Source organism: Acinonyx jubatus, chromosome D2, assembly GCF_027475565.1.
Source record: "Acinonyx jubatus isolate Ajub_Pintada_27869175 chromosome D2, VMU_Ajub_asm_v1.0, whole genome shotgun sequence".
Taxonomy (NCBI): Eukaryota; Metazoa; Chordata; class Mammalia; order Carnivora; family Felidae; genus Acinonyx; species Acinonyx jubatus.
Window position 1 is genome coordinate 70,176,505 of NC_069393.1, and position 1,153,433 is coordinate 71,329,937.

Below are 1,153,433 nucleotides of genomic sequence, written 5' to 3' on the forward strand. Positions count from 1 at the left end.
TTTCTATGGGCAGGAATTATTTGCATCATTGTCAATTTCACACAACAAACAGAATTGTAAAATAGCTCAAAGACAATGAGAGGTACCGCTAACCCAGAGACTAGGCTAGACAAGACGCCCCGGATTTTTTTTCTCATTTCAAAGTCTTGCATGGTTTTTTTTCCTCATAAGGGAGTATCAGTGAATCTGTGTGGCAGGAAGTGAGACTGGAAAGATAGATGAGCCAAGTTTTAGGGGGGTATTAAAAATCATGCAAGGTATGGACTTTATCCCACAGGTAAGTCTCAAATCATTAATAGAGTGGATGAGCTTGTCCTGTATAGCTTGTTCTCATTCAAATGCTCAGGCCTGGCTCCTAAAGGGTCTGATACACTAGGTTTCAGGTGGGGCCTGCTAATCTGCAATTGTATAAAAAGCAACCCAGGTGATTCTAATGCACTTTGGGAAGCATCCATGGAACTAGGAGAGAGTCATCGAAGGCTTTTAAGCAGGGTAGATCCCTGGAGACATCTGTGTTGGAGCAGAGGGAAGTTGGTTAGAAAGGAGAGAAGCTCAGTGGTTTTAAAAGACTGCACGCACTAGCAAGAACAATCACATTTGAGAGAAGTTGATGGCCCCGGAATGTACGAGGCATGTGGCATGTTTTAAATATGAGAGGGGCCTGAACTACTTCAGTGTCAAGGGGATGAGAGGAGGGGGAAGAAATAAGATTTTCACTGTAGCCAGAGAACTCTGCCTCCTCCCAAATTCAGATCCAATGCTGCACCTGTGGCTGTGATTCCAGCCTCTTCCTGGGCCTACAGGGGCTGGCCTGGGCTCCTGATAAATAGGGAAGACTTGCCCCCAAGTCAAGTCTGGACTTTGGAATGCTCTGGATGTTATTCATGCTTTCTAATGACAACAGAGATCTGAACCATAAAAAGAATTCAAGTTCCTCAACTCATAAAGCCGCTCATCATTTGGAAGGGGTAAAGCACTGTCACTATTTTCAGTCATCCGTGAAATGAACATTCTGGGGAGATACAGTAAGTTGATGCACCACCCTTGAGCAGGGCAAAATGAATGTTCACCAGGAATATTTGGTATTTTAAGAGGATGGCAAAGGGAAGAATAGTGGGAGTGGGATAAAAACTTAAATAGATTTCCCCCACTCATCTATTGCAATAGAAGATAATTAAATTATAATGTTAATTGAGTAAGCGCTCACGGGTCCCTTATTATTTGAAAATGAATTGCCTCCTAACTGTTCATGTACAAATATAATACATTGAACTGAAGCTATTTTAATAAAACATCAATTTTCAGAAGCTATAAGAGGTTCTCCCAGGTCAGATTTGATAAGCTATGAAGAATAAATGCCAACTCATATTTTTCTATGGTAAGGGGAAATGAAGAGAACTGAGTGATTCGAACCAATAGTTTAATTTTAGACAATAGTGTGACTCCTTCCCTCCTGTCCTTTTACCTAGGCTGTTACCAAGTAACCGGGCTGGTTGGCTTGAGTTTCACTGTTGGGTGCTTACCCTTTCCCTGACCCTCTGTGCAGACACTTTTCGTCTGTTAAATGAAAAAGTGGTTGTATAACTGGGACTATCCTGAGCTGGGATTCCCAGGGCCTAGGTTCTGATTGTCTCTTTACTGCTAAGTCTGTGGATGACCTTCAGCAAGACACCTAAGGTCTGTGGAGAACTGGTGGCTTATCATCTCAAAGATAGGGTGATAATCCCGTCTCTATCTTGAGCCCACACTGAGAAAAAGATGACATGACTGCCGTTATTTGAGAGCCTTATGGAAAGATGTCTTATAAATATTATAATTAATGTTATCATTAAGTATTGCTTTGCTGCAGATCTTCCAAGTATGAAGATCAGTGGAGTAAGAAGTCAGTTTTCCCTGACGCAAAATGGAAATTTGAAAATGCAACAATCTTATATTTTGCCATATAGGATTCCAGCGGTTCTGCAATACAGGTGTCATTTTTTTCTTACATGGACTATTGACAAATTTTGACTTAATTTTTTGTATTTTTAGGATGGTCCAGAACCTTAGTAATAAACCCCCATGGAAGATTTCTAAAATATTTTCATACAACAGTTTTCATGAGCATTAAATTTTCTAGCGGTGCCTGGGTGGCTCAGTCAGTTAAGCGTCTGACTTCAGCTCAGGTCATGATTTCACAGTTCGTGGGTTTGAGCCCCGCGTTGGGCTCTGTGCTGAGCCTGGAGCCTGCTTTGGATTCCGTGTCTCCCTCTCTCTCTGTCCCTCCCCCACTCACACTCACACTCTCTCTTCTCTCTCTCTCTCTCTCTCTCAAAAATAAGTATTAAATTAAAAAAAATTTTTTCTATGTAATCAGTCTATACAAAAGCTCAGAACCACTACATGTTTCTCTATTGATTTGGAGAAAATATATGCTAATTATTATAAATGAGAACATTATTATATGTAATAATATTTAAATATATACACAGTATCATCCTTCGGCTAGTTTAGAGGTTAGAAGAAACTATTGCAATGGATGGCAGTGGACAGAAGACAGGAGTAGGAGTCAGGACACCTGGGTTCCTTGGAAGCACTTAATCGGCTCACGGAACAGCTTAGGGCTATTCCAACAGCAGTCCAGCCTGGTATCATGGGTACCTTCCCAGGGAGCTTGCTAGAAATACAAATTCTTGGGTCTGACCCTAAACCTACTGAATCAGAATCCCTGAGTATGGGCCATGAGATCTGCAGGCTCTCATGGGATTCTGATGTGCAGTAGAGTTCAAGAAGTACCGTGTAGTTGGTGCTGACTTAGACTTACTAGAGATGCGACCTTGAATAAGTTCCATAATTTCGCTGAGCTCAATTTTCTCATATTTAAAATCTGCCCACTGATGTCTCCATTATAGGTTTGCTTGGAGGATTAAATAAGATGTTGATGTCCGGTCTGAGGCTGACATTCGATAAAATCGTAGTTTCCTTGTTTCTCTGCTCCTCCATATGCCGGCTGGTTAAGTGTGAGCAAGTGATTAAGCTGTTCTCCATGTAGTTTCTTCGTTTGTAAAATGAGGGAAATATCCGCTCTGCTCCGTTCACAAAGTGGTAGCAAAAACCAGTTGAAATTACGTGTGTGACAGCTCTTTGTACACTATGAAAGGATTAGACACATCGGAGAGATGAATGGTCCTGGGTTGCCATCCAGGGAGGGTGATCTGTTCACCCAAACTAGTCCATACAGGTTGGTCTCCCAGCCTTTTTCTGGAGCCAGCCTGTACCAGCTCATGAAGGCCAATGGTTAAGCCTTCGGGAACTTTGTAAATTGGTTGTTAAAAACAGCCCTTATTTAAAATTAATGTATATAAATAAACTTACAACATTATTAAATAAACTAAAAACAAAGGTAATAGTGATTCCACACTCTTCCTTTCATAGTTATTTTGCTGTCTCTACCTTGAGATTATTCACACTTCTTGCATACGTATGGCAAAAATACTTTTAAATTCTGTGCTGTCTCCTCAACGCCACATAGACTGACATTGGGCCAATAGCTCGAAATCACTCATGGTGGACGTGTATTTACACCATGGAGACGGCCCAATGCTACAAGTCCAGGCTTTCTCTTCTTTTTTCTTTTTTCCTTTTTCTGGAGAGCCATCTGTCAAAAATTTACCAACACACCACTGGTCTTACCTTTGTTAATTTACAAGTTCAAGTTTTGACTCCAGACTTAGAAACAGATTTGTCAGCATGTCAATAGAACCATTTCTCTGGGAAGAACTCTTATTACCCAGGCTTACAGACTGTGTACACACACACACACACACACACACACACACACACAATCAGAATATTCATTTATTAATTTATAGCAAGGAGAATTGCCACATACCCCAGGGACATACCCCAGGGAGGGCAAGAGGAGCTCGTTATGCATTTTGAATGTTTAATGACATTAGGCCAAGATGACACAGAACATCCTTCTCCACAACTGGGACACTGGCTGCCTTAAGGGCGGGACAAGCTGAGTCCTTGGCAGGGTCATCCTCTCCTTTGGACCTTACGTGGGCACTGCCCACTTTGCCCAGAGCCTCTCCTTCCTTGGCATGATGAACTTGCCCTTTCTTAACACAGGCAGTGCCTCCACTCAGGTTACCGTATGCATCAGGATCATTTGGACGTGTCTTGAAAATGCAGATACGGAGACCTTCCCTACATCCGCTAAGTCAGATTCTCAGCCAGTGGGGCACAGGAGTCTGTATTTTCACCGAGCTACTGGCGATTTCTGTACACACTGCAAGTGTGACAACCACTCCTTGAAGTTTCTTTGCACGTCTCCACTCAACACATAAAAAAATACTAATTTCTGGGGGCGCCTGGGTGACTCAGTCGCTTAAGCGGCCGACTTCGGCTCAAGTCGTGATTTCGCGGTCCGTGAGTTCGAGCCCCGCGTGGGGCTCTGTGCTGACAGCTTAGAGCCTGGAGCCTGTTTCAGATTCTGTGTCTCCCTCTCTCTGACCCTTCCCCGTTCATGCTCTGTCTCTCTCTCTCTCTCTCTGTCTCAAAAATAAATAAACGTTAAAAAAAATTAAAAAAAAATACTAATTTCTGAATTTAACTCCCAAGACACTTGTAGCTTTACGTTGCCGGGGGCACCACATGGTAGTCCCCTATGCCACTCATACCACGATAGTCATGGGAGATACTGCACCAGACAGTGTGGCTATACTGGTAGAAATTCAGTCCCATTGAGGAAAAAGTTCCAATCCTGACTTTCGGGCCAGTAGCCACCCCTTCAGTCCCTTCCATTAAGGGCCTTCCCATTATTATTACCTTTGGTGACAGAGTCAGAGGTGCAGGAATGGAATTTGCCTTATGCGAAATCTAAATACACACATAGATGGAGGTGCATGGGTTTTGCTATTATCTCTAAGAAGCAAAAGAAATAAATTTTTGTGAGTAGCACATTATCAGAGAGCATCATTCTAGCTCTGTGGTTCTTAACCACTGAATGTGACTCCAGGCAACAGAGGCAATGTTTGGAAACATTTCTGACGGTCACAACTGGGGATGGGGGTGGAAGGGCCGTGCTACCGGCATCCAGTAGGTGGAGGCCAGGGATGCTGTTAAACATCTTACAAAGTGCGGGACAGTCCCCAACCACAAAGAATTCTCCAGGCCTGGATGCCGATAGTTCCGAAGTTGAGAAATCTTGCTCATGTTTCCTTTTCTCTTTTACATTCTGGTCGGTTGCTGTCCCTTCAGCTTTAGGATTCATCCAACAGCTTCGTGTCCCAGCAGTTTCTGGAGAATTCTTAAAGGACTGAGTCATTTTAATGTCACAAGAAAAGAATCAATTCACATGAAAGGATGGGTCATTTTGTTTAATGATGTTTTGCCTTTCACCTAGCAGAAGCTCGATACATATTTTTTTAATTAAATGGATGAATAAGTTAAAACATTACTTTTACATGTGTTTTGATAAATAACAGGAAGATGGCTTCATATACATATATAACTTGTTCTTATACTTGTCTTGAGTGGATCATCAAATGCAGGCTACATGCTTTTTTTCCCTTTGAATGGATCCAATAATAATGCTCTTTAAAAAAGAAAGCAAAGTGGCTGTTATTTGCTGAGAGTGTAATACTCATAAAAGCCAGCCCTGAATCCAACCCCCCAGATCTATTTAAGGAATTCAAAGAATGTCAGAAAAGCATGTGGCTTCAAGGTTAACATGTAAAATTCACAGAAACTTGAAAAATCACTATGACTAAAAAGAAAAGTATGAGCACTCTGTATGCCTTTAAATTAGAATGATAGCCAAAGCTAGTTAATTATAAAAGCAGCCAATTTCACAAGTTTTTAAATTTGCCTCATGCCCCATCTAATACTTAATCAATAATCCTTAAAGAGAAATAATGAAGAAGGGGGAGCTGTGATCCAGATTTGCTTGATTGTACACACCCAAGTCAAACACTGCATTTTCTGTCTGCAACTTGGGCGCTTCCATAGTTTACTAGGCACGAAGAAATGCAAAGAGAGGACGATGTATAACCCCAGACTGGATTTAGTTACGGAGCATGACGACAGCAGTGAGTCGTCAGGGAAATAGAAAAAGAAGGTAAAAGAAGCAGATAGCAAAAGATAAAGGATCCTCATCATTGTCATACCATAAAATCGTGGACGCCTGGAATTTTACAACTGATATGACTAGAAATTTAAAAATCCAATTTTTTTTTTTTTTTTTAGTTTTCATCTGGGAAAACAGATGGCCAGAGAGGCTAAATAATTTGTTCAAGAACACAGAGCACAGACCACCCTAGAATATAAACTCGTTAGCAGAGCATACAAAGCCTTTGATCCGAGTCAGAATTAACTAGTATTTTCCAGGGTCTCATTTCTGTCTCTGCTTAGCATATTTGCCAGTTTGACTAGTTTGGGAGTTGTTTAAACATCTATCCCTTCTACTGTACCGTAGTCTTCTCATTCCTCTTCATTTTACAATGCCTTGGACTCAATAAATGTTGGTTAAATCAAACTGAGTGGAGCCCGGATTTGCTCATCACAGTCTGGTGCGCCAGGAACCAGGATAGTATGTGATTTGTCTTCCCTTTTTGTTTGTTTTTTGCTCATGTGCCTTTTCCATGTATAGAAATTCCACAAATGTTATTAAAGTCTGATACAGTGCTATATCTGGACTCTTGTGATTACATTTCTTAAATAAATCTTGGTAATCTTTACACATCAAGTTGTTTTGAATTTTATTTTATTGTTTTTAATTAATTATTTTATTTTTTAAATAATCGCTACACCCAACGTGGGGCTTGAACTCACGACCCCAAAATCGAGAGTTGGATGCTCCACCGACTGAGACAGCCAAGCACCCCTGTTTTGAATTTTAAAATACAACTGGGTGAGGTTTAGGGGTTTATAAGACACCCAAATGTTTATTTGTCAATTTTTAATTTTTCTTTTATTCTTTTTTAATAACTTTTTTCTTATTACAATTATAATTCCTGTCCATTATGGAAACCTTAGAAAATAGTAGCTAAATAAAGAAATAAAATAAAAATCACCCATAATTGTACCATACATTTTGTTAAGCCCTAGATGAAGGCTACGAATACAATGTAGCATTAAAGGTTAAAATCTGGAGAGGCATAATTGACTTAAGAAATTATCTAGGCTGGACATTTCTTGCTGGGGTAATTTTGCAGATGACATTATTGAGAGAACAAGTGAGTAGCCAATCTCACACAGCTAGGAAGGGGCTTAGGAGGATATTGGAAACAAGATTTCTAGTTTCCAAGGATATTCAAGGGGGAAGTGCTAAAAATTTAACAATGTCCCTCTGGACGGACATTTATTCTATTACTACAATAAGCCACATGGTAAGTCATAAGGGGCATTTCCTACTTCTAATCTGTCTCTACTGTATTTAGAATCTGATAATGCCACTATTAGAATTCATCTCTTTAAGAATAAAAGGAACCAAGGAATTAAAGAGAGGGTTGCAATAATCCATTAATTATATCCGTTAAGCTTCAGTTACAGCTAATAAGGAATATCACATGACCACGGATGTGTGCTTGTTCTGAACAATAAAGAACATGAAGAAAGATACGATTCAGGACTGAAACGTCCTTCAGCACTATGTAGGTAGTGGTGATGAAAGTCATTAAAAGAAAAATTGATTGAGGTATTTTAGTAAACAAAAGAACTCACTGCTTACCCATCAGGAAGTGTATTGTTAAGATAGTGCTGTTCAGCCTCTTGGAAGAAAATGTTTCTTCATGCTTCTCTCTTTAGCCTAATTCTTATCCTGTCACATTTCAGGAAAAAAAAAAAAAAGACAAGATTGAAAATGATGGCCCTATTTTATTTGCTTCAAAAGAAACAGGCTGTTGCATTGTGCTTGGAACAGTTTACTCTTGGCCTTGACGTAAGTGTGAAAGGAAGACCATGTAATTGACTAGGCTGTCTCTGGGGAGGCGGCAAATACAGTGTTAAGAAGATGAACAGGCATGAACACAATGGCTATTTGATAAAAGTAAATAATTTCTGCAGCTAATGTGTTCTCAACATATTTTCTTTGATACTGATTTGCTTAACAGGACAATAACAGAAACATAAGTAGCTGTGGGCATTGCCTTTCTGATATGTTTCTTTCCATTCTTGAATTTATAATCACTCACGTTTGTATTACCTTTGGGTTACACTGAGAATCTGTAACTTTTATGAAAATCTGGGGCCTCTAATGCCTGACACATATCTTCATTCTCTGAAATCTGAGGATTGGACTAGAACATTCTTGTGAACGTTGATAGAAGATGTTAAAAGAGGAGTTTTGTTGATTGAAGACAATAAGTATACCTGATTTCAAATGAATGACAGGCCACCATACAGGATTTAAAAAAGAGGTGTGGGGAGGGTTTGGGGAGAGGTGGGGAAAATCAGGTTTACAGTTCTGAGGTAATTCACCCTTGATAAGAATATGCGAGGGTGGAAGTTGGAAATCACGAAGAACATTTTTGGAGAGGGGTGTTGGTTTGCTATGAATCAATCCTGCGCCTCCCCTGATGGAGATAGGCTCGGGGAGGACTGCCTTTTCCTTTACACATAGTTGGCCAGGGTCCTCAGGAAAACCACTTCCAGAGCCCATAGTTGGAAAACTGTTGCCTGGGGGGCATCATCCTCTAGACTCTGACTCTCAGCAAACGGGGGAGAGACAGTTTGGCTGGCTGCTTTGATGGTGGAGTCAGGTTGCCTGCACAATGTTGCTTTAGGTCTTGCCTGAGAGGTGCCCCTGGAAGAAATCAGAGAAAACGGAGGTCGCTTCAGTGCTGAAGGAAGTGTAAGCAACCAGTTGGGAACCTGGATTCATTCTCCTCGTGAGGAGAAGGCCATGGGAGAGATTCCCAGTGATGGGCAGTGGGGGAGTCTCTATCAATGACAACCCTCCACCCCATAGACACACAACAGCAGTCAGCTTTAAACACATGCCGAGTTTTAGAAAACTTAGATACTAAATCCCTCCAGGATATCTGGCAAGTAAGAACTTTCCTGCTCCCCTTACCTCTTCCTTCTTGTCCTCTAGCTCTGGGGACGGCCAGATGGGCTAGAGAGGAGAAAAAACCTTGGGTGGGAAACAAGTCCAGAAGCTTCCCCTCCTTCTGCAACGGCAGGTTCTCCCTTGCCACAGGCCCGAGCTAGGGGAGGAAAGGAAGTGTTCCTTTTAAATTGAAATATAGTGTTATTTCATTTGAAAGCACTTATATATTGGGACTGGATATCTAATTATTAAACTGCTAGGACCATGTTTTGTAGCTTGAGGTGATAATTCTTTTTTTTATTAAAAAATGTTTTTAATGTTTATTTATTTTTGAGAGAGAGAGAGAGACACAGAGCATGAGTGGGTGATGGTCAGAGAGAGAGGGAGACACAGAATCCAAAGAGGCTTCAGGCTCCCAGCTGTCAGCACAGAGCCCGTTATGGGGCTCGAACCCACAAACCGTGAGATCATGACCTGAGCAAAGTCAGGTGCTTAACTGACTGAGCCACCCAAGTGCCCCGAGAATTCTTTTCATTACTAAGAGCATCCAGAAAAGACAGGGGCTTGCCTGAGTGTTCATGCAGTGACAGCGGAACAATGAGGTCCTAGAGCAGATTTTAAAAGGGTAGCCAGAGCCTTTGTGGACTTGTTTAATGCAGTGGTTCCATATGCAGGCTTGTGCACCATAGCTTGTACAGAGGGGTGAAAAAAAGGCTGTCTTACACTTTTTCCATTCCTCTTTAGAGAGGAGAGCTCAGCAAGCATAAAAGCCCAATTCAAAACCCACTGGGTATATTTGCATATTCAAGTCTAAGACACATCGTGTAAGCACTGAATTATGGCATTCATTATTTCAAATGACAAGCTGTGGGGTTTTTTTCCTTCTAATTTAACAAATTAATTTTCCTTGGAACCTTTTGGTTTGGATTTTAAGATTTTAAGCTTTCATCATGAAAAGATGACAGCCTTGAAGATTAGAGTGTGTGGTTCTTCTCAAGATGTTCTCAGCCCTGCCAAAGATTCTGTGCATACTCAGGCTTCCTTCCTCTTCCATAACCTGTGTTTCTTGATATTCTCCTTACATTCTGAAATTTTTTTTTGAAGAAAAAAAAATCTGTGGCTGAAGGACATTTCAAAGAATAGAGGATACAGTTTTAAATCAAAGGAAGTTTCATGATATTACTTCAGTAGCTCATTTGACTTATGGTGCATCCTTTTCTCATGAAAGTGTTAAATAACTCTGTATGATAAGGTTGGCAATCTTTCTGCAAAATTCGGGGCTCTTTTCTCCTGCCCTGCAGAATGTGTATTTCAAAATATGAACATCAGCAGTCAGAAAATGGTATATTATATACATGTACACAATACATGTATATAATATATATGTGCATATATTTTTTTAACTTCTTTTTCAAGGTCCTCAAAAACCTGTACCTAACTATGAATAGTTTCTCTCCTCAGTAGTTTTTGCTCTCAGAAACTTTGAAATTTCTTTGCATGACACCAGGACCAATGCCTTATTATTATTGTTGTTGTTACTATCATTATATAGAGATGAAAGGGGGTTGCCATATCCCCAACCAGGCATATGAAATTCTAAAGCCCCCTAGTTTTTACTTTGTTTTGCAAAGAAGCCATTCTTTTTAAGAAAAGTAATTTGTTATTCACAGTTTCCTTGTCCTCGTATTATCAAGGGAAAAATTGTAGATTTAAAGAAAGCTCTAGGCAATGTTTTTATCCCTGAATCTTTGGGGAGTTATAAAAACAAACATATTACCAAACCTACAAGAGAAACAATTGTGAAGTCATTACATTTAAGCATAAGCAAAATTTCCTCTTGGATCATTAAGTTATAGAAGAATATAGAGATTACATTTTGAGATTCCGATAAAGCTAGGTAACTCATAAGTCCAACAACTAAAATTTTACAATTCAGGAATATTGACAACAGTTGAGTATAATAGACTTTGCACATTCCAAATTTAAGGCTTCCTTCACTGGGCTAATAGAGGTACTGCCACAGTAGGTATTTAAGGAGAGAATAAATAGAACGAGTCAACAATTTAAAACTAAAATGTGTTTTTTATTCATTCTCATTCACATAAAAATTTTATTATTTTTTTATTTTTTTTTATGTTTATTTATTTATTTTTGAGAAAGAGAGAGAGACAGAGCACCAGCGGTGGAGGAGCTGAGAAAGAGGGAGACACAGAATTGGAGGCAGGCTCCAAGCTCTGAGCTGTCAGCACAGAGCCCAATGCGGGGCCCAAACTCACGAACCATGAGATCATGACCTGAGCCAAAGTTGGACGCTCAACCAACTGAACCACCCGAGCTCCCCTCACATACAAGTTTTAAATCATCATAAGAGGTTTAAAAGAAGGAGGGGGCAGAAAATCACCTACTTCCGTTCTCCCTATCTCCTTCACATCTGTGCCTTTTCCTCGCATCAAGACCCCCCACAAGAGGGAAGTCTAGGCAGCTCAGTACTAATCAGACCAAAGCCACTGACCCTCCTGCTGCCTCACCTTCAGCTTGTTCTCAGCCCTTGACTCTTGGCTTTGTTTCTGGTTCAAGTGCTATGACCTGATTCGGTTTCTCAGGGTGAATGGCTAATGTTCCTCCTTCCCTCTCAGATGGTTTAGCCCTATGGTGGGTCTAGATCAGACAGAAAACACAGCCAGTCACAAGGACCTTGGTAAATTTCCTTCTGATCTTTTTCCAACATTTTTTTCCTTTGTAGTTACCACAGTACATCTACTCATGTATTTAAATCTCCTGTCTTTTTCTTTAAAACTACATTGTAAACATTTTATATCATCTCTGTAGTTATATTTTTAAGATAATAGAACACTCTCCAATTGGTACATAATAATTTATTTGGCCATTCTGCCATAATAGAAGACATCTGTTGTTCTTCCAGCTCAGCATCAGTCTTTCCTTTCAGGAAATGCCACTCCCCCTTAGTAAGGGATCTGGATGAGACTGCTGATCACAGTGTTTGCACTTTGCATTTTGTCTCACTAAGGGATAAGCAGATGACTCAAGCCAGGCCAGTCAGACATGACTTCCATAACCTCTGCTTAAGACAGAGTCCTAAGCATGGCATCACCCCACTCAAAGTTTGGTTGATAAGCAGAAAGTGACTGATGCTGGCTCATTCAAATACAGTACCCCCAAGAAACACTGTCCATGAGACCATTCCACTAAGATTCCTGGAGTTATCCTGGTTCCCATCTTTCCTGATGCTATTAATTTGAGGAACTACCCAATCTTTCCAGTGTTCTCTTTTGATGGAGCCAGAATTGCATCTGTTTTTTTGCAACCAAGGAACTCTAAATGATAGACTTGTTGCTAGACATTTTGGTTATTTTTACCATTCTGGATATTTCTGTGATAAACATCTTTGTGTGTGTGTGCTCATGTGTGTATAATGGGGTTTTGTATATTTTAAATAATTTCCCAGAAGTGTAATTACTTAGTCAAAGATATGAACATTTTTCTGATTCTTAATATAAATTGCTCAAATGTTTTTAAGAGGATTATGTGAATTTACATTTTATATATTACAGAAAGCATTACTAAAAACCTGCTTCTCCGTTCAGAAGGACCTTGTAATAGATGATATGTTGAAAGTACTTGATATAGGAACAGAGTGCTTTAACTTTGAAATAACTTCATTTTAACTTTAAAATAATTTCACTGGTTGTTCATAAGATCTTATGGAGTTATGGACAAATAGTCATTTAGAGGTTAATTTATACCAAACCTAGGCTAGTCAACAGATTGTGTGTTCAGTTGTCTTAAATCGGTAATAAAAAGCTGACTTTCACTGAATATTTAATATACACTTTGCTAGTGGCTTTGCATTATTCCACGAAATCCTCAAAATGACCCTACTCTTATCTCTATCTTGTAGGTAAGGAAAAGAAGACTTTGAGAACTTGATTAACTTCCCCAGAGGCTGTACTGGGGCTAGGACCCAAATCCATGTGGCCCTTAACCCTATGTTATAAAACTGCATCTAGCCATCTGTTCCTATAGAACTTGGGGTCAGAAAGTCAAGTTGGACTCCTGACCCCACCACATAGTAAGTGGATACCCTTGGAAAATCCACTCAACTTGCTTGAAAATTAGTTTTCTAAACTATAAAACTAAAATAATAATACCTACTCTACCTACCTCATAGGACTTTATGAAACACATAGAGATAATGTGAGAACATGCCATACAAATGCAAAGTATTAGCATGATGACTTAGAGTAGTGAACCCTATGGATAAATATCTCTGATCTCTGTTTAGAGGTCATAAAGAATACTGGGGCTTTGGGATACCCATTCCTCTCTTTCTGCCTGAGTTCTAGAGCATTTGAGATACACACCCAAGCCCAACAGATGAGGATGAAACGTCAGCTGGATTGGGGGTGTGATTTAAGTGTGTGGCCACAATGGGCTTCCTAATACTTCATGACTGAATCAGGAGATAGATTTACTCACCCCTCGCCATCTGAGCTGGACCCTTCACATCTCTCCCATAGAGCAAACTCTTAGTGGCTAGCAGTGGAGGAGAAGGTTGGCTGAAGACAGGCTACTCCAAAACGCAAGCATGAATGGCACTGAGCCCACACGGTCAGGTCCTCCTTCCTAAGTAAATAATCATATCGTTTGTCCTAGAAAAGGTAGTGAGGTGGTGTGACGAAAAGAGGGCAAGACCCCCAAGGTTTACTCTCCTGGGAATCTTTACGGGGGTATGGAAATATGAGGTTTGGGAGAATAAGGTTTCCCTGAGTAGTGAAGAATCTTTATTGGTAATAGGAAAACAAAGACCATGGGGAGTTGTTCCTCAATTCTATCTGCCTCCCACGTGGCTGAGCTGAAGGGAGCCATCTGTGGCTGCTACATACAATTTTGTCAACTTTGTAATTCCACACCCACTCCTTAATTTATCACCATGTGGCCATAAGACTCCCTTCATATTATTCATTTAAAAAATAAAATGTGTTTCCTCTTCTATAAAATACAATTCATTGTCAGCACTCTTGCACTGTTTGCTGTCTGATGTAACCCTTTCCTACCACTTTGACCACTTGGTCACTGTGTCTCTGGGGCGTTCCTTCCAGGTCCTAGTGTGTGCCAGCCTCATTTGGGCAGAAGCCCCATAGAAGGGCATTAGGAGAAAAGAGCTAATTGGAATTTTGTGATTAGCTGTCATGGATGCCTGGTCCTGTCAATAGTGTTCAATAAAGCCATGAGGCCAAACATTTCCTTCTGCATACTGATTGCTGAGTCGGATTTCTCTGTGCAGAAGCACTTTCCAGACAGTTGATTTTATAAATTTAGTCTTGGTTCTTAAGTGGTTAAAGTCCAAGTCTGGAGAATCGTTAGTTATGGCTGAGATTCTGCTATGATATTTTTGCTCTTCATATACACAAATCTTCCCCAGTTTCTCAGATCCCTGAATCTTATATCTGATCAACTGTCTCTTTCCAGTCTCCAAGAGTGATAAGTATATATTCTATCCGGTTTAGAGGATAGGCCTTTTAAACGTCTTTCTCCTTGTCGCCTTTTCCTTCTTACTGCCTCCCTGTTGGTCCAGGCCCTTATCCCTCATCTACACCATTATGATGACCATGAAGGAGGTTTCCTGGGGCTTTGCTAGTTCCTGTCTTTTCAGAGGTCTGTGGGTCAGCTCTTTCTTCAGTCCTGTGAATTGCCCTTTCACTATATTCCTATTTTGGCTTGAGTTGGCCAAAGTCTCCTTGTAACTGGAGGACTAATAAAACACCAGCTTGCTACGATCTGCCTTGCTTCCGAACTTCTCCAGCTTTTCCTGTCTAATCTACCTACTGATTTTTAGTAGCTCTTTCCTTTTATTGGGTAATTGTTATTTGTGTGTATGTCTTGTCTCCCCAAATGGAATCTAGTCTTCTTAAGGGTATTGGACCATGTTATCTCCACTTATTGATGCCATACACTACCTAGTGGTGCCTTTCACAATGGAAGTCCACAATAGAGATTGATTGGGTGATTACTCCATTGTCTTCTTCTTTACCTCCAGCTACTTCCCAGTCACATCAAATGTCTCCACGGGGGTACCATAGAAAGCATTTTGCTTTACCTGCAGCTATGGTTCTATCCCCACAGCAACTATAAGAGGACCCAGGGAGACAAATGCAATCCTGTCCTGGTATCACATCCTCGGCCTTCTGATGGCCTATGGCAAAGAGCAGAGTGTATGTGGAGGGAGGGTTATTGCTTGATCAGCTCCTTTCCCTGAGTACCCACTCCACACTTTCTATGGGGACTAAGTCCCTATAGTAAAGGAGTAAAGGGGTCAGATTAGATAAAAACCATTATTTTATTAAATAATACCGGTATAAATATAGAGTATTCTGGTGGGTATTCATGATAAGCACATCTTTCTTTGTAGGAGAGAAAACAAAGAAGAGTAAAAACTAGATTGTCATGTATGTTATTCAGAATTCTTTGACTGCAAACCAACCAGAGTCAAAAAGGAAAATACACTGGCTTATGAAACCTTATCACAAATATGGCAGGGTAGGTGGACCCTCAGGAACAAGGGAATGGGATACTAGAATTAATCCAGTCTGAGTTGACTGCCTGCCTCAGAGGTCTTATTAGAGGAAGGGGTGTGTGTTAGGGTGGGGGGAGGGCCGAGCAGGTAAAGATAAGACCACCAACCATTTAAAAAATGGTTTCCTTTGATGTCTTTCTAAATTTTGCAAATGCTTTCAAGCAGTGGGGAAAAGAACATGGAGACTATACAAGTGAGTGCTATGCTTGTATCATGAGCCTGGTGCTTACCTTGAACAGCTCACTCACTGGGTGTACCTGAGGCTACAGATGCCCTGTGAAAAGCTTCTACAAGGTTGTTCTCAAGCTGGTCTCCTCATGTGGTTCCGTTCCTTCCCTGTTCCTTCATTCCAGTGATCTCCCTCCTTTCCTGACCCCTGTGACTGATGGCTTTTTTTACATGGACAACCTAACTTTGCTTTTGTTTTCATTCTGGAGGACAAAGTCTTCAGATTATCCTAAACCTGATCAACTGTAGCCACTGGGCCAATATTCCCCTCCTCCAAACGGGCCATTTTCCTGGTGCCCTGTCGCCCTAGCTTGGGTCAAACACTCCTAGAAACGAAAAGGTATGGTTCACAATAGACATTCTAGAAATAGATTGTTTTTGACATGTTGTAAAATTTATTCACACCTTGGAACTAAAGCGTTTTCCCACTGAAACCAATACCAGCCAGGCCGCCCCTGGAATGTAAGGAGGTCCAAATATGGGATGTTCTAGAGAGCTGTATTTGGGGCACTTAATGTATTCTCCAGAAGGTTTGCTTAGGGCACAGCACTGAAATTAACACCACTAGGTCTATCATGTCCATGGAGTTGATCTCATGGAATGCAGCCTCAGAAGTGAAGCCAGCTCTTTTGTGTGGCCAGCCTTCCTTCCCTCAGAAGTCAGCTGTGTTTTCTGCTGATTCTCCCCAGGAAAGGCTGTGTCTGACAGTCCCAGAAAGCATCTACTGCTGGAGCCCCAAAGCTTGTGATAGAGGATGAGAAAGAAATTAGAAAGCTGAGCTCTTCAGATAAACCTTGCTTTTTACAAGGCCCCTAATTATTTTGAATCCACTGATAATTTGTACAATTTTCCTATAAGTCATTCACACACAATTCCCTCTCATGCAACACTTGGCTTTGTTAATACATATCTATTAAGGAGAGCTGTGCTTCTCAAGTGCAAATGCTTTGTATGTGTTATGGCTCTTGGCTTACATTTGAAGGGATATTGAGTACTATGATACCAAGATCTTTTATCTACATATGTAAAGAATTCACTGGATTGGCTGAAATAAACTCATCTGTCAGTTTCTATACACACTTGTTAACAGAGAAGTCATTAGCTAAGGAACAAAAAAAATACAATCCATGCAATTAAAAAAACAGACTGACTTTGCCCAATATAAAAATAAGACAAAAGACAGTATTTCTTCAATCAGGTCTCAAGAGTCTATTATAAAATGTTTTTTTTTCTCTATGGTGAGTGCTGTCTTGACTCAAGTGGGCAGTGATGACTTCTTTGGCCTTTTGTGTCTACGTAGAATGGTGGCATGGCCATAAAAATCTCACCTGGCACAGATCCTGAGAGAAAGGCACAAGCTTGCTCTTAAAAGCAATCTAGATTGTGTTTTAGTCTTTCAGTGAATGAAAGGGAATAAAAAACAATCCCTCTGTTAGAACACCTCTTCCATTTGGGGGGAAGTCATTCTGCCAGGGTTCGATCTAGTAGTTACATTTTCCAGTTCATTTAAAGCTGTCCAAGGCCCCAACACTGCTAATTTTTCTCTCATTTGTGATCAGTTTCAGCTCGGGGAATTACATATTCAACTTCTTGCCCTTCAGGCAATGCTCAGCCTTACTGCACAGATGTTCTAGGAAAGGAACTTAGATTTTTGCAGGGTCTATATCCTTCCTGACATTACTCAAGTCCATTCAATTGTTAATTGTGTCCACAGATTCTGGGAAACAGGCATGAGGAAGGTGTGTGTCCTCCATTCTCTGTGCAGGAGAAAAAAACATGTGTGGCAAGACTGACCTGAGAAAGGCATATTAACACTCGATGACAGTCAGGACTTCTCTAGGTCATTCCTTTTAAGAACAACTACACACATGTGCACACATTCACACAATATTACTACAAAACAACTGTGATTGCACTTTACATACTGAAGCGCCTATTTCCCTAGACTGGTTTTATCCAACATCCTCTCTAGACAGTGAATGCAGAAGACTTAGGTTAGAAAAGTGCATTAGCTTTTGATTAAAGGTTGGATGAGGGCCAGTTAAATTTTTAAATCCGAATGAGCTTGCTGACTCAGGCTCCTAAGCAGCATAATGGACAGACAGTCCTCAAAGCTTTCATTAAAAGGGTTTCTGGTAACTGATGTCTAGAGAAATGAGTTGAAATATAATTCACTGAACTACTCAGCTTTCATCTAAAACAGAATATGTAATCTCTGAGAATTCAACTGGTCTCTTGAAATTTTCAGGTAAAATTAAATTTAAAGAGCTAGAGCTTAAATATTTTGAAGAAAGGAAACCTCCAGTAGCTTTGTGACTAAATCATTTTATCCTTTTGAATCCTGTATTTAGTTCTGTTTATTGCATTTAAGTGCAGCTGGAGTCACCAATCTGCTGATAATGAAGTCTGGAATGGTTTGTGGGAGGTTCTCAGGATGTATCAGAGACTGATTTGATTTGAATTTTATTTTTAATTTTGGGTCTTCTCTGAACTCCGCCTTCTCATTTTTGTCTTTTTTCTCCTTGGTGTTAAGAACATATTGTGTCTTTGCAGAAATCTCCCCAGGAAGCCTGGCTACAAAAAGGCCAAGGAAACTACTCTGACCTTGGAGGCAGTCTCATCAGTACTAATGACTCTCAACCTTTAGGCTGTAGCCTCAGATGTGTCCACCCTCCTTTCGCAATAACCCCAGAGATGAAGGTGCTCTCTCTCCTGTTTCTTGTGGAAGGATGTAAATTATATTAATTTATATGTAAATTATAAATTTTAGCTTCCTTTCCTAGTCCAGTAATGTTCAATGTATGAGATTATATCAGTACTTCTGGAAGGGGTAGCAACAGTGGCTACTTTACAAAATGGGTGACTTTTTTGCAGTCAGCTCTGGGTTGAATGTTTCTTATGCAACTTGTCTGCCCAATAAAGTTGTGAGCTCCTTAAGGCAGCACCTCTTTTACTCCTGCCCAATCTCCCCAGCCACTCCTATGCCACAAAATTCCAGCAATCAGTTGCCAAGCCATTTAAATTATTTTTTTTGACATGTATAATAGACACCTTTTAGAGTGTCTGCCCAGTTCCCAAAGACCACTGTCCTCTCTTGAAATCAGCTCTAGCAGCCATATTTGTATGATACAACTCTTTCAGAGGTAGTAGCTAATTGGAACAGTGATAGACAATTGCTACTACTGGGCCAATCAAATTCTCTCTCTTTATCTTCTTCTCTCAGTCTCTCTGGAATTTCAAATTGAGATTCAGAAACAGCCATTTTAGTCTCTGCGTGTGGCTAGAACTGTAACATATGAATTCAGGCTGTAGGGAGGCAATATTCTACCAAGTGGAGAGAGACGCAGAGGCAGCCAGCCTGCACAGAGAGAATGGAATAGCAGAGGGAAGCAGACATGAATTTAGAGAAACCTGACACCTTTCTGGTTAGATTCCAGTCAGTTCAGAGACCCAGATGCATTCCTGTCCAGGAGCATTATGATCTTCTTTTGTAAATCTATAATAAATCCCTTCCTGCCCTTTTGCATGTTAGCTTAAGGTCTTTTGCTCTTGAAACCAAAAGGGTTCTAAGTGATATAAATGGCTGTCATACAGAAAGTAAACTGGTGGTTTCCAAAGGCTGTGGGGAGGGGGAAATGGGGAGTTGTTTAATGGGTATAGTTTCTGTTTTTCAAGTTGAAAAAGTTCTGGAGATTGGCTGTACACCAATGTGAATGTTTTTAACACTACTAAACTATATGCTTAAAAATGCTTAAGATGGTAAATTTATGTGGTATGTGTTTTACCACAATTTTAAAAAGAAACAGTTAGAAAAGTGTCTGTTACAGTCAACTTCCTATAGGTTCCATTGCCCTATTCAGGTTCCATTGCCCCAAGTGTAGACAGTTGTGGTTACCAAACTGGTCTTCCTACTTCCATTCCCTTGGAAATTGGTCCCCAGCAATCTACTCAGCATACATGGAGCCACTCATACTCCTAAAACAGCTCTCAACTTGTACCTTTCTCCAGCGTAAAAACCTTCATGCTACTCACTGAATTCAGGATTAAGTTCCACTCCCCAGCCTGGTGTGCAAAACCTCATAAACCTTTCCAACCTTCCGATTTACTGGTTCCCAAAGGGAAGAAGACCCTAGCCCGGTTGTTCCACCTCCCCAGAACAGTACTGACTCATGCTATCTCTCCCACCTTAGATACCTTCATTCTGCTCACCACATATCATCTCTCTTTCAAAGCCCAGTTCTAGGTCCACTCCTCCCATGGAACATTTCCTGACCACTCTAGTTCTCTAGGGATATTTATTGTTTGAATCACACATGTTGACATTTAAATATACACAGTTTCCTATGCATCTATTTGTTATTTTGCTAGTTTACAAATTTCTTGATGACAGGGACTGGGTCTTATATTCTTTATTTTTTTCATTTCCTAAATTGCCTACCAAGATGCTGTATTCTGAGTAGGCTGTTAATAATGCTTGTTGAATGAAATCAGAAACAAGGGGATGTTGCCTCATCAGCTCGCGTTTTCAGGACAAACATTTGCAAAGAAGTAGCAGAAGCATATATTGAATATTTAGTATTTGCCAGATACCATGCCAAATGTTTTACATGGACTATATAAGTCATTTAATCACCCCAACGACCACATTAAATAGATGTGATTATTTAAAAAAATTTTAAGTTTATTTATTTATTTTGAGAGACAGAGCAAGCAGAGAAGGGGCAGAGAGAGAGGGAGAGCAAGGTCCCAAGCAGGCTTTGCACTGTCAGCGTGGTGCCCAGTGCAGGGCTCAAACTCCTGGCTGTGAGATCATGACCTGAGCTGAAACCAAGAGATGGAGGCTTAACCGACTGAGCCACCAGGTGTCCCTAAATAAATATGATTCTTATCCTCATTTCACAGATGTGGAAATGCAGGCACATACAGTGAAATAACTGGCCCAAGATCATACCTACAGTGGGAGGCAGAGTCCTAATTCTGAGCTAAATCTATGTTCTTTCTACTATATCACCACACGTTCCATATTCTTTTGTTACTGCTAGTTTTCTTGTCTGGTTTTCCTGTGAATTATAATTTCCCCAAAGGCAGGAATCTTGTAATATGGGTAGAGGCTCACTAAATGTCTATTAAAGAAAGGAAAGACAAGCTGCCTTTCTGTCTCACAAAGGACGGAAAGGAAAAAAGAGAGGGAGGGAGGGAGGAAGGGAGGGAGAGAGTGTGAGAGGGAGGAAGGGAGGAATGGGGTAAAAGAAACTTTTGGGTAGAGCTTGTCCTGCTCCTAAGCTTGGCAAGGTTCAATCTTGTAAGGGTCTTGGCTAGAAAACACTGGCTTAACTTTCTGAACCACATTCCCAATGTCATTGATCCCTTTCCTCTGGGGAATTATTCAGCCATGTGTTCACTGTGTGGATGATAGTTTATGATGAATATTCTCTTGCTCTGGTCTCTTCTGGCCAGGGTTCCTTGGCTTCCAGCCTGTTCCTTGCTTGTTTTGAACAGATAGTACATACCCTTTTTTTCTGTCCAGTAAATGCTGAACTCTGGCCTCTCTTAGGCATTAGGTCTCTAAATAAAAAGAAAATATGGGGCTCCTTGCCCAGCTCTGCCTCTTCTGTACCCCTGACTGGTTATGCTACAGAATATTGGGTGGTCACATAGGTTTAAGGATGGGTAGGCAGATAATCCCTAACTATAGTTACTGAAATTGTACTATTGGGGATTATTATTTTTTGTTGTTGTTAAGAGTCTCCTCCTTTTCCTTTCCCACTGCCCTTTCAACATTCCAGTTTCCTTACCTATAAAATCAATATTTAGAGTTGTTGTAAGTATTAAATGAGTTAACACACATATGTGCTTAGCACAGTACCCAACACAATGGATAGTAGTTATTGTTGTAATTATTAGCAGTAGTAGTAATAGCATTAAGATGCTTGATAATGTGGGAAAAGTAGCACATTAAGCCAGGATTAGTCATGAACTATCTCAAGGGAATTAGTTTACTAGCATTTTTGTGCTACTTCCCAAAAGAATGGTTCACTGAGATGAGAAACTTGTAGAGATAACTCCCTGCAGATTTGGATTCTGGAAATGAGGAATGCTGTGTATTCAGGTGCTGTGTGAGAAGATAAGAAGGAACTGGGGCAAGGCACAGTAGCGTTTAGTGAAAACTCTTTGGTTTGCAAGGAACAGAAAGCTAACTTAGACTAGTTTAAGCCATAAGATAACTTTTCAGAAGGGTACCGGGGAACTGCAGAGACCAGGAAGCAGGGTCGACCCTCTCACTCCTAATTTGCCTGAATTCTACAAGACCTTATTCTCTCTTTCTACAAACAAACTTTCTCTCCATGGTAGTGATAATAACCAACATTATCTCTTAAGTCTCCTCTTTGCAGCTCTGTGACCAAATACGCAAAGCTTCTTCCCCTCCAGCTTCAAATTTTAAACAGAATCCCAGGGCAGAACTTGTATTGGCTATACCTGAGTTACATGTCTACTCCTGGTCTTCTCACCAAGAAATTCAGAACTAGGATTGGTCTCTGCACAAGACTCACAGGAATGGAGCAAAGTAGAAACTAGTCAAACAGAAAACAGCAGATGTCCACTGATATTATAGTATATGGATCTGGGAAAGCAGACATCCTGAGACTAGATGGCCTGAACATTTTCTGTCAGGCAGATGAAACCCCACATTCTTCTAGCTAAAATTTTTCCGTTCTCTTTGTGAGGAGTTTCCATGGAAAGGCTGGCTCCATGGGACAGAAAGGAAGGAAACAACTCATGCTGTTTCTCACTGGGGCTCATCCTTATTGCCACTTGATTTGGGTCCTTCCCACAACTCACACATTAGTCTATATTCTCGTGGCTTCAGGGCTTTTTCTTTTTCCTTTACATGCTGCTCATATTCTTTTCCCTAAAAGCTACTCTATTAAGAGGGAGATTAGCCAAATGGGCTGGTTTGATTATGTGCTGATTTAACTCATCATCACAGACCTGGAAAAGAAAATGTCAGACACACTTTAATAGCTCAGGATATAAAACAAGGAGCACAAAGCAAACTGCAGGCTTTCTCGTAACTGGAACTGTAATCCTACCAGAGCAGGCAAGGAAAGAACAGAGTGAATAGTATTAAACATCAATTGTGGCAACTTCCAATTTTTGTTTGAGAAGACCATGACAGTGGGGGATGGAAGGGGATGACATGAAATCTTCAGAACAGTGTATATATATTTAGGGCTAAGGTTAAATAATGAGAAAAAAACAAATGGAGTACAATTTCATTGACTATCTGATTAAGCCAAGCACAAACTGTATCTGTAACGGTGCTCTTAATTTGGAAATATTGGACATTGTTCTTCCTTATTTGGCAAGGGCCTGACCGAGATGAAGTGAAACAATCATGCTTTGGCAGTTTACAAAGCACTTTCCTATAAAATATGCTGTTTTAATTCTCCCAACCAGGTTGGGGGGGGAGTAATGTCATTCCCATTTCACAGGTTGGGAAACTTGGGTTAGAGCCCAGAAACTTGGCTGATGAGTTTGAAAAGTTGAGCATCAGTAGTTTTAAAATTTAGTGCACAGAAGTACCAAGAGCTTCTAAAATGCACGTTCCTGTTCTCTACAGCCAGGATCTAGTTGAGTCAGTTTGGGGAAGGGCCCAGGAGAGTGAATTTCTGTCATGGACAGTAGGTGATTTTGAAGTATGCATACTTATGAAACACTATCCTTGGTGCTACTCAGGCAGCTGTGTGAGAAACTAAAGCACACAAAACGTATGACCAAGTCATTTAACCTTTCTGAGCCTTGGTTTCTTCATGTGAAAAATAGGTGAGGATGATGAAAATAGCTAGGTGCTGTGCTGAGTGATTTATATAGGCTACGTCAATTAATCCTTTCTATAACCCTAGGAGCTTAGTGCTATCGTTGTTTCCATATTACAGGATTCAAACACAAACTATTTCTACCCTCTCCTTTGTGCGATGGCCAGGAAGGACAGAAGCAATGGGATGTACGTCGCACACATTCCTAATGTTGAACATTAGGCAGCATCTATTATAACTAACTATTAAGACTGTCAAAACCAACAATACAGCCACAATACAGCTAAGATGCAAGGGCTGAACCACATCCTCTCCAAGGCTCCTTCCAGTTCCACCATGCGTGATTTCAGCATATCGAGTTTTCTCTATTTAAAAGGGTTCCTACAAAGAATGTAACGTAACTGAACTATAATGAGTGATCCGATTTTTCCTTGAAATCAAAATTTGTTGAAATTTTTTAAAGAGTGAGCCTATACAAAGACTAGACAGAAATAGACTAAAATGAGAAGAACCATTATGCTTTGATAGTATGGTTATGGATGGTTTTTTAAAAATTTTATGTAAATCCAAGTTAGTTAACGTGTAGTATAATAATGAGTTCAGGAGTTGAATTTAGTGATTCATCAATTACATATAACACCCAGTGCTCAACCCAACAAGTGCCCTCCTTAAAGCCCATCACCCATTTAGCCCATTCCCCCACTCAACACCCCTCCAGCAACCCTCAGTTTGTTCTCTGTACTTAAGAGTCTTTTATGGTTTGCCTCCTTCTCTGTTTTTATTTTGTCTTTCCCTCCCTTCACCTATGTTCATCTGTTTTGTTTCTTAAATCCCAAATATGAGTGAAATCATATGATATTTGTTTTTCTTTGACCTAGTTAGCATAATACATTCTAGTTCCATATATGTTGTTGCAAATGGTAAGATTTAATTCTTTTTGATTGTCAAGTAAAGGATACAAAATGTGATTCAAAGGGGCACATGACCCAATGTTTATAGCAGTATTCTCAATAGCCAAATTAGACAAAGAGCCCAAGTGTCTACTGACTGATGAATGGATAACGAAAATATTATATATAATGTGTTTATATATATATATACATACATATATATATATATATAATGGAATATTACTTGGTGATGGGTGATTTTTTAAAAAAAATTTTAACAGTTTCCTTTTATATATGTTAATATAGCTTCTATAACAAATGAAACTTCGGAAGAAAAGCAGTATATCAATTTGTCTTATACTGCCAATTTATTGTATATTTCTTAAATGTATTTTTTATCACAATCAGCAACTGAAAGTTCTCTATTAAAAAGAAAAGTATCTGGCAGCAACAAAGGAAGATTTCACAGCTGATGGACCTAAACCTTGTTTATATGCTCATTAGCCTTGGCTTATCTCAAAATATTACAGGAAGTGAAATATGATCCAGTATGTATCTCCTGAACAGTGCCATGTTGCTTAAATAGAAAGCTCTTGGAACAATCTGTATCATCACTGAAGTGCTTCATTCAGTTCTTGGGCATGAAGTGTAATCTTCCGTTCCTGCCCCATATCACTGAACACTGCTTCCAACTTCATTGTGAAGGCAACTGCTGAAGCCTAATGCTGTACTTTTTACATCGGACATAAAGCATAAACACTTAAAGTTATGAACCTAAGTTTACTTTGCTTCAGAAATGAGAGTTGTTGGTGAAACAGGAAATCCCATCCACCCTGTAACCTTACCTGCAAGTATAAAAAAATAATCTGTATTTCATTTAATGCACTCTTCAGAAAAAGTTAAGGTGTTATATGTATTTTCATTTGCTCATTAATTATCCTTTAGGTTTAACAGAGGGAGTTGTAAATTCATATTTTGAGTTCAGAGAACAGAGTCACTGTAGCAGTGAGGGAAATCGTCCATGTCTCAATGTCATCAATGACAATTGGTGTGCTCTAGAGAGGGTCTGAAGATGAGGCAGCACGGTAGAGTGGGTAACGGCATGGACCCTGACACCAGACCACATGGATTCAAATCCTCATCCTGGCTCTTCTCTCTGTGTGACCTTAAGCAAGTTAAAGTAAACTTTCTGAGCCACTGATTCCTCATCTTTAAAATAGAGATAGTGTAAATAATCTACTGGGCTGTCAAAATAAAATGCTTCTGCACAGTGAAGGAAACAATCAACAAAACTAAAAGGCGACGTGCAGAATGGGAGAAGATATTTGCAAATGACATATCTGATAAAGGGTTAATATCCAAAATAGATAAAGAACTTACAGAACTCAACACTCAAAAAGCATATAGTCCAGTTAAAAAATGGGCAGAAGACATGAATAGACATTTTTCCAAAGAAGACATTCTGATGGTCAACAGACACATGAGAAGATGCTCAACATCACTCATCATCAGGGAAATACAAATCAAAACCACAACGAGATGTCACCTCATACCTTTCAGAATGGCTAACAACTCAAGAAACAATAGATGTTGTCAAGGATATGGAGAAAGGGGAACTCTCTTGCACTGTTGGTCGGAATGCAAACTGGGACAGCCACTCTGGAAAACGGTATGGAGGTTCCTCAAAAAGTTAAAAATAGAACTACTCTATGACCCACCAATTGCACTACTAGATATTTACCCAATAAATACAAAAATACTAATTCGAAGGGATACATACACCCCTATGTTTATAGCAGCATTGCCAGCAATAACCAAATTATGGAAAGAGCTCAATGTCCATCAACTGATGAATGGATAAAGAAGATGTTTATACACACACACACACACACACACACACACACTGCATATTACTCAGCCATAAAAAAGAATAAAATCTTGCCATTTGCAATGAGGTGTGGATAGATCTAGAGTATTAGAGTATTATGCTAAGTGAATTTAGTCAGAGAAAAACAAATACAATGTGATTTCACTTATAGGTGGAATCTAAAAAATAAAACAAATGAGCAAAGGGAAAAGAGAGCAAGGAAAACCAAGAAACTGACTCTTAACTATAGAGAACAAACTGATAGTGACCAGAGGGGAAGTGGATCAGGCTATGGATTAAATAGGTGATGGGCATTAGATAGAGCACTTGTTGTGATGAGCCCTGGGTGTTGTATGTAAGTGTTGAATTACTAAATTGTATACCTGAAACTAATATTACACTATATGCTAACTAACTGGAATTTAAATAAACACTTAGGGGCGCCTGGGTGGCTCAGTCAGTTGAGCATCTGACTTTGGTTTCAGCTCAGATCACGATCTCACAGTTTGTGAGTTTGAATCCTGCATCAGGCTCTGCCCAGACAGTACAGAGCCTGCTTGGAATTCTCTCTTCCTCTCTCTCTGCCCCTCCCTTGCTCTCTCTCTCTCTCTTCTCTCTCTCAAAAAATTGTCTCTCTCTCTCTCCCTCTTCCCCTCTCCCCTGCTCGCATGTGCTCTCTCTCTCTCTCTAAAACAAACACACACACGTTTAAAAAAAGAATCATACAAGGGGAAATAAAAGAGATCATAATAATGCCTACCTTATAGAGAATCATTGTGATTATTCAATGAACCGATATTTGTAGAAGAATATTAATGAATTGGCTTTGTTAGAACAGTGCCTGGTCCGTATTAAACACTAAGTGTGTGTTAAATAAATAAATGTTACAAAGAGCAGAATAGCCTTTCTGCATACAGCAATGCTGGAAACAGGAAAAAAAATGCCCACTTTCATAAAACTTCTCTTTAAAGAGAAAAAAGAAGCAAAATAAAATTATATGGTGTACATATAAAGGAAAAACAAAATGGAGAAGCATGGGGTGGAGCAGGTATTTAAGTTATAAATATGTTGATCATTGAAGGTTCCATTGAATAGGTGGTATTTGAGCCAAGTCTTTAAGGGGGTGTGGAAGTAAGCCATGTGGGTGTGCAGGGTAAGGGTAAGCCTGGAGCTGAGGCAACTGGGAGTGCAAAGGCCCTGGAAGCCCTGAGAAAGGAGCAAGGTAAGTAGAGCAGACCACACAGGGAAGAGGTGGCAGAAGAGGTGACGGGAGGCACTGATCACTTAGAGTCTCACTGACTATGGTAAGGGCTTCAGTTTTTATTGTGAGTGACATGGACAGTCACCAAAGGTGTTTGAGTGGGGGAATGACACAATCACTGTGTTTAGAATACACTGCAGAGGAACAAAGGTACAATAGGAAGACTGTAAGAAGCTATTACAACAATGCAGGAGAGAGAGGATGGTGGTTTACACTTGGATGTCACCAGCAGAGGAGATAAGAAGTGCATTATGGGTGTGTCTGGCTGGTTCACTGCTATATCCCCTATTCCTAGGTATAAAGCTTGGCACTGAGTAGGGACTCAAATAGTTCTTGAGTCAATAAATGAGAGATGAATTTGTGCAAATTCTCTGAAGCTTGGTTTTCTCATCTCTAAAATGTAGGTAGGGGGAGGGAGATACTAAGAGTATCTACCTCTGAGGTATATTGTAGGGATTACATGAGAGAATTCCCATAAAGTGCTGAGGACAGTCACGGAAACGTAAGATAATGCTAAGACGTGTTCAGGAAGCACATAAATATAAAACATTTTGGGTAAGAGTTTATCTTTGGAGAGAGGGAGGAGGGTAGACTTTCACTCTTTACATGCAGAACTTAAAGGAAAGAAAAGAGTATCAGGAGTCATTTTTTGCACTTTTTCTGTGTTTTGAAATTTTCTCTAAGGAACATGTGCAATGTTTCTGTAATGAACGTGAAGGCAGAAATTAAAGGGTAAGATCCCTCAGAATTTCAGGATTTTATAAGGCATCAGAAATGTGAGACTTTTTCCCTACTCCTTCTGCCTGGCCCATTTCTCTGACTCCTTGAATGTGGGTATTATGCTTATCGTCTTCCCCTCCTGGTCTCTTTTAGGTTCAGAGTAAAGTGAGTAAGCTTTTGAGGCTATTACAAAACAAGAAGAACAACAACAACCTAGCTCATCCCCAAGGTTTGGAGCCTCTCATTCTTTCAAAAGAATAAACACATCTAGGGGTGCCTGGGTGGCTCAGTTGGTTAAGCATCAGACTTTGGCTCAGGTCATGATCTCACAGTTTGTGAGTTCAAGCCCCACCTCAGGCTCTGTGCTGACAGGTCAGAGCCCGGAGCCTGCTTCAGACGCTGTGTTTCCCTCTCTCTGTCTCTCCCCCACTCACACTTTCTCTTTCTCTCTCTCTCTCTCAAAATTAAAGATTAAAAAAAAATAAAAAAAAATAAACACATCTATTTAGTGGTTAAGAGCCCCTTGAGCTGAAACCATTCATCGGAGAAACTACACTCCATCTGTCTGAGGTATAAGTTATCACTAAATAAATGGGGCTCCTTGTTGGGATTTACAAATTGTTCTGATAATTTTTAGGTGGGGGCACCAAAATGTGAAAGTCAGGTGTGCAGTTGGAGGCAGAGGGAGGGGTAGAGGTCAGCAGGAGATTTGGTTGTTAAGGCTAACCTTAGGGTCACCTCAAGAAATTGCTAGGCTAGGATGAGCTCTAAGAGGCAAGCCCTTTAGCATGGCTTCTCCTGGGCAACACTGAGAGGGCCTCTCTCTTCAACTGCTCTTTGCTCTTGCTCTGATGGTCCTCAGCACTTCCTTCCTGTTTGCCTTTCTGGTACTGGGCTGCTTTTTCCTAAGGTTTACTACCTGCTCACCTTTAGGTGTGCTTGCTAAGGTCAAGAAGCCAGTTGTCCTCAACCCTGGATGTACATTAGGAAGCTCCTGGGGAACTTGAAAAAATGGTGCATGGGCCGTATTCAAGACCTGTTAACTTTGAATCTCTTCCTGGTGAATCCTGGGCATTACTTCCCCCCCCCACCCCTTAAGTTTCCAGGTGATTCTAATGTGCAGTCAGAGCTGCAAACCACCCTGAGAATTAAAGCTCAAGGAGTGGCTCTTTCCAGGGAGAATTTACTTTTCTTGGAAATCTCGGAGACCAGGAAACTCTTAATACCCAAAGGGATATAATAACACTATTCACAGTAACCAACAGTAATAGTAATAATGTTAACATTAATAGCTATTATTCATTGAGCTTTAAATTTTAATTTAGTTCTCAACAGCTCGATGAGACAGTTACTACTATTATTAATATGCCCATCTTAGAGACGAGCAAATCAAGGCACCAATAATTTGCCAAGCAAGCTAGTGCTCAAGCTGGTATTCAAGCATAGGCCATCTAGCATACAGCCCACAGTCTTCACGGCCACACACTATGCCCATTTGCAGTGTTGAAATCATGGAGGTGATGGTATTGCAGACACACTGCTGGCATTCTACCTCCTCCTTGTTAGGTTAATCCATTCATATTCCAGAGGACGACACTTTAAAAGCAGGATATGGCTAATATATGCAACTTCTCTGATATAATTTGAACTAACCAAGAGACTCCATCCCATTTTTAAAGCAATGTAAATTATTAACCAGCCTTCTGTGATTCCTTTTGGAATCTAATTCATGATATAAATCCATGCCATCAGTTAGTATCATAAGTTTTCTATAAATTGCTTATCAATCAGTATGTGATGTAAGATAGAACGGTAAGACTTTTTCTCCAAAGAATGGTCTTTCTGTTTGTGACAAATTATTCTTGGCAATATAATTAGCCGGTTGGGTTATTGAAACAGATGGGAAATGTTTCTTCCAAAATTTTAGAACTGAAATGATTCTTATTCTGTCTTGTGATAAATGCCAATTAAAATAGTTTTCCCTTCACAGGAAAAATTAAGAAAAAAATAGTTTAAGGAAATATCAGCCCTGATTGCCAGGGGAAATTTGTTTCTGCGGTAAAACAAGCAAAACAAATCAAATCCCTTAAAATTAGGAACAGACTGTCTTCTGAAGTGAAATTCACATCTGGAGATTTTTATAAAATTTATTGGAAAAGTTCCGGTTATCTCTATTTTTAACATAACAAAAAGATTCTTGTTTGTTGAATTTGATCTAAAATGTCACCTTTAGGCAAGTCCTGACACAGCTTCTACATGGCTGGACGATGTTCTCTGTGTGGACAAAGAAGCAGAGATCTTAGATACTGAGGCCAAAATGGACTATCAATCAGCTAGATACTCAAATATTCTTTCTAAATTATATCGAATGCCCCTCACTAGCGGTGTGACCAAGAAGCAAAGAGCTGAAGGTAAGTAGCAAAATTAAAGAATCACTGGTAAGCACACTGTGTTTATTAATACCCTAAAATGCATGGACTTAAGTTGCATTTAAAGAATGCTACTTATACTAGGCATTTTTGGCAAACATGTTTTTATATGGCATAAAAAATTAGAACTATTAGGTAGAATGTATTGAAAAGGACCCTGGCAAGACTAAATACTCACCTGTGTAAAATCAAATTGCAAAAAATTGAAATATTCTTTCTTTTTTTATTATTTTAGAGAGAGAGAGAGAGAGTGCAAGTGGGGGAGAGTGGCAGAGAGAGAGAAAGGGGGAGAGAGAGAGAGAGAGAGAGAGAGAGAGAGAGAGAGAGAAGGAGGAAGAGAAAGAGAATCCTAAGTAGGTTCCATGCTATCAATGCAGAGCCCAATGGGATCTTGAACTGGATCAAGAGTCAGATGCTCAACTGACTGAGCAACCCAGGCAATCCTTGAAATAGTCTTTCTTTCTTTAAAAAAAATTTTCAATGGTTATTTATTTTTGAAAGGGGGGAGGGGCAGAGAGAGAGGGAGACAGAGGATCCAAAGCGGGCTCTGCACTGACCGCAGAGAGCCTGATGCAGGGCTTGAACTCAGGAAACATGAGATCATGACCTGAGCTGAAGTCGGAGGCTTAATGACTGAGCTACCCAGGTGCCCCTTGAAATATTCTTTCTAAGCTCAAGACATCATTTGCTCATCCAGGAGTTTCCACGCAAAACTCTGACATTTTAGAAATCCATGAAAAGGAATAAAAATCTGTTATGCCACAAGTAAACTACCTTTTTTCTCTTCATCATATATTCTTATCATTTCCCTTTGTCACGGTTGCCATTTATGGTTTTTTCCTTCCTCATAATTTCAACCTTCTCATAAATTGGGTTCTACCTTTTTGGCTACTTTGCTCTTCAGTCATCTCACAATCTCAAATTTTCAACTTTAGTTCCTGCTCTTGATTGCTTAATTCTTTCTATATTTCCTAATTCAAATTCCCAAAAGTGAGAATTTGAATGCCCCAGCACATCCCTGTTTGATTAGAGCTTTTGTGCCAAGTCACCTTGTATATCTGTGGTGAGCCTAAGGATTGGCTGTCCCCAGGTTGGCATGTGCCTCTGTGCTAATTATCTGTGGCAGAGGGGAGCAGAATCATGTGCACAAAACATTGCTGCCTAAGTAGGCTTTATCAGTGGAGGATATAGAGAGGGTAATTTTCCTCAGAAGGAGTTAAGGGCTTATCTCTCATAATTATCTAGTGTGGATGGAAAAGGAGAGTGGATTATTTAAAATCCACAATCATGGAAATGTGTAAGCACCTAGACATTTTACTTAACCATATAGATGAACATACCAAAGGGAGAAATTTACCTTGAGATTCTATGATTCTAATGCATCGCAGAAAGAAATAATTTAAACAATGTATTTATAGGTATTGAGTTAGGTCTAACCCTTTGGAAAATATGTAGACACCATCGCAAATAGTTCAAAGAATACAGCTTAAAGAGCAGTGACAACTGACAATAAGAAACTATCCTGGATAAAAAGGTTTGTAGAAAATATTGTGATAAATTTATGTTCTTTTTGTTTTACAAAGTGCACATTCTAATTTTGAGTGGCCTGTTCCATTTATCTTCTTCATCTAAAAAATGACTGAGCTGGATAAGAAATAATTTAGACAAAGTCAGCTAAAATAATTACAGCCAGTGTAGTAAGCTAAACCCAGGGGTGAATGACTTTTTAGTTGGGGAAAAAATAACAGAAATCTGATAAGAGCTATAAAATAATAAAGGTTAAAGAGAAAGATAATTGAACGTTTTAATTTATATTTTCTAATAATTCAGGACTGAGAGGACACTTGATAGAATGAAAAAGCTGAAAAAATTTAAACTAATGAGTCTTTTTTTTTAACCTAACGATTAACTTTAGAAACTTAATCATGGGATAATTGCTACAGAGAGTTTAAGATGATTCAGAAAGATTAGGCATTCATATGAATGAGGCTAGCGGTTACAGCAACAGAGTTAGAATAAAAATAATGAACACTAGGAAGTCCTGAGGCTTTAGGGCATACACTGATCATAAGCTGGAGGAAATGTTCCCACCTGATATAACACTGTAGACCCGCTGGGACTGTTGGGCATCTACAAGCCTTGCGAGCAGGTAAAGGGTTGGCACTGACTTCTTTGGTGGTTTCCCTTGAGTTACTGCACCCTCAAAGGCATCAATACCAACACAATATTGCTGCTTTGCTGTTTATTCGTACATATTTTTGGTGTCTGGCTAGCTCAGAATCACCCATATTTTTTTCCCTTTTAATGAGGTTGATTTTTTTTTTATTTTGAGTGATCATTTCCAGTTTCACCCTTTCCAATCTTTCTCTAATAAGTATTTCATTTTGACTAGTCTGCATGTTTAAAAGACGATCAGTTGAGCCAAGCATCTGTCAGTAATGATGTTAATTTTTATGCAGAAGAGACTTGTGGTAATCTCAGAGATAGACATTTCCTTCAGCATCCTCTTAGCCATTAAAAATTGTTGGGACTGTTGCTCATGATTCCTGCCAGACGGGAGTTTGGGGAGGGTGTTTCCGAGGGAAGACCTGACTTTTTATTCTAATTCTACCCTTAAATTTATTCACTGTATAGTCAGAGATGCTAAAATCCCAGTGTAGTCCAATCTCCGCTTGCAAGCTGTCCACCATGATTGACTTGAGGTACATGTCGAATCTTTCATCCTACAGCTACTCTAAAATCCCACCATCAGTTTTAATTTCTTTGTGTTTGTTCCCTTGTTGGCCTTCTTTGAAAAATATAAACATTTTCTCCATGGACATTATACTCTACTATAATCATTAAAGAGCATTAGGACTTCTCAGATTCATTTTCCTTTAAACAGGCCAGGTAGTAGTCAAAGAATGTTCATATTATGTGTGTGCTGTGTGTGCTTTGGTTAGGGGGAAGAGGTTGATGGGGATGGCAATGGAGGTGATATATCTTTATTTATTTATTTAAAGATGTTTTTTGTAATGTTATTCATTTTTTAAAATTTTTTTAACGTTTATTTATTTTTGAGACAGAGAGAGACAGAGCATGAACGGGGGAGGGGCAGAGAGAGAGGGAGACGCAGAATCCAAAGCAGGCTCCAGGCTCCGAGCCGTCAGCCCAGAGCCCAACGCGGGGCTCGAACTCACCGACCGCGAGATCGTGACCTGAGTTGAAGTCGGATGCTGAATCGACTGAGCCACCCAGGCGCCCCTGTAATGTTATTCATTTTTGAAAGCGAGAGAGAGAGAGAAAGACAGAGTGCAAGAGGGGGAGGGGCAGAGAGAGAGAGAGGGAGACAAAGAATCCAAAGCAGGCTCCAGGCTCTGAGCTGTCAGCCCAGAGCCAGACGTGGGGCCTGAACCCACAAACCGTGAGATCATGACCTGGGCCGAAGTTGGATGCTTAACCAACTGAGCCACCCAGGCTCCCCAAAGGTGATATATCATTATGCTTTTCTTATATTCCTTATCTATCAAAACTATTCTCAGGAAATAGATACAAAGTCATTCATGTTAAGGTGTTAATGACTGGTACAAATTAAATGTGTTAGCCCTTCTCAGGTATTTGCAATATAACAAGTGGCCCCAAATCCTTAAGTTAAAGGACAAATCCTCTGAGCTGGAGTTCCAAGTTTTATTCAGAGCGCGAGGGTTGTGTATTTCATTCTCTTGGGTTTCCAGTGGTTGCTGCGGTCACCCCACACATTGGTCACTTACCTCATCATGCCTAAGGCAATGGGCCGTGAAGTTGTTGCCACCTGACCAACTGGTAACGGGCATCAAGGTGCAGAGGAATTACTAAGCTTGCTCTGTGGCTCCTACTTGGTCCTAGCATCACATGACCCTACTTGGTCCTACAGCAGTGTTCTTCAGGAACAGGTACCATCGAATAGAAGCAGGTACCGTCAAGTAGAGCTTCACAGTTTGAAAAATAACTTTAACATTTACCTCATATGGAATTATAATTCTTCCCCCAACATTGGGAGGGGGGCAATTCTTGCTATTTTACAAAAGAAGGAACCGAGGGTGAGTGAGGCATATATTGTTCAGTTGTGGAGACTGGGTCTCCTGGCTCTGTGTCCTGTTCTGCTGGGACTGTCTTGTACTACCTTCCTAAACAAAAAGACTGTGTCCAGTGAGAAAGAACATGGCCATAAAGTATTTTAAAAAATGTCTGCTATCAAGTGGTTTAGATAATTTAATAAACAAAACTCTTGAACATGCTTTCTAGTTGTGGATATAACATTTTTGCTGTTTACTGAAGAACCAGCTTTCCTAGAAAAACATATGTCCTCTTCATATGCAGAAAGACTTTCAGACTACATTCTAATTTAAGAAATGGAAAACTTGGGGGTCTTGCTTAAAATCAGTGATGTTCATGTTGACTTTTTTTCATTTCATTTAAAATTTCACATCAGCTTCGCAGAGGGACATGGGAGAGGGACTTACAATAAGAAGAATCGTAAGGCTGGTTTTAATTTACTTGTGTACATTTTCAAAATGACTGTGCCTGGAGTCTTCCCAGACTGATGTTTTTAATAAGTAGAATGTCATGTTATCGGGATTTGTGGGGCCTGGCTATCATTTGTCAGATACTTTTCTTTTTTTATATGTGTGCTGTTGTGCAATTCTTTGTCTCTGAGCTCTATTCAGGAAGCCCTCGCTGCATCCTGGTGGCCTCGTCTCTCCTGATCAGACGGTTCATAATTCTCTTTCATGCTCTTTTCCTTGTAAACATAAACATATTTTCCTGTGTCAGGACCCCAAGCAGCTTTCTAAAAAGCTAGTATGTTATTCTTATGAATTGTTTATTTTGCTTGGGAGCTTTTGTTTTTTGAGTACTTCCTGTTTTTCTTACTGTGACTTACTTTTTCTTCAAACAGAGGGAACATGAAACAAACCTTTACTTCACTGAAGGTTTAGAAAATTCTATCTGGTTTATCTATCTGTGGGCGATGCCTTAGGAGTGTGATTATAGCAGCTGTATTTTTTCACAACTAGAAGAATCCTTTCTGCTACTCACAATCACATGTACTTCTCTATGTTCAATGACACTTTTTTTGGGTACATGACCCCATTTAAAGTTGGTTTGTTTGGATGTACGATGCATGCTACAGCATAGTACAGTGATTACTAATATTAGAGTCATCTTGAGACAGTAGACTTATCTATTGGGGAAAAATCATGACTTCTGAAAATAAGAGTGTGATATTTTCTTTTTTGTTACCTGATTCAAATTGGACTTCTGTTCATTTTTATTGACGGAACTGTATTTTAAAAAGAGTTTTGTTCTCTCTTCTCATGAAGGAAAGTGACAGCCAATGATTTCCTTGGTATAGAGTAGAGAAAAGGTCCCTGATCTTTTTATCTTCTAGATCCTCTCATTCCTTTCAATGATACCCCAGTGAGGAGAGGATAGGGAGCCTAGTCGGTGTCTTGCAACAGGTTGGAGAGTTCCAAACGTAGGCATCCCTTCATGACACAGGTTGCCATGCCTTCAGTCATGGGCCATGCCTTTCTTTCCTTTGTTTTCTTCTTTCTTACATTCTCCTCCCATTCAGTACATCAAATTCTTACATTTCCATTTTCAAGAGGAATTTTGCTCCTGGCTTGGCTTGTCTAATGGCATTTTTTTTAAACTATGCCTATTTCCTTTTTAGCTTTTTTCTCCATACTCAGGCAGGAACTTTATTCAGCCAGCTAACGGATATTAATTGATAATTTTTATATTGCAGACTCCGAGCTTTCAATGTATACCTTTAGCTCTGCTAGTAAACTTTCATTTGGTCCAAGTTTTGGGTCCAGGGTTTATTTTTTGGCTGTCTGTCCTTTGTTTGGGTTAGATTTGCTTCTGCTGTCACTAACTTGTGTGATGTTGGGCAAGTCACTTTACAGAGCTTTGGAAGACCTTCCTGGAGCTAAGCGTGGATGATAAATTAACTTCTATATGTCTCCTATTAGCCTGAACTATGGGGTATAGGACAAATAAAACTAGGAAAATGCACTGCATTTCAGAAGAGCTCGGGTTTTAGACTCAGCTCTACCACTGTGTGAGTTTGGATAAGACACTTCAATTTTCTGGATACCTGCATCTCATTTGTAAAATGGACTAGATCCATCTTCAAAATAATAAGGCTTTCTAATACTCTGCCTGTTTCTTTGTGTTTTTGTATTTGTGTGTTGTAGCAGCCTAAATCTCTTTCAATAATCCTTTCTCTCACATGGAATTAGAATTAATTCTGTTTCTAAGAGTAATTTTTGATGAACATTAAATATGAAAATTTGTATAGTGCTTTGCCATTTATCATGTCCTTTCATAGTTTCTTTTCAGACCCTCATCTGCACTCTGAAATGGACACTGATGGGTACTTAGATTTTCCCATGTTATAGGTGGGGAAACTGAGGCATATAGGTTAATGGGTAATGCAGGAGTAATCAGTATATAGGAGGCAGAATTAGAAATGAAACCCAGGTTCTTGTCTTAGGCCATATGCTATCTTTGAGATTTTTTATGAACCCACATTTCAACTTATTATTTTTTTAGAAGTAAATTTTAATTTTCAAAGAGTACTAAAAGCCTTTTAATAAAATGTTTCATCTCTTGCCCCTGTTCCTTATGTCCTAAGACAAAGCAGCGTTCACTCATCAGTGTAGTATACTTACACTACTATTTCTAGATTTATTAATTTTGGACATGGAATTATTTCTTATTAAGTCATTAAGGATTTAGCCCCACCCATTTTTACCCTTCTCCCACCTTTTTAATATAGACATATTATACATTCTTGGCAAATCAATAGTGTTTATATGACTATGTAAATATTATTTACTGATAAACTATCTTGTACAGGTTTCCTTTTTTTGCTTAGTTGACAATTGCTTCATTTTGTTCATTTACTTGGTTTTCTGTGTGCTTATTCCATTTTTCTCCCCAATACTCCAAGATCCATCACATATTACTAGTGTTTTTTCCAAAAGCTCAAACAATTCCGAGCAGTCACATCTATTACTTTCCTAGATACCTCCCTCCCCAGCCCTCTGTTCCAGGTTGGACTGGTTGCTCTGTTGGCTTGGAGCACAGCTGCCATTCATTCCAGGATGACTCCTTACAATTCTCTTATGTTCAGTCTCTTCTCCCTTTACACCATTCTCCAGGAGTTTTCTAAAGAAGGGTACCCTACAAGATATATTTTACAAGGCTCTGCATGTCTGAAAATGTCTTCATCCTTATACTTGATCTATATAGTTTGGCTGGGTATAGAATTCTAGGTTGACAGTAATTTCCCTTCTATCTCTACTTACTTTTAGCATCTAGTTTTGCTGTTGAGAATTTCAATGCTATTCTTACTTTCAATCCATTGCCTTTGCCTTTTCTTTCCTTTTTTTCCATTTGTGAGTCTTTTAAATTCAATGTTTTAGGCTACAGTGGGTTTTTCATACGGAGGTTAAGTTCAGTTCTGGGAAATCTTATGTTGAAGAAGTTGATACAAACAAATTTTATCTTGGGGGCGCCTGGGTGGCTCAGTGGTTAAGCATCCAACTTTGGCTCAGCTCATGATCTCATGGTTTGTGAGTTTGAGCCCCGTGTCAGGTTCTGTGCTGACAGCTCAGAGCCTGGAGCCTGCTTCAGGTTCTGTCTCCCTCTCTCTCTGCCCCTCCCCCATTCACACTCTGTCTCTCTCTCCTTCAAAAATAAATAAACATCAAAAAAATTAAAAAAACACAATTTTATCTTCTACAAGGAGTTGTGCATCAATGTACTATCACATTAATAAATGTACAGTATTATAAATTCCTAATTAAAGATAGTGTCTGTTGAGCATAATCATTAATGAATCCCCTTTTCCCTTAGTTTTTTCCTCCTTGATAAGAAGAGAAACTTTGTCTTTTTATTCTAATTTCTAGGAGATTTCCTAGACTTTATTTTCCAAGATTTTTATTGCATTTTAATTTTTTTGAATTTTTTGTTCTGGAATGTCCTTCTGCTTATTAAAGAGGATCCAGTTCTGATTTTATGATTGCATAAATCTTCCCTTATCATTTGACTGTGTTCCTTTAATTTCCTTTTCTGTTTGTTTTGGTTTCTATCTTTTATGTCTAATGAATTCTTACTGTCTGTATTTAAGAGAGAGCCATGAAAAATTGACTCTTCATTGGCTGGGGACCATTTGGTTTAGAGATCCCAAATTAAAGTATATTTTCTCTAGGACTATTCAATTTCTGCAGATAAATATCTTTCAATTTTCTGCCTGGGGGTTATTCAATTGTTCTGAGAACAGGTAGGAAAAGGTGGTAGGGAAATCCACTATTCATTGTACAGATTTCACCTAATCTCTCCATTTTCATCTGTGTACCTCACTCTCTCCTTCCATTATGGCTGGTGCTCTAAGTCTAGATCCTCTGAGATTCACTTTCTTAAGAGATTTAACTTCCTGTCAGGGTTGGTCTGGGAATGTCTTTGGCAGCTTGGGGTGAGGAAGGGGACCATGGGTCCCTATATTGTCCTCAACTATTCTCTGTGTTGTTATCCTTGAGCCCCACCTTGACCTTCCATAGTACTTCTTATCTATGAGTCCTGGGCTCTCCAGGCTTATTTTTATTTTTATTTTATTTTTGTTATTTATCTCAGTAAGTATAAATATTATAGTTATCACTTCTCCATTCCCTTTCCTCTTTCCAATGCATGACATTTCCAAATGCATCGACATGTCAACTAATTGGTTCTTCTCTCATTTTCTCTGTTATTGAGTTTATACCTTTAAAATTCTTTAAAAAACTTTTTTTCTTGTCAAGTTGGTAGAGTTTGGAGCAGAGATAAATCCACATACTTAGTCTACTATGTTTAACAGGAAGTCCTAGCCCATATTTTTATTGAATTAAATTTCATGAAAGGCAAATTTGTGCAACTGACTACTGGCATTAAACTTTTTTGGGGGCAATAAGTCTGAATATTTAGGATGAAATTTGGAGTATGTTCATTTTATTTCCTAGTTAAAAAAATGTATCAGCCCAGCATTGTCAATTTAGATTCTTTGGAATTATTTCCTTGGATTTACTTATAACAATATGTTTGAAATGTGTTAAGTAGAAAAAATTGGCAGGATCAGAGTGTATGTGTGTGTTTGCAAGTGTGACAGCAAAAGAAACTGACAGAATCCAAGAAAAAAAGCCGAGTGTTAGATTTTGGTGGGGATGAGGGTGGGTTTGTGGCACATAGTCACGCAAATATTTTTAATACCATCAATACTTTTTTAGTGAGTACCTGAAGTTGATTTTTCCTTTACTGTCTAGGGCCACAGACCACGCATGCTTTATCAGTGTCTTAAAAATACTGTTCCAATGACATTAAGGGTCCCTTTGAGCAAATGCACTTCTGCCTCTTGAGGCTAGGCTATCTTGATGTAGCTCTCATTATCTTGGCTGCCTTCAGAAGCCTCGTATGGGCCAAACGGTGAACAATAGAGATCATTCTTTCGTCAAGCAACCCAGAAGGGGCTGCTTTGGTTCATTAGTCCAAATAGGATCTTTCACTTTTTGAGTCGCAATCAAAAGATCAGTGGAACTGTCATTTCTCTTGTTCTTAAAAAATCGTTTGAATTTCTTTCAGTTTAGCAGTGTGAAGTCTTAGCTTTTTGCCCATCACCTTATGGTACCATTGTTAAATAGTATGAATGGAAATGACACACATTCCCCAAATATCTAAAGGTCCTGGCATAAGGTTAATTGTGGAGAAAACAAATATATTTTTCTTATCTTTTCCCTTGGAGAAATTGTAATAGATAATTCCAATCTTAACAGTTTCATCCTACTTCAGTAAAACTGATTTTCCCTCCACTACCTCTTTGGAGGAAATTTTCACCTTTCTGCTGGATTTATGACTGCTATTACCAATACCATGAATTATTATAGTGTCGGATAGCACTACTAGGATGCTGACTCTACCCTTTTAGAAAAAAGATGTAACATCATGTTGGAATTTTAAAATTTCTTGATCACAGAAGACACTGAAACATTAGTCTAGATTCTAGGCAAGCTTTATCACTGACTTTTTGTGTGACTGTTGTAAATCATTTAAGTATTCTGTGTCTGTTATTTGTAAAATATGTGACCCTCCCCTGTATAAGGAACTCCTAATCTACTGAGCCTAACAGATAACAGATAAGCTTGTCCAGGGGTAGACCTCATGGTTTATTCATCTTTGTTTTCTCTTCCTTAAATTCATAGTAGTTACTCAGTAAATGTTGACAAAAACAGCATGAAAGGAAAAAAAAAAAGGATATAGGGCAAGTGGTGATCCTGTGAGATCCTTGTGACAGTAATTTTATATAGATTTAGTATATTCAGCTTGATTCTAAAGGCAAAGTTGAGAGGAAGCCTGTGGGGCTGAAGGTTCTTCAGTGTTAACATGAGGTACTGAGATGATTACAGTGGTTACAAGATTAAAAGATACATATTTTTAATGGGCAAATCCTTTGCTCGAATATAGGCCACAGTCAGTATGTGGCTGAGCAGTGATGTCTCTTGTTAAAGGGGCTCTCCAGTGTACCTTTTCAATTACCTTCGCACTCACTGACTGTTTTAAAAACTTGGCCACCTTCCACATTTCTGAAAGCTACTCTACATTAGCTGTGAGAAAGACGTGGCTCCCTTTAAACTTTGGCTGGCATCAGAGAAGAATGGAGAAGGCAGCAGAGATTGTTCATATATGGCCACTACTAGAAAGAGTTCTGGATTTTACAGTCATGGAATTTAAAAGGTGTGATCCAGACGATATCCTCCTTTCAAATTTTTTTTTTTTTTCCAGAATGTTCTACCCCCTTCTGCCTTCATTTCAAGTAGTCTCTAAGGAGCATCCTGATATAGAAAAGATGTGAAAGGAAGAAGGGGCTGTCCTCGTTTTCAGGTTTGAGGATGACATTTCTAGTACTGATATTATGGGGGAATTGTGATTTGTCTGTTGCATTAATGAAAGTCATGGTTTTCCTTTTTTCCTTTAAGAGAGTCACCTTTTTCTGGACCTTCGTTTTCCCTTCTTAAGTCACTGCTGAGGCACTTGTAAACCAAGCCAACACTTGCATTTTATTCACCAAAGTAGAACAAAGCATTTGCTAATAGAAATAGCCCGGTAAACTAGTGGAAAAAAGACACAGGACTGATGGAAATCAGAGGCCTTGCATTTCAAGCTCCATTCATTACTTACCCCCAACCTGCCATTGACAAATCTTTCAACCTTTCTGAGTCTCTCTATCCTCATCCGCAAAATGGGGTTAATGGAGGATTTCCTCTGCGCAGTGGGGATAAAAGATTAAAAGAGATGATGTGGGTACATTACGCCCGAAATAAACATGAGTTGAATTTTAACAATATGACTGTGTGGTTCCAAACTAAAACTTTTTCTCCTTTTGCTGTCAGAAATGCCTTTGGTAGATTTCAAATTCTTTTTCATACTGTCTACTCTTCGTTGGTGGGAATCCCTTTTCATTGCTTGTAACTCGAGTATACATGGCTGCAATTTTGAGTTCGGCTTCCTTTCTCAAGGGTTTGAAATAGGCTGTTTAGAGAAGGCACGAAAGTACAAAGCAAAAATTTCAGCATATGCTATCAAATCTTGGAAAGTCACCTAAACGAGGAAAGACGGTCGCTGAGAGAGGAAAACGGCTCTTTTCTGGGCATCATCTCTTCCCTTCTGAAGGTGGGGGGGGAAGCCCCGATGTTGCAATATTTTTCAAGGCACAGTATTGTCCCAGATGGAGGAGGAAACACTGACAAGCAGAAAAGGAGATACCTGGGGTTCCGAGGCAGCACGGGGCAGGGGTGGCGCGCCCAGGGCTCAGAGCCTCGCCGCTCTTTGTTGGGGGCGGGGGAGTCACCGTGTCCGTGGAAGAAATGGCTCCCCCTCTGAGAAGTCCCTCCGCGGCAGCGGCTCCGCGACCCTCGCCGGCCCCTAGCCCCCGCCCCTCCCAGTTCCTGCGGACCCCACAGCGCGTGGGACTGCGGTGCCTTTAAGCCTTCTGCCTGCTGCACATGCTCAGCTCTTTGTGTGTTGTTGGGAGTTTTTCTAAGAAAAAAAGAAGAAATAGGCAGGAGGATGGGGGCGGAGGAAGGGGAAACGCGGGGGGAAGAGCGCTGCACTTTTGCAGCTGTAGCCGGCCGACGGGAAGGGCTTCTTTTTGCTGAAGCTGCGAAGCCGGCCGAGCTGCTTTTTCGTTCCTGGGGCTCAGGGCGCGCGTGGCGTGAGTGGGGCCGGGTCCCCCCACCGTCCCCCCAGTGCACGGAGGGGAAGGGCACCGCGGGCACGCGGGCCGCACCTGGGGGGCCAGTCTCCCCGCAGCTCGCGGGCCGCGCCGGGTGGGCGCGCGCGGGGGAGTCTCCGGTCCCTGTCAGGGCGGGGCGAGACCACGGCTCTGGGTCCGTGGGGGGGGGGGAGCGTGGGCACGCGCGAGCGGGGGCGGGCGGTCCAACGCACCGCGGGCTCCAGTCGCAGCCCCGGTGGCCGGCTGACGGCACGGGGGGAGAAGATGGCTGCTGGGGGGCCGCCGGCCGCCGGCCCGGCGGTGCGGCGCTGAGCCCCGCTGCCCGGATCCCCCTCCCGCGTTGGGCGCGCCCACCTCGGGGCTCCCGCGGGCCCCCGCCCTACCGGGCGCGCGGGGCTGGAGCCGAGGCAGTTGGCGCGAGCCGCGGGCGAGGCGGGGCCGCGCGCGGGGTCCCCTCCCCCTCCCGCAGGTCCCCTCCGGAGCGCTCCTCGCCGCCCGCGCCGCCCGCTCTCCGCCTCCGGCCCGGCCCGGGGCGCCGCGGCAGTGGGCTTGGCTCGCCGAGGACAAGGTCAGGAGACCGAGAGGCGATGCTCCAGTGCGACTGGAGGGAGCCGAACGGAGGCTGGGATCTGTCCCTCCTGACCGGGGAGCGGGACTGGGGCAGGCGCCGGTGAGGGGGAGGAGGAGAAGCGGCGGCGGCGGCGGCGCGGTTTTCTCCGGCCGGATTTCCTCTCCTGGAGCATCGCTGTCCGCGCCCGCGAGCGCAGCCCCGCCGGGCAGGGGCCCCGGGGAAGATGGAGCCGGGGGGCCGGGCCCGCATTGGCCCCCCGCAGCCGGCGGCCCCGGGGCTGTGGAGGGCTCGGCCGGCGGGCGGCGGCGGCGGCGGCGGTGGCGCCTCCTCCTGGCTGCTGGACGGGAACAGCTGGCTGCTGTGCTATGGCTTCCTCTACCTGGCCCTCTACGCGCAGGTGTCCCAGTCCAAGCCGTGCGAGAGGACCGGCTCCTGCTTCTCGGGCCGCTGTGTCAACTCCACCTGCCTCTGCGACCCGGGCTGGGTGGGGGACCAGTGCCAGCACTGCCAGGGCAGGTTCAAGTAAGTGCCTTCGCCGGACTCCGCATCTCAGCCCTGCCCCGCACCGGTCGCGCCCCCTCCCATCCTTCGCCCCCCTCCCCCGTGTTCTCAGGCGGCCTCGGGTCCCCCGGCTGGGCGCCACCCGCGGCACGCGCCGCGAGCGGGGTCCTCGCCTCCCTCTGCAGCCCTGGAGCCCCCGGGGCGCTGGGCTCCGCGCGGAGCCCCGACCTCTGGGCACTCGAAGCTCTCTCCGTGGTCCAGATGTCCGCAGCGACTTCTGGTCCCCTGCTCATCAGCATTTCCGTACTCAGTTATGGTGCCAAACACCCATTTTGTTAGGTCACTAGTTTTTAATGGAAAAATGTGCAAGTAACTCCTGAAATACTTGGACGATGCAAAACAATCAATCAATGCAGAAATGTAAAGGTTAAAAGTTATGGTCTACCAGTACGTCCCTCTACTCCCATCCTACTGCTCTCTCTAGAGGTAGCCGTTGATAACATTTTAGTTTATTTAGTGATAAAGAGTTTATGATGGGGTTACTCTGTGCCAAACACTGTTAAGCGCCTGACGTGGATTATCTCGTTCGTTCCTCACAACAACTCTGTGAGTTGCTAGAATTATTATGCCGGATTCACAGAGATAACTGGAGGCAACGGGTTTAAGTAATTTGCCCAGGATTGCACAGTGGTAAGGGCCGAATTATGATTCCGAATCAGCTAGTTTAACTCTAGAATGTTTACTTATAGCCAATATATTATGTTGAATTTGCTAGGACAGGTTTAATTGAGAATACAAGAGTGACTTTGGGTTACATAAAATGGTGAAATATCTGGACTCTTTAATATAGGGAAGGTAGTGGATTTTTCCAACTGTTTGTTTCACTATCAGCTGCCGTGTGAGAGCATCATCGTCTTTTTTCCTGAAGCTCAAGGCCCTAAGGAGTTTGCGTTACAATAGTAAAGACACATTCCCCCTATTGGTGGATAAATTTTACGTTCCTGCCTGATAGGGAAAGAAATGGGTGAGTGCGGGGGAGTAGCAAGATACTTGAGGCCATTAGGGTAGCCACCTGACAATCTGCAGGTAACAGTCATTAAGTAAGGCAACTTCTTAGAGGTTACTGTGAAGTTTGCTGGCTGTTTTGTGACTCTGCAATAACACTGGGTAGATTACTGATATTTATTGTCAGGATGATAGCAAAATCTAAGTGAAATGTCTCCGTCTGTAAGGCAGAGCTAGGAATATTGTCCACCTTATTAATGTGTTACAGGAAAATGCCCTGGGAGTTTTGTTTTATTTTATTTTATTAGGAAAATGTCCTGGGAGTTTTAAATATAGCATATTTTCCTTTTTTTTTTTTTAACTGTTGCTAGTTAAAACAGTGTTCCTTAAAGCTCTTGTGAAACTATTTTTTTTTAAAGGACACTTTACTTTTAGGTAGATCCTATTATTTAAATTTACAGCAGGCTTTTGGAAGTGAAATCTCAAAATGAAGCTTTATGACGTTCATTTGTGGCAATAGGTTGAAATGTTTTCTCACTTCTTACTTTCACAAATTAGTATAATAGTATAGTTTTGTTTGGTACTTTATTGATTGGGAAGAGGTGCTAATTAAAAGTTTTAAAAAGTGTTTCAAGATAAGGAAAGATGTCTTATTGAATTGTGCTTGTTCATAGTGTTTTTTTTTTTTTTTAACTTAAGTGTTTTTAAACTTGGGCTATGACAATTCAGCCAGCCTTTTTATCAACCAAGAATCTTGAACATATAAACTGGCAGCCAAAAATGAAAAAAGCTGCATCAATTTTTTACATCTTTCTATTAATAGATAGGAAGATTGCTTGATTCATATGTGATTTAGGGATTTTGGCCTTTGTGTGGGTGGATTTGCTCCATTTACCTAAAGAGGACAAAGATTGCTGTAGTGCTGAGAAGCTTCTGTATACATTTTATAGTAGTGGAACTTGTTAATCAGCTAGGTCCGTAGCCTGTAACCTTGCTAGTAGATGTTGTCCCAGTTAGTAGGCAAGGTCACAGATCAAGTTAAACCAGCTTAAATAACATGGGGAGATGATGTTCATAAACATAATATGTTAGTGAGTAAGGAATAGTTTCTTTAATACAGTTAATTAACAAACCCTGAACTAATCATTGAATATAAATAAATTCTTTGGAAGTCGTTATATGATTCATTGTACTGTATTGGTAAGTACTTTTTCATTTCTCTGTGGAATGCAAGCTATTAATTAGATAAATAAAATGGCACTACTCTGTGTTTTATGTATACTCTTAGGGGTAAAACGTGGTAGTTAATGTTAAAGGGAAGAATCAATTTAGAAGACGGGAATTCTTCCTGGTAGAGTATATGCTAAGCTAAGAAAGGTTTGTTTGAAGTTTGGTGGCTTATTTTATTCAGCATTTGAAGTAATAATGTAGTGGGAAAGACTTTAACTGGAAATTCTCACTTCATTAATTATCTTGAAAATCTTTTACTAAACTGAAGGATAGCAACCTAGAAAACATATCAAAAATGATCAATCTTGGTAAGCAGGTGTCAAAATTAATTGGCTGGTTTCATGATAACTTAGGTGTTTTTTTTTTTTTTTTTTTCCTACTGTAGGGATTTTACTGAGAATGAGAGTATTCCTCAAATGGTTCTTTAGAATGAAAGATTAATGTTGGGGGAGGGGGCGGAGTGCAGAAGGAAATGTATCAAAAGTGGTACTTTAGTTCTTTAAGCATTGATTGTAGTCTTTTATCTGTTTCCATTTGAATAGAATAAAACACATAGAATTACAAGCGATTTCTCACAGAGGTATAATGAAATGAATACTGATCTTTGACTAAAGCTAGGCTGAAATGTTTAGGACTGAGAATCAGGACCGTGCCAATTTGAAACATAAGGATATGATACATGCTAATTTGAGTAATAGTTACTTGAGTAGCTTAGTAGAACATTAGTTCAGAAAACAATTTGCTGCAAACTTTACCAAAATGAATGGCATTCTCTTTTAGAAACCAGTTCTTTAGAATTATTTCTGTAGAATAGTTGAGATTTATATTTATATAAATTTATATTTTGTGATCAGATTTGGACATTTTCTTGTTAATGTGACTTAGGGGCCTATGACTTCTAATTTCTATATAAAACCTAAATTAATGCTCTGAGATTGGAAAATATTTCATTATATTAACAATTTCTAAATGTAAATTTATTAAAACACATTTATTGGGTATTTTTCTAAAATCTATTACATCTTATATGTTTAATGTGTACATACTTATAGAAAATTTTTATTTCTTTTGAGAAAGGGAGGGAGACAGAGTGAGCGAGGGGAAGGGACAGAGAGAGAGGGAGAGGGAGAGGGAGAGAGAGAGAGAGAGAGAGAGAGAGAGAATCCCAAGCAGGCTCTGTGCTGTCAGTGCAGAGCCCGACATGGGGCTCGATCTCACGAATTGTGAGATCATTACCTGAGTCGAAATCAAGATTTGGATGCTTAATTGACTGAGCCACCCAGGTGGCCACTGTACATAGATTTTTTTTTTAAACTCTTAGGTTAGTCAAATGTGGATACTGAAATTCTCATATTTATAATAGAAGTATTCTATTTCTGGTGACAGCAAAATGAAGATATACTGTTAAGAATTTCTTTGCTGTTATGAACAGAAAGGGGCAGGGTTAATTATGTAAATATGTTTTCTTAACTACTTTTAAACACATATTTGGAATCTTTTTTATTAATAGTAGAGAAACTGTCAGTAACACTGAAGGTGTACCCAATACTCTCTGACCTCTTTCTCCCTCCTTCTTTCCTTTCCTTCCTTCCTTTAATTTTTTAATGCTTTCATCCATAAGTTTTTTTTAAGTTTTTATTTAAGTTGCAGTTAGTTACCATACAGTGTAATAATAGTTTCAGGTATACAATATAGTGATTCAACACTTCATACAACACCCAGTGCACATTGCAGTAAGTCTACTCCTTAATTCCCAGCCCAACCCCCCTTCCTTTCTGGTAACAGTCTTCTTTATTTTAAACTAAGATTATAATATGTAATTTATATACATGGGTTCTTTATATTATTAAAACATACAGTTACACAGTATAAATTTAAAACAGTCTAAATAGAATATTTCTAAGATCCTAAATTGATAAAGTAAGTTATTTGTAGTAGCATGGTTTTCAAGACCACCTGTCTGCAGATTTGACTCTGCTCCTGTTTTTTTTTTTTTTCTTTTTCTTTTTCTTTTTCTTTCTTTCTGTACTTGTCTTTATTCTCTTTCCTGTCTGGTCTTTGGTTGGCTGATTACTAGACATCTTTCAAATCTTAGCTTACACTAGTACCTAGTGTACTTGTCAAACTGTGCCCCCTTATTATACACTCTTACAGCAGTCTTTTTCCTTTTTATTACTTTCAAAAGGAATTATTTAATTGGAATTATAAGTTTTTTCATTATTTTTAAGACCTTTATTGAGGTATAGTTGACATGCAATAAATTATAAAATTTAAAAAGTTTTGTCTCTGAAACTATCACCATAATCATAATCATAAAAATATCCATCACACCCAAAAGTTCCATGTGCCCCTTCATAATCCTTCCCTCTCCTTCCTGCTGCTTCTCCCTATCCCTAGGCAATTACTGAGCTGCTTTCTGTCACTGTAGACTTGTTGGATTTTTTAGAATTTTATATAAGTGAAATTATACATTGTGTATTATTCCCTTTTGTCTGGCTTCATTCACACACCTTATTTATTTTGAGATTCATTAATGGTGTATCAGAAGTTTATTCCTTTTAATTGCTGAGTAGTATTCCGATGTATGGATATACCACAATTTGTTTTTCACCCACAGAAGGGCATGTAGGTTGTTTCTAGTTTTTGGCTATTCTGTATAAAGTTGGTATAATCTTTTATGCAGAAGTCTTTATACAGACATATGCTTTCATTTGTCTTGGGTAAACACTGAAGAATGGAATGACTGGTTCACGTAGCAGATACATGTTTACCTTTTCAACAAACTGACAAACTGTTTTCCAGAGTGGTTCTATTATTTACATTCCCACCATCAGTGTAGGAATCTTCTATTTAATTCACATTCTCACCAACACTTGGTGTGGTCAGTCTTTTAAATTTTGGCAGTTCTAATTTGTATGTAGTGATATGTCATTGTGGTTTAATTTGCATTTTTCTAATGACTAATGGTGTTAAGCATCTTGTCATATGCTTACTTGCCATCTGTATATCTTCTTTGGAGAGGTGTCTGTTCAAAACTTGCACATTTAAAAACATTCTTATTACTGATTTTTATGAGTTTTTTACACATTCTGGATATTAGTTCCATATCAGATATATCATTTGCAAATGTTTTTTTCTTGGCTGGGGCTTGTCTTTTTATTCTCTGAACAGAGAATTTGTTTTCAAAGAACACAAGTGTTAACCATTTTTTAAAAAAATGTTAACTTATTTGTTTTTGAGTGGGGAGAGAGGGAGAGGGAGAGAGAAAAAGAGAGAGAAAACACAAGTGGGGGAGGAGAGACACAATCTGAAGCAGGCTCCAGGCTCTGAGCTGTTAGTGCAGAGCCTGATGAGGGGCTCAAACCCACGAGCCATGAGATCATGACCTGAGCCAAAGTCAGACGCTTAACTGACTGAGCCACCCAGGTGCCCCAAAGAACACAAGCTTTAAATTTGATGAATTCATTTCTTTCTTTTAGGCGTTACATTTTTGGTGTTATATCTACGAGACCTTTGCCTAGCTTATAATTCCTCTTGAATTTTTTTCTAGAATTTTAGACTTTACATTTAGTTTTAGACTTTACATTTAGTTTTATAGTTTGAGTTAATTTCTGCATATGGTGAGAGGTGGGGATCTCAATTCTTTCTTTCTTAGTTTTTTTACATATAGAAATTCAGTTGTTCCGGGACCATTTTAAGAAGACTATCCTTTCTCTGATAAGTAGCTTTATATCTTTGCCAAAACCAGTTGTTCATATATTTGTGTGTTTATTTGTGGATTCTACTCTGTTCCATTGATCTCTTTGTCTGTTTGTATGTCAAGACAATAATATCTTGGTTATTGTAGCTTTATAAGTCTTGAACTCAGCAAATATTAAATCCTTCAATTTTGCCCTTTTTTCAATTATTTTGGCTATTCCAGGTTCTTTTAATTTCCTTATGAATTTCAGAATCATCTTGCCAATTTCTTCAAAAAAGTCTGCAGAGATTTTACTTGGGATTGTGTTGAAGTTATAGACCAGTTTGGGGGGACAATTGACCTCTTATTAATATTTTTTCTGACTCATGAACATGGTATATCTCTCCTTTTATTTAGGTCTTCTTTAATCTCTCAGCAAAATTTAAAAATTTTTACTGAACAGTTCTTACAACACTTGTCAGTTTTTCCCTAAATATTTCACATTTTTGGATGCTGTTATAAACTATATATTTTTACTTTTAATTTCTGATTGTTGCTATTGTATGGAAATACAACTGGTTTTTTTTAAGTTAATCTTGTGTCTTTCATTCTTACTAAGCTCATTGGTTGTAGTAGATTTCTATAGATTCCTTATGATATTTTGAATAGATGATTATGTTCTTTGCAAACAAAGATACCTTTACTCCTTCGTTTGCAATCTGGATGCCTTTTATTTTCTTGCCTTATTTCACTGCCTAGAATCTCCATTGCAGTGATCTATACATGTGGTGTCAGGGGTCAACTGTATGTCATTCCTGATTTAGGGGGACAATATTTAATCTGTAACCATTAATATGATGTTATCTGTAAATTTTTTGTAGATCTCTTTCATTGCATTGAGGATGCTTTTTTCTGTTCCTAGTTTGCTGAGAGTTTTTATTGGGATGGATATTGGATTGTGTTGAATACTTTTTCTGCATCTATTGAGGTGATCATATCATTTTTCTATTTGTTGATATTATGAATTATATTGCTTTCATTTGATGTTGCCTTCATTTGATATAACATATATAACTACAGGTTCAATTTAAGTAATGTATGTATATATATGACTGTATAACTAGAATTTGTTAAGATTTATTTTCCAGAATATTGTCCATCATGGTAAACATTCCTTGTGCATGTGAAAAGAATGTGTATGATGGGTGGAACGTTCTATACATTTCAGGAGATTGAGTTGATTCACAGTTTTGTTCAAGTTTTCTGAAACCTTTGATTTTCTGCCTATTTCTATCAGTTATTGTGAGAGTGGTATTAAAATCTTCAGTTATAATTTTGCATTTATCTTTTTTACCCCTGTAGTCTTATCTGTTTTGCCTCATGTATTTTGAAGCTCTGTTATTAAGTGCATAGAATTCCTTTTGATAAATTGACCCCTTTTTCATTATGAGATGACTGTTGAAAAGATGATCCTTTTTTCATTGATGTCTTTGTACCTTTGTTAAAAATCAATTGGGTATCTCTATGTCTGTATCTGTTTCTTGACTATGTTCTGTTCCTTTGATCCATGTGTATGTGTCTGTCCTTTTGAGAGTCTCTCTCTTTTTTTGACTATTGTTGCTTTACAGTAATTCTTGAAATTAGATAGTGAGAGTCCTATAACTTTTTATTTTTGAAAACTCATCTAGCTTTTTCAGTTATTTGCTTTTCCACATATTAGAATCAGTTTGTCAATTCAAAAAAAAAATCCTACTGAGTGGGATTTTGTTGACTTGGGATCATTTTGGGAAGAACTGACATCTAAACAATACTGACTTCTCCAGTCCACCAACATGATATATTTCTTCATTTATTTAGGTGTTCATTTATTTCTTGCATCACTGTTTTGTAGTTATTAGGTATAGATCCTACATGTATTTTGTTAGATTTATACCCAAATAGTTTGTGTTCTTTGAAGCTATTGTAATTGATGTTATTTCTTTCAGTTTGTTTCCATTTGATCATTTTTATTATGTGGGAATACAATTGAGTTTTTAAAATTTTATTTAAATTCAAGTTAGTTAACATACAGTATAATATTGGTTTCAGCAGTAGGACCCAGTGATTCATCACTTACATTTAACACCTATTGTTTATCCCAACAAGTGCCCTCCTTAATGCCCATCACCCATTTAGCCATCCCCCCACTCAACATCCCTCCAGCAACCCTCAGTTTGTTTCTCTGTATCTAAGGGTCTCTTATGGTTTGCCTCCCTCTCTGTTTTTATCTTATTTTTCCTTCTCTTCCCCTATGTTTATCTGTGTTTCTTAAATTACACATATGAGTGAAATCATATGATAGTTGTCTTTCTCTGCCTGACTTATTTCACTTAGCATAATACACTCTAGTTCGATCCATGTTGTTGCAAATGGCAGGATTTCATTCTTTTTGATTGCCGAGTAGTATTCCATAGTGTATGTGTACACACACATATATACATACATACATACATACCATATCTTCTTTATTCATTCATCGATTGATGGACATTGGGCATTTTCTATAATTTGGCTGTTTTGTAAATATTTATTTATTTTTTGAGAGAGAGAAAGAGAGGCAGAGGCAGAGAGAGAGAGAGGGAGACAGAGGATCTGAAGTGGGCAAAGTACTGACAGCAGAGAGCCTGATGCCGGGCTTGAACTCATGAACTGAGATCATGACCTGAGCCCAAGTTGGACGCTTAACTGACTGAGCCACCCAGGTGTCCCAATTTGGCTATTGTTGATAGCACTGGTATAAACATTGGGGTTCATGTGCCCCTTTGAATTAGCATTTTTCTATCCTTTGTGTAAATATCTAGTAGTGCAATTGCTAGTCCTTAGTGTATTTCTATTTTTAATTTTTTGAGAAATCACCATACTGTTTTCCGGAGTGGCTGCACCAGTTTGCATTCCCACCAACAGTACAAAAGGACTCCTTTTTCTCTGCATCCTTGCCAACACCTGTTTTTTCCTGAATTGTTAATTTTAGCCGTTCTGACAGGTGTGAGGTGGTATCTCATTGTGGTTTTGATTTGTCTGTCTCTGATGATGAATGATGTTGACTTTGTATCCTGCAATGTTGCTAAACCCACTTAGTTTTAGTAGCTTTTCTTATATAGATTCCTTGGAATTTTCTACATAGACAATTAGGTTATCTGTGCATGGAGACCATTTTACTTCTTCCTTTATAATTATATAAATATAATTTATGGGATAAACCCCACTTGGTCACAATATATTGTAATTTTTGTATATTGGTGTATTTGATTTGCTGTTTTGTTGAGGATTTTTGCTTCTGTATTCTCAAAAGATACTACTTTGTAATTTTCTTTAATGGCTTTTCTTATGATAATGGTAGCCCTATAAAATGAATTAGAAATTGCCCCCTCTTCTGTTTTCTGGAAGAATTTATGTAGGACTGGTATTACTTTTTTCTCAAATGTTGGTAAAATTCATCAGTGATGCCAGCTGGACCTGAGATTTTCTGTGGAAAGGCTTGCAACTATGATTTCAATTTTTTAAAAAGTTTATTTATTGATTTTTGAGAGAGAGAGAAGGGGGGAGGGACAGAGAGGGAGAGAGAATCCCAAGAAGGTTCAGCACTATCAGTCCAGAGCCTGTCTTCGGGCTTGAATTCGGGAACTGTCAGATCATGACCCGAGATGAAATCAAGAGTCGGATGCTTAACCGACTGAGCCACCCAGGCACCCCTGAATTGAGATTTTAAAATAGATGTAGGGACATTCATTTTATTGATTTCTTTTTGAATGAGTTTTAGTAGGTTGTCTTAGATTGACCATTTCATCTAAGTTTTCAAATTTGTGGGCTTAAAATTGTGTATAATACTCCCTTATTATCCTTTTAGAGTCTGTGGAGTCTTTAGTAATATTTCTTCTATTTCTGATACTGGTAGTTTACATTTTCTTTGTTCTTGCTTAGTCTGTCTTTATAATTATTGATGTTAATGATCTTTTCAAAGAATATGTTTGGTTTCATTGATTTCCACTATTTTTTTCTTTTGTTGTTTACAGTTTCATTGAATGCTGCTTCCTTTGGTTTTAATTTGCTTTTCTTATTCTAATTTCCTAAGATGAAAAGCTTAGATTGTTAATTTGAAAGGTTTTTTCCCTTTCTAATAAAAGCATTTTAATGCTATATGTGTTCTTCTAAGCACTGCTTTAGCTGCGTCTCACATATTGTTATGTAGTGCTTTCGTTTTTATTCAGTTCAATATATTTTCCAGTTTTCCTTTAGACATCTTTTTTGGCTTATGTGAGCAATGTTTTAAATTTTCAGATATTTGAGGATTTATCAAAGGTTTTTCTGTTATTTATTTCTAGTTAAATTCCATTATGTTCAAAGAACATACCTTGTATGATATCAGTCCTTATAAATTTGTTAAGACTTGTGTCTGGAAAAAATATGGTGTATTGTGGTGAATATTAATATGTGCAGTTGAAAATAATTCTCTTGAGTGGAATGTTATAGAAATGTCAGTTGGGTCAAGTTGGTTGTTGATATTGTTTAGACATGTATATCCTTCCTAGATATTCTGTCTGGTTCTGTTGGTCACTGAAAGAAGACTGTTGAAGTCTCCAACTGTAATTATGGATCTGTTTCCTTTCACCTCTGTTAGTTTTGTTTTTGTTTTGAAGCTTTTTTGGTGGGTGCATATACAATTAGAACTGCTATGTTTTTTTGGTGAACTGATCCATTCATCATAGTATCATTTCCTGCCTCTTTGGTAATTGTTTCTGCTTTGAAGTCTACTTTGATATTAATAGCCCCTCTATTTTATATAAATATATATATAATATATATATATATATTTCAATCCAATCAAATAATCACTTTTTATGTCTTTGTATTGTTTTCCAGTGGTTATGCTAGTATGCTAGTGACTACAATATGCATACCTACCTTTTTGTAATCTATTCAGAGTTAGAATTATTTTACGTCAGGTAAAATTAAGTTTTAGAACCATGTTTGTCCACTTATCCATCCCCACTCACCTTTGCTATAATTGTCATATATATCAAATGTGCTTGTATGGCAAACCTCATTAGATAAAATTGTAAATTTTGCTTTCAGCAATATACATATTATAAAGAACTTGAGGGGAAATGTTGTCCTTTATATTTTCTTGGATATCTGCTCACTCTTTTGCTTTTTGCTTATCTCTAGATAGAAATTTCCTCTTAGGGTCATTTTCCTTTAGTATGAACCTCTTTTCTTTTCTTTTCTTTTCTTTTCTTTTCTTTTCTCTTTTTCTTTTTTCTTGTTTGTATTTCTTTTCAAACATGACTGTTGCTTATGTATTTTCTTAAAAATTTTTTTGGCCTAAAATAATACCTTTATATTGACCTCTTTTGTGAGGGATGTTTTTGCAGGTATAGAATTCTAGGTGGTCAGTTCTTTCCTTTCAGCATTTTATTTTTTATTTATTTTAAAGATTTTTTATTTTTAAGTAATGTCTACAGCTAACATGGGGCTCAAACTCACCACCCTGAGATCAAGAGTTGCACGCTCTACTGACTGAGCCAGCCAAGTGCCCCTCTTTAAATACGTTGCTCAATTCTTTTCTGGCCTTCCATGTTTTCTGGTGGGAAGTCTGCAGTGGTTCTAATTGCTTTTGTTTTATATATAATGTCATTTTTCTCTAGCTGCTTTCAAGATTTTTCTACATTTTTTAAGTAGTTCAGATTATGATGTATCTCAATGTAGCTTTCTTTAAATTTACTGTGGGCAGGGTTTGTTCAGCTTCTTAAATTTATATTTATGTGTTTCACCAAAATGGGATTTTAAAAAATTATTTTTTTAACATATTTTTTCAGTAATCTTGTTTCTTTTTCTGGGACCTCAGTGACACCAATGTTAGGTTTTTGATTTAGCTCCACAGTTTGTTGAGGTTCTGATTTTTTTTTAAACTTTTCTCTTTTTTCAGATTGTATTATTTCTTTTGAACTATTATTAACTTCACTGACTGTTGCTTCTCTCATCTCCATTTTGCTTTTGAACCCATCCAGTCACTTTTAAAAATTTAAGATGTATTTTTCAGTCTTAGCATTTCCATTTTGTTCTTTTTTATGATTTATATTTCCCCGTTGAGAATTTTTCTCTTTTCATTTTATTTTAGTGTCCTTACTTTTGCCTTGTGGAGTCTAGTTATAATAGTTAATGTCTGTCTGATGATGCAAATGTTTGCATCGTCTCAGGATTGACATCCATTATCTTTTCCCTTGAGAATTGTTTACATTTTCCTAGTTCTTTGCATGCTCAGTGATTTTTGGATTTATTCTTGGCATCGTGAATATTATGCTGTATAGGTTATGGATCTTGTTATGTTCTGGGGAATGTTGATTTATTGATCTATTTACTTGTTAATTTTATTAAGCCATAGGGTTCTAATAGCTAATTCTTTGTCATGCATTCTGAGGGCAGTCGTTCTAATCTCAGTTCTGTTTTCAAAGCTTTTGGATCTGAATGTACACATGGCATTCATGGATTAGTCTGAGACTTGTGTAGTGTTTTAAGTTTTAATTCAGTTCTGAGAAACTTTAGTAAGCTGCTGTTGGGTCTGTTCCTCATATGAGCTGCTCAGATTAAGCCTGAATCTTGTGTGGGTTCATACACAGAATTAGGGTATTTCTGTCTTCAGCTTTCTCTTCCTTGTGACAGCTTCCATACTCTGGTTTGCAGGGGCACCACCCAGTCATTCTTGCTGGAAAGACAGTTTATTAAAAAAAATTTTTTTTTATATTTATTTATTTTTGAGAGACAGAACACAAGTGGGGGGTGGGGGATGGTGGGCAGAGAGAGACACACACACAGAATTGGAAGCAGGCTCCAGGCTCTGAGCTATCAGCACAGAGCCCGACGTGGGGCTCAGACTCACAAACTGTGAGATCATGACCTGAGCCAAAGTCGGATACCCAATCGACTGAGCCACCCAGGTGCCGCAAAGACAGTTTTTCCCGTAAGTCCATCTGTACACGTATGTGATGCTGCCATTCTCAAGCTTTGTCATCCTTTTCATCTCTATGGCCATTGTTATAGTTAAATCCTGAATTTTTCTCTACTGGGTTGTTACAGTAGCTCTTTAACTGATCTCTTTGCTTCTGATTTTTCCCTTGCTAATCTCTTCTTTATTGCTGCAGAGTTTGCTTTATAGAACACAAATTTGGTCATATCTCTTTTTTGAGAGCTAAAGTATTTAAAACAGTGACTCTGAGGTTTCTGATGAGGAATCTGTTGTCATTCAAATGGTTGTTCTGCAGCTAATGTGTAATTTTCCTTTGGCTTTCTTTTTTCCTCTTCAGTTTTCAGAAATTTGATTATGATGTGTATGGGTATCAAATTTCTTAAGTTTATCTTGTTATTTGCTCTGCTTCTTGCTCTGTATCTTTATATATTTTTCAGGATTTGTAAAATTTTTGTTATCATTTCTTCAAGTATTTTTTTTCATTTCCACACTCTTTCTTCTTTCCTGTGACGCCAAAGAAACAGATGTTACATCTTTTCTTATTGACTTCTTGGTCACTGAAGTTCTGTTCAGACTGTTTCCTTTGTGTTCAGGTTGGATAACTTTTATTTATCTATACGTTCCCTGATTGTTTCCTCTATCCTCTTCATTCTGTTGTTGGGCCCATCTTGTGAGTTGGTATAGAAAGTTTCATTTATTATATTTTCTTTTTCTAAAAATTTATTTATTTATTTTGAGAGAACATGCACAAGCAGGGGAAGGGCAAGGAGAGAGAGACAGAATCCCAAGCAGGCTTTGTGCCATCAGTGCAGAGCCAAATGCAGGGCTTGATCTTAGGAACTGTGAGATCATGACCTGAGCTGAAATCGAGAGTTGGACACTTAACTGACTGAGTCACCCAGGGGCTGCACCCCCCCCACCCCCGCCCCCAACGATTACATTTTCCATTTCATTCTTTATGTCTTCTGTTTCTTTGCTTGAGACTTTTATTTTTATATTTGTTTTGAAAGTGTCTGCAGCTGCCTGTGCCATTTTTCTGATACCTGCTTTAAGATTCTTCACAGACAATTTTCAGCATCTTTGCCATATCAGTGATGGTACCTCTGATCATCTTTTTTTCAAATGAGTTGAGATTTTCTTGTTTCTTGGTATGGCAAGTAAGTGTGGATTATATCCTGGATATTTTGAGTATTGTGCATGAGATTCTGCATACACTAAATGTTCTGTTGTAGGAGGCCGTCAACTTATTTTGGTTCAGCATACATGACCTTCACTTTTTATTATTTATAAAACAATTATTGAGTTGTAATTTATATGCCATACTATTCATATTTTTAAATGATTCATTTGTTTTTAGGATATTTGGAGAGTGATGCAACCATTACCATTATCTAATTTTAGAACTTTTTTATATCACCCCTTAAAGAAACTCCATTTTCATCAGCACTCACTCCATATTTCCCCTTCCTGCCAACTCCACTAATCTGGATAGCCACTAATTTACTTTCTGTCTCTGTGAACTTGCCTACTGTGGACATGTTGTATAAATGGAATCAATGTAGTGATTCCAGTCTTTTGTCACGGGCTTTTTTCACTTAGCATGTTTTGAAGTTTCATTCATGTAGCATGTGTCCATTTTTTTTTATTGCTGAATAATACTCCATTGTATTGACATTCTACATTTTGTTAATCCAGTCATCAGTTGTTGGACATTTGAGTTGTTTCTACCTTTTGACCATTATGAATAATGCTGCCATGAATTTTTTGTACCAAATTTTTGTGTGGACATGTGTTTTTATTTCTCTTGAGTATGTACCTAGGAGTGTGATGATCCATTTTTGTGCTGAGATTTGAATGCCAGTTTAGTTTCCAGAGCCTTGGTTGTACTATTCTGTTCTGCCTTACTCATCTGCTGCCATTCCGAGATACGGATGATATTCCATACCATGGTTAAATTCTAAAAGTTTTTGTTTTGTTGATTCAGATGTGTTTCATGTATGGGCTGCCTGAGGGTGTACCCAGGACTTCATACAGAAGATTTGAAAGATCTCCTTTTTCACCATCTTCATCTTTGTAATCTGTTTCTGTTTTCTAGTTAGGAGGGTGGGGGGTGCTGACTCTGCCAGCATTTGCTTAGTGCAGGGCGGGGATGGTCCAAACTCCAGTGATGAGGTGCAGGGGTGCTGCCTCTTTGCTGGTATTGGTTTAGTGCAGGGCAGGTCTCACTGAAGGGACCCCACCTCCGCTTTCTCTCCCAGTGGGGAGGGGAAGGTACTTACTATTTTTATAGGTAAAATATAAGTGTGTTTTTTTAAAAAAAGCACTGTGTAAATTAGAAACATTCAAGTTGATTCTCTGTGTCCATAAAAAACCAGAACATTTAAGAGCATTTTCCATGTCTTGATATGTTAAGTTTAATGTCAGGCTTCATTTGGACCTTTTGACAATATAATTATGCTAATAATGAATTTTTTCAAGAGAATTCAATTTATTGTTTTATTTCATATAAGAATAATATTGACAGCAATTAAACTGGCATTTCAAGCTTAAATTATGAGTTTAGGGGAAAAGTACTATAATGTGATGGAAAACCTTTATATATATGTATATATGTATACGTGTGTGTGTGTGTGTGTGTGTGTGTGTGTTATGGCTGATGAAAATCCTGTGAGGTACTGCTGTTCTCATTTTACAGTGGGAACAGAGAATGAAAGACCTGAAGTAATTATGTATGCAAAGTCTGATAGCTACTAAGTGACAGGTGAATTGCCAAATCATGTCTGTCTGGCTCTTTATCCATATCAAGTCATCTTTTACAATTCAGTAAGTTTCTCCTTAATTGTAAACTCATGATCTTCTGAATTTCTGGGTAGCATAGCGGTTACCTAAGATCATGAGTGGTACCAAACTGATAATGTGTTTGAGACCTATTTCTGCCAGTGTGCCATGAAATTTACATGGATTTGTCTTGCTGCTTTACTGAACACTTGATAAATTTTATGTCATTGCATTTTTAAAACAATTTTGGGAAATAAGTAGTATTGTTATAACTGTTTTACACACAAGGAAACTGAGGCTTAGGGAGGTTGAGTTACATACTCTTTACAGGACCAAGTTGAGATTCTTGTAGCTTTTCTAAAGTTTTGCCTGTTTCTTTCAGTTTCTCAGTCATGTCTTTTTCCTTTTTCAGTGAAAAGAGAATGTTATACATAGTTCTTAACTTGTTCTTTACAAAGTTAATATGAATGGGTGTGTTTTATAGTAGACAGGGATGCCAAAAAAAAAGTCTAAGCTTATCAAACGGTTCTCTATGATGTAATAATATTTTGTCTCCAAGCTTGTTGATTATTTGAATGTGTATAGTAATAGGAGCTTTTGATGTCTGGTTCTCAGATGGGCTGTGAGTGGTTGGTGAATCCTCAGATTTTTATACAAAATATTATTTATATGAATTTTTGTAGTCAGGGTGTGGTTAGCTTTTACAAGACTCTCAAAAGTGATCTCAGATCTCAAAATGGTAAGAATCACTATTATAGGAAAGAAACTCAAATAATGCTGTATATGTACAATTTAAAAAGTATTTTTTTCAACTTGTGGAATGATCTCAAAAGCAGTTTTTAAATTTATTTTTTACAATAACTTAGGAAGATTATAGAAGGATAAAAAATTCTTCCTACTTTTAATTGCTCATATCTAAGTATTTACATGTATATCACATGTAGACACATATAGACACTATGTTCATGTATGTTTATATACATATATACACCTGACCTATTTCTGTAGATATATATCAGAGTGCTGGAGAGCGCTGTCTTCTTCCCCGCTCTATGTGTGTTTTATCACTTTACACATTTCTTTGCTATTTGTGTATTGTCTGTCCTCTTTCTGTAATCATGTCCGCTATGGAAGTTACTAGCCACATATAGCCATTAGTTAAAATTAAATTTTAAAGGTTCAGTTCCTTTGTTGCACTGACTATATTTCAAGTGCTCGATAGCCACATGTGCTGAGTGGCTACCATGTTGAATGGTAAATATGTAGAATTTTTCTATCATTGCAGGAAGTCCTGCTGGACAGCGTTGTCCTGGAATGTAAGGTCCAGAAGGGCAGAGACAGAATTTTCCCTGTGTTTTTTTCACTTTTTATATTAACAGCTTTATCAAGATATAACTTATATACTACAAACTTTGCCAGTTTAAAGTACATGATTTAATGGTTTTTAAACTATACTTACAGTTGTGAAACTATGATAGTAATTTTAGAACATTTTATTATTCCATAAAATAAACCTGTACCCAAGAGCAGTCACTCCCCATTCTCTTCCCCACTCCCTAGCACTAGATCACCACTAATCTACTTTCTAGGAACCTTTTCAGTTCACTGTTTTATCCCCCATGCCAAGAATATTGCCACATTCAATAAATAGTTTTGAATCAGTGAATGACTATGTGTATATATTTTTCTTCAGTCCACTTGGGGAGAAAGTCAAACGATGTAAATAAATTTTTATCTGTGACTTAAAAAAATAATTTCCTGGGTGTCTTATGTAGTCAGGATTAAATCAAACTAATCTTAAACTTTGGATGTATAAAAATTAACTTTCATAATGAGGTTTCTGAGGTATTTAACCATCCTGAGTTATGAAAGCAGTTATGTTTCCAAAAATTTAATAATATAGGAAGTTTGGTAGGCATAATTTTAAGATGACCTTTGCCCCCTGGTGTTACTGTCACGATTTATGTTATATGGCAAAAGGGAGATTATTTGAGTAGTTTTAATCAAGTCACATGAACCCCTTAAAAGCAGTTTTCTCAGGTTGCTGGTAGGAGGGGAAGTCAAAGATTGGAGGCACAAGGACGATTTGACATACTCTTCTGGTTGGAAGATGGAGGGGACCATGTCTAAATGACTGGAGAGGAGTCTCTAGGAGCTAAGAGTACCCTCTGGCCAATAGTTGTCAAGGAAATGGGAATCTCAGCCCTATAACCTCAAGGAACTGAATTCTGTCAACAAGCCGAATGCATTTAGAAGTGGATTCTTCTCAAAAGCTTCCAGATAAGAGCCCAGCTCAGCTAGTATTCATCTGAGTCAACAGGGGCTTCTGACCTGTGAAGTAATAAATGGATGTTTTTGAGGTTTCTAAGTTTGTGGTAATTTGTTAACACAGCAATTAAAAAAAATTCAGGAACATATTTAGCAACAAATCATTGAAAAAGGTATTCTGGTTGAGTTTTAGTTAATCATAGTATTCAGTTAACCAGAAAATTAAATTGATTCCTTAAGTATGGTGGTCTATTGAGTTTTATTATTTTTAACAACAATAATAATGCAGGTTGATTCATACTTTGTGTACTTCCCTTTCCTCCTTGTCTTTGGTCTGCCATGAATGATGGGAATTAACACTCTGAATGGTTGACATAAGTACTAATTAATATTTGGATCCTTGAAAAGAAGATGCTGTGAAATTTTAGCTGTCTGATCCACTTGGCTCTATTTGACCTACACGATTCTATTCATACCATTCATTTCATTCTGAAATACTACTTGAGCCAATAGTAAGATAATACTATTTTACCTTTACCTCAACCATATGCTACCTAAAAGTGAATAGGAAAAATATAGACAGCTTAAGATTTCAGAATAATTAGTAGACGTGAAGTCAGTTTAGCCAGAAGGGGAAGAGGTTGTCCTTATTATAGATAGTAGATGAATCTGAAAAGAATAATACTATGTGGAAGAGACTATGACTAAAAAATGCTTGCACTGTATACTCATCTCAGTGACTTAAGGCAGTGCTGAGGAAAAATGCATTGATGAGCTAGAATTCTCATATTTGGGAATATAATTATTAAAATTTTAGGGTTCAGAATTTGTTGAGAGATAGGCTGAAAAGTCAGATAGATAATGGTTAAAATATCAGCTTTATCAGTGCAGATATGGAGAACATGAATTTCATGTATGGCCATAATGGATTATCTAATAGTTCACTTCAAAATTAAATTTACCCACAGGCAGAGTTCAGCAACTGAGGGTCCATGTTTCTGGGCAAGACCCTTATATTGCTTGGAAGAAAGTAGGCATAATGCACCCTCTCAGCCTGGAGTTGACTCAGCCTTTCATACTCAGTTTTTTCTCCTTACTTTTCCAGTCGGAAGCCACGTCTTCTCCACTGAGGAGGAAGGAAGGAGTGAGGTGTGGGCAGAGAGGCCAGGAGTTTCACTCTAATTAAAATCCCTCCGTATGGAAACATGAGGAGTGAATAATACATTCTCTCTCTTACAATCAGTAGAAAATAAATGAGTACTACTGAATCAGATCTTTTCAAAAATGAAGTATCTTGCCTGGTAACTTAATTTCTTGTTCTCATTGGTGTAGCTTCCGTGCTCAGTATGCATGAAGTCAACTTGACATTAGCCATATTTAACATGGCCAGAAATCTTGAAGTAAATGCCTAATTATAGTATTTGGCCCACAGATGTTTAAGTATTTGAATGAAAGACTTTTGAGTACCCAGAATGGCTTCTGTCAATTCCAGTACAACTTATCTACAGATGAGTATTGACACACAATAGCTAAAAGGTTAAAACACTGAAAGCTATTTTGATGTGGTCTTAGTAAGATTCATCTTACTAAAGGCACTGTTTTGCCTTGGCAACTATTTGAATCCTGGTTGAGACTGGGAAAGATTTGCAATGGGAATAGTTATTTTGAAGGATCATAGTAAAAGGTTTATTTGCTGGAGGAGACATGGTGATGGTCTTAACAGTGGCATTCTACCAGAAGTCAATTATTTTTCACCTCAAATCATGCAGAGAGTGTATTATGGGTAGTTCTGTCCTATCAGATGTGAGAGCTAAGCACATCTAAGATATACTGTTTGTTATCACTGAGGCCAGTCTGTAGAAAAATTTTAGTTAGTGCGTGCTGATGCCAGTCAACTATTATAGTTGGCTTGGTTAGTGCACTTCTATGGTGGAATACTTATGTGGCCAGAATACGGTTTATTCAAATCAGCGTTCTCTAAAGTGGGGTGGTCTCTAAGACGACTTACTGGAGTGTGGGAAGAAAATATTAGGACTTCTCATAGTGTTATTTTTAATTTTGAGTTTTAAAATTTATACTTTATAGTACACGATATTGTAAATAGTACATGTTTATTTAAATGTAAACATACATATATTTGAGTTATGTAATAAAAATTTTTATTGACAAGGGAGCATGTAATTAAAGTGTGAAGACTACTGCTCTAGCAGATGAGGTCACCTGCCTTTTTATTAGGAGTCAGGTGGATGGAGAATACAGACTTAAGAGTGGAGGGCCGCACAGTGCACTGGTGAGGAAACTACAACACATACAAGCTCAGCTGTGTAATACAATAATGTATCACCATGCGGAAAGGAAAAGAGCTAATACCAATGAATATAACCTAGAAGTACTCTTTATTTTGTTTAAAACATTGTTTTTCAATTCTTTTTTTTATGTTTATTTATTTTGAGAGAGAATGTGCACGAGTGGGGCAGGGGCAGAGAGAGAAGGTGTGAATGAGCAGGAGTGGGGGTGGAGAGGGGCAGAGGGACAGAGAGAGAATGTGCCAAGCAGGCTCTGTGCTGTCAGCACAGAGCCCAATGTGGGGCTCAATCTCACAAACCGTGAGATTAAAATCCACCAGGAGCCCACTCTTCATTTTGTTTAAAAAGGAATTAATAAACTGTTAAACAGTATTTTAACTAAAAACATTGTTTTATAAAAAACTTCCAGGGGTGCCTGGGTGGCTCAGTTAAGTGTTGGACTCTTGATTTCGCCTCAAGTCATGATCTCACAGTTTGTGGGATCGGGCCCCATGTTAGGCTCTGTGCTGTGATAGTGTGGAGCCTGCTTGGGATTCTCTCTCTCCCTCTCTCTCTCTGCTCCTCCCACACTCACTCATGCTCTCTCTGTCTCAAAATAAACAAACACAGAAATATAAAAAAAACTAAAAAAGGATGGCTTGCAAAGGTGACTCTGCATATAGACTCCCCAAGTGTATTTGACTATTCCTTATTCCTTTAGTGGTTGTTGCCAGCACTAAAACCATTTTTTTTAATTAAACAGGATTTATTGTCTCAGAGACTTTGCAGTATTACAACTACTGAATTTCTCTTATTTTTATAACGTTTTGATCAAATTTTGTATTCACAGCCAGGATAGAGGACAATAATTCCAATTGATTCAATTTTAGTTTTGTTTAATGTTTGTTGGTGCTGGCTTTCCTGCACTCAGTAGTGGGCATTCCTGTATTTTAAATAGCACAGCATGTTTATTTGATCAGGGACTCTAGATTGGGCAGTTGTAGCTAGATGAGACATTTGAAGGCATATGGGCATGTGACAGGCATCTAGACCGCTATTGGCAATCTTTTTTCTGTCAAAGGCCAGATAATAGATATTTTAGGCTTTGCAGGCTAGATGGTTTCTGTTGCCGCTACTCAACCCTGCTCTTGCAACATGTTAGCAGTCTTAGACATATGTGAGCAAATGGGTGTAGCTGAACTCCAGTAAATCTTCACTTACACAGGCAATAGGCCAGTAGTGTGTGGAGCTCTCATCTAGATTAACATGTCAGTATGGTACTCAGTTCAAGAAGAGTCATGCCACAAAGTTTTAAAAAATAAGTTAGTTGTTTGAAACTTAGAATGTATTGTAGAAACATTAGAAATAGCAAGTTCAGTGTCTGTTTCCATGGGGACAGTTTCTGCTAACCTCTGTGAATGGCCATACTTTATTTCTTTGCATGCTTGGTAATTTTTTATTATTGTAATGTGATAATTCTGGAAATCAGAGTCTTCTCTTTCAGGGTTTGTTTTTTCTTTTGCTTATGTGGGTTGTAGTTAGGGATTTTTCTAAACTACTTCTGTAATGACTGTATTCTTTGTTGGGTATGCTTTCTAAAGATTTTGTTCTTTTAGTTTGTGGTCATCTAGTGACAAAGATTTCCCTGAATGCATGAAGCCAAAGGCAAAATAAATAACTCTCCTAGTCTTTGCAGATTAACTCTTGTGGGGTATTCCTCCAGTGCTTAGCTCCATTGTTTATGCCTCTGCCTTAGCCTTCATTTCCTTCTGGCTTTCAGTCTAAAAAGTAGCCAGAGGTGATAATGTAGAGTCTTCTTAGGTCTTTTTTGAGCATGTAGTTTTCCCTGGGGATGCATGTGGCTTCCCAGATTCCCGTTTAGGCCCACATACTGGATAGTTTTTCAACATCCTAATTGTTCAAAGAATCTCTCTCCAGATTTTCCTTCCAGGCTCTTTGTAGATCTGTTGTTTGCTTCCTCTGTAAACTTTTGCCTAATGCAGCAGGGGTTGTCATATTTGCCTTTCAGTGTTTTTGAGGATTGCCTTCTGTATAGCTGTCTTTTTGTTTTTGTTTGTTTGTTTTGCTCTGAAAGGGTTTCATGCTAGGCATGGGATGATTTTCATACTGTATCAGCAAATGATTTTGTGAATTAAATGCAAAAATGTTAGGTAAACTTAGCTGCTCAAGGGAAAAATGCAATTAAATTTATACTTTCTCTCCTTGAACCAATCATAGTAACTGTTAAGTCTATCCTCTCTATTGTTATACCACTGTCATCTGGATCACCCTGTGCAGTCTCAGCATCAGACATTCCCCACTGATTCACTGAATGACTTTCAGCTCTCCAACATAGCAATGCTGTTTCATGAGCCTCCAAATTTTTACACATGCTTCTGTTGGCAGTACTGTTAAATTTATTCTTACTATATAGTGCTAGATTAAATTTGGTCATATTTTGTTTGGGTTTTTTGCATGAAGGATATTTGTAATTTTAATTTCTTCTTCTGTTGGTTTTGTCAAGTTGTACTATTTAAGGAATTATTCCTTTCATCTAAAATGTTAAATGTATTGGTAGGAGTTGTTCTTAACGTCTTATCTATTTAGTAGCATCAGTAGTGATGTTTGTCTTTTCCTTTTTGATCATGTAATTCATATTTTTTTCTTGGTAACTTTTGCTAGGGGGTTATTAATTTTATTAGCCTTCATGAAGCCAGCTTTTAGTTATGTTAATTTTCTTTATTATATGACTTTTCTATTTAAGAGATTTCTGTTATTATTCTCCTCTTCATATTTCCTTTTCTTTTCTCTTTTCTTTTCTTTTCTTTTTTGTTCTTTCTTTCTCCCTCCCTCTTCCCTTCCCTTCCCTCCCCCTCCCCTCCCCTCCCCTCCCCTCCCCTCTCCTTTCCTTTCCTTTCCTTTCCTTTCCTTTCCTTTCCTTTCCTTTCCTTTCCTTTCCTTTCCTTTCCTTTCCTTTCCTTGTTTATTTATCTTTGAAGGAGAGAGAGAGCCAGAACATGAGCTGGGAGGGGCAGAGAGAGAGAGGGAGACACAGAATCCAAAGTGGGCTCCAGGCTCTGAGCTGTGAGCACAGAGCCTGACTCGGGGCTCAAACTCACAAGCAGTGAGATTATGACCTGAGCCCAAGTTGGACACTTAACCAACTGAGCCGTACTTCATACTTTCTTTTGGTTTAATTTACTGTTCTTTTTCTAGCTTCTTGAGCTGTGTAACCTTGGATAATTGATTTTCAGTTTTCTAATATGCACATCAAGAGCTAAAATTTCTCTCTAAATGCTGGCTTAGCTTCATCTCATAAAATTTGATATGTTGTGGTTTTAATATTATTCACTTAAAAATATTTTCTAATTGTCTTGTTGACTGAGAGGCCTGTTACTTAATTTGCAACTATTTGGGGATTTTAAATTTATCTTTTTTTTGTGTGGTCACTCTATGGGACTGCTGCTAATTTCATGGTTTTTGGATGCGTGATTACTGTAGCCAGTTGTTATTGATTAAATTGATTTAATTCAATTCTGGTGTTACTTATTGGCATGGCTTAAGAACAAGTGGTCATACAAAGAAGGTGAGAATTTATTTTTCTTACTGTCAACTCTGGCTTCGGAAGGATTTTTGCAGGCTCAAGGTTCTCATGCGCATCTACCCATATGACACCTTCCTAGGTCTTAGGGTTTTACTTCCTCTTAGGGGCACTCTCCTAACACTGGAGTTTTGCCATGGCAGCGAATTAGACTTTTTCTGTAATTCTGCTCGTCTCACAATCTGATCCTGGGCCTGCTTTTCAGCTTGATCTTCTTTCTGGCTTCAGGAGTAGAAATTGCCTTTAAATATGAGAGTCTCCTGGCTTTTACACTCTACCTAAAGCTGGATTGGTGGATGATGAACTGAGCCTTACCTGATGCTGGGAAAACTGTTCATTGCCAGGTGTCTCACTAGAGGCACTCTGCTGCAATTGACTTCCTTTCGCACATCAGTGACCTTTTATAGCAATCATCTAATGCCACAGTCCTTGTGATTACCCTTGCTACTGTACTTCTCAAATATTAGAGCTGTTGCATTAGCCTGTTGTCAGTGCATAACCTTCCACTGAACAAGTGGAAGTCTTAGTCATTGTGATGCTGTAGCTTGCCAGGAGTTGTTGCTACTCTGTCTACCATCTGCCCAGTGAGTGATCCAACCCCAGAATCCGGTCCCGAAGATCTGCTTCCTGGTGGTAACTGTTAGTTTGGTCACCCTCCCCTCCGCCACCCTGAAGCAGAAGTATCTGCTTTTACACTGAGAATCAAGCACATGTAGTATACTTGGGAGATGCAGGGGTGTTGACAGAGTAGTATAGAGGAGAAAAGTAGCCAGTTAGAAGTATGTTACCAAGTCAGCTACCACAGTGGGTGACTAGCATTTAATCCCACAAGGAAGTACTGGGGGAGGGGGGAATGTCCTTCAGTATTATCCCAACAAAGAGGTAAGGAAGCTTGGGGGTACCCTTGCCAAATCATTCATTGGCTAGGGGCTACCCCTCGGAGGATGCTGATTTATAGATAGGCACTTTCAGCTCAGCATATGCAGAGGAAGTGTGGGTTCCAGCAGCCAGAGGGGAGCCTCCAGCAAAGATGCAGGTGCTCATCTGAGGAAGTTAGGTTGGAATGTGTGGAAATAGTGAGGGGGTCTGAGAGGATATGGGGGTAGCACAGACACTGTCAGCTACTTCATAAGGTGTGTCTGTTTTCAACTATGCAACATAATACCAACTGACTTTGTGAAATTGTAATTTATTCCCTTGACAACTCTTTTTTTTCCACATCTTTGCCAATATTTGGTATTATTCTTTTTAATTTCGGCCATTTTGTTGTGTGCATAGTGGTGTGATACTGGGATTTTATTTTGCCTATTCTTGATTATTTTGGGTCTAAATATTATTTTGGTTGATTGGTTTGGGTTTAATCAGAAAAGAGAATCACAGGGGCGCCTGGGTGGCCCAGTCGGTTAAGCGTCGGACTTCAGCCAGGTCATGATCTCGCGGTCCGTGAGTTCGAGCCCCGCGTCGGGCTCTGGGCTGATGGCTCAGAGCCTGGAGCCTGTTTCTGATTCTGTGTCTCCCTCTGTCTCTGCCCCTCCCCCGTTCATTCTCTGTCTCTCTCTGTCCCAAAAATAAATAAACGTTGAAAAAAAAAAAAAGGAAAAGAGAATCACAGTAATTTTAACAGGAGAAGTTTAATGAAAAGAATATTTGACTGTAATAGGGATTGGAATAATGAGAGATTGGCTAGTAAGAAGTAATGGGAATTCCAAAGAATGTAGAAATAGTGGATAAAAGGAGCAGCCACTACTATTCTTATGGTTGATAAGGAACACTTAAGAGCACCCCAACTCCTGGCCTGAGATCCAGACCTTGTTGGGAGGGCATGGCTGTGGCTCACTGAATGGTGCAGTTGCTGTAATGCTGCCCTGGTAGAAATTACTTGTTATCTGCCCTTGGGAATTTGCTATGTTTATCTTATTGGAAGATGGGGTGTGCTGTTTATGGGGCAGTGTCTCACTGAAGGCACTCTGCTGCAGAATTGTCTGAGGGGAGGTGCTGGGAGAGGCTGTTGGTGGCTGGGTTGCTGGCCATTGCATACTATAGGAGCCTAGTTCTGGAGAAACCAAGCTGCAGGAGCTTGGTGAGGAAGTACATTGGAACCACCAAGCAAAACTCTTTCCTCCTGCGATCTCTCTAGTGCACTCTGTTGACAAAGTATGCCAACTTAACATCATGCCATCTGACAAAGAAAAGATATTTAAAGGACCCAGATCCATTTTCACATAGGCAGTGTGGATTTTGAGGTGAGAGGCAATGGATAATTGAACAGTCTACCCTTTGATTATTCATCTTCTTTATCCTTCCTTCTAAACATTGGGGCGCCTGGGTGGATCAGTCAGTTGAGCGTCCGACTTGGGCTCAGGTCAGGATCTCGCAGTTTGTGAGTTCGAGCCCTGCATCGGGCTCTGCTGACAGCTCAGAGCCTGGAGCCTGTTTCAGATTCTGTGTCTCCCTTTCTCTACCCCTCCCCCGCTCATGCTCTGTCTTTCTCTGTCCCTCAAAAATGAATAAACGTTAAAAAAATTTTTTTAAGCATATATGAATTCTCCAACAACCAAGCAACACTGTATTTCTAAGAAGATACACGTCTTCAACTGAAGTTCTCACCCTTTGTTCCAAATGAGGAAATACACAGTTCCAAGAACCATTGTATCTATGATCTATGATTGGTTGTATTAATTACTCTTCATATCTGGTCATAGTCATACTGAATATGCCATTATCTAAAGTCTAAATTGTCAAGTTAGCTTACAACTTGTATGTAAAATAAACATGGGAAGGAGAGAAGATCTGCACATGACAAGCAAATAGAAACTATGTAAAGCTGTTATGATCTTTGTTTCTATGATTTGTTACAAGATGATAATTGATATTTGTGGTTTTGTTCTTCCAGTCCTTATTTTTGTTTCCCCTGCTCTCACCTAGAATCTCAACATGTTGGGAGTTTCACCTGGTGGAATGACACAAAGCCAGTGGGTTGAATTCTCAGTCGTCCTGCTGTAGTTTAGATATTTTTTCTGGGCCTGTCTTGTAGATCTCTCACCCTGTTTTAGCTGTGTTTGAATGTGCTGTAAACCTGTGCATCAGAATTACTTTTTATAGTTTTCAATTAACTGCCAAAGTTTTAAATCTTGTCCTTTTGTCTTTTTGAATTTGGTAAAGCATATTTGTTTTATAGGACACATCTGATCATCTCTGTAATTGAAATATCTTCGGGTCTCTTCCTGTTGTCTGTTGGTTCTTATTTTGCTGTCTTGCGTCTTCATATGTCGTATTATCTTTAATCATGCTGGACATTTTATTTGAAAAATTATTGGAAGGAATAATGTGAGGCCTAGAATAATGTTACCTTTCTTTGGAGAGTAATTTTGTATCTTCTGTTAGGAGCTTTGACATACTGGCAGTTCCAGTATCACCTGAAGCCAATTGTAAGTCTTGGGGTTTTCTAACACCCAGTTGACTCATAGCTAGGCTGCAGTCCATGTTGTGGCTGGTTTATTTCTGATACACTCTTACCCTAGTAACAGGTCATTGTGTCTCAATTCCAAGTGCCATATTGTTTGAGCCTCTACCTTTTGTGAGCCTTTGCCTTCAATTTTATCTCCCTCGCTGTATCAGGCTGCCAAAAGCACTCAACATCCTGATGCTGTCTTCTTGATAGACAAGTCTCTCCAGAGCAAAAACAGCTCTGAATGCTTGCCTCCTTTTAAAGAATTTGCAACTTTTGGGTCTTGGGTTGGTAGATGCTACCATTTTGCTACTTATAAGACGCTTTTAAGATTTTAAAATTATTCCTTAGCTTTTTAAAGCTGTTTACAATACAGGGTTTGTCTGAATTACCTTATCTGGTATTGTTGAAAGTGAAAAATTAGGACAAGTTTTTTAACCTGTTCTTTAAATTGCGCCTCAGTTTTCTCATCTGTAGTATGGGATTAATAATTACAACCTCATAAGGTTTTTGAGATTTTTAAATGAGGTAGCACATTAGGCACTTACAGTAGATCCTGACACATGGAAACGTGTCAATAAATGGCTCAATTTATTATTACATTAATTTGAGAATATTGGAATTTGTTCTTGAAAACCTTTTCCAAGTATAAAATAGCCCCTTTATTACCTAAAGTAATTTGCAGGGATTATGAAAGACTTACAAATAACATTCTTTTTTGACTGACATTTCTGTCAACCATGATTTAGGTAAATGAAGCTTTTTGTTTTTGTTTTTGTTTTTTCCCCTAGTGTATTTGAGACTTTATACTATAAGGAAAATTTAATTTATCTAAAACTAGATAATGACCCTGAGATCTATGTGCATATGTGTATATTATGTGTGATATATGTGTTTATATATGTGATATATAAAGACTGATAAGCCCTTGTGTGTATATGTATATGTTTGTATATATAAATATATAAAGGCTAAATGGGAAGATATCTTAATTATTTAAAATATGGTCTTTTGTGGGTGAAACAATTGGATTGGAGCTAAGGAGGTACCAATGAAGTAGAACTGAGATCTTGTTTTAAATATTTTTAAATTCTGAAAACTGAAATTTTTCTTAAAAAAATTAAAAAAAGATTTTTAGACAGAGTATGAATTGGGGAAAGAGGCAGAGGCAGAGAAGGACAGAGGGAGAGAGAGTGAGAATCTTAGGCAGGCTCCATGCTTGGTGTGGAGCCCAACATGGGTCTCCATCCCACAACCCTGGGACCATGACTTGAGCTGAAATCAAGAGTTGGGACACTCAGCCCACTGAGCCACCCAGGCGCCCCGAAAATGGACATGTTTCTAATGGTCTTTTTCTTTTTTATGTTTTAAATAGAGGATAATTATAAATAGAAGATAGTTACATCAGCAGTCCTGGTACGTGGGAAACAAATTCAGTGACAGATGGTAGCTATTCTTATGGTGAACATAGCACAGTGTATAGACTTTTTAAATCACTGATTTGTACACCTGAAACTAGTATAATATTGTGTGTTTACTTAGATTAGAATAGATAAATAAATAAGTAACTTACGTGAGAATGAGTGAGAACTACAAAAACAAAAGTCAAAAGCAAATACAGCTAACAGTGGGACTCTGAAGCTGGTGTGTACAAAACACAATTGCTCTGGTTCATTGAACTGCATCTTTTAAAGTGTGTTTGACCTTCCAAGGTCTTTTGCCTCCACCTTATTTGTGTACAGATGCAATTTAACTTCATCTATTTTGCATCCAGATTAAACCCATCAGCACAATATTCAGTCTTGCAGTGTGTGTGTTTTTTAAAAAAATATTTATTTTGGAGAGAGAGAATCTGAGTGGGGTGGGGCAGAGAGGGGGACAGAGGATCTGAAGCGGGCTCTGTGCTGACAGCAGAGAGGCTCATGTGGGGCTTGAACTCACAAACCGTGAGATCATGACCTGAGCTGAAGTTGGACATTTAAGTGACAAGCCACCCAGGCTCAGGTGTGTTTTTACTGTGTAAAATAAAACCAAGTATGTCAAGGTTTAAAGAAATACAAAATAAATTCTTTCAAGATGTAGAGAGATGTATAGCAATTTGGAAATTTTCCTAATTTGTAAATATTTTTTCCCTGTTAGAAAATGCTACATCCTGTTTCTTTGATTTGATGTCTTTTTAATTTTCTTATGCTACTATATGTCTTAAAGTTACTTTAAGGTACTTGTTTTCATGATTTTGTTTTCTAGGTTAACCGAACCTTCTGGATATTTAACAGATGGTCCAATTAACTATAAATATAAAACTAAATGTACATGGCTAATTGAAGGCTAGTAAGTATATAATTTGAATTAATTTATTTTATTCTTAAATGATAAAGAAGGTGATCATATAAATGTTAAAGCATTATCTTATAGTGTAATTTTGTAGTTCTATAATTCGTGCGATTGCTTATAGTTTATTCAGTCATTCATGATATTTTTAAATGAGATTTACAACTTTTAGATATCACATTTAATATAAATTATAGTACCCCTTTACTTGTGATAGTAGTTTGTTACATATATTTTATTTTTGAGTTATGTTAGTGTGGCAGTAAATTGAGTAGGCATTTTGGCTTGCTTTAAACATCTTACGGAGTTTGAAGATGCCATAGAAAGTATAAAAATATTCCATGCTGAATTATGCCATTGGTTCATACTAGTCAGCATTTCAGTTATAAAATAGTTATACATATGTTTTAAATAGAAGATTAAAAAAAAGAACATTTTGTAGGAGAGAGTTAATTATCCTTTTATAGTATTTTTCAGTAATTGGGCTTGAGATTGAATTGATCTATTTAAACATACTGTGAATAGATCATAAATGAATTGATAGAAGTTATTTTTGAACCATTTTATGATTTGGAAAATGTTTTTTTGGGGGGAGGGTTACTTAGAAAGTGTTTAGAACTTAAAAGTTATTCTCTGTGCATCTATGCTCTCATTTTGTTTGTGTTTTACTTGTTTGTTTTTTGTTTCTTAAGTAAGCCCAGTGCTGGGCTTGAACTCATTACCCCAAACTCAAGGGTCACATGCTCTACTAACTGAGCCAGACAGGCACCCCCCCCCCCACCCTTCTCTTTTCATTTTGTTCATTTGTTAATAGTATATCAAGACCTTTTGATTAAAATTTCAAGACCATATTGGTTGGGGCCTTTAGTTAATAAGGACTGTGTAGAAATGAGTCGCTACTTTTTGAGTGTTGAATTTTAGAAATCAACTTTATTTAACTGTAATTTGCATACAATAAAATGTATATTAAGTATACAGTTCAATAAAGTTTCAATCATGTAATCTATGTAATGTCCACTTTAATCAAGACATAGAACATTTACTGCTGACTAAATTTTCAGAAAATGGTGATTTATATATATAGCCTATTAATAGATTTTGAAGTTGTGTGTCATTTTTGCTATTTATTTATTTATTTATAATCTCTACACCCCACATGGGGCTCGAACTCATGACCCTGAGATCAAGAGTCACATGCTCTTTTGACTGAGCCAGCCAGGTGGCCCTCATTTTTACAATTTAGATATGACTCTTTATCAGTCTTTTTTGACACTGGTGACTTAAGAATGCATAGAAAATTTTCTGTAAATAGGTTTTCTTATACAGTATTCTGTTAAAAATTTTTTCGGACTGTGCTTTGAATATTGCATATTAATTTAAACATATTTTAATAATTTTTTTTCAGTCCAAATGCAGTGTTAAGATTAAGATTCAATCATTTTGCAACAGAATGTAGCTGGGATCATATGTATGTTTACGATGGAGATTCAATATATGCACCTTTGATAGCTGTTCTTAGGTGAGTAATTCTGTTTAATTGATGAGCCTATAGTTGTAGAAAAGTAACTAAAATTTTTGAATTTTAAATATACCGCTCTGTGCTTTAAAAAGTCCAGCAGAGATATTGATTGCTAAATTTCAAAGGTGATTATAATACAGTGTTGCATACTGTGTCAACTTAGATGTATATAACAGTATAAATGCTGATTTAGGAAAGATCAATAAGTACTCTCAGAAATTCTTGTTAAGTATCCTTTATTCTCCTACATATAGTTTATTCTTTTAAAGCAGTTTGAATATGTTTTCAGAACTACCTGTTGTAGAGATTAATGTGAGTTCTAGTTAACAAAGAAATAATAGACAAATGTATATATTTTTTATAGTTGTCTATTTATTATAGTGAAATGAGAAATTTTCAATTCTGTACAGAAGGTCAAATTATACTTTATGGAATGTTTTAGTAAAAAGTGTGTTTCTTTCATTTCTCAAAATTTGGGAATTAAAAAAAAATTTTTTTTAATGTTTATTTTTGGGACAGAGAGAGACAGAGCTTGAGCAGGAAAGGGGCAGAGAGAGAGAGGGAGACACAGAATGTGAAGCAGGCTCCAGGCTCTGAGCTGTCAGCACAGAGCCCGATGCGGGGCTTGGACTCACGGACTGTGAGATCATGACCTGAGCCGAAGTCGGATGCTTAACCGACTGAGCCACCCAGGAGCCCCAAAATTTGGGAATTTTGATTGTTCCAAAATATTTATTGTTAGGTAGTCAGACTTAATTTTAAAGTTACAGCATTTTCAATATCAATTTAAAAGTCTTTTCTATGTATGTATGTACGAATTATTCTAAAATGATTTATGAATAGGAGAAAATATATTAGGCACAGGAAAAATTAGGATCATGTAATGTTGCTTTTGTGTGTAATTTAACTAACATGATTGTTGACCACAATTGCTGATTATGTTATTCCTTGTATTAGTTATTTCCATAGTATTGCTTACATGATCTGTCATTTGAAAAATTTTAAATAAATTATACAAGCTTATTGTTCCCTTCAAATTTTTAAAAATTTTATTTTTACTATTTATGTTGCAAATATTCTGTTTACTAGGAATGTGAACTATTATTTTTTGCATAGACATGTAAGGACTTGTATTTCTGAATGAATATTTCACAGTGACGCTTTAGGGTCTTAGATACAGTCTGTAATACTGCTTTTGCTCCAAACGCTTTCAGAATTTAATTTTTCAGTTGTTTGAAAGTTATTTAAAGGGTTGCCATAAGTAGCCCTTTTGTCCAAGGACAATACATAGAAAATGGAGTTCAGAGAAAGAGATACCATATGTTTTCACTCATATGTGGATCTTGAGAAACTTAACAGAAGACCATGGGGGAAGGGAAGGGGGGAAAAACGTTACAAACAGAGAAGGAGAGAGGCAAACCATAAGAAACTCTTAAATACCGAGAACAAACCGAGGGTTGATGGGCGCTAGGGGAGAGGGGAAAGTGGGTATTGAGGAGGGCACTTGTTGGGATGAGCACTGCGTGTTGAATGGAAGCCAATTTGACCATAAATTATATTAAAAAAACAAAACAAAACAACCATTCATTTGATACACAGTTTCTCCAATAAAGAGAAAGAGATACATAAAAAAAGAAAATGGAGTAGTCATGTGAGTAATTCTATTGTAGGATAATTTATTGTAACAATTAGATAAGATTCTGGGTTAATACATTAATTTTTATCAATTTAGGTTTTAGTCAGCTATCATTTTTATGTCGTTGTAGACTGACCATCATTTAGATGTGTGCCTTTCCGTTTGTTTTCCTAGTAGTTATAATGACTTTGCGTTAATTGACAGTGATCCATTAACACTCTTACCAATGTTTTTTTGATACTAAAGGAAACTTTTGTAAGGTAGTTAGCAGGTTGGGATTTACTCTATGACTTTGAAGATGGAGCCATTGACTTTTCATTGGCAAGTGTTCCTATTGGCTATCTTGAAGGAGATTGAAAGATGTTGCAAGATGTTTATTGAGTATCCACTTGATGCTAATCAATGTACTAGGCAGTTTAAATGTCATCAAATTCTCACAAGGATCTGTGGAAGAGGTACTAATATCCCCATTTTATAGTTGAGAAAATTGAGACTCAGAGAAGTTGTTTTACTTCTAATAGGTGGTGGAGCCAGGATTAGAACATGACCATCTCCTGACCTAAAAGCCTGTAACACAGAGTCTAAGTGTTTGAATTATTTTAATTTTATAAGTATATATTATTCAATAAACATTTGATAACTTAATTCCAGAGACTATCATAAGCCTGGGGGATATAGTAAGGATTAAGATTAGGCTATTGCAGTGACTTCACATACCAGGTACCTGGAGTTGGGCCAGACTTCATAGATTGAGTGCATAGCCCTTCATAGAACTGTCCTTAGTTGAGATACCAGCTGCAGGTCCCCAGGTCATGCGCACTTCTGACCAGCTGGCTACAGATTTAAGGGTGCCCATCACTTCTTCAGGTTCAATAATTCAGTAGAATGACTCACAGAACTCAGGAAAACACTGTATCTATTATAGTTTTATGATAAAGGATAAAAATCAGGACCAGCCGAATGAAGAGATGTATTGAATGAGGTCTGAGAGGATCATAAACACAACTTTGTCTTTGGGATATGTTCCCTTCCCATCACTATCCAGGAAGATCACCTGAGCTACAGGTATCCAGAGTTTTTGTTGGGGTTTCATTATGCAGGCACGATTGATTGAATCATTGGCCACAGGGTCGAACTGTGTCTCTAGTCCCCTTCCTCTCTCTGGAAGTTTGATTTATTGTGGCTCAAGGCCCCAACACTTTAATTGCATGGTTAGTCTTTATGGTGTGGCCAGCTCCCATCCTGAGTCACTCATTAGCATAAATGAGTAGAGTTTCCCATGCATAACAGAACTGAACTGCTCCTATCACTTGGGAAATTCCAAGGATTGGGAGGCTACATCAGTACACAGCAGTTAGGCACTGGTGGTGGCATGCACACAGATTTTTTTTTTTTTTTTTACCGACACAAAGAGCATTATACATTCATAACATTATACATTCATAACAAAGGTTATGAAAAGAGTGCTGTATGATTTTAGAAGAAGTAATTAATTCTTCATGGTGAATTTCATCATGAGTACAAGAATGGCAGGCAAAGTATGGGGGTATGATAGGACGTTCTTGGTAGAGAAAAACATGTACAAAGGCATAGACTTATTAAAGAGCATTGTATTTTGGGCTAATATAAGTAGTTATGAGTAATTTGATCATAGGAAATGAGAAGGGATTGGTAGGAGCCAGATTACCCAATGAACAGTAATTGGTACATCTACTGAATGCTTATCATGTGCCAGGCAGTATGCAAGAGTTCTTTGTATATATTTACTCATTTAATCCTCATAATAACCCTTTAGTAAGGGATTATTATTGCCATGGAGTTTATAAGTTCTCCATTTATAAATGCGGAATTGAGGCACAAAGAGATTCACTGAGTGCCTCAAAGTTGCCTGGCTAGTAAGTAATATAGTCAGAATATAAACTCAGGTTTTATAATCCCTTAATCACTGTAGTGCTTTTTTGTATACCACACTAAGGAAACTGCACTTTATTCTATAGGCAAGACTTTTTAGAATGTGGAGAGTGGATTGTAATAGAGAAGTGTTATTTTTTATTGTGCACTGGATGTCATGTTTGTAAAATATGTAGTAATAATTTGGGGCCTAGAAAGATAATATATTCCTGTAGAGTGTGCATGGGAACACTGGCAGGCCCTGGAGGGCCTATCTTTTACTAGTTCACTTTTACTCATAGTCTTTGGGGCCCCAGGTCAGAGCGAGGACCATGGGTTCCACTTTTTGTTTTCTTATTTGTCTAAAGCAACCCAGTTTTTTAGCCATTCAAACCTCATCTCTGACTTTGAAATCAGCAAATGCCCTTAAGGAGAAATGGCCCCGATAACTGGGCTCACCATCTTCTTAGTTCTCCAGTACCTTCAAACATATTTTTGTTTGTATGTTGTCATTTTTCTAGATGACTTCAGTGAGAGGGTTAGTTGGTCCAAATTGCCTGATGTGTCATGCACGATGTGGAAACCCTCTTTTTTACAGTTTATTTTTAAAAATAAAGACTTTATATAAAGTACCTTTATTCTTTAAATAATTCTTTTTTTAAAAAAAAGGACTTATAAATAAGTAACCAAGTAAACAATTCTGTTCCTTGTTTCAGAGAGATTAATTATATCTGTTAATATTATTTCTAGTAATGTACTCACTTTGATGTAATCTCACTATATTGAAAAATATATGTAAGACTGGTATTATAGAATTTGAAATCTTTTGACAGTCTTTTATTTTTTTTTAATTAAAAAAAATTTTTTTTAACGTTTATTTATTTTTGAGACAGAGAGAGACAGAGCATGAATGGGGGAGGGTCAGAGAGAGGGAGACACAGAATCTGAAACAGGCACCAGGCTCTGAGCTGTCAGCACAGAGTCCGACGCGGGGCTCGAACTCACAGACCGTGAGATCATGACCTGAGCCGAAGTCGGCCGCTTAACTGACTGAGCCACCCAGGCGCCCCTTGACAGTCTTTTAAAAAGGTTTTGTTTCTTCATAAACACTAGTTAGTAGATGCAGTAATAATTAGAAAAGCATTAAGATTTGATTACTTTTTGTTTGCTTGGAGAGTATATAAAATAAATTATTTGACTATTCTATATCACTTTGTTCTGTCAAATATGATTTGAATGAGTAGTTCAGGTCCTGGGTGATGCATACACATAAATTTAACAGTGCCTAAAAGAATGGGCTTTTTCGAGTAGTGTTACTTGTTGTTAGTAGCTTCTTTTCTCATATTGCATGTTTTCACAGATTTAAGAGGGTAGGTAGCATGGTGTAAGTAAATGAAGATATGTAATTTTTCCTCTTCAACGAGGAGATTTAAAAAGGGAAAAGTACCAATTACTACCTGTTTACTAACTCAGAACTCTTACACATTTATATCTGCTGCACCACCCCCCTCCCCTGCCTCCACTGTTTTCTTTTGTGTGCATATGAGCTTAAGTGTCTTTTGGAATATTAATATAATTTGATAAGTATGCAAATTTTGAAAAAATATAAATAGTGTATATTTTTAGATGACCTAAAATACCTAGATTAGTATACTGGAAGTATACAAGTTTAATGAGAATGTCATTGTAATCACTTAGCTAGTGTGGAGTGTTCCTTCTGGCTTCATCAGAATTTGCAACCAGAGGGAAAAGGCAGAGGCGAATTAAGTGAAGGTTTATACATGAGTTAAGAGACCACCCTCTAGTACTGTAACAGTTGGATGGACAGCAGGATAAAAGGGAGCAATGGGCCATTGCCGTCCAAATGGTGTGAAGGAAGAAAAGGAGTATGATGGTATGAAAGCAATGTTCATTCACTGGCAGCAGTAGGAGGGCTAAATGGGTGAAAAATGGATAGCACCTTGTTTTCGACTTAACCCTTCTTCTAGTTGCTTATCCTGTTACAGATATTTAGTGGTGATAACAAGAATATTTTTGAGTAAGTTTTATGTGGTTAGTAGCCCTATGTATATTAATATATACAACGTTCAATTTTGCTCTCTTACAGTGGTTTGATAGTCCCTGAAATCAGGGGAAATGAAACTGTGCCTGAAGTCATTACAACATCTGGCTATGCACTGTTACATTTTTTTAGTGATGCTGCATATAATCTAACTGGTTTCAACATTTTTTATTCGTAAGTATTTTTAAAAAAATTTCATATCATAATGGTTGTTATAATTCAACTTCCAAGAATTTATTGTGTTTATATGAATTTATTATGTCTTCTATATGAGGAGCAGGCTAGTATGTTAAATTTCAGAATTGCGAGATCTCTTCCTAAGTGACATAAAATCTTAATATGCCTCAAAGTACTGTCTCAGCTCATATTAGGATAATTTCTGAGTCTCAGGACATTACAGTGGTAAGTTTGGTTGACAGTTATTTATGAAATTTAAAATTGTTGGTAAATGATTAGGTAAACAACTACAAACAAGTGTAACTTTACCTGTAGCAGTAGGTATGTGGGATTAGAGGGAGTCTTCATCCATGTCTGTGCTTGAAGGAATTTTACTGCTAATTCGAAGATGGGTTTGTAAACTAAGTTTGTGTAGCCCTTCTGCTTTCCAGGGCTGTACTGGATACTTTATGTACATTATGTTTTTTGATTCTCTTTACAACAATTCCACGAAATGGGTATTTTCGCCATTTTATGTGTGAGGAAATTGAGGCTTAAGATAAGGTAAGTGGATAATACCACTGTCTCATCATTTAAATAGAAAAGTAATTTGTATTAAGAATCTATTATGTGGCTGACACTTCATAAGTTTTTACATCTGGAAGTCCCAGGGGTGAAGTGAAGGAGCCAGAGATGCTTCTAGATGCTTTCACAGGAATGGCCATAGGGGAACTTCATAGACTTTTTAACCCCTTTTCTTCAGGAATGTAGAATATAGCCAGAGAATTTTCCACCATGAATAAGATACTCTAAATGTCTTCAGAATGTTAAAATTTAAAATCAGCAAGTTGTTGCAGGATTCATTTGTCTCAAGTATGTATGCAAGGAAGAATAAATATAGACGAGGATATAATTGGTTAAAGGGCTTGAAAATAAAATTTTATTAACATCCTTTTTTTTTATGACAGTGTATAGGTGATAGCATGCTATTTAAATATTATTATATAACCAGGTTATATCTTGGCTTTTCATGTAGTTTCAGGTATTCCTGAATTTAATTTTTTCTGTAAAATTGTATATTCAAAACATTTCAGTACTTTATAAAACATTGCGCTTGGAACTGTATAGATTCTGCAAATGTTGAGTATGTAGTCCTTGGAAGTTTGGAGTCTTAGTAGCAAAGTAAACTCATTGAATTAATTAATGCAAATTGCAAATAAATATTTAAATTTTCAAAAAATGTTTATTATTTATTTTTTGAGAGAGAGAGAGAGAGAGTGAGAGTGAGTGCATGCTAGTAGGGAGGGGCAGAGAGAGGGGGAGGCACAGAATCCGAAGCAGGCTTCAGGCTCTGAGAGCTGTCAGCACAGAGGCTGATGGAGGGCTTGAACTCATGAATTGTGAGATCATGACCTGAGCTGGTCGGATGCTTAACCGACTGAGCCACTCAGGCGCCCCAATTGCAAAGAAATATGAACTGAATTGCATTAAGGATAAAAGGGTACAGAGTAAAGAACTGAAGTCACATGGTGAAATTGTGTTCAATAGAGCATTAAAGAGAGTAATAGAGCATAATTGCATTAAATAGAAAAAGTTTACAAAGTATCAACCAAAATTATTTTTAAATTACCTTGAATTTGAATGTATATGCATTATATTTTACAGAATCAATTCTTGTCCTAACAATTGCTCTGGTCACGGGAAGTGTACCACTAGTGTCTCTGTTCCGAGTCAAGTGTACTGTGAATGCGACAAATACTGGAAGGGTGAAGCCTGTGACATTCCTTACTGTAAAGCCAACTGCGGCAGTCCGGATCATGGTTACTGTGACCTAACGGGAGAAAAGCTGTGTGTCTGCAATGATAGCTGGCAAGGTAAGCATGTGTGGTGTGATGGCTTTTGAAACATTGACTCACGTATCTATCTAATAAGGTGAAAAGAGATTTTACATTTGTTTGTTTTGCTGTAGTTGGCACACCCAGATCTCACGTATTTATTTTTAGAATTGTCAAATGAGCGATCAACTTCTTAGTGAGTTTGTTTCTTCACAAGTAGCATTGGTAAAGATTTTATCTACACCCTGTTTTGAGAATCAAATGAAGTTATACATGGCGAGCTTTTTAAATTGTGGGTGTGTGATCAGTACCATCTTCCGTAATTTTTTGTTGAATCCGGAAAGATTTGGTGACCTGACTGCATATAATGTGTGGGCATTCAAATTTGACTTCTGATGGGTAAACACAGTGTACTGCAAACCTGTGCATCTTGCCTGGTATTACGGCTTAGCCTATTTGTTAGGAAAGACTGACCTCTTGTGGCTGTTTTTCTAAAAGAACGATATTTTTAAAAAGTGTTTAAAAGAAGATGAAGGGTTTCAACTGCTTATTGTAAAAGTAAGATTCCTGGGGGAAGAATTTCTAAATAGTTTTTATAAATAGCTATGATTAGATACTAATTTTAGACTACATTGAAGTGTTTTAGCTTACTTAAATATTGGGGTATAAAATCATAAATTTTGTCCTTGTGAAATTAAAAGAAGAGATACGTCCAGTTTTCCATACATTGACCTGTCCAGAGCTTACTTTGTACTAATTGTATTTACTTTGTTCCAGCATATTAATCCTGTTGATTGAGATAACTTTGACTCAAATAAGTAATCCAGTCACGGGATCATGTGTTGTTACAGCCCGGTGTAGCAGCAATTCCTGTCAGATCTAAGTGAAAAGCCGAAGAGAACGTGCTCCTTATATAGTTGTATTCATCAGTATTTAGATGAATTTTTAAAAAAATGTTACTGAGTATTCTGAGTCCTCATTTAGAGGAATTCTTATTAAATCATGCCCATCTTAAACCTATGTTATCTCATTAAAAACATTACTCTGGCACAAAATACCAGTGATTTCTTATTGAATTGAATTTGATTATTGTGACAGATACAGATTTCTCTCTGTCCTGTAATCATGGAGCATGTACTTTATTAAATGGCTCTTTTAATAATCTGTGATCTTTCTTGTCCTAAAAATTGTCTTGGTACACCATTTTTTAAAAATGTTAATATTGAAAGTAAAATAATGTACATTTCTGTGGAGAGAATGGTACATCAGGAATATATTTAAATTAAGGCCTGAGAAATATAGAATAAGAATAGCTTAGACACATAGGATTTGTCACAGTGACCTTCAACTGCTGTCAGTCTCCATCTCCTTTCAACAGTTTTGAAAGCAAAAGAGGAATGCCTTTGTGCACTATTCTGGGGGTGTGTAATATCTGGTTCAAATGTTATCTTTTACTTTTCTGGCTTTTGTTGCCATTTCGCATATTATTATTCTTGTCAGTAGTGCCTCAAGTCAAAAAACATCCCTGCCTCTTAACATATGTCTGTGAGCAAATGAAATGGGGTAGCATATACTGGGCATTTTCACTTTTAAAGCAAAGTTATAATATGAATAGTGTATGTGTGTATATACACATACACACATATGTTTTTATATGTGCCTTTTTTTATAATTACAAAATGTTGTGCAGAAATCAGATACATTTTTATACCACTATCCTTAATAGTTAATGAATCAATCTCTGAACTGATGTCAATGTTTTGAGGGTAGAGTGCTTAGTGAAAGTGATACTGTGCTTTTTTTTTTCTTTTTTCTAAATTTTTTAAATTTATTTTTGAGACAGAGACAGAGCATGAGTGGGGGAGCAAAGAGAGTAGGAGACACAGAATCCAAAACAGGCCCCAGGCTACAGCCTGTCAGCACAGAGCCCGACGCAGGGCTCGAACTCACAGACTATGAGATCATGACCTGAGCTGAAGTCGGACGCCCAACCAACTGAGCCACCCAACGGCCCCGATATTGGCCTTTTTTCAAGACAGATGATGTGCAGATTGGTTCCTTTGAGTTTCAGACCTGATCCTTGATTCTGTATTTAAGGAAGCATAGCTTAAAGTATCTGCAATTAATACCAGAAACTGTTTGGGGAAAAGTATTGTTTCTATTTCAGATCTATAGAAAGGGGAGGAATCGTTGAGGAGAAAATGAGAGAGAGATTTGTTTCTAGGACTCTGGGTAATGATCAAAGAATGTGAAATTTAAAAATGAGAGCTGAGGAGGCAATCCGTGAGATTCAAACTCTTGGCAGTTTTTTTGTAATTTGTAGTTGGAATTCTTTGGGTTAAAAATAAGATTATCGCTACCCCCATTTTATCCTTTTATGTTGGTTAATTTTACTATTCGGTTCTGTACTAGTATACAAAAAAAAAAAAATGTTGGTTTAGAAACAGATTTTATAAAGAGGAAAAATGCAGAGGGAAAGCCCAGCGTATGTCAAGTCTTTGATTCCCTCCCTAACATTTCGTTAGTGCTTATCCCACTTGGTCTTCATGGCTCCTTATTTTCTAACTTAGTTTTTTATGTGCACCTCCTAAGGCTTTTCTGCTGAGCTGTCACCATACTTTTCCTTCCCTTAACTTTCTCTTCTTTCTTTCTTAATCATCTGCTATAATCTTTTTACTTTTTGAGGAATTTTTCCAAATAGAGTCTTTTTTTTTTAAATTTTTTAACATATTTATTTATTATTGAGAGACAGAGTGACACAGAGTATGAGCAGGGGAGGGGTAGAGAGAGGGGAGACACAGAATCTGAAGCAGGCTCCAGGCTCTGAGCTGTCAGCACAGAGCCCGACACAGGGCTCGAACTCATGAACTGTGAGATCATGACCTGAGCTGAAGTTGGTCGCCTAACCAACTGAGCCATCCAGGTGCCCCTACACAGAGTCTGTTTTAACAGTAGATGGCGCTGTCAGTGTCAACTGCCCCCCCCCCCACCCCCTTTTCTGTAGAAGGCACTTCTAAAAACCAAAAGCTCAAATAATGAAGAATATAGAAAATGCTAGGTAGCATGTTGAAGAGCACACAAGTTTGTGGTGTATTGCATAATTTTGTCATAATATATGGTTGTCAAAGGTGATATGTACATATTAAATAGATTACTTAAGGGGTAGGGGCCTCTGAGGGCTCACCTGCTTTTGTGACGATTTTCACTTAATACAATGTATGTTTAAGTCTTACTAAGTCACAGTAGAGGAAAAGGCAACTTTAAAAAGCAGTTTTCTTTTAAGATGGTTTCCAAACATTGGGACAGATGAGGAATTTTTAAGACATCAAAATCATGATACAACAAATTGAGTGTATGTTCATATGTGGAGAATGCAGTAGAACGTTAATTTTCAAGGCAGTCTCCAAGGTGTGGTGTTCCTGAGCCCCCCCCCTCCCCAGTCCATCAACTCCCTCATTAGAGTGGCTCCAGATTTCTCTCTTTTCCGTAAATTAAACAAAATCTGGATCACTGGAAGTCTTTGATTGTAAGCAGAAACAGTTCTGGCTTACTCCAGCAGAAAAGGCAGTTACTGGAAAGTTATGGCAGAGACCAAGTCTCCCAGAATTCATTCTTCCATTCTTTTTAGTAATGGAATTCACCAAGTTTTTAGCTCAGCCCATGGTCTTCCAGCTACCACATTTCTCAGCCTTCCTTGCAGCTAGTATGGCTGTTGTACTAAGTTCAGGTCAGTAGGACGGAAGTGGAAGTGTGTGTGGAACTTTTAGATTATTGAGGTCTTTTCAAACGGTGGTAGGTGGCAATGAGTTTGGTAACCAGCATTACTTGCCCATTTGCCTCTGGAGTATTTCGTGAGGGAGAAATTAACTTTCAGCTTATTTTATTTTATTTTTAAAATTTCTTTTAATGTTTATTTTTGAGAGACAGAGAGACAGACAGACAGACAGAGCGTGAGCAGGGGAGGGTCAGAGAGAAAGGGAGATACAGAATCTGAAGCAGACTCCAGGCTCTGAGCTGTCAGCACAGAACCCGATGCAGGGCCTGAACCCACAAACCGTGAGATCATGACCTGAGCCGAAGGTGGATGCGTAACTGAACGAGTCACCCAGGTGCCCGTAACTTTCAGCTTATTTAAGCAACTTATTTTTGGTTTTCCTATTCTGTGCCCTAACTAATACACATGGATACTGAATAGGTCTGAAAAAGGATGAAAGGCTAGAAAAACCTTGGTTGGAAAGAGGTAGATACAGCAGAATGCTAGGTGGGTAGGTTCACAGCTACCTGAAAGTTGAAGCCGCAGGAAAGTTTAAGATATTGCTGTCGCTCCACTGAACCCTGGGATACCACCACTGGCATACTTACTGTGGACACTACATGCTTCAGGCATGGATAGAAAGAATTCTAAATTGTTCTCACATCTTTGTATCACTTGTGAAGATTTCAAGTCCTGTTTATTAGCATCTGTTTGGCTAATGCCGGGTCTTACTCATACCTTGGCTACCTGGAGATACATAAATAGAGAATTTAACTTTTCTGATTTGTGTAGTGTGAAGGGATCCTGTGTCTGAACAAAATTCACACAATGAAACATTTCCCCAAACAGGAAGGGGGGGGTTGAAATGATTGGAGTCTCTCAAACAAATAAAAAGTCCAAGTAAAATGTTTTTAAGTGTAGATTGTTGCCATAGGTGACAAGGAGTGTGCTAAGTTGTTCTTTTATGTGTGTTCAGAAAAGCTTTGCAACGTGGAATAGATGGTGGGAGTAGACAGGTTAAAAAGATAAACCCGCAGGCTTTAGCATCTTTTTTTCCTAATACACTACGCAAGACATTTTTCCCCCTGTTTTATAGAGATGAAAAATAGGTCACCATCTTTGTATATAAGACCATTACTTAACCATTTAAAAGTTGTTCCCAGGGTGCCTGGGTGGCTCAGTCGGTTGAGTGTTCAGCTTCGCTCAGGTCATGATCTCATGGTTTGTGAGTTTGAGCCCCACATTGGGCTCTCTGCTATCAGTAGGAGCCCGCTTCAGATCCTCTGTCCCCACCCTGCACTCTATGTCCCTCCCTCTCCCCTGCACCCCTGCACACTCTCTCTGAAAAATAAATAAGCATTAAAAAAAACAACTGGGGTGCTTGGATGGCTCAGTTGGTTAAGCGTCTGACTTCAGCTCAGGTCATGATCTTGTGGTTTGTGGGTTCGAGCCCTGTGTCAGGTTCTGTGCTGACAGCTCAGAACCTGGAGCCTGCTTCAGATTCTGTGCCTCCCTCTCTCTCTGCTTCTCCCCAGCTCATGCTCTGTTGCCTCTCAAAAATAAATGTTTTTTTTTAACGTTTATTTATTTTTGAGACAGAGAGAGACAGAGCATGAACGGGGGAGGGTCAGAGAGAGGGAGATGCAGAATCTGAAACAGGCTCCAGGCTCTGAGCTGTCAGCACAGAGCCCGACGCGGGGCTCGAACTCACGGACTGGACTGCGATATCATGACCTGAGCCGAAGTTGGCTGCTTAATCGACTGAGCCACCCAGGCGCCCCTCAAAAATAAATAAACGTAAAAAAAAAATAAAAAAAATTGTTCCTGTGATGTTCCTTTCCTATTCCACAATGTCCTCCTTAATCCTATTGTTCCAGCCTTTTAAATGTTTTTTAGGATATTCTTTATGTTTCAATATTCTTTTTCAGTTCAGTTCAGACATAGTTCTAATGTAAGGATTGGAGTTTGTTGTTTTAAGCCTTTAAATTTTTGATTAAAAGATAATATCTAAATATATAAATCATGTAATTTGATAGTTTTTTATAATGCCTCTGATTCTTTATTTAAAGTCATACTCTATTTGGACTTCTTTCAGTTTCTTTCATGCTTCTTTGTCCCTTAGTATTTCAAGGCCTTTCTTATTTTAGAACTTCATGCTGGAACACCTCACCCCATTAACCTTCTAAGACCAGGTCCGATACTCCTGTTATATGTTTTCATAGAACTCTACCTTTTTAATTTATAGTATTTATCTCATTTATGTTTGTGTGATGTTTTGATTTTCTTTCCTATTGGAGTGTAAGTTCCATGAAGTGGAAAATGATTATGTTTAGATCACCTTTGCGTGTCCCCCAGTACATATTATAGAGCTTGACATGTAGTAGGCGTTCAAGTTTTTTGTTGTTGGCTGAATGAATGAATTAGAAATGTATTAGTTTGCTAGTTTAATGATATGTGGACATTCAAGTATGAATGTTTTAGAAGACTAGTACTACAATAAGTTATGTAATTTACTTGATTTATAAAAAGTAATTTTAAATATTAACAACAACTGAATTTGAGCATGTGGTTCTTGGATTCTATTTACTGCAATCCTTTGGCTTTAGATTTTAACATTTGCCAGTAGGTGGCGGTATTGACTACCAGAACATACACTTAAACTACATGGCTTTGTTCAACTTGTAAAAATTTGATAATTTTGTTTTAGAAAAATATAAAATATTTTAAACTCATGAACATTTTATTGTGGAGTTTTTTTTCTGGGTTAGTCATGTAACATACTAGGATATGCTCAGTTACTTTAGGATAGTATATGAGTAATATGAGAGTATAGGTTGCACCTTGAAGAAATTCACAGGACAGCTTACATTTGCCTTTAAATTTAATAATAATAAACATGATCTCTCTACTTTATTTAACTTTAGTGATAGTGTACTAGATTAAATTCTTTTAGTTCATTCTTCCCACTTGCAAAATCAACAGATTCTATTTTTTGCAAGTCAATAAAAGCAAAGGTAGCACTGAGAATGTATATATAACAAGATTTATTAACTAATTCATTTATGTAACAAATTTTTTTTGAGCTTCTAAGTGCTAGGCACTATTCTATGTCTTAAGGATACGTCGTGGAACAAAGAAGACAAGGATCCTTGTGGAGCTGACATTTCAAGCTAGGAGAGACAGATCACAGAGTGATCCAGAGTGGCTGCACCAGCTTGCATTCCCACCAACCATGCAAAAGAGATCCTCTTTCTCCGCATCCTCGCCAACATCTGTTGTTGCCTGAGTTGTTAATGTTAGCCATTCTGACAGGTGTAAGGTGGTATCTCATTGTGGTTTTGATTTGTATTTCCCTGATGATGAGTGATGTTGAGCATTTTTTCATGTGTCGGTTGGCCATCTGAATGTCTTCTTCGGAGAAGTGTCTATTCATGTCTTTTGCCCATTTCTTCACTGGATTATTTGTTTTTTTGGGTGTTGAGTTTGATAAGTTCTTTATAGATTTTGGATACTAACCCTTTATCTGATATGTTGTTTGCAAATATCTTCTCCCATTCTGTGAGTTGCCTTTTAGTTTTGCTGATTGTTTCCTTTGCTGTGCAGAAGCTTTTTATTTTGATGAGGTCCCAGTTGAGTAAGAAGTTGCTGCAGGCAAGATCAAAGAGGTTTTTGCCTGCCTGCTTTCTCCTCGAGGATTTTGATGGCTCTTGTCTTACATTTAGGTCTTTCATACATTTTGAGTTTATTTTTGTGTGCGGTGTAAGAAAGTGGTCCAGGTTCATTCTTCTGCATGTCGCTGTCCAGTTTTCCCAGCACCACTTGCTGAAGAGACTGTCTTCATTCCATTGGATATTCTTTCCTGCTTTGTCAAAGATTAGTTGGCCATACACTTGTGGGTCCATTTCTAGGTTCTCTGTTCTGTTCCATTGATCTGAGTGTCTGTTTCTGTGCCAGTCCTCCAGCTTTGGTTTTCTTTTTCAAGATTGCTCTGGCTGTTCGGGGTCTTTTCTGGTTCCATACAAATTTTAGGATTATTTGTTCTAGCTCTGTGAAGAATGTTGGTGTTATTTTGATAGGGGTCTCATTGAATACGTAGATTGCTTTGGGTAGTATCGACATTTTAACAATATTTGTTCTTCCTATCCAAGAGCATGGGATCTTTTTCCATTTTTTTGTGTCTTTTTCAATTTCTTTCATAAGCTTTCTATAGTTTTCAGCATGTAGATTTTTCACCTCTTTGGTTAGATTTATTCCTAGGTATTTTGTGTTTTTTGGTATAACTGTAAATGGGATTGATTCCTTGATTTCTCTTTTTGACGCTTCATTGTTGGTGTATAGGAATGCAACTGATTTCTGTGCGTTGATTTTATATCCTGCAACTTTGCTGAATTCACGAATCAGTTCTAGCAGTTTTTTGGTGGAATCTTTTGGGTTTTCCATATAGAGTATCGTGTCATCTGTGAAGAGTGAAAGTTTGACCTCCTCCTGGCCGATTTGGATGCCTTTTATTTTTTTGTGTTTTCTGATTGCAGAGGCTAAGACTTCCAATACTGTGTAGAATAACAGTGGCGAGAGTGGATATCCCTGTCTTGTTCCTGACCTTAGGGGGAAAGCTTTCAGTTTTTCCCCATTGAGGATGATATTAGCGTTGGGTTGTTCATACATGGCTTTTATGATCTCAAGGTATGCTCCTTCTATCCCTACTTTCTTGAGGGTTTTTATCAAGAAAGGATGCTGTATTTTGTCAGATGCTTTCTCTGCATCTGTTGAGACGATCCTATCGTTCTTGTCCTTTCTTTTATTGATGTGTTCAATCACATTAATTGTTTTGCGGATATTGAACCAGACCTGCCTCCCAGGTATAAATCCCACTTGGTCGTGGTGAATAATTTTTTTAATGTATTGTTGGATCCGGTTGGCTAATATCTTGTTGAGGATTTTTGCATCCATGTTCATCAGGGAAATTGGTCTGTAGTTCTTTTTAGTGGGGTCTCTGGTTTTGGAATGGGAATTACAATTTAAAGTAGAGTGGTCAGGTTAGGCTTTACTGAGAAGGTCACATTTGAGCAAAGACTTGATAAAAATGAGGGAATTAGCTACATAGATATTTAGAAGAACATTCCAGTCAGAGGGAGTAGTCAGTACAAAGGCGCTAAGTTTCTAACTTAACATGCTCATTGGGTTTGAGGACCAGCAAAAAGGCCGGTGTGCCTGGAATTGAATTACTGAGGGAGAGATCAGTCAGATATGAGCTTAGAGAAATTACAGAACAAAGGGAGATGACTTGGGGATATGGAGCTCAGGGGTTGTTGGAGTGATGGAGATATGTGAAGAACGGAGCCAGATCAGCTATGTCTTAGCGTTGAGAGGCATTGTAAGGATTTTGACTTTTACCTTAAGTGAAATGGGGAGCCAGCCACTGAAGAATTTTGAGCAGAAGATTGATATAACATGACTTGTAATTGAGAATAGACTGGAAGCAGAGTACCAGTTAATAGGTTACTATTATAGTTATAATATAGATGAGAGGTGATAGTACTGGGGGCAGGCAGTGGAGGGGATAAGAATGGCATGAGCACTGAATGTAATTTTAAAGCAGGGTTAATAAGATTTGCTGATGAATTGGATATGGGAGGGGGTAAAAGAATGAAAAGAGTCAGAGTGACTTTAAAATTTTTTTTGACCGTAGAGTAAGGTGGAGTTGTCATCAACTGATATGAAGAAGATTTTAGGAGGAAAATTAGTTTGATTTTGTATGTGGAGTTTGAGGTGTCTTTTAGGCATCTATGGGAAGATGTTGAAGAGGCAGTTGGCGTTTGGGGAGGAGGTCTGTACTGTAGCTATAAATTTGGGGCTTAAAATAGTAAATTGGAAACTACTGATGATACTTAAAGCCATGAAATCAGATGAGATCACCAGGAAGATGAGTATGAAAGAGAATAGAACAGACTGAGCTATGAGTCACAACACAGTTCATGGGATATTCTGTGCTAAACATATAGGTTTCTTCCTTATAGAAGTTTACCTGATGTTGAAAAACTTACATCCACTTATGTTATTGTCTGTGACTTAGACAAGTAGAATAAACAAGTCCTGTTTTCAGTGCTAGCTAATTCTGTATTAGTCATTTTCAACTGCTCAGAACCAAAGTCTGTAAAACTTTGTTTTAGGCCTTCCACAACTCAAAATAATAAATAAGTTGGAAACTACTGTTCTTTGTTTTTTTAATTTTAATTTTTATTTATTTATTCATTTTTAAATATAACTTATTGTCAAGTTGGCTAATATACAGTGTATACAGTGTGCTCTTGGTTTTGGGGGTAGATTCCCGTGATTCATTGCTTACATACAACACCCCATGCTCATCCCAGTAAGTGCCCTCCTCAATGCACATCTCCCATTTTCCCCTCTCCCCCGCCCCACCCCTCACTGTTCTTTGTTAACAGGACGGTTCCTTTCTATATTATAATAGCATCATTGACCTAAATTGTGAGAACCAGACATTCTTGGAACCACAGTAATGTAATGATTACCACTCACACGATTAATTGTCCTACAAAATTAAAATATTGTCAGAACAGCTGTAGACATTTAAAATGCCCTAAAATTCATGCCTGGCCTTTGGAGATTGGTTTTATGGGTCTAGAAAATGTTTAGAATACTTTGTGTACTGAAACAAAATCAGATTTTTCAGTGATGTTGGAAGATTGGACTCTTGCACTGTTGTTATCTTGTTTTGCCTTTTGTTGGAGAAACTTCAGATTCAGTACACATACTAAGTCATAAAATTATTTCTGGAATGATGACAGTAAGTTACATACACCTCTCTTAAAATCTCCCTTCTCAGCATATTTTCCCTTTTCTATTAGCAATCCAATTTCTTTTTGAGAAATTGCCTTTCATTTAGTGAGAGTAGTCTTCATGGGATGATAAATCCGGATACCTGCCTATTCTAAACTTGATTTTTTAGCTTCATTTTGAAATTTTCTGAATTTCTCCAGTAATTCCCATTTTCCTCAAGCTAGCCAACACTAGTTTCTTTGGCTTATAACTAAAGAAATCTAGTTGATATACTACACTAGAGATACTTTTAAAGGGCATTATATATGTTTGTATACAATATTTCTATTATTAGCTTTATTTAAAATGCCAAAAGTGGTATTTGCAATATAGTTATTGATAGAAATTTGGCTTAATCTGCATTTGATATAGTTCAAAGTTAGCAGCATTTATTTAATGTTTTTAATTGAGAACTGAAAAAAGAAAAGAAATGTAATTTGGCCCTTTAAATATGTATCGCCTTAATGGTAAAATGTTTTTTTCATGATGGCCTAGATTAAATATGAATTAAAAGTATGAGCTATAAGTATATCAAGAAGAAGCCCAAAACTCTAGAGCAAGACTACTTTTTCCCCTGAAAATCCCTTACTTTATGACTTTTTGGTTTCCTTTCTGGACTTAAATGATATAGAGAATCTCTACTCAAAGTAATTCTTGTTTTTAGAAATCAAAGAGTGCTATTAAGTTATTAATCAGTAGGGAACAACTCATCTCCCTCCTTACCGGGGGAAGTAAATTTTACCGTTATGTTTTTCTTTCTGAATCTTTGTACATAATAATTACAGGTTTTCTAGTAATGTCAAAAATAGTATATAATTCTGTTCATAAATTTGGGTGATCTTTGGGGAGTTGCTGTTTCATGCACCTGAAGACTTTAAAATTTTATCTTTCTTTGTGGAAACAAAGTTATTTTATAAAATTCGTTTGTGTAAAACAAATACATATTTTTTGTATTGGTTTCCACTATAAAATCAGAGATAGATTCCTTTAGAAAAAGTTTTCCAGTGCAAAATAATTCAAATACTTTGGGAAGGAAGAAAGAATATAATTTGGTAGTATGGAATACTTCGGAAAAACTTTAAAAACCTTGTAGTTCTTTATTTTAGGTTTTGTTTTTGTGATTATTTCTCTGTTTGATTTACTTGGGATTATAGGGACTTTTCACTTGTAATTTTCCTTTTTTTTGACACATATATTTATAGTATCTAATAACACTAGGCTTCATTAACTTGATTTGCCTGAATTATACTTGTTTTCTTAATAGAATGAGGGGATTGACTTAATAAGAATAGGATTGCTATTAGGATGCTTCTAGTGTACTATTGAATATCAAGTATAATCTCTCTTTATCTTCTCAGAAACCCAGGCTCTTTCAGGTATAGTCTCCCTGGTTAAACTGAAGCTTGAAGAAGTTAAGTAACTTGTCCAGGGTTTCATACCTAATAAGTTGGAAAGCTAAGTTTTACTTCATACCTCATGCTTTTTTTTAATCTTTAATATTTTCAGTTTATTTTGAGAGAGAGAGCAGGGGAGTGGCAAAGAGAAAGGGAGTGGGAGAGAATCCCATACAGGCACTGACAATGTGGAGCTTGATATGAGGCTTGAACCCATGAATTGTGAGATTGATGACCTAAGCCGAAACCGAGAGTTGGATGCTTACTTAACCCACTGAGCCACCCAGGTGCCCCATAGCTCATGCTTTTAATCTTTTTTTTTTTTTTTTTTAGCTCTTAGGTTATTTTGATTCATTCATTCAGTAAATGTATACTGAGGCCAGTCATATAGGGGTTGTAGGCCATGTTAGGGACTTTTTATTTTATTTGAAGTATGATGGGAAATCATTGAAGAATTTTGAGTAGGAAAATGATAGAAGTGGATTTATATTTTAATCATTCTGGTTGTGCTGTGGAGAGTTGAATGTGTAGGAAGGGAACCAGAATGGAAATAAGGAGGCCGATTTGGAGGCTGCTGTTCCAAATAGTCCAGGTGAGTACACAGGGGCTCGGACTAGGACGGTAGTTGTAAATGAAGGAATTGGTGGTTGGTCTGTAGGCGGAGTGACAGGATTTAAAGACATTGATAACTGGTGAGGTGTACAGACACTTAAACACCAGCCAGTCAAAATGGTATTGCTTTTGGGCCTGAAGCAAGATCCTGGATGAGCCATGCTGTGCCAAGCATCATTCCTTTAGTTGTTAAGTAGAGAAGTGTTGATCATCTCAGCACAGGGGCTAGGGGAACGCGAAGGGAAGGCTGGGTACTTGAGGCAGCATCTACTTAGATTGAAACATCTCCATATTATACTAATGGGAAAGGCTGTACACCTGCACACCTGGTGAAGTCAGTCCAGGATTTGTCAATGGATGGATATGGAGCGTGGGGAGAAGAGAGGACTCAAGAATAGCTCCATGGTGTTTGCCCTGAGCAGGGCGGTAAGTGGGAGTGCCGTTTACTAAGATGGTAAAACGCTGGTGAAGGAGCCGATTTGAGAGGGAAGAATGAATTTTGGACATGTTAAGTTTGAGAGGATTATTAGACATCCAAGTGAAGATGTCATGGAGGGAGTTTGCCTTAGAGTCTGGGATTCAAGAGGAAATTGTGGGGCTGGAGATACACATTTGGGAGGGATCAGAGTATAATTCTACCCCCTATGATTACAGAATAGCCTTTCCCCCTCAAAAATCTCTCAGCAGCCTGCTACCGATGCCTAAAGTTACAGCATTAGAAATTCATTTATGCTCTATGGATTATTAGATGACATATAACCTGGAGGAGTGGTAGCATATGAAATCTTTATAAAATCCCTACTGTAATGTGAATTAGTTTATAACTTTCTTTTCAAGACAGCTGAGATGTGTTTACCTCGAGGAGATTCCCATAGTGATAGAGACGGGTTAGGCAGGGAGAGTTGGTGCAGTGAGGTTGCATCAGGGATCACATTGGGAAGTGGTAGATAGAGAATTTTTTATGGATGTATTTTTATAAAAAAGGGAGTCTTGGAGGGCCTTAAATTGTAAATATCACCATTAGATTTTTAATGGACGGTGAAGCCGTTTGTGTGTCTAAAGTTATTTGTTATTTGTGTTTCTTCATAGTTATTTGTGTTTTAAATTAGTATTCATTTTATAAATTTACATTTTAAATCGTTTTACTGTCGAATGCAGAAAGCTACAAATTAAGACATCTAACTTTCCTTAAACTTTTAAGCCATATTCATAAATCTCATTCTATTTATAAGCTTACTTACTCATTTAGATCAAAATAATCAATAGAATTTGGCTATGGGCCATTACTTCCAATAATTGCTAGAAGTTACATAAGACATGGTAGTAACAAAGATAGGAAGAATTTTGACTGCTATTTTGTGTAGAAAATCAGATATTTTAGATAACTGAGTAAAATTAAAAGCTCTTTTCTGTATTAAATAAATAAATAAATAAATAAATAAATAAATAAATAAATAAAGTTATTGGTATTAGTTTCATGTACCTGCTGTAACAAATTACCATAAACCTCATGTCCTAAAATAATGCACATTTATTAATCTCCTGCCGTTCTGAGGGAAGAAGCCTGGAATCAGTTTCACTGGGCTAAAGTCTCTGCGTTGACAGGGTCACATACCTCCTAGAGGCTCTAAGAAAAAGTCTGTATCCTTGACTTTTCCAGCTCCCTTCCTCCATCTTCAGAGCTCGCAGCACAGCATCTGGCTTCAGTGGTCACATTGCTCTCTTCTTCTGTATTCAGAGCTTCTGTCTTGTAAGGACACTTGTGATTATATTTAGAGCCTGCTTAGATAATCCAGGACAAACTGCCTAGCTCAAGATTCCTAATTTAATCATATCTTCCAAGTCCCTTTTGCCAGATAAGGGAACATTCCAGTGGTTCCAGTGATTAGGACCTCGATATCTTTAGGGGCCATTAGTCAGCTTGCCACAAACCTGCTCTGAAATTTTTTGCTTTAGTGCAGTTTTCATAAACATATGACTGCTTTAAATATATTCCTGACTCTCTTAAGAATTTTACCTGCTGTTATTCTTTATCAGACCCTTTGCCAAGTAATACCTGGGTATTATTTGCTGCTCCCAACTCTGTGCCTTTAGGTGGTAGAGACTGTTTTTAAGTTTTTATTTAGAAAGAATTTCAAATTCATGGAAAAGTTGCAAGAATAAGAATCATACAAAAAAGCGTCCAAGTGCCCTTTTCCCAAATTCATCTATTGTTAACATTTTACCCTATTTGCTTTATTATTTCTGACTTACATGATTTTTAAAAAATTATGTTTCCTTTTTGAGAAAACAAGATATAAAAATTCATACCAGTGGATACATTATTGATATATAATGTCCATATGATCTCATTAGAGACTGGCAACCTTTTCTGCAGTTTTTAGCTTTGCAGGCCACATGATCTGTGTTGTAAGTACTCAACTTTACTAGTGCAAAAGCCGTCATAGATGACACTTAAATGGATGAGCATGCTATGTTCTTTTTTTTTTTTTTTCTAAGTTCATTTATTTTCTTGAGAGAGAGAGAGTGGGTGGGGGAGGGACAGAGAGAGAAGGAAAGAGAATCTCAAACAGGCTGTGTGCTGTCAGTGTGGAGCCTGATGCCGGGCTTATACACACGGACCCAGACGGTGTGAGAACATGACCTGAGCCGCTATCAAGAGTTGGTCACCCAACCAGCTGAGCCATGCAGGAGCCCTGAGCATGATATGTTCTAATAAAACTTTATTTTCAAAAACAGTATGGGGCTGGATTTTGCTCACAGGTTGTTGTTTGCCAACCTGAATTAAATGAATTCTAAGTGATTTAGAATTGGACTTAAAAAATGTTTTTGACGGCAGTGTGTTCCTTAAATTTCTTGAATTACCAAGGAATAGTTCATGGTCTTTGCACTCAGAAATAGTAATGTTTTCTGTATCTCATTAAAAGATTATGTCATTATCAAAGAGATAATCTAGACTGCTACTTAGTTTCTACCTGAAAAATACACTCCTAGCACGTGAGCATTGAAAAGTACTTTGAAGATGAGGGGCGCTGGAGTGGCTCAGTTGGTTAAGCTTCTAATTCTTGGTTTGGGCTCAGGTCATGATCTCACAGTTCATGAGTTTGAGCCCTGCATGGGGCTCTGCACTGACAGTGTGGAGTCTGCTTGGGATTCTTTCTCTTTCCCTCTCTCTGTTTCTGCCCCTCTCATGCGTTCTCTCTTTCTCAAAATAAATAAATAAAAACAAAAACCAAAATCTTAAAAAATGAAAAGGGCTTTAAAGATGAATAAATGAATGCATGGGGTGAGTGCACAAATAGGAAACTGTATAGGCTAATGTTTCTCAAATCAGGTTCTGTTTGGAAGTTTAAAAAATTTGTGGTTCAAGATAACCTAAAACTTTTTGGTATTAACAAATTTAAGGCAAGAGATTGATCTCATAAGTGAGTAAAAATGTCACTTGATTGCAGTGTCAGCATTCCTGTGGACTACTGATTGGGACCAAGTAGTATCACTTATTATAGGCTAAAAAGAATATCGCTGAAGGGTTTTGATGCTTTTGTGACCATGATAAAATGCCATATTGTATGAACTTAAGATTTATAAAAGGTAAAGGAAAAAAAGTGATGGGAGAGTTATGTCAAAATAATACAGGTATGCTAAAGTTATGTTAAAAAGGTACTGTAATAGGGGCGCCTGGGTGGCGTCAGTTGAGTGTCTGACTTCAGCTCAGGTCATGATCTCATGGTTCATGAGTTTGAACCCCATGTCGTGCTCTCCGCTGTCAGTACAGTCTGTTTCAGAGGACCCTCTGTCTCCCATCTCTCTGTATCTCCCCCGCTTGTGCTCTCTGAAAAGTAAATAAACATTTTTAAAAAAAAGGTGCTATAATTATATCATTTTCAACTTGGGACCGATGATTTACTTTGAGCAAAACAGTGTCACCCATTTTATTAGGTAGACATAAGTTTTATCGGTTTTATAAATTTTTTTTGTATATAATTTATAAATTTTTGTTGGTTTTATATTTACAAAAGAACTTCAAATAGAGTTTATATCTAGTTTTGTTTGAGTGTATTTTAGTTTTATTAGAATTAAAATGATTTATGAGCTCCTCTAAGTTTGGTGAAAATATATTTCCTTTAGGAGAATTCCTTCCATTACTTAAGTTTGGGAAACCTGATCTAGGCTAGTCTACATTTTACAGATGAGGAAATTAAGACTCATGAGTAATATCATGAATATGGATAGGTAAAGGCAGTATTTTCAACTTAAAGTATTTAATTTACCCTGCACTTATTAATAGTTTTTATTTTACTATGCATAATATTTTTTTCTGTTTGAGGACATTAAGTCTCCCTGATACAAATTTTGGTTGTTCTTAATAAAAATACAAAGATAATATAATTTTTATTTTTATATTTGTCTAATGGTTTACACATTATAAATGCTTTCATTTCTACAGTCTTTTAAACAATTAGATATGTGTAATAACCTTTAGGGAATAGACTATTATTTCTGTTTCATCTTTATAGATGAAGGATTGATGACAGGAGAGGTAAACAGACCTGTCCAAGGTCACACTTGCAGTCAGTGACCAAACTGGGATTTGAGTACATTGTTTTGCAGTCTAATATTCTACTAGCAAAAATAAAGTAAATATGAGATTTTATAGTATTTAAATCATTCTTTTAGGCTATGGTATGTATGTCTGGTATGTGAATTTTTTTCACCTGTAGGCATTACATTTGCTCTTAGAATTTTTCCTGTAACTTATATTTCAGACCATTTGTCATGCACATTATATTTATCAGTATCATGAGCATTGATTTCTTAAATTCTCTTAATCCATATATTTTGTTTCTATAATCTAAGGTCTTTGTTTAATGCATTGTGTTTGATTTTTTTTAATAGGTCCTGATTGTTCTTTGAATGTTCCTTCTACTGAATCTTACTGGATTCTACCAAATGTTAAACCCTTCAGTCCTTCTGTAGGTCGGGCTTCCCATAAAGCAGTTTTATATGGGAAATTTATGTGGGTGATTGGTGGATATACTTTTAACTACAGTTCTTTTCAAATGGTCCTGAAGTAAGTTTTTTTTTCAAATGTTCATAATCTGTTTTTTTTTTAAGCCAGTTCTTTTTGGTAATAAGGCCTATCCTAAATATTTTATTGCTGTCCAAATTTATAAGTGGTTATGTTAGTGCTAGTATCTGTTTGTTACATGGGACTGATTTGAGGATATATGAACTCAATATATCCATAGTTAATTATTTGCCATTGTGCATATAGTTAATTATTTGTATTGAAATTTCATGACCTCTCTAGAGAGTCCTTTTAACAAATTCTGAGTATGAAAATATTAACTTCAAATAAGTAGGGGACCATGCCTGTATTAGATATTATGAATCCTGCCACCTTTTATTTTTTGAGAATGAAGTGTAATTGCTTGTATAAAAATGCTTTCAGTGTGTTCTGTAAATTTTAATTTACCTGAACTTTTACTTTGCATTTACCTTAGAAGCTTTTGGGAAAAACAGTGCCAGTATTATAAAGTATATCATTCATTTACTGTTGGCTCAATAGAGATTATCCTCTGCATGATTAGATGATATGAGGAATCATATGATGGCAGGTTTATCTGATTTTTTTCAGCTGGTGATTATATTTTATTGACCATCTATTAATAGAATAAAAGAGGAAATAGAATAATTTGATTATCAATGTTTTCAAGGGTGATACTTGTAATAGTTATAACTGGTACAACTTGGGCATCAACCAGTCAATCAAACTGACCTTGGACAGTATAGCATAGTAGTGTGTACCCAGTTGGGTTGCCAGATTCAGCAGAGAAATATACAGGACACCTAGTTAAACTTGAATTTCAGATAAACAATGAATAATTTGTTATTATATGTAGGCCCTTTGCAATATGCATTATATATATAATTTTTAAAATATGTATTTTTGTTTTTGTCCCAAATATTGCATGAGTCATACTAAAAAATTGTTGGTTGCTTATCTGAAATTCAGATTTAACTGAGCATCCTATATTTTATCTGGCAGCCCTAGGCACTGAAAATATTAACCTTGTTAATTTGGGGGTTATAAAAAAGTCTGAGTTTAGGAGGACACTGCTTTAAAACTATGATTGACTATGATTGAAATTAAAGTATAACATAAAGTAAATTCTGGAGAGAAAAGAAAGGGAGAGTTATAGGTAAATATTTAAGTGAAGAATTAGAATTATGTATCACAATGTATGAAGGATAAAATATTATAGAAAGAATTGAAGGAGAGTTGGTGGGATTAAATGAGTTGTTAAGATATGCAAAGAACCTGAAGAAATAGTAAGATTTAAATGTGGAAATGAGTAAATTAACTATGATTAATGAATATAAAAAGCCTATGAAAATAAAGTAAAACTTTGAATTAAATTGTGATATTTGCAAAGGAGAGTTGTGAACACAGAGTATAATTGTCAAGGAAACATGGGAATCTTAAGAGTTTGTGTTCTGTACAAGTTTAATAGCATATTTAAAGTTAGGTGATGAATATTACTTTATACTCTCCTAAACTTACATATTTCCCATTTGAATCAGATAGTTTAACTTTTTATTTTGTCTGTAACCTGGCTCTTTTGCTTACAGTGTTTAGTTTTGTACTAAGCTGTGACGTGTTAGATTAGAAGTGACCTTATCACTGTTTTCATAAGTTTGAGAATATTTTTATTATTCTGAATGTAGTTCAATTGTAGGTAAGGATTTTTCCCCACTTATAAAAAAGTAGGGGAGTAGGTAGGTAAGTTTTTGAAGTGATAATGTCAGTCGTAAGTAGGTAGGTAAGTTTTTAGAAGTGATAATGTCAGTCGTAAGTCGATTTATCTCCTGTAGAATTTAATTGAGATATAGATGTTACATTTTAAGATGAAATTGTTCAGTAATATAAAAGTTCTATATTAGTGTATTAAATTAGAATATATACATTTTATAGAATGTATATACATTGACATTTGTGAGAATTGACATGTATTTATGGGCATAGCAAACTTCTTTTTAATATTTACTCTTTGCTTGATACTTGGGATAAATCAGTGGACGTAATAAATGTCCTTATCTTTATGGAGTTAGTGAGGAATGACAAGCAATTAGAAAAAATATATAATTACCATAATAGGTAAGTACACTGTAAGTAAATTATATGTATGCACATATATAGAGATGGCAAGATAAATAGGATAAGCAAATCACGAGTGCCTAAGAGGAGAGAGTTATAAATGTAGTTGTCAAGGTAGGCATCACGGGAAAGGTGATAATTGAACAGACTTGAAGGAGGTTAGGCATTGTCAGTGCAGTTGTCTGGAGGCAGGGAAAGAGCCAGACAAAAGCCTTAATGTGGGAGCTACTTAGTTCAAGCAGCAGCAAGGAGGCCCATTTGGCTTTCACCAAGTGCATGAGAGGGAAGCATGAAATTACAGGGATAATGGAGGGGGGGGAGAGATTATGTAGGGTATTGTAGATCTTTTGGGGAGTCATGGGAATGTATGAGCATGCTTTGACTTATATTTAAGAGTCCCTGTGTCTAGTCATGAATATACTGGGATTGGGAGGAAGAGTAGGAACGGAGCTTGAGTTAGGATGAAATCATTAAGGGAATGAATTTTAGGTGGAGAAGAGGACCAAGAACTGAGCCTGAGGCACCATATCACTAGGAGGTCAGGGGAAAAGAGGAGAAACCATCAGAGGAGACTGAAACGAGTGGCCAGTGAGGTAGGAAAACCAATGGTGTGATGTCTTTGAAGACAGTAGATGAAGAGGAAGGTTTGATTAACAGTGTCAAATGCTAATGATTAACTGGGTCCAGGAAAATGGAAGACTGAGAAGTGGGCAGGGATTTGGCATGAGGAAGTTGATTTTAACAAAAACGGTTTTGCTGGAGCAGTGTTTTTAAAAGCTTGATTGGAGTTAGTTGAAGGGAGAGTAGAGAGAGGTGTAGGGAGGGACAAGGAAGAAATGGGGCAGTAAAGAAATGGAGTGGTAGCCTGACAGGGCAGTCTTTCTCTTTTCTCTTTTCAAGAGAAAAGTCTTCTTTTATAAGTGGGGAAAAGTAACACCATGTTTTTATATTGATGGGAATTATCTAGTAAGACCAGAAAGTGGTGATACAGGAAAGAGATGGGAGAACTACTAGAGTGTTGTGGGATCTAGTGCCCCAGAAACACAAATTTACTTTGTTGATAGCAGGTACCGGCCGACTGCCAAGTAGGGGCCTAGGACCTAGATGCTAACAATGGTTTTTGCATTTGTGAGGAGCTATAGAAAAGAAAGGAAGACGAATGTAGTGGGGTACACAAAGCCTAAAATATTTACCATCTGGCCCTTCATCTAAATAGTTTGCTGAGCCCGAATTTATGGTAACTTAGTGGAAAACAAGTGTGTTGGGTGCAGATATGGTAGGTAGGTGGATGTAGGTAGGAGTCTGTGGAAGGTTATGTTCTGATCGATTTCCTCATTCATGCCATACACATGTGTTATATAACTCCAAGGTAGGATATAAGTTAAACAGAGTCCTGAAGACAATTTTTGGTTGACTTTATTTATTTATTTATTTTTTTTTTGTGAAGGGAGCTCCCTTAACCTTTTCTGATGAGTTGAAGGAAGACAGAGAAGAGGGGAAATAATAATTGACAGGGAGCTTCTTAAACATTGTTCTAGTCACTTCTTAGCTGGGTGCTTTGTTTTTTACATTTTGGCAAATTGAGGAAATAGTGTAAAGCATGATGATGACAACTGGAGTTCTGTTAGATAAGCATTTAAGATTCATAGTTTGGAACGTCTCTTTTCAAATCTATATTTTTAGACCAGTAGCATAAATAATTAATTTTCTTTTTGTATCCTGTAATCCAATAAGTACCTTATTTTTAGAGAAGCTTCTATCTTACTAGATTCATTATATTTCAAAAAGTGATCTGTGAACAAGTTATTTTTGGCATAGAAATAATACTTCTTAATTAATTTATATAATGCTAAGCTTAGAGTGTGTAAAAGAATAAAAATGAATAAAGCAAATGGCCGTTGTATATATGGAGAGAATTTTCTTTTATTTTCAAAAGAAAAAGCTGGCTTTAAAAACAAATTAAAAATGCAGAGTAGCTCACTTATTGTTTAGGCTAATCAGTTGGTTGAAACTGTTAAAGGTAACTGAACAAATTAATTCCAGTAATAAATAGCTTAGTCAAGTTAATGTATACTACACATTTAGGTGATTGAATTCTAATTTACCATATGTATATCTTGAATGAGTCTTTATTAAAAATTTCTAATATGGTACATGAAATTGTAAGTTTATTAGTTATAATTGTTTTTGAATTTAATGAATACTTGAATATAAGTGAGAAAAACATTTGCAAATTAAAAAACCAGAAATGAATCTTAGCTTATAAAATAATTTTCTTTTTTCACTTTTAGTTACAATTTAGAAAGTAGTATATGGAATGTAGGAAGTCTGTCAAGGGGTCCTCTCCAGAGATATGGACACTCTCTTGCTTTACATCAGGTAAGGATCCTGCTTTTTAAATTCTAATCATTCTTTTTTTTTGTTTTGTTTTTAGAGTTCACCTTAGAGAAAAAATTACTAAATCTCAACGTTTATTTCAAATACTTAATGAGAACAATAGATCGTGGATCACAGTAACTTGCAATGTCTCAAACTCATATAGTAATTTTAGTAAAAAAATAGATTTTAGTACAATTCTTTATTAAACATGAGAATAAATGAAGGTTGAGTTTTTGTATGTTGCTTTATACCTAGTCATCATGTTAATCACTTTTTAAAAATTGTAGTAAAGTACACATAATATAAAATTTACCATTTTAGCCATTTAAAAATGCTTCGGTGGTATTAAGTACATTCAAATTGTTGTACAGTCATTATCACCATTATTTCCAGACCTTTTTTCATCTTGCAAAACTGATACTATAATACTCATTAAATAGTTACTCCCCATCTCCTTCTTCCCCAGCCCTTGGCAACCACTGTTCTATCTTTTGTCTTTGTGAATTTGACTATTCTAGGTACCTCAGGTAAGTGGAATCATACAGTGTTTGTCTTTTGACTGGCTTATTTCACTTAGCATAATGTCCTCAAGGTTCATCCATGTAGTATTTGTTAGAATATCCTTCTTTTTTAAGCCTAAATAATATTCCATTGCATGGATATACCACATTTTGTTTATCCATTCATCCATTGATAGACCCTTAGGTTGCTTTCACCTTTTTCCCTCTTGTGAACAGTGCTGCTGTGAACATGGATGTATAACTGTCTGTTTAAGTTCCTGCTTTAAATTCTTTTGGTAGATAGCCAGAAGAGGAGTTGCTGAACTATAGTATAATTGTATTTTAAATTTTTTGAGGAAATTGCCATATTGTTTTCCATAGCAGCTTCATGACTTTACATTTTCACCAGCAGTGCACAGGATTCTAATTCCTCCACATCCTTGTCACACTTGTTATTTGTTTTGTTTTGTTTTTTTGACAGTAGTCATCAAAGTGTGAAGTGTTGCTGTAGGTGTTCTTTATATATTCTAGATATCAACTCCTTCCTCAGAACAATGATTTGCAAATATTTTCTCCCATTCTGTGGGCAGTCTTTTCATTTTGTTGGTGTGTTCTTTGATACACAAAAGTTTTTAATTTTAGCATAGTTCAATTAATTTAGCATAGTTCAGTTTCAATCTGTTTCTTTTGTTCTCTGGGCTTTTGGTGTCATATCCAAGAAATCATTGTCAAATCCAATGTCAGGAAGACTTTTCCCTATGTTATCTTTTAAGAGTTTCTAAAGTTTTAGTTTTTATATTTAGGTCTTTAATCGATTTTGAGTTGTTTGTAGCGTTAGGTAAGAGTTCACTTTCATTCTTTTATATGTAAATATTCTGTTTTCCCAGCTCCATTTGTTAAAAAGACTGACTATCTTTTCCTCACTGAATGGTCTTGGCACCTACCTTTGTTGAGAATCATTTCATCATATGTGCAAGGGTGTATTTTTGGCCTCTCTATTCTTTTGATTTGTGTCTGTGTTTTTGCCAATGTTACACTATTTTAACTACTGTAGTTTTGTAGTAAGTTTTGAAATGAGGAAGTATGAGACCTCCACGTTTGGTCTTGTTTTGCATGTTTGTTTTGCTTCTTCAAGGTCACTTAAGATTCTGTATGAATTTTTCGATTATTCTATTTCTCCAAAAATGTCATTGAGATTTTGATAGGGATTGCATCGTACTCAGTTATTTTATGTATTCGTGTAATTCATGAATTTAGTATGATTAAAATGATAGGCTACTTAACTGGTTTTTGTTTTGAACAAAAAAAAGATTCATGTATTTTGTGGTGTGTGACTAGGACTTTCAAATGAGAACTGACCTATTTTCTGTGCTTAGTTAAGGAAATTTACAGAAGCAATGTAAAGAATAAACTGCTACTCTTTTTTTTTTTTTTTTTGCATGTGCATGTTTTAAAGATAAAATAAGGGGGCTCCTGGGTGGCGCAGTCGGTTAAGCGTCCAACTTCAGCCAGGTCACGATCTCGTGGCCCGTGGGTTCGAGCCCCGCGTCAGGCTCTGGGCTGATGGCTCAGAGCCTGGAGCCTGTTTCCAATTCTGTGTCTCCCTCTCTCTCTGCCCCTCCCCCGTTCATGCTCTGTCTCTCTCTGTCCCAAAAATAAATAAACGTTGAAAAAAATTTTTTTTAAAGATAAAATAAAAACTAAGTGTATATATATGTGTGTAATATAAATGCTTTTTTCTTTTAATTTTGGTTTTTAATTTTAGTTTTTGATTTATTTCATATTTTTGGTAACAGCTTTTGAGATATAACTGATATACCATACAGTTTGCTCATCTAAAGTATATAGTTGAATGGTTTTTAGTCTATTCAGAGTTACCCAGCAATCTTTTGCAGATATGCATAAAATTGCAAAGTTGTATCTTCTGTTTTAGAACATTTTCATTACCTTACAAAGAAACTTGTAATCTTTAGCTATCACCCCAAACCTCCTCATCTTCCCAGCTTTAAGCAATCATGAATTTACTTCCTGTCTCTATAAGTTTGTGTGTTCTGCACATTGCGTATAAATGAAATTGTATACTATATGGTTTATGACAAGCATGTTGTAGCACATATCCATATTTCATTTTTATGGCTAAATAATATTCTGTTTTATGAATATACTACATTTGGGTTTTTCATTTATCAATTGATGGGCATTTGGGTTGTTTTCACCTTTTGTGGCTGTTATGATAATGCTGCTGTGAATAGTCATGGATAAGTTTTTGTGTGGACATATGCTTGTATTTCTCTTGGGTATATACATAGGCTTGGGAGTTGCTGGGCCAAATAATAACTCTCTATTTAATTTTTTGAGGAATGCCAAACTGTTTTCCAACGTGGCTGTATCATTTTACGTTTCTACTAGCCATATATAAAGGTTCCAGTTATTCTACATCCGTGCTATAACACTGGTGATTTGATACCATTTTGATCATGGCCATCCTCGTCATTGTGAAGTGGTGTCTCGTTTTGTTTTGATTTCTGTTTCTCTGTTGACTAATGATGTGGGTCATCTTTTCGTGTGCTTATTGCCTATTTGTGTGGTCTGTGGAGAAATGTATATTCAGGTCCTTTGCCCATTTTTAATTGGGTTATTTGTCTTTTTATTATTGAGAAGTGAGAGTTATTTATATATTCTAGGTACAAGTTCCTTATCAGATACATCATTTGCAGATATTTTTCCTTTGTGAGCAGTGTCTTTTGAAACCTAAAAGTTTTTTAATTTCAATGAAATCCAATTTATTATTGTTTTTCTTTGGTTGCTTGTGTTTTGTTGTTATATTTAAGAATCCATTTACCAAATCCAAGGTTATGAAGATTTACCTCATGTTTCTTTCAAGAGTTTTATGGTTTGGCGCTTACATTTATGTCTTTTTTTTTTTTTTTTGATCCATTTTGAGTTAGGTTTTGTACATGGTATGCAGTAAGGGTTCAAGTTTGCTTTTTTTCATGTTGACTATTTCTCTTTATACCATTTGTTGAAAAGGCTATTCTTTCTCCCTGAATGGTATTGGCCCTCTTGCCAAGCATCACTTGACTTTAGATGTATGGATTTATTTCTGGACTCTCATTTCTATTGACTTATATGCCTGACTTTATGCCTGTAGCATACTGTCTTGATTACTTTTCCTTCATAGTAAGTTTTGAAATCAAAAAGTGTGAGTCCTCCAATTATATTCTTTAAAAAAGTTTTTTTTAACGTTTATTCATTTTTTGGGAGAGAGTGCAAGTAGGGGAGGAGTAGAGAGAGAGAGGGAGAGACAGGATCAGAGAGAGAGGGAGATGCTGACAGCTCAGAGCCTGGTGCGGGGCTTGAACCCACTAGCTGTGAGATCATGACCTGAGCTGAAGTCAGACGCTTAACCGAGGCACCCCTTTTTTTTTTTAAGATTGTTTGGATATTTTGGGTTCTTTGCAATTGCATGTGACTTTTGGAATCAACTTGTCAGTTTCTACAAAGAAGCCCTCCAGGATTTCGGTAAAGATTGCACTGAATGTGTAGATTGCCATCTTAACAACATTAAGTTTTTAATCTATGAACATGAGATATCTTTCCATTCATTTAGATCTTTAAAGATTATTTTCAACAATGCTTTGTAGCTTTCAGAGTTTAAATTTGTTTTTTTTTTTCTTTAAAAAAAATTTTTTTTTAATGTTTATTTTCTGAGACAGAGAGAGACAGAGCATGCGTTGGGTAGGGACAGAGAGAGAGGGAGACACAGAATCAGAAGCAGGCTCCAGGCTCCGAGCTGGCAGCACAGAGCCCGACACGGGGCTCAAACTCACGGACCGTGAGATTATGACCTGAGCCGAAGTCGGTCACTCAACCAACTGAGCTACCCAGGCGCCCCTCAGAGTTTAAATTTGTAATTTCTTTTAAGGTGCCTGCCTGGCTCAGTCAGTGGAGTGTGTGACTCTTGATCTTCGGGTTGTGAGTTCGAGCCCCACACTGGGTATAGAGATTACTTCAAGATAAAATCTGTAAAAATAAGTTTGTAATTTCTTTTGTTAAATTTATTTCTAAGTATTTTCTTTTTGATGCTTTTGTAAATGGAATTGTTTACATAGTTTCGGTTCTGGATTGTTCATTTTTTAAAAATGTTTATGATTTATTTACTAAGACAAATTTTTATCAATCACAATTTTTAAAAAAATATTTTTAATGTTTTTTTATTTTTTTTTTATATTTTATTTTTGAGAGAGAGACAGAACATGAGTGGGGGGAGGGGGAACACAGAGAGAGGGAGGCACAGAAACTGAAGCAGGCTCCAGGCTCTGAGCTGTCAGCACAGAGCCCAACCAGGGCTTGAACTTGTAAACCGTGACATAATGACCTGAGCTGAAGTTGGTTGCTTAACCGACCGAGCCACCCAGGCGCCCCTAGATTGTTCATTTAAAGTGTATATAAATATAATAGATTTTTTTGTACGTTGATTTTGTATTCTGCAGTGTTACTGAATTCATTTATTAGCTCTAATATTTTTTCTAATTATTATTTTTTATTTCTTAGGATTGTCTGTATACAAGTTCATATAATGTATGAACAGAAATATTTTACTTCTTTTCCAATGTGGATGCCTGTGTTCATTTTTTTTGTTTCTTTGCTTTGGCTAAAACCTCCACTGCAGTGGTGAATATAAGTGGCAAATTGGGCATCTTTGCCTTGTTCCTGACCTTAGTGGGAAAGCATCAGTCTTTCACCATTAAGTATTAATATTAGCTGTGTGTTTTTCTTAGATGCTCTTTATTAGGTTGATGAAATTCCTTTATGTTCCTAGGTTATGGAAATAGTAATGTTGTATATCATTTGTGTATCACTCATTTCAATCATAGGTGGTTGAATTTATTTGTGTAATTTATAAGTGCTATAAAGTATCTGTCCATAGCCATGAGAAGTAACAATAATGGGCTCCACATAGTGGACCTACCAGATCATAGTGTGATCTTCCTTTTTGGGCAGTACTTGATGAAAACAGTGAATGACAATAGCACAAAGCAATACACATAGATGGTAACATTTGAAGAACTAGGGACTCAACAACTAAGATAATTATACATGGTTAATTTAACTATATAATATAGCTGTTTTAAATAAAGTATCTTAAGGTAACTTTTTGAAAACATGGGTTTTTTTCCCCCTTCTTCTTGTAAGTAAAAGCATTGTCCCTTCTTCTTGTAAATAAAAACATTGATTCTCATTTGACTTTTTATAAGTAAGAACTGTACTTTATACGTGTTGTGAGTTAGGATTACTAAAGTTTAAGTTGAGCCTTTATTTTTAATTAATACATATTGCTGAGGTATGACTATTTTGTTTATTAATACATGTTTTTTTAATTTACAGGAAAACATCTTTATGTATGGAGGCAGAATTGAAACAAATGATGGCAATGTCACAGATGAATTATGGGTTTTTAACATACATAGTCAGTCATGGAGTACAAAAACCCCTACTGTTCTTGGACATGGTCAGCAGTACGCTGTGGAGGGACATTCAGCTCACATTATGGAGCTGGATAGTAGAGATGTTGTCATGATCGTAATATTTGGATATTCTGCAATATATGGTTATACAAGCAGCATACAGGAATACCATATCTGTGAGTTACTTTGAAAATGCAACTATATACTTTTCTTTATTAGTTGGCAATATTTCTATCTTTAATAAAATCTTCATATGAATTTAGCCAAATAGTGAGTTATTTGAAATCAGAATTATTAGCTAAGATTGAAAACTTTTTAATATAAACCTTTTCATTTTGTGTTATCTTTGGTTTTTTAATATTTATCTTCTTAGCCGAAAGTGGAGAAATGTTACATACCAGTCACACATTTTTCGAGAATTGAGAATATTTATAAATATGAGAAGTTCCAACAGATGGTGCTATTTCTTTGGATTTTACTTATGAGTAAGAACTAAAACTAACCTAGTCTCTTTACTATTCAGTCCATGATTTCAGGATTTTTATTTTTCAGAGTTCTGTTTCTAATCTTACTGCAATATCTCTATCTGTGTATTATTCTTTTAAAGTAAGCTTCCCGAGGATAATCTGTTGGCTTTTATAAGAGATCATTATCTGGTAGGTGAAGGTGACTGAAGTGATCTACATATGACTTTTTGTACTCTCCTTTGTTTTTCTGGTACTTTGTTATTTTTTTGAATTCTCTATGACATTTTCAAACACTTACAAGATTAAAAAAATTGCCTACAAATACTTTTTGATCCCTGTTTGAAGAACATATTCCATTTCTAGCTCTGGTCAGTATTATGAACTCAAGTTTTTGGCTCTTTTGTCTGTAGACAACTATATCCAACTATTTAGTGTCCTTGTGTAATGTTAATGAGAAATCTCACTTGCAGATCAACAAGAGAGCCCTTAATGTGCTCAGAAGAAGCCTCCCTTTGCAAATACTCTTGTCTCTCCCCTGCAGTCCTTTCTCAGGTGATCTGTTTATATGTCCCCCACTGCAGTTGGGTGGAGAATGATTATGTATCCTTCTTACTCCTTGGTGCCATTTTACTCTCTTTAAACTCCTCCTCTTCTAAACCACTCAGCTTCGCATCAGACTGTGCCACCTGTTACTTCTTCTTCACTCTCTGTTCACTCCTCAGATCAGTGTGTTGTATTCCTCAAAAAATACAGCTTGTGGCTCATTATCATTATGTCGTGCATACATTAGCCAAATACTTTTCTTTTTATTTAAAAATTTTTTAATGTTTTTATTTATTTTTGAGAGGAGAGAGAGAGAGAGCGCGCGGGAGAGGGGCAGAGGGGAGACACAGAATCTGAAGCAGGCTCCAATGCAGGGCTCGAACTAATGAACTGTGAGATCATGACCTGAGCCGAAGTGGAATGCTTAACTGACTGAGCCACTCAGGCGCCCCAGCCAAATATTTTTCTGATTTCAGTATCCACTTACATACTTCTAATACTTAGACTCTCAGTTTTAAAAATAATTTTTTAATTAATTAATTAAAAAAATTTTTTTTAGTTTATTTATTTATTTTGAGAGAGAGAGACAGAGCACACAAGTAGGGGAGGGGCAGAAAGAGATGGAGAGAGACAGAGAATTCCTAGCAGGTTCCACACTGTCAGCTCAGAGCCCGATGCGGGGCTCGAACTGATGAACTGTGAGATCATGACCTGAGCCAAAGTCAAGAGCCGGATGCTTATTGAGCCAAATGAGCCTCCTAGGTGCCCCTGTCAACTTTTTTTTTTTTTTTAAATCTGTCTTTCAGAAATCTTGTTTTCCATCCTGGTTGAGTTGCACTCTCCTTTGTACTCTTGACCTATACCTCAGTGAATCCCATAATTTCCATTTTAGATATCTTACTCTAAAATGCCACTGGTCTTTCCAGCTTACTCCTTCTAGTACCCAAAGTCTGACAATTCTCCAGCCTTAATAGAGCCTTTAGTCCATCAAACCTATCAGATTTTCACTATCACCCTCTTACCTGTACTTCTAACCTTCCCCAGCTTTAAGTTCATAATCACCAGTCTCTCCTCTAACTCTCCAAGTTGACTATGTCATGCATTTTCCTCTCTTCAAACTTCCAGCCACTCCCTTCTCCATGATTAGCCTCAGCTGATGACTTTACTTCTTATTTTACTGTGAAAATAGAAATCTAAAGAGAATGTCTGCTGATGGGAACATTTTGGAGTGTAATGGTTAATAAGCAATGCTGCATTGAATAAACTGCTGTGTAACACATTATTGCCATAACAGCTCATGGTGGCATTGAAACGGATGTGCTATCATTGCATTTTTTAGAGGAGCCTAAGAGTTGTTTAAGCAAGAGTTACAAATTTTCTATGTAGAAAGCTTGTTTTTGTTTTTGATTTTGTTATTAACTTTTGGTTTCATTATGGTATTCAGGGAATGTTGTTAAGTATTGTTTCTACTTTTTGTAATTTATTGAGATTTTTTTTTTTTGTGGGCTAGTTTTCAAATTTTATAGGCACTTGAAAAGGAGGTAAATCTTATAATATTAAGGTATGGCATTTGATATATCTATATCTGTATCTAATCTGTATCATTTATATGTTTGGAACTTAGATTCCTTCCTTCCTTTTTTTTTGTACTTTATCTGTCATGCTCTGAAAATTGAATTAAAGTCTAAAAATGTTAGTTTATTTTTGCCTATTTCTCCTTGTATGTTCTGGAATTTATGCTTTATGAAAGTTGCAAGTTGTATCTTGTAATATTATAAATCGCTTGTTTACTGTTTTTGACTTGGTTTCTACCTTGTGTGATATTAATTTCATGGCTCTTGTTTTTTGCGGGAAGGGCTTTAGCCTTTTCCTGGTAAACTTTTGCCCTCCCTTTCATTCTTGTTAACCTTTCAGAACCACTTTGTTTTAAATGTATCTCTTGTGTACGAGAAAAAGTTGGATTTTGCTTTGTGATTCCATCTGGTTTTTGTACATTTTGTGTCACTCTGTTGTCTTCTTGTTTTTAGTTATGGCCCTTTTTATGTTTAGGAAGAGTCAAGGCAATTTTTGGTGGGAAGGAGCGCGGTAATTTTTGAGGTCTGCCACCAGTAGGCTTCGTCCACACCCTGTGTTTCTCTTCTGCATGCGTGTGACCTCTTCTGTGTGACTCTCTTGGTTTCACTTGCTGTTTGCATATTCACACCTGATTTGTAGTTTTCTTTCTTTCATTCATAGTTTCTCTGGATTTTTAATTTTCTTTTTCTTTCACTTTCATGTTTTCCTTATTTTTTTATACGCCTTCTCTGAGGATAATGGGAAGTTTCAGAATTAAACTATCACTGTACTTCTACTTGATCCAGAGGTTTTGCTTTTTAAAGTTTTAAAAAATGAGTCTGAAGTTAACCAGTACTTTTACCCTTTGATCAACCTCCAGTTTACAGGCTACTGTTTTCCACTGTTTTAATTCATCTTGTTTTGTTTTAAATACATTTGACCTTATTATCGGTATTTTATACTAGGGTCTTAGTCTTTTCTGTAAAGGGCCAGATAGTAAATATTTTAGGCTTGTGGGCCATATGGTCTTTATCACAACTAGGCAATTCTGTTAAAGCATGAAAGCAGCCACAGACAATACATACACAAAGGAGCACGGCTTTGTTCCAGATTGGGCTCCCTTGGGTCTTAGATTGCCCACCCCTGCTCTAGAGAGAATGTGTGCTTCTGGGGACCTATTGACCTTGGTCCAAATTAAATTAAAATTTTGGCATGCATTTTTTTGGGGACCTTATGTGTAGGGTGAATTCATGCCCAGAGTGACACGATGTCTAGTTTTGGACCAAAAGTGTCCAAGGGAAGCTGTTTTTATTTTTCACATAGAATCAAGGCTGAAATAGACATTTTCTGGCTGCCTCTGCAGAGCAGATTAAAAAAAAAAACACTTTCTTGGGGCGCCTGGGTGGCTCAGTCAAGTTAAGTGTCCGACTTCGGCTCAAGTCATGATCTCATGGTTTGCGGGTTTGAGCCCTGTGTTGGGCTCTGTGCTGACAGCTCAGAGCCTGGACCTTGCTTTGGATTCTATGTCTCCCTCTCTCTCCTCCTCCCCCACTCACACTCTGCCTCTCTATCTCAAAAATAAATAAGAACATTTAAAAAAATCCCACTTTTTTAAATTAATTTTTTTAATTAAAAACTTTTTTTTTTAGTTTATTTATTTTGAGAGAGATAGAGACAGAGCACACAAGTAGGGGAGGGACAGAAAGAGAGAGAGAATTCCTACAGGTTCTGCACCGTCAGCTCAGAGCCCGATGCGGGGCTCGAACTCATGAACTGTGAGATCATGACCTGAGCCAAAGTCAAGAGCTGGATGCTTAATGAGCCAAATGAGCCTCCTGGGTGCCCCTGCCAACTTTTTTTTAAATCTCTCTTTCAGAGATCTGAAAGATCTCTTTTCATTGAGGATATAACCCTGATTTTATGTAGAAGCTCTGATTCGGTAATTACCTGGGCTTACCTTTAGTATCAGCCATTAAAACCAAATTTCTTGATTACCCAGTTGGTACATGTCTTCTGTACTCTGCCTTCCTACTGAGTATACTTTGCAGTTCATAGAAGACATTATTTTTTTCATACTTCCCTTTATTTAACGATAAATTCATTCAGCTATGAGACATAGTGGTGATTATACTTTCCAGGGAGATAAGTAAGAAGGCACGTCAGATTTATTCTAATCTTCTGTGTGTGGTAAATGTTGATGTAGGTTGTTAATGGATAAATTCATTGGCTGGTAGGTTTTTGTTTTCATTTGGAAGAGTTTGATAAAAAATGTCACTTGTAGTTTTGGTAAAATTTTAACTATTAGGGTTCTTTTGGCTTAGTCTATAACAAAAATACTATTTATAAGTAAATTTTTCCACAGGGTACTTTTGGTTTGATTTTTGTTTTATTAATTGCATTACCTGTCAGGCACACTTATAAATATAGTATAAGATGGATATGGGAGGAATACATGATTTATGAGTATTATAAGAATAATAGATGAATTATGAGCAGTTCTGTGAATTAAGTACAAAGTAAAACTCATCAACTTTTCTGTAAAAATAATAACAATAAAATTAATGTATTACTTTACCCTATGCATTTTGAATTCATTGCTTATTGAAAGTATGTGGCACCAAAAAATAATCTAAGTACTTTCACTTTGAAAAGTACTTACAAATAAATGAATATAAAAACAATGGGTAAATTTAGTTTAAAGATGTTAGAATAATTGTTCTATATATCATAGAAAAGTGCTACTTTAGGGAGTGATACTGTATTAAAGTATGGCTGCTTTGAACATAAGTAATGGGATAATTCATCATCTTAGTTACAAGTGAATACTTATTTCCACAGAGAGAATTTTTATTTTTAGTTTTGCTTTTTTCAGATCTTAGTGGGAATTACTACTACTGTGTTGTCAGTTTAGGCTCTGTTTTCCCGACTGATTTTAATGGCATCAGGTACCCAAATGTAGGTTGGATTTTCTCTGACTCTCCTTACAAATTTAAAGCTTCTAGAAAACCAAGGAAAAAAAATATTTTTGTGTTAAAGATGGGACTATCTCTTTAACCAGCATTGTGGTGAGGGTAACTGAAAACAAAGCTGACATTAAGCAGAGTAATTACCAAAAAGAGGGTATTTTGCTAGGAAAAAATTTGCTCAGAAATATACTGTCTTTAAATTAAAAAAATTTTTAATGTTTATTTTTGAGAGAGAGAGAGAGAGACAGAGACAGAGACAGAATGTGAGTGGGGGAGGGGCAGAGAGCGAGGGAGACACAGAATCCGAAGCAGGCTTCAGGCTCCGAGCTGTCAGCACAGAGCCCGATGTGGGGCTTAAACTCACGAACCACGACATCATGGCCTGAGCTGAAGTTGGACGCTTAACTGACTGAGCCACCTAGGTGCCCCTAAATTTTTTTTTAATTTATTTATTTTTGAGAGGGGCAGAGAGAGAGAGAAAGACACAGAATCTGAAGGAGGCTCCAGGCTCTGAGCTGTCAGCACAGAACCTGATGCAGGGCTCAAACCTACGAACTGTGAGATCATGATCTGAGATGAAGTTGGATGCTTAACTGACCGAGTTATCCAGGTGCCCCTGAAATATACTTTTAAGCATTTTAATCTCATCTTTATGTAGAAATTTTAAAAACAGAAAAAACTCCCAGTTAACATACTTCAGAATGACCCTTATTCAACTTTTAATAATATTGCAAATGATTGCAACATATTTCTGGTTTTGTGCTTAGTACTGTGACTCTTCTTTGAGAGTTTTGTAATATAATTTAGAACAAAGAGACCATTTACTTAATTTATCTTTAATTATCTGAATTGGATCGTTCTAGATTAGCATTAAAAAATCTAAGATACTAGAGAATATTTTTAAACTGCTGAGACTGTAGGTATTATCACTGCTGTTTTAAGACTTTTTTAGAGTTTTGAGCTAAGGAACACCTCTAGACATTGGGTTGATGTTGTAGTTTATAGGAGCAGATTTTGTTTCTACTTGGTTTCAGACATATGCAATAATGCATATCAACAAGTGATGAATCAGGTATTTTCCCTTACCTCTGCTTGAACTTATTTCGAGCAGGATGATGCAGACAATAAAAAGTAAATACTACAGGCATGGATGCTTATGATGTGTTTGAAGATAGTAAGTTTTATAAAAATAGAGCAGGATCAGGGGATTGAGGATACTGAGGGTGGGAGGTGGTTACAAAATAGGAAGGCCAGGGTAGATCTCACTGAAAACATGAGTTTTAAGCAAAGAATTGAAGGAAGTGAAGGATTTTGCTATGTGGATATCTGAGGGAAGAGTGTTCTCTGGAAGCAGGAGCCGCTAGTGTAAAGGCAAGAACATGCAGAGCATGTCTAAGGGACAGTAAAGAGACTGGAGAAGAGAGTATAGAAAGTGAAAATGAACAGAGGAGGTTAGAGAAGTAATTAGGAAGCAAGATCTTTGGGTTTTTGCCTTGCCTTTGTTTTTTTCTTGAGTTAAATGGAGAGACATTGCAAGATTTTGAGCAGAGCAATGACATATTTTTACATGCATCATTTTGTCTTGCATCATTTTGTCTGTGTTGGAAATAAACTCTAGGGAGGAAAGACAGAAGCAAGGAGGCCAGTGAGGGAGTTGTTACAGTAATGTGAGCAGTGAGGTGGCTTAGATCAGGGTGGTAGTATTGGAGATGATGAGAATTAGTCAATTTGATCTATATGTTTTAAAAGTAGAAATAATAGTATTTGCTGAGGGTTTGGATGTAAAGTCTGAGATCAAAGAGAGGAAAGAGACAAGGATGATTCCAATGTTTTTGGTCTGAGCAGCTGGAAGGATGAATGCCATAATGAATGTAGAAGATGGTGAAGCAGGTTTGAGGTGAAGGTGGTTTGAAGGTCAGGAGTTTAGTTTGGATATGTTATATATAAGTGAGATATCCATTAGACATTAAAGTAGACTACAGAGAGATCTGGGCTGGAGATGTGAAGTTGGGAACTCGTAGAATGTAGATGGTATTTAAAGGCACGAGACTGGATCACATCACTAAGGAAATGGATATAGATAGAAAGAAGAAAAGGATTGGGCCCTACGGTGTTCCATAAGAAGGAGAAGAAAATGAGCAAGGAAAAATGGTGTTGTGAACTAGAAGCCAAAAAGATTATTAAAGAAAAGTAATCAACCTTGCCAAATGTTACTCTGCTGATGGCTCAAGGAAAATGATTTCTAAGGATTGGCCATTAACTTTAGTACTGTGCAGGTGATAGGTGATTTTGCCAAGAACACTTTTTATGCAGTGAGGGGAGGGTAGTAAAAGCCTGACTGGATTGGATTTAGGAGGGAGGGAGAGTGGAACTGGAAACAATAGGCGAAGTCAACTCTTTCAAGGAAATTTACTTGTAAAGGGGAGCAAAGAAGTTAGCAGGAAGGCAGGAAATACAGGATCTTTTTAAACTTGGGTTTTCCCAGAAGCAGACTGTTAAACAAGGATTCAGGTGAAAGAGTTTTATTTGGGAAAACGCAAGTAACACTGTTTGAGGAGTTGAGAAGTAATGCCAGCATGAGAAGGTGTCCATGAAAGTGTCCACTGATAAAGCCAAAAACCACAGGAGTGATGGAGTTTTCAAATTAACACTTTATCTTTGAAATTTCCTTCTTTAACTTTTAAACTTCTTGTTAGTTGATGAGTCCTGTGGTTTGTGTCTCCAAAAACAATCCACCCTTTAGCTGAAGATACGTTTCACTCAGGGTGGTGTCTTTTATATGAAAATTGTGCATAGATGTATAACAACAGAATACTTGAGAAAATAGCTTATGTGGGCCACACACAAATAGATCTGGCAGAAAATTTTCCATGAGGACGCCCTGGAGCACAGCTTCTAAAAGTGATGTTGAGCTGTCAGGAGTGACAGTGACAGTAACCAACAAGCTTTATGCACAGAATTATTGGAAAAGTCAGGAAAATGCGTAATGAAGAGATTGGCTTGCAGTAAATGCTCCCTAGACTTTTAAGTAACAATGTGAAGGTGGCCTTTATATATGTATAATGGTGAAAAGACTCTTATTCCACAGCTATATTCACTGCATTTTTCATTTTTTGGAAGTGGTTTAATTTTTCTCTAAATTCCTCTCTTTGTTTATAAATGAATGTGACATATATACTGCTTTATATTTGTACTTACATGCTTCTGAGAAGTTAATTTTAGAGCAGGAATCCTGCCGTACGCCTCTCTTTATGTGTCCTTTCCAGTACAGTGCCAGGTATTAAGTGCTTGGTAAGTATTTGGATGAATGAATAGGGTTTTGAACACATATTCTTTAAAAGTTGTATCTATGTATTTCCTTACTGTTATTTAAAGTCTATTAGCCAAGTTTAAGAAAATTTTTTTTAATGTTTTTATTTATTTTTGAGACAGAGACAGAGCATGAGCAGGGGAGGGGCAGAGAGAGAGGGCGACACAGAATCCGAAGGAGGCTCCAGGGTTTCAGGTGGCAGCACAGAGCCCAACATGGGGCTCGAACTCATGAACTGTGAGATCGTGACCTGAGCTGAAGTCGGACGCTTAGCCAACCAAGCCACCCAGGTGCCCCAGTAAGAGGATATTTATTAAAAAACATAACCATTTCTTATAGTCCTTCAAGTTTTCACATTATAATCATATTCCTTAAAAAATTACTGAATTTTTAAAAAGTTTTCTGCTTCTCCACTATTCCAAAATCTAGAATTTCTTTTTATGGATTTGTTCTTAAAAATAGCTTTTTATACATGCATACTTATATTGCATATTGTTTTGCTTCCTTGGTTTAGAGTTTTATAAAAAGGAAATCATATTTTGGGGTGCCTGGGTGGCTCAGTCGGTTGGGCGTCCGACCTCGGCTCAGGTCATGATCTCACAATCTGTGGGTTTGAGCCCCGCGTCCGGCTCTGTGCTGGAGCTTGGAGCCTGCTATGGATTCTGTGTCTCCCTCTCTCTCTGTCCCTCCCCAGCTTGTGCTCTGTCTCTGCCTCTCAAAAGTAAATAAACAAACATTAAAAAAAAATGAAAAAAAGAGAGTCCTTATTTCTTTAAAAAAAAAAAGGAAATAATATTTATACAGTTTTCTGAGGCTTTCTTCTATTTCATTCACCACTGTATTACCAAGATTCATCTATGTAGTTGCGTATTACTGTACTTAATGCCTTTGCATTACTGTATTTCATTATATGACTCTATCATCATTCCTTTATCCATTCTCCTGTTTATGAGCTTTTGGGTTGGGTATCTGGTTAAATTCATCCACAGCAACAATTTTGAGACACCTTGATAAAAATACCATATTTTAAAAGATAAATTCTCAGGATTTTCAGGCAGAAAGATAAAATATCTTACAAGGATAAGAGATTAGCTTAGTATTAGATTTTTCAAAAGCAACATACAAATCAAGGCAACCAAGGAGCAAATTTTTCAAGAAAGTCAAGGAAATAAGTGTAGGGTAAGGGTTTTATATCTTGCCAAACTGTCCTTCAAGTGTGAAGGTTATAGAAAAAACTGTTTGAACATGGAAAAACTCAGGTGATTCTGTGTATATGTGCCCTTACCTGAGAAATGTAGTAGAGTAGAAATGTGCAGACTTTTTTGTAAAGGTATATAGATTGTAAACAATTTAGGCTTTGTATGCCACACAATCCCTGTTGTCGCTACTCCATTCTGCTATTGAAGCTGTACGCATGCAGTGGTGTAACATACATAAATGAATGAGTGTGGCTGTATTCCAATAAAACTTGATTTACAGAAACAGTTGTTGAGCTGGATTTAGCCTGTGGACTGTAATTTGTCAACCCCTCTCCTAGAGAATAAGCTTCATCTAACAAAGAGATGAATGGGAACACTTCAGGTAAAAGACTGGTGGAGAAAGTTTCATGTATTTAATTTTAGAGCTAAGACTGAAACACCAGTAGGGGTGTCAGGCGACAACTAATATGCAGATATTATGTCTTCCTTCCAACGAGAAAGAATGCAACTAAAAATGGGAGGAGGGTGAGACAAAAGGGAAAGCAGAGAAAGAACCTAGACTCCTATAAGAGTCAAAGGATGCTGTTTAACTTGGTCTGCATTTAGGTTGATTGGTCCCAATTTTGTTTTTTTGGGCAGACCCAACATTCTGTGAAGACTGTTATTTCGTAAATGCCATTCTTTTTTAGAAGTCTTCGGGAGAACAAAGAGAACATTTACTTACTTAAAAAATATAGAATAAAATATTCTGTGTGCAATTACCAGATGGATATATTGCATGCTTTTACAAATCTAAGATATACTATAGGATCTTAGTGTTTATTTTTATTACGTTTTGAAACACTTTGCTGTTTCATCATCCTAGAAATTAATTGCTCATCAGTTATTACCAACCATGCTAAAAAAAACTAATAAGAAAACAAGTTGCTTGGAAGGGAGATGCTAGGATGAAATGTATGGTCACTTTCAGCTTTCTTATTGCAGTGCCCAGTGTGTTTTATTACATATAAAGAAGGCATAAAAGAAAACTGGAGGCACCATCATTGGATCCTGCTCTTAGCTTTTATTGAACACAATAATTGGATTCAATGAGATAGCAGGGTTGTGATCCTAATGTCAGAGGAAGTAGAATTCAGGCCATCAAAATATTATATGAGTCAAGAATACCTTATATTAAAAACCACAATTCAACATGAAGATATAATATGTAATAGAAGAATATCTATGTGCCCAATAGCCCAGCAGCCAGCTATTTAAAACAGAAACTACAGGCAATGCAAAGAGAAGTAGATAGCACCAATGTCTTTACAAAACAGTTCAAACATTACTTTTTATGACAAGACAGAAAGTAAGACAAGGTAAAAAAAAAATCTAAACAACGTAATCAGTAAAGCGGTGTTAAGATTATATGTCAAAAAACAGCCTGATTATGGACGATGTTATCTTCTCAAGTGCTTTTGGAAAACTCACAAAAAACGAGTTGATCATATATTAGGATGAAAAGAAAATGAGTAGATTCCCAAAAGTGGGAATATTAAATAAAACCTTTCTAATGGTTGAAAGGGGAGATATAAGCTTTAGTTACAAAATTGCTGAAAAATAATGGCAGTAAAATCAATACATATTGGAGTCTATGAGATAAATTTATACAGTTATCAGAGGAATATTTATAGCATTAAACAACTCTATTAATATGAATGAAAATAGGTGAACCACAGTCCCAACTCAAAAAGCAGAAAATAGAACAAACTACACACACACACACACACACACGTACAAGGAAGCAAATAATAAAAATAAAATCAGAAATTATTGATGTAAGAACAGAAAGACAATAAACCAATTTAATACATTATAATTCTATTTTTAAAAATAATTAAATAAACCACTAGGGAGAAACTGCAAATATACAAAATAAGAAATGACAAGGGGAAAATGATATTGGTAAAGATTTTTTTTTAAGTTTATTTATTTATTTTGGGAGAGAGAGCAGGGAGGGGGCAGACAGAGAGTGGATTCCAAGCTGGGTCCGCACTGTCAACACAGAGCCTGACACAGGGCTGGAGCTCAGGAACTGCAAGATAATGACATGAGCCCAAATCAAGAGTTGGGTACTTAACGGACCTCTGAGCCACCTTAGTGCCCCAAGAGGAAATGAAAAAAAAAAAGAGGACTACTTTTTACATCTATGCAAATAAATTTGAAAATTTAGAAGAAATGGATAATTTCTTAGAAAATAACAGTTTTCTAAAATTGAACCCAGTAGAGATAGAAAGTTTATATAGATGAATTTCCATAGGAAAAAAATAGAGAAATCAACAGGCCTAGATGATGTTATAGGTTAAGTTTAGCAGTGCTCATAAATTGTTTTAGGCACTAGAAAAGGAAGGATTGTTGTAGAAAGGAAATTTAACATCGCCACTTAACCTGATACAGTTATCTTAGAAATAGAAGATTATAGACCTATATGACGCAGAATGAATTAAAATGCTTTCTCTTAGATATCACTACAAAAATCTTAAAATGAATGAACTTCATTGCACACCAAGAAAATAATATACCATAATCGAGTGGAATATATAATTAGGATTCCAAGGATGATTCACTTTCGAGAAATGCATTAATAAAATTCACAATGTAGGTCTAGTGACCATGCTAAACAATCCCATTCCTAATTAAAACCCATGACAAATTGAAGTGGATGTTTGAACACAATAAATGTTATCTATTTCAATCCCAAAGCCAGCATCTGATATGGAGAAAAAGGAATTTGTGTTAAGGTCCAGACCAAAACAAGGGTGCGCAAAATCTTCATAACTATTGAACATTTTTCTGGAGGTAGTAGAAGAAACAATTAGAGGAATAGGAATTTGATGAGGAGAACTTTATTTGCAGGTGATAATAGAATTCCTGAAAAACCTTACACAGTAATAGGACTAACTGAAATAATAAAACAATGAAAGAATTCAGCAAGGTAACAGGTTATAAAATTAATATGCAAAAATCAATATCCTTCATGTATGCTATACACAATAGGCAATTAGAAGACCTACGGAAGAGAAAATACATTTGGAATAGCTAAAATGAAGCTAAATCACTTAGGTATATATTTTTTTTTGACAAGAAATGTTCAACTTTCTTTAGAGAAAACTATAAACCATGCTTGAAAGTCACTAATGTAGGAACAAACCCCCACCTATTTATCTAACAAAAATGCATACCAATTCCATTTCAAGGAATTCATGCTTCAGTTATATCTCCAGAAATGCAAAAATACATTTAAAAAAATTGGTATGGACAAAGTTATTCCTTGTGACATTATTTGGAAACTCCTTCAGTGCAAACATAACAGAGTGGCGTATAAAGAAAGCATGGTGCATCCACGTTTGTGGTATACTATGCAGTTGCAGAAAAGAATGAAGAACTCTTTGAAATCATATGGAGTGATTTATTTACAGGATATGTTAAGTGACCAAGTGCAAAAAAGTGTATATCACATGCTACTTTTTGTGGAGAAATGTAGGGGAAATCAGAAAATATCCTTTATCTCTTTATTTTGAGAGAGAGAGCGCAAGTGGGGAGAGAGGGGGAGAGAGAATCCCAAGCAGTCTCCGTGCTGCCAGCCCAGAGCCAGATGTGGGGCTCTAACTCATGAAACTGTGAGATCATGACCTGAACTGAAAGCAAGATTCGGACACTTAACCGACTGAGCCACCCAGGCGCCTCCAGAAAATATTTTTATGCCTGCCTATATGAGCAGAAATGAACACTGGAAGGATAAACTAGAACACAGTGATGTTGGTTACCTACAGAAGATGGGGGAGAGTGGTGTGGGAAGGGTAGGAAATGAAAGTATCCTTCTCAGTAGTTTTGATTTTTACAAGCATATTGATTATCTGCTTAAAAAAATCAACAAGGAAGAAAACTCCAGAACAATGCAAACTGAAAACTCAACCATGTTTCAGATGAATAACACAATCACACTGAAAGCAGGAGAGCAGAACTAATCCATGTGCCTTTTTAACACAGCATCTGGTTATGCGTCCTCATTATTTGGGAAGAAGTGCAAGCAGATTTTTTAGGTTTGTTCTTTGAAGGTTTGGGTGAAGCAGTTCTACATTATTTTCGGTGTATTGCCAGATTGAAAAAAAATGAGAAAATGTGAGCCAAAGTTCTCAAGGTAGAAAGCAGGAGGTACAAATGTGAAATGGAGAAGGCAAGGAATAATCCTGCCTGGTGGATTGGAATTGGAGGTATCAGTGAGAGCTTGTGATGAGGTAGGTAGACAGACAGACAAACGGGCAGGCAGGCTCACAGTTCCAGATGTAGGTTCTTCTGAAAGGGCCTCGAAGCCAAGACACCCCCGTGGTAGTGAGCACAATGATCATTCATATTCTCAGATCCAGTTTCTAATAACATTACCAAGAAGAGAAAGCAGGGCTCCTTGGAGAAATGGCTCTTTCTAGGGTTGTGGCAGGAAAAAAAAAGATGAACTTGGTATATCTTATCAAATTAAGGAAATCAAATTAAGGAAGTGCTCATGAAAATGATAGGTCCTGTCAAAAGAACATAGGAATCAGCTTGAAGGGGTTTGGTAAAATCTGGGATACTTTGAGCATCAAAATAATTTAGGAAAGTAGTAAATTATAAACTTGAAACAATAGGAATTTGTGAACTTATACAGATAATGGACAGACCAACGGACAGAGGAGGGGGCGAAATCTGTTTCTTACACAGAATGCTGACTGGCATTGCTGGAATTGAAAAATCATCATTTTGCGTAACTGTAGTAAAAATTGGTTTGGGAAAGAATCCTCAATAGATGTTAAGTCTGTGGGGGTAGGGACAGATTTTTGATGAGATATGCATGATATTAAAGTGTCTTTCCCACAGATTGTTTATAGGTTACAGGAAAGAATAGTACTTTGAGTGATCAAAATTCACATCACAAACCATGGGAAATCGCACATTGTGTCCCTCTGGATATGATAGCTGCTGAGAGCAGCATCACTTATAGTAAGGCTTGGCAAACTTCATATGTGCAGGTTCAGACAGTAAATATTTTGGGCTTTGTAGATTATACAGTCTCTGTTTCATCCACTCAGTTCTGCCAGTGAAATTTGAAAGCAAGCCATAGATAATGTGTAAATGAATAAATATGCCGGTGTACCAAAAATATTTATTTACAAATATGAGCCGCTAGCTATTATTTGGTCTATGGGTCACAGGTTTCCTACCGAGGACTGCAAACCTGAGTCTAATCATTAAGCAGTATCATACAAACCTCAAATGAGGAACTTTGTCTTTAAAAAGGGGAAGAGTTTTATTCTTCAAAAATGTCGATGTCTCAAGAGACAAAGGCTGAAAAATTGTTCCAGAGTAAAGGAGGCTTAAGAAACATGGCAACTGGGGTGCCTGGGTGTCTCAGTCAGTTGAGTGTTCAATTCTGGTTTCAGCTCAGGTCATGATCCCAGGGTCACAGAATCAAATCCCGCAGCAGGCTCCACGCTGGGTGTGAAGCCTGCTTTGGATTCTCTCTCCTTCTGCCCCTCTCTCCTGCCACTCACATACATGCACTCTCTCTCTCTCTCTCTCTAAAAAAAAAAAAAAAAACAGAAACATGACAACTGAATATGGTAGGTGACTTCTGACTGTATCTTTGTGTAGGATGAAAAAATGCTATGAAGGGCATTATTGGCTCAATTTACAAACTGAAATATTTATGTGTATTAAAGCATTCTATAAATGTTGAATTTCTTGATATTAATAGCTGTAATATGGTTATGTAAAAAGAAAGTCTTTGTTATTAAAATATACACCAAAATATATAGGGGTAAGAGGAATGATGTATACAGTTATTGTGCTTGTGTGTGCCCGAATGCATGTGTGTGTGTGTGTGTGTGTGTGTGTGTGTGTGTGTGTGTGTGTGTGTAGAGAGGGAGGGAGAAGGAGAATAATAAAATGGAACAAAGCATTAACAATTAATGAATCTGAGAAATGGGTATATGAGAAATCTTTGACTACTCTTGGAACTTGTTTGTACCCTTGAAATTATTTCCAAATAAAATGCTAAAAATAGGCTACAAGGAGTGGATGTGTATTTTTTCATATTTGTTTATATAGGGTATGTATTTGAAGTGATAATTACAAAGAGTTCCTCTGAACTTCCTCTGGCAGTGAAGGAAACGTCAGTTTGTCCTTTCTGCTATGCTTAGAATTATGGCTTTTAGGGAATCTGTAAATCTCAGAGGGGACTTATGTGGATGGTTTTACTAACTTGGACCATAAAGCTATTCTGGGTTAGTCCTGAGGGAAATTTATTTCACTTTAGGTTAGCAATACCTCATAAACTTTCTAAGAATCTCAATGTGAATCTCAAGGTTAGTATAATATTAATGTTTTGCTTTAGTATTTTTCATGCTTTTAGAATTGGGAAGGTGTAGTTGGGAAGCCATTATTAATGCCATTTTATCTTAACTTTTTTCCTTTTGATTTAAAAACCAAGAGATAGTTTTTTTTTCTCTGTAAGGATAGTGATATGTTACTTTCTCTTCAGCTCTTAACATCACGTGTTTTTCAAAATTTGGTCGTGTAAATTGGATATTGCTTTTCAGCACACTAGTGTCTGAAAATACAGATCTATAGAACAGATGTATCAGGTGGTAGAAATTAGGGATTTTTAATAGAGGAAATCTCTCCTTTAAAAATAATTCAATCATAGGAATCATAAAATGTGTACTTTTACTGTCTTAAATTAGGTTTGGCATTTGATACGGAATTTCATTTGTGAAGAACTTTTCAGGACTAATTAGATAAAGTGAAATAGTTTCAATGTAATAAGTAAAATATTGCTTTAATAAATTGCTTTGTCTGTATGACAGAGGCTGCTGTTCAGATTATATATATATTTTCATGTTTTCTAAATGTTTCAGAATATATCACAATAAAAAGACTCAGTTTTGGTAAGTGAAATTATTACATCATATGTTTTTAAAACTGTTTAAAAGCTATATGAATATTCTGTATCTTAAAATATGCATTGGTTACATTAAAAAATTTCACTACATGTGTATTCAAGACTCAGGAAATTCAGGTCTTTTTCTGTTTAACGTTCTTTCACTGATGGAGATCTTGGTCCCTTACAAGGCAGCCACTGTATTGTATATTTTTTAAAAATTCTATTTATATTTAGAAGACATATGCACATCTTATAAATTTGTACTTGATTTTTCATGACTGTATAGAACTGTACAGGTGCAAATTACTCATGCTTCCACATATTGGCCCTGCAGATGTTTTGAGATATCTTACTTTCCACTTACCTTCTATTCTTCAGACAAGCATCTCTACTTCCTTCGGTCTTCCCTGAAGGTGAACAGGGTTTCCATTCATATCTTTTGTTAATGCCTTAAATGAACACAGATATTAATGATTTAAAGACTATTTTGTAGTAATGAGAATAGCGGCTAACGTTTTCTGAGGCTGTACTCTGTGCTAGGTGGTGGTGGTAACTACTTTACACATGTTAACTCAAAGTGAACATGTAAATATAAACTATTCTTTTCAAGTTCTATAAGTAAGGGAACTGAGGCACAGAGGTCTCACACAAGTGGCCAGTGCACACCCAGCTAGTAAAAGGGGAGATTGGATTATATAATTATAAAATACACAGTATCTTAGTTGACCTTTTGTTATCTTCAGCACTCTCTCTGGACAAATTACACTTTGTAATAACCTATTCAGAGTTAATAGAGCTAACAGAGCATGGTGTCTTATCTAATGTGAGACTATTACTTCCCCTAGATATATTTTATTTTATACTGATATTACTGTGATGACTTAACAGCCTAAAGAAAACAAACTTTTACTTAGTTCATTATTTTTTTGTTTTTTGTTTTTTATACAATTACTGTGAAGGGAGGTATACTCCATCCTATACTTGTTAATTTAATGGTGGTAACTCTGTGAAGGGCCTGACAATTTATTATTAAAAGAGTTTCAGCCCATCATTACTATTGATTCATGATTCTGGTATCTAAAGACTTAACTTATCTTGTCCTTTGATTGGGTCAGTGGTCATTTAATATTAAAGTACAACTTCTTTGCCTTCATGCTAGAAATTTACAAAAAATGTGGAAGAGTAAACCATTGGCAATTAAAAAAAAAGATGGAGACTGTGCAGATTAAAAGAGATTTAATAGACATATCAGACAACTGCAGTGTATGGATCTCATTTGGATCCTGCTTCCAAACAAACTTAAACAAAGCTTATAAAATAAGTAGGAATTTGAACACTGACTGGAAATTTCCTCATGTTAGACAATTACTAATTATCTGGTTTTGTTTTTATTTTTTTGAGAATTGCAGTGCAGACCTCTAGGGTTTTAGAGTAAAGCTGTATGTAATCTCTTCTACAGATAACTTTTTGAGAAACCGTTTCTGTTTTGCTGGATTTGCTGCCTGGTGTATAATTTTGTTTCTATTATCTGGAAGACTTTCAGTTGTTACTACTTTTCCCAAAAATGTTTGGTAGAAATTGGTGAAGTCATCTGGGTCTGGAGTTTTCTTTGTGGCAAGGTTTTATGTATTTATTTTTATTATTTTTTTCTTTTGAATATATGAAGTTTATTGTCAAATTGGTTTCCATACAACACCCAGTGCTCATCCCAAACGGTGACCTCCTCAATACCCATCACCCACCCTCCCCTCCCTCCCACCCCCCATCAACCCTCAGTTTGTTCTCAGTTTTTAAGAGTCTCTTATGCTTTGGCTCTCTTCCACTCTAACCTCCCCCCTTTTTTTTTCCTTCCCCTCCCCCATGGGTTTCTGTTAGGTTTCTCAGGATCCACATAAGAGTGAAACCATATGGTATCTGTCTTTCTCTGTATGGCTTATTTCACTTAGCATAACACTCTCCAGTTCCATCCATGTTGCTACAAAGGGCCATATTTCATTCTTTCTCATTGCCACGTAGTACTCCATTGTGTATATAAACCACAATTTCTTTATCCATTCATCAGTTGATGGACATTTAGGCTCTTTCCATAATTTGGCTATTGTTGAGAGTGCTGCTATAAACATTGGGGTACAAGTGCCTCTATGCATCAGTACTCCTGTATCCCTTGGATAAATTCCTAGCAGTGCTATTGCTGGGTCATAGGGTAGGTCTATTTTTAATTTTTTGAGGAACCTCCACACTGTTTTCCAGAGTGGCTGCACCAATTTGCATTCCCACCAACAGTGCAAGAGGGTTCCCGTTTCTCCACATCCTCTCCAGCATCTATAGTCTCCTGATTTGTTCATTTTGGCCACTCTGACTGGCATGAGGTGATATCTGAGTGTGGTTTTGATTTGTATTTCCCTGATGAGGAGTGACGTTGAGCATCTTTTTATGTGCCTGTTGGCCATCTGGGTGTCTTCTTTAGAGAAGTGTCTATTCATGTTTTCTGCCCATTTCTTCACTGGGTTATTTGTTTTTCGGGTGTGGAGTTTGGTGAGCTCTTTATAGATTTTGGATACTAGCCCTTTGTCCGATATATCATTTGCAAATATCTTTTCCCATTCCGTTGGTTGCCTTTTAGTATTGTTGGTTGTTTCCTTTGCTGTGCAGAAGCTTTTTATCTTCATAAGGTCCCAGTAGTTCATTTTTGCTTTTAATTCCCTTGTGGCCATGTTTTAAAACAAGATATTCAATTAATCTAATAGTTATAAATCTACTCAGGTTTTTTTCTCTCTTCTTGTCAGAATTAGCATTTGATTATTGTCTCAGAATTTGTCTATTTTATCTAAATCTTCAAGTGTATTGACCTAAAGTTCTTCATAATATGCTGTTAGTGAAGTTTAGAATATTTTATAGCTATGCCTCCTTTAAATTACTAATATTGGCTTATTTCAGCCTTCTTTCTTTTTGTCTTGAGCAGATTCTGCAGAGGATAATGAATCTTAATACTTTTCAAAGTACCAGCTTTTGAGGTTAATGATTTGTTTTGCATATTCATTCAGTTCTTATTTTTTTATGATTTCCTTTTAATATATTTTGATTTGTTAAGCTTTTTCCCTTTCTTTATATTGATGTGTATAATTCATTGTCTTTCAGGTTTTCCTTTTTTAAAGTTGTTTTTTTTAAAAATATATGCATTTCTTCTTTATAGTGTCTTTTAAAAAGCAGAGATTTTAAATTTGGATAAAATATAATTGTCAATTTTTTATGGTTTGTGGTTTTTGTGTTCTAGCTAATAGATCTTTGTCAAGGTCACAAAGGTTTTTCTCTTGCACTTTCTATTAGCTGTTTATAGTTTTGGCTCTTATCCTCAGATCTTTCATCTGTTTGAATTAATTTTCATATATGATATGAAGTAAGGACTGAGTGTTTTTTTTTTTAATATACTAATTCTCTAATAACATCTGTTGAAAAGATTTTCCTTTCTCCATTGAATTACCTTGGTTAATGTCATTTGTATATATGTTTTAATTTTGGACTCTTTTTTGATCCAGTGATGTACATTATATTTACTCCACAAAGACACTTTATTGATTATGGTAGATTTATAAATCAGGCAGTATAAATCCTCTGTCCTTTTTTCTATTTTCAAAAAGTTTGGTCTATTCTATGTACTCTACATTACCATTATAAAATTTAGAATCGGCTTGTCAATTTCTTTTAAAAAAAGATTGTAGGGATTTTAATTGAGGTTGAGTTATATATAGAGGGGAAAATTGAGTCTAACAGTATTGATTCTTCTAAGTCATGGACACAGTGTATTTCAGTATTATTTAGGTCTTTAACATTTTCAGCAATGTATTATGATTTTCAGCATGTTGCGCACAGTTTGCTAAATTTATATGTAAGTATTTAATATTTTTATGTTATTGTAAATGGCATTTTGCAGGTATTTGTGTAGTGTAGTGATTATCATGTTTGCCTGTAAATGGCATTTAAAACTTCAACTTATAATTGTTGATTGCTAGCATATAGAAAAGCAATTGATTTTTCATATTGAACTGGTATTTTGCAACTTTGCTTAACACATTTATTAATCCTGGTAGCTTTTTTTATTATCTGCATAGAGAATCATGTGTTAAAATCATGCTAGTAAATTCTTCCTTTTCAACTTGTATACCTTTTACTTATTTTCTTTGTATTTTTTCAGTGGCAGTACCTCTGGTACAGTGCTGAGTAGGAGTAGTGGAAGCAGATAATCCTGCCTTTTTTCCTATTTTAGGAGGGAAAGTTCCAGTCTTTTAATTATTATGTTAGTGGTATGCTTTCTAGATGCTTCTTATCAGGTCAGGGAAATCTAGTTTGCCGAGTCTATTTCATCGATGATGTTAAATTTTGTCAAATAATTTTTCTGCATCTGTTGGGAAGATCATTTGTCCTTTTATTATATATTTTTTTATTTCTTAATATAGTGAATAACACTGACTTTCAGATGTTAAACAACTATTGCATTTGTGGGCAAACCCTATTGGTCATAATATATTATCCTTTTCATATATTGCTAGAATTGATTTGCTAAAAATATTAAGGATTTTTATGTTTATGCTCATCAAAGATATTGGACTAGTTTTCTGTTTTTATAATGTCTTTGTCTGATTTTGCAGTCTGCGTAATGATAGTGATTTGGGGAGTGTTTCCTTCCATTCTATTTTCTATAATAAGAGTTTGTGTAGAATTGGTATTATTTCTTTCTCAAATGTTTGATGGAACTCACCAGTGAAACTGTCTGGCTCATGAGCCTTCTTTGTCAGAAAGATTTTGACTATAACATTTATTTTCTTTAATAAATGTTAGAGATACTCAAGTTACCCATTTCTTTGTGAATGAGCCTTGGTAGTTTATTTTGGAAGTTTGTCCATATCATTGAGATGGTAAATTTGTTGGCATAAAGTCATTAATTTATATTCTTATTATTCTTTTTAATATTTGTAAACTGTGTAGTGATATCTTTCTTATATCTGATATGAATAATTTGTGTCTTCTCTTGTCAGGTTGACTAAAGATTAATAAGTTAAACAACTTTATTGATCTTTTCAAAGAAGTAGCTTTTCTTTCCTGTTTTCTATTTTTATTGATTACTGCTTTATTTTTATATTTCTTTTCTTATTTGGGTTTTATTCCCTCTGTTTTACTACCTTTTTAAGGTGGAAGATTAGAGCATTGAATTGATAAAGACCTTTTTTCTTCCTTTTAAATATATGTGTTTATTGCTATAAATTTCTTTTTTATCCAACAGTTTCAAACTTTAATATACGTAAGAATCACTTGGATGGTTGTTACAATAGATTGCTCTCTCCTAACCCCTGATTTTCTTATTCATTATGTGGGGATTGGTGCCAGCAAACTTCCATTTTTAAAAGGTTTCTAGGTAATTCCATTTGCTGTTGTCAAGGAACCACCCATGAGAAGGATTGACTGCTTAAGCAGTATCCTGCATATTTTCAAAAGTATTCTTGTTTCCACTTAATTCAAAGTGCTTTCTGATTTTTTTGTGTGATTTTTTTCTTTGGCTTCTCTTTGGGTTGATTAGTAGTATTTAGTTTAATCCAAACACATGAAGATTTTTCAGGTATATTTCTTGTCATTATTTTTTGTTTAATATAGTTCTTGTCAGAGACTGTATGTTTTGCTATTAACATTTTTGTGAGTCTTATCTTCTGGCTGAGAATATGGTCCGTCTTGGTGAATGTTCAGTGTCAATTAAAAAGGATGTGTGTGTATTTTGCTGCAGTGGTCGGGGTGTTCTATAAATGCCAGTTTTGTGATGGTGGGTGGAGTTGTTCCAGTCTTAGTAATTTTCCTTAGTTACTGAAAGACTAATGTAGAAATCTCCATTTATGATTGTGGATTTAACTATTTAATTTTTTAGTTCTATCAGTTTTTGCTTCATACATTTAAATGTTTTGTTATTGGTCATCATTTTTACAATTATAATTTTTAGACCCCTGTAATGCATTATCTGCCTTCATTCCAAGTTGTCTTCTGTTAACAGCTTCTTTTAACATTTTTTTTTAGAGCGGGCCTGCTGGATATGGATTATCCTGGTTTTTCTATATCTGAGAATCTCTGTATTTCACAGTCATCCCTGAAAGATAGTTTTGCCTGTCATAGAATTCTGAGTTACAGTTATTTGTCAGCACTTTAGAAAGTGTTGGGCTCTTCTTTCTGGCCTCCGTCATTTTTTAGGGTAAAAATCACAGTTGTTTGAACTTGTTTTTCTTTAACCTCTTCTGAGGTGTTTTGTTTATCTTCAGTTTTCAGCAGCCTAATTGTGATGTGTTTAGGTGTGGGTTTCTTTCAATTTTGTTTGTGATTTGTTCAACTTCTTGAATCTGTAGGACTATCAATTTGTTAACTGTACATTTTTTGTTTTATTTTTGTTGGGATTGATCTATAGTACATGTCTTTAGCTTATCAGATTCTACCTTTAATATTCTTCCACTTCATATTTAGTGTTAGAACCTCAGGATTTCCTGCATTTCTCCTCTTTTCCTTTGTGCTAATATTATATCTCATATATTATGAACAGCATAGTAAATTGTGCTTTTTGTTTTGTAAGTATCATTTTAGGGAGACAAGAAATGAGAAATTATGTCTTGTATTTATCTACGTATCCAGCTTTCCTACACTCTACGTTCATCTATGTAAATCCAGATTCTGTCTGGTATTAGCTGTTATTGTCATCCAGCTTAAAGAATTTCCTTTGTCATATCATGGGCAAGTCTGTGGTGTTACACTTCTGCTTTTTTTTTTTTTTTTTTGTCTGAGAAAGTTTTGTTTCAGTTTCATTTTTGGAAAATATTTTGTTGGGTAGAGAATTCTACTTTGATAGTTATTTTTGGTTTTGGTAGAGAATTCTAGATTGACAGGCTTTTTTTTCCTTCTTAGTTTAAAAATCTGCAACTTGATTGTCTCCTGACTTAACATTCTTTCTGATAAGAGGTCAGTTGTAATTCTTATTTTTGTTCCTTAGCTTGTTCATCTTTATTACTTCATGCCAGTCCTTGGTGTAGGTTTCTTTCTTTCTTTCTTTCTTTCTTTCTTTCTTTCTTTCTTTCTTTCTTTCTTTCTTTCTTTCTTTCTCTCTGTTTGTATTTCATTAATGTTCTTGGTTTTGTGGATTTATGGGTTTAATTGAATTTGAGAAATTATTTATTTAAATTTTATTTCTGTCCAACCACCACCTACCACGTTTCTGGAACTCTTATTGCACTTAGATTTGACTTCTTTAATATTTTCAGAAGGTCCCTGATAGTCCATTCATTGTTTTTTAGGGTGTTTTGTTTGTTCATGTTATTTCATTTTGGATAGCTCTTGTTTCTGTATCTTAAGTTCACTGTTCTTTTCTCCTAACGCGTCAAATCTTGTGTTAATTCTACTCAATGTATTTTTCATTCAGATATTATCTTTTCCATTTTCAGGAGTTCTGTTTGAGTCTTTTTTTATCTACCATTTCTTTCTTACCATGTTCATGTTTTCTGTAACATTACTGAACATATTTGAATGTATTTACAATGGCTTTTAAAACATTCGTTTCTGCTGATTTTATCTTCTGTGCTATTTCTGGGTCACCTTCTATTGACTGATTTTTCTTCTCGTTGTGGGTCATATTTTCTTTGCCCTGTATGCTTGTTAATTTTAAAATGTATTCTTGGGGCGCCTGGGTGGCTCAGTCGGTTAAGCGTCCGACTTCAGCTCAGGTCACGATCTCGAGGTCTGTGAGTTCGAGCCCCGCGTCAGGCTCTGGGCTGACAGCTCGGAGCCTGGAGCCTGCTTCCGATTCTGTGTCTCCCTGTCTCTCTGCCCCTCCCCCGTTCATGCTCTGTCTCTCTCTGTCTCAAAAATAAATAAACGTTAAAAAAAAAATTAAAAAATTGTATTCCAAACATGGTATATTTTTATCACGTTGGCTGCTGGATTTTGTTGTGGCTTTAAAGAATGTTGGATTTTGTACTGACATGCAGTTATCTGGTATAGTATAGGCATTTTGGGGGATTGCTTCTGAGGTTTGTTAGGACCCAGAGCAACTTTGAGTTTATGACTAACTTATTCCAGTATTACAGCCCTTTTTGTACTCTACGTAATGCCTCCTGTTGTGTGAGGTCTTTCTTCTGTCTGCTAACACAACTGTTCCCAGCCCTGTGTGAGAACCCAAGAGTTATTCAGCCTGCTAGTCTTTTGTTGTTGTTGTTGTTCTTTACATGGGCTTTAAGTAGTTTTCTTTTATGCATATGCAGATCAGTACTCAATTTAGGATTTGAGGGAATCTTTCTGCAGATTTCTTCAGCCTTCTCTATGTGTAGCTACCTCACCTACAAATTCATTTTTGCTTCTGGCATTTATAGTATTATTAGGAGTTATTTCATTTATTCACATACCTGTTTTCATCATTATCTTTTCTCTTTAATGAACTACTCTTTATAAATTGGGAATATGGTGGAGCACATTACTAAGTTAAAAGCAAAATTCATGCATATACAAATAATAACATACAAATGATAAGAAAATACTTTTTCTGAGATGACCAGTATTTTTACTTGGAATGTTTACTAAGAAAAATTCGTTCCCTGAGTATGTGCACATTTCCAAATGCAAAAATAATACGAATATAATGAAAATGTGAATCATAGTTAATTTTACATTTCGAGTACAAGAAAAAATTATTTCCTTAATTTTTCATTTGAAACTACCATACCACCTGTAGGTTTCTTAATTGAATTGCTAGTGACCAAACCTTGAGAAAAACTGCTGTAATATTTAGAATACAGATTTTGGTGTTAGACCTGTATCATAGGTGTTACACTATTAATTTTTTTAAAAATTTATTTTATGTTTATTCATTTTTGAGACAGAAACAGAGCATGAGTGGGAGAGGGGCAGAGAGAGAGGGGGAGATACAGGATCTGAAGTAGGCTCCAGGCTCCGAGCTGTCAGCACAGAGCCTGACATGGGGCTCGAACCCAATAACTGCAAGATCATGACCTGAGCCAAAGTCAGACGCTTAACCAACTGAACCACCCAGGCGCTCCACACTTTTAATTTTTTAAAAAAGTGTTTAACAAGTAGTTGAGTGAAATACTGTATTTCATGATGAACTTCCCGTTACTCATAAGGGGAATAAAAATTTTTTAATTAAACTTTTTATTTTGAGATCACTGTAGATTCACATACACTTATAAGAAATAAGAGTGATCCAATGTACCCTTCATTGAGTTTTCCAAAGTGGGAACATTTTAAAAAATGTATTACAATATTGCAAACTGAATATTGACACTGATACAATTCACTGATCTTATTCCAGATTTCCCATTTCATTTGTATTTATTTGTGTGTGCCTGTGTGGGTATGGGTTTAGTTCTGTGCAGTCTTGTTGCACATTGTTTCACGTATCCACCACTGCAGTCAAGGTGTAGAATAGCTATATCACACAAGACTCCTTCACATTGCGCTTTTAATTTTATTTTTTATTTTATGTAGAGAGCGCGTATGAGCAGAGGAGGTTGGGGGAGAGGGAGAGAGAAAGAATCCCAGGCAGGCTCCATATTCAGCTAGGAGGGGCTCAGTGCCAGGACCCTGGGATCATGACCTGAGCCAAAATTGAGAGTGGGTCACTCGGCTGAGTCACCCAAGTGCCTCTCACATTGCCCTTTTAAGCCATACCCACAACTCTTCCACCCCCACTCCCTTCCCATCTCTAATCCTTGATAATCACTCATCTGTCCTCCATTTCTATAATTACGTTACTTCTAGGATTTTATGTAAATGGATCATTTACATTTAAGGTAATTTTAATACATTAGTGCCTCGGTCTGTGTTATTGTTTATTTTCTCTCTGCTGTTTCTTATGCCTCTGTTTCTCTTGTTTCTAATGGATTACTTGAAAAATTTTTAGAATTCCATCTTGATTTATAGTATTCTGTTTTTTGAAGTTAATTTATGTATTTTGAGACAGAGCGAGTGAGCAAGCATGAGTGGGGGAGGGGCAGAGAGAGAGAGAGGGAGAGAGAGAATCTCAAGCAGGCTCTGTGTTGTTAGCATAGAGCCTGACGCAGGGTTCCATCCCACGAACCATGAGATCATGACCTGAGCCGAGATCAAGAGTCGGAAGCTTAACCAACTGAGCCACCCAGGTGCCCCCTTGATTTACTTATAGTATTCTTGAATGTATTTCTTTGTGTAGTTTTCTTAGGGGTTGATCTGGGTGTTAAACAACGCATATGTAACTTATCAGAGTCTAGTACCAGTATCAACATTTTACTACTTCACTTGACGTGTGGAAACCTTGTTTGCTTTCACATCCCCTTACCTTCTCCACTTTTAAGCATCATTGCCTTTCATATTAGATGATGTTATATTTTTTTTCCTTTATCAGGCATGATTTATAAACCTTGTAGAGGAGAAGCATAGTCTGTTGTGTGTAATCATATTTCTGCTCTATTTTTCTTTCCTGATGCTCTGACATTCCTTCTTTTATTATTTCATTCCTGTTTAAAAAATTTTCCTTTAACCATCCTTTAAGGAGAGGGCCACATTTCAACAATTTTTAGTTTTCTTTCTTTTCATAGAGTATTTTTTTTCCATTTAATTCCTGAAGGATAATTTTGCTGGAATAGAATTCATGCCTGACAGTTCTTATTTTTCAGCATTTGAAAAATGTGCTGCTCCCTTCAGGCCTTTATAGTTTCAGATGAAAAATCCAGAGTTATTCTCATTGATGTACCCCTGTAAGTAATGTGTCATTTCTCTCTGGCTGCTTTCAAGATCTTTTTTTCTTCATCTTTAGTTTTTATAAGTTTTCTTATGATGTGCCGTGGTGTGGGTTTCTTGTATTTATTTGGACTTCTCTAAGGTTCTTGAATCTGTACGTTCGTGTCTTGTACAAAATTTAGATGATTTTGGTTATTGTTTCTTTAAATACTCTTTCAGTTATGTTCTCTTTTCCTCTTTTGGGATTCCAGTGATGTGAATGTTGAATCAATTGTTATTGTTCCAAAAATGTTTCTGAGATTTTGTTAACTTTTTTTCAGTCTATTTTCTCTTTTATTCAGATTTGTTTCATTGATTTGTCCTCAAATTTACGGGATCCCCTGTCTTCTGTTAGCTCCACTTTAATATTGAGCCTGTACATAGCGTTTCTGTTTGTTACTGCATTTTTCTCTTTTTCCTTTAAGGTTCTTTCTTTCTTTCTTTCTTTCTTTCTTTCTTTCTTTCTTTCTTTTCTTTCTGTTCTTTCTTTCTGCTGAGATTTGTTGTTTGTTTCAAAAGAACATGTATTGCTTGTTGGAATGTTTTATCATAGCTGCTTAAAAATTCTTGTCAAGTAATTTCAATATCTCAGTGTTACTGTCACTTGTTTTTTTTTTTTTTCATTAAAGTTGTGATTTTATTGGTCCTCAGTATGACAAGTGATTTTTTTTTTATTACTGTATCCTGGATATTCTGCTATTATATTGGGAGTCTTTGGGTCCCATTTAAATCTTCTTTCTGTTTTAGCAGGCAGTCTCTCTGTTTAGGTTTATCCTTCCGGTCTTGTGGGATCTCCCTTTCCAGTCTCGATCTGGTGGGGAAAAGGAACTCTTGCTCTGTTTGCTTATTTTAAACAGTGTTTGCTGGGTCCCTCTTGCTGTTGCTGCTAGGGTCGTCTAGGATTGTCCATAGGACCTCGGTTTTGAGGAGGAATAAGCCTACCTGAGTCACCTTTTTATTGCTAGGTTGGGGAATTGAGAAATGTGGGGCCTGCATAGCCTTCTTCTGTTGACAGGTGAGGAGACACTTGTCTTCTAGTCCTGGAGTCCCTAACCAGTCTACCTTTACACTTTTCAGATTTCTCCTTTGGTTGTCTTGTGCACTGTTTCTGCTTGTTGTACTTAGTGGGGTGTGGTACTTAGTTTTTCTAACTCTAAAATTCCTCAGCTGTAAAGAAGAGAAAGCAATAATAAACCTTCCAAAGGGTTATTATTACATGAAATAATGAGGTACTTCTTGAGACAGAGTATGTGTTTTATTAGATAACGATGCTCCAGTTGATTGCAGGGTTGTTTATTGCATTATTGTTTCTAGGAACAAATTGAAACCCAAATGAGTCATAGTGTAGAGTTATTTAAATAAGTTATGTATCATTAATAGAGTGGAATTTAACTGTTGAAAAATAATAAATGGGTCATAGAAGAATTGCGCCAGTTGCTTTAAGTGAAAAAATAGTTGAAAAAATAGTTGTAAAGTAGCATGATTTTTTTGGTACAAGTATTTATAGGTCTGTATACACATATTTGTAATTTAAATGTGTTTTGTATGTGTGTGATAAAATATTTAGAATTACAGTCTGAAAGTGGTCTGAACATAACAAATTGTGAAAAATATCTCTAGATAGGCTGGGAGAGAAGGTCATATTCACTTTTACATTAAAGACCTCTATTTCTACATTATTTTTTGGTAAGAAGAATGTTTATCTTTATTAAAAAGAGAATGAATAAAAATATGGAAGCCTTCAATTGGACTATAGGAGTAGAGCTTTAATAGTGGTTAAAGAGTATTTTTCAAGTTATTTTTGATAAGTTATTATTAATGTCATATTTTTGAAATTACCTCCAAAATGTAATACTCATTAGTTACAAATATATTCTGATTTTTTTACGTGTTTTGTTTTATCAGTTAAAATTGGCTTAGTGACTCCTTTTTGATATTTCTATATTTTATGACCATTGAAGTATCACTTTCTTCACTACCTTAGAATTATATAAAAGTGAATGATTTTTAAGATCATCTTTATTTTATATTACTTGATTTGAGTATTTTCAGTTGAGCTGTCTACAGTGCCAAAGTTACAAAAAAATTTTTTAAATGTTTATTTACTTTTGAGAGAGAGAGAGAGAGAGTTAGAATGTGAGTCAGGGAGGGGCAGAGAGAAGGAGTCACAGAATCCAAAGGAGGCTCCAAGCTCTGACTGTCAGCACAGAGCCGGATGTGGGGCTCGAACGCGTGAACTCCAAGATCATGACCTGAGCTGAAGTCGGAAGCTTATCCGACAGAGCCACTCAGGCACCCCTACAATGCCAAAGTTTAGATGGCCAGTTAGAGGGAAGATAGAAGTGTGGTCTGGGTGAATACCTAAGGACCAATGACAGATTTCTATATAGTTGCTCTTTATAATCTAACATTATCTAAGGCCAAGGATCTGTGTTTTGTTTATCTGCATATTCTTAAAAGCATGCCTTGCATGTATGATTGATGCTTGCATCAGTGAATTTGCAGTTAGAAATAAGTGCCTTTCAGATATAGCAAACAGAATGGGATTTAATACGGTGAGTTAATTACAAGAGTATTAGAGACACCAAAGGGAGGGGGATCATCCAAAATCTGGAAGCTGCTACATACCTACCACATTTGTCACTAAGCTACTCTAGGCGTCACTGCTGCCCTTGAGCAGGAACTACCCCTGCTGCTATGGCTATAAAGTCACCACTGCTGTTATCCTCTGTAGTCATCTGCCTGTTCCTGTTGCTACGGATGAAGGCAGAAAGTCTTTGTTATTTTTGCCTTCTAATCTCTCACCAGTACGCCCCTTGGTGGAACCTATCAGTTAATACAGCTATCAAGGATGTCTTGGAAATTTATTGTTTAGGTTTTCATCAGCAATACAGAAGAGTCTGTAGAAGGGAGGGTGGGGCTCATAACCAAGACATGGTGGACCATCACATAGCTAAAAATCGTTTAAGGGTGGGGATCATATCTTTTTAAATTTTTGTTACATCAGTGACTAATTCAGAGCTTGTCACATAGTAGGCTTTCATAAACTGTTAGTCTTTTTCTCAGGGTTATTTACAAATACAGAAATAAATGTGCGAATAGTTTTCCTTTTTCTATTGTACATCCAAAAATTTGGCATTTTCAATATTTCAGTTTCTTCTACAGAAAGACCAGCCTTACTCAACTTTGATCTCTAGTGCTTAACATAGTAACTAGCATATGTTTAATAATTGTTTTTGGAGTAAATGGATATTTGGTTATATTTAATTTACATATAAAAATGTGGTATTAGAATTTACTTGGTAGTTTGGTGATATAGTAGTTATATTTTTAAATGCTCCTTGAAGTTCATGATTTACCTTCATTCTCTTACAGCATCAAACACGTGGCTTGTCCCAGAAACTAAAGGAGCTATTGTTCAAGGTGGATATGGCCATACCAGTGTGTATGATGAAATAACAAAATCCATTTATGTTCACGGAGGCTATAAAGCATTACCAGGCAATAAATATGGATTGGTGGATGATCTTTATAAGTATGAAGTTAACACTAAGACTTGGTGAGTAGATTGGGTAAAAGTATGGTGAGAAACTTTGTCACTGTTACATTTTATATTTGTATAGTAGTAGCGTTTATTAAATATTTTCAGGGAAGCATTCTTGTTCTTTTTCCCTGTTTATTTCAACTAATGAAATTCTCTTGTATAGCAAAGGTATGAAATAACACATTTTCTATGTAGTCATTATCACTGTAAACGATTGACTTTAAAATGTTTCCTGATTACATAGATATGCTAATTCTGTATGTATTACTTACAAGGACTGATATGTTCAATTCAGATGAGCAAGTTTGCTTACCAGTGTAACGCTGAGCTTTGATATCTGCCCTGTGATTTTTTTTCTTCTTTGCATTCATATTTTAATGTCATTTGCAAATTTTAAAAGCATTTCTTCAGTTTCATCATCTAATTTCCTATGACATGCAGAGCTTGTGCATTTAGGTAGATTGTTGTTGTTATAAACAGTGTTACATTGTACATCTTATACTGGTTTTATTATGCAGATATGCAAGAGTTTCTGTAGGGGGTGTGTGTGTGTGTGTGTGTGTGTATAGATAGTTAAAAGTGAAATTGTTGAATCTGAGCATATTTACAGCAACTTTACCAAATGTTGCCTAATTGCACTCCAAGTCACTGTGTTAATGGATACTTTCACCAGCTAGGTGTGAATGTACCTGTTTCTTCATATCACCACCAACATTTGGTAATTGTGAGATGATTTTTCTTTTACACATGCAATGGATGTGAATGCTATCTCATGGATACTTATTGTGCATACCCAGATTACTACAGTGACTAAGCATCTTTATGTGTTCATTTGCCACTTGAGTTTCCTGTTTAGTCTATTGTCTATTTATAACCATAATGTTCTATTTATGTTGGAAATACTGTTCATTAATTTTTCAGTTATTATTTTTTCTATGTATATGAGTTTTAAAATAGAATTTTTGGGGTGCCAGGGTGGCTCAGTCGGGTTGAGCATCCGACTTTGGCTCCGGTCATGATCTCATGGTTCCTGAGTCTGAGCCCCGCATCTGTGCTGACAGCTGGGAGCCTGCAGCCTACTTTGGGTTCTGTGTCTCCCTCGCTCTCTGCCCCTCCCCCAGGCTCTGTTTCTCTCTCAGTGATAAATAAACATGAAAAAAAAATAGGACTTTTGTTGTTTTCAAATATTTACCTTTGTAAAACCTGGGAGATGACTCTGTTGTTTTTAGACACTACACATTCATTTAAACTTTCATCGTGAAATTACATATGTATTTGAATGAAATATAATTTTTCACCAAATTTTGACTTGTTTTCTACCCCCTTCACTTTCAAACATATATTCTAATTTTTTTCTTTTGAAAAAGAAAGGTGGAATTAAAAAAAAAAAAGGTAAGACTTCTTTTGGATTATTTTATTAATTTTTATTATTTTTTGTCTAATCAATACATTGTTATTCTTTATATTTTTATGAATAATAAAACGAATAAATCACTTTTTTCTTTTATATAAGTTATACATTGCATTTTACTTTCTATTTTAACATTTCCAACTTTTCCTCTTTGTATTTTTGCTCTGATAGCAAGAGGAATTGTGATTTAGTGATTAAGGCATTATCAATCTGCTTAACATATTTTTGCATATGTTCCAGCTACTGTATCATACCAAACAGGAAAAGATAACTGCTTCTGCAGAAAGAGGCATCATAATTTACAGTAATAATAAAGGCTATAGCAATGTTCAGCAAAGCATATTAATAGATGTAAATAGAAAAGTGAGCCATGGGTATTCTTTGAATGAAGTCAAATGAGTGTTACTTGTTGCTCACCACTCAAATGGAGTTTGCTCAGATTTTTACATGTTTCCCTTCCTGAAAATTTCCATAATGAACTTCTACATGGAAGAATGTAATTATCAATCTTGGCAATATTAGTATATGCACAAATAACATTGAGTACCTTTAAGAGAATTTACTAAAATAATTTGTAAATGATTTTCAACACCTTATTATAAATATATTGTAGATACACACAATACTTTAATGTTTTACTTTTATTCATTGTTTTTAAAAAATATTGGTGAGCGCTAAAATATTTTTCTGTTATTCTTAATGTTTTTAGCATTCTTAAAGTTTTGATACTTGTTAGATTAATTTTAAATTTGCCCTCATATATTGATTAAAGTATATATCAGGTTTATTTGTCAATTATATATCTAAAACATTTTTTAAATTATATCATTGATGAATAAGCCTGATACATACTTTAGTATATATATGTGAGAGCAAATATGTGCATTGTACAGATTGATTTTAAGTTTTTATCACCCAGAACTGGTGTCATATTTTAGTGGATATGGTTTAGTAGATAGGCTGCTTTGTTGAAGTGATGGTAAATGTGTGTTTGGAGTTCTTTTTCATTGGTGAAATGGATTATTTTGGAATATTATTTCCACTGAGAAAAATTAGGAATTACATCTTTTTAGGCATCTGAGAATTATCAAGGCAGTGAGAATTTGTGGGTCAACATCTATGTCAAGGGAGGTAAGACTGGGATTTTGTGCATCTATTGTCTCTTTAGAAAGCTGTCTAAGAAATTGAGCAGAGCTTTTGCCAATTAATATGGAGGACCAAAATTGGATTTCCAAATGTGCTAAGGAAGATGGGCTCTACTATATACTTAAAGACTTGGTTTAGTCCCTGAAATTCTAAACCTGCTAGAGTGGATAAGTCCACTTTAAATCATTAGATTATGGTGACCTGTCTAGAGACTAAGTAACTGACAGAACAAAAGTAAATCCTCTCTTGAGGAAGATAATATTGTATAGAGCCTCGAATTATTTCTTAAAACAACATGCAATATCTGACAAAATAAAAAAAAATGATAAGGTTTAGAAAAAGACAAGATATGAAACAGCCATTAGTATCATAGCTAGAGGATAATGCTATTTTCAGACAGAAACTTTAAAATAAAAGGTAGAAAACATTAGGAGACAAGTAGAAACTTTTACTAAAGAATCACATGGGGTTTATAGAAATGAATAATGTATATATTTTTTTGTTTGTTTTTATTTTTTAGAATAATATAATTAATAATATAATATAATATAATAATTATTATAATAATATAATAATAATTAAATGAATGAAGAATTCCTTAGATGGGTTTGACAACAGCTTAGATACAGCTGAGGAGGGAATTAATGAAATGGAAGATAGGTTGGGAAGAAATACCCATATTAAGGAAGGAAATTTAAGGGACCTGTAGAAATGATCTAACATGTATGTAATTGGAGTCAAGAGAAAGAAAAAGAGAAAATAATGTATAGCACTATTTAAAGTCTTAATGACTGAGAATTTTCAAAAGTGATAAAGAACATCAAGCCACAAATAGAAAACATTCTATGAGTACTAAGGGGAATAGCTACAAAGAAATTTATATTTAGAAATATCACGGTAAAACTGATGAAAATCCAAATATAAAGAGAAAAATTTAAAAGCAAAGGGGAAAAAAACTCATATTCTCTTTAAAGGAACAATATTAAGACTGACAACTGATTTCTTAACTCAAAAAATGAAATCTAGAAGACACAGTGTCTTCAAATTGCTGAAAGAAGATCATCATCAGCCTAAAATTTTGCACCCAGTAAAATTTCCTTGAAAAATGAAAGCAAAATAAGGATATTTTCAGAAAAACAAGAATCAAAAGAACTTGACAGTATTTTTCTGCAATAAAGGAAATACTAAATAAAGGAAATGATATTGAAGTAGAAGAAAAATGATCCCAGATACTAGAAGGAATAGAGAAATTAAGAGTAAATTGAAGTGGTTATTCATTAAATTAAACTATAATCAAAATAGAGGCTTAAATGGATATAAAAACTTAAATGCATGATAATAACAAAACATAAGTGAGGGAGAAGGGTAAGTGGTGTTCAAAGTATTGAGGTTTTTGTAATAAGTGGGAATGGATAAAAGAACTAATTTATAGTAGACAATAACTAAAGATTTATATTGTAATCATTAGGTAACAAAAATAAAAGTAAAACTTCATATTTAACAAACTAATAGAAGGGAAAATGAGAATACTAGTTACTGCATTTGGAAGAAGATAAAAGAATGGAAAAAAACAAAGTACAGTTGAGACACATACAAAGGAAGTAAGAGGATGATGTATTTAACTCTATATATTATACTAAATGCAAGTCAGTAATTACACTAAGTGTAAGGAAATAAATATTGCAAATTATACTAAATGTGAGAGACTAAATATTTCAACCAGAAGGTAAGGATTTTTGGACTTGGTATAAAACAAAACCTAGCCCACGCTGCATAGAAAAGATACAAAGTATACAAATATTTAGAAAAATTGCAAGTAAAAGAATGGAAAAAAGACACACAAGTGGTAAACAAAAGAAAGTTGGTGTAGCTTTATTAATATCAGACAGATAAGAATTTAAATCAGGCATTTACCTGGAAGATATAACAGTGAATTGTATGTACTTTATAATACTGTGTTAAATAAAGCAAAATTTGACAGAATAAAAGGGACAAGTCATACTGAGATATTTTTAATGCCTTTACCTTGGTAACTCAGCATAAGGAGACAAAAAACAAAAACACAAAAAACAGTAAAGATATATATGATTTCAACAGCTGAATGAATAAATTTGTGTTCTTTGATATTTGAGAGCATATTATCTTATGACTGCAGAATATACAGTGTTTTTCAAGTACATATGGAACATTTTCCAAAATATACCATATGGCGGGTTTTAATGTAAGTCTCGACAAATTAAAAAAAATTCAGACCCTACAAAGTAATTGAAATGAACACAAAAGTTACTAAGAAACCCCTAATAAATTTATTAAAACTAATTGGTTAAAGAAACTATACTAAAAATTAGAAAATATTTTATACTGAATGATGACAGATCAAAATGTGTATGGTGTCACCAAGAGGGACATTTATAACTTTAAATGCATTTATTAGAAAATATTTTTTAAAAGCCTGAAAATCAGTGTTGTAAACATAATCTTGAGAAATTGCAAAAGGACAGATTAATCCCAAAAGAAGGATAAAGTAAATAAAGATAGGAAAAAGAAGAGAATACGAGATAAGAATATAAATTAATGAAATAGAAAAGAAACGTGATGAAGATGATCTGTATAGCTAAAAAAGTTAACAAAGTTGGTTATTTGAAAACAGTAACTTAAAAGCAGTACAATTTATGTTACCATAAGAGCGTTAACACCTACAGAATAAATGCAATGAAATGTATTCAGGAACTTTACACAAAAATTTTAAAACCTTATTGTGAGAAATAAATAAGACTTAAATAAATAAAGGATATATTATAATTGATTGAAAAATCGAATATTGTAGATATGTCTGTTTTCTCAAATTGATATGTAAATTTAATGTAATCCCAAACAAAATTACAGCCATATATATATATATATTTAGAAATAGACCTGCATATTCTAAAATTTATCTGAAAATGCAAACAACCAACCATAGCTGAAACAAACTAAGAAGGACAGAGCTAGAAGACTTCTCTACCAAATCTCTTGATTTTGAAGCTATAGTATTTAAATGTTGTTGCAAAGATAAAGAAGTAGACCAATGTGGCAAGTAGGAATTCCACAGGCAGACCTACACATTTATGGACATTTAATTTATAAGAAAGTTCAACTACAGAGATGTTTTTATGATAAATTACTGTGGGCCAATAAGATATACAATTGAAAAATGAGTAACAGGCCCTACTTTATAGCAGACACAAAAATCAGTTTGACATCAGTGGTAGATTTAAATATGGAAGGTGAGATGATAAGGATTATAGAAGATGACATGGGCAAATATCTTTATATCATTGACAAAAAAGACTTTTAAGATACAATTAGATACTGTTAGTAAATGAGAAATGATAAACTGAACTATATACATCTAAAAATATCTAAAAATAAGGTGAAAAGGCAGGTTGCATTGGGGGAGGTATTTGCAACACATAAAGCCAAACAAAAAGGACTGGCTCCTTGAAAGAGAAATCAGAGAAGTAGATAAGTACTAAGAATCAATAAAATGTCAGATAATAGGAAATGTGTAAGAGTCTTGAATGGGTACTTCACGAAAATGGATATTCAAATGGCCAAAATACATATTTTGTTCAACCTTATTAGTCACTAGAACAATTCAAGACAACATTGAAGTACTACCACATATCCGCTTAAGTGGCTGAAATTTATAAAACTGCTAATATCAAGTGTGTCGAAACTGGTAGAGGCACTAACTTTTGACAGCTTATGCTAAATTTCAATACACTCACACTCATGTATAGAATGTATGAATCTGTTGAAATAGTTATTCTAGTTATATATCCGACAAATGCATATGTGTTTGCACTGTAGTCATATAGGATACTCATGACAGCATTATTTGTAATAATCAATAATCGGAAACGAGTGAACTGTCATCATTTCCAATGGAGAAGATATATTCTTACAATGGAATGCTATGCAATAATGAAAATGAAAGAATCATCTCTGTGCATCCATACAGTTGTATCTCACCAAAATAATGTTGACCAAAAGAAGTCAGAATCAAAAGAATATGATATGTTTCCATTTAAGTGAAGTTTAGCACCAGGAAATACTAATCTATGGTTTTAGAAGTTATGATAGGGATTGTCTTGTCTAGGCTAAGCAGAATGGAGTAGTGATTGGGATAAGCAACAGGGAAGCTTCTAAAGTGGTTACACGTATGTGTTCACTTTGTGATAAGTCATTGAACTATATCCTTACAATTTGTGTAATATAATATGTATGATATATATATTTTGTGCTTAATAAAAGTTTATTTAAAAAACAGAAATCTGTGATTTGACCTCACAGGTTTACTATTACAATCTAGTGGTTTATGATAATTTGTAATAATGAAAGAAGGGTGAGTTTTAATGTATAGTCACCAAAATACATTATTTGCCATTGTTAGAAAAGGATTGAGACATAAAAGTTCAGAGACACCCAAGGCCATTGCTGCTACCAACCTACTTCAGGACTAGTTGAATCTTTTTTTTTTTTTTTTTTTTTTACATTTAAAGGATAAGAGAAGAAGCATCTTGTATTTATAGGAATTCCCATTTCTCAAAAAAGACTCCTTTTATAGTGTTAGGGTATTTTATTAATTGGTATTATCATTTAAGAGATTTCAACTTTGCTGTCATGATTTTGGGTACTAGAGCCCTTGTGGTCTTGATTTCTTAGCCTTGTTAAATAAGAGATCTCATAACATTCTTTGCACTTACATGTTTGTAGAGCTTACAGTAGGAGGTTTTTTTGTGATAGCGGAAGCCTCAGATTTTCTTGACTTTTATTTAGGTGCTTTCCTCTACTGCTGTGTTCTTTTAACCTGTGAAAAGGCACAATAAGTTTTAACACATAGGAACATATTAAACATTATCATTTACAATTTATAGTTGTAACAATCCACTAAGTAATTTTTTTTCAAGTGAAGGAAAACAGATTTCAGTTATACTTCTAGAAAAATTATAAAGTTAAGTAGTGAGTCTAATGATAATGCTTCTGTGGTACTATGTTAATTCTGTACTTTAAAAAATCTTTGAAATTACATTTACTTAAAATGTGTTTTTATAATGATGCTACATCTGGTTACATAAAATGAGTTCTTTTAGCTTCTTAAATTTGATATAATGGGAGTTATTTTTACATTGAAGTATTCAAAGCTATTTTATTAAATTATTGAGCTTTTGTGATTTGTCTAAAATTTTAGCCATCAGAAATTTTGGAAAGTGATGCAGGACAATTTTGTAAATACGTTGTTAGTTAACACATGTTAGTAACTACCGACAAACATGATATTCATGGTCTTCATCCTGGCTTATTTCTCTGCATGATGAGTGTCTGAAATCTTTGCAACAAAAATTGTTGACTCTGTATCAAATACTGTGTTGGGAATAATTTTAAGATGGAAGACAGATATTTTAAAATTTTATGGTTCGTGAATATGTGGGAAGTGATGGAAACACACAGATGTGTAAAGAAGTAATAGAGCAGATTTATTGAAATGAACAAAATATGTAGGCAAAAAAGATTATTGTTTTTATAAACATCATGATATGTTATGGGATCTGGAATTTTGGAAAATATGGTTAAAATCTCATATGGATAATTTGAAGAACACTTATCTCTATAGCTCTACTTTTTAAGGTAATTTTGGGATGTGTAGTACTTATCTTTTTCCTAGTGCTCTTTGAAAAACTGGGAAAGACTGCATATGGACAAAAGACTATTGGAAAGCATTCACAGATAGTTTTAGAACAATGATGAAGTAAACATCTTGTCTACCTGAGCTAAGACGACACTCCCAGAAGACCTCATGTGTGTCACCATGATAACATTCCTTTCATTATCCCTGAAAGCAATAACCATTATTCATAATATTGTGTTAATTGTTTCCTTGCTTTCCACTGTGTTTTTTTAAAAATATGTGTTGGCAAGCAAACCATTCATTTGGTTTGTCTGTTTTTGAATTTTGCATCTATTGTTAAGCATTGTATGCTTTCCTCAGACACCTTTTAAAAAATCAAATATGTTGGATATGTATTTTAATTGGGGGGAGTACAGAATAATAATAATGGAAATAAAATGTATTTAAATGGTAATAAGTGCTATGGAGGAAACAGAAAGCATGATGAAAGAGGATAAGGAGTTTTAGGTTGCTGAATTTAAATAGGGTAGTAAGAGAAGACATCATGAAGACCGTATGTGAGTACAGACCTGAAAGAGGTTAGGGAGGGAACCATGCCAGAATCTGAGGAACAAGTTGAAAGCTAGTTTAAAAACCCTGAAATGGGTATATGCTTATCATTTGGAATAGCTGGACTGGGTAATTTTAGAATGGGTCGGGTGAAGTGATGATGACCTTCAAGTGGTAATTGGGAACACTGAATAATTTAAGAATAATCTAAGAAATAGGTGATAGCATCTGGGATGAAGGAGGCTAGTTTTGAGGGCTGGTTGGATTCTGAATATATTTTCAAGGTAGAGCCAAGAGAGATTGGATAGACAAAGGGATTGGAAATAGAGTGGAAGAGAGAACAAGTGAAAGATGAATTACGCTTTTGGCCTCAACCTGCAAGCATGGAGTTGTCATTAATGGAGATGATGAATTTTGGAGGAGGAGTAGGTTTGGTGTAGAGGAAGATTAAAAGCGCAGTGCTAGATATGTGTAGATCCTTTTTATATTTTCTGTTCTGTGGATGGCATTTGGAATATACCAAGTTTTGGTATTATGAACAATTATATATGTTCTTATTTAGTCTTCTCTTGTTTCATATATAGGTTTCTGTGAGCTAATTCCTTAGTATTATAAATGCTTGGTCATAGGCAGTATCATATTCGATTTTACCCAACTATACTCCAACATAATTTTACTAATTTATATTCCCACTAGTCGTGAAAGGAAATATCTAGTCCTCTACAGTCTCTCCAAAATTTGGTGTTGTTTGATTTTTTTTTCTAAAATTTATTTTTAACATTTATTTATTTTTGAGAGACAGAGAGCACGAGTGGGGGTGGGGCAGAGAGAGAGGGAGACACAGAATCCCAAGCAGGCTCCAGGCTCTGAGGCAAGCTCCAGGCCGTCAGCACAGAGCCCGACGCGGGGCTCGAACCCACGAACCGTGATATCATGACCTGAGCTGAAGTCAGACGCTCAACCGACTGAGCCACCCAGGCGCCCCGGTGTTGTTTGATTTTTAAAATAAACTTGGTCAATATGATGGGTATGGCATGATGTCCCCACTTAGTTTTAATTTGCATTTCCCTAATTACTAATAAGGTGGAACATCTTTTCATGTTTATTGTCCATATACTCTTCTGCCCATTTTTTCATTTTAGTTGTTTTGTGTATCCTTCTTCTTGCTATCAATCCTTTGTTAGCTGTATACTTTGCAAACCTGTTCTCTCCCAGATGGTGGATTTTCATTCTGCTCTTTTTATGATGTTGTTTGATGAATAGAACTTTTAATTTTAATATGGAAATGATTAATCTTTTATGGGTTGTATTTTGTGTCTTGCACAAATGCTTTCCTACTTCAATTTTTCTGTATTTCCTACCAACATTTTGTAGTTTTGCCTCTCATATTTAGTTTCTAATCCAACTGGGTAGCGATCCATTTTTAAAAAATATGGATATTCAGTTGTCCCAGAAATGAAAAGTCCATTCCTTTAATGGTCTGTAATAGTAATAACTTTTTTATAGAATTATTGTTAGGTGTTTGATATTTTTTATACTTTTTTTAGATGATATCTCTGTTAGTTTTCTAAGGCTGGCATAACAAATTACCACAAATTTGATGGCTAACAACAACAGAAATTTATCCTCTCACAATTCTATAGGCTAGAAGTCTGAAATCAAGGTGCCAGCTGGGCCACACTTCCTCCAAAGATTCTGAGGAAGAATCCTTTCTTGCCTTTTCCAGAATCTGGTAACTATGGGAGATCTTAAGTGTTCTTTAGTGGTAACTGCTCTCATCAGTCTAATTTCTGTCTCTGTCTTCACATTACCTTCTTCCTGTGTGTGTGTGTGTATGTGTTTTCACATGGCCTTCTTATAAGGACATCAATCATTGGATTTAGGGCCCCCTCTAATCTTGTGAGACCTCATTTTACTTAGATAATTACATCTACAAAGACCCCATTTTCAAATAAGTTCTCATTCCGAGGTTCAATGTGGACATGAATTTTGAGGGGGCGCTATTCAACCAGGACATTATCTCTTCATTTCTTTTTGGGCTGATATATGGAGATGCAGTTTTTTTATATTACTTTTATGTCTAACAACTTGCTGTATTTTAATAACATATATAGATTTTTTTAGTTTTTTATAATGACCAGGTCATATACAAATAATGGTAGTTTTGTTTCTTCCTTTCTGGGTCTTACAGCTTTTTATTTTTCTTACCTTATCATTTCAGCAGCAACCTCTAGTTCAGTGTTGAATAGAAATTAACAAGCATCCAATATTAGTTCTGAGCTTTGATGAAATACTTTCGGTGTTTCTCAGTAAGAATGATGTTCACTGTGGGTTTTGTAGACATTTTTAAGAAAGATCCCTTTTTTTCTGGTTTGCTAAGGGTTTATTTTGTCATGAATGAATGGATATTTATCAAAGGTATTTTTTGGGATGATTATCTGATTTTTCTGCTAAATAATTTACTGTGGGAAGTTATTTTAATTATGTTATTATTAACCTTAAATTAACCCCAAATTTGGGTTAAATCTCATTTAGTCAAAATGTGTTACTTGTTTTTTGGTTTGCTAATATGTTGATAAATATTTTTTTATTGATGTTAATATGTGAGATTTGCATGTGGTTTTCTTGAATATTCTTGTCAGCTCTTTGTGGTAAGGTTATGTGGGGCTCGTAAAATGATTTGAGTAGTGTTCCTTTTAATACTTTGAAACAGTATTTATAAGGCTGGAACTATTTTTTCCTTAATATTTTATGGTAATAATCTGTAAGTCAAGTGTTCAAAAACAATTTTGTGTGTATAATTTTAACTACAAAATTCAGTATATGTAATGATTATAAACCTATTTAGATGGTATTTTTATTCTTGAATAAGTTTTTATTCTTGAATATGTTTCGATGAGGTATATTTTCAGAAATTAATCCAAGAAATCAGTGTCTTCAGTTATTTTGTTATAATGGTGTTCATTATGTTCTCTTAGACTCTCTAATATCAGCAGCATCTGTAATTATGTTTCTTTTAATTATTTTTAACCACTGTCTACAACTATCTACCTATCCATCTATTTATCTATCATTTATTATTTTTTCTTAACTAAGAGTGAGTTGCTGACATGATGCATCTTTAAACCTAAATATTTTTATATGTATTTACTGAAAAACAAGGACATTCCTTGAAAAACAAGGAAATAAAATTAATGGAATTTACTAATCTAACTTGTAGATTTTATTTAACATTTCTAATTGACCTATTATCTTTTATTAAAAGATAGCACTTTGTTATTGCTGAATTTGCTTTCTTAATAAATTTTGCATTTATGTTCATATGTGAAATTGTCTGTGGTTTTCCCTTCTTATACTGTCCTTTTTAGATTTTGATGTTCTTTTTTGCCAGGTTTGGGTATCCTTTCCTGACTTAGGATCATATCCAATATCCAACACAGAGTTTAGTTTGTAATGCCTTTGTAGTCTTTTTAAATCTGGGACAATTTCAGTCTTTATTTTGAAGAATGTACCCAATTTGGGATGATTCCTTAGGATTAGTTTCAGGCACCAAAATGTGTCATTCTAAGGTTTTCTTTGAAAAATAATTTTTATTGAGATATAATTTGTATACCATAAAATTTTCCATTTTAACCATTTTAAAAATGTACAATTAAGGGTTTTTGGTGTATTCATGTTTTGCAACCATCATTACTAATACCAGAGTATTTCTGTCATCTCAGAAGAAATCACATACCTCCCTAAACACTCTCTTTTCATCTCTTAGAAACCATTGATCTGCTTTCTGTCTCTAGATTTGCCTATTTGTGATATTCATATAAAGGTAATATACAATATGTGGCTTTTTGTGTCTGGTTTATTTTACTTTGCATAATGTTTTCAGAGTTCCTCCATGCTGTGATATGTTTGAATACTGCACTCTTTTGTATAGCTGAATAATATTTCATTGCATGAATATAGCACATATTGTTTATCCACTCATGAGTTGATGTACATTTGGGTTGTTTTCACTTTAGGATATCATGAATGAGGCTGCTATGAACATTCCTGTAAAGGGTAATTTTATATATTGGTTAAAGTGGTTAAAATGGTTCCAGTTTTCTCAACTGTAAAGACACAGTTTTTCCTTTGTAAATTAATAAACACCTGTGGAGAGATACTTTTAGATTATGTAAGTATTCTGTTTTTTATTAAAAACTTTTACCTAATAATTTTAGCATCCACTGAACATTCATGTGTGAAAGTTATTACTATCATGGTTACTGAATGGTGATATCTTGTTTTATTATTCCTTCTAAATTCCCCCTGATTTTTTCTTCACCTAAAGAATTGTATGAATTGACCAATTTTTATTTTATCCAATGTTTTATAATCTATTGCTCTTCTTCTCTATTTTGTTGCTCAAACTGTCCCAGATTTGGGCCGTATGAGCTTCTTTTAGTGTGGCTACTGTCCCCATTTAGACATGTCCCCATTGTTCTTTGTGCACTCATCCACTTTCTGGCACACATGCAAAAAAATTCCATGCAAATCTTGTTAATTCCTTGCTGGAATAAGTAATTTCCTCAGGGAATCCACATTTTTTAGTGAAGAATATTGTTTAGAAACCAACATTAGGGCACTGGCTTGTTTATTGCTTTTTCATGTATTTACAGATCATCTCAGAAGATAGAGCCAGGAAATATGCAAATGTGCATATTTGTATCTATTTATAGAAATATGTGTACATCTGTATCTCTATGCATCTGTCTGTCTAAACTGCATAATGATGCTATACAACATCACATTATTCTTGCTTTCCTCTCTTTCATATATGTAGAGCCCTTCTGACAATGAGAAACCTAGATCAAAAGATAACTCTGATTTCTTTCATTGGAATTTTAATTTTTCTCATATAGCTCTTGCATATATCTTGTTAGATTTATACCTATTTTATTTTGTTGGTGCTAAGATGAATAATGTGTGTCTTTAATATCAAGTATTCATTGTTCATTGCTGATATATAAGAAAGTAATGGATTTTGATTTGTTAACTTTGTACCCTCAACCTTGCTATACCAGGAATTTTCTTGTTGATTCTTTGGGATTTTCTACATAGATAATTACATCACCAGTGAGCAGACTGTCTTATTTGTTTCCATTTTGTATATCTTTAATTACCTTTTCTTATCTTATTGCATTGGCTAGAACTTTCAGTGCAGTGTTGAATAGGGGAGGTTTTGTCTTGTTACTTTTCTTAGAAGGAAAGAACCTAGTTTCTCACCATTAAGAATGATTTTTTTTTGTAGATGTTCGCTATCAAGATGAGGAAGTTCCCCTCTATTCTTAGTTTGCTGAGAGTTTTTATCATGAATCAATGTTGGATTTCGTCAAATTATTTTTCTGTATCTGTTGATATGAACAAAGGATTATTATTCTTTATCCTACTGTTGGGATAGATTACATCACTTGACCTTCAGATATTTAATCATCCTTGCATATGTGGATAAATCCTATCTGCTTAATCATTACATTAAAACTATTTTCAGCTTAAGTTTCTCTCTGGTAGCTGAATATTTTTTCCTTGATCCATGTATTTCCTTTATTATTTACTATATAGTATTTATTTTGTAAAAAGCAATGATAGATCACTAGTTTTTAAAAGGAAAATATGCTCTATTTGTTTAAAACATTCAACTTTAAAGTCCTCTATATTTGACAGTGGTATAATTTTAAATCTATAGATGTCTTTTGTAACCAGAAAGGCTTAGGAGAGAATCGGAGTCAAAATTTCTAGGTGAAGCCATCTTTGGTAACTTATTACAAAACCCCAATATTTTCTTCTAATATAGCCTTAGTGAGATGTAATTCATATACCATAAAATCCACCCATTTAAAGTAAACAGTTCAATGGTTTGGGGGCACCTGGGTGGCTCAGTCAGTTGAGTGTCTGACTTATGATTTCGGCTTAGGTCATGATTTCCTGGGATTGAGCCCCATATTGGGCTCTGCACTGGCAGTGCAGAGCCTGCTTGGGATTCTCTCTCTCCTCTCTGGTCCTCACCCTGCTCATGCTCTCTCTCTCTCTCCCTCTCTCAAATTAAATAAATAAACATAAAAAAATAAAGTATACAATTCAGTGGCTTTTAGTGTATTCACTGAGTTGAACAATCGTCACAATTTTAGAACCATTTTATACCTGCAAAAGGAAACCCTATATGTATTATCAGTGACTCCTCATTTCCTCTCAAAATCACAGCTTTAGGTAAGCGCTATTCTTCTTTCTGTTTCTATAAATTTGTCTTCTGGGCCTATAAATGAGATGACACAAAATGTGTGTGTGAGTTTTTTTTTTTTATAATGGACTTCTTTAAGCATAAGAAAAAGCATGATCTCAAGGTTTATTCATAAGGTAACATGAATCAGTATTTAATTCCTTTTCTCTGTCAAAATATTTTCCATTGTATGGATATACCACATTTTATTTATGTATATATATCAGCTGTTGGAAATTTGGGTTGTTTCTGCTTTTTAGCTATTGTTAATAATACTTCTGTGAACCTTTGTGTACAAGTTTTTGTGGAGAGGTTTTTCATTTCTCTTGGGTATATATCTAGGAGTGGATTTGTGAGCTCTATAGTTACTCTATGTTTAAACTTTTGAGGAACTGCCAGACTGTTTTCCAAAGTGGGTGCACCGTTTTACATTCCCATCAGAAGTGTATGAGGATTCCAGTTTCTCCTCATCCTTGTCAACACTTGTTATTGTCAAGCATTTTGATTACTGCTACTCTTGTGGGTAGTAGTATCTCATAGTTTTGATTTGTGTTGCTATAATAGCTATTCATATTGAGCATCTTTTCATGTGCTCATTGGCTATTTACATTTCTCTCTTGGAGAAATGACTATTAGGATCCTTTCCCATTACTTACTTTGTGTTAGGAAGTCTTTATATTTTCTACATGTAAGTCCTTTATTAAATATGTGAATTGAAAATATTTCTCCCATTATGTGTGTTATTTTTCACTTAGTTTACAGTGTCCTTTGAAACTCAAAAATTTTTTAATTTTCATGACATCCAGTTTATTGTGTATTTTGTCACTTACACTTTTGGTGTCATGTCTAAGAATCTGTTCTCTAACCCAACTCCAGGAATAATTACTTCTGTGTTTTCTTCTAAGAGTTTTATATTTGAGTTCTTACATTTAGGCCTTTTATCCATTCTGAGTTAATTATTGTCTGTATTGTGAGAGAGGAGCTTTTTTTTTCTCCTTGTAGATGTCCACTTGTCCCAGCACTATTTGAAAGAGTATTCTTTCCTTATTTGAATTTCCTTTTCTTTCAATTGGCTATTATGGTTCCTTGAATTTCCATATGAATTTTAAGACCAGTCTGTCAATTTTAAACAAAACAAAACAAACTCCAGCTGGGATTTTTATAGGGAGTGAGATGAATTTGTAGACCAGTTTGGAGAGTATGGCTATCTTAACAATATATTTTTTTTCCAATTCATGAAAACAGGCTATCCTTCCATTTATTTAGGCCATCTTTAATTTCCTTCCTCAACATTTTTTAATTTTTATTTATTTATATTTTAATTTTATTTATTTTTTAAAATTTACATCCAAATTAGTTAGCATATAGTGAAACATTGATTTCAGGGGATTCCTTAATGCCCCTTACCCATTTAGCCCATCCCCCCTCCCACAACTCCTCTAGTAACCCTCAGTGTTCTTCATATTTATGAGTCTCTTCTGTTTTGTCCCCCTCCCTGTTTTTATATTACTTTTGCTCCCCTTACCTTATGTTCATTTGTTTTGTCTCTTAAAGTCTTACGTGAGTGAAGTCACATGACTTTTGTCTTTCTCTAATTTCACTTAGCATAATACCCTTCAGTTCTATCCACATAGTTGCAAATGGCAAGGTTTCATTCTTTTTGATTGCCGAGTAATACTCATTGTTGGAGTATATATACTCCATTGTATATATATACCACCTCTTCTTTATCCATTCATCCATCGATGGACATTTGGGCTCTTCCCATACTTGGGCTATTCTGGATAGTGCTGCTATAAACATGGGGGTGCATGTGTCCCTTCGAAACAGCACACCTGTATCCCGTAGATAAATGCCTAGTAGTGCAATTGGTGGGTTGTCGGGTGGTTCTATTTTTAGTTTTTTGAGGAACCTCCATACTGTTTTCCAGAGTGGCTGCACCAGCTTGCATTGCCACCAACAATGCAAAAGAGATCCTCTTTCCCTGTATCCTCGCCAACATCTGTTGTTGCCTGAGTTGTTAATGTTAGCCATTCTGAAAGGTGTAAGGTTGTATCTCATTGTGGTTTTGATTTGTATTTCCCTGATGATGAGTCATGTTGAGCATTTTTTCATGTGTTGGTTGGCCATCTGGATGTCTTCCTTGGAGAAGTGTCTATTCATGTCTTTTGCCCATTTCTTCACTGGATTCTTTGTTTTTTGGGTGTTGAGTTTGATAAGTTCTTTATAGATTTTGGATACTGACCCTTTATCTGATATGTTGTTTGCAAATATCTTCTGCCATTCTGTCGGTTGCCTTTTAGTTTTGCTGATTGTTTCCTTTGCTGTGCAGAAGCTTTTTATTTTGATGAGGTCCCAGTAGTTCATTTTTGCTTTTGTTTCTCTTGCCTCTGCAGATGTGTTGAGTAAGAAGTTGTTGCAGGCAAGATCAAAGAGGTTTTTGGTTTTTAGTTTTTACAGTATAGGTGTTATACTTTGTTAAATTTATTCCTAAATATTTTATTCTTTTGATACCATGGTAAATTGAGTTTTGATTATTTTTATTTTACAATTTTTCATTCCTAGTGTGCAGAAATTCAATTGAGTTTTGTATATTTTTCCTTTACCCTAAAAATTTGTTAAACTCATTTATTATTTCTAACAATTTTTTGTGGATTCATTAAAACTTCTGTATACAAGATCATGTCATCTGCAACTAGCAAGAGCTTTACTTCTTCCTTTCTAGTTTGGATACCTTTTATTTCACTTTCTTGCCTATTTCCCTTTCTATAATGTGTAGTGGAATGTTGAATAGAATTGGCAAGAACAGACGTCTTTGTCTTGTTCCTGATCTCAGGGGGAAAATTTTAGCCTTTAACCATTAAGTATTATGTCAGCTGCTCTTACTTTTTTTTTTTTAAATAGATATCATTTATATTAGATTTCTATGGTTGCTATAACAAATTAGCACACACACATACACACACGTGCACACACACACACACACACACACACACACACACACACACACGTATTCTTTCACGGATCTGGAGGCCAGAAAGTGTGAACAGAAGCATGCGCCCTCAAGAGTTGCTAGGGAAATTCCTTTCCTCTTTCAGTTTTTGGTAGCTGTCAGTATTTCTGGAGTTGTGGAGGAATTGTTCCATTGTCTGCCTCCAAGTTGTATTACCTCCTCCTCTTTTTTTGTGTGTCTTTTATAAGGACACGTCATTGGATTAAGGTTAGCTGCATAATCTGGAATGATCTCCTCTGCTCAAGATGCTTTATTTAATACATTTGCAAAGACACTTTCTCCAAATAAGGTAACATTCATACGTTCTAAGGATTAAAACATGGATATATCTTTTGGGGTGGAATACCATTTGGCCTTTATCAGGTTGAGGAATTTCCCTTCTATCCCTGTTTTGTTGACTGCTGTTATCATGCATGGCTGTTAGATTTTGTAAATAACTTCTCCTGTATCTTTTGAGATTATCATTTAGTTTTTTTTCTGTATTCTACTAATATTGTGTGTTACATTGATTTTCAGATGTCAAGCCAATTATGCACTCTTGGGATAATCTCCACTTGGTCATGGTGTATAATTCTTTTTATATGTTACTGGTTTTGATTTGCTAGTATTTTATTTAGGATTTTTGTGTCTCTTTTCTAAAAGAATATTAGTCTGTAGTTTTCTTGTGATATTGTTGGTTTAGGTATAAGATTCCTACTTTCTCATAGAATGAGATGAGTAGTGTACCATCCTATTTTATATTTTTGAAAAATTTATGAACAGTTCACATTATTCTTCTTTAAATACTTGCTAGAATTCACCAGTGAAGCCATCAAGCCTTCCCCCACCTTTTTTTTTCAAATTTCCTTGGTCTCTTTATTTGTTACAGGTCTATTCAGATTTTCTGATTCTTATCTCAGTTTGGGTAGTTTGTATCTTCCTAGGACTTTGTTTATTTCATATTGTTGTTTGTATGTAGTTGTTTAGTATTGGATTATAGGCTGACTTATTTTCTGTCAGAATGATATGTGCCTTCTTAATGTCTTGATTTTAATAATTTGAGTTTTTCTCTTTTTATTCTTGTTTAGTATACCTAAGAGTTTGTCAATTTTTTGATCTTTTAAAAGAAAAAACTTTTCGCTTCATTGATTCTCTCTATTGTGTTTCCAGTCTACATTATATTCTTTCCTGTTCCAATCTTTATTTGTTTTTTTAATTCTTTTTTGCTATGGGCTTTTGGTTTGCCCTTTTATCCAGTCTCTTAGGGTATAAGTTTAACTATTGAATTCTCATTTTTTCTTTAAATACATGTGTCTACAAATATAGATTTCCCTCCAAAGTATTGCTTTTGGTGTCTTCTATGTTTGTCTTGTCTTCATTTTCATTCATCTCAAAGTATTTTCTAATATGCTTATGATTTTTTCTTTGACCCACGTATTATTTTGGAGTGTTTCATTTCCACATATTTATGATTTTTCTCAAATAACTTTCTTTTTGTTTTAATTATTTTAATTCCATTATAGTTAACATACAGTGTAATTTTAGTTTCAGGTGTACAATACAGTGATTCAAAACTTACATACATCACCCGCTGCTCATCACAAGTGCACCCCTTCATCCCCATCACCTATTTCACTCATCCCCCCATCCATCTCCCCTCTGGTTTGTTTATTCTCTGTATGTTCTCAGTTTGTTCTCTATAGTTAATAGTCTGTTTCTTGGGGCACCTTGGTGGCTCAGTTGGTTAGGTGTCCAACTCTTGGTTTGGGCTTGGGTCATGATCTCCTAGTTTGTGAGGTTGAGCCCACGTTGGGGCTGCAGTTAGCAGCACGAAGCCTGGTTGGGATTGTCTCTCTCCTCTCTCTCTGCCTCTTCCCTGCTTTCACATTCTCTCTTTCAAAATGGACAAATAAACATTAAAAAGAATGAGTCTTTCTTGGTTTGTTTCTCTTTTTTTCCTTTGCTTGTTTTTTTTTTTTTTAATGTTTTAAGTGTTTATTTTTGAGAGAAAGAGAGAGAGAGAGAGAGAGAGAGAGAGAGAGAGAGAGAGAGAATAAGGGAGGGGCAGAGAGAGAGGGAGACACAGACGCCGAAGCAGGCTTCAGGCTCTGAGCTATCAGCACAGAGTCAGACGCACTCACGAACCGTGAGGTCATGTCAGCTGAAGTCGGATGCTCAACTGACTGAGCCACCCAGGTGCCCTGCTTGTTTTGTTTCTTAAGTTCCACATATGAGTGAAATCATATGGTATTTTCCTTTCTCTGACTGACTTATTTCACTTAGCATTATACTTTCAAGCTCCATCCATGTCATTGCAAATGGCAAGATTTCATTCTTTTCTATGGCTGAATAATAGTCCATCATATGCACACACGCGCACATGCACGCACGCATGCACACAACTACACCCCACATCTTCTTTATTCGTTCTTCAGTTAATGGACACTTGTGCTACTTCCATAATTTGGTCATTGTGTCTCAAATAACTTTCTATTACTTATTTTTAATTTCATGCCATTGTAGTCAGAGGGCATACCTTGTATATTAATCTTTTTAAATTTATTGAGGTTTATTTTATGACCTAGTATATAGTCTGTCTTAGAGAATGTTACATGTGTACTTGCAAAAACTGTGTATATTGGTGGTGTTGGCTGTGGTGTTCCTCATATGTCTGTAAGGTTCGTACTAGGCAGATGTATTTCCTTGTTTATCATATAGTTCAATTCATTTTTGAAAGTTAGTATTGAAGGTTGCTACTGTTATTATTGACTTACCTGTTTCTTCTATTATGTCCATTTTGCCCCATTTTGGGGGTGTTCTGTTGTAAAGTCATATGTGTTCATAATTGCTAGAACTTTGTGATGGAATGGTCTTTTTATCACTATGAAATATTGCTATTGAAGTCTAGGAATGTTTTTGTTTTAATGTCTGTTTTGTTTGATGTTATAGCTACTACAGCTTTCTTATGTTTATTGTCTGCATAGAATATTTTTCTATCCTTTTTCTTTCAATATATTTGTACATTTCAATCTAAAGTGTGTCTCTTGGAGAGCATATAGTTGGTTCCTGTTTTTTTTTTTTAATTCTGTCTCACAATCTCTGACTTTTATTTGTATATTTTAATAGCTTCAATTTAATGTTATTTTTGATATATTTGAATTATCTGCCATTTTACTCTTTCTTAAATATCTCATTTGTTATTGTAGATAATAATGCTTTTTGTTACTCTTTTTTATTGCTCTTCCTATTAAATATTTTCTAGTGTAACATTTTAATTCTTTAATGGTTTTTAAAATAATTATTTTAGTTACTTGTTTAGTGTTGGTTTAGGGCTTATCATATATATCTTATCAGCATATACTTCAGACTTCTACTAACTCAACTGCAGGGAAATATAAAAATGTTTCTCTTTTAGAACTCTATTCTCTTTTTTGTCTTTTTTTTGTGGTATGATAACTATATATATGTGTATATGTATATATATATAATCTATATATGTTACAAACTCAACAATATATTGTTATTGTACTAATTTTATATACTTTTGTATCTCAAGGAGATAGAGTATAAGGAAGAGCAAGTATATATTTCTTATGTAAACTTGCTATGAAATACTTTTTTGTGTTTCTTTTTCATTTGTTCTTGTTGATTTATATTACTATTTGGCATCATTTTCTTCAACAGAGTTTTGCTTCCCTCTGTCACTTTGCTGTTATTGTCAGATATATTACATTTCTATATGTTTTAGGTCCAGCAATGCACTTGTATATGTGTTGTTTTATAACGATTGTTTTTCCTTTCTAGCACTCTGGATTGATATACCTGATCCAAAACTGAACAACTTCCTTTAGTATATTGTAAGGAGGATTTTCTCCCCAAAAATGTGTTAATTTTTGTTCATCTTGTAATGTCTTCATTCTGTTCATTTTTGAGAGGTAATTTTATAAATATAAGATTCTTGGTTGACATTGTTCTCCAGATTTCTTGAGGTATAATTGGCAGATAAAAATCATGTACTGTGTATATGTGATGTTTAGATATATATACACGTGAAATGATTATCATAGTCAAGCTAATTAACATACCATCATCTTACATAGTTCCTGTTTTTTGTGTGTATGGTAAGAATGCTTACAATGCACTGTCTTAGCAAATTTCAAGCATACAATATAGTCTTATTAACTATAGTAACCATGCTGTATATTAGATCTTCGGAGCTTATTTATCTTGCATAACTGAAATATTGAATGCTTTGACCTATATCTTGACCCTCCCTGCCCCCCCCCCCCCCCCCCGGGTCCCCCAGCTCTTGTAAACCACCAGTCTACTCTGCTTTTTTGAACTTGACTTCTTTTTAGATTCCACATATAGGTGAGATCATGCAGTATTTGTCTTTATTTCACCTGGCATAATACTCTCCAGATTCAGGGGCACCTGGGTGGCTCAGTTGGTTAAGTGTCTCATTTCAGCTCAGGTCATGATCCTGTGGTTTGAGAATTCAAGCCTCACATCAGGATCTCTGCTGTCTCTGCAGAACCTACTTTGAAACCACTGTCTCCTTTCTCTCTGCCCTCTCCTGCTCCTATTCTCTATCTCTCTCAAAAAATAAATAAACATTAAAAAGTATTCTCCAGATTCATCCATGTTGTTGTAAATGGCAGGATTTCCTGCTTTTAAAAGGCTGAATATATGTATATATTTTCATTGCTGAATAACATTATGTATGTGTGTGTGTGTATATACATATATATATACATATATATACATATATATACATATATATATACATATATATATGTATATATATATGTATATACACACACACACACACTACATTTTCTTCATTTACTTACTGGTAGACACTTAGGTTATTTCCATATCTTGGCTACTATGAATAATGCTTCAGTGACCATGAGAATGCAGCTATATCTTTGAGATACTGATTTCATTTCCTTTGGACATACACCCTGAAGTGGGAATTCTGGATTATATGGTAGCTCTTGGTAGTTCTGGTTTTAACTGTTTGAGGAAGCTCTATACGTTTTCCAGTTGATTATTTCAATTTACTTTCCCACCTTTTACTCCACAGCCTCAGCAACAATTATTTCTTATCTTTTGATTGTAGCCATTCTAATAGGTGTGAAGTGATATCTCATTTTGGCTTTATTTGCATTTCCATGATGATTAGGGATGTTGAGCACTTTTTCATTTATGTGATGGCAGTCTGTGTATCTTCTTTGGAAAAACATCTATTCAACATCATTTGTCTATTGTTTAATTGGATTGTTCTTTTTTTTTTTCTGTTGAGTTATATGAGTTTTCATATATTTTGGATATTATATTTTCTCCGTTCTGCAAAACCAAGCCCAGTGTTGAGGGCCTCCCATTTTTTTCCCCTTGGGCAGTGCTTGAAGTGTTCAGGGTTATGCATCTTCTTCCCGTGCAACAGGGTTGAGCCAGCTGTGTGTACTCATGAGCCATCTGCAGAAGCTCAAGTGTGCCACGTGGGGGAGGGAATTATGGATCGCTGGGGACATGTCTGTGCTATTTGAGGTATGTTTGCAGGTGATGTATCATAAGAAGTTCATGGATGGGCCTCTTGGTAGAGTTCATGAGGTGATTAGTAGAAACCTTAGCTCTTTGCTGAGTCTTGTGCCCTAGTCACTGTGAGTGCCCTTTTTCTTCCTCTGCCAGTGCTCTCATAGTTCTGGATGGGGTGAGAAAGAAGTGGTCTTGTTGGACATAATCCCACTTGGCTGTGGCAGCTAGACACATACTATGCTGTCATAGCCCCTGTGGGAGTAATTGTAAGTTGAAGGGGTTTCTCTTGGGAGTGCTGTTTTTGCCTTGAGGTGGGGGGGGGGTGATGTGGTAATGTGAAACTGTTCTTACTCTCTTTCGTCCTCCTATTCTTGGAAGTTTTGCTCTAAGTGGTCTTGAGACTTCTCTCTGGACTTCTGGGCTCCCACAAAGGTGCTCTTGTCTCTACATGAGCTGATAAAAATCTGTTTTTGTGGGAGGATGAGGTCAGAAAACTCTTATTCCATCATACTACGTAGGTCCTGTTTTTTCACATTTTTTTCATTCAGCACGCTGCATATGTTTGCATATGTTATCGTTTCCAATCCCAGGTTGGCTGTATGTCCGGTTGGGTTTCTCTTGTGTGCAAAAGCATCATCTTCCTCTTGCTGCTTTTATGATTTTCTCTTTCTTTGTGGTCTTCAGCATTTTTACTGTTTTATGTCTGAGTTGGTTCTTTCTGTGTTTTTTTTCCTACTTGGATTTCATTGAGTGTTTTGGATGTGTATGTTGGTGTTTTTCATCAAATTTAGGAAGTTGTCAGACATTATTTCTGAAAAATTTTTACCACTCTCTCCTCTGCATTAGTGTTCTCAGTAAATGCATGCTGTGGCCATTAATGGCACTCCACATTTCTTACAGGCCCTTCATTTTCATCTCTGTTCTTCAGATTGCTGAATCTCTTTTTCCTGCTTTCTACCTCAGTGATTTTTTTTCTTCTGCTTGCTGAAATTTACTATTTACCTCTCCCATAAATTTAAAAATTTTAATTATTACACTTTTTAACTTTTTGGTGATTTCTGTATCTTTGTTGTTTTATATTTGATAAGGCATTGCCATGTTTTCCCTTACTTCTTTAAATCTTGATGTCTTTAAGACTGAACATACTTGTAATAGCTGCTTTGAAGACCTTTTGCTTTATCGGACTTCTGGGGCCTCAAAAGCAATTCTGTTGCCTGATTTTTCTGTGTGTATAGGTTACTCTTTCTTATTTCATCGCATGTTATAATTTCTCCTGAAAGCTGAACATTTTACATAATATAGCAACTCTGGGTCCTGATTTTTCTCCTTTTCTGGAACTGTTGTTTGTTTAGTGACTTTGCTGAACTGTTTCAGTGAAGTCTTTTTCTTCCTCCAGTGGATCCTCTGATGCTGCTCCTCCCAGGAGGCAGCCTGGGGTGCCCCAAATCACCCCTGGGTGATGGCAGTTTTAGCAGGGTTCTCTTGGACTTTTCCTTCTGACCTCTCTGGTGAGCTGAGTGTATTACACCCACCTGCTAGTCACCACTAACTGTTGACTGATTGCTGTAGTATTCTCAACAATGCTCTGGGGCATTAATTGCTTCATAGTCTGTTTGAATTCAGTGTCCATCCCTTTTCAGGGGCAGTCTTTATGAGGCCAGTCTTAGGGATTCTGACCCTCTTAGGGCTCTTTTCAGCTGTCTTTTTCCCTGCTTCTCTCTGGGGAACTTCTGTCTGTTCTATGTTTGGCTGTCTCAGTTGCTTACGTCCAAAACCTCCGTTGTTTTTTTGAGTGCCCTTTAGGCTCGGAGTTTCCCCGCTTTTGTTATAAATAAACTCAGTTCCCTTGGGAGAGCTGTGGCACTCTTTTTCTTAGTCTGCCTCTCCCTGGTGTGGGGCAGGGTGAGACTCAGTGCCAGTACTTTCGAATTGTAGGTGGGTCAGTGGCTTGTCCTTTCTGGAGTGATAACACTGTGTTATGTGCAGGGCACTGGATGGGGATGGTGGCCTTTGCTCTTCTCAGCTTTCATGTAACTTCTGCCCTGTGACTGATGTGGGGTAAAGAGTTACTGGCCCTCTTAGCCTCCTAGGCCTGATGTATAGCTTGCACTAACGAATGAGGGCTAGGAAGAGGATGAGCATTCAGACCTCTCCTGCTTTCTCCTTGAATGGAGTTTCTACCACCAGAGCTGGGGGCCATGAGCAGTATTGTCTGCCTGCTGTTCCTGGTTAGATATCCATGGCCTGGAGAAGAGCTCTCTCTGTTATTATCTTTACCCACCTGGGGTTCAACTTATTTATCGTTGAACTGCAGAGGGAGGGTGCAGACACAGGGAAGGATGACAGCAGATAACGGGTCAAATATCATGGACTGCTGCCGTTCTTACTGAAATTTAGTAGATACTGAAATTGAGTAAATATTTATTGGCTGTAGGGTGCCTGGCTCACCCAATGGAAGAGCATGCAGCTCGATCTCAGGGTTGTGAGTTCAAGCGCCATGTTGGGTATACAGATTGCCTAATAAATAAACTAAAAAAAAATTTTGTTTTGCTTTTTGCTAAATTTTTCTGAGAACTTAAATGTCGTTTTTGTAACTTTTGCCAATTATAGTTCTTTTCCGATACAGTTTGTGGAACTTCTCATATTGCCATTCTGGAAGTCAGCTCCATATTCTTTAGCCATTAATTGCCATAGGTTTTTGAGATATATATAGTATTTATACCTTACTTACTATACTATATGTACTAGGTTTACATTCTGATTCTTTTTTAGTACTAGTGCTTTTTATTTTAGAAAACTTACAAAGTATTGACTCATATGTCATGCAGCTTTATTATACAGCGATACATTAAAGTGAAATATAATTGTGAGCATATGTTTATAGTACTTTCTCTTAGTTAATTTTTCCTTGAACATTTATATTAATTTAATGTTTCTAAAAATACACGTGATTTACACAACAATATGGATATATCTCAAAAACAATCTTGAGCAAAGGAATGTACACACAAATGAGTACTAGGTATATGATTTTACTTTATAAAGTACAAAGAAAAAAATACAAATATAACAGACAATCCTAAAATTTGTGTGGAGCCACAAAAGAATCAGAATAGTGGTAATATTCTTTTAAAAATATATCTCAGTAGTGTTTACTTAGTTGTGTTCATCTTGTGAAAATTCATTGAATTTTAGACTTATGTGCACTTTTATGCATGTTATATTTAAGAACTTAGATAATATATTATGAGATCCATATGAATTATTAGTTTTAACTGAATACAATTGAGAGTAAATTTACTATATTCAACATTCTGTTTACTTTGGTATTTAAAATTGGTGGTACTTCGGTCCTCTAGTTTTAAGGACACTTGTTTCCTACATTTATAAATGAAATAAAAGTTCATAATATACATTATTATAAAATCATGAACAATTATGTTTAATATTGTTGTTTCCTCAAAGCATTTTAAGATACTGTGCATCTCAAAATACTTCAAAAATGTTGAAATTTAGAGGCCATTTATGAGTTATTAAAAAATAAAGCATGTTATTTTCACAATTCTAAGGAAAATTCTATATGCAAGTTAGACCCTTTATATAATATATATAATCAGGGAGGTCTTTTTATCCTGTGTAATACATTTTTAAATTTTATCCTGTAGGACTATTTTGAAAGAAAGTGGGTTTGCCAGATATCTTCATTCAGCTGTTCTTATCAATGGAGCTATGCTTATTTTTGGAGGAAATACCCATAATGACACTTCCTTGAGTAACGGTGCAAAATGTTTTTCTGCCGATTTCCTGGCATATGACATAGGTATGTATCTGTTAGGATTGTACATAGTAGGAAATATCAGCAATTTGTCATGTAGAGATTCTCAAATAATATTAATCAACAGCATGTGTATATGTCATTTTAGAGATAAATTCAGAGATAAATTCCAGGAGAACAGACATTCTAGGTTTGAATGTCCTTTTTGAAGGCTTTTGTGTAATGTATCCCTATGTGAGCAATTTATCAGTCTGTTGAGTTTGATTGTTGCCATATTAGGTTTGATAATAGGTAGATAATGGAGCACTATCAAGTTATATAAATTACAAATAGTAGGAATGCAAGCATTTTAGAGTTAGTGGGTATGAGCAAAGATGCATTTAAATCAAACACACCAGATATAGTTACTTGGTGTAGGAAGACGATAGAAGTATAGACACAATAGAGCTAAAGAAGTAAGATCTGGGGACAAGATGGAAACCCAGAACATACCTAGGAATGAAAGTACAGTATCTAAATAAGAATCTTTTCCAGAGAACCAGAAATACAGTGCATTTTTACAGTTCACTTGATTTTAATTATGCTATCTGTAGTCCTATCAATTTCTAAATATTAAATGAATGTATTTTTTGAAATACTAAATTTAGCTACCCAGTAGACTATTATAGTGAAAACATTTCTTTTCTATGTATCATTTTATAGATAAAGCCTAGTTGATGTTTAAAATATGTTTAGCAGTAGTTCAGAGCTCTTTTAATTGGTGGTGTAATGTAATAAACCAATTTTAAGCTATTAAGAAACATTCTGATGAATTAAGAGACCAAAGAATAACACATTTTATAGATTTAAGAGGTTTCTTTTGCTCTTGAAGATCATAAAGACATAGTCTACTTTGAAAAATTATTTCAAGTGGTGGCATATAAAGAAGTTATACCTATTAATATGAGATTTGATTTTATACTATGCATTTGGAAGGATATTCCTACTGATAAAAATAAACATGCTTTTTAACTCTAAACTATGTGTGTATCTTTCTGTGATTAATTATTAAAAAGAATCCACTGCCTTTAGGATTTTTAGATTCTAAATAATTAAATATTTACCTTTTTGGACTAATAATTTGAAGTGATGATTTATGATCAAAATTGGATCGTCTTGGCTTTTAGAAGGCTTGTAAATCAGTGCTGAGATCCCGAAAAATGGATTAAATGACGTAGTGAATCTAGGCTCCTTATTATGATCTGTCATTGCCAGGCTGGGACCGTCCACATATTGTTTCGGCTGTGGTGATGAGACAGCAAGCTTATTTCCTTGGAAGTAGATGGTTTGTTTCCCTTTTACGAATAAAAATCCTAGAAAAGTGTAGAGTTTTGTTGTTATTGTTAAAATCTATGAATTGACATTTTGAAACTTTCAAGAAGATTCTTTAGGGAATTTCCACCTAATGTCTCTACTTTAATGAAGAAATTAATGTTGAGCTATTTTGTAGCTGACGTATTGAGAAATTATTTTTATTTCTTCCATATTGTTCAAGATTATTATATTTTAGATTTTATGTATCAAAACAGCTTACCTAGGTGAAAAACATTAGAGGTGTTAGTTTCAGAGAGGCGGGAGAGACAAAGGGAGAGAGGGGGAGAGAGAGAGAGAGAGAGAGAGGGAAAGAGATCAGATTATCATTATTCTAATTATTTGTTAAGTGTTTCTAAGAATTAGATACTATGCTAAGGGCTTTGCACACAACATCTTAACCTCTCTAGTAACTTTGTAACAAGGTGTTAATATACTGGTTTCCAGAATATTAAGCAGATGAGAGAAAAGGGAATTTGCCCAAAGCCATGCAGGCAGCAAGTGGTACGTATAGCTTTTGTAACTTGCTGTAGTCTTACCGCTTGACTACCACATGATGCTGTTTTTTTTTTGTTTTTTTTTTTTTTTGTTTTTGGTCCATTGTATGCTCTTAATTTTGGCAACAAATTATCAGACACCTATGTTTAATAATGTTGCTTAATGCTGTAGAATGATAGAAGCAGATATCAGTTTCATTTTTCAAGCAAATTGTTCAAATGGAAGGAAGAACAACATTTTAAACAGTATTATATTTTAACATAACAGTAACAATTAACAAAGCATTAACAACATTAACAACAAAAATGTAAAGCAACCATATAATTCAACATAGGACAAAAGTATTTTGTTTTATCTCATTTGATTATTTTTGTGCAGTTCCCAGTAAAGTTCTCCCCCCAAATCTGTTATTATTCTCTTGGCTTTGTGGCATCAAAGCCTGAAATATTTTCCTGGAAAAAATATTTTTTTTATATTTCAGAAAATGTATTCCAGAACAATTGTTTTTCCTTATAGAGTATATTTTTTTTGTGAAAATAAAATACAACCATTGTGTAATGAACCAACTGGAAAATAGATGTGTTTTGAAAAAAAGTCATGTTCCTAAATTTTCTCTTTAGCATATTACCCTTGGACTTTTATGTCATATTTACCTGGAATGCCTTGAGGAGCTGATTGATTGCTTTGTATTTTGTGATGTTTAAATAGATAGGAATATTTGTGCCATTTAATTTTTCATTGCTCCAAAAAGTACTATTTCAATCTTACTGCCATAGTAATTTTTATAAAGTGAATATTGTTCATCTTTGAGGATATAACCTTGCCTTTACAGTTCTCGTTATATTATAGACGATAGATATGGAAGGCACATGACACTAACTCTTTAAGATGGCTGTACCTTGGCATCCCCTTTGAAGACTGTAGGGAAAAAAAACCCTAGATCTCTATAATCAGGTTCTCTTAGATCAGGCACTGGGCATCTATATTTTAAAAATAAGTAACCCAAGTGCAACTGGGAATAGACCCAGGGCTGGTGAATGGGACTGAATTAATTATAACATGTAGAATGATAATATTACCTAATGTTCTAGTCTGTAAATGTAGCTTGAAGTCAGATAACTTTGTTTTTTAAGTTATTGTTAGTGGTATTATTATTGCTTTCAGAAAGCCACCATGACACCTTATTCAAGATAAAAATGATCTTTGTGGTAAAGATAACCTTCTGCTAAAGATGTAATAGAAAAACATGCCTCATGTTTATCTCATGTTACTAGACATTTATACTTTGAAACTCTTTGGCTGTACAAACTCCACATTATCCTACTAGTTAGTCTTCTAGGGTCAGTAGGAAAAAGGCATCAGGTTGTTTGTTAGTTTGTTTTTCACATCTGTAAAGTATCAGTAGGTGGTTTGACTGGGGATTTCAACACTTGTAAGTGGGAGATTGTCATGAATTGAAACATACCTTGAAATCGAACTGGATTTTGAGATAATATTTCAGAATCATCATATGAATAGCTATTACAAGAGTTTTTGGTAGGCCTAACATATAATTGTGATGCTTTTAATTACAAATGGTAGTTGTTATTCTTCAATAAGAAAATTTACCCAGCGGTTAAGAAAATGTATAGAATTCTGAAACAAGATGAAGGACAACTCAGAGATACACTGATCATATTTTTTTCTCAAAAAGATAGTAGAAACATAAAAATGTGATTTCCTAGGTTAGATTACTTAAGAATAGGAGAGGGAGTAGGATTTCTATTAGAAATATATATTGCAGAAAGCAGATATACCGAAACTGAAGCTGAAACTTTAAATCAGATTAAAATAATAAGAGTTTTCAAAATTTTATTTTATTTTTTTAAGTAAGCTCTACATCCAGTGTGTGGCTTGAACTCACAACCCTGAGATCAGGAGTCATGTGCTCTACTGAGTGAGCCAGCCAGGTGCTCCAATAATAAGAGTTTTAAAAATAATTTTTTTGAGCGTGGCAGTTTCACTTATGATGTTAATTTCTTTGTACATAATTATTTAAAAACAAACTCAGTAAACAAAACTGAAAAGTAATTTCATATTTGCAGAAGTAATATTTTAATTGGTAATGTGTGAAAATGTATATAGTTAACCACATAGTTAAAGCACACTAAAGTTATAATTCACTGTACACTTAAAAATCACTTGACTAGTTTACACAGCATAGCATGCATATTTTTGTACACCCCTGTAGAGTGTGTGTGCGTGTGTATGTGAGTGTACAATGGGTATAATTTTATAAGTCCTATAATTTCATTAAAAATCATACTTAAATTAAAACATCTATTAAAAATTTTTTTAAACATTTATTCATCTTTGAGAGAGCGTGAGTGGTGTAGGAGCAGAGAGAGAGGGAGACACAGAATCTGAAGCAGGCTCCAGGCTCTGAGCTGTCAGCACAGAGCCCGACACAGGGCTCGAACTCACCAACCGTGAGATCATGACCTGAGCTGAAGTCGGACGCTTAACCGACTGAGCCACCCAGGCGCCCCTCTAATTATTTAATTTTTTGAACACTTCAGCAAAACGATAAAAATTCCAACTTGCTTGCTCTTTATGTTTAAAGCTATTTTCATTTTCTGGAAGTTATTTTATTCATATCTTTGTTAATCAACATCTCTCTATGGCATTTGTTAAGTTCTTAGGGCTCTTCTTGGTGAAAGCAGCATGCTTTGCCTGGCCACCTGAAAGAACTCTCTTTGTCCATCAGAAAACCTCTTAGAATTATTCACACATTTTTTTCACTGAATTTAGCCAACTACTGTATTTAACTTTACTGTATTTTTTGCTCAAGGGGTTCTTTTTCTTTGTATAATTTACTATTACATAGAGGAAATAGTAGCTTCTTCTTTTTAAGAAAGAGTCCAGTAAGTAAAGGAAGAAGTGACTTCATTTTGAGAAAAGGGAGAATATTTGTCAAATGTTTCCTATGGTGCTTGGCATTTAACAAATGCTTTATAATATAATGCTGATAACACCTAATAACATCTGTGTAGTATCTATTACTGTGTTCATTGATAGAGAAGAAACTAATTTAGCATGTTTAAACCCAAACTCGCATAGGTCATAAGATTGTATATGCAGAATTTGAACCCAAGCCTAAGCTCAGATTTCTTTTGAATCTACCCTATAATTTGGTACTGACTTTTTCCCTGATTTAACAAGAAAAAAATCTGAATGATCTTTAATTGGGAAAAAGGCAAATAATATTTGTTAATGTAGCAAGACACTCAGAATTAGTTTTATTAGGAGATTTAGAGCTAATCAGATTTGTAAAGTCTATTTGAATTTTATTGTGCCTCCCCTCTCCAACAAATTAATCAGAAAGTAGCAACCTCTGGATAGAAAATCAAGGAGAAAGAAAGGAATAATGAACAATAAATCTCCATTTCTCTTACCAGATCTACTAGCATTCTGAGAGATTGTTTTAAATGCAAAAATTGCTGAATAAAGATTCTTGTAATAAATATAAAGTTGAAGAGAAGTTTTCAAATGCCTTAACAAAATCCCAGGGGAAGAAAGGCAGGGGAAAGCAGTCATGAATATAGAATCAAAATTTAAAAGAAATTGTTAGCAAATAGAACTCAACAGTGTTTCAAAAGTGTATTAAATTATGACCAAGTAGTAGTTATTCTAGGAATTCATGTATGATTCATTATCAAGGAATCTATAAATATCATTTATTACATCAAGACTATTTATGGAAGCCAACAGGAAATATCAATGTATATTAAAACCATAAAATCAATTAAGATTGAGAGTCAAATAGTGATACGCACTTTTCCTGACAGAGAATAAGAAACTAAATACATGGTTATTGAGTGAATGTCAGGGGACGAAATCCTGAGTGAAACTGTGGGTATGAATTAGATAACCTAGGAAAAGTGTGCACCTTTTACATTAAGAGGAGTTTTGGGGCGCCTGGGTGGCACAGTCGGTTAAGCGTCCGACTTCAGCCAGGTCACGATTTCGCGGCCGTGAGTTCGAGACCCGCGTCGGGCTCTGGGCTGATGGCTCAGAGGCTGGAGCCTGTTTCCGATTCTGTGTCTCCCTCTCTCTCTCTGCCCCTCCCCCGTTCATGCTCTGTCTCTCTCTCTGTCCCAAAAATAAATAAACGTTGAAAAAAAAAAATTAAAAAAAAAAAAAAAAAAGAGGAGTTTTGACCTAATGGGGGAAAAACCCAGTGAAGCACCATCGTTTAAGGGGCAGGTGGGAAAACATTTTTGGCACTATTTTCTATTATAATTTTTCTACAATATTTTCTATTATAAAAGTATACAAACCATTAATAGAAGTTTTACCCCCTATCCATTTAGTTTTGAGTCTTCTATACACAATCTGTGTGTTCTTTTTAGTAATATGAATACTGACTTTTCAACTGGCATTTCAAGTGGATTATTAAAAGAATCTTTAAGATGTGTTCTTAAAGTATTACAGATACATATTTTCTTGAAAAGCATGAATATATATAGGAGAATTAGCTAATGAATATTCATTTTCCACCTGTAATATATTATGCATCATTGATAAAATAAACCAGTCTCTGAATTTCAGCATAAGTTCTTAATGTAAGTATGTGGCCTCTCATAGGTAGATAATTCCAGTAGTACAGTGTGCTGACTGCTGAAATGCGGGTTTGAGAGACTGATAACTCTAATTTCTTGATCTTCTGTGTATTGAGTATATAGTTTGTAAATAAATACTTAGTACCTTGCAGTATAAGTTTTTTTATATCTATATTCTAGAGAGTATATTTTACTTTGGTTGTTAGTCCTGTATGGCTTCTCTGTTGGCATGGAATAGTATTTCTGTCAGTTTTCATGATGTCAGTAGCCATGTGGGTTTTGCTTTCATTTGTGTAGACTTGAACTGTTTATAAAGTGATAATGACCTGAGTGCCCTGGAAAAACAATGTCTTGGTAAGACATAACAGTTATAGATTGTAGTCAGATTAACAACATAACAGACTTTTCGGTGTAAGAATGGGAATAGAGTACATGTAAACAAATTATATTAAACATTGAGCTTTAAGGCATTTGAGAACTTCTACATCTTACAAGAAAACTAATATGTGTTTTATTGTGAATCCTGATCAAGAATGTGAAAAATCAGCAACAGAATTCATACAGCTGAACATTCTGTTTTGTAGTTATTGAGGAAGCTGGAAGGGATAAGTAGAGGGTCTGTTTGTAACAACTGCTTCTATCTGTTTCTTTTCTCATTCTCTTGACAAGTCCTGGCGTGTTGGGCAAGCATCAGCAAACATGAAGATGTCTATAAGTGCGAAAGTTGCTTACCTCAACAAGCTTTTCATAAGCTTGAAAGTTAAATTCGGTTATTCCTACATGGTTTTATGAATTAAAACGACTTGCCAGCAATTTTAAGAAACGGCAGAGGAAACCTCACATTTATTGTATTGTATCAGTCAGTATAGGTTAGGTTATACTGTGGCAACAAACAGTCCTGTCAGTTTGGGTTCTCTGGAAAGCACATTCGGAGACTGAGTTTAGTGTTCAGGGTGCTTATTAGTTCATTGAGATGAACAGCTGTGAAAAGGAGGAGGCTGAAGCAGGATTAGACAGAAGGAAAAGTCAAGCAGACTTTAAGGGAAGGCCACATCCAATCCCAGGGGAACTCTGGAGTTGAAATGTCCATCAGAGTTGTCCTTTGTTAGGACTTTTCATCACAGTTCATTCTTTGAGCTACTCAGTTTACTTTCAAATATATTTGCCAATATATATTTCATTCCTTGAGCTCCTCTACCATTTCAGTGACCCATTCTTAACAGGGAAACTTAGATTATTGCTTTGGCTTTTGCAGCTGGTCTCAGGGCTGCAATTGATACTCGTCATGTCCCCCTCCAGTATTCTTTCTAAATATCCCTTATCCTCAGTTGGAATCTCTTCTGATCTCTGTGTCTTGACCCGGACCCTTACCCTTGGGTATTTGAGTCCTTGATCATCATATATCTTCTACTGTGGGTATTGAACTTGCCCATTTACCATCACCCTTGGTGAGAGGATACCACAAAACACCTAAGTGGATCACCTGTGTATGAAACCTATTCCCCTGCCCTCATTTTGTAACCTCGGTCCTACTTCCCTTTGACAATCAAAGCCAATTATCCTTGCCAATAGGATGACTCCTTTTTTGCCTGCTTTCTGGTCCCTTGACACAAGGACCCTGAAATACCAAAGTGGCACTATAGCTTGTAGTTCAATGGGATATTGCTGTGGCCCCTGCCAGAGTATTTCTCCTTTGGGGAATAAAATCTCTAATCCTGCAGAGTCCAGATTTCCAGAATAAGAAGCACAAGCTACTCAACTGTATCACTGAAAGTGAGGCCACTAGGAGTGGCTTTCACTCTTTGGGTTCCTGGACCTGTGTATTCTTCCTACTGGGGACAGAGGACCATTTAAAGTTGCTTAATTCCAAGGTTTATCCTGCATCCTGGTGCTTCAATTGTGCCTATCCAAAAACCCATCACATTGTGTTGTATGACCATGTATCACATGGTTATGACCTCATTCCTGTATTTTGTTTGATAACATAGGATCCCATGCTGCTTGATCAAACACTTCATAATTTTCAGGTTAAGACCATGTGGTTGGGAAAGCAAAGTGATACTCAGAATATTTATCTCTTCTTGTCATAATGAATTGTTGGTTCAACTAGGGTGGAAGGGTCCCAATGTAGTCAACTTGTTGCTAAGTATATATATAGTTGGTGTTCTTGGGGAATGGTTTTATCTAGAGCCCAGAGTTGATATCTTGCTGTCAGGATGGATATTTGCCAGTAATGTCTGCAAGATCAGCTTTGTTTAGAGAAGCCCAGGCAATTGCCTTTCTACATGACCTCCCATCTTTCTGCCATGGCTAGTGTATTCATGCTAGTATGCTAGCACTGAGGTGTTCTGTAACGGAGACTAACTGATGTTAGCTGTATTAGTTGTTTGTCTATTGTTTATTGTCTCTTCCATGTTAGATGCTCTCTGATGCCTTTAATTGATGTCACAGAGTTCTTTACATTTTGTGCTCATTCAAATATATCCATGCTCATGTTCACTCCAGAGCCTCCTTCTTTCTGATCTTTTGATATTTTTTTCTGGGCTGCTGACCTGTCAGCTAGGCCACTGTTTACTGCTTTTGGGCCATTTCTCTTTGGATACGGTGTGGATGAACACACTGCCTCAAAGGCCTGCCCACTTGGGAGGTTTTTTCCTTTTTCACTGTTTTTCAAGGTCACTCCGAAGTGAGGCTGTCTATGTGATGTCTACTTTTGACTTGTGTTCACATATCAGGCTGAAATATTTGCATTTTTCTCCTCTTGGTATCTGGGCATAGAGGATTCTTCATATGACCACGGTTGTAAGATAACAGGTGTTGGTGTAACACTTGTAGGTAAAATGGGGTCTGAGCTACCGGTTCATGCACATTGTTTGTGCATCGTGATTTTGCTCATGCTTGATCTTGGGTGCCACTTCCATTTTTATGTTCTTACTATTCTTGGTAAAAGAGCCAGCTCATGATATGAAACTCTGAACACATGGTCACTTGATAACCCATGTCACCGACTCCATCTCTACCAGGGCCAAATAATGTGGCAGAAATGAGTATAAATTTTTCCACCATGGATGGCATGGCCTTTGACATGTGTATGGGGTCTGCATTGGGATTTGCTCCCTGGAACTTTCTGTATTTTCATGTGCTACTTTTTCCAACAGTGCCACCACCAATAGCCATAATTGTATTGGATCATGCAACCTTAACTTCAGGGCTGTGTACCTGTGTAGGTGAACTTATAGCAGAGCTGTTCCCTACCCTAGCATGTACTCACAGCTGGCAGCCTTTCATGTTGTTCAGTATGTGGGTTGGAGTAGTATTTCCAGGACTGAAATACGCTACCTTCAGAATCCAAAGAGACCTACCAGATGGTTTGTTTTCTGCCTTTCTCGGGAGTTGCAAGATGTAGTAATTGGTCTTTCAGTTCAGATGAGCTGTCTTAGAATGTTCTTGACCACTGGATCCCTAAATATTTTACTAATATGAAATCTGAATCTTTATAGATTTTATCTCCCACCCCTTGAAGCATATATGTCTTAACAAGGCCTCCATTGTCTGAGTCATTCCTACTCATCTGGCACAGTTAGAATGATGTCATTAAGGTAGTGGAACAATGTAACGTTCTGCAAGATGTCCAATAGGACCAAATGTATTCTGACCGTGTTATGACAAAAGGAGGGAGACTGATCCTGAGGCAAAATTGTGAATGTATACTATTTTCTATTCCATATAAAAGCAAACTGTTTTTAATCCTTTTTTTGATAGTGTTAGCAAAGAACACATTTGCTAAAAATGGCCATTTTGCAAAGAGATGCATTTTGCATAGTGCCTGCAATTTGGGCTACGACTTACTAGTAGGCTCTTGTCATCTCCCAGGCTTTGTTTAGTTTGTGGAGCCTAGACTGGTGATTTGAATGGAGATTTGATGGGGTCCATTATCCCTGCATTCTTTAGATTCTTCAGGGTAATACTAATTCCTGCCACCCACACTCCCTGGAATGTAACATTACTTTAAGATATATTATCCAGGGGGTAGTTGTTTCAGAAGTTTCCACTTGATCTTTTCCACTGTGATAATCAAGGACCCAATGTCAGTGTTGTGCCGTTTGCCAGAAACATGCAGGGCATGACCACTGCATAGGTCTGCAGATGTAGTGACTCATTTTGAACAGGACCTTGGCCAGGATATCATTAATTATCTCATTGCCATATATCCCTATTATAAAGAGAGGCCCTGATGACATTTTATATCTATGGGTGTCAGTGCTAACTCAGACCTGTGTCCAAAAGTACTTGAAATGTTTGTGTTGCCTTTCCCCCTAGGTTAAGTTTACTCAAAGAAATGACCATGGGTGCCTTTGATGAAGAAATAGGGGAATTATTACCATGAACACTTGCCGTGGTATCATAGGGTTGTTCCTTTTAGGTACCAGGATTTTAAATATATCAAATCTGGAGTTCAAAAATAGCTCAACTCCAGAAACTTAGCAATAAGTTGTGACATTTTATTGCAGCATCTACCATGAGCCTCCTGATCATCCATCCTTGATTTCTTCTGTTGATATAAGTTAGGTAGTAGTGTCCTACTGTCCTACTGTCTGGCTGCCTATTTTGCTTCTAGGGATGCTGCATTCTATTAAATATCTTCCTAATTTTCAATAAGTTAGTCTTGACCGACACTCCCAACTTTGCTGCTTACTACAAATATTGCCCTCTACTTGGATTGGATTTTGATGGTTAAGTGTCACCGGTTGGGCTCTATTGTCTCCATCAGTGAGTTCATTTCTGTTGCGGTTTCTCCTACCATCAGCTTTGGCCTGTGGAGAAGAGCCAGCACATTCTTACTGATTCTAGTGTCCCTTTCTCCATTCCATTCTTCATGGCTTTGGCAAATGGCATACCTGCTGTCTCTTTCCATAAATATAATGACTTGGTAGATTTTCTGGCATGACTTAGTATATGGACTAAGAATGCCCACGTTTATGGACTTTTTATCCCTTGCCTTTACTCGTTTCTATGGCAGTTCTAGCATTTTGATTTTACTTAGCAAGGGCTGTATTTTTTCATGTCTCTAGGAATCTTCTTTTTCTTTTTTAGCTTTTTTGAGATATAATTGGCAAATAAAATTGTAATATATACAACGTGTATGCTGTAATGATTTGGTATACATATACATTTGAAAGGATTCCTCCTATGTAGTTTTTTTTTTAATTTCACATTTTGTTTATTTTTTAAAAATGAGTTCTTGTTTTTTTCCCCAAACTCTGAATTTATATTTATATTATATTTATATATTTATTTTTATATATAATTTATTGTCAAATTGGTTTCCATACAGCACTCAGTGCTTATCCCAGCAGGAGCCCTCCTCAATGCCAATCCTCCTATATAGTTTAATTAGTGCATCCAGAAGCTCACAGATTTTTTTCTTTTCTTTTTATTTTTTTAATTTGGCATACTTTCTAGAGTAAGTTTTATTCTTTCAGCAAATTTCAGTTATGTAATACTGTGCTATCAACTATAGTAACCATGTTATACATCAAATCCTCATACTTGGTTCATTTTATAACTGAAAATTTATATCCTATTACCAGCCTCTCCTCATTTCTCCTATCCCCCAGTCCTTGGCACCTTGGCAGACACTTTTTAACTCTGTTTTCATGAGCTTGACTTTTTTTTTTTTTTTAGATTCCACATGTAAAGAAAAATACCATGTAGTATTTGTCTTTCTCTATCTGGCTTATTTCATTTAGCACAATTTCAGGGCAGAATTTCTTTCTTATGGCAGAATAGTATTCCATTTTGTATAGAATACACATTTTGTATGTGTATACACACATATGCAAATATATATATATACATAAATATATATGTATATACACACACACATATATATATATATATACACACACAGACACACACACATATATACACACACATACATAAATGTATAGATATGCCACATCTTCTTTATCCATTCATGAATACTTTTATTGTTTCCATACTTGGCTACTGTGAATAATGCTGCAGTGAACATGGGAGTGCAGGTATCTCTTTGAGATCCTGTTTTTTCTTTGGATATATTCATAAGTGGATTCCTGGATCATATGGTAGTTTTATTTTTAATATTTTAAGGAACTTCCTGTTTGAGGAACAGTGGCAGTACAAATTAACATCCCCACCAACAATGCACAGGGTCTCCTTTTCTTCATGTTCTTATCAACATGTGATATCTTTAGTCTTTTTGGTGACAGCCATTCTAACATGTGTGACATGATAGCTTATTGCGGTTCTGATTTGCTTTTCCCTGATAATCAGTGATATTGGGCACCTTTTCATGTACTTGTTGGCCATTTGAATGTCTTCTTTGGAAAAATATCTGTTGAGTTACTCTGTCCGTTTTTTAAATCAGGTTTCTTTTTGCTACTGAGTTCTGTGAATTCTTTGTATATTTTTGTATGTTAACACCTTATCAGATATATGATAAGATATATGGTCAGATATATAATAATTCTGTAGGTTGCCTTTCAAGGGTTATTTTAATGGTAAGCTCACACCATCTCCTAGGGTCCTTGTTAAGTCATAAATCCTGCATCTTGGGAGAGTGCTTTTAAATCAGTAAACTCTCCCTAATCCAATATAAGGTCCTGGCCTCTTTGATCGATCTCCACTTATTACCTAGTAGTATGTGTATTTCCCCAACTTCGGCCAATATTTGCTGTCTAGGTCTTACAGATACTTTGGGGCATAGTCCCTTTCTTTCCATAGCAGTTGCAGCATGTACTTGGCTGAATTATGCTAAGCCAATATTATTGGCTCAGTGACCAATAGGGAAGGTGTGAACAGATTCTGAGCTGGAGCACACTTCTTGCTGGAGAGAAGCCTGCGTTGTGTTCAAGCAAGGCTGAGTACTATCTATGAACGTAGGGTAGAGTGGACCACATTTGAAGTCTCAGATGTTCAGGAAATTAAAATTTGGGTAGATTCTCAGGAGTGTCAATTCAGATGTCCCCATCCCATGAGTCAGGGCCTTATTCTTTTCCTAGCAGGGCCTTGACTTTGAAATTAAACCTTCTTTAATTTGCAGACCTTCTATATTTGGCAGCCTCTATAAATGGTATATAGTACTAAGGAGGCCCTCTGGCTTTCCCAGCCTTTTGTGATCTCTTTCTAGAGCTCAGCAGGGCTAAGCAGTAGACATGCAATTTTAGTGTATTAGTAGTTAACTGTTTTCAAACATCTAATACTTCACACTTGCTAGAGTATTCTTTTCTTTGGCATACCTTCCTTATTTACCACTGGTATGGTAAATTATGGTATGGCCATCTTGTGCCAACGGCTTTTTGTGTTACACGTATCACCGGTGATGGGTTTTTCATTGGTAGCCTGGTAGTATGTGATTTAGCTCATAAACTCCATTTTATTTTCTGCTTTTCTTACATCACTCCAGGTACCAACTATCATAGTTTGGGTTCTCTGGGAAGCAGACTCTGAGATAGAGTTTAGTATTCATGATGTTCATTGAGAGAACCCTTAAGATCAATGCCTTTGGAAGAGGTAGGGGGAGAAGGCAGGATTTGACAAAGGGTAAAGTTGAGTTTTGATGCTAGACAGATAACCTTAGTCAACCACACAAGGATCTTTGGAAGTAAAATTGTTGGTCGTAGTTGTTGTATGTTGGGATGAAGTGACAGGACCTTTTAAAGACCCACGTTGATCATCAATTGCATGTGGGTCGTCCTTGAATTGATGAGGTCTTGAGTGAAGTGGCCCAAAGGTAGCTAAGGCAATTGCTGAAGTAGCTTGCAGCTGACGACTGTTCACTGACAGCAGTCCCAGCAACACAGATAAGAGTTCCTTCCTTGAATGATCTAGATATCTCATATCCATGCCCGCCATAGATCTGTAACTTTCAGAAGATTAAGACCAATGAAAGTTAATTTTTCACTCATGATACGTGGCTAGTGTTGGTTGGCAGGAGAGATTAGCTTATTGTCATCACTTAGGGATCCAGGATGAAACTGGTTTGTCTTTCATTCGTAATTCAGTGGTTCCATCCAGAAATAAAAGTGTCACTTTAACTTGCATTTTGTTGGCTAAGGCAAGTCATATTATCACATCCAACTTCTAGGAAATGTGGGACTTTAATTTTACAATGGGCCTGAAGGAAGAGTACTGGATTTGTTAAATAACACCAATGTATATAACTTTTGGTATAATTGAAAGTGATGTCTTGCAGATAGTAATAAGTAAAGCCTTCACCTTTTACTACCATATATGTTAAAAGGCAACAAACTTCTCCAAGTAGAATTTTGTTTCATTATTATTAGTCTGATTTAATTATTCTCATGTATAATTAAAATATTAATACTGTACTGTATTGGTTCTCTTCTGCAGGGACTTGTGTACTTTAAAACTATTGTTTTATTTTTCTTTAATGAAAGTAATGTTTATATTAAAAAGGATATTTTGATGATGTAGTGAGGCAGTATAATGCAGTAATTAAGATCTGGTTTTGAATACTGACTTTGCCTTTTAATGACTTTAAGGAAGTTACCAAATCTACAGACTGTTTCTTTATGACATGGTGACAAAAATATTTACTCCTAAGAGTTGTTTTCAGAATTAAATATTACATAGCGTTGATAAGCATTTAGCATATTATTTTTATTAAGTAAAAGGTCCTGACAATTTATTGTATGAAATTTTACCCATTTAAAAACACTATAAAGGTTTTATGTATTCTTCAGTGAATTTTATATAATGTTATCATAGTCACTTTTAAAAACAGTTAACTATTAGAAACAACTATGTGCTTTTCTTTTCTTTGGAGGGGGCTCCCTTGGCACTCTTTATATATGTCTGTTAATACTTATCATGTCCTATTGTTATTCTTTGAGGGCAGGAATTCAGTCTTATTCAGTTTTATATCCATATATATATATTTATATATATATTTATTTATATTATGATATATTTATTATTTATATTATAAATAAATATACATTATAAATATAATCTATTTATTATATCTATTTATTATTAATGTATTTATATTATTATATATTTATTTATATATTATTTATATTATTTATATATATTTGTTGTTGTGTTATTGGGTCTTCATTACATCTAAGTTGGATTACTTAAACTAGTGATGATCCTTTTTCCTCAGTCTTATCTAAATCTATTAACCCAAATTTTACATATTTTTTCTATTCTTAGTTAAGAGCATTTGATGAATTCTTCGTCTTCCTTCCTTTAGATTGAAATACCCAAGTTAATTAATCTTTTACTCTTGGTTCTTTTTTTCAAGATACACTCTTATGAAAAAAATATGGTTTAGAGAACAGTCAGAACAACTCCCTAATCTTTAGCATGGTTAGTATATTGAGATGTTCACTTTTTAAATATGCAAGCAAGTATTACCTTAATAAGAAGAAATTCAATGGGTAAAACTGGAAGCCACATGCTTTTGAGTTTTGAACCTTGCCCATTTATGTGATTTGATCAGTAGATATGTGGTCCGGTCAGTTAAATCGCACTGTTTCATAGTCTTGGACAAGCTCTCAGTACTCTTTCCATTTCTTTGGGATTGGCGTTGGAGTTGTTTATCTCTCATATGCTATGTCTTTTTTTTTTTTTTTTTTTTTTTTTTTTTTTTTAGTTTTCAGTGTTTTTGAAAATGGGGTATGCTTGTGGGCCTGAAACAAAGTTTGATTAAAAACCTATACGGTGTGCCTGGGTGGCTCAACTGGTTGAGCATCTTACTTTGCCTCCTAACGATCTTGAGGTTGGGGGGTTCGATCCCTTTTTCATATATGAAAGTTGTTAAGAGAGTAAATCTTAAGAGTTCTTAAGGAAAGAAAATACCTTTTTTTTGGTATCTATGTGAGATGATAGATGTTTAATAAACTAACTGTTTAATCATTTCACTCTGTCTCTCTCTCTATATACACATATGTCAAGTCATTAAGTTGTACACTGTAAACTTAGTGTTGTGTATCAGTTATATGTCAATAAACAAACAAAAAGTATTCCAGCAGTCAACAATATGTCTTGGCCAAGCACAAAATTTCCAAACAGTTTTGTTTTGCTTCACTCTTAAATTTGGAAGGGCAGTGAGTTATCATTTAGACATTTGCAAAAAGCTGTTAAATCTGATGAAAATACCAAACAAATAGGTATTTTCAAAATACCTATATAGGTATTTACAAAAAAGTAAATCAAAGGAAATTGATACAATACTGGAAGGAGAAGATGTTACGTTTATGAAGTAAAAATGTGACTTTTAAAAATAGATCATTCAGAAAACAAAAAATGGACTTTTGAAATTAAAATTAGTCTAACAAATTTACAGATTTTAAGATAAAATGGAGAGTGCTCCAAAAGTATTATGAACAAAGGACAGATGTAAGATAGGATAAAAGATAAAAAATTTAAATGATTATTCCAGAAAACTTGCCGTCTGATTAATTGGGGGTGGCAAAAATAAAAAACAGAAAATTTTAGATGAGAAGGAAATTATCAAATGAATAATTCAAGAAAAATATCCAAGCTCCAAGTCCATGAGTTTTCAGAATGAAAGATTTCATGAAGCCCCAGAACAGACTGACAGCAAAACCCATCATAAAAAGTGGAGATTGAAAGAAGATCCTAAAAGCTTATATACAGAGAAAAGAAATAGTCCTAAAAAGTTGTGGGATTCAGTGGTATAGGGTGTTACAAAAGCAAAACCAGAAGCCTGATGATAGGAGAATAATACCTTCAATATCTGAAAATGCTTTCCAAGTTAGAGTTCCAAGCACAATCAAATAATCATATAAGTATTACAGTGGAATAAAATCACTTTCAGAATTATAGCACCTCAAAAATTTATTTCCGATGTACACTTTCTCTGGAAGCTATAGAATGATGTCTCCTATTGATGAATTTGATTAAACAAACATAAAAATTGACAAAAATTCAAATTCAAGAAATAGAGTTAATAGAGAGGAAATGTGCAGAGAATCATTAGGATAATGCAGCAGCCCTGTAGATAAGTTTGAATTGGAGAAGAAAGATGGAGTTTTAGTAGGGATGTCTTCAAAAAGTAAATGAAACTGCTAGATAGCTTGCTGTATTAGGAAATATTGCAAAAAGGTATACACATCTAGGAAAGAGTTGAGGATGAATTAGCAGCAGATATGTAGAAACCTAAGCCAAAAAAATAATTTGCAGGGAAAATAAAAGGTTGTTTAAGAATAAAATGTAATTATAATATGCTGCATGGCTCATCTGTGCATAATATGTAATAAATCCTGAATATTGGTCTAAATAAAATTGTAAGTATGCGAGGAGGATGGAGGGAGTGGGATGTATGTATGTATTTGTCTGCATAAGAGTTAAATCTTCATCTTTCTAAGAAGAAAGTCAGTTTATCTGAAATTAAGAACCAAGTATGCCATTTAGAATAAGAAGATAAATATAAAAACGTATTGTCTAGTTTTTTATTTAGAATTCAAAGTACTTACCTCTGTGATTCAGGAGTAGACATTGGGAAGATATGAGCATGAGAGTTTTTGTGATAAACCTTGTGGGATTATTTGACGTTATCGTTTGCATATTCATATCTTTGGTTAAAAACAAGCAAAATAAGAACATAATACAGCAGTACAGAAACTAGGTAAGTCACAAATTAGTGGGTCAGGCGTAAATGTTAAAATAATGGTTCTGGGAAGATTGGTATATGTTAATACATAGAAAGATCTGGGAAATATGATATGTGGGAAAGATTAAACTAGATCCCTGGAATATATTTGAAAATAAATTCCAAATGGATTGAAGATCAAAATGGTAAAAGAGAAACTGTGCATCCAACCTTTAGAAGAAAATTGGAGATTATCTGTAAAATCTTGAGTTAAGAATAAAAAGAATAAATCATGAAGAAATGGTAAATTTGACCTAGTTTATATATACACTTTTGTAAAATCAGACTCCATAAACTACATGGAAAGGCGAATCACAGCCAGAGGAGAGTATATATTAGTGCATATAATCAACAAAGGATTTATATTTAGAACATTTAATAAAGAATTGTTAAAATTATTTAAAAAACAAAAATCTTGGAGCACCTGAGCTGGTTCAGTTGGAAGAGCATGCATCTCTTGATCTTGGGGTTATAAGCTCGAGCCCCATGCTGGGTATAGAGATTATTTAAAAATAAAATATTTATTAAAAAACCCAGAACAAAACTCAAATAGAAAAATGGGCAAAGGCTTGAACAGTGATTTTATAGAAGAGTGAAAACAAATGACCTATTAATGTGAAAGAAAAGATGCTCCATCTCACCAGTAACTAGAAAAAAAATGAAACCATCATCTGATTAGTAAAAATTTAAAAGTCTGAGAGAGATACATAACGGAAAAAATGTGATAAGAAGAGTCACCATGCACTGGTGGTGTGAATTTGAGTCAGTGCACCTACTTTGGGGAGTAAATTGGCAAAACCTAGTAAAATTGCACTTGTATCTTTGTTTAAACTTAGTAATTTTCCTTTTAGAAGTCTACCTGGAGAAACTCTCAAAACGTGCAAAAGAAAACACGTGTAACAGTGAGCCAAAACCAACATGACTTGTGGTAGGAAAAAATCTGAAAAAGAAAAAGTCTATATGACCTTTAAAAGGACAAATGTGTTTTGGTATAATCATAATATGGAATGCCATAGCATGGTTAAAATGAAGAAGAAGAAGGAGGAGGAAGGAGGGAGGGATGGAGAGGCAGAAAGGGAGGGAGACACAGAATCTGAAGCAGGCTCCAGGCTCTGAGGTGTCAGCGCAGAGCCCCCACAGGGGGCTTGAACTCACAACCACGAGATCATGACCTGAGCCAAAGTCAGATGCTTAACCAACTGAGCCACATAGGCGCCCCTACTTATCCTTTAGATATAGGTAAGCTCAGATTGTTGGGTCACTTTATTTTCTACACTCCAGATGCTTCCAAATGATCTTAAAGATTCTTCTTTGAAGATTTTTGTTACAAACTAGTATCTGGCAGTCTTTCTCTCTGATCTGACTCTTTTTTGTTTCATTTCTTTGAAGCATATTCAGGTTTCTAATTCTGTTGTTGGAATTCTACAAATAATACAATTTGTAAATCACTTGCTGTGTGTGTATGTGTGTCTGTGCATGTGCGCGCGAGTGTTGGGGTTGGGTGGAATTATTGAAATCTATCTGTCCTAACTTATTAGCTGTCTCTAACATTTCCATCTCTTTCTTTCTGAAAGCCTGTGCATTTTACAGGTCACCCTTTCTTTCCAAATGGGAGCAATCTTTCAGAATTTGCTACAAGTACACTTTTAAATATCAAGTATTTGTAGACATAATTTATAGAAAATCAGAGGTAATCAACTGGGCCTTAAGCAAATTGCTTAACTTTTCCTAGATCGAATTTTTCATTTCCAACTTATAATACTTGCTCAGTCAACTTCACTGGATTCTTATAAAGATAATTTTAAATTATGTACATGAATGCACTTTGGAAGTTTTATAGTACTATACACATGTAAGCATCCTTCTTAAATGAACATGTAAAATTGGCAGAATATTAATCCTATATATGGGCCTCTTTAATAGTATTTCCCAAAATGTGATATCGGGAGCATTGGCTCTTGGGAATATTAATGTGAAAAGTATTACATGAAAAGTGCTTCTGTGGATATAATATTGGGAAAACACTGTGTTAGGTATAGTTAGACATCTCTATGTCTACTTTGTCTTTTGAGAGTATATAATAGGCAGATGTATTTTGTGAACTATAGACAGATTATACAAACTAAAGAATACCCTCTTTTGTGGGGAGGATTTATGTTCTTTGGAATAGACTTTGGGACATACAATTCAAGATGTAGGTTATTGCTCTTAGTCTTCTAGTTTCATTTTCTAAACTTTGATTTTGTTTTTTCTAACTTCTTTGATCTTAATTAGTAGTAACATTAAAATAAAACCAAATTATTCTTTTAATCCTAGTGTTATAGACATAATTACATAAATAGGAAAACAATTTATTACAACTTTAACTTTTACAACTAACTGTATTTTATTTTCTTGTTCCAAAAAGGCTTCTACGCTACCTAAAAATAAAATTTGTTTTTAAAAGCTTTTTACATGTATGTACTTTTATTAAATATCAATGTCTGCCTTTAGATATGTCATGTCTAAGAAGATGAAATCTAAAACACTGTCCCGAGAATGTCACTGAAAACGGAATCACTTAACATCTCAAAAGCTATGTTAGCTTGAGGCTAGGTTATATTGAAATAATACACAGTTTTCTTTAACCATTTTCCCATATTTTTTATATAGCTCATGAATTATTTAGGTTTTTTTCCTATTTTTTGCAACAGAAGTTACTTTATTTTACATAAAATGAACACTATTATTTTGAAATATCAGATGGTTGAAATGATTTAAATATTTTCTTTTGATGATTCTGTTTTTAGGCATTTCACTGAATATTATATATTTCATTTAATTTTGTAATAGGCATGCATATACAATTTGATTTAGTAATTTAACTTTCTAATAGGTTTATTTAGTATTGACAGTTCATGTAATTTACTATATGAACCTCGGTTTGCTTAATGAAGATATGTCTTTGGAATTATCCTCCAATGTAAAGTTAACCTCATTCTTTCCTTTCAGTTTTGCTGTTCTCATACACTTAAATTTATTTGTGGGAATTTTATGTAGAAGTTATTTTTACTTAAGGAATGATGTTAGTTGAGTTATGATACTAAATTGTAGGTCATGGCAAATTAATGAAAGGCTTCCTAATTGTAATTATTGTGTCTTTAGTTTGGCCAATGATTATTTTATAGTATTTGTCTTAATTTATTGTTTTATTTCATTTTTTTTTTTGCCATTCTCTTTTTTTCTAGCTTGTGATGAATGGAAAATATTACCGAAACCAAATCTTCATAGAGATGTCAACAGATTTGGACACTCTGCAGTTGTCATTAATGGGTAAAAGGCATATATTTATCAGTCATACTATCCACATATTCTGTTACTATTTAAAAGGAACTATTATTTGTACTTAATGGCATTAGGTCTCCCTAGTCTATCATGGAATACATTTTGGTTTGTTAACCATATCCTTTATTCTTTTGTGTTCAAATATATTTAAGGGAAAGGGGAGCGAAGAAAGAGTGCTGAGATAAAACTTCAGATACTTTTAAAAAAATCCATCCTGCCCTCTTTCCTTTTAGTAGAGATCAGACAATGAATGACTCCTTTTAAAAAGATCAAACTAAAATGGCAGAAAGGATAGCCCCATATTTCTAACAAGGAGAGCAAGGAAAGGGTGAAGAATTAGGTTCTCATTTTAGTTCTGTCATTAAATGCATGGCTTTTGACAAGGAAAGGGAGAAGAATTAGATTCTCATTTTAGTTCTGTCATTAAATGCATGATTTTTGACAAGTCCCTTTACCTCTCTGGGATTTACTATCTTTATATCCCTTGAGATTTGGGATGGGACGAGCATTAAGTTACTTTCTTCCTTTAGGTTAGTATTATTTTTCTATTTCTATAGCAAAATTTGGTAATGTGGCAGGAAACTATGCCAGCTCATTCATTAGCTTAAAATTTGTAATTCATAATGACATTCTCGTAAGTTCATTTTATCACCACCTTACTCTAATTTTGTAAAACTTCTTCAATATGATACTAAAAGCAGGTAGAAGTTAACCACAATCAAACTCTGTAATTGGTATCAGTTAGCTTTCAGAATAGTAACAAATGAAATTCAGAGTTTACACATAACACCCCACCCTTCTTTGTTGAAATATTGTGTTATATTGACTTTTATTTTACTTTCTAAGTAATAAAAGATACTACTGAAGTATTTTCTGATCTTTTTCCATTTATTATGTTAATAATATTGAAATTAAATTAATTGAAGTTAAAATTATGCTCTTTTGAAGGCATGTCAAACTTCTTTGTCACTGGTAGTTGAATTAATTTAATAATTGTCTGGATTTTCCTTTCCAAATTAAAATTTTGAATATCTTTTTGATTATTTTACTCTTGGTCCTACTATTTTATAAGAGGATGGTAAAACACTGTAAGAAAGACTCTGTACCTAATATCTAAATTCATTGTCAGTATTCAAAAATTATAATTGTAGATAGCAGTTCTAAAGCGTATCTTATCCATGTATAGCACTTTCTATTTCTAAAAAAATTGCTTCCATGATGAAATGCAAAATGTATACTTAAATTTATTTTTGAAACTAATTCATTAGAGTTTTCTTTAATATTCTGTTTTTTTAATAGGTCCATGTATATATTTGGAGGATTTTCTAGTGTACTCCTTAATGATATCCTTGTTTACAAGCCTCCAAACTGCAAGGCTTTCAGAGATGAAGAACTTTGTAAGAATGCTGGTCCAGGAATAAAATGTATTTGGAATAAAAATCACTGTGAATCTTGGGAATCTGGGAATACTAATAATATCCTTAGAGCAAAATGCCCTCCTAAAACAGGTAAAGTTTTTTTTTTTTTCCCTCCCCTCTGGCATAAAGCTTCTTTACTTGGCTAGAAGTTGTAATGCATTTTGCTTATAAGCATTACTTATAACTTAAAATGGAGAGGGGGTTGTAAACATAAGAGACTCTTAAATATAGAGAACAACCAGATGGGCTAAATGGGTAAGGGGCATTAAGGAATCTACTCCTGAAATCATTTTTGCACTATATGCTAACTTGGATGTAAATTTAAAAAAATAAAATAAATTATAAAAACAAACAAAAAAAAGATAATTTCTATTTCCAAAAAAAGTACCTATAGCTTTTAGAAATTAAAAATTCATAATCCTTTAATTAAGAATTTTCATGTTTGAATGTATCAGTGCTTAATAATTTAATTTTTTTATTAGCCCTTTTTAGATTTCTCTTTTTAATTCTATATGTATTATTACACATATAAAATTTTATGAGTAACCTGGTCATATATATGTATGTACTATTTAAATATAAGTAAAAAATGTTTTAAAGTATACTCTTTCTGGGGCACTTGGCTGGCTCAGTCAAACGTCCAACTTTGGCTCAGGTCATGATCTCACAGTCGGTGAGCTCGAGCCCCGGGTCAGGCTCTGTGCTGACAGCTCAGAGCCTGGAGCCTGCTTTGGATTCTGTGTCTCCTTCTCTCTCTGCCGCTCCCCCACTCATGCTCTGTCTCTGTCTTTCAAAGATGAATAAATATTAAAAAAAGTGGCAACCTCCTTCATGAATTGTTTCAGTGGGATAAACATTTCCCTTCCCTTTGCCCACCTGGACTTCCTTTACATTGCTGCCTTAACACAGCTCTCAGGCTAGTGTTGGAGTTAGTTACATAGGTGCCCATCTTCCCCACCATGCTTCTTGTCGAGTTCATGTGCCTTAAAATGCTGAAAACTGGGGTGCCTGGGTAGCTCCAACCAGTTAAGCATCTGGCTCTTGACCTTGGCTCAGGTCATGATCTCGCAGTTGTGAGTTCGAGCCCCGTGTCTGGCTCTGTGCTGACAGCTCAGAGCTTGGAGCCTACTTCAGATTCTGTGTCTCCATTTCTCTCTGACCCTCCCCTGCTCATGATCTGTCTCTCTCTCTTTCTCTCTCTCTCAAAAATAAATAAACGTTAAAAAATAAATAAAGTATACTCTAAGAAATATTGTGTTATTGGGGTGCGTAGGTAGCTCAGTCAGTTAAGCGCCGACTTCAGCTCAGGTCATGATCTCATAGTTTCTGGGTTCAAGCCCTGTGTCGGGCTCTGTGTTGACAGCTCAGAGCCTGGAGCCTGCTTCAGATTCCGTGTCTCCCTCTCTCTCTGCCCCTCCTCCTCTTACGCTCTGTCTCAAAAAATGAACAAACATTTAAAAAAAAATTAAAATACTGTGTTTCTAAGAAATAAAGTGAAATAATTTATTCTGTATTTGGTAGTTTTTTTCTTCTTTAATATTGCCAAGCCAAGCACAGATCTCAAAGATTTTCTAGAATTTTGATGACTAATGTTTTAGTTTAATACTTTTTATAAACTATTGAATAAATAAATAAAATGCAAAACATTACTAGTAAATATTTATGAATAAATGATTTGGATAAAAATTGTCCAGTTTTCTTCAGATGGGTGGGGTTTTATGCATTTTTTCATGGTATAATTAGCAATGTATTTTCTAATACATTAGAAAGTTTTGTTAGTCTGTGATAACTCAGATGTCTCTAAATATCTTTATGAAGAATGATAAACAATGTGTATTTATTATAATGTTTCTTTTAAATGTTAGTAATGCTTTTTTCTAGTAAAATACCTGTAAGTCTTTTTCCTCCTCCATAATGGATAAATTTTAAATGGCTGTAGGATCTTGGTGGATTGAATAATTAAAATGACAGTGGCAGGTATCTCAAAACTTGTAAATACAATTAAACTACAAAGTTACCTTCATGTTGAAGAAGTTATTTTGATGGTGATGGCCATATTTATGTTGTAAAAAGTCTTAGTGATTCTTAAACATTAAAAATGTGTGAATTGAGAAGTGTGACATTTCCTTTCTCATCCTGATGTGTTTGTCTCCCATTTGCGTCGCAGCTGCTCCTGATGACAGATGTTACAGATACGCGGATTGTGCCAGCTGCACTGCCAATACAAACGGGTGCCAGTGGTGTGACGAGAAGAAGTGTATTTCAGCAAACAGTAACTGCAGTGTGGTTAGTATTTATGGGTAAATGGTGATGTAGCTAACATGGCTGCTTTCTAATCATTTCTTACCATTTCTAATTTCTAATCATTAGCCTACCATTTGGTACCGAAAGCACTTTGCACATCAACACACTTAGGAAGTGTGTAGGGAATCACTGCTGTGCTGTGTTGTAAATTGACTCTAGTTTCTTGCTAAAATTTGTCAGATTCTGTTTTGATTTCATGAACTTTTACTTCCTCCTATGTCTTTTAAAAATAAACTATAGGGGCACCTGTGTGGCTCAGTCGGTGAAGCGTCCGACTTCAGCTCAGGTCATGATCATGGTTTGTGGGTTTGAGCCCCGTGTTGGGCTCTCTGCTGTTAGCACAGAGCCCGCCTCAGATCTTTGTTTCCATCTCTCTCTGCCCCCTCTCCCCCCGCAAAATAAATAAAAATTAAAAAAAGGATGTAATTATAAATGTAGTCTTCTGTGTTGATCGACGTAGGATTATATAGGTAATAAGTATAAAAATAAGTATATGAGTGTAAAAATTATTTCCATAGGTTTCTTGTCATACATGCACGTGCACAAGAGTGGTGTGGTCTGATGTTTTGTTTACATGCTTTGTGTTTAAGTTTAACCTGAGGTTGACAAGGGTAGTTGCCTTTTATCTGTCTTTAGGTCAGTGGTCCTCAACCAGAGGCAGTTTGTGCCTTAAGCGATATTTGGCAATGTGTGTAGACATTTTTGGTTGTCACAAGTGGCATCTAATAGAGTCAAGGGTTGATGTTAACATTCTGTAATGCATGAACTCTCCCACCGAAAACAATTATCTGGCTCAAAGTGTCAATAGTGATGAGTTTGAGAAACCGTACTTTGGTAGACAACTGGAAAAAATTATAAAATTAACGTTTTTGGTAGATGAAAATGGATTAAAAGCAGCAAAAATTAACCTTTTAAGGGGGTAGATTCAAAATGTCCCAAGTTTTGAAGAAGACGGCAACAAATTGAAAGAAAAATTTTAAAAAGTATTAACAAGTATAAGATTAAGGGATTAAAAACTGTGTGTAGTAGGACTAAAGATTCTCTTACTGGGCTACAGCTAAAATAACTATATAATGTGCTTACAAATTTTCAACTAAATATAACATACTTCTTTTTCTGAATTTTTATTAATCACCAAAAGTATTGACCTGTTTTTTAAGATAGCATGCAGACGTAAAAGGTAAAGAAAAGGGAGTTTGAAAACTAAGTGAGAAATTTTTATTGTATCATCAAAAAATTTTCCTCAGTATATAGTCATATTTCAAAATATTTGTTTTATGATTCTATTCTAAAATAACATTCAAAAATTAAAATGGAGGAAACTTTTCAATTACTGACTTACCTGACTGAAACCTTTTTTTCATACATATTGTGTTGGTATATACTTACCAGGAATATAAGTTGCTTTGATAACAGATATACTTCAATTTTATTTGAGTTTTAATGTTAGTGTGGTATGACTCTGCTTTGAAAATTTGAATTATTTTTTTATATTTGTATTAATATTCATCTAATGGGGGTTATTTTAGTGAGTAATGTGGATATAGGAGTTAAGTAAAATAAAGTATGGGAATAAGGGAATAAAATGGAGAATGTTATTAAATAAAAATTGCAAGTATATTGTGTTTCAAGCTTTGTTGGACAGCCCTGGGTTTAGACATTGTGTTTAGACATTTACGCTAAATGAAAATACATGATCTCAAAAATTGTGTTATGCAAATTGCTATCAAGTAGTCTTTTCATAAAGTGACCTTTTAGTTTATATTTTATTTTTTAGAATGCTATGTTAATAAGGAAAGCACTGGGTGTGATAGTATAAGTGAGCAGATGGTACTCGCTTGTAATTTAGACTTTGATGTAATGTCTTTTAGACGGTTTTATAAAGACGTCTGGTGATTAAGCTAAACCAAATGCTAATGGTTACAGAAAGGTCTGTGAGATTTTAGTGTAATGATGTCCATTGATACCCTATTTCATTATTTAGTCGTATTTACTTCATCTTGCATAGTTTGTGCACTAACAGCTCAAATATCCTGATTGTTTATCTGGTTTGTTAGGCCAAAAAATACCAGCCATGTTTCAGAATAACAGTCAGCTTTCTTTCATCATTGATTAAATTGGTCCTGTGTGTGATTTCATCTATTATATTGGTTCAGTGTCAGCAAATGAATATACTGTTTGTAATGAAGAGCAGTACAGTTATTTGGAAGGTGACTGTAATGATGCCATTGTTAGTCTGAAGACTGGCATGAAATAGTTATTCTTCCTTTTATTCAGTTCCGTCATTCTGTCATTTTTATAGGTTATTCTATTTACCAGATGATTCAAGTAATTAATTTTCTTTTCAATTAGCTGAAAAATGTTTCAGACTATAATTATCATATAGAATAGTGCTAAGATTTATATTCCATATGAAAACAAAGCTACGAATTAGAAAAAGTAACAATAAAAAGTATATATGTTCTGAATGAAAATGTGGTGGTTAAATAATTTGAGATTTGAAAAAAATATGGGCACCTGGGTGGCTCAGTCAGTTGAGTATTGGACTTCACTTTGGGTCATGATCTCCTGGTTCGTGAGTTAGAGCCCCACATTGGCCTTGCTGCCCTGGGTGCCGGATCCCACTTCAGATCCTCTGTCTCCCTCTCTCTCTGCCCCTCCTCCACTCAGACTCTCTCAAAAATAAATAAAAACATTAAAAACATAAAAAATATCTTCTCTGATTTTCTTAGGACGAATAAAGCTGAACATTAATTACTATTTAGTTACTTTTTATCTGTTACCTTATGTGTAATTTGCTCTACAGAAATTAACACCTCTGGAATGGAGGTGACTGCAATGTATTTTACATGGGAAATGACCCTAATTTATAAATAAATGTTTGGTGGGTGACATTTAAATTGTCTAAGATGATAAAAGTTGCTTCAACCATTTTTAAAGTTTATTTGAGAGACAGAGACAGAGAGAGAGAGAGAGACAGAGAGAGACAGAGAGAGACAGAGAGAGACAGAGAGAGAGAGAGAGAGAGAGAGAGAGAGAGAGAGAGAGAGAGAAAGAGAATGAGAATGAGCTGGGGAGAGGCAGAGAGAGAGGGAGAGAGAATCCCAAGCAGGCTCTGTGCTGTCAGTACAGAGCCTAGTACAGGGCTGGATCTCATGAACCTATGAGATCATGACCTGAGCCAAAAGCAAAAGAGGCTGACCTTTAACACACTACACCACCCAGGCACCCTGCTTTAACCATTTTTATATGTGGGATAGTTATAAGTAAATTTTAACTGTTAACTTTATTGACTGAAAAGAAATATTTAGCTCTGTTACATTAGAAAGCTTGAGGTGAGTATTTGTGTGTGTGTGTGTGTGTGTGTGTGTGTGTGTGTGTGTGTATGTATGTATGAAGATTGAAGTGGAGCACAGATGCAGCATTAAAGTCCTTTGTGGTTTTTCTCAAGAGTCATGGAAAGAATTGAGCCAAAAATTTTTATCATATTAACACTATCATATGAAGTATCTGAACCTGTTGTGTGTAGGGAACTACCTGCAGAGTTCCTATGTTGCCCATTTTTTTCTTTTTTGACCTTTAATCTTTAATCTCTTCATACTGGAATTTAGTCGACATATGATTACCCTGTATAGTAGGATTGATCAAAGTGTAACTTCAGCTTCTTTGCGGTCACCATAAAAGAAACATGACAGATACAGGAGAAATGTCAGTTGACCAAAATTATTATTTAGTGTCTGTGAGAGTAACATTAGTTTGAGTTATTGAGAAAATAATTTATGTTTATCATCTCTTCAATTTTTACTACTTATCATTTCTACTTATTGCATGATAGTTTTATTACAACTAGAATTTTGTTCCATGTGATCATTAAGAAAAATGACTCTGCATTGACCTTATTTATTGAATTGGAAGCTTGTTATCAGATTTAATAGAGTAGGTTTTCATTTGATGGTTTTTGTTTCAGATTGTGGAAATTGTAAATTATTTCCAATAAGCATATATTCTAGTTCCAGCAGTTATAGTTTAAAGAAATGAGTAAGAGAGATTCTGATTCAGTAGAATTGGATTTGGGGTTAGAAATCTGAACTTAAAATTTTTATTTTTTTAATGTTTATTTATTTTTGAGAGAGACAGAGCATGAGCAGGGGAGGGGCAGAGAGCGAGGGAGACAGAATCCAAAGCAGGCTCCAGGCTCTGAGCTGTCAGCACAGAGCCCGACGCGGGGCTCAAACTCACAGACTGCGAGATCATGACCTGAGCCGAAGCCAGACGCTCAACCCACTGAGCCACCCAGGCACCCCAGAAATCTGAACTTTAAAATTCACGTGGTGATTTATATATACATTGACATTTAAAAATCATTGCTATACAGAGGTAAAAAATAACATGCTTTATCTCTTCACTTTCTAGTCCGTGAAAAACTATACCAAATGTCATGTGAGAAATGAGCAGATTTGTAACAAACTTACCAGCTGTAAAAGCTGTTCGCTCAACTTGAATTGCCAGTGGGATCAGCGACAGCAAGAATGCCAGGCTTTACCAGGTAAAGATTTCAGTTCGGTAAATGAATTTTATAGCCTACAGATGAATACCATTATAGTAAAGAGCATTTACTAAGACATTCCAGTTTCAAATAAATGATAATATTGGAGTAATAATAGCATTGTTTCCATAAAAATAATTTGTGTGTTTCCTTCCAGTTCTTTTAAGATGTTCATGATTTCTCTATTTATTATAATACTATTGACTTGATCAGAATCTTTTTTTAATTTTAAAAAATTCTGTCTTTAAAATATAGAAAATAATAAGCACTCAGGCTAATATCCAGATTTTAATAAATGTTAACATTTGATCTATTTGATTTGCTTCTTATCTTTGAAATTCTGGGAACTATTTTTACTACTTTTTATTATAAATTATAACATTTATAATAAGTTTTATATGATTTAATGAGAATCTAAGTTATGTAAACCAGAGCAAAGTCCATTAAAAAAGCAATTTTAATTTATTTTTTACATGTATCATTCTTCCTAGTAAACCCTGAGTACTCTTCCTTTTAAATATAAAAGATAAAATTAGAAAATCAGAAAGTAATATAGATACTTAAACCAGTTCCATCTTCTTGTTATACAGGTAAGTGAGACATACATTGTTTAAGGACTTGTTCAAAGTTGCAGGGTTTGTAAATGGCAGATGTAACTATTAACTGGGTGTTTTATTTCAGTTCAGTGTTTTGCTTTTCTGTATTCCATGGTTTTTGATTGTTTTGTTATATTTTTCAGAGAAAAATTTCTAACTTACGTAATTCTAAAACGTCCTTGAAAATTCCATCATAGGATTTATGTCATGCTTGGAAGTTCATGTAATAAAAGAAAAAATAGATTGCCTTCAAAAGTACCATTAAGATTCTAGAATGTTTATGTAAATTTTAGGTTTTGTTTATATACTGACATTTAAAGTTTTTAAACAGGATACATGCATGTGTGTGTTCACTTTGAAAAAATTAGAGAATATTAATGAACTGCCAGGTTTTGAGAAGCAATAGTGAGGTGATACAAAACTTGAAAGTAACATTGATATCTGAGTGTTAAATGCTAAAATCAACATGTAGATCAGTAAAAATACTTAAAATGTTGTTTTAAAAATCTTGGACACAAGGGGCAACTGGGTGACTTAGTCAGTTAAGTGTCTGACTCTTGATTTTGGTCAGGTCATAATCACGGTTTGTGAGTTCAAGCCCCATCTTGGTCTCTGTGCTGACAACACAGATAAATGTATATGTTTAAAGGAATATTGCTTTAAGAAGAAGAGAATTTGATTGCCAGTGGAAGTTTGGAAAAATAAGTGGTTATCTATACATTGCCCAGGAAAGAATTTTGATTTGGTATAAGGGCTCCACTTGGCCAGGCTATTTCTGTGGAGAATAATAAATACCATACAACAAATACAATATAAAATGCATTATAAACTAATTTCCTGTGTTCTACATTCATATTTACTAAGCAACCAACTAGGTATAGTTTGTTTTTCCCTATGCTGGTCTCAAGGAAGTGAATGCTGTAAATAGAGGACGCTGTCTATACTGTTGCACTTTAAAAAAATTTTTTTTAAACGTTTATTTATTCTTGAGAGACAGAGACAGGGATGAGTGGGGGTAGGGCAGACAGAGAGAGTACACAGAATTTGCAGCAGGCTCCAGGCTCTGAGCTGTCAGCACAGAGCCCGATGTGGGGCTTGAACTCGACTGTGAGATCATGACCTGAGCCAAAGTCGGACATTTAACTGACTGAGCCGCCCAGGCGCCCCCTGTTGCACTTTTCTAGGAACATTTGTGAATTGCATTTTTTCATTGATCTCATATAAACTCGGAAATTTGCATTTATCTCACTAAACGCTTTTTAAAAATTTACTGCTTCTCATTTAACTCTGAAGCTGAGTTGATGCTCAATACTATAAAAGCCTAAACCATAAAAACATTTGGGTCAGCCCTATACTTTAGTTTAGTCTCAAAGACACATGTATTTGTGTCCATTTGTATGATTTTTCACCTAGGTATTTGTCACAAAAGGAGACATGCAAAAGAAATTTAAATCCTTCCTTGATTCAGTAAGGTAAAAAAAAAAAAAAAAGCCATAACTGAACAAAGCTTTTGCACTGCTTCCTTGAAGTAATTAGGTACTTTGGATTCCAGAAGACAAGGTAGATTGCTATAGGTGTAGCCTGAAAAAGAAAATAAAAGTATTATAAACAATCTTATTAAATGACAGTTATAGTTTATTGAGAGATTAATGTGTTCTAGGTACTGTTCATGGTACCCAATTCAGTAAGACAGCAGTTATTAAAGAACAGGAGGCCCCTGTTTATGGACTCTTTGAGAGGGTCCATGAGGTCAAAACTAGTAATACTAAAATATTTGCTTTTTAAATTCTCATTCTGTCATGGGTTTACTCTGGAGTTTTCTAAAGGCATGATTCTAATAGATTGGAGAAGTAGATATGAGAATACAATTGTCTTGTATTAAACCAATATTAAAGAGATTTGCAAAAATATATAGCAGCTACACTATTTTTAATTTTTGTTTGTTTTGGATACTGTAATTCTTGTAAAATAAAATACACTATTTATTTTAAGTTGAAATGATTATCTCCCAATATTTTATTATGAAAATCTTCAAACATATAGAAAACTGGAAAGAATGGTAGAGAGGACACTGACCCATTACCCTTACCCTAGATTCTACAATGAACATTTTGCTCTGCTCTATCCCTGCTCTGTCTATCCATCCCTCTATTCATTCATCAGGCCATCTTAATTTTTTTCATGCCATTGTCCTAAACTGTCGGCTGCTGTCCCTCAGGGAGAGAATTTGATGATACGTGTCCTTTGGGCCTGTATATAGCATAAAGGCAAAAACACCCCAAGAGATGGAAGACTATGTTTGTAATGCATTTTTAAATTCCAATTTTAGGTGAATAGATAAATATATTTTTAAATGGTCAGTTTTAATTTTTAATATGATCAAAGCCAATAGATAAAAAATCCCTACAGAAAAGATCTGTGAGGTCGTCAATAATTTTTAAGAAAAAAAAGGGGGGGTCTTGAGACCAAATGTTTGAGAATTGCAGCTTTAGAACAATTCCATAAAATTTGTACTAATCCATCTAAAGCTGAAAGGGCGGAAGGCACTGATATATGTAATATGGTATGGAAACTAAAATGTAGTCAAATTTTATAGATCAGTGTTTTAATGAAGCACTTCAGTCTTAATTAGTTATGCTAGAGCATAACTTTATAATGTGTTTATAAATATGGTTTAGACAATAGGCACTCTTTTAAGTTCAACTTGTATTATAAGGATCAACCACTATTATTGAATAGTGTGTTTAAATGTTAGAAAGACCTGCATACCTGTTTAAAAAAATAAACATCGAAAAACAAAGATTATGGGACGCCTGGGTGGCTCAGTCAGTTAAGCATCTGACTTCAGCTCGGGTCACAATCTTGCGGTTTGAGTTCGAGCCCCGTGTCTGGCTCTGTGCCGACAGCTCAGAGCATGGAGTCTGCTTCGGATTCTGTGTCTCCCTCTTTCTCTGCCCCTTGCTTGCTCACATTCTGTCTCTCTCTCTCAAAAATAAATAAACATTAAAAATAAATAAATAAAAAGCAAAGATTATAGCTTCTTTATTAAACATAAATGATACTTCTCTCTCCACACTTATAATTAAAGAATCAAAGAACCCAACTTATATTAAAATAGTATACTTGAACTCTGGAAATTAGATTTGGAAAAGAGGAATAACTTTGAATTTGCTTGTTATATGCTGGTTTTTTTTCTTTAAAGTGATCTTATATAATGTAAGCTGGACCCGGGGATGTAAATACAGTAGTGATTTTACTAGTTAACATACTGTATGCCAGTACACTACAAAACCCTGCAAACAGTCGACACATTTTAACAGATATTATAGAGCTATAGCTTATATTGTGCTTAAGAGTTAAAGAAAAAAATTAGGATCTTCTGTTCTTCTTTTCCACCGAACTGTTAGATAAGTTTTGTTTTTTAAATTATATTGATATATTTAAAATTTTTATCATTAAAAGTTGTTTAAACAAAGATAGAAATTGTATTTAGAATTCTAAAATAACTGAAAAATATAAATGCTTTTTGATAATCTAAAAATAAGATATAATTTTTTTTGACTAGCTCATCTTTGTGGAGAAGGATGGAATCATATTGGTGATGCTTGTCTTAGAATCAATTCCAGTAGAGAAAGCTATGACAATGCAAAACTTTATTGCTATAATCTTAGTGGAAATCTTGCTTCATTAACAACCTCAAAAGAAGTAGAATTTGTTCTGGATGAAATACAGAAGTATACACAACAGGTAATAACTCTTGTTTATATTATGGAAATATGCAGAAAGTCCTATACTTACTAGCAATGGTTCATTCTTTTTGCTTCTAAATAAATTATTTTTACTAAATCTTGGAAGTAAAAGTGGAACTGACTGCAAAAATCAATTAGCAGTGGACTTATTCTGTATATGTATTTGGGAATAAAGTTTTCTAAATTACACATCTTGGTTTTACACAGTAAACCACTGCATTTCTTACCAAGAAGTCATTTCATATGAATAAATATACTTAAAATACATGTGCATAAAATTTAAGAATTTGTTTTGAAGTGTAATTACTTCATAATTTGAGATGTCCCTTATAATTAAAACACTAGACCCAACACATTGGTTATATGTATTTTTCTGTGAATGTGTATGTGTGTTGTGAGTTGGGTTTTTGAATTATGCGATTTTCTAGGTGTAGATTTGCTTGAAATAATGTAATAAAGGTTAGCAGGACAAAAACCAGTTTGTAAAGTATGTGGAAGATATTGGAACATACAACACTTAGAAACAGTTTCAATATTTCAGGGAGTTTTATGGAAGATATTTCTGTAAAAAATTGAGTGTTTCTTTGAAAATTGTATCAAGATATTATTTTATAAGACATTTCTAATAGGAATTTACAGTATTTATTTTCTATTCTTGGGATATTAAAATATAGTCAACTCTTAAGAGTAGATTAAGGAGATTTGGAAATAATTTACTAAATCTAGTTATGAGACACTTTATTTAGTTCATGTGCTTAATTGAAATATACTAATATAAACTGTCATAGCATCATAGAAGCTTTCTGCATTTTGTTTCAAAAATAAAATTAGAACTCAAAAGAGATCAAGTAAGTGATAAGACTAAAAATAATATATACCTTAAATCTGAAACTTGTATTAGTTTTGGCCTACTGTTGAGGATAAGTATATACACACATATATATACACACCCTATGGTAAATAATGCACAAAGTGGCATGATTTCTATACAAATAATGGATGTATGTCTCTAATACATCTGTTACTCATGAACGTGTGAAACTGTATTACACCAGATTTCAACAACTTTATTTTGACCTTCAATTATGGCTTTTATTTGGACAAATACTCTATTGATACTCCAGAACTCCACTCCATATAGGACAGAGGAGACAATTTTGGCTTGAAATTATTTTAGAGCAAATGTTACCAATTACTTGCCATAGAAATACATAATGTTTTCTTGGTATAGCTGATTTTAAAGAAGCATTGAGGACAGTATTATCAAAGTGATGTAGAGCATGGAATTGGATGTACTGCTTATCTTTAAAACTTAGTAGCAAGTTAATCTCTCCAGCCCTGTAACAGGGGTAATAATCATAGCTACTTTGCATGTTTATTATGAAAAAGAAGTGAGATAATGCATGTAAAGAGTATAAATTTTATTGAGTGTTTACAGTAATTATCATTATTGTTTGCATTTTAAGGGTTGTTATTTTGGTATCACTGTTTGGACTGCTGCTGTTACTACTATTTCTAGAAATCATTATTTAGAATTCGTAGGTATCTAAATGAATTTATTTGATGAATAGTTAATACTTATATTAATTGTGGAAAAGGATGTGCCCCAGAGTATTTTAATTTTTCCATGGTGAATGACAGATTCTCCTTGCCACCCTGGCCCCACCGCCCTGGATAGTTGTATTAGGACCTTTAATCTCTTCAGATCATTCCTGATTTATGATGAAGAATGGGTAACTGATTTTATTTTTACTCAGAGGAATATATATCTGGTGTTTAAAGCATGATATAAGAACAGTTTTCATAAATGTTACAAAAAATTAAGGGGACTTAAGGACACTCACTTTTGAAATTTTTTTATGGACATCACTTCACTGTTACTGCCTACATTTTTGGTGATATCAGAATGTATACTTCTTATGAGTATCAATACCAGATGATTTAACTTATTAATGTGAGTTTCTAATTGTTGAGCCAAAGCCCTGCTCTCGCTTTAATAAAATGGTTAAATTAATTATATCACTGGTTTTTATAAATATTCAAAATTTTGAAATGGATATCACAGTATATTTGTTAGCTGTCATTTATCATATGCTTGATATTAATAGAATAAAGAAAAAACTTACCAAATTTGTATGCAGATTGATATGTGAAATCATTTTTGTGTGAATTGTAGCTGTTTTTCTGTGAAGAATGGGCCAGTATTCATTCATTTAGTACATGTTTTTTGAGCACCTTCAATGTACTTGGCAATCTACGGCTTGCTGAGGATAGAAATTAAAACACCATCACTGTTCTCAAAGATTTTACTGGTGAGGAAGACAAACACAATTATACTGTATTGTGATAATTATAATGATAGTTGCACATGGGATATATGAAGAAAGAGAGTGTATATCTAATTAGTGATGAGGTGTTAAGGAGTTTCCTAGAGTAATGCCCTAGCTAACTTCTGGAGGATGTTGAGTTGGCCAGCACATGAAGATATTTCTAAGGAGGCAAGAGAAACACCTATGTTTTTTTTTTCTTTTCTTTGTCTTAAGAGCTACCAGCCTAATGTCCTGAAGGTAAGATGTATGTGGTTTCGTGTAAGAGAGACACCAATTAGTTAAAAAAAAATATTTTAGAAAAATGTGAAAAGGTATATGTGTAATTGTTTTTTAATTGTATGGAGCATATAACATAAATTAAGATCTGTTATATTCTTGTGATGCCAGGGGCTTTATTTCTTTAATCACAAAATTGGGGGACAATTACAAATAACGTTTGGAAATTAGTTCTGTATTGTGTCGCTTATAAAGAGCTTATTAGTGGTAGATCCACAGTCTTTGAGTTTTAGAAAGTCCTAGTATTCCGCATTAGAGCTCTGTTGCTTTTTTTCCTTGTTTAAAATGTAATATTTTTAGTTTTTACACTACAATCTTGAAATGTGCAAGTTCAGAAGTTGCGCATTTCAAGGTTTCTTGTGTTCCTCAATTTTCTTGCTTGTTGCTATAAATCATAAAGATTGTACTAACAGTTACTTTGGCTGTGTGGTGAACATATATTTGAGAGTTTGTGGACTAGTGTGCTCTAGAATAGAAGAAGGTTTTGTTTCATTAGAAAGCTGAGCTTTAGCAGCGTTGCAAAGGTAGAAGCTTCTGCAAGTTGACATTCCATTAAGCATACCTTTATGTAAAATGAGTTATATCCTGAGTCATTCCACTTGTATACACTTAGATAACCCTCCCTTGGCAAATAAAGACAGACAAATTCAGGCAATTTAAAGAAATATTCTGGGTCAAATAATCATTTATTTATCGGAAATGGCTAATGAAATGTTGCAGTGATTTATGATGTGCTCTAGTAAATTTTCATAATGTTATAATTTGTCTTCTATTTTCAACTGCCTGTCCAGTTCATTTACTGGGTAATAGTTACTTTCAATGTTTTATCAACGGCTTCATTTTTCTGTTTCTTTCCTCTTCCTCTCAGATTCTTATCATGATGAGTTAGGGAGTAATATTTTACTTTAAATGACTTGTCTTTCCTACAGATAGTTGGAAATGTAGACAGAGTCGCTGTAACGTGAAGTACAATCATTAATCTGAAATATCTATGCTGGATTGACTCCTGCTGTTATTATCAAGAACTGTAAAAATGTCATAGCTTTTTTGTTATCAAAATATCTTTCAGAATAATGTGTGAAATCTATGGTGATCGCAAGACAAAGTAGCATGTGTATTTTTATAATTGGAAACACTTATTAAACACTATCTCTGTCTCAGCAATTGGATGGTGGAAAATAACCATACCTGTTCTGGTGAACTTTGGTTAACAAAATTTATTGGCTACCTACTATGTGTGGAGTACTCTACTAGGTGGTATGAGATCGACTGTCATAATGAATATGCATAGGATATTTTAATTGTATCTGAGAAATAATTTGTTGAGTATTTACTATGTGAAATTTATTATGTTTATACACTTTGAAAGTTTCTAGGTCTGTAGCTATCTTTATAAGTTCTCAAGGACCATTTATACAGCATATTTAGAGTAAACACGAGAGATATCTATATATTTATATCTATCTATATCTATATATCTACATCTTATTTGTATATTGTTAAACACTCAAATGCAGATACATATTTTTATCTACCCTGACAGTCCACAGTGTAAAAAGGATGATGTGGAGTTTTGAAGTCACCTCATACTGTAATATAATATTATTAACTTAGTAACTTAGAAAATAAATATATTATGTATATTAAGGTATAAGTGTTTAGGAATAATGTCAGCAAGATGACAGAATGGAAATTCCCAGCACTTGTTCCTCCATAGAACATTGGTTGGAACCATTCATATACAAAAATACCTTTACAAGAACTAGGGAATCTAGGTAAGAGATTCTAGCACCTGGGAGAAGCACAGAAATCAGAAAGGACAGTTTCACATTACCTTCATCATCCCGCCCCCAAGCCTATGCAGGGCAGTGAAACATGGTGAGAGATAACTTCTGCAAAGGGGAAGGAGAGTGAAGTGAGCACATGACTTTGCTGCTGACCCTAGCTCCAAGTCTGCTGTAGTGAACCTCAGTGCCTGGTTGGTTCCTACTGACCCATAACTTCATCTAAAATTACATGAAAGTCCTGATGTACCAGTAGAATCTAAGTCAGGAGAGAGGCGTTATTCTTCTGAGTTCTTTTGTGAACATGTTATGAAGTTTCCACTCACCTCTACATATAGTTTGTTAGTTTTGTTTCCTGTTTTCTCACTGTGCATGTAATGGCAACTTCGCTTTAGATTCTTACCTCCATGACTGATTAAATTGGCAACAGTAGGAGCAGTAATGGCAGCAGTAGCAGTAACAGCAGTAGCTGCAGCAGTATGTTAACTTTGTAGTGATCTTGCCTTATCAGGTAGGTATTTATATCAGACACATATTTTTTCATTTTGTAGAAGAGGAAACTGAGGTTCACAATGGCTAAATAATTGGCCCCAGTCATGTAGCTTGAGCACAAAATCTATGTTTTAAAAATGGGGTTCTTTCTATATCATTCTCCAAAATGTGCTGGAATTGTTAATTACCCCTGGTCATTAGAAAAGCAGTTCTGTATGTTTTTAGATGTAATTTTTAATGATGATGAACCATCATTGCTGAGGAAAATGGTGGCATTTTTATATGCAACTTGTTTTTTAATGTTCTTTTTGTTGTTGTTTACAGAAAGTATCACCTTGGGTAGGCTTGCGCAAGATCAATATATCCTACTGGGGATGGGAAGACATGTCTCCTTTTACAAATACAACATTACAGTGGCTTCCTGGTGAACCAAATGATTCTGGGTTCTGTGCCTATCTAGAAAAGGCTGCAGTGGCAGGCCTAAAAGCTAATCCTTGTACATCTATGGCAGATGGCCTTGTTTGTGAAAAGCCTGTTGGTAAGTGGTAAACTAATATTTCTTTAAAAATATTATGTTTCTAACTCCTCTTCCATGTGTGATAGCCTAGAGGCCTGAAGTAACTTTCACCATCTTTAATTTTTTTTAATGTTTACTTATTTTTGAGAAGGGGAGGGGTAGAGAGAGGGAGACAGAGGATCTGAGCCTAAAGTGGGGCTCGTACTTATGAACTGTGAGATCATGACCTGTGAGCCCAGTTGGACACTTAATCGACTGAGCCAGCCAGGTGCCCCTCACCATCTTTTTATGATGTTGATTTCCTGATTTTTCGGTAAATTTTATCTTGATCCACATTCCCCATATAGTGTTAGTGACCTCAGCATTAACTGGTGGAAATAACAAAATTTTATTATTTAATTATTTTATATAATTTTTATTTCTTGGTTGAAATAGGGAGATTATGAATTTATGGTTATAGTTACTTGCAGTCTGGTAAGAATCTATTATAATTTTGTTTATGTCTATTATAATAATAGTGTTTGGAAGAAAGTTTTGTTTTTAAGAATAACAACTATTTCAAATTATTTTCATCTTACAGATCTATTTCATTTGGCAAGTAAAAAGGAACTTTTCTGTTTTATGGGTTTTTTTTTTTTTTGCATTATATGTCATTTTGTGTTGATTGACCTTTAATTTTTTTTATATTGGCTATGGAATTCAAACTCCAAACCTGTACTAATTGTGTTATAAGTTTTTATTTGGTTTATTAGCCAGTATAAAATGCTAGAAGTGTACATTATTTTTTTCTTATTTTAATTGCAGTTAGTTAACGTGCAGTGTTACATTAGTTTCAAATGTACAATATAGTGATTCAGTAGTTCCATACATCACCCTGTGCTCATCACAAGTGCGCTCCTTAATCCCCATCACCTATTGAACCCATCCCCCACCCCCATTTCCTCTGGTAACCATCCATTTGTTCTCTATAATTAAAGACTGTTTTTTGATTTGCATCTCTCTCTCTCTTTCTCCCTTTGCTTATTTGTTTTGTTTCTTAAATTCTACATCTGAGTGAAATCATATGTTATTTGTCATGGAATGGATTTTTGTTAAGTGAGAAAGGAATATTGCTTTCTCTTTTTAAATATTTTTATTGTGTAAAATTTACATAACATAAAATTTACCATTTTTACCATTTTTAAATGTAGAGTTCAGTGTTGGTAAGTGCCTCAGTTAACACCAAGCATCTCCAGAACTTTCTCATCTTCCCAAACTCCATATCTATTAAAAAATACCTCTCTGTACCTCCCTCCCTCAGCCCCTGACAACCACCTTCTGTTTTCTGTTTCTATGAGTTTGACTAATCTAGGTATCTCATATAAGTGGAATCATAAAGTGTATGAACTTTTATGGCTAGCTTACGTTCCTTAGCATAATGTCTTCAAGGTTCATCCATATTGTAGCATATGTTAGAATTTCATTCCATTTTCAGGGCGAATAATTATCCATTACATGTACATACAGATTTTGTTTATTCATTCACCTGTCAGCATAAACTTGAGTTGCTTTTACTTTTGCTGTTGTGAGTACTGATGCTGTGGACATGGGTGTGCACATATCTTTTCCAGTTCCAGTTTCACATCTTTTGGGCGTATAGCCAGAAGTGGAATTGCTATATCATATGGTAATTCTGTGCTTAATTTTTTGAGGAATTGCCATACCATTTGTCATAAAAGTTGTATCATTTTAACATTCCCACCAGCGATGTACAGGCTTCTAGTTCCTTCACATTCTTGGTAATATTAAAAAAATATTGATCGTGATAGGTATATTATATTTCATGTAAAGATTTTATAGTATATTGTTTTATTTTAATTGTTTGTTTATATCAGAGACATGTTCACTGACAGGGCATTTGTTTTGATAAGATATGAAATGTTTATGGAAAAAATTGTAACAAGAAAGTAAGTAATGATAGTGTATGTTGTGTTTAGCCAAAGCTAGAAGACCAGGTCATGTGCTACATTTCTGTTTATAAGGTTTTAAATTATACAATTTTATGTACTTAATAAAGGATTGAAATTTCCCGAAGAACTACAGTGTTCAAATTCGATAATAAATTTACGAAGTAGATGAGATGACGTCTCATCTTTATTTTCATTCACCTTATCATGTATTTTTGGCTATAATTTTTATCCCACACTTGGCTTACTTGAAACATTCCCTAAACAGCAAAACAAATGAAACCCATCTACTTGTGTTAAAATACAGTTAACAAATAAACTAATTATATTTGCTGATTTATTCCAGTTAGTCCAAATCAAAATGCAAGGCCATGCAAAAAGCCGTGTTCTCTAAGGACGTCCTGCTCCAACTGTACAAGCAATGGCATGGAGTGTATGTGGTGCAGTAGCACGAGACGATGTGTTGACTCCAATGCTTATATCATTTCTTTCCCATACGGACAGTGTCTGGAGTGGCAAACTGCCACCTGCTCTCGTAAGTATTTATCCAGAGTGACTTTTTCATTTAAAGGCATCATAAATTGAACATTTGAAGAAGTTTTCGAAAGATGCGAAAAAAGTGTTACAGTTAACTGTTTTCAAACCTATTGGTGGTCTAAACCCCACACTTAAGTTATACTGTCATTTTGAAATCTGCTAATTATTTTATCCTATATATTTACATTTTGCCTTGTTTGTGGTCTCCCTAACTCTGAGTCTGTGTTGCAGATAGCGTAACACTTCTCGGAAGTTCTTGCTACTTCAAGGATCACATACTGCTTTGTTGTGCTTCTGTAGTGTCCGTTAATCTAGTACAGTTCCCATGGCTTACACGACTGTGATAGTTTTAAAGAATCTATAGCAGTTGTTTTGTAAGTGGCCCAACTTGGATTTGTGTAATTCTTTTCTCGTGATAAGATTTAAGTTAAGCATTTTTTGGCGAGAATATCAAGCATACTACGAGGGGTAGTACATCTACTATAAATGAAGGATGCAGTCTTGGCATCACATGGAAAGTCATGTCAGCAGGGCAGTGCTGGACTTGTTGTAGGTTTACTTCAGGAGAAGATCTTGCCCCTTGCTGGTCTCATGTTTTGTAAGGACTGTAGGGGGAGGATGCACTTGACTGAATGTATGATATGGGTACTGTGTGGTTATGAGCGGCCTTTCTTGCAAAGACAAAATTTCATCAGGATGCTGCTGCCAAGGGGATTGCACAACATTACTGATAGCACTTGGTGTCCTTCTAGGCATCTGAGGTCACATGCAACTTTTGTTTTTTTGTTTGTTTGTGTTTTTTTTTGGCTTGGGAAGATGTAGAAGCTACTGGTCTCAGCTCTTTGCTAGCAAAAAATATGGTTTATCTTTCCACAGTCTACCTCTGAAACTGGAGCTCATCAAAAAATGCCTTTCCAACAGGGACATGAATTGATTAGTCTGTTCAGATTTGTAATAAGAAGATAGGAAGGATTATTTTTACTTCCATTGCTCCCACCTGCTTTTCAATGTTGAATCATTCATTCATGCCCTACTAATTGGGGTCTGTACCTCCTGTGACTGATCCAGACTTTATAATTTTTTTCGAGAATAATATGCTCTGCAGGTGCCCACGAGTCCCCATTCCACAACCACAGTTAGTTGCAGAATCACCTTAAACAAGTTGGAGTTCAAGTGTATATTCATCCGGAAATCCTTTATTTAAAAAAATCAATGAATGTAAGAGCTGGTTCTTTGAAAGAATTAACCAAATTGATAAACCCCTAGCCAGACTTCTCAGAAAGAAAAGAGGAGGGACCCAAATAGATAAAATCACAAATGAAAGAGGAGAGATCAAAATCAACACCACAGAAATATAAACAGTTATAAGCAAATATTACGAAAAATTACATGCCAACAAACTGGGAAATTTGGAAGAAATGGATAAATTCCTAGAAACACACAGTACTAAAACTGAAACAGGAAAAATAGAAAACTGGAACAGACCCATAACCAGCAAAGAAATTGCATCAGTAATCAAAAATCTCCCAATAAACAAGGGTCATGGACCAGATGGCTTCAGAGGGAAAGTCTAGCAAACATTTAAAGGGGAGTTAATACCTATTCTTCTCAAACTGTTCCAAAACATAGAAATAGAAGGAAGACTTCCAAACTCATTCTACGAAGCCAACATTACCTTGATTCCAAACCAGACAAAGATCTCACTACAAAGAATTAAAGGCCAATATCCCTGATGAATATTGATGCAAAATTCTCAACAAGCTATTAGCAAATCAAATTCAACAGTACCTTAAAAGAATTATTCACCATGATCAAGTGAAATTCATTCTTAGGCTGCACAGGTGGTTCAATATTCACAAATAAATCAACATGACACATCACATTAATAAAAGAAAGGTTAAGAACCATATGATCCTCTCAATAGATGCAGAAAAAGCCTTTGATAACGTATAGCATCTAATTTTGATAAAAATCCTCAACAAAGTAGGGAGAGGTAGAATATACCTCAACATCATAAAGGCCATATATGAATTATAATATTCTCAGTGGGGAAAAACTGAGAGCCTTTCCCTATGGTCAGGAACAAGACAAGGATGTCCACTCTCACCGTTACTATTTAACATAGTACTGGAAGTCTTAGCCTTGGAAATTAGACAACAAAAAGAAATAAAGGCATCCAAATTGGCCAAGAAGAAGTCCGACTTTCACTATTTGCAGAGGACATGATGCTGTATGTAGAAAACCCAAAAGATTGCACCCAAATATGGCTAAAACTAATAAGTGAATCCAGCAGTCGCAGGATATAAAATCAAAATGCAAAAATCTGTTGCATTTGTGTATACTAATAATGAAGCAGCAGAAAAAGAAATCAAGGAATCAGTTCCATTTGTAATTGTACCAAAAACAATAAGATACCTAGGAATAAACCTAACTAAGGAGGAAAAAGACCTATACTCTGAAAAGTATAGAACACTTATGGAAGAAATTGAGAGGGTACTAAGAAATCGAAAAGCATTCCATGCTCACGGACTAGAAGAACAGACATTGTTAAAATGTCTGTACTACCCAAAGCAATCTACACATTTAATCCAGTCCCTATCAAAATACCAACGGCATTTTCCACAGAGCTAGAGTAAACAGTCTTAAAATATGTACACTACATAAAAGACTACAAAAGACCCCAAATAGCCAAAGTAGTCCTGAAAAAAAAAAAAAAAGAAAACTAGAGGGATCATGAATCTGGATTTCAAGCTGTGTTACAAAGCTGTAGTCATGAACACAATGTGGTATTGGCACAAAAATAGACACATAGAGGGGCTCCTGGGTGGCTCAGTCGGTTAAGCATCTGACTTCATCTCAGGTCATGATCTTGCATTTTGTGGGTTCAAGCCCTGTGTCGGGCTCTGTGCTGACAGCTCAGTGCCTGGAGCCTGTTTCAGATTCTGTCTCTGCCCCTCCCCTGCTCATGCTCTGTCTCTCTCTCTCTCTCAAAAACAAAATAAACATTAAAAAATTAAAAAAAAGGCACATAGATCAATGGAACAGAATAGAAAACCCAGAGATGGACCCACAACGTTATGGTTAACTAATCTTCAACAAAGCAGGAAAGAATATCCAATGGAAAAAAGATCTTCTCTTCAACAAATTGTGTTGGAAAAACTGGACCACTCTCTTACACTATTCACAAAGATAAATTCAATATGGATGAAAGACTTAAATGTGAGACAGGAAGCCATAAAAATCCTAGATGAGAACACAGGCAGAAACCTCTTTGACCATGATTGGAGCAACTTCTTACTTAGACATGTCACTGAAGGCAAGGGAAACAAAAGACATGAGCTATTGGGACTTCATCAAGATAAGAAGCTTCTACACAGCAAAGGAAACAATAAAACTAAAAGGCAGCCTAGAGAATGGTAGAAGATATTTGCAAATGACATATCTGATAATTTAGGATTAGTACTCCAAATCTATAAAGAACTTCTTAAACTCAACATCCAAAAAACAAATAACTCAGTTAAGAAATGGGCAGAAGACATGAAGAGACACTTTTCCAAAGAAGACGGCCAACAGACACATGGCCAACATCCAGATGGTCAACAGACACATGAAAAGATGCTCAACATCACTCATCGTTAGAGAAATACAAATCAAAACCACAGATACCACCTCACACCTGGTAGAATGGCTAAAATTAGCAATACAAAAAACAACAGGTGTTGGCAAGGATGCAGAGAAAGGAGAGTTCTCCTGCACTGTAGTTGGGAATGCAAACTGGTATACCTATTCTGGAGAACAGTATGGAGGTTCCTCAAAAAAACTAAGAATAGGACTTCCCTATGGTCCAGCAATTGTACTCTTAGGTATTTACCCAAAGGATACAAAAATACAGATTCAAAGGGGGTACATGCAACCCAATGTTTACAGCAGCATTATCAACAATAGCCAAGTTATGGAGAGTTCCCAAATGTCCACTGACTATGAATGGATAAAGAAGTTTGTGTGTGTGTGTGTGTGTGTGTGTGTGTGTGTGTGTGTATGTATATTCCTGTGTGTGTGTGTGTGTGTGTGTATAATATATATATATATACACACACACACACACACACACACACACACACACACACAGGAATATTACTCAGTAATCAAGAAGAATGAAATCTTGCCATTTGCAATGATGTAGATGGGGCTAGAATGTATTATGCTAAGCGAAATAAGTCAGTCAGAGAAAGACAAATAGCATATGATTTCATTCATATGTGGAATTTAATAAACAAATGAATATATGGGAAGGGGGTGGAGAGAAGAGAGGGAAACAAACCACGAGGGCCTCTTAATTATAGAGAACAAACTATGGGTTGAAGGAGGGAGGTGAGTGGGAGATGGATTAGATGGGTGAGAGGTACCAAGGAGTGCACTTGTGGTGATGAGCATTGGGTGTTGTACGAAAGCGGTAAATCACTGAATTTTACTCCTGAAACCAATACTGCATCGTATGCTAACTAATATTTAAATTAAAAAAAAGGAAAAAATCTAAGTTGTCTTCTTTGCTCACAAATCTTTCTTGTATTCCATATCTTCTTTCTCATTTATTTACCTTTTGGAGAACAGTCTTCAGTAATTCTTTCCAAATAAATTTATGGCTAGTAATGTTTTTGAGTTTTTTCATGTCTAAAGTGTATTTTTTATGTTCATGTGAATGATAAAGTGGCTGGATATGTAGTTCTAAGTAATTCTTTCCTTAGACCTTGTAGCATTTGGTGTTGTGAGTGAGAATTCTCATGTGAATTTGATTTTCATTAATTTTTGGAGCCTCTTTTTAAAGAAATTCTTTGAGAAATATAAGATTTTAAGATTTTTTCCTCTTTATCCTTGGCATTCCAAATTTTACAACTCATTTCAATTCAGTTTTCCATTAATTGAGTTGGATTTTAAAAATAGATTCCCATTGGCTCTTTGAATCTGATGAGTACTTTCTTTATGTGCTAAAAATGGTTTTTAATCATTAGATTGTTTTTTTTCCTATTTACTCTTTTTAGAAATCTTAAAACAGTTGTTGGAATTTCTAGATAAATCTCAGTATGTCTTAAATTCACTTGTTTTCTCCATCTCTTTGTTTGTTATGATTCAGATTCTTCTTCCTGGTTTTTTCTTTGGGGATTTGTATTTATTTAAAGTAATGCTTTTGAGAACCTTGTAGTTCTGCTATAAAAACTGTAACTGCATTTTTTGAGAAGGTAAATAGAACATGATTAACTACTTAAACACAGGTAATGAATTGCACCTCACCACTGATGAACTTGATTACAATAACTGCTGTTGGTAGGGTTGTCCGCTAGGGGTGTTAGATCAGTTGTCAAGTTCTGCTTTTATATCTTTTGTTTTTGACTCTTTGTTTTCTTGATTTTGATTTGTTGAGAATTTTATTTTCAACTTTTTGTACTTGTTCTTGAGCAGTCTAGCCTGCTGGAATTTTCTTTTCCTTGGGTCTTGTCTTTCACTGTTGGGTCTGTTGTCAGCCTTGCCTTCCCTTTGGCCATCCGAAACCCATTTGTGCAGCTGATGTCCAGTAACAGTTATGTTTGTTCCACAGCCCTGTAAATTATATGCCCTTTATTCATGTGGGAAGAAGGGCATTGTACTTTGCTTCAAGGAGACCCTGTATCTTTTGGACGTTGTAGTAATCTACTCCTTGTGAGAAACAAACTCCTTCTCTATCATGTCTTTCTTTTCCCTGGTTTTAACCAGCAGACATTTAATGAGCAATGAGGAAATGCCAGGAAATAAAATAGAGATTGGGAATACAGATCCTTGCTCAAAATCTGAGTGCTAAAAGTAGCTGAGTGTTACTGTTTTGCAAATATGTCAGCTTATGGGCAATGTTTTTGTCATATTTTTACATTTAACTTTATATCTTTTTAGTATTATATGTAATGGATTTATATTATTGTTTTTTAGTACATTTGTCTAGTCCTTCACTAAACATTTAACAGTAGTAAAAGCATTCTTATAGTTATAAATAAAACTATATTAGAAATGGTATAAATTTTATGTTGCTCTCAGAAATTTGTTTCAGTGGTATTTGAGGTTTCCTAGTAAATGGAACTTGAAGGAAACTGTTCTTTGCTAATGAGAAACAAATATGGGTTTTATAATATTCCCTAGTGTTTTTCAGTTATAATATTGTCATATTATTACTTAAAATTCACAATTTGAAGAAAGAAATATGTGTCTTCAGACACATTTTGCCTAATGTTTTCTGAGAAAGCTTTGTTAATAACTGCAATTATTAATAATTTATATGTTTCTCTTAAAATATTTGTTATTCTATTTGTGAAAATGAACTTCAAGGAGATTATTTAAAGCAATAATAGAGATTTAGTTCTTAATATGTAAATGTTCAAATAAAATGTAATTAAATTGATACAGTGAAAATGGAATAATAGGAAACATGAGAATATAGTACACATCTGACAAATCTGTATTTCTTTCAGTATTTGGCAGGTTTATATACATGTTCAATTTAAACATTTTTTTTTTCATGGAAGTTAGGGAAAGTAATCTTTTAAAAATTGATTACAATTTATTTTTTAGATCAGTTTTAGGTTCACAGAAATTTTGAGAGGAAGATCTAGAGAGTTCCCATATGTCCTCTGCCCCCACATGTGCTTAATTCCCCCACTGACAACATCCCCCACCAGAGCGGTACATTTGCTACAGGTGATGAGCCTACATTGGCACATCACTGTTGCTCAAAGTCCAGAGTTTACATTAGGCTCCATTCTTGGTGTGCTACAGTCTGTGGGGTTTGACAGTTGTATAATGGCATGTATCCATCACTATAGTATCATATACAGCAGTTTCACTGCCTAAAAATCTTCTGAGCTCTGCCTAGTCATCCTTCTGTCTACCCAAACACCTGGAAATCACTAATATTTTACTGTCCCCATAGTTTTGCCTTTTCCAGAATGTCATATGGTTGGAATCATACAGTATGTAGCTTCTCAGATTAGTTTCTTTCACTTAGTAATATGCATTTAAATTTCCTTCTTGTCTTTTCATGGCTTGATAGCTTATTGACTAGTATTCATTGTCTGGTTGTACCACAGTTTGTCTACTCACTACTAAAAGAAATCTTTGTTGCTTTTGGAAAGTTTTGACAATTGTGAACAAAGCTGCAATAAAGATCCATGTGCAGGTTTTTATGTGGACATAAATTTTCAGTTCATTTGGGTAAATATCGGAAAAGTGTTATTGCTGAACTGTATGTTAAAATGTTTAGTTTTGTAAGAAACCATCAAACTGACTTTCAAAGGGGTTGTATTTTGCATTCCCACCAGCAATGGATGTTTCTGTTCCTTTGCATTCTACATATTTACCAGCATTTGGTGTTGTCAGTGTTTTGGATTTTGGCCATTCTAATAGGTATGCAGTGGTATCTCGTTGTTTTAGTTTGCATTTCTCTTGACATATGATGTGGAGCATTTTTTCATTCTTGCCTCTGTATCTTTGGTGAGGTGTCTGTTTAGGTCTTTTGTCCATTTTCACCTTGGGTTGTTTATTTTCTTATTATTGAGTTTTAAGAGTTCTTTGTGTATTTTAGATAACAGTCCTTTATTAGATGTGTCTTTTCTAAATATTTTCTTACAGTGTATAGCTTGTACTTTCATTCTCTTGACAATATCTTTGCAAAGCAGAAATTTTAAATTTGAGTTTAAATTTTAATGGAGTCTAGTTTATCAATTTTTTTTCATGGATTGTGCCTTTGGTGTCATAACTAAAATATCACCAAACTCAAGGTCATCTTGATCTTGTATATTATTTCTGGGAGGTTTATAGTTTTGCTTACAATGCTCATCTGTTCTTGCATAGTGGATACTTTATCCATTAGAACCTTTAGCATATTAATCATAGTTGTTTTAAATTCCTGGCCTGATAATTCCAATATTCCTGCCATTTCTGATCTGATGCTTGTTCTGTCTTCTCACATTTTTGTTTTAATGTTTATTTTTGAGAAAGAGAGCATGAGCAGGGTAGGGGCAGAGAGAGAGGGAGACACAGAATCCAAAGCAGACTCCAGGCTCCGAGCTGTCGGCACAGAATCCTATGTGGGGCTCGAACCCATAGTTGTGAGATCATGACTTGAGTCGAAGTCGGACGTTTAACTGACTAAGTCATGAAGACACCCCTTCACATTGTTTTTTTGTCTTTTGGTGTGCTTGTAATTTTTTTCTTGATAGCCAGATATGATTTATGGGTAGAAGAAACTGCTGTAAATGGATAGGTTTTTAGCATTGCAGTTGTAGAGTATGGAAGGAGCAGAAGTGTTCTATATATGATTAGGTCTTAGTTTTCTTGTGAAATTGTGCCTCATATTGTGGACTTCATCAGTGCATCTCAGTTTTTTCCCCTTTCTCAGGTGGCACATGATGGTCAGAGGGAGCTGTATTTGTGTATCTCTTTTCCCACGTGCAAGGCCAGAGCAGGCTAGAGTTGGATATTTCTCTTTAACAGGTCAGTTAGGCCCTGATAAAAACCTCAGTAGTTTAGGCTCTGTTACATAGTTTTTCCTGGCCTTGTTAAGAAGAACAGAAAACGCTGGCATATTTCAAAATATCTTCGCCTGCTGGAAGCAGAAGAAGGTTTTTCTTTGATGTTCACTGAGAGCTCTTGGAGGTAAAACTCACAGAAGTGTGTGAATGCCCCATGACTGGGTCTTTCTGGGAATTTTAACTCTCAGAGTTGCCCACAGTGAGCTTTCGTAGTTCCTTCCCCTGGCACTGTTCCCGTAGAAGTTTCAAATTTGGTATATTACAATTCTCTGTATCCTCCTCTCTGTCTCTCCAATTTTCCGCAGTGATTTTCCCTGTGACCTCCTCTGACAGATCTAAGACGAGTTGTTGACTTTTCATTTTGTGCTGCTTTTTACTTTTTGTTTGGATGGAGTGGTAACTTCTGAATCCATGACATGCAGGATCAGAAACCAGAAGTCTCCAGTAATCATCTGATGGCATAATTTCTTACAGATTGATTTTTAAAATTCTTACACATTTCAAAAACCATATTGAATGTTTTACAACTTAATTTTTCAAAAAGCCCAAAATAAATAAAATAAAAATGATTGGGGCGCCTGGGTGGCGCAGTCGGTTAAGCGTCCAACTTCAGCCAGGTCACGATCTCGCGGTCCATGAGTTCGAGCCCCGCGTCAGGCTCTGGGCTGATGGCTCGGAGCCTGGAGCCTGTTTCCGATTCTGTGTCTCCCTCTCTCTCTGCCCCTCCCCCGTTCATGCTCTGTCTCTCTCTGTCCCAAAAATAAATAAAAATGTTGAAAAAAAATAAAAAAAAAATAAAAATGATTGCTCTAATTACTTGTAGTTTACACGCAGTCTCGCTACTATTCATAACTTAGAAAAATAGCATAGCCTACAAAATCTTTCCTGTATTATTGTCTAAAAAACATTAGTTTTTGTCAGTATTTGAATCATTATTAAATACTAGAGATGGATTTTCCTGTTAATCTTTCAGCAATGCCCGTTGCTTTGTTGTACTCTTGAGTAAAAGGAAAACCGACATTACCTTATGCACTAGTTTCATATGTAAAATAAAATCTAACAGAATAAAATGTTGCTCTGAGCATGACATTTTGTAACCTGTTATTAAAGCCTAAAATCAAATAAATAAACGGAATTAGAAGATTACTAGTTTGTCAATCAGCCAGTACAAGAAACTGAGCCTTCTTTCATCTAAGATTTCCCCAGCTGTTTGGAAAGCATTAACAGGAATGTTGTATTTGAGAATAGTTTAGATTTACTTTGTGTGTAATGCTTCTTCAAGCCATTTTGTTGGTTATATACCCTTAAAAAGAGAGTCCTAAAATAAAATTTACTTTCCATAGACCATAAATATAAAACTAGATTTATTCTGGGTGAAACCTAGTAGAGATCTACTTCAAATCATCACATGATAGTAAATAATTGGAATGTCAAGATAACATACCCAATTTTATATTTTTCATTATTTCCTATTGGTTTTGTAGCAACTTTATATAAGACAATTAGAAACCAGAAGACAATGAGAATAACCCAGTCAACAATACTGTGGGGTAGCTACAATTATATATATAAGAGAAATATTTCAACGCATGAAAGCTAAAGGGGTATGGTACTATATGAAATGTTCAGTTATCTAAGGATCTTTAAGTGATGTACCATTTAGCATTGTGTGTTGCCGAAAAAAATGTAAATTTTAAAAGGAAGCATGTTCATGCTAATGGATTATTTGTTTACAAAAATAACATTATCCAGTTGTAGTCAATGGTTCAGTGTTCTTCCTTTTTAAATTATTATTAAAGAAATAGAGGAGACAGTACTTATTTTCCAATCTGAAATGCTCAGCATGCCAAAAATTCTTAATAACAAATCATATTATAATTGATGAATTCTTTAACCAATATTCTATTATCCCTACGCAGTTCACTGTATTGAGTTCCTGATGTTCACTGAGAAGCTTGTGCCTTTCTTGTTTGCAGCAATCTGAGGAACATTTTTCGTTTCCAGTAATAACAAAACACTGAGTGGAAATTAAGTTATTACCACCTTAACAATGGAATTTGGTTTACGAGAAATTACCACTTCCCCCCTCTAGTTTTTTTCTAGCATGTGGCTAGAAGAAACATCATTCATGATGTCTTGTACCTCTGTCACCGTCGTCTATAGGTAAATAATTCCCAGGACAAAGAATGCCTTTTCTAGCAAAATGTCAATAAAAGTAATGAAAGAAAGTCTCAGCCCAATATAGGATACTCTGTGAATTAAAATTTTAAAACATCACATAGTAGCTATGGTATATATAATGGCAAACTATAATATGTTCATCCTTGGAAAAGATATCACAATATTCATAACATTGCTGAATATTATAGATTATTCATAATTTAAACAAAAAGTTTGAGCTTCAGCTCAACTTTTGAATCTTGGAGGGATATTCTGCAGCCCTGAAAATCAGTAAAGCCTTTGCTTGTTGCCTGGCTGAGGTAGGGATCTGGTGGCCATGTTCCCATCCAGTTTGACTCTTTAGGTGAGATTGATTAGGTAAATGCTAGTATCTTGGACCCTTGGGAAGAACATCGTCAGTGAAAGGCAGTGCAAATGGGGCTCAGCTATCTCAGGGAATGGGCAGGCAGCCTTTGCACTGGACAGGCACAGGCAGATGCAGAGTTTTTCCTTGAAGGCCTTTACTAGGCACAACAAGAACAGCTAACATGGCTCTACATCACAGACAATGGCAAATGTGGTCTGTAGGCCCCTGGATCCGCTTTGAGGCAAAGTTCTCAGGAATCTTGAAGTGCTGACTTCATTTTTCTCCATGTCATGGTTACCACACACCCTTTTTCACCTATTTGTTCATTTATCTCCTCTTTGTTCATGATGTATGTTTTATTTGCTTTAAGTAACTGCTGACTCTTTGGTATTATTACAAAAAGTGTTTACATTAGCTACAGACAACTTTTTATATTCTTTATTTCAGATCATACTTATTTTTCCATTAGCTTAAAATTCTATTTGAATATAAAGTCATACAACATATTTGTTAATGTTCCTGTCATGCAGCTCAAAATTGTTCCGGATTGAGAACCTGTGGGCATTGTTTGGAGCAGCCTGGATGTGGCTGGTGCAATGATCCTAGTAACACAGGAAGAGGACACTGTATTGAAGGATCTTCGCGAGGACCAATGAAGCTTGTTGGAATGCACAGTAGTGAGATGGTTCTTGATTCCAGTCTTTGTCCTAAAGAAAAGAACTATGAGTGGTCCTTTATCCAGTGTCCAGGTAATAAAAATGTGATCAGTATAATTTCAGTTTGGAAACCAAGAATGATTTTGTCTTTCTTATAATAAATACTTAGAAAAACATAATGGGACTCAAATTTCACCGATAAAAAAATATTCTTCCCTATATCCATCGCTGTTGTGTAGATGGCATTCTACACACTATGTTTGGCACAATATATTTGGCTTCATATGAAAACTGGACTCATGCCCGTTTTCTACCTTGTGGTATATAGTCTTTTATTGTTCATAGTTTTACGGTATGTTAGAATTCAGAGGCAACTCAGAAGATCCAGGCAAACTTTGTGCTAAGTGTGAGAATGTTTTAAATAACATTTGTGATGGAATCAGCTGGCCTCATTATGAATACCATACGATTTTGAAAGTTAATAGTTTTCAGGTTTTTTTCCATAGGAAGTCTCTTATGCTAAATAAAAACAACCTTCTTGAAAGATTACTTATTCAATATATTTTTATTGAGTGCCTACTATGTTCCAAGGGGCATTTTAAGTGCTAGAGACACAATTATTAACAAATTAGACTAAAATTATTCCATTCACAGAGCCTAGTTGAAATTAATAAAATTAATTCTATACATATGCATATATGAGGTTAAGTGCTGTTAAATAAATAAAATGCTATTAACTAAAGTAAGGAAGGGGAATAAGGCTTGCAATTTAAGAAGGTGGTGAGAGAAGAGCTCACTGAGAAGTAACAATAAATACTTCATATAGATGAGAGAATGAGTCATAGGGATATCTGGGGAAAGTGTCTTAGAACAGGTGACATCGTAACACAAGGATAAGAGAAATAGTTTATTTGGGAAGTGAACCTAGGAAGCACAGTTGAGGGAAGGGAGAGTTTTAAAGAAGGGAGAAAAACCAATAATACTAATAATACTAATAATGCCAATAATTACTAATCCGGATACTATACTCGGAAATTTGGACTCACACCCACTAGGGACCTACAAGGACCATGTAGAATGCTCCTCAGAGTTAACCTGCTGAGGGACTGGAAGGTGGTGCACTTATCTGTGGCTTCTCATCCTTCATTGGTTGGGTGATGCCTTTGGAGGTACTGTGCTTCGGAGCTGTGCCAACAGTCTGGTTACTAGCTTGCCCTGGCTAGTGAAAAGTAGAGATATTGCAGAACTTGCTTTAGGTGAGTCACCGACAGTGTGCTGTACTGAAACCAGATGGACTGAGGGAATGTGGTGCAGAGTGCAACAATACCTGCTGCATAAACTTTGAAATATATGAAAAGCAAAAAAGAACAAATATTGGTTTGTAAAACAACATGATTAAATCTTAAATGCTTTTTGCTTAGTGAAAGAAACCAGACCCAAAGGCTACAAGTTGTGTAATTTCATTTATAAAATGATCTGGAACAGGCAGAACTGTGGGGATGGAAAACAGATCAGTTATTTGCCAGAAGTAGTAAAGGTAAGGATTAATTTCAAGGGGGCCTCAAAGTGGAGTTTTTGTATTATAGAACTCTTCTTTCTGACACTGTGTAGGTTGATACATGAATCCATGCATTTGTCAAAACCCATGTTTTACACCACAAAGAGTGAACTTTCCTGAATGCAAATTAAAAAGAAAAGTCACCTAGAATGTCAGGAGACCCTAGGGTGTAAAGTAAAATTGTGACAAGTAAATTTAACTATATTACAAAAGCCATAACATCATCAAAAATAGGAAAAAAAAAGGGCTGACCTAAGTAACTTTGGAAAACAGTGTTTTGACTTAATACCATAAAGCTAAAGAAAAAAAAAACTGTACATAAAATTGTAATCTGATTAGTAAATTTGCTTATCATGTGGTATAGGTTAACAATTCTAACAATACTTTATGTGTTTACTAGGTTTGGAAAATAAATTGTATTTTAATGTAAGCCAAGTTTTCCACTGTCAGAAAAAGAAATTAAAAATAAGCAAGGAGTGAAGACTACAAAGAACCCTGTGGTATTGGATTAGGGTCTGAGCTAACAGCATGAATTCATGTTTATTTTAATATATACACAAAGAGGTACATATATACACACACACAAAGAGGTAAATATAGATATATGTGTGTATACATAGTTTAGGGTATTACATGTATTTTCTAGTTCTGTTTGTCAAGACGGTCTAGAAGCCATGACATCCCAGAAGCAAAAACACATATAGTGCCTATATCTTGGTTTTTAAATACTGTTTTCCAGTAAGAGACTCTTAAAAACTGAGAACAAACTGAGGGTTGATGGGTGGTGGGAGGGTGGGGAGGGTGGGTGGTGGGTATTGAGGAGGGCACCTGTTGGGATGAGCACTGGGTGTTGTATGGAAACCAATTTGACAGTAAATTTCATAATAAAAAAATTAAAAAAACCCTGAATATAAATAAATAAATACTGTTTTCCAATGAGAGGAACCAGGGCTCTATGGAGAAATGGTTAATTCTAGGGCCTGGATTGGGAGAATACATGATGATCCTGGAGCATTGTTTGGTGCCCCAAAGTAAGAAAGAGCTTAAAAAAAAAAAGAAGAGGGGATCACGATCATGCCAAAGAGACACAGTACCAACCTAAAAGAATTCTCAGGGGAATGAAGTTTGAACAAAAAGTAATGATTGTGTTGGGTTACAACTCAACAGAATAATATCCATGAATCTAAACTGATGTAAATTGATTTAATAAGTAATAAATGGGTGAAAATGAACACAATTCCTTACAGAAGAATTATAAATAATAAATGTAGAAGGAGTGAGAAAAATTTTAAAAAAATCACTATTAGAAACCCACAGTAATACCAGCTGTAAGATAATCCACTTATGTTGAAATTTGGGAGTAAAACGATACGGAGAAACAGGGTATTTGTGTAGCTTTAAAGCTTTGGTAATCACTTCTCGTTTTGTTTTTTTTTTTCATAGTGTTTCACGTTTTTATTTAAATTGTAGTTAGCTAACATACAGGGTAATATTTGTTTCAGGAACAGAATTTAATGATTCATCCCCTACACACAAGAACAGTGTTCATTCTAACAAGTGCCCTCTCTAATGCCCATTCAGCCACCCACCACCCTCCATCAAACCTCAGTTTGTTCTCTATCTTTAAGTGTCTCTTATGGTTTGCCTCCCTCTATGTTTTTATCTTATTTTATTTTTTCTTCCCTTCCCCTTCTATTTTGTTTCTTAAATTCCACATATGAGTGAAATCATGATCTTTGTCTTTCTCTGATTGACTTATTTCACTTAGCATAATACACTCTAGCTCCATCCATGTCATTGCAAATGGCAAGATTTCATTCTTTTTGGTGCCTGAGTGATATTCTATTGTGAGTGTGTGTGTGTATTACATCTTTATCCATTCATCAGTCAGTGGACATTTGGGCTCTTTCCATAGTTAGGCTATTGTTGATAGTGCTGTTATAAATATCTGGGTACATGTGCCCCTTTGAATCAATATTTTTGTTTCCTTTGGATAAATACTTAGTAGTACAGTTGCTGGGTCACAAGGTAGTTCTATTTTTAACTTTTTGAGGAACATCCATACTGTTTTCCAGAGAGGCTGCATCAGTTTGCATTCCCAAAAACAGTATAAGAGGGTTCCCCTTTCTCCTCATCCTTGCCAACATCTGTTGTTTCTGGCATTGTTAATTTTAGCCATTCTGACAGGGATGAGGTGGTATTTCATTGTGATTTTGATTTGTATTTCTCTGATGACGAGTGATTTGAGCATTTTTGCATGTGTCTATTAGCCATCTGTATGTCTTCTTTGGAAAAGTATCTATTCATGTCCTCTGCCCATTTCTTCACTGGATTATTTGTTTCTTGGGTGTTGAGTTTGTAAGTTCTTTATAGATTTTGGATACTAATCCTTTATCTGATATATCATTTGAAAGTTTCTTTACCCCTTCCATTGGTTGCCTTTTAGTTTTGTTTATTGTTTCCTTCTCTGTAAAGAACCTTTTTTATCTTGAAATCCCAGTAGTTTGCCTTTGCTTTTGTTTTCCTTGTCTCTGGAAACATGTCTAGTAAGAAGTTGCTATGGCTGTCTAGTACTGTGTTAAATAACGCTGAGAGTTGACATCCCCGTCTTGTTCCTGACCTTAGAGGAAAAGCTCTCAGTTTCTCCTCATTCAGCATATTAGCTATGGGACTTTAATATATGGTCTTTAATGATATTGAGGTATGTACCCTCGATCCCTACTTTGTTGAGGATTTTTGTCAAAATTGGAAAGTGTACTTTGTCAAATGCTTTTCCTGCATTTATTGAAAGGATCATATGGTTCTGATCCTTTCTTTTATTATGTGGTGTATCACATTAGTTGATTTATGAATATTGAACCATCCCTGCAGCACAGGCATAAAATCCTATTTGATTGTAGTGAATAATTCTTTTAATGTACTGTTGGATTTGATTTGCTAGTATGTTGTTGAGAATTTTTGCATCCATGTTTATCAGGTCTATTGGCCTGTAATTCTCCTTTTTAGTGGGGTCTTTGTCTGGTTTTGGAATCAAGATAGTGCTGGCCTCGAGAATGAGTTGGGAAGTTTCCTTCCATTGCTATTATTTGGAACAGTTTGTTAAGAATAGGTATTAACTCTTCTGTAAATGTTTGGTAAAATTCGCCTAGGAAGACATCTGGCCCTGGACTTTTGTTTGTTGGGAGATTTTTGATTATTCAGTTTGTTTGCTGATTATTGGTCTGTTCCAGTTTTGGTAGTTTATATGTTGTTTCTAGGAATTTATCCATTTCTTCAAGATTACCCAATTTATTACCGTATAATTTTTCATAAATTACCTTATGTGTTTATATTTCTGTGGTTTTGGTTTTGATCTCTCCTCTCATTCGTGATTTTATCTATTTGGGTTCTTTCTCTTTTCTTTTTGATAAGTCTGGCTAGAGGTTTGCCAATTTCATTAATTCTTTCAAAGAACCAACTTGTACTTTCATTGATCTGTTTTTTTTTGTTTTGTTTTTATTTTGTTTCTATCTCATTTATTCTATATCTTTATTATTTTCTGTGTCTTTATTGTTTCCCTTCTTCTGCTGGCTTTAGGCTTCATTTGCTGTTCTCTTTATAGCTCCTTTAGGTGTAAAGTTAGGTTGTATAGTTGAGATTTTTCTTTTTGAAGTAGTCCTGTATCCTATATACTTCCCTCTTATGGCTGCCTTTGCTGCATCCCAAAGGTTTTGAACCATCGTGTTTTCATTTGTTTCCATTTCTTAAAAGATTTCTTCTATAATTTCCTGGTTAACCCATTCGTTCTTTAGTATGATGTTCTTTAACCTCCATTTATTTGAGGGCTTTCCAATTTTTTTTTTTTTTTTTTTTTTGTGGTTGACTTCAAGTTTCATAGCGTTGTGGTGTAAAAATATGCATGGTATGATCTCAGTCTTTTTGTATTTTTTGAGGCCTGATTTGTGACCCAGTATGTGATCTGTTCTGGACAGGGTCCCATGTGCACTCAAAAAATGCATATTCTGCTGCTTTAGGATGAGATGTCCTGAATATATCTGTTAAGTCCATCTGGTCCAGGGTGTCATTGAAAGCCATTGTTTCCTTGTTGATTTTCTGCTTAGATAATGTCCTTTGCTGTTTGTGTGGTGTTAAAGCCCCCCCCCCCCTTTTATTGTATTATTATCAATGAATTTCTTAATGTTTTTTATTAATTTATATATTTGGGTGCTATCAAGTTGGGGGTATATATATTTACAATTATTAGGTCTTCTTGTTGGATAGATCCTTTATTATTATATAGTGCCCTTTTTCATCTCTTGTTACAGTCTTTGGTTTGAAATCTAGATAGTCATATAAATATGGCTATAATTTCTTAACTACTTCTGTGGAAATTATTATGTTAAACTGGCATCTATGAGAATTCTCTATACTGTCTAGATCATTAAAATTCTTTGCATAATATGATAAGTGTGTAGAAACTCATAAATAATTTGTTGTCCTACCAAAGTGAAATTGACTTAGAGCTAAATAACAGGAGTATAAATAGGAATTTCTATATATTTAGAAATTAAGGAATCTGTTCTAATAACCCATGGGTCCTAGATAACATAATAAAAATTAAAAAAATATTTTGGATTGAGTGATAATTAAAATGATGTAATATATTAAAATTCTGTGCCATGCAGCTGAAGCAGTGCTTACCAAGAAATTGGTAGTTTTAAATGCTCACATCACAAAAGATGAAAGGCTGAATACTGTGATGTAAGTATCCATATCAAAGGTTAAAGCCAAATTAAAGCCAAATAAAATAGATGGAGTGAAATTAAAAAATAAAGGCTGGAATGGAATAAATAATAAAGATAAAAGTTGCCCTTTCCTTAAGGTCATCCCTCTGCAGAGTTTCTCCTTAACTTGCTGTGGGTAGCATTTGGACTTTGTCTAGTGTATGGTGAGTTTTAACTAGGTGTGCTTTGGTCTGCTTGTTAAAAGGGCCCTGATCTTATGTCCACCAGAGCTGAAGCATTGTAGCACTGTATGGTCAGTACACTTGGTGCATGTGGGAGAGTTTTGGTCTTGGCCAGGGCCCTGATGCTCTGAGTCTCAGGCACACTTGCCCTTTAGTAAAGAAGCACCTGCAGAGCATGGTGGGGCGGGCTAAGTGTAAGCGGCTCAGCCCTCCACTGAGGGTGCTGTGCAGCTCACTGACATCTGTTCTTGCTAATGGGCAGGGGAGAAGAAAGGCACCAGCCCTCTCTCTCATACCTGGATAGAGGAGTTTGCGCCTGCTGCTGTCTGGGAATCCCTCACAGAAGAGGAAAGAATCTCCCCTCCTGTGCCCCAGGCTTTTGTCAGATCCCTGCCTTCACCCTGTCTGCGTCCCACCTGTTTGCTCGCCTGGCCACACAGTGCACCTGTGTTTTATCTCAGGCACGCCAGCTGAGTTTCAAAACTCCACACTTTAGGGATCCAGCACAGTGCCGACTCGGGCTGATCCTGGGGGAGGGTTTGTCCCAGATGGGAGTTGCATGAATGCACAGGAGCTTGGAGTTTAGAGTAAGGTACAGCAAAGATCAAGCATCCAGTTTAGCTGCCCTCAGCAAGCATCTCTGCCCCTATGGTAAAGAAGAGAATAGTGCAGTGGGAGCCTGCTGACTCTCTTGTTTCCCCAGAGGTAGTGCCACCTCTCCCAGTTGAACTCCAGTAAGAGGAACTGTGTCTCCCAATGTGGCCCAGGGAATCCTCAGATCATGCTGTCTGCTCCTGGGCCTCTCCCCTCCTTCTCCATGGGAATACTGCTGCGCCTGCAGGGCTCCACACCAGCCATGGTGCAGTCTTCTAAAACTTCAGTCTTTGAGCTCTGCTGGTTGTAAAAACTCACAATAATCATCCCCTCTCATTTTCCCAGTCAGTGCTTTTTGGGAAGTGTTCTTGTGATCCTCTGTGCACTGTGCGTTCTCTCTCTCTCTCTCTCTCTCTCTCTTTCTCTTTCCCCTTTCTCTGTGATCTGGACTACTTCCCTTCCACAGCACCCATGACTCTGTTCTCCCCAAAGTCACATGTCTATACCTCGTACCTTCCACAATGTGACCTCCTCTCTCCCTCTCCTGGCTGTCTGGTTTGTTCTCTCAGTCTTTAGATCGATTTCTTGGGTGTTCAGAGTGATTTAATGTTTATCTAGCTGTATTTGAGGGACGAAGCAAGCATAGGGTTCTACAAACTACTCTGCCATGGTAATCCCTTCTTAAGTGTGCCATGGTAGTCACTTCTTAAACAGGATACAGGACTCAAAAGATTAACCAAAGAGGGAAATAAGATAAATTGTACTGTATTAAGAAATTCCATTCATAATAAAACCTTTAGAAATTGAGGAATGGAAGCCTCTGAATTGAAGTTATTTATAAGTCTAATTATCTAATAAAACCTCTTATCTCAAATTGAGATTTATTATAAATCAGTAACAAAAAGAAACAGTACAAACAAAAAATGGGCAAGATAGTTGAACATCACAAAAGAGGATATTTAAAACACCAATAAACAATGGGAAAGGTGTTTAACCTTTTTGGTCTTGAGGGGAATGCAAATGAAAACCACAAAATGATACCACTAATTATCCACCAGAATGTATAAAATAAAAAATATATATAATTTTAATTGTTAACAATGATATAGAACAAATGGAAATCTTATATACTGCTTTTTGAAAGTCTAAATGGCATAACACTTGGAAAACACTTTGGAAATATCTGTCAAAGCTGAATAAATGCATTCCCAATGAATCAAGGATTCTGTGTGTAGGCCAGTGGCTGGTAAACTATAGTTTACCAAATTTACCAAAGTTTACCAAAGTTTACCAAATACTGCCAAATTTAGCCTGTGGCTTGTTTCTACATAGCCTGTGAACAAGAATGATTTCACCTTTATAAAAGGTTGAAAAAGAGAAGGAGACTGAGGAAGAGGAAGTAAGTAAGTAATGAAGGAATGTAGGAAGGGAAGAAACAAAAGAAAGAAGGGATGAATCTCTGCCAGAGTCTATATGTGCCCACACTGTCTAAAATACTATTTGGTCCTTTACAGAAAATGTTTGCTGACCCCTGGTTTAGGCTCAGTAGCCCAATATAAAGTAAATGTTCACTTGCAAGACACTCATAGGAATGTTCACACAGCATAGTTTTAATAGTTCCAACCTGGAACTCATCCAAATGTTCATCAGCAGCTGTATGAATAAAGAAATTGATATGATGCACAATAGAGCATACAGCATGAGAATGATTTACGTGTAATCACATGGGACACTATGGCGGCTCTCACATATATGGTGTGGCGAGAAAGAAGCCAGACACAAAACAAGACACTCTATCTTAGTTTATGTAACATTCAAAAAGAGGCAAAGTTATTTTATGAGAGATCAGGGAAGTGGTTACTTTTGGGGACAGCAGCGAGTGACTTGAAGGAGGCACTAAGGAATTATTTTATTTCTAGAAAATTTTCTTGGATTATAGTTTTAAATATTCTCCATTTTTTAAGGTTATTTATGTATTTTGAGAGAGGAAGAGAGCACATATGAGCGTGTGAATAGGGGAGGGGCAGAGAGAGAAGAAGGGAGAGAATCCCAAACAGCCTCTGTGCTCAGTTCAGATCCCAACTGTGGGCCTTATCCCAAGACTGTGAGATCATGACCTAAGCTAAAATCAAGAGTTCGCTGCCCATCTGACTGAGCCATGCAGGTGTCCAGTTCTTCATTTTTGACCCTCTTAATTTCTCTCTCAATCACCTTTTCACTTTCTTGGTTGTTTTCTGACTTGCTCTAATGCCTCTTTAAATTGTCAAGAGAGTCTGTTTTCCCTTGGGCATCTTATAATTCAGTGCCTACTTCTGAGTTTGTTTGTTTTTATTCTTTTCCTTAGTTGAATCAACTCTTATTTCATTTCTTCCTTCTTTATGCCCATGTCAATTCTTCATTGAATTTCTGATTTAAGGTAGTTTTTGCTACTCTTCAAATAAATGCTGGTTTGACTATATTTATTCTGTTTGGAGAGCTGTCATGGTTTCCTGCTTCCTGGTTATATTTTTCAGGAGAATTTTCAGTAGTTAATGTATGTTGGATCTGGTTTTCTGATTCTTGTTTTGTTTTCTGTGTTTTTAATAATAACTGCGTAGATTCATTAATATTTTCTTCATTTTTCTGGCATTGGCATAGTTTATAAGATTTCTAGTTTTATGGAGCTCTCTTCTGTTAGAAAAGCAAAGTTTTGGTGGCCAAGATAAGAATTGTATGTCCTGAATTTGTGGCCTTTTTTGTCTTGAAAGAAGTTAACTTTTCCACTTTATTTATCCCTTAACCACCTGGTTGCCAAAAGACACATCTTTTATTTACTACCCTTTTTCTCCCCGAAGTTATACTCAAGACTCCTACTTCAAATTATCCCTGCTTTTTAAGTACTTTTTTTTTTTAAGATTTTTTTCTTTTAAGTAATCTCTACACACAATGTGGGGCTTTAACCTATATCTCTTAGATCAAGAGTTGCACATTCTACCAACTGAGCGAGCCAAGTGTCCCTGGGTCCTTTTCTATGTATGGTGCTCATTTAGAGTGACACTGTCTTGGTATTTTCATACTTAGGATAGACTTAATCTTTCCAAGGGAGATTTTATATCAACTTTAAACTTGTTTCAAGCTTCCATCTTCTCTCTTCTTTTTTATCTTGGTGAGTACTTTCTCACCACAAAATCTTGCAATGGGATGGGAGCATGTGAGATTGCTTCCACGGATTTTTTTTTCTATTGTCAGATTATGATGAAGGTGTAGTTTTTGGATTTTTTTTTTCTCTGCTTGTACTTTTTTTTTTTTTCCGAAGGATGTATTAGGAGGCGTAGACTTAGGCAGCCTTCATTGTTTTCATTTACCAAAAGTTCTACATTGTTTCTTCATGGTGGATAAAATGGAATTTTATACACAGAATTTTCTAATGATTTTGCAATTTTATAGAAATGCATTTTTTTTTTGGTGCTATGTTACCCCTGTACTATGTGACCTTGGTGACTTCTTTTGTTCATTCTGGTACTCTTCATATAGATTCTTTAGGATTTTCTTTGAGTCGCTTTTTAATAAACACAGTATTCTTTTTTTCCTTTCCAAATCATGCATATTATTTTTGTTCTTTCCTTATTGCACTGTCTAGGCCCTACAGTGCACCATGGGATTGAATTAGTGAGAGTGGACAGTTGTCTCAATTGCAGTGTACTTAGCCTTTAAGTATAATGTTAGCTATTGACATTTTATAAATGTCTTTACCAGATTGAGAAGCTTCCCTTCTATTCCTAGTTATTTGAGGTTTTCTTTCTTTCTTTCTCTTTCCTTCCTTCCTTCCTTCCTTCCTTCCTTCCTTCCTTCCTTCCTTCCTTCATCATGAACTGATGTGGGGGCACCTGGGTGGTTCAGTCGGTTGAGCGTCCGACTTCAGTTCAGGTCATGACCTCATGGTCTGTGAGTTCGAGCCCTGCATTGGGCTCTGTGCTGACAGCTCAGAGCCTGGAGCCTGCTTCGGATTCTGTGTGTGTCTCTTTCTCTTCCCCCTTCCCTGCTCGTGCTCTGTCTCTCTCTCTCTCCCTCTCTCTCTCTCTCTCAAAAATAAGTAAACATTAAAAAAATTAAAAAAAATAAATCATGAAGTGATGTGTAATTCTTCCAAAGGCATGCATCTGTGAGATGATCATATAATTATTTTTTGTTTTAGTTGTTAATATCATTGATCATACTGATTGAGTTTCAAATGCCAAGCCAATCTTGCATTTTTGGGATAAACTCCACTTATGGTGTGTTATCCTTTTACTATATTGCTGGGTTCAATTTGTTTAAATTTTGTTAAGCATTTTTTCATTAATATTGATGACGATATTTGCCTGTAGTTTTCGTAGTGTCTGGTTTGGTATCAGTCTCGAGAGTTGAGAAATACTTTTTCCTCTTCTCTTTTCTGGAAGAGTTTATGTAGAACTGACTGGCATTATTTCTTAAATATTTGGTGGACATCTGGGCCTGGAGTTTTCTTTGGGAGAGGAATTTTAACTACAAATTCATTTTTTTTAGTAGGTATGAGGCTTTTCAGGTTCAGTAACTTTTCTTGAGTGTGTTTAGTAGTCTGTCTTTCAAGGAATTTATTCATTTCATTTAAGATGTTATTGACAGAAAGATGTTCATATAATTGTTATTATCCTTTTACTCTAGAGGATCTTTAATGATAGCCTCTTTAATTCTAAATATTGATAATTTGTGTTTTCTCTCTTGATCAGTCTGTCTTGAGGTTTGTCAGTTTTCATTGATCCTACAAATAGCTTTTTGTTATTTTGATTTTCCTCTGTTGTCCATTTAAGAATTCATTAATTTCTGGTCTTCCTTAATTTTTCCTTCTTTTTGCATACTCATAGTTTATGTTGCTTTTCTTCCAGTTATATAAAGTTGAAGCTTAAATAATTGAGTTGATGTTTTTTCCCTAATACAAGCATTTGATGTTATAAAATTTTCTCTAAAAACTAGTTTTGAGTAGTGTTTTTGTGATACTTTATTTTCATATTTTTACTTTATGTATGTATATTTACAGTATGTTTCTTATGGACAACACATTGTTAGGCTCTATATTTTTAGTGCAATTTGATAGTTTCTGCTGTTAAATTACTGTGTTTGGACCCTTGAAATTAAATGTTTTTATCTTAAATTTCCATCTGGTTACTTGTTTTTTCTATTCCCATCTGTTCTTAGGTTCTATTTACCTCTTTTCTGCCTCCCTTTGAATTAATTGAACATATTTTATGCTTTGTTTTATTTATTGGTCTGTTGACTAGATTATCTTCTTTTTATGTTTGCTCTAGGTTTTCTATTAATCTTTAACTTGTCACAGTATTCATTTGAATGATACTCTACTTCTCAGTAGTGTAAGAGCCTTATCACTTTTAAATATGTTATAAGCTACATAGTATACTACTGTGACTTTTTCATTAAGTGTCAAGTTGTTTTTTAAATATGGTTTTAAAATAAAAAAGAAACTTTATCATCAAGCAGAAATGGAGTAACAGTGAGTAGGGTGACCAGCAGTTCTGATATGTATCCAGGACTGATGGCTTTCCTAAGATATGGGACTTTCAGTACTAATCCCAGGACAGTCCTTAGCAAAGTGGGAAGATTAGTTACTCTAAAGATGACTCAATTTAACTGCCCCCACCTGAAACAATTAAGAAATGGGACAAAATGGATGAAGAACACTTATGAAGATACTGGACAAGCAGCAAAAGCCAGTGATCCCTCAGAGAGAAAACACATCAGGTGAGCCCCACTTATCCTTGGTTAGTGCCTGAAGAAAGTTTGCATGAAGCAGTGCAGTCAGGGGACACAGGTAGAGTTTGGTGGTTACCGTGAGTTGGAGAAATGGGGCTGGGCATGTGGGGAGGGAAGGCCACGGTGGCTAGATTTCCTGGGAAGAGAACCAAAGAAGAGAGACCTGCAGAGAGAGAGAGAAAGAGAGAGAGAGAGAGGGAGGGAGAACCGTGGAAAACTGCAGAAGGATACTCCCTGAATATCAAGCTAAAAAATAAGTGCGACACTGTAGAAAACTACTTGAGTCTGCAGAAAGAATTACTTGAATGGAATAGTCACCAAATCGCACACAGGGCAGGGAATTGCTTGGGCATTAATCACTGGGCATCAGGTAGAGTACTTAGAAGGATTTTGCTTAACTTAATATGGCAAGATTAGCACAAGACTAAATCTTGCTATGGTCTTGTGTAACATAGCCAGGAGGATCAAACTGTTTTCAATTAACTTAGCCAAATTCCAGAACAAAGCTGAAGAATATTTTAGGAATACAAAAAGTTTCCAGCACCCAAAATGTAATACTTAAAATTCACAATGTCAGGCTTCCAATATGCATGTATGCAGAGAATCAGGAGAACCTTGACTCACAATGAGGAAGAAAAATCACTCAATTGAAACCAACATAGAAGTTAAATATATGCTAAGAGTAGACAAGGATATTGAAACAATGATTATAAAGATATTTCATATATTAAAAACTAAAATTTTTAAAGTTTGTTTATTTGAGAGAGAGAGAGAGAGAGAGAGAGAGAGAGAGAGAGGAGAGAGAGAGATTGCACATGAGCAGGGGAGGGGCAGAGAGAGAGGAGAGGGAGAATTCCAAGCAGGCCTTGCACATTCCAGTGCAGAGCCTGATGCAGGGCACAAACCCACAAAATGTGAGTTCGTGACCTGTGCCGAAAGCAAAGTCAGATGCATAATCAAATGAGCCACCCAAGCACTTCTAAAAACTGAAATTTTGTGCATGTTAGAGTCACAGAAAACAAAAACAAAAACGTAGAATTTATAGAGATAGAAAATACTGAGATGAAAAATGAATGCGATTGATACCAGATTAGATGTGTGAAAGTTAAGATTGGTATATGCAAAGACAAGCAAGAGGAAGTACCCAAAATGAAGCACAGAAGGAAGAATAACTGAAATAAAATGAACAGCACATCAATGAGCCCTGGATCAAGAGGCCTAATATTGTTGTCATATTAGGCCCAATAATTGGATCCTCTGAAGGAGGGGAGAGAGAGAGGGCTTAGAAAAATCACAAGAAATAATGGCCATAATTTTTCCAAATTTGATAAAAACTAAATCCAAAGAGGCAAGGATGTCAATAAATGTTAAACACAGAAAATGTGGGTAAATCTATGCCAATAACCATAATAATAAAACTGCCTAAAACCAGTGATAAAAAGATTAAAGCAGCCCAGAGAAATGTGATTCAGTATGGACAGAGGAAAGGAACAAAGTTAAGTCTGATATCATATTTTTCATCAGAAGAACAAACAAACAAAAAACAGTGGAGCAAGAGAAGTGGAACGTCTTTAAAATAGCAAAAGAAAAAACTTAGAATTGTTTACTTACTGATAATATCTTTCAAAAATGAGGGTAAAATAAAAATTATTTCAAAATTACAAAAATTATAAGAATTTATTACCAGTGAACTTGGTGTATAAGAAATGTTAAATCAAGTCCTTCAGCCAGAAGGATAACTTCCAGATATAAGTCTGATTTACACAAAGGAATCAGGAACAAAGGATGTGGTAATAATATGGGTAAAGACTTTTTTTTCTTAAAATTTCCATATCTAAAAAAGGCAACTAAAATTTTAAGGCAAAAATGACAACAGTGTATTAAGAGTTTAATTTTTATGTAGAAGAAAATTATGACTGTAATAGCTTAAAGGCCAATGGAAGAATAATGGACGTATCCTGTTGTAGAATTTTTATACGATATGTGAAGTGGTATATTGCTTGAATATAGACCGTGATAATTTGTAGATGTATATTCGAAACCCTCAAACAACTACTAAAATGACACAGAGAATCATAGCCAGTAAGCCAAGAAAGTAGATGAAATAATCCAAAAGAAAGCAAAACAAGGAAAAAGAGCTATGCATAATAGGTAGGACAAATAGTTAACTAATGGCAAAATGATAGATTTAACCTCAGTCATTCCAGTAATCATGCTAAATATAAATGATCCAATTACTTCAATAAAAAGGCTAGGATTTTCATATTAGCTAAAAAAGCAAGACCCAACTATATGCTATGTTGTTTCACTTTGTATTTAAAATACAAAGACACAGTTATTTTAAAAGTTAAAGAGTGGAAATAGAAATAGTATGCTAACACAAATCAAGAGAAAGCTGAGTTGGCTACAATACCAGAAAAATAGGTTAAAAACATTTTTTTTATGTTTTTATTCTGTTTTTGAGAGAGAAAGGCAGAGCGCGAGCTGGGAAGGGGCAGAGAGAGAGAGAGAGAGAGAGAGAGAGAGAGAGAGAGACAGAATCTGAAGCAGGCTCTAGGCTCTGAGCTGTCAGCCCAGAGCCTGATGGGGGACCTGAACTCTTAGACGGTGAGATCATGACCTGAGCCGAAGTTGGAGACTTAACTGACTGAGCCACCCAGGCACCCTGGAGACAAATAGATTTTAAAGCAAAAAATATTACCTAGAATAAGGATCACTTCATCAAGATAAAAAGTTGAATTCATCAAGAGGACATAACATTCCTAAACATTTCCACCTAATAACAGACTTTCAAATAGATGAAAGTTCAGCAATGTATGACAAGGCTCTTCTTTTAATTTTCAGATACTGTAGGTTACCACTCTTTACTTTGACAGAAGCAGCTGCCACACTCTCAGTTCTTTTTTCTCTCATTGCATTTTTTTGGGAGAGTGTATTAGTTTTGTATTGCAGCATAACAAATTACCACAAACATAGATAGAGGCTTAAACAATATCCTGTTGTAGCTCACACTTCTATATGTCAGGTGCTGGACATGGCCTGGCTGGCTTCTCTGCTTGAGGTCTCGAAGGCTGAAATCAAGGTGTGGGTCAGGCTGAGTCTTTTTTTGGAAGCCATAGAGAAGAATTTGCTTCCAACCTCATTCAGGTTCTTCTTGAAATTCAGTTCCTTGCAGTTGTATAACTAACGTGCCAGTTTTTTCAGTGGCTAGTAACCACTTCAGCTTCTAATGAATGCTCACATTCTTTCCCACATGTCCCCCTCCCTTTCCCAAACTAGCAATGTAGAGTCTCACAAGCTCAAATGGTATCTCTCACTTTGAATCTCTTCAAGTAGAGGCCAATTCCTTTTAAGGGATCTTCTGATTGGGATTATCCAGGATGATTTTCCTTCCTTGAAGTCACCTGTGCCATGTAACATAACCTAATCAGATTAAATTCATGACTGTTCCATCATATATACAGGTCTCTACCACACTCAAGAGGGAGCCATTAGTGTGATTAAATACTGGGTTCTGTAACCTAGCTTCACTGACACCTAAGATTATCCAGCATACCATACAGTTTATCCATTTAAAGAGTATAACTCAGTGGTTTTTTAGTATATTCACAGAGTTACTCAGTCATCACCACAAATCAATTTAAAAGGAATTTTGTCATCTTCAAAAGAAACCTTATTACTTATTAGCAGTCACTGACTGTTAAACCCCATCTACTCTTGTCAATTGTAAGCAACCACTACTCTTTATATCTCTTTGAATTTGCCTATTCTGGACAGTTTAAATAAATTGAGCCATACAGTTGTAGTCTTTTGTGACTGGTTTCTTTCCCATTCCATAATGTGAAATGTTTTGAAGGTTTATCCATGTTGCAGCTTGTAGCGGTACTTTATTTCTTTGTATTACCACATAATATTTGGTAAGTTTTTGTTTAATTATCACTTGATGGACATTTGTGTGTTTACAATTAGGGGATTTTTGAGTAATGCTTCTATGAATATTAATGTAAAAATTTATGTGTGAACCTATTTTCATTACTTTGGGAATGGAATATCTTTACTAGATTCAACTACTTTGGGTTGAACAGTGACTACAACTAACCTTTTGAGGAACTTCCAGACTGTTTTGAAGCTGCTGCATTATTTTACATTCCCACAACAGTGGATGAGGAATTCCATTTACTCCATATCTTTGCCAACACTGGTTATTTCATGTCATTTTAATTATGATGATCCTGGTGTGTGTGAAGTGGTATCTCATTGCAGTTTTGATATGCAGTTACTTAGTGTGATATGCTCTTGAACATCTTTTCATGTGCCTATTGGCCACTTCTGTTTCTTCTTCTGAGAAATGTCTATAGTATTCTCTGCTCATTGTTTAATTGGGCTATTTATCTTTTTATTATTGAACTGTAAGAGTTCTTTATATACCGTGAATACAAGTCCCTTATCAAAGATTGATTTGCAGATATATTTTCTACTCTGTGAGTTGTCCTTTCATTTCCTTGAGAGTGTCCTTTGTTGTACAAATATTTTAAATTTTGATGATGTACTCTCTATTTTGTTTCTTTTTTTTGCCTTTGGTGTCATATCTGGGAAACCATGCATTATATAATATCTCAAAGGTTTTCTTCTAAGAATTTAATAGTTTTAGTTATTACATTTAGGTTTTTGACCCACTTTGAGTTAATTTTTGTGTGTGGTATGAGATAGGAGATAGGGATCCAACTTAATTCTTTAGCATGTGTCTATCCAGGGGTCCCAGCACCAATTGTTGAAATATTTTTTTTCATTGAATTTATTTTTTATTTTGCATATTTTATTTTCCATATTTTAAAATTGTGTTTGTCATTTTTATATTTTCCATTTCTCTCCTTTTTTATGTTCATTTTTCCTCTATATTCTTGAGCACGTAAAGCATACTTTTAATAGCTGTTCTAAAAATCATTCTCTGTTCATTCTATGGTGTGCGATGTTTTCTTGTTTGTTTGTTGTATTAATTTTTTTTTCTGACTATGGAACAGATGTCTCAGCTTGGTAATTTTTTGTGGTATTCTAGACACTGAATTTTTACAGTTTTATTATTTGATTTTGTTGTATTTCTTTTAGTGTGTTATACTTTATTCTGGCATGCAGTTATGTTATTTAAGATCTGTACGATCAGTTCAAAAATTGTCTTTAAGGTATTTGTAAGGTCCTGTATATAGCAACCCTAAGTTCAGTGTTAATTTATTTCCACTACTAAGTGCCTTTCTGTGATCTCTGTAGAGTGCTCTTTGTATCATAAGGTCTCTCCACTCTAACTGTTTGGAATACAAACTATTCCAGTCCTACATGAACTACTGGCATTATTTGACTTATTGTTTTCTGGTTATTCTTTCTCTAGCTTCATGGAATTTCACACTCTGTGTTCAGTCATGATTCAGGCAAAAATTTAAGAAACCCCTCAGCAGATTGATGTGTGTAGCTCTCTTTTCTCTCATATTTTGTCACCCAAATTCTTACATGGCCTCCCCAAAGTTTGACCTCTGTTTTCTCCACCAAATGAGCTCTCTGGGCTTTGTTTGCATTTGCTTCCCTGGGCTGCATGCTTAAATCTGCCTCCAGGTGTCAAGCCAGGGGAGTCATAGACTCATAGGCTCAGATGCCATTCCTGAGCTGCCTGTTATTTGAAAGTAGTTGTTTCATATATTGTTTCATTTTCTTGTTGTTTACAACTGGAGGTCAATTCCTAGAATGGTTAATGCTTCATGGGCAGAAGTGGAAGTCTTCTATCTGTCTGTTTTTATTTACAATAATGAATCTCTGATAAACAACATATAGGTCTTGCTCTTTTGTTTTTTTAAAAATGTAGACTGAAGATCTCTGCGTTTTATCAGAGTATTTAGTCCATTTATATTTAATATAATACTGGTATAATTGAGTTTAAGTCTTACCATCATGGTATTTGTTTTTAAAATTTCCTTTATTTTTTCTTCTGTTGTTCTTCCCTTTGCCTTTTTTTGGATTAATTGAGTGTTTTTAAAGTCCACTTTTATCACTTTTATTGGATTTTTAGCAATACTTCTTTTGTGTTTTTTTTAGTGACTGCTGTAGTGATTGTAATAGTCATCTTTATCTTATCACAGTCTACCTTGAATCAATATTATACTACTTCATGTATAAGGTAAGAATATTACAATAGTGTAATTCCATTTGCTCTTTTCCTGTCCTTTGTGTAATTATTGTCATATATTTTACTTCTATGTATGTTATTAACCACACAATACATTATTTTTGGCTTTAAACAGATGATTTTCTTATAAAGAAATCATGATAAGAAAAAAATTCTTTTACTTACCCATGTAGTGTTCATTTTCTCTCATCTTTTTTTCCTATAGATCTGACTTGACTTCTGCTATAATATTTCTTTAGCTTGATGAACTTTATTTAACATTTATAAATACTATGTTTCTCAATTGTGGCTATAAAATATGTTGGTTTTCATATGCCTGAAAACGTTTTTATTGTGTAATTGCATGTCTTTATATATGAAGGATATTTTTATTGGAAATAACATTCTAAGTTGACAGAATTTTTTTTCAATAATTTGAAAGTGTATTTTCCTTTTCTTCTGGCTTCCACTGTTTCTCTTAAGAATTCCTCTATTAGTCTTATTGTTTCCCTTTTGAAAACAGTATGTTTTTCCCCCCTGTCTCTGGCTTTGTAAAATAGACTTTTTTTCTTGGTTTTTGAATGTCAGTAATTTTAATATGATGTATCTAAGTATCAATTTTATTTTTCATTGTGATTGTGAATTATATGGGTTACTTATTCCTAGCTTGATTTTTTTCCATCGTTTTTGTAAAGTTTTCAGCCATTATCTCTTCAAATATTGCCACCTGTCCCATTGTGTCACTCTGTCTTCTATTTCCAGGAGTTTGCTTTACTTATGTTAGGCTTTTTCACTTCGTCCATAATTTTTCTTAATGTGTTCTCTGTATTTTATATTCTTGTGTCTCCTTTGACTTGTGTTTCAATTCACTAATTCTTTGTTTAGATGTTTCCATTTTTCTGTTCAGCTTATGTTTTAATTTTTTATTATTATTTAACATAATACCCCAAGCTCACAGTATTAAATAAAATTAAACCATTTTATTCACGGTTTTGCATCTTATTTTCTTGTTGAATTCTGCTAGGCGGTTCTTCTGTCAGTCTCTTCTGTGTGTTGTGTGTCTGCGTGTTTGTGTATGTGTGTGTATGTGTGTGTGTTTAATGTGACTGCACTTATCTGACCACCTGATTTGTTTTGGATGTTTTCAAAATGTTTCCCTCACATCGCTAGGAGTCTGATCTGGCTGGTTGGTCTAGGGGTCATGAGCTATGAATGACTTTCTCTGCTGTCCTGTCATCTTCCAGTTTTGTAGACTGCTTCTGTACGTGGTATTCTTAGAATTCTAAGAAGGAGAGTGCAGAATTTGTATGTCTCTTGAGGCCTAAGCTTAGAATTTGTATACCATCACTTCTACATTCTGTTGTTTTAAGGAAGTCTTGATGCCAATGCATGATCAAAGGTTGGGAAAAATCCCACTTTTTTGATAAGAGCAAGGATAAAGTAATGTGATGAAGTTTGCACATACAAACATGAGAAGAATTTATGTCAGTTATTTTTCATCTCATCTAATTAGTTCTGCTTTTAAGTAGATTTGTTTCTTTAAAAATTTTTTTAAACATTTATTTATTTTTGAGAGACAGAGGGAGACAAAGCATGAGCAGGGGAGGTGGGGGGAGATACCGAGGGAGATACAGAATCTGAAGCAGGCTGCAGGCTCTGAGCTGTTTGTTAGCACAGAGCCTGATGCAGGGCTTGAACTCATGAACTGTGAGACCATGACCTGAGCTGAAGTCAGATGCTTAGCCAGCTGAACCACTCAGGCGCCCCTGTATGTTTGTTTGTTTGTTTCTTAAAATATAACTCATATGGCATAAAATCCTTCATGTTAAATGGTTTGTAGTATAATCAGTAGGTGTGTATCTATTATCATCATATAGTTCCAGAATAATTTACCCCAAAACAAAACCCCATCCCCTTTAATAGTTTCTTCCTATTCTTCCTTCCCCTAGCACCCAAAAGCCACTAATACACTTTATTTCTCTATGAATTTGTCTATTCTGGATACTTAAATGCAGCCATACAATCCTTGGGCATTTGAGACTGGCTTCTCTGACTTAGCATGGTTTTAAGGTTCATTCATATGGTAGCATATATTGTTAGTCCTTTGCTTCTATTTATGGCTGAATAATACTCAGTTATGCATACCACACGTTTGTACATTCATCAGTTGATGGATCTTTGGCTTATTTCCAATCTTCTGCTGTTATGAATAATGCTGATGTGAATATTTTCATATAGGCATGTTTTAATTTTTTTTGGTATATATGTGGGAGTGGAATGTTTAGTCATATGATAAATCTGTATTTAAACTTGAGGAACTGCCAGGCTATTTTCTAGAGATACTGCACCAGATTTTTACATTACCACCAGCAATATTTGTGGGTTCTAATTATTTTATCCTCACCAACACTGGTTTTTGTCCATTATTTTGATTATTACTATCCTAGTGGATATTAAGTGTTAGCTCATTGTGTTTTTTTTAAGTTTATTTATTTTTTGATAGAGATAGAGTGTGAGTGTGGCAAGAGCAGAGAGAGAAGATCCCAAGCAGTCTTGGCACTGTCACTGCAGAGCCCAATGCAGGGCTCGAACTCAGAACCATGAGATCATGACCTGAGCTGAAATCAAGAGTCTGACAACTTGACCAACCAAGCCCCTCATTGTGGGTTTGTTTTGCATTTCCCTTATGACTAATGATGCTCTTTTCATTTGCTCATTAGCATTCATTTATCTTCTTTGGAAACTATCTACCCAAATACTTTGCCCATTTTAATTTTTTTTAATATGAAATTTATTGTCAAATTAGTTTCCCTACAGCACCCAGTGCTCATTCCAACAGGTGCCCTCCTCAATGCCCATCACCCACTTTCCCCTCCCTTCCACCCCCCATCAACCCTCAGTTTATTATCAGTTTTTAAGAGTCTATTATGGTTTGCCTCCTTCCCTGTCTGTAACTTTTCCCCCTTCCCCTCCCCCATGGTCTTCTGTTAAGTTTCTTAGGATCCACATAAGAGTGAAAACATATGGTTTTTGTCTTTCTTTGTATGACTTATTTCATTTAGCATAACACTCTCCACTGCCATCCACATTGCTACAAAAGGCCATGTTTCATTCTTTCTCATTGCCAAGTAGTATTCCATTGTGTATATAAACCACAATTTCTTTATCCATTCATCAGTTGATGGACATTTAGGCTCTTTACATACTTGGGCTATTGTTGAAAGCATTGCTATAAACATTGGGGTACAAGTGCCCCTATGCATCAGCACTCCTGTATCCCTTGGGTAAATTCCTAGCAGTGTTATTGCTGGGTCATATGGTAGATCTATTTTTAATTTTTTGAGGAACCTCCACACTGTTTTCCAGAGTGGCTGCACCAGTTTGCATTCCCACCAACAGTGCAAGAGGGTTTCTCCATTTCTCCACATCGTCTCCAGGACCTATAGTCTCCTGATTTGTTCATTTTAGCCACTCTGACTGGCATGAGGTGATATCTTAAATAATAGTATTTTTAGAGTTATTTATATGTTCAGGGTTATTGGAGATATGATTCTTAAATATTTTCTCCTATTCTGTAGAATGTCTCTTCACTTAAATTTTTTTAAAAAAATATTTATTTATTTTTGAAGGAGGGAGAGACAGAGCATGAATGGGGGAAGCATAGAGAGAGAGGGAGACATAGAATCCGAAGGGGCTCCAGACTCTGAACTGTCAGCACAGAGCCAAATGTGGGGCTCTAACTCATGAACTGTGAGATCATGACCTGAGCTGAAGCCAGAAACTTAACGGACTGAGCCACCCAGGCGCCCCTGTCTCTTCACTTTCTTGATGGTGTTTTTTAAGGGAGAAAGCTTTCTTATTTTGATGATATCCAATATATCTGCTTTTTTTCTATTGGTTACTCCTGCTTTTGGTCTCATATGTAAAGAAGTCTTGTCTAATTCAAAATCATGAAGATTGACACATATTTTCTTATAACATTTTTATCATTTTAGTTCTTACACTCAGATCGTTGATCCATTTGAGTTAATTTAAAAAAAATATTTATTTATTTATTTTGAGAGAGAGAGCGAGTGAGCACAAGCGGGAGAGGGACAGAGATTGAGGGAGAAAGAAAATCCCAAGCAGGCTCTGTACCATCAGCACAGAGCCTGATGCAGTGTTTGATCTCATGTACCGTGAGATCATGAACTGAGCTGAAATTGACAATCAGACGCTTAACAGACTGAGCCACCCAGGTGCCCCTAGAGTTAATTTTTATATATGTTATGAGGTACAAGTCCAAATTTTATCTTTTGCATGTTGGTATCAAGTTATCCCAACATCATTGGTTGAAAAGACTGTTCTTTCTCCATTTAATGGTCTTGTCACCCTTGTTGAAAATCAGTAAATTATAGATGTATGGGATTGTTTGTGGACCTAACTCTATTTTATTTATTGCTGTGTCTCTCCTTATGCTAATACTACACTGGTTTGATTGCTGTAACTCTGTAGTACGTCTTGAAATTGGGAAGAGTAAGCAGTCCTCTAACTTGGTTCTTTTTTTTTCCCCAAGATCATTTTGGCTAGTTGGTATTTGTTGTAACTCCTACAAATTTTAGGATCTTCATGTCTCTTCCTATAAAAAAATGTGTTTGGAATTTGATAGATGCTGCATTTAGTTTGTAAATCAATTGGATGATTTGCTATCTTAATATTAAGCCTAATAATCTGTGAATAGAAGTCTTTCCATTAATTTCTTTCAACAATGTTTTATAGTTTTCAAAGTACAAGTCCTCTATTTTTGTATTTAAGTATACTCCTAAGTACTTTATTCTTCCTAGTGCTATTGTCAGTAGAATTTTTTTCTTAATTTTATTTTTGGTTTGTTCATTATAAGTGTATAAAAATACAATGAAGCTGATTTCCCTATAATTGATCTTTTATTCTACAATATTGCTGAATTTGTTTATTAGCTCAAATATTTTTTGTGTGGATCCCTCTTAGTTTGCTATATGTAAGATCATGTCACCTGCAAATTGAGTTAGTTGTAAACATTTTCTTAAAATCTAAATGCCTTTTGTTTCTTTTTCTGCTTAATTGCCCTTTCCAGAACCTCCAGGACAATGTTGAATAGAAGTGACAAGAGAGGGCATTTGTGTCTTGTTCCTGATCTTAAAAGGAAAGCTTTCAGTCTTTCACCATTAAATATGATGTTAGCTGTGTACGTTTCATATATGTTCTTTACAGTTTGACACAATTCCTTTCTTTTCCTAGTTTGTTGAGTATTTTCCATGTATTGAGATGATCATGTTGGTTTTTTTCTCCTCTTTCTCCATTAGTATGGTGTATACTTGATTGTTTCCTAGTTGTTCAAACAAACAGGTTTATCCCAATCCTGGGATAAGTTCTGTTTTGTCATGATAAATAATACTTTTTATATGCTAGTGGACTCATTTTGCTACTGTGTCTTAAGGATTTTACACCTATAAACATAAGTGCTGTTGGACTGTCATCTTTTTTGTGATGACTTTGGTCTTTGTATTGGGTTAGTAGTGGTCTCATAGAAACAGGACGTTTTTTCTTTGCTTCTCTATTGTGGAAATATTCTTGAATAATTAGTATTAATTATTCTTTAACCATTTGGTAGAATTCACGAGTGAAGCCAGCTGATCGTGAGCTATATTTTGCTGGTACTTTGTTGATTGCTGACTTATTTGTTTGTTTGTTTGTTTTTACTGGAGTGTAGTTGACATAAAATGTTACAGTAGCTTCAGGTGCACAGTATAGTGACTCAACAACTCTGTACGTTATGCTGTGTTTCCCAGGAGTGTAGCTGCCATTGGCTGTCATACAGCACCATTGAATGTATTCTCTATGCTGCACCTTTTATCCTTGTGACTTATTCATTCTGTGACTACAAGCCTGTACCTCACTCATTCTCTTCATTGTTAGAGTTTATGCATATTTTCTACTTCTTCTTAAGTCAGTCTTGTTGTTAGTATCATTCCAAAAAGTTGTCCATTTTATCTAGGTTTTCTAATTGATTGGCATACAGTTGTTTATAATGTTCCCTTATAATTCTTCTTTCCTACCATTTGTCAGTTGTATCACCACTTCCTTCCTGATTTTCTTTTTTTTTAAGTTTATTCATTTATTTTAGGAGAGAGACAGGGAGAGAGAGGGAGAGAGAACATGTATTTAACTGTGAGTGAGTGGAGGAGGAGCAGAGAGAGAGGGTGCGAGAATCCCAAGCAGGCTCCATGCTGTCAGTACAATGGCACAGCTCAATACCACGAACCATGATCATGACCTGAGCCAAAAGTCAGATGCTCAACTGACTGAGCCACCCCGCACCCCTTAAAGGTTTTTCTTTTATTTTTTCTTTTTTGAAAAAGTTTAGCATTCTTTTTTTTAAAGTTTATTATTTTTGTGAGCTGGGGGAGGGCCAGAAAGAGGGAGACACAGAATGCAAAGCAGGCTCCAGGCTCTGAGCTGTCAGCACAGAGCCTGTTGAAAGGCTCGAACCCACGAACTGCAAAATCATGACCCATGGTTCAGTTTCGCTCTCTTCCTTGAGGATGCGAGATTGTATCACCTGGCCATGCTGGGTTTTCAAACCCATGCCTCCTTATTCTTGCTTGTCTATTCTATGTATAGTGAAATTCAGTTGCTACCTCAAAATTCTTTCTTTGGATCTTGTTTGAATCTCAGCTTTATTTCTAGCATCTGATAATCCCTTTTGGTTTAAGATAGGATATGTGTTAAAAAATGTTTCAGTAAATTTTAGCCTTGATTTTCTGTGTATATATCTTTTGAATTTTATTGAGAATGTCAAGCAGATATTTTAAATGTTGTACATCTGTTTTATAGCACATATTTTTCAAAACTATGTACTTTATTTGCATATCAAATGCTGAGTTTTCCATAATGTTTTATTTTCATTTTTTTTGTGTGTGTTTGCTTATCAATAGATACAGAACCATCTGGGTTTGTTTTAAAATTTAGACAAAACAGTGTGGATAGCTTCTCTTTAGTTTTATTCATGTTCCACAAGCAGGTTGTTATTAGAACCTTTCAAGTAACAATGTATCCTGGAAGAACTGTTAGATGTAAGCTTATATTACTCACTGTTCCAGCACCCTGATGCTAGTGGGAATAAAACATAATCATAGGCTTATTGTGTATCCTTTTCTTGTCTATGTTTGATACAGCCATTGTGCCTGGATTCTGCTTTCTGTAACATGCTTTCTCTTTTGCCATTACTACTGTGCTAGTAGTATAAGCTGTAACAATGACCATTCCTTCCCCGTCCCCTCTCTTGGAAATTTTGCCAGCAGTTAGGTCTAAATTGAATCAGCTTTCTATGGGGGGGGGGGGAGTGTATTCATTACCTAAAACATTAGATTTTCCTGTATCACACTTTCTACCAGCTGTATGGCATCATGCCACTAATATGCTTCATGATTGCCCCAGAACTGCCTTCTGAAATGCTCATTTTCAGGAAGGGACAGTGAGTAGCATTACACCAGGGGTCCCCTTTTAATTTCCAGAGGTATTGTAGTTTACTACTTCCTGGTTTTATTTGTGTCATTGTCACAATACCCAAATTCCTGTCATTGCTGTCAAGTTTCCTTATTATATTAGTGGTAATCTGAAGGGAGGATGTTAGATGTGATTGCTGAATTTAAACATCTTATTCAGAAGTTAAAGCATTTGTTTTTCTCATGAAAAAATGCAGCCAGGAGATTCATAAAATACTTATAGTAACCCATTTCTCATTTTAACTTTTTTAGGTAATGCTTTGCATGTAGTAGGCACTCAATAAATTTTGTTTTTACCTGAGTGAATTAATTTGTAGTGTCACATAATAAACTTTCTATGAAACAACTTATCTTTTAAAACAAATGTTAAAAGTTAAAATTCTTAACATTGTTTCTTATTATAGAAGTAATAGGAATTTATTATAGAAAATTGATGATGCAGAAAAATCTTATTAAATTAAAATAACCACAATTAATTTTTCCATAGGCATATTTATACATTTTAAAACAAAATTTTGAGCATTCTAAACATAATGTTTTGCGTTTTGATTGCACTTAAATTATCATGAACTTTTTTTTCTAAATTTCCTTGTCATTGTTTCATGATGTAATAGAAAATGTGAAAACTTATCCTTTCCTCAATTTTATAAAGAGGATGATGATTATTTAGCCTTTTCCCATGATGACTTTGTGTTATTTCTATCCTGTGTTATAGTAGAGTTATGCTTCTGAAAATTTCTGTAAGGTATAGGTATTTGGTTTTCACTGTTTTTGCCAGTGCATTTCTTTATCCTTTGAGGTTAACACTTATTGATAACCTTATGCTAGTCTCAGGATTTCCCTCTCACTTTCAAATTTTCTACACACAAGAGGTGGTATTTAATGTCTGGTCTTTTGATTCATACTTCCTGATTGTGTGTTTGTTTCTGGCATTAATTATCTGCGTGACTTTGGGTAGTTGCTTTACCCAGGCTTGCTTATCTTAGAAATGGTCCTCTGATGTAGTACTTTCCACATAGAATCGTTGTGAGGATTAAATGATGTAATTCATGTAAACCACCTGGTATACTATGTGGCAATGGGGTGGTATTTATATATTTTAAAACAGATCTAGTATGTGCACTGACCAACTAGAATAGATGCTAGCCACAAACAATGGGTTGACTGAACATTGGCTTCCCTGGTCAAAGTAAAGGAAACCTCAAATAAATGTTATCTTAGTTGTAATAATGATGAAGATGATTATGAGGGTGGCAGTGATGATGGTGTTTGGGCAAGCAGTTACCAAACCAAGTCATTATGCCCCAAATAAGCACCAAAGGTGTGAGCTTTCATATATGAACTTGATCTCTCATCTGAAATTTTTGGATTCTGTTGTAAAATTAATATCAAAACCTATTAAATTTTATATTATGAAGACATAAAAAGTCAGGCTTTAAATGTGATTCTTTTTAGTTCACAAATAGAATTTTTATTAAGCCTTGAAGCTTTTCTTATCCAAAGAAGAGAAACATTTGTGTATATTAATTTAAAAGTGCTATTTTTTGATAATTCTACACGTATTTTTTTCAAGTAAGGACGTGTATAGTCTCAAAGTTTTCTGTATTTATTGATCCTTTGTTGTTATGTGTAAATATAATAAGATGCATTTTTAATATTCTTTATCAAAGCTATATTATTCAGTCTTATGCTTATATAACTTAATACACATAATACATGAATCTTTAAGGAATAGTTAAAAAGTATTCTTTTTGGCTATAACTTTTATGTTTTACTCTATTGCTTGCCCCAACATATTATAGAGCATTAGACAAAATTTTAACACGGAATTTACTGTATAAATTGTCCTGCTTTAATATTTGAGCCACATATGTTATACGTGATAAAAATAAAACTTGGGAAATGTCCTTTGGACTTTGCTATCACTCAAATTTGTAAAATAAATTCTTTGTCTTGATAGCTATTATACTTGCTATTGTTATGCAGATATTTGTAATATTTTTACTCTTTTCTTTAGCTTGCCAGTGTAATGGACATAGCACTTGCGTCAATAATAACGTGTGTGAACAGTGTAAAAATCTCACCACAGGAAACCAGTGTCAAGATTGCATGCCAGGTTATTACGGAGATCCGACTAATGGAGGACAGTGCACAGGTAAGTAGTTTTTCCCTTACCTGTGTATTTGTACTACAGAAATGAAAGTTGAGAAAGATGAACCTCTTGTGGAACATACTATCTTATTGTGGAAAATACATTTTATTAAGGAAAATTTTTCCCATGAAGCTTAAATATTTTTGGAAAGTAGTATTTATTCATTAGAGACGATGTGAGCTATAACAGTTTTGTGGTATACTTACTTTAAAAAGTCTTTTTCTTATTTCAAAATGAATACATGTTTATTATAGGAAATTGAGCAAATGCAGATACATTAAAAATCACCTATAATCTCACTGTTCACAAATAATCACTGCTGATTGTTTTCTATATCTATTTTTATTTTTTAAATATTTATTTATGTTTGGGAGAGAGAAAGAGAGAGAGACAGAGACAGAGTGTGAGCGGGGGAGGGGCAAAGAGAGAGGGAGACACAGAATCCGAAGCAGGCTCCAGGCTCTGAGCTGTCAGCACAGAGCCCAATGTAGGGCTCGAACTCAAGAACCACAAGATTGTGACCGGAGCCGAAGTCGGATGCTTAACCAACTGAGTCACCCAGGCGTCCCTGGTTGTTTTTTAATAATAGTAAATTATTGTATTGACTTTAGAAATAAGAAACAATTAAAGGTTTTGTGTATGCCTTACATCAGGTAAGATTTTTGTGTTTGCAGTCAATCCTGGGCTGAAATCCCTCTCTGCCACTGTTTACATGTCTGGCCGTGGCCACTTAACCTTAGTGCCTCCTTTTTTTCGTATGCAAAAGGCAGATGATAAAGATCGAATGAGATCACATGTAATAGAGGTCATGTAATAAGAATTGAGGCACACTAAAGGAGCATTTTAAGTGCTATTCTCATCACATTTTTTTTTGTTTACTAAACTCTACTTTTCTCTATCTTCCCCTCTATCCTGCTGCTTTTTCCTCTTATTTTGCAGAGAATTAAAAAAATTTTTAATGTTTATTTTTGAGAGTGAGAGAGAGACAGCAAGAAGGGGAGGGGCAGAGAGAGAAGGAGACACAGAATTCCAAGCAGGCTCTAGGCTCTGAGCTGTCACATGGAGCCCAATGTGGGGCTCGAACCCATGAGCCATGAGATCATGACCTGAGCCTAAGTTGGACGCTCAACTGACTGAGCCACCCAGGCACCCCATGCCAGAGAATTTTTAAGTGTTCTTTTAAGTTTCCTTTTAAATTATAATTTTATAGTAATCCTTTTTTTATTAAAATATGAGTGGAGGAGGGGCAGAGACGGAGAGGGAGACACAGAATCTGAAACAGACTCCAGGCTCTGAGCTGTCACCACAGAGCTCAAACTCGGGAATGGTGAGATCATGACCTGAGCCAAAGTTGGATGCTCAACCGACTGAGCCACCCAGGTGCCCCCATAGTAATCCTTTTTTATATCTGGATTGGTCCTTGTCCCTTACATTTTTAATCCGTTATTTCTAATGGAGACTGCCCATAAAGCACCCACAGAAAAGCCTCCATTATTGGCTGTGGAAAGATGAAGACTCTTCTAGAAGTTTTAATACTGCTTGCATATTGCGAATAATGCTGCTGTGAACCTTATTGCCGAGTCTTTGTTGAATACTGGTTTTCAATTCTTTTGTGTATAAACTAGGAGAGGAATTGTGGGGTCACGTGGTAATTCTATGTTTAACTTTTTGTAAAAGTGCCAAATTGTTCAAGTTGTTTTCCATAGTGGCTGCATCATTCTGTATTTTCACCAGAAATGTCAAAGATTCCAATTTCTCAACATCCATGCCAACACTTGTTATTTTCCATATTTAAAAATTTGATCCTTCTAGTAGGTATGAAATGATATCCCTTTATAGTTTTGGTTTGCATTTCCTTAATGACTAGTGATGTTAACTATCTTTTCATGTGGTTGATAGTCATTGTAGATTTTCTCTGGAAAATTTCTATTCAGGTCCTTTGCCCATTTAAGAACAATTTATTTTTTAAATTGTGGTAAAATATACATAACATAAAATTTACCATTTTACCATTTTTGTGTTTGTAGCACAGAGGCAATAAGTGCATTTATATTGTTTTAAGATAGTCATTACCATCCAACTCCAGAACTTTTTTCATCTTGCAAAATGGAAACTCTATAATTATTAAATAATAATTCTCCATTACCCTCACGCCAGCTTTTGGCACCATTTTACTTTTTGTCACTATGAATTTGAGTGCCGTAGGTAGTTTGAAATACGTGGCATCCACAGTATTCCATGCTGTAGCATGTGTCACAATATCCTTTCTCCTCAAGGCCTAATGATACTCTGTTGTGTGCATACATGCATTTTGTTTATCCCTTCATCCATTGATGGACCCCTGAGTTGCTTCCACCCTTTGGTATTGTGATGAATGCTGGGATGAACATAGGTGTACAAATACTTGTTCAAAATCCTGTGTCTTTTCATGTGCTTATAGGCCATTTCTGTAGCTTTGAAGAAATGTCTGTTCAAGTCCTTTGCCCTTTTTTATTTTGGTTGTTTGATGTTGTCATTGAATTATAAAGGTTTTTTGTATATTCTAGATAATGAAGCCCTTATCAGATACATGATTTGCAAATATGTTCTTCCATTCAGCGGGTTGTCTTTGTACTTTCTTTATACTGTCCTCTGGAACACAAAAGTTTTCAATTTTGATGAAGTCCAGTTTATATATTTATTTTTTTGTTGCTTGTGTTTTGGGTGCATTTCTAAGAATTCATTGGCCCATGCAATGTCATGAGGATTACCAAAGTATTAGTTTTTTGCCAACATAGGCAAAAGGAACATTTGAATAACTGTATTAGCTACAAAATATTTTAAATTAGAATGGCAAGTTTTATCACTCCAGTAGGCCTAAGTGCTTTTACAAGTATGTTCCCCTTTGGGGATGGTACTTCTGTGCTAGGTTTAAGACTAAGTTCAGTTATTCTGTGTTAATTTTCGTTACTGACATTACACATCTGGCAAGCTGAGGCACAATGCAGTGGAAAATTAAAGGGAATGAAAGATAAATGCCTATCTTATTCACTATTGCACATTCTTTGATAGTTTATGAAGCTGTAAATAATTCCTTATAGTTTCCTTGTTTCTTAAAGTTGGCAAGATAATATTTTGCTGTCTGTGACTTCTCTATGGTGATGTAATATATGAAAGTCATTTTTATTTTTTAGGGCCACATTAGCTATCAAACTAAATCAACAATATGTCACATCTGGTGAATTATTTTTAATGCAGCCATGGCTAAAATCAATTTATAAAAAAATGGGAAGTGTAAATTTATTGCTATTTCTCTATTCACCTTATTGAAAAAGTTCATTTTTCATTAGTAGATGCATTTATTAAAATTCAAAGTTCTGATGACATTAAGAGAAAGAAGGAAGTAGGTTTATGTTTGAATGGTAAGGCTTTAGAAGTACTGCAGATTCAGATATTATTTTTTAAATTCAGTCTACTAAAGTCAATTTAACATTGTTGCCAATATTATATAAATGTACTTTTAGATTTTCCTCAGATTGCTCTTAACCTGTGGCACATTTATAGCTATTCTTTTATTATAATTAACTCTTCAAAGTGGTTTTATTAATACTGGTCAGAATGGCCAACATTAACAACACGAGAAACGACAGGTGTTGGTGAGGATGTGGATGAAGGGGAACCCTCTTGCACTGCTGACGGGAATGCAAACTGGTGCAGCCACTCTGGAGAACAGCATGGAGTTGCCTCAAAAAGTTAAAAATAGAACTACACTACAATCCAGCAATTACACTACTAGGTATTTACCCAGAGGATACAAAAATACTGATTCAAAGGGACACATGCACCCTGATGTTTACAGAAGCATTATCAACAATAGTGAAGGTAGGGAAAGAACCCAAATGTCCATTGACTGATGAGTGGATAAAGAAGACGTGGTGTGTATGCACAATGGAATATTACTCAGTCATCAAAATAATGAAATCTTGGAAGACCTGGATGGCTCAGCTGGTTAAATGTCCGACTTCGGCTCAGGTCATGATCTTGGGATTCGTGAGTTTGAGCCCCGCGTCGGGCTCTGTGCTGACAGCTCAGAGCCTGGAGCCTGCTTTGGATTCTGTGTCTCCCTTTCTCTCTGCCCCTTCCTCCCTCGTTCTCTCTCTCAAAAATAAATAAACATTAAAAAATTTCAAAAAAAGGATGAAATCTTGCCATTTGTCACAACATAGATGGAGCTAGAGAGAGCTATGATAAGTGAGACAAATCAGAGAAAGACAAATACCATATGATTTCACTCATATGTGAAATTTAAGAAATGGAACAGATGTACATAGGGATAAAAAAGGAAATAGAGAGGCAGACCATAATAAAGACTCTTAACTATAGAGAACAAACTGAGGGTTACTGGAGCGGAGCTGGGTGGGAGATGGGCTAAATGGGTGATGGGTATTAGGGAGGGCATTTGTTGGGATGAGCACTCGGTATCATATGTAAGTGATGAATCACTTTATTCTACTTCTGAAAGTACTATTACTTTCTATGTTAACTATGTTAACTAAATGGAAATTAAATAAAAGCTTGAAATAAACCAAAACACTTTAAAAATGGTTTATTAAAATTACTTTGTTTCTCATCGATGTCCAGGAAGATTCTCTGATGCAAATTTGCTCTAGGGCTGCCTGCCATTTACTTCCATCCTTCTTTCTTTCCTTTCATCTATGTATGTTTGTATGTGTGTATGTGTGTGTGATCTATCTATCATTTATCTATCATCTATCAGTCTTTGTAACTATGGAAGTGTGTAATATTGTAAAGAGCTTGGGCCTTGGAATCCGACTACTTGGGTCCATATCCAGGCAATGCCACTGTATCTTGGATAATTATTTAACCTTTTATTGTCTCAGTTTCTTCACCTAAAAATAGTGTGACTAATTTAATTTATTGTGAAGATTAAATGAGATACTTTACATAGGAAATAATATGTGTTTCTGGCAAATGTTAACTCTAGAATGCTACTATTGCAATTATTACTATTATTTTTATTATTACAGTTGATAACACCAGTAGGCTTAAGTATGTTGAGAAGAATGTATAATTTAGACTTTTGGAACAGTATTATTTTTGTCATATAATCTCCAATCTGACTCATAAATTTTAGTAAATGAAAATAAGTGAATGCTTCATTGAATAGGATGGCTTAGTATACTACAATGGCTCAACACTTAACACACTGAATTACTTTCCAATGAGGGATTACCCCTGAATTCACATACTATTATTGAGTACTTAACTATATGCAAAACCCTGTGTGAGGACTTAAATTTCTATACATCGTGTGGGTGCTATAATAGTGTTATGAGGAGTTTGAATGATAGAAACAGGGAGAAAAAGACTAATTCTGTCGGAAGGACCTGGGTAGGCCCTTTGGAGCTGAGTTCAGTTTATAAATTTCAGTGTTACGTGTTTTATCATTAGTTGCATGCTTTCATTGTACCTTGTTCTCAATGTGAGACAACTGGACTATAATGCTGTCAATCCCTAAAATGTTTTAAAATATTTATCTGTACTTGTTTTGAGTATTCATAAAAAGATGTATTATAAGAACAAAAAATCCTCTCCAAATCATGAAATGTAAGCATTTTAAAAGTTGCAGTCATGTATGATCAAGAGTTTTCTTCATCTAGGTTTTACTGTTTTTGGTTAATTTTTTGCAGGATGTTTAATGGAATTAGTTGGTATTATCAATAAGATTATTTATCATTGCATTCATAATTGGTTTTGGCAAAGTCTAATATTTATTAAATTATGTCTTTTAGTTCATTTGTTGTTCTTTTCATAGGCTTTTGAATAATAAACACTGCTGATTTATTTTTATTCCTACATATGTTTTTATTTTTAATGTGATAAAGAAACTCTTATTATTTTCCAATTTTGGAAAAAAAAAGAGTTCTGTCAACATAGTGACAGTTCTGTTTTTACCTTTGTTTCTTATGAATACAACTTCTGTTTTTCTTTGTGGTAGATTGTGGATATCTGCCCATAACTGACTCTTACAGAAGTATCTAATATTTCAAAAAATACACTGGACTATGACACAACTATCCTCTGAGCCTAGAGGGTAGTAAAAAGGAATATGAATGAACTCTTCTTTCTCTTGAGTATGATGGGAGATTTTTAAATTTCAAACCCTTCTCACATATTACAGGTGTTTATAGGAGCTGAAAGTTTATAACCAAATGAACTTGAGCGTTTCTTGAAATAAGTGTAAGAAGTTTAATACTCTCAAACTGGAAACATTGACCTGAATAATCTAAAACTGCAGATAATTGAAAATTGCTTGACATGTAAATTTTATTTCTGTTAATTATTTTGACACAAAAAAGTCAAAACTTTGTATTTTCTTAGTATACATGATTATAAAGGCCAACCTGAGACTTAAATATCCCAAAGACAGGTCATTAAATGAATAATTATATAATTAGATATAGATATTTAGTATACGGTATAGGTATGAGGTTTTACTTTGATTACATATTTTCTTCAGTGGGGCACCTGGCTGGCTCAGTCAGTTGGGTATCTGACTTCAGCTCAGGTCATGATCTCACAGTTTGTGAGTTCAAGCCCCGTGTCGGGCTCTGTGCTGACAGCTCGGAGCCTGGAGCCTGCTTCAGATTCTGTGTCTCCCTCTTTCTGCCCCTTACCGCCTCACACTCTTTCTCTGTCTCAAAAATAAACATTAAAAAATTTTTTAATATTTTCTTCAGAATAACGTTTTTTAGATAACTTTAAACACATTAAAAAAAACAAGAAAGGCTTTTAAAACTATGCAGAGCTACCTGTTTAAATTGAATGATTAAAAAGAACCTTTATTTCATAGCTTCTACAGTATTTTAGCTAGTTTGTCTTCTTTCTCTACTAATTATTTTGAAATGTTTTGTTTTTCTGGTCAAAGTTTTCCTCTAACTTCAGATACTCATAACTCTTTTATCTACTTCATCATCTTTTATCTACTTCATCATTCTGAGCTCTTTTTATCTATCCTCATAAAAGGAATCAAAAGGGCAAGAACTGAGTACATGAAAAGTAGTTAGACCCGACATTAAGTCAGGTAATTTCAGAATGACCTTGATTGTGGGTAGTAGAAGGTGCAGCTTACTACTTCCTTCTGTTAGATGCCTTTTCTTTAAAGTTTATTTACTTGAGAGAGGGAGGGAAGGGGGGGGAGAGAGAGAGAGAGAGAGAGAATGAGAATGAAAGAGAACACATGACTGTGTGTGCTACTGTATGAACAGGTGCAGGGCAGAGGAGGGGCAGAGAGAGAGAATCCCAAGCAGGCTCTGTGCTGTCAGCACAGAGCCAGACATGAAGCTGAATCTCATGAGTCATGAGATCATGACCTGGGCCGAAGTCAAGAATCACATATTCAACAGACTGAGCCACCCAGGTGCCCCAGATGCCTTTTCAAATAGATGTCTGTGGGCTGAGCCTCATGAAACTGCTGGAGACATAGTCACTGAACTTTTGAGTGTTGAGGAACTTTTGCTTGGCTTACTTTTGTACCTTTATTAAACTTACCCCCTTTCCTCAAGATCTCCTTTCCTATTTTTTATTTGCACAAACTTCTCCTTTCCACCTATCCTAACTTAAACTTAATCTTCATGTCAGCTTCTGGCATTTGGTAGTGTTATTTAAGGTTCTAGGCCTGATGATATAGAATATTTCCACCTCTAGTTACATGTTTTTAGCAATGAAGTGTGTCACTTGCATGCTTTCTTTTCATTAACATGAATGTATCACTAATGTATCACTAATGTATCACTAATGTATCATTAATGTGTCACTAATGTATCTCATGGAATTTTAAAAACTACTGAATGATTTTAAATTTACAAGTACAACACGTATCTATTTGCGACTAGGTAGAAGCCATTATTTTATTTAAAGTGTATAATATTTCTCTTTAATTTCATGCGATGTAATCCTTAGCCCCCTTATCAAGCATGAGGTTTTGTGTTATGAGGATCTGGTACCCTTTGGTTGTTTAAAAAGTGATGTTAGATATTATAATTTAATTTAACAGTAAAAATGGCCCTTATACTATCATACAAATGTTAAGGAATTCTTACTTGCTTCAAATGGCAGGCCTAGGGTGAACACTAAAAGGTAGATTTAAAATGGAGCGTATTCCTCCTATTCTAAAACGCCAACCATTTATTTAGCATACTCTAGAAAATTAGAGGTTACTCTAAGAAACTCTAAGCATGTATTTGGTTTTATTCTGATTTTTATGGATGTGTTAAAAAGCAAAATTACACTAAATGCCAATTTGGATACATACTTTTTCATTGCTCAGATAATGCACAAACACTAGTTAGTGGTGGTGGACAAGTTAATTATATATTAGAAATGCCTAGAACAGGTGTAGGAAGGCATCAGCATAAGTATTTTCTGTAAGTATTTCATAACCATATTAAAATCCTTCTAATATATTATTAACAAGGCACACCTTTTCTCTCAAGGTCCATTTTTATATACCATAGAATATGGATGCAAATATTTGCTTTTCTCTTAATTGCAAATAATTTTATCTATACCTTTTATCTTGCTTTTTCTCTGCAGGCTCATCTACTGATTTTATAAGAATAATAATCTGTATTTTTAGGATTTAAAGAAGTATATAAACATTTTATTGTGTATTTATTTTAATAAACAATTTTAATGTGTTTTTTGGTTTCCTGTCAAACGTTCTGTACAAGGCCACTACTGTTCATATTAATTCATTCAACAAACTGAATTCAGTGACTTTGTTATTTAAAACTCTTCTCCCTTCATCCCCATCTTACTTGTTGATAATACCCATTAGGCCCACACGATTCCTCTCTTCTTTTGCTGTTGGATGTTACAGGTTAGCTGAAATGGAATAACTTCTCATTAAATGTTTGCTGAATGAATGAATGAATGAATGAATGAATGAATACCCTCTCTACAATTTCTATACCCTCCATACAATGTCTCCATTTGTAATCTACCTTTATATTTCCTTTATAAGAAGGGAAGCAAAGACATAATTTTCGTCCTAAGAACATTCAGTAATTTTATTACCATTTCATAAATCTTTCATTGCATGTAAAGTGAGAAATAAATTAAAAACTACTTAGTAAGACTTATAATGCCTTTTATGCTGTGCCCTAAAATAATTTTTCTTGTTTCACATTCTATCTTGTTTCTCATATTCCCTCACATCTTTACTTCTCTTTTTCTGTATTTCCACATTTTAGTTAATGACACCAAAATTTTCTTTGTCAGTTAAACTCCAAGCATTACGTTAAAAGTATATAATAGTTAATACAATAAATGTATTAATAAATTATAATGTATAATAATCTATTAATAAATATATAATAATAGTCCATAATATATATAAATAATAGTTAATAGTTTATTTATGCCAGAAATATTGCTAGGAACTTTGCCTAAATTTTTATGTTTCATCCTAAGCATTTTATAAAGTATATACTATTATATTCATTTTTCAGGTGAGTAGACCAAGAATATAGGCCTAAGTACCATGTTAAAGGTTATGCCTACAGGTGCTAGAACCAGAATTCAAATGTGAACTACCTCATTCTTCTACTCCAAACCTGTATGCTCTCATATCTTTTTGAATCTTAGCTATAATCAGTGGTCAAGTCTTATCCGTTTCAAAGCCACAGCAATATCCAGTTGTGTCTGTATTTTAGCCTAGGCGATTCTAATAGTCTCCCAACAGATCAGCCTCTCTTTCTTTTAATTATTCTTTTCTTATTTATTTATTTATTTATTTGAGAGAGAGAGAGAGAGAGCAGGGGAGGGGCAGAGAGAAAGGGGGAGAGAGAATCACGAGCAGGCTTTGTGCTGTCAGGCCAGAGCCCCAAGCAGGGCTCAAACCCAGGAATCCTGAGATCACGACCTGAGCTAAAATCAAGAGTTGGATGTTTAGCTGACTGAGCCACTCAGGTGCCCCTCTTTTGATTATTCTTTTATTTTATGGCCAGGACATTCATAATATTGTACCTTTTTACCTCAGGCCCAGCCACTCGTTCCTTCAAACCCAGCTCTTTACTCATTTGAGCTACGTTTACTTCCTTGGACATTGCTGTACCTCTGAACTCCCTCAGTAATTTTCCAGGTCTCATCTCTGGAAATTTCAGCCTGAAAATGTTTTGTAATATTTCTCCTAGCTTCAGGCAGTGTTGGTACCTCCATGGTGATAGGCATCAGTGTTTTTGTAAGTCATTGTTTACTTGTTTTTCTAAGTAGTATGCAGACTTGAGAAAAGTTTGTCTTATTTGTTTTTAATTTTTTATATTATGTTTGTATCCTCATTCCATAGGTGGTAGTACTGTGCTTGGTTTATAGTTAGCATTTTGTTATATGAGTGTTACTAGGAAAATACAATATTTGTGTTTTCTGTTTTACTCATTTGCACATAATCTATAAGAAAAATAATTCAAATTTCCTAGCTAAGTAACTTTCTAGTTTCAACCAATATTTTCATTAGAGCAAGAGGTAGAAAAGTAGCTTACTGTTATTTGCAAGCTGATTTTTCTTTAAAAAAAAAAAAAAGAAAGAAAGCTATAGAGATGCCTGGGTGGCTCAGTTGGTTAAGCGTCTGACTTCATCTCAGATCATGATCTTGCAGTCCGTGAGTTCGAGCCCTGCGTTGGGCTCTGTGCTGACAGCTCAGAGCTTGGAGCCTGCTTTAGAGTCTGTCTGTCTGTCTGTCTGTCTGTCTCTCTCTCTCTCCCTCTCTCTGTGCCTCCCCCACTCACACTCTGTCTCTCTCTCAAAAATAAATAAACTTAAAAAAAAAAGAAACCTCTTTTGTTTTTCATTAATAGAGGGAACAGTGAAGCAATTTTGGTTCCACATGTATATTTTATTTTGCTGGGAATGAAGATTGGTTTTAATAATTTTAGATGATGTTTTATTCTTTACTCATAACTTATTGAGCAGTAAGTCAATATTTTATATATAAGTTTTTTTGTTAAGTACTGAAAAAAGAAGTTATATAAAGTTTACATAAGGAAGAAAGTGCAGTTTATATAATTTTCTTCTATTTCTAATTTTTCTAGAAAAGATAAATAGAATCTTTGTGTTTCACTTTTCAAACTTACCGACCACATTTGTCATCACTGATGCATTAATTTTCGGGTCATTTTAACAGAATGTATTGTCCTATAAATGTTGGCAGCTAACTTCCAAATATCTATTTCACTTTATCATCTAATTTGTATTTTAAAAGTATATTTTTCATATTCTTCTATCTGTCAACAGCTAGTTCTTTCATTCAGTAAAAGAGAGCATTTGGGTATATTATCGGTAATAGAAGACATTTGGGGAATTATCCACAGAGGAAGAGTTTTTTTTCTTGAAATGGTAAGGTCTAGTGTTTTCTTGAGAAATGAAATTGCTTATTTCACATATTGCTAACAGCATCCCTTCTCAAAATGGAAACAAAACAAAACAAAAAACCCTTAATAACTTGTAGAGAAACAAGAACACCTCAAAGTTATTAAACATAATGTTGTTATTTACCTACAGGTCAAAAGCATAAGCCTGTATTTTATTTTTGGGAGGTGTATAAATGTTTAATCTTTTCAAAATTGAAAAGGTCTATTTAACTTTTTTTGTTTTGACATAATTTAATACAAAAGTTGCAAGTAAATACACAGTCTCTTCCTTCTTCTTGGTGTCTCAGTTAATCATTGAAGACTTGATAGGCCTTTATCCCTTAAATACTTTAGTGATATTTTCTAAAAACTAGAAATTCTGTAACCTTATAGTTACAGAAATCAGGAAATGAACATTGGTGCGTATTGTTATTAAATGTAGACGTTACTTAGATTCCACCATTTGTCCCAGCATTGTTCTTTTTTTTTTAATTTTTTTTAACGTTTATTTATTTTTGAGACAGAGAGAGACAGAGCATGAACAGGGGAGGGCCAGAGAGAGAGGGAGGCACAGAATCTGAAACAGGCTCCAGGCTCTGAGCTGTCAGCACAGAGTCCGACGCGGGGCTCGAACTCACAGACCGTGAGATCATGACCTGAGCCGAAGTCGGACGCGTAACCGACTGAGCCACCCAGGTGCCCCCAGAATTGTTCTTTAGAGAAAAAGAAAATCCAAGATTACTGGTTGTATTCATTTATATGTCTCTTTACACTTCTTGAATCTGGAACATTTTTTGAGCCTTTCTTTTTATCTAGTGATGTTGACATTGTTTAGGAATACAGCCTAGTAGTGTGTGTGTATATAGAATGTGCTACAGTATGGCTTTGTTTGGCATGTCTTTATGATTATATTCTGATTACACACTTTGGGCAGGAATACCACTGAAGTTATGCTAAATTGTTTTCACCATATCATGAGCCACATGCTATCATCGTTCCGTTAATGGTAATGTTCAGTATGAACGTTTGGATAAAGTGTTGTCTGCTAGATTTATGTACTGTAAAGTTACCTTTTTATCCTGTCATGAAAAAGCTATCTTTTGGGAGATACTTTGAGACTGTGAGTATTGTATTAGTTCTTAAACTTTCACCTACTAGTTTTATGATTTTTACCAAATGATTTTCTCATTCATCAGTTTTCTGTACTGATTATTTGGCTTGATTTTATAGTGAAAAGCTTTCTCTTCTTTAGTTTGTATATCTTATCTATGTATCTATCTATGATCTATCTATCTTTTTGTATCATTATCTATTTTTCATATATCTATCAGTGAACACTTTATCATTCTTTGAGCATTTTCTTGTGTTTTAGGTACTGTCTTGTAATATTCCTGCCCTGACTGGCAACTGGCATTTCTTAAGCTGCCCTGTTTCTGTTAGTGGGCTCTTTGCTACAAAGACATCTTTATTTCTGGATCATCTCAACAGACAGAACTGGAGAATAAATATCTGTGTACATACGTGCATATATGTGTGTCTACCCATAGACATATATATATTCTTATACATAACTACACACACTGGTACACATTTTTACCTCTATTTGTATTTTATATTAAAATCCATGAGTTTACACTAATACCTAATTTTCTGTCCCTTACTACAGGGTTCATTCTATTCTTCCTACTTTCCAAATTTTTAATCCAACTTTCATTATCCACAGCATATATTTTTTAATTTCTTCAGTCTTAGAATGTACAGAAGGTATTTCCAGAGTTGTGACCCATACCTCTGTGAAAAGGAAGAATATTAATTGGAGGTTAGCATTTATTTATTTATTTATTTTGTCTCCAGTGTGAGGACATATAATCTCTAACTGTGTTTAAAAATTACTTGTGTTTGGGGCACCTGGGTGGCTCAGGCTATTGAGTGTCCGACTTCAACTCAGGTCATAATATCACAGTTTGTGGGTTTGAGCCTTGAAGCGGCTCACTACTGTCAGTGTGGAGCCTTGCTTCAGATCCTCTGTCCCTTCTTTTTCTGCCCCTCCCCTGCATTGTGTGCTCTCTGTCACAAAAACAAGTAAATGTTAAAGAAAAAAGTACTTGTGTTCATTCTTTTTCCCTCCTTCAGTGTGGTTGTTAATCATCTGAGTAAGGGTCATTCATTTATATCTGTGTTTAGTTAGCTTTAGGGCCACCTGGACCCCATCAGTATCATTGATGTTATTTTCTTTTTTGAGTATGTGAAACATTTACATGGTCCCCAAAGTCAGGAATGTACAAAAAGTCATTTTCCTCCCTACCTCCTCTCCCCCCCGCCCAATTCTTTCCATGACATTCTTATTCAGGCCTTGTAAGCAACCTGTCTCAAACCATTCTCTGGTTTATCCTCCCTATGTTTTTTAAATTAAATATGCAGAAACATGCACATTTTCTTATTTTTTTACACAAAGGGTAACATGTCTATTGTACTTTTTTTGTCATATAATAACATAATTTGGAAGTCATTCCATGTTACTTACAGAGATCTTCCTCATTCTTTTTATAGCTACCTAGTACTGCATTTTGAGAATATACCACAGTTTATTCAACTGTTCTCCTAACTCTGAATATTTAGGCGAATTCCAATAATTTCAAATGTCAGTAATGGTAGCGGAAACTTTTGTGTGCATAGATATTTCTGTACTATAAGAGGTGTTTCATCAGGATAAATTCCTCAAAAGGAGCATGCTAAGTTAGATAAAAACATACACAGTATTCCTAGCAATGATTGTACTAGTCTGCATTCCCACTAGCAGTGTATAAGAGTACCTATGTCCACATAGATTTGTGAACAGAATATATTTTTATACTTTTCAACTTTTGTCTGATAGGTGAAAATTAGTAAATCATTAGTAAATCAGTGTTTTAATTTTTAGTTCTCTTATGGGTGAAGTTAAACTTCTCTTTATGTATCTAAGGACCATTTTTATATTTTATGTTAATTGTCTGTGTATTTGTTCAATTCTCTTTGGGGATATTTTCATATTTTTTCCTCAATTTGACAAGAGTTCTTTACTTATTAGGAATATTATCTATCTGTTGAATAATTTTCTCTAAGTTGGTCTGTCTTTTGACCTTGCTTATGGTGATTATTATTTATTTTGCCATGCTGAAGTCTTTATATTTTAATGTCATCAAAATTATCACTTATTTTATTTTAATGTTTTTTTGAATGTTTATTTTAGAGAGAGAGAGAGAGAACCCAAGTGGGGAAGGGGCACAGAGAGAGAGGGAGACACAGCATCTGAAGCAAGCTCCAGGCTCCAAGCTGTCAGCACAGAGCCTGACATGGGGCTCAAACCCATAAACCTTGAGATCATGACCTGAGCTGAAGTTGGATGCTGAACCGACTGAGCCACCCAGGTGCCCCAAAATTATCACTCTTAGAATTAGAGTTAGAAAACTTTTTTTTTTACATCCTAGTTATCTAAGTTACTTGTATATTCTTGGCTTACTTGTATAGTTTTACTTTTTTACATTTAGGTCACTGATGCTTTTGGAGTTTAATTTTGTGTATGGTGTGAAGTATGGATCTAAGGTTACCTTTTTTGGGGGGTGCCTGGGGTGGCTCAGTCAGTTAAGCTACCGACTCTTGATTTCAGCTCAGGTCATAATCTCACGGTTTGTCCCGTGAGGCTCCATGTCGACAGTGCGGAGCCTGCTTGGGGTTTTCTCTCCCTGGGTCTCTGCCTTTCCCCTGCTTGTGCTCTCTCTCTCTCAAAATTAATAAATAAATTTTAAAAATTAAAAAATATAATGTAACCTTTTTCTATCCATTGTCCCAGTGACATTTATTTTAAAAAATTCATTTTGATCCATGATTTAATATAGACACTTTTTATATACTAAAGTTTCATATGTATTTGGTTCTATTTATGGATTTTCTATTGTACTCTGCTGAGCTGTTTCTCCATTGATGTGCCATTATCTCAGTGTTTTAATTATAGAGAGCTTATAAATGTTTTAATGTCTAGTAGGCTGGTTTTTTTTAAGCTTTTTTAGTGTTTCCCTGGCTATTCTTGCATGTTTATTTTTTATATGATTATTGTTATCAATTAATTCCCATCAAAATGTGGTATTTTTATTGAGATGTAAGATTCATGAATTAATTCAAACAGAACTGACATCTTTGTGATGTTGGTTGCTTTTTTTTTCAAGAGCAACATTTTTTTTTTATTTATTCACAACTACTTTTATGCCTACAATGGATTTTGCATATATTTTTTAAAAATTTATTCCCAAATATTTTATCTTCTTCATTCCAATTATAAACTAATTTTCTATCTGTTACCTGTTTTTTATTATTAGAAGGTTATTGGTTTCAGTATGTTATTTAATTATGTTACTTTACTGGATTGTTTAATGTTTTAGTTTGTGTTACTACTGCTTCTCTGGGATTGATTCCCAGGCATACTACTGTATCATTTCCAGGTGGAGATAGTTTAACTTTTTCTTTCTAGTTCTTAAGTATCAATTAATTTTTCTTGTATAATTACACTGGCTAATATCTCCAGTACAATATTAGTAGTAAAAGAGTTACTGGGTAGTCTTGCTTTGTTCCTGTTCTTAGCAGAAAAAAATGCTTCCATTGTTTCCTTATTACGCAAGATATTGATTATTTTTGTATATAATGTCTGTAGATGTATATAGTTATCTAAGAAGTATCATCTCATTCCTGTTTTCTTTAATATTTTATCAGGAATGAACATTTATTTTTGTCAGAATTTTTAGCGTCTAGAGTGACAATATTTTTTTCTCTTTAGATTTTTTAATATGTATATTAATGAATCTGCAAATGATGAGTCAACCTTGTAAAACTAATAGTTTTAGTGTGTATGATTGTGACGGTTGGTTTGTGTGTGTAAAATATGTGTGGTCAGTTTCAGCTTTAAACACTTTTTATTTCTATTACATTTTATTTTATTTTAATTTAAGTGCAGTTATCTTACAGTATTAAATCAGTTTCAAGTGTACAGTATAGTGTAGTGATTTAAGCTTTTGAACTTTAAAAAGTACATTGTAAATCAATTTGAAATTAACAACATATGTGGTCAGTAGGCTACATGTTGTCTATATGTACATAAATTCATCACATGCAAACATATATTTTCTGATAAGAGGTTTAAGGAATCCCAGAATATAATTCTTAACTTCACTACTTACTAGATGTATAAGCATGGCTATGTTTTTGTTTGTTTGCTTGTTTTGTTTTTTCTTTGAAGCCGTTCCTATGTCAAATGTGTATAATAACATGAATGGTGAAAGATTAAATAGGTAATATGTGTGAAAGTACCTCAGAAATAGTATAGTCATGTATAGATACAAAATATTGGTATTGTTATTAACCTACTTCATGTTTTATATTTATAACATAATGAATACTTAATGTTTTTTCAGATTATGTGATTCATCAATTAATAAGTATTCAAAGCATCTTTTAAAGTAACTTCATTGAAAACAATACAGATTCAAAAAGATATATTTTAAAAAAAATTTTGATCACTTTTGAGAGAGAGACAGTGTGAGTAAGAGAGGGGCAGAGAGAGAGAGAGAGAGGGAGAATCCCAAGTAGGCTCCGCACTGTCAGTACAGAGCCTGACGCGGGGCTCGAACCCATGAAACCATGAAATCTTGACCTGAGCCGAAACCAAGAGTCAGACACTTAACTGACTAAGCCGTGCAGGCACCCCCCAAAAGAGATGTTTTTAAAAAATTCAGTCAATTTGAACTTAAGAATTTGAACTTGAGGCAAGTAGTGATTTTTGGTGGTAGGACAATGAGGGAACAAAACTGGTATTTCTTTTGATATTGGTGTTTGCTTTGTGAATGTGTTCTAATGTTTTATTCTTGCCTCATTTGTAGCCCATTTGTTCATTTTTTAGTTGAATAAAAACTAGATTAAATAAATAAAATATAAGAAATCAATTACAAAGGGTTTAAATACTTTAAGCAGTCATTAGCAATGGTCAAGAAATATAGCCGGCTAGAGTAAGAAAATAAAGTATGACTCAATTTCTTTTATCAAGGAAAATGAAACAAGACTAAAGTTACTCTTTTATAAAACTAAACACAGGGTATTGAGAATGCAATTCCAGAAGAGTTGAGTTAAAATTCATTTTGGTGAAAAATTTTAATTGTTTTAAATAGGAGAGGGTTCTCTTCTATTAGGAAAACAAAACCAAGTGGTTTTAAATGTGGTTTCGGGAAAACTGACAAATTATGTGAGTCCAGACTGTATAGATTAGGGATTGGCTTTTTTTTTCTGTCTCTAAAGTGTTAAATAGTAAATTTTGTTTTTGTAGACCAGATACGGTTGCTGCTGTTGTTGCCTCCTCCTTCCCCTCCTCCTTCCCTCCTTTATTGCCACCTTCACCTCCTTCTCTTCATAATCTTTTAAAAATGTAAAACACAGTCTTAGCTTAGGGCCCATACAGAATTGGAAATGGGCCTCAGGGATACAGTTAGAATAGATGTTAGCATTTCTCTTTCCATTTTTGAAAATGTTAGCTTTGGAATATAAAATAAAAATCTTACAGCCTGGCACTTTATGACTTTCCAATCTATAACTGAAATCCTTGATACAGTGCCATTTGCCTGAAGGTTCCAGTTACTTAGTTCTAGATTCTTGTTTCCCATCCAATTACAGTTCTAGAGCAATGCCTTACACCCAAGATTATTTAGTAAATATTGGATCTAGGACTAAATAACTGAGTTTTACTACTTTTTATTTAGGCAAGTACAGATGTCAAATATCCTAACTAAACAAAGTCATTTCTGTAAGTTAGATGGTCTGTTTTTAATTATGAGATCTATCTAGGGGCACCTGCGTGGCTCAGTCGGTTAAGTGTCCGACTTCGGCTCCGGTCATGATCTTGCAGTCCATGAGTTCAAGCCCTGCGTCGGGCTCTGTGCTGACAGCTCAGAGCCTAGAGCCTGCTTCGGATTCTGTGTCTCTCTCGCTGTCTGCCCCTTCCCTGCTCATGCTCTGTCTCTCTCTCAAAAATAAATAAACATAAAAAAAACTTAAAAAATGAGACCTTTCATTATTTCAGTAAAAAAAAAAAATCACACTGATCACACTGTCTCAACAACAGGTACATGGCAAAGTTGTAATTCTTGCATTTTTAGTGAGAAAATCAGATTGCTAAGGTTATTATTGGTATCAGCATTTCATGTTTATATCAAAAAGAAACCACTATATTCTGTTTTCCCTTTTCATACATAAGTTTGTTGTTGTAAATAAAAATGTAAGTTTGAAGAATAGAGCTTTAGGTTAGCTATTTGAACATTTGCCTTTGCCAGAATTCTTACCACTTTAAAATATAATATATAGCATATCTACTAAAAATCAAGTATAATATGCTGGAAGTATACAAAGGATATTAAATGGGCATTATTTCCAAACTTCCATAAATTATTACTATAGGTATTCCACAGATAGTAACGATAGAACCATGAAAGTTACTTAGGCACATGAACTGACTTTGCAACAAGTACTGCCAATGACTGCTTTTTGGTTTCATATTTCAAAGTATATTCCTCATGTACAACTTGTTGGAATAACCCATATCACATCTTTTTTTTCTATTCTTATTGTTCAGTTTTGCTTATAAGTTGATATTTCAGCTTTATACTGTAGAGGAAGAGAAATAACATGTGACCGCATAATGTCCCTCTAGTGTATGTCTAGGCTATAAAATCATCATCATATAAAATTTGCCAAACAAAAGGCCACCGTATGATGGTTTCATAGGTGCTTATTCAGCATAAAAAGATAACCTCAAACGCTGACAACAGAATAATTTCAACAGTGTCATGAAGTATAAATCTTAAAAAATTGAATTTAGAATACATTTGTGCCATTTTAGCCTGAAGTACAGAACCATAAGGGAATTCTCTCAAAATGAGCTTACATTAAAAGGTACTTTAACACAATTTTTTTTTTTTTGGTCTCAGGAATTATTAAAGCTACTATACAATGATAATTCTTTTAAGAAACTCTGCAAACATAACTCTTATCCAGTTCTGCCATAAAGGGTAAATAAAAGGTTTATCTGAGTTTTAAAATATTAATGTGTATCATTATTTTTAGTAAAGTTCTGAATATAAAACAATATGAAACTCTGCAAGTTAATACTAAGATATCATGGTACGTTCATTTACTATTTCTGAAGTTAGATGTAATCAATACATCTTAGGGACCCATTATTGCTTGTTGATAGTTTTCTTTATTCCTTGCAATACTACCCATTGTCATTCATTTTTTTGTAATTCTCACATGTTGTGTTTCCATAGTTAATTCTACAAACTTAAAGGAAAATTATGCTCATTTATTTAAATATTCTTTAAGAGGAAGCAATCATGGTTTTCTGTGGAAATCTCTTCTAGCAAAAAACAGACAAACAACAAAACAAAAACAACCCCAAGTTCTTAAAAATCTACCTAGTACCAAAACTAGGGTAGGGTTGGGTGTATTTACTTTATATTAATCATGAAAGCAGATAATCTTAAGCAATTAGAAAGGTGCATAGTGTTCTAGAATATTTTATACTTTGATCAAAACCAGTGACTCATTAACTGATTTGTATATGTATATCTGAATCAGGAAAAGACCACATTGTTTCATTTTCATCAAGAGAGTGATGTAACTAGATGGAGGTGTGTAGGAACAGTGTAGTTCTCATCGAAAGTCTTTGAAAGGGCTAGTGACTTGGTTGGCCTTGTCTCTTTAGACTATATTTTAGGATTGGCAATGAGTTGTAGCCCAGGTAGAAAGATCAGATATGGGATTGTATTGGTGTCAGTAAGAGAAGGTGAATGACAATACTATACTACCAATTAGTGGCTATCACAATGAAAAGGAGGGATTAGATACAAGAGGGATTGTGCATGCAGAAACTAGAACCTACCAATCAATTGGATGTTAGGCACAATTAAATATGAAGTTGGTGTTCCAAATAATGGGAATGCTACTCTTTAATAAGGAATGCAGAGTAAGATGAAATGAGTTCACCTGAGCCAAATTGTGTAACTATTACACCATGGAATGTTTCAGTTAATATTCTGGAATACTAAAACTGACAATGATCTGAGAAGCTTATTTAGATGGTTTGGGGGCAATAAACAGGCATGCTTTTTTGACATGGTATAGAACTATTTTTATTATATCATTGGCAGTGATAATAACAGTAGAAGTAATAGCTGCATATATTAGGTGCTTGATTTGTGTTAGATATTTAAAAACACATGTGGATCCTGAAAAACTTAACAGAAGACCATGGGGGGAGGGGAAGGAAAAAAAAAAGTCAGAGAGGGAGGGAGCCAAACCATAAGAGACTCTTAAAAACTGAGAATAAACTGAGGGTTGATGGGGGATGGGAAGGAGGGGATGGTGGGTGATGGGTATTAAGGAGGGCTCTTGTTGGGATGAGCACTGGGTGTTCTATGGAAATCAATTTGACAATAAATTTCATATTAAAAAAATAAACACATGATCTCATTTAATTTTCACATCCCTACTAAGAGCTAAGTATTTTTATTTATTTATTTACTTATTGTTTCAATTTTTTATTACAAATTCTAGTTAGTTAACATATAGTATACTGTATAATATATAGTAGAATTTAGTGATCCATCACTTACATATAACATCCAATTAAGAACTAAGTATTACTGTCATTTTTTTTGCAGATGAAGCAACTGAAGCATAGAGAAGTTAAATAAATTGCCCAAGGTCACATAGCTGGTGATTATAGATGTACATTTTAATGCCAAGCTGTTTGACTCCAAAACTCTTGTACTCTTTGAAATTCATTTCATCAAATAGATGTAGCAAATCAGAAGTGGAAAGGAACCCAAAGAAGAATACAATAATATGTGTATCCATACTAAACTTAAGGATGCCCCCAAAACTTTAAAGAGTTTCACAAAATTTTTAAATAAGTGAATTTACTTGCCTTTAGTTAAAGATAACTTATGTGGTAACCCTAGTTTTTGGGTGGCAGGGAGAAAATACACAGTATAAAAATAAGATAAAAATAATACCCGGAAATGTGATACAAGTTTTTGATGGAGAATATTAAGTGTTATTTTTGTTTTGACTTACAGCTTGTACATGCAGTGGCCATGCCAACATTTGTCATATGCACACAGGAAAATGTTTCTGCACAACTAAAGGAATAAAAGGTGATCAGTGTCAATTGTAAGTAAAAATGAATTTTTAAAACTTTTGTGGATTGAATTTCTGCTGTAAACTAATTGTTTAGGTTTTCTCTTTTAAGTTTAGTGTTATACTAGTTAAGCAGCCAATATTATTGTAAACTAAGTTCAGTTGCATTTTATCAATTCTCATGAAAAATTAAGCTTTAAAATTTTTTTAATGTTTTTTTTTTTTGAGAGACACAGAGTGTGAACAGGGGAGGGGCAGAAAGAGAGGGAGACATGGAATCCGAAGCAGGCTCCAGGCTCTGAGCTGTCTGCACAGAGCCTGATGCGGGGCTGGAACTCACAAGCTGTGAGATCATGACCTGGGATGAAGTCAGATGCTCAACTAACTGAACGACCCAGGCACCCCCAAAATTAAGCCTTTTAAGATGGCCGTTTTGTAGAGCCTTTAAAATAGAACCCATAGAATATGTTTGCCTTTGGTATCTTTCTTTTTTTTTTTTTTAACATTTATTTATTTTTGAGAGACAGAGTGTGAGTGGGGGAGGAGCAGAGAGAGAGGGAGACAGAATCTGAAGCAGGTTCCAGACTCTGAGCTGTCAGTACAGAGCCTGACGTTGGGCTCAAACTCATGGACTGTGAGATCATGACCAGAGCTGAAGTTGGACGCTTAACTGACGAGCCACCCAGCTGCCTCTGTCTTTAGTATCTTTCTAAAAAAAAAAGAAATACTCTTAAATTTTTGGAAAACACATATATCAAAGTTGAATTTTATTTTTATAATTTTCCTCCATATCTTATTAAATAAATAACTCCAATCAAATGTTTTTTGCCTTTCTTTTGAATCTGTCATTGTTAATTAAAATTGTAGTCATTTAAGACTTTCAAGTTGTTCTTATACTTTTCTTCTTTTTCCGTTTTACTAGACATGAACCCACTCTTGTTACTCTGCTTTTAGTAGTTTTATGAATGCTTTTTGTCTTTTTATAATATAGTTGTTAGTGCTCATTTCAGCAGTACATATATTATAATTTAGTTGTTATTCTCAAGATTTATTCTCCCCTTGCCCAAAATTAACCCTAAAAAGCAGCTGTTTGATGTTATTTAAACATTCTCTTTTTCTTATTTAAATATATAATATAATATTAAAATAATTTTTATGGTTCTGAATTGTATATACTTACTTATATTAGATATAAATGTATTTGACACAAATCATAAACTCTAATAAGTATAGAATTATGAAAAAACTAATAAAAGATTTTCTAAAACTTTTATATCCAAAGACCTGTTAACCATGGAAAATGATCATTTTGTTTGTTTTTATTTAAAACAAATATGCTATTTGCTGTAGAATTATTTTAAACATTTCACGGTAGATGATCATGTCTTTGACTAGGCATTTGGGTATCATAGGTTTTTAAGTTCAGAGAAGGTGAGCACAACCATATTTTATTCCTTCTCCACAGTCTGTTAAAAAGGAGGTGAAAGTATAAGATCTTAGGGAAATTCCTATTAAGGAAGGCTGTTTTGGTCTCAGTACCATTGGAAATTAAGTCAGAGTTCTGTGTTCTAATATAGCAGATACTTCTAATATTTTGCTGAATATTAGTGTTCATAAGCAGGCCACCTTCTTGGTCTGTGCATTTGCACAGGGCTTCATGCTTAGAAGGGCATCATGCTTGGGTTAATGCATTGCTTTCACCATCTTGAAATTCTTAATAAAATTTTAACAAGAGCCTTATATTTTTATTTTGCATTGCTTCTTGTTTCACTCTCCCCCTCCATGAAACATATATCAGGTTCTGGTCATAAACAATAAATATTTTATTTTTGTTCTGAGATTCCAGTATTCCATCAATTAAAACTGACAATTTAAATTTGTACTGTAGTTTTGTATAAATGGTACAATCATTTATAATAATTATCTCTTATGTGATGTGGTACTGTAGTAAGATACTTTTGTTTCCAGATTAGAGAGAGCAGTGTTTTAATTCATGGAACTCATGGGATTAGAAGCTTAGAAATACAGAGTTACAGGGTTTGGCATACGTATGAAATAGTAAAACAATAAATTATATAGTTCTGAATGATGAAAGTACATTTTGCCCTAGTTATTATTTATGATTTTTATAAGCAGGGAAAAATTGGAATGTTAATTAGTATAGTATTTTTTAGATGGTCTTTGTAGATAGAATTATATTCATTATTTTTTCTTCATTTTATTTATTTGGCTTTGGAGTGTGGGGCAATGAAAATAGGATCATCATTCTTAAAGCAGTTATTTTCTACAGTGTGCATATATTGAAAATGAGACTCTTGTTAGGAAGCAAAGCTAGCCATTCAAATCACTAAATAATTATTAAATGAGTGCTTGTACTATTAATGAAGATGAATAACACAGTTTTTGCTTAAAGTAGCCCTTAAAGTTTCGGGCTAACAATGGAGACACTAGCCAAAATATAATGTACTAATTTATTGTATTAGTGATTTGAAGTGCTTGTGAACCTCTCCCTCTTCACAGGATAATTTCTTTTTGGCTCTAAGTATGTAGTTGGACTTCACATCTTCTTGTGTATTTTTCATAACCTCCTCAAACTGAAATTGGTTCTTTTGCTATGTGCTAATTTGTTCCTTGCATTATCTGTGTACTTGCCTGTATCCTTTGCTAGAATGACATTCTTTGGGGACCATATCATCAGTACCACAATGTAAGGGTTCAGTAAGCTTATTTAATGGAATGGAATGAAGAAAGTGTTGAAGGAGTACTGAAAAGGGAGGGATTAATTCACCCTGGAGGGATTAGGTAAGTTTGAGAAGAGGATACTTGAGCTGAAACTTGAAGGAGGAGGTAGAATGTTCTGGGTATAGAACACAGTGAACAGAAGGGGAAACTACATCAGTAAAGCAAAGAAAGAAGTGAAAATGGAAGTGATTATAGCACTTCCGATTTTTGCGTAAGGACATAGAGAGCTGGAAATAGTACCCATCAGTCCCACCTTTACAGTGAAAGAAAAAAAGAGCTGGGCAAACTGAAAATCCATGAGCTTGCTGGAAATCATTGGAGAACTGAGATCACAGGGTAACCAAATGGCCAAAAAAGTAGAGAGAAACAGGAGCTTTCAGGGAGAGAGGGGACTGGAACGCTGGGTTACCTGGAGTGAAACCAACTGGAAGCTTAGGAGAGCTGAGCTGAGCTGAGGTAGTTGATAAATGGCTGTTCAGGTTTGCACTGTTGGAGAGCAAGCTCCTGCGGCCACAGGAATTGATAGGGGTCCAAACCCTTTTTAGAGTATCCCCTCTCCCCCAGTGAAGCCCACCAGTTGCTAAAGGAACAAAATGGAGAAAATTTTAAGAATGCATTTCCTGTGGTGTAAGCTGGGGGAAAGGGAGTGGCAGACACAGTTGCCAGGGCTACAGTAATGAGGTCAAAACACTCATTTAAAGGGTCACGGCATTATTTATCTTGACAGTTCTCATTCTGGCTCTGACCTAAAAAACAGTTTGGAACTGAGAATGGTAACTTATAACATGAGTATAATGGAGATATGAACTATAAGATAAATATGTAATGAGTGAGGTGGTATTCTCTATGAAAATTGTGTACTTTTGAGGAGCAACATGCAGACTTCAAAGAAAACACAACATTATTTTTGAAAAATTTCTCAGTTTTACATGTGAAGGTAACACGTATTTCATTCTGTGAAATACAACTTGATACTGTGAAATTCTCACTTTTCAATGCAATAGTGTAAAGAAGTCAGTAGTAAACTTGTTTTATTTCTTCAGCCTTCTAAAAATCCCTTGTGAAAGAAATTGGTGTTCTTCAGTGGGAAATAATATTCCTTAATAAAATAAAAATAAGTGAAAGAAGTTTTGATTAAATGTTGTAGCAGATACTTATGATGTATCTTGCCACCTCCCTTGGCTGTCATGGTTTCATCAAAGCTATAGTGGACAGTTTCCTGTACTTTTCCGGTATTCCACTAAAGTATGAGAGTCTTTGTTCCTCTTTTAGTTCCAAAGCTACTCATTTCTGCCCAGTGCAACCAGGAAGGGTAAGGCAGTTTATGCCGATACATGTCATCCTCAACCAGTGAGGGGAGAGAGTTTGTTCTACATTTCCCACTATGTCACCAATGCTTCCTCAGATAACTGGCCAACACCCATATCCAAGCTCTTATCTTCAGCATCTGCTACTGAGGTAATTCCAACTAAGGCAGTTGCTCTGGAAGTGGCTCCTGGCAACAGACCTTCAGCATGGGATGTTGTAGTTGAGTGACTTACCAGATGGCAATAAGCACTGTAATGCTAATAATGCTAAGTGGGATAGTGGTTATCCTATTGTGCTATAATATAATTATTGAGAATATTAACTGTGTTTGATAGGATAAGGTATAGGTTGAAGAAGTGTGAGTTTGTGCAGAAACTTTAACACCAGGAAGTTATGGGGGGGATAGCTAACTATGATTGTGGACTTGGCTGGCTCTTGTCAACTGCCATAAAGCCTTAAAGAAGAAGCCTTCCGGGGCGCCTGGGTGGTGCAGTCGGTTGAGCGTCCGACTTCAGCCAGGTCACGATCTCGTGGTCCGTGAGTTCGAGCCCCGCATCGGGCTCTGGGCTGATGGCTCAGAGCCTGGAGCCTGTTTCCGATTCTGTGTCTCCCTGTCTCTCTGCCCCTCCCCTGTTCATGCTCTGTCTCTCTCTGTCCCAAAAATAAATAAAAAAAAAAAAAACAAAAAACAAAAAACAAAAAATGTTGAAGAAGCCTTCCATCAACTCAGGGCATACTGCGAACATCAGAAGGCCTTCATGACGACATTTAAAGACCCTTACCTTCTACACGTAGAGAACAGAGTATGTTGAAACTTATGCCCAGGATTTAATTATAAGGTTGGCTGGCTCTAAATGAAACTGAAAGGTCAACTGTGACAGTTCATCCATGCCAGTCACTGCCTGATGACAAGGAGTGGGAGTTTCAGGTGTACATCAGGGACACTTATAAGTATGACCTCAGAACCCTGAATCCTAGATTCATTCCCTTGAAGACTCCTGGCTAGAAGTCATCCTCTGTCATTTGTTAGAGTAGGGTAGCTTCCCTCTCCCTGGAAACAATGCAAAGATTTCACCTGACCTGATATTTATGCTTTATAAAAAGTTGTTTGACCTCCTCCAGAGTGCACCCTGCCTCCACTTATTGTCTCCAAATCAGGAAGAAGTGTCAAATCTCAAAGTAGCATGACTGGGAAGACACATTCTCTGCTGTAGATAGGTAAGAGATATTACTGAAAAAGTTGCAGAGCCTGAGAAATATGCAGAGGCAGGAATCAGCAGTGCATATATGAATAAGTGTGGACCTGGAGGGTATTGGACCAAGGGGCATGAAATATAAGATGGGAGAAGGGAGAATTTACTGATGTGCTCCTATGATTCAGGATTTCATGTCTTCTTGATATACCAGTAGTTGCTGATGGCTCTTTAAAATGTGGGCATGCTGATTGCCTCTAGACCATAGGTTGGGGGATGCTAGAACTATCTTGAAGAAATTTTGAGTATTGGAGTCAGAAAACTCAGTAAGTTGGATGCATTGGAATACATAAATTACATATATCAGATAGCCCATTAATGGATTTTATTTTCTTGGAGGTCGTCCAGAACACTTCCTTCATGAAGACAATAAAGAGTAAGGGAAGCTCTGGAGTCTGTGAAACTCAGTGGTAGCTGTTCTCTGTAGGCCATAGTAGAAAATAGAAAATGTTTCCAGGCAGCTGGGCTCCCTAGTGTCAGTGGGTATGTCAGGAATCCAGAATAGTAAAGGCCAGGTGGTTGCACCTTTCCTTAAATGTAGATATAATTACCTTAACAGTTAACAAGACCAAGAGGCCAACAGGGCATGTTGGTTGGCAGGAATTTGTGGTATTGCCCAAGTGAGTTCTGACGGATGAGCTAAATTGACAGCCAACTAGATTATTGTTTGACTTACATTAACAGAAGGAAACCAAACAAACCATGAACCAATAAGCAGAAAGTTGATGTCAGCTGTTCAATGGAAAATTGTGATTCTTCACCCTTTTTTTATGATTCAGATCTGAATCTCTGGTTCCCAGCACCCATCAAATAAAGTTGAGAAAGCACCCATACCATCTCATCAATATACACAATAAATATTCCTCCAGTTTCTCCAATGGGACCTCAAGCCATTCAGTAGATTATTGGTCACTGGAAAAGGGAATACAGATACTTCTGAAGGGCTTTTGAATAAGGTATTTGAACTCATAGTGATTGCCAACATATCATTAATTTATTCACTTAAAAATCTTTTCAGTATTGTTACTATGTATCTTACGAAGTCATGTTAATATATCCGAAGACACCATTGACAAATTTCATCTTAACTACATGCGAAGAAAAAAAACAAACAAAAAACACATTTCTGGACTGACCCTAAATTAGACTTCTAATCTACTTCCAATTACCAGGAAATATCTAAATTCTAACAAGTCAATAAAGTGTTCTTAAGTCTTGTACACAGTAAATGTGAAGCTCAGAGTATTTTGGCTGGGCAAAGGAAAACAATTTATTAGGTCAATGATTCTCAATGGTAATGAAATAATATTCTTCAGAAGGTTATGGATTTTCATAATTAATTATCTTGAAAATTAGGGAGTGCTCCTGGCATTTAGAGATGAAGAGTCACAGGTCCTTTGTTAAAGTGGAAACTTATGGAGACTAGGTTAAAAATGGAATTTTGGTATAAATCTGTTTAATTGATTATATTAGGTCTGCAGACTCTGATCATTTTCCCTGTCCCTAGTGCATAATTGGATGGATATATGTAGCCTCTTGTGGACCCCTCGTATTAGCTTTCTGACCTGTGGAAAAAGAGCCATTAAATTAGACACGGCCATGTGGAGGAAGTCCCTGAAACTCCTTTCATCCACTCTGGTCCCAATGAAGATGCTAAATCAGAAATTAGAGATCTCATGCTAAAACATGAAAGGAAATAATGAGGAAGTATTATATTTCAAATAGGAGCTGGATCTTTGAGTGGTTAAAATATCGACAAAATTATGATGAAATGTCATAGGAAATGTATTTTCTGTCTTGAAACACCACCGCATGTTAAGGCATACATTCAGTTTTTGATATTTTAAAAGAGTTTGGAAACCAGATCATTTCATAGATAATAGGAAATACATGATAGGATGGAAATAGATACAGTAATATAAGAGCCAGAATTGGATTGCAGGCATCTGGGAACATTTTAAGCGCTGAAAAATAATTTACAACTCATGGGTAAATAATTTTAATATGTAATTTCTACCACAAAGATTTTGTATTGTAGTTCTACAGATTTTTAAGAATATATATATATATATATATGATATAAATAATATAATTTCAATAACTTTGTTAATGAATTACAGGGCTGTTGATAAGTTGATACTAGTAATGTGTAGTTGTTAGTCTATTAAAAGGAGTCTCAGATACTCTGTAGACACATGGTGTGCTCAGAGATGCGTGTTGTGGTTGCCATATACAGCATAGCTATTGGTGATGAAGTTTTCTGAACTCATGAACACATTTTTGTTAAATTCTGATCAGAATCGTATAGCATGGGTTTTCAACTTACGCGGTAGTTGCATTTCTAGAAGATTCAGTGTATGTTGTAAACATGCAAAAGCTACTCTGAGTTTATATGTAAAATGGACTTAAGTTCTAGGCTCAGATAATTATGAACAAAAACTTGTTCATTTGCCATGTTGTTCAAAAGGTATGTGGGATTTGGATCAATTATATTTTGTTGTTTTATGGAGTTGCCTTGTACATTCAGTATGTCTACTATCCTTGGCATCCCTTTTGGCCCTTTTAGTAAGTTCCATTAGAATCCATAATTATGGAGATAAATAATTGCTACCCTTACATTTACCTCCATTGAGAACCACTTACCTAATCAATTTGTGTTTTTCTTTAGCCAAAGAACTTTTGTTGTTTCATTTATTGCACATAAGATCTTAGAGCAATTTGCTGACTTCTGGAGAAAATTATATATATTAGTACTGTTATTATATAATTATACATATGATAGTGCTGTTAAATGTTGTGTTGTTAGAGTAATCAAAATTGATGCGTTGATCCAGAATCATATTTTACTTTTTATCCACAATAAACTGAAGATTAAATTTCTCAAAGACATTTGGAATTATAATTATCTGAGATAATGACACTATTACTAAACAAAATCTTTTAATTTAGTAAATTAATTAATAAATGAATATCTTTTTTCCTTATAGTCTTTTCTCTTTGCTGATTATAGCTTTTTCATAGCAACTTATGTTAGGCTGATGACACTGGTTCTCAAAATTAATGTGAAAAAGAAATCTTCAGGAATATGGTGATTTACATTCTAGGCTGAGGACCAAAAATTTGCTTTATTGCAAGTATTATAGGTGACTGTGAAAGAGTAGTCCTTGATGCACTTTGACATATATGGCGTTAGGAGGATAGCCTTCCTGAGTACTTTTTTCCTCCCTAGTTTACCTTTAGGCCAGGAATATCTAAGATTATTAACCATTTTTCCATTTTGTTTCTGTTTCATTATATCTGGTCCTTTTCTTTTCTTTTCTTTTCTTTTCTTTGCTTTGCTTTGCTTTGCTTTGCTTTCTTTTTTTTTTTTTTTAATGGGAGGGAGGCAGAGGATAATGCCAATGCCTTTTCCATTTTAGGAAGATCACAAACTTGTACCTTCTATTCTAAACTAATTTCTAGCTCAAAGCAGGGGCTTTAAAAACAAATATAAATGAATATAACTTAGGACTTTTGTTTTCTCCAATTTCTCTTGTCATTTTTAAAAGTCTTCTATATTGGGAATGGGGAAATATAATACCTGTTTCATCACTGTGCCCTAATATACATTAAGGAATCATTTGCTTTACAACCTACCTTTTTGTAGTGTGTTGCACTGTATCTAATTTGCATATGGTTACCAGCTTCATAAACACAAGTGGATAAACATCTGATGAATATAATCTTCAAATACAAACACTAAATATCATTAAATTTTTCTCACTCATTTTTGCCCACTGTAGTCACAACTACTGATAGGGCTAATGGTTTATTTGTGCTGATGAACCAAGCAGCCTTGATATCTAAGATGTAAGATATTTGAGGAACACCTATGCTTGCTTTATTTCAAAAACATTTATTTGAGTGAGAGACCGTAAGGGCATAAATCTCAGAATATCAGTTGAGAAAGCAGGTTACCAATTCAGTTTAAGCTTGCCCAATGTGAAGACAGATTTGGTATTATTCACCTCCCAGCTCCCCAGGAAGGTGCTCTCCTGGTAAAAAGTCCAACTTGAGTAAAAACAACTCTATGTCATGAAAATGTTTGAGTTCTTCTGGAGTTTGTCTTCTTGAATTTAAAACTTCTGGTTTTTAGGGACATACTTTCAAATCTATTATCTTTGCCATTAAGTCCTTTCTAAGCCCCCAGAACTGTACTAGATAGAATTTCATTTAGTTGTCAATCTAAACACAACTAGGTTCTGTTTCCTAGTTACTATTGGTTAGGCTGGAGGTCATGTAATTGGGTTCTGACCAATAAACATTTGACCAGTGTCCATTACTCCAAGTCTCGCCCCTAAGAAGCTCTTGTGTCATGCATCCTCTTTTCCCTGTCCAGTAGTTCAGTGGAGAGAGGAAGACGAGAACCCTAACGATGGCAGAGTGCAGGAATAGTGCTGGTCCTGGAAGACTCCCTGCAGCCAGACATCTTCCTCAACTGCACCCCTTCTACACTGGATTGTGCCTTAAGCTACAATCAGAGTTTTATTGTGTAAAATTACTGAGATTTTAAGGTAGTTTTTTATAGGAGTAAGCATACCCTTCCATGAGTAATTACTATTCCCTTGGCATCTTGCTTGGCATCCTTAATTACAGCACTTTCAATTGAATTACCTTAAATGACCTATTCATTAAGTGTGACTTGTGGTATTAGTTTAGTGAATTGTCTGTGAGGTGTTTGGGTTAATTTGCTTATCCCTGTTCATCTCTTAAAGCTTTTGTACACTCTTCCATCCCTTTTATAGGAGTTATTCTCATTGAAGTCTGTCTCTTAGAAGACTTCAGCATAGTCCTTGATCTCGAGTTTGATTATTGCATTGACATAAGGCATAGAAAAGTTAAGTGGTTTTAATTCTAGATGGTCAGAATAGGGCTCAATACATACAGTATTGTTGGGATGTTGGTATAAAAGAAGTGTGCAGTAGGAGCAGAGTATCAAATTAAGGTGTAGGATATACTAATTATAAATTGGAAACAATTACAAAAAGAAACAAACAAATACCAAAGAAAGAAAATATACTATAAACTTTCAATTTATTTTGGTCAGTCTTCTATATTTATTATTAAAAATTATCTCAAAATATCAGAGAATGAAATGAATACCTTCTAGTATGTTTCAACTTAACCTTCTATGAAGAAATTAATTACAGTAAATTTCCACATTTTAATGTGGAGAATATATCTGGTGTATATGTAGATGTTTTATCAAAATATGGATGCATTTCAAATGCATGTATGCTTTAAGATGAAGAATTACTGCTAGGAATGCCTTGGTGGCTCAGTTGGTTAAGCATCCAACCCTTGATTTTGGCTCAGGTCATGATTTCTCATGGTTCTTGAGATTGAGCCCTGTGTAGGGCTTTGCACTGACAGTGTGGAGCCTGCTTGGGATTCTCTCTCCCTCTCTCTCTCTTTCTCTGCCCCTCCCCTGCTCTCTCTCTTTCTCTTTTGCTCTCAAAATAAATAAATAAATACATATTTAAAAAAATGATGAATTGCTGCTCTACACTCCTATGTCCGTTCGATTCATTTCTGGTGGCCCCAGTCTAGCATTCTTACTTCTAGGAAAAAAGATAGATGATTGAAAATATGTCAGTGTAGTCTCTATCTCAGATAATTATCTTTCTGTCTTGCTTTGACGTTTGTAGGTGCAAATATAATATCTGTTAATTTATTTAAATGTTTTTACTCTTCATTGCTGTCATTGCTGTCATTGTCATTGCAGTTAACATATATTGAACTGTCTCTGGGCTAGGTACTTGTATTTAATTCTTCCAATAATTCTGTAAAGTAGATAGTATTATTATCCCAATTTTACTATTAAGGACACAGAAACTCACAGAAGTTAGTTTGTCCAAAGTCACAATTTAATCCGTGTTAGAATAGAATTTCCATCTAGGTTTTATAACTAAAAAGCCAGTGCTCTTTACCTGTTGTATACACATCTTTTTTTTTTTTATTAAGGATAATTGGCAAATGAGATTTGAGACACTATTTCTGGATTGAAAAAAAAATTATTTCTTCTATTGAGAATTTGTTGGAAAATGTATAAAAAGTATTTGTGAGCTATACATTATTCTACCTTTTAAATTCCAATTTTAATGTAAAGTATGTAGTAGTTAATTAAACTTGTTCTTCAGATAACAAAAATTATTAATACTGTTTTTCTTTTAGGAAAAGAATTACATAATATAGAGATTGTTTTTATTCTGAAGAAACTTGTACTCTAGTACTAAGTTTCAGATTAATCACTCTTCAGTTTATATATTTTTAATGTGAAATAGTTTCTTTAAAAAAATTGTTTTAAATGTGTATGTATTTTTGAGAGAGCGAGAGCGAGAGAGCGAGCATGAGTGGGGTAGGGATAGAGAGAGGGGGAGACAAAGAATCCAAAGCAGGGATATGGGGCTCGAACTCACAGATCGTGAGATCATGACCTAAGCTGAAGTGGGACACTTAACCCACTGAGCCACCCAGATGCCCCGACGTGAAATGCTTTCTAATTTATCAGTAATTTTTATTTTATTTTGATCCAGTAATTATTTTTAGTTTTTTTTCTTAATTTTAAAGACATTGAATTTATATTTTTTAAAAAATCTTTTCATTGACTTGTAAATCTGGATTTTTTTTTTTTTTCAACGTTTATTTATTTTTGGAATAGAGAGAGACAGAGCATGAACGGGGGAGGGGCAGAGAGAGAGGGAGACACAGAATCGGAAACAGGCTCCAGGCTCTGAGCCATCAGCCCAGAGCCTGATGCGGGGCTCGAACTCCCGGACCGCGAGATCGGGACCTGGCTGAAGTCAGACGCTTAACCGACTGCACCACCCAGGCGCCCCATAAATCTGGATTTTTTTTTAATGGACTTTAGTTTTTAGAGCAGTTTTGGTTCCCAAAATATTGAACAGAAAGTGTAAACATTTCCTATATACCCATTACCTCATACATGCATAGCTTTCTCCATTATCAATACTTGTCACCAGAGTGGTACATTTGATATAATTTATGAACCTACATTAACACATTAAAACCCAAAGTCCAGAGTTTACATACATTAGGGTTCACTCTTGGTCTTGCACATTCTGTGGACTTTGGCAAATGTGGACTTGCATCCACTACTATAGTATCAAACAGAGTAGTTTCACTGCCCTAAAAATTCCCTGTGCCTCTCTCTCTTATTCATCTCTTTCCCCTAACTCCTGGCATACACTGATCTTTTTACCGTCTCCATAGTTTTGTCTTTTACAGAATGTTATGCAGATGGAATCATACAGTCTGTAACCTTTCAGATTGGCTTCTTTCACTTGGTGTGATATGCATTTAAGTTTCTTCCATGTCTTTTGATGGCATGGTAACTCTTGTCTTTTCAGCACTGAATAATATTTCTTTAAATGTACCACACTATTTGTCCACTCAATCTACTGAAGGATATCTTAATTGCCTCCAAATTTTGGAAATTATGAGTAAAGTCTCTGTAAACATTCATGTGCACTTTTGTCTGGACATAAGTTCTCAGCTTCTTTGGGTCACTATCAAGGAGAACCATGGCTGGATTCTATGCTGTCAGTATGTTAAGTTTGTAAGAAGCTGCCAAAATGTCTCTGAAAGTGGCAGTGCCATTTTACATTTCCATCAGCAATGACTGAGGGTTCCTGTTGCTCCACATCGTCATACCCGTGAGCATCTGTGACTGTCAGTGTTCTGGATTTTGCCCATTCTAACTGGCGTGTAGTGGTATCTCGTGTTAGTTTGAATTTCCCTGATTACATATGATGTGCAGAATGTTTTTGTATGCTTATTTGCTATATCTTATTTGGATATCATTTTTTGGTGAGGTATATTTGGCCCGTTTTTTAATTAGGTTGTTTTCTTATTGTTGAGTTTTAACAGTTCTTCATATATTTTGGATAACAATACTCTATCAGATATATCTTTTGCAAATATTTTCTTCAATGTCTGCATCCATGTCTTGTTTTGTGTCATGTCTTTCACTCAACACGTTTTGATAGTCATCCAGGTTGTTGCATCCATGTAGCGGTAATTTGATCCATTTCAATGTGGTAGAGTATTTTGTTGCATTATTATACCACACTTTATTTACTCATTCTCTTATCTCTTCTTTGATAATATGGTTTTTGTTTTGTTTTGTTTTGTTTTGTTTTTAACCATTAAAACTAATACACTTAGGGGGCACCTGGGTGGCTCAGTCGGTTAAGCAATCAACTCTTGATTTCAGCTCAGGATATGATCTCACCTTTCGTGAGTTTGAGCCCCACATCGGAGCCTCTGTCTGTCTGTCTGTCTGTCTCTCTTTGTCTGCCCCTCCCTTGTTCTCTCTCTCTCTCAAAAAATAAATAAATAAACCTTAAAAAACCCCCAAAACCTCTAATGCACTTAGTATCCTCATATATATCTCCTGGTTCACAACTGCATACAATTTTGTTGTATGCAAATTCAGAGGATTTTAGAGGATTTTTCAATTTTAGAGAATTAACTCTTTTGTAAAATTGTTTCATCAAATTATACTCCTTCTAGGGCTGTATAAGTTTTCTTAATGTCTACACTTTTGACAGTACTTGATATTATAAGACATTTTAGTTTTTAGGATTCTGTTGTGGCAGTCTGAATTTGGATTTTCGTAAGAACTAAAAAGGTTCTTTAGTTCTCAAAGATTTATGTGTTTAATCTTTAAAATATTTTATGTATAATCACCAATTGAATTTTCTCTTTTATGAAATTGTGGTCTTTCAAATTTCTTGTGATTTTTGTTTTTCTACTGGATTCTTTTTCTTAATAATTTGTAATAATATTTTATACATTCTGGATGCATGTCTTTTGTTGGTGATATGTGTGGCAAATACCACTTTATGGTTTGGATTTTCACACTGTTTTTTTATGTCTTTTATGAAGAGAAGTTCTTAATTTTAATATAATCTGAAACATCAATCTTCTCCATTTTGTCAGTGATTTGGGGGAGTACTATTTAAAACTTCCTTGTCTTCTCCATTATTAGGTAATATCCCTGAGGTGGTCAGTTGGCCCTAGATTTTTCTATGTGGAAAGGTTTTAATTATTTCTTTAAAATATGATATAATCTATTCATTTTTAAAAGAATGTAACCTATTCAGATTTCTGAATTCTTCTTATGTCTAATTTATTCTTTGGTTTCTAAAAATATTCCCTTTTTATCAGTCTCACTATGATATAATTAATTCTTCATATCTATATCTATATCTATATTATATTTCATTTATCATTTCAGTAGTTTTAGAAAGTTCAACCAGAACTCTTAAATCTTGCTTCTTCTCTCTTTTCTACCTTCTGTTTTTGGAGTCTAGTAACACCATATCTTTTATGTCTCTTTCATGTTTTTCCTCTGTCTCCTGACCTGTTTTTCAGTTCACTTTTCTCTTTTCTACTGTGTCTAATTTGCTGTTAATCTTATCCATTCAGCTCTTAATTTTGGTTATTGCATTTTCATTTTATAGTTCCCACTTTTTCAGACTAAATTCTTAAAACTATCTATTATAGTTTCTAATTGTCTTTTATAGTTTCCATTTTTTTCTGCAAATTTCTAATCTTTTCTGTTATCTCTTCCACTATAATAAAGATAATTATTTTAAGACCTGTGTCTTTTCCCTGATAACATCTCAATTTCCATATCTTTGTGTCATCGTCATTTGTTTTTGGTAGCTCCTCTTCTTATTTTCTTAGCTGTTTCAGTGCCTGGTTATTTTAAATTTTGTCCTTGATGCCATATTTGCAGAATCTAATCATAGATTGAGAACTTGGATGAAATCTTTTCCCATGAGAATTTAATTCTGCTATGTGCATGAGGGCAGTAGAACCTTAATTATTTTCAGAGATAAGGTTGATTCAAGGTAGATCTGCAGTCTCTGGAAGGCCTTACATTGCTCAAATTCCTAAGGTTACTCTTTGGGATTAGCTCAACAGCCTTTGGTGGGTCTAGACTCTGACTTCTTTTCCTATGAAATACTGTCCCCATCCATAATCAGGGACAAAATACTGTCACCAAATGATCCTGGGATTCTATTCTTCTCTGTATCCAGGCCTGGCAAGTTTTCACTCTTTTTCTTTCCAATGTTTTAGACATTAAGAAGTAAAATCTACCTTTTGTAGTTATCTTCAACTTACCTGATTCTGTTTATCATTATTGGCCTCTGAAATACATAAACAGCCTTATAACTTTAGAAACTATAACTTTAGAACCTGTACTATTTAAGGATTTACCCTAACTCTATTTCTGATTTTTTTAAAGATAAATTGTCTTAGAGATATGTTATTAATGTTGATACTATGATACTCCCTTATATCATATTTTTGTTCATATTTATGTCATTTTATCGATTTTTTAGAGGAAAAACAAAACAAAAGCAAGTGTGTTTTATCTTATGTGTACTTTTTATAATTTCTCATGAAAATGCAAATTTAGTCTCAGATTCCCAGCTGTTTTAAATCATCTGTTGTGATATTTCAGAATTGTGGCAATTAGATGTTCCCCTTCTGTGTTTTTAGTTCCTGAGTAGAAAGAGAATATCTCTTTGGTGAGATGTATATGTATGTGTATTTAAGTATTTAAATCAATAGGGACAAAATGAAATGTTATATTTTACACTTAGAAATGTGGAATTATTTTATATTTTGTTTTTTAAAAAGGCTATATTTATAATATTGTGTGATAATTCACGAAATGATAGCCAATATTTAGGTGACATGTAGTGACAATATTTGCCCTTTCAAAGTCCTAATAAAGATTTCAGCCTGAAACTGTTTTCTTAAAAGGTCTTGCCGTTTGCTTAGTTTGCTTACTGGGAATAGAGGATGATTATCCCTTTGCTTCAGACACAGAATACTTTGAAGTTATGTTTTTAATTAAACCGTTCAGAATACTTCTGAAGGCTTTGAATATTTGTGTCTAATCTTTATACAGAAAGATTCTGACTTTTAAAAATATTACTCAGCCTACATATTAGAAATATTAATATAATTTATATAGTGCAATGTAATATGTTTAAGAATTATTATTTATATCTATACTTTTCCTTTCACATTCATTTTACCTCCTATAATCTGAATTAGAACTTGATCAAATCATTTAATTTCTCTATATATTATGTGAAGTAGATTAGTACATTTTCATATCTCAAATATATTGAAACACTTTGTAGTAATAAATTTTATGTGTAAGATGACTGTCAATGATCTCTGCCTTCTGGTAGTCAAACTATTATTTAATCCCTTTTCCTTGAGTATGGACAGGATCTGTGACTTCTAAACCAGAAAATATGGCAAGGGTAAGGGTATATCACGTCGATAATTATGGTGGGTCACTTCTATGCATATGCTTTAAGTCTGTGTCCTACCAGAAGTTTTTCTCTAGAGAGTTTCTCCCTTCTTGGCTGGCTTTGAAGAAGTAAGTGCAGTTGAAGGCATCATCTAGGAGCTGTAGGGCCATAGCCACTGGTCTCCACCCAATAATAAGCAAGAAACCAAGGCCTTTAGTTCTATAGCCACAAAGAAATAAATTCTGCCAACCGCCTGAGGAAGCTTAGAAGCAAGCCCAAGCCCACTCAAACTTCTGATGAGAACCCAACCCTAGCAAGCAAACCCTAGCAAACCCCAGCTATACAGTGAACCCCAGCTCCCTACAATTTAGTCTCAGAATCAGAGAGCCCAACTATGCTCTATGTTCAGACTCCTGACCCACAGAAAATGTGAAATAATAAATATGTGCTGATTAAAGTAAAGTTTTGTGATTTGCTACTTAGCAATAGATAACTAGTGCAAATGTAAACAATTGTGCTTTTATGTAATGTACTTGAATTATATATTTGTGTATTAAATATATAATACACACATTACGCACTTTTAGTGTTTTCAAACTATGAAGGGCATCTCAATCTTTGAGATGAGAAAAGACACTTTCTTGAAGGAGTAAAATAATTTCAACAATGCAAATTACGACTTTCCTGAAAAAAAGATGGTGTTATGTAACACAATGGTTTGTTACAGAATAAAACATAGTTTAAAACATTTTTCTTAATCTGATTATTTCACATTCATAGATATAAAATTTTAGGAAGAAAAAATTTAGAATTTTCTTTGTAATATTTCCCTCTCTTTTTGTTGAAACCAAGAGCACACTTTACACACTGTATGTTGGCCAGTTTGACAGTAAATTATATTAAAAAAATAATTGTGAGGTACTCCATTCTGATTTTTTAATTACATTTATGTATGAGGTCTGCAATGCAGTAGATAGATTATGATAATCTTGATTCTTAATCACATTATTATACAAGTTACATGAAAATCTATAATGGCTGTGCCAAACATTTTAATGTATCAGCTGATTATATTTACAAGAGATTCATATCAATGGTTATACCAACTGATTTTGATATGCGGGAAATGAGATGGGAAGATCATCATTTGCATAGCTCAGCATTGGGTATAAGTGATACATTTATACATACATTTATACATTTATACATGTATACATTTATATATTTATTTGAGATTTTATTCATTTCATCCCTTATAATGAATATATTTTTCCATGAGTGTTGATTGTACTATTAGAATGCAGAATCTTGGATTTTGATTAGAGATATGACAAGTAGACCTGAATTTTTTTCTTTTTCTTTCCTTTGTCTTTTTTTGAGTGAGTTAGACATGAGACAGATTCGTCTTATAGGATATGACATACTTTTAAGGAAAAATGGTTTATTCATGCCTGGTCTCGTCTTTACTATGATGATTACAAACAAATCTCATACTTCCTCTACACTTACCAGTCTGCTTCTACAATTCTATTAGCAAGAGCTCTTCCTTTTCCACCAATTATTTATCTATTTATTATTGGCATGAACTTATGAGTTCCTGTTTTCCCCAGTGGTTTATAATTCATTGTTATACCTAATTATTTAGCATTCATATTGTTCCAGATTTGGCCAGTGGGAGCTACTTCAAGCTCACTTGTGTTTTTGTGACACATACCCATCATCATTTTGTGAATTCTTCCTTACTTTCTGTTATAAGAAGATGTTCCAGGCTCATCTTATACCTGTTCTGCCTTGGATCAGCCATTTAAAAAATATTTTTGTAGAGCTCTCAGTGCTAGATATGCTCTTTGCTACTGAGGTGCCTTAACGTAGTGACCTGTTCAATGAACAGAACTGGGAAATAGTAATTTATTTATATATACAAATAAATACACATAAACATATACATGTGTACATGTGCATGCACACACACACACATGTATATACTTTAGAAAGCATTACTTCATACCCAAGCTTCCAATTCCAGTACATCCCTCCAGTGTTCTTTTGGACCTTCTCCAGTTTCATAATCGTATGTCTCCTCCATTAGTGAAAACAGTGGCTTCCAATGACATTAACACATTCCTTATTTGCTCAATTCTATAATTCAAGAAATACTTTCAGTATTGATTTGTCTATATCACTTTATTAAGCAAACCTGAATAGATTTAAAAGTTTGAATTTTCCACCTTACTCTGCCCAGGATTGAGAATATATAGTCAGATACTGTGTTAACAAGTTATTTGGAATGGTCTCTTTTCTTTCTTCTTTGTTTTCTGTTCCTCCACACCTCTCTCCTCCTATTTTCCTCCTTCCCCTCCTCCTTTTCCCTTCAGGATGGTTATGTAGTATTCACTTGAAATTTATTAGGTTCATTTCTTTTGGTTTACTTTCTGTTTTAGGTGGTTGTTGTTTTTTTCCGCCTTCCCATTCTTATTGTTTTAATATATATATTTTGGAATATGTTGAACATTGACATTCTTTCAAAAGAGAAAAGTATTTAAAAATAAAGAGATTAGTTCCCATTTCCTTTTTTCTCCTCTGGTAAACAACTTCATTGTTTTCCAGTTTATGCTCCCTATGATACACATATATATATTTCATGTATGTATATCTGTGTGTATACACACACACACACACACACAGGCATAGACATTAATTCTTTTCCTTCTTACACAAAAGGGGACCTACTGTAGATATGTATCTGTATTAGATCATTAAAATCTTCATCATTTTTTTGTTTGGTTTTGTTTACAGATGTATAGTGTTCCATTGGGTTTATGTACTGTGGTTTCTTTAACAAATCTTGTGCACAAGGATGTTTAGATAATTTCCAATATTTTGTGATTATAAATGATGTAGTGAATAAACTTTTGGCCATATATTTTCATATTTCTGGATGTTTACTTCCAAAGTTCCTATAAGTGGGATTTCTGGGTTGAAGAATAAATACTCATGTAGATTTGTTAGGTATTGCTAACTTCTCTTCCATAGGGATTTATTCATTTTGTATTCCCAGCAGGTCATAAGTGTAAGGGAGCACAGTTGGCCCAGTCTCCTAAGCAGAGCATATGGTTATGCTTTTGAAATTTTGACAATCTGATTGAGGAGAAATGGCATCTTGTTCTAGCTTTAGCTCATATTTCCCTGATTATAAGTGAAGTTGAACATCTTTTCATACAGTTAAGAACCATTTTTATAGCACTTTTTGTGAGTTGCCAATTTATGTATGTTGCCAGTTTTTCTATGGAGTTGTTAGTTCTTCCCTTTTTTAAAGAGGTTTTTTTTTTTTTATAAATTAGGGATTTTAGGCCTTTTATGTCACATATGTTGTCAGTATTTTCTCCCAATTTATTACATCTTTTGATTTACTAATGGCATTTATTTTTACCACACCTTTCAGTATACGTATGTTACCATGCAGTCTTGTCTTCTAATATGTTTAAAGTTTATTTTATATGCTCAGATGTCTGATCCATTTAGAGTTTTTTTTTTATGGGTAGGGTGTGAGGATTGAATCTGATTTTATATTTTTCCAAATGGCTATCCAGTTATCTGAATACCATTTATTAAAAAGAGCTTACCCCAATAATTTAAAATACCACTTTTATCATATACTAGATTTTTAGTATATGACAGTTGAGCCTATTTCTGAATTTCTATTTTGTACCTTTGGTCTTTCTACTGGTGCAGTGATACTACACTATTTGAATTGTACAGACCTTGAATATATTTTAGTATCTTTGAAGTCTAGTTTCCCTAAAAGCTCTTTATTTATTTTCTTTTTTTCTTTTTTTATTGTTTTAAAATTTAATTCCAGGATAGTTAACATACAGTGTTATATTCGTTTCAGGTACATGATGCAGCGATTCAACCATTCTATATATTACTCAGTGCTCATTATGATAAATTTGCTCTTTACTCCCCATCACTTATTTCACCCATCCCCCCACTCACTTACCCTCTGGTAACCATCAGTTTGTTCTCTATAGTTGAAGAGTCTATTTCTTGGTTTCGTTCTATCTCTCTCTCTCTCTCTTTCTCTCTCTTATTTTCCTTTGCTTTTTTTTTTTTTTTTTAATTCCACTTATGGGTGAATTATATGGTATTTGTCTTTTTCTGACTGATTTATCTCACTTAGCATTATACTCTCTAGGCATCCATGTTGTTGAAAATGGCAAGATTTAATTCTTTATGGCTGAATAATATTCTATTGTATATACCATATTTTTATCCATTCATCTATCAATGATTACTTGGGCTATTATATATTTACTTATGCATGTGAACATTAAGATCAATTTTTCTGGCTCCTTTAAAGCTTATTGGAATTTTTATTAGATAAAATTGAACATTATCTTTCAAATTAACTGCCATTCTGATGATGTTGAGATGTCCCTATGAAAATTAAAGAATGTGTTTGCATGTATTTGTGCCTGCTTTTGTGTTTTGCAGACTGAGTTTTATGCCAAAAGTTCCATTATGTTTCCTTTGGAACTATTGGTTTCCTTAGTTATTTGTAGCCATTTGTAGTTTTTTTAAATGACAGCTGAAATCAAACTTTCAAAAATTGTTGTTTAAATTCAACTCATAATTACACATTTCAAAAATACTTTTAATACGATCAAAATTCAGTACTTATTAATATAAAGAATGTAAGACAATATGTGATTCTACTTTGCTTTTTTGAGTTTGAAAACTTAAAAGAGAATATAATTCTTATATTAGATACCTTCAAGAACTCTATAAAGCCTCTCAGCTTAATTTTTAATGAGGTGGTGCTAATTCCTTATTTACGTTAAAACTCTTCATTTGAGAAAATGAAAGCTAGCAAAAATCACTTCCTAAAGAAGAGCATGTAATTTCATTCTCCTGAGAAAATTTATGGTTTGGAGAAAATAAAATTTTAACCATTCCTTTATAAAAATTATATTATGTTGAAGGTTAAATAATTTGAATAATAGTATTATCGAAAAAATAAAAACCATAAACTTCCATATGGGAAGATAGGTTTGTATCTGGAGCTCTTAAAGTCAACATATAGATCAATTAAAAAGTACCTGAAATCCTTACATTTGTTAAAGTTAGTTATTTTAGATTGCTGTGGTACTTTGAAAGCCATCTATTTAAACAAATGAGATGCAGAGGGAATATCATGCCTAGCAATGCAGACACTATTATATTGAATAAATTCCTGTTCTGAACGTAGTATTGAGAACATTTGCAGCAAGTCAAATTTATTTTTTTGTCACAGACAAAAGAATTATAACAGTATTGTAAATCAATCCTTTAGTATATGTATATACTGGGTACAAAGTGATGGAATTTATGGAGGTGAGCCTAAAGGAAGGAACAAGAGTATAGAAATAGTAGAGAACCTGAAGTGCTTAACCCAGCAACAATGAGTGTGATCCTTTTCTTGCTAGAAAACTACTATATATCACACATTTTGAAATTGCTTTTGGGGAAGTCAAAGGAAACCTAACCCCCAAACTTTCTTTGTTTCACAGAGAATAAAGTGAGTGGTATATAGGACTATTATATTTCTACTTTAATTTTGTAGTCAGTGTAAATAAAGATTTACTCTTTTACTCAGTTCTATGTATAAATAAAAAAACTAGTGACACATGGGTGAAAAATGCATTCAGAATGTAACTTGATTATTTAGCTTATTATTCTCAATTGTTGGCCTTTCATTAATTAAAAAGTATGTATTAAAATTATTCCTCTGCTCTGATTAACTATTAAAACTAAAGACATTTTTTGGGGGTGCCTGGGTGGCTCAGTCAGTTAAAAATCCTACTCTTGATTTTGACTCAGGTCACGATCTGGTTCCTGAGATCGAGCCCCTGCATCTGGCTTTGCGCTGACAGTGTGGATGTGGCTCGGGATTCTTTCTCCCTCTCTCTGCCCTTTACTGCACTTATGTGTGTGCACTCTCTCTCTCAAAAATAAACATTAAAAAAAAGAACTAAAGATATTTTGAAAATATCTTTCTCATCTTTTAAACTTTTATATATACTTTAAATATTAAGTCACTGATTTCAGTTAGCCTGGTGTATATACCATTTTATAATAATTTATTTTGGAGGGTGTTTCAAGAAGAAACACTATATAAAATCAAGGTGTATCTCTGTTAGGCACTAACTGTCATTTTTACTGAATTCTAGAAACAGGGATATAAAAATGTGAACTTCAGAAATTTTGAAAATACTTATAATCTTCCCCCACTGCTGTAATTAACCATAATTGTGAAGAATTTAAATTAGAATTCATGATTCAGAATGCTCTTATGTTCTTCCATTTTTTGTAATATGTTTACGTAAGTTCAGAGTTTGAGCTTCTTAATTTAGGGTTGGATGATTTAGAAAAAAAACCTTTTCTTTGATACACAATTGAGGAGATCTGTTCTAAAATACAGATTCATTATGTAGAAATTGGGGGAAAATATATTAATTTCCAAGAATACCAAAAGTAAGAAAATGGTGTAGATTTATGAATTTCCACAATTTTCTTCCTTTACCTAAAATTGTCACCATATCTTTATCAAGACTTTCAGTTTCTTCTCATTATTAAGGAAGATTACATATCCCCAAACTCTAGTCTTAACCCATCTGCCTTGTGTGACATTCCCTTTTCTCATCTTGCATGGGTATTTATTTGTCTTCACTGTTTCTTCTCTTGACTCATGCTCAAATATTGGCTTTCTACATTATTTACTGTGAAGATTTGTTGTTAAAACTTCGATTAATAGAATAGTTTTTAAAAATGTTTTAATGTGGAGTTTAATTACTTTCTTGCTGGAAGAAAGATACAGAGCTTTTGAATTTTGTGGATCAGTAGTAAATGAGTTTATTGTTCCTACAGGTGTGATTCTGAAAATCGCTATGTTGGTAATCCACTTAGAGGCACATGTTATTGTAAGTATCTGTATTTTTTTTCATTTTTAAATAATTTATAAAATTAGTTTTAGGTGATTTTGCAGATAACAAAATTCACCTTGCGTTCCGATGTTGTCATTAATATGTTACCATTTCTGTTTCTTAAATATAGTACAACTCCTTATATATTGCTAGGAAAGGCAGTCTTTTTGCCTTTGTGTTTGGTGCATTTTTTTCTACATTTCTATCTAGCAATAGATCTTATTCTGAAAATGGAAACAAACATAGGACTTGAGTAAACTGAGCTGGATTTAATGTAATCTTTTCAATTTGATTAAATTTTGAACAAATAGAATTTTGTGATAGATTTTTTTAGGGGGCGTTTTTGGTCATCACTAAAAAGCTGTGCTGATTTTTTGCTAAATGATACTATCACTGGGTAGTGATTACGTGGTGGATGTATGTTTAACTTTTTAAGTAGAAAGCAAAGAGTTTTTCAAATGATTGTACCTTTTTGCATTTCCACCGGCAGTGTAAGAATTTCATTTCAGTTCTTCAAATCTTTCAATATTTCATATAGTTAGTCTTTTTAGTTTTAGTCGTTCCAACAGGTGTGCAAGAGTATCTAATTCTCATTTTATTTACATTTCTTTAATGAGTGATGATATTAAGCATTTATTCATATGATTATTTGCCTTATGTATATTTTATTTGGTGAAGTGTGTTTAAATCTGTTGTCCTCTTTTAAAAATCGGATTGTTATATCATTGAGTTTTCAGAGTACTTTATGTATTCCAGATGCAAATATTTTATTTGATATATGATTTACAAATTATTTTTTTTAGTTTGTGCCTTGTTTTTTCACTCTATTAGAAGTGTTTTTTTTTTGAAGAGAAGTTTTTATTTTTTTTTGAAGATGATTTTTAATTATGATAAACTTCAATTTATCAGTTTGTTCTTTTGAGAAATCTTAGCTTGACCTAAGATCACAAAGATTTTCTCCTTTTTCTTCTAGAAGTTTTGTATTTTTATGTTTTCTACTTAAGATACAGTCTATTTTGAGTTAATATTTGTATATATATCAAGAGATGGATTTTTTTTCTTCATGTGGATATCTAAATGTTCTAGCACTGTTTCTTTAAAGACTTTATTTTAACCAATTAATTGCTTTTGCAATTTTGGTTTTGTTTAAACTTTGTTTAAAATCAGTTGCCCATATATGTGGATAAGACGTTAAAGACTATTTCTGGAATCTCTATTGTGTTCTGTTAATTAATTTGCCTGCTTTTGTGCCAAAATAGTACTGTTACAACTACTGTAGTTTCGTAATAAGTCTTGAAATTATGTATCATTTATTTTCCGACTTCATCCTTCTATTTCAAACCTATTTCAGACTTGACTCCATTTCTTTTGTGGTTACATGTGAATTTTAGAATCTGCTTGGTAAATTTTGCCAAAATACATACTAGAATTTGGATTGAGATTGTGTTTGGCTTATAGATCAGTTTGGGGAGAATCCATTCTTAACTATAGTGAATCTTCTGACCCATGAACCTAGTATATCTCTTTTTTAAACTTAACTATTTTTTAATTTATTCTCAGCAATATTTGTTATTTTTCACTGAGCAGATCTGTCATGGTTTTTGTCAGATTTATCCCTACATATTTTATACTTGCTGCTGTATAATTTATAATGCTGCTGTAAATAATGTTTTTTTTAAAATGTGATTTTTAATTGTGTCTGATGTATACAACTACAATTGATTTTTGTGGTGATTTTTATCCTTCACCTTTGCTAAACTTCCCTGTTAGTTCTAGAGCCTTTCTGGTAGATTCCATTATATTTTTGATGCAGACTGTAATGTGCTTTGTAATTAATAGAATTTGATTTCTTCTTTTTCTTTCTGGCTATGTTTAATTAATTATTTAAAAAATTTTTTTTTTATTTTTTGCATTATTGCATTGACTATTATGTCTGGTACCATGTGACAAGATGTGATGAACATGGGAATATTCTAGTTGTGTTGTTGATTTCAGAGAGAAAAGATTCAGTCTTTCACTATTAAGTATGATGGAGGTTTTTCCTAGATGCCTTTATCAGCTAGAGGAAGTTCTCTTCTAGTCCTGCTCTGCTGAGGACTATTGTTAGGAATGGGTGTTTTGTTTATGTCATATATTTTTTCTGCATCAATTGAGATGATCACAAGGTATTTGTATTTTACTTAAAAATATACATTTTTTAATATTTTATTATTTACTTTTTGAGAGAAAGAGAGACAGAGCATGAGCAGGAGAGGGGCAGAGAGAGAGAGGGAGACATAGAATCCGAAGCAGGCTCCAGGCTCTGAGCTGTCAGCACAGAGCCTGATGTGGGGCTCGAACCCACAAACTGCGAGATCATGACCTGAGCTGAAGCTGGATGCTTAACCGACTGAGCCACTCAGTCGCCCCTTGTATTTTACTTTGTTAATATAGCAGTTTTAGTTTGTAAAAGGAATAAATGCTACAACATGTAGATATACCATTTTTTTTTTGTTGTTTATCAGTAGATGGGCATTGGGATTGTGTCTAGCCTTTGAGTGTTCTGAAAAATGTTGATATAATTCACACAGTCTTTGTGTAGATATGTAATTTTATTATCCTTGGGTAGATTCCTATAAGTGAAATTGCTGGGTCATGTGATAAACTTATGTTTGACTTTTTAAGTAACTGCCAAATTATTTTACAGTATGGCTATACAATTTTAACTTCCCGAAATTTATAAATGCTTCAGTGATTCCATATCCTCAACACTTAATACTGTTTTTTTGATTATAGCTATTGTAGAGTATATGTAGTAGTATCTTGTGTCTTTAATTTGTATTTCTCTTACGACTGATAATGTTGAGCTCCATTTCCTGTGTCCTTGTCTTGAACATGTTTTGTTAGATGTGTAAAATACTAAATTTCCTAATAATTTTGTTGCCATTTAAATAGTATCTTTTAAAATTACATTTTCAGGACATCTGGGTGGCTCAGACAGTTAAGTGTCCAACTCTTGATTTCGGCTCAGGTCATGATCTTGCTTTTCGTGAGTTTGAGCCCAGCATTGGGCTCTGCACTGACAGTACAGAGCCTGCTTGGATTCCCTCTCTTCCCCTCCCATTCTCTCTCTCTCTCTCCCTTTCTCAAAATAAATAAATAAACTTAAATAAAATTACATTGTTTACTTATATTTGATATATAAACATTAAATTCATTTTAATACACTAATCTAATATTCATAAACTTTAATGAACTCGTTATTAGTTCTTATTGTTTACAGATTTGTTTGGTTTTTAATGCAGTTAATTATATTATATGCAAATAAAGACAGTTTTATTCCCTCTATCAAGATTTCTTCAGAGTTTTTTGATTACTGACTCAATTTCTTTGCTAGTAATCACTCTATTCAAATTTTCTATTTCTTCTTGATTCAGTTTTGGAAGGTTATATGTTTCTAGGAATGTATTTCTTCCAGGTTGTCCAATTTATTGGCTATAATTTTTCATAATATTCTGTTATAATCCTTTGTATTTCTGTGGTATTGGTTGTTATTTCTCCTCTTTCTCTTTTCTGATTTTATTTATGTGCCTTGATGAGTCTGCTAAAGGTTTATTAATTTTGTTTACCTTTTCAAAGAACCAGCTCCTGATTTTTCATTGATATTTTCTGTTGTTTAGCTTTTTAAAATTTATTTCTGCTCTAATCATTTCATTTCCTTCCTTCTGGTTTAGTTTTGTTTGTTCTTCTTTTTCTAGCAAAGTTAGGTTGCTTAGTTGAGTTTTTTTTTTTTCTTGAAGTTAGCCTGTATTACTATAAACTTCCCTATTAGAACAGCTTTTGCTGTATCCCAAGGTTTTGGATCATTGTATTTTCATTTTTATTTGTCTCTTTGTATTTTTTATTTCCTATTTGACTTCTTGGTTGATCCATTTATTGTTTAGTTGAATGTTGTTTAGCCTCCATGTATTTCTTTTCTATTCAGATTTTTTTCTTGTGATTAATTTCTAGTCTCATACCCTTGTGTTTGGAAAGATGCATGATGTGATTTCAATATTTTTTGATTTATTGACACTTGTTTTGTGGTCTAATATGTGATCTATTCTGGATAATATTCCATGTACACTTGAAAACAATGTGTACTTTTTTTGTTTTTGTTTTTGTTTTGTTTTGGATGGAGTGTTCTGAATATATCTATTAGGTCTTTATGGTTCAATCAATCATTCAAAGCCACTGTTACTGATTTTCTGTCTTGATGACCCATCCATTGGTGTGAGTAGGGTGTTAAAATCCCCCCACTATTATTGTGTTACTATTAATTTCTTCCTTTATTTCTGTTAATATTTGCTTTATGTATTTAAGTGCTCCCATGTTGGGTGTGTAGATATTTACAATTGGTATATCCTCTTTTTGGATTGTTCTCTCTATGAGTATGTAGTGTCCTTCTCTCTTGTTCTTAGAGTTTCTCTAAGAAAAGCTAAAGGAGTTCATCCCCTCTAAACCATCCTTACAAGAAATATTAAAGGATATTCTTCAAGTGGAAGGAAAAGGTCATAATCTAGAGTAAGATTATGAAAGAAAATTTTACAGGTAAATATAAACCTATAATAAATGTAGTAGATCAATCACTTAGGAAACCAATATGGATATTAAAGCACAGGAACTGAAAAATCAATTATATTTACAAAAACCAGTCAAGGGATTCACGAAAGAAAAAGATGTAAAGTATGATACCATATACATAAAATGTGGGGAGGGTAGTAAAAATTTAGTGTTTTTAGAATAGGTTCAAACTTAAGCAACCATCAACTTAATATAGACTGCTGTATGCATAAGATGTTACATGTGAACTTAATGGTAACCACAAGTCAAAACCTATAATAGATACACAGAAAGTAAAGGGAAAGGAATCCAAGCATAACACTAAAGAAAACTTTAAACCATAGGGAAGAGAGTAAGACAAGAGGTGAACAGAGAAGAAGACAAAAACAATCATAAAACAAGTAACAAATGGGCAATAAGTACATACTTATTAATAATTACTTTAAATGGAAATGGACTAAATGCTCCAGTCAAGACATAGGGTGACTAAATGGATAAAAAAGAAAGGCCCATCTTTATGTTGCTTACAAGATACTTAACTCAGACCTAAAGACACATAAAAATTGAATGTGAAGGGGTGGAAAAACATTTCCTATGAAAATGTAAGCAAAAGAAAGCTCTGCTGACAATACTTATATCTTTAAAGTTTTTTTTAACCCCTTACTGGGACACTGGGACACTTGTGATCTCTAAGTGCTGAGTCAAAATGATGTTAGTAGACAGGACCATCAAGTAGAGAGTTTGAAATAATTTATGGAACATTTCCTTTAGCAAGTTAAAAAAAGTTATCCACATTAGTGTTCTATAAGATTTTATTATGAATGACTTTTTCCTTTACCTTATTATGTGTGAAGTTGTATTAGTAAATTTCCTAATGTTAAATATCTTTGAATTCTGGGATAAACCAAACATAGGCATGGAATATTGTTTTTTGGAACACTGCTAAATATTAGTTGTTCATATTCTATTTAGGATTATTTTCAGTATAAATGAATACACACTACCATTGTACTTTTTTCTCTAATGAAATGATGTTTGACTGTAAGGTTTTAGTTTTTATTTTCCATTTTCATTTGGGTAATTATGGTAATAGCTTTTAAAAATGAATTTGAGTAGATTGATGACCCCTTTTAAAACAGAAATGGTTAAATATTAAGTGAACTTTAAAGGTTGGCTGAATTCAAAGAAAATTTTGGGGTCTGGTCATTTAGTAATTTCCTTTTTATATACTTTTTAATTGTTATTGTTTCTTTAAAAAGTTCTTAATGTTTATTTATTTATTTGAGAGAGAGAGAAAGAGAGCCGGGAGGGGGGGGCAAAGAGAGAGGGAGACACAGAATCCGAAGCAGGCTCCAGGCTCCGAGCTGTCAGCACAGAGCCTGACACGGGGCCCGATCTCATGAACTCTGAGATCATGACCTGAGCTGAAGTCAGCCACTCAACTGATTGAGCCACCCAGGTGCCCCTAATTGTTATTGTTTCTTATTAACATTATTTTCCACATAGTTCTTAGCAGACACTGATGATCAGTGTTTAGATTGTAATTGATTAGGTGTTGCAAAAGTGATATTTCAATACCTTCTTTATTTCTTGATTAGAAAACTTCTCTAAAAATAAATTTCCTCTCATCAGTTATTTGGTTACTCATTGATACAGTTCATATAGGAAATGCATGATAAATGTAATATTAGTTGTTTTTACTTAACAGTTTTCAAAGTAAAGAATTATTCAGTATCTCTCAAACATGACGATGTTTCTTTTCATGATAAACTTATGGACTCATACATATTTAATATGTTTAAATCCATTTTCAATTATTAACCTTACTGATGCTCAAATTGGTTTTTATGACTAAGATAATTTTTCTTCTAGATCAATGCTATCCAATATAAATATAATATGAGCCATATATGTAATTTAAAAAAATTTAATGCTTATTTATTTTGAGAGAGAGAGAGTGTGTGTGTGCAAGGCAGGGGAGGGGCAGGGAGAGAGGGAGACAGAAGATCCAAAGAGGGCTCTGTGCTGACTAAAGAGGGGTCGATGTGGAGCTCAAACTCACTAACTGGAAGATCATGACCTGACTGAAGTCGGTCTCTTAATTGACTGAGCCACCCAGGAGCCCCTTAAATTTTCTAGTAGCTACATTAAAAACGTTAAAGGAAACAGGTGAAATTAATTTTTTTAAGTTTATTCATTTTGAGAGAGAGGATGCGTGTGTTGGATGAGCAGAGAGAGAGAGGGGAGAGAGAGAATCCCAAGCAGGCTCTGTGCTGTCAGTTCAGAGCCCCACTCGGGGCTCACTCTCACCAACCATGAGACTATGACCTGAGCCGAAATCAAGAGTAGGATGCTTAACCAACAGAGTCACTGAGGCACCCCCAGGTAAAATGAATTTTAATAGTCTACTTTATTTAACTCAACATATCTGAGATGTCAGTTTAACATGTACCATTATAAAAATCATCAATGAGGTTTTTGTCTTTAGTGTTTTTTTCAAACTACGTCTGAAATACAATTTGAATTCTATAATTATAGCAGTCTCAATTCAAATCAGTCACATTTCAGTTACTCAATAGCCACGTGTGAATAGTGGTCACCAAGCGTTGGATAGCTCATCTTTAGATTATGTAGGATTCTAACTTTCTTAAAAATGTAAAAGGAATAGTCATAAAGCACTAGATGGCAGCCTTGTCACTTGTTAGAAGACCCTTAAAGCTTAATAACATTTGAAAGAAATGGTGTTTAAAGAAAAGGTCAGTAGTTCTTGTAATAGTGTTAATGGAAAGTATACTGATTTTAAAGATCAGAGTGAAATTTAAAATGCAGGCCCACACTGTGGCTTAAAGCAATTGAGTGCAATGTGGTGTTAATTTAATTGAAAGTAATATACCAGCAGTTGTATCCTTTAGACAGTCTTAGTAGGTTTGTTTGTTTGTTTGTTTGTTTATTTATTTATTTATTCATTTATTTATTTAAAGTTTATTTATTTTTGACAGAGAGAGAGAGAGAGAGAGAGAGAGGGAGAATATGAACAGGAGTGGGGCAGACAGAGGTGGAGAGAGAGAATCCGAAGCAGGCTCTGTGCTTTCTGCGCAATGCCCATCACTGGGGCTCAATCTCCCCATGAGATCTTGACCTGAGCTGAAATCAAGAGTAGGATGCTCAACTGACTGAGCCACCTGGGTGCCCCTGCTCTTAGTAGTCTTTTTTTTTTTTAACACTTTATTTTTGAGAGAGAGAGAGAGAGAGCAAGAGAGAGCAGGTGCTCATATATGTAAGTAAGGGAGAGGTAAAGAGAGAGGGACTGAGAGAATCCCAAGCAGGCTCCATGCCCAGGGGGGAGCTCCACACGTGGCTGGATATCACAACCATGAGATCATGACCTGAGTGGGAAATCTAGAGTTGGACACTTAATCGACTGAGCCACTCAGGTGCTCAACCCCGGTCTCCCATGTGACAGGTGTGGATATTTGCCACTCTACTAAGGAGGAAGACCTTAGTTTTTTGTTTTTTGTTTTTTTGTGTTTTTTTTAAGTTCAGCTTAAAACGAAAAATATTTTGGCTTATTTCACCTTTTAATTTTTGAAAAATTACTGTTTTATTTTGAATTCTGTTGCTCTTTAGAGTTCAGCATACAATTTTGTGATGATAATAATACATTCTCTCTTTTAAAAGGAGTAAGGAATTTAATTACTGTCACATTCAGTGCTTGCTTCTGCCACTCATCACATCTTATGTTAGTTTATATTACTAAAAAAATTAAATATGTATCCATTTGTACCACTGTAAACTCTGTAGGTTATTATTGATATATTTAGTGTTTATTAGTGTTTATGGTTTGTACTGAAAGATTAGTTATAAGCATATTATTTAAGGATTTGAATTTTTTCTTTTGTTTGATATATGAGAGATATTTCTAATAAATGTTAGTATAGCTTTAAATTATGAGTACCAATCCCAATTTAATTTTCTAAAATGCTATGTCATACAAACAATGAAATTAAATCTTGAATTAACCTTATACTTAACATGATTATTTTGTGTTTTGTTCTAAAATGGGAATAAAGGAATTTTCCCATTTTAAATTAAATATAATGTATTTTGTTAGTGTTTTCTATAACTGTTTAGCCATTGATCAATAGATCAATACATCAAACAGCTATTTCAGTAGGATCTAGCTGGTCCATCTGCAAATAGGGAAGTGACCTAGATAAACACAGAGAATCTAAATTCTTTCATTTCACAGATTGAAGACATGATGGATTGAGGATTATCAGAGAAAACATAAATTAACCACATGGTTGGATTTTAACCTTTATTCTGTGATTCATCAGTGTTTCTGTTAAATTTCTTTAAGCTTATATCCCAGTAATTTTTAGATGTTTATTCAGAATTATTTAATATTTTAACGTATTTTAAAATGAAGTGCAGTATAGCACAATTAATGAAAAAGTTAAAAATGGCTGATGAGAAAATTTTCTATTCAATTAATCTAGAAGAGAGATGAAAAATGTATTTGGCAAATATTTTGTAATGAAACTGTTAAATTATTCTAGTTATGTAAATAATACAGACTCACTGTAGAAATAATTAAAGTTTAAGGAATCAATAAAAATGCCTGAAAAGCTGCCACCAGCGCTCCCAAGGGGAGTTGTGCAGCCTGTGCCCTCCACAAAGGTTCCTAGCTACAAGAGAGAGTGGGCGCTGATATCCTGTACTTATCTTTCTTACTAAGCCATATAACCCGGTGTGGGGCTCTATCTGCCTTAAGCAAGGGTTAATAGCTCCTTATTTATAAAGATGCTGAATGGGCAAATGAAGGCACTGCATGCCTTTCTAAATACATCATGTCATGAGAATGATTGTACATAAAAGCTTATAATGTATATAATATTATGGCAAACAACTTTTTTCTCACTGATATCTACCTCATTATTTAGCATATTTATTAAATAAAACAGTTTTTGTCCAAACTGGAAAACAACCGCCTGACTTTAAAATAATGATATCACCAGTTAACATTTATTAAGCATTTACTGTGCCAGGCTAGTGTAAGCTTTTTATATTTATTAGCTTTTTTAATCTTCAAATGAGAAGGGTATGCCAGTTATCAACATTTTTTGTTTGAGGGAACAGAGGTAGAGAGAGTTTATTTTTATAAAATCACAGAGCCAGGAAATGACAAAGCCAGTTTCCATCCAGCATTCTGGGTCTATAGTCCATACTCTTGATCACGGTAATAAAACTAGAGTGACGAAAATTAGTAATAAAATTATCTCACATGTTTTTATATGAATAAAATAGAACAATCTATTGAAGGAAATAAAAAGAGGATCTAAACATTTAAAAATCTATACTGTCTTTTTATATAAGAAGTATTCATTTGAAAATATCATATTTAGCCAAATTGATTTTGGTTAATTATGAATTGCCAATTAGAATTTTATTCAGTTCAGTTTTTTGAAGGATATGCATTAAAATTAATTACCTTAAATTTTATTTTAAATAATACACTTTTAGAATACACAGTGAAATTATGAAAAAGAAAAATAGTGAGAAATGCCCACTTGATAGTTCCAGACATAATGTAACTTTAACAGTACTGGTTCCCATATTGGCATGGGAATTGGTGAACAAAGTAGAGTCCAGGATTAGATTCCTGAACACTGGGCAGTTTTTATGGCAGTAATGTTATTTTTATAAAAGTTCTTAATGGCTCAATCTGTTTGTTTTTAATTATCCTAAACTTTAGATCATCCTAAACCTTAGATCATGGCTTTTGCATTTACCATTTTTCTGCCTCAGATACTTTAGCCACTATTCCACTCCTACCTAAGATGGACTCACAATAACCATTTTTCCCCTCACCCTAACACACAGTATGAAATTATCTCACTTGTTTAATTATTTATGTAAACATAGGTTTTCTTTGTTCAATAGAATGTAAGTGTGTGGGCTTAGGACCTTCTCTTGTTGGAACCCATACTTATGAAACTCTGTATCTTTTAGGCAGGCTTTAACTAAATACATAATGATAGAACACATATAAATTATCAACACATAAGTGAATATGCATATATTGTGGCTATATAGGCAACTATTTTTATTTGACCAAAAATGTTTGGAGATCATGTTATAGGTAATCAAGTAAAAGTGGCTTTACATTTATTTATTGACTTTTTTAGTTTTTAAGTTTATTTATTTACTTTGAGAGAGAGAGATAAAGTGTGTGCACAGCTCGAGTGAGCCAGGAGGGGAAAAGAGAGAGAGAGAGAATCCCAAGCAGGCTCTGTGCTGTCAGCACAGAGCCTGACACAGGGCTCAATCCCACCAGCTGTGAGATCATGATGTGAGCTGAAGTCAAGAGTCAGACGCTTTAACCAACCGAGCCCCCCAGGTGTCCCTCATTTACATTAATTTTTAAATGTATTTACATAAAGTAGTACAAATCTATATTAAACAACTTTAAGCATCAGGCATTTGTTTGAATAAAAATGAGTCTCAAGATTTGTTTTTCCTCATAGTCTATGGAACGTTTGCCTCAAATAAAATCTACGCAGATTCCCATCTGTCATTACAGAGTAATGAATAATAGTTCAGCTGCTTAAAGATACTATGAAGCAAAGAAAGTTGGCTTCTGAAGAAGTCGTGCCACATTATATGAAGGCCCCTACATTAGAATCAGTGATGTATAAGCATTGGTAATCATCATCAATCTTCTTTTTTTCATTAATGAAAAAAATAAGACCTAATGAGTTTAAGTGTATATTCAGGGCCACAGAATCAGTCATTTTCAGACTGTGAGTAACAACAAAGTATCTGTGTTTTTTTCTCTCATATCTGGCAAATGTTCAACTTTCAGATTTTACCTTTGGAATTATTCTAAATGTTCCAAGCTCAATAGAAAATCTTAATAATTTTAAGCATGGAGAGTACTGTTCAGCAAGCAAAGAAAAACTAGTATTTATTGAATGTTTTTCCTGTAGAGAACAATTTAATATTTATTATTTCATTTAATATTCACAAGAGTGACATTTTTTTTTCTCCTTAATTTATTTACTGAAGAGTTACACTGTTAGAGCTTGGTGAGAGAGTTCATTATTGGAATTGACTCAGTTTTGTTTGTTAATTGAACATATATTTATTGAGTACTTTGGTGGACTCTGGGGATATTATGGTGAACAAAATGGGTTCTGCTCCATTGATGCTTATAAAGCTGTAGGGAAAATAGGTCTTATACCTGTTATACAATTGCCTAGATATGTGATTGTCATAAGAATTCTGAATGAGAATTCTAGAGGCTTCAGGAATATATTACAAGAGAATCTGACCTAATTTGTGGGACAGGGAATAGGACTGGGTCAGGCAAGAGCATGATGGAGCTTTGATGTGAAGATGACTGCATAGAAGGGTGGTGTGGATGTGCGAATGTGGGGTTGGGAGGTGGGGGATGTGGAATCAGCGGAGCAGCAAGCACAAAGGTTATGGTTGGAAAGAACATGGCCTGTGAGAAACACATCCAACTAGGTGAAGAGAGGCAGGAGATGAAGTATGTGAGATTTGCAGGATCTAAATTATGTGGTGCTATATAGAACATGAGAGGATTTGGACCTTTATTGTAAGAAAAATGGGAGCCATTGCAGGGTGTTAGGAGGAGACTAAAATATTAAATTTTAATTTTAAGATAATCAGTCTGCTTGCAATGTGTCAGCTTGATGAGGGCAATAGCACATGAAAGAAGCCATTTTAGTTCGTTTTCTGAGGCCTGTTTCTGGTGCTACATGTGAAGTATGAACCACTGAGACTGTGAATATATTTGAACTTATATTCACACAAATTTTATCACTTACTAAATAGTTGTCAAAGTTGGCAAATACAGGTATTTATACAAATGATACTGTTTAAAATGTATTTGGATGTTCGAGGCGCCTGGGTGGCTTAGTCGGTTGCGTCCAACTCTTGATTTTGGTTTCGGTCATGATCTCATGGTCATGAGATCGAGCCCCATGTCGGGCTCTGGGCTGTGTGTGGAGCTTGCTTGGATTCTCTCTCTCTCTCTCTCTCTCTCTCTCAACCCCTCCTCCACTCACATACTCTCAAAATAAATAAATAAACATTTAAAAAACTCATATTTGGATCCTTGATATTTTTGTCAAAGTCTAGGTGCATCCCTTTATCAAACCCTCAGGGTGGCTAAATATATGTGTCCAATATTTTCATCATAAGCATCTTTGCTGCAAACATTTTCACCATATAACTAATTGGCTGTAAGTCAATTTTGTTATAAAAGGTAAACTCACAAAAAATAAAAGAGGGACATTAATTAAAAAGGGCATAATGAAACATGAAAATTGTTAAGAAAGTTAAAAATTATTGTGAAACATAAAATATTTGAACACATTTAAAATGTATGCAGATTCATGGCAATACTGTACAAATAACAGATTTTATTTTGCTGGTTGTCCTTAAGTACTTGTTTTCAAAGTCTTTTGTTCATGCTTTTTATACTTTTTTTTTTTTGCTTGTTGATTTGTTTCCTCATTTAGCATCACATCTTTTCTTTTTTTGCTAAAAGTTTTTCCTTCATTAAGAGAGATATTAGTTTCTAAATACTGGGATGCACATTGGTAACTGGGCTTCATATTGTGTTGTGAAAGTGTTCTACACTGTTACTTGTTCTTGCCGTCTTGTCACATACCCGTTGATAGTTTTCCCAAGTCATGTGGAAATCGCAGGCTCAATGTATAGACCATTATGAGGGCTAAGATTTAAAATGGGAGCACTGAATCAATGGAGAAATGAAACGAAACTGTCACCAGGTGAGAAAACCAAAAAAAAAAAAAAAAAAAAAAAGACTGTCAAACCAAACTGTCACCTGTTATTTTTTTTTATATTTTATGGCAAATCTGCGTTATGGCCAATTACGCAACAAATATGATTGTGGCAAAGATGCTTACAGTGAAACTACATAGAACCAAATATATAAAATCATGAACTCATATATTTATGAACAAATATGTAGTTATATATAAATATACATATGAGAATCTGTTTGATATTTTGGAAGTTTTTAGAATTCATTCAGAGCCAATATGGTGAATAAGGAAATAAAAATAACATTGATTGAATGCCTTCATTTTATGAGATGGTCTTTTCTAAGCCAAATACACACTAGCATAATTATGTTTAACCCATAGAATAATCCTATAAGATAGGCAGTTTTATATACCCATTGCAGCATCATATTTCACTAAGGTTAGTTAACCTACATAACATAACCCAGTCGGTGAATGGGTGATTGCAGTTCACATCTCCTCAGATACTGTGGAGAATGCTCCATTAAAAGTGAAACACAATATGAATTGATGAAAAAGCAAATAATAACGCTTCAGTTTCTTTCTCAGAATATCCAAATTAAAAACTTCTGAAACAATTCAACATTTATATGATAATTATTCTGAGGTGAAATTTGTATGAACAGTATCATCGATATACACAAGTCAAGATCACTTTCATTTGTGAACCTGATGTCTGCCTTCCTGCATCTCAGATTATATAGATATTTCTAATATACATTTTGATGATTTTTCCACTGGTTATTATCTTCTCAGAAAATACAGTAGTTCATGCAGCTTTTGTTGAAAAACTAAAACAAATACTCACTATTTGCTTTTCATCGCCTCACATATGTGATGTCCTCAGAAGCTTTCTTTATAGTTCAAGATCTCTTTCAAAAGATCTTTTGTTGCAGCATTTAAATTTTTAGTCATCGTTTCCAATTAATCATTAATTTGCTATAATATCTGACCTCTTTAAGTATTTTGTACATATTCAAGGCTTTCCTCTTGATATTCTGTTTGCTTAACTCCTTTTTTTGATGCTGTGCTTTATTCATGACCTTAATTTTGTATGTAACATGTTATTACTTCTTCCCAGTAAATAGTAGCCATTTTTTTTTTTTTTTTTGGTCCATGACTGCTAGTCCAATACTGACTGAACTATCTAAAAAAAATGGCTACTGCATGTTGGAATTCAACCCTTGGTTTGCTCTAGTCATAGAAGATTAGCAAGAGAGATAGATTATTTTACATGTTTTTTTGTCCTATACCTATGAAGTGAATTAGAAATGAGATATGCCATTTTTAGACAGATATATAGCCATATAAATCTAATTACCTAATCCTTAAGTGTAAATCATTTGAAAAACATGTTAAAGATCAAAGATCAAAAGAAAAATGTCCTCTGAGCACCACTTTTAAAAATCTCCTTTTTTTTTTGGCCCAATTATGGTAGTAATGCATGTTCATTCTAGAAAAGAAACAACAAGACAAATTAAAATTGCTAATAATTCTTTTACCCAGAGAAAGTTATTGCTAACATCGCATTGGATATTTCCCCAGTCATTTATTTATGTACATAGATAAGTAAATAAAGGAAGGCATTATTCAGCCTTCCTTCCCCAAAGATGTACATATCCTAATCCCTAAAATTTATGAATATTTTACTTTAATTGGTAAACATGAATTTGCAGATTTGATTAACTTGATGATCTTGATATGGGGAGAGCATTCTTGTGGACCCAGTGCAGTTACAAGTATTCTTATGAGAGGGAGGTAGAGGGAGATTTGACTACAGCACTGGGAGATGGAATCATGGGAAAAAAGAGGTTGGAAAGAGGACAGAGCCATGAGCTAAGGAATGAACAATTTTTAGAAGCTGGAAAAGGCAAGGAAGTGAATTTTTTTTGAGTGCTTCCAGAACAAACCACTCCTAACTTTGTTTTACTGTGTAAGTTTCATTTGGACTTCAGACTTCCAGAACTATGAGAATAAATTCACGTTGTTTTAAGCCACTGAATTTGTTATTTGTTACAGCAGCAGTAAGAAACTAATACACACATTTTGTGTATTTATTTCTTCTCCAAACATCAGATCACAAAGGAAATATTTCTCAAAATTATTCTTTATTATTCATTAATTTTTAATTTATCCTTATAATATCTTTATGCCATTTTTTTTGCTCTCTTGTAACTATCAGTGTACCATAGTTTTCAGATAATTTTATCCTTTTTTTTTTGTATTGACAGTTTAAAAATTAAATTTTATGTTTTATTTTTAACATGAAGTCTACCCTCTTAAAAATAATTTAAGTGTGCAACACAGTACTGGTAATTGTAGGGACAATGCTGCAGAACAAATCTCTAGAACTTTTTTACCTTGCGTATTTGACACTTTATGTCTTTTATTTAGCCATTCTCTGCTGTCCCCCTCCTTTGGTTCCTGGCAACCACCGTGCTACTCTCTGATTTATAAGTTTGACTATTTTAGATACATTATACAAATACAATTATGCAGTATTTATCCTCCTGTGATTGGTTTATTTCATTTAACTCCAGCAGCTTTACTTCTGGGTGTTTATCTAAAAGAATTAAAATCAGGATCTCAAAGAGATAATAGCACTGTAGTGTTCATTGCACCACTATTCAGAATAGCCAACACATAAAAACAGCTTAAATTTCCATTGACAGATGAATGGAAATCCTGAAATGTGTGTCATGGATGAAACTTGAGACATATATGCAGCTTTTTAAAAAGTTCTTTTAAATTTTTAATGTGAAATAATTACAGGTTTACAAATATTTGCAAATATTTCTTTATGATCTTGACCCTTGGAAAGTGTTGGACACATATTTATAGTATTTGATGTTTTTTTCATGATTAAATTCAGGTTATGCATTTTTACTAGGATAGGATAGCACAGAAGTGATGTGTATCTTTCTCAGTGAATCCTATTAGGAAGCTTATGATACCAGTTTTTCTCATCACTGATGCTGTTATCTTTGATCAGTTGTTAATCAACTGTACCACTTTGTACCACTTTGTTCACTCTAGAGCTACTGGTTTTTGTTTTTGTTTTTTCGTATTTAATGAGTAATTTATGAGGAAATTTTTTGAAATTAGGTAAATATCCTATTTCTTATTATACTATCACCCACTATTTTTACTATACATTGACAATTCTTACCTGAAAGAATTATTATCAATGTGCTTGCCAAATGGTGATTTTCTGTTGTGTTATTTCTTCTGCATTTATTTCTTCTGCAATAAGGAAGAGCTGTTCCTTTTCTCTCAGTTATTTGTTTATTCAGTTATTTGTTTATAGCAGTATTGCCTTATGGATATGTATTTTATGGCTTATAATGAATTACTATTATTTTATAGCTGTTTCCTAGATTTGGCTATTGGGAATACTTCACATTGTCTCCTGCTTCCTTCTGGCATGACTCCATCATTTTCTGAGTGCTTTCTTATTTTCTTGCACTGCAAGATATTTCAGACTCAACTTGTGCTTTTCCTGCCCTTTCCCTGGAATCAACCATTTTTCCAGGAAGCCATGGTTTTTTATATTGGAGAATGGTATTTAGAAACCAAAATATGGGAGCTACATATGCTCATTTGGTTCTGGGGTGTTGTTCTTTCTTTCCTTTTTTAAAAAAGTATTTCTTAAATTAAGTCACCAAGTGTATGTGTGTGTGTGTATGTATATATATGTATATATATATGTGTGTGTGTATATATATATGTGTGTGTGTGTGTGTGTATATATATATATATATATTTATATATCTACTATCTTATTTTTAAAGCTTTTATTTAAATTCCAGTTAGTTAACATACACTGTAATACTGGTTTCAGGTGTGCAATATAGTGATTCAGCACTTCTGTACAACACCTGAGGCTCATCACAAGTGTACTCCTTAATTCCTGTCACCTATTTAACCCATCCTCCCACCCACCTCCCTTCTGGTAACTATAGTTCTCTGTAGTGAAGAGTCTGTTTCTTGGTTTGCCTCTCTTTTTTTCACTTTGGTCATGTGTTTTGTGTTTTAAATTGCACATACAAATAAAATCATATGGTGTTTGTTTTTCTCTGAGTTCTTTAGCTTAGCATAGTACTCTAGAGAGTATTATGGAACTCCACTGTCTTGCTTTAATTGAAACTTACTGTGCCCTGAAACCTTGCTGTTCTCCAAGGGAAGATCTGAGTGTTGTTTCTTTCTTAATGTTGATTAGGCATGGGAATAGTATCTGCCTTGGTCCCTTTGACATTGACAAATAATTGCTTTTCTTTACCTGTTCAAGAATTTCATCTCCTCTGAAGCAGTATTCCACCTCTCCTTGTTGCTGCCTTTCACGGAAATCTTGTGCACTCCATTTAATATTTTATCCACTTACTACATTTTCACCTGCCTCATTGTCTTTCTGTTATTATCCCTCATGACATGATTCTAGAATTCAATTTCCATGTGTACTTTAATTATGTATTAGGTTTTTTGTGTTCAATTTTCAAAAAGACTTATAGGATGTAAACACTATACTCCCAGGACAGCTTTGTTATAAGCAAAATTAAGGATTTTAAAAAAGTCTGGAGATCTTAGATATTAAGCTAATTGTGTAATTGTTAATGCAGTGGTGTTTTTTGTTTTGTTTTGTTTTGTTTTGTTTTGTTTTGTTTTTTTGGTGGAGAGGTAGGCATAATCACCAATCTACTAAAATAGCCCCCAAATAAGAGTTGTAGGTGCTTATATTTTTATATTATATCTGGCCACATGTTAAACTTATAGTTATAATTGTTTTATATTTCCTGGTAAACAATCTGATCTTAGCCATAAAAAGATAATTTTGTTTTCTTCTTTTATTCTAACTTGAAATTGGTCATCTATTCACTGCCAGACCTTTTTGTTATGCTGCTTCCTTATTTGTATTTGTCTCTTAGTTTTAGAATGGGCAGGAGTAATTTTTTTTTCAGGAGAATAATATATAGATCATGTACTTTTAGGACATTTGCTTGCCTGAAATTTATCACTATGTTGCTTTTCTGTGTAGACAGCATGGTTGAATATACATATTCTATAAATAACTGGTCCAGTTTCTTGTCTTTTGACATATATTGTTACTTTAGAAAACTTGGCATCTTAACTTATCGTCCTTTGTAAATAACTCATTTGTCTCTGTGAATGTGTGTGTATGTATAACGTGTGCACATGCCCACAGGGATGTGCCCACATGTCAGTAGTATTTTTTAAATAACAGCTTTATTGAGATATAATTCAGATACTCAACTCTTATTCTTTTTAAGGTGTACACTAAAGTGGTTTTTAGTATATTCAGAAAGTTGTGTGACCATCACCATGATCTAATTTTAGAACATTTTCACCACTCCTAAGAGAAACCTAGTACATATTAACAGTCACTCCTCATTCTTCCTTCCCCCAAACCCTAACAAATCTTCTTTCTATCTCTATGGATTTGTTTTCTATCTCTATGGATTGTTATTATATGTATATAATATACATTATATATATCAGAGTAAACCAATATATATATATTATATATATTATATATTATATATATTATATATATGTTATATATATAAATGATATTGTGGAGTATGTGGCCTTTTGTGACTGGCATCTTTTATTTTTATCATAATGTTTTAAGATTCATTCACGTTAAACAAGGATCACTACGTCATTCCTTTTTATGGCAAAATAGTATTTCTTTGCATGGACATAATTCATTTTGATTACCATTCACCAACTGAGGGACATTTGGGTTTTTTTTTATTTTGGGGCTGTTATGAATAATGCTGGATTCTTTTTATCTTTTATGTAAGGTATTTCAATATTTAGGTTTTAGTCTTCAACAGGGCTTTTCTATCGTATATTTAATATATATGTATATAATATGTGTATATTATTTATGCTTTTTCCGATTTGTTACAATGTCTGCTTTAACAACATTAGTCATGCATATATTCAAAATTTCTATGCCTATTTTTTTTTTTTGAGTGATTTTCATCTGTTCTCTGGGAGGCTTTTTCAGATTTGACCTATATGGCACTGATACAGTTTTATGTTATTTTAATTATTTTATCTTCTGATTCTATTATTCTGTTTAATTTTACCGTTATTTTATTACTTTATTGGTTTTTTTTTACAGTTTTAATTTTTAGCTCCTTTTTATTGTAGTCTTCATTGTTATTTCCTCCATCTGTCATTTGTTGCATTTTTTTAGATTTTCCCTTTTTTTGATGCATACTGAATAGATATTTTAAATGACTAGACAGCTACTCATGTTAAATTATTATATATACTTAATCTATAGTGATAAAATGATATTTTTCTCTTCTCACTATGGTAGTCAAACTAACAAAATCAAAGATGTCAACTTTTTTCTCTTTGTTTTCACTTCTTTATCTATACAGTTAGGATCATATTCACTTTAAGGCCTATCAAGTTTATACAAAAAGTGAGAGAGATATAAAGAAGAGTGACTGTTTTTGCATCTGTTTTACTCCTGTTTGTAGACTTCATTTTTAGATACAATTGGGAAATTAATTGAGAACTTCTGATTTTCCTGGAATTATCACAGATTGCTGCTTGTTAGCCAAGATATTTAAAAGCTAGCTGTATTCTTTATAGGTGTTCCAAACTTCAGGGTTCAGTCTGTGAAATCAGAGGATTGATTTATACAGTGTGTATGATTTCTTAAAGTTGTGAAATATATCCCTCTTGTTTTTTCAGTCCACAAAGTTTTCAGATAATTGTTTCTAATCAGTAATATATTTGAACATGCAGTATGCAGTTTATATTTTTTTAATTATGAAATTTCAATTGCACTTCAAAGTATAGTGCACGTACTTTAATGTATATATATTATATATACTTTCACAGTATATATAATATCATTTGAAAGTTGTGAATGCTACTGAGGTTTAGTAAAACTTAAGTCTTTGCTATATTTCTTGCAGCAATACAGGCTCCAACTCTGCTCACCTTAGTGCAGGATGAATATGGTTTATAAATATATATTATATTTATATATTTATATATAATATATTATATAATAATATATTATATAATATATAATTTATATATTATATATTTTATATTTATAAATATATGTTTATATATTTATATATTATTTATATATTTATATTTATATATTTGTAAAATATATATTATATAATATATAATATTTATATATATTTATAAAACCATATATATATGTGTGTGTACATATATATATATATATATGTACACACACATATATATACGGTTTGTTGATGTTTCCAGATTGCAGATGCTCTAGCACTGAGGTGGGGATATATAGGAAGCAAAAACAGCAAATAAACCATACTCCACAAACCTAGGGAATGCACCACTGGGCCATGAGTTCTGAGCTCATTGCCTTTTACCTACCCAAGGACATCATTCTAAACTTTCTCCTCTCTCTCCTGTCTCATCAATTTTTCCCTTTCTTATAAATTTGTATTTATGCCAATCAGTATAAAAACATGCAATTTCTCCTAATTTAAAAAGTTGTTCTCCCTAAAAGACAACCTAGTGAATGGGAGAAGCGAAGTATATAAAGAACTTTTACAACTCAACACCTAAAAAGCAAATAATCTAATTTAAAAAGGGCAGAAGACATGAACAGACATTTCTATAAGGAAGACATACAGATGGCCGATAGACACATGAAATGATGCTTAACATCATTCATGAGCAGAGAAATGCAAATCAAAACCACAGTGAGATATCACCTCACACCCTTCAGAACGGCTAAAATCAACAGCACAATAAACAACAGGTGTTGTCAAGGATGTAGAGAAAGGGGAACCCTCTTAACACTGTTGGTGGGAATGCAAAGTGTTAGCCAACGTGGAAAACAGTATGGAGGTTCATCAAAAAAATAAAAATAGAACTACCATATGATCCAGTAATTCCACTTCTGGGTATTTAGCCAAAGAATATGAAAACACTAATTAAAAAAGATATATGCACTCCTATGTTTATTGCAGCATTACTTACAATAGCCAAAGTATGGAAGCAGCCCAAGTGTCCATCAATAGATGAATGGATAAAGACAATGTGGTATATGTATACACTGGAATATTAATTCAGCCATAAAAACGAAAGAAATCTTGCCTTTTGCAATAACATGAATGGATCCAGAGAGTATAATGCTAAGTGAAATAAGTCAGCCAGAGGAAGACAAATGCCATATGATTTCACTCATATATGGAATTGGAGAAAACAAAGCAAAACAAATGAACAAAGGAAAAATAAAAAGAGACTAAAAAAAAAAAAAGGAGACAAACCAAAAACCAGACTCTTAACTATAGAGAACAAGGGGAGGTGGGTGGGGGGGATGGATGGAATAGGTTAAGGGCATTAACAGTACACTTAACTTGGGGAGCACTGAGAATGTGTAGAACTTTTGAATCACTGTATTGTACACCTGAAACTAATTTAACACTGTATGCTAACTATATTGGGTTAAAAAAAAAAGTAATTCTCTCACCTCTCTTGTTCACACTTAGCCCTCCTGCTAGTTCGTCATTACTCTGTATCTATGAATAATGCAATAAATTGAGTTGATTCATAATCAAACAGGACTTCCTTTTTTTTCACTTAAAAATATATATTAAAATAAAAATAAACCTGAAGGAAAGAATTACCAGAATGCAGCCCTTTGCATAGTAGTTCAAGAATAAGGGAAGGGCAAGGAAGGGAAAGAAAGGGAAGGGGACTTCTTATTTTGTATACCATAATGAAGTGGTTCATTAAAGCAATATAAAAACTTCTTTTCAGATTATGTACATTTGCATAAACGTGGTACACCTTTTAAATGTTAGTGTTTTATGTCCTGTACTGTATTTAGCTAAGAATTTCAGAGTAAATTTCAGCATTAAGATACGTCTTTTAAGTGCCAGGTAATGACTCATTTGTAACCCCCCCCCTAAAAATATACCAGCAAAATGACTAAAACTGGTGGGGGTAGAAGTAGGTCATCTCCTAGTTAAGTAGAAAATTGCACACTTGGTTTCTGGAAGACTTTAGTTTAAGCAGCTTTAAAAGGAAACATTTTGGGAGCACCTAGGTGGCTCAGTCGGTTAAGTGTCCGACTCTTGATCTCAGCTCAGGTCTTGATCTCAGGGTCGTGAGTTCAAGTTCTGTCTTGGGCTCTGTGCTGGGCATGAAGCCTACTTAAAAATTTTTTTAAAAAATTAGTAATTATCATTCACTGATAGGTACTCTTATTAGTCACTTGAATTGAGTGATACTCCTACTAGGTTCGTTCCAGGATTCAGACTTATATTTTTAGCCCAGCTGACATTAGGAATGATCATTACCATACATAATATACATTATACTTGCCTTGTACTTCCAACTCCAATAAATGAGAATAGTAAAATCAAAGTTGAATGCCTGGCAAAGAATTCAATTGGACACGATTGTGGCACAGGCTAGAGCTATAAAAGCAGAAGAAAGTCTGTGCGCTTGGGGCATTTCAGCCTCTGCTTATAGCTACGTTGGTGTCCCGTGCCCCAATCCTTACTTCCAAGGAGTTATCTACTCTTGACTTCTCAATACTTAGTTTCAAGCCCCCCCCCAAAAAAAAATTACACACACACACACACACACACACACACACACGTGCATAATTATGCAAATTCTTGAAATTAGTTTTGAAGTGTTTACATTTCCTCAGTCGTATTTTTCCTTCATTTTGAATAGATATTACCTGCCCTCAATATTGTAGTTCTCTCAGCCCCTGCCCTCTGCAACTGACCGGGGTGAACACTATTCTCTTTTTTAAACAAAAAGACACTAAGTTCTGGTTTTATTCCTATCTCATAGCTTGCTCTCTCAGCCTCCTTTGTTGGCTCCTCCTGAGGATCTGATTGGTTGCATTGGTGTGCCTCAGGGCTTATTCCTTGCAATTCTGCTCTTTAACTGTTGATTTCCTGGCTTCATTGTATCAAATCTCATCTAAAGTGTTGATGATTTCCAACTTGTCCTCTCTGAAACAAACTGTTGAGCTCAATTCAGCTGATCACTTAGAAATTAAGTATCTCAACCTTCCCATTTTCAAAACTAAGCTCATATTTTTCCTCCGACTCCCCCAAAATAAAACCTAGTCTTACTCGTCTCAGTTAATGCTCTCATTTTGTATGCTCTTGGATCAAAAAACTTTACCTTTCTTTTTTTCAAATGCTACATCTGGTTATTCAACTAAACCTGTGTGTTGTACCTACCAAATACATTCCTAGTGACTGACCTCTTCTTGTGACCTCCACTGCTGTCACCCTCGCCACCATCACTTCTTCGCTGCGTCTTGCCACAGCTGCTTCTTTTTTTTTTTTTTTCAACGTTTATTTATTTATTTGAGACAGAGAGAGACAGAGCATGAACGGGGGAGGGGCAGAGAGAGAGGGAGACACAGAATCGGAAACAGGCTCCAGGCTCGAGCCATCAGCCCAGAGCCCGACGCGGGGCTGGAACTCACGGACCGCGAGATCGTGACCTGGCTCAAGTCGGACGCTTAACCGACTGAGCCACTCAGGCGCCCCATTGCCGCTTAACCGACTGCGCCACCCAGGCGCCCCATTGCCACAGCTTCTTTACAAGAATCCTAATTAAGACTTCTGGGGTTTGTTGTTGTTGTTGTTGTTAGGTTTTTGTATTTATTTCCTGTGTCTGGATTGTATTTTCGTCAGTAAACTCCATGGCTTATATTCCTACTATCTTCGATCTTTAAGTGTTCCTTCTCAAAATTGCAACCATACCCCTACCCCAACAGCAATTTCTTTCCTTTATGCTAGTTTCTTTTTCTTGAAAACACTCACTGGCATCTGTTATACTATATACTTTGGTTATTTACTGACTTCTAATGTCCATCCAATAAAATATGTAAGTTTCACGAGGGCAGAAATTTTTATTTATTGTTGTGTTCCCTGTGCCTAGAACACACTGGCCTATTGAATTTGCTGCTATAGTTTCTGGCAGTCAGGTGAAAATTGGAAATATGACCTTTTGCATAATTCTCATTATCTCATATAAATTCTGAGAAGGACGAAGTGTAGCCTTACAGTAAATTGTACAGGAAATACATGAGGTGGACCTTATAAAGTATATAGTAAACAACATGAAGAATGATGCCTTGATAATTTTAACAATAATTTCAGCGATATTATACCTGTCTTTACTTTTTATTTTAATAGTGTGTAATGGCTGAGGGCATAACGTGAAAGATATATATCCAGAACATAGAAGTCATCTGTAAAATAATTTGAAATGTTTTTGTAAAGGTGGCAGTTTAACATTAATGAGTAATTCTTTACTCCTATATAGCCTATGAAGCTATTCATGATATATATTATAACATTCAAATGTTTCACCTTGGTTTCAACATTATATATGAACAAAATTAATAATTGTTTACTCCGATTTCTTTTTGTCAATTGTTAATGAGTTCTGTAGAATGATGTTTATCATAGGGACATTTAAAAAATGCTAAAGATAAAAATTACCATAATAATAAAGGAACAAATAAATGCATTTTAGTATGTGATGAAATATTATTTATCATTTAAAGTTCATGTTTTCAAAAAATTTTGACTTTCTGAAAGTAGGGTACCAAAATGTCTTCCTGTCTGTTTTTCTATCTATAAAATTTTAAATGGAATAAAATGCACCAAAATGTTGCCTATATTTTTCTCTAGTTGTAAGGTTATGGTTAACTTTTAGTTTATTTTTTACTTTTGTGTAGTTTCCAGAATGTCTGTTGTGTTTGTAGAACTTTTGTAATGACAACAGAAGTAATACATATAATTTTTAAAGAATTAGGACTTCTTCCATATCTGTATTTTGCTTTTTGTTGCTCGATGACAAATAATTATATTTTGTCAATCTTGAATGGGCCACTAATAATTAATGAGAATAATTTTTAATACTGATATGCAATATGTTTTCACCTAACTTTTGTTTATCAAGTAGTTTGTAAAAGTGCATATCAGGATTGTATTTTTTTCCCCACAGACAGCCTTTTGATTGACTATCAGTTTACCTTCAGCTTATTACAGGAAGATGATCGCCACCATACTGCCATAAACTTCATAGCGAACCCAGAACAGGTAAGAAAATAATTTAACTTTTATAATTATTATATTACTATCTAGGGCTATAAATTTTTTGTCATTTTTATTGTAATTTTAACTGCTTCTCAGAATTATCTTACTACAGGGCTTTTGAAGAAAGACTTATCCTGTTAATTTTTTTTTTTCATAAAACTTACGTATCCTTGTAATCTAGGGAGTTTAATATTTCAGATTCTGCAAAGTCCTACAATTTAAATTATACATTTTTATTATTTTTTCAGTCTTATAGCGGTGTTTGTGCATGTAATTATGCTCTCAAACTCAGGGTAGCCTTATTTGAAAATAAAGCCCAGACATTAAAAACATGTTATATTAAATATGTTCCTTTTTTTATAAATCTACTGGTTTATCTAAGTTAGATGAATACTGGCTTCATTTTTATCATTTTTATTGAGATGCAATTGACATACTACATTGTGTAAGTTTAAAGTGTATAATATGTTGCTTTGATACATTTATATATTGCAATATTACCATAATAGCATTAGCTAACACCTCTATTATGTTACATAATTATCATTTCTTTTTTGTGGTGGGACTAATTCAAATTTAATTTTAGTAACTTTGAAGTATATTATATTGTCCGTAATAACTATGCAGTGCATTTGATCTCCAGGACTTAACTCATCTACTGGTTATAAGTTTTTATCCTTAAACAACATCTGCCCAATTTCCCCAAGCCCTAGCCCCAAGGGGTTTTATGAGTTTGGCTTTTCTAGATTACACATGTAAATGGTATCCTTACAAGTATTTGTCTTTCTCTGTTGGACTTATCTCACTTAGCATAATGGAGTACTTGTTTTTTCAATCAATTTACTGCATCAGTGTTATAATTTTAAAACTTGATGAAGTTTAACTTTATGAAAGATTAATTATCAGTAATCATAGGAAAAGGCTCTAAGTTTGTTTGAAAGTAACACATACATTCCCATCCATCTGAGACCTAATATAGTTAAAAAGTCAAAGGAATGGGAATATCAGCCATTTGGTTTATTTTGGTGGAGTTTTCGTGAAGATGTTGGTGAAATATTTGAATCGTTCTTTTTTATTTCATGTGGTTAGAGCATTAACATGAGATCTACTCTCCTAAAAGTTTTTAAGAGTTCACATACAGTAATGTAAACTATAGATGCTATGTTGTACAGAAGTAGAACTTATTCTTCTTGCATAACTGAAACTTTCATCTGTTGAATAGTAATTCCTTATTCCCCCGCCCACCCTTCCACCCCACCTCAGGCAATCACCAGTCTCTTCTCTGTATCTCTAAGATCAGGGTTTGGTTTTGTTTTGTTTAGATCACACATATAAGTGAGATCTTACAGTATTTGTCTTCCTCTGACTTATTTCATCTAACATAATACTCTCCAGGTCCATTCATGATGCAAATAGCAAAATATTTTTTATCGCAAAATACTACTCCCTTGTGTATTTATACCACAGCTTTTTTGTCCATTCATCCATTGATGGACACTTATATACATTCCATAAATTGGGTATTATAAACCATACTGCAATGAAGATGGGGTACTTTTTTTGTTTTTCTTTTTTTTTAATTTACTTTAGATAAATTTTTGTTTTCTTTTTAGATAAATACTCAAAAGTGGAATTGATGGATCATATGGTAGTTTTATTTTTAATTTTTTCAGGAACTTCCATATTCTTTTCCATAGTGTCTGCACTAATTTACATTTCCACCAACAGTGCATAAGAGTCTCCTTTTTGCCACAACCTTGCCAACACTTGTTATTTCTTGTCTTCTTGGTAATAGTCATTTGAACCAGTATGAGATGATATCTCATTATGGTTTTGATTAGCATTTCTGTGATGAATAGTGATGTTAGGCAGCCTTCTGTGGTCATCAGTATGTCTTCATTAGAATAAGTCACAGGAATAAAAGGTACAACAGGGGGAATACAGTCAATGACATTGTAATAATATTGTATGGTGACAGATGGTAGCCGCACTTGTGGTTAGCATAGAGATGTTGAAACAGTATATGCACGTTTATACACAGACGCTAATGTAACATTGTTTGTCAGCTATACCCCCAAAATTTTTTGAAAAGTCTCTTCAGTTCCTGTGTCCATTTTCATTTTTATTTAAATTCCAATTAGTTAACATACAGTGTAATGTTAGTTTCAGACTTGAATTTAGCAATTCATCACTTAAATACAACGCCCAGTGCTTATGACAATAAATGCCCTCTTTTATACCCACCACCATTTAAGCCATCCCCCTACCCACCTCCCCTACAGTAACCCTCAGATTGTTCTCCATAATTAAGAGTCTGTTTTCTGGTTTGCCTCTCTCTCTTCTCCCCCCCATGTTTATCTGTTTTGTTTTCAAATTCCACATGAGTGAAATCATATGGTGTTTGTCTTTGAGTTATTTTATTTTGCATAATACACTATAGCTCCATCCATGTTGTTGCAAATGGCAAGATTTCATTCTTTTTGATGACTGAGTGATATTTCATTGTATAGGTATACCACATCTACCTTATCCCTTCATCAGTCAGTGGACGTCTAGGCTCTTTCCATACTTTGGCTATTATTGATAATGCTGCTATAAACATCAGGGTTCATGTATCCCTTTGAATCGGAATTTTTGTATCCTTTTGGTAAATACCTAGTAGTGCAATTGCTCGATCATAAGGTAGTTCTATTTTTAACTTTTTGAGAAACCTCCATCCTGTTTTCCAGAGTGGCTGTATCAGTTTGAATTCCTACCAAGATTGTAACAGTTCCCCTTTCTCTGGAGCCTCACAAACATCTGTTCTTTCCTGTGTTGTTAATTTTAGCCATTCTGTGAGGAGGTATCTCATCATGGTTTTGACTTGTATTTCCCTGATGGTGAATGATGCTGAGCATTTTTTTGGGTGTCTGTTGGTCATCTATGTCTTCTTTGGAAAAATGTCTATTCATTTCTTCTGCCTGTTTTTTAACTGGATTATTAATTTTGGAGTGTTGACTCTGATAAGTTCTGGATTCTAATCCTTTATCAGATGTGTCATTTCCAAATATCTTCTCCCATTGCAGTAGGTTGCCTTTTAGTTTTGTTGATTCTTTCCTTTGCTGTGCGGAAGCTTTTTATCTTGATGAAGTCCCAATAGTTTATTTTTGCTTTTGTTTCCCTTTCATAAGGAGACATATCTAGTAAAAGTTGCTAGTGCTGATGTCAAAGAGAATACTTCCTGTGCTCTCCTCTAGGATTGTGATAGTTCCCTGTCTCAGATTTAGGTCCTTTATCCATCTTGAACTTATTTTTGTATATGGTGTAGAAAAGTGGTCCAATTTCGTTCTTCTGCATGTGACTATCCTATCCAGTTTTCCCTTCACCATTTGCTGAAGAGATTTTTTTCCATTGGATAGTCTTTCCTGCTTTGTCGAAGAATAGTTGACCATATAAATGTGAGTTCATTTCTGAGTTTTCTATTTTGTTTCATTTATCTGTGTTTCTGTTTTTGTGCCAGTACCATACTGTCTTGATGATTACAGCTTTGTAATATAACTTGAAGTGTGGAATTGTGATGCCTCCAGCTTTGCTTTGCTTTTTCAAAATTTTTAGGGGTCTTTGTGGTTCCATACACATTTTAGGATTGTTTGTTCTAGTTCTGTGAAAAACGCTGGTGGCATTTTGATAAGGATTGCATTAAATGTGTATACTGGTTTGGGTAGTATAGACGTTTCAACAACAATTGTTCTTCTAATCCATCAGCATGGAGCGTTTCTCCATTTCTTTGTGTCATCTTTAATTTCTTTCATAAGTGTTCTATAGTTTTTGGAGTACAAACCTTTTACTTCTTTGCTTAGGTTTATTCCTAGGTATTTTATGGTTTTGGTGCATTTGTAAATGGGATAAATTCCTTGATTTCTCTTTCTGCTTGCTTCCTTATTGATGTATAGAAATACAACAGATTTCTGTATATTGATTTTGTATCCTGCAACTTTACTGAATTTATTTATCAGTTCTAGCAATTTTTTTGGTGGAATCTTACAGGCTTTCTATGTACAGTATCATGTCATCTGCAAGTTGTGAGTTTTACTTCTTCCTTGCTGATTTGGGTAACTTTTATTTCTTTGTTGTCTGATTGCTGTGGCTAGGACTTCGAGTTCTTTGTTAAAAAAGAGTGGTGAGATGTACCTATGCTGACTGTAGAGGAAAAGGCCTCAGTTTTTCTCCATTGAGGAGGATATTAGCTGTGGATTTTTCATATGTAGCCTTTATTATGTTGAGGTATATTCCATTTAAACATACTTTTTGAGGGCTTTTTATAATGAATGGATATTGTACTTTGTCAAATGTTTTTTTCTGCATCTATTGAAATAATCATATGATTTTTATCCTTTGCTTTATTAATGTAATGTATCACATTGATTGATTTGCAAATATTCAACCACCCTTGAAACCCAGGAGTAAATTCCATGTTATTATGGTGAATGATTGTTTGAATGTATTGTTGGATTCAGTTTTCTAGTATTTTATTGAGACTTTTTACATCTCTGTTCATTAGAGATATTGGCCTGTTGTTCTCTCTTTTGTCTTTATCTGGTTTTGGTATCAGGGTAATGCTGGCCTCATAAAATGAATTTGGAAGGTTTTCCTCCTTTTCTATTTTTTGGAATATTTTTTTAAGAGTAGGTATTAACTCTTTTAAGTGTTTAGTAGACTTCACCATCTGTTCTTGGACTTTTATTTGATGGGAGGTATTTGATTACTGACTTAGTTTCTTTGCTGATTGTTGGTCTCTTCACATTTTCTATTCCTTTCTATTTGAGTTTTGATAGTTTATATGTTTCTGGATTTTATCAGTTTCTTAGTTTGTTCAATTTGTTTTTCATATTATTATCTTATAATTGTTTGAATTTCTGTGGTGTTGGTTGTTCCTTCTTTTCTCTCATTTGTGATTTATTTATTTGGGTTTTTTTTTCTCTTTTCTTTTTGATATATCTCACTAGGGATTTACCAATTTTATTAATTCTTTCAAAGAACCAGCTCCTAGTTTCATGGATATGTTCTATTGGTTTTTAGTTTCTATATCATTTATTTCTGCTCTAATCTTTATTATTTCCCTTCCGCTGCTGCTTCACCTTCATTTGTGCCTTTTCTGCCTCCTTTAGGTATAAAATTAGGTTTTTTATTTGAGATTTTACTTTCTCCTTGAGGTAGGCCTGTATTGCTATAAACTTACCTCTTAGGACCACTTTTGCTGCATTCCAAAGGTTTTAGACCGTTCTGTTTTCATTTTCATTTGTTTCCATGTATTTTAAAATTTCTCCTTTGATTTCTTCTTTGACCCATTCATTGTTTGGTAGCATGTTGTTTAATCTCCATGTATTTGTGCTTTTTTCAATTTTTTTCTTAGGGTTGACTTCTAGCTTCATAGCATTATGTTCAGGAAAGATACATGGTATGATTTCAGTCTTTTTATATTTGTTGAGGCCTGTTTTGTGACCTAGTATGTGATCTATTCTGGAGAATGTTCCATGTGCACTAGAAAAGAATGTATGTTTTGTTGTTTTATGATGGAATGTTCTGTTTTGTGTGTCATTCGAAGCCATTTTTTCCTTGTTGATTTTCTGTTTAGATGATTTGTCCATTGGTATAAGTGGGGTGTTAAGGTCCCATAATATTATTGTATTATTATATATTATTTCCTTTATATTTGTTATTAATAGTTTTTTTAATATTTGGGTGCTTTCATGTTGGGTGCATAAATATTTAAAGTTGTTATATTTTCTTGTTGGATTCTCCTCTTTATGGTTGTATGGTGTCCTTCATTGTCTCTTGTTACAGTCTTTGTTGTAATGTCTAGTTTGTCCAATATAAGTATTGCTACTCTGGCTTTCCTTTGACACCTTCTTCCGTGATAAATGTTTCTCCAACCCCTCACTTTAAATCTGCAGGTGTCTTTAGGTCTAAAATTAGTCCCCTCTAGGCAGCATATTGATGGATATTAAATTTTTTTATTCATTCTGATGCCCTGTGTTGTATCTTTTGATGGGAGCATTTATCCATTTACATTAAAAATGATTATTGACAGAAATGTATTTATTGCCATTTTATTACTTTTTTTGTTGTTGTTTCTGGAGATTTTCTCTAACTCTTTCTTGTCTTTGTCACTCTTGGTCTTTCCTTTCCATTCATAGAGGCCCCTTTAATATTTCTTGCAGGGCTTGTTTAGTGGTTACTAACTCCATTAGTTTTCATCTTGGAAACTCCTTATCTTTTCTTCTATTTTAAGTGAAAGCTTTATGACCTAGAGAATTCTTGCCTGTAGATTTCTCCCATTCAGCACTTTGAACATATCATGCCACTCCCTTCTGTCTTGCCAAGTTTCTGTTGAGAAATTTCCAGCCAGCCTTATGGATCTTCCCTTCTAAGTTAAGGACATCTTTTGTCTTGCTGCTGTTAAGATTTTTTTTTTCAACGTTTGTTTATTTTTGGGACAGAGAGAGACAGAGCATGAACGGGGGAGGGCCAGAGAGAGAGGCAGACACAGAATCGGAAACAGGCTCCAGGCTCTGAGCCATCAGCCCAGAGCCTGACGCGGGGCTTGAACTCACGGACTGCGAGATCGTGACCTGGCTGAAGTCGGACGCTTAACCGACTGCGCCACCCAGGCGCCCCAAGATTTTTATTTATCACTATATTTTGTAAAATTAATTACAGTATGTCTTGTATGTCTTGTACGGCCTGCTTTTGTCCATTTTTATGGAAGTTCTCTGTGCTTCCTGGATCTGGATGTCTGTTTCCTTCCTCAGATTAGGGAAGTTTGAGCAATTATTTCTTCAAGTAACTTTTCTGCCCCCCTTTTCTCTCTCTTCTTGTTTTGGGACTTATGTAACACCAATGTTAATATGTTTGATGCAGTCACTGAGTTCCTTAAGTCTACTTTCATGTTGCATACTTCTTTCTTTTGTTCAGCTTCATTTTCTAATCTTTTGTCTTCTAGGTCACTAATCATTCTTCTGTTTCTTCCAATCTGATATTCATTGCATCAAGCCTATTACCAATCTCTCCATCTCAGATTGATTCTTTTTTAACTCTTTTATCTCTGTGGTAAGGGTCTCACTAATGTCTTCTGTACTTTTCTCAAGCCCAGTGAGTGTCCTTATGATTATTGCTTTAAAGTTTCCATCAAGCATGTTACTTATACCTGTTTCACTTAGATCTCTGCCCATGACCTTATCTTGTTTTTTCATTTGCGATGAATTCCTCCATCTTGGCATTTGGTTTAAGTCTCTGCCTTCTTCTCTGTGTTAGAAAAGACAGGTCTCTTCCTCCTTAAAGTAATGGCTTATGAATAACAGGTCATGTAGTGTCCAGAGTGTGAGGCTTCAGGAAGTTTTTCTGATGTGTGCTGAATGTGCTCTGCTATTGTGTTTTGGCTGTTATATCCTTTAGGCCAGTTGTTTTTGTAGAGGCTCTTGTTGCCTGCTGTGGAAAGTATTTGGTCCCTGGTCTGAATGTGGCAAGTTTTAGCTAGGTGAAATGAGACCTGACACCATCTCTACCAGAACTGAGGCCCTGCAGAACTCTAATCGGGAGACATGGTGTGGGTAGGGGGTTTGTGCTGGTCTTCGAGAAGGGGCCTGCTTCACTGGGACTGAGGCAAGCTTGACTGAGAAGGTCAATCCTGTCAGAGTGTAGGGGTGTGGGACTTGGTATAAGCAAGTTAGACAGCCAATGTGGGTGCTTCCCACAGGTTGCTCTGTGATTCTACTGAGGGGCAATGAAGGGAAATGGCCAGTTCCTTTGTTCCTGGAGAAGTGTCTCTATAAACACTGCCTGTTAGAGATGAGATCCATGAAGACAGAATAATCCTACTGCTGTATTCCCCAGGTGTTCTTCAGATCACTGTTTCTATGCTGACTTTCCCTGGATTGTTTGCCTGCTTTCTCTCAAGGAGCAGCCCAGTGGCCTTTGGGTCCATCCCCACCAAGCCCAGTGACCTTTAAAACTCTAGACTTTAAGCCCCAGTAGTTGCAAGAACTCATGAAATTCAGCCTCTCTCATTTTCCAAGGCAATAGCTTTGTAGAAATGTTCTCCTTGTGTGTTCTCCTGCATGCTCCTCTCTCTCTCACTCTTCTCCATGACCACAGCTTCCTCCCCTCTATAGCACCTGCTATCCCTTTCTCCCCTAAACCACATCTCCACACTTCCTACTTTCTTTGATGTGACCTCTTCTCTCCCTTTAGTTGGGACGTTTGTTATGTCAGTCTTCAGGTTGATTTCTGGGTTATTTATGATGATTTCATAGTTATCTAGTTGTGTTCATGGGAAGAAACAAGCCTAGGGTCCTCCTATCTGACATCATGTTCCTACGTAGTCTCTTTAATCCACTTTGAGTTGTTTTCTGTATATGGTGTAAGATAAGTGCTCTAGACTGAATGTTTGTGTCCCCTCCCCCCCTCCAGCCCCCAAATCATATGTTAAATCCTAATGCTAAATGTAATGCTATTTAGAAATGAGACATGTGGGAGGTAACTAGGTCATGAGGGTGGAGCCCTCATAAATGGGATTGGTACCCTCACAAAAGAGGCCCTAAAGAGTTCCCTCACCTCCTTTTGCCATGTGAGGGCACAGTGAGAAGAGGTTGTCTATGTACTATGAAGTTGGCCTCAACAGACACCAACTTTTCCAGCACCTTTATCTTGGGATTCCCAGCCTCCACTTGTGTGAGAAATGTAATTCTTCTGTTTGTAGTCACTGCCCATGTGTTAGTCTATGGTATTTTTGTTATCACAGTTCTAGTGCACTAAGATAGTTAGGATACAATTTCATTTTCTCTATGGGGATATCCAGTTTTCCCAACACCACTTGTTGAAGAGACTGTCCTTTCCTCATTGTATATTTTTGGCATCCTCGTTGATGATTACTTTACCATGTATGTGTGGGTGTATTTCTGGGCTTTCTATTTATTATGTTGGACCATATGTCTGTTTTTATGCCAGTCCCCTATTTTTAATTACCATAGCTTTCTAATATATTTTGAAATCAGGATACTTAATGCTTACAGCTTTGTTCTTCTTTCTCAGGACTGTTTTAGCTTTGGGGGTCTTTTATGATTCTATATAAATTTATTTTTTAAATTGTTTTTATTTTTATTTATTTTTCATTTTTTAATTTACATCCAGGTAGTTAGCATATAGGGAGTAGATTCCAATGATTCATCCCCTATGTATGATATCCAGTGCTCATCCCAACAAGTGTCTTGCTTAACGCCCCTTACCCATTTAAGCCCATCTCCCCCCACCCACAACCCCTCCAGCAACCCTCAGTTCTCTATATTTAAATGAATTTCTTATGTTTTGCCCCCTACCTGTTTCTATATTACTTTTGCTTCCCTTCCCTTATGTTCACCTGTTTTGTATCTTAAATTATACATATGAGTGAAATCATATGATATGTGTCTTTCTCTGATTTCGCTTTGCATACACATAAATTACACATGAGTGAAATCATATGATATGTGTCTTTCTCTGATTTCGCTTTGTATACACATATATGTGTGTGTGTGTGTGTTTTGTATCTTAAATATATAAACACACACATATATATATGTATATATATGTGTGTGTTTATATATATATAAACACATATATATATGTGTTTATATAAGGTATATAAACACATATATATATAACACATATATGTGTGTGTGTTTTGTATCTTAAATTACACATATGAGTGAAATCATATGATATGTGTCTTTCTCTGATTTCGCTTTGCATAGAAACCTCTAGTTCTATCCACGTACTTGCAAATGGCAAGGTTTCATTCTTTTTGATTGCCATGTAATACCCCATTATATATATATATAATATATGTGTATACATATATATGTGTGTGTGTGTGTGTGTGTGTGTGTACACACACACATTTGTATATATGTATACACACACACACACACACACACACTACATTTTGATTTCTTTTTTTGATCCATTAGTTCAGAAATGTTTTATTTAATTTCTACATGTTTTTGAACTTACCAATTTTTCTCCTGCTATTGATTCCTAGTTTAATTCCCTTGTGGTCAGAAAAGATAATTGATACATTTTCAGTCATCTTAGATTTGTTAAGAGTTTTTTTTGTGACCTAACGTGATATATTTTGGAGACTATCCCATGTATACATGAACAGAATATGTATTCCGCTGCTCTTTGTGGAATTATATTTCTGTCTCTGTTAAGTACATGTTCTGTAGTGTTGTTCGACTCCATTTTCTCCTTATTGATTTTCTCTTTCTATCCACTGTTGAAAGGAGGTTATTGGAGCCTCTTACTATTATTCTGTTCCATCTGTTGTCCCCTTAAGTTGTATCTATGTTCATTTCTATATTTAGGTTCTATCATAGTGGGTATGTGTGTGTGTGTGTGTGTGTGTGTGTGTGTGTATACACACACACACACACACACACATATATATATAATTTATTATAGTTATACCTTCCTGATGAATTGACCCATTTATCATTATACAGTGTCCTTGTTTGTCTCTTGTTAAAGTTCTTTACTTATAGTCTGTTTTGTCTTATATAAGTATAGCTACCTCTTCCCTCTTTTGTTTCTTATTTGCATGGAATATCCTTTCCCATCCCCTCAATTTTAGTCTGTAAGTGTCTATAAATCTGAAATGAATCTCTTTTAGACAGCATAGTGTTGGGTATTTTTTTTTAATCCACCTGTCTACTTTTTATCTTTTGATTGGGGAGTTTAATAGATTTGTGTTTAAAGTAATTATTGATAGGAGAGGACTTACTATTTCCATTTTGTTAATTGTTGTCTGTCTTATAGTTAGTGTGTGTGTGTGTATGTGTGTGTTGTTGTTGTTCCTTTTTTCACTCTTGAAGGCTTTGTTTTTTATTGATTTTTTTTTTAGTGATATGCTTTGTATGCTTTGATTTCTTGCTCCTTTTCTTTTGTGCATCTTATGTATGCATTTTCTTTGTAGTTATGAATTTTACATATAGTTATAACTGTTTTAGGGCGGCTGGGTGGCTCAGTCAGATAGGCATCTGACTTCAGCTCAGGTCATGATCTCACTGCTCATAAGTTCAAGCCCCATGTTGGGCTCTGTGCTGACAGCTCAGATCCTGGAGCCTGCTTCAGATTCTGTGTGTCTTTCTCTCTGCTCCTCCCCCACTCATACTCTGTCTCTGTCTCTCTTTCTCTTTCTCCCTCTCTCAAATATGAAAAATAAAACCTAAAAAACAAATAAATAAATAAAAACAGTGTTTTAAGCTGATGAAACTTAACTTCAACCACATGCCAAAACTCTATACTCTTAACCTGTCTATCCCCTCTCTCCACTCTGTTATTGATCTTATAACAATTAACATTTTTTTATAAATCAGATCTAGTTATGATGAGCACCCTCAATTTCTGTTTGTCTAGGAAAGTCTTCATGTCTCAAGTTTTTTTAAGGACAGTGTTACCAGGAATAGTATTCCTCTTTGGTACATTTTTTCTTTCAAAACTTTTAATAGGGCTTCTTTGTATATGATAAGTAACTTTACTCCTTCTTGCTTTCAAAATCCTGTCTTTGACTTTTAACAATTTTATTTGATTTCTTTATGTTCATCTTCCTTTTGTTTTCTTCAGCTTCATGAATCTAGATGTTTGTACTTCTTAGATTTGGGACATTTTAGGCCATTATTTCTTTAAATAAATAAATTTCTGCCCCTTTCTCTTCTCTAAGATCTATATTATATATAATATATATAATTATTATATATTTATTATATATAACATATATTAGTATATATTATATTATTATATATAATTATATTATATATTATATATTATATAAATATATTATATATATAATTATATATTATTATATATATAATATATATATATATAATTTTTTTCCTTGATTGTATTCCATAGGTCCATTAGGCTTTCTTCACTCTTTTTCTTTCTCTTTTCTTTTTGTTCCTTTGGCTAGTTAACTTCAGATGATTTGAGTTCATGGATTCTTTTATATATATTATGTGTATATATATATATATCCATGGATATATATATATATATATATATATATATATATATATTTATATATATAATGGATATATATATATCATGGATATATATATCCATATATATCATGGATATATATATATATATCATGGATTCTTATATATATAATATATAATACATAATTATTATATATATTTATTATATATATATTATATATAATATATTATTATATATTATTATATTATTATATATAATTATATATATATTATAATATATTATATATATATATATATATATATATATATATAAAATTTTTTTCCTTGATTGTATTCCATAAGTCCATTAGGCTTTCTTCACTCTTTTTCTTTCTCTTTTCTTTTTGTTCCTTTGGCTAGTTAACTTCAGATGATTTGAGTTCATGGATTCTTTCTTCTACTTGGTCAAGTTTGTCATTAAAACTATATATTGAATTTTTCAGTTAATTTATTGTATTCTTCTGCTCCAGAATTTCTGTGGTTCCTTTTTATAGTTCTGTCCCTGTCTGTTGCATTGACATTTTGTTCATATATTGTTTCCTTGGTTTCATTTAATTATCTTTCTGTGGTCTCTTATTCCTTCCTTATTACTTCTTTAATACAATTATTTTGAATCATTTGGCAGACAATTCTAGATCTCCATTTCTTTAGGGTCAGTTACTGGAGATTTATTTTGTTTCTTTGGTTATGTCATATTTCTCCCATACTTAATTTCCCTTGTAGCTTTGCACTGGTGTCTGTGCTTTTGAAGAAACAACTACTTTTCCCAGTCTTTATTGACTGGCTTCAAAGGGAAAGACCACCAGTCAGCCCAGCTAGAAGATACTGGGAGCATCAGAAACCTTTTCTGTGATTAATCATGTTCCACAACTTTTACTTTTCTTCGAAGGGGAGTAGTCTTAGGGTTACACGCCTTCTCTCAGTTTCACAGAGCAATTCTGGCTGTAGTGAGCTGCCTGCCTTTTTCCCCTTGGGCAGTACACAGAAAATTCATGGTGTTGGATGCACATTCCATTCTCTTCCTTCCTGGAGGAGAAGCCTCAAGGTTGTGCACCTTCTCCTAATCTTGCGGAGCCATGCCAGCAGCAGTAAGCCACCCACTTACTTTCTTTATTGTTAGCTACTGTCAGATGTCCAAACTATGCTTGTTCTCGTAGTGCTCTGGGTGAGGTAAATCAGAAACAGATCCTTTAGGCAGTGCAATGAAAGGCCAGGGATGTTGGATATATGCTACATTCTCTCTCTTCCCTGTGGGAGAAGTCAAAGCAAAGGTGTTCTCTGTAATGCTGAGTGCTGCCTTGGGGCAGAGGCTGAAATGGGTAAAGTGAAATTGTTCTTCTTACTGATTATAATGTGGCTCTTCTCATTTTATATTAATCTTTGGTACTGGAACTTTTTAACTAGATTTTGATTCTTTCATAAAGTTATTTTGGCCCATACAACATTGTTAAATCAGTGTTTTTATGGAGGATAAAGGCTGTGACTTCCCATTTCACCATCTTACTAATGTCACTTTCTTTTGCTGTTTTTAATTATATCTTAATCTATCTTTTAAGTCCATATCATATATTTTAATAGTTTTTTTAAATAGATGAAACCTCAAAATATATCTTGCCATTTGCTAGCTTCTCTAAAGTATTTTATTGGACTTGCCAACAAATAATATAATTTCTTCAATTTTTCTTTTATAGTAAAGTAGGGTCTCTTCTCAAAAAGTAGAACAGTTCATTTAATGTTATGCCTTATTCTTTAGATTTTAATAAGTGTCTATATTCTTTGGAATACATTTAACGTTTTGACTTTTAAATAAGAATTTTAAAGTATAATGTTTTAAGTATAACCCTCTTTTTACTTATATTGTGTTTTTTTTAACCAAGACATTAGAAATGTCAGAAACCCCATTGTTCACTGTAATAAGAAAGATTTTACAAATGCACCGTAATCACCATTGACTTCTTTTTCATTGTAAAATATACATAAAATAAAATTTATAATTTTAATCATTTTTAGGTATACCATTTGGTGGCATTAAGTACAATTACAGTGTTGTGCAACCCATCACCACTATCTATCACCAATTTTTTTAATCATTCCAAACAGAATTTCTGTATCCATTAAGCAATAATTCCTCATTTCTTCCCTTTGCCACAGCCCCTTTATTCTACTTTCTGTCTCTGAATTTGTATATTCTAAGTACCTCACATGTACAACCATACAATATCCGTCCTTTTGTGTCTGGCTTATTTCACTTAGCCTAATGTTTCCAAGGTTCAGCCATGTTGTAGTGTGCATCAGAATTTCATTTTTTACCATTGGCCTCTTGAATGTTTAATAGTGATTACAAACTTACGTACTTCTTTGAAGACATGAGAAATTTTATTATACTCGGAACATCTGGAATGTGAATACCATTTTTCCACAATATTATCCATAGTATCACATGTGTAGGTCCAGATTAGGCATAATTTTAGTTTGCTTCTCTCTTGACCATCCTCTCCTTTTTCAGTTTCCTGAAAATATCAACTGGTTCTAAATGTCACAGCTTTCTGTTTTATATCTACTGTCTTGTCTAGTTGAAGCCAATAGCTCGGACACATTTTCTTTGAAACTGTAGGATGCTAAACTAAGCATGAGAATTGCCTCTAAGAATGCTTGTAATATCATTATATGAAATTTTATAAATATAATTCATAGTTAAAGATATACTCAACTTGGAACAGTTAGTGAAATTAATATGTGGTCAGGGCTTCCTACATGTCCTAAATAAAAGATAATAATAAATAGATGCCTTTATTATTGATTCATTTCCTACATTTTGACAACAGATTTAATTTAATCCATTTTTACCTGAGAGTTCTAGTTTATGTAATTTATGTTTTTTTGTTTTTTGTTTTTTTCACTACAAAAGGTGTGTATAAGGGACGCCTGGGTGGCTCAGTTGGTTGAGTGTCCGACTTTGGCTCAGGTCATGATCTCATGGCTCATGAGTTCTAGCCCCATGTCAAGCTCTGTGCTGACAGCTCAGAGCATGGAGCCTGTTTCAGATTTTGTGTCTCCCTCTCTCTCTGCTCCTACCCCACTCACACTCTGTCTCTCTCTCTCTCTTTCAAAAAGAAAATAAACAAAAAAATTGTAAAAAACTAATGTGTAGTAATACAATAAATACCTAAGAAAAAGTTTTTCAATAAAACAACAATCTTACATTGGTGTAAAATTACTTTGGACTAATTAAAACCTGTACTGTTTACATATTAACTACAGGTAAGCAAGAGAATCCAAATACAAACAATGAATTACAGCTCCCCTGGCTTACAGACAGAAGGCTAGATTATAGTAGTAAAGATAAATGGAAACTGTAAACTACCTTTGAATTTATCACCTATATTTTTTCATTAAAATGGTGTAATTGACATCTACACTTGGTTGAATACTGACAAAATGTATCCAGTCTGTGAACTGTAGCATGGGCATAATTAAAACATAAAACGTTATTTAGTGTAGTTTGATTTTTGTAACCCTAATATTTTCTTTCTTGGTAGTCAAACAAAAATTTGGATATTTCGATTAATGCATCAAACAACTTTAATCTCAACATTACATGGTCAGTTGGTTCAACAGGTAAGAGAATTTTGTTGTCACATCTTTTACATTTGTTTGTATATGGAAGATGTTCTAACATGATCTTTTTTTTGTTAATTCAAAAAATTGAAATTAAAATCTATATGTCATAATAATTGTGCTGGTTCAGGTACAAGTAATAAGTAGCATTATTAATAAAGTTTCATTATTTTAACTTTGTCCCTTATTCAATTAAATTAGATGGGTACCAAATATTATACACCAGTTAATTTTTTAAAAAGACATTGTTATGAATTGCTATGATTTTAATTAAGATAGAGTACTTCTTTAATGATTGGGACTGTGATTTCAGTTGACTCACTATCATAAAGCTATAAATTTAATTATTAACCTTAATATTGATATAAGACAAATTCTGTGCATGTTGATAAATTAATAGGTTTTTATTCCTTTCAAACTTAGAAATATACCAACACCTTTGTCAGCTTTGGTGCTGAGAAAGGGTTAAAAAAACACCTCTCCTTAATATGTCTTCTGTAATAAGTTTTAGAACTTGAAAATTTTGACTTTTAAAAAATAGAACCAAGATGAAATACAAACTGTCTGTTGGATTATGAAAAAGTATGCTCACTTTTTTTTGTATTTACATACTAAGAAATTCTATTGATTTTTATTTTCTGTATCAAAGCTATACTGTTGCACAATGTGTTAGAATCCTCTTTAAAGAAAACATGTGGATTCTGGGGTGCCTGGGTGTCCAGACAGTTGGGCATTCAGCTCTTGGGCTCTTGATCTCAGGGTCGTGAGTTCTAGCCCCATACTATGGCTCCACACTGTGCACGGAGCCTACTAAAAACAGAAAGAAAGAAAAGAAAATATATGTATTCTTAGGTCATTATGCTCTTTTAATGTGTAGAATCATGGAGACATAGAATTCAAGAGTAAGATAGTCTTTGCAATTCTAGAACCTATATTACATGTGTTAAAAAAATGAGAAGTTTGGGCAAATATATACACATTTTGCTACAGTGGTGTCCACCTTATAGTAAAATCTTGGGACTGTGAGCTTCATTAATTAAGAATTCATGAAAACTTGTATTACTAATTTGAAAATTACTTTGGCATAATAAACTGACTCCAGAAGTGTTCTAAAATCTGTCAACAAAAATATACAAAACCTCTACAATTAGATTAGAATGATGATTTTATCATGCAAGAAATTACTTGTAACTTTCAGATTCCCAAAACCAAATCTCAGAAAGTTTGATTTATCAGATTGGGAGATGGGTTCATGAAACCTGCTTTTTAAAACAGCAACCCAGGTGCTTTTGGAATAGGTGATGAGTTAGAAATTAATTCATTTGCCCAGTATACTAATTCTAAATATTTTTAATATTTGTTAAAGTAGAGGGCTTGGTAAGATTGTTGGAAATGCTTTGTTCCATTTGGTTAATTTCAGTAAATATTTATTGAGTATGCAATATGTGTTTAACTAATTGAACATTTATCTCATGTTTTAAATTATAGCCTCGTTTCAATTTATTCAAAGTAGTTATGGTTGAATTTGTGGTTAAGACAAATAAATTGATTTCTTTTCTATGTTTTAATTGGATTGAGACATGTGAAATATGTCCTGATTTGTTTTGAGAGGCTCTGTGGAGTAGTGAATAGAAAGAATTCAGTGTCTGGAGCTAATGGATACCTGAGTTCCAAAGAGAAATTTACCATTCAGTAGCTATAAAATTAAGGCAAGTGTTTTAATCTTTCTGAGGCTCAGGTTTAAATTTGAAAAAAGAGATGGAATACCTGGGGGTAAAATTGTTATTAGAGAAGAATATAAAGTTTCTTCACCAGTGCCTAGTCCATAGCACTTACTTAATCAGTGGTATCATTTAAAAAATAATTTTGTACTGTTTCCATTGCATTTATGATTAATCTTTTTTCTCCTTTGTCACTCTAAATACTAAAGAAGTTTATTTTGATAATTGTTTTTATAAGTGTAGTTATAAAAATTAAGTAAATATCTATTTTTAAGTTAAAATATCCTTTATTCCTAATATGAAAATTTACAGTTTGATTTTATTATTTACATTTTAGCTGGAACAATATCTGGGGAGGAGACTCCTATAGTGTCCAAGACTAATATAAAGGAATACAGAGATAGTTTTTCCTATGAAAAATTTAACTTCAGAAGCAATCCTAACATTACATTCTATGTGTATGTCAGCAACTTTTCCTGGCCTATTAAAATACAAGTAAGTGTTAATAGTATTTAACATAATGACCATTGAATATTTTTTTTACAAAAACAGTGCTACTTTTGTTCAAAGTAATGATATGGATAAGATTTTTATATCTCGAAAAACATGAAAAATGTATGTACCCTTGATAAAAAAGGGTACGTTGAATGTTTATAAAAATAATTCATACTTATGATATTGAATCAATCGGTGTACAAATTTTTCAGTGAAAGCATATTCTACAAATGCATCAAGGGTCACCTCGGTGGCTCAGTCGGTTAAGCGTCTGACTTCAGCTCGAGTCATGATCTAACGGGTTCATGGGTTCAAGCCCTGTGTGGCGCTCTGTGCTGACAACTCAGAGCCTGGAGCCTGCTTCGGACTCTGTGTCTCCCTCTGTCTCTGCCCCTCCCCCCTCACGCTCTTTTCTCTCTCTCTCATAAATGAATAAACATTTAAAAAAATGCATCAAAACTTGAAATAATTAGATTGGGTTTTTTGATTAATTGGGTATTTCACCTGAGGTTTAGATACTCTCTTCCTACAACTCTACTTAAAATTATTTGCTGTGTTTAGAATCTCATTTTTGCTTTATTATATACTGAACATTATTTAAACTTTCATTAAAAATTTAAGGTAAGCAATTAACAGTTCTTTAAGATCCACTGCCTCTCACTATTGATTTCTTAATGCTATATGTGTACATATTTCTTTCTATCTTTTTATCTTTCACTTTGTATATTTCAGTTTTTATTGTGTTTAGTGATAGGCTGCAAAAGGCTTTAGATTTATTGGTAGGAAAACATTTAGGAAGTTCTTTCTATCTTGAAATATTCAGGGTTTGTGCTCTTAATTTATGCTTTTATGAAAGAAAAGCCTGTATGTTGTAATGTTGGAATTTGTTCATATACTCATTCTTTTATGACTGGTTATTTGATTAGATGGAATTCAGATTATTTTTTGGAATATCTCATACATATCAAGCTCTGTGCTAGGTTATTATGTTTTAAAATCTTTTAAAATTTACATGGTGTACCTGGGTAACTCGGTTGGTTAAGTGTCCAACTCCTGATTTCAGCTCAGGTCATGATTTCATGGTGGTGAGATCGAGCCCCATGTCAGGCTCTGTGCTGGGCGTGGAACCTACTTAAGATTCTCTCTCTCTCCCTGTCCCTCTGTCCCTCCCCTGTTCACATACATGCACACATCCACACATATTCTTCTCTCAAAAAAAATTATAGATCATTCTTTCCCCTTTTATATTAATGACAATTTATGATCTGTGACTGAAAATGTACGGGTTTTAGTTTTAGGTTTCAAGTTTTTATTCAAATTCTAGTTAGTTAATATACAGTATAATATTGGCTTCAGGAGTAGAATCTAGTTATTCGTCACGAGTGCCCTCCTTAATACCCATCACTCATGTAGCCCACCCACCTCCCTCCATCAACCCTCAGTTCTGTATAGTTAAGAGTCTGTTTTATGGTCTGCCTCTCTCTTTTCTTCTCCCCCACCCATGTACATCTTTTCATCTATTATATTCCACATGAGTGAAATAATATGGTATTTATCTTTTCTTTGACTGGCTTACTTTGCTTAGAATGATACACTCTAGCTCCATCCATGTTGTTGCAAATAGCAAGATTTCTTTCATTTTGATGGTTGAGTAATATTCCTCTCTCTGTGTGTGTGTGTGTGTGTGTGTGTGTGTGTGTGTGTGTGTGTGTACATACATGCATATATACTACATCTTATTTATCCATTCATCAGTTGATGGACATTTGGGCTCTTTCCATACTTTGGCTATTATTGAAAATGCTGCTATAAACATCAGAGTACATGTGTCCCTTTGAATCGGTATTTTTGTATCCTTTTGATAAATACCAGTAGTGAATTGATGTATCATAGGGCAGTTCTATTTTTAACTATTTGAGGAGCCTCCATATTGTTCTCCAGATTGGCTGCATTAGTTTGCATTCCCACCAACAGTGTAATGGGTTCCCCCTTTCTCTGCATCCTAACCAACATTTGTTGTTTCCTGTGTTGTTAATTTTTGCCATTCTGACAGGTGTGAGGAGGTTATCTCATCACGGTTTTAACTTATATATCACTGATGATGAGTGATGTTGAACAACTTTTCATGTGTGTGTTGGCCATCTGTATGTCTTCTTTGGAAAAATATCTACTTGTGTCTTCTGCCCATTTCTTAACTGGATTATTATTATTTTTTAATATTATTTTCTATGTGATTTGTGGGAACACAGTATTTTTAAAAGTCATATATTTATGAGAAAATTGTCTTTACTTTTAAGGCTAATTTAACATCTAAATTAAGGAAATTACTTAACTATTCAAGAAGTATTATAAATTACTATTCAGTAATGACAATTATTTGATAAACTTATTTCTTCATTGTATGGTGATTTATTTCAACACTGTTATAGTCCAAAAATGCTGGAAATACTTCCATATAGTTTTTAAAAATTTTGACACTGATGATGTTAGATATATCATTTTATTTTCTAAGATTTATACAGAAATATGAATTAGATTTCCCTTGGCCAATTGAAATTATGTTCAAAGGCAACCCAAGGGCTCATCTATTAACCTTATTAAGTAGTAATTAAAACTGATACAATTGTTACATTTTAAATTTTTTTTATGTTCTTCATGTCTTGGTTATCTAATTATTTCATTTTTAAGCAAATTACATAGTTACTATAGAATTTTAATGAATATTTAATGACTAAATATTAACTTTTTAAATTGGATTTTCATTTGAGAACATACTAGTAATATATTCTAGGAGCCAAACCTGAATGTGTAATAAAGTTGAAATATTCCACTCTCCCTAAATAATAAAATTTAGAGTCCAGTTGTGATGGTCAAAATGAGTAGAGCTGAATTCCTACTCTATGATTAAAGTCATTGCATTAGTTCTGAGGAATATGTCATATTAAAGCATATGAGTATGTGTGTTTTTTGGGACTATAATAAACTGTAATTATTAAATATAAAATAGTAAGATTATTTTATTTAGTATATATTTGCTAATAGAATTGAAATCCACTTTTGAATCCAATCCACTTTTGAATGTTTAATCAATCTTGTTATATAGTGATAAGCTCCGCTTGGTCATTTATTTTGTCATACATCATTGTATTTGCTTTTTTAAAATTTTGTTAAGAATTTTTATACCTATATTTATGAGGGCTATTAGTCTATAGCTTTCTATTCTTGTAATGTTGTTTGACTTTGTATCATTGTACTGCTGGTCTTATAAAATGAATGGGAAATATTACTTCCTCTGTAATTTACTGAAATATCTGTGTGTAATTGTTATTATTATTATTTTTTCTTAAATTTGTGGTAGAATTCAACACAATGTATTTGGACTAATACACCTTTCTTTGTGGGAAGGTTTTAACTAAAAATCCAATTTCTTTAATAGATTTAGAACTTTTCTGGTTATTTCTTTTGGAGTGAGCTCTATCGATTTGTGTCTCCCAGTTGTATTTCTCCCATTTGATTTAATTTGTAGAATTTATTGGCAAAAGATTAATAATATTCACATGTTATTTAGTGATGTCATCACTCTCATTTCTGATATTCATAATTTGTTTCTCTTCTCTCTATTTTTTTCCCCTTTGTTAGTATGGCTAGAGAGTGTCACTTTCATTGATTTTTTTTCTTAAGGGAATAGATGGTTTCATTTATTTTCTCTATTTTTTTAATTTCATTAATTTCTACTCTTTATTCCCTTTCTTTTGCTTACTTTGAGTAAATTGTTCCTCTTTTCTTGTTTCTTAAGGTGAAAACTGTCTAATTTCCTTTTTTTAAGTTTATTATTTTGAGAGAGAAAGAAAAAGAGAGAGACAAGCGAGTGGGGTGGGGGGCAGAGAGGGAGAGAGAATATCAAGCAGGCTTTTTTCTGGTTGACTTCAAATTTCAGAGTGTTGGAGTCTGAAAATATGCATGGTATGATCTCAGTCTTTTTGTACTGCTCAAATAAATCTTCTGCCCCCTTTCCCCTTCTCTTTTTCTCTGAGACTCATATGATACGAATGTTATTATGCTTTATGGATTTGTTGAGTTCCCTATGTCTACTTTTGTGATCCAATATTTTTCTTTCCCTCTTCTTTTCAGCTTCATTATTTTCTATAATTTTACCTTCTATGATATTTATAAATTCTTCTGCTTCTTCTGCCCTTGTGTTCATTAGAACCAATTGGTTTTGCCTCTTGGTTACAACATTTTTTATTTTCAGCAAGACTAGCTGTTAGGTCTTTTATCTCTGTGTAAGGGACTGCCTGATGTCTTCTATGCTTTTCTTAAGTCCAACTAGGATCCTTATGATTGTTGTTTTAAATTCCTGATCAGGGGGCACCTGGATTGCTCAGTTGGTTGAGTGTTTGACTTCAGCTTAGGTCATGATCTCATGATTTGTTCATTCGAACCCCAAGTCAGGCTTTGCGCTGACAGTGCAAAGCCTGCTTCAGATTCTCTCTCTACCTCCCTCTGCCCCTCCTCCACTGGTGCTCTTTCTCACTCAAAAATAAACATTTCAAAAAAATAATAAAAAAATAAATTCTTGATCGGGGATATTACTTACATCTATTATTTCAATTAGATTCCTGGCTGTGACCTTTTCTTGTTCTTCCTTTTAGGATGAATTCTTCCATCTTGGCGTTTTGTCTAGGTCTGTCTTCTTTGTGTCAGGAAAGCCTCATATGTTTTTTGTTTCTGAGAGTAATGACTTTATTAGGTCATATGCTTTCCATGTCTGGTGCTTCAGGAAGTTTTTGGTGTATGCTGTGTGTGCTCTGCTGTTGTGTTTTGGCTGCTCTTTCGGTTAGGCCAGTCCTCTGCAGAGTTTCTCTTTGTCTGGAGTGGGGAATGTTTGGACCTTGACCAGTGTGTTGAATTTTAACTAGGTGTCTATTAGTCTGCTTTTTAAAATAGGCCTGATTGTATTTCCACTAGAGCTGAAGCTTTTCAGCACTCTATGGTCAGTAGACTTGGTCCACGCAGGAGGTTTTTGCAGGTCTTCTGGGGCAGGGACCCACTTCTCTTCTGGCTCTCAGGCACATTTGTCCTAGTATAGACGTACCTGCAGAGCACAGCAGGGTGGAACTTGGGCTAAGCAGCTTAGGCCTCTGCTGTGGGCACTGTTCTGCTCACTAAAGTCAGTTTGTACTAATGGGCAAGGGAGAAAAATGTCGCCAGCCTGTGTGCTCGTCATTGGAAAGGAGAGTTTGCATCTGCCACTGTCCAGGAAGTCCTCGGAACAATGAACAATCTCCCCTCGTGTGTCCCATGCCTCCCTTAGATTCCCGCTTTCACCCTGTGTTCGGCTGTGTGCCTGCCCAGCAGTGCAGTGCACCTGTGTTTACCACAGCCACACTGGCTGAGTTTCCAAACTCCAAATTCTAGGGATCTGGTGTGTTGGTGACCCACACTTTTCCTCGGGGGAAGGGTCAGACCAGGCTGGTGTCCAGGCTAACAGCCCTCAGCAGGTGTCTCTTCTCCTATTCTAAGGAATGGGGCAGTGCAGTATTGCCCAATGGCTCTTTTGTCTTCTGAGAGTTAGTGTTACCTCTCCCAAATGCACTCCAGGAAGGGAAACCATCTCTCCAGGTGTGACCCAGGGGATCCTCAGACTGCTCTGTCCCCACCAGGGCCTCTGCCCTCCTCCACAGGAGCACTGCTGTGCCTGCCAGGCTCCACACCGGCCATGGCATGGGCTTCTAAAACTTCAGTCTTTGAGTTTCACTGGTTTTAAAAATTCATGATAATTAGCTCCTCTTGTTTTCCTGGTCAGTGGTTTTGGGAAAGTATTTTTCTTGTGCAGTCCCCTGTACTCTGCTGTCTCTCACCCTCTCTCCTCTCTCTGTGATCAGGGCTCCTTCTCCTCCATAGCACACACGATTCTTGTGGGCCCCAGATCACATCTTCACATCTCATACTTCCATTTTTTTTTCTTAGTCCTAAGATCGATTTCTTGGGTGTTCAGAATGATTTGATATTTATCTAGCTGTGTTCAAGGGATGAAGCAAGCATAGCATCGTCCTACTACTCCTCCCTCTTGACTCCCTCTCTAGTAAGCTATAGCATGCTGTATCATTTTTCATCCTTTTATTTTAATCTATTTTTGCTTTTATATTTAAAGTGGGTATCTTTTAGACAGCATGGAGTTTATCTAATCTTAAACCATGTACATGTGACATACTTATATTTATATCTTTTGATTTAAATCTTATTATTTGTTTATTATTTTTCTTTTGGTCTTTATTCCTTGTTCTTTTTCTGCCTTTTTAAATTGAGCATTTTTTTATGATTTCATTTTATTCTGTCTGTTGGCTTATAGCTACAGTTCCATATTGTGTTATTTTATTCATATACTGTAAAACCTTGGTTTGTGAGCATAATTCATTTCAGAAACGTGCTTGTAATCCAAAGCACTCATGCATCAAAGCAGATTTCATAACCATTGGTATAGTTATGATCATATGATGTTCGGCATCACGTACTATTCATATTGCAAGACATCACTCATTCATCAAGTTGAAATTTATTAGAAATGTCTGTCTGTCTTGCGGAGCACTTGCAAAACAAGTTACTTGCAATCCAAGGTTTTACTGTACTTCTTAAATTTTTCATTGTTTACTTACAGGTAGTGTTACATCACTCAATTTTTTTAATGTATTAAACTTAAGGGGTGCCTGGGTGGCTCAGTTGTGTGAGCATCCAACTTCGGCTCAGGTCACGATCTCTCAGTTCCTGAGCTCAAGCCCTGCTTTGGGCTCACTGTGGTCACAGAGCCCATTTTGGATCCTCTGTCCTCCTCTCTTTCTGCCCCTCCCCCTTTTGTGCGTGTGTGACCTCTCTCTCAAAAATAAACATTAAAAAAAATAAAAAAAACAATAAAAAATTCATCTTTCCTCTTTCCTTTTTGTAGAATCTGATTTCTATCTAGTCTCATTTTCCTACTGTCTAAGGGACTTAAGGACTTACACACTCAGTGTAGATCTGCTGGCAATGAATTATATCATTGTGTATTCTGAAAATGTCTTTATTTCACTTTTGGGGGGAGTTGAAGAATTCTAAATTGTAGCTTTTTTCTTTCTTTCCTTTCAAAATGTTCCTCCAGTGTCTTTTGGCTTGCATTGTTCTTAATGAGAAATCTGCTCTTAACCTTATTCTTTGTATGTGATGGTTTTTTTTCCTCTCTCTGCATTTTTTTTTCTCTTTTTCACTCTTTTTGGCCAATTTGATAATGGTGTACAGAAGTTTGGTTTCTTCTTGTTTCTTGTGGATGGGTTTTACTGAACTTTATATACAAATAAAATTATACTCATCACCAGATTTGGAAAACCATATTTCTCAATTTTTTTTTTCCGCTACGCCTTTCTTCTCCTTTGGGAATTGCAACTGTATGTATATCAGACTGCTTGAAATTGTTCCTTGGCTCCTAATGCTCTGTTTCTGTTTTTTATTCATTCTTTTTTTTTTCTCTTTGTGTTTCATTTGGGATATTGTCTTTTCCTGTAATTGAAATTTATTAATCTTTTTTATAGTGTCCAATTTCATATTAATCACATTCAGTGTATATTTCATCTCAGATATTATATTTTTTAGCTTGAGAATTCTCATAAGGTTTTTTAGAAAATATCTTCCATGCCTCTATTTAACATACTCTGTTCTTTTTCTGCCTTCTTTAATATATGGAATATGGTTATTATAACTCTTCTATAAATTATCTACAAATTCTATAATTTGTATCTCTTCTGAGTTTCTTTTCTGTTGTTTTATTTTCCTGCTCCTTATGGGTCATATTTTTATTAGATACGAAACATTCTGAATTTTACCTTTTTGGGTGGTAGGTATGTTTCTATTTTGTTAAATAAATTTTAGCTTTGTTTTGCGATGGAGCTAATTTTCTTGTAAAAAATGATCTTTACAAGGCTTACTTTTGTTTTGTTAGGTAGGAACAAAGCAGCACTTAACCTGGTGTTAATTTTTCATCACTGAGGCTCTGTTCTTTTGGGTACTGTATTTTATGATGTATGAATTATAAGGTTTTCTACTCTGACTCTCAGGACCATGAAATATTCCCAACTCTGTGTGAGTTTTGAGAATTATTTTCTCTGTTCCTTTCAGATGGATTTTTCCCCAGTGTTGGATAGTTTCTTTGTCAGTAAGTAATCTTCACCTGACGACTCAAGGGGATCCTCAGAAAATCTCCATAGCACTCTAGGAAGTTCTGTCTTCTCTAGTATACTTTCGTATAAACTCTAGCTACCTTGGCCTCTGCAGATTGTCAGTTTTATCTCCTCAACTCCAGAAAATTTCTGGGATACACGTGTGTTCACTGTCCTTTTGATGCAGCCTCAAAATCATAATAATCTGTGACATTTAAATGCTCACCTCATTTTTTTCTCCACTCAGGAATTACTGTCCTACACTGCTTGATAGCCCATTTCTGAAAACAGGTGTTTCATATGTTTTATCTATTTTACTTGTTGTTTTTGCAGAAGGATACATTTATTCCCTCCATTTTGGAAGGAGGTAGATATTCTACATGTAATTATGAATAAATTATGAATAAATTATGTAAATATGAATAAATATGCTGTCCATAGGTTTGTTCACCAAATGAGTGAACCACATATATAGTAACTATATATGTTACTATAATTCTATATAGTCACTATATATATAACATATATAACTATATATATTACTATGACTATATATAGTTACTGTATATGTGGTTTTATGTTTTTGTTTGTGTGTTTTATTTAGTACCTTAGATTTAAGCTTCCAAGTAACTGTAGGTAAATGATAGTCAGGTTGTAGACATATGTCTATGTATTTTAGATTTCAAAAGTACATACTACTGTGGATTCCAAGCTGCAAGTTATGAGAAAATTTACAATCCGTAGATAAAATTGTTCATAAATATTTACAAACTACACTCAATGGAAGCAGTTATTTTGAAAAGTGGCTGAAATAAAAAAAGTGCAAAAAAACCTAATTTCTATTGAAAAATATCCATATAACCATGAGATACCAAGAAATTTCTAAAAATAAATATCACTGTATTCTTTTCACAGAATTGTATCAGTAATATTTCTAACAAGCAAACATTGTTTTTGAGATAAATTAACACTTAACTTTTATGATCACTTTTACTTAATTTATTTTAATACTTGTATCAATAGGGTTACTGTATAGGGAGAGAACATTGTGAATATAGTTAAAAGAAAGCGCTTCAGGTTACTTTAGCCTTTCTGTCTGTAATTTAATTCTTTGCATTCTTACATGCTAAAACATAAAAGATGTATGAAGAGTTTAATATTTAATTATTTGTTGTTTGCATAACAAAATATCTTTTCATGTAAGCCAAGCATTTCACCTAGATTTTGCATGAATTAATATCAATAGTATTTTCATAATATAATTTATGTGGCAGTTTTTTCCATCACAATTCTTTTAAGCACTTTCAGTAGTAATGTTTGCACATATATTTGAATAGATTGAACAGATCAATTTAAAAGGTAATACTTGAATAAGGAGAAGTTTTTAATGATATGCAGGAAAGTAGAAAAATACTTCATTTAGGTTGATCCAACTTGAGTCTAATCTTGTTATTAAAGGATGAAACTTACTTGTATGATAATAGAACTCTATATGTTATGAACTCTATAATGAACAAAATAAAAAGACATAGTAACGGTTGTTGCTTATTAAAGTAGCTTCTGTGTTTTGAGTCAGTGAAAAACTTATAAAAATTTATTTAACTTTATAAGTGAAAAACTTATGAAGTAGTACTACAGAAATGGCAGCTGTTGAACATTTGTATAAAATTTTGGCTACACTTTCAAGCCATTTCTAAGTTTCAATCATATATAAGACATTTTGCTAGTGAATAGAATAGAATACAATGTAGTCTCTACCCTTATGTAGTTCACAGAATATATTAATAAGCATTCTTTCAGTTGTAGATATCGAAATACAGCTTTAAATTACCTTTAAAGTAAAACAAGGGACATTGTAGGCTTAGAAAACAGGGCATCCAGAGGAAATGCCTTTGGGAACTTCCAGGAACCCAATTTCACCTCTGACTGTATTTCCCAAAACTGCATCTCTTAACATCCATTCATGATAAATACTCTCAACAAAGTAGGTTTAGAGGGAATGTTCCTCAATATAGTAACGGCCATACACGAAAAGCCCGTAGCTACCCTTATCCTTAATGGGAAAAAACTGAGAGCTTTCCCCCTAAGGTCAGGAACAAGACAAGGATGTTTACTTTCATCACTGTTACCCAACATAGTATTGGAAGTCCAAGCCACGGCAATCAGACAATAGAAAGAAATAAAAGGCATCTAAATTGGCAAAGAAGAAGTAAAGCTTTCACTATTTGTAGATGACGATACTATATATAAAACTATGTCCCTTGGCATCCTTTATACTGTGTTATATAAATAATTATTGAATTGACTGAGTTTCACAATGTATGTTGACTGCATTGTATTCTATTTTAGTTGCATTTATAGCATCCAAATTTAGCTATCCCAGAGATGAAAGGGAAAAGACTCTCTTAGTATCTTTATATAGAGTCCAGGGGCATATTTTCGTTTTGTTTAGGTCATAAAATGTTCTCTGAGCCATTTGTTGTATCAGCCATTTGTCACTGATATGGATGTGAAAGATATTTATGAGTTGGAGAGTTCTAGATTATATTTCCTTCTCTGTGATTTTTACAGAGATGATATTAAAGCAGGGAAAGTTCTTAGTAAGAGTTATGTTGAAGCAAGGTTTTGAAGGATAACTAGGAGTTCAGAAAAGGGATATTACATGAGAGGGAATTCTAGATAAGAAGAATGGGATTTCAAAGTTATGATTCAATAATTTTCATCAGGGAGCACATTGATTTTTAATGGTTGGAAAACAGGTTGTATGATAGCAGTGATGGTGTTCGGTGATCAGGGTGGTGGTGTTGGGTATACAAGTGTGGTTGTTAGTACAGAGGAAATGTGGCAGAAAAATTTTCTTGGAACAAAATGGTAAAGTATTTGCAGAGTTAATTATGAAATGTGCATTTTAGAAAGAAAATTCTGATGATCATCTGGCTGAAGCCTTGGACTGTGAAGAATTTTTCTGAAAATTAAATCTAAGTTGTATTTATTATAATTTTTATTTATTTTTTTAAATCTGACATTTAAAAAAGGAATTTTGTATATTCTGAATTGCCAGCCAAAATAATTAATAAGACTATCATCCTCAAGATCACTATTGACCTATTCCCAAAGAGGATGTTTCAACTTCAGTTTTTTGTTATTTTGCACATAATTTGGTAGATCTGTTTAAATAATCCAAAGCATTTCAAAATGCCTACCAAAGAGAGGAAATATTTTCCTAGGAGTATTTCTGAATTGAAATGTTTTTCAAAAGAGAAGAAAACCAAGAAACAAAGTCTTAACTATAGAGAACAATCTGATGGTGACCGGAGGGGAGGTCGGTGGGAGGATGAGTTAAAAAGGTGATGGGGATTAAGGAGGGCTCTTGTGATGAGCACAGGGTGTTGTATATAAGTATTGATTCACTAAATTATATACCTGAAAGTAATATGACACTGTATGTTAACTAACTGGAATTTAAATAAAAACTTGAAAAAAGGGAAAGAAATAATAAAATGTCTGTTTTTCTTTCTTTAATTTTATTCAAGTCAATAAACATTAATTGTATGCCTAGTATGTTGAGGCACTATACTACATATTAGGAAGAAATGTATTATTGCAATCCACATTGTCAATTTGTAATTTAAAATTTATTTCTAACTGTACTGTGATCTGATTTCTACTCATATTGCTCCTTTGAAACTACTGAGGCATAGGACATAGAAAACTTATAGACCTAAATTTTCAGCTTCTTGCTTCAGTCTTTTTTTTTTTTGATGTTTATTTATTTGTGTGTGAGAGAGAGACAGAGTGCAAGTGGGGGAGGGGTAGAGAGAGAGGGAGACACAGAATCCAAAGCAGGCTCCAGGCTCTGAGCGGTCAGCACAGGGCCCAACACAGGGCTCGAACTCATGGACCATGAGATCATGGTCTGAGCCAAAGTCGAATGCTTAACCGAATGAGCCACCCAGGTATCCCTTCTTGCTCCAGTCTTAATTGACCTGTCAGCAGCATTATTTGATCCTGTTCTTAGAACACTGTCTCTTCTTTCTTTCCATGGCACTACATTCTCCTAATTTTCCTTCCCCCTTTCTCACCCAATTTTATTTATTTTTTTAATTATTTCCTTCTATCATCCCTTAGATCCCTGTGTTCCTTAGGGTGACATTTGAGATATTCTGCTCTTAGACAACAAGTCTTCTGTTTTGGTTTCATTTACCATATAGTCTCAATGGTCACTTATGTACAGATTGTTTATATATCAGTGTTACCAGTTCAGGCATTGCATGTATGTTCCAGTATATCTCGTACATCTTATTATCCATTGCTGCTTGTCTCAGACACCCACCCCCTTTTGCTTGAACCACAGACTTGGGTTTGGATTGTTGGCCTCAATCTATTCTTTAGTGTACAGACATACAACACACACATTCAACTAATTGCATTGACAGTATTCCAATTTTTTCTTTGAAATGTCCAGTGACTCCATTCTCTTGTCTATTTCTCTTGTCCTAAATATTGTTTTCCTTCAATCATTATATTACATTGATTGTATATATCATGCTGTAACCAGTATTATATTTCTAATATGCAAATGGAATCAGTTTATACCTACTTCTAAAACCTTCAAAGGCATCTCATAACCGTATGATCACGTTCAAGCTGCTTAAAATGGCTTCTAAGCAGCCGCAAAAGTTAGTCCTGTCCATGTGTTTAGCCATATCTTACCAGACTTTCCTCTGAGTTCCACAATCTAGTAATACTATAATTCCTTCAATTCTTTGAAAGTATTATGCTTTTTCTCTCCTCTAAGCTTTAATCTTTTGTTTTCCTTTTCAACTTGATTTTTTTTAATATGAAATTTATTGCCAAATTGGTTTCCATACAACACCCAGTGCTCATCCCAACAGGTGCCCTCCTCAATGCCCATCACCCACTTTCTCCTCCCTCCCACCCCCCAACAACCCTCAGTGTCTTCCCAGTTTTTATCAACTTGATTTTTACTTCTCTTTCTTTCTCAGCTTGTAATATGCATTTATTTTTATCCTTCTGAGTCTGCAGTTACACTGTAGTACATCTGATTTAGGTTTAGCTCCACTGGATGACCCTGATTCAAGTTTAAGACTATGGCTTGGGTTTGTGTCTACTCCGTGCATGTTCATTCTGGTGCCCAGATGAAGAGGGAGTGGGTCCTGACGAAGTGGTCTCCTAAGAGTGGATCACAAAAGACCAGATAAACAGGGCAAAAACTTTTAAATCTCCATCCATATACTACATTGGCCAAAGCAAGTCAGAGAGGCCGCACCCAGTATACATGGTGGGAAAATATATTCCAGTCACGGCCAAAGGGAGCCATAGTTTTAGTTGCTGAAAACTAATCCAAGTCACCACACATACTGTGCAGCCTATTTTTATTAAAGGTCTAGTGAAGTGTTCTTCTGCTATCCTTCCCTTTAAGCTAGAATGTTGAGGATTATGAAGTGTCTGGCTCACTTTTTCCTTTGTTCTATTTTAGGAATACCAATATGAAAGTCTCTATCAAATTGAAATTTAGGGAACACCTGTTCTCCTGCATTTCATCTAATACTATTTGATTATAATGGTGACCAGTGTCAAAAGAGATGTGTTGTAGTGACTTAGAATGCATTGCTTGGTATATAAAATAATTCTTGGAATATTTTTTCCCCACACAGAAGTTTCTCTTGTTAGTAAGCCATGTAACAAGATATTATTTCTTTGCTGTTTGTCGATTATTTAGTATATCCATTCAGCTCCTGTGTAATTGTCTTTTGCATGATACGTCTTTTCCTGTTTTTGTTTTTACTTTCAACCTTTTATATTTGTTTGATCTACAGTGTATCTCATGTAGGCAGCATGTAGTCAGAGTCACATTTTGTTTTGTATATTTTTGTTTTTCAAATCCAGTCTCACAATCTCTGCCTTTTTTTTTTTAAGTTTATTTATTTATTTTCAGGGAGACACAGGCATTGCAAGTTGGGGAGAAGAGAGAGAGGGAGAGAGAGAGAAACCCAAGTAGGCTCCATGGTGCCAGTGCAGAGCCTGATATGGGGCTTGAACCCATGAAGCTGTGAGATCGTGACCTGAGCCAAAACCAAGGGTCAGATGCTGAACCCACTGAGCCACCAGAGAAAGCCTTGCAATCTCTGCCTTTTTTTTTTCTTTAAAATTTTTTTAACACTGATTTATTTTTGAGAGACAGAGACAGAGCATGGGTGGGGAAGGGGCAGAGAGAGAGGGAGACACAGAACCCGAAGCAGGCTCCAGGTTCTGAGCTGTCAGCACAGGCTCGAACTCATGAACCAGGAGATCATGACCTGAGCTGAAGTTGGGCGCTTAACTGAATGAGCCACCCAGGTGCCTGCAATCTCTGCCTTTTGAATGGATATTTAAGGTTGTGATGTGTTGAATTTATGTCTACCATTTCACTTACTGTTTTTTTGTATGTCTCACCATTTTTGTTCCTCTGTTTCTCCTTTACTGTTTTCTTTTGCATTAAGTCACTATTTTCTTTCGTAGCATTTTGATTCCTTTAATTGTTTTGTCAGTAAATTTTTTATTTTTGAGTTGTTGTTTTAGAGCTTACCATACATATCTTAACTTGCCAGACCTACCTCAGATTTGAATTAACTTAATTCCGGTGAGGTATAGAAATTCTACTGTTATATGGCTCTATTCCATATTCCCTCCTTTTCTGCTATAATTATTATGCATATGATATCATTCGTGTATGTTACAAACCCAATATGTTGTTATAGTTATTACTTTATATAATTTTGTCTCTTAAAAAAGCTGAGCCATGAAAGGAGAACAAGTGTATGCTTATAGAGTTTCTTATATTAACCTTCTTATTTCTGGTTCTCTTTATTCTTGACGATTCGAGTTACCATCTGATATCGTTTTCTTACTCCAATACAGATTTTCACCCATTTTCTTGTATTGTCAAATAAATTACATTTCCATAAGTTATAGGCATAACATTATAATTATATACATAGTCTTATACAATTGCTTTTTAAATCACTTAAGAGAAGACAGGAGAAATATTTAGCTATACTGTATTTTATATATACTTACGTACATAATTCCCTTTACTGGTGCTTTTTGTTTTTTCATTTGAATTGCTGGCTGGAATCAATTTCTTTTAACCTGAAGAAATAACTTTAGTATTTCTTGTAAAGTGGGTTTGCTAGCAACACCCTCTCTACGTTTTCAGGTATCTAAGAATGTCTATTTTGCCTTCATTAAAAAAAAAGTTGACTAGATACAAGATTCTTGGTTGACTGTTTTTTCCTTTAAGTATTCTCAACTTGGCATCCCACTGTCTTACGGCCTCCATTGTTTTGGTATGAAGTCATATGTTAATCTTATTAAGATCCTTTATTCCAACACATATTTCTCTTGCTGCTTTCAAGACTTTTGTCTCTGTCTTTCAGAATGTTTACTGTAATGTTTCCTATTGAGATTCTCTTTGTTTTTATCCCCTTGGAGTTTATTGAACTTCTTGGGGGTGTGTGTGTCTATATATATACACTTCTTGGATGTGTATGTATATATATATATTAACATATTTCATCAAATTTGGGAAGTTTTCAGCCATTATTCTTCAAATATTTTTTTCTGCTGCTTTCTCTCTCCTTTCTGGTAACCCATCATACTTGTGTTGGTATACTTAATAATATTCTACATTTTTCTGAAGTTCCTTCCATTTTCCTTCATTATTTTCTTTCTGTACTTAACATTGCATAATATCTATTGAACTACATGTTGGGAGTTCGTTTTTTATTTTTTATTATTTTTTTGTTGTTCAAATCTACTGTTGAACTTTGTTGGTGAAATTTTCATTTATTTTATTTTTAACTTTAGAATTGCCATTATATTTTTTTTATATAATTTCTCTCTATTGGTAGTCTTTATTTCATGAAAAATTGTCATCACATCTTTTTTTTTTACCTCTTTCACCATGGCCTTCTTTAGCTATTTGATTATAATAACGTCTCTGATATTTTTGTTAAAACCAATATCTGAGCCCTCTCACAAGCAGTTTTTATTTCCTGTTTTTTATCCTGTGTATGGGTTACACTTTTCCGTTTCTTTACATGTGTTGTACTTTGTTGTTTTTTGTTGAATGCTGTACATTTTAGGATATTTATTGTGTCAGCTTTCGTTACTGATTTTCCTTTGTTGTGTGTTTATTTGTTTGACTTTGCTAGACTATTTTAGTGAAGTCTATTCTGCAATGGGAAGCCTGTGGCGATATTCCTCAAAGGGCATAGCCTTTGGCATGGGCACAGTCCCCACGAGGTTTAACATTGTTCTCTTTGATTGTCTCCCTCCCTGATCTCTCTGTTAAGCTCTGTGCTACATTTGGTATCACAACCATCTGCTAATCAGCCCTAATTTGCCCCTGATTGTTCTGTTGTGTTCAGCGGTACCCCAGGGCATTAATTGCTCAACAGTTCTGATCCAGTTAAATTTAGGCCTGAGTAGTTTGGTAGTTGGGGGGCTCGTTGTTATTTTTTCTCAAACTCAGGTAGGCTTTTATTATCTCTTTTTCCTGTGTTCTCTCTGATGAACCTGCTGGCCTGTTTTGTAACATGTTGCTCTTAATTAAAAGAATCTGAAAAAAAAGATACAAAGAACTCTCCCAGCAAGTTTGGTATAGAGGGGAATTTCCTCAACTTGATAAAGAAAACACTCTAATAGTATATCTTTATACGTTGTCAATGAATATCTGGAAATTCAAATTAAAAACAGTACTATTTATAGTTGCTTCGAAGAGAAGGAGAGAAAATGAAATTGAGTATACATTTAATAAAACATGCACAGGATCTGCATGCTGAAAATTATAAAATGATGAAAGATATCAAGGAAGACCTGAATAAATGGAGAGATATTTATGGATTGGAAGATTCATCATAACAACTACACTAATTCTTTCCAAATTGATTATAGTTGCAATGAAATTACATCAAAATCCTTGGAAGATATTTTGTAGATATAGCAAGTTTATTCTAAAATTTATATGGAAGGGTACAGGCCATAGAATAGCTAATAAAATTTGACAAAGAAAAATAAAGAGGGAAGAATTACTCTTTCTCATATTGTCTTACTACATAAGTATAATAATCATAGAAATTACTCTTTCTTATATTGTCTTATTACATAGTACAGCAATCGAGAGAGTATAGGATTGATGGACCCAGAAATAGATCCACAAAAATATATTTGACTGATTTTTTACAACGGGGCAAAAGTATTTCAATGGAAAAGGGTAGTCTTTTTAGCAAATGGTAGTGGAACAACTGAACATACATATAGGCAAACAATGCAGCGAACCCAAACCTTACACCTTGTACAAAAGTCAACTCTAAATGAAGCATATACCAAAATGTAAACTCAGAGCTACACAAATTCTAGAAAAAAATAAGAGAACAGTCTTCAGGATGTAGGGCTGAGCAAAGGATTCTTAGACTTGACACCAAAGGCCTGATTTATTAAAGGAAAGCATGATAAATTGGAGTTCATTAATATTATAAACTTGCCCTGCAATGGCCCATATCAAGATTAAAATAGAAACTATACACTGGGAAAATATATTTATAAGTCACATTTCCAAGAAGAGACTTCTATGTGGAATATATGAGGAAGTCTCAGTATTCAGCCTTAAAGGAACCAAACATGCTGATTAGAAAATTGGCAAAGACATGAAGCAATGAGATAAACTTGCCAAATGGACATATTAAGAGAGGTTCAAAATCATTAACTATCAGGGAAATGAAAATTAAAAGCACAATTAAATATCAGTAGGTTTATACTACACTAATGAGAACAGCTAAAATTAAAAAAAAGAAAAAACGTGATTTACCAAATGCATTCAAGGGTATGGAGAAAGTGGATCACTCTTAACCTTGCTTATGGCGATATAAGATGGAGAGTTTTTCGGGAAGATAATGCGTTAGTTTCTTATAAAACTAAATATGGAATTTTAATACTATAGTCATTGTACTCTTGGACGTTTATCCCCAAGAAATGAAAACTTAACGTTTACACACCTGTACGCAAATGTTCACAGCACCTTTATTTGTAATAGCCCAAAAATGCAGTCATCTGTCAGCAGAATAGTCAAGCAACCCGTGGTACATATATCCCATGTAATAAATACTTCTCAGCAATAAAAAGGACCAAACTATTGATTCATGTAACACTCTGGGTGAATCAGAAATTTTGCTGAGTGATAAAAAGCCAGTCACAGTAAGTTACATATTGTATGATACTATTTAGTTAATATTTTCAAATGACAATATTTTAGGAATGGAGAACAAACCAATGGAAGCCTAGCAGTAGGACTGTGGTGGGAGATGAAGCATGGGTGGGAGAGAGGGAGACATGAATTTTATTTTATTATTTAAAAAAAAAATTTTTTTAACGTTTATTTATTTTTGAGACAGAGACAGAGCATGAACGGGGGAGGGTCAGAGAGAGGGAGACACAGAATCTGAAACAGGATCCAGGCTCTGAGCTGTCAGCACAGAGCCCGACGCGGGGCTCGAACTCACGGACTGTGAGATCATGACCTGAGCTGAAGTCGGCCGCTTAACCAACTGAGCCACCCAGGCGTCCTGAGATATGAATTTTAAATGGAATCACCAGGAATGCTTGTAATGTTGGAATTATTAAGTATGTTGACTGGCGCTGGATGTATGAAGCTACACATGTGATAAAATTGTATGGAACTTAATACATAAATGAGTACAAGTATAATCAGGGGGAAATGAGTAGGATAAATGTTAATCTCTAGAGTCTTATACTGTAGTTTGCAAAATATTACTTTGAGGGCAAACTGAGCAAAATGTAGAAGGCCTTTCCCTGTATTATTTCTTACAACAGCAAGTGAATCTATAATTATGTCAATAAAAATTTCAGTTAAAGATTATACTGTATAGGGGCACCTGGGTGGCTCAGTCGGTGAAACGTCCGACTTCAGCTCAGGTCATGATCTAACAGTTTGAGTTGGAACTCCGCATCAGGCTCTGTGCTGACAGCTCAGAGCCTGGAGCCTGCTTCAGATTCTGTGTCTCCCTCTCTTTCTGCCTCCACCCCTCTCGTGCTCTGTCTCTTTCTCTCTCTCAAAAATAAGTAAACATGAAAAAGATTATACTGAAAAATGTGGTAAATGTCAAGGAGTTGATGTTTCAAAAAGGGCAAACTGAGGCAAATGTAAACATCTATTAGGATTTTGGTTCACTTTTCTATGAATAAGCACTAATGATGTTTTTATACCAAAATTTGCTGTGTCTTTTTGCTATGTGTATGTATCAGCTGAACACAATTCCATGGCCAGAGAAAGCTGTCCGTTGTAGATATGTTTACCTGGTATAAGAAGATTCTGTCATACACGGGAATGTGAATTCCGCAGGGATGGGGGCAGTGCACAAGTAGCAGGCTCCTATTCCTGGTGCTGGGAGGTGAGAATTGGATTGCAAACCCAATCCTCTTCTTCCTGCTGAGGTGAATGATGAGACACTGGCAGAGGCTCTAAGCTTTGAGTTGTGTCACCTTACGTGCTGAGTCCTATAAGTAAGGTCACAGCAGATAGCCTCAAATTATTTCATTCCCTGATTTGATCAAGGTAATCAGTCCTTCCTTACTTTTCTGAAAAAGAGAAGAACCTTTCTGAAAGTAACTAACATCCACTGCATCTGCCATTTTTGATGTATGGTGTCAAGTGAAGGATTAAAAGTTCCTGGTCATTAGGAGAGATGGAATAAAAGATCAAGTCCAAGAGTAAAAAGAAAAGACTAGAGAAAAAGATCCCAATGGTGAACAAGAGTTCATCAGTTTTAAAATATCTATGATTAATATCTTTGGGGAAAAAATGTTACCAAAAATGAGAATTTCATTAAGGAAATATATCTTTAATAATAAGAATCAAATGGAAAAAAAGGATTAAAAATCAAATCAACAGAATTAGTTTCTTAATATATGGGTTTCACAGATTAGACCAGAGGAAGAGAGAAATTAGAATGTAGTTGTGGTGGATTACATTATTGCCCAAAATTCTTTACCTTTTCTGGCAATCACACCTTTTTTATTTTTTTATTTTTTGTGATTTTACAGTTTCTTGCATTGAGGCTGAGGTAGGGTGTGTGAGTTTTGCGCCTAGAACATAAGAGGACTTGCATGCTTCCACTTTCCCTCCTCCCATCTCTGTGAGTATGTCATGGTCAGTCCAGTCTTCTTGTCCCAGTACTGACAGGTGACTTCTTAAATAGAAACCATTAGCCAGGAGATAATGAATGACATCTTAATGCACTGAAGGAAAATCTCTGCCAGCTATAGACTAGAAAAATATTTTCCAAGTCAAGGTCAAATAAAGACATTTTCAGGATTTTACTGACAATAGATTGATGCCAAAAGAAGTCCCACATAGAGGACCTTAGGCCAAAGGAAAGAGATCTCAGATATATACGTAGAAATATGATGGTAAATGAAGAATAACAGAATAGGGAAACTTCAGTGAATACTGATAAAAAAATAGCTCATAAAGTTTAAAATATGTGTAGAACAAAAAATACATGACAACAATCATTCAAAGAGCAATAGGGTTATGGGACACCTGGGTGGGTCAGTTGGTTAAGCGCCCGATTTTGCTCAGGTAATGATCTCATGGTTTGTGAGTTTGAGCCCTGCGTCATATTCTTTGCTGACAGCTCAGAGCCTGGAGTCTGCTTTGGATTCTGTCTCCCTCTCTCCATGTCTCTCTCTCTGTCTCTGTCTCTCTCTCTCTCTCTCTCAAAAATAAACAAACATTAAAGTTTTTTGTCAATAAAAAACAGTAGTAGGGCTAACTATAACTAAGTAGTCTAGCAGTATCAGTGAAATGGTAAAAAGTAGTAAATTTTTAAGAATCTTTAATTTTTTTTATTTCTAGTGTAAATCTGAAGAAGAGTAAAAGAAAGAATGAACTAACAAGTTGATCAGGGAGTTAAATTGACTAATAAAAACATTTCATGAGCTCACAAAGAAGTATGAAGAGAAAAAGGTACATAAAGGTGGTTCAAACAAAAAGTAAATAGATGAGAAGTATAAAGTCAACTACATTAGTAATCGCATTAAATTTCTGTGGATGATGTTTACCAAGTAAGAGCCTAAAACAGTCACATAGGATTGAAAAAAAAAACCTGCTTAAAATAGACTTACTTTAAATACAATGATTCAAATGGTTGAAAGTATGCCAAAAGTGTTCTGTATAAACCTTACGAAAAAAGAGCACTATTAATCAGGCAAAGTCAATTCTAAAGCAAGATGCATTATTAGAGCTCGAGGGATGCTGTGTGATGATAAAGAAGTAGTGGATCCACTGGAAGATGACACAGTCCTTAATCTATTTATGTACAATACGTAGTTTCAACATGTATAAGCTAATGGAAACATTACTGTTCCACAATCCAATGGAATTATAATTATGTAGGACTACATGAACTGGTGAGAAAATTCAAAGTGTGGCGTTATTTGTATGAGAATATTGTGGTATTTGTAATATTCCATTTTCTAATTGATATATGAAGACCTTTTTCTTTGTGATTTACAGAAATTAATTTTCTTGACTTAGTAACTTAATAACAAAGGACTTTCGATTTGCTGATGAGCCTACAAGATTGTATTTATGTTGATTAACAATTCTTGCTGTGAAAACACCATGAAATCAACCCTTTGGGGACCAAGAATACTTTCTGGAGATTATTTATGACTTGAAAGGAGGTGTTTAGGGAAGATTGTACAAAACTTGGAAATAGGCAAAAATGATTATTGTCTAACTTATCAGTATTATGCGAGGTGTTATATAGAATATTCCCCAAGGGTTTATCTGACTCTCTAGTATGTGTAACTTTGATTGATTTGCTTTTCTTTGAAATAATGTATAGTTTTTAAATGATTGATATTTATACCTATAAAAGATCCAGTAGAGATGCGAATGAGTTTTGTCTTATGATAGCATTGCAAAAAATTCTTGTCCAACAGTAGTGCAAATGAATTTTTTCCAATAGAAATACAAATGCTTTGGGGCGCCTGGGTGGCTCAGTTGGTTAAGCATCGATTTCAGCTCAGGTCATGATCTCTCGGTTTGTGAGTTCGAGTCCCATGTTGGGCTCTGTGCTGTCAGCTCGGAGCCTGGAGCCTGCTTCGGATTCTGTGCCTCCCTCTCTCTCTGCCCTTTCCCTGCTCGCACTCTGTCTCCCTCTCTCTCAAAAATATATAAAACATTAAAAAATTAAAAAAAAAGAAATACAAATCATTTCAGCCTAGTAGACAGTATAGCACCCACAGTTTTATTGATGTAAAGGTATTGGAAACTTCATATTTAAATTAGTAATCTATTCAGGTGTTCTTCCTTATAGCCACTACAAATGCTTCTTTCCATGTAATTTTCTCTTAACATGAATACTTCTCTGTCTGCAGTTCTATCTTCTGCGTTGTTTGAATCACCCTTAATCCCATGCTATTCCCCTCTTTAATGACTTAAAGATGTCTATGAAATCTATGGCATTTGTCTGTGTTTGTGCATGTGTGTGTGTGTGTGTATAGACAAGTTCATTGCAGAGATTTTACCCAGTTTTAACTCTCACTAGTTAATAGAATATGAGGAATAAACCATCTCAGTATCATTTCACTAAGATCAAGGTTCTACACAACACAACGTATTTGTGTGTGTGTGTTGATATGTACGTGTGAGAGAACATATCATACAACAATGACATAATTGGCACAGTTCCGAAGTACATGAGGAACTTTTAATAAAACCTAGTCATAGGGTGGTTTTAATAAAAACCAATAAAAGACAGTTTACTGGACCGTCCTTGGAAGCATTTCTATTTCGGGAAAGATGTACGGTGGTGTAAACGCATGGCAACCTTTTTCTCCCACCGAACGCAACCCAAAATATCTGGCCAGAATGCGTGAGATAGCCATTTGGAGTCTCTGAAAAGTAATCATCAATAGGCAGATGAAAGAAGAGTATTAGAATTTAAAGACAACCGAACTGGTGAGATTACCGTTTTCCCTGCTGGAATTCCCTGACCTGAACTCAAGACAGCCCCAACCCCGGAAGTGAGCACTGTGGTGCAGAGAAAGTGAGTTGCAATAGAAATCTCTACTTCTTGCCTGCAGAGCAGAAAAGGGAACTTTTAAAGTTCAGGAGCAGTAGGAGAAGGCCACTATATTTTTCTCATCAAGGGAGTGACCTTTTCCATCATTTTCATGAGTTCCAGGGAAGGGATATACAGGGCGTGTACATTGGAGACTGGGAATCTTGTGGGCCATTATACAGTTCTGCCTAATACGCTGTCTTAGGGTAGTTTCACAGATTAAAAAGATAATACATGTCATACAAGATATATAGTAAGTGCTTAGTCAGTATTAGCTATAATTAATATTGTTTGCCTGAAAAGCTTTTGATTGTCAATAAAAGCAGTCATCTGAAACTGAAAAGGCCTTTACATGTGAAGAAGTTATAAAGTAATTTCTTGCCAGGTTATAGGCTATATATTTTAATAATAAGATGTCATCTCAAATTTAAATATTGAAAATGCTGTGTCATTCTGATTCTTATTACTATGTGATATACTCTCTTTTTGAAACTTCATCTCTTCTCTCCCTTAAGAATTTTTTTGTTTTAGGGGTGCCTGGGTGGCTCAGTTGGTTCAACATCCAACTCTTGATTTTGGCTCAGGTCATGATCTCATGGTTAGTGATATTGATCCCCAAGTCGGATTCTGTGCTGATAGCACAGAGCCTAGTTGGGATTCTCTCTCTCTCTCTCTCTCTCTCTCTCTCTCTCTCTCTGCCCCTGCCCTGCTTGTGCTCTCTTGTCTCTCTCAAAATAAATAAACTTAACTTTTTTTTATTTGATCTCCTTTCATTTTACTTTAATATGTCTAGATGTGAGATTTTCAGCCATTCATCTTTTTTTTTAATTCAAGGAAAGGTATCTCTATTGTGCTTTCAAATACTTCTTCCAGTCCATTTTTCTTTGCCATTCTGAGATTCTTAATATTATATATTAATAATATTGATATTAATATCAGATCAACTATTTATTTCCCTCTCCCTATCTCTTAGCTTTTCTTTTAAATTTTGTTTTTTTTCTCTACTTCTTCCTCCTCCATCTGGTTTTCCAGTGTGCCAATTTGTTCTGTTCATATACCTATATATTCTATATTTTATATCTTTTATTACTAAATGTGATTTATTTACTTATTCATGTATAATTGAAGTATAGTTGACATTCAGTATTGTATTAGTTTTGGGTCACAACATAGTGATTTGTGATTTGACATTTATATACATTATGAAATGCTCAGCCCAAATGGAGTTTTTTCATTCTCCTTTGACATTGCTCATTTCTATTATAATTTTAAAATAAGCTTTGGAAGATAATTTGAAATTCTTGGCAAATATTCAGGCCTAGGGCTGATGGCTGTTCTGAAAAGCACTGGATATGGGAAATGGTCACCAAATGACTCTGGTGGAGCGATGTTGAAAATTTCTCAGATGGAAATCTTCAGGTCACTAGATAACTATTATTTCTAAATTTATACCTAAACCCAGGCCTTTTTTTACAAACACTAGATGTGCATAACAAGCAACTTTCTTATCTGCCCATTTGATATATAATAGGCATTTCAAACAGTAACATACCCAAAAATATAGTTCGTGATCTAGTCACAAAAACCTGCTTGATTTCATTGTACTGTAAGCATATGGAAGACATCCAGTCCTGGTTGCCTCACAGTAATAGGGACATTAATAAACTAGGATACATCCAGAAAAGGTAAACTACAGATGGAAATTATATCATATGAAGAAGAATTGATGAATTGAACTTTTACATGGAATAGAATTTCTATGGAATCCTAGAAAACAGAACTAAAATCAATCAGTAGATGTTATAGAGAAATATAATGCAGTTTAAGGCAAAATTTCTGAATAGAGTTGTCCAAAGAATGGTTTGCCAGGCTTAATGGTGAGTATTCCACTTCTAAAACTGAGTAAAGGCTCTATTATAGTCATAAATATTGTAAAGAAGATATATGTGGCTTTCTGACTATCTCTAATACTTAATGATTCAATAGTCTTGCAATCACACTATAAGATTTTACATTGTTAAATTGATGAAGAAATTTTTATACCATTTAATTATTAGAATGAAGTAATTAATGGGGCACCTGGGTGGCTCAATCAGTTGAGCATCCAACTTCGGCTCAGGTCATGATCTCACAGTCCGTGGGTTTGAGCCCCACGTCGGGCTCTGTGTTGACAGCTAGAGTCTGGAGCCTGTTTTGGATTCTCTTTTGGATTCTGTCTCTCTCTCTCTCTCAAAAATAAATAAAACATTAAAAAGGTTTTAGAATGTAGTAATTGATGTATGTCTGATTTATGAAAAGTTTCTTTTTTAGGGGGTTGAATTTAAATGATAAAAACACTGAAAATTACCTAATTTTAAAATGTTAAAATGTTCTCATATGAGTAGAAAATGAGATGAGTTAGACTTACATTTCAGCTTGTCACATAGAGCATTCTTTTCTGACCACACCATTCTATGTCCTTTTTTCTCGCTATCATCCGATTCCATTAGTACTTTGGGAAAAGTGGTGGACAAAACAACAGACACTATTCTGAAGGTAGTTGTACCTTGTTTGCAAACAAAAACAGAGAAGTGGATTGTTTTGTCTTGTTTTTCAGCTTTATCCCCAGCATTATTAAGATATAATTGACATGTGTAAATTTAAGGTGTACAGTATAATGTGTTAGTACATGTATACATTACAAAATGTTTACGAAAACAAGGTTAGTTAGCACATTCTTTACCCCAGATATTTACCATTTTAGTGTTGTTATGATGAGAACATTAATTTCTTTCATAGCAACTTTCACATCTGAAACATTTCTTCAAAACTGAGAGCCTTAGCTGACGGCCAGGGCCCCTGAAAATCAAACTAAAAAGCTTCTGCATAGCAAAAGAAACCATCAACGAGGTGAAGAGGTCACCTACAGAATGGAGAACATATTTGCAAATCACATATCTGATAAGGGATTAATATCCAAAATATACTCCTACAAGGCACTAGTAAAAACAAAAAACAGACAAACCGACAAAAAAACTCCAAACAACCAGTTCAGAACTGAATAGACAGTTTTCCAAAGAAGACTAACAAATAGGCAACTGTTTGGTACTCTCTACCACTTATCAACAGGGAAATGCAAATCAAAGCCATAATGAGATATCAACTCACACCTGTTATCAAAAAGATAAGAGAGAACAAATGCTGGTGAGGATGCATTGTTGGTGGGAATGTAAATTAATATAACTACCATGTACAACAGTATGGAAGTTCCTCCAGACTTTAAAATAGAAAGACCAAATGATTCAGCAGTTTCTTTTCTGGGTGTATATCTGAAGAGATAGCTGCATTGTCATGTTCATTGCAGCATCATTTACAGTAGCCAACAAATGGAAACCACCTAGTGTCCCATCTACAGAGGAATGGATGAAGAAACTGTGGTATGCCTGTATATACAATGGAATACTATCCAACCATGACAAAGAAGGAAATTCTGCCATTGGCTACAACATGGAAGGATCTTGAAGGCATTATGCTAAGTGAAATGGATCAGTCAGAGAAATACAAATGTATGATTTTGTTTATACGTAGAGTCAAAAAATATTGAACTCATAGAAACTGAGTAGAGTGGTGGTTGCCAGGGGCTGAGGAGTTGAGGTGTGCTGGAAATGAAGGCATGTTGGTCAAAGGGTATAAACTTTCAGTTGTAGGATGAGTAAATCCCAGGAATCTAATGTACATGGTGGTGACTGTAGTTAACAATACACTGTTATGTACTTGGAAGTTGCTCTGAGAGTAATTAATGTTCTCACCATAATGATGCCAACAAAATGGTAATTATGTGAAAAGTTTCTTATTAGGGACTTCCAAACTATTGTCACTTGCATACTTGTTTTAAATAGGCAGATTTTTTGGAAAGTAAGAATTCATGAAATAAAAAGAGTTTAATGCATTTTGAAGATATAGAAGTAAATGATTTCAAATTCTTTTTGACAATTAATGAACTGGATGTTATCAATGAATATGGAATATTACATATATCTATGTAAAATATTTATTATAAATGTGGATATATCTTTAGACATGGGGTAAAAATAAAAGTAAGTACAGAATTGTTTAAACTGATTTTATTATAGGGGTGCTTTGTGATCTGTTGGTTAGGCGTCCACCTTCGGCTCAGGTCATGATACCATTGTTCCTTACCTCAAGCCCCGTGTTGGGCACTGCACTGACAGTGTAGAGGCTGCTTGGTGTTCTCTCTTTTCCTCAATCTCTCTTTCTCAACATAAATAAATAAACTTAAAAAAAACAAACTTATTTTACTATGTAAAGATCCTGACTGAAATAATAGTATTTGTATTACATTTTTATTAAAATAGTTGTACTTTTCTCTTTTTAATAATGTATATTTTATTGCAAGTTGTAATATCAAATGTGTTTTTGTTTTTTACCCATCTCTTGTCCTTTTCCTCAATAATGCCATTAAATTTTTAAAAATTTTAATAAATTATTTTATTATTTTTTAAAATATTTTAGTGTGAATTGTATGACAAACAAGCAGTCCTTGTGGTATAAAGTCTTTATTTGGGGAAAGAATGTGATAATTGCTAAGTTAAAGGACAAATTATCACCTCTCATTCTGAAAACATTGTTACTGCCAAAATCTACCAGCCCAGTGATTTTCTTTAATGTTTATGAAAGTGTCCTCAACATTTTTCTTGAGGATTTTTATTTTTCTTAAGTTTTGTACCAAACTTTTTTCTTTTACATGGTATTATTGAGTTATATGTATTATAAAAGTTTAATTCTTATATAACATCGTAAATCTTATACTTACAGAATTCTAGAAATCAAGACAATGATTTATTTTTTCTGTCAGATCATAACACATTTACCAGAGTAGGAAATTTTCAGTAGGTGACTATTTGTACACAATTATTCAGATTTTAATTTGGCCATTGAGAGCCTCTGCCATTTTAATGTATTATTTGATTTATTTATATATTTAAGAAGGCTGTTTCAATTTAATGTAAATCATTCTAGTGTTAAAATTTTTTTTCATTGTCTTCCATAGAGTATTTTATACTTTAGATTGCCAATCACTTTAACGGTCAAATATCCTTAAAAATTTTGTGACTGTGACATATAGAGCAGCAATGTTATACGATAAATACATCAATAATCTAATAATTAAGCACAATTTTTTTTTCTTTTGAAATGCTAGGAATCATGCTACTGAGTTGATTTGCATCAGTTCCTAAGTGAGATTTTATTTTGGTAACAGTTCTTCTTTATGACTTGTAATGCCATGCAGTTGAATCTTGATAATAAAAAAAGGGAAAAAATTACTACTATAACTGCAATGCTAATAACTTGAAAAACAAAAAGAGTGCACTGAGCTTAAGTACTTTGTATTCTTTTACAATAGTGCTACTCATCAACACTTATACATCACCACTTAAATTAAATTAAATTAGATTGAATCTAAATTACCTGTTTCTGAGTAAATGGGATTTGGTAATTTACTATTAAGTCAATCTGCAAACTGATGTCATAATTTAGATTTGATTTTTTTTTTATGAGAATGATGTTAGGAATCATTCTTCAATTTGCAATTCTAATTTCCATAGTAGAGTAGGTATATCCCCTTCCTAATAATGGTTAACTTATACAGAACAAAATAGAAAAGAACAGAATACTAATGCTGATGTCTGTAAATTTTTATCACAGTGTATTAGCATTTTTGAACATATAATATTAGTCATTTGAAAACATAAGGTGGAAAGCTATTGGATAAGTAGATATTAAAGAAAAAGAGTAAGTTTTATGCATATGGTTTGAAAAGTAAGGGTTATAGTACAAATGTGCTGATATAGGTGTGTAATTTTTTCTCAAATTACCCCTAGGACACATTATTTTATATCTCTTCCTCCTGTTATTATTATTTTTGTTGCTATTTTTGTTGTTTTCCAAATAGTTGTAGGCTTTAGGAATTTATCACACATATTTTCAAACATATGTTTTCCTATTTTTAAAGCTTCAAATCTTTGTCGTTAAGCCTACCTTGGCATAATTTCAAGAAGTGGTATTGGAAATTGTTAACTAATTTTATTCATTACCTAATATATTAATTATACTAATCAGAAATTATAAATTGAGGAATATATAAAATAATACTTAAGAAATATTTTTATAGAGAGAAAGGGAAAGATTTATAACAGCTACAAAATAAAATTGGTTGTGATAAGTACAGATATTCTGGAGTTCGGAGAAGGAAGATATATCAAGTTGACACTATAATTTCAGAGTTGAGTAGTAAAAACAGTGACCGTATTATTCACAAAGCTGAAAGTATTTACTATCTGTCCCTTTACAGCAAAAGTTAGTTAACTCCTCATTTAAATTATTCCTCTTTGGGGCACCTGGGTGGCTCAGTTGCGTAGTAGTGGGACTTGGTTTTGGCTCAAGTCCTGATCTCATGGCTTCCTGGGTTTGAGCCCCACATTGTGCAGGGCCCGCTTGGGAGTCTCTCTCTCCCTCGCTCTCTGCCCCTCCCCCACTCGTGCTGTCACTGCCTCTCCCAAAATAAATACAATTAAAAAAAATAAATATTACAACTAATACTATTCTTTATAAGCAGTAACATTGTTTGAATGGGATAAGATGGCTTAAATGTAAAATAATGGTTTTCAAAGAAAATGACTTGTAAAGAATCTTTAATCTTCCATTTGTAAAATAAATCCAAGAAGTTCAACTTTTTTATAAAAGTTATTTTTTTAATGTTTATTTCTGAGAGAGAGAGAGAGCGACAGCCAGACAGACAGAGCATGAGTGGGAGAGGAGCAGAGAGAGAAGGAGAAACAGAATCCAAAGCTGGTTCCAGGCTCTGAGCTGTCAGCACAGAGCCCGACGTGGGGGTCAAACCCATGAACTAACTGTGAGATCATGACCTGAGCCAGTGGGATGCTTAACCAACTGAGCCACCTAGGCACCCCTATAGAAGTTATTTTTAAAAAGTCATTAATTTTTCTTTGAAGTTTAATTAAACTCTTTAAAAAATTTAATGTTCATTTTTAATATTGTATTTCTTTTAGTAGTTCTTTTAATATCCATATGACCCCATAGATATTTTTAGATATTTGTCACCATAAGAAAATTTGATTTTATAAACTGCTGTGATTTTTATATATTGTAGAGCAAACAATTTTCTTTCTTTGCAATCTTACTTATTTTTAATACTATAATAATTTTTCATTAGATTATGTACTTTCATTGTATATTGTTGGAAATTTGAAGTTTAAAAAATAATATAGTGATAAATATCTTTTTATGGATTCATTTTATTTTGGTAAATTTGTGCTGACACTTTTTCTATTTCTTCTATGGAGTCTAGTCTGGTTATGCACTGTATATTTAATAGGATACTGAATTTTTTTTTGCCTGGAGGTCTACAGATTAAACTGAATTCTTTTTTTAAAAATCTGTCTTTAATGTTTATCTACCTTTGAGACAGACAGAGACAGAGTGTGAGCGGGGAAGGGGTAGAGAGAGAGGAGATACAGAATCCGAAGCAGGCTCCAGGTTCTGAGCTGTCAGCACAGAGCCTGATGTGGGGCTTGAACTCACGAACCGTGAGATCGTGACCTGATCAGAAGTCGGATGCCCTGCCCACTGAGCCACCCAGGCGTCCTAAACTGTATTCTTTTAATATTCTTCTCTTTCAGTGGTTATTTTTTCCTTTTCATTTATTTTACTGTATATTTTTACTTTTTCCGTTTGTTTTGATGAATTTACCTTACAGTGTTCCCCTTTTGTTGTTTTCAAAAGTAGGATTTTGATTTAATTAAGTGTCTTGTTCTATTTTTGCATCATTAATGTTTAGTTTTAGCTTTATGATTTCTTTTTATTTTTCCTTGGCTGTCTTTTGGTTTACTCTGTGGTTCCTCTTATACTTTTTACAGCTGAGGTTTTCACTTATTTTAACTCTTTAATTTTTCTAATTACAGTATCACTGCTTTAAATACATCATAGATTCCTTTATTTTCATGTTTTTTCATTATTTTTGAGAAATTATATAATTTTGGTTTGTTTTGCTTCTTCTACTTAGACTTGACTACCAGAAAGTTTAAAAAAATTTTTTTCCATATGTCAGAGCCTCTTTGTTTTGTGTATTTGTAATTTCAAGTCAATGCATTGTAATCAGAATATTGTTTGCCATATTGTTATTGAATTAAGGTCTCTTTAATTAGTATTTTCGATCTATGTTTCCTCTCTTCTCCTGTGGTGTTTCATCATAGAGTGTCATGTTATTTGATCCATTGCTATGATTATTAGTAATATCATGTCTTCAAATATGAGTATTACATCCCGCTATGAATTCTGGTTTTAATATTTAAAAGTGCCCTTCTTTTTCAAGTTTAGTGCTTCTTGGCTTGACTTACACTTTGTCTAATATTATCTCTTTCTGTGCTTTCTTTATTGTTTTCATATGTTTGATAAACTTTTCTTAATCTCTTCACTTGTAGCCATATTAAATCATTTTATTTTAGGTATTATATATATTTTTATAGCATTTAGTTAGGTCCTGCTTTGTGGAACAATTTGGAAATATTTTTCTCAAATAGACGAGTTAAGGACATTCACATTTATTGATGTAACTAATAATATGATGTAAAATATGACATAATATTTGATATAAGATGGCTTTGTAGAATTTTTATCACTTTTAAAATTTGCATATCATCATTTTGGTGTCCATTTCAGTTGTTTTAGACACATACGGTTATGTAACCATCACCACAAGCAAGTTATGGAATATTTCCATCACTCCTCCAATGTCCCTCATATAGCATATTTATAGTCAGTCTTTCTTGTCACTACTAACCTTGAAAACCACTGATCTATTTTCTGTCCTTATAATTTTGTGTTATGACTTTATTAAAAAGACCATTTATTAAGTAGAGCCCTGGAGTGTAAGATGAGCTGAGTTCAGAAAAAGACCATCAGGGAACTGAAATAGGGAAGTTTAGTACAGGTCCTGGAGTAAATGCATGACATGCCTCGAGGGGCCACGTGCCAAGGTCAAGGCAGGGTGCAGGCAGTAGGAGCAGCAGAACCTGGGGCACAGACCTTTATTAGAGTCCATGAGTGGAGTGCTTTGAGGTTCCCAGGCTAAGGCTGGACTGGTCAACTCAAAACTATACAGAAGGGTTTTGGAAGGTTTTGTGGGGGGTCTTGTCTAAGGGGAGTACAAGGAAAAGGTCCTGTGAGGCAGATAGAGACTGTTTATCACAAAGGCCAATGAGGAAGTCATATAGGAACTTACATTTAGTTATGACTCTGTCGGCCCTTATGTACAGCTCACACTTGCAAGAGGGGCTAATGTCAGTTTAAGGCCCCATGAGCTACTTGGCCACAAAATGAATGCTATGGCAACAATACCATGGAGTAGGTTAGCTAAGGTCTTTTACCTTTTATAAAATGACATAAAATTTGCATCACATGGTATATAGACTTATAGTCCTATTTCAGTAGTATTTCTAAAAATTTTGCCTTTAAGTCATAATTTACACACAGTCAAATGTATTCATTTGAAGTGCATGGTTTTATGGATTTGGCAAATATACACAATCATGTAATCTCCACTACAATTAAGATATCAAAGTTTCATCAACCAAAAAGTTTCTTTGCATACCATTTCCGTTTATCATTTCTCAGTGGCCCCAGACCCTAGTAGGAAACTGGTCTACTTTCTGTCATTATAGATTTGCCTTTCTCTAATTTTCATATCATGGAATTAAATAGCATATATTTGTTTTACAGTATATTTGAGATTACTCAAGTTGATGTCTGGGTAAACATTTTATTCCTTTTTATCATTGAATAGTATACCATGGATGGACATATAATAATTTATTTATCCACTCACCAGTTGATGAATTTTAGGGCTCTGTCTAGTTTGGGGCAATTATTAATGAAACAACTATAAATTTTCACATACAGGTTTTTTTTGTGAGTGTATGTTCTCATTTTATCTATATGTAGGACAGCTAGGTCATATTGTAATTGTATGTTTACTTTTGTAGAAACTGCCAAACTATTTACCAAAATTGTTGTACAATTCTGCATTTCCATTAGTAATGGATTAGCATTCTAGTTGCTTGTATCTTCAACAGTACCTGGTGTTGTCAATTTTGTTGTTTTGATTTTAGCTATTCTAAGATATGTGAATGGTAGTTTGTTTTTAATTTGATTTTTCCTGAAGACTGTTTTTACTGTTTTGAGAGTTCTTTATATATTCTGGATACAAGTCCTTTGTCAGATGTGTTGCAATATTTCTTCCCAGATTATTTCTTGTGTTTTTTTTTTTGTTTGTTTGTTTTTTGGGTTTTTTATTTGTTCTTTTAACACTCTTTCAAAGAACAGAAATTTTTAATTTTAGTAAAATCCAATTTATAAGTTTCTCTTTTTAAGTGGATCATGTTTTTGGTGTTATATCTAAGAAATCCCTGCCTAAAGCAGTTAAAAAGGATTTTTCTCCTGCAATTTTATAATTTTTATGATTTTATTTTAAAATACTATTTTTTACATTAAGGCCTATGATTCATTTTGAATTGCTTTATATGTTTCAATGTATGGGCTGACATTTACTTTTTATATTTGGATGTCTAATAGTTTCAGCACTATTTATTAAACAGTATTCTTTTCTTTGTTGAATAGCCTTAGAACCTTTGTCAAAAATCAGTTGATTCTGTTTGTGTACATTTATTTCTAGATTATCTGTTCCATTCAGATATGTGTCTATCTTTTCATCAGTTCATATTTCCTTGGTTACAATAGCTTTTTTGTAACTATTGAATCAGATAGTGTGAGTCTTTCAGTTTTGTTCTTGTTTTCAAAATTGTTTTGGCTATTCCGCTTTCTTTGCCTTCCCATATAATACTAGAATCTCCTTTTCTTTTAATTTCTGTAAGAAATTCTTCTGAGATTTTGATTATGATTGCATGGAATTTATATGTCAGAATTGACATCATAATTCTATTGAGTCTTGTAATTCATGACTACAGTATATCTCTATTTATCTAGGTCTAATTTGATTTCTTTTGTTAGTATTGTATAATATTCAACATATGTTTTTGCATATATTTTATCAGACTTAAGTAATTTCACAGTTTTTGATACTGTTATAAATTGAATTTTTTCACTTTTATTTTCAATGGTTTATTTTTAGTATGTAGCAATGCAATAGATTTTGTATTCCATGAAGTTATTAAATTCATTTATTATTTATATTAGTTTGGGGGATTAAAAATCATGCTGTCTGAAAATAGAATATTATTTCTTCCTTTACAGTTCTTTCCAAAATTTTTTTCTTGTTTTATCTCACTGGTAAGAGGTTCAGTGTGTTATTGAGAAGTTGTGAAAGCAGACATTCTTGCTTTGTTGCCAATGCCAAAGGGAAAGCATTCCATCCTTCACCATTGCATACTATGTTAGCTAAAGGGTTTTCAAAAGTTCTTTAGAGTAGTTTTCTTGTGCACTTATTTTACTGAGTTTTTTTTTTTTTTAATTAAGACTGATGTTGAATTCTTTCAGATACTTTTTCTGCATCTATTAGAATGATTTTTTGGTAATTCACTTTTAGTCTTTAGGCTTGGTAAACTACATTGATTAATTTTGAATGTTGAACTGGGTTTGCATTTCTGGGATATACCACAGTTGGCATTGATTTATTATCCTTTTTATATATTGCTGGGTTCAGTTTGCTGATATTTATTGAGGATTTTATTCTTCTATTATATTAATGAAAGATATTTCTGTCTAGATTTTTTTCTTACGTTTGGTTTTGTTATCAGGGTAATGCTGGTTTCATAAAACAAATGTTAATAAAAGTGTTATCTCCTTGTCTATGTTCTAAAAGATTTGTAGATATGATGCTACTTCTTACTTAAATATTTAGAATTTTCCAATGAAATCATATGCCTATAGTTGATTATTTGGTGTTTTGGTTTTGTTGTTTAAAGGTTTTAAATGAAAAATCTAATATGCTTAGTAGTTATAATACTATTTAAGTTATTTATTTTTTTCTTAAGGGAGCTATGATATTTCGTGTATTGCAATGAAGTTTTCCACTTTGTCAAGGATATTTAATTTATGGGCATTAATTTATTTGAAAAATTATCTTATCCTTTTCTGTAGGGTCTATAATAATGTCCCATATTTCATTCCTGATGTTGGTAATTTGTGACTTCTCTCTTTTTTCTTGATCTGACTAGAGACTGACTAGCTTTATTGATCTTTTAGAAGAACCAGCCTCTCTCTCTGTGTATGTATGTATATGTATATGTGTGTGTATATATGTATGTATATATATGCTATTAATTATATATTAATGTAATATATATAATATAATATAACATATTATAATATATATGGAACATACAGTAAAACCTTAGTTTGTGAGCATAATTCATTCTGGAAACATTCTTGTAATCCAAAGCACTTGTATATCAAAGCGAATTTCCCCATAAGAAATAATGATTCATTCCACAACCTAAAAATATTCATATAAAAATGATTACAATACTGTAGTATAATATAAAATAATAAAGAAAATACAAAATATAAAGAAAAATAAACAAATTAACCTGCATTCACCTTTGAAAACCTTTGTGGCTGGTGTGAGGGAGACAAGAGAGAGGAAGTTATTGTGTAGGACGACTTTCACTGTCAGCATCACTGCTATCTATTGGCTCAGTGGAATCTTTTTCTTTTCATGAAGAATTTAACAAGGAACCTATCCAAGGACACTTGCCTTTGCCTCCTTTTGAGGATTGCACGGAAATGTGATACTGGATTGTCATGAAATACATTCATTGCTTGCACTGCCACAGCCTTACTGGGGTGTGCTTTTCTACAAAATTTTGCACTGTTTCCCACATTTTACACATCTCCATAATCTCATTTGCAGTGAGGGATTCTTCTGCCTTTTCCTCTTCCCCCTCCACAGACGTAATGCAGACGTACACTTAGAGAATCTTGCAGTTTGGGCCACTCTCATACGTCACTGGTACTTCTTGATGATTTCCTTCTTTACTTCCACCGTAATTATCTCCTTCTTCTTACTGCGCTTATTTTCAACCATTTCGGCTTGGGGGCTATTGTATACTGATTACAGTACAATATTAATAAACTCTTGTCATATACTGTATTTAACATAACTGGCAATAAGGCAGCAGAGGAAAGGGTCTATATCTGCGGGAAGCCTGACCTACAATTAAGCAAAGCATTCCTAAGCTTACTCTTGTATGGAAAAGCAAAGGCCTGTCCGTAGGTGCTTTGAAGTGACAAAAAATACACTAATGCCGGTTGTGGGCATTTTCCAATGTTCTGAAAAATCACTGACTTCTGCCAAACACCATGGCCTGAGACCAAGCATCTGAGCATGGGAGACAATCACCCATAATCTTGCAGTGAATGAGAGAGAGAGAGAGAGAGGGAAGTACCATTGGCTCAATTGTGATCATGTGATGTTTGGCATCACGTATTACTCATACTGCAAGACATGGCTCATTTATCAAGTTAAAATTTATTAGAAATGTTTGCTCATCTTGCGAAACACAGAACAAGTTACTTGCAATCCAAGGTTTTACTGTATATGGAATATATATGGAATATATGGAATATTCCTCTGTCTGATGAAAGCCATCTTAAAAACATGTACAGGGGCGCCTGGGTGGCGCAGTCGGTTAAGCGTCCGACTTCAGCCAGGTCATGATCTCGCGGTCCGTGAGTTCGAGCCCCGCGTCAGGCTCTGGGCTGATGGCTCGGAGCCTGGAGCCTGTTTCCGATTCTGTGTCTCCCTCTCTCTCTGCCCCTCCCCCGTTCATGCTCTGTCTCTCTCTGTCCCAAAAATAAATAAAAAACGTTGAAAAAAAATTTAAAAACATGTACAGACATCAGTATGAACTCATGGTTAGCTTCATATGGATACAGATGCTTATATGTATAGAAATATTTATAGATATGTGTGTATATACACAGGTTAGCACACACACACATATTTCCTTGTTCTGTGGGCTCAGCCTAGAGACAATGACAACATAGTAGCAATGAGCAAACCTACTGCCTAGGGTTTGGTTTCTGATACCATCCTCATGTAAAGAAACTCCTTGGAGGAAATAGTTGATTCAAGGACTAGTGTAGCAAATACACAGGTGATCCTGGAGTATCTTGTACTGCTAGAAAGTAAGGAAGCATTAAAACAAAAAACAAAACACACAACTATGGGAATATGTCAAAAGGACACCAGAACCAAATGAAAGAACTCACAATGGCTAAAGCTGGAACAGTTTCAGCAACAAAGTAAGGTAATATTGGATCATACTGCAAAGTAGAAAATAGATATACATGAGTCCATAGTGATATAAATAAATCATTAAATAAATAAATGGTCAAACTCCATGTTTCCAAATAGTTTATGTAGATAGCATGTACCAAAGAAGGTAGCCTATAATTTCCCACTTAAATGTACATGAGAACTTCCTTCCAAAGAGTACAATATGGGAAAGTAGTAAAAAAGAGTAATTTTACAGAGAGAAACCAAAACTTGACAAACACTCTTTCAGCCAGGTCACCAAGGTTACCATCAGCAGAAATACGTCACACTGATAGTCTATATACCTTTGGTATGAAGTGACAAAAATTGCACTTAATCTCTGTGCTTTTCGTTTCAAAAACCCATAACCTCAGTCTAATCATAAGAAAAACACTTTACAAATGCTGCTTGATGTGCATTCTACCAAATGCCTTACTATTACTCCTCAAAACTGTGAAAATAATAAAAAAGAAAGAAAGTCTGAGAAACTGTCATAGCCAAGAGGAGCCAAAGGAGACATAACGAGTGACTAAATGTTATCTGGTATCCTGGATGTGATCCTGGAGTAGAGAGAGGACATCTGAATACAGTATGGACTGTGGTTAATAATGATATCAGGATTAGTTAGGGGAGTGTGGAACTGTGAAGAGGGGAATTACAGAAACCTTTTTCATTTTTAAAAAGAGCATTTTGTCAGCTAGGTGAGGAGTGACCAGAGGGGTATGATGTAAAGACAGAGAAACCAGGTTAAGTTTTTGCATTAACTCCAGGAGGAAAGTATTTCACTAAGATAATTAATTTGCTTTAAAAAGAATTAAACCCATTAAATTTTATAAACAATATTCAAGAATTTATAATCAGATCAATATGTGTAATATTTAGACAGACTTGTCTGTGTGTTCATCCCACATATCTTTATCCAGAAATAGGTTTTATTACATTCATTTTACATTTAGCCCTGTATTTTGAAACATTACTTTGTAAGGAATGGTACATATTATATTAATAAGGAGCGTGCTAATTATCGGTAGGAAGTTTATGCTGATCCGGAATAGATTGTCATAGTTGGTTTTATCCAGTAATAGCTAATTTAAACCCTAGTCTGCTTTTATTTACTTGAAAAAATTGATTAAATGAAAACTCAAGATCTTGAATTGCTTGCCTGAAACATAGCTTGTCGTTGACATGACTAGGTGACTAACTTCCATTATGTAAGTGTGCTTTTATGTCAGCATTTTGAAAGACTGTGATCCAAATAATAGTTTGAGGAACTGCTCTTTTAATTTCAGTTTGTTAGATGAACGTGATAATTTCAGCACATCCCTTTATATTTTCATTTTTGTTTATCCCATATTATATCAGGGTTTATTTATGGCAGGTTGACATTTTGCACGAACACACTATTTTGTCCTTCGAGTTAACATTTTCTTCTCTCTTACAAATTCTGACATTTGTGGTAAATATCAAGCTATTAATCTCCTTCTGTATCCAAAGGCATTTAATGCAGCTTTCTTCATCCAATCATAAACTCAAAATGTTGATCATTATTAGTTAATGAAAAATATAGCATATCTTAAATTCAAATTTTAGATTTTAGACATGTTTTCAATATGAATTTGCAATGTAAGATCAAATGATCAAAATATATTATCATCATTGTTGCCATAGTTTCAGCTAACTCTGTTTCTTAGCATGTCACTAAATTGTTTGGAGGCTTTTTAAAAACATGAGAAAAATTAAGATATTATGAGATTTTCCCATTTTCCCATAATTAATCTCTTAATTTTGAATAAATTTCTTTGAATAATTATTAGATATCTTAAATAACATCCTTATAGAAAAAGGAATTTCGGTGGTGCATTTATGCTGGCTAAAGTTTAAAACTAACTTTAAATGCACCTTGAGTAAACTTGTCATATTTTTCATGGGAATGACCACAGAACCAAAATAGAACATATTGATTATCTTCAAAGGGCCATGTTCTAGCAATGGCATCAACCAATAGAAATCTTTCCAATTAGACCATTATAGAATTTAGGGTCAGAAATATTCTGTATCTTCAGGAGATATATTCTCAGGGACACTACAAATTTAGGGTGTTGTTACTGTTATTGATTTGACTCACTGTTTTTTAAATAAAATTGGCTAAATGATCACTCTTTTAAGGCAGTCTAATTTTTTTTTTTTTGGTTTAAAAAATAATGTTTCACGTAATGCAACCTATATTGGATAAGGAGATTGTAGTCTGATCTAATTCACCTGAGAGAAATTTATAGAAACCAACATAGTTAAGAATAGTTAAAGATGTTTACTGTTGAAATTAAGAAGCTGAGATAAAAATACATAGCAAGAAATCATTTTTGATATCTCAGTTCCAAAATATTGTAGCTAAAATTGTAAATGGTAGATCTTATAAAATTTTTCTTTGATTAAAAATAAAGAAAAATTTTAATACAAGGATCACATTTTACAAGACTCCTGAACTTTATAATAAATGTCAATTTTATAAGTAAAAATAGTATTTTATGATCTGTAATTAGTAGGCAATTATAATCTGTATGAATACTGATTTATGAAAGAAATTTAAATGAATAAAAACTTTAAAACTGTTTTTCAGAATAACATCTGTACCAGCTTCCTCTCATGGATCTTTAGACTATATGAAGTCCTAAGAATACTCTTTTGTTAAATTTTGCTATTAAATGTATTCATTTTTTCAGCAAAGTTTTATTAAGTGCTTGCTAGGTACCAAATGCTGTTCTAGGTACTGGAACAGGGTTATGAACAAGATGAACAAGGCTGCTCTTCTCACAGAGCTTACGTTTTAGTGGAGAAAGACATTTTAACTAATGATTTAATTAATGATTATAACTTGTAAAATAAGATAGTTTCAGATTGAAGTATAGAAGAAATAAGTTCACACAAGAGTCTGGAGTAAGGGAGACGGCACCTACTTCAGAGAGTGTTTGAGAGAAGTGTGATATTTGGGGTCTTATCTGGATGATACAGAGTCAGCCACATGAAGATCTGTTGCTCAACTTCACTTAGAATGGTTCTCCCTCTGTTTATCCTTATTCCTTTCCCTGTGGGCCTTCCAAGTTCATTGAAAGGATCCTGGAGCTGCTGGATTCTGTTCTAGATAGAGAAAAACCCAGGACAGCAAGATGCATCTGAACCTAATGCTGTGTTTCATATTTTTCTGCTACCCCTCCCTTTCCTCCTGTCGCTTCCCAGCACTTTTGCACACTTTTACACACCAAGGAGTGATTTCTTGTCTTACATACGTTAGTATAAAAAATAGGATATGTTTTAAAACTGAAGTATAGTTGACACGCTATGTTACCAAAATATAGGATACTTTTAATGTTTTTATCCCCATTAGCACTTAACCAAGTTCTAATACACTATGTAGTTTATTATTACTGTTTTTGTCCTCCCTCACCAACACCATTAAGAATTTTGATGTTATTTTTCACTGATGCATCCAAGGACTTGGTGTGGTATTCAGAATGTAGTAGATACTAAGTGAAATACGCGATGGATGAATAAATTGGCTCCTCGCATGAGGGGATCTGCTTGAATTAGAGTCTGCTTGGCTTTGTTCACCAACGATATCAAATGCTCCTTGGATCTGCCTTCCATTTCTAGAATCGGTCCAATGTCATTATTAAGCCTGTGGCTACGTGTGAGCTGTCTGACAGTGTTTTCCATAGGCTGTGTCCTGTAGAATTTCCTATAGAAAGTCTCAGGGGGAGCAACCTTTTGAAAGATTTGCATAGTGCTTGGTAATGCGGACTTCCCTTTTGAACAGACAATACGGGATACTTTCAACTTGAGGCAGAAGCACCCCGATGATACGCTGAGTACAGAGATTGCTTCTGCCAAGTCTACATTTCCTCTTGGGTGCATTTATGTTAACAGATATGTTACTTTAGGGTCTCTCTTGCTTCTGTTTTTAAGGCAGTTTGTATTTCAGATACACTTTCTGACACAGACCTCCGCCATCAATTTTTTATCCCATCATTATGCTCCTCATTGTGAAAGGTAGTACAGTGTTGTCTGTAACAAAAGTTGGTCAGGGTCTTTACTTCAGTACTTTACTTCATGTTCAAGCATTACACTGTTACCTAATTTGTGAAGAAATGCAGTATTGTTTTGGCATATTGGAAAATGTGTTAATTTGGCAAGTCTAGGTGTCTCATCACCCTGCTAGTGGAATCCCGGATTATCCTCTACAGACAAGCTGGAGTCAAAATATTAGTCATACTTCTTGTGAAAGCTTTTTCTTCTTTTATATTAATAGGTATAGGTAGATAATATAGTTGAAGTTTTGAAATGTTTTAGTGCTTTAGTTCATGCTTATAACTTGTAGGTCCTTCCTTTAACTCCTACTTTATTTAGTCAGACATTCTTTGGGAAAATGTAGAATATTATAGATATTTTCATGTGTATTAGTGTTTTGTTTACTTGTCTTAAAAATATTTTTGTTCCAAGGTACTTAATAATGCAGGCCCAGAAAGGGCAAGATCTGTTCCCAACTTACTCTTACGGACAGTCACCTGGGAAGAAAATTCATTTGTAATTTTTCCATTAAAAAATATTTTTTCTTAAATTTTTTAAGACCTTTTCACCTATAACCAATCTCCTACAGCAATTATCTTTCCTCAGTCTCTGTATAAGTGCTTTGTAATTCTTCAAATGCTTAGAAGTTTTTTGGAAATGAATGCCACTATATTTAAAACATCTTGTATACACCACAAATTTAACCATCTTCTCAACTGACTATAATTCTTTATTTTATATAAGAAATACTGATACTCCTTATTTAGATTGCCATTTAAATTCCTTGGTGTTATTTCTTTGCACTGAAAGCTGGATAAATGTAAGGCTCATCTCTTTTGTATTCCTTTACCTGATGGATTATATCTTCCTCTGCCTTTTGTCCAATGTCTAAAATTTATTTTCAAAAACCTTGCATAGTTTTCTAGTTGTTTAAGGAAGTAGAGATATCCCTTTTACTCCATTTTTACTGGAAGTGAAAATTCACTGCCATGGTTTTGAATGATTTTCATAAAAGATTATTAAAGGAAAAAGAGATTTCAGTACCTTGATGGTTTAGATTCAGCTGTCTTGGAAAATTCATTTATGTTGACCATCTCTTCTATACATGATGTAAAAGTATAATAATATTTATTATACCTGCTACATAGCAGATATTATGGCAAGAATGTTATTTTTATTAATTCAGTTAATCTTTCCTCTAGCACTATGAAGTAGGTACTTTTATTTTGACCTTTCACATATGGGACAGCTGAGACACAAATAAGTTAGTTTTCCAAAATATTTACACCTAGTAAGTGGAAAGGTAGATTTCAAAATCAGAAATTCTCCATTTAGATACTGCATTATTGACTAATACACTATACAGTACTTCCTGAGTATTGTGTTACAGTATAATCTATGTTAGCAGAAATGCAGAACAACTTTAGTTTATTGACTAGTTTCACCTCTCAGAATTCATTTCTTTCTTTTTTTTTTATGTAGTTGTTTAAGAGAGACAGACAGTGCAAGCAGGGGAGGGGCAGAGAGACAGGGAGAATCCCAAGCAGGGTCTGCACTGTCAGCACAGAGCCCGACTCCAGGCTTTAAGTCACGAAACTATGAGATCATGACCTGAGCCAAAATCAAGAGTCAGAAGCTTAACTGACTAAGCCACCCAGGTACCCCTCAAAGTTCATTTCTTAATAACATGAAATTATAAAATGAAGTGACATATATTATTCTCTGAGTAGAATATGATAAAATAGTTGTATGCACACATATAGCTTGTCTTGACAAAAATATATGGGAGGGGGGCGCCTGGGTGACTCAGGGACTTAAGTATCCGACTCGATTTTGGCTCAGATCATGATCTCACTGTGTGTGAGCTTAAGCCCCGTGTCAGGTTCTGTGCTGAGAACGTGGAGCCTGCTTAGGATTTTCTTTCTTCCTCTCTCTCTGCTCCTCCCCTACGTGCTGTCTCTCAAAATAAATAAACTTAAAATATATATGTGTGTGTCTTTGTATGTATATATACATATAAATATATACATAAAGATAAATTCTCCATATCCTTAACAGAGTTGAAATTAATTTTTTTGGCTTACAAGCAATTATTACCTGTACTGATGCAAACTGTGATCATTATTAAATGTAGAAACTCATTTACATGTTTTAGTCACACACATTTAATGTCAGAATTGCACATGAAACTTAGCATACATTCTTGAAGTAATTTCATAATAGTTTTCTAAAATCATTTAATGTAATAGCCTATGTAAAGGCCATCATTGTCGGTTGTTGACTTTATTAGATGTTCTAGATGAAGTTTTGATTTCAGCCTATATGATTTATAGTATAATGATACAAATCTTTTGACGATTTAAAAATACTATATTTACAAATGCCATGAAACTCACCACAGATATTGGAGAACAATATAGATTAAGTTTCAAACTTTCTTTTATTTTGATCTTGCAGATTGCATTCTCACAACACAACACAATCATGGATCTTGTGCAGTTTTTTGTCACCTTCTTCAGGTAATTTGCTTTTACTGACTTCAAATTTATCAAACCTGTATTCTGATAATGTTCTATCAACCTGTTTGGTAATTTATCAAGTCTTTAACCTTAAAACATCAATGCTGTGTCTTGAATAGCTTCATATACTTAAATATATAACAGAGCAGAAGAACCATACTTGAAATGTACTTTTCAAGATTATTTTGCTGTTGGACTATATAATTGCTAATGAAATCAGTGGAAAGAAGATAACTTTGTGTTCCTGTCACATAAGTAATTAAAGCCTACTTTAATTAATGAAATTAGCAGCATAGTCACCATATTGATTAGGTACATCTCCTACTGTTAATTCAATTATTTGTCAGGTAATTATCATATGTGCTTAGCAATGTGCTAAAAATCTGTAGAGAGTACATTTTCTGTCCTCAATGAGCTTCTAATCTGGAAATACTAAATACAACTTTGAATAGAGCATCATCCCTAAAATATTAGTTATTTGAGATATTAACAGTAAGTTCATAAAAACGTTTCCATGATTAAACAAGTTTGGAAAATACGGCTCTTTTAGTTTGTAACTGACATTACTTCCACTGACATTGCAAGAATTTTTTTTTCCTTAGAGATTTTAATGTGCTAATTTGCTACGTATCTTTCTAAAAAGAAGGTAGAGCTTGTAGCACTTCATAAAATGTGAAAACTCTTTTTGGGGAACATCTATTATTAATTCCATGGGATGTAAATAAAGAAACCTTGGATTGGGAGAAAAATTGAGTCATTGATAGGATATCTGTGTTATGGCATATTAGATCATCTGTAGAGGAAGGGATATTGCTTTTGTTAATATGATTATTATATGTACAGGTTGTGCTGGTGCGCTGGGTGCCTTCATGCAAATTAGACAATTTTGGCAGACATAGCCCTACATTATGGCATACAACTTTACCGAGTGCAGTATGAATTTTGACTCTACTCACCAAGTTGGCTGGACTGCCTTATGCAGTGAAACCTGTACAACCAGATCCTTGATATGGTTGATATGCTAAGCACTTTCTTAAATGCCAGAGTAACCATTATTGGTTATCTTGTCCAGACGCCCCTCCAATACTTAAATTCCTAAAGCCTTTCCCGTAGGGAAGGGCTGGATAGTAAATATTTTCAGGATTTGTGGGCTGTACTGTCTCTGTTGCATGGATGCAAACATTCTGCTACAGTACTAAACTGACATAGCCAATAAGGAAACAAATGGGAGTGGCTCTGTTCCAATAAACCTTTATTACAAAAGCAGCTGGTGGGCTGAATTCTGCCTGCGGACATAATTTGCCCAACCCCTCATCCAGCTTATGCCCAAATGCCTTTAATGACGAAAATGCATCATCTCCTGAGATAACATATTCTATCTTCAGATAACTAATTGTCCTTTGTAATTGAGATGAAATCTGTCTCCCCATAATACCACTTCTCATTCATCCATACGGTCCAACACATAGCAAGTCTAATCTCTCTTCTGCATTTATAGCCCTTCAGTTTTCTAAACTCTTTTTTCCAATTTACGTATTCCCTATGTATCCAGTTCTGTTGTCAAAACCTTTGCTACATCGGTCACTTTGCCCTGAAAACAATCATGTTTGTCTATGTCCCTTTAAAAGTTGTAATTTCCAGAATTTAACAGTATAAACATATTTATCACTAACATGTGTGCCTACTTAAAATTTTCCCCTTAAAAATGAAATAAGAAAGTGTATTAAATATATTTAATGTTTTATGACTTTGTATTTCTGAGTATAAGAGGATTTTAGGGCTATTAACTAAGTTACAGTGTGTTTTGAGAAAGTATTAGAAGTTATAATCAAACAAGCATTATTTACTGCATCAAAATAAAACTTTTCCATGCAGAAGGGCGTGAATAGAAATATACAGAAAAGTTCAGCTCTGTATAAAAATTCACAAAGTTGAATATATATGTAAATTATTTAAGTGTTTAGGGTTTTATTTTAAGCTTTTGAATTTGTATGCATATTTAAGTTCAATAGCCTTTTTATTAAGTAAAATAAGGCTAGTGTTAATGTGTACCATGTCTTAGAGATGATCCTATTTATTATGTTGTCATCATGGGCAAAGTGAAATAAAATATTCTAACTGTTGTGTGAGATAAAATATATTTGATGTGTTTTTTTGTCATTTAAATTTCTTTCAGTAGTGAAATGTAAATTAGTTTTGAAATCTTATTGTTAAGAAAAAACATGGACAGAATATTTTAAAGGTTTTTTTTTTTTTTTTTAAATAAAGCCACTGCTAAATTTTAAAAGAGAGCTTTCAACAGGTCAGCATTTCTGGACAATCTTCAATCAGGCCGCTGTTATTGCTATTGCTGTTTCTAACTGAGTTACTGAAATAGCAGAGGTGAATGTGCCAGCTTTTCAGTTTAGCCATGATTCTATGAAGGCCAGTTCTCAAACTCTGTCAGTTTTTACCTTTATGTTAGGCATAGTTCTGATGGTAAGTATAATTGGGCAAGTACTAGGAAGATCATTTATAGGCATAGCCTGGCTCTGATCTTAGCTTTCTATACTATCGTAAGTAGGTCTTAGTTAGTAGGTGGAAATCTCAGTCCTTTCTTATATAGAATTAAAGGATTTTGTTGTTGTGAGAGTCTGTAGTATAACATAATGAAGGATTAGAAAACTGAAAGGCATTATTTTAAGAATAAATGTTTTTTTCTGGTATCTGAAAGAGAAAAGTCTTTGTGAATCTTAAAAGTCTGAAAAGTCTAAATTATTTATTGTAAAAGAAGTTAAGCCTGGTAAATTCAATGGATATATAGTAGGCCCCTGTACCATTTAGATATACTGATATACTGCCCCGTACCATTTAGAATTTTAATGGTGGTGCGTATTTTCACTATCCCACTGGGATGATATAATGCTATTAATTTACCATCTTAACCAGATGGAGGGTAGTTTTAAAGGTTGCCACTCAGTCTTTCCCACTCTGATAGACACTACCCCCCAGACCAGGGACACGATGTAGAGGTTACTCTAACCTACGTTCTAATTATATATTTTAAAACTGAGGAAATTATTGCTGGGTGGATCCATAGACACAGTTGGCCCAATGTGAGCCAGAAGTTAGCCAGAATTTATTACATGACCCCTAAAGACACCCCAAATCTAACAAGGGGCCATCATGACATTTTAGTCCTTGAGTATCTAGAGTATCATCTCTCAACCTATGTCTGATAGTAATCAAAATATCTGTTTATTCCTTGTGAATTATATATGTAACCATGTATATATGCCTGTATGTAATTGTATACCCAAATATACACACATAGAAAGATCATACAAAGGTCCCTTTGAGGATCATTTTATACACTTTTCAAGATGTTTCAAGATGTCCTTTCTTCTATGGACCCATCCACCTCTTCTCTCCATGGGGTTCTGGATTTGTAAATTAGCTCATCTGGAAACTGAGCAGAGGGTCATGATTTTTCTATTGGGGCAACAATTCTTAGCCTGTTGTTTCTTCATTATTACTTAAAATAAAACTAAATGTTAAATAGCACCAGTGTTGGCTGTCCATCTAGTTTTCCCCTGAGGATACCATACATTCTTAATCATCTTCCCAGCTCTTTGTGGGCTAACCCCCTTGGCTGCTCCAACAGACTTATTGACCATTATGGTAATTGTGGGCCATGGATTCCCTGACACCTGGTACCTTTTACTTTGGGTCCCCATTACTTAATGCCTACCCCAAGACTGCCTCTCCTGATGTCAGCTCTAGTCTGTAGAAGAAAGCCACCACTGAACTTCTTAGTGAAGCAGATGCTCCCTCATCATCATATTCCTTCTGTAATAGCCTTGGTGAGTGATGTGCCCTATGGAACACAGTCTACTAGTAGTTCTTACATAATATATCCATTCTAGAACATTTCCTCTGTCAACTTCTTTGTTCCTTTCTCTTCCATCTGCTTGGGCAACTCAGGTGTTTCCATTACACTTTCAATTGGCCATTGTTTTTCCAGGTTTCTGAGAGTCACTCCATCCTCAAGAGTCCTCAGTGGGGTATTATATCTCCTGTGGTCCTGAGAATATATCCCTAAATTCATGAATTCTTGCTTGTCCAGTCTTACCTGCCATCTCTCTTGATTAGACACCACCAAAATCCAGTTCCCATCACGCTCCCTTCGTTCCTGCCAGTACATTCTAGGTTATTCTTATAGCTCTTTCAAGTGTATAATACCTTCCCTTTCTTATCAGGCCAAGATGTATTATGCTGTCATTATACTCTAGTTATCTGTCTGGCAAGCAGGAGAGGAGGTGATGGCAGCTTGGTAGGGATGTGGTTATTGTCTCTGTTACCAGGGAAGGGAGTTGTAGAACAACAGAAGTTTTCTTAGAAGCCCTCATTTAGATATATCATTCTAAATATTCCTATCCCATATTTTAAGGGCTAGGTTTTCCCAACCATGGCCCTTGTCTTTGCATGAGATAACTGTTCTGGCTGAACATTCGATCATCTCTGGGGCTCTGCAACTCTAACAACCAGATCATTATCCTGCTGATCATCCATATTGGCTTTTCCAATGTCAAAGAAAAGGGCCTCATTTAAAGCTATAAAAGAAACTCTCTAGCTTTTATATTTAGTTACTAATATTTGTTAATGGCCTTCAGTCTCTCATTATCACACTGCACGTATTAATACAACATAACAGCAATCAGCCAACCCACACTCTTTTGAAGATGTTTCCCTACATCCCCACTGGTGAAAGCTTTAGCAATGGAAGCATTCTTTCAACCACCCTACTAACATTGATGATGTTCTTTTAGCCTGCCAAGGAAGGAGGGAGACAGTTCCAAATCCCCTTTTTACCTCCTGATTACCCAGATAAATCTTCAGAGAAGCAGACCCAAGATGGGATTAAATATACAGTAAATGCATTAGGGGAAACTCCTGCAGAGGAAAGAGCAGGGGAGAAGGTGACAGATCTTCTAGACCACAATGCTGAACTGACCTTTGTGAAGTGGAACAGGAAGAAAAGGTAGTTGAGTGAAAGAGCCTGAGATTTCAGTGCACTCTGCAAGCCAAATCACTCATCAGAGGAGTTCTGCATCTCCCAGTATCAGCCTTTGACTAAGGATGGTGGGGGCCTTTGATTAATTGTGCTCTTTGTAGTCAGGGATCAGTGAGGCACATTTTAATAGTTGGCACAATAGATTTGTCTGTTACTTGAAGGTTTGGTAGAACTGCCCTGTAAAACCATATGAATTTTGGTAAGGTTTTTAAATTTGTTTTTGTATGCTTTGAATTTTTGTGGGTAGATTTTGCAGTTTCTCATGAAATTTCATTAGTATTTACATCTCAGGTTTTCTATTTTTTCTTGACGTAGTTGATAATTTTGTTTAAGGAAATTGTCCACTTTATTTTCAGAATTTATTGGCATATATTTTCCTATATTAATATTCCAGAACTTATGTTAGAATTATGTCTCCCTTTTCATTGTGAATTTTGCCTCTTTTTACATTTCATTTTTTTCTTGATAAGCCATTAAGAACTTTGACTGTTGGGAGTCCTTTTAAAAACCACATTTCATAGCTTCGTTCCATGTTTTATTGTTTTCTAATTCATAATTTTCATTGTTTTCTGCTTATGTTTCTTCTGCTTTTATGGAGTTGCTGTATTATTTTTCCAAATTTTTGATTTAAACATGTAATCAAGCTTATTAATTTCTAGTTATATGGTTCTAATATATGCATTTAGGTATACCACTTTTTAAAAATATTCTGTTTCAGCTGCATTCCATGGAGTTTAATATATAGCACTTTTACTAACTGTAATTCAAAGTATTTTCTAATTTCTTTTATGATTTCCACATGAATTATTTAGAAGTCTGTCTTTGAATTTCCAAATGTGTAGGATTTTGTCAGTGTGTCTTTTTTACTGGCTTTTCTTCAGTCAGTGAAAGACCTTTATGATACTTCTGTATTTCTTCAATTTTTTTCTGTTGTCAAAGATACGATCAACATTTGTAAATGTTCCACCTGCTTGATAATAATGGAGTTTTTCAGATCATTGGAGTCAGTATATTATAGATGCCCATTAGAATAAAACTTAGTATTTTTTCCCATATGTTCTTTTTCAATGTTCATGTTACATCTACATATTATTAAGTGAGATTTAGTGCTATTTCACTCTGTTACTTGTACATATTTGTCAACTTTGTCTTCATATTTTTTTCGTTTTAATGTTATGGTTTTAGGGGCAGACAATCTAGAATTATTATTTTTTTTATGAATTATTGTTTTTCTCTCAATTTTTTTATTAGGATAAAATACACATAAAATTTGCCATCTTAACCATTTTTAAGTGAACAGTTTAGTGATAATAAGTACATTCATATTATTATGCAGCTATCACCATTTTCCATCTCCAGAACTCTTTTTATCTTACAAAACTGAAACTCTATGCCATTAAATAATAATTTCCCATCTCCTTTCCTTCAACCCCTGACAGTTACCATTTAGCCTTCTGTCTCTGTGATTTTTGACTACTCCAGTACATTATATAAGTGGTATCATGTAGTATTTATCTTTTTGTTACTGGTTTATTTCTCTTAGCATTATGTTCTCAAGATTCATCCCTATTGTAACAACTATCAGAATTTCCTTCCTTTACAAGGCTGAATAATATTCCATTGTATGTATATACCATTCATCTGTTGATGGACACTTGAGCTGTTTCTGTCTTTTAGCTATTGTGAATAATGTTGCTATGATCATGAATGTACAAACATGTACTCAAGACCTTGCTTTCTGTTCCTTTATGTTTTTAATTTTTTGAGGAACCTTCCTCCCGTTTTCCACAGTAGTTGTACCATTTTAAAATCTTAACAACAGTGCACAGGGGTTCCAATTTTTCTGTATTCTTACCAGCACTTATAATTTTTTATGTTCGTTTTTGATGGTAGCCATCCTAATGTGTGTGAGGTAGTATCTTATTGCAGTTTTGATTTGCATTTCCCTAATGATTAGTAATGTTTAGCATGCTTTTGTGTGCTTGCCAGTTGTATATCTTCTTTGTAAAAAAATGTCTATTCAAATCTTTTGCCCATTTTTGAATCAGGTTCTTTGTTTTGTTTATTTTGTTGTTGTTGTTTGTTGAATGGTGGGAGCTGTTTATACATCCTGGATATTAATCTCTGATAATTAATCAGATACATGATTTTCAATTATTTCCTCCTACTACGTATCTTGCTTTTCACTCTATTGATAGTTTCTGTTGGTGAATAGAAGTTTTTATTATGAAGTCCATTTTGTCTATTTTTTCTATTGTTGCCTATGTCTTTGGTGTCATATCCAATCATTGCCAAACCAATGTCTTACAGCTTTTGTCCTATATTTTCTTCTAAGAGTTTTATAGTTTTAGCTATTGTGTTCAGGTCATTGATCCATTTTGCATTCATTTTTTTTTTGTGTGTGTGTGGTATTAGGTAAGGGTCTAACTAGTCTTTTGCATTTGATTTCAGTGCAGTTTTCTCAGCATTATTTGTTGAAAAGATGGTCCTATCTTCATAGAATGGTCTTTGCGCTCTTGTCACAAGAGTATTTTATCTGATATGTGGAGGTTTATTTCCGAGCTTTTTATTGTATTCCATTGGCCTATATGTCTGTGTTTATGCCGGTGCCACACTGGTTTGATTATTATAGTTTTGTTGTAAGTTTTGAAGTCAAGAAGTATGACTCCTCCAACTTTGTTCTTTTTTCAAGATTTTTTTTCTTTTTGTCTATTTTTTTCTTTGCTATCTGTGGTCCTTGAGGTTCCATATGAATTTTAGGATGAATTTTTCATTTCTGAAAAAAAAAGTTGGGATTTTGATAGGGATTGTATGGTATGTGTAGATTGCTTTGGATAGTGTCAACATCTTGAAGGTATTGAGTCTTCAAATCCATGAATGTGAAATGTCTTTCCATTTACTTGTCTTTAATATATTTTCAGCAATATTTTGTAGTTTTCATTGTACAAATCTTTCACTTCCTTGATTAATTCCCAAGTATTTTATCCTTTTTGATGCTATTGTAAATGGAGGTGTTTAGTTAATTTCTTTTCAGAAATTAGTGTATACAACTGCAGCACATTTTTGTGTTGACTTTGTGTCCTGCTACTTTGTTGCATTTGTTTATTAATTCTAAGTTTTTTGTGTTTGTGGAACTTTTAGGGTTTCCTACGTATAAGGTCCTCTTATTTGCAAACATATAATTTTACTTCTTCTTTTCCAATTTGGGTGCCTTTTATTTCTTTTTCTTGTCAATTGCTCTATCTACTACCACATTGAATAGATGTGGCAGAAGCAGGTATCTTCTTCCTGATTTCAGAGGAAAGGCTTTTAATCTTTCACCACTAAGTATGATTTAGAAGCTGCAGCAAATTATCCAGAAGATCTAGCTAAGATAGTTAACAAAGATGGCTACACTAAACAACAGATTTTCAGTGTAGATCAAACAGCCTTAGATTGGTAGAAGATGCCATCTAGGACTTTCATAGCTGGAAAGAATAAGTTAATCAATGCCTGGCTTCAAAGATTCAAATGACAGGCTGACTCTCTTGTTAAGGCTAATATAGCTAGTGACTTTAAGTTGAAGGCTGTAACTATCCATCTTTTTTTAAATCTCCCACTGATTTCTACTGTAAAACCTGGATAAAATCTAGGGGCAGCTATTTGATAATTCTGAAAAGTAAGTATCAGCAGGAAGATCAGAGAAGACCAGAATTGAAAGTGCCCCTGAACTGTTTGGGAATTTACTGTTACTTTCCCTTGGTATCCCCTGACTTGAAACTAAATGCAGGCTGAAAACTCAGAGTGACTACTGAGATCTAGACAAGAAACATTCTGGAAATACCCCCTAGTTCTGAGTTATGGTGTAGAAAAGAAACTCTTTTAAGTTTATTTATTTATTTTGAGAGGGGGGTGTGGAGGGCCAGAGAGAGAGGGAGAAAGAGGATCCCAAGCAGGCTCTGTGCTGTCAGCCCCAACGTGGGCTCAAACCCAAGAACTGTGAGATTATGACCTGAAGCAAAGTCAAGAGTCCAATGTTTAACCAACTGAATCACCCAGATGCCCCTGCAAAGGAAACTCTTAAAGCTCAGAGTGAGTAGTGGAGAACCCCTTCCATTTTTTCCTCTTTGTCCTTAATTCACTCACCCCCAATCCCAAGCAGCCTTGCAGGAGTAACATTGGCTGCAGCAAAAATGGCTAGGAATGAGAAGCTGGAAGAGCCAAATCTCAGAGGGAGAGGAATCTTCCTTAATATAAGGTAGAGTTGTGGTTACAAGAGGGCCAAGACAAACGCCATTGCTTTTTCCTTTTCTCTGTCCTCCTAGCACAGAATGTGGCACCATCACAGAACTGGGCAGTTTCTGAGCAGAGGGTAAAAAGTGGAGCCCAGGGAACCAGAAAGGATCTGGGAAATAACAGAAAGAAAAAAAGCCATCCCCTAAGTTGTTTATGAATTTCTGGGACTTATGAGGCTATGATCCTAATTAGCATACCAAAGAATCTGAGACTGAGCTGGTGGTTAGAACTGGGTTTAGGCCCCAGACTGAACCTGAAGGACAGACTCAAACAGCCCTGAAAATGCTTCTGAGCTTCCAGTGCGTTGTAACCACAGCCTACAGATGGGCTGAAACAAAGTATTGTTATAGGGAGTATCGACATTCCCAGTAGAATACAAACTCAGCAAGTAGAGAGGGCTGTGACAGAAGTGGACCATTCTTAAGTTTTGTTAGCAAGTCAAGGAATGCCAATGTTTATTGCTCAACCTAATTTTCATCAGGGAATACAAATTAAAACCATAGTATAATTCTACTTCCCATATACCTATTACAGTGGCTAAAACAAACAAATAAACAAACAAAAAACAAAGCAAAGCAAAAACAAGAACCAAATGTTGGAGAGGGTGCTGGCACTCTCCACACTTTTGATAGGCTAGGAACTGGGGCAACAACTGAAAACAAGCTGACACTGCACCCTGAAGTGGAATCCATTCCATCAAAAGCCATGCAGAAATAGCTATAGCAGTGTGTTTTAAATAGCCAAAACCTGAGAATATCTCAAATACCCAAAAATAATGGAATGGAGAATATAGCCGTATAAAGGAAAAAATACGGGGTAACAGAAAAAAAAACCAAACTAATCCTACAAGAACAATATAGATGTCACTCCAAACAATAGTGTTGAACAAAGGAAACCAGAAACAAAAGAACAAATACTGTAGGATTTCATTTGTATGAAGTTCAGAAATAGGTAGAACCAAACTACGGTATTAAAAATCAGCATGAGAGCTATCTTTGAGGAAGAAGGAATGGGTAAATTACTATTGTTTTATTGGGATGTTGGTTACATGGGTATATTACCTTTGTGATAATTCACTGAGCTGTGTGCTTGTGATATTTCTGTGTATGCTATGTTCTAGAAAACTAGAACTGATGGTCTAGAAAAGTTTTTTTTAAGAAGAGCATTTCCTACTTTTAAAATATTAAGGAAATCTTATAATTAAAACATTTACCCTAACCACATGATTTCATTAAGGTGTGCTTTAAATAAAAATTGGGTGTAGAAAAGAGCATTTGTATACATTGACCATTAATCAATTTCTGTTGTAAATTTGGGAGATTAAGGTATTATCCAGGTAGATTATTTGTAACAGGAGGAGTTAACCAGGAGGATCTTCCTTACGAGATGTTGTTTCTCCCTACCTTATGTAAACTATTTCAAGGAAGGATTTATCAAAGACGCTCTGTAAATTTGTAAATCTGTTAGCAGTTTGGAGGGAGTTCATTTGGGTATTTTCCTATGAATTTTACATAAATGATACCTAAAGTATATTATATGAATTATTTCTCAGCCTTCATTTAACTCCTTCCATATGGGTATACAGCAATGAATTTGAGTGGGATTGATCCCTCACTAGCCTCACGGGTGGCCTAAAGCCAGTTAGTGCCTAGCTTCAATAGGCATGTGATAGGTGAAGAGTAGCCATGTGTAATGAATGGTATGTAATGGGAGTCCTGGAATTCCTGCATCCATTTGTGTTCCTAAGAGGGAAACGGGCCTGAGGCCAGAGCTGATGCACAGTAGAGTGCATAGTTTGGAGAATCAGAGAGCAATGTAGCTAGTGTGCCGATCAGTCCAAACCTGGCAGTTATTTTTTTCCTTCTGACCTTGAGGAGTGGCTTAGTCGGCTTGGCTGCCCTACCGCAGACAGAGTGGCTTTAACACCAGAAATTTATAAATCCTACAGTCCTGCTGGCTGGGAAGTCCAAGATTTGAGTGCAAGTATTGTTGGTTTCTGGTGTGAGAATTCTTGGTTTGCAGACGGCTGCGTTCTTGCCGTGCGTTCACATCGCTTTTCCTCAATGCAAGGAGATGGAGAGAAAATGCCAGCTCTCTGGGGTCTCTTTTTATAAGGACACTAATTCTGTTGGTTCAGCATTCCTCCCTTATGACCTCATTTAACCTCAGTTACAACCCAAAGTCCCTGTTTTCAAATATAATCACTTTCAGGTTTAGGGTTTCAACATATGAATTTTGGAGGAATACAATTCATCCGTTATATTCTGCCTGTGGCCTCCCACAATCATGTCCTTTTTGCATGCGAAATACATCCACTCCATCCCAACAATCTCAAAAGCCTTAACTCATTCCTACATCAGCTCTAAAGTTTTAAAGTCTGAAGCCTCATGTAAATACCATCTATATCAGATATGGATGAGATTTAGGATACAATTCATCCTGAGGCAATATTTTCTCTACCTGTGAACCAGTAAAACCAGACAATTTATATGATTCCAAAATACCATGGTTGGGTCTGCATTCTCAATTCTTAAGGGAGATATCTGAAGAAGAAAGGGGGAACTGGTCCCAAGCAAGTCTAAAACCTAGCAAGGCAAATTCCACCAAATGTTAAAAATTTGAGAATAATCCTCTTTGGTTCAGTGCCCTTCGTCCAGATACACTGGGGTGGCAGTGTCACCACACAGCTCTACGGAGTGGCCCCGCCTTCTTAGCATTGTGAGGTGGCCCTGCCCCTGCAGCACTGTGCTGCAGCTTTATCCCCCTTTATCCCTAGATGGTGGCATCTTGGTCCCCACAGAGGTCCCACCCTTGAAAATTAAGGAACAACCAACCAGTCTTGCCCTGATGATCTCTTACTTAACTTTAGGATCACTCCCTTTTCTTAAAGGGTAAAGCACATTCCCAACTGAATAAATATCTCCATGGTGCCAATCTGTAGAATCCAAGAAGCCTGACACCCTTCTTTCATTCCCTTTTGTTTTCTCTGCCCCCTTTAGTTCACACTCACAGTGTCTCTGCTGGTAAAATCTCATCTCTATTCCTGGTTCTGCTGAGATGGCTGATTAAGTCCCTGAATCATACCCATGATCTCTTTTTTATAAATGGTTGCTCAGCTACACCCTTTAATGTTATCTTCAGAACATGATTTTTCAGATTTTGCGATATGGTTTAAGCTGAGAATTTTCCAAACCTCCAAGTTCTTGTTCTTTTTTTTTTTCTAGACAGTTCCTTCTCCAACTCATCTCTCTTCTTGCATTTACCTATAAGCCATGAGGAGATCCAAAGCTCTGTCTTCAATACTCTGCTTAGAAGTATTCTCTGCTAATATCCAATTTTATAGCTTGTAAATTCTACCTTCCACAAAACACTGGAACACAATTCAGCTAAGTTCTTTGCCATTTTATAACAAGGATGGCCTTTCCTCCAGTTCCTATTAACATGTTGCTTATTTCTATCTGAGACTTTACCAGAATGGTCTTTAACATCTGTATGTATGTATATCAACATTCTGTTTGTGATCATTCATGCATTCTCTAAGAAGAGAGACCTTCTCTCCACTTGATCTTAGCCAAAAGGCCGAGAAGCGATTGAGAGACCTTCTCTCTAGCTGTACTTGATTCTTTCTGAGCTCTCTCCAGAATCGCTTTTAACATCATCCATTTCTTCCAACAGTCTCTTCATAGAAATCAAGGCTTTTTCTCGCATGCTCCTCAGATTTCCCCCAGCCTCTACCCATTACTCAGTTCCAGGGCTGCTTCCACATTTATAGACATTTGTTACAAGCAGCACCCACTTCCTGGTACCCAAATCTGCCTCTGCTCATGCTGCCATACAAAATACTACACAGACTAGTGACTTAAACCACAGAAATTTATTATCTCACAGTCCAGGGGGCTGAGGAGTCCAAGATCAGGGTGCTGCAGTGGTTGGTTTCTGATGTAGGCTTCCTCTTGGCTTACCAATGGCCACTTTCTCACTGTGTGCTCACATGGCCTTTCTTCAGTGTGTGCACAATGGAAGAAGAGGGAGAGGAAGGCTGGGAGGGGGTGAGAAGGAGGAAGAGAGGGAGGGGGAGAGAGAAAGATAAAAGAAAAGGAAAAGAAAAGAGAAGAGAAGAACAAAAAAAAGGAAAGAGCAAGCTCTCTGGGTATCTTCTTATAAGAACATTAATCCTGGGGCACCTGGGTGGCTCAGTTGGTTGACCATTCAACTCAATTTCTGCTCAGGTCATGATCTCACAGTTCGTTGGTTCAAGCCCTGCATGGGGGCTCTGGGCTGACAGCATGGAACATGCTTGGGATTTCTCTCTCCCTTTCTTTCTCTGCCCCTCCCTGGCTTGCTCTCTCTCTTTCTTTAAAAACATAAAATAAATAAATAAGCATCATTTTTTTTTATTTAAAGAAAATTGAAAACAAAATACTGTTGAATCAGGACCCTACCCTAATGACCTCATTTAACCTGATTACCTCCTAAATTACTTATCTCTAAAATATAGTCACATTGGATGTTGGACTTCAGCATAGGAATTTTGGGAGAACACAATTTATTTTCATAGCAGGAAGTATAAAATCCATTTAGTCCTGATACTGTTTATACCATTTTGTGTTAGATTTCTGTCTCTTGCCTTTGAAATCATCTTAGCTGACAATGCATCCTAAGGTATAATTAACTCTTGCTTAACAATCCTCAGAAAATTCGTAACAATTTATTGCAATGAACACATTGTTTTTCCACCTTTACCCACTAGACCTTGTTGATTTTTCATCTTTGCCAATCTAATAACTAAAACAAATAATTTTTTAAATATGGAGTTTTTATTGCATTCTAAGTTAGCAATTTACTTTGTTAATATTTTAGTTGATAAGAAAAAAAAATATCTTTCAAGTGTTAGGAAGGTATTTTTAAAACCCTTGAAAGATATTTTCTGGAATAGCAGTTATTAGGAGGTAAATTACTTTTTAAAATAATATGTTTCTATATTTTAAAACAATTCCCTAGTTTGTAGCATTTTTCAGTGGAATAAAAGATTAATATGCCCAAACCATCTTTTAAAATATGTATTTAAGACTTGAATTTTATGATCAATTAACCTCAAATTGCTATAAAATAGTGACAATATTATCTCTTTTTGCATTTGGCCAACTAGATTACCACCAGAGGATATTTCTTTGTCACTAGAAACCTGCTTTACAGTATAACCTTATACCACACTGTGTTACATTTATTGAATTCTTTTTAATTTTCACTAAATGAGAATACCTAATGAGTTCCATGGTTTTTCATATTAAGAATCCTTTCCATAATGACCATTTTATGAAGGTTAAAATCAAATTATTGAAATATTTCTCTCTAAGTTCCTACGCTTCTCTTTTTTATTCCTGTAGCTCATGTACTTGCCTTTTTATATTTCTTTTCATTTCTGTTTTTTTTTTTCTATTTCCATTAGGAGGATTTTACTAAAGGGTGTTGAACCTTTCAGATCTTCTGTTATTATTATACAGCAGACTTTATTAAGAAATGAATGCCCAATTATTCCTGCGTGCCCCCCCAACCCATATCTATACTAAGGAGCAATATGAGCTATTGTATAATATGAAAGAAAAAAGAAGATGTGAAAGAAAGCAGTGAAACTAGTTTTTCTCTGACCAAAGTGCCACATAGTAGATTAAGGGATGCTAATACTTGATGTTACCCATTAAGACCTTTGAGTTAAAAGATATATTAGGGAAAAGCTAATTAGACCAGATAAACCCAGAAATCTTAGTCACTTGATTTAATAAAAGTCTATTTCTCACTCACTGAGCATCCATTGGGCATAAGGAAACCAATGGAAAGAACAGGGCGGTGTGCAGGGCACTGCTCTATCAAGTAATGAAGATTGATGGAAATTTTGTCATTCTAAAGGTTTCCAGGATTGTCAGTATGGACTAGGGTTTTCTGATAGTCACAAAAGAATGAGTTTTCAACAATGCGGGGTAAATCTGTCAAGAATCTTTGTTTTTATGGTCCCTTAAAAAAGGGACTATAACTTTTATTTGCAGTTTGGTTTATTAGAAATAAAAAAAAATATTTGTAAGTATTTCCTTGCTATAGGGATTAAAATGCCAAATAGGACATCTAATATCAGAAACAATTACAGATTTTTCGATCTATTGAAGAATGAATTTCATTCATTTAACAAAAACTTAATGACAACTGCTATAGGCCAGGAACTGAGGTATATTTCACTAGGTTTCTAATATTTATTGGAGATTATTAAAATTTTGTTAAAACTTTATTGTTTTGCCTATTTGTTGACATCATCTTGGTTTTATTATTTTTTTCATGTTTATTTTCGAGAGAGAGAGAGACACACAGAGTGTGAGTGGGATGGGGGTGGGAGTGGGGGTGTGCAAAGAGAGACAGAGACTCAGAATCCTAAGCAGTTTCCAGGCTCTGACCTGTCAGTACAGAGCCTGAGGCGGGGCTCGAACTCAGAGGCTGAGCTGTGAGATTAGGATCTGATCCAAAGTTGGAGGCTTAACTGACTGAGCCACCCAGATGCCCCTTGGCACAGGGATTCTGAAGTTAAATGTGTTTTTACATTTTAGCTGAAAAGAAATGGTGAATCAAAAGAAGTTGGGAGAAAGGGAGAACTTGCAATTTAAGACTTTTGTAACTTAGGCAACTTATTTAGAGTCTCTATGACTTAGCTCTCTTATCTTTAAATAAGTTCATAACAGTATACGTGGTATATCATGTGTGATTGTGGTAATTAAATAATCCATGTAAAACACATAACCGTACTTGGTACATATTACTTAATGGATGTTTGTGTCTTTTATTATTATGAATTTTATTCATGAGTTCAGATTGGGCACAGTATATTGGAGGTGATATATCTCATGTTAAAGGACTCAAATTCAGATAAATGGATTCTTAGTCTTTACTTTTTACTACCACATTTTAACAGTTACAGTGTTAATCTGGGATACAACAATGGCAATAATTCAGACTAGAACAAGGTTTCATGGCACTATTGGAATATTAAGATGGGAAAATCTTTGTTATGGGGGGGGGGGCGACTTGTGTTTTGTAAGGCATTTACCAGCATCCCACTAGATGTCCACCAAATGGTGAAACCAAAATGTCTCCAGACACTACCAAATATCTTCTGGAGTACAAAACTTTTCTGACTGAGAACTAGTGAACTAGAAGGAATCCTGTAGGCTTCTTCAAATATATAAAGAAGTTTTAACATATAACCCAGAAGGCAGAAGCAGCATTGATTGATAAAAGTTAGAAAGAGCTTAATAGAAGAACATTTTTCTAGTTTGAGCTAGCTAAAAATAGAATGCTTGTGAGTCAGCAGCTTCTCAGCTTTGATGAGTGATTAGGGGCTGGATTACAGAGTTTGCTGGGGATTTCTTTCCTGGGAGGGCATCTGAAATAAATCTGTTAGTTCACCTTTAGTGACAAGATGCTTTCATTTGGGCAGGTCTAATGATAAAGGTTTGGAAATCATTCCAATTAAGGTTATAGCTGAGGCCATGAGGATAACTGAGCTTGTGCTTTCTGAGAGCAAGAGAAGGTAACAACAGCATGATGTAAACTGGCTTTTAGGGAATGTCCATAATTTAAAAGAGGAAACCTGGAATGCAGCCAACTTTCACTGACCCTGTACTATGTCAGGAAGGATGAAGGGAAACCAATAAGATAATTTCTTCAAAAAAATTAATAAAATTGATAACCCCCTAGCAAGATTTATCAAAAAGAAAAAAGACCCAAATAAATAAACTCACAAATGAGACAGGAGAAATAACAAACAACACCACAGAAATACAAACAATTATGAGAGAATATTGTGAAAAATTATATGCCAAAAAATTGGACAACCCGGAGAAAAAGAATAAATTCCTAGAAACATATAAACTACCAAAATTGAAACAGGAAGAAATAGAAAACCTGAACAGACCAATAACCAGCAAAAAAAAAAAAAAAAAAAAAAAAAAAAAAAAAATTGAATTAAATCTCTTCCAACAAACGAAAATCAAGGCCAGATGGCTTCACAGGCAAATTTTACCAAACATTTAAAGAAGAGCTCATACCTATTCTTCTCAAACTAGTCCAAAAAATAGAAAAGAAAGGAAAACTTCCAAATTCATTCTATGAAGCCAACATTATCTTGATATAAAACCAAAGATTCCATTAAAAAATAAAATTACAGGCTAATATCCCCGATGAAATGGATGCAGAAATTCTCAATAAAATGCTACCAAACCGAATCCAACAGTGTATTAAAAGAATCATTCACCACCATCAAGCAGGATTTATTCCTGGGCTGCAAGGGTGGTTCGATATTTGCAAATCAATCAGTGTGATACAACGCATTGATAAAAGAAAGGATAAGAACCCTGTATGATCCTTTCAATATGCAGACAAAGCATTTCACAAAATACAGCATCCATTCTTGATGAAATCCTTCAACAAAGTAGGGCTAAAGGGAACACACCTCAACATAATAAAGGCCACATATAAAAAGCCCACAGCTAATATCATCCTCAAGAAGGAAATATTGCGAGTTCTTCCATGAAGGTCAGGAACAAGACAAAGATATCGACTCGCCATTTTTATCCAACATAGTACTGTAAGTCCTAGCCACAGCAGTCAGACAACAAAAAGAAATAAAAAACATCCTAATCAACAAGGAAGAATTAAAACTTTCACTATTTGCAGATGACATGATACTGTATGTAGAAAAACTGAAGGTCCCCACCAAAAAATTGCTAGAACTGATAAATTCAGTGAAATTGCAGGATACAAAATCAACATGCAGAAATCTGTTGTATTTCTATATACCAGTAATAAAGCAGCAGAAAGAGAAATGAAGGAATCAATCCTATTTACAATCGCATCAAAAACCATAGAATATCTAGGAATAAACCTAATTAAAGAGGTAATAAACCTATACTCTGAAAACTATAAAACACTGATGAAAGAAATTTAAGATGACACAAAGAAATTGAAAACATTCCATGCTCATGGATTAGAAGAACAAATATTGTTAAAATGGCTATATTACCCAAAGCAATCTATATATTTAATGCAATCCCTATCAAAATACCAACAGCATTTTTCGCAAAGTTAGAACAACAATCCTGAAATTTGTGTGGAAGCACAAAAGACCCCGAATAGCCAAAGCAACCTTGAAAAGGAAAAGCAAAGCTGTAGGCATCACAATTCTGGAATTCAAGTTATATTACAACGCTCTAGTTTGATCAAGATAGTACGGTATTGCGACAAAAACAGACACATAGATCAATGGAACAGAATAGAAAATCCAAAAATCAACTTGCAACTTTATGGTCAATTAATCTTTGACAAAGGAGGAAAGAATATCTGAGGGAAAAAAAAAGAGTCTCTTCAACAAATAGTGTTGGGAAAAGTGGACAGCAACAGGCAGAAAAATGAAACTGAACCACTTTCACACACAAACACAAATATAAATTTGAAATGGATGAAAGATCTAAATGTGAGACAGGAAACCATAAAAGTTCTGGAGGATGACACAGCAGTAACCTCTTTGACATTGGCTATAGCAGTTTCTTATTAGATATGTCTCCTTAGGAAAGGGAAACAAAGGCAAAAATAAACTGTTGGGACTTTATCAAAATAAGAAGCTTCTGTGCAGTGAAGGAAACAATCAATAAAACTAAAAGGCAACCTATGGAATGGGAAAAGATATTTGCAAATGACATATCTGGAAAAGAGTATCTAAAATATATACAGATCTGATAGAATTCAATATCCAAAAAACACATCTAATTAAAAATGGGAAGACATGAATAGACATTCTAAAGAAGATATACACATGGCCAACAGACACATGAAAAGATGCTTAACATGATCATCATCAGGGAAATACAAATCAAAACTACAACAAAATACCCCCTCATACAAGTCAGGATAGTTAAAATTAACAACATAAGAAATAACAGATGTTGGTGAGGATGTGGAGAAAGGGGAATCCTCTTACGCTGTTGATGGGAATGCAAACTGGAAGTTGAAAATAGAACTTCCCCGTGATCCAGCAATTGCATTACTAGGTATTTGCCCAAAGAATACAAAAATACTAATTTTGAAGACATGTATGCACCCCAATATTTGTAGCAGCATTATTTACAATAGCCAAATTATGGAAAGAGCCCGAATTTCCATCGAGTAGATGAATGGATAAATAAGATGTTGTGTAAGTATATATATGGAGCGAGAGAGTATTATGCTAAGGAAATAACTCAGAGAAAGACAAATACCATATGATTTCTCTCATGTGGAATTTAAGAAACAAAACAAATAATCATAGGGGAAAAAAGAGACAGGCAAACCAAGAAACAGACTTTACTATGGAGAACAAACTAAGTGTTACCAGAGGGGAGGGGGGTGGGGGTGGGTGGGTTAAATAGGTGATGGGTATGAAGGAGGGCACTTGTGATGAGCACTGGCTGTTGTATGTAAGTACTGAATCAATAAATTGTACACCTGAAACTAATATTACACTGTATGTTAAGGAACTGGAATTTAAATAAAAACTTTAAAACAGAAAATAAAGTATTAGGAACAAGTTTTAAAGAAAGGGTGGCTAGTGTTGTCAATTGAGAAGTGAAAGTCAGTTAATAGAGAAAAGACCAGTTTATTTATTTCATTTTTAGAAAGCCACCTTGAGGAAAGTATTCTTTAGAATGTTGACTATTTTATAAACATTAATCATTATTAATAGTAACAACTTTATTAGTATATAAGGCAGATGTCAGATTACAAGGAGTTAAATAAGACTAGGTTATGAGGAAATTGACATAGAGGTAGCTACCTTGATCACATAATAAACTAGAGGAAATGATAGGGTCAATAAAATAGGGTAGTTTTTTTTTTTCAGGAGATATGGGACTTGCGCACTTGTGGAAATTAAAATTAAGATGAAACAGAGGGTATAAATATTAGGGACAAGATAATTATTGCTAAGACCAAAAGGCACTTCAGTGGTTAAAAAGGTTAGGATCACAGGCTTTTTTCTCTTTTTCTTTTTTTATCCACTTTATTTGATACTGGATAACAGATTAGAGAATGGAAATGGAAATACAACTCTTAGGAGATTGTGTACAAGATCAGAGTTCCTTAACAGATGGGGAGGAGAGAGTCTGAGGCGTACATAGGTGGATTTGAATTTTGACTGTACCACTTATTTCCTTTGGGACTATAAGTAATTTATTTTGAACTTTCTGAGCATTGGGGTTTTCTTTTTAAAAATAGGAATCATATATTCCATCCAGAAGTGTTCTTATAAAACTAAATCCAAGCATCAATGTGATGTATTTAGCACAGTATCAGGAATGTGTTCAGCACTCAAAGGATAGGTGCTAGAATTGCCTTTGTTATCATCCTTGAAGAATATTCTAAGATCTTCTCTTCAAGTGAAACAGGGAGAAAAAAATATATTATGGAATTAACAAAAGTAGAAAATGTTAAGATTTACACAGCTTATGAGTGAATCAGTTGAAGAATACAAGGATTATCAATTAAGGATGAAGATAAGGTTTTTTGTAGTGACCTGTAACCAGTGAATTTGTAGTGGTCCAGGTCTACTCATCTCTGGGTGTTTTCACAGCATAATGTTCGATCACAGAGCAAAGGGAGAGAAAACAGTGCTACATGGTTGGAACCGATTAATCAGACTCACATAATTCTGTTATTTTGAGATTTGCCAGTCTCAAACCACTGTTTGAACAAAGTATCCCACATTTTCATAGCTTATGGCTGTATTGTACCTAATATGTATAAGCCATACGTATAAACACTGTGACTGAATTATTTCTTAGTGTAAACATTAGCATGGGCCAGAGTTTCTCAAGTTCAGCACTACTGACAACTTGGACTGGATAACTCCTTGCTTTTGGAGACAGTTCTGTGCATTGCAGGGTGTTTAGCAGTATTCAAATTCAAATCTCTGCTTGTCTGATGCCAAGTTGTACCCCTATCAATGTTGTGATTATCACATGTCTCCGGACATTGCCAGATTGCCCTAGGGGTAAACAGGGAGCAAAATTGTCTTCAATTGAAAACCACTGGAATATGCTCATATCTAAAATAGTTGCTAATACAGATAAAGTGAATGAACCTGTTTGAAATGTAAATTTATAAAGTTGCCAGCTTTTATGACTCAATAGCAATTTTAAATTGATTTCTGTTGCTTCATAAGACTAACAGTTATAAATTTATACTCCTGTCAGAAAAAATCTTAAAGATGGACTACACTGTATAACAAGGAGTATAAATAATTACTGTATGCTTTGATTTTACTGGAGAGCATTTTAAACGTTGCTAATTTATCCACTTTTGCTTTATTTACCAACGTGGAGTGGTTAGTTCTATTTACTTTTAAATTCTCTGTGTATTCTTTTGTATTTCATTACGTTTCTAATGCTTTAAGCAAAGTTATTTGTATTTTATTTTCCAGTTGTTTTTTATCCTTATTGCTGGTGGCTGCAGTGGTATGGAAGATCAAACAAACATGTTGGGCTTCTCGACGGAGAGAGGTACCAGTAATGTTACCTTATCTTTGGTTTAAAGATTTGAGTAAATGTGAATCACTGTGACTTAATTAGTATATGCCTCTTAAATACAGAGTTTCAAATCAGCTTTACTTATTAAGATTGAACAAATCAATCTACAATTTTTAAGCTTTACAGCAAACTTTACCACTCTCATTTTAAGTCAGTCTCTGTAGAAATATTGGTTAGTTATAAACAGTTATTGTAAATAGTGTTAGAATTCATATTGAATATATATATATATATATATATTAATACTATTGATTAAGCAACTTGCAGTTTCTTTAAGTAGTTATAAAAACTGTTTACTTTTAGAAGGATCTCTGGTGCAATTTAAAAGAAAATTCTCAGTGATAAATATTTTTGGTTTTTATCTCCTATATATTTTTTTAAGGAATCAAATCTTTACTATTTCATGATTATCTCATAATTCTAGTATGCTTGAAGTGTACCTCAATTTGATACTTTCTGTGTCAGAATTAATCATATGTGTTCCCTGTAATCCTACAATCAATAAAAACAGTAATGTTCTTGGAGAACAACTAATGATACAAATATATTAGTTTTTTTATCTTTGTGTATATTAGTTGAAAGAAACAAAGAAATATAGTAATCTGAGGAGCATAAATGTGAAATAGGTTTATTGTTTTACACTTATATAATGAAAAGCAAGTTTCTTTTTTTATTAGTGTTATAGTCTATTAGTATTAATATGGGTATGCTGTTGTTAGTTTTATTAGTGCTGTACTTGTTGCATTTGTCAGTATATTTTTATATGTATAATTTTGTGCAATAATATAATACAGTGGTATAATTGCTTACCATCTTTTCCCCACATACAAAATAATATATGTGAAGATTTGAAGCTAATCCAGAATATTCTAAGTTATATAATTAGTCAATGCCATGAATTCTTCTTAATTATTCCTTAGTTTTCAAACATCCATTAAAATTCAGAACCTAACCATAATATGTTTGCAAACTTGATAACCCTCTTCCCAGAAATAAATTCTACATCTGTTCATTTCTGTCTCTCTGATTTTCTGTAAATGGTCAAGGCAACATCAATGAGAACATACTTGGCATGACCCTATGATAAAAGTAATCCAGTTGAAAAGGATCTTTTTTTTTAATTTTATTTTTCTTTATTTTTAATTTTTTTAATGTGAAATTTATTGTCAAATTTGTTTCCATACAACACCCAGTGCTCATCCCAACAGGTGTCCTCCTCAATACCCATCACCCACCCTCCCCTCCTTCCCACCTCCACATCAACCCTCAGTCAATATCTTTCAGAATATATATTACACATGGAAAGAACAAGGGAGAAATAGGAAGATTAGAGATCACTGGGCCAGTTCTCATCTGTCCTTCTTAATATTATCCTGTCCTCTTGATATTCCCTCAATATAATACCCCTTTCTCTAGAACTCATCTGGGTAGTGAGTCTTATAATAATAATTTAATTGCTGCCTCTACCAAGATACAAGATTCATCTTGTTGAGATGTCATGTGATGTTTACAATATCATATGTTGAAAGTATTGAGGTGTTTTCTCAAATTTCTTATTAGAGCCTTTAAATAGAGAATTCTAAATGTCATAGAAACCATTTACATGTTGATGCACAAAGTAAAGATATCATTTTGATGACTAACAGATCTGTTATTAGATAATAATTTTATATTATTAGAAGGTTGTCATTTTGGTCTTGGAGGCCCAAAGACTTTTAACTGCACTAGTTGTAACTACTATTCTAACCCCATTTATAGACTTTATTTGGATGAAGTTAAAAATGTATTTTTATTTGATCCTCTCTTTATTCAGTTTTAACTATTAAGTTAATTCTAATCGTCTCAAAAGGGAAAGACCCCAGTATGTTTCCTGTATGTGGATATGTCACTTTCTCTGAAACATTAAGATATCAACTGTTGTAAGCCTCAGAGGACTATGATTAATTAGTGCAATGACAATTTATTTGTAACAGTAAAGGAAAATTATTTGAAGGAGTCTCTCTTCTGAATATTTCTGTGATATTGTTAGAGGAATTATACACTACTTGCCTTTCAAAATATTAGTAGTGGTTTAAAATGAAAATATCTTGGGGCACCTGGGTGGCTCAGTCAGTTGAGCATCCAACTTCGGCTCAGGTCATGATCTCATGGTTCGTGGGTTCAAGCCCCTTGTTGGGCTTTGCACTGACAGTTAAGAGCCTTCTTTGGATTCTCTGTCTCCCTCTCACTGTGCCCCTCCCCTGGTCATGCTGTCTCCCCAAAATAAATGAACATTAAAAAAAATCAAAAATAAAAATATAACAAAATATCGTTGGGTTATTTTAATATAGTTTAATTCAACCTGACATGTTGCTTTTAAAAAAAACAATTTGAAGCTTTGGCTTCTCATAAACACATCTATACTGTTTTTGTGGTATAATTTCAATAACAGAAACTTATTATTAATGTAATACTTTTTGAATAACACTCCTGACAATTCAGGGACTCTAAAAAACACAAAAACACAACTACAAAGGACTTCATTTTAATTTATCTTTTCATTTAACAACCTCACATTCATTTCTATGATAACCTTATTAAGGATATGAACATTTTTATGTGGGTGGGTGCCATGTTAATGAATAGAAACAATAAGTGGATATTGATCCGTGTCAATGTTATAATACAGTAAAAGGATGAGTTTGGTTTTTTTATAGCTTATGCTTATTACAGAGGTATTGAAACATTTAGTTTCAATGGTACATTCAGTTTTAGATAAATATTCATTACATTATATAAATATTTATTAGGAACAAGTATATGTTAAATGGAGTCTCTTGAAATATTGCTATGCTTAATAATCTTCATTTTTAAAGTGAAATTTGAGTATTTAATAGGTATCATAAGGCAGAAACCTGTCAAAACATTATAATTACTCCTTGCATTGAAGATATTTAATCTTGGGGTGCCTGGGTGGCTCTGTCAGTTAAGCTTCCGACTTCAGCTCAGGTCATGATCTCGTAGTCTGTGAGTTCAAGCCCCGCATTGGGCTCTGTGCTGACAGCTCAGAGCCTGGAGCCTGTTTCAGATTCTGTGTCTCCCTCTCCCTCTGACGCTCCCCCATTCATGCTCTGTCTCTCTCTGTCTCAAAAATAAATAAACGTTAAAAAAATGTTAAAAAAAAGAGAAGATATTTAATCTTATATTTGATTAACATGAGTGAAAATATCTTGCATATCTTAATATTCGCAATAATTTTTTCAGTTGGAAACATTTTTTCCAATGTATTGTGAGTAGCTTAATTGTAGTTTGCCTCAGTTAAAGTCTAACTGTAAAATCCATAGAATAATAGATCCCATAGGCAAATGTAAAGTTAATTCTAATCAACTTCACATTACAGGTAGGTCTGTGTATTTGAGTGATATTTCCTGTATCAGCAACTTTTCCTTCTTTTTTTAAAAAAACTTTCCTTCTTTAATTCTCTTAAACTTATAGCTCTTTAAAAGTTTTAAAGATATATTGATATGGAGCTTTACCACATTATTTGCTTATCTTTCATAGTCAAATATGCTCTTCTAATGCTTAAAAATCAATAAAAAACATTGCCTAGGATAAGACATTGTCCACTGAGTGACTGACCTTGTGTTCATGATGTACTACTTTCTTTCACATTTCATCATACTGCATAAAACCTAGATTTGAATTTAGCATTATAAACCTGAAATTTGAGTTAAAAATAAACTAAAACCCAGAAGTGGGATTCTAGTACCTCTGAGTAACAAACTACTTTTCTAGAGGTAAATGCATTGTCTTTCCTTCAATATCTAATTGTTTTGGGGCACAAAAATAGAAGAAATAATAATATCATTAAGTTATACTTAACTGAGTTTACGTGGAGAGTAATGAGAAAATGTTATTTTGGGTGGGGAAATTAAAATTAATTGATTAGGTTATATATGTTACTTCTTACAGAATTTGTTAGTACTTTAAGAATCTGTATTTTATATAATGTTAGACATTTTAATATCTAGATAAAGATTCCATAAAACATATTCTTTTATCAAAAAAGCAAGGTTTTTTTTAAAACATAAATCATGCACTCAAATAAATGTCTTTCTTTTCATTTAATGGCCTTGGCGTTAACTTATTTTTTCTCATCGTTTTCTCTTTTTGAATTTCAAAATATAATGATTCCTGTGTTTTAATTTTCTTCTACTTGATCCTACAACTAGAAATTACAGATGTTCATCATGCCTATTTATATTGTCGTAGTTTAAAAATTAGCCTAAGTCTGCATAAAAATAACTTGAGTTGAGAAGTCAGATATGTATGGGAGCCTATGACTTGAAAGTTAACTGGTTCATGCCCTGTATACCTGTTGCCAAAAGTCTTATTGTAGATACAGTGCTTTCATTTTGTTCAGTTCAGCAAAGATGTATTAATCTCTTGCAATATTCCAGACAGATTGATAAATACTGCTGATATAAAGAAAAGGTCATATACCCTATTTTTTAGGGAATTCATAGTTTTCAAATTTTCAGTAAGATACTCACACATATATGTACACAATCTCACAATTTCAGAGGAACACTTCACTTTGTTGTGGTGCCATCCATCGGGGGAGATATGGTTTATTAAACAGTTTTCTGGAAGTGGGATTAGTAATGGAACTAAGTGTAAACTGTTGCAGAACTGTACATAGAGTTAATTTCTAAAAAAAAAGATAAAAATTTTTAGCATTGTACAATACATTTATTAATGCAATACAAAAATTGCCTAAAATTATCATTTTTATTTGTTATATGTTATTATCTCTAATTTAGACTCAGTTATTTATGCAGATTAAGAAATGGCCAAGAATATTGAATTTCTGTCAATAAATTTTAATCTAATTCATCATAAAGTCTTATACATCTAATATACACACTTGTATCTGTTTATATATGTCTCCAATGTATATGTATAGGTATGTGATTTTATACTAAAAAAAATTCATTGTTCTTCTAAAATTCAAATTTAACTGAACATTCTATGTTTTTATTTGCTCAATCTGGCAACCCTGTTTCCAGTACAAACAAACACTCACCCTGGAGCTGAGGGGTGGGGTTTTTTTTTGAGGGGTGGGTTTAATGTCACAAAATTCACATGGACTGAGAGAGAGAGAGAGAAAGAAATAATTCTCCAAAGTTAAATGTTGATTTGTTTTCAAAACAAGTGGGGGTTTTACTGGGCAAACAAAAATACATAATTTTTATTTTGGGTATTACCTTTCAAAATTAAAGGAAAAACTCTTGACTTGTTAAGTCAAGATCTATTTGTTAGATCTATTTGTTAAACAGATTTATAGAAATATATTCTAAAAATATAAGCCTGCCTACTTTTTCAAATTATATTCATACAAAAATATTTATAGAGGGTTTTTTATATATCAACAATTTCATGTCATTCAAAAAGCTTCTTGAAATAATTCTATTTTCTAATAATGGGATATTATGTAACTGAAAACTAAGAAGGAGGTAGGTAGGTATGTATTTAAAATCAAACCTCATTCCTTCATTCAACAAATATTTATTGAATCAACAACTCTTGTTCCAAACACATTTTTAGAGGAATATAGCAGTAAACAAACAAGAACCGTCACAGTTCTTGAAAAGCTACAGATTTTAAGAATATGCTATTCACTAGGAAATGCTAATATAGTTTTATAATGTTCCTATTTCAAATCACACACACACAAACACACACACATGCATTGAGTTCATAGACATTTTGAGAGAATTGCCAAGATTGTCTCCAGGTTGTGGGATTGGTATTTGGTAAAAAGAATGATTATGTTATTTCATAATTGTACGCAAACAAATATATAAATTTCAGGAAAGTAGAGGGCACAATCTAACATTTTGGAATTGGGCATTTAACAAAAATAGTATTTAATCCTCCCATTACAAGATATATATTATTTCCCCTTTACCTGTATAAGGAATTTGAGGGGAGTTGGGTACTATTATCAAAGCTTATAACTAGTAAATGAAAGAGCTATGATTTTTAATCAAGTCCGTCAGATTCCAAACTCAAGCTCTCAGAGACATGCAAAGAACTTTAAAGATAGCCTGAGTTTGAACAGGTTCGATTTACCGTGATAGTTATAATTGACCACTTATAATATAGCCTATGAATCTGTTTATTGTAGGAGGAATATGCTATATTTCATCTATTATTATCTAATATGACACAATCAACCTTATTTAATGCACCAGTTAGAAGGAAAAAACAGTGACAATTAAACTACCACACAGTACTCTCTCACTGCATTTATTTTGTACTTATTGAAAGGGCTCTTATAGAATTACTAAGAGATTTTATTACATATCATTCACATATATACATTGAAAGGAAAGTAGAAGCAAAATAAATTGGTGAGGTATTACTAAAACTTGTTTACAGTCATGGTTCAATTTTGTTATATAAACCACTTTTTGATTCAGGTAAAAATGTTTTGTTTCATATAGTATCATTGACTGAATAATCAAGTTTGTGTCTGTGCAGGCAATGACATATATATCATAACTGCCATCTGGTCAGTAGTGATTATATAATTTCACTGGCTGTAAGACACATGTTTCAGAGATACTTAGATGGGAAAACAAATGTGTCTTAGAATCAAAATGCAGTAGGGTCTGCTTTATAAGGTTTTTAGTACTAACTGAGTTAATGCATGCTAAGTGCTCAGCGTACTGCCTTTTTCCTTACCCGAACTCAACAAATGTTAGCTGTTATTGATATGTAATATAAATAATGATTAACGTTACATTATGCATTAATATTAGTAACAGCAACTCCTGTATATCTTGGATTCTTCTCCTCCTCCATGTACATACACTCTAACACAGTTGTTCTCAATTCAGTAGGGCCTTTAGAAACACCTGTTGATCTTAAGAAATTACATTTATATATCCTTGAGAGCCACTCCACTGTTTCACCCCCTCCAGACCTATAAATCAGAATTCTATAAAGCTCAGCTTTATGAGTCTGTTTTTAAAGTCTACAATAGATTCTAATATGCACTATTGGCATTGTAACTCTACTTTGGCTTTTACTCTTAGAGAGATGGAAAACCTTTGAAGGGTTTTCAACAGAGAAGTTAAGTGATTTGAGTTTAAAAGATATGACTTGAAACTGATAATTCTGTTGTGTTGAGACTAGACTAAGATAAACAACTGTGGACATAGGGAAACTAGTAAAGAGATTACTAGCCTACCTGATGAGAGATGATGATTGCTCAAATCAAGAGGTGGCAATGGAGCAAGAAGTGATCAGATTTTGGGTATGTTTTGAAGATAACATGATTGGCTAGATGGGGAGGTGTGAGGAAGAATTAAACCAATCGTGACTTCAGAAGAATATTAACCAAGCATGACTAGAAGGCTTTCCCTGAACAACTGTAAATGTAAAATTGCCATCAATTGAAATGAAGTTGATTGAAAGTAAAATTGGTTTGGGGAAAGGAATGCAGTTTTTACATGTTAAGTTTGAGACCTTTATTGTTCATCCAATTAGATGAGTCAAGGAATCAGGAGTTGGCTCTGGCATGAGGAAAAGGTGTGAGCAGGAGAGATAAATTTGGGAGTTTCAGTACACCAATGGTACTTAAAGCCATGGGACTGGTGGTAACACCAAAAAAGGAGGATTAAGCCCTCAGGTATTCAAACTTAATGTTATAGATTGAATATGTCCTCTCCCAAATTCATATGTTGAGGCCCTAAACCCCAATGTTATGGTATTTGGAAGAGAGACCTTTTGGAGGCACTTGGACTTATGTGATGTTGATACTCTCAGATAGAAATAGTGCCCATTATGAAGAAGAAAGAGAAAGCATTCTTTCTCTATGACAATACACAAAGGATGCTCATATGAGCACACAGCACGATGGCAGTTGTCAGAAAGCCAGGAATATGGCCCTCCAACAACCACATCTGCCATCACCTCGATCTTGGGCTTCCTAGCCTCTATAACTGTAAGAAATAAATGTATCCTATTTGAGTCATTCAGTTTATGGTATTTTGTGGTAGCAGCATGAGCTAAGATACTCAAGAAATCAGAAGAAAAATCAGCAAAGAATACTGTGAAGTTGGAGAAAAACTAAGTGAATGTGAGCTCCAGGAAGCTGAGGAAACACTGCGTAAAAGAGAATAGAGTTTAATTTTATTCAGGCGAAGAAGTTTGAAATAAACTATGGAGAACTTCAACTCTAATGGCTTCCTTGAATAAAATGGAGACAGTGTTGGTAAGCAATGCAGATGAGTCTGATAGCCCCACCATAAATCTGCTAGAAGTTTACCAGAAAAGTCCAGTGATAGCCAGAGTTAAGAAGATCTCTCCTGGGGTTGTAAAAAATGTAAAACATCAGTTTCAAATATTACCCCTACAATGGACACAAAATTAATTGAATCAGTTTAGAGAGCAATTTAAACCTCAGAGCATTATCAAAAACAATAGAGTAATCAGTTGAGGCTAACAGCTGGGTGTGATAACCAAAGCAGGCAGGTGGCTTCATAGAAAGATCGCGCAAAGAGAGCCCTGATAAAAACCAGTCATCCCACATGACAGTGTATATCCCCAAAGCTGCACCCTCTGAAGAACATCATAGGCTACATTGCAGAGAAAATAGACTTCACTAAAATAGCCCCACCAAGTCACTAAACAAATAGGCATATTAAAACAAAACTTATGTGGGGGAGGGAAGAGAATCACTACACAGAATTGTCACAGTTTATTACCTAAAATGTGTTTTTCAACACAAAATTATGGAACATTCAAAGAAAGGGGACTTGGTGCATATACAGGACAAATAGCATGCAGCAGAACTTGCGAAAGGACCCAGCTGTCAGAAGTAACAGACCGAGACCTCAGAGCAGCTGTTGTAAATATGCCCAAAGAACTAAAGGAAACCATGATGAAAGAAGGACAGGAAGATAGGATAGAAATACCTCATAAAAACAGATAATATCAATAAAGAGATAGAAATTATAAAAAAAGGAGAAGCTAATGGAAAGTCAGAAATTGAGAAGTACAAAACCACAATAAAAAATTTACTCAAGAGGCTCAATAATAGATTTGAACTGGCAGAAGAAAGAATTCACGAGTTTGAAAATAGATCAATAGAGATTATGAAATAAGACCAGAGAAAAAAAAGAATGAAGGAAAATAAATAGCGCCTCAGAGAAATACAGAATACCAATAAGTGCAGCAAAATATGCATAATAAGAGGACCACAAGGCGAGAAGTAAGGAACAAAAAAATATTTGAAGAAATACTGGCTGAAATTTAAAAATACTTAGAGATGAATGAAAATGAAAACACAGTACACCAAAATGTATATGATGTAGCTAAAGAGTGTTCAGTAGTAAATATATAGCTGTACATGACATTATTTGAAAGAAAAAAATTATCTTAAGTCAATAAGTTTTAAGTTAACCTTAAGTTTTAAGGTTTTATTGAAATTCCAGTTAGCTAACATACAGTGTAACATTAGTTTCAGGTGTACAATATGGCTAACTCTATAGTTAAGAAACTGTTCTTGGTTTGCATTTCTCTCTTTTTCCCCCAGGCTCGTTTGTTTTGTTTCTTAAACTCCACATGTGAGTGAAATCATATGATATTTGTCTTTCTCTGACTGACTTATTCCATTTAGCCTGATACACTCTTTATCCTAACCTTCCACCTTAAGAAACTGGGAAAAGAAGAACAAATTAAATGTACAGGAAGCATAAAAGGAAGGAAATAGTAAGGTTAGAGGACAAATTAGTGAAAGAGAGAACAGGAAAACAACGGAGAAAATCAATGAAAACAAAAGTTGGTTCTTTGACAAGATCAATAAATTGGCAAAATAGACTGATCAAGAATAAAAGAGAGAAGATTCAAATTACTAACATCAAGGGTAAAAGAAGAGATATTATTACTGACCTTTCAGAAATAAAGGGAATTCTAAGGGTACATTACGAACATCTGTATCCCAACAAACTGAAGAATTTAGATGAAATGGAAAATCCCCAGAAGGCGTAAACTGTCACCACTGATTCAAGAAGAAATAGAAAGTCCGAATGGACCTATAGAAAACAAAAATATCGCATAGAAAATTTTAAATTTCCCACTAGGTGTGTCAACAACCTCTCTGCAACATGCATATCTAGTGCCCAGTCGAGCTTTCTCATTTTGTTTGTTTCAAGTTTTTATTTAAATTCTATTTGGTTAACATATAGTTAGAGGAGTAGGATTTAGTGGTTCGTCATTTACGTCAATCTTGCTTTCTAATACAACTTTCAAATAAAAGGAACCAGGGCTATTTGGAGAACTGGCCGATTGAAGAACTGGAGCAGGAACTACATAAGCTGAGTTTTGTAATGCTAAATGTAACAGAGTCCTCAAACACATACACGTTTGTGCATGTACACACACACACACACACACACACACACGCCACAATGACGGGCGTATGTCACAGGGACACAGGAGCCAGTAGAGACAGCTCCTGGTGACCAAAACTGGAACAATTTGAGCAATAAAATAAACCAAGTAGTATTGTACTATAACCCAAAGGATAAAATAAATGTCAGTGACTCCATACCAATATAAACAAGTAATTGAATAAATAAATAAATGGAAGGAGAATACTACTCAATTCTACTCTAGAGTATTCTACTCTAGAATACTACTCCAGTGTGAGCAGAACATAGTGACTTCTTGAGTCACAGCTGTACTTGAACATAACGTTACATTGGCATTTGATACATACTATCATTATCTAGAAATTACCTGGCATTCTTGCCACATGGTACCTTGTATTCATTGTTTTAAGTTTTTTTGGTATCAGTATAATTGTAGTTTAATTTGGTTTATTATTCAGTGAAATGATTCATATACTTTAAATGTGATATTTAAGGTGAACTACCATTAGAGTATATTGAATGAACATTGTATTAGATTCATTTATGAATATCTAATATTGAAAATGTTGGTCATTTCAGCATATTATTGAGTCTGAATTCTGTTATATTATAACAGCTTTACTGTTATAATAGTATTACTGTTCTCATGGCCCCTATAAACTCATTTTTGTGTGGCCAATTTGTTCCTGTTCCTTGAGTAGCTAGGGACAGGCTTGATTTTTTTCCCTCCTTTTCTAGACACACGCTTTCCATTTCCCAGGTAATTTGATATCATAAAATTTTATTCTAGTGGTGGAAGAGATTTTTAGAAGTCATTCTCCACCCTATTGGAAGTAAACATGGCAGACTGCTATCAAATTAAGCATCAATTTTGTTCCTTTTACTTGTTTGCATTATGTCTTAATATCTATTTTTAACATATGACATATCTGTGTTTCAGAATTTAAAATGTGTACCCCTGTTACCTAGACACTCATTTTTCTCCTCCTTAGAATCAATGTTAACAAGTTGTGTGTGTGTGTGTGTGTGTGTGTGTGTGTGTGCGCGTGTGTGTATTCTCTTGAAGTTATTTGATAACATACACCAGTAAATGTGAACATACATTTTTTTCCACATCACTTCCTCTAGTGGTAGCATATTATATACACCCTGTTTGGCAGATTTTAGCATAACTTTTAAAGTCTAATACATTCTTATAATTCTTAATTAAATATTTCATATGTATAAATTCACTTTTATATGATACATCACATTTTGACTATTTTTAGATCTTTTTTCTGTTCTATTTACTTCCACAGTGCAGTCATACATTTAGAATATTCTTTCAAAGAGATTTTTGTAAGAATTCCAGGATACAACTTTAGCTATGTAATTCTGAGAAATCTTTAAAAATGTTTTTTAAATGTTTACTTATTTTTGGGAGACCAAGAGACAGAGTGCATACAGGGGAGGGGCAGACAGAGAAGGAGACACAGAATCTGAAGCAAGCTCCAGGCTCTGAGCTGTCAGCACAGAGCCTGACGCAGGGCTCGAACCTATGAACCGTGAGATCATGACCTGGACTGAAGTTGGACGCTTAACCAACTGTGCCATTCAAGCACCCCACGAAATAATTCTTAAAACTGCACTGCAGTGGAGTGCCTCTCAAAAACTCATGGCTCTTGTTGAAACTTACAATAGTCTTAGATGAAAAATTACTGAGTATTTTAGTAAGAATTTTAAGACACAGCAAGATAAATCATAATCTTAGAGAGGTTTCACTCATATAGAATTTAAGAAACAAGTAAATAAATGAATAAAGAGACAAATAAACTAGATTCTTAAGTATAGAGAACAAACTGGTGGTTATCAAAAGGGAGGGGGTTAGGGGATGGGTAAAATAGTTGAAGGGGATTATGAATTCACTTATGATAATGAGCACTGAGTAATGTATTGAATTGTTGAATCACTGTATTGTACACCTGAAGCTAATATAACACTGTGAATTATACTGGAATTAAAAAAATAAAAATAAACGCCAAGTTATTGTAAAAGAACATGAATTTCAGTAAAATGTGGGTTAGCAAGATCATACTTTGTCTATTTCTTTTAAAGTGCCTCACTAAAGATATTAACGTATTTCTTCTTAATACATCCTGAAGTTCTGACATTGTGAACTCTAGTGAGGTTTATAACTAGAATAGTGTCTTTGACTTTCAAAAACCATACATGATTGTTTAAACAATTCTACGTAAGGCCCATAGTTTCCTACTCAAAATGAGAGATATACACCATTCTCAGAAGCTGGTTGTATATTATATCATCAAATATAAAATCTTTATCTCAAATAGACAATTTATTTTTACTTCCAGAATTGTTATTTGCCTAACAGATGAACTAACATGAATTAAGCAGTAAATCAGTTTTGCTTCCTTTAGATAATTAGTAGTTTGCATATAACCTTTGGCTATTCTTTTATCTTAGAGTATTGATACAAGTTACATAAAATTGTTTTCTATATAGAAAATGCTTTGAAATGCAAAATCTAATTAAAATGTACCATTATTTTAGGGTAGTTGTGTTCTAAATGATACCATTGAGTCTACTATTTGAGGAGTCTGAATGGAACTTACAAGGAAGCTAAATTATAACCTTTATGGATTACATTAGATTATTTTATCAATCAGTTGAAACAAGCAAAAAATATCAAAGTATTTAGAGCATTGCATTTGTAAATATATATGCTATATTTAGATATAATGCTATTTTTTTGCCATAATAGCCTAGTTCATGTCAAGGTATAACATTAAAAAAATAAGGTCATAAAATACACTAAGGTAAGTAGATAAGGCTGATTGTGCAGGGATCCTGCTTAGGGACTCTAACATAGACCCTTGGAGGCTTCCTCAGAAGTGAGGGCCTCAATGCATTATTAACCAGTTAATTCACACTAGTTCCTGACTCCAATTACTGGCAGCTGAAATCCAGTTTTGGAGAAGACACGGTAAATCGTGTACTCGCCTGTCAGCTAGGTTGTGCAAAATGTATTTGCCCAGAACATCTTATTTGCTTAACATATATTGCTTAGCAACTACCCAGTATTGGGTTGTCTTCCATTTACAGCTGAAACATTTGGGATTCCTGGGTGCCTTCGTTTGTTAAGTGTCCGAGGACAGCTCAGGTCATGATCCCATAGCTCCTGAGTTCTAGCCCCACATCGGGCTCTGTGTTGACAGCTCAGAGACTGGAGCCTGCTTTAGATTCTGTGTCTCCCTCTGTCTTTCTGCCCCTCCCCCACTTGTGCTCTGTCTCTCTCTCAAAAATAAATAAATATTAAAAAGATTTTTTTTTAACTGAAAAGTTCATAGGTTTTTAACATTGAGTGTAGAATCTTGTGGTGGCTAGAAACTTATGTGGGTGGATGATGATTGTTTAGAATATTAATATCTTGGATCATAGCTTTGTAATCTTAATATTTCACAAATTAGAGTTAATGCTTTTTTTTAAGACTGCTACCTTGTTTTTTCTTTAGTATTTATGGTAAAGTAGATTACTGTGTTTTAATACATCTTTTAGATGTATTGGGGTAATATTTTTCCAGATGAAAACATCTCATTTTGTTTTAGAGATTAATTCATAATTAGGATTTGTCTAATTAAATTTGTTTTCCATTTAATTTTGATGGATCTATTTTATAAAGAAAAATATATAGTAATTGAAAGTATATCAGATGAATCAGACAGTGATGGCTTGTATGCCAATAACCTATTAAAACATCAAAAATTTTTAAGATTCATTTCACTTTGATGTCACTGTTGATAGTTTTCACCTATTTTTAATTTAAAAGTATAATCATATACCGATTCAAATTCTATGTTAAGGTGTAACTTTAGATCAGTGTAAGAACATAGTTTTTCCTTATTTTGTTAAGACTTACTCATTTTTTACATCCGTTAATTAGCAAATTACCTGCTCATTAGTGAATAACGAGAAGGTATTTTAATAACAGTAAGTTTAATTAGGACGGTGAAACCAAATAAATTCTCCAGAAAGTTCTTGCAAGGAGAATAATGCATACATAATAAGTAACAACCACAATGTCTGTGATTCCTTTTGTTTAACCTTTGTAAAACCTTTACAGTCTTGCTACCTGACGAGTGAAATATTTGGTGGCCAGCTTCAGTACTATCATCCTTTATCTAGTTGTTACTCTACTTAACATGCCTCGTTATTGTGCCTAGAATTACTTTTTATTTTTCTTAAGATAAATGTTTGATTTCAAATGAAGGTGACTTTGATGCTCAAAGCTGGCAGTTAATGATAACAGTGGAATAACTTTTTATGTGTGTGGTACATAGACTCACGTCTGGCAGAGGTTATTGTCATACATAGTAAGTGGCCGGCATATTTTTTGCAGGCTATTAAATCTTGGTGATATGTGTTATTTCAGCTAGAGGAAAAAGAATATTATGCTAAGTCCTTCTTGATATTGAAGTTTACAAGAAATAGAACAAATTCTAATTAGCTTCACCTTTTTTTTTTCAATGCCGAAGATTTAATAATGAATGTGAACTTAACAATCCGAGTACAGGAGCATTGAGCAAAATAAACCATATCTGTTCAATATATGATATCCAGTTACTAAAGTCATGTTCTAGCTTTTATTGTATTAAAGATTTTAAATTCTAGAAATATCACTTTGGTAATAATATTTTCAGTTAGTATTGACCATAAAGACATTGATCATATCTACAAGGACTGGATATTACCCTAAATTTCCTGGCCAGAATTTAGATCTTAAATATAAAGGCCTCAGCAAGTTCTGAATATTTGGCCCAAACTCAGATTTTATCTTAGCAAGAATATGATGTGGTAGGAAAAAAGCAAATGTAGACTCTTCTGAACAATATTTTTAAATTGATTTTACTGTGCAAGTTTTTAATTAAATCTAATTTTTAGATAAGTAATACAGTCACATAGTTCAAAAATAGAACAAAATAGACTTCTGGGGAAGATGGCAGAGTAGGAGGACCCTAAACTTACCTCCTCCCATGGGTATAACTAGATAATACATTAGTGCAGATAGCCCAGTAAAATGACTCTAAGACTGGCAGAACAAACTTCACAACTATAGGTAGAGAAGAAGCTGCATCAAAGAGGTTATGGAGGCCAGAGAGTGGGCGGAGAACTAATCCCCATGGTACTGTCCACTGGAGGGTGGGAGCCTCAGGCGTGGAGAGTGCTAAGAAACAGACTGTCAGACTGGGGAGCCTGCATGTGAAAGAGAAAACCCCATAGCATTTGGCTTTGAAAATCAGGGGCTGAATTTCCTGAGTTCTAACAACCCAGGGGACTTAAAGTCAGGAACTTTAAAACTCAGCAGGCTCAGCTCTGAGAGAGCCCAGAGTGGAAGTAGACAGGTAGTGAGAGGAAGCTGAGTCTCCACCCTTTAAAGAGGCAGCACAACAAACAGCCTGCAGAAATATAGCTTAGAAGCAGCAGTTTGAAAGGTGCCTGGGGCGCACTGGAGGGAGAATTAGTTACTAATCTTAGAGTTCCCTGAAGGACTTCTTCAGGATCAAAGGCAGCTGGCTGGCATCATTTCTCTCCCCTGCCCCCCAGCATAATCACATGGCCACTTGCTAAAACCAGTGCATTCACTACCTAACTTGCTTATATAGCACTCCACCCCCTGCATTCAGGTCTGTATCCATCTGGGTGCTGCAGATACTCTCCCCCAAAAGACCAGCAATAACTTGCTGTGTCTCCGACCTCTTGCTGAGAATAAATGCACTTTGTTAAAACTACATTCCCTGCCCATGCACTTATGCAGCAACCTCAACTACACAGGTCTCTGTCTTGGGAGTAGCTGCACATCCCTTGTAGAAGAGGACCAGTGCCACCTTGTTAAAAATGTGTGCCCCACCCATTACTTTAAACAGGAAGAGACATAGCTGATTTTCCTAACACACAGAAACAGACACATGATAGGCAAAATGAGGAGACAGAGGAATATGTCTCATATGAAAGAACAATATCATAGCAAGAGACCTAAGCAAAATGGAGATAAGTAATATGCCTGAGAGTGAGTTTAAAGTAATGATCATAAAGATACTCACTGGACTTGAGAAAATTGTGGAGACATTGGTGAGACTCTTAACACAGAAAAGTAGGGAACACAAAATCAGTAAAAATAAATAAATCTGTAAAAATCAGTCAAGGAACTCACAAAATAAGAAGATAAGAAAATATGACACCATGGGTGCCTGGATGGCTCAGTTGGTTAAGTATCCAACTTCAGCCCAGGTTATGATCTCATCATTTGTGAGTTTGAGTCCCGCATCAGGCTCTGTGCTGACAGCTTGGAGCCTGGAGGCTGCTTTGGATTCTGTGTCTCCCTCTCTCTCTGCTCCTCCCCCGCTCATGCTCTGCTCTCAAAAATAAATAAACGTTAGTGTGTGTGTGTGTGTGTGTGTGTGTGTGTGTATACATACGTATATATATATGTATATATACATACGTACATATATATATGCGTATATATATATATACATATATATATATCACACTATATATATATATATATATATATATGTGTATATATATATATATATATATATACATATATATATATATCACACTAAATACCTAAAACATGGAGGGGGGAGAGGAGTAAAGAATAGATTCAATGGTAAGTGGACATCAACTTTATATAGACTGCTATATGAAGATGTTATATGCTAACCAAATGGTAACCACAAATCAAAAACCAGTAATAGATACGCAAAGAATAAAGAGAAGGGAATCTAATTATAACACTAAAGAAAGCTGGCAAACCATGAAAGACAGTAAGAGAAGAAGGGTCAGAGAAAAAACTACAAAAACAACCACAAAACAAGAAACAAAATGGTAATAAATACATATCTATCAGTAATTACTGTGAATGTAAATGGACTGAATGCTACAATCAAAAGACATAAGGTGACAGACTGAATAAAAACAAACAAACAAACAAACAAAGACCCTTCTATATGCTGCCTATAAGAAAGAGACTCATTTCAGATCTAAAGATGCTTGCAGATTGAAAGCAAGGGGATCAAGAAACATTTAACATGCAAATGGATGTCAAAAAAAAGCTGAGGTAGCGATACTTATGTTGGACAAAATAGACTTTAAAACAAAGATTGTTAAAAGAGACGAAGAGGGACACAATATAACAATAAAGGGGACAATCCAACAAGAAGATCTAATAATTGTAAACATTTATGCACCCAACATAAAGCACCCAAGTATATAAAACAATTAATAACAAGCATAAAGGAACTAATTGACAGCAATACAATAATAATAGGGAACTTTAACACCCCACTTACATCAGCGGACAAATCATCCAAACAGAAAATCAACAAGGATACAATGGCTTTGAATGACACACTGGCCGAGATAGATTTAACAGATATATTCAGAACATTCCATCTTAAAACAGTAGAATACACATTCTTTTCAACTGGACATGGAACAGTCTTCTGATGGATCACATGTTAGGCTACAAAACAAGTCTCAACATATTAAAAAAGATTGAAGTCAGGGGCGCCTGGGTGCCTCAGTCGGTTAGGCGTCCAACTTCGGCTCAGGTCATGATCTCACACTCCAGGAGTTCGAGCCCTGCATCGGGCTCTGTGCTGACAGCTTCAGATTCTGTGTCTCCCTCTCTCTCTGCCCCTCCCCTGCTCATGATCTGTCTCTCTCTGTCTCAAAAATAAATAAAATAAAAACATTAAAAAAATTAAAAAAAAAGATTGAAGTCATACCACTCATCTTTTCTAACCACAATACTATGAAACTAGACCACAAGAAAAAATCTGGAAAGAGCACAAAATCATGAAGGTTAAACAACAGGCTACTAAACAATGAATGGACCCATGAATAAATCAAAATTACCATAGTAATACAAACATTTTTAAAAGAATATTATGAAAAATCATATGCCAACAAATTAGACAACCGAGAAGAAAAGGATAAATTCCTAGAAACATATAACCTCACAAAATGGAATCAGTAAGAAACAGAACATTTGCACGCACTGATTACCAGCAATGAAATAGAATCAGTAATTTAAACACTCCCAAACAAAAGTCCAGTACCAGATGGCTTCACAGGTAATTTCCAGCAAACATTTAAAAAAGAGTTGGGGCGCCTGGGCTCAGTCGGTTAAGCGTCTGACTTCAGCTCAGGTCACGATCTCGCGGTCCGTGAGTTCAAGCCCCGCGTCGGGCTCTGGGCTGATGGCTCAGAGCCTGGAGCCTGCTTCAGATTCTGTGTCTCCCTCTCTCTCTGCCCCTCCCCCATTCATGCTCTGTCTCTCTCTGTCTCAAAAATAAATAAACATTAAAAAAAAATTAAAAAAAAGAGTTAATACCTATTCTTCTCAAACTTTTCCAAAAAATAGAAAGGGAAGGAAAACTTCCAAATTCATTCTAGGTGGCCAGCATTATCCTGATCCAAAACCAGATAAAGACACCAGAAAAAAAGAGAACATCATATTTCTGATGAACATAGATGCAGAAATCCTTAACAAAATACTAGCAAATCAAATCCAACATTACATTAAAAAAAATCATTCACCGTGATCTAAGGGGATTTATTCCTGAGATGCAGGGGGTGGTTCAGTATTATAAACCAATCCACATGAAACATCACATCATTAATAGAAAGGATAAAACCACATTTCAGTAGTTGGAGAAAAAGCATTTGACAAAGTACAACATACATACATGATAAAAAACCCTCAACAAAGTAGGTGTAGAGGAAATATACCTCAACATAATGAAGGCCATATATGAAAAACCCACAGCTATCATCTTCAATGGGGAAATGCAAGAGTTCTTCCACTAAGGTCAGGAACAAGACAAGGATGTTCACTCTCATTACTTTTATTCAACAAAGTACTGGAAGTCCTAACCACAGCAGTCAGACAACAGAAAGAAAGGAAGGCATCCAAATTGGTGAGGAAGTAGTAAAACTTCACTATTTGCAGATGACACAATACTATAATAGAAAACCCGGAAGACTCCACCAAAAAACTAGACTGATAAACAAATTCAGTAAAGTTGAAAGATACAAAATCAGTGTGCAGAAATCTGTTGCAGTCCTATGTACTAATAATGAAGCAGCAGAAAGAGAAAGTAAGAAAACAATCTCGTTTGTAATTGGCACCAAAAGAATAAAATACCTGGGAGTAAACTTAACCAAAGAGGTGAAAGCCTGTACTCTGAAAAGTATAAAACATTGATGGAAGAAATTGGAGATGACACAAAGAAACGAAAAGACCTTCCATGCTTGTGGATTGCAAGAACAAATATTGCTAAAACATCTGTATCACCCAAAGCAATCTACACATTTAATGCAATCCAAATCTAAATACCAACAGCATTTTTCACAGAACTAAAACAAGCAGTCCTAAAATTTGTGTGGAACCACCAAAGACCCTGAATAGCCAAAGCAATCTTCAAAGAGAAAACAAACAAAACAAAACAAAACAAAACAAAAAAAGCTGAAGGTATCACAATTCCAGAATTCAAGTTATATTACAGAGCTGTCATAATCCAAACAGTATGGAACTGCCACAAAAATAGACACATAGATCAATGCAACAGAATAGAAAACCCAGAAATAAACTCACAATTATATGGTCAATTAATCTTTGACAAAGCAGGTAAGAATATCAATGAGAAAAAGTCTATTCAACAACTGGTGTTGGGAAAACTGGACAGCAACATGCAAAACAATGAACCTGGACCACTTTCTTACACTATACACAAAAATGAATTCAAAATGGATTAAAGACTTAAATGTGAGACCGGAAACCATAAAAATTCTAGAAGAGAACACAGTGATTTCTCTGACATCGGCTATTGCATGGTTTTTCTAGATATGTATAAATGTAAAAAGAAAAAACAAACAAAACTATTGAGACTACATCAAAATAAAAACCTTCCGCACAGTGAAGGAAAAAACAAAAATAAAAGGCAACCTAGTGCATGGGAGGAGATTTTGCAAATGAGATATCTGATAAAGATATGCAGCACATATCTCCAAAATTTGTAAAGAACTTCTAAAACTCAACAGCCAAAAATCAAATAATCCATTTTAAAAATGAGCAGAAGATATGAACAGACATTTCTCCAAAGAAGACATACAGATGGCCAACAGACACATGAAAATATGCTCAACATCACTCATCATCAGGGAAATGCAAATCAAAACCACGGTGAGATGCCACCTCACACCTGTCAGATGTCTAAAATCAAAAGCACAAGAAATAACAAGTGTTGGCAAGGTTGTGGTGAAAAAGGACCCCTCTTGCACTTGGTAGAAATGCAATCTGGTGCAACCACGGTAGAATAAAGTATGGAAGTTCCTCAAAAAGTTAAAAATAAAACTACTCTGTGATCCACTAATTGCACTACTGGGTGTTTACCCCCAAAATATAAAAACACTAATTCAAAGGGATACATGCACCACTATGTTTATTGCAGCATTAGTTATGATAGCCAAAGTGTGGATGCAGCCTAAATGTCCATTGATAGATGAATGGATAAAGAAGATATGATATATATACAAATGGAATGTTATTCAACCATAAAACAATGAAATTTTGCCATTTGCACTAACTTGGATCAAGCTAGAGAGTATAATGCTAAACAAAATAAGTCAGAGAAAGACAAATACCGTATGGTTTCACTCATATGTGCAATTTAAGAAGCAAAACAGATGAGCAAAGAAAAAAGAGGGAGAGAGAAACTAAAAAACAGACTGTTAACTATAGAGAACAAACTGATGGTTACCAGAGGGGAGGTGGGTGGCGGAATGGCTGAAATAGATGAAGGGGATTAAGAGTACCCTTATGATGAGCACTGGATAATCTATAGAATTTGTGAATCACTATATTGTACACTTGAAACTAATATAACATTGTATGTTATCTATACTGGAATTAAAAGACTTAAAAAAAGTGGAAACCTGTCCTCTAGCACACCAATGGGCTCAAACTTAGGAGATGCACAAAGTTCATTCTTATGTCCTGATAGTAAAATTAAAGTCAAGGTTTGTATAATATATTCAATACATTGTGGTTAACCCCTGGGGAAGTGGGGAACAATGGGTTCTGATATAGTTTCATTTGAAAAAAAATTAGAACAAATTGAAAATATATAAATTGAGAAGTTTCACATCTAATTATAACTTTGTCTACTCACTTACCCCCTGTTCCCATAGAGCTCTGTTTCTTATGGGTCCTATTTTTTAATGCAAATATCAACAAATGCAAATATATCATCCTATTTGTCTCATTTCTTGGACAAAATATATTTTCATATTGTTTTAAAACCTGAGACATCATGCAATGTAATATACACATTTTTAATGTATCCCCAAGTAAGAAAAAAATTCTCACAATTAAAATGTAACATGACCTTGATTATGAAGTGCATCGCAATGCCAGAAATGTGAGTTGTGAATACATTCCTATCTTAGAGTACAGAAAAATGATATGCATTCTCAGCTACACATCACTTTTGTCATTTAACAATATAACCCGAATGTCTTTGAATTGCAGGCCTTCTTTATCCTTTTTTTTTTTTTTTTTTTTTTACAGGTACATAAGATTTCATAGTGTGATGGTAGCCTGGTTTAATTTGGCTCCTATAAATGGATACTTGCTATATGTTCCTGTCTTTGCAACTTTGTGCATAGGTCATTTTTTATGCATTGCAGACAAAACTACAGTATAAATTCCAGAAGAGATTGCTGGCTTAATGATAATCACATTTGTAATTTTTATAGCTTTTACCAGAAAGTATGGTTTTACCACTGTATTTCCCACCAACTGCATGAAGAGTATGTTGTCAAACTTTGGAGTTTTGCCAGTAGAGAAGTGAGAAGTGGTATTTCATAGTCGTTCTAACTTGTATTCCTTCAATAAGGTCAAGAATATTTTCTTATGTTTAAGGGCCATTGGGTTTTCTTTTTCTACAAACCGTTCATGTTCTCTATTAGCTTGTTCATTTTTTATTATTTATTTCTAGAAACTCTTTATACTTAGGGAGATTAGCCTTTTCTCTCTGGTATGAGTTGGAATCTTTTTTTTCTCAGCTTGTTATTGATTCTTTACCTTCTTTTTTAAATATGAAGATGTTATTCATTTTTTTAATGTTTATTTATTTTTGAGACAGAGAGAGACAGAGCATGAACAGGGGAGGGTCAGAGAGAGGGAGACACAGAATCTGAAACAGGCTCCAGGTTCTGAGCTGTCAGCACAGAGCCTGACACGGGGTTCGAACTCACAGACCGCGAAATCATGACCTGAGTCGAAGTCGGCCGCTTAACCGACTGAGCCACCCAGGCGCCCCGAAGATGTTATTCATTTTTAACGTCAGGTTGCTCAAATTTCTCTTTTTGGCTTCTAGAATTTGAGTCGTAGAGTATAAAGGAATTATCCATGTTTTCTTCTAGAAATGTTATGGCTTTTTAAAAAACATTTTGTGTAGACTTGTACTTTGGTAACCCCCAATGTCCCATGTATCCAGATACTCATACCCTGTTTAATCTCTTTCAATACTGACTCTGGACTGGGACTCTCACTCTGTTGACTAATGAAATATGTTTGAAGTGATGCTTTGTCAGTTTGAGACCTAGTCCTTAATTAAACTGGCAGTTTTTATCTTGGAAGCTTACTATTTAAGCATTCCTGAGTACCCAACCACCATGTTATAAGGCAGCCCCAGCTGAGAGGCCCATTTCAAGGAGAACCAGCACCAGCAGACGGTAGCCTCAACTGAGGTTGTCACGTCTCCATGATGTCTCCAGAAGAGAAAGGGGATCCAGGTGTGCTGGACCTTCCATCCCAGGTGGGCTCTAGGTTGAGTCTGCAGTTGACTACAGCCATCTCAGCACACTAACCCACCAACGGACACTGAGCATACCTTCCCACTAAACACAAAGAATGTGAGAGATAATGCATTGTTGCTTTAAGCCAGTAAATCGTTTCACATCACCTCAAATCTTAGTGGCTTAACATAAGAAAAATCATTTGTTTGCTTATAATTTGGGCAGGGCTCAGGAGAGAGAGGGAGAGATAGCAGCAAGATAACACATCAGGTGAAGCAGCTCCAACATGGGATGGAGAATCCTCTTAAAAGAAGACTTTAATGACAGACTGGGCCATTGGCTAAGAGCTCAGCAGGGGCTGTTGGCTAAGAGATTCAGTTTTCCTCCATGTGAGCCTTGTCGTGACTAGTATGGTAGCTGAGCTTTGAGAGGGAGGAAGTGGCAGCTGCAATTCCTCTTAAAGGCTAGGTCTGTTATTTCTACAACAGCACCTTCACTGTATTATATGGGCAGAAGCAATGATAGGATCAGCCTAGATTCAAAGGTATTAAGAAATAGATTGTCCCACCGTTTTATGGAAGAAATGATAAATTTTTGAATATCTTTAATCTATCACATATTAAAATATTCTATCTAAATTTATCTTTTCTCTGATGGCCATTAGGCTTATTCTGTCACCATCTGCTGATAAGTTCTTTTTTCCCTTCATATTTTGAGATGTTCTTGTTACCACATTCTAAATTCTTATAATTCCTGTGCTTTCTGTTTGCTTTCATAGGTCTGTCCAAACACCACTACCACTTGGTATAAATTTATATGTAATAAATAATACATTTTCACTCTGGTAGGCTAGCTATAATTCTTTGTTTTCATAATTTTATTGTGTATCCTTACAGAATTATTTTTAGAAATAAATTTTATAATCAGTTTGTCATATTCTGGAGGAAAAAAGACTATGGTGTACATACTGACATTGAATTAAAATGATAAATTAATTCAGATAGAACTATTGTCTTTATGATTTTCAGTCTTCCTTTTTTTTTTTTTTTAATATGAAATGTATTGCCAAATTGGTTTCCATACAACATCCAGTGCTCATCCCAACAGGTGCCCTCCTCAATGCCCATCACCCACTTTCCCCTCCCTCCTACCCCCCCGTCAACACTCAGTTTATTCTCAGGTTTTAAGAGTCTCTTATGGTTTGCCTCCCTTGATTTTCAGTCTTCCTAATCAAAAATATAGTATCTTACCATCTACTTTTGTGTCTTTAAGTAATGTTTTCAAGCTTTTTTCAACTAGGTTTTTTTATATTCTTCTTCAAGTTTATAAACACAGACACACATATACAGAGACATACACACACATCGCTTCTCAGCCTTTTGGCTAAGATCGAGTGCAGAGACATACACACATACAAAGATCATTGATTTATATTTATTACTTTAACATACTGTATGCTGTACTGTATTCTCATTGTTTGGAATAGTATTTTGGTTCGTATTTATGGATTTTTCAGACATATAGTTACATTAAGTAAATAGGTTTATTTCTTCTTCTTCTAATAATTATACTTCAGATTTATTTCTTGTGTCTAATTATACTGGCTAGTATTATTAGTAGTAATGGTGATAGTGGACACCATTGTCTTGTTTCTGACTTTGGTGGAAATGTCTTCAGTTATTTCCCATTAAGTAAAATGCTTTTGCCTTGATTGATTAATCAATTTATCCATGGAATCAGTTAAATTATATTTCTTTTTTTAAAATGTGTATTTATTTATTTTAGAGACAGAGAGAGCGAGAGAGAGAGGAGGGGAGGGGCATAGAGAGAGGGAGAGAGAGAATCTAAAGCAGGTCCCACACTGTGTGCAGAGCTCAAGGCGGGGCTCAATCCCATGAACCGTGAGATCATGACCTGAGCCCAAATCAAGAGTGGGATGCTTAATGAACTGAGCTACCCAGGCGCCCTGATAGCAAGTTACATTTGCATTCTATTGGATGTTTTTATTAAGAATTTATGTTGAATTTACATCATGCCTTTTTAATATCTGGGGAAATATGTCATTTTATTCTTAAATCAAGAAATATGTTGTATAGTAATAATATATTTATTATTTAATCATCCCTATAGTGTTTTAATAAATCCCCATGATCTTAATAAATTATTATTTTAGTGTGTTGCTGGAATCTGTTTGCCTATTTAAATTAGAGCTTTGCATCAATATCTAAAGTGATATTGATCAATAGTTTTCCTTTTTGTGTATGTAATCTTTTTCAGCCTTTAGTATTAATATGCTTCTCACTTCACAAATAAGATTTGGAAGTATTCCTCCTAGTTTTCTGCACTGTAGTGTAAATACCATTGGAATTTCTGTTGCTTAAAATTTGGTAGACTTCTTTGTGAAAATCACTGGATTTGCTTTTTAGAGGGCTAACTCTGACATTTTGTTAACCACTTCTGTGGAAATTGTTAGTTTAGACTTTCTATCTGCGAGAATTATCTATGTGATCTAGATTATTAAAATTATTTTTATAATATGATATATGCATATAAACTCCTAAAGAATATGTTATTTTACAAGGTGAAATTAAGCTAGAGCTAAATAACAGGACTTTAAATAGGAATTGCTATATATTTAGAAATTAAGGAATCTGTAAATAACCTATGGGTCCTAGATAACATTATAATAAAAATTAAAGAATATTTTGGATCAAATGGTAAATAAAATACAACATATTAACATTTTGTGCCATGGAGCTAAAGAGTGCTTGCCAAGAAATTGGTAATTTTAAATGCTTACATCAGAAGAGATAAAAGGTTTGGGGCACCTGGGTGGTTAAGTGTCCAACTCTTGATTTCAGCTCAGGTCATGATTTCAACAGTTCATGAGTTCGAGCCCCGGTTTGGGCTTCTCACTGGCAGAATGGAACCTGTTTGGGATTCTCTCTTTCTGTTCCTCTGCCCCTCCCCCACACACTCTCTCACTCAAAATAAATAAATAAACATTAAAAAAAAAAGGTAAAAGGCTGAAATCAGTGGTATGAAGTGTCCATATCAAAAATTAGGAAAAGGATAAAATTAAAGCCAAGTAAAATGGATGGAATGAAATTAAAAAAGTAATGGAAGGAATGGAATAAATAATAAAAATAAAAGCAGGAATTAATGAAATGGAAAATAAAATACAAGGGACACCTGGGTCACTCAGTTGGTTGAGCTTCTGACTGGTGGGTGATCTTGGCTCAGGTCATGATCTCATGGTTCATGAGATCAAGCCCCCACATCGGGCTTTGCACTGATAGCATGGAGCCTGCTGGGGATTCTTTCTCTCCTTCTCTCTCTGCCCCTCCCCAGCTCATGCTGTCTGTCTCACTCTCTAAAATAAATAAAAGTAAACTTAAAAAAAAAAGAAAATACAGTAAGGAGATCCATGAATCTGTAAGTTGATTCTTTAAAAAAATTAACCAAACTGATAAATCCCAAGGAAGACTAATCAAGGAGTCTTCAAGGTCTTTACAGATGCTGTTCTCTTCACCAGAAATGTTGACCTTAGTCTGGTTTCTTCTTTTTCTCACCTGTCAATGATTATTCATCTTTCAGATCACAGTTCAAATGTCACTTTCTTAATGAATATTTATCTCACTCTCCCAGATGAATTTAGAGTGTCCTATTGAATGTATTAATTTAGTAAATTTGGGTTTCCTTTTCAGTAAGCTAGGAAGTCTTTAGGTTTTATGCATGAAGTGTGCAATATGATTTAGGCTTTTAAAAGATTGCTTCATACTCCCCAGAGTGATCTATAGATTCAACACAATCCATAACAGAATCCTAGCTTACTGAAGAAATTGGCAAGTTGATCTTAAAATGCAAAGGAACCACAATAGTCTTGAAAAGGATAAGTTCGAGGACATAAATTGCCTGATTTGAAAACTTACTACCAAGCTACTGTTATCAAAATAGTGTGGTGCTGTCATAAAATGATATAGGCCTATATACATCAGGGGAATAGAACCACGAGTTGCGAAATACACTCTTACATTTATAGCCCATTGTGTTTTGACAAAGGTGCCAAGACAATTCATTTGTGGACAAATGTCTTTTCAACAAATTGTGCTGGGACAGCTGCATATCCAGATGTAAGAGGATAAATTTGGATCCTTACAATGCAAAAATTTAACTAAAAATGCATCTTGGACATTAATGTAAGAGCTAAAACTGTAAAACTCTTTGAAGAAAACGTAAGAATAAATCTTAATTACCTTGGGTTAGGTAAGTGATTTTTTAAGCATATCTCCAAAAGCTCAAGTGACAAAAGAAAAAAAGTAATAAATTGGAGTCCATCAAAATGAAGAAATTTTGCACTTTAAAAGACACTATCAAGAAACCAAAAAGGCAACCCACAGAATGAAAGAAAATATTTGTAAATCTCATATTTGATGAGGATATAGTGTCTAAAATATATAAAGAACCTTTATAGCTTAATAATGAGATAAATAACCCATTTTAGAAATGGGCAAAGTATTCGGACATTTCTCCAAAGAACAAATATGAATGACCTCTGAGCACTTTAAAAGATACTCCACATTAACACCATTAGGGAAATGCAAGCCGAAACCACAATGAGACTGGGGGCTGGGCGTGGAACTTGTTGCTAAAATGGTATGGAGCCTCTGTTTGGAGTGATAAGAAATATTGGAAAGAGTGATTGTCACACAACATTGTGAATGTAATTACTGCCATTGAAATACATGCTTAAAATAGTTAACGATGGCAAATTCTGGTATGTATATATCTTGTCACAATGAAAAAAATAGTAAATGTGTACACACAGCCACACTATGAGATGACATTTCATAACCACTGGGATGGTACAATAAAAAAGAGACAGATAAGGGGCACCTGCGTGGCTCAGTCAGTTCAGCACATGACTCTTGATTTCCGCTCACATCATGATCTTCCAGTTGATGGGCTTGAGGCCTGTGTCAGACTCTGCAGTGCTAGCCCAGAGCATGCTTGGGATTCTCTCCCTCTGTCTCTGACTCTGCCCCCTCATTACTTTTTAAAAAATACTAAGTGTTGGCAAAGATGTGGAGAAATTGGCAGTCTCATGCCTTGTTGATGGGAGTTTAAAGTGGTGGGGCTGTTTTGGAAAATAGTTTGTCATTTTCTCAAAATATTAATCATAGTTACCACATGACCAGAAATTCCATTCCTAGGTATCTGCCCAAGGGAAGTGAAAAAAATGTCCACACAAAGGTGTGTGTGTGTGTGTGTGTGTGTGTGTGTGTGTGTGTGTGTGAATATTTATAGCAGCACTATTCGTAATTGTCAAAAAAAAAAAAGTGGAAATGATCCGATTATCCATCTAATGGATACCTAGTGTTGGATGTAGGAATTAAGATTGACTGCAAACAGGCAGGAGATTGCTTTTGGTGCAGTGGAAATGTTCTAATATTAGATGATGTGGTGATGGTTGCACAACTCTCCAAATATACTAAAATCCATTGGACTCTACATTATGGCGAATTTTATGGTATGTATATTGTATTGAAGTTAAATTGTTAAAAGAAAATCAGATAGCTTTGGCTACTGTGTGGGTAGTTGAAGTAGGGAGACCAGTTTAGTAGCTAGAGTACTAATCCATGAAGAGATGATAATGATTTGAACTAAGTAGACAGTAGTGGAGATAGAGAGACAGAGATAAATTTAGGATTTGTTTTAGAGGCAGAGTATATAGTACTTGAAAGATTGGATATAATGGGTGATGGAAAGAGATAGACTGGGTTTCACTAAATGACCTACGGTTTTGTCTTCAACAACTGGGTACATGGTGGTACCACAACCTGAAATGATAACAACTAGGACAGAAAAAATTAGGCAGCAATCAAAAACACTAATTAGTCTTGTTAAGTTTCAGATACCTGATAGAGGCATTCAAGGGGAGAGGTCATATAGGAAACTGGACAGAAAGTCAGTTGGGTATACAAGTCTGGGTTTCCAGAGAGAGGTCTGGACTGAATATATACATTTGTAAACTTTGCCAAAGAAAAGCTTCTTAAGACCTAAGACTGGATGTTGTTTGCTAGGAATTGTTTTATGAGTAGGGGTCACAGTGTCTTTGGGGACTTCACAGTTCAGTGATGAAATATACTCAAAGTAGTGGGCACATGCAAAGTGTACTAAAATTCACCACCATGTGGAAGATTAGAAATAGGCCTGACCAAAGTGGTAGTATTTGAACTATCCAGAAGCACACATTTATTCAATGGAGAAATTGGTTAGGATGCTTTTCAATGTCAATATGGGTAGAGGAGACGCCCTTGGAAAATACTGCAAGATATGAAAGTACCCATTGTTTTCAAAATACTGAAGAATCCAGTGTGGGTGTGTAAGTTGAAAGATGAAGAAAAAAAATACTTTGTGTCTGATTATAGAAGTTATGACAGGCAAGGAAGAAAAATGGGAACAGAATTAGATAAATCATTTAAACCCATATGTAAGAATATATATTATCTGAATTATTCCTGACCAAAAAATGATGCCATTTCTCCTACTTTTGATAAGAAACTGTAGCCTCCATATATGTGTATAATATCCATGTATACATGCAGTATGTGTATGCCATGCTTTATGTTTTTCAGGAAAAATGCTTATAGTTGCCAGTATTATTTCACTGATGTAAGTTCTTTCAAATTTACATTGTTTTTATGAACTTCTATCAAGAGACTGGTTTACCACTATCAAGAGCATTTTAATAACAGATCTTCTCAATCTTTTATATTTTTTCTGTAACCTTTCAGTACATATAGCTGAAATTCCTTGACAAATGCATTATATCATGTTCTTCTATCTCAATTACATTTAAATTCTATATTATTTTGGACACGAAATGTTTTTCAATTGATTTTTGTATGAAGATTTCCAGTAGCCCCAGAAACTCCCTGGCCCATGCGTACATCAAAGCCAGTTTCTCAACCCTGTTCTTGACAAATAACTTTTCTACTCATAGCGGGGTGCTTGATAAGACAAAAATGTCTCTCTCTTCCTTGCTTATTCATTTAGACATAATCTATTTTTTGTAGACACTTAGAAGCATTTCTAAATTAAATTCCTAAATAAGCAGATGTAAATCATTTTGAAATGGCCATAACTTGTGGGAACTTATGATAATATTTCAAAACAATATATAGCACTGTAGGTCTGGTGCTTAATTTTAAAAGGAATAATTCAGTATAATTTATAGATGCCATTTAAAAATAGAATTATAATAAACATTGCTGCTTTTTTCTTGAACCTGATAAACTCTTTGTTTTAATGAAAATTGTTTAAATATACTTTATCTCAAGAATTTATAAAATATACTATTTTAAAACATCAGATTTTGAGATTTAGGCAGAGTATATAATATATACTCATCTTTTTCTATTTAATGTTGTATTTTAGAAAATGTATATTGTTAACGGGCCATGTACTTCGAAGTCATTTTGTTTACTAAGCTAGAACTGAGATCTGAGCAATTATGTGTATAGTAAAACCTTTAAAACCAGAATGCATTGCATTAAAGAATGCTCATGTTCATTTGCAGTGAAGTAGAGAAAAGTCTAAGAATTTTGCCCTACCTAGGATTAAGTTGAGAAGCAAATTCTGTGTACATTGTTGCATTTATTATTATCTGAATGTCTGAATGTTTAATTTTGACATCTGGAGTGTTTTTCCACATGTTTTATAATGTGTTTGACTCTCTTTTCATTGTTGATCACATAGCCATTTCCAATTCCTCTTCGTGTTTTTCAAAGTGTTAGAAACCTGTTTTTTTCTTTTTTGCGTGTTAATGACATCTCATTGCCCCAACTATATTTTTACAAACATCCTAGATGTAGAATTCAGGTAGGCTTAAACCCACTAAAAGTGATTTCCTTACATTTTTAGTACTTTCCATGTAGAGGATTTTTGCAGATGATTAGACCATTAATATTGAGTGTTGAGGAATTATGACTCTATCATTCCAGCTGATAGTAAATTGAACAGTAATGGTCATGGGAAATGACAAATAATAAAAAAAAGTATCTCTAAGATACTCTAAGAGTTGTGATGTTGGATACTGGGAAAAATGAATAATGTAGGATAAAATTAGGCCATGACTATAACATAAAAATAAAATATATTTAAAAATTATCAACATGCTTATGATCTATATAAAGTATAAGCTAAAATCTTGTGATAATGTCAAAGAATTGTGTGCAGTGGTTATTAGTTGTATGAAGCTGGAGGAATATTTGAATGATCTATTTAAAATCAATTACTCTTTTAGCAATAATCTTGGGCAAACAGCCCTAACCATCTTTCAAGGGCTACCTAGACCAGTATAGGGATTATCATATTTATTCACAGTCTTTTATCATTATATCCTTGCTTTGTCATTGGATTTTCATTTGCTTAATGAAGAAAACACTTTGAATTGTCATAGGGACTATATTTCATTATTTAGCCCTTTGACAGTAATTGTGTAAGAGCTCCAGACCTCACACAGCTGGTCTAAATTCTTATTGTATAGAGACCACTTTCAAATACTTTCAGAAAGACAAATGAAGTTTCCTTCTCTTCTTTATTATTTGAATGTTTAGGAGAAGATATTTCCTGGGCCCAGTTAATCTATACACACTTGTGGCTATCTTTTTGGCAATATATTTTTGACAGAGATTTAACAGCTGTCATTAATTTTGATTTTAAATTTGAGTGACATTGTTTTGAATTGAATTTGCTTATGTAACACATAATTTTTCCCAAAGCCTTTCGAATCAAAAATGTCAGAGAGGGTATTGATGAGCGATGAGCCTGTTAACCTTCCAGCAGGAAGGTCAGGAGTCCACAGTCAGGAATAGTTTTAGCCGACGCTCCATTTGGCAATAGGCCATCTCCTTTGCTGCTTTTATCATTTTCTGTGTGAAGCTAAATTATAGCTGACACAGCTCAGTGTTGGTTCCCTGTAAAAGTGCCCTAATGGAGCAGCTTACTCTAGCACTGTGAAATTCACAGTATAGAATATACTGTAGCAACATAAATGAATTCATTGTTGTGCTAGTTAAATTGAAAGTATTGACTCTACCAGCCTTAAGAATAAATCTGAATTATAAAGGGTCTGATTGTTAAATGACTGCAATCATTTATTGCCATAGGCCACAAAAATCAAAAAGGTCTAAGTGCTTCTTTTGGACAGAGATGCAGAGAGTGATCTTAAATGAATGCGTATCCTAACAAGATTAGTAGGCTTTTCCTGGCACATGGACTGTACTTTTGTTCATCACGTCCAACAGGCTTTCTCTTCAGCTTCACCCTATTTGTATCCTGATATTAAGTTCTTTGCTTTAGCACTTTGCTTCCTTTGTGTGTATTCACCTTTGTTTGCCTTATTATTGTTTATTTATTTATCTGTGCTTTCCATAATGTGTGTTATAAATTCATTGCCTATCCAGTCAGTAAGCAGATATAAAAAGAAAAATGGGGAATGGAGTGGGGAAAGGACAAGAGGATATTTGGGAACGATAATCAAATCTTGTACAGTACATTTTCTCACACATACAAACTTCCCTTCTTTTTATATATAAAATTCACTCACTTGCCCGGCTACCTCCTCCAGGAAGAAACTCAAATGTCTCATCTAATTGTTTAATAACGTTGAAGTAAAAATGCCTGTTACCTAGCCCCGTCTCCCTCCACATTCAACCATCAGTGGTGAAGTGGGACAAGGTAACCGTAATAAGCACTTCCACTGGAAAGGACGGAAGTCGTAACAGCAGTCCCTGAACACAGCATTTCTAAACTGTTATTGGTTAAGTGTTTTACCATCCCCCTTTCTATGAGTAAGCTATCTTTGCTTATGTTTTCTGGGAGCAATTCTCTAGTTCATTGTTCCCAGCCCTTGGTTCTATCCTCTGGGAAATCTTTGTGTTTTCATTACCTTGCTTGGTCTTAATCTGAAGAGGGTATTGCCGAATCTACCTTCTTGAGAGCCTGAGGATTGAGTCTGAAACTGTGAAGGATTTAATGTTACTGTACTTGCACAGATACGCATATACCTATACATACTCACAGACCTATATACATATACATATATATATATATATATATATATATATATACACATACATATATACACATATGCATGCATATGTATATAGGTATGTGTATACATGTACATGCATATATATTTGTATATATGTGCCCCCACACACACGCACACTGGTTCAGAGACAGACCGTTCACACAGATGCTGTATCATGTCCCCCTATGCCTCATTTTTCCACAAGGCAACACAGAGAAAACCTGATGTATTTTGCATATGCAGTGGGGTTTGTAACACAAGAGAAATTATGAATGTTGGAGCTTCTGTAGAGCAGCTGGCACATGTGATCTTCCCCTCCAGATATGGAGAGAGGTACTTTTGCTCTGGATTATAAATGAAGATCTCTGAGGGGGATATTCCTAAATCTTCTTGGAGGTCTCCTTTTTTAACTTCTAAGATTTGTTTAGTGTTCAGTCACCCTTTAACCAAGGTTGCCAGTAATGCCAGTAATGTTTTTTTTTCCAAAAGCCTTGATTGTGCAGATGCATGAAAATATTCAAGGAGCATTGTTTCCTGACATTGAGAAGTTTTCTCGGCCTATCGCCTTCCTGGAAGATGGGCCTCCAAAGATGGTCCTTTTTTTTCTAACTACTTTCTTTAAATACAATTCATACACTATACATTCCACCCAATTAAAGCATAGATTTTAGTGGTTTTTTTATATTCACAATGTAGCTGTCACTGTAATTTTAGCACATTTATATCACCTCTTCCCCAAAAACCATATTCGTTAGCAGTCACTCCCCATTTTTCTCACTTCCTTTTTCTACCAAGTTCTAAGCATCACCTGTACTATCTATCTCTATGGATTTTCCCATTCTGGACATTTCATGTAAATGAAATCATACAATATGTGGTCCTTGTGACTGGTGTCTTTCCCTTAGCATAGTATTTTCAGCATTCATCAATGTTGTGGCATATATCACTACTTCATTTCTATTTATTGTTGAATAATTTTAAATACGGTCTTTTCATTTCTCCAGCAGTCATAGTCTCTTTTCATCCAGAATGGTGGTACTCGTGATGGCACAAAGACCTCAAAAACATTTGTTTTCATTGTTACTACTGCCTGTTTATTTGATTACAGTCAGCTTTGTGTGCCTACTCATAGTTCTTTACAGGAAATGCCAGTATCTGATGTCTGTCTGTCTGTCTGTCTATCTATCTATCTATCTATCTATCTATCATCTATCTATCTAAATACAGCTACTTCTTTGAGCTTATGCATTTTCTTTGGTCTGTCTTACCTTAGACATTTTGTCCAAGTGAATGGATTTACTGGGAACAATCTTTTCCAACCAGAGACTATAATAAAGGCATGCCATGTCACTGAATTTCTGACCTCTCAATTTTTTCTTTCATCTTTTCCTGAAAACAAAACAGTTCTTTTCTGAGCTCAATTTTATATTATATTAACTTATAATTTTTATCAATAATAACTAGTTCACATTAGTAGTATTGTACTTTGAAAACTGGTTGTCCACCACCACATGTTGATTTTACATGAAATAGTTTGTTACCATGCAAAAGATACAGATCTACCAACTGTTTCCACCGTATAACAAGGATTGCCTACTTCCAGCCTCCAATAATACTGACTTCTTATCTACCTGTTAGCCTTTTAAGTCAGTGCCACATATTTTAGTTTAATGTAACAGCACCTGCTTCTAGATACCACTTTTTTTATATCATTCTTTTTTTTTTTTTAAATAGTAACAACTCTCAAATCATAGTAGCTAACAAAAACCACTCATGTTATATAATGGTTATGGCTGTTAGCTGGGGTCCTGCTCCAGGCTGCAGATTAAGTGCGGGTCTCTTCCACATTCTTTTCATCCTAAGTCTTTTGTGACAGGAGCACTCACATATCTGAAAGGACATGCTTCTTTTGGCAGTTGGTAGCAAGAACAGAGATGTCAAGCCAAACCATGCAATTGCATTCAAAGTTCCATCAGGACATCGCATATATCATGGTACCACCCTTTCACTGACCAAAGCAAGCAACATCGTCAAGCTCAAAATTAACAGGAGGGGAAGATGACTTCTAGGACACATGAGGGGAGAAGTGGGTGGCAAGATGAGTGTTTATGATCAATAATTCTATCTGCTATTGAAAGAAAGAAAACACGGTCCTTTTTCCTTTGTATCAGTGAGCAACTCTCAGTTTTTAAGAAAATAAATAATCAATGTCCATCAACTGATGAATGGATAAAGGAGATGTGGTATATATACATGATGAAATACTACCCGGCCATAAAAAAGAACAAAATCTTGCCATTTGCTATGATATGGATGGAGCTAGAGAGTATCATACTAAGCGAAATAAGTCAGTTAGAGAAAGACAAATACCATATGATTTCACTCATATGTGGAATTTAAGAAACAAAACAAACAAGCAAAGGGGGAAAAAAAGAGAGGTTTAATTATAGAAAACCAACTGGTGGTTACCAGAGGGGACGTGGGTGGAGGGATGGGTTAAATAGGAATGGGGATTTAGGAGCGCATTTGTGATGAGCACAGGGCATTGTATGGAAGTGTTGAATCAGTATATTGTACACCTGAAACTAATATTGCACTATATGTTAACTAACTGGAATTTAAATGAAAACTTTAAAAAGAAGAAAAAAATGATCAGTATCTAAGAAGATTTTTAACTGTTTCAGAATATCTGTGTGGCTTACTGCTACATTTGATAGTTTTATAGGAAAAGTAATCCCTTTTCTATTGTGGAGTTAAACGTTTATTTCATATATGGGTTGATATATTTATGGTAAACATTGAAAGTGACTAAATTATTGGGATCTGAAAAAACAATGTTCTTGAAAATTGTTTAACTTCTAAATCAAACACAGTATGGCTTCATTTTATAGTCTGTCTGAATCCCATTAAGAAACATTAACTCATATGCCACTTTTAGAATTAATTAATTTAGTGTGTAAGTTTGTTTATTTATTTATACAATCCAGTTAACATATAGTGTGACGTTAGTTTCAGATGTACAATGTAGTGATTCAGCACTTCCATACAACACTTGGTGCTCATCACAGCAAGTATACTGATTAATCTCCACTGCCTATTTAACCCATCCATATGCCATTTTAGAATATTACAAATATTTGGATGTGTGCCAGTCCATAACTTTCATTGAGCAGAGCTTGGTTTGGGGACACAAAATTGATCTGAATTTTATTTTTATTCTAGACAGTGTTGCATAAAATCAAATGATTCTAAACTTTTGATTTTAGCAGATTACTAACAGATTTATTTTAGTATTATATCTGTTTACACTAAGATGGTAAACCACGTATCAGTTTTCTAATTTTAAAATTACTTTTTATTAAAAGAGAATATTGAAGTAAAATTTGAAAACACCACAAAACAAATCATCATAATCCTATCACCTCACCACAAATGTCTATTTACATATATATCTAATGTATTGTTTGGATCATTGTATATGTGGAAATTTATATTATTTTTTAATCAACAACATATAATAAACATTCCCAGTACTTCTATATTTTCATGATAGAGTTTTACCGATTATATCTAAAATTTTCATTGAACCAAAATTGGTGTTAGCACTTTTTTATATTATTCTGAGATTGTTGTTAAATGGGTAATTTTGTCCTCTAAAATAAATATTTTGCTCACACTTATTATTGTTATCTTGTTTAATAGTGAAGATTTAATTTATTGTCTTACCTTTTCTCCAGGTAGTATGTGATTATTTTGCTCAAAAAATATATATACTTTCCATGTTGTCACAAATGGCGAGATTTCATTCTTCTTTAGGGCTGAGTTATATTGCATAGTGTATGTATGTATATATGTATGTATGTATATACACATATACATATACACATACATACACATATATATACATATATGCAAAAATGTATATGTGTATATATACGTACATACACACACACACACACACACACATCGCATCTTCTTTATCCATTTATCTATTGATGGATCTTTAGGTTACTTCTATATCTTGGCTACTACAAATAATGCTGCAATAAACATAGGTGTACATATATCTTTTCAAGTTAGTGGGTTTTTTTTTTTTTTCCCTTTGGCAAAATGTCTATTCAGGTCCTCTGCCCATTTGTTAGATTTTTTTTTTTTTTTTTGGTGTTGAGTTGTTAAGTTCTTCATATATTTTGAATATTAACTCCTTATCAAATAAATCATTTGCATACATCTCCCATTCACTAGGTTATCTTACATGGATTGACCTGGAGGTTATGATGCTAAGTGAAATAAATTCAACAGAAAATAAGCAAGTACCATATGATTTCATTTATACGTACAATTTAAAACAAAACAAAACAACATAAACAAAAAACCCAGAGTCTTAAGTACAGTGAACAGACTGGTGGTTGATGGAGGGGAGGGGAATGGAGGAGGGAGTGGGCAAATACATGAAGAAGATTAAGAAGTACAAACTTCCAGTTATAAAATAATTTAGTCATGGAGATGAAAATACAGCATAGGGAATATAGTCAATAATATTGTAATCACATTGAATGGTCATAGGTGGTGACTATATTTACTATGCTTAACATTGAGTAATGTATAGAATTGTTGAATCAATATGTTGTAAACCTGAAACTAATATAACACTGTATGTCAATTATGCTTCAATAATGAATTAAAAAACTGATAGCAGCCAAACATTAATACAGAAAAAAATGGAGTCAGAATCTTTATTTCATAGTTCTAATAAGAGTATTTATGAATAGTTCAAATCAAGGGGTTAATTGCCTTGCATTTGCATAAAACAAACTACATTTGGCTGCTAAAATGTCTGTATAAATATTAAATTTAATCTATTTAAATGACCCAAGAGATGAGTTTTCATACCTTGCTATGAAATACACTCTAAAACATATAATTTAGTCAATAAGATTCCAGATATCTTTGTTTTTAATCTATTTATATCAGCTGTAATATCATTCATATTTACTTTTGTTGATTTAGAAGGAATAAAACTTGTACTTTCATATAACTATGAATGATTTATAATCTTTCTAGAAGAGGAAGAATCACTTAGCCCATCCTTGATATTTGAAAGCAATGAATGCTTCACGATTCTAAATACTACATGATATCATATATGAATTAAATCTTATAAATAAAATATTACTTAATATTTCTTATTCACCCTTAAATGTTACATATTATTTTATTGATATATTTTTATATACATTTTAAGCTAACTTTTAGCAGATTTTCAGCCCATTTTATTTTCCCCTCTGGGGAAATTTCACCTTTGGGTTAGATGAAGAGGCTTGTGTAGTGTGAATCAGGATGGGTCTTAATTTGCATTTTGTCACCAGGGACTTTAGGATAAGGAAGTGATTCTTCAGTAACCCTATTTCTATGAAATCCTCCAGGTCCCTGAAGGGGTCACCAGGCGATTTATGGGTCCAAATCAGAGCAGAGTTCTGAGAATTTATCCTTCAGTCATCTCCCCTTTTCAGTTCTCTAGTAACGGGTGCTTAGCAATCCTTCCTTTGATTTTTCTTTGTAAATCTTTCTTTATTAGTTCTTTATTCATCTTTCTGTTGAGGTACAATTTGTATACAGAACAGTAAGCAAATCGGAAGCATATAGCTTGTTCACAGAATGAACACTCCTGTGTAAGCACTTCCGTCTACATTTATGAAGGGCAAAGAAGTGCCGTGGAACGTCCCCTCAGACTGAGAAGGTAGAGCTCCCTCTCAGTCACAATCTGCTGCAAAACAGTGACTGTTCTGATTTTTTCACTGAAATCATCTATGGTTACTCTGGGTGTTGAATTTTCTCCCGTTTTTCTTTCTTCCTTCCTTCTTTCTTTCTTTTTTTTCTTTTTTTTCTTTTTTAACTTTAAAAGGGGTCATTATGAGACACTGACATCATCTATAAAATAATCATTTATAACTGGAAAACATCGAGTATAAATGAAATGTTTTTACTTTGAATTTAGAACTCCATGTGATATGTAGTATTACATTTCTAATCAAAATAGCAATTAAAAACTGCTATACTGTCTTTCATCCAGTATTTTATTCATTTTTGAATTTAAGTTGTTATTTGGTTAATATGTTATGAAAATTGTTAAAGCAGTAGTTAAGAGCTCAATTTTATGCAAAAAGAAGTAAACAGTTTTTTTCCCCATTAGCATTTATATATTACACTCCTACTCATTTTATTAAGTAGGTAAAGCTATTTTTCCTTTAAGATTCAGCCATCATGATAACATTTTATTCATTTCATTCTTTTTAGACATGAAAATAGCAATATAGCTGTTCAGATTTTTTATGACTCAGCATTTTATGAGTTGATTTATTCTTCAATTGAAATGTTGCAATTTGCCCTCAAGTTGAAAGATTATAATTAATTATAATGGGACACTAATGATTGATAATTAGAATTTGAAATCAAAATGTCAGTATATTTTTGTGAACCTACTTGAATGGGCTGAGAATTTCACTAATATGTGACAATCACCAATCGTAAATACTCCAACACAATTCTAAAGATAACACTGTCTTTAAGTCATCCTTCTTTTTTTTTTCTCTGTGATCTTATAACTAGAAAACAGTTATGAGTTGTAATAAGTGCTATAAGTAACAGTGATAATAGTTTATATTGTGTTTGTATTTGGAAATGAGTCACACATGAATTGCCTCATTATTCTTATTGGAGTCAAAAGGCATAGGTTATCATTTAAATATATATCCACATACTCTTTTCAACTCATGCTTACAAACACAGAGACATTCACAGATAAATAAAATGAGTAATTAGTGGAAAGGAAGGTCTTTATGCTTTTTTCTGTCTTAGTAATTTCATGGAACATTTTATAGTAGAGAAAATGAGGTAATATAAAGGAGTAGAAACAGTAATCATGTTCAGTGAGTGGGTAGATTTACTTGACTTACATTGAAGATGTTTTTGCAGAGTGGTTTGGTTGGAATTGGGTAAAAGCTAAAGCTAAGACAGTCCTGTAGACCTGTGAATGTCAGATGAATTGACATTTAACATGAGAAACAAGATCGTATGTGAAAAATTACTTTGTCAAGCTTTAAGGTAGTATGAAATTTTTAGTTATTATTATTAACCCATTTATTTTTAGTATCAGTTTAAAATATTATTTCTAAAGTTTAATATTTGAGGGGCACCTAGGTGGCTCAGTCGGTTAAGCGTCCGACTTCGGCTCAGGTCATGATCTCACGGTCTGTGGGTTCGAGCCCTGTGTCGGGCTCTGTGCTGGCAGCTCAGAGCCTGGAGCCTGTTTCAGATTCTGTGTCTCCTTCTTTCTCTGACCCTCCCCTGTTCATGCTTTCTCTGTCTCAAAAATAAATAAATGTTAAAAAAATTTAAAAAAAATAAAAAAATAAAGTTTAATATTTGAAATACTATATCTCAGATCAACCATTCTTTGTCTATAGGATCACACTGTTGGTATCTTAAAATCAAGTTAAATTTATTATACACCATAACTGATATATAATGTTTACATTTATTTATTTGTCTATTTAGTTGACAATAAATATGAACAACAATACCAAAAATTTATAAAAACAACCATATCCTATTCAACCCTAAACCAGTTTAAGTTAGCTTAAATTATCTGTATAAATGATCTCTTTAAGCTAAATTAAACTGTGTAATTAAGTTGATTTAGCATTGAAATATTTGGTTAATATGTTAATATATTTATATAATATGTTTTAGGGCTTCTGTGATTCACTAGCTTAACTGAGAGCCTTAAGTCATTTTGGTAAAATAAGGAAAATAAGAATTTCATCTTTTCTATTGAGGAAGAATTTTCCAGCAAACACAAAGGCAAATGTAATCTTACTTTGAAAATAAGTTAATGGTCTATTTTGGGGGGTAAATATAATCAAAATATTTTACTAAAGGATCATTAAATTATGTAAAAAAAATTAATGTTTATTTATTTTTGAGACAGAGACAAAGCGTGAGCAGGGAAGGGGCAGAGAGAGAGGGAGACACAGAATCTGAAACAGGCTCCAGGCTCTGAGCTGTCAGCACAGAGCCCGACGTGGGGCTCGAACCCACGAACTGTGAGATCATGACCTGAGCCAAAGTCGTATGCTTAACCGACTGAGCCACCCAGTGCCCTGATCATTAAATTATTTTAAAATAAGATCCTGGTTTTCTTCTGTGTTTGCTAGAAAATTAAGCTAATGAATCACAGAAGTCCTAGAACACAAATAATATTCAAACATTGATTTCAAAACTAGTTAAATACTAATATAGCCATAGTTATAAGAATTCTTACTTCTTTGAATGGCTTAAAAATAAGGTGAAGTGAATGCAATGTAGAGTGATTTTTATCTTTATACCTATAGATAACAAAATTTCAGAAAAGGTATCTTAGTTTTACTAAAAAATATACTCAACTATCATGTGAATTAGAATAGGAATTAAATACAAATGTGGTTTAACCATGTTTAAATTTTGTTATAAAATATTAAAAATATTTTGAAAACATGATCTAAAACATGTTATTTATGCATGTTGTTTTTTTTTTTTAAGTTTTATTTTAAATTCCAGTAGTTAACAGACAGTGTAATATTAATTCCAGGTGTACAGCTTAGGGATTCAACACTTAACTTACACACCTGGCGCTCATCACAAGTGCAAGTTCTTCAAACAAAGATATCCTCATCAATATTATGTTCCAATTTCTGTATTAGGATGAAATGTACTCATGTAACTGAACTTGCAGCCTAGACGTGTGTACATTATAATAAGCCTGCAAACATTTTTTGTTGGCCTAAATAGTGTTTTAAAAATTAAACTTTACAGAAAAATTCAAATTTCCACCTTGTATTAAAAAATGGTAAGAATAGGAACATAGACTTAATCCAAAATGACAAATTAACTAGAGGTGAATTGTGCCCATTTCACTCTTCAGAATATTCTAGTTCACTCCCGGCCCTGGCCCTTCTGGTGTTCAGGGGGAATGGAAAGAGATATTTGGAGCCATTTTTATGCGTCGTATATATGGAGTACCACTCAGAACTTGGAGCGTTTGCTCCTAAGTCAGCTCTCACTTAGGATATCTTTTCTGCTTCATAGATTAGAGAAGCTGACAGACAGAAAACCCGGCAAATGTTGGCATATTTTTTTGCTTCTCTTTTTTCCAGGAATAATAGTGCTATTGTGCCTATTTTCCAATATGCAGAAGCAATTCTTCCATATATTCTATTCACTTTTCAAATTGTTTTTGGCAGGAGCATAAATCTGTTTTCTATTAAAGCCAGATGTGGAAATCTTAATTAATTTATTTAAAAAACTATTGTATTTCCATTTGATTTCTAAATGATTCAAAGATACTTCTCCTAAATTGTGAGCTGTGTGTACAAAGAATCTATGTAATAAAGAAATGTAAAATTTTGAGCTATTTTAATATATTATGTTGTAAAAAATTAACATTTTCCATGTAATATGGGCTCCATGTTAGGGGATGGCTAAGTATTCATGACAACTATTCACCAAATATGTATATTTAGTACCATTTTATGCAACTTTATAGTCATGTATCAATTTAAATGTTTATTTACCACAGTTATTATCTCTTTATACTGTCTTGGCTCACAGAGATTGTCTAGGTCGAATATTGCTATCATGTTTTATTCACCAGGAAGCATAGCCTGATCCCTGGAAATAAACTGGCTTGTTGGTTTCCGTCTCCATTTGATGGTAGTAATTTGCCTTACTTACTTATAAATAATGTGCTAGGTCTTGATGATGGATTAGGCCTATCTCTACAGGGATGTACAAATATAACTACTAATAATAGGAACACCACTGTGTAACTACAGTTAGAAAGAGAATAATTTAATGATGCACCTTTATATAGATTAAAAACATTTAGCTTTACATTTCAAAGAACTTTAATGGTAGAGCAGTGAATAATTAAGAGACCTTTTTTTTTTTAATGTCTATTTGTTTTGAGAGAGAAGAGAGAGTGCAAGCAGGGGAAGGGCAGAGAGAGGGAGAGAGAGAATCCCAAGCAGGCTCCATGCTAACACTGTGGAGCCTGACACGAGGCTCCAACAAACCATGAGGTCATGACCTGAGCCAAAGTCAAGAGTGGGAGGCTTAAGAGCCTGAGCCACCCAGACTTAAAAGATATTTAAGATATCTTTTAACACAGAGGTGCCTGGGTGTGTCAGGCATTTAAGCCTCGGACTCTTGATTTCAGCTCAGGTCATGACCTCACAGTTCATAGGGTCAAGCTCGCCTCAGGACTCTGTGCTGATAGGGTAGAGCCTGCTTGGAATTCTCTCTCTCCCTCTCTCTATTGCCCTTCCCCTGCTCACATTTTCTCTCTCTCTCTCTCTCAAAATAAATATATAATTTTTTTAAAAAAATGTACCTTTTGGGGTGTCTGGGTGTCTTAGTTGGTTAATCTGACTCTTGATTTTAGGCTCAGGTCATGTCGTGAGCTTGAGCCCCATGTTGGGCTCTGTGCTGACAGGGCACAGATCCCGATTAGCATTCTCCCTCTCTCTCTGCCCCTCTCTGCTCCCACTCTCTCTCCTTCAAAATAAATAAACTTAAAAACATTTTTAAAGGTATCTTTTAATATATATTATGTATTTTAATATGTATACTCACACAAATGTACAAAATACACAGGCAAAATATCAGTGGATCTCGTTCATCAAAATATTCAGTCCTTTTATATTGTGGTAGCTATTTCTAAGTTATTTTTATCTTAATCCCTACAGAATGAGTTATTATATAACTCAGTTTTCCTAAATAAAAATTTGAGTGTTATGATCTCTACTACACTAGCAAGAAATTTAAATACATAATGGCTTGAACAAAAAAGAGTAAAAGAAGTTAACTGACGATATTTTTATCTGAGTTTATCTTATCCCCATGTGTTGAAGTCCAAGATCCATTCTCTGAACATTGAGTGTTCTGGAATAAATTGAAATGTATTAGAGATGATTTTGATTGTCATTTTGCAAATGTATGATGTTGTGTTTTTCAGAAATATTTTTTTTTCACAGACCCTTTAATTGAGAGGCAAAAGTTCAGATAGCAGTTATACAGATTAGGCTTTGCATATTTGATTCTAGGAATGTACATTTTCAGCATGGTACTCATAGAATTAAATGCACAGCTGCCAAACTGTTAATGGGAACTGCATGCTTAATTTAGTGCTACACTGAAAACATATCCCTTCCTGTTCAATATATTCAATCAAAAAAATTCATTAAGAAGTGTTCTTATCTACTTTTCATTTTCAAGGTACAACAAGAGTCTGTTACATTCCATTAAAAATGAATGTTTAAGTAACGAATTTCAGAAATAAAATATTGACTTTTTGAAATGCTTTTGGGAAAATTTAATTTATGAAAAAGAAAACTCCTGGAATATGGTTGTAACATTTCAAGCTTTTTTTTTTTTCCTCTGTGCTTGCAATTATTATGCAAATATTATTGCCTTGCAAAAGGCCTTTCTCATGAATTGCTTTGTAATAGAGCAAGGCTACTGAACACTATTTTTCAAATAGATGTGCCTATGATAGTATTAATACAGAAGACCTGAAGGTAAATTGCTAGTGGTAAAAGACTAAACAAATGCATCCACCTCCTTTTTCCCTAAAGTGCCAGAATTAAAGATTTTATCCAAATACTTTAAATTAACTTATTTTTATATTTTCTAGCTATGCCTGTGGTAGTAAATATGAAACAATGACAGTATTCAGCTTTCTTCTTTATCTGTCACTAAGATGGTGTCATAATGTTTGGAGATAGACTCTCTAACTGTCAGCATTGTTACAGTTCAGTGGTGCATGACAAAGTGTGAGGGACATTGTCTTCCTGCACTGCTAAATATATTAATGCAGTAATGATATTTCCCGGTGCCTTCTTACTCAAGGTCAAAATAATGAGATTCAACTGTATTTTGTAACAATTTGTTTATTAATCAAAGTATTTTCCATTTTGGCCTATTTCCTGATGTTTATTAGGTACTTTCAAAATTTTGAGGCAAATGTATGTTACAACTTAAAGAAGAACTTGTCATTTTTAACCTTTAATTTTATTTTACATAATCAACTATGACTTCTCAATTTATCTTTTAAGATAAGTAAGTAGCATTGTCATTTTTTGTTTTTGTTGCTATCTATGAAGATACAACTGGAGGTAGAATTGGCAAAATTCTAGATTTCTCTGTTGAAATTCTCTCCTGTTTGTGGTTTTAAGAAATATCAAAGTTATCGGGTGGCCTGGGTGGCTCGGTCGGTTAAGCGTCCGACTTCAGCTCAGGTCATGATCTCACGGCCCGTGGGTTCGAGCCCCGCGTCAGGCTCTGTGCTGACCGCTCAGAGCCTGGAGCCTGTTTCAGATTCTGTGTCTCCCTCTCTCTGTGACCCTCCCCCATTCATGCTCTGTCTCTCTCTGTCTCAAAAATAAATAAACGTTAAAAAAAATTAAAAAAATATAAAAGTTATGTTATACAATAATTGTTATATGACAGCCACATGTTCATTCTGTTTATTCAGTAATCCTCCCTTATTCATATAATTCTTTAAAGTTTTCATCTTTTCTTCACAGGCAACATTCATTTTCATCCTGATAGCAGTTCTATGTGGTAGATACTTCAGAAAATATTACCCCCATACTACAGATTGAGTTCAGTTAATACTAAATTCATACAGATTAAACTTAAAGTTAAGCTTTTGAATCCAATTTTAGTATCCTTCCCTCCATTCCATTCTTATTTGTTTATATGTATTGACAATCTGAAGACCATATAGCACTGGTATAAATATTACAATGTGCTTTTATAGAATTACAAAGTTACCACGTCTGCAATTAAATATTCACTGCTTCTGGATTAGTCTTTCTTAATCACTGCTTTTTCAATGTCATTTCTTTACCCAAAAAACGTCAGTGACTCTTTGCCAGCCCTATTCCATCTTCATATATCCATAGAACCATTTTCCAAGGGAAACATTTGCTCAGATAAGAGATGCCATTGTTTGTAGATTTTCATTTACTGTAGTTGGTCTCATTTCACTGAGTAGATTACTTGTTGATTACAAATGTTTGCCTGGAATAGTTTCATTTTATTGGTTTAATGGGAACCAGTATATGCTGTTGGTTTAACATCAGCTGTCTTTCCAATTACAGTCTACCTGTATGTCATAAATGGTCTTTAATTTTTCCCCATCGCATTTTTAGACTTTTTGAGGACTCAGTTTACATTGAAATTTACATTTTCCAATGGTATTTATCAAAGCAGGCCCTGTAAATCTTAAATTCTGTATTACTAGCAATGTTAAATGCATCAATCAATTTCCATTACTTGTAACTACCCTTCTGCAATGATGATTTTGAGAGTAAAACATATAATTCGGAATCTGAACTCTGCTGTTCACAAGTCCTCAAGATCAGTAGAACTAGTTCCCAGAGGCAATTTGAAAAGCAGATCTGAACTGTAAAGTTCTGTGTCAGAGTTTTCATTTTGAAAGCTTTCTTTAAGTCAAATAACAAGGATCATGAACACTCTGTACTCATGCAGATACTTTTGAACAAAAGTTTATTATAAACATAGACTGTAGTAGCCCAAATATGTGACAGTGGATTCACAGTTATTGCTAAAAGCATGCATTCAAATTTTCAGCCATTTTAATTATGATGTATGGGCAGTAACTAAATAGTTTATTATTAAAGGTCTATAAAGTACAAATACATATTATATCAAAAATGTATACTACTGTTACTGTTATTATATCAAAAATATATACTGCTGTCCATTGTGGGAAGTTTGAAGTTATTTTGCTATTGTGGAAACCTAAGTTCTTCAAAGAATTAGGTTCAGCAAGAATGCCTACAGGTTAAATCTATACATGTTAGTTTTTCTCAGCTTTCACTTTCAAAAGAATATGATTTGAACTTTTGATTGGCAGTAATGGCTCCTCAGCAGTTTAAAAGCTCAGTAAATAAGATTGAAAAATTGCTTCAACTTTTGTTTGATACACTGTGCATAAAATGGTAATTGTTACTAGGTATTATTTTTAAATTTTTAATTGTATAACCTGAGTTTACTGATTATGTATAAGTGCATATAAGTACTTATATTATTAATGTAACATAATTTATGGCTAGTAGATATATGTATCTATATATTTATATATATATATATATATATATATATATATATGTATATCTATATATCCATTTGTTTTTTAATTCCAGTATAATTAATTAGTTATATTAGTTTCAGGAGCAAAGTATAGTGATTCAACAATTTTAAACATTATTCAGTTCTCATCACTGTAAGTGTAAATCCCCTTCACCTATTTTGACCATCCCTAACCTTACCCTTCTGGTAACCAATAGTTTGTTCTTTATATTTAAGAGTCTGTTTTTCTGTTTGTTTCTTTTCTTCTTTGTTTGTTTGGTCTCTTAAATTCCACATATGAGTGAAATCATGTAGTATTTATCTTTCTCTGAGTGACTTATTTCATTTAGCATAATACCCTCTAGGTCCATCCATATTGTTGCTAATGGGAAGGTTTCATGTTTTTTATGAGCGAATAATATTCCATTGTGTGTGTGTGTGTGTGTGTGTGTGTGTGTGTGTGTGTGTATCATATCTTTTTTTATCCATTCATCTATCATTGAACACATGGGCTGCTTCCATATTTTGGCTATTATAAATAATGCTGCAATAAACATAGGGTTGCATATATCTTTCTGAATTTATACTCTTTGGATAAAAACTAAGTATTGGAATTACCAGATCATATGGTAATTCTATTTTTAACTTTTTGAGGAACCTCCATACTGTTTTCAGCAGTAGCTGCACCAGTTTGCATTCCCAGCAACAGTGTACAAGGTTTCCTTCCTCTCTACATCCTTGTCAACACTTGTTGTTTCTTGTGGTTTTTGATTTTAGCTATTATGACAGGTGTGAGGTGATATCTCATTGTAGTTTTGATTTGCATTTCCTTGATGAGCGATGTTGAACATTTTTCATATGTCTGTTGGCCATCTGTATGTCTTCTTTGGAGAAATATTTGTTCATGTCTTCTGCCCATTTTTTAAATTGTATTATTTGTTTTTTGGGTGTTGTAGCAGTTCTTTATATATGTGGGATATTTTATTGGACATGTCATTTGCAAATATCTTTTCCTATGCAGTAGGATGCCTTTAATTTTGTTGATTATTTACTTCACTGTGCAGAAGCTTTTTATTTTGATGTAGTCTCAATAGTTCATGTTTATTTTTGTTTCCCTTGCCTCAGGAGACATAGCTGTTGTCAGAGAAATTACTGCTTTTGTTATCTTCTAGAATTTTTATGGTTTCAGATCTCACATTTAGGTTTTTCATCAATTTTGAATTTATTTTTGTGTATGGTGTAAGAAAGTGGTCCAGTTTCATTCTTTTGCAACACCATTTGCTGAAAAAAACTATCTTTTTTCTCATTGATATTCTTTCCTGTTTGTGAAAGATTAATTGACCATAAAATTGTGGGTTTATTCTGGGCTCTGTATTCTGTTCCATTGATCTGTGTGTCTGTTTTTGTGCCAGTACCATATTGTTTTAATTACTGCAGCTTTGTAAGATACCTTAAAATCTGGGATTATGATACCTCCAGCTTTGTTCTTTTTCAAGATCGTTTTTCTATTTGATATAGAAATCTCAAATTGTGATTAGATATATTCAAATATACAAATTAATGTTATTTTAATGATAATAAAAGGGAATAACAATTTATATGTATTATGTTTGGTGTAAATTCTGAGTTATTTTAAAAAGGTATATGCTTTTAATAAGGCTGTAAAGGCCTCACTCTATCAAAATTAGGTGGTCTTCTCCACAAGCATCACTGCTTCCTTAATTTCCTTGCACCCTGTTGATATGATGTGGGGCACAGTGTATCTACCAGTAGAATGGCCAGAATGTGTCTTACAGAGAGTGCTGTTTCAGACCACAGTTAAATCCAAAGAAACTCTTCTCTGACCTGTCAGAAGTTGCATCCACAGGTAATCTTACCCCAACTTCTGAGTTGACATAATATAGCTATAATTATAAGTTAAGAATGTAATTGACAGTTAAAAAATTACTGAATCAATCTTTGTATTGTGAATCACTGTTTTATAATCATCATCAAAATTGTGTCAATCCTAAAAAAAAAAATTGTGTCAGTCCTTTAGGAACTCACATTTTAAAAGAGAGATTATTTCCTGTGTTTAGAAGTATACACAGATGTATTTTATTGTACCTACTAAGCATGAGAGTGAATGTTTTGTTTATCCTCATCATTTTTTGGCACAATGCATAAAAAGAGGGAAATGAGCAAAGTGGGGTGGGTTGGAGAAAACCAAGGGATTGAATCTCAAATTTTTGCACCCTCAATATAAGTCACAATGGGGTCAATCTTATAGTCAAACGTTTGTTACACTGAACAGAGGTGGAGGGTATAATAGTCATGTTATTAAACTTCCCTGTGCCTCAGTTTTCTCATCTGTGAATTAAAGAAAATAAAAGTACCTACATCATGGGGTTCTTGTGAACAATAAATTCCTACAGGTAAAGTTCTTAGAACAGTTGTTGTCTTATCTAATAAGTTATTTTATTAGCAAATATTATTAAAGAGAATGGCATGCCAAAATTATGGAATTCAAGGTTAATTCTATTTTTAACAAAGTTCAACTAAACATCATCAATTTTGATTATATACTTAAGTAGTATTCAAAATGAAAGAATGAAAACTTTCTACTACAAAATTTTGAGTTAATGAGATTACCATGAAAAGATAATAACAAATATAATAATTTGCCTTTGTTTAAAATTTTCAAATATGTAGATAATATATCAAAAAGTAAATCCTCTCCAACAACCCAGTAGTTTTCAAAGGACTTTTTTTATTAATTACTTCATGATACAATGAAATAATGAAAAAGAGCTTAATAAGGTGAAACTGATTGGATTGGACATTTGTATACCTCTGTGAGTATTGTTTAATTGTCCATGAGATTGAGTTGTTAAATAAGCAGATTAATATGAGTAACATAAAGAAAGAAAATAATAAGAACATTGGAAAAATAATTTTATTTCTAATTATAGGTAGCATTTTTGGGTTTATAAATATGTGCATTACATTGGGAGAGAAATTTTTACTTGATATATATATCAAGTTGATTAGATTCTATTCATATATTATTTGTTAGATATGATCCAAATAAAGCATTTACAGCTAAACAGAAGAAGACATATTAGAAAGTATAAATTGATAGACGATTACTTTTAGGACTGTATAGTTCAATAGATTTAGCTTATGTCTTACTAAGTTAAGTCTACTCATGAAGGATTTTAGTCTATTTTCTTTCAAGTGATTCTCTGTATTCTACTGTAAATATTTTTAAAAGTCTTAAAAAAGTTTTTTGATGTTTATTGAGAAAGAGAGGCAGTACAAATGGGAGTGGGGCAAAGAGAGAGAGGGAGACACAGAATCCAAAGCAGGCTTCAGGCTCTGTGCTGTCAGAACAGAGCCCAACGTGGGGTTTGAACTCATGAACCGTGAGATCATCAGACCTGAGCCAAAGCTGGATGCTTAACCAACTGAGCCACCAAGTCATCTCTCTACTGTAAATATTTTTGTAATTAGGCAAAAAGTATCATATTTATAACATCCCTTTTATTGATTTCAAAAAGCACAATTTAAATAGCTAAGTAGTGGGGCACCTGGGTGTCTCCATCTGTTAAACATCTGACTCTTGATTTCAGCTCAGGTCATGATCTCATGGGATCAAGCTCCGTGTGGGGGTCTGTGCTGACAATGCAGAGTCTGCTTGGGATTCTCTCTCTCTCTCTCTCTCTCTCTCTCTCTCTCACTTTCTCTCTGCCCCTCCCTGCTCGTGCTCTCTCTCCATCCTCCTCTTTCTCTCTCTCTCTCTCTCTCTCTCAAAAATAAACATTTACAAAAATAAATAGATAAATAGTGTGAAGTATTAAAATACCATCAGTTGTCATCTAATGCATATAGACATAAAGAGTTTTTATTAATATTAGTTTGATTAATATTATTTGAATCATATTTTATAATTTAGGATATTTTATCTAAAAAATTAGGACCTGTAACATGGGTACTTCTGTTGAAAGGAGAGTTTAATAAGATCAACCTTTTTACCGGATTCTAAAACACTCAAAAAATTTTTTTTTAATTTCCTGAAAGCATCAATGAGTCAAGTTGACAAATAGATAGTAATGAGAAGCCAAAAATCTAGGGAAAGGAAGAATTGAGAAGTAAGAGGAGTACTGCAGAAGTTTTGCCTTGTTGACCTTTGTCCATAAATGTGAACTTGACTTTTAGTTTGTTGACCTCAGAGTATAAGGGAGAACAAAGAAAAGCCCCACTCAGGACTGGGACTCTGATAGAAAATGGTCACCATATTGCAGTGGGACTTCAAAGAGAGGCACATTCATGGTAAGTGTGAATTGGAAGTCAGTCTGCAACACTGCCATTTTGTGACCATGAACTATCCCTTGATTACCTGCATGATCCCAAAATATTTTGAACCCTGAGTTTAGTTAAAACTACCTTCTGGCAGGAGAATAAGGAAATCTATGAAGGATCATATCTCATCCAACTTCAAAGGATTTCCCAACATTTTTGTTTAAAGGCAAATAAACAGCACACAACCAAAAATTACCAAACACATAGTAAGTAAAATATCATCAGGAAGAACCACAAGAAATGGTAGATAAGTAGAACAGAACTGAAGATTTAAAATACTGATTGGATATATACTACAAGATAGCCATGCTTACTATATTGAAAGAAATGGAAAGGAGTTTGAAAAAATCTGGAAATAACAGAAAACTATAAAAAGTAACATAGCAGATATGAAATATAAGCAAAAAGAACTTGTAGAACTGATAAATAAATTAATTTAAAATTAAAACTCTTTACCCAGTGAAAATATCTTTCTAAAATGAAAGAGAACTAGACATATTTAAAGTCTGAGAGAGTTTGACACCAACAGATTATTCACCATTTGAAATTCTAAAGGCTGTAAACTTGAGGGAAAATAAAAGATAGAAGGGAGAAGGTCTGATATGCATAAAAATGTAGTATGTGGGTATATCTGAAGAATTACTAACTATACAAAGCATACACTTACCATATTATCTAGTAATCTTCTAGGCATTTACTCTAAAGAACTGAAAACATATTTATACAAACCTATGCAAGGCATGTTTATGGGACCTCTATTCACAATCTACCTGTATGAGAAACAACACAAGTTTCTTTCAACTAATCAATGGATAATGGATCAACAAACTGGTAAATTCACACAGTGAAATATAATTCAAAGGGAGAAAATGAATGAGCTACTGGTACATACGACAAAAGCATTTATTATGAGTTAAAAAATTATAGTAATGGAGAACACATCAATAATGAGGGAAGTGTCAGGGAGACTATGAACCCAAAGGGGCAGCACAGGGAGTTTTTTCAGGGAATAGAATGTTCTATATTCTGATTGTGTTAAAACTATCTATACATGTATCTATGTACATGTATGTTCATCTATACATGTATTATACATGTATTAAAATTCATAGAATATGTACCTGTTTTAAAACTCAAGTTTAAAATGAAAAATTAAAAAATATTTTAATATATATAAATTTAAATTAATTACTTAAACATCTAAAACTAAAAAAAAATACTTTTTAAGAAGTATAGCTAAAATACTCGACAACAATAATATATTTGCAAGGAGGGAGGTTGACCCATATTGAAGAATTCTGAGGCCTTACAAAGTTCACAAGGCAAAAAAGAAATCCATTACATTAAACTTAAACGCACATGTCAAAATACCTAGATAGATTAACCAATAAAATAATAAAATTCATTTTTTTCTAAACCAGTAGAGAAAAATGAAATTGTAGGGTGGAGGGAGGGAGAGGAATTTATTAATTCCAATGAGACTAAAAAGGAGAAAGAAACAGAAAATAAAAAATAAATTCAATTATAACAGTAAACAGACGTATTGAGCAAGTAGAGCTGATGTATTAAGTTAAGAATATGCAGGTTGTTACCTGCTGAAATGCGGAGGCATAAGCCGGTTGGGAGATGGTTCCCCCAGCATCTGAACTTCTACTTTGGGGGCGTGAAAAATCCCACGGTCATTTTTATCTGAAGGCACAGTTTCAGTTACATCCACACAAAGGAAGTAAAGGCACAAGATTTGTTACTATAGATTCCAGAAACAGTGGGGGTGGGGTAAGGGGTGAGTGGGCCATGGTGAGCCAGGGAGGGATAGTCTTCCTTCCCTGGTCACAATCCATGAGGAGAATAGGGTGGCAAGTACCTATTATTTATAGGGTGGTTGGGGTGGAGGTTACTAACTTTCCATGGGCTCAGTTATGAGTGGTTCTTTTAAAAGGTGCCCTGGAAAAAGCAAAGTGGAAACTTGGGGTGGGAATGAATTCTAAGCTTAGATCGTTGTCTGAGTGTCCAGACTTGGGGTGTGAACAGGGATATTAGACTGTAAAATGCCTGGGCAGCAACTGAAAATAGTTGTTTTCCTCATCACAGCGTAAATGTAAATGGCAGAAATTTAGTAAGATCACGGGACTCGTAAGATTGGTCTATGTGATATTTTAGTTTTAGTGGACATTGCATTTAATGAGAAAAATATTAATATATTTGAAAAAGTACATTTTTGTTCTTCAAGCCAAATGCCTTCCGTAGCCACATATACTGATGATGGGAATTTAGCTAGAAGTTGTGTAGATGAATTTGAAAATAGGGGAATTGTCAATACAAACTTCTTGAGCTGATAGAAATTTGGAATTGCCTGAATTTTTTGTTTTGGCCATTAAAAAATATATATATAATAAATTACAAAGAAGCAAATAATCTCCCACCACCCAGAATGAGGTGAGATTAATATCTTGACATATTTACTTGTAGTTTGTTCCCTTTTTTTGATTAAGAGAAATCATTATTATTGCTAAAAAAATTTACATACTTATTGAAAATATTTTTTAAAAAGTGTAAGAGTGACAGAAAAAAGAATCCAAATATCTCTGTCAAGAAATCATCATCCACATCATACTGGAAGTAACTTTCCAGGCAATTTTCTATATGTAGAAAAATGAGGGATGAAAGGAAGGAAGGACAACAGGCAAGAAGAAAGATGGTAAATATAGGTGCCACTTTTATGAAAATAATTTTATTTCATTTGACTTTAATTCAGTAGAAGAAATGAAAACTAAAGTTAAACCAAAATAATTCTTGAATATAAAAAAATTTATTTTCATAAGAGGTATTAATACCTAAAATATTCCTCTAGGATTAAAATAGAAGTCATGAAAAATGCTGAGAATTTAGATGCAAATGGATTTTTAAACTGCATGTTTTTAGCTTTAGAGAATATTTTGATTACATGTTTTGATAAAAGAGATATTAGTGCTTTCATCTGCACTCTATGTCTCCCCTTCCCCACCCCCAATTTTGTTAATTATATATTTCTTACATTGTCCTAATTTGTAAGATTCACTTTCTGTTCTGTGAATTCCTAGGGTTGAATATGAATTCCTAGGGTTGAATTCACTCTCTGTTCTGTGAATTCCTAGGATATGATCCACACTACCAATCTTTTCACCACAGCTGACTCTTGATTTCCCTCTTCATTGACTGGGTTTCATTGTCAAGTAGGTTTTTTGTTTCTTTGTTTTAGGAAACTTTCAGGAGAGCTACATTTTCCAAACATAAAGCTCCATAACTTTTTTGTGTTCTAGTACCTTTACAGTATCAGTCACTTTTTCACAGTTAGGCCCAAAGACGTTACCTAGCAGTTTTATTTTAAATGGTTAGATTCAAACAGTTCAACAAGCATTTGTAACCTAATGGCTTACTAGTTGCTTTAAAAATGCACACAAATTGGGGCGCCTGGGTGGCTCAGTCGGTTAAGCGTCCGACTTTCAGCTCAGGTCAAGATCTCGCGGTCTGTGGGTTGGAGCCCCGTGTCGGGTTCTGGGCTGATGGCTCAGAGCCTGGAGCCTGCTTCCGATTCTGTGTCTCCCTCTGCCTCTGACCCTCCCCTGTTCATGCTCTGTCTCTCTCTCTGTCTCAAAAATAAATAAACGTTAAAAAAAATGCACACAAATTAAAAGAAAAAATCATCTTTTATTTCATTCTTCTATAACTTTTGTCACTTACTACTAAAATGTATGTGGCTGCTGGACACCGCACAGCTTCTCAAATCTTGGAATCAGATTGTGCAACACACATTCACTGCTCTGTATTGATTTCTATGTGATATCATGATTTTCATGTAGTGATTTCATTGATTCCTTGCTTTTTATCGTAGCAGCCGCTGAAAATTCAGTCTTACAAAAATGTAACGTTATCTAAAGGAAGTAGCACATTCTGATGTTGGAATTGGGGTCTACTTGAAGTAATCATGTATGCAATGTGTAACTAAGAAAGTTTCGCTTATTGGGTCAATATTATAACATTCTTCATTTACTTTATAATTTGTGGTATTTTCCCATTTGTGTACCACAATTGAACCTGGAGAATAATTGCCGTGTCCCTGAGTCCCCAGGACTCCATTCTTGTTTCTGAGAGCAATTTAATCAAGGACAGTGCTGAGGGAGAGATAGATGACCCTTTACCCATACATGTTTTCTACCTCAATGAACAGTCTCTTCTTTCCCCAGAGGAAACTTCAGTGCCCCTAAATCAAATCCTCTCAAGCAGTCCAAACTTGCCCCTGTTAGTATAAAGATGATGCTTGACTGTGCATCCTTACTCCACTGATCCCCACACCTTCTGTCTTCTCTCCTGAATTTTCCCCAGTCTACCCTGCAGAGCAAATAGCTTATTATATACAATTCCTACTAGTTGGTATGTGGCCATGCCATCTGAGACTCACGCTGACTTGAAACAAGATACCCAATGGTAATAAACCCTTCTTAAATAGGTTGGATATATATCATCATTTACACACACACACACACACACACACACACACACACACACACACACTAGTTTTGTTAAGAATATGTTAATCGTAACTAAGGAAAATTCTTCAACACGATGACATATATAAACTATAAATTATGGGACAAATAGTTTGTTTTCCTGTGTCAGTTGTTTTAGAGTGGGGAAAAATGGTTAAGATTAATTATATTTTATAAATTGCCCATTGGCCAACGCAGCATAGGTTCATTTGAAACATCAGCTGTCCTGGTAATTATCGTACTTAGAGTTAACAGTAATTTGGCTCAAGTAATTTATTTTTGGTCTCTATATTGCTTAAGCATCTGTTCAGGAATTAGTTTTTGTAATGTTTCAATATGTTCTGGTTTATGTTTGGCATTTTTGGTTCTGTTACAATAATGAGATAAAACCATAGATTTTCTAAGTAGTCCTTGGATAGTGTTTAATATGTTCCCTTAGACAGGCAGCAAATTAAATTATTTTAACTTGTTCTTCATACATCTTTTTTTCATCTTATTCGTATTTGATATTAGTAATAAATTTGCAAATCAGTTTCTCATAGTACACAAACTAAATTAAGTCCAATATGAAACAAAAATAAGCAATTTGTCACAGAGAAAGATACTTTATTACTGATTTATAGATAGATATAACATAAATATATTTTCTCTAAATTAATTTATGGCATTATTTTGGTCTCACATATGAATAAGAGGGAATCTATCATCCAGCACCTGTGAAAGAGTCATTTCCTCATCAGAAATCATCAGTAAATATGGTTTCCTCTTGATTAGCCACTCATGAAAATCTTTGGCATATAAATATTTCCAAATCCTATGTTTAACATGTTTCCTGCCCCCATGTAAATTCCATTATTTCATGGTTTGATGGTAGAAATATAATTAAGCAAATAAGCAAGTCCATTTTGTAAAGCATTTTTTTGAATGAAGTGAAATCCAGAAAACAAAATTAAACATTTTAAAGTAAACTGTTCATTGTCATTTAGAACGTTCACAGTGATGTGCAATCATCACCTTTCCCTAGTTCCGAAACCTTTTTCATCACCACAAAATAAAATGCTGTATCCATTACCTGATTGCTCCCGTGCTCCTCTCCCCCTTCTGGATACCTGGCAACAACCAATCTAAGAGGTCTCTATAGATTTACCTGTTATCAATATTTCATATAAATGGGACCATACAGGTGACCTTTTGCATCTGGCACAGTATTTTAAAGGTTATTCATAGTGTAGCATGTGTCAGTACTCCATGGTGCGTGTATACCAAAAATTGTTTATCCATTAATGGATATTTGGACTCTTTCTACCTTTGGGCTATTGTGAAGAGTGCTTCTGTTAACACTAGTGTATGTGTATTTATTTGTTTGAGTACCAGTTTTCAATTATTTTGGGTATATTCCTAGGAATAGAATTTCTGGTTAATATAGTTTATTTTATGTTTAATTTTTTGAGGAACCACCAACATGTTTTCTGTAGTCCAAAATGAACCATTTTATATCCTCATCAGCAAAGTATAAAGGTTCCAGTTTTCCCACATTTTTGCCATTTGTTTTTTTCCCACTTTTTTAACTTTGTAATTATCCTTGTGGGTATGAAGTGGGTATTGTGATTTGGGTTTGCATCCCTAATCATGAAACATGGTTTTTATAAGCATTTTGGCGATTTGTCTTTTTGTCGTTGTAATATATTCAGTATACTAGACTCTTAGTATATGTATCATTTGCAAATATTTTCTCCCATATATTGACTTTTCACTTTCTGCAAACCATCTTTGATGCAGAAAAGTGTTAAATTTTGATGAAATCTAATTTGCATATTTTTTTCCTTTTGTTCTTTGTGCTTTGGATGTCATATCTGAAAATTTATTGCCAAATCCAAGGTGATGAAATTTTACCCCTATGTTTTCTTCTAAGAGTTTTATGGTCTTAGCTTTTATATTCAAGTCATTGATCCACTGTGAGTTAATTTTTGTATATAGTGTGAAGTAGGGATTTGACTCCTTTTTTATTTTTTTCCTTTTTAAAATTTTTTATCAAGTTTCTCTAGTACCATTTCTCAAAGACATATTATTTTTTCCCCTCATTGAATGGTCCTGGTCCCCAAATCAATTGGCCATAGATGTATGGGTTTATCTCTGGACTCTCATTTCTATTCCTTTGGTTACTATGTTTATCTTTACACATATTTTAAGACTCTGTCGTATGGAGCCAGACTGACTGTTTGGGTTTGGATACTAACTTAGTCACATACTAACTGTGTAACAAATTTTTATTTGTCTCATTAATGTATGCATCATGTATTATACAAATATATCACAAAACTATAGTTAAACACATCTTAATTTCTCATAGCATACACATATAATTTATATAATTGAGATTATTTATATTATTTTCGATTAAAGGCTAAGTGCTGCAATGGAGACCTCAAATAAACAATATGGTAGACGGGTATATGTCTACCATGGTATCCCAGGGCTGGTGAGTGGCTCAGGGCAGTCGGGCAACTCTGTTCCACAAGCTCATCCAGGAACTGAGGTTCATTTTCATTCTGTGCTGTGATGTAGAGTGTTGTCCTTATTTATATTCCAAAACTGGCTCTCAGGTGCCACAATATTTCATTCTAGCCCATGTGGACCATGAGAAATGAGAAGTTAGAAGTTTTTCAAATTAATTTTTAAAGAGTATGTATTGGTAGTTGCATTCATTACTCTGTTCAAAATTTAAAGTACTAGCTGCAGAAGATGATGGGAAATGTGGTCTTTAATTATGTGGCCTTGTATCTGTCTAAAATTCACTGTTCCCAGTTAACAGTGTTAAATAAACCCACAGGGTAAGAGACTTTTAGAGAGTAGGTGGAGGTAAGGAGATCATATAGGTAAGTAACCATCCAGTTATCTAAATGTGCAGTAATAAATAATACTACCAGGCTTATGAGGTCAGAAGTGTAGGATTGTGTGAATCCACTGTTACTACAAAAGAAGCACAATATCTTTATAACCAGGATAAGAAAGAAAGAAAAGGATGAATACTTGGTTATTTTTTTATGATCTACAGTGAATAAGCAAGTTGTCTATAAATAAGAACTCCTTATGTATTATATTCAAAATAAAAATAGAGACCAGAAATATGATGATTTTTTTCCTTACATAAGGGTTTTATAATTTTTAAAGAATCTATTTGGCATAGGACATAAACCATCTCTCTCTTATTTTACTCAACTTTGAGTTGTGCTTTTTTGGTATCAAAACCATTAGAGTTCTCAACCATTCATATAAAGAGAATATGCATCTGGTGATGGGATACACTCCATTATTTGTTATTTATCATACTAGAAAATTCTAGTAGGTAGAGAAGAGTGATATTATCACATATGCACACAATTTTTTGTCATAATGCATGAATAATATAAAACCAAGCTTTAAAATCCTGAGTCAATAATATAAATATAAATCCTAAGCCCTAAAGCTAAAATTTTTGAGAGATAGTCTTCTTGTCCATTATTCATTACAAAAATGCACATATCTCTAATGGGAAAACCACTTCTGTCATGAAATACAGAAGATGTGTGAGTCTTGGTTCTGTCTATACTAATGTAAGTATTTTTTATCACTACAGGTTTGTAGATTTGGTTGCTGGGATTCACCTGTGACAGTTTCTTTCTGTGTGTTTGAATTTGATGTGTAGATTTATACTATAAGGAAACAAGCTTATTCTTTTCTTGTATAAGAGTTTAGAGTCATTTCAAAGGCATGAGTTGAAATGTTTTAGCCACAGATTTTGATTCAAAAATAAGTCCAGACAGTAATACTAACACATGGCTACTTGCATTTGTTTCTAATTGTTTCCAAGACAAATAGAATTAATAATGATTCATTGTCATTGGTGCCTGAAGCTATCCTATTTGAGTGTGTGACATATGCATATTAAAAGTTGTAAATATTGCAAGCATGAGTTAATAATTGTTTTACTCATTAGCACTTTTAGCAACAAGTCCTTTATACTTTCTAGAAATAATCAAACATGGATATTATGAAGTAATTTGATACTAGTGATGCCTTAGAAAGTGGGACTTTTTAAATTTCCCATGGTAGGCATGAGGCAAAGTCCCTATTTGGCATTACCTGTGAGTAAAGATTTGTTAACTTATAAATAAATTTATATTTATTATCTTTATTTTTTTTATCCTCAAATCTGTCATCATTATTATAGTAGAGAAAAGAAGGGGAGAAAAGTTAAGTGTTATATGTAATATCTTGCTAATAAAATATTAATAATACCAGGATCTGAAAATTAAAATTAGTAGCTATGAAAAAAAGTCAATTGAATTAATTTTATCCATTAAAACATTTTAAATCACTTCAAATATATATATATATATATATATATATATATATATATATATATGTACACACACACACACACACACACACACACACACCATGATTACTATGCACTTTTATTATCTTTGGCAAATTATCCTTACCATTTTCTAAGTCACTACAATGAAATGAATTTTCCATTTCATGCTACACAGTAGCAATTCATTAGTGTATATAATGGCACTTGAATTCAATCAAATGTATTAACCACTGACCTGTTTCCAGAATGGTTGAAAGAATAGTGATACATATATTTGGATTTTGATAGTCTTAGATTCTTGTAAAAGGTAACATAGTTTATGACTGATAAAATTCATACTGGAACAATGAGTTTAATTGACCACCAGACAGGAAGCAAATAAGATGTCAAAACTCCGTGTAATTTAGTAATGCATTAAGCCTAATGTAGCTACATATGTGAAAAGATTTGATAAAATTGTATTTTAGATAATTGTCATCTTTAACTATTTGAATAAAAGTTAGAAGAAATGCTTAATATGAAAGATTTCAAGTTCTATGTATATTTTCACTACATGCAAGTAAACATTATGCTCAAGTATTTAAGAAGTAGATGCAATCTCTTAGTTTCAGAGAGCTGCAGAGTGGGAATAAATAGTTTCAATGCATAAATCTGGCAAATAACTCCTACTAATAAAGACCAGTTTTACAAACCAATAAAAGAAGATAGACAAACCAGTAGAAAAAAAGTATAAAGGTTTGAACAGACACTTCATAAAAGAGGACATCCAAATACCCAATAAGCATATGTAAAAATTTCAAATTCATTAGTCATTAGAGAGTGCAATATAAAGCTGCAATGAGATAACACTACATCACTACTAAATGCTAAAATGAAAAAGAGACAATTTCAAGTGTTGTCAAAGATGTGTAGCGATTGAGATTCTTATTCAATACTATAAAGACTGTAAAGTGATAGAACCCCTTTAGATAACCATTTGGCAATATCCCTTAAAACTAAGCGTATGCGTATGTTTACCTTATGACTGATCCATTTTATTCCTAGGTACCCAGTAGGAATGCATATATCAGTCACTAAAAACACATGTAAGAATGTTCATAATAGCATGTTAGTAATAGCCAGAACTTGATATATTCAAATGCTCATCAGCAATTGGAATGTTTTAGAAGTCAATGATGGTATATACCCTAGGTGGCACACACAGGAAAGAAACTCTGTGACCTGCTACAATTGCATGTAACAATGTAGATGAATCTCAGAAGCATAGTGGCTACCAGTGGGGAAATAAAAGACCAGAAATAAAAAAAATAAATACTGTCTGATTCAGTTTACTTGAAGTTTAAAAAATACAAAACTAACCAATATGTCAGGTTAGTAGCTACGCATGTGAGGGGTAGTATTTACTGGGAGTGGTATAAGAGGGCCTCCCAGAATGCTGCTAGTAACAGGATTTCTTATTCTGGATCCTATTTATACAGACATATCTAATTTTTAAAAACCAATTGAACTGTATACTTATGACTTTTAGATTTTGTTGTATTTTCTGCTTCAATATCATTTAAAACATGTATTTGGTGTGGTCAGGCGAATAGCAGAAGGGACTTAGTCATAACAAGGAGACCAGTCCTAGAAACTTCTTTGTCCTCTAGGGTCTAAGACTCTCCTCCCTCATGCCAAAGACATGGAGGCAGCTTAGAGACACCAATAGTGGGATCTCACCTTGTCCTTATCTAACAGAGGCATCTTAAGGGCAGGCCTGGGAAATCCCTTCCACCTCCTCAGGTAACACTAACAATTACTAGCTACCTGGGAGCCCCAGAAGCACCAAATTTTCCATACAGACCAAAATAAGTTTGCTAAGGCCCTGACAACTGCTAGTAGAGCCACAGCCTACAAAAAAAGTATGGTAAGATCTGAGTACTAAAACTAAACAGAGTTAATGTCTGCTAACATAAGATATTTAGTAGAATCCAGAGTCTTTTAACATAATAGAACAAATGTCCAGCACGCAATAATAAAATCACCCTTTTTATCAAGAACCAAGCAAATCACAATGTATATGAAAAAAGATAATCAACTGATGCCAACATAGATGAATGAGATGTTGGAATTTTCAGATAAGGACTTTAAAGCAGCCATCATAAAAATTTTCAACAGTGAAGTACAAATTCTTTTTAAGAATTGAAAAAGTAGGAAAGTTGAGCAAAAAAAAAAAAAGTTACAAAAAATCAGTATACAGAAACCAATTGTATATCTATACACTAGGAATGAATAATCTATAACAAATTAAATGCAATTCCACTTATAAAAGCATAGAATAGAATAAAATACTTAGGAACAAATTTAACAAAATAATTGCAAAACTTATACACTGATAAGATACCTTATGTTTATGAAGACTTACTGTTGCTAGATGGCAATACTCCCCAATTGGTCTGTAGATTTCATACATTTCCTATCCAAATCATAGCTGCTTTCCTTATAGATGTTAAAAAGATGACCCTAAAATTCATATGGAAATGCAAGAGACCTACAATTGCAAAACCACTCTTCAAAAGAACAAAGCTGGAGGACTTACACTTACTGATTTCAAAATTTATTGTAAGCTGCAGCAATAAAGGCAATGTGGTTTTGGCACACACAAAAAGTGTAAATATAGATTAGTGGAATAGAATTGAAAGTCCAGAACAAACCTTAATAGTTGTGGCTGATCAGTTTCTGTCAAGGATGCCAAGACAATTCCGTGGAGGAAAGAATAAATAGTCTTTTTAACAAATGGTGCTGGGATAACTTGAAGTACGCATGCAAAATTATGAAGTTGAACACTCTACCCCATACCATATACAAAAATTAACTCAAAATAGATCATACTTACATGTAAAAACCAAAACTATAAAATACTTTTTTAAATTAATTTATTTAAATTCTAGTTAGTTAACTACAGTGTTATTGGTTTCAGGAATAGAGCCCAGTGATTGATCACTTACATATAGCTCATCCCAGCAAGTACTGTCCTTAATACCCATCACGCATTTAGCCTACCCCCCCCCCCACCTCCCCTTCAGGAACCCCATTTTTTGTCTGTATTTAAGAGTCTCTTGTGTTATGGTTTGCCTCCCTCTCTTATTTCACCTTATTTTTCCTTCCTTTCCCCTATGTTCATCTGTTTTGTTTCTTAAATTCCACATATGAGTGAAATCATATGATGTTTGTCTTTTTATGACTAACTTACTATAAAATTCTTAGAAGACAACATAGGGGTAGATATTCATGACCTTGGATTTGGCAGTGTTTTCATAGATCACTTAAAAATCACAACAATAAAGGAAAAAAAGTACATAAATGGGACCTCATGAATGAAAAACTTCCATGCTTCAAGAAACACCATGAAGAAAGTAAAAAGACAGCCTGCAGAGTGGGAGAAAATATTTGCAAAACAGACATCTGATAAATCAGGGATGTGTACTCAAAATACAGAGAGTTCATTCAACTCAATAATAAAAAAATAAATTTAAGTACAGAAAATAGGCAAATGATTTGAACTGATATGTTCCCAGAGAAGATACATAAATGGCTAATAAGTATCTAAAAAGTTGCTTAACATCTTTAGTGGTTAGAAAACTGCAAATCAAAACCACAGTAAGACATTTCATACCCACAAGTTTACCTTTAATCTAAAAGACAGACAAGTTTCGCTGAAGATGTGGAACAATTAAACCTCCAACAATTGCTTGTGGGAATGTAAAACTGTGAAATATCTTTGGAAAATAGTTTGGTTTTGCCTGAAAAAGTTAAACATAGAATTACTGTGTAACCAAGCAATTTCACTCCTACATATATATCTTCAAGAGAATTTTTAAAATATTCCCACACAAAACTTGTTCACAAATGTTCATAGCAACATTATTTGCAATAGCCAAAAAATGGAAACAACCCAAATGTCTCTCAATTGTGCAATGGAAAAACGAAATGTGGTACATCCATACAATGGATGGTAATAAAAAATGAAGTATTAATAAATGCTATAACATGGATGAACCTTGAAAACATTATCCTAAGTGAGAGAAGTGAGACACAGGAGGCCACATAGTGTATAATTCCATTTATTTATTGTTATTTTAATGTTTACTTATTTATTCTGAGAGAGAGAAAGTGAACAGGGGAGGGGAAGAGAGAGAAGGTAAGAATCCCAAGCAGGTTCTGCACCATCATTGCGGAGCCCGATGCAGGGCTTGATCCCACAAACTGAGATCATACCTGAGCTGAAATCAAGAGTCAGCTGCTTAACCTACCGAGCTCCCCAGGTGCCCTTGTATGATTCCATTTATGTGAAATATCCAAATAGGCAAATCCATAAGGACAGAAAATAGTGGTTTCCAGAGACTGGAGGGCATAGGGAATGGGGGAGGACTGCTAATCAGTATGGGGCATTTTTTGAAGGTGATGAAAACATTCTGGAATCGATAGCAGTGATCATTGTAAAACTCTGTGAATAAACTAAAGGCCACTAATTCTGATACTTTAAGAGAATGAATTTCTTATGTCACTTATATATTAGTAAAACTGTTATTTCAGTAAATATATATATATATATTATATACTGTATTATATACATGTATTTTATATATATATGTGTGTGTATATATATATATATATAATTTATAATATATATATAACCTAAAAATTTAGTAACAGAAATTTTTAAAAACCCTTGCTGGATAGACTCAATAATAGACTGGATAGACTCAATAATAGACTAGGATTGTTGAACTTGAGGACAGAAGAAGAGAATTCTTTCAGAGGAGAAAACGGACTCAAATTGTGAGCAGAACACTGGGAACTTGTGGTATAAGAACTAACGGGCTAACATTCCTGTCATCTGAGATTCAGGAGGCGTGGAGAAAGAGTGGGCTGAAGTAGTATTTGAAGAAATAATAGCTGAGAACTTACCAAACTTGGCAATGGACACAGATCTACAGATCCAGGAAACTGAACCCCAGTGGGATATACCGAAAGATATTCCTACCAAGAAACATAATAATTTAATTAACAAAATGAAGACATAGAAAATTGAAGTTAGAGGTGATGCACTCCATGTACAATACCAGTTTGTGTGTCAGTGAATTTCTCTCCTGAAACCATGAAAGCCTGAAAGAAGTGGCACAATGTTAAGTGATGAAAGAAAAGAGCTTTCAACTGTGGATTCTATATTTGGAGGATCTAACCTTCAGTAATGAAGGGGAAATCAGGCATTCTCAGATGAAAGAAAACTAAAACATCTGTGTCCTACAGACCTCCATTTAAGAGTTGTGTAATGAAAGTTCTTCAGACTGAAAGGAAATGATAAAGGCAAGAAATTTGGGGCATCAGGAAGAAGGATCAATAGAGTCAAAATATAGGCATACATCATAGACTATCTGTTTTTCCATGAGATTTATAAATCTGTGATGATTTAAACTAAAATTATAATGCAGCCTGAATATTTAAGAAGTGGGGATATTTAATGATATTTAGAAGTGAGGAAGGTAAAGGTAAAAATTGGAAGTGAGGTTCCACACTTCACTCCAAGTGGTAAAATGCTGACTCCAGTGGACTATTTTAAGTCACATGTGTATATAATCATACCCAGAGCAACCACTATGAAGACTACACAAAGAGATATACTCAAAACACCATAAATAAATCAAGCCAGATTCCCTAAATATGTTCATGTAACTTAAAGGAAGGCAAGAAAAGAGAAAGAGAGGGAAGAAAACCAATGAAAGCAAACAGAAAATAAGTAGTAGAATTCAGGCTTAAATGCTAACACATTAATAATTAATATAAACAATCAAAGGATGGAGACTGGCGGAGTGGAAAAAACAAAACTCTGTACTGCCTGCCAAAAACCAACTTCATATTCATCTGCATAAGTAGGTTGAAAGTAAAAGGGTAGAAAAAATATGTCATGCAAATATTAATCAAAAACAGTAGAATGTTAGTATCTGATGAAGTAGACTTGAAAGGAAAGAAATTTACTAGAGACAAAGAGGAACATTATACAATGATAAAGGGATCAATCCACCAGGAAGACATAATAATCCTAAGTGTGTGTGTATGAAACAACAGGTCTTCAAATAACATGAGGCAAAACCTGATAGAACTAAAAGGAAAAATAACAAATTCCACTTATACTTGGGGACTTGTACATCCCCCTTACCCCAGCAATTGATGTAACTACTAGTATAAAAATCACCAAGGATATAGAAGGTTTGAATAACACCATCAATTTACAAGAGGACATTAACGTGTAAGAATACTCTTTCCAACAACAACAGAATACACCAATTTTTCAAATGTCCATGGGACATTGACTAAGATAGAAATTATCCTAGGCCATAAAAGTAACTTAAGTTAAAGAGAAATCACACAGAATACATATTCTGACCATAATGAAATCAAACTAGAAATCAATAACAGAAAGACAAGAAAAAACTAAAGAAAAAAAATTCTTTCAACATGTTGAACTTACACTACACACTTCTAAATAATCTGTGAGCCAAAGAGGAAGCCTCAAAGAAAAAAATGATTAGAACTGAATGAAAATAAAAGCACAACATATCAAAATATTTGGGATGTAGCTAAAGCAGTGTTGAGAGAGAAATTTATAACACTAAATGCTTATGTTAGAAAGAAGGGTCTCAAATCAGTCTAAGTTCCTACGTAATGAAACTAGAAAAAAAAAAGAGTAAGAAAATAAACACAAATCAGGCAGAAAGAAGCAAAGAGTAAAGAGAAAACAAATCAAGGAAACAACATAGGAAAACAAATGAAAATCTATTATAGCTGGTTCTTAAAAAATCAATAGAATTAGTAAATCTTTAGAATCTAACTTGAAAGAGAGAATCTAGGAAAAATGGCGAGAAGATACAAATGATATCAGAAATAAAATAGAGGTTATCACTACAGATTCTGTATCTGTTTAGGGAATATCATGGACAGCTTTATGCCCATAAATTTAACTTAGATGAAATGGATCAATTCCTCTAACTAACAAATTACCAAACTCAACCAAGGTGAAATAGATAATCTGAATAGCCCTATAAACAACCATTAAATAAACTGAATTTATAATTTTAAGTGATTCTTGAAAATTAATCTCTATGCCCAATTGGTTTCAATGGAAAATTCTACCAAACATTTAAAGAAGAATTAACAAAACTTTTACATAATCTTTTTTTCAAAATTACAAGAGGAGAGAATACTTCCTAGCTCATTTTAGTTTATTACTCTCATACCAAAACCAAAGATATTACAAAAAAAGAAAATTACAGACCCATACCTCTCATGAACTTAGAAAATCTGTAACAAAATATTAGAAAACTGGTTTCATCAGTATAAAAATAATTATATACCATGAGGAAATGGGATTTATTGCAGACATACAATGCTGGTTCATCATTTGAAAATCAAACTGTATAATCTACCAGTTGAACTTACTAAAGAAGAAATATCATATATTTATATGAATTGATGAAAAAAAGCATTTCGCAAAATTCAATACCCATTTTGAGTTAAAAAAAAACCCAACAACTATCAGTAATTTGGGAATAGAGGGGAATTACCTCAGCCTAATAAAGAACATCTGCAAAAAAAAACTATGGTTAGCATCACACTTAATGGTGAAGGAGTGAATGCTTTCCCTGTAAGATCAAGAGAACGGTAAGGATTTCCATTTTCAACACTTCAGGTTTGGTTGTTTTCCCATAGACTTTAGAATTGAATTTGAATTTCTTTCTTCACTGACTCCCCTTTGTAGTTTCACACTGACATTATTTAAAGCATACTCACATACAATGAAATGTGATGAAATGCTGAAAAGTGTGCTTTATAAAGATAGGAACAAAATGCAGTTACAGTTGATCTTGATCTTTAAACAATTCAGGGGTTAGGGGTACCAACCCCCTGCACAGTGGAAGATCAGTGTATATATTTGACTCCCCAAAACTTAACTACTAATAGCCTACTACTGGCTGGAAGACTTATTGGTAACACAAAGAGTCAACTCATATTTTGTATGTTGTATGTATTATGTGCTATATTCTTAAAGTAAAGTACAGAAAAGGAATTATTATTAAGGAAATCATAAAGAAGAGAGAACACATTTATAGTACTGCATTTATAAAAAAAAAATCTCCAAATAAATGGACCTGCACAAGTCAAACCTGCGTTGAGTCAACTGTACTTACAACTGTTGTTATTTTACATTGTTCTAGAAGATGTACCAAAGTAATTACTTGAGAAACATGTGTATTAAAATTTAACAGAATCTACTGAAAAGTCAGTAGAAACGATAATTTTTTCTGTGAATAATTACAAAATGAATATAAAGCTTTTTTAATTTTTGCCCATATGATACATACAGCCTCCTTTTGAAATCTGAGTTCAACTTGATCATATAACCATTTGATAAACTGTGTGTTTATCTTCTGGGCTGGAATTTCAGAGGCTGGAATTTACTTATTTTGGAGACTTGTCAGCAGAAGAGACAGCCCAGAAATAAAGTCATGCTGTATAGGATCAACTAATCTTTGACAAGGATGCCAAACACACAATGTAGAAAGAATAGTCTCTTTAATGAATGATATTGGAAAAATTGATATCCACATGAAAAGGAATGAAATTGGACCCCTATATTACAATACTCACAAAAATTAGTTCAAAATGGATTTAAGACTTGAATATAAGACATGAACCTATAAAAGTCCTACAAGCAAACATGAGAGAAAAACTCCCTGACATTGGTCTTGGCAATGAATTTTTGGATATGCCACCTAAAGCACAAGCAACAAAATGAAAAACAAGTGAGAGTACATCAAACTAAAAAGTTTCTACACAGCAAAGGAAACAATCAACAAAATGAAAAATAACCTACAGAATAGGAAGAAATATTTGCAAAATATCTATATGATATGGGGTAGATATCTAAAGTATATCAGAAACTCTTACAATTCATTACCAAAAATATCTGATTAAAATATGGGCAAAGGTCCTGAATAAACATTTTTCTAACAAAGACATCCAGATGGCCAACAGGTATGTGAAAAGTTGCTCACCATCACTAATCCCCGGGAAAATACAAATCAAAGCCACAGTAAAATAACCACCTCAAATCTGTTAAGATGACTGTTATCAAAAATACAAGTGATAACAAGTGTTGGCAAGAAGGTAAAGAAATGGGAACCGTTGTATTCTGTTGGTGAGGAAGTAGAATGGTGCAGCCACTTTGGAAAACAATATGGAGGTTTCTTAAAAAATTAAAAATAGAACTACCATATGATACAACATTCCCATTTCTGGTATATAGCTGAAGGAAAAAGCAATATCTGCACCCCCAGGTTCATTATAGCTTTATTCACAATAGCCAGGATATAGAAGTGACCCAGTATCCACTGATGGATGAATGGATAAAGAAAATGTGGTATTACACATAAAAGGAAATATTATTCAGCTTTAAGAAAAACAAAGAAATTCTGCCATTTACAACAACATGAAGGTAACTAAAGGACATTATGCTAAGTGAAATACACCAATTACAAAATGACAGATACTACATAATTCCACTTACATGCAGTATCTTAAATTGTCAAACTCATAGAAGAAGAGAATAGAATGGTGGTTGCTAGGAGCTTGGAAGAGGAAAAAATGTGGAATTGTTTTTCAAACAGTATACACACACACACACACACACACACACACACACAAATACAAGGAAATTATTAGAGATGATGGATATGTTGAATACCTTGATTGTGGTGATGGTATTATGGATATATGCCTATGTCCAGACACACCACAATGTATACATTAAATATGTGTACTTTTTTGTATATCAATTATAAATCAATAAAACTAAAAACTTACAAAAAACAAAAAAACATTATGTAATATAATACTTAATGGTTTCAATATCAGTGAGTTTTGCAAGGACAGAGGATACAAAACCAATACAAAAAAACATAGGCATTTCTATATACTGTCAATGAACAATGAGAAATTGAAATAAATATGAGTGACACTTACAATCCAAAAAACATGAAATATTTAGGTAATATTTAACACAATATGTGCTGAAGACCATGAAACCTAATGAAAGAAATCAAAGAAGATCTCAGTAAATGGAGAAATACACTTTTTTCGTGGCTGGGAAGAATCAATATTGTTAAGGTTTCAGTAGTCCTCAAATTGATCTATAACATAATCTTGATCTTTATAACAAAATAACAAAATCATGATCTTTAACATAATCCTGAAAAATTTTGAGTATATTTTCAATATCAATTGAGAGCTGATTTTAAAATTTATATGAAATGCAAAGGAACTGTAATAGCCTAAACAATTTCGAGAAAGAACCAATTTGGAGGATTCACAACACTTGGCTTCAAGGCTTATTCTGAAGAGATTGTTCTTAACGGGGGACTATTTTGCACTCCCGGGAACATTTGGCAATAGTCTAGGGACATTTTTGGCTCTAATAACTAAGAGGCTGCTAGTGGCATTGAAAGGATAGAGGCTAGAGATACTGATAAACATTTACAATGCACCGTATAACCCCAAACAAAAGAATTATCCAGCCCAAAATATCAATAATGGTGAGGTTGAAAAATCCTCCTCTAAAATACAGTAATCATTGGTGAGAGGATAGTGTAGATAACTGACAAAAAAGTATATCAACATATGGATATATGTTTTCAACCAAGTCAGTCAGTTTTCAACCAAGATTAAAAAGTATTTCAATACAGAATGAGTAGACCCTTTCTTTATCAAATAGTATTGGAACAATTTGATATCAATATGCAAAAAATTAAACCTCAATTCATACTTCGCATTAATATGCAAAAATTCACTTAAAATTGATTATAAACTCAAATTTGAAAACTAAAATCATAAAATACGTAAAAGAAAAGAGAAAAATCTTTGTGATCTAAGTTAGGCAAAGATTTTTTTAGATATTATGTCAAAATTATGATTTAAGAAACACTGGTAATTTGGACTTACTAAATGAATATGAAAAACAAACCGTAGAAAATAATTGCAAAGCACATATATGACCAAGAACTTATATCTAGAACTAAAATCTAAAAGAACTTACATCTTACATCCATGCAAAAAATCCTCAACATACAAGAAAACAAACAGTACAATTTTAAAATATGCAAAAGATTTGCACATACATTTCAGCAAGGACAATGCATAGGTGCCCACACGTACTTGGAAAGATTCTCACTATCATTAGTCTTAGTGCAACTTAAAACAGCAATATGGTACCACTGTTATTACTGTATTACTAGGACTTACTACACACACATACTAAAAATCAAGAAGAAAATCAGAGGAGGATGCAAAACAACTGGAACTTCCAAACACCGCTTTGGAAACATAAAGTCGTAACGTCACTTTGGAAAAACACAGGCAGCTTTTACATAGTTCAACAAATATACACCATATGTCATAACAATCCCAGTCCTTCATATTTATCCAAAAGAAACAAGAACTTATGTGCACACAGAAGTTGTATATGAACATTGACAGTGGCTTTATTCATAAACTTGAAAACCCAGAAATAATTTAAAGGTTTATCCCCTGGTAAATGAACAAAGTGTGATATATCCACATCCAAAACTCATAAAATTGTAATAAAAGGTGAATTTTACAATGTGTAAGTTATACTTCAGAACTTTTAAAAAGTAAAACCTGATCCCTGTCTTCTGTTTAATAAAGTAAATAATATGCTTACTCCTATTTCCAACTGCATATCTATGTACATCTCAATTTTCTTCACCTATTTCAACCAAAACGTGTGTCATAACACAATGAAAGCAGAAGCATATATGAGAATTCAGTCATCCTCTATTAAGCCAGATATTTTTTTCATGCCTCTGTTAAGCCAGCTATTAAAGAGATTTGCAAACAGATGAAACCATGCAATTCTTCTCCCAAATTTTTAGTTCTGCTAAATATAATTTTTTATAAAAATGCACTGTTACTATTCTAAATGAATTTATAATTTTCTCAAATGTTCAGTTTTTATTTCTAATGTACTAGGTTTTGATAGCAATAATCTACAAAAACAAAAGCTCCATGGGATCCACAATATATTTTAAGAAGGGAAAAAGTCCTGACACCAAAATATTTGAGAACCATTGCTTTAGAAAGTGAAAAACCAGTGACTTTCAAGGAAACTGGTATCCTGCTTGACCAGGAGGAGCAGAGCTGCTCTGCCTCTGAATCAATGACATTAGGATTTTTTTATGATACATAGATATACTCCTTTGTTCTTTAATCAGTCTGTTGTGGGGCGCCTGGGTGGCTCCGTCAGTTGAGCCTCTGACTTCAGCTCAGGTCATGATCTCACAGTCCATGAGTTTGAGGCCTGCATCGGGCTCTGTGCTGACAGCTCAGAACCTGGAGCCTGCTTCAGATTCTGTGTCTCCCTCTCTCCCTGCCCCTCTGCTGCTCATGCTCTGTCTCTCTCTGTCTCAAATATAAATAAGTAAATTTTTAAAAAAATTAAAAAAAATCAGTCTGTTGTTTGATCCCTTTGTGACAGCAAGCAACCATACCTCAACTAAATATATCCATGGGCCACCCACTACACCAATCACTGCTACATTCTCACATTTAATTCCCACAACAATATGTAGGTAGGCATTTTCAGTTCATTTCTGCAGATGAAGAAAATGAGTCCCAGAGAGGAAATAACTTGCTCAAGGTCACACAGCTAATAAGCTTCTTATTCAGGCCTTATTCCCACCTAAATACTTTCATCCTATGGTAGACAGGAATGTATACAGACCTGGATTCATATTCTTGTATAACCATTTACTGCTGTTAAGATTTGATAGCTGTTAAGTGGAAATTTGGATAGTATCTATTTCACAATGCTGTGAAAATTTTTTTTAAAAAATGACTAAATGTAAAATTTAATCCAAGATATATACGAAATAAATGTTAACTATTAATACACCTCAGTGTCTCTCTTCATCTGGTACCTTACTAGAGGTTTCATGGCACTTAGAGAACTATGTGTAAGGTGCTTAGAAACAACATATTGGCATGTTATTAGCAAAAAATAAATGGGATGTATATTTATTATTCCTGCATTTGCCATGCATGATTAGTTGAGGAAACTTTGTGCTAGTAGGCTTATGCTTAAAATCATTTCAGATATCTTGAATTTAATCTAAAATTTCTGGTGAAGCACTCACCTCTCTGAACTCTTCTCCCCTGTACTCATCCCCCACAGTTCCTACCCCATTCCTAACAGTTTCCACTTTTATTAGTTTCATGCATATCCTTTCAGAGATTTCCCTTTTAAAAACACATACATGCACCACAGGATTTGCTAAGAATTTTGGCATTTAACTTAACTGGGTTCTTGCCACAGACACTGAGATGAAAAGACCTGCGTCCTATCATGTGGATCCATAGTATGCCTGCTGGGAGGCTTGACAACAGCAGACATTAGAAACATACTCTGAATGTTTATCTAGTGGTTTTATTTCCTCTGTTTGTCTCTGGCAGTGATTTAGGGTGGAGTTCGCTTGGAGTTGTTATTGAACTGTTCTTGAGGCCCCACTCATTTCCCGCCACCCCAACCCAACTGTGTTTGAAGTAGAGAGCTCAAGAGTAAAGATGGTGAAGATATACCTGGGCATGTTTTAGTCCTTGGCATCTCAAGGCAAAATTAGTACTTGAAACCAGATCTCTGCCTTCAGATCCCATGGTCTTTTGTCTAGATTATGCTACAGTCCATCCTGTCCTTCTTTCTTTTTTTTTTTCAAACTTTTAAAACTTGCATTATATGTGCATTGAAGCCAAGAAAAAATCAGAAGTTACGGAAAAACTATATAAAATGGATGATCTGTATTGAAAGGGCTTAAAGTTATACTGATTTTAAGAAGTAGGTATAATTCTTTTCTCACGTTCCTTTATTTCTTTCTAGTCTTCCTTTAAAACTGTACTTTGGCATTTTTTAATAATGGCTGCTGTTACATGAAAATTAGTGTCCATCTAGTCAGTGTTGGACCCTTCATTAGTTAGATAACGTAGTAATGCTAATTTTAGTGACCAAAAGAATTTATTTCTCTCTCCTGGACCAGTTGAATGCAGCTATTCCTGCCAGTAAGCTATTTCCCCCCATCGTGTGGATCAAGGAGCTTTTTCCCTTTCATCTGTGACTCCGTCATTCCCTAGGTATTCTAGTGCGCAGAATGGTAAATAGACAAGAGGAGGCACACCTACTTCTTAAAAACCATGGCCTTTAAGTGATACACATATACATCTGATGCATTTCATTAGGATGAAATTGTAATAAACTACCTTAAAAGAGTAGTGTTATCCATTGATGGACAGCAAATTGTCTCCGGCACGGACTCTTTCAGGATCATTTATCACTTTAGATATTGTCTCATTGTGTGGCCTTACAATTTTGTACATTAGTGCATTTTGTGAAATTTTGTTTTAATTCAGTGACGTGGCAAAATAGCAGTCACCACACTTCGTGTTGAGTATTTGCATATAAGTGCTCATAGTCAGTGCAAAGAGTATTTCTGGAAGGAGGATCAGGTCTGGGTTTGCCTCTTGTCTCTACTTTTCTTTAGGTGTGTGACCTTGGGAAGATCATTTAATCTCTCTGAGCCTGTGTTTCCTCACCTGTAAATTGAGGAGATCTTATGATCTCCAAAGGTCCTTTTGATGTTAAAATTTGATGAAAATTGAGTTATGTAAATTTTTAAAGTTCATGGTGTCATTTTTTTTCACTTGTTGATTCATTGCTTGAATTTAAATGAAATATAATGTCATCATCATTTTAAGGCAAGAGTCCTCACTGAAAGAGTAAAAATTTGGTATTTGTATTTATTCACGCCTAGTTAAATTTAACAGTAACATGAAATAAATGATTACCTGTTTGGATATAATTTCATAATAAGGCCTCTGAAGGTCGTTTGAAATACTGCACTAATTAATGTTTTATTTCCAGCCTTCCTTAATTATTCTAGCCAGATGGTCCTTTATTTATGTTATTGCTAGAGGTTTCCAGCTGAGGTTGTTTGATTGTTGAAGAAAAGTATGTGATGGCACCATAAGATAACTGTAATTGAATTGTTAGGTATGTTAGAGCATTTGAGCCGTCTGTCCCTGCTCTATCCACATCTGGAAAATAAGTTTGTTAACAAAGCACTTTGACACCTCATCTGATGCTTGAGTGAGATTCTGAACTGTGTGGAAGGAATTCAGATGGGAAAATGACACTGCATTTTATTGCAAAAGGAGACACTTTGCAAATATCTGTGCAAAATTCATTTTGTGAATGATTAAAAAACTTTAAAATAAGTATACTTTTAAGGACATGATCTGTTTTCCAATGTCCTAATAACTTCAGGAATAAGCTGTTCCATTAAGGTCAAATTTAAAATTTGTACAGATTAGCCACTATTTAGGAAGCAGTTAAATGGAATTTTTATGGCATAGAACTTCAAAAGTCTAAATGAATTATCAGCTGAATAGATAGTCCAATAAAAGAAACAGACTCAAAGTGGAAGATAAAAGTGATAAAGTGACAGTAAATTAGAGAATAGAACTAAAAGCTCCATTGTTATGAAGAACAACAATAGACCTGAATTATCTATGTTTCTTTAGAAAGTATCTCTTCTCCTCCTTTCACTTGTGAGTTTTAGAATTACTAAATAAATTAATAGCATTTGAGCTGGGAGCTTCTATCAGCCAAGTTAGGTACAAAGCCTTATTAACATGGCCGTTGGCAACTTAACACTGGACAATTTTCTTCCAAGCGAACGTGATTTCATTATTATAGTACTTAAGCTGTGCACACGCAGAATAAATCAGTTCAATGACCTTCTTCCCAATATGTTCAAAGACTTTGAAACCTTAGCATATGCAGAGCTAAGGCAATTGGACATTATAGTCCAAACATTTTGGTAGTTCAGTCTATATGCTCTTTGTTTTAGTCTTGGAGGCTTTGTCTTGTCTTCCCTTATCATGATTTATATGTAAATAAAGTTTTATTGATGACAAGATTATTTTCTTTAAATCACGTTACTGCTTGAATGTAATATACTTAATAGATATTTATTATTAATGATTAAAGAGGTAACAAGTCTGGGAGACAATTTGATACTGATGAAATAGGCAAGCAAAACAAGCAAGTGACTCCAAGTAGAGCTCACATACATGCACACAGACGTGTATTTGCTTGAATACAAAAATTAACACATGGATTAAAAAAAATTTAAAGAAACCAAAGAGGAAGTTATAATATAATAGGATTGTATTGTTATTTTGTTTACTTTTTAATATTTTCTACAATTTTTCTTTCTTTTACCAATAAATATTCAACAGCATACTTAAATTGGCCATCTTAAAAGCTCTGAATGATGCCTCATAAGAAAAAGAGCTTAATATAGAGTGCTGTTTTATGTGTTTTTCTTTATTAACTTGGCCCCATTTCTGCCATTATTTAGCTATTTCAATCTGAATAATTTCTCTCTGCAGTAGGCTTTTGGACCAATTGCTAGTAAGTCTCCTATTTTATAACCCTGCATACATTTTAACGTGACCTTGTGGCACTTATGCTAAGAACATCCACATGTGCCTCAGTAAGTGCACTTAGTTCCAGGCAGAATGAGAGTCAGTTCAAGTGTTTTCTTGGTTTGCCATGGAAAAACACTTAACCGCAAGCCCTTACTTCAGCTATGGGCCACACTCCAGTTTATAAACTAGGGGAAGATCAATATTCCCAAAGTTGGCATGAATGAAAAGAAAAGGTATGTTTGAAATGATGACCAAGGTTTTATGAAATAAAGATTATGAGAAATTAGATGGAAGACCTTTACATTAGCATCTTGCTAGGGTTTTTTAAGTGTGCTTCCATTAGGGCTCATAAAATGATTGAATAGTACCTTTGACCAATTTGCTGTATTTGCTTTGGAGTTTTCTGGTTCTCATCATTTACCAATGGTTGGTTCATGCTGAATCATCTCCCTCTTATAAGGCAACAGTATATAAATACCTCATGTAGAATTTAACATTGATGAACCAAATGATCCAAGAATATATACTAGAATAAACACTGTAGTTATCTCCCATTGTAATTATGAAGAAAACTATGGTTTTCTTGTTTAAAGGATTTTATAAAACAAGTTACAGGAATTTATTTTTTCTGCGTACTTAGGGCCATCTTGTTAATAAGTTTGATTATAGATTTTAATAAATTTATGCCACATGGTAGAATCCTAAATAACTGTTAGTAAAGAATTACTCTTTGCAGTTTAACCTTTCATATAATTTTGCATATTTTCATAGCTGTAGAGATAGAATTTCTCTATCCAAAAGTACCTACCAGATCATTGTTTTACCTTTAGACTAATACAGTTTAAGGAGAGTGGGAACTTTTTGTTTTGTATTTTTCCCTTTCTATATTTGAAGTGGTAAAATAATTCATCACTTTTAATTACTAGAAAAGAATTGACTGAATGTGATAAGAGCCAAAAGCTAGACGCCTAGAAAATTCCTACACTACCAATTATAATAGGTACTGATGTACATTTTTTCTGTAGTACCTCAGTAACATATTTTTCCCATTGATATGTGAAATATACCTGGCCAGTGCAAGTGAACATGGACAGAGGGCTTGCAGAATAGAGAAAATTTTTAGGAGATCATGAATAATGGAAACACATATATTGGTAGCCATTCCTGTTAATTGATGATAAAATGTCATTAATTTTTTTAAGGGCAAAACCTTAATGAATCAGTATACTCAGGGTCTCACGTAGTCTCAAAGCATCTCAATAGAATGAGAGCATACTATTCTGCATACATTTTAAGAGCATACTATTCTGCATAGTGCACATAAAAGATTAAATGTTTGTTTGTAATGGCTACATTGTTATATAATAACTATGTCATTTTGTGTTATTAACTTCAAAACCACTAGCTAAGAGGGGCACCTGGGTGGCTTGGTAGATTAAGCGTCCAACTTCGGCTCAGGTCATGGTCTCGCAGTTCATGAGTTCAAGCCCCAAATTGGGCTCTGTGCTTGCTGAGAGCTCAGAGCCTGGAGCCTGCTTCATGTTCCGTGCCTCCCTCTCTCTGTGCCCCTCCTCGCATGCACTCTGTCTCTGTCTCTCTCTCTGTCTCAAAAATAATGGATAAACTTTATTTTATCTTATTTATTTATATAATTTTTATTTATTTATTTTTTAATGATTGTTTATTTTTGAGACAGAGAGAGACAGAGCATGAGCAGGGGAGGGGCAGAGAGAGAGGGAGACGCAGGATCTGAAGCAGGCTCCAGGCTCCAAGCTGTCAGCACAGAGCCCGACATGGGGCTCAAACTCATGGACTGCGAGATCATGGCCTTTGCCGAAGTCGGATGCTCAGCCGACTCAGCCACCCAGGTACCCCAATATTTATTTATTTTTGTGTGAGAGAGAGACAGAGTGTGATCAGGGGAGGGGCAGAGAGAGGGGGAGACAGAATCTGAAGCAGACTCCGGGCTCACAGGGCCTGACATGGGGCTTGAACTGATAAACCACGAGATCATAACCTGAGCCAAAGTCAGACGCTTAACTGACTGAGCCACCCAGGCACCCCAAAAATAATGGATAAACTTAAAAAAGTATTTTAAAAACTACTAGTTAGGAAATGTTTGCTATTTGTCTAAATTTTATTTTGATAGAGATGGACTTTTTTCTGAGTATGTCTTATTTTCTAAATCATTATTGGTCATTTATGATAGATGAATTATTAGAAGTTTATAGTGCATGTAAATTTCCATTTAGTAAAATGGTAAGTCTATTATTCCCAATTTTAATATTGTAGTTATGGGCTCTTGGGTGGCTCCGTCAGTTAAACATCTGATGTTTGATTTAAGCACAGATCATGATTTCATGGTTGTAAGATCAAGCCCCATGCCGGGTGTGGAGCCTGCTTAAGATTCTGTCTCCCTCCGCCCCTGCCCCGCTCATGCGTGCTGTCTCTTTATTTATTTATGAAAGAGAGAAAGAGAGAGAGAGAGAGAGAGAGAGCAGTTATATAGTTTCTAGTTAAAAATTAGGCAGAATCTTTTGTATTAGTCAGTCACTCTTTAAGTAATAGTTCATGCTTGTCACTGCATAAAATAATTACAACACCAAAACTATAAACAGTAAATCAACAGGCAATCTAATAAATGCCAGCAATTGAAAAAACACATTTGGCTTATAAATAAAACCCTTCAGATTTATGACATTATGTTTAAAAGCTTTCACATGCTTTTATTTTTGAGCTCTAATATGTGCATTTTCAAATATTTACTGGCTGTTTACCAATATGCTTTTATATATGTGGCTGTGCATGTGTAAGTAGCCTTCTGAAATTATGTTCATTCATTTTATCTAAGAGTCCCTCCACATACTTCAGCATCTAAGAAAAGGCACTAAGTGATGTGATCATAGTTTTCTCCCCCAGGTTTATCTTTCACTATGTCTTTCTGCCCAGATTCTCCCCAAAGTCCCACAAAAAGCCACGCTTGCTTTGCCCTGAATCCAACATGATTTTTCTTTTCCATACCTGTTAATCATCTTTGCCTCTCTATTAAAGATGTTTGCTAATTCCTTCATTGCTCAGAACTGGCCTCCTTCATTCTCAAACAGTCACAGCAGTATCATCCTTCTGATGGACTTTCAGCTGGCAAGTTATCATTGTCCTCCAGAGGGCCTTCCCAGACATATCAGTCCTCACTCTGAGCTAAGCATTTCACTTTCGTCCTTCTGTAGCAGCCTGTCCTTACCCCCATTGTGGGACTTGTCCTACTGTCACAGAATTGCATGTTTACTCAGCTCTCTCCCCCAAACTGAGCTCCTTGTTTGCAAAGATGATGATTTCTTTAACCTTTATACCCCAAAACAATACAGTATAATGCCTTGGCACATAGCAGGCAGGCACTCAATAAATGTTTATTTATTGTTTATCATTCACGACGTCCACCTGTTAATGCAATCTTATGTGTGCCTGGGATCACATCTTTTTATATGCATCATTTCTGGGTTTAGATACTGTATCTTGAATCCTAATAAATATGATCATCTCTGGGTTTTTTTTGGGGGGGGCAGACAACGAAATCATCCTATTTGTCTCTGAAAATGTCTCCTCAGAATCGAATATAATATATGCAGGCTAATAACATTCTATTAACTATTGACATTTTGTCAAAATAGGGAATGTTTTTCAGTTATTTACACATGGGAGAGATTGGGGTTGCTGTTGTAGACAGAATGAGAATTTGTGAATTTCTAACAAGTCTTTTCTCACTGCTGTTAGGCTCCTTTTCTCCTTAGCTAGTTTAAAATGTTACCTGGAAACTAGTTATTTAACTACTTTTACTTGCATTTTCCTTTTTTTTTTTTTGAGTGAAAATATTAATTCCTTGAAGTAAGAGACTGTTTTACATATCTCTTAGCATAGTTCTTTATGTGTAGTTGGTATTCATTGTTAGCTGAGTATGAGCATTACTGACAGGAAATAGAATAATTTTCATTATTGCTTCAAACAAGGTGTCATAGATTTTAGAAGACTACAAATTCTTTGGTATACTCAAAAGGAAGGTGACATTTTATGCCCTTCCCTTGAATCTGGGTGGACCCTACAATGGTTTTCTCTAGTAGTACATAGTGCATGTGACACTATGCTAGGTTCTAGACCCAGGCCTTAGAAGATTAGCAGCTTTCACTTCTTATCTCTTAGAACACTTACTCTTAGGGTACTTGCTCAGAGTAAGCCAGCAAGTCTGTCTTCTTTGAGACCACCAAGCTGTGAGAAGCTCAGAACATGTAGTTAAAAGGATGGGGGGGAGGGGACAAGGAAAAAAGGAGAGATTGGGAGAAAGGAAGATAGGAGGAAGAAAGGAATGAAGGAAAGGAGGGAGAGAGCTAGAGAGGCACTAAGAAATACTAAGATACCAGATGTATGACTGAAGCCATTTTGAGAAAAACATTTTTTTTAATGTTTATTTATTTTTGAGAGAGAGAGAGAGAGAGAAACAGAGAGACAGAGACAGAGCACAAGCGGGGGAGGGGCAGAGAAAGAGGGAGACAGAATTCAAAGCAGGCTCCAGACTCTGAACCTTCAGAACAGAGCATAACGCAGGGCTCGAACTCAAACCATGAGATCATGACTTGAGCCGAAGTTGGATACTTAACTGACTGAGTCATCTGGCCATCCAGTCATTCAAAAAATTCTGAATCAAGTATTAGTATAATTTGTTAACCTGCAATAGATAATCAGAACATAATGATAGCTTTACACAAGACGTAGTAGCCTAACATACTTTAGTTTCTACTTCATGAATAATCAGTATAAAAATACATTATCAAGGCTATTATTTTATTTTATTGAAAGCTGTTAAGGGGTGTTGAAAATGTCTCTGTTATACAGCTTAAAGAAAAGTGGATTATGAGTTTTACTTTTCTCATTCTGGCAACCACCACGTGTTTCCAAATTTTTTAAATACTTATTAATGAATAAATTATTTAATTTTTGCTTTGTTTCTTTAAGTATTGGCATGAAGAAAGTTTGAGGTGCTCTAACAGAATTTTAGGATAAAGTGGAATCCAAGATGATTATCTAATTCTATAGGAACTACATTTTCTGAATTTTGTAAATACTTTCTTTGATTTACATGTTATTATTTTGAGGCTTAATTTTACACCGTTTGGGCAAGTCCAACCCACGTAGGTGGCAGCAAGAAAAGGGAGACAAATTAAGGCAGCAAACTGCTGCAAATTGCTAATAATCCAAATCAACTTGAGCGCTTTCCATATATTAATGCTTAAAACTTCAAATGGTGATGCACTGTGAATTAATGAAAACACAGTTTATTTACTGTAATAATGATCATGTCAGGAGAAGGAATAAGAACACTTTGAGTTGTCAGACTTACTACATTTTCTTTTATTTATAACTAAAGTCCTTCACCTTATGATTTTATCCTTTGTCTACTGTAAAAACTCCTCCCAAATTCCTCCTTGGACCATTCACTAAGTGGGAAGATAAGCCTGACCATATGTACTCCTACTGCTAAATATTCCTTCCTTGCATGTGGGTTTTCTCATTTTCAAGTTGTATGTTTATATGAACACGCACACCTGCACATATTCACTTATGTTATAACCCCATTAGGGAAAAATAGGGACTGAGAAGTAGGGACTGAGAACGCCTCAGAGAAAGAAACCAACAAGTTGACAAACAAACTTTAGCTAAGGAGATTTTGGTGAAGAGGTGGGGGTGGAAGCCATATTAGAGAAGTAAGATGTGAGAAAGTTAAGGGAATAAGTATAGACAAGTATTTTTTTTAATTTCCATTTATTTTTGACAGTATTGCCTTATATAAGTTTTCTATCATTTTATTTTTATATTTCTTTTTTCTTTGTTTTTTAAAATTTTTTTTTAATTTTAACTTGTTTTATTTTTTTTTTCAATTTACATCCAAATTAGTTAGCATATAGTACAACAATGATTTCAGGAGCAGATTCCTTAGTGCCCCTTACCCATTTAGCCCATCCCCCCTGCCACAACCCCTCCTGTAACCCTCAGTTTGTTCTCCATATTTATGAGTCTCTTCTGTTTTGTCCCCCTCCCTGTTTTTATATTATTTTTGTTTCCCTTCCCTTATGTTCATCTGTTTTGTCTCTTAAAGTCCTCATATGGGTGAAGTCATATGATTTTTGTCTTTCTCTGACTAATTTCACTTAGCATAATACCCTCCAGTTCCATCCACGTAGTTGCAAATGGTAGACAAGTATTTTTTTTAATGTTTATTTATTTATTTTGAGAGAGAGAAGAGAGAGAGAGAATCCCAAGCAGGCTCTGTGCTATCAGTGAAGAGCCTGACTGATGTAGGGCTTAAATTCACAAACCGTGAGACGGCTACCTGAGAGCCTAAATCAAGAGTCAGGTGCTTAACTGAATGAGCCACTCGGGCGCCCCTAGAGAAGTATTTTTCAAATCCTTTTTTTTTTCCCTGCAAAGGCGAAGATGCAGCTGTAGTTGGTGGATATGGTGGTGACTCAGGGACATGGATTATGTGTTTGCAGGTACATATGTAAGGGCACATATAAGTTTGTGTGCATGTATATACATTAATGGATGTATCTTAAAGAGGTTTAAATGCTAATAGAAATACACAGTAGAGAGTAGATTTAGGGAAAGGAGAATAATCAGTAGATTCAGGTTATGGGAAGGTAGGAGAGGAACAATATTGGTAATTTTTATTGTTCTGTCCTACCAGCTGTTCAGAGACAGAAGCTATGTACATTTCTTTGTATTGTCAGCACATAAATTATTACCTAGAGAAACTAGGATCTTCTATATTTTATTTATTTATTTATTTATTTATTTATTTATTTATTTATTTATTTATTTTTAAATGTTTATTTATTTATAGATAATTGAGAGAGAGAGAGAGAGAGAGAGAGAGAGAGAGAGAGAACACATACAAGCAGAGGAGGGTCAGAGAGAGAGGGAGACAGAATCCAAAGCTGGCTTCAGGCTCTGAGCTGTCATCACAGAAGCTGACAAGGAGCTCAAACTCACAAACTGCAAAATCATGACCTGAGCCAAAGTTGGACACTTAATAGACTGAGCCAGCCGGGCATCTGAATCTTCCATATTTTAGTTGAAGGATAGAAGGAACTGTAGCCTGCTGAAAGAGTTAATTTACCTCGGAACTCTTCCAAGATTCTGTGCCAAAATTTTCTTTATATCCCACCTTCAAAAATTGTCAAACTTCTGTTCCTTGTATATTGTATGTATAGAAACATTTTAAGTTATCTATCTCAGATGTTAAGTAATGTTTTTAATAATTTTGAATTAGCATTAAGTATATAATTTTAGCATTCCTCTACCATGCACTAAATTTTAAAAAGTAATAAATGTGAGAAATGAGTTAAATCAATACAGTGAAATTTAATAAAATACAAATTGAAGAACCTACATTATTTCTACAGTAATATCTGTAAGATAGGTGAGCAAGACTTCTTCCTATATTCAGGCTCCAGTAGTAAGAGTAAGATGATTATGTGCAGACAGCCTTTGTTTTCCTGGCCCTGTACCTCACCTGTTCTTTTTTATTGATTGATCCTATTTCAGGAGACTCAAGTCTGTTTACATTAGATTAGACTGTATACCAGCCACATGGTTTTCTGTCATACCAAAATTTCAAATTTAATAAATGGTCAGATGTAATCTAGATTCTGTAATAATAAATCATAATATAGTTCATGGAGCTTGGCTAGATGGCTCAATTAAAATGAACTCTCCTCTAATTATATTGGTGAGAGTGGGATGTTACTTGGTGCAGGTGTCAGGTGTATTCTTTGATCAGCTGCATGCAGCTTATTGTGATTCTCTGAAGCGTGTTGAATAATCACATCCTCTTAAAAATACTTTATCTTTTCAGGATTTGGGGGTAAAGCACTTATTTGGGAATACAATCTACTTTATGAATTTAGATGTTATCCCTCCTAATAGAGTTTCAAAACAGCAAAAATTGTTATCTTTTAAATGATACAAGGTAAATTCCAACTGTGTAATCATTCCAAGGGTAGAATTGTCGACTTGATGGAAAATTGATCTTCATATATCATAAAAAAGGATGCTGTACATGAGACAAATCATTTTACTGAAAATCTTATTTTCAAGAAAATTAAAACAGTTGATATATCCATGACATTAACTGAAGAAAATTAGATTAATTAGTGTTAAATTAAATAATGTTAAACATGGGAAATGTTAAGTGAAGAAATATATACTGTCTCTTCTGGAAGTGATTCAAATTTTTATTATAATGTAAACTAAAATTTGGTGTAATTTTTAAAACTGGTTGTCTCCTTGTTGCCTTGTTAGTATATGTCAGGCCTGTGCCAAGTGTTTTACATATATTATCTCCTTTAATTTACACAACAACCCTATAAACTATTATTATTTACATTTTACCAATGAGTAGACTAAGGTTCAGAGAGTTTAGATAACTTAATTTAGTCGTAAGCTAGTAACTACACAGAACATGATTCAGGTCTGGGTTAGTCTGACTTGAAAGCCAGTGTTTTTGACCATCAAGGTGTGCTGTCTTATAAATATTATAATCTTGGCAACTTGTAGCATTTTACTTATACTTTAAGTATAATATTTATAGATGCATAATATAATTGGCTATATTTAATTTTTAAATGAATTAAAATAATATTTATATAGTACCTATTATTATGCCTAGAACAGCACTAGGATTATGGGTTTCAAAATGTATAACAAGCTACCCACTCTTAAGGAATACTAAGTTTAACTAGAAAAGAGTGATATACGTAAATAAAACAATTAGTGATGGCATAGAACAAATTGTATGGTATATATTATTATATAATGGTATAATATACCAAAATATGTTTTTAGAGAGGGTAAAACTTATATGAATTTAAAAAAAGAGTTCAGTGGCATATGTCCTTAGGAGAGCTTTTTGGAAATTAGAACTAAACATGTAATGGATATAAAATATTTCAATTGATTCGAATACACAAAACGGACTTGCTGAGGTACGTGTACTTTAGGATTAAGTTCCTCTAAAACTGAATACAACCAAGCATTTCCTGGTTCTGAAGGTACTTTTAACACGATGGACCCATATATTTCTCTGATGTCGCCAAGGAAGTTTCTTGAGAGTCCTGGCACATGTCTTGGCTAATTGACAGTCTCTCTGCTTGGCGGATACCATTTCCCTACAACTCCTGCCTTACTTCACTTTCATGCTGGAGGATCTGCTCTACCATATTCCTATCGAAAGGCAGTCTTCTTGCCGTAGCATCCTTCCCTGGCTTGTATTCTCATTAAGCTCCCCTTTCTTGTCCCTTTACCAGTGTTCTCCACTGAAGGTGTGACTAGGTGCTTACCCCCTTCAGTGTCTAACTGCCCCAGTGTCTAACTTGCTGGCTCCCTATACTAATCTATAGCAAGCCTCACAGTCAGTAACATGCTGGTCTCCCAAGACTGAGAAAAATATCACGCACTTGTCTTTTAGTAGCAGGAACAGCTTCCCCATGACAAAGGCATGGCACAGAAAGACAGTGAATCTTCACATCATTTAAAATCCCAAATGTCATTTTTCTTGCTGTGCTATTAGATATGAGCAATTAGAATTTATGAGGATAGTATGTAGATTTTGGATAATTTCTATTTCTAATTTTCTATGAGAATAAACACACACACGCGTGCACGCACACACACACACACACGGAAAAATATTTTTGTCAAGGTAGTGAGTCATTATTTTGCTTATTAACTTTTTATGTCCAGTCATCATGTATAAATAAGCATACAGCTTTGAAACAATTTAATGTTTGCAGTAAAAAAATTCAGACATAAAATAGTTGTGCATTTTTCGAGTTAGACTATTTTTATCTTCAAGGTTTACAATCACTTTCCAATATATGAAAATTACCATATGAAAAATTTGATATAAAATTTTGTTCTCTTCACATTTTGAGGTTTATTATTAGATGTAGAAAAAGATACGCGTTTTTTTCCTCCCTTCCACCTCTACAATTAGAATCCAGACTACTAGCAGGTATTTTATTCCTTACTTTTTTATTTACCTCACTGTAATCGTATGCATGGTGAAGACTCCAGGATCAAGGTCACCTTGCCCTGTGTCAGGCTACTCCACTTCTTAGCTGTTTCTGCATTTTAAAATATTTATTATTAGATACTAAATTCTGCATTTTTGTTTATTTAATTTTAAAGCCATGGGTAAATTGGTTCAGGTTAGGGACACTATCCCAGAAATGTTATGTGTGCTTAGTCATTTGACTACTGAATCTGAAGAACAGATGAGAAAACATCTCTAGAAATAATAGATCTGTTTTGGTGGTCAACATTAAAGTAAAAGTTACCAAGAAGCTAATGGCTGCTGATGTGGGGTGAGGGACAAAGTTGGGAAGAGCAATTGAGGCATTATTTCTATTAGAAACATATTACAGCATCATGTATTACTAAAATTGTGAGGGTACTTAAAGATCTTCTAGTAAAAACTTACTTTGCTAGAGGGAACAGGCGTGGAGAAAATAGGTGACCTACCCAAGAGTACCCAACCAGTTAATAATTAACCAAGCCAGAACTCCATCTCATTACTCTCAGCCAGTACTTTTTGGCCTTAAATGTGTACATACAAACACACACACACACACACACACACACACACACACACACACCACACACACCTTTGTATATACTGCAACATTTGGAGGAAAATATACAAGAAACTCTTAACATTGTTACCTTTGGAGAAAAAGATGACTCCATTCTGTACTTTATTTTTTAAAATTTTATACAAAATATATGTTTATAATTTTAAAAGAATAGATTAAACTTTAGTACATATAACTAGACTTCTTAGATACAGCATTTTGAATTGGGAATACAGAGTCAAATTCTATTGTACTGTTTGGCTATTCTCTGACCATTAGATAATTTTTGAGGAACTCATAAGAAAACAGTGTTTTTCCATAGAGCAGTAATTTACATTCAGGTACATTTTCAATGTGAGATTAGCAATATTTGTTTGAAAAATAATTATTTGTCCTTTGTGTATTATATATATAATTATAATAATATTATATATTATAATTATTATTTGTATGTTAATACTATAATACATTATTACATATGTATCCTATATAATATCTTGCTTTACAGAAGTGGCTCTCAATGGGGTGGGGGTGTGATTTTGACCCCTAGGGGGTGTAACCTGGTAACCTCAGGTTATAGTTTGGATTGTCATAATCAGTGCTCCTGGCGTTAAGAGGTGGGGCCTTTGGGAAGTACTTAGGCCATGAGGGTAGAGGCCTTATAAAAGAAACCCTAGAGAGCTAGCTTACCTCTTCCTTCTGCCATGCGAAGTTACAGGGAGAAACATCCCATCTAGGAACCAGGCTTTCACTAGTCTCTGAATCTGCCAGCCTTGATCTTGCACGTCCCAGCTTCTAGAACTGTGAGAAATAAAAGTTTGTTGTTTATAAGCCACCAAGTTCATGGTATTTTGTTATAGCAGCCTGAACAGATGAAGATGCCCCCCCCACAGAAACTCTTCTGACTGGACTCAGATGGTATCTCTTGGTGTTCACAGAGTCTCCCTTCTCCTTGACCAAGTCTGAGATTGATGCTCTCCCTCTTGCATTTTTTTTAATCTTATTCAATGTATTCTTCAGCTCCAAAGCCTCTGTTTGTTCTTTTTTATGATTTCTTTCTCTCTGTTGAACTTCTCTTTTCGCCTGCACGTTGTTTTGTTTTGTTTTGTTTTGATATCATTAATCTGTGTTCTCTTGTAGCTTGCTGGACTTCCTTAAGATAGTTATTTTTAATTCTTTGCCAGGCAGTTTGTAGATCTCCATTTTATTTTTGCATTTAGTTCCGGAAAATTATTGTGTTCCTTTGGTGGTGTCGTGCTCCTTTGATATTTCATGTTCCTTACAGTCTTTTGTTGCTTTCTTTGAGTTTGCAGAAACAGTCCCCTCCTCTAGTCTTTAGTGACTAGTTTCTGGAGAGAAACACCTTTATCAATCAGTCCAATCAGGGATTATGATGCTTTCTCAGGACCTTCTTATAGATGTCCTCCCTCCACATTTCCTGTTCCCTCATGGGGGTGGGGCAGAGAAGAATTCTTAAACTTACGATCGTGTGCTTCCTCTTGATACTACAAAGTCAGGTCTGGTGCTCAGAGCCTCCTGTGTGCTTTCCTTAGTGCATTGCTGTGAAATGCTTAAAATGGGGACTTTCTTCCAATCCAGCAGTGTTGGGCCAGCTCTGTGTATGCTCCTTATCCATCTGCAAAGGTTTGAACTTGCTACCCATGGGTATAGCCATGTGATGCTGTGTAGGGGAGGCACACGAAGTGCTGGTGGTATCTGTGGGCCAGTGGGCCAGGCCCACAGATGAAGCATCCCCAGTGGCTCATGGGCAGATTTCCTGAAGGAGTATGTGAAATCTTTAGTTGTATCTGCATTCTTTTTGTGAATTGTGAACTTGACTGCTGCGTTCCAAGCTTCTCTCAGCCCCTTAGTTCTATAGATCACCTCAGTAGTTGGGTAGAGTGAGAAAAAAGAAGGCCTCTTGAGTAGCATTCTGCACAGCTGGGGAAGCTGGACACTGTCTACATATTACATGTCACGAGTAGCTTATAAAATTTGCATTCAATTCACTTTAAACTAAATTTTGACCAGACTGTTTTTACTGTGTTTTTGGATTATTCATGGCTTCCTTAACTCCCATTACTCTGGTTTAGTGAAAGTTGTGTTGGTTGCTTTAGAAAGCTGTATTTCTGTAATTCTGAAATTCTGTCATTCTGCAATTAAAATATAACTCAACTTATTATTTAGAAATACCTTCAATAATAATTGGTGATTTACATAAAGAACCAGCCTTGCTGCTTATAGCTATACCTCATGTTTTCTTCCATTAAAAGATAAAGAGATCTCAGCTATCCAATATGGTAGCCACTAGTCACATAAGGCTACTTAGTTTGTGTTTAATTAAAATTGAAGAGAATTAAAAATCTAGTTTCTTAGTCACACTAACCTCATGTCAAGTGCTCAATAGCCACATGTTATTAGTAGCTATTGTATTAAACAGTGCAAATGCAGGATATTTCCATCATCACCGCAAGTTCTATTGAACAGTACTTACCTAGATTGACCATCTACCTTCTTTACAAGTCTTGTCTCTAGAGCTTAAATATATGCAATATTCACATACACGTTTAAAGGGTAAAAATATTTATCAACACGAAAGATATTCCAAGAACTTTGCTGTAGGCTCTACAGGAAAGTTCATTGTGCAAAAGTATTTTGAGCAATATCTTAAATACATGCAGTTGAGGGGCTAGAGATGAATACTTTGAGTATTTGAATATGTATATTTTGGTGGGTGTTCTGGATGTATTCTTTATGCTCCTTCAGGTCCACTCTTCATCCCTTTCTATCCCACTCTCTTCCCTAAAGCTGGCTTATAGGTACTGTGGCAGTGGAATTCCTGGCTCTCTTTTTTTCCAGTAGGTTTCATGCAAAGTCTAAGATCAAGGTATTTATGTCACCAGTTCTCTCCTTGCAAGGTTCTACATGCTGACTGTATTCTACAACCCAAGCTATATCTGACACCTACTGTTGTATAACAAATAATCCCAAATTCTAATGACTTAAAACAATAATTTTTTTTTTCACGATACTGTGGATTTTCTGGATTCTCTCTGGGAAGTTCCTCTTTTCCATGTTGTGTTGGCTGAGATGACTTATGTGACTGCATTCACTTGGGAGGTCATCTGGAGCCAGAACATGTCTGGTACCTCAGCTGTAGTGGCTAGAACAGATGGGCGTAATTGGTCCTCTCTTTCAAGTAAGGTAGTCAGGTGTCTTTACATGATGGATCAGGAGCTCAAGAGGTCACACACAGAAGTTTTTACACCTCTTAAGGCAAGGTCTGGAACTAGTACATTAAAACCACTGCATCTTATTGGTCAAATCAAGTTATGAAACTCTGAGGGGTTTCTCTGGATTAGAGAAGCAGAGGGGAAACTCTGGATTAGAGAAGCAGCCTGCATACACAGAGATGGTAAGAGCTGGCACCCATATCCACCATACAAGTCCCAGATCTTTTCAAGGGACTTTTTACAAAGGCTCTCTTTGTTTCCCAATAACCACTTATTCCCTTTATCTCTCCAAGCCCAGGGGTGGTGTGGCTCCCCAGTTCTTACTAATCCCAAGGTACTAAATGATACCTTCTGAATTTCTTACACCTGTCCACCTCTTAGTCAATAGTCCTTTTTATTTTCCCCCAACTTCCTTTTGTAAACTTTATTCAGATTAACCAAGTGGAGAGTTCTTTTTCTTTCACAATCCTGTTTCAGCACATTTATTAAAAATTAGTTGGGGCACCTTGGTGGCTCAGTCAGTTAAGCGTCCGACTTCAGCTTGGGTCATGATGTCACGGCTTGTGGGTTCAAGCCCCACATCGGGCTCTGTGCTGACAGCTCAGAGCCTAGAGCCTGCTTCGGATTCTGTGTCTCCCTCTCTCTCCACCCCTCCGTTGCTCATGCTCTGTCTTTCTCTGTCTCTCAAAAATAAATAAATATTAAAAAATAATTTTTTTTAAAGAACCCAGGAGTTTCAAAAAAATTTCAATATTTCCCTCAGACATACTGATGTCTTGGTAATAATTGTGTTAGAGGTTTTTGAACTAACTTCCTATTCATAATGGAAGAAGGCTATCCCTTCTGAATTTACCTAAAAATGGATTTTCAAATGATTAATTTATAAATATTTGATGTTATATTATATTTCTTTAAAATTTGTTTTTGATTCTGATTAAAGGAAGAAAAAGTCTTAAGCAACCTTAATTAAATTGGACCTCTACCCGAGAGTTAAAGAAGCATTTGTACTAACCTATTTAATGATGTTTATGTCATGTCATTGAAAGTCAGAATTTTTGTTTCTTGTTCATACTGCTGGCAGAATGTAATAGTAGTCTGAAGAAAATATGATGTTTATTGATGGGGATGTAACCGAATTTGAGTCTATCTAGATAAAGGAATACTAGATTTCTTTATTGAGATCATATCACCAAGGTATTTCATTGCAGTTCTAAGAAATTTGTTATGACTTACCATAAGGTAAATGCTAACTTTGCAACATGTATCACTTTTGTAACTGACATTCTGTGTTCAGGTTCATTGTGTTCCTAACATATTCCCATCATTTCTTTTCATGAGAGAATCTCTTCCTTGTGAACTACAGTGACTCTTTTATTGACATAATACAAGTGCAAAAGCTTTCCAGTAAAGCATAACTTTGTAACAATAGGCCAGACACATTCTGCCAAGCAATAGATCATCTATATTTTCCCTGGAGCACAAAAGTATTTCAGTGATATACCAGGTAAAATTGATATTCAAGTAGGGAGATTTTGATTAAATGCTCTTCCTTCTGCAGCATTAGTAAAATTTCAAGTATTCAATTTCCATACATAATTATGTTTCTGAACTTCATGTATACATTGTTGTGTTTTTCAGCTGAATTCCCAGTTGAATATAAAAACTGAGAACAAGAAGAGGTGTTATTACTTAGAGGTGTTAACAGTCTCCGATTCATAACTTGTCAGTTCCTTTTTCTTTGACTTAAAAATATATTATACTCCTAGAAGTTTTCATATTTGACATATGCAAAAAATAGTTTGAGAAGGATTATGCTAATATAAAAGTTAAAAACTCAGGTTCCGAAGCCAACCATCCTGGGTTTTTAATCTCAGCTCTGACTCTTACTTGCTTTTTAACTTTGTGACTGTTACTTCCCCTTTCTATACTTCAGTTTCTTCATCTTTAAAAATTGGACTACTAGGATAACCTCATGGTGTTTTTATGAGGATTAAGTGTTAATATATGTGGAGTGCTTAAAACTGTGGATGTCACATAGTAAACTCTCTGTGTGTGCTACCATTTTGCTACTGAAAAAAATGAAAACAACTTTGCTTCAATCAATGAGCATAATTAGTTTCAATCATTTTTGTTAATTTATTTCAATTTTCCTACAGTGAAAAATAATTCAGTGGATTCCTTTGCCATTATTTGATATTTTAAGTTGTATTTTTTATGTTTGTACATGAAATGTCTCATGCTGTTTCACAATGTGTTAGATACTGGGAATATAATAGTAATTTGTTTGAATAATGTTTCCACTTGCAGAGACTAGCACCATCCTAACCAGAGAAAACAAAGTGTTGTCTTTGCTAATAATTAATAAGCAATCTCTTTAAAATCACCTCATTTTGTGGGTGCCATAGATATATTACTCTTTAAGCATGTTAATAGATGATAGTTTCTGTTTCTTACCTTGATGAGAAATTAAGTCCTTGTAAAGGTACATATCTTTTTTTTTCTTTTTCTTTTATATAATATATTGTCAAGTTAGTTAACATACAGTGTCCATAATGTGCTCTTGGCTTTGGGAGTAGATTCCCATGATTCTTTACTCACATACAACACCTGGCGGTCATCCCAACAAGTGCCCTTCTTCATGCCCATCACCCATTTTCCCTGCTGCCCGCTCCCCACCCCTATCAACCCTGTTTGTTCTCTGTATTTAAGAGTTTCTTATAGTTTGTCTGCCTCTCTGTTTGTAACTTTTTTTTTCTTTCCCTTCCCCTATGGTCTTCTGTTAAGTTTCTCAACTTCCACATATGAGTGAAAACCTATGATATCTGTCTTTCTCTGGCTGACTTATTTCACTTAGCATATTCCATCCACGTTGTGGCAAATGGCAGGATTTCATTCTTTCTCATTGCCAAGTAGTATTTCATCGTGTATATATACCACATCTTCTTTATCCATTCATCAGTTAATGGACATTTGGGTTCTTTCCATACCTCACACCAGTCAGAAAGGCTAAAATCAGCAACTCAGGAAGTAACAGATGTTAGTGAGGGTGTGGAGAAAGGGTAATCTTCTTGCACTGTTGGTGGGAATGCAAACTGGTCCAGCCACTCTGGAAAACAGTGTGGAGGTTCCTCAAAAAAGTTAAGAATAGAATTACCCTATGACCCAGCAATAGCACAACTAGGAGTTTATCCAAAGGATACAGGAGTGCTGATTCATAGGGACACATGTACCCCAATGTTTATAGCAGTACTATCAACAGGATATGTTTCTTTAAGAAGGAGAGGAAGAGTGCCCTTCCATTTCTGGAGTGAGGCAAAAAGGTATGATAAAATGACCAATGAAGCAGAAGGCAGAACATGTGAGTTCTGGCCCTGCTCTGCCATTTACACGTGTATGATCCTGAGTCAATCTCTTACCTCTGTTATTTACAGCTTCTTTAGTAGTTAACTCTGTGATTATTGTAAAAATCAAATATGAGAATTAGTGCAAAAACATTTTGGATACTAAAAATATCATGCAAATAAAAAGCAGTATTAATGTTAATTTTAGTTAGAAGCCACTCTACCTCTATCCTGATGAAGAGGTTAAGGATTAAACTAATTTTTAATATCCATTATGTAGAAGTTAGGTTAGGGAACTGCAGAACATGCTGATGTTCATGCTTAGGGAAAGGGACAGTAATGATTTCTAGCCAATTCTTAGAGTGGGAGAGCAACTCTCAGAACTGTGTGATGGTAAAGCACTGGCTGCATTGGGCAGAGTGATAGTTTCTTAATCCTGCTAGAGGGCAGATTGATGGTGTCCAAAAGACTATTTAGAAACCTTATTTTTGTTCACAAGCTCTTGAGGAATCGCCTATCCAATGTTTTTCTAAGAATTATTCATACATGACAAAATTAGCAGATTTCAATCATTTCTCCTTTTCATCCTTATTCATCATGGTGGAGTTGTTAGTTGCTCATCATAAAAATAGATAAGCATCTGATAGATAGATGCTCATCATATAAATCAAGTAGCAATTAACTGAGTGCTATGTAAGAAAAAGGAGTAATATCCACATTATTTTGACAAGTATTGTGCTACACTTTTGATAGAGTTACAAAAACGATCCTTGTCCCCAAGATCCTTCTGGTCTACTTGTGGAGCTATGTACCAAGGAAAGTATTCATACTTCTGCTTCTCAAGCTACCTAAAAGAGATCCATTGTTTTCCTCATCAGAATGTTGGGTAAAGACAAAGATGAGAGCATGGGTAGTTGAGTGTGGGGAGGGGAGAGAACAGAAGACCACTGACTCTGTGGGGAGAGAAGGAGTGATTGGGACAGTGGTCCTTTGGAATGAAACGTTTAAAGAAAATTATTTATGACGTTTGTTTTTAAGTAATACAACTCTTTCTTCTTATCCCAAAGAAACTGTCACTGAACTTTTATACTTTGCTGCAAGTTTTTTGAGTTGGATTTATGGGTACTTGAAGTTATTTTTGGATGTGATATTATGCTGAGGGTAGCCATTGGGGTAAGGGGACAAGATGGTCCAGTAAATTTCACATACAGACTAACTTTTAAAAAACACATAAACAATGCCATAATGCCACTAGATTTTTACATAATGTTAACTTTAAATACAGTTTTTAAATAATAAGTGTTATTGGTCACAACCTCTACTCTAGAGTCAATGATTGACACAAGTCAAAGATTGACAGGCCAAAAACAATATAATTAGATGATATGTATTATTCCTTTGATAATAAAAACTACTACCATGTATGAGTGTGACAACCAGGAATTATTCTAGGTGTTTTTATATCATCTGATGTTAACAATAACTTGAAACATGGTAAATGTTGATATCCTCATTTAAAACAATTTTTAACATTTATTTATTATTGAGAGACAGAGAGACACAGAGCATGAGCAGGGAAGGGGTGGAGAGAAGGGGAGACACAGAATCGGAAGCAGGCTCCAGGCTCTGAGCTGTCAGCACAGAGCCCAATGTGGGGCTTGAACTCACAAACTGTGAGATCAGGACCTGAGCTGAAGTCGGGCACTTAACCGACTAAGCCGCCCAGGCTCCCCTGATATCCTCATTTTAAAGACGAGCAAAGAGGGTGCAGTGGTTACATGATATCCCCCAGACCACAGCCCGGAAAGTTGCAGAACTCAAATTTCAGATGAGATTGACTCCAAAAGCCTATTCTTTTTCCAACTTACTATGCTCCTTTGGGAAGAACACAGCCTATTTTAGTAATTACTAGTAGAAGCATCTCCCATTAATTCTGTATTTGTAATCTCATAAATCAAACCTTAAATTATAGCATTTTGGAATATAGTATGTAAAAAGGGAACATATTGGACTGGAACAAAGAAAATGATTAAAGGATAAAAATAACCCAGAGCAATGATATAATTAAAAAAATTTTAAGCTGAACATTGAGAAGTTAAGAATTTCAACTTCTTAGATTTCCAAAACAATAACTTTTCTTATTACAGATTTCATTTTATGTAAGACAGTGATTACTGATAAATAACAACAACAAAAAATAGTCATTTGTTATTATTGTCTCCAACTTACTGAATTAGTTATGTTGGCCAATTTTTGTATGTGTTTAATTATTTTTGATCCAGTGTTCTTATCTCCTTTTGCAGCAGGGGGTGGTGGGAAGAAGACAGAAAAAGAGAAAAGAAATCCCTTTCTGAATCTTCATATATGTTGAAGTTTTGAGTTCATAGTAAATGAAGTAGTCTTATTTGTTCAATTTATGATGTTTTAGTATCTTTTTCGACTACTCATACCACACCCAGTTTCAGCAACTTACTTTATTGCCAAATCCTGCCACTTTTCACTTCACTCCCATTTTCCGTTGATATTTTATTTTTCTGATTTGGGGGAAAAAACCAGCAAATATGATCTCTTTACTGAATGAAAGGTGCCCCAGAAATTTGTGTTAACTGTTTCCTAGTGTTGAGTGAAGCATGTAGACATTGAAGTGTTATGGGACATTCTAATGGAGATGCCTAGCAGCTACTTGGGATGGTACAAGAAAAGTCAGAGTGAAAGATGCTTTTTTGAAACAGTAGTTTCAAACTTGAGTAATATAATGGCCTACCTTTAAATGTAATTTAAAAAAGAAATCTCACCAACCTTGTGGTTGACTTAGATTCCTATTTTATTCTAACTTCTATATATAAAAACATGAAATTTGATATAAATTGCTGTCCTTATTTAGTTATGAAACCAAAACTAAAATGTCTTTCAAATGTTAAACAAAATGAATACCCCAAATTAAAAAATTCTGATGAAGAATTTGAAGACTTTCTATGCTCCTCACAGTACTGTCACAATCTATTTTTCAGGGTTTGGATACAATGCTGCCTCTTCCAAGAAGGCTTTCTTTCTTTTTTAATTGAAGTATAGTTGACAGATAATCGTATATTAGTTTTAGGTACAAAAAGTCTCTCTTAATCATCCCAAATATAATAAGTGATCCCACTTCCCCAAACCCCTATAAAAATCACACCTCTATCTCTTGTGGTACTTACCACATAGTATGTTAATTATACTTGAATTAAAAAAAATGTAGTAAAATATTTTATGTGTATATCACTACCCTACTCAATCATATATTCCTTGAGAATGAATACCATGTCATCTCTCTACACCATAACACCTTTTTCATTTACTTATTCCTGATTATAAGGGTAATACATATTCATTTTTGAAAATTTAGAAAATAAAACTGTTTAAAAATGAAATCTTCATCACCCATAGTTCCAGAGGCAGCCAGTACTAAAATTTTAGAGCATATCTTTTTATTCTAATTGTCACAAAATGAATAACTTAGTTATTAGTAAGGGTAAGTATGTAAGAATTTGTATGTATATATGTATTCTTTTATTCATTTAGCCAGTATTTTCGGTGATCCTAGTAAATATCATGGTTTTTTACCTTACCAAATTTAGGATCATGCTATGAGTGTGATTTAGTATTTTGCTATTTTTATGATTAGATTATCAGCATTTTCCCATATAATTAAATATTTTTATAATGCATATTTTATGATTATATACAATTATGGATGAATATTCAGTTTCTATTTTAATAGCTATATAATTATGGATATATGATAACCTCATTCTATCTTTATATACATTTTTGTGTAGATTAGTATCTTGTCCATAAATATATGCTGAATAAATAACTTGAGTTATATTGTAAGGCTATGTGTCTGTGTAAGGATATGTACATATGTTTGCATTGTTTTTATCATTTGGCCAGTACCTTTGGAGATCTGCTTGGGTTAAACATTGAGTCATGTCTGGAAAAACAGAATTAAATACAATGGCTGCACTAAAGGGGCACTTAGATCTTTTAGAGAAAAAGACAGAGGAGCCAACAATTGAGTACTGTTCACGACGAGCCCAGGTTAGGTCCACTTGCCTTCCTAACTTGCATAAGTCTTCTCAAAATAAGCACTCAACACCAGGCACTTAAAACTGAGACACTTCAAACTGTGGGATGCAAAGCCCACAATAGGACACATCATATAGCTCACTGCTTTTTTTTTTTTTTTCTCTCCTTCCAACTTCAATATCAGCTCTTGGTTCCAGGGATAGAAAACTTTTTGTGATGAAACTACACATATATATGAATGAGCTGTATTTTAACTAATATCAGATGTCTTATTTCCTATTTCCACCTCCACTTTCACCTCCATATCAAATGCGCTTGACTTTAATTTATCTTACAGGGACCTAGAGGTTAATTTGTGTTTCTTTCTCATGTACATTTATCATTATGTGATCACATTTGAGATATTTAATAATTTTAATAAATATTAACACAATACATAACTGTTCTAAGCAATAAAAAGTATTAAGAGATTGAAACTTTCTCTCAAATACTTAAAACCCACTACAAATATAGAATGTTACATATAATAAGTACAATGATTCACTTATTCTAACACATGTTTTTTGCTTCCCATTATATACCAAGCTTTGAACTAGATCCTAGAAATATAGCAATGAGCAATAGACATTTCCTGCTCTCATAGAAGTTATATTCTATTTGATGATAGAAGTATACACAAGATGCCAAGTTTTAATTATAACTTAGTTTTTAAATTTGTAATGCATCTTTCTTAGATGAAATGTATAAATGGAGTTTGTTTATAAGAACATCTCTTTTGGCATAATTTTCCTTGATGTATAATTAACATACAATGTTATATTAGTCTACAAAATACTAATTCAACAGTTTTGCACAGTACTCAGTGCTCTCCACAATAAGTGTAGTCATCGTCTGTCACCACGCATTATTGCAATATTATTGACTATATTCCCTATGCTGTACTTTTCATTTTAAATAATTTAAAATGAGTAAAAATTATAGTACTAGTGACTCATTAGAACCTAATATTCCTGGAAAAAATGTATATCAAGAATCAAGTTGAAAAGCATATGACATTTCCTTACCCCAGAATGAGTAGTGGGAGCTGGAACACTCTTGGCCCATGGTTCTTGGGAATCTCAGAAACAGAAGCAATTACAGTAATCATTGGCATGCAAAGGCTGTTGGACTGCAATCCCAGACAGGCATGGAAGTCTCCGTGGCAGCAGCATTTTCTAGGAAACAGTGATAAAGGAAATGGAATGGTAGGAGAGCCATTTATATGTACCACTGGTTTTTAAGTCAAGTATAGTTACGTTAAGATCAAGAACTATATGCAACTATTCTAGCTAAGGTAAAAGTAAACCAAATGAATATAACCAGCACTGACATTTGTGACAGGCTTTATTTTCCAGTGGTGGCCACCATATCTCTTAAGTCAATGCTCTTCTGCAGTTGACCTTGCTACTCCCTTATCAACAGGTGGAATCTTATTCTTCTCCCTTGAATGTGGACTGGACTTAGCAACTTACTTATTACCATGAGACTGCAGTAGAAATGATGTGTGTGCCTTGCAAGGCTAGATCACAAAAGTCCTGCAGCTTCTTCCTTGGTGTCCTGTTGTCCTGGAACACTTGCTGTCTGGATGCTTCTTTTCAAATGTTTCCTTTTGGAAACATTTTAGGAGGTGCTATGCTGTTATAAGTCCAACCCACATGAAGAAGTCACATTCAGGCACTCCAGTTGAAATACATACCAACCTGAGCCCAGTTCCAAGTCATTCCAACCTAGATCCAAGACCTGTGAGTGAAATTCTGTATGTGCAAAGAAGAAAACAAAGTGATATTTGGTGACCAGAATGATGCATTGTGGCAGAGATAGTAATGTTCACTAAATATTCCATGTGTTCTCCCAAATTTCTTAGGCCCCTTACAGTTAACTAGGGCCAAGTTATTAAACCTAAAGCGTAGGCTGTGAGCAGCAATGATAAATGTCATTACCTGGCCATAGCAGAGAAGATCAGGTATGAATAAGCAGTGATGTATCAGTTGACATTTAAGTAGCCTGGATCCTTGAATCACTGTGTGGAGTAGACAAACCTATTCTTGAGTAATATACTTTCTTCATTTCTCATTATTCCAGTTTACTTAATCAGTCATTCATTACACTTACTGAGCTTTTACCATGTGCCATCTAAGTGCTGGAAATACAGAGATGAGTAAGACGTAGTCCTGATTCTCAAGGAGCCTCGTGTCTTATGGTGAACTTTTTCTAAATACTTAATAGCTTACTTGCCTCCTGCACCCTTTATTCAGAAGAGATCTTTGAAAGCCTCAATCATTTAACCTGGAATGCAAGGCTTTTGCAATATGACCTTAACTTATCACACCTGTATTATTTTCTGTTACATATTCCCACCACACCAGAAATCTCATTTTCCTGAAAAGTGGCCTCTATTTCTAAACTGTTAGGATTTTGCATATGCTATTAATTTTGCCTAAAATAGCCTAAGATTACCTCTGTTCATCAAAATCCAACCCACTCTTTATGGCCTAATTTAAATATTACATCTTCATGACATATTTCCTAACCACCTCACCAAATATGATACATTTTTCTGTTAAGCCTCAGTGATAATTTGTGCCCATTTCTTTGTACTCCCTCCCCACTCTACTGTAAGTTCTTTAAGAACAGGACTACTTATCTATTTCTATATCCTACATATCACTTGGAATGAAATCTTCCATGCAATGAGCATTCAGTAAGTATTTATTGAGTTAAACGGAGTTGAACACAGCACCTTTACTTTACCTGTGTCATGTGTTCATGAATGCATCATGGATTTTAGAAATGTAAGAGAAAATGTGATGTAACCAGAGTATACAAAAAAGGGATTCCAGCTACTGTGCCTCAACATTATTACTTTTATAAAGTGAGGACTAGAGTATGAAAACTCTTATCCAAATGCAGAAGAAAGTCTCGAAATGTCAGCCTGCTTTACTAACATAGTAATCCTATAAAATATCCAGAAATCTAAACTTATTGTATAAATTTAATAATTTTTAATGATTTAATATTAATGCTTCTAAATCAACAAATTTCACCTCTAAGTATAGATTTTTGTAGAGTGATGAGAAAATTCACTTAGCTACATAGATGTTCTACCCTGTCTTCAAAATTCAAACAAATTTGGAAATTAAACTATGTTGATATTTGGCATGAACCAAAGACAATGCAATGTTCATTAGTTTCAGACTGAAAGTCTCATTTTGTGTCCTGGGCCATGTTATTTATTTGCTTAAGCCAAACAGACTGTTTAAGAGATTCTATCTTGCCTTATGTTCTTGTTCCTCTGGAAATACACAGTAAGGTACTTTTAACAGATGTTACTCTAGACATATTAAGCTTCCAAGGTTCACTGTTCATTTTATTCACCACAGATATTTTCATTACAGAAATTAAGAATGGGAAAATGCAGGTCAAAGGACTTCTATTCCCATACCTACTGTGGTTATACACCTGGCTAGATGTCATTAATAATGCTGTACTAGCTCACACTTGTGCTTGCTATGTGCCAGTCAGCCTTGTAAGTGCTTTACATATACTACTCGATTTAATTCTCATAAAAACCTTATGAGATAGGTTAGTGCTATCACCATCTTATAGATGAAGAAACCCTGTCACAGAAGGGTTAAATAACTTGCCCAAGGTTAAAAAGCTAGTAAGCTCATAAACTATGAGTCAGGATCCCAGGCTATCTGTCTCCAGAGCCAGCATCCTTGGCAGTGTTCTAAGCAAGGAAGGAAATTCTAAAACCTAAGTAGTTGTTCCCAAAAAACTTGGGGCAAAATTTTTCAAATCAGTCTTTCTGGAAAGAAAATGTAATAGCCATTTCAGTGATTGTTAACCGATAACAACAAGTTAACAGAGCATTTAATTAGTTTCCTAAGGATAATTCTTAACTTAGATGAAATTTACTCTGGCATGGGAAGCCATCCACAGTAACAATAAAGAAAGGTTATTGTGATGTACTGTTGTTGCAAAAGCTAAAGAAAGCAAGTTTTCCAAGTAATCATGGCTGGAACAGAAAATCATTTCAAAGGCGCTGTACGTTGTGTAGAACACAGGTTAATCTATTAAAGCGATAGTCAACAATATTTCTGTAGAAGTATATATTTATTGAGAAATAGTTTGAGTTAATAGTTTATGCTAATTTCTGTAGAATTATTTATAAGTTAACTAAATAATTCTACTTTTTCTGCAACTTCACTTTGCAGACAAGGAGGGTATGATAGATCAATTATATATGACCTGGAGTGAATAATGGAGATGTCTGTCTCTGTCTCTGTCTCTATATATAGCTGTATTTATACCTATTTATAATTCAATAAGCATGAAAATGAGAACACAACCCTGAATGTTCTAGCTTATAATGTGCTAGTTCATATCATGTCAGATATATTTTTTAAAGGAAAGGTGTTATGATGTGTCAGTGTAGGTCCATAAGTTGTAACAAATGTACCACTCTGGTGGGAGATATTGATAATGTAAGAGGATATGTATGATGGAGACAGAGACTATATGAAATCTCTGTACCATTCCCTCAACTTTTCTATGAACCTAAAGCTTCTCTAAAAAACAAAGTCTTTTAAAAAAGACAAATAGGGGCGCCTGGGTGGCTCAGTCGGTTAAGCGGCCGACTTCGGCTCAGGTCATGATCTCGCGGTCCGTGAGTTCGAGCCCCACATCGGGCTCTGTGCTGACAACTCAGAGCCTGGAGCCTGTTTCAGATTCTGTGTCTCCCTCTCTCTCTGACCCTCCCCCATTCATGCTCTGTCTCTCTCTGTCTCAAAAATAAATAAACGTTAAAAAAATTAAAAAAAAATAAAAAAGACAAACCCACACTGTTACAGTCAATTAATCTATGATAAAGGAGGCAAGAATACACGATAAGAAAAGAGTCTCTTCAACAAATGGTATTGGGAAAGCTGGACAGCTACATGCATAAGAATGAACTAGGCCACTTTCTTACATCATACACAAAAATAAACTAAAAATGGATTAAAGACATTAATATGAGACCTGAAACCATGAAATTCCTAGAAGATGATATAGGCAGTAATCTCTTTAACATCAGCCATAGGAGCATTTTTCTAGATATCTCCTTTGGCAAGGGAAATAAAAGCAAAATTAAACTATTGGTGCTATACCAAAATAAAAAGCATTTGCACTGTGAAGGAAACCATCAACAAAACAGAAAGATAACCTACTCAATAGGAGAAGAATTTGAAATTCACAAATGATGTATCCAATAAAGGATTAGTATCCAGAATACATACAGGACATATACAACTCAACACCAAAAAAATAATAAAAGACAAATAATTGAATTAAAAAATGGGCAGGAGACCTGAATAGACATTTTTCCAAAGAAGACATACAGGTAGCCAATAGACACATTCAAAGAGGCTCAACATCCAAGCTGGTGCAGCCACTGTGGAAAACAGTTTGGCGGTTCCTCAAAAAATTAAAAATGGAGGGGCACCTGGGAGGCTCAGTAGTTTAAACATCCGACTCTTGACTTCAGCTCAGGTCATGATCTGGTTCCTGAGTTCAAGCCCCACATCAGGCTCTGAGCAGACAGCGCAGAACCTGCTTCTCTGTCTCCTCTTCCTGCCCTTCCCCTACTTATGCGCTCTCAATTCCAAAAATAAATAAACTTAAAAAAGTTAAAAATAGAAATACCTTATGATCTAATAATTCCAACACTACAGAGTAGTTACCCAAAGAAAATGCAAACAGTAATTCAAAACGATACATGTACCCGTATGTTTATTGAAGTATTATTTGCAATAGCCAAGATATGGAAGCTAAGTGCCCATCCATAGATGAATGGATAAAGAAGAGGTCATGTACACACACATGCGTGTGCGCACACACATGCGCGCACACACACCCACCCTGCAGTTTACTCAGTCATAAAATGAGTAACATCTTGCCATTTATAGCAACCTGGATGGACCTAGAGGATATAATGCTAAGTGAAATAAATCAATCAGAGAAAAGAAAAACCTTATCATTTCACTCATATGTAGAATTTAGGAAATAAATCAACAAAGAAGAAAGGGGGACACACCAAAAAACAGTCTTAACTATAGAGAACAAACTGGTGGTTGCCAGAGGGAAAATGGATGAGGGGATGTGAGTGAAATACGTGCAGAGGATTTAAAGGTACACTTACCGTGATGAGCACTGAGTAATGTTTAGAATGGTTGAATCATCATATTCGACACCTGAAACTCATATAACACTGTATATTAATCAAACTTGAATTAAAATATGGTTGACCTTGAACAACATGGGTTAGAACTGTGTGAGCCCACTTGTATGCAGATTTTTTACAGTACCTTACGTAAATGTATTTTCTCTTCCTTATGATTTTCTTAATGACAGTTTTCTCTAAATCACTTTAATGTAAGAATACAGTATGCATATGTAAAACATACAAAATATGTATTAATCAACTATGTTATTGATAAGACTTCCTGTCAGCAGCAGTCTATTAGTAGTTAAATTTAGGAGAGTCAAAAGCTATGTGTAGATTTTCTACTGTGTAGGAGGTTGGTACACTTGACCCCTGTTATCATTCAGGGGTCAACTGTAGTGCTCCAGGCAGCCACCACTAATTGATTAGAGACAGTACAGGGTAGGAAACCTATTTGCCATCCCTGACCCAGAATGTAGTTCTGTTAAAGTCCTTTTCACTCTATGCTGTAACTATGTGGTTGGCTTCTATATTCTATACTCAGTATATGCTATATTGTAATCTCCTAGGAAGGAGGGCCTTTTTTGCCACTTCTGCTTGGCAGAAAAGTTTTGAATAAATGTGAATGAATGGATTAAAAAAGAAAAAGCAAACACAAGTCAAGGGGAGAGGAACATATAGAAGAGAGAAAAGGAATTAATAAAAGGGATAACCAGGGGAAATGGGGGGAAAGAAAAAGGGTAGATAAGCAGAGTGGGATGTTAAATAACTTTTAGCAACTGCTGAATGGAGGTACTCATGAAGAACATCCATGTCAGATATGTGCATATACTGAACTCATTTCCAGCTTCCTGCTTTTTTTCTATTATATCTATAACCAACATTTCAGTTAAAGAAAGTAGAAACAAAAGATAAATGAACTGTTTAGTTTCTGTTACATACCTTTTCTGTGGTACTTATTCCATTGCAGTAGTTACTTGTTTTTGTATGTGGCTGCCTTACTGGCATATATAAGCCTCCATGAGAATTGATCATGCTCAATTTATCTTCATTGTCTCAAAACCCAGCGTAGTGTCTTACATATAGCAGGCATTTGGATAATACCTGTTGAATAAATACATTCATGCATGAGTGGATAAAAGAAAATAAGTTGATAAAGGATCATTAATATGCATAATTAGGCTCATGGCATAAATGCTATGAAAGTAAGTCTAGGGAATCCCAGGGATTTAGGGACTGTCAAGGATAAAGATAGGATCACAAGGTGCCAGCAGCACACACAAGCTTTATTTGGGTAATGCTGTGACAAGTTTGCATGCAGGGGACGTCCCTCAAGATAGGAGACTGTCTAAAAACTACCATGTGGGGGCCTCTACCAGAGGGGCAAGATGACAAGGAAACTCACAGAGAATAAGAAATAAATTGTGAAGAAATAAACAACCTAGGGGCTCATATACAGAGAGCATCTTTGGCTCATTTATGTAACAGTAAATAGCCATGATATAAAATATAATAACGGAGGTGAGGCAGGTAGAGGGTGAGTGAAATAGATTAAGGGAATTAACAGGTACTCCATAATCGATAGATAGTAGAAGAGAGACAGGGTAAGCAAAGTAAACACTCCCATCCAAAAATGCAAAGAATAAAAGACCAGCAGCAGGTGCATGTCTGTAAGCTTTCTGAAAACTCACTGTGTAGTGACCGTGAAGGTGAGGGAGCCTGACTGGCCATTGTTCCTCATAGTCTCTAGATGGACCCTCAGGAAGGTACCCCTTCCTATTAGACTCCTTGGCCATCTCTGAAACAGAGGTTATAGAATATACCCTTGGGGCTATGAAGCTTTTTCTTTCTACTTCCTTCTTAAAGAAAGTTAGAAACCAAAGCGTAATTTTAAGTCTTGAGCAGTAATGTTAGTTTTTATTTCAGGTTTGTGGTTCCTCTGGCAGTACAACTCTCTCCGAAATTCATGGGGCTTCTTCTCTATTTGATTACAGTGAGTTCCATGTACCAGTAATCCTGCCCACAGTTTTTCTTAAGAGACATCATTCTCAGATCTGCAACATTGCTTTTTTTTTCTTTCCCTGTATCTCACTCTCTCGACTGAGTGGGCTGCATTGAGAATATCTGATTTTTGTAAAAAGGCAAGGTTTTCCGTCTGATCTTAGCTTTGAGTTATTTTATCTAGCTGAAATATTTTAAGATGCATCACCCAAAGCTGAAATTTATCTTGAGGTATCATAATCAACTCAATAATATGATCAAATATATGATCAATAATAATATGAAAACCAACTCAATTTTAAAATGGGCCCAATGCTTTGCCTTTAATGTGATCTTTGACACGAGATTAAATTTTAATGGGCATTTGTCACTCAGTCTTTCCCAGTTGCATTTCTTACTGTTTAAGGTCTACAGCAGTTAGTTTTCCAATACTTCAAGGCCTCAAATCTTTGGACTCTGTTGCATTTTATGTCTCTGCAAATTGATTAATTCTTTCCTGATTAAAGGGCTTTCTTTAATACCTAGCCAAATGCAAGTCAACATATTCTACTAATGCCATATTCTAATTTTTTCCCTTTAAACTTGAACTTACTAGGTACATGACTTATTTCCAAGTTATCAAAGACACATCTAACCAAATGTTTTTTCACTGGATAGCATGGCTTGCTATCTGTTCAACTTCCAGTATCAGTTTTCTTATAACCTGACTACTAGCCAATGCCACATATTTTAGAGTTTTGCTACGGCAGTGCCCTACCCCTGGTACCAATTTCTGAATTAGTCAAGATAGGCTTTATAATCCTACCATGATAGTAAATTAACCTTGAAATCTCAGGCTTTAAATAGCAAAGGCCTATTTCTCAAACCTGTGTTGCATCCAAAGGTGATCAGCAAGGGATTCCTCTTCCACATAGTCACTCAGAGACCTCGGCTAACAGATCAACCTCTAGAGACTCGCTGGTCAATCAGAACAGGTGGAAAGAGTGCATGGAGAATTTACATCTTTGCTTTGGCCCAGAATAGATGTCAATTCCACTCACAGATCATTAGAATTAGTTACATGGCCCTGCCTAATTGGAAGATGTCTAGGAAATAGAAGGAATATGAGATATTTGGTAAGCATTGCAGTTTCTCCTACAGAGAAAAATTATTAAGGTATATGAAGTTATGAAAAATATAGATAAATTGAAGGATCCATGCATTTGCCAAATTTGTAATTTCAGGGCTACTAGGAATTGGTCTCTGTAACCTTGCAATATATTTTTTCAGATAAAGTCTCTTTCAGTGGGTTAATAATACACTTATTAAACTCTTTAAGGAGTGATATGGGCAAAGATTATAAAGTAGGTTCAAGAAAGAGATGTGTGCAAAATAGTAGCTCTGTATATAAAATGTAAATTATAGAAAACAAGTGGTAATATACTTCAGTATCCTTCAAAAGGCAGTTATTTATATACAATAACCTCCAACAGGCAGATACTTTGGGTGTATATTGGGCTGAATGCTGCCCTAGAGAGACCACTTGTCTGAGCTAGTATTTTTTTGTGTGTTTCAGAAGAAATGATTTACACTTCTAATATATCCATATTTGAAGTCAAGTGTGGTTCTCTGACTCAATTGCAGTCAATGAATGATGAGCCTTTGTGAATTATAAAAATTTACATTATATACTTCTTTCCAGACATGTAATGAGATTCCACAAGTTCTAGCAAAAGGATTATGATGAATCCACCTTTCTCACATACAGAATTGAAGTATTCAGTATATAGCTTTGAATGTCAGTTAAGAGGATTATTAAAGAGATTAGATTTGCTTGATCCTTTATGCCATTTGTTAGTTATAGGCTAAGACCTAAAGTTAATAGATTAGTATTAATACAAAATAAATATTAGAAAAACTATAATAATAATGTTATTCATCGAAGTACCATGCTAAGGATTTTTACATCCATTATCTCATTTATTTCTCGTAATAATTCTATGAGGTAGTAAAATGATGGCAATAAGTTTCAGCAACTGATTCAAGGTCACACAAGAGCAGGACTGGTATTCTAACCAAGCAGTCTGAGTCTAGGGGTCACATTCTCAATTACTGCCATATACTGCCTCCCTCTGTGTGATAGAAGGTGTTTATATTGGATCACTGAATTGAACCATCTTGAGAGTTTTTGTTGGTAGATTTCAATTCAACGGTTGCCATGTCACAGCCAACAAAGGGGAATTTTTCAAGTTGCACAGACCTTTTTCCTACTCTTTCCCCTACCCTCCTGTCACCCGTTCAATATGTTTACCTAGGTGAATGTACCTTTAAAAAACTTTTATGTTATTATCACCTCTCTACCTGCCACCCCTTTGAGAACCACTGCTCTAGTTTGTATTAGTAACTCTTTTCCCTTTGTAAGGGTAAAGGTGACATTTAAAAGAAATATAGGTATTTCTGGTCTCAGGGAGCCTTACCATAAATTGGTCCTGAAATGTAATACACTGGTTAAGACTGAAGGATTCATGACCAGACAGAGTGTGAACTTTGTATGCAGCATTTCATTTTTGCAATGATATTTTTTAGAAGGTCTAAGACTCTGTGTCTAACACTTTCTTACTCCAACTGTGAGAATAAAAGACTCTTAGGTTTTTCTTTCTGTTCTCTTTGATAGCTAGACGGATAAATTAAATATAGGACCAGCTCCACGAATTAATCACTGTGTAAATGTAGGCAGGTTACTTCATGATTCTGTCTTTGTTTCCTAATGTGTTAAATAGAAAAAGAATAATAGTACTTCATTTGTTGTTGTGAGAATCGAGAAGTTATTTGCAAAATGCTTAGAAATGTACCTATTACATAGTAAGCACTTGATATATAACAATAGGTATATTGGTGAAGATTATTATTATGTAAGACAAGCTAGCTAATTCACTACCTTCATGTTCTCATGCCTACACCAGTGGAAATCTTCCATCGACAGAACAGAACAGTTGGCAGTTTTAGACTTCTAAGTCACACTGTTTCTTGAAAGAATCTATAAAATAGGAACTACATTTTTCTTAAATATCACAACAGAGGCACTATTAGAATAGAGACCAAAAGCACAGACTCTGGAAGGAGATTACTCAGATTTGAAACCTTACTCTGCCTTTTACTAGCTATGTAATCCTTAGCAAGTTATGAATCTTCTCAGGAGACCATTTCCTCCTCTGTAAAAAAATGAATGCGGAAACAATCATAGTTCTTTTCTCATAGGGTTATCATTAGGTACATATTAGCATCACTTAAGTGCCTGTGAAATAAATGAACAAAATTTTAAACATACTTTACCAACACACACATTATTCCATGTTAAAATATTTTCCTATTATTTCATGGAATTCTGACCAACATTGGTGCAGATACTAAATGTTAGATTTGACTCTGTGCTAGAAGACAAAGCAAAAGAAAAGGCACTGTCATTTATATAATTATTATTATGAAAAGAAAGAAGCTTTTCCTGGTCTCAAACTCCTTAAACCTTCCTTTAACCTCTTGGAGACCTAACTTCATTATCCATAGGCAATTTTTATTTCCAACCTATACCTATAATATTTGCGAACATCCTCTGACAATGAATATGAATGTTCTTTCATATTGAAAATAACCTTACAAAGAAGCAGGATATATGGAAAAAAATAGAGTTAGCAATTTTTGCATGCCTAATACATTAAACACTCTTTGACATATTTACTTATCTAACCTCACAACAACCCCACTAATTAGGTAATTTACCAATAAAAATACTCGAATAAGATTATGCAATGGATAAGTGGTAATGCTGGAAAATTCAACTCAGATTTACCTCCAGTATCCAGAGACTACAAATAATTGAAATTCAAATGAATCACAGAGAATTGTAAAACCTAGTAACCAAATTTCTAGGTGGAAATTTGTATAAGCAGCAATATTCTGAAAAGACTTACTATAGATTTCAAAAAATTGATAAAACATATAACCTAGAAATAGCATATAAATAAGTCTTGCCCAAGAAAATTTTCATTGGCCACTATGTGACTTAAGCCACTTAGATTCTGAGAGAGGTAACTAGATATTTGATTACACACTTTTTGTCTAATAATGTGTTAAAAACTATTCCAAGAATAGTATCAATATACTGTTCATGATAGTTGTGCCCTGTTTATATATTATTGTTAATCTACATTAATTTTTACATTATGGTTAAATTGAATGGAAAGGGTTTTTTGAAACCTGGTAATTGCTGTAAAACGTATTTTTATTGACTAAAGGGTTTTAATTTAAACTTCCTACTGCTTGGCAATATATTGTTTCTTTACTGTATTTTATAAAATATTTATGTATTTAATAAGATATTTCTAAGAAAATAATCTATCTTGGGCCCTTGAAAATCAGTGCATTTTAAAGACATGGTACAACTTGAATACGAAGCATAGCAGGGAACGTTTTTCTCTTTTTCTAATGACTCACTGTAAGGATTTTGTGTTGTCTATGCATGTGTATAATGTTACTGCAAGTAAACATTTCAAAAAATTACATAGCTTTTGTTTTCATTTTTCCCCAATTTTATACCTCCAAGGTTATTTTTTTAATCTTTTGGGCCAGCATATCTACATGAAGAAATAATAATATTACTAGCCTTCATTCAAATAGAATTGAGTGTTATTCATAAGAAAGAATAATTTAAATTAAATATGAACTTCTGAATAAAACTTCCCTAAGAAAAACTCTTCTATGTACTGTATCAGTGACCTTGGGTTAATGATCTGACTTCCCTGAATCTTCATTTTCTCATCTATAAAAATGGGAATGTCAGTATGTTCATTTCAGAGTTGTTGGGTAAATTGGATACTCTTTGTGTCAGTCTAGCATATAATGGTACTTAGTTCTCTTCCTCATTTTTTCTCAGTAATTTAATTGATTTGTAGCTGCTATTGTAGAATACAGCATATTCTACGGTATTTTTTTACAATAATTTCAACACATGATAAATGGATAGCTGTCAATCGATAGGACTACTCACTTGGAGTGCATCAGTGGTTTCCAGTCATGAATTCACAGATGGGTACTGTCCTATCACTATATTTTTACTCTATAACTAGAAAAATAAGGATAGTTTTTAAAGTTTTTCATAAGGCGAAATGAATTCCAGTGAAATCTTATGCTCTTTCTAATTATGTTGTGATTAAGATATATTAATTTATAGTAAAGATAGTGATATTTGGGGGTTTTAAAAATATCCTTCATAGCAAAAGAAAGAATTTTGAACACCTACATCAGTGACCCAAACTTCTTTTAAACTTCATTTCAAATATCAGCTCTGCCATTCACTGCCTATGTGATTTAGGGCAAGTCATTCAACCTCTCTGATGCGTCATTTTTCTCATCTGTAGAATGGGAATAACACAATAATAATCATCTCATGGGTTGTTATTAAAACAAAATTAGATAATACGTCAAGATTCCTAGAACAGTACTGGAATGTAATAAGCATCCCATAACCAGCTAAAATTACTATCATTATCACAGGTCTGAATCCAAACCGCTGGAAACCCTGAATTTAGACGATTTATCATATGTCAAAATCACTTTTAAAGTAAAGAAAGCTTATGTTTGTGGCTGATATAGTACCTGAAAGTCAGATAGTCTTTGTAGAAATATAAAATTGCTATTGTATGTAAATACAAAATATTCTGATTTTCTGCAATGAATTGAATACTGTCATTGAACATCACCATAATTATTTGGTTATTTTTAAAGACCTGTCTTTATTTTTACATTAGATTAGGCTTTTGAAGCTTTTGTTCAGTCCAAGAAAACAACTTATGGCACTGTTATATTTTTCACTTAATTTAATTATCAAGTTTTCCTTCCTTACTTTCTCTACATTTCTTAGAGCAAAGCTTTTCTATATACCAATTGCACAGTGACAAAAGTCTACAGAGTTTTGTTGCAAATAGAAATAAATAATTGTGAAATATGAAGATAATTTTTCTTTTTGTTTCACATTGAGTTACTTTATATTACTTATTTCCAGGAGTTTAGGGTAATTGGCATGGTGTTTATTATTTACTCTTTCTGCTATTCTTGTAAGGCATCACAAGGAGAAAAACAATAATTAAGTAACTTTTTTAAAAGAAGTTTAGCATTTCCTTTGTTTTTTAAATTATTTTTTCAATGTTTATTTTTGAGAGAGAAGGAGCAAGCAGGGGAGGGGCAGAGAAGGAGAGGGGGACAGAGGATCTGAAGTGGATTGCATGCTGACAGCAGAGAGCCTGACACGGGGCTCAACCTCACCAACCATGAGATCATGACCTAAGCCAAAGTCTGATGCTTAACTACTGAGCCAACCAGGTGCCCCTTAGCATTTCCTTTAATTTGAATAGCACTTGTTCTGTTTCCTCAGAAGAAATTATTGTGGTAATTTTGAGTTACTAATGTCTTGCCACACCATAGGTAAAAAAAAACCTACAACCACATGTTTGAATGGATGAAGACAGAGAATCTCCTACTGAGGAAAAATACAGTAGTACAAATGGTTCCTTTATACAAACACATTGCTCCTTTATCGCCTTTGTTTTAGAGCATTCTGGTCTGAATGTTTCTGGGTATATCTCAGATTAGAAACCTCAGTTACATTTTCCTAAATATGAAAGCTTTGCCCTTTGTCCTGATAAGAGATTGGAAGGGTTTGGGAGGAATGCCGTGAATCCTCATCTGTATTTTTTGCAGCAATAACAAAATTTTGTTACTGGGATGAAAACTATGCACGGTAGGGACTCTGTCTTATTTACCTCTCATCCTTAGTATCTACTGTGATGCTTTCTTGACACTTTAGTAGGTGCTTGATGAATGTTTATAAAATGCATATATTTTAAGCCAAGTGACCTAAGCAGCACATGTCAAATATGAGATTAATTGTGAAGTTACTTACAAGTGAGTCATTTAAAACCAGTTTCACATTCATAGGCTTGATATCCAAATTATCTTCTAGTTTTCACTGGATCTGCTACAGAATTGAAAGAAACTCTACATATGGAGCACAACTTAGCCAAGCATCTTACTGAATGATATATATGAAATTCTGAACGTCACTAATGAAGCCTTTTTGATTCATGATTTTCTGAGACTCTTCCCTAGAGTGGAATAAAATAATATGTTTTAAGTTCCTAATTCCTGAACAGTTACAGAAAACACGATTGCCCTCAACTACAGTAAAACAAAGTTTTCTCTAATAACAGCTGAAAACTTGTTAATACAATATGTGAAACTGATAGGTGCCCAGTGGGACCTCATTGCTTTAAGAATCTCATTGCAACCAGAACTGTTCTTCCAGAAGTTCAGGCGTAATTATCAGTAAGCAAGACCGTGCAAGAACTTGCAGAGTAAATTACCATATGGTGTTGTCAGTGCACAAAGCCATAGTCAAGAGCCATGAACCCTAAGCACATGTCGTACTGGATATGTGAAGGCCATTCTATTACCCTTATGAACCAATGGGCCTCAGGGGGCTTTCTTTGACCTCAGATGTTAGATTGTTAAAACACTTTTAAAAAATAGTTTCATAAGAAATTTGTAGAATGGATTTTTTAGTTCTGTGAGATCCATCATAAATAATATTCAAAGGATGGTTATGAAACAAAATAATAGTTGCAGAAAAGGTTGATATTTTAGAAAACAATATTTTGACTCATTGTTCAGTTTATGCATAATGCTTAAGCCATTATCATTTGACCATAGACATAATCTATGAATAAAGCGAGTCTTTGTTTTTCCATAGCCTCTTTTAAATGCAATGTACCTCTTAAAATATAGATATTATTGCTTCCAAACTACCATATTCTTAAAAAGGCACTTAGCAAAACCATTGAAATTTGATACATTTATGTACTGAGGAGCAATTTCTGTGGAAACTTCTTTCTTAAATTAGTTGGATTTTTTTATATGTAGTAGAGTAAAAAGGGAAGATTTTATTCAAATAAGGTATATCACCAACCTTTCTTTTTATGAAATATAGCAATACTTTTGTGACTTATTTAAGTAGCAGAGAGGTAACTACTTATTTCAAAATGTTTTTTACACCTATTTCTTTTTTAATGTCCTATTACAGACAGAAGTGAAAGTGGAGTTAAAGTCAGGTTATTACCAATACTCTAATAGCTATAAATGAATCACTATTTCATGTGAGTGAACATTGGCTGAGATTTAGCAAAGCTATTGGACCAGAAAAATCTATTTATCCAATGGCTGGTTTACAGCTTTTCAATAGAACATTGGTTTTCACATTCTTTGTTAGCTTCGGTATCCTTTGTCTGAACTAAATTACTCACACAACTAAATGTAAAATAAATACAAGAAAAAAATGCTATTTGGAGGGAAGGGGGGACAGAGAGAAGGGGCCAGAGCCTTGCCAGCTTTAACCCTTCCATTTCCCCCACCCCATATCTCTGCCAATAAAGTGCAGTCCAGGAAACACATGCCCACACTCACACATCCTATGGTGGTCAAAGATCAGGTCAAAAATAAAATTTAAAAAAAATTGTTTTTAAGTTTATTCATTTTTTAGAGAGAGAGACAAAGCAGGAGCAAAGGAGGGGCAGAGAGAGAGAGAGAGGGAGACACAGAATCTGAAGCAGACTCCAGGCTCTGAGCTCTGAGCTGTCAGCACAGAGCCTGGCGTGGGGCTTGAACCCACAAACCATGAGATCATGACCTGAGCTGAAGTCAGACCTTAAACTGACTGAGCCACCCAGGCACCACCAAAAGAAAAATTTTAAAGCAGTTGAAGAGGATGCTTGCTTTGTCACTACTCTGTCTTCTCTCTACAATCTCTCCCTAATTGAATTTGGCCTTTGTCACTTTTCTGAGCGTGTAACACTCAACTTTCCTAACTATTTTCTCTCCATTGAAGTTAGCTTAGAGTTCATTCTCTCAAACCCTGATAAATGACATACATCTGTTAAACAGATAGCATATTTATTAATAATATACAACAAATGTATTTAGTTTCTTCTTCATCGTATTTAACACCCTAATAATTAATATTCAGTTGTAAGATAAAAAAGAATAAGTTTTATGGAACTCTAGTAGTAGGACTGGTTAAATATTTTTATGAATATCATACAGTTGGGTGACCACTTACTGGTAATGTCTTAGATTTGTATTGTGCTTATAATCTAAATTATTGAAATATATTAGCTAGGTATTGCTAGTATGGAAACCAGGCCACCACTAATCGGAAATATTATTTTAAGTGGTGGCCAATACAGTTTTAGATGATACATAAACACCTGGCATTAAATAATACTGAATTATATGTTCATTTGTAAGTTTTTTTTTTTTATCTTTGAAATCCCAAGGAGAAGCCTCATTTTGGTGCTAGTTTTATTTTGAAATAAATTTACTTAGTAAAAAGCTGAGTAAATTTATTTTAAAAGGCTAGAGAGGGGCACCTGAGTGGCTCAGTCAGTTAAGCTTGTGACTCTTGATTTAGGCTCAGGTCATGATCTCACTGTTTCCTGAAATTGAGCACCACATCAGGCTCCTTGCTCACAGCACAGAGTCTGCTTGGGATTTTCTCTCTCCCTCTTTCTCTGCCCCTCCCCCACCCAGATGCAGTCTCTCTCTCTTTCTCTTTCTCTCTCTCGAAATAAAGAAAGAAAAATCAAAGGCTAGGTAAATAATAGCACAGGTGGTATTAGGGAATGACAAAAATGACAAAGGCAGTGCTGGAATTATATGAATTTGGGAAACTCCATTAACTCATTTGCTCTTCATAAAAAACTCCTAGGTGGGTAGTATTCTATTCGATCTCCATTTTCAGCCAAAAAAACCAAAGCTGAAAAGTAGGTTTAGTGATTTGTCATGTCTACACAACAACAAACCTGAACCTTCTCGTATGATTGGTTATATTTGTAAATATGTACACATTTATATTAATAAATTTCTTATATATACAGAGATTAAAATGTCTTAATATATGAAAGTATATTTTGAATAGATAAAATTAATTTCATAGACACTGTGTGTTCTAACATTGTGGAACTAATTTGGATAAAGTTTTTAGGAAGGAAATATTAAACATATCTTGCTTAAAGTAAAAGGTAGTAAGAGGGGCACCTGGGTGGCTCAGTCGGTTAAGTGGCCAACTTTGGCTCAGGTCACAATCTCGCGGTCCGTGAGTTCAAGCCCCGTGTCAGGCTCTGTGCTGACAGCTCAGAACCTAGAGCCTGTTTCAGATTCTATGGCTCCCTCTCTCTGACTCTCCCCTGTTCATGCTCTGTGTCTCCCTGACTCAAAAATGAATAAAACGTTAAAAAAATAAATAAATAAAGTGAAAGGCAGTAAGAAAGTAAAACCCATTTTTTATAGTGAGAACACTCAAAATCTATTCTCTTACCAAATTTCAAGTATGCACTACATTATTATTAACAATAGTCACTACGCTGAGACATTAGGCCTTCAGAACTTATTCATCTTATAACTAAAAGTTTGTCCCTTTACCTTCTCCAGTGTCTGGTAACTACCATTCTACTCTGTGTGACTATGACTTTGACTTTTTCTGTTTAGATTCTGCTTGTGAGAGAGATCATCTAATATTTGTTTTTCTGTGTCTGGTTTTACTTCACTAGCATAATGCCCTACAATTTCATCCATGTTATTGCAAATTAGGTATAGATAGATATGTTAATTAGCTTGATTGTGGTAACCATTTTACAATGTATACATGTATCAAAGCATATTACTCAAATATATATAATTTTTGTCAATAATACTTCAATAAGCTGCAAAAAAGAAAAGAAAGTCCAACACTAACACCAACAACAAAAAAAAACTAAATAAAGCCACAATGTATAAATGTGATTTTTATTTTAATCTACATTCTGTAGAATACATATATATGGTATTGATAACCCTATATATGTATATAAAACCCATATCATAATTTCTATAATTTTTATAATATAAACAAAGAAAATATTAATGATATTAAATTAAGTTTAAAAATTTACATATTTGTGTGTTGGTAGTGAGAAAAGTCATAAAAGAAGAAATTATTTGACCTGATATATCCAGCATCTAGTAGTAGCACAATAATAGTCGAAGAATGAATGTCACAATAGAATTTTCCAAAATTTCTTAAAAGGCAGGAATTGTGTCTTTTTTGCCTTTGTAGCTCCAGCACCTAACACAGTAGTAGGTGTATAATAGGTTGTTCAATTACTGCTTGTTAAATCAGTATACCATTTTTAAATATGCAAAGGCTTAACATCTTACAGTCTTTCTGGGATTGTAATTATCCCTTCCCTGGTTTTATTTTCTACCAAGCATAAAGGTACATCTTACTATGTTCCGTATTCTCTTTCTTCACCTCTGGGAGTCATTAGTTAACATGATCATGTCCACCTCATGCATCTGCCTTTATTATTCGACTTCAAAGGCAAGAACTTCATGACAAATCCGCACAAGCTGCCTTGGCTCTTTTTTACATTTTCCTTGATTCCAGTTAACTGAAATAAAAATGTTTTAGTATTCCTGTTTGGTGTCATGTGTAGGTTGATACCTCACCAATAATGTACGTAATAATGTTTCTATTATATGAGAAATAAGTATCTCTGAAGGAATAGAATGGTGAATAAAGAACTGGTTATATTCTGCCATATTAACAGCGTATCACAGTTGGAGTTTGTACTTTATAAGAATGTAAGAATATCATATATTTCAAAAATTAATTAAAAATTTTAGTGTGTTAGTTATAGAATTGCACTACAAATCAGTGTTTGTGAATGTATTATGGGATGAACCATATTTTATACTATCTTAAATTTTGTTGAGTTAAAGACCTTGAATAACATTTTAATGGTACCAAAAGAAAGCATTTTTTTTTATAACTAAGAAGACAAAGCCTCCCTTTGACCATGTCATTGCTACTATCCTGTACTTGGCTGTCCTTTTTGTTGTAAATTAAAACAGATGAAGGCTGTGGAGCCAAGTCAATGATAGAGGCTAATTTAATGTGATATAATTGATGAACTCTAAATTGCCCCACTTTTCCTCTTTGAAACACACTGAGTAGAGCTTAAACTTTCAGACAAAGTGTTTTGATTTATGCTCTTTGTCACATTGATGTTCAACAACTAATTGTAGTGGTAGAGAAACAAGAATTAACTCTTTATGGATACTGCCACAGATACTTTACAACAATCAGAGAAATGGACCCAGCTTAAATATACTACTGGAGTAATCCTTTAAAAAAAGAGAGAGAGAAGAGAAATGTCACCCAAGAGAGGAGTGAGGAGAGATGTAGAGGTTACCAACTTAATACCCAGGTGATTAATTAAATGCTGTGACATATGAAAAACAATCAAGTTATTCTCTAAGGAATAAATCAAGTAAAAAAGTCCAAGTAAAATACTGGACTTCTCTTCCCAGGATCTTCATGAGATCTAGTGAATCTGAATGCCCTTGAAGCAGAACACATGACAAAATTTACAAGAGGAGAGATCATATAGGCATCTCAGTATGATGAGCCTTCCTAGCATATGGCATGCTGATAGAGTTCAGTAGAATTGGAAAGGTGCTATAGATGTTTCTGACTATCCAGTAGCAGCATAAGAAGGCAAAACAGAGCAACTATCCAGAAATTACCATTATTAGCACTATTCCATTCAGTGCTTTTTCCAGGGGTGAATGTATGTGAAAATGACCACCAGCAGTGCACATCCACAGATCAGTGCTTTATGCTTACACAATCTGTGTAGGATAGCTACAGAGAGGAACAAGAAGAAGATCGAGATTTTCTCAAACAGTACTCTCATACCTTTTACTATTTGGCAGAAGTGTTAGGGGCTACACTAAGGCTGCTAATCATTAAAGTTGGCAGTTTAAAGGCATTGAATTGAGATAGTGAAGCTCTTTCATAATCATTGATCAAACAGTGGCAATCTCATGATAGACTGAGGTATACTCAGTGACAAGTTAAAAATAAAATTTTAACCAAAAAAAAGGGGCCCTGGGTGGCTCAGTCGGTTGAGCGTCTGACTTCGGCTCAGGTCATGATCTTGCAGTTCATGAGTTAGAGCCCCGTGTCGGGCTCTGTGCTGACAGCTCAGAGCCTGGAGCCTGCTTCGGATTCTGTGTCTCCCTCTCTCTGCCCCTTCCCCGCTCATGCTCTGCCTCTCTCTGTCTCTCAAATATGAGTAAATGTTAAAAAAAATAATAAAAAAATAAAATTTTAACGAAAAAAAAATAACAAACAGAAATGTCACACAAGCTGCCCAATGTGAAAAGAATTGCAGATCCAAACCACAGTCTCATTTGTGCAGTATTTGCCTTCTTTTTGGTTTTTGTTTGCTTGTTTGTATTTTGTTTTTGTTTTGTTTTGTTTTGTCTTGTTAATGAAGAATTATACTGATCTTAAATCACATGGACTACAAGAAGAGTGCTTTCCAGTAAGGACCATCCAGTGCCATTGATGGGCTGATCAGTGATCTCTTGAGCAGTAGTCAGCTACAACCTAATGAAATTTTGGCTTCCTGTTTGTGAAAGATCACTATCGAGAGAAGAGAGCCAAATTCTTCCTATTAACTTCTAGGTTATCAGGACAACTGTATAAGAACAGTTTGGGGCCAGGGCACCTGGGTGGCTCAGTCGGTTAAGCACTGCGTCGGCTCAGGTCAGAATCTCACGGTTCCTGAGTTTGAGCCCCACATCTGGCTCTGTGCTGACAGCTCAGAGCCTGGAGCCTGCTTCGGATTCTGTGTATGTGTCTCTCTCTCTGCCCCTCCTTTGTTCGAGGTCTCTGTGTGTGTCTCTCTAAAAAATAAATAAGCTTAAAAAAAAAGAACAATTTCATGCCAATAAAATTAAAGGGACAATAAAGAGAATTATGGAGTAAAGTGAATTCTTAAGAAATGAAAACCTCTTGCCAAACTCAGTTCAAAAACACTGGTGCCTGAACTCAATCAAGCAAATGCATTAAAAAATAATGTTGCTGATATCAGGGCAGGACAATATCAAGAAGAATAAAAAGCACTGTGATCAAGTCAAACGGGCTGTTAAAGGTCAGAGACAAAAATCAGAAGCAAAATATGTCTGCTACATTTGAACACGTACTGTTTGAGAGCTCTCCCTCCTTTAGTGCTTGTAACTTCATGCAGCCTCCATTCTTTAACTACCTTTGTGATTAATCCTTCCCATTATTTGTCCACTGTCCAGCTTCTGAATATTGGTGTTTATTTTATTTATAGAAGAGAATCATTGGATCATCGCAGCAGAAAATTCAACATCATTCATGATTTAAAAAATAATAGCAAACTAGGAATGCAAAGAAATTTCTTTAACTTATAAAAAGTATCTATAGAAGTCCAGCATACAGCAAACATGGAATGCAGTGGAGAAATGTACAAAGCACACCTTTTAAAATCATAAAAAAGGGAAGGATACCCTCTATCCCCACTTCTATTTAAAACTATACTCGTGCCTTTAGCCAGAGCAATTATCTAAAAAAGTAAAAGTTACATGGATCACAAACAAATGAATACATTTTTCATTATCTATAGATTGTATAATTGTCTACTTTGAAAATCTAAATGAATATATGGAATAATTATTGAAAATTATTTTAAATTATGTAAATTATTGTAAAAGATAGCAAGTGATCAGAAGTACACTAAATACACAAAATAAAAATTTTATATATATAAAATGCTACAAATAGCAAATGTGATTTTTTAAAAATATCATTTACAGTAGCAATAAAAATAGCCTTTTAAGAACAATTTTAACAGATATATAAATTTTTATGTAGAAAAATATAAAGTTATAAAATAATACAATTTTATGAAGCTGTATTAAGAAACATTAGTGAAGATCCAACCAAATGGAAATATCTTCATGGATAGAAGAATGCCATGTAGTGAAGTTATCAATTCCACTCAAATTGATCCATAGATTTAATGAAATTTTCATTGCAACAGGTTTTTATAAAGCCTAAAAGATAATTTTAAAATTTACACAGAAGAGCCAGTATCTATATTAGTGCAAATCACCGGGAATAAAATAAATAAATTATCGAGGCACCTGGATGGCTCAGTCAGTTAAGAGTCCAACTTCGGCTCAGGTCATAATCTCACGGTTCGTGGGTTCAAGCCCTGCATTGGGCTCTGTGGTGACATGTCAGAGCCTGGAGCCTGCTTTGGATTCTGTGTCTCCCTCTCTCTCTGCTCCTCCCCTACTCACACTCTGTCTCACTCTCAAAAAATAAACATTAAAATAATAAATAAATAAATAAATAATTTATAGCCTCACACAACAACATGGATGAATGCTAGAAACATAAACTTCAGTGAAAAAAGCAAGCTGTAAAGTATTATTCATAGCTAGAGGACATTTTTATAAACATCAAAAGAACCAAACGTGTTTACAATGATGGTTACTTTTAGAGTGGGGAAGCAGAGGAATGAAATAGGAAAGGAACACATAGGAGGATGAAGTTTTAGTAATGGCCTAGTTCTTGAATTGGGTGATGGGTTCATGAGTGTTCATAATATTATGCTATTAACCTGATGGGTATATGTAATGTACACATTAACTTATAGATAAACATGCATGTGTATATAACATACTTAAATATTGTATATGTAAATGCATCCTACATATATGTATATGTAATATATACAATATATGTATATTATACGTACAGGTATATGCTTGCATACATCCTTTGTATATATGTCAAGACATTTTAAAATAAACTTATTTTCTTTCTTTATTTTTTAATGTTTATTTGAGTGAGAGAGAGAGAGAGAGAGAGGGAGCACAAGCAGGGGAGGGGCAGAGAGAGACAGAGACACAGAATTGGAAGCAGGCTCCAGGCTTTGAGCTGTCAGCACAGAGCCCGACGTGGTACCCGAACTCACAAACCGTGAGATTATGACCTGAGCCAAAGTCAGATGCTTAAGTGACTGAGCCACCCAGGCACCCTTCATGATTTAATTTTTAAGAAAAAATATTAGCCAGGATATTATAACTTATGAACAATAAAGTTTTTGTGTCTTGCGCTAAAACTTTTAAATGAAAAAACAAAAGTTAATATACCTAGATTCCTCATCTCCTACATAGCACTTTTTGGGACATGGGCTTCAGAGGCTTGCCTACCTGTCTAACTTCATTTCCACTGAATTCCCTATGTTCTAAGGAAAGCAAAGGATTGACTGTTCCATGGTATTTTATTTTATTTATTTTATTTTATTTTATTTTATTTTATTTTATTTTATTTTATTTTATTTTATTTATTTTATTTTATTCATTTTATATTTTATTTTTATTTTATTCTTTGCCTGTATGTTTCCTATTTTAGCCTTTCTGCTTAATGTGTTCTCATCTTTCTTCTCTCTCTCTCTCTTTATCCTCCTTCCTTCTCCCCTTAACCCTCCTATCTCTGTTTTCTTCTCTGTTTTCAAAATTCATCTGGGAGCCTTCCTAGCCCACCATTCACTTACTTCTAGTATGAGTTAAATGACCCATCTCCTTTGCTACCATAACTGGTTATGGATTTCTCTTTCATGGCATAAATTACATGTTCTAAAGATAGAGTCATATCTTTCTTTTCTCACTGTCTAGCATAGTCCCCAGGATCTGTCTGTAGTCAGTAAATACTTATTGAACTAAACTGATGATCTTTAATATATGCATTTGTGTTTCCCTTGTACTTCACTATAACTGTGACCATCAGACTACCTGTTTCCCTCTGAATCCTAAGAACTAAAAACCTAACTCTGTACACTTCTATTTATCGAGCGGAAGTATACATTACTGTCATTCAAATACTAATAGACGTTTTTATTTTTAGCATTACATGTACACATTTTCTTCTTTACTTCCTGGAAAACAGGATTGGTTAAAATCATAAGGTATTGATAAAAATATAAAGGAAAGGAATATACTGCATATTATGTGTCAGACCAGTGATATCTTTTCACAATGTTGAATTTATTGAATTTTATCTCAAGCTTCATTTTACTCAAAATTTGTCCTTCACAGGGTAGCTCCTTGCTTTGGTTAATATTTAACATTTTAAATATTTTATATTACATTACACCGTTTAGTGAAATGTGCACATATTTTAAGATTTCTGCCACGCTTTAAGGAAGAGCCTAAAAACACCTGTAGAATAAAATGCATTTACTCTTCTGTTCTTCTAATTTACCTAGTCAAGTCACAGGGATAAGGGAAAGAAAAGAGTTTCTGTGTGCATTCTATTTGGTTTCTTAACAATTTTGACAACTTTTTCAGGCTTGAAAAAATTAGTTTGAGTAATAATGTGTATTGACAGATATGGTCATATTTAGGACCAGTCAGTGCAGAATGTTAATTTCCCATACCTCTTCTTCAAGGGTTTGTAATGCTCCACCTCAGGCCTTCTTCCACTTGGCTATTGTATTGATTTCCAATGAATTCTACAACAAATTACTACAACTCTCGTGAAAACAACACACTTTTATCCCCATACAATTCTGGAGGTCAAGAGCTGGAAATCAGTTTCACTGTGCCAAAATCAAGGTGTCAGGGCACACCCCTTCCAAAGAGTCTAGGAGAAAAGGGTTTTTTTTGTTTGTTTTTGCCTTTTCCAACTTTTAAAGCTACATTCCTTGCACTCCTTGGCTCCTGGCTCCTTTCTTCCATCTTCAAAGCCTGCAGTGTGTCCTCTTGCTTGAGAAGTTTCCTGGTCTTTGCCTCTTCTGTAGTCAAATGTTTCTCTGCTTTCCTCTTATACAAACACTGTGATTGCACGTAGGGTCCGTCTCGTTAATTCAGGATAACATCTCCATCTTAAAATCCTTGATCTAATCACATCTGCAGACTCCCTTTTGCCATATATAATAGCCCTCAGAGATTCCAGGGGTTAGGACCTGGATGTCATGGGAGGCCATTACTCAGCCTACCACAGCTGTTATCTGCCAAATCACGCAGTAATCTTTTCTCTGCCATGACTTCAGTTGTATCCATGAATGTGTTTAGTACCAATATTATCTTCACATTTTAGGCCCACTTCAAAATTCTGACACCGAAACATTAAGTGAAGGCATCCGATTTGTATCTCACTGACCACCAGATGGCAAATTATGTCACGGTATTCCTAATCCTAACCTAATCTAATTTTGAAGTCTAAATAGTTAAATATATCAATTTAAAATCAGGCATACTACCATGCAGCTTTGGATCAATTAAACTTTTATTATCCAGATCATTTCTGATGAAAGTAACTACACAGAAATCAGATTTCAAAAATTGTCCTCTGAGCTACTTCAGTGACTTCTGAGACCGGTAACTACTACCCGGTTCTAACATCAGCAGTTGTGTTTTCAGTTAACATAAGATTCTTCTAATGCTCTGTTAGTTTCCAGTAACTCCTTGTAAGTTTCCTAAATTTTATTAAGAGTATATATAGTACCAGTTAAGATAAATAATTGACTGCTGACTGTGATTTATCTTAATTGTAATTATTTACATACAGGATTTCTCCTAAAACTTGTTTCATTAATACTTTTATCTCAGGAAAGTACTAATCCTTGCCACTTTTATCCTGTAGTGTCCTGTAACATGAATCATAAATAATAGGCACAAATACAGCAGCTTTCTAAAATACCAAAAGTTACTACTTTATTACTTTATTGGTTTTGTTTTTCAAATCATACATACTTATGGCAACAGTTTAAACAATTCAGAGGCATAAAAAGAATGATGGATATTCTCCTTTTTCTTTGTTTTAGAAGCTTCTATAGAGAAGCTGGGAAAACATAAATTTAAATGAATTAAAATTCATGTTCTAAAGATAAAGCTTTCTGTTGTTTTTGTTGTTTAAATGTTTATTCATTTATTTTGAGAGACTGAGAGAGAATGAGAGCATCGGAGGGGCAGAGAGAGAGGGAAAGAGAGAATCCCAAGCAAGCTCCATGCTTCCAGTGCAGAGCCCAGCACAGTGCTCCATCCCACAAGCCCTGAGATCATGAACTGAGCTGAAATCAAGAGTCAGAAGCTTCTGCCAACCAATTGCGATCTTTTAATATAATTACTGAAGTTCTTCATTAATCTCGCTAATTAGCTAGAAATATTCCTTGATGTTTTATTGTTTTCAAGTTCTTATGCATTTCTTCCTTCAAATTATTTTGATTATATATATAATAAAATTGGTATAAAAGTCATCATTCATCATGCTGTACTATTTTGAGGAAAGACAAACATTTGGTAGAATAACTGTAATTTCTAAAGATGGCAAGGAGTGCAGGGTAGAACTGAGAATACTCTATCAATTTGCTGAGGGTTCTCTGTCTCTAGCTTCTAATTTTGCATAGATCAGAGTTGTCACTACTGAAGTGGAAAGACAAGGAGAATAGAAGTAAATCTCTAAACTACAGTTGTTTTGTCCCCTTTTAGCAAGTCCTATATATACTTTGTGACTTACTGTTCCCTGAGAAAATTGGAGCCTGACCTCGCAAAGTTCTCGTGAGGACACAATTACTTTCAAAGTATAGTATTTCTAAAGGGAATTATTGTTTTAATAAAAAGACATATCAATAGATAATAATAAAAATCCATTTGAAAATTCATAAACTTTTTTTTTTACTTTTTGATACTATTAATTAGAAAGGGCTAAGAGACCTTTTTATAGAAAGAGGGCATCATATCCAATGACATTATACTTATTCTTCCTCTCCTTTTGTTTGCACTAAAGCAGATCTTGCCAAATCTGATACATTATTCTCTGAAGGTATGTTTGCATCATTTCCAATTAAATGTTTTAAGTCAGCAGTATACAGTAAATTATCCTAAGTGTTATTGTAAGTTCAAGCTGAAATGTTAGCAAGAGAATTGCTAAGGGGCAGCATTTAAACTCTTATGGGCTGTGTATTTTCTAATGTTTGTGGTACATATTACTTAGACTGATGAGCTTACAGTAGCTTCTAACTTGAATTAATATATGGTTTTAGTCTCTCATTTTTTGGGGGGGGTCAATACACGTACATTGGTATAACATTTGCTTAGTAATTGATCTCACTTTTTTTGAAGCAAGTAGACAATGATACAGGAAAATAAGTTATAAATTTTTACTTGGATTCTCAGAAAGGAAACATGCATGTGTTTTGTGAAAACTATGGCATTCAGAGGATTGAGTAATAATTTTTGCTGTGTTTTGTTACTTTTATTACTGATGGAGAAAAGAGTTGTTTGAAAAGTTGTGGAGACCAATTAAATCTTGAGGTCTAATTTAATAGTATTTATAAAAATTCATTTAGTCTCCAATAATCTATGTATTTCTTTGACTCTTGACCAAGTTGCCCTTCAAATTGCTGATGGATAGAAGGTGATTTCTTAATTAACAAGGCCTAAAACGTTCAAATCAATAGTAGAATTCTATTGGTATTTGTTGGCACGTCACACATTTGAATACCATGCTTGTCCAAGTACTAAGTACTGCAATGTATGTTGAGGAAAGTTATGTAACAGAAATGATTGATGCAAATGTAGTTATGTTTTTCAAATCTTGGTATCACAAACTTATTCCTAGGTACTTGAAGGGAAAGAACGTATAACTGAAAAGGAATAGAAAAGGCAGGGTGGAAAAAGATTTATGGAAATCAAAGTTGACATAGTTTGGGAGATTCCAAGAGAAAGAAAGCAGGAAACAGAAACAATGCATAGTGTTTGACAGATGAGCAGGAATAGTATGCAGGCACTTGTAGTGTGAAGAAGAAGGATAAAAGACTCCTTTCACCTCATACAACATAATAGTGAAATGAATTATTCTGACCCAAATTATTGTTTAATTATCATAATATGGTTCATTCAAATTCTATACACACCCTTTAAGTATCCGCTTTGCCTCACAGACTTCTTGATGCCTTAAGTACCAGTCCAGTCCATGGAGATACTGTCTTTTTCTGAGATCATAGTATTTGTTTATGCCACCCACTTGACAAGTAATCACAAATTTACATTTTTGATTTGTTTTATCATTAAAATCTTCTATTGTAAGTTAACATTTCACTATTTAAATCTCAATTTCCTAAGGATAATATAAATCTAGAAAACAAGCTCTCTCTCTCCTCTTTCTTGCTATTCTCTACACCCTTAGCAAAGTGTCTTGCATTGTGCAGAGAGCTCTCCAGTTGTCTTATGCTTGAAAATGATTTGGCACTTTTTCACCAAAGGAAGTCACTCACCTAATATTAAGAGAGAAGATAAAATATCATTGAAAGCATTCAAAGACTTGGGCAAAATTTAGAAGCTTTGAAACATGTAGTTTGTCAGTAAGCTGTTTATTTTGGTTCTGTTATAGATCTGAGATGGAAGGTTGGTGTTTGTGAGCCAAGACAGTATCAATGAAAGGGGGTAGTAAATGGAAAAGGGGCACATGAATAAGATTTTTACATTTTAGAGATAGTGGTTCTAATGAGTACTGCACTTGAATTAATTCCAAAATATATCCCTTGAGCTGAAAGTGTGTGCAGTCATAATTGCATGACCTGTGATAAATTGTCTTTGTCCCAAGACAGATTACAAAACTGGCACTGTATCAAGATAGAGTAATTGTAGGGGAATAGAAACCGTCTGGACATCTGCTAAAAGGCACATGCCTCAGAAAACTGAAGATATGATCAATTCTTGAGTTGCTTTGCTGACAGCTTTTAGAAGGTAGGCAGAACAGTGAAAGAAACTACTAACCATGTTGGGAGTGTGGAAGTCCTGAGAAAAATTTATCATGTCATTTTAGACTATATAACATTCAGGAAAAGGAATACAGGAGGTAGGCATATACATATCTCACATTTTAGTGAGATAGATTTCAAAATGTTTAAAGAAAAGCTATATTTGATCAAATGGCAAGAGAAGCTAAAATAAGATATCCTAATTAATATTTATTCATTCACGTATTACGTAAAAGCAATAGGGTTAGAAAATCTAAAGCTCCAGGAGAGTTAAGACTTCAAAACTGAACTGTTTTTCTTTTCTGTTAGGATGACTTGGCTGATACAGTAATGATAGTCTTCAGATATGATATATCTTGACTTCAGCAAAGAATTTAACAATAGCAGATATTCTTTGGAAATAGATAAAAAAATGGACACTGGGTAATAGTGTAATTATTGTTGGTGGTTTCTAGGGTGGGGACCAATTATTAGCATTCTCTTCTCTACCTGGATTCTAAGCAAATATGAAATGAACAATTAAATGGCATTAGGTATATAAACCTGGTGAGCTTGCTAATTCTGAACTTCAAATTTAGTCACCTGTCATGGATTATGCTAGACTAGGGCATGGTTTGCCCCATGGGGATCTTCCCAGATAATAAGTTATAAGATGAAAAATCAGAGTTTAATTCACATCATCTGTAGGCAGATTAGTTTCTAAGGGGAAGAGAGGCAGACTTAAGTTGAACATACTGCAATTCATCAATAGGATAAGCCACTTCAACTATTATGGTCAACCTTGGGAGAGTTTATATACCCTGGGGTAATAGATCAGCAATTTGTCAAGACAGCTCTGTGCCCACCTTCAGGAGAAAGGGTGCCAATTCCAATCACTGATTCTTTGAGTATTATCCTGGGACCCATGGTGGTCAGTTTTGATTTCATATCCAGAAAGCTCTGAAATGGGTTGGAACAGTATATGTATCAAATCAACTTCAGTGGAAGTCCTGGAAACTTGTCTGCAGTCTATTCTCCATCCCAAATTATGTCTAACTGTTTATATGACCACATTAAATAACTCATTAAATGCTAAATACTAAATTAAATACTAAATTGCATTAAATACTAAAATGCATAATGGTACATCAGTAATAAAATTCCAACAATGTAGAAATGCCCTGAATTGAATACTAACCTTACTTTACCAAACTTCTAGGGGAAAATTATTAAAGTTTAAAAGATTATATTTGTTTTCAAGTTAAAACCATAAGTAAAGCCCAAAGTAAAATTATTTTGCCTTTGTGAGTTAAAAATTCTTCAAATAAACTCCAAAAACTATCCTTCAATATTCTTTGTACTCTTAGGCAGAAGAATTCTGCATTCACAGGTAGAGTTGGGATTGTCTGTATCTCACCAGGATGCATTGTCCTTCAGAGTCAGTACAGTCATATTAGCTCAGTAGCAAGTCTTTCATAGGCCTTACTTTCAAAGAATACAAATCCTTACTATCACACAGAACATTTTCACAGCACTGGCACCACAATTACCAAATTAAGAAAGTAGACCAATCCTCAGACCCTACTGAAATTATCTCAAGTGAAATTACGTTGCCCAAACCTAGATCTTAGTGATGTCAAAAACCATAGCAGAAGGGCACCTGGGTGGCTCAGTCAGTTAAGGGTCCGACTCTTGGTTTCTGCTCAGGTCATGAACTTGTGGTTTTGAGAATTCAAGCCCCACATCAGGCTCTGTGCTAGCAGCACAGAGCCTGCTTGGGATTCCCTCTCTCCCTTTCTCTCTCCCCTCTCCTGCTGTCTCTCTTTCTAAATGAATGAATGAATGAATGAATGAATGAATGAATGAATAAATGAATGAATGAAAAGATAAACAGAACACAGCAGAGACTCACTGGTATCTGAATTTAAAAGTCTATACAAGTTGTTGAAAATCCATGACCTGTGAGTTTAAGTGCAAGAAATCTGTAAGCAAATGTTAATGTGGTATTAATGCATACTCATCCGTGAAAGACACAGTGTTACCTTCTTGTAAAGTTTGGAAATTTGTAATGGTATCAGCCCCAAGCACCTTAATCAAGTACATTTTTTCCCCCAGACTGTATATTCAAAAACCTCTTCATTTCCATTCACCTCAGTACCAAGCTGAGAATGCCTGTTTTGGCATGCCGAGTGAGCATGATGAACAGGCGGGTCATCGTATTTCATTGTGACTGTTGCCACTGCATATCAGTATGGCCTTGCTTCTGAGGAAAATTTTGTCTCTCTTATGTTATGAGAGACAACCTGAGACCACATGTTGAAGAGAGACCTTCAGCCTGTATTCATACTGCATACCTCTAAGATGCATCCATAGATTCCTCCTTGGTCCTAAGTTAATTCCTTAATTCAGCAAATATTTAGTGAACATCTGCCAGATACCAAATACATTTTGATGCTGAAATTTTAACATAGATAAAACCCTACTGTACTCTCAATGGGGAGACAATCTCTAAGATAATAAGCAGAAGGCATAGCATGGTAGACGGTAGAGAATGCTGTGGAGAAAAAGAAAGCAGGGAAGAGGGGTAGTAGCAGTGTGTGTGTGTGTGTGTGTGTGTGTGTGTGTGTGTGTTGGGGGGGTGGGTGTGGGTCTGTGTGAGTCAGTGACTGACATTTTAAATGAAATGGTTAGGAAAGAAGTACAGAATGGAATTTTAGGCAAAGTAACTAGTGTTGGCTCCCTAGGCCTAACATTATCCATATATTTTATTTTTTTAATTTTTGTTTTCAACATTTATTTATTTTTGAGAGAGAGAGAGAGCGTGAGCAAGCCAGGGCAGAGAGAGAGATGGAGACACAGAATCCAAAGCAGGCTCCAGGCTCTGAGTGGTCAGCACAGAGCCTGATGTGTGGCTTGAACCCACAAACCGTGAAATCATGACCTGAGCTGAAGTTGGGTGCTTAGCTGACTGAGCCACCCAGGCTCCTCAACACTAACCATTTAAAACTCACTTAGGTTCTATAATATTTACATGGGACTTGACTTCTTTGTAGCTTAATAACAGCAAATATTCTTCTGCCCGTCAATTTCTAAAGGCATTTCTTATCTGTACAATTAAATCATTGTCTCACCTCACCTGCTTAGGGAGAGGCACACCTGAATAGTAAATTGCACCTGAAGGCCATAGCCATAGCTGAAGTCCAGTGATCTGCACCTTTTTCTGTTTGGTTCCCTTAACACTTGTGCTGCCTTTAAGGAAGCAGAGTGACTTATTTAATATGTAAATTTAGGTGAAATAAATATCATCATTAATAAAGATGATATTATGTCCTTTATTTCCACTTTTTATTTTTTAACTTGTTTAGAATCCCAAGTAGATAAGAAAGGGCTACTTATGGGAAACCTTATCAGAGACCCCAGAAGCTGAATAGATTCTTTGTTGAATGCTAGATAAGTATCCTTTTTTTTTTAATTTTAACATTTATTTATTTTTGAGACAGAGAGAGACAGAGCATGAACGGGGAAGGGTCAGAGAGAGGGAGACATAGAATCTGAAACAGGCTCCAGGCTCTGAGCTGTCAGCACAGAGCCCAACACGGGGCTCGAATTCACGGACCGCGAGATCATGATCTGAGCTGAAGTCGGCCGCTTAACCGACTGAGCCACCCAGGCGCCCCGATAAGTATCCATTTTTAAAGAAAGGACTCCTAATAAGGTAATAAAGTGTTCATTTATGTTCCCTGGTCAATTTAAAATTTTCATCAATCAAGAAATAAATAGCATGATTATAAAACTTAGAGATTTATAAACAAATTTGTAGAAGGAAATATAAAAAGAGAATTTATGTTATTAAGTATATAGAATATATTTGGTGAGAATTAAAATGTCTTTTGTACAGGCAAAATAATTATATGGTTAGCTATATTTTATTAGTAGGAATATGCCATAAGCCAATAAATTCAGGAAAACATGTACCAGTCAATAGGCGAAGCAGATAAGATATATAGGAAGAAGTAATCACATTCTTGGTAGCATTCTTGGACCATGAGATTGAATGAGCCAAGAAAGCTGGTTATTCATCCTTGGTGAGGGACTGGCTGAGACTGAAAGAGACAAGCACTTCTCTCAGTGCCCCACGTTTGGGACCCACTCCTCATACACAATATGTATACAAAGTACAAAAGTTAGGATCCAACCACATATGATACAAAAAGCTGTACTTCATGGGAAGGTCAAGGGAGGATATGTTTTGGATAAATCTTTACAGTGGGAAGAGGATGATTTCACAAGCTTTGAAAATAAAAGCTAGGGGGCTTCTTAGGTATCCTACATCCATTTTCTCCCAGAGTAGATAGGTGGATATGGGCTTTGAAAATAAAAGCTAGGGGGCTTCTTAGGTATCATACATCCATTTTCTCCCAGAGTAGATAGGTGGATATGGGCTATGAAAATAAACCAGATGTTTCTAAATCCATATACCTTATCTGTTCTATCTTTTGACATCCCTATATGGAGGAAACCCTGGGACATAAAAAGTGAAAGCCATTCTCATCAAATCAAATCGCATAAAATCATCAAATCCAATATGATTTACCTTGGATTACTGGCAGGTGAGGCAACTCACTGTTTCGATTGTTCTCTTTGCCAGCAAATCGTGTTGACCTGCTCAGAGAGCTGAGTTGAAACTCAACACAAATGGTAATATGGGGATAGCTGTTAGTTATGTGAGTTGAACATTCAAAAGATCAAAGATGATTCTGCACTCAAGGAAAAATGGGTTAAAAATGATAATAGCAGCACTAAAGCATGAAAGATTAAAGATATACACTATGACGTTCTAAATTTAGATTAAAAAACTCACTTGTAGAAATTGTGAGTTGGAACACTTGTTTTAACCAAAGATCGTGTGAGGGAGCCCTGAAATTGTTGATTGGGTCCAACAACGGAGCAATTCTAAAAAGAAAAAAAAGTAAAAAAAAAACAAAAAAAATGTTTTCAAATGCATTTTAATTTAGAACACATTAAGAAAAGTATTTCCACCACGTTCTCCACTAGTCAGGTCACGTCCAAAATATTGTGCTCATTTTACATTTTAATAAGATTGAAAAATGAAATGCTGAAAACCGTGTTAAATGAGAAACAGTTTTGTCCTTTTTATGAGACTATGAGTAATCTCCTTGAGGACAGCACTATTTCTCGTATCTCTTAAATGCCAGTGCCTGGCCTTCTTCCCAGAACATCGAAGTTTTCCATAAATGTTTGTTGCATGAATAATGAATGCAAAATTGAAGATATTGGAATTGTTTAATTTGAACATGTAAGAAAATTTCAAATATGTAATATATATTTAAAGGAATTTTAGTGAGATTAAAAGTATTCTATTTAACTTTAATGATCCAAAAAGATCCCAAGAATGTTAAGTTTTTGTTCTGTATAATGAACTTTCTGTGTTAGAAACCTTTGGGGGAAAATACTGCCTTGCTAAAAAGTGATTCTTTTGCTAGATATATTTGAGGATGCTCGTTGATCATCTATCAGAAAAGTTGAAGCACTTTTGGCCCTGCTTTCATGGGGATAGTGGACCAGGTAACCTCTAGGATTCCTTCCAACTCTGAAAATGAGTTATTTCAGTGAGTCTGCTGTGACCACTGACTTTGTTACCTTTCGACTTTTGTGGTTTAACATACCATTCCAAGTACGTAAGAAAGACAATTTATATCAGTCATGAGTAATCTGTGCTGCATCAAACTGCCCTTCACATTGAAAAATTCAATTGATTTACATTAGTTTTTAAAAATATTTATATCATATCCCCTTTCACAAAAGATTAAAAACAAGTATCTGCCTATCAACCTATCATATCATACTGATTAGTCCATGAACAAAATAGGTATCTTTCAATATTTAAAACACTGAGTGTCTGGCTTCAGCTCAGGTCATGATCTCACGGTTCCTGAGCCCCATGATTGACTTTGTGCTAATAGCTTGGAGCCTGCTTCAGATTCTCTGTCTTCCTCTCTCTCTCTCTCTCTCTGCCCCTCCCTTGCTTACACACGCCCACAGCCCTCTCACTTTCTCAAAATTACACATTAAACAAATTTTTAATAAAACTTTTTTAAGAAAAATAAAACATTATATTTAACAGATGTCTTATTTCACAAAGAAACATTTCGCAGAAAAGTCATTTTTACAGTTTCTCAATATTGAACTTTCGAAAATGGCTCCATTTGCTAATAGCAAAATAATCACATTTTCCTTAAAGGAAAAAAATATTTTTAACATATCGATTAAGGGGAAAATGCCAGTGTTTGAGTCACTTATGTCTCCAGGAAGATTTAAGTGTCTTGTGGAACTTTGAAATTATTGTCACAAAGTACTTAAATGTTCAACATGAACTCCTTATACACTAAATGTAAAAGCTAACTGGATTACATTGCATTTAGAATTTCTGGACCCAGAAGCTAACATGTTGTGGTTCCAAAATGAGTCTTGAGCTTTGTATTGATTCCCAGAATCAGGGAGGAAAAATTACTTCTTTAGTAAATTAATTCTTAAGAGGGGGGAGACACTCCTGAAGGATTGATCTGAGCTTTATTGTAACCAGAGCCTCCAGTCATAAATTACCGGCACACAGGCCAGAGTCAATGTGTCGTTTCTTTTGTAATCAGCTGCTTTTATATTTCCACTTGTCAAGGTTGACTTGATCATATTGTGCATGTCTTGGATGTCAGAGGCATTCATTTGTTCTTCCTCTGAAAAGCAGGACAAGCATTTCTCTGGCAACTTAGACTTCTAACTTGGGGAAATAATATATTCCACAGTTATGACTGTGAGGATATTTCCATGTGGGGAATATTTTTTTCTAGCGCAAGTTTCAAAATTTGAAATTATCCAGTTTCCCATTTTTGCTCTTTGAGGAGTAATATGTATTAAATATCCATTCTGGGGATCTAGCTTTTAAATGACCTTTTCAGTACTCATCCTTTTGCTCATTTTGATTTGCTCAGATAAATTACAACCACCTGGCCTTTTGTATTAAAGAAGGTTACATACAAAATTGACCTTTTGGTACTTATTGGGAGAGCTGGGTTCATTGTATTTGAGATTAACTGCTGTTTCTGTTTTTTGGGTTATGTCTTAAATAATTATATTTGAGGATGGTAAAATCTTTTTTTTTTTTTGCCTGTTTGTTCTAAGCCACTGCTAACACCATAAGAATGGGCAATACAAAAAGAAATTATGTTTCAAAAAATAATAAATATGACTTCTTTAGATCCTATGGTGTCTGATGATTTATATATGTTCCTTCAATTTCTCTGAACCTTGATAAAGCCAAAATTATCCTTTGGCCATTCTGCTCCTTGCCACCTTGCTTAAATAAGACTCGGCCTTCTTTCTGTTTCTTAACTTAATTAAGACTTGCCTCTGGAACGTTGCAATTGCTGTTCCTTCTGCTGAAATGATATTTTCTGGCTTCCTTTGTCCCATTCACTTAATTCTCCACTGTTCCCCTACATTCTCTGGCCTCTGTGTAGTGAGGGTGGGCCGTGTGACTATTTATGGAAAGTGATGCCTGTCATTTCTGGTCTGAGGCACTGAAAAGTGCATACAGGATTCACTAGGCTCTTAGACTCAAGGAATCCTTGGGCTGAGATGCAGAACCTCAAGGTTGGATCAGTCTATATGGCTGAATTACCAGATGGGGAGTTACCTATCCCTGTAGAGGATTTTTTGTGAGCAGGAAATACACTTTTCTATTTTAAACTACTGAGCTCTTGGCGATCCATTCGTATCCTGACTGAATATTCAAGGTTTCAGGTTAACTGGCATTTCTTAGGAGACCTGTCCCCCTACCTAAAGCACTTTGTCCTTCTGCTCTCTCTTTGCCCTTACCATTGTATGTTTTCTGCAATGAATTTTTTTGTAATTTTTATCTGTTTAAGTATCTATTGAACAAACAAGACTTCTACATACTGTAATGATTTTTAAGTGCCTAGAGTAATCTTTTTTTTAAATCTTTTTCAATGTTTATTTAGTTTTGAGAGACAGAGAAACAGAACCTGAGAGGAGCAGAGAGAGAGGGAGACACAGAATCTGAAGCAGGCTCCAGGCTCCGAGCTGTCAGCACAGAGCCCGACGCAGGGCTCAAACCCACGAACCGTGAGATCGTGACCTGAGCCGAAGTCGGATGCTTAACCGACTGAGCCACCCAGGCGCCCTTAGAGTAATCTTTAGATTTGGCAATAAGCATGGTATCAAGCAATAGCTGAGGTTTTCACTCTTCTAGATAAATACATTCTGCATGACTTCTTTCATTCAGAAGTGAGGTCATCTTTGGCAAAGTCTAAATCAGTGATGCCATCCATGTCACAAAGAAAGGATTAAGAATCCGGATTTTAGAAGTTCCTTTAGTAATCTTCAATATTCTGCAACATCTTGACATATCTTACAGTTTTTGCTCACCAAGAAATACATGAGACTTTGTGGCTTTTAAATCCAGGTTACATAAGTACTTCACCCAACATCAGAATGTTCCCCATTTGTCTGCCACCAGTCTCCTGGTAGATGGTCTAGAAGAGTCCCTAATATTTTTTAATAGCATGTAAAACCTTACTGAAGAGAACCGGAAGAGTTACCTCTTATATATCCATTCCCCCAAAAAGTGTTTGCTACACAGTAGGAACTCAGTACAATTTTTTTTTCAATGAATGAATGATCATAGCCAAAGTTATTCACCAAGTAGATAAAGATATGAAAGAACGCTCTATCAAATGGTTCTAAGAATGGGCTTTTACAAATACAGAGAGAAAGAAAGGAAGGAGGAAGGAAGGAAGGAATGGAGGGAGGGAGGGAGGAAGGGAGGAAGGGAGAGAGAGAGAAAGAAAGAGGAGGGGAGGGAAGTAAAAATTTCTGCCCCAAATTTAGTTTAAATCCTTTAAGATTGATCTTTTGGAATGCCAAGTAAAAAAGAACTTCAGTATCTGCTTTTGTTCCTTAATGAAATTTCTTCACAAGGCAGGAAGACTTTCCCGAGAATTATTTTCTTATTGCTGATGCATGAAGAGATGACATGCAGTCATACTTCTTTTTTCATTGGTGAATTAAATGAAATATGTTGCCAACTCTAAGATAAAAAGAAATACACGCAGGTATATCATCTGCATTATCAAAGTTTTGCATAGACAATTAACTATTATTACTAGCTACAAATGATTTTCTTTTGAGAAAGTGTTCACAAGATGGAATTCATAATTAACAGTCAACAGGCACACACACGTTGATGAAAACCAGGGATTGGCTATGCTGGGACATGTTAGCATTTCATTTAAAAAGAGAAATGAGGAAGCTACCAATTCTATCCTAACTTATTTCAAAATATTAAAAGAAATGTTAGAAATATTAGCAGTTTCTGAAGTGGATGTGATAATTTGATAGAAATATTGTTTTGCTTTTCTTTGTTTTCTCCATACCACAAACAAGCTTGATCTTTCTAACCAGAATGATTCTGCCAAGGTCTTTCCAATGATACAAAGCTTAACTGATTTGATAAACAACCTTGTGAATGTTTAAGCCATAGGGGTGCCTGGGTGTCTCAGTTGGTTGAGGCTCAGACTCTTACTTTTAGCTCAGGTCATGATCTCGCAGTTTCTGAGTTTGAGCCCCACACCAGGCTCTGTGCTGACAGAGTGGAGCCTGCTTGCGAGTCTGTCTTTCTGCCCCTCCCATGCTCATGCTCTCTGTCTCTCTCTTTCCAAATAAATAAATAAACTTAAACAAAGATATAGCTTTTGTAGTAAGAAAAAATAAAATTTTGTAAAGGTCTAACCCTTTTAGATTAAACCTACTTTCCCTACAGATTTACAGTGACGTGTGTGTGTGTGTGTGTATGTGTGTGTGGAGAGAGAGAGAGAGGGAGAGAGAGAGAGAGAGAGAGAGAGAGAGGCAGTTATCAGGTGCTCTATTTTCTTGGCTTCATCTTCAATTGGGAAGAATTGTGCCCTGTAAGAAATACAGCTTTGGCTCCCATGATGTTTAATTAAGAATGCATAACCATGAATACATAAGAATAAGGAAGATCTATTATACTTTCTTTTCTTTGGCATTGCCTAAATTAACCTAAATAAAGACAGTCCATACATAAATGCCACTACTTGTAAATGTGAGATAGATTTTCTTTAATTCCCTTCAGTAGAGAGCTTTTAAGACCTTATTATATGCAAATGATGGTGATACTATTGGGCCATATGCTTTGTGCCACTCTGCTCTTGATCATATTGACAATTTTTAGAGTTGCACAAGAGTTATTCTACATGGAAGCTGTTTAAATCAGTATGTAAGGCTGATGTAGAGACAAAATCATTCAGTACAGAGTATATAGGTGATGTTGCACGTACAACCTCGTAAACACCAAAGCTTGAGAACCACTACGCTAGATGAAGAAATAAAAGGAAACATTAGAAATAGTTGTTTGAATGTTTGAACCCATTCTGCTTTTAGGATATATTTCAAGTTCTTATCTAACAAATAAGGATACATAGAGAATCCTAAAGTAGTCTTGCTTTCAGTATTTATTCTGTTTTATTTTTAAGCACTAATAAATGTTGAGAGATTTGTCTGTTGAAAGAATTTAAGAAAATAGTGGAATTACATTCTGGTTCTGGATGAGGGGCCATTAGCTTCTAAAGACAGCAGTAAGTTAAATTATTGAATCAACTGAAATTACAAAAAAAACTTTTTTGAAGAAAAATATTATCTATTAGTGCACAGATTTTCTGGTACTCATCTACTCATCCTTTAAAAGTCTATGGTCTACAGGTTGAAGAATCTATGAAGGTCCTTTTCAGAATCTATGAAGACTATGCTTCAGTCATACCAATTATATTCTAAGTGTTATCCAATGACAACAAAGACCTTCATTTACTGGTATTATTTAAGCCTTATCTTGGCCTTTTATATAGAGTTTTAGCTTTAATTTGAATGTGAGTTATAACATATTTACTTTGAATTACCATATGTATAATTTCATGTATATTCACATATACGCTTTCACATAGGCATTGACATTCATAAAATATATATTTATAAGCTTGCGTATAACCTATTAGCATTTTAGAGGTAATATTAAACTTTATATTTTGGAAGATTTAGAAACATTTTCCACTTTTGCTTTCTTCTTCCTCTGGTCACAGGCTTCATGATAGGTAGGTTTCATTTTTGGCACATTATTGCCCAAACAACCCTGTGTACCTAAACAACCTACCTGGAAAATCTGCCATGGCCATTTGACAACTGATGATATTTGTCTTAAAATAATGAATAAAATTGAATAAACTTAAGGTGTAGTAGAATCTGCTGAATGACAAAATCCCTTCTGAAGAGTCACTGAAGTTTATTTTGCAAGTTAATACAAATTTGCAAAAATACCAGTTGACAAAGAAGTTTCAAAAATCACTGGAAGTGAATATTTTGAATAAACTAGGTGAATACTTAAGAAAAAGCTCTTAGAAAAATTTTACTTATTTTTTTTTTAGTTTTTTTAACATTTATTTATTATCGAGAGACAGAGCATGGTGGGGGGGGGGCGGGCAGAGAGAGAGCGAGACACAGAATCCGAAGCGGGCTCCAGGCTCTGAGCTGTTAGCACAGAGCCCTACGCAGGGCTGGAACTCACAAGCCACAAGATCATGACCTGAGCCGAAATTGGATGCTTAACCGACTGAGCCACCCAGGCGTCCCAGAAAATTTTTATTTTTAAGTAAACAACTATTTCAAGAGTAACATAGTCCCAGTAGGTCAAAGATTGGAGAGGCCTAGAAAAAAGTAATTGAAGTAACCCGAACAAAGATGTTATGACAGGCCACTCACTCCCAGGAAGTGCTCATACCAACTTTAGACTGGAAGACTTAGAAGCAGAAGATTCCCAATATTCTGAATAAGAGTTTGAGGCTTATGCCTTGTAGATTCAATTGTATAAAATTAAAGGATATCATGCTTTCCTAATTTAAGGATAAAAAAAGATATTGTGACTTCTCTTTATTGCACTGTACCATCCTAACAGCAAAAGAACAAAATTGATTGTTCGCTTATATTGCTTTATGTTAAATGTGTTTGTATTAATAACAGAAATGCTCTTTTTCATGAAATGTTGCTTAATCTCTAATTCAAATACTTTGTTATTTTAGTGTATAAGCTCAGGAGTAATGATTAAATCATTTTGACTGCTCCTTTTATGCCTTTCCAAAATCTTAGGGATAGAACTGCTATTAAAAATATAAATGCATTATGATGTCTTTATGGCCATTTTTTCATATTTGCAATAAAGTAAAAATATGAAACCTGGTATTTATTTGTTGGATCCACAAAATTGTCCCATTCTAAAAAAATAAATATCTACTTACTTTGGAGGATAAGGCATAAATTCTAGAATATCAGGGGACATATGCTTTTAAAGTCTTAATCATAATTAAAATTAGTTTTATCATAACTTGCCTTCACTCACATTTGGATGATACATGTTTTCATACTCTAAGTTATTCAGGTTCATTAATCAAATACTATTGACTACCAACCAAATGCTGTGGGAAATAGAAAAACAAATAAAAATAGATTTTTTTTTCCTTATAAAAGATTTCAGAAAAGCCTAAACATATAATACATACTAAAATAGTAAATAATTCATAGATGGGATGATCAATTCAAACTTGGGGAAGGGTAGAAGGACTTTTGGAAGTGGGGAAAAAAGATAGATAGAACCTAGACATAGGAGGGAGACACGAAGAAAATTGGGGACAGTTACTTTTTTGTTTGTGTAGTGTTTAAAGATTATTATCCTCAAATCAACTAGAGAGTTGTATGCCTTTGGAATGGTTGGAAAGGTGGTTAATATGAACTTTGAAAAATGATGCAGTATTTGAAATGGTAGTATTGAATGGAAAAATTAGATCTACATTAGATAGAATCAGGGACTGTTCTTGACTGCCATATTTAAACCAGGATTTTCACATTATTTTTAATTTCATGGTTTGTTTTATAAGACATTTTGAATAATAGAACAGTTATTATAGGCAACAAACATGACACTAAGAGCATCTCTTTCATTTTTAAATTTTCTTCACAACAGTGTTTATGGCAGCATGATTATAATCTAATGTATTATGGTCAATTTGTTATTTTGGCTTTATCTTTCTGCTGAATAATTGGCGATAGCAGATTAGTTATAAAACAGATCATCTGTTTTATGGCTTCTTATTGATGTACAAATGTTAAACTTCATTTTATATAAAAATCACAATCACAAAATAAATTAATTATTTTTCAAAAGTTCTTAAGAAAGGACTCTACATTTCCTCCTAACTTTTGGGTTGAGTTTTTGCCATTCTTTGTCACAATAGCAGAAAGTAGTCCCAAATCTAAGTTCATTTTATATTTTCCAACTGTCTCATAAATTTGCAACATTTGTTAAAAGGGAGAGCGTAGCAGAATGTGTCATGAGCACTGAAGAAAACCGGCCTGTGGTAGTGTGCCTTCTTCAAAGACAAAATCAGCGCTTGACATTTAACATAATAATTGCACCAATGAACACCTACTGAGCGTTCTCAGGGTACCAGCCTCTGTGTCAAGCGGTCCGGGTGTGTTAGCTCCTCGGTGCATTATCCCTTATGATATGATTGTTATTCCCATTTTGTGGAGAGAAATAGTAAGTGTTAGAAATGTCCGAGTAGTTTTATTATGGTCCAAGAGTTTGTGGATGGAGAAGCTGGGATTCAAAACGAGTCCTCTGAGGTATCAGTGTAGATATAGGCACTATTAATAACCCAGCTATACAGATGAGCAAAATTGAGGCTTAGAGAGGTCTAAGTAATTTGGTTAAGCTCCAACAGCTAATAAGTGGAAAAGGTGGCATTCAGACACAGGTCCTTCTAACTCCAGAGCCCTGTTATATTTCCTGTCAGCATCTGTGCTAAATCTTGACAAAGTTTGTGTTGTGAGCATGCTGTTTACATCTTCTTTGCTCTGACACAGAGGGGACTAAATTCAAGAAGGAATGCATACAGATGTTAGCTGGCAAGAAGGAGGACATTGATAAGGGTATGGCTGAGACCAGAGCTTAGTAGCAAAGAGAATCTCACTTTATTCCACTTCATTATTGTAGAGCCATCACATACAAGCAAGAATGTTTCATGAGCAATGATTTACCTTTCCTGAGTTTCAATCAGAATATTTGCATTCACTTTCTGAAGTCAGAAACTGAGTATGTCAACCAGAGTCCTGGAACTAGTCCTCTACTAAGTGGCCCAGAGAGAATTCATTTGGCTAATTCCCTATGTGTATCCTATATGCTATTTTGTGCCCTAATTATTTTTAAAAAAATTTTTAACATGTATTTATTTTTGAGAGAGAGAGAGAAGCGAGGAGGGGCAGAGAGAGAGGGAGACACAGAATCTGAAGCAGACTCCCTACTCTGAGCTGTCAGCACAGAGCCCTACATGAGCTTGAACTCACAAACTGTGAGATCATGACCTGAGCCGAAGTCGGGGGCTTAACCGACTGAGCTACCCAGGCGCCTCCTAATTTTTTTTTTTTATCATGTCTTCTTTTACAAACTATAGTGTTACGGTCTTGAGCAAGAACAATGTTTTTCTTCTGCTTTGCAAAGCAGAACTTTTAAAAAGTGATGGAAACATTCAACTTTTAAAAAGTGATGGAAATTCAAAGCTCTGAAGACAGATTGGAATCTTTAAAAATACCTTTGTATTCTAATTTTTTAAGTGAACAAAAGTAATACTCACTGATTTTTTCTTTAGTATGAGCGTGGGGGGGGGGGGGTCACAGGTCACAACAATACGTTACAGTCCAGAGAAGTCTATTCTTTGTCAAAGATAGTGAATTTGGGATATTTGTAGATTTAAATTATAATTTGTGGTATTACATATTCATTGACTATATTTTGTAGACCTTTTACTTTTAGAAGTAGGGAAAAGGTAAGCTAAAGTAACAGAAGCTGTTCGTTTTCTTAAAACTCTCTAATTATATGGCATGTGGTTTGTGTTCTGAGGAGAACTAGTACAAATGAAGAAACTTTGTAATACAAAGTTAGAAAATTGTGTTCAGGAGTCCCTGGGTGGCACAGTCGGTTAAGCACCTGACTCTTGATTTCGGTTCAGGTCATGATCTCACAGTTTGTGAGTTCAAGCCCCAGGTTGGGCTCTGAGCCGACAGCGCAGAGCCTGCTTGGGAGTCTCTCTCTCTCTCTCTCTCTCTCTCTCTCTGTCTCTCTCTCTCTGTCTCTCTCTCTCTCTCTCTCTCTCTCTCTCTCCTTCTCTCGGCCCCCCCAGCTTGTGCATGCTCTCTTTCTCACTCTCAAAAATAAATAAATAAACATTAAAAAAGAGAAAGAAAGAAAGAAAATTGTCTTCAAACCCAAACTAAAATTTACAGTTTTCTCAAGGCTTTTTGTCCATTACCATCAGAAAAGTAGTTTGTGTATTTGCATATGTGCGTGTCCGTATCTCTTTGTGCATCTGTGTGTATATTTTTATTGGCGAGACAAAGAGCATGGCGTCTTCTACACTTAGTGCCCCTTGGCATTTGAAGTAGTATTATGTTTGCATTTTGTATAGATAAAATGTTCAGATCTATTGGCCAATCCTACGAGAGGCACAAACAAGACTCTATTTTCCAGCAGCTGCATATTTAATAATACCTTTTTAGGTTATATTAAATGAATAATTCGGTAGCTTAGATCATTTACTTTTTACTTTGAGTATATGTTTAATTGTCTTCATTAATTTTAAGTATATTCTAAGAGCATAAATTATTTCTCAGTAATAATTGTTTTTTCCTGTTCCATCAATATTGGCATGCGGATGTTCTCTTTTTAATAATAACAAAACAAGGCCTTAAATTGTATTTTATTTTATTTATTAAAATTTTTTAATGTTTATTTAATTTTGCGAGAGAGACAGAGACAGAGCGTCAGCAGGGGAGGGGCAGAGAGAGAGGGAGACAGAATCCAGAGCAGGCTGTAGGCTCTGAGCTGTCAGCACAGAGCCAGACGCGGGGCTTGAACTCATGAACTGCCAGATCATGACATGAGCCAAAGTTGGATGCTTAACTTACTGAGCCACCAAGGCGCCCCCTATATTTTAGATGCTCATTTCATGAACACTGTCACTGCTAGGTTATAAGTGTTAAAACAAAAATGTTAAATAATAAACTGCCATGAGGTATTGGCTTTTGTTCCTTCATCTTTTAAAGGGAATTTAATGAATGATGCATCACAGTGCGACATACATTTACATTCAAATACCATTTGTTAATGTTTTCAGTTAATGCCAGTGAATCTTTAAAAATCTCTGTGAATAATGAAGCTATTCATTGTGTTCAAGGATTTTGCCTTTTTCAGTGATAGGATTTTTTTCTCATTTGAAAGAGTATTTAATTGCATCGCTCATCCACTTTTAATATTTAATAATAATTTTATTAGCTGTGTAGAATGAGAAGGGCAAGATTTGCAATATCTACTGCTGGTCATCAATTTTTTTCTTATCATGGCTTAATGAATATTATAATTACAAGGAAAGGCAGAAATATAAATTAGCTCGGTAGTTGGCTGGGACTTACTAGTTTATTGGTTTTAGCTTTTGGGTAAAGCCCAGAGTAGGCACAAGGAAGAAGAAGCAAATATCTGGGCGTGGTTTAGATGCCTTGGCACAAAATTTTTGCAAACTGCCAACCATTCCTCACTTTAAATAATGAACACAGAGGGTTTGAATCAAGTTACAAATACTGTCATTGGCAATTCGTGTTGATTCCATTGCAGTTGACCGGGCATCTTGATGACTTCTCACACTTAGGCTTTGTAGGAAGATGTTTCTTTAATCTCTGTTAATGCATTTTGAAACTTTTTGTTATCTTTTCTTAAATATTTTTACTGTTATTTACTTTCAGCTAAGACAAAAGCTGCATTACTTGGAGTAGGAAACCTTGGCATAGCCATCATCACAGTAGCATTTCTTACTGAAATAGAACCCCTCAGCTGGAGTTTTCAAAATGCTTTTGAGTACATTTCATTAGGTCTGTGGGAGAGAGGTCAGGGGGAAAGTTCTCTCTGCAGGTCCCATACGTTTAAAGCCTCTGCGGATTTATGACCCAGGATTTATGACCTGGGGAGAAAACAAATTTTCATTTTTGGGATCTAGCTGTAGGTCTGTGTATCAGATGATTCCTAAATTTTGAGTACTATTTGTTCAAAATGGAACCAGATATTGTTGAATTTCATGTATTTTTAAGCCTATTTTAAACAAATCATTTTTACCCCCCTCCAGCAACTGCTTCGAGAACGACAGCAGATGGCCAGCCGTCCCTTTGCGTCTGTTGATGTAGCACTGGAAGTAGGAGCTGAACAAACGGAGTATCTGCGAGGGCCAGTGGAGGTAGGACCGGTGGTGCAGAGAAGACCACTGTGATTTGCATATTTATATCGCTTCTCTAATCTGCATCTGCTTGTGCAGCCAAATACAGTCTGATTATGTAGAGTTGACAAGATTCAGCCACATATGTTATGCCACTTCCAAGGCACATAGTTTTAATGGTATGACACGAGCTGTAACAGAAGCCACTGGAGAATCTATTAGCTTAGGCAAGAGTGACAGACTGCTCACCTGGCAGCCTTTCTCTGACAGATAGGAGCTGAAGGAATTTAAGATACAGGTATGATGGAAGAAACAAAGCACCTATATTTAGTCCTTGGAGTGCCCAATGCCTTTTCGTTAACAATTCACATTTATCTTTATTAATGAAGTTGACTATAAAAGGTGGGTGGGGTTGAGTTGCATTTTAATTACATAGTTTCCTTTTTGAATGTTGAGAATTGTAGAATATTGTGAATGCTTTTATTTGTAGCAATGGCTGTATTAGTATATTCTTTTATTGCAAATGCAGAAATGGAGTGTGGTGAAGGAGAAATCATTATGTGCAAGTAAATGTAGAACTGGATTCCTGAAATAATGCATGGAACATTTTCTGAAAATAATAGCCCACAGAGAGGAAAAATCCACAGATTATGATTTATGGTTAATGACTAATCAAAGCATTTTGAGGCCTAGTAATGGAGTTGTATGCTGATTATTTGTTATTTATATTTCACGTATGGTAAGGTGTTTACCCAGGAACATTAAGAAGCGCCGTAGGGTTGAAAATTGTATTCCCTTTTTTGAAAAGTGCCATTATGTGACTAATTTCATGTTGCTATTTTCAAATCATGCTTTTCTTCAAGGAAAGCAAGGGATATAAAAATAGACTCCTCCGAAAACCCAGGTAGAAATATAATTGATTCTGTCTATAGCATTTTGGTTATTTTAGAAATAAATTAAACAACTGAATCAGACCTTGTATATGTTAATCAAAGAGCTGGTTTTTAGAGGACATTTCTCAGTGAAATTTTTTTTAGCTGTTGTGTACTTGAGTTTTTACTCTTCTAGATCACATGTTGCAATGGAGGCTTAGAACATTAAGAAATTTATATGTGTATCTTCCATTGTTACTTGGGCAGAAATTAGAAGATAGAATGATTAAACGCAAGTTACAGTAAGTGCTCTAATTTCATGCTGGCCCTTTGCCTCGCACACCTTAGGACAAAATCTCTTAACAAATAGTAAACCTCAACTATTTGAATCCAACTTCTTTTTCTCCTCATCTGTTAAAAAACATTCTAAAACACAAGTCACAAGAGAAAAATGAATGTAAATAATACATACATAGTCCACAGAGGAAAAGGACCAATCAAAGAACCAGAAAACACAAACTTACAGAACAAATGTAATTAACATACATATGTGCCACCAGAGTGTGTCAGTTTCTGCTTTCTAGCGCTCAACCATGTATCGTTAGGTGTGTGTGTACATAATCATTCCATTTCTTTGTTTTATTTTTTCCAAATTTAATTTCCTTCTTTATCATTGTCATTTTTATCATTAAATTTTATTTAAAATTTCTACCTCTCCTTTCTTTTAGTTCCTGTTTGCTAGTCCTTCTAGTTACTAGAGGACTAGTTACTAGTCCTTCTTTTATTCTTTTATTTCCAATCTGTTTCCTTGTTTTATTACCTATCCCTTGTAGAAATGACCATTAACTTTTTATTTTGCCACTCATTCTGTAAGTCTGTCTTTTGATTAACTGCCTGAATCTATTTACACTGAAAATAATTACTGTTCTTCCAATGTTTGTTTTAGCTACTCCATTGTGTGTCTGTGTGTACGCATTGTTCTTGTTGTCACTACCCTTCTCTTTTTCCACGTCTCTTTTGGATAAATTGATTTCCTTCCACTAAACAGAGTGTTACATATTCTATTTCTGTGTTTCTGATGGTGACCCGTTACTTACCAAGATTCATAGTGATGGTTATTTTCCCTATCGCCAAAAGTGTATTAATACACATTCCTGCCCTGCCTGTCTCAAACAAAATTAATATATTAGCGTGCTCTCAACTCCCTCTGTTCCTCCTACCTATGTTAATACAGTTTGGAAATTTTAATCCAGATATTCTGGGTGTACTTTTTTAGTGTGGCATGTTTAAGTAACGATGAACGATCTTCACCCTTCTTTACTCTTTATACCTACTTGCTTACTCATACATTTCTTTATATTTCACTATAGTAAATCCTCCAAGAGATTCTTCATTTATTTAAAAATTTTTTTAATGTTTATTTATTTCTGAGGCAGAGGGAGACAGAACATGAGTGGCGGAGGAGCAGAGAGAGAGGGAGACACAGAATGTGAAGCAGGCTCCAGGCTCTGAGCTGTCAGCACAGAGCCCGATGCAGGGCTTGAACTCACAAACCTTGAGATCATGACCTGAGCCAAAGTCGGTAGCTCAATCAACTGAGCCATCCAGGCGCCCCCTCCAAGAGATTCTTTAAAGAGAAATTTTATGTAGCATAATCTTTGAGACTTCAGATGCCTACCAATATGCTTATTTTGTCCCCACATGTAAATAACAGTTTAATTGGATATAAAATTCAAAGTTCTCTTCTTCAAAACTTCAGAAGCATAACTCTTTTGTCCCAAGTCTGATGTCAGTTTGATTCTTTGTCCTTTGTAAATGGTCTCCATTTCCTTTTCTTCAATCTTTCATAATTTTCTCTTGTTTCCTAATGTTTTTAAATATCTCTCTGATATGTGTCCATATTCTCCTATTTGGCAATCTATGCCCCTTTGAATCTGCAGGCCTATAATTTTATATAATTCTGACTAATCTTTGGTTACTGTTTCTTTAAATATTTCTTACCATAATCTGTCCTGGAATTGCTATTAGATGCTCTTGATACTTCTTCTATCATCTATATTTCTGAACTTTTCCTCATTATTTGTACTCTTTTATTTCTTCTCGATGCCTCTCGGGGCATTCCGCCACCTGCCATTCCAGATTGTCTTTAGATGTATCCTTTCTGCTATTTCGCCCATTCATTGACTTCTTATCACCAATGATGTATTTTGTTGTTAATAGCTGCAGTTGTTTTTTTCTTCATAACTACTTGTCGATGTTTCATATTTCGAATACCCTCCCTTATCTTTCTGAAACCATTCGTTATATTTTATTTAAATGTCGTTCCTTCTTTCCTTGTGCTTACACTCTTCAGAGGTCTCCTTTTTTTTTTTTCTATGTACACCTATTTTACTTTAGGTACTAAGATCCACTTAGGAAGAGGGATAAAATTCTTGACTCTCCATTGTGCTCTTTCAAGCAATTTAGTGGTTGGGTATGAGGCAGCTGTCCGTAGGGTATAACCTGGGTTCAGTCACCACTGCTCATTTGCCATAGATGTCCCTTTTACTAAGAGAGAACTTTCAGATACCTCCTTTCCAAGCATTATTCCCCTCAGATGGTAGCCTCTCTCTGATGTAATCGCAGGTACTCAGTTGAGGAGGGAGAAGTGAATGCTTAGGGGTTGTCCCGTCTCCAACATGTATGGCTCTGGGATTCTGCCCCCCGCTCCCAGATGACCTCTAAAGCTACTCTATCATTAGTTTGCAGCCTTGAGCTGACACTGGGCTGGTTTCTGTTGCTTTTCTGCCCCCCCCAAAAGGTGACATAGGCATCACCTTTCCAGACACTGCGGATAGTGGGGCCTCTCCTAGTGCAGGCCACCGTTTACTTCCCACAAGAGGCCTAACCACCTACCTTTCCAACTGTTTCTTCAAGAACATTGCCGAGTATGTTCTGACCACTGGCATCATCCCTATTCCTTGTATGTGATCACTGTGTTTAAACTCAGGGGAAGAGACAAGTGATTCATTCTGGTTTATGATTTGTTGGCTGCAGGACGATTTGTGCAAGTGCTTTGTATCCTTTAAAGCATTCTACTAATGTTGGGAGTCTTGTTATTTTTCTCATTTTATTACTTAGTTATATAAATAATTGGCATGCCTCTATTTCTTTTGTACCACTTGTTTTCAATGAAATGTCAGAGAAGAAAAATATTCACCTGCTAATTCTCATTTTGCAGGCCCTTTGTATGTGGGAAGTTTTACTTATTAATAGGTAATAGTATTTGGTTTGTTTTGGAAACAGCTTTAGGGAAATGTACCATACAATTCATCCCATTGCATTGGACAACTTGGTGGGTTTTAGTGTATCCAGAGTTGTGTAACCATCACTAAATCAATTCTAGAATATTTTCGTCATCCCCAAGACAGATCCTGTACGGTCAGCAGTCACTTCCCCTATCTCTCCCAGCACCTCCTTCAGCCCCAGGCGCTAATCTACTTTCTGTCTTTATAGATTTTCCTAATCCATATTTTCGTTTCATCTAATACAAATGGAAACAGCATGTGTTTTCCTGGACTGGCTCCTTTCCCTGAGCATAAAATTTGTAAGGTTCATTCATGTTGTGACATGTGATCAGGACTTCTTTCCTTTTTATTGTGAAATACTATTCTATCGTGTGGATATAGCACATTTTGTTTACACATTTATCAGTTGATAGATAATTGGGTTGTTTCCACTTTTTAGATATGCTGAAAAATGCTATCGTGATTGTTTACATGCAAGTTTCATTTCTCTTGGGTATGTAATTAAGAATGGAATTGCTGGAACACATGGTAATCTTTTATTATTTGTTGAAAAGAATTTCTTTCCCCCATTTGTGATCTTGGGACCTTTGTTGAAAATCAGTTGAACATAGGTGTGGGGATTTGTTTCTGGACACTCAATGCTCTTCCAATGTTTGATAGATCTATCGCATGATAGCACCACACTATCTTGGTTACTGTAGCTTTGTAGTAAGTTTGGGAATTGGAAAATATGAGTCTCCCAACTTTGTTCTTTTTGACTGTTGTTTTGGTGCTTCTGGGTCCCTTGAATTTCCACATTAATTTTAGGATGAGTTTGTCAGTTGCTGCAGTGAAGCCCACTAGTATTTGGATAGGACTTGTGTTGAATCTGTAGATCAATTTGGGGGAGTATGTAATAGGTAACATTTACTTTATTAAGGTGGTAGTTTTGTAAATTGAGTACCTTCATGCTCCATGCCTCAAATACTAACTTTAAAATCAGAGTTCTTCCCTCTTGGTAAATAATTATGATTTCTGATATTCGAAATTACCTATAGCTGTATATGTCTAACCATCTCAAACAAATCAGCAACATAGATCTAAAAAAATTGCAAGCTAAAAAAATTGTTTTTAAGTAGATTCTTTTAGAAATTAAATTGTTTGTTTATTTCTTCCTGTAAAAAATTAAACATCAGAAGTAAATCTGAACGGCCATTAATATCTTCCTCTGACATACTTTAGAAAATAATAACAATAGAATTAGAATGTTTAACATTTTATTTTATTTTCTTCTTTGCTAAGCATTTTGTAATACTTACTATTAACTGGAAGTTATCTATCTTAAATGTATACACATACATACGCATATATATGTGAGATTTGTTTTCCATTTTTATAGTACACTGAAAACTGCTCCAAATCTCTTTTTATATATATATATGTGTGTAACAGTACAGTGTGGCTTATTGATTTGCTTACACAGTGAATTCCAAAGCTTAGGCCCTGAAATTACATTAAGGATTTTATTTAAACCTAAAAATAAAAGTAATTTTAAAATTCCTCTGCTGGGTTTTCTTAAAATTTGGTGTTTAAACTCAACACAAAGCCATAGGTTAGCTGGCTATTACTGTTCTGTAAATATTTTTTGAGTGTTCATAATGTAGTAAGTTAAGAAATGGATTTCTTTTAAATTAAATTTGACTCATGTGCCACTAAGTTCCACATCTGTAGAGTCAGGGGAAAATGTAAGGTACAATATGAAATGAATTACTTTTGATACATCTACAGGTAATTGTGTACTACAGTATACCAAATGGCCTATTCTATGAAGTAGATGTGTTCCTAAAATTTTTTACATATGTATTGATTATATTTTTAATGAGCGAGGAGTGTTGAATCCTTACAAGACTTTTGTATAAAGCCCTAGGTGTCAAACCTGAAAATATATATATGTAGCATGAATAATCACACTCTAAATTATCTATTAGCAAATATGAATCATTATATTTTGCCATATTATAGTGACAAATTAAAATACAGTGTTAAAATTTAATAAATGCACTTAGGATGTTAATTTTTATGGAAACACAATGTGTTAGTTGGTTTTAAACTTATCTTAAAAAGAGGATTATTTTTGCAGTAATAGTGTGACCTACAGTATACATGTGTCCTTTTTCCTCCACCCAGCAATAACATGAAAATTTATGGTAATTGGTCAGCAGATTTTCATGAAACGCTTCCTATGTGTCGGGCACTGTTCTAAGTGCTTGGGAAACATCAGAGAATGCAACAAAGAACTCTGTCCTCATGTTTGTATTATAGCAGGGGATGGAAAATTATTTAATATGTTAAGAAGTTGGTAAGTGCAATGGGAAAAGGAAAAATAAAGCAAGATAAGGGTTTTGAGACTGCTTTGTGGAGATGGAGGAGAGTGTGCTATATTGAAGAAGGTGGCAGTCAAGGTGACTTCATTTCGAAGGTGAGATCTGAGCCAATCTTGAAAGAGGGGAAGGAGTTAAGCAGGCAGCAGTTTCCCAGGGAAAACAGTGTTCCAGGCTTAGGAAGAACCCTAAGGTGGTGCGTGCCTGTCAGGTTCATGGAACAGTAAGCATGGGGTCTAGGCAGATGATAACAGGGCCTTGCAGATCTTTATAAAGACTTTGACATTGAGTTCTGAGTGAAGAGAAGAGCCATTTGCAGTCGCAGGGTTGTGCAAGAAGACTGACATAATTTGATGGTTTTAAAAAGGATCACTCTGCCCTTTGGGTTGAGAATAGTTTGAGAGAGATGTCTTCATACAGTTCCCTGACAAACAGACACCAAGACGAGTTTGTTCACCTGGGATTGAAGAATTTGTTGGTAGGGAATAGAACCATGAAAAAGGAAATAGAAGGCAGCCAATACCACTATGAACAACCAGAAGTTAATATCCTTGGAGATCACACATCAGACTATGGACACCAGAGGCAATGGGGCTGAGTATTTATTCCCCAACTCCTTTTAGTGACTGGTTGAGGACTACTTCTTAGGAGCCCAGAGAAAGCCCTCGGCCAAAAAAAAAAATGCAGGTTTTCACATTGGCAACCATCAGGAAACTGACTCAGTAACTGAGGGGTGATGTAAATCAACCTATAGTTCCTGCTACTGGGGCAGGATATAAGGACAGAGACTTGTTAGTAGGCTACTGTAGGAATCTAATAGCAGTAACACATAATGGTGGCAAGACCAGGGCGGTAGCAGTTGAAAGGATGAGTCCAGAAGTGATCACCTTCTGGACTACATTTTTAAGGTTGCTATTCGTATATTGTTCTCATTTTGAAAGTCTTTCCAGTGACATGATCGTAAAGTCTAAATAGAAAGATAAAAAAATGATTTTCAGTTCTGGCTCAAGATGGAAACGTGGAAAGATCCTGCATTTACTACCTCCTCCTACAGACACACTGAATCCACATCTATATATGGAACGCTTTTCTCAAAAAAAAAAAAATCCTAAAAATTGGTGGAGCAACCCCTTTAGATCAAGTGAATGGGAGGAAAACCACATTGAAGCAGGTAGGAAAAGGCGAGACACAGTCTCAAAATAAACCCCACCCCGACACTCACACTCAGGAGAGAACTAAAAACCCAGAGCTTCTCCCTGAGGGGTGAAGGGTTTGTACTTCACATCAGGCATACCAACTTTTAAGACCATTTCCTGGGAGATGAGCCCCCAAAGCATCTGGCTTTGAAGACCAGTGGAGCTGTGCCTGAGGGGCAGGCTTCTGGCTTGGTGCACTTACAGCCTCTACAGAGGTTCTCAAGTAGTGCGGGCTGGTGGACGTTATCTTTGCGTTCTCTCTCTTCCTTGCTCCAGCTTGCTGGTATCTTCTGGAATGGAGTTTATATCCTTGTCTGGTGCACTGAGTGTTGCAGCTGCCACCAGGGGACACCTCTTCATTGATCGGCTCTGGTGACCAGTGGGGCATATATTCACAAGTCCTACAGGATTGTAACCAAAGGAGAAAGACTTCTTAAATAGCTACCATCCCCAGGCCACAGCAAGAGGCAACAAACTCAGGGGCTCAGTCTTTCTGTGAAAGAGGCCTATTAGTTTATCATCATAGCTGCAGCCTGAGGGCCAGGCTTCTAATTAAATAAACATCTAAAGGCTGACTGCAAATCATATATCTGATAAGGGGTTAATATTCAATGTTCATATGGAACTCATACAACTTAACAGAAAAAAAAAAACAGATTAAAACATAGGCAGAGGATCTGAATAGATGTTTCTAGAGAAAACACAGAGATGGCCAGCAGGTGTATGAACAGATGCTCAGTTATCAAGAAGATAAGAAATAATAAATGTTGGCAAAGATAAGTATTGAGAGGGACTCTTATGGATTGTTGGTGGGAATGTAAATTGGCATAGCCCTTTGGAGAACTGTCTGGAGCTTCCTTTAAAAACTTAAAACTAGAAACACCATGCGATCCAGCATTTCTCCTTCTGGGCATTTATCAAAGGAAAATGAAAACACTAATTCAAAAATATATCCACACTTCCATATTTGTTAGCGCATTATTTACAATAGCCAAGATATGGAAACAACGTAAGTGTGCATTGGTAGATGAATGGATAAATAAGAAGTGAAAAAAAAATATATATATATATGGAATTACATATATATGGAATTATATATATATATATGGAATATATATATTCTGTGCTGACAGCTCAGAGCCTGTAGCCTGCTTTTGGATTCTGTGTCTCCCCCACCCCCCCGCCCCCCTCCACTCTCTTTCTCTCTCTCTCTCTCTCTCTCTCTCTCTCTCTCTCAAAAATAAATAACATTAAAAATATTTTTAAAAAACTAAAAAAAGAATGAAATTTTGCCATTTGCAAAAACATGGATGGACTTTGAGGGCATTATGGTAAGTGAAATAAGTCAAAAAGAGAAAGGCAAATACCATATGATCTCATGTATAGGTGGAATCTAAACAAGAAAGAAAAGAAAGAAAGAAAGAAAGAAAGAAAGAAAGAAAGAAAGAAAGAAAGAAAGAAAGAAAGAAAGAAAGAAAAGAGAGAGGGAAGGAAAGGAAAGGAGGGAAGAAACGAAGGAAGGAAGGAAGAAAAGGAAAGAGAAGGAAAGGAAAGGAAAGGAAAGGAAAGGAAAGGAAAGGAAAGGAAAGGAAAGGAAAGGAAAGGAAAAAAAGAAAGAAAAGGAAGAAAGAAAAGGCAAGCTCATAAGACACAGAGAACAGACTGGTGATTGCCAGAGCCAAGGGTCACGGACTGTGCAAAATGGGTGAAGGGAATCAAAGATACAAACTTCTAGTTATAAAATAAATAAGCCATATGAATGCAATGTACAGCATGATGACCATAGTTAGTAATAATATATTGTATATTTGGGGTGTCTGGGTGGCTCAGAGTTGATTAAGCTCTTGCTAGGGCTCATGTCATGGTCTCACGGTTCATGAGATTGACCCCCACATTAGGCTGTGTGCTGATAGAATCCCTGCTTGGGATTCTGTCTCTCTCTGTCTCTCTGTCTCTCTGTCTCTCTTTCTTTCTCCCTCATACCCCTCTCTCTCTCAAAATAAATAAACATTAAAAAAAAATACTGTATTGTATGTTTGAAGGTTGCTAGGAGAACAAGTCTTAAAAGTTCTCATCACAAGAAAAAAATTGTATAACTACGTATGGTGACAGATGTTAACTAGACTTATTATGGTGATCATTTTGCAATATATACAAATATCAAATCATCACGTTGGCTCATTATATTTTACACTTGAAACTAATATAGTGTTATTTGTCAATTATACATCAAAAAATTTCAGAACAAGAAAATTATTTTATCTTTTCAAATGGCACTATAATTGCTCTAGAACTTCTGAGGCTGCTGTATTTATTCATTGAGATAAATAATGGCATTCTGTCTTAGTCTCTCAAGCAACAAAATATGTGCCTTTCTTTATCAACTGATAGAAACCATGGGAAATGGAGGCAAAAGCATCTATCGCCCTTTAAGTGACTTAGACTGGCTGGCTTTGTTAGCTCTGGTGTCACACTAAGAGCACAGCAAACAATTGGATGACCAGCAAGTGAACATACAACCCTTTGACTGAAGTGATGAGGATGTTAAAAATGTACATTTCTTATTCATGTTTTGTTTTGTTTTGTTTTTTGCTGGGAGTATAAACTTGTATGAGTCCTTAAGTATAATTGGCAATTTTTGCTGGGATATTATTCTTTGTTTCTATTTTTATTTCTAATTATTTTTTTAGCCAATTATTCTCATGCTGCCACTTATAACACTGAAAAACAAAACCACTTCCTGGCCAACAATAAAGGATTTGTTAACTTATTATATGTTACACAGTAGTATACACATTGTGATCTAATTTCGATAAACATGGAAAAGAGTAAATTCTTAATAATAGTTATATCTAGCAGGGTGGGATATATGAGTTGTTCTTCTTGTGTAGCATTCTGTACTGTCCTTTCTCTGATGGCATGCACTGCCCCCCTTTTTTTTTTAACAAGGAATTAATGAAAGTATCAGTCTAATGGAAGTACAAAATGTGGGCTAGTTTTTCCCAATTGTTAGACTCATACTAACTTCACATATATGCAGGTTTGAAATTTTGCCAGTTATTTAAGATGAATGTTTCTGGTCATCATTTCCATTTTAGGGAATAAAAACACTATTCATATTGTACATATTATGGGCTGCTCTGTTACCTCTTCACCCACTGTAATTAATTTATCTACATTTCAATTTTTGATAGTGTAGATGACCAGTGGAGTGTATTCTGTAACATTAGCACTTAGGTATTCATCAAGCATGTACTAGAGAGAGCTTTCCAGACAATAGAAATGAGGATTCATGGTGCCAAAGTAAGGGGCTTCATCTTGATCTTCCTAGGTCATGGGAAAAATTGAAATGTTTACATTGAGTTTAAGATTCTGTTCTTCAACATTTGTTTACATACACTTTCTCAGCCTTATTTGAGCCTTACATTAATCTAAGGAAAAAGGCACAGCAATTTCATTTGTTCTGTTTACCAGAATCAGGTATAACTGAGCAAACTGAAGCTCTGTGAGCTTAAGACCTTTGTTTGAAACCACATACTTGTTCACCAGTAGAGCAAGAACTGGGATCTGAATCTCAGATTGGCCCAAAAGTTTCTCTCTTATCCCATTCTTTAAACATGCTGATATTAGTTCAAGCTGGGAACACATCCTAGGCCCTAACGTTATCAGTGGGATATTTTCTTGCAAAACATGGAGTTACTTGAGGTTTTTGTAGTATTCTTTGATTCCAGGGACTCGGACAGTCATGAAGAATTGAGACAGTTCAGCCTAGTACACGGTGTAAGAAACCTCTTGTCCAAGGTGACAGGCACATTGTCCAGGCCAGACAAATGAGCAGCTGTATGCTAAAAGCACTGCTGGCTTCACCACAGAGAAGCGTGAGTTGTTGGGCACAGCCAGTGGCTAGCCCCTCTGGCATTTCATTCCTGCCCGCCATCTTCCTGGACAGTAGTTCCTATGGTTAGCGTCAGTGGTTTATTTTCTTTTCCCTGGGTTTTCGCTTTTGGAAGTGTCATAACCATCTTGTGATATTTGAATTTTAATTATTTTGTTAACATTTACCATGATTCTTTAATTATGTAAGTAGTAAATCCTCACTGTAGAAAAAGCAGTGCAAAAATAAAGTTAAAATTGAAATCTTCCATAATCTCACTATCCATAAATACTCACTGACAGAACTTTTATTTCCTCCCAGTAACATTTTCCTTTTGCACATACATATTTTTACAAAATTGAAAGTATATTCTATATTTGATTTTACATTCTGTTTTTCTCATTTGGTGAACATTTTTTACTTCTAGGTTTGTGTTTAAAATGTTGTATTAATTATTTTCTGGCATAACATAATTTATTTCCCTATTTTATTTTCAATTAGCTTGATTCCAACTTCACACTATTGTAAATAAAACTGTAATTAATTCTTATACACAACTCTTGATCCTAATCTGTAGAAGAAAACCTATTAGATCAAAAATTATAACCCTTTGTGGATCTTGGGATACACTGCTTATTTACTTTCCAAAATTGCCCCTATTTGTACTACTTTTAGTAAAGTATGAGAATTCTGGTTTTCTAGCACCAGTGTCAAAAATTATTTTAAAAGCATTTCTAAAAACAGTCTTGTTAATTTTGATACATGAAATGTTGTCTTTTCTTCATCAGACATCTTGTTAGTAGTGAGAGTGAATATTTTTGTATTGTCTTTGACCATTTTATTTCTCCTCGTTCATTTCATTGACCAGTATTTCCTTGTCCTCCTGTATTTTTTTAAATTGTTTTATATTTATTTATTTTTGAGAAGGGGGGGGGCGCAGAGGGAGAGGGAGACACAGAATCCAAAGCTGGCTCCAGGCTCTGAGCTGTCAGCACAGAGCCCAACGTGGGGCTTGAACCCACCAACTGTGAGATCAGGACCTGAGTCGAAGTTGGATGCTCAACCGACTGAGCCACCCAGGCACCCCATGTATTCCTTTATTTTAATAGCATTTATTGATGGTACTCTGGTTATGCAAGATTTTCTATATTGATTACAGAAAATTTGAAGACGTTAGAAGAGCTTTCAGTTTTTTCTTCATTTTTGTATTGGAACATTCTGTGTTTCTTATTTATACCAAATATATTAAATGTATATTTTCTGTTATAAATATTTTCCCTTCTGATATTGCTATTAGAACTTTATATTTTCTCTATTTTTTCTATTAATCAGACTGTCTTAGTAATATTTTCAGACATTACCCTTCTTCCTGTTTGTCCTGACTTTTCTATTATGTCCCCTTTTTTGCTGGCCTTCTTTTGAATTGACAATTTTTTAAAAAAAAAATCAGTATTTTTCAACTTTCTCCTCAAATTTCCTCAATTTTTTTCTTTAACCAATTTTATGTTATACACTCTTGCTCTTTTTATAGTAATTTCTCTTCAATTTTTAACAGGCATAATTAAAGTCTGAAATTAATGAACATTTCTACTTCCTTGCAAACAACGTAAGAACCTAAAAACAGTTTGAATCTTATGTGACGCAGTTTTTTTGTAGTTCTGAGTTTGTCACTAGTTGAATTAAACATTATTATTGACGTTGTTGCTTTACATGATCAATATGTGTTTAAATTTACTTACATATTTACAATTTCTTTGCTCACTGTTTTTCTTTGCATTCAGAGCTTGCTTCCAAAATGTTTGCTTTGTCCCATGACTTGCCTTTAGAAATTCCTTTACCACATGTCGTTTGATAATAAAATCGTTTAGTTTGCTGCTTACTATTCCCCTTTTCAGTTTTCCCTAATTACTTACACTCTAAGAAATGTTTTAAAAATATACCTTATCAAGCATCTAGTTAATTTGCAATGGGAGGGACATACTTGCACATTTCGTTTATTTGAAAATTGTTCTCGCATTTGGCTTCCAATGTCACAACTGAGAAGTCTTCTAACAGTATTGTTACCATTCCTTTGCAGCTAATCTAGCCCATCTTTCCAACGGCTTTTGTCTCTGGTATTCTGCGGTTTTACCATTATTTTCGTAACATGAATTTACTTGTATTTAGGCCACTTGGCATATTTTGTGTTTCTATGTCTGAGGATTTTTTACTTCTAAAAATTCACACTTATTATCCCTTTGAATTTTCTTCTCCCTCATTTTCTCTGTTCTCCCAACAAGATTCTGATTATATGCATGTTGGCCTTTCTCATCCTATCTGCAATATCTCTTAACCTCTCAGGTGTGTTTTCCATCACCTTCTCTGTGTTTCTTTTGACTTACTTCCTCAGGGCCTTATTCCAACTCACACATTTTTTTGTTGGGCAATATATAACTTGCTTTCTGCCCTATCCATTGTATTACTTTCAATACCTTCTTTTTTTCATTTTTAAAAGTTCTGTTTTGTTCTTTTCTGAAGATGCGTAGCAGTTTTTGAAAGTCTCTTTTCTTGCTAGTTTTTATTATATCATATGTCATTCCAAACATAATTAGTTTTATTTTATATCTGATCATTCCACTCTCTGAAATCTTTGGAAACCTAAATCTATTGCTTATTTCTGTTGGCTCTCACCCATTCTGGCATATTTCCTTGTGTATTTGGCGGTCTTTGTGAGCTCCTCTTTGTTGGATCTTAATCTGGGGTTTTCTATTGGCCTAAATAAAGAATGCTTTCCTCCAAAGAAGATTGCTTCTGCCGGAAACCGAGGGCTTGCCGTAATTCTTTACCCACTTCTTCCAGGGTCCCTGGCGTAGTGCAGGAATCTCAAGCTCAGCTTTCTTATCTTTTGGGTTACTTAGATTAGCATTTGTCCTCAGGGCCGCCCTGCTTTATCCTTTGCTCGCCGCTTTCTACTCCCCTTTCCAGTTTTGACTGGTTGCCTTGGACCACTCCCTTACTGCCTGTAATGTCAGGAATGCGTTAAAAAGTATTAAGAATTTGGTTATTTTAGGGTGGGAAGACCTTACTCAACATGGCGGTTTGTCTTCTGTAGCAGCTCTGTTTTACCGGACAGAGGTTCTCTTTGTTTGGATGGCTGTTTCCCTGTCATTCGCTTGTTACTTTAAAAGGTCATCATTTTGAGACTCCAGTTTTGTCAACCTCTGAGGTCTCACTACTTGTTCATGGGCTGCTGGTATAGAAGCAGTCAAGCCACCAATTCCTTATTGACCTTCTTGTACTTCTAAGGCTCAAGAACAGGAAGGACTCCTACCACTGATTATGCTATTTTTTTAGTCCTTGGAGGGCTGGACAATCCAAGCTTATTCTTTTAGGAAGTATATGGACTTTCCTCTTGGTGTTTTATAGATCTTTACAGACCAAACATCCGTAAAATCCTTATCCTCGTTTCTATGAACTTTCTCAGTCCGAAGAGGGCAACATCTGGCACAAGTTTCCTGAGCCAAAACTTCTACAGGCCACAAGCCCTATTTGCACATAGTCACTCATAGGTCCCAGGAGCCACGTACCTTAAAGAGGGAGATGATTTTCAGTTCGTGATAGAAAGAAACTGAGTTAAGGTCACATCTTCTCATATTCCTCATAACAAATGCTTTAGAAGATAGAGTATTTCTTATTTCAAGAAAAATATTTAAAATAAGTAGGAGATTTTTATAGGCACAGCTTTGGTTCTTAAAGTATGGAAGGATCTGGATTCCCAGTTGTCTTTTCAAATTGCCTATATCTTTATTGTAAAATTATGAAAGACCTTTCATCACCAAGACCATTTAGCAGATGATGTTTTCAAAAATTGTTTTAGAAATACAAGATTTGGAATCATAACAGAATGTCCTGAAATTCTTGAATGAATGGAGCATGAATTAAGATTTGAAGGTGATTCTTCAGAATTAACATGATATGAATAGAGCCTAACAACATGGTATGAATATACACTTAAATTATTGGAATCTGCACGGTCCTAATTTAATATGATCAGAAGACAGAATTTATTTAATCATGAAAAAGTTATTTGTTTACAATTTTTAGTAAATAGCTTTACAAATGCCCTAGGTAAACTATGTATAAGTAAAATACTGCTAGTGTATTTCATACAGAATTCAGTGAGTTCAAAGCTAAATGTATATACATTTACATTACTCATATATTTTCAAAATTAAAAATTTGTAAGTGAAAGTTTTTGTTGAGACATTAAAACTTTATGGTTGTCTTCTCTTAATCATTTAAAATGATTTTTTATGTTTATTTATTTTTGAGAGGGAGAGAGAAAGAGAGATAGAGAGAGACACTGTGAGCTGTCAGAGAGAGGGAGATATAGAATCCAAAGCAGACTCCAGGCTCCGAGCTGTCAGCCCAGAGCCCGAACACAGAGCTCGAACTCATAGACTGCGAGATCATGACCTGAGCCAAAGTCAGATGCTTAACTGACTGAGCCACCCAGGTGCCACATCTTAATCATTTAAAATGAATATAAACTATGATGGAGAAGAATGTAAAGATGAACAACAACAACAAAAGGATAAATGCATTTTCACTTCTTAGTGGCTGATATGATAAACAGAAACATTGGCCAGTACAAAGTCTTATAACCCTGAGCCCCTGTATTCATATTAGCTATCATTCAGCAGAGCAATACACCACTCAAGGGTATGGTCATATCGCAGTTGAAGCAATACTAGCATAAATTATTTATATATAGCAATTGTTCAAGTTAGAAGTGGCTATGCAAAGTGAGGCTGTAATATAATTTATTAGAAAGTTGTAAGTGCAGTTTAGCAATTCTTGGGGGGTGGTCTTCCAGCTCTGAATAAAAGAGACTGACTTTCCAACCCCATTCTCATCCTTCACCTACTCTTACGTAAAACATTGGACCCATTAAAAAAAATGTGCTCAATAGATTGGGCAGATTACATACACTGCAAACAAAAATATTCTACAATCTGTGATGCCCAGTACGGTATTTTTGAGTACTGTCAAAGACTTTTAATACTCACTATAATATATATGTTAAACTATTAATGTTTAATGAGTAACGTAAAACTAATATTAATATCTTAATACTGATTACTCATAACAACAAAAAGCTTATTATAATGCTTTTGTCTCCTTATTCTAACTTTTTAGGTCACCTTCAAGCACTTTTTTGTGTCTGGAAGTATGCAATGGTTATTTTCTTAGTTTTCTTTAAATATTTTATTAGGATGTAGTTCCCCATGACAGTTTTTATTACGTTAAATTTATGTTTCTGTAATACATTTTTTTGCTTACATTTCATGTAAAATCAGTTACTAATTTAACCTTTATTTCCTCCTCCTTTCCATTGATAGATAATCTGATGAGGTTTATATCCTCAAGGGAATAACTGACTGTAAGAACTCTATAAAATGCTGTTAAATCAAATGGAAATCTCATAAAGTGATATCTCAGATATTAGAAGTGTAGTGCTAGATATTTTGTATGTAGAATCAGAGAAACTAACAATGTTATACTTTGGCCAAGTACACGTTTTCACACTTTGCTTTCTTAGAAAATAAAATAGCAACTAGGTAAAAATTTAGGATATTAAATCTGAAAACTTACATCAAATCTTAATATACATTTTCCTTTTACACAAGGCCATAATTCTATACTATTCATACAAAACACCTTTGTTTATACTTAAACCTTATAATTTTGTTCATGTTTATTGTAAGCCCCTTTTAATTTTTAGTTTATGAAGAAAGGTTGTGCATTAACCATGTCATATAAAAATGGGCAGACTAAATATCATATAGGTAAGGTGTATATGCAATTTTTCATGGAGAAGGAGTCATTATTTCTTAAGGTCTTTTTTTTTTATCTCCAATACATCTTAAAAGCAAAATTAACATTATTTCATTTTTCCCTATTTCCTGATGGAAAATCTATCTTAGAAAGAAAATCTCTATTCTGTGAAAAACTGGTTCAACAAATGTTGACCAAACTTAACTGCTGCAAAGCAGTAAGGGAGATGGATATGGAAAGCTCATTGTCTCTATCTTCCAGAAATTTACAGACCAAAAGGAAATATAAGACATGTAAAAATGTGTCTAATAAAAAAATACAGTGTGATTAATGCCAAAAGAAAAACAGACACAAAGAATAGGGAAAAAAAGAATTCAAAACTCAGGACGTTGATAAATGTTTCATGAGCGATTATGGTGGAAGATCTTGGCCTTTGAAAGTAGATACAATGTCAATAAGCAGAGACAAGAGTAGGTTTGAAATGCGAAGAGCAAAAAGAACTGCCACACTGCAGGACCAGTAAGAGCAGAAGGCAGACACAGGAAAGAGTGTTGTATGTGTGGGCAGCGGTAGGAAGGCAGGATTAGCTTGCTGGGGAGGAATTGTGGGAATCAAGATAGAAGATAGTATGAAAGTCAATTTAAATGAGATGGCAAGGATCACACAAGAGTTTTGAGCAGGATTTTCTGATTGATTTTAGAGAAATGATACTGGGAGCATTTTGTAGCATCGCTTGTTTCGAAGAATGACTGAGAACGAGAAACACGTGGGCAGGTTAAGCCCCGAACTAGTTGCTGTCAAAAATGTAAAGTAAATATATTGAAAACTGTGAAGAAGCAGAATTTATAGAACTAAACAATGAATTGAATATGGAAATCGAGACTGGGACAAAGGGAAAGGTCAGAATGCTGGGAATTCTTCATACACACTTGAAGTAATGGGAGTGAGAAGGGAAAAGAGAATCAAAGACAGAGTGTAGGAAAATTGCTATAATTAAAATGTTGGAGGCATATTGAAGGAAACAAAGTATCAAATGACAGCTTGAGAAAGACACAAATTGAAAAAAAGAAGGTATGTCAGAAGGGATGAAGTGAGAAAAGATGCCACCCATTTCATAAGCAGTCAAAGAATGTGGGAACTGAGGAGGGGAGGTGAAATCTGGTAATTATGCAGTCATTGGTGACTATTGAGAAAGTCAAATGAATGGCAGAAACCAGACAAAAAGGCTGGTTGAAGATGAGAAAGTGGATGCAACAAGGCTAGACTACCATTTTGACATTGATAATGTTGAAAGGAAGGAAGGAGTTGAGATGGTAATTTAAGAAACTGGCAGATCCAAGAGAAAGTTCCTCTAGGAGAATTATCGAAGGGGGGGAAATGTATGTTAGCACAGAGGAGAAGTGAAAGCAGAGAGAGGATCAAAGAAACAAGTAAGAGAATTATTTGGGAGAGATAAGAAAATGATGAGTAAAGACTAAAAGGAATTTGAGCAGTTTCATGTGATAGAAGTTTACCTTTGATGATGATCTTTTGTGTGCGTGTGTGGTAATATTGGAAGTAAGGTCACCTGCAGAGAGTACGCTATGGGTATAAGTGTGAGATTTAAGGATAATGGGGTGTCCAGGTGGCTAAGTCAGTTGGGCAGCCAACTCTTGGTTATATCTTGCAGTTTGTGGGTTTGAGCCCCACATAGGGCTCTGCACTGTCAGAGCAGAGCCTGCTTGGGATTCTCAGTCTTCCTCTCTTTCTGTCCCTCCCCCACTTGCTTGCTTTCTCTCTCTCAAAAATAAATAAATAAACATTAAACAAAAAAGAATAATAGAAGAGATTTAGAACACTTATACGAGAGGCTCAATAGCAAGTGAAGACAGAAAACTGGGAGTTATCCAAGATTTCTCCTACCCTATTCTTCATCTATCAGTCATGGAGCCCTGTCAGTTGTACACCCAAAATAGATTTTAAATCATCACTTCATCCTACTACTACCACTGTAATTACAAACCTTCAAAACCTTTTTCCTGAATGTATTGTGTGTCTCTCTTTATTGGTCTCTCTGCCTTTCTCTGCCTCCCTCTTCCAGCCTTTTTTCCACAGTGCTACCAAAGTGATCTTTTTAGGGTACAAATCTGCTTATGTCCCCCTGCTCAAAATTCTCCAAGGAATCACCTCTTATAGTAAAAATTCAAACTCCTTTGCATAAGGTACCATAACCTACAGCAATCCAGTCTGTTCCTTTCTATCCAATCATTTCTTGTTATCTCACCCAAACAACCTGATCCCCTCCCAACATCCTTGCCTCTATTTTTGTTTCTGTAATTCCCTTATCCTGTAAGAACTTGCCTATTTGGTAGAATGTGACTAATTCTAATAGTGTAAAGAAGGAGGAGGAGAGGGGGAAAGAAGAGGAGAAGAAATAGATGAAGAAGGAGAAAGAAAGGCAAAGGAGAAAGAAGGAGAAGAAGGAGGAAGAGAAAAAGAAGGAGGAGGGAGAGAAGAGATGTATGAATAAGGAAAGAAATGAATGAAATACAGTATCTTAAGATGAAATAAAGGATTGCTGAGCAGCAAGAAAAACCCAAAGGAGCTTAGCATATGCAATAAGGACAATGACTTTGTCTTATAATGACCTTAAAGCTAGAATCAGAAGTGAGGAAAGAAGGGTGGGGTTTACTCAGGGTCAGATACTGGCAAAGTGAATAGAGAATCAAGTTTGTGAGAGATTCTGGGATTTTAGGATGAGAACCCCTTTTAAATTTGATGTGAGTGGGAGTAAGAAGGTGATGGTGAAGGCAAAATTCTGTGTCTGGCAATATGGATACCTCAAGGAATAGAGAGCTGAGATTAATTTGTTAATTAATTCATTATTTTCTTGCTAATCTAACCTTTACTGTGTTTCTCCTACTGTGTCAAGCTTTGAGAATGCAGAAATGAATATAGGAGCACAGACTCTACTCTCGTGAATAACAGTTTAATTAGGGGTGTGGGAGTAATTCAGTGTTTAAGATCTTAAAGAAATTTGAGTTGTAAAATAGTTGGGACTGCTTGATTTTGCCTTATTTAGTCATTGTTCTCAATTAGGTAGACCTGTGTTCTAAATACTCAGTTTTACAACTTCTTTTACTTTACTTTAATACACAGAAACACACAAACAATATACCGCCCTTAAAAAAAATCAAACACTTTGTTTAGAAAAGATGATGATTTTGAAAAATGGGTAGAGAGGGAGGGAGCCAAAACATAAGAGACTCCTAAAAACTGAGAACAAACTGAGGGTTTATGGGGGGTGGGAAGGAGGGATGGGTGGGTGATGGTATTGAGGAGGACACCTGTTGGGATGAGCACTGGGTGTTGTATGGAAACCAATTTGACAATAAATTTCATATTAAAAAAATAAAATAAGGGGCGCCTGGGTGGCGCAGTCGGTTAAGCGTCCGACTTCAGCCAGGTCATGATCTCGTGGCCCGTGGGTTCGAGCCCCGCGTCAGGCTCTGGGCTGATGGCTCAGAGCCTGGAGCCTGTTTCTGATTCTGTGTCTCCCTCTCTCTCTGCCCCTCCCCGTTCATGCTCTGTCTCTCTCTGTCCCAAAAATAAATAAACGTTGAAAAAAAAATTTTTTAATAAAAAAATAAAAATAAAAATAAAATAAAATAAAATAAAATAAAATAAAAAATAAAAAATAAATTAAAAAAAAGAAAAGATGATTTTGAATGAACGGGCACAACATCTTTCAGTAACCACAGTGGAAAATGTTGTTTAACCAGTATGTTGTATACATATCCATATTTTATATACACATATTTTTGTCCTGGGGAAAAGGAATTATTATGTACTCTATGTGAATAAATACTGAGTATTACTAAACCTACATACTTTTAAAAATATATTTTTAGAGCAGTTTTGGGTTCATAGCAAAATTAAGAGGACAGCTCAGAGAATTGCCATATGCCTACCCAGTACCCCTACACAAACACAACGTAAGTTTTTGTCTTATAGTTTCTTGCTATAATATTCACTTTTTCAAAATTATTGCATTTTTAAGGTATGTAATATATATGCAGCCCTTGAATCTCTTTTTGAAATGATATATTATGACTTCTTTGTGTATGCTTTTGGGAATTTTTAGAAAGTACATTAAATTTTGATGGCCTCATTCATTAAGCAAAATAAATAAATAATTTAAAATTTTGAAAATGTACAGTGCACAATGTAGACATTGCAGACAACACGAAAATGTTTATGCTACAGTCAGTGGTCTAGAATATCCTATCCTACGTATTCTTGAATCGTCAAGGCAGTATAGTTGTCATAACACACATTATTACTTTTTAAATAATGTTAGTTTCTTTCTGATTAGAAAATTCAAAAATTCTAATTATGGAAACTTTGGAAAATACAGAAAGGTATATCATAAAAATAAAAAGCCTCATCCATACTCCACCAGCTCTAACAAGTGTTTACAGCCATGTTGAGACCATGTCTATCTAAATTAGAATGTGTTCACCACCACAGAAAGTTTCCCTCATGCCCTCTGTAGTTGGTACCATCCATCTACCCCAAAGCCCTGCCAACCACTGGTCTGATTTGTTACTGTGGTTTTGCCTTTTCCAGAAAGTCATATAAATTGAAACATGTACTATGTAGCCTTTGGTATCTGGCTTCTTTCACATGCCTTCAAGATCTAGCCATGTCATTTTAGGTGTCAGTAATCTGTTCTGTTGCCAAGTAGCATTCCATTATATGGATGCGCTACAGTTGGTTTATCCAATCACCAAGGGATGGTGATTATATTAAATTATTATATTATATTATATTATATTATGTTATATTGTATTAGAAATAATTTAGATTATTTCCAATATGGGGCTATGGGGCTATTGTGAATAAAGCTATCATTAACACTTGCATACAGCTCTATCTATGGAAATACGGTTTTATTTTTCCTGGGTAAATATCAGCAAAATTGTGGGTCATATGCCAAAAGTATATTTAAATTTAATTATTTTCAAAAGTGGCTGTACCATTTGTGTTCCTGTCAGGAGCATATAAAAGTTCCCAATGCTCCGCATCTTTATCAGCACCAGGTATTGTTGATTTTATTTTGTATTTTTTTTTATTCTAATAGGTGTGTGGTGGCATGTCATTGTTGTATTTGATTTTAAGGAGACCTAAATTTCTTTCCATATAGATGAGGCCTGCCTACCCATTTGTAGGGGTGCATATCTGTAAATGTTTATTTTTCCATAGACGTATAGATGCATAGACATTAACGAGGGATATTCTGAAATAAAAGACAGGAAGCAGGGTATATCTAATATGTGCCTATAAAACAAGAATTCAGAAAGTGACTTTGAGAAAAATAGCTTTGTAAAATGGTTGTATTTTTCTAGCTGCCTATGAGGCCCTCTTTAGTGAAATAACTCTATTAAATACAAAATAAAATATTAATATCAAAGATTAATTTTTAACACTTATAATAAAAAAATTAAGCATACAGAGAAATAGAAAAATGAATCATATCGCTTAGCATTAGCAAGTGGTGACTCATGGCCAATCTTGTTTGAGCTCTATCCTCTCTTCCCCCAAACCCCACCAGTGATTATTTTGAAGCCAAATCCCAGGCACCATATTAAATTTTAATTAAATCTCCGAGTTCTTGATTTATCATATTAGCATTAAAAATAACTGTTTAAAATGTTTAAATTTTAAAAATTAATTTCTAGTATTTATCTCTAAGGTTTTACTAGTTTTTTTTTTTTTTGGTTTGACCTATTTATATGTAAGGTATTTGCTAGTTATATTATTACAGGCATTTATTCAATAAGCAATGGGAAATCATCACACCTGAATAGAAATAAAAACTCATTAAGTGAAATTGTTTTGTTTCATTGGCATATCGTATATATAGTTTCTTTAATAGCGTTGTATAGACCTCAAATTAAAACAACTGCAGATTTTGCTTAATTAAAGGTGCTACTAAAGTTAACAATATAGGCCATTTGATGTATTTTTTTACTTAGTATGTTATATTTTTAAAATTATACATTGAGTATAATCCTAGGATACTTTCTTAATTCCTATTATAGTACTGATCTAATTTTTCTCATTTCTTCATTTCTCAGATGAAGTACATAACCCATTTTAATTAAGAATAAAAAAGAAAAAGGAACTTCACATCATTAGGAATCCTGATTTTTGCCACTCTAACAAAAAAGACCATGAGCAATGTGAGATTAGTCAGATGTGAGGAATGATAAGCAACCATGTTAGGGACCACCTATGACTAACTACAATAATTGGGGAAGTAACCTTGACATATTTCAGTCCAAGTATGAGTCTCTGTAGTTTATTATGTTCCAGACAGTATCCATTACCAAAGATGTAGGGCCAAATTAACTTTAATGTTGCTCTCTTCACAAGGCATTCCATAGCTAGCAATAACATTAAGATAATGCTGTTAAAATAAGAATTTCAATTATAAGGCAGATGAGACTGTGAAAAACATGACAGCCTTAATGAGAAGTAGGAGTTGGTATTCACTGTGATAAGGAACATAGTTATCACAGATAGAAAGGAAAGGAAATACAGCCTATAGCCTTTTCTTACTGTGTCATGTCGTCCTCCATTGATAACAGCCTTGGGTTCAAATTCATTTTTATTCATTTCCCAGACTGGTACTCGGATGATGATCCTGTGGATCTTTCAGCTGCAGTTCGAATACCTTCCATTTCTGTAGTGCTTCATTTTTCCAAATAGTTGAAATTCTTACCTCATCTTTGTTAACATAAGAAAGACAATCAAGATGTTGGTCTTGCAGGTGTGAAAACTGCATCAGTAACTCAGTGGTAACATTGGGAATAGATTCAGATTACTTGAAGATCATCCAGTGGTTACTGGGGGGGGTCTGATTTTAACCAAGACATGTAATAAATATGACTCAAGTGCGGTATCATTGTATGTGTTGTATTACACGTGCCCTTGTTTTTGACTTTACAGTGGTAGAGAAAGAAGGGACTTGTGCATATCTCTGTATGCACAGTATACAGTAAGATCAGAAGAACAGTAAGATCAGAAGAAAAAAGTCTCCATTGATAGCTAATTTTTTTATCTGTTTACTGGTAGCTCGCCCCTAAACCCGCAAGCACTCCTATGCTAGCTGTCCTACTAACTTTGTTGGTCAAACCTGTGAGTTGTGAACAGTACAGTGTTATCAAGGTGCTCCTGGTGTGGTTTAACACAGAATCCTATGCCTAGGCAAGCTGCCTGGCAGCACAGTTCCCTATCCTGAAGCTTCAAGGCTGTTTTATACAATTAAGGAAGGATAAGAGGGCACCCTGCTCATCTGATTTATAATCCACTTAGCGTTTAGTGTTAGTCATCGGCTGCATCATTTTTGTCTTCCTGTTGTAAATTGTTAGGGATTATAGTTTCTTCTTGTTCACTTTGAATTTTCACATTTCATGTGCAAATGCAGATTTTTCTTTGCATAAAGAATAAGCCTATATGATAATTTTGGCTATTTTTAGAGGTTTGGAACTCTTTTCTGCTTCTGGAAAAGCCTAGGTTCTTTTGGTTTTAATTCACCCCATATATCACCATTTATTTACCAATTATATAATTAATATAAGCATTTTTTCTCAATTCCCTTATAAATATATTTCTAATAAAGCATTTCCATCCATATTGCTTGCTCTAGAGCATGACCAATTTTCATAGTCCTTACTACAATATGCTGTAAAATACTCATAATGTTTGCGCTGTCTACTCTCATATTTACTTAATCTATCATCACCGGGAGCATGGCCGATGCCTTTAAGTGAACCAATCGATTATACAGCATTATGTTTAGCTTTCACAAGCAGAAATTTCATTTTATCCCTTAGGAACCTTAATTCTGGAAATGAGCATTCCATCTAGATTCAGAATGTTCATTTATTAAATGCAAATATATTTTAGCTTACATAATACATATTTAAATGATAGAATTATAGAGTAACAATAAAATGTATAAGGTAATTTATTAGCATCTATGATGATTTTAAATATAATAAAAAATGAAACTGATTTAAATTACAAATATTACAGAAAGTCTTTCAAGGTGAACCACAGATCTCAAAGGCAAAGTCGATGTTCTTAAATTAATCAGCTAGTTAATATGTTGTGTAACAAACTAAAATATAGTACCATATTAGTGGAGAAACTTTGCTTAACAGATCTTACACTTTTTAAATGTAAGAACATAGTGGATTTCAACCATATTCTTAATATTTCATATCTGTTTTTTTATCATACTTATTTTATTTTCTTTCCTTCTTTATCACTGGAAACAATGAACCAACAATTCCAAAATAAGGAAAGCTGTTTTTCTTCTTGTTCCTTTATTTTTGTCCTGTTAAAAACAATCTTAACATATAGATTCATATATAAGTTTTTAAAACTAATAAAAATTAGTCTTCATACACAATAAAAAAGTGAAGTATAGAAATGGTAAAAGACAGATAAACAGTTGCAGTGTTGAATAAAAAAACTATGTTTTTTAAACCTAATTATCACCTTCAGACTTGTAATTAGTATTATCCCTCTTAAAATGATGTTTAAGACTGAGATTTTGAAAATGGTATTTCAGCTCTCATGCATTCCTTTTGGTGGAGAATAGCTTGTTCAGCTCAGTATTCATCGGTTTTAGACCTTAGTAACATGTACATCTCTCAGATGAATGTTTTTTTAGAATCGAAAGAGAAATAAAGAGGAATGAAATCAAGACCAATAGTGTAATAATTTTACCTCTAACACTAAGAACATTAAGTTTGAAGTCAGAAAACTTCATTTCAGTTTTAGTTCTACTTTTTACTTATGTGTATGTGACCTCCAGAAAGTAACTTAGACGTTTCTGAGCTTTAAGTTCCTCGTTTATATAATACTGGTCAGAAATACCCTCTCTGTCCATCATTCACAGTTTTTGTTAGGTCAGATAAGGTTTGCTGCATCTAGATGGCAAACTCAAACATGTTTGCTATCCAAACATACAGTATTCTAACAGACTTACTGTCCAAGATTTTCATTTATACATTTAAAATAATGATTTATTGATTATCGTCATGGTGCAAGAAACACTGACAGACACTAGGGAAATAAAAGTGAGTAATAATACTACCCAACCACCTCAAATTCTAGTGGGGAAAATATATGAATACATAACAAAATACTCTAATTTCAGTCATTGATTTTAATTGACTTGTTGTTGGTGGACTGTTTTCCAAGTACAAGTAATTATTATATTGGGAAGAGATATAATAAAAAGAAAGATAAAAAATAGAATTAAAAATATAGATATAGATCTATGGAAATTTAGCATATACAAAGTGGCGCATATGAATCAGTGCGGAAAAATGGGCTTCTCAGTAAATGGCATATATTACTAGAAAAAAAACAAAGGTGAATTGCTCTATAGCCTCAGAGTGGCCAAAAATTTCCTATGACTCAAAATATAGAAGCAACAAGGGAAAAGATTAATAAAGTGACTTTATAAGAAATATTAAAAATTTTCCATGGCCCCCAATCTTAAAAGGTAAAATAAAATATGTGAAAATATTTGAAGTTTATATCATGGACAGAGGGCTGATATACCTAGAACATAAAGAACTTTTAAAATTAAAGGGAGGGGCTCCTGGTTGGCTCAGTCAGTTAAGCATCCAACTCTTGATTTTGGCTCAGGTCATGATCTTACAGCTCATGAGTCTGAACCGCACGTCAAGCTCTACTCTGAGAGTCTGGATCCTGCATGAGATTCTCTCTCTCCTTCTCTCTCTGCCCCTTCCCTGCTCATGTGTACATGTTCCCTCTCCCTCTCTCTCAGAATACAGAAATAAAAATAAAAAAATGAAAGGGAAATAAAAATCCAACAACTCTACAAAAAACGGGCAAAAGATATAAACAGCTCACAGGGGAAAAAATTCAAAAGGCATAGAACATGGGAAGATATGTTCAAATTTACTCATAATAAAAAATGTTATTAAAATGAACTGAGATCATCATCGATTGTCAGTAAGATTGTAAAAAATCTGAAAGATTGACAACATACTTGTGGTACGTAGAATATTGACCCCAAAGGTGTCTACATCATAATTCCCAACGTCACATGGCAAAAGGGACTTTGTAGATATGATCAAATTGAGGATTAGGAGATTCGAAGATGACTCTGGATTATCCAAACAGACTTAATGTAATTACAAAGATCTTTACCTTATTAGTGAAAGAAGAGGCAACAGAGTCAGTCAGAGGAATGGGATGAGGGAAAGAAAGGTCAGAGAGGTGATTTCTGGCTTTCAAAACAGAAAGAGACCACAAAGCAAAGAATGTGGAGAGTTCTTGAAATGGAAAAGACAAGGAAACAAATTCTCTGGAGCCTCTGGAAGGATTTTAGCCCAGTGAGACTTATTTTTTGACTTCTGATTTCCAGAACCATAAGGTAATAAATTTATATTATTTTAATCTACTACATTTGTAGTAACTTGTTACTGTATCAATAGCCAACTAATACAGTTCTCTAAGAGGAAGGTTGTGAGCAAACAGGCACTTTCATATCTTTTTGGGTATGGAAATTGTATAGTGGCTTTGGAGGATAATTTTCCTATATTTATATGTATATACTTACCCTTCGATCCTGCAAACCCTTCTCTGCCACTGTCAAAAACATGAAAAAATATGCAGGAAGCTATTGCAGCACTATTTGTAATAGCAAAAATGACTGGTAACAGTCCATATATCCATCAATAGTGGAGTGGTTGAATTAAGTGGGATACAACATTGTACTATTCAGTCATTAAAAATAGTGTTCCCATATTTTCCTATGAAATGATCTCAGGCAATATTGTTAAGTGCGAGTAGCAAGGTAGAATAGATGTATATTTAGTATCTTATTATTTAGCTAATAAGGAGGAGAATATAAGTATAAATAAATACACACATATTTTCTTTTAAAAATTAAAGGGCATGTATGTATGTTTGCTGGTTATTGATAGGGATGAAAAGGGAATAGCATGAAGGGAACAAGGATGGATGGTATACTGAAGTGTACTTTGTTTTGTAGATCTGACCCTGGAACCATAAAAATGTCTTAAAATTACAAAGCATAATTAAATAAAAATGAGAAAGAGCCCACCCCCCCCCATTGACTTAAATAGAGATTGAGTCAGTGGCAAAATCACACAGAGAGAACTATTTCAAGTGATTTTTTAATGTACAGCCTTATTATATATCCTTAGTGGGGATATACTCTTTTGACAAAAAAAAAAAACAAATAAATTTTTATTAATTGTATTTTCAGATAGAATGTATAATTTATATTTAAATTATACTGTAGCATAAAAGTAATTATCAATGTCATTAGGTGTCAAGATTTTTAATGTTAGAGAAAAAAGATTTAAAAAAACTCAAAGAAGTTAAGTAAAAAAACTTAATTTCAGTTGGTAATATCACCATGAATTCATGGTATATTTTTTATCTTTAAAAAAATTCTCTGTAGGGAGGGCGCATTGATATTTTACACAGATCCCCCTTTATTGAAGATGTGTTGCCCTGCTTCTTGGAATGCTGTTGACTACCCTCAGATACCAGCTTTTTCAGGGATTACCATAAAAACAGAGAGCTGCCTTGCCCAAGGTCCTGATGCTTCCCAGGGCAACAAGTATAAAGGAACCGATCCTTGAAGAGGTATAAAAACCTGACCCTTTGGCCCAACTTGATTATTGAAAAACTATTCTTGCTGCAGATCTCCACATGGGTCTGCATCACAGTTTATCCCTTTCCCTCTATCCAATCAGGATTCCTTACTTTCCCTTTCTTTTTTTTTTTAAGTTCATAAGAACTCCATCTTCCAGAGAGTCTGCCTCTCTGGGAATAAATTTATGACACTGAGCTTTGTTGCCTAAAATTTCCTAGGACAGTGACCAACCCAGTAGCAATATATACCTCTTATATCCAGAATGAGATCTCTAAATACCATTCCCCATCAGGCATCCTTAGAGAAATGTCTGATTGCAGGTCTGGGACAAGCAAGACACAAAGAAGCCATCAAAGGCTTTTTTGTCATTGGAAGAACTGAGGAGCCAATTTGAAGACATTCTCATAGTTCAAAGAGAGTAAAATTTGAAAAATTAACTAATATTAACAAAAATTATTACTATGACTGATTGAAACACATCAGAAATGTTAAAAGTTATGCATTTATAAGGATAATAAAAATCATCATGTTTGGAGAATGCTAGCAAGTAATTTTTTGAAATTGGAAAGTAAAGGGAAATAAGTGTTAGACTATTTTACCTGTACAACTTACATAAAAACTCTCAGTAAATTAAGAACAACTTCGTCAACTTGATGAAGAATACTGCAAAAAACCTACAGCTAACATAATGCTTAATGGTGAGAAACTTGAAGCATTCCCACTAAGAATAAGTACAAGGTAGGGAGGTCCCCTTATCACTACTCATTTTCAACATTGTACTGGAAGTTGTAGCAATGCAATATGACAAGAAAAGGAAATAAAGGTATACAGATTGGGAAGAAAGAAATGAAACTATATTCACACACGACATGATTGTGCAGAATATCCAAAAGAATCAACAAAAATATTCCTAGAATGATAAACAATTATAGCCAGATTTAAAGATGCAAGGTTAATGTACAGAAGTCAGGTGCTTTCCTATATACCAGCAATGAATAAGTGGAATGTGAAATAAAAGATACAATACTATTTACACTACTACTGCTCAAAATGAAATACTTAGGTATAAATCTAACAAAATATGTACAAGATCTGCATGAGGGAAACTATAAAACTCTGAGGAACAAAATAAAAGAAGTAAATGGAAAGATATTCTGTGTCCATGGATAGGAAGAATCAGTACGTTAAGATGTCAGTTCTTCCCGACTTGATCTGTAGGTTAAAAGCAATCCCAATCAAAATTCCAGGAGTTTATTTTATAGATATTGACAGACTGATTATTCTGATTCTTTGTGTGGAGAGGCAAAAGACCCAGAATAACCAACAGAATATTGAAGAACAAAGTTGGAGGCCTGAAACTACCCAACTCCAAGATTTACTACAAAGCTACAGTAACGAAGACATTGTATAATTGGCAAAAGAATACACAATTGTATCAGTGGAATGTAATAGAGAGTCCAGAAATAGACCCACATAAATATAGTCAATTGACCTTTAACAAAGGAGCAAAGGCAATGCAATGCAGCAAAGATAGTCTTTTCAAAAAAATGTTTTTAATCTTTAGTTTTGAGAGAGTGAGAGAGCTACAGAGCGAGAGCAGGGGAGGAACAGAGAGAGAGGAAGACACAGAATCCGAAGCAGGCTCCGGGCCCTGAGCTGTCAGTACAGAGCCCGACGTGGGGCTCGAACCCACAAACCATGAAATCGTGACCTGAGCCAAAGTCAGACACTCAACCGACTGAGCCACCCAGGCGCCCCAAAGATAGTGTTTTCAATAAATGGTGCTGGAACAACTGGACATCCACATGCAGAAAATGGGAATCAGGGCACAGAGGACATTTGTAAGAATGAATGAGTGAGACCAAGTGCAAACCAGTGAGAACCACTGCCCTAAATGTTAGCCTAGCAAAGTTCCAATCAGGTATGTTCTGATTAGTATGTTATGTTTTATATACGAAAAGTAAAGAGAGTGATTTCTAAGGTGTTTTATGATGTAGTCAGTAACTTGACGTAAATAGGATTTTCTAATTGTGAACATATGAAATTGTTCTGATAAAACTTTAAAGAAATAAAAATGTGTATTTTAGTCAAAATAAATGTGAATATATATGAGATGTTTTCCATTTACCTATCACATATGATTTATTCAGTTAATGCTTTCCACAAACATTGCTCATCACCCTATTCTTTTTATCAAAAAAAAGCCAAATTTGTACTAAATATGTTTGTGTTTTGGTTTTCATTTTTTTTTTTATTTTACAAATAGTAAGTAAATTTTGGGAGGAAAAACATTTACTTTTATTTTAGCTCTAGTACATTTAATATCATCTCATAGATTGTTGAAAATAATTACATGACATTTTCTTCCTAAAAAGCAGTATATGAATGAAAACTATTTTTTTATATTTTTCCACTGAATTTTATTTTTTAATGTTTATTTATTTTGAAAGAGAGAGAGTGCATATGTGCAAGTGGGGGAGGGGCAGAGAGGGAGAGAGAGAACCTCAGGCAGGCTCCACGCTGTCAGCACAGAGCCAGTTGGAGGTCTCAACCTCAGAACTGTGAGATCATGACCTGAGCCGAAATCAAGACTCCTGAGGCTTAACCAACCGAGGCACCCTTGATGTTGAATTTTAAATTAAAATAATTCCAAACTAATTTCCAACATACCTAAATAACATGTCTAGAAGCTTTTCAAGTACTGAATAAATTAGGAGGCTGGGTGGCTCACTTGGTTAAGAGCCTGACTCTTGATTTTGGCCCAGGTCATGATCTCACGGTCATGAGATCAAGCACTGCATTGGGCCCCACAATGGGTGTGGAGCCTGCTTAAAATTCTCTCTCTCTCCCTCTGTCCCTCCCCTGTTTGCCCACACTTTCTCTCTCTCTCTCTCCTCATAAAATAAAATAAAATGATTTGTAATTTATGTTTATTACTTTTTAGTGCATATCATTTTCTGTTATCCTATTACACTTGATTTAAAAAGATAAATATAAATGTTGTGTCATCATTAGTATAATGAAACTATTCAATTTTAAACACCTTTCTTTCATAACAAAACATGTATCTATTATACATAACATTACAGTTTCTTGCTATCTATGCATAAAGGAAATGCATGTCTTATATATTGGATGCAAGATAACAAAAACAGAAGATAGTAGCTGGAATTTTTTGTTCCACTTGTCTGAAAGGTTATCAAGTAGTAAGTAATGCCAGCAGAGCATGAAAATGACCAGTAATTCAAGAATAAATTGGACAAGGTATAGTTTGTTGTATTTTTAACTACAGACGGCTGGTCAATAGCTGTACTCAATTTGCTGTTGTTTCCCCCTGGAAAGCTCAGTTTGTTAGCTTTAGGATAGGCTCAGTCAATGGATTCTTTTTTTTACTAAGAGAAATGATCCATGGGCGGTCCCCCAAGGAGTAAAATCATGAGAAAACACAGGCAGCCTTTCATGCCGTACAGCACAACTAGGGAAGTAAGACTCTGACCTATTTGAGATAGAGTTTCAAAGACCGTGCATTTGGAGCTCTTTTAAAAAAATCAATTCACATTATCAAAAGAAAGCTGAAAATGATAGCAAAAGGCTGTATTTATTAGAAAAACCTTTGTTATAATAATAGATTATTTGAAGTGCTTGAAATTGGCCTCAAGTAATATTAAAATATATATTAAAGAAGACCATAATTATACTTTGTTAGTTTGCCTGTTTTGTGGGTACCTTTTGCCGTGTCCTAACAGAAAAATTTGAAGGGTGGTGAAGACACACAGACTTGGGTGAGATAAGCAGAAACATGCATTCATTGATAGTATGTAACTTGACTTAGGAAAAAGGATGTAGTACCTGGTGATCTCTACCTCTGTGTATGTATGTATATAGATGTGTGTGTTGATAAAACACAAAAACCATAAATAATTTTACCCTGTTAAATACTGCTGACAATTCTTCATTTGGGCTAATGAGAATGAAGAGCAATGTCCTTTTTGACAAAATTGTTGTTGTTGTTGTTGTTGTTGTTGTTATTGTTGTTGTTGTTTTGTGTTCAATTTTCAAAAAGGAATTGAAGTGACTTAGAATGAAAGAGATAGACAAAATGAAAGCACAGTTTTTGGTGTTGTTGTTGCTGCTGCTTGCTGCTTGTTGTGCTTTTTGTTTTAAGAAAAGAGTGGCATATTAGAATAAGCTTTGGAGTCAGACAGGCTTTGCTATAAATCCCACCTGTTTTCTCTTATGTTTGTGTTGGTAGGTTAATTCAGTTCTTTGTGCTTTGCTTCCTTAAACTAAAACAGACACAGGAATGACTACCTCAGGATTGTCATGATAATTAAATGAGCCAAAATTGGGAAAATACCTAGCACAATACCTAGAAAAAAGAATGAGCTCAATAGTGAACATTTCTTTCCCTCTTGTTTTCCCTTTCCTAAGGGGATGGAGATTTCAAGGAAGCTTGCCCAGAAGGCTGTTTTCTCTCTCTTCCATCAAAGCATTATCTTTTAAGTATGTACGATCACAGTAATGAAAGAGTATCCAAGTTTTGTATGAAGAAATCAGCAGCATTCATTTATTCGCTGAAATTTTTTTGAGCACCTATTTTGTGTAAGACACCTGGCAGTTGAAATGCCCCAACCTCTCAGCAAGAAGGACCCTGGGGCGCCTGGGTGGCGCAGTCGGTTAAGCTTTGGACTTCAGCCAGGTCACGATCTCGCGGTCCGTGAGTTCGAGCCCCGCGTCAGGCTCTGGGCTGATGGCTCAGAGCCTGGAGCCTGTTTCCGATTCTGTGTCTCCCTCTCTCTCTGCCCCTCCCCCGTTCATGCTCTGTCTCTCTCTGTCCCAAAAATAAATAAACGTTGAAAAAAAATTTTTTTTAAATAAAAAAAAAAAAAAGGACCCTTGCGGTTCAGAAAAAGGAATTTAAAAAACAAAACAAACAAAACAAAAAACCCTCAATTTTCTTCTTCCCTCCTATTTTTAAAACTCTCAGTAGATATATCATTAGGTCTGAGAGTTGTACTCAACCTGACTCAGACCACACTGCTGACTTCTTCACAAAGTCTGCTTGGTCTTTGGCAGATTTGCTAAGATTTGTGTGACCTCATCCATGATGTCGTTGAAAATATATAGATGAGACATATTAATTGCAGAAAATCTAGTACTTCGTAAGTAATAATGAAAGTTCAAGGTTAAGGATTCACTGATAGGATAGTCACTTAATGTGAAAACAAATGCCACAGTGGTATAAAACTCAGTATCTGAGAAAACAAGTCAGGATTTATAAATTCTTTATTTAGGATCAGCTTGGGGGACTGAAATTTACTATTTACTCAATTTCTCTTGATTAAAACATGAGTTGGGGAAAAAGGGTGCTTTTACATCCCATCTAAAGACAAGCATCTCAAAAATACTATATAAAAGTATAATTAAAAAATTACTCCATACTGTAGAAAGTAACTATCAATAATTTATATTGACAGGTTCTAACAACAGGAAAACATTTAAATTTAAGCAGTTAATCATTCAAGTCATTCTGTAACCACTTTACTTTCTAATTTCTTTACTGACTTAGAAAATGACAGCTTATAATTTTTATTCTTATTCATTTATTTTTAACACAGCATTATTGAGATATAATTCACATACCATGCATTTCACTAATTTAAACTGTGCAGTTCAGTGGTTTTTAGATATTCACAGATATGTGTGGTCATTACCACAGCCAGTTTTAGACCGTTTAGTCCACTTAAAAAGAAACTTTGTACCCTTTAGCTATCATCTTTGTGGTCCCTCCTTAACTCCCCTGGCCCTAAATAATCACTAATCTACCCTATCCTATAGATTTGCTCTCTCTCCATAGGGCTTTCTGTTGTTGATTGCTAAGGGCTGCTATTGTCCATATGTTCAGTGGCTTCTCCAAACTAATTTTACAAAGTTTTTATTCCTTGTCATGTATGCTCACTGAAGTCTCTGTACTGTTATCTCAGTAGTCACCACTCAGTTGGTGTGAATGTAAACTGGTGCAGCCGCTCTGGAAAACAGTGTGGAGGCTCCTCAAAAAATTAAAGATAGATCTACCCTATGACCCAGCAATAGCACTGCTAGGAATCTACCCAAGGGATACAGGAGTACTGATGCATAGGGGCACTTGTACCCCAATGTTTATAGCAGCACTCTCAACAATAGCCAAATTGTGGAAAGAGCCTAAATGTCCCATCAACTGATAAATGGATAAAGAAATTGTGGTTTATATACACAATGGAATACGACTTGGCAACGAGAAAGAATAAAATATGGCCTTTTGTAGCAACGTGGATGGAACTGGAGAGTGTTATGCTAAATGAAATAAGTCATACAGAGAAAGACAGATACCATGTTTTCACTCTTATGTGGATCCTGAGAAACTTAACAGAAGGCCATGGGGAGGGGAAGAAAAAAAAAGAGAGGGAGGGAGGCAAACCATAAGAGACTCTTAAAAACTGAGAATAAACTGAGGGTTGACAGGGGATAGGAGGGAGGGGAAAGTGGGTGATGGGCATTGAGGAGGGCACCTGTTGGGATGAGCACTGGGTGTTGTATGGAAACCAATTTGACAATAAATTACATATTAAATAAATAAACAAATAAATAAAAGAGAAAAAACAAAAAACCAACCCCCTTGGTCTTTGCATATTGGCTCTGAGCTAGGATACTTTTTCAGTGCTTAAGCCAAGCTACCTACAACTCTGCCTTAGCCTTCATCTCCTGCCTTTTTAATTTTGTCTCGAAAGACAAAAGTCTTTTCTGAGCATGGGTCCAAACCTAGTCATGCACGTTGCACTCCAGCTTCTCCTGCATACTTCAGAGCTCTTCACAGTTCTCCCAAGAATCTTCCTTCCTCAGCCTCCTCATACTTAGGCTTTTTGGGTCTGTCTGCTGTTTGCCTCATCCTTTATTCCATGCCCCAGGCAACAATGGGTAGCCTATATCTTTAAATGTTTCCATCAGATGTCACCCAGAAACCATTCCACATAGAGGGGCAAAATGAAGGTCAGTCTCTGTGTTGACAGTCTCTGTGTGACTCCTTAGGGAGTCAGCTGATCAGTTTTTGAGAACAAGGTCTATATTGCTTTTCCTAGCACCAGGAACACGGGCCATTGTCCACAGGAATAGAGAATGCTAGTCAGGTAACCAAAAACCATACAATGCTTCTTACCAATTTCAATGGCTTCTTTCTTCATTAAGCACTCCTTGATAGGCATAGTTTTCGATTAGATTCCAGAGTTTCAAAAAAGTTGACTATGTCCATTTTTATCAGCTTAATTCTTGCTAGAGAGACCATGTCTTACAAGGGACCAATACTTGGAACTCCTTATTATGCTAAATCCTTGATGTTACTTCTGCTGCAAGTACTTTGGAGAACAGTTTGGCCCTATGTAGGAAATCTAAAAATACACAAACCAGCAATTCTGCTCCTCGTTATTTACCTTGGAATGGTGATTCTTAACTGGGACAATTTTGCCTCTTAAGTAACATTTGGGAACATCTGGAGACATTCTTGGCTTTCACAATGGTGAGCATGCCACTGGCATCTAGTGAGTGAAAGCCATGGATGCTGTTAAACATCCTGCAACACATAAGACAGTCCCCTCCTCACCTACGTCAAAGAATGATCTGGAAAAATTTAACAAATTTTAGGAAACTTTCATTTAGGGAAATGAGTGCTCATATGCACAGGGAGATGTTCATAACTGCCTTGTTTATAATAGTCCTAAACAGGAAGTGATTCAAACAACCGAAATACCTACCAACAGTGGAATGGATATATTCCTGTGTAAACATTTGGTAGAATACTTTATAACAATGAAAATGAATGAACTATAAAACTATATGAAGAAAAGCAAGAAACTGTTTCCCTAAGTAGATAGTGTTCTCATCAAAAAGGGGAAGAGGGGGGCACCTGGGTGGCTCAGTCGGTTAAGCGTCCGACTTCAGCTCAGGTCACGATCTCCCGGTCCGTGAGTTCGAGCCCCGCGTCGGGCTCTGGGCTGATGGCTCAGAGCCTGGAGCCTGCTTCGCATTCTGTGTCTCCCTCTCTCTCTGCCCCTCCCCCGTTCATGCTCTGTCTCTCTCTGTCTCAAAAATAAATAAACGTTAAAAAAAATTAAGAAAACAAAAAGGGGAAGAGGTTAAGATGGGAAAGGACACATGAGATCTTCTGGGATCCTGGCAATGTTCTATTTCTTGAATTGGGTGGTATTTACATCAATGTTCAGTTTTTTAAAACTGTACACTAATATTTTACTACTTCCATTTTACTGCTTTGAGATATAATTTATATACAATATTATTACAGGTGTACAGCATAGTGATTTGACATTTGTATACATTGTGAAATGATCACCACAATAAGTCTACTTATCATCTGTCACTACACAAAACTGTTATAATATTATAGACCATATTCCCCATGTTGTATATCTCCGTGACCTATATATTTTATAACTGGAAGTTTGTACTTCTTGATTACTTTCACTCATTTCATCCCCACAAACCCACTCCATCTCGCAACCACCAATCTGTTCTCTTTCTTTATGAGTCTGGGTCTTATTTTGTTTTGTTTATTTCTTTAGTTTTTCAGATTCCACATATAAGTGAAATGAAATCATGCAGAATTAGCCTTTATCTGACTTATTTAATAGCATAAAACCCTCTAGGTTTATATTAGTTAAGTGGTCAGTTATATATGAATACATACATATATATGTTTGTATATATATGAAATCAGGGAGTGGGATACTTCCAAGTTTGTTCTTCTTTCTTGAGAATGTTTTGGCCATTTGGGGTCTTTCATGGTTTTATATAAATTTTAGAATTATTTGTTCTAGTTCTTTGAGAAATTCCATTGGACTTTGGATAAGAATTGCATGTGTGTGTGTGTGTGTGTGTGTGTGTGTGTGTGTGTGTGAATTATATCTGTATCTATAAGTGTGTATCTATCTATATCTATATATCTATATTATATCTACCTCTCTATCTATATATCTAGATAGATAAAATATGGCAGTTTCTTTATCCATTTATCCATTGATGGACACTTGGGCTGTTTCCATATCTTGGCTATTGTAACTAATGATGCAGTGAACATTAAGGTACATACATCTTTTTGATTTAGTGGTTTTGTTTTATTCAGACAGACACCCATTAGTAGAATTGCTGGATCATATACTAGTTCTATTTTTTATTTTTTTTGAGAAACTGTTTTCCATACTGGCTGCTCAAATTTACATTCTCACCACAGTGTACAAGGATTTCCTTTTCTCTGTATTATCGCCAACACTTTTTTTTTTTTAACTATAGCCATTCTGACAGGTATAAAATGATACCTCATTGTGGTTTTGATTTTCATTTCCCTGGTGATTAGTGTTGTTGAGCATCTTTTCATGTGCCTGTTGGCTATCTGTATGTCTTTGGAAAAAATGTCTTTTTCAGTCCTCTGTCAATTTTTAAGTTGGATTGTTTGTTTTTTTTGTTATTGGACTGTAGGAGTTCCTTATACATTTTGGATATATTAACTCCTTGCTGGATACATGCTTTCCAAAAATCCTCTCTCATCAGTAACTTGCCTTTTCATTTTGTTGACGGTTTCTTTCATTCCACAGAAGCTTTTTAGTTTGATGTACTCTCATTTGTTTATTTTTGCTTTTGTTTCCCTTTTTTTGTTTTCTAATTTTATACACCATTGTCAAGGAACTTACCTCCTATGTTTTCTTCTAGGAGTTTTATGGTTTTAGGCCTTACATTCAAGGATTTAACCCATTTTGAGTGAATTTTTATATACGGTGTAAGACGGTGTCCAGTTTCATTCATTTGTATGTACCTCTCCAGTTTTCCAAGCACTATTTATTGAAAATAGTACCCTTTCCTCATGTATTCTTGGCTCTTTTGACATATATTGATGATATATGTGTGGGTTTATGTCTGGATTCTTTATTCTGTCCCATTAATCTATATGTCTGTTTTTATGACAATACCATACTGTTTTGATTACTATAACCTTGTAATACAGTTTCAAATCAGGAATTGTGATACGTACAGCTTTGTTCTTCTTTCTCAAGATTTTTTTGGCCATTCAGGGTCTTTGGTGGTTTTATATAAATTTTAGAATTATTTTTTCTAGTTCTGTGAGAAATGCCATTGGAATTTTGACAGGAATTGCATTGAATCTGTAGATTGCTTTGGGTACTTTGGATATTTTAGCAATATTGATTCTTATAATCAATTAGCTTACAATATCTTTCCACTTATTTGTGTCATCTTCAATTTCTTTCATTAATGTCATAGTTTTCAGTGTCCAGATCTTTTATCTCTTTGGCCTTTTATTCCTAGGTATTTTTCTCTTTCATGTGATTATTTACCAGATTGTTTTCTTGATTTCTCTTTCTGATAGTTCATATTAGTGTATAGAAACACCACAGACTTTTGCATAACAATTTTGTATCCTGGAGCTTTACTGAATTTATTTATTAATTCTAATAATTTTTGATGGAATCTTTATGATTTTGTATTCATAGAATCATGTCATTTGCAAAAAAAAGGGACATTTTTCTTCTTCCTTTAAACTTGGATGCCTTTTTTTTTTAACTGATTGCTCTGGTTGGGACTTAAGATACTATGTATCTTAGAGGAAAAGCTTACAGCTTTTCACTGTTGAGTATAATACGAGCTGTGGGTTTGTCATAGATGGTTTTATTATGTTGAGGTACCTTACCTCTATACCCACTTTGTTATTGTTTTAAATCATAAATGTATGTTGAATTTTGTCAAATGCTTTCTTTTCAAATGTCTATTGAGATGATCACATAATTTTTATTTTTCATTTTGTTAATGTGGTATATCAGGTTGATAGATTTGAAGATGTTGAATTATCCTTACATCCCTGGAATAAATCTCACTTGATTATGGTGTATATCCTTTTAATGTGTTGATGATTTCAGTTTGCTAATATTTTGTTGAGGAATTTTACATGTATGTTCATCAAGGATATGAGCCTATAGGGTTTTTTTGTTTGTTTTGTTTTGTTTTGTTTGTTTATTTGTTTGTTGGTGTCCCTGTCTGTATTTGACATCAAGGAATTGCTGGCCTTGTAAAATGAGTTGGGAAGCATTCCCTTCTCTTCAATTATTAGGAAGGGTTTGAAAAGGATAGGTATTAAATCTTTTTGAATGTCTGGTAAGGTTCACCAGTGAAGCCATCTGGTCCTGGACTTCCATTTGTTGGGAGATTTTTGATTAGTGATTCAATTTTTTTTATTAGTAATCAACCTATTCAGATCTTTTCCTTCTTCATGATTTAGTATTGGAAGATTATGTTTCTAGAAATTTATCCATTTCTTCTAGGTTGTCCAAATTGTTACTGTATAAAATTGTTCATAGTATTCTCTTATAATCTTTTGTATTTTTGTGGTATCAGTTGTATCTTCTACTCTTTAATTTCTGATTTTATTTATTTGAACCCTCTTTTTTTGGTGAGACCAGATGAAAGTTTGTCAATTTCGTTTATCTTTTAAAACAGCCAGCTCTTAGTTTTGTTGATCTTTTCTATCATCTTTTTAGTCTCTATTTCATTTGTTTGCTCTTGATCTTTATTATTTCCTTTCTTCTATTAACTTTGGACTTATTCTTCTTTTTCTAGTTCCTTTAGGCATAAAAGTTAAATTGTTTATTTGATATTTCTCTTGTTTCTTGAGGCAGGCCTGTGTTGCTATCAACTTTCCTCTTAGAACTGTGTTTGGTGCATCCCATAGATTTTGGTATGTTGTGTTTGTGTTTTCTTTTGTCTCTAGGTATTTTAAATTTTTTCCTTTGATTTTTTTTTGACCCTAGAGTTGCACAGTAACATGTTATTTGATCTCCACATATTTGTCATTATTTCATGGGTTTTTTCTTGTAATTGTTTTCTAATTTTATACTGTTGTGGTTGGAAAAGATGTTTGGTGTGATTTCGGTATTCTTAAATTTATTGAGACTTACTTGTTTTGTTGCCTAAATGTGATCTACCCTGGAGAATGTTTTATGTGCACTTGAGAAGAATGTGTATTGTGCTGTTTTGGGGTGGAATGTTCTATATATATCTACTAACTTCGTCTGGTCTAATGTATTGCTTAAGGCTGGTGTTTCCTTATTGATTTTCTGGATGAATGATTTATCCAGATGTAAGTGAGGTGCTAAAGTCCCCTAATATTATTATAGTGCTATTAATTTCTCCCTTTACATCTATTAATATTTGCTTTGTGTAATTTGGTATTCCTATATTGGGTGCATATCTACTTATAGATATTATGTCTTGGTGGATTGACCCCATTATTATTATATAGTGCCCCTCTGTCTTTTATTAAAGTGTTTATTTTAAGGTGTATTTTATTGATATGAATATGGCAACACCAGCTTTGTTTATGTTTCCATTTGCATGGAATAGCTTTTTTAATCCCTTCACTCTCAGTTTTTGTGTGTTCTTCTAAAGTGAGTCTCTCGTAAGTAGCATATGGATGTGTATTGTATTTTTTATCCATTTAGCCACTCTATACCTTTTGATTGGAGCATTAATACCCTATACATTTAAGGAGATTATTGGTTGGAATATACTTACTGCCATTTTGTTGATTGTTTTCTGGGATTTTTTTTTTTAGTTCCTCTCTGTTTCTTTCTTCTTCTTTTTTTCTCTTCCCTGTAGTTTGATGACTCTCTTTATTGTTATGTTTAGATTCCTTTCTCATTTTCTTCTGTATTTACTATAACTTTTTGCTTTCTGGTACTGTGATGTTTACATATATCATGCTATGTTTATAACAGTCTATTTTTAGTTAATAGCAACTTAAAGTTGAGCACATTCCAAATACCCCCTAACATTTTATGTTTTTGATCTCACAGTTTAGATATTTTTATTTTATGTATTCCTTAGCTAATCATTATGGTTTTATTTAATTTTACTACTTTTGTCTTTTAATCATTATAGTACATTTATAAATAATCTGTCCACTACCTTTACTGTAAATTTACCTTTTTCAGTGAGATTATTTCTTTTCTATGTTTTCTTATTATTAAGAAGTGTCATTTCTTTACAGCTGAAAGATACATCTTTACTGTTCTTACAAGTAAGAGGTTGGTTTACTAGTGATAAACTTTTGCTTGTTTAGAAAACTCTTTTTCTTCTTTTTAATTACACATGATAACCTTATGGATACAATAGTCTTATTTCAAAGTTTTTTACTTTTCAGTACTTTTGAATTTGTCATGCCACTCTCTTCTGGACTGTAAAGTTTATTCTGAGAAATCTGCTGGTAGTCTTATGGGGTTTCCCTTGTATGTAACAATTTGTTTTCCTTTTGCTGCTTTTAAGATTCTCTTTTTAACTTTTACCATTTTAATTATAATGTGTCTTGGTGTGAATCTCTAGGTTTACCTTATTTGTAACTCTCTCAGCTTCCTGTACCCAGATATTTGTTTCCTTCTCTGGACTGGAGACATTTTCAGCCATTATTTCTTCAAATAAGTTGCCTGCCCCTTTTACTCTTTTTCCCCTTCTGGGACACCTATAACATGAATATTATTCTACTTGTTGTTCCATAGGTGCCATAACTTATCTTCATTTTTAAAAATTATTTTTCTTTTTGCTGCTTTTGTCTAAGTAGGTTCCATTGCTTTGTCTTCCAGCTTGCTGATCTGTTCTGCTTCATCCAGTCTACTGGATATATTTTTCAGTTCAGTTATTGTATTATTCAGCTTTGTGAGTTCTGTTTGGTACTTACATTTTCTGGCTCTTTGTTGAAGTTTTTAGTCTATTCACCCATTCTTCTCTTGAGTTCAGTGAGCATCATTATGACCATTACTTTGAATTCTTTATCAGGTAGGTTATTTATCTCAATATGATTAAAGCCTTCTTCTGAGATTTTGTCTTATTATTTTGTTTGGAAAATACTCCTGTTTCCTCATTTTGCTGGACTCTGTATATGTTTTTATGTATTAGTTGAAATAGCTACCTCTCAGTCTTTAAGGAGTAGCCTTGTGCAGGTGATAAACCTTGTGGTTCAACCTTGTTTTCGCTCGTGGTTGTCTCCTGAAACTTTGTGATTGTCTAAACTGCCTAATTTATTCTTGATATGTTCTTGTTGTCGAGGGTGTGCTAAGACCTGTCCGTCCTTCCATGGGGAGGAATCTCAATTAGCATCTAGTTTCAGGCTGATGGAAACCAGACACTCAGGCAGCAGCTTTTAAAGTATGCAAATATATATAGTGCTGTGGGCTGCAATTTTAATCCCTGCTGGTCTGCAGACCAGGAGATCTGGAAGTCTCTTCTGGGTGACCGTTGCAAAATTCTGGCCTCTAGAAGAATGTATCAGCTCCTTTTGGGGGAGGTTTTGTCAAGCTGTAATGAGGCCAGTGGGATGTTTAAGGATGGTGTCTCTCTGTTTATGTTCTCACTAAGCACCTCCCTTAGCCTCTAGATGGGTGGAAAACATGAAGCCTGTCCCTTAGGCTGAAGCTCCAGACTAAGTAAATAGGCCTTTTTTCACAAGAAGACTGTGGTTGTGTTTCAGCCTGTTAACCTGTGCAGTGCCGGGGTGGGGAGGGGGTTGCATGCCAAGAACTCTCTTTCAACTGTTACATCCCTGTGGAGCTCAAGAACACCAGCACCTTAGCCACCAGGCCTAGGTGATCAAGAGGCATCCCCTGTATGGATTGTGAGCACCCACTGGTTTTAGCGAGGCAGCTGAAATGTATAAGGGGTGGGGCCCACTCAGCAGCTATAGAAAGGCAGTGGGAAAATGTCTTGACTCTGGTCACACGGGGGCTTCCGTAGTGCAGTGGGAGAGTGTCTTGTCAGTGTGTGGTGCTGGCTTTAGGCTGGGAGTGGGAGAGTACCCTGACTGCTCTTGCTAGCAACCCCAGCCAGGGAGTGGAGAAGTGTCACAAGTGCCCACGGTCACCAGTTTCATCTCGGAAGCAGGAAGAGTGCTGCGACCATAGGCACTTGCCAGCCCCAGCCAGGAGTAGGGGAGTGCTTCAGCAAGGCAGCAGAATAGTGCCATGACCTCTCACCCGCACTTGCCTTAGCAAGGCGGGTCAGGTCTGAGTTTGCCCACTCTGCTACCCCCCAGTAGGGTAGGAGAGTTAAAAAAATGTTGTCTCTCAGCCCTTCCAACTCCAGGGAGAGATTCAACTGTCCCCTGTCCCTCCTGCATATTATTTTAAATTGGCAGATGAATCTGCATATTTAGTGTAGGTGCTTTTGATTTTAATTGTTTTACTTTTTAAGTTTTCATTTATTTTGTTTGACAGAGAGCACAAGTGGGGTAAGGGAACAGAGAGGGGGGAGAGAGAGAGAGAGGATCCCAAGCAGGTTCCATACTGTCAGTGCAGAGACTGATGGCAGTGCTTGAACTCATGAACCATGATCATGACTTGAGCCCAGATCAACAGTCAGATACTTAACCGACTGAGCCACCCAGGCATCCCTAGTCTAGGTGCTTATTAAATCCCTGGGTCTTGGGAGATTTCAGTTTCCGATCATATTTTGGGCCCCTTGGACGTCAGCCCTGATGGTTTTCTAAGCCCGAAGTTTTGGGGGCTTGTCTCTCCAGTGCAGATCACAGCAGTTGGGGTTCCTGTTGGAGGGCAGCCACCCCTCACTCCTCTGGGAGAAGTGGGGGGGCTGGCGAGATGCAGGGGAGTAGAAAGAAGTGGTGAGGTTGTGTCTCTGCCTCTCCTCCCTTGTTGGTGTGGTCTTTTATCCTTTGTTGTTGGAGAAGCCATTCATCTAGTTTCAGATCTTTTTCAGAGGTAATTGATCTATTTGTAGCAGAGATTTGATGTGTCTGTGGGAGGAGGTGCGTTCAGGATTTTTCTATTTGCCATCTTGTGGAAATATCCAAAAGCATATAATTTTCAAATTGTGTTTAAATACCTTTACCCACTTTTGGGGCACCTGGGTGGGTCAGTCGTTTAAGCGTCCGACGTTGGCTCAGGTCATGATCTTGCAGTTTGTGAGTTCGAGCCCCGCGTCAGGCTCTGTGCTGACAGCTCAGAGCCTGGAGCCTGCTTCGGATTTTGTGTCTCCTTCTCTCTCTGCCCCTCCCATGCTCATGCTCGGTCTCTCTCTGTCTCTTAATAATAAATAAACATTTAAAAAAATTTTAAGTATCTTTACCCGCTTTTGTTCAAATTCTCAAAATAGTCCTTCTGAACTTAAATAAAAATTAGGTCTATAGAAACACTAACGCTTAAGTTATATAGGGATTATATTAAAATATGCTCTTTAGTTCTTTTTATGGCATTTGTGTAAAATTGGATAAAATTTCAGGTAGATTGTGAGAGTGTAAATAATGTGTACATGTTATCACAAAAATTATAATGTAATAAATACAATGTACTCGAATTCTTATTAAGGTTGTTTTGTTTTGCTTTGTGGATATGTTTTAAACCTATTACTGTATGCAGTTTGCATCAAAGGTTAAGATTTATCCAATAATTAATGTGTTCATTCATTATTAAAGAATCCTTATTGAACAATTATCATAGGCCTGCCGTTATGGTAAGGTTGCCTATGCAAGGATGGATAAAATTTAGGCCTCACCCCTTAGGCACTCATTGTCTGTTGAGGGAGAGATAGACACTTGACTGGGTGACTTAAAAATATAGGGATGTACATATTCTGTGGGAACAGAGGGAAAGGAGAAACTAATTATGATTATAGGAGAAGTGGAGTAATTGTCTCAATGAGAACTAATCTTGTTCTTGTTTCAAAATTGTCTCAGTATTTGAGACAAGAGCTTGGGGGAAAGGAAAAAGTAAGAGTTCTCCTACAGGACAGAGAACATTCCAGAAGGTAGTCAAGTGGGAGCAGGGAATAGTTAACCTAGCTGCAAATGGACTCCAAGAAAGATGGTGAGAGGCAGGGAAGGGAGCAGTGGATGTTACAGAGAGTCTTACTCCTGTGGCAGTGGGGAACTGGAGAAGATTTTAAAGCACAACAAATCTGTATTCTGGATAAATCCCTCTGGTGGTATTATGGGGAATACATTGAAAGAAAAAGACTGAAAGCAGAGAAAGGTATTAGGAGTCTATCAGTTGATGAAAAAAGAAGTAGGCGTAAAGTAAGGCTATTTATTCATTCATTTATTCATTATGTCAGCAAACATTTGATTTCCATCTATGCCAGGCATTGTTCTAGGCGCTAGTTATTCAACACGGAAAAAAACAGACAAGATTCCCGTGCTTGTGAATTTTATATGCTAGGCAGGAAAGGATTCAGGGACTCTTTTCCCACCCTTATCCAGGACAAAGGTGGTTTCTAAGTAAACCTTTGATTCATGTTGTATTTTTAATAAATTAAGAAAATGCACTCGTGTGTAGAGAGAGAGAGAGAGAGAGAGAGAGAGAGTGTGTGTGTGTGTGTGTGTGTGTGTGTGTGTAAGGATAGATAATATATGCATGAATCTATCTCTCTCTCTCTATTTATATATATACATATACATAAGTTTGTATATTTTTTAAACCTTCTATAGCATAAAGATACTTTTAGAAAAAAATTTGAATTATTTTGCTAGGTATTAAATGCCTATTATATAGCATTTGTGTTCAAAAATCAAAAGATACAGAAGAGGATACAGTAAGTAAAAAGAATTAAACCATTCTCCCACCTTGATCCCCTAGCTACCTACCTATTCATCATCCTATAGGTAACAAGTATTTTCAGGATTTTTGTATTTCTTAAAATTTTTTTTAATGTCTTTATTTTATTTTTGAGAGAGAGGCACAGTGTGAGCGGGGCAGGGGCAGAGAGAGATGGAGATACAGAATCTGAAGCAGGCTCCAGGCTCTGAGCTGTCAGAGGGGGCTCGAACTCACAAAGGGTGAGATCATGACCTGAGCCAAAGTCAGGCGCTTAACTGATGGAGCCACCCAGGCGCCCCAGGATTTTTGTATTTCTTTATAGAGATATTTCATACAGGTGCTTATATCAGGGCTCCCTTCTTTATAGATGCAGTGTTCTTCACTTTGCTAGATAATTACATATTAATGCTTATGGAACTACTTTTTTAATGGCTGCATAGTGTTCCATAGCACCATAATTTATTTAACTAGTCCCCTACTAATGTACAATTAGGCTTTTCCTAATATTTAGCTATTTGAAACCATGTTGCAGTAAATATTATTGTGCAGGTCTTATTAACCTTCCTTTGCCTCCCCTAAAGATCTTATCATCCTCGAAGATACTATGTATTTTCCTTACTTGTTTCATCTTCAATTCCCACACCCACCCTGCATGAGCACGCTAGCTCCAAAAAGCAAAGACTTTTCTTGGGTTTGTTCCCTAATATAATCCTAGTTCCTAGAGGAAGCATTCAGTGAATATTTGTTGAATGAATGGATTGGCACAGGTATAAGTATATGTAGGAAAAAATAGTAGAAGTAAAATTTCTAGTCCAAGAGGAATATACATTTATAATTTTGGCAAAGATTGCCAAATTTATCTTTATACAGCAGGGTATCTCAGCCTCAGCACTGTTGACATTTTGAGCCTGATAATTCTTTGTTGTGGAGGGCTGTGCATTGTACACTGTTGAGCAACATCTCCAGCCTCTAACCATCACTTGCCATTAGATGTGACAACCAAAAATGTTTCCAGACATTGCACATGTTCTTTGTTAAAAACACTGCTCTCGTGTGTTATACTATCTGCAACTCCCACCAACAATTATGACAGTGACTCTTTCCTACAGCCTTGCCAATACTCTAAACATTTTGCTCTTTGAAATCTGATGGTGAAAGCTACTACCTCATAGTTTAAGCTCCCATATTAAGTCACATTTTAATAGAACTTTGGTCTAATGAATCCCTGGCGTTGTATGCTGCAGTGATGAAGGTAAGTTTGATTTTCCGTTATTGAGAGAAAGAGAGTGAATATATGAAATCTAGAATCATTGGGGAAAAAATGTTATGTGCCCTTATTTTTCTTCATTAAAATATCTAAGTTTTACAAATCATTTCTTATCTTCAGACCATTATGACTTCATGGACTGAATCTTCTCTAGAATTACGTAAATTGGCCTTAATTAATGAACAAAATTTGGAGTCAAAACACTTGGACTTGAGTGCAGGTTTTCCTAATTACTAGTGGTATTACCTTGGGGAAGTCACATAAACTCTGAGCTGCAATTTACTTGTATGAAAATTGTGGGTAATAACATTTGCTCTCTCTACATCACTGAACAATTATTTTTTTTTTTAGATTGTGAAGCTTTTCACAATTGCAAGGGCTTAGGATAATTATTATGAAGGTTTTATGACCCACTGCTTTATCTTATGACTCATAGTGTCTCGAGAGTTTATCACTTCTCAGTGCTTCAGTAAATCCCTTCTAACTGTTCTCACTCATTTATTTATTAAACATAGGCACTTTGTACCTTACCATACCTTTGCTCCAGCTCTGTAGTCTTAAATCATTACAGTACAATTTTCTTCATAACTGAGCAAGTCCCAGACAGACTCATCATTCATTGATTCATTCAGTGAACATGAAATAAGCACCATTATCTTCCCCCCCACTGACTTGCCTTTTCAACAGCTCCATTTTCGTCAATGCTGTTATTAATCTAGTCTTAAGGGTTGGAACTTTGTAGTCATCTACCTTGCTTGTTCCCCGTTTTACTGATCCCAGATGTCATGAGCAGACTTATTATGATAGAGCACCCCTTTTCCGTTCCCTCCCACTGATTTTTAAGCTTATGAGAGCTGCCTATTGGCTACTACATCAAATACAAGTTATTTTTTACTAGCTCTCCTTATTACCCTCACCAATTAGATCTCCTAACTACTTTTCCTTTCATTGCACCAGGACCATTCTTGCACCTATGCTTTTGTTCATCATGTTCTCTGCCCTACAGTTTTCTTCATCTGTTCTTTCACCTACCAACCAGCCCTATCTTTCAAGGCCTGTATCGTTATCATTACTCCTCCATATTTTTTGTACCTTGATATTTCACCCTGCTCTGATCTTCTTATCATTTAATTCGTGTTCTCATTGGCCAGTTTCACTTAGTATGTCACAGAGGATCTCAATCCTGGCTGCACATCAGAATCACTTTCTAAGAATTTTGTAATCTTGGTATCTAATCCCAGAACCACCCTTTGAAGTCATTGTAGTTTTGACATTGAGTGGCTTAAACATTCTTGTGGATATTGTAATTATTTTGTTTTTCTCTTCTTAACCAAAAAGTTCTAAGTGCCAGTAAAAATGCTAAAGGTACATGGTTAATAATTGTTTGATCGGTATTTTGAATATCAAAATGTTTCTTCTTCCTTTTCTGCAAAGCCTATGATTTTCATCCCACCTCTGCCAATTTCTGACTCCATGACTTAAATAAATTGCCTGTTCTCTTTTAGCCTCATTTGTCTTCATATGTAACATGAGAATCATATCTATGTTTCTAAGTGTTATGAGAACATGTATATACATATAAATCATAGCTAATAGTTGATAAAAGCAAGCACTTTGACTAGTATTAACATTGCACCATGTTTTTCTGGAGATGCTGGGAACCCCTTCATCTTTCTTGCTTTAGGATTTACTATTTTATGACTTGATAAGATACGCTTATCTACATTACTATTAGAATTAGGAAGACAGGATATCAAGGCCCTATTGCAAGCTACTGTGCAATTTTTATGTCCTTTAATTACATTTTCTCATTCCAAGGAGCAAATGAGTGTCCCATTTTTTTGACCATCCATCCACTGACTGTTCCCTTGGTTACAGTAGAATATGTACCACCACAGTTTTTTTCTTGTCAGCAGCAACTCTGAGCCACGAATATTGTAAATATACACATCCTGTTCTCTTCACATTATCAAGTGGCTCTCTCTTCCTCATAAATGCACTTTAAAGGAAGATTTTAGTTTGTTAATTTTGCTAACTTTTATTGTACAGTTTATAATTACTTCATTTAATTAAAAAATTAGGGAGTAGCAACATTATTCTGTTAAATTTGGACTCATCATAAAAATTGTGCTCTTGTGAGAATTAGCAAGAAAACAGAGTATTTTGTTTTCCACGGAAGGTTGTTACATAAATTACTTTTATCAAGTTCTATGTCTTAAGTCATTTTTCATCCTTTTCTGTTCTTACTAATGAAAACATTGAAATTGCCTTTTTTAAGTAAAAAATACAGATGTATGAAAAAACAAGTATTATTTAATCACTTGTCTCCATTAAATTAGATGCAAATAATAGCAAAGGAATTAACCAAAGTGATACATTGTCAACTGTAATACAGGTGAAAATATTCAGAGCTATTAAATGGGGAAAATAACTACTTCAACCATGGACATTTATGCTGGTTTTCAGTTTCAAACTTGTCAAAGTAATGATGGTGGCCAACCCCTCCTGCACTAGAACTAGAAACTGTGCGGGTTTCTTTGTTTTTTATAGAATTTTTTTTTAATGTTTATTTATTTCTGAGACAGAGACAGAGCCTGAGTGGGGGAGGGGCTGAGAGAGAGAGGGAGACACAGAATCCAAAACAGGCTCCAGACTCCGAGCTGTCAGCACAGAGCCTGACGCGGGGCTCGAACCCACCAACCGTGAGATCAGGACCTGAGCTGAAGTTGGTCACTCACCGACTGAGCCACTCAGGCGCCCCACAGGTTTCTTTGTTATCATGCAAGTTTTTCCCATAAGTTTGTCAAATCTGAAGACGCAGCATTGCTAAACAGTGCATATTTTCGGTTTCCAAACTTTTTGTAGTTGAAATTTATTCAGATGCCAACAATACTAAGGGCTTAGGGTTGGGAAGAAAGTGCTTTTGAAAAATTTTGTGATTGTCTTTCTTACAGTAGATTGAAGGGATCAAACAGATGTATGTTTGATTCTCCTCTGTTACATGAATATATTGACACTCACGTTGTCAGTTGCTGGAAGGACGAAATGCACTTGGCATGGGGTCTGAAACCTAGTTAGTGCTCAGTACATTGTTGTAAAGTATCATGCTGTTTCTAGAAGATGGTCAGAGGGACAACCCTCACTGCATCTTCTCAAGAGGCTGTATTTTTCTACTTGTGATTTATATTGGACTTTAAAGTGGGATTTCTATGGGGAAGAAAGAAAAGAGGAAAGTAGTGGGGAGAGGGGGGAGGGTGGGATCACCTTCAGAGCTGGCCTCAGAGGTATCATGGCGACCGGAAACCCCCTCGCCAAGAGCATGAAAGCAATGAGGAGTCTCAAAAAGTGTCCCATTTAACTGAGTTTGTGAGAAGACACAATTGGTGGGATCAAACGTTTGGCTGCAGTTCTGGACCTATGGTAGAAGAATACTCAGTAGCCACTCAGGTTGTAAAAGGTGGACTGACTGGCTGCTGTGAGGGATTTTTGTTCTAGAAAAGTTGGAAAACTTGCAACAACCACAGTAGGTGCCAGCTTTCTTCTTCTTTAGGTTGCCGGTCACAGGGGTTACACGCAGACTGACTGGAAGAGAGTTGAAAAGATGTAAACAAAGCGAAAGACAGATTAAGAAACAAGCAAATAAGACAGCACTTGAAATCAACAATATAACTGAAGAGGCAACAGAATTTATCAAACAGAGCATAGTGATATCCAGTGGATTTGTGGGAGGCTTTTTGCCAGGCCTTGCATCTTTTTTTTTTTAATGTTTATTTATTTTTGAGAGAGAGAAAGAGGCAGAGTGCGAATGGGGAAGGGGCAGAGAGACGGAGACTGAATCTGAAGCAGGCTCCAGGCCCTGAGCTCTCAGCACAGAGCCCCCTGCACGGCTCGAACCCATAAACTGTGAGATCATGACCTGAGCCGTGGTCAGATGCTTAACCGACTGAGCCACCCAGGCGCCCCTGCCTGGCCTTGCATCTTAAAGACTTGAATGTTCTATCACAATAGAGTCACCTGTAAGAAGAGAAGTGGCAGCAACAAGGTGTTTCTCAACATTACTAACTACCAGGTTCCCCAGGGCATCGAGAAACTGCGGAGCTAGACAATGCCAAACTCACAACTTGGTGTTTTGCTACTGAAGTTTGGCAAACTAGTATCTCCTGTAAAAACAATGTATATGGTATGTATACATTAGTATTCCTGAGCAAAACATAGCTTTCATTATTTTTAAAAAATTTGCATTGGGCTACCTGGGTGGCTCAGTTGGTTAAGTGTCCAACTTCAGGTCAGGTCATGATTTCACGGTTTGTGAGTTCCAGTCTCACATTGGGCTCTGTGCTGCCAGCTTAGAGCCTGCTTCAGATCCTGTGTCCTCCTTTCTCTCTGCCCCACCCCACACTCTCTTTCTCATTCTTAAAAATAAATAAACATTAAATTTTTTTTAATTTGCATTTGGTTTTAAATGAGCCTAGAAAATTGGCTATAGGCATATACAGGAAAAAAATGTGTTGAATATATTCTCCAGGAAATAGTAAATAATAAAATGAGTAAGTAAATAAATAAACAAAATACTGATAAAGCAAAGATAACAATCCTTGTTTTATTTAAATAAGATATTCTTCATTTTGCTTTATACTATAGTGCCAGTAAGTAAACATTTGTATTACAGCTTTAACATTAGGGTTCACTCTTCTTTCAGAGATATGTTTGCAGTAAACTGAAGATTTGTAATGCCCTTTTGTGGAAGGATTTAGAAGTAATAGACTTATGAATGATATTAATCAGATTTCATACAAACAACAAGAAAAGAAAGAAAGGGCTCTCTGGTTCAATTAGTCTTCATTATCTCTGAACTTGGAGATACTCACACCTGGTTTCATATTCCAGATCTATCACCTGATGGTTGGTTGATTTATGCCAAATTACTAAATTTATCTGAGCTCAGTTTCCTCATCAATAAAACAAAAGTAAAAAATAGCAGGGTCACAGGGTGGTTCTGAGGATTTGATGAGATCATACATATAAAGGACTTTCCTTGCCTAGTTCATTTTATAAGCACTTTTTAGGCAGTAACTGTTATCACTCCTACTTTTACTACTAACCATAGTGTCTGATGTTCTAGGTTTCTTTGTATGTCTTAGAAAAATATGGAAGAGTCGAACAGCTATTGCCCCAGAAGTGGGTTGACTTCAAAGATAATGAAGCCTAAGTGTGAAGGCCCCTCATATGCACAGGACCCTTCTAAAGACTGGCATTTAATACTGTATTCTTCATTTATATTCTTTCTCTTAAAGAGAGTTTCCAAAACTCCAAAAGTTTCAGGTTCCACAAAACCTGGATCTAGGTTGTACTGACCTGAAAGTGTTTTTTTTAATTTTTTTAAATTTTTTAATGTTTATTTATTTTTGAGAGAGAGGGAGAGACAGAGCATGAGCAGGGGAGGAGCACAGAGAGAGGGAGACACAGAATCCGAAGCAGGCTCCAGGCTCTGAGCTGTCAGTACAAAGCCCGACGTGGGGCTTGAACTCACGAACCGCAAGATCATGACCTGAGCCAAAGTCGGGCGCTCAGCCGACTGAGAGCCACCCAGGTGCCCCGTTTTTTTAAATTTTTTAATAAAATGTTTAAAGGAAAACCTTTATAAGGAAGTCTAAAAAATTTATGCCATCTAATGAACACATTGATAGCAATATTTATATTAAATTACCATTTTAACCCCAAATCCCATAAGTTCATAAAATCTTCAAAATGATGCTGCAAGTAAAAATGGCATATTAAAAGCAATGAAAATTAGAGGTAACTAGAGCATGGCAGTAAAACGCTGAAGATATGTAATCAATGATATGGAATTGTCTCATTTTTTATACTCAATACTTTCTAAGCTGTTCTTCATAAAAAAATAGTTTTAACAGATCAGTGAGAAAGTTAACTGAGTAAACTTACTGAAAATAAATATCAGTCCTCTTCAAGTTAAAGTATGTCAAAAGCATACTGAGGCATAGATCTTCCAACAAATTAGCAATTAAATGTCTATTACTCACACATGCAATAATTGAAGCTGAGAAAATTACATATTTGAAGTCAATAAAACAAACTCTGGTATTATAAAAACAAGCAAGCTGCAGTCTACAGAAAATATATTTCTGTTTAAAATGGTGAGCTTCAAAAATTTGAGAAAAAAAAACTTAGAGGTTTTTCTGGTGACATGAATTAGTGAGTTTGAATAAAGCATTAATAAAACCACTGAACATGTCTTGGAGTTTGTATTCTTAATCTTAGTCTTTTAAAGAATTTCTTGATGGGTTTTCTTAATATGCCTGTGTGCTTTGGGGCACCTGGGTGGCTCAGTTAGTTAAGCGTCGGACTTCAGCTCAGGTCATGATCTCGCGGTCCGTGAGTTTGAGCCCCATGTCTGGCTCTGTGCTGACAACTTAGAGCCTGGCGCCTGCTTTGGATTCTGTGTCTCCCTCTCTCTCTCTGCCCCTCCCCCGCTCACACTCTGTCTCTGTCTCTCAAAAAATAAACATTAAAAAATTTAAAAATAAAAAAATATGCCTATGTGCTTTGTAGGTATGAAATATAAAAAATATAATGTAAAGCAGTTCAGAAAAAGTTTTTGATTTACAAGTCAAGTGTTTTAAAAATATGTGCCCTACCTTTAAAAAGTGTATATCTACTGCAAGGTAAATAAAGTGTATTAAAAATGTTTCTCCTAAAAAAATAACAAACTTTAAAAAAATTCAACGTTTTGATCTTATGGAACATATGATATTAACTTTTTTAAGAAGCTGGATCTTGTAGAAATTAAATTACATTCAGTAGCAAAAAAGATCCATTATTTGTCAGATATATTACTTCAGCACTGTGGTGAGAAACTACACCCCCAATTTACAAAGAAAGAAATATAAGAATAACCAGGATTAAATAATTTTCCCAAAGATAGACACAACCAACACAAGCATTTAAAGGCTTCTTGCTTACTGTCTGTCTCCTAATCTTCTTAGGTCACATCATCTCTCAGCATTTTGAGAAAATGCCCTCTTTTATTATGTTTTCAGCAGATTGTGAATCTAATATACCAGCTTTACCCTTTTCCATACTTTCCTTCCTTGAGTATATTTTCAGGAGAGAAATCAGTTCTAGTTTTCTGTCTCTTCCAAATAGTTAAAACCATAAAAGATCATAGATGTAGTAAATCAGTTTAGAAGCCCAATGACTTGATTGGGATGTTCAATTTTACTATAATAGCCTAATCTGAAATGTTATCTGAAATGCTTACTCCTTCACAATTTTTTCTCGGTGCTACAAAAATTGTTCATAACAAGAACAATCTTGGGGGAAAAAATAAGATGCGATGTTTCAGACAGCTTAATGGGGCTGCCACCGTACTAGATAACCATTGTTTAGAGGAGTCTTGGATTAGCTGAAGGCTAGTATAGACAGAACATATTGAACAATGTCTTAAGTTGCACTTTAAAAGTCAGGATAGACAGTTCTCGTAAGAAATGAAGGCTCCTTTGACCATTATAGGTGTTCTGTGGCTAAAGATGAAGTGCCATACTAACAGAACAGAGCTTGCAATTTATGGTATTGGATTCCAAGGTGAAAAAGAAGGTTAACAATTTTGTTTTTTGTAAATTTTTTCTTTCCTAAGAACAGAAATTCCAAGTTATAGAATGCAGTATTGACAAAGCCATTTTTATACAATGCCTTGGTGATTATAAGTAGGAGTTAGAGAAAATATCATACTGCTCAATATTTTGGCAATTAATTTCAGAGAAAGTCTTCCTAACGAAATCTAACTGAGTTGCTCCCTTACAAAAATTGAACCTTATTAAATAATCTAACTCATTGATATGGTCCATTTGTAGAAGCAATTTATTAGTCTAATGGTTAACACCTGTTAGTTGAAGCTGAAAAAATGAGAAGATTTTAACTGAAAGCAAATGCAGTAAATTCTGGTTCTTTTTTTCTGGTTTCATAAAAGGTTCACACACATATACATACACACACGCACACACACACACACACACACGCACGCATGCACAATCTCTTCCCCTAGACAATTGTAATACATTTTCCCTATGAGTTAAAAGCCATAAGTATCCCCACAGATATTTTTTTGCAAGTGAAATTGCTTTTCATTTGGCAAAAACTAAACCTATGATTCATACCAGCTTAGAGCACTCAAGGCCAAAGAGTACATCTTGCTTGCTTTGACTGACATTTTTGCAGGCTAAATCAGACCTGCATGATTCAGCTGCATTGAGATTCATTATGCTGTGAGAGGGGAGATTTGGGGGTGGTGTAAAAGAGCATAAAGGGAAATTGTCTTGGAAATTGTGGCTTGTGACTGAGGTAAAAACCAGCCACAACCAATAGGCAGCTTCAATTGGTATTATACTGAGGAGGCACCATTTTCCTGCCACCACCTTTATACAAAGAGCTAGCAAAGAACATTGAGGATGATCTAGTAAAGAAAATTTTTGTGGGGAAGCAGAAAAGGGGACTTTTCTTTGCTATGAGAAATGAAGTCAAGGTAGAGAGCAAGAGTAGAGTAAATGGCTCTTTTTCTCTGCTCAGGCGTTAAAAGTAAATCAAGTGCATATTTTGTGTAAAATGAAAAGCGGAGAAAAATCCATCACCAAAAACATTTACCTATATGTCCATCATTAGCAATTCATTCCTTTTAGATTTCTTCATTAGGCTTTTTCATCAGGTCCCTTTAAAATTCATATGCCCAGAAGGGTTACAATCTTCCGATATCAGGTACTTTCCCATCCAAACGTAGTACAAGGAGAACACAAGAAATTTACTTCGGGAAGATGGGATCAGAAGAGAAAAGTGTTTATAAAGGATTACTGTAGCCAACACCCCATTTTGCTAAATGTATTTGGTTTATTTTCTCTTGGTACTGATATATAACCCAGTCATAACTGATTGTATTTAACACCAAGTACGTAATATATGGTGCAAAATGAATATACCGAAACTTTTGGCACAAAATTATGAAGAATTTCAAGATGGAGAGTTTCAAGAATTTCAGCAGAGCATTTAACCAGGCTTGGGGCCCTCCTAAACACAGGGCCCTGTGTAACTGCACAGGCCATATGCCCATGAAGTCAGTCTTCATTTTATTCATTATAATAGTAGAAATGGTGAACTCTAAGCCAGATTCGTAAAAACATTTCATTAAAGATATTCAAATACTGACTTGTGAATTCTCAACACTAATACAAAATTTTACCCAAGTTCTTTTTAAGCTAATGGGTGCCTTTAGAAATCACTAAGTGTAACTCTTTTTATTCTGTATGACTGACCTATCTTCTCTGCCTACATATCTTTCCTTATTTGCCTGACGTTCTTTGGGAATGTATAGGTTTCATGAGTTCCTACCTTATTATTTGAAGTTTGGACCCTCAGCCCTTACCTGTAAGCCTGAGATTCAAGAGCCTAGTACCCATTTACCATTCCTAACTCATGAACCACCCAAGTACATAAATTCAAGGATTGCTCCCTAGAATATCCCCCAAATAAGCGCTCATGTAGAACATCCAGCCATTTTTCCAGCCCCAGGTTTGAGATTGGAATGTGCATGAAAGATACCTGGCTATGCCAAATCCTAAAGGAGATTAATGAAAGCTAGGGATGGTTTCACCTCTTGGTAGAATATGTTTCACATTCCTATTCAATTTTCAGTAAACTGCTATCTAAGCCAATTTTCCTTTCTAGTATCTATTTTGAATTTAGTCCGGCAGTAGGCTGCTTTTTGATTCCTCTCTTAAGTTTTATCTTTTAATCTTTGGTTGACACTTTACTATAATTAATATTACATTAATCCCACCACTGACAGAATGCCCCAGGACTTTTTTTTCTTATTTTGTTTTTTCAAGATCAGGTGTCACTGATAACTCTTCTGACTTTTTAATCTTTTACTCAGTTGTGATTAGAGTAAATGAGGCCATTCTTTGATGTGAGGCTTTCTTTTATTCCTCCCAGCCCCATCCCACAGGCATCAAAGATGTTACATGAAATAATGACATTTTTATAATGTTGACTAATAGTCATTAGACAGGAGTTGAGAAATGAATGGCATTGAGGTTTTGAATAATCTGCTGTTAATTTTTAATGTTATAGTTTAGAAAATAATTGTAAATCCTGTTTGTGATCGGAGTTAATCATTAAAACTCTTTTTAAGTAATATGTATTTAGTCACTACACTATGTCTAAGGCAGTTCTAAATACATACTTCTAAAATACTTGCTCTCTAAATTTTCCCTTCAAAAACATACAACCATAGCTTGTCAAGTTACTAACAAGTGAATGTGAATAGTTTAGTTTAAAAATATTGAATCGTCTTTGTAATACTTGACTGTTTTTTTTAAAGACTATTATTATATTATGTTTTTAAAATAAAACACTTATATAAAAGTGTACTCTTTTTTTTTTCTGTGCATTGTATACAAAGTGTTCCACTACCAATAGGTCACTTTGACTTTAGGAAACAGTATTGATAATATTTTCTCTTCACTCAGAAAATGTTTACACTAAGTATCATATTATAGTGTTGGATTATTTTTCTAAAATGAAGCTTTTAAAGATTTTATAGGCTTCCAGTTATAATCCAATATAACAGAATAAACGTGAGGCCAAGGGTCTGTAACAAAATATGAAAAGCTATGATGCTTGAACCTAAAAAAGACAAATGTAGTATGTAGACTTCAAAATGTATAAGAAATCTGGAAGAATCAGTATAATAATTTGTTTAAGGCAAAGTGCTTAGAAGAGAGGAGACAGTAAAACTACAAAAAAAGTCAAATACTCTTTTATTGAAGGAACTTTAGTATGCTAGAGGTAACATTTAAAAAAATTTTTTTAACATTTATTTATTTTTGAGACAGAGAGAGAGAGAGCATGAACAGGGGAGGGTCAGAGAAAGAGGGAGACACAGAATCTGAAGTAGGCTGCAGGCTCTGAGCTGTCAGCACAGAGCCCGACGCAGGGCTCGAACCCACAGACTGCGAGATCATGACCTGAGCTGAAGTTGGATGCTTAACCGACTGAGCCACCCAGGCGCCCCTAGAGGTAACATTTAAAGAGTATTAATAGCTTTATGCTTCCTTGATGGCATAGGCAATTAGTATGTGATGGAGTCAGTTACCAAGCTTAATCATGAATTCAAGATAATGCATCTTTAAAATAAATGGGATAGTTCAAGAGTAAACAGTATGTTATCTAGGAAGTTCAGTACCAAAATCAGATATCAAGACCTTACTTCAAGGTAGATCCTTGCTGCCAATTATATAAGGCATATGTTAATCTTGACAGAACATTCTAGTAAAACTCAGACTCCTTAGTCTGGCATTTAAATGCCTCTGAAATCAAGTACCATTTACTCTGTTCAACCTCATGTCCCTCTGCGATTCCAGGCCAAACCTCTGTTCTTAACCATATTAAACCCGGATGTGCCTCTGTGCCATGCTCTTGCTCAGCCTTGACTTTTTCTTATTCTCCTAAAAGTCTTCATTCTAAAGACTGAGTTCAAACTTTTATGAACCCATTCTTTCTTATTCAGGGCAACTCCATCTCCCACACTTCTGTGTACCACTGGTAGAACACATAAACTTCTTGATTTTATATTTCTTGATAGCCACATCATACCTCTCTCAAAACACTGTAATACTCTGAAAGGCTGTTAAGAAGTCTTACATTTCTTTGCAGTCCTCCGTGGATTCTAGCAGTACTTTGAACAAAATAGTTGAATTTTTCCACTGATTAAATATTCACTTTTTTTTTGTTTTTTAGGGAGAGAGAGAGACAGACAGACAGACAGACAGACAGACAGACATGGAGCATGAGCAGGGGAGGGCAGAGAGAGAGGGAGACACAGAATCTGAAGCAGGCTCCAGGCTCTGAGCTGTCAGCGCAGAGCCCCATGTGGGGCTTGAACTCACAAACCATGAGATCATGACCTGAGTCGAAGTCAGATGCTCAACCAACTGAACCACCCAGGCACCCCAAATATTCACTTTTAATGAAGGTACCAGACTGGATGCTGTTTATATTACAGATAATAAAGGATCAGATTACGCCTTTTTCTTTTACCATCAAATAGAAATTACTGTTTGTAGTCCTTTTCATCTCATGATGGCTTTTGCCAGAAACTTCTCTGGTACCTACCAGAAAAAGTAAAAGCAAAACAAAACTAAACTAAATCATTATAACTATGTGACAAAAACAACTCTTTAGGAATTTTTTAACAATTAAGTATGTATGAAAGTGTGGTATGTTTCTCCTATTGAAATAAGAGCACTTTTAGATATAGAAAGAAAATTTACTCCATAGAGGTAAAGTCACTTTCTATAAACTAGAAATTTCAGGAAGAACAGAATTCAAACATTTCCAAACAGCCTCACTATCCTCTGGATTTTGTTCAAATGAGATTTGACCAGCAAATCATTCGATTGTCTATATTTGTATTACATTATAACTAGGGTTTACGTCTAAGATTTTTCTCAGTAGGAGAAGTCTGTTTTAACCAGTGGTTCTCAAATTAGAATTGTATCAGATCCAGAGAAATGCTTGTTAAAATGAAGATTCTCAGGCCCAGTCCCCTCTGACACTTTCATTTAGCTAATCTCAAGAAGACCCTGAATTCTTCCGTTTAATAAGCTGGTCTATAATCAGAGCTGTTGAGTCTCTAACCACTGTTAGAATCTCTAATCACTGAGAACTAATACTCTAAAGGACACTTTCTTTTGTTTTGTTTTCTGTAACTTTTTCTGAAATGGCAAGAGTATAGAAGAGAAAGATTAGGGATGGAGAATGAACAAAACTCAGAACATTCTAATCTGAGCTACTCAGTGAATACTGATGGGACTGTCTTCTGTGGTCCATCTTATTAAAAAAGTAATTAAGGACTTGCCCACTGTAACTTTAAGTGAGCATAACAACTGGGAAATGCCCCATCCCAGCGGGCATTAGTGACAGAGCAGGAACCCTGGATCAGGTCAGTTATCCAGGAATCCTAATGAACAACAACAACAACAACAACAACAACAACAACAAAACAAGAGCATTTTAGAAAAATACCAATCTCTCATAGCTACCTGTACAATTGTCTTCATGATCTGATAGATACTACCAAAAACCCAGGTCCTGATAGGAGTCAGCACTGAGGATGAACTTTTCTGAATATGTGGATCGCTTTTGTTTATCACCATCACAAAACTCCAAGATAACTCTCAGGATTCCTTAAGAGGGTGATATGACTTCATTGGCAAATATCATCAAGCAAATAAGTTATCACAGCAGTGTCATAACTATGGGATAATGTGCATATGTGCATAATTGCCAGAGAGCTAGGAAAACTTTAGAGCATATGAATTGTTTTATTATTTACGATCTTGAATTATAACTGCCACAGGAGACATCATAGACATCACTGACATTTTTTTAAAAATATGTATGTATATCAAAGGAACTAGAGACAACATAAAGTGGCTATCATTTTCAAACTTGACCTACCAGCTTAAAATTGATGTAGGTAGTTGAATGCTTGCCTCATTTAAACAAACATGAGAGCCAGAATTTCCACATCACATTTCTATTTTGACCAATATGGTAGAGTAAGTTTGAAGATTTGAATTGCCACCCCAAAAAAAGTTTCTAAGTAGTGTTTGAAAGCCTCTCTGATTAAGTGCCATTTGATTGAACTAAAACTCTCCTCAGAATAAGCATGAACATTGATTAATAATTCATACTGAAAGTTTTAGCAATGAAATCTGTTGATGTCCGTAACTTATTTGAAATGTCTCCGAAGAAATGGACTGATAGATTGACAAATGGACAGATCGGTGATAAAGTTGTGATAAAGCAAATAGAGCAAAAGGTTAAGATTTGTAGAATTGGAATGACAGGTATACATATAGTGGTTACTACACCATCCTTCCAACCCTTCTGCATGCGTGAATACTTGCATAATGAATTGTTGTCGGGAAAAGCATTTATCAGTAGAGAAGGGGAACGATCCTTTTTTTCTGGTTGGAAAGGCAGTCAACCTACAGACTTGAACACAGGATTTATAGTCAGACGGACCAAGAGTAGAATACCTATTTTTACACATAGTGTCTATGTGACCCTGGCCATGTTGAGTGAAACACTAAGGTCTCATTTTTATCATCTGTAACAAGAGTATAATGTATGTACCACCTATTGTATGTGTAGGAATTAAATATAATATGAAATGTCTGACACCAGTAAACAAAGAGCACAAGTTATTGTTTTTTTAAATTGTTACTAGTTTTTATGTCTACTATTAACTGAATAACAAAATAAAAATAATTTATATATCCTAATTTCCCTTAAAAATATTTCTAAATTCAAAAGATTAATTTTAGCAGGGGAATTATGACTTTAATGTTATATCAAGAAATGTAAAGTTCTTGCTAAGTAAATAATTTAGTTTCTATAATCTCCAAATTCAGAATCCTGTAAGATTAAGGAAAATTAATTGACACAAATTCCATGGTATTTTATGTGTTTCAAGATTAATTTCAACAAACTTAAATTTAACTGTAGTTTACTGACAAGAAGGAAGGAGGTATTTAGTATAAAGTTCTAGCCAACATATTTGCAGCAAAACGATTCATTCGGGGGTGGGGGTGGGGGTGGGAATTAGCCCTGTGTTAGCTGCCGGGAGGGAAAATGGAGCTTAATACAAGGCCCCCATCCACAAAAGAATTTCATTGTGGTTAGGAAGAAATATCTAGCCCTTGGGAAAAAGAACAATGCATGAGTTAAAAATATAAGGCGTGTAACAAAGAAATATATGATTAAGAACTGAATGAATAATATAAATAATACGTGCTGAGAATTCAGAAAAGGGAAGAAATCATAATAGCTTTGAAGTAAAAATTTTGGGGATTCTGGGCCTATTTAAACCCTTTGGAACATGAAGGAAACTTCTTGAGAACATGTGGTTTTGATGGGAGACTAAATGCAGTTGAATAGATAGTATTGTTCAGGCAGGTCTTTCCTAGGGAATTATGAACAGGAGGGACAAACGAGAATAGAGTATTCAACAACAATCACGAGATGAGTAGCTGAATGCTATACACTTCCTTCATTTCAAGAGGTATTTAGAGTCTAGTTCATGTAAAGAATTGGGATAGTTGCTGATGGCTAATATGAGTGAGATTTGGCCCTAACTCCAAGGAGTTTGTAAGTGACAATAAGTAGAACTGTTAAATGCCAAGTGTATTCCAGGCTAGTTGGAGTCTATAAGAAGAGCTAAGAAAAAAAATCCGTGATATACAAAGTATAAAATAGCAAACACCATAAATGAAAGACGAAATGCTAGGCAAACTCAGAGAAGAGTTTTCTTGCAGTTGACATAAGGGAGATACTCATGCAGGAGGTGATAGTGAGTTGCTCTTTGAAGAGGAATGAGTAGAATGTGGACAGAGATGCAGTGAAAGAGTAAGGAGAAGAATAGTAGTGAACTAAGTCACAGAAGTAGAGCATATACATGAAATAGAGTATATGGTTCTTTCTGGAAATCATATGGAGAGAAAGGTGGTACAAAGGGAGGGAGGCCACCAAGGCCTTGAATAACAAGCTAAGTTTTGAACTTTATTCTGTTGGCAATAGAGAGCTATTAAAGGATTATGAGCTGAGGAATGAAATGTTCAGAACTTGTTTGTTTTTACCCTGGTGGCTTGTATAGGATGAATTGGAAGAAGAAAACTCTAGGTGCAAAATGACCATAAGGCAATGAGAGCCTGAGGCTAGGGACATAGAAAGAGCTGTCTCCAAGGATAAAAGGACATAATCTTGCAACCAGTTCAACTTCAGGAGCACAGGGACAGGAGGAGTGTACCAAAGTGCGGTGTGGTGGGAGATTCACATTGTAATTGTAAATTTCCTAAAAATTTAGTGATAATAAAAACTCTACCTGTTTTTAGTCAGTATTATTGTTGTTCTGAATTCTCTTCTGACAATGCCGCCTTTATTGCCTGCACCCAGGGCACATTTCCCCACCACTTTCCACCTCTGTATACCGCTGCATGAGATGGAAGCAATTAAAGATCTCAGCTTAACACCTGGAGTTCTGAGGATTCTTTCAATAGAAATAGAAATTAGGAAGATAAAAGATTAGATTCGAGAATGAGTGTAATTTTGTACGTTAAATATGAGTTACTGGTGGAATGGCCAAATAATAATATCAACCCTGGAGATGTGGGCACGGATGTAGCTCAGCTGAAAAGTTAGGGTAAAGATCTAGGTTGGGAAGTCATCTGCTGAGAGGTGGCAACTGAGGCTAGTGGAATTCCTAAGCTTTGAGGACTATGACATGTATAATTAAGTATCTACAATATCACCTACATATTTGGTCTCTAAGGCATGTGGATCTTAAGGCAAATAATACACAGAATACATACAGTCAAGGGTGTCTGCCAGAAATCTCCATCTTGATTTATCTTTCACTAAGCTCCCTCCTGCCAATATTATAGTTAAGATTATTGATGTTTGAGGGGTGCCTGGGTGGCTCAGTCAGTTAAGCATCTGACTTCGGCTCACGTCATGATCTCACTGTTCCTGAGTTCAAGCCTCACGTAGGGCTCCGTAGCTGGGAGCCTGAAGCCTCCTTCAGCTTCTGTGTCTCCCTCTCTCTCTGCCCCTTCACTACTCGTGCTCTGTCTCTCTCTCTCTCTCTCTCTCTCTCTCTCTCTCTCAAAAATAAATAAATATTTTTTAAAAAGATTATTGATGTTTGAGAGCTAAGTTTAAGAAGAATTTTAATGATGTATTATAATGATGTCATTTCTCTCCAAGCTGAAAATAGATTCAATATATTCTCAGTAAAAATCCTAGAGATAATTTTTTATGGAAAGTGACAGACTTATTCTAAAGTATTTGTGGAAATCAAGAGGCAAAGAATATCCCAAGAAGAAAACTGTATGCTACCAGATATTAAGATCTTTTATAATGCTGTAATAACTAAGACACTTGGAACTGGTGCAAGAATAGACAAAGAGACCAATGGATAGTGTAGTATGATACATGACAAAGGTGACATTGCATTGCAGTAGAACGAGAATGGTCTTTTCAATAAATCATGGTGGATCAATTGGGTATCCATGTAAGAAAAAAATTATTGGGACTCCCATCTCACAAAAATCAAAATCAAATGGGCTGTAGATCTACAATGTGAAAATAAAACAGTTTTTTAAAGGGAAACAGAATACCTTCATGACTTGGGAGTATTTAATGATTTCTTAAACATGACATAAAAGTAGTAGCCATGATAGAAAGTGTGGCATATTAAACTATATTAAGAACGTTTTTTCACCAAACGATACTGTTAAGAGAGTGAAAATGTAATGCATGTGATGGGAGAAGGTATTTACTACAAAAATATCTCTAAAAAAGATTCATTCTTCATAATTTATAAAGAATTCTTTCAAATTAATAAGAAAAGATGCAGTCAACTCAGTAAGCAAAACACCTGAACAGGCACTTCATAAGAGGCTATCCAAACGGCCAGTAAACACATCTAAAGGTGCTCAACTTCATTAGTCATTGGGTAAACGCAAATTAAAACCACAGTGCAACAGAATTATGTATCCACATGAATGGCTAAAATTAAACACAGGCATCATCAAATCTTGGCTAGGATATGAAAACAGCCATACCTCTCGTACATTGCTTTGGGAATGTAAATTGGTACAACAGTTATTGAAAAATGGGTCATATATTTTAAACATATAAACATATACATACCCTATGGCCAAGAAATTCTCCTCTCAGATACAAATCCAACAAAAAAAGTGTTCATTAAAAAAAAATATATGAGCAAGGGGCTCCTGGTGGCTCAGTTGGTTAAGCGGCTGACTTTTGGTTTTAGTTCAGGTCATGATCTCATATCATGACCTAGAGCCCCGCACTGTCAACAGGGAGCCGCTTGGGAACCTCTTTCTCTCCCTCTATCTCTGCTTCTCTCTCTCTCTCACTCTGTCTCTCCCTCTCTCTCTCTCAAACCTATATAAACTTTAAAAAAATGTACAAGATTTTTTCATGGCAGTACTATTCATGATAGCCAAATGTCTATCAAGATTAAAATAGATAATCTTGACTTCTTTGTCATATATTGACCATATACACATGGGTTTATTTCTGGGCTCTCTGTTCTATTCCATTGATCTATATGTATGTTTTTATGCCACTGCCATACTGTTTTGATTACTATAGCTTTAAAATATAGCTTGAAGTCAGGAAGTGTGGTGCCTCAAGCTTTGTTCTTTATCAAGATTGCTTTCACTGTTTAAGGTCTTTTGTGGTTCCATATGAATTTAAGCACTTTTTTTCCTCTTTCTGTGAGAAGTACCATTGGAATTTTGATAAGGATTGCATTCCATCTATAGATTGCTTTGGGTAGTATGGACAATTTAACAATATTAATTCTTCTAATCTGTAAACATGGAATATTTTTCCATTTACATGTGTCATCTTCAATATCAATATCTTAGTTTTCAGTGTGCAGATCATTCTCCTCCTTGACTAAATTTATTCCTAGGTATTCTGTCAGATGCAATTATAAATTGATTGTTAAAGAATAGTCTTTTCAACAAATGATACTGGGAAACCTGAACAGCCACATGCAAAAGAATGGAGCAGGACTCCTATCTTACACCGTAACAAAAGTCAATTCAAAGAGCCTATGGAATGGGAGAAAATATTGGTAAATCATATATCTGATAAGTAGGGTTTTATATATAATTAATATCTATACAAAACTTAATATATATAAGGAACTCACACAGCTCCACAGCAAAATAACCTCCCTTCCTCCCCCCTCAAAAAACCTATCTGATTAAAAATTGGAAAGAGGAACTGAATAAACATTTTTCCAAAGAAGACTTATAAATGCCTAACACGTACATGATGTTCAACATCACTAGTCATCAGGGAGTGCAAATCAAAACTACGCTGAGGTATCATCTCATGCCTGTTTAATGACAGAATGGCTGTCATCAAAGAGATAAAAGATGTATCGTCAAGGATGTGGAGAAAAGGAAATCCTCATGTACTGTTGGTAGAAATGCAAACTGGGGCATCCACTTTGGAAAACAGTATGGAGATTTCCCAAAAAAACTAAAAATAGAACTACCATATTATCCAATAATCCCAATTCTGGATCCAAAGGAAAAGAAAGCATTAACTTTTGATATATGCACAACATATTACCCCCCTGCCCTCGTTCAGTGCAGCATTCCTTACGATAGCCAAGATGCAGAAATAATCTAAATGTCCTTCAATGAACGAATCTATAAAGATGTGAGATATGTATAAAATGGAGTATTTTTCAGCCACGAGAAAGAAGGAAATCTTGCCGTTTGAGAGAACACGGATGAACCCTGAGGGCATTATGGTAATTCAGAAAGAGAAAGACAAATACTCCATGGTATCAATTATGTGTGGAATCAAAAAACTAAAAATTAAATTAAATTAAATTTAAAGCAAACTCATAGAAACAGAGAGTAAAAAAGTGGTTGCCACGAGCTGGGGGGTGAGGGAAATAGGGAGAAGTTGGTGGTAGAATACTAATTTTTGTCTATAAGATGAATAAGTTCTGAGGACCTAATATAAAACATGGTGATTATAGTTGGTAACACTGTATTGTATAATTGAAACTTTCTAAGTGTATAATTGAAACTTCCTAAGTGTTTTGTAGAACTCTCTCATACACACAAAATTTTAGAATAGATAAATTTTGGTATATTCACATAAGGGAATACCAGTGTGAACAAGTCACAACTCGATGCAACCATATGGATGAATCTCAGAAACATAATGTTGACTAAAAGAAGCCAGACACTAAATAAGTATCTCCATATATAAATTTCAGTAACAGGCAAAACTAATCTGTGATAGTACAAATCCGCATAATGGTTACCCTTGTGGGGATAGGAGGAAATGGCTAGAAGAGAGAATAAGGCAAGATTCTGAGATGCTGCTAATGTTTTGTTTTGTTTTTTTTTTTATTAACATGTATAATCATCACACAAGTCTGTTGACTTAATGAAAATTAATCATGGTATACATTTAAGAGTTTTTGTATGTTTTCTATCTGTATGTTTTTATATGTTTTTTATCTGTATGTTACATTTCAGTAACAGCCCCTTCCCTTAAAAAAAAAAAAGTCTTTTTCCACTGTTCAAATTTAAGTTGGTAGTTATAGTCAGCTGATAGCTGACTCTTTATCCACAACATTTTTTTTTATTCTGTTGCCTTTCTGCCCTAAATGACAATTCCATGGATCCATGGATATATTTAGATAACTTAAGATATGTGTGTCAAATGATGATTCATGACCCCAAGAAAGGGCTAAAAAAAGAGTTAATATCACTTTGGTTCTAAAAATGGAAGGGCTGCAAATGTCTGAGTTTAAGTGCCCTCATACTGATTTATACACAGTGGTGTGTAAGGAAGATATATGCCATAGAACCTGGACATAACATCTAGACTTTATGGTTTATTTAACCATACTTCTTAGAGAATTTCAGTAGGTGCATCAAAGGATGTTTTCAAAGTGCCCATATTAAATTTTGGATCAAAAGAATAAACGGGGAAATTACTACTCCTTTAGGTTCAGTTAACATTATTTTACCCCTAATATATTGTGATTATTTTTCCAGTTCAAACAATAATGGTGAAAAGAAATGTTGATATGTCACAGTTTTCTATTTGTTAATTGTTGAGGTCATCTCACAGCATCTGATTCCACTCACACGGCCAATTATAAAATGACTGTGCCCATCCTATAGAATGGCTCTTCAGTGCTTGGAAAAGAACAAAGGGCTGTGAAGTTGAAATTGGAAGTCTTATTACTGATTCCATGGCCATTCTACAGGCACTTTAGAAATATCATTCTACCTCTCTGATCTTCATATTTTCAGCCTACAAGTTAACAATACCCTTGACAATGAAGTGTTCTTAAATGGTGACTTTTAACATAAGAGTAGCCATAAAAATAGGGCTATAACTACATAGAGAGTTCCCAGGATGTTGCTATTGGGGCAGATATTTTTGTGACATGTTAGTTTTATTGTTTTAATGTTTATTTGTTTTTGAGAGAGAGAGGGAAATGGAGTGCAAGCAGGAGGAAGTGATGGGGAACTGAGAGAGAGAGACACAGAATCTGCAGCAAGCTACAGGCTTGGAGCTGTCAGCACAGAGCCCGACGTGGGGCTTGAACTCACAAACTGTGAAATCATGACCTGCGCTGAAGTCAGACAGTTAACCAACTGAGCTACCCAAGTGCCCCGTGACACATAGTTTTAAATGGACGGGTAATGATGATGAGTTCAGGAGAGTTCTGGCATGTTAATTGATCAAATATATTTGTTAGAGGTAATTTTATCAATCAGTGTACAGGACCTGTCCTTTAAAAAAAAAAAGATACTACATTTGAGGGTACAAAAATGTTTGGTGATCTGCTTGATATTGTTCAGCATGGATTCATATTTCTCCTAAAAGTAACGGCTTCATGGAGATGGTAATGCATTGTCAGCCCCTGTCAATACTTAATGAATAGGATGGAAAATTAGAGTCTCTGGATTCCCATTGCCACTAGGATACTAAATACGCACACATGCACCCACACAGACACACAGACACAAACACACAGTCACATGGTTAAGTGTGTGTGGATGGCATATAATAAAGAGAAAGATAAATGCACTTAAAGTTCTACATTAGACTGGTAGAGATATGAAGTCCAGTTGTGATCTAATAAAAAGAGTTCAGATTTAGAGACAGAGGTAGAGTTTTAAGTTCCTTAGACTTACTAGCTTAACAACCGTGAACATATGATTTAACATCCATTCACCTCAGCAGGCTCATTTTGAAAAATAGGACAATAATTCCTAAATTTGTTCAGATTATTAAATGCAATCATAAATGTTAAAATATATATAAATTGTAAGGAACCTACATATGTAAGATATCAAGACAACCTTTGGGTTATCTTTGGGTTTTAACATTCAGATACAAATGTATTTCAGCTCATAGAGCAGTTACTCTAAGTCTTGTAAGTGAATTACAGGTGGAAAGCAGGAATTCCTCAGCTCAGGAATTCCTCAGGAATTACTTCTGTGTAATGACACAGAAGTATACAGTGATTTAGAGTCAGAACTGTGTTGAAGAGCTAGTTTTGTCATTTATTTGCTTTGTGAGCTCAACCAAGAGATTAACCTCTCTGAACCTTAGTTTCCTTTTCTGTAAAGTCAATGGTTTGGAACTTTAGGCAATGACTGTGGAACTTCTGAGACTATATAAACACATAGCACCTATTAGCTATCAGGATTGTTAAGCATTTTATTTGTGCCAGGTGTAGTTTGAAATGTTGGAGATACAAATAGTGAAAGACTTGAGCCCTTCCCTCAAACCCATAGACCACTGTGGAGGAAATATCATATAAAGAGATAATGTCAACACAGCACGGTGAGTCCTCTGATAAAGGTATGCCCAAGGTGCATGGAGCAGTAGACTCAGACAAGACTTCTTACAGGAGACGGTCCTACACTCAGGATTGTCGAATGAGTAAGATATATGTCAGTTGCAAGATGGGCTCTGTGTTAGTTTCCTAGGACTACCGTGACAAATTACCACAAACTAGGTGACTTCAAACAACAGAAATGTATTCTAACAGCTCTGGAAGCCATAAGAATTTATTCCCTCTAGGGTTTCTGAAAGAGAAAAAATTTAATTCCTTTTTTCTAGCTTCTGGTGGTTGCCAGGAATGTTTGTTATTCTTTGACATCACTCTGTTTCTGCCTTGGTCTTCACATGGCCTTCTTACAATGATACCAGTCACTGGATTTAATAAGGACCACATCTTAACCCAGTATATCTCCTCTTAACTAATTATATCTGTAAAGACCCTCTTTCCAAGGTAAAGTCACATTCTGAGGTTTTGGGGGGACACTGTTCAACCCAGTGCAATTACTCTGTGGTTCCCCCCAAATTCATAAAATCCTATGTGAAATATACATTCAACCCATGTCAACATCCCCAAAAGTTTTAACTCATTCCAGCATTAACTTTAAACCCAAGTTCTTATCTAAATATCAACCTGAAAAGGTTCAGAAATCAGTATGTATATCAGATATAGGTGGGTATGATCCATCTTAAGGCAAAATTCCTCTCTACTTGTGGATTTGTGAAATCAGAAAACAAATTATCTAATTGCAGAATACAGTGGGGGCTGGGGGGCAGGCTTAGATATGTAGTCGCATTCTGAAAGGAAGAAAATGGAAGAAATAAATGGAGCATTAGTCCGAAAACATCTGAAATCCAGCAAACCAAGTTCTACTAGATTTCAAGGCCTGAGAATAATATTCATTGGCTCACTGCTCTATCTTTGGGACCCATGGTCACCCCTTCTGGCATCTGCATCTTTGGGCTCTGCCCTCAGAGTCATTCTTCATTTCTTCCCATCTCCATACTTTTCAGTCTAAGCTGGCAGTGTTTCTGTTAGTAAAAGTTTCTCAAAGATCTTGTTAGTTTCCTGTGCAATACAGGAAGTTCACCCCATCACATGGGAGGGCCTCCACACATCTTTCCGAGATAGCCCCATCAATCCCGTCTCTGCTGGCTTCTGCCAAGATTGGTTGATGGGATCCATGAATCAGACATCGAATTTCAACAAAATGTGGTCCAGCTACAACATTTGTGCTCTCTACAGAGCATGCTTTCTCAGCTTTTGCTATCCAGATAGGCTGAGAATTTTCCAAATCATTAAGTTCTGGTTCCTTTTTGTTTATCACAGTTTGTGCCCTAATTTATCTCTTTCTTCTCCCATTTTACTATATGCAGCAAGAAGGAAACAGGCATACCTTCCACACGTTGCCTTTCTTCCAGTTTCCAACAACATATTCCTTATTTCCATCTGAGACCTCACATTCAGTGTTCAGATTTATAGCAACATTCTGTTAATGGCAATATATGTTATGCTCTAAGATAATAGAAGCCTCCTCTAAAGCTCCCCTCACTTCTTTCTGAGCTCTCATGAGAATCACACTTAGTATCTGTATTTCTACCAATAGTCTTTTCAAGGAAATCTGGTCTCTTTATATCAAGTGCCCCCAATTTTTTCCAGCTTCTACCCATTACACAATACCAAAGTCATTTGCAGATTTTTAGATGTGTGTTATATAGAAGCACCTCCCTTCCTGGTGCCAAAATCTGTATCAGTTTCCTAGGGCTGCCATACAAATTACCATAGACTGGATGGCTAAAGACAAAATAAATGTAATCTTTATTTATCATAATTCTGGAGGCCAGAAGTCCAAAATAAAAGTGCCAGCAGAACCAGGCTCTCTCTCAAAGCTCTAGAGAAGACTCCTTTCTTGCTTATCTCCTAGCTTCTGGTGGCTTCCAACAATCTTCTCCATTTCATCACATGAACTTCTTTCTTCCCTGTGTGTCTTCATATGGCTTTTAACAACACCATTGGTTTTGGATCTCACCCTAATCCAATATGAACTCATTTTCACTAACTGCATCTGCAAAGACCCTCTTTCCAAATAAGGTCACATCCTGAGGTTCTTGGTGGACATGAACTTCGGAGGGACACTATTCAACTCATTACAGGCTCTTAATAGATCCCGATTCTCCTCTCTTTTGGTTGGCCATGCTAATACTAAGTTGCTAGGGTGGCAGTTTATTCATCTGACCTACTGTCTGCATTCTAATCCCCTGTTTCTTTTCACACTGTGTTTCTTAAATGTTAAACCTTTAAACTGACAGATGAACTGTTGGGAATGTCTTCAGAAATCTGAACACTATGTTTATCTGGAGATGGGAATTTAGCTAAGGCGAGGTCAGAATCAGTGAAACATTCTTTTTAATTCACTGGATTAATATGTCTCCTACTCATTGTGGTTAAATAATAATCTTTGTTTTCGTTCATGGTTAGTTACTTGTTCAAGTTGAAAATATCAAGGGTTCTTTAACTGATTCTATGAGTTGATACTTAATACATGGTCTGCCATGGTTACCCAGCCTGGGATTTGTTACTTTAACGTATCAATCAATGGCAAAGTCAATGTGTAAGCTGCTAGTGATTTTGAAAGTGTCTTTGTATTCAATAGTCTTGTACCTTGTTTGTAACTGAAGGTCATTCTTTAAGAAAAGAATGATATCTAAGACTATAAATTCATGGTACTTTCTAAGCTCTTGAGAGTGGAGATTTACAGCATCAATATATAGTGAGCTTTACCCATTCAGGCTACTAAGACTGATGCTCATAGCTTTAATTATTTTCACGTGATGCGGCTAATTCCAAGAATGTTATTCTTCACTTATTTGGCTCTTAGAAAATATGTCTATTGTATCATTTGAAACCTATTTAACAATATCCTTCTTTTTGTTTTAGGGAAGCCCCCACTTTCTCTAATACCCTTGTTAGATTTTACTTGTCTTACCTTCAAAGCGATCCATGTACTACAGGTATTATATTTAGAAATTGTGTCTCATACTAGTTATAAACTAGAGTGTTGTTTCTTGAAGTTCTTGATGAAAAATGTGCTCTGGCACATTTAGGTATTGGTTCATTTAGGTATTGTTGTAGGCTAAAACCATTCCCCTACCCACCACTTCCAAATATTTGCATCCTACTCCCAGAAACCTGTGAATCTTATTTGGGAAACGAGCCTTTCACAAGTGATTAGGTTCAGGATCTAGGGATGAGAGAGTATCCTGGGTTATCTTTGTGGACCCTGAATGCGATCACATGTCTGAATGGAAAATGGAGAAGGAGATTTGACACCAGAAGAGGAAAAGGCAACGTGACCACCAAGGCATAAATTGGAGAAAAACAGACACAAGGCAAGGGATGCCAGAAGCTGGAAGAGGGAAGAGGCATATTCTCCCCTAAAGCCCCTAGTCTTGCCAACAGCTTGATTTCAGCTCAGGGAAACTGGGTTTGGACTTCTGGTCTCCAGAACTCTGAGAGAATAAATTTCTGTTGTTTTAAATCATCAAATTTGGGTTGCTTGTGATAGCTACCTCAGAAAACGAATACAGGCATATAACATTTTCCCTTGGAAGATATGACAAACACCATACCCCATCAAAAGCAGGATTACTTACTAGATTTATATATAGTAATCATGTTTCTCTGTAGATCTATTGAGTAAGCACATCCTTTGAGTTGATACTGTGTGTTGAGTAGCGTGTCTTTCCTTTGACCTTAGGTGTGATACCTGATCTGGCAGTCAAAATGAACTCTGAACTTCCATATAGAATTGTTCCTTAAATTGGGAGACCATTTCAGTGATGTCTTTCTTTTCTTTTTTTTTACATTTTTTTAATGTTTATCTATTTTTGAGAGAGAGAGGGAGAAACAGAGTGCAAGCTGAGAAGGGCCAGAGAGAGAGGGAGACACAGAATCTGAAGCAGGCTCCAGGCTCTGAGCTGTCAGCACAGAGCCTGACGCGGGGCTTGAACTCACGAACTGTGAGATCATGACCTGAGCCGAAGTCGGACGCTTAACTGACTGAGCCACCCAGGCACCCCAAGAAAACATTTTAAAAAGAGGCACATCTTTCCCTATCTGAATAGTATATTTCAGATTTCCTTGTTCTGTAAACCTTCATATTCCTTTAAAAAGCCTCAAGTTCTGTTCAGTTTTTATTTCACATTATAAACTACAAATTAAACCAAAGCTTCCTTCCTTCATGGGTGCAAAATTGAGTACAACTAATCATTCTCTCAAATGGCTAATTATATTTCTAGTTGCCTACTTGAAGGTCTAATTAGCCAATTGCATATGCTTATGTGGGGGCAAGGAGATAATTGGCATTCTCAAGCAGGTAATTAGAAAAGCAATTAGTAGTGCCCACAACTAATTACAAGAATGAAAATTGTACCCACCAAGATGGTACCAGTGTCTACTGGGCAGAAAACCAGTCTCTGGAAAGTGATAGACTTAATGCATCTGGCAGTATCTTAATGAGAGACAGTAAAACAAACAGGAACTGTCTATAAGCCACCTTTTCCAAGGGACTGCCAGAACCTTTGTACCTCTGGCAAAGGGCTGCCTTTGGGGCAGTTTTCCTATTACCAATAATAACTTGTCAAAAAACAAACAAACAAACAAACAAAAAACGTGCGCCTGAACTTACATGTATCAGGCGTGCTATGACCTTCAAAGGTCTTTCATTTCTGGAACTAATATATTGTGAACGCAATCTGGAATAGTGAGTTTTGATCATGTGTTATCAGCATCTGCTTTCACATGTTGTAACATAAAGGGTTCTATGAGGGACATCATTTTGGTTTTGGTTGTTCTTCAACTGCACCTGACCAGCCCTTCACTTAACAGAGAACTTCGGTCAAATGTTATGGCAAATCCACCTTGAGCAGAAAGCTTCCTGTAGTTAGCAGGTTTTGTTGTTGAAATCCCTGTGGGTTTTATGCCCCATTGAGCTTCTGATTGCACTCTTTGTTCTTTGTTACCCAATTGTAAACAACCGATTCCACGGTAATTTGTGCCCCAGCACCAATTATAGTGGAGAAGCTGGTGATACCACCATCAGGAGCTCCTCCCACAGCACCTGGTACTACTTACTGCTAAAAGCCCTTGGCGCTGGGGGTTGTGCACAGATAGCTGCCTGAAAGAGCCAAGGAGCCTAAAGTCAGCATTTCCAAAAATAAGACAAGTGTGCCCCAAGAATTAATGGTTTAACTTGGAAAAATGCCTTTGTCTTTTTTTTTTCCTATTTTTAAATTTCTTTGCCCTACCCTCTATTTTCCCATCATTCCTCTTGCCGGTCCCAGCCTTTTACTTCCCTGCCTTGTGAACCAGGGCAAAATGTCTAGGACGGTGGAAGAAAATTTACCTTGAAGTAAAAGTCAAAACAAATGCAAATCCGCTATTACGGTTGAACAATTTAAACACTGCAACACAACTGAGGATTAAAACCTGGAAAAGAATATCCAAAATAAATACATAACCAAGAGGTTATTTTTTTAAATTAGCAATGACTGAAGGATAATACAGACGGATTAAAGGCATTAATTACACAACAGATAAAGAATAAGCAGACCTTGCTTAAAATGTGGTGTAAAACAGTCTTGTTAGCTATCTGGTCTTAAAACAGTGGCAAAACAATAGCTCAGTTAAAGGTATATTCAACCAGAGGTACGTTATTCAAACTGGGGTAAGGGTGGAAAGAGGGAGCTCGGGAGAACGAGATACTATGTCTCATTTAGCTGTAAAAACTTGTAACTTGACTTTTTTTTTTTTAAACTGAATATGTTGGTGTCAGAGAGACCTAATCTGGATGTGTATTTAGAAATTTTGTGCTTAAGGTAATATTTCATTTACTTTTCTAGCTTTATTCTCTTTCCCCTATCTTCTCCTACTTTATTTTAATAAGCTTAAAGTAGGGAAAAAATTAAAAGGCACCTATTTTCTTTACGCTCTTTCTCACCTGTATATATTTCATGCTTCATGTAGAAACTTCAGTAGTGTTAAAGGAAGGAGTGTTGGGGGTTTTCAGCTGGACACATTTTCTCTTACTCTGGCCATGCCCCAAGGGAACACGTTTCTGTGTGATTTACATGAAGCTACCCTAAGGAGTCAAAGACATCAATGAAGTCTAAGAATCTGTCAGTTCATTACTAGCAACCATGGTAATTTTAGGGAAAATATGTTGTGACATGTTCCTGTCTCCGGCCCTTTTAACTTCCCGTCGCCTCTTCCTGGAGATCCTTCGCCATCCGCAGAGATCCACATAGTGGACTCCTTCATCGGCTTCAGGCTTTGCACAAATGTCACCTTTTCAGTGAGACCGTGCCAAGTCTGCCTACCTAAAATTGTATTTTCCCCTTCCTTATGCCCACACACTCCTCATCACCTCCCCTCCCTGCTTTGTTTTTCTCTGTAACACTCATCATCTCCGTGTGCTTTTTCTCGTTTCCTTTGTGAAGGATGTCATTCGTACGGGAGAGTGTATAAAACACATGTAAGTTTAGAGAAGACACCTGGATAAACAAACCACCACCCAGGTGAGAGATGAGAAGCTCCCTGTGTTCTCCCTGGAGGTAGCCACTATCCCGACTTTTTTGATAACCTTCCCTTACATTTTTTTTTCCACAATAATTTCCACTATTTATTGAGTGCTTATTATGAGTAAGTTAGGGGTTTTACAATTTTCATCTTCTATTTCACTGCAGGATGGGGCATTTTTTTAACTTCTTTTATTTATTTATTTATTTATTTATTTATTTATTTATTTATTTATTGGATTTACATCCAAATTAGTTAGCATATAGTGCAACAATGATTTCATTTCTCTATTATTATATCTATGTATGCATTAGTGCTAATAATACATAATTTACTTATTTATTATAGTTAAAACAATAGATTAAGATCCCTGGCATTCTTTGTACAAATAGATTTCTAGACCTATTCTGAAGCACCCTCAGACCCATTCTTAGCCCAACCAACCTGCCTCTTTCTTCACCAGCTTTCTTCGCTTCATCTACCTCACCCCAACCTTCCACCCCCTCCCAGATTTTCTTCCCTAGCTTAGCAGTCATTTCAGCCTCTGATATGTTACCCTTGCTAGCTTTTCAGATTCTTTCCTAACTCCCTTAACAGGACAATATTCCCTTTTGACTTAGGTCAGAATCAACTGACCAAAGTAATGTAATTTTACTGAAAGTAACTCACACCTCGGATTTCAAATGCCAGATATTGGACACATGACATGTAATTTCTTTCATTTCTTTCATGCCTGAAACAAACTTAAACAGTTATAGAGTTTGATATTTGTTACCCATTCCAAGGCTTATCCTGATAGCCAAGTTCTCTTTGTTCTCTGGCCCAGTCCTCAGAGTGATTTTGCTTTGCTTTGGCTTTTCACATGTACAAGCCATAATTTCCATTTCGATGTATCCCAAAGATTCTAGCAGGCATACTGCTTCACAGATGATCTCATTTTGTTTTGATAATGTGCCCAATCATTTCGTATACAATCAAAATGTGTAATCAGAGGTGATGGGAATGAAACTTTATCACCATTGGGACCTCTGCCTGTTTACAAGCGTCCTTGGTCTTCATCTGCTTAAGTTAGCCATTATTCTCTTCACAGAGTTTTCAGCTGAACAATGTCCACCTTTCTTTTGTATACTGTAGAGTCTAGAGAACAGTGCTCACTTTCTTTTAATGTTGTTAGAATTAGATGGATCACTCATCTGTAATCTGAGTTCTACAATAGCAGCAATCACTGTGTCACTGGCCCCTGAAATGAATTCTTAAATTCAGCAATCACTACACTATCAACATAAATTACATGTAGCATCTAAATCTTCAGTTGAGAATATTGCCATTTTACCTATCCAGAGCAGCATATGGTAAGTGTAACAGTATACATCTGAATTTACTTCCTTGAGGCATTTACAGTGTTCTGCCTTCTCTCTCCATTGGATGCATATTCCTGGAAACAAAAGTTGTGGAGTGATAGATTATCTGTACAAAGTCCAGGAGCTTCTTTGGTAAAGGAGAAATATTGAAAGTTCTATAAGAAAAAAATGTAATGTTTTGGTTTAGTTTTCTTCTTTATTAGCTTGAGTATTTTTGCATTTCTTTCTTCATTCAAAACACAGATTTTTAAGGGATGGTTGAGATTATTATAACCTCTGCTTAATAAACTGAAGTTTAAACAGGCTGAAACATACACACACACACACACACAGAACTTTACTTCAAATAATACAATTGAAGTGTCTTTTTTCAGTTTGAGAAATTTCTTTCTAAGGATAGTATCTATTTTCTGTAGCAGACTAATCCAGATCTTTGAGAGACATATTACTGCCAACCATTTATAAATAAGTAGTTTTTGTAAGAATGCAATTCTATAAATGATTGTATCCATATAAGTACTAAAATTTTAAGGAGCTACTTTAAAGTGGAGGCTGAAACATTTTTTCACCATTACCACAACATAATGATTTGACCTTTTTCAAGGGTTCTACACTGAATTGTTCATGAAGGGAAGGTGTTGGTGAGTCTTCAATGAAAATAAAACATAGTTTATAAAACAACTAATTGTATGGTTATGAATATCCTGTGTTTCACTACTTTTTTGTCATAAGGTTGTCAGAGGAAATACCTTCTTTTATATGTGTGTCTCTAGTTGTATCGTTTAATAAAGTTATCCTGCATTTGATGAATTTTTTTATAGCATCATCATAGAAATTGATGGTATGTTGTCAATTTGGCAAAGGTTGTAAGTTCAAGATACTGATTTATTTGTGTCTATGTTAAAGTGACCTCAACACTTTTCAAAGCGTATTGATGCCATAGTAGCTCATTATCTGTGTTTCTGTTAGACCGCAATAAAGATAATACTACTACCGTGGATTTTGTAAAACAACTTTGGAGAAGCTAAAAGCTTAATTAATTTATTTTAAATGTTTTTTTTTTTAATCTGAAAGAGAGAGAGAGAGAAAGAGAGGGAGACAGAGTGTGAGTGAAGGAGGGACAGAGAGAGAGGAGACACAGAATCAGAAGCAGGTTCCAGGCTCTGAGCTGTCAGCACAGAGCCTGATGTGGGGCTTGAACCCAGAAACCGTGAGATCATGACCTGAGCCGAAGTCAGACGCTCAACCGACTAAGCCACCCAGGTGCCCCGAAAACTTAATTTATATTAGTATAAGATGCTTGAGGACCACTTTTTAAAAAAGTAAATATCGAAAATAGCAAATGGGAAATAACTATAAAGATGCCGATCATTAACAGATGTATTGAATTGCTGGCAATTCATTCATCAAATATTTATTGATTACCTACTATGTACCACTATATGCTGCACAAGTAGAAAGTGAAATAAGTTTTATTTGTGTATCTTTATTTCAAGTTTTTAATTGAAATTCTAGTTAGGTAACATAGCATAATATTGGTCTCACAAGTAGAATTTAGTGATTTATCACTTACATTGCAACACGCAGTGCTCATCACAAGTACCCTTCTAAATTTTAAGAATAAAATAGTAATGGTGGAGATGAGGAATTACTGCTAATGGGCGTGGGATTTGGAGAGACACGGTAAAAATGTCCTAAAATTAGACAGTAATGATGGTTGCACAACTTTGAATATACTAAAAACCACTGAACTGTGCACTTGCACTTTGAAAGAGTGGGTTTTATGGCATGTGAATTGTATCTCAGTAAAAGTAATTAGAAAAAAAAAGCCCTATTGATGGAAGACAAGAAAAAAATCATAATGACATTTGTTATAATACTGGCTTAGAGCCAATGTTGACCAACTAGGCAAGTATGTACAAATAGTTTACGATGCTAGTCCTGAAGAAGGCAGGGCACTTGAATTTGGGATTAGAGTTTGCTCTATTCCGGATGTGCAAGAAAGCTCAGGCCCTGTGGCACATTATGCTTTAAAAAGCAAAAAATAAATAAATAATTCATTTACATGTAATAAGTAAATAAAATCAATCAATAAATAAAATAAATAAAATTTACATGTCAAAAGAACCTGTTTTCTTGCACCACCTGAGAGTAAATTGCCACCTGAAATCCTTTCAATACTTCAGTGTATGTTTCCTGAAAAAAAAAAAGAGCATTTTCCTGCATAACCACAGTGCAGTCATCAATATGGAGAAATTCACATCACTGTATTAGCAGCATCAAATCCTCAGACCCCATTCGGGTTTCACCAATGTCTTCATCATTTACGGCAAAGTTATAGCAAGAGAATCCAGTCTAGGATCATATATTGTGTCTGGTCTTGCTCAGTCTTCCCCTAATTCTTATGAGCTTGACACTTTGAAGAATTATTTTATAGTGGATTATAGAATGTCCCTCAATTTGGATTTTCTCACGTTTCCCCATTCATGATTACATTCAGGTAATGTAATCTTTAGCAGCAATATTACAGAAGTGATCCCATGTTCTTCTCATTGCATCCTATCAAGATGTGCACAATTGTAATTTGTTCCATTACTGATGATGTTCACTTTAATTATTAAGGTGGTATCTCCAGGGCTTCTCCAATATACAGTTACTCTTTTTCTTTTTAGAACTAATAAGTATTTTATGGAAGGGACTCTGAAACTACATGCATTTCACATTCTCCATCAGACTTTCCATTTATTATTTACTTATTTCTGTAACACAGCTTCCAATTGTATTCACTGAATAATAACCCATTACTATGATGATTCTGATGCTCAAATTGCCTGGGATCTGAGCATCAAGAGACTGTTTAGGATGGCTTCTGTCTTCTTCTGATGAGCCTCCGTATTCTTGGAGTACTCCCTTGCCTTCTGGCACAAGCTGTTCTGGTCTCATCTTATTCTTTCCGTGTCCTGGTCATTTCTCCACGAGGTCCTCATTCCTTGAGGTGGAAAATGGCAGGTAGAAGTCAAGATCTGGTATCAGAGATGCCCATGTTGTTGAGGTGTTGCTGCTCCCAGACCTCTTTGTCTGGGTGGACAGAACTACAAAAAATATGTGCATGTATATATATATTTACATGTGTATTCATTTCCCTCCGTATTAAAAACCATGAGTTTATACTAATGGCTGTAATTCTAATTCAGTACCATAGGGTTTAATGCTGTTTCCATAATTATAACCCCTTTGTCTAACCAGACAATGAACTTGTTTTCCATTATCCTTAATATATTTACTTTTTACAAATAACAATCCCTTTTATATAACCAGTCTCCCATCTTAGTGGCCATTTCCTCCTTATCTCCCCCAAAACAGTCTCCAGCACCCCATGCTGGGCTGGTCCCTTCCCCACATGGATTCCGTCCTCACTCTGCCTGTGTACCAGGACTCCAAGTCCATGACCTCCCTCCCTACCTACCATGGACACACTTCTCGCCCCACTCAGGACCAGAATCCCCATGCTTGGCCATTCCCTCTGCACCCTTCTGGGGGTACTGACACCACATGCTAGGCTGCATCTTCTGTGGACATGCCTTCATCACTCTGCTTGGGATGGCCCAGGCCACGTTCACTTGGATGCCCGCCTCACCACGCTCAAGTTCCCATCCACATCTGCCCTCCTTCACAGACACCTTCTCTTCCCTGGGGCTCTGACAGCCTGTTCTAGCACACTGTGACTTACTTTGTGCCCCTGCTATGGACACCTTCCTTGCTCTGCCCCCACCTACTGGCTTTAGGATTGAATTGTTCAGAGAGTGGGAGGGGAAAAGCTCACATTATATTTTAACCTGACAGGTCTTTCTCACCTGTTAGACTACAGTCTGTGGGAGAAGGGACCATACTTTTTACATCCTTTAATTCTCTGCTCTTAACAAAGTATCTGACACATAGAAGTAGGAACTCAATAAATGCTCGTTAAATCACCCTTATCCAAGTTGAACACTGAGAACTTCTGCAACTCCAGGCTTTAGCCATTATCGATGATCTCAGTAAAATCTTCTGAGCATTATTATAGAGAGGAAGGTGAATCTTAAGTGGTTTTGCCCATGTCCTCCAAAGGGTGTTTCTGGAAAAGTACAACAAAATGAACTTGTTTTTCTCACAGAGGTTGAAACTTCTATATGCAATTTGTCGATAATTTGAACTATATCTGTTGATTTATTTTGAAATCATACACTTAACAGCAGCAATGTTAGATACACAGCTTTATTCTTATTTAGTAGCACAAGTCATAAGCGATCAGAATTATACCTATTTCCTTCATTTTCATAATACAGATAACTGGATTAGCTTCTGTATATGCTCAGTCTTACAACTAATCCAAGAAACAACACCGTGAAAGAAAATTGAAATAAATGATGTCTGGAATGAAGCATTACATAGGAATAACAAAAACTGATGGTTTATTCTGACTTGTAGTCCTGTTTCAATATTGACTTTTATTTAGTTCTTGCTATTGGCAGGAACAAGCTTTTATTTGTTTGTATCATTCCTGGGGAATTTGTTCATTCATTTGTTCATTCTCACTAAAATGTAACACTTTTCCTTTCTTCTGTCATCTCTCCTTTGACATGTATGATGTTTTGTGTTTTCTATTTAATCATACACTTGGAATACTCATTAGGCACATGCAGATCTTTATAGGCTCCAGGAGGTACATGAGTGGCAGGAGGGGGTGTGGGATGTAGGCACACTTGGCCACCATGTGCTGTACCAGTCGCTGGACTGACACTGGGGACACTAGAGTGAACAAAACAGGCAAAAAGTTCCCTGCGGCATGAAACTTATATCACAGTGGAAGACTCAAGTAAAAATGCATGTGAACGTGTCTGTGTGTGTGCGTAGTGTCACTTAGATAGTGATAAGTCTTATGACAGTAAGTAAGTAAAACAAAAAAGGGGTTTGAAGTATTCATTGTAGGGGAGGAAGATGGGTCGCAACTTAAAATGAAGACGCTAGGAAGTGCCAGTAAGGTGGCACTCAAGCAAAGACCTGGCCATGAGGGAGCCAGCCATGTGGACATCTGGGACAGGACTGCTGCTGGCAGGAGGAAGAACCAATGCAAATTCTCTTCAGTCAATGCTACAAATACTTCCATTTATCAAGTCAACTTTTCCCCCTCCTCCTTTCCCTTCCTCCACACCACTCACCTTGTTTCAGGAATCCATTCCATCTCCTTTCCGAACTTAGCTATCCCAGGTGAGATTCCTGCCATCTGTCACCTGTCCCAAGAGGCATCTAACCCCCCACTGGAAATCTCTCTGCCCACCCCACTTCGCTGCCCATCTTCCTTACACAGCTGACTGTGTCCTCTCAGAAACCCAACCATGTGGTTTTCACTCATCATACCAAAATATGGAAGTTGGAACCATATGTTATCTCTAAAAATACCATAAGAGGATCTGGTTGTTTCCTGTATGGAACCTCACCTGCACATTGACACCTCCCTGCTTTTACTCATTCTAGAATATATTCTTTCAGCCTCCACTACTGAAAACATACTTATCATTAAAACCTCAGATCCAATGCTACCCTCTACCTGAAATGTTTCCTGACTTATGCAGTTAGAATGAACTATAGGCATACCTTGTTTTACTGTGCTTCATGTTATTATTCTTCGCTGATGCTGCTAACACAGAGACACAAATGAGCAAATGCTATTGGAAAAATGGTGCCTGTAGACTTGACGTACAACCTTCACTATAGGCACCATTTTTCCAATAGCATTTGCTCATTTGTGTCTCTGTGTCACATTGTGGTAACTCTTATGGTATTTCAAACTTTTTTATTGTATTATGATCATCTTTGATCAGCTATCTTGGATGTAACCATTATAATTGTTTCGAGTGCCTTGAACTGCATGCATATAAGATGGCAACCTTGATAAATGTGCGTGTTCTGACAACTCCATCAACTGGCTGTTCCCATTTCTGTCCCTCCCTTTGCACTTCCCTATTCCCTGAGACACAACAATATTGAAATTAGACCAGTTAATAACCCAACTGTGTCCTCTAAGTGTTCAAGTGAAAGGAAGAGTTGCACGTCTCTCACTTGAAATCAAAAGTGAGAAATGATTAAGTCTAGTGAGGAAAGCCTATCAAAGCAGAGACAGGCCCAAAGCTAGGCTTCTTGTGTCAAACAGTTAGCCAAGTTGTGAATGCAAAGGAAGAGTTCTTGAAGGAAATTAAACGTGCTGCTCCAGTGAACACATAAATGATGAGAAGGAGAAATAGCCTTATTGCTGATATGATAGAAGTTTTAGTGGTCTGGGTAGAAGTTCGAATCCGCTCCAACATTTGGGTAAGCCAAAGCCTAATTCAGAGCAAGGCCTTAACTCTCTCTCATTTTATGAAGGCTCAGAGAGGTGAGGAAGATGTAGAAGAAAAGTTGGAAGCTTGGAGAGGTTGCTTCATGAGGCTTAAGGAAGGAAGCTATCTCTGTAACCTAAAAATGCAAAGTGAAGCAGCAGGCGCTGATGCCAAAAATGCAGCGAGTTCTCCAGAAGATCCAGCTAAGATAATTAATGAAGGTGCCTACACTAAATGACAGACTTTCTATGTAAATTAAACAGCCTTATATTGGAAGAAGATACCATCTGGGACTCTCATAGCTATAGAGGAGAAGTCAATGCCTGGCCTCAAATCTTCAAAAGGCAGGCTGACTTTCTTGGTAGGGGTTCATATACCTGGTGACTTTAAGTTAAAGCTAATGCTCATTTACCATTTTAAAACCTAGAATCCTTAAGAATTAGGCTAAATATACTCTCCCTGTGCTCTATAAATGGAACAACAAAGCCTGGATCTGTTTACCAGATGGTTTACTGAGTATCTTAAGCCTACTACTGAAACCTACTGCTCAGAAAAAAATAGATTTATTCAAAATATTACTGTTCATTGCCAGTGTAAATTGGCAATGTACCAAGAGCTCTGATGGAGATGTACAATGAGATTAATGTTGTTTTCATGCCTACTAACACAACATCCAGTGGTATTAGCCCATGGATAAACGAATAATTTTAACTTTCAAGTCTCGTTAAGAAATAAATTTTATAAGTTTATAGCTGCCATAAATAGTGCTTCTTTTGATGACCTGGGCAATGTGAATTGAAAACCTTCTGAAAGGGATTCACCATTCGAGATACCACTGAGGACATTCATGATTCATGAGAAGAGGTCAAAATATCAACATTAATAGACATTTGTAAAAGTTGATTGAAACCCTCATGGATGACTTTAAAGGGTTGAGAACTTCAGTTGAGAAAGTAATTGCAGATGTGGTGGAAACAGCAAGAGAACTAGGTAGAATTAGAAGTAGAGCCTGAAGATGGGACTGCATTGCTGAAATATCATGATAAAACTTTAATGCTTGATGAGTTGCATCTTACGGATGAGCAAAGAAAGTAGTTTCTTGAAATGGAATCTACTTCTGGTGAAGATTCTGTGAAAATTGTTGAAATGAAAACAAAGGATTTGGAATATTACATCCACTTAGTTGATAAAGCAGCTTCAGGGTTTGAGAGGATTGACCCCACTTTTGAAACAAGTTCTACTGTGAGGATAATGCTATCAACCAGCATCACAAAATACAGAGAAACCCTTCCTAAAGAGTCAATCAATGCGGCAAACTGCAGTCTTACCTTAAGAAATTGCCGCAGACACCCCAACCTTCAAATAAAACCACCCTGATCAGTCATGAACTATCAAACATCAAGGCCAGACTCTCCACCAGCAATGAGATTATGACTCTCTGAAGACTCAGTTGATGGTTAGCATGTTTTGGCAATAATTAGTATTTTTAATCAATATATGTACCTTGTTTTATAGATATTTTGCTATTGCATACTTAATAGACTCTAATACACTGTAAACATAATGTTTTTTTAAAGTTTTTTAAATTTTCTTATTTTGAGAGAGAGAGAGAGAATGAGCAGTAGGGGCAGAGAGAGAGGAGAGAGAGAAAACCCCAAGCAGACTCCGCACTGTCAGCACAGAGCTCGATGAGGGGCTTGAAACCACAAACTGTGAGATCAAGACCTGAGCTGAAACCAAGTCAGACACTTAACTGACTGAGACACCTAGGTGCCCCTAAACATAACTTTTATATATGCTGGAAAACAACAAAAAATATATATTTGATTTACTTTATTATAATATTCACTTTTTTTGCAGTATTCACTTCAGTATGATGGTCTGGAAATAAATCCACAATATCTCCAAAGTATGCCTGTACTTACCTGGCTTCAATTTTATTCAAATATCTATCTGACTACTAGATAGTAAGCTTTCTTTAGGTCAGAGATTCTGTCTTATTCATCTTTATGTAATACCTGTTTGCTTTGCAGGTACCTTGTGTTTAATACATTTTGTTAATTTAATATTAATACAATTACTATCACCTTTAGAGCAGTGATCCTGCAACAATGCACCTAGCAGTAATACAAATAAGAATAACTTGAATTCAAACACCGGATGATTGGTAAGTGGTTCTTGTCCTCTACCTGATCCCTTTACTCAAAGATCCCCAGGAAAGGGTAGGAACATGGAGTCTAAGATGATGCTGGACAGAGAAAACTTAGTGATCCTATCTCACGAAGCAAGGAGGTGGGAATAGGTCCCCAGTATTCTCCCAGTCCAGTCTCTCTGCATCAGGCTAATAAATTATGTATCAACTAACCGGGAGAGTCCTGGAGTCACTGCTGCTCTCTGGAAAGTCCCATTGTCCTCATCAATTGTTTAGCTAGAGCTATTACCACTAGGTGGCACCAAACTTCAGCCCAGAGTGGGTGGAATTCTGATCAAGCAGACACGGAACTCCCAGATGACCTGTGGCACTAGCTCACCTCGGTCATTGAGTTGATCTTGTAACAACACAACCTCTAGTTATACACAGCTCGGTTTTTTGAACACTGTCTTGGTTTATTTGGGCAGCTCTAACAGAATACCATAGACTGAATGGCTTATAAACAACAGAAATTTATTTCTTACCATTCTGGTACCTGGGAAGTCCAAAATCAAGGCACAGGCTGATTCCACGTGTGGTGAGGGCCCACATTCTGGTTCATAGACAGTCATCTTCTCATATGACAGAAGAAGCAAGAGAGATCTCTGGGGTCTCTTTTATAAAGTCATTAATCCTCATGATGAGGACTCTACCCCTCACATCTTAATATCATCACATTGGGAGTTAGGACTCTCAACATATCAATTTGGAGGGAGACACATACATTCAGACTATAGAAGATACCACTGATTGTATTAAGCAAGGTTCTACTTGCTTACCATTTTTTAAAATCAGATACTGTATCAGCCAGGTTACATGCTTTACCTCTAAACCTTCTAGTAACCTGTAAGATAGTAGGTACTGATGTTTTTATTCTGTTGTTAAAGAATATGATGCTAAGAGAAGAAAGAAAAAGCTGGCCCAAGATTGTACAGCTAGGTGAGTGGCAGACCTAAGTGAGAATCGAAGCCTGTCTGACTCTTTTGCCATATTCTTCATAATTTCACTGGTAAAAGAAGGAAAGAGACTGGGGGGGGGGGGGGAGAAGTAGAGAAAGGAAGACAAAGAGAAGAAGGAGAAAGACATTCTTAAAGAAGAAAAGTAATGATATACGTTGCCACCTCTGTTTCCTTAGCCTCAGAAGTCTGATTCTGTTCAGGAAAGACAAGCTTCAACTTTGTCCTTTATTTCTGTTACTTCTCTGTTCATCTCTTACACCAGAGACTCCTACTATGACTGTCATGGACTGAATGTGTTTCCCCACTGTTGAAACCCTAACCCGTCATGTGATGTTATTAGTAGGTGTGACCTTTGGAAGGTAATTAGGTTTAGATGAGGTCATGAGGGTGAGGTCCTTATGGTGGGATTACTTCCCTTAGAAGAAGAAACCAGAGATCAGAGAGGCCTACCCCTCTGTACCCTTACATGTGAGGACACTGCAAGAAAGCAGTGCAAGCCAACTCCTGCAAGCTGACGAGAAAGTTCTCACCAGAACCCAACCATGCTGGCACCTGATCTCAGACTTCCCAGCCTTCAGAGCTATGAGAAATAAATGTCTATTGTTTAAACCATTTATTTCATTTTGTTATTGCATCTGAACTAAGAAAATGACTTTTTATTTTCTTTAACTATGCAAGTGAAAGGCCTTTTGCTGAACCATACCTGCCTCAGAGGCAAGTTCAACCCCTGTTTCCAGCTCTTGATCCAGATGGAAGACTTTTTGCTTTTCTGCTCATTATCTGCACCCAAACCAAAGGCTTTCCAACATCTATCTCACCTTAATCTGGTCCTTACTTCTGGTGATGGAAAGCCCTTTCTCTCTTGTTTTAATGCCCATGTTTTCCATTAGTTAACGTCTCAGACCTCTGGCAATGGTAGGCTAGTTAATTCTTGTCTGACTTTAAATGATTGCCTCTTTTGACCTTGAGAAAATAGACATCCTTTAGGGACTACAGTCCTTATGGCAACTTATAAGACCTTAAGATTAGGTAGGGTACTTCACCTTGAAGAGAACAAATGAGAGAACAAGAGTAAAGATCAGGAAGAGAAAGAGGGAAATAAAATGTGGGTGCAGAAGGTTCTGAAATTTCAGTTTATTATTGTACTTCCAGTTGTGTTTAATAAATCATTCTGCCCTTTATTTGCAATAAGAGTGTTGGAATATTATTATATTTGAAATGCAAATCGTGGTTAACCACTGTTCACTTTCTAAACTCTTAAATTATTTAATGTGTGGATGGAAGATCTTTTCTTTTTCTTTTTTATTTATTTTTGAGACAGGGAGAGACAGAGCATGAGCAGGGGAGGGGCAGAGAGAAAGGAAGACACAGAATCTGAAGCAGGCTCCGGGCTCCGAGCTGTCAGCATGGAGCCCGACGCGGGGCTTGAACTCACAGACTGTGAGATCATGACCTGAGCTGAAGTCGGAGGCTTAACCGACTGAGCCACCCAGGCGCCCCTGTGGATGGACAATCTTGTTCAGGGACTATACTGGTTAAGAACCAAAATATCTATGTCTGCACAGCTTTGTGTTTGCATTAATATGACTACTTTTCAGTTGCTTCATTAATATGACTTTACTGTTCTGTCTTCATCAACATGGTTTTACCATCCAAGAAACACTTGCCCAGAAAGATAAAATTTGCAAATAACACTCTTGTTCCTTTTAGGAACTTTTTGAAAATCCACTTAAAGGAATATTAAACTCCTCGACTTTCAATAAATAGCATCAGATGACTGGTTAATCTCCAAGATTCAATTTGAACCCTTCACCTGTGTGTCCACCTATCGTCAATTATTATATTAGCCAACCCCAATCAGGTCCTCCCCTGATGAAGGACCTGCCTGAAACCAGAACCTGCACCCTCACTCCACCCAAAGAAAACCTCTTAAATATCCCAACTTGCCCTCCCCTCTCTGGAAGGTATCTAAAACTATGTTAAGGAAGCGGTGTCTCTTGTGATGGTAAGCAGTGAACTCAGCTTTGTCTTATGAACAGGCTTTTAAAAAGCCAATTTTGTTGAGGGAGTCACCATTCAACATGGAAGTTTGAAGCCATTCCTCTCAGACTTATGAAATGGAACTAAAGGTCTAATTCTGTCCAGGAAGAGAAGCTTCTAATATTTATCCTATGGAATCTATAAACTCATCATACTTTTCTTGAAAAAAAAAATAATAATTGTCAGAAGTTTACAGTAGTAAGCACAGAAATGGGAAAAAAGAATTAATCATATTTGTTAGAGGAAACTTAGTAGAGAAAACACAAAATCATTGTAAATACACTTCATTTGAAGTTACATTTTGAGATTACATTATTTTCTTTCTGGCATTCCGACACCTGGAATTCACTTTAAAATATGTTGGTGCACCAGTCTCATTCTCCAGAAGTACATTAAAAAAAACAGCAGTATTGCATAATAGCATTATAAAATGAAAATAATTGACTATTCTTGCCTTGTGGGACTTGGCTTTTAATCTAAATAGAGATGAAACATAATGACATTCATCTATATGAGACATTGGTTGACTTAAGAGAAATTAAGTCACAAGCCTATAAAGCTAGTTCATAAATCAGCAACTCAGAAAATTGGTAAAACTCTTCTAAAATGCTATCCAGGGATTCCTTACTTTTTTGCAATTTGTTGCCAGTTGTATAAGTCTTTTGAGGAAAGGCTCATCTCCCATTGAATGGTTAGCAAAAAGAATGTATAAAATTAGAATTTACAGGAGCTTACAACTATTATGTCATTTTTGATTTAACAATTTTAGAAGACTTTTTCAAAAATTAGTCCTGATTTTAGTTTTCTTTGTAGTTTTCTAAAATGCTGTGCTCTAAAATGCAGCCAGTGGTAGAAATGCTGTCATGTAACCATTAAGACTGCGCTAAAAGGCAAAATGTTGCAGCTGAAAGTATTTTTAATGACTTGAAATTGCTTGGAGTGCTTTCTAGAAGTAAAAAGATGCTGATTTATTTACCTGGTATACTTACCTAAATTAATTTGGCAGGATTACTTGGGTCCTAATCCTCTTACAATGAAATTTATATGTTAATATTTTTAAATGGTGCATCATTTTTCCCCCGAAGGATACATATATTGCAATGACATGAATCTACCAAGAGTCATTAAAGAAAGAAGTAAATTAACCCATTGTTGAAATATGAGCAAGGACTACGTTTTTACACAGACTACATTTACGATTTTCTATGACCTTGCTGATAAAATAGCACTATGTAAACTGTTAATAAGAACAGACAGAATCACCTTCTATTTTTAGTTCCCCCTTGTGTATACTTTCCATTACAAGTATGGAAGGGGGTCTACTCTGGCATGATTTTTTTTTCTAGTGTTTTTTTTGCATTTTAATTAATGGGCTTTTTGTGTATCTTTTTGATTAAGCACAATCTTTACTACAGATTGAATCCCAAGGAGATTTCTGTATAGACCTTTTTCTTCAGTTTTATATCTTGTGTTTCTTTGTAGTTATGGACATCTCCTTGGGACTTAGGGTTGCTGCCTTGCCAATAGGTACAAATATAATAAGATGTGGATGCACTGTGGAATACTTTTTTTCTAATTAATAATCGATATGCATTTTAAATGAAAGTGTCAGGTTCATATAGCTGCAATTTAATTTGTTTTAATCATATGCCCGGTACTGTGACGAGGATGTGCTGTGGACTGAATGTTTATGCACATCCCCATCCATTCTTAAGTTGGAGCCCTAATCCCCATTGTGATGATATTTGAAGGTGGGGCCTTTGGGAAGCCATTAGGTCACGAAGGTGAAGTGTTCTTGAAAGAAGAGACAGGAGGAGCGCTTGGGTGGCTCAGTGGGTTAAGCCAGTGACTTTAGCTCAGGTCATGATCTCACGGTTTGTGAGTTCGAGCCCCACATCGGGCTCTGCACTGACGGTGTAGAGCCTGCTTGGAATTCTCTCTCTCTCTCTCTCTCTCTCTCTCTCTCTCTGTCTCTCTCTCTCTCTCTCTCTCTGCTCCTCCCCCACTCATACCTTCTCTCTCTTTCTCAAAATAAATAAATAAACTTTAAAAAAAAAGGAAGAGACAGGAGAGAGATGATCTCTCTGGACTGTGTGAAGACACAGGGAGAAATTCACCAACAACCTGACCATGCTGATTTTAGACTTCTAGCCTCCAGAATTTTGGGAGAAATAAATGTCCATTGTTTAAGCCATTCAGTTTGTTGTAGCAGCCTGAAAAGACTAGAATGGCACGTCACATAATTATCTTTAAAAACTTTTTTATTGCTTATTTATTTTGAGAGAAAGAGAGAGAGTGAGAGAGAGCACGAGCAGGGTAGGGCCAGGGAGAGAGAGAATCCGTAAGCAGCCTCTGCTCTGTCATCACAGCCTAACATGGGGCTCCATCTCATGGACCACGAGATCATGAGCTGAGCCATAATCAAGAGTCAGACCCTTCACAGACTGAGCCACCCAGGCACCCCTATCTTTTAAAATTCTGACAGGAACCATTGTTATCATTATTTTAGAAAGGTAAGAACAAAAACAAAAACAAAAAAAAACTAAGGTTAAAAAGTTAAATGGCTTGTCCAAGACTCACAGCGACTAAAAAGGTGTCTAGGACTCAAATCCAGGTTTTTCTACTATTCCCTAGATAAGGCTCTTCCTTTATGCACTGTCTTTCAAACTTATTTGTCTTGATTGTTCACCTGACTAACATGTTCCTAGGACATAAAAAATACTTGAATCCATGCATGCTACAAACATCAAAGGCACGGGAACCCTAAGATGAAAGCCAGGAGTTTTAGAGTGTTGTTATATTATGCAGTGGACGTGGTTTCTTCCCTCCTACATATCCCGCCAGTAAGAAACGTACTAAAATTACAGGAGAGTCAACTTGAGAATATTATATAATATGCAAAGAATTTATTTTCTACAACTCCTTGAGAACATATATGAATTCATATTAAAGAAGGTTAGTGTAACACTAGGGTAGTTTATAGGCCAGTCTATCCAAGTATAGGTTATATTTAAAGAATAATTTGCAAACCATGTTTATATGTGGGTCAGGTGGGTGAATATGAAGGTCAGGGCTGTATGCCTTTTAGGAAAAAAATGTGCAAATCTAGGATTTTTCTTCAAGGACATACACATTCCACACTCAGACATTCCCTATCTTCCCACAAATGGTAGAAAAGGATGTTCCTTTGTTATTCAGCCCAACAGTCCATGATGACCTGCCTTATATACAACCTTGTCAGTCTGTCCTTTGACTATAGGAAGCTCTCTCAATCCCAGAAGAGGGCATCTGAACTTATTTTTGGATGCTTCATTCTCCTGTGAAAGCAACTTGTAGTAGTTTCAAGATAATGCATTTTTTTTTAACAGCGTCATGATTCTTCTCTTTATGTCTTGAAGTTACCTACTTCCACAGGGCAGTTCTTGTTGTTGACCACTTACGATTCTTAAGGTGATTTTCATAAATGCCTAAAACAATGGTTAGATAGTCTGCAGTTACGTACTACTCGTGTTCTAGCCGTTCTAAATCAAACATTTGCTCCTCACTAGTTTTTCCATCTGCTTCCCTCCACTGTGGCATCGCCTTCTTACCTGTGCTTTGCTAGAGGTGTGTTGAAGGACTATCAAGGAGTCCATTTCGATCTATTCTGATGGAACCAGCAACCACCTTTAACTGGACAGGATCCTGGTGTCTTCAGCAGCAGGAGGGGGGTGCATGTGCACGCAGGCAACCTGTGGCTTGAAGACATAGCTGGTATGTTTGTCAGTTCGAGGGTTTGAAAGACCTAGATTCTAAAAATCAACCCAATAATAACCTTATATTGTGTAAGAAAACTCGACAATGGAATGGATTTTCACATTCAAAAATTATATGCATTTTCCCAGAATGATATCCACTTACCTAACACTTTATGCCACATAAAACGATAGATTATCCAGTGTAATCTAAAACCATCCGAAACATTTAAAAGTTTTATAGTACAGTATTTTAAAGTTTACTAACCATTATATAAAATTAATAAGATAGTTTATGCAGTTTCTTGCTTTATTGATTGTGGGTAATAACCTGTAGATGGGAATATAGTAGAATGATGTGACTAACTGCCTTTAAAAGAAACTTATTTGAACTTGAATAATTTATTTCGGGTTTCTCGGATTCCTTTCACTTCTGAAGTCTTGGAGAGGAACGGTCAGATTGAGTTGCTTTATTCACTAAAAATTTTGTGGAGAATTTCTTTAAGGGAAGATGTGGATTTTAATGCATAAATTTTTTAGACAGACTATTGAAGTTGAAATTTCATTTCAAGAGGCAGTCAGCTTTGTTTAACTCTATATTTTTAGTATCCAAAATTACTGAACCAGATTTTGCTTTAATTAATAACTATAGGATGTGAGGCCGTTCCAGTGCTGCTTTTTCTATTAACTTGCAATTTCCTGTAGGAAATTAATAAAATGAAAGGGGGGGGGATGGCCAGCAAGAATAAATACATGCTACAGTTACAAGTCGCTAAAATTCATCAGAATAAATTAAGCTGCACAGTTGTTGTTTAATTCTATGAAGTTTCTTAATTCTTAAGGCAAATTTGACAAAGCAACAGGGCCATTCAAAAGTGGTCGACTTTCATATAAAAGACATTATTTAATTGATTAAGATATAAAATTGTACTAAATAATATAGGTTAATATTTAAGAACATAGATCCTAGAAACAGACTACCTGAGTTTGAATTCTGCCTCTGCCGTTTCTAGCATTGATAATGTGGGTGATTTACCTAACTCTCTATACCTCTTTTTTGTTTAGAAAGCAAATTTCACAGGGTTGATGTGAGTCTTGAATGAGTTAATCTTTATGGTACCAGGTACATAGTATGCACTTCATTTGACTGCACTTAGCATTTTTTTTCTTCGATACTGAATATTTTTTAAAAAATCGCCTTTTAATTTAACTGTCTCTTCCTACAACTACTAGAGCCAAATCTTTAGAAGAAAACTTTAAGTTTTTAAAATATTCCCAATGTTTGTTTTGTTTTTCTAAATCTTTCAGCTAATTTTTCCAGCTTTTAAGTGATTCACCTAGGAATCCAAAGGGTGTCCCTAGTTGTTCATACATAATTCTTAAGTTGGTTTCATGGGTACCAAATTCAAAGTGTCTAATAATTTTTTCCAGTAAATGAATTCCCCTTGCTGAGATTCCAAAAATTCTTGAAAAAAAAATTGGAAGAATATGGCCAATTGACCAGAATACACAAAGAAACACAGCAGCTGGGTCCTTTAATTACCAGTATCTAGAACTGAAACTCAATCACATTGGTAAGGGCGGCAGGCTTTTCTGAGTGTGGTTGCCTTTTCATAGTTTCGCTTCTGCTCAGTCTACAATCAATATGTATTGCAGTTTAAATAAAAACATAATAAAATTCAGAATTAAGACTATATTGTTTATCTAGTTAATAGCATTAACAAATTTTAGTTTGAGCTTCATTTGAACTGCATGTAAATGCCTAGTCAATGACATACCTGAAATAGCTTCTTGTTCTTTTTTATTATGTGCTTATGTGCTCATCTGAGCATGTCTTGTTACTAGGATTGCCTTATAAAAGTTGCTTTTAATTTCCCAAGTTAATTAAAGGTTTCTCTTACATTTATAGGCTCCCTAGTTTTGAGGTTTTTTCTGGGAGGGGAGAGGTTGGAGGAGTAGTACCTTTTATCATCCCATCTTATATGATTTATCTTTGCTCTATGAATTATTAAACTATTACTTTTAAAAAAAATTTTGATGTTTATTTACTCTTGAAGGAGAGAGATAGAACGTGAGTGGGAAGGGGCAGAGAGAGGGGGAGACACAGAATCCAAAGCAGGCTCCAGGCTCTGAGCCTGGATGCAGGGCTCGAACCCACAATCTGTGAGATCATGACCTGAGTGAAGTTGGCCGCCCAACCGACTGAGCCGCCCAAGCGCCCCTAAACTATTACTTTTTATGAAGTAATAATATTGAGTATCTGAAACAAATGTTAGAATGACTAAAATATATATGCTAACATATCCATCTGTTTATTTTTTTTCTTCCTAACACTGGTTTAAATGGGCTACACTTGAGAAGGACATTATTTGAAAAATGTTGCTAATTTGTTGTTTTCATATTGGCAATGACATTTGCAAAAATCTTCAAACTGATGTCTTTCGGTGTAGCACATTTAAACCAGTGCCAGGGAGAAGTATTTCCTTTTTGTTGTAAGTAAATAGAATTCCTCAGTGTGGACATTTCATAATGTATCTGTTTATCAGTTTCTGGACTTTTGTCTTGTTACCAGTTGAAGCTATTATGTATAAATCTGCTGTGGCCATCTGTGTGCAGATCTTTTTTGTAGACACATATTTTCATTTCTCTTGGTTATATACCTAAGAGTGATACTCTACTGGTAGATTATATAATAAATATATATTTAATTTCCTGAGAAACTGCCAGGTGTCTTTTGGAGAGTAGATGTTTTTAATTTTGATGGTGTGCAGTTTCTTTTCTTTTCTTTTGATGGATCATGCTTTTGATATCAAATTAAGAAATCTTCATCTGGGGCCCCGGGGTGGCTCAGTCGGTTCAGTGTCTGACTCTTGATTTTGGCTCAGGTCATGATCTCACAGTTTGTGAAATGGAGCCCATTTTGGCTCTGCACTAACAGTGTGAAGCCAGCTTGGGATTCTCTCTCTTTTCTCTCTGCTTCTGTCTCTGTCTCTCTCTCAAAATAAATACATAAACATTAAAAAAAATAAATCTTTATCTAACTCAAAGTCACAAAGATTTTCTTGTGTTTCTTTCTAGAAATGTTATGCTTTAGCTCCTATATATAGATCCATTGCACTTTGAGGTTTTGTTTTGTTGGGTTTATTTTGTTTTTGCTTCATATAGTGTGAGGTAAGGGCCTAAGTGTCTGTTGTTGTTATTTTCCATATGGATACCTAATCATTCCAGCACTTTCCTTGCCCCCCCCCCCCACTTTATTACATTGGCTGCTTTGTCACCAAACTATGTATGTGTGGTTCAATTTATATATATATATATATATATATATATATATATATACACACACACACACACACACACACACACATACATATATATGATTGTAAAGGTGGTTCAATTTATTGATTCTAGTCCGTACCATCAATGTCTTTATTATTGTGGCTTTATAATAAATCTTAGAATAAAGTAGAGTGAATCCTAAAATCTGTACTTCTTTTTCAAATATGTTTTGACTAAACTAGGTCTTTTGCACTCCCAAGTAAATTTTACAATTTCTCAAAAACAAAAACAAACGAACAAACAAAAAACACCAAAAACCAGTTGGGCTTATGATTGGAATTGGGTTTAATCTATGGATTAATATGGAAAGAATTGACATCTTAACAGTCTTGTGTCTTCTAATCTGTAAACAGGGTAATAGCTCTTCATTTAAGTTTTCTTTAACTTATGTTAGCAATGTTTCATAGTGAAATATTTTGTTAAATTTGTACCTATTTCATTTTTTGATGCTATGGTAAATGGTACTTTTTCATCTTAGTTCCCAAATGTTTGTGGCCATTGAATACTGAAATACAGTTAATTTTTGTGTATTGACCTTTTATTTTATGATCCTGCTAAACTCAAGTTATCAACCTCAAAAGATTTTTTATAGATTCCTTAGGATTTTCTATGTAGAAAGTCTTGTTATTTGCAAATAATATGAAATCTTCCTCTCCCATCTGTATGCCTATTATGTCTTTTACTTGCCTTATTGCTTTGGCTAGGACTTCTCATACACCGTTGAGTTGAAATGTTGCCAGCCAGTATCTTTGCTTTATCTCAAGTATTAGGAAAAAAATACTCAGTCTTTTACCAACCATTAAGTATGATGTTAAATTTATATTTTCTAAAATGTTCTTTACTAGGCTTGAGAAATCTCCTTTATTTGGTGACAATTTTTGTCTGGATTAGATGCTGACTTTTGACAATGGTTTTCTGAATTTTTAAGATAATCTTATGGTTTTGCTTTTTTAGATTTTTGATATGGTAAGTTAAGTTGATTGATTTTCTAGTGTCAAACTAACATTGCCTTTTGGGGATTGTCTTCACTTAGTCATGACTTACTATCTTTTTTATATATGGCTGAATTCAATTTGCTATTTTTCATAAAGGTTTTTTTTTATGCCTCTATGTTCATTAGGTATGTTGATCTTTAATTTTTATTATCTGTCGAGGCTTTGTGTGATATCAGAGTAATGGTGGGTTTTTAAAAAATGATTAAGGACATATTTCCTCCTCATCTATTTTATGGAAGAGTTTGTATTAATTGGTGTTATATCATCCTCAAATGTTTGCTAAAAATGATCAAGTATAGCCATCTGATCCCTGGGATTTTTTTGTGGATGGTTTTAACTAATTCTTTAATAGAATATATTTCTTTAATAGATATAGGGATGTTCTTCTTTAGTGAGTTTTGATAGTTTGTGTTTTTCTAGGAATTTGTCATTTCATCTAAGTTTTCAAATTAATTGGCATTCCTATATTATCTTTTCAATATTCTCTCTCTCTCTCTTTTTTTTTTTTTTTGTATCTGTAGAATCTTTAATAATATCTTCTTTCTCATTCCTGATATATATTTTCACTTCTCCCTGAACAGTCTGGCTACAGATGTATCAAATTTATTGATATTTTCCAAGAAACAGCTTTAGGTTTTATGGATTTTTCCTTTCATTTGTCTGTTTTGTATGTTATTGATACTTGTATCTTTATTATTTCTTACTATCTGATTGGGTTTACTATTTATTTCCTAGTGTCTTGAGAAGGAAGTTTGGCTCATTGATTTGAGAACTTTCTTCTTAGTATAACATCTGAAGATATAAATTTCCCCCTAAACACTCCTTTGGCTACATTGCACAAAATTGTAATATGTTGTATTTTCATTTTAATTCAATTTAAAACACTTTCTAGATTTCCTTGTGAATTACTCTTTGAATTTTGTATTATTTAAAGGAAAGTTGTTTAATTTTCAGGTATTTGGGGATTTTTCAGATATCTTTCTGTGATTTATTTCTAGTTTAATACTGTGGTCAGAGAATATTTTGGTTTGATTTCCATCCTCTTAAATTTGTTGATATATCTTTTATGGCTCAGAATATCATCTAGCTTGGTGAATGATCCATATACACTTAAATAGAATGTATATTTTTCTCTTGTGTGGAGTTCTAGATTGTCAATTAGGTTAACTTCATTGATAATATTACTCAAGTGTTCTACATTCTTAGTTCTATATTCTTACTGGTCTGTCCTTTGTTCTGGTTCTTTCAGAGAGAAGTATGAAAATATCCAACTGCTATTATGATCTTGTCTATTTCTCCTTTAAATTCTATCCGTTTTTGCTTCATGTGTTTTCAAATTGTGTTATTAAGCCTGTACACATTTAGGATTCTTAGGTTATCTTGATTAATTTATTTTTTATCATTATATAATGTTATTCTCTTTTCTTGGCAATTTTTTTTTGGTCTGAGATTTACTCTTTCTGCCATTAATATAGTCAGTCCAGCTTTCTTTTAATTAGTGGTTGCATACTTTTAACCCTTTTCTTTTGTGTTTATATTTAAAATGAGTTCCTTGTAGACACCTACAATTAGGTATTGCTTTTTTTAATCCAAGATGCTAGTGCCAGCTTTCAATTCATTTATCTAGACCACTTAAGTTTAATGTAATTATCAATGTGGTTGGGTTAAAATCTATTATCTTATTTGTTTACAAGGTCCTTGTTTAGATCTCAACCTTTCTTAACCAAGTCTTGCTCATCCTTCAGACTGTAGCAAAGATTGTATTCCTCTAAGAAGCTTTTCTTTTATTTCAAGCCTGGGGTAAGTGCATTACCCTATTTATCTTTGCTTCACCTACCCTAGATTGTGCTCTGTTAGCATTAGTTGTTTAATTTAAGCTCTGTATAGGAGTATGCTAGAATGAATGAGAATGTCTTCTTCTTCAGAAAGAGAACCCCCTAGCCAGATGGCCATTAGACTCTACCATTCTATCATATTCTTGGAATCTCATTTTGGAGTACTTCTACAGAATTCTTTTGCCCATCCTGCCCAATATTATCTCATTTAAACTAATGAGAGGGTCCCCTAACATCTCTGCAAGGATGTCTTTTCCTTACATATAATCTGTTTAACTACAGTGTAGTTAGGCATTTTTATATCATTGTGTGTTTTTTTGTTTTTTGTTTTTGTTTTTGTTTTTTTTAGAGAGTGAGAGCCAAAGGAAGTTTCTCTTTTAGCTAATTTGTTTTTATCAAAATAAAAACACGTGTATTATGTCTAGAAAACTGCAGCTGAGTTGCTGAAAATTCATTGCTGTTGTTTTTCACTAATAGTGGTCTGAATTGTATCACTGGCAAAGCACCAAAATCTGATTTTATGCTATTGCAATAGGATAGCTGCTGGTCAGGCTTGGTACCCTTATGAAACAGCATTCTTTTTGTATTAGATTATTATGAAACATTTAAATAACCTTTTCTAAATTGATTTTTCAAATTTCTGCAACAAAATTCATCACCATTAATACATCAAGATAGCAGCAATTGTAAAATGGTACTAAATAATAAATGTCTCAAGAACAATATGTAGTTTTTTTAAAAAACTCCCTACAGGACAAATTGTGGTAATAAGTATTGACAAGAAATGTGGTTTATCTGTTTATAGAAAACCTAATTATAGCAGGCATTTTCAAGTTTATTTTTTTTCTTACTCCCTTAATTACCTTTAATCAAACATTCTTAGAACATCTTGCACCTCCAAAAAAAAAAAAAAAACATTCTTTGACAACCAAGTGCAATCTGTAAAGGAGAATCTTATAAGAGTTATTTATTTTTTTCATGTGACCCATAATGGTGAATCTCATTTTCATTATATTGGTGGTAGGAAGCTAAAGTTATGTTTTATTTTGTGTAAAAGATAGAAAATTATATCCTATTAAAAAAAAAACCTGAATACAATAGGTGAGAACCCAGCTTACTCCCTGAACAGCACATAAATATAAGATCAATTAACTGAATGATCTAATTCGGCCTTCTAAATATTCATATACCTTAATTTTTGGAGCAAATGTGAATGTACAATTAGTGAATCAGTTAATACCTTTAAAAATTCTACTTGTGTCATCATAATATCAGCCATAGTGGGGAAAATATTATGATGTTGATTTAGTGTGTAAGTAACTTACCTCCCCCCAAATATATATATTTTTTAATTTGCAAAGTTTATTTCCAAAGAGATTTTTCAGAACTTGCCATTGGCTGAAGATCAGAATGTTAGAGTGGTTCCTTTTTTTAATGAAAAAAAAAATACATTATCTATACTCATTTTAACCATTTTACTTATCTTAATCTACCGAAAAGATCTTTTGGTTTTTTTTTAATGTATTTTAATATTTATTTATTTATGAGAGATAGAGACAACATGAGTGGCAGAGGGGGAGAGAGAGAGGGAGACACAGACCCATAACAGGCTCAAGGCTCTGTGCTGTCAGCACAGAGCCTGACGTGGGGCTCAAACCCACGAACTGTGAGATCATGACCTGAGCCAAAGTTGGATGCTCAATCGACTGAACCACCCTGGCACCCCCAAAAGATCTTATTAAAATTAAAATACAGAGTTTAATTTTTAAAAATAAGTCCCTATTTTGCAAGAAGCATTCCAAGATGTCCACATATTTGATAGTGAGCTACTAGTCATGTTAAAATTCAAGGGTTAAAAAGAGCAATTGACTATCTAGACTAGGTAGACTGAGTATTTTCTTACTTCAGTGTGATTGTGCACAGTGTTGTTTAAAACGCCCTTGAAGTTGCTACAGAGCCTTAACCCTCAGGACTCAGAAAAGGCTTTGGCCAAGAGCTTAAGGCACAAAGAAGAGAAGGATGCTGCTCTAGCATAGTTTTAGACAAAGTTATTCTCATCTTTACGATGCCCACCTAAAGGTGCAGCTTAGTCAGAAAGCACACAGGAGTTAGTCATGAGACCCAGGTGTGAGTTCTAGTTCTTACACCAGGTAGATATGAAATCACAGGTGAGCTCTCCAGCCTCTGCGTGCCTAAATTTCTTAATCTATTAAAAATTATTGTGCTATTTAGATCCCATAATCGTGTGGGGGAAAAAATTTCCAAATGCAAACCGTGGTACACATATTAATTACAATTCACTTACATGATCAGGTTAGAAAAAAAATGTGAGGAACACATTTCCAAAATTACCTGCGTACATAATTCTGATATTAATAGGCAGTAGCCATTAAACAAACCCACAAATGCCAAAATATCAGTCCCTTGGTAGTATGAAATCCGTGATCCATTTCTATACTTTCAGGCTTATCTTAATCTCACATCAAATTGAATATAATAAAGACTCATGAGCTGAGACTGGGGGATGAGTAACTCCTCCTAAATTGTGAGAATCCTGAATTGTAGAGAAGTGCAGTTTTATTACTTGAAAGTAATGAAATTACTGTTTGTGTATTTTCATTTTAAGTGTCTAAAAATAAAGTTGCTATTGAATTACCTCACCACAGATGCAGACACTCACTGGTATGTATGTGAGATGTATATATATATATATATATATATATATATATATATATATATATGTATATATGATATGTATCTACATCTAATAGAGTACTCTGAATTCATGATTTTTTAATTGTGTTTTCTTTAGTGCTTTTCTTAAATTATAGATTATGTGAACCTTGATAAATATCCAAAAGACTTAGTAAATTAGTTGCAAAACAGCCTACTATCTTTAGGTCAATATGTTTAAGTGAAGGGTGATTTCAGAACAGAGATTTTTTTCTTTAGCCTAATTTTTTTCTCTTTGTCCCCCTATCCGGAAGGATTTAGCAAAGTAAAAATGTGTGTATACATATGTGTGCCAAGAACAAGTGAACATAGTGGGAGAAGCCTCTAGACTCACATTTATTTCAGAAAGGCTGGAAAGTGAGAAAGTGGTAGCATTCTGAATAGATGTACATTTTATCTCTCAGTGATTTCCTCCTGCCTTATAATTCTTTCAAAAAATCATATTTCAATCTCAGATGCTGGGTAAGAGCAGAATAAATAGGAAGCCAAGCTGATTCCATGAACCTTTAGCACTGTCCCATATGCAGCATGGGACTAAGTCTGTTCTCTGGGAACAGTCTCTAGAAGTAGGTTCAGTGAATTACAATCTTGGGGTTAACTAAGACAATTGTAAGCAAAAAGAAACCCCTCTTCAATGTGACAGTGGTTCCGAAACGAGAAACATTCTTGTTATCCCTGTAATTCATTGAGCACAAAATTTAATCACTTCACATCTAGCTCTACCTGCCAAATTGCTCAGATTCTTTGTACCTGTGGTCACACAACCTGATCTGCCAATTGCAGTTTCTCACAATGTGCCACTTTGTTCTACCAGGGAACCCTGGCTACATGGTACCACTAGGTTCTTTTGGCTGTTGCCCCACGTGAATGATGATAAACAGTGGGAAATCCATTAAAACAATGGCGTAAGAATCAGACATATTCTATCATTCATTCCTTCATCCAGTCATTCGTCAAAGACTTAGTGAGCATCTTCTGTATGCCAGATGCTGGGACACACATGGTAAGAATTTTTTATTTGGAATAAAAAGTCAAGTGCATGGAAGCAGATTGTAGAATGATGGTTATCAGGGGTGGGGAGGAGGTGGTAAAAAATGGGAAGATTATGGTTAAAGTGTAAAAAGCTATAGTTATGCAGATGAATAAGTTAAGCGGTCTAATGTACAGCACGATGGCTGTAGGTAATAATACTGTATCGAATATGAAATTTCCTAAGAGAGTCTATTTCAGGTGCTCTCATCACACATACTGAAAAAAAAGTTCACTACGTGTATAAATTATCTTAATTACCTTGATGGTAGTAATCATTCCACCCTGTATATCAAATCATCATATTGCACACCTTAAATAAAAAAATAATAAATGAATAAGTGTTTCACATCCAGATATTTCTAGCTGTAATGTATGTTCTCTTTCATCTACATCATACACACTCATGTGAAGAGTAGAGGGAGGGAAATGAGCAACTTCCATCTATAGTATATCTCTCAACCCTTTTGTTGGCAAGTATAATAGAATCGTGTAGAGTTACATGCGGGCTATGGCAGGTATTCCCCAAATTTTATTTCCCTCTTACGTCAAATAGAAACTCTTTTCCTTTAACTAACTTTTCCTTTACCTACTACATTGTTGGATAATTCGCAAGCAAATTGATTCTCTAAACACAAATCCCAGGTCAGATTGGAAAAGAGGAGCTCATAGTTCACTTTTAGATGCTGTGTATCATACTACTACCCCTGTAGAATACCCAGGTCCTTCATTTCAATGTCTACTTGTTTAAGTTCCACCTCCTCATCTAACTTAAAAAAACAAAAATATAAGGTTTTTCTTTGACTCCAAATTGAGGAGTAAATATAATTGCCCTGGACTATTACTATGTTATAAATTTTCAGAAAAAAATATAAAATTATATATATACTTTATAAATATAATATATATTTATCATAAATATATATATATATTATTTATGAGGCAATAATAAACATGATTTAGTCTCCTAGTGTGGATTCCATGAGACTAAATTATCTGAAGGCACCTGAAAGATAATCATCTGTTTATCTAACCAGTATTTATTAAGCACTAAGTATAAAATATAGTGCTAGGGCTCAGGCAAAAGTGAGTGATACACAGCCCTTGACCTCAAAGTTATTTACAGTCTAATAAAGACAGACACGTACACCTAGGCTAGAAGGATATGAAAAAAGAGTTAGACGCATGTGTGTACCTACTGATAAATATCAAAGAGTGATCGTGTTGAGGTAGACCTTATTAATCTTAGGTTTTCTTCCTCTACCTTTTCTGTTTAAATAGAAAAATAAAACCACCTCTTAAACAAGAAGGAAAAGAGAAAAACTGTCAAGATGTTTCATGAGCTGAAATAGCACTTAGCGTTAAGTGTCTAAGCTAAATGGCTCATAAAAAGTGTTGTGGGGTTTTTTTGTTGTTATTGTTGTTGCTATTGTTTTATTTTGGTTTTGATTGGGAGATATTTAGCCCTGTGACATAGGCTACTTGCTCAAATACAAAATTTTAGTATATGACTTATATTTTATGTCACATTGTTTCCTGTTTTAGCATTCAGTTATACAAACTTGAAGTTATCGTGGCTCCAACAGAAGAGTCTAGATGTCATTAGCTAAGGTTTTATCATCAGGGAGAGACTATTTTACAACAAAATTTCAAAACAAAACTTTTCCTCCATTACACAGTACCCATTCTCCACTCCCTCCTCCTTTAGCTGCTCCATTAGTCTGTGCAAATTGCCTTTCATTTTATTGCTTTCCAGGGCTTTTAAGTGCTTGTTTAGAAACAAATCTTCGTAAGACCAAGCTAAAGTCCAGGATTTATTTGATTCTTTTTTCTTTCTTTTCTTTTTTTTTGGGGGGGGTGGAGGTGGGGGTGGTGGTAATCAGCCAATCCTCATTAGTTTCAGTTTCTGTGGGTAGGAACCAGAGACATGGAGCTGCTGAAGCTTTCTGGAATAAATGTCCATTGGGTCCATGAAGCCACATTATAAGCAACTCTTGGTGGTTATGTTTCTAAACTAGTTTCAGATTAAGCAACAATTGGAGCTTCTTTGCTTTATTGTGTTATTTAGGATGTAAATATGATTTATCATTCATTATATTGATGAACACCCTGTGTTTTTTAATACTTTTATTGTAATTATTTTATTTTATATTCTATTTTCCTATGAGTCCAGCAATCAGCCAATTAATGCAATTCCATTTTAGTTAAACTGTGGTTTGAAAAAGAAAAAAGTATTAGTGCCTGGAAATTATGTTTGCTATACCCTCCCTAACGGTTGTTTTTTACCTTTCTAACATTTTATTTTATTTTTTATTTTAATTTTTTAATGTTTATTTATTTTTGAGAGACAGAGAGAGACAGAGCATGAGCAGGGGAGGGGCAGAGAGAGAGGGAGACACAGAATCCGAAGCAGGCTCCAGGCTCTGAGCTGTCACCCTGGAACCCGATTTCGGGCTCAAACCCATGAACCGTGAGATCATGACCTGAGCCAAAGTTGGATGCTTAACCAACTAAGCCACCCAGGCACTCCAATTTTTCTAACAATTTAAAAGCTGGTGTTATTTATTATGTTTCTTTCTTCCCGGCTCCTTAAACTGTTCTTTCCTCACATTGCCAAGAACCTCCTAACCGGCAAACGCAGTAGATACTAACTAGTCCTTGGCTTACTTGACATGGCTGAAGCATGTTGCGTTGCCGCTTACTCATCTATTAATAGATATTAATTCAAAAATAGATCTTAAGGACCATCCTTGGGCCCGATGCTGTGCTAGTCATTGGGAAGAGTTTATCATCCAGTGAAGAATCCAAAGAGAGCAGCAATTACAGAAAACAAAACTCTCTTCTCTTTAATTTCATAACTTCATTCAGTCTCGAGTTTTATTGATCTTTTCATACCTCTCCATCACATCTTTTGCTGGATGCACTTCCTTTATGTTAAACGGTGTTTTTACTCAGGTTTCCTTCCTCGTCCCCCTTTTCTCTATCTGTTTTCTGTAGGTAAACTTACCTGCTTATTAGACATCGACCACCTTCTACTTGCCTGTGATGTCAGTTCCCTTGATCTGCAAGCCCAACAACTTGCTTGACCTCTCCACCTGCAGGCCTTTGTGTCACTTCAAACTCAACACGTTGAAAATTGACCTCATCAGCTTTAATATCTTTTCTTAAGACCTTTTCCCCCCTCTCCAATTATACTCTTTTTCTTAGTTAATAGCATCACTGCCTACCTAGAATATTTTCACTATGAGGACAGAAAACTTTTCTGCCCAGGTCTGTATCTCTAGTTCTTAATAAATACAGACATTCAAAATGTGTGCTCAGTAAATTAAGAGGTTTTCTTGACTCTTCTGTCTCCCTCACCACTAAAACAATTTATTCAAGTAATTCTTTAGGTCTGGACATTATACCACCTGCACCTCTCTAGAACTCATCCCTGGTCACCGTTTTTACAACATTTTACCTAGTTCAAGCCCTTTCTTTTATACTTCTGAGACGTTGTTTTTGTCCGTCTGTCTCCATCTTTATCTCTCTCAATAGCAGCCACACCCACGTCCTTTATATGCCAAATCAAATTTTATTTTATAAAATACCAAGCCCAGATGCAGTGGCTTGAGGTGTGCGGACTCTGTCACGTTCTCCCACTCGAGTCGCTGGTCCTCGCCACCACACACCTCATCTCAGAAACAGCTTTCTCCTCTTCTTTCATCTGTAAGGCGGAATTCTCTTTCCAGGAAATACATTTCTCAAAATCCTAGCCTCTGGTTAAAGTGGAGGGATAGGACTTGGCGGGGCGGGGCACGGGGGAGGTGAAGTTGTTTACAAGGAGATGGAATCAGAAGATGCCCTAACTCTACTCTGATTCTATGGCCCCAATCCACATGTATGGATGGCCTCCAGGACAAGGCCCAGTAGAGGCCACTCTGGTTTTCGTTGATGTAAATCCCTTTTTGGGCATGGGTAAGATACAGTCTCTCTCTGATCCTCACTCTGAAAATCACTATGGATTTAACAATGACGGAAATTCCACGAATCATCAAGTAAATGTCATCTTCATGCCCATCAGATTCACTCTAGCACCGGTTAGTAAGTTTTGGTTACCGTAGAATATATGGATTGATTTCTCCAGCTGTGTGCGTCTCCATCTTTCCACAGCATTCCTTACAGGGAGCCCCAGACGTATAATGCTTCCTTCGTCAGGATCCAGAAAGCAGATAGAGCCATCTTTTGGAAGAAAACCACCAAGTGGTTTCTGCAATACATGTCAAGGCTTTGGATTTTCCTGAGTTAACAACTGACTTCTAAAAGTTTTGTTTTGTTTTGTTTTCCTAATGATTGCAGATAAGCCTGAACTATATCACATCTGCTTACTGCAGTCTGTCAGAGGCAAAGAGCTCTGGTTTCAGTGCTTTCTCTCTGCAGATTATTCTTAGTCTCTAGAGCTCATCTTCCAGAGCCTCCTCTGAGAGGCAGTGCAGGGTTGTGCTAAGGAGTGTGCATTCTGTAGTTACACCGTTCCGGCTCTACCATGTAATAGTTTTGTCACCCCTGTCTCACTTCTCTGGGCCCCAGTTTCCTCATTTTCTAAGGGGAAAAGCATCTACCTCATTGGTGGTCATAGAGATTAAATATGTTATACATGGAATGTGTTCAGAAGTGTATCTAGCATATAGTAAACTTCCTATATTATATATTTGGCATTCTTTTTTTTTTAACATTTATTCATTTTTGAGAGACAGAGAGAGACGGCGCACAAGCGGGGGAGGGGCAGAGAGAGAGGGAGACACAGAATCCGAAATAGGCTCCAGGCTCTGAGCTGTCAGCACAGAGCCCGACGCAGGGCTCGAACTCACAAACCGCAAGATCATGACCTGAGCCGAAGTTGGACGCCCAACCGACTGAGCCACCCAGGCGCCCCTGTTATGTTTGGCATTCTTAACCTGGTATACCTGTGCCCCAAATCTTCCTTACCTTTCACCCCCAGCCCTGCCCAACCATGGTTTCAAGGACCTAAAACCTATTTAAAGTTTTAAATCCTTGGCCTACAACTGGCATAGAAGTCTTTTTGATATCTGTCCACACTCTGCCTTTCCAACCTTCTCTCTCACCTTTTTCTTATTTATGACTCCTGTGTTTCAATCCTGTCAGGCTTCATACCTAGCTCTCTCAGGCATCACACACACTGATATAAATTAAGACCCAGCCCTCGAGCCAAATGTTACTTTCTCAGGGAAGGTCCCTGGCCCTAGCAGTTAGTCCTTGAACGGTTAGCCATGCTGTGCACGGCCACTTCCTTAGGCATCATTTGCTCTGTGAAAGACTTTCCACCTGGCAAGCTCAGTGCTCAGTGTCTAGCCACAAACACTGTTTGGTAAGTTTGCTTGGGGCGCCTGTTGGTTAAGCCCAGTCAGTTAAGCATCTCACTCTTGATTTCAGCTCAGGTCATGATCTCACGGTTGGTGAGATTGAGCCCTGCATTGGGCTTTGCACTGACAGCATGGAGCCTGCTTGGGAATCTCTCTCTCTCGTTCTCCCTTTCTCTCTCAGAATAAATAAATAAACATTAAAAAGTAAGTTTTCTGAATAAGCAAGGGCTATACACAGAAATTAGTATTGTGAACATGAGGTTTTAACTTTTATTGATTTAGCTTTCGGTTTATTTTTAAACATCTTGAAGCCTTTTTTGAGGTTGAACTAACATGAAATATACACATCTAATAAAAACTAGCTTCTTGGATTGCTGTTTCCTGGGGAGACCATAGACGATCATGCTAGCCATGATTGTAGCCCCACTACATCGTGAGAAACAGATCAACCAATATACTATCCCATTTTTTGCAGATCTGTTTGTTTCCGAACTTCTCTCGAGTTGCTGGACACTGGCTTCCTCTATTCAGGCATCATACATCATGGAGCTATACTTTATCAAACTGAACATACCCATAGACAGATTCGTTGGTGAAACTGGGTAGAGAAGTAGGCATCGTGTCTGTCCCACTCTTGTGCTGTGTGATAGGATGTTAACATGCCCAAAGTCAGAGCTCCAGAAGACAATATCCCTGCCTTAGACGGACGCCCAAAGTCTAAAATCTGGTAGCATGACTCCAAGGCATTGATTTATTGAAGGTGTAAACAACTGAACCCATGAGGGAGAAAATCGAGTGTTGTAGCTCAGGCTGCCGATCGTAGAGGCTACCCTCCCGTGAACTGTTTCGGAATAGAAAACTCGTAACATTGGCCCGTGCTCTGGGATTTCACATTTTAAAATATGCTTGATTAGTGCCTACAATTAATGTGTTATTTGAGCATACACATACCAGTTCGGTGAAGAATGCTGGCAGGCCTCAAGCGGTCTCAGAGACTGTAGTTCCTATGTTTTGTTGCATCAGTCCGGAGCCTGCTGAGGTCAGAGGCAGGGTATTGGTTGATGTTATTGTTGACGATTATCCAAAGGAATGACCACATCATGAACATATTGCACAATGTGGTGTGGGTTTCACTTTTCTTATGGACAAAAGAATTCTCACAACATCCTAACAGCTGTACCAAACTGCTGCCTAGGATAGACATTAAGTCAGAGAAGGGACGAGAGCTCCCTTGTCAACAGAATGGCTTCCATGTGCCACATGTTGGCATAGGTAAGACATGACATAAGAGCAAAGACAGTTGTCAAACCCTGACACGAGGGAACTACCCTGGATTCAGTGAGCATGCAGGTGGTCAAACATGAGACCCAGCCTAGCCTCAAGCAGTGGTCACAATGAGATCATGGCTAAAGAATGTTCCCATGGGGCTGCCTCCGAAGGCAGTACCCCCAGGGCCGATTCTCCCTCGGCACCCGGGAGAAGCGGACCGCAGAGATCCACAGCAGCCCCAGTGGAGTGGAGGGCAGAGATGGTAACAAAGGCCCTAACGCGTGCGGAATGGAATGAATGCTTCAAGAAGCACTAAGCCTGGCCCGCGGCTCAGGACAGCAGACTGTGCGCAGCTGTTAAGGCTGTGTGGAAAGGCGCTGTGGAAAATGGAAATCAAGGAAATAAAGCGGAGATTCTTCATGGCTTGTCAATTATTTTACTCCAAAGGACATTTCAATTGCAGTGAAAGGTTCGAATAGCTGGGTAGCTGCAGTTCCGGTGTTTGCCCCTACCCTGATGCAGAGCACGGCGGCAGCTGTCTACCTACTTTCACCGGAGGCTGCTTTCAAACTTCTCAGGGTTTTATTCATGTGTTGCATCTCTGCATTCTTTGGACAAGCTCAGATGGTAGTCATCATATTTATCTCCCTAAATTTTATTACTGTTTCACCAGTCCGTTTGTGGGGGGAGTTATCTGCAAATCTGAACTTGACATTAGGCCATTAAGTGGCGGCTAGGCTCCACCCCAATCCAGTCTGTGCAAGTAGTGAAATTCGTGTGCGCTTATCAGTCTCTATTGGAGACGTCGGAGAGATTTCAAATGAATTTAAAAGGGCAATCCTAAATTTTTGTTTTAAAAAATGTGATGTCACATTACTGGCCCTCTCCAAATTCCTAATGTAATTAGAAACCACAAGATCGATACATGTTGACCGCATGTTTCGGGGAGAAGACTTTGGATTAAAACTGGAGTCCTGACTTCTGCACATGGCATTATTTTACAATCATCCTTTCTTCAGGCTTCCTATCTGTAGAATTTTCGTCCGTAAATACCATGTGAGGACCAGAAGCAAAAGGTGACAATTTATAAAGTATTTTGAGCATGAGAGTGATGTGCCACACGGCATTTGAGGGGAAAAAAATGCAAGGAATGACCAGACCTACAGCAAGATGGTACTTTATCCCTACATGTTTTCCCTCCTCTAGGGGAAAGAAAGGAAAAATTTTGGTAGACCTGAGTTGAGGGCATCAGAGGGGTCAGGAGGAGATCAGTGCCCCCCACCCCCACCACCCCGGGTGGGGATTTAATAGGAACCAGCAGAAAGAGACACACACAAGTGGATAGAGAAGAGTTTTAGGAAGGTTTATATATGTCATATGATCAAGTTTATGTTGATTTCCACATTAGCAGTCTCTTCTTCAGGAGTTTCAGTGAGTTTCCTTTTTAAAAATAAAAAAAAAAAAAATCAATTTAGAAAGTACAGCTCCTTGCAATGAGAACAGAGCAGCACCGTGCTCCCTGGTGTATATTATGCCCACCTTCCTGAGCTAGCATATTCTTTCAAGCTAAAATAGGATACCTGTCCCAAGACCCCATACCTTATGGCACCAAGACATTCCCCTTCAGGCATGCAGAACCAGGGGATATTTTCTTTTCCTTCCTGGTTTTGGGGACTAAGAGCTAAAGCAGAAAAACAGTCAACACTAGATGGCCCTAGAAGACATACTCTTAATAGTTCAGCCTCTTGTCAGATTACCCTGGGAATAGTTCCTTAGGCATTTCCCCACATACAGTGATGCCACCCCAGCTCCACTTTTTCTGAACTTTCCATGATGAATGCTCCATAATTTTAGTTACATGATAGGAATTCATCTTGGTGTGCATTGGGTAAAACACGTAATATAAGGGCTGACCCTATTTTATAGCAAGTGCAGTTAAGTGTTAGCTACTATAACTTCATGAGTAGGCCTGCAACAAGATAATCCATTGTTACTGAGGAATTCTCCTGCCCTAATTCTGACAGAGGCCTGCGGCTCTAGCTGGGCATGTATCGTGCCCTGTGGATTGTCCCCTCTCAATACATATCTGAAACGTGGATATACAGATGAACAAGCAAAAGGTTTTTTAGCAAAAACAAATCCATCTGGCCAAATGGCCTAAGAATGTGTAGAGATAAGAGCTACAACCAGAATAAATTCTTGTTTGCTCCTTATGTTGTTGGAAGTGGTTGATGTAAGATCTGAGGCATCTCTTCATTAGGAATTCAGCAAGACCAACCTTCTCATTATATGGCACAGCACACTGAGTAATAAGAAATCTGGCGTGGCTACAGTATCTTGCACATAGGCTATGCTCAATAAACATTTATTGAATGACTGTCTTGTTACCAAGACTTTGCAGCAATAAGCGTTAGAAATTTTAGTCTGACCATCTGCTTGAGTGGAATGAGTTGTGATGATGAGAGTTCAAATCAGGTTTGTCCTCACAAATTCCTAAACTCCAAGTAAGATAGGTGCAGACCCAGGAAATATTGCAGTATCTGGCAATCTATTGCTTTTCAAATAAAAGTTACCGAGGTGGGACTGTTTTACAGTGATGGTTTCAGATGGAACCAAAAGCTCTTGGAAACACACTGGAGAAGTTTCCAGAATTGAACTTTTCCTCCACCAGAGCTTCCTGGGCATTTTCATGGAAAACAATTTCTAAAATGGCTTCTTGACAGCTCTTAAGATGTCAGGTAATTTCTGTCCATCAGTCCTTACCGCCTGAGTGACTTTTCTCTAATTCATATGAAAATATGCAGATGGGAAACTGTAAAACACAGTTCAGTACTTGCCTTCTTATTCCATGGCTGTGAGTTCATACTTGGCCACATACTCTATCTGTCTGCTGCTCCCTCCCTTCCCTTATCCCCGCACAGATTTGCCACATGCATATTTTGTGAAAAATATCAAGAAAAGCCATTTTCTTAAAATAAATACCCTCACCTTTCCTTTTTTCGCTAAGAAACATACCCAGATTGGGTTCTTTGTTGATGTTTGCTTGTTTGTTTCCCTTTTCTTACTGTGGTTGGATAGCCCCTAGGAGGCTTCCGTAAGTGCCATTACTAACTGCTTGCAACTGGAGAAAAAGTAGGACGACAAAGGATGCCAGTTTGTGGTCCTCTCCCTTCCTAAGGCTCCTTGCCCTCCTTCCTTTATGTGTGTCTCCCTTCGACCTCTCAAAATTACATCTTTCATATTTACAATAGGGTACGGAATTGTTAGAGGAGAGAGAACGTGAGATCTACAGTTTTTTCAACAGATTTTATTTGTCACTATTGTTTAATAAATAGGAACAGGTGTCTCATAGATGAGTACAAATGGATGGGCCGACGCATCACAGAGATCACATGATATCGTAAGAAAATTCCTCCAATAGAAAGGATGTTGGGCCGGGGTGGAGCAAGGTGTGGAAAGCAGATCAGTTTGGAAGGTGTGAATCTGTACTAGGAAGAGTCCAGGAGACGTTACTTACACGTCCACTGCTTGCACCCTCCCACATAATGTGTCTTACCTCTCAAAGCCCCTTTGGATAGTAAATTCTCCTCTAGCCACCCCACAGAGTAGCTATAAGAGTCAAGTGAGATTTTAAAGAGTTTTGTCAACTATTAGATGCTTAAAAAGGGGTGAGTAGAGATTGTTATGGAAAGAGACACTTTGAAATCACTATAACCACCTGCTATTAACCAAAAGCATTAAGCAATTTCACAAGGAACACCAAGAAAATAATATGATTAAATTCTCTGACAAACATTAATTTCATCTTATTCAAATAGTCTTTTTCTGAGGTGATCTCAGAAAATATAGAGCTATTTACAGAGATTAATAGGTCCTAACTTCCCTTTTATGAGTCAAATAAAGGGAGAAAAGGCTAACGTCATGGAAAATTTGAGGGCTGTGTATGCTAGAATTGGAGAAATTAGTTTATATTTCTGTTTTTAAAAGTGTTTACGTTCTGTGGAAAGGGGGCATGGTCCTTTTGAAAATAAAACTGTACTCAGAGAGCTGTCTGTGAGCCATTGTAAAATAGAGAAGCATATAGGATTTTCTCACAATTAGTTGGTGCTGATTGCTTCTGCCGGATGAGCCTCATCGTGGTGAGGGGCTGCCAGTGGCTTCTTGCCTCCACCAACACAGTTGGGAAGATTGGCTCCTGTCACCGGGAACCAGAGGACAGTGCCAACAGAGGGATAGAAGTTGGGAGGTTCTTTCTACATTCTTCATAACTTGACATTCTTTTTATTCTTGTCCCATTTCTTCAAATGTCATGGAAGCTCTGGGATCTCAGCCTTGGACTTTAAACTTCTAGATGAGATGGAGACGGGGGAAAGAGCCAGGCAATAGAATCATGACAGACCTGGTTTCAAGTCCCAACACTTCGACTTCCACTGCACGGGCAAGAGAAGCTGCGAGCACTCAAAACTGGCTGCCATCGTCATGTATATCACTTCTAAACCCCTAGCCAACTATGTATCCTCTATCTCTTTACTTATGCTGTCCTTGCTTGCTTCAAATGCATGCCATCTGAAGCTTGTCTCTGACTGACCCCTGGCTGCCCCTGCCCCAGCTCTGACAGCAACATGAATTATAGTCTCAACAGACAAAGATCTATGGTTGAGAAAGAAGTTACCATTCTGAATCGAAAATGACCATCACAGGTATTTTCATGATGCAGTATTTTATTTTAGTGCGTTAAAAAAAAATTCAGGGCATGTAGGAAAGGAGAAAAAAAAAGGGAATAGAAATAGCAAACTAGGTATTTATGGTATTTGAATATAGTAAGCAGGAAAGTTAAAGGTACCTCTAATTAAGAAGAAAAAAAAGGGCTCAATAATAATATAGCTTCCATTTATTGAATGCTTACGTTAATGCCACACAATATACCAAGTACTTAAAGATAAGCTATCTCGTTTACTCAGTGCAAAAACCCTGTGAGTTATTGGCACTATCATTACTCCCTTTTTACAGCCGAAGACACTTGGGCCTAAAGTCACATGGTCTGTAAGAATTCAAACTCAGTTTGGCTTTTCATAGTACAGCGTACCTGCAGGAAGGTCCTCAAAGTCTGTGTCACAACAGAGCCACTTATAACACTGGAATGTTCCATCATAAATTAGAAGATTTCGGAGCACTTGGGTAGCTCAGTTTGTTGGGCGTCCAACTGTTAGTTTTGGCTCAGGTCATGATCACACAGTTCATGAGTTCGAGCCCTATGTTGGGCTCCATTGTAATAGTACAAAGCCTGCTTGGGATTCTCTCTCTTTCCCTCTCTCTCTGCCCCTTCCCTGCTCGCTCTCTCTCTCTCTCTCTCTCTCAAAAATAAATACATGAACTTTAAAAAAAATAAAATAAAATAAATTGGATAATTTAGGCTGAATTATAAGAATTAGTTATTTTTATAGTAAAAATGTATGGTTAAGTTAAACAGACCACTGAAAAGTAACAAAACAGAAAAACGATACTAGCATTTACTGAACACTTGCCCTGTGGCAGGTAGTGTCCTAAATGCTTTAAAAGTATCAGCTTTTTGGGGCACCTGGGTGGCTCAGTCAGTTAAGCATAAGACTCTTGATTTCAACTCAGGTCGTGATCTCACAGTTCATGAGATTGAGCCCCATTTCAGGCTCTGTCCCCTGCTTGGGGCCTGCTTGGGATTCTCTCTCTCCCTCTCTCTGCTCCTCCCCTGTTTTCAAGATAAATAAATAAAACCGTTAAAAAAAAGTATCAGCTTATGTTAACCTGATGAAGTAGGTTAAATAGGCAATAAGTATTGCCATTTTACAGATGAGGAAACTAAGCAGAGAGTTAAGAAATGCACCCAAGTTTACACACTAAGGGGTAGAGTTAAGAATTGAATCTAGGTAGCATTGAATCAGAGGCTGTGCCTACTAACATTTACTCCTCTGTTCCAATTGCTCTGAATTCTTATCTATAATGTGTTGTCATTTAAAGCTATAGTGGGAAAACTCTGTCTCATTAGCAGCAGTGACCTACCCTTTACCACTTCTATTTATTATCTGGATGATTCTTGGTAAAGAAATGCAAGGAAGCAAATATTTCCTAGAAAATGATCTTGGGGCTCCTGGGTGGCTCCGTTGGTTGCATGTCCGACTCTGGATATCAGCCCAGGTCATGATTCCAGTATTGTGGGACTGAACCCCACATCTGGCTTTGTGCTGAGTGTGGAGCCCATGTAAGATTCTCTCTCTCTCCTGTCCCTTGCCCCTGCTCTCTCTCTCTCTCTCTCTCTCTGTAAAAACAAACAAACAAACAAAAACGATCCTTCGTGTCTGTGCCCTCCCCAACTGTGGGAGCACTTCCCTTACACACCATAATGGATATGCCTGTAAGTGACCTTTTTTTCTATCTGGAGTTAAATCAGTGGATGTCAGGAGACCGCTGTCTATCCCGTCTTTCCATGCCTTACTCTAAGAACTTTCTCCCCCATTGGCCTGTTGAGTCTTACGCTGGACGACATTGGATAACATTGGATGCCATGTTGAGTCTGACACTGGCTTATTGCCATCCATTAGAAACTACACAAAATTTCTTCTTTATCCTTTTTTTATTATTTCAGATTACATATCTTAAACCATCCTGTCCCCTGAGCCATATTATTTTAGAATCTTCAGTGCTGGGAGTACACTGGTATTTTTCCTGAACTTTTAGAAACTCACTTTCCTGAGTATACGTGTCTGAGTCTGTAACACTCAGTGCCTCTCATTTTATGACCTAATTGTGCACTTCTGCCTTGCCCCTCAAAGTCCTCCACTTTGTGTACAGGAGCTCACAGAGTCATTAGGTAAGCCCCAATAGTTTCAGCCTTTTCAACCAATTGGAATATTTCAACCAATTGGAATAATTCCATTCTTGTTCTAATGGAAACCTGGCTGTTTCCTGAGGAACCTACTTCCCCTGCAGCTCTCTCAGCTGGTGTTTTCATGGCCCTGATGCCACCTGACCTGAGAGCAGGGCATGTGCTTCTCTACAAACACTTGATTTCCTATGTCCTGTTCTCTGGCCCCTACCCTCTGTAGTTCCAGCTCTCTTACTCTACTATAACCTCTATTTTGAAGAGTCTTTGATCTCCACTGGGACCTCCAGTCCATAAACCTTACTTCGTTTTTAGTTGTGAACCCTCCCTCATCATTGTAATTTTCTCTTTACCCTACCTTATATTTCCTTGTATCCACTGAGCAGCCTTGCCTCCTCTCCCTTGCTCCTATCTCCTCTCACCCTCTCATCCTTCCTCTAGCCTTGGTTAAGGACAGTTTGCCCACTTCTCTGTCTACTCTGGTCCTGCACCCGAGCAGCAAAAAGAGGGTGGAGGAAACCCACCACAAAAATCTCTGTGTTTTAACGTTATGACCACAATCCTTTGACAAATCCTTCATTGGCCATGTCTGTTTGCTGGTCTTCTTGCTGGTGCCTGAATGCACCATTCCCCCTCTGCCCTGGGACCTTTGCCTTTAATGCTACTTCTCCTTGGCTTTTAGCTCTTCACATAGCTTCACCCCTAACTTCATTCAGATCACACTTACATTTCACCTCCTCTAAGAGGCCTTCCTTAGACAGAGAGAGAGACAGAGAGAGGGAGAGAGAGGGAGAGCAGGGGAGAGGGAGAGACAGAGAATCTTAAGCAGGCTCTATGATCTACAGACACCCCTATTTATTTGTTTTTTAATCATCCGTTTACTCCATGAAGGGAAGAATCCTATCTGTCTTCTTCACTGCTGTATGCCTAGTGCCTTAAACAGTCCTATTCAAAGTATGTGCTTAAAAAGTATCTGTAAGATGGGGACTTCTGGGTGGCTCAGTTGGTTAAGCATCTGACTCTTGGTTTCGGCACAGGTCATGATGTCACAGTTCATGAGATCAAGCCCTGTGTCAGGCTCTGCGCTGACAATGTGGAGCCTGCTTGGGATTCTCTCTCTCCCCCTCTCTCTTCCCCTCCCCTGCTCCAGAACTCACTTACTCTCACTCTGTCTCTGTCTCTCTCTGTCTCTCTCTATCAAAACAAATAAATGAACTTTAAGAGAAAGGATCTTAGGATGAATGAATTATTTTGTCTAGTATTTTAAATTCTAACAGAGCATGGTTATGCTCTTGAAATTTCTTGTTGCATTACTATTCAGTTCTATACTCGTCAGAACCAGAGCACAGTATCTGCTTCTTTATTTTTTTACCCTAAGAAATGAAGCTGTCAACTACTTATGTAATATCATCAATTTCTACTAGCTCTGAACAGAATGAGACTGCCAGCAGTCCTGTAGCTGGTGTTAGGTTTGGAATATGTATTAGGAAGCGTCATCTTAATTTTCTCTCTAATTGGATATCTGCACTGTAGTACTACAGTTTTGTTACCTCATAGCTCACCCTAGTTCCTTCTATCAGGTATCCATCCTCAAGCTTAGGAATTCTACCCTGGTATGTATCTTCTTGACTTACTGTGATAGAGGCAACCTTTATATAGAAGTATTGATGGAAATATTCCTCCCAAAGGGTTTAGTTTATTTGTAGCAATAGATTTTACAACCAAATATGACTTAATCATTTTCTGGGTTCAAAAAATCTGTAACGTTGCTAATATTTGGAGCATATATTTAGCACAATCTCCAGTAACTGCTTTTTAGTTCACCTACTCCCTCTGCCCAAGAGAGTCTCAATAAATAATTAGGGCTCAAGGAATAATAGTTGTCATTCTCCTCCTCCTCCTCCTCCTCCTCCTTATTATTATTATTATTATATTATTATTATTATTATTATTAGAGAAAAGCCATATAAATTTGCAATTTACTGAAAGAGCATGTGACTTAGCAGGCCAACAGAAGAAATTGGTATTTTCTCTGCCATTCGTTTTGACACCTTATAAAACCTCAGTAATATTAATTAATGTCTCATCTTCCACTGTACCTGCATGCCAAATAAGGATGACCTCTTTCTCTGGAAGCTTCATGACTTAACAAAAAATAAGATACATTGAGTCATTTGAAAACTAAGTGTGAAGGGTGAGCAATGCTTACTCAGTTCTTTAGATTATTGACCTAGCCATGGAGTTAGCACTGAGATAATAATTTTTGCCCTTTTCTGAAAGGAAAAATAACCATCAGAGTTGCTAGGCAAGATAGGAAAAATTAGAGAGGAAAGCCATGGGCCTGAAGAGCAAGAATTCTTATGGAAAGATTAGTGATGACAGTAATACAGCAGCTTGCAAAACCCCATGAAAAACAAAAGTGTACGCATCTAATAACCTCACCTATACCATAACATATTATATGCGGATGTGGCCAAAGTCACTTTCTTGGGTAACAAGGACATTTTTTATTAGAACAATGAATACTATGTCAAGGCTGAGATGTACTGCCCCGACCCTCCCTTCAGGACATAGCCCATACTCTCTCAGCTCACAGCTGAGGGTCCCTCTCCAGAAATGGCCCTCTGCAGAAAGGAGCTGCCTCACCCCGCATTATGCTGCATTCCTGGGGACAGCCTGTATCCATAGTGGTGTTTGAGGACTTGGCCTCTTGCCTCAATCTGATACAACTCTAAAGGACCACCCCACTCATCACAGATTAACATCTCCCTCTGCACATCTCTACTTCCATCACCCCACACCTCCGTTCCTGAAGGTTCTTCCAAATACACTTCCTGCACACAAATCTCAGAGTCTCAGAATATGTTTCCCAGGAAACCTGACACACAACATATACTATGTCTACAGTCTAAGGAGCAGTTATATTATGAGTATTTCCAGTTTTATGAATGTCATCAATTTTATGATGATCACAAACTACCATAACTAAGTGAATTTTCCCAATGATGCTTGCCATGCCATGTGATATGTGGCTTATTTGTCAAACGAAAGTAGCTTGAATGACCTCAGATAGGAGAAGTGCCCTGAGGGATTGGTATTAGTCACAATTTCAGTATTGTACTTCATGATCATTTCTAAAACAGCAGAAAAAAGATGGCATACTGTTAGAGGTCAGATTGTGACCAGGGAGACTGTTTGTTCCCTACTGCCGCCATAACAAAGTACCACAAACCTGGTGGCTTAAAGTGACAGAAATTTATCCTCTCACGGTCTGGAGGCCAGAAGTCTGAAGTGAAGGTTTGGGCAGGGGTTGGTTGCTTCAAGAGGCCGTGAAGGAGAAGCTGTTCCAAGACTCTTTCTTGCTTCCGGTGGCTACCGACCAACCTTGGCATCTCCTGGCTTGTAGCTGTATCACTCCAATCTCTGCTTCTGGTCTCCACGCGGAGTTTTCACCTCTGTATAGTCTCTTCTCTTTCTGTAAGGACGTTGTGCCCACCCTAATCCCGTATGACTTCTCCTTAACTAATTACATCTGCAAAGGCCCTATTCTCAGATATGGTCACATGCTGAGGTCCTAGGTGGGCGTCAACATTTGAGGAATACCATTCCACCTGCTACAGAGGGCATGTGAGGAAATAAACTGGGTTTCCTTCCCTCTTGGCACTTTTATTTGTCCTATGAATCTTTTAATTAACCTGCTGTCCTTTATAAAGAAAACGTAGTGAGCCAGATGTGTGCAGTGGGCTACGCCCAGTGACAGAAGGCTCCTCAAAAGTTTAATCAATCAGATAATTAGTAGGACCAAGAGGGAGCAGCATGAGTAAAACCAGAGGAAGGATCATTACACAGACACTGACCATTAATTTTTAGTCATACTGAAAAAGGAGCTTTGGGGAAAAAAAAGATTGGAGAGATATTTGATTCACTTCTACACACTTCGTTTTCTAAAGCAAGCTCTGATGAAGTAGTGGAGTTCACACAAGCAAATCATTTACAGGACAGGTCCAAAGGAATGTGATACAAATATATCTAGTTTGGTCATATAAGGAGTCTACATATCTCAGGTCACAGGCGGGACAGCCAGCCTGTCCCATGGTTTCCAGAGACCCTGAGAATGACCAGGATGACTGAGTATTCCATGGTTCTGCCAACAGCATCCTCTGAGTACTTTCCACTTTCATTTTTCCCCCTCTGAGCCCTTTTGATTAGAAAATTAAGGGAATTTTAATCTAGCAAATAATGGTGAGAGAGCTGGGGGACAAAGAAGCTTCCCAGGCCACAGAAAGACAATAAAAGCGCATGTAGGAACTTATCTGTCTGTAAGGTAGTTTTTTCTTTGCTGTATAAGCCAAAAGATTTCACTGTAATATTTATCTTTTTAATAGCTTCCCCCCCCCCTAATTTTCTATTACTTGGGCTGATCAATTATCATCTTCCCTGCAAACTTGGAGCTTCATTCCAACTTTAATGTACAGACACTGGTTCCATACTTTGGAACTAAGTCTGAGCGAATGAAAGTGCCCAGCAGGGAAAGATAAGAAAAGATCTGGACACATTAACTTCCCTTACTACACTGCCATGAATCATTAAAACCGAGGGGAAGGGAGGTATTAAGGTGGAACAGATAACCTCGCTGATATTATGTTGGATTTGACTTAAAAAGAAATTGTGTTTGCAAATGATTTGACCTAAGATAAAAATTTAAACACCTGTTTTTTTCTAGGTACTATGCTAAATGCCTTATTCATATATTGTCCTTTATAATCCTCAGAGTAACCTTGCAGAATTAGTGTTATAAACTCTATTCTCCGTATAAAGAACCTGAGGCATAGGAAAGGTAAATCATTTGCCTAAGATCCCATAAGATTTGAACCCAAGTGTACTTTACATGAGGTTAAGTCATCTGAGCCTAATGAATAGGTCTAGACTTTATACTAAGATTACTCCCGAACATTATTGTCAAAATTATTGAAATTAGAAAGGCTACTCTGACCACAAACTTAAAAGGGACAGAGGAGGATTGTTACAAACTGTCAAGAAGGTGTCCATGGGATTGGTGATGTAGAAATTCGTCAGTGCTTTGAGTAATGCCCGATTGGTCATGGCACACGGATAGCAACGGGGTAAAAGATATTGGTGAGGATGAGAAAACTCATGGAGAAGAAGTTCACTTCAATGTTTGCCTCATGCATGAGTTTTACAGAAAAGTGGTTGTGTTACTTGCTGGCAGATGGGTAGATCCAGCATAATAAAGGACTTTCTACTATGATTATTAAACCAGTCACAGCCTATTATAAGTAACAAAATCATGGACAAAATTCTGAATGAAAGAGCTTATTGACTTGTTATAAAAGCATGTATGTAATTACAATACCATAAAACCTACCTGGATTTCTTAGACAATGAGTCATTTTCTTCTGTAGAGGCAAATAAGCAAAAAGGAAGCTGGTGTTGGTAAGTTTTTAGGAAAAAAGAGAAGAAAGAAGAGGAAAAGAAATCCCTAGTGCTGTAGCTATGATGTACATATTCATCCATACATTTGCAACTCCATATATCTTCAGCATATTGTGAAAACTGCTTTCCAAATGTGATCATGGAACATCAAGACCACGTTAAATTGTGTTTAGTCTATTCTCGTCTGGTTGAAAAGCAGAGAAATGTATATTTATTTTAAGCAATTTCACACTTACAAAAAAAATACCCTAAAATAGTAAACTCTTGGTCCTTATAGGGTTAATGTTCAGCTTTCTGGGAAAACTCTGTCAGCTCGAATGACTCATTGTCCAAGAAATCCAGGTAGGTTTTACTGTTTTGTAATTACATACATGTTTTTGTAACTAGTCAAATAAGCTCTTTCATTCAGAATTTTGTCCATGCTTTTGTACTTTAATAGGCTGTGATTGGTTTAATAATCATAGTAGAAAGTCATTTATTATGCTGGATCTATTAACATTTGATTCCTCATTAAGAATATTGCTATGTCTGCACTTTTATTCTTTCTGCTGACAGTTAGCTTTCACAGTGCTTCTTGATTTAGTTTTATGATTGAAGTTTCAGGAATAAATGTTTTAATTTAATGTTCACTCAGTAAAACAGACTTAACCAATAGTTTAATAAAATAGCACTGTGAGTTCCTGATGGAGAAACGTTCGCTAGTATCCATTTGGGTTGATTTGCACCATATGTTAATGAAGGTTGCACGGAGACCCACTACATGCTGCACATGTCAGGTTCCATCTGAGCATCCAAGCATGCCCTTCGTGGCAAGTAGTGATGATCTCAGTCCTCCCCGCCAGGAAGTGTGCTAAGGGGTTGATGAGGGACCTGTTTCATGGAGGGCCCCAGTGTTCCTATCTGGTGTCTTCTCATCTCCGCGTACCTAATATTTCCTAGGTATTCAGTATTTACACCTAGTATTTCCTAGTATTCAGAATAAACTAGCAATTTCTCAAATGAGCTATGTGCCTTTACACCTCTGCATTCGTGTTTTTCCTTCTGCCAGAAAGTTCCATCCTTCCTCATTCTCCTAATGCACTCCTTAGTCATCCTCCACCAGATGAAATCCTTCTCCAGGAGAACTACTGGTAGCTTCTCCCCTCCCTCCTCTCGCACCCCCAGGGGTTTGTGAATACCTCTGTGAGCAGGTTTAGCTCTTAGTCATAGTTGCAGACAGCTTGATGGCTCTGAAGGAAACCCCATCAGGGCATGTACTGGGGCTTTGTAGCACTCTACCCCCACTTGCCAGTAGGGGGCCTGACACGTCTACATTGTATATTGAATTGATCCTTAGTTGCATGGCTAAGGTCACATCTTCCATTAATGATGTAATGTATTTGGGAATGGGCCAGCCTGTAGGGTAATACTAAGATCTTGATTATCCAACTTTCCTGCTAGTTTATATCTATCTGCTATAGATTGACCTTCTGTTTGTAACCTTTGCCACTAAATTTAGAGATTTACCTTGTACACAATTTGAAAAGAAAAAACAAAGACCCACTTATCCATGAAATATTTATTTAATTTTTTTTTTTTTGGTTTATTTTTGAGAGAGAGAGAGAGAGAGAGAGAGAGAGAGCGTGAGTGGGGGAGGGACAAAGAGAGAGGGAGACGCAGAATCCAAAGCAGGCTCCAGGCTCTGAGCTATCAGCGTAGAGCCCAATGTAGGCCTTCAACTCCTGAACTGTGAGATCATGACCTGAGCCAAAGTCGGACACCCAACCAACTGAGCCACCCAGGTGCCCCATCCATAAAATATTTATTGAACAGCACAGTCTTAGGTGCCAGGGTAGGTCTACTCTGTGAAGCACAGAATGCTCAGGGATCAGACACCTTGAAAAAAAAAAAAAACAGGGAACACAAATGGGAAAAATAGGCAGATTTTCAGTAGCAGTGTTGATGTGACATGTGTGGGAAGTTTGTCATTGAGATCAGATCTCCCCCCACCCCCAATAAGCCATCAATAAAATTCTCTTCTAGAGACTGAATTTCTTAATAAATCTATTTCAAACCATTAATAGAGGTGGAAAACGTATTATCTCTGCTCTATTGTCTTTTTTAATCTTTATAACAACACTACGAAGGTATAGTTAACTCCATTTTCCAGATGAGAAACTTGAGGCACAGAGAGAGGCTGTGAGTTGATCAAGGTCACACTTGAATGGATGAGAGAGCAGGACGTTGAGCCAGGCAGTGATCGCTTAAGGTTGTTCTCTTAACCACTACATTATACTTCCCTTCAATGGTTATGATAGAAAAAATGGCTAACTCATAATTATTGAGATAGTGTAGAGTGAGGAGGTCTTGATGTGGCTTAGGATGACCTGGGATGGTTTCCTGCAGATGAGTTTTGAGTCAGATCTTGCAGAAATGGTAGATGGAGCAGTCTAGGTGGATGGAATGGCCTGAACCAGGGCACAAAGGCTGGGCTTAAGCTAGATGGGAAGTCACTTGATTTGGCAGGCACATTTGTCTCTCACACTTAGTACCTTTTGAGGTCTGAAGGAATGGTCCCAATTTGAAATTAATATATGAAGTGTGGTGGGTAGGTTGCTTTTTGCACTGGAAAAAAGTACAGGTTGTTAAACTCCAATTGTGGCAGTTATTTAATAAATAATCTATTTCAACTTTTAAAAAATACTATCAGGAATCAACTTTTTAAAGATAGTATGTTTAAAGTCACTTCCTATTAACCTTCGTATTTCTTGACTAACTCAGGGCAAAGCATGATTATGTAAGATCTCCAAATGAGATAATATTTTCGTTTTCTGGGACCTAACTACCTATTTAAAAATAAATAGTAAAACCACTGCTATCACCACCAACTCAGTGCCACACGATTAAAATAACAGCAAAACTCAGTTAAACCAGGTATTATACTATGGATATAAACGTGTGTGTGTGTGTGTGTGTGTGTGTGTGTAGTAAGAGATTTTGAACAGAGATTGAATATGGAGGCATTTCAACAAAGAAAAAATGTATTTGATACAGTATGAAAATTAAGCTTAAAATTGGAATCCTTTGGAATCTCAAGAGCAGCATACTGATTCTGTGAATATTATGTTTTATTCCTTTCCCTATTCCCACATGTAATACTTTATTCTCTTTGAATTTGCTTCTAATGCAGTTTAACCCTGGTTTTGACAGTGTCCATCAACTTAATTTCTTTTATTAATATGAATTCTTCTCTTAGTGAGTAAAGCAAGCTAATGTGTTTTTCCCCTTATCATTTCATGCAAAGCAAATAGTAAATAAAGAATATGATTTTCACTTTCATTTTCCCCAAGTGTAAACAATGGAATCAGAGAATCTGTGCTCCAAAACTAGAGTCTTGGTATTTGTTGATCCTATGGAATCAACGCACTTGATTAGCTGTGAGCCAGGCTGCCAGGCTGACTTAATTCTATGCTCAGTAAATTAATTCTATTTTACTAAAGTGACTAAAAACTAAATTTCATATCAATATAAACACTCATTAAACTGCAAATACCAAGTTGTGCACGCTGTTGAAAAGACTCATTTTTATTTATAGATGGATTCTGATAAGAACAGCATTAAAAGTGGTTTAGTAGGGAAATGTTCGAGTGATTAATGTGCAGTTGTTTGCATTTTTAATATTTCACTCATATATCAGATCAGTATTTGTGCATACTGTCAGACTTTATTCTGTCCTTGTCAAAACACTTATTGCTGCTGACAGGTATAACATACCCACATTAATCCTTAATTCCTTGATTCAATTTTCTAATTGCTTTTTTGGCATGCAGTGGTGGCCATTTAGTCTTATGTGATGTATTCATCATATGGTGTAATAATGTGTTTTAAAAATTAGATGTGTCATTTAAAGTAACTGAACAAGAAAAAAATTACTAATGATTGGAAATTTCAAATTTCACTGTACTTAGACTAAGTATTAGATATTGGTACATCACACATTCTGGAAATTGTCCATAAATCATAGCCGAAGAATGTTAAAGGGACCCTAAAAATCACATAACCTAACGTGTTCATTTGTCACGCGGGGAAATTGACTTCAAACATGCCCAGGAGCACACAACTACATAGTAGCAGAGTTGGTCCAAGAACTCAAGTGTTCTGAACCCTGGTCAGGAACGAGGCAGGTATATGCATATAATTTTTATTACTGATATCTTAAGTTCATTCCTACTATTAATAGCCAAGCGGAAAGAATGAGAAGTTCTTTGTCTTCTTAGGCTGTATTTTTAGCAGTATCATGCGGTGGTTAAAAACCAAGATACTAGAATCAGACAGATGGGAGTTTCAATCCTGGCTCTGCCCCTCCCTCACTGTATCGCCCTGAGAATATTATCTGACCTCTCTGAGTTTCAATTTCTTCATCTTATGAACCAAAATAACACAATAATGCATGTAAAATGCTTAGCATATCACTTGAAACCTAGTGAGTACTCAACAAATGGTAGCTAATATTATTTTTCAGTGTTTTATTAACCCTTCACTTTCCATAATTTAGAGAAACTGAGTCATGCCTACCATGTTGCAATTTCATTTATTGTTTGATTCACTCTACTCACCATGTGAAACATGTACTCCAGTAGATACTATAGGTAAGGTAAAGAGGTATCCAAGATGATATCTGGCTTTTTAGAGCAGGAAGCTAAAAGAGACATACAGTATATACATCAATAAAAGAGTAAAATATTGGGAGACTTAAGTCCCCAAAGGTGGCACAGGCACCTTTCAAAGAGAGCAAGTGAGTACAGAGGCAGTAGAGATAAATAAGAAACTGGGCCTCTCCTCAAAGAGATTGTTCCAGTGGGATGACAGGGTATTTACGCAAGCGTCATTCAAGATGGAAAATGAAGAGGGCCAGAAAAGGTACCGTTAAAGAACTAACGACGGAGAGACTCAATACCTCAGACCAAGGAAAGATTCATGGATGAGTTGGCTTCAAGGGATGAATAATTTCAGAAAAGCTAAAGGCATATAGGAAGGATCTCCTAGACAGTAGGGATATTATAAGTGCAGAAGGCACAGATTCTGGAAACCCTGGGCACAGTTGTTGAGCAGTGAACACTTACATTGACAAAAATGCAGAGCTTGTGCAGAATAAAAGATGGTGTTTGATGAGTGGGTAGACACAAGAGCATGGTAATCCCAAAATGCCATTTTGGACTCCATGTTACAGCAATCACAGAGCGATTGAAGTCATGAAACCATTTTGACCCATAGATGTGTTCTTTGGACAGCAACAATTTTGAGATTTGGCGTCTTTAAACAACTCTTATACTTTTTAGTTCACTCTAGTACCCACCACTACTTGTTTTCTTATTCTAGAAGTTCAGACAGTCTTCTTACCTACTGTAGGCATTATGCATTGTGGTTAGGCATACATGCTCAGAAGATAGGCTACTTAGTTCCAAATCATGGTTTCGTCTTGTAGGTCTTTTTTAGGTCTACCACCTTCATTATGTTCCTTACACTCAGAGCTGCAGTTTCATAATTTCAAATGGGCATAGTTCCTGTCTCAAGGGGTAGGATTAAACTCACGGAAGCATGTAGCCTAGCACAAAGCATATTATGAGCACTTAAATGTTAGCTATTATTAAATTACCCACCTGAGCCTTGAAGGATTTTGAGTTTGCCACCTTACTTTGAGACTAGTGAACGTTTCTGAGAAAGGAATAACACATTTTTTCTTTTCTGTTTTTTTTTTTTTTATCTTTTGAGGCCGAGAGTATTAGACCAAACCCTGCTTACCTTGTAAAGACTAGTCCACGGACCTCAAATAATTCTGTTAAATCCTCAGCTGCTGGGGTTAGGGTTTCCAGTGATGCAGCTTCGCTATGATGTCTAGAAGTGAATCACTCACTCGTTTGCTCACTCTTTGAGAGCGCCAATGGAGGAAGGAGCAAGTAAGCAGCCCATTTTGCCCATTAGTATCTTCCAAACATCCAGTGATTCTTGGAGCAGCAGTTTCCCTGGCTATTTCCTGGGTTCAAATAATGGCCTCACTTACAGAACATGTCTATCATTGTGAATTTTAAGAACTGTCATCTCGAAAGTCCTTATGATTCCAGAAGCTTCTCTGGTAACTTGCTTGTTTTCCATAGCTGGAAAATGGGAAGAGATAACAGAGAATTGTTGCCTCCAAAAACAAGAACTTGAAAATACGAATACAATAGTTTCAAAAACACCAGAGTGAACAAAACAAGTCTTTTTCACTCTAAAAGTGCTGTGTCCTTAATAAACAAGGACTGCTAATTATATAACTGTCAGTGATATTTTCTGGCACGGTCTAAAACCAGCTTCTTGCGGTACAACAAATATGAAAATGTCTGGAAGTAAATCACAGTGTCTGAGTGCTATGGGCAAGCAAACCCATGCCTTATCTTTTTCAAAGGCAGCCATGGAAAATGCATGATAAATTACACAGTTCAGTAAACATGTTATGTCATTGTGAAATGATTTTGATTCATGGTTATGTGTCTATCGCTAAACAAGTGGCAAACCTCAAGGTATCAGAAATATCATTTGTGGTGTTTTGCTAATTTCTGTTGCAAAATTCAAGTGCTATAAGGCGTTTTTTTTTTCCTTTAAAATTCTTTATTGAGAGTGAGATTTGTCACAATTTCTTTGGAGATATGTGAATTCTTGGCGGAAGTGTCAAAGAGCTGTGCTAATCACTAATATTTTTAATATAATGAATAATTAATGTTTTTTTGCTGCTGTCCTTTTATGAAAATGTTGTGGCCAGAAATAAAAAGCTGTAAGCCAATTTGATTTGAAAATAGAATTATAAGCTCTTTTCATGTAGTTTATCAATATAAAGAAATTTCTGACTGTTTTCTCTACAACAGTTGGAGAATTAAGAGTGGGGAATTATTATAAGGACACTTTTACACAAGAGGCTTTTCATACAAGCAGAATTCCTTTTCCATGGTCAAGATATTTTACTACACTATTTGTTGCTGAGTCTCTGATGTTAAATAATTAAGCCATTTTCCACCTGAAATTTATTTTTTACTGATTTTTCTCCCAGTTGGCGCATTTCACACTAGCACTTGATGGTTAAAACCTTTTCTTCGAGTATAAAAGTAGCCTGACAACACAATCAATTGATGTGCTCTCAAATTGTTTCTTGTTTTTCTAAATCCCCTACACCAAGAGCCACTGTTTCTCAACTATTTTTGTTTGTTGTTTTATCTTGTTGTAATCATAAAATTATTTTCTTCTAATATTTTTAATACAGTATTTTAACATAAACTTGGATATTTTGAATAGTTCCAATTATTGCATTGAGACCTTAAAAACAAAACAAAAAAGAAAGCCTTGCCTGATGGTAGAAAAGGATAAATTATGTCTTAGGTATATTAAAGGGGTGTATGTTAAAGGGGATTTTAATATTTCTGATCTGTCCCCATTATTTAAACCTGAATTCATTTTTTTTTCTCTTAGTATATTTTAACCAATTGACCTTTACATATACTTTGCATTTATTAAATTAGAATAAATTTCAGAAGCCTGGAAATATGGCTCAAAACATTCATAGTATTTTTCTGTTAGCCTTGGAATATGACAAGCCTATTCTCTAAATATTTGCATCATTGGAGAATATCTATGTACTTATGCTGATTTTGACTTAACATTTTCAAAAATAAGTCTGTTAAATTAAATGTAAGCTTTAAACTGTAAAACCGTAGATCATGCAACTTGATACAAGTATTGCAACATGGCTTACAGCATATTCTTGGAAGATTTTTATGGCCTTTACTTCTTCCATCAGGACCACTTTCACCTTTATATTGAAACCTCCCAAAATGTATCTGTATGAGGATAATTTTAAAACATGAGATTTATGTTGCTATAAAGGAGAAATCCTTTATAACCACATAAAACTGTTGTCACCAGAAATTTCAGTCTAAGTTTTACATGAAAGGGGACATATTTTATCTTTAATGCCTCGTTAAACTTTCTGAAAACGGCAGTATTCTAAAATATTCTTGGTGAATGTCTGTATTTCTTCTGAAGATTTCAAATGTGATCAACAAAAAACTAAACAAATCACTTGTTCTAATAATTAAACCAGTGGTACTTTTTTTCTTCTATCTCATTTTGCCTTTATGCATAGATGTTGCTTTGACGTATCAGCAGGGTCTCATCTGTCATTTTCTTTTCAGTGAAATGGCCAAAATCACCTTTGCCATGCTAAAATGGTATACTCACTGTTTAAAAGGTGACATTGTATTTAAACCCAAATTCTTCATGCGTGCTTGTGTCCACTGGACGTGTGTGCACGGAGTATGTGGAGTATGTGTGTTCACATATGTGTGTGCTTGCACGTGTGTGTGTACACACGTGTGTGGGTACATGTTTGTACATGCGCACAGATGATAAACTACACTGTGTGGTTGAAAGGATGGACTCAGGAGGCAGCCTGCCTGAGTATAAATCTGAGCCCTGCTACTTCCTAGTTACATACACTTGAGCAAGTGTTTTTCACCTTGCGTCAGTGTTCTCATCTTACACAGTTGTAAGATTTAAACAAGTTAATATGTGTAAAGAACTTTGAATACTTAATCCATAGTAAGTACTTAATACAATACTAGCTATTACTACTATAATCATTATAGATTCATTTACTCTATCTTTAAGGTTATATTATTTATACAAGTGCATCAGCTGGTGATTATGACATACATATTTCACTGAAGTGATATTAAAGATATGCCAAGAAAACATTTTGGATTGTGAGAATTTAATTAGATAAACTGTGTGGTATAGTACATCATTGGTGACAGGAAACAACTGTGAGAAAGCAACAAAAATTGCATAACTTGGTGGCTCACAGACTACCTGTCAAATAGAGCGAAGTGCATTTATTTATTCAAATGTAGGCCTGCAGCACATCTCTTTCGTGCCAGGATTCGGTGTTAAAATGAAACATGGCACCATACAATCCAGCGGTCATACTCCTTGATATACACTCCAAGGATTTGAGAACTTACATCCACACAAAAACTCACTTGCTAAAAAGGGAACAGCATGATGGGAATGAGAGCAGATAGTAGACCTCTCTGAGTGTATTTTATTTTCCAGATCTAACTTGGAACCATATCAATGTCTTAAAAGTTTAAAGCAGTATTAAATAAAAGTGGAAAGGGGGGTAATCCCACCAAACTGGACTTCTGAATTCACAAACTTACCTAAGTTGGGATGGAATCAGTGGCAAAACCACACAGAGAGGACCTATTTCAAGTGATTTGAAACATGCAGTATTTGACTGTATGTCCTTAGTGAGATGTGGCATATATGCACTTAAGACAAAATAAATAAATAAAATCTACAGAGAAGTCAATTTTAATTAATTGTATTGTCAGATGTAATATATAATCCTATATTTAAATTGTATTGTAGCATAAGAGTAATTACCAATATTATTAGATACCAAGATTTCCGACGTAAAAGAAAAGAGATACAAACACTCAAAGAAGTTTAAATAAAACAGATTAAATTTGAATTGGAAGTTTCATTATGAATCCATAGTATATCTTTCCTCTTTAAAAAAATCTCTGAGTATGGAGGGCACATTGATACTTCACACAAATCCACCTTCACTGAAGACATGATGCCCAGCTTCTGGGAATTCTGTTGGATGTCTTCAGCTGTCAGTCCTTTCTGGGATTACCATGACACAGAGGAACACCTTGTCTGAGGTCATGATCCCATGGGCAATGATAAGTAGTAACTAATCTTTGAAGGAGGGGGGAGTATAAAGGCCTGGCCCACTTGGCCAAACCCAATTGTTGGAAGATTCTAGCTCCAGGTCTCCTCCTGGGCCTGCATCTCAGTTCAGCCTTTTCCCTCTGTCTAATGAGGCTTCCTTCCTTTTCCTTCCACCTTTTTTTTTCAACCATAAGAACCTCTGCTTTTTAACTCTGTCTCCCAGGGAATCTGCTTCTTTGGGAACCCAGTTTATGACACTGAGCTCTATTGCCCAAAACTTCCTAGAACAATAACCAACCCAGTAGCAATAGAGACCTCTTTTGTCTGGGATTAATACCATTTCCCAGCAAGGTTCCTTAGACAAACGTCTGACTGCAGGTCTGGGACAGGTAAAAGACAGGGAAGCTATCAAAGGCATTTGTGGTCATGTCAGAACTCAGGAACCAATTTGAAGACATTCTCATTGTTCAAAGATCGTACAATTTGAACAATTAACAAAAGTAGTAATGACAAAATTGTAACTGCTATCAATTGAAACACATCAGAAATGTTAAAAGTTATAAATTTATAATGATAATATAAATTGTCATGTTTGGAGAATGCTAACAAGTACTTATTCTGAAAATTGGTAAATAAGGGGAAATAATCAAGTATTTAGCCTATCTGAACTATAAAAACTCAGTAAACTAAGAATAGAGGGTAGCTTCCTCAACTTGATGAAGAATATCTACAAAAAACATACAGCTAACATCATGCTTAATGGTGAGAAACTTGAAGCATTCCCACTAAGATCAAGTACAAGGCAAGGATGTCCCCTTCTCACCACTCCTTTTCAACATTGTACTGGAAGCTGTAGCTAAAGCAATATGATAAGAAAAGGAAATTAAAGGTATACATATGGAGAAGAAAGAAATGAAACTGTCTTTATTCTCATATGACATGATTGCCTATGTAGAAAATCCAAAAGAATCAACAAAAATACTCCTGGAATGATAAGCAATTATAACAAGGATGCAAAATACAAGGTTAATATACATGTCAATTCCTTGCCTACATACCAGTAGTGAACAAATAGACTTTAAAATTAAAGAGACAGTAGCATTTGTGCTACTGCCTCTCAAAATGAAATACTTAGATATAAATCTAACAAAATATATATAAGATCTGCATGAGGAAGACTACAGAACTCTAATGAACAAAATAATTAAAAAAGCTAAATAAAAGTAAAGATAGTCTGTGTTTGTGGATATGAATAATCGATATTGCCAAGATGGCAGTTCTCCCCAACCTAATCTGTAGATTCAAAGCAATCCCAATCAAAATGCCAGCAGGTTATTTTGTGAATATATACAAACAGTCTCCAAATTTTATATGGAGAAGGAAAAGACCCAGAATAGCCAAACAGTATTGAAGTTAGAAGACTGACACTATCCAACTTCAAGACTTACAATAAACCTACAGTAATCAAAACAGTATAATATTGGTGAAAGAAGAGACAATTATATCAATGGAACAGAAGAGAATCCAGAAATAGACCCACATAAATATAGTCAATTGATCTTTATCAAAGGAGCAAATGCAATGCAATGAAGTAAAGATAGCCTTTTGAACAAATGGTTCTAGAACAACTGGACATCCACATGCAAAGAGAAAAAAATTGAAAATAGACACATACCTTATACCCTTCACAGAAGTTAACTCCAAATGGATCATACACCTAAATGTAAATTGCAAAACTATAAAAGTCCTAAACGATAACATAGAAGGAAACCTGGATGACCTGGGATATGACGATGACATTTTAGATACAACACCAAAATCACAATCTGTGAGAGAAATAATTACTGAGCTGGAATTCATCAAAGTAAAAAACTTCTGCTCTTCAGAAGATAATATCAAGAGAATGGAAAGATAAACCACAGACTGGAAGAAAATATTTGCAAAAGAGACATCTGATAAAGGTCTATTTCTAAAGTATATCAAGAACTCTTAACATTCAATAAAAAGAAACAAATAACCCAATTAAAAATGTGTGAAGACCTTAACAGATACCTCGCCAAAGGAGATATACAGATAGCAAATAAGAATATGAAAAGATGTTTCATATCATATATTATCAGAAAAAATTCAAATTAAAGCCACAAGATGCCACAGCACACCCATTAGAATAGCCAAAATCCAGAACACTCACACCACCAAATGCTGGTGAAAATATAGAACAAGAGGAGCTCTCATTCACTGTTGGTGATAATACAAAATGGTGCAGTCACTTTGGAAGACAGTTGATGGTTTCTTAAAGAACTAATAATCATGTTCCTATTAGTTGATCCAGCAGTCACACTCCTTGATATTTACCCAGTGGAGATGAAAACTTATGTTCACACAAAAGCCTCCACGTGGATGTTTCTAGTAGCCTAATTTTTATTTTCGGAAATTTGGAAGCAGCCAAGATGTCCTTCAGAAGGCAAATGAATAAATAAACTGTAGTATATCCAGACAATGAAATGTTATTTGACACTGAAAAGGTATGAGCTACCAAGGCATGAAAATACATGGAAGAACCTTAACACGCATATATATTCCCAAGTGAAAGAAGTCAACCTGAAAAGGCTAAATTCTATATGATTTGAACCATATGACATTCTGGGAGAGGCAAAACTATGGATACAGTAAAAAGATCAGTGGTTTCCAGGGTTTGGAGTAGAGAGGAAGGGATGAATATGTGGAGGACAGAGGATTTTTAGGCAGTGAATATACTCTGTATGATACCATAATGGCGGATACATGTCAGACTCATGGACTATGGTCTAACACAACAGTAAACCCTAATATAAACTATAGACCCCTGGTGAGTATGATGTGTCAATGCAGGTTCATAAGTTATAGCAAATATACCATTCAGGTGGGGGCTGTTGATCATGGGGAGGCTATGCATATGTTAGGGCAAGGTGTATATGGGAAATCTTCTATCTTCCTCTCACTTTTACTGCAAACCTAGAACTGCTCTAAATAATAAAGTCTATTAGGGGCGCCTGGGTGGCTCAGTGGGTTAAGCATACGGCTTCAGCTCAGGTCATGATCTCACAGTTTGTGAGTTCAAGCCCCGCATGGGGCTGTGTGCTGACAGCTTAGAGCCTGGAGCCTGGTTCAGATTCTGTGTCTCCCTCTCTCTCTGCTCCTCCCTGGCTCATGCTCTGTCATTCTCTCTCCTGCAAAAATAAGTAAAAACATTTAAAAAAATTTTTTTGAAGTCTATTAAATTAAAACAAAAAACAGAAGAGCCTGTGTGGCTCAGTCGGTTAAGCATCCACCTCCTAATTTCTCCCCCCACCTTCCTCTGTCCCTCCCCTGCTTGTGCACACGCTTTCTCTCTCTCTCTCAAAAAAAAAAGTAAATAAAAATAACACGCTAAAAATAGAATAAAGAATACTTTTCAAAAATAATGCACCAATATTTAACCCCCCCCAAGAAAAAATACCCTCTAACTGCTAATGACCACTACTATGAAAACACTAGGTATTACTACAATAAAATATTCAGTTGGACTATTAAAAAATGAGACATTGTATATCCCCATCCACTAGGAGGGTACAGTTTAAAACACTGAAATAGAGGTAGGAGAAAAGTAAAACAGCAATGTCCTAGCAATTAGGCAAATTTAAAATTCTGTTTTCTTTTTCAGGGGGCACCTAAACCGATAGCCATTGAACCGTGTGCTGGGAACAGAGCTGCTGTTCTGACTGTGTTTCTTTGCCTGCCGCGAGGATCATCAGGTGCCCCTCCTCCTGGACAGTCAGGTAAGATGAGTGGAACCACCAGCAATTGAGCAAAACATGCGGACTAAACAGAAGAAATAAACAATACTACCACATAGCACAGTGAGAATATTTACATCATTCTAATTGAAAGCATGACCGAATTTATTAGAATACAAACTTTTCCAAAAGATCTAGAAATCTACATTGCTATAAATTCAGATTTGCCAGGATTTCTCTTAAAAATACGTGTAAAATACGTGTGTATGTTTGTGTGTAATATACACGGATATGTGTGTTCACACACACACACCCCAATTTGTTGTTGTAACTACAGTGAGAAATCTCATTAGCATGGCAAACAAATTTTTGACTTTGGGGCAGCTTCTTTTTTCCCAGTATGTGTGTCATATAGGATACAAAGTTATAAACATGATTAGAAGTTTGCTTCATAAATATGGAACCAAATTAAGGAATGTACTTGCACTTTTGGAATGTGTACCATGTCAGAGGGTGCTAGCTTCATATCACATACACTGAATATGTGTTCTTGTTATCAGCACCAGACAGCTGGAGCTCATGGGCCAGGGAATCCTCCCCATCCGATGGCACAGCCTTTGCTTCTGAAACTCCTTTTCTTACATGAAAAGCATATTATGAAAATGAGGGTAACTGTATATGTCCTCTGGGAGTTCTTCTCATCGCTGTGATGTTGTCCATATTGTAAATATGCAGAATGTTGAGTGTAACTTGTGATTAAATAACAAACCATGCTATTTCTCTCTTTTTACATATTCTATTCCATTTACTTACAATGTGAAATTTTTCAATCTCCTGATTATTTGCTCCCTCCAACACTTATGAAATGGATGCTTTTTGAGGGTTAGGGTAATTTCAAATCAGTCTTTCTTTTCAATTCCCCTGAAGTATAAAGTGCCAGAGATCTGGCAAGGTCTCAATAACAGTAATTGATGTTGAACTCACCGCCCTGCTTATTTTTTTTTTCTTGGTTCCCTAGCTAGCTTTGACCCTGCTCCTTTCTTGATTTGTATCCACCCTGGCACAAAAATGGAAGCTACACTACTTTATACCTTGTAAACTTCAGATGTTCATGTAACAGAATTTTCCCACGTGGGGGCAGAGGGTTTCCATCACCTCTAGCATTGTCATTTGTGGCATCTGATGATACCTTGTTGCAGGGATTTTCACCCAAAGCTTATTCGTAGATGTTCATTGAAAGAAATAAGCATTCTCTGTACTTTGTCATACACCAAGGGAACGTCTTGCACTTCTTTCAGAACCGCCATGGTAAATGTAAATGGGATGCAGGAAGTAGAATAGTTTGGCACTGGTCAGATAAGATGAATAATTATAGGTACCATGCCCAGCTAATGGAAGCATTGTTTTAAGGCTGGGATGATTTCCAAAACAAACACTTTGCTAATGAAAACAAGTTCGTGTGATATACACCAAGGTTCTTCTAAATCCTTGACAAGATGACGTACTGATGGGCAGAGTGAAGGCAACTGCCAATACTCTGTCCTTTTAACCTTTGAGATCTTTTTGACTGATTTGAAAGAACCAGGTAGCAGTGTGGGCCATTTCCTTAGCTGTGTTCTGTTACAGATGCATTATGATTACTAACGCTAATGCCATTTTAGATGTGCATAGTGCTCTACTCTTTACAAAGTGTGTTCTTATTTTTCACATTTGATCCTCAGGACAAGCCCATGCAATACGTATAAAACTCACTCTGTAAATGAGGGAATTGAGATATAGAAATCTCTGTATTTCTACATTCAAGGAATAATTAGGAAACTACTAGAGTATAAAGCTAAAGAACCAAAACATACTTACTGCTAACCTTCTAGGTAATTTTCCCTGATGATCTGTAGCAGAGAACTTATTTCTCTATGATCCGTAGCCCATGTCTTCACAGAGCCCAACATTTGAGGAGTACTAAAAATGTCTGCAGAGTTGAAACCAGTCAGTAGACAAAACCTTGAGTTAACTTACCATACTTTTTACAGAGCCTGTGGTTTGAGCTATGTTGGGTATCTGTGTGCATAATTCAGGATGGATTTGTTCTTTGTTTAAAAAAAAAAGCTAACAAATGTTTTCCAGCTATTTTTATAAGAGTAGGTATACTCTGAGTCTACTTCAAAATACAGTATTCTCTGCTGTCTGCAGTCTACTTTGAAATGCATCAAAAACATAGTATTGATGAGTGGGTAGTAGGATGGGTAGATGGACGGATACATTATAAAGCAAGGAAAGTAAATGTGAATGGTAGAATCTAGGTGGTGGGAATACAGTTGTTAAAATTCTCTCTTTCCACTTTGCTATAGGTTTGAAAGTTTTTATGGTAAGATGTTGGGAAACAATAAAATAAAAACTCCTGACTTCACTGCAACCAACCAACCAAACAAACAAGCAAAACAAAACCCTCCTCCCCCCCCCAAAAAAAACACAGTCAGTGTCTGTAGAGGGTTTTCTAATGTTCACATCTCAGTTTTCCCTGAACAAAGCAAACACCGATACCAATATACAAACTAAATGATTTATTTTTTTCACTCTTCATCAAGATACTTGGTGTGTACACAGCCAATTAAAATGTAACAAAATATAATCCAATATTTGAGAGGATGTGCATGCCAATGATTTTTGGGGAACCATATCGGCTCTTGGAAAGGAAATGGTGACGTTGGTTATCTCATTCCGAGAGTTGGGCTTATCTCATATCTTTACAGAAAGTCCATCTCTGTGCCCATGCTGGCCACAGTGCCACACACGTGGAAAGCAGTTCGTACGTACCTTTGACGAGAATAGTGGTAGAGGGGGAGCTTTATGGACAGACTCCCGACCCATCCCCACTATGTGAAGGACAGGGCGCCGGGAGCCTTCCCCTGGCTATTGGGAGATTTATGTCTCCAAATATTAGCAAATGTATTCAATGATTAATTAGTCTTACTTATTAGATTATAAGTTCTCTTGCAGTACTTAGCACAGTCTCAAAATGTTTGACCAGCCCCTTTTGAAATGTAGCTTTTGAAACGTTGGGTGACACTTTTCATAATGCACTCTTCCTTACCATGAATGAAGGCACTTGAGACCAGGATAAGTTTGGGGACAAGGAGATGGTGGAGGCATCCCAGGAGCATGGTGGTTTTCTCCCCGAAACTGAACTTCAGTACTGACAAATAAATGATTCAGAAACACACAGGTGCTAGGTTTTAACCATCTCTTTAAAGTAGCAGCTGGTAATTTTTTTTTAGCATATGGCATTATCATTGGACTTTATTCTCCTTCCACCAGAAAGCATGTCAGTAATTCCTAGCAAGTAGTAAGGATCTAAAATGTGTGAGGTCCTTTCCACGGCTTTCATCTTAACAGAGGTCAAAGGGAAAATTGCAGATTCATCCTTCAGCTTACCCCATGTACTCAATATTTTTTAATGTAATGAATTTAGGTGTTTGTGAGCAATTCTCTCTCTTGGTGGCTTAGAAGAGTAAAAGCAAAAGATATTAAATAGGCTTTTTGGCATTCCTGGAGCTGGACTAATTAGGTTCCCAGCTCCCCCACCCCCGTAAACCTGCTGCTTCATGACTGTATTTTGTGTGTGTGTGTGTGCGAGAGACTGCTGCCAACCAGGCCACACTCTTTGGGTTCATGTGGGATTTCTGGGGTTGAGATTTGCACAGTGTCATCAGTAGAGGTTGAAACACTGACATCCCCATGAAAACAGGACACATCAGGTAAATGCCGCATGACACTGAACAACCAAGCATGACTCCAGTCACCTTGGACACAGCAAGGTCCCCAGGAGTTTTGGAGTCACATTAAGATGAAATGTGGACAAAGTAAATACAGCTCTTCAAAAGCATAAATTGAAAGTGATAATGATTGCCATCACTTTGTGATGGGAGATTATGGATTTCATCGTTTATGGATTCTCACTAATAACAAGCAGATTAACTCTTCTCACTGAATTAAAAAATCTCAGGGGCACAGATGTCCACTGCCAAAAAGGAGCTATGTGTTTCAACTCAAAGTAGAATTTTGCCCTGAACTTGCCTCATATTTGATGGAGGCTAGCATTACCAAAAAGAAGACAGTGCAACATCTAAGGTTTTGATTTTTTTTTTCTTTAGGCTTAGAACTTTTGGCAGGATGACCAGATTATTTTGAAAAATCTAGAAATATTGTATAACGTTTAAAATGATAGTCAACTCACCGTGCCATGGGTAATGATGACAAAAAGAGACCTTGGTTTAATTGAATGAAAAAGAGGTAGGTCGGGGCACCTGGGTGGCTCAGTCATTTAAGTGTCCAACTCTTGATTTCAGCTCAGGTCATGAGCTCACAGTTTGTGGGATTGAGCCTCACATTGGGCTCCGTGCTGACAGCACAGAGCGTGCTTGGGATTCTCCCTCTTCTTCTCGGTCTCTACTTGTGCTCTCTCTCTCTCTCTCAAAATAAATAAACATTAAAAATAAAAATAAAAAGAGGTAGAAGAAAGCAAACCAGTAGTTCTGAGCATTATATCAGGTGCTTTCCATACAGTCATTAGTTTAACCCTCTTAATGATTCTGAAAAGTAGCTATTATTATCCCACTTTTACAGACAAAAAAACAAAAAAAACCCACAAAAAACCTTGAAACCCAAAAGAGATCAAATGACTAGTCCTGGGTCCTACATCTAGTGAGAGAATGAGCCAGAACTCACATCCAGGACCAAGTGCATCCTCAGCATGTGGGACTCTCCCTCATCACAGTGCTTCTCTGGACAGTCATACAAGAGTACTCCAGATATTCCTTTTCCTGAAAAGCTTTATATACAGAGTTGAAGAGAAAGGACCTGGCAGGTTCTATAAGCATTGAGCTTAAGGAGAGAAGAAGGATAGATTTATCTTTCTTGATGATTTAACTCCAGAACTTTGTAAAGTGCAGCGATGTGCATACCACGCCAAATTGTTGTGATTCAGTGTATGTGATAGCAGTAAGGGGCTTGCCATTAACGGAAAAGAACTTCAGCTCGTATATGTGAGCTATGGACTTGAGTCACAAGTCCTGAGATCTAGATCCAACTCTGCCACCGACTAGCTGTGTGTCTGTGGGCAAATTTTGTAGTAGTCTCCGGGTCCTATTTTCCTGTGTATAAAATGAAGGCATGCAGGTAAATTCCTAGGATGCATCCCACACCAATCCTCTTATAAAATTCTACTACAGATTATGCTAAGTCTACCAGCTTGGTGTAGGAAGGGCAGATAACGTGTACCTTAACCTTTCCAGCTGCTCAGGACCAGTGAAGAAACTGTATTTCTATATATTTCTATATATTTCTTATTAGTGACTAGAAGAATTCTCTCTGATTCTTAAATTTTAAAAATATCTTAATAGTGTTATTAATGAAGGCTAGTTTTCAATCTTCTCAGCATGTTTGGAAGATGGAGATAGTTCCTCTTGCCCCACTGTAGAAGTGAGTAAAAGGGATGTCACAGCACCAGTGAGAGGCAGAAGGTCGTCTACCATCCCAGAGATGGTTTGGGAACAGACTGCAGGTCTGCAGGTTCTCAGTGTGGTACTCTTTCCTCTGAAGCCAGTTTTTAAAGCTAATTCACATTTTCCAAAGGCTTCTGGGTTTTCCTGTCCCTTAAGTCTCTCTGTTTTCCTTCCATAACTTTGCCAGTGTAGCTTCACACTTGTAGAAGCACACCTGCTGATCTAATGTTAGCACTCTCTCTGGTATTGGTGGCTGGAAAAAGAAATAAAACTACTGAGCCATATCAAGACTTCATTATAAAAAAAACCATGGTAGTTACCTTTTCACCTCAAATCCAAGTATTATTGATATCCACCATATATATCTTCGTAAAGAAGAAAGCAGAAAAATGGGTCTTACATCGCAAAATAAACTATAAAATTAGGCAGAGAGCCCAGGCAACAGCTAAACATCTGAGATTATTGTTAATAAATATGACTCTGTGTCAAAAACATACCTGCTTTTAAAAAGGCCCACAAATCAATAAGAGGAAAGAATTTTATCTTCTATTCATTTGAGAATATTTAGAAGTATCTGCTACATGTCAGGCACTGGGTTTATGGTAGTGAACAAAACAGAATTTCTGTCCCCATAAAGGTTACAGCCTATGTGGAGATAAATGTGAAATACACAATCATGCCAATGAATCCATAATTACAAATTGTGTTAGGTGCTGTGGACCAGGAGACAGTGCTGTGAAAGAGAGTTGAAATAATACTGATCTACAATTGCTAAGCTTAATGTCATTGTAAGGGAGTAACAAAATGGTGATCATTCAGACGCTCTTTCCTCGGTTCTCATGCCGCCATGTCTCTGTCCTGCTCGACAGCTGAATAGTCCCCACCTTGCCTCCTCAGCTTCTGGAAACGCTCCCCACTGGTGTTCTGTGGCCTATCTCAGGTACCCACGTAGAATTTACTTACAGATAATGGATGTAGAGCACCCCTCTGTTCTTGGTCTGCCTCATCTGCTTCTGAATATAGGTGGGCATCCCCCAGGTTTGATCCTTTAGCCAACTTCTCATCCGGCTCCATCCTGTCCCTCGAGGGTTGTGCCCTCGTCACTCCCAGGGGAGCTAATTCCTGACCGACCCTGGGTCTCGAGCCAACACTGCTCACCTGTTGAGCACTAGCATCGCAACCTGAATCTGCTGCTCTCCCCCTTCCCCCTCTCCCTGTTACCATCACCTACTCCCCCACTGTTACTGTGAAGTTCGTTGGCTTCAGAGTGGCTCAAGTTTGAAATCCCAGAGTTGCTTTCCTTCTTGTCTCTTTCTCCCATTTTACATCCAAATAATCATGAAGCTCTTTTAGATTTTGCCCCTATGGCAGATAGAACATTCGTCTCCTTCTGGCCGTTCTTCCTGTCTCCAGTTTTCTTCTGGGCCTCTCACTGGACTCCTGCCAAAAGAGAGCACGATTCTAATCACATCACCCTCTTCCTTGTAAACCTTTGCCGACTTTTCATTGCCTGTTCAAGTGAGTCCAGACATTTACCCTGGGGTGTGAGGTCCTCCTCCACCTTGCCAGAGCCTAGCTGCACAGCCCCACCGGCGAGCCGGGGGCCCTTGAGTTGTCATTTTTAACTTCTTGGACCCTCTGTTTTCCCATCTGTAAATTAAGGGAGATGACCACATGGTATGTCTTTATGATTTTTGCCAGGCTTGTAATTCCACGTGTATGTTTCTTCCTATGATTCCGTGAGCGTGTGTGTTGTCCGTCCCACTCACCCTTGTTCCTTGTGCTTGAAATGCCCTCTCCTGCTCAGCTGCCAGTTTCTAAAACCCAGTTCAGAAGCCAGTTCCTCTTCCATGAAGACTTCAGTTCCCTCCACGCAAACATGACATCACTCTCCTTGAAATCCCTTAGGATTTCCTGGTTCAGTTCTTCACTGCCTCCTAGTGGGTGTCACTAGGGTGTTGTGAATTTTTCTTCACTTCCTCCCCAGGTAGTAAGCTCTCTGTGGGCAGGGGCTATGTCTTATTTTGTCTTTGAATCCCCAGCAGCTAATAAGTTCTTGGTACTTAGTAGTTGCTTGATAAATACTTAACTGATTAATAAAATTTAATTGCCTTTAAATGATAGAACTTCACCAAAAAAATGTGGAGAATATATATATATATATATATATATATATATATATATCCTACAAATGTAAAATTTACTGGTTATAATTTTACTTTCAGGCCCATAATTTTTGATAGACTGGATTTTATGTATTTATGATTCATGTAGGATTCAAGTACATGTCTTAGAGACTAAAATCAAGCTCAGCATTGTACCTTTGATGGAAAATATCTTTTGGGGCACCTGGGTGGCTCGCTCGCTCTCTGTCTCTCTCTCTCTCTCTCTCAAAATAAATAAACTTAAAAAAGAAAAATATATATTAAAACTTATTTGCTTAGATTTAAGGTTCAAGGAAAATCAGAATATTAGGGAAAATAATACAAAAAATAAGGCAATTTATATTTCCAATGTAGCATATACTAAACCTATCATAAACTTATTCTATTTTTATGATTTGAATGTTGATTTCTTTCTTGTGTAATAATTTTTACATTTTATTTAAGCTTGAAAGAACACAACTAGGTTCCACCCTTTATGACCAGAAAAAGAACTCTGAATCTTATAGAATATTGTCTACATATTAGTTATAGTTAGGACACATAACCTTACAAAATGTATATGGAAAATAAAAAGTATCAATTGCTGTTGTAGTTGTTATTATTAACACGTACCATTTGTTTTGAATCTGTTCAATGTTCATTATGATTCTTTGAATTATCATCACCCAATAAAGTATATCATCACTTTTCTTTCAAAGATGAGAAAAATAAACTCATGGGGCAGGGGGAGGTTAAGTCACCTTCCTACAACCACATAGCCAATAAGTTATTGAGCCAGAATTTATTTTTTTAATGTTTATTTATTTATTTTTGAGAGGGAGGAAGGGAGGGTGAGCATGAGCAGGGGAGGGGCAGAGAAGGAGGGAGACAGAGAATCCCTTAGTGCTGTCAGTGCAGAGCCCAATGCAGTCCCCACATGAGATCATGACCTGAGGCAAAATCAAGAGTTGGACACTTAACCGACTGAGCCACCCAGGTGCCCCAAGCCAGAATTTAAAACCAGAAAATCTCACACCATAAGGTTCTTCCCAAATTTTTTTTTCCATGTGGATAGGGAGGAGTGGGGGTGGTTATGGTGAAATACCATTAGTCCTTTTTGGGATAGTATAAGCTTTTTCTTTCACTGCCTAGTGTCTCTGTGAAGTGACATGGCCACGATCCTTCCATTTGAGATTTTAATTTTTTTCTTTGTGCCATTGTTAACAGAGAGAAGTTGACTAATGTGCCAAGGCAACAAAGAAAAAAAAAATAGGACAAGAAACTTGAAGAATAGTGAACATGGCTAATTAAAAATACTGTAAAGTGAGTAAAACACTCCCTCTAGAAGTTAACTCAAACACTTTCGGGATAGAAACAAACTCACATGAAAACTCAGAATTTATGGATATGAAAAATGAGACCTCCAGCACTGAAAGAGTGGCCAACATATTTTTCTTTGCTTTTTCTTTTCTTCACCTGCCACTCTGTTCAGGTATTTCTACAATTGATTGGCAAATAAATACTGTGGTCAAAGAGAAAAATAGAAAAAAAGTAAGCAACTCAACAAATCAACTTACAAAGCCAAAGGGGAAAAATCAAGATTTGTCTGGAATCAGTAAGCTGTCTTCAAAGCAACAAAATGAAATAAGAATTTGCGGGTATGAATAAAATTTAAAGCCTAAATCAGCCCCCTAGTATTATGATGGCTGACACCATGTTACACTGATAGCTGATTTAATCTTCCAATTAGTAAGATATTTCACTTTTAATTGGCCATGAATTAAGTAGTCCTGCTTTATTACATACATGTAGGGGAATTTAGCAGAAGGTCACCTCCCGCCTTTAGTAAGGATAGATGGGTAATCCGGAGTGTCAGAGAATTTTAGAATTTTTGGAACTTCAGAAATTGGACTTAGATTTGTCTAGCTCATAGTTCAATGGGGACTGGAACCAAGGTCTATGGATCTCCCATGGAGGGAGAAAATTTAGCCCTCCCTCCTGTTTATTATGCCACAGTGTAAAACTTGACAAGAAGAGATAACAATAATAATCCCCTTGTTGCCAGGAAGCAGCATTGCACACCTTTTGCCACCAAGGCCCAGAAATGGCAGACACAAATGAATTCCCTAGATGCAAAAAGGAAAATTAAAGGGCTTGAGAAAATATGTCTGCTTACCAGCAGACTGATAAAATGCTAAGAAAATGTGGGTCAAGGGCCCTGGGAATTTCTTCTTTTCATATAAACATTTTTCTGGTGACCACTTCAAAGGGCCAGTGGTTCCTTAGCAAATCCATTTGGAAGGAGTGTATTCAAGTTTTGATAAAAATTCCATGTTACACTGATAGCTTATTTAATCTCCTTCCATTTACTGTAAAATGGTGTCACAGAACCTACCAAAGGCATCAGTGGGTGTGAAAAATCCTTCATTCTCAATGAAAAGCCCAGGAAGGAGCAAGTACCCAAGGAAGCAGTGTTGTAATTCTATAAAAGGTAAACACTGATTATAACAACATTAACTACTTAAGGCCAGAACCATCTTTCTCTAAGGACTTTTAGGGAAAGAGTCAATGGCCCTCTGAAAAGTATATAATTTGCCTCCTTTTATCCACACTATTGTTTGCAGATGAACGTAGCCCATGTAAGTTAGGTCTATATCCATAACTGATGGACATCCATTACTAACGGGCATCCAATCAGATGGTCATGCAGATAAAGCACTGGCAAAACTTAAGAGAGAGCTCATCCTCTTCCTTAAGAGTAAGACTCCAAAGAAGGAGTTTGAGGAGTTCTACTTGGTCCCCAGAATGATCTTAGAAGCCTTGGAGGAATAAGCGAATTCTTGCCCCATGAACCTGCTGTCTGACACAATTTGAACTGAACCTTGAAGGCCTAAAAGTCTGGATGCAGTGACCATACATTCAGTTCCATTTATTCAACAAACCAGGCAAAGATCATCAGATCAATAACATGACTCTGCCATCTGCTTCCCCCTTACTCACCATCTTAATGAAAAATGAGTCCTTAAGTGTTCTGGGAGGCAATTAGCCCTGAATGTAGAGCTGTGATGGGGAGAAGTTGCATCACATTTGTATTCAAAACTTTACTGGTAAAATGTAAAGGAAACTGTTGTCCATATTAATAGACACATAAAATGTATAAATGGGGTAATTTGGTATTACTCTATTTATGCATACTATTATACAATTGCAAAAACACAGAGATAGGAAGGGCACTGAAATGACATCTGGCTCATCCAACTGCTTGTGGCCACAGCTGGTGACCCTGCCCACAATCATCTTGGACAGACAGTTTCTAAAGACTTTTCCAAAAGGCATGCCCATAACTTCTGGGACTAATTCGTTCTGTTATTTAACTAGCTTCACTGCGATTTGATCCCATTTTCTTCTGTTCTCTTTTTTTGTTGTTGTTCTCATCCTTCCAGAAATAGAGAACAGCTGATAATGCTCCTTATAATAATCCATCACGTGGTAGAAGGCAGTTTTGAAATCACCTCCCAGGTCAGGTTCAACACACTGCTCCCAGTCCTTCTGTCTGTGCTGTCCAGCCCGTGTCTTCCAGCTTAGGTCACCTCTTGGCTCTGAGAATGTACTTCAACCTTCCCAAGTATCATTGACTCAATAATCATGGAATAGAAAGAGATTCTAAAGGTGGTTCTGTCCCTTTGTTTGAAAGATGAGGAAACTGAGGTTCACCTGAAGAGACTTCTTGGAGCCCACCATTCTAGAACCAGGGGGCTTTCTCTGGCTTCAGTCTCATTGTCTCGGTGCTGACATCTCTTTTAAAACCAGCTGCCCTGTCCTGCTGGTTACTTCCCCCACGCAGTTCAATAGGACGACTCTGGCTCTTCAGACCCTTTCTGCCATTCTGCATTTTGTATTTATAACTACTGTTTTTCTTGCACAAGAAAAGGGACCAGTTCATTTCAGTTAATGTCTCTGATGTTTCAAGGTCATTTTTGAAGTTTATCCCATTATTTTAAGCTCCATTCTCATGCCCTATGCCCTGTTTGTGTTATCTGCAAATATGGGATTTTAGGGAGATATAAAATACTTCACACTGCTGGATTCTAAAGTGGTTTTTAAAATACACTTTGAAATTATGGACACACCACCCCCCTGTCCTATGCATGTTCTAGTCCCTCTGCCTGGGCTGCCCTCCAACACACAACACTTACACCTTCCTTTCCAACAAGAGAATGTCACTTCAGGGGTCACCTCCTCTGTGAAACTTGTTTCCATCCTCAGTTCACTCCTTTGGTTTTTATTTACTACTATCACATTTTTATTACAGTGTCTCTGTTTTACCCAGAGAAGCTAAGGGCAAGGATTTTACCCCCTTATTTATCGTTATATCTCCAGGGCCTAAGTGGTGCCTAGAACGTAATAGAAACTCAATACGTGTACTTAATTATTTTACTCCTTTCTCTTACTCATCTGTCCTTACTGGTGCTAACTTCCCCGAGTCTGGCTCTTAAGCTAGCTGTGATTTCATGTTTTCACCTGCATTTTTCCCATGTACTTTTAATAGATACCTTACTATAAATTAATTCTATATGTTTGTCAGTTTTTAAAAATGAAAAAAAAAATCCTCCCTAATCTCTGGCCTAATTTTTGGCTTATGAAATAGAATAAAAAATTACACTGAGGTTAAAACAATGGATCCTTCGTTGCTGACTAGGACTATTGTGTCAGCCCCATTCTAAAGGACAATTTGTCACAAGTCATTTTAGTCATTTTGCAATATGTGATTTTTTTCTACATTTAACAGGATTCTTTGGGTCTTTTGATATTTTTTTTCCATACATAAAAATCACTGTGATGATTTGGTCATTTCTAAGATCATTGTTTGACCATTTCTGAGACCATCCTTTTCTCTTTTCTTAAAAATGAGTGTTTCACAGTGTTCTCTTCATTCTGGGTGATATAAGCAGGATCTGAGTCTGTACTCCTTGTCTTAGTGGTCTAGGCATGAGTCACCAGACCTTGCTTCTGCTGCTTAGACCATCATCCTTTTATAGCTGTTGTTTAAGATTGAGATTTTTTTCAAAAGTTTTGAATCTCTCTATTTTAATATTTGTTACCAGCCTTTTCTCTTACATGCAAAAACAAGTCAATCTTTGTAAACCTGTCTTACGCCTAGTGCATTCCAGATCATGTTCTATTTCGCTTTATATTCCAGGAGTCACTTTCGTCTTTGCGTTAGTGTTTTTCACTTTCTCCAACACATCAGAATCATCCGTGTTCCGTAGTCTTCTTAGGTGACTTATACTCTTGTCAGGACACTCCAAAGTCCCATTTCAGCTCTTTGTACAGCTCTTTTCTGCCCATCTGAGCTCTCCCTCAACTTCCTTTTCCATCTGCATTACAAGTATTTCTAAGAAACTCAAATTAAAACATACTGAGATATCATTTCTCACCTATCATGTTGGTGAAAATTAAAAAAGTATGACAACACATTGCTGGTGACAATGCAAACTGGAGCAGTCCTGTTGGAGGGGAATTTGCCAATAAATACCTAACAAAACTACACTTGCCCTCTTTTGACCCAGAGATTCCACTCATAGGAATAGACCCTAAAATATACCTCCAGAAATATGAAAATATATGGGCATGGCTATTCATTTCAGCATTGTTTGTAATCACATGATATGGGAGACAACTTAAATGAGCACACAGAGGGAAGTAATAAAATAAATTATGGTTTATCCACAAATGGAGTACAGTGCATCTGTAAATATAAGATGAGGGGGCACCTGGGTTGCTCAGTCAGTCGAGTGTCCAGCACTTGATTTCGGCTCAGGTCATAATCTCAACAGCTGTGGGATCAGGCCTCACGTTGGGCTCTGTGCTGTCAGCACAGAGCCTGCTTGGGATTCTCTGTCTCCCTCTCTCTCTTCCTCTCCCTTCACTTGCACACACACTCTCTCTCAAAGTGAGTAAATAAACATTAAGAAAAAAGATGAGGAATATCTCTATGAACTGGTAAGAAATTATTTCCAGGATATATTAATAAGTGAGAAACATAAAGTGCAAAGGAATATCTAGAATATAGAAGAATATGTCTTTCATATAAGAAATAAGGAAATTAAAATATATTTATATACAGATATCTACTCAATTTTGCAGAAGATTACAAGAAAGATAAGTGAGATTGCTTACCTAAAGGGAGTGGGGTGGAAATGGAATATGAAAATGGGGGAATTGAATCAAGAATGAGGCGGGGAGTGATGCTTGTTTGAGTATACCTTTTTATATACTGCTGGAAACATTGTAGTGTTTCACATACCCATATTTGGTCATACATAAAGAAATAAAATCAGGATGTGGGGAACCTAAAATGGAATGCAATCCATAAAAACTGAACCTAAATGTATTTCAAGTGAATAGCATACCTGCACTGAATGGATAGGAAAGAATAAAGCAGCCTAAATAACTTTGCAAAGTAATGTTGTGACCGTATACTGTAAGGCTAAAAGCAAACAGAGCTATGTGTAAACATCGTATTATAGTTAGCACATTTGAGTCTTTGGAAATGGGAGGGGCGTGGGTTAGCAACGCTGACACTACTTTACGTCTCTGCTAGAGTTGAACAAATAGGTAAACTGCATTGTGGATAATGAGAACTGGGTTTCTCATTGTCAGAGAAAAAGAAGACACCCCTATGAGGAAAGTGAGCAGAGTAGGATGAGTTCTATGGTCCTAGACTGGGATTAGAAGCAAGAACTTATTCACATACATGCAGATATATATGGAAATACAGATGTGGGGCTGGTTAGTGTACATGTCCTCTGAGAGGGCCTGGAAGCAAAGGTAACCTCGGTAGCAATGAACACTCTTAGTACTCATATCTTGGTTTCTTAACAGCATTCTCCAGTAAAAAGAATGAGAGAATTTTGGAGAAATGGTTGACTCCAAGGGGGAAAGGAAAATGCAAGAGGAGCTCGGGACATTTTACGGCTCCAGTGTTCAAAAGTAAATTTTCAAAAAATCTTGAAAAGATGTTGAAAAGACACAGGAGCCGACCTGAAGGAGCAACCATATCCCAAAGCTGGAACAATATTAACAGAATAAATACATATACATATTGGATATGTATATCCATATAAGTACATATAGCACATTGGACTACGACTGAAAGAATAAATGAAATGTCTATGAGTCCATACTAACATAGATATAAAATTGAATAAATTAATAAGTGGCAGAGAAAGGGCAGCTCTTCCTCACAGTAGAATTCTAGTTAGTGATTATATAAAGAATAAGGGAAATGGAAAAGTCATCTTAGACAAATACCACAGTAGTAATTATTACAGGCAAGAACCATTGATGGGCTCTAAAATTAATGGGAGAAAATGTAATGTAAAATAGCACATTCGCAAAGCCTCAAAATATCCTCCCACAAGACATTTATTAATTATAAGGGGGGAAATAATAAGTTTACAGTAGAAAATGTAGCAGACATGACCTTATCCAAATGATCAAGTTTATAATATCACCAGTAATAAAACATAAAGGAATTGTACACCCCTGATATGTTGCCCTAGAAGACCAAACATCACTTCTGTTCTTGTTAAATGCATGAGACCAATGTAATTATAAGAAAAGATCAGAACAAATCCAAATTGAGGAACAGTCTACAAAACACACTGACAAAAACTCTTCAAAAGTGTTAAGGTCATGAAAGACAAAGAAGGACTGAGGTATTAACATTAATTAGAGGCTAATGACATCTACATGCAATCAGATCCTGAATTAAAACCTGGAGCAGAAATAAAACATTAGTGGGAAAACTTGTGAAATTCAGCTAAGGCCTGTAGATGACCCAATAGTATTATATTAATGTTTATTTTCTGGTTTGATAATTCTACTGTGATGGCATAAAATAGTATCAGGGGAAGCCAGGTAAAAGGCAAATGAGAACTCTGTACTCCTTTGTAACTTTTCTGTAAGTCTAAAATTATTTCAAAGTGAAAAGTTAATAAAAAGTATTTTTCAGGACTCTTCTGCATATGGATCATAGACTACAAGCTATATTACATGCTGCTGTTGCAATTGGGATATCTGTCCTGGTGACTTGAGTTTGGGGCTCAAATTTTGAAAGCACTGTTTTCTGTGTTCATGGTCTCCCACAGTCAGCAACCACATGGACTTTCTGTGTCTCAGTTTCAGCTGCTCAGGGGAATGACTGTCACAGTCTTTGAAGCTCTTCCTCAGAGTTTCCAAGGTGAACCTTGAATATACCACTGAGATATACTTAGATATACCTTAGTTTATATTTAGGTATACTTAGATATACTTAGATAAACCTTAGATATACCTTAGTATATATTTAGGCCTACCATCCCAAACACGCCTCCAAACTTGGTGAAAAACCATCCAGCCATTATTACGTGATATGTTAACATACAAATAAGAACATATATCTTAACTCAAAATAACAACATCAGATATAGCCACAATTTACTGAGCATGTGCCACGTATAGCCACTATCCCAGGTGCTTTATGTATATTAAACCATTTAATTTTCTTACTATAACCCATGGGAGAAATTATCTCTGTTTTACAGCTAAAGAAACCAAGCTTCAGAAAGGTTATTTTACTTGCTGAAAATATTTTACTTGCTTAGGATTTGGCGTAAGCAAGTTGTAGAGCGATTTTAAATCCTGGTCTCTGTGACCCATATGCTGAGCCATTTTATTGTTGAAGTCTCTGTGGCCACCTCTGCCAGGCCACTTGTTTACATATTAAAGACACTGAAAATGAGCAAATCTTATGAATGCCTTGGTGCTATCCTCTTCAATTTCTCCCTTGATTCCTGAGCTACATGTTCATTTTTATTTTGTCTATTGGAATGCTGTAGTTTGTGGATTTTTTTTCTAATTCTGCCTTTCATCTTTAAATCATATTTAGTGTATGAATTAGAAAATGTAGGACTCCTTTTTCTTAAGTTTATGTATTTATTTTGTGACAGAGGGAGAGCAAACACAAGGGAGGGGCAGAGAGAGAGAGGAAGAGAGAGAATCCTGAGCAGAGCAGGCTCCACATTGTCAGCGAGGAACCGGATGCAGGGCTCGAACTCATGAACCATGAGATCATGACCTGAGCCAAAATCAAAAGTCAAGACACTTAAGCAGCTGAGGTACCCAGGCACTCCAGAAACTGTAGGGCCTCTAACACAACCTGAAAAGCAAGGCTAATAAAAGCTTAAAACAAGATGATACACATTTACTTAATTATTTACACTGACAATGTTTTACCATATTTTTTTGTTAAAAATTTGAAAATGTGTACAGAAATTAATAATCCCAAGACCATGAAAAAGCTAAGAAGCTCTTTCTGTTAAAAATATTCTTAAATATGTTGACCCAGACATGTTGTACTGAACATGTAGGGGGTGGGCCCCTAATGGAAATATTATTTTCTTTATTGATGTTTCTCAGTTTAGAAAATATATTCAGCAGGATGTTCAAATGTCCAAAAATGAGCAAAGATACACACACACTACTACACACACACACACACACACACACTCACAAAATATAGGATTTATTGGGTATTTACTATGAGTCGGTTGCTGTAATAATATTTTTGTATTGTCCCATTTAATATTATAATAACCCTGTAAGTTAGATCCTACTATTTGTATTTAGCAAGCAAGAAAAACTGAGGTTCAAAAACTTGTAATAGCTGATAGATTCAGGATTTCAGCCCCCCCCCCCCCACTTTTTTTTTTTTTCTGACTCTAACGTGTGTGCCTTTAATCCCTATACTGTAATGTTTCCCTGGCAGGAAAATATTAGAAACAGCATGGAAAAGTATGAAGGGAAAAAGGCACTTACATGAAATGTGTTAAGCTTACATCTAATTTACTCTATTTTGTGATTTGGGAAAGAAATAAAAGTACAGCAAAAAGAAAGAAGGGATTTTAAAGAGTGATTCAGAGATCAAACATTATTTTATCTTTTGTCCCAGAGCACTTCAGATTCAAACCCAAGGCTTCGCTGCTGCTGATGCGCGTCCATCGCTGTGTCTGGTAATTGGTAAATTTACATCATATGTGTCACCAGCAGCTTAAGAAAGGCACAGATGTCAGTTTGGGAAATCCTGGGAATTTCAGGCTTGCTCGGACTAATTGGTCCAATCGATAAAATGCTAATGAAAAAAATAAATCCAACCTTTACCATAGTAACCCTGAGTTCTGACCACAAAGATTAATATAACTGCCTTTCTGAAATCCCTATATTTTCACATAGTAAAAAAATATATATATGTTTTTTTCCTTTAAAAATATATTCTTTTAAAAAATTAAAACATATTTGTGTATTTAAAATTATTCCTATGTTAAACTGGTGCTATAAAGATCACCAGAAATTCTAATTGCAAATGTTAGCTGTTTAATAAAAGTAAATTCCACTGTTACATTTTCTTAGAACAGCAGAATTCCACGTGTCACCTGTTGGCTTTAAAGTCATCTTGATAACACATCTAGGAATTTCAAGCAAGTAGCTAACTGCTTAAACATTAACATCTCTAATGTCTTACAATCAGAGGAAGCTTGCATTTGTTCACACCATCTTTATTAGCAAAAGAATGGTAGGAGACAAGGTCAAAGCCCACTTACTGGAAGCGACAGCCTGGTAGGCTGCCTAGGGTTCCTGATTTGTTTTTTGCTCCCTGCACTGGCCATCTTTCCTCTCTTTCAATCTCATGATCATTAGCATAACAGGATCAGACAACTAGAGTTCATCTTGTTCAGCCCCCTGTCTTGTGCAGTCTCCATCTCATATTTTTAAACATATCCACAGAATGAGACTACACAGGTTCTCACTGTAATAATTTCCAGATCTTAATTTCCTTTTAGTATTTGGAATGTTGCCACTGCATGATTGATTTTTATACAAACAAACTAGAGCTTATACACTGTATTGCTTGCTGCCCCCTTCAAGGCTATTGCCTCGGAAGGTTAAATATACTTATTCGAGTATATATTCCTAAACCACTCATTACACTAAACATTATTTATCCGTCTGCCTCCCTAGCTAGACTTGAGCTCCATGCAAGCAAAGACCATCTTTACTTATCAGTGTTCTCTGGGTCCAGTACAGTGCCTGACACAACAGGTCAATACTGAGTAAATGAATGCATGCATTCATATGTTCTATCCCTATATTTTTATACATACAAAAACAGAAGCCCTAAAGAAGGTGTAAGCTTTGCCCAATGTCATATAGCTGATTATTGGCAGAACCAGCATGGGACCCCAAGTCTCCTGTCTCCCAGGCTACTTGGTTTCACACCCTATTGATACTGCTCAAAATAAGTTTTGGTTTCTTCTTTCAAATTGCTCTCAAAGCACATAGTATATTCTCTTTAATATACTTGGTGGTAAATCTTTATTCTCTTGAGTGGTAGCTTTGATATTTGGAATCATCCTAATGTTACCAGGAACCTCTGTGATCTGACCTCAAGTCAATTTTCTTAACCTACCACCACCTGCAGACCCTTCACTCACAGAAAGAGAATACTCACTATTTGTCATACACAGCCCGATGTTCCCAGCTCTGTAGGCCTTTGCTTAAACTGTGCCCTCACACAAGAATGGCCCTCCTCTTCCACTCCTCAAAGTCCCAATTCTACTCATCTTGGTTCATGTTTTTTCCAAAACAAGGATTTGAGTAGTCATGGCAGAGGGAGGAAGCAGGTGAGCATTTATTGCGTCAATGTTTCCATATTTTAATATCATTTTATTTCACTAAATGGGAGGCAGAAGGTATATAGAAACTTGGTGTTCAGTAAAAAAAAAAAAAAGAGGAAAAGCCAATGAGTGTCACAATCTATATAATGCATTACAAATGTCTGTGAAGGTATGCCTAAGGATACTCCAGCCTAGTTTCAACCTGTAGAATTGAAAGCCCCATTATGGGAGCATTATCAGAGTCAGGCTTCAGAGCAATCTGCTTAAAAATGCGCACTGAGATGATTCGACTGTTTCTATTTCTAGTAGCCAGGATTCCCCAACCTTTGTGGGAAAGCGCTACCTGAGATTGGTACCCAGGTGTTGGCATATGTGTGTGCACGTATGAATGCACACTCTCTTGTACACAGGAGCTGAGGACTAGGGAGATGGAGAAAGGTGCAGGGGAATTGGCATATTTCTTCCGAGAGAGAAGGCCTCGTCTCTCTTCTGCTGCCCACCTCCTCCCACCTCTCACAACTATCACACACACAAATGTCTGCCAACTCTTCTCCCTGAAGCTCTTGGGTAGTTGTTTTATCAGCCAGCTTTATGATTATACAATTAATTTCCATTTTAAAAAATTGAGAAAAGAGAAAGCAAAATCTTATAAATCAGAGATAACTAACAAAGGACATATTTCCTCTCAGGACTTTAGGTGTATTTTAGGTATACTTAGGTATATTTTGACTTGTAGATAAAAATATATATATATATATATATATATATATATATATATATATATATATATATATTACTTAAGGAGCATCTTGGTTTTTTTACATTTTTTAAATGTGTATTTATTTATTAGCATGAGCGGGGTAGGGGCAGAGAGGGGGAGACAGAGAATCGAAGCAGGCTTCAGGCTCTGAGCCTGACACAGTGCTCGAACTCAGGAACCGCGAGATCATGACCTGAACCGAGGTCGGTGGCTCAACTGACTGAGCTACCCAGGCACCCGAAGAAGCATCATTTTTTAAAGGAAGCTCTGTGTTCTGTTTTTCTGCTGAATGTTATATAATGAGTATTTCTCTGTGTCATTAAAAATTCTTCAGAAACATAATTTTAATGACTGCATAATATTGCATTTTATGGATGTGTCATAAACTTAATTATTCTCCTCTTCTTGCCTATTTATGTTGTTCCTAGGCTGCTGCTTCTCCCCGCCCCCCCCCCTTTTTTTTGGTGTTGTAAATCATGCTGTGATAAAGATTCTTATGTAAAACTTTTGTCCGCATCTCTGATACTTCTTAGTATACAATACCAGCTCTGAAACAAGTAACTATGAACCTTTTTTTTTTTTTTTTAGGTTTTCAATACATATTGTTAAGATGCTTCTCAGGAAAATGTTACCAATTTAAATTTAGTCAACTGAGGCATTTTGAACATCATGAAAACCCTTTGTAGTAAATTATGGCCACATCCCCTCCCTAATGACAATACTCATGGGATATAGGGAGACAGTCAGATTTCACAAAAAGGGATTAATCGCAATTGACTAGTGACAGGTCCCTGCACTCAGCAAACCAGAAGCATCCACTGAGGCCTAGTAGAAGAAAAGTATAGTAGAATCTATAATCTTGTCCGCAATCAAGACAAGAACACCCATTAGCACGTGAAGAAGTGGCAATAAGGTTGCCAGTATATATCTAGTATATTCAGAAGTATGTGTTTTGTTAATTTACACCCCATCTGTATCCTGAAAGTATTCAAGGGGAGCACTGGTCATGTGAGACTGTTCCTGGTGGAGTGCTCTTTGAGCTCCCAAACTTGGAGAACTGAGTTATCAGATTCCAAAGCAGAGACTTATTATCTCCACATTCAGTGAGGCCTGACCAATCCATCTCTACTTGATTACTGATAATCATGAATATCTTTATATAGCAATCAAGGTTTTTATGAAAGACAGTAAAACATTAAGATGGTCAAGAACATAGTCTGTGGAGCCAGACTGCCTAAGGTTTAATTCTTGCTCTACGATTTGGTAGCTGCGTGATCCTGGGCTGGTTACTCACTATATCTGTGCCTTAATTTTCTCATCTTTAAACTGGGGATACTAACAGTTCTTTCCCTTAGGATTGTCATGAAGAGTAAATAGGCTAATACATGTAAAGTACTATGAACTTACTACTTAGTAAGTGCCCATAGTAAATGCTACATAGGAATCGTAAATAGGCTAATACATGTAAAGTACTATGAACTTACTACTTAGTAAGTGCCCATAGTAAATGCTACATAGGAATCTACTATTTCAAGTTGCTAAGAATTAACTTCAACAGATGAACGAATGTCAGTTTATAAAAATATTTTAAAGCACTTGCTTGGACTCTGGGGATAAAAGGAAAACATTTTTTTTCAAGTAGGTTCCCAGGAATATTCTGGTTCTGTCTTTGAAAGTTGTTTTTTTTTAATCGGAACTCTACTAAGTAAACTTCTGCATCTCTCAGAAATATTAAAAGCAGTATCTCATACCAGAGAGAAAAACCATTAGCATCATCACCCCATCTGATACTTTTCTCTCTAACATGAAAGGAACTGTGTACTTTATCATCGGACATTTTAAAAATGTCCTTCTACCTTGTCCTTAGCCTTCTACCTTGTCCAAGGTAAAGAGTTTCCTAAAGTAATTCTTAAAAACCGTGACATTGTCCCAAAATCTCATAACCCAAATGTAACAATGGCGGTGACAACAAAAGGCATATTTCCTTTCTCCTAGATTCCTCTGCACAAATCTCATGGAGATTATACATGTGTGTTTAGAAATTTGACAGTCCCAGTCCTGGAAAGGCTTGGTCAGATTCTTTATATCTATCTATCTATCTATCTATCTATCTATCTATCTATCTATATCTGTCAGATTCTCGGTCAGATTCTTTATATATACATAAAGTGTATATACGTATGCAAACATACTCTATACGTATATATACATACTCTATATAGAGAGAGAGACATGTGTGTGTGTGTGTGTGCGCACGCGCACGTGTGCACGCGTGCGTGGGTTGGGCTTCCAACCATGAACCGTTTGAAATCTAATTCCACTGAATGATCCTGATGAACAAGTGAACTAAATGAGAAAAGCATCCAAGTAAGGGGACTGTTCAAAGAATCAGGAACTGCTTGACCAGCAGAAATTGGACCATGGATTTAAGAGTATATAAACTCTAGGCCATCACAGATAATTGAAAGTCATAATCTTTCAAAGGACTTTAATTGAATATTTTTGGGAATCCGTATGAAAATAAACTGAATCGACGAAATAAGAATAAACACAGCTCAACTAAACAGTATAAGTCTTCAAAAGAAGAGCCCTAATTAAAAAGATATATTGCACTTCCTAGACTTTGCCATTCTGGTTGTTTTCAATATTATGCCACTGGGAAAATACAAGTGTTTCTAATCAAATAATTTAAACTCCCATGCTGGGGCTTAAGGGTGGGTTTTCCCATTTTTCTCTTCCTACTTGTTTTGGGGATAAAGCAGTGCAAATTATTCAGACACCAATCAGATTTATCATCCTGTGCCTTTTGATGACATCCATCTGTTTATCTAAGAAGCCATTAAAGACTTATTGAGTTACAGCCCTATGGAGAAAATTGGGTTATCATCTATGGTTAAATCCAATCCTTGCATCTGCCATCTTTTCAGTTTATGTGGTATATTCTGAAATTACCCTGACTTGCAGACATGCACTACAAGAATACATTTGCTACATAGCCTTTTTATGTCATTTCTAGAGAATTTCTAATGCGTGAGCAATTTGTGGTTCAGGAAAATGTTGACAGAAAGATGTCAGAGCTTTCTCTTGTTACAAGTTCAAAAGCCTAATAGGGACTCTGCCAGCTTAAAAGTCTTATTCAAAAGTGGGTACTATGTAATTCTGAGTTTCGTATTTAGAAGAGCCTGTTCAAAGAAAAATTTGACTCTAGGTCACAAAAGTAGAACTGTGTTAATCAGAAGATAAAGATAAATTAATATCAAGTCAAAATTCAAATGGACATAAAAAAGTGAGAGCTCATCACAAATGGTGTTAAATAAATACGAGCAGGTAAACTGATAAGACACAAAGAACCCAATCTTCCTAGGGAATGACTAGGTAGGAGTTCAGTGCTTATCTCACAAGTCAAGCAGCTTAAGCAATACTAAAAGTCATGTTTTCTGAGCTGGCTGAAGAGGCAGTGGACTGTGTGGAGAAAACTAATTGAAATAAAGTGAATATTTGCAGTTTCCTGGAGATACTGTTATATCCTGACTGCAGGAGCTCCAGAGAAAGAGCAACTGTGAATCAGGCAGATGCTTCAGCTTGCCAATTTTTTCTAGCATTTGTCAGAGAAATAATGAAGAATCCATGAGGAAAACATTTCCTTGATTTGTTTATGTAAATCAGGCTAAATTTCTGGGAAGCCTAGATTTTCTGGGAATCTTTGAAGATTACAGCCTAGCTGCTCTTCCTTAAAATCTAGCTATACACACTATTTATTGGCCACTTAAAGAGATCCTTCCGATCATATTGCACAGTGTCCTTTCATTGTTTTCCTCATTATAAGATAAGTACCCTGAAATGGGAGAGTATGGCCGTGTGACAGCTGAGCATAATCAATTGAGACCTACATGCCAAAAAAGGCTGGTTTCAGAGAGATATGCCTTTGTCTGTCTACCTGTTTGCTTGTCTGTGACCTTCCTACAGTACTGTTTGTGCTGTCAGCAGAGAAACTGTTTTGTAAGTCACTGGTGATGCCACAATGAGAGAAAGCTATTGCCAAGCCAAAGATGACCAGGAACCTCGACTTGGATCCCAGAGAAGCAAATATGAGGCAGGAGGGTCTCCGGGAGTATTTTCTATCCTACTAAATCCATCCAAGGTGAATTTGAGGAGTAGGATCAAAAAAACTTTTGTTTAGAGTGAGAAAATGTATACTTTATGACTTTAAGAGCTATGGCCTTTCTCTCATTACCACCCTAGTCCACCCATAAGATACTTCCCCTAACTTACTCAGGTCTGAAATTCTATGAATTAACCTAGTTTCAGGTTGGAGAAAAGGAGGAGTGGGAGGGCCCTTTGAGCCAGAAGAAAAAAACACTTTGTTGCTCCAAAGCTTTTTTTCCGGGTTCTACGCCACTGATTACCCATTAGTAAAGTACACTGGCAACTTTTCGTTTATTCAAAGACTAGTTTCAGAACACCTGTGGACTATTTCACAATATTAATTAATTTTAGTGTTCAGGTAGGAAAAAATGATGTTGAGGATTCTTTAAGAAAGTCTTCAGTAATTCTATTGATCAGTTAAGGATATTAACCCAGATACAAATAACTGCTAGAACAGCTAAAACAAAGGTTCTGAATATGTAGTGGAATTTCCGGAAGCAACAGGTCTGGGAGAACCAAAATGAGAGCACACAAGAATGCCCAAAGGTGGTACCATCGTTCTCCTCTCTCGTATCTTTCCCATCCCCTTATCTCCTATGCAGCTCACCACACCCTTCAACCTGGTGGCAGGTGTGATTGCTTTCTGACAACGTGCTGGAGAAGATCCGTTGCCCTTCTGCCTGTCAGTGACCTCCTCCTCCACATCTTGTCTTTCTTTACTCTATGGCCTCTTAAAATGCAGGGTCCACAGCCAGAGGCGCCTTGTACTTGCTGGGCTGAGTTCTTCCACTTTGAAGATTACCTTCCTGATTGACCTACCCTTCAGCTGAAGTTTCCATTCTCACACTGACCAGTACTAATCGAAGCAGATAGCATTCTCTATTGGCACTCAGGTCCCTGCCTTATTTTAGGTTGCCTTCCATTACTGACTTAAGAAATAAAGATGTTTAGCTTTACAGGTGTTTCTGCAGAGTCCATTTCTCAAGTAGTAGGCACTATTGGAGAAGGAAATTACTGTAATATTAATGCACAAACTTTAGAAATGAAAATTTTGATAATTACTTTCCTGAAGGAGACTACAATTTCCTTGGGCAGACAATAAATAAACATACAAAACTTCCATTTCTACAAAAGATAACAATGAGAGAGAAAAAACACTTCCTAAATGTTATGGAGTGAGTCATATTCCCCTAAATCCGTATGTTGTAGCTCTGACCCCCACAATGTGACTATTTTTAGAGATAGAGCCTTTAAAGAGGTAATTAAGGTTAAATGAGGTCACGGATGGGACCTTAACTGTATAGGACTGGTTTCCTTGTAAGAAGAGGAAGAGACACCCAGAATGTACACACACAGAGGAAAGGCCATACGAGGACACAGCGAGAAGGCAGCTATGTGCAAGCCAAGGAGAGAATCCTCAGGAGAAACCAAATTTGCTGCCACCGTGATCTTGGATTTCTAGTCTCCAGAACCGTGTTCTGTTTTTTAAACTACTCAGTCTGTGATATTTTGTTATGGCAGCCTTGGCAGACTAATACACTAAAAGTTAAATAGAGTCAGAAGAACTTGAGATCTTCAAGTGATGGGCAGGACTTGGGCAGATAATATAGAAGGAGAAGTTCCATCTAAGCCAAAGGACTCATGAGCAAAGAAGAGTCAGACGTTAGAGTGATGTGAAACTGGAGGGTTGCTAAGACAGATGGACAGAGGGCCCTCACTCCCCAGAGGCACTTGAATTTGATCTGGTGGGAATTGGAAAACTATTATGTTGCTGAACAAAGACTGATATTAAAATGAAGGATTTTAAGAAAATTAGCTTTGCTGTAGTTTATACAAACTCAGATGTACACAATTAAGACTAGAAGTTGAAGACCAATTAGGAAAAAATTACAGTAATCCAAGCAAGTAAGGGCCCAGATAGTGGTAGAAAAGGAGAATATCTGGTAAATGTGAAAGTTACTGCAAAATAGGAATTGATAGGACTTGGTGACAAAATTGAATTATGTTGACTAATAAATCATTTATTTTTTTGTACATCTCAGCATTATACATCTCTGCTAGTGAACTCATTAAAGAGATTTTTATGTTAATAGCAAAGTTCTTAACATAAGTCAATTTGAGAACTCTTTTTCAATTGGATAAAGTTGTTGTGATGTTGGAATTACTCTGAAGATCCTAGCAAGCAAGGAATCATTAAATATTATGTAATCTATATAAATCGAACATTCGTACAATTGAAACTTACTATCATTACTCAGTTTGGGGAGGGAGAGGGACTAGATGGTCAGATAGCATCTTGCGGTTAGGTCATCCTGAGGGACAAATGGAGGAACCAGTTCAGGGTCAGTTTTTCTAAGAACAGTCAGGAAAGGGATTTCAAGAGAAATCCCTCTACACCAAGATATTAGTCCTTGAGACAAAAACGTGGAACAAAGGTAAATATCCAAGAATCTAAGGAAATTTCAAACATTCATAAAACAATATTACTACTATGTATTGAGCACCTATTATGTGCTAAGAGTTTTGCATAGTTTGTTTCATTTATAAGCAGTGAGCACTTACTAGGTATTTGTTCAGGGCAAACAAACAGGCAAGGTCCCTGCTCTTATGGAGCTTACGGTTTGGTGTGGGTGACAGACATAAAAAAAAAAACCACACAAATGCATACCTAATTAAAAATTGTGATAATTGGGGGCACCTGGATGGCTCAATCAGTTAAGCGTGCAATTCTTGATTTCAGCTCAGGTCATGATCTCACGGTTTGTGAGATCGAGCCCCGCCTCAATAAATGAACATTATAATAAAATAAATAATTGAACATTAAAAAATTGTGATAATTGCACTGAAGTATATACAGAATGGTATGAGAGAGCATAATAAGGGTTCCTCATTTAGATTTCACAGTCAGAGATGGCCTCCCTGAGTACATGACACTGCAGTGGAAACTTTGCAGGGTGACCAGGAATTAGCCAACGACTGGAAGAAAGAGATTTGGGGCAGGAGTGAGGCCAGTGATTCACAGGAGGCTAGAGGGCTGGCTGTTGGCATTCCAAAGATGTGGCAGCATGAGTTGAGATCTAGTCAAGAGACTTGAGTTCACTGATGGAGAGTTTATCTCAGCTCAAGGCCTCGATAAAACCAACCATTAAAGACCAAGGGCTTGGTTTAGCACAACATTCAAGTCATAGGGACACTGAAAGGCAAAGTAGAAAACCAAAACTGGGTATTTTGGATACAAAGTAAAATGCAATAGATGTTAAGTATAAGCTAGTGAACCACGATGTGTGAGGTCCTCATATTACCCAGCCCAGAACCTACAGGCACAAACTAAACGGAAAGGGCAGTGTGGTTTTTAATGGTCAGAATATCAGGTTTGTAGTCAGGTATGGGTGGATCACTTCCTAGGTATTTTAGCCTGGAAAGACACTTAGCCTTTGTTAGATTTAGTTTTTCATTCTGTAAAACGGGGATAATAGTATTTCTTAGGAATAGTGTAAGGCTCAAAAGAGATAATGTCCATAACATGCTTAATTCAGTGCCTAACAGGCGATACGTACTCTTCCTTCAGATCTCACCAATGCTTTTGCTTTTTTTTTTTTTTTTTGGCTCTTATTTATTTGGTTAAAAGCATGAACATACCTACATACCTAGTAAAATGCATGGAATTTATAACTGACATTTTCTTTGTGACTCAGAAGCTTATCTGAATCTTTTCCACTTTTTTGAAATTTTATATTTTGATTTTAATCCCAGTATAGTTAGCATACAGTGTTATGTTAATTTCAGGTGTACAATACAGTGATTCAAAAATTCCATACACTGCTCAGTGCTCATGATAATTGTACTCTTTAATCCCCGTCACCTATTTCACCCATCCCCCCATCCACTTCACCTCTGGTAACCGTCGGTTTGTTCTTTCTACTTTCGAGTCTGTTCCTTGGTTGGTCTCTCCTTTTTCCCCTTTGTTCACTTGTTTTATTTCTTAAATTCCACATATGAGTGAAATCATACGGTATTTGTATTTCTATAATTGACTGATTTCACTCAGAATTATAGCCTCTAACCCCATCCATGTTGTTGCAAATGACAAAATTTCATTCTTTTTTATGGCGAAATAATGTTCCGTTGTATATGTGCCACATTTTCTTTATCCATTCATCTAACGATGGACAATTGGGTACTTCCATGATTTGGCCATTGTAAATAATGCTGCAATAAACAGGAGGAGCATGTATCCTTTCCAATTAGTGTTTTTGTACTCTTTGGGTAAGTACCTAGTTGTTCAATTACTGCACATGTGCATGTGCAATCACATGGTAGTTCTACTTGTAAATTTTTGAGGAAACTCCATACTGTTTCCTACAGTGGCTACACCAGTTTGCATTCCCATCCCCAGGGCACAAGGGTTCCCTTTTCTCCACATCCTTGCCAACGCTTGTTTCCTGTGTTTTTGATTTTTGCCGTTCTGGCAAGTATGAGGTGATATACCATTGTAGTGTTGATTTGCATTTTCCTGCTGATGAGTGATGAGATATTTTCATGTGTCTGTTGCCATCTGTATGTCTTCTTTAGACAAATGTCTGTTCATGACTTCTGCCCATTGTTAATTGGATTATTTGTTTTTTGGCTATTGATTTTTTATATATTTTGGATACAAGCCCTTTATTGCATATGTCATTTGCAAATATCTTCTCCCATTCGGTAGGTTATCTTTTAGTTTTGCTGGTTATTTCCTTCACTGTGCAGAAGCTTTTTATGTTGATGTAGTACCAATAGTTTATTTTTACTTTTATTTTCCTTGCCTCAGGAGACCTAATTATAAAGATGTTGCTATGGCTGATGTCAGAGAAATTATTGCCTGTGTTCTCTTCTAGGATTTTTATGGTTTCAGGTCTTATATTTAGGTCTTTAATCAATTTCGAGTTTATTTTTGTGTATGGTGTAATAAAATGATCCACTTTTTTTTTTTTTTTGCATGTAGCTGTCCTAGTTTTCCCAACACTGTTTGTTGAAAAGACTGTCTTTTTTTCCCATTGCATATTCTTGCCTCTCATTGAAGATTCATTGACCATATAATCATGGGTTTGTTCCTGGACTTTCTATCCTGTTCTGTTGATCTATATGTCTATGTTTGTGCCAGTACCATACTGCTTTGATTACTACAGCTTTGTAGTATAACTTGAAATCTGGAATTGTGATACCTCCAGTTTTGTTTTTCTTTTTCAAGACTGTATTGGCTATTCGGGATCTTTTGTGGTTCCATATAAACTTTATGATCATTTGTTTTAGTTCTGTGAAAAACACTGTTGGTATTTTGATAAGGATTGCATTAAATCTTTAGATTGCTTTGGGTGGTATGGGCATTTGAACAATATTTGTTCTCACAATCCACGAGCACGGAATATCTTTCCATTTGTTTGTGTCATCTCCAATTTCTATCATCAATGTTTTATAGTCTTCAAAGTACAGGTCTTTCACCCCTTTGATTAAGTTTATTCCTGGGTATTTTATTATTTTTGGTGTGATTGTAAATGGGATTGCTTTCGTATTTCTCTTTCTGTTGCTTCATTATTCATATAGAAACACAATGGATTTCTGTATATTGTGTGTATCCTGTGACCTTACTGAATTCATTTATCAGTTCTAGTAGTTTGTTGGTTGAGTTATTTAGGGTTTTCTATATAGAGTATCATGTCATCTGCAAATAGTGAAAGTTTTAGTTCTTCCTCACCAGTTTGGATGTCTTTTATTGCTTTTTCTTGTCTGGTTGCTGTGGCTAGGACTTCCATTACTATGTTGAATAAAAGTGGTAAGAGTGGACATCCTTGTCTTGTTCCTGATCTTAGAGGGAAAGTTCTCATTTTTTTCCCATTGAGTATGATGTCAGTGGTAGGTTTTTCATACATGGCCTTTATTATGTTGAGGTGTGTTCCCTCTGAACCTATTTTGTTGAGATATTTTATCATGAATGGATGTTGTACTTTGTCAAATGCTTTTTCTGCATCCGTTGAAATGATCATATGGTTTTTATCCTTTCTTATATGGATGTGATGTATCACGATGATTGATTTGCAAATACTGAACCACCCTTGTATCCAGAAATAAATCTCACTTGATCATGGTGAAGATTTTTTTAAGGTATTGTTGGACTTAGTTTACTAATATTTTGTGAGGATTTTTGTGGCTATGTTCATCAAAGCTATTGGCCGATAGTTCTCTTTGTTTGTAGTATCTTTAACTAGTTTTGGTATCAAGGTAATGCATGCTTTATAGAATGAATGTGGAAGTGTTCCTTCCTCTTCTATTTTTTTGGAATGGTTTGAGAAGTATGGGTATTAACCCTTCTTTAAATATTTGGTAGAATTCATCTGGTTCTGGACTTTTGGTGTTGGGAGATGGTTTTCTTGTTTGTTTTTTTGTTTTTGTTTTTGTTTTTTTGTTTTGTTTCTGATTCAATTTCATTGCTAGGAATTGATCTGTTGAAATTTCCTATTTCCCCTGGTTCAGTTTTTTGTTGTATGCTTCTAGGAATTTATCATTCCTTCTGGGGTGTCCCACTTGGTGGTGTATAATTTTTCATAATATTCTCTTATAATCCTTTGTATATCTGTAATATTCATTTACTATTTCTATTTCATTTCTGATTTTGTTTGAATCCTCTCTCCCTTTTTTTCAAGGGGTCTGGCTAAAGGTTTATCAATTTTGTTGACCTTTTCAAAGAAGCAGCACCTGGTTTTATCGATCTGTTCTACTGTTTTGATTTTTGTTATGTTTTGTTTTGTTTTATTTGTTTTTTTGTTTGTTTTTGTAGTTCCTATTTCATTTATTTCTGTTCTAAGTCTTTATTATTTATTTCCTTCTAGTGGCTTGGGGTTTTATTTGTTCTTTTTTTCCTGGTTCCTTTAGATGTAAGGCCAGGTTGTTTAGTTGAGGTGTTTCTTGGGTGTGTGTGTGTGTGCATGCACACACGTGCACTTCTTGAGGTAGAGCTATATTGCTGTAAACTTCCCTCTTAGAATAGTTTTTGCTGCATCCCAAAGATTTTGGACCATTGTGTTTCTCTTTTCATTTACCTCCATGTATTTTTTATTTCTTCTTTGATTTCTTGGTTGACCCATTCATTGTTTAGTAGCATGTTATTTAGCCTCCATGTATTTGTGCTCTTCCTAGGGTTTTTCTTTTGGTTGATTTCTAGCTTCATAGTGTTGCGGCCAGAGAAGATTCATGGTATGGCTCCACTCTTTGAATTTGTTAAGACTTGTTTTGTGGCCTAACATGTAATCTATTCTAGAGAATGTTACATGTACACTTAAAAAGAATGTGTATACTGCTGTTTTAGGATGGATATTCTGAATGTATCTGTTAAATCCATCTGGTCCAGTGTGCATTCAAAGCCACTGTTTCCTTGTTGATTTTCTGGTCGGATGATCTATCCATTGATGTAAGTGTGATGTCAAAATCCCCTACTATTACTATCGATTGCTTCTTTTATGTTTATTATTAACTGCTTTAGGTATTTGAGTGCTTCCATTTTGGGTGAATAAATATTTAAAATTGTTATATCTTCTTGTTGGATTGTCCCTCTTTTGATTATGTAGTGTCCTTCTTTTTCTCTTGTTACAGTCTTTTTTTAAAGTTTATTTATTTATTTAGAGAGCACAAGAGTGAGGGAGGAACAGAGAGAGAGGGAAAGAGAGAAGCCCAAGCAGGCTCCACATTCTCAGCACACAGCTTGATGCAGGGCTCAATCTCAAAAACTGTGAGATCATGACCTGAGCTGAAATAGTTGGACGCGTCAATAGTTGGACGCTTAACTGACTGAGCCACCCAGGTGCCCCATATTGTTACAGTCTTTATTTTAAAGTCTATTTTGTCCAATATAAGTATTGCTACCCTAGCTTTCTCTTCACATCCATTTGCATGATAAATGATTCTCCATACCTTCACATTCAATCTGCATGTGTCTTTAGGTGTGAAATAAGTCTCTTGTAGACAGCATATAAATGAGTCTTTTTTTTTTTTAATCCGTTCTGTCACCCTATGTCTTTTGATTGGAGCATTTGGTCCAATTACATTCAGAGTAATTGCTGATTGATATGTATTTATTGCCATTTTGTTACTTGTTTTGTAGTTTTTCACCATTCCTTTTTTCTCTTGTTCTCTTTTCTCATGATTAGTTGACTTTCTTTAGTGATATACTTGGATTCCTTTTTGTTTATTTTTTGCATATCTACTTCTGGTTTTTGAGTTGTGTTTACCATTCAGTTTGTATATACCGTCTTCTGTATATACCAGTGTATATTAAGTTGATGGTCACTTAAATTTGAGCCCATTCTTTACTCCTCTCCTCCTCTGATTTTAGGTAAATGGTGTTAAAATTTACATCCTTTTATCGTGTGAGTCTCCTGACTGATTTTGACAGATATAATTATTTTTACTGCTTTTGTGTTTCCTACTTTCCTTACTCTCCCTTATGGTCTTTCCATTCCACTTATAGAGTCCCCTTCCTGTGGGGACCGTTTAGTGGTCATGAATTCCTTTAACTTTTGTTTGTCTGGGAAACTCTATCTCTTCTTCTATTCTGAATGATAACCTTGATGTATAGAGTACTGTCTGTAGATTTTTTCCTTTTAGCACTTTGAATAAATCATGCCACTCCTGTCTGGCCTGAAAGTTTCTGATGAAAAATCAGCTAATAGCCTTATGGGGTTTCCTTTGTATATAACTGCTTTCTTTTCTCTTCATGCTTTTAAATTTCTCTCTTTATCACTACTTTTTTCCCTCTTAATTACTATGTGTCTTGGGTGTGGACTTCCTTCAGTTCATTTTGTTGGTAGATCTCTGTGCCTCCTGCACCTGGTTTCTGCTTCATTTTCCAGATTTAGGAAGTTTTCAGCTATTATTTCTTCAAATAAATTTTCCACCCCTTTTCTTTCTCTTCTTCTGGAGTCTCTATAATGCTAATGTTATTACACTTGATAGAGTTGCTGAGTTCCCTAAGTAAATTCTCATGTTGCATAGTTATTTTTTCTCTCACCTGCTCAGCTTGATTACTTTCTGTTATTCTGTCCCCCAGGTCACTAATTTTTTCCTCTGCTTTGTCTGATCTAGTATTTATTCCAGCTAGTGTATTTTTAATTTCATTTATCGTGTTCTTCATCTCTGATTGTTTCTTTTTTATCTCATTGTTAAGGGTCTTGCTGATGCCTCCACTCTTTTCTCAAGTCCAGTGATTATATTTATGACAATTACTTTGAATTCTCTATTAGGCATATTACTTATGTCCATTTCACTTAGGTCTCTTGCTGTAATTTTGTCCTGTTCTTTCACTTGAGACACATTCCTCCATTTCCCCATTTTGTCTAACTCTCTGTGTCTGTTTCTGTGTGTTAGGAAAGACAGCTGTGTCTCCTGCACTTGAAAGTAATGGCCTTGGGGCACCTGGGTGGCTCAGTCCGTTGAGCGTCTGACTTCAGCTCAGGTCACGATCTCACAGTCTGTGAGTTCGAGCCCCGCATCGGGCTCTGTGCTGATGGCTCAGAGCCTGGAGCCTGCTTCGGATTCTGTGTCTCCCTCTCTCTCTGCCCCTCCCCTGCTCATGTTCTGTCTCTCTCTCTGTCAAAAATAAATAAACATTTAAAAAAATTTTAAAAAAAGGAAGTAATGGCCTTACGAAGAAGAGGTCCTGTAGTGCCCTACTGTACTGTACTGTACTGTACTGTCTCCTGTTCATCAGAACTTGGTGCTTCAGGGATGTCTCCTTTGTATGTTGTGTGCACCCTGCTGTTGTGGCTGAGCCACCTTTTCCTTCAGTCCAGTTATCTGCAATGGCTCTCTTTGCCTTTTGTGAGCAGTGTATGGTCCCTGTGATGTTATTGGGCCAGTCTGGAGATGCCTTGGGCTTGAGGCATTTTCCAGAGATGCAGTAGCACCAAACTTCAGGGCACTTTCCTTGTGTGTCCCCTGATAAGCTTTCCTTGGTGGGCAGGGCCTGCAGTCAGAACACTCGTCTCCTCCACCCCACTGGGGCCTGTGACTGACTGGTGTGTGTCATTATCTTTCCCTGTTTCTGGTGCAGGAGTCACTTTGGGGTGGTGCTGGCCACTACAGGGGCTGCTTGCTCACTGCCAGGCTGCCCTGTGTGGGCTCTGGCCAAGAGAGTGTTAGCGAGAGTGGATCTGCTGAAGCACAGCACAGGGCATGGTGCCACAGGAAGCAGGGCTAGCAGGCTTTGTGTGCCCCAGTCCTCGGTGGGAGGGGCACCTGGCCTGAGGCAGGCCGTCTGTCTGGATGGACTGGTGGAAGCATAGCACAGGGAGCAGGGCAGCAGTGCCAGCAAGCAAGTTAGGTCGCAAGTTCCTGCCACCGGTTATGTGTTTACAGGGCAGCACAGGGGACAGAAATGGTGCCTGCCAGTTCCTTTGTTTCCAGAGGAGTTCCCTAGCAATTTCTGTCCCTTTGGTAAATAGTCATCCCTCCCTTATGCCCCAGGCTCCTTTCACACAGCTGCTTCTGTGCTGTATCTTTGGGGGCTGTTTATTGTGCTGTCTCCTTGAGGGCAGGGACTCAAATTCCTCTTGCCCTCCCAGCTCCCTCAGAGCCAACCCTGCTGATTTTTTTTAAATTCCAGGTTTTGAATACCACTGGTTGTACGAACTCACCAAATCAGGCCCTCTGGTTTTCAAAGCCAAATGTTATGAGGATTCAGCCTCCCCATGTGGGCTTATGGATATAGGGGTCTGTTTCTCTCCCCTCTCTGTGCCCCAGTGTCTGTCCCTCCCACAGACAGTCCCACAAGTCCCTTTGCTTGCCAACTGCATCCCCGCCCTTCCTACCCTCTTCCATGTGGCTTCTTCTGTACATGTAGTTGTGGAGTATATTCTGCCGGTCTTCAGGTTGACGTGAGTCTTGTATTCGTGGGATGAGGTTGAGCTTAGGATCCTCCTACTCTGCCATCTTCTTCTTTCCTACTTTTTTCTTGATTTGTAATCATGCTTCATGTTTTTAGGCTCTTAGAAATGAAATCTCCAGACTGGGGAAGGGTCAAGGGATTAGTATGTAAATTCACTCATTTAAAGATACAATTCAGTCTGTGTTCTGTTAAGATTGCATGAATGAATGATTGCTGTATCATTATGGAGATTTGACGGTGATAAGCATAGTTAACTAATTGAAAAGATAGTATACATTAAAAAATAATTTTAAAGCATTTTTTTTGTAATTTGTGTTTTTAAGTGATCAGTAAACTGAATTCTAACCTCTTGCTCTCTGAATATTCTCTTAGCTATAAGCCTACCATGTTTTAATTAGAGAACTGTTCTGACAGTTCCGGGAAAGGAAACATTTTTTTCTGTTTAAAACATTCCTAGCATTTCAGCTAAACAATTTATCTAGAATGATATTCCCTTTAAAAGGAGTAGTAGACAATTAGAAGCGCAGCACTGTAAATTTTCTGCCTTATGGATCCACGCCAAGAACCATACAACTTCTGTGCTTTATAAGCAATTGCAAACTAAAACGAGTAACTGGTATACCGTAGTAGAGCTGCTCTGAGCTGCTATTACCATAGAATATTTTTCCGGCTTTCTTAGAAGCATGAGAACAAAATTGAGAAGAAGGCATCTATCTGACTGAGGCTAGAAATGGTACTTGCATTCTACTTCACTTTAGGCAGAATGGTAGTCATTTCATTTGCTATTAATGTGAATAAAGAGATCACTTCTTTTCAGAATGTAGCCTGAAAAAAAGATCTGTAGCCGATACACATGGCTGGAAAAAGAGCTGCCTGTACAGACCTAGACGTCCCTAAGTCTGGTCAGACCCTAGAAACTGTTCTGGAAATCACGGCGGGAAGCCTGTGAACTTTCTCAAATCAGCAATGTCTGTGGGGAGGTTACTGAAGCCCCCCCCTCCCCCCTCAGCTCTTCCTTCAGAATTTGGGAGTACAGGGTGGACCAATCCAAATAGTCCCTATTTGTACGAACAGTTTTGTCAGGTTTAGGTTAGTGGCAAGGCAGTAAAGTGCACTGGTGTTCGAATAGTTCCCTTACAGTAATACCCGGATGAAGTTATTTTATTTGGACTTTAGGAATAAAAGCATTGTTTGAGAATATTTAAATCCTACCAAATATAAATAGTAAAAAAAAAAAAAATTTACACAGGTAACCTTAAATATTTCAACCAATTACAGCATTACCTGCAAAAGTGCTGTTCGTTCAACCTCTCGGGGACTTAGCACTGATTTTTCCTGGGCAAGTAGATTTTACCATTTTGTTTACTTACTGGAAAGTATTTACTAAAAAGAGGCAAAACCCTAAGTACTGTGCTAGGTCCTAGGTGTGCAGCCAGGAAAATCGACACCCATTCCCATATTTCGGACACTTACAGCTACTCTGAAAGATAGGATTCAAATGGTGCCACAGTATCCTTTCTCCAAGAGAGATCTTTGGAGGAATCCTACCAGATAGAAGTGGAGCTGGTCTGGTAGAAATGGAACAGGGCGAGAAACCCACCCTTCCCTTCCTCCTCACCGCTCTCTTGGCAAACCTCTTTGGGGCTCTGCCGGCCTAGCCTGAAAATCGTTTAACTTGCGGTCAGATGTGCAGAAAAACAGGCAGGGTCTGCTCTGCAGGACACCATCCCCGCTAAATCTACTTCAGATGGTGCTGGCCGGCCTCAACGCACTGGCCACGCACCACAGGCACAAACCATCATTCCCACCAACCAGATGTTCCGCGGTTCGATCTTTGCAATGAGAAACACAACTTATTTATTGCCATGGTTTAGGCAGGAGAAAGTGCCACTAAAGGCTCTTCTCCCAGGAAATAGAGAACTATAAGAAATACACACACACACACACACACACACACTCTCTCTCTCTCTCTCTCTCTCTCTCTCTCTCTCTCTCTCTCATGTTAGCCAAATGCTTTGAACCTGCCAAAGGGGTCTAAACTTGCAGAGTATCAGATAATTAGATCAGTGTGTCTCCAGTTCAGACAGATTAATCTGGGGCAGGGAACTTATACCTTACACGCCATTTTCTTTTCTTTTTTACCGTCCAAGATGTGCTTCATTTATACAGAGAGTAAGAAGGTCCCATTTGACATTATATTATGGCTCTCCAGTTTCTAGATTCTCCGCTCCCTGATGCATAATGTATGTGTTGTGTTAATACCCATTCCGTTTAATACTGGTGCCCCTGTATTGTGTATACATGAGTAGTACAGGTAGCTCCTTGGTACAACAACATGACCTGCACATGTAGAAAAATTTCTCTTCTAATTCCTGAGATATTAATTGTTTGATGGAACGATTGGAAGATTCCAGTGGTAGGGATGGGAGAACATGAAAATGTGGAGTTTTAGGCATAAAAATAATAGAAGGAAGAGAAAAATTATAATAGCTGTCACATATATGTTACTTATTCTGTGCCAGATATCATTATAAAGGCTCATATACATGTGTTCACATACTCACTTCAACATTACAGCAACCCCACGGGATAAGCCCCACACTTACTGCTGAAGTTGTATAGATAGGGAAGCCAAAGTAAAGTACCTTATCCAAGATCACACAGCGTCAGGAACCCAGACTAGCTACCAAGTCAGTGCTCTTAGCACCACACTGCGAAGCCACAATGCAAGGAGGGCCTTCTGCAGGAGGTGTAGGCAGAGGGCACATTTCTTTCAGCAAAAAAGCGGGTGTGAACTCAGTGAGGTTACATAATAGGGCAGAGAGAATTGAGGGGAAAGAAATTAAGGACTTTGAAAGGAATAGAAAACGGGTAACTGCAGAAGACCCTAACTGTGATGACTAGAACTAAGAATAAAATAATAGTTACTTAGCCACTTTATTTTTTTTATTTTTCTTAATGTTTATTTATTTTTGAGAGAGAGAGAGAGAGAGAGAACAAGTGGGGGAAGGACAGAGAGAGAGAGGGAGACACAGAATCCGAAGCAGGCTCCAGGCTCTGAGCTGTCAGCACAGAGCCCCATGCAGGGCTCGAACTCATGAGCTGTGAGATCATGACCTGAGCCAGAAGTTGGATGCTTAACCAACTGAGCCACCCAGGCACCCTTATTTAGCGACTTTAAATCTGTTTCTGGAAATAGATAGTAGATACATTTTAAATGAAAAATAATCACCATGAGGCTTTTTTTGTTTGTTTTTTGAGAGGAATACTAGATGTTCTGGCCCAACTGTGGTTCAAGGGGCTGCAAGGAGAACATTTCCAGACTGAAACCGAGATTGCACACCCTCATGGGCCCGTGTAAGTTGGGGAGCCCAGAAGAGGCTGTGGGTGACGGATAGGAAATGGTCGAAAGAATAGTGTGGAGAAGCCTGAGGTCACAGTGGAGCAACAAAAACTGAATTCAGGAGCCAGAAAACTTCAGACGCTAGAAATCAAAATTCGCCAGATGGTAAAAGGCAACACCAGAGGCGACGCTAACAAGTATCTGCAAATAATTGTCCGACTGCCTCGGACAGGAAGCAGCTTATATGCTGGACCAGGAGCCAAAATTTTTTCGGGATCATCATCTTGCTCCAGTCCTCAAGTAGAGTGCTTTACCTAGGCTGGCTGCCACTACCAGCCCAGGAGGTACATCTGTAGCTCACACTAGAAATCTCTCTTTTGGAAGGACCCAGGGATCTGAGACACAGGCTGGGAACAGGTGGTCTAAGGAGAAAAGTGAGGAACCTCGGGCTCTGACTAGAGAAGACCAGTGATAATTAAAATGGGCGCGGACCTGGAAGGACCCAGAAGCTTGTGATTAATGTGGTAAAATGCCTAGAGGCCAGCTGTGTCCCTGTCACCAGCCTGAGTGGTACTGAATTTTCATCCTAACTATCTTGTGCACTTGAGTGTAGTGACGCCCTTTGTGCTCCCAAGTATTTATTTTGCACAGTAGTGAAAGGCCTGCCTTAGAAGAGATCAGCAAGCACTTAATCACAAGATGAGGGTGTTGTTGGGTTTTTTTCCCCCCGGGGGGGAAACAAAAAGAACAAGTTTTGGATGGGTAGTTATGAGGCCCCTTCCCACTCAGATATTCTCTGAGTATCTGAATCACCTGATGCCCCTCGACTATTAATCAGAGATGCGGGGGCTCCCTACCCGTGTGTTTGTGGGGCTGCCTGGGACTTGTGTCCTCAGGGCCTGTCCTTCTTTTCAGGAGCTTCAGGGTCTCCCTCTACCAAGGGCTTCCTGCGTTTTGCGCTGAGCGTGATGCCTGGCTGGTGCGAGGCTTGGGCTGTCCCATGTCTGAGCACTACCCTGCTCACTTCTCACCTGTGGACGGGAGTATCCTTTTGCCAGGGCCACCACAGGCTCCGATACTGCCTCTCGGCAAATGCACATCCGCCCCAGAGTTCAGGGCTTGGCCCTCGGAGCATGAGCTGTGTCTCAGCTCACACTTCCCCAAGGGTTCTTTTTAATTAGTTTTTTTTTCTAACTTTTATTTATTTTAGAGAGAGAAACAGACAGAGGGAGCAGGGGAGGGGCTGACAGAGAGGGAGACACAGAATCCGAAGCAGGCTCCAGCCTCTGAGCTGTCAGCACGGAGCTTGACGTGGGACTTGAACTCACAGACCATGAGATCATGACCTGAGCCAAAGTTGGATGCTTAACCTACTGAGCCACCCAGGTGTCTCTCCCCAGGCGTCCTTGTCCGTGGACAGCGGGCACAGACATTCGCAGCGCCCTGAAGATTGCGTGGTCTCTGCCTGGGTGCCGATGCCCAGGACTCAGATGCACTGAGGCCAGCACTTAACTCAGTGGCTTTCTCTCCCAAATCTTTCTTTCTTGTGTTCTCTCTGTTTGCCTAACCCAAGTATCCGAGTCATTCTCAACCCCCGTCAACCTCTGCATGTGGTCAAACGGTGGTATTGATCTGGCCCCTGATTCCCTAGACTGTTTCTGTAGTTTACAAAGCCAAGTGCTGGATAACTCTTTGACTCACTCCAGGCTAACTTTCTCATCCATTGTGTCTGTTGTATACATGCGGAAACTGATGATCACACAGCTGAAATATTTTGGCCTCAGCTGAGTGCTAGCTCCCCAGGTGTGTCTGCTGTAAATCCCATCACCTTGCCCTGGCCTTGGGCTACAACTCAGCAGCTTCTCCAGGCCTCCACATAGCCCCCCTGCCTCACTCGTCCCTCTGCCACACCAGGGCTAGATGTGACATCCTCAGACACATGCAGCCTGTCCTCTCACTTACAGGTCTTTGAGGGCTAGCCATTTTTGATGAGGTAGCATTCAAACCTCTCCTCCTAGCAGCCCTCAGTTTCTTCCCAGACTCGTTTTCTAGCTCTCAGGTCCCATCCCCAACCCCACTGGATTGAGACCCGCACAACCAAGGTCCTGGGCACAAACAGAAACTGGGGGATGATACAGGCTCAGCACCTAGCATTCACAAGCAGGTGTTGTCTCTGGGGAAGGGATTTAGGAGGTGGGAAACGTGAGCCACCAAAGGTCTTGAGTAAAAACAGAGCTCAGCAAATACGCACATACACTGTAGTGCTGGCAGGGTGCCCAGACAAGCTGGAGGTGAGGCCAGCCTGGGGATAAAGCTAGCCCTCAGGTTCTCCCCATTCAGACTGGGGCAGTGTTTACAAACTAAATAAGTGGTCTGAAAAACACCGCTCAGGCTCTGATGCCCGCTTCAACTTTCTGGGTTCCCAGCAGGTGTCGTATACCTTCACCCTGATGTGCCTTCAGCCGATAAGGCATTTTGTCACCTGGAAAAATCCTATCACTCCTCAGGGCCATGCATCACTGTCATCTCCTCTGTGAAGCCTTCCAGAGTCCTTCTAGGCAGGGCTAAAACTGCTTGCTGGTTTTGTCACAGAGGGGGAGAGAGAGAGAGAGTTTTGGGGAGAGAGGGGTCTGCACTGGAGTGAGAAGCAGAGTGGGGGATGGAATGGCATCTATCCCCCCACTGGCTGTTGGGTCTTTGCCGCTAATAGCACTAAGCCCTTTGAGTGTTGGCTGGTTTTGTAATTAACCAGATGTCTACAAATACTTCAACCCTTGCCAGATAGAGAGCCATTAATGTTTCCCGCCCCCCAGTGGGCTGCTAGTTATTTCTGGAAGTCCCCAAATGAATGAACCACAGTTACCATGTGACTTCGGTGTTGTTTGAACCCTCTGACTCCAGCTGTCCCTTGTTCCTGTCCCTTGCCCATGAAGTCTTTAAATGCCTTCCAATGTCATGGCCTATCAGGGGAGCAGATGCCCATAGCTGTCCAAGGCTGCAACCTCTTGATAATCCCAAACTCCTACTGAGGCAAAAGACCTGAGCTCAGTTTGTGCAGGTGGTGGTCATGCACCGTCTGGTTCCTGGACGCCTCTCTTCACACCCATTGAAATGTGCAGGCACCCTTTACCCCTCCTGCACACAGACTCACATCCAGCCCACAAGCCCTAGAGGAAAAAGAGGTGCCGTTTCCTTTCTCACTTCTCAGTCCATCTCAGACCCATTCCTTAACAAAACTCTCTTCTAGAAAAACAAAGCTCGCATGCGTACGAGTGAGTTACAACTGTTAGAGGAGTCAGCAGGCCCATTATACCTTTAGGTATAAACCCAACAGAAATGGGTATAAATGAATACCAAAGGACATGAACATGAATGCTCATAGCAGTGTAATTGTAGTAGCTAAATGCTGAGCACAGCCCAAACAGCCACCAACAGGAGCGTGTCGTCTATTCCCACACAGGACTAGTACACAACAGAGGAATAAACTATCTCTACACGCTGCACTGCAGAAGAATCTCCCTTAGGTAAGGTCAAGCGAAAGAAGCCAGCCAGAACAGAGTATCTATTACGTGATTGCATTTACATCAAGTTGCTTTTTTAATGACAACTCATCAGTGGTGATAGTCAGTTTAGTAGTTACCGCTGGAGAGGAGACAGCAGGAAAGAGTCTTCTGGGATTTGGGTATAGAGAGAACTATGACTCTGGAGATGAACGATCCCGCTGGGGCAAGGGTCTCTGCCCTGTTGGGAAATAGCTTGCACCCTTCAGATGTACAAAACAATCTTCTTGTTCCCTTCACTCAGCCTGCGGTGGGGCATTTGAGGTCAGTGTCAGGAAGGACATTTTCCAGTAGCTTGGTGTCCACTCTGTTCGTAGAAAGGAACCTGGTGGTTGATTCTGTAAATAAAATACCAGGAAAAACAATGCGCACTGAGATACGAGCTCTGATAGAGGCAATTCTAGAGCCGAGGCGAAAGGGAACCAGCCGTCATAAACAAGCAAAAGAAAATAGCACTTTCCATCTGGACCTTACCTTTACCTGGCTGTGTTAGCCGTCATCCTTCCAAAACACGTTTGAAACTGTATTTTACCTCATTGCTTTTTATATCAGGCCCAATATTTCTTTTGATAATCCGTGCTATGAAGCACTTACAAACAGAATCCTGGCCTATTTTCAAGGATGGGAGCTATGACACACACCAATTAACTCTAGAAAGGTTCGAATTTAGGATGGTTTTATTTCACAGCACAGAACGTGTCGGCCGTCTCTCTGTAGAGCCAGCAGTCTCCAATGACAGAATCACGTCGCTCCCACAGTGGATCCCCCGGCTGTCGGGAGAGTCTCTGCAAACAGCCGCCACCACAAAAAGCATTAAGCCGCTTCTTCCTGATTATGGCTCTCTCTAAATATCTAATTATCATTGAGAACAAATTGCATGTTGCAGAGATAATATTACGGGGAATCGTTCATCTGTTGGGCTTCTGCTTTTGAATTCCTGAGTCGGTGCGGCAGCTGCTGAAGCAAAAATTTTCGCCACCTGGACACTTGGTTAGGATTTCATATTTAAATGCAAAAACTGCCGAAGAGGGGCTCTATTTGCTGGACTTGGCTTCTTCGGGCCTTTTGTACTTAGATGTGCATCGCATGTTCAGCTTTTCCAGGTTTCCCAGGTAGCTGGGAATATTGAATAATTGAGCATTTAGACAGACCAAAATACAAGGGAGCAGCGGGGATATAGGAATACCAATAAGGTGACAGTGGAATCGGCGTCTCTAATTATTCTTTTTTATCAGTGCACAAAGGTCTGCAGCTTTTTATGACATTTCTCAGTAACTACATGGGATTTTCTTAATAAGTGCTGATCCAAAAGGTACACATTCCCAAAGATTACCTGATAATTACACCTACTGTAATATGCTTAAAGCTAATTAGCATTCAGTCTTCACTTTAGAGAATAGAAATTACCAGGTACTTATCCTATAATTACATCTTTGCGCACTCACTATTGTAATCCATGGCATTAACTATATAATTAAATGATGAACAGTGACTGTATAAGTAGAGAGTACTTATGTAAAATTTGTGCCTTCTCCAAAAAAAAATAATAATAATAAACAGACTCAAAGAATCACGTCTCATTTTAAATTCCATTGTTCTCACAGAGATCGTATAGTATGACAAGAATTAATAATAATATTGTTAGCTCCTTGGAGGTGGGACAGTGGTAATACTGCCCCACTCTCAGGAAGACGTCCTCTGCAGTTCACTTCACCACTAGGGATGAATTGCACCAATCAATTCTCACTGTTTTGTTTGTTTTTTTTTTTCTAGGTTCACATCAAATAACAAGTACTCACAAGTTATCTTACTAAATATGTCCTGTCTCTAAGCTATTAAGTCCAGTAGTTTTGTGTCAAGTGCTTTGTATAAGAATTCTTTTTAAAGAGTAACACTTTGTATCTGATTTTAAATGCTAATACACATTCACTGTAGCAAGTTTTTGGAACATTGAAAAAATACACAGAAGAAAATAGAAATCACTTTACAATACCATATTAATATTAACTTTCTGTTCTTCCAGGCTCTTTTCTAGAGGAATCTTTCCTTCTCCCTCCCTCCCTGTCCCTCCAGGTATAAAATATAAATAATATAAAATATTGTAAGCTGCTTTTTTTCAATGTTTACTTTTCAGAAAGAGAGAGAGAGAGAGAGAGAGAGAGAGAGAGCACGAGTGGGGGAGGGGCAGAGAGAGAGGGAGACACAGAATCCGAAGCAGGCTCCAGGCTCCGAGCTGTCAGCACAGAGCCCGACGCGGGGCTCAAACTCACGAACCATGAGATCATGACCTGAGTCAAAGTCAGGTGCTTAACCAGCTGAGCCACCCAGGCGCTCCATAACCTGCTTTTTTTAAGCTGTGTATTATGACTATTCTAATGAAATATTATTTCTCATCATATTGACCATGATCCCATAATATTCTGTAATATTGATGGACCCTAAATTACTTAATCATTTTTAATGGACATTTGGGTTATTTCCACTTTTTCATCATTAATCATCGTTATTTTACTCTTCCCTGTGTAAGCGTTCTCTAAAAGGATTTTTAAACATTGTGTTTCCACGAGCGTATTCTAGACCACCTATTCTAAATAATTACCTGGTAAAATCTCAGTGCCTGAGTCTGCCTCTGTATTCACAGTGTACTGGAGCCATGGTGGACAGATAAGAACTGGTGAAGGTGAACTTCGTACACAAATGACCCACCATGAGAAGCCAAAAGACTTCATACTGTGCCAAACAAATGAAGCTCAAACAGAGGAAAGTGGTGGCAGCAATGTCATCACGTGGCAGTAGCACAGATACATCAAACTAAAAAAAGAAATCTAAAAGTTGATACCATATTTGCACAGCAAGCAGTAATCCAGGTTCAAATAAATATCAGGCACCCTAAATTAATGCTGTTGGCTTGAAATTTATTTGTTTGTATGTATTGTATTTAACGCGCAGATTTGTTTTAAATTTGTTTGGGTGGTATAGCTTAAGAGCTATAAGCATAAAGAGTTCCTGTGTAATTCATATTTTCACACGTTTAAGTTACATGGTAAAAATAATTTAACACGGGGGTTCTGTAAGAACTTTTTTTTTTCTAAACTTTTTTTTTAACGTTTATTTATTTTTTGAGACAGAGAGAGACAGAGCATGAACGGGGGAGGGTCAGAGAGAGGGAGGCACAGAATCTGAAACAGGCTCCAGGCTCTGAGCTGTCAGCACAGAGCCTGACGTGGGGCTTGAACTCATGGACCGCGAGATCATGACCTGAGCCTAAGTCGGCCGCTTAACCGACTGAGCCACCCAGGCGCCCCAAGAATTTTTCTTTTAAAGCGGATCCATATATTTTCTCAGTATGGGTTGTACTGTTCTCATAGCTACATCTCTATGCGTAGCCTTAGAATAAATTACTTCCTTCGGGAAATTTCCTGGACATAAAATTACCGTCAAATTTGTAAACATGCTCAGGCTTTTGAGGTTTCTGTCAAATTTGAGTACAGATTCAAGTTACTTTTTCTCCCGTTAGTTTCACCTTCATTTTGAATATTTTCTGCAGTAGTCCACTCATTTGAGTCTGCAAAGACTTATTGAGTGTTCACTCTGTGCAGGCATCACACTTTGCCACTGGGCCTTCAAAGATGGGAAGGACTCATCTCTGCCCTGCAGGAGCCCGCCCACTAAAAGGAAGGTGATGACATAGGACAGCTGTTCTCAAACATTTGTTTTCACTTCTGGAAATGATTAGGGACCCAGAGAGCTTTTGTTTTTATGGGTTATAGTATTGCTATGTGCTCTATTAGAAAATGGAGACATTTTTAAATGCCATAATTCTTATTTTCACTTTGAAGCTTATATTCTTATCACTGGCCACCCATACTGTCCATTGTTTTCCTTGAAGTGACGGCCTTACTTTGTTCATTTCTGAGAAAATGTCTGCCATATACCCGAGTCTGAACAACCATAATTTGTCAGTCCTTCGTGTAAGAGAAAAAAATGGTTCCCGTAAGAGAAAGTGCAGCTAGTTCAGCTGGCAATTCTAACAGTCTTGGAAGTGCTTTCCCTGAGACGCCTGTCACGTTGTGGTACGGGACAGAGTGCCTTACGCGTGCTCCGCATTTCGTCTCACGGAATATTTAAAAGACATATACACAACAGTCAAGATTTAATGGATTAAAACATTTTCATGCCAAACTGGTATTAGTTTTTGCTGGGAGTGTGTCGCAAATGGAGAACACCTGGCTGCTATTGCATTTTGGTGGCCCTGCCTCGATTCATGCTGAAACTCCAGCAGGTGTACCCAACATACCTTTCGTACCGTTACCCGACCAAAAAAGGCAAACGGTATCTTAGTGTTATTTTGGCAAAGAATGTCTTAATATTGTGAAAAGTGTTTTCACCTTGTGACCCTGCCCCACCCCCCAAAGAGCCTCAAGGGCCCTAGGGGTCTGCGGACCATACTTTGAGAACCGCTGGTATGGAGCAGGGTTATTATGTGATGGGTACATGCATGGTGTGCTGTGACAGGAGGGCCTGAGTCTGCAGGGAATCAGGGAAGGACTCGCAATGAAGTAGGGATTCAGCGGAAGCTCCAGAACAGGGAAATTGCTTAAGGATACGGCATTCAAAACAAAAAGCGCAGGACCCCCCATTTGCCACCCCACAGCCGCTTCATCTCTTATCCTCTTCACATCAAGCTTCTCTGAAGAATTTACTGTGCGCCCTGACCCCATCTCCCTACCTTCTCGTCATGTCCACTCCAGCCTACCTTCTGGCCCCATCCTATGCCAAAACCGTCTTGTTCCCTCTTGCCTAAAATACTCTCCTACCTTGACCTCCTTGTATAATTTTCTGGTTTTCCTCTATCTTTCTGTCTATCCCACTTGCCTTCTTTGCAGGCTTATACACCTCTATCCAGCCATTAAAAGTTAGTGTCACTTAAGGCTCATTTCTGGACCCTGATCTCCTACCACTCTGGACTTTAAGCCCTCCCACCCACACCCAAGGCTTTCACTGTAGTTTCTCATAAGTTTTAGCTCCAACCAGACTTGTCCTCAACTTTTGCTACTTAAAGTGTGATCTGTAGATCAGTGGCATTGGCATCACTTGTGAACGTGTTAAAAATGCAGAATCACGGACCCCCCTCCTACCGAGTAAGAATCTGCATTATAACCACATCCCCAGGTGACTGTGGGCATATCCAGATTGGAGACGTGCTATTCTACAAACCAGGCCCAGAGATCGAGCTGTTTCTCTGCCATTTCCTCTTGGCTGTCCCCACGACACCTCAAACTCAACCTATTCAAGATGGAACTCATAACTTTTTTCACCAAATCTAGTTCTTTATCTACCTTACCTTACTTCAACGAATGGCATCGCCAGCCACTATATCATGCAAATGAGAAACCTTCCTCTATGTTATCCCCTTATCTAATTTATCACCAAGTTCTCCATCTCTCACATCCCCCCTCTTCTGTCCATCCTCTGTCCCCACTGCCACCATCCTTGCTCAAGTGCCCCTTGTCTGTTACCTGAACATTTCCCAATATCCTCCTAACTGATTTCCCTGATTTGACTCTCACAATTTATTTTCCACAATAGTTTGTGGAGAAGAGTATCCTTTGGATACCCATACTGGCTGGATTTCATCGTCATCTTGTTTAAGATATCTCGATGACTTTCCATTGCTCTCATGACAAAGGTGAAAATCCACAATGTGGTCACGTGAGATCTGCCCCTGCCTGCCTCCCCACGCTTGTCCCAGGCCAGGTTCCCTGAGATGCTTGTCCCCGGCCAGGTTCCCTGAGATGCTTGTCCCCTCACACCTTGCTCTCTTGCCACCAACATAATTCATGTAGTGAACTCCTGTTCTCCCTTAGGTCTTAGCTCAATCACTTCTTCCTCAGGGAACCTTCTCTGGCCTCTATTTCAATCTGCTCCTCTTATTCTGTGATCTCATCACACCACTTATTTGTCTGCCTATTTGTCACAGCTGTAACTCAACATTCATTTTTTTGAAATTCTTTGATGAATGTCTGACTCCCTCATGAGGCCGCCAGCTCCACTAGGACAGCGACCATGCATGTTTTCTCATGCTTTGTAGCCTAGCTCATGGCCCGGTGGAGAATCAGTAAGCCCTATAGGTTCTTACCTTTCCACCTTGGTTTGTGAGTAGTTCTGCTCTGTCAAATTCCTTTCTTCCCTGTTGTCAGATGGCTAAGTGACCCCTGTTTTTCAGATTGGACTAAAATGGCATCTCCTATGTGTGGTCTTCACAGCTGAAGTGCTCTTCAAATGCTCTGATACGATATTTATTACCTTCTACAGTAATTACTCTGCATTTTTTCTCTGTGTGTACTAATTGGTGTAAGTAACCAGTAGTCACTCAAAAAATAAATAACAGATAAAATTTCACTCACATCCCATCCAATGAACTGACTGAAACAGTTCTCTATCCAGTAACCCGAGGATTAGGTTTCCTTCATCTTATTATGCTATTTTCCTAGCATATGGCTTACAAGGGTGTCATAGCCCAGAAATGTCATGTCACTTCTATTAGAACTAGTAATGTGACCCCTCCTAAATGGATGGGACAATGGAGTAGAGCCTTCCCACATGCCAGGAAGATATGTAGAACCAGATGTGAGTGAAAACTAGTCATCTCTACCAAGCCATAAACTCCCCAAAGAGGACAGGATCTAAGTCCTAGCCACCTTTACAGAACAGGGACCAGTTTGATATCTCACATGTTTGGCAGTTAATACAAATGAATACAAATAGTTGATTTAATGAATAAGTAAAGATTTCAGAAGATAAAAATGGAGGCATAGATAAAACCAGAGAGAAGCAGAACGGCAGATACGGAACAAAATTAGCAGACGTTTCTTTCATAACCCATCGCTCTTTGTTTCCAGGACTGACACGCATTTGGGCCGTGCTAGCTAACCTGCACAACAACCTGAGTCCCTCTCCCCCCACAAAAAGTCAGTTTTTTATGAAATACTGTGGCTTCCTCTGCTGTGATGATATAAATGAAACTTTTCAGGATGATATTTATGTGCTAGAGAGTGCACAAGGTGCTTTATATACACTGTCACACAGTAATTCTTTCAGCAATTCTGCAGTGGAGCCATTCTTATCTCCGAGCTGATGTGTCTTGTTCTAGACCACATAGCTCACAATTAACTGCCTCTAGAGGCGAGCTCAGATGTGTCTGGCTCTAAAATTTTTTTTAATTTTTATTTATTTTTGAAAGAGAGAGAGAGAGAGAGCGCGTGCGTGTCATTGGGGGAGGGGCAGATAGAAAGAGGGAGACACAGAATCCAAAACAGGTTCCAGGCTCTGAGCTGTCAGGACAGAGCCCAACACAGGGCTTGAAGCCACAAACCATGAGATCATGACCTGAGCTGAAGTCAGACGCTTGACTGACAGAGCCACTCAGGTGCCCCTGACGTGTCTGACTCCAAAACCTACTCAACCAGGATGTCATACTGCAGAGTTTGGGAAATAGCTGAATATTTATCCACCCTGAGAAGGAGTACCTATAAGTAGTGGAATTAATCCGCCCATTGTAACCTCCAGACCTAAGTTGGATAGTAGATTCTGAAGGATTGTTTGTAGAATTTTGCCAAGACTGTAGGCACATTCTAAAGAACACACGTATCTGTATCTGAGTTACATATTCTAAAGCCAAGGTGATATTCTCATAATTGGTCAGTGTGTTTTGGATAGTATGTTTCTGGTGTGTCTGTTTTATTTGGGGGGGGGGGCGTGGGGGTGGTTTCCAGATGAGACAGACCACGGCCACAAAGTGTCTTGTCCTTTTTTTCTTTGATATGCACACTCATCTATGTTTGCATAAGTAAGACCAGCTTTTGGCTTTATGTACAGTCAGAACAGTGAATCATGAAGGTATTCATCACAGGAGAGCCAGAGAAGCCCTCGTCAGCCCTTTTATCATTGTTTCTGCTCCCGTATCGCTGTCGGTTGTGGCCACGAAAGCACACGGGAAAAGTGGCGGCCTGTGTAGCGTGAAGAATGTAGAAACTGATTACGTCCAGGTGGGGAATTTGAAGGATTCCATTTTTCACCAGCCAGAACACAGTTAATTTTTAAAGCTATTTCACCAACACAAAGACATCTGATTGAGCACTTGGTAGTATGAATCTTTCTCTGTCACCCTCATTCATCACCTATTTTCATGGTATCTTTGTTAAAATTTCCCGTAATGGTAGTGCATCGAGGGTCTTTGTGTGACTCACAGTGCCTATAAAATAAGATTTTTTTCCTCAGTCATCTTTTTGAAAATTGCTGTTTCTTCTTATTTCACGTTATTTTTTTCCAAAGGTGCTACGTTTACCTGCTACCGGAAAAGATTAAAGAAATGTACACTTTTTATTTTCTTTCATAGCTTGTGTTATGATATGTTTGATAGTTCGTGAAGGACACTGTCAGGTTTGGAGAAGGAGCCAATAAACTTTAGGTGCCAGGAAATATAGCCCCATAATATGCCTACTCATATGCAGGGATATTTTTATCAGCCTAATGGTACCTTTTAGTATCTGACACCTTTGGTTTACAGATTTGCTCAATGGCCTATTTGCCTCTGTGTCAAATTAGTGTTGAAAGATGTTTCTGATGAGACTATTCAGTTTGGATACTAGATTTATCGTTGTCAGGTTGGAGGTCAGTCCGTTTCTCTCAGATGGTACTCTTTACTGCTGATGCCAACTGGGGACTCATGAAATGCAGGAGAAAATCCTGTTTGGCTTTAAAGGTGCAAATCAAGATGTGTGGGCATGAGGGCACCTCCAGCCCACGGGGTTGATGGGCATTTTCTTTTGGAAAATGTCTTCTACCTTCCCTGGGCAAAAATTTAAAAACAATCATACGTTCGTCGTGTTTTCAACATATTCTTCTAATGGTAAATGAAATCTTGTAATATGTGAAACGGGCATCCATTTTTTATATTCAAAATATGGGTGGGCAAGGAAGAGAATTGACAGTGAGGACATTTATGGAAGGGAAAATTCACCGGGGCGCCTGGGTGGCTCCGTTGGTTAAGCGTCTGACTCTTGATTTTGGCTCAGGTCGTGATTGTGAGGTCAGCCCCCACGTCATGTCGGGCACATGGTGACAGCATAGAGCCTGCTTGGGATTCTCTCTCTTCCCTCTCTCTCTGCCCCTCCCTCTGCTCGCACTCTCTTTCTCTCTCTCAAAATAAATAAACTTAATTTTTAAAAAAAAGAGAAGAAGGGGAATGATGCAAAGAATGTAAGGGATGGTGTCCTGGAAGCCAGGGGAGGTGGGAAGTCCAGTTGTTATCTTTAAACTGCCTGAGCTTGTGAACTTTGTCTAAGAACAGAATTAGGACTGGGCTTGATGGCTTTGTCTCTGTCTTCTGAAATGTGGAGTTCGGCAAATACATGAGGGGATATGTAATTATTTTCATGCAGAATCTTCATATGGACAGTATGTCAAATTAAATGGCACATAGAATTATGTGCCATGTTTGGAGCAAATGACTAAGTTTCACAGCGAATTAACTTGGATCTCTTACCAGTTACTCCTCTATCCTTGGGTCTATTGATTAGATATTTATCCCTCACTTTCTTCTCTTTCAAATTCATCTCCTCCAAATACTATAACTCACTTAGTTCCTTGTAGAGAATTTTTGTCCTCAAAATAGACAGTATCTTTCAAATATCATGAGAAATGATAGCTTCCGTTTTCTTTTGCTTTGGCAGTTAGGTTATCTGAATGAGATTCATTTAACTTTGTTAGGTAAGCTAGTAGAACTTTGTTTTTTCTTAGTAAAACTTATACTGCTGTGTTGTGTTGATCAGACAGTTTTACCTGGTCTGGTCTACAGTATGCTATAGTTAAATGGGACTTTATTATTATTCCTTATTGTTAATTCGTCAACTTATTACAAAGATGTGGCGCAGAGGCACACACATTTACTCCTTGAAGGATTGAGGCAGGGTAGGAAAAACAACCCCATCCTGATATGGGTTGACAGCAAAACCCTGGGAAATAAGATGCATGCAAGTGTGAATAGGGACAAGTCTACCGAGTCTGTTGAAACCCTATCAAATAGTTTTTTGTTAGTTTGTTTTCTTCTGCTATATTTACCCTGAGTGTTCTAGAATCGGGGCACATTTTTTTCTCTCAGAAGCATATTTCTTAAGTTGCAAGGCATTCAATGGTAGTTTTCACTAAAGCAAAATTTTATGGCTTTTTTTTTTTTTAAAGAAACTTGCTTGACAGTGCAAACACAGCCAGTGACCATTCCCTCCTGCAGGAGTAGGGTTTAGCTTCATATAAAAGATCATTTACCCAAAAAGAGGAGGTTTACAGTTTCCAAAATCATGATATAAAAATTCCTTAATTTTTCCTCATACTATTTATATCTAGCATTACATTTTCTGTCCTATTTAGCCACCAGTGATTTCAATATGTACAGAAACTGTTAAAAACTTTTATGTGATACAGAGTCATTCAAAGTAATACTGCTTTTCTTGTTGCCTCATAATACAAATAGTTGGATTCTAGGCTAGCAATGTTTCATGCTGATGATATCCATCTTGTCAGACTATGAACTCTTTGAAAGCAGGCTTAGCAAGTATAACATTTAAATTGTACTGTCTACTTATTTGGGGAGGAAGCAGATAGAGATTACAGAAGACTGAAAGCCCCCTCAAGCCACCCATATTAATAAGTCCTAGCACTGCATATTCTACAATGGATCTGCAGTCTGATAGAAATCTTTCCTCATCGGGAAGTACTTAGAGGAAACTCGTACAACTGGGAAAGAAGAGGGATTGAGTTTATGCCCTTGTGCTTGTAATTGTAATTCTAATTATATTTGTACTATATTATAATTAAGTGATCTAATTAAATGCTCCTTATACTGATAAAATGTTCACTCAAAAAAAAATGGTTTCTATTAAAATTAATGCTTTAGAAACATTTAATCAAGACCAGTTGCTTGAAAAAAATTGCTGTTGGATACATGGACATGTAGGTCTTGGAAACCCAGAGAGAAAGGGTTTCAAGAAGAATGTGCTCAATTGTGCCTAATGCCTCAAGAATAGAAGAATGAAGAATATGGAAAGACCACTGATTTGTCAACTCAGGAGCCTCTGCTGAACATGAAATTCAGAGTTTCACTATATGGGTGAGGGCAGAAGATGAATTTTAAGATGATAAGCATGAGATGGGGAGAGATGGGCATAGGACACAGTGACTGTGATTATCTGGATCATCCGGCAGCCAGGTGAGGTGGAGAGAAAGAAGTCTACAGGTGGGAAGGACTTCATGAAAGGGTGTGGTGCAGAAGAAAAGAGCTAGTTTTTGGCTTTGTAAACTCTGACTTTTAGCCATATATTTAACTCCGTAAGCAACTATCTATCCCTTCTATAAAATTGAAACAATGATACCTAATTAAAAGATGATTGGGTAGAAAAAATAAATGTAGATTATATAGCAAAAGTTGTTTTTCTTCTTTATATGTCAGTGTTCTTCTGGGAAGGGTGAATCCTGTCCAATTGGAAGACAGTGTTCTGCTGAGCATGTTGATGGATTAGCATAAGCGCTTTGGGAACAGGCCTGAGGGAGCTGAGTTGCCCTTCATTTAGAGCACAGAGACCTGGCTGCTCCCACAGGAGATTTAGAAGGCAGGGGCTGAGCAACCAGGAAGGTAAGTGGGAGGGGGAAAGCCAGCAATGGGACAGGCAGCTGGCATGGTTTGAAATGTGACTCTTTCCTTAGGAACCCCCTCCAAAACTAATATTTGTGATGCCTCTTGGATCACAAATGCTCGATGTGGATATTTTTTTTGGTGTTAATCAAAGAAGGACCTTTGTTCCATGCCTGGGTCAACAGGACAGAGGAAAGTTTCTCAAGGAAGCCAGAATTCAAGGAAATTCAAAAGACCACCATAGTCTCATATTCAAGAATGAACCACAGTCTTTGGGAGGACTGTATACTTCCACAGGGTGAGCAAAGAGGCAAGAAGAATAGAGGGGACTCTCAACAAGACTTTAGGGGGCAAGGAAGCCCCGAGCTGACTCCTGTGTTACATATAAAGCCTCGTGCCTTGAACATAATTGATACCGAATCAATGAAGCTAATTAGCATAATGTTTGAAGATGCACCAGCAGGAGTTGTAGATGGCCCACTGTCCTGAGTAGTTGGAGAAATGGGACTGAGATGATGGCTGGCTTTCTCTACTTTAGAGGCCATGAAATTAATGACTGAAACACAAGTTTGGCATCATGTCGCTTTCCCTTAATCTTGCCATTCTTTGGGAAGTCACACCGAGCTTTGTTCAGGACCTTGCTGGCCTTGTCACTGTTTATGCAGTAAGCTGTACTTCGGTCTCACCTCCACAAAAATCTGAGAGATTTGAAATTGGCTACAGACAGGTACAGTGGACGTAAGGTAGTAGTACCGAGGGAATATTTATCCCTTTTCTAAAATTACAAAGAATTTACCAGGCCTCTGCAAAATGCTGGGATTGTGATATAAATGTTCTGGCACTTTCTAAAACACCCCAAGGAAAATTAGTTTTTGAGGGAGCTACCAACATATTGACCACAGTTGCATTGTTACAATGGTTAAGAATGCGGTCTTACAAGGGAAATATTTATCCTCTTTGTTAAAGTTAACGGCAAATTCATGGGGTGTCTCTGGCGTACCACATAACACTCCTGGACAGTGAGAGTGGCAATATCATTTCTTTTAAAATCCACCACAACTATCCGCCTCCTTCTGTTTATACAAAGGCAACCATAATGACTTTTGCTTCTGGCAGACTGAAATAACATGTGGGGCCTGTGTAGAAACACTTGGAGCCTACAAAATGAGCTTTTAGTTTATCCCCTGGTAGTTAATTACTATACCTCTAGGTCAATTAGACAACTCCTAATAGCGCAGTTGTAACTGTGGTTTCACTCACAAGCTGTGTGTGGTAATTCTAGTTTACTTGTTTTCTTAAGTAAAACTCAAATTGCCGTGTGCATGAGATCCAAAATAATGATCAAAACTGAAGTATGCCAAAGTGGGCTACGTAATTAAAACAATTTCATCTGAAGCCTCTTATTTTAAATTGCTGTTATACTCTTAATGTTCTCTGGGTTCCTCCAAAGATCATTTCTGAAAAAAAAAATGAAATAAAAGGAGCATTTTTACCTTCATTACTCTGGCACAAATGATTAGAAATTTGCATGACCCGAAATTAAAGAAGAGGCACAGAGGTTAAGGTGGTTGGGTGTACTGAAGGAACAATGCCACACTGGTCCACTGGGGATACAGCTGAATCACACAGAGGTACTTGTTGTAATTCAGTATTTCTCTAGCACAGTACATTCCCAGCTGCCAAAACGCTACTGTCCCAGCAGCATGTTACACACAGTCTATGCTCATCCTTCTGTTCTAATGTGAATGCATTATTTGCAGCTCTGGGACACTCCAGAAAGAGCTAATGGTCACTTCCTCCCCCTTTTGGCCTGCGGTTCCTCCATCTGAGAAAGGCCCAGTGAAATCTCTCCTGCCTCTGCCACCCCACTCCCACCCCAGGAAAGCCACCCTGCTTTGTGCACTCAGCAGACACTTAGTGAACATCTACTACATACTAGACATGGCCAAATACCAGGTGAATAAGAGCTAGACTCTGCTCAAAGATGTTAACGTCCTATGAAGAAGACAGACATTTAGACAAGTAACTACCATAAAGTATGGTAAGTACTCTTGAGTTGCCCACAAAGTGACACAGACAAAAAGAAGGAACACCTACTTGTAACCAAAGGTGATATACAGAAGAGGGATCATACAGGCCTTCAAAGAGGAGCTGCTGCTTGAAGTACGTCTAGAAAGATGTGAGAAAGTTGTCAGGTGGATCAAATAGGAAGTGCAGATGTTACCAGACAGAGGAAAGAGCATGAGTAAAGGCAGAAAGGATGGCTTGATGTTTGCTAACTCGATCAACCAGGTGAGTAAGGATGCCATAAACCAAGAAACAGAAAATAAAAGGAGAAAATAGGGTTCATCTAGGAGCCCAGTTCATTTTCCCTGTATCGTTGTCACCATCACTGTCATTTTCATAGTCATTGAACCCCATTTCCCTAATTCATTCCCCTCACACATCAACGGATTGAAAAAAAAAGCCATATTGCCCATCATATATGGACCCGATAGGTTATTGCCTTCCTAATATGTAACATATACTTGTTGATTATTGTCGGCCTGTACTGTGCTTTTAAACCGTAGAGAAACTCATGACCCACAAGTTGGAAAGCTTACATTGACCAAAAATCACAAAATAACTTCAGAAAGCTATTTTAAAGACAACCCCTAAAATATGCTAGATCCACATGGTTTCATAGGAACATTGTTTTAAGCCTTCAAGAAATAAACAATAACAATGTTAAACTATTTCAGAGCATAGAGAAATAAGTCAACTTTTTCTGAAGCAAGTATAACCATAATGCAAAATATGACAAAGAAAGCAAAGTAAAAGGATACCTTGACAAAATGGTTCTACATTTATTTAAAGTGATAATGATATAAAAGATCTAGTAAAAGTCTAGAGAAAGTGATGATTATCATAATGGAAAAGGAAAAATTACTCTAGATATTAAAACGTAAAGCTGCATGAATTAAAACAATATGGGGCTTGACTGAATACAGAAACCAGTAGAATAAAGAATACAGAAATATTCCCAAATATATATGGTAGTTTAGTGCAATGTTAAGTAAAGAATATCAAATAAGTAGAGGAAGGATTATTTTTCAGTGACAGTATCAGGACAGCTGGCTACGTAGTGTTTGAAAAAATATGTATTCGAGTTATCACTCCTCACATGAAAATAAGTTCCAGGTGGGTAAAATAACATACTATGAAAAGACACATGTATATACATAATATTACAATATAAGTAAAAATTTTTCAAACTTAATTCGGAAGACGCACAAAGAAAAAGACTAATGGCTGTGAATGTCATATTGACACATAAATTCTGTAACCAAAACCACAGTGAAAGACTAAAACCCACTGTCAAATTTCGGGACATTTATAACAGAGTCAATATTCCTAAAATAAAGTGTCCTGATTAGTTAATTTTTAAAAATAATTGTGCCAATAGGAAAGTAGGTGAAGGAAATGAACAGGCAATTGGCATGCATTCATACCACTGAAAGAAATAGGAATAGCCTGTGAGAATATTAAAACATATTCAACTTTGCTAATAATTAAACAATGCAAGTTGTGACTATAATAAATGATCGTTTACGACCTATTAGATAAGCAAAGAGGAAACAATGTCATAGGCATCGTCTTTGGCAGTTTTCAAAGAAAGGGGCGTGCTCGTGCGTTGTTGGAGGGATAGTTTGGCAACATTTAACAAAATGTAGAATGTATTTTATCAATCTCTCTTCAGAATTAGATATTTGAGTATTCAAAGGTAGATTCAAGACTGTTGATTTCAGCTTTTTATGTAATAATGAAAAGTTAGAAATATCCTACATGTTAACCAGAAGGGAATACTGTTCATCTAGGTAAATATAAAAAACTTAAATGCCTAAGACAGATCATGATAATAGTTAAATGAGGGATGTGGGTCAGAGATAAGACAATAGAAAGGGATGGGGACTGTAGATAACGAAGAGCATTTACTATCAAGGGGATAGCCACTCTCAGCTCTAACTATTTGTTGCCATGAAATAATGCTGAGCCAGGCTGCAAGATTTCCAATTTTTCTAAAAGAGGAGTTTGAAATTGGATTTTAAATCTAATTGTAAAAGAAAACACTATGTGGGTCATACATATGCATGCATTGTATGCAATTTGCACCATCTGATTTATACAATGGAATACTATATAATCATCATTGTGGTAGATCGTTCCCACATCTGCTTTCCCTTCTTTGAAAAAGGGCTCTGTAGCCCCTCCTCTGCTGTGCTTAGCGGTGCCTCCTGTGGGAGTGGTGTCCTGCCCTCCCCCAGTAATGTCAAACTCAGCCACATGTCTCATTCAGACCAAATGCACTGTGTGCAAGAGGCTTTAAGCGCCAGTACATGTCTTCACCTGATCTTTCCCTCTGCCTCTGTCCTAAATAGGGGCCGCCTGGATCCTGAAATGAGGCAACATGTGAAGCAGAGCCATAGGAGGTGACCCCCAGCCTCAGACGTGCCATGTACACAAAAAATAAATATTTTTATTTATAAAGCACTGAACTGTGGGGCATGTTATTACAGCAAAACTGACTATTTAAAAGTATGACAACTTTCATTGACATGGAAATATCTTTACAATGTGTTGTTGAGTGAAAAAAAAAAGCAAGCAACAAAACAGAATGCATAGGATGAAACGTTTTTATGTAAAAATTGTAAATACATATACCTCCATATATAGGTATATGTATTAAAGAAAAGTCTGGAAGGAATATAAAAACTGTTAATGGTGAATACCCTGAGATGTGGGATGTAGGACAATTTTTACTTTTGTTTTTGTATTTTCCCGTATTTTTTTATCAAACAAATCATTTTTGTAAAAAGAAAATCACATTTTTACCTGACTGGTGGTTGAAAAAACTCAAATGCCACATAGAATATTATAAAATAATTCCATTAGGAGAATTCCCCACTCCCGCCAAATGTAAATATCTATGTTCTCATAAAAATTTGATTGTAGTGGGCGCTTGGGTGGCTCAGTTCATTAGGCTTCCAACTTCAGCTCAGGTCATGATCTCATGATTCATGGATTCGAGCCCCATGTTGGGCTCTGTGCTAACAGCTCAGAGCCCGGAGCCTGCTTTGGATTCTTTGTCTCCCTCTTTCTCTGCTGCTCCCCTGCTCATGCTCTGTCTCCCTCTGTCTCTAAAAAATGAAAAAATGTTAAAAAACAATGAAAAATTTTTTTGATTGTAGAGCCAAAAATAGTTAAGGCACTCCCAAAGAAAATCAAACTGTAGAGATTTGCTTCTCAGGATTTCAAGAATTATTATGAAGCTATAGTAATTAAGACAATGGGGTATTGGCCCAGTGCGGGTATATGAACCAATTTTAAAACAATGCTGCGAGTCTACACATATCCAGAAACTTGATTCATGACAAAGTTGGCATTGTGGACAAGTGGGAAAGGAGAGGATGCCAATAAACGGTGTTGAAAAATTGGCTATCCATATAAAAAATGAAATTGGACACCTACCTCACATCATAGCTCAAAATCAATGCTACATGTCTTAAAATTTTTAATATAAAAGACAATACAAAGCATTTAGAAGACATCCTACAAAAGATTTTAATGAGTTTGGAAGATATAAAAGCTTGAAATAAAAGCTCAAAAAATGAAAAACAATTAATTCATCTACATTAGAGAACTTCTGTTCATTGAAAGATGTCATTGAAATATAAAAATATAAACTACCAAACAGGAGATATTTTAAAAACCTATAACTGGCAAATAATGATATTTAGTAATCCTTGAGTGCTTACTGTGTACCAGATACGATACTCAGTACTTTACAAATATGAATGAATTTCATTTTCACGACTACCCTGTGATACAAGTAGTATTATCGTCCTCATTTATAGATAGTGCCAAGGCACAGAGAGGTTAGGAAACTTGCTCAAGTTCCCACAGTACGTGGTAGATCTGGAATTTGAACCCAGGCCTACTGGCTCCAAAGTCTCTTCTTTCAACTACTTCAACACTGCATTATACTGCTTTAGCTATATTAAGTAAAGGAAGATAATCCAAAATATATAAAGAATACCTACAAATCAACCACAGAAAGACAATGCACTGAACAAAGGTCAAAAGATTTAACAGTCACGTCACAGAAGAGGAAATATTAATGGTGAACAAACATTGAGCGTGAATAGTGCTCAATTTTAGTAGCTATCAATGAAATGCAAATGAGAGCTACAAAAGAATGCAATTTCACATCCACCTGATTGGCAAGAATTAGGAAGTTTGTCAGTGTAAATAACGACAAGGAAGTGGACTCCCCTACACTGGAGGGACTGTAAATTGATAAGTGACTTTAATTAAAGTTAATAAGAGTGCATTGATATTTTGGTCCTACAATGTAAAGTTTTGTGAATAAAGATCATCTCTTTCTAGGCTACATTTTTCTTTATTTGACACAACAGTTTGTCTAACATGGGCACATGGAATGGTCCCATTAAAAATAGAAGCAGATATGTTTCCATTTATAAAATATGCATAGAGAGTTTATTAAATGGCGTGTAAAATATAAAATTAGTCTTTAAAAATTGATGGAAAATTTGAGCCTCACTCAAGTCTATGTTAATTAAAAAGATGGGACATATTTGAGTGAAAAGAACTATTTAACTTGTTCTTCAGAGCCTACTTAAGAAAGATTTTTGTATCAACTTGGAGGGGTTGACAAACCAAAATGTTAACTTCATCAATTGCAGGTGTAGGGGAGGAAATTTTTTCCATTCCTCTCTTCTCAGTTCTTTGGCTGGTATAATAATTAAATTGACCCAAAACAGATTACAGGAGAAAAATTTAATTTCACACATACAGGAGCTCATAAAAGTATGAGACTCAAAGAAGTGACCAAAGCAGGCAGCTTTTATATCTTTTAGAAAAACAGTAAATTTGTGAAGATTTGACAAGACAAATTTTGGGCTTGGGGTAGCAAATTAATGAAGAAGTAACAAGATTTCTTTATACAGCCTTCTAGGTGTCTGGTGATAAGGATGCCTTCTACCCTACAAGTGCAGGGAGGGTACCCACACACGGAGAATGTATTTCCTGATTTCCAGGGGACAGAGGAGGGTCAGAGTGTCCTTCTTGTTCTGACTGTTTCTTAAGTAACTTTAATTCAAAGTAATCAATATGTCAAAGTAGCATATTTGGGGGCAGCCTGCCTTAAATCCCATCACAGGATTTTAGGCAGGGTTTTTTTCATCATTTATTCTGGTGCCTCATTTCTCACTGTTCTTGTACGATATTTATCTTAAAATATTGAACCGGCAAGGGAAGTGTCAGAAGATTACAGCTCAGTTCATCTCAAACCACTGCTTACTTTACACTGACCTGCAATGTTATATAAAGGACAGAGAGGGAAAGAATTAAAAAAAAGAAAAGAAAAAAAAGCCACCTCCTGCCCCTCAAGAAACTTGCTATTCCAGGAGGCTTCCTAATGTCACTGCTAAAAATCATCATGCTTTGAACCATCATTTTCGACCAGGTAGTAGTGACAGAGAGAAGGCCCCTTGGTCTCTCATCGTCGTCCTGCAGAACTGAGTCCTGGAGGCGACTTCTGTCCAGTTTGAAATATTGATCTGTGAAAGATCCCAACACTATCAGCAGCGTATGGGCCCAAAGTATAATAATTGGGTAAATTATGTTTGCTTTTCCACATCTGCACGCCGAGATTGTTTTGGAGATCTTTCAACTTAACTCATTATAATCAAGTTGTACCAGCCTTTGTTTTAATAAGATTGTAATCTCGAGGTCTATCCTTCTCATCAATGACTTTACACTGTTAATTGCTTTCTTGTCCTCCATTAAATTGCGGTTGCAATTGCTTCGACTTAACAGGCGCTTTGTGCTTTGTATTCTGCCCCATGCTCTGCAGACACACTCAGTAACATCATCTTCCTAAAGAACAAAATTACCTATTATCCCTTTAATCTTGATGTACTTTTTTATGTATTTGGTTCCTAGCTAGTGTCCAACCAGGAAGCTACATATTATCTTCTCTCAAAAAAAAAAATTTAAAGCAGCATAGTATGGATGGCCAGAATTTATTTCCAGATAGAACTCACACAGTGCATTCATTTATTGTTTTATAGGACCAATTAAAAAGACAAAGGGATCTATTCTTCCCCTGATACACAAGAGTGACTTCCATTAACATTAATGGAAGGGAAACACTTGTATGGAGATGAGTGGCTTGTCGGCCGGTTGCCTTCCTCCTCGTCTTATTAGAAAGAGAAAAAAAAGCAGACTCTGGAAGGAACGTCTCCATATTTTTCACTACAAAAGCTACAAAAGCAAACAGCTCAATTCACAAATGGGTTTTCCCCCTACGCTTTCTGCTTGTTTGTATATTAAAGAAAATCAGTGGATAATTCTGAGGCAGTTCCTTCCTTCACAAATCAATCAGATGTGAATTTGTTATTTTAACACAAATGGCAGAACCTGCAGAAGGAATTCAGTAATGAAAAGCAGTCGGGGGATTTGACAGATTTTAGCTGAAGTGGAGTCCTGTGAGACCTGCTTCTGGAGGCAGAGGTGAAAGTAGAAATTGGTTACCTGAAGAACTCTGTACACAGAAGCTTAATTTTCGAGGGAAACGGGTTGTCCGTGTCAAGCTTATCTTTTGAAACATCTTGCCTGAAATCTATCAAAATCTGGGAACTGATTCTGACTTCAGCGAAGCCTCTGAATCTGTGATCCCCTTGGGCCTCTCGCGTACCTTATGAAAGTTTTAAATTAGACTAACATGACCTGACACAATTTGTGAATGTTTCCTTTCTATCATTTCATTTTTTGATTAATTGTTTAGGAGTTAAATTATTTAAAGCGCGATCAGCTCCCCATGCTAACATCTTTTCTTGAAAAACACAAACGCATTCATTTTTTATCAGGTGGATGTGGAGTGCAGCTTAGATTTTAACCTTTGAAAATGTGCTTCAAAAATATAAACAGTCCGCTGAGTAACAGCCGCCTCCTTGGTGTCTCTGTCTGTCCTCGGTTTCCTTGGCCTGGCCTTTCGTTTACTGCACAAACCAGGCTCAACGGTGTATTTTCTGCCTCCAGTCTGTCCCTTCCCATGGCTGCCTTGCACGATCTCTGGAACATTGTTACTATTCATACTGACCTGGAAAATTCTTCTGAGATATTTCCTACTTTAATTGTGTCCTTTCTTAACTGTGACAAATTCCCTGCCGCAGAGCATTACCTGCAACTTTCTTTGGAGCCAAGAGATCCAACTGTTTAGCCAGAGCTCCCTTTTTAGCTTAAAATGTGACTGCATCCCCATCCTGTTTATCACCTTTAATGTCCTTCCTTTTGTCTTGGGATCCAGTTCAACTTTGATCTGCTCTGGTCGGAATTCCCTGAAGAATCATCTTTATTTTCTTCTCACAGCAAAACCGTGTTTTTCCCCATTCTTGGTATTATGACACGGTTTCTGTATTTTCCTTACTGGATATCATGACACGGTTTGTGTCACGCATCCAGTGGAACCTGGTACAAGGGGAAGTGACGATGGCAAGTGGGAGGTCTCCTAAGCATTTTCTTTGAATGTTTCGTGACACTTTAAAAATGCTTTCATTCTGGGGCGCCTGGGTGGCTCAGTCGATTGAGCAGCCAACTCTTGATTTCGGCTCAGGTCATGATCTCATGGTTCGTGGGATCTCACGATTCATGGGATCTCATGGTTCTGGCTGCGCAGAACCTGCTTGGGGTTTTCTCTCTCTCTCCCTCGCTCTCTGCCCCTCCCCCACTCATGGGTGCTCTCTTTCGCTCTTTCTCTCTCAAAAATAAATGAATAAACCTTACTGTAAAAATTCCTTCTATCTCCTAACATTCCTCAGTGTGTTCCTTCAAGTCCTCTGAGGAGGCGACGCCCAGATGGGATTAGATGTGCAAGGTCTCTTTTGCGGGAAATGCCTGTGAAGGATACACGGAGGAAGTGTGAGTTCTAAAGTTTGGTTGGGCCAACAGGAAAGTGCTGAAGCCCTTCACCTGTTAGAGAAGTCCCTCATCAGACAGGAATGGGGCTGCGCTGGTGCTCCCACCGTGCTCAGCACCGGCTGGGAACAACCTGGGAAGAATCTGGCAACAATGTGCATGGTGTTGGACCCGGGGCTGGTGGCAGCCAGAGCCAGCAGGCAGCACAGGAGGTCTGACCAGCACCTTTCTAGGCCACCACACCCAGATATTGGTTTTCTCACTTGCAGTGTGGCCATTGCCCTCTGGGGAGGATATCAGCAAACTATCAGGACAGTTCCGTTCCTGCTGGCCATTCTCCCAATGCCAACAACTGCTCCTTCGGGAATTATTATGGGATCACTGATGGACAGTGTAGATTTTTTCCCCCCTGAAGTTGATGAGAACCATATATCAGTTAAACTAGCTCCAAGGCTATGCTGTAGCCAAGGCTGAAAATCCATTACCTATAGCCATGTTTCCAAGAGAACACATTAACAGGTTCATCGAGATCAAACACATTTAAGACACTTTGACAATAGACTGCCAGCATGAAGATGCCTGAAGTTGGAATATAAACCCACTACCATTTTGAAATTCCTGGAGAAAATTTTAAGTCCGAGTATTTAATTACTTAAAGTCCAAAGAAAATAAAGTCTGCAATCTTAGGTTCTCTTTGTCTTAGAAAATTAATTTTTTGTTTTTAAGTCCAAAGCTTATTCTCTCCAATTTCTTACATTGCTCAGTGGCTGCTCAGTGGTGTTCTGGATACCGATGGGGAGTTAGGGTTTCCTTAGCAGCTTCATCCTGGACCATCCATCACTGGAGTGGATGAAGTTTTCTCAGTATTTCGTAAATTGCAGACTAATTTTCAAAGAGTCCAAAAAAGTTCATAGGAACCTCAATATTATTACAACCCTGGCCTCACACCTACCCAAACTAGAAAAGGAGCTGGTCCCCAGCCCCTAAAGTAATTATCCCAATACTCAGGGTCACCAAAACCATAGCAGAGATTCAATGGTAAGTGAGTGAAGGAAAGTAGATGGAGAAAATCTTGGTTTTACTCCTCCAATGAGGCTAGTCAGTCCATGTCTGATGCCCAGAGTCCATGACCTGTCAGTATAAATTCTACTGGGAAAAATCTCTCCATGAGAGGTTAATTAGACCCTATACATTTATTTATATTTATGGAGAAAAATCCATCTGTGTAAATGTTCCACTCCAATAAGTGTTCTTGACCCATTCAAAGCACTTATCCTGAGGCCAAGAACTGTGTCTGTCATGTGCACCATGGAATCCTTGGCATCCAGCACCATGCCTGACATATAGAAGGGGCTTGATAAATAATTGTAATAAAAACAGAATTTAATAGAAATTAATTCCCACTCATGTCATTCAAGCTTCTATATTGCCTTAGTTGAAGAATAGCCTAGTTACAAGGTGACCTGTTAAAAATCTGTTCCAATTTACAACTATGTGATGCAGGATTTTCTAAAAACTATGCAACAAAGAGAAAAACAGAAATAAATCAGACTCTGAGACCACTATGACTGTGGCCATCATCCATAACCTCTCGTTTCAAGTTTTTTATGTTCATCACGATAGCCACATTATTTTCACGGATTGACTTTATGACAAGTAAATGTTTACTGTTATAAGTGTAGCTGTTAAAAAAGTTATAAGCATAACTTAAATTTATACTAGTAAAGTAATGCATTTAACAATGTGCGATTTTTTTTTTAATGTTTATTTACTTTTAAGAGAGAGAGACGGAGGTGTGAGTGGGGGAGAGGCAGAGAGAGGAGGTAGAATCCCAAGCAGGCTCCAGGCTCTGAGCTGTCAGTCAGCACAGAGTCCGACACCGGGCCGAAGTCACGAACCGGCGATATCATGACCTGAGCCAAAGTCGGACTGAGCCACCCAGGCACCCCAACAATGTACAGTTTTTTAAAGTCAGGTTCATACAAATAAAGTTTGAAATCTGATTCAGCAATAGTAAAATTGGCTTTGAGCCTGAGAGTTTTATCTGGATTCAAATTCCTTTCTGCCTTAGCATATTTGAGACTCTGGTAATTCTTTTGTAAAATGAGAGTGATTATACACATCTCAAAGTTTGTTGCAAGGTTCAAAGAGTTAAATAAGAAGCTCTTAAAAGCCCCTGGGCCAGAGCAGGCAGTCTGTATGCCTTTACACAAAGCAAGGACAGTGGACTACATAGGACAGCACTATTATGTTGTGATTAATCTTATCTTCAATATTTGGAGATCCTTAAATTGTTCTAAATAATTTCAATTATAACTGGATAAAACAGTTTTCATTATTAAAATAACAACTTTCCTATGAATTTTCAGATTCCTTTGTTCATACCTGTGGTCCAGCACATGCTTCCTACTATATAATTAAATGCCGAAAGTATAGGGGTTGTGCCCTAGTATTCATCTTCACACTGGGGCTGGACAGTAGAACAGTAAGTTCTGAATAATACCTTTTTTAAAAAAATTTTAATGTTTATTTTTTTTAATTTTTTTAATGTTTTTATTTTATTTTTGAGAGAGAGAGAGAGAGACAGAGTGCAAGCAGGAGAGGGGCAGAGAGAGAGGGAGACAGAATCTGAAGCAGGCTCCAGGCTTAGTGCAGAGCCTGACGCGGGGCTTGAACTCACGGAGTGCAAGATCACGACCTGACCCGAAGTCAGATGCCCAACTGACTGAGCCACTCAGGTGCCCCAAATATTTATTTACTTTTGAGAGAGAGAGAGAGAGAGAGAGAGAGAGAGAGAGAGCACGCAAGTGGGGGAGGAGCAGAGTGAGACAGAGACACAGAATCTGAAACAGTCTCCAGGCTCTGAGCTGTCAGCACAGAGCCAGCACAGGGCTCGAACTCACAAGCAGTGAGATCAAGACCTGAGCTGAAGTTGGGCACTCAACTGACTGAGCCAGTCAGGTGCCCCAATACCTTTTTTTAACTCAGAAAAAAATGCATATTTGGAAATTAGGTACCAGTCTTTTTTATAAATGCCTTATAAATATCAACCCACTTAATCCTCAGAATCTCCTGAGGTAGCTGCTATTATCATCTCCATTTTACAGATGGGGAATCTGAGGCTTAGCAGGCTTAAGCGACTTGGCCAAAGTCACACAGCTAAATAAGCAGGATAGCTCAGAACTGGAGCCCAGTGGCTTCAAAGTCCACTGTCTTGATCCTTCAGTGTGGTGCCCCCACTAAATGAAAATGATCTTATCACTGAAAAGGGAGTTGCAGTAGTAGGCTGATTGAATTAGTAATAATTTAGTGCTAGAATTTGTATTGTAGTTTCCATAGTAACCTTAATTCTTGCCGCTTGGTGTGTGTACATTATAAAAGATACATTCATGGATGTAATGTCAATGTATAGAAATTGGTTGCATTTCTATACACCAATAATGAAGCAGCAGAAAGAGAAATCAAGACTCGATCCCATTTCCATTGCACCAAAAACCTTAAGATACCTAGGAATAAACCTAACCAAACAGGTAAAAGATCTGTATGCTGAAAACTATAGAAAGCTTATGACAGATATTGAGGAAGATACAAAGAAATGGGAAAACATTCCATACCCCTGGATTAGAAGAAAAAATATTGTTAAAATGTTGATACTACCCAAAGCAATCTACATATTCAATGCGATCCCTATCAAAAGAACACCAGCATTCCTCACAGAGCTAGAACAAATAATCCTAAAATATGTATGGAACCAGAAAAGACCCCAAAGAGCCAAAGCAATCCTGAAAAAGAAAACCAAAGCTAGAGGCATCACAATCCTGGACTTCAAGCTATATTACAAAGCTGTAATCATCAAGATATATAGTACTGGCACAGAAACAGACACACAGATCAATGGAACAGAATAGAGAATCCAGAAATGGACCCACAAGTGTATGGCCAACTAACCTTCGACAAAGCAGGAAAGAATATCCAATGGAATGAAGACAGTCTCTTCAGCAAATGGTGCCGGGAGAACTGGACAGTGACATGCAGAAGAATGAACCTGGACCACTTTCTTACACCATCCACAAAAATAAACTCAAAATGGATGAAAGACCTAAACATAAGGCGTGAACCCATCAAAATCCTAGAGGAGAAAACAGGCAGCAACCTCTTTGACCTCAGCCACAGCAGCTACTTACTAGACATGTCTCTGGAGGCAAGGGAAACAAAAGCAAAAATGAACTACTGGGACCTCATCAAGATAAAAAGCTACTGCACAGTGAAGGAAACAATCAACAAAACTAAAGGGCAACTGACAGAATGGGAGAAGATATTTGCAAATGACATATCAGATAAAGGGTTAGTATCCAAACTCTATAAAAAACCTACTCCCCCCAAAAAATCCAGTGAAGAAATGGGCAGAAGACATGAATAGACACTTTTCCAAAGAAGACATCTAGATGGCTAACAGCCGCATGAAAAAATGCTCAACATCGCTCATCATCAAGGAAATACAAATCAAAATCACAACGAGATATCACCTCACATCTGTCAGAATGGCTAAAATTAAGAACTCAGGAAACAACAGATGTTGACAAGGATGAGGAGAAAACGGAACCCTTACACATTGTTGGTGGGCATGCAAACTGGTGCAGCCACTCAGGAAAACAGTGTGGAGGTTCCTCAAAAAATTAAAAGTAGAACTACACAATGACCCACAAATTGCACCACTAGGTATTTATCCAAAGGATACAGGTGTGCTGTCGAAGGGACACATGCCCCCCAATGTTTATAGCAGCACTGTCGACAATATCCAAATTATGCAAAGAGCCGAATTATCCCTCGACTGATGAATGGATAAGGAAGATGTGGTATATCACAATGGAGTATTACTCAGAGATCAAAAAGAATGAAATCTTGCCATTTGCAGCAACATGGATGGAACTAGCGTGTGTTGTGCTAAGCAAAATAAATCAGAGAAAGACAAATATCATATGGTCTCACTCGTATGTGGGATTTAAGAAACACAACAGATGAACATAGGGGAAGGGAAGGAAATATAAGATAAAAACCAAGGGAGACAAACCATAAGAGACACTTAAATACAGAGAAAAAACTGAAGGTCGCGGAGGGGAGGTGGGTTGGGGGATGGGCCAAACAGGTGATGGGCATTAAGGAGGGCACTTGTTCAGATGTGCACTGGGTATTCTATATAAGTGATGAATCATTGGGTTTACACCCAAAATCAGCCCAGAGCCTGACACGGGGCTCGAACTCACGGACCGCGAGATTGTGACCTGGCTGAAGTCGGACGCTTAACCGACTGTGCCACCCAGGTGCCCCCTGAATTTGTAATTCTGAGAATATTTCCTGTAAGAAGTAGCAGAGAAGGGCGCCTGGGTGGCTCAATCGGTTAAGCCTCCGACTTCAGCTCAGGTCATGATCTTGTGGTTCATAGGTTCAAACCCTGGGACAGCTCAGAGCCTGGAGCCTGCTTCGGATTCTGTGTCTACCTCTCTCTCTGCCCCCTTCCCCACTCATGCTCTGTCTCTCTCTCTGTCTCTCTCTCTGTCTCTCTGTCTCTCTCTCTTAAAAATAAATAAATATTAAAAAAAAATTTTTTTAAAGAAAAGAAGCAGCAGAGAATGGCATTATTTGGAAGACAGGAAAGTGCTTGTGTTGGGAGATGGGGAGCTGGGAATGACCGACGAACTCTCTTGTCATCCATGGATCATAATCTCCTGGAGGATGATGGCACATCTGGGGCCCAGAAAACTCTGAGGCTGTGAATCCATATCCCAGAGGCCTGAGTCCATTTGCATTATTTAATTTTTTTAAATATTTATTATTTATTTTTGAGAGAGAGAGAGACAGAGTGTGAGCAGGGGAGGGGCAGAGAGAGAGAGGGAGACTCAGAACCCGAAGCAGCTCCAGGCTCCGAGCTGTCAGCACAAGGCCTGACGCGGGGCTTGAACTCACAGACTGCAAGCTCATGACCTGAGCTGAAGTCGGAGGCTTAACCAACTGAGCCACCCAGGCGCCCCTCATTTGCATTATTTTAGCTATCCCATGATTCCATGGGAATATTTTAGCTATCCATGGGATATTTTAGCTATCCCATGATCCCATGATTCCCAGGTCCTGCCTGCACCTAGGACAGTCCTGAGCATGTAGGAGACTCTTTAGCCTCCTAATGCTGCCACAGATTAGGTGGCCTACAAAGACACAGATTTATTATCTTACAGTTTTGGAAGTCAGAAGTCTAGTATGGGTCTGAAGGGCTGCACTCCTTCAGGAGATTCTAGGACGGAGAATCGGTTTCCTTGCCTTTTCTAGTTTCTATAGAGGTTGCTGGCATTCCTCAGGGTGTGGCCTTCTGCCTCTATCTTCAAAGCCAGCAATGTCTGCTGGAGTCTTTCGCACATTACGCCACTCAGGTCAACTCTTCTGCCTTCCTCTTCCCCTTTGAAGGAACTTTGTGATGATACTGGGCCACCCAGATAATCCAGGATTGTCACCCCACTGCCAAGTCCTAAATTTTGTCACATCTATAAAGTCCCTCTGCTATGTAAGATAGATTGTAGGGATTAAGACATGGGCGTGGGCATCTTTGGCGAGGAAACATTATTCTGTCTACCCCACAAGCACTTGGCAAACTCTGAGTGAGTAGATGCTTCCAGGACACCTGAACAAATACTTAGTTTTCTGCTTTGAGTGACTCTCAGAGGCTAGTCCGGTTCCTCTTACTATTTTCCTGCTATGGCTCCCCTAACGCACCTTAATCCCACCTCTAAAGTTGCTGCTGCCTCTCTTCCTACTCATCCCTTTCCCCTTAAACCGAATGGTAGGGAAGTTGTATGAGCCACTCTTTTCCTTTTATTCTCTTGGTAATACCACCCGGTGAGACAGACCCTTGCCAAGGGCCAGCGGGGAGCCGTGTTGGCAGATTCGTGTGTAAGACGTGTGTATATCCATACTGATATTTTTCCTTTCCCATATTCAGAAATGTTTGTTGTTGTTTAGAAAATTGCCCCATGGGAGGAATCCTTTCAAGAAATCGTATGAATGGATGGTACATGTGACTAATAGTGAGCTTGTTCTCTGCCTCTCCTTGCCCTGGCCCCCATCCTCTTTTTCCTGATTTTCTGTCAGCCAAACTATGGGAGGCATCGCGGGAGGAAAACTCAATGCAGCCAGGGTCAGATCTGCCTCCTAGCTGTGATATCCTCAGCAAATGCCTTAATCTCTGTGCCTCGGTTTCCTTAGATATAAAGTGTGAACAGCAGCCTTTTCATTTCAAACCACACTCGGGAACCAGTGTTTCATCTTGGTCTTTGATTAAAACACATTTGATTTCTATACCAGCCACCAGGCTACCTAAGACAAAGGCCTACAGGATAAAGGCCAAACTCTTCAGCATAGAGGTTCTTCAAACTCTGATCCCACCCTCACTTTCCAGCTTCCACTTCCATTGCTTCCACTGCAACGACACTCCCACAAATCCCATCTGCTTGTCATGCTCCAATATGCCAAAGAGAGGATGTTCTTGAAGTTCTCTCTCTCTCTCTCTCTCTCTCTCTCTCTCTCCACTTTCACTTTGATAGATAGGAAAAGAGATGGGGTCAGGGAGAGCAAGTGTCAATCATTGTTAGAAGGATTTTCTAAGATATTACAATGATTATCTTGCCTTGAAAAAAGAGAAGAGTAATGAATGTGTTTAAATTCAGATAAAATGTACGTTTCAGTTTCGAATGCACAGCTAATCAGAGCTAACTCTGGGCGGGGGGGGGGGGGGGGGGAGGGGGGAGGGGGGTCAGTGATTCCTGGCCAGAGAGATGTTTTAAGCATTGCTGAGTCTTATCTGCCCTAAATCAAGTAGATGGTACCACCTAGGATAACTGAGTTCCTGCTTCACCCAGTTGGGCATTAGAAGTAAGTAAATAAATGGAAAGGCAGCTTCTTCTTGGGATATTGCAACCTGATTTGGGGAGGGGTGGGGATGGAGACTGTGAGGGGTGTCGCCTCTGGGCAGGGTTTGGTTTTCCTGAAGGATACTTTTTCTTATTCGCCTTATGCCTTAGCACCACTTACCTGCAAGGAAAGCAGCCAAAGACAACCCAAGGTGACCTTTCGTCCTCCACAAGTCACTTTCACATGGAGGAAGAATGCCTAAACCGCAGGAATATTCTACAGAGGGATCAGGACCTTGAGAACAGAGGAAAGAGGTTGTTGTACTACATTGTCGGCTTCATTCTTTGTCCTTATACCCTTTACACAGACTCTTACTTTTAAGAGCCATGTTAAGAGTGCTCAATTTGATGGTTCTGGGTAGCTGAATTTTTGACAGGTCGTTTTCCGTAGCAGCCATCTCTGCCTCTCAGAGAAGCCATCCAGGACCCACGCCATGCCCCTTCGCACCCCGAGAATAGAATGTCCTACATGCTCTTCCGGTCACACCACCCTTTTACCTTCCCTGCTTGCACACCAGGCGGTTCCTGCACATTGCCTGAACACACACGGCAAAGAAAGGTCATTAATTAATATTATATGCTCACCTTTCATGTATTAAACGGGATGCATGTGTGTATGACAGAATTTTCCTGCAGATTTTTCAGCGAAACATTTTGTTCAGCAGGTTCTGCTGGCAACCACAGAAATCAAGATAAGTAACTCTAGTGCCTGTGTTTTAGGGACATCTAAACGTATATCATGGGGCAGGGAGCAAGAGGGACAGGAAGAATCAAAAGAAACCAAAACTACCATCTGAAAAAAATACATGGCTGCTTATATTGCTTGTCAATGAATGTTTCCTTTAAGATACTGAATAACAACAAAACTTCCATGAAAATTCTGAATTACAGCTCCTTTTTGCTGTATAGTTCACAGGTTGTTTCATTTAAATTATTTCACTGGATCTTGGCCACAGCCAGTGCAATACCCACTGTAAAGATGGTGACAGGGAGGCTCAACAAAGACAAGGGACTTGTCCAAAGTAGCAGAGCCAGTGGGTGGTGGTCTGGAGAGGAGGGTGTGGTCATGCACCTGCACGCCCTCCAAGGAGCCCTTAGCAGACAGCTGATGGTGCCCAACGCTAAGAAGAGCACCCGGGAGACACAGGTAGATGAGGAACCGTTCCCCTCCAGGCGCTGCTGACTTGCTTTCCCCCCCCACACCACCTGTGTTTCTCCCCCTTACTCCTTAGTTGAGCTGCCTGTATTTCAGCAACTGTTCCATGCTCGGTTGGAAAATTTGAAGCCCGGAAAGTCATAATCTGTAATTCATTTCCTATGTCTGCACACCTTCTGTATGATATTCTTCCTTTATGTACTGTTTTTCTTATCACCCACCTCATGTGCTACCATAAGACTATCACGTGATTTAATCCCATGTCTCTGACTTAAACAGCTTCTCATCCAGTGGGGTGACAGAAGGAGCCTGGTTAGAGGAACCATGGGAGAGAGTGACACCCCAGTCCTTGATGTTTTTATTGTCAATAAAGACATCAAGTGGCAGCTAAGCAAGGGGGAACCTAGGGAAATATTACCAACAAATATGATAAAACATTGGTTATTATAAGGGAAGCTCGCACAAATAAGGAAAACCTAACATCAATACAAAAAGGGACAAAATACACAAAAAAGCAATTGATAAAGAGACTAATAACAAAGAAAATATATGAAAAGGCTACAGGCTAGTAGCTAATAAAAAGATATTAAAATGGCAGTCCTCACCTGTCAAATTAGTGAAAAATTAAATATATAAGTTTATATGATGAAATAAGCACATTTCAAACACAGGTGCAGTTTAAGTCTTGCCATAAAATAAATTGGGACTATGTACTAAGAGCTTGAAAATGGTTCATATTCTTGCATTTAGTAATTTCATTTTTAAGAATCTACTTGAGACAAGCAATCTGAAATTTGGTCACATAATCGAAAGCAGAGATGGGCAACCCAACATTATGTATAATAGTAGAAAATTAGGAACTTAAGCAACAGTAAGAAAAACTTACAGAAATCATCATATAGCTATGTGTTATATCATAATAATGCAAAGAATATTTAATGGCAGGAGAAATGTCAGGTTGTCAAATGTCAAAATTCGTTCACCTGAAATCTCGAAAGAAGGTAAATGTTCTCATACTCTGGCAACGGTGAAGGGCCCTTCTCCACACCTGGGAGAGTGAGCTCTGCAGGGCAAGAACCCTGGGCAGAGGGCCGGCTGCCCAGTCTGCTGCCACTGACTTCAGCCATGTCACCTGGGCAACATCACTCGGCTGTCCGGCTCCCCCAATTCTTGCCAGCGGCCCCTGCTTCTACCTCAGCAGGAAAACTGTGAGGCGGTCCGTGTTAAAACTGCCTGGTGGGAAGGCAGCTGGCTCCTGTTAGCACAGAACACAGGCACTCGAGAGAAAACATTATTAGTGGGACAGAGAATAAACTGAAAGTACTTTCCAGGCTAAGTTGAAGTATGCATATAAGTTATATTTTAACTGATTCCTAATTTTCATTTTTTCCCCAGTTGTCGTCAGTACCTTGAACACGATCCTAATTGCCTAATTACGCGATGCCCTCCACAAACAGTCCTGAATCTTTTGATCACCCTCTCCTGTGCCAGCTCCCAGAGATGGCTGCAACCTCACTGAGGGCCTTGCAGGGCGGTGCTGGGGTGAAGGACGCCAGCTTGGGGTCAGGATACCTGGTTCAAATCCCAGCTTTGTCACATACCAGTTGTAAACCTTAGCCGAGGTGCTGGACTGCTATGAAGCCACAGTTCCCTCAGCCACCCAATGGGGGCAGCAGCTCTGCCTCACTGGGGTGGTGGGGAGATTAAATGAAAAGTCCGGGTCACAGGCTTGGCCAAAGTAACACCTGGCACAGAATCAATAGTAAATGGTCTGTTTTATTATTACTACCGCCCCTAACTCCTAGACAGCTTTCATCTTCCACTTACACAACAGGGCTCCACTCTCCAGCGTGGCCTGGTTAAGGGGGGGTCGAAGCAGCCTGCAGAGCCCAGGACGATGTCAGCCTGTGCAGAAAGCATAGATGATGTTACGGAACTGGTGCAACACCTTTCTGGATGTCCAGACTGTTCATGGATACCCCCAAACTGTGATCCCCAAACCGTGGACCCATACTCTGAAGTAGGTTCTGAGGCAAATTGGGAATGGTTAACATTTGAAAACCCTTCATGGTGTGTCAGGAGATCCAGGCTATGCGATGGAGAAGAAGAAATACGGTCCATAAAACAGGTGGAAGGGCTGGAATTCGGAGGTGGTGTGACCAAAGAGCAGGGATTGGGGGGGGCGGGGGGGGAGGATGGTGGCAAGTAGGCCACAAATGAGTCAAAGCAGATGGAAATATGTTGTTTGTGTCACCCATGTACACAACCAGAGTGGTCATGCCGTCAGTGAGTGAGCGAGTGAGGGGCACGGCCTTGGGTGTGGCATGGGTTTCTGCTGGACAGCTAGTCTTGGGTCTTCTCCTCCCTGTCCCTTTGTTCCATCAGCTTATCTGTACACCTGCTCGTCCTTCTCCACACTGGCGGCCACGTGGTCATCATCCATTCTTACTGTTGACTGTTTTAGACCCTTTCCGTTTTGTAAATACTTTTCCTTTCCTTACTTTGCAAATGTTAAAATGTGAGATGGAGAGACAAGTATGGCCTTTCTAAGGTGAGGGGTCAGAAGAGGATTCAGACCTCAGCTCTGCCACGTCCTTGTTCTGTGTCCTTTGGAAAATTACTTAATTTCACGGAGCTTCCATGTCTGTGTTTATGCCATAAATACAAAAATCCTGCCCCACTGTCCTGCCCCACTGTCGTGACAATTCATCGGAAAAAAAAAAAAAAAGAATATTTGTGGAGAAACTAGCATAGAGTAGGCAGTTAGTAAATACCTTCTTTCCCTTTAAGGAGAAATGTTGACATACAAATACTGCATTTCATACAATTGCAGTGTTTACAGACAAACATTGTGCTTGTGGCTTTATGAGTATCTAATCAAATACGCCTGTAAGTGTTTGGATGATTAAAAATATTTGACAATTACAACCAGGTCAAGTGCTAAGAAAATAATGACAAGTAAGAAAGAAGGTCTTGCCAGCTGGTGCTTTCATTCTAGTTGGGAAAGACAACAGCTAATGAACATGGATATAAATAATGCATAGACAAATATTTTTATAGAAAAATAAGATATCCGCATGTGCTTAGTTTGCATGACTTTTAACTGGATATTTTGCCCATTGACTGATGATCTTGGCTGGTGATTAGGGCCTGTGGGTGAAACCCCACATGTCCAGGTATCAGGTCCTACAGAGAGATTAGAGTGAGGAGGTAGATTTTGGGCTGAGAAGGATCACGTGCTGATGTCTAAGAAAACACATTCTATAACTTGTGACACCTCCGAAAACCAAGTCAGCTGGCTTTCCTAGGCCAGCAAATTGCTGGTGACCCTAGAGAATTGTGTGAGGCCACAATTTAATTGCACAAGCTTTAAGAGATCTGCAGTCTTTTATCCCATTAATTCAACCTGCAACTTTGTTCTCCCGTCCTTTTGAATATGCAATTCTCATTGATTTCAATGGGAGTTACAGACACAGAGAAAGGGAAGAATTGGGCCAATTATCTGTTCAAAGCAGAGCATCATTTAAAGTACAGTCTTAAAATGTTTGCAGGCATATTAGTGAGTCAGTTCCTTCTCCCTCGTTTGTCCAGAAGGCTTTCCAGTTTGAATGGACCCTTTTAAAGGGCGGTCTCCTTCCCTAAAATCTCAGTGTCAAACTCATGCACCAGTAATTTGATGTGACTGCTGGGAGGCAGTGACCTCACATTTCAGTCCCGATTTTACTGCTGAATTGTTTTAGATTCAAGCTATAGCCTAATCATAATTACCAACCCCAAATAACATTATAAATTCCTAGAATGCCTATTGGGCTCTGACCAGTGCTGCATACAGCAAGTTAGTCGGCACAGCCTCTACCCTCAGAGACCTTTTGTTTGAAATAGTCTCAGTCCATTGGTCATGCACCAGCATAGTGCAAGAGGAAAAATGGTTGCAAATATAACATTCAAAGCAACGGAACTTGCACAGACGGTGAGCACAGCATTGTGATTTCAGCTCTCCCTAACCTTATGGACTGTGTGGTACAGCATTTGGCTGCGTTGTACATTTCTGTAAAGCAAATCCTATTCCCTAACAATCTCCATTCCATAATTCCATTTGTATTAGAACTCATGAAAGTCTTACTTGAAAATTCCTGTGGGGGAGAGATCCAGGTGATGTGGACTGCCAGACATCCCAGCTCCCCAGCTAGCCTGTGTCTTTGAGAGACTTCTTGATGCAGGACAGTGGATAGCCCTGGGAGCTCAGAATCTCCTCTTTGCTCTTTCTTTGACCCCGAGAGGTATTCCTTCCACACTTTAAGATACCTTGCCTTCATGCTCCAATACCTTTTTTCCTTTTGGTTAAGTATAATGCTTTGTAGGACCAAGGTCAGGACTGCTCCCCGTCAGTAATTGTCTCCAGGTGTGCAACAGAAATTGAGCTCCCAAGTTTGCACTTTTGCGACACAAGTGAAGATAGTATGTACCCCATATGTGGCAAAGCCGTCACCTTGCAGCATGGTAAAGGAATATTGTAGGATGCGTTCTAAGTCTGCCTTCAAGCTTAGGAGCTATGAGACCTTGGGCAGTCTCTGGGATGCTAAGTTTCTTCTTCTGGAAGGTGAGGTCATAATACCCACTTTCTAGAGTGTGTGTAGAGTAGATATGATAATAAAGTATGCAAAAAGCCAGCTCAGTATATAGTGGTTTTCGTTTTTCTGTTTGTTTTGTTTTGTTTTCAATGAGAAGGGTTATTGAAATGTATTATAGATTTTCTGTGGAGTAAAGAGTCCATATGTGTTTAATATTTTAAATAAAAAACTCCTGTTTATTTTTCTCCAGTGCTATTTCATACGGAACAAAGACCCTGTGAAATAGCTCACCAAAGAGTTATGATAATCATATTCTGTTCATAATAATGCTTAAATGAAAATTTTCTGCAGAGCTTGACTATTATTTCAGGTTTGCTCACCTGGTATTCTCCATGAAAACAAGTATCAACAAAATAAGTGGGGGCAACAAAAATCACTGTTATTATATTTATTACAAACAGGTATTCTTTGGTTGATTGACTTTTCTTATATGAAATCCTATTTCTAATAATTGTTAAAATAGTAAATAATACGTTCCAGAAATAATCATTACTATCATTTTAAAATCTTTTTAAAAATGTTTCTTGCCTTGCTATAAAATACGGAATCTGAGATTTGAGTGACATCTGTCCTAGCTTACAGCAATTTCTTTTCCAGTGTCTTTTTCTTGCCTTCTAAAGTGTTCTATAGAACAACAAGTAGGGCTAGCTACATTCCTTATAGAATATACAGTTATGAAATTCTTAGGAAAAGTTTAAATAATGTAAAGGCAATTACCCCCCAATAAATTTTAAGAAATAACTGGATTTTTAAAAATTAACACATGAGTATTTCTATCGTAGAGGTGTAATGGGGTTTAGGGGTCAGGAACTACTTCAGCCTTAGCTGATAAAACAATAATAAACAATATAACCATCAGGGATCAAATTATGTAATGCCGGCTTCAGGTACTCAAGAAGTTCAGGAGAGATGTAGAAGTAAGTAAATAAATAAGAAGTTCAGGAGAGAAATTTTAGTGAAGTTGATGGTAAACCAGAAGAGCTTGGTCTTAGGCTGGGTCTTGAGGGATAGATGAACTGAATTTGGATAGGCAGAGGAAACATGTTCCTTACGGGTTTTATATCTCTGATCTGCAGTAGGAATCTGCAAATTCCTTCACGGTTTGAGTGTATGATATGTTTCCTGATAATTAGCAAACATAGGAACCTGTCAGTGAGTGGCTACAATGCCTCTTCCTCAGCAGAACTTCACAGAGGTGACTCCCTGGGAAGAGGAAATATTCCCACCCTTCCAGTTGGCATTCAACATTGCCCTGAGTTTTTGCATGCAGATCTTCGAAAGATAAGGGGTCAACAGATTGCATTTATGCAAATGAGATGTTCAGATTCTACTTGGGAACACAAGTAAATAGTAAACAAGAGAACCCGAAAGTTAGCTAAATTGGAAAGCTGGCTGAAATGCTAAATAGAACATACTTGATAAGAAATGATGGGTTCACTCAGCCTGGAGGAAGTGCAGCAGAATGGAGAATGTTCTAATACAGCTCTACTCATTATGAGCTCAGCTCAAAGTGCTCCAGTGATAGGTACAGAAGGCATACTGAAACCTTTCCACATGTCTAATGATTGTCTGCTAAGTCTGTCATCGAAAAGTGCAAACACTTAAAGATCCAGTGAATTTTGTCTATTTTCCTTCAGATAAAATGGTGATGCAGGTATTGGAGTTCTGGGCTATAGATGAGAGATAGAGATACAGAGACAGAAACGATGTACAAATGAAACTTACAGTTGCCCTAAGAGTCTGTTCACCTGCCCGTGTCCCTCAGTATGCCGTTCTCATTCAGTGCCACCCCATCCTTCCTAAGTCACCTCAAACCTAGACCCACTGACTGCCATTCTCACACTGTTTCCTGTCATTCCCGTGCCCAGCGTAGATTGGATTCCCAGGAATTCTGTTAGTCTCTAGGTTTTTTGTATTACCAGCAGGGACAGCTTGTCCCTTGCTTTGATGACCATGGTGGTTTTAAAGTATGTTCACAAACTTTCTGACACTCTTCCCTTCAAAAGGCGGAGCCTAAATCTCCTACCCCTGGGCATGGTCTGGACTCAGTGACTCCCTTCTAACAAACAGAATAATAACAGAAGTGACAGGGTGCAGCTTCCGATACTGGTATAAAAGACACATCAGCTTTTCCTCATTCTTTCCCTTGGATCACTTGTTGTGAGAAAAGCCAGCTGCCAGTCATGAGGACACTCGCCATAGAGAGGCCCGTGTGGTGAGAAATAGAGGCCTCTGGTCAGCAGCCAAGAAGGAACTGGGGCCTCCTGCTGATAGCCACATGCGTGAGTTTTGAGTGGGTCCACAATTCCCAGTCAGGCCTTCAGGTGATTGTCGCTGTGGCCAATGTCATAGGTGCAACCACAGGAGATGCTTTGAGCTCATCCAAGCTACTCCCAACTTTTGATTCACAGAAACTGTGAGATGAATAAATGCTTGCTATTTTAAACATATAATTTTGGGGGTAATTTGTTATATTATTGATACCTAATACAATGACTAAACAGAGTAATGTACTAGCATGACATAAAAAAAGTCTTACAAAGAATTAGGTGAGAATTCCACATTTTTTGATAGGCCTTGAAAAGGGAGAATCAGCTTTGGTCCACCACAAGTGTTTTCCATGTCTGAGCCAAAGGTGCACTTAACAACAGTGATTCTGGCGGGGGCAATACTATCCTGTAAACTTTTTTTTCAGAAATCGGCAGAACCTTCTGGGTTTTCGTAATGATTGGGGCCGCTTTAAAGGAGCTAGCAGTGGCTTTAGATGCCCTGTGAAGCATGGGACAGTATCACACAGTGAAGAATCATCCTATCCCCCTTACCACCATAGAGTGCCTTGCTGGTCATTTATGAAAAAAAGCTGCTTTCTGAACTTAGAACTTGTTTCACATTGAACTCATTTTTAATGCTTTTAATATATACTGAGTTTCCCAGAAATAGAACTACTGTGTAAGTTGATAGATTATACTTTTTTCTTTAGAAGCTTTCTAGAGTGTTCAAAACCACCTCATGGCAACAGTGATCTTCATACATTAAGTCACCAATAAGACACTCACATTAGTCTACATTTATACCTGAAGAATGCTTGGTGATTCTACAAATAGGTAACAGTATCTGACTGCTCATAACATAGCCATATGCGAGCCTCACACGTGGAGAACCACTGTTCTCGATCGTTACAGACATATTAAGAGACAGTGTGGCCGAGGAGGGTGACAGACCTGGATTCATTCTGATTCTACCATTTGCTGTGAGTTAGTAGCCTCTTACTCTTTTCAAGATTGTTTTCCCATCTGTATAATAAGGTAATAACAACTGTGTTGGAGATTTCTGGAAGGGTGAGAGTTAATGTTTTAGAATGTTCGGCATAGTACCTGGCCCATTGTGGTTGTGTGATAATGACACATGTCATGGTAAGTGATAGTGCATGTTTTGATCCATTCGATAAAGGCAAATCAGTGTGTTTCTTCCTCTCAGGTCTGCGAGATAGGATGCCAGCTTGATTCTGAAACCTAACAATAGTCCTGATTTAAAACAACAGAGAAACCAATGAGATACAAGGTACCGTTTAGCTTAAGAGTAGAGACAAAGCTTCAGTCAGTTCTGAACTTGGAAGTAGTATGTTAAAATTATTAGGAAGCTTAGGGATCTCCAGATTTTTCAGTATGGAATAGCATTTTCAGTTACACCTGTGATGCGGAGAGTAACTGTCCTTCATGCCACAACAGGTTATAAAAAGCTACAATGAAAGACCCTGAATCTGGGATTTGCACTTTCTTTTTTTATATATATGAAGTATAATTTATTTTCCAATTGGTTTCCATACAACACCCAGTGCTCATCCCAACAGGTGCCCTCCTCAATGCTCATCGCCCACTTTCCCCTCTCCCCCATCCCCCATCAACCTTCAGCTTGTTCTCAGTATTTAAGAGTCTGTTATGGTAGGCCTCCTTCACTCTCCATAATTTTCCCCCTTTCCGCTCCCCCATGGTCTTCTGTTAAGTTTCTCAGGATCCACATAAGTGTGAAAACATGTGGTATCTGTCTTTCTCTGACTGACTTATTTCACTTAGCATAATACCTTCCAGCTCCATCCACGTTGCTGCAAATGGCCAGATTTCATTCTTTCTCATTGCTATGTAGTATTCCATTGTGTATATAAACCCCAATTTCTTTATCCATTCATCAGTTGGTGGACATTTAGGCTTTTACCATAATTTGGCTATTGTTGAAAGTGCTGCTATAAACATTGGGGTACATGTGCCCCTTGGGATTTGCACTTTCTTGCCAAGGCATCATGGACTCTACCGTCCACCTCCCTCTTCTCCATGCAGAGACAACTACTGGGTTGCAGTTGTTGAGAGTCGGTGTGTTTGGGTGCATGCTGTCTTCTGATCTCTCCTCTGTGCTCATTAGTGGGTAGAGCCGCATTCTGACTCTAGCACACTTGTGGAAGTGGGCCAAAATGTATTCTGCCTTCACCTCAGTCAGTGCTGCTGTCCATGGAACTCAAGCCAGCAAAAGCTGAAGTTATCCCAAGCACCTCCAAAGAAATGGGAAGAACCAGACTGTGAGCAAGAGGGGGTAATATTAAGACTGTAATTCTGAGGCACCCAGCTATCCCCTGCTGGGGAGTCATCTATTTGTTTACCTGCCTTACAGACACCCAGAGTCTGAGAGGAACACAAGAACCCAGCTAGCCAGGTCTGGCAGGAGATTCATTTGCTAGAGATGCCCAAGGGGAACCCTTAGAAGGGGACAGAGCAGCCCCAAAGTGCATGGAATGGATTTAAACCATGATCTCGCATTATTAACCAAAATCTGGATTAATTTTAATTATGCTTTTTTTTAAATATGAAATTTATTGTCAAATTGGTTTCCATGCAACACCCGGTGCTCATCCCAACAGGTGCCCTCCTCAGTGCCCATCACCCACCTTCCCCTCCCTCCCATCCCCCATCAACCCTCAGTTTGTTCTTAGTATTTAAGAGTCTCTTATGGTTTGTCTCCCTCCCTCTCTAACTTTTTTTTCCTCCTCCCCTCCCCCATGGTCTTCTGTTAAGTTTCTCAGGATCCACATAAGAGGGAAAACATATGGTATCTGTCTTTCTCTGTATGACTTATTTCACTTAGCATAACACTCTCCAGTTCCATCCACGTTGTTACAAAAGGCCATATTTCATTCTTTCTCATTGCCAAGTAGTATTCCATTGTGTATATAAACCACGATTTCTTTATACATTCGTCAATTGATGGACATTTAGGCTCTTTCCATAATTTGGCTATTGTTGAAAGTGCTGCTATAAACATTGGGGTACAAGTGCCCCTATGTATCAGCACTTCTGTATCCCTTGGGTAAATTCCTAGCAGTGCTATTGCTGGGTCATAGGGTAGATCTGATCCTGTCAATTGATGTAGAAAAAGCATTTGACAAAATTCAGCATTCTTTCTTAATAAAAACCCTCGAGAAAGTTGGGATAGAAGGAACATACTTAAACATCATAAAAGCCATTTACGAAAAGCCCACAGCTAATATCATCCTCAACGGGGAAAAACTGAGAGCTTTCCCCCTGAGATCAGGAACACGACAGGGATGTTCACTCTCACCGCTGTTATTTAACATAGTGTTGGAAGTTCTAGCATCAGCAGTCAGAAAACAAAAGGAAATCAAAGGCATCAAAATTGGCAAAGATGAAGTCAAACTTTCACTATTTGCAGATGACATGATATTTACATGGAAAACCCGATAGACTCCACCAAAAGTCTGCCAGAACTGATACATGAATTCAGCAAAGTCACAGGATACAAAATTAATGTACAGAAATCAGTTGCATTCTTATACACTAATAACGAAGCAACGGAAAGACAAATAAAGAAAGTGATCCCATTCACAATTGCACCAAGAATCATAAAATACCTAGGAATAAATCCAGCTAAAGATGTAAAAGATCTGTATGCTGAAAACTATAGAAAGTTTATGAAGGAAATTGAAGAAGATATAAAGAAATGGGAAAACATTCCATGCTCATGGACTGGAAGAATAAATGTTGTTAAAATGTCAATACTACCCAAGCTATCTACACATTCAATGCAATCCCAATCAAAATTGCACCAGCATTCTTCTCGAAGCTAGAACAAGCAATCCTAAAATTTGTATGGAACCACAAAAGACGCCGAATAGCCAAAGTAATATTGAAGAAGGGGGAGGCATCACAATCCCAGACTTCAGCCTCTACTACAAAGCTGTAATCATCAAGACAACATGGTATGGGCACAAAAACAAACACATAGACCAGTGGAATAGAATAGAGACTCCAGAATTGGACCCACAAAAGTATGGCCAACTAATCTTTGACCAAGCAGGAAAGAATATCCAATGGAAAAAAACAAAAACAAAAAACAGTCTCTTTAACAAATGGTGCTGGGAGAACTGGACAGCAATATGCAGAAGAATGAAACTAGACCACTTTCTTACACCATCCACAAAAATAAACTCAAAATGGATAAAGGACCTGAATGTGAGACAGGAAACCATCAAAACCCTAGAGGAAAAAGCAGGAAAAAAACCTCTCTGACCTCAGCTGTAGTAATTTCTTACTTGACACATCTCCAAAGGCAAGGGAATTAAAAGCAAAAATGAACTATTGGGACCTCATCAAGATAAAAAGGTTCTGCACTGCAAAGGAAACAATCAACAAAACTAAAAGGCAACAGAATGGGAAAAGATATTTGCAAATGACATATCAGACAAAGGGCTAGTATCCAAAATCTATAAAAACTCACCAAACTCCACACCCGAAAAACAAATAATCCAGTGAAGAAATGGGCAGAAGACATGAAAGACACTTCTCTAAAGAAGACATCCAGATGGCCAATAGGCACATGAAAAGATGCTCAACGTCACTCCTCATCAGGGAAATACAAATCAAAACCACACTGAGATACCACCTCATGCCAGTCAGAGTGGCTAAAGTGAACAAATCAGGAGACTATAGATGCTGGCGAGGATGTGGAGAAACGGGAACCCTCTTGCACTGTTGGTGGGAATGCAAACTGGTGCAGCCGCTCTGGAAAACAGTGTGGAGGTTCCTCAAAAAATCATTATGCTTTTTAAAAAATCACCTTTGTAACCTTAGAAGAAAGCATTAATAAAAGAGAGAAGTCTTTTAGTCAATATCATAAAAACAAGTCATATAGACTCAATATTTTATAAAATATGTCACTAAAATTGCAACCGAAAAAAGTTCTAAGAGAAAAAATGAGTATGATAAGAGTTATCAAAATATCAGTACTTCTTTATATAAATGATGTATATACAGGGGATATTTAAAGATAAATTGCCTGTGAACGAAAACGAGAAGAATAGCACAATCACAGAAATGGTTATTGAAACTATCTGAAATTCCCTGTGTTCCACACTATCACATAATGGTATGGCTGTCGAAGTTGCTCACACAATAAGATAGCTTTAGAGAAATTTTAGCAGACATCTTTGTGGTTTCACAAAAGGAGGTCCCCGAAAACTTAGAAGATGGTTTAGATAATGCAATTATTTAATCAAGAATGTCAAATACCAGCCATCACACCACCTGCTTTTTAAAGTAATGGAAGCCAGGAATGAAAGGCGTTATTTTAAAAAGCAGAGAAAGAAGAGCAAACGACAAAAAGAAGAGAAAAAATGATGACACACAGCCGAAAGGAGATGTGTGTATATCATAACTGTGCGGTATTTTTTTCTCAAAAGTTTATCTGCAAACTAATATGTATTAAAAGATAAAAAAGAAAACTTTAGAAACTAGCAACCTTTTCTTTTTAAAGGATGAGGTAAGAGACTCCAATGACAACATGTTTTAAGTTAAGGATCTTTAGTTCTTTCACGCCTCCCACCAGGTTTCCAGGTTTCCCTGAATTGCAGTTTGAGAAGACAACCCTCATTTACCTCCTAGCCGACGCTGTCCCTTATGGTTAAAAAGCCCCAAGTGACAAGTGCCACCTACGTGTACCGAGTAGCGATACCAGAAGAAAGAGAACATGAATAATCCTCATGCAGTGTCTGATTTCCTAAGTGGTGTCAGTATAATATATTGGCGAATCCCCTCATTTTGAAATGGAATTATCCTCAATGTAATAACCTTTCTGTAACTCTGTATTTTCACGTATTGTAAAATAAAAACAGGTTAAATGAATATTGTCGAAATTCAGGGTTAACCAAACCTTTTTGTGTTTCAAACTTCTGAATGAAAAGTATTTCTTAAACACTAGACGGCTTCCCTACCCCAGTGATTTTGACTCACCTAGAGTAGAGGGGTGCAGATTTGCTTAACTGATTGAGCTACATCCAGACTCACTACACAGGGCTGTAGGTCAAGTTGGTGCTGGACGAGAGCCTGAAACTTCTCCGAACCCAGTCTCACGAGCTCGCCAATATGTTGGCACTAAGATTTACTTGAAATGGAAAAAGTCTGTGGATATACATTAGCAGTTTAGCATTGCCTGTCTTTGGGAAAATATTTTTATTTTAATCCTTATTTTTTAGAGAAACACCATAATGTGTCAACTGGGATTTATATGTTTTACTAAATAAACCAAAATCCGGAGTGGTTTGTCTGTCTGTAACCATTTAGCTGAAATTTCACGTCATCAAAATTTTCTGAAGGTAAATAGCCCATCGAAATTAAGTATACTTTAAGATAAAATAACATGACCCCTTTACATATATAAATAAGTAACCTAGATAATATTCTTTCTTAATAGTCTGTAAAGATTATCTCTAGCAAAAAATATTCTTCTCCATACTGGCATATGTGGTAGTATAAGAACAGATTTTATTTATTTATTTTTTTTGGATGTTTAAAAGTATGCTTTTGATATAATGTTATTTATTTTTTTTCTTTTTTTTTCAATATATGAAGAACAGATTTTAAAATTCAAGAATTAATAAGAAAATAAGAAGTAAGGCAGTCTCTTTCATGTGAAGAATAAGATCTAGAAAAAAAAGTTTAAGTTAAGAGAAGAAATTAGATTTACTTCTACAGACACAAAGACTCAACAGAGTAAAACTAATTTAGAGATTTTAGCACAAGGAATACAAGCCGTGTGTAATAAGTGGACATGTGGGTTATTTTCTTCCTATCTTTAAGATAATCTGTGTTTCTTTACCCCGCAGTAAAGGGAGAATGTGAATAATTTCCATAATTCAACGCAACATCTGAATTACAAAGAGCTATTCAGTATTTTGTTAAGATCATTCTGTAGGCACTTGGAGTCTTTTTTTGTTCAGAGCCTTTACTTAAGGATTGAAATCCTTCTAATGATGGTGAAGTGGTCCCATGATTTAAATTATTTAAATTATTATATGCACATCTTCATGCAACCCAGCAATTAATGTATCTGTATACTACAGATATATAGATATAGATATAGATATAGATATAGATATAGATATAGATGTAGATATAGATATATCCACATGTATAAAATGTATGTAGTAGATCAAAAATTAGAATTACATTTCATTCAAAGTGATTAATGGGGTTTCAACATTCGCTAAGAATATTGTGATTGCTGTTGCCTTCAGTAACTTCTTTTGTATTTTCTTAATAATACCAAAATTTAAATTAAAAAGCAATAGAAGGCAACATAGAAATACCTTATTGTGGTCTAAATAGGGAAGCCTCTTGCAAGCAGCACATAGGAGTCATAGGGGCGCCTGGGTGGCTCAGTCAGTTGAGCATACAAGTTTTGATTTCAGCTCAAGTCATGATCTCAAGGTTTGTGAGATTGAGCACATGTTGGGCTCTGCACTGACAGAGCGGAGCCTGCTTGGGATTCTCTCTCTCCCCGTCTTTCTGACCCTCCCCCCCCAAGATAAACAAATAAACATTTGAAAACCATAGGAGTCATAAAGATGATCTATAACTTGAACTACATATGAAAGCAAGTTTGACGCTAGGAGAAAACATACAACCAAGTAAAAAGACAAATAGCCAAATTAGAGAAATATTTGCAATACAATATACTGCTGTTGAATGCTTCTTTATACAAACCTTTTCACAGTGATACAAACTTGTAAATGTATTTGACAGTATTTCATTGACTTGTCAAAAGAATCAGTGCACCATGTAGGTGTCAGGAATAGTTTCAGTGCTATTTTCATGCTATTGCTTAAAAATCTAAATTCTGTAATAAGTGTTTCGTGTTATGATTCAGCATCATCTCTGAGCTCAAACTACAGTCTCAAAACCACAGGGACAAGAAGTGGCATGGTTCAGGGGAAACTGAAGCCACAGTAAAGCAAAATTAGTCCTTGAATAACTCGATCTTTTTGGTGGTTTCCAATGGAAAAAATGAAAATAATCCCTCCTCACTACTCCACCCCACGGATAGTTGGGGATACTGAATTGTTCTTTCCCCAGTTGTTAAACCAGGGAATTTCTAAGATTCCTTCCAGGTCTGAAATTCTCTGGTTCTATGACTATCCCTGTTTTATCATTACATCTCATTTTGCCGAAAGAAGGTTAAATCGGTAGTCTCTTATCTTACATCTATCTTTGTGAGAAAGAGTAAAGAAAACCGAATTCAGTTTCTTCATGATTAATGCATTTGTCAAATTCTTTCCAAGTAGCAAATTAATTTATTGTGTTTTTTCATGAATGCAAATTAAAGCTTCACCAACTATTGTGAAACGTAACAGTCCTTTTTCATAAATTAAATCTAAATGATTTAATGTTAATGAAAGGGACTATATTCAAATACAAATTTTAATAACTTGGGTGGAAAGAAAATCTTAGACTTCATAAGATTTCCTTACATAAAATTCATGTAACTTGAACAGAAAGTCATTAAAAAGTAATTTTCTATATTGAAGCCTGTATTAATTACCTTGTATAAAACTCTGAAAAGTTCTTTAATAAATGTCTGGTCCTATGTGTCCTCCAGAAGGAGAATTGTATATTGATTAGTTAATTATCCCAAACCAAGGGCCCCAAATTCAGTTTCTGATGATCACTATCTTACCTTTTTCCTTGTTTGAATTTCTCATCAAAAGCAGAAGTAAAAAAGTTGTGTGTGTGTTTTGTTTTGTTTTGTTTTTTGTTTTTAGAATAAGGGAGTATTTTGCTTCTGTTCATATGGATAATACAGAGTACCAGTATAAATTTAGTACAATATTTTGCAATTTGTTGGTTCTTTGGACTTAATCTATAACTTCATACAGATATGTTTGTGTTTGTGTGTGTGTGTGGAAAGCATCTGTACTGGTAGGATCAGATTTTAAGAATGATTTTGGACTGTAAGCTTGATTCTTTCATAATTATAAACAATGTCTAAATTCACTTCAATAGGATTTTAAGAAGCAAAGCCATCACCAAACTTACTAAATCGTTGTGTTCTTCTTTAACATAACTATCCTGGGAACCCCATTTGGTAGAATACTTACCAGAATAACATGAGAGAATCAAAATCAGTATTTTCCTTTGCATTTATATCATAACTGCATTTGTGTTTGATTTTCACTCACTTCAACAAGGAGAAATTTCAACTTTTGAATTGACTAAATAAACTATAGGGCTAATTCATACTCACATTTTTAAAAAGGAAAATTTTGTTAATGCTAAGTTTGATTACATATATTTTGTTCCGGGATTTAGGAATTTTGTGTGAAATAGTAAAAGTACCTTTTTTTTATATTAAAGTTTGCGACATTTACTAAATTCAAAAGGCAGTGTCAGATTAGACTTAATGTTCACTAATTCTAGGGCTAATCATTTACATTGAGAAAGGGAGATCTAAAACGTAAAACTTTGACACATTCTGTCTTATTTTTATGTCACACTGAAGTGATAAGAAGCAATAGAACACTGAGATTAAAGCTGAAATACATCCAAAATCTTTCTGGCTCCTCATCTAGGAACCAGAGAAGTACCAAGTAGGAAGGAGCCCATCAGTCTGACCCAGCTTGCGCTAGCCGTCATGATTGGGTTTTACTTTAAGAGGAAATGAACTCATGGAGAAGCATCATCGGCTTCCTGTGATGAACACATGTAATATTTTCACCCACTTCTTAAGTATATCTTGGCTGCCTTCACATCTTTCAAAATGTCAGCAGTGATTAGACTACATTATGGGATAATTAATATGAACTTTTATCTCAAAGCTAATTTTGAGTAATACGAGAACAAAACGCATGTCAATATGTTAAAGATGGAAAGTTGAACAGACTGCTTTTGTATATAAAAATACATTTTTTCTCTTTTCAAATGTCAGTCTAATATAAATGTTTGAGGAAGGTTAAATAACCTGTAAAGGAGTATCTTGTGAAGTTTGTGGTATTTTCTAAAATCCTTTCATAGAATATGGGATAGAGCCTTTCGTATTAAAATATTGGTCATTTTCAGAAGTTAAGGAAATATCTCCTCATGTATCTGGATCCAGGGGATGTGACTGTGGTTAATTAACTATGTCCATTTCACACTTTCATACCAGTGCTCCATATTTTAAAATTATCTTCAAATGCAGGGCTCCTGGGTGGCTCAGTCAGTTGAGTGTCTGACTCTTGATTTCAGCTCCGGTCATGATCTCAGGATCGTGGGATCAAGCCCTACTCAGCCTCTGCACTGAGTATGCAGCCCATTTAAGGTTCTCTCTCTCTCAGGGTTCCTGAGTGGCTCAGTCAGTTTAGCATCCAATTTCGACTCAGGTCACGATCTCACGGCTTGTGAGTTCAAGCCCCGTCTTGGGCTCTCTGTTGTCAGCACAGAGCTTGCTTCAGATCCTCTGTCCCCTTCTCCCTTCTCTCTCTCTGCCTCTCTCCAGCTTGTTCTCTCCCTCTCTCTGTCTCTCTCTCTCTCAAAATAAATAAATAAGCTTTAAAAAACCAGATTCTCCCTCTCTCTCCCTCTGCCTCCTCCCTTACTCCCGTGCATGCTCTCTAAATAAATAAATAAATAAATAAATAAATAAATAAATAACTTCAGGTGGCATCCTGTGCCATTTCCTTCTTCTAAACCAGCCTTTCCCCAAAGTAGTTAAAATAACTAAATAATCTACTTCATCCCAGATTAGTTCTTAGAACTACTCTGGAGCCCTGAATCTGGCCCTGTGCTGAGTCAGCTTGGGATTCTCTCTGTCCCTCTCTTTCTAGGCCCCTCCCCCACTTGTGTGTGCTCTCTTGCTCTCTCTCAAAATAAATAAATAAACATTTTTAAAAGATAGTCTTCTACAAAAAAATAATAAAAATTGTAAAAGCAGGGGGGATTTAATGTACTTAATCAGTTATAAATAAGTCATTTATAGTTGGCCTTTCAAAATCTCCTTTACATTGTTTATGGACAAGTCATGAATACCATTGTAAATGAAAATTATAACCTGCGTTCTCCAACTTTAATAAGTGGGGGTTCAGAGTAAGGAATATAAAACCAAATCTGATTATGCATGTGTGTGTGTGTGTATATATATATATATATATATATATATATATATATTCTGCACATGTGTGTGAATATCTTTAAAATTTTTATTATTAAAATATAGTTGGCATACAATGTTGTATTAGTTTCACGTGTACAACATAGTGATTTGATGATTCTAGATGTTAGTGCTCACCACAATAGGTGTGGTTACCATTTGTCACCGTACAACATTGTTACAGTAATATTTATTACATTCTCTATGCTGTATTTTTCATCCTTGTGTCTTCCAGTTATTTTATAACTGGAAAATTGTACCTCTTAATCCCCTTCATCTATTTTACCTCTCCCCACCATTCCCTCCCCCTCTGGAAACCACCGGTTTGTTCTCTGTCTTTATGAGTCTGTTTCTGGTATTGTTTGTTTGTTTGTTTGTTTTGGTTTTTTAGATTCCACATGAAGTGAAACCATATGGTATTTTTCTTTCTCTGTCTGACTTATTTCACTTAACGTATTACCACTGTCTAGGTCCATCCATGTTGTCACAAGTGGCAAGATCTCCTTCTTTTTCTATGAGAAAAAGAATCTCATTCTAATTTTCCACTATATTCCAATAGTCCAGTATATATATTCATATCATCTTTATCCATTCATTTATCAATGAATACTTACATTGTTTCCATATCTTGAGTATTGTAAATAACACTGCAATAAACATAGGGGTGCATATATATTTTTAGATTAGTGTTTTACTTTCCTTTGGGTAAATAATCCCAGAATTGTGATTGCTGGAGCATATGATATTTCTATTTTTAATTTTTTGAGGAACCTCCATACTGTTTTCCATACTAGCTGCACCAACTTATATTCCTACCAATAGTGCACAAGGATCCCCTTTTCTCCACATCCTCAGCAACATTTGTTGTTTCTTGTCCTTTTGATATTAGCGCTCTGATTGGTGTGAGGTGATATCTCATTGTGGTTTTGATTTGCATTTCCCTGATGATGAGTGATATTGAGTGTCTTTTCATGTGTCTGTTGGCCATCTTCTTTGGAAAAATGCCTGTTTGTGTCCTTTGCCCATTTTTATTCAGATTATTTGTTTTTGTTGTTTTGTTTTGTTTTGTTTCGTTTGATTTTGTTTGGTTGGTTTTTGTTTGTTTGTTTGGTGTTGAATTATGTGAGTTCTTTATGTATTTTGGGTATTATCCCATATCAGATATAACATTTGCAAACATCTCTCATTCAGTAGGTTACCTTTTTGTTTTGTTGATGGTTTCCTTTGCTGGGCAAAACCTTTTCATTTTGGTGTAGTCCCAATATTTTTTTTTTCTTTTGTTCCCCTTACCTGAGGAAACATAGCCATAAATATGGTACTGAGGCCAATGACCAAGAGATTACTGCCCATATTTTCTTTTAGGATTTTTATGGTTTCAAGTCTCAACATTTAGATGTCTAATCCATTTTTAGTTTATTTTTTTGTATGATGTAAGAAAGTGGTCCACTTTCATTTTTCGCATGTAGCTATCCAGTTTTCCCAGCACCATTAATGAAAGAGACTGTCTTTTCCCATTGAATATTCTTGCCTCCTTTGTCATAGATTAATTGGCCATATATGCATGGGTTTATTTCTGGGCTCTCTATCCTGTTCCATTCATCTATGTGTCTTGAAATAGATATACTTTTTAAAACCTCATAGTACCATACTTTTGCTATACTTTAATACTTTCTTAGATTTAATCCCCTAAAATGTAAGTTTCTTTTCTTTATTAAAAATCTTTTTTTCCCTCTGATTATGGGAACTCATCAACCACTGGGCTGAAAGTCAGCGGCAGCTGGATGGTGAACTGGCCCCTTGCCCAGACCTCAGAGTAAGACTAATTTGAAAATCCTTTACAGAATGCAGCCCAGAGTCTGCTGCTCAGAAGATCCTGCTCTAATCAACCATTGATCATAAGAGATTTCCTTTATTGACCTGAAAGCAAGTTTCTTCATCTTCCTTCCAGCTAAGGCACTTACTGAAAGTAGGGAGATATAATCCAAAGTGAATATGCCTAATAAAGAAGGCAAAGCCTTCCATCTCTTCTCACAAATGACATTCCGATTCTGTTGCTAGTGGGCCTTCTTCAATGACATGTATGAGTAAGAATTTCTGTCTCCATCCATCTCTTAACCCATTTCACTGCCACCCTGTGAAGAACCTGTGGTTAGCAGATATCCTTTCTACAAATACACTTGGCAAGTCATTTAGGAAACTGTAGTCAGGGATTGTGGAACAATATATGGGAATTCTCTCAGTGTCTGCAGATACCTTGGAATGAATGCAGGGAAATGTTTATCCCCCTGGATACATCATCAGAAAGTTCCAGATCATTCTCAAGTCAGCTCCCTCTATGATTTACCTGCCTGTAGAGTTTGAAAGGTTCCCACTAGTGCTGACTCTTTGTGACACTTCTCAATTTACAGTAGCTCAGAGGACACTTTGATTGTTTCCAAAGGCAAAGTGGGACAAAATGACACTCTTTTCACCCAGAAGGGTCAGCATTTATGGGACATGCTCAGTCAGATTCTCAAAATTGCTTCAGAGAATGAAGATTTCTTTTATACTAACTTCTGATAGATTAAAGGAGGTCATTTAAACAAACTACTTCCCCAAAGTCCCTGTTTTGAATTGCTGGAGAGAATGTGCACTATCTGGGGTCTTGGATCACTTGGCAAACACCAGAGGAGTGGTTTGGAGTCTGTTTTGGGAAGTACACTGTCCAACTACATTGCCTTTTCCTTCAGCAAAAGAGATTTATCAAGGATCAATTTGGCTGCGACACATCTGTTTTTGTTAAAATGCCTTTGGCCATTAAGTTATCTGTAATAACTTTTGGTAAGGTCTGAGCAATTTATAATAATATTAATGGAAAAATCATGATTCTATATAGCATTTTTTCTCTTCCGTTTTATCTAAATGGCTAGAAGTGGAGATTTGCATAATTTTATCTAGTTTTTTTCCCTCCCATTTTTGCAATGATCTGAGAGTTTTGTATAGAAGGCATTAAATTGATGCTGTGAACGTAGAGGAGTAGAAACATCACCTTGGACAATACTAAACTTCATATGTTTTTAGTTGATAGCTTGTCTTTTAATACTCATTGTGGTATATATGTGTTATGTGATATTTTAAATTTGAGTCTATCTACTGTACTCTCATGTATTCTTATATAAATGCTACGGAAAGCAGCGTGATTCACAACACCACCCAACACTCTTTAACCTTGATTGACAATTATAATCTAGTTTCTTATAAATAGGTATCTGAGCTCAAAAAAAAAATAAAAAAAAAAAAAAGATTTGTGTTTTTGTGTTGACTCTGACTTTGCACGGATCTCCAGAGAGAAGAGATCAGAACATGAAAGGTAAACTGATTTTTCCTTTTGGGAAGTGGTTCATTCAAGACCTGAAAGAAGCTTTGGATAGGACTTCCAGAGTTGATTTAAAAATACTCAGTGTCTCCAAAGAAATTCAGGGAGAAAGGAATTGCTGATGCTTTGCTGCGAAGCAAGTGTGGTAACTGTTTCAATTTTTCATCAATACTGTACCCACAGCCACAGATATTAAAGCCCATTTATAGACAGTGTTGACCAAGGTACTGAGCAAGATGCTCACTAGTGTGGCTCTCACTGTTTGGGCATAAGCACGTCAGGCCTTAAGGGGAGCAAGGTGACACCATGCTCTCCGCTGGGTCACCTTCTCGGACAAGAGATTATTTACAGTTACACTGGTGCCACGGTGGTCCCTCCCTGCCCTGCATTTTACCCATGCTCCACTCACTGTCTTCTTTGCGACTAAGCGTAAGGATTGGAGAAACCTAAAGACGCCAGCCTATATTTCTGACTGCCTTTAAGGTAAAACAACACTGAGACTTCTGATCAGAATTCACTTCCTTAGCAGCACACAGCACTAAGAGACATGCTTTAATCCTCATTCAAGTCCTATTTATTGATTACCTATTTTAGACAACGCATTGGGATATAAGGATGCGTAAAAACATAGCTCTTATATTTAAGGTGCTCCCAGTCTTGGAGGTAGGCAGGGTTAAAATACAAAATTGTATTATAACATAAAGGGTTAAAAAACTAAATGTAAAAAGAAATCTGTTCGGTTGCCCAGAGATTTCTGGGCAGGTTAATCCCACCTGGTCTTGGACACTGCCCATTCTCCTGACCTCCCTGATATGAAACTTAGAGCCAGTTCCTTGATTAGTGTTATTGGCATCATAGAAGCCACACCCATTGGTCAGTACAAACCATACCTGCCAGTACGGGTGAGGTTCTCACTCTGGTAGAAGTGTGTCCACTCCCTCAAAGGTCCTTAACCAGCCAGAACAGATGCACGTTTCCGGCAAGGAAGTCCTTGGACCCATCCAGTCCCCTGACTTCACAGTGATGCTCGTGGTATCCTACTCTGCTGCCACTCAAGAACATGTACGACAGAGGGGGCTCGCAGTGGTGTCTGGGTCCTTGCTGTTGGCCCACTCAAGAAAGGCAGCTGCAGTCATAAATTTGTAGAGCCTGAGTGACCTTAGGAACCACCTACTCCAACTTCCTTCCAAGAGAAACCTCCCAAGGGACATTCTGAATTTCAGATCAAGAAAGGCTTGGAAGCCACAAACTCAGCTGGCTTACCGTTGTCATGGAAGTTTTTGGCTATTTGTTGCAAACAGAAACAGCATCCACAGGTTATAACTAGTCTCTGGCTAGTTTTCTTACGGAGTCTGTGGACAGTCTCTGTCCTGCCTTCCTCTTACCTCTCCGGATATACTGTCTTCTCGTGGGCTCCTCTCCTCCATTGCCAGTGCTCTCCTCTCGGTCCCCCCTCCTTCTTATCCCGTTCTTTCTACCAAGGGCAGACTTATCCACCCCGGTGGCAGGGATCTGCACCTCCCTCCCTGGGGAATAGTACTTGCAAATGGCATTGAGGCAGAGTGTCATGAGCTTTCCTACCCTCTTGTCTCCCACCTGCCACCTAGATGTCAATGCTCAAGGCAACCATGGAAACCCCTGACTGAAGATGGCAGAATCCCCATCAGCCTTGGTCCCTGAGTAACTACATAGAGCAGATGCTGCATTCACTACCTCCTCCTTCCCCCACATGTGTCCTGACACCTCAGGATTGGATTTTACATAGTGAGAAATGAACTATCGTGTTCACCTGCTGATATTTGAGGCTTTATTGTAACAGCTGTTACCTATACTAACAAAGTCTTAAGATGCCATCCGTGTAAAAACCCTGGGTATCTCAGGGCTAGACTTTATTCCTGAGCTTCCCACCTGCATTTCTAGCTAGATATCTCCACTATGGTGTCCCACGGGTCATCCAATCTCAGTATGTCTAGAACTGATCAAATTAGCCACCACCTTCCTTGGATATACTGTTCCTCCTTCATATACCAGTGAGTAGAATTGGTATGCACTTGGCCACGCTCTCTCTCAAGCCAGAAAGCTGGGAGTTGTTCTAGATTCCTCCCTATTTTCATCTCCCATATTAGTCTCTCCTAAAACATCTGTCCTGTTCATTCTTTATCTCTCTCTCTACTGCCATTTTCCTGTCTGGTTTCAATAATCATAGCCTTGTCCCCAACTCCCATCCGTCTGTGCTACCGCGAGGGGTGTCTCTTTGAAGTAACGATCTGGCTATGCCTCTCCACGCCTTAAAATCATTTCAAGGCTTTTTATGTCTTGCAGATTAAACATCTGTTTCCAAGTTTGGTACCTAGGGCTGTCTCACGGACCCCCTTATGCTTCCCACTCCCTTCTTTCTCACTAGTCTCCCTTTTGAACCTGCGGTACACTCGTAGCAAATGTCCTAAAGTTGCAAATGCCCTTGCTCTCCATGCTGGTGAAGTTCCAGTTCCCTCCAGCCAGAATACGCCACACTGCTCATGCCTGTGCTCTTCTTGTGAGTAGTTCTTTCTTGTCTTTCAAACCTCAGCTCAGAAACCACCTCCCCTGGGAATCTTTGATCTCCACCCCCCACCCCGCCCCCAGGAAGTCTCCTCTTGACTTTTTTCCCCTAGTGCCTTGGGCCTACTTCATAGAATTTGTCTCGGTGTGATTATTAGCAAATGTGGGAGCTCTTGCATGGTTGCCGAGCTTGATGCTGTTTGATAATGACTCTTTGACAACCACCCTCAACCACACTAGCTGTAATATACTCTCAACACATGTTTATTGATTTAACCTGTGTTGTCGTCCACTCCTATCTACATAAATGGATAAAACAATGCACATCATGTGCTGAGGGCAATGCCTGGCATAGAGTAAGCATTCAGTCAATGTTAACAGAATAGGGTTTTTTTTTATTATTATTATTTCTATTACCATCAGCATTAATTAAAGCCTTTGATCTTAACTGATTTCACACCCCTAGCAATTTTTGAATTGGGTTTTTTCCCCCCATTTGGTTCAAAATCATTACTCATTTATACTAAAGTAGAAAATTCCTTCTAATGGTATAAACTGAGTAGAATTCAAGTCAAAGAATTGGGAGGCTTGGTCTCAGGTCCCGCTACTACCACTAACTGTGTGAGCCTGAACTAGTCACTTCATCTCTCTATGCCTCATTTGGGCCATTGGGGAAGCATAGATAAAAAGAAGTTTCTGGGACATCTGGGTGGCTCAGTTGGCTAAGCATCCAACTCTTGATTTTGGCCCAGGGCATGATCTGGCTGTACACTGACAGTGCAGAACCTGCTTGGGATTCTCTCTCTTTCTCTTTCCCTCTGCCCCTCCTCGGTTCATGTACTTACTCTCTCTCTCTCTCTCTCTCAAAATAAATAAACATTTTTTTAAACAAAGAGCTTCTGGACACACTTCAGCAGAATAGTCTTGAGAAACAACCTAGATACTCAATGTAAAAGCATTTATTAACTCTAAAAAGTAGGGAGAAGTTCATTGTTAGTAGTATGTCCAATAATACAAGCAATATTAGTGTAAACAATGCTTTCACTATTCAGTGTTGTCATTCCTCTATTTTGCCATTATCATTTTCAATTGTTATCATATTCTCTGATGAATGGGCCACAGATATAAGTCATCTCTACATCTATGAGCAAATTCTCAATTTTATTTTCCAAGGTATCAGAATAATTCTGGTTTGAGGACTAAACCTAGTACCACCTCACTGGCAATGTTGTTCTATACTGATGCTATCTGTGAGTCTTTGAGTCCACCTTTCCATCAAATTTTGTTCTTTATTTGGCATTCCACACAGTAAACATACTCGTTGTTGAATGAATGAATGAGTGAGTGAATGCTATTAATGGATAGAGGCAAAGCCTTTTTTTTAATATTTATTTATTTATTTATTTTGAGAGAGAGCAAACATGAATGAGGGAGGGGCAGAGAAAGAAGGAGAGAGAGCATCCCAAACCATGAAATCATGACCTGAGTCCAAATCAAGTCAAATGCCCAACCGGCTGAGCCACCCAGACACCCCAACAAAGTCTTGGGTTCCCAGTGTTTTGTCAACTGCTTCCTATTTGACTTCAAACTTCTCACTTGATGATGATGATGATGATGATGATGATGATTGACATTTTTGAGATCTTATGTGCCAGGCACTTTCCTAAGCCCTTCACATTTAATCTTTGCAATAACTCAGTCAAAAAAAAAATACATGAGTCTGATCCCCTATAATGGAAGCTCCATGGAATATAGAATCTTTTATGTATTTTCTGTCTCATCAATTGCTAAATTCTTAGAGACTCAGAGCATTGCCTGGCATATAGTAGGCACTCAAGAAATTATAGTTGAATGAAGTGATTTGCTCTTCAAACACTTTCTTGATACTTTGGAGTTTTTGGACATTTGCAATTTGATTGTGATTTCTTACTAGTAGTAGTAGTAGCTGATTTACTATTGAAATTATTAACTATCTTTTTATAACACTTTATAAAGTATTTTCACATATAATCTCATTTAATATAAAGCAAACAATGACATTTTACTACTAGAAACGCTAAAATTCAATGTCTCTCCCTAGTGGAAAATAAAATATTGCCATTATTACAAAACTGCCATAGTTTGATTTTTCCAGTGATCAGTAAGCACTTTAATTAATTTAAAGATGATTGGGGCTTAAAATTAAGAATTATCATATATCAGATTTTTTTAATTGAAGGAAGAAATTGCTAGAAAATATTTCCCCAGTTGGCTTAGGATGAGGGAATTCTCAGTTGGAAAGTACTTAACATTACTTAACAATGTGGAAGGGTAGCTGCAAGGCTGATGCTTATAATGTTTGTGCCTCTAAAAAAAAAATCACAAAATATTTTAAATGAATTAATAAGATTTTTACTAGGTAATTAAAATTTGAACTGATAAGATCTAAAGGAAGCTTTACTTGTTGAGAAGCATGAGGATTTGCATTACACAATGACTTGAGACAATAACGTCCATGATTTACTCAGCATACTCTTACCAATCAGAAAACAGTCCATAAACAATTTAGGGAATGCTTGGCAATGTTATAGAAGGTGGCATCTGTGGTGTTAGCAGTAGGATTACATTTCGTAAAACTTGTACCATGTGTCCTTTAAATGAAATTTTACAACATTATGATGTGCTAAAGGCCAAACAAAATCGTATAACCAGAATGTAGTTAACAATTTGTCTTTAAGTATTGACATCTCTAGTTGCCATTGGTTTTTAGTAGGTGAAGGGAAACATTTCTTTAAACTCTTCAGACAAATATGACTAGTCCATTTGTCATTCCAATGTTTTCAGTACTTGAAGTGTTTCAATTTTGGTTCAACAGTGTAACCTTTGGAGTTTTGCCTAATAATGACTTCAGTTGCACTGGCCTTCCAACAGATCAATTAAAGTGGAAATGCATATTTTCTAATTATGCATCCAGCCCCACTTGCATCTTGGCAAGGGTGGCCACGCCGAATGTTAAATGAAGTCTGCACAATAGCTAGCGTCAATGCAACATCAAAGTTTCCCAAAGTCACTTTCTTAATCATGTGAAGGATAGCCAAGGCTCTGATCAGTAGCATGTAGCTGTATACAATCAGAGGGAAAACATTTAAACATCCCAGCATGGTATTTCCATTTAAATCTGATTACAGTGAAATAAAACTGTAGCCATTAAAGGTTTAGAAGAACTACAAATACAAGCCGTAAAAGAAGACAGATAGTAAATGAGGTAGTAAAACATTTCAGCAGGGCAAACAGTTTACAGCACTCATTTAGGTCATCCCGAAGCAGACTGTTCAATTCACTGCAGACCTTGCACCATTCCCTGAGCTCCACTTAAACCTGCAATTAACCTTTCACGCCTAATGAAGCTGTTTTCCTGGAAAATTAAAATATATAGTGGTGCCTGCTTTTACACAGACTTGGGAGGAGAACATTTCAAAATGAATGACTTTTCTGAGGCTTTGTTCAAATGTAAAATGGAAGTGCTATGTTTGTGTATAAAGTGAGAATGTTCTTTCCAAGGCAATTTCACTTGATGTGCAGTAGTTTATTACTGTACTTATTAATTGTTCTGCATAATTGTAAAAAAACACACATCAGTAATTTTATGATTAGATTGTTACTGCTGGAGTCTACTAATACCATTTCCCTTCCATTAGGAAAAACTAGAGTTTTACTAAAGACAACTCGATTCCTGCCTGATGTTTCTCCTTGGTGGTTTTCATTGCAAATTTAGTGGTTTGAAAAGATATATTTACCATTTAAATATTTAGCTGTTAGTCATTTGTATTGCTTTCTTTGTAGGGCATGTCTGCACGTGTTTATTGAGAGCCTTAATTCTTAATTATAGAAAAAAAAAAGTCGTTGTTATTGTTTTTCTCTGAGAGTCCGAGGAAAGGTCTGATTTGGGTGTAACTTCTGCTTATTTACCAAATATCTGTGGTAGCTCTTGGCATCCAAATCAGTAACTACTAACTTGTGCCCCTGTTCTGAGGGAAATCTACATGGTCCCAAAGGAGTCTGCCTCCTTCATAGCTTGCCCTGCCCTGTCATCCAGAGCAGCCACGGGTGATGTTCCACATTAGCAGGAGCTAGTTTGAAAAACCACAAGGCCATAGCAAACGGGACAGGAAACAGAAGATGGTACCTTCTTTCTTATGAGGTTTATAATTCATATTTAAATAATCTAAATGTCATAGTGACTGGTGTTTAAGAACTCAAAGTGCAAAAAGGTAAAGTTTATAATAAATATTTAAACCCCAGCATTTTTATTGAGTCTATGGGCATATTTTGATGTAAATTCTGCTAGCCTGCAGTGTCTGTGCATCATCTTGACATGGTAAATGAAATTCCTTTAGACCACCAGTCTAAAATAATGAATTGTTCCCCCAGTTAATTGTATTGCTTTGATAACAAGGAACTGTGCTAGGTCTAGAGAACACAGTAAGTGGATTTCATCAGATGATTTGTGTGACGTTTTGAAAAATGATCTTCTGGAGTGACCTGATTTTAATGGAACGCAAACCGCAGGCAGCCTGTGCCACTGCATCGCATCCCACTGCAGGAAGGGCTTCCTCCTATGGCACCGGGAGCGAGAGGGCATCACCAGAAAACCTCTCCCTGGGTGGGGGGAAAAAATTCCCAGGGGAATCTAAATGGGAGAAAGTGTTTGCCTCGAAGGGCAACATGGATAACTTATTTTTAAGTTGTTGTTGTTTTATTGATGCTTGTTAAAAAAAAAAAATCCAGGAAAGATCTCAAGCTACCTTTTTGTCTCTTCATCACCAGCGTGAAAACAAGCCAAGACCAACCAAATAGCAAGTGAGGCTATTTACTCAGAACTCGCTACAGGAAGGGAGTCAGTCATCCACCATTGCTTGCTTGCATTTTGGCAGACCCTTAAAAATAGGCAAATGGGAACCTTTTATGGTGGAAAAAAGAGAAGGCTTCAAGTGCGCCCTGATGGGAAGCAATGGGCACCGGAAAGCCGGAGGCAGGTTAACTGGAAACGGATGTGCTATGTGATTGGTTAGAGGTGCATAGTTGCCTTTTTCTGATTGGTCCTTATTTGGAAGCAGGGACAAAAATTAGGGAAGTTGTCAGTTATTAATCAAGTTGGGTAGGTGGGGCCCGTTGTTATAGGGTAATTGTTTGACTTCCTAGATTGTTACTAGACATAGGGGTCTGAGTTGCCATCACATGGCGGGCTGGCTTCCTAGCCCGGTTGTTGCAGGTAAGGGTGTGCTTGCATGAGCAGGTTGCTGCAGTTTGAGGGCCAGAGTTCTGTTTTTATCTTACGGTCTGGCCATTGTCTATTTATATGTTCAGTCTCTCACCAGCACGTACATGTTACATGCGGGGAGGAGTCATATTGTTTCTGTTGTTTTTTTTAAAGAGCTACTGAAAACTTTTTTTTTTTTTTTTTGTAGTCAATTAAGACGCCCTACAGGTGCGCCTGGGTGGTTCAGCCGGTTAAGTGTCGGACTTCTCAGGTCATGATCTCACAGTCCGTGGGTTCGAGCCCTGCATCAGACTCTGTGCTGATAGCTCAGAACCTGGAGCCTGCTTCAGATTCTGTGTCTCCCTCTCTCTCTCAAAAATAAACATTAAAAAAAATTCCCTACAATAAAGTATATTGAAGGGCAATGATAGAACTTTATCTTCTTTTAAAGCATCTTCCACACACTAGAAACCTCAGGAACAGTTTATTCTTGTGTCCAGGGCCTCTTGTAGGTTGACTGAGGATATAGCAATTTCTGGGTGGTTGTTGTTATTTTAGAGTTCTCCATATATTAAAATATGCAGAAATGCAAAATCAGTAATAAACACCTATCCCCAATAATTCGACACTTAAACATATATGCATGCAGTTATTATGATTATTATGCTGTTCAGAATTAAATTACAGTATTATAAAAAAGAATAACTCATGGTGTGCCACAAGCTGTGTAGTCCTGTAAAGGACTCAAGCTTACATCTAAACGAAAACATCGTTTGGCCCATCAGGAGGATGAGAGGTGGGCGGTGGCCCTCAGAGTGTCCTCTGTGAGCACATGTGGTGGACGCTCAAACGTCACTGCCTCCAGGAGTCCAAGGTTTCTTGCACGCACATTGCCATTTATGCAGGATCTGTAAATGCAGTTGATTGTTCCATTTTCATAGGAAAGAACAAAAATTTGTCAAATTAAAAATAAGCATGATTTGCAATTTTATTTGTAACTTAAGGACTGAAACATGGCTTATGATTTATTATTTCCAGCTGAATGTGTTTCCAAGCTTACAAATCATTAGCAAACCCAGGATATTTATGAGAGACACTACTTTAATTAGGCTTTGGACTGCAAATACCCTGAAATACAAAGGTACAGTGACAGTTTCGGATTAGCATAGAATTTCCTGTTTTGGCAACTCACACTGTTTACTTCTCTCCTGGAATGTATCTTCTGTAAGGAAGCAACATTTGCAGCCACGTGTAAATGGAAAAGTATTATTTTTCAGGGCTCTTTTGGACTGGGTCATGCAGTGGTTTAATGAATAACACGATTTCGTATTGAGATGCTGTGATCATTGAAATTAGTGTAAGTGGTCTCCGTCTACATTAAAGGAGACATACATTCTTTGTCATATTTGGCTGTCTCTGGATAAGATGGTGCCAGGAATGAAATAACAGAAGGTTGTGAATTCTGACCGAAGTGTGCCAAGAGATCTGCAGAAACTTCAGGTCTGCCTGAACCGAACTTTCAGTTAGCACAACCCTGCTCCGTGATTCTTTTTTAAAAGAAAACATGTGCTTCAGCTTCCTCTCCTGAAGAAATAACAAAATAACTATTTCCTACAGCAGAATAAGTGGTTAAAACGTCTTTGTTGGCCACTTCAGAAGTCCATCTGTGCTCTTCCAAGGTCAAGAAAGCGATTTTTATTTAAACTTTGAACCTTTGAACTTGCATTACCTCTAAGAAATTTGAGTAATTGTTTATTATCCTGAAAGAGCAGGTTCTTTAACAGCAACCCTGAAAAACTAAATACCTGAGATTATCAGCCTAGCCCGTGATTACTGTAACTTTTTAGTCCCTTCCCTCCCCAGCACCATTAATTTCTCCTTCTCTACAAATACCTTCTCTTCTGTTTTCGAAAGTACCTAAAACTCTTTTTTCCCTTTAAAAAATATATGCAGGGGCGCCTGGGTGACTCGGTCAGTTGAGCATCCGACTCTTGATTTTGGCTCAGGTCATGATCTCACAGTTCATGAGATCGAGCCCCACATCAGGCTCCATGCTGACAGTGTGGAGCCTGCTTGGGATTCTCTCTCCCTCCCTCCCTCTGTCTCTCTCTCTCTCTTCTCCTCCCCACCTGCATGCATGCTCTGTCTCTCAAAATAAATAAACATTTAAAAATATATATGTACTCAGATAATTCTATGTAGTCACACAGATTTCATCTGACCCGTTGCTTCCCCTGTGCACCAGTTCCCTTATTGCCAAATGGCTTGAGCATGGGACTCTTCCATGCACTGCCACATTTCCTCTCACCCCATTCCCCGCTTAACTTGTGGACTCCCTTCCTCAGTTAGGTATGGACATGACTCAAAGATCATCAAAATCTTCTTTGAGGAAATCGAATGGTCTTCACATCCAGCCTCACTGCTGGCCCATTTGGTCCCTCTGCAGACTCCTTGAACCCTGTCCTCCTTTGACTTCTACAATACTGTCCTAGGCTAGTGGACCCTCCCCTTACAGTGTCTGTTCCCCTTGGCATTTCTTTCCGTTCATAAGCCTCTGGAGTTCTATCCTTGCCAGGTCAGAGTTGAGGCTTACCTAGAATAGATTGACCCACAAGGAGTAAAACAATTCATTGACATCTTACATAGCTTAAGATCCAAAGTGAGGCCTTTCTCTAAGATAAGAACATCACATAGAGGAGATGTCTGTGAGGGCTCAGGGTTTGGTTCAGCTCTACTCAGTGTCAGGTCTTCAAGACCCTGGAGACAGGAAAATGAACCAAAAGTCCTTTAGTGACCTCTTTAAAGCAAGCAGCCTGTTCTCTTGGTTTAGTATGGTGACTTGGCACATTTTGTTTTACTCAAGAATTATATGGGACTCAACAGAAACTAAAATGATTCATGCGTAGCTATGATAAACCAGGGTATCTGGTGGAGCCATTGCTTTTACAAGTTTAGAAGGCATTTACTATCCATCAACATATTACCAAATGTTCTCCTCAATCAGGAGACTAAATGATGTCACAAAACAGAATTCTTTCAATTACCTGTGATAGCTAGAGACTTACTTTTGTGTTAATAGTCTGCTGATCATACTCAAGATTGTTTTCTTATGTGTACAAAATATCAAGTTGTCTCTTCCATGTCTGCTTGTGCATAACATAACTCTGCCTGGGTGCTTTCTTCTTAAAAGCACTTGAAAAAAAAAGAGAATGAACGACAGGCCACAGATCTGGAGAAAATCTTTGCAAAACACATATATGATGAATTGCTGCTATCTAAAATATAAATGAAATCTTAAAACTCAACAATAGGCAAACAAAAAGCTCAATTAAAACTGGGCAAAAGATCTGAACAGATACCTCACCAAAAAAATGTGCATCTGTCAAATAAGCATATGAAAAAAGCATGCTTAACAGCATATGTTTTTACAGAATTGAAAATTAAAACAACCATGAGATACAGTTACACCTATTAGAATGGCCAAAATCCCAAACACCAACAACACCAAATGCTGACAGAGAGGTAGTACAATAAGAACTCTCATTCATTGGTGGTGGGAATACAAAAGGCAGAGCCACTTTGGAAAACGGGAAGTTTCTTTCAAAGCTACAAGCCAGACTTACCATGTGATCCAATGATCATGCTCCTAGGTATTTATGAATTGTTAACTTACTTCTACATAAAAAAATTGCACATAGGTATTTGTGGCTGCTTTATTTATATTTGCCAAAAATCGGAAGCAGTCAAGATGTCCTTCATCTTGGGTAAACAAACCGTGGTACATCCATACAATGTATGGATGAATGAATATTATTCAGTGATAAAAAAAAAAAAATGAGCCATTGAACCAGAAAAGATGTGATTGAAACTACATGATACCCCAGAAAAGGCAAAACGATAGAGACATTTCAAAAAGGTTAGTGATTACCAGAGGCTCAGGGGAAAGAGAGAGATAAACTGGTAAAGCACAGGGGATTTTTAGGGTAGTGAAATTATTCTGTATGATACTGAAATGGGGAATACATGACATTATGCATTTGTCAAACCCCATAGAATGTACAATACAAAAAGCGAATCCCAATGTAAACTATAGACTGGTTGATAGTCATGTATCAATACTGGCTCAATTTTTCTTTAAACCTAAAACTGCTCAAAATTAAAAAAAAAATCTTAGCACAATGGTTTTTATTCTACACACACAAAAACAACAGTAACACTGAAAATTCTTCATACATCTAGTACAAACTTGTGTTCAGACACGGGAACTAAGGTGTGGAGTTACATCCATGGCTGCTTGTGATATTTTTGTCACATACTGAATTTAATTATCCAAAGTCAAAGTCAGTTAACTTTGTTAGATCCTTGTTCTTCTTCATGTGTGAAGTTCATGTGTCTAAGTTGAAGAACATTTTAAGTGAAGGGCACGGTACGTAATAACTTCCAATAAACAGCTAAGTATTTGATGACTAAATATAAAACAATGAAAATAGGGTGCTAAGACACCACTGTCACTATCCCGGAAAGGTCTAGCCACGTAGTTGACTGATTTTCACCTTTTCTTCCAGGCCTCGCAATTGCCAGTGCCCTAATAGATATTTCACAACAGAAGCCTTCCGACAGTAAAGACAAGACTTCAGGAGTCCGAAATCGAAAACACCACCTCTCAACACGTCAAGGAACTTGTGTCTGAGAAACAGAAACGACTCCTGGATATTCCGACATGTTTGATTTTGTAAATGACTTCCATTCAGGCTGGTCTATGGCCTCAGTTTTTATGGAGGCAAACCTGTGTATGGTTCCAGAGCTCAAGTACACTTCCCTCCAAATGGGCGATGACTCAAGTGGCCAGAGAATGTCCGTGACTTTTATGAAAGTAACAGTACTGAGGGGCGACAAAGTCAGTTTTTACGACTCTCCTAGGCTTATCATAGATAACATTTAAATACTCCAGAAAAAGATGTATATTGTTTCTTAATGCAGATGGAAAATATGTGATTCCTATAAACCAAACTGTTTATATCCTAGGACTTTAAAGAAAGACATTTTATAATGCCTGAGTGATGAGAATTGTACAATTTTTGCCTCATAAGCAAACTTAAATCACTTCTATATGAACAGGAAATGAACAAATCGCAATGGCTTTAAATGCTGTTTTATCTCACTGTAAATGTAAAAGCAAGATTTTGATTTAGCGGGATGTAGGTAATGTATTTAAATATTCCACATGACCATATCATGTCCGAACTCAGTTTGAGAATGGGACAGTTTCCCACCTAACTGGAACACAGACCAAAATGAGACCATTTGGATGGATGGTAAATGCAACTTCACAGGAGGTTTTATTAGAATTCCAAGTGAAAAGGACGTTCCTGTCATCCACGCCAACTGCCTCACTCATTATCAGAGCTGATAGAGCATGGAAAAGCCTGTCCAGCAATCAATTTTTTCCCTCCTGCCAAAAACCCTGTAATACCAAACCTGAAGAGAGCTGAAATAGTTATTTTACAGTGTGCAAGCTTCAGCTCTAGTATGGTAATTTTTTTTAATTGCTTAGGAGTCATTGGATCAGACCTAAATGATTCATCTGCATTTTTGTAAGAATGGATCAGCTTTGGTTGGCCTTCCTCTCCTAGCTGCTCGATTTTATCTACCTTTTACAAATATTATGGAAGTATTTTAGAGGTGACCCCTCCAAAGTTTTCACATGATCCAGGGTCCTTCTTGCCAACTATTCACTTAGACTACAAGTAGGGACAAGCATTTGTTGGCAAGCATCTACAGTATTCTTATTTCTAACATAAACACATTGGTGTCATGAGAGCAAGTTTCTAGTTTAAAAAATAAGTTCATCAATGCCCACATTTAGCATATTCTTCATGATTCAAACATGTGAGTTATGGCAGAAAGCAAAAATGGTATAGAACAGCCTTCACACTGGAACATAGATTTGTTTGTGTCCTAATTTTGACTATAGTTCACTAGAACTCAGTAGCATTAACCAGACCTTGTTTGGAATTAACAGTTTCTTAACTGTAGTCAGGGTGACTACAGGATAGGTGTAGAAAGCAGTGACAGAGAGACCCAAAGCTGCTTTATACAACATAGTTTTGTTCAATATGAAAGCCATTTACACATAATTGATGTTTAGTACTATATATGTACTTTTCATGTTCTTTGGATTTCTGGAAGGTAATGACACTTTACTGTTTACAGCTAATGCATAGTTACTTGCATGCTGTGGTTGTACAGTAGCAGAATATGACCCTATTGTGATATTCAATGTTTATTTCATAATACCATTATACATAGTCAGCTTAATTTGATGAGGATCGAATGTAATATATAACAGGAATGACCATACAATAGGTAGTTGCATCGTATATAAGATTGCTAGGTTGCATCTAACCATGCCTATCACTGTTTTGATAATTAGACATTTATGAATTATAGTATATATTCTTTATGTTGGCATGATAATTTTGCTATTTTCTATGCGTTAAAAATAAGACTAATTCTTAGAGTAATTTTATCTATAGCCTGTGGGTTTTTTTGGGAGAGGGGGTGGCAGTGAAGCTGGTTGTTTTTGCCTCCCTGTGATATTTTATCTCTCAAAAAAAAAAAAAAAAAAGGCAAGGAAAGTTTGTAAACATCTCCTAGAAAAACGATCAAGTAATTTTATTAGCTTCTTTTTGGACCCTTTAAATGTTGCTTTTTCGCCTGGAAAAATAAATTGACAAAACTGGTGACTACAAAAATATAATCATTTAAAAATAAAATGCCCAATTTGTTTAATTCTCTAACAGTTGTATGAGAGAAAGCTTATGTAACAAAACACAAAAACATATATAAAATCTATTTCAGCTGTCCATTTAGAGAGGCGAAGCAAACAGTGTTACAAAGAAAGAATTGCCAAGCTGTATCCACCTCCAATCCCACTGGGTTCCTAAAACTTGAAAATTTGAATTTTAGAGAGTTATGGGACATAATGCAATGTGAAGTTAAAGTCATACTATATCTTTCTGGGCCAAATATTGCTACCTCCGTGACTACTTTTACAATATCTTCTCAACGTATCAAAGCATTTTACTGGCAGCAAAATTCTTCACCCTCAGGTAAAGTGGATTGAAAAGACCTTAGGGATTATCACTTTGTATTTGTGTCACAATTTTTTTGTCCCCACATCCCAAACACTTTAAATTTAGATGCTACCTTTTTTTTTTAACTTTTTAAAATCAATTCACAAGTATATGCAGATACTCTTCTAGAAGTTTATACTTAAATAACTGATTCTCTTCAAAACTTTATCTTAATGGAATTCGGTACCTTTCCATTTAGAATAACTTTGAAGGGTCCTTTAGATTTTAGGATTTCTTATTCTTCCAAGTAGGAAAAAGGTTTTGTTAAATAGAACAGCATTTTTAAAACTGACCTGGGGACGATATTTGGACAACCAGAGAATTCTTGTTTAAAGGGATGCATGTGCTTACAGATTGATGTAATAAATTTTAAGAGGATTGGGTTTTCCTAATTGCTTTGAAATGGAAATTTGTTTTAGTAATACACGGAGAAGGAAAGAGTATGCCACATACTATTGTGTTATGTTCAGTAGGAAGACTTCAAATAGGACATATTTCAGTGTGGAATCAATACTTGCTGTACTTCCCAATATCTCATGGCGGGGGGGGGGGGGTGGGGAGGGAAGTTCTGTCATATAGAAGTGACTGTACAGCTGGAGTCCTGTTGCAGTCATTTAGAGTATAGACTGGCAGACGGGCCCAAGAACAGATGCTGGCATCAGCTTTGAGCTGTGTCGTGCTGGGCAAGTTTTGCTCTTCGGAAGCCTCAGACATTCCATCTGTGAGGGAAGGTGGTGCCCACCTTGCCGACCCACTGTGAGCCCAGAAGGTAATAGGCATCAAACTCCCACAGCAGGCCCTCCACGCTGAGTAGCTGGGATGGGCCATCACGGGGCCACCAGGCCACTGGTTTTCAACCGTTTTATGAATCCATCTATTAATTTTTCATCCATCTTTTTACCATAACTGAAAGTCAAGTAGGGTTTTGCAGGTGAAAGTTGCATAAAAATCTTGAGCAAGTTCCTATATTTCGAGGATATAGAGATTTCCAAAAAAAACTACTTTGATATTTGAATCATTAGAGGCTTTGGCTCTTCCAAAATATATATAGCTTTAATAGAGCATTTAGACAGGAACATTCATTGTCACTTTCACATTCAAATTGGGCAAGAAGAAACTAATCCTTACGTTTGGTTGGCATACATCGTACCTCTTTTTATCACTAAACATAAAACTATGATTTGAAGAGTGTTTTATATAAAAGGTTTGGAAAAATGAAAACGGATCAGATGAACTAATTCTCCCGCATACACTTAAGGAAAAGTCCACTTCCAAAGCCCATTTGTCATGTTACTAGAGTGACTTTGGAGCTCACTTGATCATAAGAACTACCCGGGTTCGTACAGATTCCTACTTTTGCCTCAAGAGATCAAGACTCAGAAGGACTGGATTAGACCCTGGAGATTCATATGCTTAATAAGCACCTCAGTGATTCTTACCATTAGGCGAATTAGGAAAACACTGCACTGGGCCAAAGAGTTGCCTTTATCTACAGTTAGAAGAATTTCTTTAAATAACGAAGTTATCACTCTAGTTCAAAATGCTTTCAATAATTTTCCAGGGAATACAAGCCATCTGGTTGGTGTTACAGCAGTGTTTTCAGTATAGTGTACATTTAACAGTGTAGTTTTATCAAATTTTTAAAATTAAGACTTAGAACCATATCAGCATATATGTATACACATGTGCATGCCAATGTTAAAACAGATTGTGTAAAAGTTCAAACCTGCTTTAAAAAGTCAACATTTTATGCTGCAGTGTGCTATTATTAATCAAGAGTTTAATTACTGAAATAAAAACACTGGATCTTCCAACCCCCACTGCTAACTACGGTTTTGTTATTTTTATTTTTACCCTTCCAAAATCACAACAGGTAAAAGCTCTCAACACCTGAAAATGCCCCTCTGTCATCTAAGGCTTGGTTATAAAATTTGTGTTATTGAATTCCCCATTCCAAATACATTTTTCTCTCTTTCCCCTCTTCTCCTGATTTTCATTGACCTTTTCTACACGTCGTCTTTGAATGGCATGCGGAACACTTTGAATGTTTCTGAGAATGGGAGCAAAACCCAAAAGAGGTTGAGAGCGAGTGGCCAGAGTTCCAGCTATGACTATGGGTCTCTGCCCCAGCCATGTGCTCTGTGGTTACAAAAATCGTTCTTACTTACAGTAACCATCCTGGTTCTGAAGCTGGTACAGCTGTGGCTTAGCTCAGCAGTGTTCTAAGAAATATGCTTGCTCTTTGGCAGGCTTTGGGTTTCATCCCCATGTTGCCATCTGGGTCCTCACTTTACATTAGGGCCACTTCCCTGCTGGACCTCAGTCTGGAATTACTGAGAAGAAGCTGCCAACAAGGATCTCTCTCTGCAGCAGCCACAGTTGGACCCAGGGTCTGTGACCCCTCTTGGGCTCAGGGTCTCGGGCCCCTCTTGTGCCCTAGAGGATGGAATGGTGGTCTCCTCACAGGCAGCCCTCCATCACACCTCCCAGGAGTCAGGTCAAGGAAGAGGACTGAGAAACATGCCCAACCTGGCTGGCATCTCCCAGAAGCTTTAGAAAAAAAGAGAGAAGCTTTGATATGGGCCCGGATGAAGATATGCCCAAAGTGGGTATAACAGAGTGGACCCTGGAGCTTCTTTCTCTTACAACAAAAAGTAGCAGCTTCTCTGAACAGCTGAGCCTTGAGCATGGTCTTCTTCAGCTTTTTTTTTTTTTTTTTTTTGATGGTAAGTCAGTGGCTATCAGGAGACGTGAAGATTTCAGCTCAAAACTGATCTTTCTCTGCCCTGAAGAAGTTTCCTGTAAGAAGTCACCTGTGAGTGGTTGAAGTGAAGGGGTGGGCACCCTTTCAGCAATAACCCAAGCCCTTTCTCCCTCTCCACATCCAATGGACTTCTCTGTTTGTTTAGCATTATGGTGTCTGCCATAACCAGGGCAGCCAAGTTTTTGTTGCACTTGACTTTGTCCAGCCCTACCAGTGAAAACAGCAAGTATTACTATTTTGCTTTCCAGATATGAGGCCATGTTATAATTTTGGATAAGCTTTTGTAAACTGCATCGTGCCCCCACCCCCCCCCCCCCAACTCCGGTCGCCTTCAGACCTCTGTGCTTCCCGGGGCTCCCATCCTTCTTCGAGGAAATAATTCTGCCTCCTTTAGGATTCGTTGTAGAGCAGTCCTAACTGAACAAGAATGCAAACCTCTCAAAGATCACTGCAGAGACTCTGTCTTCTACTAACCATCAAAAGGTTTCACCAGTCTTATTTTTGGCAGAAGTGAAATTTTCACTCAGGCAAGATAGCTGTTTAAGCATAAGCTTCTTTAAACTGGCTCTGTGTATGGTCAGATAGGAGATCCTGCTCCCGAAAATCCGCCTAGAAAATAGCATTAGTGAGCAAATTCTTGTAACAGTTCTTTGTGCATCTATAGCCCCTGTTGCTGAGAGATATCTTAAATTTTGTGCTTCCCAGTTACGAGTTATCTTAGTCCCATGCGGGGACACATTCGAGTTTTAATGTAAACTCAAATCACTACTCTTTTTTTTTTTAACGCCTTGGGCCAGTTGTCTAAACCATTTATAAGTAAACTGGGATAAAACTATTCACCTACCTCAGCTAGATATTGTGATAGGTTTATGTTGAAATGGAAGTAGATCAGAATTAAATGTGTTCAACTTTTACTATGAAAAGGTTCAGGTTAAATTCAGGAAAGTCACAAGCAATGATTTTCCTTTGAAGTCTTTTTGGTAACACTAAATTACATATATGTGCCAAAGTTCCCAAATAACCAAATTGCAATAGAATCCAATGGTATGGTATGTGTTACCTGGTGATTCAGATTTGTGCATCAGGATGTTTGTTTTTTTCTTTTTTTTACAATGTCTCCTATGTATTTCACATATTACCCTCCTCACCTTTAAATGGTAATTCTACAGCAAATACTAACAGATTGTGTTAGATTTTCTGTCCCATCATGACACATTTTTCCTGACCCTTCACTGACTAGTCAGCTCTTTTTCCCCAGAAGTAAATGAACATCTCATACCTGTATCCATGCTTTAAACATAAATAAATAACCTAAAATAAAGCTTGTGCATCTTTGTTCCCTTGTGACGATACACGCTGACAGCCATTGTCTTTTCTTTCAGATCAGCTTGTTTGAAATACTATGGCACTTAAAAGGAAGGCCGGCTGGAAGGATACCAATAAAAAGACCAGCTCAGCTTAAAACAATTTGATTTCAACCCAAAATGGACTGCCTCGCAACACAGATAATGGCAAACAGGATATTCTACGTATCAAGACTATTCCCTCCTCCTGTCAGAACCCTGGGTCCATCTGAGGCTTGTTGCCTTGTGAGAATGGAAGATTATGATCTCCCCAACATTTACGTGCAGATGAACTCTTTGGAAGAGGGAACAAATTCTGAGTATGAGATGTCCACTCCTTGCTGATTTCTGAAGTGTCAGGTCCAATTTGACCTTGTGCAAAAATTCAGTCAGTGTTGCCTTTGTTTCCCTTTCTGTAAAGGAAAGCTACCCAGGAGCATCAGGTTGTTTCTCTGAAGGCAATGCCTACGATGAGCTCTACAAACTAGATATTCGTAAAGGCATATAGTGATGTGTTGTTTGTTTTTACACATAACGTGCAATGTTCAGTGACAAGACTGTCCTTTTCTAAACCATATCGAGGATCATGTGTGGTAGACTTTCTATTAGTCATTCTTATTTTGGCAATATATATAAACCAGTTACATTTTGTACATTAGTGTATTATGAACTATTTGTCCTAAAGTTCAATGTCCAAAGAAAGAATATTCCTTCATCAAAACCCCTTGAGGAAAAACAATGACAATTTTCCTACTTTATCAAAAAGTTACAACCATGTTTATATCCTTCCATACTGCATTAATACAGTTAATGATAGTCTTCTTCTTCTTCCTCTTCTCTTCCTCCTCCTCCATCTCCTCCTCCTCCCTCTCCTCCTCCTCCTCCCCTTCCTCCTCCGCTGCCGTCTTCTTCTTCTTCTTTCTTTTTTCTTCCTCTTCTTAGGCAAATTACTTTGTATACATATTCTTAATGTAGTCTGGATAATTGCCCTTATAATTTAATCTCTAAGGGATTATTTATAATATTTGCAAAAATTATGGCAATGTCAAGTTTATGATCTTGATGTAGAGTATAGGACAAAGAATAATGATTAATAACTTCTAAGTTTGAGACCTATTATGACTGTTGGTATAAAGTTTTATTTCAGTCATAAAACAAGTCACTTCACGTCACTAAAAATTAAGTGCAAATTTCCCAAATTGGTTCTTACCCACATTAATATCAATCTCAAATGGCAGCACTGTTTGGGTGTTTTGTGTTTTATGTTACATGAGCCAGTCTGTGTAAACTATAAATGAACCAAAAATATCCAAGGAAATGGAAGTAACTGAATCCGTTTTGTCATTTTTTTTTTCCAAAGACTGTTGAGGACATATGATCTAGTGGTTAAAGTGGAGACCTGGGAAAACTAGAATAAAAGCAACACTCTATCCTTAGCTGAATGACCAAGCCTCAACATGCTTTATTTACCCAATGTAGGAAGATGAGGACACTGCTTCCTTCCTTCCAGGGCACTTGTGAGAAAGTTTTCAGAGCCTAGATCCAGTCCCATACAAACCACTGTCACATCAGAAGACTGTGTACATGGCCCTGTGTATACGCCTTTGGTAATATTCTCTACATTACGATAACACTTGATTTCCTAATGCTATTTCCATGGGTTATTACTCAATGGTTTCTAGATTTCAAAAGTGGAGGTATACATCATATTTCACTGACCTGAAGAAACTATTGTCATTGTTGTATCTGTGTACAAAGGAATGAATGAACAAGCTGCCATATCATGGTTTGAATTTCCATTTGTAGCTGGATTTTGTGAAGTTTAATACTTTGGTGCTTTCTGCTCCAGTGTTAAATGATAAAGCTACTCATCTGTAGAGAGGTATCTGAAATTTTATCAGGTAATTACGTAAATAAAATATTTTACACAAAGCATTAAAATTTATATCAGAAAGAACAGCTCACATCGTTTCTCAATCAATATTGGCATATGTAAGAACACTTTTAAAGCTCTCGACAAAATGAAAAACTAAAACATGTTCCTCTCTTCCTGTTAATCGTTATCTATATATTTTTATTTTAGATAAACAATCTACAGTGTGTTTACTGAAGCTTGCATTGATATTCCCCAATAGTGTTTGCAACTTGAGTTTTATTCCAGCAGCTACACGAAATGAGTCCACAGCGCAGAGCGGGCAGGCCCCTCTGGAACCTGAGATTATTTGTTCTCTCGCTGTTCTAAAGGTAATTAAGGAGCATTGCATGTTTCTCAATTAATGATTTCTCATTCAACAGGGGATCTTTGATGCTAATTTGTTTTAATCAGGGCAGAGGCTGCTCAAAAACTCTAAACAATTCAGTGAAGAGGAACTAGGAATTTTTAATCAAGTGGAAGAGATTTAAATGCTATGAGGGACATATCCATCATGCGTTTTCAATTCCTGTTCATTTAACTATGTTCTTTTACATTTTATAAACCAATGTGAGAGAATTATTAAATGGAGTTTGTTGTATTACAGATCACTATTTTCCTTATAAATATATATGTATTTGTGTGTGCATGTGTAATGGATGTCTCCCGTTTAAAGCCTACTTATATACAACTTTCATTTCTCTTTCAATATAGAATGTATTTATACATACATCTTACACTCTTATTTATTATATATACTTGTAAATGTAGACTACGTATATGTAAGAGTATATTTACATATCTATACCAAAAGAGCAATGGAAGATATGTTATGAATGAGCATCAGGCTTAAGACTTTCCTTTCACCTCTTGGACAACTACCCTGAGTGGCCATTCATAATCTGAGCTACTGAATCAAATTGCATCATGTACATGAAACACTTATAATCTACGCAGCCGTTGCACCTTGAAAAGGCATTACAGTAATGATTAGACCTCAGTTTGTGGAAAAGATGACTTCAGCAGGTGACCGTCTCTTATGAAAGTAAATGTTCAAAGGGGTGAAGTCAGAATCCTGACTTTTTTCCCCAATGATCAGTTTCTGATCATCTGATTCTGATGTCTTTAAATCAAGGCTACTTTGCAGGAATGTCAATCATGTGGAAATGAGGTTGGTTTGGTTTTTCTCCTTCCTCTAACTGAATATAGAAAAAATCGCAAGAAATGCTCGAGAGGCCTCTCTAGTTAAATACTTATTGGTTCACTGTATTGAAATAAGTGGGAAAATGAACTTTTTTTTTTTTGGAAACTAGTGGTTCTCAAACTTTAGAATAAATCAGAATCACCTGGAGGGCTTGTTAAAATGGATTACTGGGGCCCACTCCTAGAACTTCTGATACAATAGGTCTGGAACGGGACTCAAGAATTTTCATTTCTAAGAAGTTCTTGGGTGATGCTGAGGCGGAGGCTGGTGACCCCATTTTGAGAACTCTGGTTATAAACAAATAAAACAGAATGAGATGGCTATGGTTTGAATGCAGCCCTGAGCAATGATGCACTCCTCCTGTATTTTTTCACAAGTTGTCTGCCAGGAAGCAGGCAGGCCTCGTGTGTGTCTGAAGTGGCCTCTGGGTGAATTTCCAGACCAGTTGGGCAGGGACTAAGTGCTGGACTTGGTCAAGGGGATGACATTCGGACATTCATTTTAATTCATGGAAATCCCCTGGAGGGCTTTGCTGGAGTTACAAACATTTGAAAACAAACTTTTGAATGGAAATAACAATCTAGTATACCTGTGCTAATGGGCAATGCCAGAAGCCAACCCGGCTTGTGAAAAGACCAAGATGCCATGTTTTCCACCCCTGCCGATAAGAAGCGTGATCTGGGGTTCTGTCTGGCATCTGTGTTTTTAATAAGGGCTCCAATTAACTCAACAGACAAGTTTGGGGGAACTCTACTTAGAGACCCAATTCTTCTCCTTTAGAACTATTTTTCATAGTGCTACTAAAATTGTCTATAGAGACTTTGGAGGGAAGCCCATTCATGAAGCCTCGGTCTGGGACACCCACTGCATAGACTGACCTCATTTGCTTAGCAGTTTCTGACATGGGCCATAATTGTGTCGGTGGGCAAACGAATTAGCTCATGTGTCTCTCAGCCAGATATAGTGTGATAAGTTCAATTGCGATTTTCATTGACTCTGTCAATACTGTGGGTTTTTTCTGACCCCCATATCATAAGGCAGTTTGGGGGCAGGGAACTAGCTTCTGATGTTTAAGTATAAATGGTTATTTAATTGTATTTACATTTGCCCTTATATTAATTAGTGGTCATGGAATTTAATGCTTGAAGATGATGTTGTTTTGAAATACATCTTCTGAAAGTTCAAATAGTTAATAGCACCTACTATGTACCAGGCACGATGCATGTTACTTAATTCTCCTACAATCAGTAAGAAAGGAATATTGGAATCCTGTTTTACAGATGAGAAAACTGAGGCTTACAGCATCAACCTGACTAAGCTTAAGTGGCAGATTTGGGAAAGAATCTAGCACAGTGTGCTGCTCCCCCAAACCTGCCGGGGGACTGACTCACAACAAGACAATGGCAGGAAGAATGAAGTCAGAAACTCCGGCCATCATTCCCTTACCATACTATCTAATGACAGAAACACTTCTAACTGAAGGGACATATCTCCTATTCTAATGAGCAATCTAATCTTTTGAAGTTATCATGGTTCTCCCATGTAAAGAAAATGAGCTCTACTCCACCCTGCTTCAGGCGATCTCAGACTTTCAGATGCCCGTGACCTGTTGTGCCCGTGAGTCAGCCTAGTTAATCACACAATCGTCCTGCGTGTTCATGGGCTGGCTTCAGACCTAATCATGTCATATCATTGGGTCACAAAAGTGCGAGTGATCTAATCGAAAGTGACTTTGCAATTACAAGTTACATCTTGATGTGATCATACTGTCAGTATCCCACTTTGCTTGGACTTAGAAATCTCCAGACTGAAGTTGGAATGCTTCTCTAAGCCCAGTGCAAAAAGTCATCAGAAAGTTGGTCAGAGCCCTTGCAGTGTCTTGTCCATGTTGCTACTTAATTTGGACAGTGTTATGCACACCGCTCTCCCCTACTTCCCCCATACCTTTTACGAAGCAATCTTAAGTGCAATGTTCTGTCTTGCACCCTCGTTTACCAAGCTGTGTTCGAGATTCTAAGCTCCAGTAGAATAAAACACAGGTTATGATGAGCGATCCCAATTTGCATCAGATCAAATCACATGACAGGGCACTCCAATCCTTTCCTAGATCTCTAGTCCTGTTACCATAAGTACAGTCTAAGTTGGGAAATCTTTTCTTTACACAATTTCTTTACACACAGGTTCCACAATAACAGAAAGTGACACACAGCACTCTTTAACTGGAGCATGTTCATGGGACTAGTCAAGTTCCTTCTCTTTTCCTCAGCCTCAGTTTCTCATGTGTCTGGTGTAGACCCATCTCAGGACATGCTGGCTGGTTCTCCCTGATTCTTACCCGGTGACAATGCTACTGTGCTTACCTGGGTTGCTCTGCCTTAGATTTTTAAGAAATCAGCTCGAAAAAGGCTGTTAGAACCGATCAGGTTACCCCAGCTCCACAAGAAACACATGTCCTAAAATGGCACACAAATCTTCATAGGCCTTTGACCCCTGTAGGGTCAAAGTTTTCATTCGATGATTCTGGACTGCTTTGGTTACACTTGAATTCTCAGGGTAGCATATTGAGATAAATGGGTACAGAAGCCTTCTTGCCCATTTTCTTAATCTTTTCTCGTGGAGATCCTTTGAACTGTACATTCTTCAAATATTCTTTATTCCCCACCATCTGAACACTACATTCTTATTTTTTCCTTGAAGCTTAATTTCTACCCAAAGGACAGTGGATTGTGACTTCGCTGTTTGAGCTGTGTGTCGAACCTTCGTTGCCTCTAAGGGGACCTTATGAAATACATTCTTTCCACTCAGAAGATAAAATGCAATGTAGAGAATTAATAAATTATTTGGGCATCAAAAGATTCTATATAAAGAACTGCTAGTTAACAGCAACAGGAATGTTAATGTTTTTTTAAGTCTCCTAAAAAGATCATTGGAAATATTTTTGTGGCAGCCGACTTTCAGAAAGAACGTGGCAATTATCCCATGGTTCTATTGAAGGGGAACTATCATTCTCTATTCAGGGCCAAAATAAATGGAAATTCTCCGTCAAGCGTGGCCCTAACAGTTTAGAAAGAAGCAAGTACTAGGTAACTAGCTGGAGTGTTTATATGCAACATGCAGATGTATGACCTAGATACATCTCTAAAAATTAATTTAACGGCGCTGCACTGGGCCCAGCTAATACTCAAACAAGTTTGTGTTTTTTTTTCTTTTCTTAAATGACGAGCATAAACCCTGAGGGCATTGTGTTTGATGGAAACGACAGCTCTGCAAGATGCAGGCTCCTCCAAGAGTGAGTGTGCTGACTCAGAAAATAGAAGGACGGTGTTGGATGGGAGGGAGGTTGTCAGACAAATTGGTAACCTTCTAGATTCAAAGTTATGTAGCTAATCAGTGCTACAGGCATACTTTACCCGTATCCTGAACGAGGTGGTTTGTTTCTTAAAAGAAAAATCAGGATAGAACTTAAAAACGCCATGATGAAACGTCCCAGGTCTTCTCCTTCAGTTGTTTGACATATCTCAAGTCCCATTATCATCTGAATAAAGGAGTTAATTTTTCCTTCTTCATTCTTTCTCCCTTCTCACTACCGCCCCCCCCCCAAAGTCAAGAAAAGCCATCATGTTCCTGAAACCACACAGGACTTGAATATCTTTGTCTTTCATATACGCTTAGAAATAAAATTGCAGATGTTTGTGTATTTCCAAGGTATTGCATAATTAAGTCTGCTATCGATGAGGGAATTGAAACAATTCAACAGGAAAAATAGGTATTTATATCTTTTTGCCTGGGATTTTCTTTAAAGTGGCTTAAGTCACACTCAGGATTAATTAATCCTGTGGTTGATTGCTGTGATGCATGGGGCCAAGGGGGCACTGGCTGATGTGCAAAGTGTGTGCATGAGATGTGGTGTTATCCAGACTAAGCATACCGAGAAGGACACGCACGAAGTATCTAAAACAGGGCTTTTAGATCTTTCAGATAAAAGGAGGAAGTGAGACTTAAGTGGTTTAGCAGTTCAGTGTCAGCATCAGAATCCTAATTATTACAGGTAGGATTTACCCACTTCAGGTATCATTATACTTAAAGAGAATTTTGAATTTGTGACATAATGAAATAAGATAGTGAAAGGATTCTTGAGACTGTGTTACAAACTCAGGACTGAGAATAATAGGCACACTTACCATATAGGAAGTCTGCACGGAGATGCACAGCAATAAGGTGCCATGCAGTGGGGCTCAGATGGCTATTTAAAGTTGCTCCTTACTATGAAGAACTGGGGATCCTTAGTTTCCTTCTAGTGGTTGCATCTGGACTCCAGTTCTCTGTGCTTTGTCCCTGTTGTGTCGGCTCCTTCTGAGGATCCTGTGTTTGTTTTACATCAGTCAGGTGTATTCAACTACAAATAACAGACAACTTGAATACCAGTGGATTAAACCATAAGGAGTTCATGTCTCATGTAGCAAGAAAATCTGTCAGTACAGGTCTGTTTTGATGGCCCAAAGACGTTCCTCTCCTCCCCCTCCTCAGTGAATACGCTTTTACCTTCAAGTGCATCCCTCTTGGTCATAAGATAGCTGCTACAGCTCAGGACCTCACCTCTGCATATGGCATTTCACACAGCAGGAAATGGGAAGAAAAGGGGCAATTTTAGGCAGAATATTTTGTGTTCTCTTTACAATTCTCTTATCTCTCTCTGCCCTTCAGCACATCTTCTCTTAGCTTTCTCTGGCTAAGATTGGGTCACATAATTACTCTGAACCAATCCTTGGCAAGGAACAATGTGATTGCTGTGATTGGTTTAGACCCTCTCTACTCCAGGTGGATCCAAAGGGAAGCACATCCATAGCTTTGGGGAGCTTGTTAGAATTGCAGCGTCTCAGACCCACCCCAGACCTCCTGAGTCTGACTCTGCATTTAACAAGAGCCCCCCTGGTGGTCAGGTGGACGTGGAATTGTGAGATGCTCCAACTTGAGACCAATGATGATTCATTGAAGCTAGGTACCCCACTGAAGCTGGGTACGTTGCAACTTAGGAAAATGAGGATCATGCTAGCAAGAAAGGTGGGAATGGCTTTTGGGTAGGCAACCATTAATGTCTACCACAATCTTGTACTCCTTCGTCTCTTATACTGGGATTGTCATCACTTTTTTGGTGACTATCACTTTCTCTCCAAAAAGCTCTGCAAAATGCTGTCTGATAACGTTACATGCTAACCCAACAAATGGGTTGGTCCACTGGAGTGGCCCTGCAGCTCTCTTCCTTGTCTTCTGGATCATGTCAATATTCTCCTCGAGTCCTCAGGCAAATGGTACATGTGTCATCCCACTTCTCTTTGGCAGGAAAGATCACTTCCTGAGTAGGGTCCAAGCTCAAAGTGGTCTCAAGGTAGGCTGAATAATGACTCCCAAAGGGATCCAAGTGCTAATCCCTGAAACCTGTGTGTGTTATTGGGCAAAAGAGACTTTACAGATTTGACGGAGGCAAGGATTTTGAGATGGGAAGGTGATCTGGATTATCCAGCTGGACCCTAAATGTAATCACAAGTGTCCTGATAAGAGTCAGGCAAAGGGAGGGTTGACTTCAGAGAAAGGTGACCTGGCAGCGGAAGCAAGGAATGATGTGATGCCACTGCTCACTAAGAACGACGAGCAAACACCAGAGCTGGGACAGGCAAGGAACAGATCCCCCTCTAGAGCGTCCGGAAAGAAGCTGCACTGCCAACAACTGGACTTTACCCTAGAAGACTCATTTCTGGACTTCTGGCCTCCAGAGCTGTAAAAAAAATACACTCCTGCCGTTTTAGGCCACTAGTTTTGTGGTAGTTTGTTCTAGCAGCCACAGGAAGTGGATACTCCTCTCACAGCCCCTGTCATGCCCTTTAAATCCAGACATGTTACCTTTTCAGGATTTTAATGTAGCTTACAGATGGGATTACAGATTAATTTTTACAGCACACTCACATACTGTTAAAATAAGATCCTGGTTGGGTCAGGGACTCTAGGAAGCCTAGAGAGGCAAATTACCTGCCTATCATAGATTCAGGTCCTTGGTCACCATCATCATCTTGCCCCCAGCGGCAGGCGGAAGGAAGAGAGGGAAGGAGGGCCAAAGATTAGCCGCACCCCTCTCCCCCACGCCCTCAATACACACACACATCTTGGCAGCTCATAGAGTAGAAAAAAAGCCCATTCCATTCTATAGTGAGCCCAGTAAATTGCACTCGTCTCCACCAAAACCATTTGACAGGACAATAAAGACTGAGAAAGGTCAAAAGCTAAGGCTGTGAGGAGACTAAACATGCCACTGAAATGAATAAAGGGTGGCCATTAGCAGCCGTGCAGATGCATGAGATGGATCTGGAAAAGACTTGGAAGGGACAGCGAGGTCTCACGCAGAGCTGGGACCCGATGGGCAGAGGCCACAGGCCTGTGGGGGCAGCCACAATCCTGCAGACGGTGGGGCCTGACCTCCAGCAGGGAGAAGGAGCCTCTCCTGGCGTTGGCACGTCTGTGCTGCGGGAGGCTTTTAAAGAAGCTCTTTGGACAGTGTTCATCTCAGGCCATTGGGATGGAGACGGATGAGGGTCTGAAGTGAGGCAGACTAATGTGAGGAATCACTGTTTTCACTGCTGGCAAGGAGGGGGAAGAGGCTGTCACAATCTTGCAAGCACAGCATTTTCTCAGAAATGAGCTCTCAGCCCTGAAGTCTGTCTGCTTCCAAACTCCCTGTGCTGCTAAATGTCGCTAATAACGCGGGGCCCACCTTGGCCACCATTCCACTGCCGGAAGTCGTGGTGCTCAGGAGCCATCTTGTCCACTGCAGGTTCTGCTGGGCACAGAGCCTCTCTCCCCAGGTCTGGCTCCTTTGTTTGGAAAGAGACAGCTTACTTTTCAGTGCCGGCCCCCTTGCAGCCATTGCTGAGCCTTATGGTATAAACGTTCATCAATAGAAAGGACTCATATGTGACATTTACTGGGTGGGGTTCCATTTTTGTTTTTGTTTTCTCGGCTTTGTCCTTGAAATCCCTTTGTTGGCATCATCTTGTGGTGCATCTTCTTAAATAAAACAGATCATCAAGAAAAGTAGACCTTGGCTCTTGGCCCCCAGAGAAAGAAGAATCAAGTGAAATGAAAAAGAAAATACATTAGTATACAGTTCTGGATTTTGAGACTCCTATGGCCCAGGGTCTAGTGCTCAACAGGTTTGACAGAATATTTAGCCATTGGGCCCCTGCCCTTAGCCGTCCCTAGCCGTGGAGAGGGGCCATGATAGATGCCTACCTGGAAGACAGAGAGAAGTTATAGAAGAAACAACTAGACATAGAGTTGAAGCCCTTGCCCTTCTAGATTAAAAGAAATGGTGTGGAGCGCATGTTCACACATGTGGAAGGTCTTGGCCACTGGCAGCAGACTGTGGGTCATGCAAGTCCAAGGCCAGTGGAGGACCAGCTATCTCAGCAGATACTGGTGGGGATACATGCTGATGGTCAAAGCATCTGTGGTGGTGATGGCCACCACCAGAGATGTCAGCACATACAGAGCTGGTGGGGGACAGGGAGCACCTTCCACATGGACAAGACACACCCATCACTCCACCCCACAAAAGTGTGGACATGGCATGAGGGACTGAAATGACTAGAAACCCTAACAGAAAATTCAAGTAGCTGCCTTCTCTTAACTTGCCTAAAATTCTACCACAGTTGGAATGGAAGCTTGAGAAAAAATATGTTGAACTAGAAAAGAATAGTTAACCCATTTTACACATTTAGGGATGTGGTTTAGGAAGTAATATAGCCAATATTCTAAGTTTATTTCACCTACAACGAACTTAAAGTTTACCTTAAGCTCTAGATTTCAGCTCCCTGTTGGGAGAGAATTTGGTTGGATGCGTTTCATCTGCCTTTACTTCCTCCTCTGTCCTCCCCAGTGGAGCTGATCTGCACAGATGACAGCTTCCTCTGAGTGGTTTCATTCAGCCTGTGAACTCACTGGATGTGGTTTATGTGTTCCTAAAAATATTCATGATACAAGGAAATAGCCACCCAAAGGGGACTAACATTTATTAAGTACTTGTTATGATGCCATTGTTCCAGAAATGTGATGAATAGTACCTTCCTCCATTCAATCCCACCAATTACCTGTGATGTGGCTGCTATTATTCTCAGCTTACAGAAGAGGAAGTGGAGCTTTGCTAGTCTACCCAAGGATGTGTGGCTTGTACTCAACTGCCTTGCCAAATAAACTTAGAAGTATACTGAATATAGGATCCATAAAAGACCTGAGTTAGAAGGCAGGAAGTGCCAACTTAGAACAAGTTTAAGGCTTGCCAACGATTTTCCCTCTGCCTCAGGTTCCTTCTCTGGAAACACAGCCATAAAAATGCTTTGGCAAAGGGAACAGCTTATGGAGGAAGCGGGTGCGGGGTAAGAGGCCCTGGAAGGAGCAGGGAAACGGCAATCAGTTTCAGACTACCATTCTCTCTGGAATAGAGAAGAGGGTCTGGGTGGCTTGTTCCTTGGCATTGGGAGCATCCTTGGCAGTCCCAGGTGGCACAGAAATCTGGAGCACTGTGCAGACCTTGGTGACGCATCCAATCTGGCTCACCTGACCTGTGCTCTTGATGCATAGTGAGGAAGCATAGCAAAGAGGCTAAACATATAGGCTCTGGAGCCTAGTAACCTGGACCCATATCTTGGATTGGTCCTAGGCAAACCATTTGACCCCTCTGTGCCTCAGTGTTTTCATCTGCAAGGCAGAAATGATAGCCCTATCTTGAGTGAGTAATATGCGTAAGGTATTTAGGACAGAGCCTGGCACATGGTTAGTGCTGTGAAGGCATTGGCTGTTATTATTAAGTGGTCTTGGGATCAGCTGACAGTATTCACCAGCTCAGCAGCTGGGGAAGTTTCCCCAAGGAGCTGGTTCAGAATCTAACTCACAAACTAGTTTACTTGTTATTCTATAATATCTAGTAGTGTAAGAAGGCTTCTTGCATCAAGTGGGACCTCTAATGCATCCTTGTTTTACATCTTTGGAAATTGGGACTGGCAACAATCATTTGCTCTGACATAGCCTGTGAGATAATTACTCAACAGGCTTCAGAGAACTGAAGCATTTTCTAAGCAGTCAATCTGACTTCCAGCCTGATAGACTCAAGCGTGGTAAATGGTACTCTTTACTTGAACAAGGGAGGGGGCAGTCAAGCCAGTGGAGATCCTACTACGGACAGGCCCTGATCACCCACTCATTCTGCTGACACTCATGCTCACTGGCTTCTTTGTATGAACAAGAAAATGAAACCCCTGACACGTTAAGTTACTCCAAAGGCCAATGGCTAATGCGTGGAACAGGATTCACACCCAGGTCTGCCTGATGGCAAAGCCTTGGGCCTTCTCCCCATCCCCCCCGCCCCCACTCCACCTGCTTTATCCTTTGTTTTTTAAATCTTTTTTTCAAAACGCTTTCTTTGTCCTATCTTTCAGGGACACTGCCCTCAGCCACTCAGTACTTCACCGCCTTCTCCTCCCTCAGCCGTTTCCACCTTCTTTGTTCAGGACAAGTCCTCCTTCTGTTTGGTGGTACTTAAGCCCCTCCTGAGCCAGGTTCTTCTCATCTCCATCCCCAGAATGCTGCTTCAGCAAAAGCTAGCAAAGTCACCCACAACAGTGAATGTAAGAAGATGAAACACTAGACACCCTCGGGACATTGGATATACCTCACTCCCCCACCCTCCACCGCCCCCCGGGACTGCCTCTCCAGAGACTGGGATTCAGTCTGGTGGATGATGGTTGAGAAATAAATTTGAAATGAGGCATAATCAGGAAACAGTGCGCTCTAGGACACTGAACAGCCTGACTAAATGGAGGAAACACGGAAAATCGTAAACCCACAGGATGAGATGCACAGTAATATCTAGTATAACCACAGCTTCCAACACAGAACCTAGAAACCCATGAAGTGCCATTTTCAAATGAAAGAGCCAGACATGTCCCATGGGACTCTGACTGCCCAACCCACATCGGTAAAGAGGTGGGGAGGCATTGACTCTAGAGCTATCCTTTGGTGCCGGACTGCCTTTCATCATCTCCTCAAATGACTTTGCCCTCACTGTGCTGGACGTGATTTTCACACCCGTGAGCTAGCCTTGCTGTGCTCCTCAGTGCACCAGCAGCGAGTTCTGCTGTGACTGTGAATCAGTTACTTCTGGTGAGCAAGTAGCTGTGTGATTAGGGATCAGTTACCTCTCCTCCCATGTTCTCCTCTGCAAGATGCGAGTACTGGGGACAGCAGGGGTCGGTGTTAGTTCCTACACACTGTTATTCTCTAATTGCGCTAAAGTGGGTTTAACCCCAACATCTTCATCTGTTCTGGTTGCTGTAACAAAATACGATAAACTGGGTATCTTAGAAATGACAGAAATTTATTTCTCATAGTTCTGGAGGCTGGTAATTCCGAGATCCTGGCACCAGTGGATTCAGTATTTGGTGAGGGCGGGCTTCCCAGATAGTCATCTTTTTAGTGTGACTTCATGTGGTGGGAGGGACTAGCTCACTATCTGCTCTAACTTGCTTATCTTTTATAAGGACACTAATCCCAATCACAAGGGATTCACCCTCATGACCCAATCACCTCCCAAAGGCCCCACCTCCTAACACCATCATCTTTTGGGTTAGGATATCAGTATATACATTTTGAGGGGACACGAACATTCAGACCATAGCACTCAACAAGGAGAAATTGTGACTCTCGCCTTGAATAAAAGCCGTCAGTCCAAAGTATTCATCAGCCAGGACTGCTTAGGAGAAATACCACATTCCATTCCTGTCTCCTTTGTCTGATTCCCCCACCTTGGGGCATCCTAAGAAGGAAAGTTGACATTTATTGACTACCTACTATGCTCCAGGCCCTTTTCACACCAATATCACAGTCTCTGGAAAAGCCTTTATTATTGTACTCATGCTGGGGGGGCTGATGTCAGGAAAGCTCCTTGGGTTGCTTTCACCTGGGGTTGTCACATACATGTCCTACCTGCTTAAGCTCTTTCCTCCTTAATTCTGCACTGACCCCTCCTGACTTCCCTGCCCTGCTGCTGAAATGCTGTTGGTCTTTTGAGGTTCCCTCAAAAGCCTCCTCAATGCATCTTCCAACCATATCTCCATGACGAAGTCTTTGGTTTTTGGGTCTGTGTGTCTATATGATTGGATTTGACCTTGTTCTACAACAGTCAGCTGTGTCCACATCAGTCTTCCCCAGAGCTCCTTGAGAGGCTTACAGAACTCAGCCGAAGCCACCTTTCTCCACAGAGAGCAGGGAGTCGTAGTTAAGGACAAGCCAGAGTCCAGCTGGTTGACTCAAATTCCTATTCTGCCATTTCCTAGCCATGTGACAGTAGGCAGGTCACTTAACCTTCTATAACTCTTTGTAAAATGAGGATAGAAAATCAGGAGGTACTGATCTTTCCAATGGTTTTTGTGATGATGTTATGAGATAATACCAGTAGTATATAAGCCTTAATAACGATTATCATCATCCATCAGCGAGTGTCTTTCATCCAGGTGCTCAGTTAGCTGGGATTCAGCACCCATCACAGTGCCTTGCACATAGTGGGACTCCAATATTGTTTTGTATGAATGAAGGAGTGACCTAAGGTACCCAAAATAAGAACTTTGGGAGACTGAGATCAAGGTATATGCAGGGAAATACACATCTTCCCCCTTTCTTTAGTTCCAATCTGTTTCTAACTTGGCTTGAGGAATTCCTACAGCCCAGTTTTGTTGACGAATATGTCACACAAATGACTACTTTGCTGCATGCCATATTGGACTCAAAGGTGTTCTGAATATCTGTCAATCCCTTCACCCATTCTTGCGAGGCATGTTCATTGAATGTCTACCATGTGCCAAGTCCTTTCCTAGGAACTGAGGGTATAGTAGTGAGCAGAAGAGACAAAAATCTCTTCATTCGTAGAGCTTATATTCTAGTGGAAGGAGACAGACAATAAATATAAGTAATTAATATAGTGTAATAATAGTGACAGGGGCTATAGAGAAAAACAAATGGGGGAGTGGAGAGGGCTGGTGGCAAGAAGGGACTCACTGAGAAGGCAGCATTTACGCAGAAATCAAAAAAAAGTAAGGAAGCAAGGCCTGCCTAAATCTGGAAGAAGAACGTCCAGGAAGAGAAGCAGCCAGCCTAAAGGCCCTACGGTAAAAGTGTGCCTGGCTTAATGGAGGAGGCCAGTGCATGTGGAACGCAGTGAATAGTCAAGAGAGTAAGACAGGCCACATCAGGCAAAGCTGAATGGGCCCAGTGACACTTTGACTTGACTCTGAGTGACACGGAACCCTTGGAAGGTCTTGAACATAGCAGCGATTCCATATGACTTGCTTTCCACTCTATCAGTGATATTTATCAACTCTAGTAAAACAGTTGGACTCAAAACCTGCCATTAAAAATATTATGTAGAGGTGCGTCTGGGTGGCTCAGTCTGTTAAGCGTCCGGGTCTTGATTCCAGCTCAGGTCATGATCTCACAGTTCATGGGATCGAGCCCTGCATTGGGATTCTCTCTTTCTCTCTGTGTGTGTCCCTCCCCAACTTGCACACATGTGTAGGCATGTGCGCTCTCTCTCAAAGTGAATAAAGAAACATTGAAAAAGATCATGTAGAATAAAAAGACTAAACACATACAAAAAATAATCATGCAGAAATTGTGTTACTGTCACCGTACTCAAGGGATTTGTTATTTAAGGTGCATCAAACTGAACATGACCCAAGGAAGTATTGAAAGCAAAGAACTAATTACTTGTCACAACTAAGGAGACGGAGAAATAGTTCCCAAAGCACTGTCTCCCATGGGTGCTTTTATTCTGAATATTAGGGGAGTGGGAGCACGGAGCTGGCATACGCCCTTTTTGTTCAATCGCAAATGTCTAGCATGTCAACATACATATACATATGTATGCATACATATATATTCAAAGATGGAGAACAGTTCGCCCATAGGAAGAGATCTTAGTATAGTAATGACCTAAAGTAACTTCAGGAAAACTCAGGGGGGCTTCTGCACAGGTCCTCAGTTCCAATCCAGCTCAAATGGGCTCACGTAAAGGCTACCGAGTGAGACACACCTAGCAAGGGGCCACCAGATCAAGCACCTATTTGGCATCTCCTTGGCTGGAACTGTTGTTTCTGTAAAAGAAAACAAATTCCTTCCCTGCTTCTATCTCTACCCTTCTTCCGCTCTGATGGCAGCTTTCAGCCCTCTTTTTGAGTCACTTCCCATGACATCCTAGCTCACACTATCAGTGCCAATGTTCTTTTACAACCCTGAACTGTTTTAATTTAAAAAGTACTTGTTTCACATATACAGATTCAAAGCACTCAAAATTTGCACCAAATAGTCTATAGCCATTGCGTATGAGCGGCTACATTTTTCATTATCTTCATAACTATTTTTAAATCTTATGTTATATAATTATCTCAAAGGTTTTATACTTTATCGATTTACACTGTCTGTTTCAGTTGTGAAGTAAGTTTTAAGGGAATTGCTCCGGCTTGCTGTGTTAAGTACAGACTCAAAGACGGCAAGGGTGGACACAAAGAAACCAGGAAGAAGACTTCGGGGATGGCCTGGGAGGTATGGGTGTTGCTTGGACCAGGGTGGAACAGTCTGGGGGGTGAAAGGTGGAGGTCTGCATATATTTTGAAGGTCCCTCCTTAGAGAGCTGTGATCTTGCTGGTGATTGGTAGCCCAGCATTGTCTTGTCACCTCAGCAGAGGTATCATGTCAGGAGGGCACAGAAAAGCATTCCATGGTATTGCCTCGTTGAACTTCTGGGCTTTAATGCCTTGTGCAAGCCCTGCTCCTTTGCATGGTGGCTGCAGTAACTATTACTAAGACCATTGGAGCCAAACAGGAAATTTCAGAAAGCTCCAGATGGCCAGTGGTGGAAGATAAAGCAACATTAGAGAAAAGCTTTTTGAATGGTTGTCTTCTGAGACAGCCTGCTGCCTTTGGTGGTGTGACTAACCATTAAAAGTTACACAGACTTGAATATAAGATTCTTTGCTCAGGTCTCAAAGGAACCGACTTACAACTTTGTCCATGGGTAGCTTGTTTTCCAAAAGTTTTTCAAGCAACCAGAAATTCACCGTTGGCTAAAATGCCTGACCCTTTACAAGGCTCCAGTGGTTTTTCTCCAGCATGCTTCCTCCTTCACACAGAATAACATTTACTTTGCCTGCTCTATGGTTGAGCCTCCAACGCTATTCTCCTCACAGGAATTCATGTCTGTAGGCATCCAGTAGGAAAAATGGGGGGAAATCTCTCTTGAGCTCCCCCCACCTCCACCCTGCTTCCAGGCTCTTTGGCTCATTTCTCTCCACTTCTGCGTTTCATGAGAAAGACTTCCTCTTTTTGCAGACCATCATTTTGACATAAATTTCTGGATTCTCCTGAATTGATTGCGAGCTTAGGAAGTGCTTGGTTTTGTTCAGCTTTCTCTCTTTTTTATATATCAACAGAATTCTTTTTAACCCATACAGAGCTTCTCTATCACATAATGTAAGACCTCTTTTACTTCCAAGGAGACAGGGTTTATATACACTTGCTTAACTCGATCAATAAACAAATGGATTATCAAGTATCCTTCAAACAAATAGCCTATACCACTTGACTACCAACGTGAGTGACATCTTTGAACTAAATCTGATAAAGACTGGAATAACTGTTTCCTATGTGGGTTTTTTGTTGTTGTTGTTGTTGTTGTTGTCTCTTGAGATAAGATGAAACTTGAATCTTCAGACAACCCTGTCATTGATTTTTAGTCTTTTATCCTCCACAAAAGAGGCCCCCTTGTTCCAGCTTTAGCAAAATAGCAAACAGCTTTTGCTTCTATTTTAGAGTCCTACATGTTCTCCCTTTCTCACCTCCCTTGGATTAGGGGGTCACGCAGTCCGTGAAGACTTGGGATGGGTAAGGAGAGGACTCTGCCCTCATCCACTAAGTCCCTTGTAACCTGTTAGAACACAGGATGTGTGTGTGGGGGGGGGGGGGATGATGGGCAGCAGGTTGGTGGGAAAGTGCACGTTTTCTGCCGAGAGCAGGCTTACTGGAAAAGGCTGATGAAGAGCAGTGAAGTATGGCATTTGGTGGGATTTAAACACATAAAGAAGATGTTCTAAAAGATGGGGGAAATATTCAATCATCAAAGACCAGTGACATGAGTGTCCAATTAATGAGCTCACAGCATACCCAATGCAACTGTTGTAAGAAAAGCTCAAGGGGTCACCCTACAAATGGAGTTATTATCCAAGACTCCTTCTAATAAGCTACCCCTTCTCTTGGACCTTCCTGGGATTCTGGTTCCTCCCTGACCCCCTTGAGAAAGAACAGCCAATTATCCCACCTGACACTCGACTGCTTCTGAACCAGCCAGCAAGGAACCCTGTCTTCACTGTTGCCCTGGTCCCGTGTCATCCATCGTTCAAATGATTGCTGGGCACCCACTAAGGAGTCAGGATCGTACCAAGAGTTGTAGAGAGGGAAAAACCAAGGCTTTAAACTTTTTATGATGTAATGTCTGCAGTGCAGTGTGATAAAGTGCTGTGAGAAAATAATCAGGACAAGTATCTGCGTGCTCTGTTCACTACACACAGCTCTGCATAGTCTATGTGCCTTATGTCATCTGATGCCCTCAACAGCCCGGATGTGGAAGGCATTGTTACACCCGTATTATGGGCGTGAAAACTGACGTGTCAAATCTTAAGGAATTGTTCAAGGTTGCAGCCTTGTCTGGCAGGAGTCGAGGGCCAGAACTTTCATTAGTGCAGAACCAGGGGGAGTAGGTTTTGGAGGGCACCCCGGCAACTCTCCAGCCAACGTTCCCAGATATGTGAGGGGACAGCCAGGTTGGAAGGAGAAGCAGGGTTAAGTTTATCTGGGGAAGAGAAAGGCCCTTTCAGACCAAAGGAGAAGCATGACCCACAGGCCCTACACTGGTCTGGGGTCTGGCCGGTCCGGTGCCAGTGCCCTCCACCCTGGGGGGATCGTGACTGGGGTGGAGAGAAGACACGACTGCAGATGAGGCCAGAATCAGGTGCTTGTGGATACTAGTGTTTGGTGTTGTCCAAGCATCCCCTCTGCTCGGAAGTGTCCTGTTTTGGACAATAAATGTCATAGTCACCCCGGGGCCAGAAAGAAAGATCAATCCTTTCATCTTGCAAGTGCTAAGGGCCTGCAGGGTTTATAGGGAAGGCTCTGACTGTAGCTGAAAGTGTGGCAAAGAGTATCCTGATAGAGTGGGGGAGGGGGTGGAGAAGGAAAGAAGGGAGGACCCATCAGGAGCCTGGCACCAGGGGGTCAGCGATGTGAGCCTGAGCCCAGGAAATGGTGTGACAATCACAGGAAGGGATAGACTCTCAACCAGAGGTGCCCGGGTGCTCAATTTCATGCTACTCTGGAGCTTTTCAGGGGGTGAGGAAGGGTGGGCCGCCCTTCACGTGCAATCTACCTTGCAAGGTAGAATCGGGAACGGCCTAAGGAGAGATGGACATTTTAAATGGAAAGAATGCAGGCAGGAAGGATGAAGGAGAGGGAGACAGCAACAGGCCAGGGCGGGGGCCCTGAGGGGACAAGACAGGAGACGTGGACTTGGCAGAGGGTGGTCTGCGAGTCCAGGGCTGGGAGACCCTCTCGTGTCTCGGGAGAGAGTGGTCGGTAGCGGGTGCAGGTGGAGACCTTGAGACAGCGGGTGGAAGCTTCCTTTGCGGCTTTGAAAGGACTGAGGCTGGAGACGCCAGAGCCTGAGATCCGCAGGCAAAGTCCTTGAGTCATCAGGGCTCACGAGGCCCCTCTCCCCACCCCCCTCCCATGCCATTTAATTACCTCACCTCAAACCCTCCTTCTCTCACATTGCTTCACAAACCACAGAGAACCAATCAGCAAATCCTGCCTCTGCCCACCCCCGATGCCCCCAATCCAGCCATCCTTAGGCCCTCCACTGTCACCAGTCTGGTCCCAGCCACTGTCACCTGCCACCACCTAGCTGGTCCTGCCGCACTCCTGGGTGTGGCCCCCTGGTCTCCACAACATACCCAGGACAGACCTTTGCACGTGTAAGTGGCATCATGTGAGTCTGGCTCAAAGCCATCTGATGCTCACCAGGCTATTTAAAATCTAAAGTTTGGGGCCCCTGGGTAGCTCAACTGGTTAAGCGTCCAACTTCGGCTCAGGTCATGATCTCATGGTTTATGGGCTCCAGACCCACATCAGGCTCTGTGCTGACAGCTCAGAGCCTGGAGCCTGATTCAGATTCTGTGTCTCCTTCTTTCTCTGCCCCTCCCCCACTCACATTCTGTCCCTCTCTCTCTTTCTCTCAAACATAAATAAACATTAAAAAAAAAACAAAACCAAACATGTCACCTCCTCTGACTTCCCTGATGGCCCACCTAAAGTGTATCCCCATATCTCCCTGTTTCTCTCCCCTTACCTTGCTTTGTTTTTCTTCATAGCAGTGATAACATCTCATTTTTCTGTTTTTCTGATGTAATCTAGAAAAAGTGAGACCCCCGCCTTTTCAGATGCAGATCTGTGAGTGTTGACAAAAACAGGAAGTCTTATAGTCACAATCAAGATGCAGAATAATTCCATCACCACCACCCCTCTGTTTTCTGTCCTCATAGGCTTGCCTTTTCCAGAATGTCGCACAAATAGAATCATGTAGCATGTGGCTTCTTTCCCTTTGCATAATGTATGTGAGATTCATGCATGGTGTTGGATCTCATAGTTCATTTCCTTTTTATTGCTGCCTACCATTCTATTGTGTGGCTAGATGACGGTTTGGTTATCCATTCCCAGTTAAGACTATTTGGATGGTCTCTCGTTTGCGGTGAATGTGATTGGTTACAGCTACTTTAATCACTCGTGATCAAGTGTCCGTATACATGTAAGTTCTCATTGTGGGGGTAAAAAACTAGGAGAGGGATTGCTGAGTCATGTGGTAAGTGTATGTTTAAACTCTGTAAGAATCTGGAAAACCCTTTTCCAGAGAGGTTGTACCATTCTACGTTTTCACCAGCCACGCACAGGGTCGTGGTGGTTTGTGAGACTCAACATGCACAATGGCCAGACACATATGACAGTAGGGCTCTGACCTACCACCTCTGTAGCAGCCTGCCCAATGAGGTCTGGACGTGCTCAGTGCATGCAGTTGTCTCTGATTTCTGCACCCCCCCCCAACTCAGGACCACCTAAGAAAGCCGAATATGCTCCCTTAACCAATCGCACAGGATGCCCCACTTCTAGTAAGCTGCCTCCAGCTTCTCCAGGCTAGCAGCCTCCAGTCAGGGCCCACAGGAAGCCCCCACCTTGACCACTATAAAGCTGTCCCACTCTGCTGGCTTCCCAGGCCTGCCAAACAAGTGACATGGTTGACTTGTTGTTGTAACAAACTCTGAATAAATAGCCTCTCTTGGTGGTCTTTGTTTTCTTTTCCCAGCTTGTGTATTCACTGTGTCCTTCCATCACGACAGGGTCTCTGTGCCCCTGTGGATTCCCAGTACCTGGGGCAATGCTAATAGATGTTCCAAAAATGTTTGGTGACCAACGACAGCAAGCTGCAGCCCTCAGTGTGAGCCCGTGGCCCATTTCCTTCTAGTCAGTCAGAAATTATAGCCCAGGGAGGTGCTTGGCAGTCGGACCTGGGGATCTGACATGTTTCCTGGTCTCTGCTGGGGGAGGGGGACCCGCCCTTCTTCCTCTTCAGGTCTCCCTGCCTTCTTGGCTCCCTGCTCCCCTGCCCCATCTAAGCCACCACCTCCTCCCCCATATAGAGAGAAGGTCAGGGGATTTGGGCCAACTGGCGGGAGGGGCAGGGTGAAAGCTTGGCAGCTTGCCGTTCTTCTAAGGGTCTTGCTTGTTGTAGAAGAACATGGAACCTAGGAAAAGAAAGCCTGCAGGAGCAGACTCTTTCAGAGGCAGCCAGAATCTCGTCTACTTTTAGAAACTGCCTCATGAGTAGGGAGGCCTGTTAGACTAAATATCACACTGTCCCAAATGGTGCCAATTTTGGAAAGCTCCTCAGATGATATCTTCTCCCAGGGAAAAGGGATTTGTAAACCCTTGGTCTGAAGTGGCTCTGAGTGCATGTCAGCTCACGGACCTTCTGGAAGTCAAGTTTCAGAAATTGGACTCACAGAAGCAAAAGAGCAGGTGGCCTAGACTGGGATGAAGTGGGGGCTCAATCATGGTCTCGCCAGAGTCCGAGCCCCAGGAAACCCGATGGGGAGGCCCTGGAGCCCTAGAAGTGTCCACCCTAAATCAAAAAACAAAATAAATAAAAACAAACAACAGAATACAACTTTCAATGTCTGCATCTCCCTTTGTGAGGGGTTTTTATTTTGTCACTACGGCGTCAGATTTATTTTCTTTAAAAAAAAAAGTCCGATGGTTGCCTCATCAGCAGTGGTTTAGAACACCCCCATTTCACCCCAGATTAAGTATTTAATGATCTACAAACAAAGATTTGAAGATGCTACTTAACAGGGCTCTGATCCTTTTGCAATGGGATCCCTTTCACCCTCTCTGTGTTCAAAGCCCAGCTGCTGGATGTGATTGGTAAGAGTGAGTTAAGCAGGTGCCACAGGGAAGGAGGGAGAGCCGACCCCCCACCCTGGATTTGTCCCATGAGATAACAGCTCCAAGAGACCTGAGGCTCAGAGGAGCCCCTGCAATCTCTCTGTCTCTCTGTCTGAGGTTTTCCCCTGGGGAATGGGCTGTGGATTTGGGCTCTCCACTCCCCCAGCGGTAGGTGATGCAGCAGGCTCTTCGCATTTCCCCCATCACAACCAGAGGGGCGACTCACAGGGTGTGGACCCCATTGGGCAGCACGGGACACACAAAGGCAGATTGAAATTGCAAAAGAATTGGGCAGAATTGCAACATTTGAAGCAACTACACCTGTTGCCTAAGACTTTTGGTTGTGTTTTGGCGGGAAGAGTTTTGTATACGGTTTGTTTCGTTTGTTCCACTTATTTCATTAAACTTCTGTCGTTTAGCAACGCTGTGCACAGAATATACTCCAAGTTTTTTGTTTGTTTGTTTGTTTGTTTTTATCTGGAGGAGAAATAAAGACAGTTAAGTTATTGACAATGAATGCATGTACAAGTGAATTGATGAAGACCGAATTTCCGGAATGTGCAGGTGTTAGGCCCAAGGCCTTCACGTTTTCTCTTCTCATCTGCCCAGCAAAGACTTCTTGCAAAGCATCTTAAGAGCCCAGGAAACAGGGGCTCACTCAGGATCACTGAGTGTCCAGCATGGAGTCTGACCCCGGCTGCGAGGGCACCTGGGGACAGTGAGCTCCTGGACGTGGCTGGCCTCATCACACACAGTGCTGACTGGGGGAATGAACCCTTGCCCACTCGGCTACTAAGCTACAGACAGAGCACTGCAGGACAGAGGGGAGAGGGCTTGCAGAGGAAGGGATCCCCTGCTATCTTTCTCTCTGTCTGAGGCTTTCCCCTGGAGCTTCCCCGGATATTCTGAGCCCTGACACCTTCCATCTCCTGCAACGGTAATGACCGTCCTCCTGGGCCTCCGCTGCTTCTGCGCCACGTTTCCCTGATCCAGCACTTTTTCCTCGGTGCGTTATTTTCCCCTAGAACTTCAAATTCCCCACGGACGACAGTCAGACAGCAAGCTCCACACGCTCGGCAAGTTTTGAGTTTTAATAAAAAATCATGTTTATTCCTGTAAAGACTTTTTTTTTTCTTTCCCCATGAATTCTCCTAACAGATGCAGTTTTTACTCGACTCGGGCTTTTTCTTGAGCTTGGTTTCTTAAAGCTGACTCTGTCCTCAGGTTCTTTCTGTGCTCGTGAGCCTGGAGTCTGCTCTGTAGCTCCGGCTTTGCCAGTCCCTGAGCCGGGGGAAGACTTGCATTATCCCCCTTCTGGTTTTCAGCCTTAGTGTGTCCAGGGGGACTTAAAACATCTGCAGTAAATGGGAAGAGAAAAGAAGAAACGCTCCCTCTGCCTGCATGAGCGCTGCCTGGGGCCCTGGCATTCTCATTACGAGGCACGTTAACGTCAAGCATACTTTATACAATGAAACAAGGACACCTTGTGTTGCATTCAACAGCTGTGGGGCACAGGCCATCTGCAGTGTTTAGAGCCCCCAGTTCTGTCCCAGGGTTCCCCTGGCAAGGGGCCAGTCCCGCTGCTGCTACCACATGCAGGGGAGAGGAAGTTTACATGCGAGCGGCACCTGCAACCCAGCCCTCCCTTGCCCCAAACATGATACATAGCTGGATGTGGTGTCCCTCTTCACTCCCTCTTTGACAGTGAGGTAGTGAAAAAAAGTGGCAATTGAGAGGCAGCAGGCAGGGGTAAAGACCCCGGAATGCCCACCAGAGGCTAAGGATTCACCAGGTGCGGGGACCGTGGCACAGGCAGGGGCTGTGGATGCCGCTTCCAGAAAGGCTCATAATCCCATTGTCATAATAGTGAGCTGGAGTTAGAAATCAGAAACCCCGGAATGGCAGGCACTGGGTCAGACTGGGTCTCGTGCCCAGGCAGCGTTGGAGTCAGACCCCAGCTGGAATTCCAGTTCTGTTCTCACTAGCCTGTGACCACCAGGGATGTTTCATAACCTCTCTGATCCTGTGTGCCCCGTTGTTGAAAGAAGACAATGCCTACTGCTAACTTTTGTCCTAAGGAATATATGAAGTAAGATGTGTTGCTGGTTAGCGCAAAGGTCAATGGCAGCCCTTGCTCGCTGCCTGCTCTTCCTTTTTATTCTTATCGTTCATTTCAACGCAGGATGGTCGTAAGTTACAGCGTGAGAGGAGAGGCGGCATCCCAGAGCCCCAAGTCCGGGCTGAGTTGGCTATGTATCCTCAGATGAATGAAGGCTCTCTCTCAGCTTCAATCTGCTCTTCTAAAATGGGGTGATGCTTGCATCACAGGACTGCAGCAAAGATAATATGAGGGGATGCTGTGAGTGGCCCCTAAATGTTAGCTCTCAAGGTGCTTCTTTATATTTATTTTATTTTATTTTATTTTATTTTATTTTATGTGTTTTATTTTTTCAGGATGACACTTTAATTACCGGTACGAGGTATGGGTTCCAAGGCAGAATTATAAAGGCAAGTGGATGTGAACACTGAGGTTCCCCTGAGCATGCACAGTGGGCAAAGAAAGGGCCTTTTCCCCTTGAGTTGGGGAGGGTGAAGACTTTCCAAAGGGATCTAAACAACACTCCCAATCTCTGCCCCCAAGGTTTCAAAGGCCAATTTTGTGCGGTGGTTGGGCCCAGAGTTGGGGCAAGTACAGAAATCACAGGGCACAGGTGTACATTTGGGCTGAATGTGAGAAAAAAAAAAAACATTTTAAAATCATCTTTTAAAGATCATAATATACTCACATTCAAAAATCAAAAGAAAAACTTAAGTCCACACAAAAACCTGCGCACAAACATTTATAGCAACTTGGTTCATAATTGCCAAAACTTAGAAGCAATGAAGATATCCGTTAGTAGGTGAATGGATAAACTGTGGCGCATCCAGACAATGGGATAGTAGTATGCACTAAAAAGAAATGAGCTATCAAACCATGAAAAGACATAAAGGAAACTCAAATGCATATAACTGGATGAAAGAAGCTAATCTGGAAAGGCTAAATACAATACGATGACAACTCTAAGACATTCTGGAAAAGGCAAAATTGTAAAGACAGTAAAAAGATCAGTGACTGCCAGCGAGGGGGGTGGGAATGAATAAGCAGACCACAGAGGATTTGGGGGGCAGTGAAACTACTCCGTGCAATACTATAATGATGGATACATGTCATAACATTTGTCCAAACTCCTAGAACACGCAACACCTATAGAATGAACCTTGAGGTAAACTGTGAACTCTGAGTGATGATGATGTGTCATGTACGGTCATTAGTTGTAACAAATGTCCCACTCTGGTGGGGGATGTTGATGATGGGGAGGCCAAGCATGTGTGAGGGCAGGGGGTACCATGCAGATCTTTATAGCTTCCTTTCAATTTCACTGTGAACCTGAAGCAACGATAATGAAGTCTTTTTTAAAAAATGTATCTTATTATTATTTTATTTTATTATTATTATTTTTTAATTTTAGAGAGAGTGAGCATGCATGAGTGGCGGAAGAAGGGCAGAGGGAGAGAGAGAAAATCTTAAGTAGTCTCCATGCTCAGTATGGAGCCCAATGTGGGACTCCTTCCCACGACCCTTGGATCATGACCTGAGCCAAAATATTCGGACTTTCAACCAACTGAGCCACCCAGGTGTCCCAAGTCTGATGGGAGGGATACACAGGCAAGTTTTGCTCACAGCCATTCTTGCCTGTCACACCTCACTGGCCACATCCACATTCACTTGTATTAATTTATTGAGAATTCATGCATTCTTTCTTCATACAAATCCAATCAAATACAAATATGCTATTTGTCTCCTTTTTTTGCATAAAAGGTAGCATACTTTATACATTGTTTCATACAGTATATCCTGGAGATGTCTTAAAATATATTCTGGAGATGAGATGTCCCAATGTGAGTACAGGTTCTTGATTTTATGTTAGCGTGTGATAGATCCATTGGGTGAATGGACCATTGTTTATTTATTCTCTATGTAGCCGTTTCCAGTCTTTTATGACTACAGATAATGCTTCCTAGACCAACCTTGACTGTATTTATGTGAGTTTGGTTTTGTGGTTTTGTGTGGGAGTAAAGGAAGGCTATGGACGCAGAGGTGGGATTGTTGATAAAGTTACATTTATAACTTTGATAGATGTTACCAGATTGCCCTGCACAGAGATCACACCATTTTGCACTACCCATTTTGAGAATGCCCATTTTGCTGCAGGGTTTCTCAACTATTATCAAGGTTTTGCATTTTTTCTGATCTCTCGGGGAAGACACAGTATCTCTGGCATGATTTTAATTTCTCTTTCTTTTACGCATGAGGTTGAGCATCTTCTCATTGGTATACAGGTCGTTTGTATTTCTTTTTCTGTGAACTGTCTGGTTATGTATTTTGCCCATTTTCCAGTTGAATGGTTGTTCCTTCTCTTCCAGAAGTTGCTGTTATGTTAAGAAGATATGCCCTTTGTAACCAGAGCAGGAGGGAAGGGAGCTGCCTGGCAGAGTCAGTGTTGGTAGGGACACAGTACCGCCAGGGGCTGGAGGGGCAGGTGTGGCCAGTTGTAACAGCCTTGTTAATACCACTGCCCATGCGTCAAGGCCCAGCTCAGATCTGACCTCCGCCAAGATACTTTTCTAGGTCGCCCGGCTGGAATTCTCCCCATCTATCACCGGGCTCAGTTCTGTGGGCATCAGAGTCTGCCTTATGTTGTTTAAGGGTCGTAAGGTGCAGGAGAAAGAGTATTGGTGTGGGATCCGGGTGCTATGAAATCTACACCCCAGCCGTGCTGCACTAGTTTACTCTAGTCATGCCCTTCCCCAGTCTAGGCTTCTTCAGTTTGCACCTCTGGACGAATGAGACTAGATTATTGTCTGGCAGAATCAGCTGGGAGCTTTTTAACACCACACTTGCCTGGTCCCCACCTCAGACTTGATAGGCTCAGAGGGAGGAGCCGCCTGCAAAGTTTAACGTGTCCTTTGGTTGAGGCCAATTGGTGAAAATAATGACTGTCAGGGTCTCTGCATCAAGACGCTTGCTCAGGGCACCTCTGGTCTGAGATGGTAACTCCTGGGAACTTGCTTCTTCCCAGAAGTGGGCACATTCCTCATCAACACGTAGTAGGCACTCAGGAAACATTGATGGAATCCAAAACATGAAGTTCTCTTCTTAGGTCGCATTTTCTTACTTCTGCTGCTTATGAAAATACGTTGGTGGGAAAGAATGATTCTGTAACCTCTCAACTGTGTGGATTTGATCCATTTCTATCGCGAAGTTAATCTAACACAAGTTAATCACCCTGAAGCTATTAGCCATTTGGAGCCTCTCTCCAGTGGGGTGAGAGGTCATGCATTTGCAACCTGTGGGTTTTATGAATAATTGTTTCCTCTTCCGTGCTGAGCTTGTGTTTTCTTGATGAAAAACCCATGATTTTTTTTCCCACCTAATCTAAGGTTACTCTTCACATTTGAGGACTTCTCAGGCCTGGCTTTAATAATTCTGGCTTCTTTGACCTTTACATCTCTGAACCTAGTTGAAAAATCCAGAGTGTGTGCCCAGCAAACGGCCTCCAGGGGAGCCTGGCTTGTGGGCTCAATGACTGCATTTTCTAGTGCTTTCACGTTTCAAATGCTCCCAAGCAAACAGCCGGCACCGCTGGTCATTAGGAGAGCCTCGGACACAGAGCCAGTGCACCAGCCCAATTACTGGGGTGCGTCCAGCAGGCTTTCCACCGCAGGTCGGGGCCCATGGCACTTCAAGTATAATCGCTGCTCTGGCAGCCTGAGAATTTCTTTTCGGCTTAATTGGCCTGAGGCTGCTACATGGACCCCAGCTTTGTCCCCTAAAGCGCTGCACGTGGCATTGCAGTCTGGGAGGGGGTGAACAGCTTCAGCAAGGCCCTTTGCATGAGGAGAAAAGCTTTGGTGCTTGCCACATCAAAGGCACACGGTGGAGACTACCTGCCTACCACGCAGCTCACCTCGGGCTCACTGGGTGACGTGGCAAGCGGTGCACCTGAAATGACAAAAACCACACTTCCTTTTAATTCCCAGCGCCAAACAAACGCTTTCCCATGATGTTTTTCTCCCATAAATCAGCCTTGAGACTAAAGCGTGTGTACCAACAAATCTTTCTTACCAGTCAGCCTTTTTTTTGGTCTGCTTTATAGTAAAATAAATGACTGCATTTTTCCCACCCCACTGTCCCTTTAGTGGACGGAAGGAGAACAGGATGGGAAAACAAATGACAGACAGGCTGTAACCCTGGCTCCGCCCTAATGTACCATGTGATTTTTGGGGGTGACATTTAACCTCTTCTAGCCTTGGTTTACCCATGGGAGAAATGGGAACGATAGTACCTATTCTATCTTACTGGTAATTATAAAAAGGAAATGGAAGCAACCTTTGAGAAGTGCAAAGTCGTCCAAGTGCATAGTGTTATTAATTTTGCTATTTGCACAGGGCGTTTTCTTTCCTTTCAATCTCATGTGGTGGACTATTTTTCACCTGCCACAGAAAGTTTCATCAGAGCTGGTGTCTCTGGAAGCAGAAGTGAAGCTCCCCTTCCTCGTCTGTCACCATTTGTCACATTTCCTATAGAAGATCCCTCTGCAGATCATGTGCCAATTCATCGGGGGGCAGCTATCCATCAAGGGTGAACCTTGATCATCCGTCTTTAGACTGGCAGGTGGTGCCAACACAAAGCAGACACTTCCCTGAGGGGTAAGAAATGACAAAAACAGCTCCTCTGAGAGGGACCCACAGTGTACCGTGATGTGCGATGCGTGCATTCAGGGAAGAAGTTCCAAAGAGCGCAGGTGTGTTTGAGACTATTGCCCCCAACATCCCAAGCTTGTTCCATGGACCCCTTGCCCAAATCCAACACCCAATGAAGGAATAATGATCTCAGGAGACTCTGGTCCCATTTCCAGATCTCTTGAATGTCAACACTGTAATTGCTATTCAGTTCACAGAATTTCTGGAAAGCCCAGGTGAGGGGCTACTGTGGCCACTCAGACTTCAAGGAATTAGACACTACTTGCCCAGTGAATGTTTGAGTGTACATTCTGCTCTAGAAGGACAATGGTGAACAAGCCAGACAGAGACTTTGTTCCAGGGGCCCAGCAGTCCAGAGGAAGGAAAAGATGAGAGGTTACAGGCAATCACTACATAATGCGATGTGGAGATGTACAAGAGGTTTTAGGAGCATCTGGAGGAAGCAACTAATCTGGATGTGGAGATTCAGGGAAGCTGATGAAATTGTAACCAGGGCTGGGTGTCAAGGCTGTGGGGGGAAAGGAGGGCTCAAGGCAAAGGGAGAGCAGGTGCAAGGCCCAAAGCGAAGGCAAAGCATGCTGCATTAGATCAATGCTTCCCAAACTGTGGTCTGGGCCAGCACCATGAGCATCACCGAAGAACTTGTTAGAAATCCAAATTCTTGGGCCTCACGGCAAGCCTACGCAGTGAGAAACCCTGTTAGTGGGGCCCAGAAGTCTGTGTTAATAAGCCCTCAGGTGATTCTGATGTATAGCCTCCTCTGGGAACCGATGTGTTAGAGGAATAGGAAAGCATTTAGCCCAGAGTTTAGCCCAACTGAGCATCTTTCTTCGTAAAACATCACTGCTATCTTTGACACTGGGAGGTGGCTCCTCTTTGCACCCTGCACTCCCATAGTGTCTCTAGCTGCTGCCCTTCCCTGCCATGGTCAACCATGGTCTTTTATTCTCCACTCTTGACAAGGCAGTACTCAACCTTGTGACCTCCACACACCCATACCCCCAAAGAACTACAGAGAGAAATAGATACATCCACAATTATGTTCAGAGATTTCATCAGACCTCTCTCAATAACTGAAAGAAGAAGAAGAAAGGAAAATCAATAAGGATATGAAACACTTGAACAACAGTATCACCCAACTTGACTTAATTGGCATTTGTAGAACATTCTACCCCCAAACAGGAAAATGCACATACTTTGCAAGTATGCATGGAACATTTACCAAGATTGATTATATTCTGGTTATGAAATAGTCTCAATAAATGCAAAAGAATTGAAGTCACACGAAGTGTTTCTCTGACCACCGTGGAATTAACTTAGAAATCAATTACAGAAAGATATTTGAAAATCCCCAACTATTTGAAAACTAAATAGTACACTACTGCATATCATATGGTCAAAGAAAAGATCAAAAAGGAAATTAGAAAATGCTTTGAGCTGAATGAAAAAGAAAATACAACACATCAAAATTTGTGGAATGCAGCTAACACAGTATTATAGGGTTATTTTTAGCATTAGACACCATAAAAGAAGAAAGCCTAAATTAAATGACCTCTGTTTCCACATTAAGAGAAAGAAAGCAAATTAAACCAAAAAATAAGCAAAATGAATGAAATAATAGAGATCAGAGTGTAAATCAATGTCACAGGAAACAAATAATAAAGACAATGAAACCAAAATCCAGGTCTTTGAGAACATCAGTAGAATCAATAAACCTCTGGTTAAATTAATAATTAATTAATGAGAGGTATGTGATTTTACCACATATCTGTGATTCTACAGATATCACAAGAATAATAAGGGTATAATATGAACAAACATATGCCAATAAATATAACACCTTGGATGAACAAACAAATTCCATGAAGGTTGAAAATTACTAAGTTCACTCAAGAAGAAATAGGTAGCCTGAATAACCCTAAATTGAGTTTATTTAAATTTTAAATTAATTTAAAATGTTTCCTTAAAAAACAAACAACAAACAAACAAACAAACAAAAAACTCCAGACCCAGGCTTTACTGGTGAATTATAACCAAACATTGAAGGAACAAATGATATCAATTCTACCCAAACACTTCCAGATAACGGAAAAGGAAGGAATACTTCCCAAATCGTTCTAGACCAGCATTACTTTGATACTAAAACTAGCCAAAGACATTGCAGTGGAACTACAGACCAATACCCCTCATGAACACATATGTAAAAATTCTTAACAAAATTTTAGTGTATAGAGTCAAACAATGTATCAAAAGAACCATGCATCATAACAAGTGGGGCTCACACCAGAAATACAAGATTGGTTTAACATTTGAAAAGCAATCAGTTTAATTCATATTAACAAACTAAAAAAAGCACAGCTATATAATCATCTCAAAAGGTAATAAAAAGCATTTGACAAAATCCAGTATTCATTCCTCATAAAAGATGTCGGCAAACTGGGAAGAGAAAGGCATCTATGGAAAACATGAAGTTAACATCATACTAAATGGTGACAGACTGATTGATTTGCCTGTAACATCTGGACAAACGCAAAGATATCTGCCCTCATCACATCTATTCAATACTGGAAGGTCCTAGCCAGTGCAATAATGCAAGAAAAAGGAATGAAATATATCCAGATTGAAAGTAAATGATCAGAACCCTCTTTATTCATAGTCAACATGATTGTCTGCATAAGGCATCTACCAAAAGAAAAACCTATGCTAATAAGTGAGTATAGTAAGTTTGCAAGAGGCAAGATCAATATAAGAAAGTCAATTATAGTTTTAATTACTAGAAGGAAACAATTGAGAATTGAAACAAAAGTGCAATTTATGATAGATAGCATCAAAAAGATGAAAGTTAGGGATTAATCTAACAAAAAGATGTGCGAGGCTTTTTACTGAAACTCCAGACATTGCTGAGAGAAAATAAAGACATTCTAAATATAGGGAGAGAGATATTTTGTTAACAGAGAAGAAGATTCAATATTGTTAAAATGTCAATTATTCCCAAATTAAAAAATAGATTCAATGTGAGATGCTATATACATCCAATAAAATACTATGCAGCCTTGGAAGGAAGGAAATGCTGACACCTGTTACAAAGTGGATGAACCTTGAGCACATTATGTTAAGTGTAATAAGCCAGTCATCAAAAGACAAATACTGTATGGTTCCACTGACATGAGGTCCCAAGAGTGGGAACAGGTTTCAAACAGATAGTGGAATGGTGGATGCCAGGATCTAGGAAAGGAGGAAAATGGGAAGTTATTTAATAGATACAGCGATTCGGTTTTACAAGATGAGAAAATTCTGGATGTGCGTCGAGATGATATTTGCAAAACAATATGATCGTGTACTTAATGCCACTAAACGGTAAACTTATAAATGGTTAAAATGGTAAATTTGATGTCAGGCGCATTTTACCAGAACTTAAAAAAATGACACAAGAAAACTTTTCGAGGTGGTATGTACGTTCATTCTCTTGACTACGGTGATAGTGTCATGGGTGTATACAAATGTCGTAACATCAAATTGTATATGTTAAACATGCACAGTTTGTTATATGTCAATTATACGTCAATAAAACTGTTTAGAGAATTGAACAAATAGTGTTAAGACTTGGGTTCTTGTGAGGTCTGCCTGTATGTTTTTTTAAGTGTTTGAAAACATTATCTTAAAGTTCACCTGGATGAGTGACCAAATAGGCATAGCCCTTCCTACCTTCCTACCTTTTCCCACAAAAAGAGGCTCAGCACAACCTGTTTATCAAGGAGCATATTAGACCCTCATTCATTTGTTTGTCTTTCTCTTACGTTTGAGATCCTGCCACAGGCCATGCACCTGTCATACCAGGTGGTGGAAGAGCCCCCAGTTGGAGGCATCTGGGTCCCGGTCTGTGGGGAGACAGTTAGCAAGCCATCATGAAAGGCATACATGAGGAAATGGGGAGAGAACTTCTAGACCATGTATGACTGTTTGTGGTGATACTTCAGTTGATTCTTGAGAAACGTATACATGTCGAAGGACAAGAGGGGAGAGAAGGGTTTTCCAGAGACATGGACCAAAGCATGCAGGTGTGACAACACCAAGTGGTTTGTGGAGAGGCTCTCTGTTGCTTTCCAAGGGCTGCCGTGAGAAAGTGCCATAAACTGACTGGCTTATACTAGAAATTTAGCCTGGAACACTAGCCTCATAGTTTGGGAAGCTACAAATCTGATATCAAGGGAGCAGCAAGGTCATTCTCCCTCTGAAGTCTCCAGCAGAAGCTCCTTCCTTGCCCATTCTAGCTTCTGGTGGTAACCAGCAATCCTGGGTGTCTCATGGCTTGTGGCAACATGGCTCTGGTTTCTGTCTCCATCTTCACATGACTGTCTTCCCTTGGTCTATATCAGTGTCTCCCGTGGCCTTCTTATAAGGACACCGATCATTCGATTGGGGCCCGTTCTTATCCAGTATGACTTCATCTTAACTACTTACATCTACAAAGACCCTATTTCCAAATAAGGTCACGTTCTGAGGTTTTTGGTAAAATGGATTCTGGAGGGATACTATTCAACCCGGTCCAGAGGAGTGGATGCATCCATCTGCAGAGGCTGCATCAGGAAAATGGGAGTAGAGCAAGTTACTTAGCTGGAATGTAAGTTCAGTGCTAGATAATGCAGGTCCGTGAACAAAGTTTGGAATTATTCCAAAGGCAGTGAGTTACCTTTTCATGGCAGACAGAGGGAGTCAGATCAGTGCTTTTAGAAAATGTATCCACATAGTAAATAATTTCAGAGGAAAGAGATTGCCCCAAACACCCCAAATCTGGGGCTGTTATAATTGTCTTCCTTATTCTCAAGGAAGCAGAGCCCACAGGTAGGGGCAGAAGCATGACTGGGTTATGAGGGAGGGTGTCGGTTGGATAACTTGTTGGATGTGGGAGAATAAAGGAAAAAACAAAAATGGAAAGCAAACCCTGGGTTTCTAGCCTGCAAAGAAGGAAACTTTTCCTGGAAGGATTTATACAACCTTCCTGAAGGAATAGTGATAACAACGACCAACAGAGATGACAGACAGAAGGAGCAGCTAGCGGTTTTAGGGGCTGTAGGCTCAGTGTTGGTAGTCCAATTTGGTGGCAAAAATGGAATCCAACCATGAGTCTTGTGGAACAATTTTAGGGTTGGGACAATGGTCCTCCTGAATGCCAGCCATGGTTTTTCTGTGGCACCAAGCTGGGATTCCCTCAAGCAGCTGGAAATGGGGGGCTGGAGCTCAAGAGAGACACCGGAACTGAAAATGCATACTCGAGGATGGGTTCTGTAACAGGGCTAACTTGGTTCACTTGGGCGAGGGCTTGGATGCCTTTGCTGAATGGAGGAAGGAAGCTGTTTCTTCCTAACATTTCTCTTTCCCTCAAATTTTGTTGGTTTCGGTGAGGCTGCAAACCTATTCCTGAACCAGTCAGTAGCAAGGGGCAGGGGGTGGAATTAGCATAATTGTCTTGAGCCAGTCATCTGGGGCTGAAGGGAATTGGAGGCACAGAATAAACGTCTGGAAGTCAACCGATCCTCCCAGAGTGTGTAAGATGCTAATGGGGCTTGCGAGCCTCCAACACAAGTGACAGACTTCCCTACTCTGAAGTCGATACAGAATGATATTTGTACATCCGGTTTAAAGGAGACTGCCCTACTGAAGCAGTAATAGAAGAGTCTTCAGATAAAGGCTGAGCAGGAGCTTCCAGAGAGGTAGAACAGGTACCCAAAGTGGCAGGCCCAGAGGAATTTTAGGGAGGTGAACACTTTCTCTAAAGGCTCTGTTTTAAATTTCCTCCAAAAACCAGTTTGCGTGTGTTTGGCCTCAGGCAACGAACACCCATATTTTGAAAAGCCATCTTCTCCTTCCCACCCTCACTCTACCTACACCCCATCTGTTCTGCTTCAACAGATTCCACAAGCCATGAGATGCCACTCGACGCTTTGTCCAGAGTCACCAGGTGCACTGCTCACTAACCCTGGTGGCCCAGTTGCAGGGCGCAGGCTCAGTTGTTTGCTCAGCCAGGGATCTTGTTTTAGAAACCCGAGGGGGTTCGTGATGGGACAGTGGATTGGCACCTCCACTTGTAATAGGTGTGATGTCTGCTACCTGCAGATACACAAACTGCATTGTTGCTGGCTGGAATTTTTCTCCCAATGAGGCGGAGATGAATTGCAGGAGGCAAGCAAAGAATCCCATTCATGGATTTGGGGGCACGCAGTGGTGAAGACAGAGACAAATTAGGAGTGTCTACGCCTGTGGTGCCTGTCAGAGGAAGACTCCAGCAGATGGGCTTTAAATGCATGTACTTCAGAGGATTGGTTCTTCCTCCATGGCAGGAAAGTCTTTCCAAGGAAGATATTTGGACACAGAACAATAAGGTCCACCATCTGCATTTCAAAATCAATGCAGACAATGGCTCAGGGATTGAAAGAGAAGTTTGAATAACTATTTCATGGAAGTCACTTTTAATCATTATGTTTGGAGGCGGGCTCATCAGTCAAAGCAACAACTGTTATTGACATGCAGCTTTTATACACTGGAGACCTCCACCTTTGATTTCTCTTCAGCCCATTAAGCTACTCTCAGTGAGGGGGAACTGGTGACCTTGAAAAGGGAAAACGATGTGGCTAATAAAAGAGCTGCACTGGCCTTGTCAAAGGTGGGACATTGGGACATTGATGTGGCAGTGTCTTTCTATGAGAGTTTCCTCCCTGATGGATGGCTGTGTATTGACAAAGCCTACTCCTTTCCAAGGCGTGTGTCTCTGAAAACTACTGGGAATCTGGAATGTGTGGTCCCTGTTTTCTCTGACTCCCACAGCAAGATGATGGCAGGGTCAATGGGCTGAGCACATCCCTGGACTGGGGCTTAACTCCAATGAGCTACATGTGCCAAGGCCAGTCCTCTGGCCCTTGGAAAGGCAGATTCAGCTGGCATCTGAGGAGGAAGGATCCCCTAATAAGAGTGGGTGGGATAGGGCTAGAATAGGGGTGAGTGTGCGGTGAGTAGGAAAGTGGAAGCCCATAGGTTTTAATATACCTTCCCTCTAATAAATTTTAAATTCTGCATCTGATTTGTTTGCCCCTCTTTCCTCACACTCAGAACATAGACTGGCCCATAGCTGGCTATTGCGTGAACATTCTCACACCTTTCCCCGAAGTCTTTCTGTAGAATTGTTGGTTTAAAGTTTAGTGCTCATTCATGGGCCTCACTGCTGATCTGTTGGATTGGGATCTGAGCATGGGGTTGGGATGGGGCTGAAACCTGCACTTGTGCAAGCTCCACGCTCTACAAGCTGGTCTGCATTGTAAAGGATCTTAAAAGGGCCTTTGCTTCTGGAATCCAAATGTAATGAGACCCTTGGGAGACGGGACCTTCACAGAGTCCTGCAAAGCACAGCATCTTGTTCTTGGTTTTGATCTGTCTCATCTGTAAACTAGTCCATCATTATTTACTCATCAAAACAGACAGAAGGAAGGGAGGCATTATACAATCTTTCTGTCTTGTACTGTTAATAAGCTCTTGCATATTGTATTTTTGACTGCACTTGAAATTAATCAAAGACAGAATGTCCTGTCTGATTACAGAAGCCTTCTTGAGTGCAAGCCCTTGCCTGTCCATTGACTCCAAAGAGTTCTGTGCTTGGGCCAGCTCACATGGGCTGATGGTGTGTATCTCTTCCCAACAACCTGTCCAGTGACATCACAGTGGCAGCTGGAAACCCAATTACGACGAGAGCATTTACACCAAAGAAATTGGCAAGTGCTATAAATCAGGCTTCTGTTAATTATCTACCAGAACAGCACTGACTCTGGGCTGGCCAGCCACATCTGTTATAAGGGTACAAAATCTTACTTTTGAACTCAAGGAAGTGGGAGAGAATAAAAACTACCAGAATAAGGGTACACCATCACTGGAGTCAGGGCTCCAAGCACTACCAATGTGTCCCTACAAGATGCCACACTGGGAGGGCCAATGTGACCTTCTGTTCTATACCATAGAGCCTTCTGGGCACCCCAGGGCCATTCCTTTCGCCTACAATAGTCTCCTTCTCTGATCCTACCCACGCTTATCTTCTTGTTTATCCTATTGATCAGCAACATCAGCCAACAAGTATTTTCTGAACATTTTTGAGCCTACCCTTGTACATGCAAAAGTGTTTGAAGCTCTGTCCCTGAAGAAATTAGGGTGGAGGGGATAGGAGGATAAAATAAAGCTAAAACTTGTGAACAAATTCATAAACAGCAAAGTGAAAAACTGGAGGCAACCTGAAGTTTTGTTCTATAGAATCGAGGGGCGCTGGAGACCTCTGAACGAGATCCTTGCTCCTCTGTGGTCCTGCAGGGACCTGTACCTTCCTCCTTAAGCTGCAGCCTTACTGCATTCCAATGCCTGCTCTTCCCATCTCCCTGCTCATGCTTCTGGGGACACCACAGGATGGACAGCCTTGTGGTCTGCTCATCTTTACAGCCATGCTGTACTCGGCAGTTTCCAGCAGATGCCCGACCCCGACAAGTAACGGTGGGTGGGTAGAGGTGAGTGGATGGACTTGAACCTGAAGAATGGACAGGACTCGAGTCAGGGGAGAGCTGAGACTCCAGCAGGAGAGCAGCCTAAACAGAGCACCTGAAAAACCCTTATCTAGGGGCCCTGAGGAATCAGCCCTCAAAGTTAGAAGTGCCCGTTTGGGGAGCAAAGGCAGATAGGGTTGGAGGAGAAAGTGAAATGCAGGTAAGCTTAGACCTGGCTGCGGAGGTCAGAGATTTCCTAATTATGTTCTTCCAAGGAGCCCCAGGGTGCTACACAAGTGCTCCAGGAGCTCTGTAAATAATTTAAATTTAATTTTCCAAATTACATATTCTAAACGGTAATACAATTACATCGGCACACACAAATTTGGTTTACGCTACATTTTCACACGTTGCCGACCTCCAGTGGGTTAACATGTGCTAACCCAATCAATTCTGGGTCTGAATAAAAGTCTGACTGTAGCTGTTTAATTGAAGACTCGTCTAAGATTGCGACATGTGCTCAAAGCTGCAAATGGTGTCAGTTTTACTGATATGAATCAAGATTTTCTCCCTTTTATGCAACTTAAATCAAATACAGAACTAAATTACATGCTGAGGCTGATAGAAGATTGCCATTTTCTTCCATAAACCCCGATTTCAAATCTTTATGTTCGTCAAAACAGCCTCATTATTCTCATTGACTGACTTCATTGTATTCATAAATGTTTAATCATTTGGACTTATGAAATAAAATTTATATTAATGTTGCAGACTACCTAAGCGGAAAAGAAGACCCTAACATCTTTGAAATCTTATTGGGCTGAAGCTAAGAAGCAACCAAGAACACTCAGCCTGCCTTTTCAAAACCCAGACTGATAATCTGGAAAGAAATGGTGATGTCAAAATTCCTTTGGGGTGAATGGCTTCTTTGCTTTGGGAAAAACATCTAACTGGGGCCTTTAATTATGGAAATATAAAGACAAGACCCTCTTCTGCAATGGAGACATTTGAGATTCAAGCCAGAGCTTTAAGAAGCTACAAACTACAGAGGAATTTGGCGATGGTGGGAGTTAGCTGGGGCTGGGGGATGCAGAAAAGATGCATCTGGGTTCATGCTCTGGGTAAACTGTGTCTCCCAAAAAGGGTATGTGGGATTCCTAATCTATAGTAATTCAGAACTGACCTAATTTGGAGATAAAAGGTAAACAAGTTAAGATGAGGTTAGTAGGGTGGCCCCTAATCCAGTGTGATTGGTGTCCTCATAAAAAAGGGAAATACGGACACAGAAATAGACATGCACATAAAGAGAAAGCCATGTGGAGGCTATTATGTCCACAAAAGCCGAGGAACTACCAGAAGCTAGGAGAGAGGCCTGGAGCGGATCCTTCTCTAAAGCTTTCTGGGGGAAGATGGCCCTTGATCTCCAGACTTTGAGCCTCAGAAATGAGACAAACATATTGTTGAAGTCACTTGGTTTGTGGTCATTATTATGGTGGCCCTAGGACACTGATATAGTAGTGTAGGGCTACTTTCAGAGAAAATAATGGAGGGTGTCCTGGTATTTGTTGTTCACCTAATCCTGTATCTCCGCTTCCCCCTTCTTCCCCCTCCTATGGCTAAAAACATGGAGAGGGTCGGCACCTAAGGGGAAGTTCCTACTAACAGCACAAGGCTATGCTTCAGGGCCCGATTCTATCACATACTGGGATTCTACATGAAGCTGTTTGGAAAAGGAATTCTGATATTATAAAGAATTCTTGTGGTAGACCATAGGAAACAATTTGAGCTTCAGGGTAGCAAAACAAAAGACGTAATTAAAGTTAGGAAATAATTTTACCTGTTTCCTTTTTATGTTTTGTATGTTACTGCTGGAAAATTCTGAATTACATACCTGGCTTGAACTTGGGGCTCTCAGTATATTTCTGTCGGATATCAATGCCACAGCACCATAATCACAGGTGCTATTATTTTCATTTTACAGGGGAGGACAGTTGGGCACAGAGAAGTTAATAAATGACTCAAGGTCATGTGGGCAGTAATTGAAAGAGCTGGGATTTGACCCCAGGTCTTTCTGGCTCTAAACACTATACACGTGACCATTTCGTTTTGCTGTCTCCCAAATTTATGGCTCACTGAGTGTATTTTGATTTTCAACAAGAGATTAAAGCCCACCCATGGGCTAATGGCCCAGACGGTGCTTAAGTATTTCACACAGCAACATCCCTTATCCCAAGTGTCATTGTTCCTTGAATCCACAGAGGCTGGGAGCCCTTGCTTTTCAGGTTCAACCACTGAGCCCCAGCCGTGGAGCTTTCCATAGCCCTGCCCACCTCAGGAACTGGCTGGCTTATTCAGTGTCTTCTTCTAGAAGCAGGGCACACAGCCCCCCTCTATACAGGTTTGTTGATTGATGAAGAAGTAAGCAGAGGGAATTTTGTTCTGATATATTCTCAAAGTACGACAGAGGTCAGAATGATAACTGTACTGCACAAGCCAAACAACCAGGGCCAGGGACACACTCAGACTTGTGAATCCCGTCAAGACACTCCAACCTGTCACTCCGATCTTCCAGTCTTTAATAAAAGGCATTTCCCTCTCCCTAATGGCTAGAAAAGCAATATTACATATCTGGGGTTTGGGATCTGACGGGAAATTAGCAATTTACCCTGGCAGACTGGGCAGGGGGAGGGGAGCCAGAACCTAAGTGCCATTTGGAATTCGTGAGCATTTTCTAGACATGTTTTCGAGAGCACCTTTATTTCAAGAAAAGGCAAGAACAAAGCCGCCTTTGAAGACAGAGCTTTTATTGCTCGTCTCTGAAAAATACCCAAACACAGTGGGGTTGTACAAGTGTCACAAAAGAAATTAGGTTTCTCTTTTTCCCTGCAAGAACAAATGTTTATAAGTGTGTCATTTGCTAGGTCTCATGGTAAGGAACATAAATAAACGATTTTGCTTTGTTTTCTACCCAGAGCAAAAGTGAGTGACAACCGTGAGCCTGTGTGTTTTGGGGGTTGGGGCCTGGCAGCTGAAAGGAGCTTATAGGAAAAGATTAGGGGGAAAAAAAAAGAGAAAGAAAAAAGAAAAAAAAAAAAACCCTTCCTTCCCTTTTTGTCTGCCTGGCTAAAAACCCAATTAAAACTTTCCTGCCCATTTGTGGGGCTATTGACGACAGGTTCCATGTCACTGAACTTTGGCTGCTGCCCTGCTCCCAGAAAAACAATGTGAGATTTCTAAACTGGCCTTGGTGTTAATCAGGGCCACGAGGGATAGAGCTGTGCAGATTGCTGGGGGCTCTGATCCAGTATGTTTGTTCATTTATCTTGCTTTTCCCCGACATGTTTGCTGTCAGCTGCAGAGCTAAATACTGAGGCATTCTGAAGTGGTTAACTTCTGAGGTGGATAAGCTTTCGGAGCCCCTTATCACCAAATCAATCTATCTGGTAAACCCCTGAAACTAAAATAATATGTTTTCGAAAATTCTCCTCTGGTGTTTGTCAGCCCCGGGAAGTTATTTTTTTCAATTTAGTTTAATTTCTCTCTCTCCTTTTTTTTTATTTTTGCAAATTGAGTTTTTATTTCCCCTGTTCATTATTCAAAACTCCTTTGGAGGCAAAGTTCGTACCAGAGTTCTGTGGATTCTTCTGGGGTTTTTTAACCCAATGCCGCCCTGTTCCTGACTCCCCTCTGGTCTCCTATGCTGAGAGGGAAACAGCTAAGCCAAATGTACCTGGAGCTGCCCCTTGGAAGGTGCTTTGGGTTAGGGCAGGCTGTGCCCTGGGGGTAAGATTCGGGGGGGTGGGGGGGGCACCAATGATAACAGAATCAAGTCTTCTTGGCATGGATAGGAGAGACAGGAGCTGCGGGAGATGCCACGGCTAAAGTCAGAGCTGTCCAGTTGAAAAGTAATGTAAGCCACATATGAAATTGCAGTTGACCCTTGACCGATGCACGGGTTAGGGGCACCGACCCTCACACGGTCGGAAATTTATATGTAATTTTTGACTCCCCCAAGCACTTACCGACTAATTGCCTACTACTGATTGGAAACCTTACTGAAAACACACACAATTAACACATATTTTGTATGTCTTGTGTATTGTATGCTGTATTCTTACAGTAAAGTAGCTAGAGGAAAGAAAATGTTATTAAGAAAATCGTAAGGAAGAGAAAATACATTGACAGGACTGTATTGGTGCAGTTCAAACACGTATTGTCCAAAGATCAACTGCATAAATGTTTTAGCAGCTACATGAAAAGCAGTAAAAAAGAAATAAGTGAAATTATACTTAATCGTGTACTTCATTTGGCGCAAGATATTAAAAGTATTATTTCCACGTGGAATAGATATAAACAAATTACTAACAAGTAACTTTATGTTCTTTTTTTAGGACTAAGGCTGTGACATCCAGCATGTTTGATACTTAAGGCACATTTCAATTCAGCCTGGCCACATTTGAAGTGCTCAACAGCCAACTATCTCTCTCTGGTGGCCACCATGTTGGGTGATGCAGGTCTAAGTCAGCAGGCTTTTTACTCGCTTAGTACCCAGTAGCTTTTTGGGAACAGCCACATGATGGTTTAAGGAGGACTGTGCCGAGTCAACATGGGAAGTAGACACCACGTCCCCGTACTGAATTACTAGGAAGAAATTCATAGGGTGATGGTGGTTGGGGACTAGAATTGCTAAGAAAGTTTCCCAGAGGCAACAGGATACAAAATGTGTCACACAGAGTAACTAAGGACAGAGGAACCTGTAGACTGCTTGGGAAGCATTGGCATCTCCAGAGGCAGAGAAACTGAGGCAGGACACTCCCCTTCTCTTTCCCATATCCCCTTCCTTAAGCCAAGTTCCTAGCAGACCAGGGATGCACGGCCAGAGGGTAGTATGGCCATTTAAGGTGAGGCAGAGGACCTAGTCCATACGGCAACAGCCCTCGGAGACACTCCTCTCATGTAGCACAGCACAGCAGGACAAGTGCGGACCTCCGTGCCAGCTGTCCTGGCTGTGTCACTCAGCAGCTACTGCCTTTGACAAATGGTTGAACCTCGGTGTGCCTCATCTTGAAGATGAAAACAACAGTGACACCCACCTCATAGGGCAGTTGACAGGAGTCCCTGGTACGGGGCCTGGCACCCCAATGCAGTAGCTCTCCTGGGTTGGTCAGAAGTGTAAAAGGAGTCTAGCATCAGTTTCTGCTACAGGCAGTGCTAACAGGTGCAATGTACGTCCACTCAGGGGTCATGATTCTCAAGACCTGAAGGACAGGAGAGAAGGAGGAGGAGGTTACATGGGGCTCTGCTGCTTCCTGTTGGCTGTTGGCAAAGAAAGTTCCAACTGCTACATTCAGCTGAGGCATAGCTTTCTTCCTTTCAGACTCATGCATTTTCTACCCATACCACATCTCTGGTCACTTCAGTTCTGATCAGGCAGTCCCTTTGTCACTCTGCCCTCTTCAAAAATCGATAACCAAGCTAGAAGAAATGAATTTCCTTTTTGGGGGAAGAAGGAAGGAGTATTGAGATTAATCATTATGATATAATCAACATACACATATACATATGTGTGCATATGTATGTAACTCTGTGTGTGTGTGTCTGTCCCTAAAACAGGAGCCTACCCTGAGGGGTCATATTTTTCACAGTACTTACATTCCTTTTGTTTTTCTTTGAATTAATTTTCCATTCACCCGTGTGGCCTCTAATTGCATCGCAAGCCTGATCTGGCCTCCGTGTCTCCATCTGCAACAGCACCTACTTGCAACCTGTGGGCGAGAAGAGGGTTGGGATGGATCCCCTCTCCCTCTGAATGCTCCTTTTTTCTAGCTTGGTCCCTGGTCCCAGGACTGTGGCCCTGCGTCCATGAGATAGGCTTGGCAAAATTCCTCAAAGCCAGAGCTCACTTCTGCAGGGACACAGGCCACAAAGGCCCTTAGCACTCCATTGCCAAATCCCTATAATCTTCATTGTCATGATCTCCACCATTTGTTAAGCTTTCACCACATGCCACGCAGTTACACGCATTTTCTCTACTCCTCATAATAGTTGTGCAAGGTGGAAACGGTTATGCCCTTCCCCTTTTCCTTCATCTCTGACTAGGAGACTGACCCGTTACCCTCCAGGGCCGCTTGCTTCTAAGCCTGTGAGTTACACTTATCCTGAGAGAAATAAGCTTTGTTAAGACACAGTTCTGTGGGGGAATTGACTGCTCTCATGCTTTTATCTGATCCAGGCACTATAACTTTGACTGCAAAGTCAGGCAGGGACTGCTCAGTTCAGATACTTATCTGTAACAGTGCATCGAAATGTTCTTTCACTCGGGACTTCATAAAGACAGCCAACAAATTAGCCGAGAACAACCGAGACCACACTGTGGAGGAAAAATTCTACATGTACCATAGTCAATTAGGATATTTACTACAACTGCTATTCTCAGTGTATTTCCTCCTCCTGTTCCTTGTCCTCATTATTATTAGCAGTAACAGTAGAAGTAGTAGCAACAACTGTTATTCAGCATAGTGTTGAAAGTCCTAGCCTCACCAGTCAGACAACACAAAGAAATAAAAGGCATCCAAATTGGCAGGGAGGAAGCCAAACTTTCACTCTTTGCAGATGACATGATACTCTATGTGAAAAGCCCAAAAGAGTCCACCAAAACATTGCTAGAACTGATCCATGAATTCAGCAAAGTCTCAGGATATAAAATCCGTGCACAGAAATCGGTTGCATTTCTATACACCAATAATGAAGCAGAAGGAAGAGAAATCAAGGAATGGATCCCATTTACAATTGTACCAAAACCATAAAATAGCTGGGAATAAACCTAACCAAAGAGGTGAAAAATGTATGCACTGAAAACAATAGAAAGCTTATGAAAGGAATGGAAGAAGACACAAAAAAATGGAAAAATATTCCATGCTCATGGAAGAATATTGTTAAAATGTCGATACTACCCAAAGAAATCTACATATATTCAATGCAATCCCTATCAAAATTATACCAACGTTGCTCACAGAGCTAGAACAAACAATCCTAAATTCTGTATGGAAGCAGAAAAGACCCCAGACAGCTAAAGCGATCCTGAAAAAGAAAACCAAAGCTGGAGGCATCATAATTCCGGACTTCAAGCTGTATTCCAAAGCTGTAATCATCAAGACATATAGTACTGGCACAGAAACAGACACTCAGATCAATGGAACAGAACAGAGAATCCAGAAATGGACCCACAAGTGTATGGCCAACTAACCTTCGACAAAGCAGGAAAGAATATCCAATGGAATGAAGACAGTCTCTTCAGCAAATGGTGCCGGGAGAACTGGACAGCGACATGCAGAAGAATGAACCTGGACCACTTTCTTACACCATCCACAAAAATAAACTCCAAATGGGTGAAAGACCTAAATATAAGACAGGAAGCCATCAAAATTCCAGAGGATAAAGCAGGCAAAAACCTCTTTGACCTCGGCCACAGCAACTTTTTACTCAACATGTTTCCAGAGACAAAAGCAAAAATGAACTCTTGGGACCTCATCAAGATAAAAAGCTTCTGCACAGGGAAGCAAACAGTCAACAAAACTAAAGGGCAACTGACAGAGTAGGAGAAGATATTTGCAAATGACATATCAGCTAAAGGGTTAGTATCCAAACTCTATAAAGAACTTATCAAACTCAACACCCAAAAAACAAATATGCCAGTGAAGAAATGGGCAGAAGACACAAACTGACACTTTTCCAAAGAAGACATCCAGATCGCTAACAGACACATGAAAAGATGCTCAACATCACGCATCAGAGAAATACAAATCAAAACTACATTGAGATACCACTTCACACCTGACAGAATAGCTAAAATTAACAACTCAGGAAACAAATGATGTTGGCGAGGATGTGGAGAAAGGGAAACCCTTTTGCACTGCTGGCAGGAATGCAATCTGGTGCAGTCTCTTTGGAAAACAGTATGGAGGTTGCTCAAAAAGTTAAAAATAGAACTACCAATGACCCACCAGTTGCACTAGTAGGTATTTATCCAAAGGATACAGGTGTGCTGTTTTGAGGGGGCACATGCACCCCGATGTTTATAGCAGCACTATCGACAATAGCCAAAGTATGGAAAGAGCCCAAACATCCATCGACAGATGAATGGATAAAGAAGATGTTATATATCAAAAGATGTTATATATCAAAAAGAATGAAATCTTGCCATTTGCAACAACATGGATGGAACTAGAATGTTTTATGACAAGTGAAATAAGTCAGTCAGGCAAAGACAAATATCATATGACTTCACTCATATGTGGAATTTAAAATACAAAACAGATGAACATAAGGGAAGGGGAGCAAAAATAATATAAAAACAGGGAGGGGGACAACACATAAGAGACAAATACAGAGAACAAACTGGGGGTTGTTGGTGGGGTGTTGGGTGGGGAGATGGGCTAAATGGGCAAGGGGCATTAAGGAGGACACTTGTTGGGATGAATACTGGGTCTTATATACAGGAGATGAATCCTGGATTCTACTCCTGAAATCATTTTTGCACTATATGCTAATTAACTTGGATGTAAATTAAAAATAAAAAAATAATAAGTAGTGGTAACAGTAGTGGTAGTAATATTTAGTGAAGTCCTAGTTAATTTCTAACTCTTCATCACTAAAACACTAGCAGATTTTCAACATAAGTGGTTAAAAAGAGAACAGATTTCATGACCGAAGTCTGATGGCTTTCCAAGGCCATGTCCATATTCTCAGACTCTGTGCGTATCACTCTGTCCTTATGTTTTTCCACCTGCACCTCAGATTTTACCTCATTGTACTATGCATCTTTCAGTCTCTGCTTTTGAGCTTGTTCAAATATAAGCACAGACTTACCAATTCCAGTGCACAGAAGACTGTGTTTTCCTCCCAAATGCTTGCATTTCTCATTACCCCAAGCATGGCTTCTCACTCTCCAGGCTTGATGCACAAATTTACCTTGGGTTGTGTTTGTCATTTGTGCGTCCTGCCCGATGCCATGATCAGTGGGGCATGTGAAACAAATTTTGGGGTTTAAACTGAAAAGGAAAATATCTCATTGGAAAGAAACATGAAGACTGTCGGGCACCTGGGTGGCTCAGTCTGTTAAGTGTCCAACTCTTGATTTTGGCTCAGGTCATGATCTCACGGTTCATGACATCAAGCCCTGTATAGGGCTTTATGCTGGCAGCTTCCCAGGCTCTGCCTGGGATGCTCTCTCTCTCTGCCCCTCCCCTGTCCATGCACATCCATGCTCTCTCTCTATCTCTCAAAATAAATAACCGTTAAAAAGAAGAGGGCAAGTGCTGTTGACTGGACAGTAAACCTGGGAGAAGTGGAGTAAGGAGTGGATCGGGGTGATGGATAGGCTTTGAAACATAGAGGAGAGTAGGAAGGGCAGTCTGAGGAAGGGGAGAAACACAGAATGGAGATCTTCAGTGATATAACCCACCCAAAAGAGACCAACCTGTCTAGAAAAAGGGCTTCACACTGGGGGCAAGTAGGAGAAATGGAAAGGCCAGTGCCCACCAGATTCCAGGACTGTGCTGTCCACTGTGGTAGTCAGTAGCCATATGTGGCCATATAAATTTAAGTCCAGAGTAATTTAAACTAAGTAAGTCAAAATTTTAGTTCCTTGCTTGCACTAGCTACATTGCCAATGCTCAACTGTCGCCCGTGTCTAGTGGCTGCTGTATTGGACAGTGCCGTTATAGAGCATTCCCATCACTGCAGAAAGCTCTAATGGACATCTCACGATGTTGAACGCCAAGCTCATATGGACATTTTTCATGACAGCTGTGGGGAACCATTTATGGTATTTAAGCAGGTTACATGAGGGTAAAATAGCTTAATTTTTTAAAATACATGTGTGGTGAAGATTTTATTTAACTCATTAATTAATGAGGGAACAAGGAAGATATTACAACCAGTTCAGTAATTGGAATTTTTTAACTCGAAGCGAAATTGACATAATGTAAAACTAACCATTTTATTTTTTTTTAATTTTTTTTAATGTTTATTTATTTTTGAGACAGAGAGAGACAGAGCATGAATGGGGGAGGGTCAGGGAGAGAGGGAGACACAGAATCTGAAGCAGGCTCCAGGCTATGAGCTGTCAGCACAGAGCCCAACGGGGCTCGAACCCACGGACCGTGAGATCATGACCTGAGCCGAAGTCGGACGCTTAACCGACTGAGCCACCCAGGCGCCCCAAAAGTAATCATTTTAAAGTGAGTAGCTTAATTTCTAGCTGTGGTTGAGAAAGAGGTCTGTTTTAAAATATGAATCTGATGGCCCTGTGAAGGATGTGAGGGGGCCACTTGGAGATCTGGGCAGGACACTGGATCTGAGCAGCTGAGGCCGGTCTCGGGAAAGCAGGAGCAGGGCAAGGAGGGTGAAGAAGAGGCAGCAACTTTTTTTTTTAAGTTTTTAAAAATTATTTAAATATAATAAATTTATTTATATTTAAATGTTTAAGGGACTGAGCCATCCAGACACCCTCGCCAGCAACTTTTACAGGCAGAGCCATCCGGATAGAGGAGTAAGTGAGGATTAACAATCAAAAATTCCTGCAAAGAGGAGACACCCAAGGAGTGGCTTCTACCAAACACTGGAGGTGGAGGCGGAGAGCAGCACGTGGGGCGGGATGGCATTGGCTGAACCAGAAAGCGGTGCGGATGTGCTGACACGGCCAAGGGCAGAAAGGCACAGCCTGGGCATTGAGGAACATCCACAGTTAGCGATGCTCTGCGAGAGGAAAAGAAGCAGGTGGAGAAGTGGGAAGAGGGGAGGAGGGCTTGGTTCCTTCAGTGGGTGTTAGGGTATTAGTTGAGTGCCTGCTGTACGCAAAGCATCGAGCTGGTGCTGAAGGTACAGGGTGGTGATGAAGATACTCCAAACCCAAACAGCTCCCAGATGCATGGTGCATACAGCCCAGTGAGGGAAAAAGATAATTTCACGAACAGAGATGTGGTTTTTACTGTATGTTGCCAAGAAGTCGGTGAGGAAAAGAGTCCTGAGTAAAGCCTTTGGGTTTGGCAAGAAGGCGGCAGAGGCCAGGGGCTTGGAGGGATGACAGAGTGGGGAAATGGAGAGAGCAGAAGCCAGACTTCTGAAAGCCGAGAAGTGATTGGCAGGCGGGGAAGTGTGGACACCGCAGCCATCACCACCGGGAGGTGTAGCAGCCAGAGGAAGAAGAGAAAAGTGATCTCTGAAGAAGGCAAATCTGAGCAGAAGCTGCGGAGGGTGGGAAAGGGTCTATTGTCTTCTGAGGGCACACTGGAAAAAGCGGGCGCAGAGCTTGTGGGGAAAATCACTAGAGGGAGGAGCTAAGTGTGGGGGCGCACTTCCCAGGATCTGCGCAAGGATGAGACGTAATGCGCAAGTGATTTTCTCTTTAACTAACCCTTATGAAAAAAAATTAAAAAACAAAACAAAGAAACAAGCAAAAACAACTACGCCGGAGCATGGTGAAAACTCAGACAATGAAGATGTGTTTCCCCCACCCTTCCCAGAGGCAACTGTCTGCCAGTTCCTGATGTAGCCTTCTAGAAATACAGAATTGCATATGCAACTACGTGTGTGTCTGGTTGTGCATCTATACCACCAGCTCCCTTTTTTATTTAGACAGTTGAGAGCACACACTGTTCTCTTGTTGTTGTTGTTGCTGCTGCTGTTTTCATGTTACAAATAAGGTTTGGAGATCATTTTCCATCAATACACAGAGAGCCATCTAATTATTTTTAACGGCTGCATTTTCTTTAATGTGCTATAATTTTTTTACCAGCCCCAAATTCACAGACACTTCGGTTATTTCTGGTCTTTTGTTATCACACGTAACACTGCAAAGAATATCTTACACTAGTATTTTTTTTTCTCATTGTGATAATATTGATAGTGTAAAAACTGTTTAACCATTTTTAAGTGTGCAGTTCAGCGGCATTTAGCACATTCTCATGGTTGTGCGAACATCATCCCCAACCATCTCCAGAATTTTTTCTTGCTGTAAAACTGAACCACTGTGCCCATTAAACATTGCCCTTTCCCCACTCCAGCTTCCGCCTCTATGTTCTGGCTTTATGAATGTAACTACTTTAGGTACCTCATATAAGTGGAATCATAGGGTATTTGTCTTACTATGACTGGTTTATTTCTCTTAAAACAATGTCCTCAAGGCTCATTCATGTTGTACCATATGTCCCCATTTCTTTCCTTTTTAAGGCTCAGTAATATTCCATTGCATATTTAAACCATATTTTGTTTATCCATTCATCCATCAATGAACATTTGTGCTGTTTCCACCTTTTGGCTACTGGGAATAATGCTGCCATGAACACGGCTGTACAAACATCTGTCTGAGTACTTGTTTGCCATTCTTTTGGGTGTATACCCAGAAATGGAATTGGTAACTCATTTAGTGATTCTGTTTCGTTTTTGGGGAGCTACCATGCTACTTTCCACAGCGATTGCACATGGCTTACAATTTCTCTATATCCTTGCCAATACTTGTTCTTTTCTGTTTGGTGTTTTATTTTAGTTTTTTTTAATTTTTTAAAATTTATTTTATTTTAAGTTTATTTACTTATTTGAGAGAGACATAGACAATGTTAGTGGGGAGGGGCAGAGAGAGAGGGAGAGAGAGAGAATCCCAGGCAGGTTCCACACTGTCAGGGAGCCTGATGTGGGGCTTGAACCCATGAAACTGAAAGATCATGACCTGAGCCAAAACCAAGAGTTGGACGCGCAACCAACTGAGCCACCCAGGTGCCCCCATTTTAGTTTTTTTTTTTTTAATAATAGCCATCTTAATGGAAGTGAAGTCATATCTTCTTGCTGTTTTCATTTGCATTTCCCTAATGATTAGTGATGTGGAGCATCCTTTCATATGCTAATTGTCCTTCTGTATATCTTCTTTGGATAAGTGTCTACCCAAGCTTGGCCTTTGCTCATTTTTATTTTATTTTATTTTATTTTATTTTATTTTATTTTATTTATTTTTAATGTTTATTTATATTAGAGACAGACAGAGCACAAGCGGGGAGGTGCAGAGAGCGAGAGGGAGACACAGAATCTGAAAACAGGCTCCAGACTCTGAGCTGTCAGCACAGAGCCTGACATGGGGCTTGAACTGAACTCATGAAACACGAGATAATGACCTGAGCTGAAGTCAAATGCTCAACCGACTGAGCCAGCCAGGCACCCCGGTCTTTGCTCATTTTTAAATTAGGTTGTTTGGGGCGCCTGGGTGGCTCAGTCGGTTGAGTGTCCAACTTCGGCTCAGGTCATGATCTCGAGGTCTGTGAGTTCGAGCCCCACGTTGGGCTCTGTGCTGACAGCTCAGAGCCTGGAGCCTGTTTTAGATTCTGTGTCTCCCGCTCTCTCTGCCCCTCCCTCGCTCATGCTCTGTCTCTCTCTCTGTCAAAAGTAAATAAACATAATAAAAAAATTAAATTAGGTTGTTTGTATACTAATATTTTTATACTATTTCTAATATAAATTTTTATCTGTAGAGTTGCCAGGTTAAAGACTAGGTGCATTTGAATTTTTATACGTATTGCCAAGTTGCTTTCCAAAGAGGCAGCATGGATTGAATGTAGTGGTATAATGTACACATTTCTAGAATTTTACATGAGTAGAATCCTCTAGCCTGTAATTGATATTTTTGTCTTTAGATCAGCAAAATTATTTTGAGATTCATCTATGTTTTTGTGTATATCAGTAGTTCCTTCCTCTTTATTAATGGTATTATTCTATTGCATAGATATACCCAAATTTGATGGACATTTGCTTGATTTCTAGTTTTTGGCTATTACAAGTAAAGCTGCTATAAACGTTAATTTATAGGTCTTTATGGAAATACACACTTCCATTTCTCTTGAGCAAATACCTAAGAGTGGAGTGACTGGGTTATATGGTATCTATATACTTAAATTTTAAAGAAACTGTCAAACTCTTCTCCGACGTGGTTGTGCGATTTTATTTTACATTCCTAAGGGCAGCGTGAGAGTTATAGTTTCTCCACATCCTTGCTTTGGTTCTCCACAAAGCTTGCTTTGTAGGCTTTGTGATTCTAATAATTCCAGTTGCTGTACATTGGTCTATCGACATGGTTTTAATTTATATTTCCCTAAAGACTAATGATGTTGAGCATCTCTCTGTGAGCTTACTTGCCATCTGTAGATATTCTCAGATGAGGTAACTTGTTTTTGGTCTTACTTTTAAGTTGTAAGAGTTTTTAATATAATTTACCAACAAGTTCTTTTTAGAATATGTTTTACAAATATTTTCTCCCATGCTGCAGCTTGCATTTTTGATTTCATAATAGTGTCCTTTAAAGACACTTTAGATTTGATGGAGTCCAATTTTAAGAAATCTTGGGGCGCCTGGGTGGCTCAGTCAGTTGAGCGTCTGACTCTTGATTTCGGTTCAGGTCATGATTCCAGGGTCATGGGATCGAGCCCTGCATTGGACTCCACGCTGAGTATGGATCTTGCTTAAGATTCTCTCTCTCTCCCTCTGCCCCTCACCCCTGCTTGCATGCACTCTCTCTAAAATAAAAAATAAAAGAAAATAAATTTTCATATCTTTGTAAAATCCAAGATGACTTACACGTTTTGTTTCTCATTTTTCTTCCAAAATTGTTATAGTTTAAACATTTGCATTTAGGTCTCTCATCCATTTTAAATTAATTTTGGGGTATGGCATGAGGTAAGGGTTAAGGTCTTTTTTTTCAATCAAGTTTTCTCTTTTAGCTTTATTCAGTTATTTATTTATTAGCAATCCAGGTCTCCTGGCACCATTTGTTTAAAGGATTATACCTTCTGCATTACCTTGGAAACTTGGTCAGAGTCAAAAAGACTTAAGTAAGCCTATTTCTGGACCCTTCTATTACATTGACTTATATGTCTGTCTTGCACCAATACCCTATGCTGTGATCACTGTGGCCTTGTAGTAAGTCTTAAGATCATTTAGTGTGAGCCTTCCAACTTTGTTTTTCCTATTCAAATTTGTTTTGGCTTTTCTAGGTACTTTGCTTTCCCATATACATTTTAGAATCACCCTGTCAATTCTGGACAAAAAAACACAAGGTTGTTGAGATTTTCATTGGATAGGATTGCGTGAAACCTATAGACCAATTTGAGGAGAATTGGCAGGTTGCCTTTCCCAGCTCCTTTCCTCAACTCCGGTAAGAGAAAAACAGTTTTGAAACCAGAAATTGTGAGATAAAACCTGACTTAGCTTCTTATCTTTGGTTTTGAAAGATGTTTTTGCTAGCCATAGAATTCTAGGTTGAGATTCTCAGCCCCCCATTCTCCAAGACTTGAATGATGTCAATCCACTGTTTTCTAGCTTGCATTACGTCTGACAAGCAATTTGCTGTCTTTCTTATGTCTATTCCTCTGTACAGAATATACATGGTTTTCTCTGCTTGGTTTTAAGATTTTGTTTCAATCTTACTTTAAGCAACCTGATACATATTAATATATTATATATATATATAATATATATTAATATATGTATAAGATATAAGCATATATACATATACACATATATAGTATTTATATTTCTTGTACTTGAGTTTCCTTGAACTTCTTGGATCCATGGATTTCTAGTTTTCATCAAATTTGGAAAAACATTGGCTATATTTTCAAATATTTTATCTGCTACCTTCTCCCCATGCAGACGATTGGATGCTGTCCCATGGATCATTGTTTTGTTGTTGTTGTTGTTTTGTCGCTTTTAGTCTTTTCTCTCTCTCACGGATTCATTTTGATTATTTTTTATTTCTCTGTCTTCAAGTTTATGGTTTTTTCTTTGCCCTATCTTACCTTCTATTAGTAGCATCCAATGTATTTTTCATCTCATTGTATTTTACATCTTACAAGCTTGATTCGAGTCTTCTTTTAAACATATATTCCATGTGTCTCCTTGTTATGGAATATAGTTATAAATGTTTTAATATTCTTGCCTATTAATTCTATCATTTGTATCCTTCTTAAGTTTGTTTCTATTACTGATTTTTCTCTTCTTTGGGTGTTGTTCCTTCCTAGCTTTTAATTTTTGACTAGATACCAGACATTGTGGATTTTATATTTGGTGTTGGATATTTTGTCTCCTTCCACAGCATCCTAGCCTTTACCCTGTAAGGCACCCAACATGGTGACAGTCGCTAGCTTGATGGCCCTGGAAATCTCTGCTGCTACACTGGGGGCTCCAAGGGAGCAGCAAATATGTGCGTCATGTTCCTGCTGATTCTCCAGGGACCAGCAGAGTGCCTACTATGTTGCAGATTCTCAGCAAATTTGTCAAATGGACAAACAAATGACTTGTTCAATGAATGGGTGAAAATAACAACACTCAGATGCCCTTGTGTTTCAGTTATCCATTGTTATGTAACAAATTACTCCAAAACGTAGCAGTTTAAAACCGCAAGCATTTTATTATATCTCACACTTCAGTGGGTTGAGTGGCTTCAACCTGGAAGTTTTTGCTGGTATTACTTGAGTCTCTCAGACGGTGATAGTAAAATGGGACTGGATTTGTCTGAAGGCCAACTGGAAGGCTGGGATGGCTGAGTGTCTCTCCCTCTCCATGTAGTCTGAAAGTGTTGTTCTCTGCATAGTCTCTCCGTGTGCTCTCTCCAGCAAGGTGGCCATACTCTGTGCTTGGTGGCTCAGTCTCCCCCAAACACGTATTCCAGGAGGAAAGAGTCTGGGCTGTCAGTCCTCTTAAAGCCTAGGCTCAGAAATGGCCCAACGTCACTTCCATGGTCTTCTGCTGGACCTGAATTCAGGATAGGGGAACTGAACTCTACCTTTCAGTGCAGAACCTGGAATGCACCTACTTTATGAAGAGGTCCTTATATCTGGTGTACTTTTTCTCTAAAGGACTTGTCTGATTTAGATTTAGCTGCAACTTCAGTGGAAAGGCCAGGAGAACCTCTGGTCTCAGGTCCGTCTCCTCTGGGACCCTTACCTGTCAGAGGAACATCCTCAACAATGGCTTCCAACCTAGACAGGGAATTCCAGGTCAACATCCCAGATGTTATCCAGGACTCTAAACGGAGTGCAGATTTGCTATAAACCCTGGACCATGATCAGTTTGCATAGCACTACTTGTTGTACTTGTGGTTGTTGCTTTCATGCCAACATTTTTAGAACTCCTGCTGCTTGAAATGAATGTCTTTCTTTCTTCTTTGACCTTATATATGACTTGTGGACTTGCCTTGAATCTGAATAGTTGTTATTTTTTTCTCTTTTTCTTTTTTGCCAGAAATGTCCTTCTTTTTATTGACTAGTGTTTGCTTCTTAAATTTTAAGATGATTTTTATAGTTGACCAGCAAACATTTTTCAAGTGCTAAATTTAGGTTTACTAGGATTAGAAAGCTCTTGGAAAAAGTCCTTCCCTAGCTCTTTGCCAAATCTTAATTCAGAGAAAAATAAACCCCCAATGAAAACCTCAGTAGGTTTTCCTCTAACTCTATAATCACCAAGAGGGCAGGGATAAAAGCCACGAAGCTCTGTTTTCATAGCACCTCCTACCACAGGCATTTAAGGACTTGAGTCATGCTTGTCAGAGCTGATGTTAAACAGAGGCTTGACAACATCCAGGAGTTTTGATTCTTTGGTTTCATTTCCTAATTGGCTGCCCCTGAAGATCACAGTTCCCTCAGCCCCAGATGTTATGATGATCCTGACCCACTGCCTTTCTCTCTGAGGTCACCAGAAGTTCAACAGAACTGACTAGAAAAATCACACACTTCCAAGTTTTAGGTTCCACAGCAAACATTCTTATGAAGAGCTGGACTTTTCAAGATGTATTTGTCTACCTGGAACTTCTGACTCCATACATCAGCAATGGAAATGGCATGTTTGTTTGCCATTAGAGGGGGTGGAGGGGAACTGTTTGCTCACATGCACAGATTTATACACCATCAGTCAAGCCCTCTTCCCTGGAGATCATCTGATGAATAAATTAGCTTGCTATAAATATATGTTGCAAGCACTCATACCATTCAGAGCCATTATTATAATTCATCAAAGCAAATATGTAAATGGGGCAGCTGTATCAAAGACGAAGAATTGGGACATCCTTATGTCCCATATATCCTTTACCCGTATGTCTGGCAAGAACCTTGTCTTCAAGCTGGAACCCATAGTATTTGAAGCTTTCCAGTGTTCTTGGAAACACAGCAGCCCCATACCTGGCCACCTTCCCACTTTCTTGACCTTTTCTCTTGGGATATAACACATTGCGTATGATGTCTGATATTTTCTGCTAGATAATGCTTTGGGCTATTTTTTAAACAAAGCACTTAAGCTGATAAGAGTCATATTTTCCCCATATGTATTTCCAGCATATTGCCAGAGGTTCTGAGCAATAGATATGTTTTTGAGTAAATAGAATACTAAATCAAGGCAATGGATCAGAAGTTCAAGGCAACGAGGCTCTCTTGTCACCATCCAATAAAAAAGGTCACTAGACAGTGAGAAAGAAATGGAATGGTGGGAGATAGAAAGTTTTAATAATGCAGTCACCAGAGAGATCAGTCGAGCTTTTCTTCCTCTTCCTGGACCTGAGAAGATAAAGTCCTCATCAGAGCACAGGAAACATGCCCATTTCCATCCCAAATGGCGTGTGGTTCTGGGGGATCGATCACAGCAGTCCCTGCACTAATCTCCTGAACATTCATCAAATTTGTCTCTTCAGGTTTGGGGCTTGAGTCATTGCCCTGAGGAGGTTCAGGGAGGCACTCATTTATTGGCCTTTTGCATACTTTCAAAAAAAAAAAAAGAAGAATCTACTAAATCTTTCCCAGGCAGGCCAAGCTTTCTGTGAGCTGGGAGATCTTTACTTCTAGGTGACCTCTTACCATTGGTGGAGGCAGAAGCAGAACAAGGAGGAAGAGGTGCCCACACCTTTGGTGGCTGCTTAGGCGAAAGGATGTGTACACATGGTATGAGGCTAGAAAACCTTCTCACCTCTCCCCCATCCAAGTCCATGTTGAAGTGTGGTGTGTGCATTTAGACTTATAGGAAGGGCAGGAGGGGCAACTGCTCTGTGATGCATGTACAGGGAAAGCGGAGAGCTAGTGTTCTGCACTTGGCCTTTCTTTCTCCGTGGTGTCATTGTCACCCCCACCTTGCAAGCCTGAGATGCTGAACTTGGCCTTGTTTTCTCAGAACAACTGACAAAACGTGGTCGATTTTTTTTTTCATTTTAAATAAATTCAGCAACAGTGCCAAGGGATGTTGATTGTGAATTACCTCTCGCAGCACAGACGATGCTTTTAGAGAGTTCTGTTGATCAAATAAACAAATCCTTTTTTTTTTCCTAGAACAGTTCCTAACTCTAGGGTAGCTCAATGCCTTGTGTTGTTTATGCAGTCAGTTTCAGAGGCAAGAGGCCATAATACAGTATCTTGGGAAGTTATCTTCTGTCTTAGGTTTAACTGGCATCTGTGACTCTGCTAAATTTTTTCAGACTTTTTTTTTCTCTCTCTCCTACGGCTTCCAAGCTTTATGTGATGTTTTATTTAATATGGCATGCAAGATATTGGTCTTCAGTCCAAATTGCAATTTCACATCAAAACTGATTCTCCTGACAGTTGGATGTGGATGGTCCATTTCTGAAGTTTGCGTGCTGCCCTGCTTCTTGAGGGGAAAATGAACAGCTCACCTACCCTGAGACTTTGTCCACAACAAAAAAAGATTGTTTTCCCCCAACCAATGTGATGTAATTTACTAGTCTCCTTCAAGTGCTTTGGTGCAATAAGGGATTGTGTTAAAAATACTGCAGACGTATCCCAAGAAACAGGCTTATCAGTGCTTTAAATTTATATTGGCATGCATCCCTAACATTAGTAAGAATCTGGGGTTACCGAGGCAATTATCTATGAATTTTTGAGTTTCTTTTTCACAAGATCTGGGTGCTGCATGGCCTCCCGTTTCTTTTGTGGAAAGTGCAATCTGATCACAAGCTTTTATAGCCCAGTCTTATTAAGGACAGTTGGGCCAAAGTCACTGAAAGAAAAATTTTAAACTCATGTGCTGGATTTCTTTTTAGCTCTAGCTGCCTATACAATGTGTTCTGACACGGGTGACTATGAGAAAAAAGATTACAATTTATACAATGTATTAATAATTGTTTTTAAGGTTGAAATGAACAGAAATGCCCTAATTCTTTATAGAACACAGGGTGGCATTCAAGTCTCTTTAAAGTCTGACCCCAATTAGCCTTCCTGTTTTATCTCTCACCGCTTCCCTGTTCGTTCATTAATTTATTCAGTCTGTGCAACCGATAGTCACCGAGTGTCTTCTACATGCCTGGCACTGTGCTGTGTGCTGAATAAAACGTCCCCCTTTTCTCTACCTATCTGAATCCTGCCACCCGTCAAGGTCAAGGAACATTTCCCCTTCTTTTCAGACCTTCTCAGATGCTCCTGGGCCACAAGGATCTCTCCTGATTCCTCTTAATTCCCTTTATAGTTCATTTTGCACTTGTTCTCTCTTGTTCCCAAAATAATTCTTTCAACTTTCTGCGTCCTAAGTCACCAATGGGCTTGGGACCTCTTGAAGGCCAGGATTGCCTGTCTGTGTTTCTCTTCTGGCCCTGAAGCTCACAGTGGGTGTTCAGCATGCGTTTAAGTGAGCGAGTGGTCATAGAATCCCACTGCCTTGCCTCCCTGACCCCAGCATCTTTCCCTTCCCGGATGTTCCTGCGAGCACACTGCTCTCGGAAGCTCATTGGGAACAGTCATTGTTCCCATTGTCTGGAAAGTTCTGCTTTCGGTTATCTGCACACTTTCCTCCCTCACTCCCCTCAGGTCCCCGCTTAGGGTCACCTCATCAGAAAGGACTTCCCTGATCACTTTCTGTGAACTAACACTACCCCTCACTTGGCCTTATTCTTCTTTATCATTCACCTCTGAACATATTATTTGCTTATTTGTCTGTCTGTTGCCTTTCACTAGAACTCCTTGGTATCATAGAGTCTGCCTCTTTTGTTCACTGCTGTATCTTGAGTGTCCGGAACAGGGTCTGGTTCATGGGAGATGCTCATATGTTTGTGGAACTCGTGAATAGGAAAGTGCATTTTTCAGGGCAGATCTGTCCTCAGGGTGGGCCCTTCCTAAAAGATTTGTGTAGCAAGTGGTAGTTGTCTCTGGCCACCCCCAGGGCCCAGCTTCAGGTGGACTTGAACTAGCCAGGATTGATAACGTGAGCTCTGAGGTCGCTACCCTGCAGAGTCCCAGGCCTGATCCACCTGTGTGTCTCCTAGCAAGTCTCACCCTCAACCTCCTCATCCGTGAAATGGACGTCTTTACCACTGCAAGGAAGAAATAAGACAATATAGCAGAGTTGTTAGCACAGTACTGGGCACACAGTAAATGCTCAGTCAACGTAGGTTATTACTGAAGTGGATGGGATGGCTCTCATTACATATTAGCCACTAGAAAGGCAGTTTGGTAAGAAGTTAGTTCAGGCTTTGCAAATATTCTTAGTTCATGGATTTTCCAGAATATGGATGTCAGCAATTGTTACTGTCCTGAATGGGAATGGGGCCTTCAATGACAGGTCTGTAGGGTGTTAGCCAGTTGCCCTAATAAAAAGCATCAGAACCGTGAGCTTGGCTGTGCCCTTCCCTGGGGCCCATCCTTGTGGTTGCTTCCCATAACCCAGATTTCAAGGTGACTGGGGTCATTCTGGGGTTGCCATTGTTTGGTGATTATCTGGCACGCAGAGAATGGAAGAGAACAAGGAAGAAAATGGGAGATAATGCCAATGTCAAAACCTAGATGAATTTCAAGCTAAATTTGAGATGAATTTTGGGGAGTTCTTTCCCTAGCTGTTGGAACCACATAGACAGTATGATTTTATTTTGATCCTTTCATGCCTTTGTTTAAACCAGGGGAAGGACATACGAGCTTCTAGTGTTTCATTGTGACAGCTTTCTGTCTTGTTCCCATGGTAAGTATATGTGTGTTTCCTGCAATCTACCTTAACACGGTCTATTGGAACCTGGAAACACACACAGGGCCTTTGGTCGATCAGCTTCTGCACGTGCATGTCATAAACTTGGCATTAACCAGCATTGGTTCCAGCACAGAACCAGCTCAGGGCCCGGCTGCCAGCCCATCTCAGATATCGTGTGTCTCTCTCTGCACAGTACATATTTTTCTCATTACTTAAGTTTAGCATGTGATTAATTCTCATAACTCTAAGAAGGGATTTGAGTTCTTTTTCTATCACCTATCATTAGGATGCCTAAACGTCATTTTCCTTCAGTGATCCCAAATATTCTTCAAGGACTAATTTGACCTTGAGAAGAAGCGTCATTTTCATAGGCAATTTGACAGTAGATTTGAAAAATCACCTCTGTGCATTCTACAGGTACTCTCTCTGGGAAAAGCCGAGGAAAGCTGAGAAATGATGTGGAGACTCTCTTCAATCATGTTTTCTCAAAAGGCATATCTGATCTTGAAGTGATGGAGCCTGGGGGAGAAGATCAAGTTTAAATACACACACACACACACACACACACACACACAACAAAAACAAAAGGAAAGGCTAAAGTTATTTCGTTTCCCTGATCAAGATGAGACACAGTGGTCAGAATTGTTTTATTATCCTATTATCCGACATTAAATTTATTACAAGAAATTTAAATAAAAAGAGAAAACAATTACCTATTTGTTTTCTGCAACATCTCACTCTTTTGAGAATGGCTGTTCTTTTTTCCTTTATTTATTTTTGAGGCGGGGAGGGGCAGAGAGAGAAGGGGAGAGAGGATCTGAAGCAGGCTCTGACAGCAGTGAAGCCCATATGAGGGGCTTGAACTTGGCTCAAGCTCGACTCAAACTGAGGAGCCATGAGATCATGACCTGAGCCAAAGTCAGATGCCCAACTGTGTGAGCCACCCATGCGTGCCTGTAACCGTCTCACTTTTGGACAGTATTTTCACTTCTTTCCGGAAAGTGGTTGATCGACTAGGGACACAGCCTTCAGGAGATGGGACAATCGGTCGAGGGGTATGTCAGCAGCCTCTATGTTTGAGGCTGACTGGTCAGGGGCCTCACTGGGAGTTTCCACATTTAAGGCACCTGACAATGGACGAGCATTGAGTGATAGACATGTTTGAGGCAATGTAGCAATTGTAAGGGGTAAGAAGGCTGGCTTTGTACTTGAGTTCACATCTAGATTCTTCTATGTGCAAGTGGTTAGTTTTCTGTGCCTCAGTTTCTACAGCTTCAAAGTGGAAATAATGATGCCTTCTCAGGAGTGAGGGAGGTCAGAATGAGGTGATCCAGGTCAAAGGCTTAAACCAGGGCTTGACCTTCTACAGTTCAGTTGTTGCTGTTGTTGCACATCGTGGCACTTATAATAGATCGAGTCTCTGGATCCAGGAGAGCAGGATTCCTGGAAGCAGGGCTTCGGGGGACTTTTACGGCATAGAATTCAAAGACCCACTCATTGTTTTGCTTCTCCTGATCTCATCTCTGTGCCAAAACCAAAGTCTGGGTGTAATTTTGAGAGCTGCATGTTGACAATGCTGCAAATGCTAAGGGGTGTTCTCTTAAGCCCACAAGAGACCACTGACGTATCTGAATTCGATCTGACTATTGGACACATGCAGTCTAAACACTGTCTCCCATCTCAGCCCTCTCCCCCAGTGAAAGGAGTCGGGGCTTCTGTCTCGTGTATCTGGGGAGAAACACAATTTCACAGCAATTTTTTCCAGACCTTAGTCATTTGCAAGCCACTTTCACGTCTCCTGCTCTGTCTCAGTAATATCCGTGCCATCATGTACTTATTGTTGACCTTCAAATTTACCTAAATAGACTGACTTTTGTTACTTTGCTTTGTTCTAAGTTATCTTACGTCTGAAATTATGTTTGGATGTGCTAACTGTATTTTTAGTAATATGCAAGAAACTAACGACATGGTGATTATGTTACAATGAAATTCACATTTGTCTCACCTAAAATGATCTTGTCTACCATCTTGGGATCACAAGGCACCTTCGTGGGGGACACTGCCCTAAGAGCCTGGTGGGAAAGTGAGTTTCTGAGGAAGCAATGTTCTATTTGAGGAAGAACCGTGACCAAAGCCTCCTGAAAAACTGTGATCCTGGGCCCTTAGGTTTTGCTCTACTGTTTGTTGGCCCATCACCCATGACTCTGGAAGGACAGACGCAGAGGAGACGTTTTCTGTCAGTGACAAGAGAGTGTGCCTCAGACAGCTGTCACTGGACAATTAATCTTCAAAATGAGATCTCAATTACCGAACATGTGTTCTCATGAGCAGGGCCTTATTCTCATCATCCAGAGCTGCTAATAGACACAAATAATATATATATTTTCCATTCATAATTATCTCCTCTTAATGCAGTTTCCGTGATTATGATGTATGCCGTAACGGTTGACTCCTCACTGTTGGAATTGTTAACATATTGTGAAAGTATGCAGAAGATCATTCTTTCCAGGCTGACTTTTGCTGTTAAAATTAGAAAGACCAATATGAGTTTGAACAGCATGATAGGAAGAAAGGATGATCAACTCCTGTGCTTGGAAGTACAATTGTCTCTCTCGAGCCAGGATTTCTTGCCTCCACGTCTTATTTCTTCTTGTGCTTCTTATAATAAAGACAATAAAGTAAAGTGAAGGGGGTGGAGGCTGAGAGGGAATAATGGAATATTTTAGTATAAAATGATTTTGATTTAAATATTTTTCTATTTGTTCTAACAGACTGAGTTCGCTATTAGAAACCTGAACACAAGTAAAATATCTTGTTTTCCATGTCCAGGGTTTGAAATGAATTCCTGCTTCTAATATTTCTGGACTTGCCACTCATCCAGAAGAGAGAAAAATTTTATTGAAAATTCAAAGGAAAAATCCAGACAATATTCATAGTTTTTTTTAGAAAAAATTGTCACTAAAATTAAACACATATCTATTGAACTGACAAAGGCCAAACCCATTTGTTCAGATCTGGAATTGGCCATGGTGTCTCCCAAGAGATCAATGATTCCTTTGATTTTTAATAACAATTAGGAGTTTTGTTTGAATAATCGTAACTGGATGGAAAATACTTTCTTGCCCCATTAGAAAAATAACCACTTTCTGTTCTTTCTCCCATCCGCTTTGAGAATCTCAATGGTTTCCTGCCCAGGATTGGTTTGCTTTCTGCTGCTGTTCCATGGGCGTTTTGTTCCATGAAACCATTGGGGAAACAGGTCAGTCATTCACGAAAGCGCAGTTAGATGTTTCCAGTTCTTCATTCAGGAAACATTCAGAACTCATGAGTCCCAGAACTGAAGTCCAAAAGCCACTCCCCACCCCCACCAAGACAATTCATGTCATTTTTCTCTGACCTTGAGGAGACCTTCCCTTACTCTGGGTGACAACTATGCCATCTTCCCTGCCGGGGCCCTAGCTTTTGCAAGAGACCACCTTGTCCTGGGAATCCTGCACTGGTGAACCCCCAAAACTTATTTTGAGATGTCAACACTTTCTTGTTTTGAATTGTAAGCAGAGATCAGCAGGGCTCTCTGTCCCTCCTGCCTCAAAGGGGTATTTTAAAACTTGAGTATTTTACTCTTACCCAACACTAATGAGAAGTGGAGGGTGATAGGAAGAGAGGAAGTTCCCATAAGTACATATTATAAAAAAAAAATGTCATCCTAAAGCAGACCACCCAGACAGAAGACATGTCTCCTACACAAATGAGCGATGGGGGAAATACTTCTAATTTAAGCTTCAGTCCTCCATCCAGATCAGTGTTAAAGCATTGAGAATTTTTTTTCTTGGATGTTTGGTTTCACTGTGGATATTTTGCAAAGATAACACGAGGTTTTGCTTAACACCAGAATCTCCATTAATATTTATTTCCACAGAGTCTTGGTTCAGGGCCCGGAGCTATCTTGGGAAAAAGAGTTACCAAAATCCCCTCTACACCATTCTCTTCAGTGACTTTTTAAATTGTACTTAGAGTTTATTATTCAGGGGCCCCTGGGTGCCTCAGTTGATTAAGCCAACTCTTGGTTTCGGCTCAGGTCATAGTCTCATGGTTCATGGGTTCAAGCCCCGTGTCGGGTTCTGTGCTGACAGCATGGAGCCTGCTTGGGATTCTCTCTCCCTCTCTCTCTGCCCCTCTTCTGCCCACTTGCTCTCTCTCTCTCTCTCTCTCTCTCTCTCTCAAAATAAATAAATAAACTTAATAAAAAGGATTTATTATTCAAATGCTGAAGGAAACATACTTTCAAAATTAGAATAACCTGGTTATAAACCTCTGTTTCTGTATTTCATGAGAAACCTCTGGAGTTTAGGCTTTATGGCGTTTGAGAAGTGAAGTGAAGGTCCGCAGCATTCTTGAGAAAGCCCCAGTCAGGTCTGCTCCGAGTGTGATGCATAGGTCACCTTTGCTTAAGCCTTGGTGAGGCACTGTTCAAAGTTGCATACATGGTTTTACTTGATGTCCTGACCATTCCAATGGATTACTTAGATTTCAAATAGATATTCTCCAAGATGTGGTTTTAAATATGCAGAACAAGAGAGCAGGAAGTCCATATGGCATGGAATAAAGACACACACACTTCTGAAAACTTAAAAGGCTGTCATCTGCTAAGCCTGCCTGTAATAGCCACTCTCAAAGATAATTGCCACCCATGTGTCCTTGATGAAAAGTGCATCACGCTGCCCAGGAAATTGGCTTAAACTGCAACAAGAAAGATTTTGATTAGCTGAGGCAGGACTTCCTGCCTGAGCAACCCTGGGGTATGAGAGAGAGGAGTTGGGGGTGGACCCTGAGACCGACTTGTCCTCAGCCATCCATTGCTTCTCCTTCTCCTTGGGCCTTGAACTTCTTCCTGAGATGTAGAGCAGGCAGGTTGTTACTGTCTCCAGCACGGTTGGACACACGAGAAGCTGAGTTTTATGGTGCTTAGCTCATTTCCTTGCTTCTCTTTCATGCAAGTGAGATGGATTCTGGTAAAATCAACCTACAGACCATGACTGAGACCTGCTCGGGGATGCTGGGCACTGTGCTGGGGGCCTGGATGGCTTCCCTCAGTGGCATAGCATCTGGCCATGAAGGCTGGCCATGGGCACCCAGCACCCTCACAACCACAGGCAGAGCTGTGGGAAAGTAAGAGAGGGGGAAGGGCAGGCAATGAGGACCATGCAGGAAAAGGCTTCACCTGCAGGGTAAGACATCTTTAAAGATGGGTAGGCAGGAGACGGAGGTGAAGGTAGGGCAGTGGGATGGTGGAGGAATAGCCAGACTCAAGTTCATGAATTCCCAGTCCATGCCTGCGGGTGTGAGGGCTGGGCACAGGAAAAGTCAAAGAGGGAAGCAGCCCAGGTATGAGAGCTTACTACATCCTGAGGCCCCTCGTGGCTGGGATTGCCAGGGAAACCAGTGATCTGTATTCCGTTCACAGGTAAAAGCTTTTGATTCTTAAGTGCTTTCTTCAATCTCTTGGAACTGTGTAGGTTAAGAACATCTCGTCACTGATGGGTTCACCACTTCTGTACACAATTAATGTGCCATTAACCCTATTCTGGGATCCCTTAAACATGTGGGCGGACTGACCAGATGCTGATGACTTTTGCTGGTGCTTCAGAGTCCATGTCTATGGGGGTACTTCTGACCCTACGGCACCTTCATCCTGGGAGCACTGCCATTTGCCCCAGCACCTCACAGGGGCTCAGAGGGGTAGCTGGGGGCAGAAGGGAATGGCTAGTACCTCTACCTGGAGGTCTGGAGCAGGCACCTCTTGAGAATCACACAGGCTTCTCATGCTGAATGTTCCATGGTGCACACCCCTGTCTTCCCTGGTGGGGCGGGGGTGTCGGGACAGCCATGCTTGTCTGCCCTTCCCTGGCCCCACTTCCTTTCAGAGCCATGCATGCATGCCCAGGCAAGGAGTGCAGATAGCAGTGAGCCGCCCCCCCCACCAGCCAGGCATCAGGATCCAAGGCTCCAGACCACCCCCAGGCCCCGCTCTGATCTGTGTGTCCAGACTGGGGGTAGTTTGGGCAGTCCTGGAAAATGCCCTTGAGCTACTTAATTTGTGCTCCTGCTTCAGAGACCGGAGTATTAGAAAGAATTATAAACACTCCTTTCTGTGGATTCTGGGTTATTTTGCCTATTTGGGGTAATCATTCTCATTATGCTTTGTGGTCCTTTTTAATAAAAATGACATTCCCCTTATCTTTAAAGGTTGAAATCTCAGCCTAATGTATGACCCACACTATCCTTGGAGAGTTATAAAAATTAGATTATATAACCTCACATTTCCCACTAATGAACATGGTGATGCTTCGGCCCAATGAGAGGGAGACAAGAGATGGGGATTTATGTTTTAATAATCTTGCTTAGATTGGTGTGTGTGGCTGTGGGCAGCAGGCCGCTGATGGGCGCAGCAGGCACTGTGGCTTTCCTGGCCAGCAGGGCAATATTTTTATGGCAGTAAATCTCTCTTGGGTGAGGGCTTCTTACACTGCACCAGGGGGCGGTTGTGGCTGTGGCTTAGTGTATGAAATTGCTCTGAAAATAAGACTATTCCTAACACCTAGGAAAATGCCACCTGGTACTGCTATTCTTTGAGTCTTAATGTGCAGATGCTGACCTGGGCACCAGTGCCTATCGCATTGAGCAACACGATGCTGGCGGCCATACGTGCCATTTTGTCCTTTGTACCTCACGATCCTCCTACGAGGTAGACACTGTGCGTGTCCCTGTTCTATACTGTGACCTCCCTGTGGGCAGAAACCGTGTTTTCACTTCAGGATCCCCAGGACCTGGGGCAGTTGACAGGAGATCATTAGTCAATATTGCAGAATAAGAAATGAGATGGTTAATTTCATATGTCAACTTGGCGAGGACATAGTGCTCAGATATTTGACCAAACATGATGCTAGATGTGTCTGTGAAGGTTTTTTTGAATGAGATGAGCATTTATATTGGTAGACTTTGAGTAAAACATTACTTTCCATAACGTTGGGGGGCCTTATCCAATCAGTTGAAAGTCTTAACACAAAAAGACTGATATTCCCTAAGCAGAGTGAATTCTGTCAGCAGACTGCCTTTGAACTGGATTTTCAACTCTTCCCTTCCCGATTTACCCTCTGCAATCGTGGGAGCCAATTCTTTAAAATAAATCTCTCTCTATGCCTGTCTATGTATCCATTCATCCAGATAGAGCTATTTCTATTTCTATCTCTATAGAGCTTGTTAGGTATGTTTCTCTGGATAACCCTAACCCAAGATCTAATTTATTTTCAAATATGAACCACAAGAGAACACCTAGGAAGTTTAAAAAAATACTGATTCCCTTGGGCCCCATAACCAGATGTTTTGATTCAATTGGTCAGGATACGAATAATAAATAAGCATTTCTTAATGTTTATTTCTTTATTTTTGACAGAGAGAGTGCACAAGTGGGGGAGGGACAGAGAGAGAGAGAGAGAGAGAGAGAGAGAGAGGGAGAGAATCTGAAACAGGCTCCAGGTTCTGAGCTGTCAGCACAGAATTTGATGCAGGGCTCGAACACATGAACTGTGAGATCAAGACCTAAGCCAAAGTCGGACGCTGAACCCACTGAGCCACCCAGGTGCCCCAGATAATAAATAAGTATTTTTTAAAAGCTCCCTAGGTAGCCATCAGGGAAATGTATGTTAAAATAACAAAGAGATACCTCATACCCACTAGGATGGCTATAATCAAAAAGATAGATATTAATAATAAGTTTTGCTAAAGCTGTAGAGAAATTGGAATTGTCATTTGTTGCTGGTGGGAATGTAAAAATAAGCGGCTACCTTGGAAAACAGTGTGAAAGTTCTTAAAATGTTAAATACGAAATTATCATATTCTAGCAATTCTAGTCTTAAGTTACAATTCAAAAAAGAAAAAAAAACACACACACATTCACATAAAAACTTGTACATGAGTGCTCACAACAGCATTATACACACACAATTACCAAACAATGGAAACAACACAAATGCCCATAAACTGCTAAATGGGTAAGGAAAATGTTGTGTAATCCATACAATGGACTATTATTTGGCCATAAAAATGAAAGCCGTTGATGCATGTTACCATATGGATGACCTTTGAGCACATGTTACATGCAAGAAGCCAGACACAAAGGGCTCACATTGAACGATTCCTTTTATGTAAAATGCCCAGAAAAGGCAAATCTACAGAGACAGAAAGTAGATTAGTAGTGGCCTAGGACTGGGGAGAGACGGGGCCATGACTGCTAATGGGTATGGGGCTTCTTTTTGGAGCTATGAAAATGTTCTGAAATTAATTTTGGTAATGGTGGCACAACTCTGAATATACCCAAAAAACACTGAGTTGTACACTTTCAATGGGTGGATTATATAGAATGTGAATTATATCTCAATAAAGCTGTTTTGTAAAAAAAAGAAAAAAGAAGTTCCCCAGACAAATCTGTGGCCTAGATCTGAGAAGCACTTGCCCTAATGTGGTCCACAGAGCAGCAGCACCAGCCTCCCCTAGAGCTTGTCAGAGATGCAGATTCTCAGGCCCCACCTCAGACCAAGTGGATCAGAGTCTGCATTTTAACAAGCATGCCAGGCGATTCCTGGTTTGAGAAGCAGCTACTGTAACAGACTTCCCCAGGCCTCTGGAGTCACCCATTGCTTCTGTCCACCCTGAGAGCCTTATCCCGGTGTTTTCCGGATGTTTCTGGAAGCTTCTCCAAGGGAAGAAGTCACTGGACCAGCTTCCCTGGAGTGTAATTTGCTGGAAATGAGTAGGTTGTACTCAGGCTGTTTTTATTGATAAAAAGTGATGACCCTTGTGCCAGTTTTCAGATCTTGAAAGGATGGACCATGAGGGGGTAAAGGAGAAAGACAGAGAAGTCCCCTGGGAGGGCTCTGCCTGGTCTTTGCTCCTGGAGTCGGGCAGCCAGACTGGGATGTAGAGGCATCTCTTCCCTGGGGCTCTCTGAGAGTGAGGATCGCAGGGGCAGCAGCTGCTAAGCCCTGCCTTCATTCAGGTGAGTCCTTCATAAGCAGGGACCACTCCTGATGCTCCCCGACCCTGAGCACCGCCCTCAGCAGATGCCCCATGACTGGTCCGATGCTGAAAGTGACAGCTGCACTTACGCAGGGTGAGTTTCCTCTGTGCTGCCCCCCCCCAACTGGATGGATTTGGGTTTTTGATGTCTGGGAGGAGGTGGTGTTATGATGGGGTGAACCCCGACAGGACTAGCTGCCCACGGGGGGATTCTGGAGGACTGGGATGCTGAGGCTGGTTCCCAGGGGAAGCTGGCAAACCCCGCCCTCCTCACCCCTCTGGCAACTGTTCACTGGGGACAACTGTTCACCGGGGACCAAAAAACAAAAGGGCGGTCTTTCCACCTGCTCCTAAGCGCTACCCCTGGTCACTACCTCTTCCTGTTGCTCCTGACAGGCCCAGCCCGCTGCCTGCATTCAATCGTAAATATGTTACCAGTTCAATTCCATTCCAGTTCTTTTTTGTAATCCTTTTTGGTTGGAACACTGGAGCCCCTGATAGGGGAGACCAGCGGCAACAGATGGCACTTCAGAAAAGCACCTGCAAAGTGCAAACCTCTTTCTTGATCCTCTGATTGTTAGGAGCACTTTCTCATTCCACTAATTGCAGGAAAAGTGCCCCCAGATGAGTGGCTGGTGGTGTCCCTGGCTCTCTGCAGCCTCCACTTAGCAGAGACGTTCCGCAGGCCGTCTGCCCAGGGTTCGGATCTGATCTGAGCCTGCGGCCAGGGGGTTGAGTCTCAGCCAGCTGCACAGGCACATCTGGGGAGGCTGACCACCTCCCCCTTGGGGCATCCTGTCCATATCCTCCTCCCTTTGCAGCCCTAAGTGCTCTATTTCCTGAAGGCTACTGACCAGCACAAGAGCTGGTTTGGTGCATCTCGGAGAGGCTCTCAGGTCCCTGAAGTCCATCCGTCCAGTTAAGACAAGTGGCTCCCAGACCCTGGGGTTTTTCCTTGCACCTCGGCAGTACCCACAGCAGCAGGGTCTGGCTTCCCAGTCTCCTCCAGGGCCTCAGCGCATGCCTTTTCTGCTTGCACTCAGCCTAGCCGGAGCTTCCTGCCATGCTGCTGCGTTTATCCACTTCCCTGCTTTGCTTCTCACCCACCATATCAAATAGCTGTTGCTGGGTTACGACCCACTCCGTGCTTGGTGGCTGAAAACAGCCACCATTTATACGGGTCACAATACTAGGGGTTGGTAATTTGGGCTGGTCTCAACTGGATGGCTCTCCTGGTCTTGGCTGGTTCATGCACGCAGTGAGCTACCAGACCATCTGAGGCTTGCTGTCTGGGATGGCCTCAGCTGAGACAAGGAGGCTCCGCTCACATGACCTCTCATCTGCTGGTTGCGTTTGTGCACACGGCGGTCGCCTGGTTCCGAGACATTGGGGAAGTGCTCGAGGCCTCCCGAAACCTGGACTCAGAACCGGCCACCCTGGCAGATCATTCCCGCTGTGTTCTGTTGTGGGCAAAGCATGTCATAAGTCCAGTCCTGATTCCAGGGTGGAGAAGTAGATGGCATTTCTTGAGGGAGTTACTGCAAACTCTTCTTCCAATAGGAATGTGTATAGGGAGGCGTGGAAAATCGGGGCCATTGCTGTCATCAACCTACCCCATCAAACCCTATGCGCATGCTGGGCCTGCCCTTAGCCTTCGAAGCTCAGAACCGATACAACCCTTACGGCCTCTGCCTGCCCCGCAAACACAGAATTTCACACTCGTTCTCTGGCTCAGTCCAGGTCAAGATGCTACTGACCCCCCCAGGGCTCCCTTGCTACACTCAGCCTGGCCATCCTGGATTGATACGGCCCTGGCTGGAGTGGGAAAAAGCAACAGTCCCCAAAGGTACCAAGGTAATATATTAGTCTTTAAGAATATCTCTAAGTTTAAAACAAAACAAACACAAAACGCCCGAGGGAAAACAATCTAAAAACGCAAAACGAAATAATAAAATATCACTGTGTCGGGGTTTAGATGTCATATTCACCACTCCTTAGCTGTGGACATGCTACTTCACCTCTCCATGCCTCAGTTTCCTCACATGTAGATGGGGATAGGAATAGTGTGTAGCTCCTGGGGTTGTTTTGAGGATTACATGAGTTAATATTGTAAGTTGCTTAGGGCAGTTCGGGGCACATAGCACATGCCCAAATGGGAGTTATGGTTAGTCATTGGGAGGACAGTTATCAGGGAAGGGCTGTGCAGAGGAGGCAGTTTTCCCAGAAATCTTCAAATCTAACCTTGTGCTGTATGGTGGTAATTATTTCAACTGACCATGGTGACGGATTCACCAATGGAAACCCAAACCTGCCCAATGGGACCTCCTCTTAAAGGAGAGTCAGATGCTTCCCGAAATGCACCCAGTGTGGCTAGCTCCTCTGCTGAGATCAGGAGAAGGAGACTTTTGGGGTCTCCAGCTGGTGCTGCTGGCTCATCCCTGTGGACTATGTGGTTCTACTCTGGCCCAGCCACCGTCTTCCCCATGTGCCCCAGGTCAAGCACAAAGGATCTCAGAAGGAGGTGAAGCAGGTTCTTTCCTTTAGTCCTGGAATGTGGTGCAGATTCTAAAGATCAGGGATGGGAGGCTGGGATTTTATTGAGCCCACCACCCACTCAGCTCCACCTGCACTGGCCATCCTTCTGTTTCTTGAGCACACCACGGCCAAGCTTTGGACCTTGGCACAAGTTGTTTTGCTTGCCTAGAATACCGTTCCTCCAGAACTTCTTGTCACTCTGGTCTCAGTTTAAATATGACCTCATCAGGGAAGGCATACGAGCTAAAGTAGCCCCCTCATTTCTCTATCACCACACCCTATTTTAAGATTCCACATAGTATTTATCATAGTCTTATTTATCTTTTTTGTTTGTTTGTTTACTCATGTATCTGATTGTGTCTCTACCCATTCTTTCCCCCTTTGGGATGTTAGTTCCACGGTGTCAAAAACCTGTGTTGTTCACCACTGTATTCCCAACACCTAAAACTCAATTGGCACACTAGGTGCTCAATAAATATTTTTTTGGGTGAGTAGAAGGATGGGTAGATATATAGGTAGATAGACGAGTGTATGGATGAATGGATAGATTGGTAGATGGATCGATGGATGGATGCGTGGGTGAATGGACAGATAATCTAGAATGTTTTTCATTAGGGCAGTGAAAAGCTCTTGTTTTTGAAACAAGGCACCTTGAAAGTTGTTTGGTTTCAAAGTTTCCATGGCTTATTCCACAGGAATGATGTATAACCTTTTTTTCTAAAATATGCAAAAAAACAATAACCATAGTTTCATCTGCTAGAATCATTGTTGCCACCTTCCTGGCTGGGCTTTAATTTTAATGGGACTGCACATGGACAGAAAAAGACTTTTCTAGAGCTATCGTCTAAATTCCTCCTGGACAACACGGGGAGGATAGGAGTTTCAGCTCCTTTTGTCTTGGGATATCCAAAATACAAGGGGAGGTGGATCATTCTATTTCTGATACTGCTGGGCTTCCTATGAAACAAGTTTCTTTAAAAAAAAAATGTTATGAGTTTTGTTGTAGATATCTTTGTGTTCTATGAAAGACATTTCTTTGCACTATAGTAGGACAATTTCTAGGGGAGAGCTCTCCACATTATTGTCAACCACACCCCCTTTACTGTCTACCATCTTGGAATTTAAAGGATGGATTGGAAATGCTTGTTTTCTCTCATTTTAATCCTGGCTGTAACTGGACCAGAGCATATCAGGAGGATAGGAGACAGAGAAGGAATCGATCAAGCACTTTCACCCTTGATGGTTTCCCTGTTCCTAGTACAGAACCATCCAGAACTATCTCTGACATTTGAAAAGTTTCCTCTGTCATCACGTAGCAATGGCAGTGGATGATCTAAAACCAGTTCTCTCTGCCAAGTTTCCCAGAAAAACTGCATCCCCTCATTTGTATCTACTTTCACAAGGATTTTCAAGTAGCCCAGAAAACCAAAACAAGCAAAGAAACAAAACACAACAAGTGTGACAAGTTTCCATTACGACAAATGAAGTAAAAAGCAGAGGTGGCTATCAGGATCTCACTGAAATTTAAAGTTCATCAAAAGCTTCAAAGCTTATTATTTCTCATTTTCTCAAAGAACTTAGGTGAAATTAACCCTCACGGGAAGGCTGACTTTGGCAGTCAGAACTAGGCATGAGAGAGCTTTCTGGGGCACAGTCAGATGATTTGAACCCATTGCCAGAGTTGTATTGACCCAGATCCTGAATGGTACCTGGGAGGCTTGTTCGTAACTTTATAAACCAAAGTCCACTTATTGCTTTAGAATTGGTGAGAGCCTTTTTAAAAAATTTTTGATGTTTATTTATTTTTGAGAGGGAGGGAGAGAGAGAGAGAGAGAGAATGAGCAAGGGAGGGGCAGAGAGAGGAAGACACAGAATCTGAAGCAGGCTCCAGGCTCTGAGCTGTCAGCACAGAGCCTGATGAGGAGATCAAAGGCAAGCACGAACCCGTGAGATCAGGACCTGAGCCAAAGTCAGATGCTTAACTGACTGAGCCACCCAAGTGCCCCCAGTAACAGTGCCTTTTATTGTGCAAATTGTTCAAAAGAATGCCCAGGTAAGATTCCTAGGCCCTGGAGCTCAGCAAGGTCTGTAGCCCTCCAAATCTTTCTCACTTCCCTTTTACCAACTTCGCAGGTATTGTCCGCCATATTGTTGCTCTTTTTTAACAGAAGAGAATTTTTTTTTCTTCTTTTCTTTTTATTTTGAAATAGTTTATACTTTCATAAGAGGGTGTGAACTTGAATAGATAAACAATAACAATGAAAAACACCTGAGTGCTACCACCCGGGTTAAGAAACTTCCCTTTGCCTTAGTGTGTCTCTCCCTGTTTGCATACGTGTTTTATCACCTATGTTTATTTTGAACCTTTAAGTCAAAGAAATCATTAGATATGATATGATATGATATGATATATGATCTAAATCATTCTGGGACTTGCTACTTTCAGTTAGAATGGATTTTGAGATTCATGCACGTAGCTATAGATCTTTTATTTTCACCCCTATATATTCTTCCTCTGTTTAACTATACTGCAACTTATTTATTCATTCCACTGTCAAAGGGTCTTTGGGTTATTCTAAGCTTTTATGGCTTTGTTTTGCTAGAGGGAATAATGCTACTATGAATATTCTTTTACATGTCTCTTGACAGACATATACAGGAGTTTCTCTAAGAAGGGCACCCAGCTGGCTCAGTAGATACAACATGTGACTCTTGATCTTGGGGTTGTGAGTTCAAGCCCTATGTTGGGTGTAGAGATTACTTTTTAAAAAATCTTTAAAAAAAAGTCTCTAAGGGCAGCACTATCCAATTGAAATATAAGATCACATCTATAATTTTAAATTTTCTAGCAGCCATATTAAAAAGGCAAAAAGATAAAATTAATCTTAATGGTTCACCCAATATATCCAAAATATTATCATTTCAATATGTAGCTAATTAAACACTCCTAATGAGATATTTCATGTTATCTTTCCCCCATATTTTGTCTTTGAAATCTGTTGAATAATTCGCAATTACAGCATGTCTCAATTCAGAGCAACCACTGTCATGGCTCAACTGTCACATGAGTGGCCTATGGCTTCTGACTTGGACAGCAGCAATTCCTTAGGATGGATATATACATATATGTATATATATATATATACACACACACATATATATGTATACACATATATATATGTATATATGTATATATATGTATATATATGTGTGTATATATATATATATATATATCCAACTATTTGCTATCTGTAAGAGATATATTTTAAATTCAAAGATATAAAGAGATTGAAAATAAATGGAAAAGAGATATCATGCAAATAGCAACAATAAAAAAACCTCGGTTGCTATACTAATATCAGAAAAAGGTGACTTTGAACCACACACACAAAAATGCTACTAGTGATAAGAGGAATAATATAAAAAAGTCAATCCAACATGAAGATTGATTGATTTTATTAGACCGTGCCAAAATATTTTCCAAAATATTAATATTGTCTCCACTGGTATGTTTTGTCCTGATGGACTCCAACCTTAACAAGGCTTAGTATTGTCAAACTTCCACATGTTTGGCTGTCCAGTGGGTTATAGTGATATTTCCCCAGGCTTTTACTGTGAAGTTCTCTGATTACAAATGAACTTAATCATCTTCTTGTATGGTTATGGGCTACTGCTGTAAAAGGTTTTTTTCCCCATATTTTTCTATTGGACTTCTTGTCTTTTTGTTACCTATTTGTAGGAATCCTTTTCATATTCTGTGCACTATTTCTCTGTCAGTTATGTTTGATGTAAATATTCTGTGACTTGTTTTATTACCCTCTGAATAGGGTCTTTTAGTATTTTTTAAATTTAATTTTAATTGTGACAGATTTATGGAGATTGAACTCATATACAATTCACCCATTTATAGTGTATATAATTCAATGATTCTTAGCATATTAACAAAGTTGTGCAAAAATCATCACAATGACTTATGGAACATTTTTCTCACCACAAAAAGAAATGCTATACTCATTGGTAATCATTCCCCATTTCTTCAGAGATTATTCTTTTTCTTTAATGTTTATTTATTTTGAGAGAGAGAGAGAGAGAGAGCATGCGACAAGACAGGGAGGGGCAGAAAGACAGGGAAAGAGAGAATCTTAAGCAGTCTCCGTGTTCAGTGCGGAGCCCGACACGGGGCTCAGTCTCATGACTGTGAACTGAAATCAAGAGTCGGTCGCTTCACTGACTGAACCGTCCAGGCACGCCTCTCCAGAGATTATTCCTAACTATTACACTTATGGCATACATCATCAGGAAATTGCTTATGAATCACTGGGTGTCAGGATGGGTCTCAGGATGGAAAGTGATAAGAGATGATGTTGATGAGGTCAGCAAAGGTCAGATGTGAAGAGGCTTGAATGACCTAGAAATTCAGGTTTCATCCTAAAAACATTGAGAAGCCACTGAAATATTTTAAACAGATAAATAACTCCATAGCATTTCATTGATTTTCACTCTAATCTTAATTATTTTTTTCCTTGTGTTTGCTGTCTGCTTATTTGGCTCTTCTTTACTCGGTGCCTGAAGGTAGAAGATTAGCTTATTGATTTGAGGTCGTTCTCCTTTTTAAATTGTAAACATTTATAGCTGTAAAAGTCCTCGAAGCACTGCTTTAGCTGCATTCCATAACTTTTGGTATGCTGTGTTTCCCTTTTCATTCATCTTAGAGTGTCTTCTAATTTCTCTTGTGATTTCTTCCAATTTAAATGTATTTATGGAGAAAACACGCTTTCTATGATCACAGTTATTAGAAATGTTTGATACCTGCCTTACAGCTAATTCTAGCCATATACATTGGATCATATACTTCAATGCACAAACAGGGACAATTTTGTTTAGGATAAATGCTAAACTGGATAGACATTAAGACAAGAAGTATATGTGAGTGTTGTCTTCGAAACCAGAATGTACGTCACCCTATTTATGGCTGAGTACATGGTGACATTATTAAATGTTCGATATGTATTTGAAAGGAATAAGTATTATGCATTGGTCTGGCGCAGTGTTCTATATATGGCCATTAGACCAGATTTGTTGATCATGTTCAGATACTCTTTATTCTTGCTGAATGTTTGCCTGTGTAATCTCTCAGGTGCTGAAAGATATGTCAAAATATTCTAAATGGTTAGAAATATATCTACCTATCCTTGTAATCTGCCAATATTTATATCACACTGTGAGGATATGATGCATGTAAATTTAAAACCAGTATCACTATTGTGTGTTTTATTTTTACCATTTTAAAGATCTTGGTCCCAAGTAATGTTTTTGTCTCAAAATCTATTTTATCAACTAATAATACGACTATACCAATTTTCGTCCAGTAGACATCTGGTTAGAATTTAACCTTCTAGGAATCCTCCTCTTCCTCCTCCTCCTCTCATCATCATTGTCATCATCATCATCACTATCATCTTGGTCAATCAATGCTTCAATGCAAACACACTCTTTCCATTATTCCTCCTTTAATCTCAAATGTGTCATGTGAATCCCCTTTTGTTCTGCCTCAAGTACATCCTTCAGAGTTTCCTTTATTGAAGGTCTATATTTAGAAAACTCAATTTTTGTTCATCTGAAAGTGACTTTCCCTTGCTCTTGAAAGATATATTCACTAAGTATAAAATTCTAGGTTGACACTAATTTTTCTCTCAGCACATTAAAGATGGCATATCATTGCCTTCTAGTTTCCATTTGTTTCTATTGAGAAATTAGCTATCAATTTTTTGAAGGTGGCTTGTCTCATCTCCGGCTTGTCTTTTTTAAAAATCACTTTTTAATGTTCTATGGTCTGAATGCTTGCATCCCTTCAAAACTCCTATGTTGAAATCCCAGTACCCAGTGTGATGGTGTTAGGAGGCGGGGCCTATGGGAGGTGCTTAGGTCATAAGGTGGAGCCCTCAAGATTAGTACCATTAGAAAGAGGCCCCAGAGAACCTGCTTACTCCTTCTGCCATGTGAGGACACAAGGAAAACTCTGTAGCTGGAAGAGAACCCTTACGTGACCAGGCTGGCATCCATGATCTCAGATTTCCAGCCTTCAGAACTGTGAGAAATAAACTATTGTTATAAGCCACCCAGTGTGTGATATTTTGTTCCAACAAACCAAATGAATTAAGACAATTTAGAAAATTTCTAAGAATACAAAATGGTATGATGAAGCCTAATGTACTCTGGCTTTTTAAATATTTACTCTTTCTCTTTGGTGTATTAAAGTTTAATATCTGTGCGTTTCTTGTTATACATTTTTGGGGATGATTCATTGGGATTGGTTTCTTTTACCTCTTTAGTTATTACTTTTGCCTCATTCCCTCTATATTCTAATTCTAGAACCTCACAAAGACCCAGATTTCTCAAACTCAGTCCTATTACCACAATTCTTTGTGGTGCAGGGCTGTCCAAAAACATTGTAGGGTGTTTAGCAGCATCCCTGGCCTCTATCCACCAGATGACAGTGGCACATACACTCTGTCTTCTGCCAGTTGTGACCACAGAAAGTGTCTCCAGATGTCACCAAATGTCCCCTGGAGGTCAAAACTTCCCCTGGTTGAGACCCACCAGTTTGAACATATATTAAACCTTTTAATCTGTATTCCCAGTTTCTTAAGGTCTTGTTCATACATTTCTTGAGGTCTTTGTTATTTATGGTCTGTAATTTGAATAATTTCTTCACCACCTCTCTCTTCTGCTGTATCTTCCTAGTCATTTTTTACAGTTTCCATGTCTCTGCTTCTATTTGAACTTATTTTTAATTTCTATAATCATAAGCATTTTATGTTCCATCTCTGATCATTTCAGTATCTGAAGTCATTGTTACTGATATTTTGTCTTTGCCAATTCTTACTTTTGTTCTCTCATTTCCTTGTGTGCTCAGCAAATGAGTTGCTCATTTCCTTGGAACTTTCTATGTGGGAATTCTTTATCTCTGGGATGAAAGTGACTTTCTCCAGGGAGGATTTCATTTAGTTTCTGCTGGATGCCTGGGATCGCTGTTAATTTAGGATCACTTACATTGTAGGTTTGAGGATTTTCAGACCCCAGGCCATAAAGATTCTGGCTGAAAAGCTGAGTGAGGGCCAACTTGTGAGTATCAATTCTCAGGGATATTTTCCTCTTTCCCTCTGTTCCAACGTTCTAGAGAGATAACATTTACAGTTGTCCCACTGGTAGTAAGGAAGTAGTGGAGTTATTTTAATTCACTTTTACACTTAAAGTTCAACTCATGGGATCCGGCTTTATTAGTTATGGTCCTCTGCTCGATTCCCTTCCTCTCAGGTGGACCCTGCAATTTGTCTTTGGTGCCCTGTGAAGCACTGAAATATACCTGATTTCGCAAATGCTCCCAGGGTAAAAGCTATTTAGTTTGCTGCTTGACTCATACCTTTACACCTTTACTTTAGTTTTGTTTGTTTTTACCTTCATGATCCTTATTTTCTGCAGGTTCATCAGTGCACTTTAGAAGCACTTACAGGGGTGCCTGGGTGGCTCACTTAGTTGAGCGTCCAACTTCAGTTTAGGTCATGATCTCACAGTTAGTGGGTTCAAGCCCCAGTGGGGCTTTGTGCAGGCAGCACAGAGCCTGCCTCAGATTCTCTCTCTCCCTCTCTCACTCTGCCCCACCCCACTCGTGTGCGCCTGCACTCTCTCAAAACTAAACATTAGAAAAATCTTTTTTTAAAAAAAAGGTGTTCAGAAAATATTTTTGCCAACATCTTTAGCTGTTATCAGTGGGAAAATTGGTCAAGGTACCTAGTTTGTTATTTTTCTGGCAATAATTATTGAGTTAACTTTTTTTTTTATTTCCCTAGTAGCAGATCAATTAGTTTATTGGGCACGCCATTTAAAATTATATCTGTTCTATCCACAATAGGCAGCTAGCCTGCATTTTTTAGGACAGTGTTTTGCAGGAGTTGCAGATGGAGAAATAAACCAGGAGCACTATTAGATTGCTGTTTACAGGCCTTTGCTTTGCCTTTGACTCTCTGTCTGGAACCAATTATAGAGCGACATGTGTGAACTTAATGTAGTCCCCGGTTATTGAGGCTTGCCCAGAACATGCACTGGGATACCACTGAGCAAATCACAGTCTCTGTACAAATGGTTGCTGAGCTGATCAGTTAATAATTCCCAGCACCAGTGAAACAATTTCTGGCATCCACATCCTTTTTAAGTTGTTCCTCAGTGATTAGATGGATACCACTTTTGAATGAGCTTGGAGTATGCCTGCAATGAGGAATAGAAAGTTATACTATGGAGGTAGTTTGCTTTTATGGTCTGGGAGTGGCCAAGAACAACAACAATAATGATCATAACGAGCATGAGGATGACAACAGTAGTATTTACTCTATGCCATTCACCATACTTGGGACTTACCTAGAATAACCGATCCAGATGATGTCATCTAATTAGTCTCATGAACAACTAGCCCTGCTATTTAATTATCACCAGAATCAAAACTGATTAAGAACTCTTGTATAGCTAATAAACACACTTCAGCAGCTTACCTTGTTCACTTATCTTGGCATTAATTTTGGTAACGAGCTCATATAGGTGGGACTTAGCATTGCATCCCCTGGATCTTTCAGTGGTTCATGTTTATGGATGAGGTAGGTGTTTGGTTTTCCTACTTCAAAAACATTCTAAGATAACATCATACAGTAATGCTGTATGGTGTGAATCTTGTAGGCATCAATCCCTATTTGTCTGTACTAGATGTTTCAGGGTATGCTCCATGGAAAATCTTGGCTCTGCAAGTATCTCTTTGGCTCTGAGTGGGGATGAAGTGACCTCGTCTTCTGCGTCTGGAACCTTGATATCTGGCCCCTCTATTCTGTTACACCAGTGATTTTCAAAACATTTGTGAACCAATTTCAAACCTACCAAAAAGTTTGACCAGCACAAACTTATTTGTAGAATAACTTGTTCTGTCCAGATGTACTTGAAAGTGAGTGGCTGATGTGATACTCATCACCCCTAGATAATTTTTTGGTATATTTACTACACATCAGAAGCATTATTTCACATTATTATAACACAACCCCCAAACCAGGAAGTCCACATTGCTATATCACTACCATCTAATCCTCAGACTTGATTCAAACTTCATGAATCATCTCTTGTAGCAAAAAGATCCAGTTCAGGATCACATGTTGCATTTTTGTTGTGCTATCTGTTGGTGTCTTTTTCCTTAGGCATTCCTAAACTTTTATGACCATGAAATTTTTGAAAAGCACAAGTCAGGTATTTTGTAGAACATGTCTTAATTGGGGTTTATCTGATGTTTCCTCATGATTAGTAGGCTATGCATCTCCAGCAGGAATGTCACAGAAGTGCCACAGGTTCTTCCCATCCCTCCTAGCAGGTGGCACTCCAACGTTGACTCATCCCATTTCTGATGATGTTAACTCTAACCGTTAGATTAAGGATGTATCTGTCAAGCTTCTTCACTGCAGTGTTACATCTTCACCCATTCAAATTAATAAGTACTTTATGGGAGGTTCTTTGAGACAATGCAAACATCCCATTCCTCATCAGAATTTCAATTCATTCATTCAGTTGTATCAATATTGACCGGTGGCTTCCTATTTTATTCTAGTTTATATATTTCGATATTCAAAAATTTCCCCAGAGTGACCAATAATTTCCCCTTCATTTGACACGTCTCCATCATTCTTTGTGTATCTCCTTGCTTTCTGACACAAGCTATTCCAGGCTTATCTTGTCTACAGTCTAGAATCAGCTATTTATCCAAGGAGCACTGCTTTTATTTATTTATTTATTTATTTATTTATTTTGAATTTTTAACATTTACTTATTGTTGAGAGACAGAAAGAGACAGACCATGAGCAGAGAGAGGGAGACACAGAATCCGAAGCAGGCTCCAGTCTCTGAGCTGTCAACACAGAGCTCAACGAGGGGCTCAAACCCACAAACCATGAGATCAGGACCTGAGCCGAAGTGAGACACTTAACCAACTGAGCCACCCAGGCGCTGCTTTCTTTTAGTAGAGAATCGTGTTTAAAACCAATATCTGGCGAGGATCTGTGTTCAGTGCTTTTTGGGATGTCACTGCTTCCAGTCCTTCTTATGGGCAGATCAAGGGATTATATGTTTGCAGACATACACCACTTACACCTATATTTATTTCAGTATCTATATGTTGAAAACCATGGGCTCCCACCAATACTTCCAATTCCAATTCAATGCCACAAAGTTCATTCTAATCTCCCCCTTTCTCTATTTGTAACTCTCACAGTGAGAAATGTGACTCATGTTATCCCTAATACAGCAATTTGACCAGTAAACTATAAATATCTCTTGTCACTGCTGGCCACTGCACCCCCCAAGATGGCCTCCCTCCTCACCCCGCTGATGCTTCAGCACCCGTGCTGTGGTGCCCTCGTATAGGAAAGTCCTCCAGTGGGGTTGCCCTACTCATCCTGCTTAGGGTCTGACCCCCAATGCAGAATTATCTCCTGTGCTGAAGCCTTCCCCATGGTTTTGCTTCCCCATGCCAGGTTGCACCCCCCATCTCACCTATATTAGGGTTTGTTTCTGTGCCTTTCTCACCTCTCTTGAGCAATGGTTCCCATGCTGGGCCACTTCTGCACATGAAGCCCTGCTCACTCTTCTCAGGTGCTGACACCTGTGTTACATGACCTTTCTTCCCTGTTGGCCATCCAACACCACGCACAAAGCCACTCCCCAGCATGGATGTCCTCTTTACTCCTGTTGGTCTCTGGCACCTTGCCCACGTCCTGGACCACTGTGGCTCTCCCGCCCTCATTGGTGTGGTCACACACCTTGTTCAGTCCCATATAATAGCTTTTAGACTAAACTGTTTGGGAAGAGGAACAAGAATGTTAAACTCTAATATAAACAGATTCCTTTATTCAAATGAAATCTTGCATGGACCATCAATATATAAAATGGATTCACATGACACTTTTATATATTTATGCAATTATTTTAACTTAAATGTACAACATGTTTTTTTAATAACGTTAACACATGAAAACATTTAGATTATTAAAAAAATTAAACTCTTTATTTTGACATCATTTTAGGTTTGCGAAAGAGACGCAAAGATAGTATATAGAGAAGTATGCTTATCAACCAGTTACTCCGTTAGTACCTTACGTGACTACAGTTAATTCTTCAAAACTATTAAATTAATATTCTTACAATACAATGAATTAAACTGCAGACTTGATTTAGATTTCTCCAGGTTTTCCACTAATGTCCTTCTTCTACTCCATGATCCAGAGTACCACACTGCACATGGACCGCATCTTCCCAGTCAGTGAGGTTGTTTTCATGAATCCCAAACTGAAATTAGCAGTTCTGGGAGAGAGTTGAAGACTCATCTACCCCCGCCCCCACCACCTAATTTGTGCCTGTATTAGTTTGTGTTCATGTGGGTTTAAGAGTGTCTTGAATCACGCGGATAAGGGGGCACAGTTGGAAATATTTGTGTCTTCGGTGGCTTACCGGGCCTTCTCAGGACACTTGTCAATGAAACGTGAATGGCAAGACTTCATTGTTAGGACTGCAGTAGAGCACATCAACTCAGCAGCACGGCTCACGCATTCAGTCGTTTTCCAAAATGTTAAAATTTGTTTTACAACACATTTGCTTACAGGTGGTTTGATTACATAGTCACGATATTTAAAATACATTAAAAGTAAAATTTCAAATAAACATTGGTGAGACCCTGGAGGCAACCTTCAGGACCTTGGGGTCTGGCCACCACTGCTCATGATACCCTAAAATTGGGATTAACTCAGACATTGGTGAGGAGGGGTCCTGGACCTACTTGCAAGACCTACTAGAATCGCATTTTCTAGAAAGCGTGTTGGGATGCCGTCTTTGGACTGTGTCTGTTGGAGAAATCCCCATACTGCTGAGGGATCATGGTGGCATGGATGAGGACATCCATCACTGTGGCTCATCTTTCTGAGGGACACTGGAGCAAATGCTTTTGTATCATAGTTTCAGGAATGGTTGTGCTCCTGGGTTTCTTTTGACCGCATGAGTGCTAACCATCAGTGTCACTGTAATTAGTGTTCCTTTCTTTACTATTGTCAGTGTTACAGACCAGTTGAGAGAATGGCCAGGACTTGGATGGCATGCGTGCCCTGTCCCAACCTTTGTTTCCTGTTGCCTCTTTTTTTCCTCACTATTTTCAAATTTTTATCTGACTAAATTGTATGTAAGCTTGGTTCTTTTTAGAACCAAGCAAGCATGAAGTAAATAAATAAGGAAGGAAGAAAGACAGTAGGTAGAGGAGTAGGATAGGAAAGTAGGCGAAAGAGAATTCAGAAATTCCTGAATGTATGTGCCAGGCTGGGGTGGGGGTGATCTACCTAGGGACTCTCTTTCACAAGTTGTTCAGTAATGCGTGTTGGTAGCAAAGTCTTACCTTCCTAGGGTGTGTTTATCGTAGCTGATAAGTTAATAGGTTGATATATATTTTTAAAGTAGAGTTTGATATTCTTTTAATTGTATGAACTAGTTGCTCAACTTTGAACATTTAAAATTTATATTAAAGGAGAGAGAAATTGCCCACAGTCCTGCCACCCAAAGAGAACCATTGTTATTTAATGTTGTGCCACTCTTGGAGACTTCCAGAAGTGATCAACCCAACAGAGGCTATTCGGTTGAGAGTTGCACAGTGTCTGGTTCTGAGAAAGATGGATCTACCTGGGCCTCACTGGTCACCTGGGCTCCAAAGCCTAAAGATTTTGATCTGCCTAGATGCATCCTGCCTCGGCCTCCACCGCAGACTGCTCTGCCTGCATGCTGCTTCCCCGCCTTCCCTTCCTTCAGATGTTTCCTGGTCAGGACACTCATTTCTGAAAAGGTTACATCCTTGGTAGCAGCCCTCTGGTGACAGGGCAGGAAGAGGCTGGCTCCTGAAGTCAGACTGTGTTGGGATCCAGGCTCTGCCATTTGCTGTTTTGTGTCCACAGGGTGAAATGACCTTTCTGGGCCATTCTGTAAAGTGGGGATACCTACATCAACCTCTTATTTTCTTCTTATTTAGAGAAAACGTCTTCAGAAGCCCTTAGATGAGTTCTTGGTGCATAGTTAGTGCTCAATAAAAATTAGCTTTTAACTGTCGTTTTTGCCATTTAAAGTGAAGCCAGGGGCCATTCTAGTGTAGCCCATAGGTGGTGAATTCTTATGCACTTGAACCAAGCTTTTCTGCGACCTCTGCCAGAGAGGGGTAACCCTCCCATCATGGTCTTACCCTGGAATTTAGGCAATGGGCCATCTCAGCCCCTCTCTCTTTGCAAATATGTTTCCTTGGAGCTATTTGTAGATTATAACCTCATTATTTTTGTTTCCATGTTGGCACCATTTTGTCTGCAAGTCATTTCTCAGTTTTGCCTCCTGTGTGGTTAAAGACTGAAGAAAACTTAATGAAGTAAAGACCGGATGACACCCGTCTTGCCAAGAATAAGGGAATGACCTTATTTGTAAGGAACACAGACAGCAGCGTTTGCCAGCTGGGGGTTGGTTCTCACACTGTCCTTGGCAAATCTGGACGAGCTTTCAGATGGGCATCTGAGGGGCAGGGATCCTGTGGCCCTGGTTGTGAGGTCTGAGACTTGTTAGTGAAGAACTCTGCAGAAAATTCTTGCAAGATTCATGGCTTCACAATGGCATATGCAGTGGTTAAGGGGAAGGAAACGTTTCCTCGGCAAGTGATCCAGTGTGGTAAGATACTTGGTGGAAATAGAAAATGCCTTGTGCCTTTTCTGCCAGAGTCCGTATCCCTTCCCTGGACTTCAGTTTTCTGGATCCTTTTCATCATTCTTGTGTTTAGACAGCCTGCTTGTCCTTGCAGGAGGGGTGACCCCAAGCTGTGGCAGGCTTTGAGAAGTGCCTGAATGTCCCAGCTGTGTTGTAAATTAGCGTAACTGGTAGGTCCCATCTGTCCAGTTTACACTGTGTAACTGATGCTGCCCTATCTTTTGTTGTTAAGTTCCTAAGATGGTTTGAGTCTTAACGATGTCATCACAGGTAGAGAGGAAAGAACGCGAGCGCTTTGGAATCTCACTTCCCAAGATGCTCACTTAAGAGTAAGACGCATTAATTAGCCTCATCTGTAAAATGAGGGAAATAATCACGCCTTCTTCATGGGCTGTCCTGAGGAGTAGATACCGAAAGTACTGGGCTAGTATCTGGCGTGTGGTAGGTGCTGCATGAGGGTAGCTGAGATCCTTGTGGCGGTACTCGAACTCAGTGAACCTCTTCCATGAAGTGGGCAGGGCAACAGTGAGCACGTCCCAGGGCTGGAGACAGGTGTTTGCCATCTCCGGCATGGCAAACCCTCAGGTCCTTCTCAGCCACACTCAGGGACTGGTTGGCTGCCTTGCCTTCTAGAGGAATCACTGGCCACAGGTGATTCCAAACAAATACGACATCTCCCACCTCCAGATGTACTTTTCTACCAACACTCTCTGCCAGCAGGTTAAACACGTGGTCGCATTTCTCAGAGTGTCTCTGAGCCTACGCTTCTACCCTCTGCCCCTTTGCCTGAATCCCAACCAGGGATTTTCAAACATTTTATTACATGACAGCATTCTCCAGTAGCCTATATGTACATGAGAATGGGGAGCGTGAGGGGAGGGTGACAGGACAAGGAACTGCCGATCCCTTTACTTCAGCATTGACCCCAAACTCACCAAAGTCTCCAGCACTCCAGGGAGCAGTTTGAAGGTCACTGCCCTGGACAACTGAAACTACCTCCTAAAGGGCTCTCCTGGCTTTGCCCCCAAACCCTGCTGTCTGCTGCTGTCACTGGAGAAATCTTCCTTAGCCCCTGGCTGTGTTCTTCCCCTGCCAAAACGTGTTCAGTCACTACCTGTTACCTGCATAACGGAGCCCATGTCCCAGCCCATGTCCCATTGCCGGCCATGTGACTGTGGGCAAGTTACTTGCTCTCTGTGTCTCAGTGTCACAAACTGGCCCCATACACAGAGGTGAAGGAGAGACCAAGGAGAGGCAAGCTATTCCAGATGGGTAGGCAGCATACCTACAAGGATTATTCTGGGTAGCTGCAAGGCAACTTATCTCCACACCTGCTCGACAATTCTTAAAAGTTTATACGGAGGTTTTAACTGGGTTCTGACCAGATGGCCTCAACACTCCACCACTATTTCCAGGCTGTCTCCTTGGGGCAGCTTCTGGGAATGAGGAAGGCAAGGGGAAGGCCCATTCCAAAGACGGGGGAGTGGGTGCAACCCTCCACTTGCCGGGTCCAGTTCACACGCCAACCAGCCGACAAGCCTCCTCAATGATTTCTCTCAACACATATCTATAAAATGGGGTTGCCGTGATGTCAAATCCAATTGTGCATGTAAAATACTCAGCTCTGTGCCTGGCATATTATAAGCAAGGGTTCAGAAAATCTTAGATGGTGATAGATTTGTTATCTATATACATACCATACCTTTCTTACCTGGTTATAAACAATCTAGAACATTTACACTCTAATGCTTAATATGGAGCCTCATACACTTGAATATTTGCTCAGTTGGCATTTTGACTCCTGTGTAGCTTTGAGAGCTGTGGCCTGGGGCTTCTAGATCATTATTTTTCAGAGTGTGGGCTGGCGACTACATCTATCAGAATAATCCTGAATGTATGCAGATGCCTGCACCCCACTTCAGACCTACTGACCCAACATCTCTGGGGGCAGGGCCCAGGCATCTGCATTTCAACATGATCATCCATGCATGCCCCACAGAGAATTCCAGATATCCATGTTAAATCTTTGCCTCTAGGTCTATCCTAAGCTCACAGGACCTCTCTCAGCCTGGAGATAGTAATCCTTCGGTTCCATTTCTATCAGTCTGTCTGCAACAATATTCAATTTCGAAGACCTCCTTTGCCCCACGCTATTGTGCAATCAGCCCCACGCCAGAAGTATTGACTTCAAAGCAAAAAATTCTTGCAAAGTTATTTGTCCTCTGGTTTAAGCGAAGATGTCATTTTGGGGGGATCAGGTCTTTTTGAGTGCCTGCTCCTGCTGTGTAACAATTCACTAGGAACAACAAAGGCTCTTCATTTTTCCTCCATTTATCTTCATGGTAAAGGCTTATTTTGGTCCCATGGCGGCAACTAATTAATTACTTAATGTTCTTTTGTATTTTTACCAACATTGGGCCAAATTTACGTCGTAGAACAAGCCATCCATACAGTATGTGTCATAATTACTGTTTTGCAATTTCACACCAGCAAAATTTATTAAAACTTCACGACTCATTAATAGTAAGTGATCATAATCGCTTAATAGAAAAGGAAACTGTGCTAATGATGGCAGCCTTGATTAACGCATTTGACCTTAAGTCATGAAGTCAAGTGAAATTAATATCACTGAATGTTGAACATAAGGTTTTTTACAGTGCACATCATTTCAACCATCATAAAAGGCAAATAAACTAGTTTTGAGTTTGACTAGATTTGAAAGCCTTTTAACGCTTCACAACAAATTAAGGGAACGTTAATGAACTCCTATACAATGACAATTAAGTGACAGAATGTGAGTCGGATGCAGAAATGGCTCTTTTCTATCAAGCGCTGGAGGAATGTTGTCCAACTGGCTGGGTAAACATGCAGACAGACGTGTCAGTAGGGTAGCAGCCTGTCTCCAAACAATTTAGTGTGTGGTAGGGAAATAGTCAGCAAGTCCTTGAAGACTTTACTCTTTCCTAACCAGATACGTGTGTGGGGGTCTAGAAGGATACATGTGTGGGGGGTTAGAAGGCATTGCAACCCAGAAGAATTTTAATCCTGTTCATTTTTTTATTATTTAAAATTTTTTAATGTTTATTTATTTTTGAGAGAGAGACAGAACATGAGAGGGGGAGGGGGCAGAGAGAGAGGAAGACACAGAATCCGAAGCAGGCTCCAGGCTCCCAGCTGTCAGGATAGAACCTGATGAGGGTCTTGAACTCAGGAACCGTGAGATCATTACCTGAGTGGAAGTCGGATGCTTAACCGATTGAGCCACCCAGGCGCCCTAATCCTATTTATAAGAACTAAGTAAGTGTCCCTTTGGATGCCATAGACTCTGCTCTGTGTCCCAAATGCAGATCTAATGGACTGGCCTCCCCTGTGTGAATGAGGTACCTCCTGCCCATGTGAAGTCTGCAAACTTCAGGACCTGGGCAGAGGGGAGCAAGAAAAGTACATAAGCTTCCATGGGACAGGGGTTATATTCCTTTGATTCCCAAATATCATGTCCATCACATGGCAGGCCTCCAGTGAATTTATTTAGAGGGGAGGGAAGGAGCCTGGGGAAACTCAGTTCATCCAGTCTTTCAGAAACAAGCTGTGTGGGCTCGGTTCCCCACTATGCACCAAGTCTGGGTCCTAGCACCATATTCAGTTTCATAGTCAGCGCCACCATCAGTTTGTATGGTCATTCTTTTAATGGCAGCGGCCGTTGCCAACATATGAACTTGAGAGTAACCCCCTGAGCTAGGTTCAATTATTTATACCCTTTGACAATTGGGGAAACAGAGGCTTAGAGAGGTCAGGAAACTTTGTCTCTGGAGTTTCTTTCTTTTGCCATCCATTGGGGATTGAAGGGGGGACTGTCTTCCCTTTTGGGGGGCATTTAAATCCTTACTGGGTCAGGGAGGCTTTTGTGCAAAGTGACAGTGCAAGGTCAGGGAGGCTCCCCTGTATGAACAGGGGAGCGAGTGAGGTGAGCTAGAGAGCTGTGCGTGCCCAAAGACAAAGAACCCACTGTGAGCTGGGGTGACTTGGAAGGGGTTCCCAGAGGGGAGCTGCAGGTGAGTAAGCAATGGCAATGGGTGAACGTGGGAGGTGGGTGGAGAGAAGGCAGTGAATAGGGCTGCTTCTCCGTGTGGGGAGAAAGTAGGACAGAAATTTGGGAGGTAGCTTGCAGAGTCTGGTGATAGTGGAGTTCAGGAAAACTGAAGGGGAAGAGGCTGGAGGCTCGAGGCAGGTGACAGCCCATGGTGGGAGGCAGCAGGAACAGAGGGGAAAGGTGGATACAAGGGAAGGCACAGCCCGGCTGGCTAGTGGGATACAGGCAAGGAAATGTGAATGCAAGAGTGGAGGCTGGTGACGGGTTTGTGTGTATCCTATGCTTAAGGAGAGAATTTTGGATCTTTTCCTCTCCACCTCCTTGGAAACTCTGCTCCCTCCTGTAAAGGGGTCATTGCTCACCTGACTACTTAAGCCCAGCCTGGGGGTCCTGCTTGTGCACCTTTTACTTCTAGGCACCAACGAGCCCCATCGGTTCTGCCTCCCCAACCCTCCCACTCGTCTCCACGCAGTCTGACACCCCAGACCCTGCCGCACTGCCCCTTGCATGGGTTGCGTTCTCTCTGCCTCTTTGCTTGCCACATGCGAGATGGTGCCCACCTGCCGACAGCATCCACAGGGTCCCAGCATCTCTCCAGGCTCCCGTCTCTCTCCCCAGTCCTTCCGTGCTGGTCTGCTGGGCCGATTTTTCTCTTTCCAATGCACCATCCCCCTTCCCATCACTGTTCCTGTCTGGAGTGCTCTCTCTCCCCACTGGTGGTGCCTTCTTAACATGTAGGCTTTATATCTGAGGAGGCCTCCTAGGAGACACTTCCTCCGGTCACCCAGATTAAAGCTGGGTGCACCCAGTCCCGTTCATCATGGCACCCCACTTACTCCAGAGTAATGTCACCATATATTTCTTTAGGGCTCTGCTGTGTGCCCGCACTGTAAGCACCTCACCCGAATTAGCTGACGTCACCCTCAGAATCACCCGGTGAGGTCGATGTCCTTCTCATCCTTGTTTTACAGACAAGGAAACTGAGAGCACTTGTCACCGTCATACTTTATTTGTTTACCTTCATAAATGCTCTAGGGCTACTGTGTAAGCTCAATGAGCCTTCCTGGGCGGGGACCTATGCGCGACACACACAGGCAAAATCTGCCGCCAGAACTCATTAAAATGTCGCCAACGATGATTGCCTCAAGAACAATTCTGTTTCACTGCCAGTAAATCCCAAATTAAGAAAAAAAAATCCAGACACCTACTTTAGTTCTTCGCATTACAAGAGGATTACCAATTTAAAACCTCAGGTTTCCTTAAAGATCTAATCCCTCTGTGGCTTTGAAAAAGGGTATGATTTGCAGGAAGCCTCTTCTGGAACCATGTGGTTACCGGGTAACACTGAGGTGACAGGGCACACCCTCCAGTCAGGCTGCCCGGGTTCGGATTCTGGGGGCCCCTCTGATCTGTGCGGCTTTTCCAAGTTACTTAACCTGTGAGTCTCTTTTCTCATTGGCCAAATTGGGAGAGTAGCACCTGCCTCCTGGTCTGCTGTGAAGATTGAAAGTGATGTCTGTGTTACACAGAGGAATGAGGGGCCCAGGGGAAGCATAGATTTTCTACTGGAAATGAGAAAAGGCAAGGAGCAAGCAGGGACCACATTAGGAATGCACTCAATGGAGGGGGGCAGGGAAGGTCTGGAGGCCCCAGATGGTGCCTGGGTGAGCTGGGCTTTACGGGTTGAGTGAGTCCCATGGGCAAGGCGAGCTGAATGTGAGGCTCCCTGCGGGGCAGGCAAGGCCAGCTCACCAGGCACCTAGAGGCCACCTGGTCCACCAGAGGGCAGTGCTGACACCTCCTTTGTTGCCCCTGCCCCCATACCTTGGTTTGCAACCCGGAAGCATTTTCCCATCATCCCATCTCTGCGCTCCATTGTTCATCCCCCACACTGAGGCTTATGGGCAAGTGAACTGCACGTAGCAAGATCGGTCGGCAGCTTAGGGATGAGTATCTGAAGTTGGCTATCCCCTAAACACAGAAGGGGTTATTCAAAGAACACTTAATACCCTGTAAAAAATGCCTTGAAAAACTCAGTGGAATAGAAGAATCGAGTCTACAGATGTACTCAGCAAAAGCTGATAGTCAATTAAAATAGTTTGCAATTCCTCAGTGAGTGGAGGTGCCAGAAGAGGCCGAAAGGAAGCTGGGGGAGAAAGTCACATGATGGGGGGGGGTGCACTGGGGGAGCTGGAGTGAGGGCTGTACCGTCTCCCAGGCTGCTGACCTGACCGGATAAAGGTCTCTTTCCAAGCCTGCCCTGCTGCATCCACAAAATGGGGATAATCAACGAGGTCTCCACCCACCAGGGGCAGCATCAAAGGAGTAGGTGCCCTGCAAGCTGAGAAACCTTCTAAGTTAAGGAGATGTTATCTGAGTACTGGACGGATCCTTCAGGGACAGAAACATTTTGGAAGAACAGAAACAGATAAGCTTTAGATCAGATTGTAGTTGGGTTCTTACGGACGACAGATGGTGTCAGGGATTCCTTTTTAATGGGCTGAGAAGGGAACCAAACTTGGATGAGAAAGTGTCTGGTAGGAACCACCTTTTTCTTATTGCCTGTTGTACATTTCCGTTCCATTTGGGTACTATTTTCTGAAGATCCCTTCCTGAAGCCGGAATGAAAGCCTTGCAAATTAAGGAATGGAGCCTGTGTTCCCTGAAAAGCAGGTGCCCCAGTCTGAGATAAGACCACGACAACTGCTTGCAGTGGTATGAGGCCCTGAGATGAGGGCTGCCTTGGCCATATGCTCTCCTTCCCATGTCTCCATGTTTTCTAGGCCTGGGCAGAAGCAGGAAAGGTTCAAAATTTAGGGCAAGGCGTAGACTAAATGATTTCCCTGAGCCAGCCACCCTGCCAGGGATCTGGCCCTTGTCCCCCGCCACCTCCCCAGTGGCCAGAGCTCCCATTGTCTGCTGTCATCATTCCAAAGACAGAAGATGCCCAGCAAGTCACGGCAGGGAATCCGAGTAGGGTGACTGGGCGTCCCTGAAGTTGGAACTGGGCCAGGCACTTCCAAAGTTGGACAAGAAGAGGCCAGCTATATTTTTCTGGGCACAGTCCGTGGGCAAATTAGATCTTTCAAACATTTAGGCAGGCTTTTGTCACTTGGTGTTAACTGTGTACCTTACAACTACTTTAATTGATCTTCTGTTCTTTTCCTTAAGGTGAAGGAGGTAATCTAATTATCTTTTGAAGACAAGCTCCTGCCGCCATGTGTCAGCTTGGGCTGCTCTCATGACATGGCCCCAAGTGTGGCTGGAGGGAAATGAAATGGGGATGTGGGGAGTACCTGTGAGCTTTCCTGCCCAGAGACCAGAAGATGGTCCCCTTACAAAGCTTGAGGGCAGAGAACAGCTTAAAGAGACACTGGCATCCTGAAACTGAACCCGAGTCCCACTCTGCCTCCCTTGGCGATGTGACTTTGCATTAGTCACTTGCTCTCTCCGAGTCTCCATCTTTTCAGTCTCTTCAGTTGCAAAACTAGATTAATTCCATCTTGGAGTGGTTGTGAGGCCTGAATGAGATCACGTGCACAGGGTCCATCCGTCCCGGTGCTGGGGGAAGGGGTGCATGGTGGACGCTCAGTAACCAATGGTGTTTATTACTGGGCCATTGTTACCATGAGCCTTCCGTGGGCACCTGCCCACAAGCTAAGCCTTGACGCTCCTGTCACCAAAAGAGCTGACCCAGCCTCCCTTTGGGCTGGGTTATCCCTGTCTATCTCTACATAGAGATAACTCACCTCATATCGCTAAACACAAAGTGAGGAATTATTAAACACCCTCCCGCACACATGGTATGCACAGTGCCTGTAAGGTACTTCTTCTCCAAACTGCAGCAATTTGTCTGGAAAGAGGTTCTGTGGGGCAGTCACTCACTGCCTCTTAAGCTGTGTGGGGCTTCGCTGGATGAAGGGAGAAATTCTGGTGCTGGGGGTGTTCTGAATCAGGGTCGCACCTGCCCCTTTCCTCCAAAGAGCGGGGGCCAAACCCTGAATGGGGTTCTAAACAGCTACACAGTTCATCTTTCCTTTATATTTTATTCTTTAAAAAACAACTGGTAAAAATAGTACACAAACATGGTGAAACCTGTATCTAGGTAGAATTCATCCATCTGTCCATCCATCCGTCCATCCATCCATCCATCCCCTATTTATCCATCTATCCATCCATCTTTCTATTGTGTTTAGCTATCTATCATCTATCAATTATCTATCTATCTATCTATCTATCATCTTTCATCTATTATCTATCTATCATCTATCTAATCTACATTTCTAAAATGGATGCGAGTAGTGCCATATTTTTCTTTGTTGTGTTCCTTGCCTTTTCACTTGATATACCATAAACCACTTCCAATTTCAGTGGATGTACATCTACTTTTTACAAACAGTTGCTCAATATTCCCTTGTCTGGATGCACCATAAGTTCTTTAACCAGCTCGCTGTTGATCGACGTTCAGGTTGTTTCAAGGATTTTGTCTCTCCAAATTACTCTGCGACAGAAATCCTTTTGCATAGACCTTGGCATGTTGTGTAAGGATGCAGGGCAAATCCCTTTCAGTGGAATTGCTGGCTCAAAGGGGATGTGGATTTTAAATTATGATACACGTTGTCAAATGGTTTTCTAAAAAAGATCACCCCTATTTATATACCCATCCAAGGTGTTCTCAGGCCAAATGCTCCCCTTATCTTTTAAACATGGTGAATTCTTTGCATAGCAGCCTGGATGGGGGAATCTTCACGGGGATAAAAGCCATCAGAGCAGCCAGCAGTGCCAGTTTATGTGACTTTTATGGATACTCCTGCTCGTATCTTTCACATCACTGTTTTTGTTTATGCTTTATTTATATCGCCAAATGCAAGCAGCTTTGTATCTTGTTCCTGTCACAGTTTTTATTCACTTTCTTGGCATTTCTCTCAGGGTTTTATTAGTCATTTCTTGTTCCAGCTCCTAAAATTTCTATCACCTGCATCCTGGGGACCTGGTTGTATTGAGAAGGTGATTAGAATACTAACCAGCTGGGGAAGGAAACCTGATGTCCCCAGAGCACATTTCCCTCTCCATTTCTGCTATGATTCAGGGGTCCTCCGAGTCCTGTCCTTCCCCAGAGGCCCACCCCAGCCAGGTTCCTTTCCCTGTGAATGAACCTGTGGGTTTCTGCTCGGCGCTTGAGAAAGCCAAAGCCAGGGGGAATGTTGGAATCTGGGGTTTTGTCATACCTCTAAAACACCAGGCCCACCTCCAAATGCTCATAAACTTTGTATCCAAACTGTGGAGCCTGCTGGAAACCTTCTAAACCTGGTCATCTGAAAGTAGGCCCAAGAGACAAGGGAGTAGGAAAAGCCAGTTGAATGAAAAATCACAAAATTGCAGAGTCTCCAGCAAAACCCAGGCTTCTATCCTCTAAGCAGCAAGGTTTTCTTGCTCTTCAGTGGACTGCAAGTTGGACTGAAGCAAATCACCCTGTTGAATTACTGTGTTTGGTGCTTGAATATCTTGCCTTAAAAAGTCCTCGTAGTGACAGGGTGTCTGGGTGGTTCAGTTGGTTAAGCGTCCAACTTCAGCTCAGGTCACAGTGCCAGGTTCATGGGTTCGAGCCCCATGTTGGGCTCTGTGCTGACAGCTCAGAGCCTGGAGCCTGCTTTGGATTCTGTGTCTCCCTCTCTGTCTGCCCGCCTACCCCTGCTTGTGCTCTGTCTCTGTCTCTGAAAAATAAACGTTAAAAAATTAAAATGAAAAAAGTCCTGGTGCTGATAAGGTGCCAGAGATTATAACCTCCCCAGGGACACCGGGGAGTGATATTGGGAGCAACCACGATCACAATGTTATAATGCCCAAGGATAAAACCCAGCCTCCTGCAGTGAAAAGGCAATTTTCCTTGCCAGGTACTGAGCTAGATGCTGGAAATAGAGAAAAGAACCTACTCTGGTCTTTACTTTTTATCAAAATACTTTTATTTCCAAGTTGACACAAATCATTCAATACACCTAGGATAGTATCTACAGAATCCACCCATCCTATCCTTCAAATACAAAATTGTATATGGAAGACGTAAAATAAGGATGAGGCATGGCCCTACGCAGAGCCTGATTCCTCCTGGCATGCATATGTGAGCTATTAAGGTGAGTTTCCAACAGTGGCTTTCAATCAGGGTGAGCCTGCTGCCCCCTCAAAGGGGTTTGACAATGTCCTCGGGGTGGTTGCTACCACCATCCAGTGGGAAAAGGCCAGGGATGCTGCTAAACACCCTACAGCGGACAAGACCAGCCACCACCCCCTTCTACCGCCACAACAAAGAATGATCTAGAAGCATCTGTGTCAATCCCATTCAATCCTCAGGAATCTCATCTCCTCCGCTGTCAGAAACCCCCCTATCTTGATACTGGGGCTCTCTCTGCGTTTGCAGATTTCAAGAGCACTTTCCACTGAATTAAGAGAAAGGAATAAGACACCACAATCATGTTTTTTTGTTGTTGTTTTTTTTAAAGAAAACAATGTTTATTAGGACATTCTGGGGTGGGGGGGTGGCTGAACAGACGACGTACGTACATTCTGTAGTGCTTGAGCAGTGTGTCAACAGAAAATTCAAACATCACAAAACCACTTCCAAAGTCCAAAGAGCAAAACGTGTACTTCTATATGGAGATGTTCTTCCATGGGCGTCGGCGATAAAGCACACTGCCAACAGCTGTGTGAGGAAGCCGTGTGGGGATAACCCTGGAGAACATACAGGATCCGCAGGAAAGCAGATACACAAGACGATGAGATACATGTATTGTCTTGTACAAATAGGAAATTCAGGAAACACACAGCGTAAAATCTCCTAACTGGAGGCTTCAATGAAGCTCACCATCTCCCTTACCCCAGCTCTGACAGGCTGGGTGTCCGACCCCCTCTCCCAGGACAGAAATCTAAAACCATCCTAAAAAACCAGAATCGTTATTCCATTCCACCTGTATTGTTAACCTACACGAAACAGAAGGAGCAGAACCGGAGACATACCCTCGGGTTAAGAGTAGAAATGAAACACCCTCTAAAAGAATACAATCCCAAAGCCCCACATCCTGAATCTCACATAGCTTCTCAGCAGGAGGCGGATTAAACAAGAGAAAATAATTTCAATATCTAAGGGATAATGCACAGGAGATGAGAGAACTCTTTAAAGAACACTCTGTGGTGAAAAGTGTTCCCCCTCCTCCCCTAGGGGAGAAAGAGAGAGATGAAAAACGATAGGTAATTAGAAGAAATAGAAGTCCCTGGATTTCGGGTTTCTGAAACCATGTCCTCAACCCTCTGAGGACAATCAACTATTTCTGAATCCAGAAAAGTCTGATTGCTATAAGGCTGCAGCCAAATAGGGCAGGGCAGTCTGTAATTTGGTGCTACGGTTCCCATTCTTTTTCCCACATTTCAGAAATGCTTTCAGCTGAGACTAAAGAATAAAAAGCCAGATTCCAGATCAAGCCTGCTTGGCAGACCAGGAGGGGAGGTGACGCTAGATCACACAGCCCGGTAGGAGTTGTGACACAGAGAGAGGCGCAGAGCTGTAGTGATGGAGCCTTAGGTGCTGAGAAGGCCCGGAGGACCTTCACCTGTACCTGCGACAGATGTCCTGCCTGGCCCTGGTGACGCGTGACACACCTTTACCCACTCAAAACATCTTTGCGTGTCTCTACCCAGGACATCCCCGGGGTCCTCCAATTCTTTATCCTACTTTAGTTTTATCATCCGTGTTACACTCGCCGGCATCGAGGGTCTTTGTGTCTTTTCAAAGTTTTGCTCTTTCGAGCGAACACTGCTGGCTGCCTGCTTCCCTCGGCTAAAGCGGCTCTGGTGTCTCCTATTCCCACCTGCACCGTAGCTGGTACCTAACAGCTGGGATGCTTCCACTGGCATGGTGACCCGGCCTTGCTCCCAGCCCTCCGAGACCTCAGAGGATGACCCCACCTGGTTCTGGGTGGCGGCCCATCAGGGGTGAGGATACGTGTGTCTGCCTTCTCCATGTTGCTTGGGCTGGCCAGGCTGGTGTGTGCATATTGACTGGGACTTACCACCTCTTAAAGCCTGAGTCTGGAAAACGGCTTCTTGGACTATTAATAAAGACAATTTACATTCTCCGAAGGATGCCGAAGTGAACGGTTCTGCCATCCAGAAAAGATGGGTGTTTCCCTAAGCTGCAGTCAGAGGGCCTAGTATTTTCAAGTTACTACTCACGGAGAAGCCTCAGTCTTGAACGATGGCTCGCTCAACTAGACCAGAGGTTCAGTAAATGCAAATTGAAGACCACTCATGTTTGCCTTCTCAGAATGCTGGCACAAGCCTGGGCTTGGTCTGGGACTGGTGGAGTGGTCCACCTTTCTGGCCACCATCCTGCACTTGAGACAGATTAAAACATCAGCAGACTCAGTAGCTAATTTCCCATGAAAGCAGTCCGCCTCATTTAGGGGTCCTGTCCTTTCTGGGACTGACTGGTCAAGCTCAGCTCCTCCGGGGAAAAATGCTGATTTTTCATCGCTCAGCAGGAAACACAGTAGGCAGATCTAAAGCTGCTTTGATTCTAATGCTTTGTTGGACCCTTCCTTTCCAGGTCACCCTCAATAACCTCAGGACACCTTTACTGTTGGTGCACAACAGCTCAGTGACAGCAAGACGGTGCAGATAGACTGGTTCTTGCTGCCGTATTACAAAATGAAGCCCTTCAATGCCCCCAAAGATCTTCATTCACGCAGCGTTGTTTAAGTACCTACTGTGAGTCATGCTTTCTGTTAGGAAAGGCTAGGTGAGTGGGAAGAGATGTTAAAATGAGAGAAGAAGCGGATGGTCTCTGGCCAGTCTCTTGGCACTTTCTACAAAAGGAAAATGGGGATGGGTAAGAAAACCCTGAACGGATGAAGAGAAGAAAATCAGAGAAAACCTTTTATTGATGCTGGTGCTGGGCTTGGCAGCTGCCCTTGAGCAAAAATAAACTCCCAGTGGCAGTGGGACAAGACGCTGATGTTGGCACCTGCCAGAGGGAGACAGCCGAAGTCGCAGCTGTGCTGGTCAAATGAGCCTGGAGACCTGAGGGGGCTAGGACCTCAATGACTGTTAGCAGGCTGTGGTTCTCCGCAGGCAGTTTATTGAAATGGGGTTTGTGTGTCTTCCCACCCCTCCAGGCTGGATCCCAGAACAATCAGAAGTGCAGGTGGCACATCTCACTGAACGACCCCAGGCTACCTCCGGGGGTGGGGGGGAGGAGAAGCTCATCAGAGAGCCCCTGGAGCAACAAAGAGATGCCTGGCGAGGATGAGCAGACGAGACATCCAAAGGCTAAGAAGAGGGAGCTTCTTGCATGGATGAACTTCCTACTTGGGGATTAACATCACCATCAGATCACCTGACTCCTGAGAGAGGCTCCTCTGTCTTTAAAAAGCCAGGGTTATATGTAAAACGGGAGTCTGGCAGAACAAGAATTAATCTGGGTAGGACTAATTTTAGAGTGATTAGGATGAAAAATCGATGGGAAGGGACCCTGTTAAATACTTAAGTGATAAAAGAACAGGGGAGCTGGGCATCAGTTATCAACATGGAAGAGAACACAATCAGCCCAGGTCTTCAGACAACCTTCCTTGTGAAACGAAAGAAATGTCCCACTAAATACATCCCAGGATGAAGCCAGTGGCAAAACCCATAGACCTAAAGCCTCTGCAGTGAGAATGTATTCATATGTATAGTCCTCCCGAAAAATTCTCGACAACAGGCTTAGAACAAACGGTCACTTGGAATGAAGAGCTGTGTCAAAGTTAAGAAGGGTCAGATACATACATGAGATGCCTATCTTAGGGATAAGAGAAACACGTAGCTTCTAAGGGTTTAAAACTGAATTCTCAGCTGTTTTGTATTTTTAGAATTTCTAAAAAGAAATTTCTATGTCATCCAGATATTAGCTCCAGCTTGCTTTCACAAAGGCGCTGCCATCTAATTCAAGGGACTCTGGCTATTTTGTTAGGACAAGGTTCCTATGTGGACCAGTAAGGAAGCCCAGCGGACTGCATGATCCATTCATCCATGGCACTCGGCCTCGTGTTGCACCTTCGTTGTACTTTCTCTCTCCAAACTCCCTGAGTTCAGGGCAAACGCGCCTTCTGTCATCTCTGTGCCCACACCGTTGGTAATTCCCGCCCATCTGTTGCCATTGCTTTTTGGTCTTTCTTGAAAAGATAGGTCTCACATGGTCTCATTTGCTTTATCAAAGAGCAGAAGCAACAAAGATCACAGGGGTATGAATCCAGGAGATCAAGAACAGTGTTGAAAGAGAATCAGAAAATGTGAACTCACTTAAGCAGCCCTTTTCTGGTCTACAGTTTATTGACTCCGAGAAGTCATGCGTGTCTGACCACATGAATGAAAACTTACTTTCCAAATGACAGCTCCTCCAAAGCCACGATTTTGTAAATAGTAACAAGAGAATTACATTTTTTGCTAGATTCTAAGGAATTTGCTAATTAGACAAACTTTCACTGCCCTTCTCTTTTCCCCACTAGCACTTTACACGGACTCAAAAACGCTTCTGCTCTGCTCCCTTCCTAGTTCAGCCAATGGAGTGTTTGGGAGTGTCTAATTTGAAGTACAAAGGGACAGGTGGGTGACGGGATGCAGCTGGAGGGGACCCGTTCTTGGGGCGTACGCATGATAGGAACGGTCTTCATACAGACCAAATCAAAGGCCGCGGCAGCTCCAGAGAAACACTGTCCCACATTTGACTAACTCGAAGACAGTTTCTAAGACACTTTTTACTGCAGGATAAAGAATTGTTGAATAGTTTTATTTTTTTTTTTTAATGAAAACCACACTCCTATCACACTCTGGATACAGTTCGCTATACTTAATAAAAAATAATCTATGTAATTCTCAACTTACGCTCTAGGGACTTGAAACAACTCAGATATGGAAAAATAAACATCGAAGTGGCATTCTGAATCCTTCTCTTTATTGTGCGCTGCTTTCTCCTTCATGTGCTCTATTAAACATACACTCATACACTCAAACATACATTGGTCAAAGATATTCAACATCACAGTGGAATGAATGTGCTTCCAATCAATTTGGCAATATCGCCCTTCTTTTGGGTTCTCTTAAATAAGCAGGGCGTGGCTAGACTCGAGGTGAGAGGCGTGGTCTGCACGGACTAAGTTACTATTTTTGTTTGGTCAAAATCAACGACAAAGAGATGCTTTCTGCAAGAGGCCCAAACCTCAGCCAACAGCCCTTGCATTTGGTGCTACCCTAATTGCAGGGACAGAGGGACAGGAAGTAATCACTTTTGCTTTCAGCACTGCACAAGGAAGTCAAAGATTTGAGTCACTTGCCTACTTTAGTCCTGGGACAAATGATGGTGGTGTTTCAGGTCCACGGTGTTAAACTGAGAATCACACCGGACAGCAGAAACACTTGCTCGGCAGCATTCTGTAAGAATCTCTCTAACATGGTGTCATTGAACATCCTTCCCCCTGTTTATTGAATCAGCAATGTATTTTCAAATTTAGAATTTGGTAACTCTAATATGCTTCTCTCTGTGAAGAAAAATGAGATCTTTGTTGGTGATAGATGAGGCTTTCCAAAATTTAATTTATGTGTTGCACATCCCCGTGTTCTTCACTGAAGGCTACCCTTGTTAGCTCTGATAACTCGCACTTCCTCTTCGGTCATCTGAAGCTAATTACAGCTGCTGTTCACCGCAGAAGTAATCAATAGCTTTCTATAGTAGACCGCATAGAATCAGACCCATATACAATTAGTCCAATGTAGATACACAAAGATACCTTAATTAAAACAAAATACTCTCTGTAAGAGATATGCTTTCATAGATGACTGGAATTCCAAATATTTCGACACATTTAATGTGTTTATTCAAAGTCAGAGTCTTTATGAAACCTTTCACGACTCAAATCTGTTTGATGAATTTCCCTTGAAAACAGTTTGAACTGAAAAAACTCAGTACTTGGTATTATACACTTATGTTTATTAACATTTGGATATAAATGTACTTCAAACACCAATAAGAGCTAAAAGACTATGCCTTTATCTTGGATCGAACAGATTTCCCACCCCAGTGATTTGATTAATTCTTACAAGGCAAACATCAGCGGGCAAAGGGGATCAGTATGAACTGTGCACCTTGAGTTCCTCCTCCAGCCCCCCTACTGATGTGGGAGAGATAATGCTCCCAGCACTCTCTTCAGGTGGAATCTCCTCTTCTCTACTCAGTGCTGGAGAGGCATGGCTCCTAGCACTCGATCATTGCAGATTCGGAATGTCGCCATCAACCAGACTTTGAAAGTGCACTTCAGGGTCTACTTGTTTAAGGATGAGAATGATGGAAAATGATGTGCAGTGAACAAGCCAGATGCCTTGTATCCAGAGTCCTGTTCCTTATATCTTTACCAGCCAACTCTTCTCCACAGACCTATCATTGGTCCTCCTGATCCACAGCCTTCTTTCCTTCCCACACAGTCTGTCAGAGTCTGTCATGGAGGACACACAACATAACAAGATGCAAGTAGGGTCCTGATGACCTTCTGACCAAATCACTCTAACCAGCGGCGAGGTCATCACCATTGAGAGTCAAGACAACCCTCAGGAAAAGACCTGGGTAGGCTGGCAAGGATCTGCTTCAGAAGAGAGGGCAGCAGGTCCCTGCCCTCCGTCCCAGCCAAACCAGTCTCTGTCAAGTCACATGAAAACCAAGGTACTGGATTGTGTCAACTGTCACAGGTGCCATCAGATTTTGCAGGGCATTGACAAATGGCCACCAGTTTCCTCACGGGAATGCACGCTTGCATGTCAAGAAATGATAAAGGACAACACCTGGCTGTTCTGTTTCCTCCTGCCTGTCCGCAGTAATGGGGTGCAGAGCTTTCTGCTAAAGCACAGACTCGTCCCAGTCTGCTTTTGAAGAGCTGTCTTCGTGAAGTTAGCATCGGAGCGAACACCACTTACGAGAGGGAAACGAGCTCCCTGTATTTTGTATTAAATCATCAGTAAAAAATGAAGACAGTATCAGTACTTTCAAAATATAGAAAGCCAATAGTTGAAATCATTTGGTAGTAAAATTTTTTCCCTACATATAACTTCATACGTGTAAAGAGTATTAGAGTGACATATCGGCTATATTGGACTCCTGTTAGTTAAAGGGCTTCTCGCTCAGGGAAGGCTTAGGAGAGTGTCGTTCAACAATCAAGGTACTGCAAAGGTTCAGGCACACTCGCCTCCCCCCACTCCCCTCCACCACACTGACTAGAAGACAGACACTACGTTTGGATGCGACAGGTGTCTTTTGTTTGGCAGGAGAGTGTAGAACTGTTTGTAGTACACAATGTGGAAGATGTTAGTACATATAGAAAAGGTGAACATTGATGCAAGCTGGTTTGCACAAAGTCCATCAAGATCCCCTTGATGAGGATCTTTGCTTTGTGACAAAAAAAAAAAAAAGATCCCACCAAAACCTGCACCCATGTTAGGCTAAAATGATGTCATTAGAAACCAGCCATTATGTGACTCTGGAAGATTCTTTAGCAATACTAACTCCTTTCTCTTGCTAGTAACGGCCAGAGTTAAATTGTTAAAATCATCGACATCATCATGTAAAACATGGGCCCAGTTTGTTAGACAGCCAACTTTACAAACTCCCCCTTTACGACACAGCATGCCCCAAAGCCTTTTGAATTTGGAATGTGGCACAGCATCAGGTATCCCATAGAAGCCCTAAGGTTCACAAGATTTCTTAAAAAAAAAAAAAAAAAAGGAAGAAAGGAAAAAGAAAAGAGAGAAAGAAAGAAAAAGTTCCAGTTGAATGAAACTGTTTTCCCAGTGTCTCAACTGAGCTCCTAAAACTGGAATTTCAGATATACAAGAGGACAGGAAACAGATAGCTTGGTTTTTGTCTTTTTACATGTCCGCATTGTTTTTGTTTTTTTTTTTAAATGCAGCTACGATGTTTCTGCCAAAGATAAAGACAAAAAGGTGGACAGGGCGGTTACCACCAGAACCAGAAGCGGGCTCAGACCACACGTTGGAGGAGCAGCCATTGATTTTGTGGTTATGTGGCTGGAAGCACCAGCAAGGCCGTTCTTTTCGTAATCACGCTGTAAGAGAGAATATTTTCATTATCACCCACTACGTGTCTTCCTTCCATCCCAGCATATTTAAACCACACTCTTTCTCTCTCCCGCCCCCGCCTCCCACTGGCTGCACCACTCACTAAAGCTGATCCAAGGTGTTACCACATACGGAGACTTCAATTCACTGACTTGTACTCAGGAAGGAATCCTGAATCTGGGTTAGAATCGGATGCCTTAGGATAAAACGGACAACACCTGCTTCTTGCCCCTCTGCTATGGATTAATGAAATCCTCTTGTGGGACAGCGCGGAGCCTTCATTCACTCCTGCCTCCTGGGTCTGCCAGTAGCTGTGCAAATGGAACCTTCTCCTTCTGGTACCCGTGGGCCCTTCCCAGCGTGGAAGAAGGGCACGAAGAATCATCTTAGAAAAGATACTGGCCCAGGCAAGTATCAGTTCATGTGGAGATGGGCCACAAAGTGCCTTGAGACCGGCAGAGCAGTCAGCAATGTTTCTCTCCATTTGCCCGCCCAACCCTAGGTTTTCCGGATAAAGGGGCCTGCCTTGATTGTCAGGTGGAAAGCCCACACCAGAACTCAGGCTTTCTGGCCCCAGCCAGCACAGCTGTGCCAAGACGGATGACTCCGTCTCCACCGCAGCACCCACTCAGTCCCAGAATGCCACATCCCAGCGATCGGCACACTACAGAATCTTCGTCTCATCTGGAAAACAGGGAGAGTAATGTGGCCTGCCCGAGCCATCTCTGGGTTGCTGCAGAGGTCAAAGGGACTGTGCACAGAGTAAGCAGGGGGATTTGTTGTCTGTCATGTCCCGTGCCGGCTGATTTTACGCGACTCTGGTCCCGTAGTCTCCGGGCACCGGAACGACGGCATCCGTGCTGGGTCCAGCTCTGAGATGACGCTCCTGGGTGCCACACTTACTCCTAACTTTGTGGCCTGGGATCCGCAGACTGCACTTGGCACCAAGGCCAGAGGGACATGGAAGGTGCCAGAGATCTTTTTCTGGACCTAAAACCTTGTTGCCTTTGAGCCTTGACATCATTACCCCCATCATTATATCATCACCAGGGGCCCAAAGGCTCCGTCTCTAGAAAGGCAGGGAGACCCAGAGAAAAACAGAACTTACATCAGAAAGACAGAGGTGCGTGCTGCCCGATACATTGGATTTCAGCTTCTGTGCCTGAAGAAAAACAAGCACACACACACATAAAGTCACTCATGTACAGTATGGAATAACAATTACTGATGATCCAGTCAGTTTTCTAGGGCAAGGCCATTGACAGAAATATGTGAGCCACAACTTTGAGCCTATATATAATTTAAAGTTTTCCGGTAACCACGTAGGTAAAGAGATAAAGGTGAGGATAACTGTAATAATATATCTTATTTGACCCAATATATTATCATTTCAACACGTAATCAATATAAAAAGTTATTAATGGGATACTTTACATCTTTTTTTCATACCAAGTCTTCAAAATCGGGTATGATTGACCTAGCACATCTATTTCAGACCTGCCCCATTTCGAAGGCTCATTAGCTACTTGTGGCCCCTAGTGGAAACGGCACAAGACTAGGTTACTAAAGGCAAAGTTTTGAAGTCCTTCATATTGGGAACTCATTTATATCTCTAAATATTAATTTTCAGCATGTGCCTTCGAGGGAAAAACGTGGCAATAAAAATTCCCATTCGTTGGTAATATAGAGATACGTCTCCCCGCAGCTTATCTACTTGTTTATTCTTCGCTTCAGTCAACAAACAAAAGTGTATAGTCCCTGGGCTCCCAGGCTGCTCTCTAGTTGAGTCAACCGCTCACTGCTTGCGAGTGACGGCACAGGGCAGAGACTCTTAGAGATGGGTCCCCTGGAGGGACAGTGCAGGGCATCACAGATCCCGATGCAGCACTCCTAAAACTGCTTCCAGGACAGTGGGGAGGGGGCTGAGCCCTGAAGGCATTTAAGCTCCCTGTCGCCTCGCACTGGAGAAAGTCCCCACTGAGCTTCCACCAGAGAACTGAGTTGAAGGAAACGTTCCAGTGCTCAGTTACAATGAGAACTGCTGACCCAGTATAGCCCTTCTGTTTTATAAAGGAAAACAGAGTGCAGTGAAGTGACTGTCCCAAGGTCACAGAGCAGTTTACTGGTAGAGACAGGATACAGACCAGGTGTCTAAAACTCTTGAAAGCAAATGTGCTCTTTCTTCCATTACAGTGTTTCTCCCAGGCAATCCTGGCATGCTTGATTCTTCATGTTCTACCTGCCTCCAAATCCACATGAAGACCCCTTCCCATGCCCCCTTCCCCCAGAATAGGAATCTGTTGGCACCAAAGACAGAGAGCTCATGTGCCAACAGGATGACCGTGGTTAAGCACCGCACCTGAATCAAGCAGTGTCTGGGCAATCAGCTCTGAGTGAATGATGCTGGTGGGCTGCCTGTTGCAGGAAGACTTTTGCAACTCCTTGAAGACATGCTAGGCTGATGATGGCACGTTCACCCAAGGAGTAATTTACTGACCATAATGCTACTTGAAAGGCATCATAATCTTTATCTATATTTGCATATGCCAGCTGTGAATATGAAATAGAAACCTTTAAACAGGCATCAAGAATAAGACACTGTGAGGCATCCCCAGGCTGTTCAAAGGTCACAAAATGTTATATATAAGAAGATCAGAGGAGAAATTGAAAGAGCAATTGAACCTTACTCAAAAGCCTACTTGTAATCTGTAGTAATAGCAAATCTGGTCCATTGCACTGTCACCTGCAGAGAATAATGTACAGAACTTTACATGTTTTATTTCTGTTCAAGATTGGAATTGTGCCCAGATACCAAAATGGTCTTAAAACATCACATTTTCTTTTTTCCTTGCCTGTGCATAATCTACAAAAGACACAAACCCTTGCTAAGGGCCTTTGCATAACTAAGAAGTTCACTAAAATGTACACAGAAAGCAGCCCGACTTCTAGTCTGGAATACATTATGCCTTCAAGTTGTTGCTGTGCTGTATCATAGCTACACTATGCCTCAGTGTCCAAAACCACAGCCCTCTAAGTTCTGAGGGTCAGGTGGGTCTCCTTCCTACCTTGTTCCGTATGATTAGCACCAGTAAGTAGCATTGTACTCATTATATGTACACGCTGAGATGCCCATTAGCTACACTTAGTCATTTCAGGAACCTCTTGAAATACTACCATAATGCCCATTGTTATTAAGTGCAGTAAAACCTTGGATTGCGAGTAACTTGTTCTGCGAGTGTTCCACAAGACAAGCAAACATTTCTAATAAACTTTAACCTGATACGTGAGTGATGTCTTGCAGTACGAGTAGTACATGACGCCGATGTCACATGGTCGCAACTGAGCCAATGGTTCTTGAAGTTCGCTTTGACGTATGAGTGCTTCGGATTGCAAGCATGTTTCTGGAATGAATTATGCTCACAAACCAAGGCTGTACTGTTTTCGTAAAGGCACTTCTGCCAATGGATAAGAAAAAGTCTTCTGTCTTAACAGATTTTCATAGGTGGACTCTGGATCTGCCTACGTAGATTTCTGACCTTCACTCGTCATTGAGGGTTTCACGCTGCGTACAGGCTTGTAGGTTTGCAGGCTCTTGCCTTACATCTAGAAATAGCTGGGATAACGGCTCAATCACACAGGAAAATGCATTCAGACTAGCTCCAGGTCTATGAAGCCTCTGCGCTCTTCTTTTCCCAAAGTGGACATTTTGTTGGTCTCTATCTAAAGGAAAGGTCAACGTGAGGTCTGGTCACCCTGCAGCACCACTGACTTCACTGAAAGTGGAGGGAGCACCTCAAAGCTTATCTTGCCTTGAAGACCATTCTTGTTGGCATAACTGGGTAACCTTCAGAGTAAAAGTAATAATGTGCACCCAGACCACTGCAGATGCTCTGAGAAAACGCCTTCTTTCCCGTTAAGCACCTACCCAGCCCACAGAAAGACTTAGCACTCCAGAGGCTTAGAAGTGCACCCACACAGGCCTTCAGATACTCTGCTTACATCGTATATGAACACAGCTTCCCACTGAGAGGTATGGGTGGAAACTCCCAGCACTGCAGAGGCTGAACTGAACAGCCCTGGAGTTCTACCTGAACCTCATGTGGACCTCAGGAAAGTCTAGGAGTCTGATTACAAGGTGAAGCACAAATGTTACCATTATTGGAATAGCAGGTGGCATCCGAGTAACAGAATCAAAAGATTGCACGTAGACATAGGGTTTGTTTGTCTTTTTTTTTCAATCGCACAGCAAACCTGAAGTGTACATTACAAGATGAGGGACAGTGGGTCTGCTGCCTGGACTGTCCACATCACGTACACGTGGAGCATTGCCACGCTGGGTACCTGGTGCCTTTAAGGGTTAGTAGGCTGCAGATGGAGGGGGCGGAGCCTGGGAGTTTAGACCCGTGTACCTCCAGCTCGCTGCATGCTTGCGAGTTCTGTATCCAATCTTAACCCTTCTAGTGACACCGGGGTCAGAAATCTGATAAGCAGATCCGGAGTCCACTTAAAATCCAGCTCCTAAGGCCCATTTTAGAAGCCTGAGCAACCTATGATTTCCACATTTTAAAGGCTGTTACCCCGGGCATTTTTGGAAACATCATTAAGCTATCATTGTCTCGCTCGTCAGTTATGATAAATACAAACAAAAATTAAAGGGTGGCTCCCACCTTCCACCATTGCAAAAAGTGCTTACAGACTTTAAACATTGTGTCTCAGGTGCTAAAAACTGGGATGGTCCCAGGAAAAGTTTTAAAAACCAGGAAAATTAAAAAAAAAAAAAAAAAAACAACGAAACACATAACAAAACGTCTGAGACCTTTTAAGGTATGAGGTAAGTTAGAAACTTACTTAAGAAGAGTACATTTTACTGCTGAGTTCTGAACTGGTAAAAATAAGGGTGTAATCCTGGAAGTGCTGGCTCAAGGTCCTGCCCGTGGGCCCAGCAGCCCTGCTCATCAACAGCATCCGCAGGGACCCTACACACAGCATGGCCAGCCTGGACCTATCTGGTCGCCAAAACTTACGGTGTGGCTTTACGATACGGCATCTCTTTCAAAAAGGGAGAGGCATACAGAAGAGGAGAGTGGATTTCATTTTTCTGAAAGCCAGTTTTAACCACTGCCACAGCATGTTGAAAAATGAATTATTTAATCTCTTTTATGAAAGAGTGCCTCTTTGCAGCTAACTCGTACTTTCGCAGTTATGGAGGAAGCCACCTGACTCTGAGTTGAGGGGGAACAGCGCTACTAAAATACAGTACACCACAGGGTTTTCATCTCCAGAAGAGGGAGATGAAAGGGATACTGGAGAAGACTGTGTCCGGCCCAGGAGCCTTGGAAAACTAGGGAACTTGTATTTAGGCACTTCATAAGCCTTGTCCCTCCAGCCGTGTTATAAAACCGTCACTGGCAGTAATCCACTAGTCCAGGCACGTCAGATAATAGAATTTCCATGGCACTGTAATTGTGGGGCCAGACCTCACCAGTCCCTGGCACCAGAGGGTTAATAAATGCATTAGATGTTGTTAACCTCTGTTACCTGGAGTCAGAACGATGATGACGCTTTGGCTTTTCATCCCAGTGATTAGCATTTGGAAAGCCTGCCATGGTGCCAACGTCCTTCCTGTCCAGAACGCACAGACACTCAGGCCACTCGCATCCCCAGTCCGGCCCCACCCCTCGGCCACTGCACGCACACTCGAGCTCTGTCCACAGGAGGCTCTCCCGGAGCCTGGGGGACAAGGCAGGCTTTGGAGCAGCACACTTGCTCTGTTTATGGAATCAGAGACTTAAAAGCACACCGACTCGGAGCCTGGCCTTTGCTGCCCCAGGACTCTGTTTCTGTAGAAAAGCCAGTGTTTCATCTCAGGTTTTTAGGCAGCTGTCAGCCAGCAGGGCATGGAACATTTCTCTGCTCTCCTCCACGCATAAGGAGAGCCAGTTTCTGCTTTACCCCCAGAAAATAAAACCAGAGGAAGTTGCCCAATCCAATAGCAACAGACTGTCCAGGCTGCAGCCAAATGGTCATAATTAATGATGCTTCTGGTTCTTTTCTCCCTTGCTTTACTGATTAGAGAGATTCGCTATATTAGGAACCTGTTTGCTTAATGACAGAATACAAGCAATAAACAGAGAAATACACAGACTGTAAAATGCAATCAACTTTGCTCTCCAGCACTCACTAAGTACCTAGCTGCATCTATCACACTTGTCAATACCAGTTTATTAGCATATGAGTCTCTTCTGCAGCATAAATTGGTCCTTTGCTAGGGGAAACCACTGCACGAGTTCCTCCTGAAATGGCCATTTCTCAATTTAAATCTACACATCTTATGTCTTCAAGTAGGACAAAACATAGGAAGAAGGTGTGCACATAATTCTGAAGGTTAACTGAGCAGAGGAACCTGCTTCAGAGTCTGCATTGTTACATTGCATTAAAAAAAAAGAGACTCTTCTGACTTTCATGGGCAGTACTTACTACGCAGCAACTCTATTGCGTACTTGATATACACTCGTCCAAATTAATTTCTACACAAAAAAAACAAAAGAAGCTGCCTGTGAAGTGAATCCAAGCTAAGTAATGGCAGTCTGTCCAGTGCTCTGTTGTAGCATAGTCTTTTCCGCTTTTTGGATTTTGCCTGTTGGATTTGGGGGAGCCTGGGGAGGTTTTAACTGCTGGTCTGGTCACAAGCTGTTGGCCAGACTTTCCAAAATCCCTGCCGATGTCTATTTTGAAACTCACCTTCCTACTGATTTGCTTTTCCTACAAACTTGGTAACAACCACTTGCAACCACTGGTCTGAATAATGTGCAGTAAAGTCAGCTGCGTAAAACAAGCGGACACATAAATAAGACCTGCTCTGAGCCCCTGGGTTTGGATGCTTGTCTTCTAATGCCCGCGCTCCACAGGGTAGGGATCCATTTCCTTTCCAAGCTGATTTTTGCCAGCCCCGTGGACCCTGACACGGGTTGGGGAGGGTCTGAGGGGCTGTGAGGAGGGCAGGGGTGAGATAGGGCAAGCGTCCTTCTAAGGAGTGATGATAATCCTTGGGAGGCTTTTCTACTCGCTACCTGCAAGACACTGAACTGAACCTCAGCCAGAAGGCTTTCATTACTTTAAGTTCCAAGAAAACCTTATAAAGATATTTCACTTAGCATAGGTTTCAGAAGGCCCACTGGGTGCCAAGTTTCATTAGTCTGGTATGCTCTGGGCAGGTTGAGCCTGGTTGGAAGATGGGGGTGGGGAAAAGGCTTTGGAGGCCTGAAGTCATGCTTCCTTACCCAGAAGAAGGGCAGGCTCAGATCCTACTTGGTTGGGCTGTATAGACAAGGCCTCCAAAATCAGTGCAGTGAACTGAAATGAGGCCAGATTGAGGGTTTATGTGTGTGTGTCTGTGTGTGGGTGTGGGGGGTGCGTCTTGACCTTGAATGAGACATGGATTCATGTTCTAGAGTCTAGCAAGTCTTGGGTTCCTGGCACTCGTGGGGCGTTCCAAGTTTAACTGTCCAATTTAGGTTAAGCTCAGGGGCCAAGCCTAGAGTAGAAACCCTCTTACCTGACAGGTTTGGGGACTGTGCCCATAGATTATTGGATAACTGAGAAATTAAGTTAAGGGCAAAATCATTAAACTACTCAAAAATTACACACTTGTATAGAACTTTATTTCAGAGTTCCTTTTTTTAAAAAATTGTGAGAAGAACACTTAAGATGAGATCTATTCTCTTAACAAATTTAAAGTGCACAATACAGGCACAACGTTGTACAGCAAATCTTGAGAAACTTTTCATCTTGCAGAACTGAAACCGTATATCCACGGAACAACAACTTCCTGTTTCCCCCTCCCCCAGCCTCTGGCGACCACCATGATTTAATTCAGTATTCCATGAAGGTTTGAAATAGAAGCACAGAAGAAAGCATAGTTGTTTCCATGAAAACTAAGTGGACTACCTTGAAAGAGCCAAATCCTTTTTTTAAAAGAAATGCCTTTGGATTAGGTGTGGGTGAGACAAAATTATAAAAGACTGAGAAAAATTACAAAAATGTAAAAAGATTCTGCACTGAGATTCCTCTGCAGGTAGCAAACAAATGTCACTACCGTTTTAAAGAAACTGAAACTGGAAATTGTAGACCAGGAACTAATTCTAGGTGTAGCTTACGCAGAACATAAGCCAGGGAACTCCAATCAGCAAACTTGTTTCCATGAGTTTGAGTATTTTAGATATTTTACATAAGTGGAATCCTACAGTGTTTGTCTTTCTGTGACTGGCTTATTTCACTTAGTATAATGTCCTTCAGATTCATCCATCATGTTGCATATTGCAGGATTTCCTTCTTTTTTGAGGCTGGATATTTCATTGTATGTATTATATCAAATATTCTAACTTCAAATCTAAATGTCCACCATTTATTGATTTTTGGATACATGACCAAGGCCACCTTCTTTAAAAAAGCTTTTTAGGGGCGCCTGGGTGGCTCAGTCAGTTAAACATCCAACTCTTGGTCTTGGCTCAGGTCATGATCTCACAGTCATAGGATTGAGCCCTGTGTTGGGCTCTATGCTGACAGCATGGAGCCTGCTTGGGATTCTCTCTCTCTCTTCTCTCTCTGCCCCTCCCTCTCTGACATGTGCATGTTCTCTCTCTCCCTCTTCCTCTCAAAATACATACGTACGTACATACATACATACATACATACATACTTAGGGGGAAAAAAAGGCTTTTTAAAGAAAGAGTTTGTTAGAGTTCCCTGGCTTATGTTCTGCATAAGCTACACTTAGAATTGTTCCTGGTCTACAATTTCCAGTTTCAGTTTCTTTAAAACGGTAGTGACATTTGTTTGCTACCTGCAGAGGAATCTCCGTGCAGAATCTTTTTACATTTTTGTAATTTTTCTCAGTCTTTTATAATTTTGTCTCACCCACACCTAATCCAAAGGCATTTCTTTTAAAAAAAGGATTTGGCTCTTTCAAGGTATTCCACTTAGTTTTCATGGAAACAACTATACTTTCTTTTGTGCTTCGATTTCAATCCTTCAAGGAATACTGAATTAGATTATGTAAGCAAAATACAAATAAAAGAACACAAAAAGGCTTGAGAACAAACATGCCTGACTCTTTTAAGCCTGCCTCTCAACTAGAGAGAGAGCAAGGGCAGAGGTGGGCAGGAGGACAGAGGCCACCAGCTTGGGGCATGCAGTCCGCCTTGGGCGTTAGATGTTCACAAGAGAATGGAAAGGTTGGCTTCTGATGAGTTGGTTACATGAGGGTCAGTTAAGAGAACTTCTACTATGGCTTAGAACTTGCTCCTGGTACCGGCTTGACTGATAAAGTATGATACAATGAACACAGCTTAGGAAGGTCCTAGCCTTGGCTTTTCAACCATCAGCTTTAATTACAATAATCCCTACCCTGCTGCTTGCCTCGCAGAGTTGTTCTGAGAATCAAATGTGAAGGTGGAAGTCCTTGAAAACCTCAGGTTGCTGTTGACGATTGCTTTAGCCTCCCTGTGTCTAGGCTAGTGCTCTTGGACTGGGGCAGGGGCTGGAGAAATGCAAAAGCTGAAGCTAATTTGGCTTGCGAACATGATAGTGACTAGAACTGGCTTATGGTCTTCTGTGATCCCTTGGATTTAAAAAATGAATGCAGTGAAAGAGATACAGTCCAGCAGGATATATCAACAGTCCTCCATTAGCTAAGCAGTCCCTCGGGCTTGCCCGTCAGTCTCCAGCATGCCATAAAAAGGATTCCTGCAGCCCTGCACTTGTAATTCAACACTAATGGCAAGATGGCCAGTAGCGCTGGGTGCAGACACCGTCTACGGCAGGGAGCTTCCCATGGCACTCGAGCTGGCCTTTCTTCTGTCCATACTTCACAGGATCATCTTGCATCCATTTTGCTCTCCCCTAAGTTGGGGCAAACACAGGTTGCAAACTACACCAGAGAACTGTGTTTTCCTTCATGGTTAACTTGTTTGATTAGTAAAATATTCAGACAAGAAGCAATTATGACCTGTATTTTAGAAAAGTATGCCCAGTTAACAGTCAGATGATGCCAAACAATGTGTGAAAGACATTTTGGTTTGGGGTAGGGGAGGCGTTTTGTATAGCGAACATTCAAGCGAGAACGGTATAAAGGCAACTAGGGGGATGGCCCTAAAATGAAACATTTGTTTTCTCAGATGCGCAGTCGGAAATGCAAATGTGCAAGGGCAACAGAAAAGATTCATTGTGGTCTCTGATAAGAAGTGCATGAAGTCTGTCTCATCAGACGTGCATCCTCATAGCCATCAGATAATATTTATTAAGCCTCTCATTCTCCTGTGCATTTATGTGCAGCTGAGTGCGGCCCCGTAATGGATCTGTGACTTATGGTGGTAACTAAGGCTTGATATAAAACGCCGTGGTCTGCAGACATAACCGACCCTGGGCTTTAGTTCACCCTCTGTTCAGAAAATGGAGTACCCTGGGCGCTGTGGAAAACCAGGTGAAAGCAAAAATTTTAAAAACTTGAGAGAAAAATGTGCTCTTCGTACTCGGAGAAAAACAGATAACTGAGGAAAACCAAGGAGACCAAGAGGGATACTGTGACAGTTACCATTCATGGCGGCCCCCTCCGATAATGACCTGACCCCATCTGTGCTTCACTGAACACTCCCCATCGCTCACATGACTTTCTGAGGCAGGCTCTAGCCCGCTGCACGGATCAGAAAACGAGGGTTCTGGGAGGCTGGGACTCGCCGAGTTTCTGCAGCCTGGGGTGTCTGCATGGAGATGTCATCTGTCTGACTTCAGTCCCCTTGACTCCAAAACCCATGCATATGGACTCCACGCCAGACACGGCACACATGATCTCCCATAACCCCCAGATCACCCACAGAAGTAGTTCTTCTTATCCCACGGACAGCTGAGAAGGGGCCCAGGGAAGCAGTAATAAGCCTGGGGTCACGCATGCTGCCTAGGAGAGGACAGCATCAGCTACCTGGGGAAAACTGCAGTGCCTACTCAGTGCCCACCACCCGGAGCTTCCTTCCCAGACAGCCCTGTCCACGCTGTGACTCCTCTCGCGCTTTGAACAGGAGGGGTCCGAGGGAGGGGAGCCTTCTGTTGAACGTCACAGGAGAACCGGAGCCATTTTCCTCCCACGCATGAGCTCCACGGCTCAAACACAAGGCAGAGCCTATTATCAGGGAGGTATGGTTGGTTAGAGGTCCTAAGGATAAGAGGTCAGCAGGGGATACAAGAAATTGGATTTATTTGTAGTATGTGATCTAAGTGTGCTCAGAGGTATTCTCACAGGTTACCCAGAACAAGAGAGCATATTTATGGCCAAGATGGTGCAGACGTCCTAGTCCTTTTTATTAAGCATGTTTATTATCCGGCAATTGGGTTAAGCAATTGTCCAACCGCTGAATTACTGTCCCTCTGATGGGCCAGCCTCACTGCCCTCTAAACCGCAGGTGCAAGTGGCCTAATGGCTCTTCCTAGAACACCTTGAGGGGGCCTAGTCTTCTCATCCCCATCTTTAAGTTATTAGCCCCCCTTTCTGACAAAAGCGGAAGGAGAAGGCATCATAAGTGGGTGATCATAAAAAACTGGTTCAAGTCGGGGCACCTGGGTGGCTCAGGCAGTTAAGTGTCCGACTTCAGCTCAGGTCATGACCTCACTGCTGGTGAGTTCGTGCCCCGCATCGGGCTCTGTGCTGACAGCTCAGAGACTAGAGCTGCTTTGGATTCTGTGTCTCCCTCTCTCTCTGTCCCTCCCCTGCTCGTGCTGTGCTCTCTCTCTCTCTCTCTCTCAAATAAATAAAACATCAAAAAAAAGACTTAAAAAATAGTTCAACTTGAGGCTGGCTCACTTTTGCAGGGTACATACCCTGTATGATGCCCAAGTTCATGTCCCTGAAAAATCTGGGGGTAAAGGTCACCAATTGTCCCCTTAGTACAGGCTCCTTCCATCTCGTACTCAGCACTCACCAACCAGGAGGATCAAATGATGATAAAAACAGTTACTGTGCTGAACTGGAGGCTCCGTTACTACGTTGGAGAATTTTAATTTGTTTAATTATTACAACCCTCCTAGGCAGTAGGTGCTCATTATTCCCACATTACAGACGATGAATCCAAGGATTAAGGACGTGAAATTGCTCTCTATTGAAATCCACAGAAAGGTTTGATTCTACTATAGCAAGAAGCCTGGCCCTTCAGTGTTGTTTATTCTTAAGCACAACCTCTTTTTCTTACAAACAGAGAAAAAAGCAACTTTGAGAACTAACCATACTTCTGTTGGCCTATTGTCTGCGTGATCCCTTGTCAAGCATGGGCACACTCAACGCTTGAGCTACATTATCTCAAAGCGAGCTTGGTTTTGGAGTAAACTGAACGATGCCTGTGCTCTTCATGGGACTTCAGAATCACTAAGGGCTACTACCCCCCACCCCCCCCGCCTCGTTGTAACCTAGGGGGCGCCATGTGCCAGGGCAGGAATAGGTACAGACAACAGCTGACGCCTGGAGCAAGTGCCTGCCTCGGGCCGGCAAGAATGCCTGCCGGCTGTGGTATCCTTGCTGAGGTGGCTGTGATCTGGGAGAGAATACTCAGATGCTTCTGGGACAGGCAGCCTTAAGTTGTTCCCAAGCAGCACCGACTTTCAGCTAGAAGCTTTCTGGAGCTGACAACGAAGGGTGGGGCTGCTAGAGAACAGAGTGGGAAGCAGGGAAAAGGAGGCCCCCATCATTTCAGGGTGATGCAAGAGAGTCTACCACTGCTGGGGACCTCTCTCCTGCTTACTTATCTGGTGGACAGTTCAGGGTCTGCCTCCCCGCCATTCGCATCACAGCCACCGCTGTTAATAACACAAAGCGGACATGGCCCGTGAGCCCCAAGCCCATGGACTGCACCCCAGCCAGGAAGGAGCCCAGCCACATGGACTTCCTCTGGCTGTTGCCACTTCTCTGCAACTGCAACACGGCTCTGAACCAGAGCTGGTTCACCCAAGAATCACTGCACCCAAGGGTCCTGGGTCCATGTTGCCAAAGCGTATTCCATGGTAACCGTGTTTGTGTAGAGCCTACTCTTTTATTGATTTTAGCTGTCTGAGAATACAACCCAGGAAAATCCCAAAATATAACAACATGAACTGTAATTCCAATGACAGCATGAATTAATGCCTTTTGCCCAATGCTATATGCTAACACTTTTATTGCTCGTAATAATAGTATACAATTATATTATAATGTAGGGTTCCCCATTTTGCCACTCACTCACAGAATGGTTAAGTATGGGCTATCTGAAGGCATTAATAAGGGACTTTATTAAAGTTAGCAGCTGCGGTTGAAGCAGTGTGATGAAGGGGTCATCTGTAAAACAAAGAACCTTCTAAAGAGAGAACCAATTTACTCCCTGTTCCTGCGGAAGCTCTTCTGGCCTAGCTGCCATCCACCTTGTGCTTGGCAAATAGGCTTATTCTGGCTATCGGAGATTAGGGATAAAATATTTTTTAAAAAAGAGAAAACTATAACTCGGAGATACTACACTGGGTGTGCTTAATTTGGAGGGTTTTGTGGTTGAGAAAAATAGATGCCATGATCTGCCCTTGTTGAAAAGGTGACACCTGGGTTCATTAAAGGTGTACGTTAGATTTTGATAAAGGCTATTTTTCTAAGTCATTAAATTGGTTTTTAGGAACGTTATACTCTCCTTCATTTGAACAATTATTAAACTATAAAATAGAATTGCACAATTGCTAAAACCGTAATCTGAAGTTTTACAGCCAGCTATAAAACGCTATATTATTAAACTCCACTGAAGATGCTCAAGCCCATTACAACTTTTTAAATGAATTATAAAACCCTTTACTGCTGATAAAATAATCTTAAATTACAGTATTGTGTATTCCAACAATATGTTGAACCAACGTTTGCTACAATGCAAATGTGCCAATCACAAAAAGTCATTGCTTGAATTAAATTTGTGGAAGCTCACGAGTGATAGCCAGAGCTCCACGCAAAGCGGAGAGCAGGTGTGTGCAGGCTGGCCGGGGCAGCCCAAGGGAGGGGCCTTCCCATGTTCTTTCCATCACAGGACCAGCCGAGAGCGAGTCTCTCACGTTCAAAGGCTATACACAAGAGATACTTAGCAGAACCCAGTGCACTGTGGGAAGACCTGTGGCAAGAGTAATTTTTTCTGCTTAAATTCACCCCATAAATGAGATTTTTTTAATGTCAAATATTTAGTTATCAAGTACCTCCCCTCAGACATATGTTACGGATGAATGGGGTCCCCCCAAAATTTGTATGTCGAATCCCTATTCCCCAGGTCCTCAGAATGTGACTGTATTTGGAGACAGGTCTTTAGAGAGGTGATTAAGTTATAGTGAAGTTGTTAGGGTGGGCCCCACGCCACTGGAACTGGTGTTCTTTTTTTTTTTGTTTATTTATTTATTGAGAGAGAGAGCAAGCAGGAGAGAGGCAGAGAGAGAGGGAGAGAGAGAGTCCCAAGCAGGCTCCGCACCATCAGCACGGAGCCCTACACTTGGCTCAAACCCACGAACCCGCAAACCACAAGATCACAACCTGAGCTGAAACTGATGGTTGGACGCTTCACAGACTGAGCCACCCAGGCTCCCCGCACCCTAACTGGTGTTCTTATAAGAAGAGGAGATGTGGACACGCAGAGGGACACCAAGGACACGTACACACAGGCAATGTCACTGCAAAGACATGGTGAGAACACAGCCATGTGCAAAGCCACGGAGACGACCTCAGGAGAACCCAAGACTTGATCTTGGATTTCCGGCCTCTGGAACCGTGAGGAAGAAATTTCAGTTGCGGAAGCCCCCCCAGTCCGTGGTGCTTTGTTTGGGTGGCCCAATCATGCTGATACAACGTGTGCCACCGCCCCCTGCGGTGCGGGTGATGTGCACACCAGCCACCCACCTACCGGGAAGCCTGCCCCCCGAGATGAGATTCCTGTTTTTTTGCTACCAGTTATAGGCTGCAGGCTTCCATGTCCGATAGGGTTTGAATACACAACTGAAGGTGTGCTTCAGCATGCTGCCTTAACGGAATAGTACCCAATTTCTGAGTTTGGAATTCAGGCACTCTCCTGGATGAAGGGGCTTGGAAAATGCTCTATAAGCAGTTCTTTCGAAAACTGTTTTTACAACAGCCTCCTTCCTCCCAGGGCGAACGTGGGTGGATCCTGGGAGGCAGCTTCCCTCTGAGCTCATCAGCTGGCAGCCGGAGCCGGGCAGATTAAATCCCAGGAGCCCACTGGCAGCCTCTTCATGCTGGGAGTAGCTGGGCCCATCACACAGGCCCCTAGGCCCCTTGGCCGCCTGGTCCACAGCTCTGCAGGGAGGCTTCTGGGGGAGCCCAGGAGCAGCCTGGGTGGGAGGCCCGGAGGCTTAGCACTTCTGCTAAGGGAAGACACCCCTCACGGCTCGTTTCTCCCAGAGCAGGGGAAATAAACTCACTCCAAGCAGGAGAGCATTATGCAGAGGAAACGCTAGGTGTAGCCAAGATTTGGGTTTTCTGTTTTGTTTTGTTTTATGAGACCGAAACAACAGTAGGTGCTAGAAAACACTCCGCGATATGCAGAAATGGTAGAAACGTCACACAGATCATAAACCAGATACCACAAATAACATGCAGCACCAAGGTCATTTTCTTAAACAAAAGGCTCAGGAAATGGCATCAGTGCTGCCACAGTCATTGGGATTCAGCACACGTGCTGAGAGCTCAGTGGCGACGAGTCTGGCATTGGCGGTCTGATCTGGATCCTGCTGTTACCACCCTTCCTGGAGCTCCCCCCTGCTCAAAGTCCACACGGGAAGCCTGATGGGGGTTACATATAAACGCTGCCACCCACTCCGGTGGTCCAGCAAAAGTCTCCTTTGAAATGTCACCTGTGGGTCACTCGTCCAGCACGCTGGGTGGGTGAAAAACATTCCACAGAAGAATGTGAGGGTGCGGGGCCCTAAAGGCCATGGTCCTTGGATGGTGAGACCCGGGTCAAGAGCCTCAGTTAATGCTACCTCTGATAGTATCCACAGGTCCCACCCCGAGGGCAGTGTTTCCTCGGGCAAATTAGCTTAAATGTCCAAGCATGGGACTTTGGTGGCAACGGCAGCCCCTTTTCATTGTTCTTGCCTGAACTACCCAGGAAAGATTTGGTCCAATGTGGTTCTCCGCTCTTCCATTTCCCTATGTTGCTTATCACACAGAGAAACCTGAGAAGACTCTCCAACACCTCCATTTCCCTTGTGGTCAAAAGGAAAGGGGGGCTTTGAGGCAGCCCTCATTTCCTGGACAGTGGTCCTCCCTCAGGGACGGTTTGCCCTCCAAGGGACTTTGGCCACGTCCGGGAACATTTTCAGTTGTCACAATTAGGGAAAGGTGCTACTGGCATCTAGAAGATGAAGGCCAAGGGTGCTCCTAAACACCCTACAAGGCACAGGACAGCCCCCACCCTCCCCACAACAAAGAACTGAAAGACCAAAATGTCAATAGGCCAAGGTTGACCTGGGGGAGCTGTTCAATTCACAGCCAAGAGATCACCAAACAATCCTTATCGAAATTTCCAAGATTGGCATAGAGGCGAGCAGCCCACCCTCTGCAAAGAATTCCAAGGAAGCAAGCGGTTTCCCATGAAGAAGCATCTGAATCTAAATTACATTTCAAAAGCACCACTTTGACAAGGACTCACCTTCTCTTATCCTTAATAAGCCTGCTGCACAGGTGGCAAAGCGTTACAGGCTACCAAGCCCAGAAAAACCACTGAAAATAGGACCCATAAAGCAATGCAAAACCCAGCCCGGCCCTTCAGGGCACTTCCCCAGAAGATGGGACAGAGGGGACCAGGGAGATCCAAGTGCCAGAAGCTACACAAAGTTCACAGATGAGAAAGACTCGACTAGCACCTCCTCAGAGCTCGGCGGTACACCACGCGCACCTCACGGGTGGGATCACATTGAATCCTTGTAACATCCCAGAAGGCTCTACCACCATCATCCCCATTTCATGGATGAGGAAGTTGAGACAAAGAGGCTAAGTAGCTTTCCCAAGGATTCACGGCTGGTAAGTGGTGAACCGAGCCCACGTTCAAAATTTCGACTCCAGCTTTCTTGTGAGGAGTTTCACTGCTTGGCCCCAGAATTAAAATTAGAATCTGACTAGCTTTTGTTCCTGGTTTCTGGGAGATAACCTTTACATTCCTGGAAGTTCTTGAGTGATGGGAGGATCTTTGGTATTCATTGAGCCCTGTGGATCACCCCTGAGTTTATGGTAATGAGATGACTCAGAACGGGGGCTGGTCACCAGAAAGACCAACTAGGTTGGGGCTTTGAATCACGTGAGGTCAGTCCAACCTGCCGACCTCCAGGGACCAGAGAGGGGCAGAAGACTGCATTCAATCACATGTCCAATGGCTCAATCAATCATGCCTATGTAATGAAACCCCAATTAAAACTCTGGTCCCTGAAACCCCGTGGAGCTTCCTGGGTGGTGAATGCATCAGTGCGCTGGGAGGGTGATGTGTTTGATCCCGCAGGGAAAAGCACGAAAGCTCTCTTTTTGGAGACTCTCCCAGACCTCAGCCTACGTATCTCTGCATTTGGCTAGTCCTGCTTTGTATCCTTTATAATAAAACTGTAATCATCAGTAATAGTGCTTTTCTGAGTTCTGAGTCGTTCTAGTGAATTGAACCTGAGGAGTCATGGGAACCCCTGAATGTGTGGCTGGTCGGTCAGAAGTGCAGGTGGCCTGGGGATCCCTGAAGCATGGCTGGCATATGAAGTAAGGGCAGTCTTGTTGGGGGCTGTGCCCTTTAACCTCTGGGGTCTGTGCTGACTCCAAGAGCCAGCGTCAGAATTGAGTTGCTCTAGGGGCACCAGTTGGTGTCAGGATAGATGTCATTTCCTTTCTTTATGCCAGTTTATGAGCCAGTCTGGCATCTCCATCTGCCAGATGTTCAACAAGAATCTAGGAACTGATTTTAATCTATACTGAGTGAATAATGTTATCCGGAAACAAAGAGGTAAAGTGCAGTGATTTAGGTAATGTAGTGTAGCCATTTAAAACACACAGAAGGGGAAGGTGCTACCTTTCCATTTCTCCTCTCCTGCTCAAGTCTCTCTGTGTCTCAGGCTTCTTGTCTGAAAAAATGGGAACAATAGTACTGACCTCATGAAGTTACTGTGGGGACTGAGTGACTGTATATACATATAATGTGCTGAGGAAAGTACTCGACGCATGGGAAGAGCTTATGCACATTTGCTTTATTAATACCCAACCATAAAAAAGGAGGCGATGCATGTTATCAAAGCAAATAGTTCTGGGTTCTGTCACATTACATGGTTTATCATGTTTCTCCAAGTAGGGTCTGGGAGACCACTGGTGTATATGACACTATTTAGGTGGCATTACAAACACTCTTTATTGTTTTAATTTTAATATTTACGATTATAGAAGATGAGCACACTGATTTGCATATATTTCAGATATGTTAACAGCTTCGGATGAGTCTAAAAATGACAGTGTTGACAGAAGTAAGCATATCTAGTTTAAACATAAATATTAAGCAACTAACATACTGGCAGAACGCAGGTATGGGAAAGACTCAAAGTCCTGGTCTCGGAGGCGAAGAGGTGGGGCTGGTTCTCAAAACACTATCTTTCCTGCCACTAAGACTGTTTCCTGTTTACAGGTGTGTCCCCTCTTCCCAATGTCAGCAACTGACTGGTTAGAGAGACGTGGCAATGGCCCCTGGAAGACAGTCCCACTCTGGTACCCAGAACGGACCGAGATCCGACTATTGTCACGGCCCCGGTCACGCTGCCAAGAAGCTGGCTGTTAGGATGACACTCCCAGGACAGTCCTTCTGGGCATGGTGAGATGGATTTTGGAACAGCTGTAACCCCTCAAGACCTCGTCCTTTTTTTTTTTTTTAATTGCCTTTTGGTTTCCCTTCCTCCTTGTCCTGCCGTCCCAAAGAACACCTGCACTTCCCTCCTTCCTTACGACTTTCTACAATGGCCAATTCTTAGAACTGGCTGGATATCACTCAGTTCAAACGGTTCTTAGAAATTAAGAAAGCACTAAAAAGATCCGTCTTTTCTGCTTCACGGCCTCCCCGCCACTGGGAAGAGCCCTTCCTTTATGGCCCCAGGGTCCAGAGTCAAAGCTCTTGCACATCTCATCGATCACAAGGGTTGGACAGCTGGGCCCTTTGCGTCTGGGCACCGGTTTTTCAATCTTCACAGCAGACCAGAGCGGCAGGTGATATTGTAGAGCAGGCATTCAGAGGAGGTAGGAAACGTGCCCCAGGTCACACAGCAATAAGAACTGAACCAGGGTTCTCACTCGGGTGCATCTGACCCCAGCTCATGCTCTCCCTGGCAAGTCAACTCCAAGGCTGTCAAGCACGGGTTAAAGGAAAGTACCAAGGAGGTGCACGCGGGGTGGCTCTGCCCATTGGGATTGGTGGATGAGCGTCCCCATGCCAGGGGACTCGTGTGGAAATAACCACCTCCCTCTTTCCCTTTCCAGCTTCCTGCCCTCCCACCAACCATCCTGTGTGAAATCCCACCACCCTGGCCTTGTCCCGAGTGCCCCTTCTCCGGTGGAAGATTAACAGGACGCCAAAGCACCCCATTGCTCTGCTAGCATAAATTGCAAGAAAAACATTTAGAATATTGATTAAGTGCTTCATGCTCGAAGATTTAAATTTACCTCCTGTATTTCCAGGATTAGCTGACATAATGGGGTCAGTCTGCTGGCACAAATGATTTACAGAACACCCATTGGCAGCTTTCCTTTTAAAACTCAACACTTAAAATTTCCACTTGGTCACAGCCAGAGGATCCCTGGGTATTTAGCAGGCTTGGATAATTGCCTTCCCACCGCCACATCTAGACTTTTGGGGGGCTGGCCCTGGAAGCGTTTCGAAATCACTTCCGGTCTGGTGTCACCCTATCAGGTACGAAGGGACGGACGTTGTTGAGGTGATGAGGCACTGAGGCAGAGGAGGGGTAGGGCACGCTATTCTTCCAGGATGGGAAGCCTTGCTTCAGACATAGATCATTTTCAATATTCTAATAGTCAATATTCTAATTAAATGTTTCAATACTCTAATATGGAGGAGTGTAATGGATAGGCAAATCTTGCCTGCCCTCTGTCCCTCTCAGCAACTTGTAAACATCCTACATCCTACAAGCACCCAGACCATTTCTATAGGCTTCAAACTGTACTCTGTGAAGAGAAGGAACTGGAGGGAGTAAGGGAGGCCAGCGAGATATCGATGTGGATTCCAGTCCAGTGGATGCTGCAGATTTTCTCCTCCAGGAAAGATGCCCACCTCAAGGCCTTTGCTCCCATGGCCCACTGAGGGCCAGCAGTGTCCCTGTTGTGGGACCCTTAGGGTTAGTGTGGTCCAACCACCAAGGCAGATGATGGGTTATTGTGGGGAAGGGGACAGCCGGCCTCTGCACTGGTGGTTTTAGCAGTAAGCATCCTCACCAAGGCTACTCGAGGGACTGTGCTCGCATCTCTTCTATGACTGAGAAAGCTGCATTGCTGGTTCTTTCCGAGAATGCTGCCTTAAAAGTCCTGCTAGGGAGAGGGGAGGAGCCCTACTTGAGATCTGTCTGCAACCTCGGGCCTTCCATGTCTCCCCACACACGTTTTCTTTGGCTCACAAAAAAAAAAAACTGACTTTGGTTGTGGCTTGTGCTGTTCACCAGAGCCTTCTAACTGGTCACAGCTATTCCACACCAACCCTGCTGGCCATGGATCCGAGTGTGTGCCCCCCAGATCTACCAGGCTTTCTCCTGTCACATCTCTTTCGTGGGGAAAGAGTGGCAGGGGCAGAGACAGCAAAATTTTCCCCGGGGTCCTCAGCTGCAGCCAAGAGGAGGTATCAACCTGTTTTGACCATGGCATCCAAGACCTACAAATGCCACTTTAAGGGGTCTTCACTTTAAGCTTCCAGACTTAAGTAGTGAACAATGATGCAAGTAGGGATTTTTCCAATGCTTACTTACATCTCCTAAAGATATTTACTTTAAATAAGCGACAAGCACAGTCCATTTGGTTTAAATATCCTGAGCTTTTTCTAGCTAGCAGACCACTCAAGTGCACGTAAGATGAAATAATTGGTAGAATTTTTAATCTTCCTTTGTTTTTCATGTGACCACTTTGTACAAGTCCAAGGGACATGCCAACAATAGCACAGCCTGCGTCACACTTGTTACTAATATGACTGCCAATTAATCCTGACATGGGAGCTTGGCGGGTTACCCAAAACCTGGCATTTTATCACCTCAGGGGGTTAGCACTTGGACATTTCTATGACATTTTATTCCAATCAATCAACTTTCCTTTTTTAAAGGCGAGCCTTTCATAGGAACTGCAGACGAGTCCTGTATGCCCCACACCCAAGGCCACCCATTCCTCCAAAAGAATTCCACTTGGTTTGTTGATAATTGCACTTTGAAGCCGACTTTTGAAAATGTTTATTCTTATTTCTTCCTTTCCGAGGGGGAAATCTATCTCAAATGTTAAGACAGAAACTCAAGTCCCCAAGAGTTTTCTCATATTATTGTATATTTTAAAATATTACAAGAGGGTGCCTCTCAAGGGAAGTGAACTTTAGAGCTGCCAAAGATAGTTGACTTTCTCCAAATCTGTTACCAATGGATCCCAAGCTGGTTTAAGTCAGTTCTATTCTGAGTAATGACACATGCGGCTGGGACAAACGCCATTCTAAGATATTTCTAGGACCCCCGGCAAATGGTAATTTATCTGGAGACAGCCAGGCAGGCCAAAGAAGGACAGATGGAGAGAATGAGTCTCCTGGGAGTGATACTCCAAAGCGAGAGTCCTAAATCAGTGCCAGGGACCACGTCCTCAAGCCGAAGGCTCGTCTCCTATCACTCACTCGTCTCCTATCCTCTGGCCTCCAATGATTCTTTCAACTGTTGTTAGTATAGGTCATTCTAAAGACATCACCAAGCTGCAAAAACTTTTACTGGCAAACTTTCAGTCTTTCCCCTATTTCCTGTCTCCTGGAATTGCACGAAGAATCCCAACCTAAAGCGGGAACTTTGCGTTTTCCTTATTATTTGAATAGCTGCCTTCAGGAAGCATGGGGGGGTCATAACTCCGCTGTCAAAACCAGCTTCTCCTCGCCGACTTTTCTGTTCCCCCAACCAAGCTTGACTGAGGTATAACTGATGAATGAAAACTGTGTATATGTAAGGAATACCAAGTGATGTTTTGATGCATGTATCCATGACGAAAGGTTTATCACAATCAAGCTAATAAACATAGTGTCTGTCACCTGATGTGGTTACCACTTTGGGTGGAGAGTGAGAACAATTAAGATCTGCTCTCTTGGCAAGTTCCAAGTATACAGTGAAGTATGGTTAGCCATCATCACCATACTGTATATGAGAGCTGCAGATCCCATCCATCCACCTAACTGCAACCTGTACCCTTTAACCAGCACCCCTATATTCCCCCACCACCCAGCACCTGGTAACAACCATTCTACTCTGCTTTAAAAGCCTGATGTTTTTAGATCCTACATGTAAGTGAGGTCGGGAACCTGGAGGACATTATGCTAAGTGAAATAAGTCAACTGCAGAAAGACAAATACTGCATAACTTCCTTTTCTGGTTTTTACTTCCTCCTTTCTGTCCATTCCTAACTCAAAGAAAGAGCCCGGGTTGTCCAAGCTCATGGAATACGGCAGAAGGACACTGGCTTTGGGTCCAAAATCCCAGCCCTTCCAAAGAAGTACTACGTGATTCTGGTTAAATCGCTAGCCTTTCCCTGCCTCAGTTGACTCATTTGGAAAAGGAAAGGACGTCTGCAAGCAAGGCACAACACCACCCTCCATCTGCCGTCAAGGGACCCGGTGGCCAACTGACTCGGGATGAGGCATCGCATGGGACATTTTTAAAGCACCATTCTGGAGTGTTCGTTCCGCCCCAGGGACTGAAGCATTACCCCCATTAATCCCCTCGACTCTCGCAGCTTGGTCATCCTTGAGTTTTGTAGAGGAAGAAGCTGAGGCTTCGAGAAGCCATGATGTCGGTGAGGATAAGAGCCTGGGTCTGAACACAAGCTTGGCTGCAGAGCCCATGCCCTCGCTCCCTGCCTCACATGTGCTAAAACAGGCTCAAGGAGGTCATTGTCTTCGGAAGAAAGGCGAGGTGTGGTGGAGCCTGAAGGGCTCCCTGGAAGTGAAATACGGCTTAGCTCCAAGGCATGTGGATTCTGTATGTGTGGCACAGGGTAGAGAAGTTGGGCAGCCTGCTCAATCCTCGGTAGTCCCACACTTCCATCTCCCCTCTGCTGAGAAGTTACATGGCAGCCTTGACATAAACATCACACTCTACTTTTACTTCGCCCTCTATTTAGGAGGCAGACTTCCTATCACTGATACAGGGGAAGGAAAGGCGCTGTTTCTTGGGAACAGGGCGCACGTGTCCCCTGATGTTGCCAGGGCAACCTTGCAGCGGCACAGAGCCCTCCTTGTAGGGAGGGGTGGCTGGGCAGATATGTGTCGGCGGCAAAACACTGTGTAGCCAAGGCACGCAAGCACCAGAGGAAGCAGAAGTCAGTCGCCGTGTTCTTGGTGGGGAGCGTGGGGAGCGGGGGGAGCAGGGGACAGGAAAGTGGGGAGAATGCCTCCTTATGGCTAACAGAGTCGTCTCTCGTGGAGGAAACTAGTTTCGTGGAGTTTCCAACGATGGCTATTCTTCTGAAATGTCCTCTGTGAATTCGGTCTGACCTTCCCAAAATGTGGACAAGCGACATCTTGTCCATTGTTTGTTAAGTTCACTGAGGAGAGAAATGTTTTGAGTACCCAACGCCACGAAGTTTCCCAAACACGGAAAGAGCTCAATAAACCGGATAAATGCTGCATCTGCGGTCATGCTCTGTGCACTCAGACACGTGCAGAAAAGAACCCAGTCATGCTGCGGCCAGAGCTTGCCTCTTCTACCAGCCGAGAATCTTCTGTGGCCCACTATTATCACTGAATGGCAACAGGGTCCTATCCCTCATCTGGCCGCTTGTCTTTCCTGACGCTAGAATCTGAGTGGACCCAACAAGAACCGAAGGCTGACCTAAGAGGAAGCAGGACGCTGAGCACCGGCTGGAGACAAAGAATAGATCCTGTTTCTGTGGTGCGATGTCTGGCTCCAGACCCTCCTCTCACCAGCTGGGGGGACTTTGTGCAAGCCACCTCCCCTTCCTGAGCCTGAGGCCTCCGCTGCAAGACGGGGCAGTTAGATGCTATAATATTCTCCAATCCTCCTCCCAGTTCCGGCAGTTTCTGCACAGTGCTCTGGAGATTGGACATACTCAGGAAATGCTTTAGAAGCATGAAGAACATCTGGAAGACCCTAGGCTGCACGGCTTCCTTGCCTGCCTTCTCCTTAGTGCCGTGTGTGAGTGTGTCTGAGTGTGTCCGAGGGGGCATGTTCCCGGGGAAGACATAGGAGGACGGGCAGAGACCCAGAGTCACTGAATGAAATGTAGCATATCCAAGAAGAAGAGAGGAGACGTTGTGGGAGAGAAGACAGCAAGCAAATCAGAAGCAAAAACACTGCCCCAGTGGTCTATAGGGAACAAAGGGGATTGTGGGTCAGGGAGGTATTGGTAAAAGAAGGTTTCTGGTGAACATTCTGGTGAGCCTTATCCTTGGTGGCAGCAGGGTGGGGAGAGAGAAGGGAGGGTATACTGCAGGGACAAGTGTGAAGTGATATCACAGGGCCTCGCACGTGACCCCTTCCCCAGCATGGCAGGAAGCAGACATTATCATGTGGTCACCACTACCCCCCCAAATACAGGAAGAACCACGAAAGCAACAGGAGTCTCCTAGATCCCCAGCACCAGTTCTGTGACACAAACTCCGTAGGCTCCAGCAAAAGTGTTACCTCACCAAGCCCTGGTGTCCTCAAGTGCAAGAACGAGGCTAGCGATAATACTATTAGTCTTCCACAACCCTCAGGAGGATGGCGTCCAATAAGGTAAAATGTGTGAAAATATTTCGCAAACATATAAATATGCAACGTCTTGCTAAATAGCTGAGTACTCGTTACTACGAAAAAAAATCAATAAAAAGCAAAATAAACGCTCTGTTTTGACTAAAGGCAGGAAAGCACTGTTAGCATGCCATTGTGGGTCTGCCCTTGTAGATCTGGATTAACCCCAAGGAAATCTCTCAGCCATTCTCCCTGGCCTCTATTCACAGGAGAGGCTTCGTAGGGTAGCTCCACACGGCTCCTCCTACTTTGGAAAAGCATTTTCTTCTGCTTCTGGAAGAATGAAGCCATACAGGACTCTACGTTGGAGTTAACACCTCCCTAGCGACACTGTCTCTGGCTCACCTTCAGACAGAATTAAGTACTCCACGTTGGGTTTAAATGCCAGCAATGGCGACAACCCCAAGAATACCTTCTCTTTCAATACGCTGCTGCTTTGTAGAGAACACAGAATGAGTGTAATATACAAATCAGTAACCGACTCAACTCTTCCACTCACGCCACAGACACAAAGCTTAAAGATTCATCTGCCTAGCCCCCTCATTGTACAGGTGAGGACACCAAGGCCAACTACGGGTACCTGGACCAAAGTCACACTCCCAGGAAATGGGCATCCGTTCCAGAATCCACCTTTCTCCCCACTCTGTGGCACTTCACAATCTCCATTTATCGTGGTTATAATGCACTTTTAAGATTCAAACCCGAGCAGCCCTCCATCATCAGCCATCTATCTTTAAATGCAGTGTAGGAAATCGGTCCGTGTTTCCCCGCTCCCCGCCCCCCCCAGAGGCGAGCTCCAGCTGGGAGTTTGGGCTCGGCTCTTACCTGCAGATTTGCACAAGGTGGTAAAACATGAGTGGGGATCTCATTCTCCGACCCTGCAGGTCCCAGGGGCTTGTTCTTGACCCGGAAGGCTGTGGTGGTGGTGGCAGTGGTGGTCTGAACTGGGAGGGCTGGCTGCCACACGGTCACATCGGAGCCATTGCCAAAGGCTTGAATTGCATTTTCTGCAGTAAAACAGGAGGAAATCCAATTTCAAAGTCAAGCAGCAAATGTAACAGACAGGATACACGAAGCCAGAGAGGCACGCTAGAAATTCTGATTGCAGTATTGGACTTCTCTGAACAAAACCCATCCATCCATCCACCCTACACATGCTGGGAGCCAGCCATCAGGTCAGGTGCTCAAAAATCAATTCATTCATTACACACTGCGACGGACACTTAGGTACGTTCAACGTGCAACAAATATTGCTCTTGTTTATGTACCAGGTGCTGAGCAAGATGCTTGCCCTGAAATGCTCATCACTTTGAAACCCAGCCTCGAACCTGTATTTTGGGATCCCCATCACTGTCCCATCTTTCAAGAACATCCTCGCGCGCTCTTAAAATTCTATTCGAAACGCGAACTAGTTGGTGCTTTTTTGGAAAAAGTAACATTTCCTTAATTATGAGACTGAGGCAACTTGGTGGCATCCACACTAATTTGGCAGGCAGTGAAATCACACAGCGAAAGCTGTGATTTCTTACCACCACGGAGCACCCTATACACTCTCCGAACAGCCTCCGTGAGCCAGGCACTGCTCAGAGTACGGATGGAACCAGTTTCTTTAAAAGAAAATTCTACCCCAAATCTCATCAATATATAGTGAAAATTTAAGTAAGATTATTTTTTTCCCTTTCCGCTCCCAGTCTTCCAAACAAAATCTGCATAATTAGGTAGGAGCAGCCCTGCTTAAATGAAAAGTTTAAAATGTAGAACTTTAAAAGCTTATTACAATTGCATGGGATTAGATTGTTTTTATGGCAAGAGTAAATTGGTTGTGTGTTGTTCCCCTCCCCACAATGAATTAAAAACAGTTTTTAATCAGGTCCTCGGGGATTTGGCCTGGCTTTAGGAATTTTTTATTTCATATTCATTGTGTAAGAAATCAAACTCCCCCATTTGAGACCTGAATGTGCCAATTGTTAATATATGACTCCTTGCTGGCATTTTTTCGATATACCAGACAGAATAATTGAAGCCTAATCTTCCTCTTAGAAGTGACATTTTGTTCTAAAATTGTTACCCTTTAAGTTCAGGCAAACTGGAAGCTTGTTTTCCAAAACTTTACGTTTTTTTAGGCTGTAAGAAACAGCTTTGAATGAATATAAATACCTTTTATGCTCCTAGCCGTGTTACACGGCTTACTGGCTCGGTAGAATGCAGAGAAAGAGAGACGCAGTGGACTGGTTGCCTCGAATAACCCAGAACAAACAGCACCACAAACCGCACAACCCTCCTTTCTCTCATGTGGATTCAAGAGACCCCTTCCCAATTATTGGAACCACCTGTGCTTTCCGGGGTGTTTGCCTTGCACTTGGGGAGTTGGTTCACTTGCTCATTCATTTACTTGAATGGAATGTGAATGCAATGTGTACCAAGTGCCAGGAGCTGCTCTGTGTTAAACATGCAGCAGTGAACATCCGTGATGGCAACAAAAGACAAGAGTCCGTGCCCTCACGGGGGTCCCATGAGGATTGCAGAGGCATGTAAGTGACATATGCAATACATTCCGTGATGAGAAATGCTTGGAGGCGATGACGCAGGAGTAGGGCATGACTCCTGATTTCGGCACAGGTTTGTGAGTTCAAGCCCCACATCGGGTTCTGTGCTGATGGTGCGGAGCCTGTTTGGGATTCTCTCTCTCTCTCTCTCTCTCTCTCTCTCTCTCTCTCTCAAAATTAAGAAACTTAAAAAGAAAAGAAGCAGAAGTAAGAATGGAATGGGGACCGCAGTTCGGATACAGTGGTCCAGGAGGTGAAAGCAGCTTCTGGAGAAAGACCCGAGTGACAATAACTGCTAACTTACCTCCACCGCCAAGCTCATTCTTCTCTCTCTTCCCCTCATCTTGGCCAGGTATTTTGGCTTAAAACTAACTGTTCCTCCCCCCACTCCCAATAACCAGAAATAAACAATTGGTTAAAGTTGTGCTGATGACAGAGGCATCTGGGAGAGCTCCGGCTAATCTGAAGGCAGAAGAATTAGGTTAATGCATTTGAGCTGGAACCTACAAATGTCAAATCCTTCTACTCTGGAGTCTTTTGCCAGAGAGTGAATTTACAGGTGCTGTGTCTTTGGTATGCCGTGCCCTTTCTGATCAAAGTATAAATGGAATGACTATGAAAAATTCTGGCTGGCTTTGGTCCCTATTGAAGACCAAATGTATTTATTTTTATTGAAAAGTCATTAGCAAAAAGATGCTGGACTATTCTCCCCTTCACCAAAATATTATTAAGCGGGGACACCTTTAATTTCTCCACGAAAGAGGAGTTGTCCAGCCAGTGTGAGTATGATCTTCTCCCATACTAACCTATGTTGTCACTGCTTTATCTTCATTAAAACTTGCATTCTACCAGAAGACTATGCAGGATGTGGAAAAGAGGGATATATACATACATTTCTTTTTTTCAAGTCAAGACCAAACAAGAGATCCGAGGTACAATTCAGCGGTACACCCAGCATCGTAGCAAATGTCTCCGCACTTCTGAATATGTGTGTGATTTTCAATTTCACTTAGGTGAATGAGGCAAAAGCAAATGAGTCCCCCCACGGGGGACAGGGGCTGCAGAGAAAGGCACTCGGGCTTCGGATCCACCTTTGCACGGACGGTCTATACGAATAAACAGCTGTTTACTCAACTGTGAAATGGAGACAATAATACCCATATCTCCGAGGGCTCTTGCCCAGATTATAGTAAATGAGGTAATATATATATTGCACTCCCTATAGAGTGAGTCGAAGGTTCCCAATAAATTAAAGGTGGCTGCCACAACGTGTGAGTGAGGTACTCAAGCATCTCAGCTGGACTGTCACCTCCAGTGTGCATATCTCAGTGGATAAAAGGGAGACCTGGCCCAGTCCGACGCATGCCCATTGTTCACACCTGAACAATTCTCTCTATCCCTCACCCTTTGGGAAACGTGTTTTCTAACTGCCTGAAGGACACCGCAATCAGAGCCGAAACTATTTCCAAGCAGGAGCCCCCTTAGTGCTCAACTCTGTCTCCCGAGATAACACATCCTGAGGCTCCTGGCCACATCGCCAGCTTATCCCACTCAAGAATTGTTGCTTCTCCTCTGAGCCAATCCTGATCATCCAGGGGGCTATTGATGTTAACGTTCTAATTTTTCTCAGAGAGCCCTTGGAGGCCTACCCCCATCTAATTTGTCTGAGCTTCTCACATCGTATATCGTGCCCAGGTTTTAAGAACCTTTGGAACAGACTTTGTGTTGGTTGCCAAGATCAAAATTTGATCTGTGGGTAGGAGTGTTCTATCCGACATAATGTACCCTCCGTTGTTTGAATCTCTTGCTCTCTTAGGCCTTTGGATTCACAGACTTAGCAGCACTGACTTGCTCTGTTCCCTGCTGCATTGCGTAGTGTGGCCAAGAGATGCTGGATTCACCATCAGAGATCAGGACAAAAAGCGACAGAAAGAGAGAGAGTGAGAGAGACAGAGAGAGAGAAGAGGCAGACCCAAGAGACATGAAGGTACAGCTTGAACAGAGACGAGAGCACGCTTGTGTTTCCTTCCTTTTTTTTTTTTTAAACTCACTGAGACATGTATTGTCTTTGAAGAAGTTCAAAAATTTGAAGCACTCTTCCAGATCATTCCCACTGTTGTTGCAGTCACACCATGGGGCCACGCTGAGGCTACTGGAGTCTATGTAGTTGGGGGTCATGACTGTACCTAAAAAAGTAAAAACAAGGCATCTTGTTCTTCTTGTGTGATGATACAGACTTTTCTATAGCCTAAAAGAGAAAACAAATGTTCCTCTGATGGTGGATGCACCATGGATAATTACAAACATTGTGTTTGCTGAGTGGGAAATTATGTTAAGCAGTGCATTTTCTTGGCAATTTATCTTGAGCACATAAAATAATTTACACATTTACTTAAAAAATTATAACAGAACTCCTTCAGCTGCGCTTAGGGTATTTTTTTTTTTTCTGCACAAATGGTATGGATGTTATGGAGTAGGAGAGAATTAACTTAGAATGCATGAGTTCCCAAATCCCTTGCATTTTCTCGAAAATGTCATTAATCTTCATAAATAGATAGAACTGGTTTTACATATCTTAAAAATCCTTTTAGGACTTCGAATCCATTTTCCTTGGAAGCAAATGGCTTCTTCAAAGCAACACGGGAAGCTTAGATGCTATCCTTTGGGTTACCACACATCCTGAACATATATAACAAGGCCTCTGGTCACCAGACTCTCAACTGATTTAAAACAAAGTCTTCCAAATTGTGAAGGAATTGGAAATAAACAACGGAAATTCTCTAAGCTGATGGCTTCTAGAGTATTGTCTCAATAGTCCTCAAAAGTCCTCAAAGAAATGCTGGGTGGTCTCTCTTGCCTACATCGTCTTGTGTTCATGGTTTTTCTGATGAGTTCTGTGCTGGAGCAAATAAACAATGAATTTATACTTAATACAACCCAAATGTCTTCTTCTGGGTGGCTTGCACCAGGCGATGCCTATTCATGCCAAGAAGCCTTCTGTTTTTATACATTTTTGTGGATGTAAGAAGTAATAGGTGGTCAGTGATCCACAGGATATATTTGGTTCATAGACAGAAGAAAAATTGCTTTGTGAGCTCTTCTGGGTCAAGGACATATCTTCTTTGCCCTACGTTCCTTACCAATCTGAACTACGTGATCTCCCATTATACTCTGTGATGGGAACTTTGACCCACAGCAGACAGTGAGCACCTAACTTTGAGTGAGAAAGGAAAAGGCACCCCAAACACTGAGTCAAGAGGTTAAAACATGTGTACTAAGAAGCCACTGAATGCCTGGCACCATTGTGGATCTCTGACAACGTGGAAGAAGCAGGCACAGGCTTTGTCCTAAAAGAAGTTAGAACCAATGCAGAGGGAAAGATCCAGACCCAAGAGGGAAGTTAATTTTGGTCTGTAAAGTGCGTCGCCTCAACCATTTCATTCCATTACGCGATGAGTATTTCATCAACCTCAGGCATGTAATGGTTTGCCAAGCCAGAAATGCCTGGCAGCAACATGCCTTGTCTACTCATGGAGGATTTAATGAGCATGTATACCTGGAAGGATATGGACTAAGGTGTTAATAGTGATTAGGTCTGGGAGTAGAGTTGTAGATCCTTCCTACTGTCTCCTTGGGTTTCTCTGTATTTTTTTAACTTTTTATAATGAGCATGCCTTAATTATTTCCATTGGTTCTTAAACCTATAATTCCATAGTTGGTAAGTAACCCCTACTAGAGACTTAAGAAAAGGAAAGGGTGAATGCAAATTTGGAATACTGACTCAAGGAAGATACACTCATTGGGACACGTACACAAAAATGGTAAACAACACCGGTGAAAGGCATTGCCCAAGAGAACACAGGTGTCCTTTCAAAAAACCCTGGGATGGGTGTGCAGGCACCTGTAATATGCCTGCATTAAGTACCATCGCTGATGTTTTTCTCAAAAGCTCTTGCTGAAGGCACTCTGGTGACAAAAACCGTAGTCTGTGCTGTCATTCTTGGTGGGAAGTTCTTCCCGCCTGGTGACTTGTGCGATCCTGACAGGAACACACACCATGGCTGAGCCATCACACTTCTGACGACTGTGATTTTCCTCACCCCTCCACAGCCCACTACGCGTTTGTCCTCAAATGTCAATCGTGACGGAGCCCTGCCATCGAGGCTTCTTCAGGCCCCAGGATCCGGAACACCTGCCTTTCTTCCTGCCTACCCCTTTATCCACAGACACAAATTTGCCTCGCTTGTGACTCTTCTAACTCACTGGTACCCTAACTGTGCTGTTGCCCTGAATGCCCAGAACCTGGTTCTTCTTGGGTCTTGAGAGGCAGAAAACACTGTTTCCGCTATCTCTCTTCTCAGAGGGAAATTTTAGGCTAAATCACTCCCTGCAATACCAGGAGCTGAATTACCAAGAATACCAATGGCGAGAAGGACCCCAGTCAGTGAGGGGTTTTATTTCCAAAGGGCCATTTCTGGGGAACAGCCTTTTCTATGTCCCCAGACCGAATGACTTCCACGTTCTCTAATTCAGTTAAATTGGTTTGACTTGCTTCCCTTTTCCACAGTCACGCTTCCTTCCTTGCTGTTGTTCTGTGTGGTCAGTTCCCCACCTGAGATGCTTGTCAGGTGCTCATACTGTAGTTCACCTGCACTGCAACACTCCCTGCTTCCTGCCTCTGCCCTTGCATATCCAGGATCCTCAGTTGCCTTATTTTTTTTTAAAGGTGAGTCCTATAGGGCTTAACAGCAAAGCCCCAGCACAGAGGGTGACCGGGAGATTCTTCCTTTCACAGACAGTGACAGGCTACAACGGGAAGAGTCTGTGAGTATTTGTAAACCAGACTTTCCTCCCGTCCCGCTTCTCCCCGATCTTACCAATAAGCCCTGAGTAGGCGAGGAGGCAGTCAGCATAGTTTTCCTTTAGGCAGCTGCTGGCAGACCTTGACTCCGGTTGGCAGTTGGTAAAAAAATCCGCAAGGCGAGATCTACAGTGGGAAGAAAGGGCGAAAAGGGGGTGATTTGAAATACCCTACATTAGCTTCTGGACAAACGTAACTTTATTCCTTCGTTGACAAGCCTTTGTCCACACCAAAAAAAAAAAAAATACATAAATAAATACAATGTGAACTCTTAGGATGTTAGCATTCTCTCTTATATACCTCCCCTGCCCCCCTCGCTGTCCCCGCCTTCACCCGGCCCTTGCCTACCTGTGTGTCTGCTTATTTGCAGAGAAGTCTTCAGGGCCTATAACGGGAGAAATCTAGATGCTTTGAAGTTTGCATTCAATATTTATTTCTGACAGACTTATTTGCATCTTTAGGAAATATGCTTCTCTACACACTCACCAGAGATCCACACTGGGAAAATATTTACTTTATACAGAAACATGTCCCTGGCATCAAAATAGGATCCTACAGCCCATCTGCTCCCGTAATTCCTGCTGGCTTTAAAAATACGTGTATTTGTCTTGTAAGTTATCTCTCATCCAACAGCCCAGGGGACAGAGATTTATTCCAGCCAAGTGACACGGAGGAGGGGCTCGTCTCTCCAGAACTGGAGGGGAAAGAAGGAGGGACAGGGACGCTGGCTCTGGGTGAGGTGTCACTGTGTGACTGGGCCTTTGGTGGGAGGCGGTGCATGGAGGAACCACTGACCAACTACTGTACGTATCTGCAGTTTGGGGACTCCCCAGGGACCCACACAGTCCACTGGGAAGCCCTGAGCGGTGGCGACATGGCAGAGACCCAAGAGGGTGAAGAGGGACAACAGACACGCTGGTCGGGCGAGGAAGAGGACTGTTTGTGGCTAACTGGCTGTTTTTCAATCTGAAGAGGGTATTGTTGGAGAAATCCTGAATGAGGACGGGGCCACCTCTGAGGTCATCTCAGCAGACAACAGCTCTGCTTCTGAGTGAAGAACACAATGGACTCCGAGAGAACTGAAATTATCCAGCAATTATGGGAGACAATGGATGGTTGTCTCAGCTTTTTTCACTTCAGCTTCCCCACGCCGGCAGCCAACACACACACAGGGCTGCTTTTACTTCTTTCCATGCAAGAAACTGTATTTACGCAGCATATTGAGGATAGACACAACCTTGCATCCGTGGGCCAGAGCGAGGAGGGATGTGTGGATATCAGAGGTTTGTAAAATGTCCGCAGGAAGCCCATTAAGGTGTCCCTTTACTACGACTCTAACTAGAATAGAGTTAGAAGGCCCACCAAGTCCTCTAAGTTCACTGCCACTGCAAAGGCAGCACGGTGTTTGTGAGGGGCTGGTCTCTCCTTGAACCCTTTTAAAGAGGGGTGTCTGAGCCTCGCTACCTGTGCCGATCTGTGCGCTCTGTATAGGTGCCTGGTTCCATCACCGCCAATCCCCGGGGCAGGTGCTGAAGCTAAGTGGTTTGGCGAAATCCTCCAAATGAGGCTTATGCGTGCCTGTATGGGCGCCCGGATCTCCCACCGTCTAAGCCTAGTTGATGTTTTCAGACTCTAATTGAACACACTGAAGGGCATAAAACCGGGCCATTTTCTGTAGCCTGGTTAAAGGATTTATTTTTCAGAGGAAATCCCTAACGGTGGCTCAGGCTTACTCAACTGGCTCCAATGGCATCCGGCTTGGACTGAGTGTTAATTTCAGAAGAATTTTCCTGGTCATGAAAGTTAATGATCTAGTGCTCCTGGGCTCCTAACTCCGCAAAGGCCAAATGCGGTTCAGGCAGCTGGGGCTCTAGTTCGGCACACAACCTGAGCGGCTCTCTTTCCCTGGCAGTCCCGTGCTTCCGGCCTGTCCCCCAGAGATGGACGAAAGGTCGCTCTGTCTCCAAGTCCCCGTTTCCTGTAGTCTCTCAAGCAGCCTATTAACCGAACAGCGCCGTGATGCGGATTACTATCCTTCAGCGAGAGGCTAATGCCACCAGATTCATTTTGTTTAACAACCTCAGAATTGACTCACAATTGGACTCTGGAATGAAGGGCTAATTGAGTCAGTCTGCTGCAGAGAGTATAACCCTGATGGGGAGGATAAAACCAGATATACTGCTCTGAGCAGAACCCTGGACAGGCTGCTTTACGAGAGAAGATTGTCGGCACAGATCCCTGGTCCTAAGAGGAACACAGCCAGTGGACAGAAAAGAGTTTCAAACTAATTTTGAGCACATGCAGCACTGCCAAAACACTAACATTTCCATGGTTTTGTTTTTCACAGTGGACCCACCTCCTACTGATGTCTCTACTTGGAGACAGGATGGTAACTTCAGGGGATTTGCATTTTACTGAGAGAAACACTGAAGTCAGAGGAAGTTTATCCAGCGTTGTGCTGGAACCAGCTCATTACTGGCCAACTGGTGTATTTTCAGGGATTTCGCGAGTTGGTTAACAGCATGGTGGTAGTTTGAGAGTAACCACAGTAGGAGTATTTGCACCGTGGTGATCGCAAATGAGGGCTTTGTGTTGTTCTTGGAGAAACGGGTGTTTACTACGTATCTGCACAACCCCGTTTAGGACTATTATGATGTGTTCAATCCTCCTGACAAAGCACCCGTCATGTCTCGGGAGTGAGGTCCCGACCCTCCTGGTGCGGCTTCCTCTCCATCCCCGGTCATTTGGGCCAAATGAAATGGTGTAGGATCAGTTTTCATCTCGTGTTTAGTACCTCCCAAAGAAAGAAAACAGTCGGCCCTCAAACACCCTTCCTTCCTAACATCTTCTCTTACAGACGGACACAGTTCTCTGAAATCTCTCTTTTTTTAGGTTTATTTATTTATTTAATCCTTCCTAACATCTTCTCTTACAGATGGACACAATCCTCTATTTTTTAAACATTTATTTATTTTGAGAAAGAGAGAGAGAGAGAGAGAGAGAGAGCAGGGGAGGGACAGATAGAGAATCCCAAGCAGGATCTGCACCGCCAGCATAGAGCCCAATGCAGGACTCAAACCCACGAACCATGAGATCGTCACCATGAGCCAAAGTCAGACACTTAACTGACTGAGCCACCCAGGCACCCCAGCCTCTGAAATCTCTTAAAGTCACATGTTGGTTACATGTACTGACAAAGCAGCTGACCTGTCAGTTCCATGGTTCCGCCCCTGAAAGATGTGCCAGGTGCTTGCGGTGTAGTCAGTAAACTCTCTGTCTCTGAAGTCAACCCACCAAGAGAGACAAATAAAAAGATGATAACAATACAGTGGCTAGTTCTTGATAAATGACAGAAAGGCCGCTAATAAAAATAATATCAGACATGAAGTATTTCGTAAGTGTCAGGTATGTCTTTACACACTTTTTATTTTTTCCAACAACTCTAATAAGGTAGGGACAGTTGTTTTCTTATCCAAATTTCAGGAGGGAACCACATCTTAGCAAGTTTAGCCTAGAGTCAAATAGTGAGCAGTAGAACCAAGATATGACCGCACACATATTAACACTGATGCCGCGTGTTAATAAGCTTTTGACGCGACACAGCTAGATGTTGGTTTCAGAGAAGCCATGACATTGGGACTGAGAGTCACAGGATGACTCCATCCAACAAAGGTGGAGGGGATATACCAGGCAGGAGGGGGCGGCATGTGACAAAGTCAGCACGTTCATGGTACTCCCGGGGTAATGACAATGGAATGTTTGTCTTGCCAGATTGATTTAAGGTCTTGACATGTAGGCACACGTTTAATATAACAACCTTAGAAGGTAATCCTACCAGCCCATTTTACAGATGAAGAAACGGAAACAAAGAGAGGTGAAGTAACTCCCTCCAGGTTGTAGACCTCTGCGGTGGAGCGCGACCACACTCAATATCAGACTCCAGAGCCGGAAATCATTTGCAACTACTAAACGTAACACATCCATCACCCAGACCATTGTGAGCTGTGCACTTGGGATGGCTGAGCCACACGAGGGGAATGGTGAGTGATGGGTGATGATGCTGGCAAGGATGTGAAGAGCCTTGAATGACCTAAGAGTTTGGATTTTATCTTAAAACCAGTGGGAACCAATGAAGGTTTTTAAACAGAGAACTAACGTGATCAGGTTTGCGTATTAGGAAGACTCCGGGGTCGCTCAGGTGTTCAGCAAAGATTTGCTGGAGACCTACTCTGTGCCTTCACCATTCTAGCAGGAATGGGGAAGCAGGACACTGGCCAAAGGATATTGGCCAATAGGAGACTAAAGCCAGTGGAGAGCCAGTGGGGAGATCTGAGGACCTGAAGGAGAGGAAGAAAAGAGGATGCACGGAGAGGAGGGTTTTACTAGGTGAGTTTTACTAGAGGCAGGTTTTACTAGAGGCGGGTTTTCTAGACTGTAGAAAGGAGGGGCAGAATCAAGGCACAGGTAACTCAGCACACAGTGGTGCTGTGGGGAGAACGCAGGAGAGGACAGGTCCACAAGGAAGATGGTGACAGGCGGGATGCGAGCATCTTGCAAAGGGTTATAGCTTAAGATCTTCATCTGTCCATTCGCCAACTATGGTCTGAGCGCCTGCTACCCCCCAGCTCCCATCCCCCAGCTGTCCCAGGACAGCCCTTGCTGAACATGCTTCCCCTGCCCATCTTGGGTTAAGAGTCACATTGTAACCTGTTTCAGTGCCTTCCCCGCCTCGGCTGCACTGATCCAAACACAAAAGCTTAAACGTCCAGTGTGGGATTAACAAAGAAATTCCACAATTGGATTTCTTCTGGAGACATGAAATCTCCATGACTACAAGCAGTGATGAACCTGACTGTTTTTCTCTGAGAAAATGAAAAGGAGATGAATAGGCAGTAATGTAGAAATGCATCTCCCTCCGAAAGAGAAAATTCCCACCCTCAAAGAGGAGGAAAACGCCAGCAAATGCCAAGTTAGCCTTAGGAAATCTGCTGAAGAGAAAACAGTGGTTTATGCAGGAAATATACTAAAGGAAGCACGCTGCTAACTGGAAATAGAAAAATGATTATAACCATAAAATCTTGGAGAATCTCCTCAAACAGCATATGGTCTTTTGACGGGGGGGGGGGGGGAATCATTTACCTTCTTTTTCAGAAACATTTTTAGGAAAAAGGTGTTATGGCAAACAGGTGGAAAAAAAAAAACGATGTGAGTGATGACCAGTTTAACTCATCCTGGATCATCCCATTCTTTTGAATTTTTTTTTCCAGGATGAATCCCATTCTTGGACACAAGCCACATGGTTGGTGGAACTGAACTCTGGACGAGGAATTGTGAGGTTTTGAATGAGATCCAGGCTCTGATATGAACTACCCAGAACTCCTGCAGACGTTGCTGAACTACTTAGCTCTTGGGTTACCCTTCCACTTCAGCAATACAATCTATGGGACACTTCAAGATACTCAGAAAAAGAAAGAAAAGAACACTTGTTTTCAAAGCATTATTATTGTTCTCATCCATGATTCCATTACACATGATTTTAGTGTCTTAGGCACTGGGTTTCCTTTGAGTACAGAGACCCAGATTCCTCTAGTAGATCCCCTGATCTCGCACTCAAGACAGCTGAAGGCTAAAAGGGTTAAGCTCTTGGTCGGAGTCACACGGTGAGCAGTGGCCGATGGTAGGTGACAGCCTTGGAAGGGAAATATGCAGAGGGTGCTGGATTTGAAGTTCCCAGGGATCTGACTGAAGTCATCAAGTGTATAATTGCTCTCCCCCTCCCATCATTTGACCAGATTGTTCTGCAGAGCCTTCTTCCTAATGATGTTCCACTGACTTTACAGCCTCAGCGAACACTCTGAATGACATTCGGGAGCACAGCAGGGGCCAAGGATGCAGACAGAACCCTGCATAGGAGGGTGGTAAGTCTACCAATGAATTAGGCTTCCCTTAATTAAGGGGCTTTGCGGACTGCCCACACAGGACTGCAGACCTTTGACTGCCCCCTGTAGAAAGCCAGAACCTTGAGACAGGATCCTTTTATTAAGCTGTTTGTGTAAGAAATTACTAGCATTTTTCTCTGAGTCCAATGTGAACATCAGGGCTTTAAAGTCTGGGTTTTCAGTGCAAGCCATTGAGTCTCCGAAAGTTTTCTCAATTAAAGGAAACAAAGTTAAAGGAAACAAAGCAGGCCAGGCCTGAGAGGGACGCGCACCTCTTTCTAACCCCAACTCCACCTTTCAGGGTCTCACACCTAAACAAATGAGTTCACTTCCCCAACTCTCCATTTCTTCACCTGGGAAATGGGGCGGATGCCATCCACAGTCGCTCTAGGTGGCTGCTGGGAAAACGAATTATACAAATTATATAAAAGCGCCTCACCCGGAACTCAGGAGACACATTGCCTGATACATTTTCACTTCCCATCCCTTCATCTGTTTGCTCCCCAATTCCTAGCCCATTCCAACGTTAAGCCCTTGCTGCAAAACAACCCACAGCAAGCTCAACACTGAGAAATGCACATCTTAGCCTGTCTTCCACTGGCCCCTATATCACAGACTCGGGCTACATCTGGGTAACTGAAGGCGGCGACTCTGACCAACACAAATTTGAGAAGTCTGAAGCCAGGAATCCTGCAGTGTTACCTAATACCCCGCAGTCCTATGAGCACATAGAAAAAAGTCATTCTTAAAAAAGCTATTTATTCCCCTGGGGGTTAGGGGAAAAGACATATTTTTAAACAACTAAATATCAGTAAGTTTCTTAATGCCGTTCATCTCTTACACAGAATAAAAATAATTTGAAAAACATGCTGCTAATATTAGAGCCGGGAAGACAAAGCAAGAGTTCTGGAATGGTGATTTTCTGGTACAGTGACACAAAACAGATTTTTCTCTTTCTGTTTTTAGAAAATTACCTTAGCCCTTCTTCCCCCAGCAGCCTACTGGAGAACATCTGGAAAACATCCTCCAGCAAATCAGAGCCTATATTCAAGACATTTTGCAGAGGTGTTTTCTTGCCTTGCTGTTCCCCACTTTGTGGTGTGCACACAGGCCTCTTAGAGCAAAAGCCCAGCATGTTCTCCGGGGGGGAGTCTGTGGAGCTGGGGAGGGGGGTAGTCAGGCCACCCTTCAGAAGGCCAGTCTTCCCCAGGCCTGGGAGTGAGTGTGGCCACTCCGGAGCAAAAGCCCTGGGGCGGGTTCACATACCTAGGCCCAAACACTCAAAGCTCTGCACATCTTGAGTTTCTCAGCCCTTTCATGTGGGCTCCCACTCCTGGTGGGATGATCAAAGCCTCAGCCACTTAACGCACTTCTCATTGACTCAGCCAAACTGCAATCCCACATTTTTCGAGAAGAGTACTGTGAGGTCCAAGAAGCCTTGTCTGATGCTGTTTCCTGGGACAAGATGGCCCTTGTGGCCAAGTAGAGATCAATGCCTGTCGGCTTCATCCTGGTCGGCTTCATCCTGATACTTGGAGGCTATAACCCATTGAACAAACACCCCTCTCCCTCCTCACTCGTACTGGAGAACCCTGATCACAACTGCTTATCCACTACCTTGGTAGCTCTGGGCCCAGCATCAGGGTCACAGAAGGCTAGGGACATCGCCCTCTTGGCATGATCCACAGTGCTGTGACAAAGCCTGACCTACCAAGGAAGGACTTTGGGAGATGCAGGTGAAGTCACACATGGCTCTGGTCCCTATGTCCTGCTTGGGGTGTCTCTCCAGGGTGGGGACTCAGGGCAAGCAGCCTTCAGGACAGAGGTGCAATGTATCCTTAGCCTCTCTGATGACATCAAGCAGCAGCAGCCCCCTGAAGGAAGTCGGGTCACCATCTGATCGATCTCGACATCCCTCACGAAGCCACCCTGCATGAACACTGACAGCTGTCAATCAACATCTGCAGAGTGGCTGACAGAGCTTGACAGCTAATCTCTACGTGGCAAATTTGAAAAGTAAGCTATGGCAGTTGGCAAGGGAGTCCACTCCGACGGTGAAGGGGCTCTTGGCAGCCTCGGATGGGATACCCCAGAGCTGTCTTCCGGCCAGCACCCCTCCCTGACCGCCCTCACCAATCTCTCCAAGGCACACACTAATGGTCATAGCAAAAGCAGGCCGTAAGTCACAGTAGGGCGCCGAAACTCCTCAAACAGTCCCATGCTGCATCCCCAAGTCAAATAAAGTTGTTTTGTATTATCCATGCCACAACACGTCCTTTGGTGCAGAAAACTTAGCTTTGGCCATGTTTGTTTCTACAGGAAGAAATCAAGGGAGAAAAGAAACTGGAGGTTTTCTGGATGATTAAATTATCATAAAGCTTTCAGATACCCAATAGCCATCTGTGACAAATATGCTAAAACTCTTTTAAGAGTCAATCTTATCCAATAAGTCTTTTGTATGGCTGCAGGGCAACTTTAGTGATCAGTTTTGTGACTTTTGGCCACCAGGTTTCTCCTTGGGCACCGAAATCTAGATGTTCCGCCAACGTTTCACCCATAGAACCGTGCCTTAAAGCCCCAGACCAACATGGTATGAATTTGCTTTGTAAAATTCTGCAGGAACCTCCATCTTTAGGAGCGAAGTGCAAAAGTTGCCTCACGTTTATCCTGGAACCTAAGAAGCTCCAAGCCAACTGCTCAGGAATCCTGGGGCAGCAAAGGTCACCCACTATGATTTCACTTAATTATTTATGCCCACTCTCTCACTTCAGAAAGAATTTTGAGATGCATTTAGATGTAGCTTTGATGCAACAGAATACACGTAAAAATGAGTGAGGATGTTTGGGGCCACTTAAAGATAAGACAGAAGCAGTGGTACGGCCAGGACAAAATGCACACACACCCTTGGCAAGCTAAAAGCTACATATTTGGCTCTGTGCTTTCTAGCAACGACTCGGGAAAAACTGGTTCTACGATTCATGATTTATCAAAAATTAAAAACATACCTCATAAGGAAACCTACCATAGGCAGAATAAGATGTCTACACTCCACTGTAGTCCCTGGAACCACGGAATAGGTTACCTGACATCATGCGAGGGCCTTTTTGCACATGTGATTGTAGTTTTAGATCCTGAGGTGAGCAGAATGTCCTGCATCATCCAGGTAGGCTCAGTGTAATCATAAGATCTTTAAAAGTGGAGGAGGAAGGCAGATGAGGAGGTCAGACGCCATGTGCAAAAGACTAGACCAGCTTTTGCTGATTTTGAAGATGGGGCAGGGGCCAAGAGCCAAGGAGTGGGAAAAAGTCAAGGAAACGGATTCACCCCTAGAGCCTCCAAAAGGAGCTCAGTCCAGAGGGTACTTTGATTTCAGCCCGGTGAGACCTGTGCAGGGCTGCTGATGTCTGGAAAGGTAAGAGACTAAATCTGTGTGAAAGCCACCAGGTTTGTGGTAATCTGCCACAGCAGCGACAGAAAACGAAAACACTACTAAATGTCAGTGCACAGTAGAGATTTTGAATATAGAATTTGAAAATGGACCAGGACCCAATTTCAACGCGGCCACTTGCTAAACGTGGCATTTGGGGTGAGTACCTTAACTTCCCTGAAGCTTCACTTACTCCAGTTAAATGACAGTTAAGTCCTTCAACACTACAAGAAGAGGACTCATCTGTGCTGTGTTTTCTGTTCTGCTCTGGACCAGCCCAGAAGGTCACACTGATCCTGAGACCTCTATGAAGCCCTAAGGTAGGGACAGCCACACTGACATTTTTCTTATAATTCATCTGCTAATAACTCGCCATATAAGATGCTTTGTCTTGAGGTCAAATCCACCTGTTTGAGGTCTACACATACTCAATACACTCATGATTAACATCAGGCTCATTCCTACCATTAAGACCCAAGAGAGATGTCTCCTATGAGTCTTCCACATCCTCTAGCAGAGAAATGTGTTTTATAGGCCAACGGAGTCACACTCACGGAAACAGGTCAGAGCAATTCTACAGGTCACTACACATGGTCCCCATATGTGACCCTCTACCGAGCTGGCTAGCATCAGGCCTGTATAAATGTAAAAGGGTGCCGTCTGTATGCTCAGAAAGAAGTGTCGCATGGTGATGTTTATAGCCAGAGAAACTGAACTCTAATTACTTCAGAGAAACACAGGTAAATTCTAGAAATTATCCCAAATGCCGTCTGGCCTCCTTCAGTCAAACCTCGCTTCTTTGGGGGGTTCCCAGAAGATGAAAAATTGAAATTACACATGTTCTCTTGACTTTAATAATTTGCAAAATTCCTCCCCTTGCCCTTGCCCCCAGAGGACAAGCACTAAATACCTCTGTGGTACCTGAGTCCCAAGCTCCAAGCTCTGCTCAGCAGAATGTTAATTTACCTTCCGCACATTAAAGGAGCCTAACTTCTGCCTGCCCTGGGAGGGGGTGGGGAAAGAAGGTAAATGGATGTCTGAATGGCTCACAGCCTACACTTGCACAAACAGACTTTAAGCAGAAACATATGAAAATAAGATTCCCTATTAATCTTTAATAGGGTTGCAGACTTCCTAAGGAAAATTATGTTCAATAGTAAATATACACTAGGTCGTTTTTCTTCCAGACAAGTTGTTTTAAGGTCAACAGAGACTTTGAGCTCTGCAAACAACTAGTCCCTAATATCTTCCTTCCTGGATGGGGCAATGCTCAGGAGACAGGGAACTGCGGTGTTACGCGTCAAAAGAATATATCACTTATTCCATTGCCATCAGAGGTTAATGCTCCCTTTTTCAGAAAATCTAAACTCCCTTTAGTAATCCATTCTCACTTTGCATATCCTCTGGTCAACAGCCGCCCCTCCCCCATACTCCCAGCTCCAATTTCCCTAAAGCTCTCAGCTGAATTTCAAAGAACGTTTCTCCCTTTATTCTTTAGGGCCATGGAGCTGATTTCCATGGTCCAAATAAGTTATTTTCTAGTAAACTGTCCCCTCAACCACTCTATCCAACCAGGTGGCCTTAGGGCTTCTTGTGACCCACTCACAGTGCTCTCAGGGGGGAGCTTCCCCCCCAGCGTTGCTTCACTGGCTCTGAGCCCCAAGGAGGGCGTCCACTTTGGCCTTCCCGCCCACATGTTCTCTCCTACATTTCCTAGTTTATGTCTTCACCTTGTTAATAGTCCTGTCTCCACCATAAGAAGATGAGCGCCCAGGATTGGCTTGACGTCTGGCACCAAGTAAATGTCTGATAAATATTTCCTGAATGAGTGAATGAGTGAATGAATGAATGAATCCCAAGTGCCACACACCATGGCTCCAATCACCTATAGACTGATCTTCATCATGATGTCTTGGTGTTCGGCACAGAGGAGGAGAGGAGAAACAGCGGCCCATGTCTAACTGCCCCAGACAAGGTATTGACAAGGACTGCATTCACTTGGACCCAGTCACTGTTGCGATGCTTCAGAGGCCTGCATCATTTAACACACAATAGCCTGACCACCCGGGGTTAGCCTTATTTTACAGTGGAGGGCACTGGGATCCAGAAAGGTCAGCAATCAGCTAAAGTCATGGAGCTGGTAAGAGTCAGAGCCACATTTTGAAAAGAAAACCACAGATTCTTAAACTCATACTCACCCCCACAACACTGATAGAGGAATGAATGTTCATTTTTTAAATTTTAGTTCTTGGACTTCTGCCGCCATTTTGATGTGAATTGCACATGCTTGAGGAGCTGAAATCTGATTTAAATGGATATAAGTGTTATTTACTAGGTCCAATAAAGTGTAATGACAGAATTAGTGGGCATTCTTTTTGTTTAATAATGCTTGCAGTTTAAAAACATAAAAAAATAATATCTGTTGTGACTGTTCAGCAGGGCTAAATGCAATCCCACGCCACAGCTCTGTAGAGAAATCCCTCATTGCAGGACTTCCCTCACTGAGCACCTTCCTCCCCAGGCTGTGTATACAGGCACCCCAGAGGGTACCACTGAAATCAGGAAATGAGGGGTACAAAAACCGGGGCTTCCCAGGCCCACGGGGAGAAGTTAATAGCACTCCCAACCAGCCTTTTCCTGACCTCAAAGAACATTCCTGAGGCCGGAGACAGAAGGCGCCTGGTAGGGGCTGGCCTGGCTGGGACCGTCTCCTTGGGTGCCTCTCCCGGAAAAGCAGACCCGTGTGTGGAGCCTCCCCAGAGCTTGTGTGTGGGCATAGTGGGAAGGGACAGGAGCCCTGACATCAGACCGTGCGTTCAAATCTCCACCGCCCCTACTGCCATGCTTCATCTCTGCATCTCCCCGTGTAGAAAAGGCAGAGACACTAACAGCATCTCCTCCACAGGGCTGCGAGAAGGATCAAGGCCTGGAACCCACTTCCTGGCACAGAAAAGGGCTAAATAGGAATGTTACTGTTATGACTCTCAAGGCGCTTTGCAATGTTGGCTCTTTCTCTCCCACCACAGGCCTAGGAGCAGGTAATGGGACAGATGTCTCTCCTCCTTCACACGAAAGGGCAGGTATAGAGGAATCCAGGAGATGATCAGGATCCTCAGCCAGCGAGGGCCAGACTCTGCACGCAAATAGGACTTCGACTGGGTTCGGAAGCCACCTGAAGCCATCACACACGCCCCATGTGGCCAAGGAACACTTAGCCTAGCTCCCTCAAGAGGACGGTCTCCCAGAATCCTGTGGACGATATTTGGTGGCCCCTCTTGTATACCCGGAAAACACCACTTCTGCCTTCTCTGAGCCTGGGGATGCTGGGGAGCAGCCCAGGGAGCCCCACGCCTGGGGCTTTCGGGGTGGACTCCTAAGGGTGCATCGGCAACCAGGTACCCGCGGCAAAGATGCTCCTCTTCGGCTTCATTGTCCAGTCCCAAGCACAAGCTGGCACAGGGCTTCAACCTTCCAGGGACCACTGAATCCCCCCAGTGCAAGACACCGTGTGTGAGGTGGTGGCCATGGGGGGATAGGGTCAAAGACAGACAAAGGGCTCCTTCGGGATATGGCATCTGGCCTCCCGCCACCTGTACCATCACTTGCCCTCTCTTACGATCGGCAGTGAGCTAGGGGTGAGACGTCACCGTGCACCGTAAAGGCCAAGCTTCAAGGACACCTCGGCCCGTGGAACCACAGCACTTCTGAATCGGAAGCATGCGTGTGTATCTGAGTAATCCACATTACAACCCCATCACGGGCACTGCCCATCCACACTCGTCACAACCACAGATGCTTCCACCTGGAAAACGTGACAAGAGCAACGCAGAGCATGGCGTGTTAGCTGTCTTCATTTGAACAGTTCGGGTCAAAGATTGCTCCAAAGGTCAGTTTGGAAGGAGGATTCCTTTTCAAGCGATTACCTTGAAGCCCTCTGTTTTATTTTGCATTTGCAGCCATCACTCCGCCAAATGAATTCCAATCGCAGGCCAAGCTCGGCCTATGAATAAGGAACTGTCTACATCCTCTGTGCAAAGGAGGCCACTGTCCCCTGGCAGAGGGGCTGCTCAGGCAGTGACTTACTAGCCATTTCTCAATGTCCTTGGTTTCTGAGGAGCTAATACTCAGGCCGGTATCAGAGCCGTTCACACCGGATCCCCACAGTCTTCCGAGGAGAGCCTGACGTTAGTGCAGCACAGAAACTCTGCAGCGTTGTCTTCGCCCTGCTGCTGCCACCGTGGGGCTGACAGCCCACAGCCCAGCCACAAGGTACTATCCTCTCTGACCCTCATCAGTGCCCAACAAGTCCGACCTGGCTGTGCAGCTCCTTCTCACCCCCAGCTGTGTAGACCCCTTTGAAAGCAGGGTAAGACACCTCAGCCAATGTCACTTGGTCCACATTCTTGTGCCTCTCCAAGTGCGGACTCAGGCAGTATCATTGGGAATGTTCTAGAAGTGCAAAATATCAAGCCCCACCCCAGACGTCAGGAATCAGAAGCTGATCCCAAAGCAGGCTCACGTTGGAGAACCATTGCAACAGAGCGGGGGTACCCGGGAGAAGTTCCTGAGTCCAGCTCTCCTCCCTCTCCTGGGAGGGTTCACTCTGTTCTGATGGCTCACTCGCGTCTGATCCTCTGGGTCCCTCAAAGCATGTGGCACTCCAGTCCTGCAGAGCCAGTGAACAAACCAACCACTGGCCAGTATGCAAAGCAAGAAGCACACTTTTTCAAGCCATATACTTTATTTTTAGCTAAAAATGTTTTAACTTGGATTTCTGAACCTGGAACGAGGAAGAGGTATTTCCCATTGGCTTTTGTCTATTTCCAGAGAAAGGTTTTCTAGAAAGGTTTCTAGCAGTGTGAAGATCCTTTGCTGGAGTGAATATTCTTGGAGAGAGGGCATTCCCTCTCCCCCAGACGTCCAGCCTAAGAAGTTCAAAGCTGTCAGATGGAGCCAGCTAATTCTCCAGCAGGAATTTCAACCGCTGAGTGCTCACCAAAGAAACCTCCGACCTCCAGGTTCTTGACATTTGCAACTCTAAGGGTTACCCCTGGTCCAACGTCATTATGATCCATTAGCTCTCACCATGGCAAATGATCCCCTGAGATGGCTCACATCAAGGTGTACCACCCCACCCAGCATTCCAAGGAGCAGAAGTTTACCTGTGATACGAGCTCTTACCTAGGAGAAAAGTGCCAGTGAGTCTTTCTGGACACAGACAGATTTTGGCCAGAGTTCTGCCTGCCTGAGCCGAACGTGACACTGAACCCCTCTGGCATGCCAGAACGGAGAAGGAAGGGCTGTCCGTGAAGGTGCTGCCTGTCAGAAGGGCATCTCTCGGAGCAAGAAACCAAGCTGGGCCCGGTGCACCAGCCTGCCACACGGCCCCAGAGTGACGGCTGACCGGAAGCTCTCAGCCGTTCTGCAAGAGCTCTGGCACCCGGCTCCTACCGGCCCAGCCTCACCATGCTGACCTGCTGGAGGTGAATGGGCTGGGCACGGGCTGTCACACACTCAGGGTGTCTTAGTTCAAGGGTGCGGCAGGAATGTTTGCGTGCACGCGCGCACACACACACACACACACACACACACACACACCCATCTAGCCCAAGATTATTCTGGTCCTTCTGTTGTGGCAGCTGTCAGCATGAGGTCTAGGGAACCTGGCCATCTCAGAGAGCCTTTTAGGGTCCGTGAGGTCAAAGCTGTTTTCCTTCCCATGCTAAGTTCTTATTTCCCTTTCTCTCTCCCGTGTTCTCACGAGAGTGCCCTGTTCTTCCAGAAGCCCCATGACGTGGGATGCCACAAAAGAGTGAATGCCTGAGCAGATAGAAGGTATAAGGCTCCAGGTGTCCTGAGGCCAGACACTAGATGGTAAAAGAGTAAAACAGGGCCATACTTCTCCCTAAGTTGTTTTGTTTTGGAAATACAGTGATTTTTTTTAAATTTTTTTTTCAACGTTTATTTTATTTTTGGGACAGAGAGAGACAGAGCATGAACGGGGGAGGGGCAGAGAGAGAGGGAGACACAGAATCGGAAACAGGCTCCAGGCTCTGAGCCATCAGCCCAGAGCCTGACGCGGGGCTCGAACTCACGGACCGCGAGATCGTGACCTGGCTGAAGTCGGACGCTTAACCGACTGCGCCACCCAGGCGCCCCAGTGATTTTTTTTTTTTTAATAAAAATCTGTTCTCTTATTTATGGTAACAGGGAACAGGGCTTCTTGGTGTTATCTTTTTTCTTCGTGTCATTTTTAAATGAAGTAATAAATATGTAAACCTTTCTTCACCTTTGATTCTCAATATAGTGTCAATAGATTTTATCCCACGCATACAAAGCCCCCTGGGAGTCTCAGTCATTTTAAGAGTGTAAAGGAGTCCTGAAACCAAAAAGTTTGAAAACCACTGTTATTTTTTAAAATTTTAAAATATTTAGTCATTTTTGAGAGAGAGAAAGAGAGAGAGAGAGAGAGAGCGTGAGCAAGCGGGGGAGGGGCAGGGAGAGAGGGAGACAAGCAGGTTCCAAGCTCAGAGCTGTCAGCAAAGAGCCCGATGCGGGGCTCAAACCCATGCACCGTGAGATCATGACCTGAGCCAAAGTCAGACACTTAACTGACTGAGTCACCCAGGCGCCCCACGAAAACCACTGTTTTAACGAGAAGTGAAAAATGTTTGGTGAGGGGCACGTAAGGCCTCTCCTGACAAGACGCAAAGATCTCTTGTTTAAAATTTTTGTTTTAAATGGAATAACTCGACTCCACACTCACGGAGCGTCTTCGGAAAAGTATGTGAGCGGTTTGCAAGGGGCACACAGGTTGTGACAGAGGCAGGCGGCCCCCTCTGGGCTTTCGTTCCAGGGACACCACTGTGTGAACTCCTCATCTGTGACAGGGGGGCAGGGGATGGCGACAGCCCCGTTTCGGGGGTTGCAGCGAAGCGCTCAGCACCATGTTCGGGACACGGCAAATGCCACACAAACGCTGCCCTCCTCGTCATCACCTTCATCACCGTCACCGCCATCCACACATTCCTGTCATCCTGTCCCCGGCTCTGCAGATTCTGGGCTCCTGAATAACGAGCCACTCTGCCCCCAGTCGTGGCTTGCTTCCTAATGGGCTGACAGGATGATTCACAGCACAGAACCACCCAGGAGACAGGAGGGATCGGTCTCAGTGGCACTGAGTCAGTCACTGCCCTTTGCTGGATCGCTCACATCACTGACTCAGACGCAAGCACCTCTAAGAACCCTTTATCCACAGTGACTCTGGGTCACTGAAGTAGCACGTGCCCCTGGAGGCTGCCAGGGGTCCCCCCACTGCCTATTCAATTGCAACAATAGTGAATCCAGCACTTGAAGCCCAACAGTCTCGTGGCCACCTCCGCCCGTGTCTCACTGCGTATCTTTGTATGTCAATAATTGTCTATTCTCGACAGGAACGTTCTTGGGATGACACACGCTCCAAACACCTCTGGACTCCGTCCACCCCCGTCTCTGCCCCCGTGCTTTTCCCTGACGGTGCCACACTGGAGAGACGGTGATGTGGAAAGCTTGGCAATACGGCCTCGCCTTGGCATTTCCACATGCCGCTTAAGGCCGTGGGTGCATACAAGTGTAAAGCAGTAAGAATCTACCCCCTCCACCCACCAGTCCTCCTTTAAAGGTCTCTGCATGCTACTGGGGGGAAGGGAATGTTATATCTGGGTTTCCAGCTTTTTTTTTTTCTTTTTTTGGTCCTCTATGATAACAACTTACGGAAAGAGCAAGGGACATACTTCTTGAGTGTTTGCTGTGTTGGGGGGCAGGCACCCCCAACTGCTGATTCGTTGGCATAGATACCAGCTGCCCATGCCCTAGAAGAACCAGGACGCCCGCCTAGGTCCACCTCACTCACCAACAACACTGACAACCACTGGGAAAGGGGGGGGGGGGAAGGCCCAACTCCAGCCTGGTGTGCAACTTTTCACACTGATGGTTCTTTTCAATTCTTGTTTTTCTTGGATGCAAAATTTTCTGCCTAATTAATTGCTTTTGGAAATTACAGAGCGATTTCCCATTCACTGAGTTGGAAATACCCCATAGAAATGTAAATGCCAATGTGACTGTGGGATACCTAACTTGGGGTGATGCCTGAGTGGGGATCTGGGGTCTCCTGGGCGGAGCAGGGCTGCAAGCCGGGCTATGAGACCCAGGCGCGAGTCATACACTACAGCTCCCCCGCAAACGAGGGGGCAGATTTCCTCACGCAGAAATGAGACTGCTCTGGGTCATGGACCGTGGGTACTTCTGTCAAGTGCAAACTGTGCATGACTAACAGAAACCTTGTCTCCTGTGGACGGCAAGGACAGAGAGGTAACAGCCTCAGCTTATGGGGCCACCATGCTGGTCAGCATAGGATGCCCTTGGACCCCAAAAACTTATTGGTCTGGATGAGAGGGTAGCCCCCCGGGAACACTGAGGTCTCCCCTTTCCCATTCTTTGCTCACTGGATAAAACTGTTTGCAAAAAGAGCTGTATGAAATGGAAGCAACCCTTTCCTTTGGAGTTAAAAAAGAAAGAGATCGTAAAATCTGTGTGGTTGGCTTTAGGTGGGCTCGAGGAGAAAGGCAGTTTGCTTGCCTGTGAACTTCACGGGCTTAGTATGTGAAATGGCTGCTGGGCAGAACAGGAGGGTCCCCTTTGAAGAGGAACAAGCCGCACAAAGCAGCAGAGGGGATCGTTTGGGGCTCCTCTCAGCTGCCAGCAGCTGACCTCTAGGGCCTTCCCACCCATCCCGACTTCAGCACTTCCGAGAAGGACTCCACGTCTCTCGTCCACCACCATTGTTACCAGTGCTGCAGTCACGACGCTATTCACAAGATGGAGGTTTTCCTCTGATTAATGACACGGCCACAGGGCAGGGAGAAGGTAGGAAGGCAGACACCTGGGTGACCCCAACCTGGTGACATAACCATGGATTATTTAGAGCTCGCTGTCACTCTGTGACAGCAAAGAATTCATCTCCCGTGAGGTACACAGCCAGGTCCCTGATTTCTGCCGCCTTGGGGTAGGTGAGGGTTGAGGACTCTGAACTCCCATGACAGTTTGGCAGGGACTTATGGAGTATGACCAGGTTAAGCGGGAGCTACTGGGTGACAGGCACATGACTCACACATCGAGACCCTCGAGGCCAAACAGACTGTGCTCAATAAATGTGCCCTGAGTGAATGATTGAGTTAACAACAACAACAACAACAACAACAACAACAGAATAAACCAGTGTGGTGCAAGAGGATTTTTCTCCTACCTGTAGAAACAACTCTTGTCATCAGTAAGCTGTCACAGAGAAAGCTCCCTGTAATAAGCAATGAGTGCTCAAAAGGAAATTAGATAAAGTAAGAGCTTAATGAGCATGTATTACCTGAGTAGATTTTTCTTTAAATGATGCTAGGGGGTTCTGACAGACATTATGTCCTCACTGTCTGCTAAAACTGTCTTTAAAATTGGTGCTGTCTTAGTTACTGAGCCATGAAGAGTGTCTAGATTCAGAGGCTGGCCGGAATTATCATTCTGCTTGTCTGGAACTAAAGGCAGTAAGGCTGAACAGTGTGAGAACATTGTATTCTTGTCACGAAAGACAATCATTTGGAAAAAAATGACGGAAACCAGGTTTTTGAGTTAGCAAGACCCGGTTGACCCCCTCCTCCTCCATGCAGGAGCTGGGCCATCCCTGGGCTCATTGCTCCATGGGCTGTCCCCCCGCAAGGCAGCTGGGCAGATTACAGACCACACTTACGCAGCGTTCTCAGCGCTGCTTATCATCAAAGCGCGATGACTGGGTTGTCGCTTACATCGCACCTTCCTCACACCCACAGGCCCGGGCCCCTGTCCCATCAGTGCCACGCTTCTCTCTCCCAGGCTGCACATCCTTCCAGCCCAGATGGCAGCTCCTCTAGGAAGCTGTACTGACCCACCACTCTGAGTGAGCTTTCTCACCTTTGCTCTCACTCTGTTCTCCCGTAGCACTTTGTATCTTCCTGGCCACAGACTACCACGCCAGCCTGTAATGACTGGATGTGTGCCTGCCTTCCTTGCTGCACTATAGGTGAGAAGCTGGGTTTTCACTCCCGGCACAATAACTGCTGGCCAGTTGGATGGATGGATGGATGGATGGATGGACAAACAGTGGTTGGGTGGATGGACAGATTTCCTGTGTTCAAACCAGTGTTACTCTGAGTTCTACTCCTTTTGCCTCCAAGTGACTGACACCCATGCTCACCACACTTTTCTTCCTAAAATTCTGTTTTCCCTCAGATTTGCAGAGGACTTTGCTTGGTTTTCCAACTCTCTAGCTTCTAATCTCTATAAGGTCTCTTTAGACATGTTTACCATAAACCTGGTGTTCGTAAGATTCAGTCTTCGGTCGATTTCTCTTTTCACCACCTTTCCCTGGGAAATAAATCCTATGATGTATCTTCAACAACCTCTGTGTTGATCATTCTAAAATCTACTCCTAGCCCCTTGTCTGAGACCCATTCATGTTTTAAATGTATCCATTCATTTACCTATCCAGCAAACATTTAGTAAGAACAGGGTATTTTCCTGGGCACAGTTTTGGGCACTTAGGTGTATCATAGATCTATCCTAACTGTGGAACTTATATCCCAGTGAAGAGGAAAACAATAATCAAAACAAATAAGTAAACTGCATAATGTGTTAGAAGGTGATCAGTGCTTTGAAAAAGGAGAGCAAAATAAGATTGGGAATGTGCAGGGGACACACAGCATTAAATAGGAGGTGGTGCGAGCCTCATTAAAATGAGATTTAAGGAGAGTTGGAGGTGTGGGAGTTTGGAAGCATCTGGAGAAAGAGTGGTTATAGCAGAGGGAACAGCTAGAACAAAGGTCTAGGGGCGGGACCTGCCTGGTGCATTCGAGGAAGCAGAGACATCCAAGACAGGATGGCTGGAGAAGAGGCCAGAAAGACAAGGGCAAAGGGACAGTTCCTGTAGGACTTTGGGGCCACTGAAAGGACTGTGCCTTTACCTCTAAGTGCCTGGCTGTAGGAACCTTTCATCCCCATGCAGAACACAGACATCCTTGGGCACTGCAGACCCCATCTGGTTTCTTCTGAGCTTAGCACTCCTTCTCTGCCTCTAGGAGTAGACTCTGCTGACCGTGGCTTCCAGTGGGTCAAAGTATACATCCCCTCTCACCTCAGTGGCTGGGCCAGGGATGGGCACATGCCACAGCCAAGGCCAATCAAAGTCCTTATATGGAATTTTTCTAACAGGTTGCAGTGGGGAAGCATCTGTCTGTCTTTATGAGATTATAGGATATGTGCATGGATATGTGCATGGGTGGCAGCACTCGTGGAGAAACAGGACAGGAGAAAAATGCAGGCCGAGGGAGCAGCGAGGTAACAGTGCAGTGCTAGTGACACGGTGCCCTCCGTTCTGGTCGTGTTCAATGACCCTGCCTTCCCAGTCCTATGAGTTAATGCCCTAGAAGCTTAAGTTAGGTTTCTCTCATGGACCGAAAGAGTCATGAAAGTGTCAAACACAGCATGGCCCAAACCATTCATGGTCCTCTTCCCCTACCTCTAACCCAAGAGACAAGTCCATCCCTCCTTCTTCTGTTCCCCATTCTGGCTACTAACACCATCATCTGCCAGGCCACCAGGTTGCAGAGACCCACGTTAGCCTCTGTCTATGCCAGGTGCTCAGCAAATCCTCAAGTCCTCCCTTCCATGGTGCCTCAAGTTTTCCAACTATCATTCTGTTCTCCTGGTCACCTCTCCTCCAGTCCACCACAAGAATCTCCCACCTGCTCCCTGGACTCTTCCCAAGCTGATTCTCCTCCACCCTACAACCCAGAAGCCCTCTGAGGCTCAGCTGCCCATGTTTCTCTCCCCTCATAAAGCTTCGATGGACAAAGTCAATACTTCAACATGGCACTAGAGGTTCCCAACCCCTTGCCTTTATATCACACTGATTTTTCTCCCTCCAGGAGAGTCTCCAGGCCCATACCTCCCAACTCTACCACTTTATCATCCCCAAACCCAGGGCCTTCCTTCTGCTTGACCTTCCCTGCTTCTCTCCCATGATGCCCTTGGCTCCCGAGACCCTCCGCGATGACACCTCCTTCCCCAAAGAAATAGGGGGCTCTTTCTTTGGGCTTCCTGGGCAGACTGCATTCCATCCCTCTTCTACCCACTTTCACGAATTCAAAGATGGTAAAAGACGGTTCTGATGCCAAGACTCCATGTGTCCACATGTATCTAATAACTGACAGAATGTGCAAATATAAAGAAAGGAGTCTGTGATTCTTTCTGTCTCGGGGCCAAGAATGGCAGAAGTGAGTCTGGTGAGGACGCGGGCAGGTGGAGGAAGGAGCAAAGGAACTGACGCAGGGACTCCGAGCTTTGGGCAGGCACAGGGAAGGGGCTGGCTGGAGAGACAGAGAATGGGATGTAAATCTAGACAGGCATTTTTTAGCGACAGGCTCCAGCAGTGGCAGACAAATGGCTCCACACCGGCCTCTGCCAAAAGAGAGATAAGGAAAGAGATACGAGGTGACAAGATAGAGCAAGTTGTAGCAGGCTCTCGCCTGATTCACCGCTCGGGTTGCCCCTCTGAGCCCAGACGATGGTGAGGCCCGGATAAGGCTTAGCTGGTGCTGAACGGCCACTGGCTTCCTCAGTGCACAGGCTGGGGGTGGGAGCCTGGAAGACCCAACAGGAAGCTGGGGTCAAAGAATGTGGCAGCGGATTTTGGAGGACATCCTTGCTCTTCTCAGGATCCTGATCAATCTGCCCCCTGCCCACAGGAGCTCCCCGTCAAGGGTCCAGGGGGCTCCCAGCACACAGGCTGGGCGGCAGGCTGCTCGAGCAGGTGGGGGCACATTAAAAACCTAGCCGTTCGGCACTCCGAATGCATTGCTAAAGACACCCATGTAATCATTTGAAGTAAAAACTGCTCAAATGAACTGGAAAATGTTTTACTTGTATTTTCTCATATTCCCGAACCTTTCTTTCCATGGTTCAAAAGTTTGCATTGTCTAATTGCTGATTTCCATTTGTGAATGAATCAGCGTAAAATAAAAGTAAGTACCAAATTAATCTACCCATCTAGTTTTAGGCATTAATTATCCTTTGAGCCATTTTCTCCTGTGCTTGCCGCATGTCAAGACAAGCCCAGATACAGTAATACAGAATCCAGTTTTCAACTCGGGAATGCAGCCGAAGCAGTGGAGGATGTCCTTGATTTCTGAGAACCACAGTGTGTGGTGGGAAGGAGATCTGATTCCAGGCAAATGAAACACTCCTCACCTTTTAAAGGTGCACTAACACTGTCAGCCCAAGTAAGTTACTGGAGCAGAAATCTGCTGTGTGGTTTTGTGATGTGTTCTCCGGTTGTCCAGTTAATAGATTAACAACAACACATCTCGAAGTATAACACAGTCAGCCCCAGGGTGAAAAAGTGGTGCTGGCCAGGGCAGTATTTTGAAAATTACCTATGCTGTTCCTCTGGAACTGTACCTGAGAGGCCTTCCTGGTTCTGCTAAAAACAAACAAAACAAAAACCAGGCCTCCAGGACACAATTTTAGAATCCTCAGTCCCTGGGGAAAGACAGAACCATATACCTGGTGACTTGATCAAAGCCACCACTCCTGGAAACTATGGGGGCACAGAGCCAGGGTGCCAGGGGCGTGAACAGATCTCCTGCCGGGCCCCAAGAAATCCTTGGGATCAGAGGGCTCAGAGGCCCTGATACCCTCTCTTCTGAGCTTCAGCATTATCAGAATCTTTCTAGAAGGAATGAGATATCCTTGACCAACCACTATTTCACCTTAAAAAGAAGGAACTTCCACAATGCATGACAACATAGATGAACCTGGAGGAATTTATGCTAAGCGAAATAAGCCAGTCACAGAAGGACACATACTGCATGATATCTCTTATACGAGGTATCTAAAGTCATCAAACTCATGGAAGCAAAGAACAGAATTACGGGTGCTGAGAGATGGGGGGCGGGGAGCAGGGTGCCGCTAATCAGTATGTATAAATTTCAGTTACACGAGATGAATGAGTTTTAGAGACCTGCTATAGCACACTGTGCCTACAGACAACGGTACTAGATCTCACAGCCAAGGAGGAAAGGAGGAAGGGAGGCAGGAAGAGAGGGAGGAAGGGAGGGAGGAAGGGAGGAAAGAAGGAATGCAACATTCACTTCCAAACGTACTTCTGGTAAAGCGAAAAGTCTCAGATACGTGTTTGACTCGGTGGGCTGGCTCCAGCTAGAACCTGTTAGGGCCCCACCCCCAGGGCACAATGTCAATGCTTTGGGAAACTGATTATATACTGAGTAGGAACAGAGTTCCCCTGGTGCCCCAGGATGCAGCACCTTTATGGCTTGTGCAGAATGGCCCAAGAAGGGCACAGCCACCAAACCACCCAGCCTCCTCCAGGTCGTTCTCAACAGCAACACCATGAGGCAGCACTGAGAGCCACAGGCGGTGAGCTGCTCAGTAGCCTTAAGCTCCCTCTTTTCCTGGCTTTCCAGGTACCAAGGAAAGGAATCAGAGGGTCCACTGGCAAGGGAGGCAATGTGCTTCAGGGGAAGAAGGTGAGCCTTTTAACTTTCATCACGCCCTCCTCATAATACCTCTGCGTTTGCTTTTCTGTAGACAAGCTTGGAGGCCCCAACCACCCCAAGAGGAAAGGAACCGGTCAGCTTCTCTAAAAGGGAAAGGAAAAAAAAAGAAAAGAGTCAAAAGGGAAGGCTCAAGTTGCAACTCGTCTGTTTGAAGGCACAGGGCAGGAGAGAGACAGGTTTTGTGCAGAGGCACCGCTGGACCCGGGCGGAAGGAGCCCGGGTGCCTCGAGTTGGAAACTATTAAGTGCAGGGGAGTTTTAATGATCCAGAGCAGCTCTGACAGCCGCCGATGTAAAGATGCAAACGGAGCATTTGAAAAGTGTGAGCTTTCAAAGAAAACTGTTTTTAGGAAGCAATGTCTCCTCTCGCTGTCCCTTTCCTCTGGGAATACTTCAAGGAGGTCTTCAGTCATCCTATCCGCGGTGCCTCCCTCTCTCTGAGTGGGTAAGGGTCAGGGTACCTGTAACGCGAAACCCCGAGGCAGCCCCAGCTCCCGGGAGTACCAGCTGCTGCTCTGGGCAGTAGTAACTACAAGGGCCTCATCAGGATGGACGGAGGAGAGACCGAAAGAAGGCATAAATTAAAGACAAGATTAATAAAATCTGATGAAAGAAAACACCCCTAGTCTCCCCAGCAGCTTAAATTACATTTACCACATCTGACAGGGAGGAGGTAATCCTCAGTAAGAAGTCGAGGCTCTGGAAAGAAATTATAGGCTAAATAACTTAGCGATGGGTACCACCGGGGAAGTTGCTGATTCACCTTCCCAGGGAAGACTCAAGACAGGCTACAAAGCCCATCAGTTCCCACTGAGACAAATTTCACTTGGTAGGGCCCCTGGGTCATCCGGCATCTGGATTTCCAAACAGCCTTCCAGTTATTCAGGCCACCACCCCACTGCACGGCAACCGCGGTCACTGCACCCCCCACCTTGGTGTGACCGGGCACCGTCAGTTGTTAGGCAGGACTGTCCCCGCTGTTCCCCCCCCCATACATTTCTGCCCCGTTCCGCTGAGGCCACTCTCTGCTGCTGAGGTTGTCTCAAAACACAAATAATTCCTGGAACTTTCTCAGTAGATCAGTCTGAGCCCCCTGCTCTCTGCACGTTCCTTCTGCCATCTCCCCCAGAGCGCCCCAAGTTCCCAAATTTCCAGCTATTTCTCACTACAGCTCAGCAGAAAAGCAATCCCACTTGGGTAATTCACACCAGCTCTCCAAGGATTCTCTACATTGAGAAGAGCAGGCCAGGCAATGGGCTCAGGATGGGCTCTCAGCCTGTGCAGGAGGAGGCTGCGGAGAGATCTCCTGCGGAGCTTGCGAGACAAACCTCACAATGATAAGGGAAGTCTCCATCATCACCCGCCTCTCCCACCTCCCGGCCACGGCTCGCTGGGCTCCCCACAGCTCCGTGCCCTCCCCATACAGCTTCCTGTCTTGAGGCCACCTGGCTTGGATCCATCAGAGAACACCAGTAACATCTACCGTAGAGACAGGGAGGAGCTGTAGCTGGCTGGCTTTCAGCCAAGTCCGGTACCCAAAAGAGGGATCTTTTCTGTTTGAAGACTAAAGGGGGCACAGGAACTTGAGTTTCAGATCCGGGAGTCTTCGCAGGAGGGCAGTTCAGAATCTCTGCTCCTGGGGCGCCTGGGTGGCTCAGTCGGTTAAGAGTCCAACTCTTGGTTTCAGCTCAGGTCATGATCTCACAGTTCTGGGTTCGAGCCCCACGTCAGGCTCCATGCTGACATGCCTGCTTTTTCTCTCTCTTGATCTGACTCTCCCCCACTCACATCCCTCTTTCTCTCTCTCTCTCAAAATAAATAAATAAACTTAAAAAAAAATGAATCTCTGCTCTCTCCCAACCGGCTCTTACAGCTTCTTCCCTGTGCCTTGCTCCTCAGCTACATTCATCTCCCCCAGGGAGGTCTTCTACTCCCTGGCTGACCAGCTTCCCCAGGTTACGGCTGGACACAGGCTCTGCCCCTTCCTTCTAGCAAGCTGTGTCCCTGCTTCTAGCCGATAGCTAAGAAAATCTCAGGGGAGGGGCGCCTGGGTGGCTCAGTCGGTTAAGCGGCTGACTTCAGCTCAGGTTATGACCTCACGGTCCGTGAGTTCGAGCCCCGCGTCGGGCTCTGGGCTGATGGCTCACAGCCTGGAGCCTGTTTCCGATTCTGTGTCTCCCTCTCTCTCTGCCCCTCCCCCGTTCATGCTCTGTCTCTCTCTGTCTCAAAAATAAATAAACGTTAAAAAAAATTAAAAAAAAAATCTCAGGGGAGCTGAGGCCTCAGAGTGAGAGAGTCCTTGGAGAAGTGCATTGTGGGAGCACCTGGCTCATCCCAGGGCACAAAGGGTCATCTACATTCTTCCCCACACGGCAAATCCCAACAATAACAACAACAAGGGGAAGGGCATTACTTCCAGAAAAACCTTCAGCATGGGAGGAATCCTGCAGATAATGAGGATTTTTAATTGTCTTTGGTCACTATTGGAACTAGTTTAAGCGAAGAATGGGCTGTCATTCTATCAGAATAAAACTGGCCAGAAACTCAGCTCACCAGTATCTTCAAAATATGACATCCCCCCCCCCACTGTTGCTCTCTGCTCTTTAGAAATGGGGAGCCTATAAGAAAACAAGTACACAGTCACACTCTCATCTCCTTGCCCACCTGTGAACATTTGTTGAGTGCACAGGATTTTGTCAGAGATGGTGTTTGGAGGCTCCTGGCTCTACCCTGGGGATACAGTGCACCTGTCGTCAAAATGACGCCCCGTCCGCACCTCCAGCCCGGGATCCAGCCTGCACGTCTGAACGCAACACTATCATCGCCTCAGGCTGCAAAGACTCAGGTCTCTGCTTATCAAAATCTGCCTGCATCCATCAGCAACTGAATGCAACCCTAAGTTCTAGAAGGACACACATCAAATTGTTGACAGTGGCGGCTGAGGGCAAGTGGGAGCAGAGGGGAGGGGGCAGCTACCTAATTCTTTATGCCTTGTTATTTTTTTTTAACACGGAGAATGTGTTCGTGGATTCCTTCAGACATTAAAATAAATGAACGATGTGGCCAAAAAGGAAAAGGAAGGTACTGTTTTCAGCAATAAGGCAGGGCTTAGCAGAGGGTTCTGATGCGGGTTGAGATCCAGAAGCATGACCAAACAAGAGGGTGCCCACTTTTCTTAGCTGCAGGGATGACACACGGCCCAGAACAGACCCAGGCATTCTGGAAGTTCTCTTCAGGGCTGGACACAGTGCCTCTCACTGGTCTCTCCCAGATTTCAGACCTTGACAGTCAAGAGCCCCCATATCTGCAGCCCACCCCTCCCCTGACCCAATTAACCCGTTAAGATCCTTGGAAGCAGCTCAGAGCTTTGCTGAGCCAGCACAAGCCTTTAAGTCACCTGGCCTCAGGTGACCCTCTGTGCTTACTAAGCACCTCTCAAAGCTTTCCCCAGGTTAACGAGAGGAACCTTCCTGACCAGCTTCTGAAAAACCCTGTGTCAACGCAGAGGTCAGTTTCTGGCCAATCCGGTCCACCGCCTGCCTTCCCCTCAGCCCCACCCATCCCCCCTCCCGTTTCTGAAACTCAGAAAACAGGAGCTTGGCCACTGAAGCCGCCACAAAGGTTCTCCTCGCCGGCTCGTTAATCACCCGGCTGCCGGAGCCCGCTTACCTGCAGATGTAATTCGTCTTGCACGAGTCCTGCAAAGTCAGGCAGTTGGGTTTCTCCCTCTCCTCGTAGGAGCACACGGGCACGATGGTCTGCCGCCTCCGCTCCGTGCACGCGATGTCTCGGCAGGAGCAGAAGAGCATTCCGTAGCTGTGCTTGGCCGGAACCTTGTCAAAGAACTGCCGCAGGGCCTTGTGGCACTTGCGCCGGTTGCAGACCTCGTTGGACATGCTGGTGGTGCACGGGGTGATGTACGCGGACCTGTACTTCTTGCAGGTGTCGTCGAGGTTACAGGCCTTGGCGGCGTCCAGGCAGTTGTTCCCTTTGGGAACGTGCTCCACTGCAAAGGAGAGAAAGGCAGGTGTGATCGCAGTGCTGGGCGCCTGGCCACGCACACTGCCTGTCTTCACCGAGATCCGGCCTCTTCCCTGGCGCTGCGGCGAGCTCTGATCAACTCTGTGTTTTGAAGCGAATAGGTAATGAGTTCACGACAAGGAGAAAATAGAAGGTGTGCAAAGGCTGGGGACCCAGGGCAGCCCACAAGTCCCTAGTGCTCCCTCAGATGCATAATTAGGCGGTACGGAGCGAGGCCAAACGAGGGAAGGTTGCTTAGGCACCTGCCTGACTACGTGTAAACAAGGCAACAGGAGAATAAGTTTCCAGCTCCTGGTCGGTAAACTGAAATTAGGAGAAAAGAAAAAAGCAACAAATTATATACTTGTTCATTATGCAGTATATAAAATGATATGCTGAATGTAAGTATAATTGCCATGCAATTCCTCCAGGAATATAATTATGTAATAAATGCATATAGTACATGCTAATTACTATATGATTACAGAGTAATTACATGGTTATTTGAGCCTAGAAGACAAAATATTATGCCAGCTCCCTAAACAGGAAGAAGCGGCTACGACGAGGTTGTATTTAAGTTCTAGCTCACAGGCCATTGGAAGAAAACCAGAACAAATTACGTGAAAATTTGCAAACCTCAATTACCACTTAACTTGCCACACACAAAATGTGGGATCTACGGGTCTTGAGGCTGCAGATTAGAAAAATTCAGCTAGTATTCTGGATGGAATTTCAATGGGCTTACAAACATAGGCTTTAGGAATCTCACAAAACATACGTCGCCTTCTGCCCAAACCCCTTCTGCTCATGCTCAGAGAAAACAGAGCTGTCCACTGCCAAGCTGCCCACGGTGCGGCCTGGACAGAGAGCAAGGGGGAGGCCAGGCCCACTGCAGTAGCCAGGTGGACTGGCAGGGCCAGGCCCAACGGACAAAGTCAAAAGATGAGTAGACAAAGGAAATGAAGCTGGTTGTGGGAGCCCTGCCCCCTGCCTCTCCTCCAGCAAGTTCCTGCTCAGGCCTTATTCAGCCCCTGCTTGGGTTCCCCCTTCACTCTCTTTGTGCCCCAGTTGATGGGAGCCATGAAGGCATTTGGGAAATTACAAGAGGCTAGAGAACTGACAAGAGAGGAGAAAGGGTCCGTTGGGTTGGGTGGGTCTGAAAGACAGAGTGGTGCATTTAGTACACGTCCAAAGGGCACACGGAATGTTACTCAACCTTACACAAAGAAGGAAATCCTGCCTTAGGTGGCAACAGGGATGAACCCTGAGGACACTATCCTAAGTGAAATAAGCCAGTCACAGCAGGACAACCGTTGCATGATTCCACTTACAAGGTTTCGAAAACACTCAGGCTCAGAGAAACAGAGAGTAGGACGGTAGTGGCCAGGGGCTGGAGGAGGGGGAAACGGGGAGTTGTTATTCAAGGGGCATCAAGTCTTAGACATGAGTAAGTTCTAAAAATCTGCAGGGCGGCCTCATGCCTACAGTTGACAGTGCTGTATTACACAGTTACGAGGGTCAGTGTGTTAAGAGGGTAAATCTCATGGTAAACGTTCTCACTACAATTTTTTTTTTTTTTTAATGTAAACCGGGACACGGCACACAAGGCAAGTCTAACATTTCAGGGAAAGAAAAACACTTCCTGTTTTACTGACGATGGGTCTTGCTTTAAGAAAACCCTGGACGCAAAAGTCCGAAATCACAAAATGATACCGTGGCACCACCAGGCAGAACCCTATTATGCCTCAGGTTCACGTCTCTGCTACGACACCTGAATCCAAAACTTTAATGTGAAAGGCAATAAACAAGACATCCAGCCCATGTCGGGCGAGCAGCACAAGAAGCCAGCGGCTGCACATACATCCCTGGTTTAGCAAGCGCACCTGGTGCATTTTCTCCATCCTGACCTTCCCAGACCAGCTTCCCTCTGGCTCCCCTGTTTTCACATGCTAACTCCTCAGGACTTAAGAAATGAAATATTCACCATGTGCTCTGACAGGATCACCAGGGCCTACAGGCCTCGGTAACACTTCCAGTCTTTTCCGCTTTTCAGACTTTTAATGTCGTGCTGTTGGGCCCATCAGCAACAGTGATTCATATTCTCAAAGGTCTAGAGTTGCACAGGAGATTTCTAAATGACGCATTCTTAGTGATAATCTAAAATAAATTGATATGACCAAATTGTGGGTATTCTGGATTAGGCCCTTAAGGCTAGAAATTGGTACATAATTTTACCACCTGCATTTCCACATGCCTTGGTATTGAATGGTGCTTTGTGATCTCTAGCTAAAAAGAACAGAGGCACAGAGGTGTACTTAATACTGAAATGACGTAGCCAGTGATATATGAACAAACGGTTCATGTAAGTTCAAGTGGAAGAAAATGGCAGAACAATTAAGTCATCACATGACACCTAGGAACCCAGGCCTGCTATCCTCCAAAGCAGTCGTGCTGAAGCAGAGAACTATATTCCAATTGTAAGAACCAATTTAGTTTCCACAAAACTAGTACCCCTTACATCAAATTAATGTTATTAACTTAGCATTTCATTGTTTTCAAAGTTCTGTTCATATTTAACATGTGTGCTGTTTTTATAGTTGTGTAAAATTAAAAAAATAAAAGTTTATAGTTCTTTCTTCCTGAGTGTCAAATAAAATTATAATAAAAATAACAAAACACAACACATGAGGTCCAGACCATTTATTCCTCTCTTAAAGTAGCCTGTATTATACATAAGTTTTAGAAAAATTGACCTGGAAGAAAGCTCCTTGACAGGGGTCTTGGCAATGAATTTTTGGATATGATAGAAGGAACAACATAAAAATAAACAAGTAGGACATCAAACTAAAAAGCTTCCGCACAGCAACGCAAACCATTAACACAATGAAGAGGCAGCCTATGAAATGGGAGGAAGTATTTGCAGATCATTTATCTGATAAGGAGTTAATGTCCAAAATATATAAATAACTCTTACAACCCAATAGCAAAAAAAAAAATAATAATTCCATTAGAAATGAGCAAAGAACCTAAAAAGACATTTTGCCAAAAAATATATTCCAAAGGCCAAGAGGTACTTGAAAAGGTGCTCAACATCACTAATCATTACGGAACTGGAAATCAAAACCACAGTGAAGTATCTCCTCACACCTGTTAAAATGGCTAACACAGAGGCAAGAAAAAACAAATGCTGGTGAGGATGTGGAGAAAAGGGAACCCTGTGCATTGTACTAGGACTATAAATTGGTACAGCCACTATGAAAGACAGTGTGGAGTTCTCTTGAAAAATTAAAAACAGAACGGTATGATACAGCAATTCCACTTCTAGGCATAAATCTGAAGGAAATAAAATCACTGTCAAAGAGATACCTAAACCCCCATTTTCACGGCAACATTATTATTTTTTTTTAATGTTTATTTTTGAGAGAGAGAGACAGAGAGAGACAGAGAGACAGAGTGTGAGCAGGGGACGTGCAGAGAGAGGAGACACAGGACCCGAAGCAGGCTCCAGGCTCTGAGCTGTCAGCAAAGAGCCCAACGTGGGGCTCAAACTCATAGACCGTGAGATCATGACCTGAGCTGAAGTCAGATGCTCAACTGACTGAGCCACCGAGGCGCTCCTGCAACATTATTTATAATAGGGAAGACATGGAAACAACCTAAGTGCCCGTCAACAGGCGAATGGGTAAAGAAAGCATGGCATATATACACACAATGGAATAATATTCAGCTATAAGAAAGGGAATCCTGCTATGTGCAACAACATGGATGTTAAGTAAAATAAGTCAGACAGAGAAAGGCAAATATAGTACAATCTCACTTTTATGTGGAATCTAAACCAATCCCCCCCCCAAACAAAACAAAGCAAAACAAAACAAAAACACAAAAAACCAAACTCATGGAAAAAAAAAAAAGATCAGCTTTGTAGTTAGCAGAGGCAGGGGAAGGAGAACTGAACGAAGGTAGTCAAAAGCTACAAACTTCCAGTTATAAGATAAATAAGTACTGAGCATGTAATGTGCAACATGATGACTATAGTTAACAATGCTCCATATTATATTTGAAAATTGCTAAGAAAGTCAATCCTAAAAGTTCTCATCACACACACAAAGGCATTCTTCTTCTTTTTTTTGTCTCTGTGTGAGGTAAAGGATGTTAACTACACTTGTGATAATATTTTCACAATATATATAAGTCAAGTCATTATGCCATACAACTCAAACTCACACAGTTTAGTTATCTTAAGAAAACTAAAAGAAAAAAAATGGTCCAGTGTATGTCTGCTTAATTATAATAATGTTAGCTTCCTTTTCAAAGTTGTTAAAACTACATAAACTACTAATTTTTTCCTCTTAATGTTATCAAAAAGAAAAGCAATATTTCAAAGGAAAAGCTCTGTACAAAGTGGGAATAGAATGAATCATCTTATGTCCAAACCAATTGCTCAAACTTGACTTCATTTAGCAATTGACTCAAACCCACTTTCAGCTGATTCTGTTTTCCTCGATATATAGCCCTGCCAGAACACCATCTCTTTACCATTATTTCAGAACCTGTGAAAGATTTCAGAATGCACAACCTGGCACATTCAGAGAGGCAAAAGAAAAAAAAGAACAAACAAACAAAACAACAACAACAACAGTGAATCGATTTCCAGCTCACAGGTCAGTGTGTGATTTGCTTTTTGTTTCTGAATCGCAGAATATTCCCAGGACCCTTTTTTCAATTTGATATGTGAGGCCAGTCTTACCCAAATAGCAGAACATGATGAAAACAAAAGAAGAGAATTACAGACTAATATTCCTTATAAACATAGATTCAAAAAGGTTAGTAAATAGCATTTAGCACTATGTTAAAAGGATAAGGAACCATGACCAACTAGAGTTTATCCCAAAATGCAAGGCTGATTTAATATTTAAAAGTTAATGTAATTTACCATATTAACAGACAGGAAGAAAACCTGATTATATTTCAATGGACAGAGCAAAAGCATTCAACATATTTCAGCACTCCTTCCATAATAAAAAATGCTCAGCAATCTAAGAACAGCAGAGAACCTTCTTAATCTGATAAAGGGCACCTATGAAAAACATATAGGTAAAATCATATTTAATAGTGAAATATTGACTTTTCCCCAAAAACGTCAGGAACTAATGAAGGATTTCATTCTTACCACCTGTAGTCAACATTGTCCTAGAGGCCCTAGTCATTGCAATAAACCAAAGAAAATAAATAAAAGGGATAGAGATTGGAAAGGAAGACATTTCTGTTTGCAGATGACTTGGAAAATTGTAAAGAATTTATAAACAACTACTAGAATCAGTAAGTGTATTTATCAGTGTCAAAGGAGATAACATTTACTATATGATAATGAATTGCATTTTGGTAAGCTATTAGCAAAATTTTAGGAAAGAAAATTTAAAAACATAATTCTGCTTATAAGAGAACTCAAAAAGGGCACTTAAAAAGGAATAACAAAAGACATGCAAGACCTCTACATTAAAAACTAAAAAGCACTTCTGAGAAAATTAAGGAAGACCTAAATAAATGGAAATACATACCATGTTCATGGATAAGAAGACACAATATCATTGAGGTAACAGTTATCCCCGAATCATAATATGCATTGACATTGGCAAGTGGATTCTAAAATTTATATGGAAATGCAAAGGGCCATAATATAGCCAAAGCAATTTGAAAAAGAACAGAGTTGAAGGAGTTTATACTGACTTCAAGATTTACCGCAAAGCTGCACTTATCAAGACAGTGTGATACAGTATAGGCATAGACAATTCAAACAATGGAACATAAAACAGAACTCAGATGAAATACACCCACAAATCTACCGTTATTTAATTTTTGACAGTCACTAAAAAACATCTAACATAGAAGTGGTCTTCAACAAACAGTACTAGGATAATTGAAAATCCGTATAAAAAATGACAACAAAATCCCCACATCACCAAAACCCACATATGTACAAATTAATACAAGATGGATCACAGAGTTAAACCTAAAAGCTAAAATCACAAAGTTTTTATAAGAAAATAAGACAATCTTGGAAGTAGGTGAAGGTTTCTTAAAGAGGACCACAGAAAGCCATAGCATAAAAGAAAGAGAATTTGGTAAGTTAGATTTCATCAAAATTGAAAACTTCAGCTCCTCCAAAGACACTGATAATAAATGAAGAAAATGAATAGACAAATCACAGACTAGGAAATATCTGCAAAACACATATCTGACAATGGATCAGTACCTAAAATATATGTAGAATACCTAAAACTCAGTAATAGTAATAAAAAAATACCAATTGAAAAATGGGCCAAATATTTGAGCAGACACATCACAAAAGACAACAAAGGAACGGCCAAGAAGCACATGAAAAGCGTTCAACATCATTAGTTAGCAGGAAGTAAATGCAAGTGAAAGCCACAATGAGACTTGCTTCACATCCACCGCAGTGGTTAAAATTACAGTCTGACAACCCAAATACTGTCGAAGTTGTAGAGCTACTGGAATCTCATATGTTGTTGGTGAGAGTGTAAAATGGTCCAACCACTTTGGGAAAATATTGGGCAGCTTTTTCTTAAATAGTTTTTTTTTTTAATATTTTTTTACTTTTTAGAGAGAGAGAGAGAGAGAGAGAGAGAGCGAGCAAGCGAGCTAGTGGGGTAGGGGCAGAGAGAGAGAGGGAGACACAGAATCTGAAGGAGGCTCCAGGCTCTGAGCTGTCAGCACAGAGCTCCAGGTGGGACTCGAATTCATGAACCCTGAGATCTCAACCTGAGCTGAAGTCAGACGCTTAACCGACTTTGCCACCCAGGTGTCCCAGCTTTTTTTGTTTGTTTGTTTAATGTTTATTTTTTTATTCCTGAGAGAGAGAGCATGTGAGTGGTGGGGAGGAGGGGCAGAGAGAGAGAGAGGGACAGAGAATCCGAAGAGGAGTGGGAGCTGATGGCAGTGAGCCTAGCATGGGGCTTGAACCCACAAAGTGTGGAGATCACAACTTGAGCCAAAGTTGGACGCCCAACCGACTGGGCCACCCAGGTACCCCTGGGCAGCTTTTTTATAAAAGTAAACCCATGACTACCTTATGACCCAGCATTTCCACTTCTAGATATTTATCCAAGAGAAATGAGGATAAACATCCATAAAAAGACTTGTATAAGAATATAACACTGTATTGAGAATAACCCAAAACTGGAAAATCAGTTCATGTATCCATCAATAGGAAAATGGTTAAACAGGCTGTGGTCTATTTGCACAATGGAATACCACTCAGAAATTAAGAACAGATGAACTATTGTTACACACATAGCATGGATACATCTCAACACTACTACGTTGAAGAAAAAAAAAAGTCATCCACGAAACGTGCATACTGGGGCATCTGGGTGGCTCAGTAAGTTGAGCGTCTCTTGATTTCGGTTCAGATCACCATCCGAGGGTCACGGAATCCATCACCAAGTGAAACTCCATGTTGAGCATGGAGCCTGCTTAAGATTCTCCCTCTCACACCTCTGCCCCTCCCCCACCCAGCTCATGCATGCAGGTTCTCTCTCTAAAATACAATTTTAAAAAAAGAAAAAAAGTACATATTCAATTATTTTATATATGTGAAGTTCTAGAGCAGACAAACAATTTATGATGAAAAACAGAGGAATGGTTGCTTCTAGGGGCTAGAGGTAAGGATTGGCTGGGAAGGGACAGGAAACTTTCTGGAGTGATGGTAGCTTCTATCTTGATAGAAGTTTGCGTCAAAACCTAGAGAATGGTACACTTAAAGCTTGTATATACAGAAATTTTACAGAAATTTTCCCTGAAAAGGAAAAAAAAGCCTAAACAAATATTAAAAACTGATTACTGATAGGTATACTGAAGTGTGTAGGAAAGTATATTGATATCTGCATTTAAAAAAATTTAGATGAATTCATAGGTGGAAAGAAGGATGGATAGATGAATACTTACAAAACAATTGCATTCTCATTTATTGATAGAACCTAGATAGGTCAACTGTAACATTTTTTCCACTTTTCTGTATGTTTGAAAATGTTCAAGCAAAAGATTGGCAAAAAGAAAAAAATAAACCAAAACAAAACAAAACCCAGATTCAAATATACCCTATTAAAATAAAAAGTATCACATGCACAGAATATGGAAAGCAACTCTTAGCACCCCTCTTTCACCTCTTTTCCTGGTTAAACACTCCATAAATCGCAGGACACATAAAGGAGAGTTGGGTTTCACTTGGTGAGAAGACTGATCCCCCCCATATCTATTTGATAGACACCCCCCCTGCCCCCACCCCCCACCGTGCCTGCTCAGAAATGCTACGTTGATGACCTGAGGGCAGAGGAAGAAATGTACACAATGATTCCCGTTTAGTCCTCTTGAGTCACACCCAGTTCCCCATCAGCTCACACACTGCACTGAGGAGCAGGCATACGCCTGTGTTTTATGGTCTGGGCACACGCGCCTTCTCGCCTGCGTGGGGAGGCTTCCGGACAGCTTTGCCATAACTCTGAGTGCCATCCTCTCCACAGCTCATTTTAGAGCTCAGCACTAAAATGCTGCTTTCCCTCCTCCTCTCCATCTCTAATCTCTCCCTCCATCTGCTGTTATTCATTCTTTAACTTGGTAGAATGTCTGGGATGCTGCCTGAATGGGAAGTATTCTCAGAATGAAGGCTGTTTACTAGAAATCCTTTTTCTTGTGGGAGGACGCATGTGTGTGGGCTGTGCAGGCTAAGGAGCTCCTCTCCAGCATCAGCCTAGCACTGTTTTCTGGAGAAAGCCATTGAACCAGCTTTTCCTTTCAAAGTTAGATAGAACCACGTTGTTACTTTGTAGGTTACATATTGCTATTCTCTATCATCATTCTAAGGCTCTTTGGCTGTGATCACATCTGATGTGACTTATTTCCTATCTGTCGGTATAACCTGCCACATAGCAACGGGAGAGCCAGCTCCCAGACCCATGGAATAAAAAGGGTCAGGTGTTGCTGGGGGGAAAAAAAAGAACAAAACAAAAACAATTAATTAGGAGTCAGGGATTTTAAATGTGGTCCAATCATCTGGGTGTCTTTGTACAAGTTATCTTTCTCCCAGGGGACCTCAGTTTCCCCATTTGTGAGAGGGTATATCTACAGTCCCTTCAAGCCTCAAGGTTCTTTGACTTGATGGTTCTAATAAAAAATGCCTTTTCTGATTATAACACCAAGCATTTGGGATACAACTTGACGATCAGGGACAGGGTGTGAAAAGAAATCCTAGCACTCCAAAGCACTAGCCTCTCAGCTATTTGCTGCTCCAAAGTGTACAAGGACCTTGGAACTTTCTCAACCCTGACCAACAGGCAGAGCAAATGCGAAAGACCCCTCCAACACAGGGAGATGTGGAGGTGTCAGGCACGATTTATGCACTGGAAGAAGCTTTCACATTCTGAATTCCTTTGGAGCAAGGAACTGCCTTTATCCCAAGTACAATCCTCACACTGTCCCAAATCAAAGAGGCTATCACCATGGCCACAGCCCCTCATTATTTACACTTAGAAAATGCCACCCTTATTGGCAAATGCTGGAGCCAGCTAACCAGTCAAAATGATTCAGGATGAAACACAGATGGAAACAACTAGAAATCCATTTCTATAGATTATGAGGCGAAATAAAACAGTAAATATATTAAAATTTGCATGGCTTGCATGAAGATGTGGTTTATGAAGCAGAAGGTTCACAAGACACGGGGAGAGAATGTTGTTTATGAATGCTTGCCAATTTCCGGATATCTTTCTGCCTTTCTTTTTGGGGCTGCAGAACTGAATTCACAACTGGTTTCCTCTTTCTTTCCGACTTGATTAATTACCATGTTAACATAACCACTGTTCTTCTTTTAATAGGATCCCTCTAACGTGTTGTTCTAGCAAATAAAACAAATGGGCAAAAGCTCCAAGATCTTCACAGGAATAGAGCAGGCTTTTCTGGAAGCTTACACATATGGTCTGATCTTCTGATATCCACGTGTATCATACGGCAAATCCGATCATACAGGTTGTGACCCTTGTAATCGATCCTTCAAGAGCTTGGCCTTTTCCAGCTGGGGTGCTAAAAATTACATTTAAAACGCACACGGCGGCTCTTTGGAGCCCATTTTGTCATTCATACACTGTTTCGGGCATATTGTATTACACAATGATGGATTCCCTCCTCGGCCTGTTTTTTTCATACCTTACATGGCTACATTAAACCTCAAGCCATGCCCAAGTTTTCTCTGGGGTTCACAGTGACTGAACTATTCTGAAGACCTGTGAATTTGGAAGTAATTCTTCAGTCTGATGAACTCACTCACCCCAAGCTCACCCTTTAGAGCTTCCATTTCCATAATGCGCACGCTGTGGCCCACCACCCCCATCCGTACCTTAAAAAATTAGATGCCTCCTATAAGTGGTGTGCAAGTCACATGCTCGCTGCTGCAAAATGATTAATAGTGCTGTCTCAGCAAATGGGATCATTACATTTTTAATTAACCTTTCCAACCTCCTCCACCTTTTCCTTTTGTTATACATTGGATCTCTGAAGTTTTCTACTTGTTTATGTTCAACTAGATTGGAAATAAAGGCATGAAAAATGGTAGCAGATGATGCAGGAGTCGTTGCCCAGGTGAGATGGCTGGTGAGGTGCCGTGCCTCATTGTACACGGAATATGGGGACAGGCGCTCAGAACTTGGTGGCTGGGTTCCCACCTAATTTTTGTTTTGGCAGCTTAGCGTTATTTAATGGCCTTGGCTACCAGGAAACTGGCTTTTTAAAATCTCTTTCAACCTAATTATAATTACGGCGTATAAATCATACAATGATCGATTATAAAAATCTCGGGTTCATAAATATTTAACTTAGCATTTAAATCCACACTGCAGGAGTGCATGAAATTTCTGAGCCCATCTCTCTGCAAACAACTGCTTTATTACAGTTCCAATGCCAATTACCGAAAGCCGAACCAAGTTTGTCTCGTAGCACACTCCGGCACATATTTGAGCACCACGGCTTTCCGTGTATGAAGATGGCACAATTTAGTTATTTCTAAAATATGCATGCCTCTCATTAAACAGATATTCTGCAAAGTCCTCTATCGTCATCTTTTAATTCCTCAAGTATGGAGAGATACAATTATGATATTATACATAAAAACACTCATTAAAATATATTTTATCTAATGTAAGATTGATTCTGAGATAATTGAGTTCAGATTTGTTTGGAAAATGTATTGTGACACGTGCAAACTCTGATACGAAGAGGAAATGATCTTCCACGAGGACTCGAGCGAAACAGCTAAATATTTTTCAGCAAAATCATAAAGCCATAATTGGATTTCAATTTAGTAATAGTTGGCCTAAGACAGGCCATTTTTAATAATCTAATTATGTGTTCAGGGCCTACCCCAGAATTCAACGGCTGCTTCAGAACTATTAATTGTACTCAACCCTGTTGCATCGTCAACCATGAAATTTGCTGATACATGTAGGACTGGCTCCCGGTTAGGAGTATTTTCCCCCCCAATCTCAGATAATCTTTAAAACATCCCCAAACGCCTACTCCTTTCATTTTCTAAAAGTGAAATATTTTAATGACTTTCTCTCAACCAGAACACTTGATCCCAAGTAGCTCAGATTTGTGGTCCTTCTAAAGAAGAAAGAAAATTTCACAGTGAGATCTACAAAACTCTTCCCTATTTTTATGAAGACGCAGAGAGCAGCCTTTGCTTTTGTCTGATTTTCATTAATTAAAGGTATTTAATTGCTAACATCTCATTAGCAGTAAAATTAATGAGTACTTCAACTACAGGAAAAGATCTGCATGATAATGTAAACCTAATTCATTGTATGGGGTACAAACGATAGCTCCATTAATATTTAGGCTGTGCAAACTCCACTGATATTTAGCCATTTCACCAGTAAAAAGCTAAACACATCTTCAAAACCAGCGCTCCTTTGCCCCAGAGAAAACACTGAATGTGGGCCAACCAGGTAATGAAGAAGCACAGGCCCCTCTGCATTACTCCACTCATGTATCACCTCAGAGAGGAGGAATTAGAATGGAAGCATGGAATGGTTTGTTTTCAATAATTTTCTAAGTTACTATTAAATCAAAAGGTAGCCTCAAAGTATTATGCCCCAGCTTTTAAACTAGCATACTCAAATTGAGAAATTTCCAAGTGTGTGCCAGGCAAAGTAATCGCTCTTGGAAGCTGGACTCTTACCCCAAGGAGGCTGCCAACACTCCAGACATTTCTTGAAACCCTTCCCTAGCAGCCTGAGGCACGTTCTTTCGCATACTCTGAGCCACAGCAACTCTCTGCATCAGGGACAGATTTTCAAAGCCAAATGTCATTTAGCGCGAAGTGTAGTAACAGGCAATAATGTGGCACAGTGCTCAGGGGTAGAAAGTAAGTCACAAATATACGTAAGGAGTTTTTCATATGGGTGACTTTCAAATCAGCTCTGACAATAACCAGGGAAGTGGCGTTCTTGAAAAGATTTTGAGCCAATAATAGCACGGGAGTAAGTGTTTTGCTTCTAAGGTGACTACTTTGAAGGGCATCGTTCATTCCGATGTATGCGTTCTCGGTGGGCTCATTAGCTAGTGTTTCTCCAATGAGCTAGAGAGCCAAAGGATGCCACCAGAAGGCAGGCCCGCGGCCCGAATGTTTTTTCCCCTACACAACCTATCAAAAAGCCACTTCCCAATAGATAAAAATGCTCCTCTGCTCTACATAAAGAGAAGGAAAAGTATGCATTCTGAAGCCAAAGAATCAGCTGAAACACTGAAAAATGAAGGGGCCGAAGATCCTATTAAGTAGCCTGGCTGATACTGAGATAATAACGAATCATTGATGATGCTGGCAGTCGTCAGGGCCCTCACAGTGTGGGATTTCAGCAAAGATAAGCTAAATATCAGGTCTTTATTTTTAGTTAAAGAGCATAAAATTCAATGCCTTTCCTCCCACGAGCCTATTTACATACCTGCTGTGCTACCTATTTGCTTCACCTGCTTCCCAATTAATACCCCATTAAGCCGATCCACCTGCAGTGGCTTTTACCTTCACCACAGCCATGCAAACATCACTCATATGCTACAGCTCAATTGTTTCTTTGGGGAACATAAACAAGAGCTGCATGAAGACTAATGGCAGGACTTTGAGTTTACAGGGTGTGCTGCTTTCCCCAAAGACAGTAGCCAGAGCCTAAGAGGCCCTTTCCAAAAGAAAAGCCCTAGCCAGGCAAGAACGTCTAGAATGAAGTGCAGCCACGTTCCAGAAGATTAAGGACAGAAGGGATGTCCATCTTCATTAGTCAGATAGGTGACTCCGGATTACATATATACATCTTTAATGATGTTTTGCTTCATTCGAGAAGGTGTTTCGTGTCAAGTCCGGTTAATCACATTTTGTTTGGTTAAGGCTTCTGAGGCGACTTATTTTAATTAAGATTAGCTCCTTATTTCTCTTGTATGCAAATAGGTTTTCAGTGTTTGAAGAGTTGGCTCCTTCAAGGGGTGATGGAACCTAAGGGGTTGGGCATCAGAAGCACCTAGAGGACAAACTTTAAAGGACAAAACCACGGGTTCCTGGGGCCTGTCTCAGCCTCTAAGAATCCGTGTTTTTACAAAGCACCCGAGTGCTGGGGTGCCTGGGTGGCTCAGTTAGTTACGCAAATGACTCCTTTTTTTTTTTTTAATGTTTGTTAATTTTTGAGAGAGAGAGAGAGAGAGAACGTGAGCGGGTGAGGGGCAGAGAGAGGGAGACACAGAATCCGAAGCAGGCTCCAGGCTCTGAGCTGTCAGCACAGAGCCCGAAGCAGGGCTCGAACCCGCGAACTGTGAGATCAATACCTGGGCCATCCAGGTGCCTCCGTGACTGACTCCTGATCTCTGCTTAAGTCATGATCTCACAGTTCGTGAGTTCGAACCCCACATTCGGCTCTGCTCTGACAGCAATGAGCCTTTTTGGGAATCGGTCTCATCCTTTCTGCCCCTCCCCACTGCACGCGCGCGCTCTCTCTCTCTCTCTCTCTCTCAAATTAAATAAACAAACGTAAAAAAAATAAAGTGCACCCACGTACTTCTGATGACCACACTTGGAATTCACTAACTTCCAGTGTGTTAAACCTTTCGTATTTACTACCCACCTGCACCCCCACTTATTCTCCTAGCAAATCCTGGCTTTCTGGTTGGTTCTGGTCACCGAACATTCGGGAAAGTAGGCCCTAAGAGGTGCTTCTAGTGGGAAGCTCTTTCGGGCCTCCTGCCTTATTCTGTGAAGTTCTTGTTGACCAGAGGGCTTTTCTTGCCTGTGGTCCCAGCGTAACTTTAGAACCAAGCCTAGGCTAGACTTACCAGGTGGGCTAAAACACAGCTCCCCCTAATCCCCCACGACCTCCCGTGAGCCGCAGAGGAAGCAGACAGCAGAACAGGCTTGTGTGTGTCCATCTACATGCCTTGGTGAACCTCTGTGTTTTATCTTAATGGTATGTGGGCAAGTGTTCCTACTCGTTTCATTTCTGGCTTTAAATTGGTTCCAAACGCATGCACACATTTACTCCTCCGAGCTTCAGTGTAACTCTTGTCCGATCCCCATTTGAAGGACTACACCGGTTAGCTCAAGGATTACGTTTAAACCCTGGCATTTTTACATTGAAATTCCTTACTGGGGACCGCCGCTGTGTCTCTGCAACTTAATCCGCAGCTCTGTCTCCTGCAGGAATCGCAAAGTAAATACGGCTATAACTGTGTGGTGTGCCGTGGGCACCAAGCCACCTCTCTGCGGGAGGCGTTCTCCCACCTGGCTCCTGTCCACGGGATGCTGTGGGTCTGTGGAGGCAGGTCGAGGCAGGTGAGAAACTCAGCACACTTAGGCTGCTTCTGGAACATCCTTCCTCAGTTTCACACACAAGCGTATCAGCTATGGACTTGCTGTGTCCCTGATGTAACGCATAAATTAAGAAGCCTGGGCTAAGTGACAGCAATGCCAGCTCTTAGAGCTGAGCTATTTGCTTAGTCAAAACAGGTACAGTTTAGGCAAACTGCACATATTCCAATCCCAAACCTCCTGCAAGCTTCAAAATGTGCCTTCCCAGAGGAAGATCAGGACCTGTGCACCAGCTAGTTTTCGTGAGAAATGGCCGCTTGAATAGTTACATTTAACCCTGGGCAAGGCGGAAGCTGAATATGAGTGTTGGGGTCAAGATGATTTCATGAGCTTTCCGCCTAGAGAGAGCAGAATGACATTCAGCACAAGTGGTGCTGATGCTGCTCTCGGCACCCCTGGATATGCCAGAGGTACAGGGTCACCCTTTCGCTAGGGCATTCGGGGACAATAGATGTGAAGAAGGCCAGCCTCAGGATGGCCAGCCATGCTGCCCCTCAGGGGGGAAGGGCTGGAGGGCTGAAAAGCAGAGGTCAATTTCTGTCCTAAAGGAGGATGGCTTGGGCCCCTGACACCCCTACACTAACAGAAGAGATTCTGTATTGCAGAAAATCCTGTTTTACAATACAGGAAGAACCACACAAAGCCAGACCTTAGATCTCGGTGATTTAGACAGCTTACCACAATATCACCAAAAATAAGTATTAGCCTTTGCGCTTTTGGCCTTAAAAAAAGAATAACGATCGGCTCCTGAGAATTTCTACTGATACTTCCAGAGCTGCCTCCATTATCAAGAATGACTGGACAGACTCCTCCCTGTGGCATTTGCTAATCAACTGAGCCAAGAGAGCTGAGAAAATTCCCAATTTGGAAAATACAGTAGGACTATGGTACCCAGAGTAGAAGCCTGGAGGTTGAAATGGAGACTGGTCTGACACAGTAACGAAGCTGGCCTTCGCAGGACTATCGCATGCCCTTCCCAAGAAGTTCCCGAGAAGTTCTTGGGAAAAACACAACAAAACAAAATGGAAGCCCAGTTGGCTGTTTGGTGGGGAACAAGGCTTTCTCGGTGTCTATTTTATTTCTTATGTAGAACAGATGATTTTCAATACTGAACTCAAGAGCTTTTAGTTTTAACCGAAAGGAGATCCATCCCCTAGAGTCTTCTATGAGCCCTTCAAGATTTCACATAAGAAGTTCTGTTCAGTATTTTAAGGAGGACCATATTTAGTGATGTTTGAGGGTTGCAGTGGTCGTTTATGCAATTCAAAGATTTGGCTTCTATTAGAAATACATTTGTAAAAAGAAGCAAAAATTAAATGCAGTTTTCAAAAGATAGGTCAAAGTTTTAGAAATCTAACCTATACCCTGAATCTGGGAATTCATTTCTAGTATGATGTCCACATGTTAAAAAGAAAAGAAAAAGCAATTGTCTAAATCTATTTCTTTATACTAATGAGAGGTTCTCTTATTTGTGTGGTAAAGACTTTAAAGTACCAATAACTCTGGAGTGCTTCCACATCTAAGAGAGAAGAGAAAGGAAATTATAAATGTGCTTATAAACCTCATCCAGTCTTCTAAGGAAAGGGATCACAATCATTTGCTAAGACCAAACACTGCAAAGGGGGGAAAGGTATCCACAGGAGATTAGTGTGTCAGTAAATACATAAAGTACAGAAGTCCCACATATTTGACATTTGAAGAACAAAGCTATCCATCAATGTCCTGGCACAGATCGATCAAACAGAATGCTACTGTTGAAAACCTAATAGTATGATGGTAATAATGTAGCCATAAAACCTCTGGTCTATAATTGACTGCTTCCACTTGAAGCTAACGTGTCTAAAGCAGTGACTAATGTTCACCTAAAGATTTCACTTGCGTTGAATGACAATCAGTTACACCTGACATTAGTCTCAGTGGATGGCTTATGCTGGATAATGGCTCAGGGACAGATATCCAGGGCGTGCAGGGAGAGTATATCCCAAACAAGCAGCACAGGTATGTGATGTTGATCTCCGGCATGTTTCCTCCTGGCTACCTCCTTTGCAAGTGCTGAAGCTGTCCTTCTCTGAAAAATAATTACAAATGTATGAGACTGTAAAGTCTAGTGCCATCCCAGGGCATCCGGGTCTTAGTTGTTGAGTTTTGTTTAAGTGAGAATATTACTATAAATCACATTCCTGGACCCTAAGAGCTAATGCTCTCTCTCTTTGCAATAAGAAATTAGATGTGCAGAACCCAAGGGTAGGAGGCCAGAGGGTGGAGACAACAGGACAGCACTGATGTGTCTTGACCTCCTCTTTTCTTTTTTTCTTTCTCTTTCTTTTTCTTTCTTTCTTTCTTTCTTTCTTTCTTTCTTTCTTTCTTTCTTTCTTTCCCTTTTGTTATTTCTTCCTTTCTTTCCCTTTCTTTCTTTCTTTCTTTCTTTCTTTCTCTCTTTCCTTCTTTCTTTCTCTCTCTTCCTTCCTTCCTTTTCTTTCTTTCTTCCTCCTTCCTTTCCTTCCTTTCCTTCCTTCCTTCCTTCCATCCTTCCTTCCTCTTTCTTTCTTTCTTTCTTTCTTTCTCTCTCTCTCTCTCTCCCTTTCTTTCTTTCTTTCTTTCTTTCTTTCTTTCTTTCTTTCTCCTTCCTTTCTTTCCTTCCTTCCTTCCTTCCTTCCTTCCTTCCTTCCTTCCTTCCATCTCCTGGACTGTCTGTGAATCCTGGATGTCATTCCGGTGAATAATTTGGTTATGTGGCTCTTGTTAGACAAGAGATGTGGCCGGACTGTTGACAGGGAGAACTGAAAGTTTGAAAGGAAAGCTCATTGCTGTTGCTAGATGACAAAGAAAAAAAAAAGATTATTTAATGTCAGCACAAATTCAGAGTCTTCCATCAGTACATATGTCTGCCCAAGGGGCAGGGACCAGGCAGTGCAGGATCATTCATTGTGGGCACTTGGCCACAACCAGACTGCTCAAGTTCAGTGATGCCTGGCCACACAGCAAGACCCTGAAAGGGTTGTGACCCACACCTTAGTGTCCTCTTTTGTTTTTAATCTCCAGGGAGGTTTTACCGGCACTACCTGAAAACCACCACCACTTCGGTAATGCTTAATTACAAAGTATGAGAATCCCTCCCTCCCTTTCAACACATGCCAGAGAGAAGCCCTCTGCATCTTTCAGCTGATGGTCCTGAGGAAAAGCCCTTCATGTGCTGGATTCAAGTAAAATGAGGTGGTCCCCAGGTTTCACTGTGGCAAAAATCCCCAAGATCTTTCCGTGCCCTGAAATGGATTTGCATGTCTCAGCTTTTCAGTTAGCCAGCAGCTGTTGGTTACCCAAAGCAGAATTTTTTTATCCACGTTGTGAAGTTCATTGTAACTAGAAATTTTAATTAATATGTCTGGTGGCTTCTAATGGACTTTGAGTATACATCAGAATGCTTTGTGCCCTTTGATATATACTTAAAGGTAATTGGGTAGTCTTACTGATGTATTTTTAAAGAGCAAACTATTGATTAATAATGTTTCAGTATTAATATAACCACTTTGTGCAGATCAAGAAACATCAATAGTAGAAAACCCATATTTATCTACAAATTAACAACTCTATATAGATCTGTTACTTTAAACTAAATGGGGTGCATCCAGTCATTACATTCCAACAGGGATGAGACTCCTCCTCATAAAGATTAAAGCTGAAGTTGGCCTTATTTTACCACTGCATGAAATGAATGCTTTTTTTCACCACTTCATGCCCTGATGCAGCTGAAGAATACTAGCTGTAGTAAAACACAGGACCACATCCCCCTCCAACAGGCCAATATCTTTAATGCCTTACTTGATGCAAACATTTCATACTTTGGGAGATTTCATTGCTGCCACTGCCGAGCAGAATGAAATAAATAATGATTGTACTGTTCAGGATGGAGGTTGAGATGATCCGGCTTTCCCACTGCTTAAAACCGGTTGTCCAGTTCATATATTTGGAGTGTATGTCCATTCAAATTGAATTACCGCAAAGAGGAAGGGCTGGAGCATTTTGGGCTCCTCATGAGAAGTCAGTTCCCAGGGCCGGGTTTTAGGACCCTGGACAGAGTGCTTCTCAAACAAATAGGGCCAGCCAGATCTCTTGGGTTTATTTATTCTTCTAAAACCTAGGAGTCCTAAGGATTCTACTCAAGAGGGTGGTTTGAATAAAATTCTTCAATTGTCTTTGGCAGAGCGTGAAGGGTCTCCTGACCTTTATGCAGTTATTTTGTGTGGCCAAGACAACCTACAAATGGCAGGCACGGCGTTTCCGCACGGGGTCCCCAAGCCAAATTTTGGAAAGGCTCGCTTTGCTCTGAGCTGATGACAAAATATCCATATGTTATGCAGATTTAGAGACAGAGAAAGAGATAGCAGCTGACAGGGGTCCTTGTCCTAGCTGAACTCCCTCCCCCTCTGTCTCCTCTACAAGGAACATGGCTGGAAGAGACACAGCCAGGGAAATTTCACAGACACAAAACTGAGGAGCCTGCACGAGGAGGTCACGCAGCAAGGCATCAGTGCCCTGCATCAGCGCCCTCAGAAAACAGGAATGTGAGACTCCAGGAACCCAATCCCGGGCCACTGTGTCTCGCTCTGATGTGTTTTGACCTGCAAGTCTGCTGGCTTTGTTCAAAAACGTGTGTTGGCCAAAATGTCACTGCTCTATTTGGGAGAACATCTGAATCGGGGCTCTGAAGGACATTGACATTAAACCAGTGACTCTCACAGTTTTTGAGCAGGTGAATCTCCTGGAGGGCTTGAATCTCACTCCCATTAGAGTCTGATTCAGTGCATCTGGAGTGAGACCAGGAATCTGCATTTTAACACAATTCCCATGTGATTCTGCTAGACCACATTTTGAGAAATACTGCACTGCTAAAAGAAATGGCTTCCTAGAAGTCTAAGTCTATTAATGAGATCAATGTTCTGCATCCAGAAGTATAACAAGCCAATAATAATCTAAGCCATAACAAGTATTCTTTAATAATTCTCTCAAAATTCTACAACATAATTCACTAATTTGGCTCACTCCTTCATTCATTTATTCATTAATTCATGGTGCTGACACTAACATTTACAGTGCTTACCATAGGCTAAGCCATATAAATTTTGCCCCTATATTCCAAGACCAATATACCTATTTGCACTCAGTTCAAGTTAGTGACTACTAACTAAACAAATGGTATAACATAAATGTGCTGTTTACCTGTGAAGAAAAAAAAAAGGTCAGCCACGCAAAAAATAGCCCCTGCTTAAAAACTCAAGGAACAAATACATCCAAGGAATAAAATAGAGTTAGAGAGCCATAGGAGAATTTGGCAGAAACTATCAACTGGCAAATGATGAACTACTTAAAAATAGTCTTATGACAACTGGGGATCCCCTTGGAAAAAGATAAAATTAAATTCCTAAGACAACCATACAAAAAAAAATAGATTGTACAGGAGATGAAAAGAAGTAAATGTGAAAAAAAAATTTTACACCATTCAGAAGAAAACACAGATCATCTTCATGACCTTGAGATCGGAAAGACATTTTTAAACAAGACACACATACCCCAAACATAAAGGAAAGACTAATAAATTGACTACATTAAAATCAAAAGTTCAGTACAACCAAAACATGCCAAAAACAGAGTACAGAGATAAGCCATAGACCAGGATAAGACATTTAAGTTCACAAAATGACAAAAGAATGATACCCAGAAATCACACAGAACTCCTATGAATCAATATGAAAGAAGAATATGATGAGGTGATCAATAAAGACTGTCAGGCATAAAAATATATTGCATTAAGATAAATTCCGAGGATGGAAAAGAGCAAAATTCCCAGGTCAAAGAGCAAAGAGAGTGATATAAACTTTTGACTGTTAAGAAAAATATTGGTAGGGGCGCCTGGGTGGCTCAGTCGGTTAAGTGTCCAACATAGTCTCAGGTCATGATCTTGCAGTTCATGAGTTCGAGCCCCACATCGGGCTCTGTGCTGACAGCTCAGAGCCTGGAGCCTGCTTCAGATTCTGTGTCTCCCTCTCTCTCTGCCCCTCCCCTGCTCCTGTTCTGTCTCTCTATGTCTCAAAAGTAAATAGACATTAAGCAAATTAAAAAAAAGAAAAATATTAGTAGTACATTATTTAAATGGTGCCAGTGAGAATCAAATCATTGCCCTATGTTCATTCTGTCGAATGCTTTGAAAAGAGTGATCTTAATTTTATCTTTAAATATCCATGTTACGATATTACATGAATTCATTTCTTCCAATGACATGACCTTAGGCTGAAATATTTTATATGTCTATTTAAAAATGAGGAAGTACACAGTTCCCTAAGATTGTTTTGGGGAAGAGCAAAAGTGCTTGCGGGCCACAGCTACAGAGACCTACCAGACATATGGATAAACACAAGATTTTCACTGTTCATTATTTACTTCCAATTAGCCATTATTTGGGCATTACCCAAATGCCCACTGACAGAAGACAGGACAAATTCTGATATATTCGCATACTATAAATGGGACTGGCAAGAAAGAAATAAGAGCTATGTGCAACCAGATGGAGAAATCTCAGAAGAGTGTTTGAAAACAAGGCAAGTTGTAAGAGGATATGTATGGAGTAGTAACATTTACATAAAGAATAAATACCTAGAAGATAGTTGTGTACACCTACACAATACTCACATATATGTAATATATTGATACATGTAGTGAAGGTAAAAAAAAAAATGCAAGAGAAGGATAAACACCAAATCAAGATGGGAACAAAATCTAATACCTGAGCAGATCCCAGGTTTTGTGGTCACAGCATACATAATTGAGGAGGCTCTCTTTAAGAAGAATACAGAGTTTGGAACAAAATTTGATGTGTATATTATTGTATATGCTATAGTATCAGGAATATTCCCCATAGGGGAGCACCTGTGCAGGTATTGATAAGAACAAAATCACTTACGCATCTGACATGTTTAATGATTTTGCATTTTTTCCCCAATGGGGTAACTTCTGGCTCTATCCATTTCATACTCTGTTTCTCTTCTGCTGCCTGCACACATCAGGCATAGGTGCCCCAGGACACATTTACATTGCTCTATGACCTCTGGTCCTGTGTGTTCGGGTCATGCCACGTTGCTCGTGAGTGGGAACAGTGGGCAGTGGGCACATCCCCAGAAGCCACACCACCAGTGGTGGGATGTCCAACAATAACGTGACCATACATGGAAGCAACCGGGACCCTCGTAAGACTGTCCTGCGAAACCCAAAGTACATTCACTGTTTCCATTTGTATATTTGAAACGTTCCGTGAAGAGATACAGGCAGAGGACACACTGGGTGTCGCGGCACCCCAAAGTCTCCTGGCGAACGGTGGTGGGGATTTCTGCAGAAGGGACTGAGAAGGCTGTTTGGCCCGAGGGGAGAAGCAGCCTGATGGATCCTGCAACAGCTGTCAGTCATCAAAGGTCAAGTTCACGTGCACCACTGGCTGAAGCTGGTGGTTCACACTGCACCATCACACCCCAAAACGCACAAGGTAACACACACAGCCTTTCTTCCAGAAGAGACCAGTTTATGCCCCTGCTCCCGACTCCCCACAGAAGGAGCTACCTGTTTTATTAAGACAAAAGAAATCGCCAGAGCCAAGCGTTGACTCTGTCACCACATGTCACTTCACATCAGCCGGCACATGTCAAAGAATGACACGAAAAGCTGCCACCTGCCATCCACTCACAGAGCACATCAAACTTCTTTTTGTAAAACACTTCAACAGTAGCCACGAGAAAATTTCCTTTATGAACCACGATGCCATCTCGGTGAATGAGAACGAGTGAAAATCTCATTTCCTAGAACTGGAGACAAACAGGGGAGGAAGCGACTGCAAAAGATCTCAAGTTAAAAATACACCCTCCACTCTTCCCACCTACAAACGCTCCTCCCCCACATATTCGTTTCCTGGGGACCACAGCTGAGGTGTCAGAAAGCAGCACGGAGCCTTTTTTGAATGTGAGTGGTAACAATGTCTACCTACAATGACAGATATTATAGGATGTGACAGTTGGGATTCTTTCCACTGTGCTTTTATCAACAGTGATAACAACCAAAGTTATTTGCAGGGGGCGGAGGGGGGGGGCAGGCTGTTTTGAGAATTAGGCCTTTTGTCTCCTGCCTGAACCTTGGAACGCTTTCAAACAGTTGCCAAGAATTATATATAACTTTAGGGCCAAATGTGGTTTCAGAGATAATCTAGTCCAATATTCTAATATAAAGGTGAAGGGAAGCAGCAAAGTGTCTGGAGTCACACAGCCAGCCAAGGGCAGAGGCAGGAGACACACTCGCGTCCTCCTATGGCAGAGAAACGTGAGTGGTGGACTGCACTTATGGGCACAGACCCTCAAACCAGACCCTCCAAGCCTGTGACTTGGGTGAGTGACTTGATCTCTGCGCCTCCATTTCTCCATCTGTGAAGTGGGAATGCGGTAGCAACAGTACGAACCTCACAGGGTTGTTGTGAGTATTGAATGAGATAATGCGTGCCCGGCACCGAGCGAGTGCTAAACAGGGCTGGCTTTTTGCATTTTACCATTAACCAGTTCACTTACTTCTTCCACAGTGCCATGACTCCACCATCACAGCCGCTGTTCCAGAAAGAGCTTTACAGTGGGTACGTACAGACAGCCCAGTGAATATAAAACGATCATTTCCATACAGCGACTTATGTAAAATAATTGGCTTTGATGCTAAGGAAGAAAGTCATTAAACACACGGATGCGGCTTTTTTCAGGGCCTGGAAAAAATGAGGGGGAGGACGAGAGAACGAGGAGACGCAGAACTGAGGCAGGGAGAAGAATGCATCTGTATTCTAATGGGATCAATTTTTAACTTGATTCAAATTAAATTTCAAGCGCATTATTTTTTACAGGAAAGAAATTGTTCTAATAACAAGAGTAGACTGGGTCTGAGGACTGATGCATACATCCAGACAAAGGACTGGCTGGGAACTGTCACCACATAAGCACCCCACAAGCCTAGGGGGATCACCAGCACATTATATGGATCAAGTACCTCCAACGTTATGCATGTCTTTGAAATATGCTTCCAGGATGTTCCTGTAAGACAGCCACTGTCATGTTGGAGAAGTTACAGCAAATTAATAAGGCTCTCGACATGCTGGAGAATACTTGGGGTATAACAATGAAGTCATTACTCTTTATCTCCTTGAATTCCAAGAAAGCAACAAATAGCAGCACAATAAAAAATCTTTCCTAACAGTTGATTAGAAAATATGGCCTGCGGAAAACCAGGCTCTCGTCGTACTCTGCACATTAAAAATCCGAATATGTTAGAGAAACTGGGATTTTTAACCCCCCACAGCTTTAACACAAAGGATCACATTAATAAGATACAATTTAGATTTGCATTTTTTAATAAGCTCGGGATCAAAGGGAATGCATAGCTGAAGGGGTATTAAACTGTGAACACACAAATTGCTCACGATACACTGGAAGGAGAAAACGCGTTTCCCCCCCCCTGCAGGAAGACACCTATAATTTGAGAAGTAGAAAATGTATTCTTTCTTTGGTGCATTGCTACTGCGTACGATTTCCAAGCATTTCAAGTCAGTCCAGGTAGATTTACCTGCCGACTCAGTCCATCCTAACTTCCCACCTTCCAACATGTGATTTGAGGACATCCGTGGAGGAGCTGGTTTAGAACTTCTCGTATCATGTACATTCCTAGTTACGTAAAGTCAAGAATCGGTCCTTTAATTACTCAGGTTGGGCAGGATATGATTGCGGCTTACTATTTATCAAACCATTCTTCATTATCATTAAAAACAAAACCGATACCATTTTAAAGCGTGACCTCAGGGCCCCAGAGGCCAAGAGAGACTCCCTTGTGACACGTTTCAAGCACACTAAGAGTGACCGCCTGAAGATTAATGGTTATATTAGCTAATATTTACTGAGGGTTTACTATGTGTCTAGCACAGTATCAACTAAGCACTCTACATGCACTATCATACTCTGTTCTCCCCATTTTAAAGATGAGGAAATGGAGTCCCAGAAAGACTAAGTGGTGCAGCTGGGATTTGAACTCAGGCAGATGCCTCCCCTCTGGATCTACTGCATCCCTGAAAGTCTGTCTAGTTACTCCTCCTCTTGCTCTCCAGCCCAGCCCACCAGATTCCAAATCTTCTCAGTAGTTGTATATTAAGAGTCTGCGTGGGTCCTTCTCTTTCCATCTGGTGAAATGAGCTTCTTACAACCTCATTCGCTGTACTCTTGCTCTTCCTAAGGACCCCCCACCCTCCATATTGCATTTCCTTCAGGAACCCTCCCAGATCAGGGCTGGCCAGCCTTTCCTGCTAGTGGTCCTGCCTGACATATGGCCTGGAAATGCTTCTGAGGGGTTCCATGGTAGGTGTCTCCGGGATGCCTGCAAAGACCAGGCCTCCCAAAGAACTCTTTTAGTAGTCAATGAGCACCTCTCTAGTGTCCCTCACCTCCGCCGCATCTGATTAAGCCAAGGTGTCACCATCTGGATCAAGTACTGCCTCCTAGAAATCCCTCCACTGACTGCTTCAACCAGGACTGGTTATCAAGGCAAGGCCCTTTATAAACCCTGGACATGCTTTCTGCTCCTAGGTCTCCAAGAGATACAGCTGGGTTCTTACCACCTCTGTGAACTAAGCAAGTTGAGTTGGTTTCTGTGAGCCCCAACCAAGAGACCATCGACTAAGAAACATTCCAAAGAGGAGCCTCTGTGGTTTATGTTACTGAATTGATGGCATGAGGAAGCCCCTCCCCTGGCAGGGATGCTAGGAACACACATACACCTGTTACAAGGCCAGACAAGGAGGGGGCACCCATGATGTCACACTCAACCACTAATTTACTTTTTGACGGGGAGGAGATAAGTGATGATCATTAATATGCGATTAGAGCAGTAACTTTTGTCACTGGGCAAAATGATACTGAAGGAGAGACTTGAGTGGTGACAATGGATCTGCTAGGCAGGTAAGAGACTGCCAGTTCCTATGGCAAGATGGAAAGAAGAGGGCCCATCTGGAATTTGTTAATGACACTGGAGGGGGCAGAGAGCAGGGCTTGGTGGTTGGAGAGGGTAGGATGCAGGTGGATAGATACATGATGAAGATCTGGCAGGCTGGTAGTTTTGAAATCTCAGATGGGCACAGGCCAATAACAAACAGTCATTCATTTATTTAACTGGTTATTGAGCCTCTCCCGTGTTCTAGAAGTGAGCCACAGTTTAGATTGCAGTGGGAGAAAGAAGCAAAGCAGAAAAATAAGTTAAAACGCTATGTATTATGGAGGGAATAACATCATGGTATGATGAGGAACCTGCCACCCAATTTTAGGGGCAGAAGTCAGGAAAGAGCTCTCCCAGAAGGCAAGAGAAGACCGGAGACAGGGAAAATCTTCATGATTTGGAGACACCAGGAATAAGGCTTTGTGTCTGGAGCATGATGTGCGAGGCGCAGTGGTAGGAAATGAGGTTAGGGAAGCTGGCAAGGGTCAGGTATACGCAGATTCATAAGCATGGATAAAAGCTTGGCTATTAATTGAAGTGCAATGGGAAATCGTTGAGGGCTTTGAGAAAATAGTGACATGATCTTACTCACTGCCGGGTGGAAAATGGAGGGCACAACGGTGTAAGGTGACCAGAGAGGAAACAGGAAAACTGGTTGGAAGAATATTGCAATAATTCAGTACCCTACACTGTGTTAACCATACAACATCATCTTCTCAACCACCATTTAAAAACGTTTGCGGAAACGTGCCTCTCTAGCAGAATATTCAACCCACTCAGCAGCAGCAGGTATGTTCCAATTCAAACATTTTAAGGCAAGGTCTTTCATGTATTTATTTTTTTCTGCGATGTTAGAAAGTTACACGTTTGCTACCAGGATCATAAAGCAAACTCTGCTGTGGACGTTTTAACATAATTTAGACTTATTTTAATATCTGCTGTGCTAGATTTGCGAAGCTGATGACTTTTTAGTATTCAGCAAGTAATTATTGTGTGTTAGCAAGGGAGTAGAAGACAAGTCCTTTTACTGAGCACTGAATTGCATGTCAACACTAGACTGAGCACTTTATAAACCTAGTCTTATTTAATGGTCAGCACAATCAATCAGTCATCCATCCATCCATCCATCCATCCATCCAACAAATAAATGCTCTGCATGATCCTCTTTATTGTCCCAATTTTACAGATCAAGAAACAGACTCAGGACACTAAAGTGATCTGTTTAACACTAGAAATCCGGTAATCTATGGATCTCGTGAGTCAGAAGAGCAGGTTTAGAAATTGGACACAAAGTTTCGAAAGATGCAGGGACAGGGTGAGCAAGGAGACTGCTAAACAAAGAATGAAGCCCTACCAGAGGCCCTAAGGCTAATGTTCCACTCCCTTAATGCATCTTATGCCCCCTCCCTTAATATATCTTTCTGGAATTCCTGGAGCAGAAGTAGGCTTGTACAGATGAGGACTAGGGCACCTGAAAACTCAGAAGTCTCCTATGGCTATCTGGTCAGGGTCAGGCCTTTGCAGAGCGGCAGGGCTTTATCAAAGACATCCTGCCTGAACAATGCCAGAGTTCCTGCCAGGTTGAGTGTTATCTGCTGCTTTAGACATTATGCGCCCGTCACTTTAGGACATCGCTTTGGATAGCTTCCCATTTATCTGAGAGCTCTTTAAAAAGTAGTGACTCCAGGGGTGCCTAGGTGGCTCAATCAGCTAAGTGTAAGACTCTTCATTTTGGCTCAGGTCATGATCTCACAGTTCATGAGATCGAGCCCTGAGTCAGGTCCCATGCTGATAGTGCAGAGCCTGCTGGGGATTCTCTCTCTCCCTCTCTCCCTGTCCCATCCATGCTCATGCTCTGTCTGTCTGTCTCTCTCTCTCTCTCTCAATAAATAAATAAGAATTAAAAGAAAAAGTAGTGACTCCACTAAATGTGAAAGTAAATACTAAAATAGTAAAGCTTCTAGAAAATAGGAAAATACATTAAAGACCTGAGATAGGCAAATATTTCTTAAACAGAACACAAAGAACAGTTACCATGAGGGGAAACTGATAAGTTGGGCTACCTTAAATAAACAAGCTTCTGTTCATCAAATGATACCATTTCAAAGGTGAAAGATAATCTGCGATGTGGGAGGAGATATTTGCAATACATTTATCTGACAAAGGACTTGTGCTGGACTTGATAAGCATTCCACAGATCAATCATGAAAAGACAGACAACTGAATCGCTGAATCGAAAAATGAGTGAAGCACTCAAACATGCAATTCACAAAAGAGAATATTCAAGTGGCCAAAAAAAAAAAATAGGGCAAGTGCTTAACATCATTAGTCATCAGGAAAACGCAAAAGAAAACCACTGCACACCCACCAAGATGACTAAAATGAAGGGACATAACTAAAAGACAAAACAAAATAAAAAAAAACCATGACTGAGGATATAGAGCTTCCAGTACTCTTACAGGGTGCTGCTCAGAGTGTCGATTAACATGACCGCTTGGCAAAAACTAAACTTTTAATACTAAAGCTGAGTACAAGCATTCTCTCAAGGCCTAGCAATTTTACTCAACAGAAATGTGCACACCTATTCACCAAAAGAAATACACCAGAATCTTCACGGTGACATTATTCATAGTCCCCAACTGGATGGGAGCAAACGTTGAACAAATGTCAGACAGATAAACTGTGATATCATCCATGGAGTATTAGACAGCAATGAAAACGAGCAGTTCCTCCATGCGACAATAGGGATAAGCCTCATGAATATGACAATGTTGAGCAAAAGAAGCCAATCTCAAAAAGGACATATGGCGTCATTCCACTTAGGTAACGTTCAAATGGGCAAATCTAATCCATGCTGGCAGGAGACAGAAAGGTGTCTCCTTTTGGGGTGGGGGCAGTGACTAGGAAGGGTGAGGAGGGGGCATCTGGAGCCTGGCAATGCCCTATTTCTCCATTGGGTGGTGCTTACGTGGCTGTGTGGCTGTGTTCACTTTGTAAAATTATGTCTAGCTGTAAGTTACGCTTTGGTCACTATTCTATGAACTTCAATTAAAAAAAAGTCAACTTTAGGAGTTAACTTTTTGCTTAGCATAATACCCTCCAGTTCCATCCATGTTGTTGCAAATGGCAAGATTTCATTCTTTATTCATCGCTGAGTAGTGTTGCATTGTGTATATAAACCACATCTTTATCCATTCATCAGTTGAGGGACGTTCGGGCTCTCTAATTTGGCTACTGTTGGTAGCACTGTGCCCCTTGGGGTGCACACTGGGGTGCATGTGCCCCTTCAAATCAGCATTTTTGTACCCTTTGGATAAATTCCTAGTGGTGCAGTTGCTGAGTTGTAGGGTAGTTCTATTTTTAATTTTTTGAGGAACCTCCATACTCTTTTCCAGAGTGGCTACACCAGTCTGCATTCCCACCAGCAGTGCAAAAGGAGGTTCCCCTTTCTCTGCATCCTTGCCAACATGTCTTATTGCCTGAGTTGTTAATTTTGGCCATTCTGACAGGTGTGAGGTGGTATCTCAATGTGGTTTTGATTTGTATTTCCCTGATGATAAGTGATGTTGAGCATCTTTTCATGTCGGTCAGTCAGAGAAGGACAGATATCATATGATTTCACTCATGTGAAATTTGAGAAACTCAACAGATGAACATAAGGGAAGGGAAGGAAACATAAGACAAAAACAGAGAGGAAGGCAAACCATAAGAGACTCAAATACACAGGACAAACTGAGGGTTGCTGGAGGGGAGGTGCGTGGGGGGATGGGTTAAATGGGTGATGGGCACTAAGGAGTGCACTTCTTGGGATGAGTACTGGGTATCTTATGTTAGAAATGAATCACTGGGTTCTACTCCTGGAGCCAAGACTACACTGTATGTTAACTAACTTGAATAGAAAGAAAGAAAGAAAGAAAGAAAGAAAGAAAGAAAGAAAGAAAGAAAGAAAGAAAGAAAGAAAGAAAAAGAAAGAGAAAGAAAGAGAGAGAGAGAGAAAGAAAGAAAGAAAGAAAGAAAGAAAGAAAGAAAGAAAGAAAAGAAATTTAAAAATTGAGATAATAAAAAAATGTTAACTTTTCAAAAGTGACTCTGAACACCTTCATCACAAGCACTTATTGAGGGCCTATAATATGCCAGGCTCCAGGCTGAGGCAGAGGGGAGAGGGGATCTGCCCATGCAGAAGACCAGGTCCCCACTCGAATGGCCTACCACCAGCTTTGAAGTCCCTGAGCCTCTCTCCCTTTGCTACCCAGACTAATCACTAGAGACGAAATCAATAGAGACTATTAAACAGAGACTAATTAAGAGACACCCTACTCCAAGTAACTGCTAGTTCTTCAGAAAAAAGAAGCATCCTGAGTAACGAAATCAACCACCCAGGATCTTAGCTGCTTTCTAGAGTGGGTATTTACAAACCGGATAATCGTAAAGCTGAAAACACTTGTCATCTCAGCCCCATTTTAAAGTAATATTGTTAACAGCTTCTTAGACCTCTTATGTGTCAAGAACTTTGTCATTTAATCCTCACGGTGATCCTGCGAGATATGTGTTATTATTCCCATAGTAAAACTACAGAAATAGATTTAAAGCTGGTGCAGTAACTTGCCCAAGGTCGCAGGGCTGTGACCGGCAGAGCAAAATGGATTAAATTCAGATTCTTGAGTTCCCCTGCCCTTTTAAGAATTCGTGGTGCTGTTCTGAACACCGTACTGTTTCAAATACACGCTGTCCCTCTAAATCTTCTACCCTCTAGAGGAGGGAGGGAAGAGGCAAGCAACAGATGCCACCTATCACCTGCCTTTCACTCTTGGGGTGCTGATCGGCAGCCCCAGAATGATAGCGATTTGCTCTAAGTCACCTGCAAACATCTAGAAAGGGCCCCCATGAAAACAAAGGCTTTTCTTCCCGAGCCCAGACGCTGATGAAACATTAATGGATACGCAATTATAAAATATGATTTTATATCGCACCCCGAATTCACTGATTTCCTGAAACAACTTTCATCCTTCCAGTACAGTCGGGTCCAGGGAAAGATGCTTAACAAAGGCAAAGCTCTGAAAGCAATGTGCTGAGGAAAATGCCGGAAAGGACAATTATTCCTCTAGCACTTCATGAAAAATTGAAGGTTTGGCTGTCAGGGTATAAAAACAGCCCTGCTTTTGTGCCACCAAATCATCACGCTAGACGCATGCTGAAACTACAGGCAGTGCCAGAGCCATAGAGGTTTATGACTTGGTAAAAAATAGATGGTTGTAAGACCAACTCTGGTGTATGAATCTGGCCAGTTGGAAAGGGAGAAGTCCTCTGTCAGAACAGGCTCTCTAGCACACCCGCGGAAAGAAAATGCTAGAAAACAAAGAAGGCTACCATCCATGCAGGCCTGAGTGGCCCCGGTAAGTCAGTTTCACCTGAAGCAGTTACCAAACGAGACCATTTCCCCTTAGCCACGAAACGAAGAATTGCAGAGCGCCACATGCCCGACAAAGTGCGTTCCTCAGAGCAGACGACGGAGCCGTGGTTTTCTGAACTACTCCTAGTCCGAGATTCAAGATGGTACATCAGCAAGGACAACAAAAGAACCTTCCTTTCAGTGAGAATAATCTATCACAACTCTATCAATCTGATTAATGTAATGGGACCATTTCAAAAGAAGGAAATTACAGGTCATTAGACATAATTTCAAATTAAGTTATGGGTTTAAATTATTTTCTTCAGTTTTCTGAAGAATTTACCCAGAATTTTATTTTGCATGTTTCATTCAAAGGATAAAGGATATTTACATGACTTGACAAACCTTTCCTGTGCAAAGGGCTGTGTGGGGGCCTGAACGCTGAAACACAGCTAAAACTGTTTCCAAAATCTGTCTTTCCCCCTACGTCTCCCATGCAGTGTTTTTCTTCTGGTTCAACTGAGTATGTATCCCCTCCTGACCTATTCTTTATTTTATTCAGTGATAAAACAAACACCTCAATTCCAGGTTGTTTACAAAACAGTTTGATAACCTGATTCCAATTAAATGGCTAAGAACTATAATAAGAACAAAAATATAAATTATGTTAACCATCTGTTTTTGGCCGACAAAGGCAGCAAATGGAAAGGTTAAGCTGATACTCTGCATTTAATCTGTGCTATTGTGAAAAGAAAACCCAATTAGTGATGGTATTTCATTGCGGCTTTACACTGCTCCCCTTTTGTTCTTTAATTTGAGTTGTACCCATTGTGTTACCAAAGTAGGGGAGGGTTCATTATCTCCTCCTCCGATGTGTTACACGAGGGCTCTCATTTATAAATGTAACATGGCCAATGCCTGCGAATTATAGCCAGTTACTCAACTGCCGGATCAACTCCTTTGTAGCAATGAGCAGCACAGCATCACCCCATCACAAAACAACACACTCTGACTACAACCCACAACCTGCGTTGCTTTCCCAGGTAGAATAAACAAGGTGGGAACTCAGCGAACAGGTGCTTTCAAGCATTAGGCATGTAAAGGAAAGGGGAGTCCAACCATTTCCCCCAGCATTAGTTCTCTGGGCACCACTGGTGAGTGGACAGCAAAGTCTGCAGGGAGAACATCTGGAAGTAATTTACTGAAGATAAGCTGCTGGTTGACCCAAATGGAAACTGCTCTCTGTGTGGATAAAATGACTTCTGAAGGTCCAATACCCACAGAGCTGCTAGATCCGGGTATCGCATGTTTAGGAGGGGCAGACATGCTCTTTCTTGAACTTTTCTGAACAAGCCATTTGGGGAATTCCCAGCACACCAACGCTCCTGGGGATGGGGGGCACTATCCTACTGGCCACTCCCCCCAGAATATCGTTCTGCTCACCTACGCCTTCATTCTTCTGAATATGCTGCCCCTGTGCCTTGAGCACCTCCTTGTCCGCCTGGTAATTTTCTACATGTCCTTGAAAAAAAGCCTTCCCTGCTGATTATCACAATCCTGCCTCCTCCAATGAGGCTTCTCCTCCTCCCAGCCTGCCACCCCTCACAGAGTCACTGACACTTGTCAGAGTATCTGTTCATGTGTCTGTCTGCCCTGCTAAATTGAGAGGTCTTTACTACAGAACTTAGTAAGCTTTATATCCCCGGCACCGTGTACAATAGACGATTGATAAAGGAATGAATGAATGAATGAATGAACGAACGAACAGACTTCCACAGTCCAGTTTCTTGTCTTGAATCTCAGGGATGGTGATGTGGGGCAACTATGATACACTCTAATGTCCCCCTGGCTTTGCACAAACACAAGAATCTGAACAGACAAGAGCCTTCCTTTCCTTACGTAGTGAACTTGGCGGGTCTGAAAACCTCCATAATAGGAAGGGTTACCTGGCAGTACATGACGTCATTTCTACTTCATCAGGGATTGTCTCTGTAGAACTCCTACTGGATCCACATCATGCCCCCAAAACCAGTGCAGGCAGTAAGATTTACTCTACGAAGAGTAAATTAGCCATGGGCCAAAAGAGTGATACCACGATTCCTGATCAGTCTGCTACCAAGAAAGCAATGTAATGAGAGTCACCCTATGATCGAAAATCTCCCTTGTGGCAGCAATCACCAAGAACATTCAGAAATTATGTGACCAGATGGCTGGCCTGGAAGTTCCATGAGGGCTAGGAACCACGGATGGGTATGGTGCCAGGCTGGAAAGATGTTTGTTGAATGAATGAATGAATGACTCAGGCAAAAGCCTTGGATAGTGGGCAAAAAAAGTGGTTTTCTCTCCATTGTATTCATGAAAAAACTCTGCAGGCCCAAGGAAGGGCTCTGTGCAGGCTGGAGTTGAACTCTGGGCTTCTGATACAAGGCAGGAGTGGGACTTAGGGCCCTAGAGTGAGGTTTGTCCACTGAGAAAGCATTATTCCAGGGGAAAACCTAGCATTCGAGGAGAAAAGGGTTGGCATGAGGACAATGGTGTCTAGACATTGCTTAGCAGGATGCTGGGGACCCCAAAACAAGGAAGGGCAGAGAGAGACACTCATCCCTTTGCTCCCCCAGGGAGCACTCAGAGAAGGCAAAGCAATGAGGTCTTCTATGGAAAAGCTAAGCTCAGAGTCTAGGGGCTACCCTTGGTGCAAAGGCATTGGGTTCCCAGGGGCAAGCTCATGGGGCACAGGGAGCCCCAAGGTCTGCAGAAGTGTTGAAGGTCCCACGCTGATGCACAGTCTTGGTCTTCATGAGCAGCACAGGTGGTTCTTCTAAACATGCGCATGCTCTGGGCCCCTAAATGCCACCAAATAGAGGGGCTGCCCATCCTCTGCAGCAGAACTTTGTACCTGAAGAAACCAGTGCATTGTCATACCCTGGGATATGGAGGTGTGATATAGCTACATTAAAAAAATGCTAATATATACCCTGACTGCATTCAAATATGGACAATGCAGCTATGGACCCAAGTAAGTAAATATAAACCAAAATGGCAGAGGAAAAACGAACCAGTCTCTACCATGATCTCAATGTCACTAAAATCAGGGTCCCAAGTTACCTTCTGACGCTGCCTCTCTGCAGAGGCAGAGGAACCCCACTCTGGCCCATTGTGTCCCATGATACATCTAACTCAGCCCTTCCCGAGTGTGCGCCTCAGAACTGGGTGACAGGGGTCACGTGATGAAGGTTTCCTCGGTCAAACAAACTTGGGCCATCTGGGTTTGAAAGAAGAGGAACACACTTCTTTGTTTCCCCCCCTCTTTCCTCCACTTGTCCCTCCCTCCTGTGTCCCATACCGAGTCTTTATCCTGTGAGCCCATCTCATCATTGAACTTTCCATGCTCCCGTGTGGTGGACCCCAGGCAGGTGACACCAGGTGCTATCCTGTGTCTCCCACCTTACTCCACAGAATGAGACACAGAACAGGGGAAGTGAAGAGCTCTGTGTCACGGAAGCTTCCCCATGGGAAAGTGCTCTTTTTAGGCATAAAGCTCCGTGTTGCCTGGGCCCTAGGTCCGCCCGTGCATGTGGAGAGCTGGCCTACAGCAAGCACTTTGAACTTGCATTGCACACTACACTGCTTTCATTTGCTCCACACCCCTCCTGGGACCAGGGAAATGAGACTGGCTGCAGCGTGGCAGGGGCAGAAGGCCCACTCTGAGCACCACGTACCCACCTCCCATGGAACGAGGGCCCCAGGAGACCACACACAGAGGGCCAAGGGGACAGCACAACCTCTCCCCTCCTCCCACCCACCAGAGCTGCTCTTAGGTCAATTCAGAAAAGAAAAAGTAAAGATGGCCAACAATTCTGCAACTTACAAATCACATACGTTAGTAATTAATCCCACCTCCCACCAATAACTAAACCATAAAGATTCCAAAATAATTTGCTTTCTTTACAAAAACAGAATCATGTGAAATTTTCCTTTCTTTCTTTTTTTTTCCCCTTTCCACTAACCAGTCTACCAGGACATCTTTCCTGGCCTAACACACAGGACTGCCTCAGTCATGAGATCGACTTTGTTCAGCCCCCTTGCAAGAACTGTCACTTATCCTTCAGTCCCCCGTTGCTGGATGCAAAAGCCTTTTGGTGTTCATCTTTTGCCTTTTATTACTTGTTGTTACCAAGGATGTTGCAGTAAACATTCTGGAATTGATGGCTTTGAGTGCCACATCTTCATACACTAAATTCCTAGAAAGAGGATTGCAGAATCGAAGGAAATAATTTTTTTTAATTTTTTTTACATTTGATTTATTTTTGATAGACAGAGACAGAGCACAAGTGGGGGAGGGGCAGAGAGAGAGGGAGACACAGAATCCGAAGCAGGCTCCAGGCTCTGAGCTGGCAGCACAGAGCCCGACATGGGGCTCGAACTCACAAACTGCGAGATCATGACCTGAGCTGAAGAGGGACGCTTAACTGACTGAGCCACCCAGGTGCCCCAAGAATATTTTTAATTTTAAAAGATATTGTCAAATGACTGTCCCAAACTGCCACAACCACTTCACATTCCCACCAACACTGTAAGAGAAGGGTACTTATTAGCAGTTTCCCACAATCATTATTTGGGTATAGGTCTCTATTTCCTCAACCAGTCAGGAAACGCCTGGCAGCAGCAAACATCCCTTTTCCATCTCTGCTTAGTGTTTCATCTCACTCACAGTAGATGCTCAAGGAATATTTGCTGGATGAATGTCAGTAAGAAATCATTAGACATCATTCAAGTGCCTGGGATGAAACCATAATCCACAAGCAATAAACTAAGATCCAGTGTTATACAACATGACAAAGGCATACAATTATCTGTAAGAATAACGGTCCTAAATGGGCTGGCGATCAATGACCAATTAATGGGCAATATAAGTTTCACAAAAGGATGTATTGCCTTTAACAAATCATGCATTTAGACAACCCCCAAGTGGCAGGGACCACCAGGCACACAGCCATGAATACATCTGAATATCCACTCACATGCCACATTAAATTCTACGCAAGCCAGGGTGGGCTCCTGAACTGCTTGGAAAGGAGGACACCTGTCAATAACCACAATGAATTATTAATCCTTCGGTTATAGGATCTTAATTTACTGCTCACCCCAGCAAAGGAAATCCATGCAAGAGTAGAAACCAGGACGTAGCTGGGACTCAGATCTCCTTCTCAGGTGAATTCTGGGCAACATGGTGCAGGTAACCAGACAAGACGGTTTCCAGCCTGGAGAATGGGTCTTACAGGGACAACTCAGAGGCCTAAGAGCCAAGATGCCAACTTGGAGATGAGAGGTGAGCCACGGGGCCGTGAGACTAACCAGATGACGAGGAGGGTGGGATGTGCATCTTAAACGCAGTTTGGGAAAACTTCCCCTAGGAAAACACAGTCTCCATTATCTTCTAAAACTCTGGGTTTTCTTCAGGGTGGTCACTGGAAGGACCGTTCTCCTGCCTAATACTTCCATGTTGATTCACAGCATCTGATGTGCTGTTTTCCCCACTGATTCTGAATCCAGGACCCTCACCTTCCAACTCCCAAACGTGCAGAGTCTCATTTATGATGAATCCCACCATGTTCTAGAAGAACGAATTTGGAAACAATGGCATTTCTGTAATAAAAAGAGCATGGAAACTTCTCACATCAGGAAACCAATTGATTACAACCATGCCATGAAAATGGACATCCTGTGTACAATTTTGCTACTGTTGTGCAAAAGATTGTAGGTCAATGTGAAAATGGGTCACTTGACCCTATGCAAATAAGAAGCAGTGTGTAGAGCCATTTGAAATATTTGGAATTATGTTAGGCCCCAACCTCAGGTAATCACACCTGGCTGAGAAGGGGCTAGATTTCCTGGTTGTTTCCCGCTTGCCAGTTCTTTCTCAAGCTCAAAGTTTCGGAGTAGGATTCTCTCTCCTGACTTTGTTTTCTGGGACCACGTTACGTTTCACCATCTCTCCCAGAATCCAAAGGTGCCAAGTCAACAGTAGTTGGACCTGGAGTCTATGCAGCCAGGCCTAGTCTGGCCCGTATCATGGATCTGAGAAGGAAGACATCAAGGTAGAGAAGAGCAGGGGCCTGAGGCCTAGGTAGAGAGAGGCCAGAGAATGAGATCCAATGAGATTATCATTAACTCGAGTCTCAGAGCTCAGCGCGTGTATTCCCACGTAAGCTGGTACACCGCATGAATTGTGGTCAGGAGGTGGCTGGGAAGCTGGAGCAGGGCAGAGGCCCCCCAGCAGCGGGAGGGATTTCCTGGGCAGGAATTCCCAAGCTCAGCTGGCTCTGGGCTCCCCTCTTGCCGAGCTCATGTGGTAGGCCTCAGAGCCCATTCCAAAGAAATTCATCCGCAGAGGCTCTGGAAAATGTGTGCACGTGCGTGCACACACATGGCACACACCCGTGGGCACTTTACTTAATGGAAGAAGCTCATAAGAAAGCCAAAACCCCACGGTGAAAACTTTCAATGACCAAAACAGATTTTTAAAAAGACAATCATTCCATTGTTCAAAGGATGGCTGATAAGCACGGTTACGGTTACGGGGTGAAGTCTATGGTATGTAAATTGTATCTCGATTGTTTACAAAAAGACAGGAGATTTCCTTGCAAGGGCTGTGCATGCCCTTGTTGGATAGATGATGTGACCAGACCCATAAGGACAGATCTGGGGTCTGCCTCTCCCCTCTCACAAAAGGCAAATATACCTGCATGTAGAACGGGATGGAAAGACAGCCACCTCCTCACTATGATGGTCACAAGGCTACTGGCAATTCTAATGTCACATGCTGCTGCTGGCAGGCAGCCCCTGATCCACAGTGTGGGAAAGGCCAAGTGCCCCGCTCTTAATCTCCCCAGGCCTAGATGAGGAAAATCAATGTAATGACCCATAAGAGGAACCTGCTCATAAAGAAGGTCACTAAACACCTCTAGTTAGCCACTGGCTCTTTAGGAAAGAAAATATCATAAAATTCTACGAGTAGGGCATAACCCTATGCTCCATTAACACATATGATTTGGGGAGGAAAAGGGCTCACGGGCACTCATGCTAACACTTTCTTCCTCATTCCTGTTCATACCAACTGCCTTTGTTTGGATCCAGTGTTCCCTAAGTGTCCACATGCCAGGTACTCGCATGAGAAACACCAGAGGCCAAAGCACACCACAGACAACCTATTTGTTCTCAACCCATTGAAGACATTGTTGGAAAGCAATTTATCCACAGACCCAGATTCCCAGCGTCACCACGATGGTGCCTTCAAGGCCCATTTCATCTTGGGTTGCCAGTTGCTAAGCGCACACTCGAAGCAGCATCTTGAAATTCATGTGAATTCATGAATAAATGCAATTTTCTCCTTGGAAACATGCCTGTGTCTCTCCCCTGAGACCTCCCTCCCCCCAGGCTCTGCGGCCTGGCTTCCCTCGTATCAGATGGCCTGAGGCAGGTCTGCAGAACCCAAAGCCCATGCCCCCCAACGTGGTCCTGGGTTCTTCCACTTTGCCTTTTTAGATAGGAAAGCACCTGGCAAATTTGGGAGTCATGGCGGGCGGGGGGATCCACATGAGCCACAGTCTCACACTTCCTCAAACACTGGCCACAGATTTCCTTCATGTGGCCCTACTCATTTAGGGATTCTAACTCATGTGGACCCCCAAGGGTCTGGGTCCTCGAGTTTAATCTCTCCGGCATCAGGGAGATGTTACATATCAAATGCCGCTAGACCTCGTGTAATGCCAATAAGTTCTTGCTCTAGATGCTCCAAAAATGCTCCCAGTGAACCCTCTGGTGCTTCTTTTCAGCTGACACCATGCCTAGTCCTAAAGAGGTCGGGCGCTGCACTAGGTCAGGAGAACCTGGCCTCTTACTTCCCCTGGGGGGATCAACAAAAGACAGCCACTGCTCTGAGCCCTTCTTGTCACAGTGGTCCTGTATGCCCCAGACAGAATGCTGGCTAATTCAGGCTGACAAGCCCAAAGATTAGACTCTACCAGATAGCCTGTCATATCCCAACTCCTCATTACTGGATGTCTGAATACTCTGTATCAATTAACTGCAAGACACAACCTGGGGCTTAGTACCATTCGCTGGGCTTAAAAATTAGCCGCACCTTTGTTCTGCGTTTTCCTTCAAATAAAAACCCACCGCTGACCCCCAAAATCTCGGATTGTTTTGCTTTTCAGCAGTTTTTGTGTAACCAATTAGTGTCTTTTGTGCTCTTGGTCCTGCTTTGGTTTGGGTAAGAGTGAACAGCATTTAAAATGAAGGCATTGTTTATTCACAAATCAAATAAGCTCCCGACAGCTGCCCCAGTGGCTTCCTCATTCAGTTAAATTAATGCCCAAGGCCTCAGGGTGAATGGTCTTCTGGGGAGAATGTGGCCATTCATTTTCGGATTCCCATTTGGTGTTGGGTCTTTTAATGCCAAATCCTATTTAATGTACTCGTGTTATGTTAAACTGTGTGCAAATTTATTCTATGGACTACTTGACAGAATTCATACTATTAAAGTCAAATACTATTTGCACTTGAAAAATAAGATCTTTACTCCACTTTCAAATAAGAGCGATCCAGTGTTACCTTCAGCAGAGTTTAAGCCTGACCAGAAACCCCTCCCTCTGAAACCAGCCCTCATTTTCTCCCCAACGACCACTGTCAGATAGGTGTGTTTTATTCCTAACTCATGAAACCATTTGTACCAAATTTTTGTAAGTTTCTTGTACAAACTGTTTCTTTTCTAAGTATTCTACTAGCACTACTCTCCAATATTGTACTTTCTCATTCTGCCCTGCAAGGGACAGACAGTTCTTAATAACATGCCGTTGGATTTTATAACTGTCCTTCAGACTTTGTACTCTCTGGAAATGCCGAGCTTTTAAGAACTTTTCATCCTGAAATCTCTGAGTCCGAGGTGTTCTGACTAAATGAGAGTCTCAGTTTCTTGGGCAATATTATCTTGAATATCTTGACCTGCCTCCAACACGTCCGAATCCTCAAATCTATCCAGGAATGCTCAAAATAACAGACATATGGTGACCCATGTTGCACAATGTTTGTTTTTCATCGCTCATCTATCCTTCTCCTGTTGTGGATAATAAGAAATTACTTTACATACTCCTGAAATATTCCAAATGTTTGGTCCATTTTTTTTCTTTGTAACACTGAGGATAGCCCAAGAGGGAAACTGACTCAATCACAGCGCCAGACTGTAATTCAACCGAAACTATACTTTCTGCCCTCTCACGCGGTAATGCAGACCAGTTATCCAACCATGGCCATGAACTGCACTTTCCGTGATTCCGGAAATCACTTCTAATCAGGAGAAGTCTGGTGGATTACTGTTTCTCTCCCAGCCCAGGAAACAATTCTGGAACTCACTGTGTAACATGTGAGGTTTCCAATCACTTCCCTGGTCTTGGCGTCTCTCTCTCTCTTACATACACACCCAGGAGAGACAGACAGACAGAAGACCTTGTGGCTATTTACACTCCTACACAAACACCCCAGAACCATACTTGCTCTGTGGGGCCACATCACTTCACTCGCATCTTTCATAAATCTCCCTTTTCCCACACAGTCCTTTCTGAACATAAACGCTTCTCCTAAAAACACCTTCCCACCATCCTCCAGATTGCCGTCTACTGTTGACTCTCCACTATCTCACCGCAGAGTCAGAAAGAGAAGAGCTTTCACCTCAGTCCTCCTCACCAGCCTTAAACTCTGCTTTCACCAAAACCAACCATGGAACGCCCTCCACTGGAGGATCCCAAAGATCTCTTTAACCTCAAGTCCAACAACGCTTTCTCAGATCTTATCTTCTTTAACCTTCAATTAGCAGAAGATGGCCAACTGACTACTTCTTCATGGATTTTCCCTCCCTGACATCAGACTTTGAAGGTTTTCCTCATTTGCCAACTGCTTGTCAAGTCTGTCCCGTATCGATACTTTGGCCAAGAAATCCCTTGAACTTGAGCTCGCCCTCCCCACCATCACCAATCGGGCACTCCTATGGATCATCACAGGTCTGGCTCCCTGATGCCTTCCCTTTGCTCCTGCCTCTCTGTCCTTCTCTTCCCTGAACAACTAGAGCACTTTATCTGACATGCCTTCTTACTCTCTATATCATGTTATCTCTCTTTCTGTCGTCTCTCCCCGGCCAGCTCCTAAACTTGTTGTGGGCAGAAACTATCTCAATCCTTTTAAAATCCCTGTGCGTTTGGCCCAATGCCTGGTCCATGATGCCTGCTGAATGCTGAATGAGTTCATTTTGAAAATCAGTTGTAACCAAAGTCATTTTTTTTTTCTTCCAAGTTTCTTTGTTAGATTCTCATGTATCATCACTGGAAGATCAGGCTCTGTCTTACTGCGCAGAACAATCCAGACAGCCTGACTTTAAGACGGAGATTCCCAAGCTTCAGATAGTCTGAAGCAATGAGTGTGGAGTGGACCCCAAGAATCTGCATTTTTATCCAGCATTCTAAGGGACCAGGCCGCTCTTAGAGGAAGCCAGTTTTATATCTCAAGTCCTGACACAGCCACTGCTACAAAATACCCATAAAAATTAACCTTCAGTCAGGGGCAAAATTCAGTCCTGACTCATGAAATCCTTAATTCTTATTCAGAATCAATCATCCAAAATCCCACAGACGTTTTTTAGGCCAGACAAGCAAGTTCATCCTTCAATAAACAATTATTTGCTGAGGGCCCACTAAGTGCTAGGAACTGTTCCTAGGCATTTGGAATATGGTAGAGAGCTTAACCGAAAAAGTGAAACTTCCTGCCCTCTCAAGGCATGCCTTCCGGAGGAGGCTGGGTACAGTGCCCCCCAGCCACATCACTATTAACACAGGTCTCAGGAGAAGACCGAGGACAAGGCATGGGAAAACCAGCTCCAGGAGTTTTTAATGGGGCCAAAGCACACATGTTCCCACAGCATGTGTAACCAGTTCCCACACTGGGTGGCCCTGGCCCGATGTCTTTCTGGGTCAGCTATTTCCTTCCCCAAATGTCTACCTGCTGTGGCATCACCCTTGGTCCTGGCCTCCGAAGGAAATGTGTGGGTGCTGGCCTGTGGAAGTAAACACCCAAGCCCCTTCAGGTGGCCTAGACCAGTGGTAGGGCAGATCAAGCTTGTGGAGGCTGGGCAAGGAATTCTCTTAAGGTCCCCAGAGAGCCTCCCTGCCATTGTCTGTCAGGCAGAAACTGTGGGGCTGGTGCTGAATCTGTCATGTGTATTGGCTGCTGCTAAAGTTCTTTTATTCATCATTACTTTTATTTGATCCAACTGTTTCTTGAAGCCATCCACATCCAGCATGCAGATTATATGTGTACCAGATTTTCTTTCGAAAATAAAACCCACAATGACTCTGCTATGTAAACAACCTCTCAGTACTTCAGAGCACTTGAATAGCTTCCCTTTGAAAACAAAACCCTACGTGGTATTTAGACACAGGTTCCAGATGGGGCCGTTAAGTTCACCTTGCCCCTGAGAAATGAGTGGTAGCCTCACGGCCTCTGGCAAAAAGGCTGGCCCCCATTCCTTGGCTCCTTTCCCCAGTCACCTCACGTATAGTTAGTTCCGTTCACCTATTGCCTTTGCCACCGTGGACGCAGGACTAACTCCAGGACCTCTAGCTAACTCTCCCAGCACCCCTGAGATCACCAAAATTCTCCTTGACTTGATCAGTAGAGTTCTCTCTTCGACTTCCAAAGACTCTCCAGGAATCTAAACTTTAAAAAGTGAAATAAAGGACACCTGGGTAGCTCGGTCAGTTGGGCATCTGACTCTCGGTTTTGGCTCTGGTTGTGATCCCAAGGTAGTGGGGGCTCAATCCTACACTGGGTTCCACATTGGAACCTGCTTGGGATCTTAATCTCTCCTGCTGCCCCTCTCCCCCTGCTCACATTCTCTCTCTCTCTCTCTCAAATTAAAAAATAAATACATAAAAAGCTCCTTCCCATAAAACTGACCTTCATCACCCGCTAATCAAAGGTCCCCGATAAGTTCACTTCAAAGAGGACCAAGAGAAAGTCTCCACGGCTATTCACAATGTGACACCAAGCCTGTCTTGATATACAGATGGAAGAGAATCCTCAACTATATTTTTTTAGCATCTAACTAGGTGGATTGCACTGAAAAGGAAGGGGAAGGGTCGGCCTCATCCTCTCTCTGGGTCACATGGCTCAGAAGTGTCTCAGTCTAGGGGCGCCTGGGTGGCTCAGTCGGTTAAGCAGCCGACTTCGGCTCAGGTCACGATCTCACGGTCCATGATTCGAGCCCCGCGTCGGGCTCTGTGCTGACAGCTCAGAGCCTGGAGCTTGTTTCAGATTCTGTGTCTCCCTCTCTCTGACCCTCCCCCGTTCATGCTCTGTCTCTCTCTGTCTCAAAAATAAACGTTAAAAAAAAAAAAGAAGTGTCTCAGTCTTTACTTTCAAGTTCTCTATTGAGATAATTCACATTAAATGCCTGGAACATGACCTGGACATGGTAGATGCCCAACAGGTGGTGGTTCCATCAGCTTTCTAGATTCCTGCCTTCCGGGCCAAAGGAAAGGAATCCTATACCTATATGTTATTTTTTTTTTTTAATTTTTTAACGTTTACTTGTTATTGAGAGACAGAGAGAAACAGAGCATGAGCAGGGGAGGGGCAGAGAGAGAGGGAGACACAGAATCCGAAGGAGGCTCCAGGCTCCGAGCTATCAGCACAGAGCCCAACACGGGGCTCAAACCCACAGACCGCGAGATCGTGAGCTGAGCCGAAGTCGCCTGACCCACTCAGGCGCCCCATACCTATATGTTATTGACCATAGTAGTAGGAGTGTCTTTCACCCTCTCCTTTCCTGACTTCCTGCCCTTAGACATTTAAAATGCAGGCTCCATACCTCATGACTTTTGGGCGCTTAATACATATTTGATAGCAACTTATCTTTGTTCATCAGGCTTTGGGAATTCTGAGTTACACACTCAGGGAGGCTGAGAAATCTGCTCTCCAAAAGGCCCCTGATTTTTCCAACCTGATCTTAATAAATCAAATGAAACAAACTATCCTGTTTATGTAAATGTAAACCTCTCAGTTGATAAAACTGGGCTCAGATAAGCAAGAAACCCCTAAGAGTTTAGACGGGAAGGCACCAGACAAAGAGCTTCTCCTGAAAGCTTATCTGTTCTCCAGGGACTTTGATTTCAACGGCTGCTGTAACTTGATGTCTGAAAGTCCTGGGAGAATTCATTTTTAATTTTAAATATTCACAGGGCACTTCCCTTTGCTAACATACCCCGGCCAGGGCTCCAAAGTCATCCTCACGGTATTTGCGAGGCTGCAAATCTTTCTACGTTTAGCTGTAAAAGCTGTCAATTAGGAAAACCTCTCTCCCTGACAGTCAGGAACCGCATCCTATTCTCATGTACACAGACACACAATGAATCACAGGCTTCACTAATCCTTTAAGAATGTTAGAGGTCCCCAGGGACTGTTCCAATGAAGGCAAACCCTACCCTGCATTATGCTATTTCCTACTAATCCTGGGAAAATGAATGTTAATTTATCATGAAAAAGGGTTAATTATGCATTTATTTCCGACGTAGGTATATGAGATCAGGCTCAGAAACAATTCTGAGTATAATGCTCTTTTTAAATGAGGATTCCATTTTAAGCATTTTTATCAAACAGACGCTAAACTCAGAGCAACCGTGCAGAAGAAAAAGAGGGGCAGGGTAATGACAAGACCCGACCATAATTTTAATTAACCTTCTGATCTTGCTTAAATATATTTTGCCTTGTAAAAATCTGTAATAACATCTATTTCAATCTCCTCTGCTATTAGTTATTAAATTGAAAATGGAGGCCTAGACTGATTTGGCAAAGATATTCAAGAAATTTTTCTTTATTCTCTCTGGTTTATTAAAGTAATCATTTGTAGCATAAAAAGTTCTCTGATTAAGTAATTTAGTGTAATTAAATCACCAGATTTATTAGGCTTCCCAAAGCAGCACACACAGCTGGAGCGATGGTGAGCTCTGGCAGATGCTGGGCCACAAGTGCATCTTGGTAGTGGCTTTCCTGGAACTTCCCTGCTTGCTCAGACCAGGGCTTCCTCCGTTTCACATGCCCTCTCCCACCGTCACTGAGGTTCCGAAGGCCTCTGATCCTGACCCCATCTTTCCCACCATTACAAGAAGAGCCCTCAGGAAGGGTCGCTCTGCAGGTGTCAGTGTGGAAAGAGGGACAGGGAGGTGTGGCAAGAAAATAATATTTCGATCAGCCTGCCCACAGTCACCGCATGCCCCAGTGAGGTGGTCTCGCCTGTTCCCTTGTCCTGTGCCCACCGGGACCTGCTCCCAGCTCCATTCTGAGTGCCTTCCTTTACCTGAGGATGTACTTCAAGATTGGAGCCCTATCCACCTCAGCCCTGAGAGCCCCTTGGAAGACGGGACGAGGTTAAATGTTCTTGAGCTAGATTCTCTCATCTTTACAAAACCTTTGGAGTTCTGCTGGAAGACAGGCAGAGAGCATCCAGGATTTCTCACAATCTTCAGTCCCAGGGTGCCTGGGTGGCTCAGTCGGTTAAGCTTCCGACTCTTGATTTCAGCTCAGGTCATGATCTCATGGTTCGTGGGATCGAGTCCCGCGTCAGGCTCTGTGTTGATGGCTGGGAACCTGCTTGGGATTCTCTCTCTCACTCTCCCTCTCTCTCTGCCCCTTCCCCCCACCCAAAATAAATAAATTAAACTTAAAAAAAAGAATACGCAGTCTCTAATTTCTTTGCACTGCCCTTCGCTCTTGACCATGGACAATATGCTAGAAATTACAAGGACTGGGAGCATATATATCTCCACTCATCAGTCTACCCACCCACCTGATGGATGTTTACTGAGGGCCTATGGTGTGCCTCCTGGTGAAGTGGGATGGGAGAGAAATGAAGGCCCAGTAATCCTACTCTCGATAAGGTCAGGGTCCAGCAAGGAGGCAGACATGGAGACCAAAAATCACAGTACAACATGGAAAACTTGTCCGTGGGAAACAGGAGGAACCCCACACTTAGTTGGAAGAAGGGATACAAAGGTTTTCAAGAGGAAATGGCACTTGAGTCTCTTCTTAAAGGAAGAACAGGTTCACAGAGAGCATGCCTGGCAAAAAGGAGAGCAGGTGTGAAAGCAGGAGGCCACAGAGGGACTGGCACTTTTGGGAAATTCAAGTAACTCCAGCTGGCCTGGAGGAAAGAGCATAGACGAGGAGAAAACTAAAGAGTTGGCAGGAGTCAGAAAACACAGGGCTCTGCGTCCCGGGCTGAGGAGTGGGGACCTCATTCCAATAGGGCTGGGCCATCCCCACCTGAACGTTTCAACAGTCCACCACCCCTGCGGGCTGGAGCAGACCCACTTGCTCAGCCTTGCACTTGAGGAAGCCCTGTCTGGCAGCTACCAGGAGACAGGCTTAAGAAAAGGCACACACGGAAGCCAAGAGCCCTTGGTGAACTGTTGGAGGTACCTGGAGGTGTGAGGACAAAATACTGATGTGAAAACATCCTTAGCGGCCTCTGAGCAGCGCCTTGCAGGGGTCTCCTCTGAAGGAGACGGTATAAACTTGGATGTACAAATTCATTCACTCACACAAGTATTTGCGGAATATTTTCTGGGTGACTGGTATTGAATACAAACATCTATTTTTAAATTGGAAATGGTTACATGCTCGGGTTCTTACGTCAATATACTTTTAAAAGCACTTCCACACAGATACCTCAGTCTCCTCCTCACCTCCACTGCCCTAGGTACCAAGCACACCTCCACCCGTGGGGACGGGCGCTGTGGGGCTGGTGCGTTCCTGGTTGCTGAGCCCATGCTGTCTGTGATTACAGTCTGAGGATGTGTTTGATGAAGGCATGATGGGGGTCCTGGCTCCCATTTTACAGACGAAGAAACTGAGGCTCAGAAGGTCCAGATCCATATTAGCTCAGTGATGGAGCTGAGACAAGACGCCCCTACTGAGCTCCCTACTGCAGTCCAGTCCTGGACTGCCTCTGGTATAAGGCACATTTTATATTTTAACCCACATGTGATGAAGAGTGTACCTAATGCTTTCACAGAACTGCCTTTCCAATAATTTACACATTCCCTCTGAAGGGCACAAGACAGAATATCACCCCCTGCAAAGGATTCACAAAGGTTCTATTCTAAACAGAGGCACGAAATCTGATGGTTTTAAAACAAAACATTGCATTAAATACCTACCTGAACTAGAGAAAGCTTTCTGCAATGTATCCGCTGAGTTTGTGCTAAACAGCACCCCTTCCCCCAGATGAAAAAACTCAGCCAGCGGCCGGGTCTGCCAACCCTGATCTTTTCAATAAATTAGGTTTCTCAAAGAAAAAAAAAAATCGCTTTGCTTTTTCTTTGCAAACCTCCAAAAGTGATCGTGTCCTTGTGGGTTAAAATACGATTCCGGTATATTTCTGATCTATATAAATTTACCATGTAACCAAAAAGCCCTTCTCAGACTCAGATATATCTATATTTCAGGAAAAAGTGCTAAGTGAATTCTAACGAACAAAATGAGCTAATTTTGTGAATCTTCCAACTAGTCTTTTTCCTACATTCTTCTCCTTAATAACCTATAAATTTTAGTCATGAGAATCATTCTTCAGTGTCTGGGGCAGTAAAACTCTTGCTAAAAATCAATAGTCTGCCTACTTTTAAGACTTCAGCGTGTTGTTAGGCAGCACAGGCCTTTCTATATAAAACTCCATAATGACCTAAAACAGATTTGATTCCAGAAATCAGAATTCTCACGCTAATAGGCTTTCTATTTAAGAAGGCTCTAGTATCTGAGAACAGACTACCAAATGGGTTAGATTTTTCAATTTTATACCTTAGTCCATAAGTGCTAATTTCTCAGTGGAACAGTCAGATAATATACTACTAGGGATTACTGAACTCTTGTCACAGTTCTGAAATATTAATTTAAAAGGTTACACACCAGTGCTAATATAAATTATCTTTTAAAACTATCTGTATGGGTAACATTTAATAAGCTTTAAAACATGATTTTTTTTTCCCCTCTCTCGATGTTGAAAGCAAAATATAATATATAAATGGCTCTGAGAGAGTTGTGGATTTATTGTATTTTTTTCCAAGTGATTTGCCCGACCATTCCCCATAACTGATGAGAAAGCCCCAACCGTGGGTCCTGCCTGCAAAAGCACTGTCCTAATCAATTTAAGGTGACAGGTACTCCTTGCTCCCTCCATCCTAGGACTCTAAATGAAATCTCTTTCTTCCGTAACCTGTTAGAAAACCTGTACACGGCATTCAAGCTTCACCTGAGCACATCACGAGGAAGAGGCAGGATATGGTCAGGCCCCAAGGGAAGCAAATAAAATACCAACACTGCGGCAGCCTGTAGAAATGTCAGCTTTCCTCCAGGTTAATGGCGTTTGTTCTGTGCAGAATGTGCACCGGGCTTTATCCTCAACATGGAGCCATATCCTTGGGAAAGAGGATGACTTAGAGGAAATATGTGACTTCTTAGCTGTCTAACTACGTGCCGGCTCCAAAAGGTGCCTTGACATTTATCAGAAAGCCTGAGCAAGCGGGGAGCCCAGCAGGCTGCCTTCAGCCAAGGACAGAAGAAGAGAAATAAAATGCAATGTTAGATTACTATACATAGATCATTAAAGGGCGAGATTAACGCGGGTTGATTTTATGCTCGCTCCAATCCTCGCCTGGGAACCTCATCCAGAATTTCTTTGCCAGCCTGGCTTTGTGGGCTACATTAGAAGCTTCAGAAAAATCAGTGAGGGTAGCTGGCCCAGACCCCTACCATCCTCCGGGTCTCTTTGACTTGCCGTGGTCTCACCACGTGTACCTCTCCTCTCTCACCCTGGGACTGCTCCATCACCGCAGCTACAAAATGTAAACAGCAACATGGTAATAAAAGGAAGCAAATCATTCAGTCGCCTTGCCTTTTAAATTCAGAAGGAAATGGAACGCTTTTTCTCTTTTTTATGTTCACTGCCTTATTTTCCGAAGGCACCTGCCCATTTCAACTTTTGCAGGACCTAAGCGTTAAGTCAAAAAGCAGGTCCACGTGGGACATGAAGCTCCCAGCTGTTTACCAAATGATTCCCTTTACTTTTTCCTAAGTGGATTTAAAAAAAGAAAGAAGGAAAGAAAGAAAGAAAGAAAGAAAGAAAGAAAGAAAGAAAGAAAGAAAGAAAAAGAAAGAAAGAAAGGAAAAACAGGGGATACTAATGTCTGGTGCAGGCAGACTGTTTCGACCACAAATAACCCAGCAAATGCACTATTTTTTTAAAAAGATGACAAGCAAAACCTTTAATTTATAAGCAGACAGAATATCAACCAGTTGCCTGTTTTTTTTTGTTGTTGTTGTTGTTTTGTTTTTTTTTTTACAGCTTGAGAATGTCAGAACACATCTTCCACAAATATACGTCAATCCGCAAATACTTACTAAGAGCCTACTGGGTGCCAGTGCTCCTTGCTAGATTTGGAGCAGGAAATAAAAAAGGACATGGCATCCTTAGGCATCGGGAGACAAGATGTGTCTCCACAGAGAACACCTCAGGATTCTAAAAGGAATTCATTCATTCTTTCCTCCGTTTTCCCTCCCTCTCTCCCTCCCTCCCTTTCCTCCTTCCTTCCTTCTTGCCATCCCTCCTTCCATCCTTCTAACCATACCCACACAAGTAATGTGAGGCCTACCACGAAGCAGGCACTGGAAATAAAAGATTCAGTGTCAGCCCTCAGGAAGTTCACCTCTACTAACAGGCCAACAGACACGCAAGAGATTGCCATGCAGTCTGGCAGGTGCTGTGATGGGGCTGTGGTCTGGGTGCACTAGGTTTCACCAGGGGAATAAGGTAGACCAATAACATGACCAAAAGCATAAAGGCTGTAACATACCTGGCTTGTCGAGGGAAAGGTAAAAAGTCAAGTGTATCTAGAACACCGAAGATGCTAGAGAAGTTGAGGCCAGAAGGAAAGGTAGAGGCCTGACTATGAAGAATATCAAAAGCTCTGATAAAAAATGCAGGCTTCCTCCTCTGGCAATGAGGAGTCATCTAGACTTCTCAAGCCATGACAATTACAGGAGCAAATCTAGGTGTTTTGATGGTGACCGAGTGACACGTGGAGGACAGAGAGACAGTGGTCCATCAGGAGGCTTGTGCAGTGGTCCAGGCAAAATAATGAGGGCCCAGGGTAAGAGAGCTAAGAGACAGGACTGACAACAAGGGGAAGGATTTGAAATGAACCCAGAAGGTAGAATGCCTAGTCCCAGTGAATATCCACATGATGAGTGGCGAAGGGGAGGAACAGAAAGAAAACAGGCTGACTCCAAGCTCAGAAGCAAGGCTGTGTGCCATCTGCGAGAGGAAACAAGTAAAGGGCAGGCCTTGGGCTGGGGCACTGATGATCCTGGGGAAGCTGAGGGAGAAATGTCCAAAATAAGGATCTAGAGGGGTGCCTGGGTGGCTCAGTCAGTTAAGCATCTGACTTCCAATCAGGTCATGATCTCACAGTTTGTGAGTTCAAGCCCCAAGTCAGGCTCTGTGCTGACAGCTCAGAGCCTGGAGCCTGCTTCGGATTCTGTGTCTCCTGCTCTCTCTGCCCCTCCCCGCCCGCTCACCTTCCATCTCTCTGTCTCTCTCTCTCAAAATTAAATAAACATTAAAAAATTTTTAATAAAAAAGATACCAAGGCTCTAGAACCTGGGAGGAGGACCCGGGCCAGAGCTGGCAGTTATCAGAATACAAGTGAGTCGTTGAAACCACAGGAGTAGATGAGAGCGTGCTGAAGGGAAAAAGGAGGCACCAAGCATCCACTCCCATTCTCCACAGGGACACGACCTCCCACCAAGGAGATGGTCATTTAGCTAAGAAAATGAATCATGTGAACAAGAAACAGTAAAACTGCTTCCTGAATATCCGAGTGGTATCACTATCAATTAAACACCCTCTACCCGCCTCCCACTATTTCCTCCTACTAACAAATAAGTATACTCATCTGCACATCTGGGCATACGGAGGACAAGGTCAGATGTCCCAACTCCTGTGACAGCAAGGGAACAGGCCACAAAACAGCGTCCACTAAAGAGCCCAAGTTCAGGGCAGCCAGAGGCAGGAGGCCCTAGAGCCCCCAGGCCTGAGCCCATCCTGCCATATCCGTAACAACGGGGTCCACTGGCTGATGCTGTGGTTGCATTTTTTAAATCTTCCAGAATTGCATTGGCACCTCTTCACAGGTACCAAATGCATTAGACTCATAAAACGCACACTTCCAAAAGCAAAGACAGTTCTACCTGTAGTATACCTGAGTTTGAATTGCATACAGATGTTTTCGTTTGGGCGTGGCTTCTTCCCAACTGGTAAATCATGAAGGTTTCAAATAAAGCCAAATTATAAACACAGGAATCCTGGGTGTGCCAGGAGCCCTTCGCCCGAGCACTCCGGCCCATGAGGGGCTGGGAGGTGGGGATCTCTCTCTCGGCAAACCCAGAGCGTATGTATTGTCTTTACCGTCTTGTACCGTTAATTAACTACTTCCTGATTTATTAGTATTTAAGTGTCATTTGGCCAGATGTCAGACTTCTTGAGAACAGGTTGAGTCACACCGTTCTGGGTGTTAGAAAGCGGGGACTCAGTGACTATACCACTTCGGGCCTCTAATTCAGTAGTTTAGGAAAGCAACCCAAGGTTTCAAAGTTGGGGGCAGGAGACAGTTTTCGGATCTGATGAGCAACCGTGCCAAGTTCGAAAAGAGGCAGAAACAGTGCAGTGGATGCCCAAAAGAGGGCAGTGACTAATTCGAACCTCCGATCTGACTGGGGGCCCCACAGTATGCGACTTTGCTGGAGTCAATAAATACATTCAAACCAGAGGAGCCCCCAAGCCAAGTGGAGACACTCTTCCTTTGGAAGAGAGAGGTGCAAATAGAAAATCATCATCCTGGCTCTTCTGTAGACTGAGAGCTTTCTCTCCCATTCTCTCTTAGGGTTCTCCCCCAGTGGGGTCACCCTCTTGGGTCCATCCTCTGAACCCCTTGTGTGCACTGGGGCACCCCATATGTAGGCAGACCATGCCTGTTTGCAAAAGCCAGAGCTCTCCCTAGCCAGGGCCCTACTTCCCATCTGTTCTCTCCCTTAACAATGGCTGGTGTGTTAAAAACAGAGGGAGTTACACAGAAGCACGAGGTTGGCTGGCCCCCAACCAGCTTATAATCAGATGAGAAAGCCAAATATAACCCTGAGCCAACCAACTACACCCTCTACCAAATGGTTCTATTCTTAGGATTTCATTAAACCTCCTGTACATCAGGCACCGATACAAGCACTTTACAAATGGTAACTACATGACCCATCATAAAAGCCTATGAGGTAACTGCTTTCATCGCCATTTTACCGGTGGGGAAACTGAGGCATGGGGATTAAGTGACTAGTAGTGGTCACGTGACTGATAAATAGTAGGATTTGGACCCATTCCCTTCACTGTCAGCGTACGTTGCCTTCTATGCAGACCCTAGAGCTGGACACTGGAGACAGAAGATCTAGGCAGCCCTTCAGATCAAGGGGTCTAAGATAATGGTCTGACACAGAGAGGTGTGCCTTGGGCCTGGAAAAATAAATGGGATCCCGATAGGAAGAAAGGACAGGAACGGGTCACTCCATGCAGAAGAGGTGTCAGAAAGAGAGCCAGGAAAGTACACAGGGGTGGCCATGAGTAACCTGGCTTGGCTGGAGTACTGGGAACACAGACAGAGTCTATGAGAAAGAAGGCTGGATCACCCCCCGGGACACAGAGCAAAGAGCTGCCTCTAAATGGCAGCTGAGGATGACTTCTCCCATTCCTGAAGGCTCTCAAGAGCCACAATGGTCTGGAAGCAAGCAGACACTGCATATCAAGGCACAAGTTTTATGGTCACAGAAAGGCAGGGTCAGATTCTAGAGTTCCAGGGGTGGTCAGCCCAGAGAGGCTGGTCCTACGCACAGTCCCCTAGAGATGAAACACACCTTCTAGGTGTCACCCACCAAGCCTGCCTTGCAAAGGAGACATTTTGTTTCCTACACTGTGAGTCTTGTAACTCTGGCAATCTGCAATTTGTCAAATGAATTAAATTCCTTAATAATCATGATTCCAATCCATGCCAGTCAGCAAATATTTCTTTCTGAACAAATACATAATTAATTCAGACAACACCTTTTTGACTCAAAGGTTTTAAAGTGTCTAGCTGAGGTGAACATTCAGGAAAAATAATGGTATTTCCAAAGGAAAATTCATACATAGTTCAATTTACAATATTGTAATAAGACTCCGCAGCATAAATTCCAACACACTGGACAGAAAACCTATTTGTGTAGCGTGTGAGAACATAAATAAAAGCCAAATACTTACACTGTCCTCACAAATACGAAATTTTCTTTTGTGAATCTATGTTCCCTGACACATATTCCAAGAAAGTTGGGACCTGTGATAAATATTTCGACTTGAAGGTCTTCATCAATATCAACTCTCTCTCTCTCTCTCTCTCATTATTCAGTTACTCCATAAAAAGGATGGTAATAATAGAGTAACAAATAACAGAGTGATATAATTAAAGTTATGTGTCAACTTTCATTCAATATTCAGTCACTACAAATTTTGCCAACAACTTCCTAACTTCTTCTCCCAACAAAACTAATGATCTCATCCTTACTTCTAGCATCAACACCAAACAACTGCCAATCATTGATCTCCTTTTCCTGTTTTTCAGCTCCTTCCAGCCCCTTCTTTTAGGGTCTCTTTCTAAGTGCTCTGTTTTGGTTTTGAATTCTGGGATTGGAGCTTCTTTTTGTGCTCCAACTGGAAGATCCATCCTTCCTGGGCTTCCACAGCCCCACAATCACCTCCTCCAAATCCTATTCTTTCTAGACCCTTCTGTAAACCACATCAGCAGTTTTTTTTTTTTTTTGAGAAAGCATCCCATTTCTGAATAGCGTTTATAAGCCTTTATATGGATCCACAATTTCAACAAGGTAGGGCCTTGGGTTCAGAAGCCCCACCTTTCCCCTCCTTCTAAATCATCACCAGCAACCGCTGTCATCCCTAAATAATGTGTTTCCTGGTAGAGAGCTAATGTTGATAAAGCTCTTGAGGTGGATGATAATAATGAACTTAAGCCTACTGGATGCCATTTGTGACATCCTGGGAACAGAGATGCTATTATTCTCTTGTCCATAAGAAAAATAATGTGCTGTGATACTACCTTCGCCCTTGCATGTAGGAGGCTCTGTGTCTCTTGCTGAGCAGCAGGAAACACAGGTATATTTGCCATATGTGCAAAATAAGAGAAGGCATGGGTACTCAGCCTCTGCCCTGGGACTTTGTAAGGATGCAACCATCAAGACAACCAAGGCCAGACTTTCACAGGCTCAAGTTAACCAAGGGACTTAAGAAAACCAAGGTCGCTGGCTTAGTAGCAGAAAGGGCACTGGGCCAGGAGTTAAAAGGAAACAAGACCTAGCCACGCATCTCAACATATGTTCCCATGTTGAAAGTCTTAGTTTAGTTATCTGTAAAATGGCCACAGTAGTATCTCATTGAGCTTTGGCTCATTTTTTTCCCAAGAATTTATTAAAAATCCCCTGCAGCAAAAGCTATGAATTGTCTAGAGAGTACAAAAACATGAACTGATCTTTAAAAGTTTAAGTGGAGGGGCTCCTGGGTGGCTCAGTTGGTTAAGCATCCGACTTCGGACTAGGTCATGATCTTGCTATTCGTGAGTTCGAGCCCCATGTAGGGCTCTGTGCTGACAGCTCAGCCTGTTTCAGATTCTATGTCTCTCTCTCTTTCTCTGCCCCTCGCCCACTCGTGCTGTCTCTCTCTCTCAAAAATAAACAAACATCAAAAAATTTAAAACAATAAAATAAAAGTTGTGAGTAGAAATGGTTAGAAATTGAGCAAGTTCTATAGCACAGTATCATTTGTATGAGAAAGCAAATAAGCAAACATGGGCATGTAAAAAAATACCTTGTCCAAGGATACACATGCCTTCAAGAACATACACTAAGCACATGTGAGTGGGGGCTGGGGTGGGAAGGAGGCAGAGATGTGAAATGGCATGGGGAAAACCCAGATAAACCAAAGACGGGCTGTCTCTTTGACAATGCAATGATGATGGCATTCCATAAATCAAAGAGGATGACTAACTGGTCTAATGATAATATTACTATTAATAATAATAGCAATATTAATAACAACAACAACTTTCTTGCTGGCTCTGTATTTTATTTAGGAACCATAAAAAGAAAATATGTCTTAAATGTTCAGTTAAAGAGCAAATCTGTTTTATGTGGCAGAGTTTGGATGGAACATTGCTCTGTCTGTAATCACTCCCTTACCCCCAACCCCCAGAAGTCAGAAGCCTAATTAAACAAGCACTTTGGAAAGTTGCTTAGTAAGCAGATCCGGAGAGCTCTTGATTCTGTGGCCAGTAGCATTCACTGAACTACATTCAGGAGGCCTCCAGATGCTAAGGCCAGTTCCAAAACAGATCAAGCTGTCCCCCCATCTTCTGAACTAGAGATAACCCAGAAGCAGCCCAAAAGTTGCCTCAGTGAGCCAACAAACCATCATTTACCTCACATCCCACTTCTGAGAGCACTAGCAACCCCACTCATCCCTCTTCCAGGGATCACGAAAGGAAAGAAATGCGAAGGACCTGTCACTATCACTTTGCCAGTCCTGAGAGACACCCCGGGCCCACGCTTGGAGGGGCGGCAGGAAGTAAGTGTTGGTTGTGAGAGTCGCCATCACTAAGCTAGCAGGTAAATGTCCACCTTCACACCTCCCCGGGAGCTGAGCGCTCCTGGAACACATTTCACAACAGTCTTGAGATCCTGGTTTCCCCATGCTTGAGGCCGAAAGCAGCGCAGTAGTTTGTGATGGCCCAGCGCTGTGCAATTTATCTTTCAGAAACAAGAGCACCCAAGGGCCTTCCCAAATATCTGCCTGGACGAATTTTGCCCTCTTCATTTTTCTTCCACTTCCTGACTTTTCCCAAGCCTTGAGTGTTAAAGGGAAAAATGCATTCTTTTCCTCTGAGTGAACAAGCACAGCTTTTGTTGATCTGTCTGCTTTTGTTTAACCATTTCAAAACCATCTCATCAGTGCGCTTCAGGAAGAGGAGGAGAAAGGAAATTTTGCTCACTGGGCCTGGGGCTCAAGGCTGATCACCTGAGGTCAGATGAGGCCTGGTGGCTGAGGACAACACTACACACTAGGAGGTTACCCGCCATTCAGGGAGCACCCCAATGGGTCCGATCCAATTCGAATGGCTTATACTCATGGGCTGCAGTGAGTGACACATACCAATGTCTGCTAAGGGCTTTAAATGCTTTATGTCATGGAACTGTCTCAGCAGCCCCATGAACTTCCCTTTATTATTATAAAGGTTCAGAGAGGTTAACTTGCTCAAGATCAAGAGGGTGGATGTAAACACTGGTCACTCTGACTCATGCTTTTTCACCCCATTCCAACCCCTCACTTGTTTTCAGCATCAAGAGGGCAGACCCCAATGGACAGAGGCCAAGGCACTCATCATGTCAACCAATAAGGGCAAGAGAGGTGAGTATAAACATTGTACCCACCGCCCCCACCCTCCGGGCTCTCCCATTGCCCAGGCTCCTCCTCTTGGGACAAAGGCCCAGGGCTCTTGCAGGCTGGGTGAGATGTCCAGCTTTTGGTCCTCCCTGTTCTTTATGTCCTCCTCTTCTTTTACTTTTGCTCCCTCACCCACTCTTCCTTTATATCCACCGGGTCTCTTAAAGAAGGCAACAGAAGCTGATGCTGCTTAATAAAACATTCTGGTGCCAGGCACCTGTGTGTTTGGTAGCACACCCGGGCCACTGGCCTGAGCATCACTGCCCACCTATCAGCCCCGGTTTCTTTTCAAACTCCCTGAAGGCTAGAAGAGTGTTTGCTCCATTTCGGCATCCCCAGAGACAAGCTCTAATTTCACTATCTGGGCCTGGGAGAGATTGCCAGATCACCAGATGAATGCTCTTTGCGTCACCCCACTGCCTCCCCTGGGAAATTTACTAGAGTGAAGGTCACTGCCTTGGCCAGTGCTTGGGAGCATTCCAGGGTGCTGGCTGCTAAAAGTGCTTCTTGAGGTTGCATGGGGCATTTTCACAAGGTGTGGCACCCACCCCAACTGGAAGCCTGCACTGGCTTCTGCATAAGCCCACTTGCTCATGAAACACACACTGGTTACAGACTGTTTGATTCTCCCTACACTGTAAAGATAGCAGCTTTCCTGACCATTAAGTAACCAATTCATGGACTCTCCAGGCATACAGAGGAATTGCCTGCCAAAGCCCCCAGATGACTTGGGGATCCCCTGAAAATCCTGGGTGGCCAGAACCAGTCGCCTCCTGGCTAGCTACAGGAGGAGAGGTCCACACAGCTTGGAGGAGGCTGGATAAGCAGCCTTCTCTCTGAGCCTACCCGCCAGCACCCATTGGCTTTCCTGGTTCTCAGAAATGCCCTCACTTACCAAGCTGATGATGAATGGCAGCATTTCCTCAGAAGAGTGACATGTTTTGTATGGGGCCTGGCAGGGACCTGCAGCTCTAGGTACAGCCTCAAACCAACCCCCCAGCAGGCTAGGGTTGGAGTCTGGCCACCAGTGAAGGCCCGTCTCTGGCCAGGCCCTGATCTCCAAGAGGATGTGGCACCATAGCTGGGCTCCATGGCTGGCTGCTCCAGCTGTAACTGAAATGTCTCCTTAGAGGTCACAGCAGAGACATGAAGCCCTCTCCGCGCATCCTCCCTGCCCTAACGTGAGGCTGGATCAAGTTCTCAAAGCAGGAAGCCCAGGGAAAATTGGCCGCATCAGTCATCCCAGGTTCCTGGCTGTTTAACCAGAGCCCTGGCCATGGGGAACTGGGACCTTCTTGCCCTTGGAGACAGGACCAAGGCAGAGAGCCTCCTACAGGACCCGTCTTTCAGCAACAGACCACATGCCTCCAAGAGGCTTTCATCTGCATTTGTATTGGCTTCTTCCACCTCCCTGTCCTCATTCCCCTGCTCCCTTACTTGTTTCTTCAGGGAGCTCTTCCTTAAGAGATCATTTGCACACACATTCTCATCTCACAGTCTGCTGAACATGAGGCAACATGATAAAAGGCTGGGGGCCATTGTTATTGTTGCTATTTTACCAATCGTTGTGCCCTTCACAATGGCCCACAAATGTCCCAAGAAACCCACCCCACAACTGGATTCCCCTAGCCAATATCTAGACATGGACTCTGTGCCTCCAGAAAAGCTGCAGTTTTTATCTTTTTTATTTTCTTTCACTTCATTCTTTTTTAGGGGGCGGGGGGGGGGGTTGTTGAGAGAGGAGGAACCAAGGGGAACCCATTCCTAGGGCCTCAGAACACAGGGGTCAGCCAGCAGCAGCTGCACTGTGGCTTGACCAGGCCTTCAGCACAAGACCTGGAAATGGCACCAGAGCTGTGAAAGCCTCCTGTGCCAACCCAAGATCGCAACAGGCACTACTGTCCCAGTGACGGTCCCTGAGAAAGGAAGATACTTCTGAGGGTCCCGATGCAGCGAAAACAATCCTGGACCACCTTTCCATGTTCCAAATAGGTTTGTATTTTACCAGTGATGAAATGTGACTCCCACTACAACCCCCAAAGGAACTAAGTGACAAGATAAAAAAGCCACATTGCTTCACGCAGAGGTGATGACAGTTCCTAATTACTGATGCACCACTAAGCAAGGGCTTGCCAGCAGCCAAATGAGCGGGTGCCCTTATAAAATGAGGGCATGTGGCACAATGGATTGGTTTACACACACGTCTGTGACATGGCACGATTCCGAAAGGCCAATCTTTCTTTATCTATAGAAGTCAAAGGGGAAAGGCTCTGTTAAAGAAACCCACATTTAAATACCATATTGTTTCCCATCCAATTATCTCTGTAGTCTGTACACAGACAGAGAAAAATGCTGAATGTTCATTTTAAGTGCCATCTATCATCTGCTTAATTAATCGCCAACAAACTCCTACGAGCGTTTCAGGTGAACAGAACATAAAAGAAATGAGATTTTCCCTGGCAAATGAAAGTACTGCATTTATAAGGAATCTGACTCTTCTTCCCCCAAAGAAACAGAACAGCTGTAAGTGCAAATCGTGTCTCAAGCCCCTGTGAGCTTTTTAAGCAAACTTCAAGTGTTTCTTCCCCTCCCCAGGCTCAAACTAACAGTCCCTTCGAGCTGTGACCCCCCAAAGCCAGAAGGTGACCTGTTGACCAAGGGACACATCTCAGTCCTTTCCCCAAGAACCAGTAATGTTCTGGGAAACTTTAATGTTAAGCCTCAATGGAGGAGTCTGGGAGGTTTTTCACAGGTGTGTTCAGATAACTATACCATTTAAATGATGAAAGCATTGCATTTAAATGGAGATAGGGTTCTAAAGGCAACAAGGTATAAAAAACAATGACTGTAATACTTGCCTGAGTTAATAAAAGCACCATTTCCGAAAAAGACTTAACTCTTTCTGAATGCAAATATCCTGTGAACATTCAGTATTTACATATTGGTTTTTTTATTCACAAATGCCCACCTTGGGGTCTTGCGCCCTGAGTTCCAGCCCCTCCTGGGCCAGCATCTCTGGAGAACTCTGGGTGCCCCCTGTTGTCCCCGCCTGAAATTTCTTCTCTTTCACACCGTGAGTCAATCGTCCTAGGTGCTCAATGAGGCCCCTCTAAGACTTCAGCCTTATTCAAGGAATATGTTCTAATTCCCCAGGCCTAAAAACTGCTCTCTTATTTTTAATATTAATAAAGTCTAATTAACATAATAATCTAGGAGTTAGTGGCTTGGATAATGCAATGAAGGAGCTCATCCATAAGGCATTTTCTCTGGCACAAGAATGTAGGGATTGCCTGTTCTGTAGCAGATTTTAGCTTTTAATTGTGCTTTACGGGGTTGGTATTAAGTTTGTTTACCTTCTCTGAGCATACATGCATGGAGGGACTAGAGCAGAGCAGTCCAGAACCTTACTAAGCTACAAAAAGGAGCGGTTTGAGATATAAACATGTGCCACGGAAAATCTACGTGAAGGCAATGCAGACCGGTGAGAAAGGCAACAGCAAGTTGGTATTCAACTCGGAGGCACTCAAAACACAGCCACATGTACACTCTCATGATGGTTCTTGGCCAAGACTAGAGACAGAAATGCATTCTCCCATCCCTCCCTCCACCCTGTGTTTACTGAGCACTTCCCATGTGATAAGCACGGGTTACACTCCAGGTACACATTTAGAAGGTAGATGCCCCACCTTTCTCAGATCTTAAAATCTGGAAGACCAATTAGCCAATGACAAAGAAACCATAAACCTATATATACTCACACCCTGAGATAGGAGAAACAGGGCAAGAAGCAGAACACAGGCACCAAGAAGAAGGGATCTCTTAAGATAGGATGGGTGGGGTGGGGGTCTCCTTGAGGCACCACCATTTAAACCGAGGACTTCAAGAGTAGGGGTCCAGCCATATGCAGAGGTCCCCACGGGAGCTGAGGTTCAGAAGAATGAATACTATTGCCCCTGCTACATAGGCTCCTGGAGATGGGAACCCAGTCTTCAAACAGGAGAGAGAGAGTGAAAGTTGTCAGACGCAAAAGGAAAATACTGCATGATTGCACTTACATGTGCTACCTGGAATAGTCAAAATCTCGGAGACAGAAAGTAGAATGGTGTCACCAAGGTTGGGGGAGGAGAGGAATGAGGACTTGGCATTTGATGGGGGCAGAGTTTCAGGCTGGGATGATGAAAAAGTGCTGGAGATAGATAGTGGTGATGGTTACGCAACAATGTAAATATACTTAACGCCACAGACCTGTCTACTCAAAAGTGATTAAAATGGCAAACTTTATGTTAGCACAATTTTTAAAAGGGGGAGGGGCTGGCAGCTGGGCATTCTTATGCATCTGAGCATGCTCCCTGGGCCAGGTAATGAATCCACCTTCAGCCAGAGGACTGGTTCTGCCTCTTCCTTGATTTAAAGGCAGAATAAATGTCTGTCCCCCGCAAAGGGCAACTGTTTGAAAGGGTGGGTCTTCTCGCGCAATGGTTCTTTTCCTTCAAATCGTAGTTCGAGAAACACTTCCCTCAAGGAGTTTCCTCGATGAACACATCTTGTTCACCAAAGGAATAGCACCCCTCGCTCCCAGCATGCTGGTTGGAGCACTCATTTATACTTGTCTCCCTCTCCATATTCCACTCTCTCCCCTCCAACCTGAACTCCAGCTACACTCCAAGCACATTTTACCCTTTGGGGCAACATTTACATTTGCAATTAGATACATTAACTTTCCTTTTTAAAAAAAATTTTAATGTTTATTTGTTTTTGAGAGAGAGGAAGACAGAGAGACAGAGTGTGAGCAGGAGAGGGGCAGAGAGAGAGGCAGACACAGAATCTGAAGCAAGCTCCAGGCTCTGAACTGTCAGCACAAAGCCTGACACAGGGCTGGAAGCCACAAACTGAGGTCGTGACCTGAGCCAAAGTCAGACGCTTAACCGACTGAGCCACCCAGGAGCCCCAGATACATTAACTTTCTTAAGTTTAATTCTCTTTAAGCGTCAATCAAAGGAGAATTATTACGCCAACAAGTTCATTCATTCACTCATTCATTCTTATTGAATGAAACATCTCTCCGGCAACAGAAACAAGGAAAGTAGTTTGAAAACCATTACTTCCGCAATTTTATTCAACCCTTCAAGTTTGATTTTCTATTACCGTTTATATTTCCAATTTTATCTAGTACAATGCTTTTTTCTAAGCGAAAGACAGGATTTTCTATGAACCACAGATATATAATAGTTATCCATTTTTCCATTTATAGCGCTCATCATTGTAGAAGGTCAAGGCAAATGCATTAGGCCAGAGGTTTTTTTAAGGTCTCCCTTCCTGATGAAAGTAAAGATGGGCATAGCTCTCTAGGAGAAGACGAATGCCCCCCAGGGAGGCATTTCAAGCCTGATGGGAGCCCCAGGCAAGGCAGAGAGGGGGACCCGAGCTCAGGAAGGGCAGTGCAGCACAGCAACTGGGAAGCAGCTGAAAGGAGCACTCGTGAGTCAGGCACACACAGAGCTGGTGTGGCACACGAATGCAACAGCATACCCCCCCAGAAAGGCAAGAGAATCACCCATTCAACAGAATAACTGAGCTGCGTTTCTACGAAATGCTCAGTGTCCATTACGACACAGAGAAGGTGAACTCAAAACTTGAGTGGTGTTTGCAATCAAACTTCTAGAACTAAACCCAGTCACCAGACTGCTCCTTCCTCGACCTAGACAGGCGAGGTGAGCCGTGTGTTCTCCTGCTGAAGTTCAAGAAGCGCAGTGGGCTCTGAGGAAGTCAGGTGCGCCCCAGGCCGGCACTCTGCAGACGGTAGATGGAAGGAAGCCAGACCCACAGACCTCTCCAGAGCTCCCATAAAGATGTGGCGCAGGAGCTCTGGTTCCTGAAGAGACATCAGCGATGCTGCCCAGATCCCACCCTCTGCCGGACCTCCTCCACAGGGCAAGCACACCACAAATCCCTCCCCAAACAGAATTATGATCTACCAATCCCCCAAAAGCCATTTACAGGAGGTTCTGAAAGAGAGAAGGAAAGGAGGAGGGGGAAGAGAGAGACAAGGAAGGAAGCTACATCTGACTTTGCCTGGGGGGAGCGGGGGGGGGGGGAGAAGCCACAAAGCCTTTCCCTTCCTTCCCCTTTGTGCCACTGATGTGTGTCATTTATTTGGTGACAAAGCTCTGAATGTTAATTGAATGCATTAAAGGCATAATAACACAATCCAGAAAATTGTTTCGCTATATTTTTAAACTTCCCGTGTGCCCGGCTACCTACAGCTGAACAAGAACAGGTAAAAAAGATCTCCTTGAAATAAAAACAAGGGAGTGGGAGGGAGGAAGCTGGCACCCACTTGAGAGTTCACCAGGTTCCCGTGGAAAGAAGGGCAACTGCCTGGTGCAAGGCAGTTTGGTACCAATGCAATCGTTTCTGGATAGCTGCCAGCACTAAGGTTAAAAAGCAATATTACAAGGCTTCTATGATGACAGCCTACTGGGAGACATTTGTTGAAAATTGCTTTGCCTATCATTTAGTCAGCAAAAAACCCCACAGTACTAGTTATGCTAGAACTCTGTTGAGTGTGCATCTATAAATGATTCAAATTGTAAGCACATAAAACCCCCACACAGGTAGATGTAATCACCATAAAAGCCTGGAGCCTCAGCTCTGTTCTTTCACATTGATAGGCCGTATAAATTTGCACCATATGTTGCCAAATAAGAAGCATAATTATAAAGAAAGTATATTCTGAGTTTTCAATTCAACTTTCAAAAATGAAATCAGAATGACTTTTTGGCACAAGGCAATAAACTTTTCAGCAGCCACGTTGTGAAAACCTGACGTTCTAAACCATACAGCATCCTACAGCTTGACTTAATTTTCACTGCACCTTTTCACCCTATTAGAAGCAGTGACTTACAAGTGGCCAGGGGAGAATTAGGAGGTTTTACTGGACTGTCTCTTTGAGTCTCCAAATACCTGAAAACATTTTAACGTGAGCTAAAGCACTTAAAAGAAAAATAAAGGTATTTTCGCCCCAGTATTTCAGTGATCGGGGCAGTGTGAACAAGTCAAAGTTAGTTTGTCGTCCACAGAAGGTTGGGAGCTGCCTGCCTAACACTGCAGAGTCCGAATGAATTCCTTCTTTGGGTTCTCAGGGTGACTGAAGGAGTAATTTCATTTCTTAGTGGTTTGGGGCTTTTTGCCGGCCCTGATGTCAAATGCCCTTGCTTTGAATGGGCAGCTCACTCCTTGTCCTCTTGGACCAGGAATATCTATATCAAAACAAAACAAAACAAAACAAAACAACAACAACAAAAACCACAAATCCTCGTTCCTACCACAGACCAGGAGTTTGGGTTTGTAGGTTCGGTATCTTGAGGCCTCTTGCCTATGAAAGTGGCTGGGGTCGGCCTGTGCTTGTAGCTCTGCCCCGGGCCCCCAAATGTGAGGGGCAGGCCTGTCCAGGAGCTTCCATCCCATGACCTGCTCTGGCCTCTGGCACTGTTCCTAGCCTTTGCTTTTGCAAACTCAAGTGATATGGTTCTACCCCTGACAGTCCAGATGACATCAACATCATGGTCTGTGAAGGTGAAGGAATCGTCCAAGGCAAACACAGAGCTGGCTTTCTTTGCAGGCTGAATTCACAGAGTCAAACTGCAGAATGTTGAGCGTCAGAAAAGGCTGCCTCATGCCTGCTCGCCCAGCAGGAGTCCTCTCTCTCAAAGCTGAGAGGCTCTGTCCCTCCCTCCAGCCTCAGCCTGAGCACATCCCCTTCGGAGCACGATTCAGAAAAATACAGAAAACCATGAGAATGTGGCTGGGCCCTCCATGGCGCTGAAGTTCCAAACTGGCCAGCCCAGCAAAGAATTATGGGCACCAAAGATAAGCAGGGAATAAAAGATGCTTCTCATTGTCAACCAAGCCTGGGAAACAGAGGCATTCCCAGGGGAATGCTGAAAAGTGCATCTTCTTTGCTTTTTTTTTTTTAATGTTTATTTATTTATTTATTTTGAGAGAGACAGAGACAGCATGAGTGGAGTAGGGCAGAGACGGAATCCCAGGCAGGCTCCACGCTGTCAGTGCAGCGTCCGACGCGGGGTACGAACCCCATGAAACCATGACATCATGACCTGAGCCAAAGCCAAGAGTTGGACACTTAACCGACTGGGTCACCCAGGCACCCCAAGTGCATTTTCTATCCACGCATGCTTTGAAGCAGTCAGGTGAAGGCAGACACAGCTGCCATCTTGGAATCAAATCTATATACTCTTTGGACCCCTCCACCCCCTCTATTTCTCCCCAGCTCTCTTCCACACACATAGCTACGTACCCTTCATTCCCACCCCATGACAAAGAGCTATTCCCTAATTGAGCTAGGAAACCCTATTAGTCAGGCTAATTTTCAGAAGTTACTAAAGTGGCCTAGAAAATGGGAGCCAAGGAGTGTCAAGATTACAAAATAAAAATAGATTTTTTTTTATTATCCAGGCATTTTAAGAGCAATTATGTTGCTGCAGTCATAACAGCCACTTGTGCAAACAGTGGGTTTAGAAAAAGTACAAAAGATTCCTACCACCTCCACACCCACTCCAGGGGCTATTAAAGTTTGGGGAGGGGAAGGAAACAGAAAGGATGTTTTAAGACTTTGGGGTTTTTTGAGTTGATTCTTAAAATCTATTAACATATTCTTTACCATCCAAAGGAAAATAAAACCAAACCTACTTTGGGGAGATGAAGTGAAAAAAAAAAAACTACATCTGAGAATAAAAGATAAAGGGTTTCACCAAGCCCCAAGTTCACAGAAATGTCACTAATCCCTCACCATCAATCATATCTGTTTTATATTTTCTTTTTAAAAAAACTTTTTTAATGCTTACTTATTTTTGAGAGAGAGAGAGAGAGACACAGAGTGTGAACAGGAGAGGGTCAGAGAGAGAGGGAGACACAGAATCTGAAGGAGGCTCCAGGCTGTAAGCTATCAGCACAGAGCCCGATGTGGGGCTTGAACTCACTCCTGAAGAGTGAGATCAGACGTGAGCCGAAGTTGAAGGCTCAACCGACTGAGTCACCTAGGCACCCCTTGTATTTTCTGATACAGCTAGCAGAGAAGGACTGGTCTCCCAAGAGACACAAACCAGCTTTTGTTGGGAAAATTTTGTGCTCTGCTACCTGAGAAGACAGGCAAAGGGGTACAGACAGTCTCTAAGCCAACTGCAGTTGGGATATTTCTGCATTCAGATCTGCTTTCACATGGTCCTTCCCCTCCCCCCACTCCATTTATCTGTGCCAGTCCTGTCCCAAAGCCAATCTAGAGTCAACAATCTATAAAAAGCAAGCTCATTATAAAGCTTCCAATGAAGAGCCTTAGAATGGCTAGTGAGTTACTAACAATTTGCTCTCCTCGACCTGCTGTATATGCAGAAAGTGGTTGCTAAATATTCCCATGAATTTGTTTTACTATTTACAAGTTGGGTCTGTTAGGCAAATCGATGTTGCTGAAGTTGAATGATAAATGAGAGTAGAATACCTAAAAATAACCACAAATTCTTTCCCACCAGAAAGTTAAGAAAACAAAGCCATTTCCAATGAATCATTCCTGACCCAGCTCACCTTTCCAGGTCAGCTTTAAACTACCCCTCTCTGTGGGTGAACCCAGTAGACACTATGTTTTCTAATTTATCTTGAAGAAATCGAAAGGGAGTTTGAAAGGTTAATTAAAATTTCTGGTAGAGCTGTTGTAGATATCTACCTAAGGACACAATATTTAGCTGGATCAAGGACCAGAGTTCTGAATAATTAAGTATTCTGGTTGATACAGAATTACCTTATATCCATGGATTACCAATGCTCAATAGTTAGAATAGAAACAAAATCACAGAAAAACTTTTTTTTTTTTGATGATCAACCCTTAGCCTACGGATTCACACATAGCAGGACATCAGTAATTGTTTGCTGCGTGACCAAATTAAGAAGATGCTTCAGGGGCACCTCGGTGGCTCAGCTGGTTAAGCTTCTGACTTGGGCTCAGGTCATGATTTCGTGGTCCTTGAGTTCAAGTCATACGTTGGGTTTTGCGCTGACAGCTCGGAGCCTGGGGCCTGCTTTGGATTCTGTGTCTCCCTCTCTCTCTGCCCTTCCCCTACTGGTGCTCTGTTTCTCTCTCTCTCAAAAATAAACATTAAAACATTTTTAAAAAATTAAAAGAAAGATACTTCAGCATTTAGGAGCACCCCTGAGCCAATGGTAGTCTGATATCCTCTCTCTGTCAATGTCTTCATCTTAATTCCCCAAACAGCCTGAGAACCACTTCTGAAACTCCTGATTCACTATGGCTTCTGCCCAAATACCCGCGACGGAGACGCAGAAAAGCAGGGGTCGGTAAACTCTTTCTGTAAAGGGCCACATAATGAATGTTCCCAGTTTGCAGTTCACACAGGCTTTGTGGAAACCATTTAACGTGGCCACTGTAGTGCAGAAGCAGCCATAAACAATATTTAAATAAATGGGCGTGGTTGTATTCTAATATAACTTTATTTATAAAAGTAGGTGGCCAGCCAGCAGGCCACAGTTCGTCAACTCCTACAATGAAATAATATTTTCTTTTCCTTCATGGCCAAGTTTAGAAAACACCTCCCCCATGGAGCCTTCTTCAGCGCATTCTGGAGGAACTCTTTTTTTACTTTAAATTTCCCTACTGATTCTGTTCCATTTTTTTTTTTTTGTTATACCTTATAGTCAGTCTGAGATATGTGGCCTGCTAGGCACACTGCTAATGTCGTGCTGTCCAAATTGACAGCCCTGTTTGGCATTCTTGCAGAGAGCAGCCTGACTGCCGTGTCAGGGGAGCATCAGTGAGGCGCTCAGACTCCTCTGCCTGGTTCCCAGCAATTCAGCTCAGACCCCAACTTGCAAACCCTATTCAGGAAAACCCATGTCTTACCAAAAAAGAAGGTTCCTCTGGGTTCCAATCCTTATTCCCAACTACTTATCAAACAACTTTCCCCACACATACCCCATACTCTTTTCCAGAAGAGTCTGTACAGTCTTTTCTAAGCCATATTTGGTGATGTTTAGCAGCCCACCTCCCCTGATAGATAAGTGCCCTAACCAGCTGCTTGGTTGGCCTGCCCACCATTTATCTACAGACCATTTACAGCCTTGTGGTATTATTCTTCTTTAAAATTTATTTATTTATTCTTGAGAGAGAGAGAGAGAGAGAGAAAGAAAGCACAAATGGGAGGGGGGCAGAGACAGAGGGAGAGAGAGAATCCCAAGCAGGTTCTGCACTGTCAGCACAGACCCTGAAGCAGGGCTCAAACCCACAAATCACAAGATCATGACCTGAGCTGACATCAAGAGTCAGAAGCTTAACTAACTAAGCTACCCAGGTGCCCCTATTCTTATACTTTTCTTATGTTCCTCATAGAACTGGAAACTCCTTGAGGGTCAGGTCAGTGTTTGACTTCCTTTTTCTTAACATAGCACACCCACGTTGTGCCTCACACAGTGCCTGGCACATAACAGATGCTCCATGACATTAAATGGATGAACGAATACGTAATCATCTTGCCCAAGTAACCCGCCTTCCCTTAGTATTTTTAATCTAACAGGAAAGGCCTCCCTCTCTCTATTCGTTTCTTACTGTTACTATAACAAATTACCACCTTACTAGTGTAACACAACACAAATTTATTATCTTATAGTTTTAGAGCTCAGGAGTCCTCAAATCCAAGTGTCACCAAGGCTGTGTTCCTTCTAGATTTTCTAGGAGAGAATCCTTTCTCAGCTTCTAGAGGCCACCTGCATTCCTTGGTTTGTGGTCTTGGCTGGATCTTCAAGGCCAGAGGCATAGCATCTTCAAAGCTCTCTCTCTCTCTCTGTCTCTCTCTCTCTGTCTCTCTATCTTCTTCTGTCATTGCATCTACTTCTCTCTCTTTGACCCTTCTGCTTCCCCATTATAAGGACCTCTGTGACCACATGCAGCCCACCCAGATGATTCAGGATAATCTTCCCAAATCAAGATCCTTAACTCACTCACATCTGCAAAATCCTTCTTCCCATGCAACATAACATATTTGCAAGTTGCAGGAATTAGTATGCATACACCTTTGGGGGGCCCTTATTATGCCAACCACACTTACGTTTAAGGAATGGGGGATGGGGTGGAGACAAACAGACAGACATTACAGTTTCTGAAGAAGAGGTGCACCAAATCCGAGCCAATCCCAACTGGGGATCCCTACCAACAGAAAGAAGGGCAAGGAACAGCACACTTAGAAACTTGCCAAGTAAGGCTTGAAAATCTCCTCCAAAATTCAAATTGACTTTTCAGAAACCCACATATCGCCACTGCAAATAAGAAGTGACAGAAATCACAGTCCTGAGCTGTTCCAAAAACGTTGGCAGAATCAGGGTGACTGATACTTTGTCCAGAGTGGGTCTAAACACACATGCCATCCTGAGCTATGTCATGGGGGAGGCAGTGACTGAGGACAGGCTTAAACTCTAACTAAGAAGGAAAGATATACGTTGGGGGAAAGACTGTTTTGTGGAAAACAGTTTTGTGTGCCAAAGCAGAAGTGGTTGGAAACCAGCATTACACAGAATGATAGACTGTACAGGATGGGTCCTCAAGATGATGCCAAACCCCCTCACTTTAAGGGTGAGAAACTTCAAGCATCAAAACTGACCTTCCCAACATCGCATAATAATTAGGCACGGTGCCCAAAAAAGTCCCCACGCCCTCTGAATCCCCGTCCACTATGACATGAATTTTCTACTTTGTATGTACACTTTTTGCAGATTTCATAACCACCACACTTTAGTGACTCTGGAAAATATAAGGTAAAAAAAGGATTGAATATACTGTGGATCCACTCAAACACATACGCTGTGACTGGACAGCCCGGGGCCTCCTTTAACAGAACAGAATGCTGATATATACCTTCAGAGTGGCCACATATGTAATCGTTTTTCTAAATTCTATACAGCAAGCCCTTTTTTAGAATCACCTTCACTGCAAGGCTGGAAGTCATCCATCCATCCACAAATTCATTCAAACATCTATTAAATACCTACTGTGTTCCAGGTGCTGGAGATAAAAGATAAAAGATGGCTCCCACCCACAAGAAGCTCGTCTTCTGAGGAGGGCAGCAGGAAAACCATTCTGCTGACCCTAATGCCACATCCTATTTCCAGCCCAGACTGGCAGCACCACGCCTGATGATTTGCTCGTTTTATTTAGCCAAAGGGACTGCGAATGACCTTTTAGCTTTTTCTGAAAGCCAGATTCATCCTCCTCTAACGAAGATAAGCACCAGGAGAGGGTATTAGAAAGCCTATACTCTATACCATCTTTTTTTTCCCTTAAGAACCAAGCTTTATTTATTTGCAAAAAGAAAAGAAAAGAAAAGAAAAGAAAAGAAAAGAAAAGAAAAGAAAAGAAAAGAAAAGAAAAAGAAAGAAAGAAAGAAAGAAAGAAAGAAAGAAAGAAAGAAAGAAAGAAAAGGGAAAGAAAAAGTTGGTGCAAGGACAACATTAACTCCCTTTGGTAAAAAGTGTAATAAATGTCTTGTATGTCTGTTCATAGGTACTAAATCTGAACCACATACAAGTATAGAACACAGGAAGCTAGAGCAGTTATGCTAGCTTCCTAACCAAAGCATATTTCTTTTAATAAAAAACTTACAGTATGTACATTACGTACACACACAAAAAAAGAAAAGCCAAGTTAAAACTGTGTGTGTGTGTGTGTGTGTGTGTGTGTGTGTGTAAGGGTATAGTGTGTGTGTGGAGATGTGTGTGTATCAGAGAGTGAAGCTGCCGGATGGCACCAGAGCAAACTAATTAAGAAGTAGGTACAAAGCAGGTCCACAGGAGCTAAAAAGGATAGACTGATCAGAACTTGTCGAGGCTGAGAACCAGAGGAGAGAGTAAAGGGTAGGCAGCAAGGGACTCCTCAGGAAGCAAACCCACAAGCCAAGCTTCAGGTCCAAGAAAATATCTAACAGGTGATCCAGATGTGCTAAAGTGACTGGGGGGGGGGGGGGGACACCAAATCCGGGGGGGGGGGTTGGCGGAGGAGCAGAGAGAGGAAAGAAGCAGCAACTAGAGTTCATCTGAGCGTGAGCCTTCCCCTGTCACTGCAATTCCATCCATTCGAGGTGTGGACGGCATTGGTTCCCTCATGGGAGGTCAGGCCCGGGAGACTCTGGTGTTCGCTTTGCAGCACGTCTCTGTGCTTGCATGGCTTTCCTTCCCCTGCAGGGGAGGCTAATACCCAAAAACCTGTGTAAAAACCTCCAGCTCTGGTTTTGTAAGGTATAACACTTTTTATTTCAAAAACAGACTGTAAAGATACTAAGGATAACCTTTTTAAAATAACAACAAAACTTCTGTGATGTGGTAAAATAAACCTGACCTAGAGCACCAGAAAGCCCGAGTTTGAATCCTGACTCTTCCAAATGTGTGATCTGGGGCAAGTTAATAAACTTCTTTGGGGAACTATTTCATCAACCAGAGATGGAGACAATTTGGATCTCATAGGGGTCATTAATTTAACATACACTGAGCACTTATGATGTGTCTGGCACTATGCTCGACATAGGGATGGAGGGATGATAAGAACAGAAATGCCCTTGCTCTCATGTAATTTATGTTCTAGTTGGAGAGACGGGCAAGGAATAAGAAAAAAAAAAAAAAAAAACACGGACAAAGTAATTTCAGATAATATTGAGTACTGTATTATTTTCCTAGGGCTTCTACAACAAAATATCATAAACTTAGAGGCTTAGAACAACAAAAATGTATTTTCTCACTATTATGAAGGCCAGAAGGCTACAAAATTAAGGTATCAGTAGGACCACATTCCCTCTGAGGGTCCTAGGGAAGAATCCTTCCTTGCCTCTTCCAGGTTCAGGTCGCTTCAGGCTTGTGCCTGGAATGTTCCAATGGCTGCCTCTGGCTTTACGTGGCTTTCTCTATGTGTCCTCTCTTCTTGTAAGGACCACCAGTCATTGAATTTAAGACGCACCCTAAATCCAGGATGATTTCATCTCAAGGTCCTTCACTAACTCTGTTTCCAAATGTGGTCACATTCTGTGGTTCCAGGTAGGCATGAATTTCAGGGGCATGCTCTGAACTACCTGTTTTACAGAAGTGCTATAAAGAAATCAGATGAGGAAATGAGGGGGCATGTCTGGGGGCTACATCTTTAGCGAAGGTTGCCAGGGAAGGCATCTCCGAATGCTTACAAAGAGTAGCAGCCACAGGAGGACTGTTCCGGGGTGCCGAGCCATGAGTGAGCTCAGATGATGGGCCCAAGAATCCAGATGGAGGCCTGAGGAGGTGACTGAGCAAGGTGAGGGGGAGACATAGTGAGAAGAGAGACCAGCAACCACCGGGGCTCTGGGGCCACATCACTAGAGCTGGACGTCCTAAAGGACCTCAGGAACTAGTATGCATCACCTCCTTGGAGAAGGAGCCAAAGGGCTCAAGGGTTGAACGTGTAATCCGCCCACCAGAGAGAGTGGGTGGCCCAAGCTCAGGCAGCCCCAAACCACAGCCAGCCTCTATTCCAAGAGTCCGCTAATTTATAAGTCTCTCTTCTCCCAACCCCCTGTCCCCTCACAATGCAGGTGGTTTCCTGATGCAGGATATTAACTTTCAGCCACTGGAGGACCCTAACTTCCATGCTGGCCTAAAAGGTTTCGTCAGGTTTGGATAAGCCTCAGATAAGGAGCTGAACTTTTGCAGGCTTATGAGAACAGCATCTCCAATCCTTCCGAGATTCGCTCATCACGAACCTTAATCCATCTCAAATAAAACCTGTGCATACAGTCGTGCTCTCCCACCATGGCTGTTTAACAAGGAAAAAGAACAGCTTTGTCTGTTCTGCAGAAGCCTCCTCTGTTTACACTGTGCCCGTGGATTTAATTTCTGAGATTTACATTTTAATTCTTTACGATATTCAGGAGATAAATGGATAGAGAGGCCCCTGGTGAGGCCTGGGTCTTTCCTGGAAAACCTTACTTGCGTTGCTTTCCTCTCTCTCAGACCTGTTTCTTTATCTTGCCAAATGTAATCTGATTTCCTTCTCCACTCTCCTTGGGATTTCCTCTCCCCTGCCAGCCCCTTACTCTCGTCTCTGCCCCATAAGGCTCTCTCTTCCTTTGGCCTCCCACGTTGCTTGGTCATCTGCCGTGACTGAATAGTATCCCACCAAAATGCACGTCTACCCTGAACTTCATCATGTGAACTCCTTTGGAAAGAGGGTCTTTGTAGACGTCATAAAGTTAAAGTGGGTTCATGTCGGATTAGGCTGGGCCCTAAATCCAAAGGCTGGTATCCTCATAAGATGAGAAAGGACACAGAAAGACACACAGGGAAGAAGCCATGTGACCATGAAGAGAGGGATTAGAACAACATAGCTGCAAGGGAAAAAGCCAAGGATTGCTGGGGCCTCCAGAAGCTGGAAGAGGCAAGGAAGGATCTTCCTCTAAAGCCTTTGGAGAGAAAATGGTCTTACTGATACCTTGATTTCAGACTCCTAGCCTCCAAAACCATGGGACAATAAATCTCTATTGTTTTAAGCCACCAAGTTTGTGGCCATTTGCTACAACAGCTTCAGGAAACTAGTAGAGTGTCCGGAGGCTGTCCTCTCCCATCTCCCACCTGGAGCCCTGGAACCCTAAAGCCAGACCCCAGGCCCTGCCTCCTCCTCTGGGGCGGTCCAATGCCTGACTGGCCTCTGCATTTATGGCTAATGAGGCCATGTGTTCTCTGTTTATAGGAAGGATCTCAACTGGGATCTCTCTTTTTTTTTTTCCTTTCAACATTTTATTATGAAGATTTCAAGCATACAACAAAGTTGAAAGGATTTACAATGAAAACCCATGTACCTGCCACTTACATTAACAATTAACATTGTCCTCTACTTGCTTTATCACAGATTTGTCCCTCTGTCTTTCCCTCTCTCCATCCATCAACACATCTTTTTGGGTTTTCTTAGATGCATTTCAGAATAAATCGCAAACATTGGTGCACTTGTCTCTGAATACTTCAGTGTGTGCATCATTAGCTGGAATTTAATATTTGTTTTCCAGTCTTCTCCTTTTAAAGAAAAATTTACATACAGTGAAATGCACAAATATTACGTGTACATTCTCTTGAGTTTTGACAAATGCACACATCTGTATAGGACAAACCCCCATCAAGACAGAGTATTACCATCAGCCTGGGGAGTTCCCTCCTGCCTCTCTCCAAGTCAGCCTTCACTCTCCTTTCTCCAGAGGCAACCAATGTTCGGAATTTTGTCCATCACAGTTTAGTTTTAAGAGTTTCATATATATGGAATCATACACAGTGCCCTCTTTTGTGAAAGGCTTCCTTGACTCAGCCCAACATTTCCGAGATTCATCGATGTTGCATGTATCAACACGTTGCTCCTTTCTGTTTTTGAGTGGTATTCCATTCTGCAGGTATAGTAACTGTCCTTTCTCCTACTGATGGGCACCTGGGCTATCTTCAATCTTTGGCTATATGCACGAAGCAGCTATGAAGACTTGGGTTCATGAGTCTTCTTGCTGGACATATGCTTTCATTTCTCTGGGGTTTGGCTGGGACGTCTTGTGTGATAATGGCGCTGTCTATCCTGATCCTTTGGAAAGCCCAACGCAGTCTCCTGGTCCCCCCAGGATGTACGATGGGGTCATTGAGAATTCAGTACGAGTCCAACTGCCTGTGTCTGAACTCAGATTCAGTCCTTCTCTAACTATGAGACCTTTTACAAAGTAAAATTACTTAAGCTTTCTGAATCTATTTTAGTGGCTAAAAAATGGGGGTAACAATGGAGATAAATGAGCATGTGAACCTTAGAGCATTATTCTGGGGAAGAAGTGAGTTCATGTACACACCTGCACAAGCCAAGTAAGGAGAGGCCACCTTTATCCTCTGATGCTCAACACCCAGCACAGTTTTATCACATGCCCATACATGCTACTTCTCTGCTCAAGAAATTACAATGGTTTTCTTGGGTTTCCTAGAACAAGTTTAACTTTGCCGCCTACATTTTAAAACCATTGCTCAAGTCACCTAAAATATCAAGCTGATTTTTTATGGACTGGAATTTTATCAGTTCAGGGATATAACATTCACTGTGCTGATCAGGAATGGTCATTGGCTGATGGGTCACCTTTGAATAACAAAAGGAGTAATGAAATGAATAATAAAAAATGGGAAAAGTCAATAACCAATACTATTCATTTGATAGACAAAATTTTCTCAATCATACGGGAGTGCCAGGGAGCACCAGAAAATAAAGAGGTTCTTGGCAATCAACAGATAGTGAAGGCTCCATAATTGGCCCAACCCAGAGCCTGTCAGGTTCACTGCCCCCTCAACATCCATATACACAACACCATGCTTGCATTTGTCTCCACCTCCATCCACATCGTCCTCCCAGACCCCACCCACCCACGCACCTGCCCTCGTTCTGTCCGCTCAGATCTTCTGCTTCCTTCAAAACAATCTCCAGCTCCACTATTTCAGTTGTTTCCCCTTTCCCAGGGACCCTCATCCTCTTTGACTACCTCCTACACTGGGAGAGGACAGCACCCACAGGTACACAGACTGACTGGCCTTGGGTCTCCAGTGAAATCACCAGCTCTTGGAAGGTAGGGACAGTATCTCAACTTTATTAAAGAACCTGGACAGTCACACATAAAAGCAACACATACATGTGCACGTGCACACACACGCACGCCCCCCCACACACATACCCAGACATACACAAAATGCAAATTCCTTTGAGCCTTGTTATTTTGTTCCACTTTCTTGTGTCAAACACCTACTGAGCACTTACTATGTGCTAGGGATTCAAAATAAAAGGAATGCTCCTTTCTCTCTAGGAGCTCAATCTGGTGTGGGAAGACAGATGCTAAATAGGTCATTACGACAACATGAGAGAGTGCTGACAGAGGGAACAGTGGGATGGTCCAGAGTGGAAGGCAGAATTCCCCACCCAAAAGGGTGGGAGTGAGTTACGATAACCTAGCAGTGAGGATTTAGGCTGAATTTTGAAGAGTAAGCAGAAGCAGGGACACATCTAGGAGGGGAAGTGGGTAGCACCTTCTCAATGATTTCTAGGTAAAATGTCACAATCGTTGTGAATATTGTGTTAACGAGACATTAGAGGACCATGTGAAAAGGAGAGTCCACTGCTCACACATACACTGGAAGCATCAGCATCAGGATGAACACCCACAGCACCTACTCCTGGGCCAGCCACTATGATGGCAGAAACTGGGTAGTTTTGTGAGTGTAAGGAGCAGAGCAGGACAAGGCTTGCTGAAAAGAGGAGAAAATACTCTAAATAGAGCAATCAACAGATCCAAAGGCACAGAGGTGCGATGGGCATTTTGAAGAGTAGGGGTCAATCTGGTAGAGGCTTATGGAGATGAATGGGACCAGATGGGGGAAGGGTGCCAAGAAATGAGGGTGCCAAGAAATGATCAAGGAGGTCTGGCTTAGTGTTCCCTAGAAGAAAGATGCTTGTCAGTTAGTGCCCAGATCCAGCCATCAGCCTAGGAACATGTCACCAAATCCACTGTCAAGTATAAAGAACACATCTCTATCAGCTCACAAACTACATCCCCAAAGAGTGCTTCAGCTATGAAGAAATATATATAAATAAGCCAACTACAACTGTTTGTATGTTCCATGGCTTGGGACAAGCCAGGTTCCAAAAACAAATGAAGGAAGCTTCCTGACTTCTTGGGGTTCACAAGCCACCCACTCCTTGATTGCTGGGCTAGAGAGGACCAGGTGCACCAGAGGTAGCAGGAGAGCATTAGCAAATGGTCACCAGCTGTCTTCATAGGTGCCCCCATTGGCCAGTTGATGAAAGTGGCTGTCACGGGCAAGCTCCAAGTTAGAACATTTCCTGTGCCTGGAGGGGACAGTGCACTAGCCCAGGCATCTGGGAAGGGGCATCAGAGAGAGAAAGCTAGGGGAAATTGGCAGGTGGATGCAGCCCAAAGAGATAAACAGGCTTGACGTCTCATGAACCTCATGCCCAAATGGAAAACACAGCCTCAAATCTGTCCCCAGAACAAACTCAGAAATTTTAAGGACTGGTCTATCTTGTACCCCAAAAGCAGCAATCAATCAAGGAAGGTACAGGGGACTTTAAGTACTCAACAGCTAGAATATTATAAACAGATCAGTTGTTTCATCCTTGGCCTGCTCAGGCTATGGGAGAAAGTACAAATGTCTTAGCTCAGAAACAAGGCACTCTTCAATCAGCCTCCACTCTAGAAAAGACAAACCAACTTAGAAGCTTGCAGAGCTAGAACTAGCCATGAAGTCATGACAGAAAGCTTGGGTCTGATGTGTAAGCACAGAGGCACCATGATGGACTGATTGCTTGTGTCTCCTTCTCAAATTCATACATTGAAATCTTAACCCCAATGTGATGGTATTAGGAAGTAGGACCTTTGGGAGATGGTTAGACCATGAGAATAGAGTCCTTATGAATGGGATTAGTACCCTTATTAAAGGACCCTGGAAAGCTCCTTCCCTGCTTCTGCCATGTGAGGACAAAGCAAGATGATGGCTATCTATGAACCAGGAAATGGGCTCTCAGCAGACACAGAATCCACCAGCACCTTGATCTAGGATTTCCAGCCTTCAGAACCATGAGAAATAAATGTTTATTGCTTGATCCCCCACAGTTTATGATATTTATTATGGCAGCCCAAAGTAAGACATGTACTCAATAACCTCACCTCTCTGCACCTGTGTCATCATGTTGGGCCTTGGGAAGGGTCAAGGATTTGTGACTGTGTCCCCCCTGGGGTATTCAAAAGCCCATGGACGGCATATTACTGCCAAAAATCAGAACAGCATACTGCAGGACCAGAAATCAAACTACCTAGGTTCAAAATCCTGACTCAGGAGTTTCACCTTGGGAGTGGGAATGTACGATGAGCAAAGGAAGGAGGCTAGGATGATCCATGTGGTAATGGATTAGAGTCAGAGACTTCAGTAAGAACTGAGGCTTAACACAGATACACCTTGTTACAACTAGAAACAGATATGCATACATCTGTGGGTTAAAATGCACACTTGTATTTCTTTGTTCTGTGACCTGAGAGGGCCTAAAAGAAATGGCACTCCGGTAGCAATGAGCACACACCTAGCTCCCAGATCTTGGTTTCTAGTATCACCCTCCATCTTCTTAAAGAAATGGCTGAATCTAGGACAAGGGTGAGAAATAAACAAGGTGAGCCTGACGCATCTTACAGTATCAGAAAATATTGCAGAAGTGCTCAACCAAAAATTGACAGGGATATGTCAAAGGGGCACAAGAAGCCTACCGGAAAGGCTCCCAGTGGCCAAAGCAAGAAATTAAATAAAGCTGTACTGCATTATAACCCAAGGTAGAAAATAAATATGCATGACTTCATATCAATCTAAATAAATGATGGAATAAATTAATAAATGAAGGATAAGAGACGAATCTCCTATGCAAAAGAATAATTTATGTAGTTTCTCTCCCCTCGATGACATGGAGCCTAATTCCCCACTCCTTAACAGTAGGCTATGGATAGATTTCCTTCTAGAGCACACTATGGAAGGGAGGAGGGAAAGTAACCTCACAGCGGAGAAGCTCAACAAACACTACTTCAGCCAAGTGATAAAGATCAACATCAATAGTCATAGATCATGTTGATGGTAGATGCCTTTTATATGATGTGATGCCAATGGCACTTTCCTTCTGTGATCTTCCCCAAATCCATAACCTCAGTCTAATTATGAGGGGAGAAAATCACATAAAGTCCAAGAGAGGGGCATCCTACGATATATTCCTTAAAACACCAGTACTCCTCCAAGCTGTCAAGGTCATCAACAACAAGGGAAGTCTTGGAAACTGTCACAGCCAAGATGAGCCTAAGGAGACATGACAACCAAATGTAATGTGGTCTCCTGGACAGGATCCCAGAACAGAAAAAGGACATTAGGTAAGAAACAAAAATAACAAGGGAATCTGAATAAGCTATGGACTTCAGTGAATAATAATGGATCAGTATTGGGTCATCAATTGCAACAAATGTGCCATACTAGTGTAAGACATTAAAAACAGGGGAAATAGAATGTGGGGTATTATGTGACTTCTCTGTGCTATCTTCACAAAGTTTCTGAACGTCTAAAACTGTTCTATAGAATAAAGCCTCTCAATTAAAAAAAATAATTGGCTCTACCGCTCACTAGTTCTAGAACTGTCACTGGGTTGATTCCACTCTGTGCCTCAGTCTTCTCCTCCATAAAGTGGGATTTTTATACTTCATAAAATTGGAGGGCATAGGCTATGAGAACATGTATGCAAAGTTCCTGTTCCAATGCTTGGAATACAGGAGGTACACAAATGTGGCATAATTATTATTACTGTTACCGCCATTGTTATCTCAATAAAATAATAATTTAAACTTATTAGCAACCATCTCAACAGAAGGATCTAAAAGTTTCCTTTTACCGATGCGGCGATTTTGAAACACAAGTTACTGGGAGGAAAGCCTCTAAAACTTCACCCCAAACTCATGCCCTGGGATTGCAATGGACGCAAGATGCACCTGTTACAAAGACCCACCTATCCCAAGGTCACCTGGCAGGAAACAGGCCACCTTCCATAGCCCACACCGAATATGATAAAGCATCCCAGATAATGTGATTATTTAAATATGGTTATCCTTGCCCTCATACGCCGCACACATACACACAAAGTGAATCCATGTAAAATTAAATGGTAACATTGTTCAGTTAGTGCTGGAGAGGCGGATGCATTTCCAGAACGTACAACTCAGAATATTCCACTGGTTCTGGAAAGAATGGGAAATAATATACATACACAGTAAACATTAGCATACGGGAAATGTGAAACAGCCACTTTCCACCATAAAAATGTTAACGCATTTTTCTCATTTGCTAGTTAACTGACAACTTGGCACTTTTACCTGGAAACGGTTAACAATAAATTTAATTTATTCACCCAAATCCCACACTCACAAAGAAAACAATATTTCATGACGTGTAACATTACTAGGGGAGCCATAATTCACGGCTCAAGGGTCAGAGCTTCAGAATAGATGGGTTTTCTGAGGTGGCTGGGAAAACCTAAGATCCAGCCTCAGCAGTTTGCCCAAGAGTTTGAAATACGCAAAAGAGCTCAAGTCAAGCACATTATAAATGGCAGAGGTATCCGTCACCACAAGCCCACCCCAACAATTACCAGGCTTGGCTGGGCTGCCAGAAACCAAACTATGATTTATTGTTCTCTTCAAATTAGTAAAAGCAATGCCATCCATTGTGAATTCCAGAGCTGATGCTCCAAACTGGCCGTGTGAGTAGGTTCCACTTCTGAAGCCACAGTTCTCTGAACCTTAATTCTCAGCCACTAGGGAAGCCTCTGCATTCACCCAAGTTCTTTAGATAACGGTCGTTAACCTGCAGTATGGGATATTTCTGCACTCTGTTAACTCAAATCCACATAAAACCCCTCAAGATAAAGCATCCTCAGGAAGCCACGTGGGGTCAAGGATTCTTCCCAACTCCTTCATTTTACAGGTGGAAATATTGAGGTTATAGGGCAAAGCAAGTGGCTCAATCGCCCCCACAAAGGCAATCCTGTTGGGAGCCAAATCGAGGTCTCCTAAGCATTTAACACATAACTACGTGATACCTATGATACACATGTATACGTACACTGGAGAAAGGTGGCTTTTTAAAAATCTAAAGATATGTATAGGAGCATGTTCACGATGCCCTTGATGAGCAAAACCTGCACAGCCTTAAGGAGAGGAGGTGTCAGTTATGGGCATGTTATTCCCCACAGGTAAAGTGAGCAAAAAATGGGACACTCAGTGGAGGCAAGCTGGCCGGGAATAGGGTCGCAGAGACCCACTAAGGGGAATGCTTAGGGCCTGTGGGCAGACCCCCCCCCACCACCACCACCACCTCAGCCCCACCTGAGCCTGCTCAGTGCTCAGCCCTGGTCCTGGTTTTAACTTCTCACACACTGTCCTTATGCATTTGCATAGCAACCAGTATGGCAATTTTTAATGGAAATAGGACCCCACCACTGTTTTGCTTAAAACCCACTGCTGACTTCCTTCCTCTGATCTCCAGACTACATTCCTGCCCTCTTCTCGCTGTTCATTTCACACGACGCTCTTCCTCACTTGTGAGCTCCAGCCACACCGGTTTCCTTCTGGAACACTGGGGTGTTCTTGGCCCATCGGGGTTCCTCCACATCCTCCAATAGCTGGTCCTTCTGGGCACTGTCTAACCGCCCCGTCCAGCCCTCCTGGCCACCAGCACACCATCTGTCTTCACCACACGCATCTCTCAGAATTTATGTTGCTCGTTTATTGGCATGCTGAGTGCCAGTGCCCCCCAAGCTAGACTGTAAGTTCCATGAGCAGAGAGCCCTCGCTGTCGTGTCCGTCCCCTTATCCTCAAGGTCTAGAAAGTGCCTGGCACATATATACCGTTCGCTGGAAAAACAAGTGCACTATGTTTGAGAGGTATCAAAAATTACTTGAGCCGAAAGAAAAAGCTCGTAAATAGCAAGATCACAGCTCCAGGTGAGAACTGAGCAGGAGGAAACGCTCTGCCTCCTCGGGCTCAGAGTCTATCAGGGACTTCAGTTCACAGCACAGAGCAGAGAATTAACTCGATGGTGAAGTCTTTATACTGTGCCCACTTACGCTTTCAAATGCCCTGCTGAGTGGCATTGCTCTGATTTCCAAGCCACTCACTCAGTTTCTGTTCAATTTCAGATTCAAGCTTGAGCTTTTAGAGGAGTATTCAAAAGGTGCTTCAGTAACTTCAAATGAGGCGTGTGTGCGTGTGTGTGTGTGTGTGTGTGTGTGGTCCTGGCTTCATTATTAAACGATTGATATGAAAGTGCTCTAAAACTCAAGATTCTAGACACGTGTGCACATACAGCATTTTCAATTGCATCTGATGTTGGAAAGGCAGTTCTATGGCACTCTGGAATTTCTGAGAGCCATCCAGGGGCACACGGGCTCTGCTGTCCACAGAGAACATGGGTCAATTAAGGCTCCTTGAAAATGTAGCCCCGTGGCCCTGGAACTCATCTAGACAGAAGGCCCAGCTGCGGGCCCACTGGTCCTTGACAGTTCCCCATGCCCTGTGGTCTAACCGCCACAGCAAGGGGCTTTTACGGAAGAGAGAAATGTAACGAGCTATAAAATGGCACAGGAGCGGGGGAGAAACACGTCCCCACGTGCACACAGCACGGACACCGCAAAGAAAGGCCCAGCGGTAGCTGCTGAGCCATCACCTACTATAACAAGATTGATCTGTAGTGAAATAAAAGATAATGCAATCCAGGGGAAATAACTTCGGTTTCCTCTGAGAATGTCTGATGTTGTCAACTTGTGAGGCTACTTCCCTCTTCAGCCCGCCACGGTGCACAGCGGCCCAAACAGGCAGGCGCTCCTCGGGGCAGCCAGGCCTCACGCACTCACCGCCGGAAGAACACAATGGCAAAGCAGCGTCTCCCGCAGCTGCCCGTGACTCCTCAGGCACCGCCTGGATGCCCACGGCACGGTCAGGAGGCCAAAGACACCCGGAGTTCCCACGTGTGTGTAGATGGGGCCTCAGCGACGATGCGGTGGTTTCTGTTCATCTGAAGCCACGTAGCTTTCTGGTTGTCTATTTCAAGCACCATGCTTGGCCCCCCGTGTTTCAAATTAATGGTACAATTCTGGAACAGAGTTTCAACCACAGGAGACATCGTGCAGTCACGTTTTTGACTATCTCTAAGACACAGAACCCTCTGTCTTGGTTTGATGTGACTGTCACCAACACATTTTTTCAAGTTTATTTATTTTGAGAGAGAGAGAGAGAGAGAGAGGGCGCGCGCATGAATGGGGGGAGAAGCAGAGAGAGAGGGAGAGGGAGAGAATCCCAAGCAGGCTCCACCCTGCCAGCACAGAGGGTGATGCAGGGCTCGAACTCACAGACTGTGAGATTATAACCTGAGCTGAAATCCAGACTCTGACACTTAACCGACTGAGCCACCCAGATGCCCCATCCAACACCTTTTAACTGTCACATTTTACTGAGCATTAATTTCATTGGCAGAATGGCCGGAAGCAAAGGTAAGGAAGGGGCACCAGCTGGTGGGTTCTTTGCTACCATTTCAGAGAAATGTCCGTCTCCACATGTAACGGTCCTGTAAGGCCGGAGCCATGTAAATTATTCACAAAAGCAAGTTCAATTCTCTGCATTCGAAATCCTGGTAATATCTTACACAGGAGCTGCCGCCCACCATCACGCAGGGCAACGGGCAGCTAGCAGCTTCCGTCTCTGGAAGATGCTATTAAGTCCCGATAGCCAGTGATTTGCAGATGATTATAACTTTTGCTCTGCATATCATTGCTACTGACAGGCAAATCCCATCAATCAAATGGAATGACTGATTATAAAAGGAGCCAAACTTGACAGAGGTAGCCTAATAAGCCGTTTTTTATACCAACCATGACAACCGAGAATGCTCACAATCGTTCGAAGAAAAGCCAGTTCTGCTACAAGCCTTTTCCCTCCCACTCTCCGGTGGCCTCAGCCCTCATGATCCAGAAAGACTTCCCAAATTCAAGTGCCTCGTGTCTCAAAAGGAGAAATGCAATTCAGCGTCGGCTGGTGAGTGGACTCAAGCTCAGGCAAAAAAAAAAAAAAAGAAAGAAAGAAAGAAAACCTCTTTTCCTCCCAGAGCGTCACCGTGAACCCCCAATTTGTCAAGGAAGAAGACACACTGCACCGAGGGGCCCCGACAACAGGGCTCCCACTACATCAACAGTCACGGCACCTTTTCAATTTTGCTCATCTCTTAGTCTCTAGCCAAATGGAACTTATTACTTATAGCTTGTTGGGATTTATGAATTATTTATAAAAGTAGGTCTGTGACTCCAGACTCTTAAAAGACAAACACAACAGTCCCCTCATTGTTACCCACAACGGCGCTTCTATCAGAGAGAGCAGGCAGACATTCTCCATAACACACGCTGCATGTTTGGGCTGAAATAATCGTTGTGAAAATATCAAGCCTGTAAGATTATTCGGAAGCTATTTATGGGATGCCTAGATGTATTTTTAAACCGGTGTCTTTTATTCCGAGCCAGCCTTGGATTCAAGAAAGACATAGCAAACACACGTGCCACAAACGTATTACCCAGCTTGAGTATAGTTATGCCCTGCCGATCCTACTGGGTGGTTTCAGACTGTGATCTAAAAAAAAGGGTGGGGGGGAAGAGGTGGCTTCCCCTTAACGTGTGTCTGGCAGGTACAACAAGGCTGTGCCCACGAGCCTCCCTCTGCACCCCAGAGCACAGGGGCTGTGCATCCTCAGTGAGGACTAAAACACGCAACCAGAAGACGCAGTTAGACTTCCCATCTCCAACTCCTCAGAACACATGACCTTGGCTGGCAAAACAGATAAGACACTCTATGCCCTCGCCTGGCTCCATCTCTGTCACAGGCACAGTTGGAGGGGTTTCCAGGGACACCTGGGTTGAAGGTGTCATGCCATGATCTTACCTACACCTCCTCTCAGGACAGGGACACATTTCTTTAGCAAAGAAACCTCCACATGGAACTGGCATCTGAAGCCCTGCCCAAGCAGCAGGTGGCCCTGATGCAAGAGCCCTGAGGGACAGGGATCTTCCATCTGAACCCCCCAGAGACACCTGCTCCTCACCAGCCCCACGCGTCCCAAGCCTACCCGTTCCCTGACAGAGACCCGGCCATGACTCTCCCCAGTGTTCCTGGCCAAACTGCCCAGCCCCCACTCTACCTCCAAGTATGGTCCGGAGGCAGAAGCCGGACAGCAGAGGCCCAGAGAGGCTGATGGCACTTCAGGCCACCTGAAGCTATCATCCTCAGGTGCCTCCTAAAGCCCCCATGATGAGTCCACAGAGAATGCGAAGCCCCACAACCCTCTGCCCACAGAGGACACCCTTGTTCCCAAACAATCACAGCCAGTGGCAAAGCAGGCAGGCGACAGTGAACTTACCTTGCTGGAAAATATCTGCCAGGAGGGTGAAAAACCAAGGGAAGAGAGGGGAGAGAGAGAGAGAGAGAGAGGAGAAAAAATATTAATAATGACATTGCAAATGACAATGATGATAATCACAGCTAACATATGTTGACTTTGCTGGGCACTCTTTGTACAATATTTCCCTTAACTCAGAGGCAGTGGTTAAGAGCCCGGGCTCTGGAATGAAACTCTTGGATTTAAATCCTGGCTCAACCCTTAACTAACTCTGTGGCTTACATTTCCTAAACCACAAATAGACAGGAGTACTGGAAAGATCAAACAAATTACGTCCTCTGTTTTAAGAGCTTACATCAGTGACCAGCACGTAGTAAACGTAGAGAATTTGGTGGTTATTATTAAAATTAATATTATTATTTTTCACAACCACCTTTTAGAGTAGGTTGTATTCTCATCCTTATTCAGCAGATTGGGGAAAGCGAGACCATAGAAACTCATCCAAGGCCACAGAGGAGGAAACAATCGGCTGGGGATTGGACCCAAATGTCTGATTCCAAAACCCCATCTTTTCACCCACTACCAAGTGCTTGCCTGGTTTACAAGCAACACAAAAACAACACCACACAAGAGAATAAACAGAGGAAGGCTCTACAAGTATACGAAGGTTCCCCATTTAAATCAAAGAGAAAGACATTTGTATGAATTCTCCATATGTAACCCACGACTAATAATGCCACATCTTCCTATTATCCTAGGTCAAAGTCTCTTAAAAGGTGAAAAACTGTGACTTTATTTTTTTTCAACAATTACTTGAGAGGCCATATACCAAGCACTATGTCTGGTACTGGGAAACATACAGGTAACAAAAAGCATAAACAAACAGTCACTAATATCCCTCTACTGGTAACCACTGGCACGCCTTCTACCTTACATTTGTTTCTTCCTGTTTTTAATCTTCATAGAAATGCACTCACACTGTCTGCCTTTTGCTCCACAGTGACTGTGGGAATCATCCACGCTCCACACAGCATATCACTCATTCTCACTGCTATATACTATTCCACTGTGTGATTATATCCTAAGTTATTTTCCCTTTGTAATGTTGATGGATTGTTTTCAGTGTTTGACAATTAGGAACTGTGATGAATATCTTTGTACATGTCTTTTGGTGAACACTTATGCATACGCCAGGTCCTTTCTGATATCTTTTTTTTTTAAAAAATGTTTTAATGTTTGAGAGAGAGAGAGAGAGAGAGAGCGTGGGGCAGGGCAGAGAAAGAGGGAGACACAGAATCTGAAGCAGGCTCCAGGCTCTGACCTGTCAGCACTGAGCCCGACACAGGGCTTGAACCCACAAACCACGAGATCATGATCTGAGCCGAAGTCGGACACTCAATCAATTGAGCCACTCAGGTGCCCCTTTTCTGACGTCTCATATGTGCATTCAGGCTCATTCTGTTCTCAACGTCTCAGATGTGCATTCAGGCTCATTCTGTTCTCAACGTCTCAGATGTGCATTCAGGCTCATTCTGTTCTCAACTGCCTCCCAATCACCCCAAAAGTTCTCTCATCTGTTCATATTTCCCATTCAGTAACTGAAGGTCGAATACAGTGCTGGTAGGAACACAGCAGCACCCAGACATGAGCCCGCTCCTACCCTGCTTAATGGGGTGGTAGGCAGGTACAAAACTTCTGGAAGATAGCTTGACGATATGTAAGAAAATGTTAAATATATAGTCCTTGACCTGATAGTACCACTTCCAGGAATTTAATCCAATGAAATAAGTAAAGGTACAAAATGAGTCTATAAGGACGTTTATCACAGCATTGTGTATACTGGCAAAACAATGATTTTTGCCTATTTATCTACAGGGAATCAAACCAAAAATAATTTATCCCACAAAATGGATTATGGTGCAACCGTTGAAAATCTTTATTTAAAGACTTTGATTACTGTTGAATGAAAAAAATCAGCCAGCAACAGGGAACACGTGTCCCGAGACCACTTACGAATGCGTACGCAAGCATGTGCGAGCGTTTATCTCCATGAAGAAAGACCGTCATGGAAATGTTTGTCTTCGGGTGATGGAATCTGGGGTCACTTTTTGAAATCCTATGTAAGCATTTCTGTACGACTGTAATTTGTAACACGGACCATGCCTTACGTCCATAATCCGAATTTTAAAACTTTATTTTCATACTGGAAACTAAATAAGAACTGGACCATCAACATCTACATTTGCTGCCAGGAGCTACACATCAGCTCCTACGAGGTCACAGAGAGTGGAGAGCCCATAAAAGGTGCAGATGGGATGCACACCTGAGTGGATTAAACAGACCGCAAGGAGGGGAATACCTGTGGGAACGGTGTTCATTCCGCTGGCGTAGCTGTGACCCTCGCGAAGGGTGTCGTTCACACACAATACACACACTCCCAAGGGCATACGCAGGCTGTGGCACAGCTATGTCAGGTTACAGGCTCCCAGGACCCAGGCAATTGGCTGAAACACCACCCTATCCCTCACGCTCACGAAAGCTAATTGGGATGTAAATGGGCATATCGGTGCCGTTCCAGGACAACTTCGACTCTGCCCTAACTTATATACACTATCTGTTATTTTCTAACCTCCACCATTCATCATTGGTACAAGTTCCGACACGGCAGTGGAAGGACGGCACTCACCCGCCATGCCTCAACATTGTCCGGAGACTGTGAGAAGGACCATGCGCAGCTCCCTAAATATACCCATCACATGCATCTGTTGCCTGGAACACGCAGTCCATACCACCCACACTCGGACCAGCCTGCACACCTGGAGGGGCTCTCCTCCTCAGCCTTCAAATGTCACAGCCACTGTGAAGTCTCTCAGTGCCTATCCCCACAGAGAGGGAAGTCTCTGTTCCCACCTCTCTGCTCCTAGAGTAAACTGTGCACTTTGCAATTATAGCTCATCTTATAGTTCGTTATTTATATAGCCTACAAGCTCCCGAGGACAAGAGTCATGGGTCTTAATCACTTTGTGGATCCTCAATGACTGGCATGGTATGAGCCCACACAGGAGGGAAGGAAAAAGGGCTGGTGTGTCTTAGCACTCATCTGGTCCAACCCCTTAATTTGCAGAGGAGGAAACTGAGTCCCAGAGAAGGAGATATTTCCCAAGGTCACACAAGGCACTAAAGATTCAGCCAGGACTACATGAGATTCATTTAACCTTAATGAAGCACAAAAGCTCATCCCTATTATTAGCAAAGTACAAATTAGAGATTTATCATTCTCCTCTAATGAATGCAGACAAAAATTTCCAACCTTGAAAATATCAGTGAAATAAGATTAGTCTTTTAAACACGGATCCAGTCTCGACATCCGTCCCCGATCCTCAACCTCCTATCCATGGCTTTTGACAGGGAGCACTTCCTTTGAAATTCAGTAGTGATTTGAATCACTGGAAAGTATCAGTGGGCAGGGAGGGAGGAAATTCAGGCAGGGATTTAGTGACCTTATTCCTTCCCGTTTCATTGTATATTTCACGCTTTAGCAGACAAACCTGCATAGAGTACTACTCATATCCTCTATTCCAAGAAACACTCTTGAATTTTGTATAAGCTATTTAAAATTAAAAAAAAAAAACCTTTTTCAGCTTCATTTACATTTTGCACCTTTTTATTCAAATGTAAATTTTAATAAACACCAGTATAAATATTGCAACAATTTTGCACATGAGTTATCTTGTAATTTACACTCTAAATTTATGTCTTTTGTAGTCTGTGGCATAAATCATTCCGCTCTTAGCATTAGTTAGCTCTTTGCTCTGTATAATAATGGCTTGGGTACCTTCTTTAAAGTTTCACTTGTCTAGACTGAAACAGCCATCCAGGCTCAGGCTCCAATGATTCACGGGCAGAAGAACAGAAAGTAAGTGAGAAGACTGTAAATCCTGTGCTGTTTGGCCACATTTTACCTCCCCCAAATTCTGGACCTCAGAGGGTATTAGCTACAGGAATACTCTAACCACCTTCATGTCCATCACCCCTAATCCCCAAGCCATAGGGACTAGTCACTTATAAAACTCAAAAGGCCCTCACATTTGAGTGACATATTCTCCTTTTAGTGTAACCAATCGCTCAGAATTATTTGGGAGTCAATCACTTACACACTCTGCACTTGAAGTTCCTTGCTGATGAGCTGGAGATATTTTAACACCCACGCCCTGGTGTTGGGCAGGTTCAGTGGGATAATTTACAGAAACAGCTGCCATTAAGAATCACTCTGAGAGTGAGACTCAGTGCCATCCTTCCTGCTTTCCCAGGAATGGGAAATCACACAAGCACGGGGCTGGGAGTCACCAACACCCACCCAGCCACAGTCAGGTTGAGCCCAAAGGACGCTAGGGACACTAGTGCAGAGGAAATAAACTCCTTCAGACAAAGCTCTGCTCACACTCACTTCCCTCAATCAGTCACAGGAACAAAGAAAGCCTGTTCTCCAGCCCCAGCCCCACCCCCACCCCCCGGAGCCATTCTGGTCCTATAGATAGATGAAAGGCCATGTGTAAGATGGCGACTCAGATGTGGGGAGAAGAAAATCAAAAGGAGCTCATATTTGTCTTTCTTAGCTTGATGCCCAGTTTCTTCCGTTAGGAATGAGCATCAAGGGTACTTGTCCCCCTCCCCCACAGTCACTGAGAGAATTCACACCCTAGAGTTCTTTAATGCACTGAGTCCTCCAGAGACAGGGGCCATAAAAAGACTGGATTACTTATTATTATTAATAAGTTATGGCAATTAGACTGGGTGATTCCTAAGCGTTGCTGATTAAAAACTTTCTTGAGTGCCTACTCATCCACATGGCTAGTGTTTACCTCTATTAAAAATGATTTAACTACACTCTGGGTGAACCCCTCTCTTGCGCCTGGGTTAATAATTAGCAGTGCACAGAGCCACGCGGGTTAAGTGAGTTGGCTCTCCTTTATTTATCTATTGCTTTATTTTATGAGGAGAACTGGATGGCAGTCTCATTGCCCATTGAGCCTGCTAGGAATAATTTACTATTTCAATCCACAGTCCATGGAGATGGTTAGAGAAAACTTCACTATTATTACAACATCACACTCAGCCCACACCCCACGGCACTGAAGATATGCCAAACAGAGAAAGTGTGCCCGACTTCCACGAGACGGGGGGAGGTAAAGTTACCAGTTCTCAAACAATGTAATCATACTACTCTCTCAATTTTGCTTTCTTTTCTAGGTTAAATTATATATGAGGGGAGTTTAGTTTCTTGAAAATGCATGCACTTAACTCCCATTTAAGAAGTCTCACCTGGGGAGATAGCTGTCTTGTGAGTCCTCCTGTGGTTTGAGCTACAGAAAGAAAATTCTCTTTCAAGTACAAGTGCTTTTACAGTAAAGCACTGCAAATTTTACCGGGACCCAACTAACCAGGGGCAAAGGGAGAGACATAGAGAACAGCTGAAATGAACACTGCTTCCTCGAATGGGGTGAGGTACGCCATCAACCAAAATCAGTTTCAAGATCAGCTGAGCTCTCCCTTCGCCAGATTTAAAAACCAGATTTCATATATGTCAATAGGAAGGGCAACTAGAATTCAGTCTCCATGTTTCTATAAAACTATGTGAATGAAGAGAATCCTTTCTTTTCTTTGTTGAAAAGTGGGCCCACCAATGCCTCCTCTCTTGTTGAATACCAGCACTCCAGAGTAGCTGTGCTGGACACTCACAAAGCTGAGGTCCAAAAATGGCAGGCATGCTTCCCAAGGAGAGCTGGGTTAACTCCTTCTCTCCCAAATACAATCTAGTGTCATGTTACCGCATAATCATGGCCACCGGATCCCATGACCTAAGATTGGGTCCTGGCCCCTCGACCAGATGGAAACCAAGGAGGAAACCTCTCGCAGACTATGTTCTCATCTAGAAGACAGGGATGGGAGAGAGAAGCTTCTTCTCTCCCCTGCAGCTATCACAAGGATCAAGCTGGAATAATTTAAGCAAACCAGAGGACACGGACTTTAGCATCAAATAACACTAAGTTCAAATCCTTGCTAGTTCACCATCCTGGCCATATTGGGCTAGCTATTTAAGCCCTCTCTCCGGGTCTTGGTCTCTTCATTTAGAAAACGGAGATAATAAAACTTTCTTTTAGAATTCAAAGGGACAACCCAGATACATGGAAAACAATTAGCACAGAGTAGCTGGTTTACTGTACACGTTCAATAAGTGAAAGTTAATGTTATTATAATAAGCAGTAGAACAGGTTAGCAAAAGAGCTCAGGTCTCGAAGTCAGAGCTGGTTCCACGTCTGACTGTGCGATCTTGGGAAAATTACTTTAACTTCCCCAAGCCTTGCATTTCTCATCAGTAACACGCAGATAATAACAATAGCTAATTTCTGTGCTACCTCATAAATTGCTATGGAGATTAAATGAGTAATGCATATAAAAATGGACAATAGCTGGTACTTAGAAATATTCCTATACATTGTAGGATTATTAGTCAACACACATATATTGATTGCTTACCATTTGAAAAGTCTTTGTGACTTATATAGGACTGTAAAAGTATCAGAAGAGAAAAAAAATCCATTAAAATAAAATGATCGTTTTAACTCCTTCTTGTCATGCAGCTATATGCCATTAAGAAACTCTGGAGCAATTCCCAAATACCACCTAATGAAGGAAGGATTTTTAATGTTTTATATCAAGAGACCGAGATCCAGTAACATCCTGATGATCTAAAGGGTTGTGATTAAAACCCAGAAATTGCAGAAAGCCAGGCCTGGTCTTTCTTTATGGTGCCACTCACCCCTACGTTGCCTAGCTCCTCTGGACCTGTCATTATTTCTCAAGGCCACGATGTAAAGGGCTCATGCAGCCCTGCCCTGGGCTTTCATCCATGCTTGAAGCCATGCTCCATGAGGCCCAGGGTTCCAAGAAGGTAGGGACTGCATGGGGGCAGCGGAATTGAGACCCACTCTGCCAGGGACAGTGGAGTTCTATGAAGAATTTGCCTTAAAAAAAATGGGGGGGTTGCTGCTTTATTAAATAATTTTTTAAGTTTGAATACAATAAGCCACTTAAGCTCCTTCCTATCCAGGTGCAAGTCTGTGCTCTCCTGGAGCACAGCCAGAGCAAAGACTCCTCCAGAGCTCCTGGCTTGGCCTCAATGGCACCACACAGGAGCTGTGATTAGTTTTCTGTGTCTCCAAAGCCAGACAGCTCAGGCAGCCCTGTGGCCACACAGCCCATTTCCATGCTCCCCCGGTTTCCCCCAGGCACACTCAGGCGGCCCAAACTGAACGCAGCCCTGTGATTCTTGGTTATTAAGCACTAGCTGCAAGGCCTCACTCCTCAGTCTCCAGCCCTCGATGCCAAAAACTAGCCCATTCTTTCATGCAGGTGGGCCTTGTATCTCTCCCCCTCTTTCTTCTCCGTCTCACTCTGGATGCAGGCTAGGGAAAGTTCTATGGTTTTCCTTGCTCCTGGCCTCTCCTCACCTTGTATCATGTTGGGAATGAAGACCAATACTTAGCCCGTCATTGGCGTACCTCTGAAGGCACATGGCACTCAGTAAACGTCTTTTAGTATTTGTGAGTCAGAAAAGAAATTTTTTAAAGCCCCAAAGTAGCTTCCTGCTACATTTTCTGAAGAATGTGCTACCAACATCAATCTTGGGCCGTGTGCCTATAACACATCACCCTGCACTGACTTGGGGAAGGCAGTGCACTCAATGCAAGCTAGTAAGTCCCTAAGATTTTTATGACATGCTATCCTTAGTATATCTCATTCCTAGCACAGAGGGATAAAGCTCTTAACTACTGAAAGAACATAAAAAAATAGATTTAGGAATAATACTTTTTATGATTGCATTCTGTATACTGTGAAAGTTATGTTCAAATCTGCTAGTACTTTATGGTGCTGATAAAGTAGAACAGTATGGCTTCCCGGCTAACAGTGTATTTTATATCCATTTAAAATGTTTTCTCTTAAATTGAATTACTTTTTGAGTAATTATAATAAGACTAATCTGGGCTTAATGAATTCATGTACAAATACTTTAGACTGCATTATTAAAACCTCTATGATATGAAACTATATTAAACTCAATCCCTCTAGCAACCAATGTTTTTCTTTGAAAAGCATACATGACTTTCTCTGAATTCTTTTAAATCCGCTAACTGAGAAATCATAAGAAGCCACATTAAAAGCTCGAACAACAGAGTTCGATAAATAATATTGTTTGAATTTCCCTAAACTTACATAATTGAGTATTAATTGAGGGGGGGGATCACAGAAAGTATTTTTTATTAAGCATCCACATATGCAAAGGGCTGAAGCATCAGTCCACCTTCCAGAAGAAATCAGTTTGGCTCTGATTAGCAATGCTGTAAGACCATTATTGCTTAAAAAAAAAAAAAAAAAAAAAAAAGAGCCTGCAGCAATCAAGCCTTATGTTCTAAAAAAGTCTCCAAACACAATAGTCTAAATATCTGGATTCTAGTTCACACTCGAGGCAAAACCACTCATCTTCTCTGGGATTCAGTTCCTCCAGCTACAAACCGGTTTGATCTCTGAGGTCCCTTCCAGTTCTAAAGCATGATGGTTTTAAGTTTAAAATTACACACATTATATCAAATGGGCTCTTGTTGCATACTGCTTATTCGTCATCTTATCCACGCTAAATTACATTCACAGAAAAAAAAAATTTCATTCCCTGCAATTCACATACATCCACAAACACATCCATAATACAGCTGGTGGTTTCAAATTTATCCCAAGATATTATCTCGGTAGAGCATTTTTCCCATTACAGATAAATTATAAACCATCTGAAATCTTTAAGGTTCTCATGCCTTCCTGAATCAATTTCTATGGCCCCCACCCAACATAAAAGATGCTCTTTCCAAGCCAACTGGGTAACTTCATCACCCATGCATTCCTCAGGCAGGTCTCCAAGCACCAGGCTTTAACTGGATTGGTTGCCCAGTTTTCTAAATTCAAACTAGATATTTATAGATGTCCAACAGGATAAGTCTCTCTCTTTGCCAGGTGATCATTACCAGGATAGACAACTTTAAAGTAAACATAAGACAATGGCCATCATCATTATTCTGATGGGTTGGCACAAATTACTATCAGGAGAGCTCCCAGGAGCCAGAGACAATTAAAGTCTGAGTTCAGAGAAGCCGCCCCCAACACCAAGCATTGCTGATTAGGATGATTTGGGAAGTAAATATGCTTCGGCAAATTGGCCCACGTCTTCAAGGAGGAGGTTCGGCCATACAATACACTCTGGCCCAACCTCAGTTTCAGGAGGTACAGGTTCTGGCCTGGCTCTACCATAATTCCTCTTCATAAATGTGGACAAGCCATTTAAGTGCTCTAGATCCCAAAGACGGTTTGACTGGAAAACTTCTGCCATCCTTTCCGGGTCTACAGTTGTATCTTGAACATTCCTGAAATCCTTCCTAGGGACTCTGCTATGCACCCCCAACCACCTGCACATCTCCTTGGTGCACTAATACATACCTGTCCTTTTCTCTCTCTTTCTCTGCAGCTAAGCTGAAAGCACCATGATGTTCTGTCCATTGAAGTCCCAAAGTCCAAGGCAGAATATTAGAGTGTGGTAGACACATCTTAACGTTAACAATAACTGATATGTTTTCAGAGCCTTCAGTAGATCACCCACTATTTCAAGTTCTTTACACAGACTGCCTTAATCCTCTCAGTCACTCTAAAAGTTAGCTATCATTATTATTCTCATTTTGCATATAAAGAAACAGAGGCTCAGGGCGGTTAGCTAAAGTTACCGAAGGTCACGGGGAAGCAAGTGATCTGGGATTCAACCCAAGCAGTCTGGCTTCACAGCCCAACTCTTAACCACGGTGCTACACTGTGTCTTAATGAATGCCCCCAACTGTCCTTCTACACGAAGGACAACAGTTGAAGTACCTCATTCCCTCAAACACCCCCAGGGAGTTAACTTGAGCCCTATCCATAATACCTTTTCATATCTAAACTCCCCTATTTCCGGAACCCCAACCACATTTTTTTCTCTGCCTTTATCGTCATATGGATTTGGAGTCCAATTGCAGAAACCACCTAGGTGAGCCCTGACTTTTTAAAAACTTTACAAATACTCTTTTTTGAAAAAAAAATGCAACTATCTCAGTAGGTTTATGGCAACAGCTAAGGTAAGATAAGGACACAGGGACAAGACACAGAGCCAGATGAAAAGAGAAGAATTCCAAGAAGAGGTCAAGGGAAGGGAGGACAGTCCAACACAAGGACATACACCTGAGCTACAGAGACTTGTGCAGCTAATGCAGCTGTCATCCTTCTAGGATTCAGGAAGAGGAGGAAGTGGGAGGTGGGGGACAGAGGGAGAGTGGCAGGTGGGGGGGGAGCCAGTGCAAGCAGGACACATATGGGCTCTGGAGTCCCAGTGCCTGAGCTGTGACCCTGGCTCTGCCACCAGCAAAGTTAGCTGCCCTCTTTAAGGCTCCGCATCACCATCCAATACAATGGGAATCACAGAAGCTTTTAGGAGGATTAAGGCACATCCATTCCCTAAAGCCTTTTTAAAAAGTTTTTTTAATCTTTATTTATTTTTGAGAGAGAGAGAGAGCATGAGCAGGGGAGGGACACAGCGAGAGGGAGACACAGAATCCGAAGCAGGTTCCAGGCTCTGAGCTGTCAGCACAGAGCCTGACGCAGGGCTCGAACTCACAAACCGTGAGATCATGACCTGAGCCGAAGTCCGACATTTAACCGACTGAACCACCCAGGTGGCCCTAGCCCCTAGAGCCTTAACACAGCACCCGGCACACAGAAGGCACTTAGTAGAAGCAGGGAATAAAGGAATAAAATGTACTTGCTTGGATCTAAAAGCAAAAAGGCTACTCCCCATGGCCACCAGCCCCCTGGCATCGAATGATGCAGCCCAGGGGAACAATAGGAAAAAACATGTCCAGCAAAGGGGCATTCATTCTCTCCTAGTCGTACTCATTCCTGAGGAAGCAGGATCAATGTTTATTATGTGAGCAAACATTAAACCCTAAAGTATTGCCCCACACTCTCTATCACATAAATGCTAGTATTTTGCAGAGGGAGGTGGGAGCGAGTAATTAAATGTGCACTATAGACACTCCATGAATCAGAGCGCGGGTCTTTCTTCTGGAAAGCAGTACATTTGTTTAAAGTCACCCACTCACAGGCTCGGTGTAGATAACGTGGCTCCTCTCTCTTCATGGGCCCACGTCTTGGCCGCACATGGAGGGACCTCACACTGGGCTGGGCTCTTCTACAATAGAACCGGGCATTTCCAAGGGGCAGAGGACCCAGAGAGCTGAGGACACCTTTTAAAAAACCCCTGCGGCTGTAAATTTTTATTCTTGTGAAGAAGAGCCGGCAAGCAGTAAATGTTGTTACCACACATCATACCCCACTGAGTAGCTTTTCAAAAGGAGAAGGGGAAGTTCGCTTGGCAGTTTAAGATTCTTTTAAACCTGTACGACATTATTCACTGGCTCAACACAGTCATGAAATGTAAATGTCATTTTCACGAAGGATTTGTGTGGTTGGCTTGCCCTGAAAAAAGGATTCCAACATCTTACAGAGCTTAAGAAATTTTAAGTATGCTTTCTATACACACACACACACACACACACACACACAACACATGTACATGTGTGCACACACACATACGCACACACACACATACATATACGTACATAGATATGTATATATGCATTTTTTCCAGCATCATGGTTATTGTTCTTCAAGTCCAGAATCTGGCTTCTAGTTCTAGCTCTGCCCCTAACTGGTCATGGCTGGTACCTAGTCCCTCTTGGAATGCCTCAGTTTCCTCACCTGTAATTGAGGATAAAGCAGCCTTCATTATGTCATCAAGGAAAACATAAGATAATGGATGCAACTGCACTCAGGAAAAATAAACTTAAATTTTCTGATGCTTTGTTAGTGTTCACTGAAGCTGATACACTATAATGAACAATCAATGGACCTATAGGAAACTAAAGCCCAGATCCTACAGGGAGCTTACAATAAAAGAAGCATCAGACACGCTCAAGGCAAAAGTGTTAAATTCTACAGGAAGAATAAAACAGAACAGTGAAGAAAAGAGATCTTTCAAGAATGGGACTTCATGCACCAGATACAAGCTGAGTTGGATGGTGAAGGGCAGTCCTAAACAAAGTCAACCTTTGCGGAGCCTTTATTTCTAAGGACTTTACCTAAATATTTAATACAATAGTCCCCAAACTCTGTGAATGAAATATCATCCTCATCCTCTTTTAAACAGTGAGTTAATTTGCCAGAGATCCCACCCACAATCACAACTATAGGACACTCCTTCGTCCCTACTGCACTGAAGAACTCCGAAAGGAAGAAATGAGAGAAAAGGAACCAACAGGACGAGTGACTCAGAAAAAAACAAAATGGGCTCATGAGAAGTCAGAGAAGACCTAAAGAAGTAGAGATACATGCTGTATTCACACACTGGAAGCCTCAGTAATGTCAAGATATTGGTTCTCCCCAAATTGATCTATAGATCCAACAGGATCCCAATAGTAATTCCACCAGACTTTTTGTAGGCAATGATTAGCCAATTCTAAAATTTATAAGAAACACAGGTACCTAGGATAGGCAGCAGTCTTAAAAAAAAAAAAAAAAAGGCAAAGTCAGAGGGCTGACACTACTCAACTCCAAGACATATAATAAAGCCACAGTAATCAACACAGAGTGTTACTGGCATTAAGACAGACAAGTCGATCAATAAAGCAGAACAGGGAGCCCAGAAACAAACCTGCATTTTTACAATCATTAGATTGTTGACAAAGGAGTCGATTCAATCCAGTGGGCAAAGGCAAGGATCTTTAACAAATGGCACCGGAACATCCATATAGAAAAAAATAAACTTAGACTCCTACTTCTCACCATACACAAAAATTCATGATAGATCTTAGACCTATAAGTAAATGCTAAAACTATAATGTTTCTAGAAAAAAACATAAAATATTCTAGTGACTTGGGAGTACATAGAGATTTCTTAGATAGTACACTGAAAGAAATAGCAATAAAAGAAAAAATGAATTCAATTTTATCAAATTTTAAAACCCTGCACAATAAAGAATGTCATTAAGAAAATGAGTAATAAGCGATTTTGGAGAGAAAATATTCACAAATCCTGTATCTAACAAAGATCTGGCATCCAGTATTTGTAAAGAACTCCTTCAACTCACTAATAAAAAGACAAACAACCCACCATTTTAAGTGAGTAAAATATCTGAACAGACACTTCACAAAGTGATCAATAAGCACATAAGAAAAGTGTCCAACATCATTAGTCATAAGGGAAATGCAAATTAAAACCACAATAATATATCACTATGTACTCACCAGAATGGCTAAAATTAAAAAGACTCCACAACATCAAATGTCAGTGAGGATTAATAAATGGCATCTGAAACTCTCCTCCAATTGCTAGTTGTAGTGTAAAATAGCATTACCTCGGGGGAAGATCTGGTAATTTCCTATAAAACTAAACATATACCTACACCATGATCCAGCAATTCTGCTCCTAGGGATTCGCTCAAGAGAAATGAAAATACAGAGCCACGAAAACAACGTGTACGTAAATGTTCTTAACAGTTAGAAATAGTCCACAGGTCCATCAATGGGAGAATGGATAAACAGATGTGAAGTATGTTCATACAACAGAATACTACTCTACAATATAAAAAATGGAATTAGTAGTATACACAACAACATGAATGAATCTCGTTAATATAATGAGCAGAAGTCTTACACAAAAGAATACTTATTGTGCGGTTTCATGAATATAAAATTCTAGACCAGGCAACTTAATTGATAGTTAAAAAAAAATGGCAATACTCCCCATACTGATCTACAGATTCAGAAAAAATCCTATCAAATCCAGCTTTCTTTGAAGAAACTCGAAAGCAGATTCTAAAATTCCTATGACATCTTAAGGGATCTTAAAGAACCAAAACAGTCTTGAAAAAAAGAGGACAAAGTTGGAACACTCATACTTCCCAACTTTAAAACTTCCTACAAAGCTACAGTAATCAAGACAGTGTGTGATGGGTATAAAGTTAGACACACAGATCAATGGAATGGAATTGAGAGCCCAGCGAAAAATCCTCACATTTATGATCAACTGAATTTTGAGAAGACAATTCAATGAGGGGAAAATAATTTTTTCTACTAATAGTGATGGGGCGGCTGAATAGCTACATGTAAAAATTGAAACCTTGTTTCATACCATATATAAAAATTAACTCAAAATGGATTAAAGATATAAAACTCTTAAAAGAAAACATAGGGCTAAACCCTTGTGACTTTGAATTAGACAACAGTTTCTTAAATATGACAAGAAAATCGTAAGCATTGAAAGAAAACACAGACAACCTGAACATCTGCAAAATTAAAAATTTTGTGTCTCAGGGAGCATCTCTCTACTTGCTAGATAAAATGTTGACCAATTCACGAGTCACTTAATAAAGCCAATTACATCTTCAAAAAAATTATGTCTCAAAGGGCACCATCAAGAAAGTGAAAAGACAACTCACAAAACTATGGAAAATAATTGCAAATTACGTATCTGATAAGGCATTTACATCAAGACTGTGCAGAGAACTATTACAACTCAAAAATAAAGAGACCAATAATCCAATTAAAAGAGGCAAAAAACCTAAATAAAAATTTCTCCACAAGAGGGATACAAAGGGCCAATAAGAACCTGGAAAGATGCTCAACGTCATTAGGCATCAGAGCAATACAAATCAAAACCACAGTGATAGAACACTTCATACCCACTAGGATGGCTATAATCAAAAAGACAGGCAATAACAAGTGTTACCAAAGATCTGGAGAAACCAGAACGCTGCTGCTGGGAATGTAAAAATACAGACTCTGGAGAAGAGTCTGGCATGTCCTCAAATGGTCAAATACAGAGTTACCATATCATCCAGCCAGACCAGTCCTCCGTATACACCCAAAATAAAGGAAAACATATCTGCACAAAAACTTATACACAAATGTTCATAGCAGCATTAGTCACAATAGCCAAAAAAAAAAAAAAAAAAAAAAATGGAAACAATCCCACTGGTCCTCAAACGGCAAATGGATAAACAAAATGTGGTATATCCAAACAATGGGATATTATTTGGCAATAAAAAGGCAGGAAGTAACTGATACATGCTACAATATGGATGGATCTTGAAAACCTCATACTTGAAAGAAGCCAGTCACAAAGGAGCACATATTGTATGTATGGTCCCGTTTACATGAAATGTCCAGAACAGGCAACTTTAGGGACAGAAAGCAGATTAATAGTTACCTAGGGCTAGAAAGGATGAGGGAGTGCGGGATAACAGCTGGGTTTCTTCTTAGGGCCATGGAAATATTCTAAAATTGACTGTCTGACAGATACACAACTCTGTGAATATGCTAGAAATCACTGAGCTGTATACTTTAAATGAATAAACTGTATGGCATGTGAATTATATGTCAATACAGCTGTTTGAAAAAAGAGTCCTGGGCTGTGACTGTATTTCCAATGACGAGTTATGCCAACCTCCGCCGCTCGGGCCCACAGCTAGGCAAGCCAATCTCATAACTGCATTCAGCTCTTCATCATGAACACATCTAAATAACCTCGCTCAGGTGCTGGCCACACTGGGTACCAAGAAAGGTTGGCATAGACGGAAGACTGCATCCCTTCTCGAGGAATCACAGCCCAGTGCCTCGGTCTACACCGACCCCTGCGTGGCTGTTGAGTACTTGACCATGGTGAGTCTGAATGGAGATGTGTTCTAAGCGTGAAACAGACACTGAATTTCAAAGACTCTTTTCAAAGAGAAAAAAGTAAAATAGTTAACAATCGTTTATACTGAATTACATGCCGAAATGATATTTTGGGTAAACTAGGTGAAAATGAAACGTCAAAATGAATTCACCGGTGCTTTTTTTTTATATTTTGAATGTGGCACAGAAATTACAAATCACATGTGTAGCTCAGTACTACTGGGGAGTACTGGCTTAGATTTTTAAATACAAATAAATCATCAAAACTTTCCTGATCCCCAGTGTTTTAGAGGATTGTTTTACGCAGACTTCTAAATGGTGATTAACTTTGAAGTCCACTCAGCAGTTATAAAATGCCTGCTGCTGTGCAATTATGGAGGCACAAAAGGTTCCTTGTGTGCTGCCCTCTGTCAATTGGTCCCTTGGACGAGAGTCGAAGATGCTCGGCATGGCCTTTAAGCATTGGTGTGCCCGAGTCTTTACAAAGCACAAATGTTTCCCAAATAAGGCAGGCCCAGAAAACTTCGTCTGAACTCTTTAAGACTCATGATCAAAAGGGCTGCCTTTTAAAATGATTAAAGACCAGACTGAGATGACAGACCCTCCCATTCACAGAAGGAAGACTTCTCCTCAGAGGGGTTTCATCTAAAAGGGGCTTTGCATATCATCTGGGAGGGTTCCCCTGTGCGCTCCTCACTTGTGAACTCTGAATTGTTTAGGGAGGTCTCCGCTTCTCCTTCTCCAAGTCCCTCTTGCATCCCCATGTCCAGGACAATAAGAACAGAGCCTGTGAGGCAGAGGCAAGCTCCAGATCTCTGGCCTGGAGAAATCCAGAGGTATGTCTGTGCCCCAAGAGAGGAAACGGAAATGGATCTCAGCGATAAAAGATGGCGTCACCGGGCGGCCGAGCAAAGACTTCTACCAACATGTCTGGTTGCTTCTTCTCTCTCCGGCCAATGCCCAAAGGACTGTGTCAACTGGTGCTTCGGTTCCCACTCTCTGGAGTTAAGAGAGCAGATCTGGAGGTGAAGGTACATGGCCAAAGCTGGTAAGTGGCACCGCCACGATTCTAACTCGACGCCTCCTAATTCCAGAGCTACTGTCTTTAATAAGCCGGTGCGCTATACCATCAGTCTCTCATTCCACAAACACTACTCCCTGTGGCATGCAGAGGGACTACATTAGGGTAATTTTTTTAATGATGTGCGAACTAGACTCCTGCCTCCTCAAACAAGACACTCTTCAATTCCTGCAGCTACTTTTGTTCAGAATCTCCAGTAAACTGAAATAGAAGACACTTTCACTGACTTGATTGCCTCCGTTCTGTGTGTTATGGAAGCAGAGACAAAATATCTCAGAGTCCTTAATTTCTTGAGTGCTCCATAAGTAGAAATGGGAAACGTGCTTAATTCCGTGTCCTGTCACATGAGACCCACTCCTTCCATGTGCGCATACGTACCGTGCTTGTTCTAGCACTTAGGGCAGGCACGCATTGTGCTCAGCACCGGGCTTATACAAAGATAAATATACCACAATCTCTGCCCTCTAGGATATTCCTCAGTAAGTGCCCATCAAGTTATTTTAAAGGACCTGTGTTTGGGGCTAAGTGTGCTGTAAAGAACAAAGCTCATTTCTGGAGCCGGTTTGTGGCTTGAGACATCTTCAAATTATAGCACTTGTTACAAAATGTACCTGACTTAGAGTTTCAGAGAAACTGGATGTAACAAGGAGATTTCGAGATGAACTGTTTCAAGGCCTTGGTAATCACAGCATCATTTTCCACTCTCCTCCCACCCCCTCCCATTATCTCTCATGTTTGGTAGTACATGAGCAATTGACTGCCTTTGAAAGCCCTGGGTGGTATGATTTGGAAAGTTAAGAGAATTATGATGGAAATGTCATCGCAGGCTACCAAAAGTTGGGAGGCCTCTGAGGAAGAGATTTAAAGATGCTTCAATCATCTCCCAGCTGGGCAGTCCTAGGAAGCCACGATGGCTCCAAAGGGTGGGTAAGAGCACTGCCCTTCTCTATCTCTGCTAAGGCGGGCAAAAAAATGCCCCCCTAGAGAAGTCTTTATTCTAATTCCTAGAACCTGTGGCCATGTCACCTTACACGCCAAAAGGGGCTTTACAGATGTGATTAAATCAAGGAACCTGACATGAGGAAATTATTCTGGATTATCGGGTGGACCCAACCTAATCATCGCTTTGAATCCTTCAAAGCTGAGAACCCTTCCCAAGAGAGATGTTCAGGCAGGAAAAAAATGGCCAGAGAGATGCTACCTTGATGACTTTGAAGATGGAGGAAGGGAACCAGCAAACAAGAAACGGAGGTGGCCTCTAGAAGCTGGAAAAGGCAAGGAAATGGATTCTCCTTTAGGGTTTCCAGAAAAAAACACAGCCTGCTAACACCTTGGTTTTAGCACAGGAAGACCCATACTGGATTTCTGAACTAAGGAACCACAATCATTTGGTATTGGTTAAGTTATTCAATTTGGGGTAATCTGTTAGAGCAGCAATAGAAAACTAATGCACTGGTTATATACAACTGAATACTAGGAAGGTCAGGCAATGAGGCCAGGTGACCAGAGCAATGATCACACAGTCAAAACAGCTGGCTGAACCAACTAGTCAATTCTGCCCCAAAAGAAGCTCAACCATTTTTACGGAATGACCTAGTACAAATTGCATCAAAGCACTGGGCCATGGGGAAGGAGCTGACACTCCGGGCTGATTCTGTACGCTCTTGGCCCTACAGAGTCCGTGGTTCTTGTTTATCTGGAGCCTGCTGAGCACCAACAATAGTATCCCACAGATCTCCTCTCATGTGAAAGGAGATTAGGGAAAGGAAGGGTTGTGCTCTCAGAGTCTTATTCCTAAGACTTCAACCCTCCCCAAGCTCCCTTAATTGCTACATGATGCATTCAATACAGGACAGATACTTGGAGTGACTAATGAAGATGAGAATGGTGCTCCCCTCCTAGCTTAAAACGCAGATCTATGGTGCATCTATACAGACAATCAGCTGTAGGATTGCCCTTCCCCCTAATTACCTACATGTTTTAAGGAAATCTGTTAGTGCCTGGATACACTTGGGGCTCAGTTAATGATGGAGGGTTGGAGGGACTGGTGGTATCCTTCCCCGTCTTCTTTTTCCTGTAAAGGTGAGATGATAGTTTATCTTAAGCAGTTCTCACTGCTGCAAATATCTGTGTGGGAGGGGAGGCTGTTCCCCAGTATTATGTAGCCCCACCTGGCACCCTTTGGGAGGCTGCCTCTTCCCTAGATTTCCCTGTAAATCTCTAGCTGTGACTTTGACTTAAAATTCCCAAGGAACTTATTTTGGCCATTTTGTACTTTACCAAACCATCCACCCGAGGGAGTAGTCACCCACCCATGTGACAACTTCCTGGAGTATTGTGTCCATGTTTAATCTCATCGATCCAAAGGGCATCAATGAATAGCAAATAAAGTAACTGAGGATTTACAACCTAAAGTGGTTCCTTTTATATTTATTTTTTTTTAATTTTTAAGCAATCTCTACCCCCAATATGGGGCTTGAACTCACGACCCTGATATCAAGAGTCACACACTCTACTCACTGAACCAGCCAGGTGTCCCTAAAGTGTGGTTCCTAACCAAAGGGAGTCTCAACCCATCATGAAGATTCTTAGCATCATTTTCTGAGCGCCTACTGTACTCCAAGTATTTCATACGTATTTTCTGATTTAATCCTTATAGCATCTCTGAAAGATAAACAGCATGATCACATTTTAGAGATGAGGAAACTGAGACTGATAACTTGTTCAAGGTCACAGTGACAAAAAAAAAATGAATGAGCTGGATTCGAAATCAGGTCTCTCTTGTGCCAAAATCCAAGTTTTTCTCACTATGTGGTGTGGCCTCCCAAGATGGGAACTATTTGCTCCCCAAGAGTTTCTGGAAAATTGCTACAATGAATATACATATGCACAAAAGCATTTGTTGACTCTCAGTTGAAATCTACTAGCTTCTCCCACTAGGGAAGGGAAGAACCTTGATGATATAAACAAGACTGGTTTCACTCTAGAAATTTTTACTGAGTAACTACTAGACAGAAGCCATGCATATCCACAGGCCAGAGCCCCTACCTTCTACTGAAGAAATCAGGCATGTGTGCACATGGGTGCACACACACATAACTGTAAGATAGAAACTACTTTATCAAAACTGTCAGCAAGAAGAGTGTTACAGAAGTAAGCAGCAGCCCAGCAACGAACTCAGAGAGGAGGAGTCAAAGCAGAAGCAGACAGAAGACATGGGCATGTGGAAATACAGAACATCTCTGGACAAATGAAGCATCGTTGTGTTCATAGGGGAGAAGAGAATGGGAGGAAGACAGAAAGGTAGGACAGGGCTAGATTACAGTTTGGGAAAGACTTTGAACGTGATATTAAGGAAAATTTGGACTTTATGTTCTATTTTCAAAATATTCTTCTATATTTTAAATTCATTCCATGGGGAGCCAAGAAGACTTCTGAACAGGGAAGAAGAAATGCTCACAGTCATGTTTTGATGGAATTCCTGAAGGAGGGATAAGGGACCATCAGTGGCAAATGGGTCCTGGAGAAGGCGATCGAGCAGGCACAAAACCTGTCTTCGGGAGTGTTCCAAAAGCTCTGATATGTACAAGACAGCCTAGATTTCTAGTCCCAGCTTTTCCGTTAGCTGGCTCTGTGACATGAGTCAAGTTACTGCAACTTCCTGAGCCTCAGTCCCCTCGCGTGTTAAATAATGTTGAACAAAATAACTGCTAAAAAAAACACATCTACCTCTACAATGTTATGATTCAAGGTTATAGATTTGTACACACCACAGCAAATGTATCATATAGAACATGGAGATAACTGTTAGTCCTAAGATCACTTGGATCTCATTGCAGATTCAGATGATATAATTCATATGAAGGGTTTTTTGGGACACCTGGGTGGCTCAGTGGGTTCAGCATCCGGCTTCAGCTCAGGTCATGATCTCATGGTTCATGGGTTCGAGCCCCATGTCGGGCTCTGTGCTGACAGCTCGAAGTCTGGAGCCTGCTTCAGATTCTGTCTCCCTCTCTCGCGGTCCCTCCCCCGCTCACGCTCTGTCTCTCTCGAAAATAAATAAACGTTAAAATTTTTTAAAATTTTATATGAAGTGTTTTCTTCAGTGTGTGCATGTTAGGTAAATCCAGGTGCAAGTTTTTTGTTCTGAATGCTACCTTGATTAAATAATGTTTTCCTTCCTCAAAAAGTATTCCCCTTCTCCCCTTTCCAAATTCTAGACCTTTGTCTTAACTAAAAACAGCTGCCAACCTTTTCCCAAGTCACCTGCTTAGTGAAGAAAAATAATCTGTTGGCATATACCCATAAACTTGAATTCTAACTACAATATAAAAGCTAATGCCCTGTGACAGGCATTATTTCACATTTCCACAACACCTAAATCAAGCCCTGGGTACGCAAGCTTATTTAAAACTAATTCTACCAAGTTGTGAAGGAACTGCACTTCCTTCTACAAACAGGACCACTTCAGAAAGATTTCCTTAAAATGTGGCCGTGTCTACAGTGGACAAGTTGATGTTATCACCAGGATCCAACGGGGACCCCAGTAGGGAGAGAAAAACCAAGGAGGAGGAGGAGAGAGAGAGAGAGAGAGAAGGCTGACCCTCTCTTTCTTCTTAAATGGCTCACTTTCTCTTCTCACCAATAAATGTCCAGTAATTCAAACTGGTGGGAACTTCAGGTAAGGGTGCTGGCCCTTTGTACCCACCAATCGACCCTGCTGTTGGACTCTAAAAACTGCTAAAATAAACATGTTAAAAAATTAAACATACTCCATACTATTCAGAAATAATGTGAGCAAATACACCAGCGATCTCACCCTCCTGGGGAATCTACATTACAGAGTATAATTTGGCAACCCTCCAGGATCTTGTCTTAAATAGCTGTTGGGTGATTTAAAGAGCTGAGTGTTTTAGTGGCTTGACTTCTCTTTAAATATACACCATTTGAATGAATCCATTTATTGTAAATATCAAGGAATTGTGTTTAAAAATTTGTCTCTCAAAAAACAGTTCTCTGCCATTTTTCTTCAAACCTTTTATGATATTTACATGATCCCTAGATTAAAAAAAAAGACTAATCCTAGCGTTTAATGATGATAAAGGACTTGTCTATTTTTGTAACAAATCAGAACAAAAGCTGTTACGGAGTAATTAAACACCACATTCAGCATAGATATGGAGAAAAGGAGAACTCAAATTACTTTTTAGAGCTTGTTCTGAAGTTTTCCGAAGTGGAACACATTTTAATCATTAAACTCCTCAAAGGTGTTAAAAAGTAATCAGGAGGGTTATGGGATAGCCTCCAGTTCTAGGGCCACCAAAGCCTCAGATCTTCCCAGGGCCTCCAACTCAGGGTTGTCACCAGTCTGAGGCCCCCACAGTCAGAGGTAACTGCTAGAAATAGAAAGCCCACTTGTCATGTGTTTTCCTGCTCAGGGGGGCCACGAAGCTTTCTGGCCTTTAATTAAATATTTGCTAGTTCCGGTCAAAGAACAAGTGACTTTAAGTTCAGGCCAGAAGTCTCACAACTCATCTTTACTTCTTTCCTGTTATTATTTAAAAGGTATAATTAATTTTAATTGAGTGAGTCAGCTCTCTGAGTACACCTGGCAATGTGTAAGCATATTGAAATATAAGGATTCCCTGCCTCACGGAGTTCCCAGGATTCATTCCAGCATCCCAGAGCAATCCGGTTAGTGATCTCTCCAGACAAACATCCTGGACAGACAATGCTGCAGCCTGGCCGGGTCCAGCCCAGAAACTTCTTGGTATAAGTACCCACGGCTCACCATCCTCTCTGGTGACACTCTCCCCACTCCGCCCTGTTAGACTAGAAGTTCCCTAGAGGCACAGCCTTCCTACTCCCCTTGGTCACCTGGCCCTTCTCACCAGTTCACCAGAGCCACGACCTATCAGCTGCCCCCAAGTGACCAGCAACTCCCTCCTTTAAAGGCATCTGTCCTACCCAACTGGCTCTTCTTTGAAAACTGAATCACCTAAATACAGCTGACCTTGAACAGCTCAGGGACTATGGGCACCCACCCCGTAGAGTAGATAATTGGCATTTAACGTTTGACTCCCCCAAAATTCAACTACTAATAGTTTACTATTAAGTAAACGATTAGTTTGAATAATTAAGTATTAAGTAGAAGCCTTAACAGTCAATTGACCCATATTTTGTATGTTATATGCATAACCTACTGTATCCTTACAATAAAGTAAGCTAGAGAAGAGAAAATCGTAAGGCACCAAAAATACATTTGTGGAACTGAACTGTACAGAAAAAATTCACACATAAGTGGACCTGCGCAGTTCAAACCTATGCTGTTCAAGGGTCACCTGCGCTTTGCCTGGTTTCTTCTAGGAAATACACTTGATTTTTCATTTTCCCCCAACACATGTTATGCATAAAAGCCTATCTTACATAAAAGGGGAGAAAAAGAATGATATTCCTTAGACCTCACTGGACATGTCTTTGGAGAGGAGTCTGTTATGTGCTAGAATCAATGTTCCCTGACGTGGATGATGGGAAGGGTCAGCTGCGGACTGATTCATTTTTGGATATGACTTCTTTTAGCTCTTTCCCCAGCCCCTAGGTTGAATAAGCATCTGAAATCTCCCCGCTCTTTGGGAGAAGGTAAAAACTGTACTTGTATTTACGATGCTGACAAATGCAGTCTTTTTGTGCTAAACCAGAACCTCTGATTATTCTACAGCCATTTTCTTCTTGGTCACCTTCGAGGAAAATGCCTACAACCAGGTTGCCTTTGTTTCCCTCCGAGTGAAACTTTTAAAGTGCTAGGAAGAGCTTCTAGCTGTAAGAACCCGTTCAGTTTTCACCTGGGTAGGGTCAAAACAACTTTTTAGTAGACAGCATCTTGGGAATCTAATGAAATAAGGAAACAAGAATAAAGAAGAGGGGCGCCTGGGTGGCTCATTCGGTTAAGCGTCCGACTTCAGCTCAGGTCATAATCTCACGGTTCGTGGGTTCGAGCCCTGCGTCAGGCTCTGTGCTGACAGCTTGGAGCCTGGAGCCTGCTTCAGGTTCTGTGTCTTCCTCTCTTCTCTGCCCCTCCCCTGCTCACTTTCTCTCTCTCTCTCTCTCCCTCTCCCTCTCAAAAATAAACAAACATTAAATAAATAAATAAATAAATAAATAAATAAATAAATAAATAAAGAAGAAACCAGCTCCAACTGGTGTGGAGAAATAGGGACTAGAATCCTAAAGCCTAGCCAGCATTTTTCACCTAGGCACGGGTGTTTCTGAATCCTCAGTATAGCTTAACCTTAAAACCTCACTCAAGGGAGGCCCATCCATTTGGAGCCAATCTAGCTAGCTCCTCACAGACATTGGTCTGTAAACCTCGTCATGCCCTCCATTAGATCACTCAGTGGCCTCAGGCAATGCATTTGGCCTCTTAATGTCCCTCCTGGTATACACAAACATTCTTTAGCGTAAAACATTACACACATACAAAAACTGTATTCCTCAGGGCCCCGCATGGAGGCCTGGGGTGGAACACGGATCAGCACCACTAACCAAGAGTAACATTAGGAAAATCTCAATATTCATGCTCCAGGCCCTCTCTCAGCAGACCACCAAACGAAACCATACTCTCAGAGCTGGTTTACCAAGGCCAACAAAAGGGAAAAAGCACGCAGCTAAAATGGTCACTGCAACTTAATCTGACAACTTCTGATAAGCCAGAGCATCCCCAGGCTGTCCAAAGTTTCTCTTTCTGTTCCACAGTGTCCTTTCATAAGAAGTGAGTCTCAGAGTGATAGACTCTCCCTAACAATGAGTGAAATCATGCTTATGACATCTGATTAGACATCCAGACATCTTGCTAAGGTCCTGCACCAAAAGTCACTGCACCTCTGAGCACTGAGAAACTTCCTGACCCCGTGCAGCCCCACCTCATGACCTACCTCCAACACGTGAAACCCTAATCCAAACCAAGAAGACAGATCTGGCCTGTCTGTGGCTGTTACACAGTTGGTGAGAGGGCGGGGTTCACCATAATTTAGCTCCAGCAACTTTCCTTCCCCAGAACCAACAAATGTCCATCCTACTTGTTATGGACTGAATGTTGAAGTCCTCCCCAAATCCATTATGTTGATGTTCTATCCCCCCAATGCAATGGTATCTGGAGGCGAGGCCTTTGGGAGGTGATTAGGTTTATGTGAATTCCCTCATGATGGATTAGTGCTGTTATAAGAAACACCAAAGAGCTTGCTTTCTTTCTCTCTCCCTGAGCATGCACAAAGAAGTCATGTGAGGACACAGCGAGATGACAGTCACCTACAAGCCGTGGGGAGAAGATTCAGGATGAAATCTACCTTGTTACTTGTAAATATAGATTCCCCAACCTCCAGAACCGTGAGAAATAAATTCCTGTTGGTTTAGCCACCCTGTGTATGGTTTTCATTACGGCAGCCTGTGCCAAGACACTGCCTCTATGAGCTTTGTCATTGCCCTCCAGGACAGTGACAGAGGAGGAGTCCAATGAAGGGAGCAATGAAGATCACCTCTGTTCTGATCAAGACCTTCCTTTGCTTTGGCATTTGTTACAAGCACATAACCAGCAGGCCATGAATGTTGGTGCCCCCTAGTGCCGTCTTGGGATAACCACCTTCGTCCAAAATCCCCAGGAGAGACCTGCCCCACAATGGTAGGCAGGCACTCCCTCCCATGCCTGGTCCAAACAACTTTGGGTGCTTTGCCAGGAAACACAGAATTGGGAACAACAAGTCCCTTTCAGCAGAAAAAGGGGCCTGGGGTGGAAAATTTTCTGTCCATCCCCCAAAAGAAGATTTCCAGTACCTTCTCAGATAGAGAAAAAGTGCATACTATTTCATATTTATAAAAATCACCAAGTAAGAACAAATTACTATGAAGACAACAAGCTAAATTAATATGGTTCCTGATTTCCAGGAGGAAGGCGATTTAGGAAAAAACAGACCCAGTGGGGAAAAAAAAGATGATTAAAAGCAGGCACTGATGAAAACCACAGAATAATCCCCAAATATATACAAATTAAACGTACACTATGTGTATCCCATAAGAGGGAAGGGGTAACTGTCAGAATTAAAGAACACATTTATTTAATCAAGAAAGGAGATGAAGGAGGAAAATGAAGACACAGCCTTGTCACCACCTCTGTGAGGGTTCTGTCTTCCCCCAAAGCTGGGGTGCAACCTCATCTGTGCTTCCAGAACATTCTCCCCCACCCCCACCAACACCTGGGTTACATCCTGTAATTATCTGTCTTCTCCACTAAACTGGAAACGTTTACTTCTTATATATAACTTTGTTGCAACAGTACTGCCACCATAATCATGTTAGTAAAAACATACCCTGAGTGCTTATTTTGACACAGGCATTGAATTTTTTTTAATGTTTACTTATTTTTCAGAGAGAGACAGACAGAGTGTGAGCAGGCGAGGGGCAGAGACAGAGGGAGACACAGAATCAGATACAGGCTCCAGGCTCCGAGCTGTCAGCACAGAGCCCGACGCGGGGCTCGAACCCACAAACTGGGAGATCATGACCTGAGCCGAAGTGGGACGCCTAACCGACTGAGCCACCCAGGCGCCCCTTGACCCAGGTATTGAGATACGTGCATTATCTCATCCAATCCTCACAACAAACTTACAAAGCTGTACTATGATTATTTCATACAAAAATACAAGAAAAAAAAAGCAGTGAAGTCTCCCTCCCACTCTGTCCCCCATATGCCAAGTTCCCACACCCCCTTCGCATGTAACTATTGTTACCAGTGTCTTGTAATATCCATTCAGATTCTATGTATATATAAGCCTCCTGTCTTATACAAAAGGTATCACATTATATAAGTTTCTTTGTACTTGGAAATTTTACTGCTCTTGGAGGTCTTTACGTAGAAAGCCATTTCACACTTCTTTACTGCTATACTGTATTCCACTCTGTGGCTGGACCATAAAATATTTAACCGCACTTCTACCAATGAACACATGAAAGCTTCCATGACTACATTTTACAGATGAGAAACCCGAGGCTCGGAGAGGTTCAATGACTTGTCCAAAGTCACACAGCCAGTTAGTAGCAGAGGAAGCTCTCACGCCGAGGCTGGTTAGATTCAAGCCTAAATTCTTGAGTAACTTGTATCTATTGCCCAGAACAACACGCGTAGTGAACATGCCACAAATACCTGGCGAGTAGATGAATGAACCAACCAACCAGTGAATGAACCAACAAACCAGTAGCAAGAAACAATAGCAAGTGGGACAATTCTGCTCCCTTTCCAGCCCCCTTCACTTCTCTCAGCCCGCTTCCTTCTCACTCTCCAGGCAGCTGCATCCACACAGCTCCAAGCCTGGATATTATCAGGATGGTGAGACGAAGACGTTTCCAGCTATTCCTGGGTCCTGCCTGGTCCGCACACATTATTTTATCTTACTCAAGCCCTGGATAAAGGACATGCCACAATGGATGCAAGTGTCACCTCTGCCGGCCAAAAGCTCCCCAGGTCTGCTCAACAAGGTCACAGGAGAAGGGGCAAAGTGTGCCTGGGGGCAAACAACACCTGCGCCCAGATCCCCGGGGGGCGTCGCACTGACACATCCGAGCGTCACTGCGCGGATTAGATCACCGACCGACGTCCACACCTCACTCCGGGTTGTCACGGCCGGTCTCCCTCCACAGCGCAGACGTCCTGAAAACCCTCACCTCCTTCCAAATGTGCCAGAAAGCTGACACACGTAGACTGGCTTTTAACACTGTGTTTTACATTTGTCTCAGCCTTCCAATAAATTCAACACCGGAATTATATACAACGTTAAGTGCGTTCAAACACAGCTGATTTCTTCACGGGCTCCTTTGCGAGCAGCTGCCGGGAAGGTGGGGCGTCTGACACCAGGAAAGCTGTGTCTTTCAGCGTCACGGGCCCCCGGGGAATGCTGGCCTGAAAGGTAACCTCCCTGTGACCTCACACGGTCTCCGAATGGTTTACTTCTTCTGCCTCGTAAGTGTTGGAAGAACACTGCAAACTTGGCCACCTGCACTCAGCCCTCCAGCGCCTCGAAAGATAGCAACAGCTGCCTGCGAAAGGCCCAGACTTCAAATTACTCAGAATGAGACGCACAGCGCTCCCCGTCCACGTTCTCTGAAATGTATTCCGTGCCCGCGTGCGGTTTCTGGACAGGGACTGACGGCGTCGGGGAAACTCACACCCGTCTTCTCGCTGACACTGCGCTGTCGTGTCTGATGACAAGAGATATTTATTTCACGAGGGCTCAGAATTACAACTTAATTGGTTGTAATCTGCTCAATGAAGGAATAATGTCCTCCGCAATTATTCTAATCTAATCCATTTAATCTAAAATCCATGGGACCTTACAGATTTTTCGGAGACAGAATATTTAAATCTCTTCCTCCACATTTAATTTTCAATTATTGACATGCAAACAGATGACCACTCCTTTTAAAGGCTGCAATACCAGAAAATTAAAAAAAAAAAAATCTATAATATTTACCCCCGTTAAAGGCTAGCTTGCTAGCTAGAGGATTAGCATCTGCAATTCCCCTAAAGTGAGAAACTTTGCAAGCTTACGTGTCGTGTTTTTCATTTTCCTCACCGGGTGCATACAGAGACCTGCGGAATAGAAATCTCAAAGCTCGAGTATCATGAGGCATGTCCAACTATATTAGAAGCAAATAGAACAATTTATTTTACCGAGATATCCAGAAAGGAAGAGAGAAATCAGCTAGCCAATCAATGAACAAACACGTTCATCTTCATTTGTGGGTTTTTCCACTAAAAATGTTTATATTCACGTTCTTCTTAACACATCAAGTTGATAAATTTTGTTCAAACAAAGCCTGGCTCTAAACATTGTTATGCTTTGCGGGCCTCGTAATTCTAGGGTTTCGTGTGTAGTCAAAATGCAGATCACGACAGAAAAATTTCTTGACGTTTTTTGTTTTATAATTATTATTATCACAGTGCAATTCTAGCGGGGCTTTGCCGGATATACATCAGAGGTGAAATTCTTTTTAAAGTAAATCATTATAAAATCCCTTTCCTTTATAACATGCTGGAAGTGTGGTGTCTGAAGGTCTTTTGGGAAAATAAATAATGGAAATTTTGTTATTGATCTCATGCAGAGGCAGTGAATCTAATGAGTTATTGTTATTTTACCCACAGCAAATATTATGAGGTCCAAAACAATAACATTCAATTAAAGAAAGCAAGCCAGATAGGATGTAAGATAAAAACGTAACTTAACAATGAATTCTTTTCAGTACTTCCTAAACACTAATTTAGTCTTGGCATACGTGTAGAATAAAATTCTTTTGAAAAAGTAGTTTCCCATGCCACAGAAATAATTAAAATGATTATTTATCTTGTAATAGACAAGTATCATCTCCAACAAAAGAAGGTCACTGGTCTTCATTAGAAGATAACGTATCCTTGGGATTTTTTTTTAATCCAACAAGAACAAAAACTTAAGCTGATAATCAAGCCTGATAATCAAGCCTCCTAGAAGGTATCAAAATTTTAGAAGAGTTAAATTTCAGCAAAAACCAAAAGCAATCTTGAAAAGTGTTGCACAATAGGGCCCTGTTAGCACGTCTCCTCACGACACAAGTAGCGGGGTCATCAGACTGAAAGGTCCCCACGTGCCCCTTAGAGCTTCACGAGATCCAGGAAATCACAGCACTTCAACCAGGGACAAAGGACATCTACAGCAGGTGTTCACCCGATTTCTCCACAGTGTGGTATAAAAAATGGGAAGCCATTGCATTGTCAAGTTCTGTGTCTGGTTCCTCAAGCCACCAAGAAAATCCAAGTGACTCGTGGGTTCTAGGAAGCAGCTGCCATAATCTTAAATCTTCGGGACAAAGCCCCTACTGTTGTGCTCCAGGCTGACCTAACGCACCCGCCTGTTACTCCATCCCTGCGACCAACCGTGACAAACTGCTCCTCCAGTCCGCTGCTGGGCGTGACCTACCCAACACCAGGCTCCTTCCTTCTCTTTTCAACCTTGCCTCTCTCCCTTTCAGAGCTTGGGTGGCGCTCCACCACTTCCCCACGCAGCAGAGTTAAGAGTGACTCCTTGGCACCAAATGACTGTTTTCTTTCTCATAATCAGTAACAAAACCAGACTCACAAAGAGGCATTTTCTGAGATGGATTTTTCTTCTAGAGGTCGGGTCCGGCCATCCCTCAAAAATCAAAGCACCTAAAGAGCGAATGACTCACCTTGAACTTTTGTCCTTTGTGGCCACCTGATGACACCACTTGCTCAGAGCGCAAAGAAGGCCCTCAAATAGGTGGGAAACCACTACCAAGGGTATGTCTATCTACCCTTCACTCACCACAGTGCAGCACAGGTAACTTTCATCTGCTTTTCTAACCCATTAGCCCGAGGGGCTTGCTGAAGAAGACAGCCTAAATCACACCTCTCTGCAGCCTGGCATTGCACGCCAATGTCTGTACAGTGAAAGGAATAAATGAGTGAATCGCATTTGGTCATATTGAAATATAAACAAATCGATCTTTTCTTTTAAATATGATTATTGCAATAAAATCGATTTTGAAGGGCAAAAAAAAAAAGTGACTACCAGCTTAATGACAGAGTGCTCACTCTGTGCCGGGGATGACCCTAAGCTTTCAATCTTCAAGACAATCCTATAAAGTAGGTACAATTCAGATCAATCCATTGTACGGATGGTGAAACTGTGGCTTAGGAGAGGTCACGATCATCCAGCTGAGACTCACAGAGCTGGAACCTGCCAGGTAACCATCTGCTCCAGACCTTATGCTCTCAATCACTGTGCTAAAGTGACTAATAGATAAATAAAATGGCTCTCAGTCCTCAGAAACAAGTCCTTACTTAAGGTGCACCTATCTTCACATAATGGAAAATGTATAATTTCATAACACACTGGATTTCCAAAACGTGTGGTTTTGCAAGACAATACTCTCAGATACTGAAGTGACAGAGTGTCACTTTGCCAGAAGAACTTAAAGAACTTTTAAAACCAACAACAGGAAGAGAAAACCAATTCACACATTTCCAAGAACCTGTCACCAAGAGCATCCTGGTCCCCATGCTTTCATCCAACTATCTTGTGAGCGTTTCAAATTGCCTGGAAGAGACTGAGAAAACAGAGAGGCCTTGGAGAACCAAACCTGTCAAAACAAATCTCAAACACACAATTTCTCAGTTCTTACACTGCCTTCATTCAGATGCAAAAATGCAGAGTCTCAGAAGGTCTCAGAGGCCTCCCAGCTGAGTGTCTCTGCATTGTCTCCCTTTACTAGATTAGCATCCTCAGCAGCGGCAACTCAATGGGTATTAATACATATTGCCACACGAGGCAGATGAGTTTGGGAATGGAATTCAAATGCATTGGCTCAGATTCCACATTGGCAGTAAATGGAGACTCATCAGATGCAGGTACCATCTGGAACCGACAGGATGGTCAAATTGGATAGTTTTCTAAACTTGGAAGGATTTGCCACGCTTTCTGTGATCATTAGATACAGGTGAAGACCGGCTTTTTTTAGGTGCAGGATTTCGTAGCATTAGCTAGATTACTACTGTCCACTGTATTCTGACACGATCTAGAAATTTCACTGGATCCAGAAACAAATTTCTTCAAACGGCAAAGATGAGGAAGACCAACTTGCTACCCAGCCATTTTCACTGGAAGGCAGCAGGTCATCTCGACGGACCTGAAAATGGGTTCAAGTGCCCAATTCCTGAGCAAGAGTTTTGATCTGGAAAAATGGTGATTTCCAAAAGGGAGACTTAAAAAAAAAAAAAAAAAAAAAGAATGTCAATCACACAACAGCTGTGTTTACACATACAAAGTGAAGTGAAAAACTGTGGCAATTACTCAGATGATTTCAATCAAAACATCCCCTCCACCGAAATATCCAGAAAACTGAAGCTATAACATGGGGAATTCTTGTTTTTTTGGCTTGAATTATCCAGATAATTGCTTTATCTCCCCCACTGTTCTTATTTAGACCTAGCCTAAAACCCATCCTGTGCATTGGCAACTGAGAGTGCAATTATTTGCAGATGTACATACTTAGGGACACAAGTGTCTATGGTTACAATTATGCACAGATGTACCTCAGCACAGACCAGAGTCAAGTCTGCAGTTTTAAAAACCCATTTTGAACATTTGACTCTACACAGGGATTATTCCTTTTAAACTCCACCCCAAACAAAAAGTCACTTAAGCAAATAACAACAATTTGTCCTCAAAAAAAAACAAAAAACAAAAACCCCAATCTATCTACAATAAAATGCGTCCTTCAAACTGCCATACTTTGATCCTTTTATTATTTGGGGAAAGTATCCACGAAAACAGTTTTAAATAACAAAGAACTCCTTCAAAAATGGCCCTCTTTCCACTTCACAAATCACATTCGTATCAAATGTATTTTCTTAAATCAACTAGAAAAACTACTACCCTTCTAAATATCACTTCTCTCCTTGATTTTTGAAACGATCTACTTTATCCACCTCCCTAAAAAACAATTCCCGTCATTTCCTAGGTGACATTTAAAATCTGACTATACTTATGCCTCCTAAATTTAACTTACTTTGTAATATATTCTCCAACTACAGAATACGTTCAAATATTTGTATCACAAAGGAGAAGCAGAGAATACCATTAACTTAAATTCGGCCCCAAACTATAAATTCATTTTAATTAAAGATATGTGATAAGCACACATGCCCAAAGAAATGAAGGGGGGAGAGGAGGCCAGAAAAAGAGTTATCTTTTGCAGAGAAATTGAAAATTGTGGGAAGAATTCAATAAGCCAGGAAGGCCTCTCAAAACCTTCTGTTTCCATCCTTTTATCTAAGCACGCTGGTTAAAATTTGGTGCTTCTCGTTTATGATCAGTATGGTAACGTGAGCTGATCCAGGTATACAACCCTCCCCATTCAGTCCCCCCAAAAAAAACAGAAAAGGAAAAACAGGAAGTACTAAATGTAATCGAACAACAATAGAACAACATTGTTTACGAAACAATGATTTTCGACTTGGGCTACACATTTTGAATCACCTGGGAGCTTTCAAAAACCTCTGGGGGTGGGGTCCAGGCATCAGACACCAGAGTTCCCTGGTTGATTCCAACGTGTAGCCCATCTTGAGAACATGAGAGAGCAGCCACCATGGTCACAGGCCCTTGGCCAGGAGACTCACAAAGACCTCCCTGCCCTAAAACCGGTGGCCCGGAAGGCTCAGATCTTAAAAACAGGCCCAAAGTATCTCTGCTCACACCCTGGGGAAAGAAGCTTGAATTTTGTAAGACTGTGGATTCCTGAGGATGTTCTTCACATGATGTGTGGATCCCAGGCCAAGGAATTCACTTAAAACTGGCCCATAACCCGTGAAACCAATAAGGCCCAGCCAAACAAATATAGATTACTTCAAGACTCTGTGGTATTAAATGCGGTTTCTGAAGCAAAAAGGGGGCAATTTTTGAAGGGGTTCTTTATCATTAAAATTCTATTTTCATGGACACCTCCTCTCTTCAAATAATGAAAGAAGCAAAGTAAGATGATTTTAACGGACATGTTTTACTGTATACAGATTAGCTTTGGGGGGACAAATCATCACCACCTGCTTAAGTGACTTTTTATATAATGTGGAACTGAAAAGAAATCATCTCTGATTTGAGTCAGATTTTCAAAACAGACTTCCAAACCTCCAGACTTGACTGATGTGCAATGAGCTACACTGCCTTCCAGACCTTACACAGGACTCCTGGGGAAAGCCACTCCTGAGAAGACGAACTTAGAGATGAAATATTGAAACATACGGCAAAATAAACAGTCATGACAGAGTCTGCAGGGGCAAAAAAATGGGAGGAAAAGAGAAGAGATCAATCAGAAAGGAGACTTTAAGAAAATATGTTAACATGTTCAGTGAGATAGAAAAAATGGAAACCACGGAACATGTCTCATAAAAAGGAGTAAGATTAAATCATATACATATATATAAATATGTATACCCTAATTCTAAAATGAAAATATATACCTGTTGAAATAAATAACTCAATAGATGGATTCAACAAAACCCAAAAGGGAGAATTAACTAGGAAGGCAGGGCCTATAGACCTGACTCAGAGTGTACCTCAGAGAAATAAAGAAATGGAAAACATGAATCCAAAGTTCTTAGATATGGAAGACAGAATAAGAGTTCTGTCTCACAGAAGTTCAAAAGGAAGACAATTTGAGAGAACAGAAAAGTATTAGAAGAATCACTGAATGTTCCAGAACTAAACAAAGATACAAATATCCAGATAGGAAAAAAAAAAAAAAAATCAAATGTACCTAATACCAAATAGGAGAAATTTAAAAATTAAACCAGACTAAGTATCCATGAAATCAGTGGACAAAAACAACAGGGAATTCTTAAACTACTAGAAAGAAGGAACAGTAAAAAGACAGGTCAAAGGAACGACAGTTAGACTGACAACAGACTTCACATCAGCAATAACAGATGCCAACTGGTGGTGGAATGGTGTTGCAAAATTGCTGAAAGAAAATAATTAGCAAAGTAGAATATCATAATACCCGGGTAAATTATTCAAGAATGAAGACTAACGGGCACCTGGGTGGCTCAGTCAGTTAAGCACCCGACTCTGGATTTCAGCCCTGGTCGTTGATCTCACGCTTTGAGAGATCAAGCCCTGCATCAGGCTCCACTCTGACAGCACAGAGCCTGCTTGGGATTCTCTCTCTCCCTCTCTCTCTGCCTCCCACCTCTCTCTCTCTCAAGATAAATAAGTAAAATTTAAAACAAAAAACAAAAAATAAATAAAAAATAGTATTGATGGAAGGCCATTTGTAAATAAAGTCCATCCATTTCTTAAATGAAGACTACATAAAGACATTTTCAAATGTAAAAAAACACAGCGACACACATACATGATAAAGGATATGTACCCAAAATATTGCACTCAGCAATAAGGAAACAAACTACCCAATTGTTAAAATGAGGCAAAGACCAGAACAGATATCTCACCAAAGAAGATACACAGATGGCAAATAAGCATATGAAAAGATGTTCAACATCACATGCCATTAGGGAACTGCAAATTAAAATGAAACAGCCATGAGATGCCGCTATAAACCTATTAAAATGGCTAAAATCCAAAAACCTGATGACACCAAATGCTGACAAGGGTGCAGAGCAATAGGAGCGCTCTCGTGTTGCCAGTGGGATCACAAATTGTCCAGCCGCTTTGGAAGACAGTCTGGAAGTTTTTGCAAAGCTGAGCATGGACCTAGAATACAGTCTATCAATCACACTCTTACGCATTTACCCAAATTAGTGGAAAACGTATATCCACACACACACACAAAATTTGAACACACCTATTTACAGCAGCTTTATTCACAATCTCCAAAAACTGAACGCAATCAAAGCTAGAAGGAAGATATCCTTCAAGAGGAGAGAGGATACACAAACCGTGGCACATCCAGACAATGGGACGTTATTCAGCGATAGAAAGAAACGAGCCATCAAGTCATGAAAAGATATAGACAAACCGTAAGTACAACTGCTAAGGGAAAGAAGGCAGTCTCAAAGACTGTATGGTTCTGACCACATGCCATTCAGGTAAAGGCCAAACTACGGACGGCAATCAGTGAAAAGATCAGTAGTCACCAAAGGCTCAGGGGAAGGGCAGAGAGAAACCAACGGAACAGAGATGGTTTTTAGCACAATTAGACCATTCTGTATGATACTGTAGTGGTGGATACAGGACACTATATATTTGTCAGAACCCATAGAACCATATAGCATAAAGTGGAATGGTAACATATAATAGAGACTTTAGTTAATAATAAGTATCAACACTGGCTCATTAATTGAAACAATGCACCATACTAATTCAAGAAAGACTCAGGGGAGAAGATATACGGGGACTCTCTGTGCTACCTGCTCAATTTTTTGTAGATCTAAAACTGTTCTAAAATAGACAGTCTATGAGTTGAAAAAAAGAAGAAAATGTTTATAAAGACAATGATTACTCTGCACAGACACTTGATGAAGTAACTATTAAAAGATACACATCTACGGGGCACCTGGGTGCCTCAGTCAGTTGAGCATCCGACTTCAGCTCAGGTCATGATCCCGCAATTCATGAGTTCAAGCCCCACATCAGGCTAGCTTCTGTCAGCCTGTCAGCACAGAGAGTCTCTTTCCCCCTCTCTCTGCCCCTCCCCCGCTTGTGCTCTCCCCAAAATGAATAAATATTTTAAAAAAAGAAAGCTACACATCTGCAAAAAGGACACCAACCCAGAGGGATTAGCAGAGAAACTGGTTTGATACGTTAGTAAATTGAAAATGTATTGACTACTTAAAAACAAAATCTAGCTTTGGAGGATTTAAAAACAGGGTGAAACCGTATGTCTCCTTGAACGATAATGTGAATTATATCTCAATAAAACTGTTACCCGAAAAATGTGCATGGTCCAAAATACCCAGTAGTTCTATTTATAAGGGTAAATCCCCCTATTTATGCACAGAGAGGACAGAGTAAAAGTATTACTGCATCATTATTTGTAATCTCAAAAGCAAGAAACTAACCTAAACACCCATCCAGAGTGGATTACCATTCATGGAAATACCTATGCGGTAAAAGCATAAAATATGGACAGGGTGAACAAACAGCTCCGTGATGACTGAATTCCAGAGAGGCAGACAGGAAGACATCTGCTCAGAACAGCAAAAGGCATTTCAGAGTCAGTATGTCCAAAACAGAAGTCTAAACGCTCGACTCCCAAAGCAAAAATAACACTCACCCCTGGTCTTCCCCACCTCAGAAAACAGAACCACCATTCATCCAGGTAAATGACAACACCAACACTGGCCAGTAGTCATCCCCGACTCTTCTTTATCTCTCACCCTCCATCAGTACATCCTGGGCATTGCCTGGAACTAACTGCTTCTTATCACTAATGTAGTGTGAGTCCCCATCCGCTCTGGAGTTGGTGCTCCATCAGTCTTCTAACCAGGATTTCTGCTTCTCCTCTTGCCCTACAAGAACCAAGACCCACAATCCAAAGATATTTCTAAAAATAGATAAGATTATGCCATTACCCTATCGAAATTCCTCTCGTCTCTCCAAGAGCCTCTCATCACACTTGAAATAAATCCCAGTCTTTATCACGGCTCGCGAGGTCCCCCAGCCAGGGGGTGACCAGCCCTTTCACTGGCTCTCTCCTACCCTCACTCGCTCCACTGCATTCTGACCTGTCATTCTGTTCCCTGGTCCCACCTGGCCCACCCACCCCCACTGAGCCTGGCCACTGGCTGCTTCTCAACCTCAAAGGCTCTTTGCCAGATTTTACTGTGACTTTTGGTCAAATGTCTCACCAGAGGGGGCTTCTTCTATTTAAAGTAGTGCCCACCCCCTTTCACTCTCTACCCCGTAACTTCCCTTTGTCTTCATTACATATTGCTTTATCATCTACCTCCCCTCCAGATGGAAGGGAAGCTCCTCAAGGGCAGGACCTTTATCTGGCATGTTCCCACCATATTCTCAACATAGAGAACAATGTCTGGCTCAAAGAAGGCATTCAGAAAATACTTGTAGAATTAATCAATTACTCAGTGATGCTTTTATAGACTTCTTTAACCCCAGTAGTTCCTTTTTTTTTTTTTAATTTTTAAATATTTATTTTTGAGAGAGAGACAGAGAGAGAGGGAGAGAGAGAGACAAAGCATGAGTGGGGGAGGGGCAGGGAGACAGGGAGACAAAATCCAAAGCAGGATCCAGGCTCTGAGCTGTCAGCGCAGAGGCAGATGCAGGGCTCGAACTCACGGACCATGAGATCATGACCTGAGCCGAAGTCGGCACTTAACCGACTAAGCCACTCAGGTGCCCCTCAGTAGTTCCCTCTGAAAAATATATGAGGCAAATTGGGCAGCCAATGGTGTGTTCCACAGGCTGAATCAGACAGATCTATGTACTTACACTCCTCTGGAACATGGTCCAGGTGGGGTGAGGGAGAAGGGGGAGAAGAGGGGAGCAACCACAGAGCTGGAGACTAGAAGACGGCGGGGCTTTGCCGTTCTCTCACTGTAAGGCTGGGGCCAAGTGACCCACAGTCTCTAGACCTGAGCTTCACCTACAACATGCCAGGTTTGCTCCAATCAGGTGGGTAGAGAAACAGCCGCTAGTTCCCCTGGAGTCTTAAAAGGCATGGAGCGGACCCGCTGCCCACAGAGGACGGGAGGTAGCCGGCCTCGAGATGACGTCAAACCCCCAGCTGGCAGATAGCCTCAACAATTCACATCTCACCTTGGACAGTTTAACCAAAAGCTCCCTCAGGTTCCCTCCGGCCCCAAAGTTCTAGGACTCATGGTTTCAAACTGTCTTGAATCTGTATCTCTTCCCACAGTTGAAGGAAAATCAAAACACCCAAAACAACTTGGTTTTGAACCGTGGAGTTCACAAAGCATTTGTCGTGTGTCATTTCAAGCAAGCCTGCCAACAAGGCTATAAGGTACCTAGGGCAGGCATGAATACGAGCCCAGGTCACAGCTGAGGATGGGAGAGTGGAGGGGCCAGCCTAAAAGAGTGGAGCTGTCTTTGAAAAGTAAATGAATTAAATCCCTAGTACGCCAGCACTCGTGCTCCAGAAGCTTCTTTTTCACAGATGGGTGTAGTCGGTCCCCAAATGTGACAATGACGACAATGGCTGAGCAAACCATGCAGGCCCCACAGTTCCCGCCACACTACACTCGGATGTTTAGGCACACAGGCTGACTATGCAGGCCTGCTCCTCCCCGCGGAGTCCTAACCAGCCTGAGGCCACTTCTTCAGTCTCATCTCACACTGGCCTTCCCCAGGGCCTGCTCCTTCACACTACTGGCCTTGCCCTTTCCCTGCCTGGAGGGCTCTTCCCACCCAGCCCACATCTGATCCCTATTACAGGCTCTTACCACCAGCCTCACCTTGAGAGCCTTTGTTACGCTTGGGATTTTCCACGTATTTGTGACTATAAACTCCATGAAGGCAGGGCCAATCTGACTTTGCGCACCATTATATCACCAAGTACCCGGCCAAGGATGGCATGTGTGAGGCTGAGATGTCTGGAAATGCTGAGGCCCTTTTGTGACCTTGAGGGACAAGTGCGGAGCTTCTGGAAGATGTCACTCTTCTGGGGAAGGGTGGACCCTGAGGACGATACCCTAATACAAAGGGGCAGATCCAAGACTGAAGGTCAAGTCATGTTCTTGGGGCACAAGAACATGGTGCCCTTGTGAACTCCATGGGTTCACAAGCCAACCCTTGGTGGCTCCATGGGTTAAGCGTCCGACTCTTGATTTCAGCTCGGGTCATGATCTCATGGTTCGTGGGATAGGGCCCCAAGTCAGGCTCTGTGCTGACAGCACAGAAGCTGCTTGGGATTCTCTCTCTCCCTCTCTCTCTTTGCCCCTTCCACTGTTGTGCACACATGCTTTCTCTCTCTCTCTCTCTCTTTCTCTCTCTCAAAATAAATAAATAAACATTAAAAAAAAGAAGAAGTCATGTTCTTGGGAACAGTGCCAGAAATCTGCCCTACCTCTGGATATATTATAAGTTCCAAGAGCTAACAATTTCCCTTTGTTAGGCAAGCCTGTTAGAGGTAGTCTTGATGTATTTGAGGGGCAGAAAAAGGCAGAATGACTACAGAGTCCCTGTGCCCTTCTGGAAGAGAATGGGACAAGATGAGGCCAGAGAAGTGGGCACGAAGCCAATTACTTAAGAATTCCTTTTCCGAGGATAGTCCAGATGCCGGCAGGGACAAAGTCATCACAGCTTCAAGTCTCCCCACCCTTCAGGCCTATTTTACTTGGACATTCTGCATATGTCTACTGAGGGCAGAGAAAGAAGTGTGGGACTCTGCTCCTGGACCAGTTCGCTCCTTAACCATTCTGGTCTCCTGTTCTGTCATCCATGCATCCACCGACACCTGGACTTGGGGGCCATAAAAGACTCTTTCAACTCCAACATTCTAGAATTATTTCCCTCTGCATTCTTTTTATAGGAGAGACCAATCAACAGAGAATAGGAACCCAGCCCCCAACAAAGGACTGTCACTGAAGAATTACATTTTCAAGGCAACAGGGCAAAGTTGGTCACTTTGGTCACACCCAGATACAGTCTCCAATTCAGACAGCTGCTCTGTTCGCATCTCAGAGTCCTGGAGTGGGGGGATGCAGCCATGGATGCTTTTTTGGTATAAGTTACACGAGCACCCCCAAAAGCAGAGGCAATGGCCCTAAAGCCTCTCACTGCTCCCACCACCAACTGCCCTCCGGCCACAGGTACCTAGTGGAACCCCTGGTGGTGATCTGTACCCCATCACTGTTTCCCTGCCCCAGGCGGCAAGAGGTGATCATCAGAGACAAAGACACACAGGCTCCCAGGAGCCTGGCATCCCTGTTCGTGAAAAACTGCACCAGCCTTTTACCCCCCTAGAGCCCTTGGCGTTCTAATGTTGCACTTCAGCCAGTGAGGAGAATGGTCAGTTCTTCCTTGACATTTAGGTCTCAGGGCAAAGTCACCTCCTCCAAGAATTCCCTCCTCACTTCCCTGTGTGACGGGATTTCCCTTTCCCTTCCATTTGCTGTCACAGTGGTCTGTCTTCTTCAGAGTACTCACTGCCATCAAAAAATGCTTGTTTTAATTCACTATGTCTCCTCTGCTAGACTGTAAGCTTCATGAGTTCAGGGGCCTCATCTGTCTTGTCTGTGCCCAAGCCCTCAGGAGCCAGCACCATGCCCCGCCCACAAAGGTTGGCTTGCTCAATATTTGCTGGTATTTTAAAACTTGACATTTAAAAATTTTGTCCACGATTTGTTGAAGTCACCCAAAGATCCTTGTCAAATCACGGAAGGGCACGTGGCAGGTCAGAACAGGAAGTTCCCGGGGAAGTCATCTGTTTGTTGCACAACAACTTTCGACCGACACAGCTGGGTTGGGAACAGCTTTCAGAGTTTCATACCCCTCCCCCACAGGACAATGACAGCACAAAATTCGTGAACTTGAAAGCTTAGAACCGATGGTCTGACCCATACACTGTGCATTGCCAAAGAGGAACAGAAGGGTCTAGCCAAAGAAGCAACTTATTTAATGGGACGTTCAGAGACTCAAACCCAGGGACTTGACACATGCCAAGAATTTCTCAAGTCCTTTGGGAGTTTAAACACCACAGTCTATAGTATTCCTTTACTCCTGGAAGCTGGTGGGGAGGAGAGTCTGGAAACACCGGCATCCACACTCAGCATGTGGAGACTCATGAGGTTCCCCCCCCCGGTGAGACGGGGCCAAGTCCATGGTCAGGGATTACAGAGCAAAGTCACCAGAGTCACTCTGGTCAGGGGGGAGGTATGCTCTGAGAGGAGAACACGGAAGAAGGCTGAATGAGCAAGGGGAAGGTACAGGAACGGGCAGGCCAGGGAGGCCACCGCGTTGTCATCATTCTGTATTCTAAGAGGCCGCGCAGAAGAAACAGAAAACAACACAGTCCTTTTGTTTTGTTTTGTGTTTACAATGACCACATATAAACCCCCAAGTATAAATTTTTCTATTTTAGGGTTTTCTAAACAACATTTAACTTGGTGTTTTACATCTAGGGTAAATATTTGCCCGGAATTTCTGGCCCACATCAGAGTGCTTATCTAAAAAGTCATCTGGTCCTGCTCTTAGTAGGAATATTCCCATTCGAGTCAGGATACTCACCCTGCGTGTGAACCCGCAAGAACTCTCCTTCCCTCAGTCTCCAGGGTTCACCACAGCATGAGCCGAGCGCCGGCCGGATCTGCATAAGAGCCCTTTCTGGAAGGTCCATCTGTGTGTGCTGCGCTTTCTCTTAACTAAGGGAGAGGGTGTGTGGAGGAACAAGTCGAAGACTGACCCTCCGCTCAGGTGCCAGGCTGCGGGGAAGGTTGGGGAAAATTAAGCACCCAAAAGGCAGGGCTGCAGATTATAACAAGGGAGGCAGGCAGCCGGCGCATTCGACGGGGTGTGGCCGCCCTGTATCACACAGGAAACAGGCGGTGGGTCATCGATCATTCATCCCAAGACTGCAACTACAAACCCACGAATGGGTCTGCAGAAGCAGCCACAGAGCCTGAAAGCAAACTGGAAAGCCAGGACAAGGGCCACCCTCACACACGCCTTCCCTCGGTGCAGTGAGATGTCTCGAGGCCAATGAGTGCACTCACATTTTCTCAGTGAGAACTTCTCGAGGGGCGCCCGGGTGGCTCAGTCAGTTAAGCGTCCGGCTTCGGCTCAGGTCACGATCTCACGGTTCATGAGTTCGAGCCCCGTGTCGGGCTCTGCGCTGACAGTGTGGAGCCTGCTTGGGATTCTCTCTCTCGTTCTCTCTGTCCCACCCCCACTCACACTCGCTGGCGCCCTCTCTCTAAAAATAAATAAACTTAAAAAAAAAAAAAAAAAGAGGGGCACCTGGGTGGCTCAGTCGGTTAAGCGTCTGACTTCGGCTCAGGTCGTGATCACACGGTTCGTGAGTTCGAGCCCCGCATCAGGCTCTGTGCCGACAGTGCAGAGCCTGCTTCGGATCCTCTGACCAACACTCTCTCTGCCCCTCCCCTACTCTCTCTCTCAAAAATAAATAAGCGTTAAAAGAAAAGAACTTCTATCATTTTGAGGCCCCCGCACAGTGTGTTATACACACCCACCACTGAGATCCCAACCTCACGGTGACTCTGCAGAGCAGATATTATCTACATCTGACAAATCAAGAAATTTCTGAGACAGAAATAACTTGCCTAAGTCATGATCTGATGAAGTCCGGATGCAAACCCAGGCCCGACTCCAAATCCACATTCTTTCCACCACAGGCACTGCTCCCCCCAAAATAGAAAAACACCTCCCTAAGATGCTAACATGCCTCTGCCTCCCCTCCCCTCCCCCCCCCCCCACCCCGGGTTGAAGAGAGAAGGCAAGCTTAATAGGGAACTTGCCAGACTTCTAGCCAGAATGTCTTCACGGAACTATCCAGCAGGCAGTTACATGGATAAACTCTAAAAAGGAGCTCCTCAAATTGAGAGTGCAGACTCCAGGGTCCTCTGAACCCCACGCAGGAAATATTGGTGGGAGCAAGGGACTCAGTGTGGCACCAGCACGCGAGAGGAAGCCAAGACCGCGAGAGGGCCCATATCCTTGGGGGCCCAAGGTCAGTCCTGCCAGTCATGGCAGGCGCTCAACAAACTAAACTAGGGTCAAGAACAGGGAAGCATCTGGGAAAACTTCTGGTCAAGTGCAGAGACTTCTTCCTAAGTGTCCCTAAAATTAGAAAGACGTCATTTTCCCCGTTCAAATACAAACCAGTGCTTAGACCAGAGGTAGCTGAGAATCCATCTTGCTTTGGTTGCTTTGGGTTTTGACCTCACAATCAAAGAGGCGACAAGCGGAAGAGCATGAAAGGAGCTAGCTAGCCCTTTGGAGCTGGATGCACTTGGCTCATGTTCCGGATCCTCCACCAGCTAGCTGTGCAGCCTAAGGCACACCATTTGACTATTCGGAGTTCTTGGTTTCCTCTCACGTAAAACGTGAATAATCCTCCCCACTCCCACTCCCCCACTCCGGGCCAACACTCAGGGCTTTTGTGAGCATCAGACGAAATAACCTATGAAGGCATCGCGAACTTCCTGCTGGGCAGACAGCAGGCATTTCACAATTAATGTCTTCACAACTGCTCTCTGGCAACCACAGCCAGCTTTGACTCTGACCTCGGGGCTGGGACTTGAGTTGGAGCCATCTCAAAAACATGCCTGGGGGCCATCACAGCTAAACCTTCAAGCCTGAAGAGGCTTATTACTCTGGAGAGCTCACCCCTAGCTGGCAATGCCTGCTCTCGCGAGGAGTCCTTGTCACAAGAAGGGTACTCCAAGAGCCGGATCCTTGGTAAAGGTACACGTGACAAACCAACCGGCATTCAAACAGCAGTGGCCACCAACCCCAAAAGTAAGTCACTCCCAGCCAATGCCCTTCGGTGAGAGGATTCCAGAGAGATCTCAAATCCAGACAAAGGGGACTAGGATGAATGGGTCGTGTTCAAGAATTCTGACCCTCACCTGACCCCATGCACGATATAGAAGCAGTAACTTCACTTTCTCTGCAGAGTGAGGTAGCCACCAACAGCTGGGAAATGTCAAAATGAGGCTGCCCGGGTCTAAACTTATCCCTCCTCCACCAGGAGAGGAAAGCAAACACATTTCTGAGTCTCTAATCTTTATGTTTTGCTTATGAGGAACAAGTGTCGACAAGATACAGGAGACGTTGCTTTGTTTGCCACCAAAATGCATAGAACATAATTTTATATGAAACTACACCCGCTTAATTGTGATGCATTAAGTATTATGTTCATTGTTTCTGAAACTGGGTAGAAATGAATAATTTATTTCAGACAAAGGAAACTCTTGAATATGAAACGTCTCATCTTTGAAAATTACAATTTGGAAGACAAGGATGAAAAAGTACCCACAGCCAGTGAACCCTATACCACTAAGAGAAAACAATGCGTCGACTGTTTCCACTTTGTTTTGCAAACATTACATTTTTTAAACAGCCTTGAAAATAATAATAGTAATAAAAACCCGCTAGGCTTTCACCACACCCACATCCACTCAACACAGAATCAGCATATCCAATATAAACTTCCGTGCTGGGTGAACACCTTTACTTTTCCCACCAGTGTGCCTTGGCTCCCCTGGAATCATTCCCCAGATCCCTGCACCCCAGGAGTCCCTGGCACCTCCTTCTAGAACTTTCTTTCTACCATCGAGTTCTTTTCGTCTTTCCTCCTCCTCCCCTCTCCCTCCGTGGCACTTCACTCTGCCCTGAGCTTTCTTTCTGGTTCTCCACCATGTCCTTAGAAGCCAGCACAGTGCCAGGCACAGAGAGAGTTCTCCAAGAATGTGACTATTGTTACTTTAGAGTAGATAATCCATGTTTTGGACTGAACTGAATTGGTGATCTTCACTTCAGGTACGGCTATTAAAGTCTCCCTCTCCTTTTTCTCCTTGTCATTTTTTTTTTTTTTTTCAGAGCAGAAGAGATCTACATCCACTCAAATAATCTACCATTCCTGTTTCATGCTAATAAATTGCGAGAGGAAGAAGAAGGGAGGCAGAGACTGGCAGTCACTCAGCCACCATTTACTGGGCGCTTCTGAGCACTCTTCCTAAGTGTTACCTCCAATAACCTTATGCATTAGATACTATTATTATCCCCATTTTGAGATACAGAACCTAGAACTGGGTAACTATTTACCCGTGCTCCCACAGCTAGTAAGTGCTGGAACGTGGAACGTAAATCTGGGCGTGCTTAACCCCCAGACTTTTGCTCTGTGCCTCTGCTCTTAGACATTTCATAACTTCCCCGGATCATCAGGACCTCATCTCCTGCCCCTCCCCAGTCCCACCCCAATCTCTGGAATGAATGCAGATGGTCTGCCTGCTGATTCTTCATGTGGGAAAGTGCTGCCCAGCTCTGGGTGCGTTCCTACCGGAGACCACTTACAGCCAAAAAGGGCAGCGCCCTCTCTCCCTGCTCCCCCTCCGACAATCGCATGAAAACAATGTCATAAACACACCCTGGGCTCAAGAAAGGACACAGGGGAGGGTCCGGTCACTTCTTCAGACCCAGCTCTGTGAGCTGCAGTAATTACCGGCTCCAGTTCCAACGGCCGCCCCTCCTCAATCCTTCCCTCGCCAGGCGTGCCCTGGGGTGAGCGGGCATCTCTTTCAATTAAGACAGCTCCTTGCATTTAGGATCTTTGAGTTTTTATTCAGACACTCTCTTGCGAAACGTTCTGAAGCAAGTCGAGAGACTGCTGCAGGAACAGCCAAGTGAGACACGGGATTAGGGAGCCAGAAGAATGAGACAGTATAGAGAAAACAGAGGAAACACAAGCCCCTATGTCGAGTCCTCTAAACAGGTACTACCCAACGGGGGTTGAAAGGTCCACAGAGAAGCTGGGAGGGCCATGCCTCCCATCCAAGGAGACAGCCTGAGCCACTGGTCTCGAAGGGAAAAGGCAGAAGCCCATCCTGAGCCCAGGACAGAGGGCAGCACTGGGGTTGGGACGGGGATGACGCAGAAAGGGAGGCGGAGACTCATTCCTCTCAGGGGGCCCAGACTGTCCACATTCCCACCGCCCACCAGCGGAGGCCTCCTCTTACCCGCCAGGCAACCCAGCATATAAGGAATAATTTTCAGGGACGTTCTCTCCCACCACGATCATTAAGACCCTCCAAGCCCTGGCTCCGGACCGCTCTGCCTCCTGCACTCATTCCTCCGGGCACCCGTCTGCTCTGCTGTCATCTGTTCTACGGGTGCCTCCAGCCGCCTTCCCAGGACGACCCTGCGAGGACCAGGCGGCCCCACTGACCCCCGCGCCTCTGCGCACAGCTGGCATCTAAATGGGAAGCTGTGCGCGCTTGGTCTTTGCATCCTGGGGCCTGGTGCACCTTCTCTCCCCGCAGGAAGAAGGTACCAGGAACGGAGGCTAATAGCACAGGGCTCCTGGCCTCACTCTTTCCTTCCCCAGAAGGTACCCTGTGTGATAAGAAATTACTACTCATGCTAACAGGCCTACGTCATCCTCTAGTCTAGGAACATCCAGAGCCCTTGTATGCTTTGAGGACACAGAACATACTAAGCCGAACCAGATGCGACTTCTGCTTTTGTGCCACGCTGACCTACCAAAAGTGGCAATTTCATATGATTCAACCTAAAAATGCAGCACTGCTGAGGTAAAAGAGTCCGGTTGATCTTTCTCCGGTTCTGCTGAGACAAAGGCCAAGCCCCCGAGTGTGGCAAACCCGCCTCTCTGTCCCATTCTTCTCTCACCACAGTCTGTACCTTGCGCTCCGGCCATAGCAAGCGACTTAACACCAGCACCCTGGACACTCCGTGCCTTTGCCCACGCCGTTGCCCCTGCCTCGAATACCCTCCCCAACCATCTCTACCTACCAAACTCCTAACCGTTCCTCAAAACCCGGCCCCAAGTCACCTTCAGCAAGCCTTCTCTGACCCACAACTCCCATCAAGTCAGGTGAATAGCCCTCCCTGGGGCTACTTGTGAGCCTGGTGAAGTTCTTCTCAATCACTCACCATTTTGCATCATGACTTCTTTTGTTTATACCTATTCCTAAACCAAAAAGAAAAGTTTTAGAAGGCAATGGCTGGGTCCTATTTACTCCTGAATCACCCAGGCTTCATACTAGGCTCTTGGTAAGTTCTCAATAAATAAATATGCAATGAGGGAATTTGGCAGAAATGTCACCCCAACACGCTGAAGTACTGAAAATTGATAGAGATCACAGAAACTGGCCAACTCTTCTCTTTACCCTAAAATAAATATATGCATTATATTTTATCTCTGCCTCTACTGTCTCTATCTGTCAGTCAGTACGAAGTGCCTAATAATCCTTCATGCAGTTTGTGCACCTAACTTTCCCAGACTATCTCTCCTCTTACATATTTGCAAATGGGGGCTACAGCCTGGGTTCTGGAACCAGACTTCCTGGATGAGAATGTGGCTCAACCAATGCCTAGGTGTGTACACCTACACAAGTTTCTCATTTGGACCTCGGTTTCCTTATCCACCAAGTGGGGCTGAGCGTACCTACCATTTAATAAGGTTGACACAAATTATTCCACGTGAAACGCTTAGTCAATGACCTCTCTCAGCTGTTGCAATTATTATTATTTTTATTCCTCTTGACGTCTCATGGGGAATATGGTTCGAGTTTCAGTGCGGTCACTCCTTTTCCCATTCAAACGCCACTTACTATCTTCAAGGGCACAAGAAAACGGTGGTTCCAACGAGGGCTCCCCAGAATTCATGGATTTCCTCGTATCTTCTGCATTTGAAACTCATAGTAACAGGGATCAATGAAACATTTCATAAACATGGGCTTTAAGAAACCTGCTGGCCTGTTCCTACAAAGAATGCAATCAATACTTATTTTCATACATTATTAACTGTATACCAAACGATAATGTGCAAAGGGTAATAGAAATAACAGCCGGCATGGTGCTTCTTAGACCATTCAGAGGGACGGAAAGGAAAGTGGTACCAGCATGGTGAAAGACAAATGAATAGCATATTAGGTCACCTTAAAGTGGGACTAAACTACATATTCCTTTCTTTACCACTGTGTAATGCTATTTATATGACAACATGACAAAAAATGGCCCTAGGCATTCTGCTCTAGTTTAGAAGCCTTCCATCTCACACTGCAATGAAAAAAAGATACAATCCAGAAATTGCTTCTTTGGTTAATATTTCTGCAGTTCCGCAGGAATGGTTTTAATAGCGTGCGTGTTCTGGATTTCGGTTGTCAATTAAGAACCCCACAGAATGCAGGGATAAATATTAAAATAATAGAGATTGGCTCGTATTTCAACTTTAGAGGCCCTTTGTCGAACAGTGTTTTAAGGTGGAAGACAGAGCAGGCAAGACGGGGAATTAAGGAGGGAGAGAAGCAGATCTTCCCTTCAGCATAGCCTTAATAAAGGGTCCAGGCCTGTGTTGAAAAGTTCATCACTTAACAGCAGAAGGAGACAGGAACAAGATACAAATCTGCACTCTTCCGCTCATGGGCAGTGTGGCCCTGGGAAAGCTACTCAACCTCTCTGGACTCAGGTCTCTGTCTTGGAAATCAGAGAGAATACCTGCTGCTAAGTGTCATGGGGGGACCGAAAGGAACTAATGCCCATGAACAGGCTGGGCAGTGCAGGACGATCAGCCGGGACACCCCGGGGGACTCTCTCCCCACACTCACCTCCACTTAAAAAAAACAACAAAAAAAAGTGCAGGTCTGGAGATTACAGAGCTCTAGTACTGATGGGCAGCATCCCGGAGGGAACTGTGGTTTGACCAAAAATAGGCCATTTGACCAAATGATTAAAAGTCTGTCATATGCTAATGTTTGGATGGGGCGGACCCTGGGCCAATTTAGTAGGAGTAAATTGCAATTGATTTTCGAAGAAATTGCTTGTTCTCTTGCCTTTCCTCAGCTGTGTCACACTCTCTCACACACAGCTGCCTTTGTCACAGCCAGAACCAACTGCAACACATGTCAAGGAAGATCATTTGGAGGCGAAATGCTTAATAATATAGATAGCCACATTCACGCATACACTATAAATACAGGCAGACACGAACAGGCAGACGTACAAATATATCTCCCTCTGTGTGCATATACATGTTTATATGTGTTTTAGAGACCTCGAATTTAGAAACAATTCTGCACCATGGTTGTGCCCTTCTGTATGTTTTGCAAATCCCTCGGTGGTTGGAGAGCTATCCGGAGTCATTTTTATTTTTTTACAACAACCTACTGTTTGAAGAAAGCTCGTGAAGGAGCACAGCCCCAAAACCTCCTCTCCACACACTCCCCAGCCCTATCTATGTAAATTCTTGGATATGAAAAGCAAATGGTTAAAAGATCACAGAAGATAAAAAATCATAAGAATAAAGGTTAACAATGGCTGCTTTCACCCCTAATTTCTGATATGGTGATAGACCCTCTTAGAACATTAATTAGAATGGAAAGAGATGAAAGAAATGCCCAGGGGACATAATAAATTAGCCCCTTATGCAAATCACCCATTCGTTTTCATCACTGACCCAGCTAGCTGAGTCTCTAAATTACGGGAAGCGGTTAGCTTCTTTAACAAAAAATTCCAGATGAAAGATTAATTTTTTTTTTTTAATCTGAAGGCTGGGAGAGCTTACAGCAAAAAATAATTTCTCACTTTCCCCTGCAGACAACTCTGAAGGGGGCCGAAAAAATATGAAAATTAACCTTCCGGCTATCGGCTCCTGTTGCCAAACAGAGACTTAGTAATTAACCCTTACTCTGAAACAATTCCAAAACAACAGACAACGACCCTCCTGAACGAAAGCCAATGGCTGTGGTTCTCACCCTAACTGTGGAAAAACCAAGTATGGCTTCAGAACAGGTGCACAGACCTGAGCAGGGGAAGGACAATATAAAGGAGGTGGGGAAATGTCAGGATGTGGAGAGTTTCGAATATCAATTTAAAAACAAACACACACCTAATTTTACTTGTCATCACTCTCCTGCACAATTTATGTTCTACTGCCCTAGAAATTTATGGAACTCTCAGATTTCTTATCAGTGAAATAAAGGGATTGGATGAGAATGACCTCCAAAAGTCCTACTCCATCTACAATCCAGGGATTTTATTTATCCCTCTGTAAAACAAACACGGCGCTTCTGATGATTTAATTTGTTTAAATATAATCTGATGACGTGCATTGTGTCTACTGAACTCACTCCTGGCTTCATTTTTCTCTTTCCTATCTCATTTTCCCCTTGTCCCTCTTTTCCCACTCACTTCTTATTTTGTTTCATTTTCTCCCATGTATTCAAATGAGATGCTTTAAACACATTCTGGTTCAAGTAAGGTATATATTGCATAAATCATGCTTTATAAGTGTTAGTAATATGAAAAATATATATACCAATATCACAAGTTTCTTTGGTATGAAGAAATTGCTGCAAAGAAAAACAGTCTGTCCCAGAATAATTCAAGATTCAATATGCAGGCCCTTTAGAAAAGGAAGGAAAATACGTTAAAGACCATTCTAGTCCACTGCCCTCATTTTATCAAAGGAGTGGCTGCCTCTCAGAAAGGGCAGACACTTGCCCAAGGTCACCTGGCTGGTGAGGGATAAAGCTGGAGACAGAACACCAGTCTCCTGACTCCTGAACAGTACCCCATGGACCAAACAATCCTGACTTGACACCTTCTTTTGCAAATTCAGTACTATATCCCAGAGACCCAAGAAAGAGCATCTTGTGGAAAGAATAAGCTTGGGCAGCAGAAAAATTAAGAGATGGCAGAAAGAAACACTTCCAAGGACTAAGGAGAAGGAATGAGGACAGACCTATTGGCCATAAATAATTTTGCACCTTGTCACAATCTTCAGTTCATGGCGTTACCTGTCACGTACTGATGTTTTATCTCCCCTCTTCCGGTAACAGGACGTATGGTCCTGCGATGCAAAAATATTTGGCTCTCTCTAGCTTCACATCCCTCACTGGAACATTCAGGCCTTGGCCATAAGTATCTAGACACTGGAGTGACCTGCTGTTTTCTCCATGAAACTTCTCGAGGTTGACACTTAATCTAATAAAGTTTGCCTTCGGGAAGTGGTCAGTGATACAGGAAGACATACATTCCTCGGGTCAACATGCAGGTAGTAAGAAAGTACGTGTAGCCTATGACTACCTTATTTCTGGAAAAAGAAAAAAAAAGACATATGTGTGTAGATGTGTGTATGCACACCTACGTATATACACGTTCACATTTAAAGGAAAACACATTCTGGAAAGTCTCATATCAACATGTTTACAGTGGCTATCTTTGGGAGCTGTGACTAAGGCTGATTTAAATTCCTTTTCCTTTTTTACTTGTTTGTAATTTCTTATTATTCTACAAAAAAAATGAGTTGCTGAGGGACTAAGAGAGAGAGAAAATAAAAACCGAAAGTCATGGTCTGCGAAAGTGAAACGTAAGTGTACTCAGCATGGCCTGTGGAGATGGACGCATCTCCCAGGTTTAAGGCATGCCCTTCTCAGGGAGCAGTAATTCTTCCTGCTATGAGGGGCGTTGGAGAGCAGATTTATGAGCAGAGGTTAGAAGAATGGGAATCAGTCAAGCTGAGAAGGGAAAGCTGATCACAAGAATCCTTAAACACAGGAAGAGCCCCCACCCCGGGTTATCACCACCTGCAGCACAGGCACCTCTGACCAAAGAACATAAAAACAGGGCCCCAGAGGAACAGGGGGATTCAGAGCAGGAATACGGAAGACTTTCCCCAAAGGGAAGTTAAGACTCAAACAGGGTTATTAAGAGACAGGCCTTTCCTCCAGGGCCCTTAGATAAAGGATAGATTTTTCATTTTTGTCCCAGGTAGTTTATGAGCAGCCTTCCTGAAGCCTTGGGATGGCCATCCTTTTCAAGATATAGAATCGTTGTTCCATGACCAGGGAACAAGGTCTGCTGAAAAGAGTCCCGGTCTTGGAATCAGGAGCGAGCCAACAGCTAACGTGACCTTGGCACCACATGAAAAGTGGCTGAGACTTCCTGGGGATCAACGATGCTTCTGTCCAGTATTTTACATATAGTGTCTTCAAGTCCACAAGAACCTATAAGGTAATAACCTTCATCTCATTTTATATCCGAGGAACCTGAGGTAGAGTGAGCTCAAGTGATGTGTCCAAAACGAAGTGAGTGGCAGGGCTAGGATGCACCCAGGCCGGTAGGCCTCAGAGCATAAGTTCATTCTCCAGCACTGGTACCCACAAAGGTGTGGACGCACGAAGCTGCCCAGGGCACTGGTGGGACAGCAGACAGTGGCCTGGCTTGTCTGGACGCAGGGCAGCTGCGGTGAGATGGAAAGTCAGTTAGTGGAAGGATCTATGGAGGAAAACTGAAGCCAGATTGTTCCTACCGGTCACCAGGGTGCTAAGATAAGCCCTGCCGATGAGAAGGCCAGGTTGGATTGAGAGGAACTTGACACAGTGATGGCAATAAGAAGGTCAATGTAACATTCAAGTGCAAGTTGAGTATATTTAGGGAATGGAGAGAGGAGAGCAATTCAAAAGACAGCTGGTGGACTGCAAAAGACTTGGTGATGGGTCTGGCTGAGGAATGAGAATGGCAGACAGGGTGGAAGTAACCCCAAAGCTTACGATTTAGGCAGACAATGTCACATGTAAGACAGGAGAGTCGGAAAGAGAAGGGTGTAAGGAGAAAAGGGGAGAGATGGTGAGATCCGTCTTGGATGTGTTGGGTGTGAAGTAACTGAGACACATCCGGACGGAGTTGTGCAAGACACAGCTGGAAATGTTGGTTGAGAGCTCTGGAGAGGCTGGAGTTAGAGGGAAGGCACTGAGTGGTCGGTCTAAGCAGTAGCTTCCATCCCAGGAACGGATGAAGTTTGTCCAGAAAGCATGCAGAACAGAAAGAGGCCAACATTGGCCTCCCCTATGGCATTGCCATGTCCTGGCAAAGGTCTTAGAGGCCACCCTCCAGCAGTGTGGCCCTGGCCAAATCACTTCCCCTCTCTGAGCTTCAATTCTGTAAAAACAGAAGGTCAGACTAGACCTCTAAGGCCCTTCCCTGATATCCAAGCACCCATGGTTAACAAGATGGCTACTCAGAGCCAGGAAGAATGCTCCATGCTGACAGGAAACTCGGCATTAACAAGCAGGTCCCTAACTTTCCAGCGGGAAAGACAGACGTATACATAAGGCCGCTCAATACACTGTGATGAACTGCTATCATAAAGGCAAGAGCAAAATGCAGCATAAAAGAGTCCTGAGTAGAGAGTGCCTGTCTGGGGGAATCCAGCACGGCCCTCAGAGATGAAGTTGGATCTACGTGTCGAGGCACTAACAGAGGCAAGAGCATGTGCAAAGGCACAAAACAGCGAATGCACATGGACTACCTGGGGAATGGACTGCTCGGTGCGCTTGAGTGCAGAGGAGGTGACAGGGTTTGTAGAAGGAGGGCAGGCGCCAGCCAGCCTGCTGAGGAGTTTGCCAGACAAGGAACAGCGGGGGTTCTAAACTATTGGCAAAACGTGATTAGAGTTGTTTTGGAGAGCCGAGTGCAAAGCAAAGGGCCACCAGACACCCCAGGACTTGGTATTTACAAACACCTCTCTCTTGTCCTGATTTCACAAGACAGCGCAGGACCTTATAAGACCCATCTTCGATATATAAAAGTTTTAAGAAAGCTTTTTTTTTTTCATACTGACATAAATACGATGGCACATTAAAACAGAAATGTTCAACATGGCTAACTATTCATAACATCATTCAGAAAAAGAGAAGCCATACTCAAAAGAGTGTTTAGGGCCATCTTCTCCTGAAGCAATAGATTTCCAAGTATGTGGGAACCAATGTCAAGATCCTAAGGCTTCCTGGGAAGGTCTAAGCCACTCCTGGGACTTGGCAGGAAATGATGACAGAGCTAGAGGGCTAGACCTTTGTCTTTCCCCAAACCAGAGTCAGCATGTTCAAATCCTAATAGCGCCCTTTCCCCACCTCTATCTTGTCTCTTGCTTGCAGTACCATCGGCTTTCGTTATGTTTGAGAAAGCCTGGCGTCTCTTGACTCTTCTCTACAAAACCCAACCTCCCAGTCAATACTTTTAGACCCTGAAGCCCTCTTTTTCCCTTGCTGCCATAGAGGTGCTTATATTCCCCTCTGATTGTCCATCCTCAGGCTTTTCTTGGCACCCACTGTGCCTTCCAAATTTCTTGTTACTCTGCTCTCCCCCTAGAGAGTCCAAAAGCACGGCCAACGCGTTCATGTCCCTTTCGAATCACTATGTACTTTTTGCTGCTTCTAGGACTTTCACGAAGAAGAAAAGGCGAGGTGAAAAGAGCAGAAAGTTACGGTAGAGGTGAAACAGACGTGGTAGGTCTGTCCTCTGGGGCTCCATATGCCCACGTGGCTCTGCTCTCTTGGCTCCCAAGACACTTTTCCGTGTTCTCTCCTCTCGTCCAACCTCCTTTGGCACTGGCTCCCTCCTTCCTTTGTGCACTCCCCCTCACGGTCTGGTTCTTCCCATTTGAGACCTCTAAGAACCACTCTGGCATCAACCCACAACAAAGGCACCTCCTTGAGCCCTTAAAAGTGGTTTTAAGGTCAAATGCTTCCACCAACACGTTTCCACAAGGGCTGTCCCTCCAACTCCCCACTGCAGCTCCCCAGTTCTCGCCTGACTAGACTGTCTGATTTCCTTCCTGCAGCGCAGGCTTCAGACCAGAGATGACAGGTGTTAGACTCTATCTTCTTTTCCTCCCTTCCTTGTTCCTGCCAGGCCACTGATCGCACGTCAACACAGCCTTTGGTGATCAAGTAAACAATGGCAAAGATGGCTGTGGGTTTGAGGAGCCCAAAGAAAATGGAAACACAAGAACGTCAAACATGTCTTGTTCGGTGAGACAATTCAGTTCACATTTAATGTATGTGGATAAACATTCTCTTCACATTAGGCAAAGAAACCCAAATATGGAAACTGTGATTGCTACCATATCTGTAAAAGGCAGAGGCCCTGTTGTCCTGGTTTCGTCAGAGAGATTTTCAAGACAGAAGAGATGTTCTAGAAACTCGGATTCAAACCACGAAAGCAACATTCGTCATCCTGCTCTTCTGTCTTTCTCTATCCTACAAATGCCAAACTGGATAAGATGCATTATTCAATGACTTAAAGCCTCTCAAGGTTCCATTTGGCTTCCCTAGGCCCACTCAGGGGACACGGTCACTGTCAGAGGTCAAAGCTCATTAGCACTGGAACCTAAATTCAATGCCCTTGAGATATAAAACCTAGCTCCTGACAAGGCCTTCCTGGCTCTGATTAATTCATTATGACTTCTGGGTTCTCAGCAGGACAGGTCTCACAACCTCAGGCTCCTATCTGCTATGAAAAGAAACCTGGCTGAGAAAGGGATCCAAGAAAATGAATGAGTGAAACTTGGTCCATGCAGAAGAACTTCCAAAATTCATAAAAGAAATTCAGACAAACCAGTGGTATCTGAGAATGGCCAAGCCCTTTTAAGTGCAGAATGAATGCAAGGATTGAAAACACCATTGAAGACCACAGTGAATGGGTTCTGGAGGTGACTTCAATCTTCTATCAGAACCATGAGCTGTCAGGACTAGAGATTATTTACTTCAGTGGTCTCATTATACCAAGCAAAGAGAGACCCCGACAGGGAAAATGAGTTTGCTGAAGTCCTATAGTCCATAGCAGTTCTGAAATTAAAACCCAAATGAACCTTCTTCCTTGCCCACCTCCTCACTCCTACTGTACCCAGGGGGGGTTCAATCCCTCCAAGCATCTTAGTACAAAGACTAAGGAGTAAGTCTTCCCCAGGGCAGGTTCAGGCAAGAGGCACTGCTCCTCAAAGGACCAGGAAGGCCAGGTTCGCCTCCAGTATGCCGTGTGCCATATCCCACCCCAGCTCCTACAGACTTGCTCCCATGAGAGCCCAGATGTGTCTGTGGGTCTTTCTTCCAGGGCTTGAGACACTGCCTTAGAGGGGCCAAGGAGACAGGGAGCATTAGTAGGGATTTGGAGTGGAAATTATCAGTATTGTTTAGATAATACACGAATGCCTCTGGTGCTAAACTTATACCCTTGTATCTTATCCCAGAAAACGTGTAGACGTGCGCACGCCCACACACACACACACACACACACACACACACACACACTTCTTTTCCTCTGAATCAAAAAAACAGAATAATGTCAAAGAATGTTTCTCAAGCTTTATGTGTATATGAAGCCCCCAGTCCAGGGATTTTCTTAAAGTGCAAATTCTAATTCAGTAGGTCTGGGATGGAGCTTGAGATCCCACGCTTCTAACCAATTCCCAGGCGATGTCCACGCCACTGGTCAAAAGACTGCGCCCTGAACAGCTAGGGGCAGATATTACAAAAGCCTAGAATCAGACAAATCTAGGTTTAAATTCTGGTGTCACTGATCATGAGCTTTGTGGTCTTGGGTTGGTTTCCTGACTTCACACTGCTTCAACTGCTTCATTCCTAAAGTGGAAATAATAGTATCTAAGATACACGTGAAGATTGTTACCTAAGTTCATGATGAAAAGCTCTTCACGTCGTGCCTGGAATATAAGAGGGGCTTAATAAACGCCAGTTGCTGGCTGTCTCTAAGATTCATGAGGGCAGGGGTGACATCTGTCTGGCTCACTGCCAAAATCCCAATGGCTAGAACGTAGTAGGTACTCAAAGGATGTCTGTGAATGTATGTATAATACACCCACACCTAGTATCACTATTTACACACTCCCTTGGCTGTCTATGGCTTTCTGCAGGAAAACAGAAAACGTTTAGAAACGTTAGAAACCAGGACACCCTCACCAGTCACAAACCATCATCTCATAGAATTCAACATGAACCGCCATGTAGAACCACCAAGAAAACATACAATCCGTGACGGCTGTATACACTTGAGAAAATGTCTTAACTGTAAACAAAGAAAGGCGACATCAGTCTGGAATCTGTATGTCATTAAGAGAAACTACTACCTTGCTCATTATTTATGGAGCTGCCTGAACGCCAGTGTTATGAAAAACGTAATTCTACAACGCAGTGTGCTTCCAAAACAAATGTAGAACTGCAAAAGGAGACCAAACAAATCCCGGGAAGCGAGACCACTTTTTAAAGGGCCATTGGAGCAGTGATACAGTCTTTTATACATGCCCACACTTGCTCAGGAAAAATTAAAAATAGAATTGTTAACAAATGGTAGAGTTTAATCTTTCAAATCAAAGGCAGACCCGTGGGTCCGTCCGAGATTCTTCAACAATCTAAGATTATCTTCAGAAGTCTCGGAAAGTAAGTGGCATCATTTAAACTGATCCCTTTGCAGGGAGGCACAGTGAATGGTGTGTAGCAAGAAGGGAATATGATTGCCACCTACAGACAGAAGTAGCACTCCCTATGCAAGAGCCAGCCAATCATATTTCAATCTGAAAACAAAATGCAACCAAAGCACCTCCCTCCAACCTTTCAAATCACCACACCACATTACTTCATTTAGAATTACTTTCAAGTCATACAATCATCTCTAGGCATTCTGCCTCTTCATTATCATCATCCTATTTCTAATTTCCCAGAAACACTGTGCCATTCCAATATCTGCTTATACACTATCTGAGAGCCAAAGCGAATGCAAGCCAATGGATTTCAAGCAGGCAGAGGCATCAGAGTGGAAGCACGAATCTGCTTACCTGGTATGAATGGGACCACCCGGAATATATCAGACAATCTGCTGTTAACTGGTTCATAAGGGGAATCTTCGAGCAGATCATTTCCTAAAAACAACAGAATGACTGGGCTTAGATCTGGAAAACAGGCATATTTCAGAGAGTTGTTGTTATTGAATCTAAATTCTAATTATGCTATGATTGTGTAACAAAAAGATGCTGAAACTTTCAAAGATCTCAAAGGCATCTATTCGGCCATGGATATTTTCCCTCCCTTCGCCTTTGTTGTCCTTGCTCTCCCCAGAGTGCCATGAAAACACTGGAGAGCAACCCAGCCTGATCTTGCCAGAAAACTCTCTCACTCTTTGCAAAGGAATGAAATACGAGAGGAAGAAACCAGTGATGTCACCAGCCCAGCTTGCCTCCAGGAGCCAATGGAAGAAAGGTGACCCAAAAGAGGCCCCCCATGTCTTTGCTCTTAAACATGGCATGTGGTCAGAAAGCGGGTATGCTGGCTATTCAACAGGCATAGGTTCTGGAGGAAGTGGCAGCTGAGAGGTCAAGTCTGTAGGTTACAAATTCTTGGTGTGAGTCTCCATGGAGAATGAATGCACTGAACGTTTGTGTTAGTTTTACAAACCTCAGACACCTCTGGCACACAAGGACCCCCAAATTCCCCTTGGAATGGATGGTTGTGACAAGTGGTCCTTTTTCTCTCAAAGCCACTTCTGTGTTAACTGAGGTTTGAACCACACCAGCTGGTTCAAGACTCAGGGAATCTAAGATGACAAATGCTTTCTCACACATCTGCCTTTGATCAGGTTTGTGGGGGGTTAAGATAGAATAGATTCTACTGGACCTTTTATTCTTAATTCTTTATCTGATGTCAGAATAGATAGAAAGGAAGAAAGGGGAGAGAGTCCGGACACGATTCAGGGCAAGTCTTTGTATTACTATTCTCTGAAGCCAGCTCTCCTTGGAGAAAAGTTGTGAGTTCCTGCCAAGTCTTTTAACGGGCTCCTGCTCGGATGCTCTGACCAGGTTTCAGAGAGGTCAGCGGGGGCCCGGGGGTGTCCCCCACCCCCTCATGGGTTTTCCAACAACCAGGCCCCAACAATGCTGCTCGGGAGGCAGCAAACACCAGCTGCGGCTGTCCCTGGGGGCCAATGAAAGGTCCTCATTCTGCAGCTGGGGAGAAGCGAGTCGCGGATGAGGTCAGCGGGACCCGGCCGAGGGGCCCGCCTGCCTCTGAGGGGGAGGGGGAGAGGTGGGAGGGGGAGGGGTGGGGGGGCGAGGACGGCGGGCGCGTACCCTGCAGGCTCTGGTACATGCTCCAGTAGATGCGCAGGCAGTTCTTCTCCTTCTTCATACCCCGCTTGCAGCGGCAGTTGTAGAGAGACTTCTGCTTGAGGGCCTCCATGGCACTGCGGCACTCGTCCTTGGCCTCCAGGCCCGATGTCAGGCTGAAGTTGGTCTCCTTGCCCGCCACGCACTGCCTCAGCGTGCGGTACTTGGTGCTGCAGCTCTGCTCTTTCAGGCACTGATCGCTGGCTTTCACACAGTCCAGGCGGTCCCCGCCGCTCACCTCCGCCGACAGGAGCAGGTCTACGGGCGGAGGGGGAGGGAGCGTGAGGGCAGCTGGGCAGGGGCCCGAAGCCCCAGGCTCCGGGGAGGGCGCGCGCTAGAGCGGGCTTCTGGGGTGCCCTGCGCAGCCAACGGGCCCGCCCCTCTACGCCGGGGAGTCCTTTTCCCGCCCCGGGACCTCCTGCCTCCTTGGTCTCCCCACCCCCCACGCCGATCCCCAGCCAGCCAGGCTTTGCGGGCTTTTCGCGGTTTGCCCCGCAGCGCGCGCCGCCCACCGCGCGTGCCCGCCCCGCCGCTCCCGGGCAGAGCCCGGCGGGAGCAGCTGCTCGGCCCCACCCGACTGCAACCCGGGGCTTTCCGAACAGGAGGGCGGCTGCGGGCCGGGCGCGGGGCGCATGAGCCCCGGTCCGCGGCCGGCCGGGCGGGGAGCGCTCAGACGCTATTCGGTGGAAAAAGTTTTCCCTTCCAAGTTTGCTCTCCCAGTCCAATGCTGGCCCACACCCCACCTGCCCGCTGCGCCTCCGCATGCTCCCGAGACTCGCTGGAGGCGCGGGTCCCGGGGCTGGAGGGCTCGGACCCCTTCGCTCTCCGCCAAGATAGGGCATGAAAAGGCACAGAAATTAAAAACCAAGCACAAAAAGCTGCGGGCAAGTGCCGCGCCATCCCCGCCCCCGAAGCCCAGCGTGCTGAGGATTCACGATCCCCTTCCCCCAAATGAAACTTCGCCCGCCCACACCCAGCGCCACCGCACTGCAATTCGAAGGGGCTGCCGCGAGGACCCCTCGGACTCAGCGGGTAGGAAAGCTAGCGGCGGCCTCGACTTACCCAGGAGCGGCAGCGCGAAGTACAAGGTCGCCAGGAACATGGTGCCGGCGCGCAGCTGGTCCCCGCCCCCCAAAAAATCCCGAGCCGCCGCTGGGTCTCTCCGGGGGAGCTCAGCATACAGCGTTGCCCGGACGGCCGCGCTGCTCTGGCCGCCCAAAGTTCAGCTCCATCCAGTGCGAGACGAAACTCCCGGGTCCGTCCGCCGCCGCCGCCGCCGCCGCCGGCGACTCAGCTCCCGGCGGGCGGCTGGCGCGAAGGTGGGAGGCGGTTCCGCTTTTAGGGGTTCAGGTCTGACCCAACCTGGAAGGGAGAGCGCGCTTTGAAATGAGAGCCGGGAGCGCTAGAGCCTCCCCCGCCCCTCTGCCCTCCCCTGCTCCCGCCTTGGGGGACTTTCTAGCTCCCGGGTGAGGGCCCACCCCTAACCCGGTCGGGGCGCAGGAAGGGGGCGCGGGGGGGAGGGCATGTACGTGTATTCCGGGGAGCCGCCCGCAAGGGCAGGGCGGGGGCTGGAGAGGTCGGACGCGGGCTCCCAAAGTCCAAGGGGCGTCTATCGGGTCCAACCCAAGAGGCTGAACGCAAGCAAATAAATAAATAACGTTACTTTCCGAGCGCTGCGAGCGGAGCCAGCAGCTGCCGGGAGTCGAAGCACACGGCGGCAGCAGCTCTTCCTCCAGCCCTGGCGCAGAAAGAGCCCCTTCTCCCTGGAAGTTCGCCGCCCCCTCCTCCAGCCAGCTCGCTGGCTCCGCTGCCGGCCCTCTTCACCCAAACCACCAATCGCCGTCCCCGGTCGCCGTCCCCCCTCCCCTCCCTGGGCTCGCCTCCTTTCGGAGGCAGCGGGGCCACAGGGAACCGACGTCCCGGCTGGGGCCGAAACCCGGTTCGCGCGCCCCTACCCGCCGTGCGACCGCTGCCTCCCGGGTGTCCGCGCCGTGCACACACTCGCCCAGAGCCCTGGACTCGGGCTCATCAACGCCACCGCCCGGGGCGAGCGCAACGGCCGGCAGCCCCGGAGCGCTAGGGCAGGTGCAGCCCGGAGTCGCGCGCGCCCCCGGACCCCAAAGTTGAGGGGCGCCTGCAAAAGGGGAGAAGGGGGTGGGGGAGCGGCGATGGGTTCCCAAACCCACAGAACGAGAAAACTCTCTCCAAATGCCACCAACCTGGACTCAACCGACCGTGTCCAGCTGTGTCGAGGAGCCAGTTTGTTTATTTATTTATTTATTGGGGGGGGGGGTGTCCCCGCCCCTTCCTTCCCTTTCCGGACTCACTTCTCTGCGCTAGGAAGAAGATGCGGTAATCTCCGAGAGCTCAAAGGACTGAGTGGGGCCAGGAAGATTTCCGAGCAGAGCCCCGGCTCTCGGGTGCCGGTGAGGGATATGGGAAGCTGTGCGGAGGCTAGCGGGTTCCGAGGCCAGATTTCTTTGCCTGAGGACCCTCGGCCTGCTCCTGCTCCCGCCGCCCCGTAGCACACCCGCCAAGCCCCTCTGAGGCTCGCCCGCCGGGACGCCTCAGATGAACACGCCGGTCCGCGGTGGGATCCGGCGCCAGACCCAGCACGCGCGCACAGGACACACAGCGCTATGCAGCGGGCCGCGAGTGCTGCCAGACTCTCTCTCTCTCTCTCTCTCTCTCTCTCTCTCTCTCTCTTTCTCAGAGACAAAAAAAAAAAAAAAAGGGCACAAAGCACAAGGGCTCTTTCTTCCGTCCTAGTGCAATCGAACCAGACCCTTCTTCCGAACACAAAGTTTTTTCCCCACGTCACTCGTGGCTATGACTCAAGACTTGGCGCGTTAAAGACACACTCAGACCCAGACCCTCGGAGCCGAGATCGCAGGATATGCCCACGCACCGATGCACGCCAGCGCGCACGCACTCACACATGCACACGCAGTCTGGATCGCTCTCCCGGAGCTTGGGCAAGGAGACAAAAGCGGAACCCCCCCGGCCACTGCATTTAAACCGCGTCAGATCTGGCTTGGGGAAATTTATAAGCTGACCTCCATCTTGGCTGTTTCAAGAGTAAATTTTTAAATCATAAATTAAAACCCCAGCACATACACACAGCCTCTCACCCCAATTTCTGGGAGCACTCAATCTCTACTATACTGCTGACCCCCCCGCCCCGACCCTACCCCAACACACACTCCTCTCCCAGTGCACCGGGGGGCGCCCGGAGCACTGAAGTCTACACTGGGTGGAGAGAAGGGTCTGGGGAACAGCCCTCCTTGGCGGATGGCAGTCCCGCTGCTCAGGGCTTGTGTTCGGGATCGTTGCTGATATCCAAGTTCATCATTCACGGAAACCGAGTTTGAATCGAGTCTGGGTGAGCTCAGCTGTCAAATCTGCAAACCCACCGCACCAGACAATGGGCCTGGGAGGAGAGAAAAGGAACGCTGATCTTCATCAAGAGAGGTTAATTGAAAAGGGCGCGGGCTTTGGGTGAAGTTTGAGGCTGGGGTGTTAAGGGAGGGGAGATAAGAAGGAAGAGGAGGGTAGCTCTCCATTCAGTTCCACAACAGCCAGGCGCGCCCCTAGGCTGTGGTGCCTCCAGTGCGTGCTGTGTATTGTTTGGTGTGTCTGCGCCTCCGTGCGCGCCCCAAACCCAGGGGACACTCCACCGATCTGCACGTCTGTGCACGTGTTCCTCAGGAACAGTAGGAAAGGACTGACGCTCAACACATGAGCTCTCTCTGTCTCTCTCTTTCTCTCTCTTTCACACACACACACACACACACACACACACACACACACACACACGGTCATACCATACACGGATTTCTTGTTCAGTGTATCAGCTTACACTTGGTTGTCGAGTAAACAAAGCAAGCATATGTCACATTTTCGCGACAGATGGTTCAAACCAAGGGCTACTTAGTTCTCTTTCTCTAACAGTGGTAACAGTCCAAGTTACTGGGCTGACTACGCGGAAATGTAATTAAGTCTTCTAATCAATTTCTTCACGTTAAGTTTATTCTCATATTTTCACACACAAACCAGAGAAATCCCAGGGAGGTGGTTTTAGTAAGAGGAGGGCCCAAAATGAATCAAGACTGTGTTTCTCCATGGACACCCAAAACATAAAACCCCCTTTCCTCATTCCACTTTATAAGTGGAGGTGAATATCTCCCTTTGGGAAGTCAGTAATTAGAATTCCAATTCTCAATGGATAGACTAGTATCCGTCATTGCTGACCACATGGGATGTTTGGATGACAATGAAGTTTCATTTGAGGACAGCCACCCCCCCCCCCCGCATCTTTTGTGAGTGTTGTTTAGAAATGATTCTATGTTGCCCTAATGTTCCACAGATATGTTTTAAATAAAATTTTAACAGGGTGGGGTAAGGATGGAAAAAAAAAATTCTCCAAATGTAAAACATGGGACTTCTTTAAAAATATTTATAGCTTCAAGAATGTATTGGAACCATTCAGTCAAACTAGTCCTCGTTAAGTTCTTACCGATGATGAAAACAGAGCTTTATTTTCTTTCAAAAATAAACCGCCAGCCCCTAGAAGTCTGTTGTCCAAGACAATAGTTACTAGCCATATGACTATTTCAAGAAAAGATAATTCAAATTAAATGAAAGAAAAATGGGGTTTCTTGGTAGCACTAGCTACATTTCAAGTGCTCAGTGACTGCATGTGGCTAGTGGCTACCATATTGGACAGCCCAGATACGGAACGTCACCATCACAGAAAGTTCTGTCGGGCAGTTGGTGTGAAATTAGTTAATGTGATGTATACGTAAAGTTCTTAGAATTATAGAATGATGCACGCGTGAAGTGAGTGCTGCATAAGAAACAGTAGTAGTAGTTATTGTTGTGATGATGATACGATCATGATCACTATGCCTTGCTACTCTTTTGAAGAAGCTGAAGAATCCATGAAGACACAACTCCCTGTTGGTGTGCCCTCCACTCAGAATGGAGATGACCAGGCAAAGAAGCCAAAGAATGGAGAATGGATGCGTCGAAGGCTGATCTTCCAAGGAGAGCTGTGCGTGGAAGGATGTGGCCCTTACTCTATCTACCCTGAAACTTCTTGTAGAAGGAGTTAACAAAACATTACTGCTTTGCAACTATATCTACTAACTTCTAAATGTGAGACAAACACACAGCTGAAAAGCCCTTGCAATATGGAAGATAGAAACGCATGTGACTTACTGTATTAATATTATCTCTGTTTCCTTGGAGCTTATCTATTCTCATGTGTACAGGCCTGATCTCAAGATGAAAGGTGACGCTGAAATATCAAATATTATTAATAATGATAAAGGCTCATGCTATCCTCTGTGACATGTTTTCTCGGTGGGAAATTGGTTTTAATGCTACAAAATTAGGTTCAATCTACCCATAAGCATGTGAAATGAGCAATTTGCTTGCATTTCGTCGTGTGTTTTCATGAGTTAACAGATGAGTCATGGTGAGAATGACAGTTTTATTCCATGCAGTATTTTGTCTCCTACTCTCATTGCCTTGGCCCTATAGAGTATAATGTAAAACACATTCATTTTGTAAACTTATACTGCTCAACAACCACTCAAGTTTCTCTAACTCAAACTAGACCATCAAAGTATTTGACATTAGGCGGTTTGACAGACTTACCTCTAGCTACACAAAACCACTCACTATTCCCTAAATGTGCCATGATTTTATCCATTATTATTATTATTATTATTATTATTATTATTATTTGCTACTGCTACACCTTTGCCCATGCTGTTCCACCTGCCTAATATGTGCTTCAAAATAAAATTTTAAAACGCAGTACTGGGGCACCTGGGTGGTTCAGTCAGTTAAGCCTCCAACTTTGGCTCAGGGCATGATCTCACCGGTCATGAGTTCGAGCCCCATGTCGGGCTCTGTGCTGACAGCTCGGAGCCTGAAGCCTGCCTTGAATTCTGCGTCTCCCTCTCTCTCTCTGCCCGTCCCTCACTCGCGTTCTGTATCCCTCTCTCCCTCAAAAATAAATAAACATTAAAAAAATGTAGTACAGCTCCAACAGGCCACTAAGGATAGCAAGGACGCCTTCAGCCAGAACGACTAGTTCTCTGTAGTATATTCTCACAGCCCTGTTGGGATCTTTATTATAGCTGTTGCAACACACATTGGAGTTAATTGCTGTATCTGTCTCTTCATCTGGAATGTGAGTTCCTTGAAGGCAGGAAGACATTCTCCTCTTATTCTCCTCCTCCTCCTCCTCCTCCTCCTCCTCCTCCTCCTCCTCCTCCTCTTCCTCCTCCTTCTTGCTCTGGCATCCTCAGCATTTAGACTGATGACTGACACATAGTCACCTCCAATAAATGTATATTGATTGCATGAATAATGAGTGATGTTGTTTCTCATTTTCCTCTGACACGATAATTCTACTGAAAGGTTTACATAAAATCCCTTTACTGTATGAACAATACTAAATATAAGTACTTCACGCAATTACTGGTATTGCCGTACCAATAATAGTATCAAATATGTATTATTCCTTTGGGGATTTGACATTTACATTTTCAAAAAAAACACAAAACCCATTATTGTAATAGAATGCTCTTTTTCTAGTTCACTTTAATAGTAACATATGACATATTTCATTGCTGGGAAATGATAGCTCGCCTTAGGTCATATTTTAAGGCATAAAGCCAGAGGCAGAGTAGCGTTCTCACCTGAAGTTCTCTAATCATCTAGAAATGTGCCTCTCTCTGGGAGAGAAAGATTTAGAAGAGCCAGATTACAATTACCCTGGAGCCTTCATCCTGGAAGGCAAAATTTTAAAAGCCAAATTGACCCCATAGTGTTAGAAATGCTTTTATAGACACACAAGACCTCATGCAATCTTTTAGGAAAATGAGAAACTAGTCATCATCCAAACTTGGAAGGCTGGTGTGAGGGTGCACCTGCTGACACAGGGCTCACCTTCTACTGCTGTACCTTCAACATCTGCCCTTTGGTGACAGGGGAAGAGCTACTTGCTCTCAGATTTCAGAGCTCTTTTCCAGGCTGACTATATTAAGATATGTCTTTTGAACATTATTTGCAAACGGTAGTTTCTTATTGGCTGTCAAGGTGCCTGACCCCTAGGAACCTATCCTAGGGAATCTCTCTTCCTCCTTCGTTTTCAAGCAATTTTCATTTCTTCATACTAATACGCCAGTGCGAAGATGTTAATGCATTTGTTAAAGAATAGTGCATTTCATGAGCGTTGAAGTCATTTGTACTTTGGCCTTATGCCACCGAATGCATCGAAGGTATGCAGTCGTGATGAAATAATGTGCCTGTCAAGTCTTAGTGCTTGAATATATGGCAAAAGGTAGACCATCTTCGGGGGACTTGCGAGCTTTTCTTAGTGATCGTCAAAGGTGCCGGAGTAAAAGCCCTGTACATGTCGGTCCTCCTTATCCAGAAAGGATGGGGAAGAAACGCCTCTTCTTTCCACCACTCTCCTCTAATGAGTCCTAAACCCTGTTCCGGAGGGACTGTTGCTTCATAAGGGCAAGAGGGAAGCTTAATCCCCAGCTTTGTCCAGTAATTAGCCTCTCTCTCTGGAGACAGCAAACACAGATGCAGATCCAGATGAGCTTTGGGACGTGGAATGAAAACATTGACTCTTTTCTTCAGAAGCCCTTTAGCAGCCTTTAAGACAGCATAAACTTCTGATTTCTACTGAGGCTCACTGGGTCCGGGGTGGCGGAATGAAGCAGGGAGGTGGCAAAGGCAATCAGAAACCAGGGTTCAGCAGGTCGGAGGTCCTGGCTGCAGCGGTCAAAGGCTCTGTGGTGCAGATTGTCCTTGTCAGGCCACTTGCCCAGGCGTCTTTCCATAAACACCATGGAAATGCCCTGTTTACCAAAACCCAAATCTCTGGAACCACTGTAGTATGAGCCCACTAACGCAATTAGCTTGCAGTTAATGATGATGCCCCCACCAGAACTAATTAAGCCAACGGTGCTTGTAGCACAAAGGATTTGGGGCCTGTTTTAAAGCATCCATTGTGACATCATTTAAAAGTCATTTCAAACTCATCCAAAACTGTGGCTCTGAAAACAAATGCCGTGTAATGTTCTTTGAGTTGTTGGTTTTATTTTCCCCTGTCAAAAATCTGACAAAAGTCAGTTGAAACTGTCAAGAAGAAAACATCACGGGAGATGAGGTTTTCCTCAAATTTGAAGTCTATGGAAAGAATGACAAATCTGATATATAGATTACTCGAGCACAAAAGTGAATTAGGATAGTCTAGGAGATAGTATCATAATGAAAATATGAGGTTGCCCTTGACACCGTCCATATATTAGAGGCCATGTCAAAGAATTAAAATGAAACCAGTTTGGTTTTGATGCGAATTATCCGATAAGCCTAAAATACAGAAGGATCAATGGGGGTGGATATTTGTGTTTGCGGTTTATCTACATACAACCTGTGTTAAGAGACAAAAAGAATTTCCTCTTCTCCCACCTTGAAAGGTTCTCTTGGTGAAAAATCCTCTCTAGCCTTCAATATTCTGCCTCAAGTGTCAGTAGAGAGATTCTATCTATACTCTCTAAGATTTCGCTGACTGCTTGATTGATTCATAGACTGATTGCTTTGGTTGACTTATTTATTTTCTTGTGCCTATCCAGTACCTAGCATTGTGACAGTCACCACTAAGAATGCGGGGAGATGATCTTGCCTAAGATCAGAACTGCATGCTTCCTTCCCAGTGGTAGAGACTCCTAATTGCCCCCTAGGATTCTTCTCTCTTCCTTCTATAGCTGTGCCTTTCAGGTCGCAGGCCACTCTTCATTCATTAGTCGCAGACACCTTTATTTTATAAACTATAAAATCGTCATAATAAAATGCACTGCACAGAGTATGAGTAAGTATTGTTTCAAAACACTTTTAATTTCTATTTATGTATGGTGCCTGTATTGAATCGCCATGCAAAAGGTCTTTCTTATTGTGAGTCGTGGTTAAAAATTTTGAAAACCACTGTTTCATATTAGTAATGCTCTGATGTTTCTTTGGATGGCTGGCCAGCCAGAATAAAGACTACACTTCCCAGCTTCCGTTGTAGCCATTATGGTCACGTGGCCAGGATACGATGAATGAGATGTGACAAAAATGACGTGAAGGATACCTGAGGGGCGCTCTTACTTTATACTTTTCCATCATCAACCATCCTCCTGGCTTGGTGTGCTGTTCGACCAGGCAGGTGCGAATAAGGAGAGATAGCAGAAAGAAGTGATCCGAGTCCCAAGATGACCTCCTGGAGGAAACCTGACTGCCCACGTCAGATTTCTAGCCCCATACTATCATGTGAGGGACAAATAAACTTGTCTTATATAAGCCACTGTTACACCGGGTTTCCGATCCATGCGGCTGATCTTGTGGAACTAGTACAGTCAATTTCTAATGAGAGAAGAGAAAGAAAGGAAAACAAATTTAATTCAACAATTATTTACTTAGATTATGATGCGCCGGCCCCCCACTAGGCTGTTGTAGGGCATACAGGAGAATGTTGGCTCTAGAGGAAAATGTAATCTCCCTGAGGAGTTGCCTATCTGAAATAATCAAATAATATTGTAAAGGAGTGTATAATGAATGGCCAACATAAAATGAAAATAGGCTCTACAGAATCAGAAGACATAGGTAGAAGGTATAAAAGCAAATGGATCCATGGAATTGGGAGAAGAGGAAAAGAGAGGGTAAAAGAGTGAGAGGAACATTCCCGAGAGGTTTTCAACTACTTTGAAGAACTTGACTGAAGTGGAAAACTTCCAAGACAGAAGTGGTATGTCCCTTCATCTGAGGTCTCCCCATTGCAGTCCCGCATAGAACTCAACCAAGGTTATCAGAAGGGGTTCGTGATACGGAAGAGCAGCCCATCTGTATACCTGCTCCTCATGTAGACACAGACTCATCCTCACTTGTCAAAAATCCCCGTCACCATCATGACAGACCAAAGGCCAAAGGCCCCTTTGTCAGAACCTTAGGGAGAACAGGATGTTATTCTGTGGGAAATCTTTCTGGATTTGATGAGAACGACTTCCCTATGGGGTCATAGTCAACCCACCCTGACACACCTCCACTTCAAGACGCATTGGTCTTTTTCCCTATTCTACAAGATTTTGATGAAGCCTCTATTATTTCTTCTAGGTATCTTGAGCAGCTAACAATGTGGATATTCTGGAATTCGGTTTTCTGCATACCAACTCAAAGCCATTTCACACTCTGGCTTCCCTACTTGGAAAATGCATAACTTGGAGATGCCTTGCTGGCAAGGCAGGGGCATGTAAAAAGGAAAAGTGTTATTTCAGCAGACTCACCACAGAGGTATGTGTTAATTAAGTTAATTGCTCCATCAGTGATGCAGACGATGACAGTAACTGCTCCCCATAATGGGGTTGGGTTATTGCCATCATTTATTAAGCATGCTGGCTTTCTTAAATGTAGTCACTTTCCTTTATTCTTTAAGCATCCCCCCCCCCACGATTTGATTTATAGTTTACCAACCACTTCCACATGAATTCAATTACATTATTTGGTTTCTATACCTATTCTGTAATGAAGGAGAGATGTTATTTTTTCCACTGAGCAGATAAGGAAACTGAAGCTCAGAGCTGTCTATGACTTGCACAGGGCCACATAGCTTCTTAGTGGAGGAACCAAGTTCTAAGCCCAGTATCCTTTCCTGTAGGCCAAACTCTCCAACATTCATGGCATCTTAGAGAGCAAAAACCAAATGTTGATATTGCCACGTTCCTTGCACATTGAATTGGCAAGTGTTAAATACTAATTTACCTTTGAAAATGAATATTTAATTGTCTGATTGTTTCATTTATGGAATACTAAAATAGTAACCTCGTATCGACTGATTAAGACTAAATACAACCTGGATAAATAGAAATTTGAATATCTGGGGAATTACCCCAGACCCCTTCTCCTACATGTTTCTCCAAAAATACTACAGGACAGTTGGCTTAACCTGAGTTATCTTCCCTGTGATCACTGTGAAGGCCAAACAATAGTTCAGAACATCAAGTCAGTGCAGCCTTTCAGTGGGCAGATTTTTGTTGAATGCTATCAATTCCATAGTGAGCACGAGGCTCATTCAGGGACTTGAGGACTGATGCTTGTCCTACCAAAATGGTTTCCTATCTTTCTGGCTCATGTCTGAAGGTCTATGGTGATAGTTTAATGTCACTAATATCCCCTGCTATCCTTAGAAAGGCCTGCTTACAAGGTTGGCCCTTGGCTGACACCTGGGAACTTGGATTTCAGGATGGTTCCCATCATTTCCTGATAAGAACAGCTCATTCTGCCTGAACTACTTATGAAAACAATATGGTTTATGCTAAACACTCATTTTCCTCCTGGGAGTCTAGAATTTTGGTTTATGCTAGGAAGAAGATTATTATATGACCCACTCCCAAAAGAAACCTTGGATACAAAGTCTCTAATGAGCTCTTCTAGTAGATAACAGTTCCCGAGCTGTTACACCTCCTTGCTGAGGGAATTAAGCGCATCCTGTGTGACTCCTCAGAGAGAGAACTCTTGGAAGCTTGTGCTTGGTTTCTTCTGGATTTTGCCCATTTGTCTTTTCCCTTTCTGATCTTGCTTTGTTTCCTTTCACGGTCATAAATCACAGCCATGAGTACCACCAGATGCTGAGTCCTGTGAGTCTTCCTAGGCAATCCTGAACCTAGAGGTGGTCTTAGGGACCTCCAACACAGAAATACTCTAAATGTAACTCATCCAATGAGCACACAGCAGTATAAGATTATAAAGGATTATGTTGGGCCAGTCCAGGCAGGAGTAGCTCCATGAGCATGGTCACATAGGGCTCCGTGCTTAGAAGAGCCCAGATCTTGGCTTCATGCTCTGTCTTTTGAAGCTAATAATTTATAAACAAGAAATCCTGTATGTTAATTTTCCACTGGGTCCTGCAAATTATAAAATGACTCCTGGGTCAAGGTAATACTTAGAGATAAGAGAATGGAACATCCTATCACCCTAAATGCTTACTCTCACCATTGGCAATTTTTTACTCAACTTCTCACAGGGCTTAAAAGTCTGCCAATTACAGAGTCACCTTGCGGAGAAGAATGTTCTGGGAATGGGTAATGGCTGTTAGTTATTCACAATTTATGGCAAACTTGTTTACACTTTCACTCACTACATATTCTCCTCTTTAACCTTTAGCTGAGTTCAGGGCCCTAGGTGGACATCTCGCAAAGTTTGTTCCTCAGAACGCTCATTCCCATGAGGGAAAAAGTTTCATTTTCGAATAAGTTAGGGATGCTCTGAACCCTTCTGGAGATTTAGGATGTATGTTAGCATATGAAGGACTCTGAAAAAGTCTTGCACTGTAGTAAGCCGTTTGGCACTGTATTAGTTTCCCAGAGGTACCATGACAAAGTGGTACAAATTAGGTGGATGAAACAACAGAAATGTACTGTCTCACGGTTCCAGAGGCTGGAAGCCTGAGATCATGGTGTCAGCAGGGTTGATGCCTTCTGAAAGCTGTGAAGGAGAATCTGTTCCATACCTCTTCCCTTGCAATGGTTTGCAGGCAATCTTTGGCATTCCTTAACTTGGAGATATATCACTCTAAGCTCTGCCTTCTTTTTCACATGGAATTCTCCCTATGTGTGTGTTCCTGTGTCCAAATTTCCCCTTTGCATTGGGACACTGGTCATATTGGATTAGGCTTCACCCCAATGACCTCATTGGAATTTGATTACCCTTATAAAGACCTTATTTCCAAATTAGGTTACACTCCGAGGTACTGGGCATTGAGAATTCAACACGTGAATTTGGGGGGCTGCAAAATTCAACCCATAACAAACTTTATCGTCATTTCCCAACATATTTGAGTATTTGAAAGTCTCACTCCTATAAATATCCCATGGAACCAGTGTTTCATGGCATAAGTTGAGAGATGCTCACTTTGATGAAGAGAGGAAAGTCTGTGGGGCTTTATGCCTACAGTTTGGGATGGTGGGGAAGATGGGCTGGGGGGTGCAAAATGGCGGGAGGCCAGGCTGCTTACGTGGATTGGGGCCAGAAACTGCTTTGGATTCTGAACTCTGGCAAAACAGATTTATCAGTGGTTCATCTAGGACTTCTCAGAGATTTCTAGCCAGGGAAGTGACATTATTAAACCTGGCAGCTGTTTGGAGATTGGAAAGGAGAGAGGCTGGAGGCAAGGAGACTGGAGAGGTTATTTCAAAGTCTAAGGGTGTTATGAAAAAGAAGTCTGCACCAAGGCAGCCTTGGAGAAAGGCAAGGGAAAAGAGAAAGGGCTTCACTGAAAAGTTGATAAAATATGAAAGATGCACCTAAACACGCACACATAACACACACGCATACATACACAAAGATACATATAAAATATATATGAAAATTATTCACAGTTAATATATATATATTCATAAATGTAAATAAACATACAGATGTGTGCCTATATATGTAAAAGATTTCAAACGAGGTGGCTTTGCCCTTTGAGCCTTTGCTTTGCCCGGCTAGTGGCCCCCAAGTAGAAAAGCTCATAGCGGACTGGTCTGGGAGACGTGTCAGTCTGGGAGGATCTAGTTTGGTCCCTAGTAGGGGCCATGACTGTGCCATGAATTCTAAGAGGCAGACAGGGAAACAGGCTCCTGTGTGGTCTTTCCTAGCCTCATCTTATGCTCCTCCCCCTCACTTTCCTAAACACCTGCCACACTGACCGTCTTCCCTTTCCACCTCAGAGCTTTGCACTTGCTGCTTGCTGAGGCTGACCGTTGACCTGGCCCTTCTTGTCTTTGACCGAAGGTCTTGAGTTATAGGACACTTCCTCTAGGAAGGCTTGTCTGCCATGCCCTGGCATTCTGTCTTCAGACTTGTAATCCCTTGCTCAACATCTCTCTTTTCTGCTAGACTCTAAGCTCCATGAAGGCAAGGAACATGTCCACCGTGTTCTTGCTGTACCCCCAGCACCTGGCACAGGGTCTGGCACAAATGGGCACTCTAAACATGAGTGGAGTGAGTGAAAGCTTTACTAAAGAATTTGAAGCAATGTAATACAGGAAATGATAAAAATAGATGAGGAACTAGGTGATGTGATAGTTTAGAAGTGAGTTCGGGGGGTGCCTGGGTGGCTCAGTAAGATGAGTGTCTGACTCTTGACTTCGGCTCAGGTCATGATCTCACAGGTTCTTGAGTTTGAGCCCCATGTCAGGCTCTGCGCTGACAGTATGAAGCCTGCTTGGGATTCTCTCTCTTTGCCCCTCCCCCACTCACACACTTGCCTGTATTCACTCTCTCTCTCTCAAAATAAATAAATAAAGAATAAATAAATAAAAGAATAAATAAAATAATTTAAAAAAAGAAGTGAATTTGGAACTCCCACCCTTACCGAAATGACTTAAATTTGGAGCCAAAGTCAAACCCTACAGAGTTTATATTACTTTAATCTTATCCAAAAAACATCCTCTTTCTTAGGAAAAAAACAGGGGGTGGGAGGGGAGATAACCAAAATTGATTTTAAAAGCTTTGCAGACTTCAAATTACTTTCATAAAGAAAAAAAAAATAGAACCTTTAGATGAATGTATTTGAGGAGAATGGCCAGGAACATGTGGCTTGCATTTCCCTTAAACTCTCTTGGGATTGCAAATTGGAAAGAAAGGTCTGGAAGAAAATGCATTTTCTATTTTCCCGAAGTCAGTATATTTGGGAAACAGTGATGTTGGAGATGTTCAGAAAACTGAAGCTATGTTACTTGTTTAAGTACTGTTATTTCCAGTAGTGCACTAAAGTGGCTGATAAGAGAGAGGAAGTGGGCAGTTAGCATCTGAAAAGAACCAATTCAAAAAAAAAATTTTTTTTCTGTGTAGCTTTCACGTAAGAGAAATCTCCCTTTGCTCCCCCCACCCCCACCACAATCAATATTTTTAGGGGATGAAGGCAGAAGGAGGAAAGAGTTTATTCAGGCTTTTGTATGCAACTGAGCTGTGGAAACAGGATGAAGATTTTTGCTAACTCTGCCCATTAAGGGCCTCTAAGTGCTTTTAAAACATGTCCTAGAGCAGAATGGAGGGCACAATAAAGAGAAACTGGGAATTAAGGCTAACTTATTACATTTAAGTGTCTTGATGGTGGAAATGTCAGAAAAAATAGCAGGAGTGACGAGCAGCTAGAACGTAGATGCACCATTTAAAGCTGCTTTTATTGAACATCCCTAAGAGCTGAAAAGTTGTTTGGGTTCTAAAATGGTCAAATTATGTAATTTTGGTGGAGTGAGAACTTCTTATCTATCAGTATCAATATATAATTTTTCCCTAGATGTGCTGGGTAAGAATTGAGTGAAAATACACCAACTTAAATGCTTAGTATGATTACCAGGCCTCTCCCTTATTTACCACAATCATAGAAATTTACTTTCTAATTGAGATCATTTAAAAAACACTTGTAACATAAAATCAAGAAGCTTAATTACACAAAGAAAAAAAATTCATGGACGGGAGAAAAAGTGAAAAAAAGAAAATAATATTTGACAAAGAACGTCAACGTGTCTATAACATTAATATATCGATATTTAGAGATTCCAATGGCAAAGCATCCATTTTTAGATTTGAAACAATTATTGCAAATCCATTTGTGTCTGAAAGGTGGACTGCTAGAGCCCCCTAGCTGTTGGAAATAATTCTGTCCTCCTAGGTGTGGGTAAATAACCTAACTGCAAAGGCAGTTAAGTACTTCACCAAGAAACCTACTGGAAAACAATGAAATAAAAGCATACGGCAGGATTCTCCGCTATTGTCTTACCATTTGGGTTGGTAGTCATGCCAACGCTGGTCTCAGCGTCCATGGACATCTATCCTGGCCCTCCACACTCCTGAGCCCCTTCATAGGTCAGTTATAAGGAGGACACTGTCATCACCCTTCTTTTGATTGATTTGATTGATTTAAACTAGATGGTCTCCTAAACCCAGAAGTATAGTAAGCAGGATCATGATGGACGATTCCAGTTCTATTGTCAGCAGAAGGAATGTCTATCCTAGGAACCTGATACCCGGGCTTGAGGTATATCAGAGGATATAAATTCATGGCCCGTGGACAAATGTGTTTTGTTTGGTTTGCACAGAGCTTTGAAAATCTTCAAAGAACGAGGTGACTTTTACAAATTGGGAAATTTCATATAAAAGTTTACTTTCCGCTTCTCTTAAAGAATCAAAAGATCTGGTAGCTCTGGGCCGGAGAACCTATATAGCACCAAGGACCTATACGGCACCTCTCATTCTTAGGAGGTCAGTAGTGGTAACCTCCTTTATATGGCAGGTACACGTTCAGTTCCCTGCAGTGCCCACCCCTTCCTATTGGCTAGTATAAAAGCAGCATGCTGAATGCAATCACATTACCTGCGTGGAGCCTGTAAGCATCTGAGTCTGTAACTCCTGGTCTAAACCCTGAATAATTATACTCTTCCTCCTCCCAGTAATAATTATAATAATAAAGCAGCTTCTGGTGACTGAACACTTACTATAAATCTGGCATGGTGGGAGGTCCTGTATTTGTATTATCTCAAATCTGCATACCAACCACTCAAGATAATTATTATAGTTTACAAGCAAGGAATATGAAACTCTTGTTCAAATGAAGTAATTCAGTCAATATATAATGGATGCCACTCTGAGCCAGGTATTGTATTAAATGCTGGGGATTCAGTGCCCACCAAGCCAAGCCAAGCCATGGTTTTTGCCCTCATGGAGCTTACGATCGAATTACGAGCATGATCGTAAAGTGAAAGAGTAGACTGTGATGGAGGTATAAAGCAGGGGAATTTGTTCTGGTCTGGATCAGTGGTCTCAGATTTTTGTATCAGCGTCACCTGGGAAAATTTCAGGTACCCGCTGCATGCTTATCCCTACCTCTCAATTTTGTGATTTACATAGGCAAAAGTAGAAGCCAGGAATCTGCCCCTACCCTTTGCGTGTGTGTGTGTGTGTGTGTGTGTGTGTGTGTGTGTGTGGTAAAGGGTAGAAAGCAAAGTACTTATCATTTGAGTATTTAAATTTTAGGTGCACAATTCAATGGCATTAATATATTCATCGTTGTGTAAACATCAGCACCATCCATCTCCAGAACCGTTTTTCTCTTCCCGATCCGAAACTCCACGTGTTCACTCCTCACCTTCTCCCTTAGCAGTACAATGTCTTCCAGGTTCAACCACACTGTACCATGTCTCAGAATCTCCTTCCTTTTTGAAGCCAAATAATATTCCATTGTGGATATGGAATGCAGCCTATTTTGTGTATCCATTCATCTGTGGGTGCACACGTGGATGCTTTCCATCTATTGGCTCTTGCGATTAATGCTGCTATGAACATGGGTGTGCAAGCATCTGCTCAAGTCGGGATCTGAGCTTTGACTAATAACCCAGGTGAATCTAATACAGGTGGGTCATGAGCCAGACTTTGATCAATGCTGGTCTAGGAGTCAGGGAAAGTGTCTTTGAGGAACTGGCATTCACACTGAGTCAAAGCATGCATAAGATTTGATCAGGTGAAGGGAAGGGAAGAGCAGTAACCCTGTTCGGTGTGCACTCTCCCCTTCACCTGACATACTGAGATACTGGTGTTGCCATGAACATTCATCAGTACTGAGGACTGTAAATGGGGGTCATAACTTAGTTGAGTACCTAAAACAGGAGTTATTAATCGATCATTCCCTTAACAAATATGTAAGCGCCTCTGTATGCCAGGCACCTTACTAGGTCAAAGAAATGTGTGTGCTCATTTATCTGTTCACTTACAGTGCGCGGAGCTCTATGCCAAGTACTGGGAAATTATAGGAAATTGTTGCTGTATATAATTTTGTGTCACTTATCAATATTAAAATCTCCTTCCATGCTGTTCTCTGAGAATGTCAAAGAATTATTTGATACTTGAATACCTACCTGTAGGCCCCTGAGCTGATGGCATTAAAAATGTTTTTCCTTAGCCATGAAGAAATTATTACCTGTGATGATTTCTGAGTTTTTGAGACATCTTTTACTTCAATCACTAATCTATGTTTTTGTTGTTGATGAAACATCGACATCGATTCCTGGGTGTTCACATTTAAGAATGACTCAAGTTTATCAGAGTTTACCGATGCCCCATAAGGGTGATCTTGACGCATTGACTAGAAAGCTGTGGTTCTTCGAGAGGGAAAATAGAGGAAGTCTTTCTGGTTAAATTACTTTTAAAAGATCTGATAGAAAAAAAAGCCTAGTGGGACATGATTGTTTAAATGTTTGAGTCAGAGATTAAAGTTTTAGGCTATAGGAGTCTCAAAGAAATTCAGAAGAATGTTTTTATGAATACTTAGGTTATTTAATTTTGATGATATTTATTACAGCATTCCTTGGTTATAGGTTACTGTGTATAGTAATGATTTTTGCCTTACCTGATTGCAAGTTTCTTGAAGGTAGGAGCTATTTCTCAATCAGATTTGATCAGTTCTCAGCATCTGAGAACTCACTGAGTAACTCACAGCACTGGATAACTCACACTGGATTATGCTTCCCTAATAAAATAGAGATCCAAAAAAAAAAAAAGTCAGTGAATGAACAAATAAATGAATATGACCCACAAACAGCAATTTTGGAAGAAGCAAATTGGCTTACCAGCTGCTTAAAATCAATACATTTATGTGTTAGAGACGCTGGGTAGCAAAACAATTATGAAAACAAAATGTTGCAAATAAAACCTTCACTTGTTTTTTTTTTCTTTTAAAGAAAAGCAGAGCCTTAAGAAGCTTGTGGCTTATCCTTCAAAACGTGCCTCTCTCAGAAGTGAGAATACTCCTGTCTGTAAGGATAAACCAGACCAAGAATCAGAGGAAGAGAAATGGAGGACTCCACATCGCCTGGAATAAAGGAACTGTTTGGGGCAGGTTATAGAACATGAGAGAACAAGCAGACATATTTTGTACTCTGTGCATGGAGGAATCCAGCGGCTCACGCTGACCATAATAACACCAACGGAACTGTTAACTTGAAGTTTTGAAGGCTCTTTCGCCTCTATTCCAGAAAGAAAGAGAATTAAATAAAGCCTCCATAGGCAATAGAATTGTATTCAGCCTTTACAAAGGAGGAAATCTGTAATTTGCAACCGAATGGATGGACCTGGAAGAATTGTGCTAAGTGAAACCAAGCTGGAGGGCAAATATTGCAGATCTCGCTTATAGGTGGAATCTAAAGAGGTCAAATTCACAAAAGCAGAGAGTAGAATGGTGATTACTAGGGGCTGGAGGCTGGAGAAAATGGGAGATGTTGGTCAGAAGTATAAAGGTTCAGTTACGCTGGATGAGTAAGTTCTGGGGTGTCTACTATACTTCATGGTGACTGTAGTTATTAATACTGTATTGTGTCCTTGAAATTTGATGAAAGGGTAGATCTTAAATGTTCCTAGCACAAAACAGAAATAGAAAAAGAAAAGAAAAATTGTAGTTAATAAGTAAATAAGTCAGTAAAACAAAGATTGAGCCTCCCCATAATAAGTGACTCTGAGACATCCTCGGAAAATCTTTCCTAGAAACTATTTTCGTAGTTGGTCATTTTCGACGGAAAAAGTTCTTGCAGTCAGCGCTGTTTGCGTTGGGCTCACATACACCTGCCTCTCTGCCATCCACTGTTTCTGCGGGCTAATCGTGTCCCAGTTTCTGCTTCACTGGTTTTAATGGGAGTTCAAAAACAAAACAAAACAAAACAAAACAAAAAAAAACAAAACCAAAAACAAATCTTGAATCTGTTTATTTCTACAGATTCTTGGCAACTGACTTCCCGGGCATTTTCCTGTACTGCTGATGAGTCCCAGTTTTTTGACCCCCATTTAACCGGAACACTTACTTTTGGGTCAACTTCAGATGAGGTCAAATTCTTTGTAAATGAAGGGAGGCTGAATTATTACACTGGGGAGAGAATCTAGGAAGTCAGTAGTGAAGACTTGGAAAGACAGGGAAGAATCTGCAAATCCCTCCACTTCTCTCTAAAGGCAAACATAAAAAGGTCATGCTGGCTGACACAGTGTAACTTAAACCATATTGTTTCCAGAGAGTATGATCCTTCCACGTTTTTAAACGCTGTCTTCTTTTTGAGATGACTTAGGAGTCTGGGCAGAAGAGGTTCACAGTGTGTCAGCAAATCAAAATCAAGTGTGGGGGTTTCCTTTCAGCTTGTTCTGGGCTGTATCCTACAGAACTGGGAATAAAGCCGGAAATGCAACAACTCCCTCTACCATTTGACACTGACTCGTATATCATTTCTGATAACTTCACTGGCTCTGCTGAAAAAAAGTGAAGTGTTTTTGTGTTTGTTTTTGTTTTTGTTTTTAAACTCGGGAGTCATCAACATAGGGAAGTCACCACGTGCAGCAATTACTTATAGTAATTTCTGGCTTCTAAGAGGACACAATCTGAGGTACAACCTCTGTTTCCAGAACACCGTGCTCTGGAGAAAACCCACGCTCTGGCAGCCATTTAGTCCCCTTCGGTGTTCTCTCAACACCTGGCACATGGGGGAAGCTCCAGAAATGTCTGTAGAATGGAGGGGAATGAACACAATATACTGTGCGGATAATTGTATAGCATATAATTAGGAAGAGCTTTCTAATTCATAAAGTAAGCAGTTGCCCATGTGAAGTGATTACCCAATGTAACAATTGCTAATCACTCAGACCTTTGGATTAATCCAATGGTGCCAACAATGTACTGTTTTTATTAGGTGGAACCATATGAGATTGCCAACACTCGATCATTTTTGATCTCCCACATGGCGGTTCAATATGGTTCAATCTAATATGCTAATTATCATGATCGTAGTAGTAGTAGGTTGAACTCTACGAGGTTGTTATTTTTGTAGGTCAAACACTGTTGACTACCAACAACTTCATACAATTCAACTATAGTAATAATCACTACCTATTTAGGTATTGTGTAATTATTTGTCATTAAATAATAGTGGTTACTGCTTGCCACCTAATGAATATCTGTCATGTCCACACATTTTACTAAGTAGTTTATATACAGTTTTTTATTTAATCTTGAGACAGTAGGTTCTAATATTATCCCTCAAATTAGGTAAACGCTTCAGGAAATCGTAAGATGTTAAGCTGTTAGTCACCACCTTGTGAGATCAGCTTCTCGCTGGGCCCTGTGGCATGATTTGAAGGCTATAAGGATTGAAGTTTCAGGCCACACCTTTCCAGGGAAACAAGTTCAGTGAGGTAATGGCTTGGGGTCCAGGTTCCAATGCCAGGTGACCTTTTGAAGAACACACCCGAATTTCGTACATGGTTCCTGATTGGTCCTGAGGCCACAGCTATGCCCTGGGAAAGGTAGTGTATACACTGGTGGGAGATAAGTCGCACACGTGTATGTGCACACACACATACACACAAAGAGATGCTCTATAGATGGTGCGCTGAGAGTGAGGGCAATCACAGGTGTCACCATGCCCAGGAAAGTACTGACGTATGCCTGTTGTCCCCACAGAGTTCTTCAAAGTCTTCCATATCACCCCCACCACAGAGCCAAAACTAGGGGAAGGAAGTGAGTGAGGTACTTGCCTAGGATGCAAAATTCAAGGAGCACCAAAAACTCAGCAAGCAAGATACACCACATTTTAAGGCAATCCTCTTAAAAATCTAAATCAATACCAAAAAAACCCATGATTATCAAAATACCCACAGTTTAAGTAAAAGAAAGATCAGCATTACTGATTTTTTTTTCTTTGCCTCGGGCTCCCATATGGCTCCACATGGCACTGCTCGAAAGCATCCCAGTTGGAACAATAAATTACACGGTTCCTTAATTTAGAGTACTTCATAAAATAATGGCTAATGCTTACATAGCTATTCGGAGAGGCCAAGCACTACTCTAAGTGTTCTACGTGTACTAGTGAGGAGACAAGTACTGTTATTACCCCATTCACGGTCGGGGACACTGAGGCTTGGAAAGTTCAAGGAGTTTGTTTAAAGTCACACGCAGACGTTACGCAGAAGAGCCACGTTTGGAGTCCAGGAAGCTGGGCTCCAAAGTCCCAACTGTTACACCGTGCCACTGCCACCTCTGGAGAAAGAGCTTAACAATGGCCACTACTTTGCATGTTACTATAAATAATGAAGAGGGAGAGGGTAGTCTGGGAAAAGGAGGCGGGAGGGAAACAAGCTTTACCTACTTCGCCATTTGGCCTAAGTACAGCCCAGAATACAGCTGTTTGCTGGCTGTAATTTAACCTTTTTAAGTCGCTGCTTCCTGTCAAATGAAAAGATTGGACCCACGGATCTCTGAGGTCTCTTTCAGCTCCAAATAATAGCCTTTCAGTCCATGAATCCTCATTACTATCTAGCATTTCTCTGGCACTCGCCAGTCTTCCAAAGTGCTTTTTTTCTCCTTTTATGTTCCGTTTCCTCTGGGCTCCTCCAGGCCCTCCCTCCATATGTTTTTCCTGGTGGTTCTCATCCATTCTCAGGGCTTCTACGCTCACCTCGCTGTGGCTGCCTCCCAGGTGCTTATCTCAGCTCCGTCCTCTCTCCCAACCACATTTCCAGATGTCTGCTGGACTCTTCTCTTCAGTCTCATGCCGGAAACTTCAAGTCAACGTGCCCAGAATGGAATTCATCACCTCCTACTGCCCTGTCGTTCCCAGGGCTCCAGCCCTTCCCTGGGCTCTTGCCTCCCCCACCCCACTTGCTGAGACCTGACAGTTTGACCTCTGCCATGACTCCTTTATTGTTCCCCTTCTTTCCATGCCAGCTGCCTGTACTCCACTCGGCCCCTCACTGCCTTTCTCCTGGAAAGCTCCTCCAGTCCGCTCCCATCCTTCTCTGCAAGAAGAACGGTACTGGGGACACCTTCCCAGACCTTACCGAGGACCCTGTCTCTCCTCCCGAAGAGCACTGGTCTCCCAGTGTCTGAGAGGAACGTTCAAATTCTGTTTTCGTCTTTAAGACCTATCCTGCCACACTTTGGCTCCAATCTGTTTTTTCAGTCCCTTCTTTCCCCTAGATATTCGATGTGCCATTTATACGAGACAATGTTTTCTGAATACGTTATATATTTTCTGGGCTTTTGCTTATGTGATTCCCTTTGCATAATGTTCTTCCCTCCATCTTTCTTCACTCACCCTTCAAGATTCAACTCAAATGCCCCTTGCTGGGTAAGTCTGCTCAAATTCCCCAGGGCAGAGATAGTCTTCCCTCCCGGAAGTATTTATAGCACTTTATGTGTAATTCTCTGCAGATGCCTATCTCCTTCTGCATTGTCTTAGGGTTCTGTACATTTGCTTTATACCCCCACCGTATTAGAGGTCCCCACCGTATGAGAAGCCTCTTAGCTGCGAGGGTCACCTCTTCCATCTTCCCCTCCCCCATCCCCACCATGATGCCCATCACATCATCCCACAGTAGGTGGGCGCTTGATAAATACTAAAGCGCTTGGTGTAATTTTTGTTTTAATTACCATGTCTGCAAACTAAGGGGACTGACCTACACTTTTGAGTGAGTAAAAGGATAGAATCCAGATTCTCTCTCTCCCACAGGGTAGTTATCCTCTCTGACGAGTGTTCCTCCCTGGCAGGCAGCAATCCTTCGGGGACAAGCTTGCCTGCCTGGCCAAAATCTCATATCCCTTCTAACAGTTTGACAACATCTCATCCCTTGTGAGGAGACTCAAATCTTTTTTCTTCTTTCCAAAGACGTGTCCAGGGATCTTGGGTGGTGGTTATTTGACTCCCCTTCTTCCCGGGTATGCTGAACTCAAGTGTTCCTTGAAAGGATCATTACTCAGCTATTTCCAAAGCCAAACCTACTCTTGTGTGTCTGCGTATAGGGGGTTGGGTAGGGGGCACACTTGAGGAGGGCAGAGAAGGGCCTTGGGTTAGGCTGCTCTTATGATTACTAACTAAAAACACTAGTGACACCTGGAAATGGCTAAAGGTAACTTTCCACACTACATTCATATTTGGGCTAAGATCAAACACAAGAAATGAGTGAAGAAATGCTGAGAACGAAGGCCACTCATTCTTAATCTCACAGCTAAGAGACAACATTTTAAAAAAAATGCATTTCCTGCTCCAGTGTGTCCTTGAACTAACAACTGATTATGGAATTTTAATTTAATATTACAGCATATGTTGTCTTTCTGAATTTAAAAATCCATGTCTTGACTCCAAAATGTTTTCAAGTTCTGCAGGAAAATATTCTCACCAAAATAAGGTCATCAGTGGTAGTATTTATAATGAATTTACAATTTCTGAAAAAACTGAATCAATATATACAATTAATATTGCAAATAAACGTCAAAATGATATACTTCCCACCGTATAAATGAACCTTGTTTCACACATAAATGTGCTCTGTGGCAATGGTTCAAACTCCCTTTTCTTCAACAGTAAGCAGATTGAATGAAATAAAAAAATGATGTGCCAGGACTTAAAGGTACAAATGGTACAAATTTCAAATTATTGATTGCTGACTGTGCTTACAGACATCAAACAATACTTTTTCAGGCAGCTGTAATAGTCCACTTCAATGGAGACATGATCTATTACAGGAAAATTGAAAATGTGAGAACTATTTGACTGGTCAATGGTCATTTTAAATTATTTAGGTTTGAGTTTTGTTTTGTTTTTAGGTAGTAGAAGAAACAATGCAAACTAAGAGGAATCTCCTTAACTTCAAGCCTTTGTTACCAAGCAAGGTACTTGAAAAGTACCCAGACACTCAAAATATAAATTCATTGTATGTTAGAGGAAGTGTACATTTGGGCAGAACCCATAGGCAGTGACATCCCTAATGGAAACTCTAGTAGGCCAAAGCAGCCACTTTTGAGAGACCCAGATGTATTCATGTAGGCAAGAAATTTTATTGGGAACTAACTTCTGATATATGGGTGACGCACGTGCTCTAACAGAGCCCGAATGGGAACCCTCTCGACCTACCCACTCCTTTGAAATCATCTTTAGGTAACAATCTTCCCAAAAGTAACAGTCAAATATGCCATCGAGATTAACTCAATGGTCCTGCATCGTTGCTCTTGAAGTGCTCTTCCCATAACTTGAAACGATAAGCAGATTTGTGTATTAGAAAAATCTACTGGTCAGAATGCTTTCAGTTGCACGTGAGAAAAGCCAAACTCGAGCTATCTTAAGCCAAAAAGATCACTTATTTTTGCATGTTATTGGAGAGCTCAAGTAAGCCTGGATCCAAGTGTTCAGATGATGTTATCAGGAAGGTGTCTGTCTCCATCTCTCAGTTGTTCTTCCTCTATAATAGATTTATTCCCACACTTGCTGTAACTATGTGAAGACCCCTGACAGGCAGGGCTGCTGAGAGCTGGTGTGGCCTAGAGGAATTCTTTTTTCAGGCGTTCTGGCAAGGATGAAACTGGTTAAAAATCTTTACACTGGTTTTGTATGGAACAGCACATGGAGGCCCAGAGCACTCCTCTGGATCTCTTACCCCATAACGTGTACTATCCTCTCCCCTCATTGGTCCAGTTCATGGGCTTCCATGATGATTTTACAAGGTAAGAGATTCCATCTGTCTCTATCTTGCTCTGTTTTTGTTTCACATTCTCTCTTCCTTCCCTCCCAAACTCCCAACAACCCTCCCAATCGGTATCAAAGTTTGAAACAGGGCACCAATTGGTTCCGCTGAGAGAACCACCCCCAATCCTGGCCAATCACGGTACCCAGTGGAATAGAGTGTTCTGGGCATGCCCAACCCCATGAGAAGAAGAACATGTCATGATGGACAGCCCCACTGATTACATGTGCAGTTGGGGTAAGGGAAGCAGTCCCCAGAAGAAAGTATTCTGTAACACATAAAAAACAGACTCTACGTCAACTATTGAAACCACTGTAAGAATAAGGATTTGTTGTTTTATGTGATTTTCTCTGATCTCTGTTTTCTGATTCAGTTGACACCAGTAAAGCCAGTTGAAATAGGTCCCATCCTCACCAAAAACGTGTTGCTCAAACTCATTCAAGTGCACCTAGGCTTCAAAGTGTAGACATGATGCCACCCCATGGAGCAGTGAGTCTGGTGTTTACTGCAAGGAAATGAGGGGAGGAATTAACACAGGAAAATTCTCTTCCCTTGAAATTTGGCTAAGGTGGTGTAGAGGCCATTCCCGGTGCAAGCCTGATCAAATAAAGAAGTACTGTGCATCTCTTGTGTACCAGGCATTATGAGGACATACTGGTGAATTTTTAAAAAATTCCCTGCCTCTAGGAAATACGCAGCTTTTAGGGGAACATAGAAAAGCAAACAGCTAACTATAATACAACATGATTAATGCTATGGGAATAGTATAATGAAGTGTTACAGGAGCAAAGGGGGAGAGGTGATCAATTTTTCTGGGGATAGAGGGAATGAGCAGTAATCAGGGAAGTGGAGAGACAGGGATGTTGGTTGAGGTTTCCCAGGGGAGGTGACATCTGACCTGAAGAATGAGAAGGGGTGTGATAACTTAGAAGGGGGAGAACAGCATTTTAGGCAGAGGAAACAGTAAAAAGAGGGAGGGGGGGAAATCAATCTGACATCTCTTTAATAGTTGCTCGCCAAGTTCCCACAGCTAGCGCAAGAGGGAGAATTAAAGCAATTATTGAGAAAACTGTCTCAATCTTTCCTTTTCTCCAGGCTGTGGAAATTTGGCCATTGCTTCATTTTCATAAGAAAAAGAGCCTTGATTCCAGAGACCACACAATGGTAAGTGAGGAAGAATTACTTTTTCGATAGTATAGAGAAAAACCAGAGCACCTGAATTCAACTAGTCTGGGAAAACCAGACTTCATAGGGAAGGAAAACAAAACCCTTTCTTCTCTGTCTCTCTGTCCCTCTCATCTTCCCTCTTCCTTTTCTGTGGTGGAGGGAGATGGGTGGAGGAAGGTTTCACTTCAAAGAGCAAATCTATGGAGCAAAAACCATGTGTCCACAGCATTTGGTGACTTGGGAGAACGTAATAAATACTTGTAGTAGGGGCGCTTGGGTGGCTCAGTTGGTTAAGTGTCCAACTTCAGCTCAGGCCATGAGTTCGAGCCCCGCGTCAGGCTCTGTGCTGACAGCTCAGATCCTGGAGCCTGCTTCAGATGCTGTGTCTCCCTCTCTCTCTCTGCCCCTCCCCTGCTCATGGTCTGTCTCAAAAATAAAAAAAATAATAAAAACATTAAAAAATAAAATAAATAGTTGTAGTAGGATGATGGTAATTATTCAAATAATTTTTCAAGAATTTCCTAACATCAAACTTAAAATAAAGTGCAACTCCAGGAATTGACTCCCACGCCCTCCCCTCCCTTATCCCATCTCCCCAAATGCCTGAGTAGCTTGTTAGCATTCAACACATCCTTTGAAGATTAAATAGCATTAAATTTTTGCCTTGCAAGGAAAGAGATTATGAATTTATGTGAAAACAACTCTTTGGGAGAAATGTATGCAGAAATCTAAACAGGGAAGAGATGTTGGCTTAAAGTCCACAAAATGCACCACACATGAACAGAAACTGATCAAATAGACCCTGATTTGAAGTTCAGCACCACCATTAATATATTAGCTGTGTAACTTTGGACACATTTCTTAATCTCTCTAGACCTGTTTTAAAATGGGAATAATGGCAGTATCTACTACATAGAGGTATTTTGAACATTAAAGAGGATAATCCATGTAAAAATACTCCACATGGTGCCCGGCACAGTGTTACCTTGAAATCAACGGAGCAATGAATTCTATGAAATTGCCCCCACAATTGATACTATCCACAGAAGCAGATATTATAACAAGAGTCTAATTTGTTTGTCCCTTCATTGAAGTGTTGCATTAACATGATTTGCAGACTGTCACTATGACATTAATCTGTGTTGGATATCACCAGAGGGCCAAGGGATGACCTTCAGTGCTTTTTACTCTCCCTGAAAACCTTTCTGCCTGAGAAAAGCACTGAACTCTCTTTCCTGAAAAGAGGGGATTGGCCATTTGGCACCATGTGAGTTTGGTTGCAGAGAAGGGGGAGATCTGAATGTGATGTTAACACTGAGCTCCAAAGGCCATGGCACCAAGCCTTTCCCTGTCCCAGGGCAAAACATGCTCCTGTTCTCTGAAAATACATCTCAAAAGCATCTCCTTCCATTAAGGCTTCGAATTTGCTAATGTTTGACCTTTAAGCTTGAGTTGCATATTCTTTTTGTAAGACAAAAGGTATCATACAAAAGCTTCTAACTGAAGTGTAGTGTGGGTAACAGTGGAATTGTCTATAGTTCAAAAGTGAGTGTGAACATTCTCTTTATGTTACACATAAGAAGTAGGAGCATAATTCAGTGCTGCTTGTTTTTAATCCAATAGATAGATAGATAGATAGATAGATAGACAGATAGATAGATAGATTTGCCTGTTGGACTCTTGACGGGGATTGATCTCTTACAAAGGAGCTAAAATAAGAGTGTGTGGGCAAACACAAGTCATGGCAAAATTCTCACTTCCCTGTGTTGTAAATTAGAACTTTTTGTGCCTTAGTTTTATACTTAACGGCTTCAAACATTATAATTCATCTCATTTAACATACAAGGAATAAAATATGACTGATTACAGATACCAAACTGAAAATAGACAGGTGGAAGATAGTGCTTAGGGCTATATACTTTGTGGGCAGGCTGTCCTATGACTTTGTTCACATACCTGCCATTTAAATTCATCTTTAGCTGGATACGTACACCAAAGGGATGTGTCGACTGTTTGTGATTTATTAAAACAGCTGAACGGTTGCAAGATACAGCTCCTTGTGGTCATCTATCATTCCAAATGATGATTAAGTACAAAGGGAGATACAATTTAGAAAAAGAGCAAAGTGAAGTTGGGATAGCAGGAATGGGCCACACCGTGGTTGTGTTCACAATAAAAAAAAATATTTAATGGGGAACCAAATAGACATGTTAGATTTTGCAAGATCAAATAAACACAACTTTGCAGAATGGATAGAAACTATGATTTGTACTCATAATTAAATACTAGTTTCTTAGGTCAATTTTTCAAGTGATAGTGTAATGGACTTCGGCTCTGCGTGCAATGGCTTCTCACTTTTCTTTAACAAGAGTAAGGTTGAGAGAATTTTTTATATGGACAAAGAAGCTGTATCCATTAGGGCTTCTCAGTTCAGAAAACGTCAACCCCAAGTGGGGGCTTTGGAGTGTAGAACCAGTTCTAGCACATGAACACTTGAGCAAACCGGAACCTCAGTTGCTCAAATTATAAAACGCAGACAATGATACTAATGGCTCTGCTTCCGCCACAAATTGTGAAGATCAAGCAAGAAAGTAGATATGGGGCGTCTGCGTGGCTCAGTCAGTTGAACGTCCGACCTTGGCTCAGGTCGTGATCTCACCGCCTGTGAGTTGGAGCCCAATGTTGGGCTTACTGCTTACAAAGCCCCTTCAGATCCTCCGTTCCCATCTCTCTCTGCCCCTCTCCTGCTCGTGTGCTCTCTCTCTCTCCCTCTCAAAAAGAAATAAACATTAAAAAAAGAGAAAGCAGATCTAAGCTACCATTATTATTATCTTATAATTAATTAATTTAAGAAGAATTAAGGTCACACCCATGTAGCCCTGTGTGGGAGCAAGGTGACATAAGACCTTATTTCCAAAGGTAACTCTTGTCTTGAAAGTGAGATAATACTGTGCTATTTGTTTTATTATTTTTTATTTTTTAAAAAAATTTTAATGTTTATTTATTTTGAGTGAGAGAGAGAGAGCAAGAGCGAGCATGAGTGGGGGAGGGGCGGAGAGAGAGGAAGACACAGAATCTCAAGCAGGCTCCAGGCTCTGAGCTGTCAGCACAGAGCCCGACACGGGGCTCGAACTCACAAACCATTGGATCATGACCTGACTGAAGTCGGATGCTTAACTGATGGAGCCACTCAGGCATCCTGTGCTATTTGTTTCCTAATCTTATTTGCATCCTCAGACTGAGGGGTCATAAGGAAATACTGGTCACACTTTGATAGCTATGGGAATTTATGTGCATAGATGAGCCCAACTATGCATTTGTAAAAATGAGCATGTGTGTATGTGTGTGTGCCTAACAGTTAATTCTGGGATTCTGGAACCAGGTGGCTTAAATCTGAATCCTACTTACTTGCTTGTAACTTTCACAAGGAGCTTCATCTCCGTCCAGCTGTTTCTCAGTTTCCTTATCTGGAAAAGAAAAAAATATATAGATATGTTCCTACAGATTAAATTAGTTCACACCCAAAGAACTGAGAATGGTGTCTCTACATGTTGCAAGGGCCTAATACATGTTCATTATTTTTATCATCAGGAGGACCTGTGTTTTAAGCAAAATCATCAGTGGCGATTTACTTTGTTCAAAACACACATTTATGTCCTTTCTCCCTGGTGACCAATACTTTAGCAGAATACTACTAGCATAGAACAGGATAGTAACTTTTGGAATTCCTTGGAGAAAGAAAGCTGAGTGGCCTGTGGACAAGTCCTGGGAGCTACCTAAACAGAAATCCATACCAGGCTTTGAACTACCAACTGTATTTTGTAGAACATTATTGGCCCTAACATGGTGACATATGCTTCATGAAAAAAGGGTTATGGCCAAATATGTTTGGGAAGCTGTGTTCAACTCTACAAATCAGGTCTCTTCATTGTGGGATGTCTCATAAACCTTAATAAACTAATGTGCATTCTGAGTCTCCAGGGGACTACTTATTTTCATACAGAATCATTGTTTTTGTCCCTTCTTTTTTTTTTTAAAGGAAAGCCTATAAAATCACGAGGAATATTAAAAATTCCTTAAAACACAGCTTGGAAAATACTTCTTTAAATAGTTTTTCTCAAATTCAGATATTTTCGTCCAGTAAAGAGTACTCAACAAAATACTCTATTGTTGGGGGGGGGGGTAGTGCTTTGTGGAATCTTCCACTGGAAGGTCTTGGGGTTGTCATTGTTGATAATGAGTTAATAATGGCTTGTCAGTGATTTAAAAAGAACATCTCCCAAACCTGAGAGCTTGCTGTGGAACATAGAACCACATGCACCATGAACACCAGACTTAAGTGTGATCTTTTGGGAACCCATTTGTACAATTGAGAGATGATGAGAATTTCTTTTTTATGGATTAAAACAAAATTGTTAACTGTAAAGCAGAAGTCGGGTCAGACAGATATACTGCTCTCAAGAATGTGCTGATGATGATTTGTATTTTATGGTAGCTGAAGGGTATGAGCTGCTTGTTAATGAGATCAAGCACCATTACATATATTACTGGCATCCTCAGAAGCTGAGGATCTATTTTGAAATATCTTTATGCTACATTTGTTCAAAGCATTGTCTTTCTGTTAAAAGAATTCACCTGCACGTTAAATTTTCTCTATAGTATACTACTGATAGCTTAAAGAAATATTTCTGTGTATCTCTTTGTCTGAATTTGGAAGCTATGTATTTTCTCTGAGTTCCATTTCTTCTGAAAACTAGTTGTTGACAAATACGACTGTCACAGTGATTGTAGGACTGAAGTACCCTGTTGATTTCCTAATTCGTTGCTTGAATTGTAATGACTCAAAATAAAAGCAGTCTCTCTAAAATATTTTGTCATCTTACACCGTTTGAAAGATAAATGGTCTTAAACAAAATAGTTGCTGAAATTCTTTGCCTGAATGGAAGTTTTAGCATCAAGGTCTATATCCAAGAGAATGTAGGTGGCAGGGATTGCTCTTTTGGGGGGCAGGTTTTTCTAATCCAAGCAGCGGAATTCTGTAGAGTCAAGTCTAAAGTAAAGAAAAGAAGATGAAAGGGGTTTCCAATTCAAAAGGAGAGCCGGAATGTGTATTAAAAAGAGTACAGGGTTTAGGTGTAGACCTGAAATGAAGCCTTGGGTAAATCAGGCCGTAGTCCAGGTGTCAATTTCCATATTTATAAAATGAAAGGAAAGGGCATCAGTAATCCAGAAGATGGAACATGTTTCCTTAGAAAGTTGGTATGGAAGGAGAGGAAAACAAGGAAAAATATGGAGTGTAGCAACTAACTATAGGATTCTTTCCACATGTTAAACATGGGGGGGCGGTGGGAGGTCATACTATTAGGCTTCATGATTACGTATTCTTTGGTTTCCATTTCACATGTAGATTAGTAATGGTTTTGCTTTGGGGGTTACAGCATTTCCAAACTTGACTCAATTTTCTGCCTAGAATTTTGTTTGTTGCTGTTGTATGCCTCGAATGTTTCCCGCCCCCCCATTTCTCATTTCAAAGGCTTTCACTTACTATGCCTATAAGCTATGATATTAAGGTTCAATGCCAGTAAAGTTTCAGGGAAGAGAGTGAGAAAATTATTTAAAAGGACTACTTTTTGATAATGGCAGTGTTTTGACAGTTTTTGACAGGCAATTTGGAATAATGCAACCTCCTGGATTACAGCCAACCTCTGAAATGGGCTGTAATTTAGAATGATGGCAGCTTCTATGACCTCTATATTGGGGAGTCACTAAAATTAAAAAAAAATTCTCTAAACAGTTTAGGTTTATATTTGAAAATCTGGCTTAAATGTTCTGACATCTAGCCATTTTATTTAATGAAAAGATTTTCCTGTCCAATGCATAGCTCCAAATACTTATCCCAAAGCTGGGGAAGATTTTCTGCCTTTTTGTGTGTGGTAAAACTCTTCTTCTCAGATTCCACTCTCAACCAGATCGTGAACATTCTAAAGGGCTGCTTGTGGGCCCTTCTCTCCATTGGAGGAAATCAGACCCACTCAGGCGCGGGGAACTATATTATGCTGTCATCCTGTAGGGAAGGCAAGTCCTGGGCTATTACAGCCTCCAACTTTCGTCCTTAACAAAGATGTGTTGTCTCAGGTTCTAAGCCTGGTCCTCAAGGCCCCTTTGAAAAATAGATTCTGTTACTCCCTTCATTCTGAGAGTTAAATGCTTTACAAAGAGTTGTGTAAGTTAAATATGAGCTGGGTGTGCAGTGTTGGATTTGTAACTGAACTTCAATTCTCCAAACATACCAATATATCCCAAAATTGCCAGTTGCAGGCCATAAAATATTTACATTACAGAGTAAATAATGTATGTTTAGTAAGAAATGATGAAATATTTACAGTTTTTCTAAAGACACCGTATGGGTTTTTTCCTCTACCACAGCCATTTTTCTCGAAGCAGGCAAAATAGGCAACTGTAAGAGCTCTGAGAACAACATGGAAGCATCTATGAAGGAAGAGAATGTTCTGAGGCACTAAGTGCAAAAGTCTCCACAAGGAGAAGAAACAGCAGCTAATCCCAGATATCAAGATACATATTCCATATGGCTAAAGGTCTGGGGAGGCATTGGCAAACAATTTGGTATATTTACCATTAAACTGAAGAGATTTTAGGCCCAGTTCATGTGACACAATCTTTTGCTGGAGCCATTCTGTGGGAGTATTCTGAACCTCAGAGGATAGCATGACCTTCCAAGCTTTCAAACAAATACATTTTTAAAAACTTTCCTATACACTCATTGACCCTGAACATGATCCAGAAAACCTAATCACAGTGTGATAATTCTTACTGCATGTGTCTGAGAAAGAGCCCAAAGAAGCCCTTAACAGAAGTCTTCCAGAGAATCACCTGAGAGAGTCTCACAAAGAGATTTTCAGGCCTTTGCCCAGAAATTCTAGTAGAATCACTCTAGTGCAGGGCCTAGAAATCTTTATTTTTGAAAAGTTTCCCAGGTAATTCTGATGATCACTTGGAAGCAGAAAGAATATTGCCCCCCCCCCCCAGCACACACACACAAATATCCACATCCTCATCCCTGAAACCTGTGGGTGTTACCTTATGTAGCAAAAAGGAGATTACAGGTGTAATTAAATTAAGATTCTTGAGATGGGGGGTGCTATCCTAGGTTATCGGATGGGCTATAAATGTAATCAGAAGTTTCCTTTTAAGAGGGAGATAGAGGGAGATTTGGTTATGGATGAAGGAAAAGTGAGGATGGAAACAAGATGGTGGCCTGCTGGTTTTGGAGATGGAGGGAAGGGCCAGCAGTCAAGGAAGGTAGGTAGGCTTTGGAAGTGAGGAAAGGAGAAGCCTCTCCTAGAGCCTCCAGAAGGAGCCAGCCCTGCTGATGTCTTGTTAGCCCGGTGAAACAGATTTTGGACATTTGACCTTCAGAACTGTAAAATAATAAATATGTGTTGTTTTTTAAGCCATTAGTTGCAGTCATTTTTCTAGCAGCATTAGGAAACTGCGCATGAACCACTGCCCTCAGCCACCTTAGTTCTAGTAGTCCTCTGTTGCTAAACACAGCCTTTTAAGCCAGACCTTCAAGGCTCTAGGATTTAACCCATTTCCCAGCACAAATGCAGCCCTGCCTCCAGAAAACACTGCCACTCCCCTTCCCATCTGTGGTGGGCACTTTCTTCACAGTCATGTGCCCTTGAGGATGCCATAGCTGCCCGAAAGAGAAAAGGCAGCAATGTGGGACTGTGGCCAATAACTGCATCCCTCAAATTTGGACATCAAGCCACAGGAATTCATCATTCCCCGCCTGTGTACTCAGCATTCTGTAGCTACTGTGGGGAATTCAGAGAACCAGGAGAAGTCACTCCCTATTCTCGTGCTGAATACACACATTTCAGAGTGATTATGAACACTTAGGTTGCATTTTCCAGGAACGTCAACATTGAGGCTCCCTGGCTACAAGGGATATCATCTCATTTGGGGATAAGACAAATGCATCATTTCAGTTTAGGGGAAGAAGATGATATCAAAACATGGGCTTCCCAGTTATATATACTCTGATTAGAAGACCGGGAAATCAAGTCATTTTTCCATAGGTTTAGGCTCTCCATAAACTGAGGGACACATTCACGAATTGTCCAGGCAGTACTTGAAATGTAGCTCTATTTTCCAAGGGCGGGGGGAATCTCTATATTTTATCAGTATGGGCTCCTATCAGAACTGCTCACAGTGAAAGAGAGAAAAAAAAAAAAAAAAGATGGCAGCTGCATAGAGCCGGGATAGCATCTTGTTTCTATGACAACAGTGTCTGCTCTGCTCCCCGGCTCCATCTGGTATTTTCAGGCCTAACAGCCAGGTAGCATCTAAATGCTTAGTGGGGGGGAAAAAAAAGTATTGCTAGAGATTCTCCAGATCAGACACAAATGAACATAGCAAAACCACGTCCTTTCTGAGAAAAACTGAATTGCTTCATCAGCGACAGGATGCATGAAAGACAAACCACTTAGCACGTGGAACATGTTCACCTTTATATCGTGAACTAAGCAAGCACAACATTCGTATAAAATAAAAGTGCTATTGGGGCAGACGGGGGCTTTTTCCTAAAGGCGGTCGAAGGAGGCTCGCGTGGGATGATTCTCTCCTCCCTCTCATGCTCTCTACCCTGTCCCGCTTTGTGGAGCTGCGTGTGCTTTAGGTAATACGGAGGCAGCAGCTCTTACCTGCCTCGCTGACCTTCCCTTCAGATTTTATCCTTGTTGATTACTGTTCCCTGGTAGCTCTGAAGAATTTATGAGAAGCTGAGTTTTAGTCCTCCTCCATGGGCCCTCGCTCACAGAAAAGCATGCTTTTATAGGGTAACATGACACAGCCAGTTTTCACTCTCCCCTACCCTCATATTCAACATAATCTAGGGCAGCATCTCCTATTTCTTCCTGAACAGTGCCATCATTAAACACACAGCATTTTTACCAAGTCAGAATTTAGCTGAAAGATGATACAATATGACTCTAGAGCTAGGTTGTCCTGCAATATTTGGGATGCACTTATACTAAAAAATTACTCATTGTTTACCTGACATTCAGATACTGGGCACCCAGTATTTTTATTTGCTGAATCTGGCAACTATGTATAGGCAGGAATATAGGCCTTTTCAGTTCACCTGGTCACTTCAGCTTTGATCCAGATCAAAGTGTTAGTTCATTGGTGTATCGGTTTCCAGGATTTTCTGGTTATTAAAACAAACATTTAACGTTCGTTGTTCATGCCAAAAACCTTACTGACACCGAAGCTTTGCATACATTCATTTTTCCCTTATGTATTCAATGCAGAGTTCCTGGGCACCTGCTACTGGCCTGGCGCTATTCTGGAAGCTTGGAATTGATGGTGCACAAAACAAATGGGTGCTTCCTCATGAGGCCAACATTCTATTGTGGCTCCTGGATTTCATCTCAGGACTGTTACTTTTACTGCATACAGGGAACTGTTATACACAAGGACCCAAAGCAGATATGGGCCTGCCCCCAAAAGCAGATAAACTATACTAGATTTGTTGTCCCTTACTCATGTTAAAATTTTCCCAAACCCCAAGTCGTTCTTCAGTTACAGAAGAAATTGAAATTGCCTTTTTTCACTCTCTTTGTCCCTCGGTACCCCAGATTAAGAGACAACTGACCCTAGAAGAGTGGGACATTGACAGTCCCACCTTACCATCAATTTCTAAAGTCCTCCCTTGTCCTTGCTGGGATCCATCCGCTTGAGAGTCCTTTTCCTCTGCCAAGCCCTCACAGGAGATTCAGACAGACAAGTGACATTTGCATTCTTTCTCCGTCTTCTTCAATTTTTCTCTCTGTACTCCCCAACTCTTTTCTCCTTTTAAGTATTTCATCTATTTGATGCTGATAACGACTAAGCAAGAGAGGAAAATTAAAGGTCTGCAGTGTTCCAGAAAGTTCTTGAGATACAGACCTACTTACTTAAAATTTTTTTTTCTATAGACTCAGATTCTTTACTCTTGTATCTCATATTTTGACTGTGACACACTCAGTTTTATTTTATGAGAATTCTAGGTAGCGTATTATATATGCTCAGGTATGTTACTTGAAATGTAGACACCATGGTAGACAAAATGATGTCCCCCGAGGATATTTGCATCCTAATCCCTGAAACCTGGGAGTATGTCACCTTACGTGGCAAAAAGGACTTTCAAGATGTGATCCAATTAAGGATCTTGAAATGGTGAGAGCATCTTGACTTATCCAGGTAGGCCCAACAGAAATACAAGCATCCTTGAAAGAGAATGGCAGAGAAGGAAAGAGATTTTAGGGTGCTATGTTGCTGGCTCGAAGACGGAGGAAGGAGCAGGAGCCAAGGGATGCAGACAACTTCTACAAGCTAGAAAAGGTAAGGAAACGAATTAGCCTCGAGAGCTTCCAGAAGGACTGCGGATCCTTTGATTTTAGCCCAGTAAGACCCATTTTAGATTTGTAGCCTCCAGAACTGTAAGACAACAAATTCGCATTGTTTTAAACCACTAAAGTTGTGATCTGTTGTAGCATCCATCAATAAGACAGTACACAGGCCCAGGCACTGAGAAATCAGAACTGAACCTGAGCAGGCTCCTTGAGGCTCTTTGCTAAGCTGGATGTTACCTTTTAGTTGCCAGGTTATGGGAGATCTGCATGGTCATGGAGTTGGGACAGCCTGGTAGTGGCTATTTACCAACGACTGTGGCAGTATTTCAATATCTTTATAGTCAGAATGGGTGTACTGGTGGATTTCTGCTAGGCACACACTCATGCACAACTAAATCTGATGGATGTAGAGTGGATTCTGGCATGAGTCTTGAATTTTTCTTCCCTAAGGCCCCAATATGAACTCTTAATCAGAGTGGTCAAGGGGCGCCTGGGTGGCTCAGTCGGCTAAGTGTCCAACTTCAGCTCAGGTCACAATCTCGCAGTTCGTGGGTTCGAGCCCCATGTCGGGCTCTGAGCTGTCAGCACAGAGCCTGGAGCCTGTTTCAGATTCTGTGTCTCCCTCTCTCTCTGACCCTCCCCCATTCATGCTCTATCTCTCGCTGTCTCAAAAATAAATAAACCTTAAAAAAATTTTTTTTAAGAAAATAAAAAAAAAATCAGAGTGGTCAAGGCAATGATTCTAATAGAATTCTATATTCATTTAGGGGCGCCTGGGTGGCTCAGTCGGTTAAGCGTCCGACTTCAGCTCAGGTCACGATCTCGCGGTCCGTGAGTTCGAGCCCCGCGTCGGGCTCTGGGCTGATGGCTCAGAGCCTGGAGCCTGCTTCCCATTCTGTGTCTCCCTCTCTCTCTGCCCCTCCCCCATTCATGCTCTGTCTCTCTCTGTCTCAAAAATAAACAAACATTAAAAAATTAAAAATAAAAGAATTCTATATTCATTTCTATGTGTCCTATACTGGGATTTTACAGGGTGTGGACCCGAATGACTCCTTTTTGCTCAGGAACTTGTAAAAAATGAAATTCTTGGGGCGTCTGGGTGGTTCAGTTGGTTAGGCGTCCAACTTCAGCTCAGGTTATGGACTTCAGCTCAGGTCATGAACTCGCAGTTCATGAATGTGAGCCCCACATCGCGCTCTGTGTAGACAGCTCAGAGCCTGGAGCCTGCTTCGGGTTCTGTGTCTCCTTCTCTCTCGGTTCCTCCCCTGCTCACACCATGTCTCTCTTTCTCAAAAATAGATAAAGATTAAAAAAAAAAATTAAACGCTTTTTTTTTCTTTTTCAAATTTTTATTTAAATTCTGGTTAATCAACATACAGTGCAATATTGGTTTCAGGAGGAGAATTCAGTGATTCATAACTTGCAGACAACGCCCAGTGCTCACCACAAGTGCCCTCCTTAATACCCATCACCCATCTAGGCCATCTCCCACCTCCCTCCCTCCATCAACCTTCAGTTTGTTCTCTATCTTTAAGAGTCTCTCATGCTTTGTTTCCCTCTCTCTAAAAATGAAATTCTTGTTCGTTTGTTTTTCCAACTTACCATCTGAACATTCCACCTCTAAGTATTGAGGATGTTTTCTCCTTTTCATCTTTCCTATTTCTTCCTTTCTTTAACCCTGCCTCTCCTCTTCTCATTTGCAAACAAGTGAAATAAGGGGGAAAGAGACTTGCTCAAAGTCCCCAACCTAGTTGCCAGCCACACTGAGGGCAGGACCTGGGTCAACACCCCATTCAGGGATGTGAAATCACACCTCCACCAAGGGAATGATGCTTAGCGGTCATCTTCTCATTCTTAAATTGGGTTCAGTCTCCTACAGATCCATCTATGGCCTTCTGCTGCACTCTGAATAAAATCTGAACTGGTTCCACTGCTCTCAGGGACCTGCATGGTCCGGCCCTGACCACTTCATCAACCCCATTTGTACCATGATCCCACTGGTCCCTCCCTTCTCAGACACCAGTTCTGTCCTGCCCTCGGGGCTTTGTGGGAGCATAAATGTGTTGTCTGCACTGGCCACAGCAGGTCCTTGCCTCACGCTGATAGATTTTACACTTTCACTTACTCTGTGCGTGTTGAATGAATGAATGGCTGTACTCTGTTTCTTGTTCCCCCAGAGGCTCCATGCATTCAGAGAGCTTATTCATCTTGTCCACTGTTGTGTGTATGCAATAGTGCTTTAATGAACACTTTGTGAATGATGTTCATGGTCACTCCTCAAGGCCTCACCCTGAAGTCATCTTAGCCCTCTCAAGGCACAGAATTCCTAGGCCATCTCGTCAGCCACCGACACAGGCTGCCAACCAGATGAGGGGGCTGAATAAAGGAAAGACAAGGTGCCTGGTCATTTGTGGAAAATATCATAGCTGGTACTTAAAGGAAGTGGAAACTAGCTTTCTGACCTCTGCAGTAATCAGCTTACACCGTGAAGCAGGAGATTTGAATCCCCTTATCTACTTCCAGATGAGAATATTATGTCTCGTTTATAGTTACAGCCTTCTGGACTGAAATATCATATTTTATGAGTAATAGCATCTGTAAGTAAGATAAAAGACATCACAAAAGAAAATGAAAGCATTTAAAATACAACAATTACTGAAATAAAATCATCTTGAGGACATTCTTCTGACAAGTTCTCTTAGGTTTTATTAATTTCTTCTAAGAATATCACCATGAATCTTTTTTACGAGTGTTTGGATCCCGTGTGCACAATCTTTGCATTTATTCACTTGAGGCTAAGGCACAGTGGAGTGCAAGATCTCAGCTCTTTCCTGCTTTGCTCTGCGTTAACATCTTGAAAAACGAAATGGTAAAGGTAGATCATCAAACAGTTTAAGAAAACTATTCATGTACGTGTTTTATAAGTGGAATAATGGGATATAGCAAGCACGGAATTACAAGGCCGTCAAATTCCAAATGATGATGTATATACAACTTCAGTAATTCTAATATTTGTAATATTTCCTTATTAGTTTTCAGATATTTAAATTCCTTTCACTCTGTATGCATTCCTTTCAATTCTATTCCAGAACTGCATACTCTTACCTATAAAATAATCAGTTTATTCTCTGTTTAAAATGTTTCTTACTGAGCTCTTTTATTTAAATGCTAATTAATTGTTTCCTTTAACCATCTTACAGAGTTTCCATATTCTATTATCAACACACCTGCAATGTCAAATAAAAGATAAGGTTTATGAGCCATGTAAACTATGATGAAACATTTTGAACTGTCTATGGCATCGTGAAGGGAAAGTAATGGCAGTGTCTGGCTTTTATAATGCAATACTATTGTACTAAGGCCAGTAAGTCATTTTAAGCATTGGAAGCATAAAGTAATTTTATCCTGATAAATGAGCAATTTAGCAAATTGTTTTAAGAAGAAAGAGGATTTATGGTTCACTCTGCCTATATGTATATATGGACATCACATTTTTTTCAAACTTTCCAAAGAGCCACTGTGAATAATTCATAGAAAGTAATAGAAGTATTAAAATTTATCCCAAATTTCCAAATAGTCACTATGACCAATTTCCTGACATTAATAGAAATCTGCATGGAGATTGTAATAAGAGTAGGACATGTTAATTGTTGGTTTAAATTCGAAAGTATTCAATAGCTAAGGTCATTTATTTACTAAGCAACCACGTCTTATGAGGTAGTCAGAGACTATGTTAATGATGAAAACAAATAACCGGTGAGAAACAAAAAAAGGCTTAAATTTCTCTTTTAATTTTTTTCTGTGCAATCCCAAACCACTTAAATTTATTGTCATGGGAACTACAATTTGACACAACCAGATTTCAAGGCCCTCGTTCATTTTATTCACCTTTGTAATAGAAAATTCTTACCTGCCTTATATAGTGTCCACGCAATAAATATTTATCAACTAAACAAATTAATTATGCAAGGTGGAAGAGAATGGCTTCCAAGGTCTGTTTTGTTTTTGTTCTGGGTGGGGGGCTGATGGGTTAATCTCGGGTAGGTGCACCTGGGGCAGCCTTCCTGGCTCCTGTGCTGGGCTCCTGACTCTGACAGCGTGAAGATCCAAGTTCAGCACCTTCACTATGGCTTCCTAATTCCACAGTTTGCTATCCCCTGACTCTTTTTTTTTTTTTTTAATCCCATGACTCTTAATGGGCTATTGGAATTTCTTCATGCAATGTATTTCACAACCAAAACAAGTCTGCTTTTCTCAATCAATAATTAAGAATTGACAGTTTACTTTCACTCTTATTGTGGAATTGCAAGACCAAAAATAAAATTGGCACCTTTAAGTATTTATATTTATATTTATATATATGACTTTACCATATATATGGGTGCATTTATATATGTATGTGTATGTGTGTATGCCTGTGTGTTTTCTCAATATGCACCTATATTTATCTACCTGTCTTTCTCTCTTTATCTATCTATCTAATCTCCTTAATGAAGAAGGGCTCCTACAGTAGGTGAATTGCCCCAGGCCAGCTCTGAACCCTAGCTGTATACCCTTTCTTCAAACTCTTACTAGAAAGTTCAATACAGAAAAAAGATAAAAGGGGAATTGTTTTAACTAAAGTAGTTGAGAGCCACTGGTGAACAAAAAAGATCTTTCATTGGAGCAGAAGGAATTAGGAAGGAGTTCTAGACTAGTTCTGACATTAATTGCCTGTGCAATGTGGGGGAAATCCATCAGCCTCCATGGGCTCAGTGCTAACACCTATAAAATAAAAGGATTGTGCAAGATGTTTTCTAAAGCCTAAAATAAACACTAAACACTAAAATGCTTTAAACACTAAAAATGCTTTGATTGTAATAGAAATGAATCAGTCGCTTAGATTTTTTTGTAACTATTTTTTTGCAGCTTGAGTTTTAATGTCTGTTTTATGCATTGCATTGTATCCCCAAAAAGATACTTTGAAGTCCTAAACCCTCAGTAGCTCAGAATGTGACCTTATTTGGAAATAAGGTTATTACAGATGTGATTATTTAAGATTAGGTCATACTGGTGTATGGTAAGCCTTTTATCCAAAATGAGCAGTATCCTTACAAGAAGAGGAAAGAGACAAAGAGGCAGAGACAGATTAAGAGAACTCCAAGGGACGATGGAGGTAGAGATTGGAGCGTTGCATCTACGAATCAAGGAATGCCAAAAATTCCTAGTAAGGATCAGCACGTAGGAAGAGGCAAAGACCAGATTCTCCCTTAGGGGGCCCAGAAGGAGCCAACCCTGCCGACATCTTGATTTCAGACTTCTGGCTTCCATTGTGTGAGAGAATACATTTCTGTTGTTCTGAAGCACGGAGATGTGATACTT

At 38.5% G+C, this 1,153,433-nt stretch overlaps 2 protein-coding genes, 1 non-coding gene and 1 pseudogene across 8 annotated transcripts; 2 read left to right on the forward strand and 2 right to left on the reverse strand.

Annotated features, from left to right (window-relative positions):
• The first annotated feature begins 43,780 nt into the window (after positions 1-43,780).
• On the forward strand, positions 43,781-798,774 carry ATRNL1 (attractin like 1). Of its 2 annotated transcripts, XM_027063193.2 has the most exons (29): positions 43,781-44,220; positions 73,744-73,827; positions 75,233-75,346; positions 80,980-81,108; positions 82,756-82,964; positions 100,422-100,596; positions 104,976-105,063; positions 110,952-111,207; positions 142,192-142,375; positions 169,589-169,743; positions 191,061-191,145; positions 192,457-192,665; positions 194,743-194,861; positions 199,293-199,425; positions 203,587-203,768; positions 208,977-209,190; positions 211,462-211,650; positions 223,262-223,480; positions 251,942-252,079; positions 273,636-273,729; positions 297,251-297,303; positions 322,782-322,876; positions 338,463-338,541; positions 340,600-340,757; positions 384,968-385,029; positions 406,851-406,929; positions 552,948-553,055; positions 689,098-689,212; positions 795,827-798,774. In XM_027063193.2, the coding sequence occupies exons 1-29, from the start codon at positions 43,922-43,924 to the stop codon at positions 795,949-795,951; spliced, it is 4,149 nt and encodes a 1,382-aa protein (XP_026918994.2). In that variant the 5' UTR covers positions 43,781-43,921; the 3' UTR covers positions 795,952-798,774. The 2 variants fall into 2 exon arrangements, with proteins under 2 accessions (XP_026918994.2, XP_053063101.1); XM_053207126.1 differs by lacking the exons at positions 322,782-322,876; positions 338,463-338,541; positions 340,600-340,757; ... (3 more) ...; positions 689,098-689,212; positions 795,827-798,774 and adding an exon at positions 300,265-301,626.
• LOC106974095 (FUN14 domain-containing protein 1-like) lies at positions 577,050-615,722 on the forward strand (annotated as a pseudogene).
• On the reverse strand, positions 583,828-583,912 carry TRNAQ-UUG (transfer RNA glutamine (anticodon UUG)). Its single transcript has one exon. It is a non-coding gene; the product is annotated as a tRNA-Gln (tRNA).
• A 107,236-nt stretch (positions 798,775-906,010) lies between the features above and the next one.
• Positions 906,011-1,113,255, reverse strand: GFRA1 (GDNF family receptor alpha 1). Of its 5 annotated transcripts, none has more exons than XM_053207848.1 (11): positions 1,113,114-1,113,255; positions 1,111,957-1,112,256; positions 1,110,859-1,111,152; positions 1,109,572-1,109,655; positions 1,051,794-1,051,808; positions 966,329-966,665; positions 938,678-938,787; positions 935,852-935,986; positions 932,080-932,261; positions 907,316-907,369; positions 906,011-906,194 (listed from the first exon to the last, which is right to left on the reverse strand). In XM_053207848.1, the coding sequence occupies exons 2-11, from the start codon at positions 1,111,994-1,111,996 to the stop codon at positions 906,039-906,041; spliced, it is 1,407 nt and encodes a 468-aa protein (XP_053063823.1). In that variant the 5' UTR covers positions 1,111,997-1,112,256; positions 1,113,114-1,113,255; the 3' UTR covers positions 906,011-906,038. The 5 variants fall into 5 exon arrangements, with proteins under 5 accessions (XP_053063823.1, XP_053063824.1, XP_026918996.1 ...); XM_053207849.1 differs by lacking the exon at positions 1,113,114-1,113,255 and adding an exon at positions 1,112,850-1,112,868; XM_027063195.2 differs by lacking the exon at positions 1,113,114-1,113,255 and adding an exon at positions 1,112,558-1,112,712.
• Between the last annotated feature and the right edge of the window lie 40,178 nt (positions 1,113,256-1,153,433).

Coding starts and splice junctions, on each gene's coding strand:
- GFRA1 (XM_053207848.1), bottom strand. CDS start 1,111,996: ATGTTCCTGGCGACCTTGTACTTCGCGCTGCCGCTCCTGG. Junction 932,262..935,851: donor CAAAGACAATACATGTCTCA/GTGAGTTTAAAA, acceptor GTTTTACTGCAG/AAAATGCAATTCAAGCCTTT. Junction 907,370..932,079: donor CACCTTGTGCAAATCTGCAG/GTAAGAGCCGAG, acceptor GTTTTTCTTCAG/GCACAGAAGCTGAAATCCAA.
- ATRNL1 (XM_027063193.2), top strand. CDS start 43,922: ATGGAGCCGGGGGGCCGGGCCCGCATTGGCCCCCCGCAGCCGGCGGCC. Junction 194,862..199,292: donor CAAACAGTAACTGCAGTGTG/GTTAGTATTTAT, acceptor TTCACTTTCTAG/TCCGTGAAAAACTATACCAA. Junction 338,542..340,599: donor ATGGTCAGTTGGTTCAACAG/GTAAGAGAATTT, acceptor TTTACATTTTAG/CTGGAACAATATCTGGGGAG.